This window comes from Amblyraja radiata, chromosome 13 (genome assembly GCF_010909765.2).
Source record: "Amblyraja radiata isolate CabotCenter1 chromosome 13, sAmbRad1.1.pri, whole genome shotgun sequence".
Lineage (NCBI taxonomy): Eukaryota > Metazoa > Chordata > Chondrichthyes > Rajiformes > Rajidae > Amblyraja > Amblyraja radiata.
In genome coordinates this window covers 47,669,219-48,822,651 of record NC_045968.1, presented here as the reverse complement: position 1 = coordinate 48,822,651, position 1,153,433 = coordinate 47,669,219, and the positions used below count along the sequence as shown (strand labels likewise).

Genomic DNA, 1,153,433 nt, shown 5'->3' with positions numbered 1-1,153,433 from the left:
CAACAAGGTTGGGTTTCGGCTGTTCAACGTGTATCGTTTGAAGCGTTTAGTTAACACACTCCTGCTGCTGCGGTAGTTTTGAGCACTGGCGATGTCAAGTCAAGTCACATTTATTTATATAGCACATTTAAAAAACAACTCTCGTTGGCCAAAGTGCTTTACATTTGTTATAAGAATAGTATAAACAAACAAACTACATACATGTATACATATAACCCTCGCTCAGTGGACGTCAGGAAAGGCTTGGGAATATAGATAAGTTTTAGTCTTGACTGAATATAGATAAGATAGTCTTGACTTAAAGGAGTCGATGGAGGGGGCAGTTCTGATGGGAAGGGGGATGCTGTTCCACAGTCTAGGAGCTGCAACCGCAAAGGCGCGATCGCCCCTAAGCTTATGCCTAGACCACGGGATATTCAGCAGCCCCAAGTCGGCCGATCTGAGGGACCTGGAGGTGGAATGGTGGGTGAGAAGACTTTTAATATAGGAGGGGGCAAGCCCATTGAGGGCTTTGTAGACATAGAGGAGGGTCTTGAAATGTATACGGAACCGCACAGGGAGCCAGTGGAGAAAGGCCAGGATCGGGGTGATTCGGGTGCCAGTCAGGAGTCTCGCTGCGGTGTTTTGGACCAGTTGCAGGCGGGACAGGGAAGATTGGCTGATGCCAGTGTAAAGAGAGTTGCAGTAATCTAGGCGGGAGGAGATAAATGTGTGGATGGTCTTTTCGAGGTCATCAAAGTGGAGGAATTGTTTTATTTTAGCTATCGTCCGAAGCTGAAAGAAGCTAGCTTTTACCACGGCATTGACTTGTTTGTCAAATTTCAGTGCTGAGTCAAATATCACACTGAGGTTTTTGACGTGAGGTTTGAGTAGTGGGGTAAGGCTTCCAAGGCTGTCGATGATGCAGTCATCTTGATAGAGCGTGGAAACAAACCCTACGGACCAACTTGTCCACGCCGACCAACATGCCCCATCTACACTAGTCCCACCTGCCCGCGCTTGGCTCATAACCCTTTAAACCTGTCCACGATACCTGTCCAAATGTCCCTCAATTGTCATGTTAGTACACCGTTGCCATATTATCTGACCACATCACATGACATTTCCTTTTAATAGGATGGATTAATTTCCCTTTCACCAATTCAATATTCTGTCACAATCTAGCACACTAAATGTTACTGTACCATCCAGAACGTTTTTGCAATGTTAATAGAATTTCAGAAGCTATTAAACAAGTATTTGCCTATAAAGACTGTTAGCTCAGCATTATTCTAAATCTTAACCTGCTGTTCATTTTATTTCTATTTTGGAAGATCAATGGTTTTGACACCTTTCTATGCCAAATAGAGAGAGTATTAGTATTACCATCCAAAACATGGCATATCCATAGATTTAAGATGCCAATTAAATGTTTTATTATTTTTTTTATCATTTGTTTATCCATGAATATGCCACAAAGAGGAAAGGCACTGGATCATTATTTTATGAGTAGGGGCGGCACACGGTATAGTTGCTGCCTGACAGCTCCAGAGACCTGGGTTTGATCTTGACCACGGGTACTGTCTGTACGGAGTTTGTACGTTCTCCCTGTGACCGCGTGGGTTTTCTCTGGGTGCTCCTATTCCCTCACACACTCCAAATACATACTGGTTTGTAGGTTAACTGGCTTCGATGAAAATTGTAAATTGCCCCTAGCGTGCAAGTGTACGGGGATCGCTGGTCGGCGCGGACTTGGTAGGCCAACGGGCCTGTTTCCGCACTGTACCTTTGTATCTTTTTACAGTCTTTAAAACCTGTGACCATGATGTGGTGGAAGACGTTGTATGCGGCCAAACTCATCCCGTATATCTTCCAACACAATAAAGTTGCTTGCTATGGTTACACCGTACAATTTATTGTAAAGTCATCACTACACCACCAGTGAACTACTTCACTTAATATTTTATTTCCATATATATTTTGTAATGCATTCTCAGTGCTGATTCACCTGTGTGTCCATGCTACATTTGTGTGCACTCATTTATTTGCCTTTCATTTCCCAGTATTTGGGAACATGGTATGAAATTGAACAAACCGACTCTGAGAAGGGAAACAGATGCCTCATGGAACAATACATTGTGAATAAAGATAATAAGGTGGAACTTCTGACACAGATTGTTCAGTAAGTACTGCTGAAATACCTTTTAAATTGCAGCAAAATATTTGAAATATTTATCTTGTGCGTCAACAGATATATAAATGAGTTTTTACTCAGTGATCTGAATAAGTTTCTAATGTTTTTTTAAATTTCTAAACTTACATTTAATTTAATAGAAGAATTTCATTGTTCCGTTTTGGTATCCATGACAATAAGACATTCTTGACACTTAATTTATATCAGTTCAACTATTCCAGATCAACTATTAGTTTCTATCTTTCCGATCCTTCATAGTGTGTCTATTGCATCAACCAGGAATCTAATACAATTCTAATGTAATCTAATATAATTGGATAAACATTTGTTCTGTTTGCAGTGAGCACAAAGGAGGCCCCAAACACAAGTATTACTGTATATTATTTGTTCAGTCACAATGTATCATCTCTCACTGAGTAACTCTCAGGCCTGTTTGCTATTTCTTTGACCCAATTCTTCCATGTTATGAATATCCTGAGCAGTTTCTTTCAGACTCTTATAAGATAAACTATACATCCTGTTTAGATTCTTTATCAATATCCAAATAATTGAGAAGTACGGTAAAAATAATTGGACTTGGATCAACATTACTTCCAAATATATTTATAATAATTTTCATAACAACCTTACTGTTTGTCCTACACCTTACAAACTGTTTTATAATATAGTGTGCGTTCATTCTCGTAATTCCACATTCTTATACCTTCTGACATAGTTTGCATTCTGATACACTGTAAAATATTTGTGTGAAGCTCAAGTAATACTGGAACTACCACAGTGCTCCTATCTTCCATCTCCATTATCTCAAAAGTGTGCTATACACGACCTCCCTTTGCAAAATTAGTGCTGCCATTGATTCTTTATTTGAATCCATGTACTTTCAACATTACAGGCTCTGAAATGTTCCTTGCCACAGGCACTAAGCCAACTGGCTTATCATTAGTTAGATCACCTTGACTCTCTTGTTAAAAATGGCTCCAACGCTCACGATACTGGTGCCCAAGCACATACCAAGCACAACAAAACATTGATATTTTATTTCTTGGGTCTACTTCTTGTGTGTTCTGAACCTCTTCATCCCACCATGCTGAAGGATCTACCAGCCACATCCCTGAACAATTTTGTCCAGAGTTTTTAATAATTTATTGTTGATTACAATTATCATTGTTCCCACCTCACTTAATAATTAACCACTTATCGATCACAGGTGTGATTGTTTAGCTGTTGATTGTCCTGATTTGTTTTACTTAATTATTCTCTCTCAACTTCCTTTCCCCAACTTCAGAATTGTCATGTGCGTGATGTTCAAATGACTCGACGTTTTTGCCACCTCCAATGGGATCCCACCACTGGCCACATCTTCCCATCTCCTCCCCTTTTGGCTTTCTGCAGAGACCGCTCCCTCCGTAACTCCCTGGTCAATTCGTCCCTTCCCACCCCTCCCCTGGTACTTTCCCTTGCAACCGCAGGAAGTGCTACACTTGTCGCTTTACCTCCCCCCTTGTCTCCATCCAAGGACCTAAACAGTCTTTCCAGGTGCGTCAGAGGTTCACCTGCACCTCCTCTAACCTCATCTATTGCATCCGCTGCTCGAGGTGTCAGCTGCTCTACATCGGTGAGACCAAGCGTAGGCTTGGTGATCGCTTCGCCCAACACCTTTGCACAGTTCGCAATAAACAACCTGATCTCCCGGTGGCTCAGCAACTCTGCCTCCCATTCTGAATCTGACCTTTCTGTCCTGGGCCTCCTCCATGGCCAGAGTGAGTCCCACCATAAATTGGAGGAGCAGCACCTCATATTTCACTTGGGTAGTTTACACCCCAGCGGTATGAACATTGACTTCTCCAATTTCACATAGTCCTTGCTTCCTCCCTCCTTCCTCTCCCCTTCCCAGCTCTCCTACAGCCCACTGTCTCCGCCTCTTCCTTTCTTCTTCCCGCCCCCACCACCCCCACATCAGCCTGAAGAAGGGTCTCGACCCAAAACGTCACCTATTCTTTTGCTCCATAGATGCTGACTCACCCGCTGAGTTTCGCCAGCATTTTTGTCTACCTTGGCCTTCAGTTTTTAATTGGTTCCGGGGGAGGGTGTGGGAATTACTTGTAAATCATTCATTCTAATCCTTAATTTCCATTTCTTTGCAAATTCACTGATGATTTTTGCTCTTGTGTGGAGGAACAATGCCTCATATTTCGCTTGGGCAGTTTACATGGCATGAAAATGGATTTATTTAACTTTATAACCCTTGCATTCCCTCTCTCTCCGTCCCTCCCCCACCCTAGTCCTCTTGCTAATTTTACCATTGGTATTCCTTCATTATCACCTCATCATCAGCCAACAATGGACCATTGTGGGCTCTACCTTTCCAGGGTCATCAATGCAGGCTCTGCTTAGTTCTGCACCTTCCCATACCTCGTGTTCCCCTCCCTGACTCTCAGTCTGATGAAGGGCCTCGACAAGAAACATCATCTATTCCTTTTCTGCAGAGAAGCTGCCTGACCTGATGTTACACCAGCATTTTGTGTTCACCAATTTCTTAATTTCCCCAAACTCTTGCTTTTTTATATTATATTATTTGTACTTATTTTTATTATTTTATTCAAGATGTTAAATATCATTAGTTCACAAGCCTGTACTGTAGAATACATTCACACACAATTAATTCATCTATTTGTTTCTCATTATCAGCATCTGTACCTACATAGGCCTTATATTGCTAAATCAAAGAGACCAAGATTTCCATAATTATTTACCTCCTCAATATCCCAATGAGTTAAAGCCAATTTAAAGTGGCCTAATAAATGTATTATTGCTACTCTAATCTAACTGTAAACCTTCTTTCCTGGTGTTTAATGTATGTACTAATGTAAACAAGGTTGCATTTTCTAATTTAAAAAAATGCATCCATGGTTACATTGGTAGATATTTATACTCAGTATCCTTTCCCCACGCTTGTCTAAACCAATCTTTCCTACCATGTGTTGGTGTGGTAGATGACGATATATACAACATTTCTCCTGACCAAAAAAGTAGGTTGGCATGGTGGCGCAGTGGTAGAGTTGCTGCCTTATGCCCCTGCCCCACTTAGGAAACCTGAACGTAAACCTCTGGAGGCTTTGCGCCCCACCCAAGGTTTCCGTGCAGTTCCCGGAGGTTGCAGGTGGTTGCCGGGGGTTGCAGGTAGTGGAAGCAGGTAGGGAGACTGACAAAAACCTCCGGGAACCGCACGGAAACCTTGGGTGGGGCGCAAAGTCTCCAGAGGTTTCTGTTCAGGTTTCCTAAGTGGGACAGGGGCATTACTACACCAGAGACCCGGGTTCGATCCTGAGTACGGGTACGGTCTGTACGGAGTTGGTACGTTCTCCCCATGACCGAGTGGGTTTTCCCTGGGTGCTCCGGTTACCTCCCACACTCCAAAGACGTACAGGTTTGTAGGTTAATTGGCTTTGGTGAAAATTGTAAATTGTCCCTTGTGTGTAGGATAGTTTATGGGGATTGCTGGTCGGCGTGCATTTGGTGGGCCAAAGAGCCTATTTCTGCACTGTATCACTGAACTAAACTAATTGTCCCTACCTTCCCAACCCCTGAATGCAACTCGTGAGTAAGTCTACTGCCTACAAACATTGAACACGGCTTCAGTTACTCTTTTCATATCAACATTATTCTCATTTGTGCAGAGATGATGGTTCTGTGGAAATTCATGAAGGAGAAATACTTTACGAATCACAAATCAAGAATCCTGCTAAATTTCACTTCAGAATTTCATCAGGTAAGTATGTGAAAAATATTTGATGTTGCTTTCTACCTGATTTGTAAGCATGATTTGTTTTGAAAAGCCCATATTAGAATTAAATATTTGTACAGCATGGAAACAGGTTATTCGGACCAACATATCCAGGCCGACCGGTGGGCACCCTTTTGTGTTAACCTCATTGCCCAGTATTTGGTGCATAGCCCCCTATGCCTAGGGGCTTTAATTGTTCATCTTGATGCTTCTTAAATGCTGTCAGAGGCCCAGCTTCAATCATTCACAGTCAGTGCATTCTAGCCAATCGCCTCTCTCTGGTGAAGAATATCTTACTCTTAACTCATAAAAGGTGCGGCACAATGGTGCAGTGGTAGAGTAGCTGCCTTACAGCGCCGGAGACTAGGGTTTGAACCTGACTACGGGTGCTGTCTGTATGGGTTTAGTACGTTCTCCCCGGGTGCTCCAGTTTCCTCCAACATTCCAAAGTCACATTGGTTTATAGGTCAATTGGCTTTGGTGAATTGCCCCTAGTGTGTTGGATAGCGTTAGCGTATGGGATCACAGGTTGGCACCAACTCTGGGCCAAAGGGCCTGTTTCTCTAAACTAAACTAAAACCCTCTGAATTACTTCCCTCATATCCTCAACCTCTAGTTCTATCACGCGCTCATGGGGAAACGTTCCCTGCAGTCTCGCCTATCCCTACCCTTCATCACTTTGTATACCTCAATCATATCCCCTTTTTAACATCCTGTGTGCTGGGGAGAACAGACCCAACTCTCCTCATACTGAAATGCTCCATTTCATCCTAACATCCTGGCAAATTTTCTGCATCAAGGTCCTCGTCTATAATTTTCACTGAGCGTGTGGATATTCTGCTGAAGTTATGTCTGTTCATTTGTTAAGAACTCATTGCTGTTAGTGTGATCTGTGAATTTAAGCTTGGTTCCACAAGTATTCAGACTGCCACACCAATGCATTACTGAGTGAGTGCTAAAATGTTAGAGGGTCTTGTCTTTTGGGTAAATGGAGACATATTCTTTCACACAGAAAGCAAAATAAGCTAATTCTAATGCTAATGGTAGTTGGTATGGCAATGGTGGGCTGACGTGCTTGTTTCATTGCCAGATGACTCCTGGTGGGAAGAGCCAGAATCTAGTTTATAATAATTTGGGGGACTGCAGACAGAAAGGGCAGAGAACAAACATTCAGTACTTCGATCTATGAATTTTTCCGATGTCATTACCGTCAGTCGTATTCCCTGACATTATGGAAATGCATGGCTTGTGTTTGTGACTAAATATTTGTTTTATTAATTCAACAGAATTTGAGCGGTTTGGACTCATGGGACCGGAACCAAGTAGTAAGTTGGAGTAATACTTACATTATATGCTGATGAAATCAGATTCTATCTTGAAACACGACTGTCATAGAATGGTGACCAAGATGCCCTATCTAAGCTAGTCCTATTTGCTTACATTTGGCTCATATCCCTCGAAACCTATCCATATACCTGTCCAAATATCTTTAAAATGTTGTTATTGTACCAGTTTCAACTATTTCCACTGACAAATTGTTCCATCTGCCTACCATCCTGTGTGTAAAAAAGTTGCCCCATGGGCTCCTATTAAATCTTTCCCATCAGTCAAAACCTATGCCCTCTAGTTTTTGATTACTCTACCCTCAGAGAAAAAGGTGATGAACATTCACCCGATGTATACACTTGGATGTGGAGGTCAGAGTGTAGTAGAGAAAAAAACTGTCCAGCAATCAATAGGTTGAGACCACATTCGCCAAATGAAAGAGGTGTTTCATTTAAAAAAAAAGCATAAAGCGCTGGAGTAACTCAGTGGGTCAGGCAGCATCTGTGGAGAACATGGGTAGATGATGTTTCGGGATTAATATGTGGTCACAGACTCTGTGCTTAGCCTTCCTGATGGTGATGAGACAATATCCGATTTGTTATTTAATCATAACCCTACCATCATTTGTGTCTTTCCTGCTCGCATTCTCCTTTCTGTATTTCCATACTTGCTTTATATGGTTTACAGTTCTGACACCTTCTACTTCTGCTGAAAGTCATTGACCTGAAACCTCAACACTATTTCCCCCATCATGGATGCTGGCTGCTTCATGGTGTATTTTCACCTTTTCCATTGTTATCCCTCATTTTTGCATTATTTCTCTTTGTAATGTCTTCTTTGATTCAAGCTATCTATGTCTCCATTGGGAGTGTACAATTAACCTTATTGCGTATGCTGTATGCCATAATGCTACATGTCAACTGAGTTCCTCCTGCTTTTTGTTTTCTTGGGTTTTAATAGTAAACACAACCAAACTAATTCTGGATGTGTCTCAACAGGTACAACAGGGATAAAAAGCATTTGCAATTCCTGCTACATTTGTAGATGTGCATGATTTATTTTTCGATATCAACTATGATATCGCAGAATTAAGTCCTGCAATGCACAGGATCGTTCTCGAAGGAAGTGGAGCTCGCAGAAGTAGATCTATACAATTAAGAATCCTTGTGCAGTCTGCACTCCCCATGAATGGGAAACAGCAATATGATTTTTGAAACAGAAACAGAAAACAGAAACAGAAAATGGCAGCACGTCAGGCAGCATCTGTGGAAATAAAAACAATTGACATTTCGGGTCAAAGATCCCGAGGAAGGGTCTTTGAACTAAAATCTTCACTGTTTCTCTTTCCACAGGTATAGCCTAACCAGTTAGATCTTTCCTACATTTTTTGCTTTTATTTCTGATTTCCAATAGGTGCATTTTTTTCGATTTTCAACAATATAAATTAATTCCTTAAAGACAGGTCACAATATTTAATTTTGCTAACCTCAAACCTTGTTAGTTTTGCATTCCTGACAAAGTTCACTGAAAGACCAAATTTCCTTCAGAATTACTCTTGTCAGATTGGCTTGTTATTTTTATAATGTTCCTTGCTTTACAAGTGTGACTTCTAACAGACAGTTTATAACTATTTGGTGTTGCTGAGACAATTCCTCCACAGATGGGAAATTATCTTGTTCAAAAGGGAACTGCAGATGCTGGAATATCGAAGGTACACAAAATTGCTGGGGGAACTCAGCGGGTGCAGCAGCATCTATGGAGCGAAGGAAATAGGCGACGTTTCGGGCCGAAACCCTTCTTCAGACTGATAGGGGGTGGGGAAAGAAAGAAGGACAAAGGGAGGAGGAGGAGGAGCCCGAGGGCGGGCGGATGGGAGGAGACAGCTAGAGGGTGAAGGAAGGGGAGGGGGGGAGGGGACAGCACGGGCTAGCCAAATTGGGAGAATTCAATGTTGATGCCAAGGGGACGCAAGGACCCCAGACGGAATATGAGGTGCTGTTCCTCCAATTTCCGCTGGTGCTCACTCTGGCAATGGAGGAGACCCAGGACAGAGAGGTCGGATTGGGAATGGGAGGGGGAGTTGAAGTGCTGAGCCACCGGGAGCTCAGTCCGCAATAACCTACCTGATCTCCCGGTGGCTCAGCACTTCAACTCCCCCTCCCATTCCCAATCCGACCTCTCTGTCCTGGGTCTCCTCCATTGCCAGAGTGAGCACCAGCGGAAATTGGAGGAACAGCACCTCATATTCCGTCTGGGGTCCTTGCGTCCCCTTGGCATCAACATTGAATTCTCCCAATTTGGCTAGCCCGTGCTGTCCCCTCCCCCCCTCCCCTTCCTTCACCCTCTAGCTGTCTCCTCCCATCCGCCCGCCCTCGGGCTCCTCCTCCTCCTCCCTTTGTCCTTCTTTCTTTCCCCACCCCCTATCAGTCTGAAGAAGGGTTTCGGCCCGAAACGTCGCCTATTTCCTTCGCTCCATAGATGCTGCTGCACCCGCTGAGTTCCCCCAGCAATTTTGTGTACCTGGGAAATTATCTTGTTTTTTTCGCACATTATAACTGTTTCTTTTCTGTAACAATGTCACCAAGAATCCATCAGGGCCATCTCAAGAAGATAAAAGAGCAGATCGCCCGAGGTAGTGTTTGCATTAAGGGCCCGTCCCACTTGGGTGTCATTTGCGCGTCACTGCCGACGTCACCACGCACCATGCACGCGTAATGCGCACCATGCGCGTATCACGTGAGCGTCACGATGCACCGTCGTGTGTCGTGACGCGTAAATGAAGTCACGCAAATGACACCCAAGTGGGACAGGCCCTTTAGTAGCACATTAGCCAAAGCCAACAACCTTATATGAACCTGTAATATTGACAAGTATAGGAGAGCTTAAGATCTGGACATAGTCAAGGATCTGGTTGTTCTCAAATAGTCTAAATGTATCTGTTGAAGATATTTATTACATCTCTTATTCAGCAATTATGTCCTTGGATTTCTATTGTTTTTACAGCCATTATTACGTAACCATCCATTGAGAAAGCTGGCTTGGCTAGACTAATGTTGTGTACTTTCTGCTTTTTGCAGGCAGGTTCGTGATGAGATATTGGGTATTAGCCACTGACTACACAACGTACTCGCTTGTGTACTCATGCATTACTGCTTTGGGAATTACACACAGACATTATGTCTGGATTATGGGACGAGAACGATATTTATCAAAGAATGTTACTGACAACCTGCATGAACTACTGACCACAAATAATATCAAAGTTACACTTTTTCCAACTGATCAGAACAATTGTGAGATAAAATACTGAGAACTGTAAAAAAATGTAAACACTGTAATCATTATCAAAAATCAACGTCTTTACTTTATTCCACTGTTATTTACATTAGGATAACCAGGATTTTTACCATATCCACTGAGCGATGAGCTAAGTGCAATTTTTACATCCCTAAATTTATGAGTTGTAATGAACAACACTGAAATATGTCATAAATTTCAACATTATTCATATTAAAGTCAGTTCTCAAATTACAATCAGCTGGCATTAACAATTTATTCACAATTCTGTTAAAATGGTATGGAATAAGTAGAATGACTAACTTAGTTCTATTTATTCATGTGTGTATATATTTATATAATGGTATATGGACACACTGATCTGTTTTGTAGTCAATGCCTACTATGTTCTGTGGTGCTGAAGCAAACCAGGGACACATGACAATAAGTGTTCAAGAAGGAACTGCAGATGCTGGAAGATCGAAGGTACACAAAAATGCTGGAGAAACTCAGCGGGTGCAACAGCATCTATGGAGCGAAGGAAATAGGCGACGTTTCGGGGAGTTTCGGCCCAAAACGTCGCCTATTTCCTTCGCTCCATAGATGCTGTTGCACCCGCTGAGTTTCTCCAGCATTTTTGTGTACACATGACAATAAACTCACTTGACTTGACTTGACTTAGTAGTGCTGATGAGCGTGAAAGTTTCTTCATCATATACATTTGTGCACAAAAGCACGCTGACAAGCCCCCCAGTCATTATATTCCATTCTGCTCCACCATACCCAATTCATACTAATCTGGAAAGATCCTGAACAGAAACTTCTTGCACTAGTTTATTGACTTTAACGTCATTCTATCTCATGGTTTTCTAATTATCTGATTGTTCTTTGATGATTATATCAAACCATGTTTAATACTTTAGAAATGATTCTTGTTGAGTGTGTTGCTGCCATTGTACCTTCTGAAATATTTAGCACACAGTGGTATTTTCAGCAATAAAAATGCAAAACTACTGTTGTGTTTGTCTTCCCTTCCTTGTCCTCATGCTTTAAATGGGATGCTTTGTATTTCTTGTGTTCCTACGATGCGTTGAAACTTCACGTGCTTGGTGTGATATTCTTGCTTTAGAATTAGCAGAAAGAACTACATTGTGTGGTCTTTTGTCGATGGCTTTCCCCCCCCCCGTCTACAAGCTGCATGTTATGGGTATGATGAAGTACTTTCCTCTTGCTTTCAAGAAGCTCAAAACCTTCCAGAACAAAGCAGCCTGCTTGATTGGTACCTCGGGCACCAACTTATTCCTTCTAACATTGATGCACAATGGCTAAAGTGTGTACCTTTTATAGAATGTACTGCACTAACTATCCCAGAGTAACCCAACCGCATCTCTCAAACCTGTGAGCTTTGCCACTGAGAGAGACAAGTGCAGCAGGCTTATGGGAACATCTTTGCTTGGAGGTTCCTTTCACAAATGTCAAACCATCCTGAATTGGAAACATATTTGTAGAACTTAAACATTGCTGGGTGAAAATCCTGCAACTCTTTATTCAGTAGCACTGCTTAAGTAGCTTCACCAGAAGCACTGTAGCAACTAAAGGAGATGGCTCACTACCATCTTCTGAAAAATGATTAAGGATGGGCAGTAAACACTTGACAGTAATACACAAATCCTATTTCTCTCCTTAAATAGTGGAATCATGTTTTCTACTTCTAATCCACTGGATCAATTTTACAATTTGGATGGGAAGGGAATTGCTTGTCCATGATTGCTAATCCTTTTGAAAAATTGCTCTTGAAACAAATAAGATTGAAAACATTGCACATAAAAACATTGGTTAATCTAAAACTAAAACACAGAGAACACAAATAAAGGACAACTAAACAAAAATCATATCAAGGGGTTGTCCCACTGCAGCGAGTTTAGAAGAGTGTCTTCGACCTTCAAACACGAGGGCACTCGCATGGACAACATCGAGCTGGATCGACCGTCCGCGTTGCAACTGCGAGCTGGAACACACACACACACACACACACGCGCGCGCACACACACACACACACACACACACACACACACACACACACACACACACACACACACACACACACACACACACACACACACACACACACACACACACACACTCCTCTCCCACTATTTCATAGGTTCAGAATTAATAGGAGCAGAATTGGGCCATTCGGCCCATCAAGTTTTTTTTGCTTCCCATCAATCAATCTATTTTGTAGTGGCCCTTGCACATCTGCACTTTCTCTGTAGTTGTTACACTCTACTCTCGAGTTTTGTACTCTATTTATTTCCTTTTTTGCACTACCTGTTGTACTCATGAATGGTATGCTTACACTAATTTATGGTATGATCTGCCTGGGTAGCTCGCAAAACAATATGTTTCACTATATCTCAGTATATGTAACAATAATCTATATTACTAAAAGTCTGATCTTGACCATTTCCTGTTGTCCAGTAAATTGATTTTAGAAAAAACGCTGCCACTTACGGCTGTGATTTTTGACCACCTTGCTCAAGAGTCCCCCTCCGCTGCGCAGGACAAGAGGATTTTTCCCATCGATGAAAAATAAGAGAGTTATTAGTGTTTTAAAAATGTTGAGAATCTCTCTCCTCTCAATCATGCCATGAAGGCCACACCCCTTCTGGTGGGAGGGGGAGGGATTATAAAACCCAGAAGTGTGGGTGTGGCTCAGTCTCTGCAAGATGGGGGAGGGAGAGGTCATGACTCTGTCTGAGCTGTGAATCAACTGAACACACTGAATGTCTACTAAACAGTGAGTGTGGTTTTATGGTGGTTTTATGGTGGTTTCACCCTGCTTGGAAAGGTATTAAATTGTATTTGAATGTGGTGGCCTTGCACCCTGCATGAATTAGTATGAAACTGCATTTGAATGCGGTGGCCTTGCACCCTGCTTGAAGTGGTATGAAACTGCACTTGAATTTGCTAGCCTTGCACCCTGCTTGAAGTGGTATGAACCTGCACTTGAGTTTGGTGGCCTTGCACCCTGTTTGAAGTGGTAGGAAACTGCACTTGAATTTGGTGGCCTTGCACTCTGCTTGAAGTGGTATGAAACTGCACTTGAGTTTGGTGGACTTGGACCCTGCTTGAAGTGGTATGAACCTCGCTGACAATGGATCGTTCAATATCAAATTTATAGAACTCTTTTTAAATTAATTCATATCAAAGTTCCCAATCTCATTTTCTTCATTATTTAAGAAAGGATATGCTTGTGATGCAAGAAGTTTGTTTGCTGGATAAACTGCCACGATGAAGGGATCATCTTAGGAGGATGGCGTCAACGATTAAGCCTGCACTGTCTTGAGTTGAGAAGATTGAGAAGCACCCTTTTGAAACACATACAACAGCTAGGCATCTTATCAGCAGGGGTAGACACAAATGTTGGAGTAACTCAACGGGACAGGCAGCATCTCTGGAGAGAAGGAATGGGTGACGTTTCGGGTCGAGACCCTTCTTCAGACTTTATCAACAGGGATGTTAGGAGGATGTTTCACCTTTTATCAGCAGCCACTGAACATTGTCTGATGAGTCAACCTATAAGATTGAGATGGAGAGAAATTTCTTCTCATAGGAGGCCCTAGATTTCTCTACCCAGAGAGCTGTGGACACTGAGTCAGTAAATATATTCATAACATTTTTTGGGATTAGGTAGGAAAGTAAAGTTGAGGCAATGATTTGATCACCCATGATCTTCTAGATGGACAGAACCTCTACTTTCTCCTATTCTCTATGTTATTGTCTAAATGGATTCTACCTATCTTGTACTGAGAAGGGCTTACATATGGGAGGATTATATTTTGGTTTCAACAGTACCTCACCCAAATGAACTTTTACAAAACCAACAGTAACAGGGTAGGTGTTCCAGGTGCTAGAACATCATCTTGGCGTCAATGTAGGAGGACAGGGTACTGAATCACCCCACCTCAATCAGAGACTACCATCGGACTATCTTTGATCAGACTTTACTGGCTTTACCTTGCACTAAACGTCATTCCCTTATCGTGTATCTGCATACTGTGAATGGCTGGATTGTAATCATGTATTGTCTTTCGGCTGACTGGTTAGTATGCAACAAAAGCTTCTCACTGTACCTCGGTACACATGACAATAAACTACAGTGAAAGGGAGTGCCAGACTGTCAGGGATGGGGGTCTTTGAAATGTCAATGCAAAGTGTTGTTGGTTGGCTGAGAAGGAATGCTGAAGATCTAATGGTTCTAGAGCAGTGTCCTCTCTCAATCTTCTCTGTGACCTTAATGCCTCACCAACTACACAGAGAAAGGCCACTCGCCTCACGTACTTGTTCCACATGAAGGACACCCAATGCTGAAGAAACTCAGCGGGTCAGGCAGCATCTCTGACCCAGTCTGAAGAAGGGTCGCGCCCAAAACGTCACCTATTCCTTTCCCCCAGAGATGCTGCCTGACCCACCGAGTTACTCCACCATTTTGTGCCTATTTTCGGTGTAAACCAGCATCTGCAGTTCCTTCCTACACATGTTCCCGACAGATGTTGCCTGACCCGCTGAGTTACTCCAGCACTTTGCGTCTTATTTTTGTATACCAGCACCTGCAGTTCCCGGTTTCTACTTTTCCATCTTCGAAAGACTATTAATTTAGACAAGAAAGCTCGGGGGGCTTAAAATTTAAATCTTGTTTCGCTGTCAGAATATTCTGTTGGCCAGCAGTCCAACAAAAGTCCTGGCACTAAGTTCATGATTAGGTAACATATTGTCAGATTCAGATTCAGATTCAAACTTTATTGTCATTATGCAGTGTACAGTACAGAGACAACGGAATGCAGTTAGCATCTCCCCAGAAGAGCGAACATAGAATATTATTTGATACCACTTTAGTGTAATTCGCTTAAAAAAAACGTGAGGTATGAATAAGCGACCTGTGATACTAAGAGGATTTGTGTTTTAATAAAGGAGGCACTGCAACTTTACCTGATGAACACGGCTCTTTGGGCGTTTAAGAGATCTCCCGCGGGACAGGGGGGGTGGGATCGCTCTTATTCTGTGCGAGAGGGCTGATCTATGTTAGTGCTGTCTATGATATAAGTGTTCGTTGTCGAGCGGTACAACTTCAGCCGGGATCCACTCCAGCACACATCGCCGCCCAGTCTTCCTTCGGTTCTGGGCTAAGGTATCGGGGTTACTGCAACACGAGTCAGAGGGGGCTGTTCAATCAATGGTTTTGCAACGTGAAGTGGGGACGGGGGCGGTGTAGTCAGGGGTGTTAGCGGTGTAGCTCCATCCGAATGAAATATTATCCTTTTTTCCCACAATGTTGTACTCGTCTTGAATGGAATCGCGGTCTTGTGGGAATGGCGAGAATTGGGAGGATATCAGGCTAAATTAATGGAATTCCCCAGGAAATGAAGAAAACTGCCTTATTTTGTAGATGTGACATTGTATTGAGGAATGAGAAATTAGTTGGTTTATAAGATTGTGGATTTAGTTGCTGTCCCACTGTTCATTCATATGGATAGATTGATGATGGTCTGCAGATGGTAATTTGACTGTGCGGATGGACTAGTAGAACTGAGGTCCTTGTGAAAAGGGGGGTGGGGGCTTCCAAAAGGGATATCAAAATCGTGTTAGCTCTATCGGGAGAAATGCAGGAGGTGGTGAATTTGCAGATCCTGAGTGAAGCGGTGTCATTTTCATTGGAAGATGATGGAAGCGTAAAGGCAAAGTCGTGTGATATGTTCACAGACCGTGGTGAGCGAGAACCAGCGAGTTAACAACGCGATTGCAAAGAGCGAGCGGCGGGTGCTGTGTGCAAGAGGCCGGTGGCAACGGACCGGTATTGTCAACAAATTAGAAGACAGACACAAAATGCGGGAGTAACTCTGCGGGACAGGTAGCATCGCCGGAGAAAATGAATGGGTAACGTTTCGGGTCGAGACCCTTCTTCAAACCAAAGATCATATAGCGAGCTATATGCTTTAAACTAAGCAGCATAGGATGAAATGTATCCTCAGCAGCGCTGTGCGTGGCCGTGGTCCATTCGCTGTTTAGCTGTATCCGTCTTCTGCGGTTTGAGTCTCGAGTACCCAATTTGGAAAAACTGAGTTTTGTTTAGGAACCGCACTCGGAGATTCTCAGCAGAAGTGCTCTCTTCTCCAGACAGAGTATCGACTCTGAAGATAGACGCAAAATGCTGAGTTACTCCAGCATTTTGTGGCTATCGTCGGTGTAAACCCGGCATCTGCAGTTTCTTCCTACTTAATTTACTGTGACCACTGAGTTACCACAGCATTTTGTGTCCCGCTGAGATACTCCAGCGTTTTGTGTCGATCTACGGTAGGGGTTTTTTCGGGTTGATAGTGGAAGCCCAAAGCTTAGCACGCTGGAGCATCGGCTAAAGGTTATCGATCTTAAAATCGGAAAGCATTGAAAATTAATCAGATTCATTCCAATCGGCTGTACACGGCCTCTCTGGTATGGTTAAAGAGGGTGATGTTTGGGCGAAACGGTGGCGTTATCTTATATGAAGGTTCAGACTGCAGAAACGTGCAAAGTGCTTGGACGACGCAGCTAACAAAAAACCCAGCAAGCGCAATATTTGTGACTGTGTATTGGAGGATGATACCTGTAGGAGTGGTTGCTGCCACTGAAGTCTTATTCATTAGGACGAGGAATTGAGTTTGCAAACCTTGCTCGCATTCATTCAGGCTTTAAGAGGTCTGTCTCTCTTGTGCTGCAGGCTCGTATCCAGGCGGCACCATGCAACTGTTGTACCTGACTTTGCTGCTCGCTGCCCATTGTTCCCTTGCTGCAACAGTCGAGTGGGGTTTTTGTAAAGACTATCCCGTTCAAGAAAACTTCACGATGGCTCAGGTTAGTGGCAACGTACATCTCGGTTTTCTATTATTTTGCGTCGTATACGGGAACACTCCATATAATAATTTCTGGCCATTGGTTTAGAAAATGATATCAACAAGGTTGGGTTTCGGCTGTTCAACGTGTATCGTTTGAAGCGTTTAGTTAACACACTCCTGCTTCTGCGGTAGTTTTGAGCACTGGCGATGTCAAGTCAAGTCACATTTATTTATATAGCACATTTAAAAAACAACTCTCGTTGGCCAAAGTGCTTTACATTTGTTATAAGAATAGTATAAACAAACAAACTACATACATGTATACATATAACCCTCGCTCAGTGGACGTCAGGAAAGGCTTGGGAGTATAGATAAGTTTTTAGTCTTGACTTAAAGGAGTCGATGGAGGGGGGCAGTTCTGATGGGAAGGGGGGATGCTGTTCCACAGTCTAGGAGCTGCAACCGCAAAGGCGCGATCGGTCACCCCTAAGCTTATGCCTAGACCGCGGGATATTCAGCAGCCCCAAGTCGGCCGATCTGAGGGACCTGGAGGTGGAGTGGTGGGTGAGAAGACTTTTAATGTAGGAGGGGGCAAGCCCATTGAGGGCTTTGTAGACATAGAGGAGGGTCTTGAAATGTATACGGAACCGCACAGGGAGCCAGTGGAGAGAGGCCAGGATCGGGGTGATTCGGGTGCCAGTCAGGAGTCTCGCTGCGGTGTTTTGGACCAGTTGCAGGCGGGACAGGGAAGATTGGCTGATGCCAGTGTAAAGAGAGTTGCAGTAATCTAGGCGGGAGGAGATAAATGTGTGGATGGTCTTTTCGAGGTCATCAAAGTGGAGGAATTGTTTTATTTTAGCTATCGTCCGAAGCTGAAAGAAGCTAGCTTTTACCACGGCATTGACTTGTTTGTCAAATTTCAGTGCTGAGTCAAATATCACACTGAGGTTTTTGACGTGAGGTTTGAGTAGTGGGGTAAGGCTTCCAAGGCTGTCGATGATGCAGTCATCTTGATAGAGCGTGGAAACAAACCCTACGGACCAACTTGTCCACGCCGACCAACATGCCCCATCTACACTAGTCCCACCTGCCTGCGCTTGGCTCATAACCCTTTAAACCTGTCCACGATACCTGTCCAAATGTCCCTCAATTGTCAAATTAGTACACCGTTGCCATATTATCTGACCACATCACATGACATTTCCTTTTAATAGGATGGATTAATTTCCCTTTCACCAATTCAATATTCTGTCACAATCTAGCACACTAAATGTTACTGTACCATCCAGAACGTTTTTGCAATGTTAATAGAATTTCAGAAGCTATTAAACAAGTATTTGCCTATAAAGACTGTTAGCTCAGCATTATTCTAAATCTTAACCTGTTGTTCATTTTATTTCTATTTTGGAAGATCAATGGTTTTGACACCTTTCTATGCCAAATAGAGAGAGTATTAGTATTACCATCCAAAACATGGCATATCCATAGATTTAAGATGCCAATTAAATGTTTTATTATTTTTTTTTATCATTTGTTTATCCATGAATATGCCACAAAGAGGAAAGGCACTGGATCATTATTTTATGAGTAGGGGCGGCACACGGTATAGTTGCTGCCTGACAGCTCCAGAGACCTGGGTTTGATCTTGACCACGGGTACTGTCTGTACGGAGTTTGTACGTTCTCCCTGTGACCGCGTGGGTTTTCTCTGGGTGCTCCTATTCCCTCACACACTCCAAATACATACTGGTTTGTAGGTTAACTGGCTTCGATGAAAATTGTAAATTGCCCCTAGCGTGCAAGTGTACGGGGATCGCTGGTCGGCGCGGACTTGGTAGGCCAACGGGCCTGTTTACGCACTGTACCTTTGTATCTTTTTACAGTCTTTAAAACCTGTGACCATGATGTGGTGGAAGACGTTGTATGCGACCAAACTCATCCCGTATATCTTCCAACACAATAAAGTTGCTTGCTATGGTTACACCGTACAATTTATTGTAAAGTCATCACTACACCACCAGTGAACTACTTCACTTAATATTTTATTTCCATATATATTTTGTAATGCATTCTCAGTGCTGATTCACCTGTGTGTCCATGCTACATTTGTGTGCACTCATTTATTTACCTTTCATTACCCAGTATTTGGGAACATGGTATGAAATTGAACAAACCGACTCTGAGAAGGGAAACAGATGCCTCATGGAACAATACATTGTGGATAAAGATAATAAGGTGGAACTTCTGACACAGATTGTTCAGTAAGTACTGCTGAAATACCTTTTAAATTGCAGAAAAATATTTGAAATATTTATCTTGTGCGCCAACAGATATATAAATGAGTTTTTACTCAGTGATCTGAATAAGTTTCTAATGTTTTTTTAAATTTCTAAACTTACATTTAATTTAATAGAAGAATTTCATTGTTCCGTTTTGGTATCCATGACAATAAGACATTCTTGACACTTAATTTATATCAGTTCAACTTCTTGTGTGTTCTGAACCTCTTCATCCCACCATGCTGAAGGATCTACCAGCCACATCCCTGAACAATTTTGTCCAGAGTTTTTAATAATTTATTGTTGATTACAATTATCATTGTTCCCACCTCACTTAATAATTAACCACTTATCGATCACAGGTGTGATTGTTTAGCTGTTGATTGTCCTGATTTGTTTTACTTAATTATTCTCTCTCAACTTCCTTTCCCCAACTTCAGAATTGTCATGTGCGTGATGTTCAAATGACTCGACGTTTTAGCCACCTCCAATGGGATCCCACCACTGGCCACATCTTCCCATCTCCTCCCCTTTTGGCTTTCTGCAGAGACTGCTCCCTCCGTAACTCCCTGGTCAATTCGTCCCTTCCCACGCAAACCACCTCTCCCCTGGTACTTTCCCTTGCAACCGCAGGAAGTGCTACACTTGTCGCTTTACCTCCCCCCTTGTCTCCATCCAAGGACCTAAACAGTCTTTCCAGGTGCGTCAGAGGTTCACCTGCACCTCCTCTAACCTCATCTATTGCATCCGCTGCTCGAGGTGTCAGCTGCTCTACATCGGTGAGACCAAGCGTAGGCTTGGTGATCGCTTCGCCCAACACCTTTGCACAGTTCGCAATAAACAACCTGATCTCCCGGCGGCTCAGCAACTCTGCCTCCCATTCTGAATCTGACCTTTCTGTCCTGGGCCTCCTCCATGGCCAGAGTGAGTCCCACCATAAATTGGAGGAGCAGCACCTCATATTTCACTTGGGTAGTTTACACCCCAGCGGTATGAACATTGACTTCTCCAATTTCACATAGTCCTTGCTTCCTCCCTCCTTCCTCTCCCCTTCCCAGCTCTCCTACAGCCCACTGTCTCCGCCTCTTCCTTTCTTCTTCCCGCCCCCACCACCCCCACATCAGCCTGAAGAAGGGTCTCGACCCAAAACGTCGCCTATTCTTTTGCTCCATAGATGCTGACTCACCCGCTGAGTTTCGCCAGCATTTTTGTCTACCTTGGCCTTCAGTTTTTAATTGGTTCCGGGGGAGGGTGTGGGAATTACTTGTAAATCATTAATTCTAATCCTTAATTTCCATTTCTTTGCAAATTCACGGATGATTTTTGCTCTTGTGTGGAGGAACAGTGCCTCATATTTCGCTTGGGCAGTTTACATGGCATGAAAATGGATTTATTTAACTTTATAACCCTTGCATTCCCTCTCTCTCCGTCCCTCCCCCACCCTAGTCCTCTTGCTAATTTTACCATTGGTATTCCTTCATTATCACCTCATCATCAGCCAACAATGGACCATTGTGGGCTCTACCTTTCCAGGGTCATCAATGCAGGCTCTGCTTAGTTCTGCACCTTCCCATACCTCGTGTTCCCCTCCCTGACTCTCAGTCTGATGAAGGGCCTCGACAAGAAACATCATCTATTCCTTTTCTGCAGAGAAGCTGCCTGACCTGATGTTACACCAGCATTTTGTGTTCACCAATTTCTTAATTTCCCCAAACTCTTGCTTTTTTATATTATATTATTTGTACTTATTTTTATTATTTTATTCAAGATGTTAAATATCATTAGTTCACAAGCCTGTACTGTAGATTACATTCACACACAATTAATTCATCTATTTGTTTCTCATTATCAGCATCTGTACCTACATAGGCCTTATATTGCTAAATCAAAGAGACCAAGATTTCCATAATTATTTACCTCCTCAATATCCCAATGAGTTAAAGCCAATTTAAAGTGGCCTAATAAATGTATTATTGCTACTCTAATCTAACTGTAAACCTTCTTTCCTGGTGTTTAATGTATGTACTAATGTAAACAAGGTTGCATTTTCTAATTTAAAAAAATGCATCCATGGTTACATTGGTAGATATTTATACTCAGTATCCTTTCCCCACGCTTGTCTAAACCAATCTTTCCTACCATGTGTTGGTGTGGTAGATGACGATATATACAACATTTCTCCTGACCAAAAAAGTAGGTTGGCATGGTGGCGCAGTGGTAGAGTTGCTGCCTTATGCCCCTGCCCCACTTAGGAAACCTGAACGTAAACCTCTGGAGGCTTTGCGCCCCACCCAAGGTTTCCGTGCAGTTCCCGGAGGTTGCAGGTGGTTGCCGGGGGTTGCAGGTAGTGGAAGCAGGTAGGGGAGACTGACAAAAACCTCCGGGAACCGCACGGAAACCTTGGGTGGGGCGCAAAGTCTCCAGAGGTTTCTGTTCAGGTTTCCTAAGTGGGACAGGGGCATTACTACACCAGAGACCCGGGTTCGATCCTGAGTACGGGTACGGTCTGTACGGAGTTGGTACGTTCTCCCCATGACCGAGTGGGTTTTCCCTGGGTGCTCCGGTTACCTCCCACACTCCAAAGACGTACAGGTTTGTAGGTTAATTGGCTTTGGTGAAAATTGTAAATTGTCCCTTGTGTGTAGGATAGTTTATGGGGATTGCTGGTCGGCGTGCACTTGGTGGGCCAAAGAGCCTATATCTGCACTGTATCACTGAACTAAACTAATTGTCCCTACCTTCCGAACCCCTGAATGCAACTCGTGAGTAAGTCTACTGCCTACAAACATTGAACACGGCTTCAGTTACTCTTTTCATATCAACATTATTCTCATTTGTGCAGAGATGATGGTTCTGTGGAAATTCATGAAGGAGAAATACTTTACGAATCAAAAATCAAGAATCCTGCTAAATTTCACTTCAGAATTTCATCAGGTAAGTATGTGAAAAATATTTGATGTTGCTTTCTACCTGATTTGTAAGCATGATTTGTTTTGAAAAGCCCATATTAGAATTAAATATTTGTACAGCATGGAAACAGGTTATTCGGACCAACATATCCAGGCCGACCGGTGGGCACCCTTTTGTGTTAACCTCATTGCCCAGTATTTGGTGCATAGCCCCCTATGCCTAGGGGCTTTAATTGTTCATCTTGATGCTTCTTAAATGCTGTCAGAGGCCCAGCTTCAATCATTCACAGTCAGTGCATTCTAGCCAATCGCCTCTCTCGGGTGAAGAATATCTTACTCATAACTCATAAAAGGTGCGGCACAATGGTGCAGTGGTAGAGTAGCTGCCTTACAGCGCCGGAGACTAGGGTTTGAACCTGACTACGGGTGCTGTCTGTATGGGTTTATTACGTTCTCCCCGGGTGCTCCGGTTTCCTCCAACATTCCAAAGTCGCATTGGTTTATAGGTCAATTGGCTTTGGTGAATTGCCCCTAGTGTGTTGGATAGCGTTAGCGTATGGGGATTACAGGTCGGCACCAACTCTGGGCCGAAGGGCCTGTTTCTCTAAACTAAACTAAAACCCTCTGAATTACTTCCCTCATATCCTCAACCTCTAGTTCTATCACGCGCTCATGGGGAAACGTTCCCTGCAGTCTCGCCTATCCCTACCCTTCATCACTTTGTATACCTCAATCATATCCCCTTTTTAACATCCTGTGTGCTGGGGAGAACAGACCCAACTCTCCTCATACTGAAATGCTCCATTTCATCCTAACATCCTGGCAAATTTTCTGCATCAAGGTCCTCGCCCATAATTTTCACTGAGCGTGTGGATATTCTGCTGAAGTTATTATTATTATTATTATTATTATTATTATTATTATTATTATTATTATTATTATTATTATTATTATTATTATTATTATTATTATTATTATTATTAAAGCTTTATTTCAGACACAGGTCCATATAACACATCAAACAGTACAAAGAATTACAAAGATACATTAAAAAATTGCATATTAGCCTAAAATATATATAAGCTGTTGCACCAATGCTGCAGCTTTTCAGAGGGCTGACTAGGGCTTCAATTATGTGGTTCTCTGATTTGTCCAGGCGACACATAAAACTAAACATCAGCTGTCTTAAGAGTGCCTCACAGGTTGGCACTCTAGTGGACACAAACAATTGACTGGCACTATGCCACCTAGGGACACGAAGTAGCAACCTCATTGCATCATTGTATGCAACCTTAAGCCTCTGCATACTCTTGTTCTTATAATTAGACCACAATTGAGCAGTATATAACGGTGTGATGTAGGTTCTGAACAGGGAACACTTCACAGAATCAGAGCACATATAAAACTTCCTTATAAGCATGTTGGCTTGAAGATAAATTTTACAGCGCTGTCGGTAGAGGTCTTTGTCATCCTTCCAGTCATCAGATATGACATGACCTAAGTATTTAATTTCCTCACACACAGCAAGAGGACTGTCTGACAAATAAAAGGTCGGAAAAGTTGATTCCCTATCCTCAGCGCTTCTAATTACCATTATGCGGCTTTTCTTAGCGTTATACTTAATGTCATAATCAAGGCCATACTGAGAGCACACCTTCAGCATCTGCTGCAGCCCAGCACTAAATGGACAGAGCAGGACCAGGTCATCTGCATACATCAGATGATTAACAATAGTGTTGCCCACAAGACAGCCAGTTTTTAGCCTATTTAACTGATTTGACAATTCGTCTGTTCATTTGTTAAGAACTCATTGCTGTTAGTGTGATCAGTGAATTTAAGCTTGGTTCCACAAGTATTCAGACTGCCACACCAATGCATTACTGAGTGAGTGCTAAAATGTTAGAGGGTCTTGTCTTTTGGGTAAATGGAGACATATTCTTTCACACAGAAAGCAAAATATGCTGATGCTAATGCTAATGGTAGTTGGTATGGCAATGGTGGGCTGACGCGCTTGTTTCATTGCCAGATGACTCCTGGTGGGAAGAGCCAGAATCTAGTTTATAATAATTTGGGGGACTGCAGACAGAAAGGGCAGAGAACAAACATTCAGTACTTCGATCTATGAATTTTTCCGATGTCATTACCGTCAGTCGTATTCCCTGACATTATGGAAATGCATGGCTTGTGTTTGTGACTAAATATTTGTTTTATTAATTCAACAGAATATGAACGGTTTGGACTCATGGGACCGGAACCAAGTAGTAAGTTGGAGTAATACTTACATTATATGCTGATGAAATCAGATTCTGTCTTGAAACACGACTGTCATAGAATGGTGACCAAGATGCCCTATCTAAGCTAGTCCTATTTGCTTACATTTGGCTCATATCCCTCGAAACCTATCCATATACCTGTCCAAATATCTTTAAAATGTTGTTATTGTATCAGTTTCAACTATTTCCACTGGCAAATTGTTCCATCTACCTACCATCCTGTGTGTAAAAAAGTTGCCCCATGGGCTCCTATTAAATCTTTCCCATCTCATCCAAAACCTATGCCCTCTAGTTTTTGATTACTCTACCCTCAGAGAAAAAGATGATGAACATTCACCCGATGTATACACTTGGATGTGGAGGTCAGAGTGTAGTAGAGAAAAAAACTGTCCAGCAATCAATAGGTTGAGACCACATTTGCCAAATGAAAGAGGTGTTTCATTTTTAAAAAAAAGCATAAAGCGCTGGAGTAACTCAGTGGGTCAGGCAGCATCTGTGGAGAACATGGGTAGGTGATGTTTCGGGATTAATATGTGGTCACAGACTCTGTGCTTAGCCTTCCTGATGGTGATGAGACAATATCCGATTTGTTATTTAATCATAACCCTACCATCATTTGTGTCTTTCCTGCTCTCATTCTCCTTTCTGTATTTCCATACTTGCTTGATATGGTTTACAGTTCTGACACCTTCTACTTCTGCTGAAAGTAATTGACCTGAAACCTCAACACTATTTCCCCCATCATGGATGCTGGCTGCTTCATGGTGTATTTCCACCTTTTTCCATTGTTATCCCTCATTTTTGCATTATTTCTCTTTGTAATGTCTTCTTTGATTCAAGCTATCTATGTCTCCATTGGGAGTGTACAATTAACCTTATTGCGTATTCTGTATGCCATAATGCTACATGTCAACTGAGTTCCTCCAGCTTTTTGTTTCCTTGGGTTTTAATAGTAAACACAACCAAACTAATTCTGGATGTGTCTCAACAGGTACAACATGGATAAAAAGCATTTGCAATTCCTGCTACATTTGTAGATGTGCATGATTTATTTTTCGATATCAACTATGATATCGCAGAATTAAGTCCTGCAATGCACAGGATCGTTCTCGAAGGAAGTGGAGCTCGCAGAAGTAGATCTATACAATTAAGAATCCTTGTGCAGTCTGCACTCCCCATGAATGGGAAACAGCAATATGATTTTTGAAACAGAAACAGAAAACAGAAAAAGAAAATGGCAGCACGTCAGGCAGCATCTGTGGAAATAAAAACAATTGACATTTCGGGTCAAAGATCCCGAGGAAGGGTCTTTGAACTAAAATCTTCACTGTTTCTCTTTCCACAGGTATAGCCTAACCAGTTAGATCTTTCCTACATTTTTTGCTTTTATTTCTGATTTCCAATAGGTGCATTTTTTTCGATTTTCAACAATATAAATTAATTCCTTAAAGACAGGTCACAATATTTAATTTTGCTAACCTCAAACCTTGTTAGTTTTGCATTCCTGACAAAGTTCACTGAAAGACCAAATTTCCTTCAGAATTACTCTTGTCAGATTGGCTTGTTATTTTTATAATGTTCCTTGCTTTACAAGTGTGACTTCTAACAGACAGTTTATAACTATTTGGTGTTGCTGAGACAATTCCTCCACAGATGGGAAATTATCTTGTTTCTTTCGCACATTATAACTGTTTCTTTTCTGTAACAATGTCACCAAGAATCCATCAGGGCCATCTCAAGAAGATAAAAGAGCAGATCGCCCGAGGTAGTGTTTGCATTAAGGGCCTATCCCACTTGGGTGTCATTTGCGCGTCACTGCCGACGTCACCACGCACCATGCACGTGTAATGCGCACCATGCGCGCATCACGTGAGCGTCACGATGCACCGTCGTGTGTCGTGATGCGTAAATGAAGTCACGCAAATGACACCCAAGTGGGACAGGCCCTTTAGTAGCACATTAGCCAAAGCCAACAACCTTATATGAACCTGTAATATTGACAAGTATAGGAGAGCTTAAGATCTGGACATAGTCAAGGATCTGGTTGTTCTCAAATAGTCTAAATGTATCTGTTGAACATATTTATTACATCTCTTATTCAGCAATTATGTCCTTGGATTTCTAATGTTTTTACAGCCATTTTTACGTAACCATCCATTGAGAAAGCTGGCTTGGCTAGACTAATGTTGTGTACTTTCTGCTTTTTGCAGGCAGGTTCGTGATGAGATATTGGGTATTAGCCACTGACTACACAACGTACTCGCTTGTGTACTCATGCATTACTGCTTTGGGAATTACACACAAACATTATGCCTGGATTATGGGACGAGAACGATATTTATCAAAGAATGTTACTGACAACCTGCATGAACTACTGACCACAAATAATATCAAAGTTACACTTTTTCCAACTGATCAGAACAATTGTGAGATAAAATACTGAGAACTGTAAAAAAATGTAAACACTGTAATCATTATCAAAAATCAACGTCTTTACTTGATTCCACTGTTATTTACATTAGGATAACCAGGATTTTTACCATATCCACTGAGCGATGAGCTAAGTGCAATTTTTACATCCCTAAATTTATGAGTTGTAATGAACAACACTGAAATATGTCATAAATTTCAACATTATTCATATTAAAGTCAGTTCTCAAATTCCAATCAGCTGGCATTAACAATTTATTCACAATTCTGTTAAAATGGTATGGAATAAGTAGAATGACTAACTTCGTTTTATTTATTCATGTGTGTATATATTTATATAATGGTATATGGACACACTGATCTGTTTTGTAGTCAATGCCTACTATGTTCTGTTGTGCTGAAGCAAACCAGGGACACATGACAATAAGTGTTCAAGAAGGAACTGCAGATGCTGGAAGATCGAAGGTACACAAAAATGCTGGAGAAATTCAGCGGGTGCAACAGCATCTATGGAGCGAAGGAAATAGGCGACGTTTCGGGGAGTTTCGGCCCGAAACGTCGCCTATTTCCTTCGCACCATAGATGCTGTTGCACCCGCTGAGTTTCTCCAGCATTTTTGTGTACACATGACAATAAACTCACTTGACGACTTGACTTAGTAGTGCTGATGAGCGTGAAAGTTTCTTCATCATATACATTTGTGCACAAAAGCACGCTGACAAGCCCCCCAGTCATTATATTCCATTCTGTTCCACCATACCCAATTCATACTAATCTGGAAAGATCCTGAACAGAAACTTCTTGCACTAGTTTATTGACTTTAACGTCATTCTATCTCATGGTTTTCTAATTATCTGATTGTTCTTTGATGATTATATCAAACCATGTTTAATACTTTAGAAATGATTCTTGTTGAGTGTGTTGCTGCCATTGTACCTTCTGAAATATTTAGCACACAGTGGTATTTTCAGCAATAAAAATGCAAAACTACTGTTGTGTTTGTCTTCCCTTCCTTGTCCTCATGCTTTAAATGGGATGCTTTGTATTTCTTGTGTTCCTACGATGCGTTGAAACTTCACGTGCTTGGTGTGATATTCTTGCTTTAGAATTAGCAGAAAGAACTACATTGTGTGGTCTTTTGTCGATGGCTTTACCCCCCCCGTCTACAAGCTGCATGTTATGGGTATGATGAAGTACTTTCCTCTTGCTTTCAAGAAGCTCAAAACCTTCCAGAACAAAGCAGCCTGCTTGATTGGTACCTCGGGCACCAACTTATTCCTTCTAACATTGATGCACAATGGCTAAAGTGTGTACCTTTTATAGAATGTACTGCACTAACTATCCCAGAGTAACCCAACCGCATCTCTCAAACCTGTGAGCTTTGCCACTGAGAGAGACAAGTGCAGCAGGCTTATGGGAACATCTTTGCTTGGAGGTTCCTTTCACAAATGTCAAACCATCCTGAATTGGAAACATATTTGTAGAACTTAAACATTGCTGGGTGAAAATCCTGCAACTCTTTATTCAGTAGCACTGCTTAAGTACCTTCACCAGAAGCACTGTAGCAACTAAAGGAGATGGCTCACTACCATCTTCTGAAAAATGATTAAGGATGGGCAGTAAACACTTGACAGTAATACACAAATCCTATTTCTCTCCTTAAATAGTGGAATCATGTTTTCTACTTCTAATCCACTGGATCAATTTTACAATTTGGATGGGAAGGGAATTGCTTGTCCATGATTGCTAATCCTTTTGAAAAATTGCTCTTGAAACATATAAGATTGAAAACATTGCACATAAAAACATTGGTTAATCTAAAACTAAAACACAGAGAACACAAATAAAGGACAACTAAACAAAAATCATATAAAGGGGTTGTCCCACTGCAGCGAGTTTAGAAGAGTGTCTTCGACCTTCAAACTCGAGGGCACTCGCATGGAAAACATCGAGCTGAATCGACCGTCCGCGTTGAAACCGCGAGCTGGATCGACCGACCACACACACACACACACAAACACATCGCAAAGGCGGGGGCCAGGGAAAGCGGGGGAGCGCTGTCTGAAATTCAAACCCGCGATGAAGAGGAAGGAAAGACGGCTGCACAGTGTAAGTCCTTTAGAGAGCGCGGGGGGGGGGGGGGGGGGGGGGGGGGGGAGAGAAGGGGAGAGAGAGGGAGAGAAGGGGAGAAGGGGGGGAGACACTTTTAAATAGTATAATAAAGTTTAGCAGTCATTTTACCTATCGGTCGGTTTTCCTGGGTCCTGAAAACTCCAATGAGCCAATCAAAATGCCGGTCAGCAAAGGAGATTGCCTACGGCTGCCCTCGACTGCCTGTAACTAAATAGCGACCCCACTCCACTGCACTACAAGTTCAAAAGAACCATGGCGACCAAACTTTACTCGCGGAAATTTTTTCAACATGCTGAAAATTTTTCCGCGACCTAGCCGAGGCCGCGAGTATTCAGGAACTTCCCTCGAGCCTGAAGGAGATTCCAGCGACATCATAGGACCTCCTAGGACCACGTGTCGACCATGCTGCGAGTTTGAGTCGAGGGCAAACTCGTCTAAACTCGCAGATTAGGTCGCCACAGTGGGACAGCCCCTTAAGGTTTACACTTTCAGGTCAGTTACCTAACTCCTCCTCTCGTGAGTGGATGGGATCTATCTTCTTCATGGGTTAATTTGGCAGTTTCACTAATGGTAGTGGAAATGCCAGGATAAAGACCTATCAACCTTTGGTGACAACTGAAAGAGTTACAAGAAAGTTCTGATCAATGGTAATTCATGAGAATCTCTTCACTGAATGTTGCATGGCAGACAATTCAGAGGGCTGTGTTATTGGGAAAAAGGGATGGTTCAAAACCTTTGCTGCATCTTATTTCACAAGTGATAGGAGCAGAATTAGGCCATTCGGCCCATCAAGTCTATGCCACCATTTAATCATGGCTTTCCCTCTCAAACCCATTCTTCTGGCTACTCCCCATAATCTCTGATGCCCATACTAATCAATAATCTATCAATCACTGCCTTATAAATAGCTATTGACTTGGCCTCCACTGCCTTCTGTGGCAATGAATTCCACAGATTCACCACCCTCTGACTGAGGAAATTCCTCCTCATTTCCTTCCTAAAGGTACGTCATTTTTATTCTGAGGATTTGGCCTCTGGTCCTACTCTCCCACTATTTCATAGGTTCAGAATTAATAGGAGCAGAATTGGGCCATTCGGCCCATCAAGTCTTTTTTGCTTCCCATCAATCAATCTATTTTGTAGTGGCCCTTGCACATCTGCACTTTCTCTGTAGTTGTTACACTCTACTCTCGAGTTTTGTACTCTATTTATTTCCTTTTTTGCACTACCTGTTGTACTCATGAATGGTATGCTTACACTAATTTATGGTATGATCTGCCTGGGTAGCTCGCAAAACAATATGTTTCACTATATCTCAGTATATGTAACAATAATCTATATTACTAAAAGTCTGATCTTGACCATTTCCTGTTGTCCAGTAAATTGATTTTAGAAAAAACGCTGCCACTTACGGCTGTGATTTTTGATCACCTTGCTCAAGAGTCCCCCTCTGCTGCGCAGGACAAGAGGATTTTTCCCATCGATGAAAAATAAAAGATTTATTAGTGTTTTAAAAATGTTGAGAATCTCTCTCCTCTCAATCATGCCATGAAGGCCACACCCCTTCTGGTGGGAGGGGGAGGGATTATAAAACCCAGAAGTGTGGGTGTGGCTCAGGCTCTGCAAGATGGGGGAGGGAGAGGTCATGACTCTGTCTGAGCTGTGAATCAACTGAACACACTGAATGTCTACTGAACAGTGAGTGTGGTTTTATGGTGGTTTTATGGTGGTTTCACCCTGCTTGGAAAGGTATTAAATTGTATCTGAATGTGGTGGCCTTGCACCCTGCATGAAATAGTATGAAACTGCATTTGAATGTGGTGGCCTTGCACCCTGCTTGAAGTGGTATGAAACTGCACTTGAATTTGCTAGCCTTGCACCCTGCTTGAAGTGGCATGAACCTGCACTTGAGTTTGGTGGCCTTGCACCCTGTTTGAAGTGGTAGGAAACTGCACTTGAATTTGGTGGCCTTGCACTCTGCTTGAAGTGGTATGAAACTGCACTTGAGTTTGGTGGACTTGGACCCTGCTTGAAGTGGTAAGAAACTGCACTTAAATTTGGTGGCCTTGCACCCTGCTTGAAATGGAATTTCAAGGAATAGCCATGAGTCAACTGCCAGCCCACCAACCGTGAGTAGGCTGCCAGCACATCAGGCTTGAGTGACTGAGCTGCCACCTCAAGAATCCATTTGGCACACAATGGCCATACTAGCCCTCTGGAAACCTGTCCCTTCAGCCCACAAAACCCATACTAGCGCTACCCCCCCCCCCCCCCACTCTGACCACCAATATTGGATTTGGTGGAGAGGTGAAATATTGCTTTGGGGGACCAGTCCTCCCGTGTGAACATGGGACCCAATGGGTCCCACTTAGTCTAGTATATTACTAAAACTCCCATCTTATTTGTTTGCAGGATTGTTCTTGTACTTCTATTAGCGCAAAAACGGTACATGTTGGTGCTACTATTTTTGCCCCACTGTACTCACCGTTGTCCTGTGCTGTAAATGAAACAAGTTTTGTTCAGATCGATGGTATATTTTAAACGTTATTAAGGTTTAAAACAAACAACTTAAATCAGTGCCCCCACCTGCGCAGTTGGGGGAGAGTTCCCATGCGTGTCTTTACTAGCATTATAAAGGGCACCCGACGGGTCCTCAGCTGCGCCTGTGCATATGGGGCCTTTTCAGAATTGAGATGGCGCCGGCGCCTGGCCGGTTGCCCGCCGGCTCTGGGGACAGGCAGAGGCCATGCGACGGCAACAGCGGGCAGTGGCCGGGGACGGGGCCGGGAGACGATCCAGGACCTGGGTGCTGAGCCTGGCTCTGAGGCTGACGGCTGGTGCTGCTGCGGGCATGCAAGGAGGGAGAGGAGTGTCAACCTCGAGATCCTGGGGAGGTGAGAGGGGAGCATAGGGGGATTGAGGGAGAGGAGGACAGTGGGGGAGGTCAGCAGGGATAGTGAGTCATGGGAGGGGGGGTAGGGGAGGTGAGGAGTGGGGGATAGTGTGATAGGAGGGGAGTAGGGAGGGGAGAGGAGTTATGGAGGGAGGGAGTCACTGAGGATAGGGGAAAGGAGAGGGTGGGGGAGGGGGGAGGACAGTAGAAAGAAGAGGGAGGTTGAAGTTGAGGGGAAGGGAGTGCTGGGGGATGAAGGCGAATGGAGGAGATTAGGTGTAGGAAGAGGGATGGTGAAGTAACAAAAATATGAAATGCAAAGTTATTAACTTTAAACTTAGCTTCTGCCGCTAGTGCGGGCCCGTCAGCCGAGTTGGGGGCTATGGCTCAGTGGTGGAATATTGGGGGACCAGGCCTCCCAAGTGACAGGGCCACTTAGTCTAGTACTAATACTAACTATTTCACCAATGGAACACCTCGTGCACGGCCATGGATTTGTTTTCTAATTGTGCTTTGCAATAATGTCTTGTTTTTGCAACTCTCTTTCTTTTCACTGTATTGTATAATTTATGTCTGATGTCTAAGTCTATATGCCTGCAATCTGCTGTTAGATTTTTCTTGTATACGTATCTCACCGCACTATTCATATGACAATAAAACCTGATTTGATTTGACTACTTGTTTACTGAACTCTGTGATTTTCCATTTGTTTGCCCTGATTTTCTCAAGGAGGACCTTGGCCTCATTTGTCTTAGAGCTACACCTTTTTCCATGCTTATCTTGCTGTACTCCATATTACAGTGAAGTAAGTGCCCATTAATAACCCCCAGTAAACATGCACACTTGCCCATACACACAAACACTCACACACCTGCCACCCTCCTACACTGGGACAATTTATAGTAGCCAATAAACCTAACAACCAGTACTCCTTTGGGATGTGGGAGGAAACCAAAAAGCTTGTGGGTAAAACAATGAATGCGCAGGAAGAATGTGCTAACACCAGACTACAGCACTAGAGGTCAGGATTGAACCCGGCACACTGGAGCTATGAGATAGCCACACTACTGTAAGACCCAGTACTGAGTACATGATGCACAAATATCAATACTGAACAACACATCGACTATCAACCTTTCAAATAAAAAAAACATAGACAGTATATTAACTTTTATATTTCAGCTTATCTCTTATTATCTCTTAAGTTACAGTTTTCTTATTAATAAAACAAGTTGCGACACAAAGTTATGAACATGAGATCAATTGTAAAACTAATGGTAAAATGTTAAAACATATCTCAATGGTAAAACATTTATTAAATATGTTAAACCCAGAAGATTATTAATTATAGCAGACGTGGGTTTTTTCCCCGATCTCTTCCTTAATACCCTTTTCCTCTCCTTTTCTCCTTTCAACGTTCTATTCTTTCCTCGCTTGCTTCCCCCTCCACTCAACCTCTCGGTGGGAGACCAGATTCAACACAGCTGTCCAAGTATCTGTCAAGGCTGCCACTTAGACTGGCTTGATTGAATATTCATTTGCCCTTTGATGATCAATTCACTTGTTTAGAAGGAGCAGACATCTGCACTGCGTCTCCTTCAATCCACCCAGGTGAAATCAGAGACTCACAGTGGGATTATAGTGGGATTTCTAAAAGGAGTACACGTGAATTGTACTGCGGGGTGAAATAGTAATTATTCTCAAGAGTATTGTTCTTAAAAGGCACAGCCGGGTCTAAACTAGGATTCTCTTCCAACATGGTGCAGTTAAATAAAAGAACACTCTGAAATATTTTTTTCGATTTACATTTGCTATATCTCTCACTCTTCCATCATTTTCATTCTGACCATATAGACAAGCCATGTAGGACTGTGAGTGTTACATCCCACCAGTCTGACATTGCCATCAGCACTTATAAAACTCTGCAATTTATGTTACAATTCAGTATCAAACTTGCTGGTCTATGCATTATGAATGTCTTTGAGTTTGCATACACTCCTGCTTTGAGTGATGGTAAACTAATAAAGAATACTTTAATCTCCTGAACATTATGTTGTATATGGTGGAATTTTGTAAGTTGTCCCTGTAGAATAGGTTGATTATTGCCAGCCTTGCTTCCTGAATCTTAAAGCTGCACAATGCCAAAATGGATTTCCTTTCAGTATTTAAAGTAATCTAAAGAATATGATCTCTCGGCCCCATGAGAAACATTTTTGAGTGGATTGGAGACTAGAACATGCATGATTTCTGTCTATTGATTAGTGTTGTCCTCTCTTCAGCAGATTTGTACCAGTAAACAGCAAACTAGTGAGTGGTGTATTTTTGATTTTGCCTTTACATGTGTATGTGTATTCATTTAAATGCATGAATTGTTTTTGTCTGCCTATGTATTAATTTATAAAAGAGACAAACAAAGATACTCTGTGTTACTGCAGTCAGAACATTGCTTTTTTTTGTAAGAATATTGAACATTTGAAGCCCACAGAGCATGGGAATAGTGTTATCACCCTATCTGTCTGAAATTCACACGGTACAAAGCCAAGGTGATACAGACACACAGCGCGATGAACAGGAAGGTTGCGCCGACGGCCAGCACAGTGTACGGTAAGATTTAAAAAGGGGAGAAGGGGGAGAGGGAGAGAGAGAGGGGGAAAAGGAGGGAGAGGGGGAGAAGGAGGGAGAGGGGGGAGAAGGGGAAATAAGGAGTGGAGACAACTTTTAAGAAGCCAGACAACTTTTAATAAGCCAGAGATACACGGCTGTGAAGTTCGGCGGACATTTAACATTATCGGTCGGTTATCCTTGGTTCTGAAAACTCCTGCTCACATTTTTTCCCCCCAATGAGCCAATGAAAATGACCGGTCAGCAAAGGCGATTAACTAAAACTACCTACGACTACCTCGACTATACATAACTACATGGCGACCCCACTACAACTGCACCTACAACTACAGGATTATCGATTTTCGATTATCAATTTTTGGTCGCAGAAAAATTTTCAACCTGTTGAAAAATTTGCGGCGACCATACTGAGGCCACAACTAGTTCCCAGAAGGCGGGAACTCCTCGCGACCATGAAGGAGGCTCACCAGAGACCACCAGCAAACTTGTGACGAACAAGTGGCGATGGTAGAGTTTCCTGCACTCACCTAAAAAGTCACCTAAGTGGGACAGGCCCATTAGATAGACACAAAAAACTGGAGTAACTCAGCGGGTCAGAGAAGATCTCTGGAGAAAAGGAATAAGAGACATTTCGGGTCGAGACCCTTCAGTCTCGAAACGTCATCTGTTCCTTTTCTCCAGAGATGCTCCCTGACCCGCTGAGTTACTGAAACTTTTTGTGTCTATCTTTGATGTAAACGAGTATTTGCAATTCCTTCCTACTCATTATAGCCTGAGTCTAAGTACGGGCAAAATAGTGGAAAATAATGTGGCACCTTTGAACTTTACCAAAATTGAGTGAAATAAGAATTAAAGCACGCGGCTCGGTGGCACAGCGGTAAAGTTGTTGCCCTGCAGCAATTACAGCATCAACGACCCGGGTTCGATCCCGTCTACAGGTGCTGTCTGTACGGCGTTTGTACGTTCTCCCCATGACCACGTGGTATTTTCTCCAAGATCTTAAGTTTTCTCCCACACTCCAAAGATGTACAGGTATGTAGGTTAATTAGCTTGGTATAAATATAAATTTTCCATCGTGCATGTAGGATAGTGTTAGTATGCGGGGATCAGTGGTCGCTGCGGACTTGGTGGACCAAAGGGCCTGTTTCCGCTCTGTATCTCTGCACTAAATTAAAGGGGAAATCTTGCATTGATTACGTTTATACTCATCAGTAACAAACAGAGCAGGTGGGATAACATGTAACAAGTAATTCACCCTTTGCCTCCCACACTTTTCCACCGTCTACAAGGCACAAGTTGAGTGAATGTTTACCTACTGCGTTTCCAAAACCACGTGAGAATCACAATTATCCACAAGACAGCAGCCTGCTTGAAGGGCTTGGCATCCACAACCGGAAACATTCACTGCCTCCACAATAGGCGCACGTTTGCCAATGTCTGTAGCAAATGACCAAGCATTACCCTCCAGAAGCAATACCTCCACAATTTAGATGGATTTGGATTATAGCCTTATTGACACATCACCACATGCATGATGTGTAGCAAGGAACTACAGATGCTGGTTTAAACCGAAGATAGACACAAATTGCTCGAGTAACTCAATGGGACGGGCATCATAGAAGAAATGGGCGATGTTTCGGGTCGAGATTCTGGGTCTCGACCCGAAATATCATCCATCCCTTCTCTCCAGAGATGCTGCCAGTCCCACCGAGTTACTCCAGCATTTTGTATCTAATCACTTATACGATGTCTGAAAAGGCTCTCGACCCAAAACATCACCTGTTCCTTTTCTCCAGAGATGTTGTCTGACCCGCTGAGTTACTCCAGTTACTCCAGCCTTTTGTGTCCATCTTTGGTTTAAACCAGCATCTGCAGTTCCTTCCTACACACCACACATGCGTTCCCTTCCAAGTCAAACCCATTTTAATTAGATAGAAAACTAGATGGGAATTACCTCTGTGAAAATGTAGTCTTTTGAAGCTGATTTGTCCTTTGACTTTTATTGGTTAAAAAATTGTCCAGTTTATGCAGCCCATTAAATACTACATTTCCAATATTAACTGTGTCAAACTAATGAGAATGTTTAACATATATTTCCATGGAGTTGAAAAACTGTGTCAACCACAGTTAAAACTGATGGATAAATGCACGCAAGGAGAGAGAACAGGCAGTAAATGCTGTTAGATAAGATCCATGGGGTTAAACAAATTGATTGTGTTAAAGTAATCACTTCTAAGTGCTTTTTGATTGAACCACCAGATAGGAGTAGAAAAGATACACTAAAACATCTGTTCCCACCGCAGGAGCAGGAGCAGAACCTCATATTTTGCTTGGGTAGTTTACACCCCAGCCGTATGAACATTGACTTCTCCAATTTCAGGTAGTCCTTGCTTTCTCCCTCCTTCCCCTCGCCTTCCCAGCTCTTCCACAGCCTACTGTCTCCGCCTCTTCCTTTCTTCTTCCCGCCCCCACCCTCACATCAGTCTGAAGAAGGATCTCGGCCCCTCCGCTCCACAGATGCTGCCTCACCCGCTGAGTTCCTCCAGCATTTTTGTCTACCTTCCGCTAAAACATCAAAACTCAGTGAGATTCCATATCAGCACATTCTGTCATTTCAAACTTGGGAGCATATGAATGTGTAGGACTGGAAAGTACCATTGCTATAACTCTGGAAAAGGCCCATGTTGGAAAAATACAACTTTCTCCCTCAATCATTTTACTTTTGTTAATGAGGTATCCATATATTTGCCACCTACCTTATCTGTGATGTATTTAAACTGAAGCTTCATCTCATGCCATTGTCAGTCTGAAGAAGGATCTCAACCCAAAACGCCACCTATTCCTTTTCTCCAGAGATGCTGCCTGACCCACTGAGTTTCTCCAGCACTTTGTGTCTATCTTCGGTGTAAACCAGCATCTGCAGTTTCATCCTACTCATTGTAAATTTCTCGCCTTTTTGCCCTGAGATCATTTGATGGGCCCACCAGTCTGAAGAAGGCTCTCGACCTGAAACATCACCCATTCCTTCTCTCTAGAGATGCTGCCTGTTTTGCTGAGTTACTCTTGTACGTCTTTGGAGTGTGGGAGAAAACCGAAAAACTCGGAGAAAAGCAAAGGTAGTAGGTGACGTGGAGAAAATACAAACTCCATACAGACAGTTCCCGTAGTTGGGATCGAACCCGGGTCTCCGGCACTGCAAGCACTGTAAGGCAACAACTCTACCACTGTGCCACCGTGCTGCACAGTCTAGGATTAGTTTAAACGGATTCCTGATAGCTGGTGCAGATTTGGTGGACTGGAAAGAGAGAGAGAGAGAGAGAGAGAGAGAGAGGGCAGAGAGAGAGAGGTGGAGGGGGAGATGTGGAGGGGGGTGGGTGGGAGAGAGAAATTCTGTGATTCTTTTTTGGAAAACAATTGCAATATTAAAAAGACTATAGAAATACAGTTGCAAAATGAAAATGTTACAGTTCATAGCACAGAAATAGGCCATTCAGTCTAACAGATCCATTTTGCTATTGAAGCTTCATATTCAAGCTCCACCCTTATCGCATCATCCTACCTGGTCACATCAAATGAATGCAGAAAAGGATTCCAGGCAAACTGCTGTGACGGGATGAGAAAGACTTTCATCACTTAAAGAAAATGTTCTTTTACTCAATTAATTCAAAACATTTTGAATTAAAAAGGAAGTATAACATAGCTGGCCCAGTTGAAGTCCTAATGTAAGGTCCCAACCCAAAAGGTCACTATCCCTTATCCCACTGCTTTCACAGATGCTGCCGACTGAGCTCCTCTAGCATTTGCTTTTTGCTCAGTTTAAGTGCTTTCCAATTAGAGCCACTCCAATGTTCATTTCACAGAGCCCTGCAGTTTCATCCTCGTTCAGAATGATTCTCTTCCTTTTAGAAAGTTGCATTGATTCCGGCTCACTGAGGTCATGTATTACCTTCAAGATTAAAATGACCTACAGAGGCCACTAATTATATAACTGTCAATTATATAACATTTAATTATACATGCAACCAATGAATTATATATTGAATACAATTTTCAGTGCACTTTTTAATTTTTTCTTCCCTGAAAAGATTGCAACTATTCAATTTTGTTTGAAAGCAACGTCTGAAGGATTTAAGAGGAAAATATGCCTGTTATTTTGCAATTCCTTGTTTGCAGCTGTTATTTAGGTTTACATTATTCACATGCGGTTTCTACTGTTTCATGTTAGGTCTATAATATAAACCCAAATGGTATTCGTAATTAAAAAAATAAAGCAAGGCAAATAACACATGGAAACATTTCAACATGCCTATTTCCAATGTGAATTGGGCAGTGTGATATTATCACATACTGCAGCCGTTGGTCTAAGTACACTGTGCCTTGATTCCCATTGAATTGGAGCATTGTGGACACCAGTCTAGTCATGACTTCAAGAGTAATGATTGGCTGGGATAGCAAGCAAACCCTCAGGATTGACTGAAATGGGAAATGCAAACTGGAAGTTGGAGGGAGTCTTTCTGGCTCTTTTAGGATTGCAATTCAATTTGTTCATTCGGAGCATCAGAGTACGTTTCAAATGGGTAAACTAGTAGCTTCCTGGACTTCAGTTGAATAGTTTGTGCACCTCTGGGTAATATCTGATCCAAAAGTCATGATCTAAAATTGGGTTTCTTTGTATTATTTAATCACAAAACAATATCGTGTTTCTCCCAACAAAATGATACAGTTGATTTTATGATCCTTAATAGGTAGCAGGAGATGTAAATAATGTGGTTGGAAAGGTAAACAAAATGGCTTCCGTTATTAGCCAATGCATGGGATATGAGCAGAGAGGTTGTGATGCATTGCTTGTGGTGCTACAATGTACCGTTCTGGTCACCACATTTTAGGAAAAGTACAATGTTGTCAAGCTAGGAAGGATGCAGAGAAGATTTACGATGATGTTGCCAGGACACGAGGGCCTGGGCTATAGGGAGAGGTTAAGCAGGCCAAGGAGCGCAGGAGGATGAGGGGTGATCTTATAGAGATGTACAACATCGTAAGAGGAATATATCGGGTAAACGCACAGTGTCTCTTGGCCAGGGTTGGGGAATCGAGAATCAGAAGACGTAGGTTTAAGGTGAGGGGGGAATGATATAATAGGAACCTGAGGGGTTTACTTTCCCCCCACAAAGGATGGTGGATGCATGGAACGAGCTGCTGGAGGAGATAGTTGTGGCAGGTACTTTCGCAACGTTTAAGAAACATTTAGACAAGTACATGGATAGGATAGGTTGAGAGGGATATGGACCAAATGGCGTTCGGTAGGAGGAGGAGGCTGAGGATGAAATTTTGTGGACCACAGAAAAGGACATGGACTGCACGTTGAATGGTGGGATTAGACAAGCCGACTCATTTGCAATGAGCATGGATAAAATGAACTGAAATGACTCTTTTATGTGCTGTCAATTTTGAGTGTGTGGCCAACCCAAGAATTATCTTGTAGGGGAAAAAAAAGCCTTTCTGCTTTTGATTTGTCTAATATAAGCCATTTGATTTGCCCAATATATAAGATGATATGACAGAGGAACAGTACGAGGCCATTTGACCCAATGAATCTATTCCACCATTCAATCATGGATGATCTGTTTTACTCTCTCAATCTCATTATCTGCCTTCGACCAGTGACCTATGATGCCCAATCAATCTCGACTAAAATACCCAATGTCCAGGCCTCCACAGCCATCTGTGGCAATGAATTCCACAGATTTCACCGCCCACTGCCTAAAGAAATTCTCCTCATCTCTATTCTGAAGGTATGTCCTTCTGAGGCTATGGCCTCTGGTCGTAGACTTTCCCACAAGTGGAGACATTATCTCCTAGTAAAGTCCAGTGGTAAAGACTCCTGGTCTCCTGATAAAGACCTCATCCTGGTAAAGTCCAGTGTGCACACTGCAGATATTAACCCAACCATTTCCGGGATAATTCTCGTAAATCTTGTCAATATGAACAGATTTGCAAAGATGGTCTTGTGCCTTAGAAGAAAAAAGGCTTGTAAATCTTTAGGCCATTTCACATCTCCTTCAGGGTGTCCCAATGAAGATCTTTTATCGTGCAGTCACTGGGGGACATGGACAACACCGGAACTCATATTGCACACGAGGCTGAAGCAAGTGATTGATGTTGCCCAGTCCTTCGTGAATTTCTGACCTCCCCATCATCAAAGGGATCTACAGGAAGCACAGCCTCAACACAGGGTTGAGCAGCTGCCCCACAGCACCAGATACCTGGGTTCAATTCTAACCTCACTGCCTGTGTGGAGTTTGTACGTTCTCCTTGTGACCAAGTGGACTTCCTCTAGGTGCTCCGGTATCCTCCCACACCCCAAAGACGTGCGAGTCTGAAGGTTATTTGGGGTCTATTAATATCCCCTAGAGAGTGGATGTGAAAGTAGGATAACATAGAACTCGGGTGACCGGGTAATGGATGGTCAGTCCATTATCATCCACCACGCACACCACCCTGGCCATGCTCTCTTCTTGCTGCTACATTTGGACTTTGGAGATAAAGTGGGGAACCAGGCCCTTCAGCCCATCGAATCAGCACCGACCATCAATCACCCCCCACACACTAACATTGGGAACAATTTACCCTAGCAATTGAAATATCATTTTCCAATCAACCTAAAAAAACTTGTTTAAGAAGGAACGGCAGATGCTGTAACCTAAAAAAACTGTTCATCTTTGGAGTGTGGGAGGAAAGGCGGTCACAGGGAGAAAGCATAAACTCCGTGCAGACAGCACCCATACTCAGGATCGGACCTGGGTCTCTGGCGCTGTAAGGCAGCAACTCTACCGCTGCGCCACCGTGCCGCCCTGAAGCCATACCGCTACCATTGGGAAGAAGACACCCAAGAACGGTTACCTCCAGCTTAAAGCTCAACTTCTTCTCATCGACCATTGTGTTTTTGAACCACCCACCACACCCCTAACCATAACCTTGCCTCAACCCCACCAAACCACTGGAGACTGCCCAACTATGGGTAGTTCTATGTACTTTGGCTTTTGCGCAGGTCTCCGTTACTTAGAATAACTGGGCACGGTGGCACAGCGCTGGAGTTGCGTTTGTCTACGGACGTTCTCCCCGTGACCTGCGTGGGTTTCCTCCGAGACCTTCGGTTTCCTCCCAGACTCTAACGACGTACAGGGTTGTATGTTTATGGTCTTGGTATAAATGTAAACATTGCCCATAGAGTGTGTCGGATAGTGTTAATGTGCGGGGATCGCTGGTCGGCGCGGACTTGGTGGGCAGAAGGGGCTCTTTTCATGCTGTATCTCTAAACTAAACTGAGAGAAGCACCAGGCAAGGATGTAATTGTTCCCGTTCACATTCCACTATGTATGACAAGTGAACACCTCTTTCTTGTAATTCCCACATGTTGTCGGATAATCCCAATAATTATTTCGGGATCAATATTACCATAAACAAGACAGTTCAAAGTAGTCGCTGATTAACTGCAAAGGAAACAGTGATACATAGAAACATAGAAAATAGGTGCAGGAGTAGGCCATTCGGCCCTTCGAGCCTGCACCGCCATTCAATATGATCATGGCTGATCATCCAACTCAGTATCCCATACCTGCCTTCTCTCCATACCCTCTGATCCCCTTAGCCACAAGGGCCACATCTAACTCCTTCTTAAATATAGCCAATGAACTGGCCTCGACTACCCTCTGTGGCAGAGAGTTCCAGAGATTCATCACTCTCTGTGTGAAAAAAGTTCTTCTCATCTCGGTTTTAAAGGATTTCCCCCTTATCCTTATGCTGTGACCCCTTGTCCTGGACTTCCCCAACATCGGGAGCAATCTTCCTGCATCTAGCCTGTCCAACCCCTTAAGAATTTTGTAAGTTTCTATAAGATCCCCTCTCAATCTCCTAAATTCTAGTGAGTATAAACCAAGTCTATCCAGTCTTTCTTCATAAGACAGTCCTGACATCCCAGGAATCAGTCTGGTGAACCTTCTCTGCACTCCCTCTATGGCAATAACGTCCTTCCTCAGATTTGATACATGCGATCTTATTATCCACACACGTCTCAGTCTTTATACAAAACGCACTTTTTTCTCCTCTCGTTTACTATATTGTTTACAGAGTACCATGTTTACACATTCTGTTGTGCTGCTGCAAGTAAGAATGTCATTGTTCTATCTGGGGCACATGACAATAAAACACTCTTGACATGGAAACGATACCGGCCTTTGCAACCCCCAACATTGCAGCGAATACATTGCCATTGCATTGCAATAAATTGTACCCAATGCATTACCATTACATTACAACATACTGGGTCCAATACATCACCATTACACTACAATACATTGCAGCCAATACTTCGGGCGCTGGGGTTGGTGCAATGAAACACGCAGTCTCGGGCATGAAGTTGTACGCAGATTAGATGTTGTAAAAGAACCAGCAGCACAGATCAACGAAGCCGGAAAGACCCCGCCGAGTATGTGTGCAGTATCCATGGCTCCCGAGGATCACATGCTGGGAGGGAGCTGCTTGCGGAAGTGTGCTTGGGGTTTGGAGAGCGGCGGAGTTAGTTAGTTAGTGCTCGGTCGGAGCCGGTCCAGACAGCCGCTGATTCTGCCAACACCACAGTCAGGCAGAGACAGCGTTATCTATTTGTGAGAGGGGGCAAAGCGACCCCCCAGATTCGGAGTCACCGCCTCGTTGTTACCCAGCGACATCCTATTCAAGCGGGCGGTTGGTTTGGGAAGCTGCGGGCATTTGAGGTGAACTTAGAGGCTGACGGGACCGGGGACCTGGAGTGGGGAGTTCAGCTCAGGAGCGCAGAGAGAGGGTGTGTGTGTGTGTGTGGTGGTCGGCGGCTGCAAAGCTCCCCCGCACCGACCCTTCACGGCTGTGGCTGTGGCTGGGCAGAGATGGATTTACAAGTCGTGCTGGTCTGCCTTCACTGTCTGGCCATCAGACTGGGACTTGCAGTGGAACTTCAACCCGATATGTAAGTGGCATTTATTCCAGTCCGCTCTCACCGTTCACCTCTCGTTACAGGGCGATTGTTACTTTTGCCCACGGGAGTGTTTGGGTTTGTGAATTCGCGCGGTTGACAGAGCTGCGTTTTAGTGTGAGTGAGAGATTGTGTGCGAGATTGAGAGTGGGTTAGATGGAGAGAGTGGGTTAGATGGAGAGAGTGGGTTAGATGGAGAGAGTGGGTTAGATGGAGAGAGTGGGTTAGATGGAGAGAGTGAGAGAGAGTGAGTGTGTGAGAGAGTGTGTGGGAGAGTGCGAGAGTGAGAGAGGGCGAGTGTGAGGGAGTGTGTGATAGAGTGTACGAGTGTGAGAGGGAGAATATGAGTGTGAGAGAGTGCGTGGGAGAGAGTGAGAGAGAAAGTGAGTGTGAGAGAGAGCGAAAAAGAGAGACCGTGTGCGAGAAAGAGTGTGTGTGTGTGTGAGAGGGAATGTGTCTGTCCCAAACTTTCAGCTGTCGACTACTGATCGGGGATTATCTCGTGTTTTCTTATTGACGGCGTGTTTTCGGTGACAGGATACTGGAGTTGGAGGCGAAACTTTGATGTTGGGAATAGCCCTCTGAACTGAATAGCTGGATAAAGTGCACCTGGTGTGCGTAAGGGGTTTCAGCTGTTTCTGGTTAACCTTGTTACACTCGTCCTGATTGTAGGATGCGATTTGTGTGCGGAGGTGGCGCAAGTTCAATATCGCAGCGCTGTCGTACTGTGTGTGTGTGTTAGGGCACATTCTCAATGTGACTTTGTGGGTTCCTCTCTACCTAGAGATAGATCTCTATTGAGTTACCTTATTTTTTAATTGGGATTCTCTAATTAAGATTGCCTTATCTCTAAGGCATCTCCACACCTTAGTTATTAGACCATATCTCTATTATTGCCTTAGAGATTACTTTAGATCTCTAAGTAAATCAAAGATCTCTTAACTCTTGGATGTGTTAAGAGTTGAAATCATAATTGATTTCTGTTACATTGAGATTTAATTTAATGGGGATGACTTCTGGATTCCTTTGGCTATGTTGGATTATACATAACCCTTGCATCCCATCTCGATGAAGAATAATTGCTCTGTGATAAATGATACGCGATATTTGCCAACTCGGCACCTGTAATCATCCCCACCCCTCAAAAAAAAAAAGCTTCAGGGAAAACGTGTTTCATGAGTTCCTTACATGAGTAAAGAGAGACCCTTTGGCGACTTTCTGTCCTAGAATTGGTCCGTGTATCTGAGTTAAAGACATATTATATTGGTTTTGTCTCGGAGGGTCAGTGTGAACCAGCCGAGGGGATATGCTTTGGGTACAGTCATAAAGTAATGCAGCATGGAAACAGGCCCTTCGGCCCACCTTGCCCATGCTGACCAAGTAGCCACTCTGGGCTAATCCCATTGTCCTTCCAAACCCTTCTTATCCATATATTTACTCACTTGTCTTTTGAAAGTCTTATTTGCATTTGCTTCTAAAGCTTCCACTGGCAGCTCATTCCAGATATCAATTGCCCTTTTGAGTGGCATAGAGCTCGCTCTTTAATCTTTCCCCTTGCGCCTTAACATTATGCCCTCTAGTTTTAGAATCCTCTACCCTTGGAAAGGGACTGAGTGTACACTTTATCCGTGCCCCTCATGATCATATACACTCCAATAAGGTCATCCCTCAGCCTCCTATGCTCCAAAGAACATGTCCCGGCCTCTCCGGACATTCCCTATAACTCAAACCTGCAAGTGCATTAACATCCTGGTGAATCTCTTCTGCAACTTAATAACTTCCTCTTGTAGCTGGGTAACCAGAACGGCGCACAGTACCGTACTTCAAGTGTGGTCTCACCAACGACTTGTAAAGCTGCAGCATGACGTCCTAACATTTGTACTTGATAGCCTTCCCAATGAAGGCAAAAGTGCCTTTTTCACCACACTAGCCACCTGACTCACCACGTTCTGTGAATCAACACCTTTACTCCTGGATGTCTCTGTTCCACACCACACTCTGGGGCTCTACTATTTACTGTGTACATCTTGCCCTGGTTTGACATAAAGTGCAACACTTCCCAGGGCAGAGTTAAATTTCATTTGCCATGCCTTGGCTCACTTTCTCACTGATCTAGATCCCATTGTAAACTTGGATATCTTTCCTCACTGCTCACCATGCCACCAAATTTTTTTTTTCATCTGCAAATCTTCAGACAATATCAACCACACTGCCATCCAAATTGTTAATGTAGGTCAAAAGAAATAGCAGTAAACTCAGCCCCAACCTCTTTGCCACTGCACTGGTCACAGTTCTGCGATCAGAATAATAACACTTCACAACTACCCTTTGACTCCTTCCAAGCTAATTTTGAATTCAATTGATCATTCAACATGATCTAACCTTCAAGACTAAACTACCATGCATGATGCCTCGCAAAACTCCAAATAGACAACATCCACTGCCCTGTCCTCATCATTTCTCTTGGTGATCACTTCAATAACTCTATCAGATACATAAGGCACAATTTCCCCATGAACAAAGCCACAGTAACCATGCCTAAACAAATGCTAGTAGTCAAGTCAAGTGCAAGTGAAATTAATCTGCCAGCAGTGGTACCATAAAAAGAGAACACACAATACACAATCAAAATTTAACACAAACATCCACCACAGCATTCATCACTGTGGTGGAAGGCACAAAAATTGGGCAGTCCTCCTCCATTTTCCCCCGTGGTCAGGACCTCAACCCTCCGCAGTCGCCGCTGCGGGCATCCAGATGTTCAGACAAGGTAAATTCAGTTTCTAAGAATTCCCTCCAACAATTTTCCCACCACTGGTGTTGGACTCCCCAGCCTTAAGTTTCCAGCCTTATCTTTGTAACGGTACAATATTAGCCACCCTCCAGTGTTCCTGAACTTCACCTGTTAATAAAGATGATACAAATATCTACACAAGGGCTTCTGCAATTTCTTCCCAAACTTCCCTAAGAATTCAAGGATGCATTTGGACAGAACCTCAAGTCAAGAGAGTTTTATTGTCATGTGTCCCAGATAGGATAATGAAATTCTTGCTTGCTGCAGCACAACAGAATATTGTAAGCATAAATACAGAACAGTTCAGTGTGTCTATATACCGTAGCCCATATATATATACACACATAAATAAACAGATAAAGTGCAATAGGCTGTTATAGTTCAGAGTTTGTTTGATGTCGTGTTTAATAGCCTGATGGCTGTGGGGAAGCTGTTCCTGAAACTGGATGTACCAGATTTCAGGCTCTTGTACCTTCTACCTGATGGCAGCGGAGAGATGAATGTGTGACCAGGATGGTGTGGGTCTTTGATGATATTGGCAGCCTTTTTGAGGCAGCGACTGCGATAGAACCCTTCGATGGTGGAGAGGTCAGACCCGATGAAGGACTGGTCAGCGGTCACAACTTTCTACATTCATTTCCTCTCACGGACGCTCAAGTTACCAAACCAAGCCATGATGCAACCAATCAGCATGCTCTCTACTGTGCACGTGTAGAAGTTCGAGAGAGTCCTCCTTGACAGACCGACTCTCCGTAATCTTCTCAGGAACCTGAGGATTTAACCACCTTTAATATCACCAATATCTCCTCTCTGGTAAATCATATTTAGAAGTTTGTATTATAGACAGTCTCGACAGTGCATCTGAGAAGGAAGTCATCCGTCTTTATGTTTTCTACATTTGAAAACCAATAAACTCCATGACCTTATTATTTTATATTAATTATTATAGATTGTTTTTCCCAAATACCCATTCTACAATGGTAGGAAATAAGTATGTTCTGCAAATAGTAATTAAAGCTATTACGTTTTAAATCTGAGATTGATCGACTTAGTAAAATAAAAACTGGGTATTGCGAGATGCAAATTGAGGGATACAAATAACCAAGGAAGCATTGCTACTACTAGAACCAGTGTGTCACCCACTCAGTCATGCTCCAGTCATGTTGGTCTGATCAACCAAATATGTCTGATTTTCTACCTGTACACCATTTCCCTGCCCTATCCTAATGTCCGTGATTCCTTTTAATCTCCAGATATTATTTCGCTTCTGTTTTGACTACAGTTAATGTCTGATCCTTCACAGTCCACAGAGGAAGAGAATTCCAAAGATGAATCACCTGTCGAATGAATACATTTCTCTCGACTTCAGTGTGAAATGGCTTAGCCTTTATTTTCAGATGTGATCCCGATGTTGTTGACTCTTTAGTCAGGGGCAACATCTTCTCCATATCCACTCTGTTGATCTGTGGCACAGTGGCAGCATTGTGCTGAAGGGCGGTATGGTGGCGCAGCGGTAGAGTTGCTGCCTTACAGCGCCAGAGACCCATGTTTGATCCTGACTATGGGTGCCCACTGTACGGAGTTTGGACATTCTCCCTGTGACCAGGTGGGTTTGCTCCAGGTGCTCCAGTTTCATCCCACAATCCAAAGGCATAGATTAATTGGCTTCTGTAATAAAATTCTTTTATTTGTTTTCAAATCGTTGAATGGGCTCGCCCCGCCTTACCTCTCTGAGCTGCTCCACCTATATGCTCCTGCCCGGTGCCTCAGGTCAGATGATCAGCTGCTCCTTGAGGTACCACGGTCTAAGCGAAAGCTCAGAGGGGATAGAGCCTTTTCTGTTGCTGCTCTGGCACTTTGGAACACCTTGCCGTTGCACATCAGACAGGCCCCCTCGCTGTCCATCTTCAAATCCTCCCTAAAAACTCATTTTTATTCTCTGGCTTTCGACACTGGCTGAGACATTGCTCCTGTTCTTAGTGCTTTTAATGTCTTTTAATTTTTACTGTTTTTAGTCCTTCGTTTTACGGTTTTTAATGGTTTGTAATAACTTTTTGTCCATGAGTTCTCATGTACAGCACTTTGTGGCAACTGCAGTTGTTTAAAGTGCTTTATAAATAAAGTTTATTATTATATTATTATTATAAGTGTAAATTATCCCTAGTGTGCAGGATAGTTAGTGTGATCGCTGTTGGTGTGGACTTGGTGGGTTGAAGGAACTGGTTCCACACACTGTATCTCTAAAGTCTCGAGTGAACTCTTAAAACAGCCAAATGGGCCAGTGTGCTAAATGACCTGTTACTATTGCCAATCCTTTAGAACTTTTATGAATCAGCAACTTTCCCCTAGTAACTTTATTTGCAGTGGTTAGATGCAAGTAAAGTAAATGGAAATATCAAATAAAATTTCAGAAACTGTAAAGTGGTCTCCAGTTTTTCTCCCTCATTGTGCAAGTAACAACCTCCCAAATAAGTGCAAGTCAGGAAATGGAAAGGTAGGATTAACCCAGGAAAACCACAATTATCGACGAAGTGGAGCTGAGCAAATTATTGGTGCTTTGGGGTAACAAATGTCCAAATACTGCTAGAACTCATCCTACATTCTCAAAGAAGTGGATGGTTATTCCATTGGCTTTAACCTTCCTACAGTCTCTAAATTTAGGAAAGGTTCAGTTTGTTTGGAAAAAAAAGTGAATGTAACTCCTTTATTGCAAAACAGATGTGGTTGTGGTGTAGGAATGGAAGACAGTAATCAAGAAACCACAGTACCATAACTTACATTTGTAATAGAAAAATGTTAATACCTATTATTAAATAAGTTATAGCAGTGAGCTTAGAAAATGTCAAGGTAATCTGGCAAAGGTAACCTGGTTCTGTTAAAGGGGAATCATGTTTGACCAATTTATTGGAAGTTCTTTGAAGAATTAATGTGTTTTGTGGATAGACGTGAACTGCTGGCTGTGCTATTTTGAGATTTCCAGAAGGCATTTAGAGTCAGTGTCATACAGCACCATTGGCCCAACTTGTCAATGGCAATCAAGATGCCGCATCTAAGCTCGTCCCATATGCTCATGTTTGGTCCATATCCCTCTAAAACTTTGCTATCCGTTTACCTGTACCAGGTGTCTTCTAAATGCTATTATTGTACCTACCAAAATTACCTCCTCTGGCAGCTCGTTCCATACACCCATCACCATCTGTATGGGAAAGAAAAATGGAATTCAGTTTCCTATTAAATCTTGCCTCTTTCACCTTCAAACTATGTCCACTGGTTGTTGGTACCCGACTTTGTGCATTCTGGTAAACAAATCTGTGCATTCACTCTATCTAGTCCCCTCATGAATTTATAATATCCCTCATGATTGTATATAAAAAATATTATGGAAAACAATTGCTTAGGAGGTAACATTGAAGTGAATAGTATATACATAAACCTTCTTCTGATTGGTAAGATTTAATGAGTTAAAAGATTGTGCCCGGGCCCCAACTTTTTACAATATTCATTATTCACTTGCTCAAGGAATTATGTGTATGATTACTAAGTGTATGGTAGCTATGTTTTGCTAATGTCACACAGTCAGGTAGGAAAATAAATAAGTGGTCAAAGCTTTTGCTAATAGAAAATAATGATGCAAAATATTAAAATGGACACTGACAAAAAAAGTAAAAAGGTAACATATTATTTAAACGATGGTCAAACTCGGATGGGCAGCAGGATCCAAGTGGCCTAGAGCATGATTTACAAAAGGCTTTAAAAACAATTAATTTGGGACGTTAACAGAATGTTTTAATCTTTTGTATGGGGAATTAAATACCCCATATGTAAGGCAATAAACATGACATTGGTAAGATCTGATCTGGAGTGTTATGTAGAGTCATTGTCTTCTTATTTAAGGAAGGATCTTAATTCATTGGAACCAGTTCAGAGAAGGGTTACTGGTCCAATTTCCGAATGGCAGGTTAATTTCGAAGGAAAGGTTAGAGAGGCTAAGCTTTCATCTGCTGTTAAGAAAAGCAAGAGGCTACTTCAGGGGGTCTTAACAGGATGGATGTGGAAAGGGTATTACCTCGTGATAAAATCTAGAACTGCAGACATTGTTTACAAATAAAGGATTTCCTACAAGACAATTTGAGGCAATTTTCTTTCTCAGGAATTGTGGATTTTAAACTGTTTTACGGCAATATAGATTGATCGATGCTCGATAAGGAAAGGGATGAAAGGATTCAACAGATAGACGGGGAATACAACAGAATGGCTGAAATCAGATCAGTCATGAGGTTATTAAATGGCAGTGCAGAACCAATTTGCCTAATGCTGTTCCTAATCTGTACCTTTACCTGTATTTAATTGTAACAGGACAACTTCTGTGGTATATAGGCTTAAGATTGTATTCAGTTTTCTCATGAGACCATACGAGGAGTACTGTGTGCAGGTTTAAAGTGAGGGGAGAGATTTAAAAGGAACCACAGTACCACTTTATCAGTCAAATGTTAGTCCGTAGCTGAAATGAATTGTCAGAGGAAGCCTTAGAAGGCTTCTCAAGAGAGAGTTAAGGGCCTGTCCCACTTGAGCGTCATTTGCGCGTACGTGCACGTGCACGTGATGCGCGCATGATGCACGTATGATGCGCGCATGATGCACGTATGATGCGCATGGTGCATGGTGACATAGGCAGTGACGTGCGGTCACACGCGGCGCCCCAGGATTTTGGGATGTACAAAATCTTCGCGTGCCATCTGCGTGACGCGCAGATGACGCCCAAGTGGGACAGGCCCTTTACATTTAGCTCTTGGGGTTAAAGGAATCAAGGGATATGGGGAAAAAAGCCAGAATAGGGTAGTTATTTTGGATGATCAGCCATGATCATATTGAATGGCAGTGCTGCCGAATGCACCTATTTTCTATGTTTCCAAGCAGATACAGTTATGACTTTTAAAAATCATTTGGACAGAAATATGAATTGGAAGGGTTCTGAGGGATATGGGCCAAATGCAGGCGTGTTACCAGCCCTGTATTTAAAAACTTGGTCTGTATGGATAAGATGGGCTGAAGGGCCTGTTTCCATGCTGTGTAGCTCTGAAATTGTATGAACAAGTCATTCTACAATTATCTACTTCCTCCTCAGTTACATCATTGATTAAATTTAATGTCCTTCATCGGTTGTAAAGTTTGTTGTAGTACCCCAAGTTCATGAACAACGTCGGAGATGCGTGTTCTACCTGTAATACAGATTTCATTACAACATAGAATGAGGGTGTTTGATCCATTAAGTCTATGACGGTTCACAAAGCAATCTCATTCACCAAGTATCTCATCCTTTATGTTCCCATCAAGTTCCTCCAGATTCTATCACTCACCCACACTACAATCATTTTACACTGGCCCATTAGCGTTTTGAAGAGGAAGGCAGGTCGCACATCTGTATTTGTAAAAGGTGAAAATCAAAGCTGGATTGCAAACTTATATCTGTGGTTCTTTTACTATCATTAGTCCAGTACTGCCTTTGGATCCCACAAATTGGTCATAAGTCAATGGCAGCGACATTAGGCACCTGTTCAATTATGTAAATTTTTTTTTAAAGAGGCAGCATTGAAAATTCTGTACCATTACTTATTAGGTGAGGATCAATGTGTCAGAAAGAGTTTTGATGATTTTGTCAATCTTACTGACTAAATGAACTGGCTGAGCAGTTTCAAGAAGTGTGTAGGAAGGAACTGCAGATGCTGGAGTAACTCAGTGGGACAGGCAGCATTTCTGGAGAGAAGGAATGAGTAACATTTCGGATCGAGAAGCAGTGTCTCTACTTGAAATGTCACCCATTCCATTTTTCCAGAGATGTCCGACTGAGTTACTCCAGCATTTTGTGTCTATCTTCAATTTTCAAGAAGTGACGTGTTCCGGAGAGCTGCACGCACGGCAGTAGTGTCCCAGGGAGCTGCGTGTGCCCGATCCACCCGCCAAACAACTGCGCAGCCAACTGGATCGCGCCCCGGTAGGCCCGACGCCGGAGAAGCTGGGCGGCAAGGCCTGTTTGGGCTGAAGGAGCAGCAGCGGCGGCGATGGGATCCTCGGTGGTGGCAGCAAGTGCCTCGGCGGCAGCGTAAGTATCAGCGAAAGCAGGAGCCTCGACGGCAGTGGAGCCTCAACGGCAATGGGAGCCTCGGAGGCTGGTGGCAATGGGGCCTCGTGATCAACCCGCGATCAACGGTTGATTGGGGGAGGAAGACAATGGGGACCCGGCATGGGGGGTACTGCCGTGTAGAACAATGGGGACCCGGTGTGTGGGGACCGCTGTGAGGGACGGCGGGAGAACAAAGAGGGACCCGGTGTGGGGGAGGGGGTTCTCTAGTTTAGAGTCCTCTGCCCTGGGGATAAGCCTGCGTTCGTATGTTTGTTTGTTCGCTCTGGTTTAGACGCTGTGCACATGGCAGCCAGCCAACAGTCGCTTGTCTTTTTCTTTTTGTTTTCACTTTTAATTTCACGTTTTTGTGTACCTTGTGTGTTGTGATTGTTTGGCAGACCAATTTCCCTCCGGGGATGAATAAAGTCTTTCCGTATAGTATCGTATAAAATACAGATCAATTCTTGCAAAATTCACAGCTATGGCCAAATGTGTGAGATGGCCACAAATAAATCACCTAACGGGCATAGGTTAAGCACTTTACCCCAAGAGGAGTTAAAGTGTGGAGTTTGCTACCCCATGAACAGTTGAATAGCATAAATACATTAATAAGGTAGTGAGAGACATGCATGAGGGAGATATGAATATACTGATGTGTTGGATGAGATAAGATGGGAGAAGCCTTAAATGGAGCACAATTGTTGATTTGAGCTCATTGCTCTGATTCTGAGTTGTAAATTCATGTAACTCTGTGTTATATTTGATCAAAGTACTGTAACTCCAGTTACTACAGGATGTTCTGTCCAAGGATTTTGGCTGACTGATGTTGATGGATACACCACATGCCACAATATGTACATTTTGTCAAAACAGCTGCAGACATATTTATAGCTGGAGATGAACATCTGCTAAATTGCTGTAGCATAGAAATTGAATTTCCGAAGAAAAATACATAGATTTGCGCCTCTTTATTTCCACAACAATATTGAGGCCACCTAGTGCAGAGAGGATGTGAAATGTAGGAGATATAGTGAGTGATTATCAAATATTTTCCAAACATAGGAAAGAATGTAAATTATGGAGGGAAGTACTCCCATGACTGCTGTGGTATCTACAGAATAACTAGAATAAGAAATAATACATATTCTTTGCAAACATATCCCTCTGTACCTCCAATTGGAATTTAAGATTGTTAAAAATATTTCCTACTGCAGGAAATTACATGAGGTTGTCATCTCATTAATTAAGGCCTTGTTTGATGAAGGCATTAAAACATGTAGAACAATGCTTGTCAAGGATATAAAACCATGCCAAAAGGAAATTTCCAGTAATGTTCAGATGGCTGGCCTTCAACAATCTTTCTGTGAAAACGAGGAACTGCAGATGCTGGTTTACAAAAAAAAGGGCACAAAGTGCTTGAGTAACTCAGCACATCAAGATTGCATCTCTGGAGAACATGGATAAGTGACGTTTCGGGTTGGGACCAAACATAGACACAAGGTGCTGGAGCAACTCAGTGGGTCAGGCAGCATGTCTGGAGAACAAGGATAAGTGATATTTTGGGTTGGAACACTTCTTTGGAATCTTTCAGCAATCTTGATGTGATTACAGACTGTGCAGAGTCTCATCTCAACCCCAACCCCTAACCACCTTCCAAAGTTCTTCTGGAATCTAATTCCACTCATCCTCCATTATGCCACACTTGGTCCATTAACACTTTGATGTCAAAGTTAGTCACTTGCACACATGGAGTGTTACTTCATTGTGCTATCTGCAACCAAGTCTTGTTGAAAGAAAATAAGACAAAAGCAGATGAACAGGTGAAATGTGAGTGATTGTTACTTGATAAAATGATCAAAGGTGCCTTCCATAGTTTTACAGAAGATTGACAGCAGGCTAATTTAGTCATTTTAGGATTGACTTAATTTTTGAAAATTGCCAAGGTAATTTTTCAGTTTGTTGGTTATTGTCAGTTATAGCTGCGGTGAATTAGCTTGGCTAGTTCTGGAGAATAAGTTTCCAAATGGGAAATTAAAGAAATAAAATCGAGCCTTGCATATTTTGGGGATGTCTAAAAATGATGTGATTTAGTTGCTGTTATAACATAGGAAATGTTGGATTTATGTTTTCTTACAACCGAAAAGCAGGCCATTCAGTCTATCGTCAGTCATGGCTTATGGAGTATGACCATGGCCATGCCCACTCCCCCCCCCACTTATTTTTCCATCTCCTCTGTAGTTTTAGTTTTAGAGATACAGTGCAGAAACAGGCTCTTCAGCCCATCGAGTCCACACCGACAAGTGATCCCTGCACATTAACATTTCCCTACACACACGATAGGGACAAATTACAGGTCTACCAAGCAAATCAACCTACAAACCTGTATATCTTTGGAGTGTGGGAGGAAACTGAAGATCTCGGAGAAAACCCACGCGGTCACAGGGAGAACGTACAAACTCCATACAGACAGCACCCGTAGTCGGGATCGAACCTCTAACGCTGCGCCACCGTGCCGCCCTCTCAAGTGCTCACCCACTCCCCATGATTCAACTACTGTCCGCCTTCACTCAGAGAAAATTAACAGCAGCTAATGTTTGAGATGTGAACTGGTGCTGTCAGGGTAAACCCTCCCAGTTGCGGGAAGAAAGTCCAAACTCCACACGGGCAGCAGCAGGGAACGGGATTGAACTTCAGTTACTGTAAGTATGAGGCAGAGGCTTGAACCACTGTGCCAATGTACTGTCTGTAAGAGAGAAATAGTCATTGCAGTCTCCACAACCGAGAAAGGAGTTGCAGAGCTGCGGAATAAGGTTAATTATGAAATATATACATGGGATGACCTGCTAGATCTTTGCTGTAATCAGATCCTTTGCAATAACCCAAAAAGTAGAGGGAATTACTACCCACTTGTTTGAGGCTTCACGTATACCGACATACAGTGAAAAACTGTTTGCTTGCTATCCAGTCAAATCATACTACATGTTGTACAGTCAAGCCATGCACTAGTACAACAAGAAGTGTAAAGAGAAATATAGCAGAGTGTAGAATGTAGTGATACAGTATTAAAGTTACTGCTACAGAGAAAGTGCAGATTAAAGAAAAGTGCAAGGGCTGCAATGAGGTAGTTTGGGAGATTAGGACTTCTCCCTTAGCTTATGGAGAGACTGTTCAGTAGTTCACAGTTTTAAAGATACAACACGGAATACACCTCGGCCCACGGAGTCCGCACTGACCAGCAATCCGCACACATTAACACTATCTTACCGTCACACACTGGGGACAATTTACATTTATGCCAAGCCAGTTAACCTACAAACATGTACGTCTTTGGAGTGTGGGAGGAAACTGAAGATCTCGGAGAAAACTCATGCAGTTATGGGGACAATGTACAAACTCCATACAGACAGCACTCGTAGTCAGGAGGATCGAACCCACGTCTCCAGTGCTGTAAGGCAGCAACTCTACCGCTGTGTCACTGTGCCACCCTTCTCAGTAGTCTGAGAACAGCGAGGTGAATCTGCCTCTGATTCTGATTCAAGCTTTTGTATATGTTGCCCGACAGAATAGGGGAAAAGTCGGATTTACTGGGGTTTAAATGGTCCTTGATTTTGCTGGCTGCTTTCTCAAGACGACATGAAGGGTAAAGATGGAGTTGAAGGGTGGAGAGAGGGCGTTGGAGGAGTCTGGTTTGTGTGATGGACTGAGTTACATCCACAATTTGCAGCAATTCCTTCTGTTGTTAGACCAAGTTGTGATGCTTTCTGCAGTGCATCTGAGGAGTTGGTAAGTCAATGGAGACATGCATAGTTTTCGAGGAAGTAGAGGCATTGGTGTGCTTTCTTGGCCGTTACTTCAATGTCATTGATCCAGGACAAATTGTTGGCTCTATTTATGCCTAGGAATTTGGGGCTCTTGACCAAATCCACTTTGGCACTATTGATGCTGACTATGGCATGTACACCCACCTTGTTTCCTCAAGTCAGTCGCCAGCTCCTTCGTCTTGCTAACATGGCTTTCCTGACCCCATGTTGTTATTATCATAGTTTCTCAGAATTCTGGTTCTTATTGCTCTAGAGTCCATTGTCAAAGTGAATCTCAGGAGGTGAAACCACATTTATTCTTGTACATTATTGTACTACTTGGATACAACTTAGTGTTTGATATACCTGATGAATTACTAGGCAATCTCAAAGAGCAGGTATAAATCAGTGATGGCTTTGGAGCCCCACACAGAGCAAACCAGGTAAGAGAGAAGCAGATTTCATAAAACATAGAAAAGTACAAGACACAAAGTCACTCAGTAACTCAGCGGGTCAAGCAGCATCCCTGGAGAACATGGATAATTGCATTCCTGGTGATAGGTTACATTTTGGGTTGGGGCCCTTCTTCAAACTGATTAGTCTGAAGAAGGGTCCCGACACGAAACCTGACCTATCCATGTTCTCCAGGGATGCTGCCTGACTCGCTGAGTTATTCTGGCATTTTGTGTCTTTCCTTGGAAAACCAGCATCTGCAGTTCCTTGTTTCTATAGAAAAGTACAGCACAGGACCAGGCCCTTTGGTCCACAATCTCTGTGCTGAACATGATGTCAAGCTAAACTATTCTTTTCTGCCTGCACTTGGTCCACAGCCCTCCACTCCATGTGCCCATCTAAAAGCATCTTAAACACCACTACCGTATGTGCCTCCATCACGACCCTGGTAACGTGCTCCAGGCATCCACCATTCTATGTAAAAAAAAAAAAAACTTCCTCCGCACATCTCTTTTCAACTTTGCCCGTTTCTCCTTAAAACTATGCCTTCCAGTCATTAACATTTTCACCCTGAAGGGAAAAAGGTTACAACTGTCTACCCTCTCATAATTTTACACACTTCTAGCAGGTCTTCCCTCAGCCTCCGACATTCCAGAGAAATCAATCCAACTTTGTCCAACCTTATAGCTAATGTCCTCTAATTTCCATGACTAAATAATGCTCATGAACCATTGGGCTTTTGTTTTAACTGAACATCCATCATTTTCTAAATGCTTTTTATTCCAGTTGGTTTTAATTAAATCCCCAGCTGCCAGTTTGGGACTTAAAACCTCTCCCCAGATCATAAGTCTTCTCTGGATCAGACGAATCAGTGACAAATCCATTATGATGCTTGATCCTTCAACCAGAATGTGAAGGTTTGAAGGTTTGGGAATATTATAAATTAAATCCAGTCCCCTGAATGGTTTTGTGTGTTCATGGTAAAGTCAGCCAATGCCCTGCTATGCCATCTTTCTGGCTGAATTACATCGTCTTGCTTTTAGAAACCGCAAAATAATCCAACACAGTTGTATGGAATATTATCCGGGATCTGCGTTCCTCCAGCCTTCTTTGCTGTGGCCTATTGACAGGAATCCTACACCATTGTTAATCACAACCAGGTTTATCTAAGTGCATGCTACTAGCTTATTAAATCATTTGGCAGAGCAAACATACGGAGATGATTTCACTTGGGAGACTGGAACTAGGAGACAGAGAAGTAAGATAGTCGCTAATATGTATAATAGGATGACATTTATTTCACCCAGAAGAGTTTAGAATGTGGATGCTAACATAAGGAAAAGCTGAAATGGATGCACTGAAGGGGATCTGAAGAAAAACACAAGGAAGAGAAAAAAATAAAAATAAAAGATCTATTGACGATGTTGAGTTGAATGAAGGTAGAAGAGCAGGAACATTGATGTGGAAATATAGGGCTGAGAGTTCCATACTGATGAGGGTGATGTTCTGATTGATAAATCCTAAATGGCTATAAAGCAACACAGATAGCGATGAGACTGAACGCGGCAGATTTGAGCACATATTCTGGGCTGACAATTCAGTGCACTACCAAGCCAGTGCTTCACTACTAAATTAATTAATGTGTAAAAATAGGAATAAATCATGCTCTGGCGAGGATCTGCACCTGTTTGATTCAGCTCTACCAGAGAATAATCTTCACAAGTGCAGATGCAGGGATTGGCTCTGGCATGTGTCACCTCTGCAGTTTTAGAATTGTCTCACAAGCATAACCCCAACGTCACTGCATCTCTTAATTGGTTGATCTCAGCAAGAACTGCTGCTGATAGTTGGAAGGTCTTGCCATGGTTAATGATTGGCCATCTACTTCCCTGAGGCTAGATAGCAATTTGTGGCAGCACCTCAGGTTGGGATAGTGTCCTCAAGGACTCTTTTCCCAGCTCCCACACACCATAAATGCCGAGTCTGTGCAGATCAGTGATCCCCGCAACGAACACTATCCTACACGCTAGGGACAATTTACAATTTTTACCAAAGCTGACTAACCTGCAAACCTATATGTCTTTGGTATGTGGGAGGTAAACCAGAACACCTGGAGACAACCCAAGTGGTCGCGCGGAGAACTATGGCGCTGTAAAACAGCAACTATACCGCTGCACCATCATGCCACCTCCATGGGTTTGTGTGCTTTTAAAATTATATAATCCGAATTGTTTAACAAAATACCATTTTTTTAACTCTTTGCAGCTTGTCACGCCTAGCTTTGTGGAAGTTGACTGCTTTATTTTCTAAATCATAATTCAAATTGCAACCATATTTAAAAGGCAATTTTTTTTTTCCTTTAGCCTTTATGAAATCATACCAGGTAATTTCTAACAATGTTATTAACGTTCTTTAACAACCATCAGTGACCGTAAACTTTAGTCTCTTCGATCAAATTGTATTTACTCAACATACCATGAATTTCACATCTTGTATGCTGAAGGGATTTGTTTCCAGTTCCTTATGATAATTCATAACTGTATTGATGGACTTTCTAATGTGCACATCTTTTTCATAAAGTACTTGATAAATTTTGCAGTCAAGGTTTGTTGTCATGAGGTAATTTACTAAGCGGTCATCAGAGTGATGGTAAATGGAATGGTAGCATTGCTTGTCAGGCAGAACATCTCCACTAGATGGTGCAGCCTCATACAATGTCCTCACCAGTTGGCAGTCATCATGCCAACCTCTGGGGAACCAAAGTTATAAGGAAACAAACTAGTGATACACAACATGAAGTTAATTCACCCATGTCACCCCATGTTATGTCTTCCCTTCTCAGTAAAACTCAACTTTCTTTTTAAAACACTTTATAGACAATAGGCATACTCGCCTTGTCCATGCACTGACAACTTCAAAGATCAGGTCTGGATTGTGAAGGTGTCAGAAGGAACTGCAGATGCGGGTTTAAACTGACGATGGACACAAAGAGTTGGAGGAACTCAGCAGGTCGAACAGCATCTCTGAGAAAAGGAATAGGTGACATTTCAGGTCGAGTCCCGTCAGATCTGAAGAAGGGTCTCGGTCCGAAACGTCACCTATTCCTTTTCTCCATAGATGCTGTCGGACCTGCTGAGTTACTCCAGCATTGTGGTTCTCTCTTCTGGATTGTGAATAATCCTTCAAGGATCATGTGACGATAATTGGAATATAGTGAATGTTTATCAATCAAACAAGGGAACTAGTAGAAAAGGAACCCACATCCCACCTTTAATCAATAAAGTTCAAATATATTATCTAGAAATTGGATTGTACCAATTTCAGGTGCACTCAAACATGGCCGTATTTCGCACTAAAGCCTGTAAGGTACCTCATGGAAAGAAATGACAAAATTGATCAAATTTGGTTTGCTAACAAGGTTATACTGTATGTAGAATAAGCTTCATAGAGATGTACAGCAAAGAAACAGATGCACTTGGCTACCATGCATCCCATTTTTTATGAATATCCTAATGTATTTTATCTGGAACACTTTGGGCTATTATCTTTATTGTAAGAATAAATTTGTACCTATGCATAAGGTACTGTTTATAATGAACTTGCATCATTCGGATTGTTTGCTTGGACATGGGGGTAGCATTTTTTAACTAGTTCGAGTAATAACATCTGGAAACTCTGGATCATGGAATCCAGGTAATGATATAAAATGCACCTTTTCACTTTGCTCTTTTTTGGGCAGGCCCCATGTGTGTGCAGAGCAGGCACTGGCCATGATGGGACACAGACAGCCCTGTGTGCAGGCCTTTACACGAATGGTTAAAGTGTGGAAACAGGGATGTACTGCACATCGGTGGTGTGTTGGATACGAGAGAAGGTAAGATCAATTTTATCAATCTTGCCGCTAACACGGGGCTGAATAACCAAAGACCGTGAATCCTACTTTCAACACAATTCGGATATGTGGTAGAATCATGGAACCATACAGTGTGGAAACAGGCCCTTTGGCCCAACTTGTCCACACCGACCAACATATCCAACCCACATTATTCCCACCTGTCTGTCTTTGGCCCATATCCCCCCAAACCTGGCCTATCAATGTACCTGTCTTTAAAAGTTTCTTAAAGTTGCGATGATATATGCCTCAATCACTTCCTCAGGCAGCTTGTTCCATACAGTATATCCACCACTCTTGTGTATAATAGTTACCCCTCCAGTTCCTATTCAATCATTCCCCCCATCACCTTAAACCTTTGTCCTCTGGGTCTCTATTCCCCAACTGGGCAAGAGGCTCTGTGCGTTTACCCGATTCATTCCTCTCATGATTTTATACACCTGTACATATGATCACCCCTCATCCTCCTGCCCCTCAAAGAAATGCTTAGCCTCTCGCTGTAGCTCAGGCCCTCGAGTCCTGGCAACGTCCTTGAAAATCCTCTCTGCACCTTTCCAGCTTGACAACATCTTTCCTATAACATTGCGCCCAGATCAGAACACAATACTCTAAATGTGGCTTCACCTTAATGTAGACCAGGGATTAAAGCAGAAAAAAAATCTCCAATAATTTGGTATCAGAATGGAAATCCCATGGGTTTGGTAGATGGCTTACTCATTTGTCAGGGATGTGGGCCAGGGGTCGACAGTGCAAGCGGCGCGTGCAGCCAGAGCAGGGAGTCTGAAATACAGTTGGCACTGGGGTCTGAAACACTAGGGACCAGCAGGGTGGGTGGTTATGGACAGAGCCAGGATCTGGATTGCTTTTCTAATTCTTTTAAACTGATTGGCTTCAGTGGATAATTAATTTTATAACATCTCAGCCTGTAAAAGGAGAGGCGAGGACTGCTCATCCGCCGAGCTTACTTATGAATGAAACTGCATCATGACGAATGGCTAACACAGCACCAGGACATCATGAAGCAGATGGCACCACTCAACCCCGAGATAGATAGCATGTAAAAAAGTGAAATCAATGTGTGTTTGTCTGAGAAAGTAACATTTAGTATCCCTGGTTGGTCCATCATTAAATATTTGCTATATGGAGAAAGATGGATGTGAATCTCCCTGCTAATGTATCAGTATTATAAACAAATGAACGGGTCTGGATATTTAACTGATTCCTGTGTGCCTGATGTATTGAAACACTTCCTTTTCCTTGCAGGACTGGTTACTACACTGCCTATAGACAGGTGTACAGTATAGAGCTGCAGACCACCTATAAGTGCTGCCTCGGATGGAACCAGCAAAATGAAGAGCCAGGCTGCTTGCACTGTAAGTGTAGTTCCCTTCTCGGGACACTTGATCACAGCCATTTTAGTCGGGACCAGGTTTGCTCCTGACTAAGGGTGCTGTCTGTATGGAGTTTGTACGTTCTCCCTGTGACCACATGGGTTTTCTCTGTGTGTTCCGGTTTCTCCCACACTCAAAGACATACAGTATTGTTGGTTAATTAGCGTCGGTAACATTTGTAAATTGTCCCTAATGTGTAGCATAGTGTTAGTGTACGAGGATCGATGGTGGTGCGGACCCGATGGGCCAAAGGGCCTGTTTCCCTGCTGTATCTCTAAACTAAACTGAACTGAAGATCAGGCCGTTTCCTGTTTATTTCTTGATGATTTTAAAAAAATGGGAAGATAAAGCAGGACCTTCACGGTGGGAATCACTGGATTACTCCCATTGCCGAGTGCCCGTGAAGGCAGGCATAGTTGGACAGGCCATTTGAATACATTGCGGAGGAGCCAGTGCAGGGGGCAGGAGCTTTGGTTTTTGGATCGTTGGGATCTCTTGTGGGTCAGATGTGACCTGGACAAGAGGGATGAGCTGCACCTAAACAGGAGGGGAATCAATGACCGACATGAGGATTGTTGGGAGACTGCTAGGGATTGAAGCAGAAACAAATATGACCAAAAGCAGAATTAGGCCATTTGGCCCATCAAGTCTGTTCTGCCATTCGATCATGGCTGATCTATTTTCTCTTCTCAACTCTATTCTCCAGCCTTCTCGCTGTAGTACAGATTCAAGGCAGAAGTAAAAGAGAATTAACAATTAAGGAGATGGAAGAGTATTATTGTTTGTGCAAAGGAAACAATTGGTTAGCTAGATGGCTCTATCTTGCAATTCTGTATCTTGCACACAAAGATTATCCCACATGGTCTCAACAAAGATTGTTGGTTTATATTCCATTTATTTCAATGCTAAAGGCTTAACATAAGATGGGGACATGAATTGGCTCGGGGGATATTGTAGCCATTACAGAAATATTACTAAGAGTAGGGGAGGACTGATGTCTCAGTGTGCCAGGATATAGATGCCACCGGCATGACAGGGATACAGATAAGAGAGATTGGGGGGTGGAGGTGGAGGTAGGGCCTTTTTGATCAGGGAGGATATAACTGTAGTGCTCAGGGAGGATATTCTTGGGGATTTGTCCCGTGAGGCTTCACGAGTAGAACTTAGAAACACGTTGGGAAAGATCACGTTGATGGAAGTCAAGTAGTCATCTTAAATTAGAAGAGCAGAGATTGCAGTGTAAGGAGATTGCAGATAGCTAGAAAAGTAATAGTGTAGAATTAGTGGGATATGTCAACATCAGTAATATCAACTGGGTCTCCCACAGTGTAAAGGATTGGACGGTATGGTTTTTGTTAAATATTTAAAGGCGTTTACTAGAGAGGACACTAGGTCTTCCTCCTGGGGAACGAGGTACTGCAAATGACTGAAGTATCAGTGAGGGAAGCACTTTGAGACCAGTGACCTTGATTCCATTAATTTTAAAGTATTTTAGGATGTGACACGGTGGCATAGAGGTAGAGCTGCTGCCTTACAACGCCAGAGACCCGGGTTCGATCCTGACTACGGGTGCTTGTCTCTAAGGAGTTTTTACGGTCTCCCCATGACTTGCGTGGGTTTTCTCTGAGATCTTTGGTTTCCTCCCACACTCCAAAGACGAACAAGTTTGTAGGTTAATTGGCAATGTATTAAAAAAAAAAATGTAAAATTGTCCCTAGTGTGTGTAGGGTAGTGTTAATGTGCGGGGATCACAGATTGGCGCAGCCTTGGTGGGCTGAAGTGCCTGTTTCCGCACAGTATCTCTAAACTAAACTAAGGACAAGCCCAAGAGTTAAGGTGCTAAATTGGGGCAAAGCCAATTTTGGAGTTATTAAGTAGGAACATCCTGAGGTTGACCGGGAGAGTTTGTTTTAGGTAAGAGGATGTGAGGCAAGTGGGAGGCTATCAAACGTGAGAAAGAAAGAGTAGAGGGGTAGCGTGTTCCTGCTAGGATTCAAGGCAAGGCTAGCAGGTTTACCCTAGTTGATGAGAGATATTGAGGTTCTGGTCAGAAAAAATGAGGAGATATATGTCATGTGTAGGCAGTTGGGATCAAGCAAATATCTCCATGAGTATAAGAAGTGTAGGAGGACACATAAGAAGGCAGGCAGGAGCCCAAAAAGAGGACATGAAATGGATCTGGAAAGCAGGATAAAAATCCTAAGACATTCTATGGCTATGTTTAAAGGGTGGCTTGAGAATGTCCTCAAAGAATCAGCATGCCCTTTGTTTGTATCGAGCCACAAGGGATGGGGAAAGACATTAAATGAATACTTATCATCTGCTTTTACTGAGGAGAAGATTATGGAAGTTAAGGAATTGAGGCAAAGGTGTTGTGATGTCTTAGATTATATATGTTACCAAACAGGAGGTGGTTTTAAAGTGCATTAAAGTGGCCAATTCCCCAAGACCTGACTGATCTGTGACTAGTGGAGTGCTGCATGGGTCAGTGCTGGGTCCACTGTTGTTTGTTATCCACATGAACTATTTGGATGACAATGTAGTTAACATTGTTAGTAAATTTACAGGTAACATCAAAATTGGTGATATTATGGACACTGATTAAGGATATTTAAAGGGGCTGTCCCAGTGCAGCGACGTAATCCGCAAGTTCAGAAGAGTTTGCCCTCGACATACTCGCAGCATGGTCAACACGAGGTCCTAGGAGGTCTTTGTAAAGGGCCTGTCCCACTTTCACAACCTAATTCACGACCTCTGCCGTGGTTGCCTTGACTAATACTCGCAGCATGGTCGTCACGAGGTTGTAGGAGGTCGTAGGTTAGGTCATAGCAGGCCGTGATGCTAGTCGTAGGTACTCGTGCCATCAAGTAGGTCGGGGCGTTATTTCTAGCCTAATGAAAAATGTCCACGAGTAAAAAAGGTTGTGAATTAGGTTGTGAAAGTGGGACAGGCCCTCAACTCTCCTTCAGAGAGTAGTCCCCCCCCTCCCCCCCCCGTACTCGAGGCCTCAGCTAGTATATTTTTCAACATGCTGAAAAATGCCCGCGAGTTTAAAAAAAAAAGGTTGCCATGGAAAAAATTGATTTTTTTTTTTTATTCGTAGGTTTAGTCGGCATGTTATTTGTAGGTAATCGAGGGTAGTCGAAGGTAGTCGTAGATAGTCTTCAACATAGTCGAAGGGAGGTCGAAGGAGATCGAAGGAGGTTGTCTTTAATCTCCACTATTCGGTGTTCATTTTTCCCGAAGGTAGTTGAAGCTGGTCTTCAATATAGTCGAAGGAGGTCGAAGGAGGTCGAAGGAGGTCTTCTACATAGTCGACGAGGGTCTTCAACATGACACTTTTTCAAACTCTCCTAAACGCTTCTGAACTCGCGGATTAGGTCGCCGCAGTGGGACAGCCCCTTTAGGTTTACGACAGGATCTAGCGCAGTTGGGAAGGTGGGCCAAAGAATGACAACTGGAATTTAATTCTGACATGTGTGAGGAGTTGCACTTTGGTGTGTCAAGCCAGGGCTAGACTTGCACCCTCAATGGTAGAGCCCTGGAAAGCGTTGCGGAACAGAGTATAGGCGGATGGTTCCCTGGAGGTATATCGTTGTGGGCAATGTGATGTCGCAGACCTTTGTTACACTTGCCTTCATTGGGACGTTGTATTGAGTACAAGAGTTGATACTTTATGATGTGCTGTATTGGAACAATATCCTTTAATGAAAATCAAAACAATTGCGAATGCTGGAAATCTGAAATAAAAACATAACATGCCGAAAGCATTCATTAGGTCAGACAGTTGCTGGAAAAAAAGAGAAAGAGTTAACATGTCGGTTATAGGCCAAGCTGATGTTTTTCTTCTCACTGAGCCCATCTGATTTGACCTGCTAAGTGCTTCCTGCATTTTTCTATTTTATCTCAATATATATTGTCATTTGAGCCTCACTGAGGCTCAAATGACAATAAATGGTATAAATGGTATTGTATATATTAATTCCTGAAATCAGATATTTTTTGCATGTACAGCAGGAATTGAAACCCCTCTCTGAGTTCCTGATTTCAGTTAATGCATTTTGATTTCAGTTAATGTATTCTGATTTCAGGTATAGTATGAGAATCTAACACATTGGCTGCACTTTGATTTTCATTCATAAGACCATGATGTTAAGAATGGAATTGCCCAGTGATGTTCTTTCCTGTTAGTGTTAAAGCAAACTATTAGTATAGAGAATTTACATTGATGTGAGTATAAGGAGTTTGCGTTTACCTCTGGTTGGTAAAATGGCGATGGGGATTACAAAACATGAATTTATAAACCAGGAGCTAGAGGAAGCCACTTGGTGCTTCAAGTTTACTCCATGACTTAATAAGGTCATATTCGTTCTGTATGTGCTCTCAACTCTACACTCTCTTCTATTCACAGTAAACATTCACCTCTTTGCATATCGAGAGACCATCTACCTCTGCTTTAGAAATATTTCACACACTTTGGGAAAGGAAGTTCCAAATGTTTGTGACCCTCTGAGAAATGACCTAATTTCTTCTTTGGAAGAAACGACCCTGGATTTGTCCATAATTACTCCAGAGTTCTCTATTCTCCCATAAATATAAACATACTGCCCACATCTGCTCTGTTAAGGATCTAGTATGTTCCTGTTGATTCCCTTTTCACTCTGTTAAATTGCAGCAGACACAGCCTACCTTCTCCAAACTTTCTTCATAAACCAGCCCACCCGTTGCAAGTGTTGGTAAAATTCTGAACTGCTTCCAGCACATTATCATCCATCATTAACATGGGAGACCATTATTACACACAGCACACCAGATGTGGTCTCACAATTACTTAGTACATTTGAAGCATGATCTCACTACTTTTATATTCAATTCCTCTTGCAATAAATAACATCTTGGTAGTTTTCTCAATTACTTGCTTCACCTGCATATTAGCCTTTTTGAAGTCACGTTAACACAGGGGTATCTATATTTTATTGCATCTCAGAGCCCTGCAATCTCTCACCATGTAGATGATATGCTCTTTTTACATTTCCTGCCAAAGTAAACATTTTAATATTTTTCCATATTATTCTTCATTTGCTAGTTCTTTGCTAGTTCACTTAACCTATCTAAATCATTTTATGGGCTGCGTGTGTCATTTTTACTACTCAATTTGCTCTTCTGTCTTTTTATCAATTACAACTTTAGCAACCATACCTTCAGTCCAATCATATTTTTTAAATTGTAGTAAATTGAGGGCCCAGCATTGATCCCAGTACCACAACACTTATTTCATCGTGCCAGCCAGAAAAAAAAGAGTCATTTATGCCTATCCTCAGTTACGATACGATAGAACTTTATTTATTCCAGGAAGAAAATTAATCTGCCAACAGTCATAAAACATAAGATACTTGAAACATGAAATTAAAGTGACGAGTGGAAAGGATTGGGGATGTGCAGAGATTTGGGGGGGGGGGGGGGGGGGTTGTGGGGAGGTGTCAGTCTACCCCACAACAGAAGGGGGAGGAGTTGTGCAGTTCGATAGTCTCAGGGAAGAAGGATCTGTGGTGTTTTGTACTGCATCTTGGTTGAACCAGTCTGTTGCTGAAGGTACTCCTCAGGTTCACTAGTGTGTCATGTTTCCTATTAGTTTCCTATTAGTTTGTACATGTCATCACCACCCTGAAATCTACCCTGAAGTCTACAGCCCGAAAAAGGGTCGCGATCTGAAACGTCACCCATTCCTTCTCTCTAGAGATGCTGCCTGTCCCACTGTTACTCCAGCATGTTGTGTCATATTGGGTTAATTTTGCATAATAGTCTTTGATGTGCCACCCTTTATGCCTTCTCTCTGTTCTGTTAGACTGGCAATCATCTACCCATAATAATGTATTACCTCTGACACAATGATTTTTTATTTTCCAAAATGCATGTGATGCAGCAACTTATCTGTGCTTTCTGAAATCTAAAATAATACATACATTAGTTTTGCTTAATCCACAGTGCATGTCACTTCTTCAAAGGAATGCAATAAATTGGTCAAAACATGATTTTCCTTTCACGGAGCCCTGCTGACTTTACCTGATCACATTATATTCTTCGAACTGCTATAAGATCTTTAATAATAACATCCAATATTATCATTAAGATAGGTGTTAAGCCAATTGGCCTCTAATTTCCTGACCCTTTTGCTTTTAGAATAAAGGAGTTAAATTCCCCATTTTAAAATCTAATCTAAACCTTCCCTGAATCTGAGAAATGTTGCAATTCTAATGTTAATGCATCTCACTTCTTCCCAGCTGTCAGTATCAAGTCCGTAAGGATTCAACAACCTATCATTCCAGCAACTCCAACAATTGTTTGGGACCAGTGTGCTGGTGATTGCCATTTTCCTGAGTATTCCCCTCGCTGCTTCTTAGTTTACAAATCTTTTCCATTTCCCTGCACAAGCATACCTAGAAAGTATATAATAAAAGTAGAAGGTATTTTCTTCAGAAGCAAGAATGCCTCAAAAATATTCCGCCGTTTTAAAGGGATTGTTATGTTTGTTTCCCCAGCGATGTGCACGATCGGCGCTTGTTTCAATGGAGGCAAATGTACTGAAGGCATCTCCCAAGTGTGTCACTGTCCCGAAGGATTCCAGGGTCCGCGCTGTCAGTACGGTAAGATCTTCCAAAATGGATTCCTTTTCGCACTTATTAAACAGTGTGTTCATGTATGAAGCAGTCTGTTTCAGAGAATGGTTTGGAGGTATCTGGGCATATGACTCCTGCTGAATAAATGATTTTGTAGTCAATTCATTCAGAAGGTAGTGTTGAATTAAAGAGTAAAGTAACCAAAGCTACATTTGTTTTCCAGAGAAGTGCGTTAAGAGAATAAATTGCTATCAATATTACATACAAAATAAAATTTCAATCTCTTACAGCTGCATGCTTATTAAAATTGATTGACTGGAGAAATTGCTGGCTCAACTCCATTCTGGCATAAGGTGGTCCTTATTAAATGGATTTTAATTGTAAGCAGTGCAAGTCATGTAGATTGGGTGCATGTGGGGACCCTGCCTGTTGTGTGTGATAATTGGTGAACTATATGAAAAATATTATTTCCTCATTAAACGTGATTGTTTGGAAGTTGATCCATTCAAACTGCCCTTACTCGTATGGGATTTAAACTGAATGACATGGTTTTCGTTCTGCGTAAATTCCTCCTTGTAATTCCTCAAAAACAGAGTGTATAAGAGTGTAACAATAGCTAATGAGGAAATGGTTATAGTAAAAATGGAATCAATATGCAAACTTTGTCCCTGTGTACAGATAAACCTTTTTTTGCGTTGGGCACTGTTTATCAAAGAGAACTTGATTTTGCAGGATGTAGTTTTGCTAAAGCTCTCTGAGTTGTCCCATGTTGATGTAGATTGATAGCTGGGAATTTTCTTAGAGTGTCTTTTTCTCTGCTGCCATATCTCCTTTCAATGCAAAACCTATTTCTCAATCTGTAACTGGGCTTACACCCAGATCAGGTAAAATTAATACAATGGAGTGGGAAAACAACTTTGAAGAAATTCCCCACAAATTTTATATGTGGTTGATTTGGGAACATGTTGTCAGATGGTATGAATTTGGTGCATTCATCTCTTCATATTAGCTGTAAGAGAGTTAACGGCACATTGTTGAAAATAGATTTGGGAGGAATTTTTGGGAGGAATGTTCCTGTTTTTGCTCTCATATCTTCAAAGATAATGCAGTGGAAAACTGCATCATGATTAAACTCCCCCGACAATTTTGCAACAAAAAAGCTGGAGCAGCTTAAAAATGTTTGTTTTGATTTATTCATGTAATTTGGGCTTCCTGCTAAGTGGGTTGCTCAGGTATTTCTGAATAGAGTTGAGGAAGTGTGATAGAGATCTGGAAAACAAAACGTGTGGTTGGAGCTTCGAAAAGATGGAGCTGCGCAACCTCAAAGGTATGTGGATCGAAATAACTATCCAGGATTCACTTAAAAAACTGCAAAAAGTCTGATAGAAAATTGCTCTGCCTACCTCATGAATTCTCTCATCCAACAAGTTTGTAATCTTCCACCTTTGTCTTCCTGAGCAATTTCCTTTAAAACTTTAAATGATAAGAGAAAGATGTAAAAAAATACTATGGCTATCAGAATAAAGCTTTCAGCTCCACAGAGTCTTTATACTGTCCATTCAGTATACCATTCTTTACACTATCATTGTTTTATACTATATTTAAGAGGTATGTAGAGGCAATGGAGTAAGTATGAAAGCAGAACTAAAAAGAAGGTGCAAGTTTGTTGCTGAAGCTGCACTCGAAGTCTTGCAGGTTTAGGTGAAACCTGCTATAGCAAAGGTTGTATAGACAGGGCCTCTTTTATCTGGAATGAGGAGTTACCTCAGAGGTCATATGATATTGTATGAGGGCTTGCCAGGGAGGGAATAGGAGGCAGCATGAAGGCCTTGGTTAGTTGCAGTGGGCCACATATGCCAAACGGCAGACTCCTGAAGCAGGAACTTTGTTTTGGACTCTATCATGAGAAAAGCTCTTAGGTGGTCAGAGAAAAGGTCTCACGGATGTGCTCAAAGGTTCCTTGAAGAACTGCATCATCCCCATTGACTCCTGGGAATCTGTGGCCCGTGACGGTTTACATTGGAGGAGTAGCAATTTGGGATGTTATTGCGAATCTCAAGGACTTGTATCAAAAGCACATAGAAACATAGAAACATAGAAAGTAGGTGCGAGAGTAGACCACCAGGTCCGTCGAGCCCGCACCGCCATTCGCTCATGGCTGAACACTAAACAGACACACTTACCCACAAACAGTAGACACAAGACACAGAACACAAGACACTACCCTCCCCTTTATACCGCTATCACCCCTCTCCACCCCAAGAACCTCGTGATCTCCTGGGGGAGGCAAAAAACCGGATAAAAACCCAGGTCCAATTCGGGAAAAAAATCCGGGAAATTCCTCTCCGACCCCAATCCAGGCGATCGACACTTGTCCAGGAGATCACTCAGGTCTTACTATACTAACCATACCTAGGTCCATATCCCTGCCCTCTCCCCGTAGCCCCTTATCCCCTTGGCAGCTAAAAAAACATCTATTTTAGTCTTAAATATATTTAAAGTTTCTGCTTCCACTGCTCCCTGGGGCAGTGAATTCCATAAATTAACCACCCTCTGGGTGAAGAAGTTCTTCCTCATCTCAGTTTTAAAAGAGCCCCCCCTTATTCTGCAACTATGTCCCCTAGTTCTAGTTTCCCCGATCATTGGGAACATCCTCGGTGCATCCACCCGATCAAGGCCCCTCACGATCTTATATGTTTCAATGAGATCGCCTCTCATTCTTCTAAACTCCAAAGAGTAGAGTTCCAGCCTACTTAACCTTTCCTCATATGTCAATCCCCTCATTGCAGGAATTAATCTTGTAAACCTTCGCTGCACTGCCTCCAGGGCTAGTACATCCTTTCTTAAGTATGGACCCCAGAACTGTACACAGTATTCCAAATGTGGTCTCACTAATACTGTGTACAGCTGCAGCAAGACCTCCGTGTTTTTATACTCAATCCCCCTAGCAATAAAGGCCAAAACTCCATTGGCCTTCCTGATTGCTTGCTGCACCTGCATACTAACTTTTAGTGATTCATGTACTAATACCCCTAGATCCCTTTGCGTTGCATTACAACGCAGCTCCTCCTCATTTAGAAAATAACTTGCCCTATCATTTTTTTTCCCAAAGTGAATGACTTCACATTTATTAGTATTAAATTTCATCTGCCAAGTTGTTGCCCACTCACCTAGCTTATCTATATCCTTTTGCAGACTCTTCCTATCCTCCTCATCCCCTACTTTTCCTCCCATTTTTGTATCGTCCGCAAATTTTGATATATTACACTTGGTTCCCTCCTCCAAATCATTTATATAAATTGTGAACAACTGAGGTCCCAGCACCGACCCTTGTGGAACCCCGCTAGTTACCGGTTGCCATCCCGAGTATGAACCATTTATCCCCACTCTCTGCTTCCTATTTGTTAGCCAATCCTCTACCCATGCTAATATATTACCCCCAATCCCATAATTTTTTATTTTTAGCAATAGTCTCTTATGTGGCACCTTGTCAAAAGCCTTTTGGAAGTCCAAGTATACCACATCCACCGGTTCCCCTTTATCCACCCGGGTTGTTACTTCCTCAAAGAATTCGAGCAGATTCGTTAAACAGGACTTCCCCTTCACAAAACCATGCTGGTTCTGTCCGATGAAGTCATGTTTATCCAAGTGCCCCGTTAGTGTTTCTTTAATAATTGTCTCTAACATTTTACCCACCACCGATGTTAGACTAACCGGTCTATAGTTACCCGCCTTCTGTTTACTTCCTTTTTTAAATATAGGTGTTACATTGGCCATTTTCCAATCCACTGGGACCGTTCCTGCCTCCAGGGAGTTTTGGAAAATTATCACCAATGCATCCACAATCCCCACCGCTATCTCCCTCAAGACCCTTGGATGTAATCCATCAGGCCCAGGGGATTTATCCTCCTTCAGTCTCATTAATTTCCCTAATACCACCTCCTTGGTGATCTTAATAGTATTTAGCTCCTCCATTCCTTCCGCCCCCTGTTTATCCAGCGTTGGAATATTTTTTGTGTCTTCTATGGTGAAGACTGATACAAAATACTCGTTTAATGCCTTTGCCATTTCCATGTTCCCCACCAACAACTCTCCAGTCTCACCCTCCAATGGACCAACGTTCACCTTAGCCACCCTTTTTCTTTTTATATAGCTATAAAAACTCTTACCATTAGTTTTTATGTTGTTCGCTAAATTCCTTTCATAGTCTATTTTCCCCGTCTTAATTAATCTCTTAGTTATTTTTTGCTGACCTTTAAATGCTTCCCAATCCTCTACCCTCCCACTATCTCTGGCTACCTTATATGCCCTTGCCTTCAGCCGAATACTATCCTTTATAGTTTTACTGAGCCATGGCTGACTGTTCTTACCCTTACCCCTTTTTTTCTTCATAGGAATAAATTTTTCTTGAAGGTTATACAGTAGACCCTTAAACGTACACCACTGCTCATGTACCGTCTTATTCTTGAGTCTGCTATCCCAGTCAACTTTGATCAGCTCAGTCCTCATACCTTCATAATCCCCCTTATTTAGACTAAGCACCCTAGCCTGAGTTTCAACCTGCTCCCCTTCTATATGAATATGGAATTCGACCATATTGTGGTCACTTGTTCCCAACGAGTCCCTAACTATGGCATTTTTAATTAATCCTGCTTCATTACACAGGACCAGATCCAAGATTGCCTCCCCCCTTGTTGGTTCTGTGACATACTGTTCTAGGAACCCGTCTCTAATACATTCTATAAACTCTTCCTCTAGTCTACCCTGCCCAGTTTGGTTTGCCCAATTAATATGAAAATTGAAGTCCCCCATGATTACAGCAGTTCCCTTTTTACATGCGTCAACTATTTGCAGATTTATGTTCTGACTAACAGCGTCACAGCTGTTTGGAGGTCTATAAATTACACCCACTAGTGTTTTTTTCCCCTTGTTATTCTCTATCTGTACCCAAGCTGTTTCACTATCCTGATCCTTCAACGCAATATCCTTCCTCTCTATTGCCGTTATTCGCTCCCTTATTAAAAGGGCCACCCCTCCTCCCTTTCTTTCCTGTCTATCTTTCCTAATTGTCGAGTACCCCTCTATATTTAACTCCCAGTCCTGATCCCCTTGCAGCCATGTCTCCGTAATGGCCACGATATCATAACTATATATACTTAATTGCACCGTTAATTCATTTATCTTATTACGAATACTCCGTGCATTTAGATAAAGCACTTTCAGATGATTTTTACTACCCTTCCTTTCCGTTTTTGCCCCTTTTACATCTAGAGCTTTATCTTCACACATTCTGTCTCCTGTCACATTTTGACTTTCCGCTTCCCCACTGATACCCTGCTCTATTTCCTCTACCCCTGCCGTTATTACCCCCCTTGATACCTCCCCCCCGCTACTTAGTTTAAAGACCTCTCTACTGGCCTAGTTATATGATTTGCCAGGACCCCAGTCCCAGCACCGTTCAGGTGAAGTCCGTCCTTACAGAACAGATCCCCCCTGTCCCAGTACTGGTGCCAGTGGCCCAAGAAACCAAACCCATTATTCCCACACCAGTCTTTGAGCCACGCATTCAGCTTTTTAATTTTACGTACCCTCGCCGATTTGGCCCGTGGCTCAGGTAGCAATCCGGAGATCAGTACCCTCGAGGTTCTGCTTTTTAATTTATTCCCTAACTGCTCAAACTCCTTCAGCAGATCCTCCTTCCTCGTCCTTCCTATGTCATTGGTCCCCACATGGACCACGACCACTGGATCCTCCCCCTCCCTCTGCAAATTTCTCTCCAGCATCGCAGAGATATCCTTAACCCTAGCACCGGGTAGGCAACACAGCCTTCGGGACATGTTCTGCTGGCCGCAGAGAACCTTATCTACCCCCCGAATAATACTATCCCCTATCACTACGGCCTTTCTTCTAACTCCCCCCTCTTGAATGGCCCCCTGATCCACGGTGCTGCAGCCAGGTTGCTCATCCCTCCCACAGCCCCTGATCCCGTCCTTACATTGAGTAAAAGCCTCGGTCATGCTCGTCAGGGACAAGGGCTGTGGCTCCTGCCACATCTCCTCCTGGTTCCCCCTACCTGCCTCGCTTATGGCCACACCTTCCTTTCCTTGCTCACTGCCTACTGAATTAGTTAAACTGGTCGGTGTGACCATCCCCTGGCACAAAACATCCAGGTAATACTCCCCCTCCCTGATGTACCGCAGCGTATGAAGTTGGGTCTCCAGCTCATCAATGCGGAGCTGGAGTTCCTCTAGCCTCAAACACTTACTGCAGCTGTAGGGATCTTCTACATCAATGGTGTCGACAAATTCCCACATCTCGCAGTATTGGCACATCTCCTGACCGCCCATCTTATATAAGTAATTAACTGGTCCTATTTAAGAATCCCCTACTGTATTGATACACCCCTTATTTATATAATCCTACCTCCTATAAAACATAGAAGTCTTGTGTAAGCAGCAGAATGAAAGCATCACTTCACAAACTACCCATCTGCTGCCCCAGCAGTGGAAATAAGTGTCTTTACAGTGTGGCTATCAGTGGCTTTAGTCAATTGTGGATAAGTCTGCTGTTTCTGCATTAGTCATATGTGGGGGAATATTGTTGTCCTTTGGGATTGTCTAAGAAGGTGAAGGAGAAAGAAGATGAAGACAGATGTCAGTTGGTGAGGTCGCCCCTGTTTAGTTTAGATTGGAGATACAGCATGGAAACAGACCCTTTGGCCCATCAAATTCATGCATCAATCACCCATACACACTAGTTCTAAGATTACATTTTCCCATCCACTCCCATATACACTAGGAGCAATTTACAGAGGCTAATTAACCTACAAATCTGCACGTCTTTGGGATGTGAGGAAACTGAAAGTTCCAGAGGAAACCAGCACGGCTCGGACTTTATTCCTTGAAGCAGGAGACCGAGGAATGATCTTATGGAGGTGTATAAAATCACAAGGGGAATAGATGGGGATGAATGTGTAATATTTTTCCTTTTCCCAGGATAGGAGAATTACGAACCAGAGGGTTCAAGGTGAGGTGGAAAGATTTAATTGGAACCAGAAGGGCAATGTTTTCACACAGAAGGTGGTGGTATATGGGACAAGAGGATGGAGTTGAGGAAGGCACAATAGCTACATTTAAAAAGGCATTTGGACAAGTATATGGACAGGAAAAGTTTAGAGGGATACAGGCCAAAGGCGGGGAAATGGAACTAATTTTGATGGGGCTTCCTTGGTTGCCCTGGGCAAATTGTGCCGAAGGGCGTATTTTTATGCTGTATGACTCTATGACACTATAAGATCTAGGTATGAATAGGTCCAAAGGAATTGTGCTTGAAACTTCCTGAAGAAAGAATGTGCTAAGAATATAGAAGTTTATTATTTGAAGTTGGTGCCGTGAATAACAGCACCACTGGGGTAAAGGAGGGATAGAATAAGAAGGGTATGTTATTGGAATTAAATCTTGTAGAATGGAACAGAGCCTTCTGTGGGCCTTAATCTGTGGAAGGTTGACTGGTCTCTAGTTAACACTTTCTGTCCTCTCCACATGTTTTGCTTCAGACCTGTGATTTTCAAATGTCTGTTGCAATGGCAAGATAAATAAATATTGAAGTGTATTTAGTTTTCAAGGCATCCTGTTCAATGGCCCAGGTTTAACCTGCACTGCTGGAAATGTGAAGAATTCCTTTGATATTAAATGGAAATTTAGAGACAGTTAAGGGTGAAAAATGGTTGTATAGCAGCACAGTTGTTGTGTGATGGGTTGAAAGAATTATGTATGTAAATGATTTTCTGCTCCACATTATGTCGGACTTTGAACATGTATGTCATAGACTATTGTCATGCCATTTGGGAGATTTGTGGACCAAGTTCATTATAGAGACTAAAATTAATTACTAACCACTTGCATGCAACTTTGAATGGACTGCAACAGCAAACATCAGCTACTTGGATTCATGTAGCATCCCTAATAGGGTAAAATATTACAAGAAATGTAATGAAATGCTACCAAACTGAACTTGGCCCTGTGCCAAATGAACAGAAATGAACTGTAAATGTGGGTTTACACCGGTCTGAAGAAGAGTCTCGACCCGAATGGTCACCTGCAGAGATGCTGCCTGATCCACTGAGTTACTCAGTTACTCAGCATTTTGTGTCCATGAACAGAAATGGGGGATGGGTGACTATAAAGCTTTGTCAGAAAGGTCGCTTTAAAGGAGCATCTTGAAGGAAGAGAGAAAGACAACAGAGATACAAAGTGAAAGAAGAGAGACAGGACTCCAAGGTAAAGGTGCAGGAGCAGGTTAGATTTATTTTGCAGATGGCTCTTTGGATGTGACTGCACAGTGAGAACTGAACTAAAAAAGCACAAATTGAAAACAGACAAGGAAACCGGCCAATGGTGCTGGCCTGTATATTCCTAGTAATACTTAGGTGAGGGAGGAATAAAATCTATACAGTTTTGGACCGTTTCTTGCGAACTAGTGGTGGTCCCAAAGCATTGGCACAATTTTACTTTAACTAGTTTTAAATGGAGACTGCAAGTAGCAATCCAGTGAGAAATAAAAGGACCTCAGTCAAGGTGAATCTTTTGGCCTTGGCCAATTTGGCCTACAAGCCATGCCAGACCCATTCTAAGTGGCTGCCTCTTGAATATCCTCTCAAATTGCCCAGCAAGCCACTCTATTCAAGTAGAACATGGGATGGACAATAAATGGTGGCCTGTCCAGTGATGTCCAGATCCTACAAGATGCATAAATTAACTGTTCAGGATTTCCATTGAAAGCAATGGGCAGCACAGTGGTAGAGTTGTTGCTAGAGAGACCTGGGTTTGATCCTGATTATGGGTGCTGACTGTACGTTCTCCCTGTGGCCGCGTGGGTTTCCTCCGTGTGCTCCGGTTTCCTCCCATAGTCCAAAGACGTGCAGGTTTGTGGGTTAATTGGCTTCTGTAAATAGTAAATTGTCCCTAGTGGATAGGATAGTGCTAGTGAATGGGGTGATTGCTGGTCAGCACGGACTCAATGGGCTGTAAGACCTGTTTCCACGCCGTATCTCTAAAGCCGTATCTCGCCGTCGAAAGTCACAAAGAGGAATTATGATGTTGCTTATATGAGAAGCAAACACAATGTTAAGAGCTCAGCATGTCATCAAAGTAGAGAAGGGAGCATGGATGCTCTCAGACCCCAGGGCACATTATCAAGCCTTTTCCATCCTCTCTCAGCTGACACCAATCTGTGCCCTCCATTTACCTTTGGTCTCCCCCCAAATGCAGGCATTCCCTTTGTTTTTCCCATCCCTCCCCCCTTCTCTGTAACTTAAAACATGCACGTTTTCTGTCGTTGACCTGGATGTTAACTTTGTCTCTATCCACTGATGCTACTTAATCTGCTGAATGCTTGCAGCATTTTCTTTCGTGTCCTCTCCATCACTGTACCTGGCTGAAGCATCATGTATGTAAATCACAGGTTGTCATTGCCACAGTTGTAAGATGAGCTGGGTTTGTCAATTGTTTCATCAGTGCAAAGATCTCTTTGCATTTCCATGCTGTACTTCATAAAGTACTAACTAAATTGTCAATTCTTCCTGCTGCTGTGACTATGCCAAAAGTGGAATTATTTATGAATTAAGACTGATAATATCCTACATATGGTTTTATTTGAGTTTAGTTTGTTGCTCTGATTTTCATTGGTTGGTAAAGGGTGAGCAGGATGCGAGGTGACTTAGAATGCAAAAATAACATCAAGGCTCTTGTTTATAGCTACTAATATCTAAACCTTGTTTATATCCATTAACTTAATACTTGCATGCTCCAACAGGGTAGAAACTTTGCCAAATCTGCAGGACATTCTGAGATTGTTCCAGTGTAACCCTTTATTGTTAGACCTCATTTGATCTATTGTGTTCATTTCTTGTTGCTGCATGAAGGGAAGGATGTCCGAGGTTTTGGAGAGGGTGCAAATAGGTTCACCAGGTTGTTGTCTGGATTAGAGAGTATCTCTCTATATATATATATATATATATAAGTAAAAGTCTTCGTCGTGTGCGTGTGCGTCTGTCTCTGTCTCTGTCTCTGTCTCTGTCTCTGTCTCTGTCTCTGTCTCTGTCTCTGTCTCTGTCTCTGTCTCTGTCTCTGTCTCTGTCTCTGTCTCTGTCTCTGTCTCTGTCTCTGTCTCTGTCTCTGTCTCTGTCTCTGTCTCTGTCTCTGTCTCTGTCTCTGTCTCTGTCTCTCCTTAAAACTGTACTCCCCAGGTTCCATCAACATGTCTCCTGTCCAACCAGAGGAGACAATATTCTGGATTTAGTATACACTAATATTACTGAAGCCTACAAAGCCCTCCCCCTCCCCCACCTGGGACAGTCTGACCACCTCTCTCTGTTCCTGCTCCCCAAATACACACCTCTCATCAGACGTGTGAAACCAACCGTGAGGACAGTGAAGGTTTGGCCTGAGGGGGTTGTCTCTGTATTACAGGAACAGTTTCAGCAAACTGCCACTCAGGCCACCTTTGACTCCCAAGTGGACATTAACACATACACCTCATCCGTTTTGGACTATATAAAATTCTGCACCGAAAACATCACTACCCATAAACAAATAAAGACCTTCCCTAATCCGAAGCCGTGGATGAGCAGAGAGGTCAGACTCTTGCTGAAGGCTCGCGATGCCGCTTTTAGAGGGATACAGCTCATCCAGGGTCAACCTGAAAAAGGGAACCAGGAGCGCTAAACTCAAACACAAACGGCAGATCGAGGAGCATTTTCAAAACAACTCCGACCCCAGACGCATGTGGCAAGGCGTCAAGTCCATTGCCGACTACCATAAAGTTAGCACCCCCCCCCCCCCCAGACAACGCCTCCATTCCTGACGAGCTAAACTACTTCTATGCTCGTTTTGACCGGGACAACAAAACACCAGCCATCAAAGCTGCCCCACCCCCGAACGAACAACCCCTCAGTCTCTCCACCTCTGCTGTACAAGGCGCACTGTGCAAGGTGAATGAACACAAAGCTGCCGGCCCCGATGGCATCCCCGGGCGTGTGCTCAGGGCATGTGCTGGACAACTATCCCTGGTCTTAACCGACATCTTCAATCTGTCACTGGCCCAGGGTGTCATCCCTACTTGCCTCAAGACCTCAACCATTGTGCCAGTGCCCAAACAGTCAGCTTCAGGGAGTCTCAACGACTTCCGCTCAGTGGCATTCACCCCTGTCATCGCAAAGTGCTTTGAGCGGCTGATCTTGGCTCACCTCAAAGCCAGCCTCCCCCCCACACTGGACCCCCATCAGTTTGCCTACCGGACCAACAGGTCTACAGAGGACTCCATATCTGCGGCCCTACACTCTGCCCTGACCCACCTGGACAACAACAGCCTTTACTTTCTGAGGAGGCTCAAGAAAGCTCACCTGTCCCCCCAGATCCTGTCCAACTTCTACCGCTGTACCATCGCAAGCATCCTGACCACCTGCTTCACGGTATGGTACAGCAGCTGCACCGCAGCTGACAGGAAGGCACTGCAACGGGTGGTGAAAACCGCTCAGCACATCATCTGTGCCCCGCTCCCTGCCATGGATGCCCTCCACCGAAAACGGTGTCTGAGACGGGCCGGGGAAATCATCTAGGACCCCTCTCACCCTAACCATGGACTATTTGCCCTCCTCCCATCAGGGAGGCGGTACAGGAGCCTCGGGTCTCGCACAAGCAGGCTGAGGAACAGCTTTTTCAACAACACCATTACACTGCTGAACTCCGAGTCCCGTCGCTAGCTATCTCTAGACTCTCCCATTTGTATACAGTTATTGCCTATGTACCAGTTTTAATTCATCCACAGTCCACACATTGTTAACCAGTATTTTTTTTTTTTATTGTATGCTTATTTTGTATTTTTAGTTTTACTTCTACTATCTTGCACTATGACTATGACCAGACGCTAAACTGCATTTAGTTGTAACTATACTCGTATTTGTGCAATGACAATAAAGTTGAATTGAATTGAATTGAATTGAGAACGAGAACCAGGCCGAGTTCCAGGCCCTGGCACTGCTCTATGACCTGGATAGGTCCTGGGGCAGGGAATGGGAGTGCGGGGAGGAGGATGAGGAAAATGAGGAGGAGGGAGATGGGGTGGGGAGTGGGGTGGTAGAGGGAGATGGGGGGGGTTGTGGAGGAGGGAGATGGGGAGGGGTGGAGCAGGGAGATGCCCCCTCCCTATCTACCCTCACTCCTACCCTCTTTCCCCCTCCCTCTCTACCCCCTCCCTCTCTACCCCCCTCCCTCTCTACCCCCCTCCCTCTCCTGACTAAAATTATAAAAAGGTAATTATTAAATATAAATAGTAAAGATTTCCAATTAATTTACTAAATTCGGTATTTATCATTAAATGGTTATTATTTTAATAATCGATCTTAGGAAGGCATAATTCTCCCATGCCTTTCATCCACAGTATGCGTAATACGAGTAACTATGTTCAACTCGCGTGCCGTGGACGCTGCTTCAAGCCTTCACTGACAACAGACAATAAAGGCAGCTGAAATCCTGCCTTTGCACTGTGGACTGCGGGCAAGGTGCTGCACATGCCCACAATCTGGAGACCAATCTGCGCATGCGCGTTTTTTAAAGATTAAAAAAATGTTGACTGACTGCTTACAGGACCGACCTGCGCACGCGTGGTTTTAAGGGGGGGGGGGGGCGGTTTCTGTGCATGGGTGTTTTTGTAACGACTTTTAAAGGTCGACTGACTGCCCAGTGCCAACCCTGAGTAATTACACATGCCACGTGCCTGGTCTAGTTAACTATAAGAATAGGTTAGACAAACTTGGTTAGTTTTCTCTGGAGCGTTAGAGTTTGAGAGGATACCAGACGGAAGTATATAAAATTATGAGAGGCATAGATAGAGTAGGTAGTCAGTCTTTTTTCCCCAGGGTGGAAATGTCAATTGTCAGAGGGCAAAGCTTTAAGGTGAGATGGGGCAGTTTAAAGGAGATTTACAAGGGGTTTTTTTCCCTCCAGAGGGTAGAAGCTTCCAGGAATGCACTTCCTGAGGAGCTAGTGGTAGCAGATATGACAGCAGCATTTAAGGGGGATTTAGATGGGCACATGAACAGGCAGGGAAAGGAGGATTTGGACCACGTGCAGATACATGGGATTATTTAGGATTGATTGATTGATTGATTATTGATTGATTATACCTTTAATAATCCTTTACAGGAAATTACAGTGCCACGACAGCTTCAAGACAAACATAACACCACACATTTCCTCAAATGGCTTCCATACTTAACAAGTTAAAATACAAGTTAAAATACAAGTTAAAATACAATTAATTAAAAAAAAGTGCAGTTATTTATGCGCATTATATAACCTTATAGCAGCTGGTAAACAGGACTTCCTATGTCTCTCAGTTTTGCACATTGGTGCAATCAGCCTCTGACTGAAGATGCTGCTCTTGATCACCTTCAGGGCATGGAGTGGGTGAGTGGGGTTGGTCATTATTGAACCCAGTTTGTTCAGAGGATTGGCATTATAGTCGGCATGGACATGATGGGCTGAAGGGTACTTTCCTCTGTTCAATCAAACACTAATCTACTGTATACCTCTGAAATAACCAGAGAAAAAGGTGCATGAAACGGGAGGGATTTCTGTTCTTTTGCTTTGAATACCTTTGTTTGTTGCTGTTATTAGTGTTGGAGGTTAATAGTGTGGAGAGATTGACTGATGGGGCTTTACATCTGGCTTGGGACAGATACAAAGTTTCATGGCTTGAGCTTCCCTCCAATACTAGGCAGATGGCCTATCATGTGCAGATTTTGCATTGAAGAGATGGGAAGAGTGTTGAAAAGAAGTTTAATATTTAGTATCATTATTAGCTCACTCAGTAGAGCTCACTTAATACTCTAAATGTGCCCTCACCAATATTTTATACAATTGTAACATGACCACCAAACTTCTATACTTTATACTGATGAAGGCCAATAGAAATGTCCTGCCCTGGTTAGATTTCCCAAAATCTACCTGGCCAACTGATCAAGATCCTGGTGCAATTTCAGACAACCATCTTCGCTACCTATAATCACCCACTTTTATCATCTGCAAACTTGCTAATCATGCCTTGTATGTTCTCATCCAAATCATTGATGTAGATGACACACATTAACAGGCCCAGCACCGAACGCTGAGGCACACCACTAGTCACAAACCTCCAGTCTGAAAAAGAACCTTCCACCATCACCGTCTGCTTCCTTCCAAGAAGCCAATTTTGTATCCATTCGGCTGTCTCTGCTAGATCCTGTGCGATCTAACCTTCCAGAGCAATCAACCATGTGTAACCTTGTCAAACGCCTTCCATATATATGTCTACAGTCCTGCTCTCATCAACTTTTGTAGTCACATCTTAAAAAACTCAATCAGGTTCATGAGATACTATCTCCCACATGCAAAACCGTGCTGACTATCCCTAATCAGCTCTGGTCTATCTAAATGCATATACATACTATCCCTCAGAATACTATACAGCAATGTTCTGACCACAGATGTTAGGTTCAAGGTCCTGTAGTTCCCAGGCTTTTCCCTGCAGCACCTTGCAAATAGAGGCACAGCATTTTCCACCCTCCAGTCTCCACCTGTTCTCTTTCTGTACAGTTAAAACATGTCTGAATTCCAACTTTGCTTAGTTGCGATGAAAGGTCACCAACCTGAAATGCTGTTGCTCCTTTGTCTCTGCATAGACGCTGCCTGACCTGCAGAGTATCTTAAGCATGCTCCCTTTTTTATTGATGAAGAAAAATCATATTTTGGAAAACATATCAAATACTGGCCATTCAAATCTGTCTGAGCTGCCAGAAAAAGTTTTACGGTAAAGGGTGTAGAGGATATTGAACAATGTAATAATGAATCCCCTTTATCACTCTGTGCTGAAGAATGTGCATAGTTTTAGTTATTGTCAATGACATGTCAACCAGGCTTTGATGCATTGGACAGAGTTCTGGTTATTATCATTCTTCTGTCTGATTCTATTTCTTACCCATAATCTGGAGGAGACAAGGCAACAAATGTTCTCTCAACAACACATTGGGTTTCTCATAACTGTCATCACTGTATCAATGAATTTAAACAGAGTATTATAGGAATATATCTACAAGGTGGTTATTTTGAAGGTAAGGCAGTCTTTCTTTCAGATATGTAAATATGAGGTGATCACAGGTGGACATCACCCTGAAATGGCAGTGAATGCTGGGTGTGGAAAACTCGGAAATTACTGTTGAGGTGGATCTTCCAACATGTTCACCAAGTAGATTGCTTAGACTAGGCCAGCATTTGGAAACCAGGGCCAGAAGGGTGTTGACAATCAGGATTGAGGATTTCTCCTCAAAGAACCAAGGTCAGATTTTGTTCTTCAACTACTGCTGGAGATAGCAACGAAGGAGAAATGAAACCGCTTGTGCTTTGATCAATGCAGCAGATCTCAGGCAGGGTGGAGTCTTTTCACATTAGTCAAAGTTATTTTTCCATTAATATTTTTATTGAATTATATAGTTAAACCATAGGTCTGATGAATTATGACTCTCAGATGTGATTTTATTTTCTGCATTATTACAATAACATTCCTGTAAAGTGCACTATAACTAGGACTCACTAAAAAATAGAGGCATTACATGAATTCACCAGCATGGAACACTTTGCTGTAATGGTTATGTGGAGTGTTGTAAAAGAGATTTATATGGAAACATGGTGTTTTATATTTAGAATAACATGAGTATTTAGGTATAATTAGTGCTTGTACTGTGACATTGACATTATTTAGAGGAGAGGTAAGAATTGCCTAAATATTTGTGGGTGCATTAATGTTGCTCAATTTTGTATGTGGTTTTGCGTTTCATTTAATTCGCAAGCTATTTTTGGAAGATGATGTGGTTTAAATCACTTTGAAAATATCCAGTGATTTGAAAGTGTGTAAAGGAGATGAAATTGGAGTTATACAGCATAGAAACAGACCCTTTGGTCCAATTCATACATGTAAGCAAAATGGCATTGGTATGGATATTGTCATGTGTACCAAGATGCAGTGAAAAACAACTGATTGCATGCTGTCCAGCCAAATCAAATGATACTCTGCAGGAGTACAATCAAGTACACCACAAGTACACCAGCTGGTTGTAGAAAATACCAAAGAGAAAATTAGCAGTGTGCAGAATCTGGTATTACAACATTATAGTGGTACAGTTGCAGAGGAAAAAGCCCAAGATCTGCAGTGAGGTAGATTGGAAGATCAAGTCTACACTGTGGTTAATGGGAGGTCTGTTCAGTTGAGTGATTATAGTGGGGAATAAACTAATCCTGAAGCTGGTAGTACATGCTTTCTAGATTGTGTATCTTTTCATTGACAGGGGAGGGAAACTCAGAACTGCTGTAGGTTTGGGAACAACAGCAGGAGGAGATTAGCAAGAGATCAGACTGATTGGCTCTAGCCCAAGTGGGAGGAGAGAAGTGAGTCAGAGGGGTGAAAACAGTTGAAAACTGAGGAATTTGGTTTGTAAATTGGTAAATCAGTCAATTTAAGCAAGACTGCTCTTAGGGAGCGGCAGTGAGTGAGCGGCCTTGTGAGTAAAGTGTGAGTCCTTGGCTCGAGAGTCTTCGGCGAGGAGACCACGCAATACGCTTGAGAGGTAGAGACGAAAGAAGGAGATGTCAGGCAAGCTGATTCAGTGCGATGCTTGCAGTATGTGGGAGGTCAAGGACACCGCTGGTGCCTCTGGCTGCTACAAATGCGAGAAGTGCATCCAGGTAGATCTCCTGAAGGACCGTGTTGGGAAACTGGAGAAGCAAGTGGATGACCTCCGGTTCGTCCGAGAAACGGAGTCGTTCCTCGACAAGTCCTACAGTAAGATTGTTACACCTAAGGTACTGGAAGAGAGAAGGTGGGAGACAGTGAGAAAGGGAGGGTAGCATGGAATGCCAACGTCCCCGGGTGTTGTACCTCTTGTGAACAGGTTCACCCACTTAGAAGCTGTCGGGACAGAAGACGTTTTTACACTGAGTGGCGGACTGGCTTGCGATGCGAATAGGGCTGTTGAGCCAAAACCAAAAAGGCCTAAGGCAGGCAACGCCATTGTAGTGGGAGACTCCATTGTGAGAGGTACGGACAGGGGTTTCTGCGGCAACAGACGGGATGCGAGGATGGTGTGCTGCCTTCCTGGTGCCAGGATCCAGGATGTCACGGACAGAATACATAAAATCCTCAAGGGCGAAGGTGAACATCCTGAAGTGGTAGTGCATGTCGGCACAAACGATGTCGGAAAGAAGGGGATGAATATTCTGCAGCGTGACTTTAGAGAGCTCAGAAAAATGCTGAAAAGCAGGACCTCCAGGGTTGTTATCACCGGTTTGCTTCCAGTTCCTCGTACTGGCGAGAGCAGGAACAGGGAGATATGGGACCTGAACGTGTGGCTGAGGAACTGGTACACGGGGCAGGGATTTAGATTCTTAGATCACTGGGATCTGTTTTGGGGTAAGGGGGAACTGTACAAAAGGGATGGATTGCATCTTAACAGGTGTGGGATGAGCATTCTGGCAGGCAGGTTTGCCACTGCTACACGGGTGGTTTTAAACTGAATAAGGGGAGTGGGGTGTCGAATGGGATAGTGGAGGATGGAGTTAAAGGGAAAGGGTTTCTTAAATGTGTGAACGTAGAGACAGAGTGGTGTAAAATGAGGGTAGAAGCAATAGGTAGCAAGGTGAAAAGTAAAAGTGGCAGGCCGGCAAATCCAGGGCAAAAATCAAAACGAGCCACTTTTCAGCATAATAGTATAAGGGGTAAGAGTGTTGTAAAAACAAGCCTGAAGGCTTTGTGTCTCAATGCAAGGAGCATTTGTAATAAGGTGGATGAGTTGAATGTGCAGATAGCTATTAATGACTATGATATAGTTGGGATCACGGAGACATGGCTCCAGGGTGACCAAGGCTGGGAGCTGAACATCCAGGGATATTCAATATTCAGGAGGGATAGACAGAAAGGGAAAGGAGGTGGGGTAGCGTTGCTGGTTAGAGAGCAGATTAACGCAATAGAAAGGAAGGACATTAGCTTTGAGGATGTGGAATCGATATGGGTAGAGCTGCGAAACACTAAGGGGCAGAAAATGCTAGTGGGAGTTGTGTACAGGCCACCTAACAGTAGTAGTGGAGTTGGGGATGGCATCAAACAGGAAATTAGAAATGCATGCAACAAAGGTAAAACAGTTATAATGGGTGACTTCAATCTACATATAGATTGGGTGAATCAAATTGGCAAGGGTGCTGAGGAAGAGGATTTCTTGGAATGTATGCGGGATAGTTTTCTAAACCAACATATAGAGGAACCAACGAGAGAGCAGGCTATTCTAGACTGGGTATTCAGTAATGAGGAAGGGTTAGTTAGCAGTCTTGTTGTGCGTGGCCCCTTGGGCAAGAGTGACCATAATATGGTTGAGTTCTTCATTAGGATGGAGAGTGACATCGTTAATTCAGAAACAAGGGTCCTGAACTTAAAGAAAGGTAACTTTGAGGGTATGAGACGTGAATTGGCCAAGATAGACTGGCGATTGATTCTTAATGGGTTGATGGTGGATATGCAATGGAAGGCATTTAAAGACTGCATGGATGAACTACAACAATTGTTCATCCCAGTTTGGCAAAAAAATAAATCAGGGAAGGTAGTGCATCCGTGGATAACAAGGGAAATCAGGGATAGTATCAAAACAAAAGATGAAGCGTACAAATTAGCCAGAAAAATCAGCCTACCAGAGGACTGGGAGAAATTCAGAGACCAGCAGAGGAGGATGAAGGGCTTAATTAGGAAAGGGAAAATAGATTATGAAAGAAAACTGGCAGGGAACATAAAAACTGACTGCAAAAGCTTTTATAGATATGTGAAGAGAAAAAGATTTGTTAAAACAAATGTAGGTCCCTTGCAGTCAGAAACAGGTGAATTGATCATGGGGAACAAGGACATGGCAGACCAATTGAATAACTACTTTGGTTCTGTCTTCACTAAGGAAGACATAAATAATCTGCCAGAAATAGCAGGGGACCAGGGTTCAAATGAGATGGAGGAACTGAGTGAAATCCAGGTTAGCCGGGAGGTGGTGTTAGGTAAATTGAATGGATTAAAGGCCGATAAATCCCCAGGGCCAGATAGGCTGCATCCCAGAGTACTTAAGGAAGTAGCCCCAGAAATAGTGGATGCATTAGTGATAATTTTTCAAAACTCTTGAGATTCTGGAGTAGTTCCTGAGGATTGGAGGGTAGCTAATGTAACCCCACTTTTTAAAAAGGGAGGGAGAGAGAAAACGGGGAATTACAGACCAGTTAGTCTAACGTCAGTAGTGGGGAAACTGCTAGAATCAGTTATTAAAGATGGGTTAGCAGCACATTTGGAAAGTGGTGAAATCATTGGACAAAGTCAGCATGGATTTATGAAGGGTAAATCATGTCTGACGAATCTTATAGAATTTTTCGAGGATGTAACTAGTAGAGTGGATAAGGGAGAACCAGTGGATGTGTTATATCTGGACTTTCAGAAGGCTTTCGACAAGGTCCCACATAAGAGATTAGTATACAAACTTAAAGCACACGGTATTGGGGGTTCAGTATTGATGTGGATAGAGAACTGGCTGGAAGACAGGAAGCAAAGAGTAGGAGTAAACGGGTCCTTTTCACAATGGCAGGCAGTGACTAGTGGGGTACCGCAAGGCTCAGTTCTGGGACCCCAGCTATTTACGATATATATTAATGATTTGGACGAGGGAATTGAATGCAACATCTCCAAGTTTGCGGATGACACGAAGCTGGGGGGCAGTGTTAGCTGTGAGGAGGATGCTAGGAGGCTGCAAGGTGACTTGGATAGGCTGGGTGAGTGGGCAAATGCATGGCAGATGCAGTATAATGTGGATAAATGTGAGGTTATCCACTTTGGTGGCAAAAACAGGAAAGTAGACTATTATCTGAATGGTGGCCGATTAGGAAAGGGGGAGATGCAACGAGACCTGGGTGTCATGGTACACCAGTCATTAAAAGTAGGCATGCAGGTGCAGCAGGCAGTGAAGAAGGCGAATGGTATGTTAGCATTCATAGCAAAAGGATTTGAGTATAGGAGCAGGGAGGTTCTACTGCAGTTGTACAGGGTCTTGGTGAGACCACACCTGGAGTATTGCGTACAGCTTTGGTCTCCTAATCTGAGGAAAGACATTCTTGCCATAGAGGGAGTACAGAGAAGGTTCACCAGACTGATTCCTGGGATGTCAGGACTTTCATATGATGAAAGACTGGATAGACTCGGTTTGTACTCGCTAGAATTTAGAAGATTGAGGGGGGATCTTATAGAAACTTACAAAATTCTTATGGGGTTGGACAGGCTAGATGCAGGAAGATTGTTCCCGATGTTGGGGAAGTCCAGAACAAGGGGTCACAGTTTAAGGATAAGGGGGAAATCTTTTAGGACCGAGATGAGGAAAACTTTTTTCACACAGAGAGTGGTGAATCTCTGGAATTCTCTGCCGCAGAAGGTAGTTGAGGCCAGTTCATTGGCTATATTTAAGAGGGAGTTAGATGTGGCCCTTGTGGCTAAAGGGATCAGGGGGTATGGAGAGAAGGCAGGTACAGGATACTGAGTTGGATGATCAGCCATGATCATATTGAATGGCGGTGCAGGCTCGAAGGGCCAAATGGCCTACTCCTGCACCTATTTTCTATGTTTCTATGTTTCTATGAAAAGGTGGGATGTCCACGGTGAGAATGATCCTTGAATATGTTGGTTGCTTTTCTGAGGCAGCAAGCAGTGTAGATGGAGTCGATGGTGGTCTGTGTGTTGCACTGAGCTACATCCACAAATCTCTGCAATTGCTTGCAGTCTTGGTCAGACCTGTTCCCAAGACAAGCTGCGATGCAATCTGACTGCATGCTTTCTATGTTGCATTTGTTGAAGTTGGAAAGTCATAGAAGACATTGTGAAGATCCTTTATGGGCCCGTCCCACTTAGGAGATTTTTAGGCGACTACCAGCGACTGTCATAGTCGTAGCAGGTTGCCAAAAAACTGGCGACTGGGCTAATGGGTCTGTCCCACTTAGGTGATTTTGTTTAGGCGACTGCCGGTGAATACGACAATGGAATTCACTGAAGTCAGCACCTGGCGACAACGTATGACACCTGGCGCCAACCTACGTTAACCTGGCGACAACCCACAGCAGCATCTACGTCAAGCTACGCTCATTGGCATCAAACCCACGGTCGACACTGTCGCTAAAAAATTTACAACATGTTGTAAATCCAGCGGCGACCAGAAAGATGCTACGACTCTTTGGGCGACTGAGGAGACCACTCACGACCATACAGGCGATACCCCGGTAACCATGTGGCGACAGCCTAGTCCCCTGTAGTCACCTAAAAAAATCGCCTAAGTGGGACAGGACCATTAGTCTCCTAAGGAAGTCAAGGTTTTTTTAATCAAATGTTCAAAGTGGTTGGTGCAGGACAAATTGTTGTTGATAATTACACCTACGAAATTGAAGATCTTGACCTTTTTGACTTTGGCACCATTGACGCTGATGAGGGCATGTATTCCATCTTGATTCCTGAAGTTGGTAACTAACTCTTTCGACTGTCTTGTTATTAAGGGAGAGGAGGGTGCCTTAACACCATATTACTCTGCTTTTCATCTCCTTTTAGTGTCATTTAGTTTAGAGATACAGAATGGAAACAATGGTGTAGTAAGGAGTTCGACCAATTGTGGATGGATAAATCTAGCAATGCCCATATCTTATAACCATATAACCATATAACAATTACAGCACGGAAACAGGCCATCTCGACCCTTCTAGTCCGTGCCGAACACATAATCTCCCCTAGTCCCATATACCTGCGCTCAGACCATAACCCTCCATTCCTTTCCCATTCATATAACTATCCAATTTATTTTTAAATGATAAAAACGAACCTGCCTCCACCACCTTCACTGGAAGCTCATTCCACACAGCTACCACTCTCTGAGTAAAGAAGTTCCCCCTCATGTTACCCCTAAACTTCAGTCCCTTAATTCTCAAGTCATGTCCCCTTGTTTGAATCTTCCCTACTCTCAGTGGGAAAAGCTTTTCCACGTCAACTCTGTCTATCCCTCTCATCATTTTAAAAACCTCTATCAAGTCCCCCCTTAACCTTCTGCGCTCCAAAGAATAAAGCCCTAACTTGTTCAACCTTTCTCTGTAACTTAGTTGCTGAAACCCAGGCAACATTCTAGTAAATCTCATTCCCATTCTGATCTTTCTGTCCTGGGCCACCTCCAATGCCAGAGTGAGACCACACAGAAACTGGTGGAACATCATCTCATTTTCCTTTGGGTAGGTTACAAACCATAACATTATGAATTAAAAAAGTTAAGAGTCCAGGGGTACAAAGTAGCACACTGATCAATGTTACTTTCTTGATCTCTCCTGTGCATGGGTGCATAAGATTTAAATTCAGGGTAACTACTATGCACACTTGGAAGTATTAATTGCATTTTGCAGTAAGTTGTGTGGATCAATTCAGCTGTGGAACATACAAAAAGCATGTAATATGCAATTTATTGGATTAATGTGAGGGGGAAATTTTAAAGTAGATTTACAAGGCAGGATTTTTCATGCCAGAGAAGTTGGTGGAAGCAGATTTGATGGTAACATTGAAGAGGTATTTGACAGGCACATGAACAGACATGGTATGATGCGATCTAGAACATGTGCAGTCAGTTGGAGTTAGTTTAATTTAGTTTAGAGATACAGCGTGGAAACAGGCCCTTCGCTCTCCGAGTCCACATGGACCAGTGATCCCCACACATCAACCAAGACGACACACACGAGGGACAATTTTTCATTTACACCTATACAGAGTAATCACACCCAAGCCAATTAACCTACAAACCTGTACATCTTTGGAGTGTGGGAAGAAATCGAAGATATCGGAGAAAACCCACACGGTCACGGGGAGAATGTATCAACACCACCAGACAAAACCCGTAGTCTGGATCGAACATGGGTCTCTGGCGCTGTAAGCGCTGTAAGACAGCAACTCTACTGATGTGCCACTGTGCCGCCCCTGGTGTCATGAATGGCGCTGAAGGGGGTGGGAGATTGCAACCTTCATGTGGTCCACCCTGTTTCGACGAATGCAATCAACCAGGCGTGCACAAACAGAAGATCAAACAGAACAAATGGTCTTGCGCACTTTAGGCCGTGCGCAAGAAGAAGTAAGGCTGAAGGTTCCTGTGCTGTACCATTCTATGTAATTGAATTTCCAGACACTATGACCACATGGGAAATGGTGCTGAGCTTAAGGATTAAACATGTGTCAAGTTATTAAAAAAAATGTAATATGAACCTATGAAATTCTTGTCACAGCAACTTGTTTATGCTGATCTAGATGTTTGTAAATCCAAACTTTCTCAGTTGCTCTGAATTTCCTATACTATTCATAACATGGGACTTTAGGATAAATGAACAGTAATTGTATTAAAAACACTTAATATTTACTTTGAATGTAATGTTCAGGATTGAAAACTATGTCCAAAGTAAATATTGTTTTTTTTTTTTTTAACTTGGCAAGCATAATATTATTGGAGTTTGTTAAGAAAGAGGAAGGCTTTTTGATGGCTGTACAGCACCTTTGTGGAATGTGGAAGTTCAGGAAGTAATTGAGATGTCTAGGTCCAAGTCTATGTGTCTTACAAGCAAGGTTTACATTGAACCAGTTACTCAAATATTTTCATCGGATGAATTGACACATTTTTTCTTCTTGGTTCTTGGGTCCTCCAAAATATTCCAACTGGAATTTAAACTGGAGGTGGTGAAGGGAGGGATTAAGCCAGAAAGGGTATAAAGAACACACACTATATAATTTAACATAAAACATCCCCACACAGCAGAATCAAAGTTTCCCACTGTGTGGGAAGGCACCAAAGTCAGTCTCTTCCTCTACTGTTCCTCGTGGTCAGGGCCTCCCCAAGCCCTCCGCAGTTGCAGCTACGGGCGGCCCGATGTCCAGGACCACTCGCCGGGGTGATACAAGTCCGACGTCGGGGCTGCGGGACGTCCTCAGCGGCGTGGACACCAGAGTCGGCCCCCTCCTACCGGAGTCGGCGGCTTCCAAAGTCCGTAGGCCGCGCCGGGTGGAGACTGCTGCTGGAGACCCTCTGCAAGGCGCCCCAGGACTCCACGATGCCGTTCAGTGCCGCCCGCATTGGAAGCTCTCCGCACCAGAGCTCCACGATGTTGGAGCAGCGGCCCAACGCTCCGGAGCTCCAAACGGCGACCCAGGTAGGCATTGCCCGCTCCGCGGTGACTCCAGCACTGCGCCACCGCTTTAGCAGCCCTGGTCCGGTTCCCGGTCCCCGGCAGGAAAGGCCGCTCTGATCCAGCTGGTAGGGCGCGAGGTGGGGGGCGAGGACGCGACTCGGAGAAATAGTCGCGTCCCCGCCAGGAAGAGACTGGGTAACGGTTTCCCCCTTACCCTGCCCCCCTCCCCCACATAGAAAAGTTAAAGTTTCCCCCAACACAAAACATTAGCCAACTTTTATCAGAATCTAATACTGCAAAATATTTGGAATGGGAGAAAAGTCTCTTGCATTTAAGTGCTTATCATGATTGGCGACTAACTTGTTGATCATGAAGCAGTGCACCACCAGTTCTTCTGGTTGACCGACTTGGATTTAATTTTATGCTACTTGCATGGACCACATCCGATTAAGACTCCACATTGATTTGAACCACATGTTTTCTGCTGACTAGATGCAAAAATTATCTGGTTCTTTTAAAGTGCAATGTGTAGATCCAATCTGATAACTGTTGCATATTTTGATGAGAAAGCAGATTTTCACTAAGTAATATAATGTACATGAACATTTGTAGGCCCCCAGTGCTGTGTCTTTTCATTTTGCAGAAACGTTGTCACATATTGCCTACCTTTCCTTAGAGTAACGTCTTGTCTTGTTCGTTTTTTGATATTCATTGTTTTAGAAATGTTATGTGTTTTTATGTAAAACTAGACTAAGTGGCGGGTCCCCCAACACAACCCGTTCCCCCAACTGCGCAGGCATGGCTCATTTCTCCTCTTCCCCAGCACTCCCTCCCCCTCCTCTTTATCCTCCCTCTTCTTTCCCCTCTACTCCTCCCCTCCCCCAATCTGTCCCTCCCTCAATCTGTCCCTCCCTCCCTCCCTCCCTCCCTCCCTCCCTCCCTCCCTCCCTCCCTCCCTCCCTCCCTCCCTCCCTCCCTCCCTCCCTCCCCCCCCCCCCCCCCCCAACTCCTATCCCTCTACCCCCCCCCACCTCCCCAGGTATTCCCTACTCCCTACCTCCCCCCTCCTCTCCCTCTATTCCCCCTTCTCTCCTCTCTTTCCCTCCCTACCCCCTCTTCTCCCTCAACCCCCCACCCCCCTCCACTCTCCTTCCTCACCTCTTCAGGATATCGAGGTTGCCGCTCTTTTACCACCTTGTGTGCCGAAGCGGCGCTGCCTGCCGTGAGGGCTGTGGCGGCGGTGGCTGTAGCCGCGGGGAAGCCGGGTGCGGGGCAAGCCGGACCGGCGGTGACGCCGGGTGCGCTGGGAAATCGGGCCGCGGCAGCTGTGGCTGTCCCCCTCCGGCTGCTTCTGGCCAACTGGATGTGGCCATACAATGCCGGCCGAGACGGGCGCTGCCGGTGAAGGACAGTGGACATGGCCAATCAGTGCGGCCGCGTCTGCTCTCCCGGCGATGCCCCTTCCTGAATGACAGGAGAGGGGACCAATCTGCTTGGCGGTGACTGACAGCAATCTGCGCAGGTGCGTTTTTTATGATTTTTAAACCTTGATAAAATTTACAATATACCACCGATCAGAACGAAATTTGGTACACTTGCAGCACAGGAGAACGGTGCGTAAACTGGCTAAAATCGTAGTGCTATTGCCCACCATTTTTGCGCATATAGAAAAACCCCGCAAACCGGAAGAGCGCAAGGTCAGAGTTTTCGTTATGTATAGATAGAAGATAGATATAGATAGATTTTATTTTAGTGTGTTTGTCCAAGTCTACGTGTCTTGCAAGCAAGATTTACATTGAACCTGTACCTCACCACACTTCGTGATGATGGTAAACTCAACTTGTTCCCCACCACGGTTGGTTAATTGACTAAATGGAAAAGGTTTTGGGAGCGAAGATTAGGCAAAGACATTGTTGCTTCAATCAATGGAGTCTATATTACTAAAAGCCTGATCTTGACCACTTCCTGTTGTTCTGTATATTGATTTTAGAAAAAACGCTGCCACTTACAGCTGTGATTTTTGGCCATCTTACTCAGTCCCCCTCCACTGTGCAGGACAAGAGGATTTTTCCCATCAATGAAAAATAAAAGTTACTAGTGTTTAAAAATTGTTGAGATTTTCTCTCCTGAAGGCCACACCCCTTCCGGAGGGACTATAAAACCCGGAAGTGTTGAGTGCCTCAGTCCGTCTGTGCAAGATGGGGCAGCGAGAGGGTCACGTCTCTTAGTCTGAGCAGTGACTCACACTGATCACATGTCTACTAAACTGTGAGGGTACACAAAAATGCTGGAGAAACTCAGCGGGTGCAGCAGCATCTATGGAGCGAAGGAAATAGGTGACGTTTCGGGCCGAAACCCTTCTTCAGACTGATGGGGGGGAGAAGGAAGGAAAAAGGGAGGAGGAGGAGCCCGAGGGCGGGGGGATGGGAGGAGACAGCTCGAGGGTTAAGGAAGGGGAGGAGACAGCAAGGGCTAGCAAAATTGGGAGAATTCAATGTTCATGCCATTCGGACGCAAGCAACCCAGGCAGAATATGAGGTGCTGTTCCTCCAATTTCCGGTGTTGCTCACTCTGGCAATGGAGGAGACCCAGGACAGAGAGGTCGGATTGGGAATGGGAGGGGGAGTTGAAGTGCTGAGCCACCGGGAGTTCAGGTAGGTTATTGCGGACTGAGCGGAGGTGTTCGGCGAAACGATCGCCCAACCTCCGCTTGGTCTCCCCGATGTAAATCAGCTGACATCTAGAGCAGCGGATGCAGTAGATGAGGTTGGAGGAGATACAGGTGAACCTTTGTCGCACCTGGAACGACTGCTTGGGTCCTTGAATGGAGTCGAGGGGGGAGGTGAAGGGACAGGTGTTGCATTTCTTGCGGTTGCAACGGAAAGTGCCCGGGGGGGGTGGTGGTACGGGAGGGAAGGGAAGAATTGACGAGGGAGTTGCGGAGGGAGTGGTCTTTGCGGAAGGCAGACATGGGGGGAGATGGGAAGATGTGGCGAGTGGTGGGGTCACGTTGGAGGTGGCGGAAATGGCGGAGGATTATGTGTTGTATTTGCCGGCTGGTGGGGTGAAAGGTGAGGACCTAGGGGACTCTGCCCTTGTTGCGAGTGCGGGGATGGGGAGAGAGAGCAGTGTTGCGGGGTATGGATGAGACCCTGGTGCGAGCCTCATCTATGGTGGCGGAGGGGAATCCCCGTTCCCTGAAGAACGAGGACATTTCCGATGCCCTGGTGTGGAACGTCTCATCCTGGGAACAGATGCGGCGTAGGCGGAGGAATTGGGAGTAGGGGATGGAGTCTTTACAGGGGGCAGGGTGGGAAGATGTGTAGTCCAGATAGCCATGTGAGTCAGCTGGTTTGTAGTGTATGTCGGTCAGAAGTCTGTCCCCTGCGATGGAGATGGTGAGGTCAAGGAATGGTAGGGAAGTGTCGGAAATGGTCCAGGTGTATTGGAGTGCCGGATGGAAGTTGGTGGTGAAGTGGATGAAGTCAGTCAGTTGTGTGTGGGTGCAGGAGGTGACCCCAAAGCAGTCGTCAATGTAACGGAGGTAGAGGTCGGGGATGGGGCCCTGGTACGTATTGAACAAGGATTGTTCAAAGTACCCGACAAAGAGGCAGGCGTAGCTGGGGCCCATGCGTGTGCCCATAGGTACGCCTTGTGTTTGGAGGAAATGGGAGGAGTCAAACGTAAAGTTGTTGAGGGTGAGGACCAACTCCGCTAGGCGGAGGAGAGTGTCAGTGGCTGGGTATAGGTTGCTCCTCTGGTCGAGGAAGAACCGGAGGGCTTTGAGGCCATCCTGGTGGGGGATGGAGGTGTAGAGTGACTGGACATCCATGGTGAAGATGAGGGGGTGAGGGGGTGAGGGCCTAGAGAGTGGAATGCGCGGAGGAGGCGGAGAGTGTCTGAGGTGTCTAGAACATAGGTGGGAAGGGATTTGACCAAGGGGGATAGTATGGAGTCAAGGTATGTGGAGATGAGTTCGGTGGGGCACGAACACGCAGAGACAATGGGTCTGCCAGGAGAGCCGGGTTTGTGGATTTTGGGGAGAAGGTAAAAACGGGCCGTGCGGGGCTGGGGAACGATGAGGTCGGAAACTTGGTCGGGCAGGGTGTGGGAATTGATAAAGACGTTGATGGTGCTAGATATGGTGGCCTGTTGCTCGTCAGTGGGGTCATGGTCCAAGGGTAAGTAGGAGGAGGTGTCCGAGAGTTGGCGCGTGGCCTCAGCTTTGTAGAGATCGATGCGCCAGACTACCACGGCACCTCCCTTGTCGGCTAGTTTGATGACCCAATCTGGGTTTTTGCGGAGTGATTCAATGGCAGTGCGTTCAGGGGGGGAGAGATTGGAGTGAGACAGGGGAGTGGAGAAGTTGAGGCGGTTGACGTCGCGCAGGCAGTTCTGGATAAAGAGTTCCAGAGCCGGGACGTTACGAGAGGGGTTCCACGAGGAGGGGGTGCGTTGGAGATGGGAAAAAGGGTCATCATTGGGGGGGCGAGGACTCTTTCCCATGGAAGTGCGCTGTGAGGCGGAAGCGACGGTAGAAGCGCTCCAAGTCATGGTGGGCGCAGAACTCATTGAGATGGGGGCGGAGGGGGACAAAGGTGAGACCTCTGCTGAGGACAGACCGTTCGGTGTGGGAGAGGGGGAGGTCGGGGGGGGATGGTGAACACCCGGCAGGGATGGGAGTTGGGGCCAGAGGAAGGCAGGTGGGTGGACTGGGAACGGGGCGACGTGTAGGGGGGGGTTGTGGGTGTTTGAGGGGTGGTGGGTGGTCAGGGGGTGGGGGGGGGGGTGAGAGGGCTGTAATGTGGGTGGGGAAGTGTGGTTGTGAGTAAACTGTGAGTGTGGTTTTACTGACCTTGAGTGCCCTTAATGTGGTTTGAAAATGAAAAGGTGGTTGGTTTGAAATAAAGCACAGCAAATGATTGTTGGTGGTTGCTTTGAATTAAAGCACTGCAAATGCTTGGTGGTGGTTGGTTTGAAATAAAACACAGCAAATGTTTGGTGGTGGTTGGTTTGAAATGGCAAATGATTAAAAGTCTTAACTTGACAACTCCCTGTTTGTACTGTATATTGATTTTAGATAAAACGCTACCACTTACGGCTGTGATTTTTGGCCATCTTACTTAGTCCTCTTCCGCTCATCAGGTGCAGAGGATTCTTCCCATTAATGAAAAATAATAGTGTTATTAGTGTTTAAAAAATGTTGAGAATCTCTCTCCTGTCAATCACGCCATGAAGGCCACGCCCCTTCTGGTGGGAGGGGGAGGGATTATAAAACCCGGAAGTGTGGGTGTGGCTCAGTCTCTCCTGAACTGTGAGTGTGGTGTTTTATGTGATGTTTTGTGGTGGTTTTATGGTGGTTTCACTCTGCTTGAAATGGTGTGAAACTGCATTTGAATGTGGTGGCCTTGCACCCTGCTTGAAGTGGTATGAAACTGCACTTGAATTTGGTGGCCTTGCACCCTGCTTGAAGTGGTCGGAAACTGCACTTGAATTTGGTGGCCTTGCACCCTGCTTGAAGTGGTAGGAAACTGCATTTGAATTTGGTCTCCTTGCACCCTGCTTGAAATGGAATTTCAAGGCATAGCAATGAGTCAACTGCCAGCCTACCAGCCGTGAGTGAGCTGCCAGCACATCAGGCTTGAGTGACTGAGCTGCCACCCCAAGAATCCATTTGGCCCACAATGTCCATACTAGCCCTCTGGAAACCAGTCCCTTCCACCCACAACACCCATACTAGCACTCCAGAAAGCGCCCCCCCCCCCCCACTGGCCACCAATATTGGAATTGGTGGTGAGATGGAATATTGTGTTGGGGGACCAGCCCTCCCGTGTGAACATGGGACCCAACGGATCCCACTTAGTCTAGTATTTGTAGTTTTCAAAACCTTTGAAAACCTTTGGAACCATGTTGCACACCCTGAAATTCACTTTCCCCTCCTGAGTTCCTGAGTTCATGCATGTCACAGTAATGAGATAGTAGAGGATGTTTTCTGTCAGAGTAAATATTATAGATGATGCCCAGGTAGATATTGAGTAGCTACGGGATGTGAAGATAGGCAGTCTGTTATTATCCCCCAAACAGATTAAATAACCAGTAATCTAATTGATTAATTAATAACTTTGGACTAATTGAATTGAATAAATTTTATTAGCCAAATATGTATACATACTAGGAATTTGCCTTGGGTGCTTTGCTCGCAAGTAACAACACGATATACAGTAGACAATTAAAAATGGAACATTATAATCATGTGAAGAATGAAATAAAATACCAGAGCTAAAGGAGGCTACAGACTTTTGGCTGTTGAGTGGAGCTACTGCTCATGGGAAAAAAAGCTGCTTTTATGTCTGGCTGGCGGCTTTAACAGTCCGGAGTCTATTGTACAAGTGTGTGGAGTCATAAAGTAATAGCCAGATGCGGCCCGAAAAGGGGTCTGATCGGCCCGCAGGATTATTTGTCCGATGCCAGAGCGGGCTGCAGCTGTCCGCGGTGCTGGATCGGACTGCGTTTGCATGTATGCGGCGCGATCCGGCGCGCATGAAGTCGCATTTTGCCCGTGACCTAAAATGAGTTTGACACCCCTGCTCTAAACCTCTCTTATCCGTACACCTTTCCAAATTTCAAAATCTATAATGTTACCAATCCTAAAGCTTTCACTGGCGCCTTGTTCCATATACCCTCCACTTTCTGTGTGAAGAGATTACCCCTCAGATTTATTTAAAATATTTCCCTATCACCTTATTTCTCTGGGGCCTAGGAGGCCGAGGTGATACTTTAGAGAAGTTTAAAACATCATGAGGGGCATCCATAAGATAACTCATGCCCTCCAACCCTCGTAACAATCCTATGAATCATTTCTGCACCCATTCAAGCTCAATGAAGCTCAAGGTTCTATTGTTGGGTGATCATAACTGCCCACAACACCTCAAATATGGTGTTGTCTATGATATATACAGCTGTAACATGACATCTCAACTCCTGTACTCCGTGCCTGACTAACAAAGGCAAATACAGCAAAGCCCTTCTACACTACCTCTTTTACCTGAATCACCACCCAGTGAACTATGAAAGTGGAGACCTAAGTAGAAGGGCCCTACCATTTACTGTGGAAGTCCTGTTCTGGTTTAATTTCCTAAGCCAAATAACCCTCCATTATCCTCTGACCTCTTCCTTGCAGCCAATTTTGCATCCCACTGGCTAGCTCACCCTGGATCCCATATGCTTCTGAGCTGGCCGACAATGCATACTTTTTATTTTTCTTCCGTTTACTTTACTTTATATATTCTGACTTGTGCACAACTGTAGTAAATTCAAAAATGAAGCACAATAACATGGGATTGCTGACTGCCAAGTTTGCATTCTTTGGGCATCTCCACTGAGTTAGTGTTGACCTGCCTTAAACTCCTCATCTACAACTTTATCCTGCTCTGCCTTAATAAGTTTCCATTGCCAGTGGGTGAAACTCCCTGCCAATAGCATTGGCTTATCAAATTACCTCTACATTTCGACACTATGCCGATATATGTTACTTTCATTTTTAGTAATGCATAATTAATATCAATCTCCAGTACTTGTTACTTGAAAATGCTTTTTTATATGGAAGGAATGTTCTGAAACTTCCTATGATTTTTGTGTCTGGATTCTATACAATGTTATTACCTTTTTAGCATGACCTGAATAAGTCATCCAGTGCCATGATCTTCAAGACTTCATTCCCATTTGTGATTGGAGCTAAATTTGCTCTTTGAACAAGTGTCTTCTCAAGGATAGACACAAAGTACTGGAGTAACTCAGCAGGACAGGTAACATCTCTGGTGAGAAGGAATGTGTGATGTTTCGGGTCAAGACCTTTCTTTTCAACGATGTGGTGTTTAACCAGTTTAATGAATTATTACCAGATATTTACAAAGACAATACAGTGAACTACCAATTGCTTTAGTTTTAGGCGTCTATTTATGTTCAAAATGATCAATCCCACTGATCCATCAAGCTGAAACTGGCGTGGATGTCTTTGCTGTTGAAAAATTCTCTTCTTACCATTCTAATGTCCATTCCACAGGGTTAATTCTTTAAACATATGGGAACACTTTATTTGTCAACAGCTGATTTGTAATGTGGAATTACATCATTTCTCAATGAGGTTATATAGGTGCTAAATGTAACCTGGTACGGCAAAGGGTCCTTTTGAGTATAACTACAAATCATTTCAGTCTGCTATTATTGAGCAGCAACAGATCATTTCTATTTAATGCAGCAATCAAATAAGCGTATTGAAAATAACAACTGTGATAAAATGAAATTTGAATTGTATGAAATCCTTTCTAGTTCAATGGTTCTTCATTATCACAAGAACCGAGGCGCAGTGAAATTCTCTTTTTGCAAACAGTTCAGTAAATTACATAAACACAATCCCAAATTAAATACGAGGTGTATAGAAATGATCCACTGAGACCATATCCAAGAGTCACCAGGTTTTGGCACTGTTTTCAAAGTCCAAAGTTGCTTTAAGTACAACTGGACATGAGTCCTGTTGTCATAGCAATATTGCAGGGTGGGCCTGGCCAGGCATCCTCCACCACTGCTCCACCGCTCCACGCCACTACAGGACGTGTCCGGTCCCGTGCTTGGTCTCTTGGAGCGCCGCCCGATCCAGTCGAGCCCCAGGCTTCTGCAGGGCCTCCAGCCGTTGCCTTGATTTAGATCGGCCAGTGAACCGTCATCCCTCTCCTTGCCCGGTCACCTTTCAGTCTTTGTTCTCCACAAGTGCCTCCCGCTGTTGAACCAAAAATAATGTATTCAATTATTTACAATAATATGTACAGTGCTCAATAAATCAAAATAAAACCCACCACCATAACACTTCAAACAAATATTCTCCAATACTAAATATACTATTATACAACTAATGTACATCGCCATACTTATTAAGGATCACCCCACGCGGTGCCCAGCGGTCCCGGAAATCCCCCAGGACGCCCTTGGACAGCACGCAGTCTCTCTCTAGTACCACCCGGGTGCAGACTACCATCTGGAGTCAGCCTTGAGGGCGCGGATGGTAAGACCCTCATGCTGGTCTTTTGTGCTTGTGCCCGCTGCCGCAGGCTGCCTCCAACCTTCTCTCCGGTTCTCCGTTCCTTGGGGACGAGCAGGGGCTGGCTCCCCTTCTTCACGGCAGCTTTCCCGGTTCCGCGGCGTACGAGCCAGGCCTGTTGCTGGGGTTAGCCACGGTATCACCGTGTCCCCAGTAACTATTCACCTCATGCAATCAGCTGCCAGATGAGAACTTTTGCAAGTTGTACATTTTGTGCTCATGTTAGAACACAGATAGTTTGGAAAATGAATGCTCTCCAAGATTATCATCGTTCTTTAACTGCTTAGATATTTGCAAATTAATTCCGAGAACCGATATAAAATAACGGATAGTTTGGTCTATGATCAAAACATCTCAATTAGGAACTATCATCCACAATCCTGGGGTGGGGGGGGGGTGGAGGAGAACAAAGGAGGAGCTGGCGTACTTTGTAACATTGTCAGCACCACAGGTGGCCGCTATTTGCATACCCAGGGTATCCAAGCAAAGAGTTTCACTGTGCCTGGACAATAAAGTATTCCATTCCATTCCAAATCAACCCACCACCGCCCACACCCCACCCCATCCCACATTGTGCTACATGAAGCCAGAAACCTAGCAGGCAGGAAAAGGAAAGTGCCACCTATGTAAGGTCGCCACCTTTCGTAACAACACGTAGTCTGAAGGAGAATAAAGAATTTTACAATCTTTCCAGGATACACATGTCTCATGTTTATTAATGGCTACATTTGGCATGATCAGTAGATTCCTGACTTCTACACATTCCCAGACTATTATCCATTTCTTTGTTTGTTTAACTCGTGTTCCACCTGGCCTCGCAGGGAGTGTGTAAGCAGGATCTACTCAGAGGTTGTTGGGCTGTGCCTCTGATTCCTCTGTCCACTTGCTTCCTACTGAAGCAACTGGTTAAAACTGTCTTTGTATCCCAATGGTATCAGGAAGTAACTGGACCGCTTAACAACTCATCCACCAATTGCCACTGGGATGCCAAGAGTAAACAATGTGGTCAAAATATTGCAGCATAAAACAGCGTTTGTAAAAGATAATGGGTTCCATATCCATGCAAGAAATTTCCACTAAATAAGGAATTCTCCGATATCTTCAACAGGTTTATATACTGTTCAAGTCAAAGTTCACCAGCTGAGTTCCTATGACCTCATATCGGCACATCTGCATCCCAGCTGTGGTTTTTTTTTGGTTGAATTTTCTACTTTATTCATGATGACGGGACCAATATCACTTCATTTGCTACATTTCTGGCTACACAGGCAAGCAATTCTTACACACAAAGCCCTTTCCCTTTTTCTCCAGAGATGCTGCCTGACCCGATAAGTAACTCCAGCACTTTGTGTCTACCCTTCTCATTTACTTCTATTGCATTGAATTACTAAAACGCTGAATTACCTTTCTCCGACACTGTAAGATATTGCAGTAGGCAAAAACATGCAGCGTATAAACTTTAACTGACACTATTACTTTTCCAATCTTTCTGTGTTCATTTATTATCTACAAAATAATTAAATCCTATAAATGTTATATCGTCAAAGGATATTAGGACCATTGACCATCTGCCAGCTCCTGGTAGATGGTCAATGGTCCTAATATTATAATCTTCGTATGTTATTAATTTGTTGAATTAATTAGGTTATTTGTTGAATTTTTAGTATCCTAAAGTCATACAGTGCAGAAACAGGCCTTTCAGCCCAGCTAGCCCATACTGACCAACATGCCCTATCTACACTACTCCCACCTGCCTGTGTTTGGCACATATCCCTCTAAACATTTCCTATCCATTTACTTGTCCAAATGTCTTTTAAATGTTGTTATCATTTTTGCCTCAACTACTTCCTCTGGCAGCTCATTCCGTATACCAACCCTCTGTGTGTAAAAGTTGCCCCTATTAAATATTTTATTTCTCACCATAAACCTCTGTCCTCTGGTTCATGATTCCCCTGCTGTAGGTAAAAGACTCTGTGCGTATACCCCATCTATTCTGTTCATGATCTTATACACCTCTATAAGATCACCTCCCTGCGTTTGGTCCATATCCTTCCAAACCTGTAAAGCGGAATGGAGGTCACCCAAATTGTCATTTGTTTTTTCATTGTGGATGATCACAATATGCAGTGCACTAGATTGGAAGGAGTGCCAGTGAGTTGCTGCTTCACCTGGAAGCAATGTTTGGGGCCCATGGATGATAGCAAGAGAAAACTTAAACTTCTGGTGTTGCATAGGAAAGTGCCATGAGGAGTGGAATAGTTAGTTTTTGTTTCCTCTTCTGCCACCTCTCACTGGCAATATTTAAAGTAATGGTTACCTTGGTCTTCATCATGTTGTGGTGATTTGGAGTGATTTGCAGCCCAGGGTAGATCAAGATGTAGAAACATGAAATTGCAGATTCTGGTTTCTGGCACAAATTAAACAAAGTGCTGGAGTGACTCAACGGGCCAGGTAGCATCTCTGGAGGACATGGAGATGCGCAAAAGGACAAAAGTCTGAAGATAGAAACATGGAAAATAGGTGCAGGAGTAGGCCATTCGGCCCTTTGAGCCTGCACCGCCATTCAATATGATCGTGGCTGATCATCCAACTGAGTATCCTGTACCTGCCTTCTCTCCATACCCCCTGATCCCTTTAGCCACAAGGGCCACATCTAACTCCCTCTTAAATATAGCCAATGAACTGGCCTCAACTACCTTCTGTGGCAGAGATTTCCAGAGATTCACCACTCTCTGTGTGAAAAAATGTTTTTCTCATCTCGGTCCTAAAAGATTTCCCCCTTATCCTTAAACTGTGACCCTTTGTTCTGGACTTCCCCAACATCGGGAACAATCTTCCTGCATCTAGCCTGTCCAACCCCTTAAGAATTTTGTAAGTTTCTATAAGAATGGGTCCTGACTCGAAACATCACCTATCCACGTTCTCCAGAGATACTGCCTGTGCTGCTGAGTTACTCCAGCACTTTGTGTTCTGCAGGATAGATCGTCTGATGCCACAATGGAGCGCGTTTTCACTGGGTCGGGTTCTACATTGTTCAGGGACTCGCCATTACTCGAATGTCCAATTCCACCTCCTTCCTCAATCTATTTGTCCATCGGCAAGCCACACCTTCTGTCGTCCCTATCGCCTTTCAGTTTTCTATTATTACCACGACAGCCTCTGTGATTGCCATGGAAGGGTCCCTTAAAAAGCACTGACATGCTTCTCGACGGGCAGCGTGCAACTTAGATGGCAACTTGTGCAACTCTGAATGTGCAAGTTGAGTTTGAATGGTTCTAGCAGGAGGGAAATTGGGTGGCACTGTGGCACAGAGGTAGAGTTGCTGCCTTACAGTGCTAGAGTCCCAGGTTCAATCCTGACTATGGGTACTGTCTGTAGAGGGTTTGCACGTTCTCCCTGTGACTGCGGGGGGTTTTCGCTGGGTACTCCAGTTTCCTCCCACAAATACGCCCATGCTTGTAGGTTAATTGGCTTCTGTAAATTGTCCCATAAATGTAGGTTGGAATTAGCGTACAGTGTGATTGTTGGCCGCCTCAGACTCCATGGGCCGAAGGGCCTGTTTCCACGTCGTATCTCTAAACTAAACTAAGAAAAATGATAATATTGATTTGTGATCATGAGAATGTTCCAGTTTTTCTCATTTGTTTTAATGTTCTCCTATTAGGCATCAATCGAACACAATGACTATTTAGTGAACTAATAATGGACATACTATCTAGGCATTCTAGACCAGAATGATATATAACTTCTCCCATTAATTACCTAGAATACTGAAATGTCTGTCAACACTATGTGAGATATTGGTGTGGAAAGCTGGAATTCTAATAATAAACTCCTGGGTATAAGGTCACATATCATGGGTCAAAAGGGCTGTCCTGACTTAAGAGAGGGATAAGCACAGTAATCCTCTTCCACCTTGGCCTCAGGCTTATGAATTAAGCGCTAAATTGACTCGGCCAAAAGGATGTGCAGCGTTCATGAAGATCAGAAAGATTATGAAGGACATGCAACAAGAAACTTCACCTTTCCAGTTCTATACATTAGGATTTAAAGCACCTTCTCTACCAATTTACTGATCTTTTCTTTTAATTGTTGTTTTTTTAATGTCTGTCCAAAGATATGCAATAGGAAAATGCACATTACCAGCTCTGGACTTTCAGGATTTAAAGCAAGTTCTCTGCCAAGTCACCCACCTTTTCCTTTCATTGTTTTTTATGTCTGTTCCATTCATTGTATCTTTCCAAGAAGCACAAACAAAGAACGAGTCAGAAACTGGCTGCTGATAGGTGCTGGATTATTAAGACTCGGTGTGGGAATGTTTGATGTTTATTCATTGTCTTTTACCCTTCACTCTCATCATCACCCCTCCCCCTCCATTAAGCATTGGGGCTGAAGTCAGAGAATCCTACACAGCAATTGCTCTTCCATCCAGACAGAATTTTAAACTTTTAATCAATCACCTGCTTATTAAACAGTCCCTCCTTCCCTCTCCCATCAGGCAAAAGGTATAGAAGTGTGAAAACATATACCTCCAGATTCAGGGACAGTTTTCCCAGCTGTTATCAGGCAACTGAACCATCTTACCACAACTAGAGAGCAGTGCTGAACTACTATCTACCTCATTGGTGATCCTCAGACTATTCTTGATTGGACATTGCTGGCTTAACCTTGCACTAAACGTTATTCCCTTATCATGTATCTATACACTGTAACGGCTCGATTGTAGTCATGTATTGTCTTTCTGCTGACTGGTTAGCACGCAACAAAAACTTTTCACTGTACCTGGGTACAAGAGATAATAAACTGAACCGAGTTAAACATAGTGTGGATTCATTTGAAATCACCCTTTCTTTGTATTTAATTCCATTTTTGAAATAAGAAAGATGTCTAGTACATTGAAAAAATAACATAATCATGAACTGTGCAGCACAGGGACAAGCTCTGGTCCACGATGTCTGTGTTGAACATGATGCCAAATTAAACATCTTTCTGCCTGCATGTGATCCATATCCCTCCATGCCCTGATTTTTCACTTGCCTATCTAAAAGCCTCTTAAAATGACAGCATCTTATATACGTCCAGCACAATGCCTAGCAGTGTGTTACAGGCATTTACCACTCTATGTGCAAAATAAAAACAGGCTCCAAACATCTTTAAGCTTTTCCCCTTTGGCCTCAAAGCTATGGGCTGTAGTCTTTGAATTTTACCACTTTAGGAAAAAAGATTTTGACTGTCTACCTTATCTTGGCCTCCTTCAGGTCACCTTTCAACCTCCACATTCCAGAGAAAACAATTCAAGTTTGTCCAACCTCTCCTTATAGCTAATACTATCCAATCCAACTACATTGTTGAGTGACAACAGATTTTCCTCATACCACACTTAATTCTCTTTCTCTTTATTTCTGTATGAAACTTCTAGCCTTTGATCCTTTCACCATTAAACATGACCTGCTATGAGACTGCTCATTCTAGCTGACCCTTTCTGTCCTCCTGTAATCTATCAACAGCCTCCCCAATATCACCAAGTTTTGTGCTATCCGCGAACTTAGAAATTGTGGCTTGAGCCCATGAAATCTAGCTCTTTCATTTAGATAAAACAAGCAATGGATTGAGCAATGATTCCTGAGGAATGCTGTCACTTAGAGTGATACAGCATGGAAACAGGTCCTTCGGCCCAACTTGCCCACACCGACCAACATGCCCCATCTACACTAGTCCCACCTGCCTGCATTTGACCCATATCTCTCTAAACCTGTCCTATCCATGTAGCTTAATTATTTCTTAAATATTGTAATAGACCCTGCCACAAATACCTCATCTGGCAGTTCGCTCCATAACCCACCACCCTTTGTGTGAAGTATTTTTGCAGGCCAAAAAATCATTCATCATAACTTCTAATATTTTTAATTAACTAACTTTATATTCATGCTACCAATATCCTTTTAAAGTACTGTCTACCTACCATCGACCTCACTGGAGAACCTCCGACTATCTTTCATTGGATTTTACTGGACATTATCTTGCACTAAACGATATTCCCTTATCCTGTATTTGGATAATGTGGATGGCTTGATTGTAATCATGTGTAGTCTTTTCGCTGACTGGATAGCACGCAACAAAGAAGCTTTTCACTGTACCTTGGTTCGCGTGACCATAATCTAAACAAGTGAAGAGCAATTATGCTATGATAGAATTTTATACTGAGTTTGAAAGTAATAAAACTAGGGCTTTAAATAAAGGGGATTTATGGAGGTGTGAGAGGCCACTTGGCTGTGGTTGATAGGAAGCTATGTTAAAGGATGTGACAGTGGATAGGCAATGGCTAGCACTTAAACAAATAGTCTGTTGCCTGCAAAAAATAACATCCCTGCAGGCACAAAATCTCAACACGAACAGTAATCTGTGGCTGACAGGAAAAATTAAAAATAGAATCAAGCAAGGAATTTCTAACGTTGCTAGAAATAGGAGTATCTTAGAACTTAGCAATGTAGAGTGAAGAAAGATATAATATCATATGAGAATAAAATGATAAGAATCACCATAATATGAACTTCTAGACATGTGTAACATTTCTATGGATACTAGAATTGTCCCTGCAGCTTGGAGGGTAACAAATGTGATACGGTTTTTTAAAAGAAGAGAATGAAAATTCTCATTTGAAAGTGAATGTGACTGATCTGTTCTGCCAATATTAGTAGTAAGGAAAATGCTGGGATTTATAATAAAGGTAGAAAAATATTAACAGGATTCAGCAGGTATTGCGCAAATGGTGACAGATACTCAAAGGGTAATGAGTGTACTTGTACATAAACCACTGTAAGCCAACAAGCAGTTACGAGGGGAAATGGCATGTCATCTTGTATCGTGAGAAGCTTTAGGTACAGGAGTAAAGATTATATAAAGCAAGACTACACCTGGACTATTATGCACAATTTTGACTTTAAACAGTATACTTGTGGCACACTGGAATTTGAAATTCATGTGGGTATGACAGAGTGACCCTGGTTAAGAGATCAAAATCCAGGGATTGGAGTCTCAGATCGAGGGCTAAGGTACTAGGGACTGAGATGAACAGGAATCGCCCAGAGGAGTAAATCTTTGCAATCACCTGCCCAGGGGCCATGGAAGCTGGTCATACTGTTCATCCCGAACAGATAACGATAGACTTCATAATGTTAAGAGAATTAAGGTTTTTGGGGATAATGCAGGAAAATGACTTTGGGATGGAAGATCAGCTGCAATCGATGAATAGTGGAACGGACGCAAAAGATGGCTGGGCCTAATCCTTGTATAATCCTCAGCATTCCTACACTTTTGTTTGTACCCACCCCAAATGAATTCACCTCTATGCTTTTAATCTATACTTGACAATTTAGTTTTCCACAAATATGAGCAACATTGCATGTCTCGGGTAATGTTCAAGAAACATATTTTTCCTGGAATACTGAAATAGATGTACAGATGTACAGACGGACTTAACTCGAAGATACAGGAACATATAATGAGGGGATACCAGGTAATAATAATATTGCCATATTTATTTCTATTGTTTGAAGATCTAGGGCAATTTCAAGAGTCCAGTCAAGAATATTTTATTGTTATACGTCCCAAAACAGAACAATGAAATTCTTAGTTGAGCAGCTGCACAACAGGTCTGTAAACACAATGGATTATATCATGTCCAGCAATAAATTCAATAAATAATTGTCCAATATAGTACAAAAAACAAAACAAAGCCCAAAGTCACCAGTACAACCCAGGCAGTTTGTAGTTTGGAGTTTAGTTCATAGTGTTCAATAGCCTAATGGTTGTTGGGAAGAAGCTGTTTCCAAACCTGGGTATTGCATTTTTCAGGCTCAGATATACCTTCTTCCAGATGGCAGGAGTGAAACGAGAGTGTGTGGGTCCTTGATGATACCGGCTACCTTTTTGAGATGGCGCCTCTTATAGATCCTTTTGATGGTGGGGAGGTTAGTACCTATGATGAATTGGCCAACGTTCACCACTTATCGTAATCGCTTTTGTACCTGGGCGCTCAAGTTGCCGAACCAGGCCCTGATGCTACCAGTCAATATACACCTGCGGAAGTTCAGGGTAAATGTATAGTTTTCTCTGAAAGCAAAACTATGTACTATGTATGGTTTTCTCTGAAAGCAAAACTATGTACTAGAGCATTTCAATGCGCCGCCACTTTTATGGTACCATCCGATACCTTTTGAGATTTATACACAACTTTATGACATAAGACTCTCCTACTGTATCATGTTTTACTTGGACACCCATCATATGATTTGACTTAAATGTTGCAGTTTATTATATAACTCTTTTGTGATGGTCCTTTTGTTCCATCTAAACTTTAAGGATGTGATTATAATTGTTGCATGTTGCTACTTTCTGTATCGAGGCAGATTGATACTAAAATGGTATTTCTGTATCTTTATCTCTTTACATTCCATCCTGTGAATGGTGATCTGATAAATCTTTGTACACTTGTGCAAATATTTTCCAAAAGAAGTCTAGTTCCTGCCTCGCGGGTGTGCAGCAATAAAATCAAAGTACATTTTAAAATCGCCAAACACAGGAGAGTTGAAGCTCTTAAAATTTTGACATTTTGAAGTAAAATTGAATCAAGACAATTGCTTTCCAAATCCATTGGGCATTTCTGTCTGGATTTCAGTTTGAGAGACTCAGAAATAGTTTGGGATCACCTAATCTTTTCACAATGGTGCTTTGAATTAACAACAGAAGGCCGGGTATATTCTGGCTAACAGACATCTCATTTAGGACAGATTTTGGGCTCCAGATGCTCAAATTAGCATCTGTCATCGACATTGTAGTTAATCCACATACTGATGTGGAAATGAAGACAGGAATTCGACGATGACTAAGATGCTTGGTGTCTGCTCAAGTGAAACCCGTGAGATGCATTACTTGTGATTGTATAACTGGGTTCCTGTAATAATTATGGTTGCAGGATTTCCGTGCAGCTATATTTTGTTATGGTTAGTTTTTAACAAGCTTCTTTCTGTGCCTGTGGGATTGTAATATGAGGAAGCAAATCCACAGAGCAACACAGACCTTTCTAATTGAGAATGTTCTGCTAGTTAATTTGGAGGGTGGGTGGGAAAACTTGGCCAAAGTCAATTCGAACAGTCCTTTATGTTTGTCAGTTGTAGTTTACAGTTTAATTTAGAAATTAACACCGATTCCACTGTAAGGGCAATCGATGATCAGCGTGGACTCGGTGGGCCAAAGGGCCTGTTTCCACGCTGGATTGAGGGAGTTTCTCTAATTTCTGGTGGATGTGAAAAATTCAATGATAATACTTCATGGTAAACAAGTGAATTCTCTCTAACAGTATCCACGCCACAACATGGCCCACCAGAACTTCCGGACCCAGAAATTCATTGTTACAAGAAAGAAACATGAAACAAGTGCTGTTCAGAGGCCATTGCATGTTCTGTGTAAGACCTTGCACAACAAAATACCATTGTGTTTGGAGCTCAAAGCTTGAACGTACTGAAGTGGGCCTTTCATGCTTAATTCTGCTCTCTATCCTTTCATCTCTTCAGAAGGGGCAGCAGAGAAAATCAGGCATGATGTAGGCCACAGATCGTGGGAACTGGGGAGAGTGGCATACAGCAGCCAAATATTCAGGATCTGATGGTTCCCATCTCAAAAGTGTGTGTGTGTGTATATATGTATGTGCACACACACACACACACACACACACACACACACACACACACACACACACACACACACACACACACACACACTAGAATCAATTTACAGAAGATTCTTCTCACATGTGTTTGGAACTAGATTTAGGTTTTGAAAAAATTTTGATTGATGATAAAAAAATGGATGATGCTGCTGTAAGCAAGACTTTTCATTGTGCCTGCCGCTCTCCATACTCGTGCATTGTAAAATAAACTAGACTTTGCTTGACTTGTATTCTCTCACTGGATGTGATGATTAGTGGCAATTTATTCTCCATTCCTGTTGCCTTTAAGCAAAATTACAAGCCATTTACAATGCTCCATGTTTGTAACCATATGTGAACTAGACTGAGTAAGAATTACAGATCTCCTTTTCTAAAGGTCATGAGTGAACTGGAAGGTAATTGTGCCTATAGGTTGTTTCCCAGTCATTATTACTGACACCATCTTTTTACTTCAGATGATTTAATTAACTAAGGTACAGGATGGGATTGGAACCCATCACAGGCATCTAAACTGCTCCAATTTTTCCATATCTCACTGTATGACCACACACAATGTTAAATATTACACGGGGTGTCTCGATTTAAAAATTAATAAACACTTCTAATAAGCAATGCAAAACTAGAAATGTTCTTTCCTGACTGCCTGCTTCTGTGCTATGTATTTTGTATTTAGGGTTGCCAACTGTCCCGTATTAGCCGGGACACCCGTATATTGGGCTAAATTGGTTTGTCCCTTACGGGACCGCCCTTGTCCTGTATTTGACTGCTACTACTACGAGGGGATTGTCGGGGTGGAGCGCCGCGTCCGGCTCCGCCTCGCCCGTCCCGATGTCGTGCAGCTATGGAGTGCAGCAGCAGCTCCTCGCCCGTGGCCCCGTCGGTCGGCAGCCTGGCCAGCTGTCCGACCTGCAGACCTTTGTTTACTGCCGACACCCTCCTTCTCATGGCCGATCATCGGTTCATGAGTTGGATGCGGTGCCAAAACTCCTCAGCTTGCCTGCCGGCCGGGCTTTATGTGCAGTCCTGCACCCGGGCCAACTCTTCATTCACCCAGCCATGGCCGAGTCGGTCAACGAATTGCCACCGGGAATTTGTCCCTTATTTTGACCTTCTGTCCTTTATTTGGGAGTGAGAAAGTAGGCAACCCTATACCCATACCCATACCCATGACATACCCATACAGGTATATTCTAAATGTGGATTTACTTACATTTTTAGGTACAGACACTTCTCGACTTACACAATGAGAGACTTTTGTAAACTCGCAGTTGCGTAAACAATTCTGTACTCAGTCCCTAGTGCAATCAAAGCAGTTTGTAATTTCCACAACATGTACGATTACTTGTTTACATCGGAAAAAAACGGCAATGGTGGGGGTGCTTACCCAGAAGGCCACACGCCGCAGATAGTGCCCCAACGGTGAGATGGAACTCAAGCCAGTAATTGTTGCGGCCTTTACCCAGAGGGTTAGTCAACAGCATTGCATTAGAAGGGTCGCCCATTCATCCATGGAAAATACCTGCCCTCTGCCTAATCGTTGCTTAGATTTGAATTGTCTTTCTTTGGTTCTGTGGCTTATTTATGGAACTGAAAACCCAGGTGATCTACAAGGCTTTTGAGGTCCCCATCAGTAAACCTGGGGCATGTTCAATGAATGACTAAGCTGGTCATGGTGAAGTAAGCAGCAGTTGCTATATTAGTGGTAGTTTGTGCATTTAAGGCCTAGCTCAGGAGAGTCCAACTGTGAGTTTAAGTGCTGGCAGCAGTGAGAGATTCAACCCGTTATTCTCATAGTAGAGAGGTACTACATAAAGACGTCTGCCAATGAATTAATGCTGTGATCTTTTCGGAGTTTTAGGAAGCCAAGTGACAAATTTTTAGTGCCCAAAAATGGCAGAAACAGACGGCTTGGCCTTTATCTAAAAGATGGTTTGGTCAACATCAGGTAGTTTAGCTTAGTATAGAGATACAGTACTGAAACATACCCTTTGGCCCATCCTGTTTGCGCCCACCAGTGATCTCCATACTATTCCTCACACTAGGGCCAATTTACACTTTTTACCAACGCCAATTAACCTACAAATCTACATCTTTGGAGTGTGGGAGTAAACCAGAGCACCCATGAAAAACCCACGTGGTCACGAGGAGCATGTACAAACTCTGTACAGACAGCACTCGCAGTCAGAATTGAACCCAGGTCTCTGCCACTGTAAGGCAGTAACCGCTGCGCCACCGTGCCGAAGTTGGAAATAGTTCAAAACTGACCTTGATAGTAGTCTCCCGGATCAGTATGTTGCATGGGTCTTTTATTTTATTGTACGTCCCAATATATTTACCATAAATTAAACTCTTACACGTATTAGGTACTAATTAATTGCAATAATGCATAGCCAGCCTCTGTGTGTGGTCATGGTTATTGTATGTACTCAACTATTTTCACCAAAAGTTGTTGTTAAATATTTTCATTACATCTGATAATCTATAAATTGACATCATACATGCAGCATTTATGTTGAATTATTAACTGGCTTTTATCAAAACTGCCGTACACATGTAAATAAATTAATAATTTCATATTCACGCAGGAGTTTCTTCAACGTGTCCCAGTCAATATGTGGGACTTGGAAATGTTTTCATTGAGCTGGAAGGCATTTTTCTTTGGGGAACTTATTTCAGTTAAATCATTTTTAATAACTCCATGGCTGTTTTGAATGGCAGGGTCACCAGGATTACATACTGACTCCCCCCCCCTGACATGCTACCTCATTAAATAGCAATTTAGGGAATTGTAGGCTGTATGGTTGGGTGAATTCATTCATTTTACAATCTTATTAACATTATGACCATAATTTGAAGAATGTGCCATGTTGAGACTTGAAATATATTGACAATTTTGCAATGAATTGAGAAGTTGTTTTCTTTTTAAGAGTGGGCACTTTACTGGGGACGCAAGGTATACCCGTCAAAGTCGACCTAGTGATTTACTTTGTCATATAGAGTATTTTTTTTGCCCATGGGATGCTCCTGGTGATGTATTTTCAATGAGTTTTCATCTCATTTACCTGGGGTAGAGTTTGAACAGAGGGCACAATCAGTACAAATTACACTCAAAGCTGGGCTGGTTTTCCGTAAGTGATTGTTTTCGCTCAAACTTCTGCTCAAACTGGTTCCACATCACCAAGGAAAAGTCTGTTGCATTACTGTACTGTTATCCAGATACCTGAATAGTTGCTCCGATGTCAAGGGTTCAAATCCCACCTTGGCAGTTAGGAAATGTAAGTGCAAATGGTTTAATAAATCTTGAGTTAGAAGCCAAGTATCGCAATAGTGAGCAACAAACTAGCGACTTGATTTAAAAACCCTTCTAATTCACTTATGCCTTCGGGGATGGAGACTCTTATGCGGACATGGCTTCGAAGGACTAGATGCCAAAGCGAAGAAGTGGAAGCCAAATAACCGAACGGAAACGACGTCGAAAAGCCAAATAACCGAAAGGACGGGACGCCTAAAAGCCAAATAACTGAACGGACACAACGCTGAAAAGCCAAATAACCGAAAGGGCGGTACGTCTAACAGCCAAATAACCGAAAGGACACAATGCCGAAAAGCCAAATAATGGACATGACATCGCTGGGGGGGTGGGACTTGTCAGCAATTGGTCCAGACCCCCGCGTCCATCACATCACTGGTCGGGGGTAATTTTCCCACACTTTTCGGCGTTGTGCCCTTTCAGTTATTTGGCTTTTCGGGGTCGTTTCCGTACGGTTATTTGGCTTCCATGCCTGTGAACTTTGGTTCTTGTCATGAGGGCTGCATAGAATTTAACAGCATCCTTGCTCACATATTATACTGCGGAGTGCTAATCTGGTCCTTGCATTCTGCATTTATACTGAGATTTATATTAGGAAAGGCTACCTGCATGTGGGAAGAGGTTTGGTCCATGTGGCTGTTCTCTAACTTCTGTTACGACAAAATGGAGAGAGGTTTTCCTCGTAGGTCAATGGTTATATTTTTGGATCGCCTTTTTCACTTCACCTCTCTCAATTTCACCTCTCTGTTTTGCATTGTGCTCTGTTTTGTCCAGCACAAAGCAAAAGTTAGCGTGGGGCATTTGTAAAGGGATGAGTAATATGTAAAATTTGTACATATAGTACAACCACTGAGGCCAAAACAAAAACTGGAAACATATTAAGAGGTTTAGTTTAGTTTAGTTTAGAGTGCAGAAACAGGCCCTGCAGCCCAAGCTGACCAGCAATCCCTACGCACTAACACTATCCTACACATTGCATTCTTTACCAAAGCCAATTAACTTATATACTTGTATGTCTTTGGAGTGTGGGCGGAATGAATGAATGAATATTTTATTGTCACATGCGAAATTCTTTGCGTGCGTACCCAAAATATGTAAATAGTCGCCACATAAGAGCGCTGACAAAGTTACAAAACATACGCAGTGTCCGCGCCAGGTCCCCTTTTGTTCTTCCCTCCCCCCAGGCCGGGTCTTCCATTCTCCATTGTTCTTATCCCTCCCTCACGTTGGTCCCCCCCACGCCAGGTCCTCCTTTGTTCCTTCCCCCGGCACCGGCGTCTTCACTTCCACGTGGTCCGTCCTCGTCCATCACTCGGCGCCCCCCATCGGCCTCCGCGCCGACATCTCCACTATCAATGCCGGGTCCTCTCCGCACGCCTCTGTGGCGCTGACTCCGGCACCAGCCGCAGGCTGCTGGCTTTGCAGCGTGCGGGCTCCGGCCTCGGCTACTCCTTGTAATTCACATTACCTATTGCTTTTGTCTCTGTCCTTAATGTCCAGACTGATGGCCATCTTTTGTCAACCCCCCCCCCTCCCCAATTTATTATTTTTTTAAAATTATTTTTATTAGAAGTACGGTAAATTACAATAACACACAACACATATATCTTAATACATTTTTTGTACCGCTTCATTTTTTTTTTAAGCTTTAAGAAAAAGATAGAAGTAAGGAAAGTAAAGAAGGTGCGCAAGAGTCGTGAAGTGCAAGCGAGTGTTGGGAAAAGAAAGCCCCTTAGAAAAGAAGTTAGAGAAGGAAGTAAAGTAAGAAAGTAGACCCTAGAAAAGAAAGAAAAAGAAAGTAAGGACAATCGCTCTATTATAACATTAAACTCCGCAGAAAGACTACCAACCAAGTCTGTTTTTGTTGTTTTACCTCCCATTGCCAGGTCCTGATACCATTTATTTATTTATTTATTTTTAAAATTACTATTGCACCTCATGCTTGTAATAGGTCCATAAACGTAGACCACGTCTTTTGGAATTGGTTTGCTTTACCTGCTAAGAGGAATGCTCCCCAATTTATTAATGTAATGAGTTGGCTTAGTTTATTGCCACATGTACCGAGGTACAGTGAAAAGCTTTTGTTTGTGCTAACCAGTCAGCGGAAAGATAACAATCGAGCTATCTGCGGTGTACACATAGACATAAAATGCCGGAGTAACTCAGCTGCCTGCCCCACTGAGTTGCTCCAGAATTTTGTGTCTATCTTCAGTGTAAACCAGCATCTGTATGTCTTTCCTACACAGTGTACAGATACATGATAAAGGGAATAATGTTTATTCCAAGATAGAGATCAGTCAAATTAAAGATAGTCTGAGGGTCACCAATAAGGTATATAATAACTCACGACCACTCTCTAGTTGTTGATAGAATGGTTCAGTTGCCTGATATTATCTGGGAAGAAACTGTCCTTGAATCTGGAGGTGTGCATTTTCACAATTCTGTCCTCTTGCGTGATGGGAGAGGGGACAAGAGGGAGTGACCGATGTGAAACTAATCCTTGATTATGCTGGTGGCCTTGCAAGGCACCTCCAGTTTAAATTCCATTTGGAATATTTTGGAGGACCAAGAACCAAGAACCAAGAGCGTGATGTGTAGATGGAGTCAATGTAATTACTCAGAGGTACACTTTTTCAAATTTAGTCCCTCTAAACAGCTGGGATGCTGCAGTGTGATGGGTCTATCTCTAAATAAAGTGCAGTTTGAAACGTTGCCCCAGCTGCTTCTAAAGCATGTGCGGAGAAGGGATTTGGATGTTAATGGAAAAGGGATACTTTTGTGGTCTAAATTTATAAAATAACTTGTTTCTCTGTGGAGGCTGTCCATAAATCCCACATTGCCTAACAATGTTACAAAATTTTGAGATTTAAAAAATCACGTCTGTAATTTATCCCATCAGATAAAGCATAAAAAGAAGTTTAATTTGACACCTAATTCACTTTCATATCTTCAGTATTAAAACATTTATGGCCATTTTCATACTCGGAAATTGGCATCTTGTTCCCTATTGCTTTTCCATTGACTTAACACAAAAGCTGTGATCGAGAACATTTAAAGGCCGATAACTTTCTTAAAATTTAAGAGAACTGAAAGAAATGTTCAGTTATTATAGATTGAGCATTCTGAAACAAATATGAAACAATCTTACTTAGATAACTTGAAATTAAAGCATATAATTAGTTAGTTACCTAATTGTAGCTAATTACAAAATTCAATTACTAGATCTAAACATCTATCCATTTCTTAAGAATAGATTAACATTTTTAAATAGCCTAAGTGTCCAAATAACATTCACACAAGAATTCAGAATATAACATAATTTTTAAATCTCATTGTCATGGGTTTATAGGCCAAATGGAAGGAATTTAATGTTTAATACCTGTAAATGAATGGCCATTTAAATCAGCTTGCGAGTGGGATTTTCAGGAATGGAACCATTTAGAACGTTGAGGTTGTGGTGAATTTATACCCCCATATCTGCAGCAAATACACTGCCGGTTCTTCGGTGACAAAATCACCGTTTCGCATCTTAAAATGTGAATTAAGTACATCTTAAGAAACACTTTTATACATAAAAATAAACTACTTTCTTTTACCTGGTCCTCCATAAAATCCGTCCCAGTTGTCGGCATTGACGGCTTCAGAAGCTGCTTTTAAAATCATTCCAGCGATTAACTTGTCAGGTGAATTTTTTTTAAAAACACACAGAACGGCCGTAGGAACGATTCTTTAGCAAAATCCTGCACTCCAACAAATATAATTCAGGACCAGGTCGGGAAAAAACCCCGTTTTAACCCCGCCCCCCCCCTCAAACGCGCCAAAATCGCGCACACGGCCAGTGGCAGAATTACAGTGCCGCTGAAGGTAAGTTTTGTAACATACCTACATTGCCTGATAACTGCAGTTATTCAGCACATGCACCATTTAATTATCGTGCGTGTGTGGAACATGGCTAAGCAAGATCTATAACTGTTGAGCAGAAGAGGCCAAATACGAGGCCAAATATAAGGTGATATCAGGCAGCACACAGCTGATAGAGCTGCTGCCTCACAGCGTCAGAGACCAGGGTTCGATCCTGACCTTCGGTGCTGTTCTGTGTACAGTTTGCCCATTCTTTGTGGGGTTTAGGTTAATTGGCATCTGGAAAATTGCCCTGAATGTGCTGGGAGTGGATGGGGAAGCGGGATAACATATAACCAGTGGGAAGGGTGATTGATGGTTAGCATGGACTCGATGGGCTGAAAGGCCTGTTTCCATGCTGTATCTCTAAACTAAAACAAAGTTATTTGTCTTTATCTCTAATCTATGGTAGCAAAGCAGTATAAATAATACAGTTTCTAACTCTGAACAATGGCAATAATTATATGAATTTGCTTTTTCACTGTCCACTATGAAATATTAATTATAATGTTTGGAAATGTTCTTTCCTCTCCCCCCACTTCTCTTCTGGGTTTTGCTTGCTGCTGGACGACCATTGTGAAGTGTTCCCTTGATCTCAGCCTGTGTGGCTGTTCCTTACATGTGAACCTTGGTGGTGACTGATGGATGATTGTACTGCAGGAGCATTGTAACTGAGTTGTAATCCCACATCCGTAGTTGCCCGCACTGTGGGTCATTGAGTAATAATCAACACAGGAATCCTGGCTCATTTCTTCACATTCTTTCTCCTCTCCTCTTTGCTTGTTCTCACTGTACTCGCATTCCATTTGCAGTGTTTTAAAAACAAAGTTAAACGCAAAGAAATCAACCAGCAACTGTGCAAGTGTAACATTTACATTGCTGTATATATTTTTAAAGGCCACTTATTAAATTGACTGTGTTTAATTAATAAGTGCCTTCAATGCGAATTGTTTTCTTTGCAGGCAATTCCCAAAGTAATCCAAGACACATTTCCTTGAGCCTGTTATGAAATGTAGCTCCAACAAGCTGATTTTTACTCTTGTGGATATGCGTCCATGTGGATTGCCATTTTTAGACCCACTGGATTCACTCAGTCAAGATTTTAATATTAATCTTATTTACTTTACATATATATTCTGTGACAGAGCCAAACCTGAGCATTGCAGTTATCCTAAAACTACTTGAGGGAACAAAATTGTCTTAGAAACCTAGAAAATAGGTGCAGGAGTAGGTCATTTGGCCCTTCGAGCCAGCATCGCCATTCAATATGATCATGGCTGATCATCCAAAATCAGTACCCCGTTCCCGCTTTTTCCCCCATTTACCTTGATTCCGTTAGCTTTAAGAGCTAAATCTAACTCTCTCCTGAAAACATCCAATGAATTGGCCTCCACTGGCTTCTGTGGCGGAGATTTCCGCAGATTCACAACTCTCTGGGCGAAAAGGTTATTCCCCATCTCAGTCCTAAATGGCCCACCCCTTATTCTTAAATCTTGACCCCTGGTTCTCAACTCCCCCGACATCGGAAACATTTTTCCTGCAATCCCTTAAGAATTTTATATGTTTCCATAGGATATGAGATACTGTAAGTCTTGCGCAAACGTTACCTTCAGACGAGATTGGATTATTGGCAGCGACTCCTCCATACAATATATTTGACGGCCACAGTGCCAAATCCAATTTTAGTCGATGAGGTAGCTAATAATTTCTTGAGGAAATTTTTGCTCAGCATTCAAAACTGCATTTTCATAACTTGAATAATTCTGGCTGTATCGAAGTTTATGAGTGCAAAGGGATTGGACGTAAGGATTAATAGCGGTTTACAGCCCAGTCCAATCTCCTTTCACTGGAGGCTCTGCAAGTTGTTAAGATGTGATCAGCACAAGGAATCTTTAACAGCTGCCTCGGGCTCAGTTGGCTCCTGTGAGAATGGACACTACTGGGGACACACAAATGCTCCATCAGGCTTTGATGTTATAACTAGTTTATCATAGGTAATTTCTGAGGAATGTAGAATTGTTTACTTACATCGTAGGTGACTGCCTTCCTTAAGGTGGGTCGTGGAATGTTTCTGAGGTTCTATGTGTGTGTGCTTTTGTAGGGGAGAAGGTAATGGATCAGCATTCTGCAGAAAGTATGAATATCTGAAAGTTATAAATAGCATGATTACTTTTTCATACTTAGACCTTATCAATAAAACAAAGCAAACATTATGTTGTTGTTCTCTTCTAATGGTTATTTAGTACAGAATGTATTTTCAAATTGTTTAACAATTTTTGCTAAATTGTTAACAAATATTTAAACATTTTAAATGCTTGTTAACATTTCAAATGTTAACAGTTTAAATGCTTGTTAAAGGTTCAAATGCTAACAAACATTTCAAATGCTTGTTAAATAGTTAACAAACATTTTTAACTGCTTGTTATTTCTAAAAATCAGTTAAAATGTTAACCAAACAGTATGATGGCTCACATTTTCAACTATCTTACTAACATGAATAAACCAGAGGACACAAAGTGCTGGCAGATATAACTCAGTGGGACAGGCAGCATCTCTGGAGAACATGGATAGGTGACATTATTTGTTGAGTTACTCCAGCACTGTTTATCCTTTTGTGTAAATCAGCATCTGCAGCTCCTTGTTTCTACACATACATAAACTTGATGAGTTAGGGATGGACGAACATGCTTGTAAACAAAACACTTTCATCCTTTAGGCTTAGGTAATGTTTTAATATCATAGAGAAGAACATCTTCCTTGGTCCTTCAGCCTTCTCAAACGACATCACATAAGGCAAAATTCATGGAGAAGTGAGATAGGCATGAGGATAATTTTCAACAAGAATGCTCAATCTAATTTCCTGAGGAGCAGGTTTTCAACAGAAAACAGCTGCAAATATGTCAAAAGATAGTCAAGTATCGCATTCGTTATTTACAAATGAAAAGGTGAGCATTATTTTCCAATCCAATTGACAGCTTAATATATTTTTCATTGTGCTATTAATGAGAGCTCTTTGTATACAGATTGCCGACGATATTATCTAGAAACATTGATTACACAATTTTATTTCATTTGTTATAACACATTTTGGGATGTCCTGAGTTTGCAGAAGGTGATATGAGAAAGCAATCCTACATTTCAATTCAATTCAATGCGTCAAGGTTCAATGATACCTAAATGTCCCATGTATCAAGACACAGTGAAATTGTTTTTTGCATACGATGCACAAAGTACCGCAAAGAGTCAAGAATTTAATTGTTTGGTTTAGTATCTCAATTCCATTTTCTAACAGTATCTTTGTATTCCTCGATTTAGCTTATGCATTCTGCATTCAGTATATTATTTTGTTAAATCTATTCTGTGTTGCATGAGCTCAATGACTGAGTTATTGCAAACAACTGATGCAGTGAATTTTCCAAAATTCACCACCCTTCATGAAGAATTTTTCCTCATCTTAGTCTTAAATTGCCTCCTCTTTATTTACTCAACCTCAAATAGTTTTGAAGTCCTTTAACATGTTACATTCTACAAAAGTGCAATTCACTTCCTTCCTCTCTCTCCCCCTCTGCCCTTTCATCCTCCTTCCTTATTCAGTAGATATATTTTCTTATGGACAGATTGATGGTGTGCATGTGTACTCGGTGAAGGCTGCTTGGAAGTTCTTAGAATTTATAATGTGTGAGGGAGGACATGGGTTGTGATAATGGATAGTTCTAGGTGGACAAGTGCTGTGAGATTGGTCAGACTAACTTCACTTGAGACTTTGCTGAAGATGGTGACATCCCCTTAAATAAATCCAGGATTGTAACTGATTAATGTACCCTTCCCGGTTATCACGTTAGAGTTGACAACTGTGCTCATTGCAATTCGGGCCCATTTCTCTGCCAAAACCTCGAATTGTACCATTTTCAGTCTTAGTTGAATTTATAACATTCAGAGTGCTATTTAACACCTCCAGAGAGGTAATTTCCTGTAGTGTTCATAACTTATTAGTTTCAAGCCTCTCCATCACTCCCAGATGTGGAAGCAGTAGGGAGTGATGTAATTCTCCTGAGAAAAACGGACTTTCCAGCCGATTCTTAGGTCCCAGTGTTTAAGATATTCCAGCCTCCACCTCCTTCCCTCCAAGCTATTCCACCATCATTTGGGTCCTCGTAAACTATGTACTTTTGAGTAACATTGCTCACAAGAGGCTTGGAAGATTTCTTCAACCCCTTGACAGAATAAATTCAATCTATCCCCGAAGTTTGATTATGTATGGTGGGCCGGAAATTACTTTGAATAAATCCTCTTCAAAAGCACGAAGAAAGGTCACCACAAACCCTTCAGCTGAGACAAATCTTTGTGATGGAAAGACTTTAACAAGGAATTATTTATTGAGAATGGACATATAGTATTTTCTCTACCTGAAATGCATGGCTGGGGTCCATGAGTCTGTCTCTTCCGCAGCCTGCCAACTTTTTATTTCTTTGCAGCTTCACATTCTTGATACTTTCCAACCAATCGGGTCGCAAAACCTTCCCATCGACTCTCCCAAATATAGCAAGCAGGGTACGTGCATCAGGTGTAAATTTCTGACATGCGTTTTCCAATAAAGTTTTAATCAAAAATGTTTTGATTTTGCTTTGCATTTAAATTCCCCAACTAGCACAGATGAGGCGAATGTTCCTGTTTTCCATATCCCTGTTGTTGAGGTTGTGTTGCAATTCATTATCACATGGTAATTCTGTAATATTTTACAAAAGGACTACCTTAGCAGGAAATTCTGTGTCTATCAAAAGCTTTGTAAGGCTACTTCACCACTGCACTCTTGGTGTTCACTGCATACCTTCATTTAGCAAAAAAAGACAATTTCCCCCTTTGGGCAAATCCTTCATCAAAAGTATGCACAAGAAGGAAAATAATTTGAACGCAGAAATAATTTCAGTTATTGTTCTCAATAATTTCTGCTGCTTGAAAGATACGGCACGGAAACAGCCCATTCAGCCCACTGAGTCCACACTGACCATCGATCACCCATTCACATTAATTCTATCATCTCACTTTTGCATCCACTTTCTGCACACGAAAGACAATTTACAGAGTCCAATTAAGTTAAAAACTCGCGCATCTTTGGGATGTGGGAGGAAACCGGAGCACCTGGAAGAAAACCAGGCGGTCACCAGGAGAATGCGCAAACTCCACACAGATGCAACCGAGGTCAGGATCAAACCCAGGTGTGTGGCATTGTGAAGCAGTGGCTTTACCAGCTGTGCCACACCTCAGATGATGACTTAAAGCCCAGAGTTTTTGATTCGCAGGAATGAAGGGAAAATGGGAAACACCACCATCTTCCTTTTGCAATGACGTTGAGAACAACAGATCTCACCTTGCTTGTCTTTACATTTGCAAACAATTGGAAAAACATTACTCTTTGATTTCTAGTATTAAATGGACAATATAGGATGAGCCACTGGCTGTATTCTTTCCCCAATGTTCAATTCCAACTACCTTATTCAAATCAAGTCAAGTCAAGTCAAGAGAGTTTATTGTCATGTGTCCCAGGTAGAACAATGAAATTCTTGCTTGCTGCAGCACAACAGAATATTGTAGGCATAAATACAGATCAGTTCAGTGTGTCCATATACCACAGAATATATATATATACACACATAAATAAACAGATAAAGTGCAATAGGCTGTTATAGTTCAGAGTTTGTTTGAAGTTGTGTTTAATAGTCTGATGGCTGTGGGGAAGCAGCTGTTCCTGAACCTGGATGTTGCAGATTTCTGGCTCCTGTACCTTCTACCTGATGGCAGATGAGTGTGTGGCCAGGATGGTGTGGGTCCTTGACACATCACTTAACATTCTTACTTCATCTTTTGATATCTGTTTATTCAAACACTACCTTGTGGAGAGCTTGTTCCAAAATGCTCCTACATTTGGGAAAAAATGTAGAGAAAATATTACTCCTAAATGGCCATTTTATAACACTAGGAATATGCTTTCCTTATTGAAATGTCTTTATAGGAGAAAATAGTTCCTTTGTTCCTATCCTGTTGAGCTTTCTGTTTTCCCAATAAGTTGTTGTACAACTTTTCACACTTGAGGGGTGCAAGGCAAACGATTGCAAGCTGGTCATGCGATTCAATCCCTTTGAGATCAACCCATTCAGCTGCTTTCATTCTGGCAGTTTGCAGCCCATCACCTCCACTGAATTGGGATGGAGCAGATTGCAGAAGATGAATAACTCCTCTCCCGTAATTGGAGAGTCTAGAACCAGAGGGCACATCCTCAGCATAAAAAAATGTGCCTTCAGAATGGAGATGAGGAGGAATTTCTTTTGTCAGAGGGTGGTAAATCTGTGGAGTTCATTGCCACGGATGGCTGTAAAGACCATGTCATTGGGTATTTTTAAAGCAGAGGTTTAGTTTAGAGATATTTATTTTATTTATTTATTTATTTTATTTTTATTTCGAACAGAATAAAAGAATAAAAAGCAAGTGTGAAACAGCATACAAAAAACAAAACAAGAATATTTATGAAGTGTCATAAACAATATCTATAAATAAATGAAATCGTATGTGTCCGAAAAGGAGCAGGAAGAAGCCAAAGCTTATTAATTCCCACCCCTTATTCAACTGCTTATAATTATCTTATACAAATTTAGCAGCTATATGTACACCATATATACACCAGCAGCTATATGTACACCAGATTATTTACATTTATACACTAATCAAATATTTACAAAGCCATACAAAAAAGAGAGAAAAAAAAAAATAATAAAGAAAAGAAAAAACCCTCATATACTATACAGTATCTTAGTCATATATACACCATCACCCTATAATCACCCTTCCCAATACAATCAGTATAACAAACAGATACAGCTCTGAAACAGGTCCTTTGGCCCACCGAGTCCACGCCGACCAGCAATCCCCGCACATTAACACTACCCTACCCACACCAAGGACAATTTTACATTTTTTAGCAATTAAGCTACAACCTGTACATCTTTGGAGTGTGGGATGAAACCGAAGATCTCGCAGAAAACCCACACAAGTTGATAGGTTCTTGATTAGCAAGGGGGTCAAAAGTTATGGGAAGAATGCAAGTGAATGGGATTGAGAAGGAAAAATAGATCAGGCATGATTGAATGGCAGAGTAGATTTGATGGGCCGAATAGTCTAATTCTGCCCTAATGTCATAATCTTATTGACCCTCCAGACCCTCTGAGCTCTAAGATCTGTCCCTTTCAGATGCAGAGCCTGCCATTCCTGTAAACTTTGACTCTTGTCATGAGGGTTGCATAGAATTTAACAGCATCCTTGCTCCCACATTATACTGCGGACTGCTAGTCTGGTGTTCCGTAGATATATTTGGACACCTTGCAATATCTGGGAAGGTTCCCTGCGTGTTGCAATAAGTTTGGTCCATGTGGCTGTTCTCTACCTTGTTGTCAGAACAAAACAGAGAGAGTTTCTCACTTCATAGGTCAATGGTTTTATTTTGGATCGTCTTTTTTTTAAACCTCTCTCAATTTCACATCTCTGTTTTGGATTGTGCTGTGCAGCAGAAAGAAAAGGTTAGCAAGAAGCATTTGTAAAGGGATGAGTAATGTGTAGAATTTGTGTAAATAGTGCTTCCACTGAGGCCAAATAAACTGGATACAAATAGTTTAGGTTAGATACACAATGTGGAAACAGGTCCATCGGCCAATCCAGTCCATGCTGATCCCCGTACACTACCAGCGATCCCCGTACACTAGCACTATCCTACACGCAGGGACAATTTGCAATTTTTACTGAAGCCAATTAACCTACATATCTGTACGTCTTTGGAGTGGGGGAGGAAACCAGAGCACCTGGTGAAACCCATGCGGTCACGGGGAGAACATACAAACTCCGTACAGATGGCGCCCTTAGTCAGGATTGAACCCGGGTCTCTGGTGCTGTAAGGCAGCAACACTACTTCTGCGCCATAGTTACCATAGTTACGCAGACGACACACAAATCTACATAACAATATCACCAGGAGACTATAGTCCAATACAAGCACTGAGTAGATGCATTGAGCAAATCAACGATTGGATGAACCAGAATTTTCTCCAATTAAACAAAGAAAAAACTGAAATAATTGTTTTTGGAGCCAAGGAAGAACGATTAAAAGTTAGCACCCAGCTTCAAATGGTAATGCTAAAAACAACAAACCAAGCCAGAAACTTAGGAGTAGTCATGGACTCAGACCTGAACTTCAACAGCCACATAAAAACAGTCACAAAGTCAGCCTACTATCACCTAAAGAATATATCAAGGATTAAAGGACTTATGTCTCAGCAGGATTTGGAAAAACTTGTCCATGCATTTATCTTCAGCAGGCTCGACTACTGTAACAGTGTCTTTACAGGTCTCCCTAAAAAGTCGATCAGACAGCTGCAGTTAATTCAGAACGCTGCTGCTCGAGTCCTCACTAAGACCAAAAAAGTAGATCACATTACTCCAGTTCTGAGGTCTTTACACTGGCTTCCTGTCTGTCAAAGAATTGATTTCAAAATACTACTGTTGGTTTACAAAGCACTGAATGGTTTAGGGCCAAAATACATTTCTGATCTTCTGCTTAGCTACGAACCACCCAGACCTCTCAGATCGTCTGGGACAGGTCTGCTCTGTGTCGCCAGAGTCAGAACTAAACATGGAGAGGCAGCATTTAGTTTTTATGCACCACATATCTGGAACAAACTCCCAGAAAACTGCAGGTCTGCTGCAACTCTCAGCTCTTTTAAATCTAGACTGAAGACTTTTCTGTTTGCCGCTGCCTTTCAGTAAACAATACAATTTATTAATTACCTATACTGCACTGTAACTTCTATTCCTGGTTTAGAAACATAGAAACATAGAAATTAGGTGCAGGAGTAGGCCATTCGGCCCTTCGAGCCTGCACCGCCATTCAATATGATCATGGCTGATCATCCAACTCAGTATCCCGTACCTGCCTTCTCTCCATACCCTCTGATCCCCTTAGCCACAAGGGCCACATCTAACTCCCTCTTAAATATAGCCAATGAACTGGCCTCGACTACCCTCTGTGGCAGGGAGTTCCAGAGATTCACCACTCTCTGTGTGAAAAAAGTTCTTCTCATCTCAAATTTAAAGGATTTCCCCCTTATCCTTAAGCTGTGACCCCTTGTCCTGGACTTCCCCAACATCGGGAGCAATCTTCCTGCATCTAGCCTGTCCAACCCCTTAAGAATTTTGTAAGTTTCTATAAGATCCCCTCTCAATCTCCTAAATTCTAGAGAGTATAAACCAAGTCTATCCAGTCTTTCTTCATAAGACAGTCCTGACATCCCAGGAATCAGTCTGGTGAACCTTCTCTGCACTCCCTCTATGGCAATAATGTCCTTCTATTTTAAATATTTTATTTGATTGCTTTTAATTTTGTAATTATTTTATCTGAATAATCTAATAATCGTTTTACATCTAAATGTCATTTTATATGTGTTTCTTTCCAATGCTTTTAATGTTTTATGTAAAGCACTTTGAATTACCTTGTTGTTGAAAGGTGCTATACAAATAAACTTGCCTTGCCTTGCCTTGCCTTGCCTTGCCTTGCCTTGCCTTGCCTTGCGCCACCATACTGCCCCAAAGAGGTGACTGATAGTCACTTATACCTGGAATGTGAATTGAGCAAGCAATCAATGGAATTTAGTTGTTCTTCTATGTCTACTGTGTAAGCAGAAAGCATTGCTCAGTGATTGGTGTGCAGGAAACAAATAAAGAGGTGGATATATAGTTAAGATTTTTTGTGTGAAACGTTTTGACTAGTGATGTAGACTGCAATAGAGTGGAGGGATTGTGAAAGGAGGGCAACAAGTTTATGGAGAGGTCTGGAGTGATGTAGAGGTTTCCCCAGTGTATTCCTTCCTACTTTGAACCTTTAACCTTTTTTTTGCTGGATCTTAGTTCTGGGTCTTTCAAGTTCCATCCTCTTTCCGGCAGACCCTAACCTCTTCCATAGGAATATCATAAAATCTATGAATAGTCTTTATCAAGATCTAGGGTGGCACAGTGGTGCAGCTGGTAGATCTGCTGTCTCACAGTACCACACAGTATTCGATCCTGAGCTCAGGTTCTGTCTGTGTGGAGTTTGCACATTCTCCCTGTGACTGTATGGGTTTCCTTCAGGTGCTCCAGTTTCCCACATCCCGTGTGGGTTTGCAGTCGTGTGGGTTTGCAGTCAAATTACCATCTGTAAATTGAACCTAGCGTGTAGGGACACCAAAGTGGGATAACATAGAAATAGTGTGAACGGGTGATGCATGATTGGCATGGATGCAACTGAGGCTGAGAGAGAAGGTCTCATGCTACTCCAAGAGGACATCAAGAGCCGATTGGCAACCTTGCGAAAAGCAGAGAACTTGAGGAAACTTCGCAGGAAGAAAGAACACACAAGAACACGGTTCTACAAAGACCCTTTCAAGTTCATCAAAGACCTCTTCGCAAAGGAAAAAAGTGGAACTTTGAAAACATCAAAACGGGAATTGGAGGAACACCTGGAAAAGGTCCACCAAGACACGAAAAGGCATGAGCAGTTAGTCATCCCACATGACATCCCGCCTATTCAACCACCTGAATTCAACCTGGACACCAGCCCTCCAAGATGGAAAGAGGTAGAGTACACTGTCCGGCGAGCAAGAGCAGCATCAGCTCCGGGGCCAAATGGAGTACCATACAAGCTCTACAAGAACGCACCGGATGTGTTACGCTTTCTATGGAAGCTCATGAGGGTGGTGTGGAAGAAGCAAACAATACCTAAGGCGTGGCGAAGGGCCGGTGGCGTGCTAATACCTAAAGAAAAGGATGCGTCAGACATCAGCCAATTCCGGCCAATATGTCTCCTCAACGTCGAGGGAAAAATCTTTTTCAGCATTGTATCACAAAGGCTGTCCACCTATCTGGTAACAAACAAGTACATTGATACATCTGTACAGAAAGCAGGAATTCCAGGATTTTCGGGCTGCTTGGAGCATACAAGCATGATCTGGCACCAGATCCAAGCAGCTAAGAAGGAGAAGAGAGACCTACATGTGATCTTCCTCGATCTGGCCAATGCATTTGGTTCAGTTCCCCATGAACTCCTTTGGGAATCTTTTGCCTTTTTCCATGTACCAGAGCTCATCACCACACTGGTCAAGAGCTATTTCCAAGACCTGCAGCTGTGCTTCACAACAGCTGACTTCAGTACAACATGGCAGCGCTTGGAAGTAGGCATCATGGCAGGCTGCACAGTCTCACCCTTGGCCTTTACAATGGCCATGGAAGTCATCATCAGGGCCTCAAAATGGGTGGTGGGCGGTGAACGAACCAAGGCTGGGCTCCGTCTGCCACCCATCAGGGCATACATGGACGACATGACCACACTAACCACTACTGCAGCATGCACCAAGCGGCTACTTGGAAAGCTGTAGGAGAACATCAAGTGGGCCCGAATGAAGATCAAACCATGTAAATCTCGAAGCATCTCCATAGTCAAGGGGGTGCTTAGAGACACAAGGTTCTGTATCGGTGACGACCCTATACCAACAGTGTCTGAACAGCCAGTTAAAAGCCTGGGCAGATGGTACAATGCAAGTCTCAAGGATAAAGAGCAGGTGGAACAACTAAGGCAAGAAATTGTCAATGGCCTGGAGAACATCAATCAGACCCTACTGCCTGGGAAACTGAAGCTCTGGTGCCTACAGTTTGGACTCCTTCCTCGGACAATGTGGCCACTGACCATTTATGAAGCCCCAATAACAACTGTGGAGAAGATGGAGCGAACCATAACTTCATACGCGAAGAAATGGCTCGGGGTCCCACGATGTCTAACTAACATCGGCCTATATGGCAAAGGGGTCCTGGAACTACCTCTCACTAGTCTAACAGAGGAATACAAGTGTTCTAAAGTAAGACTTCAGATGACACTGAGGGACTCTAGAGACAAGACCATCAGTGCTGTTGCGCCGCCCCTAGTAACTGGCCGGAAGTGGACGCCATCTGATGCAGTACAGCAAGCTTCATCAGCCCTGAGATACAAAGACATCGTGGGGCAAGTCCAGCAGGGAAGAGGAGGCTTTGGCCTTACGACAAGTAAACCAACTTGGCGAAAGGCCACAACATCAGAGCGGAGGACATTGGTGGTCGAGGAGGTGCGGCGACAAGAGGAGGCCGCAAGAAGTGCAAAGGCGGTCTCTCTTGCCAAACAGGGGCAATGGATGCAGTGGGAAGGTGTGGAGCGGAGGAAGATCAGCTGGAAAGAACTATGGGAAATGGAAGCAAGCAAGATCAGCTTCATCATCAGAGCGACTTATGACGTGCTTCCATCACCAAAGAACCTCCATCAGTGGTACGGCGAGGATCCAACCTGTGCCCTCTGCCCAACTCCAGCGACCCTCAAACACATCATGGTAGGCTGCAAGACCAGCCTCACGCAAGGGAGATACACGTGGCGGCATAATCAGGTACTAAAAAGCCTGGCATCAGCCCTTGAGAACAGGCGGTGTGCGACCAACTCCTTGCCTCCGAGAGCAAGCAACCACCTCCCCCTAAGGGCAACAACCTTTGTCCGAGAAGGACAGAAAACATCTAAACATCCTTCCACCAGATCAGAAGAAGGAAACCTATGCAGGGCCCGCGACTGGAGGATGCTGGCGGACATCGGCCGACAACTAGTTTTTCCACCTGAAATTGCTTCCACCAACCTCAGGCCAGACTTGGTGTTCTGGTCCCCTTCACAGAAGACTGCTTACATCATAGAGCTCACAGTTCCATGGGAGAACTCTGTTGAGGAGGCCTATGAGCGTAATGGCGAGTTCTCACGGTGCGACCTGAAGCAAGATGTCACCCGAGTGAAGTGGTCGTGGTCCAGCACGAGTTCCGCACGATAAAGTGTTCCCACGATAAAGAGTTCCCACGGTACTCGGCAATTCTGTCATTTGTGCGACTGACTTGTCCGTCTCCCGATCTTTCCCGTTAATCGTGAATGAACATCGTGGACTGTAGTGTAGTTAATCACGTGGCACAAATGATGTCACTTTTTTTTCACACGCTATATAAATATCCTCCGTTCGTAGAATTGTCTCATTTGCAGACATGCCTATACAAAGTTGGTTCGAGTACAGGCTGGTTGTTATTTTCATTGACGTGCTGTATGCATTAGCGCAACATGTGCATCGAAAACGCTTGCGTGAAGGCAGAAGGGTGAGATTAATTAAAAAGATAATTAAGAGGAAGTCTCACTGGGTTAAGCCCATGTTTCAACGGAGACCTCAATTAGGACAATATGAGCAACTGCTTAATGTGCTGTGCGAAGAGGATAAAAGTGCATTCAAAAACTTTGTCAGAATTTCACCCGAGCTCTTTAATGAGTTAAAGAATAATTTGGGACCTCATGCATAATTTATTTTATGGCTCTAAAAGAGACATGATTCCCACTTCAAACGAAGAGGGTGTAAAAGCTGTCTGCCACTACTTTTACATTGCAGCTGCAGGGAACAGACAGACTTATAAGATAAATTAAAGGTGACTGCAAAAACAGCACTTTTACATCTGTAGCATTGTATGTTTTAAAATCATGGATAACATTAAATTGTTCTCCTGTACATAAACTAATATATTGTTATAGTTACTCACATGAGCACCGGGGATACTCAGCAGCCTTCGTCTCCAGCAGGTTGCGCTTTCTCTCCCTATTTCTATAATCCTCTCTGGATTTGTCATAGAGAATCTCATTGAATTGGTACCACTCCACCAGTTCACCCTCTTGTTCCCTGTTGAAGTTATATGGCTTTACCTTCTGCCATCTAACCTTTATGTTCTCGTCTGCTGAGAATATTGTGGAGGCAACAGCTACTGGGGAGGCAATCTCAAATCCACCTTGATCACCCTCTCCCTGCTCCAAGGAGCCCACAGGCAGTGGTATCTCTGGCATCTCCTCTTGCCTCTCCACCTGTCTCTCTTGCTGAGTTTCCTCCTCATTTACCTGCATGGCTAAAAACTTTCCGACTTTCTTTGACCCCTTTCTTTGCGATTTTCTGAGAGGCATCTCTGCAAGTCTTACTGTGAAAAAGATTCTCAAACAATGACAATTAGGTGGGACGTCCTCGATGGACACATGGTCCATTGGCGATATTGAGACCACCTCTTTTACTCACCTTATGTCCCTTCTGTCCAGCTTCCGGGTTTACCGTTCGCAGGAGTTCCCACGGTATTCGCAAGTGTCATTACGGATATCGCACGGATATCGCACTGGCATCTGCGTCCATACAATGTTGCAACGCTGCTCAAGACACTCTTGGAGAAATTCCAAAATGTTTGAATTTTCTCCCGACCTTACCAAGTCACACGACTACCTGCCGTTAGCGCCACGGAGGTCCTCGGTGGTCCACGAATGCCGTACTGCTATCGCAGAAGGTTCCCACGATGTTAAATCTTGTTAGGTCTTGCTTCAGGTCGCACAATGAGAAAGCCCTTTAAGAAGCTGCGTTACGCAGAGCTTGCAGCAGAGGCAACGCAGCGTGGCTGGAACACCAAAGTCTATCCAGTTGAAGTGGGATGCAGAGGATTTGTTGCGTCATCTACCATCAGACTGCTGAAGGAGCTTGGAATCCACGGTCAGGCTCTGCGGAAGACCATAAGATCACTCTCAGAGGCGGCTGAAAGAAGCAGCCGGTGGATTTGGCTCAAGCGGAAAGACCCATGCTGGGCCCCAAGTATTTCAGGGTGAATCTTTGGGACGGTTTGACACGGGACACGCGCTGAGGGCTGATCATCCTGCAGCGGGCCGCCCTTGTGGAGGGTGTATAGTGATAAAAGGCCGAAACACCCAGTGATGCAAGGGTACACTACTGATGATGTGTCCTGTGCCCAACTGTCCTGAAGGTTACCCAGGCCAAGATATACGTATCCACGCCCCCACCCGCCCCCCCCCCCCCCCCACAGATGTTGAGCGTCTACCACTCTCAACAATCAACGAATGTCGTGAAATGCTCCCCACCTATTGGCACAAGGGACTTCTTAACATCTTGTCCTGTGTATTTGATTCTGGGTCTTTCAAGTTCCATTCTCTTTCCGGAAGACCCTAACCTCTTCCATAGGAATATCATAAAATCTATGAATAGTCTTTATCAAGATCTAGGGTGGCACAGTGGTGCAGCTGGTAGAGCTGCTGCCTCACAGCACCACACAGCATTCGATCCTGAGCTCAGGTTCTGTCTGTGTGGAGTTTGCACGTTCTCCCTGTGACTGTATGGGTTTCCTTCAGGTGCTCCAGTTTCCCACATCCCGTGTGGGTTTGCAGTCGTGTGGGTTTGCAGTCAAATTACCATCTGTAAATTGAACCTAGCGTGTAGGGATACCAAAGTGGGATAACATAGAAATAGTGTGAACGGGTGATGCATGATTGGCATGGATGCAGTGGGCCGACGGGCTTGTTTCCATGTTTTACATTCAAATTGCAGTCAATTCAACCAATGACCAATTGTGATCTCTTTGTAACATTATGGAACAAAATCTGAACAGAATGATGCTGTAAATAATGTTTGGGCTAACAATCAGAAATAACTTCATGAAAATAGATAGATGGAATAACTTGGAATGGAGAAAGAAGATGCTTGCTGGTTATTAAAAGAGCATGAGAGCAATATCAAAGAGCAGTGTTAATACTGATATATTTTGCAGCAATGATCACGCACATTACTTCAGATCAACTGCTGCTTTAAATCGTGAAAATGTTTGTTGCAGTTGTTATATTTGTTGTGTGCTTGTCTTGGCCAGAGCAATGTGCACAATCAGCAGTTTATGCAGGGAACATTGTGAATAGCTTATATCTTTGTAATGGCATCGCAGGTTGCTGATCTGCATTTAGTTGTAAGCCAAATAAAAAGTTGTTTTCCTCATTGTTCATGGTAACTCAAGGACCTGCTAGTTGTGGTGCAGGTTCATCAGGAAAATACATTAGTGTTTAAAGGTTTCTGGGAAGAAGGGATTTCTATGTTTGCAATCAATACCACATTTCGATTGAGAAAATAACCATTTTTTCCACTCAACATGAAGCAGGATTTATTTTCTAAATGCTGTACATGAGAGTTAATGAAAGGCAGATAGATCGCATCATTAGCTAAAGATTTTCAGCAGTACAGCGAGTTAGCCTGATCCCAGGGCATATTTTTTGGATTATTTTGGGTTGGGGCAGATGAAATCTGAGGTCCACCCCACCTCAGGGTTAAGTGAAGATATGGAGCATTGCCTAGTAATTCATCCTGAGACAGCAGTGAAAAATCTGCAGTAGTAGTGGGTGCAGACAGTACTCTGCTATTACCAGACTGTAACATATTTAGTGTTACTGACTGGAAAAGAATTGTTTAGAGTTTCGCGATACAGTGCGGAAACAGGCCCTTTCGGCCCACCGGGTCTGTGCCGACCAGTGAACCCCGCACATTAACTCTATCCTATACCCACTAGGGACAATTTTTACATTTACCGAGCCAATTGACCTACATACCTGTGCATCTTTGGAGTGTGGGAAGAAACCGAAGAACTCGGAGAAAACCCACGCAGGTCACGGGGAGAACGTACAAACTCCGTACAGACGGCACTAGTAGTCAGGATCGAACCCGAGTCTCCGGCGCTGCATTCGCTGTAAGGCAGCAATTGTATCGCTGTGCCACCGTGCCGTAACTTGCAGAATTGTAACATTGGCTAATACATATCCTGACACAGCATCATCCATTTTCTTCCTGGTGTACTGGTGTCTGCAGGCCATTGGTGAGCACTGGAACTAAGTTCTGAGCCATTATATCTTCTGGATCATCAACTAGTACCCACCAAATTACCCGAGATACCATCAATCAGCTATGAGAGACACTGGGACGCCAAGTGGAAACATTCTGATTGTTTTCTATCGGTAACATTACTTATTGTGATAAAGATGGGTCCCGACCCGAAACGTCACCCATCTTTTTTCCCCAGAGATGCTGCCTGACCCGCTGAGTTACTCCGGCACCTTGTGTCTATCTTCGGTGTAAACCGGCATCTGAAGAAGGGTCTCGACCTGAAACGTCACCAATTCCTTTTCTCCAGAGATGCTGCCTGACCCACTGAGTTACTCCAGCTTTTTGTGTCTATCTTTAGCGTAAACCAGCATCTGCAGTTCGTTCCAACACATTTTGTTTGCAGTTCCTTTCAACATACATTACTTTTTGTGAATTGGCACCTCGCCTGAAAACAGGCATGGTATAAAATAAATCATTGACTTGATGTGAGTCTACATTTGCATGACTGCCGAAGTTCAGTTTCATCTCCAGTTTGCAACTAAAATCAAGAACCCATCCATGCAGGAGAATGAACGTATCTTCTGCTTTTCTATTGTGGTACATGGAGCACCCTAATGAGTCATAAAATCATTCTATCCAAGCCATTTTAGCTTGATGTCAGTGCTCATATAACATGTGCTGCTGGCAGACCATTCATTATAAGAACCCGTCTGCTCGATGCATTCCCCATTCAAGTGCTAACACATCTTGTTACTTTGCAATTACAGTTGCTTTTCTATTGCCAGCTGCAATCTTTTTTTTTAATGTCAAAATAGACTTTATTCAAGTAAAAAATATATACAATACAGGAACTGTGCAAAAAATTCATCCGACATTCTCGGAAGCTGTACAAACATTCAATACTGTTTACACAAAATTATCCCCCACCCTCGCCACTCAGGTGGCCCATTGGCATGGAATCCCTTCCCTTATTTTGAGGGGCATCTCCACCACACCCTGTCCTCCCATGTCCAACAGCGGAAGGACCTTAGACTGTGGTTCTCTCCCACCGAGCCTTGGTGTTGGCTGCATCGAGCTTCAGTGCGTCCCTCAGCATGTACTCCTGCAGTCTGCAGCGGGCCAGTCGGCAACATTCCCCGACAGACATCTCGCTCCACTGGGAGGTCAGGCCAAAGCTCGGGCAGACCAAAGAGTGACTTTCACCGAGCTGATGACCTTCCAGCAGCACTCGATGTCAGTCTCTGAATGCGTCCCTGGGAACAGTCCTAACAGAGCTGTGACAGAGCTGTTCGGAATAGATCATAAATTGCCATGTACATTGCTAGACCTAATGCATATGGATTTCCTTCACTTTATTCTGAAGCATGTCAGCTCCATAGTATCAACAACACACATCGGCAATGGCAGGAAAATAAACAAATGAAACTTGGTGCCACAGGAGTTGCTGGCAAACTGCCTTTCTTATTTTTCAACTTTAATTTGCAGAGCTGAGAGTGCTGAGTGGCAGAGACCCAGATAGATGCCTTAGTGGAGTCTTAATTTTCAATGTTGCCTCTTCAATGAGAAAAACAGCATCTGATTTGCAATCTTGGAATCATGATATAGCTCGAGGCACATTTTATAATGAACGACAACTTTTTCTTTCCACAAAGCAAAATACCTTGTGAAGACAAAGTGTGTGTGCGTGTGTGTGCGTGTGTGTGGGTCCGCACACATCCTGTATTTTTCATGTATGTTTGCACATCTGAAGAGAAAGCATGAAATTCTGTGATATGTAAAATGAAAAAGCTTAAATTGTACTACTTTTTATGTACGTTGACCAGATAATTCTAGAAATGTTCGGCTCATCTTGTCAAGGCAACCAAGGTGCCTAGCTATGCTAATTCCTCCATACCTTCCCTATCTGCAACTGAAATGAAAAGGGATATATATATATATATATATATATATATATATATATATATATATATATATATATATATATATATATATACACACACACACACGTGAAAGATAATATAAGAATTCTAAAATTCCTTCTGTAATTACTTTTGGATTTTACCGAACTTCCTCTTAGATCCAGGATTCAAAGATATTTATCTGTTTAGTTTATTATTGTCATTTGTACCACGGTACAGTGAAAAACTTTTTGTTGTGTGCTATGCAGTCAGCGAAAAGACGATACATGACTCCAATTAAGCTGTCCACAGTGTACAGATACAGGATAAAGGGAATAATGTTTAGTGCAAGATAATTTCCAGTAAAGCCCAATTAAAGATAGTCCGAGGGACTCCAATTAGGTAGATAGTAGTTCAGGACTGCTCTTTGATTGTGGTAAGATGCACACACACAGTTGCCTGATAGCAGCTGGGGGAAAAATGCCCCTGAATCTGGAGGTTTATATTTCAACACTTCTGTACGCCCTGTTTGATGGGAGAGGTGAGAAGAGGGAGTGACCAGGGTGAGATTCGTCGATTATGCTGCCGGCCTTGCTGAGGCAGCGTGAAGAAAGCTTAGGCTATGAGTTTGGGAGAGAGGTTTGCCAGCAATGGGACAAAATGGCAGTGAAAAAAACAGTTTGATGGTGGAAAAGATGGTTACGGCATGTAATTTCTTGATTGTATTTGTCTGTTTTGGGGGGAAAGATATGCCCGAGAAGCAATAGCAAACGAGAGTGAGGATTTGACGATTGCTTTACTATTTGTACCCACTAAGCACTTAACATTCAGGTCACAGCAGCAATATTTAAGTTGCCTCCGCTTTACCTCGTCTTCCCGTCTCAGTCACAGGACTATTAAAAATGGAAATACAGAGGAGAAAAGTAATATATAGTTTGCAAACCGTATGGCAAGTGAAACGTTCAACGTGCGAAGAAGTCACAAATGCACAAAGATGTGTGTCATTTGTTACTGAGGGAGGAAAATTGGGTTCAAGCGGAAACGTTTCAGTAAAGCAACAAGCTGACCAGAGGTCCTGAGAGATAGTCAGAGTGAAAGTATGATGAAACTTGAACCCAATCTCATTGGAAATGGATAAGTGAACACATGGTGGAGACTGAATGCCCTGTTCTTACCAAGAACAAAATGGAAAATGCTGTGGTGTAGTTTAGTTTTAGATTGGGAACCTCGTGAGCTGGTGTCGAGACGACAACCTTTCTCTCAAAGTCAGCAAGACAAAGGAAATAGTGATCGACTTCAGCAAGAGAAGCGGTGCACATACCCCAGTTTGCATTGAGGGCATCGAAGTAGGGATGGTTGAAAGCTTCGAATTCTTCGGAGTGAATATCACCAACAACTTCTCCTGGATCACCCATATTGAAGCAGTGACCGAGAAAGCACACCAACGCCTCTACTTCCTTAGAAGGCCTAGGAAGTTTGGCATGTCCCGAACAATTCTCACCAACTCCGACAGATGCACCGTGGAAAGCATTTTATCGGGTTGGTTTGGGAAAGGCTCCATCCAAGACCGCAAGAAATTGCAGAGAATTGTGGACGTAGAACAGACCATCACACAAACTAACCTCTTTTTTATTGACTCCATTTATACCTCACGCTGCCTCGACAAGGCCACCAACATAATCAAGGATGAGTCGCACCCTGGCCACTCCCTCTTCTCCCCTCTCATCTTTGGGCAAAAGGTATAGAAGTGTGAAAATGCATACCTCCAGATTCAGGGACAGTTTCTTTCCAGCTGTTATCAGGCAACTGAAGCACCCTACCAACAACTAGAGAGCAGTCCTGAACTATCAACTATCTCATTGGAGACCCTTGGACTATCTCTGTATGAACTCTACTGGCTTTATCTTGCACTCAACATTATTCACATTATTTCCTTTTATCATTTGGATGGTTTGATTGTAATCATGTATTGTCTTTCTGCTGACTGGTTAGCACGCAACAAAAGCTTTTCACTGTACCTCGGTACACGTGACAATAAACTAAACTAAACTTAAAGGAAAGATTGCTACTGGAATCAGCACAGCATAAGTTTAGGCAGAGCGTCAACATAATATGAATGAATGAGTTGATCTAAACTGCCGTTATGTCTTGAAAACCCATTGATACAAATTTTATCCAAGTTCTTAGACTAATTTGAACTTTCTTTCGAAGATGCACATTCCCTACATTATTCTGCAAGCTGTATGCTTCCAATCCAGCCAACAAAGCAAATCTGGCAGAGTCCAGGTACTTCTGGTTGGGAGCCACATCCTGTCATATCTTCTTAAGCTTTTAATAAACGCGATATTTTTATTTTTGATATTTCTTAATTGGAAATGGTCAGTGCATTTGTCAGTCCAGATTGAAACCATATCAATAGTGATTTGTATTGTGTCTATTCATAATCTAACATCAGTCATCCATAGGGATTGAAGTGTCAGAGGCAGCAGGACAATCAACTAATCTATGACATTATAATCTTTCATTTTCATTTACTATTGGATACAATTTCTAATATATATCCAATAGTGTGCTCCGCTGGTTATTTGTGTTAGTTCTCTTTCAGGATATATATTTTCTCAATGGGGGTTCACAAATTATAGGAATAGAATTAGGCCATTCGTCCCATCGAGTCTACTCTGCCATTCAATCATGGCTGATCTCTGCCTCCTAATCCCATTTTCCTGCCCTCTCCCCATAACCTAACGCCTGTGGTGATGAAGTGCTTTGAGAGGTTGATCATGGAGCAAATCAACTCCTACCTCGACAAAAACCTGGACCCACTGCAGTTCGCTTACCGCCACAACAGATCAACGGTGGATGCGATCTTACTGGCTCTCCACTCCGCTCTGGACCACTTGGACAACAAAAACTCATATGTCAGGTGGTTATTCATTGATTACAGCTCGGCATTTAACACAATCATCCCCTCCAAGCTGGTTACCAAACTCGCAGAACTGGGTCTCTGCGCATCCCTCTGCAATTGGATCCTCGACTTCCTCATTCACAGACAACAGTCTGTTCGTATTGGTGGAAATGTGTCAACCTCGATAACAATCAGCACGGGAGCACCTCAAGGCTGCGTGCTCAGCCCCCTGCTGTACTCACTCTATACTCATGACTGCGTAGCCGGTCACAGTGCGAACTCCGTCATCAAGTTTGCTGACGACACCACTGTTGTGGGACGTATCATAGAAACATAGAAATTAGGTGCAGGAGTAGGCCATTCGGCCCTTCGAGCCTGCACCGCCATTCAATATGATCATGGCTGATGGGGATGAGTCAGAGTATAGATGAGAAATCGAGCGACTGTCCATATGGTGCCAGCACAATAACCTGGCCCTCAGCACCAGCAAAACCAAGGAACTGATTGTGGACTTTGGAAGGAGTAGGATGGGGACCCACAGTCCCGTTTATATAAACGGGTCGATGGTTGAAAGGGTCAAGAACTTCAAATTCCTGGGCGTGCACATCTCTGAAGATCTTTCCTGGTCCGAGAACACTAATACAATCATCAAGAAAGCTCATCAGCGCCTCTACTTCCTGAGAAGATTACGGAGAGTCGGTTTGTCAAGGAAGACTCTCTCTAACTTCTACAGGTGCACAGTAGAGAGCATGCTGACCGGTTGCATCGTGGCTTGGTTCGGCAACTTGTGCGCCCTGGAGAGGAAGAGAACTACAAAAAGTAGTAAACACTGCCCAGTCTATCATCGGCTCTGACCTTCCTTCCATTGAGGGGATTTATCGCAGTCGCTGCCTCAAAAAGGCTGGCAGTATCATCAAGGACCCACACCATCCTGGCCACACACTCATCTCCCTGCTACCTTCAGGTAGAAGGTACAGGAGCCTGAAGACTGCAACAACCAGGTTCAGGAATAGCTACTTCACCACAGCCATGAGGCTATTAAACCTGGCTCGGACAAAACTCTGAACATTAATAACCCATTATCTGTTATTTGCACTTTATCAGTTTATTTATTCATGTGTTTTGTAGTCAATGCCTATTATGTTCTGTTGTGATGAAGCAAAGCAAGAATTTCATTGTCCTATCAGGGACACATGGCAATAAACTCTCTTGGCTCTTGACTTGACCCTTGATACCCGTTCTAATCAACAATTTGTCTTTCTCTGTCTTAAAAATATTCACTGACTTGTCCTCCACAGACCTCTGTGGCAATAAATTCCACAGATTAAATACCCTCTGACTAAAGAAGTTCCTCCTCACCTTTTTAAACGAGAGCCTTTTAATTCTGAGGCTATGATCTCTGGTCCTAGACTCTCCCACCAGTGGAACCATCCTCTCCTCATCCGCTCTATCTATGGGGATCATAGAACATGAAACATAGAACAGGCTCTTCAGCCCACAATGTTTGTGCTGAACATGATGCCTTGAGCAATTATTTTCTGTCTGAAAAGTATCTTAAATGCCACCATTGTGTCACCACCACCACTACTCCCCCCAGCAGTGTGTTCCAGGCACTCACTGTGTCAAAAAAACAAACTTGCCCTGCACCTTTCCTTTAGACTTTGCCCCTCTCACCTTTAAAACTAGGATTGACAGTACAATATAATCATCAATGATAAATTCATTTGCAATCTTGGCGTTATCAGGGCTGCCAACATTGGGTGAGAGTTGAGAGTGAGAAATTGCGAGGGAGCGTTGCGACTGAGGGGGGAAGGGTGTGGGAGGGGGTGTTCCCCCTCCCATAGTAGGCTCCGGAGTCGGCACCAACACTCACCCGGTCCGCTCCTGGCTCCGGGCCGGGGTTAAAACTCCATGGGGTGTGGACAGAGCGGTCGACAGACATAGAGCCGCCGGAGGTGAGGGTGGGAGGTGTGTGCCATGTCTCAGGGGGGAAGGGGGAGGGGGGTTGGTGCTGGTAGTTTGATAGCACTGCTTTAAACCTAGTGCTTGAATCACATATCCTGGGAAAAAGACTATGCATTCACCTGATATTCCCCTCATGGTTTTTACTCACCTCTAAAACAAGTTTTGCATTATTTTGAACTTTCAGCACCCGCAGATATTTGAGCGTGAGAAATTTTGTGATCAGCGTGAGAGCATGAGAATTTTGTGAAATGCGTGAGTCTCACGCTCAATGCGTGAGAGTTGGCAGTCCTGCTAATAATGCAAACATTTTATGCAAGTTCCAATTGTTTGGACAAAAATCACCTATTACTGCTTTATAACAGTTAAGTTACTTTAAGACCATTTCAGAAATGATGGCACTCAACAAACAATCAACTAACAAATTAAAGCAAACTAAAATGAAATAACATGTTCCCTTTCCTGACTCGACCTCATAAGTACTTTAACGCTGTTAACAGAGCAAAGGGATATTAATCTCAAGAATCAAAATGGGGAAAGTGAGGGCAATTTTGCTTAAATGGTAATTCTAAGCCCATTCAGATCTTCATAGAGTCAGAGTTATACAACATGTAAGTGGCTGGCCCAATTTGTCCATAATGATCGTTGGCATTCTGCGTGCCCAGGGACTGGCTGCCGTTCCCAGATCAGCTCGCGTCCCAGGAACTGGCTGCAGTTCTCAGGTCGGCTCGCCTGCCCCGACCCTGCGAAAACAAATTGAAAAAAAACGTGGTTTTTCGGGTTACGGGCCGGATTCAGCCCGTGTACCGTAGGTTGCCGAACCCTGTTCTAGATGTTTGGCCTCATTGTGGTCCTCCCTATGTTTTACAACCGATTCACCTGGTTAGTTCTATCTCCGGCTGCTTCATGTTGTCGGCGGCTGCACATCCAACCAAAAAAGAAGAGAAGAGAAGTGATGCGACGTCACTCACAGCCGCCAACTGATGCGTTTCCCCAGACTGCACAGATCATTGTGATATGGCGCAAAAAGACAAACTGTGCAGGGACTGAAGAAAGCGTGAGAATTCTGTCATCAGCATGAGAATTGGCTGAAATGCGTGACTCTCACGCTCAAAGACACATACACAAAGGAAGACACACACACACACACAGGGAGACAGACAGACACACACACGGGGAGACACACATATACACACACAGGGATACACACACACACACACACACACACAGGGAGACACAGACACACACACACACACAGGGACACACACACAGGGATACACACACACACAGGGAGACACAGACACAGACACACAGGGAGACACACACACACGGGGAGACACACAGACACACACACAGGGAGACACACAGAGACACGCACACACACACAGGGAGACACACACAGGGAGACACACACACACACACACACACACACACACACACACACACACACACACACACACACACACACACACACACACACACACACAAGGAGACACACACAGGGAGACACAGACACACACACACCTTTCCTTCCCCCCCTCCATTCTCCCCTCCCTCCCTCTTTCCTCCCCTCCCTCTCTTTCCTCCCCTCCCTCTCTTTCCTCACCCTCCCTCTTTTTCCTCGCGCTTCCTCTTTCTCCCCTTTCTCCTTCCCTTCCTTCAATCCCTTACTACATTCCCTCCCACGTCTCTCTTTGCCTCCATTCCTCCCTTTTTTTCTTTCTCTCTCTTTCTCCCCTCCCTCTCTTTCCCCGGCCGCCCAATGGGGAGTCTGGCGGGCACGGTGTAGCGTGGATTGGCAGCGCTGACGCTGCCGTGTGAGTTGAAGGGCAGGAGGGAGGGAGGGAGCGGGGTTGCCGTGGCAACCAACAGCGCAGCGCTCGCAGACGGCGCACAAAAGCGCTGACACCCGCTGCCCGGGACCGACGCGCTTCCCCAATCCGTGCAGATCGCTGTCATGTGGCGCAAAGAGACAAACTGTGCAGCAAAGATCCTATAGCTCCGCTGTAGGATCTTTGCTGTGCAGGGACTGAAGACAGCGTGTCAGCGTGAGAATTCTGTCTTCAGCGTGAGGGCGTGAGAATTGGCTGAAATGCGTGAGTGTCACGCTCAAAGCGTGAGAGTTGGCAGCCCTGGCGTTATCATTAATTTGCACCAAACCATTGTGTCGCTTCCTCCTTTACTGCAGTGCCCAATCTCAAGTGTGGTTATAATTTTGTAGATTCAATTTTAGTTTGGACTTTTAGTGGATAAGTATCTTTGTGCATTGTAGAACAGTACATGGCAGGAGGGTATCAAGTCGTCAAGTCGAGTTTATTCGTCACATACACATATGAGATGTGCAGTGAATTGAAAAGTGGCAATGCTTGCGGATTATGCAAAAAAACTACAAAACAGAATGAATCACATATTCACATATTACATATTTGTGGGAGGGAAAAAAAAAAGAAAAAACAGCAATTTTAAAAAGACACCACACAACAGTAGAGTGGTACAGTAAAGTTAGTCCCTGGTGAGATAGAAGTTTACAGTCCTAATGTCCTCTGGGAAGAAACTCTTTCTCATCCTCTCTGTTTTCACAGCATGGCAATGGGGGGTTTGCCTGACCGTAGCAGCTGGAACAGTCCGTTGCAGGGGTGGAAGGGGTCTCCCAGACCTTGTTGGCTCTGGAGTTGCACCTCCTAATGTATAGTTCCTGCAGGGGGGCGAGTGTAGCTCCCATAGTGCGTTCAGCCGAACGCAGTACTCTCCTTGATGTCTATATTTTTATCCCTCCAATTGTTTGTCCAATTTATTTGCTAAGGTGACAATTGTATTTGTACCAAAGTATTTAGTTTAGTTTTGAGATACGGCGCAGAAATAGGCTCTTCGGCCCACCGAGTCAGTGCTGACCAGCGAGCATCACACATTAACACAATCCTACACACACTAGGGACAATTTATATTCTATACCAAGCCAATTAACCTACAAACGTACATCTTTGGAGTGTGGGAGGAAACCGAAGATGTCAGAGAAAACCCACGCAGGTCATTTAAATTTTTTTTTAAATTTAACCTTTATTTAACCAGGAGAAGTCTCATTGAGATTAAAAATCTCTTTTACAAGAGAGTCCTGGCCAAGACAGGCAGCAGCACAGTTCCACAGTTACAGACAATAATTTAAAAACAACAGAGAACATATAAATAGAGTCACAGTCAGAACATCATCAAACAAAGCATGTACAGACAGAAGAGCTTCAACATCATTAAGAAGGGATTTAAATCTGTTTATAGAAACCAGCTCCTTAAGTTTCAGTTCATTCTGCAGCTGGTTCCATGCGAAGGGAGCAGCATAACTAAATGCCCTTTTCCCCAGTTCAGTACGGACTTTAGGTACAGTTAGTAAGAACAAGTCCTCAGAGCGGAGCTGATAAGTTCCTGTGCTTTTTCGAATTACATACTTCTGCTGGTATGAAGGAAGAACACCGAGGATAGTCTTATAAATAAGGATATGCCAATGATGGAGTCTGCGGGTGGACAGGGCAAACCATCCAACTTGAGCATACAAAGAGCAGTGGTGCGTGAGGGTTTTAAAATTAGTAACAAATCTCAGTGCTCTGTGGTAGACCGTGTCCAAAGACTGTAGGCATTTTGAAGATGCATTCATATATAAAACATCACCATAGTCCAACACAGACATAAACGTTGCAGCAACAAGTCTTTTTTTGGCTTCAAAAGAAAAACAAGATTTGTTTCTAAAGTAAAAACCTAATTTTATCTTTAGTTTTTTCACAAGTTGCTGGATATGAGGTTTAAAAGAGAGAGAATCGTCAATTATAATTCTCAGATATTTATATTGAGACACAGATTCAATCACAGAGCCCTGCAAAGTGGTGATAGGAGGGAGGTCCGAGGGGTTTGATTTAGCTTTAGTGAACAGCATGAGCTTTGTCTTGTCAGCATTTAAAACAAGTTTTAAATCATGGGGAGAATGTACAAATTCCATACAGACAGCACCCGTAGTCAGGATCGAACCAGGGTCTCTGGTGTTGTTAAGGGCCTGTCCCACTAAGGCAATTTTTTTCGGCGACTGCCGGCAACTAGGCTGTCGTCACACAGTCGCCGGGGTGTCGCCTGTGTGGTCGTGAGTAGTCTCCTCAGTTGCCTAAAGAGTCGTAGTGTTTTTCTGGTTGCGGCTGGATTTTGAAATGTTCAAAACTTTTCGTCGACAGTCGGCGACCGTGGGCTTGTCATAACTTGTCTTCTCCTGACGTAGGTGCTGTCGTAGGTTGTCATGGGTTGTCGCCAGGATGGGGCAGGTTGTCGCCAGGATGGCGCAGGTTGTCGCCAGGATGGGGCAGGTTGTCGCCAGGATGGGGCAGGTTGTCGCCAGGTGACGTAGGTTGTCGCCGGTGTTGACTTCGGTGAATTTCATTGTCGTAACCGTCGGCAGTCACCTAAAAGATCGCCTAGGTGGGACAGGCCCATTAGCCCAGTCGCCAGGTTTTCTGTGACCTGCTACGACTATGACAGTCGCTGGCAGTTGCCTAAAAAAATCGCCTGGTGGGACAGGCCCTTAAGGCAGCAACTTTACTGCTGCGCCACTGTGCCACCCTTGCATCTAAACATCCTTGCCTGTGTAAGAGAGATATTTTCTCATGTTCCTTGTGATTTTTGTTTTGGGCAATTACCTTAAAGTCCATAGTTGAATCTTTGGCTGTTGGCAATAACCCTTCTTTAAATTCTTCAGGATTTGGAACAACAGAGCATAATAAAACAAAATATGAGCAGGAATAAGCCAGATGGTCCCTCGAATCTGCTCTGCCATTCAGTAAAATCAAGGCTGATCTTGGCCCCAGTTCCAGTTTCATGCCCCATAACCCATGACTCCACTATAGAACTAAATTCTACCTCAGTGTTAAATGTACTCGGTGAGTCAGCCTCCACAAGTTTCTGTGGTGGAGTACTCCAACGATTCATGTCCTCCTCACTCCTGCCTCAAATGGAGGACCTGATATGGAAACTAGGCCTCTCAATACTAGAGCTGACCACAAGAGGAAGTATCATCTCGGTCCCTATCCTCTAAGTTGTGTTAGTAAAGAGCTATAGTGTCAAACAGCATGGAAACAGTCCTTTGGCCCATTGTGACCATGCCGGCTATAAAGTATAAAGTCAGTTTTAAACTAGTTGGCGAGAAGCCTTCAACACTATCACATTTGTAATAATCTAAATACTTTTTGAATATTGTGAAATATCCGCGTCTACCATCCCTTAGGCAGCGCAGTTCACATTTCAACCTCTGGATGGAAAAGTTCTTCCTCCAAATCCTTTACCTTTACCCCATAGCTTGAAGCTATGCCATATTGTTTTAGATCTGCCATATCAATGCCCCACATAACAATGGTAGACAAAATGGCTGGAGAAACTCAGCGGGTGCGGCAGCATCTATGGAGCGAAGGTAGATGCTTCACTCCATAGATGCTGCCGCATCCGTTGAGTTTCTCCAGTAATCTTGTCTTCCTTCGATTCTCCAGCATCTGCAGTTCCTTCTTGAACACCCCACATAACAATGATGAACCTCCCCCACCCATCCCAACCTTCTCTGCTTCAAGGAAAAGACACCCATTCAGTCTGGCCTCTCCCCGCATCTGAAACGCTCCAGCTCAGGCGACATCCTGGCAAATCTGTGTCCTTCCAGCGTAGTCACATCTTTTCTATTGTGTGCAGAACCATTCATAGAGGTAAACATAGAAAATAGGTGCAGGAAGAGGCCATTCGGCCCTTCGAGCCAGCACCGCCATTCATTGTGATCTTGGCTGGTAACAATTGTTATGGTGACAATTATATTTGTACCAGCTACTGTACCAAGTGTTTAGTTTAGTTTAGATACACAGTGCAGAAGTTTGATGAAGGCACTGTCTCTCTGGACCTGCAAGTGGAGGGTTAGCAGACACAGGTCATGGTGCATATCACATAATTTCGTTCAGACCGAAAGGTCTGAATGACAATAAAGGAATCTAATCTAATCTAATATTGGTACCAACAACATAAAGCAGATGAAGTCCTGTAAAAGGAATCTAGGGAGTTATGCCCCTGTCCCACTTAGGAAACCTGAACGGAAACCTCTGGAGACTTTGCACCCCACCCAAGGTTTCCGTGCAGTTCCCGGAGGTTGCAGGTGGTTGCCGGAGGTTGCAGGTAGTGGAAGCAGGTAGGGAGACTGACAAAAACCTCCTGGAACCGCACGGAAACCTTGGGTGGGGCGCAAAGTCTCCAGAGGTTTCCGTTCAGGTTTCCTAAGTGGGACAGGGGCATAAGATAGTAAGTTGAAAAGCAGGAACTCTGGAGTTGTAAGACAAGGAACAGGAAGATGGTATGATAAATGTGTGACTGTGGAGCTGGCGTTGGGGGTAGGTACATGGATTATTGGACTCCCTTCCAGGACAGGTGGGACCTGTACATGAGGGACTGGTTGCACCTGAACTAGAAGGGTACCTGGCAGGGTAATTTGCTTGTGCTAATCAATAGAATTTAAACGTGTCTGGCAGAGAGTTCTGACCCCAAAGCAACTGTATATCAGATGGGAAAAATACCCTGATGACACAGGTAAAGCTGATAGAATGTATTCTGTGCATCTACCCGATTTATACTCTGCGAAGTATGACTCTCAAGCTCTGTGTATGGCTCCTTAACTATGTGAAGGGACATATTGTATAGTAAATATCTACAACTCTGTTGCCCTTATCCAAACTCATGCTTGTTGACATTGGTTACTTGTCTGTTTAGGCTTCAGTTTTTTAATTCTCATCATTGTTTTTCAAATCTCTCTTCCTGCCTCAGCCACCTCTGTGTTTATAACCTTTCCCCAGCCGTGAACCTCTGGCATAATCTGTTTCAGTCACCTCTCCTGGCTGTCTGTGGCTGTAGTTCCCAGTATCTTATTTACTGCAATTCCCACATTCCAAGGGTCTGCATCTTCTCCATTCTTAGTCCTTGTTTAAGATGATCTACAAAATTAACTTCTGTTTCAATCATCTCCAAATTTGATGTGCCATTTAAAAAATATATAATCTTGACATAGAAACATAGAAACATAGAAAATAGGTGCAGGAGTAGGCCATTCGGCCCTTCGAGCCTGCACCGCCATTCGATATGATCATGGCTGATCATCCAACTCCGTATCCCATCCCTGCCTTCTCTCCATACCCCCTGATCCCTTTAGCCACAAGGGCCACATCTAACTCCCTCTTAAATATAGCCAATGAATTGGCCACAACTACCTTCTGTGGCAGAGAATTCCACAGATTCACCACTCTCTGTGTAAAAAAAGATTTTCTTATCTCGGTCCTAAAAGACTTCCCTCTTATCCTTAAACTGTGACCCCTAGTTCTGGACTTCCCCAACATCGGGAATAATCTTCCTGCATCTAGCCTGTCCAACCCCATAAGAATTTTGTAAGTTTCTATAAAATCCCCCCTCAATCTTCAGGGCTCAATTGACAAGGGCTTTTGCCTGTTGGCTAATAAATAGGAAGGCACTACATGTAGAGCTATAGCCTTACAGCTCCAGTGACCATAATATGAACCATATTATTGGATCAAATCAGGGCTGAATGATGGATACAGTATGGTTACCATGAAGATGGAGGTGAGAAGATTTATCTTCAACATCTGAGTGGCAGCTTGTTAGAACAGATGTCCTTCCTCAGTGGTTCAATGGGGGAGAAAGATAAATTACAGGAAATTAAATACAAATAAATTTAAGGGGGGAACATTTGTCAGCTTCAAAGAAAACGAGAGCAATATGAGATAATCAAACTATTCAGCCTGTTCTTCGTGAAAATACGAGGTGCTGTTGCTCCAATTTGCGCTGAGCCTCACTCGGACAATGGAGGAGGCCCAGGACAGAAAGGTCAGTGTGGGAATAGCAGGGGGAGTTAAAGTGTTTAGCAACCGGGAGATCTGGTAGGTTGAGTGAAGGTGTTCAGCGAAACGATCGCCGAGCCTAATGATTGCTTGATGGTTAGTGCCAACTCAATGGCCCACATTACCAGCTTCCATACTGTATGATATTGTGATTCTAATGGGCCTGGCCAACTTAGGCGGTGTTTCAGGCGACTGCCGGCGACTGTCAAGTTGCCTGAAAAACCGGGAACTGGAACGGCGACTGTCAGAGTGGAACACACACACACAAACACATCGCAGGCGGGGGACAGGTGGAGCGCTGACTGAAATTCACACGGTGCACAGCCAAGGTGATACAGACACACACCGCGATGAACAGGAAGGTTGGCGCTGTAATTAAGATGGCTAAAAAGCACAGTGTACGGTAAGCCCTTTAGGAGGGGGGGGGAGAAGGAGGGAGAAGGGGGGGGTGGAGAAAATGGAGGAGGAAGAAAAGGGAGGGGGAAGAAGGGGGGGAGCAGGGGGGGAGAGCAAGGGGGGGGGAGAAGGAATGGGGTAGAGAAGGGGGTGAGAGAAGGGGGGGGGGGTGAATGGGGGGGAGACAACTTTTAAGAAGCCAGAGATACACGGCTGTTAACATTAACATTACCAATCCGTTATCCTTGGTTCTGAAAACTACTGCTTACGTTTTTTTTTCCCCAATGAGCCAATGAAATTCACCGGTCAGCACCGCCTACAACTTACAAGAACCTACGAGAACCTTCGAACTCCTAGCAACCCACTAGGACCACCTGGCGACCCACCTGCGGCACGGGAATTCTAGTCGCCGCTAATTTTTCAACATATTGAAAATTCGCGGCGACTAGTTCCCAGAATGCGGGAACTCCTCACGACCATGAAGGCGACTCCCCGCGAACATGTGGCAACCATGTGGCAACTGCATAGTCTCCTGCAGCCGCCTAAAAAGTCGCCTAAGTGGGACAGGCCCATTAAAACACTATCAATAGCAATTGTTGTTGAAATACACTCAATGTGCTGAATAATGTTAGAAGCATGGAAACGCTGCCATGTGGGAGGAAGGTCTAGGATATGTTGTAGCCTGCCCCAAGTAAGAGTCTGGAGTCTGGTTAGAGGCCAGCCATTTTAAGCTTGCAGGGCGGAAAAGTCAAATCATATGAAGGGTTCCTTCGCAATATTGTATATCTTTATTGTTATTTTCCTGAGTACTCACATACCCAGAGGAAACAAAAAAACGTTACTCAAACCAGTGTCCATTCAGTGTGCAGTAAAAAATAAATAGAAATAAAAATACATATATCATGAACAAGTTTAACACTACTCTCAACTAATCATCAACAGGCGTTCTGATCAGCAGCGGCACGACAGTGGCTCTGTCCAGGTTGGTGGTTGGTGTGCGATACTTTGGCAGGGGGCAAAGTCCGTTTAACAGTCTTATAGCCTGCGGGAAGAAGCTGAGGAGCATCCTGCTGGTTTAGGCACTTGACCTGTTGAAGGTTTCTTCCTTTCTGGTTGTGATGAAATTAAATGTATGTAAGAAGATTAATTAGCAGCCAGCATGGAGATAGTGAACACATTTTAATTATGATGGGGTTTTTTCTGGAATGCTGCCGGATTTTCATCCTTCAAATGTTTCTAATCATCGAAGTTCACAGTTTCTAATGAAATAAGAGAAAGAATGCTGTGTCGATGGTTAGTTGGAGAATTTCAGAACTTTAATCAAGGTTTGTTTTATCTTTTATTAGCGCCTGGCCTCTAAAATGGCAAGAAAATTAAGGCAGGGAGTCACGTTCAGGAATAAACTATTAGAATGGGTTTACATTTATTATCAGATCAAATCGGGGCTGAATGGTGGATACAGTATGGTTTCCGTGACGATGGAGATGAGAAGGTTTATCTTCAACACCTGAGTAGCAACTCGCTAGAACAGATTTTCTGCCTCAGTTGCTCAATGGAGGAGAATGATAAATGACAGGAAATTAAATAAAAATAGTTTTGAGGGAGGTACATTTGTCAGCCTCAAAGAAAACGAGGGCAATATGAGATAATCAAAACTATTCAGCCTGTTTTTCATGAGTTCTAAAGAGCTCTCTGTATTTAAATAGGAGCGGACATGTAAAATGACATGAGGGTTTTCTAAGGTTCATATTGATTACGGAATGGAAAAGTTTACTGTGTGGAGTTTTGGTAACTTCAAGATGTTATTTCAAATAGTATTACATCAGGTTGATTAACATTGACAGCTCTTTGAGTAGTGAAAATCCTATTTGTAATTCTAGTACTAATTCAAATGTTTATTTTCACATATCATTGATTCACTAATTTTTGATTATTGATCCACCTTTCAATTTAAGACTCTGCAGGATTCCTCTTAACACCCGTGAAACAAAAAGCAATCTATTAACACAGAGCATGTAAAGTAGTATCTTAAATATTACACAAATTGGAAAATACTCCATAATTTCTATTTCAATCCAGTATCAACCACATTTACTACTTTCTGGTGTTGTTATGATGAAGAGAAACATATATAAATGATCCTCCAACTCAAATTACTTAACCACCATCAATTTATTCTGAATTGAAGTCAGTTTTATATTATGGACCCGTACCATTTGGAACGATGTTAAGACCACCCACCTACACTTCACTTGCTGTGTAATGACAGGCCAAGGAAGTTTCTGTCACATATATTTGTACTGGATAGAACTCCTGCTCTTAACCTGTGTGGTGATGCACTGCGACACTCAGTTCCTTTTTGGATGAAGTCATGCAGATGAAATTGTGACTGCTTTTCTGGTTTAATATGTATGATCCTATTGCTCTGTGCCCTGAGGATATGTTGAGGTTGGTCAGAACCACACAAGTGCTTTTTTTTGGTTGAAGATAGGAAGTTAGAATGTAATGGGTTCCAGATTTATCTTATATTGGAACAGTGTGTGGGGATGAAAAAAAAGTTGATCCAATTATGTAACATTTTGCTTTGTTTATGGATCAATATGCAGAGAGGCATGGAATTTTACAGCATAGAAATTGGTTATTTGGTCGATTCCAATCTTTTGTCCTTCTGCTATTTGCCCACATTAGAACTGTGTCTTTTTAAGCCTATTCACATGAATGACCAAATGGCTTTTAATCACAGTGGTTATATCTGATTCCACATATATCTGACTCCTCAGTAACATGTTCCAGATATTAGCCACTCTCTGCATTTGGAGTTTGCTTGTAGGCATCCATTAGCACTGAAGTTATCACCTCATCTGCACCTCTAACAATCCTTACCACTTGGTACATGTAGCTCTGCCATTCCAATATCTTAGAGGTGGCACAGTACTGGAAGGCTGGTACAATGCCTCAGTAAATATTGCTTAATGGTCAAAAATAGTTACCTGGCATCCAACTTTTGAAAGCTGGAGGGTGTCTGGAAGACAAAATTGGAAAGGAGTATGAGGATAAATACAGAGGAGTGAGATGTTTCTGATATATTGCATTTAAGAAAAGACTACGTTGAAATTGTTTGGTGAATTTTGTGGAATATTACAAAATACTATTGCTTGGAATGTCATTGAGAATGGTCCTAACGGCATCTATCTTGTCCGATTTATGCATTTTTATTTGTTCATTCATGGAAGATTGATGCCACGATTTATGTTCCATCTCTCATGGCTCCTGAATTGAGGGGGCGAGTTAAGATTCAACCACCTTGGTTTACCTGACATGACATTCCTTCTTCCTTCTGTGGCATATGATGATGATGATGCACTACTGAGCCTTGTAAGGTTCCAGTAACTTACAAGAACATGGTATTGTTTTATTGTTGTCACGTGTGCTGAGATACAGTGAAAAGGTTTGTTTTGCAAGCCATCCAGAAAAATCAGTGCAAAAGATAAAGGAAGCAATAGTGCAGAACAGGGCCGGCCTTAGAAGGAACGTGGCCCAATTGGGAACAATTTTCATAGAAATATAAATAAATAATTATAAATGAGTCACGTGTCGTGAGTAATATGACAGTCAGTCGGCTATAAAAAATCTTAAACCGCGCATGCGCAGTTTAAGATTCCCTCCCCGGCCAATCCTCTCCCCAGAGCCCCTGCCCGTCCCGCTGAGCCACCACAGACAGGGAGTTGAAGGTAGGCACAGGAGGGGTCCACCTTCAACTTCAGAGTCAAACAAAGAACACAGAGTGCTGGAGGAACTCAGCGGGCAAGGCAGCACCCGCGGAGGGAACATATCACTTATCAGGAGCCGCCACGGGCCAGGACTCTTCCCCCCCCCCCCCAACAGAAAGGAACCGCAGATGCAGCCATCACCGCAAAACGTCTAAGACGGATCTGCAGATGCTGGAAAATCGAAGGTAGATAAAAATGCATCTATGGAGTGAAGGAAATAGCCAACATTTCGGGCTGGGTCTGAAGAAGGGTTTCGACCCGAAACGTTGCCTATTTCCTTCGCTCCATAGAGGCTGCCTCACCCGCCGAGTTTCTCCAGCCTTTTTGTCTACCGCCAAATGTCAATGGTTCCGGGAATGCCGAGAGAGCTAGAGAGAGACAAGATGGGGAGCGGGGGGGGGGGGGGGGGGGGGGGGGAGAGAGAGCGAAAGACAGAGAGACACAACGTTGGTCGGTAGGTAAATTGAATGACTAACCTGCTGCACACCAAGAAGCTCACCAAGAAGAAGCCCTCAATCATGATGGTGAGCTTTAAGAAATTCTCAATGTGTCATCAATGCATCGATCTACATTCCTCAGTAAATGTAATTGTGTTTTGAACAAGTATTAATGACGCCGCGTGAATTGTATTCAAAGGAACGCAGCGTCATTAATACTTGTTCAAAACACAATTACATTTACTGAGGAATGTGGATCGATGCATTGATGACACATTGTAAAACTACTTGTTAACTACTGGCTGTTAACAAGTGCTACAGTAGTAGTTAACAAATCGTTTGTGTCTGATGGCCATGCAGCGGTTGTTATCCATGTTCGTTTTGTAAAAAATCCGTATGGCGATTGTTTTTTAAAAATCTTTATTTAACAAAGCGAATTTGTATTTCCGTACGAAATACGGAAAATTAACGCGGGGCCCTCCTTAGGCGCGGGGCCCGATTGGGAGCAATCAGTCCAATCAGCTTAAGGCCGGCCCTGGTGCAGAACATAGTCTTATAGTTGCAGAGAAAGTGCAGTTAAAAAAAATGCAGGATATGCAATGCAATAGATTTGGGAGATCAGGAATACATCCTAAGCATAAGAGTGGTTCATTTAGGAATTCTATAAAAGTGGGGAAGAAGCTGTCTTTGACTCTGGTTTTTCAACTTTTTATGTCTTCTGCCTGACGTGACATTCAAACCAGATAAAGATCACAGATTTTCTTCCTCAAAAGAGGTTAGTGAATTCAACATTTTTGTTTACATCAGTTCAGTGGTAACAGTTCCTGTTACTGAGATTAATTATGCTTTATTTAAATTCTGGATTAATTTAATTATTGAATTTAAATTTCCTACTTACTAATGTGGGATTTATATGTGAGTCCCTAGATCAATAGACCAGAACTTTGGCGGCTAGTTTAATAATTGAACCATTATTCCAATTTCCCACCTATTTCATGCTCCACTTTTTGTTTTAATTCCACAATATGCCTGTGGCATTGCGAGAATTTCTTTTATCAGCAATCACATTTTTCTTTCATAAATGCATCACTAGTTTTTATTTGTGATGTATTAGTGAGCTTTGTGTAGGCATCACCAGTCATCTCTTTTCCAGATGTCTAATTGCTTTAATCTGGGAGGAAACTGGAAAAACAAAAGCTGCAGGCTCTCAAGCACGCTTCAATCTTTGCAAAAAAATGGAATTAGATTAAAATTTAGCATTGAGCAATAATTAGCATTGTAAAGCTGTCTCTGGCCTGCAGAGGCAATCAAAGTGAAGGCTTGGACTCAACACTTAGTAGTTTCTTTCTTTTTTATGAGGGGCGGTCAGGCATTTTGTTTTATATATCAACGATTTGTCAATGAAAAATGACAGCTTGTAAACACTATGGGGATTACTTGAGCACAAGTAGTGAGTGCTGGTTAACTTCAATGGAAGTGAAAGCATGGAGATGCGTGCAACTGGCAGCCAGTGTTCCTGTGTGTGTGTGCCTAGCCACGGAGAGAAGAGGCAAACTTCTCTCCCCATGGCCCCTGTGAGGTGGCCTTTAATTTTTATTTGCCCCCAGGTCAAAGTCAAAAGTCAAAGTCAATTTTATTCGTCACATGCACCCGAAGGTACAGGGAAATGATGGTCCATGGTGGAATGATCACACAAGCTAAATGGAAAGCAGGACATTTCATTGCTTCATTAATGTGTGGTTTGTAGGTTTATACAATAATGTGGCTTAGATCAAACCTCAGGCTAGTGTTCAAGAGTGCATGAGTACAGCTTTCTATTCACAACTGATTGGGTAGCAAAGAGCCTGTCGGACTGATGTAGTGCAAACCTTGCACAATTTTACTCTGCTCCCACCTAAACTTCAGAAGTGCCACTCTTTTTGTATATTAGTCAATTGGCAGTAAAGTTCCAGTTTACAAGTTTAATTGAGACACAAGGAACCACAGATGCTGGAATCATCTGGAATCATGCAATATACACAGTACTGGAGGACCTCAACACGTCAGGCAGCATCTGTGGAGGGAATGACCAGGTGATGTTTTGGGTTTGGACCTTCCTTTAGTTTCTCGCTTTAAACTTAGTCACACAGTTCCTTCTCTGAGTATTATGATACCACCTTTAAAATGGGAGATTCTTCTTCAGATTGAAGAAAGGTCCTGACCTGAAATGTTGCCTATCCATTCCCTCCACAGATGCTGCCTCACCTGACCAAAAACATTTTGTGTTTTGCAAGGATATTCCAGGTGTCAGATAGGCTCTTTGAAGAACTTGAGTTCTTGAGAATCACTGTAAATAACTAGCAATCTACTTTTTACATTCATGAACCATATTTACAAAATTGAATCCTTATTTACTTCTTGATGGTGATGAGATAGAATATTGGTCTCCTTACCATCTCAATGTAGAAGCACTAACGTCCTTCCTTAAATAAGGCATTCAGTCCTATATATGATACTATCTCTGTCTTCTCACCTGAAGCATAACTTCAGGTATGTTTATATTCCCTTGCCTTAATCACTGTACGTTTGTATTCAGTTGCCTTAGCAGTGAATAATAATATTCTAGGAAGGAACTGCAGATGCTGGTTTAAACCGATGATAGACACAAAATGCTGGAGTAACTCAGCGGGACAGGCAGCATCTCTGGATAGAAGGAATGGGTGATGTTTCGGGTCGGGAACCTTCTTCAGATATGTTAGTTTTCCTAATTACTTACTGTGTCGGCTTACCATTTATTTTTTATGAATCTTGAACTAGGACACCTAGATCCACCTGGGATTAGGCAGAGGATTGTTTGGCACAGAAATAAGCCCTTTGTTCTTTTACATCCATAACATCAAATGCCATCTCTACAAATACCAACATTTGGTCTCCAGCCTTCTATGCCATTGTGATTCAAGTGCTCAGTGAGGTTGTTTTTAAATGGCACAAAAATACCTGTCTCCACCATTTTCTCAGGCATTGTGTCGCAAATTAAAGGATCATCCCTGATGTAATGTTGTGGAATCCCAGATATTCGTGTCTCCATCATTAGGCCTCAAGCAGGGCTCTCGCTTAACTTTTTTTCCCTGTTGCCAGCCGGGCAACCTTGGCAGCTTTTTAGGTTGCCAAATGACATTTTAGGTGGTCATTTAAGATGGCTTGCATGACGCGTGCTCGGACGAAGTGCGCAGTTACCAGTCGGAATTATGCATTCACATATTATTTCTGCTTCAAATAAAGTCACAAACTAACATATTCACCAATCAAGACATGATATATACCACAATGACATGCAGCAAAATTATAATACGGTATCTCAACTCTTTTTACACATTGCAATTAATGCAAGTTTTATTATTTCTTTCCACTTCCAAACAAAAATGTGGTTGGATTATTCAGCGTATGATCAACCTGTGTCAATAAATCCTGGACCTTGGTAACATATATGCTTAACCATGCACACTACAAGCATGTTTTCTGTGAAGGACCGAACATTATCATGACATGGCCATAGCATGGGTCATTATTGCTATTGGTACAGAAACACTCTCGCTTCCCACATAATTTATCCACAACAAAATATACAGGTTGCAAGGAATTTTCTAAAGGCATTTTATGGTAATAGCTGACAAAACTGACTATACCCATCTGACATTACACTAACTAAAAAGAGATGGCCAAAGGACATAAATGCAGCAAATGTTTGGTAATATATTTAAAGGTGTCAAAACGCCACATTACCAGACATTCAGATTAGATGTATGTGGCAATGAAGATATCCAGTTTGTAAGCACCATTTAAAAAAAAAATTGTTGATAAACGCTTTTTCCATCAGCCCCACTTCACAATTAACGTTAAAATTTCAACTTAATTGGCACAATTGGCGGGGCGGGGTGCGGGAGGAGGAGATGGAGCTGTCGCCGCCGCCGCTGCTGCCCGTCTTTAGCTCCGACCCTCCGTCACGCCACACTTAGCATCTTTCCTACAACCGTCGCCGACACAAAACGTCACGTTCCTTTTCTCCAGAGATGCTGCCGGACCCGCGGAGTTACTCCAGTTTTTGTGTGTCTATCTTCGGTATAAACCAAGTTGCCAAGCCGGGCAAAATGACTCGCCGTTTAGGTTGCCCGGCGGCAGTTTGAGTGGTCATTGGCACCCGGGCAACCGTGAATTTCGAGCCCTGCCTCAAGTGGAGTCCAATGAGGGATCATGGAGATAGATACAGCGATAACTGTCACCCAGCAATGCTCAGAATTCTGCATTTGAGCGCACAGGTTAGGGGCTCCAGGACCTGTAGAGATTTAAATAGCTGCAAGTCACTGCTTCTGATCAGCAAGATTCACCACAGGGTCTATTTAAAACTGAGTTTCTCACTTTAATGTTAGCAGCACCCAGCTTCTTCCACAGGTGTTATGATACCACATTCAAATGAGACGTTTTATGAGGTACATGGATAGGAAAGGTTTAGCAGGATGTAACCCACACATGGGAAAATGGGACCAGCTTAAATGGACATCTTGGTCACCATGGACTTGTGGACTGGTTTTAATTAGCTCTGATAATAAAATATATGTAAAACTGTTCAAATGGATGTGAATTGTTTCAAAAAGTTTAATTTTTATTCACTTGAAAGAATCTCAAATGCGTAGAAATGACATAAAAGCATTAAGGTAAATAACTAAACCACTCATGTTTATGTTTCTACATGGGGTTGGTGACTCGAATCCTATGGCAATCATAGTTTGCATTAAGGAGAGCAGTTGCAAAGTATCTAACACCATGGACAAATTACAATTTTTACTGAAGCCAATTAACCTACAAACCTGTTCGTCTTTGGAGTGTGGAAGGAAACCGGAGCACCTGAAGAAAACCCATGCAGGTCACAGGGAGAACGTACAAACTCTGTACAGGCAGCACCCGTGGACAGGATCGAACCTGGGTTAAGGTAGCAACTCTACCACTGCGCCACCGTGCCACCCTTTCTGAAGTCAACGACCAGCTCATTCATTTTGCAGACATTGAGGGAGATGCTGTCTTTTTACCAGCCTGCAAGGCTCTTGACCTTAAATCACCCTAAAGAGTTCAACATCATCATTTGGTTTTCCAGCCAAGTATCATTTTATATTAATTGTGCAACCTGACATCTTTTTTGTCTACTAAAAGGCACTGCTGTCAATGGTGATAAGAGTTATAGCTGAGATATCTTTGTCACTGCTTTTGCCCACCTGCTTTGTTATTTAACGCTCTGTTCTTATTTTCTCATGTAAGATCTGAGCATATCAGTGATCTTGTGATTGCAAACATTGTAAATGTTTGCAGTTACATCCACGTGGATAATAAACATGGACATCAAGTAGCTGAGGTACATTTTCCCTTGAAAAATATGGGAAATATTGGAGCTCCAGCTACATATTGAATGGCTGCATTTTGGTAACACATGAGAGTCATAGAGTGATACAGCATGGAAACAGGCCCTACGGCCCAACCTGCCCACACCAGCCAACATGTTCCCGCTACACTAGTCCCACCTGCCTGCGTTTGGTCCATATCCCTCCAAACCTTTCCCATTCATGTACCTGTCTAGGTTGGTAAGCTGTCTAAGAAATTGGTGAGTGACAACAGATTGAAAGTGACATTATGTGAGTAGTTAAGATGGAAGAGTACAAACATATTAAAGCTCCCCATCCCTGTACCAGTACCCAATTTGGATCGACCTAGAAGCCAGCTTTTCACCTTTCAGGGGAATTGATCCCGCCGACCCAAGTAATTATAGAGGTGGCCATTAATGTGTAGGTTACTATAAAAATAGTAAAATAGAAAAATGGAAATGATTAAAACAGCGTGGGTCGTGAAATTGTGCCATGAAAATTCTGCCAATTCTCTGCACGTTTCATGCATTCATTTTAAAGAAATATCCTGAAATGATCCTTTAATCTTTATTTTCTTCATAAATTAAGACATAACTACCAATATTAATAGAGGAACCAGGACATAGCCAGGAAAATAGCCAAGGAGTATTTATTGCGTGCGGTTCTGGTTGCCCCATTACAGGAGGGGTATGGAGGCTTTGGTAAGGGTGCAGAAGAGGTTTACTAGAATGATACGTGGAATACGGGGTATTAGCTATAAGGTGAGGTTGGACAGACTTGGATTGTTTTCTCTGGAAGGCCAGAGGTTGTTGGGAGAACTGTAAAATTATAAGAGGCATGAATAGGGTAGACTACTATGTACTAACGTCAAGAAAATGTAAAAATGTTGTTAATTCTAAAGTTAACTAATGACTTTGTTGGGACTGCTTTTGTGGGAAAGCATTTGAATATTTGGTTGCAACATGGAGGTACGCAGTTTCAGTTGATCTTCTAGATGGGTATCCGTCATTTGTGACCTTAAGGGCGTCTTGATTTGGGTTAGGTAGGAGAACGTAGATTTGCAACAATAAGTGGTTGAAAAGCAAGAAAGCATTTTTCGTGCATGTTGCCGAAGACGTGGGTATTCCATTGTATTTTTCCATATTTCAATCGGATCTTTCTTAGCGTCAAATAAGGACTTTAAAATGTCCTCTTCTGAGAGCTCAATCAATTCCATCTGTAGTTCTTTAGGAGCCTTGGAGACATCAACTAGGTGAGGTTGAAATACTAATTTGAATGCTAAAAAATGCTAATTTCGTTGAATCTTCTTTTACTCTTTGGTATTTTAAATACGTTCATTTTAAGATTAAAATACAAATAATAAAAGACGAACAAAAACATGTTAATAAAAATAAAAGGATTTGTTCTACAAAATTTAGATTCATTCAAAAAGCCGCACTTAATGGCCCAGAAGGCCGCAGGTTCCCCATCCCTGGGGTAGACAGTCTGAATCTATTTCCCAGGATGGAAACAAATAAATACCAGAGGGCATAGCTATAAGATGAGAGGGGGGAAGTTTAATGAAGATGTGTAGTGCAAGTTTTTTCCACAGAGGATGGTGAATACCTGGAACGTGCTGCCGGGGGTGGTGGTTCAGACAGATACGACAGTGGGAATGAAGAGACTTTGAGATAGGCATATGGGAATGCAGGGAATGGAAGGATATGGGTTATGTGTAGGTGGATGAAAGTTGGATCTGGCTTCCTGTTCAGCACAGACATTATGGGCCGAAGGGCCTGTTCTTGTGCTGTACTGTTCTAACTTCTATGTTGTTCTAAACTGCTGTTGTTTGTGGAGAATTGCCAAAGAATCCCTTCTGTCTTTTCTCTTTCCCTTTACTCTCATGGGCTCTTCCTATCCCCTTGCATTTCTTCTACATACAGAGTTGTACAGCATGGAAACAAGCCCTTCAGCCCAACTTGCCCATATTGATCAATGTGCCCCATCGACACTAGTCCCACCTACTCACCTTTGGCCCATATCTCAATGCCAAAGGTGGGCATTGGGATGCCAAACCTGTCCATTAACCTGCCCAAATGTCTTTTAAGCTTTTGTAACAACCTCCTCTGGCAGCTCGTTCCTTATACCCACCATCCTCTGTGTGGAAAATGTTGCCTCTCATGTTCCTATTAAATCTTTCCCCTCTCACGTAAACCTCCGTTCTCCGGTTCTTGATTCTGCGAGTACTGAACATAAGATCAACAGATGTCTGGGATGAGTAATGTAATGTGTCCTTGCAAGAATTATGTGGATAATAACTTTTCCACTGGATAGTCCTCCTTGCTGGTCACAATGGTCTATGGTCCTCAGCATCTTCATAAATTCATGTGATAGAAGTAGAATTAGGACATTCGGCCCATCTAGTCTATGCCATTCAATCATGGCTGCTCTATCTCTCCCTCCTAGCCCCATTCTCCTGCCTTCTCCCCATAACCCTTGGCACCCGTAATAATCTTGTCTGAAATATTTCTTCAGCACAGCAGCCTCCTCATCTTTCAGATGGTTTGTGTGGGAGTTCATATTGCAGGACGTAAATAAGGTGTGGTGAGGATGGTCTCTCTGCCATTAATCCCCTCAGCTCAGCAGCTGGTCATCTTGTACGTCTGTTCTAATGTGAACTGTTGCTCTGGACAATATCATCAGTTGACTTTTGCATTAACATTGAATGTTTTATGCCAAGCAATTTGAAGTGTTTGAATTTTTTAAGTGAGAATTGACTAGTCGGAATTGGAAACTTCTGTTGTTAAGTCTTTGCATGCAAAGATCTGCTTTAATGTGGCGTTGAAATTACTTTAATTACGCACCATTAACTGGTGCTGTGTTTGCAGGGTAAGGAGAAAAATGCTTTGGTGATATGTTTTTTTCTAGTGGTTTGATTTTCTCTTCCAGATCAGCAGTGTGGGGAACTATACATGCTTTGCTCTGAGAAAAATGATCCTATATTTCCTGACTTGCCTCCCCTTCAGTGAGCAAGGTTTGGTAATAGCTCCATGTTTCTTTGTGAATTGAAGTGAACCCTGAAGTAATGTTGTACAGAAAAGCGTAACAGTGGGACTTGTGATTAACTTTGCTTATTGAATCATCATGGCATTCAAAGTTGAGCACATCTGAAAGCCATTTCTGCAGCCAGCACGCTATCTAGTGGAGACGTTAGTCTGTGGTCAGCAGCTCACATTGACCTTTCTGTTAGGCTTCACTGCCTGTGCTCTTTAATGCTGATCCAAGACAGGATCTGATGTGGGCCAGTGCTGAACACTCATTTTTGTGGTGCTAATTTTGTCGATGCCCACTGTACCAAAGATTGGAGACTACATGCTCAAGCGTGCAATTTTCCACATGGAAAGTTCACAATCTTACTGGCAGGCAGAAAAATAGGGGCCAGGTGCTTTACCATGGGGAACCAAAGGAATCGGATCATGGCTCATTCCTGCAGCTGTTTTCTTTAACAGTGTAGGTCTTTCATCTGCAAATGGAGGCTCATACATCACACATGATCTGCTTATTTTCCCCATGACTAAATGTAAACAGTTTACCTGTCCGAGGCATGTTGCTTTCAAAGCAATTTGTCCTGAATTTAACTTCTGTTAACATCTCAGATGAGATTTGGCATTGGCCGTTCCCTGTGTAGAAACATTGTTTTTAATTCCAAGGCACAGCAAGTACTAATGGGACTAATCAATGGGTTGTCTGTTGTATAATGTTGGCAGGAACCCATATAAAATTATGGCAAAAAGTGGTGAGAAATATTTTCTATGGATAAAAGGTGATGTATTTATGCATTGTGGTAATATATGCATTCCTAACTCCACATTTGAAATTGGTTCTATTGTCTTAATACATTGCACATTTAGCACATACAGTAGGGGGTGCCTATCTAGTCCATTCTGAGTGTATATGAGGTACCTTAACCTGTTCGCAAGTGAACTGCTGATAAGTTACATATGCATCTGGAATAGATACAAATGCTCAAAATGAACTGGAATTAATATCTTCACATTGTTGGTCGTTAGTCGCTGTCTTTCTTTGCTTCTTTCAATGGCCAACTTTGTTCTCCTCCCTTGTCTTTTCCTATCACGACATTCAACCTAATTAGGACGGATCATGCTGGCTTTCCGCAGACCACAAACATTTTAAACCAAGATATTTTTATTCCCTCATGAATAATCCCTGTGCATGCAGCATTTACTGAGCATTTGATATTTTTATTTCGCAGGGAAAATAACCCACAAACAAATGCAATGGAATGTGGACCAATATAAATGTGGAGAGAGAAGCCTACTCTGGTGTTGCAGATTTTAGTTGATATGAAACTCTAACAGTGCAAGTAGGGATGATGCATCTATCATCAAATAAGCTATTTCAAAGTTACGTCTTTGAAAATATGCCGAATTGCACTCACGCAGTTAGTTTCATCTTTTGTGATCATACATTTTAGTGTTGATTATTGTAGCTAATGAGGTCCTCAAAGGTGGTCCTACAGCCTGTTAATTTTGAGCATTGGAGAGGAAGGGAAACAATCTGGAGGGCAATCAATCAATATTCACAATCTTGGCTCTTTTTTTAAAGGGCTACCTGTTATAATGAAACATTACTGATGAGCTCTCTTACAAGGTTCAATACATAGATTTATTGTTGACCATTGAAACAACAAGGTTTTTTGCATTACTTTTAATACTGACTCCCTTGATATGTAAGAGCAAAGAATGCAGGACATTTCTCACAATGGAAGTGCAAGATCTGCAATGACTATCTGGGTTCCCAAACTCCAACAGATCCCAGCGTCAGCCCGATGGTGAACTCAGCTATTAGTCCCACCCATGCCAAGGTGCAATGCACAATGGCTAACTTCTGTGGGGTTCTGAATAGTACTGCTGTAAAGTGCCCTTTTTTAGTTTTCTATTTTTAGAGATATAGCACGGAATCAGGGCCTTGGGCCCACCATGTCCGCATCGACCAGCGATCCCCGCACATGAACACTTTACACATATACAAAGCCAATTAACCTACAAACCTGTACGCCTTTTGAGTGTGGGAGGAAACTGAAGATCTCGGAGAAAATCCACTCAGCCACGGGGTGAACGTACAAACTCCGTACAGACAGCACCCGTAGTCAGGGTTGAACTCAGGTCTCCGGTGCTGCAAGCACTGTAAGGCAGCAACTCTACCGCTGCGCCACCCTGACACCCAAACAGTACTAGTGTAAAGTGTCCTTTTAGGCAGTGGAGAATTTTGATGCTGATTTGTTTTAGTTATATCAAAATGCATTAAACTTCAGTAAACCAAACTATTTTTTGTCTCTTTCAGTCTAACTACAACATTTTCCATTCATGTTGATTCATTTAAAACCAGTACAGGCATTTGCCTCCAGTCAGATATCATAGTTGATAATTCGGCCTGGGACCAATAACTGGGCAAATGTGTGGGAAGGAACTCCATGTGGAAGAAGGGTATCGAACCAAAACGTCACCCATTCCAGTCTGTCCCGCTGCGTTATTCCAGCATTTTATGTCCATCTAAGAATTAAAGAAACAGCAGATGCTGGTTTAAACTGAAGATATACACAATAAGCTGGAGTAACTCAGCGGGTCAGGCAGCATCTCTGGCAGGGCCGGTGCTAGGAATTGCGGGGCCCAATTAGAAAACTGATGGCGGGGCCCCTACTCTAGAAAAGTAAAATTTTATGTATGTTTATATTTCGTGTAGTTTCGGGAATTTTAAGGCAAGTTGGTTGGTGATTGGATGCACCCCCCTTAGAGACAGCGTTTGATTGGCCGCCAAATAAATTTGTCAAATCTGTAACAAAAATCGCTGGTCGGTGCGAACTCAGTGGACTATCTGGTTGTATCTCCAAACTAATCTGGTTGTATCTCCAAACTAATCTGGTTGTATCAACCAGACTATCTGGTGGTATCTCCAAACTAAACAGTATAACATGCAGGTACATTCATTTAAAATTAAATTCAGTGATTATTTCACATGATTTCTCACTGTGTAAAGCTCAATATCTGACCAATTTCTGTTTAACACGTTTGGTCTGCCGTGAGCATTTTTCGTTGCATCTCGTTGCATCTCCCCTTTTCCTAATCGGCCACAATTCAGATAATAGTCTACTTTCCTGTTTTTGCCACCAAAGTGGATAACCTCACATTTATCCACTTTATACTGCATCTCCCATGCATTTGCCCACTCACCCAGCCTATCCAAGTCACCTTGCAGCCTCCTAGTTTAGAGGGGTTTAAACGGTTTAGAGATGTTTAGAGGGCTTCAGATGGGTTCAGGTGTGTTTACAATTGTTTAGAGGGGAATAGAGGGAAATAGGGGGGCTAGAGGGGGTTTAGAGGTGTTCAGAGGGTCCCAGAGGGGTTTAGAGACGTTATAAGCCCCCCGTGAGAAATTGTAATTCTCTGAAATTGAAGATAGACATAAAGCTGGAGTAACTCCGCAGGACAGGCAGCACAGCGACTCTGGAGAGAAGACCCTTCTTCAGACCGAACTGAACTCGCGTCGATGACAGTACTTGTGATTGTCTGAAGAAGGGTCTCGACCAGAAACACAACCCTCTCCCCAGAGCCGCTGCCCGTCCCGCTGAGCCACCTTCAATTTCAGAGCCAAACAAAAAACACAGAGTGCTGGAGGAACTCAGCGGGCCAGGCGGCTGCCTCACCCGCAGGGTTTCTCCAGCATTTTTGTCTACTGCAAAACGTCAATGATTCCGGGAATGCTGAGGGGACAGGGTGATAGAGAGGGAGTGGGAGAGCTAGAGAGAGACAATATGGGGAGCGGGAGAGAGAGCGCGAGAGAAAGAGGGAGGGAGGGAGGGAGTGAGCAAAAGACAGAGAGACACAACCAAAGATCCGCTATAAGATCTTTGGACACAACGTGGGTCGGCAGGTGAATGACTAACCTGCACACCAGGAAGAAGCCCCTTCTCGCGGTCCGGGGTCCTCACTCATGATGGTGAGTTAAATGAAATTCTCAACGTGTCATCGATCTACATTCCTCAGTAAATGTAATTGTGTTTTAAACAAGTATTAATGACGCCGCGTGAATTTTATTCAAAGGAACACGGCGTCATTAATACTTGTTCAAAACACTATAACATTTACTGAGGAATGCGGATAGATGCAGATTCATGACCTTGCATAACAAGGTGTTAAGTACTTACCGTTAAGAAGTGCTAACAGCACTAGTTAACAAATCGTTTGTGTATGATGACCGTGTAGCGGTTGTTATACATGTTCGTTTAAAAAAATCCGGATGGCGAATTTAAAAAAAATCTTTATTTAACAAAGAGAATTCGTATTTCCGTACGAAATACTGAACATTAGTGCGGGGCCCCGCTTAGGCGCGGGGCCCAATTGGGAGCAATCGGTCAAATCGGCTTAACGCCGGCCCTGATCTCTGGACAAAAGGAATAGGTGACGTTCGGGTCGAGACCTAAAGAAGGGTCTCTACTCGGCCGAGACGTCACCTATTCCTTTTCTCAAGAGATGCTGTCTGACCCGCTGAGTTACTCCAGCCTTTTGTGTCTAACTGGGCAAAAGTGTTCAGCCAATGCCAATGGTATAGCTTTCCATCAAGCTTATAGTGTAGTAGCTTCAGGACAATTAGTCTTTAATTGGTGTAAGTCCCCAAGGTAAAGCCTTTCTTTAGATATTTAATTATTTTCCTGTCACTTTCATTGTTTCCAACCATCCATTTATTCATTGATAAATGAAAATTGAAATTAGTTGACAAATTACTTAATGGAGATACCATTATCTGGTTAACACCTTGTAAAAACTCATGACCAATAAGCAATAAATACTGGTACTCCTGAAGTCTTGCTTAAGTAGCCTGGTATTTAACTCAATTCATTTGTTTTTTTCAAGGCTAGAAAACATCTTCTGTCTTTGAAAAAAGCTACCCCTGTTTTCTTGTTTCATTTCCCAGCTATGCAAACACTGCAGGAACTTCAGTGGGAAAGAGTTCACCCACAGACTCCAGCTGTTTACTAAACCTAAGAGGAATAATGATATGTGTATACGGTTGAGTTTTGCTGTGATCAGTTAGTAACAGTAATCTTAAAGGCCTGTTATTTTTACTGAGGGCAGAAAAAAACACTTGAAACAGCATGTTGTACAACCTGACTCACACCTGTTAACAAGATCCCCGCATTTTTCTTTATTTTATTTGTTTTAGAGATACAGAGCGTAAACAGGCCCTTCAGCCCACCGAGTCCACGCCGACCAGCAATCCCCGCACACTAACACTTTCCTGTACATGCTAGGGACAATTTACAGTTTTACCAAGCTAATTAACCTACAAAATCTGTACGTCTTTGGAATGTGGAAGTAAACCGTAGCACCCGGTGAAAACCCACGCAGGTCACGGGGAGAATATACAAACTCCATACAGGCAGCACCTGTAGTCGGGATCAAACCCGGGTCTATGGCGCTGTAAGGCAGCAACTCTACCGCTGCACCACCCTGCCACCCATTTGTCAAAGTACAACTGAGGGGAGATGCCACATTTTCCCTTCAAACTCAAATGCAAATATCCAACTCAGCTTGTCCCAATAGTGCTAATCATCAATAGGCTTCAGGATTTGGTGTAATGTGAACTCTGCTGAAATTAGAATTCATCACAGGGTGTAGCAAGTCCAGCATGCAAATTAGCAGCCCAGATCATCGTGCAAACTGACCTCCCTTCCAGGCACGGAAATCGCTATCAAAACATGGGGGGGGGGGGGGAAGACACAATTTCTTAGCGGCCGCGCGCACGCATGCGCGCACACACATGCACGTGAGGCTTCGGCCATGGGTCCTGTGGACAGTAACATCGGGAGCTGACCTGGTTGGTGACCGACTCCAAACTCCAGCAACAGCAGCTTCGTCCGGCCCAAATCGTGGGGCTTCAATCGGCCCGTTCGCAGGGCCTTTTCATAGGCCGGCAGGGGCTTCAACATCGGGAGTCTCGATCGCCTTGATGCAGCAGTTTGATTTTAAGCCGCGCCGGGCGCTCAAAGGCCCCGCGAATGGGCCGATTCAGCCCTTAGAAAGCGGCTGATAAAGTCCGGATTACAAAACATGGGGGGGGGGGGGGTTGTCCCCTACCTCTCAAAGCATGGAGGAGACGGGGCCCCCCTGTCCCCCCCAGGATTTCCGCCCATGCTCCCTTCTATACTTCACGCTGCCTCGGCAAGGCCAGCAGCGTGATCAAGGATGAGTCTCGCCCTGGCCACACACCCTTCTCCCTTCTCCTCCCCTCTCCCATCAGGCAAGAGGTACAGAAAGGTGAAAACACCAGTTTCAAGGACAGTTTCTTCCCCACTGTTATTAGGCAACTGAACCAACCTATCCCCAACCAGAGAGCAGTCCTGAGCTACCACCTACCTCTCTGTAGCCCCTCAGACTATCATTAATCGGACTTTACTGGACTTTATCTTGCACTAAACGTTATTCCTTCTCTCCTGTATCTGTAGACTGTGGATGGCGATTGTAATCATGTATAGTCTTTCCGCTAACTGGATAGCATGCATCAAAAAGCTTTTAATTATACGTCGGTACATGTGACAATAAACTAAACCCCCAAATGGCCTAGTTCATGTTTGAAAGAATTAGAAAGATTGTGGGCAGAATATAAAGAGTAGGACACTAACTTCCATGGATGGCAAGAACACTAAGAATGTGTATAGCAGCAAATTGGTGAAGGAGTGAAAGTTCACTTTCTTAGCATGTAATGGATATTCTGGAAAGTGTAGAGTGTTCCAGCCTTCACGTGAACTGCAATGTAGAGATTAAATGCAGCAAAGAGGGGAGGGTTTGTGTCAGGGGTCCGTGGAGTCTAAGTTTGAAACAATGGTATTGTCAGTGACTAAGTTGTAAATAGTACGATTGGCAGAGTCTCAATATGAAACTATAGTGTGGAGAATGTGTTTGGTCGGTCATTGGGATTGAAGCAGATAGTGGTCAAATAACTGCTGTAAAGGAGAAAGGAAATGTAATCATTTACGAAACAAAAAACATAATTGCCAAAGGAGAATGGAGTGATTAGAACAAATGAGAACTCTTTTCCGTAAAATAAATCAGCGGTTCAACCAAAATTTAATAGAATTAATTGATATTTAACCTAGGACAAAAAGGACAAAGGACATTTATTGTCACGTACACCAATTGGTGTAGTGAAATTTGAGTTGACATTTGCAGCACACCAATAAAAATAAAACACAGCATTAAAGAATTTAACAATTAAACATAAAACACATCCCCCCACAATGGTTCCCACTGTGGCGGAAGTCAACAAAGTCCAGTGCTCTTCCTCTTGTTCACCCATGGTCGGGCCTATTGAGACCTCCGCAATCGCCGCGACAGCGGCCCGATGTTACAGGTCCTCTCGCCGGATGATGGAGCTCCGGCGTCGGGAGAACACTCTCAGCGACTTAGAGTGTCTGGAACGGCCGCTTCCTCCCCGGAGACCGCGGCTCTCGAAGTCCACAGGCCGCGCTGGTCAGAGCTCCAACAGTGGCGATCTCAGTGAAAGATCCCATGCTCCACGGTGTTTAAACCCAGCGGCGCCCACAGCTGGACGCTCCGCGAACCACAGCTCCGCGATGTAGGAGTCGGCGGTCTCAGCACTCAGGAGCTTACCACACGGTGACCCGGGTAAGGCATCGCTCGCTCCGCGATGGTGCTTCAGCGCTGTGCCGCCACCAAAGCTGAGGTTCTGGCAGGTCCTGGCAGGAAACGCCGCTCCAGTCCCGTTGGTAGGCCGCGAGGAAGAAGCGAAGATGCGGCTCGGAGGAAAGCCGAATCTCCGACCAGGTAGAGACTGAGAAATACAGTTTCCCCCCACCCCAATCCCTCACATAAAAAGACTAGACCTCCAAAACAAAAACTTTTAACACACTAAAAATTTAAAAAAGGGTGAAAGGACAAGCAGCTGCAGGCAGGGCAGCCATACTCGACGGCACACTCCAACTCGCTGATGGACTAAATTGGGGGAAAAATGAGTGTGGGGGGGATAGTTGTTGGATTCAACAGACAGATATATATTAGTTATTAAATAAAGTTTGCATGACTTTTGTGGTACCAGCAATGAGGTCTGTAGAACAATGATGTACTGTGAAAATCGTGCAGGGGAAAGAATGACAGTGAAGGTTCCTACCACTCTACTAGGATTAAAGGGTGCCTTAGAGGGTTGTGTTAATGCATGATCCATGTGTGTAAAAAAAATAAGAGAATAAATTATAACGACTCTTCTTGCATTCCAGACCATCACATCAGGGATCATGATTTATAGATGTTTTGTAGAAAAATGTAAAACTAACAGGGCAAAATATTGGATTATAATTATTCCAAGATAGGCTGGAACAATGACAATTCCTACCTCGCTGGCGAAGTGGAGTTTATGTATTAGAATGTATTCACAACTGTTTAGTCAATCCATGTGTTTCTAGTCTGACTCAGAAAGATTGACTGGGTGATTGATTGCAAAGAAGTCAACAATTATTTGTTCTGTTTTTGCAAAACGGTTGGTTTCAGTACGGTTCAATGTTATAGAAACTTTTACTATGGTATAAACCGCTTATTCATGCTATTTCCTTGATCATGCATCTGTTCAGTGTGGATGGCATGAATGTAATCATGTATTGTCTTTCGCTGACTGGTCAACAGGCAACAAAAGATTTTCACTGTACCTCGGTACACGTGACCATAAATTAAACTAAACTAAACTATTTAGTGTGAAAATGCAATGTTCAGGCAGATAAAATGAGATCTGGCTCTAATTTAATTGGGCCATAACTTTGGAAAACAGGCTCCTAATCAAAATCAAGCTGAAAGCACAAAGTGCTGGAGAATCTCGTGGGTCAGGCAGCAGGAATGGATAATGAAGATTGGGACTTTTCTTCAGACTGATTGAAGTGTGGGTTGGGGGGGGGGAGAATGCTGGCATGGGATAGGTAGATACTTTTGAGAGGGATTTGATTTGCGCAATGGTGGCGCAATGGCATGGCAGTGGAGTTGCAGGAGAGTTATTTACTGTATAGTGACAGAAATCCAGGTTTGATCCTGACTACGTGCTGTCTGTAAGGATTTGTACGTTCTCCCTGTGACCAAGTGGGTTTTGACAGATGGTCCCGTTTCCTCCCACATTCCAAAACGTGCGGGTTTACAGGTTAATTGGCTTCTGTAAATTGTCCCTAGTGTGTAGGATAGAATTAGTGTATTGGTGATCACCGGTTGATGCAGGCTCAATGGGCCGAAGGGCCTCTTTCCACGCATTATCTCTAAACTAAACGAAATGGCTAGAGAAAGTGACATAAATTAGACAAAAGGATGTAAGATAAGGAGAGGTGGATCTCCTGACGTAGGTGCTGTCATAGGTTGTTGCCAGGTGAAGTAGGTTGTCACCAGTGCTGACTTCGGTGAATTCCATTGCCGACTACCTATGTCAACCTACGTCAACCTACGTCAACCGGCGACTGAATTATCTTCAGTTGTCGTCAGTTGTCACCCACCATGTCGTAGCTTGTCGCGGGTGAACGGAGGTTGACTTCTGTTGTCGTAGGTTGTCGCCTGTGGTGGTCATATATGTGGTCGTAGGTGGATGCCCTAATGGGTCGCCGGTTGTCGGTAGCTTGTCGTAGATTGTTGTAGCTTGTCGCAGACGTTGTCGTGAACATTGTCGTAGGGGGGTCCAGTCGCTGTTTTTTTGGCGACCTGCTACGACTATGACAGTTGCCGGCAATCGGCTAAAAAATCACCTAAGTTGGACAGGCCCTTAAGGACAGAAAGGTCAGTATTGGGGGAAGCAGTTAAAATGGCCAGCATTCAGGAGATCCAGCAGGTCTTGGTGGACAGGGTGCATGTGTTCGGCGAAATGGTTGTGTAATCAAAATACAGTGTTCACACAATCCATTGTAACAGTGTAGGAAAGAACTGCAGATGCTGGTTTAAATCGAAGGTTGACACAAAATGCTGGAGTAACTCAGCGAGACAGGCAGCATTCCTGTCTGTCCCGCTGAGTTACTCCAACATTTTATGTCTACCTTTTGTAAATGTGCCCAGGGATTAGAGTTGGAAACTGCTTTAGTGGATAATTAATTAATAACTAGACCTCATTTAAATGCCACCATGTTAAAGTGAATCAACCGTTAATCAGCTGCAACTACCATAACTTTCAGGTAAATGGCAGAGAGCAAATTGCTTGCGACCTTACAAGGAAATCTATTGACTTGAAATGAGGATCAACTGGGCTTATATTCACTGGAATTTAGATGGATGAGAGAATATCTCATAGAAACATTAAATTATTAAGGGATTAGGCAGACGTGATGCAGGAAAAATGTTCCCGATGTTGGGGGAGTTCAGAACCAGGGGTCACAGTTTAAGAATAACGGGTAGGCCATTTAGGACTGAGATGAGGAAAAACTTTTTCACCCAGAGAGTTGTGAATCTGTGGAATTCTCTGCCACAGAAGGCAGTGGAGGCCAATTTACTGGATGTATTTGAGATAGCTGGATATAGCACTTCGGGCTAACGGAATCAATGGATACGAGGAGAAAGCAAGAACGGGGTACTGATTCTGGATGATCAGCCATGATCATATTGAATCGTGGTGCTGGCTCGAAGGGCCGAATGGTCTACTCCTGCACCTATTTTTTGTATGTCTAAGAGGATACCTTTGACCTTCCCACCAGGTGCTGACATGTTTCAGCCTGGTATGTCATCTCTGGTGACTTCCCCAGTCAGACCCAGGGTAAAATGCTATCACTCTTTCTTTGCTCACTGAATCTTGCAGGCATCAGAAAAGTTTCTAGATTTGATGAAGTCAAAAAACTAGGATAGACACAAAATGCTGGAGTAACTCAGCGGGACAGGCAGCATCTCTGGAGAGAAGGAATAGGTGATATTTCGGGTCGAGAACCTGTTTGTTTTGGATTGGTTAGTGTCCGGAACCTGCCCAGGTGCTATTGTTAAAGCCACCCTCTCTTGCTCTGAGTCTTAGCAACAGATATTTTTGTGCTCTTCAACTTATTTCCATTCTACCAATTTTCCGAAGGGATAAGGAATAGGTGATGTTTCGGGTCAAGACCCTTCTTCAGACTGAAATCTAAACGAAACGGCGAAACGTCACCCATTCCTTCCCTCCAGAGATGATGCCTAATCCGCATTTTGTGTCTATCTTTGGTGTAAACCAGCATCTGCAATTCCTTACTTCTAACCTTTCATCTTTCCAGTTGGACCTTTTTTGACATCTCCTGGTTGGAAATGACCAATTGTGAAAATCTACTCGTAGAGACAAAAACCCTGGTGACATCTTTACTCCTTTGTTTTTTCTTATTGCTCCTGAGTCAACAATTGGGCGGACAGCACATCAATCCTTTTGACATCTCTCGCTAGATAAGTGGCCGTAGATCTTGTGGTTGCTTTCAACTTTAGAGTTTGAACAGATCTTTCTTAAGTGTTGTTGGGGCTTTGGTGTCTGATGACCTACAATGGGCTGTAACATGGCCTTTAACCTTCCAGGATCATATACCACCATTCACGCACCAATGTCTTTGTTGACTTTGTCTTGGTACTGACACTGCAGTGTGAGCCATCTTTGGCAGTGAGATTGAAGTGCGAATTCCTACCAATGTGCAAATTGCCTTTCTGGCAGGTTCAAGAAGGAGAGCTGCTGAACTGAAGTACAAGAGCGGCTCCTTGCTAATATTTGTGATGTTTTTGCTGTGGATTTCTGTTATTCTATAAATGTTTAGCACCGAGAGGCCAATAACCTGTGTGAAATATAAAGTTGGAACCTTTATTCAAAAAGTAGTTAATATTCTACTCTTCAAACAGAGGAGTTAATTGTATTAACATTTTATTGTAAGAATATCAATTAAAGGCACAGTGGCGCAGCGGTAGAGTTGCTGCCTTACAGTGCCAGACACCCGGGTTTGATCCTGACTACAGGTGCTGCTTGTATGCAGTTCGTACGTTCTCCCTGTGTCCGCGTGGGTTTTCTCCGGGTGCTCCGGTTTCCTCCCACGTTCCAAAGACTTACAGGTTTGTCGGTTAATTGTCTTCGGTAAGAATTGTAAATTGTCCCTAGTGTGTGCTAGTGAACGGGGGTCGCTGGTCGACATGAACCTGGTGGGTCGAAGGGCCTGTTTCCATGTTGTATCTTTCAACTAAACTAGAGTAAACTATATATTTGTATATAAGCTATATATTCATTTGAATATTGGTATGTAATCTATTTATTATAAAAATACTAATTAGCAGCAGCACCAGGATGTGGTTTCCAATGATTTACGTTCTTGCTAGTTTGATAGTGCTGGCTATTCCAAATAGATTCTCAACCATGTTATTCTGTTGGATTCATCATTCTAAGTTAAAAAAAAATAGTATCCATTGCAATGAAAATTTTTTGTGGCAAAACACCAAAGATGTCAAAGAAATGAGTTATGAGAGTCACATAAACTCCTATTTCATGTCATGGTTAAACAACAATCATCAGTCAATGCTGGTAGCTAATTGGAGGAGCTAATTAGGTAATCTGATCGCCCAGCTCAAGCTTCATAGAACTGGTCTTTGTTAATCACATTAAAGAATAATTGGGTCCAGAAAGGGTCATGTATTGATATTTCAAAAGCCAAAATCAAGAACAGGCCATTTGTTCAGACACTGTCTAAATCTGTACTCATGTGACCAAATTGTGAAGCTGCTGCTCCCTCTCCCTCTCCCTTTCTCCCTTTCTCCCTTTCTCTCTTTCTCTTTCTCTTTCTCTTTCTCTTTCTCTTTCTCTCTCTCTTTCTCTTTCTCTTTCTCTTTCTCTTTCTCTTTCTCTCTCTCTTTCTCTTTCTCTTTCTCTCTCTCTTTCTCTTTCTCTCTCTCTCTCTCTCTTTCTCTTTTTCTCTTTTTTCAAATTCAGTAAATTTTTGGGTGCCAGAAATGCTCTTTGCAGTCTGCAGACTAACTGATGCCATTGCATCCCTGTAGCCAATCCTAATATTGTTTGACCCAGCCCCTACTAAATCAGTGTCTCTTCTAGTTCCAGCATTGCCACCAATACTGTTACTTGTGGTAGGTTGAGGACATTGTATCCAGGAGCATTCATTGGAGAGTAGTTGATTGGTGTAAAGCAGTATTGGTTCAAGCCGTCTGACACTTACTGTGTTGATTTTTGTCATGGGTAACCCAAAGACTGGTGAAAATGAATGTATTTTTAATACTAAGCAAGTGAAAGAATGAAATAAAATGTAGGAGCAGTCCCCTTAAGAGTGTGTCATGTCAAGGCAGTAAACTGGTTTCAATTCAAAGATAGACACAAAGTGCTGGAGTAACTCAGCGGGTCAGGCAGCATTTCTGGTGAAAAAGGATTGGTGACGTTTTAAGTCGGGACCCTTCTTCAAACCTGTCTACAGACCTGTCCGAATAAGGTGTCCTGACCCGAAACATCACCCATCCTTTGTCTCCAGAGATGCTTCCAGATCCGCTGAGTGACTCCAGCACTTTGTGTCTCTCTTTGGCATAAACCAGCATCTGCAGTTCTTTGTTACTACATCTAGGTTGAAATTCAAGTTTAAAACATTACCATTAATGAATAGTCTGTGAATTATGACAGGAGTGTAGAATTGGTTTCAATTTCTTATCAATTTTAATTAATTCTTTGATGAATCATTTGTTTTTAAAATTACAGCTTAGTTATTTTAATATGGCAATATATTGGTTCCATAGCCTGTGCTGAAGGCCTTTGGTAACAGTGATGGTGTCTTGTGAGTGACTTGCTTCCATCTCTGGTTGTGCGGGTTCTCGAGTGATGAGTGAGGCCTATGAAGATATTTGCAGACTTTGCCATGGATGGGGCTGGAGGGGTCTATTGGGAGGAGTTGATGAAGTACTGTGAGGCACTGCATCCCCCCCCTACAGTTTAAACAGGGTTTCTGTGAGATTAGACTCAAGGTTATCAGTCACATTGATAGCCCCCTCTTCAATTTTAATGGCCATGGGTCCTGGAAGTGCAGGACTTCAATGGATATTTTTTTAGGTAGAGATGGATAGATTCTTGATTAGTACAGGTGTCAAGGGTTATGGGGAGAAGGCAGAAGAATGGGGTTAGTAGGGAGAGATAGATCAGCATGATTGAATGGCGGAGTATACTTGGGCCGAATGGCCTAATTCTACTCTTATTACTTGTGACCTTATGACTCCGTGGCAGCGTTTCATTATTTCAACAGAATGTTTTGAGCATATCCTGAATCTTTCCCAATTTATGTCTGGTATTGTCCTTGGTGACAGAGCTTGGAATGCAGCGTTTGTTTTGCACATTTGCCTAAATGTTAAGTCCTGCTTGAGCAAAACACTAGGTGTTGGGAACAACTCAGCGGGCCAGGGGGCATCAATGGAACTAGTGGAGCGAGGACATTTTGTGTCGGGATCTTCAGAATGATTAGAATACAATAAAATACCCTGGTAAAATGAGGTGGGGGTGGACAAAGCCTGACAAGCAGGTGAGGGGGATTTGATTGGTTGATGGGTGGACAAAGTGACAAAGGTTTGAGGTGAAAAGGAGCCAAAAGAAGAGGAGTAAAATGTGAAGCTACAGGGAGGGAGATAGACAATAGGTGCAGGAGTAGGCCATTCGGCCCTTCGAGCCAGCACCGCCGATCAATGTGATCATGGCTGATCATCCCCAATCAGTACCCCGCTCCTGCCTTCTCCCCATATCCCCTGACTCATTATATTTAAGAGCCCTATCTCGCTCTCTCTTAAAAGTATCCAGAGAACCTGCCTCCAGAGACCTCTCTGGCAGAGAATTGTACAGACTCACAACTCTCTGTGAGAAAAAGTGTTTTCTCATCTCTGTTCTAAATGGCTTACCCCTTATTCTTAAGGTGGATAGGTGGATGGGGAGGGGATAAAAGGGAAAATAAAGTCTTGATGAAGGGTGATTAGTGTACAAAGGTGGGGAAAGGAGCAGGGAGACTGGGGTGGGATAGTGGGAGAAATAAGTGTGAAACCGGAGTAGAGCTTGGGGAAATGTTACTTAAAACTGGAGATTTCAATGTTCATATTGTTGAGGTGTAATCTACCCGAGCGGATTAACACTCGTTCAGTCAACATTTGCCAACATTTGGACAGGTTTCGAGGGATATGGGCCAAACGCAGGGTGGTGGGACTAGTGTAGATGGGGCATGTTGGTCGGTGTGGGCAAGTTTGGCTGAAAGGCCTGTTTTCACACTTTGCCTCTAACCAGATGAAGATCAAACGTTTCGATGGTTTCAAAGGTCTTTTATTGTCACGTGTACCAATTAAGGTACAGTGATATTCGAATTACCGTACAGCCATACTAAAACAAGATAGAAGGCAGTATCAAAAATGACCAGTTCTTCAAATGAGAATTCAATGAAGTAGACAGGCTGTTTGGTGCTTATTCCCAGCGTTAATTGGGTGGGACTAAGAACACTTGCATTCTAATCTCTTAAGTAAAGTTTTAAAATATTTTGATAGGGCATGATTTAGAGATTTTTTTGTAATTTTATGATTTTAAACTAAGGGAATTGAATTTGAATTTCCTGCCTGAAAATGTCAAGTGGAGATGCTCCTTGTCAATGTCCAGTCCCACATCACATTTATAGTGAAAGAGCTTGTTAAATCCACTAATTTTCAACAAGCGCAACTTGCTGCTGTAAATTATTCATAAAAACATAGAAACATAGAAAATAGGTGCAGGAGGAGGCCATTCGGATCAGCCATTCATTGCGATCATGGCTGATTGTCCCCTATCAACAACCCGTGCCTGCCTTCTCCCCATGTCCCTTGACTCCACTAGCCCCTAGAGCTCTATCTACTCTCTCTTAAATCCATCCAGTGACTTGGCCTCCACTGCCCTCTGTGGCAGGGAATTCCATAAATTCACAACTCTCTGGGTGAAAAAGTTTTTTCTCACCTCAGTCTTAAATGACCTCCCCTTTATTCTAAGACTGTGGCCCCTGGTTCTGGACTCACCCAACATTGGGAACATTTTTCCTGCATCTAGCTTGTCCAGTCCTTTTATAATTATAGGTACACAAAATTGCTGGGGAAACTCAGCGGGTGCAGCAGCATCTATGGAGCGAAGGAAATAGGCGACGTTTCGGGCCGAAACCCTTTTATAATTATATATGTTTCTATAAGTTCCCCCCTCTTCCTTCTAAACTCCAGTGAATACAAGCCTAATCTTTTCAATCTTTCCTCATATGACAGTCCCGCCATCCTAGGGATCAGCTTATTTGTTTGCGATAGTCAGCTGAAGTTTAGGTGCGGGCCTCGATTGCTTGTGACAGACGGACGCATGCATTGATCAAACTGGCTGACCAATCTGATAATCAAGAATATTGCCGTTTCAAATAATTCCTGTCTCCTGTGTGTTTCACTGCTGACTTGCTCATTGCCTGTATACATCATGCTGTACGTGCCAAAGTTGGGTCAATGCTGTTGATTTCCTTAATACTTTCTCAACAAATAAACTCTTTGAGTGTATAGTAGTATTATAATGAATTTCTCTGGTATCCTGGGCCCTCAACTAGTGAGATGAAAATGAGGTTGAACCCCACTGTGTAATAAAAATTAACTGCAGATGCTGGTTTACACCAAAGATAGACACAAAATGCTGGAGTAACTAAAAAGACCTAGCTGAGGCCTCGAGTACGCGGAGACCACCCTCGAGCATGAAGGAGAATTACGAAGACCTCCTACGACCTTGTGTCGACCATGCTGTGAGTACGAGTCAAGGGCAAACTCGCCAGAACTCGCGGATTAGGTCGCCCAAGTGGGACAGGCCCTTTACAGCGTCAGACGGAGGTTCGATCCTGACTGAGGGTGCTGTCTGTCTGGAGTATTCTCCCGATAAGTGCGTGGGTTTTCTCCCACACTCCAAAGATGTACAAGTTTGTAGGTTAATTGCCTTTGGGAAAATTGTAAATTGTGTAAATCATGTTAGTGTGTGGGGTGATCGCTGCTCGGTGCGGACGCGGTGGGCAGCAGGGCCTGTTTCCGCACCATTACTCTGAAGTCTAAAGTCCCGTGATGTCACCTAATCCCTCTCACCTGACGCCCTCCTCTCACCTGACAACCTCCTCTCACCTGACCCCTCCTCTCACCTGCCCCCCCTCCCTCATCTGACCCCCCCTCCCTCCTGTGTGGTGGCAGGCGTATGCAGAGTAGCTGGAAGGTCTTCTACTTATCGAGTCCACGTACAAGATTAAAGTTCACTTCTCGGCATCTGCACAATGGTGTCTGTCTTGTGCTTCTTGTGCGTGGTGGTGGAAAGATTGGTGGAAACAGGGCCGCGACGTGAACGCCCTTTCCTTGACCCCAGCTGGATGGATGGTGAACTGCTATCCTGCTGTGGTCAATCACAGTCCAGTATAAGTTGCACCCGCGCGGCTGTGATACCCCAAAGCTGCAAAGTGTGGTCATCCATTGGCATCTCAAGGTTGAATAGGGAACATCAAAATAAACTCAAAACTTGCATCTTATTTTTCAAGCCAACTCTCAGTGCAGCCTGTATGAAGGGACCTTCGATAGTTATTTGAGAACATTGCTTCAAAGCTGCAGAATTTAACTGATTTTATTTTAGCTGTTCAGCCTGGGTCCATTGCTACTACACTTCTGCTTTGATTGTTCTGGTGACCATCAGGAAACCCTTATACCCAAAGGCCTCTTTTAGTTTAGAGGTACAGCATGGAAGCAGGCCCACCAAGCCCGCACCAACCAGCAGAACCCGCACATTAACACTATGCTACATACATTAGGGAAAATTTACAAAAGCCAATTAAGCTTCAAACTTGTATGTCTTTGGAGTGAGGGAGGAAACTGGAGCACCCGGAGGTGCTCCCACACAGGTCACGGAGAGAATGTACAAACTCCGTACAGACAACAGACGTAGTCGGGAATGAACCCGGGCCTAGGACACTGTCAAGCAGCAACTCTATTGCAGCTCCACTATGCCGCCCTCTTGCCAATGCTCTTGCTAAACGATGACCGTGCTGAAACTGCCAAGTGCCTTTCTCTCGGGTTATTTCTTTGACTTTTGGGTTAACGCTGAAGTCAGCAGGTTGGTATTGAGTTCTGAAACGTCATGGTATTTTAAAATATAACTTAACACCCTGCGAACTCTTAAACCCTTCAGTCACAGGAATTAAAACCTTCCCACCCACAATGAACAAAATTACAACAAAGATTCTTTTAACAGCGCAATGCAGCATTAACAATAGGTCAAACTCCACATGGCCCGCTTCTCCGATAGGAGATAAATGTTGGTGGCATCTGACCTCTAATCACACATGGTTCAGGAAACTTTCATACAACGAAGCAGCAGGGCAAATTTCTGTACCTTTAGAAAACTGTTTGATGTGTGCTTTGGGAATTTGGATGAAAATTTGCAAAATAGCATGGTCCTGACCTTAACTACCCCGGAGGTCTCTGGATCAACTCATTCGCTCTCTGCATGTTGAAGCATTGTTGCAGTTAATATCAGCTGCCTTTTAGACTTGATCACGAGAGGAGATGGCAAGCGCTTTCTACTCTTGACACCAGCCTGATTACAATGGGGCGTCTCACAAAAATAAGGAGTAATAAAAATTATGCAATTAAAGTAAATGAAGAAAAAATAAACAAAATAAGTTAATTTACAATTCAAAATAATCATCACAGGAAAGTTATCAGAAATTTATCACTTACCTTGTTGTCCACCCAATGAATTTAATTGGGAAGTTTTATTAGCTTTCATTTGCTTTCTGAGTGAACTGTCTTGTCTAATCAATGTAACTGCAGTCCTAGAGTTAGTACCAATTGTACAATGTTTGCCCAGTGTGGCTAGCTAGTTGTGAGTGAAAGATACAGCATGGAAACAGACAGGTCTTATGGCTCACCAAGTCTATGCTGATCATCGATCACCTGTTCACACTAGTTCCATGTTATCCCTCTTATCGCATCCACTCTCTACCCGATTTACAGTAACCAAGTCACCTACAAATCCGTGCGTATTTGGGATGTGGGAGGAGACTGGAGCAAGCAGAGAAAATCAAACATGGTCACATTGAGAATGTGCAAATTCCATACAGACAATACCCAAAGTCAGGTTCAAACTTAGGTCTCCAGTGCCATGAGGAAGTAACTATCAGTTGTACATATTCTGTCACATATTCTGTTGTGCTGCTGCAAGTAAGAATGTCATTATTCTATCTGGGACACATGATAATAACACACTCTTGACTCTCTCTCTTTCCACTGGTATTTTTACATTACTTGTCTACATGTGGCTCACCTCCTGTTCTTGTATGCCTTTCACTGTGCCTCTGCCACCGTGCATTGGTTGAGTAGATGATGATGAAAGAGATTTGTTCCCATTGATTACACTTCCAAACAGTTCACAGGCATTTAAGTGAATCTAGACAACCTTTGGCACCGGGACATGTGCAATTAATTGGCAATGGGGAGATTATCAATTCAGTTTTTCTGCCTCAAAATTCAAGTAGGCTCACGCAACTGATGTTGAGTGTATTTGGAGATGAAATTGGAATGGAGAGTGAGGGATGACTTTCCGATTAGCTTGCAGGGGATTTAGGAATATGACATGAATTGCCACTATCTATTCAGGGTAATCTACTTGATGTTGGTGCATCCTACTGGACTCCAATAAACTAACTTACAACAAAGCAAACCCCAGTATATTGTGAAGCATGCCTTTGTATGAGTGTCCCAAGCAACTATGGATGAAGATTATGCAAAATGTATGTCTGACTATCACTGTGTAATCTTGCCGAACAGACATAAGACTACAAGGAAAACTCTAGAATTTGTTAGGTTGTAGGAGCAGAATTAGGCCACTCGGCCCATCAAGTCTACTCTGCCATTCATTCATGGCTGATCTATCTTTCCCTCTCAACTCCATTCTCCTGCCTTCTCCCCATAACCTCTGACATCCATATTAATCAATAATCTACCAATCACTGCCTTCAAAATATTACTTGACTCGGCCTCCACAATCTTCTGTGGCAATGAATTGCACAAGTTCAGCACCCTCTGACTAATGGGCCTGTCCCAATGACGCGACTTTTTCGGCGACTGCCAGCACCCGTCATAGATCGTTGCAGTTCGCTGAAAATGTTCAACATGTTGAAAATCCAGCGGCTACCAGAACATGGTAGGATTCTTGGGGTGACAACTCACGACCATACAGGCTTCACCCCATGAGATGTCGCCAGGGTGTCGCCTGTATGGTCGTGAGTCTTCTCAGTCGCCCAAAGAGTCGTAGCGTCTTTCTGGTCGTCGCTGGATTTTCAACATTGTTGAAAAGTCGCGTAAGTGGGACAGGCTCATAATGAAACTCCTCCCCATCTCCATTCTAAAGATACGTCCTTTAATAGTTGAGGCCATGGCCTCTGTTCCTTGACTCTCCCACTAGTAGAAAAAGCCTCTCCACACTCAGTCTATCCAGGCCTTTCACTATTTGGTAAGTTTCGATGAGGCCCCTCCCAGCGAATACCGGCCCAGTGGCGTCAAACATTCTTCATATGTGAACTAAATCATTCCTGGGATCATTCTCGTAAACCTCCTCTGGACCCTTTCCAACACCAGCACATCCTTCCTCAGATATGGGGCCCAAAAGTGCTCACAATCCATATGTTAAGTCCACAGCCTCTTTAAGAGCAGTTTCTCACGGGGACTGTATCATGCAACGTGAGTGATCATTGCCATTCCCTGTAGGATTTGCAGACCATGGTTTCTGGAGATCGTTCCCACTCAGGTCCTCTCGATGGGGAATCTATGAGCAGGTCAAGCTACAGCAAGTTGCTCAATCAATGAGTGAACAATTTAATTTAGACAAACAGCATCTAACTCAGCAAAACATCAAGCAGGAAGCAGGAATTAGAACTGGTAAATTGAAAACTGATGTTCAGAAAGTGAAATCATAGAAGACAAATGGCTTTAAAAACGAGGATTTAGAAAGAGAGACTTTTTAATTACTTGTAGATCTCCAACAGAAATTAAATTCAACAGGAATAAAACTTCATTGTTATAATATTAATTTTTCAGCCAGTAAGTTTTCAGTCACTTTGTGTACTTAGCTTGTCACCAAGTGAAGAATTCACTTAAGGTACACAAAAATGCTGGAGAAACTCAGCGGGTGCAGCAGCATCTATGGAGCGAAGGAAATAGGCAACGTTTCGGCCTGAAACGTTGCCTATTTCCTTCGCTCCATAGATGCTGCTGCCCCCGCTGAGTTTCTCCAGCATTTTTGTGTACCTTCGATTTTCCAGCATCTGCAGTTCCTTCTTAAACAAGAATTCACTTAAACCTGAATATAAAAGTGCAACTTTTTCTAGTATATATATGAGATCTACAAGAATTTGACTCTTACACTAGTTTAATTGACAGAATTACCTGTATAATAGTCACAGCAGGGTACTTCAAACAGCGTCTTCAAGATTTCTATGTAGTCTGATTTATTACACATGACAGTAAATGCTATTAGTTTCTTTGCCTTAGATTCTACACTGGGAATAACAATTTCTTGCTCCGAAAGTCTTTGTTGAATTTAGGTTTACAAATGCAAGAAGTCATTTTCTGTCGTCCAAACTTAACTGTGACTGTACAATGAGCAGACAAATCTTGTGGCTATGCAGTGGAAAATTAAGGACAAGTTAACATAGTGATTTTGTCACTATTGGGTTATGAACAGTTTATAACCAGAAGATTGGATTCTGTAAAAGTGCAATGATCGGCATTTACTAAAGTACATCAATCTCCTTGAGGAAGGTGGTTCTGTGGAATGTTTTGAGGCTCTATTAGGTTTCAAGGTTTCAAGGTCAGTTTATTGTCACATGTACCAATTAAGATACAGTGAAATTCGAATTACCATACAATTTTAATCTACAAATTAGAGGGAGAAGGGAAAATCGGAAGTGTCAGTATTACAGTTAAGCAAAGCGGACTATGGAGCCATGAGGGAGCAGCTGGCCAAAGTTGACTGGAAAGAGACCCTAGCAGGGATGACAGTGGAAATTGTTGTTCCACAGTATTTCTGGGAATAATACAGATGGCGCAGGATCAGTTCATTTCAAAGAGGAAGAAAGATTCCAAGGGGAGTAAGGGGCGACCGTGGCTGACAAGGGAAGTCAAGGACAGTATAAAATAAAAAAGAAGTATAACATAGCAAAGATGAGCAGGAAGCTAGAGGATTGGGAAACTTTTAAAGAGCAACAGAAGATAACTAAAAAGGCAATACGGGGAGAAAAGATGAGGTATGAAGGTAAGCTGGCCAAGAACATAAAAGAGGATAGTAAAAGCTTCTTTAGGTATGTGAAGAGGAAAAAAATAGTTAAGACAAATAATGTGGGCCCCTTGAATACAGAAACAGGTGCATTTATTATGGGGAACAATGAAATGGCAGACGAGTTGAACAGGTACTGTGGATCTCTCTTCACTAAGGAAGACACAAACAATCACCCAGATGCACTAGTGGCCAGAGGACCTAGGGTGATGGAGGAACTGAAGGAAATTCACATTAGGCAGGAAATGGTGTTGGGTAAACGGATTGGACTGAAGGCTGATAAATCCCCAGGGCCTGACGGTCTGCATCCGAGGGTACTTAAGGAAGTGGCTCCAGAAATCATGAACGCATTGATGATCATTTTCCAATGTTCTATAAATTCAGAATCAGTTCCTGTGGATTGGAGGGTAGTCAATCTTATCCCACTTTTTAAGAAAAGAGGGAGTGGGAGAACAGGGAATTATAGACCAGTTAGCCTGACATCGGTGGTGGGGAAGTTGCGGGAGTCAATTATAAAAGGTGAAATAGCGGCACGTTTGGATAGCAGTAACAGGATCGGTCCAAGTCAGCATGGATTTACGAAGGGGAAATCATGCTTGACTAATCTTCTGGAATTTTTTGAGTATGTAACTAGGAAAATTGACAAGGGAGAGCCAGTGGATGTAGTGTACCTGGACTTTCAGTAAGTCTTTGATAAGGTCCCACATAGGAGATTAGTGGGCAAAATTAAAGCACATGGTATTGGGGGTAGGGTACTGACATGGATAGAAAATTGGTTGGCAGACGGGAAACAAAAAGTAGGGATTAACAAGTCCCTTTCAGAATGGCAGGCAGTGACTAGTGCGGTACCGCAAGGCTCGGTGCTGGGACAACAGCTATTTACAATATAAATGATTTAGATAAAGGGATTAAAAATAACATCAACAAATTTGCAGATGACACAAAGCTGGGTGGCAGTGTGAACTGTGAGGAGGATGCTATGAGAATGCAGGGTGACTTGGACAGGCTGGGTGAGTGGGCAGATGCATGGCAGATGCAGTTTAATGTGAATAAATGTGGGATTATTCACTTTGATGGCAAAAACAGAAAGGCAGATTATTATCCGAATTGTGTCAAGTTAGGAAAAACAGGAAGTACAACGAGATCTGGGTGTCCTTGTTCATCAGCCACTGAAAGTAAGCATGTTGGTACAGCAGATAGTGAAGAAAGTGAATGGCATGTTGGCCTTCATAAAAAGAGGAGTTGAGTATTGGAGCAAAGAGGTCCTTCTGCAGTTGTACAGAGCCCTAGTGAGATCACACCTGGAGTATTGTGTGCAGTTTTGGTCTCCAAATTTGAGGAAGGACATTCTTGCTACAGAGGGAATGCAGCGTAGGTTCACGAGGTTAATTCCCGGGATAGCCGTACAGTCATATGTTGATAGAATGAAGCGGCTGGGCTTGTATACTTTAGAATTTAGAAGGATGAGAGGGATCTTATTGAAACATATAAGATTATTAAGGGATTGAGCACGATAGAGGCAGGAAACATGTTCCCGATGTTGGGGGAGTCCAGAACCAGAGGTCACAGTTTAAGAATAAGGGGCAGGCCATTTAGAATGGATATGAGGAAAAACATTTTCACCCAGAGACTTGTGAATCTGTGGAATTTTCTGCCTCAGATGGCAGTGGAGGCCAATTCTCTGGATGTTTTCAAGAGAGAGTTAGATACAGCTCTTAAAGATAGCGGAGTTAAGGGATATGGAAAGAAGGCAGGAATGGGGTACTGGTTGTGGATGATCAGCCATGATCCCATTGAATGGCGATGCTGGCTCAAAGGGTCGAATGGCCTACTCCTGCACCTATTGTCTATTGTCCATTGTCATACAGCCATACTAAAAATAATTCTAAGGATAATTTATCATGGTTAACTGGTAATATTTTCAGAGATCAAGGGGTCCAGTTAACTGCTGAGATTCTTTTGAGCATATTATTAAGAAATAGCGCAAGGGGGAAAGATTTGATAGGAATCTGAGGGATAACTTTTTTACACAAAGGGTGGTGGGTGTATGGAACGAGCTGCCGGAGGAGATGGTTGAGGCAGGTATTGTTATAACGTTTAAGAAACGTTTAGACAGGTACATGGATAGGATAGGTTTAGAGGATAGGAGCCAGACACAGGCAGGTGGGACTAGTGTAGATAGGACATATTGGTCACTGTGGGCAAGTTGGGCCGTTGGGCCTGTTTCCATGCTGTACGACTCCGTGACTATCCCATTTTATTTTGTATGATGAAGGTAAAATTCTCAAAGCATCGAGGACTGCAGAAGAATATTGTAACCTCTATGAAGGAATACTTTGTTTTCACACTTTAACTATTGCAGAAAAATGAATTGAAGGCAGTCCATACCAATATAAAGCATCATACATTTTAATTATTCAATGTTATTAAGTTAAAGAAACCTCTAGGGTAATACAATCTGAGTCATGTATACTTTGACACCATGATAGATGCCTCCTGGTATTCCATAACGATCTGTGACATATAATGTAATTGAAGAAATTAATGCTTCACGTTCTACCTATACAAACATTAGTCATACTGAACAATGGGGGTGTTATTCCATGTAAAATGTCACTGGGCTTATGATTTACGGTGAACAAATATAAGGTATGACCCCCCTCACCCCACCCCTTTATCTCCCCCTTCTGGTTATTTGTGAATTGTGTTCTGTGCCTCTATTTATGGTCCCATGAAGTAGTTGTTATTTGCAGAGGTTATAAGCTGCTGCAATACCAGTTTCATTCCTCAGCAATTGATATGTGAGGCACACTAGTTGCATGAAGGTGCTTAGCCAGTACTGAGGGTGGGACTGGGTCAGAAGCACTGGGTTCAACTGGAAGATTTTGTGGCACAAGGGTGACAGAACTAGAGAGGCACTCTTGACCTTGGCATCATTCTAGCACAGCCCCTGGAGTTGGGTAGTGTTCAGACGTGGGGTCCCAGTGTCTGGTAATGTCTAGACAAGAGGTCTGGATTCAAGTAGTGTTCAGGCGAGGGGTCCCAGTGTTTGGTAATGTCTAGACAAGGAGTCTGGAGTTCAGATGGGAGGGGGTCCCGCATCTGCCAATGTTCAGATGGGGAGAGGTCACAGGTTTTGCATTTTATCACAACTGTGAGGACAAATCCTGACAATGAGGCAATGGGCCAGGGTGAAAGTGAGCAAGTGTGGATTGATGGAAGTTGGCGAAGTGGTCTTTGGCGTAGCTCTGGATTTGTGTGTTCCTAAATCTGACATGCTGCGGTTTCAGATTTCAGCATATCTCTGAAAGTTGAATGTGATCTTGGTGGATAGTTCTCGATGCGCCTCCCCTCTGCACCAGACAACTGTGCTTGCTCACTATTTTGTGCTTGCTTACTATTAGTAAAACATCGTCAAGAATAATCAGACGTTTCCTGTTTATAGTAACTCAAATTGTGATAACTCTGATATTTTCTGTCTGTTTCAATGTCTGCCTTGTTTTTTGAGTAAAACTGTTTCAGATTCATCAGCTTGCAGTTATTTACCATCTTTATCTTACAAAAAATGTCCAATAAACCTCCATTGCTCTGCTGTCAGGCACATTCTGGCATTGAGCCACTTATAACTATAAGCTAGCATTCACCTCTACAGCATTGCGAACTTAAGAGTTTATCTCTGGAACCTGTGCGTTACAATGCTGAGAACTATCTCCTTTACATCGGCAAGATGAGGGGACCGTTTTTCTGAACACTTGCACTTGTCCTCCAAAACCTGTGGCATCTCCCAGTTGCTAAGTTTTGGGGGAGTCCTGAACCAGGGGTCACAGTTTAAGAATAAGGCGTAATCCATTTTGAACGGAGACGGGGACACACTTTTTCTCACAGAGAGTGGTGAGCCTGTGGAATTCTCTGCCCCAGAGGGCGGTGGAGGCCTGTTCTCTGGATACTTTCAAGAGAGAGCTGGATTGGGCTCTTAAACATAGCGGAGTCAGGGGATATGGGGAGAAGGCAGGAATGGGGTACTGATTGGGGATGATCAGCCATGATCACATTGAATGGCGGTGCTGGCTCGAAGGGCCGAATGGCCTATTCCTGCACCTATTGTCTATTGTCTAATAATTTTAAATGGTGTTGCTGATACTGCCTCCACTGCCTCATCTGGCAGCTCATTCCATTCACCAACTGCACTTTGTGTGAACAATTTACTCCTGCAATCTCCTTTAAGCCTCCTCTTACCTTAAACCTGTGCTCTCTAGTTTTCAACACCCCTGCACTGGGAAGCAGACATTGGCTCCCCACCCTGTCTCTGCCTCTCTTAATTTCATACACCTTGTTTCTCTGTCAGATGCCTGTTAACATCACGATGTTTCATACAGCTGCCACTATTTTTGTATGCTGCAGGGGCTCTGACCTTAACTCTCCACTTAGCTGAACTCTATGTCAGCTCCAACTACATCTGGAAGCTAATTCAGTGAAGCATCTCAAACTGTGTGAGACAAGGATAATTGATGAGATTGACACCAATGATTGTCCAACAGGGAATGGCATCAAATTAGCCAGAGGCTTCAGTCCTCAGTGTGGATGAGGGAGATGGGATGGTCAAACTCCAATCAATGCTTTGACCATCTTCTGTGGAAAGTTATCCATATAGTTCCCTGTTAGTGAACATTACATTAAGCAAATTTATATTCATCCAAGTATTTATTTACCCCTGAATGTGTTCTCTAATGGGTTACACACATGCAGTTTGCAACATTTTATACTGGACAGCTTCAAAATTGTGATGAATCACTCTTTAAACATAATGCCAACTTGTCTAACATTTGATGAAAACAGTTAAGACTTTTTTGTTTTCTGAAGTTAGTTATCTTTGTGAATCCACAAGTACAGAGATATAAAAGTGTTTGATTCTTCTCATATTCTCTCTAATTTGTTCGGATTGTGAGTCATCGCTTTGCTTTTTGTGGTGATGACAGCAATTTGTCGGCATCTGTATTTTCATGTCCCTTGTAACCTGCAGACATGCACAAGCACACACGCCTGCTCTCTCTCCATCCCTGCCCCATCCTAGTTCTCCCACTGTCCTCCTGATTAAGTATTACTGATTATATGCCTCCGGGGACGAATAACGTTCTATTGTATCGTATCATGTCACCTTCCCCTCAGCTAACAAGGGACTGTTCGACATTTCCTTATCAGCATCTCCTTTGTCTTTTTCACACCTTACCCTTCTATTTCTCTAGACTCCCTCTCCCCTGACTCAGTCTGAAGAAGGGTCTCGACCCGAAACGTCACCCATTCCTTCTCTCTAGAAATGCTGCCTGTCCCGCTGAGTTACTCCAGCATTTTGTGTCTTTCTTTGGTGAATATCAGCATCTGCAGTTCCTTCCTATACACTGCCTTCTGTCCCACTTGCTCCCAACTGGTTATCAAAAATGGCACGTGACCTTGTCTTGTGGGTGGTGACCCATGTGATCAGGACAAGTAACTCTGCATTCAAGCTGAAGAACCCAGGAAGAGAAAATGGGCAAAAGCCAAATGACTTTAATGGAAATCTCAAATGCAGTCATAGAGTTATATACCACGTACAGTAAGTAGGACCTTCGGCCCAACTCGCCCATGCCAGTGTAAGCCGACCTGAATGAGTCCCATTTACCTCCATTTTGCCTAAATTTATCTATATAATACCACTAGACTCTCCATCCCCTGACTCTCAGTCTGAAGAAAGGTCTCAACCCTAAATCTCACCCATTCTTTTTCTCCAGAGATGCTGCCTGTCCCGCTGCGTTACTCCAGCATTTTGTGTGTATCTTCGGAGGAAACCAGCAACTGCAGTTCCTTCCTGTACATTCTGCCCATATCCCTCTCAAAGCTTTCCCATTTAATACCTTTCCAATTGTCTTTTAAATGTGGTAATATACCTGCCAGAGGTGGTGGTGGTGGAGGCAGTATCAGCAACAACATTTAAGAGGCATGTGCACAGCTACTTGAATGAGGGAAAGCACAGAGGAAAATGGAATTAATGCAAGTAAATGGAATTGGTACCTTGTACTGTACCTGCCACTTCCTGGTAGCATATTCCATGCACCCATTACTCTCTGAGAAAAACTGTCCCTCAGATCCCCTTTAAACATGTCCCCTCTCACCTTAAACCTATGCCCTCTACTGTTAGACTCCCCTACCCTGGGATAAAGGGTCTCTTCACCTTATCTCTGGCCCTCGTGATTTTTCCCCTTCAACCTCCTTCACACCAAGGAATACCGCAACCATATACCAGAATGGTGCCCTGCACAATAGTGAAAGTGAACTGCAGATGCTGCTTCATACCAAAAATAGACACAAAACACAGGTGCAACTCAGCGGGTCAGGCAGCATCTCTGGCCCCTTCTTCATAGGTGACATTTTGAGTCAGGACCCTTCTTCAATATTCTTAAATTCTTTAAATTAAAAACGTAAAATAAAATTATTCTATGCAGAAATATGTTCCTTGCAGAAAAAATGTTCCCGATGTTGGGGTAGTCCAGAACCAGGGGTCACAGTTTAAGAATAAGGGGTAGGCCATTTAGGACTGAGATGAGGAAAAATGTTTTCACCCAGAGAGTTGTGAATCTGTGGAATTCTCTGCCACAGAAAGCAGTGGAGGCCAATTCACTGGATGTTTTCAAGGGAGAGTTTTGGGCCTGTACCACTTGGCGATTTTTTAGGCAACTGCCGGCAACTGTCACAGTCGTAGCAGGTCGCTGAAAAACCGGCGACAACCTACGTCATCCTGGCGACAACCTACGACAGCACCTACGTCAGGAGAAGTCAAGCTACGCTCATTGCCATCAAATCCACTGTCGCCAAAAAATTTCAACATGTTGAAAATTTAGCGGCGACCAGAAAGACACTATGACTTTTTGCGCGACTTAGGAGACTACTCCCAGCGACCACCGCCTGAAAAATCACCTAAGTGGGACAGGCCCATTAGATATAGCTCTTAGGGATAACAGAATCAAGGAATGTAGGGAGAAAGCAGGAACGGGGTACTGATTTTGGATGAGTTCTACCTGTCTTTCTGTGCAACTGATTTCCCCCAATGAGTGGGGGACAAGTCAAGTCAAGTTTTATTCGTCACTTGCACATAAAGTGCAAGTGAAATGAATTTGCCAGCAGCAGTAGAATAAGAAAAGAACACACAATACACAATAAAAATTTAACATAAACATCCACCACAGCATTCATCACTGTGGTGGAAGGCACAAAATTTGGCCAGTCCTCCTCCATTTTCCTCCGTGGTCAGGACCTCAACCCTCCACAGTCGCCGCTGCGGGTGTCCAGATGATCAGACAAGGTAAAGTCCAGGTAAGTCCTGAATCAGTGCCTCCCCACCGGAGACCGCGGCTTCAAGTTGGTGTAGGCCGCAGGCCGGCAGTTGAAGATATAAAGTCCCCGCTGCGCCGCAGCAAGAAGCACTGCAGACTGTAGGGCCGGTAGTTGGAACTCCTCACCAGAGATCCCCGGCGAGGGATCCCGCTCCGGATGGTAAGTCCCTGCCGTGCCCATGGTAGAAGTAGGCCACGTGCCGGCGGTCGGAGCTCTTCTCCTCCCGGGTCCCCAACGAGGGATCCCAGGCTCCCGACGCCGCGCCAACTGGAGCTCCGTAGACCGCGGCTTCAGGCTACCGCTGGCCAGCGAACGGAGCGCTCCCCCCCGGCGATCCGCAGCGAGGGCTTGCCTGCTCCACGACAAAAGCGTCCTCGCTGCGCCCGCTGCTGAAGCCCCGGGCACGGCTGCACCGATCCTCGATGTTAAGCCAGGGGAGAGGCGACGTGGAAAAAGTTGCCTCTCTGTGGAGGAGGCAACCGAAACGCTTTCCCCCTTACCCCCCCCACACCACCCCCCACACAAGACACACAGAGAGACATTAAAAACACACATTAAGACACATTAAAAAAACAAAAAATAAAAAAAGTAGAAAAACTAACACACTGCTGGATATCTTGCCATTTTAATGAGTGCATTATTACTTTCCACTATTCATTTTGTTCGCGAGGATTTTGCTCAGATTTTTGAGTTTCTTTTTCATGGGCATCTGGTTTGACTTCAGGCCTTTTCTCATTGTTCTTAATTTGATTTTAACTTTGCTTCCCTGTTCTTTTGTTAGTTGGCAATGACTTCAGGGGAGTTAGGAATGTAATTCCCCTCGAAGGGTATCTGCCTGCTACCTGGTGCATTGTGAGTTAATTGAGTGGGGAGCTTGGGTAGAGTTGCAGCATCCTCTTGAGAGACCTCGTGCCAAATCCTGCCCTTCCATTGCTTCAGGCACTTGTTGAATACTGTATGTCCAATGAAAAGTGTAGAAACACACTGTTGATAGTAATGAAAATGTTGTTGTGTCTGTCGGCATGTTGGAATCAGACCTGAAGGTATGTGCATTAGAGTCTAAGATGTCTATAGCCTTCCACAGGATGTCTAGAGGCATCAGGTACATTGGTCACAAAACCTACCAAAAGCAACAAGATGAATGTGTGTTTGCACCAGACCTGAATGGTTTATGTGAAAATGGTATGTTAATATAGTTTTCATTTGAAGTCATTTTGAAGGAAAAATTGGGGATACTATAACTTTGACAATATCTATGTCACTGGAATATTTAAAAGGACACAAAATGCTGAAATAACTTAACAAGTATGGTGGTGCAGCGGTAGACCTGTAGCCTTACAGTGCCAGAGAACAGGGTTCGATCCTAGCTACGGGTGCTGTCTGTATGGAGTTTGTATGTTCTCCCCATGACCGCATGGGTTTTCTCTGGGTTCTCGGTTTCTTCCCACATTCCAAAGACACACAGGTTTGTAGGTTAATTGGCCTCAGTAAAAAATGTAAATTGTCCCTGGTGTGTAGGATAGTGTTAGTGTACGGGGTGATCACTGGTCAGCGCGGACTCGGTGAGTCGAAGGGCTCTGTATCTCTAAACTAAAGTAAACCAAACTAAAAGGTCAGACAGCATCTCTGGAGATCATGGGTAGGTCACGATTCGGGTTGAGACCTTTCAGAGTCTGAAGAAAGGTCTCAAACTAAATCATCACCTATCCATGTTCTCCAGGGGCGCTGCCTGACCTGCTGAGTTACTCCAGCACTTTGAGTCTATTTTTGAACCCCACTATCACAGGTGGTAAATTTAGTTTCAATTAAATAGTCCTGGATTTGCCAGGTAAAGTTCACTGCAGAACCACTGCTTGTAATAAAAACACATCTGGTACATGCCTGACCCACTGGGAAGTGAATCTGCTATCACTGCCTGGTTCTGGCCATGGCAGACACACTGAAATGTGCCTCAAAGACTGTGTCTGAAAGGGAGATAGGATGGCACTGAGAATACATCCATTAACTCCAGAGGCAATGTCATTGCCCCTGTCAATGTCAATGTAATCAAAAATATGTCATTGCGGACGCTTGTCCAATAATGAGTTGATAATCATGTTTGGCTCACCACACGAAGAAGAGAAAAATATTCGAGAAACATATTCTATGTTTAATTTAGCTTAGAGATTCGGCGCGGAAACAGGCCCTTCGGCCCACCAAATCCGCACCAACCAGCGATCTCCATAAACCAATGCTTTCCTACGGACACTAGGGACAATTTTACATAATACCAAGCCAAACAACCTATAAACCTGTACGTCTTTGGAGTGTGGGAGGAAACCGAAGATCTTGGAGAAAACCCAGGCAGGTTATGTAGACTAGAGGAAGAGTTTATAGAATGTATTAGAGACGGGTTCCTAGAACAGTATGTCACAGAACCGACAAGGGGGGAGGCAATCTTGGATCTGGTCCTGTGTAATGAAGCAGGATTGATTAAAAATGTCATAGTTAGGGACTCGTTGGGAACAAGTGACCACAATATGGTCGAATTCCATATTCAAATAGAAGGGGAGCAGGTTGAAACTCAGGCTAGGGTGCTTAGTCTAAATAAGGGGGATTATGAAGGTATGAGGACTGAGCTGATCAAAGTTGACTGGGATAGCAGACTCAAGAATAAGACGGTACATGAGCAGTGGTGTACGTTTAAGGATCTACTGTATAACCTTCAAGAAAAATTTATTCCTATGAAGAAAAAAAGGGGTAAGGGTAAGAACAGTCAGCCATGGCTCAGTAAAACTATAAAGGATAGTATTCGGCTGAAGGCAAGGGCATATAAGGTAGCCAGAGATAGTGGGAGGGTAGAGGATTGGGAAGCATTTAAAGGTCAGCAAAGAATAACTAAGAGATTAATTAAGACGGGGAAAATAGACTATGAAAGGAATTTAGCGAACAACATAAAAACTAATAGTAAGAGTTTTTATAGCTATATAAAAAGAAAAAGGGTGGCTAAGGTGAACGTTGGTCCATTGGAGGGTGAGACTGGAGAGTTGTTGGTGGGGAACATGGAAATGGCAAAGGCATTAAACGAGTATTTTGTATCAGTCTTCACCATAGAAGACACAAAAAATATTCCAACGCTGGATAAACAGGGGGCGGTAGGAATGGAGGAGCTAAATACTATTAAGATCACCAAGGAGGTGGTATTAGGGAAATTAATGAGACTGAAGGAGGATAAATCCCCTGGGCCTGATGGATTACATCCAAGGGTCTTGAGGGAGATAGCGGTGGGGATTGTGGATGCATTGGTGATAATTTTCCAAAACTCCCTGGAGGCAGGAACAGTCCCAGTGGATTGGAAAATGGCCAATGTAACACCTATATTTAAAAAAGGAAGTAGACAGAAGGCGGGTAACTATAGACCGGTTAGTCTAACATCGGTGGTGGGTAAAATGTTAGAGACAATTATTAAAGAAACAATAACGGGGCACTTGGATAAACATGACTTCATCGGACAGAACCAGCATGGTTTTGTGAAGGGGAAATCCTGTTTAACGAATCTGCTCGAATTCTTTGAGGAAGTAACAACCCGGGTGGATAAAGGGGAACCGGTGGATGTGGTATACTTGGACTTCCAAAAGGCTTTTGACAAGGTGCCACATAAGAGACTATTGCTAAAAATAAAAAATTATGGGATTGGTAGTAATATATTAGCATGGGTAGAGGATTGGCTGACAAATAGGAAGCAGAGAGTGGGGATAAATGGTTCATACTCGGGATGGCAACCGGTAACTAGCGGGGTTCCGCAAGGGTCGGTGCTGGGACCCCAGTTGTTCACAATTTATATAAATGATTTGGAGGAGGGAACCAAGTGTAATATATCAAAATTTGCGGACGATACAAAAATGGGAGGAAAAGTTGGGGATGAGGAGGATAGGAAGAGTCTGCAAATGGATATAGATAAGCTAGGTGAGTGGGCAACAACTTGGCAGATGAAATTTAATACTAATAAATGTGAAGTCATTCACTTTGGGAAAAAAAATGATAGGGCAAGTTATTTTCTAAATGAGGAGGAGCTGCGTTGTAATGCAACGCAAAGGGATCTAGGGGTATTAGTACATGAATCACTAAAGGTCAGTATGCAGGTGCAGCAAGCAATCAGGAAGGCCAATGGAGTTTTGGCCTTTATTGCTAGGGGGATTGAGTATAAAAACACGGAGGTCTTGCTGCAGCTGTACACAGTATTAGTGAGACCACATTTGGAATACTGTGTACAGTTCTGGGGTCCATACTTAAGGAAGGATGTACTAGCCCTGGAGGCAGTGCAGCGAAGGTTTACAAGATTAATTCCTGCAATGAGGGGATTGACATATGAGGAAAGGTTAAGTAAGCTGGAGCTCTACTCTTTGGAGTTTAGGAGAATGAGAGGCGATCTCATTGAAACATATAAGATCGTGAGGGGCCTTGATCGGGTGGATGCACCGAGGATGTTCCCAATGATCGGGGAAACTAGAACTAGGGGACATAGTTGCAGAATAAGGGGGGGCTCTTTTAAAACTGAGATGAGGAAGAACTTCTTCACCAAGAGGGTGGTTAATTTATGGAATTCACTGCCCCAGGGAGCAGTGGAAGCAGAAACGTTAAATATATTTAAGTCTAGAATAGATGTTTTTTTAGCTGCCGAGGGGATAAGGGGCTACGGGGAGAGGGCAGGGATATGGACCTAGGTATGGTTAGTATAGTGAGACCTGAGTGATCTCCTGGACAAGTGTCGATCGCCTGGATTGGGGTCGGAGAGGAATTTCCCGGATTTTTTTTCCCGAATTGGACCTGGGTTTTTATCCGTTTTTTTGCCTCCCCCAGGAGATCACGCGGTTCTTGGGGTGGAGAGGGGTGATAGCGGTATGAAGGGGAGGGTAGTGTCTTGTGTTCTGTGTCTTGTGTCTACTGTTTGTGGGTAAGTGTGTCTGTTTAGTGTTCAGCCATGAGCGAATGGCGGTGCGGGCTCGACGGACCTGGTGGTCTACTCTCGCACCTACTTTCTATGTTTCTATGTTTCTATGTTATGGGGAGAACGTACAAATTCCGTACGGACAGCACCCATAGTCAGGATCGAACCCGTGTTTCTGGCGCTGTAAGGAAGCAACTCAACCTTTGCGCCACCTTTATTTAATGTAAGAAGAAGGAATATAACTGACTGTATTTTAAGTCTGGGTTGTGCAAAGTAATGTCCTGAACACTCCTATGGAAAGTTAGTGCAACGGGGTTTGGAGTAAGGGGAAGAAATTAACTTTATGTGGAAAACGCATATTTTATTTCCAGATTCAGTATGGAATAAGAGGATTTAGTAACTGCTGCTCTTCAAGGCTTCTGATCACAGAAGTTAGACTGGACAGGCTGGTGTGTTGAGAACAATTTGAAGGAGGTTTTGTAAAACTTGCAAATAGTCACTGGTGAAATCCTTTAAATCAATTGTAAACTGTGTTTTTTTTTTGCAGTGTCCAGATATTTTGTTCGAGTGTAGTGGCACACTTTGGATTGCTGACCATCCAGCTGTTAAAAATGAGAATTGAAGTAAAGTGTGCAATATAGTCCAAACCTCAGAATTACATCATTAATGCAAACTGAGCAAGTTGCAGCACAGTCATAAACCACTTGATGGATAAATATCTAGTCACATCTGTATGCAATTCCAGATGTTTCCGTGCTAATGCTGGAATGTGTCTCCAGGTTGGAAAGGAGGATAATAGAAACAAAAAGTTCCAGTAAATGATTTTGGTCACAATATGCTGGGTAAATATTTCTTATCTCTCTCAGACACAATAGTGGGATATTGTGATGTGTAGTAGTGGGGAGAGTTCGCAGAATAGTGCACTGCACTGACTATATGTTGTCCTCTACTCACTCTGGATATGGACATAAACTGCAAACCATCAGTCGAATGATAAATGAATAGCAAGTTTAGTTTTTTACTTTAGTTAGTTTAGAGTGCAGAAACAGGCCCTTCGGCCCACCAAGTCTGCACCGAACAGCAATCCTTGCACACACTAGGGACATTTACATTTATACCAAGCCAATTAACTTACAAACCTGTACATCTTTAGAGTGTGGGAGGAAACTGAAGGTCTCGGAGAAAACCCACGCAGGATCGAACCTAGGTCTCTGGCGCTGTAGGCAGCAACTCTACCGCTGTGCCACCCTGCGCCCGTAAGGGGGAATACGCTGCTTCAGATACGTTCAAAGTGCAATGGAGGCCGTATCTACTCAAGGAACATTCCTGTCCACTGTTGTAAAACTGAGGCAGAAATAAAATGTGGAGGGAAAGTCAATTTTTACCATGTCTTCAGGGAAGGGCACAGTGGTAGAGTTACAGCACCAGAGAACGGGTTCGATCCTGACTAGGGGTTCTGTCTGCACAGACTTTGTACGTTCTCCCAGTGACCGTGTGGGGTTTTCACCAGGTGCTCCAGTTTCCTCCCACACTCCAAAGACGTATAAGTTTACAGGTTAATTGGCTTCGGTTAAAAAAAAGATTGTCAATTGTCCCTAGTGTTTAGGATAGTGCTGGTGTATGGGATCGTTGGTCGGCACGGACTTGGTGGGCCGAAGGGCCTGTTTTGGCATTGTATCTCTAAACTGAATTAAAAAATAACATGTATCTACAGCTGTTTAAAGTTGCTGCCTTCAATCAACATTTTCGTAATGTGTGACTTCTTTTTGTTGACTTTCTGGTTTCTGTTCTTTGACTCTAACAGGGAAAGGATTGTCTCCCTTTGAGATAAATCAGGTGACTCACTGCCTGCCTTGACATGCATATTCCTGCTGTTGAACTAATTCCCCAATGGATGAGGATTATTCATCATGCTCCATAAAGGCAGAAATGAAGTGGCTGTGTGAAAACAGATTAGGCAAACATGTTGTTCAAGTAGTTATTTAAGTTACCACGTGACGTGTTGGAGGACTTCTGTTTCATTTATCAATCATATTAAAGCCTTAGAGAGAGAATGTGCTAAAACTAGGTTGAAAGAGTTCAACTTTCGGAGGCTGCCTGGGTTCATTCATCTCAGAGAAAGCAGTAAAGGCGTAATTTAATAAAGGTGTTCAAAATCACCAAACGTGGGTTCGACCTAACTGGATAGACTTGGCAATCATTTGTATTTATGGAACAATTTCAGTGCAGCAAAATGTCTCTCGGCGTGCTCAATGTTCCAGTGGAATGGAACAAAACCTGAGACAGACACTTAGACATAACGTGCTTTGTGCCTTAAAGGGGGATAGAGGGGTGGAATGATTCAAATGGTCATGCAAAGAACTTCAGTGCTCTGGACTTGGCATCTGAAGACATGGCCATCAATTGTGGAACCGAATAAAGTCAGGGATGATTTGGAGCCCAGAATAGGAGTGAGATATGAGGACGTGTGAGTCTTTGAGGCTTTTCTTAAATGGGAGTCAGTGTTGGTTAGCAACTCCATGGGGTAATGGTGAAATTGATTAGGTGCCCGCTAGGCCAGAGCCAGTAGAAAAATAGGTGACCTTGTTTAAATAAAATAAACCAAATAATGGTACTTCGGAATAGTCTAATCTGCAAGTAATTGAGTCACGTGTAGGAAAGAACTGCAGATGCTGGTTTAAACTGAAGATAGACACAAAATATTGGAGTAACACAGCGGGACAGACAGTATCTCTGGAGAACAGGAATAGGTGATGTCCAAAACAGCACCTATTACTTTTCTCCAGAGATACTGTCTGACCCGCTAAGTTACTCCAGCTTTTTGTGTCTATCTTCAGTACTTGAGGCACAGTGGTATCAGTTACGCATGAGTTGAGATAGGGTGGAGTTGGGCAATATTATAATGTGGGGAGTGACATTGACTCCATTGTTGTACTGCAAAGATGGACTGGATGGGTCACTTGGCTTCTTTCTGTGCTGTTACCAATTCTACGATTCTCCAATTTTGACAGCAATAACAATTTACAGGTAAATATTGCAATGCAATCTACAGAAGGTTCAGCAACATGAATTTGACATCAGGCCATAAAAGGTGATGTAGATGGCGAGCTAGGTTTTAACATTCAATTTGTGATTTTAAGCTTTGATTATGTGAGTGCTTGCACTTGATAAAAACTAGAATTAGAGATATACTTCGATTCAATTGTATTGTCTCTGCTTGCAATCATTGTGATTTCAACGCAAACTTGTGGTTACCTGCTAAAAAGCAGATTAACAGTTTTTGTGTTGAACTTCTTTTTGAATCTATGTTGTATTTTTATTAGTGTGCTGCAAGGACATCAGAATTTCCCCTGAATAAGGGGATTAATAAAGTTTAATAAATAAATAAATAAAAATAAAAATATTCCTCTCCTTTACACTGAATCGTCATCTGAAATTTGAGTAACATTTATTCATGTTGGATTAATTGTCCTTGCCATGGTTGAGGCAGTCTGATTATTATGTGCCACTTTCAAAACTGATGGTTAAAAAATTATTTCAAGGAAAAGAAAGTTGAAGTTGTAGCTCTCCTGTGTCTTTTGGTCTCTCCTGAAGGAATTTCCCTCTCTAGAGGGAAATTTTTCTCTGAGTCCTTGGCATTTAACCAGGAACTTCACTTAACCATATGTCAAGCTTAAGATAAAATCCCATAGACAGTCCCATTGATAGTCCATTGTTCATTATACCACCAAGTACAGAAAGTGCACACTCCTCCATGGATGTCAATGTTTGACAGAGTGAGTAAAAAGATCAATGCTTTCAGTGAGCAGCAGTCGCCCAGTTCCCATGGAACTTTTGCATACTTGGCACACGGGATCAGGGGGAAAACAAGCGTACAGCAGTGTGAAAGATTGAGTAAAAGAAAGGAGCTAACACCTCAAGCTTTAGAATGAGATCAACTCAGACATTTTCTGCAGCTATTTTTGTTGCAATATATGACTTGCCTTAATCTTTATTCAAAGAGGGGAAGGAATAATAGGAGAAAATAAATGAAGGCCAAGTGCAAACAATATTGAATCAAATTTAAATGAATATTGATTAATTCATATTTTATTTGTTCAAGAGTATAAGTGGCATTGGTCTTGTGATTTACAAAATAGCTGGCTTGATAGCTTGGGATGAAAATTGTGTGTGGAGATTGATTGGTTTTAAGATACAGCATGGAAACAGGCCCTTCAGCTCACATATTGCAGCAAAAATCGATAACCCGTTCACACGAGTTCCATGTTTTCCCACTTTCACATCCATTACCTGCACACTAGGGGCAGTTGACAAATGCCAATTAACCTACAAACCCGCACGTCTTTGGGATATGGGAGGAAACCGGAGCGCCCGGAGGAAATCCACATGGTCACAGGGAGAACATGCAAACTCCACACAAGCAGTGCCCTAGGTCAGGATCAAACCTGGTAGGTCTCTACCAGCTGTGCCACAGTGCCGCCCCTTTCTTTTTTAAAAATATTTTATTTTATTAGAAGTAAGTACAGTCATATGGCACCAAAGTGCCTAATATATATTTTCATAATACATTTTATGTACAGCTTCTTTTTTTTGTTATAATAAAGAAAGATGAGAATAAGAAAAATAAATTAGATAGTAATGGATAGAAAGACGCGAGATATATAGTGTGTGAAGAAAAATAAAAAAGACGAATGAGTAAATAAAGTTGAGGAAAAGAAAATAGAAAAAAGAGAATAAGACAAAGAAAAAAAAAAAAGTAAGGAGATCATTGTTTATAATCTTGACCATCCCTCGTCCAGTCCTGAAACAGTTAGCTTTTACAATTGTGTTGCACCATATGATTCCAAAAAGACGACAAATGGAGACCAACTCATTATGAATTGGTCTGATTTATCCATTAGGAGGAATCGCATTTCCTCAAGATGTGCGGTGTCCAACACGCTTGCAATCCACATTTTAAGCAATGGTATTGATGTATTTTTCCAAAATTTAAGTATTAATTTTTTTGCTATTATTAAACCATAATTAAAAAATAAATTTTGAGATGTGTTCAATTTATTCCCATGTTCCATTACTCCAAATATAATCATTTCAGTATTAGGTTCCATTCTTATCTTGAATAATTTTGTAAATATTTCAAAGATATCACTCCAAAATCTATAAAGTTTTATGCAGGAAACAAAGGAGTGTGTTATAGTTGCGTTTTGGGATAAACATTTATCACAAATGGGGGATATATTTGGATAAAATTTGTTCAATCTTGTTTTTGAATAATATAATCTGTGTAAAATTTTTAATTGAATTAGATTATGTCTTACATTAATCGAACATTTGTGAATATATATCAAGTACTTTTCCCATGTAACCTTCGTAATTTTTATCATTAGTTCCCTCTACCTCTGTCGATGGTAGGTCTATATTTAAAATACTATTATATAAATATGATATTAATTTTTGTGAGTCAGCTTTAATATTCATTGCTTCTTCCAATAATTCAGGAGTTATTTTTTGATATCCTTGTATATATTTTTTCATGAAATCGCAAATCTGAAGATATTTAAAATATTGGTTGTTTTTCAATTTAAATTTTAATTGTAATTGTTGGAATGATAGTAGGTTTCCCATTTCGTACATATACCCGATCCTTCTAATTCTGAGACTTTCCCATTGGTTATATGTTTTATCAATAAGAGATGGTTTAAATAAAGGGTTATTCGCTATTGGCATTAACAATGATAAATTTCTTAATTTTAAAGATAATTTTATTTATTTCCAAATTCTTATTGTACCATATATAATTGGGTTCTTCTTATATATTGTGTTATTCAGTTTTTTCGGGGAGAAGAGGGTCGTTCCTATATTACAAGGACGACAATCCTCTTTCTCCATTTTTATCCATTCTGTCTGTTGGGTAGAACTATCCAGCCAGTAAATTATATTCTTAATATGCACTGCCCAGTAATAATACATAAAATTCGGGAGTGAAAGTCCCCCGACCTCTTTTGGTTTACATAAGTGTTTTTTTTATGTGATCTATAGTCCCAAATAAAATTAGTAATATTAGTCTAATTTAAAAAAAAAGTATTTTGGTATATATACCGGTATAGACTGAAATAGGTATAGTAATTGTGGTAGGAAAATCATTTTTATTGCATTTATTCTACTTAATAATGATAAAGGGAGTACTTTCCAAAATTTAATCAGCGCATTAAGTTTATTTAATAAAGGTATAAAATTAGCTAATGCTTTATATTTTTAGTAATCTGAATACCCAAGTATTAAATTTTTCTGTTGCGATTTTAAAGGGGAACTTCAGTAAGTGTGTAGGTTCTTGAGGTTTTAATGTCATGATTTCACTTTTATTCCTGTTTATTCTATATCCCGAAAAGATCCGAATTCCTCTATAATTAATAAATTGGTATGCTCGTTTGTGACTTTGTAATATATAAAAGTATATCGTCTGCATATAATGAAATTTTATTCTTTGAGTCCCTAGTATTATAGCCCTGAATATTCGGATGAATTCTTATACTTTCAGCCAGAGGTTCTATCATAAGGGCAAATAGCAGGGGTGATAACGCACATCCCTGCCTATTACTCCTTGATAATTGAAATTTTTGAGATAACATGTTGTTAGTTAAAATTCTTGCCATCGGTTTATCATACAATAATTTTACCCATGTTATAAAATACTCTCCCATATTAAATTTTTACAGTACTTTATATAAGTATTGCCACTCTACCTGATCAAATGCTTTCTCTGCGTCCAAAGAAATAATTGATATATCTTCTTCCTCTACTTTATGTGAGTACATTATATTAAACAGGCGTCTCAAATGATTAAATTAGTATCTTTTGGGTATAAACCCCGTTTGATCAGGGATTAGCAATTTACTAATATATTTGCTTAATCTTCTTGCTAAAGTCTTTGCTAAGATTTTCTGGTCTGTATTTAAAAGTGATATAGCTCTGTATGAGCTAAATAGGAATAAGCGTAATAGTTGATTCTGCTAGTGTTTCAGGTAGTTTGATTTCTTTAAAAGCATGGGAGTATAAATTAAATAAATAAGGGGTCGTTATCTCATGGATTTTTTTTATAAAATTCATTACTAAAACCATCTGGTCCCGGTGTCTTACCATTTTTCAAAGATTTTATTGTTTCACCTATTTCTTTGATTGTAATTTGAGCTCCAAGTTCCTCTTGTTCCAAAAGGTCCAGTTTTGGAAGATTACAGTTATCTAAAAACAAATTAATTTTACTATCTTCTATTTTAGTTTTAGATGTGTATAAATTTTGGTAAAATTGAGCAAATCTATTATTAATATCTTTAGGTAGTATTAGTAATTTCTCTGATTTAATTTTAGTTATAGTATTTTCTTTTTCTTGTTTTTTCAATTGGCGAGCTAAAAGCTTATGTGGTTTGTCACCAAACTCAAAATGTTCTTGTTATTTTTTAGTGGATATGAAATTAATGCCATATACAATCAATCCAACATACCACATTAGTAGTATCTCAGATCACTCTCCGTTGACATTTTCAGTAAAATTTGAGGGTAAAAAATCTTTTTGGAGGTTTAATACACATATTTTAAATGACTTACAAGGCTATCAATATTTAAAACAAAGAATGAAACTTTTTTTTGATACAAATGATACACCAGGTACCTCACCTTCTTTATTATGGGAAACTTTTAAGGCATTTATTAGAGGAATTATAATTTCATATCAAATTTTTCAAAATAAAAAGAATAAGACAGAACAATTGTTGTTAGAACAAGAAATCAGACAGTTAGAGTTAGATAATGCTAAAGATTCCACGACAGATAAACACAATAAGATAATATTACTGAAATTTAAACGTGATCGAATTTTATCGGCAAGAGTAATAAGATTATTCCAAATTACAAAACAGTGCCGCCCCTTTCTGAAGGTTGGAAGGCTATACATCAGTTTGCTGTCCATGAGTTTTGGTTGATGTAAAAATATTGAGCATGCTCTGATTTTTGCTCAGACTCTCTTTGCCATGAATTGCAACAATTACGGAAAAATAACATTCTGGATAATCTTGACTTTGTTTGGAAGTGGAAATGGGATGATCATATCAGCTGCCCAGTGTGTTTCACCCTGATCTTCAGTTCCATGCACATCATTGCAAATAAGCAAGGGAGAGATGTGAAGTAGGTGGCTGAATCAATATTACTCATCTAACACTATCATGTGAAGAACACAATATCTTCTTTGTCCCTGTCTTACTGAGGTAGAAGGAGCACAACACAAGATCAAGTCGAGTCAAGTCAAGTTTATTCGTCACATACACATACGAGATGTGCAGTGAAATGAAAAGTGGCAATGCTCGCGGACTTTGTGCAAAAAACAAACAAACAAACAACCAAACAAACTACAAACAGAATGGAACAGAATCACATATTCTTTTACATATTAAATATTGTGGGCGGAAGGAAAAAGGGAAAAAAAACAGCAATTAAAATTTTTTTTTAAATGATGTTGATGAGCTCAACATCATTCTTTAGCTTCATTTACTTTATCCTTTAGCAAAAAATGTTACAATCTAGGCTAGTGAAGGGAAGTGGCTTTTACAGAAAGACTTGACATGGAAAGAGTAACTCATCAGTCTTCATTTTGAAACCAATATTAGCCTTCATAAAATATCATCAGATTCATATTGCACATTGCTGATGCACTCTTGACAGTTAGAGTTCCTTAGTAAAGAACCTTATTATTTGAACCAAAAAATATTTTGACTGAGATACAAGGAACTGCAGATGCTGGAATCTTGAGCAAAACACAAAGTGGTGGAGGAACCAGCTGAGCTATTCAAGACTTTTTATAAATAATGTGGATGTTATGGTATTTTTATGCAGCCTGAGAATGGGGTTTTAGCTCTGATCTCTTTGATCAGAATGAATATCTTTTTTTGAACAGCAATAAAACACACATATGTCAATGGTTCTAATATGGCTTTATTTGCTTAAAATTATTTCAAATTATTCTGCATTGCAATGTTGATCAAACATTGGGTGGCCAAACCATGTCCTGCTGTCAAGTGCTTTGATTTTCATTTTGCATTGTGCCCAATGACTCTCCTTTATTGCCCGTCCTGTGTCCTTCTCTATTCTACCTTGGGTTCGGAACTAAAGCCCCATTCGCAGGCTGCTTGTTAAAATGCCAAGTAGGTGATTATTGTGGCTTGAATAAAAAGTAAATGGAGAGGAAGTGCTGTCTGGAATTCCCTCTATTGTCACTTTATAATCACAGTTGCATAGTCAAACTCTCATCAAGTTAACTAACGTTTCTTAGCATTGAGCGATGACCTCTTTCTATTTCTGTTACGGCTTTCCTGATGAATGGAATGAAGGTGGATGGAATCACTGGCTTGGTGGGGATGGGTGAGAGAGGTGGGCTATTTTGCGATTGCCTAATGTAAAGTGGCCTACCTTTTCTCTGGACTTTCCACTATCCCATTTGATTGAATGCGTACTCTTCAACATAAAGGATTGTAACAAGTATAGATGGCTCAAAATGCAGGAGGTAAAAAAAAGCTGCAGATTTTATGAAATGTTTTCTAAACCTCCAGTAATAAAAGTTGGATTTAACTTGGTGTATTTTGTTTTGTTTTTGGTTGCTGTTCACAGTTGGAAGTAAATGGTTTAAACTGGGCTATTGTCATGCAATTACTCACCCATCACTCAGTCAATTGATGACACTGATGCTGTCACAATTCCTGATAGTGCTTTCTGTTACACTTTTGACAAGTGTGCTTTTTCTCAATTGTCATTGAAAACAGTTTTATATAGCACTCAATGAAAATGTCAGCTCTGTGCAGACGTTTATTATTTAATCATTTGCAATTTTCAGTAAGGAAGTAGTTCTTTCCCTTAGAATTTGAAGGTGACGCGCAATTCCTTTTTAGCCAATTTCTAACAGTTAACTTTAGCCAATTTCTAACTATATCAATTTCCCCCGAGATTGTTATAAAGGACATTGTGCAAAGAGGAAGGGTAGGTTTATGGTTTGGTTGCATCCATCCTTGAGGAAGTTGGGTTACTAACTCTGTAGTAAAGGTACATGGGCTACTTGCCTACACTCTACTGATGGAAATTATATGTTGAACAGGGGCAAATAAATGATTGGATAGACCACAAAATGCTGGAGTAACGCAGCAGGGCAGGCAGGATCTCTGGATAGATGGAACAGGTGACTTTTCGGGTCGAGACCCTTCTTCAGATGCTGGTTTACACCGAAGATAGGCATGTCATCCATTCCTTCTCTCCAGAGATACTGCCTGTATCGCTGAGTTGCACCAGCATTTCGTGAATATCTTCGGTTTAAAAGCAGCATCAGCAGTTCCTTCCTGTACATTATCCCGCTTGGAGTGCATACTGTCGTTGTGTCCTTGGGCAAGACACTTCACCCACCTTTGCCTGTGTGTGAATGTGTGTGAGTGTGTGTGATTGATAGGTGGTGGTCGGAGGGGCCGTAGGCGCAGATTGGCAGCCACGCTTCCATCAGTCTGCCCCAGGGCAGCTGTGGCTACAGAAGTAGCTTACCACCACTGAGTGTGACTGAGGAGTGAATGAATAATGCGGTGTAAAGCGCCTTGAGTATTAGAAAGGCGCTATATAAATCCCATCCATTATTATTATTATTATTAATGATTGGTGGACATAACATTGCATTATTGTCAAGCCTTCTAAATTAATATCTACAGATTAGTAAATGCCAGTTGAGTAGATAATGTTATCAGGCGAGGCAAACAGGTCACAAAAGGCGGACAGTTTCCAAGGTGGACTCGACAAGAGTTTTGAGAACAAGAGTAAGGATTTGATAGTGGGCCAGGTGGCGGGTGGTGTGGTAGTATGCGATTCAGAACTTGATAAGAATGAGTATATCAAAAATTTGTAAACACTGGAGCTATGGACAAGTCATAAACAAATTGTGAATCTTATGGATTCTATGTAGGGTATTTTTGTACCTGCAGATAGACAAAGGTTTTGAGAAGGGAATTGTTAATGTTAGCGATGTTTCGGATGAACTTTCTTCAACCCAGATTAGCACTATTCGGCTGAATTTGTGGTCTGTGAACTGTGACATAGAGGTTGTGGTGACATCCCATGTTATTTCAACTCACGTGCCCCATGTGAAATTAGTGGGTTGGTTTGTGTGAGATCAAGTTTCCATTCATAAAAAGCAGACAAATGTATGTTGCAGCTGACTTTTCCATTCAATGTAAACAAAATGTATCTGGGGATTGATCAAATCAGACCACCCTACTTTAAAGGCCTGCCCCACTTACGCGACTTTTTCGGCGACTGCCGGCACACGTCATAGGCCGTTACAGGTCACCAGAAATTTTCAACATGTTGAAAATCCAGCGGCGACCAGAACAAGGTACGACTCTTTGGGCGAATACTCATAGAAACATAGAAAATAGGTGCAGGAGTAGGCCATTCGGCCCTTCGAGCCTGCACCGCCATTCAATATGATCATGGCTGACCATACAGGCTTCACCCAGTGACATATCGCCAGGGTGTCGCCTATATGGTCGTGAGTAGTCTCCTAGTCACCCAAAGAGTCGTAGCGTCTTTCTGGTCGCCGCTGAATTTTCAACATGTTGAAAATTTTCGGCGATCTATGATGGGTGCCGGCAGTCGCCGAAAAAGTCGCGAAAAATTCATTTAAATGTTATTTTTTCCTTATTTTGTTTTGTTTTCCCAATATTCTCTTTGTTTTCTTTTCATCTCACAATGCTCTCTGTTAGGTTGTCATTTCTTTGTTGGATAATATTTGTTAATAAAGATTGTTATTTATTAATATTTATTAATAAATATTATGAGCATTTTGCTTTAAGGGTAACATTAGAAATATGTTCAGACCATTGGAATAAAAACACAGAATTGTTTGGGGAAATGGACATCGTATTATCTTACTTTATGGACATGAATTACGGACATTCAAATTCTCTGGTGAACATTCTAGGAAGTGGTTTGGGGAGGATCTGTTGCAAATACATTGGTTACATTCTTTTGTGAAATGCACCATAAATTAACAATGCAGGACAATATATGGAAGATTGGTTTTGATTTTTTTCAAGTTGTAATCCTCCAGTTATAAGTTCTTCAAAAAGGCGGTTAATTATTTCATTTAATCTGGTCTTGCAATTTTGATGAACATGCAGTTAACCTGGTGTGTAGTATTTGTAGGTCTACCCAAGAGAGTTGTGGGATCCAAGGTCTGGACTTGGTTTGTGAATGTAATCTTTTCTGTTTATAACATCTCTGTAATCTGGATTTTAATTGCTTTGTGCTGGGCATGAATTGTGTGAGAAACAGCAATGAGTAGGAAAGAAAACTTTATAGAAGTACCACCAAATGTAGCAGTTAAGATTAATTAAAGTCCCTCTTTCCATTATCCTTTTAATACTATCTACCAATTCTCTGCATCCTAACTATGCTGCTGTAAATATGTACAGTTATGTGTTTCTTCCATGACTCGCTTCAATGCTTCGGGGTGTAAATGTACCAGTTGTGAGTTTTTATATTAAGGGGTTTAGCCCTGCAAGAAATGCAGTCCCACGACAATTTGTTGACCTCAGCTGAGTTGCCTGATTTCGAACTGGGAGATGGGGATGGGGGGGGGGGGTTATAGTAAAGGAATGGCTCAATTGATGTTTATGTCTGCAAGAGAAGAAGATATATTGACCGCTGACATTCTAAACTTGGGCACGGGTAGACTGGATGAGAGAGTTCAGAAGCCATGTCTCCACAGAATGCTTCCTTTCCTGACGTGCTCATCTCTCATGGCAACTTGTGCGCTTAATAATGAAATGGAGCCCAAGTGACTTTACCCCACAATGAGTATCAGCAACTACATAAATCTTCAGGCTCCGGAAATCAAGCTTGGGTGAGGCCAATCATTTACAAACGGGCGACCCACACTTGGTTTCCTGGGCTTTGAGTAATTGGCATCGAATGATGGATTATTGTGGATTGCAGCTGGGAAGGAGGATGAAGGAATTACCAGAATGTATTTTTGTAAGTGATTCCACTCGACGCGATAGGTAATATAAAATACTAAACAGACCTGATAACTTTTTAAGCAGATTCTTCAGAGTGAGCTAATGTTTTATAGGAAGGAGACTGGTGATAGCTGGTTAATTTCCCTACTTTGAGCTAAAGCTGGGGTATCATTGCCTTTGGATCGTGAACTGCTTACTGCTATTGTATTTCCAGATCCAAAGAAGGTTATTTTTCCAACTCTCTATCCCTTAACAATGAAGGATTAGCTCATTGAACAGTAGAGTCTTTGTGACATTTTAGCTGAGGATTTCCTGATCCCTAGGCACCAAAGCTGGTTTTCAGATGGAAGTGAAATAGATATTGAGCAGTGCCATCTGTCTGTCTGTTTTCTTTACATGTCCATCACATTCTGGATATCACAGCTAATTACATACTCAAAACAATCTCCGAGAGAAATGATTCTGGGTTATTTTGGCCTGAAACCACAAATCTTCTAGTAGCTACAATTGCCATCTGTTTGACTATCAATTAAAGAACGCAATTTGGTTTAGGTTTTTATCATTATTTTTCCACAAGGAAATTGAATAATAATTTAATTGTTAAGGATTGGTTTAACTAAAAGTGAAGAATCTTACAAGTTTCCAATTTGAGCAAGTTAAAAATGCCAAATTTAAACCTGAAATAAAAATCATTGAGGAATAAACGGGATGAGCTTCATCTGTGGTTGAATGCTTCTGAATTTTGGATGTGAAAAAGCTAATCTCTTGAGAGGTGCCAAACCATCATCTTCAGAAAATAAACACTGTTAAAGTAGAGTGATAATCTAGATGCTTGTATCAGTTCCCATCAGGGATAACCTGCTCCCAAGTTTCTGATGCTATTCCTGAGGCAGCCACACAGAGCAGCAAATCAGTGAATGATGCATCTGTCTGGTTTGACCCATTGTGCAGGAAGGAACAGCAGATTCTGGTTTATACTGAAGATAGACACAAAATGCTGCAGTAACTCAGCAGCTCAAGCAGCATCTCTGGAGATGCTTTTTAGACCTGTTGGATAAATGCAGCCAGGTCATTTCCCTGCATGGATTTTGGAATAGTGAGCATTTTACCTCCATTCTACAGTTTGCTTCTGTCGGTGATCAATGAGCTGTCAGGCCAATCTTGCACTGGGATATTTTATGAAGACCTGCTATTTACGATGATTATCTCTTTCATATTAAAATTTCTCTACATGTTGAAGTCGTGTTGACCTGAAAACATGTGCTGGCTCATAAATCCCCAACAAGGAAGTCTGGTTAATGTCCTGTGGGCTTCACTTCTTATTTTCCCATTCTCAGTGGGACACATTTGAACCATTGCCAATGAAACCTGCTGACTGGCAAAAGCTTGATTCAATTATTAAACAGTTTCATGTTCGGGGAAGTAAAAAGCTTAGAGTCCCAATTTCTTCCAAATGGATATGCATATTTTGCCAACTTTATCAAGATAGAAAACAAAACTTTTCTCACCAATGCATTAGATTATCTTTCATTCTTCTTTTTGATAAATCCTTTCACCTTGATAAGCTGAATTGAGCGAATGGGACTTCCAGGATGCAGTACAGCACAAAGATCTCTCTGCTATAAGATCTTTGGTACAGTATGCCACAGGAGATCCTTCTTCCCTGTAACTATCAAACTGTACAACTCCTCCCCCTTCCTAATGTGGGGTAGACCTCCTTGGCTAGTTCTTTAGCTTTTATGGACAAACAGGCAAAGTACACGTACTTCCATTGAGTTTGTCTTAAGGATAAATTCTTGATGAAGCTTGTTAACTTTCTACAGTTTTTGAGAGTATAATTCTAAACCAAACCACCACTTATTCCTACTAGATCACCAGATTGGCCTCTGTGAGATATGAAAAGTTGGTTTAATCCACCTGAAAACCCTGTTTTATTCAGAAAGAAGGAATTGTATTTATGCACTGCCTTTTGGAAACTGGGGGCCAATCAAGCCACTTAACAGCAAATGACACATCTTTTGTTGAAGTGTAGTCATTGTTGTAATATAGGAAATGTGTCAGCCAACTTTACATAAAGATTCAAACCAGTGTTCAGGAGACACTGATAGAAAGGTGATGTCGTTTGGTACAAATTATAATTGTTAGGTCGACTAAGCTCAAAAGTGGTAGATTTTTGTTCAACAAATTAATGACATGGCGTATTGGGCACATATCCTTGTATTCCTCTTGTCAACAATTACACGTCTAAAAGCCTCTTAAACATTTTAATAGTATCTGCCTCCACCACTCCTCTGGCAGCTCATTCAAAATATTCGCTACCCTCCACGTGAGAAACTTACCTCTCAGATCTTCTTTAAATTTCTCCCCTGTCACCATAAACCTGTGCCCTAAAGTTTATAGATTCTCCTGGACTGGGAAACAGACTTTGCCCCTCATAGCTTTGTAAGCCTATATATGGTAACCTCTCAGCCTCCTATGTTCCATTGAGAGAGGAGAGTGGGCCTATCCATTCTTCTTATAACTACAGTCCTCTATTCAGAGCGACATGCTGGTGAATCTGTGTAGGAAGGAACAGCAAAAGCTGTTTGAAACCGAAGATAGAATCAAAAAGCCGGAGTAACTCAGCGGGTCAGACAGAAAAGGATCAGGTGACGTTTTGAGTCGAGACCCATCTTCAGCGAATCTCTTCAGCGGTCTCTGTATTGCAACTACATTATTCCTATAGTGCGATAACCAGAATAATGCGTAATACTCTTAAGTGCAGTCTGACCAATGTTTTATACAACTCTTATACTCATTGCCTCAGAGGATGAGGGTGACGATATCGAATGCCTTTTTCATTACCTTATCTAGCTGTGTTATCTTTTCCAGGGAGCTGCACTCATGGTCTGAATGTAAATCAGCGCTCTTAAGATTCCTGCATTTTACTCTATATATCCAAATGGAATCTGACCTCCTGAAGTGCATTTTGAACATAAAGTGCACAAGCTTCAACCAGTTTCCTTGAGGCATTTATGAGTGATAGACACTAAGTTAGATATCCTTGGTTTTTGATATGTCCACAACACATAAGATGCGACTGTTTATTTGCACAATCAAGTAACTTGGAGATTGTATGCAGAATGGGTTCCTCCCAATCTCTCCCCTCCTGTGATGACCCATGTCATAAATTGTCTTCTGGTCTCTGCTGCTGAGGTGAGCATTTGCAGAAGACATTACTGAGATGATGAGGGCCACAGATCTGAAGTTGCTGCCTCAGGCTTGGCACAGGTTTTCCGATTAGGAGAGCTCTTTTTCCCCCCACTGGTACTAATCTCCAGCTCTGCTTCAGGGATGCAGAGAGCTTTGGCAATTCAAAACGGAATAGTTGCAGACCTTTGTGTCTTTTTATTAAAAAAAGATAATTAATTAAAATTTAACCCTATACCCCCCGGAAGGAAAATAAAGAAAAAAGACAGGCACGGCAGAATTACCATAACAGAATAAACTGTTTTAAATAACACTATTACTTCAGATGGAATTAATATTTGGTTTGATTGTTCCATTCTCAGTATTCAGGGTCTCTTCAATTTTTCATCGTAGGGTTTGAGTGCGTCATGGATCATGATGATAATGTTATAATTTAAAGATTGATGTTTGCAAACTGCTGGGGAATTTTGATCTTTCCACTACTTTTGTAATGGTGATTTTTGGAATTAAAACTCCTTGTTAAGGGAAAGAAAAGGTAAATTCTTGACTATTTTCCATGCAATCCCAAACTGCTGCTTAAAATGGCACCCGGGGGATAATCTCTCTCCTTGTTATGCATAACAAAATTATAACTCAGTTTTATTGGTTGTACCTTTTTATTTTATTGCTTGGCACTTTACCATTCTCAGACGGTAAGTTTCAGCATGTCTCCCAACTGATTGTTTCTTTTAATAATAATAATGGATGGGATTTATATAGCGCCTTTCTAATACTCAAGGCACTTTACATCGCATTATTCATTCACTCCTCAGTCACACTCGGTGGTGGTAAGCTACTTCTGTAGCCACAGCTGCCCTAGGGCAGACTGACGGAAGCGTGGCTGCCATTCTGCGCCTACGGCCCCTCCGACCGCCACCAATCACTCACACACATTCACACACATTCACACACAGGCAAAGGTGGGTGAAGTGTTTTGCCCAAGGACACAACGACAGTATGCATTCCAAGCGGGATTGTTTCTTCCAACACACATGTGCACACACACATAGATGTCTACCGTGATTCACAAATCAGTGTGATTTGTCCAACTCTGTACTTTGTATGCTCAGAAAAAAGACAAAACATGCTGGAGTAATCTGGATTGACTCTAATTACAGCTAAAACTTGCCTCTTGGAGTTTCGGACATTTTTATTTGGTGGTCAATTATGAGAAATCCAGTTAGTCGCATAGCTCAAGAAACCAGGGTTCAGTTATAACCAGCGTGGGGGTTGTATGTTCCCCATGACTGCGCGGGTTTCCCGTCTGGTGCTTTGCTTTTGCTCCTACGTTCCAAAGACGTGATGCTCAGCAGGTTAATTGGTTACTGTAAATAGTCCATGGTGTAGGAGGTGAGCAGGAGAATCAGAACATTTCTGGCACATGAGAAAGTGGGGGGATGTGATGATAGTGTTACTATTTGGGGCTACCAGAGAAGGAACTAATTTGGCTCATCCAGTCTAAATCATGCGAAAATATGAGAAATATGTAGAACAATGGGATTGTCTGAAAGAAATACAGTACTTTTGCTTTGGGTGACATCTGTATAAAATTGTGAGAATTTAAGAAGCTTGGTTAATGCGATTATTCGAAAGGTTTTAATTAACAGCACAACCATGTACTAAAGAATATTTTTCTAACCAAAAACCATGCCTAACTATCCCAAACATTCACAGACTGAAAATTCGATTAACAAAAGAGGCTTTATATTGTAGACATTAATTGCTTCATAGATTTAAACCAGGATTAGTTCTTGATTATATCTGGACATGAAAGTTTAGCAGCTGCTTGTTCCATTAGTCTGTTCAAAACACAACAAATGTCACTCGAATATTCCTGCATCAGTTTAGGACCTTTATTACCCTTTTTCCATTGTATTTTTTATGATTTCAGTCCATGAATGTGTGAAACAGAAGCTGGGAAAGGGAATACAGTGTTGCGATGGAAAAGTCCATGAGCTTGTTTCTACATAAGCCAGATCAAGAATAATCAGAATGTAGGCAGAAGATGCAAGACAATAGACAATAGGTGCAGGAGCAGGCCATTCGGCCCTTCAAGCCAGCACCGCCATTCACTGTGATCATGGCTGATCATCCACAATTAAGCAAAGGTGACACAGAGAGTAATTGATTTGAGTTAAATTGCAAACTTGTTTGAAAACCCAGTGCGCGCGCGCGCGTGTATGTGTGTGTGTGCGCGTGCGTGTGCGTGTGCGTGTGTGTGTGTGTGTGTGTGTGTGTGTTATTCCTTGCGATGGAATAACCTAAAGTGTGTCTAAAGATATTTCTAAATGTATTAAAGACTCGGTAAATCAATTTCAGAGTCTTACATTTCACAGTTGCATTTGATGCAAAGCAGTCAAGAGTGTTTAATTGTCATACACGGTATGAAAGGAGTCCCGCCAGGCCACGGCCATATCCCAATGGCAGGTATGGCTATCCATCACGGAACCCGCCCTGAGATGGAAGCCTGGCGAGCTGCGGCTGTATTCTACCGATAGGCCTGCCTCACACGGAGAGGAAAGCCACAGAGGGGAGGATGGACAAAGAGCCCAGTAAGAAGAACTGAGAGGGGGGGGGGGGTTCTTACCTTCCGCACCCTCATGGCCAGCTGCAGGAGGCACCACCTGGGGAACAGGGGCTGAAGAAGGACGTGCAAGGAGAGGGACGGCAGGCCGCAGGGTGACCGGAGTGGAGGCGACGACTGCAGCCATCCACAGCTGGGACTGTAAAATGGCGCCTCTTGCATATAAACCCAGTGGGCTGTTTTGTAAATTCTGTGCTAACCAGGGCATTGTGCTTCTCTATCGTGAAAAACCAGCTGAGCTGAAAACAAAACAAAACGTACCTTGGTACACAGGATAATAAAGAAACCATTGGCACCTGAACAATGAAATTCTTACTTGCTGGAGCTACAGAGGCACAATGACGCAACAAGACAACTAATAATTATGCAATGTCTTTCTGTTAAGTTTATGATCTCATGAACACACGGTTGGTGTAGAAGCTGCAGGTGTGTTCCTTGTATTTATCAGTGAAACTGAACCTGCAGTGATACCTTGCATTGAGAACACCAGTAAACTCACTGATTTGGGAGGTCGTTCAACAAATCATACAATCGCAGAAGCACATCTGGAAAAAAGGCTTTGGCCTGATGGTGCATGTCCGCTGCTGATTCCATTCTGTCATCGTGTTTTTCTACTGTTTCTGCATACTCTCTCCTGTTCCAAATGCTCATGTACTTTGTGTGAATTGTTTAACCATTGTATTATGTATTGTACGGACATCAAATCCAAAAACTATAGATACCAGATTAACTGAACTCAAACCGTAAATGCTCAGACATTATCTGTGGAGAGTGAAATGGGATAATTTTTCAGGCCAATGACTTTCATGAGAGATGCTGATCCCTCTTTATTCCACTGGTGTTATGGTGCTTAATATTCCTATTAAATGACCAAAGAAAATACTTTTACACTGTTTGCTCCCTCAGACCCATTCATAAATTTGGACACAGTCAGAGTATGGAATCTTTCTCGATCCATGCATCCTTGATAATCTGTACGTGGTAAATCTACCTTAAATATTTTCACAATGGAACCATCCTTGGATACCTCATCAATGACGTTTTAATATTAATAGTGACATTGTTTGCTGGTGACCAGTTCTATGTACAACTCCTGTCAAAATAAAACCTGCAGGGCTGGAATTTGGAATAGATTATTCACCAAAATCTTTGCTTCTTCCTGACCTTTGAGCCTCTGCACATACAATGGTACTTTCATCATCATCGGCGGTATCAAAACGAGTATGACTGTCCTCCATAGGGTCGTCTACTTGTGGGTCGGCAGATGTCTGTAGAGGCCGATCCATGATCCACACACCTTGGTGCAACGTGGGCAAACCCCGCCCATACTTTATTGTCACATATAATGACGTACAGTGAAATTCATTTTTGTATATGGTTCACAACAAATGTTATTATACATAAGCACATCGTAGATACATTCTGATGTATTAAAATAGTACACTGAGATAGTATACAAAGGTCACCAGATTTGCCACCATTTTCGAGATACAGTCGTTGTAAGTGCAGTTTCTTACCTGGCCACAAAGGCCCGTTGTCCTGAAGGGTGTGCAGGGTTGGCCTGGCCAAGCACAGCCGTTGGCGTCCTCCACTGCTGCTCCAACATTCCATGCTGCTACATGTCGCGTCCTATCCACGTGCTAGGTCTCTTGGAGTGGTGCCTGATCCAGCCGAACCCCAGGCTGCTGCAGGGCCTACAACGGCCCACTCCAACCATCGAGCACTGCACAGCCTCCTACAGCTGGTCTGCTAACCGGCACTCTATACCGACTACGACTTCCTCCTCTCCAAGCCTCGGGGTGAGCGGTGGCCGGGCTCCGTGGCGTCCCTCTCCGGTTCTACAGAGGGAGAGCGAGGCTTGATGTCGGGGAATGGCTGTGGGTCACAGATCCTTCTGTCGTACGGTTCGATGGGATCTTCTGCCCTGTGGATCGCCGGGATCCTTCACGTCATTTTATTGAATGCTCACCTCAAGAGCTTCATTTTTTGTTTTGTTTGGAGATACAGTGCAGAAACAGGCCCTTCGGCCCACGACTCCACACTGACCTGCGATCCCCGCCAATTAACACTAACCAACACACATTAGGAACAATTTACATTTATACCAAGCCAAATAACCTACTAACCTATACGTCCTTAGAGTGTGGGAGGAATCCGAAGATCTTTGAGAAAACCCACGCGGTCACAGGGAAAATGCACAAACTCCGTACAGACAAGCACCCACAGCCAGGATCGAACCTGGGTCTCTGGCGCTGTAAGGCAGCAACTCTAACACTGTGCCACCATGCCACCATGCCGCCTTCCACTTCTGCGTGTCATGTCTCCATCCCAACAGATATTAATTTCATACTGCAGCCACTACAATCACATCAGAGGCTCCATCATTTTCTTTCGGAGAGTTCTTCAATCTATCTTACATCAAGTGGTTTGGCATCTCATGAAAAACAAGCGTCAATCCACAATATACATTTTATCAGGCATTGGTAGAGATTTGGGATCATTTTATTCTCAGTGAGAACAAAATATTTTTTGGAAATACTAATGTGAATCGAAGCCATGTTCCTCTTTAACTATTTTATGCTACAAGATACAAGATACAAGATAGATTTATTCATCACATGTGCCAGATGGCACAGTGAAATGAAATTCCCATACAGCCATACAATAAAAATAAGGGACACAACACACTATAGGGTTTGACATAAAACATCCCCACACAGCAGAATCAAAGTTTCCCACTGTGTGGGAAGGCACCAAAGTCAGTCTCTTCCTCCACTGTTCCCCGTGGTCAGGGCCTCCCCGTGCCCTCCGCAGTTGCCGCTACGGGCTCTGCAGCATAATGAGTGCTTTTGTGAAGTGCAAATCACTGATAATTGAGCACTGACAATACACATAGGTCACATGTGCACCATCTGCATTGTTCAGTCAGGCACGTGCTCTCAAAGTGTTGCCAAATTGAATTTCATTCCTCTTAATGGAAATAATAGAAGAGTATTTTTGTTTTTTATGTTTGAGATTTGGGTCAAGCTCTACGGTTGAATTTGGAATCATGGAATATGTTTGAGTGGAAGAGAGCTGCCGATTCTGCCAGATGGTTCTGGCATCTTGATTATTTGAACCCTTATTGTGGATCAAGTCTTCAATCCTGATCCATTATATTATTATTAAGTTGATTACTATCACAAACCTGAGTCATGGGCACAAATACATAATTGAGTACCTGAAGGCTGCCCGTTCTGGAAATTGCATGTGATTTGCCCTTCAGCCCACAGATTCCATGGCGGCACCTGATTAACTTTAACAACTCCCTTTGGGTTTGGAGCCCAGTATGCAGGCCAGCAACATAGGAATGGAAGTTGGTGGATGGAATGAAGCATTTGTGGGCCTGCAGGTCAGCCATAGCTATCTGTGTGACAACTCGTGGGGTATGCAAAAGGATTGAAGTAGAGGTCATCGGAATTAATCCCATACTCGGCATTGGCCTCATCCCATTCTATCTGATTCGCCTCACTCTGACTCTATCTTTCTGTTCTTTCTGCCTTCATGTGTGCTTCGTGCATCCCTTAAATGGATCAATGTCATCTTCTTCACAAGCTAGTGAGTTCCGCATGAAGCCCACAACCCCACATGATCAGGGTTACACAGGATATATGATGCAGAAACAGGCCTTTCTACCAAACGTTCCATGCCAGCGTTTGCCGCTTCCCATCTCTCCCCACCCTTTTCCCTGGTATGATTGTCCAGTTCTCACTTAAATTCCTCTTTACTCTAGGTGTGGTAGGAATAAGGCTTGATGTGTAAAAAGGAACTGAAGATGCTGGTATATACCAGAAAGACACACAATGCTGGAGTAACTCAAGGGGTCACTGAAGAAAAAGGATGGGTGATGTTTCGGGTCGGGACCCTTCTTCTGATGTTTGGCATAACCCCTATTTTTTCAATGTTATGTTGTTAAATATTGTTTTCCTATTTGCCCCAAAGCTTAATTTCCAAACCGCTCATTACTAAGTTTGTATGTTTGCTTACACTTCTTCAAAAGAACTGCCTGCCTTCACCCGTCCCTTATCTTCATTTACATTGCGAACGCTTTTTGGATTTAAACGCTGCACATGCATATGGTAGGTGTTGCATCGGGAGCGAAAGTGTGGATAGTATGGAAACATTTCAGCAATCGAATAGTTATTTGTGTGAGTGGTAGTCGTAGGATATCCTGGCGAGTTTTTGAGATTGAGCAGAACCGCTGGCTTTAAAAGTGGAAGATCCGAGCCAGTGGCTTAGCACCTCTTGCCATTGAGAGTGATTCAATAAAATCCTGTAGCGTTTGATGGCAGTTCTGATTTAATGGCTGAAAGGGAATAGGAAAAATTTATTATTAACTGAAAAGTCGTAAAACCAAGTTAATGGATGTTGGAAACTTGCTTTTGTTCTATTTTTTGACTGCATATTTCACTATCAATTATCAGATTCATTCATAAATTTTCCCCCTCCCCAACTGCTTCTGCAATGTTTTGGCCAATGTAGAGATAGTGATTCTAACCTTTGCATTACAGCAGTAAAAGTGTCCTTCCTTTATCGTTAATATTGGGCAATGTTAAAACATTCCTGCGGAGCTGAAGAGGTCGGGTGATCATTGTGTTTTATTCCTTTACCAGTCACATTTCTGGAGCCAGAAGATTGTAGGTTTGAGTTCCAATCCAGAGGGTGAAGTTAAAAAAATATATAACTGAGCCTTCAGTACTGAGAGCATACAGCCCTATCACAGGAGTCACCTTTTGGATGAGTCCACACCTTGCATTCGACAGCCTTTCCAAGAGGGCTTAAAGGTATCAGTTCAGTAAGAACAGGGAGATGTCCCCAGTGTTTCTGTGCAATATTACTCCTCAACCACAACACTGAAGCAGCTGGTTATTACATTATGTCTCTCTGCTGAAGCTTGCTTGGACAAAGTTGTGCTGCTGCATATTATACATTACAACTATGATTGCACTTATTCTACGAAGGATTTAAAATAATTTTACGAGGATATCTCAACGTTTTTTGAGTGTCCTCAGGCTGTGACAGCTGCTGCTATGTTAATGCAAATGTTCCTGTGCAGTAGCCCGTTTGGTTGAGAAGTCAACACCCCTCCCTATACCTGAAGGTAGAAATCACTGGTGTTTGCATCATCTAGGATTGAGAAAGTGGTCAACCAGTACTAAGTTCAGACCGATCACTGGTCTCAGCTGAGCATGCAGTCCCTGACAATCTGCGCAATCTCTTGGAATCTTGTGGTGGAGATATATAAGCTATTATTTTCCTGACAGATAGAGACATTTTGAACAACTTTTAGAATATCATGTACTACGGAAGCTTCAACGATTAAGGTTCAGTGTTGACATCTGTTGCTGTCTGTGTGGAGTTTGCACGTTCTCCCTGTGACTGTGCAGGCTTCCTCCAGGTGCTCCTGTTTGCTCCCCCATTCCAAAGGCGTGCAGGCTGGAGAGTTAATGGGCCACTGTAAATTGCTCCGATTCTGGGGCAAGTAGTCAGGAATGTTGGGAGAAGAATGGAATTAGTATAAAAGGTGCTTAATTACCAGCCTGGTCTTGATAGACTGACGGAATTGTTTCCATGCAGTATGAATGTATTCATTCTTTTGGCAAGTTTAGGATTTTAAGCCAGTTTAATTATGAAAGTCCTTTTTAGTCAAAACTCTGGCTGACCTCTGACTTCTGCTTTGCAGTGTACAGAAATGTGAGCATGTGCGCATTTGCATGTACAAATGTGTGTGCGTGGAATATCTCCTGTGTGGGAAATTGTTAACTCGTATCATTAACCAGAAATGGTTTTATTTTGGAGGCATATTTTGTTGTGGAGAAGTTGTTTGCTCCTGTTTGCCATCTGTAAACCTCAGCAAACCAACCACAAATTAAGTGGCACTGATCTAACTTTGAAATTTGTAGCAAATTTGCTATTTAACATTTTTATATTTCAAATTAATTTATAAGATTGCAGCTGAAAGCATTGAGAAATGTGACCTCAGCATTCTGATATTGGCTTGTGCCCATAATGTTTGGTTTTCTTAATACGTTTTTGAGTCTTAAGCAAATGACTCATTTTTATTTGAGCTTGTGATGAAGAAGTAAGTTTGCCTTTATTCAGGATAATTGCAAAGATCACAGAGAGAGATGAGATGAAAGGGTCATCTATCAACACTCTGCGGCATGTCTGTCTTACTGAACATGGAAAGGATTTGTGCTTTCAACAATTCCTTTCATGTTTTCATTTTGTGAATTGTTGTTTTGATTAAGGTGAAGCATGTCAGGATGACAGAACATCTTTTCATTATTTCTTGTAACCTGAATTATGATCAGGAAGTTTCAAGTCTTACATTTGCAAACAATGATTGTAAGGCAGTCAGGATCATCAGGATCAGAGATCCACACCACCCTGGCCACACACTCATTTCACTCTTGCCATCGCAAAGAAGGTACAGGAGCCTGAAAACTGTAACGTCCAGGTTCAGGAGCAGCTTTTTCCCAACAACCATCAGGTTATTAAACACTACAACCTCCAAATAAGCTCTGAACTATATAGACTATTACTGTTATTAATGCACTATTATTGTTTGTTTGTTTTTATGTGTGCTGTGTGTGCGTACATATGAATGAATGAATGAATGAATGAATGAATGAATGAATGAATGAATGGATACGTTTATTGGCCAAGTATTCACATACAAGGAATTTGCCGGTGCTCCGCACGCAAGTGACAACATGACATACAGTTTAAGAAGGAACTGCAGATGCTGGAAAATCGAAGGTAGACAAAATGCTGGAGAAACTCAGCGGGTGTTCCCAGCTTCCATAGATGCTGCCTCACCCTCTGACTTTCTCCAGCATTTCTGTCTGCCACATGACATACAGTGACAGTTAGGAATGACACATAAAACATTAAACATTAATAATAAAACATTATCAATTAACCATGTGAATGAAATAAAATACCAGAGCAAAAGGAGGCTACAGATGTTTGGTTATTGAGTAGAGCTACTACTCGTGGAAAAAAAGCTGTTTTTATGTCTGGCTGTGACAGCTTTCACAGTCCGGAATCGCCTTCCAGAGGGAAGTGATTCAAAGAGTTTGTGGCCAGGGTGAGAGGGGTCAGAGATGATCTTACCCACTCGCTTCCTGGCCCTTGCAGTGTACAGTTTGTCAGTGGAGGGAAGGTCGCAGCCAATAACCTTCTCAGCTGATCGGACGATTCGCTGCAGCCTCCGGATGTCGTACTTGGTGGCTGAGCCAAACCAGACCATGATGGAGAAGGTGAGAACAGACTCTACGATGGCCGTGTAGAATTGGACCATCATTGCCTGTGGCAGATTGTGCTTCCTCAGCTTCCGCAAGAAGTACATCCTCTGTTGTGCCTTTTTGACTGTAGAGTCGATGGTAGCCCCCCATTTAAGGTCCTTGGAGATGATGGTTCCGAGGAACTTAAAAGGAACCACAGATGTGACTGTGGTATTGTCGATGGTGAGTGGGATAAGGGGAGGGGGAGCTCTCCTAAAGTCTACAATCAATTCCACTGTCTTAAGAGCATTGAGCTCCAGGTTGTTGCAATGGCTCCAGGCCGCCAGCTGTGACACTTCCTGTCTGTAGGCAGATTCCTCTCCATCCTGGATCAGTCCAATCAGGGTTGTGTCGTCCGCAAATTTGAGAAGCTTGACAGAGGTGTCTGTGGAGGTACAGTCGTTGGTGTAGAGAGAGTAGAGGAGAGGGGGAGAGTAAGCAGCCTTGCGGTGCTCCTATGCTGAGGGTCTGCGGGTCTGAGGTGTGCTTTCCCAGCCTCACATGCTGCTTATATTGGGGTATGTATGTGGGTATGTGTGTATATGTACACACACTGAACTTTTTGTTGTTGTTTATTATTTTGTTTGTGGTATACTATCTTTACATATTTTGTTGTGCTGCTGCAAGTAAGAATTTCGTTGTTCTATCTGGGACATATGACAATAAAACACTCTTGACTCTCTTGACTCTCAAGTGAGGTTGAGACACCGCTCCTGATATAGTAGGTATGTTGCAAAGCCTACCTGAAGCGTCGTTGAATATCTGCCGCTGAGGTTGTGCGCGATTTTGGCGCCGTTTAGAGGGGGCGGGTTTAAAACGCGATTTTCTCTAGGCTGTTCAAATCGAAGATGTTCAGCCTAGTTAATTATTAACGAAAAATCGCTGAAAGACCCCGTCGCAAAAGCTATTATTAGTTTTAAAGGCCTCGTAAAATAGTTATAGTAGTTTAAAAATCAATCTCTAAACCCGCGACCACCCGCACCCGCAGGGGCTCATAAAGCAAATATCTGAAGGTAGGCTGTATATTTTTACATTAAAAAGGGCTTCTAAAGATCCCTTTATACAAAGTTTAATATTGCGAGTAGCTCAATTTGGCCCCATTATATCCCGCAGTATTTTTCTGGGCATTTGGGGCACAAATCTACCGCAATGTGAACGTTCTAAACCAGCGCGTTCCACAGGGACCCACTGGAAAGCTGATTTAAAATGGACTTTAATTTACAGCAATTGAACACTAAATTCCTTCCATTTGGTCTATAAATTAATGTAAATGAGATTTAAAAATCATGTTTTATTGTGAATTATTTGTGAATATTATTTGGACATTTAGGCTATTTAAAAATGTTAATCATTTATTAAGAAATGGATAGATGTTTAGATCTAGTAATTGAAGTCTGAAATTAGCTACAATTAGGTAACTAACTAATTATATGCTTTAATTTCAGGTCATCCAAGTAAGATTATTTTATATTTGTTTCAGAATGCTTCAATCTATGATAACTGAAAATTTCATTCAGTTCTCTTAATTTTTAAGAAAGTTATGGGCTTTTGACTGTTCACGATCACAGCTTTTTTGTTATGTCCATAGAAAATCAATAGGGAACAAGATGCTCATTTCCCAGTATGAAAATGGCCATAACGTTTTTAATACTGGAGATATGAAAGTGAATTAGGTGTCAAATTAAACTTATTTTTATGCTTTATCTGATGGGATAAATTGCAGACTTGATTTTTAAAATCTCAAAATTTTGTAACATTGCTAGATATAGCGCCATGAGAGTTTGAAAATTGAATAAGGGAAGTGACATGGAACAATCAAGTCCAGAGGTAACAAAGGATTGATTAGGGTTTCAGCAGCATTAAAAAAAAAAAATTGCTGATTATTTTTTCAAGATCTGGACATCATTGGAAATGACCAGCAGGATCAGACCCACATCACCCTGCCCACACACTCATTTCACATCCTTAATTCCCTCTGAATACAGAAGGTTGTTCGGCCATTTTGGAGGACATTTAAAGTGACCTCATAGGGTGTGTCTGATATCACAAATAGGCTAGAATGAGTGAGGGTGGGCAGATTTCATGCTGCAGTAGATTTGCAAAACAAATTATCGATTAATATAATAATGTTATAGTTTTGTGGTCATTATTACATATTACTTTTTAGTTTTAGTTTAAAGATACAGCAAGGAGGCAGGTCCTTCGGCCTACCAATTCCATGTTGACCATCGATACTCTCCTTGCATATTATCCCACTTTCTCATCCACTCCCTACATATTAGGGGCAATTTACAGAGGCCAATTAACCTACAAACACACACGTCTTTGGGATGTGGGAGGAAACTGGAGAACTTGGAGGAAACGTGTGGAGAACGTGCAAACTCCACACAGACAGCATTGGAGGTGATGAGGACTGAACCCTGGGTCACTGGCACTGTGAGGTAGTAGTTCTAATTGCGCCAGTGTGTTAACTGAATTTATAGCTGTCATTGTGGGATTTGAACTGAATGTGGTTTGTTAGTTCAGATCTGTGGATTACTTGTCCAGTAATATTCACTACTACATGAGACAGGAGATGAGTTGGTTAGAGCTGCAGGGAGTGGAAAATAGATGGTCATGCAGATGGCCTGGAGATGTGGTTCAAAACCTATTCTGATCAAATGTAACCTTCATTCAGTTCAGTTTAGATTACTATCATGCAAGCTCTATCCATGAAAATTCATCAATTGTGAGTTGATATCATTCAATAAACTTGCAATGAGTATTTCACAACAATTAAACCTTTAGTGGGGGTGTCATTGTGCCAAAGTTCTGAGCACGGTGGCTCTGGTTTTGTAGCATTTAACACATGGTCAGAACAAAACAGGCCCAGAGCGGAGTCAAAATGGCTTCAAGCTTTTTGATGAAAGGTCCAGGATCTGAAATGTTAACTGTGTTTCTCTTTCCACAGATGCTCGGCTGAGTGATTTGCAGCATTTTCTGCTTTTATTTTGGTTTTCCTGCATTTACAGTTGCTTTTTTATGCCCTCAAAATTATATATTGTATTGATAAACTTGATGAAATTTAAATTCACGATAAGAATTTATACATGTTTTTGAGTTCACAGCCTTATAACGAAATGGTTGAAAAGTTACTGCGGTTGGGTGGAATTGAGGTTATAATCAGAGTGTGAGTGACTTGCTGCCTCTCTTAATGGTATGTTCATACGTAGCCACTCTATGCCATCGCTCAAACAGATTGCAGAATTTCTGTCAGACTATTTCAATTGGAGATATAAGGAATTACAGATGCCGGTTTATAAAAAAAGACACAAAGTGCTGGAGTAACTCAGTGGGTGAGGCAGCATCACTGGAAGACATGGATGTTTCAGGTCGGGACCCTTCTTCAGAACGACTGTAGCAGGGGGGAGAAAGTTGGACAGGAGTTAGGGGTGGGACAAAGCTAGGGTGGGATAAAGCGATAGATGGATACGTGAGGAGGGTTTTGTTTGGCAGATGGATGGACAAACGGCTGAGAAAGAAAGAGGACAAAAGGCCATAAGGTAAGGAAGGACAAGGCACAGTAGAGGGGGGGACCTCATTGAAACTTACAGAATAATGAAAGGCAATGATAGAGTGGATGTGGAGAGGATGTTTCCACTGGTGGGAGAGTCTGGGACCAGAGGTCATGGCCTCAGAATTAAAAAGTGCTCTTGTAGAAAGGAGGTGAGGAGGAACATCTTTAGTCAGAGGGTAGTTAATCTGTGGAACTCATTGTCACCGAGGGCCAAGTCAGTGGATATTTTTAAGGCAGAGATAGACAAATTCTCTATTGGAGATTGGAATGGGTGTCAAGGGTTATGGGGAGAAGGCAGGAAAATGTGAGTAGGTGGCAGAGATCACCCGTGATTGAATGATGGAGTAGACTTGATGGGCTGAATGGCCTAAATCTACTCCTATAAACTTGTGAATTTGGGAAAACATGAAGCAAGAGGAAGGGATATAGGCTTTGAAGTATGTGATTTCTCTCCACCACAGGACACAATCTACACACAGCGCTGTCAAAAAAGAGCAGGGAGAATCATTAGAGACACACTACATCCAGCTCACTCCCTGCTCAAACACAAAAACTGCACATACAACCTCAGGCACAGACGAGCGGACAGTATCGCCACAAATAGAACACGCTTTTTTAAGAGCTTCTTCCCTGCAACAGTGAGACTCTTGGCCAAAACACAACAAAATGAACTGATGTCCTGATATAGTGTTTGTGCAAGCTACAATGCTCTATGTGTCTTCTGTGTGTCTTTTTAAATTTTTAAAAATTTTTTAATTTTTAATTTTAATTTTTAACGTAACTTGACTCTCTGAATAGCTGCACAAGAGTTCCTATGTGTGTAAGCACAAATGGCAAATAAAGTTTTTGACCTTTGACCTTTGACCTTTGACCTTATTTGATACTTGCTATATGATCTCATGGTTGGAGCTCATAAAACTGTGGCAGAGTGGCACAGTAGCACAGCTGGTAGAACTGCTGCCTCAAAGCACCAGAGGTCCAGGTTCGATCCTGACTTGGGTGCCATCCGTGTGGAGTTTGCACTTTTTCCCTGTGACCACGTGGGTTTTCTCTTACATCCCAAAAAGTTGCGGATTTGTAGGTTTATTGCGTCAATGTGTTGGGAGTGGATGAGAAAGTGGGATAACAAAGAACTAATGTGAGATGGTCGGCGTGGACTCGATGGGCCGAAGCATTACACTAAACTTAAACAGGGGCAATGTTTCTCCACCAATGACTTGGAGATCAGTGATAGAAGTGGGTAACATGAGAGTGAATGCGAGCTCTCACTGCAGCTATTCCTTTGTTATGAGGCATCACCTGAGTAAGGAACTGAAATTTACTTCATCGTTGCAGCTTGACTTTCTCCATCAATGTCTGCTGGCTTCCCTGATGACCCGATAGTAACTGTGTAAGTGCCACCTGAGCAGAACTGCTGCTTCTTAAGTTCATAAGTGATAGGAGCAGAATTAGGCCATTTGGCCCATCAAGTCTACTCCACCATTCACTCATGGCCGATCTATCTCTCCCTCTCAACCCCATTCTCCTGCCTTCTCCCCATAACCCCTGACACCCGAATAATTAAGAATCTATCTATATCCTTAAAACTATAAAACTCTGTTCTTGTATGTGGATGTGTTTGTGTGCTTGTGTGTGTGCGTGTGCGTGTGCGTGTGCGCGTGTGTGTGTGTGCGTGTGTGTGTGTGTGTGGTGCGTGTGTGTGTGGTGCGTGTGTGTGCGTGTGTCTATTTATTTGTTTGTGTGTTGTCACATCTTCTCGAAAAAACAACGCGCTAACGGTAAAATGTTCACATATTCCGATAGAGATTTATGCCATGAAGTCACAAATCGCTTTATCTGAAAAGTTCAAGCATTATTTCTCGAGTTATTAATCAAAATGTTCAAGAATCTGAAATAACTTTGAAAATAAAACCGTGCGGCTTTGGCTGATGATGTCACAATGGTTCTGCGTGCTGCACCTGCGCTGCGAGTGACATAAGCTGCAGCTTTGTCCAATTCACCTCTACCCCATTGCAGGCATTAGACTTTGTCTATGGAACTCTGTGTTACAATGCTGAGAATTCAATGCTCTGTATCTTCCCCCTTGCTCTATCTTTTGCACTTGAGTTTGACTTGATTGCATTTATGAATGGTATATCATTGAATCTAATCTGTTTGAATAGCATGCAAAACAACACTTTTCACTGTACCTTGGAACACGTGACAATAATAAGCATAAATCTAATTTATTGCTTGTGAGATTATGCACAATTTTTTCCACCTTTTAACTTAAACTATGCCTGGGGCTGGAACACATCAGAATACCAGACTTCCTCTGACTTGTTTAATTGACTCCACCAATTTAAAGAGCAGACACACTTAGCAAAGGCTAGGTTTATTCTGTCCAATTCACTCTGGATTTTTGGAACTGGCACCGAGAGGTGAGGTTCTTTCCATCATCTTGGGCAGTACTTGTACTGTGGGTCTGTCTGTGGATGAAAGATTTACTGCATTGCTTCTCCCAGTCCGCACAATCCACACCAAGTAGTCTGTGCCGGATTCCAATTCTACTCACCACATAAAAGTACAAGGACCTTCTATGTAAAGCAGAGCTTTGCAGCCGACACTTCATTATCACAGTTGTGAACATTGGTGTACATTTTCCATCTGTCCAGTGCCTAGACATTGTAAATATCACAGTTCTTTAAGCATTTTGAAATAGACCTATTATTAGAAATATAAAATAGTTTTCCAAATCAATTCTTAGGTGGATTGCAGCATTCTTTATATAGACTACGGCTCACTGTATAATATTAGTGTTTCAAATGTGGAAAAGCAGTTGTGTGTTTTATAGAGGTCCTGGGAATTATAAACCCTTTATCTAAGACAGTGGTTCTCAACCTTTTTTCAGTGATGTAGCCCCTGTGAAATATTTTTTCAGCCAAGTACCCCCTAACCAGCGCAAAAAATATATTTTAAAATCTCACGTACCCCCTGGAGTGCCTTCACGTACCCCCAGGGGTACGTGTACCCCCATTTGAGAACCACTGGTCTAAGAAATGTTAAGAAGTGCAGTGAATATAAAGACAGATTGAAGGCCGAGCTGGTTATTTTTTATGCTGTAACCTACTTTGACAATTTCTCTAAGTAATTTGTAAGACCATCAGGCAAAAGAGTTTACTCAAGCCAACACTATATAGTTTTAGACACAATGCTGGAGTAACTCAGCGGGAACGGCAGCATTGCTGGATAGAAGAAGTGTGACATTTTGTGGTGAGACCCTTCTTTAGACTGAGTTGCCTAAACCTGTCATAGGCACAAAATGCTGGAGTAACTCAGTCTGAAACGTCACCCATTCCTTCTATCCAGAGATGCTGCCTGTCCCGCTAAGTTACTCCAGCATTTAGTGCCTATCTTCGGCTTAAACCAACATCTGCTGTTCCTTCCTACACTATATTGTTTTATTATGGCTCAGTGCCATTTCTTGCTGAACTGACATATTTCTCCACTGACTGCCCTTGCAAATTGCCAGAGGTTGGCATTAACACAACCTAAGCATTTAGAGGATGAACTAAATTATTTATTTACCTATTGAATAGGATGACGCTATAAAGCATTTTATTAGGACGACCCAAAATAAATCTTGCCTTTAAGGTTAGAGAAACAGGCCCTTCAGTCCAACAAGTCTGTGCTGACCAGTGATCCCCATGCACTAGCACTATCCTACACACGAGGGACAATTTACAATTTTACTGGAGCCAACTAACCTAAAAACCTGTACGTCTTTGGAGTGTTGGGGGAAACCAAATCTACCCAGGTCACACGCAGGTCACAGGAAGAACTACAAACTCCCTACATACAAGCAGACTTAGTCATGATCGAACCCGGGTCTCTGGCTCTGTAAGGCAGCAACTGTGCCACTGTGCCGCCCCTGTGAAGAAAAGAACTGCAGATCTCTGGAGAAAAAGTATCTTTTTCTCTGTCTCCTTTTTCTCAAGAGATGCTGCGTGATCCGAAGGGTTCATCCAGCACTTTGTATCTGTCTCAAAAATAAATCTTCTTCCTGTCCCAAGAACAATTTATCTCCTTCCAATTCAAAGAGCTATTTAATTTTCAGTTTTAAGTGCACTCTTTGTTAAAGCTGTTCTTTCACCAGCAGCCCTCAGCAGGAAGGTTTTGTTTCCCGCGTTCCTCAGTCAGCCTGGTCACAACATTAAATTGATCGCACCCCCACGTTCTCTCCAGCCAGAAGCTAGGATTAAAAAAATGCTTTTAGAATTGTGAGAACTTTCATTTTTACAATTAACTAGACTAAGTGGGATCCGTTGGGGTGTATGGTGGTGGGTGGGAGGTGTTTGTGAGGGGGGGAAGGAGAGATGTGGGGGGGGTGAGGGGGAGGGGGTATGTGTGGGTGGTGAGTGGGGGGGGGGGGAGGATGTGGGAGGGGATGGTTTGGGGGGGTGGTGGTCTGGGCGGGGTTTGTGGAGGGGTGTGTGTGTGGGTGGGGGTATGTGTGGGCAGGGGGGTTGTGGGGGAGAGAGGGGTTGGGCGGGGGGAGGGAGGTTGTGGGAGGGAGGGGGATTGTGGGGGGGGGGGGGGAGAGGGGGTTGTGGGGGAGAGGGAGGTTGTTGGGGAGAGTGTTGGGTGGGGGGTTGTGAGGGAGAGGGGTGAGTGGGCGGGTGGTTGTGAGGGGGAAGGGGTGTAGGCAGGGGGTGTGGCATTGTGGGGGGCTGTTTGGGGGGGGCGTTGTGGGGGTGTGTGGGCGATAGGTATTGTGGGGGGGGGGTTGTGTGGGGGGGGGTTGTGGAGGGGGAGGGGGTTTGGGGGGAGGGGGGTATGCGTGGGCAGGGGGTGTTAGGGGGTGGGGGCAAGGGGGAGGGTACACGGGTGGAGAGAGCTCGGAGAAAAGTCGGGGAAGAACCATGGGGGAGAGTGCGGTATCACGGGGGAGGGGGCAGGAGCCAACGATGGGGACCAGAGGGTAAGGGGTTGGCAGTGCGATGAGAACTCACAGCGGGCGCTGGTCGCTGGTCGCTTCGCTGGTCGTTCTCCTCTGCCGGGATCAGAGTCTCCGCTTTCCATTTGGCGACATCAGCGCCATCTCCGACTACACGCCGGGCTGGGCCGGGTTGGGTCGGGTTAGGCCGGGTTGGGTCGGGCTGGGCCGGGTTGGGTCGGGCTGGGCAGGGCTGGGCCGGGCTGGGTCGGGCTGGGTCGGGCCGTTTCCGGTCCCTCCCTCTGAAAATTGTGTCCGGTTGGAGACCTCTGCCGGCCATCCAGAGCCTCCCGCAGCTGCAGTAAAGACTCAATGGCGCAGGAAGGGGCGGACCGTCCCGAGGAGTGACAGTAGAAGGGACCAATCCGCGCGGCGCTGAACGGCAATAGAGGCAATCGATCTGCGCACGCGCGGTTTTTAAGGTTTTTAAACCTCGATAATGCCTACCAGCTTTTTCCGATCGGAACAAAACTTGGTGCAATCGCAGTACAGGAGAATGGTGAGTAAGCTGGTGAAAACTCGTAGCGATATCGTGTATCGTTTTTGTGCAAATAGAAGGACCGCCAAATTGGAAGATAACAAGATCAGAGTTTTAGTTATGTATAGATAGATAGATAGATAGATAGATAGATAGATAGATAGATAGATAGATAGATAGATAGATAGATAGATAGATAGATAGATAGATAGATAGATAGATAGATGATAGGTTGTTCATTGGATGTGGAATGACAAAATGCTTTCTGATGATTTTGGAAATAGTTGTTGAGAAACCATCATTAAAACAAATCTACATAATTCCAAAAGCAAAATACAACAGAGTTGGAAAAGTTGTGTTTCGTTACGTTCAAAGTTGCACTTGTGTTACACCAATCCCTGCAGTATAGTATGTATTGTAATGATTGTATCATATAGTCTGGACTAGTATCTTGTGGTATTGTGGCAATGTCCTTGTTTTGCTCAGAGGGTTCTGTGAGTGCATTATTTTGGAATCCAAATTCTCTGGGCCATGAGCAACTCCCCTTCAGTTAAGTATTTGAGTTTTAAAAAAAATGACTGTTCAACAAATACATGTGGAATGTTAGTCTAAAGCAGGAGCAAATGAATCATGCAGCCCCCATTCATTCCGTCCTCTCAGTGTAAAGACTGTGGATTGCAGCCATCGTGAATGAACAGGCTGAACGTTTCTTCCTCTGTTGAAGGTTGACCGAAGCTGCCGGAGTTCTCTATTATAGGAGAATGGGACAGCGAGCTGGGCAGGTTACAGCATGGAGAGTGATGTGTAATGTGGCTTATACAGCATTGCTTAATTTGTCAGGAGGGGCCGAACAAAACAGGCCATGTTCCACCGTTACTGTGGGATGTTTGAATATTAGAGAATTTTGTATTAGAGATTGAGATCCTATTTGGTTTTAGTTGTTTTTTTGGCACTTCATTGAGGCTTGCTTGTGTAGACACTAATCTTCAATTTCATATTCCCAATGTTACCCCAAACGTTCAATTCAGTTTAAGGGCCTGTCCCACTTTCACGACCTATTTCACGCCCTTTTTTACTCATGGACATTTTTCATCAGGCTAGAAAAACGCCCCGACCTACTTAATGCCATGAGTACCTACGACTAGCATCACGGCCTGCTACGACCTACCTACAACCTCATACGACCTCCTATGACTATTTTGAACTTTATCTACTCTTATCACCTATTTCAAAGCATCACGATAAACCTTCCTGTTGCTCTGAATATAAACCATTGCATTTTAATGTTGCTGTATTAGTTATACTGCTTAATTTATTTGACTATACACCCTTTTTAGAGCAAAAAATATTTCCGATGGTGTTCAAACTAGATTTCACTTTCACACCAATTTGCCTCCTCCTCTGATGCATAAAGAATAATTGCCCTCTGAGCAAAACAAGGACATTGCCACAATACCACAAGATACTAGTCCAGACTATATGATACAATCATTACAAAAAATACGCTCTTGGATACAAATTCATTTCCTGAATCCTAACCTATCTCATGACACATTGAACAGTACAGTAACAGGTCCTTCGGCCCACAATGTCCTTGCCAAACATGATGCTAAGTTAAACCTCCAACTGATATGGAGTTGAGAATATTTGCATCAGCACAGGGCAGCAGTGTGGTGCAGTGGTATAGTTTCGGGACGACAGATGGCACAATGGGCTAAGTGTTCGGCTGGCAACCGGAAGGTAGCCGGTTCGAATCCCGCTTGGAGTGCATACTGTCATTGTGTCCTTGGGCAAGACACTTCACCCACCTTTGCCTGTGTGTGAATGTGTGTGAATGTGTGTGAGTGATTGGTGGTGGTCGGAGGGGCCGTGGGCGCAGATTGGCAGCCACGCTTCCGTCAGTCTGCCCCAGGGCAGCTGTGGCTACAGAAGTAGCTTACCACCACCGAGTGTGACTGAGGAGTGAATGAATAATGCGATGTAAAGCGCCTTGAGTATTAGAAAGGCGCTATATAAATCCCATCCATTATTATTTTTTTTTTTTTTTTTTAATATTTTATTTTATTAGAAGTAAGTACAGTCATATGGCACCAAAGTGCCTAATATATATTTTCATAATACATTTTATGTACAACTTCTTTTTTTTTTTTTTGTTACACTGAAAAAAAGATTAGAATAAGAAAAAGAAGTTAGATAGTAAAGGATAGAAAGATGTGAAATATATAGTGTGTGAAAAAAGAAAACGAGTAAATGAAGAAAGTTGAGAGAGAGAATAGAGAGAAGAAAAGAAAAAAAGAGGAGATCATTATTTATAGTCTTGACCAACCCTCGTCCAGTCCTGAAACAGTTATTTTTTACAATTGTGTTGCACCATATGATTCCAAAAAAACGACGAATGGAGACCAACTCGTTATGAATTGGTCTGATTTATCCATTAGGAGGAATCGCATTTCCTCAAGATGAGCAGTGTCCAACATACTTGCAATCCACATTTTAAGCGTTGGTATTGATGTACCCTTCCAAAATTTAAGAATTAATTTTTTTGCTATTATTAAACCATAGTTAAGGAATAGATTTTGAGATGTGTTCAATTTATTCCCATCTTCCATTACGCCAAATATAATCATTTCAGTATTAGGTTCCATTCTTGTCTTGAATAATTTTGTAAATATTTCAAAAATATCATTCCAAAATCTATAAAGTTTTATGCAGGAGACTAAGGAGTGTGTTATAGTTGCCTTTTGGGCTAGACATTTATCACAAGTGGCGGATATATTTGGATAAAATTTGTTCAATCTTGTTTTTGAGTAATATAATCTATGTACAATTTTAAATTGAATTAAATTATGTCTTACATTAATTGAACATTTGTGAATATATATCAGGTATTTTTCCCATTTAACCTTCGTAATTTTTATCATTAGTTCCCGTTCCCACTCTTCTCTAAGTACCTCTGTCGATGGTAGGTCTATATTTAGAATACTATTATATAAATATGATATTAATTTTTGTGAGTCAGCTTCAATATTCATTGCCTCTTCCAATAAGTCAGGAGTTACTTTTTGATATCCTTGTATATATTTTTTCACAAAATCGCAAATCTGAAGATATTTAAAATATTGGTTGTTTTTCAATTTAAATTTTAATTGTAATTGTTGGAATGATAGTAAGTTTCCCATTTCATACATATCCCCGATCCTTCTAATTCCGAGACTTTCCCATTGGTTATATGTCTTATCAATAAGAGATGGTTTAAATAAAGGGTTATTCGCTATTGGCATTAACAGTGATAGATTTCTTAATTTTAAAGATAATTTTATTTGTTTCCAAATTCTTATTGTACCATATATAATTGGGTTCTTCTTATATATTGTGTTATTCAGTTTTTTTGGGGAGAAGAGGATCGTTCCTATATTACTAGGATGGCAATCCTCCTTCTCCATTTTTATCCATTCTGTCTGTTGGGTAGAACTATCCAACCAATAAATCATATTCTTAATATGCACTGCCCAGTAATAATACATAAAATTCGGAAGTGAAAGTCCCCCGACCTCTTTTGGTTTACATAAGTGTTTTTTTGTGATTCTATGTGATCTATAGTCCCAAATATAATTAGTAATATTAGAGTCTAATTTAAAAAAAAGTATTTTGGTATATATACCGGTATAGATTGAAATAGGTATAGTAATTGTGGTAGGAAGATCATTTTTATTGCATTTATTCTACCTAATAATGATAAGGGAAGTGTTTTCCAAAATTTAATCAACGTATTAAGTTTATTTAATAAAGGCATGAAATTAGCATTGAATAATGCTTTATATTTTCTAGTAATCTGAATACCCAAATATTTAAATTTTTCTGTTGCGATTTTAAAGGGGAACTTCAGTAAGTGTGTAGGTTCTTGAGGTTTTAATGTCATGATTTCACTTTTATTCCAGTTTATTCTATATCCAGAAAAAGACCCAAATTCCTCTATTAAGTTTAATAAATTTGGTATGCTCGTTTGTGACTTTGTAATATATAAAAGTATATCGTCTGCATATAATGAGATTTTATTCTTTGAGTCTCTGGTATTATAGCCCTGAATATTCGGATGAATTCTTATACTTTCAGCCAGGGGTTCTATCATAAGGGCAAATAGCAGGGGTGATAGTGCACATCCCTGCCTATTACCCCTTGATAGTTGAAATTTTTGAGATAACATGTTATTAGTTAAAATTCTTGCCATCGGTTTATCATATAATAATTTTACCCATCTTATAAAATTTTCTCCCATATTAAATTTTTGTAGTACTTTATATAAGTATTGCCACTCTACCTGATCAAATGCTTTCTCTGCATCCAAAGAAATAATTGATATATCTTCTTCCTCTACTTTATGCGAGTACATTATATTAAACAGACGTCTCAGATTATTAAATGAGTATCTTTTAGGTATAAACCCCGTTTGATCAGGGTTTATCAATTTACTAATATATTTGCTTAATCTTCTTGATAAAATCTTTGCTAAAATTTTCTGATCTGTATTTAAAAGTGATATAGCTCTGTACGAGCCCGGATCTTCTAAATCTTTATCTTTTTTTGGAATAAGTGTAATAGTTGATTCTGTTAGTGTTTCAGGTAGTTTGTTTTCTTTAAAAGCATGGGAGTATAAATTAAATAAATAAGGGGTTGTTATCTCCTGAAATTTTTTATAAAATTCATTATTAAAACCATCTGGTCCCGGTGTCTTACCATTTTTCAGCGATTTTATTGTTTCACCTATTTCTTTGATTGTAATTTGAGCTCCTAATTCCTCTTGTTCCAAAAGGTCCAGTATTGGAAGATTACAATTATCTAGAAATTTTTTTATTTTACTATCTTCTCTTTTAATTTTAGATGTATATAAGTTTTGATAAAATTGGGCAAATCTATTATTAATATCTTTAGGTAGTATTAGTAATTCACCTTTCTCTGATTTAATTTTGGTTATAGTATTTTCCTTTTCTTGTTTTTTCAATTGGCGAGCTAAAAGCTTATGTGGTTTGTCACCAAACTCAAAATGTTCCTGTTTTGTCATTTGGAATAGTCTTATTACCCTTGCCGATAAAATTCGATTAAGTTTAAATTTCAGTAATATTATCTTATTGTGTTTATCTGTCGTGGAATCTTTGGCATTATCCATCTCTAACTGCCTGATTTCTTGTTCTAACAACAATTGTTCTGTCTTATTCTTTTTATTTTGAAAACTTTGATATGAAATTATAATTCCTCTCATAAATGCCTTAAAAGTTTCCCATAATAAAGAAGGCAAAGTACCTGGTATATCATTTGTATCGAAAAAAAGTTCCATTTGTTGTTTTAAATATTGATAGCCTTGCACGTCATTTAAAATATGTGTATTAAACCTCCAAAAAATTTTTTGCCCGGCATTCCCTCAAATTTTACTGAAAATGTCAACGGGGAGTGATCTGAGATACTACTAATGTGGTATGTTGGGTTGTTTGTATATGGCATTAATTTCATATCCACTAAAAAATAATCAATTCTTGAATAAGTTTTATGCACCGAAGAGTAAAACGAGTATGCCCTTCCAACTGGATTAGCAGATCTCCATACATCTATTATATTCGTATTTTTTATATATGTATTTAGAAGTTCGCTAGTTTTAGATTTTAAATTACTCTTCTTTTGTTTTGCTGATTTATCTAGATATGAATCTAAAACACAGTTAAAGTCCCCCCCTATTATCACATTTTGGTAATTAAACTCTGATATTATGTCAATAATTTTATCAAAAAAGTGGGGGTTATCAAAATTCGGAGCATAAATATTTATCAAAGTTAGTGGGGTTGCATAAATTTCACCCGAAACTATAATATATCTTCCCTCTTTATCTGATATGGTATTCTTTAATTTAAAAGGAATACCTTTCCTAATAAGAATAGCTGTACCCCTAGATTTAGAAGTAAATGAGGAGTAGTATGTTTGGCCTATCCAATTCGCCTTTAATCTTATTTGTGTTTGTTGTTTCATGTGTGTCTCCTGCAAAAACATTATGTCGCTTTTCAACGATTTTAGTTGGGCAAAAATTTTACCCCTCTTAATTGGTTCGTTGGCACCCCGTATATTCCAACTACAAAATGTAATTCCTCCATTCTTTATTTGTCTATCGTCTTGCATTGTAAATCAGGGTAATATTCCTGAATCATATGGTGCAAACAAATACCTCAGAATTTTAGGACTTGGGTGGTCATCCCGGTTTATTAGATTTATATTGCATCTCCTTCTTGTAAAGTGCCTTAGAAAAAGAAAAAAAGAATGTGATACACAATTACTTTCAAAAAAATTAAACAGATAAAAATCTTGCTTGTGCTTTAAAAAAAAGGTGCTATTAAGGTATCTAAGGGAAGATACCTTAAGGACGAATAGCCATCAACGATGGCAAAAAATGTATAGACCTCCGTGATGTTGTTATACATTGAGCTCCTCCCCCTTGGCGAATCCTCATAAAAAGTTACATATCGTTTCATATTGTGTTTTTTCTTATATGAGTTTATCAAATCAGTGCTAGTGACAGCCGAGAGAAAAAAGAGACATAAGGAATAAAAAAACAAAACAAATATAGAACAAACATATACACGATTATATAAGTATATATGTCCCTCTAATTTATCCAATCTTAATCTAATCTAAACTTTCCCATATATATCCACCCTGTATTCTTACATAATATCCCATTCTATAACTACCATACATCATACAAGCTGGTACCAAAGGGTTAACTACCGTACAAGCAGGTGCCAAGGGGTTAAACTTTGAGCTTTGCATCCAAGGTTGAATATAACCAAGCTCTCTGAATAACACATTCCAACGAGATAAGCTTTATAATTGTCTGGGTAGCTCGGCCATTTTAATCAGTTCAAAACTTTGTAAAAAGTTCAAATTTCTTCATTGTCGGCAGCTTGACCCGATGTTTTCTTAACGATATCCTCTGCATACTTTAAAGCTTTTCCGGGAGCTGCAAATGAGCGTTCAACGCCGTTATAAGTTATCTTCATTTTTCCGGGAAAGAAAATTCCATATCTTACTCCCGGGACTTCCCTCAAAGTGTGTCTTGCCGGTGTAAACAATCTCATTTTCTGGACTACCTCAGGAGAGTAATCGCGAAATATTCGCACATTATCCCCACGGTATGTCAACTTCTTCCGATGAGTGATCTTTTTCAATATAAATTCCACTGAAGAGATGTCACGGAATTTCACAATTATCTGTCTTGAATCATTTGTTCCTCTTCCAGCTCGTTTAGCGACGTCTGTTCTTGGTTCTTCCGACAATTCCAAGACATCTTTGAGTAAGTCAGTAACGAAAGTACATGTTTGAGATTCATGTCCCTCTCGTCCTTCCTTTACTCCGAGAATCCTCAGGTTATATCTCCGAGTTCCTGATTCCAGGTCCAGACATTTATCAGTCATTCTTCCAAGTTTTTCCTCTTCAGTTTTCTGTGATTGTTTCAAATTCTTTATTTCCGAGACAATCTCTTTTATCTCATTCTCCATCTCTTCCATTATCTCATCCAGCTTTCCGATATCATCACTTACACCTTTAAATTTCTTGTTGTAATCATTTTCAATTCTGACACACTCTGATTTTAATCTCTTATCAAATTCCTTATACTGCTTTTTGAGTTCTTTTAACTCACTGCAAGTATTATCAATTTTTTGAGAAATACTCTCCATGTTAGTTTCCATACTCTGTTTGTTACTCTCCATGTGAGACTCCATACTTTGCATCTTCTCCAGTGTCATGTTAATTGTAGCAGTCATATCTAAAAGCATTTGCTTCACCTCTTTCTCCTTCTTGTCTCCTTTTGTTGCCATTTCAAGCAGAGACCCTTGGCTGTAAGAATCTTCTTCTTCTGTCGTTTGCAGAGTATCCAAAACTTCCTCGAGCTGAAGGCTGATAGTATTTTTCTCTGGCGCCCTTGAACGATTATCTCTGCTCATTTAAACTCATTTAAACACCCGATTTCACCATTAATCTCCCCGATTTTCACGTCACCTTCTGATGATAACACCCTTACACAACACCAGGCGACTTCGGTGAGTTTTTCCATCCATTATTATTATTATTATAGTTGCTGCCTTACAGTCCCAGAGTCCCAGGTTCAATCCTGACCATGGGTGCTGTCTGTATGGAGTTTGCACGTTCTCCCTGTGGGTGTTTTCTGAGCGCTCCGCTTTCCTACCTTACTCCCAAGACATACAGGTTTGTAAACTAATTGGCTTACGTAAAATTGTAAATTGTCTCTAGTGTGCAGGATAATGCTAGTTCATGGGGTGATGACAGGTTGTTGTGGATTTGTTGCACCGAAGGGCTTGTTTCCGCGCTGTATCTCTAACGTAAAAGTAATGCAATTGATTTGATTTGGAGTGAGCGTTCCTGTGATTTTTAACATGCCCATTTTCCATTTGGAATAATTAGTTCCTGATTAGAAGAAAACCTTTTTTTAAGATCGATGAAAAAAATACCAATAGAATTAGATCTGCAATTACTTTGGCAGTTAGCCCAAGCCAGCATTAAAATCCATGACCATCCTAGACTGCTTTACTAAAGACCAGTTTGGTTATCTTGTGTAACATCTGACCAGTTGCAATCTTCGGGGTAAATTACAGTGTGATAAAATGGTCACCTCTACAGATGCAGTGTGACCTGCTGAGTTACTCCAACATTTTGTGTTTTGATAATACAAGATCTTTCAAACATTACAAATGATGAGTCAATGGAGTGTCATTAGTGTATGTACAATTCTCAGTTTAAAGGAAATTAAGCCCAAAAATATTGATCTTAAAGAGAAAAAAAAGGTCTGAATGGAGTAAAGGTCTGAATGCCAGTATGAATGTGAAAGGATCATGAACAGCTATTTTACAAACTTTAATCCACAATGAAGCAAAATATGGAATAGAGGCAAGTAAATGGAATTGAAATGTAGGTCAGGCAAAGATCAAATAGAATGACAGAACAGCTGTATTTCTCTGTGAATAGGGATCCTCTCCTGATATTTCCATATTCACAATTTGTCTTCCAAGTGAATATGTTACTGGAGAGAATAGACTGAATTTCAGAGCATGGTTGAATGGACAAGGCTAATTCCTGCAGTATTACTCTGTAACTGCAAAAGTAAAAATTAATGCAAACACTGTTTTAATACAACCCCGGAGAGTATATGAGAGAACAGGACATTACCCCAGGTCTCATGAGAAGTATAGCAAGGGATGAACAAAGTACACCATCTGTGCAACGTTTCCGATGGGCACTAGAGCTCATTGCTGTGCACGACACAATCGGATAATCCCGCTGCTGTGTGAGAACCTTGTGGTTTGGCCCCTCAGTCACAGCTGGCTGAGGGATGAATGAAATTGTGTGGAGCATACTGAATGAAGCCATTTATGTGACAACTACTCAGGGAGGATGCAACACTTACTCTTGAAATGTTGAAAATCCGTTTGCCGACAGGATCTAAAGCAACCTGTCCCATTCACACCACAGGTCAATAGACTCATTTGTTTAAAGTGCATCACAAATAACATGGATAAAATGTCTATAATCATTCTTTTGTTTTTTAAATCACTTTTCGGAGTCAACTTTTAGTCTGGTCCTCTTCATTTCTTTTTACGGTCGCCTATTGACATCCAAAACACTCCTGAGAATGCAAATACAAATGTCCCTGATTCCTGGATGATCCTTACAGCTGTCATTCCGATTCCCCTCTGAACATGGATTCCTCACAGAAGCTTCCTGCAGTCTCCTGGCAAGCGTGTGATAGACCAGATGTAGACTCCATAACTTCATTAATTTAACAGGGAAGAAACGGCTGTGAGGGAAATGTAATTTCTTGTAATTTATGCTTCTAATTAATTGAATTCAGTCCAAATAAATACATCTATCTATATATATTACTAAAACTCTCATCTTGTTTGTGATTATTATTATTGCTCTATATTTGTTTATTTATTGAGTATGTGTGAATGTGTATATATACACACTGAACTTTTTTTCTCTCCCATTGTGTACTATGTTTACATGTTCTGTTGTGCTGCAGCAAGTAAGAATTTCATTGTCCTATCTAGGACATATGACAATAAAACACTCTTGACTCTTGATTCTGTGTGAGTGTCTGCGTGCCGATGTGATCCCGGACCTATGCCAAAACGGTACACGATAGCACTTCAATTTTTGGACCACCTTACTCACAATTGGCCTGTGGTGTGTTTTTGTTAAATCAAGTTTTATTCAGATTGATGTTATATTTTTCGTTATTCACATTTTCAACTTTACAAATTTAACTTTTCACTTAACTCTTCAGTGTAAAAAATCCAATTCCAATCGCTGCCCCTGTCCATTACAATGTTGCAAATTCCAGGACACTGAGTCCTCTCATTTGAAACATTGTAACAGCAGGTGCAGGGCAAGGGAATTGGATTTTGTTTTTAACTTTAAAAAGAAGGAGGGTGAAGAGGAGAGGAGTTGGGGGCTATGAGTGAGTGGTGGAATACTGCGTTGGGGGAATGGGTTGCATTGGGGGAACGGTTGAATGGTGGAATATAGCGTTGGGGAATGGGTTGCATTGAGTGACCAGGCCTCCCGTGGGGGTTATGGGTGAGTGGTGGAATGTTGCGTTGGGGGAACGGGTTGCATTGGGGAAACGGGTGAGTGTGGAATATTGCGTTGGGGAGCTGATTGAGTTGGGGACCAGGCCTCCCATGGGGGCTATGGGTGAGTGGTGGAATAATGCGTTGGGGGAACGGGTTGCGTTGGGGGACCAGGCCTCCTGTGTGACAGAGACCCAACGGGGCCCACTTGGTCTAGTTTAAATTAAAATACACTAATCATGTTTTCTAATGTAAGTGTTTTAATTACTTTTAATCTTAAAACTTTTAGCTGTAAATAGTGTGTGTACCTTTTTACTTTCGAATGTCAGAGACATTCATCGACTTTAAAAGTCCTTTGAGCATTTCAAGTGTTTTCACAGAGAGTGACTTGAAATGTTGTCCATTTCTCTTTCCGCAGAAGCTGCTTGACCTACATAGAAACATAGAAACATAGAAAATAGGTGCAGGAGTAGGCCATTCGGCACTTCGAGCCTGCACCGCCATTCTATATGATCATGGCTGATCATCCAACTCAGTATCCCATCCCTGCCTTCTCTCCATACCCCCTGATTCCTTTAGCCACAAGGGCCACATCTAACTCCCTCTTAAATATAGCCAATGAACTGACCTCAACTACCTTCTGTGGCAGAGAATTCCACAGATTCACCACTCTCTGTGTAAAAAATGATTTTCTCTACTCGGGGTTTCCATTATGTGCAGCTTTTAAAAAATATATTTGTTCCTGATTGCATGAAAGGCAATTTGTTAGAGGCTTTTCCTCAGAAGCTGAAGTACTTAGTGGAAATTAAAAAAAAAATATATATATATATATAAATGATTTGGATGAAGGAACTGAATATATGGTTACTAAATTTGCTGAAGATGATATCAACTTGGTGAGGCCTTCGGAAGATATCATACAGATATAGGGATAGGTGAAGTGGATGGGCAAAGATTAGACAAATATTAGGTAAAGTGGTAAAATGTGAAATTGCCCATTATGGCAGGAAACATTAAAAAAATGTCTCAATAAAGGGAGAGCTTGCAGCGCTCTCAGGCAGAAAGATCTGAGCATACTAAAAAATGATATGCGAGTGGTTTGTAGAGAAACAATTATAAAAGCTAACAATGTTATTGCTTATTGGAAGTAAGTATGAGATTCAGATTCACATTTATTGTCACATGCACCAATTAAGGTACAGTGATATTTGAGTGACCATACAGCCATACAATTAAAAGAACACGCCACACTTATAAAGAACAATAAAACTTAACATAAACATCCACCATTCACTGTGATGGAAGGCAATACATTTCAGTCAGTCTCCCTCCTTTTGTTCACCCGTGTTTGGGGCCTTGACCCTCCGTAGTCGCCGCTACGGACGACCCGATGTGCAGGCCCTCTCGTCGGGATGATCGAAGCTCCGATGTCGGGATGGATGGAACATGCTCCGTGGCTTGGAGTGCCCGAATCAGCCACTTTCTTACCGGAGACCGCGGCTTCTCGATGTTATAGGCTGCAGGCAGGCCAGTGGTTGGAGATCTTCTCCGGCGATCCCCTTATTAGTCTCCTTATTTGATGAGGAATGTAAATGCATGAGAAGCAGTTGTGAGAACATTTACTAGAAGATTACAGTCTGGAACGAGTAGGTTGTCTTATGAAGCAACTGCTGGAGCTTAGAAAGAGAGGGAGGTCTTGATGATACCTATGAGAATCTGGGGGTTTTGACAGGAGAGTTATGTGGAGAATATTTCTTGTGGGAGAATCTAGGGATCACTATTTTAAAATAGGTGATCTCTCATTTAAGTGATGCGATGATTTTGTTTCTCTCTCTGGGGATGGTGAATCTTTGGAACTTCTTCAGAGTGGTAGCAGCAAACATAAATAGATTCTTAGAGTCATATCATCATACAGTACCTTTTACAAGCCCTTTGGCTCAACTTATCTATGTCGACCAGGTTTTATAGCTGAGTTACTCCCATTTGCCTGTATTTGGCGCATATCACTTTAAACTTCCTTATCCATGTACCTGTCCAAGTATCTTCTAAACTCCACCATTGTACTTGCTTTCACACTTTTGTCTGGCAGTTCATTCCATATAATGCCCCACCCTCTGTGTGTCTTTTAAATCTTCCCCCCTCTCATCTTAAACTTAGACCTTTAGTTTTGGATTTATCTACCCTGGGAAACAGACTGTAACTATTCACCTTATCTATGCCTCTCCTAAGTTTGTGTTACCTCTATCAGATCACTCCACAGCCATCTTTACTTTAAGGAAAATAGTCCCAGCCAATCTAACCTGATTTTCGAAATCAAGTCCTCGAATCCTTGTAATATTCTGATGAATCTGTTCTGCACCCTTTCCAGCAGAACTACATGCAACACTCCATATGTGGTCCCACCAATGTCTTGTACAGCTGTAGCATTACATCCCAACTCCTGTACTCAATACTCATGCAGCAAAGTACGCCTAATGCCGCCTTCACTACCCTGTCTACCTGTGTCACCGCTTTCATGGAACTATGCATCCGTGTACTAGGTCTGTCATCTCGACAACAGTCCCCTTTAATTTGCAAGTCCTCCCCTGGTTTTACTTTCCAAAATGCACCACATCACAGTTGCCAGAGTTAAATTCTACCTGCTATTCCTCGGCCTACTTCCCTAATTGATCCATATCCTTTTGTAAACTTAATAGGCCTCCTCATTGCCCACTATACCATCAATTTAAGTGTCATCTGGAAATGTATTAATGACAATGTTGTCTAAATTGTCAATATAGGTGACAACTAAAAGTGGATCCAGCACAGGTTCCTGTGGCACAGGCCCGAGTTGTAGCATATAGTATTGCTATTACACTCTCACAGTGGCGAGATGTGGAACAGGGAGCAGAAATCTAAATGGTTCCCAGGCGAGAGGGAATGAAATGGATGGAAAGACCTCTCTGCTCTCAATAATGATAGTCTGTCATCTAACTAATGGACACTGAGATGGAGTGGTTGCCAAAGGGCTAAGATTGGACAAACCATTTTCACATGTTGGCAAGAAAGTAGTATAACAATCTTATAGGATGATTTTGAAAATGGACTGGGTAGCCCATCTGGCTAAGGGAATATTTTGCTTGGGCAGTTTACAGCCCAGCGGTATGACTATTGATTTCTCTCACGTCAGGTAGCCCCGGCATTCTCTCTTTCTCTATCCCTCCCCCACCCAAGTCGCACTAGCTTCTCATTTTCACCCTACAAACAGTTAACAATGGCCGGTTTCCTTTATCATTGTTACCTTTTTGCATATCTTTTATTCATTGTTCTTTATCTCTCCACATCATCGTCTGTATCCCTTGTTTCCCTTATCCCTAACCAGTCTGAAGAATGGTCTTGACCCGAAACGTCACCCATTCCTTCTCTCCAGAGATGCTGCCTGTCCCGCTGATTTACTCCAGCTTTTTGTGTCTATCTTTGGCCAAGGGAACTCATGATTTTCAGAAGGGGCTGTCTTAGACCAGCTGCAAGGCTACAACTGTGTCAAGAAAATACTGCACTGATTCCCTTTTTCAGGCCCATGCAATAGTTGCATTGGACTATTGTTGGTATCATAGAACATTGATTCACAGCAGATTCTGACCAGAGGTTGGTGGATCTTTCATTCATCAATCAACTCAGTGTCATGGGGTCATAAACATGGAAACATTGCATCAGCCCAACATGACCATGCCCACCAGGTGTTATTGCTGAGCTGGTCATATTTGCCTGCATTCGATTCATACCCCTCTAAACTTTTCTTATTCATGTACCTGTCCAAATGCCTTTTAAACATCGCCATTGTATCCAAATTCATGGCTTCCCCTGGCAGCTTATTCCAATATGCACCATTATCTGCATGAAGAAATTGCTCCTCAGGCCTCTTTTGAATCTTTTCCCTCTCACCTTAAACCTATGCCCTCTGGTTTTAGACTCCTCCAACCTGAGAAAAACACATCTATGGTCATCGTGATTTTGTATACTGTAGCGGCGCCTACTGGCGCACGCAGGTTTCGAACCCGGCATTCGGAAGCCGCGGTCACGTGACTCGGGAGGGGCTGCTTGTTTTCGCGCGGTTTTGCTTTCGTGCGGTTAGTTCAGCGCTGACCACCAACGTGGCCAGACGTGTCTAGAGAACCTGTGTACTGAAAACCAAACTTTTGAATAAAGAACCGTTTGAAACTTCAGTTGTCGTTCTTGAGACCACCAAAATACCTCTGGTCGCTCCTCAGCCTCCTATGTTCTAGACTCTAGACCTTTGTTAGGTTCCTAAACATGGGCTCAACAAATTGATATGTTATTTATGACCCCTTCATGACCCCCGGAAAAACCCCAAACAACCCCCATGGGGATCACAACCCCTAGGTTAAGAATCGCTATTCTAGATGTAAATTAGTCCCAGCCTCTCATTATAACTCAGGTTCTAGAGTCCTGGTAATATCCTGCAGACAGTTTTCTGAACCCTTACCAACTTAACAACATCCTCCCTGGAGCAGGGCGACCAGATCTAGGTGACACAGTGGAGCAGAGGTAGAGTTGCCACCTTACAGTGTCAAAGACCCAGCTTTGATCCTGTCCATGGGTGCTGTCCGTACAGAGTTTGAACATTTTCCCTTTGAGCGCATGCATTTTCCCTGGGTGCTCCGGTTTCCTCCCACACTCCAAAGGCGTACAGGTTTGTAGGTTAATTGGCTTCTGTAAATTGTAACTTGTCCCTAATATGTAGGAGAGTGCTAGTGTACGGGGTGATCTATGGTTGTGCGCACCTGCCAGGCCGAAGGACCTGTTTCCGTGTTGTATCTCTAAAGTCTAAAGTAAACTGTACATGGTATTCTAAATGTAGCCTTACCAATGTCATATACAGCTGTAGCATGATGTTGCAACCCCTGTTCTCAATACCCTGACTGATGCAGATGAGCATGCCACACGCTCACCTCACCACCCTGTCTATCTGTGTCACTGTATGTAGGGAACTACCTGTACATCATGTTCTCTCATTACGCTAAAATGGGAAAGGGATGGGAAAACTGATGGAAACTGAACGGTTCTATTTTCTTGGTCCACCCCAAAGTACTGCTTCTACATTAGACTCACCTCTCATAATGATCTCTGATCATTATTCTGATTGCAGTTCAGGACTACATTGTTTGAACACAATTAAACAAGGAAGGCGATATTTCCTGTGCATTTGTTCAATTACCTGTGGCAATTAATTAATACATCATGTTACCAGAGTTAAACACTAACTAATGGGCCTGTCCCTTTAAGGCGATTGCAGGAGACTATGCAGTCACTACATGGTCGCCACATGTTCGCGGATGGTTGCCGGGGAGTCGCCTTCATGGCCGTGAGGAGTTCCCGCATTCTGGGAACTAGTCGTGGCTTCATTCTGGTCGTCGCGAATTTTACAACATGTTGAAAGATTTGCGGCAACTAGTGTTAAGCCTCCATGGAGAGCAGTGAGATTTCTCGTGCCGTAGGTGGGTTGCCAGGAGGTCGAAGGTTCTCGTAGGTTCTTGTAGGTTGTAGCCGGTGCTGACCGGTGAATTTCATTGGCTCATTGGGGAAAAAAATGTAAGCAGTAGTCTTCAGAACCATGGATAACCGACCGGTAATGTTAAATGTCCGCCGAGCTTCACAGCCGTGTATCTCTGGCTTCTTAAAAGTTGGCTCCACTCCTTCTCCCTCCTTCTCCCCCCTCTCCCCCCCCCCTCCCCCTCACCCCCTCTTTTAAAGGACTTACTATAGACTGTGCTTTAGCCGTCTTAATTACAGCGCCAACCTTCCTGTTCATCGCGGTGTGTGTCTGTATCACCTTGGCTTTGCACCGTGTGAATTTCAGACAGGGCTCCCTCTGCTTGTCCTGTCCACCACCTTTGCGATGTGTTTGCCCGTGCGTGTGTGTGTTCCACTCTGATAGCCGCCGTTGCCATTTTCTCAGTCGACTGCTGGCAACTTGACAGTCGCCGGCAGACGCCTGAAAAATCACCTAAGTGGGACAGGCCCATAATAAAAATTCCAAGAAAATGTGCAATGTATGCTATCAAGTGTAATGGGCACTGATTATTCCATCAGAAAGACCATACTCCTGGATGCTCCAGTTTGGACAAGACGTAATAATATTATGATTAAGCCTTTGTAGAAATTGATGAAGATGTCAGATGTGCATCAATGTATTAAAACTATAATTAGTTTTGATTAACACCATAATCTGAACTTCTTGTTGCTATGCATTATATTTGTTGTATCTATTCAGTTGCAGATTGTAACTGACTGAGGTCCGATCAGAACGCACGATATTCCTTGCGTTATGAATCAAACAGATAGTTATTTAGTTAGTTGGGGCAAAATCAAATAAATTGAACAATGAAGAACTGGAAATGCAATTTGACGCCAGCAAGGCTTTGCCTGCCTAGTTCAATTAAACTGGCACTTAAGATAAAGCTACCGAATAGCAAACTAATTACTATCCATAATATGCTTTCACGATCGAGACCCTATTCACCAGGTCGATTGGCAGCACTCAGTGTTCTTGGTTCAAACTCCAGCCCTTAATATTATTAAGTGGAAGACTGGAAAGGCTAATTTCCTTTTTATTCAGTTGCCTTTGCTAATTTTAGCCTCTCAGGAGACACTTGGCAAGTGTATTGAACGCATGTGGAACAAGAACATGGAAAAAGTTACTGTTGCGGTTGAGTAACTTGGCTCGGAAACGTTATAATCATTAAGTCATGTCGCCTGTAGGAAGCAAATGGAGATCTTTAAACTTCCATATAGTGCATCAGGAAACTCACAACTATTTTTGTGAAAGCCCAAAGAAGTGTTGATGTGGAGGTAGCATTTCATTTAATATTTCTGAAATCCTTGGAGATTCAAAACCATGATTCCATTTTTAATTTCAGTAAAATGCCCAGACTGACACCTACTGTGCAGCATTACTCGTTCCCATTTTCCACATGACCAATTCCAACGGCTTCCCTTGAGTGCAGTAGTTAATTTAGGGAGGAATAATGCATAATGTTCTGCACACGCTGGGATCAAGTTGGAGGCTGTCTGACCTCAGTTCATGCAAGAACATTACAGCTGGTGATGTGAGGAGAATTGCATCCCACTATCTTGGGATGAATAGAGAGCTGGATGGAAAAGCTCTGATAAATCCAATAGCAACCAGAATGTATAACCTGAAAGAAAAATCCAAGTTGTGCTGCTATCAGGTTAGGTGATGCAACCACGTTATGGTTCCCCCCCTTGCTGAGCTACATCGGCCTAAATATGATTAACAGAGGTCAGCTGTGTCCTTGCTTGAACCTCACAGGCTAGCTTGCTCTCTCTCCCAATCTGCTTTGTGGTACCATCCCTGTGTATGAGGTGTTAGGACATTGTCTTGCCAGGTGGACGTAGATGGACGTAGATATGATAGTGGTGTTTCGGATACTTTTAGGTTGGCACATGGATATGCAGGGAATGGAGGGATATGGTTACATGCAGTAAAATGAGATCAGTTTAACCTGCCATTATGTTTGGCATCGACTTGGTGAGTGGTGTCTGGTTCATGAAACCATATTATGGATAGACTCATAGAGTCTGACAGCGTGGAAACAGGCTCTTTGGCCCAACTTGCCCACACCAACCAAAACTAGTCCCACCTGCCTGAATTTGGCCCATATCCCTTAAACCTGTCCTATCCATGTACCTATCCAATTGTTACTTAAACATTGCAATAGTCCCTGCCTCAACTAGTAATCAGTGTGTTATTCAGTAGTTTCATCTTAAGTGAAAGTATAATGGAACTGAGCAGGCAAAGTCATGCTGACATCAAATTGCATTTCCAGCACTTCACTATTCTGTCTATTTTATTTTGTCCCCAACATGTCCTCAGATGTTGGAATGAACCAAATTACTCTATTGGCCTAAGGACTTGATCTTCTGCTGTACATTTCTGTGTTCTATGTTCTACTCTTCAGCTGAGTGATTTATCACGAGGTGCCCAGGAGCAGGGCCGGTTTTAAGCCGATTTGACCGATTGCCCCCAATTGGGCCCCGCGCCTAATGGGGGCCCCGCACTAATGTTCCGTATTTCGTACGGAAATACGAATTCTCTTTGTTAAATAAAGATTATATTTTTTAATTCGCCATGCGGATTTTTTTTTTAAACGACCATGTATAACAACCGCTGCACGGCCATCAGACACAAACGATTTGTTAACTAGTACTGTTAGCACTTCTTAACATGAAGTTGTTAACAAGTTGTTATATCAATCTGCATCCATCCACATTCCTCAGTAAATGTTATTGTGTTTTGAATGAGTATTAATGACGCCGTGTTCCTTTGTATAAAATTCACGCGGCGTCATAAATACTTGTTTAAAACACAATTACATTTACTGAGGAATGTAGATCGATGACACATTGAGAATTTCTTTAAACTCACCATCATGAGTGAGGGTCCCGGACCGCGAGAAGGGGCTTCTTCCTGGTGGGCAGGTTAGTCATTCACCTACCGACCCACGTTGTGTCTCTCTGTGCTTTGCTCTCTCTCTCCCTCCTTCTCTCTCTCCCGCTCACCATCTCGTCTCTCTCTAGCTCTCCCACTCCCTCTCTATCACCCTGTCTCCTCAGCATTCCCGGAATCATTGACGTTTAGCGCTAGACAAAAATGCTGGAGAAACCCAGCGGGTGAGGCAGCCGCCTTGACCACTGAGTTCCTCCAGCACTCTGTGTTTTTTGTTTGGCTCTGAAGTTGAAGGTGGCTCAGCGGGACGGGCATGGGCTCTGGGGAGAGGGTTGCGTTTCTGGTCGAGACCCGTCTTCAGACAATCACAAGTACTCTCACCGACGAGAGTTCAATTCAGTCTGAAGAAGGGTCTTCTCTCCAGAGTCGCTGCGCTGCCTGTCCTGCTGAGTTACTCCAGCTTTATGTCTATCTTCAATTTCAGAGAAATACAAGTTCTCACGGGGGGCTTATAACGTCTCTAAACCCCTCTGGGACCCTCTGAACACCTCTAAACCCCGTCTATCCCCCCCCCCCCCTATTTCCCTCTACAACACTTCTGAACACTTCTAAACCTATCTGAAGCCCTCTAAACATCTCTAACCCGTTTAAACCCCTCTAAACTAGGAGGCTACAAGGTGACTTGTATAGGCTGGGTGAGTGGGCAAATGCATGGCAGATGCAGTATAATGTGGATAAATGTGAGGTTACCCACTTTGGTGGCAAAAACAGGAAAGTAGACTTTTATCTGAATGGTGGCCGATTAGGCAAAGGGGAGATGCAACGAGACCTGGGTGTCATGGTACACCAGTCATTGAAAGTAGGCATGCAGGTGCAGCAGGCAGTGAAGAAAGCGAATGGTATGTTAGCATTCATACCAAAATGATTTGAGTATAGGAGCAGGGAGGTTCTACTGCAGTTGTACAGGGTCTTGGTGAGACCACACCAGGAGTATTGCGTACAGTTTTGGTCTCCTAATCTGAGGAAAGACATTCTTGCCATAGAGGGAGTACAGAGAAGGTTCACCAGACTGATTCCTGGGATGTCAGGACTTTCATATGAAGAAAGACTGGATAGACTCGGCTTGCACTCGCTAAAATTTAGAAGATTGAGGGGGGATCTTATAGAAACGTACAAAATTCTTAAGTAGTTGGACAGGCTAGATGCAGGAAGATTGTTCCCGATGTTGGGGAAGTCCAGAACAAGGGGTCACAGTTTAAGGATAAAGGGGAAATCTTTTAGGACTGAGATGAGAAAAACATTTTTTACACAGAGAGTGGTGAATCTCTGGAATTCTCTGGCACAGAATGTAGTTGAGGCCAGTTCGTTGGCTATATTTAAGAGGGAGTTAGATGTGGCCCTTGTGGCTAAAGGAATCAGGGGGTACGGAGAGAAGGCAGGTACAGGATACTGAGTTGGATGATCAGCCATGATCATATTGAATGGCTGTGCAGGCTCGAAGGGCCAAATGGTCTACTCCCGCACCTATTGTCTATGGTTCTATGACTGCGTCCAACTGCTGTCTGGTTCGTTGATCGGTTTGCTAGATGTGAACTATTTTGGGAGAGAAAAATGCTCACGGCAGACCAAACGTGTTAAACAGAAATTGGTCAGATATTGAGCTTTACACAGTGAGAAATCATGTGAAATAATCACTGAATTTTAAATGAATGTACCTGCATGTTATACTGTTTAGTTTGGAGATACAACCAGATAGTCTGGTTGATACAACCAGATTAGTTTGGAGATACAACCAGATAGTCTGGTTGATACAACCAGTTTAGTTTGGAGATACAACCAGATAGTCTGGTTGATACAACCAGATTAGTTTGGAGATACAACCAGATCCACTGAGTTCGCACCGACCCGCGATTTTTGTTACAGATTTGACAATATTGTTTGGCGGCCAATCAATCGTTGTCTCTAAGGGGGTTGCATCCAATCACCAACCAGCTTGCTTTAAAATTCCCGTCCAATCACAAATAGATCTCCTCCCGTCCAATCAGCCGCTGTCTCCAAGGGCATTGTGTCCAATCACATAATGCAGTTTAATGGTAATTAGCTGCTACAGTAAAGGTTGGAAGCAGCGGAGCTACTGACAGTCAAACGGGAGGGAGCGGGAGAGATTCACACAGTGTAGAATCCATCACACCCTAGTGTACAATTTCATAATATATACTAAATAACAGGGCTGACACACCTTGGCTGGGAATCTGGGGTTCACCAAAATTGTTCCCAATTGGGCCCCGCACATCCTAAGGCCGGCCCTGAGAGTAGGGGCCCCGCCATCAGTTTTCTAATTGGGCCCCGCAATTCCTAGCACCGGCCCTGCCCAGGAGTGCCCAGCTCACTCAAAGCTCTGATTGTAACAGACAATTTCTGTACTTAAAATAGACAAAGCAGTTGATTGTCACCATGTAAGTGAGATCGCTGTGAATGCTAAACCTCTCGGATGGAATCAATGGGAAGCACGTGCAATCAATTTTGGACCTATAAAAGGTTCCAACCTCTTGATTTAGGAATTACTAGGAAAAGCATAGTCAGGCAATGGGTGGTATGCAGAGGAAAATTGACCTACCATTTACATTTTCCATGACATCCAAATATTTTCCTCAGCTAATGAATGTTGAACTGGTTGCTATTATAATGTAAGAATCACAACAGCCAATTTGCACATAGCAAACTGCAGCAACATGATAAGCACCAAATTATGCAAGAGGAACTTAGTAGGTCCTGGTGCATCTATGGAGACAGAGAAATGGTTGGCGTTTCAGGTCGAGAGTCTGCATCAGATATGCAGGGACCTGATGCAGGGTCTCGATCACAAACGTAGAGCATCTCTTTGCCTCTGCCGATGCCATGTAACCCCACTTAGGTTGTTTTTAGCACTTTGGTTAACTTCTCGTGTGAAAGGCAGCATTTCAACTCTACCACACTCCCTCAGGACAATATTGTAGACCGACTAGACGTCTGTGCTTAATTACTGGTGCAAGACTTGAATTGCTTTATTTGTGGGTGAGAATTCTACCAGCTGAGCCTCAATCATTTAGAAGGACTCTGTGCGTAGTTTGTCTGTCCCAGTGGAGACCTTGGGGCAGCCGTGTCACTTCTTCTTCTTCTTCTTCTTCTTCTTTCGTGTGGCGTGCACAGCCTAAAGTTGTTGGACAACTTGTTCTATTTGATCTTCCGTTTGTGCACGTCGAGTTGATTGCATTATTCGAAACAGGGTGGACCACGTGAAGGTTGCAATCTTCCACCCCGCCGTGTCACTGAAGATGGCAATTTTCATTGAGAATAAAGTTTTAATCTGAGAGATAAATTAATCTCATTCCTGCACTCTTATCACCAATGATTATATAACTACCACCACAGATGTACTGCAGCTCAAAATGTATCTCCCCACATCATTTCCTGGGCTGCTTACTGAGGTCCATAATCCATAAAGTTTCTCGTGAAAACTTTGGTTTAGTGTATTTCTGTAATTAATTAGCTGTCTTTTTTTAAGATAGTAAATTTTGGATATGGGGGATTAATTTAGTGATTGTGGATCTGATTCAGTGATCCTCTCTAAAAGGACGAGGAAAGGGTTATGTTCAGGAATTGTCCTTGGGATAAAACAGGGTGACGCTTCTTAGTGTAACTTAGATAATTGAGGATATTTTCAGCAGGATAAAGCACCCAAACTCTTTGTTGATTAAACACATAGTTGGTTCTTCATGTCAACACATGTTAGCTTCTGCTGTTTACTAGTTACTTCCTGTTGCTTGGCTCAGTTGACAATACTTGCTCTGAGTGGGAAGAGCCGTTCAGTCTTGTATTCTCTGTCCACAGTTAATGGTTGGATTACAGAGCTTTGTTAGTAGGTTTGTCAATGGTACATCTGTATTCTTGGAGAGGAAATATGTAAGTCATTAAAGCTAAAGATTATCTATTCCTGTTGGCAAGCATTTTTGCATAACAACGTTGATTTACTATCCTCTGGATTTTGAATATGTATACAGAATTTTGCAAGAAATTGGAATGCTTTCTAGTGAAGCTAACGATAGATTTCAATGTTCTGGTTTTGCTGTGCTCTGCAAATAGTTGAGGGTCTACGTCTTCTTGTCTAATGCACACAGTGTGATTATTGTTCTGAGCCTTGATCTGTGGGTTGGCAGATAATAAAATGAACTAGATGGTACCAATCACAAGCTTGGTTAGATGTCATTGTAACGGGAAACAGATTGTTTTACTGGGATAACCTCATTTTAAGAGAACATCAAAGTGCATAAAATGGAACAAATCTTAAGGAAGGCACTTTTAATTTCTTCAATATCTCGAGTCTATTTATTTTGGGGTCCATGGATCCTGGACCTGATAATATCCTGATTATTCAGATGAACTTTCACACCCAAGAAGTTTCCCGAAATTTACCATATTACTTCCAACACCTATCCCTGCACCCGCGCCTGCCAACACTCCATCACATCACATTTACTGTAACTGGATTAGTTTAATTTGTAGTTTCAATTAAGTATTGTATACCTATAGGTAATGGCAGCTTTTGGCAAAAGGCATCTTACTTTTACCATTTTGGGCACTGAGTGTTAAAACTATGACGTACTAAATCGCTACCAGCTCCAGTAAGATGCACTTAAGATCTGGTGGCTGGCTTTTCTTTGTTTCTTGCTCATACAAAGATACAAGTCTCCTGTATTAGCGGGAACCTTCCAATTTTATGCAGCATCCATCTGGGGTTTATTGCTAACTTTCATATTAGGATTATATTTTTGTAGCAGGTTGACTTTTCTATGTAGCTAATTAGGGCTGGGACGCTGCCTTACAGCACCAGAGACCCGGGTTCGATCCTGACTATGGGGGATGCTTGGCTGTACGGAGTTTGTATGTTCTCCTCATGACCTGCGTAGATTTTCTCTGGGAAGCTCCGGTTTCCTCCCACACTCCAAAGACGTACAGGTTTGTAGACTATGCGGCTTGGTATAAATGTAAATTGTCCCTAGTGTGTGTAGGATAGGGCTAGAATACTGGGATCGCTGGTCGGCACAGGCTTGGTGGGCCGAAGGTCCTGTTACCGTGCTATATCTCTAAATTAAACTGTTTATTGGGTCAGGATATGCTTTGTAACAGTTCAACAATGCCCAGGCTAAAACATATGATCTGCAGAAGAATTTAAAGACTCAACTTGATAGTTGATAGTCCCAGGAGACCCAGGTTGCGGAAACTAATTGTCACTGTAAATATGAAAGCTTAGTATTAATCTGTATTTGTTCATCAGCGTGCCTCTCTATCCACAACAATGATATTTTACTTGCTTTGTCGAAATGCCTATTTGTGGAAATCAGTAACTTAAAGATTTCTGAATTTAAAAGACATTTTTCCACACACAGGTAACTGAAACGTTGTTTAATCGAGATTTATTTCTAATCAGTGTAACATTTTTCTCCCTTTCTTACCACTGCCAGATGTGAACGAATGTGCCAAGGATAATGGAGGTTGTCAGGACCAGTGCTGTAACACCATTGGCAGTTATTACTGCAAATGTCCAACGGGACAGAAACTTGCAGCAAATGGGAAATATTGTGAAGGTGAGTAGGTTCAATAATATTACTTTTAACACCTTTTTGTGAGTGAGGCAGAAAGAGGCCTTTCAGTCCATCGAGTCTGTGCCAGCATTCTCAGAACATTGCTATTGGTTTCAATCCCAGCTTACTTCCCTGTGACCTATTTTTTGCTCACACACGCATCAATTCCCCGTGATGCTCCTTCCACCTACTTACAACAGGGACTATCCACAGCAGACAGTTAACCTACCAGCATATCTTGGAATGTGGGAGGAGGCCAGAGCCCCAGGGACAAATCAACGCCTTCACGAAGAATCTATGTGGACAGCACCTCAGGTCAGGTGCACACCTGGGCAGCTGGAATTATGTTGCAGCAGGAATATTTGTGTGACCCTGTGTGGAACTAACACACACACAGCAGCCTAACATTTTCTGCAGAAACATTCTGCCAAGCGGCAGCTGCCGTGTTTTACAGTGCGGATATTTACCGTCGCTTTAGACTGGGAGGTGACTGAGTCAATTGCTGGTTGCTAACCTTCCGACAGCCATTCACTGACCAAGGCTGTTCCCTGGAACTGAACCCTTGTCCCGTGCTGGGAGCTGGCATTCCCTGTCCTTGTGGAAGGAGAGAGCTGTGTAGGAAGGAACTGCACATGCAGATCAAGTTCAAGTGTTCAAGTGAGTTTATTGTCATGTGTCCCTGTATAGGACAATTACATTCTTGCTTTGCTTCAGCACACAGAACATAGTAGGCATTTACTACAAAACGATCAATGTGTCCATATACCATAATATAAATATATACACACATGAATAAATAAACTGATAAAGTGCAAATAACAGATAATGGGTTATTAATAATCAGAGTCAGGTTTAATAGCCTGATGGCTTTGGGGAAGTAGCTATTCCTGAACCTGGTTGTTGCAGTCTTCAGGCTCCTGTACCTTCTACCTGAAGGTAGCAGAGAGATGCGTGTGTGGCCAGGATGGTGTGGGTCTTTGATGATACTGCCAGCCTTTTTGAGGCAGCGACTGAGATAAATCCCCTCGATGGAAGGAAGGTCAGAGCCGATGATGGACTGGGCAGTGTTTACTACTTTTTGTAGTCTTTTCCTCTCCAGGGCGTTCAAGTTGCCGAACCAAGCCAAGATATGAAATATCTGCAGATGCAAATGTTACTGCTTCGCTTTATGCGACATAGTGTGTTTTGTAGGAATGCAACTCTCTTATACAGCTGATACAGTCGCTTATACTGTCATCAGTCATTTGCAAATATTTCATTCTGTAATCCCTCTCCATACTTGATAGTTTAATTTTTGATACAATTTGTTTTTTATATAAGTGATGAGGATTTTACAGATCTTAATGCAATTCAATAATTTAGGCTCTCCCTTACTGACTCCGCCACTCAGAACCCCGATCACTTTTTGCCAATGGCATATTGCCGTTTTCCCGAACATTTAATTGGATATCCAGCCTCAAAAAATGTGGCATTGAAGGCTTGCAAAACTAGTCTGAAAATGCAAGCTTGTTGGAAACAAGCTAGATCCTTTGGGAAGATGTTGTTGAGTGTTGCTGTTAGGGCAGAACCGGAATACTCAAAGACTGGTTAACAGTTTATTTCATTCAGTAAAAATGTTTGAGCCAAAAAGATAAAACTAATGCTCCGTATGTGCTCACAGGATCAGTGATCATCAGATATTGAGTATCAGATATCAGCTACTTGAGAGATGGCGACATGCTTGTATTGAAACGTACGGAGTCTTCAGTAAATACTAGAAAGTCAATCTCTTCCTAAAATAAAAATTAAAACTAAATATTTCTGCTACAAAGCATTCTGCTGTGACATTGCTTCAATTTTTCTCTCTCCATTAGTTGACCCTGATCTGCTATTTGCAGACATCACACGTCTTTGTCACCCTGCAGTGATCTCTATTGACAACTGATCGCCATGGTAACCGTAGCCCCACCCTAGGGATGCAGGCTTAATGCAGGAAAGTGGGATTAGGCGGCCGAGATAGAGTGAACATGGAGAGGATGTTTCCAGTAGTGCTAGAATTTAGGATCAGAGGGCCCAGCCTCAGACTAAAAGAACGTTCCTTTAGAATGGAGATGAGGAGGGATTTATTTAGCCAGGGTGTGGTGAGCCTGTGGAATTCATTGCCACAAACAGCAGTGGAGGACAAGTCACTGGGTATTTTTAAAGTGGAAATTGATAGATGCTTGATTAGTAATGGTGTCAAAGGTTATAGGGTGAAGGCAGAAGAATGGGCTTGAGGAAGGAAAAATACATCAGCCATGATCAAATGGCAGAGAAGACTCAATGGGCCGAATGGCCTAATTCTGTTCTTATATCTTATGAGTGTGGATGGGCATTATGGTCAAGATGGATGAGGTGAACTGAAAGGGCCATTTATGTGATGTACCATTTTATGATCCTACAAAATGTAATGATTTGTCTTATCTTTTTTTATTCAAATGTCTTCTCTGGTATGTGCCATCAGCACAACTTGTCATCTGGTTTTGCATGTTATAAATAATGAAGAGAAATTAATTGGCATTGCTCTATATAAATGCAACTGATGGGCAAGGGCTGTGTGAGTCATTGCATTGAATGAATTTTCTATCTCTATGCAATGGATAAATATAAATGGAAGCATATAGTAAAATATTAAAATTAAAGCTCCCTCCATCCCTTTCCCATCCCAGTTCTCCGACCAGTCTGATTGTCCCCTTGATTACATTCTATCTGTGTATGCTTCATTGTCACTTTCCCCCAGCTAGCAATGATATATTCTACATTTTCATTTAGCTTTGTCCCCTTTGATGTCTCGTATTCACACCTTACCCTTCCTTATCTCTGTGTCTCCTTCTCCCCTGACTCTCAGTCTGAAAAGGGTCTTGACCCGAAACGTCACCCATTCCTTGTATCCAGAGATGCTGCCTGTCCAGCTGAGTTACTACAGCATTTTGTGTCTATCTTCGGTGTAAACCTACATCTGCAGTTCCTTCCTACACAAAATATATTTCGTTTATTTGTGTACATTTTGTACATAGGTTCTGTGAAAATAAGTTAATTTATTTTCTCACCTTTTTGGGTAGTAATTTGTGAATTCTGTAATTTGCATTACCTGAAAGACAATAACTTGTGGGGGGTGGAAGGGGGTGGACGAGGGGGGGGGGGGGTGGGGGATGAGGGCACGCGAATGGGTCTTTTTTGGGACGTATTTCAATCCTCCAAAGAGGATTGTGCAGGAGGAGGTTAAAATGTGCCAGAGAAATTCATCAATTTGCTAACTGCATCAATCTGACTAGACAGTGTTTCAATTGACTGATGACTTACAGCATTAAGAGTTCTCCCTCTGTACCGCACTAAAGTGCCGCTTAGTTTACAAGGTGTCATCTTAGCTGTAGTTATTGGTTTACAGGGAAAACATGGGCTTGATACAATCCTCAGGGACTTTTCGATTTTTAATTAATCGCTTATAACAGGACGAAAATCTGCAATGTAACTGTATTCTGTCTGACTACTTGGTTTAGCTATTTATTTATTTGTTTGTTCATGGGATGTGGTCTAGTCAGCATGTATTGTCCATGTGTACATAACCCTGAGCAGCTCTCTTTGGTTCCCCCACTGCACTATTTCCTGGTGAAGAGGGCAAAAGGAAATGAGTTCTAATCCAGACACAGCAGCAGTTGTGTTTCCACATACCGACTAAACAAGGATAGGAGAATGAATGATAATCTCCAGTACTGCTCTGTTTTCAAACAATTCTAGCACCTTTTTACAGTCTGAAGAAGGTTCTTGACCCGAAACGTCACCCATTCCTTCTCTCCCGAGATGCTGCCTGTTACTCCAGCATTTTGTGCCTATTTTCAGTGCAAACCTGCATTCCTTCCTACACATTCTCCCACCTTAGGAGCTGGTAGCATAGGAGGTGCCCGGGCAGTTCACAATACATCTGTAAAACCCACAAAGTATTGGAGTAACTCAGCGGGTCAGGCAACATCTCTGGAGAACATGGATAGTTGATGTTTTGGGTCAGGATCCTTCTTCAGACTCGCTTACAATACACCTAATTGCCTACATCCATTTCATCTTCATGCTGCAAATCCAAGAGTTGTACAGAAGCAGTGAGTTGACTTTAGGAATACACTGTCCTCAGTGCTCTGAGAGACTAAGTAAGTCATGGTCACCATCCTGGGAAAGATGGTGTTAAGTTAGAAAGGCTGCAGAGAAGATTTATATGGATGTTGCCAAGACTCGAGGGGTTGAGCCATAGGGAGAGGTTGAGCAGGCTAGGAGTTTATTCATTGGAGCGCAAGAGGATAGGGGTGATTTTATGGAGGTATACAAAATTCCGAGAGGAATAGATCGAGTAAATGCACAGTGTTTTTCCCAGGGTAGGAGAATTGAGAACAATAGGTTTAAGATGAGGGGGGAAAGATTTAATGGGAACCTGAGGGGTAATGTTTTTTTACACAAAGGGTGGTGGCTATATTCATCCGGAGGAGGCGCTGTCCTGAACGGCTGCCTGTCCTGCAGCTGTCCGTTTTTTCCCCTTCTTTTTTATTATTTTTAGTTCGTTAAATGTACAGTCAGGGGGTCTAAATCTTTTATGTGTGGGGGCTGGTGGGGGGGGGGGAAGGGGGAAACTGCTTTTCTAAGTCCCTACCTGGTCGGAGGGGTTGCCTTCCTCCGAGCAGCGACTTCGACCTGTCCTTGCGGCCTACCAGCGGGTCCTGGAGCGACGTTTCCCTGAGGGGACCTGGCCAGAACGTCGGCGTTGGCGGCGGCGGCGGCGCAGAACATCGGCTTTGGCGGCAGTGCAGCGCTGGAGCGCTATTGCGGAGCGGGCGATGCCTTTCCTGGGTCGCCGCGCTGGGACTCCAGTATGCTTGGGACCGCCGAGGAAAACATCGTGGAGCCGCGGTTCTGCGGAGCGGCCAGCTGCGACGTTTGAACTTTTTTTGAACTTACATCTCGCCGAGATCACCAGTGTGCGGAGCTCCGTCTGGCGTGGTCTGTTGGCTTGGAAGCCGCAGGCTCCGGTGGGAAGGCGGCCGTTCCTGGCACCCCAAGCCGCTGGGGGTTCTCCCGACGCCGGAGTACCATCACTCGGCGAGAACATCGGGCGCCGTGGCGGCGACTGTGGAGGCCTCAATAGGCCCGACTATGGGTGGACAAGAGGATGGGGACTGGATTTTGTGCCTTCCCCCACAGTGGGAATCACTGTGGGGGGATGTTTTGGTGTTGAATTTCTTTATGAATACTGTGTTGTATTTTTATTAGTGTGCTGCATGGACATCAGAATTTCCCCTGAATAAGGGGATTAATAAAGTATTTATCTATCTATCTATCTATCTATCTATCTATCTATATGGAATGAGGTGCCGGAAAAGGTAGTTGAGGCAAGTACTATTGATTGATTGATAATTGATTGATATAATTTAATTGCCACACAACCAAGGTCGGTGGTATTTGGGTTGCCAGCAGCGGTACAATAATAAAGAACACAACCACAATTAAAATTTTACACAAACATCCACCACAGCTTTCATCACTGTGGTGGAAGGCACAGAGCTTGGCCAGTCCTCCTCCATTTCCCCCCGTGGTCGGGACCTCCACCCTCCACAGCCGTTGCTGCGGGCGTCCAGATGGTAAGGGACAAAGTCAAGGTGAGTCCAGGATCGGCTCTTCCCAACCAGAGACCGCGGCTTCAGGCTGGTGTAGGCCGCAGGCCGGCGTTCGAAGTTTTAAAGTACCTGCCGTGCCGCAGCCGGAAGCACCGCAGTCTGCAGGGCCGGCGGTCGAAGCTCTCCTCCAGGGGAGATGATAAGTCCATACCACGCCCGCGGTAGAAGATGGCCGCGGGCCGGCGGTGGAAGCTTCTTCTTCCCCCCGAGTCCCCAACGTGAGATCCCGGGCTGTAGACGCCGCACCAGCTGGAGTTCTGCAGACCGCGGCTTCAGGCTGCCGGCTGCCGCGGGCCAGCGTAACGGAGCGCTCCCCTCCAGCGAGGTCTCACCCGCTCCGCGCCGAGAGTCCACGCTGTGCCCGCCGCTGAAGCTCCGGGCGCGTCTCCGGGAAAGTCCGCGCCGATCCTAGCAATTAGGCCACGGGGGAGGCGACCTGAAAAAGTCGCCTCTCCATGGAAGAGGCGGCCGAAACGGTTTCCCCCTTACCCCCCCACACCACCCCCCACACATAACACACAAAGAAACATTAAAAACACACTTTTAAACATACTAAAAAAATAAAAAAAGTTGAAAAAGACGGACACGCTGCCGACAGGCTGCTGCCAGTGCAGCGCCCCCTATCATAACATTTAAGAGACAATTGGACAGGTATGTGGATAGGACAGGATTGGAGAGTTGTGGGCCAAGCGCAGGCAGGTGGGACGAGTGTAGATGGGGCATGTTGGTTGGTTGGTGTGGGAACGTTGGACTGAAGGGCATTTTTCCATGCTGTATGACTCTTTGACTCATGTTTCAGATCATAGTCTGATTGCTGCCAAAATATAGACAATCTAAACTGGCCTTCCCTGTATTGGACAATGTCCTTATTTATGCATTAGTAAATACCCAAAGGTGAATTGGTATTTCCAGTGGAGGGTGGCTCAGTGTGACAAGAGGATTCTAGTTTCACTAGTCCATACAGACAGTGGAAAATCACAGTGCACAGAAACTTGCAAAAGCGAGGATACAACACAAAGCAAATTAGCAACGGGTGTTGTGTTGGAAAAGCAATGGCAGATGGAGTGGAGGGGGGGGGGGGGGGAGGGGGCTCTTCACCAAATTCTCTATCTCTCGAGTGGGTCATTGTATTAGTGTTACTAAGTAGGGAAGATGCCAAATATTTACCTGGTCTGGTTTCATAAAGATAGTTTCCCTTTACTTTCAGTTTGTGTAAGCCGAGAAGAGCACTCATTTGGGCTTTTCCTTTGGCGCTTGTGTCAGTTTACTCCCAATCTATATAGAGACTGGAGTTCACAGCTTGTGTGGATTTACTGCTTGTGGCTCCCTGCCATTTCCTTCAGGACTTTTTCCTCTCGTGTTTGTCTCTGATCCTGACTGCATCAAGTTGCTTTATTTGTCCCTGATATGAATTTGCCATTTATCCAGTTGGATGATTCACAAAGTAAAAGTGCGTGCCCACATGATATGTCAGTTACACCAGCAGCATCTAATATAATGCAGAAGGTCTCGATCTGAAACGTCACCCATTCCTTCACTCCAGAGATGCTGCTTGTCCCACTGAGTTACTCCAGCATTTTGTGTCGAGCATCTAATATAAGATTTGCTCTCTCTGTTTTGGAGCAAACCAGCTGGAAGAGCCTTTGCTCTTCTGGGGCTTTTAACTGAGTTGCTGAAGTACTTTATAACCATGAATCTCATGGCATCTCTGACATACGTATCTGACATTCTGATTTATACAGGGGAGCTGCGTGGACCAGACGTGTATTCTGTACAGTGAATGAGAGAGGCGCACATTGAATCTTACAACCTCTAATAGGGATTAACAGGCCTGATGTACGGAGGATGTTTCTTCTGGCAGAAGAGGCTAAATCTAAGGGTCAGCGTTAAAGACCGCTGGTCTAGACTGGGAGTCAGGGTCATAGACCATTTAGACAGAGATGAGGAAAGATTTCTCACCCAGAGAACATTGAATACTGAAAAGTGCAGCATGGGAACTGGCCCTTTGGCCCACAAATGTCTGTGTCGAGTATGATGGACATGTAACTAATCTCATCTGCCGCACATGATCTATAGTCTTCCATCTTTCCGGAGGGTGGTGAATCTTTGGAATTCTCTTCCTGCGGAGGGTTTTAGAACCTATTATCCAAATCATAAGGTCATGTCAATCACAAGGTTAGGCCATTCGGCCCATCAAGTCTACTCTGCCATTCAATCATGGCTGATCTATCTCTTCCTCCTAACCCCATTCTCTTGCCTTCTCCCCGTAACCCTTGACACCCTTGCAATTAGGGATGGATGATGGGCTTAATCCAGGAACTGAGAGAATTGGGGTATTGTTATGGTGCAGGAACACGGCACTGAGACGGATGATGAATCATGCTTTTAATGATGATAAGTTTCCCCCCCACATCCTCATTGATGATTTTACATTTCATTGGCAGTGTGGGGAGGATGCTTCAAATTTGCTATCTAATACTTTGAAATTAAGAGGATTTGTATGTTTTGCTAAGCGCAACTTGAAACTGTGCATCATTTTAAGTTGTGTATGCATTACGACAGCTTCAGATAGTAGAGACAGGTGCTGAATTATTCCAAGGTCTGTGGCTAGCTACAGTACAATACCAACAACAACAGCTTGGAAATTGTAGATCACCTGCTTTTTAGATGTACTTGCTCTAGTGTCTCACAAGTAATTGAGAAATTGGTGAAAAATCTGCAAGAGCACTGTCCTTGGCAGCTGGGATGTGGCAGCAGAGGAGACTGCTCCGGAGAAGAGATTAGACAATAGAGAGAGTGGTGGACAGGTCACTTTCACTGTGTCTGGGAACACCGGGGTGTGGCACGGTGGTGCAGCGGTAGAACTGCTGCCTTACAGCACCAGAGACCTGGGTTTGATCCTAACTACGGGTGCTGCCTGTACGGAGTTTGTACAGTACGTTCTCCCCGTGACCTGCTTTGGTTTTCTCCGAGATCTTCGGTTTCCTCCCACACTCCAAAGACGTATGGATTTGTAGGTTAATTGGCTTGATATGAATGTAAAATTGTCCCTAGTGTGTGTAGGATATTATTAGCGTGCGGGGATCGCTGGTCGACGTGGACTCGGTGGGCTGAAGGGCCAGTTTCCACGCTGTATCTCTAAAGTAAACTAAACTAAACTAATCTTGATTGGTTCTCTGTGTAGGCGATTGCAGATGCCGGCTTACACCGAAGACAGACACAAAATACTGGAGTAACTCAACTCGACAAAGGAATAGGTGATGTTTCGGGTCGAGACCCTTCATCAGATGTTACCTATTACTTTCCTCTAGAGATGCTGCCTGACCCGCTGAGTTACTCCAGCATTTTGTGTCTATTTTTGATTTGTTCTCTCTTTGACTGGGTGACTCATTTGAGCAGGGAGCAATGTATTACTTTCTTAAAGCACCACAAAAGTTATTTAGTGTATAGTTTATTTATTCAGTATGCTACTTTCCCATCGAAAGATCATGGAACAACATTATGTCTGTGTCTGCGTTTGTTTTCTTGTGCTTTGCAGATGTTGATGAATGTTCTATGGTTAATGGAGGATGCCAACAACGTTGTATCAACACCAAAGGATCCTTTTACTGTGAATGCGAGCCTGGCTATAAGATCCACGCGGACGGTCGCACGTGTATCAGTGAGTATGACTGGCAAAGCCAGCCCGGACTTGTTGTCACTCCCTTTTCATGTTTAGGAACCAGATGGGCGGTCCACCATCTATTTGCTCCAAATTACTTCAACAGAGATAGACACAAAATGCTGGAGTAACTCAGTGGGTCAAGCAGCATCTCTGGAGAAAATTCATAGGTGAATGTTTCAGGTCAGAACCCTTCTTCAGATTGAAAGATAGAGGTCGTGGGGGGGGGGGGGACTAGAGGTGAGAAAAGATAAGAGAAGGCCAGAACAAAGTAGGGCTGGCAACAGATGATCTGAGGAAGAGTAAAGTCCATAATGGCCCACTGTTGGCTAGGGAAGATGTGTTAACAAGAGGGATGAATGAAGTAAAGTTGCCGTCCTTTGAAGATCTGGGTGAGCGAGACCCAGAGCTGTGGGAGGGTCAGAGCGAGGGATTGTTGGTACCGATTCATGGTGGCCAGTGTGGAACGCAGGGCACGGAAGGAGAACAGTTGTGAGAAGCAGTGGATTGACTGCCGGTACCTGTAATCCAGGTTGGGACCGAACTGGGAGGCCCAAGAATTGGGAGGTCCATGGAAGCTCCAAGGCACAAGATGAAGGCACAGGCAATCACCGAGGAAACACACGTACCTGTTAAAACATGATCATAGAGCCGGAGAGCAGTCGGAGTCACAGAGGGGGAGCAGTGAGAGAGGGTGTTGCAGACCTCATGTCAGAGAGAAGAGGAGAACCTCTTCAAAGTAGGCTTCAACAGAGGTTCACCGGGAGCTGGTGTGTGATGTTGGGAGAGGAGAGGAGTGGAAATAGGGTAGAAATAGAGAAATGTTATTCTTTTTGGAAGAAAATAAAGAAACCAGGGTGGTGTTAGATTATACAGTCATCGGTGCATTTTGAGAGGAATCCCTTTGATGAAGATTGTAGCCAGGATGGCTTAAAGATTTATTTGTGATTAAACTAATTTATAGGAAAGGAGCATGAAAGGGGAATGAAAGGAACAAGGCTGGTGGTGATTCTTCATTGCATGCCACCATGAATGCCTCACAGTCATCTTTGGACACAATATTTTCTAATTACATATTGCTAATAGGAAGATGTTTTATAACCTTTTGCTGTTAGCTATCAAATCGGACATAAGCAAAATATGAGGAGAGAAGCCTAGAAATGCAATTTCACCTATTTTAGTGCATAAAGTAGTTGTTAATGTCAATGGATATTTTTAAGGCAGAGATAGATAGATATTTAATTTGTACAGGAGTCAGAGGTTGTGGGGAGAAGGCAGGAGAATGGGGTTAGGATGGAGAGATAGATCAGCCAAGATTGAATGGTGGAGTAGAGTTGATGGGCCAAATGGCCTAATTCTATTCCTGTCACTTATGACCTTATAAATTCTAGCCCATCGAAAAAAAATCAGGAAACTATGTGGGTGCTTCTCTTACAACTGCCGCATCACATTCATCATCTCAGTTAAATTGTTCTCTGCATTCCAGACACAGAAGTGGAAGGGAAGGGGAGACAAAGGAAGGAAGAGGTGGAGTGGGGAAAATGTGGGGGAAAAGAGAGGAAATGATGCTAGACCCAAACTGGAGGAACTCAGCGGGTCAGGCAGCATCTCTGGAGAAAAGGAATAGGTGACGTTTCAGGTCGAGACCCTTCTTCAGACTGAGAGTTAGGGGAGAGGGAAACTTAGGTATGAAATGGTACAGAGCAAATCTGAGCCAGCACAGATGGCCATGGAACCCACAATGGTCCATTGTTGGCTGTGGAAGAAGTGATAACGAAGGGCTATGAACATTTAAACTAGCAGGATGACTAGGGTGGGGGAGGGATGGAGAAAGAGGGAACGCATGGGTTAATTGAAGTTAGACAAATCAATATTCATACTGCTGTGTTGTAAGCTGCCCAAGTGAAATATGATGTGCTGTTCCTCCAATTTGCGTGTGGCCTCACTCTTAACAGTGGGGGAGGCTCAGGACACAAAGGTCAGTATAGGAATGGGAAGGTAAGTTAAAATGTTAGTTAACTGGGAGATTGCTCTGGTCAGCTATGATGCTCAGGTCTCCACTGAGACCTCCCACATGTTATGGAGCAGAGTCATGGTGCACTATGCAGCGTGGCCCTCAGCTACTGCTGGGAATAGGATTATCAGGAACCACAGGCCACAGCTTCTTGTGGTGCCGAGCACAATGCAGGAACACTGTCATCTTAGTGGGGAAAAGATCACTGAAAGTAAACATGCAGGTACAGTGAAGAAAGCTCATGGAATGTTGGCCTTCAAGTCAAGTTAAGTCAAGAGAGTTTATAGTCTTGTGTCCCAGATAGGACAATTAAATGTTTGCTTGCTGCAGCACAACAGAATATTGTAACAGAATATTCATAACGAGAGGATATGAGTATAGGAGTAAAGAGGTCCTTCTGCAGTTGTACAGGGCCCTGGTGAAACCACATGTGGAGTATTGTGTGCAGTTTTGGTCTCCTAATTTGAGGAAATACAGTGTAGAGTAGGTTCACGAGGTTAGTCCCCGGGATGGCGGGACTGTCATATGAAGAAAGATTGGAAAGAGTGGGCTTGTATTCACTGGAATTGAGAAGGATGAGAGGGACTCTTATAGAAACATATACAATTATAAAAGGACTGGACAAGCTAGATGCAGGAAAAATGTTCCCAGTGATGGGGGAGTTCAGAAACAGGGGCCTCAGTCTAAGAATAAAGGGAAGGCCATTTAAAAGTAGATGAGAAAAAACTTTTTCACCCAGAGTTGTGAATTTGTGGAATTATCTGCCACAGAAGGCAGTGGAGGCCAATTCACTGGATGAATTTAAAAGAGAGTTAGATAGAGCTCTAGGGGCTAGCAGAATCAAGGGATATGGAGAGAAGGCAGGCACGGGTTATGGATTGTGGATGATCAACCATGATCACAATAAATGGCGGTGCAGGCTCAAAGGGCCAAATGGTCTCCTCCTGCACCTATTTTTTATGTTTCTAAGTTTCTAACAAATAATAATGAAGGTGCTGGTATGATCAGTGCTCTTTTCATGCTGTCTTACTTGGGACCCGATAATTCACCTAAGGGAAGCAGGATTTGCCCGCTGTTTTACTGTGGGTGAAAATTGATCATCGCTATTTGAACTGATATATGTGAGAATGGAGGGAATGAGGAGGCATGGGTTGCTGACATAAACGTGTGCACTGGCGATGAAGAGCACTTGCGCACAGGTAATTGCATTTGGTAGCACTGGTCCAATTTTCGAACAGCCAAGACTTCCACCCGAAACGGAACAGGCATATACTTAGAGTAATATCTGTACAAATATGTCCAATTTCTAAGCTACTGTTCCTTCCAACTTTCAAACTTTGCGAAAGATTTCTCAATTCAACTCCACTAATTTCTACTGACATTTCATCAGCTACCGTGAACCAGAGGAGTGGGCTATCGTTGTGGAATACAATTACATTTCTCCAAGGAATGACATTTGGTAATCCCTCCTCAGTCCTGTGGGTTCTTTCTTATCAGCAGTTTGGCCATGGTGCTGCTACATTGTGCCGGCTGGTGTGGACAATAATATATTAAAGTCTCTGTACATCTTATTAATGCAGCATCTCCCTAAGCCTTGAAGATGGCAAATCCAATCACCAAGGTGGCCGTGTGAACATTTTAACTTGTGTCCATCATATTCCTGCCTGTGCTCACTTTTCAGTTGTTTCTCTTTATGGGCCACAGCAAATCCCCTCTAAAACCCCAAATCCTGTACACAACTCTGATTGGGAGCAGTGGAGACTGAAGACAAAAGTCTGAGGTTTTCCAGTTGTTGCATGCGGAGTAAAACCCCTTTCATATTCCTGGGAGACCACTGAGAAACCTGAGCTATATTGTTTGCCCCGGAGAAATCCAATCGCCACTGCGTTACTGAGTTGAACAATCCACACAGAGCCCATTGCAGGACACGAGGTTAGTCCTCTAAGCTTCAAGGCAAAAGCCATAACTGAGCAATCCCAGATTGGTTCCTTGTGCTTCACAGACCCTTTGTGCTTTTTCTTTTTGCCGATTCCCCTAATGCTTTGATCCCTGTCATAGATGTTGATGGATGGGTGTTAATTTGACTGGCATGTGCAAAACACAGTGTTGTTGTCCCATTCTCCCACGCGGGAGGCTGTGCATGGCATTTTTATTTTGTTGGATAAAGATACCAAGCCTTTCCTTTGAAGGAATCAGAAGGAGGGATGAATAGGGAGCCTTACCTCAGGCGGAGGGGTGGGGAGGGGGTGGGGGGATTCCTGGATTTTCCACCTCATTAAACAAGCAGCACTTTGAAGCGAAAAGGTCAGACTTATTAAAGGCAAGGCCGACATTAAAGTTAAACTGTTGTTATTTGATGCTGTTTCTGCTTAATTGCACCTTAGCGTGACCACTTTGAGTGGATATTCAAGTCTTCAGGAAGATGACTAACTTTCAGATAAACCTAGAGATTAAGAGGTCCTGTGATTAGTGGGATCGCTGCTGTTTGTAATGAAATGGGCACATTAAGTCCACAATTACAGTCACTCTGTCTCCACTGACCATCTGAGGGGTGCTGTTTATAGAGGTACTTTGGCCTCTTTAAATCTTGTTTTTGTTTGGATATACAGCGTGAAAACAGGCCACCAAGTCCGCGCTGACCGGCAATCACCCGCACACTAGTGCTATCCCACATGCTAACGACAGTTTACAGAAGCCAATTAACCTACAAACCTGCACGCTTTTGGAGTGTGGGAGGAAACCGAATGCACGCGGGGAGAACGTACAAACTCCGTACAGACTACACCTGCAGTCAGGATCGAACCAGGGTCTCTGATACTGTAAGGCAGCAACTCTACCGTTGTGCCACTGCTGACCCCTCACGATGCAAGCAGTTATCTTGCATCTCAATCTCATCAAATCCCTTGTTTTTATAATTGGTGCTCAGAGCTCACTTTGTGCTTTTGTTTTGAGATTGGAATCAGGAGAACTGATTTTCCTAGCCCTTGCATCCTTATCAGCCCCTATGGGGGTGGGGGAGATGGCCTATATTACGATACTGAGCGGAGTTGAGTCCACAGTTGTCACAGCCATCTCAAAGGTAGTCACAAAATGCTGTAGTAACTCAGTGGGTTACGCAGCATCAGTTCATTAGTGATAGGAGCAGAATTACGCCATTCAGCCCATCTAGTTTACTCCACCATTCAATCATACGGGCGCCGTCTGTGCAGAGTTTGTATGTTCTCCCAGTGACTGTGTGGGTTTTCTCCGGGTGCTCCGGTTTCCTCCCACATTTAAAAGATGTGCAGATTTGTAGGTTAATTGGCTTCTGTAAAATGTCCTTAGTGTGTAGGATAGAACTAATGCAGGGGTGATTGATGGTCAGTGCGGCTGAAGGGCCTGTTTCCACGCTGTATGTCTAAACTAAAACTGAATGAAAACTCTATTTTTCCTATCTATCTATCTATCTTAACCCCATTCTCCTGCCTTCTCGCCATAACCCCTGACACCCGTAATAAGAATCTATCTATCTCTGCATTAAAAATATCCGTTGACATGGCCTCCACAACCTTCTGTTGCAATGAATTCCACAGATTCACCACCCTCTGACTAAAGAAATTCTTCCTCATCTCCTTCCTAAGGGAACGTCCTTTAATTGTGAGGCTATGACCTCTGGTCCAAGACTCACCCACTAGTGGAAACATCCTCTCCATTATCTCTGGAGAAAAAGGATAGGTGGTGTTTCGGACCCAAAACATCACCCATCTTTTTTCTTCAGGGATGCTGCCTGACCCGGTGAGTTTCTCCAGCACTTTATGTCTATCTTTGGTATAACCCAGCATCTGCAGTTCTTTGTTTCTACTTTCTGATCTTCTCGTCTCGTTCCCCTGTGGGTTTGTAGGCTGCATGCTTTGAGAGGCCAGCACAGTTGCTCTTTGTTCCTTTTGCAGAGCCTCCTTGCCTGCCCGTGGGTCAGGGTGGATGAAGCAGTAAAATGCCCATGGGCTCTTCTGGCTGCAACCTTTGGAAAGAAGCTAGCGGGGCCCAGCGAATGAATGTTGTCAGATGTACAGCAGCCACTGAATCTCCTCTTTCCACATCAATGAGTGGGTCTGTGACTGGTGAACGCCAGGGCAATTTTAAATGACTCCGACAATGTTGTACAGACTTGGCTATGTCATTGTAGGCAGAGGAAAGTTTATTTATTTTGTGTGATTCCCTGAGGAGATTCTAATTGCTATTCTCCATTTTGAAACCCACTAGCTATCAACTCGTGTTCCATGAACAATGGCGGTTGTGAACATGAGTGTGTGCAGATCAGCGAGAACCACTACCAGTGCAAATGTCGTTGGAACTATCAGCTGACAGGGGACGGGAAACACTGTGAACGTAAGCACCGAGGTTGACCATTTTAAGCATGAGGGCTGCAGTGGGTTAAAGGTCGTATTTCTGTTAGGGATGGGGCCATGCACATGGTGCTGGTGTCACCTTGTTCTCAACCTTTTGTAAATGTCAATGCAGTACTTGTTCCAGATCTCTGGACAAGGCAAGAGGTTTGAAGGCAGCATTAGCAATAATAGTCACAAGTCCTGTATGACCCTTACATTTAATAGACAGGGGCTCTCCCGGAGAGCTGAAGAAGCTCAGCCTGCATATTAATGACCCTGCCCCTGGTCCCTTCACTGATGGCTGAGACGGTTGCTAATGATGTGTCTGGAGTTCCTCGTCCGAGAAGAAGCAACACCAATCCTGAGCTGTTTCAGGAAGTATACCTTGAATAAAAATATAACCAACTTTTCTCCCCCTATAAGAAAACACCTCATTATTATGTTGCAGAAGGAGGTCATCCGCCCTTCAAGTCCACACTAACTCCCAAGAGAGCAATCCTATTCCATTCTTTATATTTCCCTGCATTCCTGCAACTTATTCTCCCTCATACCCATCAACTCTATTTTGATTCCTCCTGCTACTTGTCTATACAAAGTGGTAATTTATAGGGAACAATTGGTCTTCCAACATGTTTTGGGATATGGGAGGAAACTGAAGAGAACCCGCATAGTCGAAAGGAGAATACGGAAGCTAGACAAAGCATTCAGAGTCAGGACTGAACCTGCAACCTTGGAACTGTGACGTGAACAGGGCTAACTGGATTGCAGCATGCACGCAAAATACAGTGCAGTATTTCATTAAGTTTGCATCAACTCCACCTGTTGTGATTCTGACCCCCCTGGGGTTTTGTTTGTGAAGAGATGGTAAAACTCGCTAAAGTTGTGATTTGTATCTGTAAAACGAAATCCCACCTCACTGGAGGGCTCCAGTTAAAGTTGAAAGCTGCTTCCTAACCTGTTCCCATTTTCCTCACCTTAAACAATACAATACAATACAATACAATTTATTTGTTGTCATTTGAACCTCATTGAGGTTCAAACGAAATTTGGTTTCTGCAGTCATACACACAAGAAAAAGAACCAAGACACAACACAATTTACACAAACATCCATCACAGTGAATCTCCTCCTCATTGTGATGGAAGGCAAAGTCTTATCTCTCCCCTGCACTCCTCATTCTCCTCCCGATGTCAGAGTCAAAGCCTCCGGCGGGCGATGGTAAGTAAGTCCCCCGGCCATTAACGCCGCGCCGGGTGATGCAAGGCTGCGCTCCGGGTCTTGGTGTTGGAGCCCCCGGCGGGCGCTAACAAGTCCCGCGGCCATTTAAAGCCACGCCGGGCGATGATGTAAGTCCCCGCTTCAGGTAATTTTCAACTCCGCAACTCGGGCGGGAGAAATCGCCATTGCGGATGCCCCGAAAAGCGGTCTCCCAGCAGGGACCCGCAGGCTCCCGGTGTCACCGTCCACCAGACCTGCGGTTGGAGCCTCCGAATCTCCGGGGTCGGGTCGCAGCAGCGCGCCACCACAGCTCCTCCCGCTCCGAACTCGGCCAGCTCCGCGATGGTGGGTAAGTCCGCAGGCTCCGCGACTGGCGCCCCAGGTCGTTCCTGCTGGAGGCCGCTCCACGGTGCTAGGCCCCAACGACAACGGAGACCCGACAGGGAAAAGGTCGGGTTCTCCTTGCAGGGGAAAGATTTTAAAAGTTTCCCCCGCCCCCCACACACATACCCAGTTAAAAAAAAGCACTTTAAACTACATTCAAACATTCAAACGCGACAAAAAAAAAAAAAAAACGACAGACGGACTGCAGAGGCCACTGCGACGTGAGTCGCGTCACCCACCCATCGCAATATTCAGCAAGCAGGTTGGCTGAATGGTGTAAGATATGGAGACTACGCAAACCTTTCACTTAACAATGTGATAACCCAGCACTAAGCCAATAGGTTCTGCCAACAGATAAATATTTCCATGTATTTGTAAAAGAAAAGATCTAGTTTACTCACACACATCAAGGAATCCTGCCCCCTTTACATCCCTCAAACCTGGTTTGACTCACATTTAACCTACCACCATGCTTCATGACTGACAATAGCTCAAGAGATGGCTTGGAATCTGACTACAATGGCCTGAAACCTCCAGGAATATCTATAGTTATAACTATAACTATGGGGTAACTATGCAAAAACATGGAGCTGTAACTTACTATCAGCTCACTCCCCCACATTCTTCCCCAAGTCCATAACCATCTTAACTATGGTATAGATTTTCTTTCCTTTGTTAGTACTGGATTAAGTTCTGCCAATTTCCTGCGTTTTAGCATTGTGGAAGCATGAGCACCAAGAGGAGGAACATTGGTAGAGAAGACCCACTCGCATGTCCTGAGTGTAAACACCAGTGTTGGCTAAATGTTAACTAAATACCAATATCACATACATAAAATATATAACTGGATGGTCATCTATGTAATGTGATAGGGCGAGATATTCATTTGCCATGTAAGTACAAAGGATAAAAACTGTTCCTCTTTCGATATAACCTACATACCAGCAATCTGTACCCAAACTGAAATAGGCAAAGTCAAGTGTATCACGAAACAGCAACACTATGATGCCAACTTATTCTGCATTGTGCAGGCATAATGTCTGCAGTCCGTCTGCGTTTTTATTATTTTTATGTCTATGTTTCTATGTAGTTTTTGTTATTTTTTGTTGGGGTATGTGTGTGGGGGGGTGGGGGTGGTGTGGGGGGGAGGGGGTAACTTTTAAATCTCTCCCTGCACGGGAGACCCGACCTTTTCTTTGTCGGGTCTCCATTGTCGTTGGGGCTGCAACGAGGAGCGGCCTCCAACAGGAAGACCGGGGGCTGTGGTGCCGACTACTCACCTCACCGTCGCGGAGCTGGCCGAGTCCAGAGCGGGTGGAACTGTGGTGGACGCTGCTGCGGCCCGACCCCCGGAGATTCGGTGGCTGCAACTGCGGGTTTGGCGGGCGGCACCGGGAGCCCGCGGGTCCCTGGAGGGAGACCGCTTTTCCGGGCTCCCGCAACGGCGACTTCTCCCGCCCGAGTTGCGGGGTTGAAGAGCTCCTGGAGCGGGGCCTTACAGCACCGCCCCGCGCGGCTTGGAATGGCTGCGGGACACTGCGAGCGCACGCCGGGGGCTCTAACACCAAGACCCGGTGTGCGACCTTGCATCACCCGGCATGGCTTTAATGGCCACGGGACAATTCGCCATCGCCCGCCGGGGGCTTTGACTTTGACTCTGACATCGGGGGGGGGGGGGGGGGAGTGCAGTGGAGAGAAAAGTTTTTTTGGCCTTCCATCACAGCAATGTGATGGATGTTTATGTAAATTATGTTGTGTCTTGGGTCTATTTGTTTGTAATGTATGGCTGCAGAAACGGCATTTCGTTTGGACCTCAAGGGGTCCAAATGACAATAAATTGAATTGTATTGTATTGTATTGTATTGTATTGCATGGTCCTTTCTATGCACGGATTTCCTGAATGTTGAGAGAAACTTCCAGTGTACTTACTAAGATGGTTACAGTGTTTTCTTTTTCGACCGTCACTAGTGAAAGACCCATGTCAGGAGAGAAATGGTGGCTGTGGCCACATATGTCGCAACGATGCTGGAATGGCGCAGTGTGAATGCAATCCTGGATATCGGCTATCGGTGAATGGGAAGAGCTGCGATGGTATGGAAATGGTGAAGACTATGGGCCTGTCCCACTTACGCGACTTTTTCGGCGACTGCCGGTATCCGTCATAGGTCGTTACAGGTCGCTGATAATTTTCAACATGTTGAAAATCCAGGGGCGACCAGAACAAGGTATGACTCTTTGGGCGACTATTCACGACCGTACAGGCTTCACCCCGCGACATGTCGCCAGGGTGTCGCCTGTATGGTCGTGAGTTGTCTCCTCAGTCACCCAAAGAGTCGTAGCGTCTTTCTGGTCGCCGCTGGATTTTCAACATGTTGAACATTTCCGCCGACCTGCAATGACCTATGACGGGTGCTGTCAGTCGTCGAAAAAGTCGCGTAAGTGGGACAGGCCCATAACAAAATAACATAATAGCGGATGATTCAAACAATAGCCTTCCATTGGTGTTTGGGTTCAGATGGTTTAGTTTAGTTTAGTTTAGAGATACAGTGTGGAAACAGGCCCTTTGGCTCACTGAGTCCATTCCGACCTGCGATCCCCGTACACTAGCACTATCTTACACACTGGGGAAAATTTACAATTTTACCCAAAGCCAAATTAACCTACAAACTTGTATCTCCCCAACAGGCAATTAAACCCTGGTCTCTCTCGTGATAGGGCAGGTAACTAATGAGTATTTGATAGTAGACTGCATAGTGGATTTGTGTTCATAAGTTCTAGGAGTAGAATTAGGCCATTCGGCCCAAGAAGTCCACACTGCCATTCAATTTACCTTTCCCTCTTAACCCCATTCGCCTGCCTTGTCCAAACAACCCCTCATGTGGTAACAATAATAGTAATAGAACTCTTCATTATGTTTTGATCCTCTGCATTTATTTACTCCCAACTTAGCAGAACTGGGCAACCTATACTGGGTAGCCTAACTATGGCTGCATTGTGTCTATTGGTGTTAACAGGATTTATTACACGATTGTCCTACCTCTAACATTAATTTCATAGAAACTCTCCAGTTTAATTGAAGTCGATGGATGTGAAGAGTCATTTCTTTTAATAAATTTTCGAAGTGTTAAGTCTTAGAAAGTTCCGAAAGCCTCTGAGCGATGCATACATTTCAAAATTGGATTGGGCTCAGCATTCCTTTAAATCCAATATTACAGCAGCTATTGTTAGCCATTGCTGTAACAGGGATATGGCTGAAGTTCTTACACTCATCAGACAAAGATAGAAGTTAACCTCTCATTGACAGCATTTGTCTCTTGGTAAATTGCGTGGATTGAGTTGTGTTCCAGTGAACCATGATGATCATCGATGGAAAATACCTCAGTCGAGCGCTTAAGTTGATTTATGCCGCAAAGATCTAATGTCCCCTTTGATCCCCATGGGTGTACTCTAGCAAGGGCTCAAGTTATATCCTGTTCCACATCACTTGATCGTTAATTCTTCCTTTCCTGGAAATAAGTCCATATCAGATTTCATTTGTTTTTTGTACCTTTCAACTTTACCTCACTTGGCATCTCCTCTCTGATCGACAATGCGTGGAAGGCAATGCATACAAAACTTTGCTAAACAATTTTAAAATTGAAAATCAGCATTTGGGATGGAAGTAATAGGATATCGAATGACGTAAAGGGCTGCTTACGGCTTCTGATTATCTTCTCCCTGTGCCTGGTATTGAAGGGCTCTGTCTGTGGTTCTGAGTGATGAGTGCTTCAATGTTTTCTCTATTAATCACTGACCTTTCCTTTGCAGACATTAATGAGTGCACCACTGGTATTGCAATGTGTGCTCATCAGTGCATCAATATCCTGGGATCATTTAGCTGTATCTGTAAGCCTGGATTTGAACTGGGTGCCGATGGGAAACAGTGTTACCGTAAGTACTGCTTTCAAGCTGGGCTGGGGTAAACCACGTGCGGTTGTTGGATAAGTGCCGACGCCCTGCGACAATTGATGCCTTTAATGCCTTTCATCCTGAAAATTATTAAAAAATCAGTTATGTGGTCCAGGATATTCATAAGAAAGATTAGAAGGAACTTGCATTGACATTGCACATGATAATATATTTCGGTCAAGTAAGTACCTATACAATACTTTGCCTGTGGAATCATTGGCACTTACCAAAGTCCCGCAAATTGTAATAATCATCTCTGAATGCTCCTGAATGCCCAGTTTTGTCATGTTGGTTGAGGGATGAATATTGGACAGTGCATCAGAAGGGCTCACCTCAGTTTGTCATTGAAATAGTGACAAATATTTTATTCCCATCTGACATGCGTGTCCTCAGATTAGCCTTTCACTGCATGGATTATACCTTTGATGGTGCTGGGCTCTAGCAGTATCACCCTTTCCCACCATTGACTCCGTCGACTCTTCATGCTCTTCGGAAAAGCACGCAACATAACCAAAGACATGTCCCACCCTAGTCCTTAATTCCTTCTTCTTGCTCCTGTCCAGTGGAAATTATAAAAGCTTGAAACTGCGCACCAGTTTTGGAACAGTTTTTTCCCTTCCACTTTTAGGATTCTGAACGATCCTTCCATAAGCCTGGGTACTGTTCATCTTCACCCCATTGCAGACATTGGACTTTGTCTAAGGAACCGATGCGCTATAATGTGCTACAGTGCTGAGAACCATACTCTTTGTTCTATCGATTGTTCTTGAGTTTGAACTGATGGTATATCTGGTCTAAAGATAGACACAAAATGCTGGAGTAACTCAGCGAGACAGGCAGCATCTCTGGAGAGAAGGAATGGGTGACATTTCGGGTTGAGCGCATCGGTTCCTTAGACAAAGTCCAATGTCTGCAATGGGATGAAGATGAACAGTACCCAGGCTTATGGAAGGATCGTTCAGAATCCTAAAGTGGAAGGGAAAAAACTGTTCCAAAACTAGTGCACTTTCGAGTTCATTTTAAAATTCTTTTATTTGTTTTCAAATCGTTGAATGGGCTCGCCCCGCCTTACCTCTCTGAGCTGCTCCACCTATATGCTCCTGCCCGGTGCCTCAGGTCAGCTGATCAGCTGCTCCTTGAGGTACCAAGGTCTAAGCGGAAGCTCAGAGGGGATAGAGCCTTTTCTGTTGCTGCTCCGGCACTTTGGAACACCTTGCCGTTACACATCAGACAGGGCCCCTCACTGTCCATCTTCAAATCCTCCCTAAAAACTCATTTTTATTCTCTGGATTTCGACACTGGCTGAGACATTGCTCCTGTTCTTAGTGCTTTTAATGTCTTTTAATTTTTACTGTTTTTTAGTCCTTCGTTTTATGGTTTTTAATGGTTTGTAATAACTTTTTGTCCATGAGTTCTCATGTACAGCACTTTGTGGCAACTGCGGTTGTTTAAAGTGCTTTATAAATAAAGTTATTATTATTATTATTATTGAGACACTTCTAGATATCTGGTCTGTTTGGATAGCATGCAAAACAAAGCCAAGTGACAATAATGAACCTAAGCTGAGCCCTGCTACCTCAGTGTCATTTTCCTTCACTATCCCAAAGTGCTTTAATTGCCTTAATGTCCAGGAAATTATCAGTCATTCTTTGAATAAAGTCATCGACTGTGCCACCACAGCCTCCAGCATTGAAAGGTCCAAATATTCGCCACACCTTGAGTGAAAATGTTCTCATCTCATTTGTAAGCAACCTCCTCTTTATTCTGAGACTGTGACTCCTGTTTCTGCACTCTAATGCAGAGGAAGCATCCTCTCCCATTCAGTCTGTGTGTAGGCTTGCAAGAACTGTGAACTACAGTTTCCATGAGCAGATATCACTTCCATCCTGCGGCAGCTGATACTGCAAAATTCCATGGGAAAGCTTTTGCGTCATTATGTTGCTTTTATTTAACTCTGAGAGAAATTCACACCTATTAAATTTCCGCATAGACAGCTGACAATCTGTGGGAATCCATTGTTGATGACGTGGAACACAGTTGGGTTCTTGCGGATCCCAATATAAAACAGTGAACGAAATGTCCTCTGTGAATGCCACATACTTGGGTGCTTTTCTTGTGGCCTTTCCAGTGTATAAAACCTGACGCTAGGTGTTGGTTGGGAATCAACGCAAGGCACCCAATTGTGTTGCCATTCCGTAATTAAGTCGTGACTGTATCTGGTGGCGTTTTTTACATAACTTGGATCATTTTGGGGAAAATCCAGGCTATTTGCTTGGTGAGGTGTATCTCAGCTCTCTAGATAAATGAATTAACTGCCTCATAAATCTCAGGTCCTAAATGTTTTTGGGGAGTGGCATTTATCATTGTCCCATGGACCGAAATACAATAAAAAGCTTTTGTTTACGTGCTATCAATTTAAATCAGATAAAACTATGGATGAGAACCATCAAGCCAGTGGCCTCCCCCATGCTGGGTCCGACTTTGTTCTCTCTGCATTCCCCTCCACCCAGCTCTGTGCCCCTCTTCGTTCTCGGTGTCCCCCCCCCCCCCCCCCCATGCTGGGTTCCTCATTGTTCTCAGCGCTTCCCCACCCTGGGTTCCTCATTGTTCTCTCTGCATTACCCCCACACCGGGTTCCCCTTTGTCCTCTCGGCACCAACACCCCCCTCCCCACCACCCAACTCTGGGTTCCTCTTTGTTCTCTCGGCGGTGTGTCCTTGACCGACCTCCGGCACCCACCGCTGGCCCATCCGATCTCCGGCCCATCCTTGACCACTGCCAGGCCCTCTCTTGCCGCGCTTTGCCGGGAGCTTCCCAATGCATAGTTGTGGTGCTCGCCGGCAGCTCCCTAGCTTTCAGCATTTTAGTTTTACAATATCAGAGAAAAAGTCCAACGTCCACAATGAGGTAGGTTGGAAGATTGAGACTACTTCCAACCATTAGCTTATAGGAGAACTATTCAAAAGTCTTATAACAGAGAGGAAGAAGCTGTTCCCGACTACTGGAACACAATTTCAAGCTTTTGGATCTTCTGCCTGACGGGAGCATAGAGACTAGGGAATGACCCGGGTTAAAAAGGTCCTTGATTATGTTGGCTGCTTTCCCCAGCCAGCGTGAAGTGTTCTGGGGACTCCCAGATCACAGAGTTGCCCACCCCTGAATTTGGATCCAGATGTTGTTGGCCTTGGCGTATGTATTCCTTGCAAGTGAAATTAGAAACTTCTGCAGTGCTCGTGTGATAATGTGTCCCCTGGTAGTTCTGCAGGATGTTAGTGCAATCTTTATGTGTTTTGAGATCCATGATTTTGAATGTTGACGTGTGGAGAACTGGTCTACTATGCACTAATGTCTTTCCACCAACAGGTATTGAAATGGAGATTGTGAACAGCTGTGAGAGGAACAATGGTGGTTGCTCTCACCATTGTGAACACAAAACCGCTGGGCCTTCTTGCTTTTGTAATCAAGGATACATCCTGGACTCTGATGGACACACATGTCTTGGTACAGCCATATTCATTACTTTCCATTAAACCCATATGAATTTTGCTTTTATAAATACATTTTCACAATTGAAACTTAACTGGAGAGCAGCAATCTGTACATTGTGATGTTAACACTGAATCAGGGACACATGACAATGAAAACATAACACGATATTGAATCTGAGCCTTAATCTGCTTTTGTATCAGATACATAAGGACGACCATTACATTGCAGAAGGATATTTGATCTTATCAGGCTGTGTATTGAGTTTTATCTTCAATTTTGATTGTGAAGTTTGAGGAAGAAAGCCAAGGTTTGGGAATTGAAAGGGACGGTGTGATGTTTTGTCATTAAACTTGAGTCCTCAGTTGTTCAATGGATATCATTCTACCTACTATCCTACAAAAATAATACACTTTCATTAAGGTTGAAGGAACGACCAAGGGTCATAGAGGGAAAAAAAATCAAATTTATTAAGGATGCAAATCTTTAGGTAATTGCCTGCATCTTTATTAATGCTGATTTAAATAAAAATTGTCCCTATGCACCTCGGTCGTGCCTTTGAACTTAATGAAATAGTGGTTTTTGTTAATGGAGGGTAATGGCTCTCTCTATCCTTACACTTTTGAGTTTTGTTGTAATCTGATAATCTTCATGTTAGCAGAGTCATAGAGGTTGACTACATGGAAACAGGCCCTTTGGCCCAACTCATCCATGCCGAGCAAGTTGTCTATTTGGCATTTGGCCCATATCCTCTTAACCTTCACGAGACATTAACCTATCCAAATGTCTTTTAAACATTGTAATTGTACCCACTGCTTCCCCTGACAGTCTATTCCACCTGCCCACCTTCCTCTGTGTGCGAAAGTAACTTCTCAATTTTCCTTTCTTTAAATCTTTCCCCTCTCGCCCATGCCCTCTAGTTTTAGACTCTCCTACCCTGGGAAACAGACTCATGATCATTTATACCTCTTTAAGGTCATCTTCTACGCTCCATGGGAAAACGGTCCCAGCTTATCCACCTCTCCTGTAACTCCAGGCCTCCTGCCACAGTAACGTCCTTACTAAACTTTCTGTAGCTTTTCTAGCTAAATGTCATCCTTGCAACAGCTGGGTGACCAGAAATGCACACAGTACTACACGAGTTTGGCCTCACCAACATTACGTACAGTTGTAACATGACATTCCAACTCCTCTACTCGATGTCCTGACCATTGAAGGCAAGCATTGCAAATGTCTTCTTCACTACTCTGTCTACCTGTGTCTTAACTTGCATGGAACTATTTAGCGTAAATCAAAATCAAATGTTGCTGTTTGATTTTTGATAACTGATTCACTGTCTCCTGTAGAAACAAGGAACAGTAGATCCAGGTTTACAATAGAAGACACCGAGTGCTGGAGTAGCTCAGTGGATCAGACAGCATCTTCAGAGAACAAGGAGAGGTGATGTTTGGGGTCCATGAGATTTCCTGAGATGCTGCCTGACCTGCTGAGTCTTCTGTGTCTCCACTGTTTACCAGTGCTCTATGCTAGACTGAGTTCAAGTGGTGATAAAGTTGACTGAATCTGATTTTCCTGTTCATCACAGATTCCAATGAGTGTGAGACCAACACTGCTTGCTGCGTGCAAGATTGCAGTAACAATCCTGGAGGCTACGAGTGCAGCTGCCATGTAGGGTACCGGCTGAACATGGATGGATGCAGCTGTGATGGTATAGTGAGAGTGCGAGGCAAATTCTAGGTCGCTTTCCTCTGCAGCTAACTCCTGCACAGCTTTGATTTGCATTTTTCGGAGCACCACTACAGATATTTCAGAACACCCTGTCTGCTTCTTTGATCTTCCAGGGCGAGAGTTTTGCATTATGCAAGGACTTGCACCATAGATCCAAACCTCTGATCTAGCCATAGACACAAAAAGCTGGTGTAACTCAGTGGATCAGGCAGCATATCTGGAGAATAGGACATTTCGGGTCGAGACCCTTCTTCACCGAAACGTCACCCATTCCTTTTTCTCCAGAGGTGTTGCCTGGCCCACTGAGTTACTCCAGCTTTTTGTGTCTTCCTACACATTCTGACCTATGCACCATGATATATGTGTTGGAAGGAACTGCAGATGCTGGTTAACAAAAAGATGCCAAAAGTTAGAAATGAAAAGGTTTAAAGAGGATAGAAGGCCATTTAGTGAGTCCAACAGTAGGGGGACTGGTGGAGATGGGACAAGGGGTCATCACTGGGTGGTGAGGACTCTTTCCCATCGAAAAAAAACACAGAGGCGGAGGCGACCGAAGAAAAGCACTATGTCGTTTTGTGAGTCTAAAGAAAGGTCTCGACCCAAAACGTCACCTATTCCTTTTCTCCAGAGATGCTGCCTGGCCCGCTGAGTTACTCCAGTTTTTTGTATCTATCATCATGATCGATGTTGGCTTCAGAGACATCGGACAGATAGCGCTGGCACCAACACAGGCTATGAGGTCACTGGGGCACTTAAACAAGGCAGTGCATTTTTCACTGAGTAAAACTCTCCAGCTGATTATTTGTGTGGATGTTTCCAGCCTTGTAAAAAGCTACTGCCCTACCTATCGACTTTTGCAGTGCTTAAGGGAGTATGCTGAAATAATGCAGTGTGTGCAAATGCACTGTTCTTCCCCGGGTCAATTCCAGACTGGATTTATGTGGTAATGGAACTGGAAATAAATCTGCCCAATATAAAATTACAGAAACCGGGGGAATGCCTCAATGGCCTCCCGGGATACCTTGCACTGCTTGATATCTGCCACCTTCTGTTTATCCATTTGGTGGTCATTTACTGCGCATATCCTGTGAAGTAATGCATTCAGTATGTGGGGCTGGAAATCTAGATAGACGATTCCCTGTGCACACTTCCAGCACTATTAAGAATTTGACTAATTCATAACATGTTGCTCACAACATGTCAGTGTACTCAAAGTGGTAATATTTGTTTTGCATTCGTCAAATCTTTCATTCTATCTCCACTAAATCTGAACAGATGTGGGTTAACTCTTCCGGGCGGGGGAGGGGGGGGGGGTATAAAATGATGAGAGCGGAAGATACTCTGGTTTTGGCTTGCTGCTTTGGTAGTTACAACATCGACAGTTAAAAACACAGAAGGTTCAGAGCAGTTGCTACCAGGTCATAAAGTCATAGTCATAGAGTCTTATAGCGTGGAAGCAGGCCCTTCGGCCCAAGTTGCCCACACCGGCCAACATGTCCCATCTATACTAATCCCACCTGCCTGCGTTTGGCCCATATCCCTCTATATAGTCCTATCCATGTACGTGTCTTAATATATCTGAAACGTTGCGATAGTGCCTGCCTCAACTACCTCCTCCGGCAGCTCGTTCCTTACACGCGCCGTTCTTTGCGCGAAAAACTCCTTTCAGTCTTAGGCAAACATTTGATCAAAAGCACCCTGTCCCCAGTTTAGCAACATCAATGTACTCTACGGTTGAAAAACAAATTGTTGAGAAAAATATACACAAAGGAAACATCAAAATAATCTGCCTCAGTGTGGTGGAGAATGATTGGAGAAGCAATTATAAATGAAATAAAGCAAATATGTTTTGTGACAATTGGATCGCTGTGCTTTCAGAATGGGAAACATCTTGTTCGATGGAGAGTTGACTAGATTTGAATAACAAAATTGTTATTTTTGGATGGTTTCTGCAATTATCTTGATGCTCCTTGGAGTTTTGTATAAGAAAATATTCCCTCAGGGCATTCAGTGGATGGGAGAGAGTCCAGGATAGGGTAGATTACAAATGGCTAACCGAAGGAGCAGTGAAATGGAGATACAAGGAACTGCAGATGTTGGAATCTTGAGCAAACTACAAAGTGCTGGAGTAACTCAGCAGGTCAGGCGACATCTGTGGAGGAACTGGACACATGACGTTTCGGGTAGGAACCCTTCTTCAGACTGATAGTAGTGAGGGGGGGGGGGAGAAAGCTGGAAAAGAGAGTTGAAGATGGGCCAAAGCCTGGTGAATTATAGGTGGATACGGTGAGCTGGAATAACTGAACCGATCAGGCAGCTTCTCTGGAGGGAGAAAAAGGATGATGTGACGTTTCGGGATGGGACCTTTCTTCAGGCTTGAATGTCACCCATCCTTTTTTCTCCAGAAATACAGCCTGACCAGCTGAGTTACTCCATGGAGAGAGGGGGTAGGAGAGGTATTACTTAAAATTGTAGAATTCAGTTTTCATATTGTTGGTTATAAGATATCCAAGCTGAATATGAGGTGCTTTCCCCCCATTCCGTGTGTTGGAGGAGGCCAAGGACAGAAAGGCCAGTATGGGAATGATCAGAGGTTCACATACATATCTTCAAAGCTCATCAACTACATTTGATGTATCCAATGTGGCTTCCTTTACATCAGCGCGACCAAGCGTCGACCAGTTGGCTGTTTCATCGAACACTTGAACTCTGTCCACCAAGGCCTGCCGCATCTCCCAGTTGCTCACTATTTTAACTCCCCTTCCATAACAATCATGTTTCAGTTTTATCCTTTTTCTCCTCCCCCCGGTCCTCTTGCACCCACCTCACTCTCTCCTGCTTTACATTTCACTCCTCCTCTCCTCTTCTTATCTGATATCCTTTTGAATCCTTTTCATCTCGAGCCTTTGTCACTTATTCCACCCATCTGCTTGTCAACCCCCCTCACCTGTGGCCACTATCCAGACTTTGTCCTGCCCCATCTCTCCTTTCCAGCTTTCTCCCTGTTACTCCAATCAGTCTGAAAAACGATCCCGACCAAAAGCAAACCCTGTCAATTCCCTCCCCAGATGCCGCCTGACCAACTGAGTTCCTCTTGGACTTTGTGTTCTGCTACAGTCCGTATGTTGTAATAATGTGGAAAATAAAGTTCTGAGAAAGGGTTGTAGACCTATAGCATTTAATCGCTCTCTTTCCACAGTTGCTGCATTTTCCCAGTGTTTTCTGTTTTTGTTTTTGTTTTAGATTCCCAGAACCTACAATTTTTTTAAACTTTTATTTCATGTGGAAGATTAATTCATGGATAAGATACTTGAGCAATACATTGAAGAAACAAACAAGGAAAAGGTTATTTTGGGTCTCATTTTACACAATGAGAGAGAGTTAAATGATGATCTTGTTGCCAAAGAGTTTTTCAAGAAGAATAACTTGAGTCTGATGGAGAAAGTGATGTAGATAAATGTAAAAGTTGGGTATGTAATCTAAACAAAGGAAACTTGTGAAAACTAGAGGAAAGGTGACTGTGAATGATTGGGAAAATGCATTGAGATTCATAGCAGTGGACAGGCGATGCTCAGTGTTTAAAGACAGAATGCATAAGTTACAACAACAAAAAAAACCCTTTGAGACACAAAACCCATCAGGAAAAGTAATTCATTCATGGTTGACAAAATAAATTAATGAAAGCGTTAAATCAAAAGAAGAAGGTTCATAACCTTGTCAGGAATAGCCTGAGGATAAAGGGTATTGTAGAACTCAGTTGAGGAGATCCAGGGAATCGATGAAGAAATGAAAGAGAGAATATCAGAACTGACTGGCAGTAAAAGTGAAAACAGAGTGCAAGAACATTTATAGGAATACAAAAATGAAAAGGAAACTAACAAGGTAGATGTGGACTCCTTACACTCAGACAGAAGCATTTATAACTAGGAATGAAGAATTGGCAGAAGGAATCAATTTGTTTGTGTATGTCAACATGGAAGAACTCACATGGAGAAAATCGAGAGTCCAGGGTCCAGCAAGGATGAGTAAGTGAAAAAAGTGAAGTATTATTGAAAAAAATAGAACTAGAAAGGTTGATGAACTTGAAAGCAGATAACTCCCAAGGACTGAATGAAATATATACCAGAGTTTTGAAAGAAGTAGCACTAGAATTATTAGATGTCTTGGTTATCATCTTTCAATTACCCATAGGTTCTACTATTATTCCTGTGGATTGAAAATGGCAAATGCAATGTCACTATTTAAGATAAAGAAGATAATTACTGACCTGTCAGCCTAACATCAATTGTAGGGAAAACAATCTACACCAAGGATTCAGATATAGAACACCTTTAACGAATAATAGGATTGAGCAGAATTGTCATGGATTTATGAAAGGAAAGCATGTTCGACAAACCCGCTAGAGTTCTTTGAGGATATGACTTGCAGAATAGATCTGATGGAACCAATGGATGTGGTGGATTTGAAGTTTCACAAGATGTTCGATGAGGTTTTGAACAGAAAATTAGAAAACAAAGTTGGAGCACGTTGAATTGGGGGTGATATACTGACGTGGGTTCAGAATTGATAATCAAACAGAAAGCAAAGGGAGGGGGAATAAACAAATCTTTCTCAATTAGCGGGCTGTGAATAATTCGGTACCTCAAGGATTGTTGCTTTGCTCTCAGCTTTTCACAATCTATATCGATGACTTGGCAGAGAAAATTAAGTGTAATTTTTATAGGCTTGATGGCAATATTAAACTGATTGGGAATTTGAAGAGAGAGGAGGATGTAAAGAGGTTTCAAGGGATAAATGGACAAGCTGAGAGAGCGGGGGAGCACATGTGGACACCTTTAGCACACAAAACATTCAAGAAGGGGATTTGCTAAATACAGAGAGATTGGTTAGTGCAGCTGTTCAAGGGAGTCTAGATAACCTTTCACGCAGGTAGCTTAAGTTCAGCATGAAAGTACAGCAAGTGATTAAAGCGGCAAATGGTATGTTAACCTTTTGTAAGATGATTTGATTAGGAATGTTACAACATTTTGAGATTTAAAAAATCAAGCCTGTAATTTATCGCATCAGATAAAGCATAAAAGGAACTTTAATTTGATACCTAATTCACTTTCATATCTTCAGTATTAAAAAAAGTTATGGTCATTTTCATACTTGGAAATTAGCATCTTGTTCCCTATTGCTTTTATCATTAACAACACAAAAGCTGTGATCGAGGACAGTCAATTGACATAAAAGCCCATAACTTTCTTAAAAAATAAGTGAACTGAATGAAAATTTCAGTTATTATAGATTGAAGCATTCTGAAACAAATGATACATCTTACTTGGATGACTTGAAATTAAAGCATATAATTAGTTAGTTACCTAATTGTAGATAATTACAAAATTGACCGTTGTGACGGAAATAATAATAAACACCCAGACTGCCTTGAAAATTCAAAAATGTGATATTCTCAAGGTCAGAACTTTAATATTATTGTAACGTTAAAACAAATAGTAAATACCCAACAAAAAAATATTATTCATCAGTGTCATCAAATTCATTAAATTCATCTAAATTCAATTACTGGATCTAAACATCTATCCCATTCTTAAAAGGGTAAAAAAAATGTTTTAAATAGCCAAATTTTTAAAATAGACAATAACACAAAATATAGATGAGTTAGATGTTCTTATGACATGATTGTGCAGAAAAAATAATGAATTTGGTTATCTTGAGAGTGGATTGTGATAGATCGGAATGTGGCCGCTGCCATGATAAGCCCCGTGATAACGGCAGGCAAGACACGGCCGGTATCGGGGCCTAAATAACATATTTTGTATCATCAGATTAAAATGAGACCACACCAAAAAGCAAGGTAAGATGTTAAATAAACGATATAACTTTTGTTTTGTCCTGATGTGGAAGTCCTTGATGTTGATTTTGATCCGTGATGTTGAAGGCGTTAGAAGTCACGTTTAACTTCAATCCAGCGATGCAATCGTCCAGAATTAAAAAAAAAAACGGGAACGGAAGCGCAGGATGAATTTTCTTTATCATCTTATAAGTCCGAGCAAATACCTCTCCGACAACCAATACAAACCTGAATTTTAATCCCGCCCCCCCCCCCCCCCCAGCCTCCGGAATCGCACACACAGGCAGTGGCAGATCTGTAGCGCTGCTGATGGTAGGTTTTGTAACAACGCTAATTTGAATACAAGAGTTAGGAAGTTTTATCATGATTGGTGAGGTTGCACCTGGAATATTGTGTACAGTTTTAATAGCCTTATCCTAAAAACAGATGTACTTACCATAGATGTGTAGTGAAGGGGAAGGGCTGTGGAAGGTCATTTGTGTTCATTCAGAACAGTGATCAATAGATTTCTGGACATTTGGGAAGTCAAGGGATAGCAGGATAGTGTAAGAATGAACTGCAGATGCTGGTTTAAACCAAAGATAGACACGAAAAGCTGGAGTAACTCAGCGGGTCAGACAGCATCTCTGGAGAAAAGGAATGGGTGATGTTTCAGGTCGAGACCCTTCTTCAGACTTTGTGTCTATCTTTGGAAGGATTATGCTGGAAAATGGCAATGAGGTAAACATTCAGCCATGATCTGAATTAATGGCAGAGAAGACTTGAGGATCTAATGGCCTACGCCCATCCTGATTTCTTATGTTCTTGTTCTACCTGACCTTTCCCCATAGACTATGCCTCTGATCGCAGGAATCAATTGCTATCTCACTCTAAGCTAAACTAAACAAAATGCTTTTCACTGTACCTCGGTACACATGACAATAAACTAATCTAAACTAAAAACTCTTGCTCACATCTATTTCTGTTCTGATTTCTGGTTACAGATGTCGATGAATGCTCTGCAGACAATGGCGGCTGTGAGCATCTATGTATAAACATCCTTGGATCCTTTCAGTGTGCGTGCCAGGAGCGATACAAGCTGGATACAGACAGGAAAAGCTGTACTTGTGAGTAAAGACAAGAAAAACATGCGTGGGTTACACTAAACATTAAACTGTGATTTCTGAGAATACATTGTTAGAAGTCTCTGACTGTGGAATTTACAAGTCCTTCAATGTGTATTTACTTTTAAACCACTAGCTTTTGGTATGTGTTGTTTGCAGTTTCTGTTGCAAGTTTAAACTATTCACATTAACATGACAAGGCATGGTCTGAAATGTTCTTTTGTGTGACCAGTATCAATGGAAACAAAATGTGATCTTGGGATAATTCAGACAGGATATTTTAAATAGCAATAAAAAATAACACCGTGCAGGCGACACTATGGCACGGCTGGAGGAGCTGCTGCCTCACAGTGCCAGAGACCGAGGTTCGATCCTGACCTCGGGTGCTGTTTGTGTGGAGTTTGCGCGTATTCTCAGTGACCATATGCGTTTATCCGGGTGCTTCAGTTTCCTCTCACTTTAAAAAGATGTGCAGGTTTGTAGGTTAATTGGCCTCTGTAAAGACAAAATTGCCCCTATTGTTTAGGGAGTGAATGGAAAAGTGCGATAGAACTAGTTGAATGGGTGATCAATGGTCATAAGGTCATAAGTAATAGGTGCAGAATTATGCCATTTGGCTATTTCTCTTTCCTAACCCCATTCTCCTGCCTTCTCCCCATAACCCCTGACACCTGTACGAATCAAGAATATATCTATCTTTGTTTTAAAAATATCCATTGACTTGGCCTCCACAGCCTTTTGTGGCAAAGAATTCCACAGATTCACCACCCTCTGATTAAAGACATTCCTTCTCATCTCCATTCTAAAGGAACGTCCTTTAATTCTGAGGCTATGACCTCTAGTCCTAGACTAGACTTGGTGGGTCGATTGGCCTGTTTCAATGCTGCATCTCTAAACTTATCTAACTTTTATGTTTGTTCTACTCAAGTTTATTCTCGTTCACTTGTGGGTCGTAGGTTTTACAGGTTGAGACCATTGTTTGACCACTCTTAATACTTTGAAAAAGGTGAAGGTGAGTCATCTGCTTGAACCTCTACAGCCCTCGTGGTGAAGGGCTGGGAGTTGTATTTAGATCCAGCAATGACACAGGAGTGGCAATGTATTACCAAGGCAAGCTGGTGTGCAGCTAGGAGGGGATCCTGGAGGCGGTGGTGTTCTTGTGAGGCTGATGTAATTTCCTTTCTTGGTGCATCTTGGTGCATCACCATCCAGATATTTGAATGGCGGAGTTTGCATAGATGACTGGATGTGTTACTGCGCTTGATGGCTGTGCCCCAGTCAATCTCATGGAGATTATTAGACTTTTCCTTCTTTACTTTGAAATTTTACATCATTGCACCAGTGTTAATCCATGCAACATCCAGTTATATCTAGTGTAGATCATTTTTGGATGTAATTTTGCTTATCACAAATTAGGTTTTTTTCATGAATAAAAAAGTAGATTAAACCAAACAAAGTAGTAACTGCAATATTGTAATACACTCCCTGTAATGTTTTTGGATTTTCTCCAACTTTTATCTGCAAAGACACTCACTGAATGAGTGCCTCAATAGTGAACCAATCCATTACTGTAGGTGTTGTTATGGCCATGCTGGCCACTCGTGTGGGTGTGGGTCCTTATGATTGAACTGATCAGTAGCCTCCTTCCAGAGCATCTTACCTGGACCTCTCCAGCAAGCTGTGAATTCACAGTGTGTAGGAATGAACTGCAGATGCTGGTTTACACTGAAGATGGACACAAAATGCTGTAGTAACTCAGCGGGACAGGCAGCATCTCTGGAGGAAAGGAATGGGTGACGTTTCAGGCCAAGACCCTTCTTCAGACTGTGGGTTTCCCTTTCTCCTGACTCAATCTGAAGAAGGGTCTCGACCTGAAACATTACCCATTTGTTCTCTCTGGTGAATTCAGTCTCGGATTTTCCAATACTGGAATCACTGGGATATGAAACATTCTGAAGTCATCTTCTGCTTCCTCTCTGGCTAGCACTGGTCTCTCCATGACCACTATGACACACCAACTCTGCTTCCTAGGTTAAAGAACACAGACTGCCACAGAAAGTTCACTTGCATGTGAGAATCTCCAGTCTGCAGTTGTAAATAAGTTGTACACCCTAACATACAGTATCTTGTGAGGACATGAATCTTCTTTAATTTGCTCATGATTTTTCAAGCCCAGAGAAGACTACTGTAGCCAGCTCCTGAAAAGCTCTTACTACAGTAAATGTAGGTCTTGTGGCCCCTGCAGAGAACAGGAACTCCTACCTAGCTCATACATCCTTAACGAGGACTTGCATGGTCCTTTCAATAATTGTGAGCGCTGTCTCACTGCCCTGCACTGAATTTCTGCACTGCATGCCCTGTGTATTCAACAGCAATGGTAGTGCAAATTGTTGCTGTGAGCATGTGCGTTTGTGTGCATTTGTGAGGGAGTTTTGCTATAAGCATCAGAACCCTTCGCTGAAGTCTGTGCAGCAAAAATGTCAGGAGCTGTGTTAAATTAAGTAAGGTCCAATTGTAAGTCAGGCTTACAAGCTGGAGTAACTCAGCGGGACAGGCAGCATCTCTGGAGTGAAAGGTGTCGACCCGACACGTCACCCATTCTTTCTATCCAGAGATGCTGCCTGTCCCGCTGAGTTACTCCAGCATTTTGTGTCTATCTTCACAATCGGGTATCACTCACAATAATACTTTATTAGCCAAGTATGTTTTGCAACATACGAGGAATTTAATTTGCCAAGCTAGTCATATAAATAAAAAGCAACGGAACACACAAAATACATTTTAACATAAACATCCACCACAGTGACTCCTCCTCCGCTTTGCTCACTGTGATAGGGGGGAAAAAAGTCCAAATCTCTCAGGTGTAAACCAGCACCTGCAGTTCCTTCCTACACAGGCCCTATTGTAGGGTTTGTTTCTGGATGTGAAACACCCTGGTGCTCTCTCGCACTGCATTGTGGCCAACTTTGCAAATTTTACACTGGGAACCCAAACCTGGCAAATGCAACAATCATTTGGAGCATGATTACAGGTGCAAGCTAATTTCTGGACAATTGGGTAAAGGCAGCACATTCCCTTCTCTGAAGATCAGTGAACCAACAGGTTTCTTTCAACAATTTGGTTGTTTCATAGATAGCCTTTTAAAGATTCCACGTTAATTCACTGATGGTGCGTGGTAATGTGGTGGTGATGTTACATAATTGGCAGCCAGAGCCCTTGGTCCTTTGATCCAGACTCTCCCAACAACAGTGAGGGAAGTTGTACACATCATTAAAGTCATCTGGAATTAGACGATGGTTGTCAATAATGGAGTCATGAAAATACCACAATGTCATATATACCCACCTGGTTCACAAATGTGTTTTAGGGAAATAAATTAGGTATTGTTGTTGGTATTGGTTTATTATTGTCATGTGTACTGAGATAGAGTGAAAACTTTTGTTTGTGTATATGTGACTCCAGAGTGGTTGACTCTTAATTGCCTCCTCAGTTCAAGGGCAATAAGGGATGGACAATAAATGCTGGCTTTGCCTGAGGCACACACATCTTGTGAATAAATCAGAACAAAATACCCAAATGCCATAGTGATATTTGAACTCATGTCTCTTGATTGTGACTCTCAACCTCCAGTGATCGAGGCCAGAAGTTTAATCACTTCCTGCGGATTTTTGTTTTGTTTTGTTTTAAGGATTTAATTTGAAGGAGAAGGAGACTGGTACTGGAGGGGAGAGATCCATTAATAACTTCAACCAGACAGATCTCCATGCCAAAGTGTTAACATGCACCATCCCATTCACCCGCCACAAGGCGTTCACTCACAAGCACCAGCTCCTGGATCAGTAACTCCTGCTGTTCAAAATTTTTAGTTGGGCGAGGTCACCCATTTCTTCTCTCCAGAGATGCTGCCTGTCCCGCTGAGCTACTCCAGCATTTCGTGTCTATCTTCGTTCAAAATTCTCATCTTGTTTTCATGAGTTTATCTCTGCCATCTTCTCCAATGCATTATTTGGTAATAAACATTCACAATTTAAAACTTTAAGATCATGGATAGGTATCTTTGGGTTGGGACTCTTCATCTGAAGAAGGGAATTTGACCTGAAAAGTCACCAATCCATGTTCTCCAGGGATGCCGCCTGGCCCACTGAGTTACTCCAGTATGTTTGTGTCTATTCTTTCGTAAACTAGCATGTGCAGTTCATTGTTTCTACACAATTTTAATTCTGATCTTGTTAGTTTTGCTATGTTTTCAGTGGCTGAAGAACTAATTGGATTTCCCTCTCTAAATCTCACTTCCCTTAAATCCTTTGCTCCTCTTTGAAATAAGCTCCTACAATCAGGCTTTTAGCCCTCATGTGGATCTCCACAGACAGCAGAGATGCAGCTGTTCAATGCCCTTCATATTTTGTAGCATCTCATTGATCCCACGTTATATAACTCAGATAACGTGGGATATAGGGCGGTCACGGTGGCGCAGCGGTATTGCTGCCTTACAGCGAATGCAGCACCAGAGACCGGGTTCGATCCCGACTATGGGCGCTGTCTGTACGGAGTTTGTACGTTCTCCCCGTAACTGCATGGGTTTTCTCCGAGATCATCGGTTTCCTCCCACACTCCAAAGACGTACAGGTTTGTAGGTTAATTGGCTTGGTAAATGTAAAAATTGTCCCTAGTGGGTGTAGGATAGTGTTAATGTGCGGGGATCGCTGGTCAGCATGTCCCCGTTGGGCTGAAGGGCATGTTTTTGCACTGTATCTCTAAATTAAATGGAAGGATTGTACAGCAGTGAACTATAAACCCAACCGTATGAATATAGAGTCAGGTCGGGGAAAGTTCCCCCCCCCTCGCCACGGGTACCATGTAATCCCGTGCTACCTGCTCCATGGTTGGATAGTCGGCGACTAAACCGTCTCCCCCACCTGGTTTGCCAGGTGAGGAGGGGGCTGGTGACCCCCAGCAGGACCAAAAACAAGACCTGTCAAAGTGCGGATGAGCTCCTAGCGAGCCAACGGCCATCCACACTTCAGTAGAAGTTGCGATCACTGTCGTACATGGCATTGTAAGGCACCGTGCCTGTTGATGTTTTCAACTATGATGATGATGATGTATGAATATCGATTTCTCTAACTTCAAGTAACTCTTACTTACCCTCTCTCTCCCACAATAGTTCTCTGACTAGTTTCACAGTCCTCCTGATTAATTTCACTGTTTGTATGGCTCGATGCCACCTTCCCCTCAGCCAACTATTCTACATTTCTTGAGCATCGTCTACTTAGATTGGTCGTTTTCACAGCTTATCCTTCCGTATCTCTAATTTCCCTCTCCCCTGACTCTCAGTGAAGAAGGGTCTCGACCCAAAATGTCACCCATCGATTCACTGCAGAGATGCTGCCAGTCCCGCTGAGTTACTCCAGCATTTTGAGTCCATCACCTGTGATAAATGAATGATAAGCTGTCGTGTCACTGGAACTTGCTTGAGGTGATTGGGAAATGGGTGCAATCGGATGTAATCAATGAGCAATTTTTCTTACTCTCCTTTCACTTGATGCAATACATTGATATCCGCAGCTCTCGATGATGATGATGAATTTGAAGGGGATTTGGATGGAGAGGAGGGTGACATAGAACTGGTCAGGTTCCGCAACATGCTGTTGAGGGTTCCTCCACAACTTCTGCACTACAAGCCCTCACTGACACCCTTGTATCAGGAGGATGTGAGGAGTGAACTCAGGCTTGTGCATAAAATCGGTATGTGTTGTTTATCAGTTTATTCAACTCTTTATGTGTGTTACCTAATGAAAACTTGAACCGTCACCTAATATCTCCCTCTCTGCCAGTGTTCTGTCTCTGTTTCTTTTTCTGTCACTTCCACTTTTTTTCACTCTCTTTCCCACGTATTCCCCCCCCCCCCCCCCCCCCCCCATCTCTACTCCCCCTTCATCCCCCCCCCCTCATGGTCCATTGAAGTGTCTTCATGAACTGTGGCACTAGCTGCTTAGTTTAACCGTCCCCTCTTTCACTCTTGGACAGATTATCGACATGCACCGATATTGACTGGAATTCACCTCTGGCCTTTTGTTCTCCCTTGGGCTTTCTCCCAGTCCCTTCTAAATGCTGTGTTTTTGTTTTTCCGGTAGTTTGCTTAGATAACACCTTTGGCCATGACTGTAGCCTCAGCTGTGCGGACTGTGGGAACGGAGGCCTCTGCAATGCAGAAGGAGACGGCTGCATCTGCCCTGCAGGATGGGCTGGTCTCATCTGCAATGAAAGTAAGTGATCTCTTCTCAAACGTTTACTTCTACTCCTGCCTTACTGCAGCCTGCAGAACAAATCACATCTCTTATCTGCGAATTCAAGAAACCAAATACTCTGTAACTTCCTGAAAGTGGCAGCAGATAGGCTAAGCAGTCAGATCCTTTTTACCCAGGGCATAGATTTAAACTGAGAGGGGCAAAGTTGAACCTGTTCAGTGCCACCCCTGAGTATACTCGGGTCATGGCCAATACTGTAAAAAAAGCTTGGCAGTGTACAGGAGATGTGTGGAGCAAGTTCTATTTACACAGATGGTGATGAATGCCTGAAATGCATTGCTGGCGGGGATGGTGGTTGAGGCAGATGCCACAGTGGTGTTTAAGAGACTTTTAGGTTGTCAAATGCATGTGGAAGAATATGGATTACGTGCAGGCAGGTAAGTGTTGGTCTTTGCATCTGGTTCGGCACAGACATTGTGGGCTGAAGGGCTTGTTATTTGTGCTGTACGGTTTTATGTCATGTTCGATTCCTCCTCTCTATCCTAGTTTGAAGTTGAATATGAGGAGTATAAAATGGATGTGTGTAAATGGCTGGTTGGTAGTTGGCATGGACATCGGGGACTGAAAGGCCTGTTTCTGTGCTGCACGACTCCATGAAATATTTCTAGTTTATGAATACACACTAAACTGAATTCCCTGTTAAACCAGCAGTAGTAATGATTAATTGATTTATATCACCCTATGCCACAAACTAGGCAGTGACTGACAAAAGCCAATGTTAAAATTAACCACATGTAAGTTTCTGAGCTGCTAAAAACTGCTAAAAGCTGTTTGACTTGTTCTAAAGACACAGAAACAAATACAGACCGTTCAGTCCCTCCCACCTGCTCAGCCTCACAATATCATTATGACTGACCATTTCACATATTAAATGTTGTGAGAATCCTCCTTCACTCAGTTTTACATTCAAGATTCCATCTCTGAGTGAAATGAAATGTTCCTCAGATTTCCCCCCTCTCTCTTTCTTATGCCCCAGCTGGACAAACAAACCTAGTGACAACCACCTCCCTGTTCCTGCCACCTCCCCCCCCCCCCCCCCGCCTCACCTGTAAACTAATCTACTCAACACAACAAATCATCCCCACCCATGAACCTATCCATGTTCTCCAGAGATGCTACCTGACTCATTGAGTTACTCCAGGGGGTGGAAGATTGCAACCTTCACGTGGTCCGCCCTGTTTCGACTAATGCAATCAACTCGACGTGCACAAACGGAAGATCAAATAGAACAAGTTGTCCTACAGCTTTAGGCTGTGCACGCCACACGAAAAAAGAAGAAGAAGAAGTAAAGTTACTCCAGCACTTCATGTCTTTTTTTCTTCCTCAGATCCTCCCAGACCTGAAAGGTCAACTCGCTATTTTCAAGATTTAGTTCTAAACTCCCCAGCCAAACACAGCAACCTTGCATCTACTCCATTAGGCCCTGTGGGTTTTAATATGATTCAATGGCATCCTGCATCATTGTGCACCAATCTTGCACCTCTCTGCTGTTTTGCACGTATTGCTTCCACCACACCTTACGCTGCCTCGGCAAGGCCACCAGCACAATCAAGGATGAGTCTCACCCCTCCCTCTTCTCTCCTCTTCCATCAGGCGAGAGGTACAAAAGTGTGAAATAGACACCTTCAGATTCAGGGACAGTTTCTTCCCAGCTGTCATCAGGCAACTGAACCATCCTATCACCAATTAAAGAACAGTTCTGACTTACCATCTACTGCAATGGAGACCCTTGGACAATCTTCATATTGTACTAAACATTATTCCCTTTATCCTGTATTTGTACACTGTGGGCAACTTGATTGTAATTGTGGAAAGTCTTTCCACTGACTGGATAATACATATCAAAAAAGCTTTTCACTCTACCTCAGTACACGTGACCTAATAAACAAAACTAGAAACTCTTATTTATCACTACTGTATGTATGTGGTTTACATTGCGAGCTCGTAAAAAAGAAATTTCATTGCACCTTAACCTAATCTGAATCTGACATTCTCATTCTTCTATAGAGCAGTTTGCTTTATCTTTTCTCCCAGAACAAACCCACCATATGTTACCTGTGTTACACTTTCTCTACCGAATGGTATGTCCTTCCTTCTGCAGAGAGATCGACTGGTACATAATATTCTAGGCGCAGTACATAGTAAGATTCAAACAAAAAATAGTTCAAAGCTCCTTAAAGGCATGATTTCTGTCTCCTCCTGTTTCATATCCAATTGAAAATTTGCAAATCTTTCTATCCCAAGTATGATTTGGTGCAGTTGCAACTAAAGGACTATTGAACTGCATAAATTGTTGTCAGCTATCCATTGACATAATTGAGTTAAACTACAAAAGCATCTAATAAATCAATCTGGCAAAAAAGCTCCCAACTACCTCCATCGTTTAAAGTTGTTCTGATTGACTGATTTGGGAAAACATCAGGGATATGTAATTGCCCCCCAGAGATTGAGGTAAATCACGGGCTAATGAATCTGCCTTGTGTTTTATGGTCACTTCAAATCTGTTAAACTTAATTGCCAATATGCAAATGCTGGCTCTAATTAGACATTTTGAAAATACCACATTTATAATCCAACGATAAATGACTTTAAAGACTAACACAATTCTTCGATGAGATATATTAATTAAATTTGATGGCTTAGCCTTGCTAAATGGTTTGACTTTATTGAGATTTATTCCTGTATGCTTGTGTTCTCCATGTAGAGCAAGTAGTAATCTCTTTCGGTGGGCGGCGCGACTTTCGTCAGCAGCGGCCTCTGCAGTCCGTCTGCGTTTTTATTATTTTATGTCTATGTTTTTATGTAGTTTTTGTTATTTTTTGTTGGAGTATGTGTGTGGGGGGGTGGGGGGGGGGTCGGTGAGAGGGGGTAACTTTTAAATCTCTCCCTGCACGGGAGACCCGACCTTTTCTTTGTCGGGTCCGTTGTCGTTGGGGCTGCAACGAGGAGCGGCCTCCAACAGGAAGACCGGGGGCTGTGGTGCCGACTACTCACCTCACCATCGCGGAACTGGCCGAGTCCAGAGTGGGTGGAGCTGTGGTGGACGCTGCTGCGGCCCGACCTCCGGAGATTCGGTGGCTGCAACCGCGGGTTTGGCGGACAGTGACACCGGGAGCCCGCGGGTGCCTGGAGGGAGACCGCTTTTCAGGGCTCCCGCAACGGCGACTTCTCCCGCCCGAGTTGCGGGGTTGAAGAGCTCCTCGAGCGGAGCTTTACAGCACCGCCCCGCGCGGCTTGGAATGGCCGCGGGACTGCGAGCGCCCGCCGGGGGCTCTAACACCAAGACCCGGTGCGCGACCTTGCATCACCCGGCGTGGCTTTAATGGCCGCGGGACAATCGCCATCGCCCGCCGGGGGCTTTGACTTTGACTCTGACATCGGGGGGGGGGGGGGGGGGGGGGGAGAGTGCACTGGAGAGATAAGTTTTTTTGGCCTTCCATCACAGCAATGTGATGGATGTTTATGTAAATTATGTTGTGTCTTGGGTCTATTTGTTTGTAATGTATGGCTGCAGAAACGACAATTCGTTTGGACCTCAAGGGGTCCAAATGACAATAAATTGAATTGTATTGTATTGTATTGTATTGTATTCAAATCTATGCTGTGGGATACACTTCATTATAAAATCCAAAATGTGCTTTCCAGGTTCATTTAGTTTAGTTTAGTTTAGAGTTTCAGCACGGAAACGGGCCCTTCGGCCCACTGAGTCCGCACCGACTTGCAATCCCCGCACACGAGCACTATCCTACAACACACAAGGGACAATTTACACATCACCAAACCAATTAACCTACAAACCTATACGTCTTTGAAGTGTGGGAGGAAACAAAGATCTCAGAGAAAACCCGTGCGGTCACGGGGAGAACGTAGATACTCCGTACAGACAGCACCCGTAGTCGGGGTCGAACCCGTGTCTCTGGTGCTGCAAGCGCTGTAAGGCAGCAATTCTACACCTGCGCCACCGTGGCAGCTGTTATTCTTTATTACCTGACAGGAGAAATGAGAAAAAGAATTGGCCAATTATTTGGAAGTAATTTCAACACATTTCCTCAGCAAACTGCATCCAGCGGTTAAGTGGGTTCGGAACGAGAGACAGCTGAAGTTTAAAGTATGAAGTATAAGCATACGTTTAAAATCGTCTATAAGAAAATTTAACCCCTTACCCATTTCCATTTCCAACACCCTATTTTTAATCTTAGTGTGCTCTTGCGTTAGCATATTAATGAGCCAGGACCCCCTGCTAGCGTTGTGCCATTCACACTCATTGGTGACAAATCCTGATCGGTACAAACTTATCTTTTGTAAATTAGTTGTTGCTAAATTGTTCGTAAATGCAACCCTAAATGATAGGATCCTGCTGGATGAACCAGAGTCAGACAACATATAATGGTAAGAAAGAACTGCAGATGCTGGTAAAATCGGAGGTAGACACAAAATACTGGAGTAACTCAGCGGGTGAGGCAGCATCTATGGAGAGAAGGAATGTGTGACGTTTCGGGTCGAGATCCTTCTTCAGACTGATGTCAGGGGAGGGGATGGGATAAAGATGGAATGTAGGCAGTGACAGTAAGACTGGTGGGAAAACGGGGAAGGGGAAGGAAAGAGAAAGCAGGGGCTATCTGAAGTTAGAGAAGTCAATGTTCGTACCGCTGGGGTGTAAACTACCCAAGTGAAATATGAGGTGTTGTTCCTATAATTTGCGATGGGCCTCACTCTGACAATGGAGGAGGCCCAGGACAGAAAAGTTAGATTGGGAATGGGAGGGGGAGTTGAAGTGCTGAGCCACCGGGAGATCAGGTAGGTTAATACAGACTGAGCGGAGGTATTCAGCGAAATGATCGCCGAGCCTGTGTTTGGTCTCGCCGATGTAGAGAAATTGACACCTGGAACAGCAGATACAGTAAATGAGGTTTGAGGAGGTGCAAGTGAACCTCTGCCTCACCCGGAAAGACTGTTTAGGTCCATCCGAGTCGAGGGGGGGGGGTAAAGGGATAGGTGTTGCATCTCCTGCGGTTGCAGGGGAAAGTACCTGGGGAAAGGGTGGTTTGGGTGGGAGTTACGGAGGGAACGGTCTCTGCGGAAAGCAAAAAGAGGTGGAGATGGGAAGATGTGGCCAGTAATGGGATTCCGTTGGATATTAATGGTGTTGGAGTAGAGGCTAAAACTTGCTCCATCCATGAAACTTCGACAACTGACTAAGTTTCACCCTCGGGCTTAACAAGCTGTCGTTCATCTTGATATTTCAAAACAATTGCAAATATACGAACAATTCTAACCAATTGAGGTCTGCTGGTCAGGAGGTCCAGAAACCCATTGCTGATGAAGGCCACCAGACCATGGTCGAGTAGACTAGAGATGAGCTTATTTGGGATCATGCTGCTGAAGGCAGAGCTGTCGTTAATGAATAACATTAATTAACAATAGCATGTATGTTGTTATTGTAAAGGTGATCCTGAGCTGAATCAGTGCACGGGAGATGGTGACCTCTGTGTACCTATTTATCCTGTGTGCAAATTGAAAGGGATCTAGATTTTGGTGCAGTGCTGTTCTGGACCTGCTATTCACCGCCTTGGCCCTGCCCTGGTTTAACTTTCCAAAATGCATCGCTTTTCTCTTGCATGAGTTTATTTCCATCTGCCATTCCATTGCCCAGTTTCTCAGTTGATTTGTCTACTGATTTAACCTTAGACAAACTTCTTCACCGTCCACTACACCACCCAATATTGGTGTTATCTGCAAACTTACTAATCATGCTCACTATGTTCTCATCCAAATTGTTAATCTATATACGACAAACAATAGGTGGCCCAGCACTGTTTCCTGCTTACACTAGTGGCCGTCAATCTGAAAATACCCCTCCACTACCACCCTATGCCTCCTTACACCAAAACAGTTTTGTATCCAATGGTTTGCTAACCTTGGATCCCAGATGATCTCAACGTTTGGATGTGTCTTCCATGTGGAGTCAAGTAAAAGCCCTTTTAAAGTCCATTTACACAATGTCTACATCAATTCTCTTGACACTTCTTCAAGTCACTCGAAGATAGACACAAAAAGCTGGAGTAACTCAGCGGGTCAGATAGCATCCCTGGAGAAAAGACATAGGTGACATTTTGGGTCGAGACCCTTCTTTAGATACTCGATGAATTCCTGGGTCACAATTTTCCCTGTGCATGCATATGACCAGATGAAGTGTGTTGTCATCCAATGCCACCATCTAAAAGTAATGAACGTTGAAGCTCAGGTGAACACGCCTTTTAATTTGCCTCAACAAAGTGCACGATCCCTTCTGAAAATCCTAACACTTGTCCAGTGGTTCCTCCTGCTCTATACCACTGATCACATCCTCAGAAATCTCCACTTAATTAATCAACCATAATTTCTCTTTCATAAATTCTTGCCGACTCTGCGCAATCCAATTGTTCTGTTCAAGATACTCACAAAATGCTGGAGTAACTCAGCGGGTCATGCAGCGTCTCTGGAGAAAAGGAATAGGTGACATTTCTGGTTGAGACACTTGTTCAGACTGGGTCTCATCCCAAAACGTCACCTATTCCTTCTCTCCAGAGATGCTGCCTGACCCGCTGAGTTACTCCGGCATTTTGTGTCTATCTTCGGTGTAAACCAGCATCTGTAATTCTTTCCTACACATTCTGTTCAAGGTGTTCCCTTTGTTTATCCTACACTAGTGATCCCTGCACTGGTGATCCCTGCACTAGTGATCTCTGCACTAGTGATCCCTACACTAGTGATCCCTGCACTAGTGATCCCTGCACTGGTGATCCCTGCACTAGTGATCCCTGCACTGGTGATCCCTGCACTGGTGATCCCTGCACTAGTGATCCCTGCACTAGTGATCCCTGCACTAGTGATCCTCGTTTTCCACCACTGATGATAAATTCACAGTTTGTTAATTCCTTATTTTTGTCCCCATTTTCATTCCTTAATAGTACAGTCCCATTTGCTACCTTCCAAATGGTTCTCGAATTTGTTGGAATTTGGACGATGATAACCACGCACCCATTAACACCACGGCAATCTCTTTCAATATTATAGAATGTGGAGTGTTTAATCTCACCAACTTCTCCTGCACTTTATTCTATCACTTCCTCATTCTTGCTTGACCCTTGGATTTCCTGGTATTTCTGGCATCGTTAGATGACTTCCACCGAGCCAGACATAAAGATGCTGTTTAATTTCCATTGTTGGAGATCCTGAAGTTGTGAACCTTATCTCAGAGGTTTAATTGCGACAGCACTTGATTTCACTTGGGCCGACAAATGATGAATGAAGCGTTTTGTGTGTGGAGTGTTTAAAAACAATTGATTCCAAGTCAGGGATCCAATCGTGCTTGAATATTTCCTCTTGCACTCCTCTGCAACAATGAGAATTAAACACGTGAAGCTATTATGTCTATTTAACACGATAAATCATTCAGTCTGTTTTATAGAATGCAAACTTAATGCTTTTAGTACTAGCAACAAACAAAATTGGTCTGATTTTTGACATTCATTCTAAGCCTGTGTTTCCAAAGATTGTAGGTCCATTAATTAGAGGAAGAATGATGTCAGTCTGTACAGTGAATGACGCTTCTTGTGTTGAAAGCTGACTTAGCACCATTAAACAAATCACGGACCTTACTTTATTTTGCCAAAGTTCTCAGCCAAGGCAAGAGCAAAACAATTGTCTTCCAAAACACGTGAATAATGGTTCTCTGTTGACTTTGCTGTTTTCTTGCAAATTCCAAACTGGATGCAGAAGTTACCATGGATCAGTCAGATCAGTTCCCATAACACTCACTCAGAGTGGTGCTGGGGAAGTTGCAGAAGCTTGGCAGAAACTTTAAACTAATTATTTAGTGATTCATTCTGATTCAGTAAACGCCAAGCTTTGTCCTGCCTTCACTACAATCAGTCTAAAGAAGAGACCCGATGAGAAACCTCACCCATCCATGTTCTCCAGAGATGCTGCCTGACCCGCTATGTTACTCCAGCACTTTGTGTCTTTTTTAATTGTAAACCAGCATCTGCAGTTCCAGTGAGGGGCACTGAGAACAATGGGGGGATGCGATTGGGGGGGGGGGGGAGGGTGTGGCGGTGGCGATAATGATGGGGACCCAACGGGGGGGGGGGGGGAGGGGGCGCCTGCTGTCATGTGCGGCGGCAGCTCTGGTTTGCTGCTGTGAGCAGAAGATAAAACTATTCGATTAACTTTTTATAACCTTGACGGAACCAGAAATGTGGTGACTCTCGTGTACTGCCCAGGTGAGGTCTGCTGTATCGCTTTAGCGGATTGTATACAAAATGAAGTATTTCACTGTACCTGGGTACATATGACAATACAGTATCAATGAATCATTGAAATGTGTAGGAAAGAACTGTAGACACAAAATGCTGGAGTAACTCAGCGGGACAGGCAGCATCTCTGGAAAGAAGGAATAGTCGAGACCCTTCTTCAGACCCGAAACGTCATCCATTCCTTCTCTCCAGAGATGCTGCCTGACCTACTGAGTTGCTGCAGCATTTTGTGTCTACCTTCGATTTAAACTAGCAGTTCTTTCCTACACATGGAACTGTAGATGCTGGTTTAAACGGCAGATAGACACAAAAACCGGAGTAACTCAGCAGGTCAGCATCTCTGAAGAAAAGGAATAGGTGACGTTTTGTGTGGAGACCCTTCTTCAGACTCAATTGAAATGTGATACTCTACTGCTCAAATCTGATGATTGTAGGATCGCAGAAATCAATTATGTGGTTGCTTTGCAGTCAGCAAATAGTGTACTGATATAGAAATGGGCATTATAAAATGGTAATTAATTTTGGGAATTATATCATGATGGAAAAACAAGGACTTAATCCCTCCTTTCTCTCCACCTGTTGAGATTACTTCGCATGAATCACTGACGTAAGCAAACTTTGTCTCAATGGCTGATGTTGTTTTGTTTTTTGGTCTATAGCCTGTCCCCAAGGCACCTTTGGGAAGGAGTGCAACGAAATCTGCAAGTGTCAGAATGGAGGATCGTGTGATGGAGTCACAGGGACATGCCGTTGCCCTCCTGGAATTGGTGGAGAATTTTGTGAAGATGGTTTGTATCTCTCTTGCTACGAGAAACCATTTATGTTGGCTTCCATAATTTGGTTCAATTGCAACGTAATGTATCTCACTTCTAGTGTGCCTCCTTTTGCCCATCTTTTTTATCTCTTTCCTTTTTTGTTTAGCCAGATCTCCAGGATTTGGTTTTCTTAATAGGCACATAAAGTATTCCCTGAATGCATTCCGCACAGGAAAATTGAATAGGAGCAAAGAAGCTTGCATGATTTGGCCTATGTTTGCAATCGTCCAGCCATCCTGTCTAATTAAGGTCAAAACGAAGAAAGCAAGCCTTAAGCAACATAGAAACATAGAAAATAGGTGCAGGAGGAGGCCATTCGGCCCTTCGAGCCAGCACCACCATTCATTGCAATCATGGCTGATCGTCCCCAATCAATAACCCTTTCCTGCCTTCTCCCCATATACCTAGATTCCACTAGCCCCTAGAGCTCTATCTAACTCTCTCTTAAATCCATCCAGTAATTTGGCCGCCACTGCCCTCTGGGTGAAAAGGTTTTTTTCTCGCCTCAGTCTTAAATGGCTTCCCCTTTATTCTAAGACTATGGCCCCTGGTTCTGGACTCGCCCAACATTGGGAACATTTTTCCTGCATCTAGCTTGTCCAGTCCTTTTATAATTTTATATGTTTCTATAAGATCCTCATCCTTCTAAACTCCAGTGAATACAAGCCTAGTCTTTTCAATCTTTCCTCATATGCCTCATTTCCTCATTTCCTCATTCAATCTTTCCTCATACACAGCTTAGTTCCTTCTCTTAGTTCAACCTGCTCCTAACACCATCCCAGATGGGTCTGCATTTCGTTTTACTCTGTCTGGAACAATTTTTCTGTGTGCAGTTGTTTTGCTCTATTTCTTTAGAGGAAATTATCACCAAAAAATCAGATGACTATTCATGTTGAGCATGGATACTGTTGGCTGAAGGACTGGTTCCTGTGCTGTGTTATGAATGTTCTATGCATTCAACTTATTCTGGCTTGAAACCAAAAAATGCAAAGCTTTCCCATCCAATATCTTATATCATTCCAACATGTTGTGGCCATGAATTTATTCTGCTTAGTGGTCTGCTAGTACTGCACACCTGAATTTCTGGGAATAAAATCTTTCATTAAAAAAAAAGGGACAAACCGCATGAATTGCAAGTCGATGCTTTTCCCTTCATGTATTGGATGTTCTCACACACATAGGGAGTCAGAGATGTGTAGTTTCAGCCAAACACAAGCAATTCTTCATTGGATGCCACATATAATTTTTAGGATGATGGACACAAAATGCTGGAGTAATTCAGCAGGTCAGGCAGCATCTCTGGAGAGAAGGAATGCATGACATTTCGGGTCAAGACCCTTATTCAGACTGGTTAGGGATATGGGAACCAAGAGATATGGACAATGACGTAGAGAGATAAGGAACAAGGAATGAAAGATATGCAAAAAAGTAACGACAATAAAGGAAATAGGCCATAGTTAGCTGTTTGTTGGGTGAAAACGAGAAGCTAGTGTGACTTGGGTGGGAGAGGGATGGAGACAGAGAGGGAATGCCAGGGCTTCCTGAAGTTAGAGAAATCAATATTCATACTACTGGGCTGTAAGCTGCCCAAATGAAGTATGAGATGCTGTTCCTCCAATTTGCATTTAACCTCACTATGACAATGGATTTTGACAGGTCAAATAAAGCCTACTTCATCATTAATTAAAGAGGACCTTCTCAGACCAGGAACTGGCTTTGTGTAGGCCCCACTTCAACTTTAATGTTTCTGTTCTTTCATCATCTTTGAATTTTCTCTCTTACCATGTTCAGAAGTCATCGGTTCTGATTGCTTAATCATCGCCTCAGGTTATGTAGTTACTCATCCTGACACTGTTTATCCCAGGAATAACCACAACTTAAAGAGTTATTGGTTTAGACATGGACACGGTATAGGTGTAGAGTCAAACAGCAGGGAAACAGGCACTTTCGCCCACATCGTCCATACTACCCAAGATGCCCCATCTAACGTCTATTTCCCCCCCTTTACCCCATATCCCTTTAAATCCTTACTATTTATGTACCTGTCCAAACATATGTTAAATGGTCTTACAGCACCTGCCTCAACTACCTCCCCAGGCAGCTTGTTCCATATACCCACCACCCTCTGTGTGGAAAAGTTGCACCTCAGGTTCCTGTTAAATCTTTCCCTTCTCAACTTAAGACTATGTCCTCTGGTTCTTGAGTCCTCTACTCTGGATATTCATTTAATTTATTCCCCGCATGATATTATACACCTCTATAAAAATCATCTCTTGACCTCTTGCTCACCAAGGAATAAAATCCTAGTCCTAGTCTGCCTAACCTTTCCCTATAGCTCAGGTCCTCGAGTCGTGGCATCAACCTCGTAAATCTTTTCTGCACTCATTCCAGCTTAATCACATCCTTCCTGTAGTAGGGCGAACAAAATGGAACACAATGCTCCAAATATGTCCTCACCAACATGATGATCTAGCATGGAGTACCAAATTCAATGTTGTAGCTTAAATTGGACAATCTTGTCCTTGGGTCTGAGTTACTGAGGGCATTGTCAGTGGAATGTGCGAGGAAAACTCCGTATGATTCTCTTTGTTCTTAGGTTGTCCAAAAGGATTCTATGGAAAAAGCTGCACCAGACGATGTAGTTGTGCTGGCAATGGCTACTGTCACCGTCTCTATGGGGCCTGTTTGTGTGACCCTGGTCTGTACGGTCGCTTCTGCCATTTGCGTACGTATATATTAATTTATATGTGGAATTCTCGGGGTTCATGAACGTCGGTTGCTTGGAATTAAACACAATTATTGGGAAGATAGACACAAAATGCTGGAGTAACTCAACGGGTCAGACAGCGTCTCTGGAGGGAAGGAATAGGTGACGTTTTAGGTTGAGACTCTTTGGAGTGAAGGGTCGGGGTCAATTATTTGGTTGGTTTTATTGTTGGCGAAGGATGTTCCGACAAGGAAATATCAGTAATGAGCACCCTTAGTTGAAGTGCAGCACAGCCACCCGTCGGCACCTGTCATAGGTTGTTGCAGGTCGGCAAAATGTTTTAACATGTTGAAAATCCAGTGGTGACCAGAACAAGGTATGACCCTTTGGGCGACTACTCACAACCATACAGGCTTCATCCCGCGACATGTCGCCAGGGTGACGCCTGTATGATCGTGAGTTGTCTCCTCAGTCGCCCAAAGCGTTGTAGCGTCTTTCTGGTCGCCGCTGGATTTTCTGCATGTTGAACATTTTCGGCGACCTGCAACAACCTATGACGGGTGCCGACAGTCACCGTAAAAGTCGCGTAAGTGGGACAGGCCCAAAAATGTCTCAAAGCTATTCAGAAGCAGTTCATAGGGCCTTGGACAATGCAAGCTATCAAAGGTCCATCAGCGTATAGTCCAGGGGAGGGGCCTCAGGTTCTGCTTTGAGGCCTACTCACGGCTCACAAATTGCTTAACTGCAAGTGGTTTCCATAGCAACCAGACCTCTGGCGCAATTGAACATGCAGGGCCTACAAACATAGGTACGGCTGTGAAGATTGCAATACAGAGAACCTGGATTCGCATGTGACGCTTGCTTGTTTCATTTCACTCCAACACTGCAGTGGTGGCCTCATGATATCATGAATAGACACAAAATGCTGGGGTAACTCAGCTGGACAGGCAGCATCTGTGGAGCGAAGGCATGGGTGATGATTTGGGTTGACACCCTTCTTCTGACTGAGATTAAGGGGAGAGGGAGACACAAAGATAAGGAAGCGTAAAGTGTGTGTGAAAACAAGATATCAAAAGAGATGATGTTTGAGGAAAATGTAGAATAGATCATTGTTAGCAAGGAGAAAGTGACAACAAAGCCAACAAATAAAATGTAATCAGGGACATCATATCTCCCTTTCCTTTTTGTCAGAAGATAATATAAGTGGTGGGCTGACAGGGCACCTCATGTGTTATCATTGCTTTTCCTTCAAGTTACTGACAGGTTCGGCAAGTAAAAGGCATCTCTGTTCTTCCTCAGCATGTCCCAAGTGGGCCTTTGGACCTGGCTGCTCCATAGAATGTCAGTGTGCACAGGAGCATGCTACTGGCTGTGACCCCCAAAATGGCACTTGTATTTGCAGACCAGGCTTCCATGGCCTTGGATGTGAAGAAGGTAGGTACGAGTGTGGCTTTCATCATCAAGAAAAAAAGTAATACTCTGGATTTATTTGCAGCAGAATTCTGCATTGAAGAGCTCTACCCTGTACATCACCCAGCAGAAAGAATGAAGTAGGTCACGTACAGTAAGCACCATACTGTATTCCATTTCATTGCTGTTGTAAATTGGCGCTTCCGCATTGCTCCCATACATCTCTTGCAATAATAACTGCATTGCACTGCCTTTAGAGTCATAAAGAGAGACAAGAATGGAAATATTCTCTTCGGCTCTCATAGAGTCATGAAGAGAGACAAGGATGGAACCTTTAGCCCACCAACTCTGCAATGTCCATAAACTACTCATTTTAAATTATTATACATTAATCCTATTTTTGTTCAATTCTCTCCACATTCTCTTTAACTTATCCCAGATTCTGCCACTCACCTACCACATTAGTAGGAGGTCATGTTACATATACAAGACATTGCTGCTTTAAAAGGGCATCTGCTTTAAAAGGGCATCAATTGTACCGGTGCCCAAGAAGAGTAAGGTGACATGCCTCAATGACTATCGACCAGTGGCACTAACGCCGGTGGTGATGAAGTGCTTTGAGAGATTGATCATGGAGCAAATCAACTCCTACATCGACAAAAACCTGGACCCACTGCAGTTCGCGTACCGCCACAACAGATCAACGGTGGATGCGATCTCGCTGGCCCTCCACTCCGCACTGAACCACTTGGACAACAAAAACTCATATGTCAGGCTGTTATTCATTGATTACAGCTCGGCATTTAACACAATCATCCCCTCCAAACTGGTTACCAAACTCGCAGAACTGGGTCTCTGCGCATCCCTCTGCAACTGGATCCTTGACTTCCTCGTCCACAGACCACAGTCTGTTCGTATTGGTGGAAATGTGTCAGCCTCAATAACAATCAGCACGGGAGCACCTCAAGGCTGCGTGCTCAGCCCCCTGCTGTACTCACTCTATACCCATGACTGCGTAGCGAACCACAGTGCGAACTCCATCATCAAGTTCGCTGACGACACCACTATTGTGGGGCGTATCACTGATGGGGATGAGTCAGAGTACAGAAGAGAGATCGAGCAACTGTCCATATGGTGCCAGCGCAATAACCTGGCCCTCAACACCAGCAAAACCAAGGAACTGATTGTGGACTTTGGAAGGAGTAGGAGGGGGACCCACAGCCCCATTTATATCAACGGGTCGATGGTTGAAAGGGTCAAGAGCTTCAAATTCCTGGGCGTGCACATCTCTGAAGATCTTTCCTGGTCCGAGAACACTAATGCAATCATCAAAAAAGCACATCAGCGCCTCTACTTCCTGAGAAGATTACGGAGAGTCGGATTGTCAAGGAAGACTCTCTGTGTGCACAGTCGAGAGCATGCTGACCGGTTGCATCGTGGCTTGGTTCGGCAACTTGAGCGCCCTGGAAAGGAAAAGACTACAAAAAGTAGTAAACACTGCCCAGTCCATCATCGGCACTGACCTTCCTTCCATCGAGGGGATTTATTGCAGTCGCTGCCTCAAAAAGGCTGGCAGTATCATCAAAGACCCACACCATCCTGGCCACACACTCATCTCCCTGCTACCTTCAGGTAGAAGGTACAGGAGCCTGAAGACTGCAACAACCAGGTTCAGGAATAGTTACTTCCCCTCAGCCATCAGGCTATTAAACCTGGCTCGGACAAAACTCTGACTATTACCAACCACTTTCTGTTATTTGCACTATCAGTTTATTTATTCATGTGTGTATATATTTATATCATGGTATATGGACACATTTATCTGTTTTGTAGTAAATGCCTACTATTTTCTGTGTGCTTAAGCAAAGCAAGAATTTCATTGTCCTATACAGGGACACATGACAATAAACTCACTTGAACTTGAACTTGAACTTGAACTTGGTGAGGCCACATTTGGAGTATTATGTTCAGTTTTGGTCACCCTATAATAGGAAGGATGTTGTTAAGCTGGCAAGGGTTTGGACAATATTTATGGGGAAGTTGCCAGGACTCGAGGGCCTGAGCTATAGGGCGAGGTGGAGCAGGCTAAGACTGTATTCCTTGGAGCATAGGAGGATGAGAGGTGATCTTATAGGGGTGTATAAGATCGTGAGACGAATGTATGACTGCAGAAACAACATTTCATTTGGACCTCAACGAGGTTCAAATGACAAATGACAAATGACAAATAAAATTGTATTGTTGTAATGTATTGTTTATGAGATGAATAGAAATGCACAGATTCATTTTTCTACGATTGGGGAATGGAGAACCAGAGGATACAGGTTTAAAGTGACGGGGAAAAGATTAAAAAGGAAATTGAGGGGCACTTTTTTCACACAAAGATTGACAGGTATATGATACGAGCTGCCAGAGAAGGTAGTTGAGGCAGATAATATCACACGATTTAAAAAACATTTGGACAGGTACGTGGATAGGATAGATTTAGAAGGATATAGGCCTAACACAGGCAGTTGGGACTAGTGTAGACAGGTCATGTTGGGTAAGATGGGCCGAGGGGCCTGTTTCCATGCTGGAGACTCTATGACTCTCGTGGTAATTTATGGTGACCAATGAACCTATCAACCCCTAGGTCTTCAGGATGTAGGAGGAAACAAGAGCACCCAGAGGAAGCACATGCTGTCACAGGGGGAATATGCAAATTGCATACAGTCAGTGCCAAGGTCTGGATTGCTCCTGGGTCCTTGGTGTTGTGAGGCCATGGGTCTGCTAACTGCACTATCGTACTGCCCTCTGCCCATTCTACACAGCTCCAATAGATCCAATAGGAACGATAACTGTATTGCGCAGCTATTCCCCATGGCATTATCTTCCTGTGGCTCTTGTCATTGATTCGATACTTCTCCCGGCAGAGATGCCACATTGCACCTTGTCTGGGCGTTGAGCTCTGCCCTGCACACCTTCAGGAATGAAGTAGGTCACGTAAACACCATTGCAGAGAGATGGGATGAGGCATGGAGGGAAGGGGCAGGAGACAATTGATAAAAACAATTGATATTTGTGTAGGGAATACTTACGTTTAGTAATTACTAGACCAAGTGCGGACCCATTGGGCCCGCTCCCCCAAAGCAATATTCCACCAAACTGCGCATGTGCGGCTGACGAACCCGCAGTGCCTGCTGAAATTAAGTTAAAATTAATAAAGTGAATAGAGGAGGCGCTTGTAAAGTAGAATGAAACTTACCCATGGAGCCGTTGTGGGGCCAGGCAAGTACACCCAAAAAAACCCCATTGCAATTCGAAAGTCAATTGCAAGATGGCGGCGGGCCAACTGCGCAGGGGGCGGACCCATTGGGATTCCATTGTGACGTTGTTGTGACGTCGATCGCGATTGATGGGCAGGGCAAGTGGGAAGCGGTTTTGTAAAGTTTAAAATGTGAATAACGTAAAATATACCATCAATCTGAACGAAACTTACCTAATGCACACCCGAGGACAATGGTGAGTAAGGTGGGCCAAAATTTGTAGCGCTATCATGTACCGTTTTGGCAGAGTTTCCAGAACTCACCCACACACAAACAAACAAACAAATCAACAAGGTGAGAGTTTCAGTAATATATAGATTACTGCAAGCAGACTGTTTCATTGTAGTTTAATTCGCTACAATTAGATGTTGCTCCAATTTTAAAACCGTCCACCAAAGTCATGCATAAACCGGTGTGAGTTCAGCGTGAGACAGGACAATAACACTGCGATTTATCGAGGTGTAACAGTACTCTAGAAATGGGAGAAGCACATTGTGGCTGCATCTCCGTAGATAGTCAGAGTAGCACGTGAACGAGGGAAACACTCAAATTATAACAAATAAAGAAATTCTATTCTACATATGATTCACGAATTGGAATAATTGTGTGGAATGAATATGAGAAAACATTTGTTTTAACATGCAATTATTTCTATTTTCAGATTGCAGGCCTGGTTTCTATGGTACTGGCTGTAAATTCCAATGTGACTGTGCAGCTGGCGTGCTATGTGACCAAGAGACGGGCGAGTGCAGATACCAATGCCCACCAGGGTTCCACGGAAAGGGGTGTCTTTTGAGTAGGTATTTGCGTCAAAGTGTTACGTTGAAGGAGAATGTTGAACATTTTGAAACTAAAGGTGGTATTGTTATTTGTCACCATGAACTTTCAAATACATTTTTGGTAATGTATCATGGAATAGAAAGTCATGAACTTAAATGGAATGTGGTTCTTGTAAATATTGGCTAAGGTTCTGGATGTAATGTATTGGCGAACAGTTGCTTTATAGATCACCAGGATGTACAAGGTCACTTTATGGTTCATAGAGACAAGGCATAGAAACAGGCTCTTCAGCCCCTGGAGTCCACACCAACCATCGTCCATCCGTTCATAATAGTTCTACATTATCCCACTTTCTCATCCACTCCCGATACACTAAGGGCAATTTACAGAGGCCAATTGAGCTACAAGACCGCACGTTTGGATGTGGGAGGAATCCGGAGCACCCGGAAGAAACCCACGCATCCCAGTGAGAACATGCAAACTCCACACAGACAACACCCGAGCTCAAGATCGAACTCGGGTCTCTGGCTTTGTTAAGCAGCAGCACTACCAGCTGCGCCACTATGCCACCCTATTACAAAGACGTACAATTTGGCAAGGCTTCTTAACTATCATGACAGGATGTTCAGCCCATTAGGTCATTACTGGATTCCAGTAGAGCCATTCCACTCAGCTGTCCACTCCCCTACACGCACACACACACAGGCATGCATGCGCACACACACACAAACACATACACAGACACACACACGCACATATGCATGCACACACGCAAACACACACACATACACGCACATACACATGCACAGACACATGCACGCGCACACACACACACGCATGTACACGCGCACACACACATGCATGCACACACACGCGCACACACACATGAATGCACACACACACACCCGCACACGCACGCATACACACACACATGCACACATACACAAGCACACACGCATACACGCGCATACACACGCAAAGACAGGCACATACACACGCACACACACATACACAGACACACACTCTCTGCCCTGCAACTCAGTCTCTCCCACACCCCCATAACGTCCATGGGCAGATAGATGGAAGGGAAGCAGCGCTGCCAGCAGGATGTAGATGCAGAGCAGGAGAGGAGTAAAATTATGCTTTGCTTTTAAACGTACAATTTCATGCTGCGTACAGCTCGGAAACGGCCCTTTGGTCCATCATATCCGTGCCACCCTTTTTGCCCATCTACATCAATCCCATTTTCCGGAGGTTGCAGGTGGTTGCCGGAGGTTGTAGGTAGTGGAAGCAGGACTGACAAAAACCCATGGGAACCTCTGGGAACCGCATGGAAACCTTGGGTGGGGCGCAAAGTCTCCAAAGGTTTCTGTTCAGGTTTCCTAAGTGGGACAAGGGCATTACAGCTTAATGCCATTGTGAGATTTTTCCTATTTTTCACGACCACATCTTTTTGTGCCTCACTGTGTCTTACCAGGAGTGGTTGGGATCATTTGTCATTTATTATTGCAACAGTCCATACACTCGTTAACTCTTCTTGCTGTTAACAGGTTGCGATTCTGGAAGATTTGGGATTAACTGCGGGCAGAGTTGTAACTGTGGAGGGGCCTCTTGCAACTCAAGAACTGGGCAGTGCATCTGCCCTGCTGGTAAAACGGGACCAAGGTGTGAAATAGGTAAGGCCCAGCTGACGATCACACATTGTGGCATAGATAGAAACATAGAATCATAGAAAATAGGTGCAGGAGTAGGCCATTTGGCCCTTTGAGCCTGCACCGCCATTCAATATGATCATGGTTGATCATCCAACTCAGTATCCTGTACCTGCCTTCTCTCCATACCCCCTGATCCCTTTAGCCAAAAGGGCCACATCTAACTCCCTCTTAAATATAGCCAATGAATTGGCCTCAACTACCTTCTGTGGCAGAGAATTCCACAGATTCACCACTCTCTGTGTGAAAAAAGTTTTTCTCATCTCGGTCCTAAAAGATTTCCCCCTTATCCTTAAACTGTGACCCCTTGTCCTGGAATTCGAGGTATCGCCAAGGGTATTGTGTGATGGTATTGAGAGGGTGGGTGAGAGGCTGGGAAGCAGGAGGGCAATGGTTGTAAGGAAGTTTTTGAAAGATGGTTAGATGGAGAATATCAGTGGGAAAAACTGGAAAAGAACTGCAGGTGCACGAAACAGAAAACATTCCTGTTTGTAATTCAGAGTGTCAGTGGGGATTAAGCGGATGATCATGGGAGATGGTTCCAATAGTGGTCCACATACTAACATTGCAATGTTTCTGTTCAACTCAGACATTGAGAATAATGAAGCAATAAACTCTGTCCACTGGTGACAAAATAGAGTAAATTGACCCGTTTTAAGAAGTTTTTAACAATGTCAAATAAGAAGGATTCATAATGTACATTTAAGGGATTAAACACTGAAACGCGGTGAATGGTTTAGGCAGGCAACTAGGGAAGCTGGAAAGGGACATGCAATCAAGTTTGGAAACGAGTAGTGTGAGAATAGCATGAAAAGACGCATAAACCTGTCGACACAAAATGCTGGGGTAACTAGCGGGTGAGGCAGCATCTATGGAGAGAAGGAATTGGCGACATTACGGGTCGAGACCCTTCTTCAGGCTGATGTCAGGGGAGGGGGGCAGGACAAACTAAGCTGACCTCGCGGTGGCCCAGCACTTCAAGCCCCCCTCTCATTGCCAATCTGACTTTCTGTCCTGGGCCTCCTCCATTGGCAGAGTGAGGCCCAGCGTAAATTGGAGGATCATATTTCCTCATATTTCGCTTGGGTAGTTTACACCCCAGCGGTATGAACATTGACCTCTAATTTCAGATAGCCCCTGCTTTCTCTCTCCTTCGCTTTCCCATTAATCCTACTGTCTCTGCTTACATTCTTTCTTTGTCCCGTCCCCTCCCCTGACATCAGTCTGAAGAAGGGTCTCGACCCGAAACGTCACCAATTCCTTCTCTCCATAGATGCTGCCTCACCCGCTGAGTTACTCAAGCATTTTGTGTCTACCTTTGATTTAACCAGCATCTGATGTTCTCTCTTAAACACAGACCTGTAGAATAGCAGTATTCAGTGAACACAATGTGTTTGGTGTGAATGTGGTTGAGAACAGAAAGAGCCTCTGACTGAAGTAAATTGTTACCTGGAATACTGAGGCAAGGAATTGGTGGCATTTACTGAGATGCAAAGCGGATAGGAAAGGATAGAGGGATATGGACCAAACACAGGCAAATGGGGCTAGCTTGTACAGACACCATTGTCGACATGGATGGGTTGAAGGTCCGGTTTTGTGGCTGTATATCTCTATGAATCTAAGCAATTGATACAAAATGACCTCTTGAACCGTGCTATGAAGATCAATGCAACTGAATTTTGGAAGCAGAAGTCCATGTAAAGTACTTATCGGTCAATGTAATGTAATGTATGTGCTCTTCGTGTGAATGACAAAGGACAAATTACCATATTGTGAACTAGTTGTTTAAGAAGGAACTGCAGATGCTGGAAAATCGAAGGTAGACAAAAATGCTGGAGAAACTCAGCGGGTGAAGCAGCATCTGTGGAGAAACTCAGCGGGTGAGGCAGCATCTGTGGAGCGAAGGAAATAGGCAAAGTTTTGGGTCGAGACCCTTCTTCAGAATTAGGATATTGTGAATTAGGAGAGCCAAGAGTTAGATGTTGAATGTAGGCAGGGCGTGGGTGGGTGGTGATGGGGATTATAATCAGGGAAGCATCTCTCTCAACTCTTGAGCCAATCAAACCTAATCCTGGAGAAATAGGAACTGCAGATGCAGGTTTACTATAAAATAAATAAAATGCCACAGTAACTCAGCGGGTCAGACAGAATATCTGGAGAACAGGAATAGGTGACGATTCGGGTCGGGACCCTTCGTCAGAATGAAGAAGGGTCCCAACCTGAAACATCACCTTCCATGTTCTGAGGTACGCTGACACTTTGTATCTAATTCTGGGGATGTTTCTGACTCTGATGATTTTATGCTCTGCCAACTGAGATGCAAGGTGGATAGGAAAGGATAAAGGGATATGGTCCAAGCGCACACATACACACAAGCACCAAGCCTATTTCAGAGCCTATTTGGAGGTATAGTGTTTAATAGCCAGATGGCTGTTGGGAAGAAGCTATTCCTGAACCCGGACATTACTGTTTTCAGGCTCCAAAATCTTCTTCCCAATGGAAGGAGTGAAATGAGTTTGTGGCCAGGGTGGTGTAGGTCTTTGTTCCTTCAATGGTGGGGAGGTCAGTACCGTGATGGACTGGATATACAAATTTGCATACATATCCACTTTCTCTCAGTGAACCCAAGGTTCAATTTTAAAAACAAATTTCCGATTGAAATAAAATATGAAAAAAACTAACATAGATACCTGTTATTCAGCCCCTCTAGTTTGTGCTTTCTTCCCCACACCCACAATTTTTCCTGCAAATTTGCAATGTTTTTCTTTTGATTTTGATGCAATTCAGTTCTGCAAACCGTAGAAGTGAATTGGGCAGTCACGGTGGGGCAGCGGTAGAGTTGCTGCCTTACAGCGAATGCAGCACCGGAGACCCGGGTTCAATCCCGACTACAGGTGCTCTCTGTACGGAGTTTGAACGTTCTCCCCCGTGACCTGCGTAGGTTTTCTCCGAGATCTTCGGTTTCCTCCCACATTCCAAAGACGTATAGGTTTGCAGGTTAATTGGCTTGGTAAATGTAAAAATTGTCCCTAGTGGGTGTAGGATTGTGTTAATGTCTGGTTGGTGCAGACCCGGCGGGCTGAAGGGCCTGTTTCCGTGCTGTATCTCTAAACTAAACTAAACTAAGTGAAGGTAGACAAAAATGCTGGAGAAACTCAGCGGGTGAAGCAGCATTTATGGAGCGAAGGAATAGGCGACGTTTCGGGTCGCGACCCTTCTTCAGACTGTTGGGGGGGGGGGTGGCAGGAAAAAGAAAGGAAGAGGCGGAGACAGTAGGCTGTGGGAGAGCTGGGAAGGGGAGGGGAAGGAGGGAGAAAGCAAGAACTACCTGAAATTGGAGAAGTCAATGTTCATACCGCTGGGGTGTAATAGATTATAGGAGCAGAATTGGAGGTTAATTGTAAACTAAGTGAAGTGTCCTTTATTCCCTGGGTGTGCCACTTTTTATTTCACATATTTATAATGTAAGAGATGTACAAATTGAACTTGGCTGCACTTCAGTTAAATTCTTACTGCAGCATCAATTTGCAATTCAGAAAGGCCAGGTGACAAGGAAAACAGTGGACCTTGTGCAAAGTATGTGCAAATAAAGCACAGCAAAGGGCTTATAGAAAGACCCATTTAAACCATGATTAACATTCCTCCTCTAAAACACACTTACAGCATTCCTCAACAACGCATGAACCCAGCACATCTGTACTGTACATACAAACAGGCCCTAACCATATCGCACATGTACCAAGCACAACTTTAGTTTAGTTTAGAGATACAGCATGGAAACAGGCCCTCTGTCCCACCGAGTCCGTGCCCACCAGCGATCCCCGCACACATATATTATCCTACACACACTAGGGACAATGTACATTTATACCAAGCCAATTTGCCTACAAATCTTTTGAGTGTGGGAGGAAACCGGAGCACCTGGAGAAAACCCACGCAGGTCATGGCGAGAATGTACAAACTCCACACGGAGAGCACCCATAGTCAGGATCGAACACGGGTCTCTGGCACTCTAAGGCAACAAATCTACTATTGCGTCTTCAATAGCTTGAAAGACGTGTCAGGGGTTATGCGGAGAAGGCAAGTGTATGGGGTTGAGAGAGAAAGGACAGATTGGCCACGATTGAATGGCGGAGAAGACTTATCAGGCAGAATAGCCTAATTCTGCTCCTATAATTTATGAACTTATGAAGTTAAGTATATTAAAAAAAAACAGTGTGTTTTCTCCAGATGCTCCGGCTTCCTCCCACACTGCAAAGATGTACAGGTTTGTAAGTTAATTAGCTTTGGTAAAATTGTAAAATGTCCCTAGTGTGTAGGATGGTGCTAGTGTACGGGGTGATCACTGGTCGGCATGGACCAAAGGCCTGTTTCTGCGCTGTATCTCAAAAAACCAAATCAATATTGCCCCTTAATCGACTTGCTTGTGGGGAGCCGTTCAAAATGCAGTGAAAACTCAATCACATTGCCATGGGGCTGGAGTTACCTACAGAACAAACTGGGCAAGGATGGCAGATTCCCTTTCCTGAAAGGCATGGTAGATTTTTCTCACCAACTCAATGGTTTCATCGTTATAGCTTTGAATTCACTGACTTTAAATATTCAGCTACTCTGATGGGATTTGACTCTTGTCTCTAAAAAACTAATTCAGGCCTTTGGATACTAACCCGGTAACAACCTATCGCTCCTGAATCCGCAAGCCTGGGATTGCCTGTGCAATGACATTGCAGATGCTGTGGTTAATTGTGGTTGCCATTGTGAGATATTGATATCTTTAATTTCTCGTGGCTGCACGGTGGCACAGTGGTAGAGTTGCTGCTTTACAGTGCCAAAGACCCGGGATCAATCCTGACTACGGGTGCTGTCGTACAGAGTTTGTACATTCTCCCCGTGACCTGTGTGGGTTTTTTCCGAGATCTTTCGTTTCCTCCCACACTTGTACGGGATCACTCGAACTCTGCGCAGCCCCCGCTTCCGGTTTGGCCGCGCTCGCCGCATGCAGTCGTGGCTTAATTGTCTTGGTGTATGTGTAAAATTGTCCCTAGTGTGTGTAGGATAGTGTTAATGTGCGGTGATCGCTGGTCGGTCTCAGTGGGTCAAAGGACCTGCTTCCATGCTGCATTTCTGAACTAAACATGTGGCCAGTTCCTACACTGGTTTCCCCCCCAAGTTGAAGAGTCAAGAGACAAGAGAGCCTAGAGTATTTTATTGTCATATGTCCCAGCGAGAACAATGAAATTCTAAAGGGCCTGTCCCACGAGCATGCGACTGCATGCGGCAAGCGCGACCAAACTGTAAGCGGGGGCAGCGCGGGGTCCGGCTCCACGAGGCCGTACGGCTCAAGCGACCACGTTAGGTCGCGCTTGCCGCATGCAGTCGCATGCTCGAGGGACAGGCCCTTTATTTGCTGCAGCACAACAGAATATGTAAACACTGTACACAATATAATAAATGAGAGAAAAAAAGTTAAGTGTGCGTGTGTATATATACACATACTCACAAATACAGAGATATATATATATATATATATATATATATATACGCATACACACAAAAAAACAACAATAATAGTGCAATAATAGTCTATGTAGTTCAGAGCATATTTGAGTATTTGGTAGCCCAAAGATCCAAATCTGAGGAAAGACATTCTTGCCATAGAGGGAGTGCAGAGAAGGTTCACCAGACTGATTCCTGGGATGTCAGGACTTTCATATGAAGAAAGACTGGATAGACTTGGCTTATACTCGCTAGAATTTAGGAGATTGAGAGGGGATCTTATAGAAACGTACAAAATTCTTATGGGGTTGGACAGGCTAGATGCAGGAAGATTGTTCCCGATGTTGGGGAAGTCCAGGACAAGGGGTCACAGCTTAAGGATAAGGGGGAAATCCTTTAGGACCGAGATGAGAAGAAACATTTTCACACAGAGAGTGGTGAATCTCTGGAACTCTCTGCCACAGAAGGTAGTTGAGGCCAGTTCATTGGCTATATTTAAGAGGGAGTTAGATGTGGCCCTTGTGGCTAAAGGGATCAGGGGGTATGGAGAGAAGGCAGGTACGGGATACTGAGTTGGATGATCAGCCATGATCATATTGAATGGCGGTGCAGGCTCGAAGGGCCGAATGGCCTACTCCTGCACCTATTTTCTATGTATCTATGTATCTATGTACCCTGGCGAGACCACCAGATAAAAGATAGACACAAAATGCTGGAAGAAAGGTCTCGAACCAAAACGTCGCTTACAGTATTCCTTTTCTCCAGAGATTCTGTCTGATCAGCTGAGTTACTCCAGCTTATTGTGTCTCGTTGATTTAAGCCAACATCTGCAGTTCCTTCCTACAGGTGACTGCCAGACACATCAGTTGCATGCTCCTATGTGATCACCTTGATAAGCGGGTATATAAAACGTGTGATTTCCCTTTTGATTGCTTCAGATTGCCCAGCCGGCCACTGGGGCATCAACTGCCAGTTCTCTTGTGAAGTCTGTGAAAATGGAGGTACTTGTAACAAGGAGTTGGGGACGTGTGACTGTCCTGCAGGATTCACTGGAGCATTGTGCCAGCTTGGTAGGTATCACTTCAAGCACTCCAAGACTTATCTCTCAGCAGGATTTGTTCAGCTGACGATAGACACAAAATGCTGGAGTAACTCAGCGGGACAGGCAGCATCTCTGGAGAGAAGGAATGGGTGATGTTTCGGGTCGAGACCCTTCTTCAGACTGAAGGAGGGTCTCGACCCTAAAAGTCACCCATTCTTTCTCTCCAGAGATGCTGCCTGTGCTGCTGAGTTACCTAAAGTAGATAAGTTAGCCTGACACTTCAGTAAAATATGTAGGGAATGCTGCACTTTCCCTCAGATAGAACCTTAACTGCTTACCGAGCAGGCATTAAATATTCCACGAAGAAAAATGGGGGATAATCCCAGTCCTGGGTAACCTTCAGTCTCTAACCTGCATTTCCCACTTTACAACATAGACTAGTTAGGTAGGTGTGTAGACAATATATTTTTGCCAGGCTAAAGTGCCAGAGACGGGTTCGATCCTAACTATGGGTGCTGTCTGTGCGGAGTTTGTACGTTCCCCCTGTGACTGCATAGGTATTCTCTGGGTGCTTCAGTTTCATCTCATATTCCAAAGTTATGCAGATCTGTAGGTTGCTTGGCATCTGTACATTTCTCTAGTGTGTACGATGCAAAACTGGGATAACATAGGACTAGTGTTTGGGTGACTGATGGTCGGTGTGGGCCGAAGGGCGTGTTTCTATGCTGTATCTCTAAACTAAACCAAACTAAGCCAACCTGCCACAGCGATTGAGCATTATTAGAACCTTGGAAATCAGCAGACAAGTGGGCTCAAATAATAAATATGTGAATGTGCCACAGCCTGCAGGTTTTCCAGAACTTTACACCCTTTCCTTATCTTGGTTTCCTCCCAGCTTGTTCTCCGGGTTACTATGGGCTGGCTTGTCAGCACCCCTGCCGCTGTGAAAATGGCGTCCTGTGTCACAGTATGACTGGAGACTGCATCTGTGGCCCTGGGTGGATGGGGCCTGACTGCAAAATAGGTAAGTGATACCATTGAAGAAAAGGCTTTGTCATCTCCACGCTCGATTAGAAAATGCAAAATGCGGAAGGAACTGCAGATGCTGGTTTACATCGAAATAGACTCAAAATGCTAGAGTAACTCAGCGGGACAGGCAACATCTTTGGAGAGTAGGAATGGTTAATGTTTTGGGTTGAGACCTTTCTTTGGTCTTCAGACTAAAGGCCAGTTGGAAGTTACAATTTTATAAATGTCATTATCGAGATGTCCTTATGGAAATTCCCCATTGGCAAGAGCGATACAATAGGACATGGAAACTATGTAGAGTCCTAGCGTCACACTGGCTCTTCGGCCCAACTTGCCCACACCGCCCAACATGCCCTAGGTACACTAGACCTACCTGCCTGTGTTTGTCCCATATCCCTCTAAACCTATTCTATCCATGTACCTGTCTAAATGTTTCTTAAACGTTGCGATAATACCTGCCTCAACTACCTTGGTCCTATGGGTGCAAGATGATTTAGAATATTTTTTTAAAAATCATCTCACTGTTGCAATGGAATAATCTCCCTCCTGCTTTCCTTCTTCACTTATTCCTTCTCTTTCACTTTTTCTTTATTGGTTTTTCACCCATGCTCACTAATCTATTCTTCACTTTTCACAACCTCTTTTTCTTCTCTCCTTTCTCACTTCTCTCTTTAAAAAAAAAAAAAATGGAAGTTGTACAGAGAATGTAATATGTTAACATCGTTGTTGTACCAATGCATTGGACTCACTTCTAATAAATAAAATATAAAAAAACTAAAAAAAAACTATCTTGGTCCATACGCCCACCATCCTTTGTGTAAAAAAAGTTACCCCTTAGGTTCCTATTAAATCTTTCCCCCCCTCACCTTAAATCTATGTCCTCTATAAATGGTTATGAAATATTTTGGGCTCCTCCACCTTGTTATATTTCCTGCCGTTGCATTTCATCTTTTGGAAGAATAAAACGATGCATGTAATTTATCATTAGATTTTATGAAGGTCCTTCAGATTTCTCCCATAGATGTGTCCTCTACAGGAAACAGGTTCATTATAGAAACTCATTAGATTTTTGATCTTGTCATATCCTATCCATGTACCTGTCTAAATGTTTCTTAAACATTGTGATAGTGCCTGCCTCAACTATCTAGTTCCATACATCCACCATCCTTTGTGTAAAAAAGTTTCCCCGCAGGTTCCTATTAAATCTTCCCCCCCCCCACCACCCTGAACCTATGTCCTCTATAAGTCATTGTGATGGCAGGGTGGAAAGGTGGCACATCGGTAGAGTTGCTGCCTCACAGCCCCAGAGACCTGGGTTCGATCCTGCCCACGGGTGCTGTCTGTACAGAGTTTGTAAGTTCTCCCCGTGACCTGCGAGGGTTTTCTCTGAGATCTCCTGTTTCCTCCCACACTCTAAAGATGTACAGGTTTGTAGGTCCATTGGTATAAAAAAAGTTAAATTGTCCCTAGTGCGTAGGGTAGTGTTAATGTGTGGGGGATCGCTGGTCGGTGCGGACTCGGTGGACCGAAGGGCTTGTTTCCACACTGTATCTTTAAACTCAACTAAACTTAAAAATTACAATTATCAGATCAGAATCCGATGAACGGTCTCGGGTCCGAAACGTTAATTCTACTGAGTGTTACCAGCATTGGCTGTTTTTACTTCTGACCGTCCTGTGCTGCTCTTAGGGAGTGCCACTGCACATTAACTCTTCCACATTTCCCATATCAGGACTGTCAGAGGTCACAACATCCACACAACTCTGTCTTATTGACACAGTGTCCAATGTCCAAAACTAGCAGCGAGCCATTATGATGCCTTCCCACCAAAGCCAAGTCAGATTCAGTCTTCAATTTTGATATGCAACCTCCAGAGCTGGGGTTCCCAACCTTTTTCGTCCCGTTTACCCCTGGGAACTTTAATAGCACGTAACAATGTTATTTCACTGATTTACAAACAACTAATGATGAACAGATACCGGAACCAAACACAGTCAGTCAATGAGAAAAAATATGTACAAATCCCGAATCAACAAATTTACCCCCTGGGTAGGTGAAATTTACCCCAGGTTGGGAGCCCTTGCTCTAGAGGACGCCACTGCCGAGGCAAGGAAAGATGGAGGTCCCGATGTGGGGGGACCATTGTGAGGGAGGGGAAGAGGGGAAGAACAAAGGTAGACCTGGCGCGGGGATACTTTGTAACTTTGTCAGCGCCCTTTATGTAGCGACTATTTGCATACCTTGGGTATGCAAGCAAAACATTTCACTGGGACTTGTCACATGTGACAATAAAGTATTTATACATTCGTCCTGTATGCCTGGTTTAAATTCTATTCACAGTGGGCAAAAGACTGCCACCTGATGGTGCGTCACCTGTCAGATTCTGTGTCACACATGGCAGGTTTGTCACCACAGGGGTGATCTTATAGACGTGATTAAAATCACAAGAGGACTAGATCGGGTAGATGCACAGAGTCTCTTGCCCAGAGTAGGTGAATCGAGGACCAGAGGACCAGAGGACATAGGCTTAAGGTGAAAGGGAAAACATTTAATAGGAAACTGAGGGGTAACTTTTTCACCCAAAGGGTGGTGGGTGTATGGAACAAGCTGCCAGGGTAGTTAGTTAAGGCTAGGAATATACCAATATTTAAGAAATAGTTAGACAGGTACATGGATAGGACAGGTTTGGAGGGATATGGACCAAACGCGGGCAGGTGGGACTAATGTAGCTGGGACATGTTGGCCGATGTGGGCAAGTTGGGCCGAGGGGCCTGTTTCCGTGCTGTGTCACACTATGATTCTATGACTCTAAATGCAGTTTCCTTCACAGTGTGTGCCGTTGGCCGATGGGGCGAAGGCTGCAGGGATTTGTGTGACTGTAACAACACTGACGGGAGCTGCGACCCTGTGACGGGCTGCTGTCTGTGTGAGGCCGGGTATGCGGGGGACCGCTGTGAATACAGTAAGCCTCAGATGTCTATGTAGGATGGAACTGCAGATGCTGGTTTAAACCGAAGATAGACACAAAAAGCTGGAGTAACTTAGCGGGTCAGCCAACATCTCTGGAGAAAAGGAATAGCTGACCTTTCGGGCCGAGACCCTTCTTCAGACAGAGAAGGGTCTCGACAAGCGAGCTATTCATAATGTTTACAGATACATAATAAAGGGAATCACTTGAATAATGTTTAGTGCAAGATTAATGTCTAATCATAGATAATCCGAGGATCTCCATTGGGGTAGATAGTAGGTCGGAACTGCTCTCCAGTTGTGGTAGGATGGTTCAGTTGCCCGATAACAGCTATGAAGAAACAGGATCTGTTTGGAGAGCATGCAAAACAAAGCTTTTATTTACTGTACTTTGGTGCATGTGACAATAATAAACCTAAACCTAAAATATCTACCTGACCCAGTCCCATTTGCCTGTGTTTGGGATATATCGAGAACCCAGTGGTGTTCCTCCACATGGGGAGTGACACGGGAAGAAAGGGAATGTGGGGTAACTGAAAATTTGCTGAACTTCATTAACCAGTCTGTGATAAGACATGGTCATTCTTAAAATATTTCAGAACCCAGCAGAGGTTAATGCTGATGCTGAAATGAATCAAGTAATCGGGGATTTCATAATGTTATACTGACTAACGCACTGCTCAGTAACTGTATGGTTTCATGTCATTCTTCCAGCCTCCTCCACTTTTTCTATGCTGCCTGCGGCAGTTCATGTTGGTTTGTGCTTTTTAAATTTACCCCCAGCATAATGAAAGGCAACATTTTTAGAAAGGAGTGAGTGAGGCAAAGGGAACAATTATCATAGATCACTGAAATTGGGGGGATAGATTAACCCTTGGTTCCTGGTGCAAATTGTATGGCGTTGATTTTCCATTGTGCCTGCTTTCACACATTCAGTTCCATGATCTCCATTATCAAGCAGCGCAAGGGTAGGTGGCATAAGGGAAGGCCTGCTGGTCCTCCTCCATGTGACGTGCCAACCTGGAGATGTATCTCCAGTCCTTCATCATTGTTGGATGGAAATGCTGGGGCTCCCTTCATTCGGATGAATGTTTTGCTACTTGCTCCAGATTTAACCTGTGCTGTGGGAACACCTTCACCTTCACCTGAGTGACTGCAGCCATCTGCAAGCCAACTCACCACCACCTTCTCAAAGGCAACCATGGGCAGTAAATGCTGGCATTACCAGTGATGCCCTGGAACTGGAAAATGAACAAGTAAAAGTCTGTAAAGACAAGCACTGCTGGTAGAATGGAGAATTTCTCTCCTCTCCCCATCACCCCTATGCAGAGGACTTCCCAGAGAGCTGGTGGACTTGTCACAAGCTCTTTTCGGAACAATTAGTACAGGGTTATGGGGGGATGGGGAGTTATGGTGTTATGGGGCAAGGGAATGGGGTTGAGAGGGAAAGATAGTTCAGCTATGATTGAATTCAAGAGTAGGCTTGATGGGCCAAATGGCCTAATTCTGTTCCTATAACTTATGAACTTATAAAAGGCGTGTTGCAGGAGTAAAAATTGAATGTTTGCTGGGAGATGCTTATGGAGGGAGGTCACTAAGTTGCTTCATCCCAGCTGCTCATCGGTGTATGGATGAGTAGTGGAGCCTGATTCACACTGTCATCTCTCCTGTGTGCAGAGTGCCCTGCTGGAAGCTACGGTCCAGGATGTGGCTCCATCTGCCGGTGCCAAAATGGAGCAGCTTGCGATCACGTCAGTGGAGCGTGCACCTGTGCGGCTGGATGGATGGGAACATTCTGTGAAAGGCGTAAGCTGTGGGATTTTTACTTTAAATTCAAGCATCTGACGGCACTGGGTCTCAACTCGCCGGAGTTTAGAAGGACGAGGGGGGACCTCATTGGAACTTACAGAAAAGTGAAAGAAAGGCCTGAATAGAGTGAACATGGAGAGAATGTTTCCACTTGTGGGAGAGTCTAGGACCAGAGGTAACAGCCTCAAAATTAAAACCTTTCCCTTAGGAAGGAGATGAGGAGGAATTTCTTTAGCCAGAGGGTGGTGAATCTGTAGAATTCAATGCCATAGAAGGCTGTGGAGGGGCGTCAATGGATATTTTTAAGGCAGAGATAAATAGATTCTTGATGAGTACGGATGTCAAGGGTTATGGGGAAAAGGCAGGAGAATGGGGTTAAGAGGGAGACATAGATCAGCCATGATTGAATGGCGGAGTAGGCTTGATGGGCCAAATATCCTAATTCTGCTCTCATTACTAATGAACTTATGACCCCCTTGAACTGTAAATGTGATCGACTAATGTAGGGAGGAGGGGCGGGGTGGGAAATGCCAGCTTTGAAGCTATGAAGTCAAGGATGGAGAGCAGTGGAGCTCATGTTCAATCCCATCGCTGCTCCTTCAACCTCTGTTGCTAAACACAGCCACCTTAAGCAGCAGCCTTGGTTGCTATTTGGGCCAGATTTTACTGGGCAGTTGAGCAAAACACAAAGTGCTGAAGGAACTCAGCGTGTCAGGCAGCATCTGTGATCAGATGTGGACAGATGACATTTTGGGTGCGGACCTGTCTTCAGACTGAGCTGAGTGGATACTTCTCTTAGCTTATGCGGCACAGTGACGTGGCGGTAGATTTGCTGCTTTACAGCGCCAGATACCCAGGTTCAATCCTGACCTCGGGTGCTGTCTGTTCGGAGTTTGTACATTCTTCCTGTAACCAAGTGGGTTTCCTCGGGCTGCTCCAGTTTCTTCCCACACTACAAAGACGTACCGATTTGTAGGTTAATTGGCTTCGGTAAAATATTGTAAGTTGTCTCTGGTGTGTAGGATAATGCTGGTGTACTAATTAACACTAGTGACCGGGGTGATCACTGGTAGGCACAGTCTCAGTGGGCTGAAGGGTCTGTTTCCATGCTGTATCTCTGAAGTATAAAGTAAAGTCTAAAGTAATGTTTAAAGGACACCCAATTCCGCCTCCATTTACTTAGTTCAAATTCCAAGCCTGTACTTACTGTGGGAGCAGCCCCAAACTGAATCTTTATAACATACAAAAGTATTCGACTATCAAAAAATAAATAATAAACTAAAAATAGTTGACGGTGATTAAAAAAATTGAAGAGAATCTTCAAATCATGGATATAATTGTAAAGGTTTCAGCAAACCTAGAGGATAAGCAAATATAACAACCGTATCCTTGAGTTTCTTCTTCACAGTTATAAAATCTTCATTAAGATGAATGAGTTTAGAGGTCCTGCAGATGAACCATCTTGTTCCCTGCGTAGATCTCAGTGGAAGAGTACGCTAACAAATTTGTAAGCTTAGGACCCTTTGTTAAAAGAAACTTGTGCTGAGGTCCTGAACATATTCATATGAGTAAATATTGTCTGTTTCCATTAATGTTCAAGCTTTGTCCCATTTTGTCTTGAGGGGTTCCTCACAGGAGACTTAAGGGCTGTCCCACTTGGGCGTCATTTGCGCGTCACGCAGGTGGCAAGCGAGGATTTTGAGAATCCCAAAATCCTGGGGCACCGCACGCTACCGTACGTCACTGCCTACGCCACCATGTCTCACCATGCGCCATGTGCGTGCAAATGCATGCCATGCGCACGTAATGTACGTCGAGCGTTGTAACGCGTAAATGACGCGCAAATAACGCCCAAGTGAGACAGGCTTTAACAGACATTGAGAGATGAAAGACACAAAGGTGGTTTTAAAACGAGTTCTAACTAGAGGTTCACAGTGAGGAATTCACTCTTACATTGAACAAGAGAATTCACTCTAACATTGGCAAGAGTAGTCTTTAACAATTGTGAGGTGCTGAGGGATTAACTGCATGCATTCAGTTTCTCAGGCACCATTCAGCTAACCGTGAATATTGCATTCAAATGAACAGGATGGCATTTCCTTGAACTACTTTAAAATGGGAAGCCATCAGTGGACTTTGTAAACTGATCCCAATGTAGACCTCATTTAGGCACCGCACTTTGAGGTAGATTCCATTCCCGAGTCTTTAAAACACAATGGAGGCGCAGTGGCACAGCAGGTAGAGCTGCGGCCTTACATCTGGTGAATTCATTGCCACAGAAGGCCAAGTCGATGGATATTTTTAAGGCAGAGATAGATAGATTCTTGATTAGTACCAGTCAGGGGTTGTGGGGAGAATGGGGTTGAGGGGGAGAGTTAGATCAGCCATTAATGAATGGCCGATTAGATTCAAGATTCAATTTAATTGTCACTTGTACCAATTAAGGTACACTGAAATGTGAGTTACCTTACAGCTGTACTAAGTAAAAGAAAAAGCAAAAATACACACAGCACATAAAATAAAGTTTAACGTAAACACCCACCAGAGTGGAATCCACATTCCTCCCTGTGATGGAAGGCAATACAGTTCAGTCATCAAGGTAGTACGAGGGTTTCCAATTAGGTAGATGGTAGGTCAGGACCGTGCTCTAGTTGGTGAAACCTGTCTAAATGTCTTTAACTATTGTCTTTTACACACTTCTACAGCTTTGTCTGGCAGTTTGTCGCATGTATTCACCACGCCCTGTGAGAAAAAAATGCCTCTCAGATGTCTCTTTTAAATCTTTCCTGTCTCAGTTTAAATGTTTGTCCTCCAGTTCTGGATGCCTTTACCCTGTGATTGTGAACATTGACATTATCTATGCCTCTCATGATCTTGTATACCTCAATATGTCAATATATCTCAGCCTCCTACACTCCTTGTTAGTCTGATGTAAAAGAACAGTATTGCTGCAAATACAGTATGAGTTAGTAACTAATCCTGAACACATTTCCCTTGCTAAATTGTATAACCATGCAGCAGTGGGAAGGGGAGGTAAAGTGTTTGGCAACCATGATATCTCATAAACTGAGGCGGACTGAGTGAAGATGCTCAGCGAATCAATCAGTATCCATGCGTTATCACTGGAGCACTGAACACACACTAAATCAATCAGCTTGCACAAACTGATATAATAATTGTGGATGGAAAATAAATTAGGAATTCTCTGAACACTGATATTTCATAAGTTCAAAAATTCAGAAGTGATAGGAGCAGAATTAGGCCATTCGGCCCATCAAGTCTACTCTGCCATTCAGTCATGGCTGAACTATCTCTTCCTCTTAACCCCATTCTCCTGCCTTGACCCTATAACCCCTGACATCCGTACTAGTCAAGAATCTATCTATCCCTCCGTTAAGAATATCCATTGACAGCCTCCACGGCCTTCTGTGGCAATGAATTCCACAGATTCACTACCCTCTGATTAAAGAAATCCCTCCTCATCTCCTTCCTAAAGGAACGTCCTTCAATTCTGAGGCTGTGCCCTCTGGTTATAGAGTCTCACACTAGTGGAAACATCCTCTTCACATCCGCTCTATCCAGGCCATTCACTGTTCGGTAAGTTTCAATGAGGTCCCCTCATCCTTCAAAAGGCAGGTGCTGGTTTACACCGAAGATAGACACAAGATGCTGGAGTAACTCAGCGGGCCAGGCAGCATCTCTGGAGAAAATGAATGGATGAAGTTTCAGGTCGAGCCCCTTCTTCAGTTTTCAGAGGCATAGAAACGGCCTGCTGCAGTTTGTTTCAGAGCAGCGGTAAACAGCGCCCTCCTGTGTTCACTGAGGATGCAGTGTAAAAAGTGTAAAGCCTCAAGTTGATATGCGTATATATATCTAGATATAGTATCAGTTGGCTGGATATTTAAGCATATACTCACATGAGTTGAGTGAAATGTATACATGTTTAGAAAGATATTTTCAATATTTCAGGAATTATATTTATTCCCAGATGGGTTATTACATTTGTTCAGTATAAATGCATTGATGTTGAATATTAACCAGCAACAACTGGGCAATTTCCCAAAGTTGTGTTTCCAGAATGAATATAGACACATAATGCTGGGGAGTAAGTCATAGGCAGCATCTCAGGAGAGAAGGAATGGGTGATGTTTCGGACCAAGACCCTTCTTCCAGAATGACCTGAGTTCTACAGTACATATGACATCATAACAAGACAGACTCCAAATGTGTCCAAAGACAGGCAGCTCGATTTGTTACCAACACCTAAGAGAGAGAAGCGAGTGTCACCAAACTTCTGAATTCTCTGGGGTGGAACCTTCTCCAAGACAGACGTTTGACCTGTTTTTACAAAATGTTAAATGGTCAGATCGACATAGATTACAAGACCTACACTAAACCCAAACCAATTAGGAACAGACGAGGGCATTCGATCCAATTTGTGATCCCAGCTACAAAGACAGATGTGTACAGCAATTCGTTCTTCCTCCGCACAATTAAAGCATGGAATAATCTCCACCCAACTATAGTTACCCAACCCGATGCAACTAAATTTAAAGTAGCTCTTTCTTCCCAATAACTCTTTCTGGCTTAAGCCCTCCCTTCACCACCTCCAGTTTAAATTCCATTTGGAATATTTTGGAGGACCAAGAAACCAAGAACCAAGACTCCAGGGTCTCCCACGTTTGCTAAGTTGCTGGCTGTATATTAGTCTTTGTATTACTTTCAGTGCCCAGGCAAACCTGCCATTTCCATCCTCAGGGAGTTTATTTCTTTCCAATGAGTGGAATTCATTTTTTTTCCCATTCTAATTGGCTCAATTAGGCCTTTCACTCCTCTTTCTTATTCTGAAAAGTGGCAATATAATTTTTATTTCAGCAACTCATTCCAAAAGCCTTAATCCTGCTGTGTATAAACTCTGCTTTATCCTAACCAGTGGTTTAAATAGTTTAAATGCTAGTTTGTTACTGTTCACTGGTTATCACTGTGAAAGTATATTAAATATTCTGGATGATTTTCTATGATGGAAATAGGGAATGGCAGGAGTGTGAATGGATTTGAAAATAGGAATGGGAATTATAAATCTGAGGATTTGTTTCACCGGGAGCTAGTAGAGGGCAGTTTATGCAGATCGCTGTGTGAATGAGACTTGGTGTGAATTGAGAAATGTGAACAGTGGAATTTTGGGTGTAAAGTGGATAGGGAGAGATTAGCCAGGAGTTCATTGATGCAGTCAGTCTTTGCGTCTGTTAGCTTGCCACCCAGTGGCCATGGAGTGTTGGTATTTCCAGTGAATATATTAACCGGACATGACCATGCAAGGTCTCTTGTTCACCCTTGCATTGTCAGCTACAATAAATCCAGTAGCAATGCAATCCTGCCCACCCTCTCTCCTCCTACTCTTTGGTGTGTGGGAGGAAACAGAAGATCTCAGAGAAAACCCACACAGGTCACTGGGAGAACGCACAAACTCTGTACAGCCAGCACCCATAGTTAGGATCGAACCCAGGCCTTTGGTGCTGTAAGGCAGTAGTTCTACCGCTACTGTCCATCCATCTCACAATCTGACCCTCACTGGGAGCACCACTTAAAGGTTTATGTTAAAACTGAATCTATGCATATTTACTCTTTCAATACATTATTGTCTCCTGTTGAATTCTGCGGCAGTGGGCCTTGTGGAATTCTTTGTAATGACGATTTAATAACTGCCCCAGCTCCTGATCCAAGTGCATCTTTCTCATCCCCAGCCTGCCCTGATGGCTTTCATGGCGTTGACTGTCAGCAGGTGTGCAAGTGCAGGAATGGCGCCGGATGTGATCCTGCGACGGGAACGTGCCACTGTCTTCCTGGATGGCTGGGACCTCAGTGCAACCAATGTAAGCTTAACTGGCTGGGTGGGAGGGTTTGGGATGGGGGCAGGCGCATGGTGAAGGAAGCTTTATAAACCCACTGTATCACACATTACACATCTACTTTAGGGTGCACTAGAAATAGAAGCACCCTGTGTGATAATTTACTTTCACTGAGTCTATCGTTTTCACCAGGCCATGCAAGTCCTCCAAGAATCTGTTACCATCTTCCTCACTGTTGGGTTTATTTCTATCCATATTCTGCAAGTTTTTTTAGATATTTCTAGTGTTCCCAAAACCATTACCAGATGTCAAACACTCATCATTGGAGAAACAAGGAACTGCAGTTGCTGGTTTACACCAAGGATAGGCACAAAGTGCTGGAGTAACTCAGCAGGTCAGGCAGCATATCTGGAGAGAAAGGATAGATGACGTTTCGGATCGGGACCCTTCTTCAGACTGATCCTGCTTCATACAATAGTGAAAGGCTGCCAATTTTGGATATTGAAGTATAGTGCTGGAATTTCTCAGCAGTCCAGACAGCATCTGTGAGGAGTGGAACAACGTTAACATTGCATATCAATGACCTATCGCCAGCTTCTCTCCATATGAATGAAATTGCTCATTCCAGGTACATTCTAGTAAATCTCAATCAGATACACTTTTATAAATCAGAATGCCAGTATGAATGACAGGGGGCATCGTGGCACAGCTGGTAAACCTGCGGCCTTACAGCGGCAGAGACCCATGTTCGATCCTGAGCTCTGGTACGGTCTGTATGGAGTTTGCACGTTCTCGCTGTGACTACATGGCTTTCCTCCGGGTGCTCCGGTTTCCTCCCACATCCCAGCAATGCGGGTTTGCAGGTTAAATGACCTCAGTAAAAATTGCCCCCTAGTGTGTAGGGAATGGATGACATAAGTGGAATAACATAGAACTAGTGTGAATGGGTGGTCGATGGTGGGCATAGTCTTGCTGGGCAGAAGACCCTGGTTCCATGCTGTATCTCTTTGAACAATAAAGTGACCTTGTACTTCCTTCTGTTCTGTAAAGCAACTGTTCACCAATAACTTACACCCAGAACCTTAGCCGTTTTGTGTTTACAAGACCCACCATCCATTCCAGTTCCTGATCTATTATGTGGTACATTATCAAAATGTCTTTGAAAGTTCATAGTCACAAATAACAATTCTACCCTTATTTTCAATATTTTCAGCATTCTCCTTTATTTCACATTTCATGCAACTGGTGCGTTATCTTTATATGGTATTCATATTATATTCTTTGTGTCGCTCTGTCCACATCATCTGCTATCTATATCTCCTCCGGATACAGTTAACTTCGGATACAGTTAACAATCGCTTGGCATCCTCTCTCACCTGGTGCCAACACTGCATTCCGTCTCCTAGTTGCAGCCTAACATTGGTGAGGGGGGGAGGAGAACAATGAACAAAGGAGAACCCGGCGTAGGGGGGCCTGGTGTGTGTGGGGGGTGAGGGGGGGGGGGGGGGGGGTGGAGGAGGAAAACAAAGGAGGAGCCGGCGTGCTTTGTAACTTTGTCAGCGCCGTAGGTTGCCGCTATTTGTATACCTTGGGTATGTAAGCAGAGAATTACACTTTGCCTTGTCAATAAAGTATTCCATTCCATTCCTTAATCCCTCTGTCCTTCCCCTTCCTCTGCGACTCTACACATATTTTATTTCTAACATTTCCTATCTCTGATGAAAGTCCATGGCCATGTAAGTCTGTTTCTCTCTCCATGGTTGCATGCCTGCTGAGTATTTTCAACATTGCAGCATCTGCAGTTTTTGACAACCCGTCCCACTCTCTCCATTGGAATCCGTAAAGGAATATTCTATCACGATGAAACAGCAGCCACTTTGCTTCATACAATGAGACACTAATCTTATTTTTTTTAAATCCAATGCAATGGGACTGCCGGCCGTTTACCAGCAGAATGTTGGTTTTGTTCTGGAATGATTTCTTTTGCGACACATTTTTGTGCTGTTCGCTCGCCGCTTGGCACTGAAGCGAGTGAATGCCGCACTGAGTTTTTGTTTTCCTTTCCCAGCCTGTGCTGACCTGCGTTATGGTGAGGGTTGCAGCCAACGTTGCGACTGCTACAATAATGCGACGTGTGATCGTGTGACCGGCCAGTGCCTCTGCATTCCTGGATGGACAGGAGCCAGGTGCCAACAACGTAAGGAAGTATAAACTGGACTGGGTCGGGGATGCTGGGGTTTGGACCTTGTTATGATGCCATGTGTCCACATTCATTAACCTGGTGATAGGTATTGCAGCATCTGTATTCCAGCATTAATGGCTTTGTCTCATTACCAATCCCTCACACCCTTCACAGCCATAGGTTTCTAAGATATTATAGAGTTATAGAGTGATACAGCGTGGAAACAGGCCCTTCTACCCAACTTGCCCACACCGGCCAGCTACTGTTCCAGCTACTTTATTCCCACCTGACCGAGTTTGGCCCATATCCCTCCAAACCTACTCTATCCATGTACCTGTCTAACTGTTCCTTAAACGTTGCGATAGTTCCTGCCTCAACTACCTCCTCTGGTACATGGATGGGAGAGGTTTGGAGGGATATGGGCCACTGGGACGAGTGTAGCTGGGACATGTTGGCCGGTGTTGGAAAGTTGGGCTGAAGGGCCTGTTTCCATATTGTATCACTATGATTCTATGACTCCCTTTTTTTTTTTAACCTTCCTCACGATCACATCTGAACGTTGAGCTGTGGTTCTTATCCCTCTCACAACCACATCCCCAAAGCAGCCACAACATCGTGGTACCATGCACGGATGCAGGCTCCATGGACCTGCTTTATCCATAATGCTCCTTGCATTGATATCATCAGATTTCAGCTCAATAATTTAATAAATGACCGGAGTTCTGAAAAAAATGTCATCTTCAAACTGAAGTTATTTTGTAAAGCTAACCAAAATACTCTCTTTGATTGAGACCATATGGCCTCTACCACCTTTGTGCATCTACTGTGAGGTCAATCAAATAAATTATTTGTATTTTCCTTGTTTGAATTCATGTCCATTGAGTAAAGATTTAGTTTGGGTCAGATTCAGCTGGACTCAACAGCAAATGTAACTGAAGAGAATTTTCCTCCTTTCTTTGTATTGGATCTGAATTATCTCCACACTTAAGGTTACCCTGATAAGTGATAAAAAGTCGAAATTATACGTTGCTGTAGTTTTCCACTTGATCACGTTTTTGATTTACCCATTTTGGACCTGATAGGATGCCCATTGGGGTTCTATGGATTGAACTGCCTGCAGTCCTGTATCTGCAGGGATTCAGCTGAGTGTGACCCCGTGAGTGGATCGTGCGGCTGTCCCAAGGGGTGGACTGGTATCGCCTGTGAGCTGGGTGAGTAGGTGGTCAGAACCTAGAATGAAAGTAATGCCTAATGTTAATCATTCGGAGGGTCCGTGAAACCAACCTGGCTGTGTGCTTGTGTTCAGAGTGTGAAGACGGACGGTTTGGGGAAGGCTGTCAGCAACACTGCAGCTGCAGTAACGGGGGAACCTGCGACCGATTCATTGGACGGTGCACTTGCAGACCCGGCTGGGTCGGGGAAAAGTGTCAAACTCGTAAGTAAAGGTCAAGGTTTTGCATTGTTTTACTAGACCAGGGATCAAAAAAATACCTGTGTAGGAAAGAATTGCAGATGCTGGTTTAAATTGAAGATAGACACCAAATGCTGGAGTAAATCAGCAGGACAGGCAGCATCTCTGGAGAGAAGGAATAGGTGATGTTTCGGGTCGAAGAATACCACCTATTCTAAGAGATTTGTGATGGATACATATCAAGGTTAGTTTGCAAGTTCATTATTTGCTTGTTTTCCTTTTAAATTTCTCTTCCCTGATCAAAGGTAGAGTTGCTGCCTTACAATGCCAGAGACCCGGGTTCAATCCTGACTTTGGGTGCTGTCTGTATAGAGTTCATACCTTCTCCCTGTGACTGCGTGGGTTTTCTCCGGGTGCTCCGGTTTCCTCCCACGTTCCGAAGACGTGCAGGTTTGTAGGTTAATTGGCTTCAGTAAATTGTCCCTAGTGTGTAGGATATCAGGTGATCATTTGTCAGCGTGGACTTGGTGGGCCGAAGGGCCTGTTTCTACTCCGTATCTCTAAACTAAACTAAGTCTCCAATATCTGGTCTGTTTATGATTCCGCATGGACTGTAAAGATACTGCTTGCAGAATATTACTGGTGAAATAAAAATAATTGTATTGGAGTTTGTCAGAGGGTTTATCCTACATTTGAGACACAAAAGATGACAGAAATACTCACTAGGTCAGGCAGCTTCTGTGATGAACCGAACAGAATCAATGATTCAGATTCTCATCAGATACTTATATCAGTATGATTAGTGCAGATGGGCAAAAAGCTTGGCAAATACATGATGGGTCGAAGGGCCCATTTCTGCGCTGTATAACTCTATGATTCTAAGCATGTCATAGGAGTAGAATTAGGACATTTGGCCGATTGAGTCTGCTAGTCAATCATGGTTGATCTATCTTTTCCTCTCAACCCCATTCTCCTGCCTCAACCTCCACTTTAAAAATACCCAATGACTTGGCCTCCACAGCCATCTGTGGCAATAAATTCCACTGATTCACCACCCTATGACCAAATAAGTTCTTCCTTACCTCCTTTCTAAAGGTGTGTCCTTTTATTCTGAAGCTGTGCCCTCTAGTCCGAGACTCTCCCACTAGTGGAAACATCCTCTCCACATCCACTCTATCCAGGCCTTTCATTATGTGGTAATTCTCAATGAATCTCCCCACATCCTTCTAAAGTCCAGCGAGCACAGGCTCAGAGTCATCAAACACTCATTGTATGTTAACCCACTTATTACTGGGATCATTCTTGTAAACCTCCTCTGGACTCTCTCCAAAGCCAGCACACCCCTCCTTGGATATGGGGTCCAAAACTGCTCACAATACTCCAAATGCGGTCTGACCAGTGCCTTATAAAGCCCCAGCATTGCAGGATTATATCCTTGCTTTTATATTTGGCCACTGCATAAAACATCCAGCCTGCTGAGCATTTCCAATGTTTTCTGCTGTTTGCTTCAGATTTCCAGCATCTGCGGGATTTTTGTTTCAGCAATACCAGCATCGAACCATAGATTCCTAGCACAGAAACAGGCCCTTCTGCTAAACTTCCCTATGCAGGTCAAGATGTCCCACCTTCGCTAGTCCCACCTACCCGTGCTTGGCTCATATCCTTCTAACTTTCCTATCCATATACCTGTCCAAATATTATAAATGTCTTAGAACTGAAGAAACTGGAAAGCCTTTGTGATGGTTAATCTTTGCATGTCCATTTGTTTAGTTGCTTTAAACAAAGATGCCAGCTCTAGAATGACCACCTCTGTTGTTGGGCACCATGCTCCATTTTATTTTAAAAGCTGCAGCCCTTGTCCTAGCTTGCTCTCACCATTTCCACCAGCCACCCTGCCACTATCTTCAGGAGACTTGTCCTTCCATATCTTGGATTTTCCACCAATTCTACCAGAGCAAAGACAGTAGAACTTTAACTACCAGATAAATGATATGAAAACGTCAGTTTCTGTTTTAAACCTTTTGAGTTATGTTACACTTCTACAGGATGATGGTGAGGCCATATTTGGAGTATTGCGTTCAGTTTTGCGCACCTTGTTATAGGAAATATATTGTTAAGCTGGAAAGAGTACAGAGAAGATTTACAATGATATTGTCAGGATTTGAGGGGCTGAGCTGTAGGGAGAGGTTGGGCAGGCTAGGACTCTGTTCCTTGGAGTGGATGAGGGTGAGGGATGATCCTTGAGACGCGCATAAGATCATGAGGGGAACAATAGGGTAGATGCACAGTCTTTTACCCAGAGTAGGCAAATCAAGAACGAGAGGACATAGATTTATGGTGAGAGGGGAAACATTTAATAGGAACCTGAGGGGCAACATTATGCACACACACAGTGGTGGGTATATGGAATGAATTGCCAAAGGAGGTAGTTAAGGCAGGTGCTATAACAACATTTTGAGACATTAGAACAGGTACATGGATAGGCATGGCTTAGAGGTATATAGGCCAAATGTGGGTAGGTGGGACTAGTGTAGATGGGGCATCTTGGTTGGCATGCACAAGTTGGGGTGAAGGGCCAGTTTCCACACAGTATGACTCTGAGTATAAACACTGTGTAAGGGGTACGTTCATGGGGAAGTGGTATCACTGACACAGCACTTTGTTCCTGTGTCCAAGATGGAGTCAATCCATCCTGCATTGTTTTGTGGTGCTGATATTAAGATAGCATAGTCACTTCTCCACAGTATAATGAACCAGTTTGATGTTTGGTTTGGTCTTCTAGCTTGCCCAGCAGGATATCATGGGGAGCACTGCGAGGAAAGATGCCAGTGCAAAAATGCTTATTCCTGTCACCACGAGACAGGGGTTTGCCAGTGTACCCAAGGCTGGCGGGGCAAGAGATGCGACAAACGTAAGTTATACCCTGGGGTGTTTACTGAGTGGGGGATCCAGTCCTTAAATCACAGGGCACCAAGTTATATTTGTTTCAACCACTTAATGTGCAGCCATATTATGTTGCTTTGAACCATTAGGATACGGTTTGCAACAACCACACCACTGGGCGGTCACGGTGGCACAGTGGTAGAGTCGCTGCCTTACAGCGAATGCAGCATCGGAAACCCCGGTTCGATCGCGACTGTGGTTGCTGCCTGTTCAGAGTTTGTACTTTCTCCCCGTGACCTGTGTGGATTTTCTCCAAGATCTTTGGTATCCTCCCGCATTAAAAAATGTACAGTTAATCGCCTTGGTAAATGTAAAAATTGTCCCTAGTGAGTGTAGGATGGTGTTAATGTGCGTGGATTGGTGATCGGCACGGACCCGGTTGGCCGAACGGCCTGTTTCTGCGCTGTATCTCTAAACTAAACCAAACTAAAAATAATATAATATTTAGCAATATTTAGCATATTGGTGGACTTACTTCGAGGATCTAGGTCATTTAGGACTGAGATGAGGAAAAACTTTTTCAACCAGAGAGTTGTGAATCTGTGGAATTCTCTGCAACAGAAGGCAGTGGAGGCCAATTCTCTGGATGTTTTAAAGAGAGAGTTAGATAGATCAAGGGATATGGGGAGAAAGCAGGAACGGGGCACTGATTTTGAATTATCATATTGAATGGTGGTACTGGCTCGAAGGGCCGAATTACCTACTCCTGCATATATTTTCTATGTTTCTATGTTTCTATGATCTATCGTGAACACAAATCAAAATCCTGTCAAATTAGCTGACATTGCCGTATCATTTATAGGGTCTGTTTCTATCATGGCAAAACTATTAGCATTTACCATTGTTGCACCATGGAACTAGCTCCATCTTTGGGACTGTGCCCGTATAATTCAATAAGGAAATGCTGAAATTGGTGACAATGTTTTAATACTCCTGCAAGGCTGCCCAGTGTAACTTTCTCCACTGCTGCCAAGAGAAATCATTGAAGAGATGGAAGGTTAAAATATGTGTCCACTATTCCCACTATAAATACTCCAGAAAATGGTCTTTTCTGCATGTCATTTTAGTCAGCTCTTAATGGACAGGCTATAATTAATGTGTGGCAAACTCTTTAGTCTTATGTTGAATATAGTTCTATTAAACACATAACACAAAATGCAATAGAATTTAAGACAGCAGTACATTATTTCTAACAAGCTAGTGATATTAGCCACATATGTGAGTTCCAATCTTTTATTCATATTCTGCAGCATGTTAATAATAGTTGCTAAAAACTTGGAATATTTCAATGGATATTTTTAAGGAAGAGACAGATAGATTCTTGATTAGTGCGTGTGTCAGAAATGCAATTTCACCTATTTTAGTGCATTAAGTAGTTGTTATTGTCAATGGATATTTTTAAGGCAGAGATAGATTTTGATTCGTACAGGTGTCATAGGTTATGGGGGAGAAGGCAGGAGAATATAATTCCTGAAATATAGTTAAAGGTTTTGGATTCAGGAGAGAGTTTGACAGTGTTTTATTTCTCTTGCAGCATGCTTGCCCGGTTACTATGGAGAGGACTGTGGCCAGAGATGTGAGTGCCTGCCTGGCATTGCCTGCAACCATGTCACCGGAGAGTGTGGCTGTTCTGCCGGGTTCACTGGCAACGGTTGTGAAGAGAGTAAGGATTAAACTCAGATCAGTCGAAAGTCAGATTTTACTCCTTGATCTAGAGTGCATGTTATGTTTCGTTTAGTTTAGTTTATTGAATGAATAAGTTCATTGGCCAAGTATGTACACATACAAGGAATTTGCTTAGGTGCTCCGCTCGCAAGTAACAACACGACATATAGTAAACAATTAAGAATAAAATATTAAAACATTAAGAATAAAACATTATAGTTTAAACATGTGAATGAAATAAAATACCAGAGCAAAAGGAGGCCACAGACTTTTGGTTATTGAGTAGAGCTACTGCTCATGGAAAAAGCTGTTTTTATGTCTGGCTGTGGTGGCTTTGACGGTCCGGAGTCGCTGTGCAGAGGGAAGTGCTTGTCACATGTCACATTGTTACAGGTAGAGTGAAAAGCTTTTGATGCGTGCTATCCAGTCAGCAGAAAGACAATATATGAATTCCAAATCGATCCATACACAGTCTATAGATACATGACAAGTGAATAATGTTAAGTGCAAGGTAAAGCCAGCAAAGTCTGATCAAGGATAGTCCGAGGGTCACCAAAGAGGTAGAAAGTAGTTCAGCACTGCTCTCTGGTTGTGGTAGGATGATTCAGTTGCCTGATAACAGCTGGGAAGAAACTGATCCTGAATCTGTTGGTGTGCGCTCTCACATTTCATTTGCTCGATGGATGAGGAAATTGTGATATTTGTAGTGAATTTACAACACAAGTGCAGGCCATTTAGCCTTGGAGCACCAGCTGTGTGGCCCTACCGATCACATTTCTTCCTGTATTCATCTAGTTAGCGTCCAAATGTGTTGAGTTTCTGCCTCTTCTCCCCTTTGGGGCAGTGAGCTCGATGCTCTCCAAATGGGCAGATATCTTCCCATCTCTTCTCCCATTTTTATTAATTGCTTTAAATCTATGCCGACTATGTTTTTAGATCGCTCTGCTAAGGGAAATAGATCCTTCCAGTTTACTTCGCCTGGGGCCTCATAATCTTATACAGCTTTGTAGTGAGATGTGTAAGTTCACAAGAGAGGTAGAGTAAATAAGAAAACAATTTTAACTTATCAAATTATTCGTTATTGAACCCTGGCCACATCGTCGTAAATCGCCTCTGCAACCTCTCCAGTGCCATTACATATTAGCTGTAATGTGGCGTTCAGAACTGTATACGGTACTAAAGTGGTGACAAGCAGTGCCATTTCTTGTGAAATGTCTCTCTCCTGTCCTTTCTCCATCCCCCTCCCGCGTTGACAGAACGATTAAATACATTTGATGGCTCTGTCCAGACACAAGTGGACACAAATAAATTTCCAGAAATCCAAGGGGACCAGGCATCTAATGAAAAGGAGGAACTGGTTAGAAAAAATCAAAAGCTGAAACAAAGAAATGCAGAGGTTGGTTTACCAGAAAGTCACAAAATGCTAGAGTAATTCAGTGGCTCAGGGAGCATCTCGGGAGAACATGGATGGGTGATTTTTTAGGCCAGGATTGAAGAAGGGTCTTGGCCCAAAATATCACAATGGACAATAGACAATAGGTGCAGGAGTAGTCCTTTCGGCTCTTCGAGCCAGCACCGCCATTCACTGTGATCATGGCTGATCATCCACAATCAGTACCCTGTTCCTGCCTTCTCCCCATATCCCTTGACTCTGATATCTCCATCTAACTCTCTCATGAAAGCACTCAGAGAATCAGCCTCCATTGCTTTCTGAGGCAGAGAATTCCACAGATTCACAACTCTCTGGGTGAAAATGTTTTTCCGCATCTCCGTTCTAAATGAAGAATAAGGTGTAGGTCATTTAGACTGTGGCCCCTGGTTCTGCACTCCCCCAACATCGGGAACATGTTTCCTGCCTCTAGCGTGTCTAATCCCTTAATAATCTTAAATGTTTCAATAAGATCCTCTCTCATCCTTCTAAATTCCAGTGTATAAAAGCCCAGTCGCTCCGTTCTTTCAACATATGACAGTTCAGCAATCACCTATCCATGTTCTCCAGGGATACTGAGTTACTCCAGCATTTTGTGTGTTCCCCATGATCCAGTCTGTCTATCCCTGTCAGAGCATTTTAACGTTCCCCTCTCATTCTTCTAAGCTCTAGTGAAGTCAACACAATATCTCTCTTCATTTGATAGTCAAGCCATCCTGGGAGTCAGTCTGGTCACCCTTCTCTGCTATACCTCAAGGCCTAGTACATCTGTATTATATAAGGCCATCAAAATTACACTCAATAATCCAGGTATGGTCTCGCCAAGGGCCTATCTAATTGTGGCACGTACTTCAGTACTCAAAACCTTTGTAGTGAAGGCCAACACACTATTTTTCTTTTTACTTACTGGCTGTACCTCCATCTTTATTCTCAATGACTAGTGTACAAGCAGTTCCCTTTGTACATCAGTATTTCCCAATCCATCACCATTTAAATAGTGTTCTGCCTTTCAGTTTTAGCTGCAGAAGTTGAAAACTTCACATTTATCCATGTAACACTGAATCTGCTCTGTACTTGCCCAGCTTGTCAAAATGGCCTCAAAGCCCCTTGGTTCCTTCTACATCACTCAGACTGCAAGTTCATCTCTCCAATACCATTCTGTTCAGTCTGAAGAAGGGTCCCAACTCGAAATGTCACCTATCTATGTACTCCAGTTCCTTGTTATTAGATTACGGGGAAGATGTTTTGCTTGGCTGGTAGTCTGCAGAATATGGGGTCATAGGATGTGGAGTAAGATATTGCGGAAGTGAGATGAGGAAAACCTCTTAACTCAGAGGGTGGAGAGCTTGTGTTATTCTCTACAATAGAAGATGGTGGAGGTCATGTTACTCAGTATATTTAAGTAAGGTAGATGGATTACTGCACACAAAACATGTTAAGTGGTATCAGGAGAAAGTGGGGATGTAATTATCGGCGCTGGTGAACGGCTGCGGCTCGCCTGCAGTCCGTTTGTCTTTACTTTTTTGTGTTGTTTTTTTTCGTTTTGTCTAGTTAAGTTTTTGGTTTTTAGGTTGTGTTTATGTGGGGGTGGGGGGTGGGTGGTTGAAACGGGGCTTGCTGTCTCTCCCTTCGGGGGAATGCGACTTTTTTGTCGTATCCCCCTTCTCTGCCTCCGTCTGCGCTGAGGCCTAATGGCGGAGCTGGCGACCTCGAGACTCCGGAGGCAGAGCCAGTCAGGACTCACCCTGGGTTCGCTCCCGTGAGGGCGGCCCAGCTCGAGGCTGGAACGGCGCTCCCGTGAGGGGCTGTGACGCTCCCGCGAGGGTGGCCTGGCGAGGGGCTGAGACTCTCCCGTGAGGGGCTGTGGCGCTCCCGTCGGAGCGGCCCATCCCGAGGGTGGAATGGCGCTCCCGTCGGAGCGGCCCAGCCCGAGGGTGGAATGGCGCTCCCGTCGGAGCGGCCCATCCCGAGGGTGGAATGGCGCTCCCGTCGGAGCGGCCCAGCCCGAGGTGGAATGGCGCTCCCGTCGGAGCGGCCCAGCTCGAGGGAGGAATGGCACTCACATGAGGGCGATCCGGCTCGGGGCTGGAACGGTGCTCCGGTGGCTGGGACGGTGTTCTGGTGGCTATGACCTGAGTCCAGGGTTCAGCCGCGGGCCAGTGGCTGCATCCGCTGGATTGGAGGGCGGCAGCTTCGACCACCCCGGGCCGCGGTGTTTGAGCCGGCCCGTTTGCAGGGTTCGGTGAGCCGCGGGACTGTTTGTACCATCGCCCGATGGGGAATCGCCTCAGCGCAGAGGGAAAAGAGGAGGGAAGAGACTGCAGCCCTAAGATTTTTGCCTCCACCACAATGAGGAGGTGCTTGGTGGACACACTGTGGTGGATGTTAATTTGTGTTTAGTGTTGTTTATTATTGTATGATTGTATGTATGACTGCAGGCATGAAATTTCGTTCAGACCGTAAGGTCTGAATGACAATAAAGGAATTCAATTCAATTCAATTGAATTCAATTGAATTCAAGGATTTGCTGAATGACAGAACAGGTTTGAAGAGCTAGGTGGGCAACTCCTGCTCCGATTTTCTATATGTCCACATGCGTCTTACCTTTTTCTGTCTCTTTCTACATTAATTGTCCCTCAAATATTAGACAGTAGATGACATTACCTAGAGAACAGAAAACAAACAGCACAGCAACTGGCCGTTCAGCCCACAATGTCTGTGCCGAACATGATGCCGAGATAGATTAGATGTATGTGTCAGTCTGAAGAAAGGTCCCGACCAGAAACGTTACCGGTCCATGTTCTCCAGGGATGCTGCCTGACCTGCTGAGTTACTCCAGCACTTTGTGTCTTTCCTTGATAAACTAGCATCTGCAGTTCTAGATTATTGATGGATTAGATGTATCATTGGCCTAGCATTTGCAGTGAGCGGCTAGCTATCATCATTGAGCAAGGACATAAAATTAACTTTAGCGTTTATATGGCACAGGTTGCCCGCTGGTTGTTAGGCAGATAAGGACACAACACAGGTGGGTGGGGGTGGCACAGTGTACAGTGGTAGAGGTGCTGTCTTACAGCACCAGGGACCCGGGTTCGATCCCGACTACGGATGCTGCCTGTACAGAGTTTGTACATTCTCCCTGTGACTGCGTAGGGGTTTTCTCTGGCCTGCTCCGGTTATCTCCCACATTCCAAACACTACAGGCTTATAGGTTAATTGATTTAAGTAAAATTGTTAAATTGTCCCTAGTGTGTAGGATAGTGCTAGTGTATGGAGTGATCGATGGTCGGTGCGGACTCTGTGGGCGAAAGGGCCTGTTTCCGTGCTGTATCTCTACAGTCTAAAGATACAAGAAAATAAGAGTTGAAACATGACTAGTCGACCAGGCCCCTCAACCCTGCCCTGTCTTTCAGTATGATTGTGGCTGATATCACCCAACTAATGCTGGTGTCTCCAGGAGATAAGGAAAGTAGGAGCATTTCCATCTGCTGACCTTTGTTCTGCATTCCTTTCAGGTTGTCCTCCAGGCACCTATGGACAGAATTGCAACCAGGTGTGCCAGTGCTCAGGAGTGAATGAAGAGTGCCACCCTGTTACTGGACACTGCACCTGCCTTCCTGGCTACCATGGGACCAAGTGTGATCTCCGTATGTATTCAATGGATTTGCAAACATTAGTCTCTGCTTTACAGGAGTCTGTCCATTTCTCCACCTTCTGGTCTTCTTTACTTTGCAAAATCATTAATTAATTGATCAAGAAAAAAATTAGCTTGCAAAATCATTAACACAAAAGTGTTAAATATTTACGTTCATAATAACCTCCCAAATGTAATTTTCCTTATCTATCGCTCATATATTTTATATTTTACTTTTTAATGAAGTATTAAGTTAAACTATGTAGATCCTTTGAAAACAGGCCCTCCGGCCCACCGTGTCTGTACCAACCTGTGTTCTCCACACACTCGTGCTGTCCTACATACAATAGGGACAATTTACAATTACACCAAGCCAATTAACCTACAAACCTGTACGTTTTTGAAGTGTGGGAGGAAACCTGAGCTCGCGGAGAAAACCCACGTAGATCATGGGGAGAATGTACAAGCTCAGTAGTCAAACACCCGTAGTCAGGATCGAACCCAGGTCTCTGGCGATGTCAGCCAGCAGCTCTACCGTTGCGCTACCATGCCACCCTATCTGAGGCATATACTAGATAACTCAAGCATTCAGTATAACCCATTCACAAATAAGCCTCTCCTTTAATCTATACAGTATACATCGTTGTCAGGTTACAGTTCTTAGTCTTAAAAACAATGTTTGATGTGTATACCTATAGGCAAACAAATCTGTGGTTCTAACGAGGTAAATAAATAATTCTATAAAACTGTACTGCTATTGTGTTTGAGCTGAAATCCCACAGGCAATTTTAGGATATTAGACATACTATCAATAAAGTTAAATTAATGGCTCACAAAATGATCAATGGCAGCAGGATTTATTAATTGTGTGTATTTGTGTAAAATGATACGAAAGCTCTGAGAGTGAATAGGCTTGCCTTTCAGAATGCCCAGAGGGGACCTATGGCCCATACTGCCGAGAGAGATGTAAGTGTCAAAACGAGGGTCGGTGTGACACTGTGACTGGAACCTGCCACTGTCCTCCTGGATTTATTGGAGCCGATTGCATGGTTGGTGAGTTACACAAGTCCCAAACATCCGATAGAATCACTTATGAGAATAGCAAGTGGCAGAAATTTAACCAGAACATTTGGTAAACGCTTATAAATGGTCGTGCCACAGTGAATACATACATATGTTAGACACAAAGAACTGCAGATGCTGATTTACACAAGAGGAGACAAATTGCTGGAGTCAAACTCAGTGGGTCAAGCAGCATCTCTGGAGAACATGATGTTTCGGGTTGGGACCCTTCTTCAACCAGATCTGTTGGTTGGGCCAGGATATGCTTCTTCAAGGTATCCATTGACACCATCACGCATTCTCACAGCACAAGCAGCACAGTCAACATATTTTATAGAGCCACCTCTCCATTAATACCATCAGGGAGTTCATCAACAATTCAGACTAGGCTCAGTTTTCTTTATGTAATGTTCAATGAGCTTTAATTTCAGAGACTGAGCCTGATCGCACCAATTGGACATCATTTGGAATAGCTGTGTTAAAGATGACAGTGTTAAAGTTGGAGGAACAACAGCTCATATTTTGCTTGGGTAGTTTACACCGCAGCGGTATGAACATTGACTTCTCCAACTTTAGATAGACCTTGCTTTCTCTCTCCATCCCCTTCCCCCTTCCCAGTTCTCCCACTAGCCTTACTGTCTCCGACTACATTCTATCATTGTCCCGCCCCCTCCCCTGACATCAGTCTGAAGAAGGATCTCGACCCGAAACATCACCCATTCCTTCTCTCCAGAGATGCTGCCTGTCCCGCTGAGTTACTCCAGCATTTTGTGTCTACCTTAAAGATGACAGTGATATCTTTGACTTACCACCCCAGTTCTGAGACCACATGAGATTGCTGTAAATCCAGGAGAGAGGATGAAAAGTTATGGGCATTCTTTTGAATGGACTTTGCATCACATCACTGGTACAGTACCAGGGTCATTTAGATCACAGGATGGACATTTTTTGTTTTATCTGATATATGAGGTGTAAGTTTAAATTTACTATTGTCATGTGTACAGAGGTACAGTGAAAAGCTTTGTTTTACTTGATATCCAATCAAATCAGTTAATACCATACATAAATACAACCAAGCCGAACTCAAGTTCAAATAGTAGAGTAAAGGGAATGATGTAGAGTGCACAATATAGTTCTCAACATTGGAGCACACAAGTTCCAGTGACAAAGTCCAATGTCCGCATTAGGATAGATGTGAATTTGATAACGGCCAACCTTATGGAAGAACCTTTCAGATATCTGATAACAGAGAGGAAGAGGCTGTTCCTGAGTCTGGCGGTGCATGCTTTCGTGCTTCTGTATCTCCTGCCCGACGGGAGCGGGGAGAAGAAGGAATAACCGGTGGGACAAGTCTTTGATTCTGTCGGCTGCTTTTCCAAAACTGCGTGAAGTGTAGATGGGTTTAGAGATATAGTGTGGAAACAGACCATCCGGCACATTGTCCACACAAACTAACAATCACCCGTACACTAGTTCTATCCGACACGCAAGGGACAATTTATAGAGGCCAATTAACCAACAAACCGACACATCTTTGGGATGTGGTAAGAAACCAGAGCACCTGGAGGAAACCCACGCAAGTATGGGGAGAAAGTACAAACTCCCTACAAGCAGTCCCCTTATTCGGGGTCAACCCTGGTTTGGTGCAGGGAATGGAGGGACGTGGATCACATGCAAGCAAGGGAGATTATTTTAACTTGGCATCATATTCGGTCAATGAGCCCGTTCCTGTGTTGTACTATTCCATGTTTTATATATGTTCTATGTTCATCAGATGCCACAGAATTCCAGACCAGCACAAGGTGGATTCAACCCAGGTGCCAAATTAGAAATGAGATTGGCCTGGGCTTCCACTTCATTGACCTAGATATTTGGTTGGCATTGATTCAGAATAAAAGTTGAATTAGCTGAAGCACCAATTGCTTTTATTTGGCCTTTACTGAGCATCCAACTATCAAGGAAATGGACTTCCCAATTAGATCAAGAGTCAAGAGTGTTTTATTGTCATCTGTCCCAAAATGGAACAATGAAATTATTACTTGCAGCAGCAAAACTGATATGTAAACAGACACAAAATTCTGGAGTAACTTAACGGGTTAAATGGCATCTCCAGAAAAAATAGATAGGTGACATTCTGGATCGAGACCCTTCATCAGACTGTACTCAGTAGACACTATAATAAACAATAAAATATATTCAATATATAAGAACAAGCAATCTCGTGCAAAGACAAAAACAAAGCTCCAAAATAACTTTTCTATTTATTGGCTTAGACCTTAAGATCCCTCTGTGCATCAACGCTGTTAAGGGGCAGGCCATTAATTGTATATTTCCCCCTTACATTTGACCAAAGTGCAACACCTCATACTTGCTCGGATTAAAATTCCATCTGCAATTTCTTCGCCTATTTCTGTAGCTGATCTATATCCTGCTGTATACCTTGACAGCTTCCTCACAGTCCGTGAACCCAGCAATTTTGGTGTCAACTGGAAACTTACTAAAAAACCCATTTACATTTACGTCCAAGTCACTTATATATATCACAAACATCAGAGGTCCCAAGCACAGATCCCTATGGAGCTTTTTAGTTTCATGCTATCAAACAGCGGAAGGACTATAGATGATTGTAATCGTGCCGTCCACAGTGTACAGATACAGAATAAGGGGTATAACATTTAGTGCAAGATAAAATCTAATAAAGTCTGATTAAAGATAGTTCGGTCTCCAATGAGGTAGATGGGAAGTCAGGACCGCTCTCTAACTGATGAAAAGATGGTTCAGTTGCCTGATAACAGCTGGGCAGGAACTGTCCCTGAATCTGGAGGTATGTGTTTCCCTGGGAGTTGAGAACTGGACAATGTGCCTGACTATCGCTAGCATTGGTTCTATCAAAGACAAAGCACTGGTTACTCTGAACTATTCTGGTCAATATGCTGATGTTACTTCACACTTTTGTTAATGTCTATATTTCATGGCATGCATTTTCAATATTTCTCCCATCCAGCTTGTCCAGAAGGTTATTACGGGAAAGATTGTATGAAGCTGTGCGACTGTGGTAAAGATGGTCAGTGTGACCCTGTGTCAGGAAAATGTCTGTGTCGGTCGGGAACAGTGGACCCTACGTGCCACACAGGTACTGTAATCTTATTTATTCCAAGCAGTAAGTCAGAAATCATCAGTGTGAAATATGATTTGTATCTTTGATTCTTTCATGGGAAAAATATTCTGAAGCTTGTGCAGTATAAATGTGTAATGTATTTATAATAGTACCTATTTGATTCTTCCTCCTGGGCTGTGGGTCTATTGCACAAAGAAAACATGAAAGCAAAATCGAGGACAATCTTCATTCCGTTATTGCTCTTGTAGTAATACAGCACTCTCGCATTTTCAAGGTATATAGCAGATACTTAATTGGGTTGTACGTGCTTTATTGCAGGTCCAAATATTCTGTTGCTCTCATAGTTTCTCAGCACACCAGCATGGGAATTTGTTTAAACAATGAGGTTTAGAAATGCCTATAAAATCTAGCAAGACACAAGGACCATTCTGTACTGAAGAATATACAGTGACGTTTTACATTGAACATGAAGTATACCCTTCAGGCACTTTATGAGTAATTGTTTCTGACTGAATTCTTTCAAGTGAATTCGTTAAAATTATTTAAATAAACAAAAAATGCTGTAGCTACTCAGCAGGTTAAGCATAAAGGTTAGAAAGTGATTGTGCATTTGTAGGTCGTTGCGTGTGAGTTTTCTGCCTGATAAGCTAAGCACTTCAAGCACCTACATACCTGTTTATATTTCAGATTTCTGGCCTCTGCAGCATTTTGCTTTTCTCCTCTTCACTTTGCTATTGGTTTTGTGCAGGTTGTCTAAAGGGAAGATTTGGACAAAGCTGTCTGCAGGTTTGCGCTTGTCAGAACAATGGAGTCTGTAACGCAGAAGATGGGGCATGCTCCTGTGGACTCGGGTGGACTGGTGCCCATTGTGAGGAAGGTACATACAATAGCTACAGCAGTATGTTTGCTGCGTGACATTCCAGATTCTGGAATGCCCGTTAGATAGGGCACAGATGTCAACAGATTATAGCAACACAGCAATTGTAGCTGGCACAAAACAAGGTAGACACAAAATGCTGGAGTAACTCAACGGGTCAGGCAGCACCTCTGGAGAGAAGGAATGGGTGACGTGTCGGGTCGAGACCCTTCTTCAGACTCCATTGACCCCTCCATCGACACTTGTGATTATAAGGGGTTTTTTGGAAGAAGCATTTGGCAAAAAGGTTTCTGTGCTGGCCTGGAGAAATTCGGAATAAATCTTATATAACGTAGTTCATCGATGAATTGTGAGTGTTATAACAAGGAGATATTAGAGTAAATAATGAGGACCATTTAGTTACGATGGGTATATGACATTGTAACATTACAAAGAAGGACAATGTTGGTAATTAATGTTATACTGAAGATTGTTGGGTGGATTGCAGAGAATATTATAGTGGGGAGGGAAGGAAGGTATATCAGAGTTACGGTAAGGGATTGCTGTATCTGCCCTTCAATCTGTAATGTGTTAGGGTCTGCATCGATTGCTTTGTCTTATTCAAACATTTACATGGAAATGAGGGGTTTAGACGATTATGGGCCAACGCAGGTAGGTGGGACTAATGTAGTTGTAGTATCTTGACCAGCATGGGCACGTTGGGCCGAAGGGCCTACTTCTCTACTGCATGACGCTATGACTCTGTGAGGTATGGAGCAATGGTGAAGGGTTTTTCTCCTGGCATTGCACTTTAAAGTTCTTTGTCAAAGTACATTGTCAAAGAATAGTATATGGTGCCAAGAATGTCGAGCTATGCTGGGAAAGATGAGAGTTGTTGGGAATTATGGCCAGTCCTGGGAATGTCGGGATATGCGAGGAATGAGAAGCTGTCACGGCAATGTTTAGTGTTTTGGGAATGGTGGGTGATAAAGCGATCTATCCTGGAGCTGGTGGCTTGCGAGCAATGAAGGCAGTGGGGTCAACAAAGACACTGAAAAACTGTTTAGTGAAACATTTATTTTGTGTGTGGCAGAATGTCTTGTCGGAAAGTTTGGAGCGAATTGCCAGCAGGAGTGTTCGTGCTTGAACAGTGGAACCTGTGATCGGTTTACGGGCACCTGTAAGTGCTTGGAGGGTTTCTACGGTCCTCTGTGTGAATACAGTGAGTAGACTCGGTTTTGACACCATCTTCCCTATCTGTTAATCAACATGCATTATGTGACAACTGGTCGTGTGGCTTACAAAGGCTTGCTTTGACAGGGTGTTCAAGCGGGCCGAGGTTTGTTAAACCTGCATGGAGATCTGTGCCATGAAAATCACTCTTCTGAAAGTTTTTAAAACTCAGTTTCATTATATATGAAATTAAGTTATCAGTTAGAAGTTTTTAAAACAACTTTCTAGAGAGCAGGTTGAAAACTTGCTGACCATTGAACATTAATCATTAAAGTGAATTTTGTTTTAACCCAAACAGCTTGCTGATCAACACTTCAGCCCAATTGTAATAAGCAAACTGACAAACAATTGTACAGAGGTTATTTTAAAATAAATGTACCTTTGCCATTAAAAAAAAAGACTCTCTGAAACAATTAATGGTATTACTTCATACCGCATAGTAGACATGGTGATGAGATATGATTTAAGGTTGATTGAGAATTACTTTGACCACTGTATTTCATTGGCATCTTTCCTAGGTTGTCCTCTGGGTTTTTACGGCTTACTCTGTGCACACTCCTGTGATTGCAGGAATGGTGCTGCTTGTGATCCCAGCACAGGCCATTGCATCTGCCCACTTGGTTACCAAGGTGACAACTGTGAAGAAGGTAATGGCTCCTGTGACTATTAATTCATACCACTGCTGATCAGGTGTGAGGGGATTACACGAGCCCTTGTGTAATGGCGAACAGTGTTTAAAATGGGCAAGAAGCTCGACACAAAATGCTGGAGTACCTCAGCGGGACAGGCAGCATCGTCTGAAGAAGGGTCTCGGCCTGAAACGTCACCCATTCCTTCTCTCCAGAGATGATGCCTGTCCACTCCAGGAATGTTCCTTCAGTATCTGTGTCTATCTTTGGTGTAAACCAACACCTACAGTTTCTTCTTTCACATTTAAAATAGGAAATCTGGGCAATAATATGTGAGAGGGTTAGAAATAGCAATTTATGTGAGGGATTTGGTTTAATTTTTCATTCATGATCCTGTGGATAGTTGGGAAGTGAGATAGAGGCTTGATTCGAACTGGACAATTCCAGCAATTGCTATTTATGATTTGAGTTTTATCAGGCAGTAAGAGTGTAGATGCGGTATCTTGATCAGCATGGCACGTTGGGCCGAAGGGCCTGTTTCATGACTCGAAGTGAAGTATGGAGCAATGGTGAAGGGGTTACCTCCTGAATTGCACTTTAAAGTTCTTTGGCAAAGTAAGGGAATAGTGTGTGGTGCCTGGAATGTCGAGCTATGATTGGAAAGATGAGAGTTGCTGGGAATGATGGGCAGTCCTGGGAATGTCGGGAGATGCTCGGAATGTGCAACTGTAATGGCAATGTTCACTGTTTCAGGAATGGTGGGTGAGAAAGAGAACAATGTTGGAACTGGTGGCTGGTAGTAGGAATTAATAAATGTCCTTTATTTTTGCTTCCTGTTGCTCATTCTTTTGATTGCAGTGCAAGCTCTGTCCGTGTCCCTGTGGCTGTGGAGATGAAATCCTACATTTTTACATGGGAGCGGTATATTAGTTTGATGAAGTGATATAGGTGGATCCTAAATGAACAACAACTTTCATGGATTATTGACCAATAGTATATTTTATCTTTCATTTGTTTATTACTTGCTGGTTGTATTTCTAGTTTCCTTGTATTGTCTTCATCATGCATGTTTGTATGAGGCTTCCCAATCTCATTCACACAACCTACGACAGCACCTACGTCAGGAGAAGACAAGCTACGCTCATTGGCGTCAAACTCACTGTCCCCGAAAAAGTGTCAAAATGTTGAAAATTTAGTAGCGACCCGAAATACGCTACGACGTTTTGCGCGACTGAGGAGAATACTCCCGGTAACCACAGGCGAACATGTGGAGACAAACTAGTTGCCTAAAAAATGGCCTAAGTGGGACAGACCCATGTTTCACAAAATCCAGAAGATAATGGCAAAGTTAGAAGTATCAGCTAGTCTTTGGCACTATTTAATCCTTTGGGTTGGACTGTTTAATAGGAGTTCATGAATTCATAAGTGATAGGAGCAGAATTAGGCCATTTGGCCCATCTTGTCTACTCCACCATTCAATCATGGCTGATCTATCTTTCCCTCTCAACCCCATTCTCCTGCCTTCTCCCCATAACTCCTGACACCCGTACTAATCAAGAATCTATCTATCTCTACCTGAAAAATATCCATTTACCTGGCCACCACAGCCTTGCATGGCAATGAATTCCACAGATTCACCACTCTCTGACTAAAGAAATTCTTCCTCATCTCTTTCCTAAATGAACATCCTTTTATTCTGAGGCTGTGTTCTCTGGTCCTCGACTCTCCCATTTGTGAAATCATCCTCTCCACATCCACTTTATCCAAGCCTTTCACTATTCGGTAAATTTCAATGAAGTCCCCCCCTCACACTTCGAAACTCCAGCGAGTAGAGGCCCAGTGTCATCAAATGCTCAACATATGTTAACCCACTCATTCCTGGGAATCATTCTCGTCAACCTCCTCTGAACCCTCTCCAGCACCGGTACATCCCTCCTCAGATATGGGGCCCAAAATTGCTCACAATACTCCAAATACCTCGATGCTCCATGTAGTCAACCTCTCCCTTGAACCTGCATGACATTAAAGGTTGTGGGACAGGTTGACAGGAGGGACAGGTGGGCTTTGTGAATGTTCCATGTGCTAATGTGTAACTATTACATTGTTTGTATTCTAGCTTGTCATGCTGGATACTTTGGGGAAAGATGTCAGAAAACCTGCGACTGTGAAGGCATCAGTTCATGCAATCCTGTAACAGGGAGGTGCTTCTGCCCACCGGGTAGAACAGGAGATCGATGTGAAACAGGTGAAAATCCTTCTGCATGTTCCTGCGTTCTAGTTACAAAATAATAGGCTACCTTATACCTTGATGTTCGCCGATGTACAAGGAGGTTTGGCTGTTAAATTTTGGAATAGTGGATTGTGGTCCAATAGGATTGCACGATTTAAAAATCATCATTATCTCTCACATAGATATTTGCTGTACAATGAAGTCGTAGAGTGATACTGTGTGGATACAGGACCTTCGGGCCAACTTGCCCACACTGGCCAACGTGTCCCAGCTACACTAGTTCCACCTGCCCACGTTTGGTCCATATCCATTCAAACCTGTCTAATGGTTTCTTGAATGTTGGGCCAGTCCCTGCCTCAACTACCTCCTCTGGCAGCTTGTTCCATACACCCACCACCCTTTGTATGAAAAAGTTACTGCTCAGGTCCCTATTAAACCTTTACCCCTTCACCTTAAACCTATGTCCTCTGGCCCTCAATTCACCTACTCTGGTCAAGCGACTCTGAGCATTTACCCGATCTATTCCTCTCATGATTTTATACACCAATCTAAAGGGTCCATTATTTGCTGTGGGTGGGACTTGAATTGCTTGAGAGGGTGATTAACAGCTGAAAAAGTTGAATGTTAGACGGCCATTCACTGGCCGAGAATGATCAAGTGGTGGAATGCAGGAACTTTCATTGAGCAGAATAGTAGGTTTGGATACATTCAGATATTGCTTGATTGAATCTTGATCAAGAAATTCCAGCATTTTGTATCATTTAGTGGGCTTTGGTTTAAATCCAAGTGTCAATCGGAACTCAATTTGGCAATAATCTATTTATTTAAGAAGGAATTGCAGATGCTTGAAAATCGAAGGTACACAAAAATGATGGAGAAACTCAGCGGGTGCAGCAGCATCTATGGAGCGAAGGAAATAGGCAACGTTTCGGGCCGAAACGTTGCCTATTTCCTTCGCTCCATAGATGCTGCTGCACCTGTTGAGTTTCTCCAGCATTTTTGTGTACCTTTGGCAATAATCTAATAAATTGGCATTCAGCTGGATAGTAATTGAACCTCAGGCTCAATTCTACAGTGGAAAGACAGAATTTATAAATAAGTCTCCAGTCAATGTTTTGGCTTCAACCTGTGCAATTTTCTTTTCTCTTGTTTTTGGCATTTGTTTCAACATTGCATTGGACTTTGAGTTTATTGTCATCTGCACAAGTAAGGTGAGATACAGGTATAACGACAAATGTCGCTTGCAGCAGCATCACAGGCATGTGGGCTAGACAAACACACAAAAACGGACAAATTATTACAAATTACACAAAACAATTCAAAGGAAAACGACTGTGCAAAATACAATACATTAGTGCAGAAACACTAATGTGTTTCTGTATGCGTGAAATATTTGCAGAAAAAAAGCAATATAAACACAAAAAGCTGCAGTAACTCAGTGGGTCCGACAGCTTCTCTGGAGGAAAGTAATAGATGACGTTTCGGGTCGAGACCCTCCTTCAAAAAACAAGTCTATGGTAGTGCAAGCAGTGGACTGTGGCGTTCTATTGTCGAGGTAGGATTAGGTTTGTGCAAGTAGATTTCAGAACATGAAAGTTGTACGAAAATAGCTGTTCCTGAATTTGGTGGTGTGGGACTTCAGGCAGCTGTACCTCCTGACTGATGGTGAAGGTGAGAAGAGGGTATAATGCTGCTGATCCTTGCTAATAGGTTCCGCCTTCTTGATGCTGCACCGCACATGAATGCTTTTGATGGACCTGCTAAGTCCACCACTTTCTGTTGCCTCTTGCATTCCTGTGCATTGGAATTGCCATTCCAGGCCACGATGCAACCATATAACCATATAACCATATAACAATTACAGCACGGAAACAGGCCATCTCGGCCCTACAAGTCCGTGCCGAACAACTTTTTTCCCTTAGTCCCACCTGCCTGCACTCATACCATAACCCTCCATTCCCTTCTCATCCATATGCCTATCCAATTTATTTTTAAATGATACCAACGAACCTGCCGCCACCAATTCCACTGGAAGCTCATTCCACACTGCTACCACTCTCTGAGTAAAGAAGTTCCCCCTCATGTTACCCCTAAACTTCTGTCCCTTAATTCTGAAGTCATGTCCTCTTGTTTGAATCTTCCCTATTCTCAAAGGGAAAAGCTTGTCCACATCAACTCTGCCTATCCCTCTCATCATTTTAAAGACCTCTATCAAGTCCCCCCTTAACCTTCTGCGCTCCAGAGAATAAAGACCTAACTTATTCAACCTATCTCTGTAACTTAGTTGTTGAAATCCAGGCAACATTCTAGTAAATCTCCTCTGTACTCTCTCTATTTTGTTGACATCCTTCCTATAATTGGGCGACCAAAATTGTACACCATACTCCAGATTTGGTCTCACCAATGCCTTGTACAATTTTAACATTACATCCCAGCTTCTATACTCAATGCTCTGATTTATAAAGGCTAGCATACCAAAAGCTTTCTTTACCACCCTATCTATATGAGATTCCACCTTCAAGGAACTATGCACGGTTATTCCCAGATCCCTCTGTTCAACTGTATTCTTCAATTCCCTACCATTTACCATGTATGTCCTATTTTGATTTGTCCTGCCAAGGTGTAGCACCTCACATTTATCAGCATTAAACTCCATCTGCCATCTTTCAGCCCATTTTTCCAAATGGCCTAAATCACTCTGTAGACTTTGGAAATCCTCTTCATTATCCACAACACCCCCTATCTTGGTATCATCTGCATACTTACTAATCCAATTTACCACCCCTTCATCCAGATCATTGATGTACATGACAAACAACAAAGGACCCAACACAGATCCCTGAGGCACCCAACTAGTCACCTGCCTCCAACCCGACAAACAGCCATCCACCATACCCTCTGGCTTCTCCCATTCAGCCACTGTTGAATCCATCTTGCTATTCCTGCATTTATACCCAACAGTTGAACCTTCTTAACCAACCTTCCATGAGGAACCTTGTCAAAGGCCTTACTAAAGTCCATATAGACAACATCCACTGCTTTACCCTCGTCAATTTCCCTAGTAACCTCTTCAAAAAATTCAAGAAGATTAGTCAAACATGACCTTCCAGGCACAAATCCATGTTGACTGTTCCTAATCAGACCCTGTTTATCCAGATGCTTATATATATTATCTCTAAGTATCTTTTCCATTAATTTGCCCACCACTGAAGTCAAACTAACAGGTCTATAATTGCTAGGTTTACTCTTAGAACCCTTTTTAAACAATGGAACAACATGCGCAGTACGCCAATCCTCGGGGACTATTCCCGTTTCTAATGACATTTGAAATATTTCTGTCATAGCCCCGGCTATTTCTACACTAAATTCCCTCAATGTCCTAGGGAGTATCCTGTCAGGACCTGGAGACTTATCCACTTTTATATTTTTCACAAGTGTCAGTACTTCTTTTACTTTGAAACTCATAGTATCCATAGCAACCAGTCGGGAAACTTTACAGTACATCTGCAGAAGTTTGTTAGAGTATTTTAAGTTGTAAGTAATGAATGACATTATCGAGATGGTTCCTGCTATCCAGATGGTCCAGAGCAGAGTGAGATAACATTTAATATTGACCTGTGGTGGCAATAGGCAAATTGTTGCAGATCCAGGACATTTCTGAGGCTGGAGTTGATAAGCACCAGAACTAAACTCTCAAAGCATTTCATAACACTGGATATACCGTGTGTCCCAGCTGGGAGTCATTGAGGCAGGACACTGTATCTCATTGACAACTATAATTGAAAATCATTATATATTCAGAAGATCCAATTTCTTTTACTGGGAAGGGCATACTCTACATTGTTATAGATGGTAGAAGTTAGAGCAATCCATAAATCTGCATTATTCTCTTGAATAGATAAAATGACTGAATGTCCTTTACATTTTTATTGTATGCTTATTTTATATTTTTATTTTTACTTCTACTATCTTGCACTATGACTATGACCAGACGCTAAACTGCATTTCGTTGTACCTATACTCGTATTTGGGCAATGACAATAAAGTTGAATTGAATTGAACCTATGGTGTTGTTTCAGGAGTTCCCTGAATCATAAAGCAACACTGAAATAATCCACTTTGCATGGGAAGAGCACAAACAATTTTCCAGTATATTATATTTGTTTTCTGATAACAGTGATTTGTAGAACACTAAATTGTCCTCTGAAAAGCATATCCATTCTTGTTGCTGAAAAGTAGAAGAAATGTAACCTCTTGAATAAGTATTTTTCCGCAGCTGTTATCAGGCAGCTGAACCATTCTATCACTAACTGGAGAGCGGTCCTGACCTACCACCCACCTCATTGGAGACCCTTGTGTCAGATCCTCGCCTTGATCCAAATATAATAAACACACTCCAAGGACGTAAGAATACAGACGTTTTGTTTTTCTTCTCCTCAATTCCTTCACATCCCGGCAACATGTGTCCTCTGACCTTTCTGACTCAGAGTAACACGTGATACATTTAAATACGATGTGAGTTACCATGACACCCTGGACTAATTTTTATCGGACTTTACTGGGCTTTATCTTGCACTTAACTCCCTTTATCCTTTATCCGTACACTGTTGATGGCCTGATTGTAATCATGTATAGTCTTTTCGCTGACTGATGCTTTGAGAGCACGCATCAAATAAAGGGCCTGTCCCACTTTCACGACCTAATTCACGACCTCTGCCGAGTTTGCCCTTGACTCGTACTCGCAGAATGGTCGTCACGAGGTCGTAGGAGGTCGCAAGAGGTCGTGGGTAGGTGGTAGCAGACCGTGATGCTAGTCGTAGGTACTCGTGGCATCAAGTAGGTCGGGGGGGGGAGGGTTTCTAGCATGATAAAAATGTCCACGAGTAAAAAAGGTCGTGAATTAGGTCGTGAAAGTGGGACAGGCCCTTAGGTTTTTCATTGTACCTCTACAATGCTAAACTAAACAAGTAGATTTAAAAAAAAAAACTTGTTTTGTTCTCTTCCAGAATGTCGAATGAACAGATATGGACCTAACTGCTCCTTGATCTGCCACTGTGCAAACAAAGCTTACTGTAACCCTGTTAATGGAAGTTGTGCATGTCCATTCCAATGGATGGGGCCAACATGTGATGAAGGTATAACCACAGTCTGCTGTAACATGACAGTAACACAACCAACAACACAAGAAACAGATTGAGCTATAGGTAGATAAAAGGGGAACAACATTTGACATATATATCAGTGTTCTTTGCAAATGTAATGAGCAGGTTGGACAAAGGGGATGGACACAAATATCTGGCGTAACTCAGCGGGTCAGAAAGCATCTCTGAGAAAAGGAATAGGTGACGTTTCGGGTTGAGACTCCTTCAGACAAAGGGGAAACAGTACATGTAGTTTGGAAAGCATTCAAATAAAGATTACTGCATAGGGTTAGAGCTTATGGCATCAGAGTAACACATTGGTTTGGTTAGAGGATTACCTAAAAAACTAAGAAGAATCAGGATAAATAAATAAATGTAAGTAAACTATGTCATTGGGATCAACAATGGGATATCAATCATTTACAATCTGCATCAATGGATTAGATGACTGCCTGAATCTAGCCAGATTTATTAATGTCAAAGGAGGACACAAAAGGGATTTCATAAATTAGTCCAGTTGTCAACTACGTGGCAGATAGAGCACACTGTGGGAAATGTGAAGTGATCCACTATTTGTTGGATATAGAGTGATTCAGCACAGAAACAGGCCTATGGTTTTCTGTGTCCACCCAGAGCATCATGCACCCACGTTTACACTAATTCTACCCAATCCATTTTATTCTCCTCACTTTCCCATCAACTTCCCCTAGAGGCACAATTTACAGCGACCAATTAAATTACCAGCCTGCTTTGGTTTGGGTTTCGGGATGTGGAAGGAAACCAGAGCTCTTGAGGTCATGGGAGAATGTCCAAACCCTGCCCAGACAGCGCTTGAGGTCAGGATTGAACCTGTGCCACTGGCGATGTTAGCGAGCAGCCCAGCCATCTGCGTGAAAAGCAGGATAACATTTAAAGGGAGACAGAATATAAAATGCTGTTGTGCAGGGTTCTGGCTGCACATGAAGAACAAAGTTAGCATGAATTGATAGTAAGGAATTAGGAAGACAAATGGAATGTTGCAAAGGGGAGGAGTATAAATGAAAATAAATCTAGCTGCAGATATACAGGGCACTGGTGCGACAATCATTGGAGTTTTGCATTCATCATTTGCCTGCTTACTTAAATGTATTCAATTGTATTGGAAGTTGTTTCCTAGGATGAAGGGATTATCTTACATGTCTATATTTACCAGAGTTTAGGAAAATGAGAGATCTTTATGTTGATACATAAAATATTAAGGGGGATCTTGAATGAATGAATGAATACTTTATTGTCACCACATTTTACATACCTATTTGCATATGTATGCAAATAGTCACCACATAAAGGGCGCTTACAAAGTTGCAAAGTATCCCCGCGCCAGGTCCCCCTTTGTTCTGCCCCCCCCCCCCCCTCGCCTTCTCACGGCAGTCCCCCCATGCCGGGCCCTCCATTGGTCATTGTTCTTCCCTCTCCCCCACACCGGGGGCGTTCTCACTTCCACGTGGTCCATCCTCGTCCGTCGGTCGGCGCCCTCATCGACCGCTGTACCGATTTCTCCGCTATCGCTGCTATGTCATCTCCAGACGCCTCCGTGGTGCCAACCGAGGCACCAGCTGCGGGCCCCGCCACCCAGGCTCCAATAAATACGATCTTGACTGGATAGGTGTTTCCCACCGGGGAAAGTATAATCTTGGAGGGTATAGTATCAGATTATGGGGGTTCCTCATTTAAGAAAGAAACTTTGGAAATTGACCTCCAGAGAGGTTTGTGAATCTTTGCAATTCTCTATCCCACAGAGTTGTAGATGCTGGGTAATTGTTGTCATATTTACCGTCAAGATAGATTTTTGGTCTGTACGGAAGACAACGTTTATGATAAAGACAAGAAAATTGAGCCGATCCCACAATCTGGAACAAACCCCTTAGTTTAATATATTAGCAAAAACCAACCTTGCACTAGACATTCATAATAAATGTTATAGTAAAGACATTGTCTGATAATGATTTAAGGTGAACCTTGCAAGTAAATGTGACTTACTTGAAGATAATCATCTTTTTCTGTCATCAGACACCATGGAAATAGGCTCTTCAGCCCAATTGTGCCATGTTGCCCAAGATGGCCCATCTAAACTAGTCCCATTTGCCTGAGTTTGGCCCATATCCCTCTAAACCTTTCCTATCCATGCACCTGTCCAAGTGTATTTTAAATGTTGTTATAGTACCTGCCTCAACTACCTCCCCTGACAGTTTATTCCATATACCCACCACCCACCCACTGAGTGATTGGCCCACATAGAAATGACATGGTTCTTGCAGTCACAATGAAATGGAAGTAAGTAAAAATCTTGCTGCTTCTTTCCAGGTGGTCCAGCGCAGCCAGTGACCTCCTATCGGAGTGTGCAGTCACAAGGGCATCATCTGCAGAGAGGGGTTCCTCGCTCATAGCTTGCTCCGGGATTTTATCTTTCGTAGAGCTTGGATTTGTTTACATCTGAAGATTGACACAAAGCATCAGGAAATGTTATGAACTATGGAGTAACAGACCTGAATGTATCTGCACGTCCGTTTCAATCACCCGAATGGAAAATCCAAGGGCGCATGTTTTATTTCACAGATTATTTGATATCCCGCAGCCATTTTGATGTTCTGATTCTAATCGGGAACAGTTTAAGTTTCAGCAGGGAATTCTGTGGGGAGAGGCATGTGAAGAGTTGGTCGGCCTCTGGTGCTTTCAAATATTTCTGTAAATAAGTTTACTAGGTCTACACACAAAGCAACATTGTAGTAATTAATCGCGAGGAGTTATGGAAGTTTAACTTTATTGGTACACATAGGTAACAACATATTAGATTATCTGGATGAAATAATCCTAAATTAAAATGCAAATACTAGTACATTCTAGATGCAGTTTTGCTGCCCAATCCCATTTTAGGTAGAGTTTCGCCATTTTATGATCATGGCAGAATTTTTAATTAATCCTGACCTATTAGGTCATCTTCAAATGTTTTAAGAATTTCACTAAATAGCTTGCCCTCTGATATTCTCAAAACTTGGTGTCTTGCCCGAATATGCTGAGGTTTTATGTGATTTCGTTGTAATTTCAGTTTATGGGGAGATATGCTCATTTTCAAAAAACAAAAAAGTTTCCTCAAAGAAGAATACATGTAAAATAATCGACAATGAGCTCAGTGACATATTTGTGATCTTAATCAGCCATCATCCACTTACATCTCTTAACATCCTTTCTATTTGTCCAACATATACTGTGATCTTATTGGGTTTTTTCCTCAGTAGTTTTTTCCAAGCCTTGACTTGATCTGTGCTACAGTAATCTTGCTTCTGCTCTTTGCTCGAGTAGATTGAGCATTGTGTTTCCACCCGAGTCCCTTCAATGAATGGATTTGTTTTTCTGCTAGAACTACCTCTGTTTTGTTATTGAATGCTCTGGGTTCAGAGAGAAACGGCTTTCCTCACTGTAGCCAGAAATGCCATTGAGGTTTATTCCCCTTTCATCGGTTCTCTTTTCATTATGGGCCTATCCCAATTAGGCGTCTCTTTAGGCGACTACCAGGGACTAATTTTAATGGAATTCACCTACGACACCTGGCGACAACCTACGACAACACCTACGCCAACCTACGACAGCAAAGATTGTGGCTACTGTCGCCAAAAAATTTCAACAAGTTGAAAATTTTGTGGCAGTCGCCTGTAGTCACCCAAAGAATCGCCTGTGGGACAGGTCCATACGTCTCAGCATGAGCAATTGTCTCAACTAACAATTATCTAGGAAAACAGGAGCAAGCCAAATATGTTGCTATATCACCCGATAGCATTATTGTTTTTGCCCATTTATTTGATCACTTCTGACATAGGGAGAATACCTGAAGGATACAGAGACGTATCCTCACTCATAACACTGGAGTAAAGAGGAGCTAAACAACTTTTAGTAGAGTTTCAACAATGTATGACACTTTGAGTTGGGGTAAATCTATTAAAGGACATTGCCCAAGGATGTCTCTGGAGATATCTTCATGTGTGACTGCCCATACATAAATCGTGAATATATTCGACTGTCTTGTGGTAAGTTGTCAGACATTCTTCTTTCACTGCACCAAAGACGATTAACACAAAATTTATTCATGAGAATTTTGAGAGGAGTTAACAAGATGTTATATTTTATGTAAAGGGGGAAGTATTACTGGCAGGAACTGAAATCTGTTCCATTCGCCTCTGTCTCCTTGTAACATTATACTTTTAATAAGTCTGATCTATGATTTGCAACCTAATTCATTGAATGAATTTACTTGCTTCTACTATCATCAAATTAGGAGACAATGAGAAATTCTGGTGGAAAACTTAGGATGTGAAAATAATAATGTGTCATTGAAAATTATAACGTTCATTGAGTAATTCAGAATGGAAACAGGCCTTTAAGTCCAAATCGTCTATGCCGACCAAGACACCAATGTAAGCTAGTCCCACTTGCCCATGTTTAACCCATATCCCTCTCTACCTTTCCTATCCATGTACATGTCCATTGCTTTTTAAATGTAACACACTGTAACTCCTTAGAATGTATTTTGTATTTTTGCATTATTTCCTGTGTATTATTTGATCGTCAGCATATGCCAATAACCTGCTCATTAGTCAAATCACAATGAAAAGAAGCAGTTCCACTATACGTCCATAAGATATCTGGCTGCTTCCAACCCGAGGAATGACTTGTACCTTTTCTACTTTTAAATTGACTCTTCTCCTAAAGCCAACATTACAAATATTCACTGCCCACGTTAGACAAGTGAATCACAAAATAGGAGTGTGATCCAATAGTTTTTCAGCAGTACTGCCAGGAATGTAATATAATAGACAAAATATTGTTTGTGATGATGGATTAATATACAATGTTCAATATGAATTTAGCAGCTCCAGAGGAATGTGCCTGTAAACTCACCTTTATTCATATTGTATCCAGGTGGATAAGCAGCCATTCACCCATAAAAGCATCAGTATTGTTATTCCAATGCAATATTAGATAGAACAATTTGTTTATGTATAGATACTGAGAGATGTATCTGCGTGCAAAGGCCATCAATGGTGTTAGCCAGTTTCTAACAAATTAGGATTGTAGCTATTCACCGTGGCCATGAGCTAGTGTGAAGTTCTTTGCTTGTCAGAGTCTCAATTGGCACAATGAAATATTTCAGAGAAAATACAAGGCCAGATGATGGCTTGTATGTTGTATGGATGTGTAATTATGTCAAGTAAACCACATATATGACAGCCTATTCCATTTATCTGAAATTAATCATTGTGATGGTGTGTTGTATGTTTCTTTTGTTTTAATTAAAGCCTTTTCCTGTAAATATATATTCAGTACTTGAAATATTCAGATGGGAATCAATTTACTCAACCTTGAGATTACCACAATAAAGAGAGATGTAATGTCAGGACTGTCAATGGAAATATCATCCTCTAGTGGGTGTACGATGCCTTAGCCTGATTCTGCCAGTATTTGATCCAGCAATGTTAGATATCAATATTGAAAATTAAATGTGTTTGATGATTCCTTTCTGCCTTTAGCGTCTTCAATGGAATCTTGTAAATGTTACACTAATCTTGATGCAGACATCTCAAGGAAGCCTAACTATGTTTCATCGGAGTTTTATTTTTAATTACATAATTGCAACAGGAATCATGAAAATGAAGCATTGAGAGAGGGGAGGTGTTCTAAATACAGATAAAACATGCGGTGTAATTGGAACAGCTACTGCAGTCTTGACTCCTAAGGTAATGTAATATCAGCTTGGTACAGCAACCCGCAGCCGCCCTGATGTCCCTCTGTCCATCAAATTCCTGCTGTCACCAAACTGTTTTGTGCCGCTAACCAAACTCTGGATAAATCAGTGTGGCTTGTGACTGCACTGATGTATGAATCTTACCAATGACTAGCTTATAATAATGTTTACAGAAGGGATACTTACCCAAGCCCGTGCAACGATGAATGATGAGCCTTTACAGCAGCTTTGAGGTTTCAACTGAGGTCATGATCGTTTTGCAAATCTCTAATTGCAACGGGGCTCCTTAAGATTCACACACATGGGATGGAAGTACCATTGCTATAGGTTGGATGCCTTCAGATTATCTTTCCTATTAACTTTACAATTGGACATATGAAGACAGTACAGCATGTGTAGGAAGGAACTACAGATATTGGTTTAAACCGAAGATAGACACAAAAAGCTGGAGTAACTCAGCGGGACAGGCAGCATCTCTGGAGAGAAGGAATGGGTGATGTCACCCTCCAGAGATGCTGCCTGTCCCGCTGATTTACTCCAGCTTTTTGTGTCTAAGACAGTCCAGCATGGTTGTGTATGCTCTCCTATTTCCAATGTATCTTACAACTTCTGTGACAAGTCTTTTGAATTGAACAATGCTTTTTACTGTTAAACCTAATTTGTACTGAACTTGGTGCTATTTTTATACATTATAAATAAAATGATCTTGTGTTTTCAAAAAACACTATCTTCTCGTTTCTTTAAAATGGAGCACACCAGATGCTTATGGCCTTCATAACTTAACACTGCTTTCTGCCAGTTAAATAAAAATCACACATCCAGTATAATCTAAAAAATGAATGGCTTTTAACCTCTTCTTTCATGATCCAAAGCACATTACAGCCAATCATAGATGTGGCTACTAATAATGTGGCTACTAATATAGAGACCATGGCAACTAATTTGAACACAGCGAGTTCCCACAGTTGACTTTACATTAGAAAAACAGCATGGAAACCGGCCCACTGAGTCCATGCCAACTAGTGATCACCACGTACATTAGCACTATCCTACACGCTGGAAACAATTTATAATTTCACTGAAGCCAATTTATGAACAACCCTGGATGTCTTTGGAGTGTAGGAGGAAACCAGAGCACCCGGAGAAAACCCACGTGGTCATAGGGTGAGCGTACAAACTCTGTACAGACAGCGCCTATAGTCAGGATCAAACCAGGGTCTCTGGCGCTGTAAGGCAGCCACCTAGTGCTGCGCCACCGTGTTCCCCTGAGTAGAAATCTTTTATTCAAGAAAACTGGGACACACCACATGAATTGCAAGTCTGTGCTTTTCCCTCCATGTATCCGTTTGCTAACACACACAGGCACCAGTCATGTGTAGTTACATCTAACGCCCAGCAATTCCTCAACGGATGCCACTTCCGTAAATTTGATCGGTCAAACGTAGCTTGCTTCATCATCAATTAAAGGGGGCTTTCCAAGTCCAGGAACATGCTTTGTGAAAGCCCACTTCTACTTTCACCATCTTTGTATTTGCTGTCTTACCAAGTTCTAAAGTCATCGGCTTAATTATCATATAGTTTCATGTAGTTACACTGTTTAATCCAAGTATAACCCCAATTTTAGCTGTTGTAGTTTTGGACATGGACTAGGTACAGCTCAAGCATGGAATAACAAATCCATTTTGATAGTTAAAATTGAACAAGCTCTTTCCTGAGTTGTGGGTTATTGAGGATGTACACACAGTATTCTCAATGGTACACAGCAAGGAAATTCCCAGCGATTCTCTTTGTTCTCGGGATGTCCAAAAAGATTATTTGGAAAACAGTGTAATAAGTGATATAACTGTGCTGACGATGACTATTGTCACCATTTGTTTGTGTGACCTGGGTCTAGTTTGTAAGGTGATACACTCTGTCCATCAGTTTCACAGGACCCACGGTGGTGCAGCGGTAGAGTTGGTTCCTTGCAGCGCCAGAGACCCGGGTTCGATCTTGACTACGGGTGCTCTCTGTGCAGAGTTTGTACGTTCACCCCATTAACCGGGTGGGTTTTCGCCGGGTGCTTTAGTTTCCTCCCACATGCCAAAGACGTACTGATTTGTTGCTTAATTGGCTTTGGTGAAATTGTAAATTGTCCCTCGTGTGTAGGATAGTGATAGTGTAACGGGATTGCGGGTTGGTAGGGATTCGGTGGGCCGAAGGGCCTGATTCTGCACTGTATCTCTAAACTCCTGATGGCTAGGACAGAATTCCAGAACAAGCTAGAACATTGCTCAACTCAATCAAGCGATATTAGGTGACTGTAGCAGGACCCGAATACCATTATTGGTGACAAACCGAATTAAGGGGCGATCTCTATCAGATCCCTGCACCAATCACCTCTTTCACACCTCCTTTCCAGAGGTGGTGGCACAGCAGCACAATAGCACAGCTGGTAGAGTCACTGCCACACAGCACCAGCAACCCAGCTTTGATCATGACTACAGGTGCTGTCTGTGCGGTGTTTGCACATTCTCCCTGTGACCGCGTGGGTTTTCTCCAGATGCTCCAGTTTCCTCCCACATTCCAAAGATGTGTGAGTTTGTAGTTTAATTGATCTCTGTAAAATTGCCCCTGATGTGTAGGGAGTGGAAATGGGGAATAACATAGAATAGTGTGAATGGGGACTGATGGTCGGCGGGTTCTCAGTGGGCCAAAGGGCCTGTTTACATGCTGTATCTCTAAAATAATCTGAGGTACTGTCATATAGTTTTATTTCATAAAAGTTTTTCAACTTTTTTTATTTTTTTAGTATGTTTTAAAGTGTGTATTTAATGTTTCTTTGTGTGTCTTGTGTGGGGGGTGGTGTGGGGGGGTGAGGGGGAAACCGCTTCGGTCGCCTCCTCCATGGAGAGGCGACTTTTTCCAGGTCGCCTCCCCCGTGGCCTAACATCAAGGATCGGCGAGGCCTTTCCCAGAGACGTGCCCGGGGCTTCAGCGGCGGGCGCAGCGTGGACTCTGGTCGCTGAGTGGGTGAGCCCTCGCTGGAGGGGAGCGCTCCGTTTCGCTGGCCCGGGGCAGCCGGCAGCCTGAAGTCGCAGCCTGAAGCCGCGGTCTGCAGAGCTCCAGCTGGTGCGGCGTCTACAGCCCGGGATCTCACGTTGGGGACCCGGGGGAAGAAGAAGCCATCACTGCCGGCCCGCGGCCGACTTCTACCGCGGGTCCGGCATGGACTTACCATCACCCCTGGAGGGGAGCTTCGACCGCCGGCCCTGCAGTCTACGGTGCTTCTGGCTGCGGCGGGGACTTTAAATCTCGACCGCCGGTCTGCGGCCTACAACAATCTAAAGCCGCGGTCTCCGGTGAGGAAGAGCCATTCCTGGACTGACTCTGGACTCTGGTCCTGACCACGGGGGGGAAATGGAGGAGGACTGGCCAAATTTTGTGCCTTCCACCACAGTGATGAATGCTGTGGTGGATGTTTGTGTTACAGTTTTATTGTGGTTGTGTGTTCTTTATTATTGTATCGCTGCAGTCAACCCAAATTTCCACCAGCCTGGCTGTGTGGCAATAAATTATATCTAATCTAATCTAATCTATCTCATTTGGTTCTTAATTTATTGCATTTTAGTATTTTGTTTGCTCTAGAATCTATGCACCATTCTGCTGTGTTGATGTTGTATGTATTGTTGTATCTATCACTATAATGTATGCCGTTTACTCTATGATCTTCATGCAAACAAGGAATTTCATTACCCCCTGGCACATATGACAATAAACCATGGGGAGGAGCGAATGCCACCTGAACACAAGTCGTGGTCTGATCAACCACAGCTGGGTCAACTGGGTGAGGGTGTCTGATGTTGAAAGACCCGAAACACCCAATTACCCCAGGTCACATCACTGATAATGTGTTCAGGAGCATCAATAGATGTATTTTATCAATCTTAAGTTTGGATTTACCATAATACCATCACAAATCCTCCTTCGCTTTGAGCAGTCAAGAGCCAGGGGTTTTCAGGAGTGGAGGATCCTTTCACTGCAATCTTTTCCCCTGTTCATCTGGTAATCTATTCCCATGACAGAGCTCAGCACAGTATTACATTGAGCATTTATACAATGTGGACTGACTAACTTAGATTAATTAGTGTAGGCAGGGTCTCAACATTGGTCTAAAGAAGGGTCTCGACCTAAACCCTTTCCTTCTCTCATTCCTTCTCTCCAGAGATGCTGCCTGTCCCGCTGAGTTATTCTAGCATTTTGTGTCTATCTCCAGAATGTGCAGTTCGGCCTACACATTGGGCCGGTAACATTGGTTTAATTATGCTTCTGGTGAGCTTACAAATACCTACTTTCAGGCTACAATCCACACGCTGTTGAAAAATACAATATATATTGTCAGCACAGCATACATTGTCAATCGGTGTTATTATTAGCAAATAATAATATAGACCTATTTTATATAGACCTACTAACTTCCTATTAACTCCCTATTTATTCGGACAACAATAGCCTATAATCAGGGAATGGAAATACAATCATCAACAGTACAGATATTCAGGATTTTTTAAGGCGAGCAATACTGGAGTGGATCCAGAGGAAGTTCACAAAAATAATCCCAGGAATGAGTAGGTTAACATATGATGAGCTTTTAGAAGTCGCTCGAGTTTAGAAGAATGACAGGGACATCATTGAAACGTACAGAATAGTGAAAGGTTTGGATAGAGTGGATGTGGAGAGGATGTTTCCACTAGTGGGAGAGTCTGGGACTAGAGGTCATAGCCTCAAAATTAAAGGACTTCTTTTCAGAAGGAGATGAAGAGGAATTTCATTAGTCAGAGGGTGGTGAATCTGTGGAATTCTTTGCCACAGAAGGCTGTGGAGGCAAAGCCAGTGGATATATTTAAGGCAGAGATAGATAAATTCTCAATTAATATGGGTGTCAGAGGTTATGGGGAGAAGGCAGGAGAATGTGGTTAGGAAAGAGAGAGAGATCAGCCATGATTGAATGGTGGAGCGGACGATGGGCCAAATGACCTTGTTCAACTATCACTTATGATCTTATGATCTTCACTCACACGGTAACTTACTGGGGATCTTCAAGCACACTTTCACTTTCCTGATACTTTGCCACAATTTGCAAATAGTGAGGGCTGCGATAAGAATCTGGGAAAGGAGTTGAAAATAAAACAGAATGCAGAAAATTTTAAGCTTGGTATTTTAGAAGCTAATATCTTTAAGATTGGGCAGCACAGTGGCGCAGCGGTAGATTTGCTGCCTTACAGCCGCTGAGACCCAGGTTCGATCTTTACTGCAGGTGCTGTCTGTATGAAGTTTGTACGTTCACCCTGTAACCACGTGGGTTTTCTCCACGTGTTTCTTCCTACACTCCAAAGCCGTACAGGTCTGTAGGTTCACTGGCTTCTGAAAATTGTAAATTATCCCCAGTGTGTAGGATGGTGTTAGTGTACGGGGTGTTCGCTGGTTGGCGAATGGGCCTGTTTTCACGCTGCATCTCTAAACTCTAAAGTACAGTCTTAAGGTTCATAGTCAATCCATAAAAACAACCAGATCCTTCACAAAATACTTGGATAATATCTCCACCATGTGAGCAGCAGTGGAGGTGCAAGGTTAAGCTATCACTTTCTTCTTTCCAAACAGGGAGTTATACAGAATGCATTTGGTTCAACTAGCTCATGTCAAACAATGGGCTCCGTTATATATTAATCCAATCGACCAGTACGTGGGCCATAGCCCTTTGTGCCTACATCATTCAAATGCTCATTGAGACATTTTGTGACCCAGCTTCAACCACTCTCTCAAACGATGCATCACAGGCACTTGCTTTGAGTATTCTGGGTCATATCCCCTCTAGATCTCTTCCCCCTTTCCCAAAATCTCTGTCCTTTAGTTTTATTTAGCTCTGATATGTGCAAAAGATTCTGGCGGTCTACCCTAACTGTACCTCTCCTGACCACGGGTGCTGTCTGTATGGAGTTTGTACGTTCAACGATTCAATGATTCAATGGCACTTACTTTATTGTCACATGTACTTAGGGACAGTGAAATGCTTTGTTTTGTCTACAACCCTGTAAAATCGTACAGCAGACCTCACCTGGGCAGTACACAAGTATCGGCCCAGTTCAGAATCTTGCAGTGCAGTAGACGTTGTCTACATGGGCTTAAGCAGAACCTTTAAGATACAACTAGACTAAGTGGGACCCATTGGGTCCCATGTTCACACGGGAGGGCTGGTCCCCCAACGCAATATTCCACTTCTCCACCAATTCCAATATTGGTGGCCAGTGGGGGGGGGGGGGGGCTTTCTGGAGCGCTGGTATGGATGTTGTTAGCTGCAGGGACTACTGGTCTCCAGAGGGCTAGTATGGACATTGTGGGCCAAATGGATTCTTGGGGTGGCAGCTCAGTCCCTCAAGTGTGATGTGCTGGCAGCTCACTCACGGCTGGTGGGCTGGCAGCTCACTCACGGCTATTCCTTGAAATTCCATTTCAAGCAAGGCCACAAAATTCAAATGCAGTTTCATACCACTTTAAGCAGGGCGCAAGGCCACCAAATTCAGGTTCATCTAAAATCAATGTAGTGCATGCAAACAGGAAGTTGTCAAATTTAGCCAAACAACCATTTGCACTGCCTTTTTACTTCAACCCCAAAACCCCCCCAAACAACCATTTGCACTGCCTTTTTACTTCAACCCCAAAACCCCCCTAACAACCATTTGCACTGCCTTTTTACTTCAACCCCAAAACCCCCCTAACAACCATTTGCACTGCCTTTTTACTTCAACCCCAAAACCCCCCCCAAACAACCATTTGCCTTTTTACTTCAAACCAATCATATTTTCATTTTCAAACCACATTAAGGGCACTCACAGTTCAGTAGATATGTGTTCAGTGTTATTCAGAGCTCAGAGAGACGTGTACCTCTCGCTTCCTCTATCTTGCAGAGACTGAGTGAGGCACACCACTTCCGGGTTTTATAGTCCCTCCCCCCTCCCACCAGCAGGGGCAGCAGAGAGAATGGCACAATTTTTTAAAACATTAATATATCTCTGATTTTTCATCGATGGTAAAAATCCTCCTATCCAGGCAGGCGGAGTGGGGTTCTGAGCGAGGTGGCCAAAAATGACGGCTGTAGGTGGCGGCGTTGTCTCAGAAATCACAGCACAGCGAGCCAAAAGCGGTCAAGATCGGACTTTTAGTAATATAGATATGGTGTGCTGGTCTGGAAATTATATCAGATAGTAGCCAAGCAAGTTAGCAAATTGAAAACAAAATTGGCTTGAAGGTAGAGTTCTTCTTGTGACCTGCATGTTTTTTCTCCAGGAAGCTCCGGTTTCCTTCCAGACTCCAAAGATGTACAGGCTTGTAGACTAATTGGCTTGGTATAAATGTAAATTATCCCTAGTGTGTGTAGGATAGTGCTAGTGTACCGGGTGTAAAGAGCAGGGACAGGTCACATCTATTGCTTCTTCTCCAGGCTTTCCTTCTTGCAGTTCAGGTATTGACACGAGGCGGGAAGAATACACAGTAACCGCTGTCTGCATCTGGTAATGATGCTTGTGAGCAACTATCGGGACTCTGCCTTCCATCAATCTATCAAACCAGGCATCAGCCCTGAGTTTGCTGCTCCACAACATCATGCTGGACATCGACTTTCTCTCTGCTCTCCACATATAAATCAAGAGTGATTTGAATGGTGGACACAGCTAACAATGGCACTAAGGAGCTTGCCAAAAAATCTTTAAACCGAATAAGAGTTATGAATGTTGAGAAAGGAAGATTAAAATAATACAGAGACTGATTGATTGATGCTTTATTGTCACGTGTACGTGGCCCAGTGAGATTCTTTGTTTGCATACAGTAGAAGTATGCAAGAGTCGCCACGTAAAGTTACCACATAGAGGGTGCTGACAGAGTTACATGTGTATTCAATATACTTCCCCTCTCCCCCCCCCCCCCCCCCCCCCACCTTGTTCTCGGCAGCGCCCTCAAGCTGGATCCCTCTCTGTTCCTGGTGCCCCCACCACGGCAGTTTCTGTCTGTTCCTGGCAGCCCTCCCCCCCCCACGCCGGGACCCTCTTTGTTCTCGGCAGCCCCCTCAGGCCGCTGTTCTTGGTGGTGTGGCCTCCACCGACCTCTGGGACTCACATGGGCCCATCCTAGATCAATGCATGTTGTATTTTTGCTTCAGAAACAAATATTGAGTAAACACACAATGATTTACTAAAACAGCCTAGATGAATCCAGAAATACAGGGCTATCTGAGTCTCTTTTAACACTTCTGGAAGAACCCTTGTATAGGGCTCTGGTGAGACCACATCTGGAGTATTGTGTACAGTTTTGGTCTCCTAATTTGAAGAAGGACATCCTTGTCATTGAGGCAGTGCAGCGTAGGTTCATGAGATTGATCCCTGGGATGGCGGGACTGTCATATGAGGAAAGATTGAAAAGACTAGGCTTGTATTCACTGGAGTTTAGAAGGATGAGGGGGATCTTATAGAAACATATAAAATTATAAAAGGACTGGACAAGCTAGATGCAGGAAAAATGTTCCCGATGTTGGGCGAGTCCAGAACCAGAGGCCACAGTCTTAGAATAAAGGGGAGGTAATTTAAGAATGAGTTGAGAAAAAACTTTTTCACCCAGAGAGTTGTCAATTTATGGAATTTCCTGCCACAGAGGGCAGTGGAGGCCAAGTCACTGGATGGATTTAAGAGAGAGTTAGATAGAGCTCTAGGGGCTAGTGGAGTCAAGGGATAGGGTCGGGTACTTTTCGGCCCTGCCGTTCCGGCGCCGCTGTTTCGGTGCCTCCGTTTTGGCGGCGCCCATAGTTAATGCATATCACCTAGTTCATCTTTATTCATCTAAATTTTGGAAAGCTGTTATATATTTATCACCTAGTTCATATTAATTCCTATGGTTTTCAATAGTTTTGGGAGCCTTTATTAAATAAAGAATAGGTGAATTAAAAATTGGTTAAAAAAAGTTAGTATCAAATAAATTCAATAACTTAATGTATTTCATAGTAATGGGATGAACCACACAAGTATTCTAGTCGATCCCTTGTACCAAACTGTTGGACAATATTTAAAATGCGCTCATCAGCTCTCTTGTATTTAAGGAGTTTTTGTTTAGGTGCATGCCCGACAACCAAGTGTTCATAATATGCATCACGGCCTTTCTGAATTTTCCTCAATCCATCAATGAATTTCCATATTATGGGGTGGTTAACTCCTAATTCTGCATATATTTTTCTATGTGTTGCTTCAGCGTGATTGTTTGTTCCGTCCTCTCCAGCAATTGTTCGATTGTACTGATTCCACATTTCGGTAGGAAAAAGTGGACAGCGCCTTCCGTTGCCTCGTCTCAGTGGTCTCCCAACGTAATTATCTTCAAACCAATTAAGCAATGGTTGAAGTTCATCAGGCAAATCTTGCGATAATGCATCAATGTAGCTATCCAAGTGAGAAACTGGAACGAAACATAAGGCTGTGATCATTTTAGCTTTTATAGCAAATGCTGAATCATCATTATATCATTATACGGAGTGGCGGCGCGGCCCTGGCTGCAGCGGCTCACCGGCAGTCCCGTTTGTTTGTGTTTTTTGTGTTGTTTATTTTGTTTTGGTTAGTCTAGTTTTTGGTTTTAATTTGTGTTTTGGGGGCGTGGGGGGTTGAAACGGGGTTTGCAGTCTCTCCCTGCGGGGGAATGCGACTTTTTTGTCGTATTCCCCTTCTCTGTCTCCGTCTGCGCTGAGGCCTAATGGAGCTGATGACCTCGAGGCTCCGGAGGCAGAGCCCGTCAGGACTCGCCCTGAGCTCGCTCCCGTGAGGGTGGTCCGGCTCAGGGCTGGAACAGTGCTCCCATGAGAGGCTGTGGCGCTCTCGTGAGGGCGGCCAGCACAAGGGTGGAACGAGGCTCCCGTCGGAGTGGCCGAGCTCGGGGAGGTGCGGCGCTCGCAGCCCGAGGGAGGTTCGACGCCCAAGTCGGGGCAGCCCGGCCCGAGGGAGAAGCGACGCCCAAGTCAGGGCGGCCCGGCCGGAGGCAGAAGCGACGCCCAAGTCGGGGCGGCCCGGCCCGGGGGAGGTTCGGCGCCCATGTCGGGGGCGGCCCAGCCCGAGGCTGAAGACGGTACGGTACTCACGTGAGGGTGGCTGGGACGGTGTTCTGGCGGTGGTGGCCTGAGTCCGGGGTTCGGCCGCGGGCCAGCGGCTGCGTCTGCAGGACTGGTGGGCGGCAGCTTCGACCACCCCGGGCCGCAGTGTTTGAGCCGCGGGACTGATTTATAACATCGCCCGGGGGGTATCGCCTCAGCGCAGAGGGAGAAGAGAAGGGAAGAGACTGCAGACCTAAGACTTTTGCCTCCATCACAGTGAGAAGATGTTGGGTGGACTCACTGTGGTGGATGTTAATATGTGTTTATTGTTGTTTTTATTGTATTATATGTATGACTGCTGCAATTTCGTTCAGACTTCGGTCTGAATGACAATAAAGGCTATCTATCTATCTATATGAAACCTGGAGCCCAAGCTGTTTAAGATGTTTATCTATATTATGAGCTAAATGGAAGAAACAGCCTTGTATCTTCACTCCTGGAAAACATTCTTCCATTCCCAAAAAAAGCTGCTTGCTCATAATCGCAGTAAATTCCTCTGGCCTGTATTCCTGGGATCGAATCATGCATCATTTGGAACATGTTGCTCAACGTTAATTTGGCAATAAGGCATATAACACTTTATGGACTCCTCCGTGCCTTCTTCCCATGATGACATACACCTGTACAAATAATGGAGGTGATCATTTAAATGTGCCATCCGCATACCACACTTCCGAATCTTGTAAGAAAACTATCCAACTGTGTCTCCCAAGATGCACGTTCATTTCTTTTACCACTTCATTGTTTTTAGTATGAATACGACCTTTGCACTCGTCCTTGTGCTCACACCTCCAAAACATTAACTAAGGGTCTTTTTTACTATACTTATCAAACACATATAGATATCCATTGTGTGTAAATTTTGGTCTGTTTCTCTTGCTCAAAATATTTTCAGCCATTTCTGTTAGGGGTTTTACTACTTTACTTCTTTAAAGTTTGTAAGACAAGTAGTATAACAGCTATCCAATATTAAGATAAATTAACTGATTACTGTTGTCTAAACAACCAATTAAGAAGAACTAGGTGATAAGTATATAACAGCTTGAATTAGATGAATTCGATGAATTACCAAAACGGAGGCGCCGAAACTGAGGCGCCAAAACAGCGGTGCCGAAACGGCGGTGCTAAATGTGAACATTTAGAAGCTACATTATCTCATATGTTTGCAAACTGTATAAAAATTAAAAAATTAAAAAATTCTGGGTAAATATTTTTAGTATAATATCTAAAGTAACCAGCACACAATTGGACCCAGATCCAAAATTAATAATACTCGGAATATTAGAATTAAATCAAACACTTAGAACAACACAAAGAAACTTTATTGATTATAGTTTAATAACAGGAAAAAAATTAATTCTAAAATTTTGGAAAGGCCCTATGGCCCCCACAATCAAAATGTGGATTATAGAAATGACGGAGACCTTAAACGTGGAAAGAATCAGATTTTCCCTGTTGGACAAACAGGAATTATTCGCTGGAACATGGTCTCCTTTTATTGATTACTTAAAGGGTCAGAATGGTTCAGCACAGGAACCTGACTAGCACGCGGGCTAAAGAATGGATGAAATACTATACTCTGAAATGTACGAATATATCTCGAATGAAGTCTTTTTTATCTTAATAAATTTTTCCATTCTTCTTTAACTATCTTTTTCCTTTTTTTTTTCTTTTTTTTTTTTGTTTTTGTTTTTGTTTTTCTTCTCTTTCTTTTCTTTCTTTACTTCATCTATCTCTTTAGTTCTATCTAGTTTAAAAAAAAAAAAAAAGGCAAAAAGTATTGGAGACAATGTAATAATAATTGACAATATTATCAATTTAAAAATGTAAGACTATGTAATGATGTAATGATGTAATTAGGTTATGTACCTATCTCCAATAAAAAATATTTTCAAAAAAAAAAAAAAGAAAGGGCGGCACCGAAACGGCAGCGCCAAATGGTACCATTCCGCTAGGGATATTGATATGGGACGATCAGCCATGATCACAATGAATGGTGGTGCTGGCTCGAAGGGCCGAATGGCCTCCTCCTGCATCTATTTTCTATGTTTCTATGTAACTATATACAAAGGGAAGTGCTGTTGCTGGTTTGGTTGGGAGAGGAGTTAAATGTGCAACCATTTCAAAAGTACAGTATGATTCGTATCATGGCACTGCCCTAAAGCTTGACAAGTCCAACACCATTTGCACACCTCACTCAGGATGGAATTTTTTGATTGAATGTCTGTAGTGTGGCTTTTCTAGCATCACAACTATAAAACTGAGATAAACATTAGAAGCTGGCGTAACTCAGCGGGTCAGGCAGCATCTCCAGAGCAAAGGAATACGTGACGTTTCGGGTCAAGACCCTTCTTTAGACTCAGATGTCACGCCGGCAGTTAGAAATGAAGAGGTCTAAAGAGGGTACAAGGCCATCCGGGGGGAGTCCAAGAGGAGGGGAAGATGAAGGAAATGGTCATCACTGGGTGGTGAGGACCCCTTCCCATAGAAAAAGGCATGGAGGTGGAGGGTGGAGGCGATGGAAGAAAAGCACTATGTCGTGGCGGACCTGAAACTCGTTGAGGTGGGGTCGGAGGGGAAAGTAGGTGAGGCCTCTGTTGAGGACAGACCGTTCCGTATCGGAAAGGGGGAGGTCAGAGGGGATGGTGAAGACACGACAAGGGTGAGGGTTGGGGTCAGAGGATGTCCGGGCAGTGGACGGAGGTTGAGGCGAGGTCCTGTGGGGGGATGATTGGGGTAACCTGGTTAAAAGAGGGGGAAGACCCAATGGAATCATTACTGAGACTGAGATGCTTTCTTCCCTGAGCAGGTTAGCGCTCCCTGGACTAATATAAATCAGAACTAATTCCTAGAATATTCATAGCATAGAACGTTGCCCTGACACTCAGGAACAGTGAGATTAACTTTTCAGTAACATTCCCCCAAAAATTGAGACGAGAGGAGCCAAGATCAACATTAGCAGGATCTTGAGGATGCTTGGAAATCTGAACTTTTTGTTAAAATTCTCCCAATGCAGCAGTCCATGTCAAATGTGTGAAAAGATATGTGATGCATGACTTCTGGTAACACAGAAGTGAATATGTAGCTAGTGGAACTATCTATCTCAATTCATGTTTCCTACATTCAAGATTGTCCTGATTTTTGGTTGTAGTTTTCAGAAAGTGGATTTGAAGGTCGAAGGTTGTTGAAGTTCTTGGTGACGGGGGCCAGCGGGCGAGGAAGGGGCCGGCAGTCGTGGACGGGTTGGCGGTGAGTGCAGGAGGTTGGACGGGCTATGATGCGTTGCTGCAAGTAAGAATTTGATCGTTCTGTTTGGGACGTTTGACAATAAAACACTCTTGGCTCTTGACTAATTTGCATCAGTGAGTCCCAGTTTGCTTCCCAGCAATGCATTTGACCATGTAAATTATTTGTACTAAATTTGAATAGGAGGAGTATCTGAAAGTATTGATCATGGCACAGATGAACAGAAGGGCTCCAAGAAGCTTTCTTCTTGCTCTGACAAACTATTTTATTGCTTATATTCATCCAGGCGTGGCTACGTTTTCGAGTGTTTTGCGATTATTTGTGGAGCCTCGTCACCTCAGCTGCGGAGTTGCAAACATTTCAAGAGCAATTATGTTTGCAAATTGTTGCATGTTCATGCACGGGTGGAATGTTTCCTTCTCATTTACTCTGGGTGGAATACAAGAGGAAATTGAACATGGCAACACGCTGATTTGTAAGTGTTTATCAATTGCCGCTGAAGTTCATCTCTGTGAGAACTAAAATATCCTGTGCTCTCAGTTTCCTATGCACTGTACGACAAGCTACTTACTCCACTTTAAAAATATACATTGTGGTTTTGTGTGAAATTGGAAGGCATTCAAAATGTGCTGTTTTTGATAATTTACAAATTCATTGTGAAGCCTCAAAGGGTACATAATTGCATAGTTTCAGCTGTTAATGCCACATTAAATGGAGCAGGACATTCAAAAGCTTGACGATGGGAGTGAAATATGCTTTAGTGTATCCAATAAAATGATTCCTCTTTCATTGGCTGTATGAAAATGGATTATGAGGCTGATACAAATATTTCCAAAGAAATAAACTCAATAATCAAATGAAATACAGCAATCCTGTCAGAAATGAAATCAGAGTAGGGGAATCGAGGACCAGAGGACATAGGTTCAAGGTGAAGGGGAAAAGATTTAATTGGAATCTGAGGGATAACTTTTTCACACAAAGGGTGGTGGGTGTATGGAACAAGCTGCCGGATGAGGTAGTTGAGGCTGGGACTATCACAACGTTTAAGAACCAGTTAGACAGGTCCATTGATAGGAAGGGTTTGGAGGGATATGGACCAAGCACAGGCAGGTGGGACTAGTGTAGATGGGACATGTTGGCCGGTGGGGGCAAATTAGCCCAAAAAGCCTGTTTCCACACTGTATCACTCTATGACTCCAAAGATATATTAAAGCATTTGCTTTGTTCTGGCCATTTCTTCCCTCCAGTACCCTCCCATATACTTTCTGTCTGAAGCAGGTTCCCGACCTGACCCGAAACCTCACCCATCCTTTTTCTCCAGAGATGCTGCCTGACCCACTGAGTTACTCCAGCACTGTCTATCTTAAAGCATTAGAGATGTGTTTACAGGACAAGAATGTCATGGACTTTGCAAGCATTTCTTCTCCTGTTCCATTTGCCCCCTGAACATCATAGAAACATAGGAACATAGAAATTAGGTGCAGGAGTAGGCCATTCGGCCCTTCGAGCCTGCACCGCCATTCAATATGATCATGGCTGATCATCCAACTCAGTATCCCGTACCTGCCTTCTCTCCATACCCTCTGATCCCCTTAGCCACAAGGGCCACATCTAACTCCCTCTTAAATATAGCCAATGAACTGGCCTCGACTACCCTCTGTGGCAGAGAGTTCCAGAGATTCACCACTCTCTGTGTGAAAAAAGTTCTTCTCATCTCGGTTTTAAAGGATTTCCCCTTATCCTTAAGCTGTGACCCCTTGTCCTGGACTTCCCCAACATCGGGAGCAATCTTCCTGCATCTAGCCTGTCCAACCCCTTAAGAATTTTGTAAGTTTCTATAAGATCCCCTCTCAATCTCCTAAATTCTAGAGAGTATAAACCAAGTCTATCCAGTCTTTCTTCATAAGACAGTCCTGACATCCCAGGAATCAGTCTGGTGAACCTTCTCTGCACTCCCTCTATGGCAATAATGTCCTTCCTCAGATTTGGAGACCAAAACTGTACGCAATACTCCAGGTGTGGTCTCACCAAGACCCTGTACAACTGCAGTAGAACCTCCCTGCTCCTATACTCAAATCCTTTTGCTATGAAAGCTAACATACCATTCGCTTTCTTCACTGCCTGCTGCACCTGCATGCCCACTTTCAATGACTGGTGTAACATGACACCCAGGTCACCATGACACCCAGGACACCCAGGTACACTAGTCCCACCTGCCTGGTTCAATAACTGAAGAATCACCTGGAATCAGACAAAGTAAAGGGCAGCAAATTTTCATCCCTGATAAATATTAGTGAGCCAGTTGAGCTTTTAGTTAGTTAGTTTGTTTTGGTTATTGTCACGTGTACCGTACAGTGAAAAGCTTTGGTTGCATGCTAATCAGTCAGCAGAAAGACAATACATGATTACAATCGAGCCATCCTCAGTGTACTGATACATGATAAAGGGAATAACGTGAATAATGTTTAGTGCAAGATAAAGCCAGAAAAGTCAGATCAATTATAGTTCGACGATCTCCAATGAGGTAGATAGTAGTTCAGGACTGCTCTCTAGTTGTTGGTAGGATGGATCAGTTGCCTGATAACAGCTGGGAGGAAACTGTCTCTGATGTGGAGGTGTGCGTTTTCACATTTCTGTACTTTTGCCCGATGGGAGATGGGAGAAGAGGGAGTGGCCAGGGTCTGACTCATTCTTGATGATGCTGCTGGCCTTGCCGAGGCAGTGCGAGGTGCAAATGGAGTCAATGGAAGGGAGATCGGTTTGTGTGATGGTCTGGGCTGCGTCCACAATTCTCTGCAATTTCTTCCAGTCTTGGATGGAGCTGTTCCCAAACCATGCTGTGACGCATCCCGATAAAATGCTTTCTACGGCGCTTTTTTGGAAGTTGCTGAGAGTCGTTGGGGACATGCCGAACTTCCAAAGCCATCTAAAGAAGTAGAGGCTTTGTCTTGCCACAATTCAGTAGCTTTATGGCATCTCTCTGACTCACCTTGACATATTCCAGATTTTAAATTAGTCAAATTAATTTGCTCAGCTCCGATGACGGAATGTGAACCAATGTCTCAGGATGAACAGACAAGGCTTTTACTGATCCAACAACTTAACTGCTGTGCTGTTACACCTTGGTGTGGCATGTGAATGGTTTCCATCTCCCAGAATATAAAGGTTCTTCTGTTTCCTTGGCCTGCATGCACCGCCATGTCTGTTAATAGTGCCTATTCTTATTCCAAGTGTTAAACAAAAGTAGCACTACACGATCCAGCCGTGGTTGAGAGCAGACAATCCTCCCTCAGGGCTGTCCTTAGTTAGCTGTGAAACGGTGTTTATGAGCAGTTGGCTCAATAACTCATTACTTACACTCCATAGGGATGTCAGTCAGGTAACACATGACAAAACAACTTTGCTTTGGGGCTTGAGGATCAGAGCTCGCCAGTGCAAACCAAAGTGTCAATATTCTGTGGCAATATTCAAAGATCATATCAACAAAGTAAGCATACATGATTCATAATTCAATTTTGCCATCCTCTCCCACGCACTGAAAAAGACTGCAGGCAAGAACACGAAATTCAATGGTACGGCAGTTTCCAAATGAGTGATCTCCCAAACTCCGGAATTCCCAGTGTCTGGATATTTGAGTCAGGTGGCTGAAAGGCACAGTGTGATGTGATTGAAACATCTGTTTGCTGCAAAGTGGAGCGAAACATGACATGGGGCAAGAGCTGGGGATGAGTGCTGACAGGTCACAAATGAAAAGAATGTGCCTTTAGCCCAAAGGATATTCCTGCTGTCATAAGGAAGCCAATGCTCCAAACATTGGTAGCTCATCAGTTTAGCCACAAGCAGAACACATGATCACTGCTCTCACCACATGCCTCCATAGTCCAGCAAACACTGTGTGTAGGGATAAACTGCAGATGCTGGTTTAAATCGATGACAGACACAAAAAGCTGGAGTAGCTCAGCAGGTCAGGTGGCATCTCTGGAGAAAAGGAATCGGTGACGTTTTGGGTTGTCCCGATGGCTGCCCCCACAGTCATCGGGCTATTAAACTTGGCTCGGACAAAACTCTGAACATTAATAGCCCATTATCTGTTAATTGCACTTTATCATTTTATTTATTCATGTGTGTATATATTTATATATTGGTATATGGACACACTGATCTGCTTTGTAGTTAATGCCTACTATGTTCTGCTGTGCTGAAGCAAAGCAAGAATTTCATTGTCCTATCAGGGACACATGACAATAAATTCTCTTGAATCTTGAATCTGAACCTTCTTCACACTGAGAATCAGGGGGGAGGGGGGGGACGAGAGATATAGACAGCACTCAGGAGAAATAAATGGAATATATGTTAAAAGCATCAATAATCAACAAAATGATTAAAAAAAGAGGCAGCCTTAATGGAGCCTATAGTACTTTGTACTTAGTTTAGTTTAGTTTAGTGATACACCATGGATACAGGCCCTTCAGCCCCCTGAGTCTGCACCGACCAGTGATCCCCGCACACTAACACTATCCCCGCACACTAACACTAACACTAACACCACACACTAGGGACAATTTACAATTATATCAAGCCACTTAACCTATAAACCTGTACGACTTTGGAGTGTGGGAGGCAACCAGGGCTCCCAGAAAAACCCCATGCAGGTCAGGGGGAGAACGTACAAACTTTATACAGACAATCAGCCATAGTCAGGATTGACCCCGGGTCTCGGACACCGTGAGGCAGCAACTCTACTATGCCGCCTTTCTGCTCCCCTACCTCTCAGGTTAATACCACTGGTACACCTCAAACCCCTGGAAACTCTCGACCTTAATCCCTGAGCATATCCATTGATTCCTTGTAATACAAGGCTGCAAGTGTCCCATATACATCGTGATATTCATCCTGACATTGCTTTTGTGAATGAATTTAGCTTCTCCATGGATTGTCACCTTGTCGTGGTGGAGAAGCTTGTGTGGTCCTGCGATCCTGAGAGCGATGCCGTCTGGAGCTGTGCTCCTGGTAGGGCCACCCATGGCGGTAAGGTCGAGGGGGAGGTCTCTGACAAAGAGCAATCCAACCAAGACCTCAACGGTGGAACAGGCGGAGGACGATGGCTGACTTTAGTGGAGCGTCACAACGGCTGGGAAGGCGGATGAAGGCTGCAGCAGAAAAGGGGCCCCGGTCGTCTCGGACTCCATGCCACTGGATCCTGACCCAGATCTGTCAAGGACCGTGTGGTGGCTGTCTGTGCATCAGTCTCCCCACGTTAAACAAAGTAATGCACAGGCATCCTCCATGAAAGGACAGTCATACTCATTTCGAGTGACCGCCGATGATGATGAATGAATTGAGCATGATTGGCCCATTGCCTTCTATCCAGCGCATAAGTGTTTACTTGGCAAAGTACCATGAATGGTTTTCGTTCTTGTTCCCTTTCCATGTGGAGCAGATATCAGATAATAAAACTGAATGGCACCAGGGCTGACTTCTGTCTTCAATAACGCTTTAACCAGCGCTCTTATCCTGCATCTGGTCACTTTAATTTCAGTGCAGCTGAACGCTCATTGACGAGAGGTTACTACTTATTAAAGAATCAAACTGAATTTATGTAATTTTTCCTGCTTTATAAAGCTATGATTGCCTGCTTAACTGCCTCTTGAATAACGCCATCACTCTGTCTAGAGTATCATTCCTGTTACTCACCTCTTTCATTTTAGAAATACCTGCAACATTTTCACGATGGTCTTAATTGGTAGTGTATCATAAATATGCTTGAAATGCTTAATCTGAATTAATTTATTACTATGTATGATCTGCTTTATTTATTTTTTCCTTCAAGGCTGAATAATGCATGCTGTGGGTGGTGGGCAGCACGGTGGTGCAGCGGTAGAGTTGCTACCTTACAGCGCCAGAGACCCGGGTTCGATCCTGACTACGGGTGCTGTCTGTACGGAGTTCGTACGTTCTAACCGTGACCTGCGTGGGTTTTCTCCTGGTGCTCCGGTTTCCTCCAACACTCTAAAGACGTACAGATTTATTGGTTAATTGGCTTGGGTAAAATTGTAATTTGTCCCTAATGTGTGTAAGATAGTGCTTGTTTGTGGGGATCGTTGGTGGGCCGAAGGGCCTATTTTGGTACTGTATGTCTAAAGTCTAAAGATCTCTCCTTTTGCAATGCAGCAAATAAACTGTGATTTTTCTTTGTACTTGTGCCTTCAAGGGGTTGATATGGCAAGAGTGAATGCACATTTGAGGGTGGAGTTTTATCTTGGCATTTCACAACCTTAGCTCTGTAAATCTTGTCAACTAGTTTGTACTTGGTGAAGGTGGACAATGTTGTGTCACTCCCAGACCTATTTCAACCAGTCCCCTGGTTAGTTTTGCAGCATTTGTTTATAAATGTCATCAAGTCATAAAGTCACCTGCCTTTCTGCCAGTATGCCTTGACTGAGCTGGATTTCATCCATCATTGTTTTCTCTATCTTCGCGACTTCTGGGAGTTTTGCTGTGCTTTCTTCCATGAAGTCAGACAGACATAAAATGTGTGTTTAATTTCTGTCATTTCCTCATTATCCAATATGATTTCTTCTGCCTCCTTCTGTATGGAATCCACAATAGTTAATCTTTTTCTTTTCACATATCCATGGAAACTTTAATCAGGGTGTCAAGGGTTATGGGGCTGGAGAATGGGGTTAAGAGGGAAAGATAGATCAGCCATGATTCAATGGCAGATTAGACTTGTAGGGCCGAATGGCCTAATTCTGCTCCAATCATTTATGAACATGAACTTCCATAATGTGTTTTAAAATGTCATGCTAGACTGCTTTTGTATACTTATTAATACAATAAGTATTGGTCGTCCTCTCCTGAATTCAGTAATGTTCCTAAATCTTAGGCTAACTGCAATTTTTTTGACAGTTTAGTAATTGTCATTTGATCTAGTACTTCACCTCCCCTCAAGAGTCTGGCTGGACCACTTTTTTCTGCTGAGTTTTGTTTTGGTTTTATGGAGGATTTATATTACTTATAAAACATGTATTATTTATTTAAAAATTAACCTCATGCCATATCCTTTGGCAGTATACAAATTTATTTTAGCCAATTCATGCCTCCTGATATTGCAGTTTGCTTTATTCAATGACTACATTTTTGTAAAAGACCGCTAGCTACCAAATCATCTGCATGTAGAAGAGATTAATTTAATTTGGCATCGTGTTTGGCATGGACATTGTGGGCCTGTGCTGTATGCTTCTATGTAAAAGAAGGAACTACAGATGCTGGTTTAAACCAAAGATACACGCAAAAAGCTGGAGTAACTCAGATGAACTGTCTCGACCCGAAACGTCACCTATTCCTTTCCTCCAGAGATGCTCTCTGACCTGCTGAGTTACTCCAGCTTTTTGTGTCTATCTTCTTTGTTCTTTGTCAATGCATAGTACTGGATCTAAAATAAGCCTGTGCCCTTGTAAGTTTTTCAACATACTGGTCTCATAGATCTTTTTCATATATCCAATAATTCATCCTATGACGCTCATAGGGTTAAAATCAACAATCACGGAAAAGGAGTATGGGCAGTGATTTCAGTTTGAACCAGCATTTGGAAGTCGCTGCATATTGTGATGGTTAATGATCTGTGAAGTTCTCGGAGAACATCAGAAACATATAAATAGGGGAATTGATGACAGCTTAATTAAAGGAGTGAATCTCCATGTTTGATTAATCGTGGAATGAACGTGGCCAGCACGAGATAACAGACAAGACTACAAAGTCACGTTCTCTCATTTTTACTAAACTGCAGCAATAAATCGGAAAGTTAGGTCACTTTTCTAAGACTCAAGGTCTCAGACTTCTAATTTATGGGGAAGTGCCATCTTATTGTAATGAGATAAGAAACCATCTGTCCACTTTTAAGTCATCCAAGGACATCCTATGGCATCCAAGAGCTCAATGGCAGGCAGAAAAGCTGAATGTTACTATGGTAACAGGAGATAACTTGAGGTCCAGATTAAGGCAGTGAAATACCTATGTGATGAGACTTAGTCATGAGATTCACATAGGGAATGAAGTTCTTCTTTTTACTGTCAGAAGGAATCAATTGAACCCCACATCAAAAATAATTAAATATTCTGGAGTATTGAATGCCTAACCTAGGTCATTTTGTATCCCCATCTTTATACTGGCCATTAGATCACAGACATTTACTTACTGCTTCCATTAATATGCATGTCTGTTATCAATGCTGCATCTATTCAGATAAAGAGCCTTCAGCTTTATCTTCATCCAATTTTTGCCCGCTCTGGCAGGCGGCACAGTGATGCAGCGGTAGAGTAGCTGCCTTACAGCGCCAGAGATACGGGTTCGATCCTGACTATGGGTGCTGTCTGTATGGTGTTTGTACGTTCTCCCTGTGACTGCATGGGCTTTCTCTGAGTGCTCTAGTTTCTTCCCGCACTCAAAAGATGTTTGTAGGATGATTGGCTTCTGTAAATTGTAAATTGTTCCTAGTGTAAAGGATAGTGCTAGTGTACGGGGGTGATCGCTGGTTGGCAGGGACTTGGTGGGCCGAAGGGCCTGTTTCCGCGCTGTATCTCTAATGTCTAAAGTAAAGACTGCAATTGAAGGTATATGTTTGTATGTATTATCATCACCCATTATACTACACTGCACTATCGCACAACCTTTTCCCTTTCACTCTCTGAATTTCCCTTTCCCAGGAACCACTCCATTACTGTTGACACTCTGGTGACACTGGAGGTGTTCAGGTGACCCACATCCAACTCTGTTCCCTCAGCTTCCTTCCACGCTCTACCCAGCAGGAAGTGCGTTGGCAGTTCTTCAGCACTCCACACGATACAATTGTAATCTGAAATTAATGAGTGGGGACCAGCAGGTGCTGGCTAGTTTCTGACCTCATCTCATGACTTGTTCCATGATGTGACACACTGTCCGGCTGCAATTTAGTAGATTTCAGAAGAATGGCACTTTGGCAAGGGTCACCGTCAGCTACCACATGACAAATATCATTGTTTAATGGTGATGGAGGACAGCTTCCCCCACCAAAACCCCCCCATCCCTCTCACTTTCACAAAGATTTTTGATTGAATTAACAGTTGGATCTTGGCTACAAAGGCTTTATCAGCCAGGGTTTTGAAGAGGAAAGCTGCGTCCGTCTGTCTGAAAGGATTTCTATCATCACCCAGATCGCTGCAAATGTTCTGCAGAGCTCTAATGTTCTGCAGCCACTGCTAGGTGGTGAGAGGCTGAGTTCATATTGCGATGAAAGGCAAATCTCCATTTAAGGACTGAAGCTGCACATTTTAACCCTTGTTTGAAACCCTTGGCCATATGGCAATACAGGAGGGCTTCCGTTTACATTAAGTATTCCCTACATTTCAACAGTTTATCTTCGTGTTAAGTGTATCACTTGAGTACACTTGTTACATGACTCCTGGGCTGCCTTGGGCATTCATCAGCTGTCTAGCAAAACTCAATCACCATATTATGTAATAATCTCCATTAATGCCCTTTAATTGCATTCTGAGATTTTTGACTTAATCCTTTGACTGACGGGTAGAGGGATTTGATCTATCTCACGGGGTGTTTGAGTGGAAATGAGTCCTTCATTTGGCTTCAGACTGAGGAATGCAATTACAGAGCACAAGAGGGGTTTCTCAGCACAAGCAATGGAAAAAAGGGACAAATACCAACACTAAAACCACTTTATATCAGATCAGTTCAAATACCTGGAAAATGGGCCACGTGCTTTCTGATTCCATGTTAAATACATTGTTCTAGCTAGATTTTAAACCCCATTGTAAGGTTGCAAGTGTATAACTTAGCTAAGCAAACATTGCTGGAGCAAATTTGAACCTTCATTTAGTTGAATTCATTGATTGATTGAAAGTTAAAGCACTTAAACAAACCCTTTGGCCCACTGACCCCTGCTGATCATCAACCACTCGTTCACACGCGGTCTATGTTATCCCACTTTTGTGTCCACTACAACACATTAGGGGCAATTTTACAGAAACCGATTAACGTACAAACCCGCGCATCTTTGGAATGTGAGAGGAATCCAGAGAACTGAAGGAAACCCACGCGGTCTCAGAGAGAATGTCCAATCTCCACGTACCCAGCACCTGAGCTAAGCATCGAACCAGGGTTTCTGGCACTGTGAGGCAGCAGTCCTTCCCATCTGTTATCAGGTAACTGAATCATCTTACCACAACCACTTGGTAGTGCTGAACTACTAACTACCTCTTTGGTGGCACTCGGGCGATCCTTGATCGGACTTTGCTGGCTTTATCTTGCACTAAAAGTTATTCCCTTGTCATATCTATGCACCGTAAATCACGTATTGTCTGGTGAATATTGTAATCACGTATTGTCTTTCAGCTGACTGGTTGGCATGCAACAAAAGCTTTTCACTGTACCTCGGTACATGTAACAATAAACTATACTGAACTATTGTAGAAGAAAAATTAAAATCTCCAGATACTGAATTATGATTGAGTAATTAAATAAGGTACCAAAATGGTGTGCGGACGTGGCAATTGTGGCATCTCTCGTTGACCAGCTGCAGAGAAGATCATGAGAATCTTGCAAAACAGGTTTTCTCGTCCGGTCGAAGTCTTCTTTGAGATAGATAATACTCTTGAAAGATGAGATAGAATAATGACAGGATGTCCTTGTATTATGTTTGACTTGTATTAACCATCCCTTGTTGAATAAGATGAACAGAAACAAAAAGTATATTATGACTAATGAAATAATTAATAACCATGTAGGAGATAGTAATAACAGGAAAACATATAGCCAAGGGTGGTATATTTTTGTATTGACTAGTAGGACTGGATGTTATAATCCCTAATGCCCCTGTCCCACTTAGGAAACCTGAACGGAAACCTCTGGAGACTTTGCGCCCCACCCAAGGTTTCCGTGCGGTTCCCGGAGGTTTTTGTCAGTCTCCCTACCTGCTTCCACTACCTGCAACCTCCAGTAACCTCCTGCAACCTCTGGGAACTGCACGGAAACCTTGGGTGGGGCGCAAAGTCTCCAGAGGTTTCCGTTCAGGTTTCCTAAGTGGGACAGGGGCATAAGGTTCTTCACCACAACTGACACCCAGTATTCTTGGGAGTGACCACTAGGTGATTTTGCTACCAATCAGACACATCTTCAGTTGTGTACCTCAACGTCACTGGGTGTTTCGGCCTTTTATCACAAGACACCCTCAGTCGAGGCAGGCCCACCACAGGGTGATCAGCCCTCGGTGTGTGTCTTATGGTTAGCCTCTAGATGGTTATGTGGTAGCCCAGACGGTATCTAACTGAAAAAAAGTTGTTACTGCATTGTATTGGCTAATTCTGTTGCAAAGACAGAGAACTGGTGAGCAGTTAACTATCACCATTTCTCCATTATATCTGCAATAAAGCTTCTTGAAGTGAAACTCAAAGCCTCCGTTTTTCATCGACAACTATCTACCAGCTGCACCACTGTGCCGCCCTGATTATTTTATTTGAATTCACACAAGAACAAAGGTGGGAGACAACGCTGATACAGTTCCTCTAAGATTTCATAAACAACAATGAGAGTGGAAATCTAAAAACAAAGACTTTGTAGTAAACTGATGCACACAGCACTTGACTTCTCACCCCCACTAGGTCCCCCCTCACCACCAAGCTCCCATTGAAGTAATTCTGCACCAGTCTCATTTTACCTATGTCATGCCACACATTCCCATAAGCTTGCCACGGATTTTACCATTCACCAGCACAATAGGGGCAATTTACAACAGCCATTTATGTTGACACTTCACACATCTCTAGGCAGGAGCACCTGGAGATACCCAGAGATTTGCAGGGAGAACATGCAAACATCCGACAGACAGCACCCGAGGTCAAGATTGAACCTGGGTCAATGGAGCAGTGAGTCAACAGCTCTACCAGCTGCCCCACCATTGGCAACCTAAGGGCAGTGAATATTACTCAATGCCTGAGTTTGATTTAAATTGTGATGAGCTGAAATACAAACTACCTAACTGACATGAGAAATCGTTGTGGTGGTATCAAATGCATGCTGCTGAGAATGGATCCAAGGGTATTACTGTGTGAATTGCGAGATTTTATTCAGCTTGCTGGAACTGGAAGTGTTTGATATGAATATTGAATCCTGGGATGTAAGTACAGGGTGGGTCAGTCATGGGGGGCTGGTCAGCCATAATCTTTATGAATGGTGGAAAAAAACATTTAGCTCCTTGAGCCTTACATTTATGTTCTAAGATTCAGATTCAGATTGGTTTATTGTCATAGTTAGTTAGCAGAGTGCAATGAAATTGCTTGTTCACATGAAGCTTGCAGAGTAAACTTTATACATACAATAATGATAAATGTAACTATAAATCTAGCGCCGAATGCAAAAAAGCGGAATGGTGCAAGATTGCAGTGCAGTCTGAACTAGTGCAAAGAAATATTAATAGGGGACTAAGCACAAAACTCAACGAGGGGCACCAATGTTGAGGGTCAGGGTGGTGGAAACATTACGGCCAATTTGAACCAAATGAGGCCTGGCAGTCAGGATGTGCGGGAGGTGACCCAGATCCATCAACTTATGGATGAGCTTATTCAGTATTATGATGTTGAAGGCAAGGATGAATTTTATGAATAGCATCCAGACATAGGTATTCTTATTCCTAAGGCCCATTGGAGCTGAATGTCATGCTCGAGTGATATTGGATAGAACCGCTCATCTCCAAGAAAAGGAAAGCCTTTCATGCCTGGCAAAATGATGTAACGTGCAAGGCCAAAAGAATGGCTCACTCCAGAGCCAAGGCGGACGTCCAGAGCCGGGTGAGGGAGCTTAAGAACTCTTGGTGGACAGATAAGGCTCTGGAAATCCAGAGACTGGCAGACTCGGGTGACACCAGAGGCTTCTTCAGCCATACTAAGGCCGCCTATGGTCCAAGCTACTGTGGCTTAACCCCCCTGAACTCAAAAGACGGACAAGAACTGCTGAAGGACAATAAGTCCATTAACACCCGATGGAAAGAGCACTTCCAGGAACTCCTCAACCGTGACAGCACAAGTGAACCAGACATTACCCACCGCATCCCCCAGAGTCCCATCAGAGAAGACATGGAAGAACCTCCCACTATGACAGAGGTTGAAGATGCCATCAAGAGCCTTAAGAACAACAAGGCCACCAGGTCCAGATGGGATCCCAGCTGAGATCTTAAAGGAAGGTGGACCGGAGCTCCTGTACCACATCCACGCCCTACTCCTCAAGGTCTGGGAAAAAGAAGAACTTCCCTCAGAACTCAGGGATGCTCTAATCGTGGCCATTTTCAAGAAGGTGGACAAGGCTGAATGTGGAAACTACAGGGGCATCTCGCTCCTGTCAACATTAGGCAAAATCCTTGCTCGTGTCCTTGCAAACCGACTTGATGTGACACCAACCACTGCCAGTCTCCACTGCCCTTGTTGCACCAAGGTGTGTGGATCGCTGATCGGCCTCTACAGACATCTGCAGACCCACAAGTAGACAACCCTATGGAGAGGAGAGGACAATCATACTCGTTTCGAGTGACCCACCGATGGTTGTTATTGTTCCAATGGATGCAAAATACATCTGACACTTCCCAGTTCCTGATTAAAGTTTGAATTCAGAGAAATACACATTACTATAATATAATACTAGACTGTGGGACCCGTTGGGTCCCTGTCACACAGGTGGCTTGGTCCCCCACGCAATATGCCACCACTCACCCATAGCCCCCAACTGCACAGGTGCAGCTCATTTCTCCTCATCCCTAGCACTCTCTCGCCCTCTTCTTTCCTTCTCCTTCTCCTCCTCCCATCCCCTAATCCCTGCCTCACCACTCTCTCCTTTCTCCTACTCTCAGTCACTCCCTCCCTCCATAACTCCTCTCCCCTCCCTACCCCCTTCTACCGCTCTATCCCCCACCTTCCCACTATCCCCCACTATCCTTCCTCACCTCCCCCACTGCCCTCTTCTCCCTCTATTCCCCACTCCCTTCTTCCCTCACTTCTCCCCTCCTCTACTCCCCCCTCCTCTCCCTCTATCCCCTCTCCTCCCCCACTCTCCCTCCCCAGGATCTCGAGGTTGCCGCTCCTCTCCCTTCTTGCGTGCCCCGGAGGAGCATCAGCCATCGGCGCCCTCAGAGCCAGGCCTCGGATCAGCACAGAAGCACCAGCAGCTACGGCCGTGCCGGCATGTGTGCGGGAGGGGGAGAGCACAGACAAAAGATGGGGAAGAGCCATGCGGGAGAGGGGGGTATCACAGGGGAGGGGGCAGGAGCCAGAGAGGGGGGCCAGAGGGGAAGGGGCTGGAGCTGCGGGGCGTTGCGATGGTGGTGCGTTTGGGACTCACAGCGGGCGCTGGATGCTCTCCTCCGCCGGGATCAGATTCACCCCTTTCCGTTTGGCGACATCTCCCGCGCCGGGCCGCGCCGTGCCGCTTCCAGGCCCTCCGAAAATTGTGTCCGATTGGAGACCTCCGCCGGCCTCCCTCATCTCCAGTAAAGCCAAGATGGCGCAGGAAGGGGCAGACCATCCCGGGGAGTGACAGAAGAGACTAATCTGCAGGGCGCTGACTGGCAGGAGAGGAGATCGATCTGCGCACACGCATGTTATTTTACGATTTTTATACCTCGCTAACTTTTACAATATACCATCGATTGGAACAAAACTTGTTGCACTCGCAGCACAGGAGAACGGTGAGTGAGCTGGTAAAAAATCGTAGAGCTATCGTGTACCGTTTTTTTCGCAAATAGAAAAAACGGGCAAACCGGAAGAGCACAAGATCAGAGCTTCACCTCACTTGTCCCTGCACTCTGCTGCAGCCTTGCAACACTCCAGGACCTGGGTTAGCCATAGAGGAAACAGAACAGAGACAAGGCATAGGCCCACCAAGATCAAGCTGAACATCAAAATACCCATTTATGCTGACCCTTCCTCAACCCACTTTATTCTCCACATATTCCCAGTAACAACACAGACTCCCCACCCCTCTCCCACTCACCTCCACACTCAGGGCAATTTATTGCAGCCTATTAACCTACCACCCTGAATGCCTTTGGGATATGGGCGGAAACTGGAGCATCCAAAGGAAATCCACGTGCTCACAGGAAAAACATGCAAACTCCACCTGACCTGAAGTTGCTGGATTTGTCAGGCACCACTTCACGTTGTATCACTAGCTTGTTCTTCCCTGATTTGTATCATTCTACCACTGGCCACGCCCCCACCAGTATGGAACCCAAGTTCTGGAATTCCCTTTCCTCCTTTTTTTCACACCATAAAACTTACAATTTCATTGAAGCTTTCAGTCATCACAAACTCTGACAGATTTAGCCGATGTATTTAGTGATTGAACATTTGCTGATTCATAAAATGGAATTCCTCATGTTGCTTCCTCATTGACTTTCAAACCACTACACAAGCTCACAGGATCCAATCTTCTTAAAAGGGAAATACACCTTTAGTTCTTGAAGGGGATACAATGGCAACATAACCTACCACATCTATCTGCTCTGGTATATTAATATCTAGCTCAGTGTCAAATGTAGTTTGCCGATATTCTTGTGAAGTGTAATAAACAGAAGGATCCCAACCTGAAACATCACCTCTCCGTGTCTCCAGAGATGCTGCCTGACCCGCTGAATTACTCCAGTGCTTTGTATCTTATTTTGTAAACCAGCCCTCACAACTACTACCACCCCCCCCCCCTCCATCACCTGTATCCATCTATAACTTGCCAGGCTTTGCCCTGCACCCTACTTTCTTCCAGAATTCTCCCCTACCCCCACAATCAGTCTGAAGAAGGATGCCAATAGTAATAAGGATGCCAAAACGTCACCTATCCATGTTCCCCATAGATGCTGCCTGACCTGCTGAGATACTCCAGCACTTTGCTTTTTTTTGTAAACCAGCAAAGTGCTATATAAAAGTGCTATATATAGTTAAAAGTACTACATAAAAGTGGCACTGCCTTTAATATTGGGGATGTGGCTCACCCATATTTCAACAAATATTTTAAACGATTATTTTATAATGTGATATTTAATAATAAGAAGCTTTACTGGGCATTGCTTCTGGATGTTGTTATGGAATGGAGCTGAATATTCCCAGTCAATATTCTGCAGTGATTTCTGAAGTACATGCTTTAACTGCCCCAGAGTTAGCTTGCATGTGTTAGGCAAATGCATTCCTTCAAGTACACCACTCTCTCTCTCTCTCTGCCCCTCTCTCAGTGTAACTGCTTCATTGAGTCATACAGATGGTCCCGATGTAAGCAGACTAAATGATCTGTTCATACACCATTCAACCTTGCTGCCACATTCAGAACCATATATATGCTTAGGGAAAGCACACTTGCAGATGTATATTACTGAAGCAAATCCAGTCAAGCCAAGTCCAGAGTATTCAATTGTCATATGTACTGACACCAGAACAACTAAGCAGCAACATAGCAAGCCTGTAAATACAGTACATATAGCTAATGTATAATAAACAGAAATTCAATAAAGTAATAACCACATCAATTATATTATAAATTAGCAAGTAACCACATTATGAATTAATAATAGTTGCCATGTATTATATGAAGTAAAATATCTGAACAACTTCAGTGCACTCTGTCTAACCTATTCTTTTCCAATTTCACACAACCAGAATAATCATTTTTAATTCCTTTTGCTTTCTTCATGGCCAAGGGTAATATTATGTGATGTTAATTAAATAATGCCCATTACTCTCTTTTAGCGATTTATCTATGAAAGATTGTTGAAAGCAATTACACATCCAGAATATCTAATCAATATAAACCAATGCCTAATTGGTGTCTAGATTTTTCAAATTTACTTAAAGGAGTGTAAAATTGAAGACAGTAAATTAATTTCCTTTTGTTGCTGAACATCCCCAGAATAATATTTGGCGTACTCAATATGATCTAGATGCTTAATTTTGCTTAGATGTGGAACATTTACTCATAATTTTCCTTCAAATGGCAATAGCATTGCAATCCATCAGCAATTTCCTGCTCCAGTATTAATCTTTTTCCTGTTGATTGCTTTTGAATGGTCCTCTGATATATTGTGGCTGTAAACATAGGATGATGGTAGTCCATTTGAAAATCCCAGATGGCAGCTTATGAGATGGACTGTTATTGTCTGGGGAGCCTGTACTCCTGGGTATCATTCTCCCACCAATTCTGGGAATGAACGAGCTAATTTAAGAATTACAACAAAATCCATAGATTGAATAGATTGTGTGCCAAAGAATACTGCCTGCTTCTTCATTGTGTTAGGCCGAGCTCTTTGAGGGGGGGAAACGGACACGTATTTCTCTTAAAATGCATTAAATAAACAACGGCAAATTGTTCAAGAGTTTCATTATGCACTTCATTTCCCCTTTATGGGGGAGATTGCAGAAAAGGAAAACCACCTGGCAGTTTCTGTTTAGCTCATAATGTTTCAACAAACGCGATCGCTCACTTTCGCCATTGTTGCCGTCAGGCGGGAGCAGAAAACGACTCCGCAAATGACTGGAAAGCATAATGTGCAATAAAAAAAATACAAATATTTCTCAGCGAAAAGGAGTTGTGTTGAATAATGTGAGGAAATCCTGATATTGTAAGAATATGAATGTGTGGGAGATTGGGATGGGGGAGGGGGAGGAGGGGTGGAGAGTGGAATAGAGTGGGAAGTGGAGGAACTTGAGTTTGATAGACCTTTATTACAAACTCACAACTACTCTGTGTAAATGAGACTCCATTGAGAATGAATCCTTCACCTCCATTCCACGAACATTAAATGTAAATGGCAACAAAAACATATTGTGTAATTAATCACATGACCAAAGGAGGTGATGTCTTACCAAGCCCGATCCCCCCAAAATATTTAATTATCTGTTAAAGTTTAAACAGGTGAATCTATTCTTAAAAGGGAATGCCTCTGGCAAAAGAAAACAGATCTTTTCCCTTCAAATTTTGGTGCAAATTAATCAGGATCAGCAGGTTATGCACCAGGCTGGTTCTGAAATTGGCTGCTTGAGGGTATCTACATGGAGCCTCTGCTCACTTAATTGTCCATAAAATAGACACAAAATGCTGGAGTAACTCAGCGGGACAAGCAGCATCTCTGGATAGATGGAATGGATGACGTTTCGGGTCGAGACCCTTCTTCAGACTGATTGTCCATAATCTAAGGTACTGTCCGATTCACCTCTATCCCATTGTGAGCATTGGCAGTTGTCTGTGGCATGATGAGCTACAATGCTGAGAACTATATTCTGCACTGTGTATCTTCCCCTTTGCTCTGTCTATTGTACTTGAGTTTGAGGTGATTGTATTTATGTATGGTGTATCTGATCTGCTTGCATAGCATGATGCTTCAAAGCACAAGGTTTATTTTCTCGTCCAGTGAAAAATCATGAATACTGGCGTAGAAGCTGAAGTTTAATCCCCCAAATATGAATAATTAGAAATGAGAGATGGACATAAAAGTACTCCCTGGCCGTGAAAATAAACTAACCAATCTCCTCTCAAATTTCCGAAGATCATCGGTGATGACCATGGTTTGCAATGTCATTAACATGGGCTTCTATTTACTGGAGATGAATATCTAAAAAAAAGGGCAGGTCTTGATTCTGCACACTGTGGCAGAGAAGGACAGACTAGACCCCTGCCACAGGGATACAGCTGTAACCATGACTACTTTCTTGCGATAATGGGGTCAGCATTGCTAACAGTTGGCACAATCTCACAAAGAAAGGGATGTCTGTTGCGCCTACAGGCGGAACTTAAAGCAGGAGTGTTCTTCCCCACAGCCATCAGGCTATTGAGCACCACAACCTCCATATAAACTCTGAACTGCAAAGACTTTTGGCCTTTTTGCACTATTATTGTTATAGCCCTGTCCCACGGTACGAGTTCATTCCAAGAGCTCTCCCGAGTTTAAAAAAATCAAACTCGTGGTAAGCACGGAGAATGAACGTAGCGGGTACATCGGAGCTTGGGGACGTCTCTTAGCGGCTCGTAACGCTAACGGCAGGTACACAGGAAGACTCGCTAACGGCAGGTAAGACCGGGAAGACTCGTGAAGATTTTTCAACATGTTGAAAAATGTCCACGAGAGCCCCGAGTACCGACGAGTGGCCATTACCGTAAATCTCCAAGTTCGAATCAGGGCAAACTCGGGAGAGCTCTTGGAATGAACTCGTACTGTGGGACAGGGGTTTTAGTTAGTTTGTTTTTATGTGTATGTATGTATAACTTTTTTGTTGTTTATTACATTGTTTACAGAGTACTATGTTTATATATTCTGTTGTGCTGCTACAAGTAAGAATGTCATTGTTCTAACTGGAACATTTGACAGTAATACACTCTTGACACTTGACACTTGACCACTTTGAGGGAGAGGAGCCCATCTGTAGCTCCTTTATTCCCCTTTAGGTTTATTATTGTCATGTGTACCAAGGCATAGTGAAAAGCTTTGTTTTGCGCGCTAAGCAAACAGATCAAATATACCATTCATAAATACTACCAAGTCAAACTCAAGTACGATGCAATAAGTGGGAAGGTACAGAATGCATTGGAGGACATGAAGTCTTTCTGCCACTGACCCAAGGAATATGTGAAGCCTTTTGTTGGGGATCCCAGCAAGAGCAGTGGATGAAACGGATGGTTTGCCAAGTCAGTAATAGTGTTGGGAATCGCTGAGGGAAAGTACTGTAAAATCAATTCTTCCATTTCTCTCCTTTACCATCTCTGCTATCCCCCCTCGCCATTGTTATAAAGTATGTTTGAATTCAAGCAAACAATTTCAAGTCTTAACTCCCGAATAAATTGATGGCTTGAAATATGGAATAGAGAACATGGAAAGGAACAACACAGGCACAGACCTTTCAACCCACTATGTATGTGCTGAACATGATGCCAGGATAAACTAATCTTATTTGCCTGCACATTATTCATATCCCTCCATCCCTATGCCTATATAAATGCTTCTTAATTGTCACTATCATATCTGCCTATCGGCCGGACCGACTTCTGCTTCGCCTTGCCTCTAACCCGCAGCGCTGGTTTGAGCTGAGCAGCTTGCGGCATTGGGCTCGGCTGAGCAGGGTTTGAGTCGGTGACTGTGGACCGCCCCCCACTGCCGGAACCTTCCTGGCCCACCACAGTCATACGGGACGCGACCTTCTTCATTTTCTTTCCCTTGTCCATGGTTGCTGTAACGCAAAACACAGCAAGGGCTCCAAATAAACGACCTCAGAATAAGATTAACTTACCTGCAGGTCCCGTTTTAAACGTTGCCGCGGGAGAGCTCTTCCCCCGCCTGTCGCTGTTGCACTGCGTGAAATGCTATGTGGCGCATGCGTGCTGGCGGGGTCTTCACGTAGTCACTCACGTGACTCTGAAGTAAAATAGGCCAGTTGGCCCGCTAAGCCTTTCTGTCGTTCATTACAATGATGGCAGATCTCCCAGTCCTGTTCAGGTCCAAATCGCCAAGACTCTTCTTTGGTTAGAAATGTATCCACTCACTATCTTCAGCAAATTGGCTTCCATCATCTCCTGGGGAAGGAAATTTCACAGGTGCTCCACCCTCTGAGTGAGAAAATGCCTTTCATTTAATTTGTAATTATGTGGATTGTGGGACTGTGAGCCTTGTTCTGGATCCCCGGCCCAAGTCAGAAAAAATCATACTCCCCATATCCATGTTTCTCTGGCCCTGTCAGCATGTGGTCTGTGCCAATGAGGTCTTCCCTAATTCTTCCCGATTTGTTTGGGAGTCACGACTTTAATTTTCGTCGAACGCTCAACAATGCGTGAAGGAGAATAGCAGAGGTGCTAATGGTGAGAAATGGCAGAAATGATGTTGCTGAATCTTACCTCAGTGATAATACAGGTCTGGTTGGGCAAATCAGCTCTCACAGTGGCTCAGCAGTAGATTTGCTGCCTTGCTCTGTAAAAGACCCGGGTTTGATCCTGACCATGGGTGCTGTCAGTATGGAGTTTGTACATTCTCCCTGTGACCGCATCGGGTGCTCCGGCATCCTCCCACATTTCAAAGACGTGTGGGTTTGTAGGTTAATTGGCTTCTGCAAATTGTCCTTTGTGTGTAGGGTAGAACTAGTGTATTGGTTACTGTTGTTCAGAGCGGACTTGGTGGCCCATTCCATGCTATATTTCTACACTAAAACGTAACTAAATTTAACATGTCTGCCACCCAGGAGTTAATGGGGAACCTTTCCCGCACACTATCTAAGCCTATCCTATCCTAGATAACATAAATTATCCAAGAGGTCTAGCTTAGTTTAGTTTAATTTAGTTTTGTTAGAGATACAGCGTGGAAACAGGCCCTTTGGCCCACCGAGCCTGCACCGACCAGCAATCCCTGCACATTAATACTTTCCTACACACATTAGGGACAATTTTACATTTATACCAAGCTAATTAACCTACAAACCTGTACGTCTATTTAGAGTGTGGGAGGAAACCGAAGATCTCGGAGAAAACCCGCACAGGTCACGGGGAGAATGTACAAACTCTGTACAGACAAGCATTGTCTCATAGTCAGCATTGAGCCAGGGTCATTGGTGCTGTAAAGCAGTAGCTCTACTGCTACATCACTGTGCTGCCCGTTCCAGTTTGTTGTTGGTAATGGACTTGTGCAACAGAAGTATTACAAGCACACACAATTATCCTGATAATTTGTCTTTTATTCAACAGTGGTGAATCAAGAAAAGGCAAGAAAAACTTCCAGACAGGCAAATACTATTGTCCCCACTAGATGGCACCACACATGCCTTCCTCCCACATCTGAATCCCGTGTCATTGTTTAAAGTCAGGGCTGCACAGTTGTTGAACTCCACCACATTCCAAAGGTAAATTTTCCTCAGATATTATCCTCACCAACAGATTACTTTTTCACCTTGCCTTAGTACTGCATTAATTTAAAGAAAAAAAATCAACTTCAAGAACAATTTTGTTCAGGCATTAATAATATAAATTCATACACAGTGCTTCTGACGTCCCACCTTGTGCCACATTGGGACAAGTTTCACATGAAGAGATCTGCATTACCAAAAACTTGGTCAAAGGGGAGGGTTTTAATGTATATCTTGAAGGCAGAGAGAAAGGTAGAGAGATGAAATAGGGATCATTGTGCAAAGGGGTTGCATCGTGCCAAAGCTCTGCTTCACACTTTATGTTATGTAGTATTATACCCAAGTTAAATGGGGTAGGCACAAAATTGAGTATCAATACGACAGCATGGACTTCCTATTAGAGTGGAATAATTTCTTCCCCTAATCTGCAACCTAATACTCCATCAAAACACGTTATCTAAAATCGAGTCAATAGGCCAAAGCTGAATGGTACAAACCTTGGTTTCTCCAATACAGGTGTGGAGGCCCAGGCAAAGGTGTAGAAGAGGTTTCCAATAATGCAGCCTGGATTAAAGGTATTAACTATGGAGTAAGATTGGACAGACTTGGATTAGTTTCTCTGGATCATCAGAGATTTATAACAGAGGTGGCTGGGATGTTGATACATCAGGGATGGCCACAGTATATAGGTATGTTGCAAAGCGTACCTGAAGCGTCTTTGAAAATCTGCCGTTGCGGGTGTGCGCGATTTTGGCGCCGTTTAGAGGGGGCGGGTTTAAAACGCGATTTTCTCTAGGCTGTTCAAATCGAAGATGTTCAGCCTAGTTAATTATTAACGAAAAATCGCTGGAAGACCCCGTCGCAAAAGCTATTATTAGGTTTAAAGGCCTCGTATAATAGTTATAGTAGTTTAAAAATCAATCTCTAAACCCGCGACCGCCAGCAACCGCAGAGTCTCATAAAGCAAATAGCAGAAGTTAGGTTGTATATTTTTACATTAAAAAGGGCTTCTAAAGATCCCTTTATACAAAATTTAATATTGCGAGTAGCTCAATTTGGCCCCATTATATCCCGCAGTATTTTTCTGGGCATTTGGGGCACAAATCTACCGCAATGTGAACGTTCTAAACCAGCGCGTTCCACAGGATCCCACTAGAAAGCTGATTTAAATGGGCATTTATTTACAGCAATTGAACACTGAATTCCTTCCATTTGGTCTATAAATTAATGTAAATGAGATTTAAAAATCATGTTTTATTGTGAATTATTTGTGAATATTATTTGGACATTTAGGCTATTTAAAAATGTTAATAATTTATTAAGAAATGGATAGATGTTTAGATCTAGTAATTGAAGTCTGAAATTAGCTACAATTAGGTAACTAACTAATTATATGCTTTAATTTCAGGTCATCCAAGTAAGATTATTTTATATTTGTTTCAGAATGCTTCAATCTATGATAACTGAAAATTTCATTCAGTTCTCTTAATTTTTAAGAAAGTTATGGGCTTTTGACTGTTCACGATCACAACTTTTTTGTTATGTCCATAGAAAATCAATAGGGAACAAGATGCTCATTTCCGAGTATGAAAATGGCCATAACTTTTTAAATACTTGAGATATGAAAGTGAATTAGGTGTCAAATTAAACTTATTTTTATGCTTTATCTGATGGGATAAATTACAGACTTGATTTTTAAAATCTCAAAATTTTGTAACATTGCTACAGTATACGTGACTGGTTTCATAGACTGCGAAATTTACCGTTGGGCAGTGATTAAAACCAGTTGAGTTAACGGAGGTGAACCTGCATATTAGCAAACACAGTTAATCTGGTTTGTGAATGAAATGCAAGTAATTAACCAAACATGTTGTACAAGAAAATAGACAAGAGAAAGTCAAAATTCAGACGCATCAGATCAGAGGCAGAGAGCTGGAAATGGGCTTTGGATTCCACCCAACTAATTATCGCTAGTTACTGCAATCACTAACATCTGCATCACCTCATGTCAAGAGGATGCATCAGGTGAGTTTCAGAGCTAGAGAACATAAACATAGAAGAGTACAGGGACAGGCCCTTTATCCCGCACTGTCCTTGCCAAATATGATGCCAAGCTAAAGTAATCTTGGGTGGTGATTGTAAAGTAATTGGGTGGTGGGTGTATGGAACGAGCTGCCGGAGGAGGTAATTGAGGCAGGTACTCTTACAACATTTAAGAGACATTTAGACAGGCACATGGATAAGAAATTTAGAGGAATATGGGCCAAATGCAGGCAGGTGGGATTAGTGTTCATAAGGTCATTAGTCATAAGGTCATAGGTGATAGGAGTAGAATTAGGCAATTCGGCCCATTAAGTCTACTCTGCCATTCAATCAGGACTGATCTATCTCTCCTTCCTAACCCCATTCTCCTGCCTTCTCCCCATAACCCCTGACACCTTTGTTAGTTTAGTTTAGTTTGGAGATAAAGCATGGAAACAGGTCCTTGGTCCACCGGGTCCGCGCCGACCAGCGATCCCCACACATTAACACTATCCTACACCCACTATGGACAATTTTTACATTTACCAAGCCAATTAACCTACAAACCTGTACGTCTTTGGAATGTGGGAGCAAACCAAAAATCTCGGAGAAAACCATGCATGTCACGGGTAGAACGTACAAACTCCGTACAGACAGCACCCGTAATCGGGATCGAACCCGGGACTCCGGCGCTGCATTTGCTGTAAGGCAGCAACTCTACTGCTACACCACCGTAACTGCCCTGTGCTAATCAAGATTCTTTGTTGAAGGGATATGTTGATGGGATATGCTGGTCAGTGTAGACAAGTTGGGCCAAAGGGCCTGTTTCTACGCTGTATAATTCTATGACTCTACCTCATCTGCCCACACATGATTCGTACTTCTCCATTCCCTGCATATCATGTAGCCTGGCTACAAAACACTCATGCAAGAATTCCTTCTGTGATTCCCTTCGATTGTCTCAATGAAATCCACTTTGGCTAAAAGCATTTGGCTCAACAGCACTTTAAAGTTTTAGGGCATAATACTTGACTTAATGATCACAAAGAGATTGAGAAGTGTAAGGATATCGCTCAAGGAGATGTTGGTTTAAAAGTTTTGCGATTCCATCAGGCCAATAACGTTTCATTAGATATATTACAGCCAGGAATTACAGGCTACACTGCGGTAAATAGATGGTGATGATGATTAATGCCAAGCAGTCATCAATGCATCAAACTAATTGGCAGATTACAAGAAATTATATACCCAGGTCTAGAAACCCTTTAATGTTTTCTTGTGAAAGTAATTATCAGTTTATGTATGGTCGTGTTGGCAGAGTTGGAAATACACCACGAACCACATTCATTACTCTATTTGTGATATATGGATTATCCTTTTTGAATATAATAATTGTGCCTCGGATGCAAAGGTGTGATGGATGCTATGAAATATTTATGGCAAATTTAGGCTGCTAAAGCTCTGTCAACTAGCATTGAACCAGAAAGCACAAGGCAATGAAAAACAATAGATAATATGATAATATTTAATATATTAGCAGAATGTGTGTCAACATATTTATTATAGATTCAATTATATTTTATTGTCACATGTACCTAGGTGTAGTGCAATTCTTTGCTTTTGCATACAATACATAAGTGTACAAAGAGTCGCCACATATCTAGCGCTGACAAAGTTACAAAGTACCCATCATAGTTCCGATGGTCCCTCTTTCTACTCAGCGGCTTCCCCCATCTGGTTCCATCGATGTGTAGGAAGGAAATGCAGATGCTGGTTTAAACCGAAGACAGACACAAAAAGCTGGAGTAACTTAACGGGTCAGACAGCATCTCTGGAGAATAAGAATAGGTGACACTTTGGGTCAAGGCCCTTCTTCTCGGTGGCTCCCCCCACCAAGTTCCCTCTTTGTTCTCGGCGGCCTAACCACCCCTCCCCTCACACCAGGGAGCCAGCGAGCCGTCCCTCTCCTCTCTGGTCCTTCAGCCTTCATGCCCCAGTGGACGCCTCTCGCAGCCGACCTTGGAGGTGCGGGAGGTTGCACCCTCCCCCCTGGACCACCTCCTACCGGCCCTTTGTCCAGCATCTGCCGGTGTCGCCGACTGCCTATTCCCGGTGTAACGGGGCGAGCGGGAGATGAGCCTCAGACCCTCTCCATGCGGGTTCCAAGGCCAGCTGCCTGTCGGGGTTTGACAACCGTCCACGCTATCCCACATCTGTGGTCTCCGGTGGCTCGGGGCAGAGTTCGGAGTCCCTGGGCCTATCCAGCCTACTGGGCCTAACGGGCAGGTCCTCTGACCTCAGTGAACAAGTATTCAGCGAAAAACAAGTAGGCCCATAACATAAGTGCTGCTTGGTTCATAATATGTATGTACTTCAACTCTCAGAAGGGAAATTACCTCAAGTAGAAATAGACAGACAAAAATGCTGGAGGAAATCAGCGGGTGAGGCAGCATCTCTGGAGCGAAGGTTTTGAGGTGACGTTTCAGGTCGAGACCTTGAAGGAGGGTCTCGACCCGAAACGTCACCTATTCCTTCGCTCCATAGATGCTGCCTCACCCGCTGAGTTTCTCCAGCATTCTGTCTTCCTTCGATTTTTCCAGCATTTGTAGAATCAAGTAGAACAAGAACGATTTTCAAAACTTCAAGCTTACTGAAGCTATAAAGACTTTGCAGAATAGTGACTCACCTCCTAAGAGACCCTCTAGAGATTGCAGATTCAGATCAGTGCATTGTCATATTCACAAGGGTGCATAAACTTCGCTGTTCACATGAAGTCATAGAGAAAACAATGTACATAGAATAACGACAAGTACAACAATAACTTGTTGGCAACAAATGAAACTCCAGGCTGGTGTGTTGCCTTCCTGGTGCCAGGGTCCAGGATGCCTCCAAACATTCTCAAGGGGAGGGTGAGAAGCTGGAGGTCAATGTACACGTTGGCCCAAAATTACCCCAATAGGAAATGGGATGAGGTGCTGCAGAGAGAATATAGGGAGTTAGGCGAGAGATTAAAAAACAGGACCTTTAGGGTACGAATCTCTGTGTTTCTCCCAGTACCACGAGTTAGTGAGTGGATGTGGTTTACCTAGATTTTCAGAAGGCCTTTGATAAGATGCCGCACGTGAGGCTGCTACGGAAGATGCAAGATCATGGTATCAGAGAGAAGATACTAGCACAGATAGAAGGTTGGCTGCATGTCAAAAGGCAGAGAGTGAAAATAAAAGGTCATTTTTTCTGGCTACCAACCACTAGTGGTGTTGGGGCCACTACTCTTCACATTGTATATCAATGATTTGGATGAGGGAATTGAAGCCTTTGTGGCAAGGTTTGAGGATAGGTAGGTGGAGGGTCAGGTAGTGTAGAGAAGGCAGGAAAGCAGAAGGAAATGGACAGGTTGGGAGAGTGAACAAAGAAGAAGCAGATGGAATACAGAATAGCAAAGTGTACAGTCACGCGCTTCGGTAGTAGGCATAAAGGTGTCAGCTATTTTTTAAATGGGGAGAAGATTCAGAAATCAGAGCTACTAAGTAACTTGGGAGTGCTGGTGCAAGATTCACAACAGGTTAAGTTGCTAGTTCAATCGGTTATAAGGAAGCAAATGCAATGTTAGCATTTATTTTGAGAGGACTGGAAGATAAAAAAAAGGGTTGTAATGCTGAGGCTTTATAAGGCATTGTTCAGACCACATTTGGAGTACTGTGAACAGTTTTGGGCCCCAGATCTGAGAAAGGGCGAGCTGGTGTTTGAGGCTCCAGAGGAGGTTCATGAGAATGATCCTGGGGATGATTGGGTTAACATATGATGAGCGTTTGATGGCACTGATCCTGTACTCGCTGGAGTTTAGAAGGATGATGGGGGACCTCATTGAAACCTACCGAATAGTGACTGGCCGAGATGGAGTGGATGTGGAGAGGATATTTCCATTATTAGGGGAGAGTGTAGGACCAGTGGGCACAGCTGCAGAATAAAAGGACATACCTATAGAAAGGAAATTAGGAGGAATTTCTTTAGTCAGAGGGTGGTACATCTGTGGAATACATTGCCACAGATGGCTGTGGAGGCCTAGTCATTGGGTATTTTTAAAGTGGAGATTGACAGATTCTTGATTAATAAGTGTCAAAGGTTGGGGTTGAGAGTGATAGATAGATCAGTCATGACTGAATGATGGAGTAGACTCGATGGGCTTGCATGGCCTACGATACGATACAATACTAGTACAGAGACTACAGCTCAGTGATTGCGACATGATTTCAGAACCAATGCGTAACTTTGTCTGACCAGCCACTTTCCAAGAGATTGAAAGCAGATCTGACTTCTGCCACTGAGAGGTATGGGACAGAACCAGCAGGAGATGGGTAATGTGCCCAAGTGTCATTTTGTATGCCTGTTCAAAATGGGATAAAAGCTATTGAGCTCATCTGTTAGCCATTGCCAGAGATATTGTTGCCAGAGTCCCTGACTTCAGCTAGTAGCCCATGATGGAATTCAGGCCTGGCCATATTTACCAGGCATGAACTTGATTAAATTGAGCCTCTTACTTGTTTTGGAAGTGTCTCTTGGCATCCGTAACAGGCTTGCAGGGATCATACTTGGCCTTCTTACACAGGGTTATATCATTGAAAGCTTTGGATCTGAACTTTAGCTGAGAGAACCTGTTCATGCAAGGTTTCTGCTTAGGATTGACTCTAATTGCCTTTGTCAGAACGGAGTCGTCAGTGCATTTCTTGATGAAACCAGTGATGACTGAGGTATAACTCACTCAGACTGGATGAAGTGTTCTTGAACATGTGACAGTCTACCAACTCAAGGCAGTCCTGAAGTGTTGTGACCTTTAGAACTGAGTCACTTGGAGGCTGGAGCTGGTTGATGTGAAAGTCTTTATTCGTCAAGGAAAACAGACATTCTTTTGGACACCCTGTCAGTAGAATCTTCCGAACTCAAAGTGCATCATGTAAAAATGTTTAAAACAAAGACAAAATAAACAATTAACTCCAGTTTCAATGGCGATAATCATCCACTAAGCTTCAATATTTTGAGTGTAGATGAGAACTGCAACTGAAGATAGACACAAAATGCTGGAGTAACTCAACGGGACAAGCAGTATCTCTGGAGAGAAGGAATGGGTGATATTTTGGGTTGATACCCTTCTTCAGAGCATTCTTCTGAAGAAGGGTCTGAAGAAGGGTCTCGCCCTGAAACGTCACTCATTCCTTCTATCCAGAGATGCTGCCTGTCCGGCTGAGTTATCTCAGATTTTTTGTGTCTCTCTTCTGTGTAAACCAGCATCTGCAGTTCCTTCCTACACACTGAGTATTGCAACTGCCAAGATACCTCTGAATATTCAAACACATTTGCTGGAACAATTTGCATATCCACATATCCTACATTGATGGTTCAAAAGCTTGAGAACAGGGAACCCAAACACCCAACACTGCTGAAGTGGGAGCTGACTCTCATGATCTGTTAATTATTTTATATTTTTAAATAAACTTAATTCTGAATTAAAAATATATACAAAGCGAAAACCGTGCAAAACTCTTTATAAGTTCTCAGTGGCCGTAAATTCAATAGTGTCATAGATAGACACAAAAAACTGGAGTAACTCAGCGGGTCAGACAGCATCTCTGGAGAAAAGGAATAGGTGACATTTTCCTGCCACTCATGTGGCCACATAGTGTGATATCCCTCCCCTTGTTTCAGGGATGTCCCCGCATCAATGTCCAACAGCCGGAGGACCCTAGACTGTGGTCCTCCTCCACAGAGTCTTTGAGTTGGCTGCACTGTGCTTCAATGAGTCCTTCAGCACGTACTCCTACAGTCTGGAATGGGCTGGTCCAATATTCCTTCAGTCAGTCCAACATTGCTTGGCCACATCTTGTTGTGTTAGAAGAGCAACAAATTTTTGGGCAGACCATAGAGAGTTGATGGTTTTCCAGCAGAACTGGATGCCGTTTCCAAATGTGTCTGGTCTTCAAGCTTCCCCCATCCCCATCACAATGTGTGAAATAACGTATGATGAAGATTTCTGGTCCAATGTAGGCCAACATATTCATTTGTCTCAGTAGACAGCCTGTCTGTTTGCAAAGCTGCCATTTTAATTTCAAACTGATTACTGCTTTTGATGGACATGAGGATAGATGCTCTGAAGACTAGTTCTTGTTTTGATCCGAGAGTCCTCTGTTTAGGTTGAACTGCAAAAACGACGCTGGCATCTTCTCCAGGCCCTCTTCACAATTTCACACTCTGTGAACCATCTCCTCTCCGTAGCAGCCGCCCCAAGGTCAGCATGCATTGGTAGTAAAGCTCCGAAGGTACAGAGGTTCAGGAAGGATCTGTCTGGGAGGGCCCCTCTCATTGTCGGCCAAGTGAGATCTTAGTGCTTGTAGTTGAGGTCTGGCGATGAGGTATTTTGGTCCAAGGTGTTGGTCTGGAAGACCTTGCCCATAAAGGCAGGTGGTATGACAATGTTCAGATGACTGCCACATTGTGTGCCAGGCCCATCATTCGCCACACCAGAGACAGGTACAATCTCAGCAGGTAATGCCACTTGGTGCCCATGTGCTTTGGCTCTATGCACAGCCCCACACAAAGGTGGTCATCATGCGGGCAACATTAGGTACACTTTTGCCCCCTTTGTCTTGTGTATCATGACCCATTGGACCAGGCCCATATTTGAACTCCAAATGAAGTGGAGGACAGCCTGGGTAATCGCGATGGTAGGGTGGTATGGGCACACCTTGGCAGGTAGAGCACTCCCAAGAGCACCTACCACATGACCAACTTATTTCTGAAAACCTCTTTATGTCTCCATTACATGCAACGTTCCAGACCCACACACCTTAATGTGATGAACTTACCCCCAATCCAAGGGAATTTCTTTCAACAAACATCTTCCCAGTAGGTTTGGTCCCAAATCCACAATGTTTGGATATTATCAAGAGACTGCGGATGCTGGAATCATGAACAAAAGTTCACGATTGTTAGTGTGGACGGGAGATAGCTTGTAGAAAAAGGTGAGAGAGAGGGTTGGCCAGTGCTGGAAAGATAGTTTGACAGACTTTCCTTCTTTCTTCCTGTTACTTCTTAGAAAAATAATGTCCCTTAGTCCTACCTACTTTTGAAAACAATTTCCTTATTAACAAATGTTATTTTGTAATACATAAGAAATGGAGAAGCGAGGGTTTCATCCTTGAGGTGGGGTTATTTATTTTCTTCAAGCCCGCTGAGTGTCCATGTCCACAGGCGCAGTCCTTACAGGTAACAACCAAAGTCAAAGTCAAAGTCAATTTTATTCGTCACATGCACCCGAAATGCAGTGAAATGAATTTGCCAGCAGCGATACACTTAAAAAGAACACACAATACACAATAGAATTTAGCACAAACATCCACTACAGCATTCTTCACTATGGTGGAAGGCAACAAAGTTCAGTCAGTCCTCCTCCTTTGTTCATCCGTGGTCGGGGCCATGAACCCTCTGTAGTCGCCGCTACGGACAGGCCGATGTACAGGCCCTCTCGTCGGGATGATCAAACCTCCAATGTCGGGATGGACAAACACACTCCGCGGCTTGGAGTGCACGAATCGGCACTTTCCTACCGGAGACCGTGGCTTCAGGATGTTACAGGCAGCAGGCCAGCAGTCGGAGCACTTCTCTGGTGATCCCCGGCAAGAGAACCCAGACTCCGGATGGTAAGTCCACTCCGTGCCCGCGGCTAGAAGCTCCGCAGACCACAGCCCCATGATGCCAAAGTCACCAGGCCAGTGATCGGAGCACTCCTTTCTGGCAACCCCCGGCAAGGTTTCGCCCGCTCCACGGTGGAAAAGTCTACGCTGTGCCCACTGCTGAAGCTCCGGGCCCGACTCTGGGAAAGCCCGCTCCAATCCATGCTGTTAGGCCGCAAGGGAAGCGACATGGAAAAAGTCGCCTCTCCGTCGAGGGGGCGACCAAAAGCGGATCCCCCCTCCCCCCCCCCACCCTCCACACAAGACACACCAAGAGACACCTAAACTAACATTTAGACACACCAAAAAAAAAACCAAAAAGTCGAAATAACTAACACGCAGCGGACTTGCAGCGCCCCACCAACCAAGATGTTGTCTGCTGAAGAGCAGAGCAAAGTCCCCAAAACATCATGGATCCTACTATGTTGGGGAAGAACACAGACAATGGGTGCGATGATGTAGGTAAATCCATTCACTGCATCCACTTAAAGCTTCATTGGTGCCAGGGAGACCCACTGAGTTTGATAGCATACCTTCTCTGAAAGTTGCCACCTCTTTATGGTGGAGACGTTTGCCAGGGATCGCCGGAGATGTGATCCTAAGATCCTGAGAACGAAACCATTTAGAGCTAGGCTCCCAGTAGAGTCGCCCATGGTGGACCGTTTGAAGGAGAGGTTCCTGCCAAAGTGTGGCCCAAGAAGAAGACCTGGTGAAGACCGGCGGAGGATTGTGCCTGGCCAACAGACGGAACACCACAATGGCTCAGATGGCAGAAGAAGGCTTCAGCGGGGAGAGGCTCCCATCTGCCAGGCTGATGGACCCAGGTCTGTCTCTTTCAGGGCTATGTGATGATGGTAGTTTGTGCATCAGTCTCCCACATTAAAAAAGGTCAGGGGCAGGCATCCACCTGGAGGGACATATGACTGAGAGGACCCACCAGGAGAACAATCGTACTCAACTTTGATTGATCAGCGATAGTAACCAGGGAGCCAGATCATCCTTGTATGGGGATGCTGCCAGGACGAGGACCTGAGCTATAGGGAGAGATTGAGCAGGTTTGGATTCCATACCTTGGAGCACAGGAAGACATGGGCGGAAATCCTGGGGAGGACGGGGGGACCTGTTCCACCCCCCCCCCCCCCATGTTTCGAGAGGTGGGGGACAATCTCCCACATGCCCCACACTCCAAAGATGTGCAGGTTTGTAGGTTAAGTGCTTCGGTAAATTGTAAATTATCCCTAGTGTGTCGGATGGTGCTAGTGTACGTGGTGATTGTTGGTCGGCACGGACACGGTGGCCCAATGGACCTGCAGTTCCCAGGTTGCCGGCGCGACCAGGTCCGGCTCGTTTGCCCCAGGTCTGGCTGTAGAGCCCAGGTCAGCTGCGTGCCCCGGGAATCGAGTCCAGAGCATCAGCAGCAGCACAGCGGGGACTTTAACATCGCGGACCCCCTTGCCGGGGGTCGCCGGAGAAGCGCTCCGACTGCTGGCCTGCGGCCTACAACATCTTGGAGCCTCGGTCTGTGGAGCTTCTGGCGACAGGCATGGGCGGACCTTTCATCGTGGAGCGGGCGTTCCCTCGCCGGGGGTCACTGGAGAAGAGCTCTAACCGCCGGCCTGCAGCCTACAACATCTAAATTAAATTAAATTAAATTTCTTTATTTATATAGCACATTTTTAGTCAACTTGCATTGACCCCAAAGTGCTTCACATAATTACATTCACACACACAGGCAAAGGTGGGTGAAGTGTCTTGCCCAAGGACACACACAGGCAAAGGTGGGTGAAGTGTCTTGCCCAAGGACACAACGACAGTATGCACTCCAAGCGGGATTCGAACCAGCTACCTTCCGGTTGCCAGCCGAACACTTAGCCCATTGTGCCATCTGTCGTCTAGAAGCGGCGGTCTCCGGTGAGGAGGTGGTCGATTTGGGTGTGCCCGACGTCGGCGTTCCGACCATCCCGACCAGAGGGCTTGAACATCGGGCCGTCCGTAGCGGTGACTACAGAGGGTCAGGACCCCGACCACAGGTGAACAAGGGAGGAGGAGGAGGAGGAGAACTGTCTGAACTGTATTGCCTTCCACCACAGTGAAGAATGCTGTGGTGGATGTCTGTGTTGAATTATGCTATGTATTGTGTCCTTTTTTTAATTGCAACGATGCATGATAAATTACATTTCACTGCACCTTATGGGCATGTGACAAATAAATTTGAACTGGAACTTGAACTTGACTTGGCTGTAGCGCCCAGGGTAACTCGCCTGCCCAGGGAATGGCTGTAGCGCCCAGGTCACCTGTGAACCCCGGTCACAATAGACAATAGGTGCAGGAGTAGGCCATTCGGCCTGCGAGCCAGCACCACCATTCAATGTGATCATGGCTGATCATTCACAATCAGTACACCATTCCTGCCTTCTCCACATATCCCTTAACTCCGCCACCCCTAAGAGCTCTATCTAACTCTCTCTTGAAAGCATCCAAACAACCAGCCTCCACTGCCCTCTGAGGCAGAGAATTCCACACACTCACAACCTCTCTGTGTGAAAATGTTTTTCTTCATCTCCGTTCTAAATGGCTTACCACCTATTCTTAAACTATAGCCTCTGGATCTGGACTCCCCGAACATTGGGACCATGTTTCCTGCCTCTAGCGTCTTCGCGAAAACAAATTGATAAAAATACGCCTGCGGGCCAGCTGATTTCGGGTTAAGGGCCGGATCTGGCCCGTGGGCCGCATGTTGCCAACCCCTGTCCAAGGTGTTAGGCCTCATTGTGTCCCCCCATGTTTTAAAAGCGTTTTCCGCTCATGCAGGAAGTTGACGGGTGATCTTATGGAGGTGTACAAAATCATTAGATAAGTAGATCGGGTAGACGCACAGAGTCTCTTGCCCAGAAAGACTCTATGGGCCAAACACAGGCAGGTGGGGCTAGTGTAGATGGGACATGTTGGTCGCTGTGAGCAAATTGGGCCGAAGGGCCTGTTACCACACTGTATCACTCTATGACTCCATGACTCTATAATTAACCCACTAGACCCCTCCCTACAATAGGTTAACATGGTGTAGAAAATATACGTTCAGGTATTGTGCACTTAGAGAATAATGCTCCAGAACTAAAATGATTCACTGAGATTGGAACTAATAGTGCAGGTTACATTATTCTTGGCTTTATTCTTCCTGAAACACATTACACATTCTTGTTTAAAATAACTAAATTGATTTGTCCAACATTGTGTCGCCAATTAAAGCCTCAGTTTGCCAATATTGGCATTGTGATTTATTTGTGACTTGATAAAGTACGTGTCTGGCACAATCACTTTCACTTACTTTTAGGGCAAGTTGAGGAAAAAATAAATAATGTTCACCGCGCCGTAGAATTTCACAGGCTCTTATGGCAACAGAGTCAATGACTAACGATGCTTCACGTCACTCTGCAATGACAGTGACCAGGTCTTGCTGAAATCTCCCCATTTACTCGTGAAGGTTGCAGAGTGCCTGAACGTGCTGGATTAGATCACAAAGGGGCTGGAAACAGAAGGCAGATGTTAAAGAATGCACAAAGTAATATGATATCTCCCAAGTTGCTCTCCAACACCAGATCATTAATTTGTGGCTGGGGTATTTTGGAATGAGATAAACTGTGTTATCCTGTTAAACCTGGGCTTCTCATAATTGCAGGACAGAAGCTTGCTTGTGACAGCGAATAAAGGTCTCTGATGAACAGCAGGCCATGTCACAACTGGATATTCTGTTTAATCTCAAACACATAGAACAGACAACCTAGAGGACCACACACCAATTAACGCAAGAGCACACCGGCACGCATTTTGCCACAAGCTTTAGGTCAAATATCCAAGCACTTTCATTCATAATTGTTGCAACTGACTGGGAATATATAGAGGTTTTAATTAAGCCTCGACTTTCAAGAAAGGAAACCATTTCCTATTCACTCCCATAAAACGAACCTTCTGCTCCAAGCATGAAATAGATACAAAAGACTTAACACAAACTTAGAATGTCTTCCAATTAACCACATCTTTATTGTTCAGGCCGCGAATTACAGAAATCTCTGTGGTGTTCTGTGCTTTTCCTTTTGGGGGTGGTCGGGGAGGGGAGGGGGGGGCACAGAGGTTGGGGTAGGATTTTATCTTGTGATAGTCCAACTGCAAATGACAAAATAATTACAATTCTTATTGTGTTGGAGAATGCCGCACCTTTCAGCAGTGCAACCCTCCTTCCCATCTTTGCCATCAGGCAAACTTGCGATCTCCTAGTTGCCGAACATTTTAACTCCCCTTCCCATTCCCACTCTGACCTATCTGTCCTGGGCCTTCTCCACTGTCAGAGTGAGGACACACGCAAACTGCTTGGGCAGCTTACAACCCAGTGGTATGAACGTTGATTTCTCTAATTCTGAGTGACTTCTGCATTCGCTCTCCCACTTACCCCACTCTAGTCATCTAACCAGTTCCACTGTTCATATCCTTGTAAGCCTCTCATCATCACACCCTCCCCAGCCTACAATGGGCCATTATGGGCAGCGGGCTGAAGGCCCTGTTGCCTCCCCTGATTTTTCTGGTCTTTTCTCGTCTCCAGTGTAATTCTCCTCCTCCCCCCACCTCTGCTTTCAGTCTGAAGAAGGGTTCCGACCTGAAACGTCACCTACTCTTTCTCTGCCTGACCCGCTGAGTTACTCCAGAATTTTGTGTCAAACATGCATCATCAATCTGATTCAAGCTGCTGAAATGTTTGAAATAAATACAAATTAAACAATAAAAAAAAACGAATTTAGATGTTCAACTTAGCGAACATTAAAATAGTCAGAGAAATGAATAAGCCCATGGGCGCAAAGACAGACACAAAATGGTCTGAAGAAGGGTCTTGATCCGAAACGTCACCCATTCATTCGATCCAGAGATTCTGCCTGTCCAGCTGAGTTACTACAGCATTTTGTGTCTATCTTCGGTTTAAACCAGCATTTCCTTCCTACAGCCTAAGTCATTGGGAGCAACAGTTTTGCCAACGAAGATCCAGTTCATACAATTTGGCATCTAATGATTTTGCATTTTCTATTCTTTTATCAGACGGATCATTCAAAATGTTAACAGCTTTTGAATAATGTTGGATTCCTACCAGAAGTGGATGCACTGTCACTATTAGAATGAATATCACCACTCCTTACTGCCCACTGCTTTGTCACACTGTTACCTATCAGCCCGATCAGCCCGACAAAGGAGTTTTGTTCAGCATGACTTCCCCTCAGTTGCCGTCCTTATGGTCACAGTCCCATTCCATCAACCATTCTTCCACCCACTTGCCCAGCTGATCAAGCTCGTGCTGACATCTATGAAAGCCGTTTTCTCTAGCTCATTACAATACAATAAAGGTGCTTTAGTGTCATCTGCAAACTTACTAATCACGCTTTCTACATTCTCATCCAAATCGTAGATATAAACCACAAACAGCAATGGGCCCAGCACCGATCCCTGAGGCACTCCACTAGTCACAGGAGATATCCCACCAGTCACTAGTCTGAGGAGCTAATGTTCAGATTTCACAGATTACATGGCTGTATTACAATAGTAGAATAATCTGATATGGAAGATAATGAAGAAGTATTTTTCCCAGTTGTGGGTCAGCAACTAAGGGCACGAGGCTTACAAAATTATAGTCAGGTCCTTTAAAAGTGAAATTGTGAACACTTGAGCATAAAAGCAGGTAAAAGTTTTGAATTTTTTCCCACAAATAAGAATTGATGTAGGTCAATTGAGGCTGAAAGACTTTTATTGTCTAGGCTTTTATTGTCTAGGCTTTTATTGTCTTATGAAATCAAAATGATAAGGGAGAAGATGGCAGTTCAGGTCAGAGATCAGAAATGATCCCAGTGAATGTTGAGGCAGACTTGATCGGTTAAAGGTACAATTATCTTCCTGTATTTTTTTTTAACGATTCTGGTTCACAGCAACATTCGGAGAGTAAAAGTTGTTACAATAGATATTTGTTTTTCAACTGATTAACATGGACCATATCTCCATATGGTGCAAGCTACCAATGCTGCAGTCTGATAAATCATGCAATTGCATAAGGCATTACTATTTAGCCGTTGCACTCTCAGGATTTCTAGGAAAATGAATGAACCTGCTTGTCTCCAGAAAACAACATCAATCTTACTTTGACTATCGGTGGGCCTTGCCTTCTGACTCATGCCAATTGAATTGCCCCTGGTGCCATAGCAAAGACATTTACAGCTGTTATCAATTTAACAGCTATAGACACAAGCAGATGGAGTCACTGAGGACCCTTCATTCTGTTCAGATCAGATCTGATCTTGCTGATCTCTTTAGATCCTGCCTTTCCAACAGATGTAGAATAATTTATCTTGGACTGTGAACCCTTTTCCAAGGTAAGGTGGTTCATGTTCCTCAAATTAGACATGTTCCTCAAATTAGCACAGCGAGATTTCATTCACCTTGGAGATGCCCTTTTTATTCATTTTATTAGATTTATTATGCACCAGTTAACTAACACTGGTAAGTGAGGAGGTGTTAGTTCTATTTTCAATAAACGAAAATAGACTACTATATAAATTGATAGCATCTCCTTTATAATTTGCTTCTTTGTGGTTTTGACCTACTAATGAAAACCAGAAACTATCCACCAGCAAGCTAAACCAATGTTAGAAAACCTAATTGTAACACATGTTACAATTCTAAATGATATTTGCATTTTACATAAACATTGAGTCAGTATGAATATTAACACTGAAAATAGTCCAGTTGATTTGCACCACTTCAAGCTCCACTTCCACTTAAATCTTAAAGCACATGAAGATCCAAAAAAAAAGACCGTGTGAGCAAAATCTATTACTTAAAATGATAAATGAGAAGAAAAATATTAAGTGTTTAGGGACAATGATTCAACAGACGTGCAGACTTGAAGTCTTTCAGACATCAGATGCTGGCAAATGAAATAAATAAGAAAATGGATAACTGGTGAACAGGTTATGTAATCTCAATTCTTAAAAAAAAAGAAGTGCAATAGAATCATGAATTATAGATCAATCGGTCCAAGACCACAGTGGCATAACCACTCAAGAGTAATTAGAAAGTTGCTCTATATTTTTTGCCAAAAATATGCAGCTGCCGCAAGGCCAGTTGGACGTATACACAATGCCCAGTAGAATTATGTTAAAGAGATAACTAAGGGATAATCAGCAGACAAAATTGGTATGTGATAAAGGCTCAAAGTTTGAGGCTGTTGGTTAAGATATATGTGTATGGAATTAATGAAAAATTAGCTGGCTGGATTGAAAATTGGTCTGGTAATAGAAAACAGAATGCAGTGATAAATAGATGTGGATCTGACTGGAGGGCGGTGATTAGTGGTGTTTCCCAGGAGTGTGTTCTGGACCCTCTCCTATTTATTCTATTCATAAATAATGTGGAAAGGGTATTGGAAACAATATCAACTATGGTGATAACACTAAGCTGTGTGATCAGGTAATGCAGAGGGAAGATTGATAACGTTTAAGGCATCAAGGTAAATAATGAAACTGGATTAAGTACTGGCAGATGGGAAATTAAATGAAAACATTTCTATAAAGCAGACTGATGCAGCAAATGTAAAACATGTGTCCTCAGTTGGCGGGCGTAAAATGAGAATAAATACTTTGGAGTCATTATTGACTATTTACTTAAATTATCCAATCAGTTCGAAGCCTTTAATAATAATGTTAATCTAAACCTGAGATGCTCCACAAGACATTCCAAAGCAGATCGAAACAAATTATTTTAACATTGTGGCAAGTCTACAACTGGAAAAGTGAGTGCATCGGAGCCACTTTAATGTCAAGATTCAATGAAGAGCAATGGGATGAATTTGTATTCAAAATATTGCAAGGTGTGTCCAATTGTGCATTAAATATGAGGCACGCTGATGTAATTCTTTTCTTCAGCAGTCACACCAGATTGAGGATCTTGAGCTTTCACTGTGGTTTTCTTGGGTCTGTGATTGCTGATGAGGTCAGTGTGGGATGCTGTCGGGAGGTCGGGAGGGGATGCACTCCTTCTGTATCTACATGGGACGTCCGTGTTGCTTCTGATGCTTGGTCGGGAGGTTTTCAATACCACCCCAAATACTTCCTCTCCATTTTAAATGGCTATGGATCAGAGATTTCCAGGAGTCTGAGAGGATGCTACACTTCTTCAAAAGGGCTTTGAATACATCCTTGAAGGTTTTTCTCCCCATTGGTAACCTCTTCACACCACAAACCTTGTCTGTTCCAAGGGCCTGCTGTAGGGCATGCAAACTATGTAAAGTATAAAAGTATAAAGTATCCTTTATTGTCAATCAAACTTGTTAATTTGAACAAAATTACATACCTTGCAGTCATGACAGAGAATAAAATAACAGAACACACAATGAACACAGTTTAACATCCACCACAGTGAGTCTACCAGGCACCTCCCCACTGTGATGGAAGGCAAAAGTCTTAAAGTCCTTGTCTCTTCCATCCTTGTAGCCAGCCCCACACAGTTGACTGAGTGTAACTAGGAACTAAATGCTTGGAGAGGACTCTGTCCATGGTTTGCTCGTCATTCCAGTGAATATGAAGCATTTTGCATAGAAAACATTGGTGGTTTTTCCATTGTCCTGAGATTCCTGCTGTGGGTGATCGTGGTCTCAGAATCATACAGGATGCATAAAAGACCATGGGTTTTGTGCCTGAAGCCTTGAAATTCCCTGCCCTTTCCCTCAATCAACCAATGGCTTTTCTGGTGCGTCATTCATATCTGCCCTCACTGTGATGATGCAAGATTAATCTTGAAACTGTCATGAATTGTTAGAGGGCAGTCTGGTACAGTCTGAGTTCTTCCAGCATTTATGTTTATCTTCAATGAAATTCAATGGAAACTCAAACAAAAAAAATAAGGTGGTGGATCTGCCGGATTCTTTGCCATAGAAGGCTGTGGAGGCCAATTGATATTTTTAAGGCATATTCTTGATTAGCACTGGTGTCAGGGGTTATGGGGAGAAGGCAGGAGAATGGGGTTGGGAGGGAGAGATAGATCAGCCATGATTGAATGGCGGAGTCGACCTGATGGGCCAAATGGCCTAATACTGCTCCTATCACTTAAGACCTTATGACAATGGGTGCAGATTGGCAGAGGACTTTGGTCTTGTAGAAATTGACTATAAGACCCATCTTCTCATGTGCTTCAGTCAGTGAATTAAGAACGTTTCAAAGCATCGGCTCCCAGCAAGCAGCTCGAGCTCCAAGATTTGGATGGGTGGCATAGTAGCTTAGTGGTGGTGTTGCTGCCTTACAGCGTTAGAGATGCAGGTTCAATCCTGACTATGGGTGCTGTCTATGCGGAGTCTGTATGTTCTCCCTGTGACCATGTGGGTTTCCTCCGGAAGCTCCAGTTTCCTCCCACACTCCAAAGACGTACAGATCTGTAGGATATTTGGCTTTGGTAAAAATTGTAAATTGTCCTTAGCATGTAGGATAGTGCTAGTGTACCTGTTTCCATGCTGTATCTCTAAAGTCTCAAGTCTAAAGGTTTGTGTGATCTTGGTTCTGCAGTGTAGTCACCATAGGCTGAACAGTTACATCCATCAGTTCTGAACATTTGTTACACTCCCACAGAAAATGTGTTGAAGTGAGGTGCAACATTGCAGCAAGAAAGATCAAGCAAAGTTCTTGGGTAATGACACAGCCATGTTTATTAATGGTCTTCTCTGACTTTGGCTCCATTGTGGACTTGCTGGTGTGCATTTCAGGCTTTTGTACCTTGGTGTGAAGAAGTATGGAGGAAGTGCAGGAATGTGATGTTCAATCCCAAATTTCAGAGCTTCGTGGTGAATATGGAACGATGTCTGCCTCACAGGATGGATGAGTTGGCCTGACTGTTATACAATCCTATGATTCAATGATGATCCTCAATGGGGGAGCAGGCTTGAGGGGCCAATTGTGTTACTCCAGCTCCTGTTTCTTATGACTCCATGTTGCCATATTTGTTTTTATTTGTCTGATATTTCCTTACAATCCCCATGAGATATCTTTCCGAAAAACTTAAAAAAATACCCCAATGCGTTGTATCTAATGTACATGGTTTAATTTTCCAACCACTCATTAGTTCAAACCATTATTGAATTTCCACTTAAGTACTCCACCTCCATATGAAGATAATAATGCAGTATGCCCCTTAGTTAAACAGTTGATATGTTACTTATAGTTACATAGGAACAGCTGCAAAAGAGCTTAAGTATGCCACCAGATATTACCCAACTGTGCAGTTTGCCAGGTACATTGTCCAAGTACACCAGGCACAAAGCATTTTTTACTAACCTGTTCCACATTTACTTTTGGCTCATTTTACTGCCATAAATTTTCAATTATTTTATCCCATACTTTTGTAAGGAACACATAAAATCATTGTAGCGTTACATACCTGCAAGGTTTGCAGTAACTCATTGATTCCAACCCCCAAGATGGATGCCGTCAATGATTCTACCTTAATGTGGTGCCATTGGGAATTCAGATCATTGTTATTCATACACAATGGGAAAATAAATTCAAATACTGGCCATGTCAAGTTCATTGCAACCACCTATCTTTCACTGTTGTGACCAAGGCATTGGAAAACAATGCAATGATTCCTAAATTGGCCTAAAAGGAGACAAACACAAAACATTTGGATGGGGGCCACTTTCATTGCCACTGAGAGCATTGTTCTGAGGTTGACTGCAATATTTCAATGCACCTGGCTGCATTGTTATCCTTAAGCAGATTACTGTCTATTATATTTTAAGAAAGAACTACAGATCGAAGGTAGACACAAAATGCTGGAGTTACGCAGTGGGTGTGGCAGCATCTATGGATTTTGTGTCTACCTTACTGTCTGTTATGATCAGGTAGGGGACCGAAGACCGCAGAAATGGTGTGGTCATGATGGTCGGTGTGGGTAGTCTTTGGTGCCTATTTGCCTTTGGCATTAGGCCATGTATCTTCAACCATGACACACTGATTAAAGCTCTCTTCAATAAAATAACAACAATTTTTCTCTCTGGGTCCCATCCCGAAATGTTATCTGTCCATTCCCTCCACAGCTGCTACCTGATCTGCTGAGCTCCTCCAGGATTGTTTGGTTTGCTTAAGATTCCAGTGTCTGCGTGCCCTTGTGTCTCGATTTCTCTGTCTTGTTTTGGACATTGTCTGTCCATTGATTTCATCTGACATTTTTCCTTTCTATTTTGTCTCTTGTGTGTCCCTATTCAATATACTATTCAGTCTCAATCATTTATTTTTGTCCAGGAAGTTCAATTTTGGAATAATATTTTTCCTTCCCTTCCCATATCATGCGTTTCTATTTTCTTAGATTCTTTACTACTTTCGCCATTCCTCTGATGTAATTACGCCTCATTCTATGCCCATGGTAGTCACATTCTCTGTCACTTCAATTCATCATGAGTTCCTTCAAGGGTTGTGACTCCACTCTGCACAAGAGTGTTGGATGAACACCCTTTATTTTTTTCTGATAAATGCTTAGATAAGATCAATCAGAGTCCAATGGCAACAAAACAGGCCTGCTTAGGAAGGAACTGCAGATGCTGGTTTACACCGAAGATAGATTGGAAACAAGCCCTTCGGCCCCATCTGAGCTAGTCCCACTTGCCTGCATTTTGTTCATATCTCTCTCAACCTTTCCAAACCATGTACCTGTCCAAGTGTCTATTAACTGCTGTTATAGTACCTGTCTAAACGACTTCATCTGGCAACTCGTTCCATATACCCACCACCCTCTGAGTGAAAAAAAGTTGCCCCTCAAGCTCATATTAAATCTTGCCCCTCTCACCTTAAACTTATGTCCTTCTTAACTTTAGTGCTACATTGCTATACTAGTTTGAACTGTGGAAACATATTTTAAACATTTTCCTTTTCAGCTCTTCCGATCATAATGCTGCTTTGGAAACGCTTCAAGCAAACTGTTGCCGTGAGTTAGGAAACAATATAAAACTATCTAACGGGTCATGTAAACATTATGTGAACATTAAAGTGCCATTGAGGAAGGAAGTTAAGGCACATCGAAGCAGGTCAGAGAATGTTTACTAACTTGTACGTGTATTTTGCGTGGGTTTAGTGTATTTGAGTTTAGTTGAGTTTAGAGATGCAGCATGTAAACAGGGCCTTTCGCCCACCAAATCCACATTGATTATCGATCACCTGTTCATATTAGTTCTGTTATTCCACTTTCTATCCACTCCCTACACATCGGGGACAATTTTTACAGACCTGGATATTTGAACATCATTGGGATGTGGGAAACTGGAGCACTGGGAGGAAACCTACACAGTCACAGGGAGGATGTGTGAACTCCACACAGACAGTACGCAAGGTCAGGACTGAACCCCGTCGGTCTTTGATGGAGGTAGCAGCTCAACCAGCAGTGCCACTGAACTACCTCTAATCTTACAAGCAGAAGCTAGGCTTGTATCTGCTGAACTTAAGAAGACTAAGAAATAACTTGAAGATAGACACAAAAAGCTGGAGTAACTCAGCGCGACAGGCAGCATCTCCGGAGAGAAGGAATGGGTGACGTCTCGGGTCGAGACCTTTCTTCAGACTTAATTTGATTGGAACCTGAGGAGTATTGGTTGGGTAGATATGGAAAGAATGTTTCCTCTTGTGGGTGAATCTAGCTCCAGAGGTCACTGTTTAAAAAGTAAGTGATGTCCCATTTAAAGCAAAAGTGAGACAAACTGTTTTCCATTAGAGAATTGTGGTGGAACACTTTTCCTCAAAGAGTATAATTGTGTACCAGGATAATCAGTGCAGGGTGGCACAGTGGCACAGTGGTGCAGCTGGGAGAGTTGTGACAGCACCAATGAGCCTGGCTCGATCCTGACCCTGGGTGCTGTCTGTGTCGAGTTTGCACATTCTCCCTGTGACCATGTGGGTTTTCTCCAGGTGCATTTTTCTTCCCACATCCCAAAGATGTGGGGATTTATGGGTTAATTGACCTCTAAATTGGCCCTAATGTGCAAGGACTGTACAAGAAAGCGGGATTACATAGAACGAGTGTGAACGGTTGATCGATGGTCAGTGTGGACTCGGTGGGCTGAAGGGCCTATATACATGCTGTATCTTTCAATCAGTCAGCAATGGAGGCAGAGTCTCTGAAGATGTTTAAGCAGAGGTAGATGAGTATTCGGTTGAAGGTTTGCCATGGGTAAACGGGAGTGTTTGATGAGTAACAGTCAAATCCGCCATGATCATGCTATATCCGATTCTGCTGCTGTTCCTGCTTTTAATTTGACTCTTTGTATTAAGAGAGACATTAAAAAAACATTTTTGTTTTTGTTTTAATGAAAAAAACAACAAAAAATCTGAGCAGAAAGCTAGTGTAAAATGTTAAGCGCTTAAAATCTTTTAATTTCCCCCTGATTACAGTCCTATTCTGGAAGTTGGCCTTGAAGCCTGGTTTTATTTAAATTTGTTGTAATCTCTAACCAAAGCTCGGTGTCCATTTTGGTGAGAGCCCAATAAGCTTGGTGCACGAGGCCGGCTGGAAAATTGTGTTTGGCACCAAACTGCAGACCTGCCTCTCCTAAACAGAGCCAGCTTCTCCAATCCCCCTTGCTCCCCTCCTTTGCCACTGGCCATAATAATTGGAAAGTATACCTTTAATTACTGAGAAGGCACACTGCCAGAGGGAACCTTCATAACACATGCATTCTGTTCCCGAACAGTCATCTCATCATCATGAATAAAGCAGTTTTAAAATAAAAAATCCAGTTCTGCCTATCAACACAGATCCTCAATCTTGGATTCACTGTTTTACTGCGACTTCCAGTTAATCTGATCGGTACGATGTTTTATAGTCATTCTTCAACACGTCTTCCCTGAATTTGTATGATTCCCCTGCCTGTGTCTGTATCAATGGGGAAATTGGCCAATTCTAGATGTTCTGCCCCCACAAAATAAACCAAAGTTCCTAATGGAAAAATAAAGTTCATTGTTTTGTATTGTATTGTACAGTAGATACATTGAATAAATGAATATATTAATAAAGAGCTCTCTGGAAAAAAAGTTGTAATCAAACCTTAGTTGTGTGAAACATTTCTTTGTTTCGCATTATGGTTGTGATTTTATCACAAGACCCTCCATTAAATTACCAGTGTTACAATCGCCTTCTTAAACACCTTAAGATGCTTATGAGTTAAAGTGGATCAGTGACATTTATCAAAGTAAGGATTACTCAATTTGGTTTCACTACAAGAAATAAATTATTTAAAAAAATATATTGGTATTAGTATCACTATTATTATCAATCATAACAATATGCTAAAATATGTTGGCTTGCGATATATCCAGTCAAATCATACAACACATCATACAACAAACTACAGAGATGCTGCCTGACCCGCTGAATTGCTCAAGCACTTTGTGTCTGTCTTCGGTTTAAACCAGTATCTGCAGTTACTTCCTATGCAATACATGAGTACAACAGCTACTAAAGAGGAAGGAAATAAAGTGCAAAATCCAGTGTTAATATCATTGTATTTGAATGAAGGCTCTGTCCGAAATACATAATAGATAGTTCTTCATGACAAACTAAGGCAGATCAAGTCTACTTTGTGCATTCACTTAGGAAATTCAGTGTGAGGGGCTCATCCTGACTCTGGCACTGACCACATAACTGTGGGAGTTGACAGTTGTTTGTGAGAATATGTCTCAGAAGAGTTAACATTGTTGGGTCCTTTAGACGTCGATTATCTTATGGACAATGATCCTGCTGACACTGATGATTTTGAACCATGCTGGTGAAGCTGATGAAGCAGATTAGGCAGTGGCAAATCCAGTAGCCATCGGTACCTGTTGTGATGTCAGTGATGCGCTCACCTTTGCAGTCTTTTGCTCATACAATGATATCATCCAGCCAGTGCTTGGACCAAAGATGCAGAAATCAGAGGACCAAACAAACTTGGGAATGCTGGTGCAGGATTTCCACAATGTTAATTTGCAAGTTGAATCGGTATTAAGAAAGGCAGATGCAAAGTTAGCATTTATTTTGAGTAGACTAGAATATAAAATCTAGGATGTAATGCTGAGGCTTTATAAGGCGCTGGTCAGACCACAATTGGAGTATTGTGAGCAAAGGGGTTGAAAGGGAGAGATAGATCAATTATGATTGAATGGTGGAGTAGAGTCGATGGGCCGAATGACCTATGACTTGTGAACATGAACTAATGCCTTGATGCCTTTGACTTGTCCTTCTGATGAAACGGAGTGTGAAGAAGCGATGCTGAAAGCATTATGTCAAGAGGAAGACATAATCTTCTTCAACACCTCTTTGCCAATCAGGTCTTGCCAGAAGATTGCAACAGTTCATATTCTGACTTTGGAGTATCCCAAGAGGATCAGTTTGTCTCCATTTGAGATGCAGAGCAGGATATTCATCAAGGTAAAAGAGATCCATGGCCTGCATCAGAGTGTTAAGGGTCGGGCTGATGATCGTAGCATGTTGGCTTTGTGATAGAAAAGGTCACAAGGCAATTGCTAATATGTCAGGAGCAATCACTGAAATGCTAAACCAGCTTGTTCTTGATGGAGAAGGTCACTCTTTGAAGACATCCTTCCTCCTCTGGTGGTCATGTTCGCAAGTTCCAGGAGCAAAATTAGGCCATTTGGCCCATCTACTCCGCTATTGAATCGTGGCTAATCTATCTTTCCCTCTGAACCCAATTCATCTGCCTTCTCTTCATCACCCGACACCCGTACTAATCAAGAATCCATCAATCTCCGCCATAAAATATCTATTGACTTGGCCTCCACAGAATTATGTGGCAATGAATTCCACAGATTTACTGCCGTAAACGATAGAAATTCCTCCTCATCTCCTTTCTAGAGGTAGATCCTTTTATTGTGAGTCTACGGCCTCTCTACAAGGTCGACCCATTGCCTTGATTTATACACAGTGTCATGATGTTGTCAAAGCTTCCGACTTCCAGAGCTCTTATGCAGGCTGGTGTGCAGGGTGTCATGCTGGCAGAGTGACCCTCTAACATTCCAGGTCCTGAGCTACCTATGAATGGACACCGCCTGTGAGTCATCACTTTATAAACGTGGTATAACTGAGGTGCACCAACAATTACACTGGCTTCAGAGAACGAGATCCTGGTCTAGTGGCAAGGTGGTCTAAGCTGACAGGAGACCATGTTCAGCTGCATGGGTATCGATGCTGACACATTAAAGGGAATGTTTGTTGTTGCACCCTGACATGTACACACAGAGGGTCACACACACACACACGGGCTCAGGCACATGAGCCCTTACACACTGCCTATCCTCTGGCTTCGCACCCCTTCATTGACCATGCTCCGGGCTGTAGTCTGCTTGTCAAATCCTGAGCCTCACCACGTACCAGGTCCTGTTCCTGTACTCGGCAGCATTGACTCCTGACTATGGCCTTAGGTGGACTCTCAGCTCAAAGTGTCCATACCTTTTAGGCCTCCCTGAATTCCTCCCTGCTGAACATCTGTGAAGAGAAGAGGGTAGCATGGTGTCGTAGCAGTATAGTTGCTGCCTAACAACGCCAGAGACCTGGGTTTGATCCTGACTACTGGTGCTTCGTACGTTCTCCCTGTGACTGCGTGGGTTTCCTCCAGCTCCTCCGGTTTCCTCCCACACTCCAAAGATGTACAGGTGTGTAGGTTAATTGGCTTCGGTAAAAATTGTAAATTGTCCCTAGTGTGTAGCATCGAGCTAGTGTATGCAGTGATCGCTGGTTAGTGCCGACCTGGCAGCAGAAAGAACTGCGCCCTTGTCCTGTTCTATTACCGTCTCCACAGAGGTTTTGGGGAAAATGGTGTCTCGGCTAAGACTGGTTGTAAAGTTATTTACAAGCCGCCGGGTGTCTTGGGAACCCAGAACCGCGGGATTGGTTGGGACTGCGGCTGGGTCGGGTACAATCGGTGGGGTTCTCCGTTTACACAGGGGCGAGCCTGAGATCCTTGGTGGAAGGCAGGTAGGAGAAGAAAAGTGGAGCTGAAATCCCCGGCAGGTCTGAGTGAGTGAGGCAGATGGGTTGACAGAGACGAGAGATAAAACTGAATCGAAGAGTTGTAAAAATAAATTAGAGGAGTGGTGTGTGATGTGAAGCCAAAAAGGGAGCGATATCGGGGAAGGGTAATGAGGTGGATTCTGCCTAAAATTGGTGAATTGAATGTTCATACTGTTTATAATTGGCAGGATATTGAGTGGTATTGAGGACCCGGACCAGGTACATCCACAGATTGTAAATGATATCAACACTTAATAGGATGGTCAAGAATAAATTAGATCTATAAATTAGATAGCACTCTTAGGGATAGCGGAGTTAAGGGATATGGAGAGAAGGCAGGAACGGGGTAGTGATTGTGGATGGTCAGCCATGATCACATTGCATGGCGGTGCTGGCTCGAAGGGCCGAATGGCCTACTCCTGCACCTGTTGTCTATTGTCTACTGACTCTGTGGGCTGAAGGGAATTGTTTCAGCACTGTATCTCTAAAGGCGTGTCCATATCCTGCATTTTCCTGTGTCTCCAGGTCTCTGTGTTTGGACATGCGTTTGTGTGTGTGTGTGTGTGTGTGTGTGAGTGTGTGTGTGTGTGTGCGCATTTTGTAGATTTGCCTCCACTGCAGTAACGAGGTGCACATTTGAAAGGACAGATGGCGGCCAAGCATTCACCACGTTTTTCAAAAATCTATAAATTAAGTATTTATTCTTTGCACCTATCTTTATAAACAAGTATTTAATTTTAAATAGAGATCTCTATTCTGGTAGGAATATCTTTTTTACGTTCATGCACCCTCAGTTGACATAATCTCTTCAATCATAGTCATACAGCTTGAGAACAAGCCATTCAGTCAACTTACCCACACTGGCTAACATGCCCCATCTACACTAGTCTCACCTGCCTGCATTTAGCCCATAACCTTCCAAACTTATCCTATCCATACACCTGTCCAGGTGTCTTTTAAATGTGATAATACCTGCCTCAACTACCTCATCTGGCAACATGTTCTATATACTTACCACCCTTTGTGTAAAAAAGAAATGCCCCTCAGGTTCCTATTAAATCTTTCCCCCCTCACTTTAAACCTATGTCCTCTGATTCTTGATTCCCCTTCTCTTGTTCGTGAGAAAGACACCCAATAAAGCTACAGAAAGGCCAAATGAACCACCATGGCCTAAAAAACCATCAGGCGAGAATGAAATGCTCGGAGAAGGAGAAAGAGGTGCAGCGCACAGGCCTTGAACCCGGTGAGACGCAGGAGGATCCCGGCCAGGATTCACCTCACAGAGCCCAGTCCCTCCACGCACTAGAGTCTCCCAACCCCGCAGAGTGGGGTGATGGCTGATCCGTGGGCGGTTGCTGCTGGGCCCCAAGTTGGAGCCCGATCAACCCCGGATGGGTCGCCTGGGCGAGGGTGTCTGTTGTTGTGAGACCCTGAAACACCCAATGATCCCAGATCACATCACTGAGGATGCGTCCCAGCGCATCTAGAAGATGTATAATTTTCACACTGGGTAAAAGACTCTGCATTTACCCTATCTATTCCTTTAATACCACTGTGCTCTATAGTTGCTGGTCAGAGATATGCTCCTCCACCCCCACCTTCCTTTCAGGAAATGTCCAAGCATCTACAATTGGCAGGATGAGCTAAGTTAGACTAAAGCCATGCCCGCACTCTATCCACCATGCCCACATTTTCACCCATCCTCTCGATGCTGCTACACCCGAGCTGCTTCAAGACCACTCCATGAAGTCCTTGGTGGATGAATACATATACACAAGCACACCTTGGGTTTGCTTTTATTTTTATTAGCTGTTCCTCTCATTATATTTTTATTTAAATGCATAACAGATACATTGTACAAAGCATTTAGAGAAAGTACCTCAATTTGCTGGCTATTCAAAATCAGATATAAACAAAAGAAAAGACGAATCTGCTCGCCATGAACGGCGAAATAAAAGAAATACAATCTGTTTTTTTTTTGTTTTTTTTTAACATAAGTTTGGCACATTTATACCTTAACTGCTGCACTGAATAGGATTACTGGAACAAAACACCACACAAGCAGACAAATAGCTTAAAATATCAGGTACAGGTCTAATTAGGAGAATCATGCTGTAATGAAGGAATCATAACTGTTTATACAATCGAATCAGCTCATTGTATTAAACAAAACAAACTAAGTAAAGTCTATTCATTAGGCAGATTCATTAAAACGCATAAGATTGATTTTTTTTTTGTTTTTTTCGCCCCAACATTATTTGGCACTCGTGTATATCCACAGCCTCCCCCCCTCCCCTCCCCTCCCCCCCCCCCCCACCCAACCCCCCTCCCTCCCTATCCCCACCCCTCACCCTCCCTGCCCCAAACTCAGGATCAAAGATCTCAACCTGTGATATAAAGCACCTGTCAGTATGTGTGTATGCTTGTGTGTGGACTGAACAGTGTGAGATTACTACACGAACAAATAAATAGCACAGTGCTGCGCACAGGTCTTTAAAAAAAATTACAAAAATGATTGTCTAAAATTAAAGTTAATTTGGAAAATTACAGCGGGGGGGAGGGGTGTGGGGGAGAAACATTTATTTTTGGAAAGCAGATTGGAGATCTTCAGTGTTGTCTTTGTTTTATGAAGCAGACTTTGAATTGTTTTTATCACACAATAAAAGTCGAGCTGATTGTGCTTAAAAGAACGGAAAAATAATGCAAGGAGTAAATTTGTACAGGAAGAGACAATGTCGCCCAAAACTCCCCCATATCATGGATTTTATACAAATGATTTAGTTTTCGGTAAGTCGAGTGCTCGGATACATTGAGAATGGTCATACCCTCTCCCAGTTAGTACAATGGAAGTCGGCAGCCTGGGTCATTGAGCCATTGGCACCCAGTTCCTAGTTGAACTACTTTGAGTTGCATTGAACCTCACAACAACGCAGCTGCCTTCGCTGTGCAAAACAAAATACTAGGAGAATAAATACAATTCTTTTTTTTTTAAACTGTCAGTTTAAGGTCACAAAATTCCGATCGGGGTGACCCAGCAGATTTCTAAGGCTCTCTGCTCAGGAGTCTCTCTCTATAAATAGACACGAAAGGAAAGGGTTAAAAATAAAAGAATCAAAATGAAAGGAATGCCATGCTATGTATGCCGCTGGACTTGGTCCCATCCGGTTATTGCAAAGTGTCATACATGGCTGATGGACTGCAGGGTGCTGGGCTCTGTTGCAGGTCTCGGCAGACTGTGCCACATATTGGGAGCATTGTGGGGCGAGGAGTGGATAGGTTCCTTGTCGGACAGAGATAGCATCATGGCGTATGCCTAGGAAGGAAAGCAAGAGAAGGGCTAAGACAACAGACAGATAATGGGTGTATGTGCTTCAAGCATTCTTTCATCTAGTTATTTTTTTTCTCCAGTTCAGCAACCATCTCCTCTCCATTCGTGCGTTGGTGATGATTGAAGGGGTAGAGCATCCTCTTGTTGGCCAAGGATGGGGGCACACAGCAGCCTGCACTTATGCAAAACAAAGTGGTAAAAACACCCCAAAGCATGTCACACATTCCAAAGTTACAAATCTAGTCAACAACAAAAAAATCTGAGGAAGGGTTGCATAGATTCAGAGATTATATTTCAGAAAACAGTACCAGAAACTCTATTTCTAAATCTAATTAACATGAATTTAGTTCCACCGAGTCCGCACTGATCAGTGATCCTCGCACATTAACACTACCCTACACACACTAGGGATAATTTTACATTATACATTTATACCAAGCCAATTAACCTACAAATCTGTATGTCTTTGGAGTGGGAGGAAATCTGTACATGGGAGGAAACTGAAGATCTCGGAGAAAACCCACGAAGGTCATGGGAGAACGTACAAACTCCATACAGACAAGCACCCATAGTCAGGATCGAACCCGAGTCTCTGGCGCTGTAATGCAGTAACTTTATGACTAAGCCACCTACCTGTAATTGTTGGCTGTCCCAATTTCTGAAAATGTATTTCATGTGGGATTCACAGCATCGCTTGTCTTGCTGAATGGAACATGTTAACTCTGCTGTAAAGTTAAGTCTCTAAGCTTCCCCAAGAACTTGCTGGATTTTATTTAACATATTGTGTGTGTCATTGGAAAGATCATTTCTAATTGCTCTTGAGAAGTGGGCTGGGTTGCTTTGGTAGGTGCAGAGCAGTTTGCATGTTGCTGGAGTTGGTCTCATCCAGTTAAATGGAGAACAATACATCAGAAGAAGGGTCCATTTCCTGTTATTCCCTCCACAGTTGCTGCCTGAGCCTCTGAGTAACTCCAACACTTTGTTCCAGCATCTGTGGTTCCTTATGTCTCAATCACACTTCTGACGCCTTGTAAATGGCGAATCGAATTTGGGAGATGGTAGGTAAATAACTTGCAGACTCCTCAGCCACTGTTGCAAACACTTGATGCCAGAGTTCAAAGGACGAGCAGTAAATTCCACCGACCCTGGTTGTGTGGCAAATAAATTCTATCTATCTTATCAATTCTGTTGGCTACTTGCATCCCTTTGCTGATGTCTGAAACTGTTACAAGGCTTGTAACGGAACAGATTGAATTTGTCTTGGATTTTGTGGTCAGGAATTCTGGCCAATTTTCCACATATGCCAGTGTTGCAGCTGTACTTGGCTGGAGGCATTGGTACTTGCTGGAGCACCAGCGTTCAGCACAACAGCTGCAACTTTGTCAGCGTCCATATCAAGAAACAGCTGAGCCCACTGGATATCATCAAGAGTGGATCAAATTGTCTGAAGAATGGTTTCTGTGATGGACGAGGTTTTGGGTGAAGGCCAGAATGGATCGTTCACGTGGTATTGATGGATAAAAATTAACATAAATGATCCAGCCTCTTCTTTTCCACTTGCATGCCAAATGGCCACATCATTAACGCTAGAGTTGTTTATGAAACCTTCATCTCATGTTGTTAATTTGTACCCTACCATCATTTCCAAGTACATGTCGCAGCACCGCTGAGTTTTGAATTTGGATACACTGGTGCTTGGTTCCGTATATAGCAAGTTGCTTCTACTACTTAATGTGATTTGGGCAAACTGGAATTTCATTTTGTGTGTGTCGCTCAATGCTCTAGAGTAACCCCCTGGTAAGACTTTATAACGATGCACATCAAAGGATTTGAATGGAGGAGTACAGGAACTTTGCTGAAACATGATTCTGTGAGCATGCTTTGACTACACCACCCATCTCAATTTGGGAGACACCCCTTCCATTTTGGCTACGTCCAATACATCAATGTACAAGACAGCAAGGTTGATTGGACTGAATGTCAGCTTGTTGTATTTGAATTTGGTATCATATTGATGTTGGGCGATCCATCTTATTTGTCTTTAGTTATATTTCACTACCATACTTTAAGACAACTGACCAACACTCTCTACCCTTCCATCATGCCTGGTGTAGCATATTTATTGTGGTTGAATAATCTAGTAACAGCAAGCCAAGACCCTCCAGTTTTGCGGCCTATCCAAGGATCCCTGCTGACGAGGCAAGAGAATGCTTTCCGCGTTATATTTTGGATAGCTGGAATATTCTCCTTTTCCAAAGGAGACACAAATGGGTGAATAGTCCATTGGGTTAATTTTGGCTCACTTCATTGTTCATCCCCTTTCCAAACATAAGCCGTGCACTTGGCCGGCACTAAATTTGATTCAATCCAGGCTCGATAAGCCTGCCATGGGAAAGCTAATATTTTGTGTATTTTGAGTACCTTGGGTGGAGCCACTACCTCATCGCACCAGAGACCTTGGTTCAATCCTGACGTCCGGTACTGCCTATGTGGAGTTTGCACAACACGTGTGGGTTTTCTCCCACATCCTAAAGATATGTGGGTTAGTAGGTTCATTGGCCGCTGCAAATTGCCCCTACTGCGTTGGTGAGTAGCAGTTAATAGAAGGTAATGAGAGTGGGATTAATGTAGGATTAGTGTGAATAGGTTGTTGAGGTCAGCATGTACTTGGTGGGCCGATGGGCATGTTTCCAAACTGTACATCTCTGATTCTATCAGGCATTTCAATACAATGGATGCACAAGATGCTATTCTCTACCTATTCACCTTGTGCACAAAGTGAACGTAGTCCTCTCTGGAGTCTCACCTGTGACTTGGATTTCCTGTACAAGGGCTGCTTCAGATCCTCAGACAGATGGGTAGTGCTGTATGTGTTCAGATCGGCCTCAACAAACTGGCTGCCCTCGGCTTTCCTTGTGTTGAGGCTGTCTGTGAAGTGCCGGATGTGTTCCAAGGCGGAAAGACTACTCTTGTTTTCAAGCCTCACATCATCTGCTTTAAAACTTAAAAGAAGAATAGATTGATTGTACAATGTGTATAAGCAAACAATATCAAGTAAATTTGGCACAATCGCAACAGCCCAGAGTTTCTCCAGAATGAAACAAACCGAGTCGATCGTTTGAATAGTCATAATATTAAAGCCAGGTGTCTCCAAGTAAATCTACAACTGGCCTGGTGTGATGTGGATGGAGGAGGCTCCTTCAGTGCCATAAAACACATTGAGTTAGATTTAACTCTCAGGGCTAACAGAATCAAGGGATATGGGGAGAAAGCAGGAACGAGGTACTGATTTCAGATGATCAGCCATACTGCACCTATTTTCTATGTTTCAATAACAAACCCTATAAAACCCGCTGACAGCCTCCAAACACAGTTCAGTAGCTGTAACAAAGAAGCTATAGGTAATTCTACACATTGGATGGGATTAGAGCATGATTGAGTCCACTAAACTTCATCCACTCTCATTTTTAGACATCTATGGGTGTTAAGTCAGATAGTCAGCAAGGCATGTGTTAATGGATTAAAATACACCTGCCTCCCTCATGGTATCTCAATAAAACATGGTTACCTGGTTTATATGCATCCAATATGAACCATTTGTTTCTGTAGCTGACACTTCCCCACACATTCTGGAGCAGGCGCATTAAAGTTACAGCATTGCATTGCTGTATGAAAGGGGACTAAAAATGAATAGCCTAGTAAAATAATTAATGTCAAGCTCATTAAAGTATGGCTTGATTTGTCTGTACCTAAGAATGGTGCTGTTTGCCTTCACTTAAGCTCCACTCTTTTAAACCTTTACTCCAACAGCAGCATTTCTTATTCTCTTTATCCTGGATCTATCTGTACCCTGTGGACTATACATGATTGTAATCATGTATAGTCTTTCTGCTGGCTGGATAGCACACAACAGAAAGTTTTCCACTGTACCTCGTTACACGTGACAATAAACTAAACTAAAGTAAACTAACCAATGGATATTTAATTCATTACTAAGGAACTGCTTGGAAATCCATCCTTATTGCAGGACTTTAAAGGTTATTCAGTGTTCTTCAACTACTTGTGCTAGACACTAACCTGCTAGGAGACTCCTTGTTATCCTGCTCTGGTTCCCTTGCCTCATATTCAGAACCATCTTGATTTCCTCCATCCAGCTTACAAGCAACTGGATCACTGGTCGGTTTTCTCATTGGGGTGCAGGCTACTTCCTCTTCCTCCAGCTCCACTTCGTCTTCTCCATCATCATCATCCAATTCGCGAATTTTCTGACTGGCAATGAGATTTTTCTCCTCGTGGTGACTCCCATTAATTCTAAGGGTGGGAATAGCAAGAGTTGAGAGGCCACACTCCAAGCTTTGAGCCTTTGCAACAAAGGCATAAGCAGTAATATACAGTAGTTAATTATCACACATAACCAGTGATGGGAATTCTGTGAAATGAAGGACTTGCTTTTAACAAACATTACAAAGACACAACCATGTATTTTTACCATGCTGAAGCCAGGTGCCAGCTCTCGGACACCACCTCAAACCAACCTCTTGACCATAACCCCATGGACAAACACAACACCATTATCTTCCAAATGGTTTCTGATTTCTACATTTAAATGAACATTGTTTGGTTCTTCGTCCAGATTGATCACTAGGGGGTCTGAGTGAGGATAGGATCATAAAGGTAAGACATATGGTATATTGGCATTGGGATAATGGAAAAATGACAGGTTAATGGAGAGAAAGTAAAGGGTACGAGCAAATGGTGTACCATTTGGCAAAACTGAGAAGGTGATAGTTTCCAGGAATCAGTTTTGGGATCTGCTTTGTTCATATTGAATGTGATCACCAGCCATGATCATATTGAATGGCGGTGCTGGCTCGAAGGGCCGAATGGCCTACTCCTGCACCAATTGTCTATTATCTATTGTTGACATAACTGATTGAAGATAGCAATAGAAAAATAGAATAGAATGTAAAAGTTAAAAGGGGCATAAAATCCATCATCACAAGTTACATGTGAAGCTTTCAATCTGTTGTTAAGGGTTTTGCGAAGGACATAATTATTAAAATTAATATTTGTGTCTTGAGTGTGTGGTTTGACAATGAGACTGATCTGTTTTGATTAGTGGTCTCCTCTACTGAGATCTCTCAAGTTTGGCTTATGTCTACATCACTGATGACATAGCAGGTTTAAAGCACAAACTGCAAACACCGGATATCAAAGTACAAATAGAAAATGCTGGGACCCCAAAACATCAGGATATTTATGTGTCATATCCTAACTGTTTCTTCTTCCACAGATGCTGCCTGACCTGTTAAGTCTTCCCAGTATTTTCGGTTTTTAATGCATAGCAGGTTGGGGCTGGCCAAATATTTTAATTTCCATTTCAGTTTCTTTTATAGACAATAGACAATAAGACAATAGGTGCAAGAGTAGGCCATTCGGCCCTTTGAGCCAGCAATGTGATAATCCACAATCAGTACCCCGTTCCTGCCTTTCCCCCATATCCCCTGACTCCGCTGTCTTTAAGAGCCCTATCTAGATCTCTCTTGACAGTATCCAGAGAACCGGCCTCCACTGCCCTCTGAGGCAGAGAATTCCACAGACTCATAACTGTCTGTGTGAAAAAGTGTTTCCTCATCTCCGTTCTAATTTTTCTGGTCAGCCAAATAACATTTCAGTTTAGCACCAAAGCTGTGCATTGAGACTTCAGCCAAATGCATAACGGAGCTCTTTGATCTCCTATATATCCTTTCTTAATAAGAAACCACACATTTCTTCTGTTGTAGATAAATGAAACAACCGCATTGCACACTTTTGCCCCACTCGAGGCCTGATGATAATCTTATGTTCTCCAGAAACAGGTTCGGGAGTACACTCTGTAGCCCCTTGTGCCTGCTCTGCCATCTCGTAGGATCATGAATAAGCTTTCCTTATCTCACTTTCTGAAATCATGGGCCATTTCCCTGTATAACCCCTGGGTTTACAAAAAATACAAATAGATAAAACAATGTAGATATGATTGTAGACATATGTTTGGATTTTACTCAAGAAATCATTACACTACCTCTCATTTAAGAGAATACAAAGGAACCAATATACTTAAGAGAATTTATGCTACAGCTCAATGTTCTTAGGATTCATTAAATTCACACTAACTGTTACCAGGTGCAAGTACAACAGCAGAGAATGAGGCAAACATTCTCGCTTTCACTTGCACAGGCACCCACACATAAAACTAAAGCATGCATTATACATAAACAAAGGCATGCATTCACTACTGCATAGATATTGCAATTTAAAACTGCACTTCACCTTTAGGGCAAACACATGTTTAAAGGCAGAAATGCTTTCCAATTTAAATTCTTCTGCCAATATAATTGCAGCAGCAAATTATTTTTAAAAATCTGAAATATAGAGTAAATTTATACTTGTGTGCGTCACTTTGTCACCCATAAAAGGTTTTATATTTGGTTTGAATAACACAGACATGGTACATATACATCCACAATATCCTCTTACATACAAAGACAAATGTAAGACATATATAGGGACTTACTGAATTAGTTATGCACAAATAGTTTTTTTGAAAGCTCATGTTAATGTGAGTTTTGAAGTTATACAAATGCATAAAATATCACATGTCATTGTGAGAATTGATGACATTTAGTTCCACATACAAATGTACATATATAAAATTGGAAAATGTCCTCAATTGTATTGGAATAGCTGGAGTTCAATCATTCACATGGAAGCGGATGGCAGAATTGTGCACATGCCTCAAATGCAGGAATCACTGAGTGAAAGATGTCAATTATGTTATCCTAGCAATGGAGCATTGTCTTGCTGGTTTTCCCAACCTTATACTGGGGACCTGAACGTGATCCGTCAGATTTGGAATAGGGTCTGAAATTCATTGATTTTAATGGGGATTTCAGCCTATGGATTAGATTAAGGTACATACAAAATGCATTACTTTTAAAATTTTCATTAGTGATGTTTTAAAATTCTTAATGTATTGTTTTTGTGGAGATGACGAAGGTAATTGATGGGAACAGAGCAGTGGATGTTGTCTATGCGGACTTTAGTAAAGCATTTTGTAAAGTTCTTTTGGTAGACCAATCCATAAGATTAAGATGCATGGGATCCATAACACGATGGGAGTTTGGATTCGGAACTGACTTACTCACTAGAGGGTAGTAGTGGAAGGGTGGTATTCTGGCTGGAGGTCTGTTACCAGCAGTAACCACAGGCCCTCGACGTGAAACGTCACCCATTCCTTCTCTCCAAAGATGCTGCCTGACCCGCTGAGTTACTCCAGCATTTTGTGTCTATCATTGGTGGAAAACAGCAGCTGCAGTCCCTTCCTACACAATGGATCAGAGCTAGGATCTCATTTGTTTGTGACATGTATAAATGACTTGGATGAAAATGTAGGTGGATTGGTTAGTAAGTTTGCAGATGGTGCAAAAGTCAGTGGATTTGTGGACAGTGTTTGACAAAGGATACAGCAAGATATAGATCAGTTATTGATATGAATGGGAAAATGGCAGATGGGATTTAATCCAAGCAAGTGTGAGGTGTTGCACTTTTGGGAGTTCAAATATAAGAGGAAAATATACAATTAAAGGCAAGGGCCCTAACAGCATTGATGTACGAAGGGATCTGGATGACCAAGGCCATGGCTTTCTAAAAGTAGTCACACACGTAGATAAAGTGGTAAAGAAGGCTTTGGTTGGGTAATGAGTGTAAGAGTCAGGAGGTCATAATATAGCTAAACCCCATTTGGATTAATGCGTGCAGTTCAGGTCGCCACTTTCCAAAAACGATTTAGAGGCTTTGGAGAGGATGCTGAGGAGATTTACCAGGATGCTGCCTGGATTAGATAGTTTTAGCTAATAGCAGAGGTTGGATACGTTTGGATTATTTTCTCTGGAGCATCGAAGTCTGATGGGAGAACCTATAGAGGTTTATAAAGTTGTGAGAGGCATAGATAGAGTAGACAGTCAGAACCATGTTCCCAAGTTGGAAATGTGAAAGGCAAAAGGGCATAGCTTTATGGCTAAAGAGGGAAAGTTAAAAGGAGATTGCGGGGCAAGTTTTATTTTACACCCCAGTGAAAGATGGAGGGTATGGGCTGGGTCAGGCGAGATCCTTATTTATCCATTATTATAAACATGCTACATATAAAAACATGAATTTGTAACTTAAAAACATACACAAATATGCAAACACACATGCACACACAATTAATCAGTAGCTTGACATCGTTTGTTGGGCACTAACTCCCAGTTTGACTCGGGGGTGACATCCTGTTAAGTTAAAGGAAAGCTAATGGTTGAACACAAATTCTAAACCGACACTAGGGTCGGGTGAGCGGGCGTAGGGAAGGGTAGTGGGATATAGCTCTGCTTCTTTCACTTCTTCGTTAGTTCAGGGATTTTTCTTTTTTCTCTTTCGTGTCTTTTTCGAAATTCTTTCTTTTCTTTTTATTTTATTTTTTATTTCCCTTTTTTCCTTTTTCTTTTTTTCCAATTTAGTTATTAGTTTATAAAATGTTAAAATTGAAGCTTTACGAAAATTGTATAATTGTTATGTCAATTACTTTCTCTTTGTACAATTGCTTCTAATAAAATATATATATATTTAAAAAGTTAAAGGAAAGCTAGTTACTAACTCAAGATCCAGTTAGCATACAGTACAGCTAGCTATGTGGAATTCAACCTCTTGGTTGAAATGTTGTGAATTTTGTTGCTCGGTTGTACTGCTGATAGATTCCATCGATCCCAGGCTTGGATGAACACATCTTGTCAGGACAAACACATTAACGCACAATAACCTCTTCGGAATCAACCAGTTATAATATATGTACAACAACACTGAACAGATTAATTTGTATGGTGTGAATTGAGGGTCCAGCCCTATTTTTCTACTGTGTAGGTGGCAGGAAAGAAAATAATGGTTGGTGGGAATCCTGCAGGATGGTAATAATTAAAGAGAAACACAAAACCATTTATTTTTTGCCTATGTCATGTTGCAAGGTGCAGATTTCAATTTAGATACTGGTTTTCCCATAAGTACAATGGCAGTTTGCAAAATAAATCCTTGAGTATGGCTCTCCTGAGACACAAGTCATTAGATAAAAGCACCGTATTCCAGCTTTCAGCCATCCAAGTTATTCATGATAGCCGTTATATAGTCTTCCTAGTTCCACAGTGAATTCCAGTATTACACCTCTGCCAAATGCTCATGACTTCCCCTCCTGACCTAAAATTCTTACATAGTTCACTGGAGTAATAAACATTTTTTTTTTACTCTCTGTACGCAAAAAGACTCCTTGTACACTGAATATGGCCATCTATAAAGCATGTTGTTAATTGACAATTTCATTGATAACTCTGTTACAGCTGGAGGAAAATTGAAAAATCCTTCTTGAAAAGTACCTGTTGGCTTATAGGTTCTGGACAACATTGTTCATAAGTTCATAAGTGATAGGAGAAGAATCAGGCCATCAAGTTCACTCCATCATTCAATCATGACTAACCTATCTTTCCCTCCTAATCCCATTCTCCTGCCATCTCCCCATAACCCCGACACTCGTATTAATCAATAACCTATCGATCTCTGCCTTAAAAATATCTACTCACCTGGCATCCACAGCCTTCTGTGGCACTGAATTCCACAGATTCACCACCCTTACGTAAACCAATAAGATGATTATTTATTGAATGTGTGAATGTGTATATATACACACTGAACTTTTCTTTTTCTCCTGTTCTGTACTATGTTTACATGTTCTGTTGTGCTGCAGCAAGTAAGAATGTAATTGTCCTATCTGGGACATATGACAATAAAACACTCTTGACTTGATGTAGTAGGGTTTCCTGACACATTATCTTACCTCCTCCTGGACCATGGCCCATCCACCAAACATCAGACCATCATCTCCAAGTCACTGTTCTAATTTCCTCTGAGATTTTTCCTACAGAGCCTCTAGATTCTCAGTACCCCAACCATAAATTGTCCATTTCTATTTCCCATGTTCCACAAGTAGGATTTTCCTCATGAATCTAGCATTTCAACCTGTCCTTCTCATACAGAATGTATTTCCTCTACCCAGACTTTATCCGTTCTTCCCTTGTCCAGTCTCTTTCTATGTATGTCCGTGAGCCTCTGACTCTCCAACACTTTGACATTTTCCTCTTTCCTGTGCCCATCATAGACCTTCAGTCCCTTTACACTTTCATTCCACACCAAAATACCACATGTTTGTTTTTTCCTTGAATAAAGACTCAACCAGTCCCTTCTACCACCACTGTCCTTTGCCTCATGCTCACGTTGAACAACGTCCCGTTCAACTTCATTTCAGTTTAGCTTATTGTCACATGTACTGAGTTACAGGCTTTTTGTTGCATGCTAACCAGTCGGCAGAAAGACATTACATGATTGCAATCAATCTATTCACAGTGTATAGATACATGATAAGGGAATACCATTTAGTGCAAGGTAATGCCAGCAATGTTCAGTCAAGGATAGTCCGAGGGACATCAGAGGTAGATAGTAGTTCAGCACTGGCTTCTCCAAATTAAACATTTAGCTATAGGAACTTAGGTCAGTCCTAACTACTCCTATCTCTTTGTGGGTACCTGAAATTGTTCTTGTTTCAGTTCAACTCAGGCCCCAACCTCATCCTTTGATACGTTAATGAGTGTGTGGTATTGCTTCCTGCTCTCAAACAGATGTTGGATCAACTTTTCTTCCAATTTCCAACTGGCTCTTATATCTACTTATTCCATATACAACTCTTTCCTTCCTCACTTTCTCTATCCGTAGAGAATAGGTTAATGACTAATATTTAGTACAAGCCCACAGCTATCTCAAGTATAACTCTTTTCGCCTTGCTTCAAATTCCATTTCATTTTATCATTTTTCTAGATTCATTGTTCTGATAAAGTCACTGATTCTGCGATGCCTTTCTTTTCCCTTCATAGTAGCTTTCCTTACATTATGGTTAAATGGTCAATCACCTGTATCCACTTCTCATAATTCTGTCCTCAACCCCTCTGCTCAGCGACCATTACCTTCCAGTTGGCTATTCCGGAAACTCTCCATCCAACTCCTACTCTGGCTACTCTGACTTTGTCCCTTGCAAGGAAGTCCAAAGTAAACTCAAGAAAATGCTTCTCAAATTTGGAGTACCGTGAACAGCTTTGGGCCCCATATCCAAGGAGGGGTGTGCTGGCATTGGAGAGGATCCAAAGGAAGGTTTTACGAGACTGATTCTGGCGATGATTGGGTTAACATATGATGAGCGTTTGACAGCCCTCGGCCAGTACTCACTGCAGTTTAGAAGATGAGGGGGACCTCATTGAAATTTATCAAATAGTGAAAGGCCTGGATAGAGTCAATATGGAGATGATGTTTCCACTAGTGGGGGAGTCTGGGACTAGAGGGCACAGCTTCAGAATAAAAAGATATACCTTTAGAAAGGAGATTAGGAGGAATTTCTTTAGTCAGAGGGTGGTGAATCTGCGGAATTCATTGCTACAGTTGGCTGTGGAGGCCAAGTTATATAGTATTTTTAAAGAGGAGATTGATAAGTTCTTGATTAGTAAAGGTGTCAAAGGGTATGGGGAGAAGGCAGGAGAATGGGGTTGAGAGGGAGAGATAGATCAGCCATGATTGAATGGTAGAGTAGACTTGATGAGCCAAATGGCCTAATTCTGCTCCTATGACATATGAACTTACGAAATTCCAAGTGGACATCAGACAGCCTCATTGACTCAACATTAAATTCAAGAATTTCATATAACCAGTTTGTGTCAGGACTGACCACAGCTGATTATCAACCTGCATCATCAACCCAGTTTTTCTCTCTTCCCCGACTGATCTGCTGGGTAAATCAGCAATCTCTTTTACTCCAGATGTTCAGTATGCTCATTGTTATTTATCTTTCTTTTGAGTCATTTCCCATTTACAGCTCCTCCTAATAGATCCCAGATATTTCTAATAATCTGTGACACACTCAAGCTGAGATGGACACAGCAGGTCTAGGTCTATGGGGAAAGGCAAGAAATTGGAGCTGAGACCACAATCTCATGGCAGAAGGTGATTGAAGGAGCACGTGGCCCATTCCTACTCCTATTTCGTATATCCTTCATCTACTTGGATATTGATCATCGTAATAAAGGTAACTTTAAAATAATAGAGAAGTTCAGTTTTGGTCACGTTGCTATAGGAATGATGTTGTTAAGCTGGAAAGAGTGCAGCCAAAATTTACAAGGATGTTGCCAGGATTTCAGGGCTTGAGCTATAGGGAGAGGTTGTGCAGGCTGGGACTTTATTCCTTGGAATGCGGGAGGATGAGGGATGATCTTATAGAGTTGCATAAGATCATGAAGGGAATATAGTAGATCAGGTGAATGCACAGAGTCTTTTACCTAAAGTAGGGGATTCAAGAACAAGAGGTCATAGGTTCAATGTGAGAGGGGAAAGATTTAATAGGAACACGAGGGGCAACCTTTTCACACGGAGGATGGTGGATGTATGAAACAAGCTGCCAGAGGAGGTAGTTGAGGCAGGTACTATAACAACATTTAAAAGACACTTGTACAGGTACATGGATAGGAAAGGTTTCGAGGGATATATGCCAAAGAGGCAGGTGGGACTAATGTGGATGGGACATCTTGGTCAGCATGGGTAGATTGATCTGAAAGGCCAGACTCCATGCTGTTTGGCTCGGTGCCTCAATGACTGTAACTATTCAGAACACAGAAACAAAACCTTTATAAAGGGCACAAAGTAAAAATGTGAAAGTAAACACTGGGGTAATAACTGAGGCTTACCATGTGGATCAATGCCTACTGTGTACCAAAGATTGTCAGAATTGGGATGTGGTGGAATTCAGATTATTTTTTTTCCCGATTGTATTTGCTGCATTACAATAGGGACTGGATTTGTAAAATCATTCTTTGGTTGGAAATGTACTTTGAGATCATCCTGGAATGAAAATGGAACTATATAAATGTTTTCTTTCATTTCATATTTTCTATTACGTGTTGAAGGAGCCGCAGAAGCAAAGGGGCAGCCAGTGCATTCCTCCCAGAAAGGATATTGGAAGACATTATGACCAGTGACTTAACTCCAATGGCAGCAAGTTGCTGGGGCCAAGGAAACTGTCGCGTCGCGTCGCGGCCCTGTTTCAACCAATCTTTCCACCACCACGCACAAGAAGCACAAGAAGCGCAAGACAGACACCATTGTGCAGATGCCGAGAAGTGTATTCAGCTCTGGCTGAACAACTTCTAATCTTGTGTGTGGACTCGATAAGAAGAAGAAGAGCAAGTTGCTTGCACGTCTAATCTGAGCAAAAGTTTCAATGTAGATAGACATAAAATGCTGGAGTAACTCAGCGGGTCAGGCAGTATCTCTGGAGAAAAGGAATAGGTGACGTTTCAGGTCGAGACCCTTCTTCAGACTGTGTGTCAGGGAGAGGGAAAGAAGAGGTATGAAAAGGTACAACGAACAAATGAATGAAAGGTATGAAAAGAACGAATCAAAGCCAGTACCGATGATCAAGGAAAGGTGGAGCCCACAATGGTCCATTGTTGGCTGTGGAAAAGGTGAGAACGAGGGTATATGAAAAATGAAACTAAGCAGCACGATAGTGAAACTAGTCAGTGGGAAACATAAAATGAATGAGAGAATGGGAAGATATAATTTCTATAAATGGCCTTCTCATATCCTTGTAAAGAAAGGGAGCAGGCTGCAAATAATAAAGTCATGAGTTTGCAATGCACATAAATGTCTGTTTATAACAGAAGGGTTACTGCTGGGAAGCAGTGGGGAAATTCCACTGACCATTTATACACAGATATAAATATATTTTCTGGTGGGATCTAACCCAAATAGCCCAGAGCGATGGGCCAACAGAATGTGGTGTAGCCTACAGAAATCACAATGACATCAGCCGTTATCAATTCTGCAGGAAAAGCGCTATTTGGTAAATCGTCTGATACCGCAAGGACAAATGATTCACTGATTGCAATCCAAGACGTGTTTTTATATCAGTCTCGAAACACCAGCCCAGTCCTGAATCTCCACAACATCAGACTTTCTCTCCCAACCACAGAAACAATTACAATAATTGGTTTACAGATTAGACTTGGTATAATAGACGGGAAATGATCTTTTTTGCAACAATAATAAAATAGATGATTTATCCAACAGTTTGTGAAGGCAAAATTAAAGTAAAGCAGTAGAATAGAGAATATTAATCATTGGAGTCAGTCAATGTGAATAGAGAGACCAGGCATTTGGCCTAATGCCTGTCTCTTGTGATATAACCCATGTGCAACATGTGCACTCTACATGATACAACTCTGGATCATTGTTGACTTATTGTACAGGTTACAATTGCTTCCAGCAGCACACTAATATTGACAAGATCATCCAATTCATGATTATTAACCTCACTTGAATTTACTCTTTAATTATTCCCCAAGAACCGAAGGCCTCATTTCAATAGTTTCACACAGAGTATTTTCATTCAGGAAGAAGGTACAGGACCCTGAAAACTGTAACATCCAGGTTCAGGAACAGCTTCTTCCTTACAACCATCAGGCTATTAAACACTACAATCTCAATTAAGCTCTGAACTACATAGACTTGGGGACATTGTTTTGTCTTTCTGCACTATTATTGTTTGTTTGTTTTTATGTCTATCTGTGTGTGTGTATAAATACATGCACATACACATACATATGTGTGTGTATGTGTATGTGTGTGTGTATATATGTATGTATGTATATGTGTGTGTGTGTGTATGTGTGTATATATATATATATATATATATATACACACACACACACACTCTCAACTTTTTTCTCTCATTTATTATATGCTTACAGAGCACCATGTTTCCATATTCTGTTGTGCTGCTGCAAGTAAGAATGTCATTGTTCTATCTGGAACAGAGAGGGCTCTTAAAGATTGCAGAGTCAGGGGATATGGGGAGAAGGCAGGGAAGGGGTACTGATTGGGGATGATCAGCCATGGTCACATTGAATGGCTCGAGGGGCCAAATGGCCTACTCCTGCACCTATTGCCTATTGTCTATATGACAATAAAACACTTGACTCTTTTCATTGAAGGAGACCAAGAAGCATAAAAACAGAGCAGCATTTTACTGATTTATCATCAATATTTGTTCAACTTCATTTTACTGGAAGAAGAGGAGGATTAATTCCACTCTGGACAGCTGTTTCACATTTTACTATTAGGTGGAAGAACTGATAGAACTTTTAAACTGAAGATACACTTAAATGAGCATGATGAATTAAAATTCAGTGGAAATTGAACTAATTGAGTGTAAGCTAGCATATGTCCAAATGAAACATAACTTCATCAATGAGCTGCCCTGATAAAATGGCAAGAACTAATCATGTTGGAATGGCCATCCTAATTCATCTAAAGAAGGCTAAATAGAAGTGATGTTGGAGGAAGGAACTGCAGATGCTGGTTTAAACCAAAGATAGACACAAAATGCTGGTACAACTCAACGGGGCAGGCAGCATCTCTGGAGAGACTATCCAGCTGAGACCGAGTTACTCCAGCATTTGGTGCCTTTCTCTAATTATAATTATTGATTGGTACTGAGCAAAGAAGTAGCAAGAAAGTCATCTAGATTCATTCACAAGATTGGGATTCATGTCATTGGTGCTGGAGTTGGACAAACATCTTGTTTACTTCCAATTGTACAAGTCCTCATTCACCGTATTTCATTGTTGGTCTTACTGATTCGATTGACCAATAAATCCGAAACAGTTCTACCTTGTCCTAATGGAAGCATTCACCATGATATTACTTACATGTGATTCTGCCATGCAACGTTCATCAGATATGCAAGATTTTAAAAACAATTAAAAAAATAAATGCCACTGCAATAAAGTATCATGTCTTAAAATCAGTGTCATAACAGGGGATTGTGGAAGTAGGAAAGTAGTGAAAAAAAAATTGGTAACTGAGAATATTTCATCAATAGAATCATTTCCATTTTAATTTAGAAAGTGTGATTGGGCAGTATTATTCTTTTATACACAAGGAAAAATATAAAATATATTTTGTTGGTACGTGTTTAAATACTATACATTTTCTACAGAGCACATTTTCTACCATCAACATTTATGTTCAATGCTTTCCTCTTTCATGTCTAGATATTCCTCAAATTAAAAACTGCAATCTCTAAACATCATTCTTCACATTGCACTTTCATCCAAACTGTAAATTATCTAGCTCATTATTCCCCATTATTATTTTGCAATTGTTCTCTATTGTATTTCCTGTCTGCTATCTCCTTCAATAATCAGACTGCAAAGATTTCAAATGGAAGTCAGTGAGGCAGTAACGTTAACAAAACTAGGAAGGCAGGCAAACAAAAATTCCTTGTTATTTATTTTTGCATTAGATCAGCTGAGAAAATAATGCTGTATTTAGGTTCTCCTTATCAATGTATGACAATAATGAGAATTGGACAGACATGAAGGGGGTAAGATTGAGCACAGTTCAAACTGCCAGCTTGCAAGTCTGTCATGAGTGATGTAGAACTGGCTCTAAACCAAAAGAATAAGGCTAGATGATTAAGAAAACAAAATCGCTAATTACACTTTCTAATGCAGCAATTTGCAGAGGATAAAATATCCATCAAAAGCAGCTGAAAGTGCAGGAGTTGGAAAGGAAACATTATATGACCTCCTGACCTCAACTTTCTTTACCAACTTCCTGCATTGTTACATGTTGAAGCCAGATGTTGGCCAAAAAAGGCTTGATCACCAAGAAGTCTTAATGTGCACGTAATGTTAATTTAATCAAATCTCATCTTGCAAATTTTAGCTTTGATATTTCAATCATTCCTGTTACCGTTTACAAAGTGGAGGAAAGCTGAAGTGACCTGGGAAGATTTTTATCGCTGTAATCTTTGTGATGTTTAAAAATATTATGCAAAATTAACGAGAACTAAAAAATAAGCATGCACCTAATCTTAGATTTAAACATAGCACTGAGGTTAATGAATCCGAGTGAAAAAGGCTAAACAAATTCCTTTCAAGAAAAGTAATGGAAAGCAATTTTGCAGGAACAAAAAGGTTTGGTATCAAATCTTAAGTCCATGGAGTAATCCATCATCAAACAGTATGGCTCAATAACTTGTTACTTTGCACAGCTAAAAACCTTTGCCTGTAAATTGCTAAGTATATTGGTGAACATGATTTAGGTTGGAGAGTGCACCTATGATGTGCAACCTAGCTGGAGTTATCTCAGTGCAACTAAGATTCCTTCGCTGAGGATCCGTGAGCATGTCTTCATCGATGGGTCGGTGGTGGAGGGATCAAAAACCTCAAGATTCAAGATTCAAGTAGTTTATTGTCATGTGTCCCTGATAGGACAATGAAATTCTTGCTTTGCTTCAGCACCAGAGAACATAGTAGGCATGACTACAGAATAGATCAGTGTGTCCATATACCATTATATAAATATATACACATATAAATAAATAAACTGATAAAGTGCAAATAAACTGATAATGGGCTATTAATGTTCAGAGTTTTGTCCGAGCCAAGTTTAATAGCCTGATGGCTGTGGGGAAGTAGCTATTCCTGAACCTGGTCGTAGCAGTCTTCAGGCTCCTGTACCTTCTACCTGAAGGTAGTGGGGAAATGAGTGTGTGGCCAGGATGGTGTGGGTCCTTGATGATACTGCCAGCCTTTTTGAGCAAGTATCCTGGGCTTAATGGGCTTCCCGGGCTTACATATTTCTGATGATCTATCCTGAACTCAGCACATTATTGCAATCATAAATAAAACCCATCAATGTCTCTATCTCCTTGGAAGATACAGGATATTTGGTATGTTGATGAATACTCTCTTGAACATAGAAACATAGAAAATAGGTGCAGGAGTAGCCCATTCGGCCCTTCGAGCCTGCGATCATTCAATATGATCATGGCTGATCATCCAACTCAGTATCCTGTACCTGCCTTCTCTCCATACCCCCTGATCCCTTTAGCCACAGGGGCCACATCTAACTCCCTCTTAAATATAGCCAATGAACTGGCCTCAACTACCTTCCGTGGCAGAGAATTCCAGAGATTCACCACTCTGTGTGAAAAATGTTTTCCTCATCTCGGTCCTAAAAGATTTCCCCCTTATTCCCCCTTATCCTTAAACTCTACAGGTATGCAACAGAGAGCATATTGACTGCTCGCATCACAGCCTGGTTCAACAACTCGAATGCCCAGGAATGGAGAAGACTGCATAAAGTGATGAAAACTGCCCAGTTCATCATCGGTATTGAACTCCCCACCATCAAAGGGATCTACAGGAGTCGCTGCCTCAAAAAGGCAGCCCCGCATCATCAGAGACCATGGCCAGGAAGAAAGTACATGAGCCTGAAAACTATAACATCTAGGCTCAAGAGCAGCTTCTTCTCAACAACCATCAGGCTATTAGACACTACAACCTCCAAATAGTATCAGAACTACAAAGATTTGGGGAGACATTGTTTTTGCCTTTGCACTATTTTTGTTTGGTGGTTTTTGCATATCTACGGAACTACTTTTTGTTGTTTACGGAGTACTATGTTCACATAAATCTTGCAATGCAGCAAGTAAGAATTTCACAGTTCCGTTTTGGGACATACTGTATGACAATAGAACCCTCTTGACCTATTTTCCTAAGAGCAAGAAAGGGGCACAAAATACTTCCCTCTAATTCATAAAATATAGGCACAGAGGGTTTGCTTTGCCTTCAGTTTTTAGTTTGGCTTTATAATCAGCCTCTCCTGCAACCTTGATTCTATTTGTATAAAATGAATGCAGGCAGTAACATGTAACTTCTGTAACATGGGGAGTGTATAATCCACAGGTTTAATCACCTCATCGAACTACTTGTTTATTAGCGCCAGCGCTGTCTTTCACAATTTTGTTTCTCTCGGATTTTCCTCGCAGTTGGTCCAAACATAACATTAGTTCTTCAATAAAAATGTTACAAAATTTATATTCACATGCAAGGACAGATTTCCAGCTGCACATTACACAAAGTGAAGGTGGTGGATAGTTGTAGCACTGAGGAAATGTTTGACGATAATATATTGGAATGTCCACAATGTACTGCACTTGAAACTTTCTGACCACTATTACAAACCCTGCACTTACTACAACTGGCACCAAACTGGCGACTCCGTATACTGTCTCAGTGTAATACTGCTCTGCACTTGTACTGTGTCTGAGATGCTTCTCTAATGTGTATCAAAGCGCTTATAGAAACGTGATACTTGTACTGAACTGGACACATAAATTAATTTCACTGTACCTTGGTACCTGTACATGCGATGAATAAATACTATACCGTACCGTACCATACCAAACTTGCTGCCAAAGTCTCATCCTGATGACAATCTATAAATTCATGCATCTTTTTAACTGAACTGTAATGCCCCTGTGCCACTTAGGAAACCTGAACGGAAACCTCTGGAGACTTTGCGCCCCACCCAAGGTTTCCGTGCGGTTCCCAGAGGTTTTTGTCAGTCTCCCTACCTGCTTCCACTACCTGCAACCTCCGGCAACCACCTGCAACCTCCGGGAACCGCACGGAAACCTTGGGTGGGGCACAAAGTCTCCAGAGGTTTCCGTTCAGGTTTCCTAAGTGGGACAGGGGCATTAGCCTTTCTGATTTTTCAATGGCGTGCTAGAATGCAGGTGAATAAACGATATAATTTTATGACAGACAAATCCACTAAAGATACCATGCAAAACATACACATTTGTGGACTTAGAATGCTTACACGTTGCACAATATTGTTTTGTATCATGAAAAGGAATTAGGTACGTTTACCCGTGGATCAGGCAGGTTGATAAGGTAGACAACATTGCTGGAGATTTGATGGAGTTCCTTCTTGAACAGGCAGGTTGATAAATTTGGTTCACATCCCACAAGCATGTAAACCCAGACATCACGGTGATGTCAAATAGTATGCAATGCAGCATTGGGCATCACATGCAGAAAATTAACGTGTGCATGTGAGGTCCGTGAAGAGTAGCCAACACTCACATGGAAGCTGGTTACTTCCTTGTAGAACCACTACTTCAATCGTTCTAACGCACTTCCCCTCTTCCCTTCCCCAGTCACTATAACCCATGGTCCATGATCCAAGATTTGTCTGCGTTTTACCACAATACCAAAGATAACGGAGAATCTTGCTGTGGGAGCTTCCAAGTTGATTCTCCATGGAATGCAAGTTTACTGTCCCCTGGAGCTACAGAACTTTTTTTAAAGCCGCAATGACATTATAATTTCTGAGAAAAGTGGAATTTTCTCCAAACAGCATCGCATTTGGAAAGCAGGGACTGGATCGGTTAAAGTCAGCATGGATTTATGAAGGGGAAATCATGCTTGACTAATCTTCTGGAATTTTTTGAGTATGTAACTAGGAAAATTGACAAGGGAGAGCCAGTGGATGTAGTGTACCTGAACTTTCAAAAAGTCTTTGACAAGGTCCCACACAAGAGATTAGTGTGTAAAATTAGAGCACATGGTATTGGGGGTAGGGTATTGACATGGATAGCGAACTGGTTGGCAGAGAGGAAGCAAAGAGTAAGAATTAACGGGTCATTTTCTGATTGGCAGGCAGTGCATAGTGGGTTGCCGCAAGGCTCAGTGCTGGGACTCCAGTTGGTGACAATAGGTGGCAGTGGGAGCTGCGAGGAGGATGCTATGAGGCTGCAGGAGACTTGGATAGTTTGGGTGAGTGGGCAGATGCATGGCAGATGCAGTATAATGTGGATAAATGTTAGGTTATCCACTTTGGTGGTAAGAAAAAGAAGGCAGACTTTTATTTGAATGGTGTCAGATTAGGAAAAGGGGAGGTGCCACGAGACCTGGGTGTCCTTGTACATCAGTCACTGAAAGTAAGCATGCCGGTACAGCAGGCAGTGAAGAAAGCAAATGGCATGTTGGCCTTCATAGCAAGAGGATTGGTGAGACCACATCTGGAGTATTGTGTGCAGTTTTGGTCTTCTTCAGTTTTGAAGAACATTCTTGCTATTGTGTGAGTGCAGCGTAGGTTCACCAGGTTCATTCCCGGGATGGCGGGACTGACATATGATGAAAGAATGAGTCGACTGGGCTTGTATTCACTGGAATTTAGGATGAGAGGCATCTTATAAAATTCTTTAGGGATTAGACAAACTAGATGCAGGAAAAATGTTCCCCATGTAGGGGGAGTCCAGAACCAGGGGTCACAGTGTAAGAATAAGGGGTAGGCCATTTAAGACTGAGATGAGGAAAAACGTTTTCACCAAGAGAGTTGTGAATCTGTGGAATTCTCTGCCACAGAAGGTAGTGGAGGCCAATTCACTGGATGTTTTCAAGAGAGAGTTTGATTTAGCTCTTAGGGCTAACGGAATCAAGGGATATGGGGAGAAAGCAGGAACGGGATACTGATTTTGGATGATCAACCCTGATCAGATTGAATGGTGGTGGTGGCTCGAAGGGCCGAATGGCCTACTCCTGCACCTATTTTCTATGTTTCTATTCCTTTCAAAAGATAAAATTCTTGGAAATTTGACCTCGTTGATCAAAATTAATGAACAGCACAACCCAGAGAATAGGAATTGGCAATTATATAGCACTTATCATTCTCAGCAACCTCCACTCTTTTCCTTGTCAAAATGACCTTTTGCAATAAACCTGACTCCTGCTGAGAAACATTTCTAATTCTTCATTAAAATAAATAAAAAAGCTTAATTTTGTCGAATGCCAATATACTTCTCAGTTTGTGTCAAGGTTCTTGTGATCATTTGCTAATATTGCACTTGTTTGGTCTTGTTCTGGGCTTAAACTAAAACCCCACCATCATTTGCATTATTTTCAATGAAAGCCCCAATTGTTCACTCTTGGTAACATCAAATGATAGCTTTAAGTGGCTAATCTTGTTACCAATTTCTCTCCTTAAGGAGTTGGGGATGTCCTGGTAATTCCCAGCGAATGCCAGCAGTGCCGTGACTGCCACAGCTAACATGCCTTCAATATTTGATTTATTTTTCCTTTCCACTGATATTATTATTATTAAATATTATTAAAGCCTCATGGATCTTTGCAATCTTTGGCACCCCAGGTCAGGAATTATTGATCTACATCATTAATGCTGTTCAACATTTTAAAACGGAGTTATAATCTCAATCACTTATTTGCATAAAATGGACCCCTGGCTCTGTAATATTTTCCTCATATATCAGAGTTTTAAATCGTGGAATTAATCATTAGCAGTTTCAGATGTGTGGCTGTTCTTCGAAGGGTGGAAAGAAGATGAGGGCTCCAGTGAGAGACAATGTATGGATTAAAAGGGAAAGCAAGTCCATTGTGAAATATGGAAATATTTACATGAAGTATGGCAGGAAGGGACAATGTATGGTCTTTCTGCTGACTGGATAGCATGCAACTAAAAAGCTTTTCACTGTACCTCAGCACACGTGACATTAGTAAACTAAACTAAACAATTAGAAACTAAACTAATTGTTTAGAAATGTGTCCCTGGTCAGAAGTGAAAAGCACACCATGCGATAATGGCAGTGCAATGCACTCTATTTCTGAAATTCAGGCCCATTGACTCCAGTGAAATAAAGTTGAGAGGCAGAGTACAGAAGGCCACTGAAACTATAGATAGACACAAAATGCTGGAGTAACTCAGCAGGACAGCCAGCATCTCTGGAGGGAAGGAATCATCAGACTGAAGAAGGGTCTCGACCTGAAACATCACCCATTCCTTCTCTCCAAAGATGCTACCTGTCCCGTTGAGTTACTCCAGCATGTTGTGTCTATCTTCGATTTAAACCAGCATCTGCTGTTCCTTCCAACACACCGCTGAAACTATATTGTACATTACAATCACGGAAGAATTTCTGCGCCATGGAGCCTAATGCTGTGGCCTAGTACATCCTTGAATAAAGTGAAAACAAGGTAAAGTGATAACATTACATCTAAATGCATACAACATTCATAATAATCAGAATGAACTATAATCCGATTGAACTAAATGGAGACAACGAGGTTTGATCTAACAGACATTACAGATAAATGGCTGTGTAATGGGTGGTTAAATATAGTAGGGTACTTAATGTTAAAAAAGGGAAGACAAGGTGTAAATTGTTGCCAAATGTGATTGTGCTGAGCATTGGGAGAATTGAGAGAATCATGGAAGATGGTCAAAACGAGGGAGAACCTAAAACATCAGTATGTTAATAATATAATTTAAAAAATATTTTAAACATATTTTCAAAAAGTCTTGACAGCCATATAAAAAAGTACAAGTGGGGCCTCTTTGACAAAAGTTGTAATGTGATTGAGAATGGAATTGAGCATTTTAGGACTTTGACTTTGAATTTTGCAATAGAATTAATATTACGGAAGAAGAGGAATTCAAGGAGTCGGAATGGGGGAATGGGGGAATAAAGCCAACAGCCGCCCTAGATTTTGTCAATTTGAATCAATTTGAATCAAAATATCCTGTCAATTTGAATCAAAATATTCTCAAAGAAGTTGCTGCAATAATATTGGTTGCATTAGCTTCCGTGGATTCTGGACCGCTCCATTGATGACCAGCAAACCTCACACTCTATTTGTCATAAGGTCATACGGTCAAAAGGGATAGGAGTAGAATTAGGCCATTCAGACCATCACGTCTAACCATTCAATCAATGCTGATCTATATCTCCCTCCTAACCCCATTCTCCTGCCTTCTCCCCATAACCTCTGACACCTGTACTAATCATGAATCTATCTATCTCTGCCTTAAAAATATCCACTGACCTGCCCTCCACAGCCTTCTGTGGCAAATAATTCTACATATTCACCACCCTCTGACTAAAGAAACTTCTCCTCATCTCCTTCCTAAAAGAACGTCCTTTAATTATGTGGCTATGATCACTAGTCCTAGACTCTCCCACTAGTGGAAACATCCTCTCCACATCCACTATATCCAGGCCTTTCACTATTCTGTACGTTTCAGAGGTCCCCCTCATTCTTCTAAACTCCAGCGAGTACAGGCCCAGTGCCGACAAACGCTAATCGTAGGTTAATCAACTCATTACTGGGATCATACATGTAACCCTCCTCTGGACCCTCTCCAGAACCAGCACATTCTTCCGCAGATATGGTGCCCAAAATTGCTCACAATATTCCAAATGTGGTCTTACCAACACCTTATAGAGCCTCAATTTTTGAAAGGAGAAACAGTAAAGATAGGGAACAATAGACTACATAGCCTGACATTGGGTTATGGGAAATCCCCCTGGTAACAGGCAACTTAGAATATCATAAATATGATTGGGCAGAGTTAATATGAAGGAAAAATCCTATTTGAGTTTTTGAGGATGAAACGAGCCGGAGAAATAAAACAAAACCAATGGATCTAGAATATCTTCAGTTCTTCAGACTTTACTTTATAATGTATTACATGAATGGTTGTTATATTTAAGGGTTCACGGGGTGGGGAGGGCTACAAAATATTGATTAAGGGGCAGACAGCAGTAGGAATATGTGGAAACGTTTTATCATCTCATGCTGTGATAAGCCAAGGGTCATGGCAACAAGATGAGGGTCACGGTGTATTCAAGAGAGAGATATAGCTCTTAGGGCTAATGGAATCAAGGGATATGGGGAGAAAGCAGGAACGGGGTACGGATTTTGGATGATCAGCCATGATCAAATTGAATGCTGGCTCGAAGGGCTGAATGGCATACTCCTGCACCTATTTTCAATGTTTCTATGTTTCTAACTACCAATTTATATTCTACATCATGATTTATGCGAGTAGATGGATGTGACATCTGTTTGCTACAGAAATAAACTTAGTCTGAAGAAGGGTTTCGGCCCGAAACGTTACCTATTTCCTTCGCTCCATAGATGCTGCTGCACCCGCTGAGTTTCTCCAGCATTTTTGTGTACCTTTAACTAGGAGAATGAGTTGTGAAGGAGTTGTGAAGAGAGAAGGACAAATTAAACTGTTGGACCAGAGGGTGGCAGAGAATAATATATGCCTATGAGGTTGTTTACATTGGTGGAAAGTAGTGCAATGGTTCATGGGCAGGTTTAACGTCAGAATGGCCTTAAATGCCCCATCAGAATGCCCCATCAGCTCATGAGAAATGGGTGTTGGAAGGCATTAGAGCCATTTGTGTGGTGATGCGGTCTACAGGGGAAGGGAGAGGAAGGCATCGGGGCTTAGCATGGGGTGGGAGAGACATCAGTGGTGGGGGGGTGTTGAGAGGGAATGGGGCCATGTTTCTCAAGTCCGTGAAGAGACCATGCTGGGAGGAGCCCATGCTGAAGACTGGCTGGTGACGGGGTCAATGTCAGGGTAAATAAAGAGTTGGGGGAGTAGGTGGGGATATAGACTGAAGCCTCCAATTCAAATATTAGCTGATTATAGGATCTAGCGATCAGTGGACGTTGGTTTCAAAGTTAGGGCCTGCCTGCAAGGGGATGTGGAGTGTTGCTAGCAGGGAAGAATTGATTCATAAGATGAGATGGGACAAAAAGGTGATTAAGGCACTAGTTATCAAGGGTCCCAGTCTACTGCTGGGTTGGGAGAACAGTTGCATCAGGTCTGCCATGCAATGGTCACTCCTGCAATATTATGAACCAAATTCCCTGCAATTACCCAAAGGAGTAAATGAGGAAATGCTCAGTCAAATTTCTAGGGTGATGTAAAATAACCTGGAAGTGGATGTTATCGAGTCTTGTCAGGGGTTGCAGGAATGAACAAAAATTGATTTATGCTAGCGTAACAAGAGGAAAAAATCAATTATAAGATTAATTTTCTCAGCATGTCTTTTTACAAATCATGAAAGCTTAATAAATAATGGTGTAAAGAGCGATTCCTATTTTAAATTCATTTATGGAGTGTAGACGTTGATCGCAAGCGTGACATTTATTGTCAATCCCTAAAATAACATTGGAGAATTAACTACAGTAATCAATACTGTGTGGGTTCACTAAATTGATTCTGGATGGGGAGAGATTAAGTGGGATTGTCTTATATGCAATGGATTTCAGAAGAGTGAAAGATGAACTCATTTAAACATGGTTTATGACGGATTGCCTTGAATGTCCTTGACTTTCACGAAAATCTAAAAACCATCAGGAACTACTGAAAAATAGAACTAATATTCAACATATGTTTTTATTAAAGTCAAGTTTAACATTAACCACACATAATGAAAGACAATCAGATATTTTTTAAAGGAACTGAATCAAAATTTAAATGAAATTATTTTTATTTATTATTCTTCTCACATAAAGTTCTTCCATCTAGAAATAAATGGGCCGTGTTTAACCTAGCTCAGCAGGTAGATTTCTCAGTCTAAGTGCAGGAAAATCTCGGGATGTTTTACTTACTGTGTCCCATGCGTTGTCCTGAGAGATGAATTTGGTTCAGTGGTCTTAAGCAAGTGTTTGGATGTCCCAAGCTGCCTTCCACTTAAGTTAGTTAAGCCTGACAAATCCAAGTGGATCTACTGCTTTAAATGGAAGATTGGGGCAAGTACATTTTGATGAAATGCTTAGAGGACTGTTGCTATTTCGTTTAATCAAAATCCTCTATAATTCTAACTATTATTTGGAATACTATCTGGAACTTTAAATTGTCTGATCTTTCAATTTGCAGAAGCAATATGTTATGAAAAGATGAAGATCCCCAAAACATAAACTGAGAGCTTCATTTCCTTACACAAATCCACAAAGAATGCTGCAACATACTTGGTCTTGCCTCAGAATCCCCGTGGTCTTTTAATATTTGTAATTCTTCTTAACATGTTTCACCGACATGTAAAACAGATGTACTTTTGTGGGACAACTTGGCCAGAACTGAAACCTGCCTGCAGGCTTCGTTTGCGAAAAATGATATAGAGCTGGCACCCCCAACACCTTTACAGTTTACGAGATAATGGATTTTGTTTGAATAACTCAATTGAATTTGGGCTTTCCTGACCACTAACTACCAGAGCAGAATCAAGGTATCTAATCAGTGTATGATCTGTCAACAGCTACAGTACAGTCAGTTTCTGCCTGGAAGCATATGTGACCTAAGAGTCAAAGAGTCATAAAGACTCAACATTGAAGAGGGCCTGACAATCAACCACCCATTCAATGAATACATTAATTCCATTGCTACATTAGAGGCATTAGATTTGTGCAGCATAGAAATAGGCCCTTCAGCCCACCTCGTCCATGCAAGCATTTTTTGCCAATCTACTCCACAACCTTTCTTGTTATCTACAACAAGATCAATTTCTGTAATCATAAATGCCACTGGCCATGTTTCATACATTAGTAAGTACGCAAACTTATCAATCAAACCTTGTTTGATATTTTGTTAATATTTAGCGTTTGTAACTTTGGTGCAAAATTGATAGTCAAAGTCAACATATTTACCATTTCCATTTTATCCCGTAAAAATTGTAAGCTTATGTTCTCTCTGGGTAGATATGGAATTAAAAGATGGATGTATGGGAAATGTGATTTTCAAAAATGAAAAGAATAAAAAGCTAAATGTACGTCCTTAATGATTTTTAAGTACGTACAGCAGGCGAATGTCTATGGATACTGTATATATCATTACGAGTTACATCGTGGAAGCCAATAAATTAAAATAACAAAGATTTTGTTGTTACAATGGTGCCAAAATTATTCTTTTGATTTCAGTTTTCTTAATGAGTTACAGGTGTAGATGATTAAAAAGGGAGTATCCTTTTCAGTGCTGTTCTCAATTGTGTAACTCAATAGCCCAAATGCATGTCACATCTGCAAAACAGGAGGCCAGGCCACATTTTTATTAAAATTACTGTTTGATTGCTGCAAGCTAATTGCGTGTTGAGTGACTAAGGACTGAAGTTATCCCCACAGGAGAGGACTAAATATTTTAGCTGGATGAACTTTGTAGCGTAGCCAAGGTGACCTACAGAGAATGCAGTGCAAATTTCATTCAAATATAGGTGTTATTTGCTCTCCAGAAGTTTGCATGTTACCACTGCTCAATTTTCCCTTCTTGCCCTCTGATCTTTGTGAGCGCCAGAATACATTTTCTTCACTCAACACAAGGACTGATTGTTTTGCTTTTTGGGTATTGCTTGCAGGTCCTGGCACAATCTTTGGCAGATGCGCAGGTTTCAGTTCAAATTCTGAATCATTCCAGATACACTGGGCCTGACCACGTTGACAAATGCTGACAGTTCTGCAGCGACTGCTAGCATTTACTGTATGACTGGGACTTCAGCGATTTTGGGAAAGTCATGAGCTTGTGGATAGGTTCCATTTGGTGAATCTGCCAATATTATCTGCTGCTTGGCTCCTCATGGAGTCCAAAGACAGAGCACAGACCAACCAAAGATTCCCAGCATTTATACTGGAGAATCATCTCACTGACCCTGCACCAGCGATTTCAACGGAGATAGAAGGAAATGTAAATTAATCTTTTTCTCATTACATGTGTTTGAAGCATTCTTATTCTTTTCAAAAGTCTTTTTATTTTGCTATTCTATAAAAAAGTTTACTTTTTAACACACAATTATTTATTTAGCTTTCAGAAATATTTTGCACATTGAAAACGCCAGGCACATTCAGAAGCAGTACAAAACTTTGACAAAAGAAAGAAGGATCTCGACCTGAAAAGTCACTAATTTTCCTCCAGAGAAGCTGCCTGTCCCGCTGAGTTACTCCAGCATTTCGTGACTATCAAACTTTTACAGGATTGACTTGCGTCAAAGCTCGGTAAGACCGTTGTCAGTAAAAAGATATTCTCAGCAGTTTTACAGGTGAGTTTGTTCTAACTCACTGACAAGGGCTCCTAACTGTAGGAGTGGATACAAAGTACTGGAGTAACTCAGCACGTCAGGCAGCATTCTTCAGAGTCTGTTGTGCTGCAGCAAGTAAGAATTTCATAGTTCTATCTGGGAGACATGACAGTAAAACACTCTTGACCCGCTGAGTTAGTCCAGAATTTTGATTCCTTTTCGTAAACCAGCATCTGCAGTACCTTGTTTTTACTGTGACAGGGAGTTTGATGCCAACATGATCTCGCATATCGGATGAAGGATACTTTTGGCCAGCAATTTTGTTAAGTGTTGGGCAATGGGAAATCCAAAGTCAAACCTTACTGGGTAAAATTTTGGTCATTACAACTACTGCACCCTGAAATGCACAATGTATTTCTTTTCTGAAGATAATCACATTCATAGATCTTATTTCAAGTCAAGTCAGGCCAAGTTGAGTTTCGTGTCATGTGCTTAAGTATAGTGAGGTACAGATTGAATGAAAACCTTGCTTGCAGCAACATCACACGCAAAGACTCACTCAATTTGTGTGCACAAAAACATAAATTATACAAGACAGTGAAAAATAAAAATATAATGTAAATGTAAGATATTAGTGCAAAACACAATTAGAAAAATGGCCATGGTAGTGCAAGAGGTGGTCCATAGTGTGCCATTGCTGAGCTAATATAAAACATTCCCAAAACATCTGGCACCTTGCAGTAGTGCGATACGATAGAACTTTATTTATCCCAGTAGGGAAATTGGTCTGCCGACAGTCATCAAACTCAACAAGATACATGAAACATGGTATTAAAGTGATGAGTGGAAAGTCCAGATTGGGGATGTGCAAATATTGGGGGGGGGGGGTCAGTCTACCCCACGACAGTCCTTAGAATCATAAAATTGTTACTATACAGAAGGAAGCCAGCTAGCCCATTGTAAGTATACCCTCTTCTAATAGAGTAACCCCACCAGGTCCCAATTCCTAGTTCTCAAGCTATTCAATTCCCTTCTGAAGGTATGGATTGTGCACTCCTATGTACAATGAATTCTAAATTCAGTTCTTGGAGCGAAACAGGTTTTCCTTACATCCGCCTTCTATCTATCTGCATATTGAACATTGGAAAAGCTTTCCCTTTCCATCTAAATATTGTGAACTTATACTCCTCTATCAAATTTCCTCGCAGCCTTCCTTGTGCTAAGTATAACAATTAATTCATCTTATCACGTCAGCATTTTGATTGACTGGAAGTGATGGCAAAAATTATACAACAAAATCAATAAAGCCTTTCAGTGGCATTATAAAGAAACGTTTGTTTCCTGAAAAAAAAAAAAGCAGAACATGCAAGACACAGCACTCACCTCTCCTCTAAGTGCCCAGGGGAACATTCAGTGTGGTTACTGTTTCCGATGAAATTGCGTATTTCTGTAAAGTAGGAATCCTCCTTGTCATCCAGAATGGCGCTGCTACTGTCTATTTCTGAATGAGGTGAAGATGTTGCAGTCCCTGCAACAAAAAAAATTGGTAACAGTGAGAATTATAACTTCTGGGTGGTGCCTTATCAAAGGGGGTAGACAAGTTGTGGGATGTGAGAAATTTACAGTCAACATTCTTTCCATTACTTCATGGGGCACAGTCAGATTTTATGCCCATCCTTAATTGAGGTTAGGAGTTACAACAGTTTGATTCCTTGGCAATCGCTCTATTTTATTTATGGGACACAGGCATTGTTTTCAAAACTATCATTACGGGCAGCATGGTGGTGCTGAGGTAGAGTAGCTGCCTTATAGTGCCAGAGACCCGGGTTTGATCCTAACTACGGGTGCTGTCTGTACAGAGTTTTAATGTTCTCCCCATGACTGTGTGGGTTTTCCCCATGTGCCCCAGTTTCCTCCCATATGCCAAAGATGTATAGATTTGTAGGTTAATTGGCTTAGGTAAAAAAAGATTGTGAATTGTCCCTAGTGTGTAGGGTCGTGCAAGTGTGCAGGAATCACTTGTCAGCGTGACTCGGTGGGTTGAAGGGCCTGTTTTCATGCTGTAACTCTAAACTAAACCTACTCCCTGTCTCTAGTTGTCCGTGAGAAGTGGTGGAGAGCCACTTTCTTGAACCAGTTCGCTTATTCAAGGTGAGTGTGAGCCCTTGATGCTGTTGAGTAGATCATTCTATAATTTGCATCTGGCAACAATGAAGGGCCAGCAATAGATTTCCAAATCAGGATGGCGCATTATCGGATGTGATGTTCCTACGTGCCTAGCACCCTTGCCTTCATTGGGAGTCATGGATTTGGGAGGTGCTGTGGAAGTAGTGTGGGTGAGTAGGTGCAGTGTGTTTTGTAAGTAGCACACATAACAATAGAGTGTACCAGTGACATAAGATATCTATGTCCATCGTGGTTGAGGAGCTTAGAGATAATGGAGAGATTTAACTCTCTGATGATATTATCATGAAAATACTTGAACAAGCAAAGTTACTACATTTCTGTCAAAAAGTAAAGGCTAGTAGATTTACCATCCCACTGAAATGTTCAAATCAAATAGTTTGATCACATGAAAACTTAAAGCTAATTGTGATAAGTTGGACCTATTATTTAAAACACTACTTAAGCAAGGTGATAAAGCCAAAATAAGGACATCGTCACAGGATAAATATTCTAAGTCAGCACAGCTCAAAGACTGAATATATTCAAGTTGCGATGGATAGATTTTTGGATATTAAGTTGATAAGACTCCAAGGACGTACAGGTTTGTAGGTTAATTGGCCTGCGATAATTGTAAATTGTCCCTAGAGGGTGTAGGATAGTGTTAATGTGCGGGGATTGCTGGTCGGCGTGGACTCGGTGGGCCGAAGGGCCTGTTTCCACACTGTATCTCCAAACTAAACTAAACTAAAAATTGTGAAATTGAGAGATCCTGCTGTTAATGATTGATATTCTGGCTCTGTTGTCTTTAACAGTATTAAAACCTGACGTGAGCTTCATGGATAATGGTAAAATCATACCCTCACATCATACCATCACTGTGAAATTCTGGGGGAGAGGAGATTTATTGCAAGAAAGGTCATAAGTTGCCACCATTTGATGGCATTTCTCTGTAATGTTAATAAAACAAGACATGTGTGTAAATTATGATATCATGTGTGAAACTTCCAATGGACAAATAAAACCTGCGTCAGAGTGAATCGCGATAGGAAACTCATGATCCAATTCTTCAAAGGGCATGATTTCAACAAGAAATGGGCAAAAACCGTACCAAACAGGCGTAAAACATTTTTACGTGCGGTATACACATAAAAACCAGGCACATGTGCGGGTGATGTTGAAATGAGTGTCCTGAAATGTGAAAGTAGGAGCTGGTACATTGATTCTTAAACATAATCACCCCAAATTAGTTTCTTCATTATGTTTGGGAAGAAGATTAAACTAATGAACAGGAAATGGAGTAACACCTCAGTGTTATTTTACACGTAAAGTGCTTACATGCCAATGGTCTGTTCTCTTAAGACAGTGTACCTATGGGATGATTACTAATTAACAAATTAAAATTGTGACTCAAAACTTCTGTTAAAAGGGGAATCTGGTTTTCTGTTTACAAGCGTATGGTGGTTCAATCAACAATGCCATTAAACTCCAACAAATTAACATGATGCCTACAAATTAAGCTAAAGAGAATGCACTGGAACAAAAAAAACATTGTGATAGCTTCTAGGCTCTAATTACATTTTTGGATGAAACCATTCTTGTCTGCTCCAAGAATCGAATATTTCACAAATTTTTGATATGGTAAAAACAACTCATCTAGGATTTCTTCATTATTAGCAGCAGGCTTGCCAGAGTCCAATTTACTGCTCTTTTCCCTGGTAGTTGCTTCACTGTCAAGCATTTCCCTTGTTTATCATACTTTGAGCACGGTGCCGCAGCGGTAGGGTTTTCTGCCTTACAGCGCCAGAGACGGGGGTTCGATCCTGGCTATGGGTGCACGGAGTTTGTATGTTCTCCCCGTGACCTGCGTGGGTTTTCGCCGGGTGCTCCTGTTTCCTCCCACTCCAAAGACGTGCAGGTCTGTAGGTTAATTGGCTTAGAAAAATTGTAAATTGCCCCTAGTGTGTGTAGGATAGTGTTGGTGTGTGGGGTTCGCTGGTCGGCACGGGCTCGGAGGGCTTGTTTCCACGCAGTATCTCTAAACTAAATCTAAAAAAAGAGCCAGAGAGGATGACATTTTTTTTAAAAACACCAATTTGTTCAACAACTTTGTTGACTTGACCAAGTTGCCTGGGGCCCAGTTACCTCCTCTCATGAAATGCCCTGCTTTCAGGGACTGTGGTTGGTGAAGATGCTATGCCAAAGTGGCACTGCTGTGGTCTTCCCTATTATTGGAGATCAACTAGCTTTGCTTACAAAGACAAGGAACATTCATTTTGCTGTTGCTTGAAGCAAGCTGGTTTTTGATCTGCAATTTATTGGCACGTGGTGGTGTGGTCACAATTGTTATGTGTCAGCTTTAGATATTTTCCAGATAAACGGCAAGCCAACTTGACAGTCAGATGGAGCTATGTTATTCTGCTGAGTCCACTATACAGGGATTTTGAAGTATTGAGGGGAGAGGATCTGGAGTTTAAATGAGGAGCAGAACAATTTTCAAAATGAATGCCTTCTTGTTTCATTCCACTGCATTACAATGACTACCACCATAAGCATTTCCCACTCCCATTTTATGAGTGAGGCTCTTGTGCAGAGAGGAAGAACCTCACTATATTCAATTCCTGGTAGATGCTGAATGAATTTTAGCTGAGAGTCCTTTATCTGCCGGGCAATGCACCTTCAGAAACTATTGGGAGGTGAAGATGAGGAAACACGCTCCATGGGAAAAGTCATCAGTTCCTACATTCTTATTAATTCTCATTCCCTCCTGTAAAATCATCCTGGAGTTTCCATTCCAAATCTGCTGTAAGGCAGCAACTCTACCGCTGCGCCAGTGTGCCGCTCATTTTGTTTATTTTTTTAATATTGATTTTAAAGTATTAAATCCATAAATTCAAAAGACACCAATATAAATGTTAATGTTACATTTTAATAATAGCTCAGATGTTATATCACACAACAGGAGCGGCACAGTGCTGCAGCAGTAGACTTGCTGCCTTACAGCAATGGAGACCCGGGATCGATCCTGACTACGGTGCTGTCTGTGTGGAGTTTGTACGTTCTTCCTGTGACCGCGTGGGTTTTCTCCGGTTTGCTCCAACACTCCAAAGACGTGCAGGTTTGTAGGCTAATTGGCTTCGATAAAGCTTTCAAATTGTACCTAGCATGGAGGATAGTGTTAGTGTATGGGGATCGCTAGTCGGTGTGGACTCGATGGGCCAAAGGGCCTGTTTCCACACTATATTAAACTACAATACGCAATGTAAACAAAATGTTTAAAATACAACAGAAGTATGGGCTGCACACCTGACATGTTTCCATTTTCGTGTTTCTTCAGATGTCTGTCCAGGTTGGTTTGTTGACCAAAGCACCTGTCGCAGAGGTGGCACTTGAATGGTTTCTCCTTGTTGTGAATGTTGCGCACATGCCGCTGCAAATTGGAGGAGATACTGAAGGAGCGGTCGCAGTATTTACACCTTTTGGGGAAAAAATGGAAACGTCAAAGATCAACAACCGTTTGTGCTTTTAAAAGCCTTTGAACATTTTCTATTTTGACTCCTAAAAACTTTGCAAATTATCTTTATTAGTGACCCATCTGTCTACCTTTTGAGAAGTTGTTCTATTTAATATCTGGAATCAAATCTCTCAATTGAGTTAAATGTGCTTAAATTATGTCAAAGGGAATACATTTTAATGCTTGGTAAAACTTGTCTCCTTGGTTCCCTACATTTATCAAATGAATCACCAACTCAACAATTGTAACTTTAGTCTTAGCTTAAATACATCCTTAACATTTTCATGATTTACAGCTCTGACAAGTTCAATACTAATTGTGGCAAAGATGTTCATTTTTACCACCATTCCATACACTTCTGGACAGGGCAGTTTTGCAGAGGATGTGAGCAGTTTCCAACTAATACACCTTGTGAACACTGAACTACATTATTCCTCCCATTTTCACTGGGAGTTCAAGAAGAGCAACAAGACTGTGGAGGGTGACAAAGTAACCTGATCTGTGCTGAGCTCTACCAGTGATTCCAAGTGGAACCGTCAAAATGTAGCCATGGGAATTCCATAAGTCTTGGACTTCCATCCATGTGCTGAGCTATGCAAATGTCATTGATCGATTCACAGGCTAAACCTTTTAGGTTGCTCCACTGCTAGAGTCTGCGTGGAACTCTGACCTGATGTGAGGTCCAAGAGCATTTAGAATATTGTGTTCAGTTCTGGGCACCATGTTATAAGAAATATATTGTCAAGCTTATCTTCTGAAAGGGTTCAGAAAAGATTTACGAGGATGTTGCCAGGACTAGAGGATGTGAGCTATAGGGAGAGGTTGAGTAGGCTGGGTTTCTCTTCCATGGAGTGTAGGAGGATGAGGGAAGATCTTATAGAGGTATACAAAATCATGAGAGGAATAGATTGGGCAGATGCAGAGTTTTTTTACCCAGAGTAGGGGAATCGAAGACCAGAGGGCATAGGTTCAAGGTAAAGGGGAAAAGATGTAATAGGAATCTGAGAGGTAACTTTTTCACACAGAGGTTGGTGGGTATATGGAGGTATACAAGCTGCTAGAGGAGGTAATCGAGGCTGGAACTATCTCATTGTTTAAGAAACAGTTGGTCAGGTACATGGATAGGACATGTTTGGAGGGATATGGACCAAGCGCAGGCAAGTGGGACTTGGGTAGCTGGGACATTGTTGGCCGGTGTGGGCGAGTTGGGCCGAAAAGACTGTTTCCACACTGTATTAATCTATGACTCTATCCCATTGATTTCAATACAGATTGTAACCATGTTGAATAGGATGGGGTGGCACCCTGACCCAGTGGTAGAGCTGTTGCCCTACAGTGCCAGAGACCAGGGTTCGATTCTGACTAAGGGTGCTGTCTGTATGTTCTCACTGTGATCGTGTGCATTTTCTCCAGGATCCTCCCACACTCCATAGACATACTGTTTTGTAGGTTAATTGGCTTTGATATAATGGTCAATTGTGAGAATTCTGGCTTACTGGTATGCCCACCAGACTATGCAAGTAAAATGGGGCAATAGGGTTTCAGCCCCATTTGGGGTTAGCAATGGTGTTAGACAAGGGGGAATTTTGTCCCCAGTCCTTTTTAATCTTTATATTGATGATCTGTCCAAGCAATTGAAAGCCTGTAATACTGGGTGCACGATTGGTAATATTTTAGTGAGCCATATTATGTATGCAGATGATCTTGTGGTCTTTAGTCCATCTAGCGCTGATCTCCAGCAGCTCCTTACTATATGTTCTGTGTAAGGTGTGGAACATGATATTAAATATAATGCTTGTAAGAGTGCTGTTATGATCAGTAGAAACAAAGAGGATAAATGTCTAAAATTTCCTGATTTTAAATTGTCTGAAAATAATCTTAGTGTCTAAGGTAAAATATCTTGGGCATTTTATTACAGAACAAATGACAGATGATGAGGATATTTATAGGCAACGACGTATGCTGTATGTACAGCCGAATATTCTCTTGCGTAAGTTTGGTGCGTGTACAGATGTGGTGAAGATGTCTCTGTTTAGAGCATACACTGCGCACCTGTGGTCAAACTAAGGAAAGACAAGTTTGCAGAGACTAAAGGTGGTCTATAATGATGCCATGAGAAGACTGCTAAGGAAACCTAGATGGTGTAGTGCCAGTAAAACGTGTGTGGCTGCAGGAGTCAGTACTTTAAAAGTTATCCTAAGAAATCATATGTATAAATTCATTTGCAGGATAAATGACTCTAAAAAATTAATTATCGTGGCCTTGTCAAACATAGGATTTAGCACTACACGCTACCAATCCCAGTTGTGGAGACACTGGTATCGCTGTCTCATTGTAGGACACTGATCTTTCTTTTTATTCTGAATTTTAAATCATGTGGTTTTTATGGTGTTTTTATATGCAATGTATTTTATGTAATGTCGTCTCTTAAAAGTCTGGACCTTGACTCTGAAATAAATTTAATAATAATAATAATAATAATAATAAAAATAATAATAATAATAGTGTGCAGGATAGTGCTAGTGTACAGGGTGATTGCTGGTCGGCGCGAAGTCGTGGGCCGAAGGGCCTGTTTCCATGCTATAACTCTAAAGTTTGAAGTCCGAAGTAAAGGAGGCAAAGGGAATGGAAAATTACCCGATATTTAAATATTTTAAGAAAAATAATTGATGTCATTATGTTTAGTTACATCATTTTCAATAGTTTTTAAGCACTTCTGAATGTCAATGTTGCTAAAGACTTCTACACTTGGGTGAAGGAGTTGTGGGTGATGATGGTCAGCAACAGACACAGTGTAGCTGCAATGCCAAGCAGAAGAGGTTTTGTAAACAGGAGGACTTGACAGATGCTTTGGGGCATGTCAATCTCAAACAAAATTAGGATAGAAAGGTTTCAGTGAGTCATCCACTCACACATAGACCAGTTGGCCCAAGAGGCCTGTATATTGTACTGTGTCTCATGTGCCTCTCTGTGACTGAAGCCACCATTCCAGGGACCAGGAGAGCAATGATGCACTTGGCTGCAGCCTCTTCTGATAGGTAACTTGCTGCATTTTCTGCAGCGTGGAAGTAACGCAGATCAGGACGCTTGGCCCACTTCTACTTTTTTCCTTCTCTTTTACACGTTTGCATACGTAGGCCCTCTATGGTTCAATGCCTTTGGCAACAAGACACTCCTATTAAGTTCTTAGCTTACTCTATCCCATGTGTTGTAGCTTCTAAAAAATGACAAATAAGGCCAAGATTTTTCATGCAAAATTATGTCCAGTGATTACATCTTTTCTTCTTCCACGATTAGCCTGTTCAATTGCCAGTCCCAAAGGAAGCTCTGTTATCTTCCAAGAAAGATTGCAATAAACAAAGCAAACGTTTAATACTGTGCCAGTGTGCACAGTTTAGTCTATCAAGCTGGTAGGAGAGGCATCGGTTTTCATACCCTGTAGTTATTTAAAATCCCTTGGGCCTTCATTGTATTTCTCCACACTGTTATAAGGGCATAAAATAATTATACTGCCTGCTGTTTATGGCAAATCACTGATAGTCTTCATCACCCTTATTTTTCATCTTGCTTCCCCTCAATGACTTCAGAAAACATACATCTGTCACTTAATGACATTTGGCAGTCTTTCAATGTGAAAATTATTTAATATAGTACTAATTGCTTCAGTCTCTTAAAGCATTAGACAACCTATAATCTGTGTCATGCTTGTAGTCATATATAAACCACGGATGTTGCAGTCTGCTTCCACACAGCCGCACATGCTTGGGAATAGCAGAGGCTTGAGGGCATGCCATGTGGAATGTCCCAAATTGCTTTGCAATCTTATCACTGAAAATCTTTGTGCTGATTGCACGGCCTACAATTTGGATTACACACTGTTTTAGAGTCTTTCTACTGTTACAAAAAAATCTCTGCGGTCATTATCCTTGGCTGGACTCCTCATAAGCAATCTTCACTATTACATTACATGCGTGGATATGGATACTGCTAAGTCCTGTTTTACTTTCGAAGACTGGGAGCGGGTGTGGAAGTTTGTTGCAGAAAAACGTATAGATGTGTAAGGACTGTGGTGATTCAATATTTCAAATACTGAGATATAAGATGGCAGATCTTCTGTTACAAGCCACCACAGCTGATTTTATAAAATAAAGATTTCCACTGAAATCGGAGGAATTGCAAACCAGCCTGTTTCCATTTTGATCGCTGATGTACAAATGCCAGCTTCATGCCGGGGGTCCTGTGGAAAACATACCTCAATTTGTTTGTTGCATTTGCACTTGTGTTCCTGGTTAGTCTGCTCTGTGAAACTGTACAGTATTACAATTCTGCTGGGAAGATAAATGGATTAACAGATAACACCTGGCCCATGTGGTCTACTGGTCTGGTTTCGCTCAGCTGAAGGGATCAGAGAGCGATATCTAGGTACATATTTTTCCCTTGCCTTCCCAGACTTTTTCTCTGGATTTGTATCTCTTCCAGGCTGTTAAATAGCAGTTCTGGGGTAGAAGATGGGGAGGATTCAAAAAGGTCTCATCTTGGAGCATCAGATATCAGTCACATGTCCACATTGCAGAGACTGTTCTTTGGATTCAAAACACTGCACGTAACAGAGATAACGCCAATAGGTGTGCTATAACCTACCGGGCTTTGGTCTCATAGCTAGGAAGTGAGTTTAGGTTAAATGCCTTATTTTGATTCAACATAAACCTGATGGGCCGAATGTCCTTGTTTTGTGACACAAATATCATAGCTTCTTTTAATATAATCTAGGTAATTCTATGGAAAGCAGGAAAAATTACCAAAGACAAAATAGTAAACTAAATAAGGCGGCACGGTGGCACAGCGGTAGAGTTGCTGCCTTAACAGCGCCAGAGACCCGGGTTCGCTCCTGACTATGGGTGCTGTCTGTACGGTGTTTGTACATTCTTCCCGTGAGTTGCGTGGGTTTTCTTCCGGAATTCTGGCTTCCTCCCACACTACACAGATGTACAGGATAATTGGCGAGGTATAATTGTAAATTATCCCTAGTGTGTGTAGGATAATGTTAGTGTGGGGATCGCTGGTCATGGTGGACCGAAGGGCCTCTTTCCGCCTGTATCTCTAAACTGAACTAAACTAAACTAAATCTAATTTACTCTCAGGATAGCATCCTGCACACAGATGGATTAATTAACAGGAGTACCCATTTAATAATCAACTTATTGCATACATAGAAAGAACACAACCGCTCTCTGTCACTTATTAATAAGTTGAGCCACTGGCATCATGTGGAAAAGTTTGATGTTCATTTCTCAACGCTAAAGGGGCTGTCCCACTTGGGCGACCTAATTGGCGAGTTTAGAAGAGTTTAAAAAAATGTCATGTTGAAGACCTCCTTCCACTATGTTGAAGTCTAGCTACGACTAACTTCGGGAAAATTGGACACCGAACAGTGGAGAGTGAAGATGACTTCCTTCGATCCCCCTTCGACCTCCCTTCGACGATGATGAAGACTATCTACGACTACCTTCGACTACCCTCGATTACCTACGACTAACATGCCGACCTACTACGACTAAACCTACGAGTAAAAAAAGTATCGATTTTTCCATGGTGACCTTTTTTTACTCGCGGGCATTTTTCAACATGTTGAAAAATACGCCGCGACCTAGCTGAGGCCTCAGGTACACGGGGACTACCCTCGAGCATGAAGGTGTTACAAAGACCTCCTACGACCTCGTGTCGACCATGCTGCGAGTATGAGTCGAGTGCAAACTCGCCAGAACTCGCGGATTAGGTCGCCGCAGTGGGACAGCCCCTTAAGTGTTCCAATCATGGCGGTGACTGGTTGATTGCTGAGGGTCCACAGATGTGCTTCAACAACCTTTATTGAGACTTTGGATTTGGATCGAACTGCTCTTGATCAATGTGTAGAGTTTCACAGAGGTGAGAGCCATCCAGTCAAAAAGTACAAAATGTAATGCTCATGACCACTCGATAACACTGAAGAAACCGTTCCACAACCCCAGTGGGACCCAATAAGAAGTAGATAGGTTGTAGCCTATTGACAGATCCTGTTCAGGTGTAGGTTCAAGGCAACCTTTGACACATTGAGGTTTTATAATTTGGCAAACAAAAATATGAATTATGTTTTAACATGGGATTTCTTATTACCCTTTAAAACATTTATTTATGATGCAGCCAAATTCAGAGGCTCTACTTTTTTTTTAAATGTAACAAGCTATAGAATTTTTTTTTACGCCTTTTATTTAGGCAAACCGTTGTCCTATTTCTGAGTGCACTTCTGAATGGATGTGGAGAGGATGTTTCCACTAGTGGAAGAGTCTAGGACCAGAGGATATAGCCTCAGAATAAAAGGTTGTACCTTTAGAAAGAAGATGAGGAGGAATTTCTTCAGTCAGAGGGTGGTGAATCTGTGGATTTCATCGTCACAGAGGCTGTGGAGGCCGTCAATGGATATTTTTAAGGTGGAGATTGATACATTCTTGATTAGTACGGATGTCAGGGATAATGGGGAGAAGGCAGGAGAATGGGATTGAGAGTGAAAGTGAAAGATAGATCAGCCATGATTGAATGGTGGATAGACTTGACGGGCCGAATGGCCTAATTCTGCTCCTATAACTTATGAACATGATGTGAGATATGGTGTAAAAATCAGACGCATTTGAATGTATTTTTAAAGGGGGCAATTTATTTTCAACTGATTGGGAAACATTTTACAAGAGTAGCAGATTCACCATAGGTGTAATTTACGTCCTGGGATCTTTCAGGTAAATGTAATACATTTCTTCTAACCTGTAAGGTTGCTCTCCAGTGTGTGTCCGAAGATGTCGGGTCAGGTTTGCAGATCTTGGGAAAATCTTGCCACAGTATCTGTTAAGGGAAGAGAAACAAGATCAGACGGATTGCTACAAGGAATAGGAATTCATACCGCATTACTTTGCTTGGTGCTCAGGGAATAGGAAAATATTTTTTTAATGACATTATTTATAAATAATGATTCGAATGGTTAATTTCATCTTGAAAGGAAACCTCTTTTTCTAATTAAAGCAATCTGAACATTACACAGGAAACAGAAAAGAGCTTTTCCTGGCAACTATGTAGTTTGGCTGTCATCTTCTGAAATCAGGAACAAATTTATTTTTTTAGCAATGCCAAAACTCCCTGCATATCAGGGATATACAACGGACACCTACAATTGTTAACTTTTCTGCAGGACTGTGTCTTTATTTGGTAGGTTGCTTTGTTTTGAGCTCTTTAGCATTCTTGGCTCTCCTCCATTTTCATCATCCTTGGATAAGACTGAGCGTCTCCAGATCAGGGGCGGAACGGTGGTGTAGCGGTGGAGTTACTGCCTTACAGCACCAGAAACCTGGGTTCAATTCTGACTACAGGTGCTGTCTGCAAGGAGTTTGTATGTTCTCCCCGTGACCATGTGGGTTTCCCCCGGGATCTCCAGTTTCTTCCCGGCACGCACGAAGGACGTACAGGTTTGTCGGTTAATTGGCTTTAATAAAGATTGTAAATTATCCCTAGAGTGTAGGATAGTGCAGCGTACAGACATTGCTAGTCGGTGCGGACTCGATGGGCCTCTAAACTAATGTGCTGTATCTCTAAACTAAACTAAACAACTAAATCTCTGACTGATGTTGTATGCATTTAATAATGGTTTGGGTGCTCCTGATTCTTTTCCTCCCTTTGGTGAGTCATTAGCCTCTGTTCAGCACCTCCACTCATTGATAAAGTGGAGGTTGGTAACTTGCTACGTAGAAGACAGCAGGTTTCTTCACTATGACACAGCAGCCAGTGCTCCTAAGCCTCTGTGCCCTCCTCCGAAACCACATATGGAGAGTATTTGTGTTCTGAATTGATATAATCAACTATAGACACAACAAAAACCCAAATTGCTTTTGAATTCCATCCAAGTACACAATACTCAGATGATAAAATTAGCCATGAACAAATAAGCCAGACCAAATAGTTTCCCAACGTTTACTAGCTGCAGTATTAGACTGACTAGTGTACCGCCACTGAGCACAACACCGGCCAGATTGAAGTCTCTCCAGTTCGAGATTACTGGCTAGATTGGAGAGCCTCCATTGATTACTGGGTTTTCATGGTCTACAGAATTCATCATTCTGAATTATCTCCACTGCGTACAAAACTACCTAGAAAGCATGATCTCCAATGATTTAGTACAACCCAGAATGAAGAGTAATACTCAGAGAATGGAGTATCTCCAGTTGTCTAGTACTACCAAGACCTGGGTATGCTACCTATCAGATTGAAGTACCTTCTCTGAGTGTTGAGTTAGTGAGATTGGAGAACTCCCATCAAGAATTGTATTTTCTGGTTTGGAATATATCCTTTGAGTACAGTCTTGGCCATATTGAAATGACTCCAATCCAGGCTGCACCATCTCCATTAAGTATGTATTAGTCAAATTAGGACTCCATTGTGTACAATACTGGCCATAATAAAGTATCTCCATGGAGTGCAAGAACAGTTAGGTTGGTCTACCTCCAATTACTGTTGGACAGTTGGAATATCTCCATTGAGGGGTTTATTGATCAGATTTGCATTAAATGGTGTATTTACTCCATTGAGTACTTTACAAAGATTGGATAGTCTCCATAGGTGCAGCATTAACCAGATTGAAGTATCCCCAATGGTCCCTTCTAACCACTGAGAAATGTACCAGTTAGATAGAAGACATTAAGCACAGTATTGGCCAGGCTGGAGTTTATTCAATGTGTACTGTCTGTTGGTACCACATTGAAGTATCTCTATTGATACAGAATGCTGAAATGAATAGACTCCAGTGATTCCAGTGGTCAATAGAATCCAATGACGCAAGCATCTTATTAATATACATTTACCTCCAGAGGTTTACAGTACTAGTCTGACTAGAAACCTCCTCAAGACTGAAGATTTTACAAAAATACAGGACATTGATGATTTGGATTGAGGCCAACTTGAAACAGGGCTCAGCAAAACATGTGGTGAATGCTGATCTTCTGGTTTTATAATTATGATTATCGTTACACTGTCAAGCTGCCCATCCAACATCAATATGAACAAGCTACAATTATTTGTAGATCACCACTGAGAGGGAGAAATACTTCCACCATTAAATTGGAACCCACCCCTATTTCCATCTCTCTGCATGGATACGTGTTTAAGTCTACATGGTAGCACAGTTTCAAGCCCTGCTTGCCTCTCAGGTGCACTATGAGGTCCTTATCCAGTCCAAAAATATCGCTGCCATTTTTCTTCTCCAAAACAACTGTCTCTGAAATACTCACACTAACTTTCATTGTCGGCCTTGGGATGGCACAGTGGCACAGCCGTAGAGTTGCTGCCTTACAGCGCCAGAGACCTGGCTTTGATCCTGACTATAGGTGCTGTGTGTATGGAGTTTTGTACATTCTCCCCGCGATCATGTGGGTTTTCCCCGGGTGCTCCAGGTTGCTCCCACACTCCAAAGATGAGCAGATTTGAAGGCTAATTGGCTTTGATAAAGATTGCAAATTGTCCCTAGTGTGTAGGATAGTGTTAATGTACGGGGTAATTACAGGTCCACGTGGACTCAGTGGGCTGAAGGGCCTGTTTCCACTCCGTATCTCTAAAGACTCCACAACCTGACTCATTCAGATTGCTTCTGCCTGTATTGATTCATTTGTCTTTGCTGACTTCCCTATCCCCCTGGTGCTCTTAATTCAAAGCCATTCTCCAATTATCTAGATGTTTCTAAGACTTTGTCCTTCTCCATCTTTCCAATCTCCTTGACCCCCTACATCTCTGCCCAACACTGGCTCTCTGCTCAAGCTCCACCCAGTCATGTGGAGATTGAGCAGAGAGAGCCAGTGTTGGGCAGAGATGTACAATGTAAAAGATTGATGCACAATGAATCTATTCTATTTTGTCTCAAATCAAGTAATCAGTGAATTGTTGTGGAGCAGGAACGGACTGTTAAGTATATCAGGTTAGTGTATGGGGTGATTACTGTTCCACGTGGACACAGTGGGCTGAAGGGCCTGTTTCCGCTCCATATCTCTAAAGACTCCGTATCTCTAAAGACTTCTATCAGTTCGACTTTTTCCCCAAAACTCAGCAAGTCACGATGGAACATGATGTATCTTGTAAACAGGAAGACAACAAATGAAGCTACAGGGGTCCCAGCTTGATCTGAGAGTAGTAGCACTCTCCCCAAGAAGTCAGGCGGATTTTCTACATCTAAGTCTCTAACTGCCCTTCATAGTATCAATCAATGTAGCAGATAAATCTCAATCTCCAGTTCATTATGGAGGTCCTATAATTCGTACCTAATTTTGGTGAGGACAGACTGAGGTCTGACTCCGATTAGCTGAAAGCCATTCTGATTCTCAATTGAATTGTATTTTCCCTAAGAGTGACAAAATATGGATGCCATTTTCTTTATTACATAATGGATATTAGCAGAAGAAAATGCATTGGAATTGGAAGTGTTGCTGCTGGCATAATTCTCTCGGAGCGGGGAAATATAATTACCTGCAGGTATACCGCTCCTTGCCCTTTCGCAGCAGGCTCTCTGGAATGACTGACGGGGGAGCCCTAAAATCAAACATTGAGGGGACGGAACGGAGGAGGTCGTTGGCTTCTGGCTTCAATGAACTGAAACCTTCCAGCTTCTCTGCCATGTTCTCAATCGCTGACATCTGACATGCAGGGGAAAGAAGTGGAGGGGAAAGAGAAAATAAATTACATTTTTCCTTCAAGAGTTGCACCTTATTGGAAAACACATGTATTCATTCCAACATCTTAACTAATTAAGTTATGGGCTACAACACAAATCATTGACACCTTTTTGAAATATTTAAACATAAAAAAGTAAATAAGTTTATTATGTAAATCGCAACAGCTTTGTCCATTTTTGCAGTCCTGCAAAAGGGCAGCACAGTGGTAGAATTTCTGCCTTAGAGTGCCAGAGACCCAGGTTCGGTCCGGACTACCAGTGACATCTGGATGGAGTTTGTACGTTCTTCTGTGACCTACGTGAGTTTTCTCCGGGTGCTCCGGTTTCCTCCCACTTTCCAAAGACGTACAGGTTTGTAGGTTAATTAGCTTTCGGTAAAATTGTACATTGTTCCTAAGGTGTGTGTAGGATAGTGTTATGTGCGGGGATCGCTGGTCGGCGCGGACTCGATGGGCCGAAGGGCCTGTTTCCGCAATGTATCTCTAAACTAAACTGAAGTGGGGAAGCAGTCTTATTCAGTGGGAATTTATTGGTGATGTTTCTTTAGAATTTGACTCCTTTTTCTGTCAGGAGGTCGCTGGTGTAGTTATTCTTCCACCAATTAATTGTTTACATTCACAGTAAACACCTTTAGTCCATAACTTGCCGACTGACCCAGCCGCCCACTCTCTTCTTTCACACTATAAGTCTCGGCACTAGTTACAAATTGCATTGTACAAGGCACCTCTGCCAATTTGCGAAATGTCTTTCATCAAACATTTGAAAATCTCTAAGGAAAGTCTAGATGCATTTACTTGTCACACGGCAAATGTGAAAGCACTGGAAGGCACTGGGGTCTGCCTGGTCTCAAGCTTGATTCATAATCATTCATAGCTGCTAAAACATTCCTTGCACAATGCAACTGGACAGCACATTTGTCAATATGAAGGATACTGACATCGCAGATCAAAGGGCAGACATAGGTAATAATGATGCTGCTGCGTGTTACAAGGGAATTCTTCCCACTACTAGCCAGTGTTTTCTCAATCTATAAAGATACATATAAGGTTGCATTTATATTTTTGAGCTGTATAATTTTATATTAAATATTGCATTCTAGTTTCTGTACAAAACCTAATTTAACATGGGTATTGTTGTATTAAAATTAAGGTAACTAATTAGAGATTAATGAATAGGTAAATCTTTTAGTTGTGACACCTTCTTATTGGAAAGTGGTGGAAAGGTCACTTACTAGTTAAGGGAAAGGATAATGAATACACAGGAAGTTATTTTATTAATAATTCATACGCAGAAGCAGTTTCGAGAAAATGGTTTTGAAATAAATCATTCCAAGAACAAGAACAGTTTTTTTTCTTAAATAAGATATGTCGTTATTATGCCTACCCATTTTAACAGGGTAATATCCATCGACTCAGAGGGGGATTTAATGTTAATACAATTGCTCGGGTTCAGGAGAAGGTTGATGGGAGGCAGATATTTAGGCAGCAGCTATTACATCATGTAAGAAAGTGAGATAAATTCAATGATCCTTGCGTGAAATGTCTGTGAAGTCTCTCAATTTACCCAATATGCTGCGGTCGTCACTATCTTAAAAATGCTTCAAATTTGGTGCAATATTTCCTTCATGGTTCATTCCATAAATTAAAAATCATCCAATTGCTGTTACAGTCAAAACCAATCAAAGTCATAGAACAAATAATGTGTTGACTGCAGTAAGGTGTAAATAGAATAAGACTGTTACACTTCCAAAAGATAAAGTACTTAGGGGCAAAATTGTATTTAATATTTACCATCTGTATATATCCATTCTCACTGGATATTAATATGCAATTGTTTGAAAACATTGTGATAATAGTTTCAAAGGCATGAATAACAAATATTAATCGCAAAATAAAGTGAGGATTCTTTAACGTTCAGGTATTGTAAGGGGAAGGGTTAGTCTGCCCATTCAGAATGGCGAGGCTGGAAATACGTTATTTTTGTGTTGTATGTAAAATGAATACAAAGCAACAACACTGCTATTCAATCAACTGATCATGAGTAGAAAGAATGTTTTAGGCGTTAGCAGAGGATAGAACAGATCGAGGAGTTCTTGAAAAGGGAATAACCTATTCCCAGTACCTGTAAAACACAAGACTGACCCTACTGATGTACTTCCACAATCATTGCAGGAAAACCATGGGATTAATTTACCGACCAGATTGAATTTGAAAACTAAAACATTTCGTCATTCATCTGGATTAATGCAGGTGAAGAAAAAGCTAAGATCCATCATATTTGTAATATAAAGTGATTGCTTATATTAATCAATATGATGTGATCAAACTTTGATTCCTTAATAAATGCCATTAAAATATACATTAACATTAGGGAGAAATATTACTTTTTTTAAAAGCATTGATTTGATAAAAAGTAGTACAACAAAAAAAAACTTTAAAAAACATATTCATTCAAAGGGAACAAACTCATAGCAGTTATAGCCCAATACAGATGTAAGACATATCAGTACATGGCAGCACTACTTAGCAGCTAAATAATTTGTGATTTACTTTCTCACAATCACTGATCTTATCTCCAGCCAGATGTCTGAATAAGGAAATAATGCCACTCCCTTCTAATCCCACAGAGGCTGTTAACCTTGCACTGATGCAATTCAGTATTAAACTCTCTATTCCCAGCACAAATCAAGTATGCAGACGTCGCCATTATTGGACAAAAGCAAATATTTATAAACTTTTTTTGTGAAAGCATAGATATGATCAACAATGGACTGAGAAATTATCACAGACTCTGCTATTCACAGGCCCTAATCTATAGGTGACAGAAATAAATACAAGTGGTTTTGAGAGGCCCTGATATAGGTTTAGTTACCAGATGGAGTGATTTATAACTCGGTCTACTGTGTGAAATACTGAAAGACTGCTTGTGATTATGGTAATGTAGTCTGCTCCCAAAGTAAAATGGCAAACATTTCCATTTTTATTTAGTGGAGGGTAGGGAAGAGAAGGGAGAGCAGGAGATTTTAAATCATCCCGAGTTATGCACCAATTAATAAACTTTTCATTTTGATCCTTATGAATTATGGTTTGGAATTATAAGCAGAGGAACTTACCCAAATTCTCTGATCTGGCAAGCGGAACTAGGGAGTAGGACCAAAATACAAAAATAAATTACAATCCACAAACTGTGACTCTTTCAGCTGCCATAATTGTTTGCAAATGACAAATGATATTGTTTGCATTATCCTCTGATGAGATTTTAATTTTCCGAAATCTTAAAGATCAGTTATTAGATTGGTCTCAAGTAATGACCGCACTATGTGCTTTAGATGTTAGATTGATGATACCAGGTATATTTCTTATCCCCAGCATAAAGCTAGATGCAGCATCAAATAGGTAATGTCCAGGATAGCTTGATTCTGAAACATCATAATTTCTGTCTATTTACTGTCATCTTGTTACAATTAATTACTTAACGGGGATTATTTTGGTTCCAGATATCATTCAAGAATCTGCATTACTCGTTTTAACTCATACCATTTAATCATTTACTGTTGCTTTAATAATTACTGAGTAAAACTGAGGTATAATTCACAAGAGAAAAAAATTTGCACAGTGGCACAGTTACCACAGCTACTGTTGCACAATTCCAGTGTCCTAGGTTTATGGCCAACTCTGGTGCTGGTTGTGTGGATTGTCTACATATGACCTTGTCAGTTTTCACCCACATCCCAAAGCCATGCAGGTCGGGAGGTTTTGGCCATTGTAAATTGCCCCTAATATGTAGGTGAGTGGTGGAATCTGGAGGAGAGTTGATAAGAATGTGGAGAGAATAAAATGGGATTAATGCAAGATTAATGTAACTGGTTGCATGATGGTCAGTGTGGTCTCGGTGGGCTTATTGTATGACTTTAGCAGTGAATGAAACTATGAACATGGGACTTTTTCCAAATATCAACTAGTGGATTTGTAACAGGGAATGATGGAAATGCACATAAGATCAAGCAACATCAGTGGAAAGTAAAATAGCTCTAGATTCAGGTCCAAGGTCCTTCGACTGACAAAGTGTCTCGGATATGAAACATTAACTGAGCATCTTCTGTTTTACCTCGGATCTCCAGCATCTGCAATTTTATTTTATACTCATTGAACCCGTGGATACCCTCCCCTGACCATACTTCAGGTCAGTTGATCAATACTCAACTTACTCCCTTTTATGGTATCCAATATCACTCAAGCTGCATAAATTAGGAACAGTGACTATACTAAACATAAACATTTTGATTTTGAAATTAAATCCAGTTAATATAATTCTGAGATGAAAGGAATTACCATTCTAATGACATAATTAAAATTAAATCAACAATTGCAAGTAAATGTTTCATTATTTTACTGTTCCCCTCTTTTTTATATGATCTGCTCAGCCAGATGACATTTAGTGAGCATTAGATATGCAGCAACACACCAGAGTCGTTTTTAGTGAGTAGGGAGATGGATTCAAGATCTCAAATATATAATAGGTGCCAATTAGATATGCATTGTTTAGAATTTTTTTCGCCTCGAGTAATAAAGTAAGAAGATTTACTTTTTAAAAAGTCATTTTAAAATGCATTCAATCAAATATAAATTATTGAGTCCTGCAGCAAACGTTGGAAATATGGACTCTCACGACATTAACAATAATCGGTGATAAAAAAAAAAGGGTTTTACAACCAGTCTAGAAGGCTGTTCGATTAGTAGAGTAAATGACATTTTGGAAAGAGGTATAAGTGGTCATCAAAAATGCTGCAGAAAAATCAATTGACCCTCGCTTTCTTTATTTGTGTTTAAAGAAGAGGAAAGATTGTCAACAATTCTGCACAAGACGAGACCTCACTACATCACCGAGCACATCCGCCCCAATTTCACTGATGTTGCTTCAGGACCTTGTCAAAGAGGCGAGTCATGTGGTTTCCACCAGCCAAGAATATTGTGTGCAAGTGTCTTGCAGTCACTGCCTGATAAAGCTTGTGATTGTCATTCACCAACGGGATTTCCAGGAAGTGCATCTAACAATTGTCATTTGCCCAATTCCTATTAGTTGATGAGAATCCGAGAGATTTGATCCTTATAGATTAGTCTTTGTACCAAATATAACTGTGCAATAGGCTAAATCTCAACAATTAGTTGCAACTATTTAAAAATGGTCCACCAAGTAAATTAAGAACAATGTATGCTGCAGAAATGACCGGCTATCTGGACATTTAGTTAAAATGGACATTATTAGCCTCTATCAAAGAATGACATAGCATTTGTCCATTTGGCTTATGGCAGCTTAAATCCTGTATCATTATAAAAAGTACTCCATTGCTCTTATATTCATACAGTAATTATGGTTATCAATTTGATTTATAATCATTATATCCACATTAAATATCACAATCTTTGCCAATGGACTGTTAATCTTAAACAGTGAAACATGTTAGTAAGAAAATGAAAGAGCTGTCAAACCAGATGTTTTAGGAACCTATGTAACAATATTACTTTGGATCTAAATTATTATACATAAATCAGAAAGAATTTCAATACCCATTCTTTCAATTCACAAAACTGTCCAAATAATTGCAAAACTGCAATCTGGTGGTTATTTTCCAATCAATAGAATGCACCACTTCATTTATTACCACTCCATTTATATATAGCAATGAAAGGAAATTAACATGAAATTCAACCAGTTCAAAATTCCACCATAGCTCTGGCATTATTTTTTGCCAGCTGGTGATTAATCTGCTTGGACAAAAGTGCAGTAGTAACGTCATGAATATTTCAAATACAAGGGCTACAGTAACATTAACCATTCCATTCACAGGATCCTGGCTACCACTGCCCAGAATGGGTGGCAGGTCTGATGGGTAGAAAGGTGAGTGGAGGGAACAGGTGGTTGTGGAGAGGACCATAATGTTGCATTATTCCTAGGGGAATGGTAACAATGACCAAGAAGACCACTTTGCTATAAAATTTGGCCAGTTGATAGGATTTCAAATTGTTAGTTGAACGTTCGATGCACATGATGAAAGATGTGACTGATCTTTGCACTGATCAACTGGAATAGGGTGTTATTTTTGATGTGCCAATAAAAGGGGATGCAGTGAATATTAAAGGATTAATCATTATTTAGAGCATACAGCATACTCATCATGATATCAATGCCAGACAACAAGTCTGTTTCAAATCAACAATGCTCCATGTACCATTTTACAATACATTCTACCATGGAAACTTGTGTTTTATGTCACAACTTTGGAAGGAGGATTGTAGTTGGTTATAACATCTGCTCATTCCAACTGCAGAGAGTGAAGGGGAATACAAACATCCCCATGCTTTGTTCCTAAGTTTATCTAATGTCTTTGAGGGGAGAAATTAGAATGCAACCTTGCAGGATATAGCTTAACTTTAATACTAAATGTTCATTAAACTCCTGATGAATTAAACCATATGAAGGATCATAGGTGATTTCATTTTTGCAAGAAAGTGAAGATGTACAGTGAAGAAGGCTAGCATCAGTTTAGATGATAAAGGATCCAAAGAGGACATTCTGAGACACAGATTTGGATAATTGGATATTGTGCAGAATGCTTGAACCACTCATGTCTATGACCAGGATTGGAAGCACTCATTAGGCATCCATAATGTTGTAACGAATGTGAACAGAAAAGTTAAATGAGAGGTGGGGGGGTTCAATACTAACACAATACTAAGCAGCATGCAGGAAGCATTTCAGCAGTATTGCAGTGCAGCTGCATGGCATGAAACTATATAGCTTATTGGACATTATTTGGTCAAATATTTCCAAAAAGTATAAATACAGAAACCTTTATTTCAGATTGGATTCACCACCAAAGATATAATCCTTTCTTATTATTTGTTTCTCTCTCCAGTTGGTGACTGTGAACTACTATTTCTCATCTGTTTCTTATTCCTATAGTCAGAACACACTGTGCTCTGATGTGAATGAATGCATTTGCCATGGTATATTTTGTTTCTAGTTAAGGTCTTTGAGTAAGTGATATCACAGCAGGCTACCCTTATGAAATGGTTCCCATCTGACAGAGAAAACTAGTATCTTTATACTGTAGTTTTATACATGAGAGAGGGGAGTCATGAATCTGCACTCTGACATTTCTAACCCACAAAACACTTTTAAAAATAGATATTTAAACCACTAATTTTTACTGCCATCACCATATCTTTTCCTACTGTTGGAAGGGGAAAACATGAAAATGCCGTCCCTGATTGCCTGCAGACACTCATTATGTGGTTAGCTAACAAGTAATGAAGAATGGTCCAGCTAATGTTTCACTTGCAAAATGCCACCTCTGGTGCAAACAGACCAAATTGTGCCTTAAGGGAACGAGGCTTGGCCTGACACCGCTTGAGGTTGGAACATAGGCTCGTGGGACAAAAGGAGTCAATATTTGACCATTGCTTTGGACATTTTTCGGATAATCGGTGTTGCGAAGCGGCCAATGATGCCAAGACTGGCACCCTCAGTTCTAAGTCGCCCTGGCAACTTGGTAGTTGTGGTGTGCAATCTTCCTGATCAGCAGCAGTTTGTGTGGTAAAGCAAATGCTGCAGGCAGGTAGTGCTGGGTTTGTGACCCACCACTGATGAAGAAGGGTCTCATATATATCCAGTGGCATCTACCTTCAATGTAAAAGGGCCCACAACTTCAAGTTTTCCATTTCTATTCGCCTATTCCTCTCCATAGATGCTGCCTCACCCGCTGAGTTTCTCCAACATTTTTGTCTACCCTATATATTACATTACGTTCAGTTTGGAAGTGATGGCATTTTGAAATGTCTTGGGAAGTTTAATCACACTAAAAGTGCAACATACATGTAAATTACTCTTCTTCTTTGATAATGCAGTAAAAGACCACTTTGTTTGCAGTTTGGATGAAAAATGTAACGAACGATTCATGGGTAAAGGACAGGTCCATGTCTGTTGGACCTTTCTACAGTACTCTCGATGGAGATACCTTGCTGCATAATGTTCTAAAATAAATTAGCCATAACAGCACTGGAGTGAACTAAAACTGTTCAATCATGCTGTAGATGTGTTTCAATAAAACATGATACAAACCAGTATTTTGGTGAGAGAGTTTGGGCAGTACAGGACACGAACAGTTGTGTCGCTATCTTAGAGCTTCAGGTTCAATCCTGACCTCTGGAGTTGTTGGTGGTGTAGATTACTTGTTTCCCCTGTGACTATGTTGGGTTTTCTACTCAATGCTCTAGCTTACTCCCAAATACCATGCATGTGCAGGTTGGGCTGTTCTCAGTGTATCGCTGAGTGGTACAATCGGAGTGGTCTTGAAGAATATGTGGAGAGAATAAAGTGGGATTGATGTGGGTGGGTGCTAGATATCGCTGTGGACTCCATGGGCCTGTTTCCATATCCTATGACTCTATAATAAAACTGTAACTGTGTAGAACAGGGTCTTTTTAACTAAGGATAGCAGAAGGCAGACACAAATGCTGAGATAACACAGCAGGACGGGCAGCATCTCTGGATAGGAGGAATGGATGATGTTTCGGGTCGAGACCCTTCCCTGAAGAAGAGTCTTGACCCTAAAACGTCACTAATTTCTTCTATCCAGAGATGCTGCCTGTCCCACTGAGTTACTCCAGCATTTTGTGTCTATCTTCAGTGTAAACCAGCATTAGCAGTTCCTTCCTACGCATAGCTGAAGACACCTTGGCAATAAAAAGCATGGTTGTCAGGTCACGAAGACCCAAGATTTGGTGCCCATTATGAAAAACTACAGAAAGAAAATGTACCCGAGGATGAGATGAGGACGAGTTGTAAATTCCACAACATAAATGGAAAACTTAAAGTTGTGGGACCTTTTACGTTGAATTTAGATGCCACTGAATATATATGATTTTGAAAGATCATCCTATTTTGCAGGACACCTATTCCCTTATCTTGAGGAAATAGATACCTAAATGAAATATAAAATCAGTTGAAATAATTGGTTGCATTCATTGTCAAGGCATCTTGATAACTATTCCAATGACACATTGTACAGCTCCAAGACATCTATATCCAAGCCAGTTTTATTCAGTGTACATTATAGCTTTGTGAATTCAAAATACAAAAGCAGAGATTTACAATTTTCCTCAGAGGAAAATGTTTTTTTTTTACAATTCTATCAAAAGGGTATGCGTGCATAATGGACATGTCACTGGCTATGTAATATGGACCTACCAAACTATCATGGAAATCTACATGGATTACTAATGTCCTTCGGGAAGAAAATCTGCTGTCCTTACCTGGTCTGGTCTACATATAACTCCGGATTGGGACTCAAATAAATGTCCTTTGAAATGACCCACCAAACCGTTTCACTACATGGACGGCAACTGTTCAAGAAGACTGTTTATCACCTTTGTGATGAAAATTCTGGAAATAAATCTGGCCTTTCCAGCTTTCATCCACGCATGAATTTTAAAAAAAGTGTCCGGTGGTTTCTCGAACTGATCAAGAACATCACTTTTACTCTGGGATGGTAGCTGAAAGTATACCCAACATCACTCCACTAACTTTAAAAATACTGTGGAACATCATGAACTAGCATCTCCTTCCTCCCCAACCCAATACCATCTCAAGGTGCTCTAAAGTCACACATAGATTAAATTGAGAGACATGCTTGAATGTTGCTTATGGTCTAGTGGATGAATTGCAAACAAACTCTAGCATCAAGGTGGGAGGAGGATGTCAAACGACATAGTTTGGTTCATAAGCGGAGTATCAGGTTCTTGACTGATATTTGCTTCAAATAAAAGAAAGCGAAGGGATAAAAACACAAAGTGCTGGAGGAACTCCAGGTTAACACAGGGCAATAGGAATCTGAGAGGTAACCTTTTCACACAAAGGGTGGTCAGTATATGGAACAAGCTGCCAGAGGAGGGAGTTGAGGCAGGAAGTATCTCAACCTTTAAGAAATAGTTAGACAGGTACATGGGTAGGACAGGTTTGGAGGGATATGGACCAAATGCTGGCAGGTGGGACTAGAGTAGCTGGGACATGTTGGCCGGTGTGGGCAAGATGGGCCAAAGGGCCTGTTTCCGCACTATATCACTCTATGACTATAACTCAATGAGTCTGGCAGCATTTGCGGAAGGAATGGACAGACGACTTTTTGGGTTGGGATTGATTGTAAGGATAACCTGCTTTGTATTGTAAACTGCCATTGTCAATGGTGCAATGTACTATACCTACATGAATGTATAATAACAGACTGTGCCATTGTATATAATATTTAAGTATGATAAATAATGGAGAACCACACTAATTAAAATAACATGCTGCTGGAAATATTATGCCTGCATTTAATAGACAAGGTGCTGTTCTGATGGTTTTAATAAAAACACAGTGGGCTAATGGGTATGAAACTCTTACATGAAATAAACAGTAAAATGAGGTGTGGCTTGTTATAAACCATCTGTATATTATTAGTAGTAGAATCATTCCAGGTTTCATATTTCTACAATTAAAATAAATTAATGCATGGAGTTTCCAATGTATATATAAAACACAATTATCCATTGACCTACCTGGATTTGTATCCCTATGTAATTGCACAAAAATACACTGTAACTGGAGCACAATAATTCTAGCACACAATAAATAATGACTTGGTTTACTAGCCCTACATACAACAAACATATTGTGCTGCTGAGGATACAGCACTGTAACATGAATTAATGACAAACTGTTTCTTGACATTCTTATATGCTACAAACAAAAACACACAATGCAATTTGGGTACAATAATCCAACAGGTCAAGTCTGATATAACACTGTATTAACATTTCTCAAAATGGGGCCAATGAACAGGGAAATCCATTTACCTGTGGATGGAATAGGAAACTGGGAGCAGGCTTCATGTACTTCTCTTTTAGTCCTTCAACTGGGTCAGCTAGTTTCCTTTTTTCCACTCTACTTTGACAAAATTGTTCACAAAATTGATAAAATTAATCTTGGTTGGAGAAAGCATTGCGAAAACTAAAATTACTTTTTTTTTTCCAATTTACGGCCCAAACGAACCAGTTAGTATCAGACAAATTTAATGTTTAATCCCACCCAATATTTATGAATATTTGTTGCTCTTGGGATCCTTTTATGCGTCTCCATTGTAGACAATTTGTAGCCAATCATTCAGGTACAGTTATCTCCTACAAGTGGTAAACCTATCACATACACAAGACAATAAGATAACGTTAATTGCAGTTGCAATTTTGGTAAGACACGGTGGCACACCAGTAGAGTTGCAGTCTCACAGCGCCAAAGACCCGGGTTCGATCCTGACTGTGAGTGCTGTTTGTACGGAGTTTGTACGTTCTCCCCGTGACCTGTGTGGATTTTCCACGGGTGCTCTGGTTTCTTCCGGCATTCCAAAAACATGCAGGTTTGTAGGTTAATTAGTTTCAGTAAAGATTGTAAATTGTCCCTGGGGTGTAGGATAGTGCCAGTGCACAGGGATCGCTAGTTGGCGTGGACTTGGTGGGTCGAAAAGCCTGCTTCCACTCTATCTCTAAACTACACTAAAGGTCCTTTTGGTTTAAACGTGGCTGCATCATCAGAAGCAGAGAATAGTTTGATTTGTTGCTTGCTACTATAGTGTATAAGCAATATACAAAAATATAAATGTGGGAACAACCTATGTTTTAAAATGTGAAATTAAAAAATGTTTACAGCCACTCAATCATAAACCAGCAAATTCTCAGATATGCATCTCTTAAAATGAAAGCAAGATTGCAGGACAGCTTAGCACGTATCAGTTTATGGGTAACTGAAGATGTGCAATTTCATTAAATGATGGTAATAACATAATTTATCAAGTGTGGCTAGCTCCTATTACAGTTTACAGCATTTATTGTGTAAGCCAGACAAAGCATAACATTAGGCAAAGCAGAGAACAGTTTCACTATGATATTCTTGTCATTAAGCTACAAGATGTGAATGCTGACAATTAAGATGGTGCATAGTTTTGAAGGACATAATTGCCATACTACTTTGAGTCATATCGCAACAATCCTCAGTAGTTTTGTGCGCGTGCTTTTAATTCAAGATAAAATGCCACAGCAAAACCAACATATTGTCTTACCTGTATATAGGATCCATGAAGAAAGGGGTTGGTTTGGCATGTTGCAGTGAATGGTCAGAGCTCTTGGCTTGCTCGATACTGGAGCCCCTCCTCTCCCCAAACACATGGTTCTTTCTTGGCGCCACCAGGGTGCTTGCATTGGCCCGGCTTCTGCTGCTCATACTCAGGTCCAGTGGCTGCTCTTCACTTGCATGGTGAGAAGTCAGTGGCTTTAAGGTCGCGGGTGGCACTGGCTTCTCCTCCTTGCGTTTGGTTGTGAGGTCAAAGGGTGACTCGGAATTTGCCCCCCTCAGCTTCTTCAGCTCACTGGGTGACTGGGGCTCTATTTTTAAGGGTACAGCACTTAAGTCTCTATCGGGGAATGGATACATCGGTTGAGAGAATGCGGGGAAAAATTGAAAAGGGAACATGGATGGGTACGGCAAAGGCCCTACTTTTTTGTCTTGTATGCCGACAAGTCCAGTGGAACCAAAGTACTTCTCAGCAATGGAAGCAATAGCCTTGATGGAGTCATTAACAGCTCCTGTCACTGCAATCTGTTCATCCAGCGGTGGGGAAAAAAGTGAGTGGTTGGAAAAATCTCGCTTATTGTTGTTCAGAGGGACTGCTTTCTGGGGGCTATTTGCTTTCTCCTCCGCAGTTTTGCCATTTTCTTTATTCTTCTCCTTGTCACTTTCAACGTCGCTCTCCAGGTCAGACCCGGAGGTTGTCTCCAAGTCGCTGCCGCTGGGTGTGCTGACATCATCCAGGTCACTGCTTTCTGACTGGTCACTGGTTTTACTCCGGGGCTTCTCTCCAGAAGACTTCTCGCTGGCAACCTGCAGGGGTCGATCCCCGTCCAAAGACGACTGGCGGTTGGCGGCCTTCAATGCGTCTGGTGTGCTCGGCAGTGCCTGGGATGATGACAGCATCTGGCTTTGGTGTTTGGCGATCTGTTCTGATAACGCTTTCACCGGCGAGCTAGCAGGTATCAACTGAGGCCTGTGGTAAAGGCCTGAGGGAAACAGGCCCGGGAAACTAAACGGAAAGCCTGGGGCTGCCGGGAAGGTTAGTCCAGCCCCGTGCCTGTTGCCACCAAAATAGTCAGCAAGGCCAGGGTTGCTGTGATTCAAGTTAACCAGACTGGACTTCTCCAGAGTGGGAGCATTCGTTAGGGCAATGCCTTGGCCAAATAAACCTCCCGTGGTGAAATGGTTCTTCCCCTCACAGAATCGTCTGTGCTTGTTCAACGACGAGGTTGTGCTGAACATCTGACCGCAGTCCTTGCATTTGATTTGCGTTCGGCAGTCCGCATGCATCCTTTTATGGCGGCACAGGTTTGAAAACTGCGTGTATGATTTGTGACAAACTTCACCTGCGGTTCGAGAAAACGGAAACATGTCAACCACCACGTACCTCTATGGCTGGAGTAGTGATCTAGTTAGGGTGACCCCGACACAAAGACTACCTGCAGGAGGTACGAGCTATTCAATGAAACGTATGTAAGAGTCCCCCCATCACCTTTCCCCATCAGCATGATAGATCCGCCAAAATCTATACAAAGCAAAGTTCATCCCAAAAAGAAACATCGGGCACATAATTGAAACACATTGTTTTACTGAAGGTCATTACTGTAACATGGAGACCTAGGATTTACTCCTTTTATCTGCTGTGTGGGCCTCTAGTAATATTGCTGCACCATTACAATGTTGGATGTGTGGCTCATACAGGTGGAATAACTAGGATATTCCGGCAAAAATATTGATTGTTATGGGTGTTATTTATGTGGGTTGTATGTGAAGTTGTAAATGGAGAATGAAGCGCTTTCACTTCAAATATTTTGTGTCCGTATCAAGTCTATCAATGTCAGGTGCAGAAGAGACAGATGAAGGGTAATCTGCTTTAGCAATATGTAGGAAGGAACTACAGATGCTGGTTTACACCAAAGATAGACACAAAGTGCTGCAGTAACAGGCAGCATCTCTGGAGAGAAGGAATGGGTGACGTTTCAGGCTAAGACGTCTCGACCCGAAACATCATCCATTCCTTGTCTCCAGAGATGTTGCCTGTCCCGCTGAGTTAATCCAGCCTTAGCAATCTGTTTGATGGATTCTGTCGTCTTCAAGACAGATAACTAGTTTAAAGGAATTCAAATTGAAGCCAGTTTTATCCTCTAAATCTATACCCACTGGGAACTAAACCAAAATAACACATTTATTTCAGATAGATCTGAGAGCAGGCACAAAGATGACCAGTTGTTTTTTTTTTTTTAAAAGACACATGCATTTACACAGCCTTGGGTCAACTCAAAATGTAATGTAGAAACATGGCAACCATTTTGCACCAAGCAGGCTCCCATAAACAGCAATGTGATATTGTGCTGGTAATACACATTAGCACTAATGAATGAGATGTATAAATAAGTCTAGAGACACACCACACCCTCTTCCTTACAACACTGCAGAACTTTTCATATCCATCTAAGACGACAATCAGCAAATCTGTTCGACGCCTCACTTAAAAGGTAGTGACAATGTTGCTATGTACCATCGGGTGTCTGGAATCCTGTCCTTAAGTAGCAAGATCTCATCCACTGCGCCACCTTAATTCCCTGCGCCCTTAACCGCAGGACTTTAACCCGTTTCCAGTATCTTCAAAGATCAAGCTTTCTGTTATTATTGACTAGGAACTCCCTTTTCACTCAGTATAAGCCTGTATGCATATGCATCAGCAGTGAAATAGCTGTATCATTGCAGTAGTCAACTATATACAGTCTGGCCTGTTGGAGTCACTTATTGGTATTCTTGTGCAGACCCTGTTTGGGTTGAGTACATCAGCATGGAGGTTATTAAATCTAACAGTATGATCGAGATTTCAATTAATGGTTAAGAGGGATATGGGCCAAACGTGGGCAAATGAGACGAGTTGGTCCGAATGGACGAGTTGGTCCGAAGGGCCTCTTTCCATGCTGTATGGCTCTATTGCTGAACCAAGAGCTTGCAGATGCTGGAATCGGGATCTAAAAACAAACTGCTGGAGGAACTCAGCAGGTCAGGTAGCGTCTGTGGAGGGAATGCAGTCTTGAAGAAGGGTCCTGACCCGTAACTTAGTCTGTCCTTTCCCTTCACTGATGCTGTTTGACCCGCTGGGTTTCTCCAGCAGTTTGTTTTCACCTAATGCCGTTGCCCAAGAAAAGTTATATATAAGGCAATGACTGTGAATGCATGTGAAACTGACAAATTGGAACAGTTACAGCAGAACTTTGCTCTGAATTCCCATTATGCAGTAAAGCCCAGTTTTTGAATGGAACCAGATGTTATTCTTCTCAGAATCCTGGAGCCTCCGATGGTATCTGGGATCTGCACTTGTTAATAATGAATTGTTGCTGCAGTCATACTCATCCTTTGCACATCAAAGAAGGAAAACAATGGGCATTGAGTGCTCTGAATCACTTGTCAACAACTTTTTTTTAACATTTGTAAAAGACTGACAAAGTATCACAATACAATGATCCAGTCGCTATTTTAAGCAGAAAAGAAGGAAGCCGAATTGAATGTATCCCATCCTGCACTCTTAGTTCCCATGGTCCTACAATCACGTCCTTGATTTCCCCTCCTACTGTTCCTGAGGGTAACCTTCCTGCATGTGAACATTTCTCTAACCTCAGCCATTCATATTAAGCACCGAACGATAAATAAAAAACACTGAAGTGCTTTAATGATGCCAATGCTACACCAAAATATGTTGCAACATGTTATGTACCTTCAATTAAAGCTTTACTTCCTATCTGCTGATAGCTATTGCAGGGAAAACTATTAATAAACAATTCCGTTATGTAGCCTTAATTTCCCTTTGGCTTGCTGTTTGTTCAAGCTAAATACCTACACGACTTGCAAAGTTCATCAACAGGGAAAAGCTGATTTCAGCAAAGGTAAACTGATAATTTAAAATATTATACATACCAGGGTTGTCATAACTAGAGGTTTTTTTTAAATACACACTTTGATGCTTTAAATTCAAAATGAATCGTATGCATCCAGCACTAATATTTTCTTTTAGAAATTATTTAAAATAGAATATTAATGCTACTTGCATACAATATATTGCTGCCTGTCCCACTGAGTTACTCCAGCATTTCGTGCCTTTCTTCGGTGTAAACCAGCATCTGCAGTTCCTTCCTACACAATATATTGATTTGCTGTGACTGGGGAAAATTCTGCCCCTTTCTCTCCCCCTACTGCAATCAGTCCAAAGAAGGATACTGACCCAAAACATCACAAAACAATGTTCTCCAAGAGATGCTGCCCGACCTACACAAAAATGCTGGAGAAACTCAGCGGGTGCAGCAGCATCTATGGAGCGAAGGAAATAGGTAACGTTTCGGGCCGAAACCCTTCTTCAGACCTGTTGAGTTACTCCAGCACTTTCTGACCTATTTGGGGAAAGCTCCCACCTTTGATAGAAAGTTGGATGTGTATTTTGTGCATTTATCTAGCATTTAAAGTGCAACTGCAACTTTCAGTCTAAAATAATTTTATCTCACAAAGTTATTTTAAACATGAAGAGATTATACAAACTTTAATGTAACTTTACAGGTTCCAATGACTTTCACTGAAAAGTTATCACTAGATATAATATTCTATTTCATGAGGTGCAACATTTTGATCCACAGGCTGATCTAAGGATGTGTGTGTTGTAACTCCAGGTACTGGATGGCCCATGCCTATTCCTATTACCCTTGTTTCTTCTATGGTCTTGACTAGCAACGCATTTAACATTCAAAAGATGGACACAGATCAATTGTTTAATACACTTTCATGGGTGATGCTTGTTTTTGTTCTGCCCATGTGACCTAATTACATCATAGAGCCATACAGCACAGAACAGGCCCTTCGGCCCAAATCGTCCATGCCCATCAATATGCCCCACCTAAACAAGTCCAATTTGGCCACTTTTGGTCCATATCCCTTCAAGGTCGTGCAGCAGTTCAGTTATACGCCTGCCCTGATGTAAATAAATCAATGCCAATCAGCAGAGTACAGAGGGCAGCTGTTGCCAGCAAAGTTCAGGACAATCAATTGAGCTGCACCAGGCATAAGAATTAGATGATACAATCCATTTGCATTGTGAGAGTTGAATTACAGTGAAGGTTTACGCTACATTGACCTAATACTTATCACTGCTTCTTGGTATCTGTTGGTTTGCTGTGCACACCCCACCATTACCTCAAGGCTTCTGCACTCTGATGCATTTCTAGCCATGATCTGCATGCATAGGGAAAGTTTTGATCACATTGACATCAATGGATTTAAAGTGGGAATAATTTCCACTTTCAAAAGACATCAAGACAGATCTCTGGCTAGGAAGGGTTTAGAGGGCTATGAATCAAAGGCAGGCAAATGGGATTCGTCCAGAATGCCAACTTGGTCAGCCTGGACAATATGGGCTAAATGCCTCTTTTAAAAAATTATGTTAACTAACAATTATAAACAAGTTTGGCCAGAGGGCTTGTTTATTCCAATTTTAGACTTGCTTACTTTCTCGGAGTATATACTATAACAGAGGCAAGGATAAAGATGACCAAACTAATTATCTAACCTCCAATCACACTTGCTTAATCTCAGTCACAGATATTTAGAAAAATAATTGTTCGAAATAAAAATGCATATATTAGTGTTAACATGGTTTTAGCTCTTTAGAAAAAAAGGCCATTGACTATAAGAAATTGAAGGAGAAGGTTGCTCCGGTCCTTATCCATAGCTGGCAATAGTTATGATTTTTACCTCAGCATTTTTCACCTGACCCCATATTAATTGATATTCTAAAGTTTACAGATCTCAGCCTTGAATAAAATCTGCACTGAGCCTGCTAACGCTTCTTTGCTTACAATGACTCTCTACTCTCTGGGCAAAGAAATGTATTCTCATCTCAGTTACAGTATGTATAACTGAGGGCGGCACAGTGACACAGTAGTAGAGGAGCTGGCTTACAGCGCCAGATACCTGGGTACGATCCTGACTACCGGAGCTGTCTGCACGGAGTTTAAATGTTCACCCTCTGACCATGTGCGTTTTTTCCGGTTGCTCTGGTTTCTTCCCAAACTCCAAAGCCGTACAGGTTTGTAGGTTAATTTGGCTTCTATAATTGTAAATTGTCCATAGTTGTCTAGGATGGCGGTAGTGTATGGGGTGATCACTAGTCAGCATGAACTCAGTGCGCCGAACGCCCTGTTTCTGTACAGTATCCCTAAACTCTAAAGACTGAACCCTAATTCTAAATACCCACCAGGGGAATCATCACCCCGATATTTATCCCCTCAAAACCCTATTTGGGAATAGATTTTTTAAACATTGACTGGGGATGAAACTGTTATTTCGCTTAATTCACCTGCCGATCTAATTTCTGTCAAATGATTAAGGGAAATAGCGATTATGCATCTTCCCCAGCTTGCAAATGCCATTGTCTTAGACTTTACACACAAAAAGGAATCACTGTGATGACATTCATTCTTGTTGATGCCCTGTGCTGGCTCACACGTGCAACGTTGGAATAAATGGAAACAACCATTTAACAGGTTTGTTGTGAGCAGTCAATGATAAATTAAATTTAATACCAGTTTCCTCAGACTTCAGACTAAAGTCTGGAATCTGAAGAAGTGTCATCTGCCCATTTCCCTCCACAGACGCTGCCTGCCACACTGAGTTTCTTCAGCAGTTATTCAGCTTATTTCCTAGAGGAAGCAGTTAGCTGACTGCTCTGATTTCCTTGTGTTTTGGAGAGAACATTAACCACTGAGCCTGCTCGAGATATCTGCATGAACTTCTGTGTCCGATGATTCTGTCAGTCTGTGGAGGATGGTTGGACTCATGTACAGTCCAGATTGGGAGTGGGGGGTGGGGAGCGGGGGTGGGGAGCGGGGAGTAGTTGATGAACCAGTTGTGATATCACGAGTTTGCACTGACAGCTAATAACTAAGCATATCCATCGGAAGCTGTTCCCCCACTTGTCGCCTCTCCATATTGTCAGCCCAGCAATACAGGAAACTTTATTTCACTAGTTTATCTTGGAATAAAGTGATAACTCTTCTGATTGAATGTTCAAGAATATCTTCTCTTTGCACTGACTACCTTGCTTTTTGATCAATAATTACATGTTTTTGTGAAATGTAAGTGGGTTATAGTAAAACGTGCCAAGGTGCCTGAATGCTGAAGGATTCAGAGGATGTGGGGAACAGACGTCAAAGTGGACTTGAGTACAGGGTCAACCAGGATGCTACTGAATGATAGAGCAGAGGCAATTGTCATATGATCTGCTCCTACATTTACTTCTTGTGTTCATTTGCCCCTTTACAGTAGGGTAGCTGTTAGGGCCGCTGCCTCACAGCGCCAGAGACCCAGGTTCAATCCTGACCTTGGGTCCTGTTTGCGTGGAGATCACACTTTCGCCCTGTGGATCCATAGGTTTCCTCTGGGTGCTCCGGTTTCCTCTCACCTCCCAAAGGTGTGTGCGTTGGGGGGTGAATTGGCCACTGTAAGTTTCCCCTAGTGTGGATATGAGTGGCAGAATCCAAGGGGAGCTGATAAAAATCTGGGGAGAATAAAAAATGGGATTATTGTAGGATCCATGTAAATGGGTGGTTGATGGTCAGAGTGGACTCAATGGGCCAAAGGGCCGATTTCTGTGCTGTTTGTCTGTCTAACTTCAAATCCTAGCACAATTAGAGAAAGTACATCATGATAATTCCTGATTATACAAGCCATAAATGATTTGTCAAAATTAATTAAATTAAAATATAATATAGCCAGGAATTAGCATACATGCACTCCAAATGGCTGACATTAAAATCCTCTACCAGTTTCGATAACTTTTTCAATATTAGTACGGCAAGTTAGGAATTCACTAAAAGCATAATGGGTGTTCATAGAATAACATAAATGTTATCTTTGTTCTCATCTCCAAATAGTCATTCTTGAATTAAATGTTCCTATTTATCACATAATGTGCCAGAAACCTTCTCCACAATCAATTGAAACAAATCACTGTGAAATCATTGTGCCGATCAACACATTATAGAAAATATATCTGCAGAAATGATTTACTTCCCCTCTATTAACTCAGGAGTTCAAATGTCAGTTGTAACTGTCACTGTATGTCATGTTGTTACTTGTGGGCGGAGCACCAAGGCAAATTCCTTGTATGTGAATACTTGGCCAATAAACTTACTTACTTACTTACAATCCAGAACTGGAACCATCCTTTCAGATGCAGTGCCCTTTATAGATGCATTTAATCAATTAAAAAAGTTTGAAGAGCATTTAAAAACAAAATATCTTTATAAAATGTATATCTCTCAAAAAACAATGGCAAACAAATAACTCTGCCGTTCTGATTAAGACCTACTAATATCTATACATATATTTTAATATATAGAGTGACACAGTGGTGCAACGGATAAAGCTGCTGCCTCACAGTGCCCAAGACCCGGGTTCAATCCTGACCTAGGGTGGTGTGTGTGTGTGAATTTTGCACATGTTCTCCTTGTAACTGTATGGGATTTGTCCAGGTGCTCCAGTTTCCTCCCATATGCCAAAGACTTGCAGGTTTGTAAACATAGAAATAGAAACATAGCAAATAGGTGCAGGAGTCGGCCATTCAAGCCAGCACCACCATTCAATATGATCATGGCTGAGCATTCAAAATTAGTACCCCGTTCCTGCTTTCTCTCCATATCCCTTGATTCTGTTAGCCCCAAGAACTATAGCTAACTCTCTCTTGAAAACATCCAGTGAATAGGCCTCCACTGATATCTGTGGCAGAGAATTCCACAGATTCACAACTCTCTGGGTGGAAAAGTTGTTCCTCTACTCTCTCGGTGAAAACGTTTTTCCCCAACTCCCTGGGTGAAAAAGTTTTTCCTCAGTTAGGTGGTAGGTTAATTGGCCTCTGTAAAATTGCCCCTAGTGAGTAAGGAATGGACGCGAAAGTGGGATAACATAGAACTAGTGTGAATGGCTGATCGATAGTCCTGGGGCCGAAGGGCCTGTTTCTCTGCTGTCTCATTCAATCAATCAAAAGTGATTTAAAAAATATTTTCAAAACCCAATTGTATAACTAGTCACCTATATGTACTTGGTACTAATATTGATATTACTCATGACCAACACCCATTTTCTGCCTGCACTATCCCCAGAAAATAAAATGGTTTGAGAGACATAAAGTAAAGATTCCAATTAAAAACACGATGACTAAAAGCATGGAATTCATACCTTCCCAACATTGGAGAACTCGCTGTGCTAATTGACTGCTGCATTTCCTACTTTACAACAATGGCCACAATTCAAAAGAACTCGACATGTTGTAAAACACTTTGGAGTGGCTCGAGTCCATGAATGGTGCTATATAAAGCATCTATTTTTGTTCAATGAAAACTTCAATAATCCAAAGGGACCATGGTTGAAATAAATCATTTAATGCAAAGATTTTTCTAGGAGCAAGCTAAGCATGTCAATATATTTGTTTCATTTTATAACACACCTTGCTTCCTGTGACCTAATGAAGGGCCTTCTACCTGAAAGAGATTTCCACGCATGTTGCGCGACCCTATTTCTAATTCTAACACATTCTCCATGGGTGGCACAGTCATGCAACTAGCAGAGTTGAAGCTTGACAACTCAAGTGATCCAGGGTTCAATTCTCATCATTATGTGGAGTTTGCACATTCTTCCCTACATTGGCTTCCTCCGGTTGCCATGGCTTCCTGACACATCCCCAAGATATACGAGGATCGGTAAGTTCATAATAAGTCATAGGAGCAGACTCCTGACTTATTCAGGATAAGTCCCATTCGGCCCATCGAGTCTACTCCGCCATTCAACCATGGCTGATCTATCTTTCTCTCTCAACTCCATTCTCCTGCCTTCTCCCCATTAACCTTGACACCCTTACTAATCAAGAATCTGTCAATCTCCGCCTTAAAAACACCTACTGACAGGCCTCTGCAGCCGTCTGTGGCAATATATTCAACAGATTCACCACCCTCTGGCTGAAGAAATTCCTCCTGATCTTTCTAAGGTGCGACCACTGTAAATCACCCCCTGGTTGTGTAGATAAGTGGTAGAACCTGGCAGAGTGAGAGGAGGGTGGAAACTGATGGAAATACGGGGAGAGTGGGAATTGGACGACTGATACTGGGATTGCAAGCATCCACTTGCTTTAATCCATGGGGATGCTTTATGGCCTGCACAGACTTGGTGGTCCGGGGCCAGTTTCCATGCTATATCTCTCCATTATGGACCCAATGGCGGGTTAATTAACACTAGGTATGTTGCAAAGCCTACCTGAAGCGTCGCTGAAAATCTGTCCCAGCCCATGTGCGCGATTTTGGCGCCGTTTAGAGGGGGGCGGGTATTAAAAGCGATTTTCCCTAGGCTGTTCAAATCGAGGTTTTTCAGCCTAGTTAATTATTAACGCAAAATCGCTGGAAGATTCCGTAGCAGGAGCTATTTTTAGTTTTAAGGGCTTTCTTTACTTGTTATAGTAGGTTAAAAATTAACCTCTAAACCCACGACCGCCGGGTCGGATCCCACGGGTCGGATCTCATACAGGGGAAAACGGAAGGTAGGCTGTTTATTTTTACGTTAAAAAGGGCTTCTTAAGATCCCTTTATACAAAGTTTAATGTTGTGAGTAGCTAATTTGGGCCCCATTATGTCCCGCAGTATTTTTCTGGGCATTTGAGGGCACAAATCTAGCGCAATGTGAACGTTCTAAACCAGCGCGTTCACAGGATCCTACTAGAAAGCTGATTTAAATGGACTTTAATTTACAGCAATTGAACACTAAATTCCTTCCATTTGGCCTATAAATTAATGTAAATGAGATTTAAAAATCATGTTTTATTGTGAATTATTTGTGAATATTAATTGAACAGTTAGGCTATTTAAAAATGTTAATCATTTATTAAGAAATGGATAGATGTTTAGATCTAGTAATTGAAGTCTGAAATTAGCTACAATTGGGTAACTAACTAATTATATGCTTTAATTTCAGGTCATCCAAGTAAGATTATTTTATATTTGTTTCAGAATGCTTCAATCTATGATAACTGAAAATTTCATTCAGTTCTCTTAATTTTTAAGAAAGTTATGGGCTTTTGACTGTCCACGATCACAGCTTTTTTGTTATGTCCATAGAAAATCAATAGGGAACAAGATGCTAATTTCCGAGTATGAAAATGGCCATAACTTTTTAAATACTTGAGATATGAAAGTGAATTAGGTGTCAAATTAAACTTCTTTTTATGCTTTATCTGATGTGATAAATTGCAGACTTGATTTTTAAAATCTCAAAATTTTGTGACATTGCTATTAACACCAGGCAATCCCAATATCAGCCGTTCAATTCCTCACATTACGAGAGGGCCAACTGGTAAATGCCAACACATTGAAAAGATAGCTTCACTTTTATGATCAGGAAAGGTGGCCTGCTTTAGTTAATGAGGTCCCATTAATTATTAGAAGCTGAATCGTAAACATTAAAAATAATCAGGAATTCAAAGCAATTCTAAAAATAATTTCCCTTTGCTCTGCTGTGCATTTTGGCAACTCAGACATCTCAGTGTCTATCAAACTCCCCAGAGAGCAGATAATGCGTGGTTTGCCAGAGCCACATGTGGGGATAATATAGAAAAGCTAGCAGCACTCAGCTCCGTGCAGTCTTTCAGTTTCACACTTCATTGTTTCAGCCGAGCTTCTCCCCTTGTACCTCCCCTCTCTAATTTCTAAATGTTCCAGGCATTACCACCTGACAAGCTTTTCATCACTTCAAATGCTGTGAGCACACCACAAACCACAAACCACTTTGTAGTATCAGGTCCATCTGATGCCAGTGTGCTTTGTGAAGTAATTTTCGGAGAACACAGTAATTAGGTAGTACTCGGGGGGCTACATATTTGTTGCTTATTAAAACAAATTAAGTTCTATTTTGAATTTGTTTGGCCCATACATCCATGTGGTTTCCATTCAGTGGCTTCACCTTTTTTTCAACAAGCTAATAATCACTTTTTTTGTTTTATTATAGTCAAGGATTTTTTTTTCTCTTTAGCCAAGGCAGGATGCAGTAATACGAGACAGTTACTGAGAACAGGCCCAGCAGAGGGATATACTGAGTGTGCGTGTGTGGGCCTTTTAAATAAATGACTATGGGTGAAGTTGTAGAGAGCAGGTAATACAACACAACTCTTGAACAATATAACTCCACTCTGTACAGCTGGATTGCCAGACAATTTGTAAGATCATTACTTGGCAGTGAACAAATAAAAACTAAGTGTGATATCATTGGATAGCTTTACAGTGCAAACAAAAATGTGATTAACTCGGGTTTAATCTCTTGAAGGTGCAAAAATGGGATCAAATGTTCCAAAAGGTGCAATCATTTGTTGCCGACGTTCCTACCAAACTCAGAATCAAATAATTAATGGGCAATAAGATCTGAGAGTGAATGTTGCTCAAGCTGGTTTAATGTCCATTTCTTAGGCATTAACCAGCACGGTGGATGGATGGATCACACAAGTTTTACTGCAGGGCCACACCCATCACAAACGACCTGGGTTTCAATTCTGGTTTCTATCAGGTTAGCTGATCTTAAGCGGGTAATAACAGGACCATTACATCTGGTTTTACTACTCCTTTGAAATTAAGGAAAGAAGAAAATAAAATTCCAGATTTGTATTGGGAGGCACACGTGTGAATATCAGGTGAAGGTAGGATCGGATTATATTATTCTAGGCAATCAAAAAATTCGCAACAGATGCCCTCAAGTCTGAGTATGTTACTTAAATGGAGGTGGTACAGAATTGTACTGAAGTATGTGCCCATGGTTTTAGAGGATAAATTATGTATATTGGGAAGCAAATTAATTTCCGAACAGCAAACTGTTTAGTAAATGAAACTTGTGCGAGTTAAACAAAATTATACAATCCAAAAAGCTGAACGATTGAAGAGAAACTATTACGCGACTGATATGGTTTACGAGCTGCCGGGCTGGTTTGTCCTGATCTCCATGTTGGGCCTTGATGTGACTCCACTAATCAGATTACAATTGGCTTCAAGCTATTATCCAAGTTCACACAGTCCTCTCAGCTAGTCAGAGCAGAACATAGCCAGAAATAGATGTGAAAAGGCTCCTTTTACCTCATGGGATGCTGTGCAGGGTTTGAGCATTCCAGTGTGCACACCATGTACAACAGGCAACCAACCATAATTCTGACTCATGTGGTTCTTGCAGTAACATGATCACAGAGCCTGTGCCCAGTAGGCAGTCAGTTAAGCTAATTATAGTGTTGTAATAGCAAAAGATGGACAGATAAGAGAAGTGTAAGTTTGCACAGGTGCAATGATAATGCATAACTCACGCTGAGGGGACATATGATTGTTTGCTTTGCATAATCTCTTCGACAATGGCAGTACCAGGCACTGCTGGTGTGTTCCACCAATGCAAGAAAAACATCCTACACTTTTCATAAGACATATGGAAAAAATGTTCTGAAGATGGAGATTAAAGGCGAGGGGTGCGGGGTGCGGGGGAATAAGAACATAAAGCAGTAGAAACAGATAGAAAACCAAATACGTTTGGAGAACTTCTAATGTAGGAACTCATAGACATGGACATGGCACCAGCAGTGAAAAGGACTGGGGGAAGGGAGGAGATTTGTACAGGTGTCTGGGGGTTAATGGGGAGAAAGCAGGAGAATGGGGTTGAGAGGGAAAGATAGATCAGCCACAATTGAAAGGCAGAGTAGGCCCAGAATTGGCCCATAAAGGCAGAATTATGGGCCAATTGGCCTAATTCTGCTCCTATAACTTAAGAACTTATGAGATGGGGTGCAAACACAAATTTCTAGAGCCAGAGGAACAGTCAGAAATTGGAAGAAAGGTTCAATTGGATTGGGAAGACAAAAAAGCAGGAGAAACTGGTGAGGCAGCATCTATTGAGTGAAGGAATAGGCGACGTTTCGGGTCGAGACTCTTCTTCAGACTGATGTTGGGGGGGTGCCGGAAAGAAAGGAGGAGGCGGAGACAGTAGGCTGTGGGAGAGCTGGGGAGGGGAAGGAGGGAGAAAGCAAGCACTACCTGAAATTGGAGAAGTCGATGTTCATACCGCTGGGGTGTAAACTACCCAAGCGAAACATGAGGTGCTGTTCCTCCAATTTGCGGTGGGACACTCTGGTCATGGAGGAGGCCCAGGACAGAAAGGTCAGATTTGGAATGGGATGGGGAGTTAAAGCATTGAGCTACCGGGAGATCAGGTTGGTTATCGTAAACTGAGCGGAGGTGTTGGGCGAAGCGATCGCCAAGCCTGCGCTTGGTCTCACCGATGTAGTGCAGTTGACACCTGGAACAGAGGATCCAATAGATGAGGTTGGAGGAGGTGCAGGTGAACCTCTGCCTCACATGGAAATACTGCTTGGGTCCTTGAATGGAGTCGAGGGGGGAGGTAAAGCGACAAGTGTAGCATTTCCTGCGGTTGCAAGGGAAAGTACCAGGGGAGGGGGTGGTTTGGGTGGGAAGGGACAAATTGACCAGGGAGTTATGGAGGGAACTGTGCGGAAAGCAGAAAGGGGAGGAGATGGGAAGATATGGCCAGTGGTGGGATCCCGTTGGAGGTGGCAAAAATGTTGGAGGATTATCTGTTGTATGCGATGGCTGGTAGGGTGGAAGGCGAGGACAAGGGGGACTCTGTCCTTGTTATGGGTCAGGGGATGGGGAGTGAGAGCGGTGCTGCAGGTTATAGAGGTGACTCTGGTGAGAGCATAATCTATAGTAGAAGAGGGGAACCCCCGTTCCCTAATGAATGAGGACATCTCCAATGCCCTGGCTTGGAACACCTCATCCTGGGTGCAGATGCGGCGTAGACGGAGGAATTGAGAGTAGTGGATAGAGTCCTTACAGGAATCAGGGTGGGTAGAAATGTAGTCCAGATAGTCAATGGAGTCAATGGAGTCATTAGGTTTGTAGAAGATGTCGGTCAGTCTGTCACCTGCGACGGAGATGGTGAGGATGGTGATGATCAGCCATGATCACATTGAATGGCGGTGCTGGCTCGAAGGATCAAATGGCCTACTCCTGCACCTATTGTCTATTGTCTAGAAACGGTAGCGAGATGTTGGAAATGGTCCAGGTGAATTTGGAGGAAATGGGAGTAGTCAATGGAAAAGTTGTTGAGGGTAAGGACCAGCTCCGCTAGGTGGAAGAGTGTGTTAGTAGACGGGGATTGATTGGTTCTGCAGTCGAGGAAGAACTGGAGGGCTTTTAGACCCTCCTGATGGGGGATGGAGGTGTAGAGTGACTGGACATCCATAGTGAAGATGAGGGAGTGGGGGCCTAGAAAACGGAAGTCATGGAGGAGACGAAGAGGGTGTGAGGTGTCTTGGACATAGGTAGGGAGGGATTTGACCAGGGGGGGATATGATGGAGTCGAGATATATGAAGATAAGTTCGGTGGGACAAGAACAAGCAGAAACAATGGGTCTGCCAGGACAGTCAGGTTTGTGGATTTTGGGGAGAAGATTAAAATCGGGCCATGTGGGGCTGGGGTACGATGAGGTTGGAAGCTTGGGAGGGCAGGGAGCTGGGAGCGATGAAGCCAGTGATGGTGCTTCATCGCTTCCGGATTGGGAACATCGGATTTGGTTGGGAAAGATATGGAATGACTTATACAGAATGAAAGAACACTGGTCGTGGCAGGTCAACAAAGAATAGTATGGGGGAGGCTTGGCTTGGCTTGGTCTGGGTTAGGATGCAGCACTTTTTCAAAATAATGCTAATGGCTGGCGAAAGATGGAATACCAGCCCTGATGTCTTGGAACATTCAGGGGACTACCAATTCTGGATAAGTTGATGGGTTGGACGAGATGGTGGTGCATGGTTTATAACCCAACATTTTCGATCTGCATTACTGAAGTCACATTGGGATGAAAGGTGTGGTGCACAATAAAAGAAAGCACATGTGGTTGAAATAGGTATGTTCACCCCAAGATAATGGTAGGATGGGATCGATGGTTAAGGAATTCTGTCGATGGGCCATAGACAGTATCCAAGTAAAGTTATAGCAGCAAGTGGCAGAGCTCTTAAAACATACTCTGCCATTGGACAAAGGAAAGACACAAAATGCTGGAGTAACTCAGTGGGTCAGGCAGCATCTCTGGAGAAAAGGGATAGGTGACGTTTCGGGTCGAGACCCTTCTTCAGACTGAGAGTCAGGGGAAAGGGAAACTAGAGGTGTGAAAAGGCTCAGAGCCGCAACCGATGACCAAGGGAAGGTGTAGGTCGCCAAGATGCCAGCTGATCTTCGTCCTCAGCACCTTTCCCCAAACCCATGATCTCTCCATTGATTCCAAAGATTTGTCTATCCCAGCATTGAATATATTTCACCGAAGAGTATACACAGCCTACTTGAGGTCGGTGGGTTGGAAAATTTCAAAAATGCTCATTTTGTAAAATATTCCACCTGACCTCAGTCCTGTAGATTTGACAACTTATCCTGAGATTGCCTCACCTACCCTGGACTCTCTGGTCAAAGAAACAAAACTCTCAACACATCCCCCGTCAAGCTTTTCCAGAAAGTTACACTTCAGTGACATACTCCTCATTCTTGTCAACACGATAAAATTTAGGCCCACCCTACCTAATGTTTACCTCAAGGATAGTGTTCTTATCCCTGCAATCTATTCAATAAACCTTAACTGCACAGCATCAATAGCAAATATATTATTCTGCAGATACAGAGACCAGAACAGCACATATTATTCCAGGCATGGTCTTACTAAGATCATCCACAGTTGTAGTAACACATTATTATGTATAAGCCTCTGGTTTGCCAATATCTAAAGTGAGGACCTCAACAGTTTACCCCAGAAAAGCAAAGAACAGGGCTATAAAGCTCTGTGAATAAAATGCAGAGAGCATCTTTAATCTTTTCATGACAAGTTTCTGTGATCCTTATGCACAAAGGAATACATCTAATATTTTGTTTGAACCTAGGAACATGAGCACCATCAAAACACCTCCACTGCTGGTTTAGGGTGCAGTCAAACCCAGCTTCCACTGATGGACGAGTTACTCCGTCATTTTGTGTCTATTTCCACCGATGGAAGCACTATAAAGCCCATTTGCAGATGACACTGCATTGATGGCCCATTGAGCTGCTGACTGGCCAGAGTATCAGCAACAACAATTCAAAGCAATGGATGAAGTGACCACGCACAAGTCCTCATGCACGCTCCTATTCTTACATTCTGTGGTGAAGTCACTGCGAACCTAGCTAAAGATGAGAACCAACAGGGAGACTCACAGATGAATGGCTTGACGCTGCTGTGGATGTGCTTGTGCTGCTTGAGACCCGAGGAAGTGGCAAATGTCTTTCCACATTCAGGGCAGGCGTGGGCCCGAGCACCGACATGCTGTGAGCGAATGTGTCTCTGCAGATTGCTGGGGTCTGTAAAAACCTGCTGGGAAATAGCAAAGAAATCTGATGCAGGGAGATGAAATATGGATATCAAGGTACAATCTTTCAACCAAATGCATAGGCCAGTTTTTATAAAGAGTACTGTATCTTACCTTTACCTTGACTTAAGCTTCAACCTGTATTTAGTTTTCCTGTCTATTGTTTGACATATACGATGGCTCCAAGAGTGTTTTTCACTGAAGCGCATATCATGTAATCTCAGGTTTTATCTCAAGTAATCAATAAAGGAATCCAATTCAAACTATAAAGGCTAGCTTTGAAAATATCTCAATTTTATACACTGTAACTCCCAGTCCATCTTTGTCTGAGGGTCGGTACCACACTTAAGGACGTTAAGCTACAAGCAATGAGTCTATGATTTTATACCGTTGGTCACTGTCTCCTTCTGGGAGAACATAAAGTTTAATCTTACAATGTCTTCTTTGATCCAAAGGCCCCTGCAACTAATGAAGTTGGCAGGGTCTGGGAATCTCATACTTTGAGTCCCAATTTGCCCATGTTCAGTCCTTCCTCCTCAACAGCAGAAGTATAAGCACCGAGTGGCCCAAACAGTCTAGCTCAGCTCATTGAAAAAAAATCCTGGTACTTAAAAGAAATAGTGTGTATTTCAAAAGAAAACCAACCAATACAGGCATTATACACACTTGGACAGTCATTGTGGAATTGGTGATGGTTTAGTTTAGTTTATTGTCACCTGTACTGAGGTACAGTGAAAAGCTTTTGTTGCATGCTAACCAGTCAAAGGAAAGACAATACATGATTACTGTCGAGTCATCCACAGTATACAGATACATGATAAAGGGAATAATGTTTAGTGCAAGGTAAAGTCCAGCAAAGTCCGATTAAAGATCGTCCGATGATCTCCAATGAGGTAGATGATAGTTCATGACTGCTCTCTAAAGCAGTGGCAAAGAGGTAGAGTTGCTGCCTTCCAGCGCTTGCAGCGCCAGAGACCCTGGTTCGATCCCAACTACGGGGGCTATCTGTATGGAGTTTGTACGTTCTCCCTATGACCGCAAGGGTTTTCTCTGAGATCTTCAGGCTCCTCCCACACTCCAAAGAAGTACAGGTTTGTTGATTAATGGGCTGGTATAAGTGTAAATTGTCCCGAGTGTATGTAGGATAGTGTCAATGTTAGGGGATTGCGGATTGGTGGGCCGAAGGGCCTTTTTCTGCACTGTATCTCCAAACTAAACTTAACTAATTGTTGGCAGTCAGTAGCCAAGCAATCTCTCATTCTGTGGACCTCAATGAAAATAAACACTAGAAAAAAGATGTAATGTGCTGAGTTTATGTACTTGTGATGCTGCTAAAGCACGACTTTTCATTGTAGCTGGACCTCACTAGAATTGTCCGCATTGACTTGAGTTGACTCCCTGATTTACACTCACTAAAGGTAAACTACTCCTTGGTTGACTTGGTATTGAAAGCTATCTTTTAGCAAAAAAATCTAATCTTCATTTTAGAGTCTAGACAAAGTGTGCTGAATTCAGGGAAGAATATATTTTATACTTTCATCAGTTTACAAAACAATATAATTAACATTATAAATGGATTCTGAAAAGTCATACTTTTAATAATGTTAAAGTCCTCCTTGCCTTGCCTGGTTACAATTGAAAATAAAAGGAATTGGAACTCTTCACCATACCTTGGAGCAGTTTTCACATTCATAGTGCTTGCCACTGTCGTGGGACATCTGGTGACGAATAAGGTTCGACTTCCAGTTGAAGGCTTTGGGGCATTGGTCACACTTGTATTCTCTCTCCTCTGTGTGTGTCAGCAGGTGGCTGTCCAGGCTGCTGGGTCAGTAAGAGAGAGCGCATTATTCCCATTCTCTCCTGTCATGACAGTCTTGGCCTTACTTGGACACACGAAGCCTCATATGGGACCCTACAAGACTTTGAGCTCATCATCATTCCCAGTCTAAAGCGAGTGTGGCATCCCCAACAAAATGGCCGAGGCTCTATTGCTTTCTTTGAATAATGTTTTATTTCGCCAATTCTTCAACATTGTTGGTTCATATTAAGCCTTTGGCCCAAATCACCCTGGCTGCTTCTCCCACACTGCAAAACCATCCATTCCTAATGCACGATGTTATGAGTGTAGGAAGGTATGTTACTGTGGAGAGATGATTGCCAAGCTGATCTTATCCAACCCGATAATATAACCGAATACCTCCTGGCGGCAGTTACTAATGAAAGTTAAGGGTAGATCCTGGCTAATCCAAAGTAATGTCACTGAAACAGCTCAGCACTTTTTATTTCTGATCAATATATTTATTTTGATAGAGCAACAGCAATCTACATCTGCATGTTGGTGGATTAAACACAAGAGTGACTCAAATCAGAGTGAAGGCAAAACCACCACCGGAAATTAATAAAATCTACTTTCTATTGTCTAAGACTAAAGAAAGAACATCTACAATTGGATTTTGAAGCACCTGGCTTTTGGGAGCAGAAAAGAAAGAAATGTAATTCACACAAAGGGTAGTGGTATATATGGATCAAGCTGCCGGAAGAGGTAGTTAAGGCTGGGACCATCACAGAGTTTAAGAAGCAATTGGGCAGGTACTGTACATGGATGGGACGGGTTTCAAGGGATGCAAGCCAAATGCAGGCAGATAGCACTATTGTAGATGGGACATGTTGGTCAGTGGGTCAAGGGGCCTATTTCAAAACTGAATGATTCATTCTCACAATGTTAACTCTCCTAAAAATACTAGCACGAGGTAGAATTGCCCCTCGGACCAGACCCCACCTGCCTCCAATCTCTCAGCAGGGACTGATCCTGCTCATACTTATTGACTGACAAGTTAAAACGTGAAACAACTAACTTCACATTCCTCCAGCTCAAAGTTTGCAGGCAGAATAGAAAATGGATTGTTTTGGCTCAGGGGCAGTAGTGAAAAAGCTCAAAAGGTAAATAAGGAAAGACCAGGTCTGGATTTAATGTCAAGCAGTCAGCAACACTGAACTTGTTGTCAGAATTAGTGGCAACATTGCAGAACAGAAAACTTGCTCCACACATTTTACCAGCAATCGATGATGTGATTGACAAAAAACATACTTCAAAGTCATAAAATGATTAATATTAATAATGCTACAAATATTAATGAATAAAACACCAATTTCACTGGTGATATTTAAAGTTGACAATTTATCTATTTTCAACGGACTATTGCCCTTTCATCTTGTTTGTTTGACCGGCATATGGGATAATCCCAAAGTACAGCATTTGTTTTAAGGATAAAAATTCCAGCGCTCTTTTCTTTCCTGCACATTTTACTCGTAACACCTGCAACAAGATAGGTCTTTGCGGCTTTTCTTTTGTCAAACATTGTGGAGAGACAATCACATTTGTTCAGGTCATCTGGGGGACAGAGCTTAGTTACAGGATTGCGTTGAGGCAAGCAACATTTCCCCATTGGCATCAGGAAGTGCAGCACATCGATCCAGGCGACAGAGTTTGTACCTTCTCCCCGTGATTTTTCTCTGAGATCTTCGTTTTCCTCCCACACTCCAAAGATATACAGGATTGTAGGGAATTGGCGCGGGTATAAATGTAAATTGTCCCTAGTGTGTGTAGGATAGTGTTAGTGTGTGGGGATCGCTGGTCAGCGTGGACTTGAGACAAAGAGCCTGTTTCCGTGCTGTATCTCTGAACTAAACTAAACCGAACCTGCATTGAACTGCTACACTCACCTCTGAGCATCTGGGTAGACTCCTTCACACTCCTTACACTCGTGAAGTTCATCTTCCCCATTCAGTTTTGGTTTGAAGTCTTCGTCTACCATGGAGAATGCGGTGGGGGAACCGCTGCAGGTAAACTTCTGGTGGTCCAGCAGCTCTGCTTTGCACTCGAAGAGCTTATTGCACTCATCACAGCGATATTCATGCTCCTCTGCAGCAAGGAAACAGCCCTTCATAATCTTGTAACCAGATTCAACTGAACTTTAAGACTTAATAATGCCAATTAATTATTATCAGTGCTAAATGTGTTAAAGTCCACTTTGCTGTCAGGAGAGCCAATTAATGACACCACATGACACCGATTTTATATGGCATTAGTCAATAATCAGTTACAGATGGCCTTTGAATAATAATGGATATCAGAATGGCACAGTTCATGGTTTACCCAACCATCCCAGGTTTCCCAAGTTCACTTCATTGTCAAAGGCAACCATTGGTTGTTTTACTTTCACACATCAAAGTCGTGAGCAGTAAATGATGAATACTTTCAATTTAACAGGTTCTTTATCGTGATTCTAATATTGAGCCCAGTATAAAATTAATAAACAATTTTGGGATGGATTGGTCTATAATCAAGGCAGTCCTTTAACATGCTTCCCTTAGTGCTTACATATAGTTTGAACTGACTTTTGTCAAATTGGCCAACAACACAAAAAACAGCCACAAGGTAGACATGTTCAGTGTGGGAAGAAATATTGACATGCTCTATGGGACCCGTATTCATGTGCTTGTACCACAGGCAGCGGAAACACATCAAAGTGCCCCACAGGGCTGCTGAATGCATTAACACACCCAAGAGAACCAGTGAAGGCTTACTGTGTCTCATCTATACCCTTCATTGCTCTCCAACCATAAATTTTCAGGTAAATCTATCACATATTAAATAAGATGGATTCTCTTGGTAATGCCTTCATCTTCTCCCCAGATGTTAATCTCAAGTTAGCATTGGTGCATTCAATGACCCAACTCAAGCCATTTCTTTAACATCTGCACGCTCGTTCCTTAAATCTTGGAAGCTACAGAAGCACTGGATGGATTTGCCAGCCCAGCCCCTGCACTGTAAAGTAGAATTCTCCGCTGGAAATGACAGGCTTTCTTTACAATTTAAATTCGTTTTTCTTTGACCCTCGCATTCCCATTGACAAGAGGACTAAAATTAAAAGAAGAAAAAGCCATACAGCCCCTTGATCCTGCTCCGTCATTCAGTAAGATGGCACGGCAAACACAGTGGCGCAGCAGTAGAGTTGCTGCCTTACAGTGCCAGAGACCCGGGTTCGATCCTGACTATAGGGGCTTGTCTCTACGGAGTTTGTACGTTCTCCCCGTGACCTGTGTGGGTTTTCTCCAAGATCTCTGGTTTCCTCCCAAACTCCAAAGATGTACAGGTTTGTAGGTGAATTGGCCTGGTATCATTGTAAAGTGTTTCTTGTGTGTGTAGAGTGGTGTTAGTGTGCGGGGATCGCTGGTCGGCATGGACTCGTGGGCCTGTTTCCATGCTGTATCTCTAAATTGAAAGACCATGGCTGATCATTCACCGTATCCATTTTTCCACCTTTGAACCTAATTTCCTTCAATTCTGTTAGCATTCATCAATTTCAATGTGGCGTGTGCTCAATCCCAGAACATCCACAGCATTGGTGGTAGAGAATTCCAAGGATTTATCACCTTGCATAAGGAAAATTGTCCTTAACTCATAACTCATTACTAAATAGTCAACTCCTTATTCTGAAATGTGCTTTATTTATATATGCCTGGTTTAGGCATCTAGGGAAGAGAGCCAATTATGCTGAGCAATGTCCCAGCAAACTGTGCCACCCATCCATTGCCTTTCTGTGATCAATTACTCACATTTTCTTTGTCAAGACATGATTTTAAACAGATTTGGAGGTGACATACTGTAAGTAGTTACGAATATGTGTATTTTATTGCAGGGATTTTTTTGTTTTTGTTCTTTCATGGTCAACTTGCTTTTTCTTTCAAAGTGAAGTTCCAAAGACATTTTCTTACACAATAAGAAATTAATTTGACCCACTTCAAGAAACAAGCACATCTAATAAGAAAACATAGACTTCATAAGGTAACAATGGGAAGGAAGTCAATTTATTACACACAGCTACTTACAAAACAGCCACTCACTGCCAGGATCAATGGCTCATGGCCCTTAATATCTCCAAGAATGTTTCTTATGAAGAAGAGAATAGACCAACTGAGTGCATTGTTGTCAGCAATGTATTCAAACTGCCAAATGCTTGATAATTAATCTTCAGTTTACATCCATGGTGTACAGGGTATTTAAAATGCAACTTCAGGCTCAAGAGTCATATTTTAAACCAACCGCATGCAACATCAAAAGGGACAAGCATTCCTGGCTACTGGGAGAACAAAGAAGGAAAGTGGCTACAACTGGCAACACCACCACCATTTTTCCACACAACCAGGATCACACTACTGAGGACAACATGTTCTGCTATAGCTGTGTCAAGACCTCACATTCCTGCATCAATACGGATGAGTAAGTCTCAACTCCAAGACAGAGCCTCCCCTCCCTTTCACCAATTCAAACACCTCCATATCACTAGGTCTTCTTTGTATCACATCGCAGCTTCGGACTGCAGTAAACAGTATGATTCTGCTCACAAGGTATATATTACTAGTACTGATACAAAGCATACAGAATACGAAGTTAATGCTGGAAAAGTATCTAAAACCCATTAAAACAATAGACATCAACAAAGCAGCGTTTCACTTCAGTGTAGTTCAACCTTCTCTGAACAAGAATTGAAGATAAAGCATTATTAAAAGCTTTATTTGAACTTTCCAATATAGAAACCAGAGCCATATGGAAGCCATTTGCTCCAAATTCATGGTGGCCACAATGTTTCTGCAATCAGGGAAACTTGTCACCTTTACCTTGGTCTAAGGTCATGAAATTAGCATGTTTTGTAAACTACTTCCACATTTTTTTAACAGTACAATGAGAACTCTTCTCAATGACCAGCATCTCAAACCAAGACGGGGGGGGGGGGGGGGGGGGGGGGGGGAGGGATGGGGGATGGGGGGGGAGGGATGGGGGGATGGGGGGTTGGGGGGGGGGGATGGGGGGAGAATAACATGAACAAGTCAGGAGACAGACTTCGGCCCCACAGAGTATAGCTGCACTGGCTAATAATGCCACAATTACTCACCGTGTATCTCTGGAGCCATTATTTCTGGTGGGTAGCCTCCACTCTTCATTAACACCAAGAGCTCCTCCCCTGGGCTAACGTCTCGGATAATTCTGTAAAAAATCTGAATAACAGAAAAGACAGGTTGCACTAAGTATAATGAGAAAATAATGATGTGACCGGCTGGAGGGGAGAGTGACGCACGTCAGCCATGGCTCTGGCCGTGTACTCACCGCCTTTACCCAGCCTGGCTACGGGAGCTGGTCACTCAGAGACAAAGTCCCCTCGAGGCCCCTACCCTGCGCATCAACCCTCCCCCTCCGATTTCCAATTCTGTAGATATCACGGTCATAGTTTTAATTTTATGGGAGGTCAGAGTTGCATCTGGGCAGCAAGTTGAAAATCCATCCTACAATACTTCACGTCACAACCAAAAACAATTCAGAATAGCGCAATGTCAACGTGCTCTTGGTTTATGTGGATAGAGCGGGATTGCTGAGCTGGCAATGGGATCAGTGATGCATACATTCAGAGAGATGTGTTCTCTGCAGTGTGGAATCAGCACCATCTCCTCAACTAACACCATACAGCTGTCTTATGCAATGAGACCCTTTGTAAATTAAATATACACAGAACAGAACAGAACATAACACAATCTCATGCAATAGAAGCAGTTACAATTACAACTTTCATGAGACATTTGGACAGATATATGAATAGGAAGCATTTAGATGTATATGGGCCAAATGCAGCAATATGGAGCTAGCCTAGAATGCCAACTTGGTTGACATGGACAAGGTGGGCCGAAGGGCCTGTTTCCTTGCTGCATAATTCTATGACTCTATTAGTTAGAGGGTATTATAAGAGGATTTGCTGTTCTGAAAGAACGGGATGGAAGATGGAAATGGATAGTTTTGTTCATCAGTGCAAGATTCCTGTGAGAAATGGATAAACATTGTCACTTGGAAAGCTGTGAGGTTCTGGAATTAATTTACAGGGTTAATAGTCAGGCCACAAACTGTATCATGATCAGATAGGGTGGGTGGATGCAGGAAAATAAGTTGAAGGACCTGGAACAAGGTGTGTAGGTGCGATTAGAACTGTTTGCTCACAATGACATGGTCTGGTTAATACAAGTGGCAAGTTTGCATGCTGTGTACTGCAATATGACTGAAATATCACTAAAAGTAAATTATTATTTGGCAGGCATCAGACTTTTGACATATTATAGATTACTACAGTGAAGGTTGGCTTTGTTCCTCAGTCAGTTTAAATACCACACCTGGACGCCAGTCCTTTGCCAGAGTCCTGATCTACCTGATCATACAGGGCCTGAGACATACTTTAATTCCCAGACAGACCCAAGAGCCCATTGGAAAAGTAAAAGGCTACAGTGCAGCATTTCTTATGTTGACTTGTGAGAGAGGGGCAGGGTTGGGACTTCCCAAGTCAGAGGTTGCTGTGCACTGGAGTATGTTAATGACTGGAGTGGGTACACATCCTGCATGGGATATCCAGCCAGAAACATGTATTTGTAAATGCTTCAAACAAGGATCAAGATATGAAGGTGTAATTCCCCTCTTCCATGTAGCATGAAGGTGAGGTGTGAGGGCAGGCTGTTTTATCCCAATGTCTTATCATTGGATGTATATTGATTGAATAATAGGACATGGAAGCAGGCCCTATGGCCCACCAACTCCATACTGGCCATTATTCAGTTTAGTTTATTGTCACGTGTACCGAGGTACAGTGAAAAGCTTTTCTTGCATGCTAACCAGCCAGCAGAAAGACAATGCATGATTACAATCGATCCATTTACATTGTATAGATACATGATAAGGGAATAACGTTTAGATAAGGGAATAACATTTATGTCACTCATGGTTATGTACGCACTCGTTCTATGTTATCTCACATTCACATCCACTTCCTACACACAAGGGGCAATTTACAGAGGCCAATTAACCTACAAACCCACATGTCTGTGGGATGTGGGAGGAAACTGGAGCACCCAGAGGAAACCCACATGGTCACGGGTAGAACATGCAAACTACACACAGAGGTCAGGATCGAACCACAGTCTCTGGTGCAGTGAGGCAGCAGTTCTACCAGATGTCCCACTGTGCCGCCCCTCCAGATATTCCTGACATGTTAGCTGCTCTGGGCTATACGGTAAACGGTCTCTGCTCCCTGCAACCCATTACCTCCCTACACCACCGATGCAGTTCACACACCACAGTTCCTAATACCTTCTCCCTAAACAATAGAGTTCATAAGCCGTCGTGTTCAAGAAGGAACTGCAGATGCTGGAAAATCGAAGGTACACAAAAATGCTGGAGAAACTCAGCGGGTGCAGCAGCATCTATAGAGCGAAGGAAATAGGTAACGATTCGGGCTGAAACCCTTCTTCAGACGCTGTGTTGGGATCATTTAGTCCCGTGCCTGCAGTTCATTCCCAGTTAAGATAACGAAGGATTTCAGCCCAAAATTTTCACCCAACTTTTATTTAAGTGACTGGGCCAGCTTCGAGTGTCTAATATAACAAGTCTAATAAACCTTATTCTACTCATTTTGTTCTTAAGTGTGTAACAGTGAAGCTGCTTGTATCAAATGTGTTGTGATATAAATAATAAAAAAAGTAGAAAATATATTTCTGCAAGCAAAGCACAAATCTGAGGCAATCTAAGTATTTTACTAGCAAGGACATCACTGCACTGCAAACCTGACACACTCTGGAACTACTGACTGGTGGCAATTTGCATTCTTAATGGATTATATTCAGCAAGGAGTTACCAGCCTCACGTCAATTTACTTACTGGATTTAACAAATAAACACATGGTCAGAAATAGCAGCAGTGACATGATTATATCACTGCTCTATGATGTGTTAATTTCCGCATAGCATCGACCAACTCTCCCCCTCACCAAGCCCCAACCCTTGATTAAATTAGAAACTTTGAATTAAAATTGAGAATAGCAGTGCCAAATTTAGTTTCCGGCACAAACCTGTGCCATGCAGGAGAGGGAAGAGCTTTGGACTGGCATTTGATGAGAGACTGTTCAAAGAAGTGACCTAGTCTGGCTGTTTTTCATTTAACAGGAACTTTATCAGTTGTTCCATCTCAGAATCCTGTCATTATGGCAGCAGTGAAAGATCGAAGTTTGTGCGTTTTACCACTAGGTGGCTCCTTACACCCAGGGATTTCTCCGCTGTGCCGGGAGACTTAAAAAAAACAAGAGCTATAGAACTTTTGAAACTGTTTACGTTTAAGTTGAGGTTTATTATTGCCACGCACACCGAGGTACAGTGTAAAGCTTAGTTTTGCCTCAGATCGCATAATACCATTCATAAATACAGTCAAGTCAAACTCAAGTACAATCGGTATAAAGATTTAAAAGAGTAGTGCAATTGTAGCAGATGATAGTAAGAACTCCTCTGGGACCAGCACACTCTGGCTCCATCTTGCAAGTTCTGAGCTCCCATCCTTAAGTAAAAAAAGATACAATTGGGTTTATTTACAGTTTTGAGAAGAACTAAGAAGTCATCCTTTCTTTCCCCACCTACACCACTATGGAAAACCAGTTCCAACAAAACTGAGAGAACTGGGCTTCCATTTAATAAGAGCTCAATAGACTCCATTGTCTAGCTAGAACACTCTCTAAATCTGGTCTCTTTATCAGGTCACTTAAAGCTTTCCCTATCCAACATTGTGCGAATGCTTAAACAAACTTTTACTATAAATTTTCAGCAGACCTGGAGGCAAAACCAAAAATTAATTTTTGCTCAGAAAAAACCCAAATCAAATCTCAGAAGGTTCAGCTTATTCTGCGGATGCGTCAAAAGTCATTGTCGGTACAATTTTCCAAGCTGTTCTATTGATAAATAAATAATATATTTTAAATGGACACATAAGACTGCAGATGCTGGAGTCTTGAGCAAAAAAAACCAAAGTGTTGGAGGAACTCTGCAGGTCAGGCAGCATCTGTAGAAGGAATTAGATAGACAATATTTTGGGTTGGGAATCTTCTTAAAACTGCTTGGAGTAGGTGGGAGATCGCTGGGAAAGACAGGTGATGTGGGGAAAAGCCTGGCAAGTGTTGGGTGGATACAGGTGAGAGGGGTTTCATTGGCAGATGGGTGAAGTAAATGTCCAAGCCTAGAGGTCAAAAGGAGCCAAAGGTGTGTCAGATAAGGAGAGAAGAGGAAGAGTGAAGTGTGAATCCAGAGGGAGAAATATGGGGGGGGAAGGAACTGTAGATGCTGGTTTAGACCAACGATACAATTGGGGGAATACGGGACTCAGGGATGGAAGATGATCGTGCAGAGGTGGGGAAAGGTGCAGGGTAATGTGGTGGGTGGGAGATGGTGGTAACAATATGAGTGCACTGCAAGGTCGGGGGGTAGGGAAGAGGATGCTGTTCTTCCAGCTTATGTATGGCCTCACTCCAGCAATGGGGGAGGCCAAGGACAGAAAGATCGGCGAGATGGTCGTCCAGTCTATGCTTGGTGTCACGGATGTAAAGGAAGCCACACACGGAGCACTCAATGCAAGAGATGAGGTTGGAAGAAGTGCATATGAACCTCTGACAAAGTGCCTGGGGAGGGGGTGGGAATGAATGAGCGAATCAAGGAGTTGCTGAGAGAGTGGTTTCTATGAAAAGTGGAAAGGGGTGGGAATGGGAAGATGTGACCAGTGGTGGGGTCACATTGTAGGTGCAGAAATGTTGTAGAATGATGTGATGGGTGCAGAGGCTGGTGGGGCGGTGGGCAGGTACCAAAGGAACTCTGCCTTCGTTCTATTTGAGGGAAGGAAGAACAAGAGCAAAACTGCAAGACACGAGAAATGGGATAAGGATCCATCCACAACAGCAGGGGGGAAACCATGCTTACTGAAGGAAGGGGACTTGTCGGATGCCCTCGAATGGAAAGGCTCATCTTGGGAGCAGATGGAGTAGCCAGAGAAATAGCATCCTTGCAAGAAGCAATGTGGGAGGAGGTGCAGTCAAGGTAGCTGTGGGTGTCAGTGCATTTGTAATAGACGTCCGTCGATTGTCTGCCCCCCTGTGATAAAGGCAGAGAGAAGAGAGGTGTCAGATATAGTTCAAATGAATTTGAGGGCAGGGTGGAAAAGGACAGCTTCCTCTACATTTTCCGTCTTTGTCTTGTGCCAAGGTAGGAGATGTTAGACTGCGCAATGTGAAGTGAAAATAGGAGGAGGCAAAGACAAAGGTCTCCGTAATGGAGCGCCATAACCTGACAATGGAAGGGATCCTCCAGCCCTCTGGAAGTTTTGAAATAAATGGCACAGCAGAGTAATGACAATGTTACCAGACCTGTGTGTGTGTGAGAGGTCGGGAGTAATTGTGTAGGAAACAAGAGTTGATCTCCCACCTCGCCAGTTTGAGAATTCAAATATAATTGAATAAAACCTGGAAATTAAAAGCTGCTAACAGTAGAAGTGGTGATGAAGTTGTCAGATTATAATAGCATGTAGATAGACACAAAGTGGTGGAGTAACTCAGTGGGTCAGGTGGCATCTCTGGAGAAATAGGACTTTTCGGGTCGGGACCCTTCTTCTGACCCAATTTTATCCTACATATAATAAAATGTGATCATGTACAGTCTTTCTGCTGGCTGGATAGCATGCAACAAAAAAAGCTTTTCACTGTACCCTGTACATATTGATACATGTGTCAATAAATTTAACTAAGCTAAAAAATACCATCCCAGGTAGAAACTTTCTGTCCTGACTTCGTCCAGTCTTTATGCAATTCTAGTCATACTATGGAAGTGACGTTTGCCTGCCCTTTGAGCAGCCTTGTAAACTACCCAACTGCATCAGGGATGGGCAATAAATACCAACGCTGGCAGTGATGTAGATATCTCCGTAATGAGTTTTTTTAAATCTTCCCACACCCAAATTAATGAGATAAGTTCTAATTGGTTTGTAACCTACACAGTTGGGAATGTCAGTGACCAACTCTATTAATAGTCGCAGTTTAACTCACATGTGCTGACAGAGGTAATGAATAATTACAGACCTTTCAACTTTCCAGGAAGTTAACTGGGATAATACGAACGGAAGTTGAGGACTATTGCTTCTAATGAGTACTAACGGGGTCAGTTCAGTCACAGAGTGCAGAAGCGTTACTCAGCTAATGCCATGTCGAGGCAACCACACATCTTCATTCACGTAGATAGTAACTGCGACCAGAATGCGTTCACTCATTCCACTTCTCACACACACCTCTCACAACTGCTAACGAACCCAGTAATACTGGACCCTTCATTAAAGTGTGGGAAGGAACTGCAGATGCTGGTTTAAACCGAACATATTCACAAAATGCTGGAGTAACTCAGCGGGACAGGCAGCATCTCTGCAGAGAAGGAATGGGTGACGTTTCGGGGCGAGACCCGTGACAGTCTGAAGAAGTGTCTTGAACCGAAACGCAACCCATTCCTTGTCTCCAGAGATGCTGCCTGTTCCGCTGAGTTACTCCAGCATTTTGCGTGCTTCATTAAAGTGCCTGTTTCCTCATCTAAACATTGGCAGAAGCCTAAACAGAAATCTCCAAATGAAATTCCTTTCTTCTTTGTACCCTAAGCAAAGTAAAAGCTGGGATAGATGCAGTATTTGACTTTCTGTTAAATCAGAATCTGCCTCTTTAAGTTACACAATACTCTCGGTGGTACTGGCCTGTGGCTCTCACCAATGGCATTTGCTGGGCTGGAGAATGTATCATTTGCTGTGTTGGGTTTCGGGTGGTTACTTGATGCCTGAAGGCCCGTTCTGGGGTTGTTCTGTCAATAAACTCAAGTTTGACCTTGTGGTTTGCTCCCTTGCACACACTGAATAGCTTGTCTGGCTGTACAACAAAACACAGGCAAATGGGAGCGGGAGTAGATTTACCGTCCCTCAAATTTGTGCTTCCTTTCAGAAAGGAGCTAGCTGATTTTCTTCCTCAATTCCATTTTGCTTCCCCGTTAGCCCATATTCTTGAGCTCTGATGGCTGATCTCCATCATGAAAGTGCCCAATGATGGAGCAGCAGGGATGAGGCATTTTAAAATATAAAACACGGATGATTATTACATGATTGCTCTTGTTGCAACCTGTATCACTTATGATGGCCCATTACATCCTCTTCCCACTTCTACCTGTATAACAGTCTCCTTGGAATGTGTTGTATGTTCAGTAAAACAAGGACAACTTTAATTCTAGATCGGAGTGCTAGGTAGTAGCTATGCCATACCTGCTGATCCCTGTTCCCTCATCATTTTATCATTCGGTGTTTGAAATCACTGGCAGAAAGGCCAGATATTTATCAGGGCCAGAAATGTGGCTGGATTTTACTGGGTTATATGTAAAACAAAGTGTTTCATTATACTGTACGTGACAATGTAGTATCATTGATTTTCCTGCTAGAGCTGCTGCCTCATAGTGCCAGAGACCCGGGTTCGATCCTGACCTCGGGTGCTGTCTATGTGGAGTTTGCACGTCCTCCCTGTTACCGCGTGGGTTTCCTCCGGGTGCTTTGATTTCCACCCACATCCTAAAAATGTGCAGGTTTGTCGATTAATTGGAGGTTTTGTCGGTAAATTGCTCCTCGTATGTAGATTCCAAAGAGGGATAACATAGAACTAGTGTGAATGGTCATTGTGGGCCGAAGGTCCTGTTTCCAGGCTGTACCTTTCAATCAATCAAAATAGGTCTCCTGATCATAAATCATAAAAAATGTAGTCAGGGGATGTGAGAAGGCAAACATTGCACTGTGTAGCTGATGGGCAAGATCTCTGTATACCAAAGGACCACGGGATACTATTCAACAAGCTTAGGGCAAAACAGAAATTCTAAGATGGAAAAGTTTTCTTCTAAAACACGAAGGGCTGAAGTAAATCAATGAGTCAGACAACATCCCTGCAGAACATGGAAAGGTGACATTTTGTGTTGGGCCCCATTCTTTGTATTTGTTGGGCGTGGATGGGGGGCTGGGAGGAGAAAGCCGGAAGAGAGGATGGAGGAGAGGTGGGACAGGACACAGCCCCTCAGGTGCAGTTATAGGTAAATAGAGGTGAACACTCAAAGCAATGGAAGTTACTAACAAACTTCAAAGTCATCGACAACTCACAATGAGGCAACTATCGCTTCAGTTTGTGAAGCAAAATACACAACACACATGAAGAAGCAGAATGGACAGATATCTAGCTGTTCCTGTAGACACTCACAGGATTAAAATGATGAAGAAAGTGCAAAAATCATTACTGTCTCCAATTTGAAGCCGTAAGACCAGCCAGCAGAACGGTGGCCTGGCTGCTTAAATAATGAGCAAATTTGACACTTCCTGTGTTACGCGGCCATCTCGCCGAATGTGAAACCATGGCAACAAGCCAGTGGCCTACTGTTGCATTTGACTTAATGAGCACAAGCACCAGTCAAAACTAGGAAAACAAAATGTCTCGAGGGGGTTATGGTTAGCTGGTATTTGCACAAACCAATGACCAAGACAATCACAGTGCCACATGGCAACAAGACCACTTTGGAAGTGGCAATACTCTGATTAGTGCCAGCAGTTAAGAGTCCAAAACCAATTCCATCCGATCTGTGGACAATTCTTTATTCGATTTAGCATGTAAAACCAAGAGACATTGGGCAGTTGATAGAATCATTCAGGGTTGTATGATAATATCAATTGTACAGGTAGCTCGCAGAGTTCCACAAGACCATAAGACATTGGAACAAAATTAGGTCCTTCAGCTCAATGAGTCCATTCCGCCATTCAATCGTGACTAATCTACTTTTCCCTCTCAACCCCATTCTCCAGCCTTCTCCCGTAACTTTTGTCTCCCTTCCCAATCAAGAACCTATCAATCTTTGCCTTAAAAATACCCAATGTCTTTGCCTCCACAGCCAGCAGTGACAATGAATTCCACAGATTCACCACTCTCTGGCTAAAGAAATTCCTCCTTGTCTCCATTTTGAAGGCACGTCCTCTAATTCTGAATCTTTGCCCTCTAGTTCCAGATCTCTAGATCAAACTTCCTTTCCACCTCCAGTTTAAATTCCATTTGGAATATTTTGGAGGACCAGGAAACCAAGAAACCAAGAAACCACATCCACGCTACCTAGGCTGTTCATTATATGATAGGTTTCAATGAGATCCCCTCCTCATTCTTCTAAACTACAGGAAGTATGCACCAAGTTTCCATAACATAAATATTGAAAACATTCAGGGAATAAGGATATGGTGAACTGAACAAGGCATGGCTGAGCCTTCACGGTTATGCAGAAGTGTAGAATAGAAAAATAGACACATAGAAACATAGCAAATAGGTGGAGGAGTAGGCCATTCGGCCCTTCGGCCCTTCGAACCAGCACCGCCATTCAATATGATCATGACTGATCATCCACAATCACTACCCCGTTCCTGCTTTCTCCCCATGTCGCTAGATTCCGTTAGCCCTAAGCGCTAAATCTAACTCTCTCTTGAAAACATCCAGATAATTGGCCTCCACTGCCTTCTGTGGCAGAGAATTCCTCAGATTCACAACTCTTTGGGTGAAAAAAAGTTTGTCCTCAGTCCTAAATGGCCTACCTGAGGCGCCATCTTATGGTCAAGCCACTGGTCTCTCGAACCTTCGATGGTCGGGCTCGAACTCTCACGTGGACCGGGTGTGACCTGGGTCAACCAATCACACGGTCAGGGGGGCTGGCAGTTAGGCAGTTGGAATTGGAAGGATTGGCAGTTGGAGTTGGAGTAGGTGTGTTCACGAGAGATAGCACAGTAGTAGTAGTAAAATATTAACTTGACGGGGCTGTAGCAGTTAATTATTAAACAGCGTGTGTACACAACGCGTGAACCTCTACAGTGGTGACCCCGATGATCCAAAACGGCCTATTTTGGATTTGATCATGTTTGCAGCCGAACAACCCAGACCAGCTGATCAAACTGCCCACTTTCTGGACATCACAGCCCCACGTGTGGTTTGAACAGGCTGAAGCCCAGTTCTACATTCGCCAGACCACTGCCGATGCCACCAAATACTACTACATGATCAGTGCACTGGACCAGGTCACCGCCGGACTCCTAATCAATTACCTTCACCAGCCACCAGCTGACGGCAAGTACGAGGGACTCAAAACGCTCCTCTTGCACACTTTCGGTCTCAGCCGCCGCGACAGGGCATCCTAACTCCTTCACATGAATGGCCTAGGCAACCGCAAGCCATCCGTGCTTATGGATTAAATGCTTGTCCTGGTGGATGGACACAAGACTTGCCTCCTGTGTTCCACGAACAGATGCCTGATGACATTCACCTGCTTCTTGCGGACGAAGCTGGCTGCCTGTGCAGGGTGGCGTCGCCATCAGGCGGGTGGTGACGGTGCCTCGGTGGGTGAAGTGGCCGGTCCCAGCATCCACCAAAGGCACGGCAGTGAAGCCGGCCACGAGCTATGCCAGCAAAGGTACCTGGTGCTATTACCACCAAAGGTGGGCTCCAAGGCCAATGCCGACCACTCTGCACACATCGAGGGAAATGCCTCGGCCGGCCGCCAGTGTGGCTATCGCCTGCTCTGCAACTGGGACCGTCATTCGGGTCGGTGTTTACTCGTGGACACTCGGGAGTAGAGGTCAGTGTTTTGCCCGCATCGGGGGCCGACACTCGTTCCGAAATGAGGGGACCATCTCTGGTCACCACCAACGGCAGCAACATCTAGACGTATGGGGTCTGCACGATCCAGCTCACCTTCAACTCCTGTCACCTCAAGTGGTCCTTTACTATCGCCGACGTCTCCCAACCGCTGCTGGCCGCCGATTTCCTCCAGGCCTATTCCCTGCTGGTTGACGTGAAGGGACAACGTCTCGTCACTTCTGAGACGTTCGAGTCGATCGCCTTTCGCCACGCCGAATTGTCTGCACCACATCTAGGCTCGGTGACCTTCTCCGACAATGAATACGCCCGGATCTTGGCCAATATCCCCGACATCATAACCCCTCCATTCACAATGGCCAGCCCCGAGCATGGGGTAAATCACCATATCCCCACCACCGGACCGCCACTCCATGCACGCGCACCTAGGCTGCCACCCGACAAGCTCCAACTGGCCAAAGACGGGTTCTGCAGGATGGAGGAAATGGGCATTGTGCACCGCTCAGATAGCCCGCGGGCATCTCTGCTTCACATGGTCCCTAAAGTGTCTGGGGGCTGGAGAACCCTGTGGGGACTACCGGCGTCTCAACGACGTCACAACGGCTGACCCTGTCCCTCACATCCAGGACTTCACAGCCCATCTAGACAGCACCAAGATTTTTTCCAAAATCGATCTGGTACGTGGCTACCATCAAATTCCAGTCCACCCAGACGACATCCCCAAGATGACTATCATCACCCCCTTCGGGCTCTTTGAGTTCCTGCGGGTGCCTTTCGGCCTCAAGAACGCGGCTCAGGCTTTCTAATGGCTCATCGACACGGTGGGCCGCGGGCTGGACTTCCTGTTCATTTACCTTGACGACATCCTCATCGCCAGCTGCTCTCACCAGGAGCAACGCGCACACCTCTGGCTGCTCTACCAGTGGCTCAACGAGCATGACCTGGCCATCAACCTTGCTAAGTGTCAGTTTGGCCTCCCTTCCTTCAGTTTCCTTGGCCACCATATCGATTTGCACGGTGCAGTCCTGCTCCCATCCAAGGTTGAGGCCATTCGCCAGTTTCCAAAACCTTCTACGGTGAAGGGACTCCAAAAGTTTGTCGGCATGGTAAATTTCTATCACCGTTTCAGGCCAGCAGCCTCCAGGATCATACAACCACTGTTCAAGGCCATGGCCAGCAAACGGTGAAAGCTCCTTTGGGACGACGCGGCCACGACTGCTTTCAACAACGCCAAAGAGGCGCTGACCAAGGCGATCATGCTGGTGCATCCACGGGCCAACACGCCAACAGCTCTCACGGTGGACACATCTGGCACAGCCATGGGCGGAGTGCTGGAGCAACTGATCGATGGAAGCTAGCAGCCCCTCACCTTTTTCAGTCATCACCTGAGAACCCTGAGCAGAAATACAGTGCTTTCGACCGGGAGCTCCTCGTGCTCTACCTGGCCAACCGGCATTTCCGCTACTTCCTCGAGGGCAGGTGTTTCGCAACTTTCATCGATCACAAGCAGCTCACGTTTGCTTTTGCCAAAGTGTCTGATCCTTGGTCAGCCCGACAGTATCGTCACTTGGCCCTACATCTCTGAGTACACGACTTGCGTTCAGCACATGGCGGGCAATAACAACGGGGTCGCAGATGCGTTATCCCGCACTGCCATCAATGCCATCCACGCTTTGGCCCCAGGTGTCGACTACATGATCCCGGCGGCTACACAGCGTGAGGATGAGGAGATACTCGCTTACCGCACCGCCATCTCAGGCCTGTTGTTAGAGGATGTGCGATTCGGGCCCGCTGGCACCACGCTCCTTTGTGACGTGTCCACCGGGCAGTCAAGACCCATCATCCCCACAGCTTGGCGCTACTGGATATTCAACATGGTTCATGGTTTGGCTCACCCTTCCAACAATGGCTCTGGTGGCAGCCAAGTTCATGTGGCACGGATTGCTCAGGCAAGTCGGAAACTGGTTCACGGGCCCGGACTGGATGGACGAATTGCCGTGGGTCCTGATGGGCATACGCACTGCCCCAAGGATTTCCTCGGCCGCCCTGGTGTGCGGTGCCCGCCGTACGGTCCCAGGGGATTTCACCCCGGCGGTACGTGGATATCCGGAACCGCCCATGACCATGTTGATGCGCCTCTGTGAGAAGGTGGGCACGCTCTCTCCCATCCCGAAGTCCCGCCACAGAATCACCCCACGTACGTCCCACCCGCCCTCAAAGACTGCCAGTATTGTTTTCCTTCACCGCGATTCTCACCGTACGCCACTGGAAAGACGCTACGAGGGACCTTTCCAGGTGCTGCAACACCGTACCTCGACTTTCATCATCAACATGGGCAGTAGGCACGAGACCGTTTCCATAGATCATCTTAAGCCAGCGCATTTGGACATTGATCAGCCAGTGCATACAGGGCATCCACTGTTACAACCGCACCCATCCTCAACTCTGCCGGTTGTGACCGCGAGCACAGGAGACGTGTACACGAGCTCAGGCCGCCTCACTCGTAAACTTACTCGCCTCCATTAGTCCAGTTCTGAGGGGGGGGGAGGGGTCATGTGGCACCATCTTGTGGTCAAGCCACTGGTCTCTCGAACCTTCGACAGTCGGGCTCGAACTCTCACGTGGACCGGCCGTGATCTGTGCCGACCAACCATGCGGTCGGGGGGGGGGGGGGGGGGGGGGGGGGGGGGGGCCGTTAGGCGGTTGGAATTGGAAGGATTGGCTGTTGGAATTCGAAGGATTGGCAGTTGGAGTTGGAGTGAAACTCGGGTGTGCTAACGAGCGATGGCACAGTATTAGTAGTAGTAAAATATTAACTGTATCGGTTAATTATTAAACAGAGTGTTTACACAACGCGCGGACCTCTACATTATTCTTAAACCGAGACCCCTGGCTCTGGGCTCCCCCAACATCAGAATTTTTTTTCCTGCATCTAGTCTGTCCAATGCCTTAAGAATTTTATATAGCTTGCATATGGCACAACTCCCCAATAGTTTAGTACAAGGCACATGGAAGTGCAGGGAAGGGAGGGAAAAGAATCAAGTATAGGCAGATGAGATCAGTTTTAATTGGCATCATGTTCGGCAGACACATAGTGGGCCGAGAGACCCGTCCCTGTGCTGTGCTGTTCTATGTTCTATCGATATTATTTGACTTGAGGCAAGTCCGCAATATGGAGCAATGGTAGCAAAGGCATTAAAATGGGTGAGGTGGGCAGGAGTTAGGATCCAGGAATCTACAAAAAAAAAAAAAAGGCTGGTATGAGGACTGGTCTTGTAAATGGGATTGTATACACAAGTGATAATAAGCTTACACTTCCTAATGAAGGTGATGCTGGAGGTTTCGAAACTTGGAGATGAGCAACTTTGCATGAGCTTCATATCATTTAACTTATAGAGAACTTATAGTAGGAAGTGATAATTATAATGGGAGATAGTGCCCCTACTGAATTTCAGAACCTTTATCTGAATTTGGTTCAATTGGTAGTCCCATCGAGATCAGACTGTGTGTGTGCTGTGCAATAATTAATTGTCCATGTCTGAATTGGCCACACAGGTGTAGCGACACAACAAAGCAGGCATGTTACACATATATGATCAAAGGTACAGAAATACTTTTTGAAGTCCTATTTAAGGATTTTATATTCCAATAAAACCATCCTATACTGTGTGGATGTCCTGTAAAGTGTAGATATTAGTATACATCAAGAGTGAAATATGGATACACTAACATATAATACAAAATAAAATGAATGAAATAAAGTATATACAAACAAAGGTAATAGAGCGCTGGAGTAGCCCAGTAGGTCAGACAGCATCTCTTGAGAAAACGGATAGGTGACATTTCAAGTTGGGACCCTTCTTCAGACTTTGGGTGGCAGAGTGGTGCTGCGGTATTGTTGCTGCCTCACAGCACTAGAAACCCGGGTTCGATCCTGTCTGCGGGTACTGTTTGTACGGAGGTTGCACCTTCTCCAGGTAACCGCGTGGGTTTTCTCCAGGTGCTCCAGTTTCCTCCCACACTTCAAAGACGTGCAGCTTTGTAGGTTAATTGGCTTCTGTTCATTGGCCCTAGTGTGTAGCAATGAATTAGTATATGGGTGATCGCTGGCTGGCGTGGTCTCAGTGGGTATGCGATAAGCATGTGGTTTCCACGCTGTATCTCGAAACTAAACTAAATTACACTGATACACACAAAAAATCCACATATCCAAAGTATGTGCACCAACACTCAGACCTATTCACGCTGAGATTAATTTGAACTTTATCATTTTAACTTTATATGCCTGGCTGGTATCCCTTTAGATTATTTTATACTACATATCACATGATAACCTATAATACAGCAAAAAGTCAGGTGGAATGCAAAACCAGTAATGCACCCAACTCTACTGACTTTTAGGTTAAAACTAACTCCAATGTTCTTTTGCCCTCTTTACATATTCTAACCCAAAAACACAGGGAACTGAAATATCTGGTTTGAAAGGGAATTGTCTTTTAATATCTAAACCCAAAGGTCAAACTTAAAATCGGCAGTTGTTAATATCCTGAAAATAACAAGTGTTTGTACAGACTTCAAAGGTGCACATGCTATTATACCTCCACTTTTCCTATATTGTTGAATTGTAAATGAATATTTACATATCTTGAGGATGTTCATCCTTTTAATAGTCGCACTTAGTCTAAGAATACTGCTCCTTCACAGCATGGTCTTCAGATTTCATTTTCAGTTTGCCTTATGTTGAATACAACTCAAATGAGGCACATTACCCCAAGCTAGGTTTTTCACCAGAAATCTAATCTCGATGCTTAACTGGGCCTTTGGCTTTATGCCTAGATTCCAATAATAGAAATCATGTGCAGCTCACTTACTCAGTATGATATAGCTGTGAATGATTATTGAGTGTATTACATGTTTAAATTGGCCTTTGCATAAATTTTGTTTATAAAGATGTATCCCGACAGAGTAGATAACTTCCTACGCGCACTTTCTTTGCTAATTAAACATGGGTGAATATCATTAACTGAAATTACAGAAGCAATTGGTTAAATCTGGTTTTACTGCCCTGTTAGCAATGGTGCACATTTTTTAAGCAGCATAGAGTGCAGATAACCTGAACCACGAGGACAGCGATCACAGACCTTCATGAGCTATAAAACACGTATACTGTTTGCGATCTGCTTTAATTGGAAATTTACCAAGGTTTTCAGGATTACTCCCAGTCTTCCAAACTCAAGACTACTTCCATCGGTGAATCAGTCGTCTACTCGGCCTCAAGAGTTCCAGGTTCAACCACCCAACTAGTTGCTGATGCTGTTGGATTGTTCTGTCAGCTGCTCTACCTGAACAACAGTGACACAAACCAGTGCAAAGAAACAGCTAGCTAGAGTTTCAATGAATAGCCTAAAATGTGCTCCTCAATGTAGCCACCAGGGAGAATATAGGTTTGTTTAGCTTTTAGTTTAGAGAAGCTACCCTAAGAAATCATATGTATAAATTCATCTGCAGAATAAATGACTCTAAAAATGTAACTATTGTGGAGATAATGGTATCGTCTCGTTGTAGGAAATTGATCATTCTTTTTATTCTGGATTTTAATTTGTGTATTGTGTTTTTTTTTAAATATATAATTTATGATGCTTTTATAAGTGATATACTAAGATTTTATATGTACTTTATGATGTTTTTTAATATGCAATGCATTTTTATGTATTGTTCCTTGTCTGGACCTTGAGTCCGAAATAAAATTTATTATTATACAGCGCGGAAACAGACCCTTGGTCCCACCGAATCAGCGCCAACCAGCTATCCCCGCACATTAACACTATCCTACACACACACACACACTAGGGACAATTTTTATATTATACTAATTATACCGATTATACCAAGCCAATTTGCTTACAACCATACATCTTTGGAGTGTGGGAGGAAACTGGAGCACCCAGAGAAAACCCATGTGGTCACAGGGAGAATGTACAATCTCTGTACAGACAAGCATCTGTAGTTAGGATTGAACCTGGGTCTCTGGCACTGTAAGGCAGTAACTCTACCACTGCCACCCTGGTGTTAAGTGTGTTGTATTTGGTATTAATAAAATACGAACTTTTTGAGAACTGTGAAAAGGTTGTGCTCAGATTTTGCAATGAAATGTTTTGCTTGGATTCAGGAGTCCTTACAATGGGAGTGTATGGGATGTGGTTTGCTGCACTGGAATTTTATGCTTGGATACAATTATCCTTGGATCAGGTCGAGGTTTATCTTACGTCTGCTAGATCCTAAAAACAGGATAGCGCTGTTAGGCAATGTGAGGAGAAGTTCCCAACATTGTTCCTCTGAATAATCAGTGTTTATAATTACCATATCATGAGATGGGGGGGAAAGGGCTGTGGGATTATCATGCATTCATTATTATTTGATGAATTGCATATTGTTCGGCTGTGACATCTTTAATCGGAGTGCTTTTCCTAGGTGGAGAGACAATGTAACAATTGTCATAAAACTGTCACCAAGCCAAACAATTGCTTCCCAAAGGAAGGAGACTGAAATGTGAAAGGTCTGATTCAGACCAGGTGCCAATGGAGACACCAAGACTAAAGGAGGCATTACGAAATCTATAGAAATTTTGTTTCTTTTTTTAAAAAATGACGAGTTATGCGAGTCTCCATTGAAACCAGCAAGTATGTCATGTTACAATAGCAAATTAATGCAAGTGGTCAGTGTGGTCACCGGTACGTGGGACATTACAATGATTACAGTCTCCAGCCAGCAGAACAATGCAGCATCCAGTTAATAGAACTATTCAATGACGGCAAGTTCCGGGAAACGAAACAATTAGTGACAGGGAGGTTACCCCTTCCAGCCAGCATCTCAGAGTGGGATGTAGAATGGGTCCCGATTATGCCACTGGCTCAATACTCAGTTAGGAGGACCCTGTGACGAGTAACCTTGCTGCCTGTTACTGGAACAAGCCACCAGTCAGTCCTGATGAGAAACGTCGCCCATCCATTGCCTCCACAGATGCTGCCTGACACGCTGAATTCTCCAGCGCTTTGTTTTGCTCAAGCCATCAATCAGATTTGGAATGCTTTAGCTGAACCATATTTCATCCCCCCCCCCCCCCCCCCCCCCCCACCCCAATCCATCTTTGTGTTCTTCCAAGTTTGGAGGGGGTAGAGGTTCTAAAAAAAAGTTAACCTCTGGTGTTGGAGAAAGGATTAAATGACCATTTTATTCTGCTGAAGTTGTGAAATGGATAATATGGTATCAGCAAACTCTAATGCATTTCCCCTGGGATACATAGAAACATAGAAACCTCTCCATTGACTTCATACTTACTAACCAGGAACACAATATGCTGTTACAATCAGAATTAAATCAACATGGCAACCACAGTATTTCAGCAATCTGAGAGACATTTCAGTTCAATAAACTATACTAAAATTGACCATTAAACTTCATCTGAAGAAGGGTCTCGACCCAAAACATCACCCATTCCTTCTCTCCAGAGATGCTGCCTGCCCCGCTGAGTTAATCCAGCATTTTCTGTCCACTTTAATTAAACGAAAGCTGTGCTTATAGATTTGTAGGCAACGAGATATCAATTAGTACAATCATGAATGTTGGATTCAAATCTTGTTTCCGTTCTCTCTCTGTAAATGCTGACTGACCGGCAGAGGATTTTATTCCTATTTCATGTTCCCATAGCTGTTACTCAGTTGCAAACAGCTCAGCCAAACAACAGAGAAAAGCCAAACAACAAAAAATTGATCTGAATTGAATTTAATTAAAAAGAATGCGATCGTGGAATGCAAACAGAAAATATCAAGTGATTTACATGGAAAAAAAAGACAGGATTTATCACTTTGTTTGCATTGAAAGATGGTTGCTAGGCTTCCAGTCAGAACTAAAACTTTTCTTTGATTCTATTTTTCTTTAAAACTGGAGGTGTGAAAGGTAGGTAAGGAGACCAGTGTTTATTCTGGAGTACAAAAGGGTCCTATTCTGCCTTTGTCCTACATTCATAATAAAGCTTTCTGTGCTGTATCAGGGAGAGATTGCTCCTTTTCAAAAGCAAGACATAGGTGACTAAAATCAGATTGAAAGCTAACATCCAATCTGAGACTCACACAAAGTGCCATCGCTTGCTTTTATCACCTCACAGCTGCAGAGAAATAATGCAGCTCCACATTACCCCAAGATAACTATCAAATAGTTCCAAGCCTTATCTGAAGACCTCCTACTTGCAGCTGTCTGTGTGTATAAGTGCATACAAGAGGCTTACTCCTGGCCTTATTCCAGCAGGACACTTGGTAACATAAATCTACTCGAGGCTCAACCTTACCAAGCAAGAGTTCTCACTAGTTGCCGCACCCCGCTACTTTAAGGCACGGCTGAGCGGTGTTGAATTTAGCAGGCAAGCTCATGTAATTATAATTAAAGGCTAACAATCACCACTGATCGAGTGTCTCTGTTTCACTCTTGATACTGAAAGACTGTCCTCGCACAAAGAAGTTGTTCAGTGGGTGACGAGTGGTGCTTATTCATTACTTTGCCATTTCTTTGCCCCAGATGGAAGAGGTAGAGAAACAGAAACTGCCAGGGGCACTTGAGTCAGTTCCTCAACAGCCAGGTACTTCAACAAACTCCCTCCAGTCAAAAATGACTAGTGTTCAGTCTGTTATAATCAACTATTAAATATTCCATTGCTGGTTTTCTTTCAGCATTCCTTCTGTATCTCTTGGCATCAGCCATTATAATTACTCTGCAACTCTCGCACATACTTCATTATTCTGCCTGAGTTCGTGTTTCCCACAGTGTTTACAGCTGTGGTATCACCTGTACATCTAAAATGAAGGGACACAATTCTCGTCACTTTTCCTCACAGATTTACCATTCACTCACATATGTGTTCTCCCACAGAAGAAAGAAAACAAGGAAATAAGTTTTTAGTCACAGTTGGCAATTGATGAAGTGGAGGGAGGGTATGAGGGAAACAGAGGGTTAACCATTAGAAAAATCAGTGCAATTTGCCCACTCAGTCACATAAGGACAGAATCAACAAGGGGCCATTCATATTTTAGCAACTCGCCCTTCAACCACCTATTTTGCGATTTGGATCAGCCCTGTGGACCTGTTGGGTAACTTGAATTAGATGAGATTTTCATCTGAACTGCTTTGACATTTTATATGATCATTGTACCGCAAAACTATTTTACAAATGAGCTGTCAAGATTCCTAATCCTTCCCACAAAGTTCACTGTTGGGGACACTTCATCTCAGCACTAGACCCTGAAATTAAAATAAAAGGTTGCTGATCACAAAATCAGTGAACACAGTAGTCTGGGTGTTTTCTTAACGATGTTGTACAAAAGTTGCCGTGGAGTTAAATTGACAATTTTTCACCCTGGGATGCCCGTGTTAATACTCTTGATTAGCTTTCAATAACTAAAAATATTTGCTTCCATAAGCATTTAAAACAAGTAATGACACCAATCAGAACCCTAACTAAATATTTTTAAAAGTGTCCAAGAGGTCATGGATACAAATTTCACAACGTCTGTCACAAGGTATTTCACAGTCTGTCATTTTAAATAATCTTCCCAAGAAGATATCGGCTCATTTTCCTCTCTGCTTTGGACTGTTCACGCTGCAAATATATTTGTCAAACTTTATAAAGGAATGAAAATATTGTTATATTTACAGCAACAAATACCTTCCTTTCAGCACCTTGCCCTGGGGTTGATTCTATGCTCTGAGCCCATTCATAACATCATCATCACACTGAGGCCAATCTGAGTTTGGGATTATCTAGCCAACCATCACAATTTTAAAATCTGAGCATCACATCTGAAAAGTACTTTAAAATTAACTGGTCAACAATTACTGTAAGGTGGACTTCACTGATGCAAATATCAATTGTAATTTTTTGAAAGGAATAATAAAAGTTTGTAACATCAAGTTGTTCAGTAAAACCAGCTTAATTTATTTACAGAATCATTGTTCTTCTTGCTACGTGTCCATCCATCACACGGACCAGACTTCCCACCATTGACTCCATCTACCCTTCACGGTGTCTTGGAAGAAGAGCCAACATAATCAAAGACTTGTCCCACCCTAACCATTCCTTCTTCTCCCTGCTGCCATATGACAGAAGGCACAGAAGCTTGAAAGTGTGTACCACAGACTCAGGAACAGCTTCTTCCCTTCTGTTATCAGGCTTCTGAACAGTCCTTCCATTTGCTAGGGCACTGTCCAATTCACCTCTGCCCCAATGTGGACATTGGACTTTGTCCATATAACTGATGCGCAACAATGCTGAGAACTATGTGCTGCACTCCATACCTTCCACTTTGAGCCATTTATTGTACTTGAGTTTGACTTGATTGCATTTATGTATGATATATCTGATCTGTTTGGACAGCACACAAAATAAAGCTTTTCACTGTACCTATACATATGACAATAATAAATCTGAAGCCAAAACCTAAAGCTAAAGAGATCTTAGGTACCCCTCAACTCACAGACCATCCAGTCATGCTAATGTATCTCTAGTTCTTCGCTGTTGTTGGGTCTAAGTCATGAATCTCCTGACAATCTGGTGGACCGTTAGTGTAGGAACGAACTGCAGATGGTGGTTCAAACCGAAGATAGACATAAAATGCTGTAATAATAATAATAATGGATGGGATTTATATAGCGCCTTTCTAATACTCAAGGCGCTGTAGCAACTAGCGGGTCAGGCAGCTTCTCAGGAGTAAAGGAACAGATTATGTTTTGGGTGAAGAAGGGTTCCGACCCAAAACGTCACCTGTTCCTTTTCTCCAGAGATGCTGTCTGACCCATTGAGTTACTACAGCATTTTGTATCTATCTTCGGTCTAAACCACCACCTGCAGTTCATTCCTACACACTCCAGCATTTTATGTCCATCTTAGGTGGTCAATTAAAACTGATACAGACAGGCTAGACTGAATGGTTTCTTCTGTGTTTATGTTCAGTGTAATTCTATGAATATTCAACTCTACCCATTATCAACAAACTCAGCACTTGCTAACTATGCAATGCAGTTTGTCTGTGTGAAACAGACTAACCATGAACTGAAATGTCATTACTTCAAAACAAAGATTTAAATGTAAAAATTCTTAATCAAAACGTAATTGCTGTGCATAATCCTCAAAGGCTGCAATATGAATCTTACCTTATTGATTCCTCCAATGTTTGTTATTAATTACAGTGGATGTCCCGCTAATCAATAATGTACAAACCTGTGTACTTTAACAAAGAATGGTCTCGCAACTGGTGATCAACATAATTAACAGGACCAGATTACCTTTATTTCCCTTCTCCTGTGCCCAATGTATACATTATTAATCATTAATAAATAGGATGTTATTTATTAAATTGAGTAATCTTAATATGGATTGCGACATTGATGAAAATGAAAGATAGACACAAAATGCTGGAGTAACTCAGCGGGACAGGCAGCATCTCTGGAGAGAAGGAATGGGTGACGTTTTGGCTCAAGACCTTAAGGGTCATGACCCAAAATATCGCAGTTTAAGAATGACGGGTAGGCCACTTAGGAATGAGATGAGGAAAAGCTTTTTCACCCAGTTGTGAATCTGTTGAATTCTCTGCCACAGAAGGCAGTGGAGGCCAATTCACTGGATGTTTTCAAGAGAGAGTTAGATATACTGTAGCTCTTAGGGCTAACGGATGCAAGGGATATGGGGGGGAAACAGGAATGGGGTACTAATTTTGGATGATCAGCCATGATCAATATTGAATGGTTGAAAGGGCCGAATGGCCTCCTCCTGCACCTATTTTCTATGTTTCTATGTACGGCACACCAAACGTAGAGCAAACCAAACTGCTTTATTGAATGGGGCCTGAAGTCACAGAAGGCACAGCATCACTAACAGCAATGTGCTGGTTAACAGTATCGCCTCATTTGGCAGTGGGGCATATCCACAAGTGCGTGGCTTGTCATGCCAGTCAGAACATCAACTATTTTACTTGTAAACGCTACAGTGAATATGAATACAGCATTCAAGGAATAATTAAAGGTGTGAAGATACAGAGGGAAATGTTGATTTATGTCATTTACCACAAAAATTATGAGATCTAAGGGCGGCACGGTGGCATAGCAGTTGAGCTAATGCCGTACAGTGCCAGAGACGCGGGTTTGATCTTGACTACGGGTGCTTGACTTTACAGAGTTTGTACATTCTCCCCTTGACCTGCGTGGGTTTCCTCAGAGATCTTCGGTTTTCACCCTCTCTCCAAAAACGTACAGGTTTGTAGGTTAATTAGCTTTGTATAAAAGTAAAATTGTCCCTAGTGTGTGTAGGGTAGTGCTAATGTGTGGGGAACATTGGTTGCTGTGTACTTCAGTGGGCTGAAGGGCCTGTTTCTCCTCTGTATCTCTAAACTAAACTAAACTAAATTAAATGAAAGTAAACTAATAATTATGTTGAATGGCATGGGACGCTTTGGATTGTAAATCAATCACTCACAAGTTATAAATTTAAAATCACAATTGGAATACTGAAGGAATATGCGAGGCTTCTGAGGCTTTTTCCAATCCAATTTCTTGGTAACTGTGTCTTAATAAACACACTGATTTGTTATGACATGGTTGCCTAGAAATTGGATTGGGAAGATAAAACTCTTCTGTTAGTTTTTTTTAAATCATACCTGATTTACTTATTTTAAAAAACGGGCCCTTTGGCCCACTGTGTCTGTGCCACCCTGCAACCAGTGCACTACACCAGCATACTAGCACTATCCTACACACTAGGTACAATTTACAGTTTTTTCTGAAGCCAATTAACTTACAAACCCACACGTCTTTGAAGTATGGGAGGAAACTGGAGCATCCTGGGAAAACCCACGTGGTCACGGCAAGAACGTAAACCTCCATACAGACAGCACCGGTAGTCAGGATTGAACCTGGGTCTCTGGCGCTGTAAAGTAGCAACTCTACTGCCTCACCACTGTGGTCAGTTATGAATTACACCACCATAGATCTCATATTTGCTTCCTATCTGAAAAGTCACCCATCCTTTTTCTCCAGAGATGCTGCCTGACCCGCTGAGTTACTCCAGCACTTTGTGTCTATCTTTAGTATAAACCAGCATCTGCAGTTCCTTCCTACTCATCTATGTTCTGCCCATGTCTTGGCAATTAGATAAACAACATTCTTCACATGTACTGTATTTTTTGTGCCTAAAACACCAGAATTATTTTTTAAAAGGAAGAGACCTTGGATACAGGAAAGAAATTAAGGTATCGGGAAGACTAAGGAATTGTTGATACTAGAAACTTCAGCAATTTACTGGAGGAACTCAGCGGGTTGAGTAGCATCTGAGGATGCAGTGGACAGGTGGCATTTTGTGTCAGGGCACTTCTTCATATCCAGTCCTGAAGCAAAGTATCACCTGTCGTGGAGGCACATTTCAGTGAAGATGGCCGAAGGTTAGCCTTTGATAATTGAGAGCAGAGTTTAGGGCAGGAACAAGCATCACTAAGAGAAAGAGGATAAGAATGTAACGCTGATGTAGATTTCCCCACCCCATCTACATCGAGTAAGTGGAATGTGGACCGCAAGGTGTAAACAAAATTGATTGGCGAGGAACAGTGCAAATAGTTGAAAGAGACCATGTACCATGAATGCGTTTAACCCTGTGTAATGAGGAATCAATTCTGCCAGTTCTGGATTATCTCAATGGTCTTGGCAGTGAGAACAACATAGCAAAGAAAACACAGCTTCCTTGGTCAAGGAGTGGCACGGTGGCGCATCGGTAGAGTTGCTTCCTTAAGGCGCCAGAGACCCGGGTTTGATCCTGACTACGGGTGCTGTCTGTAGAGAGTTTGTACGTTCTCCCTGTGACAGCGTGGGTTTTCCCTGGATGCTCCGGTTTCCTCCCACACTCCAAATACGTACAGGTTTGTAGGCTAATTGGCTTAGTAAAATTGTAAATTGTTCCTAGTCACATCATAGTCACATTTATTTATATAGCACATTTAAAAAACAACTCTCGTTGGCCAAAGTGCTTTACATTTGTTATAAGAATAGTATAAACAAACAAACTACATACACATATACATATAGCCCTCGCTCAGTGGACGTCAGGAAAGGCTTGGGAGTATAGATAAGATTTTAGTCTTGATTAAAGGAGTCGATGGAGGGGGCAGTTCTGATGGGAAGGGGGATGCTGTTCCACAGTCTAGGAGCTGCAACCGCAAAGGCGCGGTCGCCCCTAAGCTTATGCCTAGACCACGGGATATTCAGCAGCCCCAAGTCGGCCGATCTGAGGGACCTGGAGGTGGAGTGGTGGGTGAGAAGACTTTTAATGTAGGAGGGGGTAAGCCCATTGAGGGCTTTGTAGACATAGAGGAGGGTCTTGAAATATATACGGAACCGCACAGGGAGCCAGTGGAGAGAGGCCAGGATCGGGGTGATGTGGTCCCTTTTTCGGGTGCCCGTCAGGAGTCTCGCTGCGGCGTTTTGGACCAGTTGCAGGCGGGACAGGGAAGATTGCCAGTGTAAAGAGAGTTGCAGTAATCTAGGCGGGAGGAGATAAATGTGTGGATGACCAAGGAAGCTGTGTGTGTAGGAAAGTGTCAGTATGCGGGGATTGCAGGTCGGCGCAGACTCGGTGGGCTGAAGGGCCTGTTTCCATGCTGTATCTCTAAACTAAACTAAAAAGGCAAGGCAAAGGTAAGACCGAAACATATTTGAGCAATAGTTTGTAACTTCAAGGGGGCAAATTTGAAAATGGACCAGTTGTTCAAGTACATGCTCGGAACTGAATAGAAAAGCAAGATTATATGTTAGTGTTTACTCCAGGTAAGTAGCTAAAAAACTGATAAGACAATTCCTTATAGGAAGATTTAGGATTTTTGCTAACCAATAGATGCATTGGCTTGCCACTCATCTAGGAGTTGATGAGTCAGATATTCGGTCAATTTAACAGCAAAGGTCAAAGGTCTAAGGTCAAAAGGAGTCACACGTGGAATAGCTGAGTATTGCAAAATGTGGCCCAGCATCATTGTTCCAGCCAATACATTGATAATACTTGGATTAAAGAATAAGGCTTGGATTAAAGAATAAAGAATAAGAAACAGTATGTATAGTTAAAAGTAGAAGAAAAATATGTGTAAACCATTAAAGTATAGGTTATATTTTCCTTGACTTGTAACCTCCTTTTAAGTAAATTGGTGTAAAATTCGACATGAGGGTTTGGCTAATTTGTGCTATTCCAAAGATTAAACAATAAAATGAGCCTGCCCGGACCTTAGCAGACATCTCTGTAAGTGTATTTTATCTTGTCAGCAATTCCCCAGTGCACATCATTAGCAGAATGTCAGAAAGGTGTGAATAAGCTGTTTTTCCTGACCACTCCCAAACGGAATTCAAGATAACAGTTAAGCAATGCAAACAAGATCATAGCTGTCTGGAGGACAGTCCGCTCGCTCAGCTGCAGTGTTAGGTCTGTGACAATAAAATAATTAGTCATGCGTGATTCCAAAGAACTGGTAACGGCTGGTAAAGTAATTGACTGACTAAGTAACAATCATCATTAAAGTATGAGAAACAGGAAAAAGGGACATCCTTATCTGTTGCTACAAAAACTGATGAGACTTCAACTTCTTTTTTACTAAACACATTGCGGACATGAAAATGGCTATATTTTTGTTGGCTATACTTGTGGAGAATTATCATGCTTTTATGGATTTCCCCTTATGGAATTACTTTGTCCACTGCATCAAAGATGTTAATCTCTATGTGGATGTTGCCAGGACTCGAGGACCTTAGCTATAGGGAGAGGTTGGGCAGGCCAGCATTTTTTACGCAAAACACAGGAGGCTGAGGTGTGAACTTATCGAGGTGCATAAAAGCATGAGGGGAATAGATGGGGTGAATGTGCGGAATCTTTTATTCGGAATTACGTAATCAAGAACCAGAGGACATTGGGGTTTTAATAGGATTCAAAGTGGAATGAATAGGCGACGTATTGGGTCGGGGCCCTTCTTCAGTCTGAAGATCTGAAGAAAAGTTCCTAACTGAAATTTCACCTATCAATGTTCTTCACAAATGCTGCCTGACCTGCTGAGTTACTCCAGCACTTTGTGTCTCTTTGTGTAAACCAGCATCTGCAGTCCCTTGTATCTAAGATTTAATAGGAACCCGAGGGGTGACTTTTTTTAACTCAGAGGGTGATGGGTATATGGAACGAGCTGCAGAAGAGGCATATGAGGCAGGTAATATAACAGCATTTAAAATACACTTGGACAGGAACATGGGTAGAAAATATTTTGTAGAATGTGGACACAAGCATATGGGGCATCTAGGTTGGCATGGACAAGTTGGGCTGAAGGGCATGTGTCTGTGCTGTAACACTGTACTAAAATAGTAGATGATGAATGTATCAATGAAAAAAAATCCTCTCTAAATAAAGTGAATCAGATGTTTAATGAATTGTAGTGACCAATCACATCTAACATGCTTCAGGTTAGGGAATTTCTGCAACTGGTGCATTTGGTGGTCCCACATGCTGCACCCAAAACCAACACACTTTGTATTTGTGTAGGAAGGAACTGCAGATGCTGGTTTAAACCAAAGATGGACACAAAATGCTGGAGAGTAACTCAGTGGGACAGGCAGCATCTCTGGAGAGAAGGAATGGGTGACTTTTCGGGTCAAGGCCCTTCTTCAGACAGAAACGTCACCCATTCCTTCTCCCCAGAGATGCTGCCTGTCACAGTGAGTTACTCTCCAGCATTTTGTGTCTAACTTTGGATTTATTTTCCCACAAGGTCCCACAAACCAATTTGCATATCACTGGATATTGCATATCTACCATGAACCAGGACAATTTAGCAACATTTTATGATGCTCCAAAGGCATTATTTAATATATTTATGATTTTGATTACTACAGCTGAAAATGGGTCCAATCATAGAAGGAAGTGTTTTCAATAGGTCACCAAGGATTGCGGATGCTGTAATCTTGAGCAAAACATAAAGTACTGGAGGAACTCAGCAGTCACCCAGTCCACCCATTCCACAGATGCTGCCTGACCCACTGAGTTCCTCCAGCACTTTGTGTTTTTAATTAGATTGTCTCACTCACTATATGCAAGGAACCTGGCTTCAAAGTGCAGAACATACTTTAAAAACTATACAGAATCAATTGCCAGTTTCTTTGCGCAAAGAATATACTTAAATATATATTTATGTACATTCAAAAGCTTTCAAAATGTTATTCTTGCACGTTATTAACAGATACTTCATTTTAAGATCTACCTTGATAACCCACAGGGGTGCAGTGGTTGTTGCTGCCTTACAGCGCCAGAGAACCGGGTTCGATCCTGACTGCGGGTGCTGTCTGTACGGAGTTTGTACATTCTCCCTGTGACCCGCGTGGGTTGTCTCCAGGTGCTCCGATTCCTCCCACATTCCAAAGACGTACAGGTTTGTAGGTCAATTGGTTTTGGTAAAAATTGGAAATTGCCTCTGGTGTGTCGGGTAGTGATAGTGTACAGATTGTGGTCAGTGCAGACTCAGTTGGCCGATGGGCCAGTTTGCACACTGTATCTCTAAACTACAAAAAAATGTTATGGTGAATAATCTGAATCTAGAATTTGCCCGCTTTTATGAGCAGCGACAAATTCCATCATGATTTTTTGTTTTAAACTAGGCTAAAATATTGCAGAAACTTGATTTGATCTAACGGAACAGTGCTTAAAATTGTGCAATCTTTTGCTATGCTGTGGCTTATTTTTTGTTGGGAGAACACATTGAATCAAATGGAAACCCTCTCTGAGCAGCCAAGGGCCTAAGCATGTGTTTTGTGCTTGTATGTGTGAGATCTCTGGCCTGGAAATACATTGTGCAAATATTAGCATAAGAATGCTTAAGGGATTCATATGAAATTCCCTTGACTGCTATTTATATAACCCACTTAGAATTAACAGATTACCATTTTCATTAGAGTATGAAACAGTGGAATTCAATACCAACAAATTAACCATTCTTATGCTACTATTTAGACATGGTAATTTCAAAGCTTCTGTTTATTAATAAACTGCTTAGAATAAAGACTCGTTGTCAGAATTAATAGGAATCATTGCAAAATTCCCACTTAAAAAAAGAGAGCAAATGTCAAGACTCTCTCCATAAAGCGTGAAGCCATACTGTGCTATATTAACATACAAATGCCTGTAGACTTTTGAATGAAATTCTTTTGTCTACTGTTTTCATGTAATGGTTAGCCTATGTAATCATCATATAATGCAATTTCATTGCATAACTTATATACATTGAATGTGGTAACATATTCTACTACTTAACAAAAAGGTACAAAAAATTATCCATTGGCACAAGAAGATTATTATCCTCATCTGGAAAAAAGACATGATTAGGAAACCAAAGCTCAGCTTTGCAACAATATTATTATCTACTCTCAGATTCTGCCGCTGCCTCAGTGATCAATTTCAGGTCAGTTTCGGCCATCCATCCATCAGGCCCTACCATCACTCTGTACTTAACTTGATTTACCAACAAGCCCATCAATAATTACATTACCGTAATAAAATAAAATCAACAGTTTAGAAAGAAAACTAATCAGAATAAGAACAAGCAGATCTCACAATGAACAGGTTGAGGGGATAGAAATATTTAGTGTAATGCAGCTAAATTTAAAAAAAAATGTTTTAATCATTCCTAAACCCAATTTTCAATATAATCCCACCCAATGAAAAACAAATAAAGCATTCTAATAGATGAATGGTTCCCGGCTGTGGTATTGACTATAATTCAATTGTTGCTTTTGTAATTGGGTCAGTTCTTTATACATAAACTTCAAAATCTTCTGTTTATTTTGCCAGTGATATTTGTTATTATCTAATATTTTCTTCAGTTGTACTGCTGAACTTCTTCACATCTCTTTAAACGTCTGGTTTGCTGACTTTGTATCATCTATTCCAACGTTATCTTAATTGCAGGACTGATCTCTTACTCTGTCACCCATTCCCATTTACCTGCCCGCCTAGTTTTGGCATCTAGCCCCCTCCTAGGTGAATCATTCTGGTTAGTACAGTAAACCAGGCCTTGTCCGTGACTTGCTACGTATTTGTAGAGGTTTCTGATTTTATTATAGACTTTTCATATCTACATCAGTATATTTTGCATTCAGAAAACTTCACCTTTCTTCGGTATGGTCCCTCCTCCCTTTCAAAGGCATCACTGAGGTAACCCTGAGCAGAAGATATCCCTTTATGATATGTTGTGAATCTATTGTTAACTCCTTCTACTGGATGAAGAACAACGCCAAGCAAAATGGCTTTACACATATTGAAACCTAAGAAACTGTGATAGCCTTTTCTTTTCCATCTTTGCATGCAAGGAGCAGTTATATTTTGACAATATTATCAACCTTTTCTGATCAATTCTGCTCTCCACCCACCTCAGCTTGCAAAACTGAAATGCTAACTCTCTTTCTTTCACCACAGATGCTGCCTGACCTGATGAGTATTTTCATGTTTTTCTGTTTGCCTACGGGTTTCTAGATCTGCAATATCTTGGTTTGTTATCATCTCCTACATCTATTTCCCTTTCTACATCCTTGTCTACTTGCCCAAGGAAATGATGATTGGAATTTAATCCACCTGCTACATCAAAGAGAAGGGTAAAGTCACGAATGGTGATTTCTTTGACATTGTCCATGTTGCCTTATTCCACGGGAGAGACCCGTCTCAATTATATCCACCTTTATTCATCAAATGCACACAAACTGCCTCAACCAATAATTTCACTTGTCACCTTTGTACAGCCACATCTTTTGCAGTTCCCCTCTTCTATCCAATCATCCCTACTGCCATCATGCTATTAAACACTACAATCTCTAAATAAGCTCTGAACAACATAGTCTTGGGGGCAATGGTTTTGTCTTTTTGCACTGTTATTGTTAGTTAGTTTGTTTTATGTGTATACTTGTAAGTATGTGTATATACAATATACTAAATGAAAAAAAATCTATATATATTTATATATAGAAATTTTTTGGTTGTTTATTATGTTGTTTACAGGATACCATCTTACATTTTCCGTTGTGCTGTAAGTAAGGATTTTATCATTCTGTCTAAGACATATGACAATGAAACACTCTGGACTCTTAACATGCAGCCCTTTGGTGACAGTATTGCATGATAGATTTGTTTCAATATGAGCTCTGCATATATTTTTGTGTACAGGTACAGTACAGATGAACAGATTTGTAGGTTATTTGGTTTCTATAAATAGCCACTAGCGTGCAGGACATGGAGCTAGTGTATGGATGATTGATGGTTGATGTGGACAGGGTGGGCCAAAGGGCCTGTTTCCATGCTGTATCTCTAAACTAAACTATATTCTATTTGTTGTAAAGGAAGGAACTGCAGAGACTGGTTTATATCAAAGATAGACCCAAAATGCTGGTGTAACTCAGCTGGTCAGGCAGCATCTCTGGAGAAAAAGAATAGGTGACGTTTTGGGTTCTCCAGAGATACTGCCTGACCTGCTGAGTTACTCCAGCATTTTGTGACTATATTCTATTTGTCCTTGACCTCTCTATCTTTTCACTGGGTCTTTGCACTTAAGGTGATTTCCTCAACCCAGGCTTATTTGAACCAGGGTCTGAAGAAGGGTTTCGGCCCGAAACGTCGCCTATTTCCTTCGCTCCATAGATGCTGCTGCACCCGCTGAGTTTCCCCAGCAATTTTGTGTACCTTCGATATTCCAGCATCTGCAGTTCCCTTTTGAACACAATTATTTGAACCAGCATTTCCTTTAGTGAAGCCTCATCATTACCATATGTCACACACCCAGTAACCTCCTCACCAACACATCCCCTTCCTATTGATGCCTCAGGCTGAAGTAAACTGTTCAAGCTTTTGTTCCCACTTCAACTCTACTGCAACTGCAGCCCAGTTCCACATCCAAGTCCATCCATAACCTAAGCTGTTGCCGATTAAATCTTCACTCATAAATTAAAATGCTCTTAGTCACATTCATAGAAATATACAGTGTGGAAACAGGCCCTTCGGCCAAACTTGCCGACACCAGCCAACATTGTCCCAGCTACACTAGTCCCACCTGCCTGCGCTTGGTCCATATCCCTCCAAACCTCTCCTATCCATGTATCTGTCCAACTGTTTTTTAAATGATGAGATAAACCCAGCCTCAACTACCTCCTCTGGCAACTTGTTCCATATACCCACCACCCTTTGTGTGAAAAAGGTTACTCCTTGGATTCATATTAAATATTTTCCCCTTCACCATGAACCTATGTCCTCTGGTCCTCGATTTCCCTATTTTGGGCAAGAGACTCTGTGCATTTACCTGATCTATTCTCATGATTTTGTACACCTCTATAAGATTACTTCCCATCCTCCTGTGCTCCAAGGAATAGAGACCCAGCCTACTCAACCTCTCCCTATAGTTCACACCCTCTAGTCCTGGCAACATCCTCGTAAATCTTTTCTGAACCCTTTCAAGTTTGACAATATATTTCCTATAACATGGTGCCTAGAACTGAACACAATATTCTAAATGCGGTCTTACCAACGTCTTACTGCAAAATGACCTCACAACTTCTATACTCAGTAATATGACTGATGAAGGCCAATGTGCCAAAAGCCTTTTTGAACACCTTATCTACCTGCGACTCGACCTTCAAGGAACCATACACCTGTACTCCTAGATCCCTCTGCTCTACAACACTACCCAGAGGCCTACCATTTACAGTGCAGGTCCTGCCCTTGTTCGACGTCCCAAAATGCAACACCTCACACTTCTCTGTATTAAATTCCATCAACCATTCCTCCGCCCGCCTGGCCAATTGATCCAGATCCTGCTGCAATCTGTCACAACCATCTTCACTATCTGCAAAACCACTTACTTTTGTATCTTCAACACCATTGCTAATCCTGCCCTGTATGTTCTAATCTAAATAATTGATGTAGATGACAAATAGTAATGGGCCCATCACCGAAGAACCCTGAGGCACACCACTAGTCACAGGCCTCCAGTCCGAGGAGCAACCTTCCACCATCACCCTCTGCTTCCTTCTAACTTTAATAGAGCAACACTTTCCATTTATTATCCTATCTGAAATCTAATTTATCTAAAAACGTTGGTATAAGCACCTGCCACTGAATCCTACTCTCCCATCTCTCATATTCTTGCTAATAGCCATTGAGTCCTGATTCTGTAATTTACAAAGATTCAAAATACTTGTCCTGTAATGAGTTGTGTACACATTTCCTGCATAGCTCTGCACATGGGGACGAAACTTGACTGTGCTGCCACTGCGTGTCAACTACAGTGTCACATTTTGATAATAAATGACTAAGTAACAGATCTAAACATAAAATATGCGGACAGGATTATTAATAAGTATTGGGGATTGATCTAGTCTCCTGTACTTGCACTAAGAGAAATACAACTAAAGTCAATACAAATTCTTTACAATGCACTCTTTATATTTCATCCCATTTTCTTTTGGAAAACTATATAAATTCTATTTGTATTATTAAGGTAACTATATTCATGTAGCTTATGTAGTTTTTAAAACCGTGTCATTTAAAATGTGAGTTTCTGTAACTTGGCTGGTTATTACATGCTTTGCTAGTGTCTACTGTTTCTTCCCACTGACAATTTACATGCAATTAGGTTTGAGCAGCTTCTGTGGTGGGGAGGCAGTTTCAATGATTTGTGTGTTTTCAAACAGGAGCCGTAAAACAACAAAGAGGCAAGAGATGACAATAAGGACAACAAGAATAAATATAATTGCCATCCTGTGAGGGAAAAAAGGCATAATCTGTATTAAACATCTACCTTATGCCACTTAACGCAAGGGCAAACGGGACATAAAGATCTACAGTAGCTTTGCTATCAGTTTCAAATATTATGTTCTCCTCTAAGCTTTTCAATGGTGACAAACCTTTGAATCCCCAAGAGATAAAGTCAAGCAAGTATTTTCAACATACCTGATCATTTATCTGGCATGCGACTAGGTTGTGATCGTAGCTCCGTCCGAACCTGATGTATTTGAGCCAGCTCCCTATATCAGGCTGGCTGGCATCGATGCAGAACTTTACATTGCCTAACTCGTCCAAAACCTGGAAGAAAAATGTTGAGATAAAATCAATATAGACTGAGTCACAAAGGAAGCTCGAAATAAACTCCGTACCTCCCACATAGCTACAGAAAAAAAACATCTCGCTCATACATGTGCACATAAACACATACATGTCGCTACAGTATTGTAAGCGAAGATTTATAAATAATCCCTTTAGCTGAATGCATTTTTGGAGGTAGGTCAACATTTTGTGGACATTTTCTGATGATAAGATGGGAGTGGAAAAGGAATCATAATTCAACTCTTTCCCTTAGGGTGGAATATAACTCTGACTTTTACTTTGCTAGGTCATGACCTCCTTCCCATTCTTTGCCCCCAAGAAATCAACATCGATGATGCAAAGGCTTCATATCTGCATCAACCATTTATAACTACTAGGTAGCTGAGGTGATTTTTTTTTAAAAGGTTCCATCAAAGATTACTTTCAGCACTAACTTCACTTGAACAAATGTTTGATTGTCTGAACACAAACTGGAGAATGTGCACGATTCAATGAAAACACAATGATAGTGGTGGGTCTGCACAAACATATTTCGCTGTGTCTATCCACAAAGATGCATAAAATATTGATATTGTGCCTGCTGCTCTCATCCCCATTATTACATTGATTAGATTAAACAGCAATGAACAAAATGTTTCTGAATGGTTTAGGGGGTTAATACAGAAACTCAAGTTAATACAACATTAAAAGAATGAGATATTTTAATTGTATTTGACAATAACTCTATATGGGGAATGCTAACCTTGATGTCAACAGTAACGTTAGTCAGTTGTTTGTCAATGGCACATTATCTTTGTGCATACATGTGTCATAAGACACAAGGGAACACACCTACAGATTTACTGCACCCATCCACGCAATAAAAAAACATAACCCGTTTGCAATAACCCCTTCACATTAACTCTCGCCACTTACTATTGTGCCTCCGCCCACCCCGTGGCCAGTGGGCAACATTTAATGCTTGAAATTTAATATTCAGTTCATTACTTGTGTGAGATAGTTATTGAACAAAATCAGGTCATAATATGTAACCTTCAAAACCATGCAACTTTCATGAGATATTGTACATTTTAAAATAAGTGGCAACTGCAAACAATAACAGCTACCTTTTAATTGTGAAAATGAGTCTTTATCGTTGACACTGAACACACCCACACACTTTAATAAAAAATCGCGAAGATCAGAAATTCACGGAGGTACATGTGTCGAGTAGGTTTTAATGGGTTTACATGCGACTGGACCTATTGATACAGGTACAAGGGCAAGGGAAATAAATACTCTGGTATTCCACCGGAATTTAGAAAAAGAGTATTAGCGACAAAATAGACTTTCAAATCACAAATAATACATTTCAATTGGAAAGGGACTTGAGGAGGTGCATTCTTGAAACCGAGCCGAGACAATGGAAATCGAAACTATCCCGAGTCCATCAATGATTAAACGCTGCAATTAGTTGAAACAGCTACTTCATTTAAAACATTTCTTCCCCCGAAATATTATTTTCGTCGAAAACATATTTGCATTTCTTTTGGAAGAACTGGTTCTATCTCGCAACGACTGAAGGTTAAGAGGCTAGTCTCTGTTTACCTAACCTTCAAGTACTATAACATGCAAATCAGACAGCCTCTACAGGAGCTGCTCCAGATCATTAACTTGCAATAACTTTCAGGGACAGACTACTGTATGGTAAGGTGCTGTTAGATTAATCTTAACTGAGTAAATCCGGCCTCCTCTTTTCTCAACTGCGCCGATCCCCCCTCACAGTTTACGGAAATTACAGAAATCGAGGGCAACGGTGAAACTCCAGAAACTGCAGCCGTTCAGAACCACTTTGTGGATAAAATATTCGCGGCCTGTGATACTCTCGGCGTGGAGACAGACGACTGCCTTCACATTAACTCTCGCCACTTACAGATAGCGGGGAAGTTGTCGCCGAAAATTGAAGGAGGAGTTTTGAGTCGCGCTTTATCCAAATATGTTATGATCTATTAGTATTAAATATGTATATTGTAAAAGTATACATGAATATTATTTATGTACCCTCTTTGCTGCGTTTCTAAAACATAATAAAACGTTGATCACCGCACATTGAGAGTGAAGATACCGTGATCTGACCTACATAAATATAGGTCATATTGGTAAACATCTGGAGCGTGGTTCCACACATCTGTATGAACTAGCTCGACACAAAATGTTGGAGTAACTCAATGGGACAGGCAGCATCTCTGGAGAAAGGGAATGGGTGACGTTTCGGGTCGAGACCCTTCTTCAGACTAGAGTCAGGGGAAAGGGAAACGAGAGCTATAGACGGTGATGTAGAGAGATACTAGCTGTTTATACACGGCGAGGGATGAAAATAGAAAGGTTCAGACTCTCTGTAGATCGTGCTCCTTCACCCTCTTGTTAATAATTAGATATCTGTGGCAAAGCGAAAGTGGGTGAAGCGGTAGACACAGGCACAGGCCGTCAGGGACTGTGGCCGCTGTTCAAAACCGCCTCTCCCACTCGTTCAGGGGCACAGACTCGTCGAAAGTGCGGCTGGTTCCACAGGTGCCGTTTTAAGCCCAGTTACATGGAAGGGCCTCGATTAGAAAGCGATAGGTAGACAATGTAGGACGCGGGTCTGTCTCCGGTCTAAGAAGAGGAAGCTCCCGTTCCCGAGACGCCGGGGGGAGAGAGAGACAGAGACAGGGGACAAGGGCGGTCAGATGCCCTGATAATGCGGCAGGAACCCGCGGGAATTATGCAGTGTTGCACTTTATTTCTGCTTTGATGTGTTTTGTTTGGAGGGGGGTGCACGCTGTTACAGGGGGTCCATGCTCCGGGGAGTTCGCGGTGTGGAGACTCCCGTTAACCGGGAGCATTTCCCACCGGGCAGGCCCATAGTAACAGCGCTGCCAGATACGTGTGCATGTGTTGGCAGGGCGAGGGAAAGAGTCTTTAAAAAAAAATAATAAAACAGGATGAAGTTTGAACGGAGAGCAACTTTCTTCCGAGTTTGCCGGCTTGTTTTAAAAGTGAGCGGCGGTGTACTTGCAGGAAACACAGGGAGAGAGAGAGAGAGAAAGAGTTTGGTGGGAGGGAGGGAGGGAGCGGGCGGTGGGGCGAAGGGCAGCGGCCGCTCCTCGCTGCCGCTGGGGTGTGAGAGAGGGCTGAGAGCGGCGGGCCGGCGCTTACCTTCGGGATGGGACTGGACGGGGCGTTCACAGACACCAACCTGCTTCAACTGCCGTTAACACAATCCAAATCCAGTTGGTCTGGCCGCCCAGGGCTTAACTCCCGGCTGATCTTTTGCCCCCTTCCCCTCCTTCCCAGACAGCCCTGACTCCTGCTTTGGTGGTAGTGGTGGTGGGGGTGGGGGGTGGTTGATCCCAGCCTCTACGCCGGTCTCTCTCTCTCTCCCTCTCTCTCTCTCACTGACTAACACTCCGGGTTAGTTTATTCGGCCGGCGCAGCAATGCTCGGTCAAGGCCACCAAGTTGTGAAGAATCACAGGGTGGGACTTTGGGGGGGTGGGGGAAGCGGCTCCCGTGGGGATGAGTGATCCCCGTGCTGGCCCACTGGGGTGGGTGGGGGTTACAGTGGGAGGGGGCAAGTGCGGACCAGCTCCCGGCTGAGAGAGAGAGGAGGGGGGGGGGGGGGTGGAGAGAGAGTTCCCTGCAAACACGCGGCTTTCCCTGGACCGAAAGCGCCCTTTTCCTTTCCCTCTCTCTCCGTCTGTCTCTTCCTTTCTTCTCGCTCTGATGAAGTGTCAGACACGTCCTCGATCGCCGAGGTCAGCGAAAGGTCGTTATTGGAGAGCGATCTCCTGGCGAGCTCATTAAAAGACAGTAACCCGGTGACCGTTTAACATGGGCTGGATTTAAAGAGACAGCGTCCCCTCTCTTTCTCTCGCGATTGCATTACCTTCGGCTGCAAGTCAGGATACAATGAAAGCTGCCACTTAATAACGCGTCTATCAGTAGCCAACATTAGACGGGCAACGTAGCGCTGTTGCGGCCACACTAACCGGTAAAGCATTATCGAGTTATACGCCCTGTTAACACAATGGAAATCAATAAATAATCAAAATAAAAAAGAGAAAAACAGGGGCCGATTTGAACAACTTGAGAACGCGTAACGCACTTAATATAAAGAACGGTTCCGTTTGTGATTAAAGTTTGCTTAGTTAAATATGTTCCGTGAAATCTTCGAAACTTTTGTTTTTATCGGTGCCAGTTGTCCTCGCTACACTTTCATGAACAGAATTGCTGTGTGGTGCCTGTAAGGACAATTTCACGGGGAGTGCATTATACTTTGTTTTATCATTGTTTTATCCCGCACCCACCACTCCAGCTTCACAAGGCTTGTGTTTACACACATCAGTTGCTGAAATCGGATCCCTGGCCACACAGAGCTATCTCGATTTCCACTCTTACTTCAAGGTTTCCTCGACTGGAGTGGCTCTAGACCTGTCTTTCCCATTGGCCTTAGGGAACCAACACTTCAGCTGCCTCCGACTGCATTGCTCCGACTGTTACTCGGCAGTGCTGCTATTCATTATCCTTTTGAACGGTTCGAAGTGTTTTATTCAATATATTTTTAAAAAATCTGTTCCCATTGATGCAACTTTGCCCAGGGTGACTCTGCCTTGGGAAAACTACGATTGGGTTGCCGGAGTGAATAAGACTGGGACCGAGTTGGGGTCATTTTCCTGCTGCCTCCAGTAACATAAAGCATCGGCGGGTAGACACGATATAGATGTTTGGCAAACTCTCCGCTGCAGAGGGATCAGAGGTGTTGATGGCAGTGTTGAGGCCGGCAGTTTTCGGTTTAAAATGTGCCAATTACTAGATAACTTTTCCATACGATAAATGCACATTAAAAAAAAACAAGCAAAACAAGTGAACACAAAGTTATCTAAAAATGTAAACGACCTTTTAACACGGGACGTGAATTACAATGACACTGAAAATGCTTTTATCCATGCTTATTAAAATTACATATACATACCCTGGAACGAGGATTGTTAACATAACTTCAACGAGTACTTACAGAACATAAACATATTTCAGGCGGGGAGATAGATACATGCACTCAGAGATTCACATTCAGATCCACACGCTCAGAGATACATATTCATATGGCTCCTCTTCAGAAAAGCAACTCATTCAAGGACAGACAGGAAGAATAGATCAGAGGTCACGAATAGGAAAGGGATTTCCCATGAACAAACTGATCATTCAGTGTCCGTGGCATTCCGGGCTGCACCCTTGGGGTCTCTACCCTACCCCCCCCCCCCCCCCCCCCCCCCCCTCCCCTCCTCATTGACGATACTTCAATTATTTCATTCTGATAGTCCGGGGGATGAGCGTCCAGCTATCTGCTAATTGACTTGTTTAACATTTTACAAGGTGCTCAGACGCCGAGGCCTTTCTCCGCGCGGTTACCCTTTTTCAAGTCCAAGACCCGTTCCTCACTCTGCCACCCCAAGCCATCAGGTCAAACTGTCTCTCTGATGCTAACCCCGCGAGAGACACATTCACACACAGGGGGGACATTTTGGCTTCGTGTCATTCAGTAAAATAAATGATACTTTTCTTTGTAATAGGAAGGAACTGCAGATGCTGGTTAAGACCGAAAATAGACACAAAATGCTGGAGTAATTCAGCGGGTCAGACAGCATATCTGGAGAAAAGGAATAGGTGACGCTTCGGGTCGAGACCCTTCCTCAGACTAAGACTCAGGAGAGAAGGAAACTTTTTGTTTAAAACATTCTGATTTTTCTCAGCAGTGGCTGTAACAAAGTACTGTGAAATCTATTCCGTTTGACCTTAAACTTTTAATGAGATATACTCTGGTGGCGAAGGCGAACGCCTAAAGAGAGGTGTGTGCACTTTTCAGATAGCACTTTTCAGATAGCACTTTTAAACTAAAGAAAGGCTTCGTTCACCCATTTAAAGATATAATCATTATTTTATTTTATGGTTATTCATAATCTGAACACAGGAGAGACTTCCAAGCGCCTTCTGCAGCGCGCTGCACCTTATGTTTTTGGTGCAGCCTTCCTCAAGGATATCAATTCTTTGTCGTGGGAAGCCGCATACAGATGATACAAACCTTGCCGAAACACCCCGAAAGTGCACGCCGAAATTGTATTACTTTAACTAACTCGCTATTCCTGACGTTGCAAGGGGGAAACAGTTCAATATTACATTTTCAGGTTCACAGTGTGTGTGTGTTTGTTTTGTTGCATGTGAAATTGTTGACGCGCGGCTTTAAATGAGACGCCAGGTATTGCCGGATAAACTCCGGGATTCCTTTGTAAATAGCACCAAAACCTGCCCAGAGATTCCCATGGATTTCGCGCTGCTGAGAACATCCAGCGAGCCCCGGTTGCTGGCTGCCAGTTTCCTGCCGTTCCTCAAGATGTCCATTGTTGGACCTTTTTAATTTAGCAATAAATTGGACAAGCTGGACCTATGAGCTGTTCTATTTTCTTCCTGTCAGGATGGGGGATTTGTTTTATGATGCATTGTGTGTTAAATAGAAGCAGCGGTGAGCTGGGAAACTGATTACTATTATGTGGAGTTGTTCTGCGTTTCTGATATAGAGCTGGCTTTTCTTTCTTTTAAAAAAAAAGCCAAAGCACAATCCTCTGAAAAGCAGGAAATGTTGCTGTGTAAACAAAAGGGTCGAGAATCGGGTGCAAGTCCTGGGCAAATTAGGTTTATATTGATAAGGCTGTGAGACTGGGAGCCGGACTCGGTTTCCTGACGCGCCAATGCCAGAAACTAACCAGCAGATGGCAATCGCAATCGATACTAAAATGATCCGACATTAGATTTCGATTTTGGCCAATATACCATTTGTTTTTACACGTAACTAAAATGCTCATCTCGGCATTACTGTAAGCAGTTGTGGTTCTAACTGTGCGTGGGGGAAACCTTCTAACTTTCATGTGACTTTCCTGGGTCTGGGATTCTGAGTCTTAGTCCCCTTGTTCTGCGCCATTTGACCGTGGTGGCCTGACAGCAGTTCTGACCAGTTGTAACCGAAGAATAGCCAGAACAATACCAGGACACTCGGCGATAAGACCAAACAACCAAGGAGAAACTGGACAATTGACTGCGACATCGTGCATCGGTTGAGAAGTCACAGAAATCCAGGAAATGACATTAATAACTTATACTGTGTAGTCATGTTAATGAAAATAACTCGATCTACGGCAACTTTTAAAGGGGCAGTGATCGGGACGATTTAATTCATCACAAACTAAGTTTTCTTCCCCAACCTGAATTGTCAATGTTACCTTATTACACCTACACCGGGTCATCAAAGCATACACACGCTAGCTCTTGTACACACGGAGATCAGAATCGATTCGATAGATAGACCTAATGACATTCGCATTTATATAAAGTAATTTACACACACCATCAGATAGATGCGTGGACAGATTCGCCGGGACAGAAATACGCCCACAGATATGCACAGGCAAAAGCATATACGTACAAAGGAAACTGCATCCCTAAAGAGACATCCACTTACATTCTGTGCAACCCCCAACAGAATAATAACAGTGCCCCGTGTGACAATGTACCCCGATGTCAAACTCGGCCCCACATTTTACTTCGAGGTCTTTGAATAGGGATGGTGAGTTTTGAATAGGGAGGTTATTACTTGGCTGTATCCCCGAAAGGAAAACATGGTTGTATCCAGACTGGCGAGAACAGTGATGTTTTCTGCAGGAAACAAGTGTGCTGACACTTACTCAAGTGGCTCAGACATTGCAAGTGACCAGCTGGAATAGATTCGTGAATCTGTGCCTCTTAAGGGTCAAGGGCGGGGTGAACACCATGGTGGGATGAGTATAAAATAATCAACGACAAACTGGCAGTCAAACTTACACTACATTCAATTTTCTTTTTCATTGATTTCAATTGAGGAGGATATGGATTTGGTGAAACCCGGCTGTTAATTTCCAATTGCTAGTGTTGCTTTACCACCAAAGACAATTTTCACAACCCGTGGCTTTAGGAAACTGTAAAGAAATTTTTAAAAAATGAAAAAAAGGGACAGGCAAGAAATAAAGATGGAAATATAGAGTTTTTCCAAAGTGATTGGGGCATTTTGCCCTCATCCTGAATAGTTGCAGGGCTCAGGGGCAGTGAATACAGTACACACAGTATTGCCTCAGTGGTAATGCATAACTGTTGTCTTAATATTGGAAACATATTAATAATAACCACCAAAAATGGACTCCTTTCCTAACAATCAAATGCAGGGAACTGAATTGTCCAGACATACCAATGGTCCATGGGGCATATTTGAGATGCCCTTTACATCAATGCATCTGGGAACCTGGTATCACCTCATATCTTTCAAGTTGCTTCAACAATTATCTGACAAAGTGTCACATTGAGGGACAGTATGACGATATAAGAGAATACAGGCTTTTGAGACACATGGAACAACTATATCAGAGATGAAATGCAAAACAAAAAGTACAGGAATAAATAAATATCCATCCTCTCTCTCTCTTCACTGTGCATGGACATACACAAAAAACAAAAATACAGATCTTATTGAAGTAAGCCCACTGTTCATGGACTCGTGCAACAAGATAAGGAGAAAAAAAGCAGACATGCAGATAACTACACATACGAAAATAGCACATAAAACATGCACACAAACCGAATTGCACTGACATACTTGAACACATAAATATTTAAAACATAATGAAATGCATACTTAAAGAAAATAACTCCTTTGCCCCTTTGAGCCTGTTTTGAAGTTAATATAAATAAAACTGAAATAGTTACTTTCATACAACATGTGATATTGGCACGTGTCATCTCCCCTTTAAAACGAACAAGGGTTTTTTTTTAAAGAAGCTTTCCTCTTTAAACAACGTCTTGGGGAGACATTTCCTGCAAAGGATTTCAGAACAGGAAAAGCCAGTAGTTCTGCAAACCAATTTTTATGTCGGAGAGTGACAAACATAAAAACCGTAGTTTTAAGATAGAGAATGTCCCAAGACATTTGATAGGAGGACTGAAATGAATGAATCGATACTGAATCATAAATCAAGGGGGAGGTGAAGGGCATGCATGAGAAAAAGCCAATTGCAGAGGTACAGGGGAATACAGGGGAATGAGGAGAACGGTAATGTGGCAGGGATTCTTCCCCTGCAAGCTGGCAAGGACCTGGTGGGCCAAATGGCCTGCTTCTGTTTTGTAATATAAGATGAAAGGAAAGATTAAGAGGGGTAACAGAAGGTTTGGCATAAAGGTGGGTTTTAGAGAAAAATACTTAAAATATAAAAAGAGGGGATGGCCAAGAGGGATTTGTGCTGAAATAGTTGATAGAGTTTACAACATATCGTGAGTTAATGATCTGCATCAGAGGAATTAAAGGGTGATTCTATTGTGTGGGAGGAGGGGGTCGGAAGTAACAAAAGGTGAATATCACCTTCTCCCCATTGGTCAATTATTTCCTTATCCCCCTTTTAATTCTCTGCATCAGTGATCTTCCTTAATAGCATTCCTTGAATCTATTATGCCTTAGGTAAAAATGCTATGCCCAATTTCTCAGCTTCATCATTGTGATTCCTAATTTTGCTCATGAGAGGTCACAGTTCTGCAGGATCTGCCCTTTCCAGTCTCTCCAACTGGGTGATGCTGGAATATCCAAACCCCTTCACCTGTCTACTCCAGCACCCTACTTTACTTGAAGCACTCATTGCATGCCAGGCCATTCAGGGACAGCCATTGTTAAAATCACATAGGGATTGCAGATTACCTTCACTGAATAGTGTACAAATTCATGAGAGGAATAGATCGGGGAGAAACACAGAATATCTTGCCCAGAGTAGGGGAAATCTAGAACCAGGGGCCTTAGGTTTAAGGTGAGGGGAGTAAAGATTTATTAGGAAGCTGAGGGGTAACTTTTTCACACAGGGGCTGATGGGTGTATGGAAGGTGCTGCCTGAGGAGGTAGTTGATGCAGGTACTATCACAATGTTTATGAAACATTTGGACAGGTACATAGATAAGACAGATTTAGGGAGGATATGGGCCAAACGCAGGCAGGTGGGACTAGTGCAGATGGGTCATGTTGATTGGTGTGAGCAAGTTGCCGCCAAAGGGCCTGTTTCCACACTGTATGACTATGATCCACATCTATGATTTGCACACTTGGGGCAAGCTACAGAGGACAATTAACCTACAAACCGCTCATCTTTGGGATGTGGGAGAAAACTGGAGCATCCAGAGGAAACCCACACTGTCCCAGGGAGACTGTGCAAACTCCACACCGACAGCACCTGAGGTCAGGATTGAACTCGGATATCTGGTGCTGTGAGGCAGAATTTGTGTACATGGGCAAAAAGGTTAGTATGGATGTGGTGGGCTGAAGGGACAATATTTCTGTCGTACAACTCCATGACTCTACTTGAATTTCTATTTCCCACCTGCCATGGTAGGATTCAAATTCTTATCTGGATTAGTGGTCCAACACTGAAACCATTAAAAAAAAATCTAATACCTTTGAATGTGCCATTGGTCTTTAGTCCTAACCTGGTTCCAATCCCATTCGATTTCTCAGTGGGCCAGGCAGCATCTGAGGAGGTTATAGATAGGCGACGTTTCAGGTCAGGACCCTTCTTCAGGGTGATCAGTCTGAAGAATGCCCCAGAGCCAAAACACTGCCTATCCATTCCTTCCCCTGATGCTGCCTGGCCCATTGAGTATTCCAGCACATTTGCTCCAGATTCCAGCATCTGCAGTTCCCTGTGTTATGGTTTGATATCTACTAAGGTATTTTCTGAGTATCTATTATGACTCTTGAATTTATTGAAAGGCACATTAGTCATAGAGATACAGCATAGGAAACAGGCCGATCGGCCCAATTTGCCCACGCCGACCAAAATGCCCCATCTATACTAGTCCCACCTGCCTGCGTTTGGCTCATATCCTTCTAAACCTTTCCTATCCATGTACCTGTTCAACTGTCGTTTAAATGGTATCCAGTGTTGCAATTTTGAAAGCAACACTGGCAATTTAATTATTTTCCTCGGGGAAGATTTTGCTTGGGACAACATAGACAATTAGTTTCATCCATAATCTTCAAACCCACAACATTGTATTCACTTCTTCCCATCCAAAAGAAAATACGCCAAAGCTGACAATAAACTTTCTTTGCAATTTAAATGTATGAAATGTGAAAAACAAATATTTCAATTCCAACAGGTGTAACACCCCACTCCAGGATGCGAGACGATTTTCGAGTAAACGGGTGTGAGTTACCGCCTTCGCTCACCCCACTAACTCCATCTGTTGCTCTCCCGGCCCCGTGGTAAGTACCAAGAGATATCTCGTGGCTACTGGCTGTCCGGAATCGAATCCAATGAGTGCCAGTAGAAAATAAATCTCCGTGTTCTCCCAAAAGTAATACTTCCCTTCCAGTAGCTAGTCGGTTAGAACCGCACAAAATAGGGTCGACCAAATCTGAATCTGAATCTGATTCTGAAGAGGTAACGTGAGACGCTGTCCACAAAATACACATCCCGACCCCAACCATCACCGACCACCTCTAGAAATAGTGGGACTGTCATTGCGGCCATTTGCACCTTCCTAAAGACACTGAATTTGATCAGATTCCTCGTCACCTTTCACTCACTTATTAAATAAGAAATAATTATTGAAATCACAATGACGCTGGGATTAAAGCTGTTTATTAAAATGTGTGTGTGTGTGTGTGTGTGCCGTCAAACACCTGCTAACTGCATTCAAGTGTGTTTCCCTAGAATTATAGCATGTGCTTTGCCTGGGCCCTTGTACATGTATACCTCTGTGTGCAGTGTGCCTGAGACCCGTGTAGGTGATTGAGTTTGTGATTCTGCCTCTGTGCACAATGTGTATTTAAATAGATACTAGATGTGATTTCGAATCTAGTGTATTAGGAATGCTGGGGTATTTAATTCTCTTCTGCAATTTGAATGGTTGGTCTCTTAATTTTAGCCACTTAATTTCGAATTTGATACGAGTGCGATGTGATTAAACTCGGATGAGTGGATCCAGCGACGCACACCAACATGACCTGGGTCTCCTGGGACTGATCTTGTCCTCTCATCCCGACTTTCAGCGGACGCGGTTCCCGTGTTAATTTTCACGCATCCTCAACGAGTGATTTGTGTAAGATGAATGGTTTCAGTTCAACCAGAAAGGGAACTAAAAGCTTCAGCCCCCCCCCCCCCCCTCTGCTTTCTCGCAAACTTTCCGCAGTTCGCCGCAAGAGGATATTTTTCATTCGCCGTGCAAAAGAGGTGATTTGTTAATCGGAGCCGGGGAAGGGAAGCAGCGACCTGCGGCTCATGCGGAAATGTTAACCGATCCACCTCCTAGCGCCAGTTGACAAGACCGCTCGCTTTCCTTACACGCGGTGACTCGGTGCTTTAGAAACGTTGCCATGAAAAGAAAATCTTGAAATGATCAAAAACCAAAGTGTGATGGGTTGACAGTGAGAATAGAGGAATTTAAGCATCCGACCACTCTTTATTCAGACGGCCACCTCCAGTCTAAAGTTATGCTATGACGGCACTGACATGCCATAAAGTCCGTCTCCAGGCAGATGGAAAATCTTGAGAGGTCAATATATTTGATAATATTTACATAACGTGGATTTTTTTCTATTAATAAATCGAAAGTAAAACAAAAACATTTGCTTTAAGGCTAGAATAAGGTTAACATTTGATTCGTTTTCCTCTTTTAAAATTAAAATTTGAATAACAAATTATATTTGTTAATATATATATATAGGTTTTATGTAACTGGGGAGGCGAAGATCTGATATTGTGCTGAGAGTGAGTGTAGGCGCAATTACATGGGCCATGTGTGTAAAAGTTGAGGACTGTATTGTATAATTGCCGTCTCTTTGCTCTAATTATTTACATGTGTACCGGCGTTTAATTAATGGATTCTGTTGGTGCAGCCATACAGTGGGGACTGGGAATCTGCTGCCTCAATTAAACATTTTGTTTTAAACACCACTCATGATGGACGATGCAAACAGTGGCAGTGTTCCACAATCCATAATGTGCTGCATAGAGAGTTACGTGTGTCCCCCCCCCCCCCCCCCCTCTCTATCTAGTTGATTCAATTTCTCAAACACTGTGGATCTGGACTCCAAACCGGGCGCCCCATTTGTCGGGGCTGCTGGAGGGTTCCAAGCCGCAGGATCTACGTTTAATTGCTCGCATGTTACATGGTGAATAATGCGCAGATACTATGGGAGCCCTGAGTATTAAAAACAACAATGAATCTCAATATTAATTCAGACATCGCTAACTAAATTGTAACGTTAAAAATAATGTCCACAAAGATAAACACCATTGGCCAGGTTAACTGTCTCCAACTCACTGAAATTTATCTCACTTCCCCCGACCGGTTTATTAATAGACTGGATACGAAAGTGGATGAAAATGGAGGAAATAGTTATAGAAATAGTTATAGAAATAGAAAACAAGAATAAGACTTTATTTTATCATTTTCGTTCCAAACGTTTCAATTTATGACTGTTTATTATAAAACACATTAAATAAAATATATTTGGGGTATAAAGCAGAAAGCGCAATTTGGCTGGGACCCCGTATTTACAGTCTCTCAATATTGTTCCTCCAGTTACTCTGACGGTATCTCCAGAGTCTGCTTGTTTTCGCGATTCTTTCCCCCCCACCTCAAATATTTTGTTGGCTCCGCTTGTTGTGACGGCGTGATTTTGATTGCCATTAATCATTCTCACAATTACCAGAGCTCTCCACGACTATACTTCATCAACTTTCTCCGTTCGCTTCATTAAAACGACACCTTCGCTGATTAAACGCGACACGCCACGCTCAGAAACTGGGACCGACCGACCGATCGCTGTGTTCAATGGGAAACCAAATCGGAAACCAGAGCAAGTCTGTTTTTTTATTAACACGGGATCTTTATTTACGTTTCAGACTCCTTATTACTTGAATTCGAAGGCTTTTTTTCCGAGGCTTCTCCCATTCTTTGCCCTCCACTAATCCCTGCCGTGATTTTGGTTTCACTCCCCCCCCCCCCCCCCCGATCAGTGTCGGAACGCAGAGAAGGACAAGTTTCGCTAATCGCTTGTTCTAACTTCAAAGAGGGAACGGAGACAGAGAGAGAGAGGTGGGTATCGGTGATCTGTTTATTCCTCCACGTGGGAGAGGCTTTTAAAGATGTATTTCTAATCTTCCTCATACACTCGTAGCGGCTCCCAGTTCTCCATTCAGTATTTTATTTTACCTGCTCCCACGTTCAGCCCGGTCGGAATCCTCACGTTCGGGATTGATGTCCGGGAACTTTTCAGTCGGGGCTTTTGGATTGGACGAAAGACTGACTTCGACATATTCAACGTCCCAACGTGCACTTAGAGACGGGGGAGGTTATGTCAGTTTAAAACGCTGAGATATTAGATATTTATTAGTAATGAAAATGCCAGACACGGGATCACTTCACTGGTTTATCCCTTAGCTGAAACATTTTAATTATAACTTACAAGAGAAATGCCAACTTTTAACCAAATCGCAGTTCGATGCCTAGAAAGATTCAAAAACAATACTAAAGTTTAGCCGTGCCGGAATGCGAACTCAAGGAGAGAGAAATACAGACCTTAAATATAAATTGCCAATATAGCATGTGTGGCATTATCTTTACACACTAGTTGGCTGCATTGGTGTCCCTATACCAACTACACACGGTAATCAACATCATACCGCGCCCGCCAAAGGCAAACTCTGCCACGTTTTTTGAGTTTACGACCTTACTTTGTCAATGATGTTCCTAGAAACTGTTAGGGAGGAGACAATCCTGAAGCACATTTTCCTTTCATGGTTATTCAAGTAACGATTGTAGGGCGATGACCCGTATTGTTTTAGAAAGCTGATCAAAAGGCAGATAGAGGGTGGGGTGGAAATCTCGGCTCAATACAGTTTAATTAGTACACAATATGTAAATCAAAAGTCAAGAGTGTTTTATTGTCATATGTCCCAGATGGAACAATGAAATTCTTACTTTCTGCAGCACAACAGAATATGTAAACATAGTACACTGTAAACAATATGATAAACGAGAGAAAAAAAAAGTTCAGTGTGTTTATATATACACATACCCACAAGTACACACACACACATACACATATATATATATATGTACACATACACAAAACAAACAATAGTAGTGCAATAATAATAATAATATTAATAATAATAATAATAACAATAATAATAGTCTATTGTAGTTCAGAGTTTATTTGAGATTGTAGTGTTTAATAGCCTGATGGCTGTAGGGAAGAAGCTGTTCCTGTACCTGGACGTTACAGTTTTCAGGCTCCTGTACCTTCTTCCCTATGGCAGGGGTGAAAATGCAGATGAGATTTAAAGTTGCAATTTATTTTGTTAGGTATCCGTCCTAATTGTGCATTAGATCAACAGTTTCCACAAACACCCTGGGTGGATCGGAGATCTCTTCTGCCTACCTGGGATTAACAACAATCTTAATCCAGGTGTTGTTTCACATCCCTTCAGACAAATGGAAAATACGTACTGCACACAATGCAAATACAGGGTCAATACTATTTACAAAACGTGTTTAGAAACCTCTACAGTCATCAATTTAGCTGTAATATTTTGGTTATATAGACAAGAAAGCCAGTACTTGCACATTTTCACTACAAATCGTATTAATCTTTCGGCAATGCATTCTGTCTCTTGAAACCAAACGGCCAACTCTTGATCACACGATGAAATATATATTTGAAAGTTAAATTACAACAGTTCGAACACAAATGTTGAACTGGTGTCAATTTATTATATTAGCGATAGAATATATTTTGTAACTGCGACAGTTCACTAGCCCTACTCTATTTACAGCCAAGGTGTCCCAGTCCTTGGTCCCACTTCTCTTGTGTCTCGCCGTTTCGGATGCACTCTCGCTTTAAACGCTTGACACCTCTTTCTTTCCAGAAGCCCTTCACATCAACAACCCTCAAAATGCAGCCATAACTACTGAACCAGTATCCTCTGCTTTTCCACCCACCGACTTGCTTTGCGGCGAATAGATGAATTTTAAAGATGATTGCCATTCGCCAACGGGATAACATTAAGCTTGGACGACACACTGTAACATTCGCACAGATCAGTGTAAGAATTCACTGCAACAGTGAAACCGCATTTGTGTTCAACATTACACATCATGAAATTTCATATAAGCAATCGGCGGTTCGGAATTGAATGATTGGGACCAATTTACAAAGCCCCAGCCTGTTAACACCTGCAAAACATTAGATGTGGCATTTACACTTCGCATATGAATCGAACGAGTTAAGTTATTTTCCCTAACAAATAAAAATGTTCGCAGCCCGTTCAGAAGGAAAACAGTAGCCGGGTTTAACTATTGTTTGCAAGGACACTACTTATCTAATGTTGAAGTAGAAACATTTCAGGACTTTTGAAAGATTTTATGGGTGAAGTATGATCTCTATTCATCTGAAGAGTGCACGTTTTAACTAAACACAATTTCTTAAACAGAATTTTGGATGGGCATCATTCCTACCGTTTCACCGGAAGGCTTTTTAAGGTAGATGATGATTTCTCGTTCAACTTGTAACTTCAGTTGCAGTTACAAAAATCAAGACCCCCCCTTCCTTCCATACCCTTTTACCCACCAACACAGTTGTGCACTGTGATCCCCCCCCCCCCCCCCCAAACACACACACACACACACACACCACCCTTCACCTCCACCCCCCAAAATAAAGTGGTCAATCAAAGACTCGTAACTTTACACGGAATGATTCTACTGGTAATGAAAGCTAGATGTGATGTGAAAGCTGACAGGCTGACTGACTGACTGCACTGGACAAGGCAGAGCATAGATCATCAGCATGTTTGCGCCCCTTTACAACTGTCCATCCAAGAGAGCGGAGATCACGGCAATTTTATACAAAACGGCCGCGGTGTTTCCACAGCATTTTTTGATTCACCTCGTAACTTTTTTTGATTGTAGCAAATTGAAAGATGTGTTTATCTTTAAAAAAAAAAGAGTCAATCTTTTACTCCGAGTATTAAGGAGTTGGTATTACGCTCAGACAGATACTCCCTGAAGGATGTAAGTGGATACCTCTTTTTTAAGGGTTACTTTCACAGACTAACCGAGGGTAAATCAGGAGGTCTAGTGGTGGTCAGAACCCTTTCACATGTGCTGTGCTAATGGCTTCCCCGTGTCCAGGGTGCATTCCAACACATCATTAGGAACTTTCGTTTTATTTTCGTATATATATTATCAGTCGAGATTCAGCGCCCTATATATTCTGTAGTCATCCGGGGGTTCCCTTGGAAGGGGCGACTGACTGAACGTGTTGAAACGGCCAGTTGCTCTTTCATCTACTAAAAGCAGACATTTGACACGTAGGAAGAACATCATTTTCACTTGGCCTATCCGGCCTGATTTGTCTGATTCAGTTAATCCGCAAAGGTTGAAATGAGCTTTGCAAATTTATCAGCTTGTTTGTGTGTGTGTGTGTGAGAGAGAAAGAGAAAATAATGGATACATATTTTATGTAGGAGTCTCGAATCACTGATCTACAGCTAATTGTCGTCGAAGGCTGATTACTACATTTAGCACAATCAATTAAAACAAATCTTTATCTAGTAATCAGTTAAACATTTTCAAAATCCGTTCCTCCTTATTTAAATTTCATTTTTTTAAACTAATGTCTACATGAGGTGTCACAAAAGTCAATAAAATAACCCCAGGGTCGGAGTGAGAAGAGACAAACTCCCGCTGCACTGCGGTGCCAACTTGAAACGAATTAATAGTCTTCAAGATGCTTAGCGGATAATTTAAACGAATTATATTGGAAACGACTACTGAATAATATTTTTTTCCAGCATCTGCAGTTCCCTTTTGAATACTGAATAATATTGATAGTTACGACCGTGATGTTGCAGGAAAGACTATTTTACGTGCAAGTGTTTAAAAGGTGTCCAACATATAGCGAAAAAAGACAACACATGTGTCAGGCCACTTTAGGGTAATGAAGGGCGAGGTATCCATATTGCTTTTTAATATTTCCTTTATCGAAGTAGTCTACTCATTGATTTTTCCACCCTGAAATGATGTTTCTGCTTGCCAGGTAGGATTATATAGAACGACTTTCAGCTCTTTCGCAGATTGAGGCACAGAGCCGAGAGACTGTTACATTCCGCCACAGTAAAACAGTTTTCTTGAAAAAGACAGAAGCCTTGCCGCTATGCCCTGCACTTCATAAATCACATCTTTATATGGACAAGGTCAGGGCACCTAACAGCTCAGACATAGGTCTTTGCAGAGTTTCTGCACACTAAGGCATGTTTATTCTCCAGCACAGATCTCTGAGGAGCAGTCCAGCACGCCTCTAATTACTTTTGATTATTTTCATTTGTTGGGGGTCAGCCCTGCTTGCCAGGGTTGCTGCGGGCTGATTTACTACAAATTCCATGCCTTTGAGGGACCGAATGGTGTGTTTTTTAGAATTAGCACCGGTTATTCTGCCTCCTTCTTGCGGTGTACTGTAAACAGGAAACCAAGACGGGAGACTGTCCTTTAGGCAGATGCATAGCAGTTCCTCTCTTCGCCTTTAATGAAGCAGAAAGCTTGATTATTTTACACCGGAGACGCACTAATAGAATATTGTGTTGTGCAGAACGCGAGCTCGCTTCCAAACTCCAGAGAACAACTCCTCCACTGTCAGTATACCAGAGGCTGACAGATTTTTTAATGTCATTAGCAACGGTTAGATTGTCAGGTCATCTTATATATATTTGATGTGGTTTTGGCACATTAACTTCCTATTCCCCACCCCGTTTCGTTGGCCGATGAATATTTTACATCTATCATTTCTGTTATTCAATGCGAGAGTTTGAGCCGGGGAGGGGGGGAATTGGGAGGGGGGTGGGTTGTTAAGTGAACACACAAATCACAGCGTATTTTACTTTCTCCATTTAAAGCTGGGTGATTGAACGAGGATACGCACTGTCTCAATTCCAGAAAACAGCGCTTCAAGTAAACCGATCACTTAGAAACACCATTATTCTCCGCCGAGGGCTGGACTCACGTTGATACACTCTTGTTTCTCTTGTTCCTCGAATGTAATTCTATGAAAGTCCCACTTTTTAAAACAAACAACAACAAAAAAGCCCTTTGAGACCCTGCGTGGCTGAGCATTGTTGTCGAGCTATTACTCGCGAATACCACAATCAGGAGAGCGTTTGGTCGTTCACGGCCCCGCGGGTGGTACTTTCATACTCTCTGTTACTTGGTTAACGGTTGGAAAAGCACCACGAGGTTAGAACAGGGCCATTTAGGTTCAAACCCAGTCTATACTGGGAGAAAGTGACCTCCCCGCTCGGACACTTGTGGGGTTTGTCAACTCAAGCCCCATGACTGAAGCTCAAAAGGTATCCAGTCCCTTCTGAGGGCTGAGGAGAATCGCAGTGGTGTACAGCACAACCAAGGCCATTCGCGCCGTTGTATCCTGCTAGCTTGAGGAGGGGGTGGGAGTGAGGAGCTGACCTACTTTACCCCACTTCTGAGTTCTTCACCCCAATCATTATAGGTTGCCATGAAGCCCATAACGTGAGCTACCTCCAGCCCACCTTTCACGTGGGGGACATTGGGTTTCCTTCTATCACCTTCTTGGCCGTCGAATTCTCGATCCCCGCAGGGCACGATGCTTGTGTGGGATCCCTCCCCCAAGCCACGTACTCCATTAGACCACCACCTCAACCTCCACCCCCACCCCAAGCCCACCGACTGTGAGAAAGATCGCCATTGTATCAGCATCCCTGCCTTCAGTCTTCTGCTGTAGGAGACTTCAATGGCTCCGAGCAAATGGTATGTAACTCATTCAATGGGACTTCCAACCGTGGCACTGTAGTTCAAAAAGCCAGCCCAGGCTCACACTTAATACACTTTCCCTGTGTCTGTGTGCCTGGGCATAGTAACAGAGGCATCTCACTGGGGCTTTATACAGTCCATGTGATGTTGCCACTCTTTGCTCTGTTCACCATTCCTTGGCATGTTTAATAAGCCAGCCACCAGGATATAACAATACAGGGCCCTGATTGTTCTTTTCATTGCCAATCTTGTTAATTAAACATCTGCTAAATCAATTTTGATTTGCACCAGCAATTCTTACTATATCAAGTGAAAGAACACCGAGATGAGAAAATCATTTTTTACACAGAGAGTGGTGAATCTGTGGAATTCTCTGCCACAGAAGGTAGTTGAGGCCAGTTCATTGGCTATATTTAAGAGGGAGTTAGATGTGGCACTTGTGGCTAAAGGGATCAGGGGGTATGGAGAGAAGGCAGGGATGGGATACTGAGTTGGATGATCAGCCATGATCATATCGAATGGCGGTGCAGGCTCGAAGGGCCGAATGGCCTACTCCTGCACCTATTTTCTATGTTTCTATGTTTCTAACACCATTTGTCATCCTTTGCAAGGACCATTTTAGCTCAAAGGAACCTGATGAACTGGGATCATAGAGTCATACAGTACAGAAACAGACCATTCGACCCAACTCGTCCATGCTGGCCAAAGTGCCCCATCTAAGCTTGTCCCATTTGCCCGCATTTGGCCCCATATCTCACAAAATCTTTCTGATCCATGTATCTGTCCAGGTGTCCTTTAAATATTGTTTATGGCACGTGCGCAAACTATCTCCTCTGGCAGCTCATTTCACATATCCACCACCCTCTGTGTGGTCCTTGTAATAATCATTTATATGAGTGAAAAATATGCAAGGAAAGTGAGTGTTGGAACCAGGATAGAGTCTCCTGGTCCTCACCTTTCACTCCACCAGCCTCCACATCTGATACATCATCTCCTGACATTTTCATCACTTCCACCATGATCCCACCACCAGTCACATCTTCCCAACTTCACTCCTTTCCATCTTTTTAAGAGACCCCCCCCCCCCCCCTCTGCGACTACTTGGTTCACTCATTCCTTCCCACCAAAACCACCCCCTCCCCAAGTACTTAGCCTTGCAAGCAGAAGAGATGTAACACCTGTACCTACACCTCTTCCCCCACATCCATCCAGGGAGACCAGCTGTCCCTCTAGGTAAGACAGGGGGTTCATGTGCACCTCCTCTAACCTCATCCACCGAATCCGGTGTTCCAGATGTAGACATCTGTACATCAACGAGCCTAAACATAGACTCGGTGACCATTTTGCTGAACACCTATGCTTGGTCTGCCAAAGTCTGTTGTTTCTCCTTGTTGCTAACCATTTTAACACCTCTTCCCGTTTCCATGCCGACCTTCTGTCCTGGGCCTCCTCCATTGCCAGATTGAGGCCACACGCAATCTGGAGGAGCAGCACCATATTCCACATGGGTAGTTTAAAATCCAACAGTATGAACATTATTGAGTGTAGGTAACTACAAATCTACCTCCTTCTTTCCCCCCCCCACCCCTTTTTCCCCAGGTCTCTCCCCTGTGTCCCACATGGACTTGCATTTAATTAATTTCCCCCTTCCCTTCAATCTACATTCTTTGCTCGAGCTTCATTCATAAACGTATTCATTCATTCATCATTCACAATCTACAACTTTTCAATCCGTTTGTCTCACACCTTCTGTCTTTTCAGCTCTGACCCTTGTTCAATCATCTGCCTGTCTAACCACCCCCCCTCCCCCTTCACCGGTATCCACCTATTACCTGCTAGGCTTTGTCCTATCCCATCCTTCTTCCAGCTTTCTCCCCTTCCACCTTACATTCAGTCAAAAGCCGGGTCCTGACCCGAAACGTCGCCTATCCATGTTCTCTGGAGATGCTGCCTGATCCACGGAGTTACTCTAGCACTTTGTGTCTGTTTTTGAGTATTATATTCTGTAACGCTGTCTTTACTGAAGTAACTCTGGTGTATATCAACTTCATTTGGCTGTGAGAAGGACATTAGTGCTGGCAAGCAACGGTGAAACATTCAACAATTGCAACTCAATATTTCCCAAGGTGGAATTCAGTTTATACATTAACGCTTAACACAAATCTATTAGCCATTCTTTTGACAATGTAAAATGGGGTTTGGCCATGTACCTCAGGAAATAGGCCTTGATCTGACAAGTAGAAATGGGGAGATGAGAAACTTTATTTTCCTCTTACTAGGTGGCCATCTCCAATTATTTTGCCTTGACTGCGATATTTCTTTGGCTAAGCGATCTGTTGGGCACTTACCTCTCAACCTCTCAAGGTTAGCCACCAACGTAGCTGAGCTCAATACATACATAAGACTCCATATGGGTGGCCATCCTACAGCTCAGAATCGGCAGTATAATTCAAATCAGTTAACTGCACATTGTAAGTCTAGGTAAGATTACAATTATCTGCCCATATGTATTATTGCAAATATGCAGCATTTGGTGTGGGTGTTAAATACTGTCCAGTGTAATGTGGTACAAGGAAATAAAAGGGTATTTGCTGTTAGCTTCACACATCTTGATTTAGTTGAATTTTGGTTTATTTTAAGTTTAGTGTTTTGTGTGGCAAGTTTTTGAAAGTGCAAACTGGCTGTGGCACAATGATGAAAATTGCATCCGAGACCCAAGAGAAGAGCATTAGAGACTGTATATGCCAGTAACCAGTTTGCTTGTTGGATTGTGAAATTAATAGCACAAGGACTGAGAAGGAAGTATGAATTAGACTGCCTGAATCAAGTGCAGAAAGGCAATTAAAGGGAGTTTAACAAAGAATAGATTGGCAAAAGAGAGAAAATACAGGGAGAAAAACGACTTTGAGTGTAAAGAAAAGTAAATTTAAGGTTCTTAACATCTCCTGTTAAAAGTAAAACCAAAGGAATAATATGCAACAGTTGTAATAACAAATTTTAGGCACTGTTCTTTGGCAACAATTAGCACCCAGCACATTGTTAAAAGGTGACATAAATGGAAATGGGCACAAATTAATTTTCTGTGTTGTTTAGTTCATATCTACTCGGGAAACACTGAAACGTCACACCAATGGTTAATACAGAAGGGAGTGGAGAGTGAGGGACACAAATTTCATAAATGGGTGGATGGTGTAATGGAACATCCAGAAGAGTAACTTTCGAATAGTTCTGATTAACTGTGCATTTGCTCCTGTTGCAAGGTTGTTGGAAACATTTGCTGACAAATAATGGCAAGTTTCACTATCATCAAACAAGGGAGTTTGACATCGTCTCATCTATGTAGCAAATGTAGTTTGCAATTTGATGCAAATGCGATTTGAGTCGCATATATAAAAACAGAGAATACAAGATCCTTTTAACCCTTGTATAATATCACTTTAGGACATTCCTGAGTGCAAGACTTTGCAGAAACAAACATAAAAGCGGTAGAATGAAAATCTAGAGCTACAGAATATAACTACCTATAAACATAGCAAAATGGCAAATACACAATGAAGCTCCATGTACAGAGGAACCATATAGTTCTAACATAACCATTGAATATTATTGAGCCTTGAAAAGGTTAATAAAACATGCAGATTTATCAAAGCACCCCAGTCCTGGGATGTCTTCATAATCATATATAAATATGACAAACATTATTTTCTACTTTTATATCCTACTGAATTTGTTGAGGTAGGTTAGAGTTTCAAGGCAAGATATCAAACCATCTTTATTCAACCTAGTTCTGTGTGTGACCCCCCTCCCCCCCTTCAATATGGTCAACACATAATTTCAGAGGCAATTGGGGATTGGCAATAAATGCTGACATTTCCAGCGACGTCTATATTTTGTGAACAAATTGAAAAATATTTGTATAAGCATGCAGTATTCCTTGGAACTTCACTCAACTGGCTGTCTTTGCTATGAGTGCTGAGTATGTGAGTGTCAGCAGGATATTTCTATGCTTCATCATCAAAGTTCCTGTGCTCCTGTGGTCCCTTGATAGTCAGGTAGATGCATTTGACAGTAGGACCCCTGGCTGATTTCTGCTTCCCGAGCCCAGAGGAGTACACGAGTCCGCATCTACCACAGACAGACCTACAATAAGAGCAGTTATCAAAACATGCTGCTTTCTTTTATTCAGCTTATCAGTTGTAGTGGAGGTAAGGGTGGCGATAAGGGGAATGGGGATCTCCTAGTGAACAGTGGTAATCAGATGGCTCCCACAGACCTGAATCAGAAGTGGTATTTGAAATATCGGAAATGTCTCACTGCATGTCATAGGAAAGCTATATTCACTGGAGTCCTGTTACAGCTTCTAAGCAACTAAGCCACATGCATGTTTATTGCCAACAACATAGAGCATTATTATTCTTTCACAAATAGTCGTTATATTTAAATAAAATGTTTGTATAATTTGAAACTTCATAACTGTTCTGTTTGTTCAAATGTATATTATTCAGCAGAACACTTTTCTATTTTCACCCTGTATAATCTCCCTTAAACTATTGTCAATTATTTTAAAGATATTTTAAACTAAAGTTGCATGACAAATTCCAATAGCTATGAGAAATAAAATTCATTGAGGAATGCTACTGACCAAACTTTCTAATGTTCTCTCTCCTCTTCAAGGATACTAAACAACTACAGGTAGATATTTATAAGAACAGAACCCCCAACTTATCCCTGATTAGTTCGGTTGCAACAGTGGTAGTTTTCAATGGCAGTACAAGCATTAATCTTTCTTCAATAACAACTGAATACACAACTTCAAAACAAAAGATCCAAAACAATGAGCCTTTGACTTTTACAGCTGGACTGGAAGCCAGTAAATGCCTTTGTGTCCGTGCCACTGTTTGTCTCCCGATCCAAAACTAAATTTACTGTCCTATTTAATTGCCTTGGATCATGGCAACGCCAATCCTTCCCGCTCCTCAAGACTTCCACCTCCGCCCCCCTAATACCGCATCAACCTCAACTTCACAACTATCTATTATCCTGTGCTTCAATACACAATTTTTGTTTGAATATTATATATTCAAAAGCAAATATGATTTATATGTTAAAAAAAACATACAGGATCTACTGTTTGTATATATATCAAAAAATGTATGAACGTATTATTTTTAAAATAAATGTTAGGCATCAACTGGTGAATTTTGCTCGGTTTTAGACACTGTACTTCGGATAGGATGTTAATGCTTTAGATTTACTGGAGGAGTGGCAAGACCGAGGGATTCCAGTGATGTGAAAAGACTATATGGAAGCTGGGATTATTCTCCAAGAGCACAGCAAGGTAAGAGGATATTTAGTGGAGGCATTCAACATTCATGATTAGGGAGAATGTTTCCAGCATCACCTTAAACGTGCATCCCAAGGTTACTCATTATCCTGTCAATATTTAAGGATTCATAAAAAAATAAACCAGACGGAAGATGTAGAAAGTAAGTAGCAAGCTTTTATGACCTGGAATGCATTACATGAAAAAAAAAAGTGAAAATACTTTCATAAGGGAATCAAATACATACTGGATGGAAAGAAGATGTCTCTGGGATGGAGTAAGGGGATGGCAATGGCTCTTTAAAGAGTTGGCTGCAGTGATGATTGTTTGAATGGGTTTTTATGTTGTATGATTGTAAAATGAGGAAGATAAACGTCTATGTGTGTTTTAGCTTGCAGTAATTTTGGATGGTGTACATAAAAATAGTCTCTGTTTTCGTTATGCAGTGGAGATTGAACTGAACTATGCAAATGACCCACAGGATTTCACTCTATGGTCCTGCTTATGAGGCTGTGTTTGAAAGAATCTCTAGGAATAGTGTTAACACTTTACAGACACCCTACTTTCAATCATGGGTACATATGTAGACATGATAAGCAAACATTGGATACAAGACATTTGCCTAAAAACTTTAATTATAAGAATGCAAAGTGTGATTGTATATAATTAGGTATCTGAATCTTAAGATATTGCACATTCGTCTCCAGTTGTACATCAATATGGAAAACTAATGGCAATATGTTTCATTTTTAGTTAAATTCTGCTTTTGTTCTTTATTGATACTTTTATGATTTTATTATTTTTTTATATAAAGGAGGGAATCTTCTTCCTTTTACTTGTGAAATTATTTTAAATGAAGCATTTATATTGTTGATTCCAACTATTTTTTGTTTACATCTTATTTTGAATCGTTATTTTATTCCAGCTTTGGCTTTGCTCCTCTCTCGTTTTCTGCCAAGCTCGGCTTCCTGTCCAAGAGATTTGGCACATGACCTTTGCCAGGCCTGAATTACTGGGATAATATGGAACGATGGCCAAGCAAGTTCTCCAAAGCAATCAAACACTAAAGAGAACCACCCTGTACTGGGCCAGAGTTTCTCCCACTCCTTTTAGCTTAATACTTTTGAACAGCATTCTAAACACTGTGCTGACCTTACCAATTCGCTATTCATTCTTTTGTTGCATGTATAAGAATATAGTTTCATATACTGATGATAGAAGTGCTAACAGCATTGAATATTGTATTAGTTATTATATACGTGTTAATGCAAGCATTAATGTCCAATGCATGTAATACTATTCTGAATTGATTGAAATCTTAATGAATATGTTGAACTAATAATAACTATCTTAATAAAACAATTATGAAATTAAAATTATTTTTTTAATGAAATTGAAGAGTGATGAACAGTTTTATTTCCATAAATAAAATGATGTGAATTCCTTTTTCCTACACTCTGCATTATCTCACTGCAATGAACCTTGTCTGACTACAAATGATTTTCCAGGATTTTGATATTTGTTTTTGTGGATGGAGTATCACATTAACCTTTTGCCCTTTCATATCTGCACACACTTTCTCTCCTGTTACAAGCCATGTCTTGCTCTGTGGGTGGAGCAGCAGTGCATATCCATATACTACCTGGACCATATACTACTGCGTATATCCATATACTACATATATATTTTTACGGAAGTCAATTAACCTACAAATCTGTACACCTTGGGGATGTGAGAAGAAACTCCCCGAGCACCCGGAGAAAACCCACGCAGTCACAGAAAGAATGCACAAACTCTGTACGGACAGCTCCCATTGTTAGGATGGAACCACGGTCTCTGGCACTGTAATTTAGCAACTCAACTGCTGCACGACTGTGCTGCTCCTTGAGACTATTAAGGGCCTGTCCCACTTGGCGATTTTTTCGGCGAACTGCCGGCGTCATTGACTGATGTATCAGGGTCGCCGAAAGATTTAGAACATTTCAAAATCCAGTGGCGACAAAAATAATGTTGCGACACTTGAGGAAACGCCACGCATCAATTCGTCATCACGCTGCGTCACCGCCTCGTCACGCCGCGACTTTTTCGGTGACCTGTTGCGTCAGTTAATGATGCCGGCTGTCGCCGAAAAAATAGCTGAGTGAGACAGGCTCTTTAAGCTCCTATAAAGATCTTATGTGGTCCAGAGGTCACTTTCTAAACTCCAAGGAGTATAGCCCAGTCTTCCCAATCTTGACTCATTAGGTTGTTTCACTGTACTTAATGTCAATCTTATGAATTTTCTCTGCACTGTATCTCAGGGATGAATTTCATTCTTTAAACAAGAGGACCCAAAGCATACAGAGTGGTCCCACTGTGTCTCATCAACATACAGTGAAGTTGCAGCAAAACATCCCTATTTTTATTGCGTATTCCCCTCGCAGTAAAGATGAAAATAGAGAGATCATTCTCCATGAAAAAGCAAGCTAAATTTGGTGGAATTAAATACACAATTTTAGATCATGTATCTTGAGGTGGCCAGAGTGGATATGGTTGGATAGTTCCCCTGTCAATGATGATTGGTGCCCACATCTCTGTAAGCAACTGATATTGATTTTAAACGCATGCAAATGCAACCATCCTCTTTGCAGTGTCCTTTGCTAGGTGCAAGGCTAGTTTTGACTGGAGTGGAGAAGGCTTACTGCTAATGTGAATATTGTTATGTTCAATAAAACATGGTATGAAATTATTTGTTTGGTGATTCTGAAAGAAGGAATACAAATTTTAAAAGTCTTTAAACTGTAGTATGCAGCTAGTAAAACAGACATCAATGCAGCTGAGAAGATATTTGTTGACTGGTGTGCAGTGGGTAGACCATTGTCATGAGTGGGCAGTGGGTGCTAATGGCAGCCATTTGCACATGCCATCAGATATTGACATCAATAGGACTGAATTGGGCCAAATTGTGCTGGCTATTACCAGCAGTTCTGGCGATCATCCATTCAAACCGAAGTCCGCCCCTGATTTAGACACTTGCACTGCTAGTCTCCGTCTTGTTGACAGATTTGGAAGGCTGGGGATTTGCCTCTTGGATCCTACGCCAGATCAGAGCTGGCCTGTGATCAGAAACCCCATTGATTTCAGTAGGGATTCTAATCCTGCGGGTTACAAGGCAAGGGAAGAGTGTGTTAGTTTTAATTATTGTTATGGTTTTTAATTACCTGATTATTTATTATTGAAATTTTATTATCTGTTTCATGCTTTTAATTATATATATTTTTTTCAATTTAATTAAAAATAAATGTGTTTAATTTATTCATTTTTAAACGACTCTGAAGACTACAAATGTAAAAATATTATCAAAGTCAGTCACAGTTTTGATAGAAGACAGAGCCCTTCCTCCTTCTTTGCCTTTTCTTTCGTTCAGTAACAGGGTCTCCACCCAAACTGCACACTTGAGTCCAGAGATGAGAAGAGTTCCCAAGGTCAGACCCAGTGTGGTGGACATAGACCTGCACGATCCTGCTCAATTTTCACAATGGGGTGACAATGTGTTTACAACTGTGTACCTAAGGTGTATTTCACATACTACCCATTCAAAATACAGCAGCCAGCAGCAATGGTTGAAGAAATATCCCTTTAATGAAGTATTGCTGTTTTTGAGCTCTCAGCACAAACCACAGCAAGGACTGCACTGGGTTTAAGTTTGAAGTGTGATTAAAGTACAAGTTGTGAAGTGAAACATTTAATTGCAAATTGAAAGGAAAGGTTTTGGAAGGGTAATGAGAGGGCGTGGCAGACGACTGTGTAAGTACGACTCCACTGCCAAGTCAGGTCAAGTGGTGTTTGCAGTCACATGCACAAGTATGGTGAGATACAGATACAATGAAAATCTTGTCGTCAGACAACACATACAAACATAGTATAAATATATAATGCATAAATTACATGCAAATTCTATAAAACAGATGGTTCAAAAGACAAGACATGAATGCAAAAAATACACAATTTGAAAACAAGTTCACGGGTAGTTCAAGAGATATCTTGAATTAAAACTAGGGTTGTGCAGGTCAGTTCAAGAATCTCATAGTTGTACAGTCATAGAGTAGGAAAGCAGCTGTGCCTGATCATGGTGATGTGGGACCTCAGGTTTCTGTACTTTCTGCGCGATGAAAGCATTGAGAAGAGGGCCTCACCCAGAAGGCAAGACTCCTTGATGATAGATGCTGCCTTCTTGTGGCCATCTACAAATTCACCGAGGCACCACTATCATTGAATCAACATACAGTACAGAGATAGAACACCTATTTGAAGACCACGTACCTATTTACATTGGTGGAGGTCGGCAGCTAAGACAGTTAGCCGCTTCAAAATCCAGGGCATTTACATTCCCTATGACCTGTCCTGTTGCCAGCACATAGATGCAATTTTCTTTGAAGATTGAAGAGATTCTGCATGTCTCCAGCAATCTTCTACAGAGGCACTTTAGAAAGTACCCTGACTGGCTGCACCATGGCCAGGTAGTGCAATTATGATGCACAGGAACATAAGAGGCTGGGGAGAGTGGAGGACTCAGCCCAGTTCCATTGCGGGCACAGCTCTCCGCACCATCAAAAGCTTCCACACTAGGCGCTGCCTGAAGGTCGCATCTTTCATAAGAATCTGCAACATTCAGGCCAAGAGCTCATTTCAATGCTACCATTGGCAGGTGGTACAGAAGCCTGCAGTGCAACACTACCAGATTCAGGAACAGCTACTTCCTTAGAACCTACAGGATCTTGATCTGACCTGCATAATCACTATCCTGCCTCAGTAACTGAACTCTATGGACCATTTGTTACACCATGGCAGACTTGTTTCTTTCAATTGTATTTGGCACCAATATCTTGTTTTTGACACTTATTTCAATTGCTTGTGGTATTTATGTGTAATTTATGTACAATTTATGACTTTTAGACCTTCGGCTTTAGAGATACAGTGCAGAAGCAGGCCCTTCGGCCCACCAAGTCTGCGCCGACCAGCGATCACCCCGTACACTAGCACTATCCTACACACTTGGGACAATTTACTTTTTTTTTTAAAACCAAAGCCAATTAACCCACAAACCTGTGGACTGTGGGAGGGAGCTAGAGCACTCAGGGAAAACCCATATGGTCACAGGGAGAACGCACAAACTCCATACAGACAGCACCCGTGGTCAGGATTGAACCCGGGTCTGGCGCTGTTAGACAGTAACTCTACTGCTGTACCAGCGTGCAAATTATGCTTTTGCATGTTGACCAAGTCTACATGCCTGTGATGCCGTTAGCAAGTAAGATTTTCATTATACAAACAACTCACTGTCATTTGTGCAATGAATAAATTCAACGATTGTTAGACAACATATATGGTACTGGCTGGGTAGCTCAATGAGATCCAAATGAATCTAGACCTGCACTGACCAAGGCAGGGAGAATGAATGGAGGGAATGGAGGCAATCATGGAATTGAATATTTGTGTGAAGGACATGTGTTTGTTTCTACAGTTATTGCAACAGGAAAACAGCTGGAACAGCTAACTTGAACTCCAGATAGTGTTCTACATACAGTACCTTTAGATGTCCTTGATTTCCCCACCATTTGCAGCCACTCTGCATTCCATGCTATTTATGAGAAAGATCTAAAGCACTCACTCTGAAACTGAAAATGAATGTTATGTGAACAATGCTCACAACAATACTGACAAAACAAATTTGGTCTGCAAGCAGAGGCCATTTCATGCTGGTGGGGGCATGTCATACAAATTCATGGAAGGACAAACTACTTTGTGGATGGATGCAAGCATCATCTTGAAAATAGCATGCTACAATTAATGAGGTCATACAGTTAAGGCTTGAAAGGATAGGGTTCACGATCATTATATGCATTGAATTTGAGTAATAATTAACTTTTGGCAATCTGCAGTAGTGTGTGACGAGGTACTGGGTTTTGCAAAATGTAAAACATCAGAGCCTGAACTTTATAGTCTGGAGTCCAGGATGCAAACAATAAAGAACTATTCAAATCTTTTATTGTAACTCACAAGGTAATACAAGAGTTTGACGTGTTCCTTGAATGTTTGAGCTGATAAATAACTTGCACTGGATTATAAACAGCCGTGTCTATCTATGAGCACAAACATGGTCTAAAATGTAATGCTCTGCTTGCCACCATGTAAATTACTGCTTTGACTGATGGAACATCATAGGTATCCTTTCTTGGTTGGTAGTGAAGCGGGTCGAACGTGCTTTTTGAAATGCTGGCACATTTGGAGATCTCTGATGTATCCCAGAGTGAGTTATTTTCCACGGATCAGTGTGAACCTTGCTCAGTCATTAAAGTGAAACACAAATCAGTCTGGTCTTCTTCTATTTAATTTGGACAATGTGGATCTGGGGGTATCCAACGGGCACAATGGGCTTGACCTTCTTTGAAAATAAGGGCGAGGCTAATGACACAAATTGCACTGCCACATCAGGAGAGTGTTCAGCATGGCTATCTGGATGGTATTATTTTTCACTTCCATAAGCTGCTCAAAATTATCATTCAACCATTTAGATCCCCGATTCATTGGATTGACCAGGACAAGATGCTGAATCTGACATTGTAGACACAGAGAAACGCCCTCACAGAAGGTAGTGCTGTCCACTCTGGCCTAAACACATGTTTGCAGAGCTACACATCTTCATTACTGCAAATGACCTCTCTTCCACTCAAAGGTGAATTTTACAAATGTGGTGGCCTCTTCTTTACACTTTGGAAATTTTCTAAAAGCTTAGCTTAAAAACGAACAGGAAGGATTGAGTTTGTTGAAACAAGGAACTGCAGATGCTAGTTTACAAAAAAAGACAAAGCAGTGGAATAACTCTGTGGGTCAGGTAGCATCCCAGTAGAACACAGATGAAGTTACCATCAAAACTTGTCAAATATTTGTCAATGAAAGTAAACTAACAGGATAGTATACAATTCGATTCATACTTAGGAAGTACTTTGCTTGCACGCTAAGTGATTAAATTAAATATATATTACACAGTTATATTACACATGAAAGATTTAGCAAAAGCAAAATGCAAAGTGATAATGAGAGATATGAGCAGAGCAGTTAACATATTTTTTATCAAAAAGTTCAATTTAGATTTAGTTGAGCTTCTTTAGTAAATATCGCAGGACAACATATTTGTGCTCAGATGGAATACTTTAGTAATGATTGAGCTCCTCTCATTCTTCAATGCACTGAAGCACAGATTTTTCAAAAAACCTATTGGTGCTTGGTTATAATGAGTGACTTGCAAAAATGGTCAGTTCTGCTATTGGATTTGTAACACAGAGGGTTATTACATAAAGTTATTAAAAAGTAGCAGATTATATATTTCCTGCATTTAAACATTGAACTAAAGAGCAACACAAAGCAGTTCACAAGTTATATATTGCATCAAAGTGTGCATTAACTGGTTAAGTTGGTGCAGAACCTGCAAGGAAAGCCATTAATGGAGCGAAACGGAGAATATGTTAAAACCCTTTTTGCACATGTTTGGTCCCAAGGCCAACACAAGATAAGGATAGACACAAAGTGCTGGAGTAACTTAGCGGGACAGGTAGCATCTTTGGATAGCAGAAATGGTTGACGTTTTGGGTTGAGACCCTTCTTCAGACTGAGCATCAGGATGGGAGGGTGTTACAGAGATAAGGAAGTGTAAGCGATCAAAAGAGATGGAGATCAAGGAAGATGTAGAATAGACATTGTTAGCTAAGAGAAGACATTGTTAGCTAAGAGAAGACATTGTTAGCTAAGAGAAGACATTGTTAGCTAAGAGAAGGTGACAACAAAGCAAACAGAGGCACAATGAGAACATGGATAGGTTACATTTCAGGTTGGAACCTTTCTTCAGGCTCAACAAGGTAAGGTTTCTGATAGTTTTAGAAGAGAAAATAGTAGCTGGGGGAAGATTGAAGTCTGAAGCCCCCCTGAAGCAGGCAACACCTTGCAGTAGAGTGGAATTGAAGCCACAGCCTAATTCAAGGTAATGCATGAGTTTGTGATAACAATGTTCCACTTTTAACACTTTCTCAGTTAACTCCTTTCTCCATCATTTACTGGATTTCCTGCTTCCTTTCAAGCTCTGCAGCTTCCTCAGAGTATAATCATGTTTTTTTTTTAAATCAGGGATAATAAATGGAAATATATTACTGCTAATTCAAAGATAACAAATTAATTTTTTTTTGAAGATTTTCAAAAGAAAAACACCATTCGTTTTTCAGCTAATAAATAGGGAATACTCATGAAAAGCCAGATCTAGGAGCTGCTTCATCAGCCAACTCTTTCAAGTGTACTTGAGTAGGTTCCTCCTCACAAGGTTCCTGGCTCACAAGAAACTACACTCAATTCTGCAATGTAGACAGCTGACATTTCATTTCCCACATTGCATACAATTTCCCTTTGTCATGAATTATTGGAAACATTTCTTAGTAAGTAGTTTACTGGAAAAAAAACCCTGTTATACCCTGGAGTAGAAGCTATCTGATTTAGTTATTATCCTGCATTCACAACAAAGAGAACTGTACAGATCAAAGATTTTATTCAATTCAAAGGCATAAAAGTTACTTGCTCAACTTCAGTTGAGATAACTTTCCTCAAATAAATACATTCATCAGCTCACTGCTCGATTGTAATCATGTATTGTCTTTCCACTGACTGGTAAGCATTAAATAAAAGCATTTCATTGTACCTCGGTACACATGACAATAAGCTAAACTCAAAACTTAACTCATTAAAACTACCTATATACACATACAATCGAATGTGTTCGAGACAACCAAAAATGCATTATGCCCTAACTGGAAATGAGATGAATAGGATCACAGGAAGAGGAGCAGGGTGACATCTGACTGTAAAGCATCTCCCTTTATTGAAGCTGTTTTGGCAGGTAGGAGATGGATGGTCAATGAGTGGGTGGCACAAAGAACACACAACAATCCGTGTCATTCACTGAAATCTCTCCTTTGTCCTCCAATTATAAAAGGAATATCGAACAGTGCAAATATGTTTGGATCTCCCAACTGCCACTGCATTCCTTTGTGTTATCAGTTCCCCCATTTTGTGGATGCATTTGCTTCCCATTGAAATACGGCACAGATTGGGACAGTTTAGGCCACAGCTCTCCTTCAAATTCGAAATAGCTGACCGTCAAAATTGTAATTACACTCTATCATATTGCCTGATTAAAATGAGATGCAAAAACAAAAGCAAGCAAGCAGGGGAGGCGGTGGTATCAACAGCCATCGGTAATTCCATTCGCTACAATCAAGATCCCTTATAAGAGGTACGTTAAAATAAGGGCTCACTGTATGGCTCAACCTAAGTTGCAAGATTACTTCCCGACATTTATGTGCAATGCCTTGACCAGTGAAGGTAAATATAATTTCATTATCACACTATCCACTTGTGTTGCTACTTTCATGGGACTATGGATTTGTACCCCAAGATTCCCTTTGTATGACATGGGTGCTCTCTGTATGTTTGTATGTTCTCCCTGTGACCTGCCTGGGATTTCTCCGACATCATCCGTTTCCTCCCACACTCCAAATATGTACAGGTTTGTTGGTTAATTGGCTGGGTTATAAATGTAAAATTGTTCCGAGTGTGTGTAGGGCAGTGTAAAGTGTACTGTATGTGCGGGCATTGTTGGTCGGTGCAGACTCGGTGGGCTGATGGGCCTGTTTCCGGGCAGTATCTCTAAGGTAAACTAAACTAAACAAATATACACTCGCTTCTAACACCTACGCAGTTGCAAATTGCAGAGGAATGTTAATCCTGATTATACAATTTAAATACTTATCGTTTGCACTTGTGATGACAGTTCAGATCATTAATTTGAAATGCCAACTGAGTTTCCTTCACTAGGTGCTACTTGACCGACTGATTATTTCCAGTATCTTCTGGCTTAATTTCTAGGGAAATAAATATCAAATGCCAAGAAAGATAGTGCTGCAAAGTTGTACACAAAAGCAAATTTAGCAAGGATTGCGTTGGGAGTATAGACCTGTAAACTGGTGAAGAAATCAAATGATATCATGTTGCAACAGTCAGCAAAGTGAACAAGCAATGCTCTCCACTTTTCCCGATTATTCAACCACATAATCCTGAGATAGAGGAAGCTGGAATTGTGTTTGGATTCTTCTCTGCATTTTTTTGTTTCAAGTCGAGCTGGATTGATGGGACAAAAGTCTTCTCCCTTTTGTTATACAGGTATCTTAAGAGCATAAAGCCTTGTGAAACTTCAACCCGGGTCTGCTGCTTGGTTGGCATATTTTGACTAATTTGCAATTTATTTACAGAATATAAGGAAGATTATCAAGAAAACATCAGGTTTAACCTATTCAGTGCCACTCCAGAGTATACCCGGGTCATGGCAAAAAATGAAAAAAAAACTTAGCAGTGAACAGGTTAATGAGATCTTCTGCGGCTTGGGTTAAACGTTTTGGGGGTTGCTTTAAGGGCCTGTCCCACTTAAGTGATATTTTTGGCGACTACAGGTGATTAGGCTGTCGCTACATGGTCGCGAGGTGACGCCTGTATGGTTAGTCTCCTCTAGTCGCCTAAAGAGTGGTAACTTTTTTTTTGTTGCTGCTTGGGACAAGCAGTGTTCAAAAATGTTCAAAACCTTTCGGTGACTGTGGGCTTGACGTAGCTTGTCTTCTCCTGTCGTAGCTGCTGTCGAATGTTGTCGCCAGGTGACGCAGGTTGTCACCGGGTGACGTAGGTTGTCACCGGGTGATGACTTCGGTGAATTCCATTGGCGACTACCTACGTCAACCTACATCAACCGGCGACAGGTACCGGTGACTGAATTATCTTCAGTTGTCGCTGACAGAGTCGTAGCATGCCATAGCTTGTCGTGGGTGGGCGTAGGTTTACATCGGTTGTCGTAGGTTGGCGCCTGTGTGGTCATAGGTTGTTGTATGTGTCGTCGTAAGTTGTTGTAGGTGTGTCGTAGGTGGACATCCTGTCGTGAAGAATTGGATCACCGGTTGCCGTAGCTTGACGTCGATTAGGTGGTAGGCTGTCGTAGACATTGTCGTAGGGGGTGTCCAGTCGCCGTTTTTTCACTGACCTGCTACAACTGTGACTGTCGCTGGCTGTCGCCGAAAAAAATCACCTAAGTAGGACAGGCCCTTCACTCTGTAGCTTCAATCTAACCGATAGTATTTCTTCCTTGGGGATGCTTAGTTCAAAATGGAAAAATCTTCTGACAGAATGACCCTCATATGGTCATAAGTGATAGGAGCAGAATTAGGCCATTCAGCCCATCAAATCTACTCCGTCATTCAATCATGGCTGATCAATCTCTCCTAACTCCATTCTCCTGTCTACTCACCGTAACCTTTGACACCAGTACTAATCAAACCGTACCCTCAACTTGATGGGCATTTTTTCTCTCTCTAAATAAAACCAATTATTCAAACTTCATTAAAATAACCAAATAAAACTTCATTAAAATATGTGAAAACAAAATTATGCAATCAACATCAAATTCAAAAATCTGGACCTGTGAGTACTGATATCCGCTGAGTTTCCCCAGCAATTGTGTGTACCTTCGATATTCCAGCATCTGCAGTTCCCTTTTGAACAGTACTGATATCTATTTGTTTAACACAAAGCGTAGGAATTGATTCTTAATTGATCATGCTAATGTACAGACCGGTAATAGATGCCTGTTCAAATCCTCTGCCGAATTTTGATCTGCTCAATTTCATGACAATAAACTGCATTTCTGTGGCAATGTAAAATGCTTGGTTGCTACTTCCTCACACAGTTGGCAAGTCAACTAAGAAAGGATTTTTATCCCTAAATCTAACTTCAGTTGGATTAATTGCAGCATGGTGTCAATTTAAAAAATGAAACTATTGCCCTTGTAGATCATGGAAGAAAACCGGTTATGTTCAGATGGTTTTGGAGCTGCTACTATTCCAGAGGTTTCCGAACAGAGTAAAAATAACAGGAATTATTCCATTTCAGTGCAGTCAAGAATGGAACATTTATCATTTATGATTATTTCTTTTGGATAGAATCAAGATGAAAATGGCCACAGCACTCGGGCAAATCCTACAGTGTGAAAAGCAGGCTCAACTTTTCTAAAACATGCCAAATGCTTGAAAGCAGAATATGGGAGGTGCCCCATTTCTCTTGCTTCCATGTGAGCATGAATAGTGGACATAATACAATGGCCACCAGTCTTTAGACTTTAGAGAGACAGCATGGAAAGAGGCCCTTCAGGCCCATATTTGATGTGACTATTTCCTTTTCCCGATGTTAAACAGTACAATTGATTAATCAAATCACATCAAACAACTTCTGTCATAACAGTGTCACAAACGCTCACATATTTGTATATCTTCCAAATAGAGAGGATCAAATAATGTTCTGGACTGACATGCTCAGCGGTACTTAGGATGGCACTGTGATGCAAAGCAGCACTGTAATGCAGCTAATAGAACTGCTGTCTCTTGCGCGAGAGGTCCTGACCTTTGATACTGTTTTTGATCCTGACCTTGGGTACTGTGGGCGTGGAGTTTGCGTGTTCTCACTGTGTGCATGGCTTTCCTCTGGGTGCTCCAGTTTCCTCCCACATCGCAAAATTGTGCAGTTTTCATCTCTGTAAATTGCCCAAAGTGTTGAAGGAATGGGATAGAAAGAGGCATAACATAGAACTAGTAAGAACGGGCGATCGGTGGTCAGCTTGGACTCAGTAGGCCGAAGGGCCTGTTTCCATTCGGTATCTTTCATTCCATCAATGAAACTTAGTGAAAGTAATGACAAGATAATAGGTTTAAAGAACCCTACTCCTTCGCTGAAAACGTGTGGGCAGAAAGGCAGATTTTCTATGAACAAATTACTGAGCAGACAGAAAATAAACTGCCAAATGGAATAATAATATAATAATAATAAATTTTATTTATGGGGCCTTAAGAGTCTCAAGGACACCTTACAAAAATTGAGCAGGTAGAGGAAAAACATGTAAGGGGAATGAAATAAATAGTAGAGACATGACTAGTACACAAAGTAAAGACAGAATTCAAATGGAACAGGACAGGCAGCGTCTCTGGATAGAACGAGTGACATTTCGGGTCGAGACCCTTCAAGAACCAATATCTGCAGTTCCTTCCTACACATTTCTGAAGAAGGGTCTCAACCCGAAACATCACCCATTCTATCCAGAGATGCTGCCTGTCCCGCTGAGTAACTCCAGCATTTTGTGTATATCTTCGGTGTAAACCAGCATCTGCAGTTCCTTCCTACACAGTTTTTCATCTCTTGACATATGTTGCTAGATATTCCCATTTCAAGGTGTTCTTTTCTCTGATCAGTTTCTGTGAAACTGCCTGTTTCTATAGGAATGGCTACTTTGACATCTTTAGTTTGTATCCTATCACAAATATTCCCTCTGTCTTCCCCTTTTCGACTACTTAAAACCCACTTGTTTTCTTACTTTAGATTCTGATAGAATTCCTTGCCCTGAAAAAGTGACCATTTCTCCCTCCTGACATTGTGGGGGCTTTTGTATTTTCTGTTTTTACATTGCAAATGAAGACCGATTGGGCTTGAAATGTCAAACCAGTAATCCTTTAAAACAATTATCTTACAGTCACAAACCTAAGCTTTTGTTCACTCAAATTATTTCAGGGCAAAGGTGTTTGGCATATTTTATTATTTTTGCATTTGGATTTTGTTTAGTTTCTTTTGCTCTATGTACAATGTGTCTGAAAACCAGATCATTTGCAGTGCCTTATGATAGGCGTATAATGTCACAACCTGGCTTCACAGCCTCCAATAAAGCTCCTGTCCCACTGTACGAGGTAATTCAAGATCTCCCGAGTTTTCCCCTGATTCGAACTCGGAGAATGTCCGTAGCGGGTCCATAGGAGTTTCGTGGATGTCTCGTAGCGGCTAGTACGCGGAAAAAGTAACAATTTTTTTCATCACGAGTATTTTTTTTACTCGTGGACATTTTTTGCAGGAATGAAAAAATGTCACGAGTTACCGGATGTCCCGAGTACCTACCGTTAGCATTACGAGCCGCTACGAGACATCCACGAACTCCTACGGACCTGCTACGTTTTGGGTCGGGACCTTTCATCGGATTGATTTTAGTAGTGGGGGGGAAAGCTGGAACTGAGGTGGGGCAGGGCAAAGCCTGGCAATTGATACCTGGATAGAGGTGAGGTGGATGGACAACAGCTAGAGACGTGGCCAGTAATGGGATCTCCAACGGGATACCACTACTGGCCACATCTTCGCATCTCCTCCCCTTTCTGCTTTCCGCAGAGACTGCTCCCTCCATAACTCACTGGTCAATTCATCCCTTACCACCCAAACCACCCCCTCCCCGGGTACTTTCCCCTGCAACCGCAGGAAATGCAACACTTGTCCCTATATCCTCCCCCCCCCCCCACCTCAACTCCATCCAAGGACCCAATCAGTCTTTCCAGGTGAGGCAGAGGTTCACCTGCATCTCCTCCAACCTCATCCATTGCATCCGCTGTTCTAAGTGTCAACTTCTCTACATCGGCGACACCAAGCGCAAGCTCGGCGATCGCTTCGCAGAACAGCTCCGCTCAGTCCGTACTAACCAACCTGATCGCCCGGTTGCTCAGCACTTCAACTCCCCCTCCCATTCCCAATCTGACCTTTTTGTCCTGGGCCTCCTCCATTGCCAGAGTGAGGCCCAGTGCAAATTGGAGGAACAGCACCTTGCTTGGGTAGTTTACACCCCAGCGGTATGAACATTGACTTCTCGAATTTTAGATAGCCCTTGCTTTCTCCCTCCTTCCCCTCCCCCTTCCCAGTTCTCCCACAAGTCTTACTGTCTCCGCAAACTTCCTTTCTTTTTCCTGCCCCCCCCCACCCCCAACATCAGTCTGAAGAAGGGAATGCACCCGAAACGTCACCTATTCCTTCTCTCCATAGATGCTGCCTCACCCGCTGGGTTTCTCCAAGGTTTACAATATTCTGTACTGTAATAATATAAAGTATTTTGCAAAATATGCATGCACATCCAAAAATCAATATTACCAATACATACAAAAACAATAGCTTACATATGCTGGCACCTGGGAATGAAAGGCTCCTGAGAATCTCAGGCCTGTTATAACAAATATGTTCTTCCTCCTTGGCCTCCACCCACCCCCTCATTCCATGTGATAGAAGCACCATTATTGTCAAGAACAGCTTAGCACGGAATCTGTACCTCGATGGGAAGAATAATTTTACTACATGGTTTGCCAAAGCATATACAGTAGCAGGGTTAGCTGTACACCAGAACCTACAAAATGGTACTGACTTTTGTGACCAATAATCATAAAAATATAATATTCTAGCTATTATCCTCAGAACTCATCTGCCATTGCAGCTTATAATGTACTATAGGAAGCTCATGCTATATACAAGCCACATGCTGTGATGTATTTAATCGTAAACTTATTCAAGGCAGACCATGATAATTTAATCAGTCAGATGGAATTAATCCCAAGTCCTCCGACTTAATTCTCCACTCACTTCCTTGTTATCCCATTCCACTCATCATAGTGTGCAGTCTGCCTGCTGCATTTCAACAAAACATATTGCTCAAGGTCTCCAATTCACCTGGCTGGTAGCCTTTGTTGAAATTATTTTATTAGTTTTGACAACGACAGCATCCCTGATGTTTGCCTTACAGGCAACAATGTGGAAATTGTTAATACACCTTTCTTGGATATCCATATGCCTATCCAAACACATTTATTGATGGACATATGGATATGCAGAGAATGGAGGGATATAGGTTATGTGCAGATAGATAAGTGATGGTCTTAGCCTCTTGCTCAGTACAGATATTATGGGCCGAAGGGTCTGTTCTTGTGTGGTACTCTTCTATGTTCTATGTTCTTTCCACAAAATACATTGATAATCCTTACTAATTTTGTCATTTTTTTTCCGTGGAGTTTAAATGTTGGGCTGTGATTCACAAAGACATTAGTTTAGTTTTTGGACAGGGATACAGCGCGGAAACAGGCCCTTCAGCCCACCGAGTCCACACCGACCAGCAATCCCCACACACTAACACCATCCTACACACACTAGGGACATTTAAAAAAACCATTTATACCAAGTCAATTAACCTACAAACCAGTACGACTTGGGAGGAAACTGGAGATCTTGGAGAAAACCCACGCAGTCACAGGAAGAAAGTACAAACTCCGTACAGACAGTACCTGTTGTCAGGATCGAACCCGGGTCTCTGGCGCTGTAAGGGCTGTAAGGCAGCAAGTCTACCGCTGCGTCACCATGCCGCCCTTCAATAGCGGCAGCTTCAGTTGAGTTATGCTCGCTAGTGGATTATGACTCCCTTTGACAAATACCCAATATTTTCAGCAAACCCTCATGGACGTCTGCCCACATGCAAGTTATGAATCAAGACTGAAAATTCACTACCAACTATTTAAAGAAGTCTCATGAACAAAACAGAATCGGCAGTGACCTCTAGAGTCAGCCTGGTATATATCTTGACTGTAAATCTGAATTCTGCAGAACAGAGACAAACTAATAAAACGTGATCAAAACAAGAGGGAGGTACTGTGTTAGAGTCATACTGAGGGAGGTACTGGGTTAGAGTCAGACTGAAATATATTACTTCTTAACAATAACTCAGCTGAGCTCCACTGAAGAGAATATTTAACAAATAACGGGACGCTGGGTTTCATGTTATAATATTTCTAAAATTTAATTACATAATAAAAACTTATATTGATCTAAGTGCATACAACCAGTGGACCCAGGATTTTGAAACATTCATTTCATTCACACTGAGCAAGTCAACGTTTTTTTTTACAAACCAGAAATTATATAATTATATATATAAAAGCTCTGATTTTTTATATATATATGGACTTTTCAGAAGGGGCTTTGGTTGGAACATTTAGCGATGAGTGCTGTGGAAATAAAACTTTGGATGTAGGAATTCATTCTCATATGTATATGACGAGGGATGAGATGAGCATTATTACAAAGCTGTAAATACCCATCCATGACTGGTATAAATATACAATCCAAATTACAAAAAAATAATGGGGTTGTGAATAGTAAGGAAAGTTGTCAAAGGATACAGCTGGGTAGAGATGAATTGGAAATATGGGCAGAAAAATGGCAGATGGAATTTAATCTGTAAAGTGTGAGATGGTTCAATTTTGAGGTAAAATGGAAGGGGAAAATTTACAGTTAATGGAAGGACTCTTGTAGTATTGATATAAAGAGTGATCTTAGGATAAAGTCCATAGCTCACTGAAAGTGGCAATATGTAGATAGGGTGGTAAAAAAGTGTGCAAACAGTATGCTTGCTTTCATTGGTCGGGCCAGTGAGCCTGAAGGTCAGGAAGCCACGTTGCAGCTGTATAGAACTTTAGTCAGGCCACATTTGGAGTAATGTATGTAATTCTGTTTGCCACATTACAGAAAGGTTGGGAGTTTTTGGAGAGGGTGTAGAAGAGTTCAGCAGGATGTAGCCTGGATTAGAGAGTATTTGCTATAAAGGAGAGGTTGGACAAACTTGGATCGTTTCCTCTAGAGTTTTGGAGGCTGTGAAGTGACCTAACAGAAGTATATACAATGATGAGAGGCATAGATAAGGTCGAGAGTTTATCTCAGGGTTGACATTTTAAATATTAAAGTATGGATTTAAGGAGAGAGATGGGAAAGAGATGTGACAGGCAAGCTTTTTTATTACACAGAGAGTGATAGGTACCTATCAGGGAGAGTGGTAGAAGCGGATACGATAGTGACATTTAAGAGGTAGTTAGACAGGTACCTGATCAGACAGGAAATGGAGGAATATGCAGGCAGATGGCATTAGTTTCATTTGGCATCATGGTTAGCGCAGATGTCATAGATTAAAGTACCTGTTCCTGTGCTCAGTTGTATTAAAGTTTGTCTCAATATTAAGTACGACTGCAATGTAAGACAGAGTTTGGTTCAGCCCTGGAACAGATGCCAGCAGCGGATGGAGCCAATATCTCTGGCACCATGTTTGTGCTGTTGGCTGATGTTATAGCTTTTGTCTTCCTAACATTTAAATGGAGGGCATTGGTGTTCATCGAATACTGGACATTAAGGCAGCAGTGTGATTATTCAAGGACCATGGGGAAAATGCTGGCAAGATAGAATTTAGCATTGGGAGTGTATGTGTTGACGTGACATTGTATAGATGGGAAAAATCAGATGTAAGAAAAGCCTGAGTTGGTTCATAGGCACAAAGGTCTAAACTGACCTGCCTTCATGATACACATAAATGCTGGAGAAACTCAGCGGGTGCAGCAGCATCTATGGAGCGAAGGAAATAGGCAACGTTTCGGGCCGAAACCCTTCTTCAGATTCCTGATTAGACCGTTGAGATTTCAGAGACAGAGTCAAGCAGAAGCTGAGGTGGGGACTTCACCTTGCTCTAGACCATACCATCATCCTTTCTCCTTTCATCATCCTTTCTGAAGAAGGACCTGAAACGTCACCCTTTCCTTCTCTCCAGAGAGGCTGCCTGTCCCGCTGAATTACTCCAGCATTTTGTGTCTATCTTCAATGTAAACCAGCATCTGCAGTTCCTTCCCACACATCCTTTTACTTTCATTCCTTCTATCCTAACTCACTCACATTAAGCCATATGAACATTCACTGGAATGCTGAAGTACACACACAAGAGGAAGGATTTCAAGTTCCTCTGCTTCTGAAAATTCCAAGCGAGCTTTGAATAAAAATCAAAGTGAAAGTGTTGCCCCTCATTTTCCACCTTGTTGCTATTTGTTCAATACATTTCCTCGGCCAAGAATCGCTGCCCCTAAAAAGGCAACTGGAAAAAAAGGGACTATTTGGGAACTAGATTGGTCCACAAAAATAATGAAACCTACATCAACACATCTGTGTACTGGCCTGTAGTCCATACACTACACCTCCCATGATATCTTCCAGGTGGTTATTCTACACACACTGCGAGCTGTGTTTGTAAATAGCGTGAAACACACTTATTAGTTCTTCTATATGTCACGTACAATACTGGAAGCAGCATAGGTTACATGTTTCTTTTATGTCCCCAGTGTTCAAGCTGTTATCGTAGCACAGCATCCTATGCCACTCATTTTTATTTTTATTTTTTTTTTAAATCAAAAATATTTATTCAAATATTAAAATAGTATTGACACTACAATAAAACAAAACACCACCATAATACAAGACGAACAAATATGCTAAGCAACTGCTAAACAATTATATTGCAATCCTTGTCAAGGATACATTCAACCCCCCTCGGTGCCCAGCGGTCCCGGAACTCCCTCAGGGTGCCCGTAGACAGGGCGTATTCCCTTTCCATCCGCACCCGGGCACGGACATATCCCCGGAAAAGGGGCAGGCAGCCGGCTCGGGTAGAGCCCTCCAACGTCTGGTGCCTTGACTCACGGATGGCCAGCTTGGCCAGGCCCAGGAGCAACCCAACCAGGACATCTTCAGCCCTACCCTCCTATGCCACTCATTGCAGTATTGGTACAGGATAAGGTAAAGCTCGGTTCTGTCCTTCCATTGGTAATCATTACCCTGCAGACCATAAGGCATACAAGCAGAACTTGGCCATTAGGCCCATCGAGTCTGGTCCACCATTCGATCGTGACTGATCTATTTTTCCCTCAACCCTATCCTCCTACCTTCTACCAGTAAATGTGGACACCTTTACTAATCAAGAACCTACCAATCTCCACTTTAAAAATACCAACTCCATAGAAAAGAGGCGTGAGGGCCAAATGGACACTGCTGACTTCAGCTAGATGAGTGCTAACAACAATGTCTTATGCTACAATTAATTCATCTGAAGCTCTTCTTTAGACACTTGTTATTATTCAGATAGCAATTATTGATTGGACATGGCAAGGCCAAGGGGGATGTTCAAAAATGATGTAAATGATGATAACAGAATTATTAGTAGCAAGTCATGTCTGAAAGCTAAAAGAGGTAATGGGCTGAAATCGTTGATCTCATTGTTTGAGCCCAAACAGCGAGAAATGGACAAGTGCTGATCCTTAGGCGTTTGTTAAGCCTTGTTAAGAGGCAGAGGACAGGGAGGTCAGAGTGATATTGGGGTGGAGAGCTGGAAAGGCAAAGGAATCTTAAGGTTTCATTTGCAGGCTAAATGGCGAAGTTCTGCAAAATGTAATTAAAGTGGATGGAACTGAATTTAAGAAGAGGAGTGTGTATGAAGGAACTGTAGAGGCTGGTTTACAGTGAAGAAAGACATAAAATGCTGGAGTAACTCAACAGGATAGGCAGCATCTCTGGAGAAGAGGAATGGGTGGCATTTCGGTTTGGGACCCTTCTTCAGAGGAGTACCAGTCACAGTACTGCATGAGACACAAAAAGCTGGAGTAACTCAGCGGGACAGGCAGCATCTCTGGATAGAAGGAAGGGGTGACGTTTTTGGCCCTTCAGAAAGGATGATGAAAGAAGAAAGGATGATGGTATGATCTCTGGATAGAGTGTGAAATACCGCATTATTGTGCAAAAAGTCGGAGATGAATTTCTTGCTCAATATCTGACATGCAGGAACAAAGCGGAGGGTGTGATGCATCATTGGAAGTGCTTGATTTCAGAGCGGCAAACTTGCACTATCATCTCCCCTCCCAGTTAAATGGAAGAGACCTTATGGGCCAGTGTAAAGAGAAGCGAGTGAGCTCCCTCTATGTTCTGGCCAAATTCACCAGGAGCTTTGTAGATAACCATTGCTATTTATAACATTGCATTTTACTTGAACATTTACAATTTCTCTGAAGCATTTGTCTACAACACCAGAGTGGTTACATTTTAAAAGTAATTAGTTGACTTAGAAGCGTGTTTATATATGTTGTGTGGTTGAGTGAATCTATACCAATGCAAGTTTTTTTTAAACCACAGAAGTTCCTTGTTAATTGTCTGAATAAAGGTCTGATGCAACCTTTTTAATCTGGGAAACGTTGATTTTGTTACCTGTAACACTTATTGACAACCACGTCTTCTGCTGCTAATTTTATCCTTAAGCTTTATTGTACCTAGCAGACTGGTTCACTGATTTGAACATTTGAAATGAAAAGAAATCTCGTTTTCTATTAAGTGAAACCACAACCAGTTATTCTAATTGGCCTAGCAATTACAGTATGGGCCTCAGGGGGAACTATTCCACAAATGTCGTCTCCCATTAGTGTCAACAGTTACACCAATCTGATTACATCCACATCAAGGAGGAGCAATTCTCATTTTTCCATAATGATTACTTACCTCATTTAATCATTGGGAAAAATAAACAATTTAACTGTCAAAGTTAAACACTGGAGAAGATTCTAATCAACAAGATATTCACAAAGACTTCTTTGTCGTTAAATTCAATCGCATGAGTTTCAAATGAAAAGCGCAGAATTTGACTGAAAATTATTTAAAACTTAGATAAGTACTTTAAAGCTATGGATTTATCAACAACTTTTGCAACGAAAAAAAAATAGCAATCTCTAAATAAGTTCTACTCACAAACATGCGAATGGACCAGCTGCACGTTTATAGCATTTAAAAACTTTTTTCAATTTTAATTTTCCAGCACCCGACAATAGCAAACAGGAGAACAATCGTTAATATATTTCCAAGATGATAACAACTTTAAAGGTTGGATGTGTTCCAGGCAGATTACCAAACCAAACTAATCAAACTCCTTGGGTAATTGTTTCATTATCAATTGATCTAAACATAGTATTAACAGCTTACCAAAATATTTAGGGACCAATTACATAATCAAACTTTACCAACTTCCATGTCAAACTGATCCAAATGCCTCCGCATTCTGAATGGCATCTACAAATGAAATAACTCCAAAGCTACCAACGACTTGACACAAAAGGTTTCTGAACACAACTTTATCCACATTTACCCATTCCAAATGCAAGAAAAAGTTTCATACTTTTAGGAATTATCAACATTTTCCTCATTTGAAAAGCAGTATTAATCACTATTAATTCTGCACCCATGTCCTTCAAATTCATCAATAATCCACGACAAATATCACCAAACACCACATAAGAACAATATGGAAATATAAAAGCATCTTTGTTCAAAAGCATTTCATAGGCAATTAGTCTTGAATTGTAGTCACTGCAGATATTCAGACACACAGCAAGTTCCTGAATACTAATTTTTTTTAAAAAACAGCTTATGTGGTTTGTTTATGTGGGTTGAGGGATCAATTTGGAAAGTTTGTCATCATTTAATCTGGAAAAGACAATGGATTTTGAAAAGGAAACAATATTAGCAGTGGGTTTGAAGTTACTGCTAACGAATCTAAAATGACAAGGCAGCAATTCTAAATTGAACCATCAATTCAAAATACTCCAAAAATGATCTTCAAATCCACATTGTACTAACTAATTAGATTAAGCAATGCCAAATCCATTTATTCTGCCATATTAATCCCATATACAACTATTGCAATCTGATAATAAAAAATCAGCACTCAGGAAAATGATGTTTAACAGTCCATATCAATTACACAGTGGTTAGTCCATATTTACAATAAATCGACTCCAAAATCATTTCTACTTCTGAATTAATCCCACATCCAACCATGAACAACACCTACTGCTCCAGATCAAAGAATGAAAATGTTCTGGCAATTTCACATCAAATTCTTTCAAATCTGTCCGATTGCTCAAACAATTCAGCTTGAAATCGTTACCGCTAATTTTCGAGCAATCCACAGAATTTTGTTCAAGCTATTGTTAATTTTTCTGAGATGTAAACAATTGTGGTTAAAGCTTTTTAACTTTCTAAGATATTCCCTAGTAAACAGTTCCACATGTCTCATCTTAGACTATGCCACCTCTTGTTGGAATACTCTAAACTATTTCCCTCCAGCTTATTCTAAATAACAGAATTCTGTATTTAAAAAAATCCTTGGGTGTAAATTTATCATTTTCACAGATTTACAAGAACGAAAGGAAGATACTATACAAACAATTCTGTTCCAAACTATACGCGATTCTCCATTGGTTTTTTTGAAAAGCTTATTCTAATTTTCTTTCATATTCAGCATGTAATTCCATGTCCTAAATTTGTTAAAGTTCAAACAAATGGTTCTCAACAAATTACAAATTCTTTAAACCATTGAAACTTTGTCAGTCAAATCATGTTTATCCATTTAAGGAAAACCATCCTAACAATTCTGCATTTATCCAGTCAAAAAACTTTGCACTGTTCTAACAATTCATTTGCAATCACTTCAGATCATTTCTTAACAAAATAGTTTGAATGTTTCCTTTTTAAGATAACACAAACAACTTTATAAATATAGCTCTGTAATAAAGTGTTGGATTATCATCTCAATCTAAGCAATTGAACATCAAATTATTCTAATTTGTTTCCTCTTAAACAATTCCAAACAATTTCTTCATACCAGTCGAAAACACATAAATAATTAAAACCTCACCACTCCAAATTACTTCAAAGATTTTCAGAGCATACAATTCCCTAGGAATGCAACTAATCATATAAAATTATGCCAAGTTGACAAAGAAAATTGAACAAATGCATACCATATATGTTCATTGAACAACTTTTAACAAACTCCGATCTCAACAAACAACACCGCCACTACCCTTCAATATTCTAACTCTCGGTTCCATATTATGCATCCCATATCAGATAATTCCTCATCTAAACAAACTATTCCATGCAAATACCATGTAAATCACCTCATAAAAGTGGTAAAAATCTGGAAAACAAGATCTAAACAATTATCTAGGAAATAATTCCATGTGAAACTATTTAACATCAAATGTTTTAGAATGAATCTTTTCTGGTATATTAAACAGCTTTTTGTAATTGTTAAAACCTAATCTCAAATAAACAATTTATCATCAATTTATTACAGCAGTCCCCAATTCAAACATTTCTTCATGTATTCCATAATTAACAATCAAACACTGAAGTAATCCCCCATCAAACAATTCCCTATCAATCCCTTATCATGCAATTCGCTATGCAAATGCTCTTGATCAATGGTTAACTGTTCCACTGCAGAGTATTTGAATAATTCCCACAGAAAATTATTCTTTACCAAACAGTTCAAGATCAAACATGCAGATAAATTAAATTCAAAACAATTCACACTCAATGAACTCTCCGTAATTTTTTATTTTTTATTAAAATATTTCCTTGTAAACAATTTCTTATCCCGGAATAATTCAATTACATACAATTTGATATAAAATAATTATATTTTAAACATTTCTGGGAATTTCTGCTCAAATAATTTCTTATTAATCATTCAACATTTAATTTCCAAGTCATTCAAAGAATCCCTGTAGACAATTTCCAGAATTTCCCATAATTTAGTGAAATTTTTTTATCAAAAATAATTCTTTTGAAAATAATGATATAGTTCAAATGAATCCTAATCAAATACTTTATTTATTTTCCAACAAACTGATATGTAATAAAATTATGGACATGCTTAAATGTTTTAATTCCATTGTACATTACTTAATTCAAACAATTCCCTCAATTTTTTTGAAATGTCGCAATAAATCAATCCAAATTATTTAATAACCAACTAATCAAAACATTTTTCCAATCAAACGTTAAACCTAAGCTATAATTCTGTCCAGACATTCTGTAACAATATTCAAACAATTAGGTGGAGAGCGTTTGCTGTCAAGGTATTCCATATAAAAATATTCAATATCAAATCATCCCGTTTTTTGTAAGTCTAAAATATTATCCAAGCAACTCAGCATTAAAACATTCAATTAATTATATGGAATATTTAAAATACTTGTATCAGTCTATTCAAACAAATACGAAGAAAAATCACTTACCAAAGTGTTTAATTCCCTATCAGTATTTCCCAAACAATGTCAAAACTGCTTGAAACAATTCCCAAATACTCTATATAATTCCATATGAAACCACTCCACATCAAAACATTGCATGAATTAATTTTCAATAAATGTGCTGCAGACTTACGAGTAGTTTTCTATTTGCTTCCAACTTATTAAACTATTTCAACAATTCCGGATCAAGTTACTGCAAACAATTGCCCTAAGTTACAGCACACAAATTCTTGTTGTTGTTCTAAATTTACAAACTATGTATCTATATACATATTATATATATTATATATATACAAGCACACATACAAGCACACATTAAACATATACAAACACAAACACACACACACACACACACACACACACACACACACACACACACACACACACACACACACACACACACACACACACACACACGCACACACACACACACACATATATAAATATGTGTATGTGTGCTTGTATATGTTTAATGAAGAATACATTTAGACATTTTTATCAGCCTATTTAAGCCACTTCCAGAATAAAATATCTCGAACAATTTCATATTCCAATATATTGAATATTTCAGACCTGATTTTCGATTGAAAACCGACAACTATTCTGAACCATTATGTTGTAAGTATTGAGATGGTTCAAATGAAATTGTTGCCCTTTTGGTAACCATTCTTCACAATGTATTCCAAATAATGGCTGATTCAAAAGTTTGCAACATTATCATGATTTACCCATTGCAAACATTTTGACAATCTGTGTTAAATTACAGGCAAAAACCAAATGGTGCTATTGTATAAGGGTTGAAAAATTCAATTACTGGTTAGAGCATCTGAGTTGCAGGGAGCTGATCACAGATACAGTATTTATATGGCTCAATTAATGACAGAGTTGGATAACAATGAGTCAATACAGTTGGGAGTGGAGTTTAGTTTAGTTTAGTTCAGAGATACAGCGCGGAAACAGGCCCTTTGGCCCACCGGGTCCACGCCGACCAGCGATCCCCGCACATTAACATGATCCTACACCCACCGGGGACAATTTTTGTATTCACCAAGCCAATTAACCTACAAACCTGTACGTTTTTGGACTGTGGGAGGAAACCGAAGAACCCGGACAAAACCATGCAGGTCACGGGGAGAATGTACAAACTCTGTGCAGACAGCACCTGTTGTTGGGATCGAACCCGGGTCTCTGGCGCTGCATTCGCTGTAAGGCAGAAACTCTACTGCTGCGCCACCATGACCGCCATAAATATGTTAAATGTATTGTGAGATTTGGTGCTTCCCAGACATTGGAACCCACCAGGTGAATCACCACTTTTATGTCCAATCCTGGGCATTTCTAATTTTCCATCAAATTCCTTCTGGGTATTCCGTAGCAAAACCTTTTTGCCAGGGTCTGGAGAATTATAGATAAATGATTTTATTTTTAAATATAAGCAGAAAACAACAGAACTTGAGGTTATTAAAAAGATTTCCACAATTCAGAAGAAAATGCACAGCTTGAGACAATACTGAGTCATATAGTCCACTCATGTTTCTGCTTCAATATTCTGCCCTTGCTGGATTAGCTAACCTCAGCTGGAGCCAGGATTTGGATGTAGATTGTTAACAGCAGCCTCAGTTTCTCTGAGTGGGGAAGGGAAAAAGCAAGAAATCCCATTTAAAATTCTGCATTTTGTCTAATCCATTCTGGTCAACGTAAATGTTGTGTCTTCAATGTTTCCCAACTTAATAATTCAATCAGGAAAAGGAATTTGCAGTTTAGCGCTTAGAAATTGCAACAATTTCAGATGTAATATTGATGTACCAGTATTATTACCACCCACTGTCTCACTGCGAGATCTATAGAGTCTGATTTTTTCCCTAGTAGTGCAGAAGATGAATAATCTCAACCACAGTATCAAAACAAGATGTCAATTTTCTCACGTGTCAGAATTAAGACCATTTTATTTTGAGGCAGTTATTGATCAATGAAGATATAGCCTTCACTGTTTAAAGGGCAGCACAGTGATGCAGGTGATGCACAAAGCTGCTGCCACACAGCACCAGAGTCCTGGGTTCGATTCTGACCTCGGGTGCTGTCTGTGTGTAGTTTACACATTCTCCCCGTGACCGTGTGGGAGCACTGTTGTGGGTGCTCTGGTATCCTCCCACATCACAAAGTCATGTGGGTTTGTAGGTTAAGTGGCCTCTGTAAATTCCTCCTAGTGAGTAGGGAATAGATGTTAATGTGAAATAATATGAAGAGGGATGGATGGTTGGCATGGACTTGGTGGGCTGAAGGGCCATTTTCCATGCTGTATCTTTCAATCAATCAATCAAACCATTTATCTTTAAATATATTGCTATAAAATTAACATATAGAGTCTAAGAGTCATGGAGTGATACAGCGTGGAAACAGGTCCTTCGGCCTAACTTGCCCATACTGGCCCAACATGTGTTTAAGAAGGAACTGCAGATTTTCCTGGCCCAACATGTCCCAGCTACACTACTCCCACCTGCCCGCGTTTGGTCCACATCCCTCCAAACCTGTCCTATCCATGTACTATCTAACTGTTTCTTAAATGTTGGGATAGTCCCAGCCTCAAGTGTCTCCTCTGGCAGCTTGTTCCATACACCCACCTGTGTGAAAAAGCTATCCCTCAGATTCCTGTTAAATCTTTTCCCCTATGTCCTCTGGTCCTCGATTCACCTACTCTGGGCAAAGCACTACCCGATCCATTCCTCCCATGATTTGATACATTTTATTAAAATATATTACGGTCTAGTGCTGATATCTCATTACAGCTTCACAGACATTTTTGCCAAGCAGAGGGTAGTTCGATATCACTTTGGTAATTAGCTAATCATGTTGTATCACTCTAATTATAAGTTCCACCATGTTACATCGAGCAAATTAAAAAAAAAAGAAAATGAATTTAGCACAGCAATAAACAAACATGTTCGATGTTGTAAGTTGCCAACCAAATGTAAGCAGATAAGGGCAGGGGAAGGGTGGGATTGCAATTGAAATACTGATATTTCTAATTGACAATGAACATTTACTGAATGCCCTAATAGGTATTGTCGTTATAACAAAAGAGGACGTCAGGGTTTTGTGGACCAGCATCAGTTTGAGAGACTTCCAGACAGGCCATTCAAAAGCTATACCATCATGTCGGAAGCTGGGGTGGTTGTAACCACAGCTTTCACACTGGGCTCTGGCTGGCTCAGAGCAAGATATTATACCGTACAAGTCCTTAAGGCATTCATTGTGTGCAAATTGAACCCATTTAACAAGTATCCATTCAATGTAAGAAAATGTAATCTGGGATGTGTTAGAACCAGGTTAATCTTTTAAAATCCAAGTTCCATCATGCTAACCAAAGCCAACGTTTGATATATGGAGCTTCTTCCACTGCAGCCCAAATGAAACTAAGAGCAGTATTTAAAAGAGCTTTGTCATTGCAGGGAAGTCAGCAGGTTAGTTTTTTCTTATTGTTTATATAGGAGCATATCAGAAAGCAGTAAATCATTTTTCTTAAAGAAGCACATATGATTTTGATGTAGCTTTCTATCAATAATTTGCATGTTTGCAGATCAAGGATGAAAAGCTAATTTGTTATATATCTTATTATTCTTTGATTAGTTTCAGTTGCCTGATAATGGCCGGGAAGGGATTATCCCTGAATCCAGATATGCGTTTTCAAACTTCCGTATCTCTTGCCTGATGGGAGAGAGGAGAAGAAGGAGTGACCGAGGTGAGACTAGTCCTTGATTATGCTGGCAGCCTTGCCGAGGCAGCATGAAGTGTAGATGGAAGGGAGTTCGGTTTGCGTGCTCGTCTGAGCTACGTCAATAACTCTCTGCAATTTCTAGCACTCTTAGACGGAGCTGTTCCCAAACCATGCTGTGATGCATTCCGCTAAAATGCTTTCTACAGCAAATCTGTGGAAGTTGGTGAGGGTTGTTGGGGAAATGCCGAACTTTCTAAGCCTTCTGAGGAAGTAGAGGGATTCATGTGCTTTCTTGGCCATTACTTTGATGTGCCTGGTCCAGGACAAATTGGCAGTGATATTTATTTCCAAGAACTTGGAGCTTTTAATCATCTCTACTTTGGAGCCCTCAATGTACATGGAGCTGTGTGGCACCTCTTTGCTTCCTAAAATCAATCACAATCTCCTTTGTCTTGCTGACATTAAGGGAGAGGTTGTTGTCTTGGCACCAGGTTATGAGGTTCTCAGTCTCCTTCCTGTTCTCTGTCTCATCATTCTTTGATATCCAGTCCACTATGGTGGTGTCGTCTGCATCCTTGAGTTTGGCTTGATTGCATTTATATGTAGCATTATCTGATTTGATTAGACAGAATGCAAAACAAAACTATTCACTGTACCTCGGTAAACGTGACAACATTAAACTTAACTCGAAAACTAAGAGTGACATTTTCTAAAAGTCAGGAACATATATTTGGATTTAAAATTCTTTATATAAAACTGCATGATTTTTAGTAATAACATAATATTGGATCCAATTAACAACATGTCCTGTGCAGTCAAAACTATCTATGTCAAATAAATGATTTGGTAACTCACGCTCAACTGAACAGATTATTCTGCCTTATGGAAAAAGGAACAAACCATTTAGACCAAGACTGTTTAACCATTAATTTAGATTCTGATTGATCTGTGACCTATTTCTATGTGTCTGGTTTAGCTCAGTATCCCTTATTACTTTTAGTTAACAAATATGTATCAATCAGATAAAAGGTTAACAGCGAGGCAGCACCAACTGGCGATTACAGAAAGCAGTTCTACCACCCTCTGCCTGCAGAAATGATTCTTCACCTCACAGCTGAAAAGTCCTGGACACCTCGACGAACAGCAACAGCGCCTCTCTGCATATTCCATCAATTGCTCCTAATACTTAGGAAACTTCAGCCAACTCATCTCTGAACTTTTACTCTCCAGTTAACACAACCCTGGTTTGTGAAATTTTAAGTCTATTTGAAAGCTTGATAAACCCGCACGAACACTGTATTTTTCTACAGTGTGTTCACAGTCTAAACCGGGATTTGTACAGCTGCAGAAGAGTATTACCCTTCTGCCCTCTCATCCTCTTGATTACAACCAGCATTCCACAAGTCTTTTGGATTATTTTCAGTATCACTCTGTTCTTGATTCATCTCTAGAAAGCACCTGATTCCAGCTTTTTTCAGTCCAAAATGGATGACCTCCCTTTGCCCACACTGAAACTTGCCACAGTTTTGTCCATTCATCTACTCAGTTAATCCTAGTGCATTTTACAACCTTGGTGTCAAGTTAGATCTTCAGATGCACTTTGCACTTTGCCGGGCAGACTTGATGGGCTTAATTGCTGATATTCTGATAGATCCTGACTATGGGTGCTGTCTGTATGGAATTTGTACGTTCTCCCTGTTACCAGTCTGAGTTTTCCCCGGTGCTCCAGTTTCTTCCAACACTCCAAAGAGGCACAGGTTTGTAGGTTAACTGGCCGGTAAAATTGTAAATTGTCCCTAGTGTATAGTGTTAGTGTACAGGGTGATCACTGGCTGGCATAGACTCGGTGGACCAAAGGGCCTGTTTCCAAAGTCTAAAGGATGTCTCCCTATATCAGACAATTCTTGTATTTTTCAAACCACATGGCAGAAAATGCCTGATTAACCGATCATTTATTTCCTTGCCTTCCATCTCTGTAGGGTGTGACAGGTGCTAAGCAAACACAACTTTTTGACGACTTTCAGCTTTCTGAAACAATGCATTGTGTCTGCCAGAGCCAGATGGAGCTCCTGGTTGGCGGCCATATTAATTCCCCTTCCCATTCCCATACCATCTGTGTGTCCTTGGTTTCCTCCACTGGAAGAGTGCAGACCCAAACAAACTAGAAGTACACAGCCACATATTCTGCTTGAGTAGTGTACAATTGAATGGCATGAGCATTGAATAGTCCAATTTCAGGTGACCATCCCCCTCTCATATACCCAGCTTCTTCCCCTCCCCCGTCTATGTGCACCTTTCTTTCCACTGCCCCACCTACGGCAACCAGTCCTTTCATCCATCACCTCATCTCCCACCCCTCTAAACTCTTTGTATCCCTTTTTTTCTCTTTGCCTCTATTCCCTTCTACACATCATCTCTCCCTCGGGTTCTACATTTCTCTCCCCAACTTCCTTCCTTGTCAGATTCCACCATTTGCACCCTTTTGTCTTATCCAATTATCACCTCCAGTATTGGTTACCATCTCCACCCTTCTCTCCCCTACATGATTCTTCTACCAATCAATTCCTACTACCAAGGAATCGAGGAATATGCGGAAAAAGCAGGAACAGAGTGCTGATTTTGGATGATCAGCCATGGTCATATCATATTGAATGACGGTGCTGGCTCGAAGGGCTGAATGGCCTACTCCTGTACTTATTTTCTATGTTTCTAATCAATCCACCCTCTATGCATCTACCTATCTCTTACTTGTTCTTGTCCGATCCCTTTTCTTCTCCGCTTTCCATTCCATCACTTATTCTTCCCATTCCTCCATCATCCTGAACAAGGACCCTGGCCATCTGTCCATTTCCCTCCACAGATGCTGCCTGACCTGCTGAGTTCCTCTGGCAGTTTGTTCTTTGCTCAAGTTTCCAGCATCTGCACTCCCTTGCATCTCCACTTTTTTTGGCCTGATTTTCTAGCTACCTTTAATAACATTGGTAAAATTTATGATGACACTCTTAGAGTAAAATATGTTCTTATGAAATGGAAGCAAGACACTTTAGTCAAATAGAGTAGCAGGAGTTTCATGCTATTTGGAATGATGCCTCATTGGGGGACAAAATGGAGAACTGCTACCTCACAGTGCCAGAAACCTGGGTTCAATCCTGACTTCGGATGCCGTTTGTGTGGGGTTTGCACGTTCTCCCTGTGACCGTGATGGTTTCTTCTGCTTGCCCCAGTCGCCTCCCACATCCAAAGGACGTACAGATTTGTAGGTCATTTGACCATTATAATTTGCACCTGGTATGTAGGAAGTGGAAGCGAAAGTGGGATAACGTAGAACTAGTGTGGACTCAGTGGGCTGAAGGGCCTGTTTCCATGCTGTTTCTTGCAAATGAATTCAAACATTATCATGGTGAAACTTCAGGATGTCATCTGGTACCTGAAGTGGAAACTATTCCTTTCGCAAACTCCAGCTCCAGCACAAAGCGTACAAAAGTATTCACACAAAAGAAATCGTTCCTCTGCTTTTTTCATCAGTCAATCCTGTCAGTTTTGTTTTAAGGAAACATTCCTGCTGGGGTAGTGAATTATCCTCGATTTGTCTCATAAAGAACAAACATTTCAGTACATAGGCCAACCAGCTGGGCACAGGTATAACAGACTGGGAAAGAATTGACAATCGAACTCTATGGATGGGAAGGTTTCTTGGACAGGAAGGCATTTTATCAAAGACAATTTAAATTTTGACCAGTGTGATAAATAGCAACTTACTCTGTGAACATGAATCTGGTGATTTTAATTTAGTTTAGTTTAGAGATACAGCATGGAAACAAGCACTTCAGCCCACCGAGCCTACACCACCCAGCGATCACCTGTACTCTAGTTGTTTTCCACACACTGGGGGCAATTTACAAAAGCTAAACCTGTACATCTTTGGAGTGTGGGAGGAAACCATAGCACCCAGAGAAAACCCATGTGGTCAAAGGGAGAAGGTACAAACTTTGTACAGACAGCACCCGTAGTCAGGATGGAAGCCTCATCTGTGGCAGCAGCTATACTGCTGCTCCACTGTGCCGCCCCTTCCTTTAAAAAAACTCCCATCATTTGGCATTTTAATTATGTTGTTTATTGTTGCAACCCCAAACAGTACGTTTCAAATCAATGTAGATACAAGGAACTGCAGATGCTGGTTTGCACAAAAGGACATAAAGTTCTGGAGTAACTCAGCGGGTCAAGCAGCATCTCTGGAGAACATGGACAGGTGACGTTTCAGCTTGGGACCCTTCTTCAGTTCAATACTTGTATCAGCACTGTCTTCCCTTTTAAACTCAGTGTAGTTCTCACTGTTTTTACTTTTTGGAAGGAGACCTTGGGTGGAGATTTTGGGTGTCAGCTCGGCATGAGTGGAAGCCTCAGCTCCCAAAGTGGTGCTGAAACATGCAGGAGAGTACAGGCAGCCAATTGTGTGAGCTCCTCACCACAGGAAACAAGATGGCTCAATCTACTCACAAGGATGAGGGGCATCCATGCAGCACCACAGAGTGGCAGCGGGCCCTCTGGAAGCTGGTACTGCCAATAAGGGCTTATTTGAACAGGCGGATTCACTCCATTTCAGAATCAGAGCTGGCTCCTTAATTTCCTTTCAAAAGCCTTGTGGTTGACACACTTGCCGAGGGCTCCACTTAGCGAGAGTGAACATTTGCCTCAATAATGTGTATTCCGGGATGGATTCCGGCACTTGGCACGCACTGTAAATCAAGGGGAAGAGAACGTGTGGGGTGGAGCAGACGAGGTGGGCGCAAGTAAAGGGCACAAGCGAGGGAGAAGCGAGAGGCCGGGCAGGAAAACAGAGGAGAGGAGTCAGGGAATACGGAATGAAGAAGACAGCTGAAAGAGCTGGAGAAAAGGAGGAGCGGAGCAAGGTAGACTTGAAACATGAGGCAGAAACAAAAGGAGGGAGGCAATTTGAGTGTTACGTGGTACGAATGTGGGATAAGGAAGAGTCATTTGACACTGTACATGGAATGCCGGAGGTTGCAGGTAGACCTGATAGAAATATATAAAATTATGAGAGGCATAGATTGGGTAGACAATCAGAACCTTTTTCCCAGAATGGGAAAATTAAATACTAGGTAACGTAGCTTTAAGGAGAGAGGGGCAAAGTTGAAAAGAGATGTGCAGGGCAAGTTTTTTTTTAAATAGCGAGGGTGGTGGGTGCTAGGAACGTGCTGCCAAGGGTGACGGTGGAGGCAGATATGATAGCAGCATGAAGGAGACTTTTGGATAATGAATGGATATGCAGGGAATGGAGGGATATGGATTATGTGAGAGCAGATGAGAGTTGGTCATTACATCATGTTTGGCACAGACATTGTGGGCCGAAGGGCCTGTTCCTGTGCTGTACGGTTCTATGTGTTACGTTCAATGAACAAAAGGGAAATTACAGTTTGATAGTGGTTCAAAAAGTTGTAAAGTTGAGGGCTGACCATTATGAGTTGAATTAATTACAGGCATAGAGCCTTCAGTAAAGATTTCTGGTGCACTGCTGCAGTCAAATGGCAGCTCCTAATCCTGGTAATGTGGAAAATCACTCACACCCTATGTTGAGCTGAGGACAGGTTTGGGGCCACGGGACAGGAAATCCAACCAATCCTCAAAAAGAGCCTAAAGGTCTTTAGCATTCCTGCATCTCTCAGGCCAGCAAGAATTAAACGTAAATATGACCAACACTGTTTGTACGCTGGCTCCCCTGAGGTCTTTACAGCCTAGGGTAACCTATTCATTGCCTAAATCAAAGAGGATGGACATACAGGTTACATGCTCCATCTCCTCCAAGCTGGATTTTGCCTGAGTTTGTGTACTTAAGCTATCTTACCTCTCTCTGGTTGATATACATAGTTACATAGAAAATAGGTGCAGGAGTAGGTCATTCGGCCCTTCAAACCCAGCACTGCCATTCAATGTAATCATGGTTGATTATCCACAATCAGTACCCCGTTGCTGCCTTCTCCCCATATCCCTTGATTCCGCTAGCCCTAAGAGCTCTATCTAACTCTCTTTTGAATGCATCCAGTGAATCGGCCTCCACTGCCTTCTGAGGCAGAGAATTCCACAAATTCACAACTCTCTGGGTGAAAAGTTTTTTCCTCATCTCAGTTCTAAATGGCCTACCCCTTATTATTAAACTGTGGCCCCCGTTTCTGGACTCCCTCAACATCGGGAACATGTTTCCTGCATCTAGCTTGTCCAATCCCTTAATAATTTGATATGTTTCTATAAGATATCCTCTCATCCTTCTGAATTCCAGTGAATACAAGCCCAGTCGTTCCATTTTTGAGGGGTATATGAGGGTGAGAGCATTAATTCACCCTGATCTGCCTCAATAATGCAAGGTCGAGCACCACATTTCAATATTGTGTGCCTGTGTTAATTTTCACTACTGCATATTACCAATTTTGAGCGAATATCACCCTGGAATTATATCTACACTAAAACATTCACCCTGTGTAAGTACCTCTGGTTGTTTATTTCATGAGAAGCCATTCTGTAAATGTAGTGTGTTGTTGTCACGGCTGCTATCTGTATAACCATGCAACGTCTCTGTTTAAAGCATTCCTTACTGTCAAGAAATCCACGTTAGTTTAAGCCTGAACATTCAACTTTATCCTTTTTCACAACTCAAGCCTTTCCTTAAAGGGATGAATCTGCAAGTAATTTCACCATTCACATCAGATTGTTTATAGAGAGGGAAGCCTCTCAAACTTCATGCCTCAAGAGTGTGTACATAAAATGGACAGTCTGAAAGACCAGAGTGTATTAGATTTCGAATTGTTTGACAGGACTCCTCTGCCTCTTTCAGTCAGACAGGAAGCAGTCAATTTATTAATGCATAGGTTAAGACCTAGCTGATGTTACTGCCCATACTCTTAAGAGCTGAAGTATACGATAGGTAAAAATGCATATAAACGAATTGGCTAATTTGGGCATTTGTGTAACTTTACTATTCATAACAAATCTTGAGTTGAGACAGTAAGTACGAAATAAAATAAATCATGGATAAGAACGTGCAGAGTGCTCTGTTAAATTAGGGAGAATTCATCGACTAAATTGTAGGACCCATGAGTGCTGCACTCATACATCTTGGGCTCAGTTGCGCTCGATGAGATGTAAGCTTTTTAATTCTGAAGTATTCATTAACCCTGTTAAAGAATACGACTTATCAGCATGCGGATCGTGACACACACTCATGGGAAAGCCATCTCCGAATCTGCTGGTTTTGGCGTTAAATACTCAAGAATTAAGTGGTGATAACCATAACATGCTTATTACATCAGATGATCCAAGGAATCACTTTTAAAAAATGTCTGAAGAAAGGTTTCCTCTGACCTTTTCCTTCCACAGATGTTATCTGACCTACTAAGGGGAAAAGGGGAGATACAACGAGACCTGGGTGTCATGGTACACCAGTCGTTCAAAGTAGGAATGCAGGTGCAGCAGGCAGTGAAGAAAGCAAATGGTATGCTAGCATTCATAGCAAAAGGATTTGAGTATAGGAGCAGGGAGGTTCTACTGCAGTTGTACAGGGTCTTGGTGAGACCACACCTGGAGTATTGCGTACAGTTTTGGTCTCCTAATCTGAGGAAAGACATTCTTGCCATAGAGGAAGTACAGAGAAGGTTCACCAGACTGATTCCTGGGATGGCAGGACTTTCATATGAAGAAAGACTGGATAGACTCGGCTTGTACTCACTGAAATTAAGAAGATTGAGGGGGGATCTTATAGAAACTTACAAAATTCTTAAGGGGTTGGACAGGCTAGATGCAGGAAGATTATTCCCGATGTTGGGGAAGTCCAGAACTAGGGAGTCACAGTTTAAGAATAAGAGGGAAGTCTTTTAGGACCGAGATGAGAAAATCATTTTTTACACAGAGAGTGGTGAATCTCTGGAATTCTCTGCCACAGAAGGTAGTTGAGGCCAGTTCATTGGCTATATTTAAGAGGGAGTTAGATGTGGCCCTTGTGGCTAAAGGGATCAGGGGGTATGGAGAGAAGGCAGGGATGGGATACTGAGTTGGATGATCAGCCATGATCATATCGAATGGCGGTGCAGGCTCGAAGGGCCGAATGGCCTACTCCTGCACCTATTTTCTATGTTTCTATGTTTCTATGTTTACTAGGTCCCCCCAGCACTATGTTTTTTTGCCCAATGTTCCAGCATCAGCGGTCTCTTATGTTTCCTATTGAAAAATATTTTCTTTTGGATGAAGATACTGGAACCAATTGTGGCCAGATCACAAGACTGCACTTGCACCAGATATAGCATTTTACAGGTGAGAGGCCTAATGTTTGAGAAATGGTAGGGTAATTGATCAGCCAATATTCTGACTTCAACATAGAACATAGAACAATACAGCACAGGAATTGTCCCTTTGGCCCACAATGTTTGTGCAGAACATGATGCCAATTAAACCGATCTCATATCCCTCTATTCCCTGCATTTCCATGTTCCTATGCAAAAGCCTCTTAAACACCACTATCTGCCTTCACCAACACCCCTGGCAATGTGTTTCAGACTCCCATCTCTCAGTGTAAAATACTTGCACCACATATCTGTATTAAACCTCCTCCCCCTCGCCTTATACTGTAGCTGTGCCCACCAGTGCTGGACATTTCCACCCTGGGAATAAGGTTCTGACTGACTGTACTCTCCGCTTCTCATAATATGGGGATATATTTACTTATTATATTTACTTTTATTTTTTTAGGGTATTGAAGGCATGCCATTATTTATTGCCCATTGAGAAGATAGTGGTGAGATTGTAGTGAAGGGAGTCCCACAATACTGGAGTTCTGGGATTCAGATACTGTGGTGTATATTCAAGTTTAGATGCAGGGTCTAAGAATATATGTTATCTCATATATACTGAGCTGTTTGCTGATTGCAATCTGGCCTTCGATAACTTGATAGCCACAGTGAACAAATGTCTACAAATTATTTCTTTTCATTCCAATGATTTTTATTAATACTATATAAGGAAAGACACCAGGAACTGCAGATGCTGAAATCTTGATGAAAACATGAAGTGTTGGAGGAACACAATCGTTCAGGAGGCATACTTTGAGGGGAATGGACAGGTGACGTTACGGGTCAGGAACCTACTTCAGACTGATTGTAGCAGGAGAAAGCCCGAGAAGGAAGGGACAGGATAAAGCTTGGCAAGTGATCACCCGCCCTCAACACATCTGCCAATGCATACCCCATCAACTGTATCTATGTCAGACTGTATGTCGTTTGATGATGCAGCCCCCTAAATGCAGTGCCAACATCACACTGAAGATAGGAATAAAATGTTGGAGTAACTCAGCTGGTCAAGCAGCATCTCTGGAGAAAAGGAATGGGTGACATTTCGTGTCAAGACCCTTCTTCAGACTGAGAGGTGAGGGAGCAGCATTAGGGCATTCTGCCCATCGAATCTGTTCTGCCATTCAATTATGACTAATTTAATTATCCTTCTCAACCCCATATCTTTACTCAGAGAGTGGTGGTTGTGTGGAATGAATTTCCAGCGAAGGTGGAGGAGGCAGGTTCGTTATTATAATTTAAAAATAAATTGGATAGTTATATGGACGGGAAAGGAATGGAGGGTTATGGTCTGAGTGCAGGTATATGAGACTAGGGGAGAATACGTGTTCGGCACGGACTAGAAGGGTCGAGATGGCCTGTTTCCGTGCTGTAATTGTTATATGGTTATATGGTTATTCTCCCGCCCTCTCCCTGTAACCTTGAACGCCATTACTAATCAAGAAACCCTTTTGTTCCAAATCCATAAGTACTACCTGTTTTATAAAAGATTGTTTGCGTTGAGGCATAGGTTATGCCCTACCTCTAACTCATTTGCTGCTGGTGTTGTATCTTCAATGACCTCCAAAGATGCTGGATAACTTGCTGAGTTACTCCAGCAATTTGTGTTTTAATCAAGATTCCAGCATCTGCAGTTCCTCAAATCTCCAGTATTGTACAAATGCTGTTGCATTAAATACAAGTCATTGAGTCTGTCCATAACTTGTTACAGAAATTATTGATCAGGGGGTTTCTCTTAGACTTTTTGCAGAAGGTTGAACTCTTTTAGCAGAAGGTGCAAGGCCACAATAGAGCTCCGGTACAGGGTGTGACATCATGATAGTCCACACATCTATTTCCCAATTTTAGCCAGGGGCCATTCATAGAAACCTCCCATCCGTGTGTTCCCCTATTGCCTGCCATGCTTTGTCCTGCCTCTCCACTCTTATAGCTTTCTTTCCCCGCCCATAAAATCAGTCTGAAGAAGGGTTCTAGCCTGAAACATCACCTAATCATGTTCTTCAGAGATACTGCCTGACCTGTTGATTCCCTGAAGCACTTTGTGTCTTTGTTGCTGAATAGGTTTTGCCTCTACAGGCGTTACAAGAGGATTCAAGTCACCATGGTCTACCAACTAACGATGGGTGTTCAGAGATCTAGGAACATGGTGAAGTGCATTTGTGTGGTGCAGAGAGAGAGGTAATTTAACAAGAGGAAGAAGTGAAAATTGGAAGAGGAAGCATCGCACAGTGGTGCAGCGGTCGAATTTCTGCCTTACAGCGTCAAAGACCTGGGTTCGATCCTGCTCCTGGTGCTGTCTGCATGGAGTTTGTACCTTCTCCCTGTGATCACGCGGGTTTTCTATGGCTGCTCTGGTTTCCTCCACTCCAAAGACGTACAGGTTTGTAGGTTAATTGGCTTCAGTAAAATTTGTAAGTTGTCCCTCGTGGGTAGTGTACAGGTCGCTGGTCAGCGCGGACTCAGTGGGCTGAAGGACCTGTTTCGCACCGTATCTCAAAAGTCTAAAGTAAAATATGGCCTGCTAACTTCTAAGTACACCGAAATGTAACAAGCCTGTCACTGGTTGAGCTCAGCCAGGTGTGAGTACATCTTACCAAGAAGATCAATGACAGATCTTCAAATCAACTTTCTGTGCATTTGGGGGCACATAACCACTCTTACCTTGGTCTGCACATCCTCAATTACACAGGGAAAAAAAAACATTGAAATACTTTAGTGGTAATATTATAATCAATATCCCAACTTTGTGGCAAATATCTGATAAGGGATGGTGGAAATGTCAAACAGAATTTACTCAAACAGGATTGCAGACTAGATTTTGCTTAGTAGAACAAAGGGTTTAGTAAACATCTTGGATGTATTTACCTAAGTATATAATTTGTGCATGTGTATATAGCCACTTTCATCAGCATTTATGGTATGTGGCCCTGCTAAACTGTATACATTACATTGTATATTCCTCTTAAGTGTATGAACTTTGCCTTCACAATATATTACGTTTTGGTTCGTGCAGAATATAGATCATCAGTAATGCACTGTCATTTACATTCATTCCACCCCATCCTTAAGATAGGGAACATGCTCCATGCTCCCAAAGTTGCTTTTACTTGACAGTACCTTATGAAACTTTTGTAACTTGGTCGGAGCCAAATGTGGTGACACTTGTGTACTGCCTAAGTGAGGAATGCTACATCATTTTACCGGGCTGCATGCAAAACTGTCAGGAGGAACATGTGACAATAAAGTACCATTGAATTGAATTGAATCATTGGACACAAAGTTCGGATTGCAGGAACAATGAGAGAAATAAAAACAGGTTCTAGGACTATATATTCAAAATCAAAATACTGGATTCTCCAATGTGTACAGATGAATGTATTTATTTAATGGTAGTTCCACCCCGGAATGCTCCTTTTCATTCAATTTAATTTATACATTTGGTTGCTGATGTTCTCAAAGCTGATCACTGAAGGATATATAAGTGGCTGATGTGCGTGTGATTTTCTTCCATTTGGTTCCCTCCTCCCATACAATCAGACACTGAGTGCTCTGTGTTTGATCAGAGTGGGACCCTAAGCAGGAATCTACACCTCCACACCCCACATTTCAATTTGTTTCATGGTGGACTTGTTAGACAGCTGGGTCTACAGTATAATCCCCTGTTAAGAATATATTAATTTGATGACAGGTATTAATGCTTTGTTTATGCATACACTTAAAGAGGTTATCAATGAAGAGTAATATCCGATGCAGGCATCATGTCTCAGTGTTGTTATAGGCTTTCAAGCTCTTGATGGAACTTTTTTTTTTGCTGACCCTTAAGGTGTTTGGAGGCAAAGTTAAAGAGAAGCATTTCAGCCTAAGGGATGATTGAATAGAACGAAAATGGGGGAGGGGAGCATAGTCTTCCTGATAGACCAATTTCCCAGTGTTACATCGGCAGTAGGATTGATTGATGAATCTCTGCTCTATCGTGAGCTGCCCCTTCAGAGCTGATCACATAAATACTCATTCAGCTCAAATTTTGCTTCACAAGACTCAGACAGCTTTGTTCTGTCACAGATATCATTGGAGAGAAAATGCTCCATTACTCACCCTTAATTAACTTTACCAGGCTCTGCTGGAACCAATATGGCCCCAGACTAAATCCTAGGATTTAACTAGGATTCCCTGCTTGGAAAAAAAACAAGCTGCATTTAGCGGGCTTTTTTTCTCTACTTCCTCCTCACCCAATTGTCTTAAATCGGATTTATCTTCACATTTTCTACTTTTCTGACAGAAGCAAATCAGCAGAAACGTCATCTTTCTTTCGCTCTCCTCTTCTCCCTGTGTTTATCCATCTGTGTGAGTTTTTCCTCTCTCTTCCTCCTGCCTCACTTCCCTCCCCCCCCCCCCCTCCACTGCCAAAAGCCATGCTGAGCCGCCACATATTTTTGCTGAAAGAATAAATTTTACATTTTAAGGAAAACAATCACTGAAGGGACACACAAATTTCAATCAGAATACAGTTAAAGGCCATTTCTCCCGAGGTTGAACTGCTGCAGGGAGGCCAAGCGAATCAGTGCTTTGCTGTGATTGTGGAACACCACACAACACAGATTCTGCTCAAAAGTAAGATTTTGGGGGGATTTTTTATTTCTTTTGATGAAGGATGAGGGCAAGGGGACTTCACAACAAGTTGCCCTTGAATCGTTTGATGTGATAGCCTTGTTAGAATTACACTTTGTAGAGAGAGAGAGAGAGAGAGCAGAGTGAAAAAGGGCTCACTTAGGCATCAGCCTACTCTGTAGCAGACGTTTGTTATTTTTTTCCCTGGTAGAAGTCTCTCTTTGTTATGTTTTACACAGGCCTTGGACTCTGGCCTGCTTAATCAACACTACTGTTGACTGCTGTGCTGGTAAGATGGAAATAGAAGTGACCACTTCAAGCTGTTCACCATTAGGAGACAGCTGGTCCATTTCAGAGACTCTGGCACATTGACATCTTAACAAATCCTTCCTGTAAATCCTGCGATATGGGATTCATTAAGATGCTGCTTAGGGTTATCTGGGAAAGGTGTAATAAGCTTTCAGGCCAGCGACAAATATTCTTAACCCCATAAATGCCAAATTCTTCTGCAGAAATCCACTACCATTGCCACAAACTAGCACGTTGGCTGTGAAAAATGATCTCAAAATTCAGAACCATTTCCAGATAAAGAAAATATTAGATATCACAAGAAAAGATGTGTTATGTCAGCCATTGATATAGCCATACATACAGTGTAACTTAAGAGAAACAATTCATGAAAAATCTAAAGATACGTTTGACCCTGGCATCGCATTTCATTTGTGCAAAGCTGTTTCCAACTACCTAAATCTCTTGGATTAAATAGATAATCTAATTTTGACGAGATTAATTATATTGGAATTAAAAAAAGTAACCGAGTTAAGCCGTTTTCATGGTCACATACAGTACATATGGGCTCCATATTAACCAATGTCAGCTTGCACCCAGGGCAACTGAACTCCAGTCAGGATGTAGCAATGGCTTTACCGATTCAAGGAGTCAATCAAACTTCAGCTTCAGGTTAGCTTGCAAAATGAATGCATTATGTGAGTGCATTCTTCTTTTCCTATACATAACCTAGGCAGAGTTCAAAAACATTTCTCGCAACATTGAGAGAGGAATGTCTTCTAAAAAATGCACCAGCAACAATGTCATCAATTATTGATTCGCTTTTGCAAGGAATTATTAGATCAAACATAATAGACATCTGATGTTGCTTAAATCTAAGCCTTCACATCTGCCAAATGGGTATTCTGTGTCCCCATTTGAAGAAGTATGGTGACATTATGGCCCATGTTTTAGGTTAAGACTATTAGCCTTCAGCAATATTGAGTAAATTAGACATCACCTACCAATGTCCTCACACAAAGTCAAACATGGAAACCACAAGTCATCCTCCAACGTTGATCTGATCAATAAAGGTTTTGTTATGCTAGTATCTCACTGAATATTCAAGCAATTACAACACACTAGAAACTCAGCGAGGTGGTAGTAGTTTGAACGATTAGCAACACATTCACCTCCTGAAACATCATTCCCTCCGTCAGCACACGATGTGGTTTCAGTGTTTATACATTACAAAATTCACTGTAGTTACTTTCTTAGGTTCCCCCAGTAACACCTTCCAAATCTACTGCCAATATGGACCAGGCAGCAAGGATATAGGAACGCAACTCCCATCCTCCACAAGCCATGCACCATCATGACTTAGAAATCAACTGCCCTTCTTTCATTGTTGCAAGGTTCACAAGCTGCAAATCCTGACCCAGTCACATGGAGTACAGCAGCTCAGGAAGCTGTTTCACCATCACCTGCACATGAAAATCCTGGGATGGACAACAAAAGCAGCCTCTACACGTAAAGGCCACATCGTGAAAAAATGAATCAAGGGCAGCACACTGATGCAGCTGGAAGAGCCACTTGATCAGCCATGATCATATTGAATGGCGGTGCAGGCTCGAAGGGCCGAATGGCCTACTCCTGCACCTAATTTCTATGTTTCTATGTTTCTATCACAACACAAGATAATCAAATTTAATCCTGTCCTTCGGTGATGCCTGTGTGGAGTCTGCATGTTCTTCATGTGACCAGCTGGGATTGCTCCGGGTGCTCTGGTTTCTTCCCACTTCCCAAAGATGTGAGCATTAGTAGGTTAAAGGGCAGCACATTGCTGCCGCTCCTGGAGCCACTGCCTTACCATGTTAGAATCCGGAGTTTCATCATGCCCTTGGCTGCTGACTTTGTGGAGTTTGCACATTCTCCCTGTGATCCCATGGATTCACTCCGTGTGCTGTGTTTTTTTCCCACACCCCATTAACATGTGGGTTGGTAGACTAATTGACAATGGTAAATTAGTTCTGCTGTGCGGGTAAATGATATAAACTGGGGGAAGTTGATGTGAGTGTGGGGAGGATTTTTAAAAAGGATCAAATTGGGATTAGCTGATTGAGGATTGACATTGACTCAGAGCATCATAGGGATGTTTCTGCATTGTATCTCTCCATGGTTCGTTAACTCTACAAATGTCATGAAATTAATGTTCCTACCTTTTGGATAATCCACCAAGTACATCATAAATTGCTAAAGCTTAAAAATAAATATCAATGATTTTTATAAAATAGTGCAACAAGTAATTCTTATTCCCAAGTAGCTATAGCAGTACTGAAAAATTGCCTTCATATGTTCAGAGGTGCACACCTCCTGGCTATGAACTTTGAATACCTTTTAACCCCTCCCTGTTGACCTCAATTCTTTTCCATTCTCTTTATCTTAATCGATAAATGTGATTTTTTTTTTTTTAATTGACTACCCTGGTTAAACATCCTGGTTTAGACTCTGCATAGGTCCACCTGGGTTCTTCTATCAAGTTGTTGAGAAGGCATCTTATATAACCATATAGCATCTTGCTGTTGCCCTGATCACAAATGTAAGTGCAGAGGGTGGCTTACACGGATGATGATACAACTTCTTTGGCAAGGAGTGGCAGTGCAATGAAGCAGGGACTGAGACTGATGAACAGGAGGCGACAGTGACAGGAGATGGGGATGGATTTCAGTATCAAGAGGGAATTCTCTTTAGTTAGAAATTTGTGAAAAATCTAGGTAGAAATTTAGCTCGGGCCATGGTGGATGAGGGGCAAAAAACAAACTGCTCAAGAAACTCAGCTGGTCAGGCAGCATCTGTGGAGGGAGATTCAAAGTCGACTTTTTGGGTCAGATTGATGGAGTAAATGAGAGATAGCTGTTCAGAAGAGATGAAGTCCAGGGGTGAGGCAAGAGCTAGCAAGTGATAGGTGAAGGAAGGTACTGCAGATAATGGTTTACACTGAAGTAAGACGCTAAATGGTGGAGTAACCCAGCGGGTCAGGCAGCATCTCCGGAGAAAAGAAATAGGTGACATTTTGGGTCGAGACTGGATGATAGTGGATACAGATGAGGAGGAGTTAACTGGCAGATTAGTCAAGCGGGGATAGAGAAGGGTGGAGATAGTTCCCAAGGCTTGAGAAGCCAAATGGGTGAAAGAAGAGCCAATATTTTCCATCGCAAACATTATAAATTATAATATTTTATTCTTAATTGTTCTCTGTATATCGTGTTGTTACTTGCGAGCAAAGCACCAAGGCAAATTCCTTGTATGTATACATATTTGACTAATAAAATGTATTTAATTCAATTCAATAAAATTCAATTCAAACCACTGCAAAGCTCGAGTTTACATGGATACATAGATACATATACAATAGGTGCTGGAGTAGGCCATTCGACCCTTCGAGCCAGCACCACCATTCAATGTGATCATGGCTGATCATCCCCAATCAGTACCCCGTTCCTGCCTTCTCCCCATATCCCCTGATTTCACTAGCCCTAAGATCTCTATCTAAATCTCTATTAAATGCATCCAGTGAATCGGCCTCCATTGCCTTCAGAGGCAGAGAATTCCACAAATTCACAACTCTGAGAGAAAAAGTTTTTCCTCATCTCTTTTCTAAATGGCCTATCCTTTATTCTTAAACTGTGGCCCCTGGTTCTGGACTCCCCCACCATCAGGAACATGTTTCCTGCATCTAGCGTGTCCAATCCCTTAATAATTTTATATGTTTCTATAAGATCCCCTCTCACCCTTCTAAATTTCAGTGTATACAAGCCCAGTCGCTCCATTCTTTCATCATACGACAGTCCCACCATCCTGGAAATTAACCTCGTGAACCTACGCAGCACTCCCTCAACAGCAAGAATGTCCTTCCTCAAATTTACTGCCTGTGTCCTGCCTTTGGATGCTTTGACAGGGTCTGAAGCATCAATCATCATGCAGAGTGGAGTGAAAGATTTTCAGGCTTGATATGTTGGAGTTAGAGGATTATAGCAACATAAAGTGTTGGTATTTGGGGCAGTGTGTGATGAAGTGTTAATTGGAGCAAAGTTTAATTGCCAATCTCAACCAAATCTCCATGCAAAGGTGTTAAATGAAATCCAGGTGCTTCCCCAATACCAAGGGAACAAAAACTGTAAATCCACCACCTAAAATGCCATTGAAAAACACCCTAATCCCTGCCTGTTGCTTCCTTTCCTATAATTGTTTCCATAGGAAACCAGGAATTGAAAAGAACTTTGAGGGGTATTGCCTTAAATAAACAAATAATTTATTATTAAAATCATACTTTATGAATATTGAACACAGTTCTGTCAAATTCTTCTTCCCCGTTGATCAACAGACGTTATTTACAAAAAAGGTAGTTAATGTTTGCATTAAAATACCAGTTTTCATTAAAATACTGTAAGGTGGTGGATTGTGGTATGTTGCAAAAAGTTACACAAGTTGGTAGGTTAATTGGCGAGTGTAAATGATCTCCAGTGTGTTGAGTAAAGTTGATGGGAATGTGGGGAAAATAAAGGGGGATTAATGTAGGATGAGTGTAAATGGGTGATTACTATTTGGTAGACATAAAAAGCTGGAGTAACTCAGCGGGATAGGCAGCATCTCTGGAGGGAAGGAATGGGTGATGTTTCGAGTCGAGACTCTTCTTCAGTGGTTTGAAGGGTCCATTTACGTGCTGTCTAACTATGATCGCTGACAGTAATTTGTGAGCTTTTACACGCATAACGCATGTACTATTAAGAAGGAATAGTTGACTGCGGAGTCAAGTCTGAAGCCCACAAGCTATTTCTCGACAGAATCGTGCAATTATTGGTCTGCTTGTTGAGAAGAGAGGTTTCTTCCAAGTGCATATATCAAGCGAGTCAAGAGTCAAGTGTTTTATTGTCATATGTCCTCGTTAGAACAGAAATTCTTAATATGGGTCATTAAAAAAGTTGCCAAAGCTAGTTCTTTTCGTTGAGGGTGGCCAAAAAACCTCATGATAATTATATTTCCTGTCAAATATTTTTCTATTGTGATACAGATTATCTCTGTTAGTTACTGGGATTTTGTTGTATACCAGGATAGCAAAGGGTTAGAGGGATATGGGCCAAATGAGGGCAAAAGAAAGAAGATTTCAATGAGACAACTTGGTTGGTGTAAGTAGGAACTGCAGATGCTGGTTTAAACTGAAGTTAGGCAAAAAATGCTGGAGTAACTCAGCGGGACAGGCAGCATCTCTGGAGAGAAGGAATTTCGGGTCGAGACCCTTCTTCAGTTTAGGTAGAGGTAAGGGAACTGTTGATGCAGGATGTCCAACCAAGATGGTTGGTATGGGTGAGTTGAGCTGATGTGCCTGTCTCCATGTTGTATGACTCTGTGACTCCATAAACCAACTAACATGATGCCTTCATTACAAAAATTACTCTGTCAAAGTACATTGTTGGGTGTGAAGTGCTTTTGGATGCCCCTGAAGTCAGGAACAGTGAATGAAGCACTGCTGGGTTGTTTCTTTTTTTGTGGCGGGGATACGTACACTGCAGTCTCAGATAGCAAGATCTGCAACCTGACCTATTCCTCAGCCAATGTTAACAGTGGAAGCACTGCTGTGAACTCAGTGAGCAGAGCCTGCTGAGGTAAAGAACTTGGCTGTTTCTTTACCAGCTAAGATTCAAAAGCTGTTTGCTAATTCATGACTGGTGCCGTACTCCGTGTACACTTGTAATTACGTTTTCTTACATATTGTACTTCACACGTACACATGATTGACAAAACTGTTTATTTAGTGTATTTACTTGTAATTGCAAGGGCTGCTAAGATGCCATTCGTAATGTGTATTTGTAATTAGCAGAGCTAATTATGCACCATGTACCTAAGTTGTGATTGATCGATGTGGACGATTAATCTCATTTAAATCCCTCCTGTTCTGTAGGTATATTCTGTTTTGGGACAGGACCAAGTTGTTGAAACAACCCCTCTGCAATGAAATTGTAGCTTCTCAATATTTACCGTCTCACTCCCGGATAAATTACGGCAGGAACATATCCTGGACGGGTGTACAACATCGGGGGATTTAACGTGAGCATCAACAATCGTCAATTTCAGAAGAAAAGGGAACAAGATCGATAATTATACATATCTAGAAGTGAAATTGTATCATATTATTTGTACTAACATGTCAGGGGCCTTCAATAAACACTGACGCAATCAACAAATGAGAACTATATCAGATATTGGAAAAATGAAAGCTAAAATTGGATAATAGTTTAGTTTAGTTTAGAAAAACAGTGTGGAAACAGGCCCTATCGCCCACCGAGTCCGCACTGATGAGCGATCCCCATACACCAGCACTATTCTACGCAGCAGGGACAATTTACAATCTTTACCAAAGCCAATTAACCTACAATCCTGTACGCCTTTGGTGCGTGGGAGGAAACCGAAGCACCCGGGGAAAACCCAAGGGGTCACGGGGAGAAAGTACAATCTCCTAGCAGATAGCACCCGCAGTCAGGATCGAACCCATGTCTCTGGTGCTGTAAGGCAGCAATTCTACCATGTGCCAATGTGCCGCCTGCATAGGAGGAAATACTCGCCAGGTCTGGCAGTATCTGTGGAGAAACCACAATTAGTCAGGCCGATGATTCAGACCCATCTTTGGTGCTGTGTATTTGAGCTGAAATATTAACTGATTGGCTTGTATTTCTGCATGGATACTGGCTGTCCTGCTGAGTAGTTCCAATAATTTCTCCATATTTCTACATATATCTTTGGCAGAGGCAATGGGTCTCAGTGCTACATCCCACAGGAGTAATAAATGTTTCAGCAGCAACAACCATGTTTGAAGTCATAGATTATCCCATAGATTAATTCAGTGTATATGATTTACATAGTCACAATTGTTTCTTGCCAGTAGCATGATAGACCACTATTTACCTGCCTGTACAAGCACAACTTACCTTTCACCTTTTTATGGTTCATCACTAATCCACTCAAATAAAACATTATATGCAGAAAACCAATTACTTTAACACAGCAGAACCATCAAACATTTCTCTAAAGTAGAGTTCCTCCATTCACAAGGACCAATTATTTATATGGTATGTACACAGCCAACCAAAGACATGTACAAAGGAAAGCAACGCTACCGATTACAAGCACAAAGCACAATTCCAAGGAAGCCTTGTCCATTAGTGGAACACAAGCACAATGTATAAACAGTTTTAGTGTGAATCTTGCACAGTATTTAAAGAGTTTCTAATTGAAGGTATATTGTGATGCATTTGGATTTTAAAATGCTGAAGATACACACAAAACCAACACATTTAGTTCAGTTTAGTTTAGTTTAGTTTAGAGGTACAGCATGGAAATAAGCCTTTCGGCCCACTGAGTCCACACTGATCGTGGATCACCTATACACTAGTTATCCCTTGTTACCTAGTTATACACTAGTTACACTAGTACATCTATGTTATCCCACTTTTGTATCCGACACACTAGGGGCAATTTACAGAAGTCAATTACCCTCCAAACCCGTACGTCTTTGGAATGTGGGAGGAAACCAAATAAATCTCTGGAGAGAAGGAATGGGTGACGTTTTGGATCGAGAACCTTCTTCAGCATTGTGTGTCTATCTTTGGATTAAACCAGCATCTGCAGTTCATTCCGACACAAAGCTATGTGGTCAGATGGAGAATTAAAAAACTCTGCACAGACAGCATCCTTTTTGTGAATCAGACCCGGGTCTCTAGTCCTGTGAGGCAGCAGCCCTATCACAGTGCAACTATGCTGCCTGTGTACTTAAAATTGCATTATATTAATGCTATAAGTTGTTTATCCATTAAAAGTAGAGACTGAAATGACTGCAAATGTTCATTAAGTTACGTGCAAATAGAAACAAGTGTATTCTCCAGTAGATAGTAGAAATGATATGTACTTAAAATTGAAAGATCAACTTCGCTATGGCAAAGTAGATGATAACAATCTCATCGATAGAATGACATTGATATTCACAACTCCTGTTTATTGTGTACAGTCAGTTAAGGTAATTAAGTGCAAACATTTAATAAACTGTCAATTAAAATGCACAATTTATAACACAATCCATTGCAACTAGAATGTATTTGCTAATTACAGTCATTTACAAGTATAGAGCAAGTCATTTGGAGGTCTATCAATAACAAGAACAAAATCAGGCCACTTCTGTCAGTTACAACTACAGAGTAATGAGTGCTGCCAACTCTAAGTGCTGAATGACTGATGAATATTACATGATAAAAGTAACATGCAAGTCTTACAAATCATAAGTATAATATCATTTGGCTTCTGTCAGTTATATGCATCAAATTATGAGATCTTTAAAGATTGTGAAAAGCAGCAAACCTTGTCAATTCCACAGAGGTAGAAAGTAATTTCTACGACCAATTGTAAGTACATCGTGAGTCATTCCATTACAATACGCAATGGGCTGTGTTGGTTTTAATGGCATGGCAGGTAAATAGAATGTCACAATGGTATTAGCCACAACTAATTTAAGTCGTTCTATTACTACTTGCCAGTGCTCACATTAATTGCAACGTTTATAATTTACAAATATGCAGCATGTAAGTAAACCCACTAATTACCCCAAAAAATGTCTGGTTCTGTCAATTAACAATGTGGAATAAGTAGCGTTCTTGTTTAATTACAAATGCAACATAATTTCTGAGTGCAAGCGATTGCAAGTCTATAGTCCATCTGTCACTTGTGTTTTACTCAAAAGCACATAATCAATTGAAATCTCATACACTAACCAGGGATGCCTTTGTCTTTCTCATGATTTCTTATCTTCACAATACCTCTCCTGAGTCAGTGTGCTACCAGGACTAATATGCTTCATATGGCTTGGATCGCCTGCAGTAAGAAGTACTGGCATTTAGAATGAGTGCTCTGCTTTTCACTTGATTGGACTTCTTGGAATGGAGCCCAAAGCCAACTTTTCGAGCTTGGAGGCAGGCATAACATAACTGTTACTTTGTCTGTATACAATTCCGAGCTGGATCTCAATCAGAGGTTTTCAAGTCTCTATTCATGATATCTACCTGGAATGGAGTTCCCGAATGAAAGACTGGAATGCTCCCATTAAATCAAAGATTGACTACAGGCTTTGGTGTGAATTCAATAGTCAGCTACACCAAGTAATGATCTCTCTGTTGATTACCATATAGTAAGATAACTACTGTGATTTAAAAATATGCAACGCCTTAAAAATACACAGAAATCTGGGATTCTGGAAGCAATTAGAAGTAATGTAGATGGTGAGGGGCTGATTTTCTTAGCTAAAGACTCTGGAACCTGAAGCATTGTTTCAGGATAAAGGGTTTGAAGAAGGGACTCGACCCGAAACGTCACCTTTTCCTGTTCTCCAGAGATGCTGCCTGATCTGCTGAGTTACTCCTGTTTTTTGTGTCCATCTTCGATAAGAGGTTAATCAGTTGGGTTGGGGTTGGAGGGAAATGTCTTCATCAAAAGGACTGTGAATCTTTTGCATTCACAACCTCCAAGTTGGCGATGCTCATTTGACTATCTGTATCAGCGATTTGGCCGAAAGATCCAAATGTCATATATACAACTTTGTGGACAACTTCAAATTAGGTGGTATTGCGTGTAGAAACAAGGACGGCTGGGCGAGAAGATGGCAGAAAGAATAAAAAGTAGAAAAATGCAGAGTTTATTTTAAATGGTGAGAGATCGGGTGGAGACATAGTGAGTTTGTAAAAAAACAGGTTCAGTAGATAATAATAAGAACAAGTGGTGTGGTGTATGTTTTTTGTGAGGGGACGAATAATTAGATGGTGATTTGCTGAGACTGGACATATTTTTATAGGTTTCATTTCCTTACATGAGAAAATATGTACTGTAGTTGCTACAGACGGCACACAGCAAAGTTTCACAAGACTAGTTGTATGAAAGATGAGTTTGATGTATGAAAAGAGATTGGATGGATGAGACCTGTTTTCTTTAAAGTTTCAGAGGTTCATAAGTTATGGGAGCAGAATTAGGCCATTCAGCCCATCAAGACTACTCCACCATTTAATCATGGCTGATCTATCTTTCCCTCGCAACCCCATTCTCCTACCCTTCCCCCATAACCCCTGACACCCTTACTGATCAAGAATCTGTCAATAGATCCAAAATGCTGGAGTAACTCATCAGAACATGCAGCATCTCTGGAGGGAAGGAATGGGTGGCATTTCAGCTCTCCCTCTATCCAGAGATGCTGCCTATTCCGCTGAGTTACTTCAGCATTTTGTGTCTATCTTTGCTACACACAGCAAAGCTTCACAAGATTAGTTGTATGAACAATGAGTTTGATGAAAGTTTCGCTCTCTCCTGACTCTCAGTCTGAAGGGTCTCGACCCGAAACGTCACCCTTGGCTTCGCTCCAGAGATGCTGCCTATCCTGCTGAGTTACTCCAGTATTTTGTGTCTATCTTCAAGTAGCAGATGGCCTCTTCCTGCTCCTGTTTTGAGGCATAAAAATATACACAGAATATAGCTCAGAAACTGGCCCTTTGGCCCATTGAGCCCACCCCAACCATTAGCCACGTATTTACATTATTCTCATTATATTTTATTCTCCCTGTATTCCATCAGCTCTTCCCAGATCCTACCGATCTCACTAGGGGAAAGTTATAGTGGCCAGTTAACTTACTAACCCACATCTCTGGGATGTGGGAGGAAACATGAGTTTCGAAGAATGAGGGGGGTTCTCATTGAAACGTACAGAATAGCGAAAGGCTTGGATAGAGTGGATGCGGAGAGGATGTTTCCACTAGTGGGAGAGTCTAGGACTAGAGGACATAGCCTCAGAATTAAAGGGCATTCTTTTAGGAAAGAGATGAGGAGGAATTTCTTTGGTCCAAGGGTGATGAGTCTGTGGAATTCTTTGCCACAGAAGGCTGTGGAGGCCAAGTCAGTGGATATATTTAAGGCAGAGATAGATAGATTCTTGATTAGTACAGGTGTCAGAGGTTTTGGGGGAGAAGGCAGGAGAATAGGTTGAGGAGGAGAGTTAGATCAGCCATGATTGAATGGCGGAGTAGACTTGATGGGCTGAAAGGCCTAATTCTGCTCCTATCACTTATGGTCATATGAAACTCGAGCACTTGGAATAAAACTCATGCGATCACAAGGAGAATGTGCAAAGTTCTCACAGATAGCACCTGAAGGATTCAACCTGGGACTCTGACACTATTCTTCTGTTGATAGTTCAGATATTCTGAGTCAATGACACAATGCTCAATGGTAATGTTTGAAGTAAAAGCTTCATGGTCAGTGCCACCACAAATAAAAACTGCACACTTATAGCATTCTTAATTAGTTACATCTCATAGTTCTTTTTGGAGCCACAGTCATGTCCCCAAAAGAAGTATGCAGATAGAGTTGGTCTTATTGAATGTTGTTGGGTCTTGCTCCATAGCTACAGTTGTGCAGCAAGTAATAAACAGTATAATTATCTGACATGCTGAATAACACCCATCTCATTTTACAAATGCACATCGAGTGAGAAAATTATTTTGATTGCACGCACAGAATATATGACGAGCTTTGTCAATTGTAGCATGACAGTATGTAACAAAACCCAATCAATTACACCTTACATTGTGAGATGGTGGCAAACAAGCATGTCCACAGACGTTGAAAATTCAGATGCGTTGAACTCTAGAATTGTAAATAGGCAAGTACAGCATAAACAATACATGAAAGCTGCTTTGCTGAAGTAATGCAAGTACATCTGATTATTGAGAAGAAGAATAATTCTAAAAATAATCTAGGGTAATTCTCAATTACAATTATATAAATTGTAATATACTCTTGGGTCCTGTGTTTATGAAAAGGGCAAGTAAAGATATGGTGAAAATAACGATCTTTTATCATAACAAATATATAGAAATGGGCTTTACCAGTTACAAATCTGGAATGAAATATACCTTAATCATCAACCTTCGCTATTCCAGGTGCACTTCTCCCTTCTCCTGCCTTCTCCCCGTAACCCCTGACACCCATACTTATCAAGAATCTGTCAACCCACACCTTAAAAATATCCATTGACTTGGTCTCCACAGCTGTCTGTGGCAATGAATTTCACAGATTCACCACCCTCTGAAAGAAGAAATTCCTCCTCATCTCCTTTCTAAAGGTACTGTACGTCCTTTAATTCTGAGGGCATGGCCTCTGGTCCTAGACTCTCCCACAAATCCATACATCCTCTCCACATCCACTCTATCCAGGCCTTTCACTATTCAGTAAGTTTCAATGAGGTTCCTCCTCATCCTTCGAAACTCCAGCAAATACAGGCCCAGTGCTGTCAAATGGTCATCATACGTTAACCCAATCATCCCCGGGATCATTCTCATAAACCTCCTTGACCTTCTTCAATGCCAGCACATCCTTCCTCAACTGCTCATAGTATTCCAAATGTGGTCTGCTGTACATGCCTTATAACGTCTCAGCATTACATCCCTATATTCTAGTCCTCTCAAAATAAATGCTAGCCTTGCATTTGAGGTGAGGTGGGAAATAGAATGGAGTCCTTGTGTAATTACATCATGCAAACAAATCCAGTGTTTTTATCTTTTAAACCCTTCTGCGCAAATGCAGTGGGGGGGAAAAACTGGTGCTTGGTCAAGTAAACACTTATGCATGATGGCTATAAATCAAATGTTAATATTACAGAAATAAAGCTTAAAGAGCTGTAGTACTGAACTAAAACAATGACCACAAATTAAAAGCAGGAGTTTGCAATCAAAACTGGAACAGGTTCATTCTGGGCAGCATGGTGGCGTAGCGGTAGAACTACTGCCTTACAGCGCCAAAGACCCGGGTTCGATCCTGACTATGTGTGCTGTCTGTACAGAGTTTGTACATTCACCCCGTGACCGCATGGGTTTTCTCTAAGTGCTCCAGTTTCCTCCCACACTCCAAAGACGTAGAAGGTTGTAGGCTAAATGGCTTTGTAAAATTGTACAAAAATTGTCCATAGTATGCATAGGATAGTGTTAGTGTGTGGGGACAACTGGTCAGCTGAAGGGCCTGTTTCTGCACTTTCTCTAAACTAAACTAACAATCTAATAACATTGCCTTCAGTGTGTCACAGTGACATAGTGGGAGAGTTGCTGCCTTACAGCACCAGAGACCCGGGTTCGATCCTGACTATAGGTGCTTGTCTGTACGAAGTTTGTAAATTCTCCCCGTGACCTGTGGTGGTTTTCTCTGAGACCTTTGGAGAAAGATCTCGGAGAAAACTCCACACTCCAAAGACGTATATGTTTGTAGGTTAATTTGCTTGGCATAAATGTAAAAAAATGTCCTTAGAGTGTGTAGGGTAATGTTAATGTATTAGGGTAGTGTTAATGTGTGAAGATCATTGGTTGGTGCGAATTTGGTGGTCTGCAGGGCCTGTTTCCATGCTATAATCTCTAAACTATGCTAAACTAAACTAAACTAAATGTGAATAATGTGTAAGAAGGAACTGCAGATGCTGGTTAAAACCAAAGATAGACACAAAAAGCTGGAGTATTTCAGCGGGACAGGCAGCATCTCTGGAGAGAAGGAATGGAGGACATTTTGGATCGAGACCCTTCTTCAGAATGTGAATAATTGTATGTTGCCATGAAGAATGAAGGAAGCATGTTTATGGTTATGATTTCTTTTAGGTCAAGTTTCCATCCACAGTTGAGTCTTCACAAATTGGACAGTTTGTTGCCCAGCATAGGTGAGGAAAAGAGGCAACTAAACTGGGGCAGCGAGACAATATACACTTCACATGTCCCATTATTAATTGTAGATTTATCGACCATTTTTGAGCTTAAGCAGATTGAATATATAGGAAGGAACTGCAGATTTAATCTCTAAACTAAGCTAAACTAAACTAAATTAAATGTGAATAATGTGTAAGAAGGAAATGCAGATGCTGGTTTAAACCGAAGATAGACACAAAAATCTGGAGTATCTCAGCGGGTCAGACAGCATCTCTGGAGAAAAGGAATAGATGACGTTTTGGATTGAAAATCTTTTTTGGGTCTTGACCCGAAACGTCACCTATTCCTTTTCTCTAGAGATGCTGTCTGACCCGCTTAGTTACTCCAGCTTTTTGTGTCTATCTTAAGCAGAATGAAGACTTGTGCATTTTCTTTGTTTTGGTTACAATTAGAGTCATACATTGCAATTATGCTGCAAAAGTAAAAAGCATATGATGTATTTCAAACTTTTGGCAGCCTAGCCACAGGATTTAAACATAAAAGCATTTAAATTCTGTTAGTGACAGAATCCTGCTGAAAGCAGCTGTCTTCATTTGTCAGGAGAAAATCTATGTCAGATCCGAGATAAATCTTTGACGATAAGTGTGGACATCACATGTGGTGTAGTATAAATGTCCATCCCACACAAGTCGAGCTTGTTTCTCCACACAAAAAAAAAGATTTCCTTTCTCCCTTCTTCACTTGTTTCGATGAAAGCAGATCCAAAATGCGTTTTTTTTCATTCTGCCTGGGAAACTCATCATCTCAGGTGAAATGATTGCCACATTCTCATCCTGAAAGGCAGCTTTTTATCATCCACATTGTGGCTTCAAAAGGATTGATGACTTCGTGGAACAGCTTTTAGGTGACAGGTCATTCCGTTTGCAACCCAATATCACATTATCGTTTGTCTCATATCGAGTTTAATAAGTGTACAGGGGCTAGCCTTCTGTCACAAATCCTGATCTATCATCATCTGTATTATTGGAATACAAGCACTGGAATCTATCTGTTCATTAATTTAGATTTTATTTTATTTCAATTCATGAAACATTGGGTGATTCAAAGGAAATTTCAGCCGGTTCTATCTGCCAAGTTATTCATTTAACATTGTAAAGCCTTTCACTAATTAATTTTTTTCTTTGGGAAAAAAAACGGTGAAGCCTTCATTTACTAAACCACTCCAGGAACATTCTAGAGCCAACTTGGATTGTTAGACATGATTTTCAATTTTTTAATATACATGGGGAATATATATGGTGAATCTCTCCTTTTAGCAATTATCCCTGGGGACACTATTTAATGTGCCAGTGGGGGATTATTGTGTTGAATATTGTGCTCCCCCTGCATTAATACACAATGCAGTTGACCAAGATATTGTTTAATCTAGCAATGCAATGAATAATTCACAAAACAAACTTTGAATCCACTCCAGCCCATCCCATCCCATGTTGCTAGCAGTCCTATCCAACTGTCTAATTATCTGTTTAAACTGAAGCGTGAGAGGTTTATTTACATATAAGACCAAATACCATAGAGCGGAGCATAAGACTTGTTGCAGAGACTCCCTGCAGACTGTTTGTCCAAAGACATGTGGACACTCAGCGTTTATTGTTTGATATGGGGAGTGGGGATAGGAACTCTACTTTTGTGTAGCACTAATTGTTTATTGACAATTAAGGATAATTGGTGTTTTTACTGCCTCGCCTACTTCCACTAATTTATTTTGCCACCAAGCTTCCCACATTAAGTGGCAATACATATTAGTGACTGAATGCCCTCGGGCACAGAGATAAGGCAGAGGAAACTGATTGTAACGCAAGGGGTGTTGATCGCTCTTTGGGCTAAACTTCCTTGAACTTGACTTCCATGATTATATCGAAGATAGACACAAAATCTGGAGTAACTCAGCGGGACAGGCAGCATCTCTGGAGAGAAGGAATGGTTGATGCTTCAGGTTGAGACCTTCTTCGGACTGAGTCAGAGGAGAGTGAGGCGTAGAGATGTGGAAGGGTAAGGTGTGAAAACAAGAGATCAAAGGGGAGGAAGCTCAAGGAAAATGTATCATTAATGCATCATGAAATATTCTATTAATAAATGAATCAATAAATGTTAGCTGAAGGAAAGCTGACACTGAGGCATACGATCGGTAAAATGTAATCAGGAGGACGGTGAAACTAGTCAGAGAACTAGGATGGGGTGGGATGGAGTGAGGAAGATATTCCATTGATTCTTAAACTCTATTTACAACTGCGAGGGGTTGTCACTAAATTAAAGTGATAAACCATTCAGTGGTTTCCCCTCAATCCCAACTTATTCAAAGGTTTGAGTCCGAAGAAGGGTTCTGACCCGAAGCGTCACCTATTTCATTTCTCCAGAGATGCTACCTGACCCGCTGAGATACTCCAGCATTTTGTGTCTAGCTGTGGTGTAAACCAGCATTTGCAGTTCCTTCCTACACATACAAAGCTTTTTCTATTTGAGAAAATCAGAGTGTCTATTATCTTGAATGAAATGAAGAGTTGCGCCTAGTTCCTCTTACCCAATTAAAACCCAAAGTGTTCCTGGGGTGGCAAATCTGCAGGGAACAGTCTGAACATGGGTGAGATTGAGATCATGGGGGATATTCACATTGATTTAGCCTTCAGTGAAATTGACATTAGGGGCGTAACAGCTACTATCTGGCTATCAGGATTAAGGTTAATCCGAAGGCAGTCTATAAGTTTATTAAATTTATTAATTAAAATTTATTAGAAAATGCCAAACAAGGGAAAGAGTGATGCCCATTTGGGACAATCTGTGTATGAACCAGGAAGGTATAGAAATTGTGCAAAAGTAATCCTGTTCATCAGGGAGTCATGAACGAAATTGATTGAGAATAAGGTTTAAGAGATTCAGAATGTATATAATGTCATAGAGACATGCTGCATGGAAACAGGCCCTTCAACCCAACTTTCCCATGCCAACCAGGGTGCCCCATCTACATTAGTCACACCTGCCTGTGTTTGTCCCATATTCCTCTAACCCGTCTATGTACCTGTTGAAATGTCCTTTAAATGTTGTTATAGTACCTGTCTCAACCTCCTCCTCTGGCAGCTCATTCCATATACCCACTACTCTCTATGCAAAAAAGTAACTCCTCAGATTCCTATTAAATCTTTCCACTCTCCCCTAAAAGCTGTGGTTCTGATTCCTCGACTGGGTAAAAGATTCTGTGCATCTACCCTTTCTATTCCCCTCATGATCTTATACATCTTTATAAGATCAGCCCTCACCCTCCTGCGTTACAAGGAATACATTCTTAGCCAGCTCGACCTCCCCAATAGTTCAGGCCCTCAGGTTCTGGCAACTAATGGGGACCTCTTTTACCCAGAGAATGGCGAGTACCTGGAATGAACTATCCGAGAGAATGGTTTGCATGGGTTAGCTGACGTTATTTATGAAATCTACAGTTGAACCTTAGGCAGAGGAAGGTATAGGCCAAGTGTTGAAGATGGGATTAGTATAGATGGGTCCCCACTGGTCAACATGTGTTGGGCTGAATGGCCTGTTTACATGCTGTACATCTACATGATTATTACAAACACTGGTTTAGTTAAAAAATTTGGTTTAGTTTTGAGATACAGCACGAAAACAGGCCCTTCATCCCACCAGGTCCGTGCCAACCAGCGATCCCCGCACATTAACACTATCCTACACCCATTAGGGACAATTATTTTACATTTTCAAATTAACCTACAAACCTGTACGTCTTTGGAATGTGGGAGGACACTGAATATCTCAGAGGAGACCCATGCGGGTCACGGGGAGAACGTACAAACTCCGTACAGACATCACCCGTAGTCCAGATCGAACCCGGGTCTCCGGCGCTGCATTTGTTGTAAGGCAGAAACTCTACTGCTGCTCCACCGTGACTTCTCTTCCATGAAAGAAAGGAATCACTTTCATTATGGCATGAAGATGTCTCTAAATGTCGCAATATAGGAAAGCATTCAAAAGAAAGCCAGGCAGAATGTGAAAAGATTTTAACCAATATTGTGCTATGGCCCATAGTGAATTTTAATCAATCCAGCCATGACTACTTTTCTCATCCATGCCTTACAATTATAATTTAATTATTTCTCTTCATTTTGTAGTTTTGGGGTTACATCAAGTCAATAGAAGTTGAGGAAAACCATTGATCAGCAAGTACAAATGTTTTTTGTCACTATGTGGTGACCTTCTGTTCAAATGTGTTCATGGATAAATGAAGACAGGAGTGCGCTTAGCTGTGATGCCAAACGTAATTGACTAACTGCCAACACTCACTGCTCAGGATCACTTATGAACAGCGGACATTTGCGTGAGGTATTGGAGATCAATTTGACGGCCTCATATTCGGACCTGCTCCAGTTAAGATGGAACCGGCCTGTTTCCAGATGGGATAGATAGTTCTCAGTACGTCCCAGCACTTATGGAAAGATGGTGCCGTTTAACAACTCAATCAGTACATTCCTCAGTTAATTCAAAGACTGACTAACTACAAGAATTTCACTTTCGTTCTCGTCATTGACAATAGTGCTTAAGTTTGCAAAGAAAACAAGTGAAATGAAAACCTGTTACAGAAAATGTACACTGTGCGTTTTACAGGGAGGTGCAGGATCAGGTCAATATGTGAACCTCCGGAAATCTCCTACTTTCCCTTCCCGTGTTTATTTGGACATTAATGCCATAAATCGTTCACTGCGTTTTAACATTGCTCTTTCTGTTTGTTTTATCTGCTAACTCTCAGTTTTTTCCAAAAATACATATTTCTACCATTGAATTCAGCAAATGACATCTTAAGAAGCCCATTAGTTCCTAACATAACATACACCTTGTTTATAGTGGAACTTTGAGGTATAATATGGACATAATGTTTGAATTCATCAAAACCACAAGATGGGACATCATCGTGATGGATGGATTCAGAAAATACTGGTATAATTTTAGCTCATGTTGATGGTTGAATATTGCTTTGTGGTCACATAACAAATCAATAGGAAGATTAACAGAAAGACAATACCATGGAAATGGCCTTACAATTACAGATAATCTATACATTAGTAATTGAAGCAAATAAAGGACTTGCATTTATATATTGCTATTCATAACCGTAAGATTGTCCAAAGAACCTTATAGACAATTAAGTTTTTCTTAAAAGTTTGATTACACGTGTAACATAGGGAACTGATTGTACTTAATCCCAATTAGTAGGTTCAATTCCCAGCCTGCCGTGTTGAGTTATCTGGTCTCAGCAAGGATAGCCGCTGGCATTCGACAATAAAATGGAGCAACTTAGGATGTCAATGCCACCAGTCTACTAGACAACCATGTTTGTGAACAATGGGAGAGAACGGAATCTTTATGTATCCCTCAAGTGTTGAACCTGGAATGACCATGAAGTTACCCTTGATCCTGTGGAAATTATTGGTGTGCCTGCCATTAGTACAAAGTGAATTTACAGAAAACTCTGCTTTAAGTGTCAAATAGGTCAGGAGGACATTGAATTCATTGAGTGGCAACTTTGATGTGTGACCAGACTTTAGCAATCAATCGATTGGCTTTCTATGCTGACGTTTGAAGCAGATTCTACTGTTCCAAATTGGATACTGGCAGTAAATAAGTTCATAAGTTATTGGAGCAGAATGAAGCCATTTGGCCCATCATGTCTACTCCGCCAATCAATCATGGCTGATCTATCTTTCCCCCTCAACACCATTCTCCTACCTTCTCAACCTTCTGAATTTTGTAGTCGGCAGGATAGTACTCTGCATATCACCAACTTGGACAATTTTACATTTTTATCGAGCCAATTTACCAAGCCAATTAACCTACAAACCTGTCCGTCTTTGGAGTGTGGGAGGAAACCGAAGATCTCGGAGAAAACCCACGCAGATCACGGGGAGAACGTACAAACTCCATACAGACAGCACCCATAGTCTGGATCGAACCCGGGTCTCTGGCGCTGCATTTTGCTGTAAGACAGCAGCTCTACCGCTGTGCCACCGTGACTACCCTTCTACACATAACCCCTGACACCCTTATTAATCAATAATTTATCAATCTCCTTCATAAAAATATCCATTGACTTGGCCTCAACAGTTTTCTGTGGCAATGAATTGCACAGATTCACCACCCTCTGACTAAAGAAATTGCTCCTCATCTCCTTTCTAAAGGTATGTCCTTTTATTCTGAGGTTATGGCCTCTGGTCTTAGACTCTCCCACTAGCGGAAACATCCTCTCCACATCCACTCTATCCAGGCCTGAGCAGTTTAAAACTGTGCCCCACAGTTCCCATGGGTTCCAATGGGCCGGGTCACCCTATATAAAAAGGCAACCAAAGCTATATAATATATCTTGGTTAACATGTTCAAAAATTAATCTGTCATCCAGTGCAGTATTAATAAAATTACACCCTCCAAAAAGGCTCTTATATTGCAGATGAATTCCAAGGAATATGTGCAGTAAAACTAGTTCTTTATGAGAAAAAATAATTTATTGCTGCAGAATGTGGTAAGATGCACCCAGAAAACAATGGAAATTGGTGCAATGTTACACACCAAGAGCACAATGGAGACTGGGTGTTGAACTGAAATGTTGACAATTTGGTGGGGCAGTGGTAGAGTTGCTACCTTACAGCGCCAGAGACCAGGGTTTAATCCTGACTACGGGTGCTGTCTGTACGGAGTTTGTACATTCTCCTTGTGACCTGCATGGGTTTTCCCCAGGTGCTCCGGTTTCCTCCGAAACTCCAAAGACGTACAGGTTTGTAGGTTAATTGGTTTTGTTAAAATTGTCCCCGGTGTGTGTAGAATAGGGTTAGTGTGCAGGGATCACCGGTCGGTGCGGACTCGGTGGGCCGAAGGGCATGTTTCCACGCTGTATCTCTAACTAAACTAAACTCAACTAAACTGAAATGGCCATGGAAAAGCCCACCTGGTTTACAAATGTCCTGCTGATACACATGTCCAGTGGAACCTCAGGTGAGTTATCCCCTTGGTAGGTCTAGCTCAGCTAAAGAATTCTCAGCTGCACCTTGAAAGGAATTTGCATTCCTTCTATGCATTTATATGGAACAACGTTATATGCAGCAATTGGGTAAGCAGTGGATTAAGAAGTATTGCAACCAATTACCATTCTCAAAAGTGAGGCTCTGTGTTGATAAAAGCAGTCCCTAGTTTCATTTACAATTTAGGAACATTTTAGGTTACAAACAATTTTCAGAATTTACAACCTATTCTGCAGGTTCCGCACTCAATTCACTTTATTAAGCTTCAGCCATTGAATGATGTAGGAAGGAACTGCAAGTGCTGGTTTACACCGAAGATAGACACAAAATGCTGGAGTAACTCAGCGGGACAGGCAGTATCTCTGGATAGAAGGAATGGGCGACATTTCTGCTTGAGACCCTTCTTCATTGAATGATATCAAATTAATGCATTGAAGGAATCATGCATATGATGGGATATGGAATGCATGATGCAATGACAGATGCATCTTGTGAACTACATGTTAATTTGTTCAATATTAAATTGGGGTTCCGTTAAAGTTACTCTAAATATTCTGTAATCAACTGTAGAAAAACATCACTACATGGAGTGGCACAAGGTGCTTGAGTAATAGGGTGCAATCAAGGAATATTTTTCGCTTTTTCACACCTTATCCTTCCATATCTCTGTGTCTCCCTCTCCCCTTGATTCTCAGTCTGAAGAAATGTCTACCCAGAGATGCTGCCTGTCCCGTTACTCCAGCATTTTGTGTCTATCTTTGGTGTAAACTAGCATCTGCAGTTCCCTCCTACGCTGATTATTTTGCACCCGGAGATGGGTCAATTCTGCCGCCTCCATGCAATTGGGACAGAAGGAATGTTTCTATCTCTGCAAGGAAAAGAGCACTCCAATGTGTTGAGTCCCCTTATCACCAATTGGGAAAACAAAGCACACACACACACACACACACACACACACACACACACACACACACACACACACACACACACACACACACACACACACACCCACCCACCCCCCACACACACACACACACACACACACACACACACACACACACACACCACCCCACACACACACACACACCCCCACACACCACACCCCACACCCCCACACACCCCCCCCACCCCCCCCCCCCCCCCCCCTGGGGGCTTCTGGGGGCTTCTTGCCCATCAGTTCAAAAGTGAGAAAGAAAGTTGTGGGACAGTCATTCATCCATCTTCTAAAATAGACACTGAATACACACAGACATTATTGTGTATAATCCTTGGGCATGGTAGTGGAGGTGATGTTAATGCAAGGTGTGGGGGGGGGGGGGGGGCGGGGGGAGATAATGAGGAGAGGGACTTTGAGCACAACATACTGGAATAATAATAACTTTAAGAAACAGATATATATATATATTTTTTTTTTAAAGCCACCTGTTTCAATGAAAGCAATTGACCACTTTTTTGCTGCCCAGAAGTGGTAAGGCTAATGGAGTTCAGCGTTATTTATGTCCAAACTTTAGGTGAGGTGTAGTATATTCTCCAAATAACTGAGAGAGTTGTGCCATTCCACAGTTGGTTTTGTGTAAACAGCATTTTGTAACCTGCCTCACCACTGAAATGCACATTGAATGGTGGAGATTGCTCTCTTCATTTGGTAGATGCAAACTGAACCCACCACAGATATTTAGCATCTGCATTTACATGTTTTAAAATGTTGTGGCAAGTCCTAATCTCTTTGATTTCAACCATGTCTGGTTGATTTCTAAGACATCAAACAGTAACTGCTGTAACAGTCTTGTATAATCACGTGAGAGTAGCTTGGGGAGATTTAAAAATGAGAGGGCTTTATTCTCTTCGGTTTTTATTCCTGTCTATTTTTTTAGCCAACCCGTCTTTATTTCTATTTCACCACCTTATTTGAAATTCAATTCCCCTTCCTTTATGTTTTTTTCCATGTTTAATTTCTCAATTTATACATCTCCTTTGTTAAGCAGATATCCTGATGGAACCACATTAACTTTGGTCCAAGATGCTGAACCCCTTGTTCACTTTCAGCAACTCTACCGGCTATTTGTGTTGAACTGAAGGGTATGGGTGCAAGCCTAACTAATGTCAGACACAATTTTCATCTAGCTTCGTATTTGGATCTACTCGTGCACATATTTATATTTACAAAGTGATCTTCCCTGGGGTAGATAGTGCCAGTGATCACACCTGGCCCTGTTGTGTCCCCTGGGACATTGACCCAGACATATCCATGTGTAAGAAGGAACTGCAGATGCTGGTTTAAACCGAAAATAGAAACAAGATGCTGCTTTGCATCTCCTCCATCCGCACCTCCACCAACCTCAGCTACTGTATCCGTTGTTGTCGGTGTGGACCTATATATCGGCGAGACCAAGCACAGACTAGGCGAGTGTTTCGCTGAACACCATCGCTCAGTCCGCCTTGGCCTATGCAATCTCCCGGTTACCAAAAGTCTTAACTGCCCTTCCCATTCCCATACTGATCTTTCTGTCCTGGGCCTCCTCCACTGTCAGAGGGAGGCCTCACACAAATTGGAGGAACAGCATCTCATATTTAGTTTGGGTAACTTACAACTCAATGATATGAGTATTGATTTCTCTAATTTCAAGTAACCTTTGCATTCCCTCTTTCTCTGCCCCTCCCACACCCTAATCATCCTGCTAGTTTCACTGTTCGTATCTCTTTGTTATCACCTCCTCCACAGTCAACAATGGACCATAGTGAGCTCTTTGGATGTTGGTGCCAGCTCTGATTTGTTCTTTCCCTTTTCATACTTCTAGTTTCCCTCTCCCCTGACTCTCAGTCTGAAGAAGGGTCTCGACCTGAAACGCCACCTATTCCTTTTCCCCGGGGATGCTGCCTGACCCATTGGGTTACTCCGGCATTTTGTGTCTATCTTCAACATTATGACAACATTGTGTCCTCTGACTAGAACTGTCCTGGTAAAATCTTAAGGCATGCATCTGGATGAGTTAATTACTTAGGTGGTGATTTTGCCCAAATTCACATTCTTTTTGGGGCATTAGCATTTTATGCAGGACCTTTTCAGTAAACCACGTTCGGACAAAATCTAATTCCAAATCAAATATTGACACCGACACGCTCAGATTCTCGGTTGTTTATTAAGGGCACGCTCGGACTTTGCCTTTCCTCTGTGGCAGGAATAAACCGGGCCTCTGTTGACCACAGGATGCGCAGGTGCTGTTGTAGACAGACAGCACGTAGCATTTTCCATCTCAAATACTGAGATAATCCTTTCCTTTTGATACTGAAGACAATGATTCAACGGTAAACAATAAACAATGAAAAATGCACGGAAAAGTGGGGTCAAAAATAAAATCCAGATGTCTTTGACAGCCTATTAATATGACACGATCGTCATCTTGGTATGCTCTATCAATTCAGCTCTCTGCTTTTGCAGCTGGGAGGGAACTGGCTCTCAATTTAGATCCATGTAAGGAGTTTCTTACACCATGACTGGTTGATCCTTCCGGTCTAAACAATAGCTTCAAAACCATCTGCTCATCTGCAAGTGACAAGCATTCTATCGGGTTGACTCAGACAACACTATAATTATCTATACCAGGAACACACACTGCTCTATCACCATTGTTTCCTCTAATCAGCAAATGGATATTTTGGGATTCCCTGCTCAAAATAGAGAGCTGTGTTATGATTTTTTTTCCCTCCAAATGTAAGATGATTTTACCTTCTGATTTCAAAGCTGATATTTTAACTCGTCCTACAAAATCTAAAATCACAGCAGCCATAGGGTCATACAGAGTCATACATCACAGATACAGGACCTTTGGTTCAACATGTCCTTGCTGATCCAGGTGCCCAATCTAAGCTAGTCCCATTTGCCTGTGTTTGACGGTGACCCATATCCATCCAAACCTTTCCTATTCATGTACCTATCCAAGTTTTTTTTTAATGTTGTTATGGTGCCTGTCTCAATGACTTCCTCTCGCAACTCGTTAAACAAAAGAGTTTGAAGATGCTGTAATAGACCCATAGAGTCATACAACATGGAAACAGGCCCTTCGGCCCAACTTGCTCATGCCAACCAAAATGCCCCATCTCCACTTTTCCCACCTACCTGCATTTGGCCCATATCCTTCTCAGCCATGTACCTATCCAAATGTATTTTAAATGCGGTGATAGCACCTGTCTCAACCACTTCCTCTCGCTGCTCTTTCCATGTACCTACCACCATCTGAGTGAAAAAAATTGCCCTGCATGTTTCTAATAAATCTTGCTCCTCTCACTTTAAACCTAGGTCCTCTCTTTTTAATCCCTCTATCCTGCGTAAAAGATTCTGTGCGTTCACCTGATCTATTCCCCTCATGATTTTACAGACCTCCAGAAGATCCTCCCAAAACAGAGCAACATCTGTATTGAGAGAAGCTGCGTGGTTTTGATGGAAGTCGTTCATCAGATGCTAAAAAGAATCCACATATCCTTGTAATGCTCACATTTTATTTTATCTTTAATGGCATAGAAAGCAAACGAAATGCCAGACACGGCTGATCAAATCTGCTCCTGCATTCATGATCATGGGCGATCCTTTGGCTCAGATCAACTTCCACACCCAATCCCCACATCTCCTGATTCTGATAGCAATTTAAAACAAAATTGAAATCAGGCACTGAATAAACTCATCCACAATCAAATGGTATAGATAATTCTGCTGATTTACAATCCATTGTGTGAAGAACTCTCTCTCCATGTTAATCGTTGACGGTCCACTTCTTTAACATTCCACCTACCCTTGTTTCTTCAGCCTAAGGAGATAGGCTCTCACCAGCTAACTTGTTAATCCTTCTCAGAACCTTATAGGCCCCAAGATAATCACTTCTCATTCTTCCTGAGATCCATCCATTGATATTGACTGATCCTACTCAATTTCACCCCAAAACACAACCTAGCTTATAATCTACAATTATTAACCTACAATATTTTTGTAATCAACTGCCTGATGTTACTAATTTTTGAAAGTCGCTTGACTTGTGATGAATGTTAATCCCTTGAAATCATGCTTATGACGGTACTATTTTATGAAAAAATATGTACAATATTTCTAAATCAATTCAAAACTGATAGACAAACTAACTTTCTCTGGCATACAATACAGGTTAAGGTTATTTCAAGAGAATAACATTAAAACCTTTGAACAATTGTTAACAGACTTTATCTTGCACTAAATGTTATACCCTTACTCCTATATCTGTACACTGTGGATGGCTTGATTTAATGAAACTAATGTTTTCATTGACTGGATTGCATGCAACAAAATGATTTTCACTGTACCTCAGTACATATGACCATAACTAACAAAATTAGCCTAAACAGTGGCACAGCGTTGCAGCAATAGAATTGCTGCCTTACAGCGGCAGAGACCCAGGTTCGATCCTCACAACGGGTGCTGTGTATGGAGTTTGTATGTTCTCTCTATGACCAGATGGGTTTCCTCCGGGTGCTCTGGTTTCCTCCCGCATCCCAAAGATGTGCAAGTTTGTAGATTAATTGGCTTTGGTAAAGGTTGTCCCTGGTGTGTAGCATAGTGTTAGTGCACAGGGTGCTCGCTGGTCGGCGTGGACTTGGTGGGATGAAGGGCCTGTTTCCATGCCGTGTCCATAAAGTTTAAAATCTGAACTAAATTTACTCCACCTCTTACAGGACATCAATCCCATTACTTGTACAGAATTTGAAAATCACCAGAGTTATCTTCTGGGTCATTTGGTTGAGTGCAGGATGATCCAGCAGTTCAGGGGGAAAACATACACAGGCAAAGAGCTATGACAGGATGCAACAAAATGTAACAGGGTGCGTTAGCCTTGCCACAGCCACATCTCAGATGGCACTTGTGATCAAGCCCATTGATGCCAATGCATTGGTACCACAACCCACAGAAATAATATGACTCAGAAAGCTGTAAAAAAAAAGTACTAAAGGAATCAGAAAATTAGGTTTTACTGGAGGCAATTCAAAAATAATTCACCCCAGCCCTCCGCCACTCCATCAAAAACTCCTACTTTAGTTTAGAGACGGGACTGCGGACTTCCATGAAGTTGTCAGCAAATCAAATAAGCATTTTCGGGCTCCATTTCAGTCAAGGTTTTCAATCGCGCCCCACTCCTCAACATCTGATCTTCTGCTCCATAACATGACGTATTATGTCCACACACTGACACTGAAATAGCCTGTTAGATTTACAGCACCATTAACCTTCCCAGAAGTTTAGCATGTTGTGACAGAAGCCCGTGAATGCCGCGGAGTTGCAGAGTTTTGGGGGTAACCTGTGTGTCAGAGCAAGATGACAGGGGTCAGTGTGGAGGTAATCCTTCATTCCGCCCTGCGGCTGTCAGCTTCTCTTGAACATCTCACACATTGATATACATTTCCATTTTTCAGTGCAAAACGGGGAGAGCAAAGCCAAGTATATAGCTTGCCAATCAAATTTCACATGGTGCGTGGTTAATGTTTGTGAAGTATTTGAGAGGCAAACATGAAATTCATTTTATGAGTTTTGTAATGGACCTTTATAATCTCAATGTGTGAAAAATGGATGCAGTATGGTATGAACTGTGAAATACAGATTAACCGGTAAATAAATTGTGCTAAATGTGGACAAGGGATGTGGGGGAAAGGACAAGAGACAGGCGGGATGTGTAGGAGGTTCAGAAACTGGATACTGTAGGATATATAAATGGCTTTGAAAAACTGGCATTGTGCACTGGATCTGGAGGAATGCACGGATGACACTAGGGAAATTAGCAATGCTCTTACAAGCCGTCTGGACATTTTTCTATTAAGAAATCAGACCTGGTATGAAGTGCAGAAGCCAATATCAGCAGCACGCTGCTGCATTTCTTACCCTTCAGTTAAAATGCTGGAAGCAAAGTCCCTTGATGGTGCTAAAAGACCATGGCACCTGAGGTTCACCAGTTGGGCTGCTCGATGCCCATTGCAACTGCAAATTGAAACATTGTAACTGGGGACTCTGACTTTCATGTTTAAACAACCTCTATCCAGCTTTTCTCAGATGCGCTGCTCTAGCCCATCCAGAAGGTGTAGGATCTGCTGACATCAACGAGATGGATAGCAGTTTCCAACTTGTGCCTCTCATCACTGTCACCCCTGACATGACTTTTCAATTGCTACCTGCTGACTTTTCAGGAGGAAAGCCTTCATCAGCTGGCTCTCTGAACTTGCGAGGGAAAATAATGCTGGGTTGGAGTGGGGGGGGTATGCAATTACTAGGACGCAAGAAGTGAGCTGAGCCATAAACAGCAGCCAATGTAAGAGACCATCATTTTAATTTGAATGCTGGTCAAGGGCTTGGAGGATGAGGGGACGAGCAAGTCATCTGATGGCTCCTTTGAGGCACAGAACTGGAATTGAGGCTTTTAAAACCAGTGCAGGAGGGGGTGGGATCCTGATGTGTTTGGGTACAGCAACTCTCTGACTATGTGAGGTGAGCTTGCTCCTTGTCTCACATCAAATCAACAGCACAAGGACTCACTGTGATCTTTTGAAACAGTCCTTTTGTCTTGGCAGCTTTATATCTGGTTCTGCTATGCGTATTGAGTTTAGGGTCTCAGTTAGTGGGGATCCCATCTCTGCGAGCAGCCTAATTTATAGATTGCTTCAACATCCTTGGATCTGATGTAATAGATTCAATTGATTTGGTTACATTTCAGCTAATAATTGAGATGAGGATTTAGTGGTAATTCACCACAGATCATTTCTTGATTAGTATCGAATAAGTTATTCTTTGGGCAGCATGAAGATTTTGGCATACCCTGATCATTAGTATTGGTATAAAAATTAACCTCCACGTGAAAATTGTCTTGATTTAAATTTGCGACAGAAATCATCGTACTTCAATTGGTCTGGACTTCAAAAGCATACGAACTTGGATTTTAACCTCTAAATTCAGATAAATGCAGAATTTATAGGATTAAGTGAAAAGAGCAAAGGAAAAAGAAACTCATGGGAAAGCTCTTTCATAAGGTCATGTGACAGGAGCAGAATTAGGCCATCTAGTCTCCGCCACCATTCGATCACAGCTGATCTATCTCTCCCTCCTAACCCCATTCTCCTGCCTTCTCCCCATAACCCCTGACACAAAGAATGTGGTGGGTATTATATGCCAAGTCACTTCCTTCACCATTTAACCATTCGATGGTTAGTTATAGACTGTAGTTTTATTGCCACTGTTATCATGCATAGGAGGTTAATGCTGGTAACTTGGGCATCTGGCATCGAGGAATGGGACTAGGAAGATATGTGAAGGGTCTTGTGGAAACAGGGAAGTACCTTCTACAGAGGATGTCTCAACATTTCTTGAGGGCTCTCTCTTCCTGATCCTACAATGAATCGAGGATCACAGAAACCCTCTCATCTCTCGCCATTAGGTTACCAGGTTACTTAACAAGTACTGGAGATGCAAGGACCTCCCTGTTAAATTTAATTTTTGACAGTATTCCCTCTTGACTCGTCAGAAGATTACAAGTGATAAGGATTTACGTAGCGAATACATTGGCCCATTTTAACCATCCACTGACTTGATTTCTGCAGGATTAATTTTGCCTTTATATTATTTATATATAAAATATATATATTGGATTGAGATTTTCCAATACCATTCTTCAGAAGGCAGTTATAAAGTTTACTGCAAGATGTGATCTGAGCCTTGAGACCAGATTACTGTGATCTTCCTAATAGATATGATGCTTCATACATTTGCCATTTAACATTGAACTATTGTTTATATCAACATACTACAAGGCCTCTGGTTTTTGAACATATGCAATAAAAACTGTAAGTAAAATTGAAGAGGAAAAACGAATCAGCTGTAATTGAGGCTATATTCCATATTATGGAGTATTATGAACCTCTTTTCAGTGCCGCAGTGTGGCCAGTATCAGATGAGGATAATACATTCCTTTCAATATGTCAATAAAAACTGCCCTTCAAAAGCTTTACAGCAAAAAGATAAAGTTGATTATTGTTGGTTTAGTCCTGGAAAGGACAGGTGTGTAATTCACTAAATCTTCTTTCAGTCAACCACCTTTTCCCTGTTAATTGGACCCTACTTTGGTGAGGAATTTGTTTAGAGCAAGGTTTAATTCATTGCATGAAAGACTATAGCGATCTGTGCAAGCCTGTGTTGTATTTTAGCGCATGCATGGTTGCTAGCACTGAATGGACATGAATAAGGCTAATCATGAGCACCACGTCAGTGCCAAACACACCCCAAAGGATGAGCCCAGTATCTCTGCACCATCTCTAGCATGTCCACACCACAGATGTCCAGCTTTCATCGTTCTTTTCTCTGCTTGCTGCTCCACCAACACCAACAGAGAGGGAAGAAATCTCCGAGTCGCTATCTTGAATTGAATCGTGACTATTTGGACTTTGAACAAATGAGTCTTTTTGCTTTTGGTGTTTTGAAGGGTTTCTAAGGAATAGTGGTAACAAAAGGACGTTGAAATGGCACTCACCCAGCTTTGAATGATGTTCGGCCAAAATATGGGAAATGCTTCCAGCTGTGTCCTGTATGCATTCATTCTATTTAACTTCTCTTCATAGTGTTTCCTTCAACGTTACAAGATTATTTCCACCTCAATCTCTTTACATCTCTCTCTCTCTCACTCTCTTTTTTTAAGCTGAGCTGCTTGAATACCTCACAAAGTGTCTCAGTAAGATCTCTGGTATGATCGGCTCAATTGCAAACTACGATTACATAACCCACATACCAATACCATTCTATTGGATATATCAACTTTTGCAGTCAGAAAGATATTGTCAAGACTATAGTAACATGACGCCAATGAAAATAAGTTTATCCCGGACATTAAATGTATGATGTAAGCCCGTCTAGAGTTTTGCTTGAATTAATTTCTGACCAGTGAATTGTGAATTTATCACTGAGGCAATGGAAGTGCCAAGCTGCAACTGCAACTTCCATTGTCTCTGAGATTCTTCGCACCATGAAAACCATATTACTACAAGTACAGGTTTGTAAGATTTTTCCTGAATCCCTTTGGAAGAGTCTGGGGTTCATTTCGAGGGAAGGTGGGCACAGGAGGGGTGGTGACTAAAAGGTTGCCACTCGGAATTATGTTCATTAAATTGATACAGTGCCGTCAGGTAATTGCATTCATTTCAACTTTGTGATAACTTGACATGAAGTCTGATGATGTTGACGTGGGAATCATCACACAAACCAACCTCCCTTCCATTGACTCAATCCACACTTCACGCTGCCTCGGCAAGGTCAGCAGCATAAACGAGGATGAGTCTGAAGAAGGGTCTCGACCCGAAACGTTGCCTATTGCTTCTCTCCATAGATGCTGCCTCACCTGCTGAGTTTCTCCAGCATTTTTGTCTACCTTCGATTTTTCCAGCATCTGCAGTTCTTTCGTAAACATGAGTCTTACCCCGGTCACTCCCTCTTCTCCCCTCTCCCATCAGGCAAGAGGTGCATAAGTGTGAATATGCATCTCTCCAGATTCAGGGACAGTTTCTTCCCAGCTGTCATCAGTCAACTGAGCCATCCTACCAACAACTAGAGAGCAGTCCTGCATTACCATCTACCTAATTGGAGACCCTTCGTCTATCTTTAATCTGACTTTACTGGACTTTATTTTGCACTCTGCATTATATCCTTTATCTTATAGCTGGACACTGTGGACATGTAATCGTGTATAGGCTTTCCTCTGACTGGATAGCACGCTTCAAAAAGCTTTTCCCTACATCTTGGTACATGTGACAATAAACTAAACTAAACTAAACTATACATGGCATAGAATCATACAGCATGGAAACAGGCCCTATTGCCCAACTTGCCCTTGCCAATCACAATGCCCCATCTACACTAGTCCCACCAACCTGTGTTTGGCCATATCCCTCTAAACCTATCCCATCCATGTACCATCCAAATGTCTTTTAAGTGTTGTTATATTACCTGTCTCTACTACCTCCTCTGGCAGCTCGTTCCATATACCCACCACCCACCGTATGAAGAATCCATCTCCTGTTTACCTCAGTTGTCTTTTTGTGAGGGTCAGATTGTAGAGCTTCACACACGTAGATACCCCAACTGTTGACCAACCCTCTGGTAATGTAATTGTCGCAACAAAGGTTGAATTAGTGACTTTCACTGTGACTTCGGATCTGTTAATTGCACCAACTGGCAAGTTCATTCATAAAACCCATTCATCTTTAAAATTAATAGATAATCTATCACATTTATCTTACTTATCGATTCTTGATTCTCAGTTTAATTCCTTGAAGAATTGTGCTTCAACACTGCAATTTGTCAACTGGAATTATCAGGGGGTCGAGAACTGAAAGGCATTGATACTGCAGTGAACATCTTCCTCCTCTCTTTGAAAGTCCAGACAGTTTTCCTGTATTCTGCTGTGCTTTTAAGTTCTATTTCCTTGTCCATATCTTCACATGACTTAGGAGGAAGTTACTTAGGCCCATTGAGTTTGTGCAGAGCAATCCAATTCCTCCTGCTAATCTGCCCATATTCCCAACATCTCACCCTTCCCTCATGACACTACAACTCGCCAACACACAGGGAGGAATTTACAGTGGATGTATGGAGCAACTTTAGTTTTTAGTTTCAGAGATACAGCAGCGAAACAGGCCCTTCGGCTCACCGAGTCCGCAATGACCAGTGATCCCCGCACACTAACACTATTCTACACACACTAGGGACACTTTTACATTTATACCAAGCCAATTAACCCATAAACATGCACGTCTTTGGAGTGTGGGAGGAAACCAAAAATCTCGGAGAAAACCCGAGACCCAGGTCACGGGGAGAAGGTACAAGTTCCGTACAGACAAGCACCTGGAGTTTGAATCGAACCGGGGTCTTTGGCTACACGTTACTGCTACACCACCGTGCAGTTGGAAAAACTATTCACAGGGCGAACATACAAACTCCACGCAGACAGCACTGGAGGTCAGGATCGAACCCAGATCACCAAAGTTGTGATGCAGCAGTTCTTCTTTCTGTGCCAATGTGCAGCTGCATTGTCACTTATTCTAAAACCTTTTTGTTTATTTGTGCAGCATTATAGACCGTTTTTGGTAAAGTTAAAATTCAACTACTTGGTAAGCTGTCACTGAATCATTACTATTCGGCTTATCACCAGTCCCTAGATCTATAATTTGAAAAGTATCAAAAATATTCAAAAGGTCATAAGGAATAGGAGTAGAATTAGTCCATTCTGCCCATCAAATCTATGCCATTCAATCATGGTTGATCTATCTCTCCCTCCGAACCCTATTCTACTGCCTTATCCCTATAACCTCCAACACCAATCAAAAGATAATTATTGAAACAAAGCAATTGGAAATATTTAGCGATACAGATTATATTTAATCACTGGATGTGGATATGGTATTTCAACAGTGAGCTTTGATAACTCATCACTCTCAACACATTCTGGCTCAGCAACAATCTTTCAAAAGTAGCACATAAGCTTCACACAGGCTCTGCAGCCTGAAAGACACAAAACACTGGAGTAACTGCACGTCAGGCATTGTCTCTGGAGAACATGGAGAGGAGACATTTCGGGTTGGGACCCTTCTTTAGTGCTTAAGCACTTTGTGCCTTCTTTTGTACTCCAGCATTTTGTGTCCTTTTTTGTAAACCTGCAGTTCCTTGGGTCCACTAATTAACTGAAAGCCTTGGGAATACTTTGTAATTTATTATTTTTTCTCTTTCTTGATATAATGTGAGAAACCTATAGGGGTTGAACCATCCACAACCCACTGCTAACTCCATGTCTACCTTCTGTGGCATCGCTTGGCTTTCACTTGCGTTTTGAGGTAGGATGTCCTCGCTGCTTCCGCTGCTTTGCAAGGTGTAGTGGGTTTTGACCAGACCTCACCGTCTTGCAAACTGGCCTCTTATCCCCAAAGACTGCACGTAGAAACATGCCATAATATAGTAACAAATAGGAACAGAAGTCAGCTACATGGCCCCTAGAGCCAGCTCCACCATTTAATAAGACCATGGCTGATCTGACCATGTTCCTGTCTGTTTCCCATAACCTTTAATTCTCCCATGAGTACATGTTTTTGCCTTGAATGTACTTAATGACCCAGGCTTCAATGCTCTCTTGGGAAGAAAATTCCAAAGATTCACAACCCCCTGAGAAAAGATGCCATGTCAGTCCGTAGATTCCTTATCTTAAAACTTTGCTCCTTTTTTGGACTTGTCCACCAGGAGAACCAATGTTTCAGCAACCACCCTGGCAAGCCCCCTGAACAACATTGTAAGTTTCATTTCTGCCTTGCCGCCAAGAGACCAGTTAGTTGGCTGCACTGTCTTTACAGCGGACAGAATTTCTAAAGCTATGATTCGTGTCCTGCAAGATTGACACAAAATGCTGCAGTAACTCAGCGGGAAAGGCAGCATCTCTGAATAGAAGGAATGGGTGGCGTTTCAGGTCAAGACCCTTCGTCAGACTGCATTCTTGTCCTGCAGTTTAGTTTAGTGATACAGCGTGGAGTCAGGTCCTTTGGCCCACCAGGTCTGGGCTGACCAGCAATCACCCGTACACTAGTTCTGTCCTAGTGTATCCACAATAGGGACAATTTACAGAAGCCAATTAATCTTCAAATCTGCATGTCCTTGGAGTGTGGGAGCAAATTAGAGCACCCAGAGAAATCCCACGCGGTCACATGGAGAATGCAAAAACTCCGTACACACAGCACCCGTAGTCAGGATTTCACCCAGTTCTCTGGTGCTCTGAGGCAGTGCATCTTATCTCAGGGACAGAAGGTATTGAAACTAGAACCCACTTTGTGATTAGGCTGACACTTCTGTGCAGCAGGGAAGAAAGAGATAATGTTTAAATGACTCATTTCTCATGATTGAGACTCTGCCAATGGATGCCTTTTCTACTCTCTAAGTATCTCTGATGATCAGGTGAAATGTATTCGAGTAACAAAAAAAAACGATTCCAAAGTTAAAAAAGCACATGTTAAAACACGTCAAAAGTCATAAATTAATTGAAATCTTTAATTAAAATAAGCATCAACAAACCACTGTTTCAAAGGTCAGCCATTTGATGTAATTATTGGAGTTACCGAATGCACAAAGGTCTTGTGTCTTGTGTCTTGTGTCTTGTGTGTTCCATTCTTCTGTGTTTCAGAACACAGATGAGGAAGGGTAGAACACTCAGATATGGGCTCTGCTTTCAGTTGACAATTCTCTACAGAATCACCAGCTAATATCAATGTGATCCGGCCCAATATTACAATAGAGGTGTCACCAGAGGGAAAAAAGAGTAGCACAGTGACACAGTTAGTAGAGTCACTGCCTCACAGCACTAGAACCCAGGTTCAATCCTGACCTCAGGCTCTATCTTTGTGAAGTATGCATGTTCCCCTTGTGACTGCAGGAATTTCCACTGAGTGCTCCAGTTTTCTCCCACATAATAAAAATAAGTAGAAGATAGACACAAAAAGCTGGAGTAACTCAGTGGGACAGGCAGCTGGAGAGAAAGAATGGGTGACGTTTGGTGTCGAGACCCTTCTTCAGACTTAGAGATAAGCAAGTTGGTGATTTATTTGTCACTACCTTAATGTGGGCGTGAATGGTAGAATTTGGGGAGTTTCGAATAGAATGTGGGAGAATAAAGAAATGTATTGATGTAGAATTAGTGCAAATGAGTACAAGACACAAGTGACTCCGGAGATGCTGGAGTCTCGAGTAAAACACAAACGGCGGGAGGATCTCAACTGGTCAGGCAGCATATGTGAGGGAAATGGACAGATGATGATTTGGGTTGGAACCATTCTTCAGACTGAATTCCCCCACGGATGCTGTCTCACCCACTGAATTTCTCCAGAAGTTTGTGTTTTACTTTGTGTTAAGTAAGTGTCTGATGGTCAGTGCAGTTGTGGTGCCTCTGTGCTGCTTCTCTCTTTGACTCCACAAAAACACCATGTCTCCCGAAGCAGATTCCTTGCTTCCAAGCTTTTCAAAGAGATATCTATGCATTTCTCCATAAAGATTCTGATGCAGACCCAAGTTGAAGCTAATAAATGTAAATTGGTTCACCATCCAGGGCCATGCCCTCTTCTCAGTGTAACTGCTGGGCAAGAAGTCCAGAAGTCTAAAGTCCCACACCACCATGATTTGGAACAGCTACTTTCTTACAATTATCAGGTTCTTGAACCAACTACACAGCCCTAATCTTATCTTGACAATGGAACACTCTGATCCACCTCTTGCACCATCAGGGGGTTGTTTGGCTTTTGCACTGGTTTTGCACTGATGTCTTAGTTTTTTGAGTCTACTTTTTTTTTTAATAGAAATTTTATATAAGTTTTGTAGAATTTATGCATCATTTGTTGTGTGTTTCTCTCAGTCTATGTGCCTATCACACGACGGCGAGCAAGATTTTTCAATGTATCTGTACCTCACCATACTTATTCATATGACATAAACCTGACTTGATTTGAAATGTAAAAGTCAGATTCAAGATTCAAGAGAGTTTATTGTCATGTGTCCCAGATAGGACAATGAAATTCTTGCTTTGCTTCAGCACAACAGAATAAAGAAAGGAGAGAGAAAATACCAAACTTTTCATCACAACATTTGTGGGGCAAGTGCAATAATCCATTTGATAATAAGCATGCAGAAAATTGTTACATGATTAGGCAGATTTAGTATGGTTTTATGAAAGGGAAATTGATTTTGACAAATCGAACAGATTTTGTTGATGATGTAACAAGCAGGAGGAAATCGGATGCTATAGTATATATGAGTTTTGAAACTTAAGATACTGGAAAATAATGTTGTCAAAAAAGCAAAAGGGCTGCATTTGGGTGACGATATATTCGCATGGAGGGTGAATTAGTTCATGAACAATAAAGGGACGAAGGGGACAGAAACACTATTTTCAGATTGGTAGATGGTACAAGTGTGGAATCACATGGTTCAACATTTGGCCCTCATCCATCTGCAACATATTAATTACAGATGAAAAGACAGTGTTTTGTATCCAAAATACAAAGCAGCCTGAGTCAGGGACGAAGATGCAGTATGTGTAAAGGATAGAGATTAAGTAAGTTGACATGAGGATGGTAGATGGAGTATATTCTAAGAAAATGTGAATTTTGTTCATTTGAAACTTCATTATTATTCACCCTGGTAGGAATAAATAAAAATTATTTTTAAATTGACGGGAGGCCAGTATAAGTGTGTGTCCATGTATCTAGGTTTATGTTACTGCCAAAGACACAAAGTACTGGAGTAACTCCATGGGTCATGAAGCATCTGTGGAGAACATGGACAGGTGACATTTTAAGTCAGACCTGCACCTGTCGTTATACCTCCTCCCTCGACTCTGTCCAGGGACCCCGACATTCCCTTCAGGTTCAGCAGAGGTTCACTTGCACCAAACATCACAATAACGAAAGATTGGATGACACCAGTCAAGTTTTAAGTTTGAAACAGAAATTAAACCGAGTTTTATCTCATTTTACGTTGCAGAAAAAAATCTGACATTTGGAGTTCACTATGTTATGAAGTAATTTTACATACAGAACACAACTGACTTGTCAACACTGGCACGGTGGTGCAGCTGGTAGAGCTACTGCCACACTGCACCAGGGATCTGAGGTTGATCCCGACCTCGGGTGTTGTCTCTGGAATTTGCACATTCTCCCTGTGACCGCCTGGGTTTCCTCCAGGTGCTCCGATTTCCTCCAACATCTGAGTGACATGCAGGTTTGTAGGGTAATTAGCCTCTGTAAATCGCCCCAATTTTGTAGAGATTTTGTGGATGCGCAAATGAGATAACACAAAACGAATGTGTGATCGGGTGATCGATGGTCGGCTTGGACCCGGTGAGCCGAAGGGCCTTTTTCTATGCTGTGTCTTTCAAGCAAAGACCTTGCAGTGGCAAGGTTGTTTGGTCATTTTTCTGCTTGCAAACGGTAAGAGTACTTGAAAAACAGTCACTATCGTAGCTGCTGCCTCTGCTTAAAAACATTTGGCAGCTGATACCTTGAGCAGTGAACTGCTGGTTATGACAAAGACCTTTGGACATATTGTACCATGGGACATCATGGCCTAGTCACACTAACTCAGCTTTTTCCGCTGACTTGCAAGAGATTGTGATGACACGGTATTTCACAGCAAATCTCCACCACACTTAATCAGGCAGACAGTCGTTTAAATTAATCGCAACCTTTCAAAATACAGTAAATCTTAAAATTTGTTCCAAGTTACCAGACCTCCACGTTAAAAAAACACCCACACATTGTATTCCCAAATTACTTCCTTAATACATTTATCAAGCTAGTGATATCACTGTTACTACACCCAAAGCAAGGCCATGATACCATTCCTTTCTCACTATTGTGTTTGAACAAATCCTGTCATATTTTTAGCAAATCAGCTCTTTTGTTACAATGGACCCGCACGCATACTGTTCCTCTTCCAGTCCCCCACTGCAAACAGACAAAGTCGAAGACAGACACAAACATACACAAACAAGGGTCAATTTAAAACCAGCCCACCTGTCATAATTGAATGGGACAGAGTGCAGTGCTGCTTTATCACCCCCAATGATTTGTCCCTCTATTGTTGCCAAGACTAAAAGCAATAACAGACATGGTGTAACATCAGCTTACTCTGAGTCCTGTGGGTTTCTTGCCTGGAGTTGGGTATCATATTGAGAGGAATTGAGAAGGAAAAGCACTGTGCACACACACAGTCTGCTCAGGATGTGCATCCAGGAAACTGTGAAAATAAACAACACTGGACTTTTCGTTCCATTTTGTATGAGATGACAGAATCTGTGTGCCTTCAACATTTTGTCCATCACCGCCTTGTCAGAATAATCTATGGAAGATAAGATTCTTAAATAACTAATGATTGATTTGTCCACTATCTTCATTTACACAATTAAAACCATTTTGGGACAATTTGTTTCTTTTGCTCCCATCTTTCAGCTGGGCTTTTCCAAATTAGTTGCAGGGAGATGCAGGATTCTGAAACATAATTACAAACAATCGCAATGTTCTGAAAAACAGGCCAGCCAGAAACAATGGGATTTGATGCTTCCCCTTTTAACATGGGTAAAAGTAGAGAACATTAAAAAACAAAACTACCAGGCTTTCAGACAATCAAGGTGTCTGCTTACACTGCAGCATTCTGGGTTAGATTGTACTCTGCCAGAAAAAGAAGGCCTTTGTTCTCTCCATGATGTTATCTTCGTGTACATTTTATGGACTTGTGTGCTATTTTGATACAATCAGCACTCCATGAAGAATTTTGAAAAAATGATTAAACGCAAGCCCATAAAACAAGCTCAGGCAATGTTTTCTTTCAATGTGCTTCTGAATCTCATTAGATAATATTAAATTTATAACATTGCAAGGCTTCCAGTACATTGGACATTCACAAAAGAATGACTCTGAAAGCCAGAAAATAACCAGATGCTAAATTCCTAATAAAGTATTTTGGCAGCTTGCCTAAAAAGCCAAATTATTATAATGGGCCAGATTGTGCTGGAGCAGGGACACTCGTGATGTGCCCTTTTAGGTTTGATTGTGCACATTTTCACCTTTATGCTCACAAAATTGCCGAGAGTGCAAGTAGATAACATGGAGGAGAGGCAAGTGGGGGGAAGAGCTGTATATTTTTTTAATCAATGCAATTAGTGGACAGAAATAAACAGAGGAAGGACTGAGAAGTAAATTCACAGCCTAAAGTGTCTAACAAGGTACAGAAAGAGAAATAAAGCGAGGGAATGAAAGATTGGATCAAGAAGGAGAACAAAAAAAAAGACATAAAGAAAAACCACGAAGAATCCTTACAAAGAGGCGTTTTCAAAAATTTCTACATTAATATGCAACTTGAAGGAATGACATTCTCAGTTCAAATTATTGATTAGTTCTGACCTTTCCTCGCCTCCAGTTTATTCTCAACCCCCCCCCTTCCTATCTCCACCTCTGCTTTCAGTCTGAAGAAGGGTTCCGAACTGACACGTCACCTATTCTTTTTCTCCACAGATGCTATCTTGACCCGATGAGTTAATCCAGCGTTTTGTGTCTATCTTCAAATTATTCACAATCTGGGCGAAAGATGTTGATTTGCTACATTAACAATTGGCAAAAAATCTGCAACAGAATTATTGACTGGAATTGAATTTCTCTGGTGAGTTTAATCGGAGTTAATACATAAATTTGGCAACTTTGTGAAAATTATCCTGAAACTAAGCATGATTTATCATTTCCATGAATCCACCAGATGAACGGCAATAACTGGCTCACAACTCCTGGTGATTTGCATTTCATAGGGAGACATATTCCAAGATACAATTTGCTGCCCAGTCTTTAACTTGTACATGTTCATTGTTCATATTATTACATATCCTGGTTCATTAAAACTTTGCATAAGAGGATGTCCAATTTGGTGTTCCATGATCAAATGTTAAAGTACAAAAACTTAAAGAAGAATTCCGAGGAAGTCATGAATTCCTGTTGGTTATTCCAGGGAGACTACAATAGACTCAGATTGCTGTGCCAAGCTGGTATTCATGGCACTATATTATGGGGAAAGAAAAATACAGAAATCCAGAAATCCATTGAGAAGTTAAAGTGTAATGTATTGGATTGATAGCAATATTATTGTTTACTTTCAGAATTCAGTCTGAAGAAGGGTCCCAACCCGAAATGTCAACTGTCCATTCCCTCCCCAGATGCTGCCTGACCTGCTGAGTTCCTCAAGCTCTTTGTGTTTTGCTCAAGATTCCAGCATCTCCAGTCCCTTGTGTCTTCAAGCCACATTTGCAGTGTTACGGGATATTTTCAAAGTTACGGTGTTGGTTGTAGCTGACAACACAATGGAAGTTATTACATTTTGTTCCATTCATTCTGGAAGTTGAAAATTCTGCCCACTGATCAATTGGTTAATCTCAGCCTAAACTATTAGATTTTCATCTTGAAGATCTCGAAGTTAACTTTCATTTTCAAAGACTCGTGTGTTCATTTTTGGGTACAAAATCGAGGAATATATAGGGTAGACATACAGAGTCTCTTGCCCAGAGTAGGAGAATCAAGAACTAGAGGACATAGGTTTAAGGTGAGGAGGGGAAAGATTTAATAGGAACCTGAGTGGTAACTTTTTCACAAACTGACTGGTTGCAATTTCAAAGTGGGTGTAGGGAACAAGCTGCCTGGCGTAGTTGAGGCAGGTAGTATTGCAATGTTTAAGAAACATTTGGACAGGTGCATTGATGGGACAGGTTTAGAGGGATATGAACCAAAGGTAGGACTAGTTAAATTGGACTTGTTTGTCAGTGTGGGGAATTTGGTTGGAAAGGCCTGTTTCCATGCTGTATAACTCTGACTATCAGTTGACACTCAGCTGTGGGATGTTGGGGTTCTGATTCTCGTCTCAGCTGGGAATTGCACATAAATGGCCTTTGCATTGCAAGCTCATATCATTGCATTGCATTCATTTCAGAACCATCAAGGTAGTGAAGGACTTGTCTGTTTATTATCACACGACTTAAACATCAATCAGGTCATGTAATGTTCATAATGTTCATGCTCTTCACTCACTGTGCTCTTCAATCTAGGTTGGCAAAAACTGGAGATAGACATTGGAAAATATTAAAGAAATATCAAAGAAAGAAATTGTGTGCAAAAAAAAAAATCCAAAGATAAATTTGAAGATTTGAATATTCAAACTTTTGTGTTTGAATAGTGCCAGGCTTGGCATGAAGATGAAAATAATTAAATGTCTAATGCTCTGAGTTAATCATCCAGGAGCTTCTTCCAATGGTGCTTGTTCAGTGATTCCTTCAAATCATGTGTACATTGTCATTATTCATTTAGAGATCTCAGCGTTAATTTTAGAAGCTTCGTTCCCTTCAAATGATCCAGAGGACACGTTTTAAATCAAAATGATCACACATCCAACACTAGAGTGGATGGAAGGATTGTGTGTTTCAGGGGAAATACACTCAGCATTTGGAAGCACCGGGAGTTTAGAATATTTAATTATTGGCACCATTCTTGTCCATTTTCTATTAAGCTCACTATTTGTTCTGTGTCTCAAATAAAATTCCAGAATACATATTGTGGTTAATTTGACAGAGGGGAATAGAAAAAAAAGATTTGTTTTCCTTTTCATTTGAGAAAATCAGTATTTAAAAGTAAAAGGAAATTCCAATCCTTGTACAAGATACAAGATACAAGATAGATTTATTCATCACATGTGCCAGATGGCACAGTGAAATGAAATTCCCATACAGCCATACAATAAAACAAGGGACACAACACGCGATAGGGTTTGACATAAAACATCCCCACACAGCAGAATCAAAGTTTCCCACTGTGTGGGAAGGCACCAAAGTCAGTCTCTTCCTCCACTGTTCCCCGAGGTCAGGGCCTCCCCGTGCCCTCCGCAGTTGCCGCTACGGGCGGCCCGATGTTCAGGACCGTTCGCCGGGGTGATACAAGTCCGACGTCGGGGCTGCGGGACGTCCTCAGCGACGTGGACACCAGAGTCGGCCCCCTCCTACCGGAGTCGGCGGCTTCCAAAGTCCGCAGGCCGCGCCGGGTGGAGACTGCTGCTGTGGACCCTCTGCAAGGCGCACCAGGACTCCACGATGACGGTCAGCGCCGCCCGCGTTGGAAGCTCTCCGCACCAGAGCTTCACGATGTTGGAGCAACGGCTCAACGCTCCGGAGCTCCAAACGGCGACCCAGGTAGGCATCGCCCGCTCCGCGGTGACTCCAGCGCTGAGCCGCCGCTGTAGCAGCCCTGTTCCCGGTCCCCGGCAGGAAAGGCCGCTCCGATCCAGCTGGTAGGCCGCGAGGTAGGGGGCGAGGACGCGACTCGGAGAAATAGTCGCGTCCCCGCCAGGAAGAGACTGGGAAACGGTTTCCCCCTTACCCTGCCCCCCTCCCCCACATAGAAAAGTAAAAGTTTCCCCCCAAAACAGACATTGGACTAACTAAAAATTAAAAAAAAGATAGAAATACAGACAGGCTGTAGGTAGAGGCTGCTGCCAGTGCAGCGCCCCTAGCGCCGTGAGTGTCTTAATGCAAACTACCAAGTAGCACACCGCTTATTTATGTGCACGTTGCTTGATTTACATCTCCATCAGTCCACTGATATCATTCCCGGAACAGCAATCTAATGTTGAAATGTATGGTTCTTGTCATCTTGTCATGTTGAAAAATGTCCGCGAGTAAAAAAAGGTCACCATGGAAAAAATCAATACTTTTTTTACTCGGAGGTTTAGTCGTAGTACGTAGTATGTCGTAGTAGGTCCGCATGTTAGTCGTAGGTAAATGAGGGTAGTCGAAGGTAGTCATAGATATTCCTCATCATAGTCGAAGGGAGGTCGAAGCAAATCGAAGGAGGTCATCTTCACTCTCCACTATTCGGTGTCCAATTTTCCCGAAGTTAGTCATAACTAGTCGAAGCTAGTCTTCAACATATTCGAAGGAGGTCGAAGGAGGTCGAAGGAGGTCTTCAACATGACATTTTTTCAAACTTTCCTAAACTCTTCTAAACTCGCCAATTAGGTTGCCCAAGTGGGACAGCCCCTTAATTCAGAGCAATCTGCAACACTAGATTTTATGAAAGCCTCAAGTTAAAATGTACCCGGTTACACATCGACCCTTTACCCTTCCAGTTCCTGATAGTCAGGAAGGTAATAATTACCTTCTCTGTTATTTTGAGAGCCTTTAAGATTCTCCTTGCTAGTGTTGAAACTTGTAGCTGTTGATCCCATACCAGTGCATATTATCATGCATGTATAATGACACAGGAGGCAGTAATGAGCCATGCAGTCCATCAAGTACATGGCACCTTCTAAGGAGCAATCCCACCTGGCTCATTCTATCTCTCATTATTTTTCTGCAACTTATTCTCTCTGACACATTTTTGTAACTTAAAATTTTTTTTTTTTAAATATTTTATTTTTATTAGAAGTACATACATTTTTGTAACTTTATCAGCACTCTTTATGGGCGACGATTTACACACCTTGGGTACGCAAGCAAGGAATTTCACTGTGACTTGTCACATGTGACAAAGTATTCAATTCAAACATGTCAGACAACTGCCCTTTGATTCTTCTTTCTGTTAACCTACACTAAGTGGCAATTTAGTGTAGCTAATATCCCAACTGGCACATGTTTGGGATGCGGGAGGAAACTGTGGTGTGCAGGTAACGATATAGTTACAGAGAGAATATGCAAATTTGTTTAATCTGAGTTTTTCAGGATTGAACCTTGAATTATGGAACGGTGAGTCAGCGGCATGAACTGCCACCCCTTATGTAGAGGTTTTAGGGATTGATGTCGGATAAAAGAAGAATGAGGTGTGCTTCAGGTGAATGGAAGTTGTTTTTTGAGCCGCGGGACTTACCATCACCCAGTGGGGTCAGAACATCTGGAGCCTGGATCGCCTCGGCGCAGAGGGAGAACAAAGAGGGAAGAGACAGAGACTTTAAGATTTTGCCTTCTATTACAGTGAGGAGGTGTTTGGTGAACTCACTGTGGTGGATGTTAAATTTGTGTTGATTGTGTTGATTGTGTGTTTTTGTCATTTTTATTATATGTATGACTGCAGGGCAACAAAATTTCGTTCAGACCGAAAGGTCTGAATGACAAAAATAAAATTCAATTCATCAATTCAATTCAATTCAATAATTGTCAATAATTCACAATTTCAAATGATTGTGAATTATACTGTTTTGCAGCATGGGCAGATGGAATAGTTATTTACTATGCTGTATCATTGTTTGATTTTAAACTGGTTGTTATTATATTAAAATTAGAGATACAGTATGGAACAGGCACTTCCGCCCACCGAGTCCAAACCAACCATCCGTTCACACTCGTTCTACATTGTCCCACTTTCACACCTACTCACTACACACTGGGAGCAATTTCCAGAGGCCAGTTAACCCACAAACCCGCACGTCTTTGGGATGTGGGAGAAAACTGGAGCACCCGGAGGAAACCCATGCAGACATAGGGAGATTGTACAAACTCTGCACAGACAACATGCGTGCTCTGGAATGAACCCGGATCTCTGATGCTGTGAGGCAGTGGCTCTACGAACCATGCCGCTGTGCTACTCATAATGGTTCAAATGCTTTATGTTTTAAATGTTTTGGAACGGATGTTTTAAATAGGATTTTTCTAAAGATGTAAAGCTTTAGCTGTCATGAGCAGAATGAGCTGCCATGGAATGGCATTTTAAGTTTCAGAATTATTATTAATCTTCACAGTAAGTACATGCAGAGAAGCGGATATAAGGGATTGAAATGTGGCAAATGCTTCTGCTGGGATGGAGGGTGAGCAAGGAAACTGAAATCGGTGGGCCACCTTCCTGAGGCTTGTTACAGTGTATGTTTCTGCAGAGACCTGGAACGGTTCACCCAACTATTAGGCAGTGTGAACAATGACCATCCGACTAATAGGTGGTGCGTACAATGTCGAGAGTAAAAGAGCCCAAGGTAGAAAAAGGCCAAACTAATGAATGTAGAACAAATCAAGTCCAAAACTGTTCAAACCTAACCACAGCGCCATGGTTAAACGAACACATTCCTTCACATTTCTTTCAAGAAGATATACTTGTAAATATTTGTTAAGCTAAATGGAGTTACAACTAAAATGTAATTCAGTGGCTATGTGGAAGAACATTAATCTTGTTTCCATTGTCAACCATCTTGTTCATTGCCATTGTATTGCCTCTAACAATCTGCCTGACCCTTTGGCCTGGCCTTGCTTGGCTCAGTGATGAAAGGCTGACGGGAGAGCTACTTTAGGCTCTGGATCACCTCAGTGCTCTCTGTTGTTCAGCTCTGCAACAGGCTGGCCACAGCCCCTGGCAGTCGGAAACGTGCCCGATTTCCACGCATCATTTATCAGTCTGACTACCGCGGGCCAAGACCATTTTCATTCAAAGATTCTTTCATGCATCATTCAGTGGAGACTTTTTGCTATCTCCGTGCCTCTGGGATCACAGGGGAAACTGTGAAGTGAAGCACCGTCAGAGCTCTCTCATCCCATTAGCCTGTTCGATTGAAGAACATCCAGCTACGATATGAGGAACTACTTGACCTATTGTCTACAATGCAATATTCAGAGCACACATTATGAATTAAATGGATGAGGGTTGGTGGGGGGGAATGGGATAGCCTCCCAAAAACAGGTGTGAAGATCCCAATGTACAATGAGGCCTCTCCTGTTGCCTGTATTGCACACATATCAACGTCAGGCTGCTCATTCCAAGGGTTTCTGTTTGCAACCAACATTAACTACACTGTAGATAGACACAAAATGTTGGAGTAACTCAGTGGGTCAGTCAGCACCTCTAGGGAAAAGGAATGGGTGATGTTTTGGATCGAGATTAATCTTCAGACCTTGGCCTTTAGGAGCTGGAGTGCTGTTTATTTCTTCTTCTGTCATGGGGCTTCTGATCAACAGCATCTTGCATTAGTGATTAATTAGGTTATTAGGTCTTCATGTCCTTCTCATCAACAGAGCCCTGTGTGAGTCTCTTCGCAAGTGCTAATTAAGGTGGGACTCGGATGGTTGAAACAGTGTGGATACCCTGTTGATCTTATTGACTTTAGACTTTACAGTGAGGAAACAGGCCCTTCAGCCACCGAGTCCATGCTGACCAGTGATCACTCCATTCACTAGCACTATCCGACACACTAGGAACAATTTACAATTTTACCGAAGCCAATTAACCTACAAACCTGTACGTCTTTGTAATGTGGGGGGGAAATCAGAGCACCTGGAGAAAGCCCACGTGGTCACAGGAAGAACAAAGAAACTCCGCACAGACAGCACCCGTAGTCAGGATTGAACCCGGGTCTCTGGTGCTGTGAGGCAGCAACTCTACCGCTGCGCCACTGTGCCGCCTAATTGGTTGGAAGTCATCTGATTGTCTCTGAGTTTGTGAGTGCGGAGAACAATCCCTGAGTCATTCAATAAAGATTTTCTTGTGCCATCATTGTTTGATGGATGTTAATAACAAAATATATACTTTCTATTGGTTTTGTTTTCACTCAGAAAACATTGGAAATCTTTGCACTTCACACAACCCTGGCAAGACCACCAGCACTCCCTCTTCTCCTCTCTCCCATTAGGCAAGAGTGCAGAAATGTAAAAAAAAACACACACCTCCAGATTCAGGGATAGTTACTTTCCAGCTGTTATCAGGCAACTGTACCATTCTATTATCAACTAGAGAGCAGTCCTGACCTACCATCCACCTTATTGGAATCCTTCAGACTATCTTTTATCGGACTTTACTGGACTTTATATTGTACTAGACATTATTCCCTTTATCCTGTAGCTGTACACTGTGGATGGCTCGATTGTAATCATGTACAGTCTTTCCGCTGACTGGATAGCACGCAACAAAAACACTTTTCACTGTACCTCAGTACATGTGACAATAATAAACTAAACTAAACTAAATATGTTTTCCAAGTCAATTGCCAAATCCACAGTGTACAGCTACAGATCAGAAGCCCCATGACTCAGAAGAAGAAATAAACAGCACTCCTGCTGCTAAAGGCCAAGGTCTGAAGATTAATCTCGATCCAAAACATCACCTATTCCTTTTCCCTAGAGGTGCTGACTGACCCACTGAGTTACTCCAACATTTTGTGTCTATCTACAGTGTAGTTAATGTTGGCTGCAAACAGAAACCCTTGGAATGAGCAGCCTGACGTTGAATTGAGTGCAATACAGGCAACAGGAGATCTGGGTTTTAGGTCTCCTTTCATTGATACATTGCAAGGATAGTATGGTGCAACACAACTTTGGAATTATACCGATTTACGGACAGGGTGATGGGTGTGGTGAGAAATGAAGCAGGTATATCAACACTTTTGTTTTTTTTAAATTATTTTTCATTTTTGTCTTTTGATTTTTTAAAGTTTTTACTTACTGACTGTGACTACACTGTTTGGTAGTTTAGGGGTTCTATTTTTATACATTCACTCTCTCTTTCACTTTCTTTCTTGCTCTTTCTCTCTTTTTCTATTTCATTTTTGTTAAAATTAAAATGGAAGATGTACAATAAATGTATTATGTCATATGCCACGGTTTATACTATTGTACACTGCTTCTAATAAAAACATTTTTTTTTTTAATTTAAAAAAAAATTATGATCTGGGTTTTGATAGGGGAACAAAACATGGACTTTGCATAATTTCCAGGTTTGACAACCTCGATAAGATAATTAGATATTACAATTATACGAACGGAATAATAATGAAAAATTGGCAAAGTTTAAAACCAATAAATAATTAAAAAATCTACAAATCAAGATTCTCTCAATGATTGATGAATGTAAGTACAACTGTAAAAGAGCCTTTGTTCCGAGATAGGAACAGAACATGCACCAGATGAGGATAATTGAAAATGTGTGTCGCTTTTACTTCCATTGAAACAATTATACCTATTGATAAGGATCAAATACTCAATTTCATTGAAAATTGTTCTATCAGTGTTACAATTAATACATGCACCAAAATTACTCGAGGGATCTATATGTACTGAAATGCACATTACAATTGTTCACTTACTGCAAGAGCTTGATTTGACATTGTATAAGGAACAGTTATTTTGTAAAAGGGGAACATTATATTTGGTCATTATCATTCCTGATTTGAGTTCATCCATAGCTTTACAATGAGTCTAGCTTAAGAAAATGTTCCATTGTTTGTGTTGTCCTAGCTTAATAGGCACATATAGTACACAAAAAAAGTAGATACCAGTTATTAATTTATGTTGGATAGTTGTAGATAGTAATAAGCATGAATGCTGTAAATAAATAGCTAGATTTCATCTTAGCACACTCAATCTCACTCATCCCACACCTTTCTTATCTCAGGTGGGAAGTTGGACAGGATAGTGTAACAGAGTTTATTTTCTTTGCTGAACTACTCGCTGTAGATGGGAAAGGGCTTCAGTGCTTCATTACGACTCACCATATTGTGGACAGTTTTTAACCTCAACCACATAAACCACAGTTAGCCACCAAAACAGATCTGGCTGAATCAAACTCATAATCACAACAAATTGTGTAATTACTGAAACATTGTTCTGGGGATGATTTCAAGATTGCTCCCATACTGGATGGTCAGATAACATTCCCAAACCATCACACGTTCCATATCAAAAGTGATGATGGCACACTGCTCCTCAAACAGTCACCCAGTTTACAAACGTGCTTGGGGGTTACTCTACACATAGACCACCAACCTCTGCTTTTTCTCGTTCAGCCTGGACTCATTCTGAGACACAGACTACATTGTGTATGAATTTATGAAGTAGGGTCACCTGACTTCCTAAGCCATTTCCACATTTAAAAAGATCACAACTGATCTGATTTTAACTTCAACTCCACAGCCAATTTTCCTACGGTAACCCCATTACCCCTTGGTTTATCAAATAACTGTGGACCTCTGGATTAAAACTATTCAAGGCTCTGCTTCCACCATCCTGTGAGCAGAACTCCAAGGAATCATCATCCTCTGAGAGAAAGCATTTTGCCTCATCTCTGTCTTACATCAATAAGTCTTTATTTTTAAACAGTGGCCCATAGTTCTAAATGTTCCTACAAGAGGAAATGTTTTCTCCACATCCACTCAGTTTAAAGCCCTCGGGGGTTTTATGTGTTTCAATCAATTCACCTCTCGCTCTTTGAAACTGCAACCCAATAGGAACAGCATTTCCTCCTATAATGTTGTCCATTCCAGGTAAACCTTCCCTGAAATGATTCTGAAGATAGGCACAAAAAGCTTGAGTAACTCAGCAGGTCAGACTGCATCTCTGGAGAAAAGGAATAGGTGACATTTCAGGTCGAGACCTTCTTCAGTCTGAGACTCAGGGGAAAGGGAAATGAGAGATATAGACGGTGATATAGAGATATATTGAATAAATGAATGAAAGGAATGATTCTATTGCATTTGCATCCTATAAATAAGGAGACCAATACTATAAATAAGGAGACCTCCTGATGTAGTCGCACCATGCTCAAATATAACCTCCCTACTTTTGTATTCAATACCATATCAATAAATATTAACATTTGGTTTGCTGTCCTAATTGCATGCTCTACCTCCAAACTAATCTTTACAAATCATGCACTCGGAAAACAAAATCCCTCTGCATATTGACCTCTGCAATCTCTCACCATTTAAAGGGTGGCACGGTGGTGCAGCAGTAAGTTGCTGCCTTACAGCACCAGAGACCCAGATTTGATCCTGACAACAGGCATTGTCCAAATGGAGTTTAGTATGTTCTCGGAGGACCCGGAATGATCTCACGCGGTCACAGGTAGAATGTACAAACTCCGTAAGACAGCACCCGTAGTCAGGATCGAACCGAGGTCACTGGTGCTAGAAAGCAGCAACTCTACCACTAGGCCACTGTGCCGCCACCCCCCCCCCCAAAAGATGCAAGCATGGAAACAGGCCCTTCATGCTACTGACTCCATATCACCTGTTCACGCTAGTTCTATGTTATTCCACTTTTGTATCTACACTCGGGGCATTTTACCAATTAACCTACAAACTCCCACATATTTGGGATATGGGAGGAAACCGGAGCACCCAGAGGAAACCCACACAGTTACAGGTGAAATGTGTAAACTCCACACAGGTAGCACCTGTTACAGGTAGTCAGGATTGAACCCAGGTCTCTGGTGCTGTGAGACAGTAGCTCTACCAGCGGCGACACATCACCACAGTTTTTGCACTCGTCACTTTATTTTCATGTTTCAAGTATTTTGTGCTTTTTATGACTGTTGGCAAATTAATTTCCCTCCTGTGATAAATAAAGTTCTATTGTATCGTATCAACATGTTGCCTTCACATTATTACCCTGAATTTTCTGAATTGTCCAGCCCACAGACTATGACAGCAACTTCTAATATTTACCCAATCTCAGATGTTAAGGCTACAGAGCTGTAGTTTCACACTTTCTGTCTCCATTTATGAATAAAGGAGTAACAGTTGCAAAGGAGTTACAATGCCCTAACTAATGGAGCCTTCCTCAAATCAAGAGAATTTGTGAAAGCTAAAACCAATGCATAACAATCTCACTAAATATTTATTTTAAGACACTAGAATGGTCCATCAGGCCTTTTTTGCCTACATGCTCCAATAATATGGTCAACATCGCCTCAGCGCAGAGGGAGAAGAGGAGGGAAGAGACAGTAACCCTAAGATTTTTGCCTCCACCACAGTGAGGAGGTGCTTGGAGGATACACTGTGGTGGTGTTAATTTGTGTTTATTGTTGTTTATTATTGTATGATTGTATGTATGACTGCAGGCACGAAATTTCGTTCAGACCGTAAGGTCTGAATGACAATAAAGGTATTCAATTCAATTCAGTATTGCAAGCCTAGTGATTGCATTTTTTGAGTAGCTCCTTCCCGGTATATAGTGTGTTGGGAGGAAATGCAGACGCTGATTTACACCGAAGATAGACACAAAATGCTGGAGTTACTCAGTGGGACAGGCAGCATCTCTGGAGAAGAATGGGTGACGTTTCGGGTTGAGACCCTTCTTCAGTCCAATTTCAGATGTTAGATTGAACATCTAACATCTTAGATTAGATGTCAGTCTGAAGAAGGGTCTCGACCCAAAACGTCTCCCATTCCTTCTCTCCAGAGGTGCTATATATATATCCGCTGGACTATGTCAATATGGCACAGTTGGTAGTGGACTTCCCTCTGAGTTGTAACTAACTCCAGATGCCAAGTACAAGACCATAGCATTATACAAATGAAAGTGACCTGCAGTGAAAGAAAATGGCTAGGTATTCTCGGAGTGAACTGACTAGCATTCCTCCCGAAAGCACCAACTCAACACCTTGCTATTGTATGGTTTGTTCTGTGAAAATCGATCGCTTGCCTACATAATGTTGACAGCACTTGTAAGTTAGTAGTTAGATATGAAATACCTTTTAACGGATTAACAAATTAACGCAGGCAGTCCCTTGATTGTAGTCTGCGTGTTTCACACATAGAATCTACTGAGATTGGCTAAGTCGTCCACTTAGTCTTTGCTTCACAAACCTTCTCCCACTTTACTTCAGCTCATTCGATCAGCGTGCACGCACGCACAAAAGAATTAGACAACAATGCATGGATTTCCGATATTCTTTATTTTTCCAGACTAGGACTAACTGGACTGGGTTCTCAAACCTTCTTCGGTGGAAACTCATTATTCTTTCCCATCACCTTACTAAGCAGCTGAAAGGGGATGTTTACTCATGTTTAAGCAGTTCACCAAGGTTACCTAATGAATTGCAGTTCCACCTATTTTGCAGTAGGGTCCTCATATGTACATGTGGAAGAGTGAGTATTGACAATACTACTGTGCTTATGTGCTAGACTGTAAAGGGCTTGGTTACTGACCCTTGTAAAGAACCACTGACCACGGCATAAGATGTGCTGACCACTTCTCTAAGCTTCTCGCCAGTTACCTAGGAGTTCTAGGTAAAAAATAATGGCTAACATTTCTGAGTCGGCTAGCATGGTTGTGAGGCATATTACAGCTTAAGAGCCAAAAGCTGTTTGGAATTAGCACTAAAAAGGGTAAAGCAACGTTTCCCTCCTGTGCCGATATCTGAATTTTTTTTATTGCAGCCAATGAATCACTGGTTTCGGTGTAACAAGATGCCATTTGTCTCAAATCAGTCTGGACTACTGTTACTTGTTCACTTTGTTGCTTCTGTGAGGCTGCAGGGGTGATTTAACTCTTTCATGTCCATCAGAGCTTTGACAATGAACCAAAGACAAGCAAAGCCCCTGGGTTTAGGCAGAGATAACGAAACAGAACTAATAACTTTGATTAAAAAAAAGAGCAACTCGGCAAGTCAGGCAGCATCTCTGGAGAACATGGATAGGTGACGGTCTGAAGTTTGGTCTCAAGGGGCAGGTGGGGAGGGGGGTGGGGGAGATGTGCATGGCCATTTTCATTTGCACAGAGAGTGGTGTGCGCGTGGAATACATTGCGGGGGCTGGTGATGGAGACAGATAGGATAGGGATGTTTCAGAGGCTTTAAGATGGGCTAATGGAAGTGTAGAGAATGGAGGGATAGAGATCAAAGATAGACACAAAGTGCTGGAGTAACTCAGCGGTTCAGGCAACATCTCTGGAGAAAAGGTATGGGTGACGTTTCGGGTCGGGACACTTCATCATTCAGAATGAAGAAGATTCCCGCCTGATACATCACCCATCCTTTTTCCAGAGATGCTGGCTGATCCGCTGAGTTACTCCAGCACTTTGTATTTATCTTCAGTATATACCAGCATCTGCAGTTCCTTTCTACACGGGATATGGATCATGCACGGGCAGATGAGATCAGTTTAACTTGGCGTCATATACAGCACAAACATCGTGGGCCAAAGGGCCTGTTCCTGTGCTGTACTGTTCTATGGAAGCTTTCTATTGTGGAGGCATTCAAAGATTTTAAATGGTTTTGAGACAAGCGAGTTTTCAATAGCTTCAGGATGGGGCGATATTGATAGACTGCCTGAAGCCAAATCACTGCTTTGAGCCAACTCAGTCTCACAATGTGCTTCCCTGGTTCAGTTCAGCATCATCTTGTTCATTCTTTTACATCTGGAAAGAGTAAGTGTGTGCTGTTGGGCACCACAGGTGGTGAAGCTGGGCATCAGGCCGAGTCCTGTACAATCCAGCACATATAAACATTTGTCTCATCAGAGGCACTGCTTCCTCTTCTTAAAGCGAGAGCCAACCTGTTGGTGGGCTTTCAGTCGCACAATATGAAGAAAGAGTTGCAGTTCTACAGTTGCACCAGTTGCATTCTGCAGTTTTGTTTTTTTGCTCATCCCTATTCTATAAGATACATGATTACAGCTAGATGTTGTACAGGCAAAGATGGCATAAACACTTCACATTCGACAACATATTTTCCCCACAGATTGCCAAAGATAATAGCACTGTAAAGATCTATTTTATTTACTGGGAGCAACAAAATTTGGATGCAAATGGTAAAGACACATGATATTTATGGCGGCACATTGGTGCAGTGGTAGGGTTGCTGCCTTACACTGCTAGTCAGACCCGGGTTCGATCCTGACTGCGGGTGTTGTATGTACAGGGTTTGTACGTCCTTCACGTGATCACGTGGGTTTTCTCCGAGATCTCTGGTTACCTCCCACATTCCAAAGACGTACAGGTATGTAGGTTTATTGGCTTAGTATAAGTGTAAATTGTCGCTAGTGTGTGTAGGGTATTGTTAATGTGCAGGGATCGCTGGTCGTTGCGGACTCAGTGGGCCGAAGGGCCTGTTTCCGCGCTGTATCTCTAAACTAAAAATTTGATGATATTCATGCTGATCAGGGAAGATTATAATTTGTTGGTCGATAAATATATTGAATTTGTTCCATACAATGGATACAATAGGCCTCCGAGCCTCGCTGCATATACAGTTTTAATATCAACAAACAATTGCAAGATTAGGATTTAGCTTTCAGTACGTGTGCTACATTGTAGAGTCAGGATTTAAAAACTCCAGAGTAGAGGGAGAAAGGAAAAGAAAGGAACGATGCAGGTAGATGAGGAAAACCATCTGAAATCAATTAAATGCGGATCTGATTGGGGGTACACAAAAATGCTGGAGAACCTCAGCGGGTGCAGCAGCATCTATGGAGCGAAGGAAATAGGCGACGTTTCGGGCCAAAACCCTTCTTCAGACTATGTGAAATGAATGATAGAAGATAGTCTGAAGAAAGGTCTCGACCCGAAACATCACCCATTCCTTCTATCCAGAGATGCTGCCTGGCCCGCTGAGTTATTCCAGCATTTTGTGTCTATCCTCGATGTAAACCAGAATCTGCAGTTCCTTCCTACACACGTAAAATGAATGGACAGTTTTGGGAGGTAGTGATGTGGCTGATATGCTCACGTGGGATTTGGGGGTGAATCTTGTGAGGAAAAGGATTAGGAATATAAATGGAGATGCAAGAACATTCATATCCTTGAATCTTGAGCAAAACATGAAGTGATGGAACTCAATGGGTCAGGCAGCATCTGTGGAGAGAGTGGACGGGCTATCCATTTTGGTTAAGCCACGTTTGGAGTGTTGCATACAGTTCTTGTCGGCCGCTACAGGAAAGCTGTGGAGGCTTTTAAGATGGTGCAGAAGGGGTTTACCAAATTGCTGCCTGGTTTGGACAGTATTAGCTCTTAAGAGAAGCTGTACAAACTTGGATTGTTTTCTCTGGATTATCTGAGACTGAGGCGAGACCTATAAAATTATGAGAGTCCCACCAGGGTGGAAATGTCAAAGACTAGAGACCATATCTTTAATGTGAAAGGGGGAACTTGTGGGGCAAGATTTTTTACACAGATAATGGTGAGTACCTGTAATAGAAACATAGAAAATAGGTGCAGTAGTAGGCCATTCAGCCCTTCGAGCCTGCACCGCCATTCAATATGATCATGGCTGATCATCAACTCAGTATCCTGTACCTGCCTTCTCTCCATACCCCCTGATCCCTTTAGCCACAAGGGCCACATCTAACTCCCTCTTAAATATAGCCAATAAACTGGCCTCAACTACCTTCTGTGGCAGAGAATTCCAGAGATTCACCACTCTCTGTGTGAAAAATGTTTTTCTCAAATCTGGTCCTGAAAGATTTCCCCCTTATCCTTAAACTGTGACCCCTTGTTCTGGACTTCCCCAACATCGGGAACAATCTTCCTGCATCTTGCCTGTCCAACCCCTTAAGAATTTTGTAAGTTTCTATAAGATCCCCCCTCAATCTTCTAAATTCTAGCGAGTACAAGCCTAGTCTATCCAGTCGTTCTTCATATGAAAGTCCTGACATCCCAGGAATCAGTCAGGTGAACCTTCTCTGTACTCCCTCTATGGCACGCTGCCAGGGATGGTCGTGGAGGCAGATATAACAGTGGAGTTTAAGAGGCTTTTAGATAGGCTCATGGAGGGACATATTCAGGTAATGGAGGGGCACTGATCATATACAGGTACAGTAGCTAAGATTAGGTTAGCTTAGCATCATGTTCAGCACAGATATTGTGGGCCAACAAGCCAGTCCCTATGCTGTACCTTTCCATGTTCTATGTTCTGACCCACTGAGTTCCTCCAGCACTTTATATATTGCTTAGGAATACAAATGGGAGCTTAACGGGTAATAACAACAAGATATTTGCGCTGAACCACTAGCCCTAGATAAATAAACGTCATCGCGGCTCATAAATCGGAACTTTGCTAGGGCAGTTAAACTGTTTCTTTAAAAGCTCCTTTGGTGAAATGGCTATGGGCAGCTTTCAACTTACAAGAAATTGGATTTGAGGTTGCAAATTCCAACACTTGAAGACTACGGTTCCAATGAGTCCCTGTATCCAACTTTCTCCTTTTCTACATTACATTCCCTGTTGCCTTTACAAAGCGGTGACCACCCGCTATTTTAGTTGGTGTCATGAGCTGCCCTGTTTTTTTCCCCCTCTAATTTCCAAGCCCAAGCCGCTCTCCAAAGTAATGCAGGTGCGTGTTTCTTTAATGAGAGCCTTTAAAAGTGTTGGAATAGTAACAGTGAAGCTGCTGTTTCGAGCTGCCAGTCTGTTTTTCATTAACAGCCCAACAAATGAAATTCCTTTTCACCATCACCCAAGGCTGGATTTCAACTATCATGCAGCAATAATTATATGCTGGGCGGGAATCCATTCAAAAAATTACAAAACATACTGTGTGACAAGCATGTAACTGAATAAGTTTCAACCTATTTTTTTTGAAGCAGGGAGTCACTTGGTTTCTATTTAGGACGAAAGGGAAACTTTGGGTTATTAAGGTTGTAAGGGCGAGTTGCTGTACGAAATGGAGAACCCCCTAGGTAGAACACAGGGCACGATAACTAGAAACAGATCGGGGTGGAGGCCTGGGAGCTGATTGGGATGGAGTTTAAGCTGCACTACTGTATGGTAAAACTCATCTGTACTCCAGCCACTTAGTCTGATTGGGGATCGACACAACTAGCTGGAGTAACACAGCGGGACAGGCAGCACCTCTGTAGAGAAGGAATGGGCGACGTTTCTTCAGAGACCTGAAACGTCAGCCATTTCTTCTCGCCAGAGATGCTGCCTGTCCCGCTGAGTTACTCCAGGTTTTTGTGTCTATCTTCGGTTTAAACCAGCATCTGCAGTTCCTTTCTACACACTTAGCCTGATTGGTCCCAGTCACACATTGAGTCCTATTTTCCTCCAACAGCTGTAACAAAACATTAATAATGTGACTGGCATATTCAGAATAAAATGATTCTGAAATGAACTTTCTTTAGACTCTGCTCGAGTTTCTTAAGGCACACGAGCATAAATCCAGCATGGTATCAGGTGTTGTTTTCAGGGAATGAGGGGGCCCAAGGCAGCTACCACTATATGTGTCTATGTGGAATATTGGGAAGAAATGGCATAGGTTCTCAGTGAGGGACACCAGGTATTTATGAGCGCACGTTAAGAGACACATTTAACTTTCAGGAGATATTTAGAGTACTTTAAAATAGTTTTCTAGCCTTTGACAATTGAAGGCTTTGACGAGAATTGATAGCAGCTCACATCCTTAAATCTAAAACCTCCATTTGTTTGGCTTTTTATATGTAAAGAAAAACACTCTTGTTGTAAAGTGAAACAGGATAGTGCATCTGGTGAGGAAGTAACTTGCTGACAAGTAGCAAGATTAGGGATCCCTCATTATATTGAGGAACTTTGCGTCTGTCTTGGGACAGGAACATGGATTATGAGCAGTGGTGATTAGTGGATGCTGTTCAGGAAATTCCAGCAGTCCGATGGTCTGTTAGCACACAGCCCACTGATTCATATGTCATCTGCTAGCTATAAACTCCAAATTTGCTGTAAACCCATTATTTAAACACACTTGAAATAAGACATTGAACAAGTTAATTAGCTGGGTGATTAGAAACTAACCGCGCTGTTGGGAACGCATTCCATTTGTAATATTGGTGCATGCACATCCGAGAAACAAAAAAAAAAATGCATTTGAGCATTTTAAGAAAAGGTTGGAAATTCTGGCAAACCACAGCTCTGCAACTTTCTGCTTCAGTTTGTGAATAGGTTACCTTTCAACACACTTAAAACAAGGATGATTTAATAGATTGCTTTGTCCTTAATGAAAAATGCCCCCAGCCTCAACCCAAACAAAGCATCTAATGTGCGGTTGGCTTTTTTTTTCCTTTGGCAAGGCCGCTCTGTACTGATAAGGCCGTTGCTCGCTATTCTCTAAGGACTGGAGCTGCTGGAAGACTGCAACGGACCTCATCCCCTGTTACTTCTGATGCGGGTGATCTTCCGACTCCACGGCGCCAACCACAACATGTTACCCACCGTGAGAGAGCAGGACGCAGGCACGGGCGGTCAGGAATTATCGTCTATCATACTGATTGACGAAACCAAGAGTGAGTAGAAAAAATAAACACGAACAGAGACTGCAGTGTTTAGGGCAGTCAGCTGGGAGTTTCAGTATTTGGCCTCAGTGATCCCAGTCTCATGGTGGGTTATCTTTCCCTTCTGCTATCATTTATCATAACTCTAAGGCCAGGGAGAAACAAAACCCGGACCATTCTCTTGGTTACATTCACTCTGCCTTTCTCCTTCTCCGAACCTTCTTCCTTTTAACACAACAGCCCATCACTTCCCACCCCCACCCCCCTCTCCCGCCCCCTCACAAAAGCTCCATCCCTTCACATCCCAATCCCTGACGCACAATGAAATCCAACACCATTGCAAGCTCCCATTCAAGTCATCAACCTGTGTTATTTTATCGATTCAGAAATGTATGTACATTTATGTTAGCGTAGACAAACTGGGTTAAATATTTAACTAACACAGAGGCTAAACTATACTAAAATAAAATGCGTTCTGATAGCAGATTTTTTTCTTCCCTCTTATGTGCTTATCACACATATCCAGAAAACAAGACTGTAGAACCTGTTTCAAATTTAGAAGATTCCTATGTGTCTGGAGAAGGGTTCCGACCCGACACGTCGCCTATTCCTTTTCTCCAGAGATGCTGCCTGACCCACTGAGTTACTTCAGCACTCTGTGTCCATCTTTAGAAGATTCCAAGTTCATTTCTATCGTCACTGTGTTTGTTGTAAAACATGTTAAATTGCACACATATCAAACAACTTGATATTGAACCACAGAGTACTCAGGTATGGCTCATTCTCTTTAGGCTGTTTCTATCCATAGGTCATTCCCACTTGCTACAACGTTCAAGAAGGGACTGCAGATGCTGGAAAATCGAAGGTAGACAAAACTGCTGGAGAAACTCAGCGGGTGCGGCAGCATCTATGGAGCGAAGGAAATAGGCAACGTTTCGGACCGAAACCCGTCTTCAGACTGAGGGCAACGTTTCAGCCCAAAACCCTTCTTCAGTCTGAAGAAGGGTTTCGGCCCGAAACGTTGTCTATTTCCTTCGCTCCATAGATGCTGCAGCACCGGCTGAGTTTCTCCAGCATTTTTGTCCACTTGCTACAACCACTTGGGGATTATAAATTGATCACCTGTGTTGTTTGCAACAAGAGGACATTCAGGGTGGTTCATTTACTCAGTCACATCCCCACAAGGTGCTTCGATATGGCTGACTTCACTTCAGTTATTTCCACCTAAACCAGTCTCAGGTAAGCCATACTCACTTCAACTGCAAGCAGCCAGATCCGAATCACTAACATCTCTGGAATTTCACGGGAAGCCTGGAATGGTTTACCTGCTTCGGGCAGCAAATGCACAGGGAGATCTTAATGAGATCTTAATGCTGTCTACTTCAGTAACTCATTGTCAAGGCCGGGTATAGAATGAGCCCATGTTAATTGTCAATATTAATGATATGCTGATGTGTTTCCGCTCCCTCTGAAGGATTTAAAAGAAATGGTCTTAGATATGTCTTGTTCATTGACCAAAGAATACGGGAAAGCTGTACATAATGTGGTCACTCGTAAATGGAATTAAGGACTCTGTTCACGCATGATTTAATAGTTCAATGCACCTACATCCAAAGAATCTTTAGATGTATGGCTTTTAGACGAGAGGGTCTTTACTTGTAGATCAAAGCTTGCTGAATTCAATATTGCTACACACTTATGCTTAGAATTCAATGTGCCGTCATTAATACCACTTAAATAAAGTGGCAAACAGGTTTACAGTTTAGAGATACAGTGTCGAAACAGGCCCTTCGGCCCACCGAGTCCGTTTCGACCAGCGATCCCCGTACACTAGCACTATCCTGCACACCAGGGACAATTTACAAGTTTTACCAAAGCCAATTAATCTACAAACCAGTATGTCTTTCGAGTGTGGGAGGAAACTGGAGCACCCGGGGAAAACCCCTGAGGTCACTCGGAGAACGTACCAACTACACACAGACAGCACCCATAGTCAGGATCGAACATGGGACTGATGCTGTAAGTCAGCAACTCTACCGCTGCACCACCATGCTGCCCCATAGGTTCAATCTCCATTCTCAAACTGGGTAGAAACCGGTCGATATTGCACCTCCCACACTAGGCGTAATGAATTTAAAACCTAGCAAAACATGCTGTCTAAACCAGGAGTGAAAGTAGCTTAATTTTCTTGATCAGTGTAGTCATGTAGAAACATAGAAATATAGGAGCAGGAGTAGGCCATTCGCCCTTCCAGCCAGCACCGCCATTCCATATGATCATGGCTGATTATCTAAAATCAGTACCCTGGTCCTGCTTTTTCCCCATATCCCTTAATCCCTTTAGCCCTCAGAGCTAAATCTAACTTGAACATTTCTTATCAGCATAACATAAAGTGCTGGTGTAATTCAGTGAGTCAAGCAGAATTTCTGGACAACATGGATAGGCGATGTTGTGGGTCGGGACCCTTCTTCAATGTGAAGATGAGTCCCAACCCAAGACATTGTCTATCTATCTCCTCTAGGGGTACTGCCATACCTGCTGAGTAACACCAGCACTTTGTGTTTTACTCAAGATTCCAACATCTGCAGTTCCTTTTGCCTCTTCTCAGCCCAGTTGCATCTCAACATTGTGTTGGCCACTTTCTAACAGAGTCATAGAGTCATACAGCATGGAAACTAGCCCCTTGGTCCAACTCGTCCGCGCCAACCAAGATCTAAGCTAGTCCCATTTGTCTGTGTTTGACCAACATCCCATTAAACCTTTCCTATCCATGTACCTGTCCAAGTGTCTTCTAAATGCTGTTCTAGTATCTGCCATTATACTAGATACTATTATATTGTATCTAGTATAATGGCAGCTCGTTCTATCTACCCACTAACCTCTGAGTGGAAAAGTTGCCCCTCAGGTTCTTATTAAATCTTGCCCCTCTCACCTCAAACATATGTTCTCTTATTTCCCCTGGTACACATACTTTCAACTCTTGGTATTGTCACAGAATACAACATTTTAACGTACTTCCCAGGGGTAATAAAACACAAAATTTGACAACACTCCACCTAAACAGATAGCATGGGAGATAGCTGACAATTGAGAGAGGGAAATATTTGGAGGAGCAAATAGAGGGAGGGTTTATGGAATATGTTCCAGAGTTTGGGGTCTTGGCAAATAAAGAAGAATGGCCAATTGACACGATAATTAAGTGCAGACTTGCAGGTGGGAAGTAATTGTGGAAAAAGCAAAGGAGAATTAAGAAACTAGGACATGATTGTAGGTCAGAAAACAGGGCTATAGACTACCAAGGAAAGGAAAAAATACTTGCAGATACATGGACACTTTCACAAAGGTAACATGTCCGACAACTGCTCTACAGCAAAGAACATATCTTCTATGTCTAATTTCTCTGCAATATAATAAACATGTCTGCCTACCCATTTCTTCTTAGCAAGCTCCCAGCAACAAAACAAAAAATATGATTATGACTCAGATACTGGAGGTAATGTTGGCTGAGGGATAACATTTCAACGGGTCACTGCAGAGAACAATTCCAGTTCTTCTTCAGAACAGCTTGATTCATTCTTTCAGGTTAGCCGAAGAGGTAGACAGCATTTAGCATCTCATTCAAAAGATGGGACCTCTGAGACAGGCATGTTACATGGCTAAGGTTGAATATATGCATTAATAAATCCAATAAACAGCATTAAGAAAGAAAAAGAAAATGAATAACGGCTGTTATTGTGTCCATTGGGAGTCTCTCTTTTCCGTTACATTACACTATTGGCTCATAACGGGAGTACAGAAAGATAATGCGGCATTCTAGCATACATTGCACTCATTCACCCCTGAAGGAAGAAGTCTCGCACCTGCGTTTGCATGTGTGGCTCTATTCTATGCTCTATTCTCTTGGCAGCCATTTATTAACAGGAGAAGTACATGAGTAAGACTGACATGTTCTCATTGCATTCAAACAACTCTGTTATTCCTTTATAGAGCAAACTGGAGGTCTCTCTTTGGTTGCACATTTTCTATTTAAATCACAAACTTCATAGTGCAACAAATGCATGCCAAACATGTTGTTCAAGAAGGAACTGCAGATGCTGGAAAATCGAAGGTACACAAAAATGCTGGAGAAACTCAGCGGGTGCAGCAGCATCTATGGAGGAGGAGAACTTCTTCAAAGTAGGCATACCTTGAGGAGATTTCGCAGTGGAGTAGACAAAGTGTTCAAGAAGGAACTGCAGAAGCTGGAAAATCGAAGGTACACAAAAATGCTGGAGAAACTCAGCGGGTGCAGCAGCATCTATGGAGTCTGAAGAAGGGTTTCGGCCCGAAACGTTGCCTATTTCCTTCGCTCCATAGATGCTGCTGCACCCGCTGAGTTTCTCCAGCATTTTTGGGTACCTTGCATGCCAAACATATTGGTTTCCTTGCGGGGAACTCAAACTGCTTGTTTTCAAATGAATGAGTACCAAAAAAAATCTTTCGAGAGGCGTTGACAAATATAAAGCAATTCTGCGGTGTAAGGACGGAGATGTAATTCTGCTTTGAAGAGATCCAAATGCAGTATAAATCTAAAGCAGTACAAAATTAGAAAAGCTTACTCAACATAAAAGGACATGTGCCAACCATAAAGGCTTCTCCCAAAATGAAGACTGAAACATTGCTGACGTTGAAAAAAATGCCAGTGGATGCAGAGGAAATTAGGAAATCAAGTTTCCTGACTTAGTGTATCTAAAGTGCATTGATCAAGCTGTGGAAACTCAATCCAAAAAAAAACCAGTCATCAAAAAACTCTGCATAAAATGATGGAGATGGTTTCTATTCTGTTGACAATTTGATAGTGAAAAGTGATTGATATCATTTTAGAATGAAGTTGCATACCGAGTAGAATTATATCCTTAAAATAACCATTTAGATCCAAAAAGCTTCACTCAAGGAAGACTTTTGTAGCCGACAAGCATTACAGGCAACAGAAATGAAGAACTGCAGATGCTGATTAATACACAAAAGGGCACAAAGTGCTGGAGTAACTTAGCAGGTCAGGCGGAATCTCTGGCGAACATAGATAGGTGACGTTTCGGAGAAGTTCTCCAGAGATGCTGCATTACATGCTGAGTTATTCCGGCACTGTGTGTATTTTTTAAGCATTACAGGCAAGGGCTTTAGTCAAGAATGTAGATTTCACCATAAGAGTCACAGTGGAGCAGCAGGTAGAGCTGCTGCCTCACGGTGCCAGAGATATCGGTTTGATCCTGACCTCTGATGCTGTCTGCGTAGAATTTGAACGTTGCCCCTATGACCGTGTGGGTTTCCACCGGGAGAATAATAGAGAAACATAGAAACATATAAAATAGGTGCAGGAGGAGGTCATTCGGCCCTTCGAGCCAGCACCGCCATTCATTGTGATCATGGCTGATCGTCCCCTATCAATAACCCGTGCCTGCCTTCTCCCCATATTCCTTGACTCCACTAGCCCCTAGAGCTCTATCTAACTCTCTCTTAAATCCATCCAGTGACTTAGCCTCCACTGCCCTCTGTGGCAGGGAATTCCATAAATTCACAACTCTCTGGGTGAAAAAGTTTTTTCTCACCTCAGTCTTAAATGACCTCCCCTTTATTCTAAGACTGTGGCCCCTGGTTCTGGACTCGCCCAACATTGGGAACATTTTTCCTGCATCTAGCTTGTCCAGTCCTTTTATAATTTTATTATAGCTCTGGTTTTCTCCCACATTCTAAAGACATGCAGGTTTGGCGTTTAATTGGCAAATGTAAATTGTAAATTGTCCCCAATGTATAGGATAGTGCTGGCGTATGGGGTGATTGCTGGTCAGCGTGGACTCAGTGGGCCGAATGGCCTGGTTCCGCGCAGTATCTCTAGAGTCTAAAGTCTAAACACTCCGATTTCCCCTCACATCCCAAAGACGTGTGGATTTGTAGGTTGATTGGCCTCTGTAAATTTGCTCCCCGTGGGTTGGTAGTGGAAGCGAAGGTGACGTAACATGGAACTAGTGTGAACGGGTGATCAATGATTGGCGTAGACTCGGTGTGCCAAAAGGCCCATTTCCATGCTTTAAACTAAACTAAACTAAAAGTTCTTGAGCCATTCCTTAACAGGAACTGTTACCCTCTTCTAACCCCACCTGATCTAATCATGGACTTTTACACATTTACCAAATTTCCTTTTTGCTCAAAGGAGAAATATTATATTTATTGGTTGAATCAGCTGAGGGCAATGCTCTATCTGCTCTGATGATCCGGTTGAGGCACACGTAATGGTGCAGGACAGTGATATTGAATAACAACAGCATCCGGCTTGTTTCAGTGAAGACAAGTGCTCTGATTGAGGATGGAAACTGATCCGAATTCTCAACACTGTCGGGCGGCACGGTGGCGCAGCGGTAGAGTTGCTGCCTTACAGCGCTTGCAGCGCCGGAGACCCGTGTTCGATCCCGACTACTGGTGCTGCCTGGACGGAGTTTGTACGTTCTCCCCGTGACCTGCCTGGATTGTCTCCGAGATCTTCGGTTTCCTCCCACACTCCAAAGACGTACAGGTGTGTAGGCTAAATTGGCTTGGTAAATGAAAAAAAATGCCCCTCGCGTGTGTAGGATAGTGTTAATATGGATCACTAAACTAAACAAAACTAAAAGTGATTTTAATTTGGCAAGGAATTATTGCGTAAATATTTCAAATAATATCAGAAACCCAGTATGTTACATTCTTCATGAGGCCTGAGATGCCAAGTGCAGCTTGTGTTGTCTCGGTGGGTTCAGAAGCAATGCTGTGCGGGCAAGGAACTTTAAGTAGTGACGTGTGATTGCTTCTGGTCCAGGATGGGAACAAGTACATAATGGCTTCCACATAAAACATTCACATCTAAAATATGGAGCATTGTTCAGGTACAGAAGAGGGCCATTTGGCCCCTGGAGTTATTCTGGTTTCTAAAAGACCAATCCAGTTAGTCCCATTCCACCCCCTCTTTCCCCATTATCTTGCAAACTATTTCCCCTTCAGGAGTCTACCTAATGAGCTCTTGAAAGACATGGTTGATTTTGTTTCTACCTTACAGTTCCAAATTATATTTGCTTTTCATTCAAAAATAGCTTTGCCTGAAATCTTTTGTCAAAATATTAAACTGGTCTTCTCCCTCAGATACCTTGCACAGGAACTGCTCCTCTCATTAACTCTATCTAAACTAACCATGGACTTGTACACATCTACGAAGATTCCCCTTTTCACCATTTTTGCTCGAAGGAGAAAAATACTTTTTTTATTGCTTGAATGTAAGCAAGATTCGTATTCAATGTTCCAGGCCTCTTGATGTTAAGCCAATGACAACCACTGTGCTACCAAACCACAGATCTCTTTCCTCCAATTCTGGCCCCTCGTGCTTTCCTGATTTGCACATTCTACCATTGGCAGTCATGCCCTCCACTGTCCGTGCCTTTACCTATGGAAACTCCCTCATCTCCTTGAGCCTCTCTTTCTTCAAGACACTCTTTGAAACCAACTTCATTGATCAAGCTTTTTGATTACCTCGACCAATACCGTTTTATGAGAAAAAAACAGGCAGAGTGCTGGAGTAACTCAGCGGATCAGACAGTATCTCTGGAGAACATGGGGATAGATAATATGTCAGGTCGGGACTTCTCTGCACCTCTTATGAGTTCATTTTCAACCACTTGTGAAGCACTTTGCAATATTTAACTGCAGTAAAGGTTCTATGTAAAAGCAGTATGTAGAAACAAGGAACAGCAGATGCTGGTTTATACCAAAGATAGACACAAAGTGCTGGAGTAACACAGTGGGTCAGGCAGCATCTCTGGAGAAAAGGCATGGGGGATGTTTTGGGTTGTATCAGGTCTGAAGAAGGGTTTCAACCCAAAACATGGCCTATCCTTTTTCTCCAGAGATGCTGCTAGACCTGCTGAGTTACTCCAGCTCTTTGTGTTTATCCAAGGCACTACGTAATGTGGACTATTGTTGCGCTTGATGCTGATTAAATCGCATCAAATTATATTTAATAAGGCTGCCAATCCTCTTTGAAAATGTAATAAATCTAGCACATTATAAAAAATATTCTCATGAGATTATCTGTACCCCTAATAGATTTATTATTTCTCGTTTATTGCCTTCCGTTGTGCCAACCCCATTTCTTTATTTTTAAGATGTAATTGCAAGGGGCTTTCTTAATTCATAGCCAGGTTGGAAAGCCAAGCTAATCAGAAGTCAAGAAAGTTACTTCAATGTAATCATGCCATAATTCATGGCCACTGCCCTGCAACCGAATTTTGATACATCACCCTCTCAAATAACAATACCGTCTCCCACAGCAGCGCTGCACGCAGCGACAGACACGGGAGAAAGAAGGTGATTGACTCTTGCAGACAGAAAACGTGTTATATATTAGCCTTGTCAGCCATCATAAAGTATTCCCCTAAGTATCGGTATATGTGCAATCTGTCCACTTCCTTGCAGAGTTCCCATTCTCCCAGCAGCACTACCATTCTAACTCAACAGCATCCAGCTCTTAACAGCTGCTTAAAGCTGATACAAGCACTTCTATCTCTCAGCAGGCAATTCTTACATAACCATTTATTTTTCCAGATTTTCTTTTTAAAAGAGCCTGCAGGATTTAATTATGTATACAGACACTCCTATAAACTCTATTCTGAGAGCTTTATTGACTTTTCACTGTGCCTGCATATTCCTACAATTAAACCAAATAACACTTTCCATTTCTGCCAAAGCCTTGCCCAGGTTTTTGCTTGCTGCAATAACATTATCCACTCAAATAGATAATAGTTATCAGGAACAGCTGCGGTTTTTACTGCACCTTAATCTTAGAGGCAATCAATCGGACCACTTCACCTCAGAGTCCAGTACAAAGCTCGTCGAGTTTCTTGGACTGTAAAAGTGACAAGGGCAGTGGCAAGGGTAAAAGGAAATGACCTGCCTCTCATTCATGTTTTTGCGGCAGTGAAAGGCTTCGGAAGGTGTGAGTGGTCAGCCTTTTCGGGAGGCCGCTCTCTGAACTGGATCTGTTCAGTGTCGTACTTTCACTTCCCCCGTTCAATAGCAGCCACGCAGTGCTACCAAAGGCTGCCCAGCTGACTGAAGGCCAGGGTATTCGCGGGAAGAGGGGTAGAGGTAGAGAGGGAGTGAAGGGAGAGATAGCTGTTGCCTTTGTCTACTTTCTCCAGTGCGATTCTACGGTATTTACAAGGCTCCTGCTACCCCCCATTCAATACAGCGCGTGACATTTCATACACAGCGGGTTGCCACAGGCACACCAGGCCCGTCTGTGGAAACCTACCTCTTTTTCATACATCTCTAGCAGAATTATGCACCTCAACTGCTCTCTTAAGCTATTCTAATTTCCCTTCCCCTCTTTAAGCTGCCCTGTGAGCCATGAGTATGCATTAAAATCTCCCTAAAACAGTTACCCAGAGGCAATGTAATTCCAAAACAAGCACCTAACACTTCACAGCTAAGAAATAATGGATTAATTTGAACCTAATGTCGCCCCAGTTAACTGCTCCAAATGTTCTGCAGACATAGCCTGGAGGCAGAGTGCCGTGGTATGAGTACAACTGCTGGAACTGCAGCTACAGTTGGCTTAACATCTGTGCTTCACATTTACCATGTGCCTCATTATCCTGTGCCCTACTGTGCCTACCTGTCCCAATCAGGCCTCCCAGCCACAGGCTATCCAATTTTTCCCCAACTAAGAATCTTTGTTCTCTTTCTCACTTACTAAATTTCTGCGAGACCTCTGCACCCTTAGCAGTAGGGGTTTCTGTCCAGGCATACCTTATGTGTTCTGGAGACTCTGAACATTTCTTTAATAAACAGAGAGAGGGGGCGGAAAAAAAAAGTGAAACATAAAAATGCTCCAACCTGTCACTAAATAAATCTCTCCCCCCTTTTTTCCCCCCGCTGCTTCTAATGCCAGGCCTGAACACATCAGAAAGTTGTTTGTTTGACTTTATAGGGCTGATTTATTTTGAGAGTGTGAAGTGTGAACACTGGGATCAGCAAGCACACATTTTTGAGCTGGAGAAACCAGAGAAATGATTAGTGCCTACTTTTCAAATGAAAATATTTTTTCTGAATAGTAAATGTTTTTACTGGGCACCACCTGACTTAACTTGAAGCCCTCGTTCGCAGCGAGACCATGAAGTTTGAAATATTTGTCATTAAAGCCAATTAAAATATAGAAATGAGTTAAAGGGTCACAAATATGCACTCTAGTACCAGTTTTACATACGAGCTATAATAGATACATTGTTAAAGTGTGGTAATTACAGTATGAGGTTTGGGTTCTGGAGATTAGCTTGATGCATGGATCTAGATCCAAGGCTATACTGTATGATGCTTACATAAGATGTATGGAACTAATCATGTGACATTAATTTGATGATTTCATTAAGCCAGGACGTTGACTAATTACCCTTACCTGTAAAACGCTAAACAAACTTTCCAATGCTGATGTGGAACTATGATTAAAGCTTACAAATCATTTATTTCAGTATTTTCTCTTCTACACACACTTGGCTCTCTCTCTCGAGCTGGTGACCATTATAATTTTTTTTTCAGGTGGTTGTAAAAAAACCTAGCCTCCATCTGGTTTACATCAATAGTAGGGCAAAGGTATTCTCCACCTTCACATTCTGTTTATCACCAATCTACTAACGTAATGAATGGAGACGCTTCTGTCTCTATTTGTTACCCATTCATTTAGCACAATGATCCCAGAAAGTGCTCAAGATTCCTCCACCTGGAAAGCAAATTAAAATGAGTTTTTTTTAATGAGGTACACAGTATTAAACAATGCTGTGTCTTCACACTAATGCTCTTTTGCTTCACTACCATTGCTCAAAGCAATAGAATGATTCATAGACAAGTGTTGTGTGCAGCTTTTATTGGAAGGCAGTAAGTAGTTGGTTAGGCTAGGTGTTAGTTTTGTCTCATAACATATGCCCATAAGCAAAAGTAGCAAAATGGGCAATACTCTTTTTGGCGGCTGTGGGACATTAAAAACTCCCGAGTAAGGAGATTTCATCTTGTTCCATGTCGCTTTCATAAAACAATTCTATAACATTTTTACATACAGACACAAAGTTAATCTTGCTGCACACCTGAATAACTCAAGCGTCTGTTTATGAATGGTTTCTGTGTAGTAAGTTAATTTTTCATTGAGAGAAGGTTTCTTGCATTCTATTCTTCATCAAGAATATAAATAAGACTAATTTTAAACATTCACCCCACTGAATTCTCCATCCAGTTCCTAAACTTTAATTTAAGGTGACAGTCTCTTGCGCAACAAAGTTACTTAGCTAACTGAAGAAAACATAGAGCAGTATTATAGCAGAAGAATGGGCCCTTTGGCCCACAATGTTTGTGCTGAACATGATGGATGCCATTAAACTATTCGATGAGTACATGATCCATTCTTGTACATGATCCATATCGCCCCCATTCCCTGCACCTACATGTGCCTATCTACAAGTCTCTTAAAAACCACTAGATAGACACAAAATACTGGAATAACTCAACATGATAGCCAGCATCTCTTGGTAGAAAGAATGGGTGATGTTTCGGGTCGAAAATTATAATAGTCTCCAGCTCGAGAGAGAGAGAGAGAAGTGTGTAGAAGAGAAAATACTGAAATAAATGATTTGTAAGCTTTAATCATAGTTCCACATCAGCATTGGAAATTTGTTTAACGTTTTACAGGTAAAGGGTAATTAGTCAACATCCTGGCTTAATAATTTTCGGCCACCTGCTGTGATTACGATGGGTGCCGGCAATCACCGAAAAATCACATAAGTGGGACAGGCCCGTAAGGTGCTGCATGTGGCCTCACTCTGGCAATAGAGGAGGCTCAGGACAAAAAGGTCGATATTCCCACGCTGACCTTTCCTTCCTGGTGTTCCTCCATTGCCAGAGTGTGGCCACAGACACACAGGAGGAACAGCACCTCATATCCCACAGTATCCACCTATTATTTGCCAGGCTTTGTCCTGCCCCTCCTAGCTTTTTCCTACCCATCCCCCTACTCATAGTCAATCTGAACAAGGGTCACGACCCGAAACATCACCTATCCATGTTTTCACAAGATGCTGTCTGACATGTTGGGGCACAACATCCAGCACCTTGTCTTTTGCTCACTTAAGTTACGTCTCCTCTGCCTTGCACCTTCAGTGTTCATTCATGAACTAATTATTGGCAGATAATTGGGGGGAGGGGGAAAGATGAATGGAGATGTTCAGGGCAGGTTTTTTTACATAGAGAGTGGTGGGGGCTGGAATACATTGCCAGAGGCAGATAGACCACGAGCTCCACAATGTTAAAGTCCTCAGGCTCCTGTGGTAGAGCTCAGAAGTCGATCCCTAGCAAAGGCTACCAACTCCTCGATTTGAGGCCTTTGCTGGAACATTTAATTCTTTACTTTGAGGTAACTGCAACCCCTTCTTCCTCCCACTCCTCCTCTCCCTCTCCCCTGTGCCCATCTTGGATCTGCACCTATTTCTCCCCTCACAACTCACAACTCTTCAATCCTTTTGTCTCACACCTTCTGCCTTTCCATCTCTGGCCTTTGTCCAACCATCTGCCTATCAAAATCCCACCTCAACTGTATCCATCTATTACTCACTGTGCTTTAACCTGCCCCTCCTCTCTTCCAGCTTCCAGCTTCCAGCTCCCCTCAGTTTGATCTTGTCTTCACCTCAGTTGCTGTCTAAGCACAATTCGCACGTTTTCTCCGTGATCGCATGGGTTTCCTCCGGGTGCTCCGGTTTCCTCCCACGTCCCAAAGACATGCGGGTTTGTAGATTAATTGGCCTCTGTAAATTTCCCCTAATGTGCAGGGAACTGGAAAGTGGGAGAAAATCGAACTGGTGTGAACGGGGGGACAATGGTCAGTGTAGACATGGTGGACTGAAGGGTCTGTTTTCATACTGTATATCTAAACTAAACTATCCATGTTCCCCAGAGATGCTGCCCGACGCGCTGAGTTACTCCAGCATACTGTGCCCTTTTTTATAAACCAGCATCTGCAGTTCCTTTTTTCTACATAACTTAAGTTAACTTGCGTGCAACAATCTTGAAAGCTGAATTGTCTATTAACATGTCTAAATCCTCAATACAACATTACAGCAATCAGTTGATAAGACCCAAATAAATTCACGTTCTGCCACTCAAGGAGGTAATAAAAGTTTTGAATGCAGTCAGGATTTTACTTGCTAATACGATTGAGTTATTATCAAGGTTAGATAAATGGGGAGAAGCTGATTACATTTCTTGCCTGTTCCCAATTCTTCCGGTGCAATAAAAATCCACAATGAATAACAAACCCTGATGAACAATTAAAAGCTCAAGCCATCAGCTTTTCACCAGGATGACTAGGATCACGGAATGGAAGTGAGCAGCACAGTGGCGCAGTTGACCAGCACCAGAGACACGGGTTCGACCCTGGCCTCGGGTGCTGTCTGTACGGAGTTTGCATGTTTTTCCTATGACCACATGGGTTTCCTCTGGGTGCTCCAGTTTCCTTCCAAAGATATGCAGTCTTGTAGGTTGATTTGCCTGTAAATTGCCGTTAGGATGTGAAGTGGGCAACAAGGCCCATTTCAATGTTGTTGAATCATTGAATCTCTAAACTAAACTAAAGCTAAGACCCTGCTTTAGTTCTTGAGTGTACTTGAGGAAGTGGGTATATGGAACAATTGCCAGAGGAGGTAGTTGAGACAGGTACCATAACAGCATTTAAAAGACACTTATACAGGTACATGGATAGGAAATGTTTAGCGGGATATGAGCCAAATGCAGGCAAATAGGACGAGCTTACATGAGATATCTTGGTCATCATGGAAGGGCTGTTTCCATGTTGTATGAGTCTTTGACTCTATGTGCTGTGAAGTTTGGTATTACAATTGGTTTATTATTGTCAAGTGTGCTGAGATACAGTGAAAACCTGTCTTGTGTAACATCCAGGAAAATTATACCATACATGAGTACAGTCAAACCATGCAAGAGAGCAATAGATAGCGTGAAAAGAGAAAGGAAACAGAGTGTAGAGTATAATGTTACAGCTACAGTGACAGTGCTGAAAAAAAGAAAATAGTGCAAGGGCCACAACAAGGCCATGGTGGCACAGCGGTAGAGTTGCTGCCTTACAGCAAAATGCAGCGCCAGAGGCCCGGGTTCAATCCCAACTACGGGTGCTGTCTGTATGGAGTTTGTACGTTCTCCCCATGATCTGCGTGGGTTTTCTCCGAGATTTTCGGTTTCCTCCCACACTCCAAAGACGTACAGGTTTGTAGGTTAATTGACGATTTAAAAACAAGTTAAATTGTCCAAGTTGGCGATATGCAGAGTACCGCCCTGCCGACTACAAAATTCAGAAGGTTCAGAAGGTCGATAGGGAGAACAGGAAAACATCCTTGGCTTCTGAGGGATCTGTGCAGCAGGGAAGAAGTTGTTCTTGGATGTACCCTTGTTGTAATACAATCTATTGTTATTGTAGAGAAGCAAGGCTTTCAGATCAGCTCTTTAATGGAGCTCCACTTGGGTGGACTCCACTAACCACCGATTGCCCATTTCCTGGTTTAATGTTTGTAAACCATTACCCAGCATCATATTTTTTTTAACCAACTACTCAGCCACAGAAAATGCAGATTACAGCCAATTTGTGAAAAACCTTGCCTTCCAACGTTTTTTTTTTCGAAAACCAGTTGAGTGGCAAAGGAACAGGATGTGTCGTTCCCTTATTTACAAACACAGATGTAGTTGAAGAATAACCAGCTAACTTGATTGTGTTGTCCAAGCTGATATTTAACTGTTTTTTTTGGATGTTTCATCTGTGATGAATCCACAACTTTTGTTAGCTGTGCACATTTTACTCAGTAAACATGTGGAACTTCATATGCCAGCAGTGGCTGCTGTATAATAGACTCGTTCATTTTAATTTGTGTACAATTAGCTGAAATAATCAATTCCCCAAAGTTGCGAGAGGATTTTAGTTAGTTAACAAATTTGTGGGAGATTATAAAGGTATAAATACAATTTGCACGTTTTCTCCGTGATCGCATGGGTTTCCTCCGGGTGCTCCGGTTTTCTCCCACGTCCCAAAGACATGCGGGTTTGTAGATTAATTGGCCTCTGTAAATTTCCCCTAATGTGCAGGGAACTGGAAAGTGGGAGAAAATCGAACTGGTGTGAACGGGGGGACAATGGTCAGTGTAGGCATGGTGGACTGAAGGGTCTGTTTTCATACTGTAAATCTAAACTAAACTATCCATGTTCCCCAGAGATGCTGCCCGACGCGCTGAGTTACTCCAGCATACTGTGCCCTTTTTTATAAACCAGCATCTGCAGTATATACTCTGGCAACCACAACCTCAGTTCTTCTTAAAATAATCGATCAATGAAAAAATGACATTGATTAGTGTTCTTGCCAATTCATTGAGCTCAATGGCTGCTGATTGTACATGTGCAATAATCTCACTGCCCGATGACTACTCTCTCAATGAGGCTGTTCATGCTCACATTACATTTAATGCTTTTGCTCACACAAATGTGATTATTTCAGGTAACAAGCAACCTATAATCTCACAGTCAAACTTCTATTCTAATTTGATGTCATTTCAATTGTCACCCATGCATCTGTTAACTCTGGATGACTTTCCAGTGCATTTCTGGCTGAGTTCTCTTGTTCTGCCCTCTGGAAAGTTGGGGCCATGGAATCTCTACTCTCCATATATTAACTTACACCAGTTTGTGTTCTGTGCATCAACCTCCATTGGCATGTGGATAAAGAATTCGGCAATTTTAAAACTGTCACCCTTGCCTTCAAATCCTTCCATGAGCTTTTCCCTCTCACCTTCTCTAGTACAACAACCCCCTGAGACACCTGCATTTCAAAGCCATAGTCTTTTAATTATCTCCAAAACTATTGGTTCCACCAATGGTGACTACACTTTCAACTATCAAGGCCCAAGAGCTGATACTTCAGGTTGATGGACTTTAATTATTGACCTGAAATGTTAACTTTTATTTCTCTCTGTAAATGCTGGCTGGCCTGCTGAATATTTCCAATATATTTGTTTTTATGGTTAATATTTCCATATATATTGGATTACACTTGCGTGTGGTTTATTAAACAACACATAAATACAGATTGTTGTTGCCGTTTTAGTAAAATGGGAGTATATACTGCAGGAATATGTTTAGGAAATAAAGAGGAATAACATTGTCTATTGGAGGTAATCTTGCTCTTCTGATTTAGTTTATTTGTGAAGGAAGCTAGTGCAGATGCTAGTTTACACCAAAGATAGACACAAAGTGCTGGAGTAACTCAGCAGGACAGGCAGCATTGGATAGAAGGAATGGGTGTTGTTTTGGGTCGTGTCTGAAGAAGGGTTTCGATCCGAAACGTCACCCATTGCTTTGATCCAAAGATGCTGCCTGTCCCGCTGAGTTACTTCAGCATATTCTGTTGATCGTCAGTTTATTTGTGGGTCAAGTTCCTGTCCCACGATGCGAGTTTACCCAAGAGCTCTCGCGAGATTTAAAAAAAAATCAGACTCATGGTACTTCATCACGAGTATTTTTTTACTCTTGAAAATTTTTCACACTGTTGAAAAAACTTCACGAGTTTCCCTGTTTCCCGAGTACCTGCTGTTAACATTACAAGCCGCTACGAGACATCCACGAGCTCCGACGTACCCGCTACGTACATTCTACATACTTACCACGAGTTTGATTTTGTTTTTAAACTCGGGAGAGCTCTTCGGACAGGGCCTTTAGATTGGAAAAGGGAATCCCAAATTATCCAGCCATTTTTAATCAGCAGGTTTGCTCAACCATGTTGCAGAACTGAGAATCACTACTACAATGGAATCACACCTGGCAAAGACAGAGCCGTGGGAGGTATATGATAACATCAGCAAGGACCCCCTCACCAGCTGTTCCAGAGTAAACATTTACTCTTTCCATTATGATGCAGCTCATAAAGCATTCCTGTGTGTCCTCAAAAGGAACACTGAGGACTCCTGGAATTCCCACAAGGAAATCAAACACCTGTTCATGTTATAAGCCTGGTAGAGGTAGAGTAAATGGGATTCCGGGCTTTCTTTTCCTTGTTTATAAAGGACCACAGTCTAACCTCGTTGTCGTGCAGTAAAAACAGAGAATGTTGGAAACACTCAGCTGGTCAGACAGCATCCGTGGAAAAAGTAACAGAGTTAATGTTTCAGGTCAAAGACCCTTCATCAGTCTGAAAAACGGAGTAACTCGGGTCTGAAGAAGGGTCCCGACCCAAAACATCATCCGTTCATTCTCTCCACATATGCTGCCTGACCCGCTGAGTTCCTCCAGCACTTTATATTTTGCTCAAGATTCTGGCATCTGCAGTTTCTTGCATCCCCACCTTTCATCTTTATGGTGAATGTTTCCAGCATTTATTATTTTATTTCAAGATTTACAGCATCTATAGTTTTTTTTTTTTGCTTTTAGCTATGACTTCATTGTTCTTGTACTCTATGCCTCTATTTATAAAATAGAGGATACCATATACTTTTTAACCACTTTCTTCTGTGCTTTAAATGAACTATGCAAAGATACCCCTCGACCCCTCTGCTCTTATACCCTTTTGAGAATTGTGCCCTCTAGCTTATGTTGCCAGATATGGTTAAGAATATTGAGCGAAGAGAATAAAGACAGTCTTTGTTTAAAGAGAGCTCGAGTCTATTGGAAAGCAAGCTCCTCAACTGCCTCTGCACTAAATGGACAATAGCTTCAGATACATCACTTGATGTGTCAACCGCTGTCTTTAAGTTTATGCTATCAGTTCCCTTTTGTTGCTACTGACACAAGCTAAATGGCAGCATTGTCATTGATGTACCTTTCTAAAAGCACAACGCATTTCATTCTCTACCACTTTTCACTTCAGGGATCTTAAACAGCTCGCTGTGAGTCAGGGCAGCATCTTACTCGATGGGAACTCATCAAATATTTTATAAGCAGACTTTCCAGACACTTGTTTCCACTTTTGAGTTTTTCCATTAAATTTCTGTGGTACTTTGTGCAGTACTGTCTAGCTGTTTGAAAGACGTTATGTCACTTTAATGTTTATTAGTGAGCTGGCCTTAAGCCCTGGCAGCATGCCTGGGTGATCTTTTGGGGCTTTAAACTAGGAATAGATTTAAGGATTTGAACTAAATCCTGCATGAGACAGAAAGAGAGCACAGTTAGCATGAGGACGAAAGGAGTATACAGAGGAAGCTCGGCTTTAAGATTGCACCAGGTTTCATTGTCTCACTGCAGAACTAAGATATAAAGTGGTTCATAGAAATATGACATTTTCCATCAACAACAGCCAAACAAAACTGGCTTCAATGAGGGTCTGTTCTTGGTATTTCAGCACTGTTTCTCACATGAGTGAGTGTCAGGAAATTAAACTGGTCCACAGCTCTTGTACCGCAACATGTTCTTTCTTGGGAAGATCAGGCAAATATGATATCTGAATTTTTTTGTTGCAGAAGTATGATAATTATATTCTGCCTTTTGCAATCTAAATTGGCCTTGGAAAAATACCACAGGTGTTATATGTCTATTCACTGGTGAGAAAAAGTGGCCAACCATAATTCATCAGTCACGTTCCAGCAAGGTAAAAATCATCACCCTACCCCCTCAATGATGTTTCCTTGGTATTCGGGGTCGTTCTGTCAATCAGGAAATAAACAAAATAAATCAGGAGACACTTACAACACAAAAATACTTTATTAGCCAAGTATGTTTTGCAACATACAAGGAATTTCATTTGCCAAGTCAGTCATACAAATAAAAGCAGCAGAACACACTTTAACATAAACATCCACCATCGTGACTCCTCCATATTCCTCACTGTGATGGAAGGCGAGATAAAAGTTCAACCTCTTCCCTTCTTTGTTGAGGGCTTCGTGCCTTCCGTTGACGGGATGATCTTACTTCCATAGACGGCGGCGTTCGGGCCCTCCGCGTCGGGGCGATTCAAGCTCCTGCATCGGGGGGGGGGGGGGTCTGAGCGATCAGTACCCAGGCCGGGGCTTCTGCTTCGTTGGAGCTCCCGACATCCACGGTCTCTCCCGAGACTGCGAGTTCTCGATGGTAAAGTCCGCAGGCCACAGTTGGAGCGATCGCCACGAAGTATAATTGGAAAAATGTTGAAGTTTGAAGCTTAGTTTATTGTCGCGTGTACTGAAGCGCAGTGAAAAGGATTTGTTGCGTGCTACCCAGTCAGTGGAAAACAAACACGTTTGCCATCGAACCATCCATGGTGTACAGGTATATGATAAAGGGAATAATGTTTAGTGCAAGAGAAAGGTAATGTTTTAGGCAGATGACTTTACATAGAAATTGTTAACAGTCAGACATGAACCAGGATTAATTGATGCAGAGAAAGTGATCAGGGAGGGAGGCGGGGAGAGAACAAAAGGGATAGGTTGTAATGGGACAGGGAGCAGAAGAAATGATGTGACTAAAAGGGATGGCAGTGTATGGTGAATCAGACTGGTGAAGAACAAAACTTTGGAATTGAGGTAGAGGTAAAGCTGAATAATTATCGCAAATTACTGAGAATTTATTTTTCAACATGAAGCCACCACCCACCATCTATTCACCATCGATCCACCCCCCTAACCCTCTTCCCTTTTACACTACTTTTAATTTTAATTCAGAGTCACAGAACTTGGATTTCAATGAAAAGACAAAATTGTTATGAATAAAGTGAGAAATGAATATGGTTAAACTGTGGTTGGGCACGTTCACACTGTTGATATCCTTGGGTATGGGAGTTGTTTTTCAAAAGAGCTGGTCCACTTAAAGGTTTTCAGCTACGTCAGGAGAACCTCCCCACTTACTGAGATGGCCCATGTTTATACATTGATCAGTCAACAGTGGGCCTGGTTTACAGTCAGCAAGATACATAGAAACATAGAAAATAGGTGCAGGAGGAGGCCATTTGGCCCTATGAGCCTGGACCCCCATTCATTGTGCTCATGGCTGATTATCCACAATCAGGAACCCGTGCCTGCCTTCTCCCCATGATCCCTTGATTCCGCTAGCCCCTAGAACTCTTTTAAATTCATCCAGTGAATTGGCCTCCACTACCTTTTGTGGCAGAGAATTCCACAAATTCCCAAGAGATGGCTTGTGATCCTGATCATATCCTCATCAGTCAGCTACTGAATCCACACTTTTTGTTTGCGAATCCAACATTTCCCAATCCCAGCATGTCCAGTGGGATATTGTGCTTGAGGCGATTATTATTCCAGGTTTTTATGAAACACTGAATTCATTGAAACTTTGGAAAAATATATACTCGATGGTCCAACAGATGAGAATGTGATGTGCAACCAAATCTAAATAATTTGAGGAAATTACAGATTAGTTTAGAGATACGGAGTGGAAACAAGTCCTTCAGCCCAACAAGTCCATGCTGACCATCGATCACCTGCTCACACTAGTTCTACGTTGTCCCACTTCGCAACATACACACAAGGGGCAATTTACAGAAGCCAATTAACCTACAGATCAGCACGGCTTTGGGAGGAAACTGGGGCACAAAGAGAAAACCAATGTAGTCACAGGGAGAAAGTATAAATACTGCACAGATAGCACCCATAGTCAGGATCGAACCTGGGTTTCAGGCGTTGTGAGGCAGCAACTCCACCACTGCCCACTGTGCCACCCTAAACATGTTTTTACAAAACTCTGAGCTGAAATATGGGAAGGTTTAGTTTAGTTTAGTGTAAGACATACAATGTGGAAACAGGCCCTTCGGCCCACCAAGTCTGTGCCGACCAGCGATCACCGCGCCTTAACACTATCCTACACACACTAGGGACAATTGACACATACACCATGCCAATTATCCTACATACCTGTACGTCTTTAGAGTGTGGAAGGTAACTAAAGAACTGAAAACTCACGCAGGTCACAGGGAGAACGTGAAGGTCATAAACGTTATTCTCAAGACAGGAGAACACATCTCATTCTATTGCACTGCAGAATAACAATGCAATGAGGCTTTGCCGAGATTGGAAATTACCCATTAATACAGAGCACCATTAATTGCAGTCAAGTCACTAGGTGCGTCCTATATGGAAATATCTGGGCACCTCTCACTATGGAGCTGGTGTGTGTCATATAAAACAATACTTGCTAATGCGTAGGAAGGAACGGCAGATGCTGGCTTATACTGAATATAGACACAAAATTCTGGAGTAACTCAGTGGGACAGGCAGCATTTCACCTGCCCCGTAGCTAACAATGATCCATTCTGCATTTTCCTTAACTATCGTCTCCTTTGATCTCCCATTTGCACACCTTACCCTTCCATATCCCTCTCCCTGACCCTCAGTCTGAAGAAAGGTCATCACCCGATCCTTCTCTCCAGAGATGACCTGCTGAGCTACTCCAGAATTGTGTGTCTACATTCAGTGTAAGCCAGCGTCTGCAGCTCCTTCCTACACATTTTCAAGTATTGTCTCGTGTCTATACTTGATAATACTTTTATCGTACACCCGTGGGGATTGAAAGGATCTTATTTTGCGCTGAACAAGTCCAATAATTTTTGCCTATGTAGCGGCTCATTGTGCAAACAATTGTTGAACCTCCTTAACAAACGTCTGGCTACTGGGCAAGAAAGGCTTTTCCTTCAACGCAATTCTGCAGTTTCCCTTGCACATTGTACATAGCAGTAAACATACAATTCATTATAGACAAAGCAGCCCCCAAGGAGGCCAATATGTTTCTCCCTGTTCTTTCCCCAGAGCCCTGCCATTTTCTTTCCTCTTTTCAAATATATATATCCTCTTTTTTTTCATCTAGTTGCTATAGTTATAGCCTTTGCAAGTGCTATCTCAAAAATAAGTAACAGATGTTGAGTGTTCTGACTGGCGCAGCTTTGCCTGGCACAATTTGGACAGCGGAATTCCGAGTTGGCTTGTTTCGTCTTGGCCTGGTTGCAAATGCAAGTCTAGCTTGAACGTGGTCTGGCAGACAGCTAAACATCACATGCTGGTTACACCAGGAACATTGCAGCATTCCCTGGTGAATACAGGGATGAACCTGCAAGCCCCCGTATCTCCAGAGCTATTCTGCCACAAAACCTTAAACTTAGTTTAGTTTATTGTCACATGCAGCAAAAAGCTTTTTATTGCATGCAACCCAGTCAACGGATGGACTATGCATGATTACAATCGAGCCGTCCAAATACAGGATAAAGGGGAAATGTTTAGTGCAAGGTAAAGTCCAGTTCCCTTAAATTAATTAAAGTTAGTCCAAGGGTCTCCAATGAGAAAGGTGATAGCTCAGGACCACTCTCTAGTTGTTGATAGGATGGATCAGTTCCCTGATGACAGCTGAGAAGAAACTGTCCATGAATCTGGAGGTGTGTGTTTTCACACCTCTTGCCTGATGGGAGAGGGGAGAAGAGGGAGTGACTGAGGTGAGACTCATCCTTGATTATGCTGGTGGCCTTGCTGAGGCAGCGTGAAGTGTAGATGGATCAATTGGAAGGGAGGTCGGTTTGTGTGATGATCTGGGTTGTGTCCACAATTCTCTGCAATTTCTTGCGGAAAACTGGCTTGAGTGGATGTCTTTATCATTTACATTTCTGTTTTAGATCTGTTAACTCAATTGGTGCAACACTCAATTTCATAGTCAGCAGCTGTAGACTTGCACAAATATCAAGACAGGAAGAAAGATGCATCATCTCTGCTATTATCTCTATGCTTTAGATGAACATCAGAACATATACAAGTTTGTTTAATGTTTCCCTGGCCACCAACTCCCACTGAATGGTCTGTAAGGAACCAGGTTCCCTCTGTGATAAGATTCTACGGTGAGAGTGGGTTGGATGTGATTGTGCCACTCAAAGCTTGGGGACAATATTCAATTTAAAAGTTAATTTGCCTAGTGTAAAGTCATATCCAAAATATGAATGGTAAATGTGATGTGTCCTCAGTACAGGTGTGGGATGCAAGCAGAAGCCTCCACGTGGCGCATCCCGGGCAATGCTGACGACAGAAACTGTACCACAGTGACTGACTGAAGTAGCCAATTCTGCAACCACCGACCGTCAACCATCACTGACCGACCGGAAAGACGTGATATAGAAGATGGCCGGACACGAGGAAGAAGAAGAAGTACAGGTGTTGCAAGTTGTTCTACCAGGCATGCTGTGATGCTGCATATACTTCATCATTTTATTGGCAGTGCAATGTACTGTTGCATGGTGAATGCTGCAATGGTCACAGCCCATGTACTCTGAAGCTGACATAAACTGGAAGAGTTGAGATCTGCTTTGTCATTATGTTAAAGGGAGCCATGGATTATCATTGTATGAAGTCATAGAGTCATAGTGATACAGTGCAGAAACAGGCCCTTTGGCCCAACTTGCCCACACCAGCCAACATATCTCAGCAACACGAGTCCCATCTGCCCGTATTTGGTCCATATCCCTCTAAGCCTTTCCTATCCATGTACTGTTTTTTAACTCAACCCCCCTCCTCTGGCAGCTCGTTCAACACACCCACCACCCTTTGTGTGAAAGAATTACCCCTCAGATTCCGATTAAATCTTTTCCCCTTCACCTTAACCCTATGTCATCTGGTCCTCGATTCACCTACTCTTGGGAAGAGACTCTGTGGATCTACCCAATCTACAGTATTCCTCTCATGAGTCTTAAAAGAACCCAATTCGTTGTGGGCCTCACCGCCATCTTCTCTCCCACTTCTTGCTGTTGGTATCCTCAAGGCTCCTGCTTTCATGCCCAGTTGACCATTCCCAGCTAATCATAAACTTCAACCCCTGGAACCTGAATATCTCCTCTATCAATGGAATAAACAAGTTCCACCACGTTGGGGCCCAACACACCCTGTCACAGACAAAGACACAAAGCGCTGGAGCGAGTCAGCAGATTATGTAGCAGCTCGGAAGAACATAGATGAGTGACGTTTTAGTTCGGGACCCTTCTTCAGACTGATTGTCGTGGGCAGGTGAATTTTGAAAGAGAAATGGGGTGATACAAAGCCTGGCAAGTGATGGGTGAAAACAGGTGTGTGTGGGGTGGTGGTGGGGTGGGGGGGGGGGGTTAATAGATCAATAGTTGGACAACGGCCAGATGAAAAGGCATAAATGTGTGAGATAAGGATAGTAGAGGCACAAAATGTGAAGTCAGAGGAAGGAATCATAGCCCTATTATAGACTCCCCACCATTTTACCAATGGTTCTCTCTCTCTCTCTCTCTCCTTGTCTCATGTCCAATCTTGTTCACTCTCCCATGTGGCCTGTGAACTTCTAGACATTTTCAGTAATAAAGTCGGTGAGGAAAGGTCTTTTTTCAAACATGATCAAACATGACAACCGGGCCTCACCCACAATGGGGTTGCGCTGTCATGAAACAACACACAAAACGAGTGTATGTCACTGTACCGGACTTCTTAACATGCTTTCCACATGCTGAAACCACCCATGTTTGCCTGCTTTGCTTTCCTTATTTAGCCCATGTCACTAATTGCAAGGCAAAAATAGGTGATCAGACCCAACATCCATCAAAGTTAATTTGCTAGCACTGACCAGGAAGTGCGCACAGTAATTTCTGCATGACTATCAGATTTTCCCAGACTACCTTTGGGGAAACTCCAATCAGACGTAATTGCTGCCTACTAGTCAGTGCAATGGAACCTGCATTTGTGGCAGGAAAATTTGATGAAACAATAAATAAGCCAAAGCGAAACTCCTCCTCTCGATACTGCTGGCCTTACACATGCTTCAATCAGTGTCCTCCAATAAAAAATAATATCTTCTAGTCCAGTATGTGGTGAAAACTCACGAGAGAAATGAACTGTGTATAATACATTTTCCCAATTAATTTATTTCAGTACATTTCTAATTTTTGTCCACTGTGTTACAAAAATTAGATACATACAACTCCCTGCATATATCATTAAGATTAATGGATGAATAAGCAGCAATTCCTGACAGTTTTGGTAGTCATATTTGTACTAGATTATATTATTGATTAAGTGGAAATAAAAAAACAGGGAGTGAATTAACAAGCAGTTCCTTCAATATAACCTCATCCTTACAATTGCACTGTTAAAATTACCCCATCTGAAATCAGATATTACAGTCAGCTATGAAATAAGTCTATTTCTATTTTTTTAAATGCTGTAGTTATGCTTTATATTCCCACACAGAAGGCTGCTCTAGTATGGTGCCCCAGATGTTGCTAGCTTGTTCAGCGCAGAACCCTTGTCCTATTTGAAACAAACTTTGCTGACCATTCACACACAATGACCTTTAAAACTGGACCACCATATTCTACTTTCATTTAAGCCAGTTCACTTGCGATCTGGGACCGGAGGTGACAATATCCTTTCACAAACTTAACTTGCAGGAAACGCTGAATAAGTTTGGGTTTTTTACAAATCACAATGATAATCTCGCTTTAAAATAGCAAAGGGGCTGTGACAAAACTCCACGGCAATTTTCACTCTGGTTTGAGTATAATACAGTCTCAGTAAGAAAAAGACCTATATGTTATCAATCTTCCAAGTACTGGAGGAAATGGAGGATGCTGACCTGAAGCCCACTCCCTTGTGTCAGTGCATGCTGGGAAAGAAAACAGACCACAGAGCAGACAATTTTCAGCTTGGCTGCATTCACTTTCTCTCCTAGGCCCCATGAAAACAAACTGACATAACAAAGGACGCAGAATTAATGACCCGTAGTCTTTGTCAATTGACTCCTGGTACCAGCAGCCAATTCACCTTAATTTTTTTTTCACTTTTGTAAACTTTCAACATGTCCTCTGGCATCTGGCTGAGACTCTTGGCATTAAACTCTTCAAAGTGTTTAGTTGTTGCCTCTTTTTGTAATTTGTTAATCTAAGCGTAATTATACCTCTAAAACAACAAACAAGCCAATAGTTTTGGATCAGCGTTAAGCTATTAGCTGAAACATTTAAGATAGGAGTTAATTAAAATCACCTCCCCAGTGTAGTCTTGTATTTCATAGAGAGAACTAATCAATAACAACTGTCAAGATATTCTTTCTGTTTAAAGACTCACATGAAGAATATGTCTCAACACTTCAAGTTACATCAAAGGAAGATTTAATCAAATTCTCAAGTTGAACTGCGCTTAGTAAAATAATTTCCAAACTACAACCCTTAAAGCAGTACATGATCTTTAATTTGTTTTGCCTACAGGAGATGTCATCCCAAATTTCCTGGAATAAACCAACAAGTTTCCAGTTTTCGCTGCTGCAATGTACAAAGAAAAAGAAGCCAGAATTGAGGAGGGGGGTGAGCGAGGGACAAAGTCAAGGAGAAACTGCGTAATCTGAATGAGAAATAAATAATCAGATCTGTCTCAAAGAATAATAAAATAATTTGCTGAAAAATGAATTCTTCAAATGAATAAATTTAACGCACAGTTCCAATTCTTTGGCGAATCAGTGGCAACATTCCTTAAGAGACGATGATACTCATTCACCATTCAACCCTAAATTGTCACAACATTGTCAAACTGTGGTTACTTTTATCTGAAATAAAAGGCTTTACTGGACTTGTTGACTCCTTGAATTGAGGTTGCATTCAAATCAGCCACAATCGTATTTAATTGAGGAGCAGCATTGAGAGGCCAGGTGACCTACTGCTCCTAATTTGCATGTTCGTACATATGTTCTACACACTCACTACCAAATTGTTTGGAACTGGTATTTGTTTGTTTGAAGTCGATTTGGGAAAATGGCACCCTCAGAGACTCTGTGAATTGTGTATCTTTGGTATTTAAAGTGCAAATCTAACGGCTGTTTGTGAGAACCGGAGTGAACATATATTGCAGTGGACACACAGATCAGAATTTTCTACTGGAATCAGCAATTTTAAGCACAGATAAACAGAAAATATACATTTTAAAGTGTCCATGCATGGATCCAGGGCCTGGTCAGCCCATTGATTTCATTTGATGCTGTAAAGATGCAGAGATGGAAAGAAAGAGGGAAAATAAGCTGTTCTTTTCAACAAATGCATTTTGATTTTAATAATTCAATAATTTTTTACCAGTCTTGATGCTTCCTACCCAGGCTTTACATGAGCCAACTTTCATCCTCTTCCAACTGAAGAGTTATTTTGTCTGTAAACTTGTGGCAGTGCTTTGTCACGTTTCAAACCTTAGGATTTCATACTAATGATCTTGGAGAGACTCTTCCTATATTTAAGTATATCTATTCTTGAGCACCTTGCTGGATTAGTTTAATTTTTAACTGCATCCAAAGAAACATTAAGACTCTTGCATGATTAGGCCTGAACATGTCCGAAACATTCCAAATAATTCCGTCAGCAATTTTTCCTTTTGATATCAACAGCTCCTGCCTAACAGACACCTTTGGTAACCATTGTGAATACACCACAGCATTCAGTTTGCATAGAAGTAATCTATCTCATTGTATTGTTCTGGTTACATCACGTGGATTCAGAATTCTTAATGAAAAGTATTTATTTATTTATTTATAACTATTTTCTGCTCCTTAAACATAAACTCGCTGTTTGTATTTTCCCCGTATCCTGCAGGAAGCTAATTAACCTCTGATCTTTGGTTACAAGTTTGACGTTCCCAACTTAATGGTACTGATGTCTAAAGTCCCAGTTGCCCATGAAGACTCCTTTTGCTTAACATCGGCTTGGCTCAGTTAGCAGCTACTGAGTCCGAGGTTTCAGGTTCAAAGCCCACTCCAGCAACTAAGCTCTTGAAAAACACACAAAAGTGCTGGTGCAACTCTGGTCCTATCCATGCACCTCTGAAGGACATGGATAGGTGACGGTTCAGGTCAGAACCTTCCTTCACATTGATTGTAGGGGGGGGAGAGAAAGCTGGAAAAGAGGTTAGGATGTGGGGATATTCTGTTTACTAACCACTTTAACTTACTGAACCATTCCCATACTGACCTTCCTGTCCTGGGTCTCCTCTATTACCAGAGTGATGCCATACTTAAACGGGAGGAATAGCACCTCATATTCAGCTTGAAAAGCTTACAAGCCAACAGTATGAACACCAAATTCTTCAGTTTTAGTTAACAACATCCCCCCCTTTTCTCACACCTTCTTCTGTGTGCCCCACCCACTCCTGCCTCCCGTCCCCTCCCATTTTCCCTTCCCCCATTCTCTTCCACCTATATCCATTCCTCCAACCACATTTCACTCATCTTCTCGCCTTATCTTACACCCATTTGCCTCCTTTGTCTACCCCTCTGCAATCAAACCTCCTCTCAACTGTATCCACCTATCATTTGCCAGGCTCTGTCCCGCCCCCACCACTGTTCCAGCTTCCCCCCCCTCCCCCTTCTACAATCAATCTGAAGAAGGATCTTGTCCCGAAACATCACCTAGACATTTCCTCCAGAGGTGCTGCCTGACTCGCTGAGTTATTCCAGCATTTGTATGTTTATTTGTAAACCAGCATCTGCAGTTCAATGTATCAACTGAATTCCTAATCTCAGTTTACATTTAGGTAAAGTGATGGGGAAATCTACATTGGCAATTCTCCATCTTTTAGCTGTGTCATAAAATTGAGTTCCACTTATTTATTGAGTTGAACGTTAAAAACCAAATGCCATCAGTTTCACAGTCCATCGTAGTTCAAGGCTGTGACTCACCACCACTTCTCCAGGGTAATTGGAGAAGGGGCGATTAATGCTAGCCTTGGCAGGGGTACCCACATGCCCAATGAATGAATAAAAATAAAATATCACTTATGCAGCAGAGAGGCTCAGCTGGTAGAGCTGCTGCCCCACATCTCCTGTGACTCTGGTTCAGTCCTGAGTGAAAGGCTTGGATAGAGTGGATGTGGGGAGGATGTTTCCACTAGTGGGTGAGTCTAAGCCTCAGAATAAGAGGACGTTTTCTTTAGGAAGGAGATGAGGAGGAATTATTTAGTCAGAATCTGTGGAATTCCTTGCCACAGTGGGCTGTGGATGCCAAGTCAATGGATCATTTTAAGGCAGAGATAAATAGATTCTTGATTAGTATGGGTGTCAGGGGTTGTGGGGAGAAGGCAGGTGAATATGGTTGAGGGGGGGAGTTAGACCAGCCATGGTTGAATGGCAGAGGAAACTTGATGGGCCGAATGGCCTAATTGTATTCCTATCTCTTGTGAATTCTGATGTTTCCAGTATGGAGCTTGCACATCTTTCCTGTGATTTCAACGAGGGTGCTCAAGTTTCCTCCCAAATCCCAAAGGCCCACAAGTTAGCCACCTTCCTCCAATGTGTATGTGGGTGGTTGAAACAGGGGCTGGTTTAGGGGAACATGGGGAGAATAAAATGCTACTAGGCTAAGGTTAGTGTAAATGGGTGTCTGCTGGTTAGCACCAATCCAGAGAGTCAAAGGATAGACACAAAAAGCTGGAGCAACTCAGCGGGACAGGCAGCATCTCTGGATAAAAGGAATGGGTGACGTTTTGGGTCGAGACCCTTCTTCAAACTGATAGTCAGGGGAAAGTGAGATACAAAGATAAGGAAATGTTAGGCGTGATAACGAGATGGGTCATAGGCGTATCACTCTGTGGCCCTGTGACCATTCAATTCAAGTACTGCCAGCCATGCCTTTTACTCTGCCAGCCCCAAGCTATGGAATGCCCTCCCCAAACCAAATCTTTTAGTCTCACCTCCTCCGCTTCTTTAAAACCTACCAAGTATTTGACCTCATTTCCTTCGGCCATTGCCAAATTATTTACGGGCTTCTTTCCTGCAAAATTCTTTGAAAATATTTTCTCTGTTAAATGTATCTAATAAAATGAGACTTTACTCATTACATCACTACAGTGCTGCAGCCTTTTGAGAACAGTGCCGTGGAATCAAGCTGAATAAGAAAATTAAAATACATGTTATACTTTAGAATATTAGCGAGATGTTAATTGCTTGCAAATCTTTCAAAGGTTTAATGTTAAGTATTGAAGCCAGTGATTTACTTACACCAGTCTCGCACATGTCAATACTTCTCACAACAAGTCATACATCTTTATTTCTGTTAGATTTGTTCATTTCACTTGAGCAATGACAAGCTGTTCTCATTGTTCCAGCTAATCCACTAGAGAAAATATGTTGGCACGCTGGCAAATATCCTTGGCTCCCCTAAATTGTTTGCAAATAGTTTCATTGTTCGTGTTTAAGTCTGTGGAAACAGCAGCAACTCACTAGAGGCTGCCCAGTGTGCTCGCATCTGCCCACATAGGCCAATGCTGGAGCAAGCTCATCTATTATTATTTGCAGCTATCTCCTAGTCCTTATCTTGTGTAATTGCACCAGGACATAAAAAACAATTTACCCGTATCGCTAAAATGAGGGGTTTTTTTTAAACCCCCTCCCCTTTTCCTCCACGCCCTCCACCCATAACATTCAATTACTTGTAATGAAGTATCACATAGGTTAATCATTGTAGCAGGTCATTCTACATAGTGAGATAGCACTGCCTCTGCAGATCACGTTACATTGCGTACAGTCAACACAGCGCAACCTCCAAGAGGACAACAGAAGGACGATAAAGAAATAATTACTTATGAAAGACGCTTTAGGATTAGTTTATAATTTTTCTTATTGATCACCGGTTTAGGGCACGACCTTTACTAAAGGAGGCATACTTTCACTTAATGTGTTTTATGTCTTGAAAGTGGTTCATAAAAATCAATGATTTATCTTGTTTTCTTTTAGCAGCAGCCGGTTTACAGTTTCCGAATCATATGGACTGCCTCCACGCCAAGAATTTATTCCAAAATAATATATTTTTTAAATTAGAAGCCAGTACACAGAGATTGTTCTGTTCACTTTTCGTGACCCTTTTAATGTAGAAATGGGGAGGGCAGAACTCTTTTCCAGGCAGGTTATTAGATTTCAGTGATCTGGTGATATAATCAATACACACACATATATATATATATATGCAGCCTTGGCATTAGTCTATATCCAGTTTACACAGGCAGAGTACACCATGACATGGTGCCAGAGTGTAAAAGCAAACCATTTGAAATCTTTCCCGATCTTTACTTCTAATTGAATCAAATTGAAATTAAAGTCAGGGAATATATCTTTGTAACTTCACAGTTGCTAGGTCTAGGAATTCAATTGTGTAGCGCATGTTTTTCATGCACTACATGCTTCAATGGAGATATAGAAATGATTGCAGAACACGATTGGGTCTTTTTAAGCATTCACGGCCCGTAGTTTGACTTTGATTCGTGCGTTGATGTGCGTGCCATGGACTTATACATGCAAGATACCGGGCATGAAATAGTGGGCGTAGCTTTGGGGTGGACAATGCACCTTCAACCTTGATACTAAAGCTTTGCAGCTCGGATGTACGAGGAATGAATGGTGTGAGGCCTGAATGGAAATTAAAAAGTAGTCCAACTGGAAAGAAGCATCTTCTAAAGAAGCAGACCTCACTTGCTTGGGTCTGATGGGTCCCGTTCCGAAATGTTTCCTGTTCATGCTCTCCAGAGATGCTGCCTGACCCGCTGAGTTACTCCAGCACTTTGTTTCACTTGCATTGCGATAGGGGAATACATTGCAGAAGACATTTGATGGGCAAATAATGCGCCAGTTTTCTAAACATTTTGCAAGTGAGACCTAATTTTTTTCCCCAAAGGGTTTCCCTTGCTACCTCTCAATGTTGTAATACCTCCCAGATTCTTCATGTTCCCCAACCCAATGTTGGAGAAGCAGATGCTCACAATCATGTCCGTCCTGACATTCTTTAGCATGAGTTCCCTTCACCTCAGTCGTGTACTTTCAGCAGTAAGTACAGTGGACAACCACCATTTTCAGATGTCCGAAGAAGGGTCTCGACCCGAAACGTCACCTATTCCTTTTCTCCAGAGACGCTGTCTGACCCGTTGAGTTACTCCAGCTCTTTGTGTCTACTACCTTCGGTTTAAACCAGCATCTGCAGTTCCTTCCTACACATGGAACATTCATTGTTAGGGACTAAAGTTCAGCCCTACTCAAAGAATTGAAGTTAGGGCCATAAACAAGCTGCTGCTTAGCTGGAACTGTTTCTGCAGCTACTGGTTTTAAACCAGTAACTGCAAACACTTCCAGTATTTCTTGCCGAGCCGTGGTCACACAGACTGTGAGAAGTTATGGATTGGTTTAGCCCAGCATGTATCAAGTCAAGTCAAGTCACGTTTATTCGTCACATACACATACGAGATGTGCAGTGGAATGAAAAGTGGCAATGCTCGCGGATTGACAATTGAGGACAGTCTTATGTAAGGTCTCCATACAATCCTATCCCCTCCCAGTGCTCACAGACAAAACCCCCACTACCTTCCTTGAAAAATGTCCTCAAGTTCCAGTGTTGATCATCTGTACAACATGTACATTTCCAAGTATCCAGGCAGAATCTTCTTGCTGCCAATTATTAGCAGAAGTGGTAAAAATCTACACAATTGCCATTATACTTCATGGACTCACACTGACTGTGTTTCAATGTTGTACTTTAGTAATCTTGACTTTAGTACGATTCACTGTTCTGCAATAAGTTTAAAAACAAACAGCAGACATTGCAAATAAGAATACTGCTAAAAGGCAGAAAGCAAAGCTTTGTTTAACATCTCCGATTGTGTGCAAGAACTAGAGTCAGAATTAGGTTTGCTTCATCCCATAACATGTTCAATTTATGTCTGGGGTGTATAAATCCCATTCCGTCATTAATTGTAACTAACCAGAAAGGAGCTCTGGAAACTCTGAGGGCCACATTGAAATCCCTTTGTAAATCGGAACAAACTCCTTTACGCGAGTGTAACAGGGAATATCAGACATTTATTAATGGGCCATGCATGCAATGCCAGATACCAGCAGATGGCAGCTGTAACCAGTTTCCAAAGATCTACATAATTGAAACCAGGACTCGTTCCCAACGTGATCACAAACCATATAAAAGTAAACCCCATTATCTCTCAGGCACTGGATAATGAAATCAGATTTTAATAGCTATGTGAGGGTCAATAACTTAATCCGAGAAAAGAGTGCTGGCTCAAAATCAGCAGCAAGAGCTTGGCAGTAAGGGTGAGGATGTTTTGATACATGCAAGAGTGTTTAATGTTTATGAGTGCGTATGTTAACTTCTGATATAGACTGTGGCTGGGTCGTGACAGATTGTGTAGGAAGGAACCAGAAGCTGGTTTACACCAAAGATAGACGCAAAATGCTGGAATAACTCAGCTGGATAGGCGCCATCTCTGGAGAAAAGGAATAGGTGACGATTCGGGTCGATACCCTTCTTCAGACATGTGTTGGTCTAAAACGGTGCTGTGATTCAGTGGCCAGATGCGTTAAAGTATTGAGACGTTTCTTCACAAAGTGACCCTTCCATTTCACAATCCTTCCTTCTCGTAAGTAAGAAGGACAAGGTTGGGGTGTAACATGCACTCATAAACACAAAGAACATTCGACAGAGACTTGAAAGTCAAACAGAGTTCACTATCTCTCCTTGTTTAATATTTAACCAATACTAACCTTTTGTGAAGTGTTATCTCGAATACTATTTCTGCATATGCCAGTATCTTTGTCTTCTTTTGACATAAGATATCTTTTGCTCACAAATACTGTTGAATAGCTGTTTGACAAGCCCTCCTGGAGTGACAGAGCAAACAAATCAAATGCATTCTTTGCAACCTTCATATCAGGCTTTTAAAAGACGACAATCTCCTTCCACAACGTACTGAAGGTCAAAAACAAATGAAAATGACAGGATAAACAAATCATTTTTCTAAGAAAGCCGCTATACCTGTAGAAAATAAAACCCAAAGAACTTAGCCAGAGAGTGGCCAGAAACAGATGAAACACAATCAACTAACCTGTTGCACAAAGCAAACAGATTCGTCTGACTGCTAATTCTAAAACACTTGCTTCAGAGTGAATCATGTATGCTAGAACAGATTTATATACCCTGGGCCAATTTGTCAGTTCCATTTCAGAATAGCCACTGCCAATTTTAGAACATTACATAGGAATGCCTGTCTCGGGAAAGCACTATTTTATTTTGCTTTGCTAACCTGGCAGCCATGTTCTTGCAGACACCAGTCAATGATCTTTGCTGATTGATTGGGATATAAAAACGCTGATTAGAATCACCGATCGGTTCCCCGGCCCATCTTATTTCTCCAGGATTAAATTGGTGTCTGATGAGCAAGGTTTTGTGTTTTATTTACAAAATATAAATTTAAGTCCATCTTTGTTTTGACAACTTTCTTGTTAAATCACCACTAAAGCGAATTTCCATTTTGAGTGTGGGGCATTTGTATGGAGAGTGCAGGAGTTTAACTAATTAATTTAGTTTGCCATCAATATAAATATTGCTTTTGCTCTCAACCCATCCAGCAACCACATTAAAATAATAATAAATGCAGCTGAACAGCTTAAGTGTAGGGATCAGGCTGGGAAAAGCGATACCACAACAGACCTGTGAAATCATCTATCAGTTCCCTGGCCTGACCTCTGTGGCAGTAAAGCAACCCCCCTTAACATCAGGCATCCAATACACTGTCCCCATAATCCAAAGCCATTAGATTTCACCAGGCCATGGTGCCAGATGGTATTGGAGTTATTGAACGCCTGTGGTATCACTCGGAAGGAGGTCATATGGGGGACACTAACATATGAATAAGAACATTTTATTGGGAGAAAGAGACAGATCTTCAGATTGATGTGCCAGCTCTCAAGAGAAATAGATTCCCTCCCTGTGTGTTTTTAAACAGGTTAGCAGTTATTAATTCTACAGGAAAATCCAAGTCCATTATTTGGATTCCTGACTACTAAAAGCTGAAGTTCATTATTGTAGTCATTGTCTAATCTCTTTACTGACTACCCTTGTGCTGTTAGTAAAATCTGACCTGCATAATAGGAGTAAGTACATTTTATTTGGTTTGGACCACAAGTTATAGAGAACCGCAAGATGGCGCATCGGTAGAGTTGCTGCCATACAGGGCATGGAGTGCCGGAGGCCTGGGTTCGATCCCGACCACGGGTGCTGTCTGTACGGAGTTTGTGCGTTCTCCCCACGTCCGCGTTGGTTTTCTCCGAGATCTTCGGTTTCCTCGCACACTCCAAAGGCGTACAGGTTTGTAGGTTAATTGGGTTGGTTTAAGTGTAAATTGTCCCTAGTGCATGTAGGATAGGGTTAATGTGCAGGGGTCACTGGTCGGTGTGGACTCGGTGGGACGAAGGGCCTGTTTCCGCACTGTATCTCTAAACTAAACTAAATTGGTACATATACAATATGCTGCATACATGCACCAAACTATGAAGAAAGAAAATGATTGTTTTGAAAAGGCATGGCACCTTTGTTTTGATGACATGCAGCAAAATTTGTGTTCTACTTAAGGGGAGTCACCACTGTCAATGTATCACCCGTTTACCTCCTATTAGATAACTGTTTATTTCAATGATACTTAATAAAATGCAACCAAATTGGAAGAGGAAGCGTGGACAATGATGAAAGGTAACTGCAATTTTTGAAAAAGAAAATTTCTGGAAACAAAGCAGTCTGAACATTTCCATCAGAAGAGCATTACTGTTGGGAAATGTTATCAGCATTAACAGCAAAAGGCAAATGTTAAAACAAAAACCGCCTCAAAGTTCATGTCTGGTCAATAACACTGTATTGAAGTTCTAACATGCTACAATCCATCATCAAAATTCATGAATGTACTTTCAAAATTTACTATTTAAATCATGTGTAGCCAAATGTAGCAGTAATTCTTTACAGATCAAGGTTCTCATAACACAGTAATGGGGCTGTCTCACTGTACGAGCTAATTCAAGAGTTCTCCCAAGTTTCCCCTGATTCGAACTCGGAGAATTACGGTAATAGCCGCTCGTAGGTACTCGGGGCTCTCGTGGACATTTTTCAACGTTACAAAATCTTCACGAATCTTCATGAGCTTACCGCGTTTCCTGAGTCCCTGCCATTAGCGTTACGAGCCGCTAAGGGACGTCCCGAGCCCCGACGTACCCACAACGTACATTCTACGTGCTTACCACGAGTTTGATTTTTTTTTAAACTCGGGAGAGCTCTTGAATTAGCTCGTACAGTGGGACAGCCCCTTTAAGCTTTTCACTGTACCTCGGTACAAGTGGCAGTAAACACAACTAAACTGCACTGATGACACTCATGAGTTTTAGCCGTACGGGTTCACGAAAAGATATTCAGAAAAGGAAACTTCCCAACTCCCCATATAACAGGGACTCAAGCTGTTAGATGACACACTCAGAAGACAATACAGGTATGGTTCAAACTACTATCCAAAAACCTCCAACATCAGAGCGTTCAGTACAGCCTTGACTACCAGCCTTAAATCCTGCAGAAGTCCTTGAACATTTTTGATGCAAATTGTTTTCACTGGAGTTTTAAAAGAACTTGAATTCCCGAATCTGATTAATATTGTGCCATCTAATACCACACATTGGCTTTGCAATTGGTGATGTTTCAAATGGGGAGTGACTTTGTTGACATTGTCTCTTTGAAATAATATTTCTTCACCCAATAAAGAAGAAAGATACAAGTTCACACCTGAGTGAAGTCAACATGTCACGTTGTGTACACAGATAAGTTGTTTTAACTTTGCAACTCTGCAAAGTCATTATGAATCATCGTCAACTATGGACACAGTGGACTTTAAGATCAACAGTTCAAATATTTGTCTTAACTATTAAGATGTTTGAACTATTATGTTGAATGGTTGCCCTTCTCTAAGCCGATAGGCTCATCTGACACGTGTTACCAAGGTTACATTAAGTATGTTCTACACATTGTGTATTTCTGCCACGCAATCAATCATATGTCATGACAAACGATTTTTTGGAAGGGACTTTTTTGTTTATAATCTTTGTTATCGAGGTGAAAGTGTGATCTATCTCAGAAAACGTGATAATGAACATCGTGAAAAGCTATAATGAGAGATCCTGGAGAAAGCAGGACCTTCAATGTGGCACAAATGTGCTTGATGTAACTGATTGATTTTAGGAATGTCGGATATCATTAGGTGAAGGACTATTCTATTTAATGGGTGATGTTATAATGGATGTCATAATCGCAAAGTGTTATAAAGCAGTATGTGTGATCACATCAAGCTGTCAAATTAAACATGCAGGATGTAATAAAGTTGTAAATACATGGTATATGAGGGGAAATAACTTTGTTAGACATGAGCCTCCTTCAATTTTCTTTCTCTAACAACTTAATATCTTTGACTTCTCTTTAAATGTACCTACAGTATTCAACAAGTGCTTGATTCAGTGATTCCAGCCTCTAAATGTGCTCCATTAAGAGGCATGTCAAATAATTGTGAAAGACAGAAATGTAGACACTGTCATAAAATCTGAATGAGGGTAGTGCAATGTATATTGGACAGCATTATTACTGTTGTTTACATGGAAAAGGCCAATGGTAATATAATGAGGAAACCATAGCAAAGGGAATGGGATTTGCTGAAGTTGACCGCTCAGTCAATGGGTTTTTGTTCTCTTGAATCTCCCAAAATGTGCCAAGCATACTAGGTCACGTGAAGAATGGGAGGGGGAAAAAGTATCAATGAGAAGATTGGGGAAAGACGGACAATTGTGGAATGAAGGAGTTCATTCTGTCCAATACCTCTCTTAGATCCAACTAGTCTCTTTTTCCATGGGACTGCAAATGTTTTTCCTTCAGTATTTATTCAATTCTCCTTTGAAAGTTTATCATTGATCTTGTTCCTCCGCCCTTCCTGGCACCACTTTCTGGATCACAATACCTCACTGTGTAAGGAATGTTTCCTTATGTTGATTCTGAATCTTTTGCCAGTCAAATTACGCCAGTGTCCTTTGGTGCCAACTCGTCTGCTGCTTGCAACATCCTTTGCTTATTCACTTCATCAATCCCTTCATGGTTACGGGTACCTTTATCTCAGCTTCTCTCAATCTTCTTGTTCCAAGGCCAATTGACATTTTTTTTTTGCTTTCTAATGAAAGTTCTTTACCTTCTCAAAATGTTGATACTCTTTTGAAAATGTTATGTGACTGTGCTTCAACTGGGGCCCAGCCAAAGTTGTTTCTAGGCTTTGTTAGTCTGTAGTGCACATTGGAATGGTTATTCTCTATAACTGGCACACTTCTACCCTGTCACTCTCAATAGTCCTCCACAATCCACCATCCTCCTGAATAAGAGGATCGAAATTGGCACAGATTAAAATAATCTGCTAATTCTTTCCTAATTTATTTTCCCAAATGTGGTGGCCGCAATACTCCGTCCGAAGCTAATCTATGTTTTGGAAGTGTTTAGCAGGGTGACCTTGCTTTTGCAATGAGTGCCACAATTCTAAAAGACAAGGATTCCTGCAGAGGCTGTTTTCAAAATGTTTACAGCCACCTTTGAGAATGCGTGCACATTCACCCGTGACCCGCTGTCCCCTCTAATTCCAGTCTCTTTGCTCCCCCATCTGCTATAGAGGGGCAAAGGAGAGAGGTGGGAGAATAGATGACAAAACAACAGGGGAGGCAGAGATGTGATCTGGAGAATGAAGCTTTCACGAGGTAGCTGGCACATCAGTTCATTCCAGTCAAGAAAGACTGGATAGACTCGGCTTGTACTCGCTAGAATTTAGAAGATTGAGGGGGGATCCTATAGAAACGTACAAAATTCTTAAGGGGTTGGACAGGCTAGATGCAGGAAGATTGTTCCCGATGTTGGGGAAGTCCAGAACAAGGGATCACAGTTTAAGGATAAGGGGGAAATCTTTTAGGACCGAGATGAGAAAAACATTTTTCACACAGAGAGTGGTGAATCTCTGGAATTTTCTGCCACAGAAGGTAGTTGAGGCCAGTTCATTGGCAGTATTTAAGAGGGATTTAGATGTGGCCCTTGTGGCTAAAGGGACCAGGGGGTATGGAGAGAAGGCAGGTACAGGATACTGAGTTGGATGATAAGCCGAATGGCCTACTCCTGCACCTATTTTCTATGTTTCTATGTTTTTATTTCTAAGGCAATTCGGGGCTCCATAGACCTTTCATTTGATCCTTGGTTTTAGTAATCTATTTCCACTCTCCTATGAATCTGTTGATGGATTCTTTGTGGAAATCTTCAATTCAGAGGAAAGTAGGAATGTCTGCTGCAGTTTTTTTTTGCTTCCTCGATTTCACGCACAAAATTCATTTGTCCTCAAAGGCAAATGACAAACTCAACCGATCTCGCCATGGCTGTAACCTGGGCCCTCTCTGCAGCAAATGTCATTGAGAGCAAAATCTAGGTGTTTTAAAATTTCTCACTTGCATCAAATTGGCAGGAATCCAAGTTCATCTTATAACTAAGTATTTAATAGAATTGTTTCTACTTTAATGGTCCAATCAACAGAAATAGGTAGATTTAGGGGAGAGGAAGAGTCTGAACAGCGGCAGCATTATAACAGATTTGTCACTGTCTTATCGATGCTATTAGATTGCCGAAACATGCAGAGAAAAATCAATGAAGAGTTTATTGCACATCAAAATGTTTTTTGCCTTTAACGTTGACAATTGAATTCATTTGCCATTGTTTGAAGAATCTTAATGCATTGATTTTGCTGGGGGCTCAATGTAATTCATTTTAACGTTTCCCCCCACTAAGCCTACCAAGGCCCAGCAGGGTGCAATCTTCACACAGTATGTTTCATTTACAGATTTAGCTTATTTGCCACCATCCTCATTGCTCATTCACAGGCCAATTTGCAGCAAAGAGTGACGGCAATCACGAGGCAAGTGTGCGCGAGAGGAGAGAAGAATAAGTAAGTTTATTGGCCAAGTATTCACATACAAGGAATTTGCCTTGGTGCTCCGCCCACAAGTAATAACATGACATACAGTAACAGTTACGAATGACTCAGAAAAGACTAAACATTAATAAAAATAAAACATTAAAACATTAATGATAAAACACCATTGATCAAGCAGTTGTCAGCAATGTCGAATTGTTGGCAATTGTCGAAAATATAAACCCAACACAGATGTGTGGAGGTGGTGGCACCCATGTTGGGAGGTAAACCATGCACTGGAGTATCGGAAATCAGCCATCTTTGCATTTTTGTAAACGGCGAAAAATGCGCACAGAATCTCACCAGTAGAAATGAATTACAGGATTTTGTGCCGGATGTTGTACTTTGGCCAATCCTTCATCCTACTCATTAGCTCCAGGTTTAATTGGCACTGGAAAAAAATTGCAGTAAACACCCAGAGCAGTTTTAAATGCAAAGATAAGACACATACCCCAAAGAGGGGTTTTCTCTGAGAAGAAAAGGGAATTAGAAAGAGCATTACAAGTGTCCAGTACACAGCCAGGACTTTGGGAAAAAAACCCATCATCGCTAAAATAAAATGAATGGTAGGAGAAACTTCATGGGTCAGGCAGCATCAATGGTGAGAAATGGACAGATGATGTTTCAGGCCAGGACCCTTCTTTGTTCTCAATAGGTAGAGTAACTCAGTAGGTCAGGGAGCAACTGCAGAGAACCCCATATGTGATGTTTTGGGTCAAGACCCTTTTCCAGGCTAATTGTAGGTTGGCGGAGGAGGGGGGAGGGGAGAAGAAAGTTGGAAAAAGGGAGAGGCAGGACAGAGCGTGACAGGTAATAGGTATACACGGGCAAGGAGGTTTAAGAAATGCAACACCTGTCCCTTCACCTCCCCCCTCGACTCCATTCAAGGACCCAAGCAGTCGTTCCAGGTGCGACAAAGGTTCACCTGTATCTCCTCCAACCTCATCTACTGCATCCGCTGCTCTAGATGTCAGCTGATTTACATCGGGGAGACTAAGCGGAGGTTGGGCGATCGTTTCGCCGAACACCTCCGCTCAGTCCGCAATAACCAACCTGACCTCCTGATGGCTCAGCACTTCAACTCCCCCTCCCATTCCCAATCCGACCTCTCTGTCCTGGGTCTCCTCCATTGCCAGAGTGAGCAACAGCGGAAATTGGAGGAACAGCACCTCATATTCCGTCTGGGGACCTTGCGTCCGGATGGCATTAACATTGAATTCTCCCAATTTTGCTAGTCCTTGCTGTCTCCTCCCCTTCCTCAACCCTCTAGCTGTCTCCTCCCACCCTCCCATCCACCCGCCCTCGGGCTCCTCCTCCTCCCCTTTTCCTTCCTTCTCCCCCCCACCCCCCATCAGTCTGAAGAAGGGTTTCGGCCCGAAACGTCGCCTATTTCCTTCGCTCCATAGATGCTGCTGCACCCGCTGAGTTTCTCCAGCAATCTTGTGTACCTTCTGAGGTTTTTAGACAGGCAGATGGATGTAACAAAGGCCAGTGATAAGAACAGAAGGTGTGAGACAGTATTGAAGAGTTACGGATTGTAAAGGCAGGGGGAGGAAAGTAACAAGAGGGGGGAGGGGGAGTGTGGAGGGGATAAATAGGTGGAAGTCCATGTGGGACACAGGGGGGGGAAGAGGATTTGGTGGGTGGGAAAGAGATGGCCTGTCCATTTCCTTCTAAAGATATTGCCTGGGCAACAGAACTCCTCCAACAAGTGTTTTTATTTTGCTCAAGGTTCCATCAGCAACAATCTCTTTAGACTTTAGAGATACAGCATGGACACATACCCTTCAGCCCACCAAGCCACGCTGACCAGCAATCATCTTGTACACTAGCAGTCTCCTACACACCACGGAAAATTCACAATTTTACTGAAGCCAATTAACCTACAAACCTGTACGCCCTTGGATTGTGGGAGGAAACTGGAGCACCCAGAGAAAACTCATGCAGTCACGAGAAGAACATACAAACTCCATGCAGACAGCACCTGTAGTCAGGATCGAGTCCGGGTCTCTGGCGCTGTAAGGCAGCAACTCTACCAGATGCTGCTCTACCGTGCTGCCCCTGTGGTTCCTCTGTCGGAGGTCACCACTATTTCAGATGAAGCAAAAGACTCCACGGCATTTCTGCCGTACTTTGACAAAAGGAAGCAACTGACAGAAAGGAGTTTTCTTGTAAATTAGGAAAAGGTGTTTTTCTTTCAGCTCTCTGTGATGGAATGTCTTACTTCTCTGGTATAAAAAATTTCAAATTGTACTCAGAGAAGGAATTATTTTGTTCACCATTGTGTAGAGCATATCTCAAATACCCTAAAGCAAGCAATAACTCAATTTTGACAATATTGTCAGTTGCTTCCTTTTGTCAGATTTGACTTACCCCTTGTCCAATGCCCAAGCCAAAGATGGTCTCCCAACTGAGATAATTAATAGAAAATGGTCACATTGTTCATTGCAGCTTATGAGATGAATCTGTGTGAAAAATGGCCATGATGTCTTATACATTGTATCTAAGTTTACACTTCTCCATGAGGGGTTAGATTGCCTTTGGGATGTCCTGGGCTTTTGAAAGACATGATACGAAAACAAATAATTGTAGTACAGTTAGTCGGAACAAAAAGGACACATTTTTGGAGGATGGCAGCAGTGGGCTTAAATAGGAAATGTGTTTAGTTAGTGTATGGACAGTCAGCTCGAAAAAAGTATAAATACATTCAGTGAGCTGGCAAAGATTTGAATGCAATGACAAGTGGGAAAATGTCTAATTGTCCATTTTGGTGAGATTTAAAAAAAAAGAAGCATATTATCTAAAAGTGAGAGATTTACTGAAACCAGATATGGGGTGATCTGGGTGCCTAATTTGAAAAAATACCACAAAAAGGTACATATAAAGCAAACAGCAAGACATAATTCTGAAGAAGGGTTCTGATCCAAAATATCGCTGCTCCATTCCCACAACAGATGCTGCCCTACCCATTGATTTCCCCCAATACTTTCTGTTTTGCTCAAAATTCCCCCATTTGCAGTCCCTTGTCAACATTAATTGCTAAGTGAATTGAATGCAAAAGCAAAGAGGTTATGGTGTGGTCCGTTAGAATGTTGATGATACTGTGGTGAGAAATGAAGCAGGTGTATCAACAGGTAAAGGTCCCTTTTTTCTTTTTCTTTATCATTCTTGGTTTTTGTCTTCTTATTCTTCCATAGGCTTTTCATTCACTCCTGGACTGCACTATCTGGTAGTCTAGGAGTTTACACATTCACTATTTCTTTCACTCTTTCTCGCTCTTTCTCTCTTGTTCTATTTCTTTCTTGCTAAATTTAAAATGAAAGATGTACATTAAATGTATTTTGTCATATGCCGTGGTTTATACTACTGTACATTGCTTCTAATAAAAATATTTTAAAAAAAATGAATGGTGATGATACATATTTTAAGGGACAGAAGTTTAGGGGTAACATGAGGGGGAACTTCTTTACTCAGAGAGTGGTAGTGGTGTGGAATGAGCTTCCAGTGGAAGTGGTGGAGGCAGGTTCATTGGTATAATTTAAAAATAAATTGGATAGGCATATGGATGAGAAGGGAATGGAGGGTTATGGTATGAGTGCAGGCAGGTGGGACTAAGGGAAAAAGGTTGTTCGGCACGGACTTGTAGGGCCGAGATGGCCTGTTTCCGTGCTGTAATTGTTATATGGTTATATGGTTATATTATGAGCACTGAATACAATATTGGTCTTCTTAATTAAGGAAAGACATTAATGCATTGGTGGCATTTCATTGAAGTTTTCCTAGAGTTGTACCAGCAATGGGTAGGCAGGAGAGCCTGGGCTTGCTTTTACTGGTGTTTTGGAAAAGTGATAACAGACTTGACTGAAACATAATAATGTTCTGGATGTGTGGATCTTGAGAGCTGTTGCACAGATTCCACTGTGAGTAAGTGTCTGTGGTTGCCGCAGCCATTTACACAGGCAGTTCTGATGACTTTTGTTCAGTTTTGCCAGAAAATCAGCTGAAACCCTTGGACCCATGTAGCCTCTCGATTAGCAACAGTGCCAACTTGGCAACCATGCCTTTCCAGTTAGTCTGGTGTACAGTTGCACACACAAGACAAATTTACAATGTGTCAGAGCAAGTATATTTTTCAGAAAGATCACAACTCCAGCATTTTCAGGCCGACGATCCTCATTTTAACTGCACTATGTAAAATAACAAATACAATGTGCATCGCAATGACTAGCAGTTACATTTCCCATGCATACAGACCCAGAATAATTATGGACATAACTGATCAAACTAGATCATTTATTCCTTCAAAACAGAAGTGGGATGACTAAAATTTATTTTACCTGAAAGCATTTAAGCCTTTTATATATACATAAAACTCAGTGATGTATTCAAATATCTTTGCTGCCCTAAATAATGCTGATTATATTCATATTTTCAAAATTATTTTTGATAAAAATATTTTAAGGGACCAAATTTAGAGAAGGATAATTGTAGATCATCAACTTTAAAAAATCGCATTAGGAGTACTTTCATTTTCATTGTTAGTAGTAAGTTGATAGAAATACTAAAATAAAATCCCCGCGGTATAATTCTGCATGATTCATGGGCCATCTGGTTAAATAATTAGGTTATCATAAGTGTTGCCCTCCTATCCTCTTCCTCCAAGTAAATGACAGTAAATCTCACAGCTCTTTTTCACAATTTATACTAAATGCACAATCTCAACACATCGGCTCCAGTTTCTACGAGCCGCACGATGTTGGAAGGTATCACATTTCTCTCCTCCGCTTGATCCTTCCAACATCTCTTTCATGCTTGGTTGCTTTTACAAGGAATAGTTTTGCTGTGGCAACAGAGATTACAGTGAATCAAACAGGTAAAGGCCCCGGGCAATGTGGAAACAGAGCAGGTCTAAATTGGAGGCACAGGGTTGTGGTTTTATCCCCATTCGTATCCTGAACCTCCAACCACAACAGTTGCACAAATTGCCATGTAGCCTATTGCTTTGACAGGCACTGTTATCCTGAGGCCATATGTGATACACACCAAAATAACATATTATACATTGAATGATATTAACCTCAGTAATTAAACTGTAAACATGATTGATAACCTTGATCTCATTCCAATTTTTCATGATATTTAGTTTATAATAAAGCAGATGGAAAGAATTTCCTGTGAAATGTTTGCTCATAAAATGAAGAAATAATTCAACGTTCTATCCCCATTTTCATTGTTAATATACTCAATCAGGTACTTTGTTATTCCCAAACATTATTTTGCTTCTGTTTACACATTTCTAGGAACATTTTCTTTATTATAATATCTTTTACATTTAAAATTGTTTGCAAGGTGAGAGGGTAGGTGCAGTGCAGTGCAGCTTCATCTTACTTACAAACATTCTCTTATTAGAGAAAAATGAATTATCTTCAGATATTAGCTAACTTTGATGTCCTCACTGCCAAAGCTGAGCAATGCCTTTACTTCACTATATTCCCCAATTTGAACTCAATTGGAAAGTCACCTTGTGGAGACTATTTGGAAACCAGAGCATAAGGTCAACTAATACAAGATGGATCTGCAACCACAATATTTGCCACTAGCCTCCTATCACAGCTTTCTATGGAGTGAACCAGTAAGGCAGCCCAGTGCTGCATCTGGTAGAGCTGCTGCCTCACAGCACCTAGAGACCTAGATTTGTTCCTGACTCTGGATGCCACCTATGTGGTGTTTGCATGTTGACTGCATGGGTTCCCCTAGGTCCCTCCCACATTCCAAAGACGAACGGGTTGGGAGGTTTATTGGCCACTATGATTTGCCCTAAGTGTGTGGGCGAGAGATAGAATCAAAGGAAGAATAAAACAGGATTCATGTTAGATCACAATAAATGGGAGGTTGATGGTCGGCATAGACATCGTGGGGCAAAGGCTTTATCACACTCACTCATTAAGAGATCGACAAAAACAAATATTTTCAGGACATTTTGTAAATTGGAGGTGTTTCCCACAATGTCTACATGCGGCACGTCAATTAATGCTATCTCCTTGTGAGATATTATTGAGATTGGACTGTGTTGTCCCATAAGCGCTAATTATTGAGCAAACATCAGACAGATTAGTCTTTGTAGTGCAGAACCAACCAGGACTGATAATTCCAAATTTTATCTTTCATCCCTCACACCCATAGCTACTAATCTCCCACACATCCCCACCCTGCAAATTGGTTTAGACCTTGACCTTGTCCCGTCTAATGACGTCTTTCTCAGTCATTCGTACCCTCCCCAATGCCTGATGTATGAAGCAGCTGCCGCCCGCGACCGAGATAGCGATTAGTGTTCCATTCCCACATCGATCTAACACGGGTGCACTAGAACGTTTAGGCAATGGCTCAACAAATTTAAATGATGAAAAATCCATGCCGTGGAGATTGGGATAGAATGAATGCAGATGTAAAGGCAAGGAACAGCTATAGATAAGGGTCAATCACTCAGCTTGCTCGTGTGATCAATACTGCAACCAAACTATTGACAGAAGGGAAATGAATGGATCACTGTGAGTGATTAATTAGTGAGCAGAAGATGTAGGATACTAGCCTAATGCTTTGACTGTGTAGCTCTGGTTTTGCAAATATATCTCCAAAATGCTTATGGGGGGGGAGTGAGACTGAGGAAGAGTGAAAGGCATCCATTAAATTAGTAGCTTACAGATTCTCAGGAGGCCTTGCAGCATCTTACAATAGATGAATATAGCATTGAGTGAGAATAACAAAATCTGCCTGCTCTCTCTCATGGACGTGAAATATCCGAGAGTGCTATTTAAAGAAATGAGGATTTCTCTCCATGAGTCCATATTTATCCCAACACCAACCTTGCTTAAAACAGATGATCATAATGGGATATTGCTGTGTACAGGGTGATTACGCCTCAAAAAGACTTCATTAGCTATTAAATGCCTTGGGATGTCCTGAGGACATGATAGACACAACAGTTTACTCACATTTAACATGCCTTCACCACTATAGAATTAGATGGATTAGTTAGCTTTCATTGGCTGTTTACAAATCCAGCGTTACTCCTTGACTTTTCTTCAAATACTTTGTACCCCTGTCAACTGCGTGTGAGAGAAAATACTTCCTCAGTCCCTCAGTTTAACTCAGTTCCTCAGTCATTAGACTTTAGAGATACAGTGCGGAAACAGGGCCTAGGCACAATGAGTCTGCGCAGACCAGCGATCACCCAGTACGCTAGCTAGCACTATCCTACACACTAGTGACAATTTACAATTTTACCGAAGCCAATTAACCTGCAAACCTTTACGTCTTTGAAGTGTGGGAGGAAACCATAGCACCGGAAGAAAACGCACATGGTCACAGGGTGAATGTACAAGTTCCATACAGACAGCACCCATAGTGAGGATCGAACCCAGGACTCTGGCGCTGTAAGGCAGCAACTCTCCCGCTGCACCAGTATGCCGCCCCTCAATTTAACCCATTAGCTAAAATTAGGAGCCTCTGACATCGTATCAACCTCTCCACACTGCACTGATTATCATTTTAGATTAAGTACTCAAAGCATTTAGACTAAGCTTAAATTTACAATCTTTTCAAAGCCAATAATCCCAGTTGACTCAAATAAAATTGAAGAGGATAAGGGTGAAGAGTGATGAAGTGTCCTTGGGAGATTATAGGCCCGTGTTTCTCAGTAGCTTTTATCTTAAACCTTTCAGACACTTAACATATGTTGACAAACAAATGACATTGTCACAAGGGAGTATTCAAGGTAAGTCTGGTTTCCAAGGATGTTTTTAAGGACAGCCTTGAACTGTTTTCTTCATTACAATCAGCCTCATTGACAACTTGTTTAAGTAATCCTGGTGTAAATAGCATGAATGTTAGAAGGCTGTTTTTTTTTTTAATGGACTAATTAATCAATGCTGACAATGAGCCACATCCTGCCTCCTCCTTCATTAGTTTAATTACCTATTTATACGGATGAGGCTCTTTGCTCCATGCATCTCATTATTGCATTAACATGCTTGCATAACAAACAGTTTTGCTTTTGTTAATGTTGCACAAGGCACTTGTATACAGAAGCTTGTGGTGTGTGACAGGTTCAACTATTATCAGTTTGAGTTACTTTGTTCATCCTGCTACATTTACAATTTATGTGTTTCATTTATCGGAACCTCGGCAGTTACGGATCATTCCCTTGTTGATCTAAAAACCCCGTCTTGTGCTTCTTTGCATGTGATGTTCAGCAAAGAGATCTGAAAGTTGCATGTTCTCTACTTTATCACACAGCACCACTCAAGGTCCATTCAGGCTCTCGGATCAGCATATGCTACTGCTTAGATATGGGGTCAAGGAAAGAGTGTTCACATCGCGGCCCTGTTTCCACCAATCTTTCCACCGCCATGCACAAGAAGCACAAGGAGCGACAAGACAGACACCATGTTCAAGAGGAACTGCAGATGCTGGAAAATCGAAGGTAGACAAAATTGCTGGAGAAACTCAGCGGGTGCAGCAGCATCTATGGAGCGAAGGAACAAGGCAACGTTTCGGGCCAAACCCCTTCTTCAGACTGATGTAGGGTGGGGGGGCAGGGAGAAGAAAGGAGAAAGGAAAGACAGACACCATTGTTTGCAGATGCCGAGAAGTGTGTTCAGCTCTGGCTGAACAACTTCTAATATTGTATGTGGACTCGATAAGAAGAAAACTGCTTAGATATAAGATTTCCAAGATGAACCTATAAAATCTCCCATATTAAGATGAAACCAGCACAGAATTACACTTTTGGCAGGTATTTCATTCAGATATCACTATAAACAAAATGTTATTATTTTAGGAAAGGATTCACCCCTGCCACATCGTTGGCTAATATCTCAGTCATACGTGCTATGACAGGGAATCTTTCGCCAACCTACTCTTCTGCCTCTGCTGCAGGTAGAACCTTCCTACAAGGCCACGACCCAGTCTATTTCAGCACAAATGACTACTGTAAATTACATGAAACCTCAAAGGCATGTGGCCACAGCTTCATATTCAGATCTGTAACAGTTACCGAAGGAGTTCAATTAGTTAATGAGTGCCCATCTTGTACATCAGTGGAGCTGCACACTAAATCTCGTTGCACTGACGTGCAATGACAATAAAAGATATTATTATTATTATTATTATTATTATTATTAGTCAATCCTACATATGACCAGAACACCTAACCTTCATTGAAATTGAATGTTACCCCTTTTATTACTTGGGAATACTTCAAGTCTCTGCCCTTGTGATCTGGAAAGGCCTATTATTTCAATGTTTCTGAAGATGGGCCTTGAAGTAAAGCAAATCCTAGGCAGCTTTGTTTCACAGTAGGATAATCACACTCACCTACAGCAGGGACTTCAGTCAGTATAAATACAATAGGTTACAGATTTAGTACATGGAACAATCTACTCTTCCCATATCAATAGACCTCATTCATTGAGTTGTGACCCTCACCTGCACCTCAGCTCTCCTCACCTCAGACACGCACAGTTTTTCCTCCAGCAAGATTTTGCACCGAGGCCGTGTGTCTCTAATTTTCCTCCTTCATCCCCCTACAGGAAATTGGGGGTACACTTCCTCTCCGGTAGTTGGTCAAAGGAGTCACCAATCAAAGACGTTACGCATCTCTAACCCACCAGTTCCTAGTTCAGTTTAGTTTAGGATACAGCGTAGAAACAGGCCCTTCGGCCCACCGAGTCCATGCCAACCAGCAATCACCCCGTACACTAGAACTATCCCACACACACTAAGGACAATTTATAATTTTTATAGAAACAAATTAACTTACAAACCTGCACGTCTTTGGAGTGTGGGAGGAAACCGGGGGAAACCGGACCAACGCAGGTCACAGGGAGAACCACAGGCTCATACAGACAGCACCTGTAGTCAGGATCGAACCCGGGTCTCTGGTTCTGTGAACAGCAACTCTACTGCTGTGTCACCGTGTTGCCCTCCCACCTCCAAATCTCTTTGAAGCAAACTATGCAAAACTCAAGAGGCAGAGACAGTTGCTTCCTTGGATCTGGATGCTCCTTGGTTGACATAATAACTTCTCTAATATTCCTAACTACATTGAACAACAGTATCAATGTTTAGCTCTAATACATATTCTGCAATTTCTTATAACTTATGACCTCTCTTTATGCTTCTTGGTGAATACCCAACTCTTTAATGCAATCCAATTTTTCTTCAAATCCTCTCTGGAAAAATGGTTAAAGGATCTTGAATTGTAATATCCAACATCTCAGTTTTCTGTGGGTGGGAGATTGCAACCTTCTCGTGGTCCACCCTGTTTCAACAAATGCAATCAACCTGGCGTACACAAACAGAAGATCAAACAGAACAAGTTGTCTTACAACTTTAGGCTGTGCACGCCATACGCAAGAAGAAGAAGTTTTCTGTGTCGTCTGAGAGATAACAAGCCAACACTCTCCCGGAGTTAATAGTCTCATAAATACACTGCAAGTATTCAGGTAGTGCCTCTAATACCCCAGCACCAATGGGTTTGCAAATAAAATATAATAGCACGACAAAGCTGCATTACAGTGCCTGAGCCTACTTGTAAACATGCCTAGAAAGAAACTGCAGATGCTGACAGATGCCGAAGATAGACACAAAGTGCTGGAGTTGCTCTACGGGTCGGGCAGCGTCGCTGGAGAGAAAAAGTGGGTGAGGTTTCGGGCCAGGACCCTTCCTCCGACATGTGGAGACATGTGGAATGTGAGAGTCACAGGCCCAAAGGATGTGGATCACGTCCAAGTCAACAATGGCTTTGTTGCTAAATAGAAGTAAAGAGACCATTTACAATCTAAACTTTTAGTGAGGGAAGTTCCTCTTTCAAAAAATGGGGTTAGATAGAATCTAAGTAAGAAGAGAGAAGTAGAGTTCTCATACTTCCTTTGCTCAGTGGAACTGAATGTCAAAGTAGAATCCAATGTGCATGTAAATATATAAATGATGCAACTTGAGTGCATATAGACAAGGACACATTTCTACCCGAAGAATTCATCAAGGTGAACCAAAATCAGACAAGGATTATTCACATTCTACCAGTTTAACATGCACTCTTTCATTTTTTTCCTATACGTTTAAATTTTTTGTTCTATCCTTTTTATGAAGGAGAGGCAGAGTTCATAATTAGATAATATCTTGTGCTGATAATATGCCTTAACTATTATCCTTGCAAGCCGTAAACATGTAACCTATGTTGCAATAAGAGTGCTCACGCAGGTTGTCATTCTTGGTCAATACTCTCTGGAGCAGTGATCAGACGGTTGCTGGTCGGTACAGAGCATTGTGTAAATGTGAGAAAATGTAAGCTTATCCCTGTTACATCCGTGAATGTGTAAATTCATCCCACCTTGACACACGAGACCTACATTAAGAAAAAGGTTTATTGATATGAAGGAATTAAACTGCAGATAACAGAGATCAGAGCAGGTGCAACTCTATAAAACACATAAATACAAACAAAAGATTGCCTACTGGCACCCAGCCAGAATCTAAATGCCATGCTTTATCAGTCCCTAATATCCTCCTCTGTGTGATTAGTTTAGTGTTGATACTGCTACTGTGATGCCAAGCAGAACACTGCCTTCCCTATTATTAAGAAATACCTTATGATTTTATTTTAGACAATCATTAACCACGTGCAGTCCTTCCTACATTTACTGATTTGATTAACTATCACGTCACTTGATGCCAAGCCTATAAAACAATCCTTAGTGACATTTAAATAACTCAGGAGTAGTTCATTCCCTTTGTGGATTGGACAATGAAAGGGCAGATCAGAGAACAGGGGAAATGAGATGATCAGCAGAGTACACAACCCAGTTTACATAACACGAAGCTTCAACAGTGAAGGATCACTAAGTAGCAAATGAATCCCAAAGTTAGTTACATCTGCGACTGACTTCTTAATGCTGATGTTTAATCATTTATGCTTACAGACTTGTGGGGAAGATGGTTTATATCATTGTGACATTCACTGAAACACAGACGCCCATTATACCAAAGAGATTTCTGGTGGTCAAACAAGCAGATTGTGCGGCACGGTGATGCAGCGGTAGAATTGCTGCCTTACAACGCCAGAGAACCAGGTTTGATTCTGACTACGGCTGCTGTCTGTATAGAGTTTGTACATGCTCCCCGTGACCTGTGTGGATTTTCCCCGGGTGCTCCGGTTTCCCTCTACACTCCAAAGAATGTGTAGGTTAATTGGCTTTGGTAAAGAAATTGTCCCGGGTGTGTGTGTAGGATAGCGTCATGGGCCTGTCCCACTTTCACAACCTAATTCACAACCTCTGCCGAGTTTGCCCTTGACTCATATTCGCAGCATGGTCGTCATGAGGTTGTAGGAGGTCGTAGGTAGGTCGTAGGTAGGTCGTGATGCTGGTCGTAGGTACCCGTGGCATCAAGTAGGTCGGGGCCGTTTTTCTAGTCTGATGAAAAATGTCCACGAGTAAAAAAGGTCGTGAATTAGGTCGTGAAATTGGACGGCCCCTTAAGTGGATGTGAAACGCTGGTCGGCATGGACTTGGTGGGCCGAAGGGCCCGTTTCCACGCTGTATCTGTAAACTAAAATGAAAAAGCAGTGTTGATGCGGGGGATGGTGGTTTGTTGGCACAGTATGATGCTGGATTCAACTGCTGTGAACCCACTGGGAACAGAATGTGTGCTCCCCCGTGTGGTTAGCTCATGAAGTTGAGCTATATGAGGTGTCAAAAGTCAAGGCAGTGAACTCCCTAAGGACGGGAAATCAGTGGGTGGTAATGGAAGTGAGTTGGACAGGTGGGCAGTCTAGGGCATCATCGGGAAACTGATTCTTTGGTAAAATAGTAGGCATTCTTCTACTTGAGGTAAGAGGCAGGGTGCGTGGCACCTGCAAAAGAGGTGGGAAGGTCGTAAAAAGTCTCGTTTTTACGTGACTGCACAATGAGATATCAATTTATCAAACACAAGTCAACTTGTGGGTCAGAAATCATGTATTTTATGCCTTTTAGCAACTAGATTTCATCAGCTTTTTTTTTTAATGTACTTAGCAAAGTAAACACAACGTTTCTTTCCTTTCCTAAAGTAAGCAAATCATAAAATTTGCTGTTGGAAATATCAGCAATTGGCGGTTAACACATTTATGAGATGTTGCTCCATCCGCTATTTTAACAGAGATATTTAAAAATACAAAGGCCCACGTTCCTATTAAAATCAAAGAAAGGGAGTACAATTAAAACACATTAAATATTTCTCCAGTATGACTGGCAGCAATCATTTCAATCTTTCATTGTTCATGTCTGGGTAGAATATACTGTATGAAGTATCTTATAATCTTAAATTGCGCTGGGAATGTGCTTAAGAATGCATTGGCTGCATTGTACTTCAGTGCAACACTAAATTTCATCTGATTAATTTTAAAGGTAAAATCCATGGAATCATTCAGTATGGGCAACATTCCTCAGTGCTCTAACTCTGCATTGACCATCAAAGCCCTTTTATGGTCTTTACATTAAACCTAAAATAATTCCATTTCATTTCCCCCACTTTCCCCATAACCCCTGAAATGTCTGTTGGATATAACAGATATTTCAGCCAGATAAAGGCACAGTGCACTGGCAAGAGTGCACAAAACTGGTTTCACATTGCACAAACAAAGGGCTAGCATGAGCATGCTGGACTGAATGGCTTAGGGATAATCAGGCCCTGCGAAGATTGTATTTGTGTCATTCCCCTCTCTCAACAGAGGAAAAAATTACCAACTTCCATTCTCCACCATTCTTCTGCATTCATGTGATTCATCTCTTCTTTTCATTGACTTTCCCATCTCCATTTAGATTACTGACCAATACCCACTATATGTTCACTCCTGACTCCTATCTTGACTATATTTCATTCTGCTTAAGGATTCCCTTCAATTCTCCCAGTTTCTCCATTTCTGTTGCATCTGCTCTCTGTAATAATGCCTGTGTCCATTCCAATTTTTCAGTTGCATCTTCCTTTCCCTCAGTCAAGAATTCTCTTCCATTATGGTTGAGAGGTCTGACCACTATTGTTGGATGTGCTTACATCCAAAGTCTTCACCCCAGAACCAGATACGGTTCCTTTTGACCATCCAACTTACCAGCCTCCGTGAATAATTCCTGCTCCTCCCACCATCTCTACCCAGTCTAAAATCTCCCATTCTGAGGGTACAATCTTGTGTATGCACAGGAGGGATAACATCTGTTCCTTTACCTCACCTTCATTTGCGTCAAATATTATGTGTGTGAGGCAGCAATTTCTTTGTACTTTCTTCAGTTTAGCATGTACTCGTACTTCTTTAAATGTAATCTTTAATCAGTTTAGTATGTTTCAGATCATATCAATGGTCCCACATTTTTTAGATCATGTTTGTTGGTGATTTTTGCAAGTTACATCTCATCAACCATAAACCCTTTCTTTCTCTTTTTGCATCTTTACCATCACCCTTGCCTTTGCACCATTAATCATCTAACTTCCCCTGTTTTCCATGTCATTCTTTCCCGTCTTCCTAGTTTCGTTGGCATTTTAAAATCTGTCATATTTTTTGAATATTTTCTCCTTCTGGCGAAAGGTTATTAACTGGAGACCCTTAAAAGCCCTGTCCCACGGTACGAGTTCATTCCAAGAGCTCTCCCGAGTTTAAAAAAAATCAAACTCGTGGGTAAGCACGGAGAATGAATGTAGCGGGTACATCGGAGCTCGGGGACATCTCTTAACGCTAACGGCAGGTACTCGGGAAGACTCGCTAACGGCAGGTAAGCTCGGGAAGACTCGTGAAGATTTTTCAACATGTTGAAAAATGTCCACGAGAGCCCAGAGTACCGACGAGTGGCCATTACCGTAAATCTCCGAGTTCGAATCAGGGCAAACTCGGGAGAACTCTTGGAATGAACTCGTACCGTGGGACAGGGGTTTAACTGTTCTTGTTTGCACAGATTCTGCCTGTCCTACTGTCCTAGTGTTCTCAGTTTTAACACTTCAGTATTGATTGTCTACAGAGATCACTAGAAGGGACTCGACCTGAAACGTCACCCATTCCTTCTATGCAGAGATGCCGGTGTGCCTGTCCTGCTGAGCATTTTATGTCTATCTTCACTGTTACTGTGTTGGCCCAGTATTCCATATGCCGTCAGCAGACTGGAGTGTATAGTGAGGGGTATTTTGTCCTGGTGGACCGATAATTCGATTATTAACAACATACTAAACCATACCAGGACCACAGAAAGATATTAAAATCAGATTTTCAGCACCTAAGTCTCTTGACTTTCAATGGGTCCATCACGCTCTGATGATGATTCAGTAATGCAAGCTCATGGGAGAGACAAAAAACATAAGAAGCAAAAGGCTTAAGATCAATATGTGAATTCCTCTCCAACCCTTGGCAGCAATTAATCAAGATTGAGGAGACGACAATGACTAATATTGATAATTGCAGCTAACCCTTCACAATACGTCTTTAAGCCAGAAAGATATTTCTGCTTCTGTGCACCTGTTGCTATTCACTCCGACTGTTCACATCTGAGAGGATTACACTCTACTTTGTAAAGGACAGTCTCCCTGTGAAGACAATCACTACTATCAAAATCTTTCCTAACTCAATGTGACTGACTGTCAAAAAGAGAATGCTTCATTGTTAGCTGTTGAAATGAAAGAGAGGTGGTATTCCAGTCATGTGAATTAAATACTTAGGACAAGCACTGTAACTCGGCTCATGAAGGGGGAAAAAAAAAACAGGATTTTAATTTAGTGCTCAGATTTTAAAGTTTCATTTTTTTAATATGGCAAGATAGGAATAGTGAAAACATTTTAATTCGAGTGCCATGTTCAGCAAAGGCGTACAGTCCCTTGATACTAAAGCAAAATAGTCTTGAAAAAAAATAGTGTATATTATTCTTGGCTCTGACCCGTGATTAGTCCAGACATTGCAATGAAATCATTGCTATGATAGGTCCTCTGATAGATGGTCACCTGTACCCCTAGGCTGCACTGCATTGCTGGGAATGTGTTGAACCTCCATTTACTGGTTGCCAGAATCCCACATCTTGCATCTGATTTATGTTTCCTTCTGCGATCCCAAACGGAAGCAGTGTGAGGCTCCCTGGCTGTCATGCAAAGCAGCCAGGAACAAGTAAACTGGTCTTTCCTTGAATGGATCAGGCTAACAAAAAACCACAGCAGTACAAACATTCAACCCCGGCACTTCACAGCACTCAGGCAGGAGTTATCAGCCTTTCGCGATTCTGCAGACACCAAAACCTTGCCAATAAGTTTAAGAAAATATTAGATAAGCAGAGCTGGCCTTTTACATTTGCAGCTTCCTAACTTGCATTCTGTTTCCACGGCCCAGTATTATTTCATCACTTCATTGTTACAAAGTTATTTTTTTTCTTAATGAATAGATTTCTCCCTTGTGAAGAATGAAAGATTCCGGAATATTCTTCTGGAATTCCAAGCCCCAAGGCATCACTGAACCAAAGTTCCAAAAAAATTATTTTGAAAGGCAGGCTGATAGTTGCGTGAAAGAGAGGAATATTAATGGATCAAACTGGAGAGAGGATTAGACCAGGCCATTCATATCAGTGGGGGGGGGGGGGCAAACGCTAGCACACATTTGATCGCTTAAATAATTTGTCACTGTGTGTTGTGGAGTAGAGTACAGACATATACCAGAGGAAACTAGTGAACTTTTAGCAAATATGTGAGGGGTTAGGCTTGGTGCAGTGGTGACAATCTTGTGTCCGAGGTTTTTGATTCAAGAGCCCCACTTCTCAAAAGATGTGAAGATGTGGTCGAAGCTGACATTGCTGCACAGTGACAAGGGAGCATCGCACTGCTGGAGCTGTGTGGTGCTTTGGATGAATTGCGAAACTTAGGGCCTGTCAAAACTCTCCCTGGTACATGCACAAATTCCTCGCAGTGTTATTGAAAAGAAGTTGGGTGGAGTCTGGGGACAAATGTTTTACACTATTCCACATGTTTCTCTATGTGTCTGTATCGCAAGAGCACTGTATTGGCCGGGAAGTGCTTGGTATATCATATTATGAGTGGCATATATAGGTTAGAGAACCAGAACCTTTTTCCCAGGATGGAAATGTCAAATACTATGGGGCATAGGTTTAAGGTGAAAGGGGGCAAGATTTAAAGGAGATGTGCAGGGCAAGTTTTTTACACAGAGGGTGAAGAGTGCCTGCAAAGTACTGTTGGGTGGGAGTGGAGGCAGATACGATAGTATCATTCAAGTGACTTCTAGATGGGCACATATGTATTTGTAGGAAGGAAGTGCAGATGCTGGTTTAAACCGAAGATATAAGGCCCTTCTTCTGAAGTCTGACGAATGGGCTCGACCCGAAACGTCACCTATTCCTTTTCTCCAGAGATGCTATCTGATCCGCTGAGTTACTCCAGCTTTTTGTGTCTATCTTAGGCACATGTATATGCAGGGAATAAACAATATGGATTATGTGCAGGGAGATAAAAGCTGGTCGGCATCATATTTGGCACAGACATTTTGGGCCAAAGGGCCTGTACCTGTGTAGTACTCTTCTACGTTCTACTAGACATCCTGAAGTTACAAAACACAAGCTATTTCAATTTATTACATTGTGGGCAACATTTTTAATTGTACGATCAATTCTATTATTTTCTTTACACCCAACACTAGCTTTATCACTAAAGGGCCTGTCCCACTTGGCCGTCATTTACGCGACAGGCCGGTAGTGACTGACGCACGACGGTCGTGCGCGTCATCATGCGTCCGCACAGCTGTCGGAAGCGCGTGACGTCATTTGAAGATAGACACAAAATGCAGGAGTAACTCAGCGGGACCGGCAGCATCCCTGGAGAGAAGGAAATGATGATGTTTCGGGTTGTGACTCTTCTTCAGTCTGAAGAAGGGTCTCGACCCGAAACGTCACCCATTGTTTATCTCCAGAGATGCTGCCGTTCCCGCTGAGTTACTCCAGCATTTTGTGTCTATCTCCAATCGTCTTGGCCCCGCTCTGGGAGTAGGAGTGGGGGCGGATCCGGATCTGCAACGTCCTGTGAGCCCCAGGCCGAGCTCGGCGATCGTTTGCCCGCTTCTGCTGCTGTTGGAGGTGAGACGTTGCGCCATGCCAGGGTCTTGGGCCTGTCCCACTTTGGCCGTCAGTTATGCAACAGGCCGGTGGAGCGCGAAGATTGATTTCAGGACGAAGTCCACACTCCTCCACGCCACTCCACACTCCTCCACACCACTCCATGCGCCCGTCCAGCGCTACCCACGCGCTACCCACACGCTACCCACACGCTAGCAGGTCGCGTAAATGGCGTGCGAATGACGGCCAAGTGGGACAGACCCTTAACACTTTACACCTGCAAAGTTGTTTTACATGAATATTAAAGTTATCCGGGAATTCAAAGCAACACATACGGTAAATGAAAGTGATTGCCAGCAAACTGAAGCTATTAAAACAATGCTTTGTTGGAACAAGTGGGTCTGAAAGGTAGAAATTCCTTCTCTTTTGATTCCACGAAACACACACTATAATAACATTTGATCTGTGCAGTAACAAAAGTGCATTGAGGTCCTCTTTTGAAATTTGATGCACTGACTTCAACAGCGTATAACAGACGACAAATTACTACCTAGGTATGATGCAGGAGAAGAATATTTTAAATGTATTTATTCATGGGCTGCGACTGTTGCTGGCAAGACCAGCATTTGGTGCCAAACACAGGTTGCCCTTCAACCAAGTGATTTACTGGAAGGTCACATCAAAGGGCGGTTAAGATTCAGCCACATAGTAGACTGCAAACCACTCTTTAAGGTCAGGCAAGCTAGAGATGGCAGCTTTCCTTCCATTAAGGACAGCAGTGAATTACTTAAGTTTGTATGACATTCAGGTAATGCACCATTACTATTACTAACTTCTCAATTCCAGACTTGGAAGAGGAAGTGTAGTGATTATATTGCAGGACTACTAATGCAGAGACCAGGACTGAAGATCGACACACACAAGTTCACATCCCACTGCAGTAGCAGCAGAATGGAAATTCAGTTACTTCAATAAATCTGATTTAAGTGATTTTATTTTCAGTCCAATAATTCTTTATTTCCTCAAAATATTTACTGCATTATCTAACTTTGCCATACATGTGAAATGGACAGTAGCAAATTGTGATGTTAATCAAACTATTGCCTAATTCTTCTTCTTACTGAAGTATATGTCAAACCAAACCTGGGCTGGGCATTAAGAGCAGCTGATCTATAACCACTTGTAATCCATACGTACAAAAGTCAACATTTTGCTCATATTCTGTCTCTGTCCTGCAGATCAATATCTATTGAATTCATTGATTAATTAAAAGATACAGCATGGAAACAGGGCTCTTTGGCTCACCGAGTCCACACCGACCATCGATCGTCAGTCCACTCTAGTTCTATGTTGACCCACTTTCACTTCCACTCCCCACACTTTAGGGACAATTTACAGAGGCCAATTGACTTCCAAACCCCTATGTCTTTCGGATAAAAGAGGAAACTGGAGCACCTGGATAAAACGCACGTGGTTACAGAGAGAACATGCAAACTCCACACATTCAGCATCCAAGGTCTGGATCGAACCTGGGTCTCTTCCCACATTCCTCAGTTCTTCTTCTGTAATTAGAGTCATAGAGTTACAAACAGAAACAGGGCAATTGGTCCATGCTGACTAAACTGCCATCCTGAGCTTGTCTCATTTGCCTGCATTTGTTCCCTATCCCTCTAAGCCTTTCCTATCCATGAACATGTTACTGAAGAGAAGTGTAATGGAGGATGGGGAGGCAGTTCAGTGCACAAATGTCTTTTAAAAGTTATAATTTTGACTTGCCTCTACCACTTCCTCTGGTGGTTCGTTCAATATATCCACGTGAAAAAGTTATGGAAATGTAGTTCTATTATGTAATGCCTGCAACAAAGGATATCTAATACTTGATTATTTCTGGTAGTACAGCACTCCTTCAGTGTTACAGTGTGGTGTCAGCAAGGAGTGCATATTCAGGGCCTTGGAGGGGAATTCAAGTCCATATTGTTTGATTCAGGGTAAAGAGCTTGGAACTATATTGAACCGCAGAAACAAATTAAAAAACATTAACTCCGGTTTCCCCCATATCCCAAAGACTTGCAGGTTTGCAGGTTAATTGGCTTCCGTAAATTGTCTCTCTGTGTCAGATAGAACTAGTGTGCATGGGTGATCGCTGGTCAGCATGGACTTGGTGGGCTGAACGACCTGTTTCCATGCTGTGTCTCCAAATTAAGCTGAACTAAACTAAACTAACCAAATGAAAATACTGTGCTTATTCATGTGGTAGAATTTACCTTGGTCGTGAGCAAGCTTTATATAAAATAACACGGGCACTTCAATTAGATTAGCGCAAGTTAAATAGAGTTATTCCATAGTTATGTGCCTATAGAAGGAACTGTAGATACCAAAGATAGACACAAAATGTTGGAGTAACTCAATGAGTCAGGCAGCATCTCTGGAGAAAAGGAATGGGTGACATTTCGGATCGGGACCTTTCTTCAACTATTCCTTTTCTCCTAAGATGCTGCTTGACCGCTGAGTTACTCCAGCATTTTGTGTCTATCTGTCTGTATTCCACAAATCGATTTCTCGACCAAATTTAGGATTAAGTTCCTTATTTAAGAGGAATTGATCATGTGGGAGCATTTGTTGAGTATGAATAATGAGAAGCCATGGATCTTATGAACATGCATGGTTCCTGGATTATCATAAACTGAATTGCCAGTATTCATGATAATTTCATCCCTCCCAAATTTATTGCCACTTCTTTCAGTGAATCACAATGACTATTTTTACCCATTTCCTTTTTCCTTTGTATAGACACAAAACAAGCAGTACAGTGGTGCATCGGTAGAGTTGCTGCCTTACAGCATCAGAGACGTGGGTTCGATCCTGACTATAGGTGTGGAGGATGTGGATATGTCCATTAGGAATCAAATTTGGGATTGGCACAAATGACACAAATATTATATTCAGAACTTTCACATATTTCAGCTCAGGGTTTCATAAAAATATCTTTAGCGCAGTACAGTAACACAGCAGTAGAATTGCTGCCACACAGCGCCAGAGACCTAGGTTAGATCCTGACTAAGGGTGCTGTCTCTGTGGAGTTCGTACATTTTCCTTGTGACCTCATGGGTTTTCTTCGGGTGCTCCGGTTTCCATCCACATTCCAAAGACGTGCAAGTTTATAGGTTAATTGGTTTCTCTAAATTGTCCCTGGAGTGTAGGATTGAACTAGTGTGCACAGGGAATCGCTAATCGGCGTGGACTCGGTGGGGTTAAAGACCTGTTCCCATGCTGTATCTCTAAACTAAACTATATTAAACTAAACTAATGAAAATGCTGTGCTGATTCATATTTGACTTTCCATGTTATTGAAACCTGTGACTATTTGTTTAGCTCATGTTGTAGTATAACAGCTAAGCATTCCCATGTACGGTACAACATGTCCTTGAACCAATTGTCTAGAAAGCAGAGTGCACAGGATGTATCACATTAGCATCTAGGTAGTCAGGGGCTTCCCACATCCATCTGAGATAAGTATTTCAGACAATGTAAAGTGGACTGTGGCTTGTGGTATAGGATCCCAGAAAGTGGAACTTGTTTCCACATACTAAATTGGAGTGTGTTATTATCTCAAGACTTTAATGCGTCCTTCACAGAGAGTTTTCAATCAGATATTCGATATATCAATAGAAAGAGAATCAAATAGCCTTCTCCTGATCACGACCTTGTGCTTTTCCCTTCATTTACAGCTTAACAACCTCAGTAATACACTTAATTTGCCTGAGATTTATATTCCTTACAAGAATAGCAATATTGACATGCAGGCAACTCATTCTAAGATCTGGAAATGTCAGCTTCACTCATACGCAGAGGCCCACATCCTACCACGCTGTGAAATGTGGCCTCAGATTCAAGACAAGTAAGGTAAAACTTTCAAAGGACTTTTTCTCGTGTCAAAAGGCTTGTCATGCAGTATATAATGCTGTTCTGTCAGATGCCTTATATCATTGCCTCAGGAGGTTAAAATGTTTGTCAGGCAAGTGATGAATGAGTTTTACATCATGTTACGATGAACCAAAACCACTAATTTGCACAAAGTGCACAGATCAAGGGTTCTTCAATAAAGAAGTCATTAAGATAGTTTGCAGATCTCCATTTACCAAAGAGAGATCAAAATGAGAACAGAATGAACCAACATTATTGACAGCAATCTGACAGACTTTATCAGGGAGAACACACTTCTGTTAAATGGCAGACTTTTTTTCCATAATTCTTACATGCCTATCTGTCAAGGCAGACATTAAAAAACACAGTTACACTGAAAACGTCATTTTTAATTGAGAAGACACAAACATGATATTTTTTTTCCTCGACTATATTCTCAGCTTTTTAAATGATTTACAGTATAGCCAATTGGTGATGATTATTTTATCTTTAACTGTCAGATTAAAAAAAGGAGAATTGTTCAAAAGGAGAGAGCAGTCATTCAGGAGTTTTAATAATAAAACGTTGCATTTTCCATCTTAGTGCCTTTTCGTGTGTGGGATGCCTTGGTCGTTTTACTAATTCCATTTAACTTTTGCGGATAAAACAGAACTGGCATTCCAAAGCCTGAATGGTGTAGTGTGATGTGGGTCTGATCTATTTGTCTTTATTTGCTGCAGTTTTAGACTGGTGTATGTCTATGTTGGTGGTGGCTAATTGCTGTAATTGGTATTTGTGTTGGCCTGGGTCTCCAGGCGATTTCACAGAACACAGTTAGCTTTTACCACGGTTCCATTAAAGGCAACTTTCATCTTTCAGATGTTGATTGATCCATGGAGCATTTCTAACGACTTCTATTTTGAGTTGACAGTGGTATATTTATTTCCTAGCTTAGCTGATCTTTGGATTGGCAGCAATGCTTGCCAACCATTGTGCACTGGGCTTGATGCTCGAGGAATTAAATATCATTCTCAAAGTCACTGCTTTTGTAGGAACCATAAAAAAGCGTTATTAATTTTTTTTCTGGTGATAAAAATATCTGAGATGGGATTAAAAAGACCCAAATTGAATCCTCAGTTCAGTTAATTAAAAAAAAGTATTCCATTCACTTTCCAATTGATTTAGTTTAGTTTAGAGGTACAGCGTGGAAGCAGGACCTTCGGCCCATCGAGTTTGTGCCGACCAGCGATCCCCGCATACTAACACTATCCTACACACTACGGACGATTTACAATCTTTACTGAAGCCAATTAACCAGCAAACCTGTACGTCTTTGGAGTATGAGAGGAAACCAAAGTACACACAGGTCACGGGGAAAATGTACAAACTTCGTACAGACAGCACCTATAGTCAGGATCGAACCCGGGTCTCTGGCACTGATAGGCAGCAACTCTACCGCTGCGCTACCGTGATTGTAGACATTCCTGAAAGTGACAGCTTTGGTAGACATGGTGGTGAAGAAGGCATTTGTGATGTTTATCTTCATTGCTCCGGGCATTTTGTATATAGGAGTAGTGATAGCATGGAACACTGGACAGAGAGATCAAACTCATCGTACCGATCCTAGACTTTAGTGACAGAGAGGGTTCCATGGGCCTCAGATGGTTCTGAACAAAGATCAATCAGTGTGTGGTTTGACCCCTCCAGGCTACCTGCTCGCCTCCTCTCCCTTCCATGTCAGTTGTGAGATCCCGCTCGGAATATTGCATACAGATCTGGTCACCCAGCTACAAGAAGGATGACAATTAGCTGGAAAGACGGCAGAAAAGGTTTGCAAAGATGTTAACATGACTGGAGGGCTTGAGTTACAAGGCCTGCTAGCCTGGGATTTCTTTTCTGTACGATGTAGGAGACTGAGGGGTCATTTTATGACGGTACAGTTTGAGTTTAGTTTATTGTCACCTGTACCAAGGTACAGTCAAAAGCTTTTTGTTACGTGCTAACCGACCAGAATAACATGAATAATATTTATGCCCGGAGCAATATTTAGTCCAGTAAAACCCAATCACAGATAGTATATAAAATCAACAGGAGCACAGACAAGTTGGTCACAATCTTTCCCCCAGGCAATGACAGTCTAAAATCTGACGGTATAGATTTAAGGTGAGAGGGAAAAGTTTTAAATGGGACCTGAGGGCCAACTTTTTCACACAGAGGGTGGTGGGTATACGGAATATGCTGCCAGAGGAAGCTGCAGAGGGAGGTGCAAATGCAATGAATAAAATACATTTGAACATGTTCATGGATTAAAAACGTTTAGAGGGATATGGGTCAAACACAGGCAAATGGGATCGACTCAGAAAGACATCTTGGTCGCCATGGACTGAGGGGCCTCTTTCCGTGCTGTATCCCTGCTGTATCTGTGCTATGACTATGGGAAGGATCTGTTTGATAGCCAATAGTAACTCACTGGGATAGACTAATTGGAGGAAGGCTGTTCTATGAAAATACATCCAGGAAAACACGCAACACAAGATGCTGAGCCTGCGGGTAATCCAAAAAAGCACGGGCTTTTTCACAGAAAGTTTGAAAATTCATAACCATTTTTGCAAAATAAAGTAAATTTTAGATACCAGTTATGACTGAAGGCCTTAAAAAAATCACTTGGCTTGCCATTCTGCTCCTGTGATAATGGTTTTTGACCATGCTCAGATTACATCTTGAAATCACAATTCCAGACTAGTCATATTGTGAGTTTAATCTATTGCCTCAAGATTACAATCCATTTAAAATCTGATCCCCTTAGCAATAGATTGAATGTATTCATAACAATTTGGGCAATCGCATAGAGATTGCAATTTGAGTGCATGGGCCCAGGGTTTAATTCCAGGGGGGGGGGGGGGGTTACAGCTACCGAGCATCCCACTGAAGCTTGGGGTCTCACTATTCGAGAGCCCAGGTTCCAGTGTTGTAACTACTGGGCAGGCTTGAAAGCTAAAGAAATAAACAAACGTGTGCTGCATTTGGCAGAGCACGAAAGAAACCACAAAGCAACTTCTAGCTTCTGTGAGTTCAATTTGGCCAAATCCCAGTTGCAATTAAACACCCAGTTCACAAGAATTGCTTGTGAAAACAAAGTATTTTAAATAGAAGGGGGAAAAAGATTGTATATGGTTTGCTTTGTGTTTAGGAAGAATTACAAACCTGTGACAAATTCAAATGTTACCTGGCCAAGTGCAGGCCATTTGCCACAAATGTTCATGCGCCTCTTTATCTGATGCAGGTGGCTACATGTAAACTTGTAGAACATTGAACTTGTCTGTAACAAGATCAAATACATTTTGATTGTCATATGCACTCCTGCATGGTTAGCTATAGGACACCAAACCACAAGCCACCCCAGTGTGTGTGGATGAGAAAGTGGGATAACATATAACTAGTGTGAATGGGTGATCAATGGTTGGCATGGACTCAGTGGGGCCAAAGGGCCTGCTTCTACATTGTATCTTTAAACTAAACTAAAGTCTTCTAGTTATTTTGATTATTAACATTGATTTTGTGATATTTCATAAACATACATCAATATTCATGCATGATTTTTATTTAGAGTCTGGAGTTTGGAGATGCTACGCGGAAATAGGCCCTTTGGCCCACCGAGTCCGCACTGACCAGCAATCCCTGCACATCAACACTATTCTACACACACTAAGGACATGTTTCCATTTATTCCAAGCCAATTAACCTATGAACTTGAACGTATTTTAAACTTTATGAATTCTAAAGTTCATTCACATGTTTAATTTTGGAGAAAAATATCATAATATTAATGAAAGTGATAGGAGGATGCTATCAGCCTGAATGTCCGCAAAGCAATGGAATCTTTGTCACAATATCACTGAATGGTTACAGAGCAAAGGAAGCTATTCAGCCTGTCAAGTTCATACTAGCTCTATAGAAAAGCACCCTAGCTCTTATCACTCCCTGCCCTATCCATATAACACAGCATTTTTCTTTCCTCTCAGATTCCTCTTGAATGCATTAGTCGAATCTGCCTTCACGCACACTCACGCAGTGCACTCCAAGCTCCAAATAATCACAATGACAAAATAATTTTCCCTCACATAATGTTAGCCTCTTTATCAAATAACTTTTATTTTATGACCCCTAGTTTTCTAAATCCACCACCAATGGGAATTTTCTTTCTATCTATCTATCTATCCCACGTTCTCCCAGTTTCCTCCCACACTACAAAGATGTATAGGTTTGTAGGTTAATTGCCTTGGTATAAATGTAAAATTGTGTGTAAGGTGTGTAAGGTAGTGTTATTGTGCAGGGATTGCTGGTCGGTGGGCCGACCTATGTGGGCCAAAGGGCCCATATTCCCACTGTATCTTTAAACTAAACTAAACTATTCTATCTGACCCTCTATCAAATCACCTGATAACCTTCCCTGTTCCAAGGAGAACACCCCCGACTCTCCAGTCTACCCACATAACTAGAATTCCTCAGCCCTGGAATCATTTTGGTAAATCTCTTCTGCATCCCATCTAAAAGCTTTACATCTTTCTTCAAATGTGGCACCCAGAACAAAACACAATAATCTAATTGTGGGTGAAACAGTATTTTATAAATTTTCGCAGACCTTTATGGTCTTATACCATATGCCTCTATTTATAAAGTCTGCACATATGTTTTTAACTACTTTCTCAACTTGTTCTTTCAGTCCCAATGAACTATGCACATGCACTCCTAGATATCTCTGTTCATGTATCCCTTTTGGAATAGTGCCCTCCAGTTAATGCCGTCTCATTTTTCCTTGCAAATCGTAATTGAAGCCCTTAAGAAGAATGTGGCATTTATGTATTGTACAGATTGACCATTGGCAAGCCATCGGCCTTGCTCCTTCCATAGAGACCACTGCATGAACCTGAGGCATTTAGCCCTTGAACACGTTCAGTCTATCATTGACACCATGATAAATTTATAATCCAGTTGCCCATCTCTCTCGACACCGGAGAATAGCGGAGACACAAGAGACTCCAGACGTTGGAATCTTGAGCAATAATCAAAGTGCTGGAGGCATTTAGATTGCTTCAGTCTCAAGAAGGGTTCCAACCGGAAACATTGTCTGTCCATTTCCCTCCACTGATGCTATCTGACCATTGAGCCCCTCCAACACTTTGTTTTTTTGCTCAAATTATCATTAGCAATTTGAAATTAACAATTGACCAATAATCAATTGCTACCAGTGGAATAGAGTTCAAAATTTCACCCATAATGTGTGCGCATAGGTATTTCCTAACATCCTGCAAGATCTGGCCCAGATTGTAGCCTTTACGCCCCTAAATCCAAGACTCTTCAGCAAGTGAAAATTGTTTCTGATTGTTCACTCTATAATTTCTTCATAACATCTTGCAAACCTTGCTCAAGTCATCCCTATTCTTCTAAATTCCAGTGAAAAGAACCGGGTGTTCCGGCTTCCTCCCACATTTCAAAGACGTGCAGGTTTGTAGGTTAATTGTCTTCCATAAGCTGTCCCGAGTATGCAGGATAGAACTAATGTATGGGTGATCGTTGATTGGCACAGACTCGGAGGGCCGATGTGCTTATTTCCACACTGTATCTCTCAATCTAAACTAAATAGAGTTCCAACTGGAATGTAATTATTATTTTGAACTTGTACCTAAAGGAATCACAGATATTCAGATTCTATAGGAAAAATACCACGATGACTGATCTATGGGACACCAGTCTGTGTAATGTTCTACTAATGTGTCAATACTTAAGCATTGAAACTTTACCTTTCATTTACATTATACCAGTACAATCAAAATTGTTGCCAGAGGAGATGATTTGGAACTTACAAAGAACCTATGAACTAGAATTACATCAGTACCATCCGATCATAAATTTAATTTATTTTTATAACATTCTGAATTACTAGAGATTGCATTTGTTAGAAACCTTTCTTGTTCTGAAAATAATTTCCGTGCGTGAATCTTTGAGATATGAAATGCAAATAAATCGAAAAATTGCTAATTAAATCTGTTCTTTGTAATGTGGTACAGGTGGACAATTGAAATAAGAATATAAAAATCATCAACGCTGATAGAAATGAGGTATCGAAGGTAGACAGAAAAAGTTGGAGTTAGTCCGACTTTTTGTGTCTATCTTCGTTTTAAACCAGCATCTACAGTTCCTTCCTGCACAAGGAGTAAGGTATCCATCCACAAAATGGATACCGAGGGGTCAATGTCTGAGGAATGCTGCCTGAAGACTGGTGACATGGACTTTGGAGAGAAGTCCAGTCCAGGTGACCATTGAACTATCACGACCTACATACAGATTGGTGGCTGGGGACTGCCAGGTTCACCCGACCTGTCATCATGTGACTATTGATGGAAGGCATCTCTTTCTCAGTGTGGCAAAGCAAGTTTGCCCACAATAACAACACAATCTTTATGAAGAAATAGAGTCCATTGGCCGGGAGAGTCCCGTATGAATGGAAATCCCCATCTTCACTGCTCATCCCCCTTTGGGGCAGTTAGTATCTCAATATCCTTCAGTTATTAGGACTGCCGACACTGTGTACTAAATACAATGGACTGGACATGGATAGGATGTATTATAGTGTGGCCTGTCATGGGCAGTATTGTCACCTCTGATGAGAGTTTGATGTGAATGGAATAAAAAAGTGAAAATAAACATTCTGTCAGAGTTCTTTGCATTCAGAAAGAAGGAAAGATGTAAAATATTCTCTTTTAATGTTGAGGAATTTGCGAGGTAGACTGCACATAATTTGGAAATTTATCACATGCCTGTTCACAGTGATCGAGCCTAACAGGAAATGCGAATCAGAGCAAATAAGCCCCAAGATATATAGGCTCTCCATGAAGAAGATGCAGAGGTTATGAAAAGGGTGCAACCTCAATAAGAGTGGTGCATTTGTTGACACTACTGTATGTCTATGTGTAATGTTACGATTGTGATCTCCCATTCGGGCACCTAGGTGGATTATATTCGAACACTTTGAACTTTGGAATACATGATGCTGGTTTTATGGGAGCTGCTAATCTTTACAGCGGAAGTCAAAACCTCATATGACACCATTCTTCTTGGGTAAATATTGTGGTCTAGAGTTTCTCAGGAATGTGCTGGCTTTTGCAATTGAATTCATCTGCAGATGCCCAGAGCAGGGGAATTTTAAGTTACATCCAGCATAAATCGAAGTAACGATCATTTACACGATAAATACATGAAGCTTCATGACGGCCAAGTGGCTTCAACTGGCTGTGTTCTGTCCATAAAAACTCTCAGCTCTCATATCCAACTAGTCTCCAATGAAATGATGAAAATGATCCATATTGACTTAAAGTGATCTTCAGTTGTTTAAAAATCCATTATGATGAGTTAATGGATTAGGTACTGACTGAAAAGTCATATTATTTTATGAAGCAATCCTCCTTTTGGCTGTATTAACCAAGCTACTCCAAACCATCACTCTTAAACGCAAAATAAAGATTTGAATGCAATTTTATTTTTACAAAATGATACTTTAAAACACTCCCTTTTTACGGAAGCTTCAGATAAACTTTACACTCAATGATATTTAAATGCTGTGCGTGGAGATTTTAGGAGAAAACGACCTGGAATGCAGCCCAGATTTGGGCACAGTTTATGCCGGGATTGTGAAAAGCCAAGAGCCTTGGTATAATTTATCATCAACATAGACTTGACACTGATACAATTACAATATGGGATGTGAAGGAAAATCATTGGCACAAAAAGTGATATTTGTGCAGTTTTATTAGGATGTAATTGACCCTGGCAACATTTACTTCTGCTCTGCGTTGGGAAGCACTGGAGCTTTTAATTTAGGACCTTCCAGATATTAACACATTAATTATACTCATAATTTTTTTATTCTCATATTTTTTTTTAAATTCATTGTCGCTTCCTTCAGTGGGACTACCCAAGTACTTCCATTACTTTTTCTTCCGAACATTCACATTAAAATAAAAACAAACTATTTTGAAATACCACATCTAAAATGTATTCAAGAAGGAACTGCAGATGTTGGAAAATCGAAGGTACACAAAAAAGCTGGAGAAACTCAGCGGGTGCAGCAGCATCTATGGAGCGAAGGAGATAGGCAACGTTTCAGGCCGAAACCCTTCTTCAGACAGACCAAAACCCCACTTCAGACATCTAAAATGTACGCGGGGTTGTTATGCTATTTGCGAAGTGCAACAGTACTAGTGAAATGGGCTGCCAAATCAGCAGCAATTAATTCAGAATTACAAGCCTTTTGTGTTGTAGATATCCAAACACTTATGAAGCTTGGTTGATTCTGCCCACTAGCTAACAGAAAATGATTTCCAACTCATTGGTTTGAAGTGGATTACAATTTAGATTCATAAGTTATAAAGGGAACATTCTAACGGACTAACTCTTTTCAACAGATTAAGCAATTTGTCCTGAAAATATTCATAGACAATTGTTCATCATCTGTGAACTTCCTTTCAGAGAATCCTAGCAATAGCTTTCTTTGAACATAAATTGTTCTCTTCTGAAACTGTCCCATTACCTCATCTTGATAGTTTCCTCTAAACCACACAGTCCTGTTTATGAAGATCATTTGTCATACTATGTGCCTGCAGTTAGTTAAAACTGAAAGTGTTTGCCGATTACTCACTCCAGATGGATGATAATTAGACATCCACAATGTGAAATGTTTTATAGAAATAAAATATTGAGGATAGAAGTTGGGATGTGATGTTGTTACAGTTGTTCAAAATGTTGGTGACGCCGCATTTGGAGAACAGTGGTCAGTTTAGGTTTCTCTCCTGCAGCAAAGATGTTGTTAAGCTGGTAAGAGTGCAGAGAAGATTTACAAGAATATTGCCAGGACTTGAGCACCTGAGCTATAGTGAGAGGTTGGGCAGGCTGAGACTTCATTCCCTGGAGCACAGGAGGAAGAAGGGTGACCTCACAGAAGTGTATAAGATCACGAGTTAGATGCACAGGGTATTTTACCCAGTTAGGGAATCAAAAATCAGAGAACCCAGGTTTAATGTGAAAGGGGATAGATTTAATAAGAACCCGAAGGGCAGTTTTTTCACACGAAAATGTTGGTGGGTGTATGGAACGACTGCCAGAAAGATAGTTGAGGCAAATACTATAACAACATTTAAAAGACATTTGGACAGGTACATATATATCGGAAAGGTTCAGAGGGATATGGGCCAAATGCAGGCAGGTGTGACTAGTTAAGCATATATGGGTATCTTGGTTGGTATGTGCAAGTAGGGCCGAAGATCCTATTGCCATGCTCTATGACTGTGAATCCAATTGAAGTTATTCAATCCATTTCTATGTCGTCCAAACTTAAAAGCTCAATACCATTGAGCACAAAATAGTCTGTATGATTGGCACCTTTCCATAACCCGAAACATTCATTTCAACACACCCGCACAGATTTGCTGCAGTGTGCACCATCTATAATTTGCACCGTTGTCATTCACCCAGACTTGCCCTGACCTGTAACCTCGACCACCATGAAAGACAAGGAAAGCAGGCTCCTGGGGGACAGACACTACTACCTGCATCTCCCACTCCATGCCACATACCATTTTGATTTGGCAATGCATCCCCAATCCTTCATTGCCCACAGTTTAACTCCTTACCCCAAACACATTGCGGGAATACCTTCACATGATGGATTGTAATAGTTAAAGAAGGCAGTTCACCACCACCTTCTCATGGACCATTAGGGATGGGTAATAATCGCTGGCCTTACAAGCGATGCCCATATCCTGAATAGTGAATACAAAAAATAAAAATAATTGAAATTGAAATGTTTTTTGCTTCTATTGTCACTCCAGTGTAGTCTGGTAACTATTATTGATTGCCGTACCATGTAATTGGAAATAGACTTGCTCCCTGGTAGATACTAAAGCAGTACTATCATATTCACATATCATGTGGAGATGATGGACAAAATAGTACTTCTTTAGTGGCATAGAAATACAGCAGTGAATTTTAATAGATGTTAAATGGCCGATTGTGCCATGATAATAAATGACTGGCACCGATTTACCCTGAGGATAATACATGAGTAGCAGTGAGTTATGTAGACGATAATATACAGCCAGGACTGAATTACCCTGATTATTACAGATAACTGCCACTGTGTTACTCACATGATAATAGGCAGCTGTCAGTGAGTTACCTTTCAGATAATAAAACACTTTCCAGTGAATTGCAGGCAGTGGAGTAGTCAGTGCCTTGTGAGCATCAGAGTGCTCCAGAACAAGCAGGAGCTCCTGTGAATTGCATGGCAGATAAATGTGGACTGTTCATGTGCGGTATTTAGGATAGGACTTCAGTTCCACCAGGTTCAAAGAGAAAGTAAACAACCATGTTGTGTCAGGGTAATATATGCTGCTGCAATCATCCACAGATTATCTAAACCATGTTGATGTTTGTGCAGATTTCCAACAGTTAACTAACACTTATTCTCAGTTATGAGGTGAATGAGGAGAGGTTGAGAAGAAGCTTCTTCCCAGAGGCCATTAGGACTGTAAACTCCTATCTCACCAGTGACTAACTTTACTGTACCACTCTACTGCTTTTTTTAAAAACGGCTGTTTTTTTCCCTTTTTCCTTCCGCCCATAATATTTAATATGAAAAAGAATATGTGATTCTGTTACATTCTGTTTGTAGTTTGTTTGGTTGTTTGTTTGTTGGTCTTTTTGCACAAAGTCCGCGAGTATTGCCACTTTTCATTTCACTGCACATCTCGTATGTGTATGTGATGAATAAACTTGACTTGACTTGAATGGGGTTTAAATTCCAATGAAGGTTTGCACTTATGAATGACTTTGGGTAATTTTAGGGGTTATATCAATTGCAGTCAAAATCATACAGACATAGCGTCATATAGCACAGAAGCAGGCCCTTCAGCCCAAGTCATCCATGCTGATCAAAATGCCATCTAAACTAGTCCTGTTTGCCTGCATTTGCTCCATGTCCTGCTAAACTATTTCGATCACATGTACTTGCCCAAATGTATTTTAAATGTTGTCATTATACTTGCCTCAAATGCTTCCTCGAGCAGCTTGTTCTATATACCCACCACATATGTGCGAAAAATAACTATTTTGTACACATGTTGAAGGGTTGTGGCGATTCTCTGCTGACCCTGTTTGAGTCAGATCAGAAAGATCGGCCAAGGAGGTATAGCCGCGGGATTACTCTCCACTCCATCTGGGACCCAACCCCAACCCCACTGACTTTCATCTACATTCTAGTTACTCACCACACCTCTCCCTCGATCATCTACACGGGATCAGGAAAAAGCTCTCTGTTCTCGAGATCAGGGATATATAGGTTAATTTCATAGCTGCTTATAAACCACATGCAATTTAGTTTGAACCTAAATAATACTGAAATAAAAGAGAATGGGAAAGGAAGCATTGTTAGTAATTAAAAGGCTGCCTCTGATATGATGCACTTTGTATTCTCTTACCCCCCCTATAAATATAGACTGCTGGGGATCGGTCTGCATACATGTTGTGATGGGGATTGTAAATCCATCTTAAACCAAAACATTTTTTGGATGTACAAATTATTGCCCTCTGCTCTGATATCATCTGAACAAGGCAAGATTCACCAGGCGTTTAAGGCCCAACAGGTTTAACTGTGCAGATGCGGTTGCTGTCTCAGAGGAGGATGAGTCCTGGGCCCACAGAGCTTTGTCAATGCTCTGTGATGAATGAGCACATCACAGGGTGAAAAGTTCAGCCTCCTCCATAACCTCTTGCACCCAGACATTTTCCCATGCCACGATCAGAGCAATCAGTGAGAGGGAACAAGAGGTGAATAGAAAAGTAATGAACTCACATGAGATCATCAGTGCATATTATCTCTTTCTGCTGTTCTACCTCTTGGCTTCCTACTGTCAAAAAGCAAAGCGTCGACCTGCCAGCCTTATCCAAACGCAGAATCCGCTGAGACTCAGCCTCGTAGTTTTAAAGAGTAATAGCTCCCAAACTATAGCTGCTAATCACAACAGCAACAACATCACTGCATTGCTGCCTGTAGATTGACCATTGTTTCAGTTAATGGGGCTTGAGACATATATGCTGCATTTATACCCAATGGACTACATTGTTAATGCAGTCACTAATACAACAAAGGAAATGCACAGCTAATTTGCGCACAGTAAACTCCAATAAACAATAATATGGCAATGGCAGAATGTTGTCCTCGGTCAAATGCACTAAACATGCACACAGAGTGATATTTCATAACTCCACAACCCCTTCCACTTCTTAACTCCACAACCCCTCCATGAAGTGCAGCACGATGCATGGGAGCATTGATATTGATCAATGTGTGACTTCTTTACCTTGTACCCTGAGGTCATCACTTCCGAAGAGTCCACCAGGGACTATACTGGAAGTTGGACAATTTATACTGGACAATTTTTACATTTATCAAGACAATGAACCTACAAATCTGTACGTCTTTGGAATGTGGGAGGAAACCGAAGATCCCGGAGAAAACCCACGCAGGTCACGGGGAGAACGTACAAACTCCGCACAGACAGCGCCCGTAGTCGGGATCGAACCCAAGTCCCCGGCGCTGCATTTTTTGCTGTAAGGCAACAACTCTACCGCTGCGCCACTGTGACTGTACCTGCTCTTCTTTGAAATGGTGTCACAGAATATTTTGCAACACCTAAATAAAGTAGAGAGAATCTTTAAAAAAAGACACAGAATGCTGGAGTAACTCACTGGGTCAGGCAGCATCCCTGGGGAACATGGATTGGTGGCGTTTTGAGTCAGGACTCTTCTTCAAACTGATTGAGGGAGGGGGGGGGGGTGGGGGAGAAAGCTAGGACAGGAGGGACAACACAAAGCGTGACAGGTAATGTGTGAACACAGGCAAGAGGGATTTTTGATAGGCAGTTTTAAGTTTTGTTTGCTTTCGAGATATAGTATGGAAACAGGCCCTTTGGCCCACCGAGTCCACGCCACCCAACAATCACCAGTACACAAGTTCTAGTTCTACACACTAGGACCAATTTACAGATGACAATTAACTTAGAAACCTGCACATCTTTGGAATGTGAGAGGAAACTGGTGCACCCGGAGAAAATCCATGTGGTCACAGGAGTGTGGAGGATAAAGGGGAGGCAGAGATTGGGGGGGGGTTAGAGGTTACCTAAAATTGGAGAATTCAACGTTTATAGTGTTGGACAGTCAGCTACCCAAGCAGAATATGAGGTGTTGTTCCCCCATTTTTTGTGAGGCCTCACTCCGGCAATGCAGGAGGCCCAGGACAGAAAGGTCAGTGTGGGTATGGGAGGAGGACTTAAAATGGTTAGCAACCGGGAGATCCGGTAGGCCTTGACAGACCGGGTTTGGTAAAATGGTCCCCGAGTCTAAGCTTAGAATGTAATGTACAATGTACAGGGGGTCACATGGGAAAAACCAGATGCAATAGATGAGGTTAACTCGATGTATGTTATTTTCAAAATATAGCACCTCCCCATGTGAAGTGCTCCACAATTATTAAGGGACATCAGTCTAGATTGTTTTGCTGAAGTCCATGGAATGGGCCTTGCACATTCTGACAAGGTTTCTGAGCCATAAGGAGAGAGAAAGATCTAATTTTCATGGGGCACGCAAGATGTGCTTCACCTCTCCTCTTCTCATTCCTGTGGTCCACAGCTTTGGCATTATTCACAAACTCAACTGGAGGAGCCACATAAATACTGTGGTTGTGAGATCGACCAAAGGCTGGTTATTTTGCGGTGAGTGATTCACCTTCTGCCACCTGAGAGCCTTCCCACCATCAATAAGGCGCATGTCAAACAGAATGATGGAATATATATTCTCCACCTTCTTGGATATGTGCAGCTCCAACGTTACGGGGGAACTTGGGTACAACCGAGGGGAAACCAGGTTGTCTGATTGTCTCTATCAACATCTCTAAGAAGGTCGTGACCTATCTGATGAAGGATCTCGAAATGAAACGTTGCCTATTCATGCTCTCCAGAGATGCTGCCTGTCTTGCTGAGTTACTCCAACACTTTGTGTCCTTTTGTCTCTAAACATTAGCTCTCCTACCACTACTATCCCACTGTATACTGCTGTTACTGGGCCCGACTACTCTGACTGCACCACCCAAACCTGTGATCCCCATCAAAAAAGACAAGGGCAGCAGGCACACTGAAATACTGCCACCTACAAATTGCTCTCCAAATCACATAGAAATGCATCACTGTTCTTGCAACAGGAAAGTGGGAGAAATGGGTGTGCAATGGGATGGGTATTTCCCTGTGGCCCACTGGGTGCCTGCTCATTTTTCCCACTATCATTCCTCCTTTCTCCTTCCCCCCTCCCATTCCCATGGCCATTCCTTTCAACCTGCATCCCTTCCTCTGGCTTCACGTTTTAGTCCTCTCCTTATCTTTGTCTACTATTACCTCGTGCCTTTGTCCACCCTCCGCCAATTAATCCCCCTCACTTGTATCCACTTATCACTTAAGATAGTCACAAAAAGCTGGAGTAACTCAGCGGGACAGGCAGCATCTCTGGAGAGAAGGAATGGGTGACGTTACGGGTCGAGGCCCTTCCTCAGACTGGTTAGGGATAAGGGAAACGAGAGATATAGACAGTGATGTGGAGAGATAAAGAACAATGAATGAAAGATATGCAAAAAAAGTAATGATGATAAAGGAAACAGGCCATTGTAAGCTGTTTGTTGGGTGAAAATGAGAAGCTAGTGCGACTTAGGGTGGGGGAGGGATAGAGGGAGGGGGAATGCTGAGGCCACTTGAAGTGAGACAAAGCAATATTCATACCACTGGGCTGTAAGCTGCCCAAGCGAAATATGAGATGCTGTTCCTCCAATTTGCGTTTAGCCTCACTCTGACAATGGAGGAGACCGAGGACAGAAAGGTCTGTGTAGGAATGGGAAGGAGAATTAAAGTGTCCAGCAACCGGGAGATCAGGTTGGTTTACGTGGGCTGAGCGAAGGTGTTCAGCAAAACGATCGCCCAGTCTGTGTTTGGTCTCGCTGATGTATAAGAGTCCACATCTTGAACAACGGACACAGTAGATGAGGTTGGAGGTGGTGCAAGTGAACCTCTGCCTAACCTGAAAGGACTGTCGGAGTCCCTGGACAGAGTCGAGGGAGGAGGTATAGCGACAGGTGTTGCAGCTTCTGCGGTTGCAGGGGAAGGTACCTGGGGAGGGGGTGGTTTGGGTAGAAAGGGGTGAGTTAACCAGGGAGTTGCTGAGGGAATGGACCCTGCAGAAGGCGGAAAGAGGTGGAGATGGGAAAATGTGGCTAGTGGTGGGATCCCGTTGGAGGTGGAAGACATTTTGGAGGATTATGTGTTGTATGTGATGGCTGATGGGGTGGAAGGTAAGGACTAGGGAGACTCTGTCTCTGTGGCGACTAGGGGGAGGGGGAGCAAGGGCAGAGCTGCGGGGTACCAAAGAGACATGAGTGAGGGCCTCATCTATGATGGGAGAGGGGAACCTCGGATGTTCTAGTATGGAACACCTCATCTTGGGCGCAGATGTGGCATAGACGGAGGAATTGAGAGTAGGGGATAGAGTCTTTGCAGGAAGCAGGGTGGGAAGAAGTGTAATCGAGATAGTCGTGGGAGTCAGTGGGTTTGTGATAGACGTCAGTCATTAGTCTATTTCTTGTGATGGAGATTGTGAGATCAAGAAAGGGGAGGGAGGTGTTGGAGAATTTGAGTGCAGGATCAAAATTGATGATGAAGTCCACGAGTTCTGCATGGGTGCAGGAGGTAGCACCGATGCAGTCATCAATGTAATGGAGATAGAGTTCGGGGATAGGGCCAGTGTACGCCTGGAACAGGGATTGTTCAATGTACCCTAGAAAGAGGCAGGCGTAGCTGGCCCCCATGCGGGTGCCTATAGTTACGCCTTGGACTTGGAGGAAGTGGGAGGATTCAAAGGAGAACTTGTTGAGGGTGAGGACCAGCTCCGCTAGGCAGAGTAGAGGGAAATTGGATGGTTCTACGTTCGAGGAAGAAACGGAGGGCTTTAAGACCTTCCTGGTGAGGGATGGAGGTGTAGAGTGACTGAACGTACATAGTAAAGATGAGGGAGTGGGGGCTCAGAAAGCGGAAATCATTAAAGAGATGAAGGCGTATGAGGTATCTTGGGCATTGGTCGGGAGAGATTGGACTAGGGGATAGGATGGAGTTGAGGTACGTGGAAATCTTTTTCGTGGGACAGTAGCGGGCAGAAACAATGGGTCTGCCAGGGCAGGTGTTTTGTGGATTTTGGGAGAAGGTAAAAACGATCTGTGCGGGGTTGAGAATCGATAAGGTTGGAGGCTGTGGAAGGCAGACAGCTAGAAGTGTTGAAATCAGCAATGGTGTTTGAGATTAAGGCCTGGTGCTCGTCTGTGGGATCATAGTCCAAGGATAAGTAGGAGGAGGTGTCTGAGAGTTGTCGCCTGGTCTCATCCCGGTAGAGGTCAGCGTGCCAGACTACCACGGCACCTCCCTTGTCGACGGGTTTGATTATAATGTCAGGGTTGCTGCAGAGTGAGCGGAGGGCTGTACGTAGGTTGATGGACACTATATAATTCTCCTTCCCATTCCTACACAGACCTTTCTGTCCTCGGTCTCCTCCATTGTCAGAGTGAGGCTAAACGCAAATTGAAGGAACAGCATCTCATATTTCGCTTGGGCAACTTACAGCCCAGTGGTATGAATATTGATTTATCTCACTTCAGGTAGCCCCGGCATTCCCTCTCTCTCTATCCCTCCCCCACGCAAGTCACACTGGTTTCTCATTTTCAGCCTACAAACAGCTTACAATGGCCTGTTTCCTTTACCATCGTTCTTTATCTCTCCACATAACCAGTCTGAAGAAGGGTCTCGACCCGAAACGTCACCCATTCCTTCTCTCCAGCGATGCTGCCTGTCTCTCTGAGTTACTCCAGCTTTTTGTGTCTATCTTCGGTTTAAACCAGCATCTGCAGTTCCTTCTTCCACTTATCACTTGCCAGGCTTTGTCTCATCTCTAGCTTTCTTCTCTTTACTACAATCAATCAGAGGAGAGTCTCAACCCAAAATGTCACCAATCCATGCCCTCCAAAGATACTGCCTGATCCACTGAGTTACTCCAGCACTTTGTGTAGGTCTCTCATATATATACTGGTGACATTTCTCCAAACATCAGATCCTGTAGCTCTTTCTCGAATAGGTATGTAACACATGTTTTGGTCAATTAATAATAATAATAATGGATGGGATTTATATAGCGCCTTTCTAATACTCAAGGCGCTTTACATCGCATTATTCATTCACTCCTCAGTCACACTCGGTGGTGGTAAGCTACTTCTGTAGCCACAGCTGCCCTGGGGCAGACTGACGGAAGCGTGGCTGCCAATCTGCGCCTACGGCCCCTCCGACCACCATCCATCACTCACACACATTTACACACATTCACACACAGGCAAAGGTGGGTGAAGTGTCTTGCCCAAGGACACAACAACAGTATGCACTCCAAGCGGGATTCGAACCGGCTACCTTCCGGTTGCCAGCCGAACACTTAGCCCATTGTGCCATCTGTCGTCCCAATTAGAGCTCTGGCAAAAAGGATCTGCAGATGCTTGTTCACGAAAGAAAATACAAAGTGCTGGAATAACTCAGCTGTTCAGGCAGCATCTCAGGAGAACATGGAAAGGTGACATTTCCGGTTGGAACCCTTCTTCAGACTGTTAGAGCTCTGCCTGCATATGTTTACATTGGTCCTCAGCATCTGTCTCTGGTGTCAGCTCTTGTTTTTATCATGAACTAACACAATGCATCTCTATGGTCATTGTTTCTTGATGTGTTTGCCAGCATGACTGTGAGCATCACCCAGCATCATTCCACTTCCTTCTTGGTCAGCTGTCTGAGTGGTTCACACGATGTATGGTGCTCATTCCGATGGGGGAGGAAGTCATTCAGATAGTTGATGAACCCCAGAAAGCCTGTGCGCTCCTGCGAAGCTCTCAGCACGTCATCCCTCTTACTTCCTTGACTTGCACGATCTTGCTTCAGACCACATCCTACCCACATATTCTGTATTTATTTGTTCAGGAGAAGTGGATGTTGCTGGCCAGGCCACTATTTATTATCCACCCTGGATTGATTGCGGGACCGTTTCGGAGGGCAGTTACAAAATCAACAGTTTTGATGCATCTGAGGCAACACAAAGGCCAGACAGGGTAAGGGTGGCAGATTTCCTTCCACAAAGGATATTGGTGAACCAGATGGGCTACGCGATAATCTGTAGAAACACGATGCTGGCTTATACCAGAGATAGACACAAAGTGCTGGAGTAACTCAACAGGTCAGGCAGCATCTCTTGAAGTAAAAGAATGGGTGACGTTTCGGGTCGGGACTCTTGTTCAGAAACGATAATCTGGTTGTTTTGTGATTGCCATTAAAGGGGATGGTTTTTATTTTAATTTCAGATTTATTTACCTTTATGGATTACATTTTCCATCTGCCACGCTGGAATTTGAAATCTTTATATCATTACGACAGGACTTCAAATATTAGTCAAGTAATCTGACCACTTGGTTACTGTATTTCAATTAAAGAACATTGTGCAAAACTAGAGAAGAGGATATTAAGGTAGGATGTTCCTGGCCAGTGAAATTCCTCGTATGTTGCAAAACATACTTGGCGAATAAAATCCGATTCTGATTCTGATTCTTATTCGGATTCTAACTAAAGACTTAGGGAATTTATGCTTGGAGCAAGAAAATATAGACCAGATACTAAACGAGTACTTTGCATTGGTATTGACCATGTATGGCAAGATCAGTGTCGGGTATGCTAACACACAAGGACAATTTTGGTGGATTTGGAAGAGAAAGGACTAATTTGGAGCAGCCTGCATGGTTCTACCCAAGGTACGCCATGCCTCATAAGCTTGACTGAGTTTTTTTCAAGTGGTTAAATGTAAGTCAAAAGTATATAGTTAATGTCAGGACCTTGCACAGCATTGATATACTGAGAGATCTCGGAGTCCTTGCAAGCAGCAACATAGGTAGATGGGGTTGTAAAGGAGGCATTTAGTATGCTTGCCTTCATTGAAGGGCCATTGAGTATAAGAGTCAAGTAAGTAATGTTGCAGCTTTATAAAAGTTTGGTTAGGCCGCATTTGGAGTATTGTGTGCAGTTCTGGTCACACCATCACAGGAAGGATATGGAGGCTTTGGAGAGACTGCAGAAGTGGTTTACCAGGACATTGTCTAGATTTAAGAGTGTTGGCTCTAAGGAGAGGCTAGACAAATGGACAATTGTCTCTGGAGCGTTAGAGGAGAAATGATAAAAGTAATATAATGGTGAAAGACATAGATAGAGCAGAAAATCAGAACCATTTCCCCAGAGTGGAAATGTCAAATACTAACAGATTTGGCTTTAAGGTGATGGGAGAAAATGTAAAGAAGATGTAAAGGACAAGTTTTTTTTAAGATAGGAAGTGGTAAGTGCTAAGAACACATGCCAGACTTGGCAGATAAGATAGTGGTGTTGAAGAGGCTTTCAGATAGGCACATGAATGGACAGGGAATGGAGGGATTTGGAGCATGTGCAAACAAAAGGTAGTAGTTGAACTTAGTATCATGTTGGGTATCGGCATCCAGGGCCAAAGAGACTCGCCCTTTGCTGTCCTCTTCTATATTCTTAGTGTGGTCATTTTCAGGAGCACATCATATCATGTTTACATATTATGTAGTGCTGCAGCAAGTAAGAGTTTCATTGTTCTATCTGGGACTTATAACAATAAAACACTCTTGACTCTTGACTCTAATGGGCCTGTCCCACTGTACGAGCTAATTCAAGAGTTCTCCCGAGTTTGCCCTGATTCGAACTTGGAGAATTACGGCAATAGCCAGTCGTAGGTACTCGGGGCTCTCGTGGATATTTTTCCACACTTTGAAAAATCTTCACGAGTCTTCACAAGCTTGCCGCGTTTCCCGAGTACCTGCCGTTAGCGTTACGAGCCGCTAAGAGACGTCCCGAGCTCTGACGTACCCGCTACGTACATTCTACGTGCTTATCGAGAGTTTGATTTCTTTTTAAACTCGGGAGAGCTCTTGAATGAACCCGTACAGTGGGACAGCCCCTTAAAGGACTAAAGAAAGTGAAAAAAAGTCATAGATTCATGCAATAGTTATGCAATGAAGGAGGGTACTTGGGCTAACAATTCCAGGCAGACTCCTTGTAGATCAGGCCAAAGGTCAGATTGATGTATTCTTACAGACAGCAAATCATGAAATAAAAGTCTCCAATTATTATAACTTTTGAAACGTTTTGCAGAGAACAGGTTTGGTGGCAGCACAGTGGCACAGTGGTAGAGTTGCTGCCTTACAGCACCAGAGACCCGGGTTCCATCCTGACTATTGTGCTGTCTATACTGAGTTAGTATGTTCTTCCTGTGACCACGTGGGTTTTCTCCGGGTGCATCGGTTTCCTCCCACATTCCAAAGATGTACAGGTTTGTAGGTTAATTGGATTTGGGCAAAACAATTGTAAATTATCCCTAGTGTGTGTAGGATAGCGTATGTGGATCGTCGGTTGGCGCGGACTTGGTTGGCCGAAGGGCCTGTATCCGCACTGTATCTCTAAAGTCTAAAGTCTAACAAAATAAAGATTGGGACAAACACACAAGAATACAGCAGAGGCTGCAATATTAACCACTTAATAGGACCATTGATTCTTTTGAACTTTACAGAATCAAAGCACAGAGTTAGGCCCTTGTGTGATATTAAAATCTCAGTTGCATCTTGTCAAACCCTATATGACGTTCTCCATAAAGCAAGCTTCTGGCATAGCTGTTGACATTCTCATCAGAGCCGTGACTTCTCTACTGATTATAAGTTTACAACAGTGCACTCTATGGAGGAGCAGTGTAACACCAGCAGTATCTTTGCACTGACATTTAGCTGTGCGCACGAGCAAGCCAGATGTCACTTTCAGTTTTACAGTAAAATGCCAACAAAACCCAAACAGCTTCACCATCATCACATCTGCAAATCCAGGTCAAATGGATACGTGCACTTCCTACTCGTCAGATATCACTGTCACACGCTTGCTAGTTAACGTTCTTCCTCAGTCAATGAAGAATGTCACGTATATGAGCTGTGGGCATCCACAGTCACTTCATTAGCTGCAAGGAAGCACAGCATGTGTGTTATTCTCCAATGGTTGAAGAGTTTTAGTTATGAGGAGAGACTGAATAGGCTCGTACTTTTTTCCCCTGAAGCATCGGAGGCTGAGGGGTGACCTTATAGAGGTTTATAAAATCACGAGGAGCATAGCTAACTGAGGTGAATTACAACAGTCTTTTTCTGAGGGTGGAGGAATCTGAAACTAGAGGGCAAAGGTTGAGGGGAAGGTTTATAAGGGGCTTTCAAACATATTAGTGGGTGGCACAGTGGTGGCATAGTGGTAGAGTTGCTGCCTTACATCACCAAAGACCCGGGTTCGATCGTGACTACGGGTGTTGTCTACATGGAATCTGTACATTCTCCCTGTGACCGCATGGGTTTTCTCCGGGTGCTCCGATTTCCACCCCCCACACTCTTAGGACGTTCAGGTTTGTAGGTTGATTGGCTTCTGTAAATTGTCCCCAGTGTGTAGGATAGAACTATACTGGTGATCACTGGTCAGTGCTGATATGGTGGGCTGAAGGGCCTATTTCCACACTGCATCTCTAGAGTCTAAAATCTAAAGATGGTCATGCGTAAATGGAATGAGCTACCAGAGGTAGTGGTAAAGGCAGGTACAATTATGATGTTTCAATGACACTTGGACAGGTGCAGGAATAGAAAAGGAATGGAGGGATATGGACCAGGCATAGGTAAATTGGACATGTGGGGTTAGGCAAATTAGTTGGCGTAGACATGTTGGGTTAAATGTCTTATTTTCAAGCTGCATAGCTCTATGACTCTATGATCAACATTTTTAAATTTCCTGTGAACTGTTCATATACTTCGTCCGTGCTATTTTCCTGCTAGATCTCTACTTTACTCTTCTCCTGGTTTACATGCCATTTATTGTGCTGATTAATCTGTTCTGCTACCTGTATCCTTTCTTATATTAAGCTAGTTCACCCATCATCTCTGACCCACATTGCCTACCAGTTCAACAACACTTCAATTCTCACCCCTGTTTTCAAGTTCCTCAATGGCTTCAACTATTGCTATCTCTCAATCATCTTCTGAACTTTTTTGCTTTGAGATCTTTCCATTCCTGTACACTGACCACTTGTTTCTCCATCATGATATTTCTTCCAGCAGTGGTCATCATGCATTCAGTTGGCTAGTTCCCATCACTGGGAACTACTTTGCAAACCCTTTGGCCCAGTTACCACTATGAGGGCCACCGTAAAACCTTTTTAAAACATTTTTTCGAGTTTTTTATATTTTCTTATACTATCTCCCTAATTGTGAGCGATTGTGAAACGTTTTTTGCCACCAGCCTTGTGAAGCGCTTATGTTAGAGATGCTATATAAATGCAAGCTGTTGTTCTATAAAACCCATTACACGGGTCTCCACTTGCACAGTGTGAATCTCCGATCATGGATTTGAGTTTTCAGTACACAAAGCTGCCTCAAGATTTCAGCTTTCAACGTGTGAAGTTCCTGGTTTAAGACTTAGATTGGAAGTCTATACGTTTGTGTTACATATCAGGTTCCCCGTTTCATAGGGTTGTTTAAATTGTTATTGATGGGATCGGTTTCACGTACATGCCACCACAGGTCAGGTCACAGATGAGAAAGGATAGTTATTGATCCTGCTGGTACCCTAGCCGGCACCAAGGCAAATGTCATTTACTTCCACAAGACATGCTCACTGGATATTTTTATATGCAGAAGCAAGAACGTCTACGGATTGCAAATACAAATACCAAGTTTATAAGCTGTTGTCCAAAAGCCAACTTAATCACACAGCAATTCAACTGTAACACTCAAAAACTGAAGAGAAGCAGAGATTGTCCAGACCAGCAGATGTCTGCAACATGGCACTGTCTCTTGAAACATTTGGCAACTGATTGAGTGTGGCTGGGCACTAAATTCAGGATAATTAGGGAATGTTTTACACTTAAACCAGGAGTTTGCTCTTAATTGTTATGTTAGGATTGGGAATTCTGTGCAATGGGAGTGAACAGGAAGTGTCTGGTCTATTGAAATGCTACCCTGGGAGCAGGTCAATGGTTTTTTAGCCTGTGCCATTTTGAAAGTAATGACGTTTAAAACAAAGTATTTCAAGTTATGCCTTTTACATATTAATATTTAAAGGACTTGTTGGAAAGTCTAGCCGGACTTCTGTATGGCCCAACAAGAAGACTTTTGAACAATTGTTCATTAATTATAACCCCACTTGTTAGAAACATCTGTATTCCCTGAACACTGGAAGATAATGGGATTGAGGAGAAGAGCTGGAAAGAGCTGAGGCAATCAGTGAAGTTAATGACATGAGCCTGGGGCCAGGAAGCAGCTTCAGTGACCCCAGTAGCTGCGCCCCAGTCTGAGGTCAGAGACACGAATCTTCAGATACATCCATCACAAGGATTCGGCACTTAGCCTCCATTCCCAAGGTCAGTTCAAGTAGGGAAGCTGGAGGTGGGGTCAGGGGGTAGAAGTGAAAGGTCGCACTATACTTCACCCAAATGATGCTGCCTATTTGTTTTGAAAACATTAACGTGGAAACTTTTCAAATTGCAGTGGCAAAGCAATTTCATGAGCTGGGAGACAATGTTCTCTTTTTATGAGGACTGCTGCAACACTTTGTAGGTCCACGTGTAAAATGAACCAGTTATTGAATTCAAAATTATCAGCAGAAAGTAGGTGTTATTTATTGTTTTGTTTGGTAACAACTCATACTAACAATTGATGGATTGCTCGTTGCACTTGGGAATATAGGAAATGTAATTAGCCTGTATGCAACTTCAAACACTGTAATAGTACTGCATGGGTTAATGTGTTAGCTAAAGGAAATCAGCTCTAAGTAGAGGTTAAAGCTAGCATGATCTTACGGGTACTAGAATGGCTGCTTATCATACTAACAGCATGTTCTGAATGAACAATTTTTTACATACACAAGTTAATGCATTTTTTGAAAGCTAGTATTAGTGTGGAATACTGAATAATCTTTGATATTCAAGAACTTTGGTTTGATAAATTTATGTCACTGCCAAATATTGATACCTCAAATATAAGAATACAAATGAGGTGCAGCAGAGGGTCATTTTAACATTTGTGTGTGCAGTGTCATAAATGGACAATCTTCCTCAGCATAAAACTCGCATTCCTCAAGTCCCCTTATATCCAGAAATATATTTCATTCAGTTTTAAATAAAATCACTGACTGAATCTCTGCAACTTTCTGGCACAGAGAATTCCAGAGATTCAGAGTCTGTGAGTGAAGAAACATGTTCTCGCTTAAATTCTAAATGGATGACTTCTTATTCTGAGATCCCGAACCCTGGATCCAGACTCTGCACCAAGGAAAACATCCTCCCCCACGCACACATTCAAAAGGAAATTTGTAAGTATCCCCTCTTGTTCTTCTGAACACTTGAAAATAGGCCAAGTCTACTCAATCTCTTTGATACAGCAAACCAGCCATCCCTCGATCCAGTGCAGCGAAGCTTTAATGCACGATGGATAAACAGGCCAAAGCCGTACACAGTGCATCAAGTTCAAACTCACCATGACCTTAGACAACAGCAGTCAGGGATATTTTCTTTATTCCAACCCAACAAAAAGGGCCAACATACCATTTACCTTCCTAATCACTATTGCACCTCCATGTAGGATGTTAATGAATTTCATATAATGTAGAGCATAGAATAGTACAGCACAGGAACAAGCACCTAAGGTGCATCATATCTGTGCCAAACACAATGCCAAATTAATACCTTCACAATACCTTCTGCCTGAACATGGTCCATATCCCTCCTTTCTCTGCTTATCCATGTGCCTATCTAAAAGGCAACTGTCGTATCTGCCACTCTCTGTGTTAAAAAAAAGCCCCACACCTCTCCTTTAAACTTTGCCTCTCTGATCTTAAGACTATGCCTTCTAGTATTTGATATTTTCATGCTGGGCAAAACAGTTATAACCCTATCTATGTTTCCCATCGTTTTCTAAACTTCTATCATTTTCCCCCCTCAGCCTCTGACACATCAGAGAAAACAGTCCACGTTTGTCTAGCCTCTCCTTATGGCTAATTATCTTTAATCCAGGCATATCTTGGTGAACCTCTTCAGCACTCTCCCCAAAGCCTCCACATCCCTCCTCTAATGACTCAAACTCATGTACAAGTAGTGTCTGCACACTGTAATTAATATATATTGAAATATTCTGAATGTGATTAACCTGCTCCTATCTATACTGATATAACCACTTAACTGGAATTGCTGACATTTTTTGATACTATTGCTATGTTGCCGCCAAGGTTAATACTTCAGATGAGCTATGTTTATACTATTCCATCATTTCCAGGGTTGATATAATTATTGTGTCTTTCTTCCTGCTTCTGATTACCCATCTCGTGAAAGTGGATGGATGCAGATACCTATGTTATATCACTAAATTTACATGTAAACAGATGCTCTAGGTCACCCCTTAATTGTGCTGATCTGGGACATGTTATCCGCAGTTATTACTTATCCAGAGATGAGTTTTGGGAAAGTCTTTAAAAATTGAGAATGTACAAGTTGAGTGAACACTAACCAAGCACTTTACTTGAATGGACCCTGGAAGAAGTTCTGTTGCGGACAAATGGAATAGAATTCTTCAAGAGGCTTGTTATATATTCCAGTTGACTGAGATGAGCGTGAACAATCAAATTTTCGCTAGGTTTCGTTTAGAGATACAGCACCTTTGGCCCACCGAGTCCACGCCGACCAGCAATCCCCATACACTAGCACTACCCTACACACAGGAGAAAATTTACAATTTTTACTGAAGCCAATTAACCTACAAACCTGAATGTACACAAAAATGCTGGAGAAACTCAGCGGGTGCAGCAGCATCTATGGAGCGAAGGAGATAGGCAACGTTTCGGCCCGAAACGTTGCCTATCTCCTTCGCTCCATAGATGCTGCTGCACCCGCTGAGTTTCTCCAGCATTTTTGTGTCCCTTCGATTTTCCAGCATCTGCAGTTCCTTCTTAAACAACCTACAAACCTGCACATCTTTGGAGTGTGGGAGGAAACCAGAGCACCCAGAGAAAGCCCACGCAGTCACAGGGAGAACATACAAACGGGACCAGTAATCAGGATTGAACCCCGGTCTCTTGCACTATCGCCAGCAACGATGAAATCCTACCAGAGAGCTCCAAAGTTGTCATTAAAGACAAAGCAAGTTAAAAACAAGGCTCTGGGCTTCATTTTTCCATGCTCAATAATAATTATTACAACTAGGTATATCTGCACAGCAACCTACATGTGAAAATACTGCCCTGGGGGTTAGTACATTCCTTTTTATTCTTGTGTCGGTCTTTTAAAGGTCAGATTAGCACACACAAAGCACTAGATGTAAATAAGTACCAATCACATCCATTCACTGTCATGAGGTCTTATAGTGCATTCACTGGCTGTAAGCCCCACTTCTCTGCTTTCTGAGCTGTTTCTAGTAAAGTTGCTTTCTACAGCTACCTGTTACTACTATAGCCTAAGGAACGAGGAAGAGGTGAGTGATAGTGAAATCCTTTCACGGTTACTTGGTAGAGAGCCAAATTTTCAGCTATAACACAAACACAAACAACCTCTTGATGTTCTCTGTAACTTTTCCCTCACAGTTAATATTAGGTTCCCCAAAGCTTTCTTTTCTCATTATCTTTCTTATCTCTTGCAGGCATTCTAAAGTGCTGAATGCTAGGAAGTTATGACAGTTCCTGCACTCTCAGTGACCCCTCTGAACCATGTGAGTCTGGCTTGCTAATACCGCTTCCACCCCACCACTTGGTAGCAAGGCTCTCAATCTTTTCCCCAGAATCCTTTTGTTGTCTTGTAGCACTTTCCCAGCCCCACCCCCTGAATCGCGCCCTGTTACTGGGGTGATAGTTTTCACCTGTCTCTGTTGACACTGTCTAATGGGCTCAGAATAATCTTTTATTGCTTTTGAACACACCAATTAGCCACATACCATGCTGGCAATCCAGACCAGTAATACAACACCACAGACCTCAACATTAAAGAACCACACAACTCTAAACCCTGTAATCAACTGTGGTATCGGAGAAACCACCCACCAGAATTGCCCGAAACCCATTTGAATGGGTAGTGCTCCGACTGCTGCTGCTGATTGTGGAAAATGTCCAATTTCACATTCAATTTTATGTACGTGTCACACTATCCCAGCATATGTCTTTGGAATTGTGTTTGCCCTTGGATTAATCCCTTCTTTGTTTGTGCTTGTGTTTGCCTTCATTTATTAATCTCATCTTCCTCCACCCTTAGTTGACATTCACACTCCCAGGTGAACACACTCACATCTAGGAAGGAACTGCAGATGCTTATTTAAACCAAAGCTCGACACAAAAAGCTGGAGTCACTCAGCGAGACAGACAGCATCTCTGGTGAGAAGGAATGGGTGATGTTTCGGGTGAAGTCTGAAGAAGGGTCTCGAACTGAAACATTACACATTCCTTCTCTGCCTCTCCCGCTGAGTTACTCCAGCATTTTGTGTCTACACTCATATCTGCTTGTTTATTCAGGACGTACTGGACAGAGGTCAGCTCAGGAATGTTCATGCTACTGCCTGTCACTGGGGTGTTTGAGGAAAGTCCTATGTATCCAGAGGATGCTCAAGGTCTGGAATTCACAGTCTGTAAGGTTGGTAAGAACAGAATCAGAGTTCTTGAAAATAAATTGGACGGACACATGAGAGAGATCAGTTCGCACAGAGCTTCAACGGTCTAGAAACTCCGAACGCATCTCACTTCTGTAGTGAGACTTTGCTCTGCATGCACTCTGCATGTTGTTTAAGAAGCTCGTTAAGACTTTTTTGGCCAAATGACCTCCTTCAGTGCATCAAGCTTTGAGACAAAAATGTAAGAACATCATCAGAAACAATCATGTGATATTGGGAGAATTCTCTTTATGTACAAAAGATAGGCACAAAATGCTGGAGTAACTCGGTGGGACAGGCAGCATCTCGGGAGAAATTGGACATGTGATGTTTTAGACCCTTCTTCAGTTCCGACCCAAAAAGTCAGATATCTATTTTCTCTTGCGATGCTGTCTGAGCCGATGAGTTACTCCAGCATTTTGTGTCTATCTTTGGTATAAAACAGCATCTGCGCTACCTTTTTATTACATTTCTCTTTATGTATAATTTTGATGAGATGTGGAATTATCATAAGATCATGTGATGAGCAGAAATTGGCCATTTGGCCCATCAAGTCCACACCGCCATTCAATCATGGCTGATCAATCCTGACCTCAGCTGCTATTCTAGAGCTCAATATTTTGGGCAGTAACCTCTGTCAAACATACTTGACTGAAGAGAGCATCACCCTCACTATTAAAGGAACCAGCCCTTGCTTACTGGTTAAATTCTATATTATTTCATTTGTCCATTCATGAGATCAAGGCCAGCATTTAGCAATCACTATCCTACATGTAAGGGACAATTTACAAAGCTAATTACCGAAGCTAATTAACCTACAAACCTGCACATCTTTGGAGTGTGGGAGGAAATTGGAGCATTGGAGAAAACCAACGTGGTCACGGGGAGAACGTACAAACTCCGTACAGACAGCACCCTTCGTCAGGATCGAACCTGGGTCTCTGGCACTGTAAGACAGCAACTCTACCACTATGCCACTGTGCCACTTATTTCAGACTCAGATGAGAAATGGGGTGAGTGAGTCCTGAGTTACATGTCATTCAGACCAAGAAAAGAAGGCAGGTTTTCTTCCCCAAAGGCCACCGGTCTCCAGGTTCTTCCTGTGACTGTGTGGATTTCCACCGAGTGCTCCTGTTTCCTCACACATGCCAAAGACATGATAAGTTAGAAGAAGGGTCTCCACCCAACACGTCACCCATTCCTTCTATCCAGAGATGCTGGCTGTACCGCTGAGTTACTACAACATTTTGTGTCTATCTTTGGAGTAAACCAGCATCTGCAGTTCCTTCCTACTCAGTTGGTAAGTTAATTGACCACTGCCAATTGTGTCTAATGTGTAAATGAGTGATAGTGGATTTGATCAGGATTTGAAGAGAATATCCTAGGATTATTGTTATCCTAGGATTAGCGTAAATGCATGTTTGATGGGTGTTTAAGAAGGAACTGCAGATGCTGGAAAATCGAAGGTACACTTCGGCCCGAAACGTTGCCTATTTCCTTCGCTCCATAGATGCTGCTGTACCCGCTGAGTTTTTCCAGCATTTTTGTGTACCCATGTTTGATGGGTGGCAGGGACATGGTGGACCAAGCTTTGTAACTCTATGACTATGAATATGATTATTGAAGCAGGTGATAATCCAGTCATTTCAGGGCCACCATTACTACATCAGCTTTAAATTCCAGATTCATTGAATGTGAATTCCACAGCTGCCGGAGTGGATTGTTGTTGGTGAAATTCTACAAGGATTTAGTGCTTTCCAAAGTTTGGCTCAACTTGCAGAAATCTGCAGGGTTGTTGTGTTCTACTACATACAGCACAACTGACAAAGTTTGTCAGAAAACCTTATCAAGATTCATAGCATGCCGCATTATCCTGCTACAGTGAACACATGGCCCTCACCAGTAATCTTATGGGGAGCAGCTGAAGAAAAGTAAGAGGGTCTAGAGGAAGAGGAAGGGAGGAGAGGCAATCTGGCCAACGCCTTTAGTGATTGCACAAGAGCTCATCCAAGTGTGATAACAACTGTTCCACAGGACAGCATTTCTTACATTTCCTCTGCCACTGACCATAACATTGTCAAGCATTCTTACAAATCTAGAAGACATATCTTGCCTCACTGCATACAATTCGCATTCTTGTTCATACCTTCTTTACCTGCCTTCCATATGCCTTTGCCCAACTTAGCGCACCTATGTACCTCCAATGGCAACAGAAAGGTAGGGAGATGATTGCTGACTTTCAGTGAATGAGACTGCAGATGACCTGAAGAAAGAATCTACTTGATTTTGAAGGCTTTGCACGGCTTGCACCATCTGGGTGCAGATGAAAGCAGAGAAGCTGGCTGACTGGCTAAGCAAGGGCCCAGGGTCAGTGTGGAAGAGTGTATTGGCTCAAAGTGGAAGGTGAATGCAGGCATCCTGGAAAGGCGCAACAGGCTGGGCGCATGGACTGCAGGAGAGTTGCTGCCTTACAGCCCCAGTGACCCAGGTTCGATCCTGACTACACGTGCTGTCTGTACAGAGTTTGTACGTTCTCCTAATGACCATGTGGATTTTCTCCGGGTGCTCTGGTTTCCTCTGACAGTCCAAATACATACAGGTTTGGTAGATAAAGTGGCTTCGGTAAAATTGTAAAAATTGTTCCTAGTGTGTAGGATAGTGCTGGTGCACGGGGATTGCTGGTTGGCGCAGACTCAGTAGTCCGAAGGGCCCATATCTCTAAACTAAACTAACCTCAAATGTTTTGGTCTTTTATACTAATTCACAATCATGAAAGGCAGGGGAGTTTAACAACATAAAAATAACTTGGTCAAAATGATACAAGTCTTTAGGTAACTCAGCCGGACAGGTAGGTGACGATTTGGGTTGGGACCCCTCTTCAAAATTGTTCTTCAGAACAATATGGTCACCATTTTCCTGGGTCACACATTAGAAATAATGGAACTGGTGAAGTGACGGCAGTGGATATATGGATGTAAAGGGTCCAACAGTAGTTGAAAGTGCTCACACATACTCCCTCTTAAAGTTGTGGAATATGGAATGGTAGCATCTTCAGTATGTTTTATGATATAAATGATCTGTCTCTAAGTTTTTATCACTGACTTAAGGGCCTGTCCCACTTTCACGACCTAATTCACCACCTCTGCCGAGCTTGCCCTTGACTCATACTCGCAGCATGGTCATCACAAGGTCGTAGGAAGTCGTAGGAGATCGTATGAGATCGTAGGAGGTCGTGGGTAGGTCGTAGCAGACCGTGATGCTAGTCATAGGTACTCGTGGCATCAAGTAGGTCAGGGCGTTTTACTAGCATGATGAAAAATGTCCACGAGTAAAAAAGGTCATGAATTAGGTCGTGAAAGTGGGACGGGCCCTTTAACACTCGTGTGTTACAAAGAAATTATAAATATACAGCAAAAATGCAAACAAATGCAAAGTAATTGTAATGATTTGCAAGCCAATGTTAGCCACAGGAAGGATTTGGTTCCATTGGGAGAAAACAACTGAAATCTTGTGTTTCAATTGAGAGTTATAAATATTCTGCTCCTTTGGCTAAATGAAGAAAAGTATCAAGTGGGCTACTTCTCCAAGTACACCCCCATAAGAAAGCTAAGATAGACACAAAAAGCTGGCGTTACTTAGCGGGACAGGCAGCATGCATCTCTCGAGAGAAGGAATGGGTGACATTTCGGGTCGAGACCCTTCTTCAGACTAGTCAGGGGAAAGGGAAATGAGAGGTATAGATGATGATGTAGAGAGATAAAGAACAATGAATGCAAGCTATGCAAAACAGTAATGATGATAAAGGAAACAGGCCATTGGTAGCTGTTTGTTGGGTGAAAACGAGAAGCTGGTGCAACTTGGGTGGCGAAGGGATGGAGGGAGAGGGAATGCCGGGGTTACTTGAAGTTAGAGAAATCAATATTCATACCGCTGGGCTGTAAGCAAAGCATGTTCTCAGATTTACCACGTTCTTTGCCGTGATACGATTAAAAACAACGGTCTTAACTTTAACAGAGAAATTAGCCACCATTACAAGCTACTACAGAACACCCAATGCGTTTAACTGTATCTCTACCTTTTTCCTCTTAGCTATTGACTTAAACGCCTCTTTGTATGGCTGGTGACAAATTTTGTTTGATAATATGTCCGCAAACTGGCTTGGGACATCTAACAATGGTAAAGGGACTACATAAACAATTTGTCTTTGTTTTGCCAGAACAATATTGGCAGCAATCATTTCTCAGCTTGTATTCTTTGAGGTTGAATTAATTAGTTACTTTTTGTCCCTGGGAGACTCGTAGGATTGGAATTACTCTCGCCGTTTCTGCTGAACATTGCATGAATTTTAAACATTCATAACCTCAAGAAAATACCACCATCTCACTAATGTATTCACACATAGGCAGATTTAATGGAATGGAACGATTAAACACAAGACAAGAAAAGGTCCCTAAACATCAAAAAGACAAAGAAAATAGAAATAAAAGCAGATGCTTGAGGTCTAATCTGTGGTTAGATCGATTTTGTTGGAATACGCTTATAAACAAATATCTGTGTTTCAGCCGTTTATGATTCAAAGCATTATTCAGCAACAAATTAAAATATTCCAATAAAATCAAACTTTTACTCATTTCATTTCCTCCTTGGAAAAACACGAGCAAAACAAGGCATGCTTCCAACTGGTTCTCATCCTCATATATACACACACACACCAAATTGGGGATCATGCAGATAATCAATCAACTTCCACCACCATCTGCGGGAATCAGTCTTGCAACTGATGCAGACTTCTTGCTGCAGCCATGTGGGGATCACGCACTCAATGCACAATACCCACTGTGTAAGTGAAATTGCCCGAAGCTGCAGTGATATACACCACCTGAGCATCTTCCTCTGCAAGCAATCATCTCAGCCAAAGTTCATGCAAACATCCAAGACTTCTTTCCTGATCCATATTGATATTAAGATACTGGGAACAGAAACATTCATTCGAAGATAGACACAAAGAGCTGGAGTAACTCAATGGGCCAGGCAGCATCTCTGGAGAGAAAGGATGAGTGATGTTTCGGGTCGGAACCCCCCCCTTTAGTAGGAAGTAGGAAAAGAACAGAACAAATCATGGTCGGCAATAGATGACCAAGGAAGGGTGGAACCCATGATGGCCATTGTTGGCTGGTGAAGAGGTGGGAAGGAAAGGATACAGGGATGTGAACAGTGGAACCAGTAGGTCGACTAGGCTGGGGGGAGAGAGGGAATGCAAGGGATACTTGAAGTTAGAGAAATAATCGTTCATACCGTTGTAAGCTGTCCAAGCGAAACATTCATTCATTCTGCATCTAGACATCATAAAAGTAGAAATTAGCGGTTATGGCCTAATGGGTAGAATGCACGTTTCGAGTTAGCGCTTTCAGTAGATACAATTCATGATCTGAGCGGTCATCCCAGAGGGTGCACTTGGTGTAAGGGAGGTATTGCAGGGAGATGGGGGTGACAGGAAGGTTGCCTTCATCTACACTTAAGTGCACCATCCAAGTGATTGTTAGCCAGTGGTCCTATTTCTGTTCTGGCAACCTTTCTTTTCCAGTAATTACAATGGAGCAGCAGATGCTGTGTTGTGGAACAACAATGAGAAACTGCCCAGCTTTCCCGTGTTACAATCCAGAAAACAGGAACAGAAAAAATAATGAACACAATGATTAACCATCACTTTGGGTGTCCTAAGTGTGTGGTTTGAAATTGCATAAGGCAGAAATTAAAGGTTGAATACTCTGCATAAAGAACACCTCTCCGTTGAGTAATGGTACGATCTGTTCTGGCTTTGTTTTGGGTTATAATCACGGTGACAAAGGGTGTTTGTTCATCCACCTTCTTAAACCTTGATAATGTGGTATAATATTACAAAACATTTATATCATTATTTTGATTTCTCCAACAACCTTTATTAAAACTAAAGAAACCCTGCACGAACATCTCGTTGGGAGTTGAGTATCTGTAGTATCTGATTACTTTGCTAGTGTTGAAGCAGAAACAAACAATAACAGCTCTGAGGGACATCAGGTATCAAGACAGCACAGAGCCATTTCCGTCACAAACAACAGTTCTTATCATCTGCAGGATATGGGGACTATTGGTAATGTATGCCCATGCTTAAACCCCTTGCTTAGTTAGACACAAAACGCTGGAGTAACTCAGCGGGACAGGCAACATCTCTGGATAGAAGGATTGGGTGATGTTTTGTGTCGAGACCCTGCTTCAGGGTCTGAAGAAGGGTCTCGACCTGAAACGTCATCCATTCCTTCTACTTAGACATGCTGCCTGTCCCGCTGAGTTACTCCAGCATTTTGTGTCTATCTTCAGTTTAAACCAGCATCTGCAGTTCCTTCCTATAACCCCCTGCTTAGGTGATTAGGTGATCCTGTTGTGCTGCTACAAGTAAGAATTTCATTGTTCTATCTGGGACATACAGATATGGCCCTGTCCCACTGTACGAGTTCATTCAAGTGCTCTCCCGAGTTTAAAAACAAATCAAACTCGTGGTAAGCACGTAGAATGTACGTAGCGGGTACGTCGGAGCTCGGGGACGTCACTTAGCGGCTCGTAACGCTAACGGCAGGTACTCGGGAAATGCGGTAAGCTCGGGAAGACTCGTGAAGATTTTTCAACATGTTGAAAAATGTCCACGAGAGCCCCGAGTACCGACGAGCGGCCATTACCGTAAATCTCCGAGTTCGAATCTGGGCAAACTCGGGAGAGCTCTTGGAATGAACTCGTACAGTGGGACAGGGCTTTAAGACAATAAAACACTTTGAACTCTTGACTCTTGACACCTTCTTGAACCACGGAGCAGTTTGAAATAACTATGTTGCTTGCTCAGCCATTTCAAAGAGTAAATAAGATACAACCATATACAGTAGTTGTGGCTCTGGAATTACATTTAGAGGGCAGTTTTCTCCCACCCCAAAGGACACTGGTGGATCAATATTTTTATGACAGTCACATCGTTTTTTTTTAATCACTATTAGTAATAGTAGATCTTGATTCCGGGTTTGTTCCAGCAATTGAATCTAATTTCCTTAACTTTTATTGTAGGATTTAGTTTTTGCCTCTTGATGACAAGTTCAAGTCTGTGAGTTACTGGCTATGCTCTCATGGCTCAAGTTAGTGGCGCATGGTCTTTGTCACAATTTATTCTACAATATTCAGTGTAAAAGTATTTTTGAATTGATTTCAGACCTCAGGGAAATCAGGAGACTCTTGTTGTCCGAAACCATTGCACATGAACTTAGTAACTCATGCGTTCCTTTCCCCACCCTCTCTCCTCCTTCCCCCACCCAAGTGGTTCTACTACTTCCACTGTTCGCATCTTTGTCTCCCTGTCATTAGCATATCTTCCCCAGCCAACAATGGACCATTATGGACTCCCTTCCTGGGGTCTTGCTGACCCTGTTTTGTTCTGGCTTACTCTATCTTTCAGTCTGAAGAAGGGTTCCAACACCGAGATGTCACCTATTCCTTTTCTCCAGACTCGCTGACTTACAGTACTCCAGCTTTTGGTGACTATCAACGGTATAAATAAGCATCTGCAGTTCCTTCCTGCACATCAACTTAGACTGGGTCACTCTGAATCAGGTGCTTTCGCAGTCGAAACAAAACATAATGTGGCAGTAAATAGTGTTCTTTGTACATGTCACAGGAATGATTAATACCCACAATGTAAATTATGTTGAGAGGGTCCGCCAAATGAAACATTAACTCTGCTTCTCTCTCCGTTAATGCTAATCGACCTGCTGAGTATCTCCAGTGTTTTTGTTTCTACTTATAAAGGAGATTTCTTTGTGGACCAGCAGGAAGTGACCTTCTGAAACTCGTGAATAAGCCACATGATGGAGACAGACCAGTGAGAACTTTAGTCTGCGCTTATTCTTCCTGTGAAGTGTTTCCTTCTCATACGGTTGGTAAATAAATCTATTGAGCAGCTTAAATGATCGTCAAGTCAATGAACAGAATAAAGGACCCTGACAATAAGAAGTAGAATTACATTGAAGGATTTGCCAGTACAGTAAGAATCAATGCGTTCCTATTTTCCGGCTTGAATATATGGCTAGGAATGTATGTGCTTAAGCAAAATCTGACAAAACCTTAGGGTTTATGGTAAAATTAAAGAGACCACTCGACTGGGCTGCATCAACTCAGTCCTGTAGAGAGCACTGTGGGCAATGCTTCATCTACATGAAATTCGCTGTCTTCTGACAATATACACCTCACATGTGAACAATCAATGTTAGTTATTCTGCAGCAACTATTATTTTTACTCTGCAGTTGTCTTTTGCTTTGTCCCTTATTATTTTGTTACCCCCCTTTGGCACTTTGTTGTTTAATCCCTCACCTCAATATCATCAAAGATCGACACAAAAGGCTGGAGTAACTCAGCTGGACAGGCAGCATCTCTAGATAGAAGGAATGGGTGACGTTTCGGGTCGAGACCCTTCTTCAGACTCAGATCATTTTTTGTGGAACCACACTGCTTCACAAAGCCTCTGTCTACCTTTGTTTAAATACATTAAGCAATTATAATTTCTTCTGGTAGTAAATGCCAGGTTTTTGACAGAACACAACAACTTAATAGGGGAGAAGTTGTCTTTGGTGGCTTGGAGCTGTCTCTGACCTAGATAGAGTGGATGTGGAGAAGGTGGGTCTAAGATTAGAGGGCCCAGCCTCAGAATAAAAAGAATATACCTTTAGAATGGAGATAAGGAAGAATTTCTTTATCCAGTGGGTGCTGAATCTGTGGAATTCATTTCCATAGATAGTGGTGAGATAAAGTCTCGTGGGGGGGGGGGGTTTAAAACTGTGATTGAAAGGCACTTTATTAGTAAGTTTGTCATAAGCCAGGGAATGGAGTTGAGAGGGGAAAATAGATCATCCATGATTGAATGGCAGAGGAGACTAGATGGGTTGAATGGCCTAACGTTGCTGTTATGTCTTATGATCTTATGATGACCACCAGAATTTAGTGGTCATAGGTGCCTTCTACCCCCACTGACATTACTGAAAGCACACGTGGTGAGGTGTGTACAGAAAGTGATCAACGCTCTCATCTTCTAGCGGCATTGAACAGAAGCAAAACTTCTTCCCCCCTGCCCTCTCCAACAATGAACCTACAAGGTGCCACCCTACCTGAGGTCATTTGTGGCTGGCCCTGAATGGCCCTAGTCTTTTCTCGCTTCCAGCTCTTCACATCCCTCCTCCCCCACCCCCTACTTGAAGCATGAAGAAGGGACTCGACCCAAAACGTCACTTATCCTCTTTCTCCAGAGATGCTGCCTGACCCTGTTGAGTTATCCATATCTTTGAGTCTATCTTTGTCATAAAAAGCTTGGTATGGAGCAAAGACCATGGTGCTGTAAGATCACAGGCTGCATATGTGGAGGGGAGGGGATTACTTGAAATTGGAACATTCATTGTTCATGATATTGGTTTGTTTTATGCTGCAAATGAGCGACTAGTCGCCTGGCCTACACATAGTCTTTCAGATGTAAAGGAGGTCACTTTGGGAGCACCAAATGCAGTAGAAGAGGCTGGAAGAGATGCACGTGAACCTCTGTCTCACATGGTAGGACTGCTGGAGTCCCTATATGGACATGAGAGAGGAGGTGTATGGACAGGTTCATGTCACAGGAGCAAAATTATGCCATTCAACACATCGAGTCTACATGGCTGATCTAACTTTCCCTCTCAATCCCATTCTATGGCATTCTCCCCATAAACCTTGGCACCCGTACTAACCAAAAACGGGTCAATCTCTGCTTTAAAAATACCCAATGACTTGACCTCCACCTGGTCTCCCTTGGTGTTGCATCTCCTGCAGTTGCAATATGCGGAGGGGGCAGGTTGGGTGGGTAGGGATAAGTGAACCAAGAAGTTGCAGAGGCAGTGATTTTTACAGAAAGTGGAAAGGAATGCGGCTGGGAAGATGCGACTGGTGGTGGGATCACGTTGAAGGGCGTGAAAATGCCAGGGAACAATGTGTGTAGGAAAGAACTGCATGTGCTGGTTTAAATCGAAGATAGACACAAAATGCTGGAGTAACTCAGCCGGACAGGCAGCATCTCTGAAGAGAAGGAATGGGTGACGTTTCGTGTTGAGAAACTTGAAGAAGGGTCACGACCCAAAACGTCACCCATTACTTCTCTCCAGAACGCTGAGTTACTCCAGCATTTTGTGCCTATCTCCGGAGAACAATGTGTTGGATGAGGAAGAGTCTGGAGCATTTCATCTCTTTCTGAATGGAATCTCTGTGATGCTTAAAATAAATGATCTCTTTCATCGTTCTGGAATCTTGGCCTAAAATGTTAAACGGGAGACAACAAATGCAATCTGACGCTGTGGAATGCAACAACACCAGCATTCCTTGGTCGTGGAATGGCTCTTTCCCCTTGTTTACCAACCTGCTGTGTTTTATTGGAAGATGATCTGTCAGAAGAGAGCATTCCTTTCGCTGATGATGCAGTGGGGGATTGTGTCGAAGCCATGCAGGAAGTGCACAGCTACAGGAAATACATTGTTTCATGGACAGGTGTGTGTCCTCCTATTGTTTCCCATGGAGAAATGGGAATCGCATGTGCTATGTTGAGAAATCAATGATAAATATTTGTACAAATATTGTCATCACTAAATTTGCTCAAGGAAAATGCTTGTTGGATTAACTGTTGGAGCCGCCGTAGGTCTTTGATTCAGGAAAGAGGTTTTCCTCTGTCATTCATGCCTTGCAGAATTACTCCACAATGACAATTTAAGCTGTAAATTGATTGAGGTGGGGGCGGCGTGTGTACCACCAAACTCCAGAATAATATAAAAGCAATGCCTCTCAAAGTGAAGAGTCTGCTTAAGTTGGCATTTTGTTGAGATCGCACATTCTGCGCCATAAAGCTTCAGATATTGGTTGGACCTGGGTCCTCTGTGTCAAGTACCACAGCACTCACTCTCTGGCAAGATCAATATCTGCCTTTGGCCCCAACTCTTGCACACTGACCTAGATGCCCATCTAAGCTAGTCCCATTTGCCCACGCTTGGCTTGTATCCCTCCAAATCCTTCCTATCCACATCCCTGTCCAAACGTGTTTTCAATTCTGTTAATGTATCTGCCTCAACTATCTCTAGCAGCTCATTCCATAGATACACCTCCCTCTGTGTGAAGCAGTTGCCTCTCAGGTCTCCTTTACATCCTTGCCCTCTCGCCTTAAACCAATGCCATCTTTAGACTTACAGGTAGACTCTAGCGATTCAGTGTGGAAACAGGCCCTTTGGCCCACCGAGTCCACGCCGACCAGTGATCGCTTATATCAATACACTAACACTATCCTGCACACTAGGGACAATTTAATATATTACCAACGCCGTTTGACCTACAAGCCTGTACATCTTTGGAGCATTGGAGGAAGCCAGAGCGCCCGTTGAAAACCCAAGGAGAACACATACACTTATACAGACTGCACCCATAGTCAGGATCGAACCTGGATCTCTGGTAGCAGTGCTACCACTACACCACTGTGCTGCCTCAAATTTTTGATTTTCTTTCCCTGATTTTATACACCATTATAAGGTCGCCCCTCAGTCTCATGCACTCTTAAGAATAAAGTCCTAGCTTGTCCAACCCCTTCCCATAACTCAGGGCTTTAAGAACTGCCAACAATAAAATGAATCTTCTTTGCACTCTTTGCATCTTAATGATGTCTTTCCTGCAGCAAGGCAACCAGAACTGTACACCATGTAGCTTCATCAACACCATTAACACTACAAGTGCAGCATAGGATTCAAACTCCTATACACAATGCCCTTACTAATGAAGGTCATCATGCCATTATATACTTGCACTCCTAGGTCCCTCTGTTGTACAGCACTCATCAGGGCCCCACCATTTAGGTGTCCTTGAGACTCTTGAAAGGCGCCCATAAATAAAATTTATTATTATTATTATTCAGAGTGAAAGTCCTACCCTGGTTTTACTTCACAAAATGCAACACCTCGTACTTACCTGAATTGATCGGCATTTGCCATTCCTCGGCCTACTTACCCAGCTGATCAAGATCCTGCTGTAATTGTTGCTAATCTTTTTCATGTCCGTAATACCTACTCTTTTGGTGTCATCCGCAGACTTAAGGGCCTGTTCCACGAGCATGCGACTCCATGCGGCAAGCACGACCTAGCATGGTCGCTTGAGCCGTACGGTCTCGCGGGGCCGGTCCCACTTCGATCGCCGGAGCCGTATGGAGTTGTGCGGAGCTGGTCCCAACATTGCGCGGGGCTCCGAAAAACTGACCGTATTCAAAAATTCCGCGCGGCAACGGCCTGCCGGTCCGCACCCGCCTCGACGGCGTACGCACAAGCCTCGACGCCGTACGTCACGTGCGAACTTCCCGCGGACTTCGCTCGAACTTCATGTCACTCATTCGACCTCCACGCAGCCCCCGCTTCTGGTTTGGTCGCGCTTGCCGCATGCAGTCGCATGCTCGTGGGACAGGCCCTTTTAGGTTATGCTTGCCGCATGGAGTCGCATGCTCGTGGGACAGGCCCTTTACGAACCATACCTTGTGCATTCTCATTCAACATATAAACGATAAACATCAATAGGGCGAAGCAAAGTGATCGATGTTGCACACCGCTATTTGCAGGCCTCCAATCCAAAAAACAACCCTCCACTATCACCTTATGCTTGGTTATCTCTTCAAGAGTTCTCAAGGATTTGTAAGACACAATTTCTCACATACAAGGCCATGCTGACTATCCTTAATCAGTACATTGTCTATTAAAATGCTGGTCAAATGCTGGTCGCTCGTGTCGATCTTGTCCTTCAGAATCACCTCTAGTAGCTTAGCCATCAATGATGTCAGACTGATTGGCCTGTATTTCCCTGGCTTGTCCTTGCTTAAATAATGGTACAACATTACCATGTCTGTGTATGTCGGCGTGTATACCCATGTGTTTGCCCATGCAGCACAGTGGCGCAGCGGTAGAGTTGCTGCCTTACAATGCAGCGCTGGAGACCCAGGTTCGATCCCGACAACGGGTGCTGTCGGTACGGAGTTTGTAAATTCACCCCGTGACCTGCGTGGGTTTTCTCCGAGATCTGCGGTTTCCTCCCACACTCCAAAGATGTACAGGTATGTTGGTTAATTGGCTTGGTAAATGTAAAAATTGTCCCTAATGTGTGTAGGATAGTGTTAATGTGCGGGGATCGCTGGTCAGCATGAACTCAGTGGGCCGAAGGGCCTGCTTCTGCACTGTATCTCTAAATGAAACTAAAATTAGCCGCCCTCCTAACTTTTGACTAAAGAGGTCTTTCCCCAAAGAAAGGGGCAGTGGGATGGGGAATGTAGAGTAAAAGTAACCTCTACTAAGCCCAGCAGCCAAGAGAAGTAGTTACTATTTTCATGTGCTCTGTCACTGCTGCTCCTGCTACTGACTCAGTAGTTAGTGCTTCAATAATTTGTGTAATCAGACAGCTACATTGAAGACAAATCATATTGCACAATATGGCCACAAAATGTAATGCCATTAAAAATATACAAAATAAATGTATTAATTCCCTTTAGTTTAGTTTAGTTTAGTTTAGTTTAGCGATACAGCACGGAAACAGGCCCTGAAATATTTCAACAGCTTTTTTTGCATATATCTATAAATAATACTCACCCAATAGAGAAATGGGAATATGTACACAATATGGTGAATGGTTCTTGCTTTATGCTTCTTTATCTTATTTGTACTTTAGTTTAGATTAGAGATACAGTGGAAAGCAGGCCCTTCGGCCCACCGAATACGTGCCGACCAGTGATCCCCAACACTAACACTATCCGGCACACATTAGGGACAATTTACAATTATACCACACCAATTAACCTACAAACCTTTACGTCTTTGGAGTTATATAAGGGTTATATAGCATTTATTTATACAGCATGCTTAACGCTTGCAGTCGTTACTGTTGATATATGTTGCCTCAACCTTTTTAGAACAGGGAGAGTTCATGAACAAAAGAATCATCATTACGCTGGCAATTCCAGAGTGGAATTATTCTTACGGTGCAGTATCTCCCGATTTGAAATGTAGGTGTCGTCTTTACCTAATCATTAAGGAGCGATATATCTATCTGGTTGCAATCAATTTTCTATACGATCTTGTTCTTGAGAAAGAGTGCCTCTGAAATATATAATATTGAGAGCAGGTAGGTGATGGAAGGACAGCATGTTGTGAACTTTACAATATTTTATGAATGAAACTTTGCTCTAAGTGCCAAGGTATGAAACAAATTTGTGTATGGAATGCCAATGAATTATTTTTCTCAAAACCGTATAATAGCTTTAGCAGGATAATAAGGAATTGCTCAGGGGAGACACATGTCCGAATTAAAATTACTGTGGATTCAAGTCCTACGCTGAGATCTGATCACAGACTGTGTAGCATATCATAAAAGGAGACAGGCAATCTAGTGAGTGGCATTGTCATTCTCACAAGCATTGGCGTCATTTCTTGGTCATGATTAATGGGGTGAACTTGATTAGACTTACAATGCACGGAACAGCATTTGTAGGATAGCTGACTGCTAACCAACATACGTTTAAAAAAAAATCGAGTCACCATCACATTTTTGTTGCAGGAGCTTGATTGCAAATGGGGGTAAACTTAGTTGCATTTAGCCCCCCCCCCCCCCGGACACTCCTTCCACCAGGATTTAAAAAAAAATAATAATTGCACTACTATGACTGTATGCACGTAAATATATTTATTTATTGTTCATATCCTGTCGTTCTTCTAGGGAGATGCTAACTGCATTTCGTTGTCTCTGTACTGTACACTGCACAATGACTATAAAGTTTGAATCTGAATCTGATTTATGATAAAACTGACTCTATTTGCAAGTACAACGTTGGCTATAAATTGTTCTGATCTATCCAAAGATCGTGGAATGATGCTTCAAAAATTCAAGTCCTTTAAAGATTTTGGAATCGGCTGTGGTTTTCTGCAGACTGTTTTTGTTCTTCGTAGAAATTGAGCCTGCGCCATGGTGTTAAATACCCACTGGAACTACATGCAGAAATACTGATATTGGCTGAGTTTGTTCATGCTCTCTCACATACCGCTGACTGCCAAAATTGCATTTCTTAGACACTAATTGGACAGGTCTTAAGCAAATGTTATCCAGTGCTTCACTGTTCAAATATTACAGGTTTATATAAACAAAATAAATAGAGTTGTTTTTGGAAGAATACTATGAAATATTTTGGCTGAGCTAATGATGCATCATTTTACTGTCTGATTCAGGAAGTGAAAGATCTCGTGGAACGCGTTCAAAACTGTAAGAATGTTGATTACCCAGTATCATGTGACAAACCGATAACTCACTTGTCTGATCGACGGCAACTGCTGATGTGTGGCAACTAATTGCCTTTAGGTAGCATCCACTCAATGCCCCATGAATGAGATATGAAGCCACATTTATTATGAAATCACTTCTGCCCCATGCTCATCTTCTATTCTCTGCCACGGCTGATTATATCCTCAGCCGCTGAATGCATCAAAATCATAAATGAATCAACTTGTCTCAGGGAGAGGACTTTAGCTGCAATACTGACAGTGTCCAATCATAAATAACAATGACATCATAGATGAAGGCCTATCTGTAGCTTGCTGTTCCTGATCGATAGCATCACTCCAGTAGTGTAAATAGCTTCTAATGCCCCATCTTCCTCCTTTCAAATAGGTTCTCATTATTTATTATAGCTGTTAGGTTACAAGGCTGAGCTACTGGGTGGATTTATTTCTTATTGCTGCAGAGAGTTCCATATCGGATCAGATGTTTCTCAGCAGAAACACTGCCCTTGTTTGATGATAACTATGTCAGCACCTGTCAGGCTCCCTTTTTCATTACAAATGATGCATAATGTGGCGTACACGGCTCATTACAGTAAACCCTTGCAACAACGGATCTCTATATAGCGGATTTCGGTTATAGTGGACCGAGGCTCCCATTGCACCCTTCCCACTTCTGCCAGTTAGTCCGCGTCACGTGGCGAGCTTCCGGTTGCGGGAGTGGAGAGAGGGAGCAGCAGGAAGACAGCGTGAGTACTGGACCTGTCCCAGGTGCAGCGTGTGAGGGGCTGGGGACTGCAGCTTCCATGGCTGTAAATTCCTGCTTGTTTAGCCCCCCACGCTGCGTTTCTTCCCCCCAGGCCTTGGGTGAAACTTTAACCCCTTCACGCGGTTGGAGTGGACAATTGGCAATAACAGACACTCTCCCCCCTCCGAAGATAGACACAAAAAGATGGAGTAACTCAGCGGGCCAAGCAGCATCTCTGTAGGGAAGGAATAGATGACGTTTTGGGTCGAGACCCTTCTTCAGTCTTGACTCGAAACATCACCCATTCCTTCTCTCCAGAGATGCTGAGGTATGCCATTTTTTGTGTCTATCTTCGGTTCGAACCAGCATCCACAGTTCCTTCCGACACCACCACCCCCCACCCCCCCCCCTGCAATTCCTTGTTTCTAAAGTTAAAGAGAATGTTCTTATGATGAGATACTGAAGCAAGTGCCTGTCCAGATGACCATCATAGGCTGAACAGAGAAATCATCCGACATATAGACCTACAATTCACTGTAATGCCATAGTGCCTACTGTGTCAATATCCATGTAATTTATGCATATGAGCTGTACTCATACGTGTGCATATAATTATGTAAATCAGGTCAGTGACCTTTGACTTGGAAATAAATCGTTCCTGACTTTGATCCCAACACGAGTGTGACGTGAGCCATCTTTCACAGTCTAATATGTGATAGTTTTACCTATATTGTAAGCGGACACATATCAAAACATGGTGGCAGCAGTGGGATCCAAACCCACGCCATCAAGGGAGGGAAAGGAAACAGCACTGGGATATCATCTTTTTTATTATCTTCTATTTAGCTTTTCCTATTTCCCCCAAATTTGCGATTATCAATGCCAATCGCTTTATTTGAAAAATCTTTCCATCCCAACAAATGTAAAACAAAATGCTGCTTGCGATGTGGATACTGCTGTCATTCTTGGTGCTCTTCTCTAGTTGGGGAGGTGTTGGTACTGACTGATACAACGTAGTGGCTTCCTAGAACATATAACAACATTTAAAAGACATCTGGGCAGTACATGGATAAAAAATGTTTAGAGGGATATGGGCCAAATGGCTGATGAGACTAGTGTAGATGGGCATCTTGGTTGGCATGGGCAAGTTGGGCCAAAGGGCCTGTTTCCATGTTTTGTGACTCAATAACGCTACAACGCTAACATATTAAAAGAGAATCAATACACTGGAACTGCATATAAACAAGGCCAATAATTGACAGAGAATCCTTCCATTTATAGAGTTTAGTGAACAAAAGCAGAACTCAGAAAATATAGGTAGGGGTATGCCTCCAGGCCCTTCAAACTTGGCCCAATTTGATCATACCTTATTATGGTCACTTTTAACAGGCATTATTTTTACATTTCCACATTTTGTTTTAACTAACTTGAAGTTCTCAAACTGTTTTCATGGGATTTTAATCCAATTTGAACCCGGGCCTCTAATTTACTGATCCGTTAATAGAACTCCCAGATTTTTTTAATTTCCCAAAAATAAACTTTATACCTTCATAAACATGAGAGGCCATGCTGGAGTTACTGAGGCCACAGCTCGAGTACTGTTTACAGTTTTTGTCACCACACCACCGGAAGGATGTGTTAGCACCAGAAAGAATTCAGAGGAGATTCACGAGGATGTTCCCAGGCTGAAGAATTATAGCTATGAGTCTTTCCAGGATGGATTATTTTTTTTGGAACAAAGGAGGTTGAAAGGAGATTTAACTGAGGAGATTTAACCATTGAGAGATCCAGACAAGGTCAATAGCAAGGACATATTTCATTTCTGTTTACATTCACATCTATGCACTTATTTCCTCGCATTTTGGCAAACAAAATAATCATTATTCCATGTGACAATGCCAATGTATATCTATTGCTGTTTTATATACAATATTTTACAATTCAGAGGTAAGCCTGCAAGACATTCAACCATAAAAAAAAAACCATTGCCTTTTAAAAGAGTTGGGCATTGATATCCACTGGGGCAGTGCCAGATTTACACAAACCAGTCTGTACCACAGTTACTATTGTGGACAATTTGGCAACACAAACTATACAGTCCAGAGAAAATACAGTAAATGGCACCATTCTCTCTGGTTTTAACTCCCTTCCCCTTGGGCTGGAATATCACTCAGACAATTTTCAATCATATGTTCCAGTGAAGTATGTAAAAGATTATTAAATGTTGCAACTTTACTGTAAGATAAATATGAAAATACTGGTTGAGACTGAAGTCTGTCTTAAACGATTCACCGTGTAATAATTGACACACGGGCCTTGATCCGTCCTAAAAATAAACAGAGTGAAAAGATACACGAGCTTCATTAAGGGATACTTCAATTTTACGCATACAAAGGATTGTTTTTTAAATTAAATCGTGGGATGGAGTCGTTGACTCAGGGTCATCGAATCTTCAAGCCAGAAACAGGCCCTTCATATCCATGCTAATGATCAAGCAATCATTGATATTAGTCCCATTTACCAGCACTGGGTTTGTAGTCTTCCATGCCTTGACAATTGAAATGCTCATCTAGGTGCTTCTTAAATATCAGGAGTATTTCTCCCTCCACCACTCTCTCTCTCTCTCAAGCAAGGCATCCCAGATTACACTTGGACCTTAAGTAAAATGTTCCTCCCCAGATTCCCTCCAAACCTCCTACCCTAAAACTATGTCCTCCAGTTTTGGTGTCCAATGTGCTTTGATCTGTTTGAGAGGTAAGATGAAGGTTATTTTTTATTGCTGTCAATAACTATACCTTGTTGCAAATTTTACACGAAACGTATTTCATTGGAATTCATATTTTCTACTTCTAGGTACAAACATTTGCTGCATCAAAGATGTTTGTTTATATTTATTAGATACTGAAAACAAGACACTAGTCCACTAGCTAATGGAAGCTATGGGTACACCAGAAATATCAGTCTGAAGAAGGGTCTCGACCCGAAACGTTGCCTATTTCCTTTGCTCCGTAGATGCTGCCTCACCCGCTGAGTTTCTCCAGCATTTTTGACTACCAGAAATATCAGTGTTCTTTTGCATTATACTAGTTCCCTTTTGAGAATGCAGAGTGATTGCCACAACACATCAATCTGCTTCTTGTTCATTCATAATTCCTCTTCTCAAGACACCTCTAAATAGTAATGTCCAGTGTTGGAAAGGTCTCAGATTAGTTTATTCTCATGTATAATTGTGCGATGAAATTCCTTGTTTGCATAAAGTGAGCAGAGCATATAATATACTTAATGATAATCAATAAACAATAAACACAATGACGAATGCGTAACTGCAGAATGGTGCAAAGATTGTAGTGCAATCGGAAGTAGTACAAATCAAACATTGAAGTACAAAACAGAGTAACATAGAAACATAGAAAATAAGTGCAGGTGTAGGCCATTCAGCCCTTCGATCGCCATATCCCTTGATTCCATAAGCCCAAAGAGCCATATCTAACTCTCTCTTGAAAACATCCAGTGAGTCGGCCTTCACTACCTTCTGTGGCAGATCATCCCACAGATTCACAACTCTCGGGGTGAAATTTTTTCCCCTCAGCTCAGTCCTAAATGGCCTACTGTGGCCCCTGGTTCTGGACTCCCCCAACACAGGGAATATGTTTCCTGCATCAAGCCTGTCCAATCCCTTAAGATTTGTATACGTTTCGAGAAGATTGCCCCTCATCCTAAATTCTAGTGAATATAAACCCAGTCAATCAACTCTTTCAACATATGTTAGTCACTGAATAAGGTGGAGTTAAGTGTAAGAGGACCTGCGGGAAGGGTGTGTGAAAGAGGTGATTGGTCCGGAGTCTGACAGCAGTGGGGAAGAGGCAGTTCTTTAAATCCAGGCTTTAAAGTTCCTGTTTCTTCTGCCAGTAGGTAGAAGGAGGGGGAATGGCCAGGGTGGCAGGCATCCTTGACGATACCTCTGGTGTTCCTGATGCTACCCACTGTGAAGATGGACTAGATGGAAGCGAATGTCAATCCCTCGATGGACTGTGCAGTGTTCACCTTTCTCTGCAGGCTCGGGAGGTCAAGAACAGAACAATTGGCATACCAGGCTGAGATACACCCTGTCACAATACTTTCTATCTATAGAAGTTTGAGACAATTCCTGTGGGCTTGCGGAATCTTCTCAGACTCGTAAAAAAGTAAATTCGCTGATGCCCTTTCTTGATCACTGCATCAGTGTGAAGGGACCAAGTCAGGTTGTTGGTAATACGGATGCCTACAAAGTTGATGCTGTTGGCCATCTCTACAGTTAAGAGGACAGGGTTGTGTTCATTCTCCCCACTTCCTTAGGTCAACAACCAACTCTTTCATCTTGCTGATGCCATGACACAAGGTTACTGATTTCTTTTCTGTAGTGTACTCCGTCTCATCGTTGGTTTGTCCAACTATTTGGGCTGATCATCGGCAGACCTAAAGCTGGGTCTTTACTTGGCCATGAGTTGGATGATCAGCCATGATCATATTGAATGGCGGTGCAGGCTCGAAGGGCCGAATGGCCTACTCTTGCACCTAATTTCTATGTTTCTATGTTTCTATGCAGTCATGGGTGTACAGGGAGTAGCGCAAGGGAATGAGCACACAACCCTAAGCAGCACCAGTGTTGACAGTCAGGGTGGGGGAGATACTATGACTAAATCAAACTGACTGAGGTCTGCTGATCAAGAAGTCCAGATGGTAGACACAAAAAGCTGGAGTAACTCAGAGGGACAGGCAGCATCTCTGGAGAGAAGGAATGGGTGACGTTTCGGGTCGAGACCATTCTTCAGACTGAAGAGTCTGAAGAAGAGTCTCGGCCCGAAACATCACCCATTCCTTCTCTCCAGAGATGCTGCCTGTCCCTCTGATTTCCTCCAGCTTTTTGTGTCCATCTTCGGTTTAAACTAGCATCTGCAGTTCATTCCAAGTCCAGAAACCAGTTGCAGCGGATCCAAGGTTCAGAGGTTTTGAGATGAGCTTATTTGGTATTATGATGTTGAAGGCTGAGCTCATATCCAAGAACAAGAGACATTTCATCAAATACATCACTTTCCAATGAAAAAAGTCTTTGATTTCTTTAAAGCATAATATATCCACGCACAGAAAGTGGGAAGCATGTACTTTGAATATTTGTATCAATACTAAAAACATGAGGAGAATTAATGTGTGCTCGCATCTAGATATTGTGGGGAAAGTTATGGGTCTGTCCCACTTTCCCGATTTATTCACGATTTCTCCCGAGTTTTCAAACTCGCAGAATGTTTATAACAAGTCCGTACAAGAGGCAGAAGGAGTCCGTGGATATATCGTAGCGGCTTGTTATGCCAGCCGTAGGTGCTCGGGGCATCAGGTAAGTCGGGATGTTTTTTCCAGCCTGATGAAAAATGTCCACGAATAAACAAATAGCTCCGAGTACCTACAGCTGGCATAACGAGGCGCTACGATATATTCACGGACTCCTACGGCTTCCTACGGACTCGTTATGAACATTCTGCGAGTTTGAAAACTCGGGAGAAATTGTGAATAACTCGGGGGTATTCGTGAATAACTCGGGAAAGTGGGACAAGCCCTTTATAAAGACTTTATATTTAAATATTTAAAAGAGGAAAATGCAAGTCTGTTTCTGAAATTCATTAGTTTATTGCTATGAGCTTGGTTCATTGAGGGCATTCCTTTAAAGGAAGTATATTGATAGCGGCTTATCATCTTCACCAAACCAATCTCTGAGGATCAGTTCATTGAATATAAAAATGTTTGAATGATAGATGGTTGCAAATAAATAATGTGAATATTCCCTTGGACGCAGTAGAATCTTGAAACGTTAGGGAGTGTTCCGTAATAATGATCTTGACATAAATATCAGATTCATCAAGTTAATTGTAATTGAGAGCTAACACTTGCTTATTTGTAGGATAATCAGTGTACTGCAAATTCTGCTTATAAAATTATAACTGGATTTGCGTTGCAGTATTGAAATCAGGTATATAAAAATTGGTGTAATCTTCACCCATAATCTTCACCCATAATCTTCACCCATAACTTTCTGGTGCCTTTCCCCCGCAGTGGAAATGTTTTGATTCTGCTGTGGGGGGATGTTTGTGTTGAACCCTGTAATATGTTGTGTCCATTTTTATTCATTTTTTTTTTTTTTTTAAAAAACCTTTTTCTATGGTTTGCAATGGAACTTATTATTATTTAAATTATGTAAAGCGCTTTGGGGTCAATGCAAATTGGCTTAAAATGCGCTATATAAATAAAGTTTACTTACTTACTTACTTACTTACATGTGTTTTTCCCTCTCACAACTGAATTATTTCCAATGGCTCTCCTTAAAATTCTGCTGAAGCAGTGAACTGGATTTGATCGAGAACCCCACACACTTATGCCTTGCTGCCCCATTTCTCTCAGCTCCTGTTTGTGTGCATGTCTAAAATGTGTGTAAAGTGATTGTTGGGAGTCAGACCTCAGCTGTGGGGTAGTAACTGATAAACTGTGCGGAGGACAATTAACTCTGAAAAGGTGCTGACAAACATCTTCAATAAACAAAGCTTTTATTACCGACATATGCAAGGGCATAATGGAATTTCCACAAAGTGACCCATATTTAAAATACCTCATGTTAACAGGCAATATGGCTGCTTGATTGTATCCTTCAACATTATTTTTCATTTTTTAAACTCTTACTGCAATTAAGATTGGGGATCTGTCTAGATGGTGAAATAGATACTTGCTGGACTTAAGTGGTTTACTTGTTTCGATTGTATCGATCATTGTCTCCCTGCCATGTTCAGTAAACATCTTCACTGTCACTTCAACAGTAATTACTCACTAACCCTGCCTATCACATTGTGGGTTCCTTTCAGCTCCATATGCCTCTTCCAATCTTGCAATGCAATACCTCTAAAACAAGAAGGAGCCTATTTCCTTCGCTCCATAGATGCTGCTGCACCCGCTGAGTTTCCCCAGCAATTTTGTGTACCTAGGGCTATCACCCGTTTGTTCCCAAACCTCTGAAGATGTCTTGTTGTACCTCTCCATGCCAAATGGTACATCACTTGGGCAACCATTCTGCAGCGGGCGGCACAGTGGCGCAGGGGTAGAGTTGCTGCCTTACAGCGCCAGAGACCCGGGTTCAATCCCGACTATGGTTGCTGTCTGTAGTGTTTGTACGTTCTCCCCGTGACGACATGGGTTTTCTCTGAGATCTTCGGTTTCCTCCCACACTCCAAAGACGTACAGATTTGTAGGTTAATTGGCTTGGTATAAATGTAAAATTGTCCCCAGTGAGTGTAGGGTGGTGTTAATGTGCGGAGATCGCTGATTGGTGCAGACTCGGTGGGCCGAAGGGCCTGTTTCCGTGCTGTATCTCTAAACTAAAAAACTGAACTAAACTGTGTCAGAATAGTGTGAGTGGCTATCATACTGATACAAGCTGCTCACCAGGCGAGCATTTAACTGTGTAGTATACATGTGTGGTCAAATGAACATGAGATCTGATTACTGACCTGATACCGGGGAAGTTAAGAAGAGCCAAGATGAAGTAAACTCCTGCCTTCTACTTAATTTTAAAGGTCAACGTTTTAAAATGTTAGGTTGGTGCCATCTGTAGAATGTGTCATACTGATATGATAATGTCAGCATTCCAGATGTGCTGAGGGCAGGGGGAGTTATGTTTTTCACTCTGTAAGCTGATACTGATGAAACGAACACAATGCAAAATATCAACATGTAAACCAATGATGACTGCTTGGAGCTGTACGGGACTTCATAGAATCATAGAATCATAGAAAGTAGGTGCGAGAGTAGACCATCAGGTCCGTCGAGCCCGCACCGCCATTCACTCATGGCTGAACACTAAACAGACACACTTACCCACAAACAGTAGACACAAGACACAGAACACAAGACACTACCCTCCCCTCTATACCGCTATCACCCCTCTCCACCCCAAGAACCGCGTGATCTCCTGGGGGAGGCAAAAAACCGGATAAAAACCCAGGTCCAATTCGGGAAAAAAATCCGGGAAATTCCTCTCCGACCCCAATCCAGGCGATCGACACTTGTCCAGGAGATCACTCAGGTCTACTATACTAACCATACCTAGGTCCATATCCCTGCCCTCTCCCCGTAGCCCCTTATCCCCTTGGCAGCTAAAAAACCATCTATTTTTGACTTAAATAAATTTAACGTTTCTGCTTCCACTGCTCCCTGGGGCAGTGAACTCCACAAACTAACCACCCTCTGGGCGAAGAAGTTCTTCCTCATCTCAGTTTTAAAAGAGCCCCCCCTCACTCTGCAACTATGTCCCCTAGTTCTAGCCTCCCTGATCATTGGGAACATCCTCGGTGCATCCACCCGATCAAGGCCCCACACGATCTTATACGTTTCAATGAGATCGCCTCTCATTCTTCTAAACTCCAAAGAGTAGAGTCCCAGCTTACTTAACCTTTCCTCATATGTCAATCCCCTCATTGCAGGAATCAATCTTGTAAACCTTCGCTGCACTGCCTCCAGGGCTAGTACATCCTTTCTTAAGTATGGACCCCAGAACTGTACACAGTATTCCAAATGTGGTCTCACTAATACCGTGTACAGCGCATTTAGATAAAGCACTTTCAGATGATTTTTACTACCCTTCCTTCCGTTTTTGCCCCTTTACATCTAGAGCTTTATCTTCACACATTCTGGATCCTCCTGTCACATTTTGATTTTCCGCTTCCCTAGCCTCCCTTAGCTCACTGTACCCTTACTAAATCACTGTACCTTTAACCAAAAAGCAGAAATGCTAACCTGAGGTTGCACCCAATCAGCTGCTTCCTCTAGTCTGCTCCCACCAATCAGCGGCTTCCCCAGAAACCCTCCCTATGGAGTGTGGAACGTTACGGGATTTGGTAAGCTCTGACCCTCCACCGCTGTCTCCAACGGTCCTGGGTCTCCGCGAGAACAAGCCCCGTGCCCGACCCAAGCCCTCACCGCTCTGACCCTCCACCGCTGTCTCCAACGGTCCTGGGTCTCCGCGAGAACAAGCCCCGTGCCCGACCCAAGCCCTCACCGCTCTGACCCTCCACCGCTGTCTCCAACGGTCCTGGGTCTCCGCGAGAACAAGCCCCGTGCCCGACCCAAGCCCTCACCGCTCTGACCCTCCACCGCTGTCTCCAACGGTCCTGGGTCTCCGCGAGAACAAGCCCCGTGCCCGACCCAAGCCCTCACCGCTCTGACCCTCCACCGCTGTCTCCAACGGTCCTGGGTCTCCGCGAGAACAAGCCCCGTGCCCGACCCAAGCCCTCACCGCTCTGACCCTCCACCGCTGTCTCCAACGGTCCTCTTGTTAGTTATTCTTACCTCTCTCCTTCTCCTGTCGTGTTCACAAACCCCCTCTCCCTCCCACAGTCCCCCCACCCATCCCATTCCACCTCCCCCCTCCCCCACCATTTCAGCAGCTACACAAATGCACAAACTCAAGCTTCAGAAGAATCATGCCATCAGCGGGTGAAACGAGAGTACAATATAACAGCAGTATTAGATGCAATGAGAAAATTGCATCTTCACAGAAAACAGCCAGGTCTTTAAAGGCCCCCCCCCCCCCCCCCCCCCCCATCTAATACAGGGGAAACACAAGATGACCAAATATATGATTCCTCTCTGCACAAACACACAGTAATCATTTTGTGATGTGATGAAGAGCTGCTAAAACCTGACTGCAAGTCTGTCATGACTGTTGACCTTATTTGCTTCAAAGAGCTGGTTCTTCATCAACAGTATCGATTGCGCTGCTGACCAGGGCAACGACTGCTGCTGGACTCGAGCTGGCTTCTTGAGTTTTTTTTACTACCTCCTGATTTGCATGAAGAGAGTGTGAAAGCAGAAAGCTCTCACTGACAGCTCAACACTGGGACTTAACGTCTCTGTAACACCACAGCTAATCTGAGCATCATTAGGTGTCCATTTGTCACACCAGAGCTTCAAAGTATAATGTCCTTGCTGACAATATATCCTTCAAAATAATTAATATCATTCTACGATCAAATCATATTACTTTCAGGATCATAGAATGATACAGCATGGAAGAAACCCATCAATGTTTGGCAACGTTTTATAATCACACCCATTCTCTTTTGACGTGGCCTAATCATTTTTCTTTTGTTTCAGTATACATCCAATTCCATTTAAAAGTTGCAACTGAATCTGGCTCAAGTTTGCCTTTAGACAGCATCTGCCAAATAACAACATGCTGTGAAAAATAAAATATTTATTCAGTTTAGAGATATGACATGGAAACAGGCCCTATGGCCTACGGACACAACACCGATCATCGATCACCCGTTCACACTCGTTCTATGTCATCCCACTTTTTCATCACTAGGGGCGCCGCATTGTTGGCAGCCTCTGCATACAGTCTGTCCGTTTTTTTCTATATTTTTTTAATTTTAGTTTGTCTTCCAGCGCGGAGTCCTGGGGCCTTTTGCCGAGGGCCGCCAGCGTGAATTTCCGCCCAGCGCGGCCTGTGGACTTCGGGAGCCGCGGACTCGGTAGGAAGTGGCCGATTCGGAGGTCCAAGCCGCTAAGGTTGTCCTCCCGTTCAGACGTCGGAGTTCCATCGTCCCGGCGAGCGGGCCTAAGCAACGGGCCGCCCGTAGCGGCAACTGCGGAGGGCTCGGGAGGCCCCGAGCACGGGTGAACATCAAGAACATCAAGAACATCAGAGGAAGAGGACTGACTTTGGTGCCTTCCCTCACAGTGGGACACTTTGATTCTGCTATGTGGGGATGTTTTATGTTGGAGTCTATCGTGTATTTTGTTCTTCTTTTATTCGTATGGCTGTATGGTGACCACACATTCCACAGAGAATTCCACAGACTCACAACTCTCAGTGTGACAAAGTGTTTCCTCACCATAGCTTCCATTCTAGGTATGTTCAGAAATGAAAAAGATCTCGGAAATAGCCGGTTCGAATCCCGCTTGGAGTGCATACTGTCGTTGTGTCCTTGGGCAAGACACTTCACCCACCTTTGCCTGTGTGTGAATGTGTGTGAATGTGTGTGAGTGATTGGTGGTGGTCGGAGGGGCCGTAGGCGCAGATTGGCAGCCACGCTTCCGTCAGTCTGCCCCAGGGCAGCTGTGGCTACAGAAGTAGCTTACCACCACCGAGTGTGACTGAGGAGTGAATGAATAATGCGATGTAAAGCGCCTTGAGTATTAGAAAGGCACTATATAAATCCCATCCATTATTATTATTATTATCTCAGATAGGGCCTTAATGTGTTTTATGAAGCTGTATCAAAGCTGCCCTTCATTTTTCTCTCAGCTTTTGTCATGAAAGCCACTGATTTCCTTCAGGTTAGAGATACAGCATAGTAAGAAGTCCTTCAGCCCACTGAGCCCATTCTGACCATCGAGCACCTGTTCACGTTAGCTCTTTAGTCCTCTTTCTCGTCCACTCCCTACACACAAAGATAATTTTTAAAGCTAATTAACCTACAAATCCACACATTTTCGGGACGTGGGAGGGAACCAGAGCACCCGGAGGAAACCCATGTGGCCAATGTGAGAATGGACAAACGCCACACAGACAGCACCTGAGGTTCGGGTTGAGCCCGGGTCCCCAGCACTGTGAAGTAGCAGCTCTACCAGCTGTGCCACAGTGCCTTTACTTTTTTTTTTAATTCAAAACCATTTCTGCTGCCTTCAAATGTTTATCTCTCGGTTCTGGCATCCGTCATTAAAATTGTCAAATTCAGTGTATATGGCCTCTTGTTATTCTGTACTTTGTGATATATTGACAATTGGACCTTCCTTGAATTTTATGGAAAGAGGTTTGAGGCAGATTAACTTTGGAGCTATGAAGGTTGGAGACAGTGCACGGCATTTAATGTTTCTACGCGGCACATCTGTATTGAATTTACAGGTAAATTCCGTTATTCATCAGTACCGATAATAAAGGGTATTTGCATGCAATTCTGTAACGGAGGTGGAATTTGTTTCAGACCGTCTGATTTAATGTTTTGACAGTACATTCCCAGAGTGACAGGGGCATCTTCATCCCATTCATTTTGCCGTATTGATCTGTGTTTACACTTTCCATTGGGACTTGAACGATAACCATTTTAATTTCATTTACATCCATCATATCCTTAGTGCGCAATGTATCAATGTCATCGTGTATGGAAGAACACACACAGCTGTAAATAATAGATACATTTTTTTTATTCTAAGAAGGGTAATATCATTACTTCGACTGTTATTACTGTTGAGTATTCGGTTTATTTGTCTAGTGTTCGCAGAAGAGGGCAAGGTTCGCTCAATCTCATTGTACTATTACGATACACCATCAAAACAATAGGCTGAGTTTATCTATGGGGTAGCTGGAGACTCTGTTAGAGTTTCGGCATCTTCTAGAATCAGTGCCCCATCAAATTTTCTATCTTGTATGGATTATCTATATATTGGGTCATGTGCCTATATTTGGATGGTCAAATTGAATTGAATTTTTGAATTGAATTGAATGCCTTTATTGTCATTCAGACCTTACGGTCTGAACGAAATTTCGTGCCTGCAGTCATACATACATCATACAATAATAACAACAATAAACACAAATTAACACCACCACAGTGAGTCCTCCAAGCACCTCACTGTGGTGGAGGCAAAAAAGGGTATTTGCATGCAATTCTGTAACGGAGGTGGAATTTGTTTCAGACCGTCTGATGCACAATGGGTTGTGCACTGCATGGTCACAACACTCAAATTATTTTCAGTTGTAAACCTCTATCTACAAATTTCAGCAAAAGAGAGACTGTGGATGTAAGCCAAGGACTGGAGCCAGAGATAGACACAAAAAGCTGGAATAACTCAACAGCATCTCTGGAGAAAAGGAATAGGTGACAATTCGGGTTGAGACCCTGCTTCAGACTGCCTGAGGTTGGGTTGATGTGGAAGTTAAGTTCATATGTTCATACTTTATAGGAGTAAAATTAGACCATTCAAGTCTACTCCTCCATTCAATCTATCCTTCCCTCTCCACACCATTCTCCTGCTTTCTCCCCACAACCCTTGACAGCCTTACTGATCAAGAATCTGTTAATCTCCGCCTTAAAAATACGCAATGGCTTGGAGGCACAGCCGTGTGTGGCACAGAATTCCACAGATTCACCACCCTCTGACTAAAGAAATTCCTTCTCATCTCCTTTCTAAAGGTGCATCCTTTTGCTCACAAGCTATGGCCTCTGGTCCTAGACTTTCACACTTATGAAAACATCCTCTCCACATTCACTCTATCCAGGCCTTTCACCATTCAGTAAGTTTCAGTGAGGTCCCACCTCATCCTTCTAAACTCCTGCGAGTATAGGCCCAGTCCAGTCAAACGCTCATCATATGTTGACCCAATCATTCTGAGGACCATTCTCGTAAACCTCCTTTAGTCCCTCTCCAAGGCCAGCACAACCTCCCTCAGATTCGGGTGCCAAATTGCTGGAAGGCAATGCACTAGCAGAGAGTGGATCTGGTGGTGACAGGAACCCATCTAATTATGAAAATAATCTGAAACTATTTATTCAGACGAGGTCCATCGTGACAACCAGATTCAGAATAATTTGGGAAGATCCCTCATGGTAGACTGATCAAGAAGATTAAGATGCATGGGATCTGCAATGAATGATAGTTTGTATTTAGAACTTGCTTCCTCGTAGAAGACAGAGTGTTGTGGTGGAAGTGCATCACTCTGGCTGGAGGTCTGTGACCAGTGACGTTTGTAGGGTTTAGTGCTGGGACCTCAGTTGTTCATGGTTTATATAAATGGCATGTACAAAAATTGGGATGGGTTGGTTAATAAATTTGCTAGTAACACAAAAATGGGTGGACATGTGAATAGGGAAGATAGTCAAACGACATAACAGGATATAGTGCGGCACTGTGACAAAGCAGTAGAGTTGCTGCCTTACAGCGCTTGTAGCGCCAGAGACCCGGGTTCGATCACGACTACCGGTGTTGTATGTACAGAGTTTGTACATTCTTCCCCTAACCTCATGGGTTTCTCGGAGATCTTTGGTTACCTCCCACATTCCAAAGACGTACAGGTTTGTAGGCTAAATGGCTTTATAATAAGTGTAAAAATTGTCCTTAATGTGTGTGTAGGATAGAGTTAATGTGCGAGGATCGCTGGTTCGTGCAGACTTGTTGGTCCGAAGGGCCTGTTTCCACACTGTATCTCTATACTAATAAAGTAAACTAAACTAATATTGGTCAGTTACAGGTACGGGCAGAGAAATGACAGAAGGATTTTAACATGGGTAGATGTGAACTGTTGCTCTTTTGAAAGTCAATGGTAAGAGGAAAGTATAGAGTTTGTGGCAGAACCTTAAAGCGTTGATATACCGAGGGATCTTGTGATCCAAATCCATAGAACCCAGAAAGTAATAACACAAACAGAAAGAATGGTGAAGCAGGCATATTGAGTAGAGTCGGAGCATTGACTCAGAAGTCATGTTGCAGCTTTATAAAACTTTGTTTTGGCCATATTTGGAGCATTCAGTGCAGTTCTGGTCACTCCATTACAGGAACAATGTGGAGGCTCTGGAAAGTGTGCAGAAGAAGTTTACCAAGATGCTCCGGAATAGACAGTATTATTTGCAAGGTGACGTTGGATAAACTTGGATAATATTGGAGGCTGATCAGTAATAGAAGTTTATAAAATTATGAGAGGCATAGTTAGGTACATAATCAGAACCTTTTTCTCAGGGTGGGAAAGTTAAATGCCAGAAGGCATAGCTTTAAGATGGGAGGGGGAAAGTTTAAAGGAAATGTGCAGGGCACTTTTTTTTAACTGAACACCCTGCGAGGAGTGGTGGTAGATAAGATAACAGCGTTTAAGGGGCTTTTTAAAGAGAATCGTGAATATCCAGGGGATAGAGGGATAAGGATCATGTTCAAGAAGAAATGATTAGTTTAAATTGGTATTATGTTCAACACTGACATTGTGGGCTGAAGGGGCTGTTCCTGTACTGGATTTTTATATTTTCTATCTTCCATAAAGTGATCTACAGATGATTGCTGTCAATACTTCCCATTGGACCTTATTCTGATATTACTTTAACAATGTTGATAATGTTCAAAAGAGTTGAAAAGTGTGTGTGTGTGTGTGTGTGTGTGAAGTGTGTGTGTGTGTGTGCGCGCGTATGTCTGTGTGTGTGTGCGTGTGTATGTGTGTGTATGTGTGCATGTGTGCGTGCGTGTGTGTGTGCGTATGTGTGTGTGTGCGCGTATGTGTGTGTGTGCGTGTGTGTGAGTAAATGTGCGCAGGTATTTGAACATTTTAAACACCAGATTAGGCCATTTGGGCTCCTTTTGCTTCATTCAATTTATTCATGGTCAATCAAAACAAAGATTAGACTCACAAAAATGAATGACAAATAATTACACGTTGGCTGCTTTAGCTGGTTCCTTGCTACATGGTCAATAAGGATGACAAATTTATTTCCTTAAACATTGACGAACTCGATGTTTTTTAACCAATTTGGTTGTTTTGATGTCACAATTGCTAATATCTAACTATCACAGCTTAGAGACACAGCATGGAACCCGGCCCTTTGACCCACTGAGTCCACAACGACCATCAATCACCCATTCACCGGAGTTCTATGTTATCCCACTTTCTCATCCATTGCCTACACACTAGGGGCAATTTATAGAGGCCAATTAATCAACAAACCCACACATCTTTGAAATGTTCAAGGAACATGAGCTCCAAGAGGAAATCTATGTGGTCGCTAGGAGAACATGCAGACTCCACGAGGACAGCACCCGAGGTCAGGATCGAACCCACTTCTGTGGCTCTGTGAGGCAAGAGCTCTGCCAGCTGTGCCACTGTGACACCCTTATTTCTTGAATATGTTCCCCAGCTGTTATCGAGCAGGGCAGCACAGCGGGTAGTACTGCTGCTGCACAGATCTTCCGAGCAAGGCTCAGCGCTGAGCTAAACACTTCAAATGTGGACTTTACATGTCTCTCTGTGGCCACATTCGCTGGATTGTCCACGGTTTCTGAGGAAATGTTGGCTGGCAGGTTACATGGCTATACCACATAGGTAGTGGAGTGCTAGGAGAATCAGCTGGAGCCAGTGGGCATTTGAGAGAAAATAGGTTACAGGGAATCAAGTGGGAGAATAGCACTGATGGGAATGTCTGGAGAGCCAACATACACTAGATGGCCCAAATGGCCTCTTTCTGTGCCTTAAGAAATAACAATCCTTGGATTCAAACTCATGTCCCTGGATCATGAAATGAAGCCTGTGGATACTAGTCTGGCAACTAAAGCTGTGTACTGGCAGGCACATTACCCAGCTAGATTATGCTGTTGGCTAATGCTGGACTCTATTTATTTTTACCCTCGACCTAATTTTCTTTATCCCCGACAGTTGTTCCAAAGAAAAAATAATTGCTTCCAAGCATGTACGGGCTATGAAATTCTAACATGACTACACTTTTGTAGAAATGGTGCAAACCTCAGCCATCTGAGCAAAAATCAAAGGAATAAAATCTTAGCTAGGGTTATAAATTAATTTTCATCAGATTTAAAGGCAGTTTTCCATGTGAAAGTTCTCCATTTGGCACAGTGTAAATTGATGAAAGACATTACAAAGGACACAGCCAGAATCTTGATCCCAAACAACAAGACTGAATGTTTTTAGAAAGCTTGCATTGATTTGTTCTACATATGCACTGTAGAAAAATCTAATGATAATATTACATTGCTTTTAGAAAAAGATAATGGACATCAATACAGGTGACGTTTAACAAAGTCTATATTTCAGTCTAAACTGTGTTCAATAGCAATTTATATGAAGGAACTGAAAGAAAATTGTTTAAGTACTCATCCCGTTGATAGGAATATTGCAAGACGTTAGAAAAATCAGCTGAGTTTTGTCAGTTCATGTTTTCTTAACAATCCAGAAACTCGTCATGCCTGCATTAAACCGTATCTGTGTTTGGCAAATCCTCTGCATTTCTTAGGATTTTGCTGGTATTATTTCATTGTGAAACTTTGTGATTTCGATGCCATGTTTTATTTGTGTTGTGAACATTCGATTAAAACTGAGTGTGAACCCAATGACATGTTCCCCCTCGCACATTGTTATTTCACAGGGAAATAAGCCTCACCAGAGTCACACATTTCCCTTTTAATATTTGCAACGACTCATTTACATGCAGTCTTGGCACACGCTCCCTCTTTTCTCTCAAGCCCAGGGTCTTTTATTCACTGAACTCTCCCACTGCTCTTATACCAGACTATTATCTATCACAAGCCATCTTCCTTTCTTGTTTCCTAGTTTGATTACTTTTTGATCTCTCTCGTCTCATCTCTTCCTCACCCCTCGGCCGCTGAAAGCATAAAGGCGGCTGGCCCGGTCCTGACAATGCCTGTTTTGTCATCCACACAAAACACAGACGATGGTAACCACTCAGGAAGTGGAGACCAGTCCCGTTCAGCTGATGCCAGTGATGGATGATTTATTGCCGACTATCCTCGGTGGCACTTGGACCCCTTCCCGCTGTCACTCACTGGCTGCAAGGATTCTGTCCTAAATCAGGAGGTTCCCCTCTGTCCTTTAGAGATTACAATGCCTGTCATAAAGTGTCTTTGAGCGAGGGGAAATGGGTATGAGAACAGAGGAAGAAAGGGAACAATCAGAAGAGGAGAGAAGATGGATGTTCTGTAACCTTTTCTCAGAGACCCATTTCTCGCACTTTTTCTCCTGTCTTTGGGAGGTTTTTGTTTTGACTGATGATAATGTAATAGCCTGGTAAATTGATTTTGCGAGTCCCTTTCTCATCTCTCGCGAAGATGCTAAGTTGTTAGGACTTCAGAGGGCTCTGGGAGGCAGGAGACAACAATTAGTTTGTTCGGGATGTCAGAAAGGAGGCGCAAAGTTTTGCCAGGAGAAATCCTTTCTGACAGATCGTTGCTGACAAGGTTGGCAGCTGCTTTTTGGAGAACTGAGCCTCGCTACTCCCTCAGAATCTTGAGAACACAGGGAGAGGCCAGTTACATTGACAATTAAAACATGTACAAGGCTACAGCTTGGTATTAGAGAGAATCCTGTGCCCAAAGAAATGTAACAGAAACAGTGGTTGTCTGAGGAGTCGATTAGATTGTTTGAAAGTGTCTTGAAATAAATAAGTAAATGTACTGCAGTGCCCTCAATTCAAAATGGCCAGCTGACAATGAAAATATATTTAACCCTTTCATCTTATATGCTGCAAGAATCGATTATTATAGAATGCTGTCAGGCGGAGGAGAACACACTTTCTCAGGATTATTTGTTGTAGGCATGTTTCAGCATCTGAGATAAGAAAAGATGTCAGGATGATCAGAGTAAGATTGCCGGAGTGTCTTGTTAAAATATTGTTCATTCTGTGTGATAAAACGCTCTCAATGCAGAAAGCAGAACATTTCTGACAACTTACGGGCAGCGCGGTGGCGCAGCGGTAGAGTTGCTGCCTCACAGCGCTAGAGATCAGGGTTCGATCCTGACTACGGGTGCTGTCTGTACAGAGTTTGTACGTTCTCCCCGTGTCCTGCACGGATTTTCTCCGGGTGCTCCGGTTTCCTCCCACACTTCAAAGACGTACAGATTTGTAGGTTAATTGACTTCAGTAAAATTATAATTTTTCACTAGTGTGTGTAGGATAGTGCTCGTGTGCATGTATCGGCACAGACTCAATGGGTCAAAGGGCCTGTTTCTGTACTGTTTCTCTAAACTAAACTAAACTAATACAGCTCCGAATGAACTACACATAGAAACTATTAGGGTGCAGATGTTGAATGGCAAGTACTTTATCTTAATTCACTAAACGAGCACCTATGTTTCCAATATTGTAGCCAGGAAGCAGTTGCTCATTATCTTATATTGGCAATGACAAAAATGGGAGGGTGAAAATGGGGCCCACTTGTGCCTTTTGCAGTTCAAAATGACACCTGCGACTTTCATGCATTATATGGGCACAAGTCACTTAAAACATCGCAATGCGAGGATATCAGTGCACACACAACGACAGATATTGCTGACTTGATGTCAAAACTGTCAACACTATCACTCAAGCGCGAATGCTCCAACTAAAATTCCTTTTTTTAAACCAACAGCACCAAACACCTGGAACTGATACAGAGGAACTAACATTATTTTATTGGATAAAGGACACAGCATGCTCGAGTAACTCAGCGGGTCAGGCAGCTTTCCTGGATAACAAGGATAGGTGGCTTTTCGGGGCGTGACATTCAGACTGATTATAGGTGCAGTGGGAGTCAAAGAAAGCTGGAAGAGAGGGGAGGCAGGAGAAGGCGTGGCAGGTAATAGGTGGATACAGGCGAGGGGGAGGGGGGGGGGGGGGATTGATAGTTGTACAAACAAATAGTTGGACAAAGGCCAGAGATAAAATATAAGGTGTGAGATAAAAGGATTGAAGAGTTGCGGACTGTAAACCAGAGGAAGGAATATAGTTGAGGGAGAGGAGAAAATTTGGTGCGAGTCAAGGTGGGGCATGGAGGTGTGGGGAAGAAAGGGGAGGGAAGGGTGGGTGGTGGTGTTTATAGGTTACCTAAAATTGGAGAATGTCCAATGTTCACACCATTTTGGCGTAAGCTGCACAAGCGGAATATCATTCATTTTATTCAACTAGCTTTATCCAGGTTGATTTCAGCCACTGGTTTACATTGGAATAACTGGGATTCTCCTTGGAACAAAGGAGGTTGTGGGGAGACTTAAAACTTTAGGCAACACATGCAATAGGGTATGGAGAATTATTTTATGTAAAGAGTGTTAATGATCTGTTGTTCACTGCCTGTTGTGATGGTGACAACTGAATTAATCTCTTGCTAACAATGGAAATAGGGCACTTTATAGGGAATATTCTAAAGGGCTAGGCGCAAAGAGTGAGAAAATGGGAGTAATCAATTGAAAGATACAGCATGCCCCAAAAGCAGAGTTATTGCCACAAACCCAAGATTTATATATGGTTAAAAAAAAGGCGCATGGTGCCGCAGTAAATCAGCAGGTCAGGCAGTTCAGACTGACCAATCATTCGGATGAAGGGTCTCGGTCCAACATGACACCTATTCTTGTTCTCCACAGATGCTGCTTGACCCACCGAGTTACTCCAGCACTTTGTGTTGTTGTTTGTAAACCAGCATCTGCAGTTCCTTGGCCACAATTATATTTGGTAACTGCTTTTTTTCCTAAAAGAAAGGTAGTATATTTTCGTGCTTATTAAAAAAAGAAGACATTTTCATTTGTGACACAATTTGATTTGTTGTTGATCCACAAGCAAGATTCTATTCTACAGGACCTTCACTTCATGGATTTTAATTCACGTCTGCCATTTAACATAGTGAAGTGTTGCACATGGGTGTGGAGCTTCTCATGGTGGGATAGACACAAAATGTTGGAGTAACTGAACGGGACAGGCAGCATCTCTGGATAGAAGGAATGGGTGACATTTTGGGTCGAGACCCTTCTTCAAACTCTCGACCCGAAACGTCACCCATTCCTTCTATCCAGAGATGTTAATTAGTTTTGTTTATTGTCACGTGTACCGAGGTACAGTGAAAAGCTTTTGTTCAATACTAACCAGTCAGCAGAAAGACTATACATGATCACAATTTATCCATTTACAGTGTACAGATACATGATAATGGAATAACTTCTAGTGCAAGGTAAAGCTAGCAAAGTCTGATCAAGGATAGTCCGAGGGTCGTCAAAGAGGTAGATAGTAGTTCAGCAATGCTCTCTGCTTGTGGTAGGATGATTCAGTTCCCTGATAACAGCTGGGAAGAAACTGTCCCTGAATCTGGTGGTGTGCGTTTTCATACTTCTATACCTTTTGCCTGATGGGAGAGGGGAGCAGAGGGAGTGGCCAGAGTGTGACTCATCCTTGATCATGCTGCTGGCCTTGCCAAAGCAACATGAGGTATAAATGGAGCCAATAGAAGGGAGGTTGGTTTGTGTGATGGACTGGGCTGCATCCACAATTCACTGCAATTTCTTTGCAGATGCTGCCTATCCCGCTGAGTTACTCCAGCATTTTGTGTCTATCGTCGGTGTAAACCAGCACTTGCAGTTTGTGATTGTGAACGGTTGTGCACAGTCGATCCTATGCATCCGAGAACTTCTCTTGTGACGCCACAATGAGGTTTACTTCACCTGGTCCATGTCAAAGATTGTAGAAGACTGCCACAATGTGACATCTTCATTGATTAAATATGAAGTGAAAGGTAAAACAGATGACATCTTTACCATTAAAAGCTTGTGCAGTAATGTCATGAATGGCAAATTGGACTGTGAAAGAAAGAAAGTGAAATGACTTCCAGTTCACCTCCATTAACTCTTCATCTTAATACTGTTTTTGTCACAGGCTGATGTATCTCACACCATCTCTGTGCAAAGAGAAATTTAGATTTTAGAGATACAGCGTGGAAACAAACTCTTTGGCCCAGCGAGTCCGCGCCGCGCCGACCAGCATCATCCCGTACACTATCCTACACACTAGGAACCATTTATTATGTACAGAAGCCAATTAAACTACAAACCAGTATGTCTTTGAGGTGTGGGAGGAAATTGGAGCATCCAGAGAAAACCCACGTGGTCACAGAGAACTACACACTCTTTCCAGATAGCACCTGTAGTCAGGATCAAACTTGGGTCTCTGGCTGGGTACGGCAGCAAGTCTGCCACCACAACACCACCCCAAATTCTCACAATAACTAATCAGCATCAGCCATATATCTTCACCTGATAATTACCACCCATTTTATGAGACCAGGATGCTCAAACTGGTGGCTCTTTCATTTAAAAGTTAGTTTGCGTTTGTGACTATTTGAGAGGTTATTCTTTGGGGTGTTCTTGCTTGGGACAAGCCTTATAATTATTTTTAGTGTTCATTTTCGATTCAGCTACCACGGGTCTTTGCATCCCTCATCTACCTTATTTTCTCCTGATAACAGCGCTGGGATCAACAAGAATGTTCCAACATGAGATGCTTTGCTTATGACCTGGGTATGTCAGGCAGACGAGATGTGTCCCAAGTTCCACATGTCTGTGGTTATAGGCAACTTTGGCAGAATGATTAATGTATGCTGGGGTCATCCTTCCTAAAGGACAACTTTGCCTCAGCCATGTTGGCACAACACTGGCATGTGGACTGGAAGCACCTTTGTCATATGTTTCAGTGGCTCTGCATGAAATTGCACGCCTGGGCGATGAACAACAATTAAACCTTGATTTTCTACATCAGCCAAGAAGCCACTGCATAAGCCTTGGCAACAACCTATCTGGCAACATGCATAGCAATCTCTCTTCGCACGATACAGGTCATTGAAGAACTGGACACAGACTTTACCATCTGCTTCACGTATATTTGCTGTTGGCACATTTGATTACAGTGCTCCACATGATGTCTCGTTGCTTTACTTGCCTGTGGTGACAGTATTGTGAAGTGACAGAGAGAGAACCTTTCTCAATAACTGATCTACGCAGAATTACCTCCAGTTCAATATAAAACATTTGGATGCGAGACTGCTTGCTACTTCATTCCTGATCTTTGGATTTCCTTTTCCCATGTTTTTGCAGCCATGCCGTCTGAATCTTTCCAATGTTTTCAAAAACATGATCTATCACTTGCCTTATTTCTTGCACAACTTAAAATTTTTCACTTAAAGCAATTTCCTGCTCCATAATAATGCTCTAAACAAAAACTGAAATTTGCACTTAAGTTGTGGTGGAATTAGAATAATGGCTGAATTTGGAAAATTGGACGCATCAACTAAACTTCCCCTTGTGTCAACAATGACACCACTTCTCCACCCATCAATTGAAAATTGCCCCAAATCAGAAAATTGCCTTTAATAAAGTAAATGAATGGACATCAGTGTGATCAACTGACATCGCTTGTAATGCCTTTCTAATGGGTTCCAGTGCAGGCAATTCCTCGCTGTTATCACTCTATTTCAGTGGATAATATGCTTTTGGTAATACTGTTTGAGGAATGAATGGGCCAAGTACGGTCTGCTATTACTCTTCAAATCATGTATTTTCAAGCCCAGCTAAGAGGTTTGTTAATGTCTCTAATTGAGGGTGGCCCAATGACGTGGGGTAGAGTTGCTGCCTCACAACGCCAGAGACCCGGGTTTGAACTTGGCTAAGGGTGCTGTCTGTGTGAACTCTGTATGTTCTCCCTGTGACTGCATGGGTTTTCTCTGGATTCTCCACTTTCCTCCGGCATTCCAAAGACGTGCAGGTTTGTAGATTAATTGCCCTGAGTGTGTAGGATGGGGAAAATGGGATAACATGGAACTAATGCTCATGTGATCAATGAGCAGCGTGGACTCAGTGGGCCAATGGGACTGTTTCCACGCTGCATCTCCAAACTAATAGCTTATCTAAAAAGTTATATCTTTGGTTCTGCACCAATCTCAGTGCAACCATGAGATGCTGCCTGTCCTGCTGAGTTACTCCAGCAGCATTTTGTATCTATCTTCGGTTTAAACCAGCATCTGCAATTCCATCCTGCACAATAAATTTGTGACATTTGTGCCCATATTTGCAAGTGGGAAATATGTGGGTGAGTTTTTAAGCTTTTGCCTCTTCTTTATGAATGAGGACTCCTTGTTGAAATATATCATGCAATAAACACCAGAGCCATATTCCTCGTGTCCCACCTTTTGTTTCAGTGAACCTCACAGCTAAATTCAATGTAACTTCATGCTATGACCTGGCACAGTGAACTAGGCTGAGATCATCCACACTCATTTCTCTTGGAAACATACAATTAGCAGAGAAGGTAAACTTTTATTTCCTGGATTTAAACCCTTTCATTAGGGATTATAGGACAGCGTTCTAAATAACTGTTTAACAGGTCTCTTTATCTATTGTGTGCAAGCTGTTGTGGAACATGGAAAGTGAAACATGATAGGGCTGTGTATTGTGCTAACACCCATCATAGAGTTAAAGTCATAGAGCAGTTTCTATGTTTACAGCATGGAAACAGGCCCTTCAGCTCACCTTGTCCGTGCCGACCAAGTTGGCACACTGGGATGGTCCCATTTGCCTGCATCTGGCCCGTAGTCCTCCGTATATCTGTCTAAATGTCTTGTAAAAGTCGTAATTATATCTGCTTCCATTAGCTTGCTCTGGCAGCTCATTCTAGAAATGGACTAATCTCGGAGTGAAAAAGTTGCCCCTGAGGTCCATCTTAAATCTCACCCCTCTCACCTGAGGCCAATGTTCTTAGGTTTTAGAATCCTCCACCCTATGAAAAAGATAGTGAGCGTACACTTTACTCATGCCCCACATGATTATGTACACCTTAACAAGGTCACCTCCAAAACATCAAGTAACATCTTAGCGAATCTGTTCTGTGTCTTTTTAAACTTAATTACATACTTCCTATAACAGGGTGACCAGAACTGCACACAGAAAACCTAGTGTGGTTGCAGCTTTATAAGACTTTGGTTAGGCCGCATTTGGAATATTCTACGCAGATCCGATTGTCCCACTACAGGAAGGATGTGGAGGCTTTAGGGAGTATGCAGAAGAGGTTTCCCAAAACATTGCCTTCATTAGAAGGTCTTAGCCATAAAGAGAGGTTCGACAATCTTAGATTGCTTTCACTGGAGCATCGGAAGCTGTGCGGAGATCTGGTAGAAGCATGTTAAAATGTGAGAGGCAAAGATAGGGTAAACAGTCAGAACCTATATCCCAGGGAGGAAATGCTAAAGACTGGAGCACATAGCTTTGAGGTAAGTAGGGCAAAATTTGAAGAAGATGTGTGGGCAAGATTATTTTACACAGAGAGTGGTAGGTGCCTGGAACACACTGCCAGGAGTGGTGGTGGATGCAGATATGTCAATGGCATTTGGATTGGCACGCAGATATGCAGGGAATGGAGGGATAAGGATCATGTGCAGGCAGAGGAGATTTGTTTAACATGGTATCATGTTTGGCATGGACATTGTGAGCATGTTCCTGTGCTGTACGATTCTATGTTCTATGAACAAACGGAAAAGCTGAGTATATTTACACACAACCTTTCCTCCTCTGGGATCTGACTGAATCCAGAAATCCTCAATTAATACAGGAAGGATGTGTAGAGAGAGTGCAGAAGAGATTCACCAGGATGTTGTCTGGAATGGAGGGCTGTAGTTGTAAGGGAAGATTGGATATGCTAAATGTATTCTCACAGGAATGTAGGGACATGAGGGTGGCCTTACTGAAGTTTATAAAATTATAAGGGGCATAGATAATCATGGGGCAGGTACCTACAGTCCTTAGTGGGGGAATCTAAAATTGGAGGACAAAGGTTTAAGGTGACAGGGGAGAAATATAAAGGCGATTTAAGGGCAAGTTGTTCATATGTTAGGTGATGATTACTTAGAATGAGCTGCCATAGAAGGTGGTGGAGGCAGATATAATAATGGTGTTTAAAACTTGGATACATTTTTAGTTTAATATATTGTTTCAGCAAAGCACATTATTGAGTAAGTCATTGAAATGTGTGTCTACATATGTAAAGCCAAGCATGTTTTGATCCTTAACTTTCCTACTGAATTGAGGAATTGCCATGCATTTGACTACCACAGATGGATGATTCAGACAAGCAAGTGGTTTAGAATTAAGATTCTAATCAAAACTTAGATTGGGATGGAGTAGAAAACTACAGGTCTCATGCAGCAAATGGGATTAGTGAAGTTAGGCATGAAGGTGGGCATGGACAAGTTGGGCAGAAGGGCTCGTTTCAGTGCTGTATGATTCCATGACTCTATGTCTCTGATGGCGACGTGTCGAGAGTGAAATGTATTCGATCAAGCGCCAAATGGCATTTACCCCAAAGAGTGGGGCTGCCCAGAAATTGGCACTAAAGATAGACAGACACAGTCAGCAGAGTGTTACAGGGACCTAACATACTGAGCTGCTGAGATGACGTAATACCCCATGAGAACAAAGCTCGAACATTTTATCAATGTCATCTCAACCTCGCGATCTGCTGCTGACTTCTGGCGCATTCCAAATGTCTATAAAACTAATGATCACGTATTCATTTTACTTTTCTTCTGGTAACCAACGGGACAGTCATGCAGACAGCGAATGCCAATCACACACAAGTCATGAGACCTGGCGACCAGTGACTTCAAGTTTCATGCGACTAAACGACAGCATAGAAGGTCATAGCTTGCAAATATATCTTGGTAGAAACCAGGTAGAAATACTGTACAATGCTCAAGAAGTTTATGAATTAATCGCAATGCCTTTCCCCCTTCAATGTTTTGTTTGTTGCTTATTACCTTTATGTAAAATTCCTCAGTATATATTTAAATAAAGTCCTTAAGTGTGCGTATTTCATGAATTCTTTTTTATTACTCTTTTTTAACCTAGCAGCGTTTATTCTTGCATTAACTTACTATTCATCCCTGGGCAGCACAGTGGTGCAGCGGTAGAGTTGCTGCCTTACAGCGCTTGCAGTGCCAGAGACCGGTGTTTGATCCCAACTATGGGTGCTATCTGCACAAAGTTTATACGTTCTCCCCGTGACCTGCGTGGGTTTTCTCCGGGATCTTCGGTTTCCTCCCACACTCCAAAGACGTACAGGTTTGTAGGTTAATTGGCTTGGGTTTGCACACTTCGTAATAAGTGTAAATTGTCCCTAGTGTGTGTAGGCTTGTGTTAATGTGCGGGGATCGCTGGTCGGTGGGCCGAAGGGTCAGTTTCCATGCTGTATCTCTAAACTAAACTAAACTAAACCAAAGTTGCCCATGGAAACTATACTATACAACACAATCATCGGCAGTTAACAAGAGTGGTTTGATGTTGACACAATTAGGCAAGAGAGAGAAAAACTTTTTTTTTACACCACAGATGTATCTCACTTAGATGAGACCAAAGTAGGCCCTTTTGTTTTGGAAAATTATCTCATCAGGAAAATGGAGGGGTGAATAATCATACTTAAAAGTGCAGGCAAGTATTACTGAAAAACAATGGGGAACATAATTAAACAGGAAAAATACACATGTCCTCAGGCACTGTGACATTCACATCTTCTCAAGGAGAGAAGCCGCCTCTGAGATTAAATGACCTGAAAAACAAACTGAACTGTTCCAAATGTCATCACCTCTCACTCAACCCTAAAAACAGAAAATAATTCTAAACCACTTGCTTGTCTGAATCATCCATCTGTTCCATAAGTAGTGGGCAAATGCATGTCAATTCCTTAATTCAGCGATCAAAGCATACTTGGCTTTAACATAGAAACATAGAAAATAGGTGCAGGAGTAGGCCATTCGGCCCTTCGAGCCTGCACCGCCATTCAATATGATCATGGCTGATCATCCAACTCAGTATCCTGTACCTGCCTTCTCTCCATACCCCCTGATCCCTTTAGCCACAAGGGCCACATCTAACTCCCTCTTAAATATAGCTTAAATTATAGCTTAAATATAATCTTAAATTTACATACGTAGGCTTCCATTTCAATGACTACCCAACAACATTCTTCACAAAAGCAACATATTAAACTAAAGATGACAATAATAATAAAGAAAGGAATATGAAACTAACAAATGGAAATGCTCATGGTGGTTGGTAGTTCATTTAATTTAGGGTGAAGTATATTTTAATAATACCAATGATCTGCAGATGCTGGTTGACACCAAAGATAGACACAAAATGCTGGTGTAACTCAATGGGTCAGTCAGCATCTCTGGAGAAAATGGATAGGTGATGTTTTATGTTGGGACCCTTCTTCAGACTGATTTGGGTCTGAAGAAAGGATCTGACCCAAAATACCGCCTATCTACTTTTTCCAGAGATGTTGCCTGACCCATTGAGTTACTCCAGCATTTTATGTCCAGCTGTGGGACATATTTTGCCAGCTTTTAAAATTAATAGTCACACTGGAAACACTTGCTCGGCTGATGCAGATTCGTCAAGCTTGAAGGAATTGCATGGTATCTGCAGCGCCAACATCCTGGAAAACTCTCAATAAGACAGCAGAGTTCCATTCTAGTCCTTTTGCACCTCACTGATAGCACAGCACCAGAGCCTGTGATGCACATGGTTTGAGATACCTGCATACAAATAGGTTGACAGATCAGGATAATTTGCCCTTTGTTCTACTACAGCAGTGGTTCATGGTGCATCAATAGCTCTACTGGGAAAGCCAAGAGGGCAGGGAAATGTATGAATCAAAGGCAATGCAAGCAAATATGCTTAGAGCCTGCTGATTCCATATGTTACACTCCGATTTAAAAATCAACGTATAGTTTTGAACTTTTCAGCATGTAGCTCCTTCAGTGTTGTTTTTAGAGGGTTTTTATCCAGCATGGAAACAGGTCCTTTGACCCACCATGTCCACACCGACCATCACTCACCCGTACAATAGTTCTATGTTATCCCACATCTGCATTCAAATTTAGTTTATTTTATTGTCAAATGTACCGAGCTACAATGAGAAGCACACTACACACGATCACATTGAATGGTGGTGCTGGCTCGAAGGGCCGAATGGCCTACTCCTGCACCTATTATCTATTGTCTATTGTCTAACCTGAAACATGGAACAGTACAGTACAGAAAAAGGCCCTTTGGCCCACAATGTCTGTGATGCCAATATCAACTAATCTCATCTGCCTGCACATGATCTATATCCCTCCATTCCCTGCATGTCCATGTGCCTATCTAAATGCCACTAAGGTATTTGCTTCCACTATCACCCCTGGTACACATTTCCAGGCACCAAGCCTCAGTATAAAAAAATTGCCACACACATCTCCTTCAAACTTCGCCCTCTCACCTTAGAGTTATGCCCTCTATTATTCATGATTGGTCCTCTTGAAAAGCAAATGATGTACCCATATGATTACCCCCTCAGTGAATCACTCCTCTTATTACATTTAAACCTCTATTTTGTTTGTCATCATTTTCCCGTTAATTTTACTCCCTGTGCTTCCACCCTGTCATAAACTGTATAACTATTAAAATATGATGAAAAGTTTCAGTGAAAGGCTATTGATCTAAAATGTTGACTCAATTTCACTCAACACAGATGATGCTAAACATGCATATCTTCAGCACATAATACTATGCAACAAATAATCACAAATTCCAGAAAATTGAGCATATCTTTGATATTTATTTTCTAAAGGGGCTGTCCCACTTGGGCGACCTAATCCACAAGTTCTGGCAAGTTTGCCCTCGACTCATACTCGCAGCATGGTCGCCACGAGGTCGTAGGAGGTCTTCGTAACTCTCCTTCATGCTTGAGGCTAGTCTCCGCGTACTCGAGGCCTCAGCTAGGTTGCAGCGTATTTTTCAATATGTTAAAAAATGCCCGAGAGCAAAAAAGGTCGCCATGGAAAAAATCAATACTTTTTTTTACACGTATGTTTAGTCGTAGCAGGTCGTAGTAGGTCGGCATGTTAGTCGTAGGTAATCGAGGGTAGTCGAAGGTAGTCGTAGATAGTCTTCATCATAGTCGAAGGAAGGTCGAAGGAGATTGAAGGAGGTCATCTTCACTCTCCACTATTCGGTGTCCAATTTTCCCGAAGTTAGTCGTAGCTAGTTGTAGCTAGTCGAAGCTAGGCTTCAACATAGTTGAAGCTGGTCTTCTACATAGTCGAAGGAGGTCTTCAATATGTCATTTTTTCAAACTCTCCTAAACTCTTCTAAACCCACCAATTAGTTCTCCCAAGTGGGACAGCCCCTTTAGGAGTTTTCAATTAAAATCTTGATAATCAAAGTTAAGTTAATGTTAGGTTATACACATCAGTAGGAAGTAGTGGGGTGATTATCTGAAAGGGAACGCACCAGAATTGAATAAATTGTTAAACTCGGAATGAGTGAATTATTTTATCAGCTGTTATCCGATTGTCATTTTCAAACATGAGCATTACACTCATTGCGATTAAGGTGTGATGTGATGATGTTGTAAAGTATATTAAAGGAATTAAACAAGTTATCCAATTATTAATAAAGTAAGACAGAATTGCATTGACATATCACAATATCGGAATACTCCAAAACACACTACATCTGATGGAACATTTTATCAGGGGCTAAAATGTATGATCTCTATTGTAATATTGCCTGCATTTGCTCAGTAAACCACATTCAGTAATGCAGACCAGATAACCTATGCTTTGTTATTATATGTTCTTGATGGATGGGTATTTTCCAGGTCACCAGGGATAATTTCCTTATTCTGTTTCAAAATAGTGCCTTGGGATCTTGAGTGTATACCTGAGGGGCCAATTATCAATACTTGTTTAACATCTCAATTCAAAGAAATATTGAATGATTCGAATTGCTACAGTACTGAAGCAGACCCTTTGGTCCATCAAGTCTGTACCGGCCCTTTGCAAATCAAACCCCTCAGATCCATTTCTCCCCATCACCCTGCAAATTACTTTCCCTCAAACATTTTCCCTGTTTTTATCTTCAAAAACATTATTTATTCTGTTTTACTGCCTTTGCAGGCAATGAGCCACCTCTTTCTCTGCAATGATTTTTTTGAGGAAAAAAATCTTTTGCTTCTCAGTTTAAATCTGACTTCTTTTGTTGTTGAATTATCGGGAAACATTCGTTCTATTTACGCATGTTTATAGCACAGAAAGAGGCCATTTGGTCCATCAGATCTGCGCTAGATTCTTATCAAAATGTTCAATCCCATTCCCCTGCTCTGCCTGCTTAGCCTTTCATGATCTTGCATACTTCAAATCATCTTCTTTGGTCTGAGAAATATAATCCTACCTTCTCCAGTTTTACCTTACAACTAAAATCCCTCATGCTTCACATAATACTAATAAAGTGTGATGAACTGAATTGGCTGTTTTGTAAAGATTCATCAAACCTCCCAATTTAAGATTCCATTGACACCAGCAATGTCGCATTTCCCCATTTCAGTCAAGCTAGATATTGCACTTCCACACCTACAGTGAAGCCCACAACTTCACAAATAAGTAGCAAGAAAGTGATGAGTTGAGCCAGGCTGATGGCAAATGGATGTGTATAAATATCATTTAGAAGGAAAACATGCACAAAAGAAATAACGTATATATTTTTCTGGCCAAATAGACAATAGACAATAGGTGCAGGAGTAGGCCATTTGGCCCTTCGAGCCAGCACCGCCATTCAATGTGATCATGGCTGATCATCCCCAATCAGTACCCCGTTCCTGCCTTCTCCCCATATCCCCTGACTCCGCTATTTTTAAGAGCCCTATCTACTGTAGCTCTCTCTTGAAAGCATCCAGAGAACCTGCCTCCACCACCCTCTGAGGCAGAGAATTCCACAGAATTCCCCAAATGGGCTAGACTCTCCTCCAAGCTTGGTTGGTTTTCCATTGGGAAGCACTTTGGAAAATTGGATATGGCAGCTCTGAACAGTGCAATGAGGTATTGATAAACAGATATGCTGAGCGGCAAGCCAAATTCCTAAATATATGTAATTGTTTCTGAGAGAACTATTAAGCCGATGTATACTGCTTGATCAGAAGAGAAATGCACTGAAACATGAGCTACTTTCATGACTCTCCTGGGTTGCACTGATATTGAGATCCTCCCTTATGATCAGGTATTCCATTCAGAATCCATCATTCGATGAGATGGGTCCTCATCTCAGAGATTGAATCGTGAATGGGCACATCCAAGAAAGAGGCCATTGCTGGTGTCAATGGAATCTTAAATTGGGAGTTATGTTGAATCTTTACAAAACAGTCAATTCAGTTCATCACACTTTACCATTGTTATGTGAAGCATGAGGGGTTTTAGTTGCAAGATAAAACTGGAGAAGGTAGGATTATATTTCTCAGACCAAAGAAGATGATTTGAAGTATGCATGATCATGAAAGGCTAATGCCCCTGTCCCACTTAGGAAACCTGAACGGATACCTCTGGAGACTTTGCGTCCCACCCAAGGTTTCCGTGCGGTTCCCGGGGGTGGCAGGTGGTTGCCAGAGGTTGCAGGTAGTGGAAGCAGGTAGGGAGACTGACAAAAACCTCCGGGAACCTCCGGGAACTGCATGGATAGATTCTTGATTAGTACCGGTAAAAAAGGTTATGGGGCGAAGGCAGGAGAATGAGGTTAGGAGGGAGAGATAGGTCAGCCATGATTGAATGGCAGAGTAGATGATGGGCCGAATGTCCTAATTCTACTCCTATCCCTTGACCTTATGAGGTAGAGTTAGGTGTAAGAGTATGTGGCAGCACCTTTGGTAGGTGGGTCATAAAGAAGTTATTTGTTCAGGACCATGATAGCCATGAGGAAGGTTGTTCTCTTCAGCCTGGATGTCCCGGCTTTCAAGCCCCTGTATCTTCTCACGAAAGGTAGAAGAGAGAAGAGGCAATGGGCAGGGTGGCAAGCATCCTTGACAATGCTTCTAGCCACTTTAGTGATAGGAAGGATGACTTGAAACTCAATCACTGATGTTAATCGCACAGGACAAGGAGGAATAAGTACTTTGCGGTGCTTAATCGGTCAATTGGAAGTACTCTAGCATTGTAAACCTTGTCTCTTCGGGCACCAGATATTAGTATCTTGGACCTTATCCTTTGGGTCTCTGCTTTCAATTAGTTGGGACTTGCACAGTTGTGCACTTCTTCAAACATATGCACAACTCATTGATATGTCAAAAAATAAATATTGTTACTCATTTGGATAATTAACCTGAAATGTTACCTGTGTTCTTTCTCTGCATATGCTGCCTGACCTACTGAGTATTTCCAGCATTTTTATTGGTCTCATTAAAAATATAAATCGTCTTTTGTACAAATTCATTCCCTTCAGTTGATGCACAATGAACCATTTCACCTCTAGAGTTTAGGCAGGGAACAATATATCTTGTTGAGGATTTCAACGTAGACAGGAAAAACCAAAAATAGAACGTAAGCATGTGACAAGCAGTGACCGAAGTCACCAGTGCAGCAATCGAAGAGTTAATGAGCAGTCTTGGTTAGATCAAGTCGCTGGTTCACTCCGTTACTGAAGAGTTCAATGACATGCTCACAGAAGCTCCTTCACACTACAGGAGACTTTTACAATCCAAGTATTCGCAGCCTTACAAGCACCCCTGAGAGCCACAAATTGAGAGAGATTAATTCTGTGGCCCAGCACCCCTCATTATCACTGGAGCTGAAGTAGGTCAAATGTGAATTAATCTCTTAAATTCCATTTGGATGTCAGCTCGTACTCAGCAAACAGCAACTCATTCACAATGCAATTTAAAAGTGATATATTGTTATGAGTAAAATACATATTTGGGAAGATGGAAAAAAAGGGGATACAATTCAGAGTTGTTTCATGTTATTTTTCCTTTGGTAAACCACAAATAGTTGCAGTAGTTTTGAATGATAATCTTAGAGTTATAACATTAGGCAATGTCCCTACTTAAATTTATTGCCCAGGTAATGAACTACAACTCAGTATTAACCACTTCTGTGACTTTGTTAGCAAAATAAAGGCTGAGTAACAATTCCCACATCATCTCAAGCCAATCGACTCATGTGTGCTAAAGAGCGTTTCAATTTTCAAACCTACATTTGGTAACAATCAAGCACTTATTTACAAGGAGTCCAGAGATAAGGTAGTTGCAAATCACACACTTGGATAATTGATCACATTTGTTTCCTGAATATGCTTCAAGCTTCTTTTTTTTTTTTGCAGGCATTTGCCCCAAAGTTAGCATGTTTCTGATTACCTTGTCAGCCTAGAGAAATGTTTACTGTGGCAAATGAAATGGAGCTGGGTACGGAGTCAGAGGAGCAAGTCTGAACCAAGCTGGCAGCCATTCCTCCCTGAAGAGCTTTATCGTTCTCCCTGCATAACTAAGGATGTTTCATCTCTTCTGGCTTTGCAAAGGATTTGAGCCCACTGCAATTAGTAGATGGGATAAATTTATTTGTGGTATGCGGAGAAATAAAGCCTGATAACACCATCAAAACAGAATAAAAATGGCATGTTGAAATGCATCTAAATAGAACGTTGAAAACTGTCCTATTTAGATGCACATGGGACGACAGATGGCACAATGGGCTAAGTGTTCGGCTGGCGACCGGAAGGTAGCCGGTTCGAATCCCGTTTGGAGTGCATACTGTTGTTGTGTCCTTGGGCAAGGCACTTCACCCACCTTTGCCTGTGTGTGAATGTGTGTGAATGTGTGTGAGTGATTGGTGGTGGTCGGAGGGGCCGTAGGCGCAGATTGGCAGCCACGCTTCCGTCAGTCTGCCCCAGGGCAGCTGTGGCTACAGAAGTAGCTTACCACCACCGAGTGTGACTGAGGAGTGAATGAATAATGCGATGTAAAGCGCCTTGAGTATTAGAAAGGCGCTATATAAATCCCATCCATTATGATAAAGGAATAGAGGAACCTGATTTGCCCATACAATCTCTCAAATTCCGTTCATCAGCAAATTTGATTACGGTTCATTTTTAACTCAAGTCAATTTTCTTGCCTTTACTCCTTATCCCTTGACAATCTATACCCTAACAGAATCTATCAGTCTCAGTCCTGAAAGCTTCAATTGACTCAGCAGTCGCAACAGTGAAAGGTCAGAACGTAAGGTGCAAGGGCATAACCTTTGGATCCTCTGGATTCCAAAAGTCTATTGATCTCGGTTTTGAATATACTAAATGACTGAATATCACTGGCTTCAGCAGTGGAGCATGCCAATGATACACAACCTTCTGAGTGAAGAAACTCCTTCTGATATCTAATACCTCTTCCTCAGACTCCACTCTTAGTTCTAGACTTACTGGTCAAGAAAAACAACTGCTCCTTGTGCATTTTGTCAAGCACCTTCTCAAACGTACATACATCAGCTCTCATTCTTCTAATCTCCAGAGAATATAGACCCATTCAGCTCAATCTTTCCATTGGAAAAATCCTCTCAGCCCAGGAATCAATATAGGAATCAATATGGTGCTGCTGCAGCTTCACAGCTCCAGTGAGATGGTTTTTACATTAGGCACTGTCTGCGTGGAGTTTGCATGTTCTCACTTTGTCTGCACGTGTTCCTTGTGGTTGAGATGGGTTTCCTCCCACATCCCACATACGTACAGGTAGGTTAATTGGCTGCTGGCTCATAATTACTTCTCTAACTTCAAGTAACTCTTGCTTTCCCTCTCTCTCAGTCCCTTCCCCACCCTAGTTCTCCGACTAGTTTCACTGTCCTCCTGATTAAATTTTACTGATTGTATGCCTCGTTGTCACCTTCCCCTCAGCTAACAATGAATAAATCCTTATTCATCTTCCACTAATCTCTCGTTTTGACACCTCACCCTTCCATATCTCTATCTCTCCCTCTCCCCTGACTCTTAGCCTGAAGAAGGGTCTTGACCTGAAACATCACCCATTCTTTCTCTACAGAGATGCTGCCTGTCCTGCTGAGTTACCCCAGCATTTTGTGTCTATCTTCGATGTAAATCAGAATCTGCAATTCCTCCCTACACATTGTTTTAATGATACTACATCTCTTCTGGATAGGAAGGAACTACAGATGCTGGTTTATACTGAAGATAGATACAAAATGCTGGAGAAACTCAGCGGGTCAGGCGGCATCCCTGGAAAAAAGAATAGGAGAATTTTCAGATCAGAACACTTCTTCAAACTATTATGGTCCGAATAGGCATTTTGTACATTGGATTGGCTCAGAGGACTTAGACAAATTGGATAGTTCTTTTAAAGAGCCAGTCAAATGTATGATGGAATAAATGGTTATCCTGTGCTTTAAGGGTTTCAGCTTCCAGCATTCACAGCTTTTTCTGCCTTCATACTACTGCTCTATTGTCCATTTGTTTGAGGGAACTGGGTCTGCACTCACTGGAGTTTAGAAGGATAAGTGGGACCGTCATTGAAACTTACCGAACAATGAAAAGCCTGGAGAATGTGGATGTGGAGAGGATGTTACCACCAGCGGGAGAGTCTAGGACCAGAGATCGCAGCCTCAGAATAAAAGGACGTACCTTTAGAAAGGAGATTAGGTGGAATGTCTTTAGTCGGAGGGTGGTGAAGCTGTGAAGGTGTCATTGGGGATTTTTAATGCAGAGATTGAGAGTTTCTTGATTAGTATAGGGGTCAAAGGTCATGGGGAGTAGGCAGGAGAATGGGATTGAGAGGGAAGGAGATGGATCAGTCATGATTGAATGGCTCAGTAGACTCGATGGGCTGAATGGCTTAATTCTGCGGCTATAACTTATGAACATGAAATTATTCTTTTCAAGGCATGCCCAGATTGATATACAGGATTTTTTTCTTCTTCCCTCTCAGTCAAGAGAGAGTTTTATTATCATACTAGACCATTGTGTCCCTGTCACATGAGAGGCCTGGTCCCCCAACGCAACCCGTTCCACAACGCAATATTCCACCACTCACCCATAGCCCCCACGGGAGGCCTGGTCCCCCAATGCAACCCATTCCCCAATGCAATATTCCACCACTCACCCGTTTCTCCAACACAACCCGTTCCCCCAAAGCAATATTCCATCACTCAACCATAGCCGACAACTGTGCAGGGGCTGCTCACCCTCCCTAATTTTTAAACTAAAAAAAAATGCAATTGCACTTGCTAGCTAGCAGAACTCAGTGTACTGTGATTTTAAAAAAAATACATTTGCACTTGCTAGGGCAAGCAGGGCTCAATGTACTTGGATAGCAACAATGTTGCGAGCAGGGCTAAGCACAGGGAATAAGCAAACGACAGTTCTTTTTTCCAAGGTACACAAAATTGCTGGGGAAACTCAGCGGGTGCAGCAGCATCTATGGAGCGAAGGAAATAGGCGACGTTTCGGGCCGAAACCCTTCTTCAGACCAAGTATTTTGAGATTTTTGAACATTTCCATTAATAACGAGAAATAATGCATGAATTTGCAGATAAGGCGAGTTTAGACTGCACGGGATAAATCTCTAACGGAATATGTAAAAGTTTTACCGTTAGCACGTCGTTTTTTCGAGAAGATGTGAACACACAAACAAGTGGATAAAATATAGAGATCATAAAAACATTAAATTAATAACCATAATGCTAGGGAACCATAATAGTGGTCTTAATCAGAAATATCAAAATACACCTTTTGACTTCATAGATGCTACTTGAACCTGAGAGGCATCCCTTGAGGCCAATTTATAGATAAGATAAAGCCCTAGATAGACACAAAACGGTGGAGTAACTCAGCTGGAAAAGCAGCATCTCTGGAGAGATGGAATGGGTGACGTTTCGCGTAGAGTCCCTTCCTCAGACAATTGTGCTTATCTTCTGTTTAAACCAGCATCTGCAGTTCTTTCCTACAACTAAGATAAAGCCCTCCCTTTTTCTGTAAATATTAGCCAAAATCATCATTGCTTTGACAACACGTTGAAAGCTATGAACCATGCACGTCTCTGGTGATATTGTTTCCGCTACAGATGTAAACCCCATTATCAGCAACAGTTTCTAGGATAGAATGATTGATAGAAATTGGCTGCAGTGCCATTATCATCATGTCATATGACCCTAATCGTAGAAGTAAAACTAAATGGGACTTAGTTTTGCATTGTCTAGCAATTGGTATTTCCTTTTGAGCCATTATAGTCATCACATACTTTTAATGCTTCAGTGTATTTTGCTTCTCAATACAATCTGAGGATGTTCCATTAAGAATCTAATTTCCTTTTGTTTTGCTCGCTGAATTCTAACCAGACTTGCTTTTGTCTCCCTCCCAAAGTAGATTTATTGGCTGTTGACAGCCTCATTAAACTTGAGCCCTGAGAATCTATTGTATCTTGCAATTATCTTTGGTAGTCAATCAACATTTAAAAAATCTTAGCCTTTTAAAAAAATAATCTCCAGCACATTCAGACAGAAATTGTTCTGTAGACTCATTGCGTGATCTCAGTCTGTTAGGGCAGTAAGCATCTCTGTGGAGAAGGAATGGGTGATGTTTCTGGTCGAGACCCTTCTTCAGAAGAAGGTCTGAATAATGCCCCTGTGCCACTTAGGAAACCTGAACGGAAACCTCTGGAGACTTTGCACCCCACCCAAGGTTTCCGTGCGGTTCCCGGAGGTTCCCGGAGGTTTTTGTCAGTCTCCCTACCTGCTGCCACTACCTGCAACCTCCGGCAACCACCTGCAACCTCCAGGAACCGCATGGAAACCTTGGGTGGGGCGCAAAGTCTCCAAAGGTTTCCGTTCAGGTTTCCTAAGTGGGACAGGGGCATTTGGGTCTCAACTCGAAACATCACCCATTCCTTCTCTCCAAAGATCCTTCCCGTCCCTCTGAGTTACTCCAGCATTTTGTGTCTATCTCCGGTGTAAACCAGCATCTGCAGTTTCTTCCTACACATCTCAGTAGTTTGGTTTGAGGCATATTTTAGATGGAAGATGGGAACACCTTGTTTGAAAACTTAGTATTGATTATCAAGGTTAAAAATTGAATTATTGTCCAGTCAGCACTGGAATGGCGGGACAAGTTGTCAGTAAAAGTGCATGCATAGTTTTAACAAAGTAAAATGGGTACAAACATCCGAAAGATCTTTGAAGATGAATGCTAGCAAGTTACTATTTATTTGCCCAACACTAATTAGTGCTAAAAACACAACATCCACAAAAATAAATGAAATTCACCTTTTAGGCACACAGTCCCATCCCGCAGGCTTCAAGTAACAAGCACCATGTTATGATGAGACTGATAGCTTAAGTTGCAAGAGTTGGTTGTTGACCAGAGGAACCCAGGGGTGGGGGTGAGGGGAGGGAAGGGAAGTGTGGATGGGTGTTGGGGTGATGGTGATTACAACTTTGTACCCATCAATGGAGCCACTGTAATAAAGGGCGGCTGCTTCAGGTTCCTTGGCATCCATGTCACTAGCAAACTACCCTGGTCCCCTCAAACTGTTGTGTTGATCAAGAAAGCAAATCAGTGTATTTACTTACTTGGGAGTATGAGAAAAGTCAGCACAGCCACAAAGATTCAATGGAGTGTCTACAGAAGCATTATAGAGAATATTCTCAAGGGACGTTTCTCAGCCAAGTATGGCTCCTGCTCTGGTCTGCTCTTTACTGACTGCATCTGCAGAATGGTGAATCACAGACTCACCACTTTCTTCCCTCCAGGGGTGACACAGTGATGCAACAGTGGAGTTGCTGCCTTACTGTGCCGGAGACCTGTGGTCGATCATAACTACGGGTGCTGTCTGTATGGTGTCTATACATTCTCCCCGTCACCGCGCAGGTTTTCCCCGCGTTCTCCAGTTTCCTCCCACAATCCAGAGGTACTGTAGGTTAATTGGCTCCAGTAAAAATTGTAGTGTAGGATAATGCTAGTATATGGGGTGATTGAGGTTCAACATGGACTCGGTGGGATGAAGGGCCTTTTTCCACACTGTATCTCTGAACTAAACTAAACTAAACTAAACAGTCCACCTTTATGGTGCATTGCATCAGGAAGGCTGTAAGTATTGTCAAGGGTGACTGCCACCCTGGTCATTCTCTTTTTTTATTTTCTCGTCTCTGGGAGATGATACAGGAGTTTGAAAGGCCAGGCATCGAGACTAATGAACAGCTTCTTCCCCACAGCTATCAGGCTCTTGAACCAGTCTCCTATATCACCCTAGGTACACAAAAATGCTGGAGAAACTCAGCGGGTGCAGCAGCATCTATGGAGCGAAGGAAATAGGTGACGTTTCGGGACGAAACCCTTCTTCAGACTGATAGGGGGTGGGGGGGGGGAGATGGAAGGAAAAAGGGAGGAGGAGGAGCCCGAGGGCGGGTACCTTCGATTTTCCAGCATCTGCAGTTCCTTCTTGAACTCCTATTTCACCCGTTTCACATTGGTGCAGCCTTAACACAACCTCATTCAGTTATTCAGTCATAGCACATTAGTAATTGTTTGCATTATTTCAGGTAGCACTACAGTCTTGTGCAATTCTGTTGTTTTGCGCTTGTCATTCTATTTATCACTGTATCTATTATTATCATGTACATTGGTTACTCTGTGAGCTTCATGTGAAGAAGGAACTTCATTGCAACCTTGTGTATATCTGAACTAATCTAAAGGGCAGTCACGGTGGTGCAGCGGTAGAGTTGCTGCCTTACAGCGAATGCAGCACCGGAGACCCGGGTTCGATCCTGACTACGGGTGCTGTCTGTATGGAGTTGATACGTTCTCCCCGTGATCTGCATGGGTTGATCTCCGAGATCTTCGTTTTCCTCCAACACTCCAAAGACGTACAGGTTTGTAGGTTAATTGGCTTGGTAAATGTAAAAATTGTCCCTAGTGGGTGTAGGATGGTGTTAATATGCGGAGATCGCTGGACGGCGCGGACCCGGTGGGCCGAAGGACCTCTTACTTGAACAATGATTTCTCAACCATGGTACTGGAGAGGCTCTTGTGAGAGATCCACATGTTAAGAGGACGTCAAGACCAGCCTTATCAACATTGTCTTCCTTTGTTTCCACTGGAACATTTTAGTTTTGATTAAATCTCCAAATGACTCATTAATTGAACTGTCGGACAAAGATTACAAATTGGATGTTTTAAAAAAATCTAAGTTTATAGAATTCCTTATTCAAGCACAAATAATGTTGGTGATGTAATTATAAACAGAAGTAGAATATTTCATTATTGCAGTTCTTATCTTGCATTCCCTGTATGCGAGAACTAACACGAGGCTAAGTTTATTATTTTTGTCAAATTTGATACCGAGTCACTTCTGCCATTTCAGCTTTTTGGCTCACGTTACCACATAGGCTGTTAAATAATCTGATATGGAATAAATACTCAACCACTATACTACCAGCTGCATGGTTCTGCCTTAGAGGCCACACTCATCCTTCCAACTCTTGCCTCTTGTGTAAATTGTTTCATAATCTCCCCATACCAGGACAAGGAGTGCTAACTTTGAAGTTTGAGTTTTAACTAACCTCAGAATGATACTGATTCTAGCAAAAAAGAAACAGATTTGCCCACTTGGGAAGTTACTGATTGTCGCAAATATATGGAAGTAAACATATCGTAAAATGGTAAGCATCTTTAGTTTAGTTTAGTATGGACATACAGCGTGGAAACAGGTTCTTTGGCCCATCGAGTTCATGCTGTTCAATGATCACCGCACATTAACACTATCCTACACACACTAGGAACAATTTACAATTTTACCAAGACAATTAGCCTACAAACCTGTACGTCTATGAACTGTGGCAGGAGACCTGAGCACCCAGAGATAACCCACCCAGGTCACTGGGAGAATGTACCAACTCCGTACTGCACCCGTAGTCAGGATCGAACCTGGGTCTCTGGCTCTGTAAGGCAGCAACTCTACTGCTGCACCACCGTGCCGCCCACTCTAAAATCTCTAAAAGGTACGTGTGGATTTCCATCACAGTGTAACAGTTTAATAAATCTATTTTCTGGTCCTAAGCACAAGCAAGGAGACTCCAAATTAGATTCCAATCATGTCATCCTCTTTCTGAATAGCCATATTTGCATTGAAATCTAATTATGCAACTTTCATTTTCAGCAGCAAGAGATTGAAATTCAGAGTTTGCCAGACGGAGTTGTGACAATTATGTTTTCCTGCTTTACTCGCACTGCTCTAGACGTTTGATCGGGCACCACCAGCTGTGATGCAGTCCTCAGCCACTGTCACTATACCATGTCAGTTGCACACAAGATAATGTTGACTTTAGACTTTGGAGATACCATACAGAAACAGGCCCCTTGGCCCACCGAAGCTACATTGACCAGCGATCACCCCATAAACCAGCCCCACCCTACACATTAGGGACAATTTGCAATTTTACCAAAGCCAATTAACCTACAAGCCTACACTTCATTGGAACGAGGGTGGAAATCCCACGCGGTCACAGGGAGAGCATACAATCTCCGTACAGACAGCAACCATAGTCAGGATTCAACCCAGGTCACTGGCATTGTAAGGCAGCAACTTTACCGCTGTGCCTCCCCTGTTGTTCCCTCTCATTTGAGTTTTGCAGGGGAAAGGTGATCACCATTTGGCCTGGAAGTAACAGCCAGTGACTCTCTTTAAAGTAATACACAATTTTAGCAAGGAAAGATAGAGTTAGTCCTCCTAGGACCAGACTGGGACTAGATCTCCGAACCTAACGGCACTGTGGCACTAGATGGCTCACTACCAAATGTTCAAGGGCACTTGGTGCTATGCAACAAATGCTGCCCTTTCCAGTAATGCTGGATCCTGAAAATAAATTTAAATGAATACTCGGGACCCCAGGCCAACAAAGTTTGCACAAAGGGAATTCTTCTAATTTAACTTGGGTGGCACAACGGTAGAGTTGCTGCCTTTCAGCGACTGCAGCGCCGGAGACCCGGGTTCGATCCCGACTACGGGTGCTGCCTGTACGGAGTTTGTACGTTCTCCCTGTGACCTGCGTGGGTTTTCTCCGAGATCTTCGGTTTCTTCCCACACTCCAAAGAAGTACAAGTTTGTAGGTTAATTGGATTGGTAAATGTAAAAATTGTCCCTGGTGTGTTGTATGTGTAGGATAGTGTTAATGTGCGGGGATCGTTGGTCGGCGTGGACCCGGTGGGCCGAAGGGCCTGTTTCCGCACTGTATCTCTATTAAACCAAACTAAATAAACTAAACCATGTCATATCTACTCCCATTTCTGATCTTGTTCCCATTCCTAAATCTCACTCCAACCATTCGATACGTGGACTAACACACACACCTCACGATGTATGGCCCCAATCTCCATATATCCTACTTTGTTCACCATTGGCCTCCAACCATCCCTTCCAGCCACCATTTTGATTGTTAAGAATGTCCAGCCCATCCTTGATCTTGCAATAAGACAACCCACCCCTCTAATTCTCCTTAATCTTGATTCCGCTTCAAGCTCTTTTCATGATCCCAACCTTGCTTGCAATACTCCACACCCTTATGCCTCTTATTTTCCCCACATAACTACTCAAACCAGGGTCTGCCTTCTTGGCTCTTGATTGCCAACATTGGTATTCCAAATTCTCAATCACCACGCCATACTGCCAGCCAGCTTCCTGACACCTTCAGATCAGTTTTAATTTAACAATGAAAATATGTCGAACTCTTTCAGAAATGATCCAAGCGCATTACGATACATTGGAATTTCTGTGCCATTACGCTTGCAGTATATATTTCAATCAGAAATTACTGCTGCACATGTTCATAGGGGAATTCCAAAAGCAATATTGTCTAGTACAAATTATTTTCTCAATAATGTAAAAATGGTACCATTTCATTTGCAGATAATTTGTCTTTTGGAGATTATTTTGAAATAATTTTGAATTATTTAGAAGCTCCAACGCCTATAACGCCTTTCTGTTCTCTAAATAGTAATATTCAGAGGTTAAGATTGTGAAACTCCTAAAACCAGGATACTTATCAGAATTTCTTCCTTCTCTCCAATATTGACAATCGCAGGCTGTAAGAAGTTGACCCCCTGAGCGGAACCACCTGTATCAGGGCACTGTGAGCATCTCAGCACACTCAGTCAGTTCCCTAAGCTGATTAAGCTAGCTGTAAAGAACTCTATTTTATTGACACAATGAAAAGAGGATAGCCAGGGACATGGAATGAGAAAATCATCTCTGTGCCGGCAAACTGAAAGACCAGGAGAGCCCCTTGCAGCTATTCCATTCAATTGGAGAGTCGGATTCATCCATTGCACCCCTGAACTTGTGACAAGACAAACAAAGGTTAGGCAGACTCCCTCTTTTCAACCAATTACATGTAGGTTTTCAGATTGGTCGAATTACTACCTAAGGAGTCTTAAATACTCACTTGCAGCTTGGTTTTTCTTTCTATTTGTTCCCGCTAAATCCTCTATTTTTGCTTTTCCGCACCGTCCAAATTGTTCTCATTGTGTGAAAGTGATTGTTATTGGTGGTCATGGGGAGTGTTTGACATTTTCATAATGTTCCACTTTTATATATCAAAAGCCGTGAATTGTAGAAGTTCACAGCATTCAGCCAAGCAAATGGATGCAAACGTATTGGTCTATAATTTCTTTCAAATTGATTGTGCTTTTCAAGAACCAATTTGACAGGTACATAGATAGGACAGTTTGAGAAGGATATGAGCCAAATGCAGGCAGGTAGGACTAGTGTAGATGGGACATGTTGGCCGTTGTGGGCAAGTTGGGCCGAAGGGCCTGTTTCCACACTGTATGACTCTGACTCTACTATTTAATAAGACTGAAAAACACCTGACAAAAAAATCAGATGCTGGAAATCTGAAATAAAAGCAGAAAACATGCAAATCACTCAACAGGTCAGGTGGCATCTGCGGAAAACCTGAAGTAACTCTTCAGTCAGCATCTCTGGAGAGAAGGAGTGGGTGACATTTCGGGTCGAGACTCTTCTTCAGACCAGAAACGACCTGAAACGTCACCCATTCCTTCTCTCCAGAGATGCTACCTGATGTGGCTCTTGAAACCGTGGACGCATTGGTGATCATTTTCCAATGTTCTATAGATACTGGATCAGTTCCTATGGATTGGAGGGTACCTAATGTTATCCCACTTTTTAAGAAAGGAGGGAGAGAGAAAGCAGGGAATTATAGACCTGTTAGCCTGACATCGGTGCTGGAGTGAATTATTAAAGATGTAATAGTGGCGCACTTGGATAGCAGTAACAGGACCGGTCCAAGTCAGCAGGGATTTACAAAGGGGAAATCTTGCTTGACTAATCTTCTAGAATTTTTTGAGGATGTAACAAAAGTAAAATGAATAAGGGAGAGCCAGTGGATGTAGTGTATCTGGACTTTCAGAAAGCCACACAGGAGATTAATGGACAAAATTAGGGCACATGGTATTGGGGTAGGGTATTGGCAGGGATAGAAAATTGGTTGGCAGACAGGAAACAAAGAGTAGGAATTAACGGGTCCCTTTCAGAATGGTAGGTAGTGACTAGTGGGGTGCAGCAAGGCTCGGTGCTGGGACCGCAACTATTCACAAAATATATTAATGATTTAGATGAAGGAATTAAAAGTAACATTAGCAAATTTTCAGATGACACAAAGCTGTGTGGCAGTGTGAACTGTGAAGAGGATGCTATGAGGATGCAGGGTGTGCTTGGATAGGTTCGGTGAGTGGGCAGATGCATGGCAGATGCAGTAAAATGTGGATAAATGTGATCTTATCCACTTTGGTGGCATGAACAAGAAGGCAGTTTATTATCTGAATGGTGTCAGATTAGAAAAAGGGGAAGTGCAATGAGACCTGGTCATCCTTGTACACCAGTCACTGATAGTAAACATGCAGGTACAGCAGGCAGTGAAGAAAGCAAATGGCATGTTGGCCTTCATAATGAGAGGATTTGAGTATAGGAGCAAAGAGATCTTTCACTGGATCTTCACTGGAATTTAGAAGGATGAGAGAGTATCTTATAGAACCATATACAATTATTAAGGGATTGGACATGCTAGATGCAAGAAACATGTTCCCAATGTTAGGGGAGTCCAGAATCAGGGGCCACAGTTTAAGAATAAGGGGTAGGCCATTTCGAACTGAGATGAGGAAAAACCTTTTCACCCAGAGTTGTGAATTTGTGGAATTCTCTGCCTCAGAGGGCAGTGGAGGCCGACTCACTGGATGCATTAGATAGAGCTCTTAGGGCCTGTGGAATCAAGGGAATCAAGGGATATGGGGAGAAGGCAGGAACAGAGTACTGATTGTGGATGATCAGCCATGATCACATTGAATGGCGGTGCTGGCTCGAAGGGCCGAATGGCCTTCTCCTGCAGCTATTTTCTATGTATATATGTTCTCCCCATGACCCTGTGGGTTTCCTTCGGGTGCTCCGGTTTCCTCCCATATCCCAAATGCGAGCAGGCTTGCTAGGTAAAGCCCCTGTCCCACTTTCCCGAGTTACTCACAAATTCTCCCGAGTTTTCCCCTTGATTGAAACGTAGCGAGTCCGTAGGAGTTCGTAGCGAGTCCATAGCGAGTCCGTAGGAGTCCGTAGATATTTCGTAGCGCTCGCAATGCCAGTCTTAGGTACTCAGGGCATCAGGTAAGTCAGGACGTTTTTTCAGCATGATGAAAAATGGCCACGAGTAAAAAAAATAGCTCCGAGTACCTACGGCTGGCATCTCCGAGTTTGAATCAAGGGGAAAACTCGTGGGAATTCGTGAGTAACTCGGTAAAGTGCGACAGGCCCTTTAATTTGCCTTCTGAATGCTCCTCGTGTGTAGGGAGTGGATGCGAAAGGGGCATAATATAGAACTAGTGTGAACAGGAGGTCGGCAAGGACTCAGTGGGACAAAGGACCTGTTTCTAAGCTGTATACTTCAATCAGTCAAACAATAAAAGTCATGCTTTCTTCTCTCTTTTTATTTTTGGCTGTCTAATTCTCTCGTCACAGATCTCAATTTACAGGATGACAGTGTTATAATTTAGGTTTTCTCCCAACATTCTTGGTCCATGTGCAATGCTAATGGACTGTTCCCTTTTTCAGATGCACAGCTCCTGCTAGCCAAAGTTTATGAGCGTGCAAGGAGATACAAGTGTTTGTGTGACACTCATTAACAATTTCTTTTTTTACCAACTTGTTTTGCATTGGAATTCAGAATCCCTTCAGTTGATAGTGAAAGCACCATCATGACAGGCGAAATGTGTAGGAAGGAACTGCAGATGCTGGTTGAAACCAAAGATAGACACAAAATGCTGGAGTAACTCAGCGGGACAGACAGCATCTCTGGAGAGAAGGAATTGGTGAAGTTTTTAATCCCGAAACGTCACCCATTCCTTCTCTCCAGAGATGCTGCCTGTCCCGCTGAGTTACTCCAGCATTTTGTGTCTATAGCGACAGGTGATATAGTTCAAGCTGGACTAATGCTGGTGTTTACTACAATAAAAATATAACAGCATGTGAAATCTCCTTGTGTCCGCTCAGTGTACTGAGTCGGAGAATTGTGGCTCAAGCCTTAACTTGCAGTTTAAGAACAATGTTTTGGCTTCATTGGCCATGGTGCAGCTTGCAATATCAAGAGGTTATTTGAATGGGAGTTATTTCTTTGCTTCTTTGTCGGCTGACACTACAATACTGAGAGAGGACTCGGAAAAGCGCTCTGTTAGAAATGTCAGTGTTTGAATGAGATGCTAAATTGAGTTCCTGCCTGCCAATTCCAATTCAAATGGATGAAAGATTATTCCAAGAAGACCATATGTCTTTCCAGTGACAGTCTACCCTCAGGCACACACTGAGAAAAAACAAACAACTGGTTACGGACTTTATTGCAATGTCTGCTTCATTTGCTTGCATAATAGTGAGTGTAAATTACTGCATATGTGGCACTGTGGCTTGTTTCTGAGACACACTATCAGTGCAAGGTCTTGGAAATATGATGAGGCCTTTCACTCTTGGTCATGGCTGATATCCAGACTTGAGGAAGATGAGATAAAAATCTCCTCTCTAATCTGGTTGTAAAGCTCCTATGCTAAATGGGTTTTGACAGCTTCATTGCACTCCCACTTGGCAGAAACCCCTCGTTACAACTGTAGAAGCTGTAATTATGAGTGAACTCTGCCCCTTCTGTAGATACATAGATTATCACTAAAATATGACAAAGTTGAGATATTATTGGGGAGATTCACAGCATAAAATAGAAACAAAACGCTGGAAGAACTTAGTGGAGTCTAAAGGCAAGAGGCAACATTTGAGGCTGAGACCCTGCATTAGTCCTCATGCATTATCTCAACCTAAAAATGTCGGCCTACATATGTTGCTTCACAGATGCTGCTACCGACTTTTTCAAGCAATTTTTTTTGTTTTTCTGCTTTTGAGTGACTGGAAAGTCAGATGCTTTTAAAAGTGTGGTGACTAAAGATGTGAAGGCAAAAGATGTAGATCGACATTTTTGGATTGAGACATGGTAGGCTGCCCTGGAAGGGATCCAGGGAGAGCTGGCCGACTGGATAGAAATTTAACTTCATGGAACGAAGCAGAGGGTGATGTGGAAGGTTGTCTTTTGGACACTGGTTATGTGTCTCAGGGATCGGGGCTGGGCCCTTTGCTGTTTGTGGTTTGTATCAATGATTTGGATGAGATATGTACAAGGCATGGGTAGCAGAAATGCTGGAGAAACTCAGCGGGTGAGGCAGCACCTATGGAGCAAAGGAAATAGGCAACATTTCGGGTTGAGACCCTTCTTCAGACGAGGCATGATTAGTACATTTGCAGATGAAACAAAAGTAGATGGAGAAGATGTTATCAAAAGTAGGATCTTGATCAGTTGGCCAGGTAGGCTAAGGAATACTTAATGGAGTTTAGTACTGGTGAATGCGAGGTGTTGCATTTTGAGAAGTCAAACCAGGTCAGGACCCAAACGGTGAATGGCAGGGTTCTGCGGAGTGTTGTAGAGCAGAGGGATCTAGAAATGCAGGTACATGGTACCATGAAGTGGCGTCCTGGGGAGATAGGGTGTTTAAGAAACTGCAAATTGTCATGACGTGGAATGAATGACCCTAATTGATGGTGGAAGCAGATTTAATTAGGAAATGGACAAATCTGTAAAAAGAAAACATTTTGAGACTGTGTGGAAACAACAGCATGACCATATCCTGAAGAGGGCCCCGACCCGAAACATCGTCTATCCATGTCCTCCAAAGATGCTGCCTGGCCCGCCGAGTTATTCCAGCAATTTGTGTCATTTAAAAAAAATTTGCATTAATTGGATGGATTTTAGAAAAACGCCAGCATGATGAGCCAAGAGGTATTCTTTTATATTGTATGATGGTATGAATTTGCTGAAAAGTATTTACATAGGCACATTTTGTGTGCCCACAGTGTTCTGATTCATGGTGACTTTGTGAATATTAACCCGAACTGAATAAACATAATCCATCAGAACAGTTGCACAGATTCAGCTCTTCATTTCCTTCATAGAGGTGGCTAGATTGTTTGAAGAACACTTGGCTCCTTCTTAGCAGGCCCTACTTATGACATTCCTGTAAGCAGAATAAATTGGGATTGGGAAAGGAGTCCAGCTTCAGCCCAGAGGGTTGTTTGCTAGCTCAGCTCTGAATACATAACTTTTTGCAACTTCCATCTGGCATTAGATCCTCTTCATAGCTGTGGCAACCATCATTGTAAATGAGCACTCTTCTTTCTTTAGATATGTAGATTATCACCAACATATCTCAATGTGACGATATGTGGTGAGATTATCTTCACCTGACGGAGATTGGCATATGTTCTGTGACACAAATTTGTGTGGGACACCCTCTTTAGAACCTCAAAGTTTACCACACGCAACATTTTTGATTTGTTACATAAGACAGTTTGTTTCGAGGCAAACAATACTCCCTCGTGAGCAGCTGGCATTACTTAATTTTACATCGGCCAACAATTTTGCACAAGCAAGCTTTAATTTAAAAGATTTTCATGATAGGAAGCTGTGAAATATTTGGGAGGATGTCACCCCTGAAAAGAGGCAAGGAGCTTGCAGCATGCAACTGAACCATGCGGTTGCATGGAATGCAGGCAGTGTGATATCTGCTCCTCTGAATTACTCCGATGTCCTGCCATCACTGACTTTAGACTTTAGAGGTACAGCGTGGAAACAGGCCCTTTGGCCCTCCGAGTCCGTGCGATCACCCCATACACTAGCACGTCCTTACACACCAGGGACAATTTAATATTTACAGAAGCCAATTACTTTACAAATCTGCACGTCTTTGGAATGTGGGTACAACATACAAACTCCGTACAAACAGCGCCCTTAGTCAGGATCGAACCTGGGTCTCTGGCGCTATAAAGGCAGCAGCTCTGCTGGTTGCATTATTCTGAGTGGCATGTTGTAGCTTAAGCTAGACTGCACCGACAAGAGGAGATGCATTGTCATAAAATCCATGGATTCTATGCATTGCAGCAGGCCCTTCAACCTGTTATGTCCAGGCAAGCCAAAAGTGGAGCTACCCATGTTATACCCACTCCCCAACTCTTGTTCCATGGTCATACAGGTTACACCTCAGCCAGGTACATTTTAAATGGGGTTGGGTTTTCCATCTTCATCACCTGTTCTGGTCTAGCATTCCAAAATTCCACCATTCTTTCCCTAACTCTTTTCTGATCCTTCTACCAATAGACTTCTACCAATCTATGTCACCTCATCATAAGACTTCTCAACCAAGGGGCAGAGATGCGTGCGTGCGTGCGTGTATATATGTGTGTGTGGATATGTATGTGCGTGTGCGTGTATGTGTGTGTGCGTGTGTGTGTATGTGCGAGTCTGGATATGTATGTATGTGTGCGTGTTTGTGTGTATGCATGTGTGCATGCATGTGTAATGTATGCATACTCGTGCATGTGCGTGTATGTGCATGTGCACATGCATGCATATGCGTGATTCATTAATTATGGGTTCACCATATGTTTCATTTAAATTAAAACCTTTTATTCACAAAGTAAATACTTGCTATTCTATTCTTGAAAATAAAGTTAAGAGAACTATCTAACATTCAGGTTTCTTTGCTGAAGCCTTCCTGAGTCGGTTGAAATCCCACTACAAAGCACTGTCTGTAAACTGTGTATTAAAGAAATGAGTTGCACAGATTGAGTTTCTGAGGGATTAAGGCGATGGACAGTATGGGTTGATTTACTGAAAGATTTTACTTGGGAAATCAACATGGGATGCACAACACAATAAAACTGCTGGGATAGTCTTTCACCCAATCAGTGCAGTGTCACATTGCTGAAAGCTGGTCACAGTTCAGCTGCTCTGCATCCGAGACAAGGCTGGGAGACCTGTCTGCATTTACTCCCAACTGGCAGGTCCTGAAATATATATCCAAAGACAGCATAACAGTTCATGCAAGGCAGTCAAAAGGAGACAACAGCAAGATAAACAAAATCTGAGCGGGATGTACAAAGCCCTCTATTATATTCAGAAGGAGAACGCTTTAACTGGTTACAACTGGCAGAAGGTTCTGAAGCCAAATATTTACGTGGCCTGACATACCAATACATTGCGGTAGAGAGCTTAGGAATCATCAAATAGCTTCTGTGATTTGTTTTTTCACACAGCGTGGGATGCATGGGAGGGGAAAAGGATAGTAGGTGTTCATCCTTTAAGGTGTGGTTTGATCAACCCCCATTTCAGGCACCTACATTTGATCAGTTGCAAAAGGATTCTATAACAAATGCTAACAGATTGCCTTTTCAATATCCTGGTTAGGAAAAAGGCTGTGGAATGGCAGATGAAGGGGAAGTTGGGGGGGGGGGGGGGGGGGGGGCAATAAAGGTAGAACATTATATTTTCCCAAGGAGTCACGTATTTTTTCAAACTATTGAAGTTCCTGGATGCATTAACTCTCACTTCAAGTTACTAGGAAAGGACAAAAAAAAAATCAAGACAGCTATGTAGTGAGTCTGGCTTTTGTTGTTTAATCCGTGGGCCCTCATTCATGCTCACTGTTAATCTCTTAAGACATTATAGAAGGAACCAACAAAGAAACATGAATACCTCCACTAGTGCCTTGAATGGGAGATGTTTGGGGGAAATCTGGTACAGGCTAAACCTTTTCATTGCAAAGTGACCGCTGAAACCAATTGTATTGGCCTACAGCTGCCGATGAGCACACAAACCAGTCGACGAACAGCATGTGCCATATCTGTTTGTATTTCACTGTACCGTGGTGAGTGACGGGATCCATCTCATTTGCAGCAATGGACCCTATTAGAGACATTGACCTTTCATTTGATGATTAGTTCTAAACTCCGTGTGACAGGATAGGAGCGAGGAATTTTTGTTTTCATCTTAATCCTCTTTCGTTTTCACCAGAGCAAGAACCTCCTTCTGATTTGTTAATTTATTTTAGCTCCGGGGACGACCTGCCTCTGATTTTCTTCCCACTATTCTACAGGTGATTGTCTACACTTCAACTGTGAATTATAGCTGGCTTAGAACTCTGCCTCAACCCAATGGGGTGCAAGTCACTGATGCTCAGCCGTGCAGCTTTAACCTTCCCTTAACCTCTCCTCAAGCTTTCTAACCGTGACCCTGCAATATGCCCAGTAAACAGAAGGGGGAAGGCTGCCCACATTCCGCACCAAACACCACTCCTCCTTGCCAGGTGTAATCAATATGTTCAGAACCACTCCTTCATAAGGTCATAAGGAATAGGAGTAGAATTAGGCCATTCGGCCCATCAAGTCAACTCCGCCATTCATTAATGGCTGATCTATCTCTCCCTCCTAACCCCATTCTACTAACTTCGCCCCATAAGCTTTTGAGGCTAGGCTTAGGAATTGCAAATAACCAGATTAATGTATTCTTCCCGTATCAAAGATTTGTTCCCTCACAGCTGATATTCAAATGCAAGAACCCTTCTTAGACATTCAGTGAATTGTTCCTGCCATCCCATTATTCCACTGTCAAGATTTGGATTTGAATAGGAAATAGTGTGAGCACGAGGAAAGCTGTAGGCCCAGATGGTATATCTGGGCGAGTACTAAATTCTTGTGCTACGCAGCTAGCTCCAGTGCTCAACGCAATATTCAACCTCTCCCTGGCCAAGTCCGTGGTCCCTGCCTGCTTCAAAAGATGCACCATTGTACCAGTGCCAAAGAAAATGCCGCTCCAGCTTGCTTGAATGACTACCGACCGGTGGCCCTCACCTCGGTGGTCATGAAATGCTTCGAGAGGCTGATCAAGAACCACATCTGCGCCTTCCTCCCTCGCAACATGGACCCGCTGCAGTTCGCATCACGTCCGAACAGATCCACGGACGATGCGGTCTCCCAGGTTCTGCACACCGCTCTCTCTCACCTTGACAGCCAGAAGGGGGGGCTATGTGAGGATGCTGTTCATTGACTACAGTTCAGCTTTCAACACCATAGTCCCCACCAGACTTGCTGAGAAGCTGCTGGAACTGGGGCTGAACACTCCCCTGTGTGCCTGGGTCCTGGACTTTCTCACCGCTTGGCCCCAGGTGGTCAAGATGGGGAGACATACCTCCAACCCCCTCACCCTGAACACAGGATCCCCCCAGGGTGCGTCCTTAGTCCCCTACTGTACTCCCTGTACACACATGACTGTGTGGCCAGGTTCAGCTCCAACTCCATCATCAAGTTTGCTGATGACACTGTGGTGGTGGGCCTGATCTCCAATAACGATGAGAAGACCTACCGGGAGGAGGTGGCTGATCTGGTACTCTGGTGTCAAGACAACAGCCTCCTCTTGAATGTCACAAAAACTAAGGAGCTGATTGTGGAATTTAGAAGGGCACAACAACCGAGGATGTACACGACACTGGGGATAAATGGGATTACTGTGGATAGGGTGAGCTGCTTTAAATACTTGAGAGTCCACATCACAGAGGATCTGACATGGACAACACACACTGCCACAGTGGTGAGTAAGGCAAGGCAGCGCCTTTACCACCTCACGCAGCTGAGGAAATTCAGAGTCTCTCTGAAGATCCTTCAGTGCTTCTACTCTGGGGCTGTAGAAAGCATCTTGTCCGATAACATCACAATCTGGTTTGGGAACAGCTCTGCCCAGAACAGGAAGGCTCTGCAGAGAGTAGTGCGTTCCGCATTATGGGAACTACCCTCGCCCCCCCCCCCCCCTGCAGGACCTATACACCAGGAGGTGCAGATCCAGAGCCAGCAACATTATGGGGGACCCCTACCACCTCAGAAATGGACTGTTCCAGCTGCTGCGGTCAGGCAAACGCCTCCACTGTCACGCTGTGAAAATAGAGGGGAAGAGACGAAGTTTCTTCCCACAGGCCGTCAGGACTGTAAACTCTTACCTCACCAGGGACTAATTTACTGTTGTGCTGTGACTTAAAAAAAAAATGTTTTCCAACATGTAAAATACTGATTCTGTTCTATTCTGTTCTGATGTTTTTGCATAATCCGCAGGTATTGCCACTTTCATTTCACTGTACATCTTGTATGTGTATGAGACAAATAAAGTTGACTTGACTTGAGGAGAACGTGATACACAAGAAAATAACAAACAGGAGTTGAACCAGCCATCCATCTCTTTGAACCTGCTCTACTATTTATTAAGATTTTCTTCTATCTCAGCACCATTTTCCAGACCTATTTCTATATTCCTTGATTACCTTACCATCCAGAAATCTATGGATATCTGACGTGGGTAAACTAAGGAGAACCTATTCCCTTTAGCAGAGATGATTAAGCCCAAGGTAATCCATTCAAAGACTATTGAACATAGACCAGTACAGCACAAGAACAGTCCTTTTAGCCCACAATGTCTGTGCCGAACATGATGTCAAATTTAATGAATTAATTCAGCCTGCACACGATTCATATCCCTCCATCCCCTGCATATCCAACCTATCCAAAACTCTCTTAAACACCACTATTGCATCTGCTTCCACCACTTTCCTTGCAGCGTGTTCCAGCATCTACTCCTCTCCGTACAAAATGCTTGGTTCACATTTTTCCCCCTCTCACCTTAATCAGATGCTTCTAGTGATTGTCATTATTGCTCTAGGGAGAAGATTCTGAGTGTCAACATTATCTATACCTTTCATAATTGTGGTGGGTGCCTAGAGCACAGTAGCAGGGGTGGTGATGGAGCCAGATACAATAGTAGCATTTAAGAGGCTTTTTGGATAGGCATCTAGATATGCAGAAAATGGAGGGACATTATGTTTGGCACAGATATTGTGGGCCATTGAGTCTGGTCCTGTGCTGTATTTGTTCCATTTTCTATTTTCTTTGCCTTAAATTTCTAGAATTCTCTGATGTGTAATTAATTTCATCTATCTGGACATATCACTTCCAGATAGATGAATCAAAAGCACTAGAATATGCTAGAAATATTCAAAAAGTCAAACAGTAGCGTGGAAAAGGTGAAAAAGAAAGTAAAAAATCCCGGTTGACAAACTTTCATCAAGCCTAAGAAAAGTTCGGAATTAGACACAAAATACTGGAGTAACTCAACAGGTCAGGCAGCATCTCTGAAGAGCATGGATAGGTGACGTTTCGGGTCGGGTCGGAACTTTTCTCAGTCCAGAACCGAAACGTCACCTATCCATGTTCTCCAGAGATGCTGCCTGACTCGCTGAGTTACTCCCACACTTTGTGTCTTTTTTTTTGCGGTTCCTTGTGTCCAGTGATCAAAGATGCTTTAAAAAGAAGGGGGGAGGGGGAGGGGGAGGGGGAGGGGGAGGTGGAGGTGGAGGGGGAGGGGGAGGTGGAGGTGGAGGTGGAGGGGGAGGTGGAGGGGGAGAGGACAGAAAAAGAGAGAGAGGACAGAAAACCAATGCTGAACTACGAGAAGGAGAACATTTGTTGGAAATCTGAAATTAAATAAAGCTGGAACTACTAGAGGGCCAAGCAGCAGTCCGGAAAAAAACGAGCTAATATCACACATTGATTCACATATTAGTGACCTTTTGTCAACCAATTTAGTGCACTGCACTCAATGCTCACAACATATACTCCTCAACTTTGGAAAACACCAACATGTAGATTGGATGACCACTTTACAGTTCAGTACACAAGAGTGATCTAAACCTCCAGTTGTCTGTCACACTAATTCCCACCTCACTCACACTTGAACCTCCCGTTATCTGGCCTCTTATACTGTTCCAACAAAGCCTAACATAAGCCTGAAAAACAGCATCTCGTCTTTAGATGAGGCATTTTGCAATTCACAGGACTCACCACTGAATTCAATAATCTCTAATAACCAACCCTTCCTGTTTGGGCACTCTAATCAAAGGACATAAACCTATAATTTCAGTGAAGAAAGGTCCCAACGCAAAATGTCATCTGTCCATTCACTTCACAGATAAAGCCTCACCCGCTGAGTTCCTCGAGCATAGGTTCACAAGTTAGAGGAGTAGAATCAGGCTATTCAGTCCAGCAAGTCTATTCTGCCATTCAATCGTGGCTGATCTACAGTATCTTTCCCTCTCAACCTCATTCTTCTGCCTTCACCTCATAACCTCTGACACCATTACTGATCAAGATTTGTGTTTGTGTTTTTGTGTTTATGTCTCAAAACCTATAACTTTAACTCAGCTTTTCTCTCTCTACAGATCACCCAGATCTGTTGTGGAATTTCTGCCTGGTTGTTGGCTCTCATTGGTGTAATGACCACTGCCATCAGGAGCAGCAGTCAATATACCAGTTGTTTCAAACCACTTTGGAAGATCTCAGTTGACCTTGTAGTTGATTTTCCATCATGATTTCCACATCCCTGTAAATGTTCAGATCAAAACCTAACTGTTGGGTTGCAGAATGAATCGGTGCTCGCGCTCTATAATAAAAAAACAATTTAAAATAACTTACAAACAAGTTTGATGTGCTTGAATGCACTATTCCTGAATTAGGTCCAAATATCTCTCGCCAAGCAATCGGTTACTTTTTTAAATTGTTTCACAGAAGCCTGTTGCAGGCCAGAAGGTAAGGTAAGGTAAGGGGAGACCAGAACCAGGGGCCACAGTTTAAGAATAAGGAGTAAGCCATTTAGAACGGAGATGCGGAAACACTTTTTCCTCACAGAGAGTGGTGAGTCTGTGGAATTCTCTGCCTCAGAGGGCGGTGGAGGCAGGTTCTCTGAATGCTTTCAAAAGAGAGCTAGATAGGGCTCTTAAAAATAGCGGAGTCAGGGGATATGGGGAGAAGGCAGGAACGGGGTACTGATTGGGGATGATCAGCCATGATCACATTGAATGGCGGTGCTGGCTCGAAGGGCTGAATGGCCTACTCCTGCACCTATTGTCTATTGTCTATTGAATGACTGAGAGGAACTACAGTTCCTATTTATAATTCAGCTGCATTTGGCGTCTATATTACAAGGATTTCATTCAGCATATTTAACAGGACAGCCTTTTTGGTTAATTGGATGAAAGAAACACATTTGCACCGTCAAACGTTGCTTAATCTGAATGGTCTCATCCAATTCTTGATAAGTAGTGATTTGTACTCATTCTTGATCGCACAATTCCAGTCAGTCAGAACTTTGAACGCAGGAAAAAAAGGCCAATTCAAAAGAAATGTGGCATTCATTGGACCACCTTTATTCGCACAGGAGTTCATGCTTTGATATACTGTTCAGGTTTCTCCAAACAACTCCCTGACTCCAATGAGAGCCAGCACCTTCAGGGCTCCTTTGCTTTTAGCTGTGACATCCCTTTCCTGCAGTATACAGTCTTCCCGCTAACTGCTTGCTCAATCGTCAAGCCACACCTTTGTCTTCTTCACCGTGCCATGACTACAGCTTTGACCTTTGACTCCTCAAACTAGTCTTTGGCTTCCTGAAGTTTTTTCCCCTGCTGGTTAATAGACTGCTGTCTCCCTTTTCACCAGGAACACAGGCATTAGGGAGACAGTTAATTGAAAAGGCCGACACAGCTGCATGCTGAAAGACAAGAATCTGAATTGAGAAGCAATGGAGTTTAAACAGGAGGGCACTACTGTTTGATGAGCCCGTACTTGAGCATTTGTTCATGAGCATTTGTGACTCCTCCCTTTGGTGAACTGAAAGGTGACCATTTTCCCAGGGAGGCAAGGAAATACTAATTATTCTACCTTGTGATTCAATACTTAGGCTATTGCCATATCAACTATTTTTCTTTCACTTGGTATCCGTTAGTAGGCTGGTAACACTTCCAGTTTACAAGACATACGCACGATAGAAAGTTTAGTTTAGTTTTGTTTATTATTGTCATGTGTACCGAGGTACAGTGCGAAGCTTTTGTTGCGTGCTATGCAGTCAGCAGAAAGGCCATACATGATTACGATCGAGCCATTTATAATGTATAGATACATGATAAAGGATTAACATTTAGTGCAAGGGAAAGCCAGCATAATCCGATCAAGGATAGTCCAAGAGTCACCAAAGATAGTAGTAATCTTACACAAATTAATACCAGACCCATTGGCATCATACCTGCTTTTGGGGTTACTTATTACTGTTCTTTTTCCCCCCCAGAATTTTGTGGTAGGCTCACCAATTTTTATTAAAATAAATTCAGTTCATCATGAACCATAATCTTAATTTCCAGAAAAAAGGTTTAGGTTTATCATTAGGTAGTCAAGAATGCTGGAGAAACTTAGCGGGTGAGGCACCATCTATGGAGCGAAGGAACTAGGCAACGTTTCGGGTCAAAACTCTTCTTCTGTCTGAAGAAGGGTTTCGACCCGAAACGTTGCCTATTTCCCTGTGACCACATGTGTTTCCTCTGGGTGCTCCGGTTTCCTCCCACATCCCAAAGACATGCAGTTTGTAGGTTAATTGACCCTCTGTAAATTGCCCCAAGTGTGTGGGGGATGCATGCAAAAGTGGGATGGCATAGAACTAGTGTGAACGGGTGATCGATGGTCGCCGTGGACTCGGTGGGCCGAAGGGCCTGTTTTCATACAGTATCTTTCAATCAATCAATAAAATGAACAACCATTATGGGGTTGCACAAATTTTGTTTGGCACCATGACCACAAACAAAGAAATAATACATTGCAAATTCACAAGTGAAAAGAGAGAGGTCAAACACATTGTGCATTAGTTCTGTGCTAGTTGTAAGCAAGCACTCCAGTGGGTCAGAACAAACCATAGGCATTCTAGTAAACCATTAACCTTGAGGTATCCTGCAGCCAGCATCTTGTATAGTGATACAACATGGAAGCAGGCCCTTCGGCCCAACTTTCCCTTGCAAACCAAGAACCCGCATCTTCACTGGTCCAACCAGACCTTGTTTGGACCACATGCTCAAAAGCTTTCCTACCCATGTAGCTGTCCAAATGAAGATTGAATGGCCAATATCTGAAATACCTTTATCGAAATAGGAGAACACTGTAGTTTCACTGGGATTTTCAAAGAGCATCACTGAGAGTTTGGTTCAGTAGGATGTATTAACTCTATCAGTGGCTGTTCTCGCACCATTGGGTCAACATGTTGAAGGATCAAACTCCATGTCATGATCTGAGCACATAAGTTCGTCTTTCATCCCTATGCCCGGCTTGGCTAATCCATGTTGCTGTGTGTAAATTGCCCTATGCAGCAGCTCACACCTCTGCAGCACCTCCCCCAATCAACAGACATAATGAACTGGTTGTGAAGAGTTGTCAAAACTACTTCACATACATGTTCTTTCTTCATAACTAGGTTGTACGTCACCCCAATTAATACTCACCCAATTGCATCTACATTTATGAATGGCTTGGATCTTCATGCAAACTCTATCTTCCACACATTGTTTTTGAATAGGACAGCTTTTTCAGGATCTCTCAAATCACTTTACAATCAATGAAATACAATGTAAGTCACAAGGAACTGCAGATGCAGAAAATTTGCAACAAACAAAAATTCTGGAGTAACACACCAGGTCAGGCAGCTCCTCTGGGAGACATGGAAAGGAGACGTTTTGGACCAGGACTCTTCTTCAGACCTTTGAAGTATGGGCACTATTTTAAAGCCAATTTGCACCGGTTAAGCTCCCACAAGCAATAATGTGGCAATGACTAGATAGATTGTTATACCATTGCTGATTGAGCAATAGATATAGGCCAGTTTGGCAGCAAAGGTTCTCAGATTTTCTTTGAAGGAATGTCTCACGCAAAAGACGCAACCTTTAACGGTTCAGCACCCTCTCTTCACTTCACTGGGGCATTAGCTGTTATTTGAAGTGATTTGTTTTGATTGTCTTAATTGCTTATTCTTTAAGTTGACATTATTTTATTTTCCAAATATCTCCAAATAAGTTCAGAACTTTTATTTACATCTTCCGAATATAGGCGCAATGCACTCTGACGTTTGGATGGTGATGAAGAAGATGATAGCAAAACCAATGTTTGGAGGACAATATTTTCATGAAGAATGTTGCATGAGGATAAAGATGTAGCAGGCATGAGGATGGCATGGGAATAGGGAATTGCAGTGGCGTAGGTTATGCAAATTTGGCAGTACTCCTCTGAAAGGTGACACGTTATTCAAACAGACAATGACATTTTCATTATATCAACAAATGATCCAATCAGCCCCTTCTGACTTCTGGCCACATTAACTACAATTTCATACAGAGTCCACAACCCATTTTGACTTTCTGCCCATGGCTGCTGTCCATGTAGTGTGTTTGGGACTGCGTAGAGCGGCAATTATACAAATGCACATCAATATATTTATTTTCATCCCTTTTTAGGTGGGGGTTGGGGAGAGAGTTTGCACAGAAAGTACATATTGTACCTTCTGAAATATGTTGACAATCCTGAATGATCTGTTATTATTGTGTATTATTAAAATAAATCCTGCCAGAATAAATGCTTCAACAGCTGAAACTTGGATTATTTATATTGGCAATCAGAGTAATAACTCACCATTTCTATATTATTAAAGTAGAGGAATTTATCATGACGATATTGAAAAGTTGTTAATGCCTGTATCCCTTGTGGCCTGCAGCACAGTATCACCATGTACCCCCAGCACTGCACCCATCTATCACCCAGCTCTCCAGATGGCCTATCATCTTTATCACTCCCAGGTTGGTGACATCACCTGTTCTCCCATCTGAAATTGATGATGAAAGCAAACAGATCTATCTTGCTTACATTTACCAAATCAATTTAATTTTACAGGCTCAGAGTTGGTGGCATATTGACAGTTTGTGTTAATGGAACCTCTCGTGTTTACTGCTGAGAAGGGTCCTCTTTGAATATCAGCCTTGCATAATGTGGCATTTCATAATAAAAAAATTTACAGCATATTTACTTAATGGAAGGAATTATGGCTCCCTGTCAGCACAGCAATTAAACATATCGAGGACTTCTGGAGTTCTTATCTTTCTTCCTCCTCCTTTAGCCTAAAATATATTCATCTCTCCTCTTCCTCCCATGGGACCAGTGTCTCATAACTGCTCTAAGTGCATTGAAGTAAAGTTATCATAAATTAAAGCATCCATAAAAAAAATTTAAAAAGTCATTTTCATTCCTAGGACAGTAAGTTATAAACAAAGTAATGGGATGACAGCTGACTACTAAACATGTTGAGATAACTAGAAATACAAGGGCAGAATCAACAAACTGCCATTTGCACATTTGATAGTTTGGGATTTTAAATTCTACTGGGGTCGGAATTATTTTTGGCAAGAAATTGCTTCATTAAAATCCCAGTGAATTCCCTACTGTGATCATACGAAAAAAGAAAAAAAAGATGGCATTTCTCAATCACAGAAGAAAGAACTAGGAAACTTCAAAAAGTTTTGAAGCATTGATGGTACCTTTTCTAACCCGATTGAATTGAAGAAACTTGCGCATTGTTAACTGTGAGGCTGCTCATACAATCAGAATGTTTTCCACATGGTGGTAATTGAAATTAGTTTAAAATGGAAATGATGTTAGATTTCACACTCAACTACCAACTCTCAGGGGAACCAGTTGAACATTTCACCAACACCCCTCTCTCCATCATCCGCATTTCTGTCTCTTGCTCACTCTAGATAGACACAGAATGCTGAAGTAACTCAGCGGGTCAGGCAGCATCTCTGGAGAGAAGGAATAGGTGACATTTCTCAGACTAATGCACTTTCTAGGTACTTTGTTCAGGTCAGTCTAAAGTATCGAAATATCTAAATATCTAGTCTAAATATCATCTAATACTTTTCTTCAGAGTTGCTGCCTGACCCACTGAGTTACTCCTGCATTTTGTGTCTATCTTTGGTGTAAACCAGCATCTGCAGTTCCTTCCTCCACATTTTGTCTTGCACATGCTGTCCTTCTACAAGGTAATGCAGAGATAAACATAGTGCATCCTTACCTTATTGCCCCACTGAAGCCTTCCTCTATCCTGCCCCTTCTAACTACGATCAGCATAACTTGTTTTGTCTCTCTTATTTGGTTATCTACCGCATATAAAATTACCAATAGTATGTGCCTTGATCAAATCCTGCAGTATTGAACTGCAGATTTTTACCACCCTACAAATTAAAATGAAGTACCTACATTTTGCAACAAAACTATATCTTAAACTAGGATGTGCAGTATTAACACATTGGGTCAGGAAATGTTGGAATCCTCAACAGGCCATGTAGCTTCTGGGGAAAACAATGCATTGTGAATGTTTCAGAAGAACCTTTAATCAGCACAGCCTGCTGATTTGAATTATTATCAGAGACCCACACAATCCTGGCCTCACACACACTTCACCACTGCCATCGGGAAGAAGGTACAGGAGCCTGAAAACCATAATGTCCAGGTTCGGGGACAGCTTCTTCCCTACAGCCTTCAAGCTATTAAACACTACAACCTCACATAGGCTCTGAAGTACAATAGACTATTATTATTATTATTGTTGTTGCACTGTTTTATTTGTTTTTTGAGTAAGTGTGTGTATATATATATGGGTTTGTTGTGAGTATGTGTATATATACACACTGAGCTTTCCATTTCTCTCTCGTTTATCATATTATACTATTGCATATTCTGTTGTGCTGCAGCAAGTAAGAATTTCATTGTTCTATCTGGGCCAAATCACTCTTGACTCTCGGCTCCTTTAGTGTCGCCACAGATGCTGCCTGATCTGCAAAGTATTTCCAGCATTTTGATTTTTATTTCAGATTTCTAGCATCTGCAGTATTTTAATTTTATACAAAACATAAATAAGTGTCAGATGTGAAAAAGGTGGCCCAGATATTTTCCTAACTCTAAACAACTGCCTTTATGTATATCTGCCGCTTTGTTCCAGACGGTAAAATAATCACTTTGTCACAAAATCTCTGTTAAAAAGCATCTCAAAAATGCTTCCGTGATTGGTACTCAGTCGGAAATACAAACATAGAGAACCAGAAATTCAACTTTGGCGATACGGCTCATATCCTTCCATTTATTTAGTTTGATCTTAAATTTCATTTGCTCGGGGCACCCTAGGTAACATGCAGTCATGAAAACATTTATCTTGCACAATTGTGAAATATATAGTTTTCAGCTATAATATTCTTCTGGTCTGAGCATCATCTCATTGGGTTACCTACTAGGTTGGCTGCAGGGAGATTAATATAATACAGCTACCCACCCTTTATTTTATATTAAAAAAAACTCTCGCTAGCAAGTCACAGGCTTTGCAATAAATCCGTCATTAACCTCAAAAGGTTGGTAATATTCCTTTAATGCAGATGGTGCCTCACCCGCCTTCATACTCTTTAACCATTCGGCAGCAGGTAGATTAAACACACACTTCTAATTAATCCTCTAATTAATACTGAGATACTGTATAATAACGATTTAAACATTTTTAGTGAGACAGAACCATGGCAATTTCCAGCTCAGATGGACTCTATTCCACAACCATCTTTCCTGTGAAAACATTTCTCTAAACCTCCATGTGTAGGAAGGACCTACAGATGCCAGTTTAAACTGAAGATAGACACAAAAAGCTGGAGTAACTCAGCACCTCTGGTGGAAAGGGATAGGTGATGTTTTATGTCGAGATTCTTCTTCAAACAGCTTAGACCCCTCCCACTTCCTAACATTTTTAAAGCCCTCCGTTTCTTCCTCAAGAGAGTTAGATTTAGCTCTTAGGGCTAAAGGAATCAAGGGATATGAGGAAAAAGCTGGAACGACGTACTGAATTTAGATGACCAGCCATGATCATACTGAATGGTGGTGCTGGCTCAAAGGGCCGAATGGCCTACTCCTGCACCTATGTTTCTATGACCACAGAACCAGACAGATTTTAATGTCCTGGGCGTGCACATCTCTGAAGATCTTTCCTGGTCCGAGAACACTAACGCAATTATCAAAAAAGCTCATCAGCGCCTCTACTTCCTGAGAAGATTACGGAGAGTCGGATTGTCAAGGAAGACTCTCTCTAACTTCTACAGGTGCACAGTCGAGAGCATGCTGACCGGTTGCATCGTGGCTTGGTTCGGCAATTTGAGCGCCCTGGAGAGGAAAAGACTACAATCAGTAGTAAACACTGCCCAGTCCATCATCGGCTCTGACCTTCCTTCCATCGAGGGGATTTATCGCAGTCGCTGCCTCAAAAAGGCTGGCAGTATCATCAAAGACCCACACCATCCTGGCCACACACTCATCTCCCTGCTACCTTCAGGTAGAAGGTACAGGAGCCTGAAGACTGCAACAACCAGGTTCAGAAATAGCTACTTCCCCTCAGCCATCAGGCTATTAAACCTGGCTCGGACAAAACTCTGATTATTAACAACCACTTTCTGTTATTTGCACTTTACCAGTTTATTTATTCATGTGTGTATATATTTATATCATGGTATATGGACACATTTATCTGTTTTGTAGTAAATGCCTACTGTTTTCTGTGTGCTTAAGCAAAGCAAGAATTTCATTGTCCTATACAGGGACACATGACAATAAACTCACTTGAACTTGAACTTGTACTAAGGGGCTATCCCACTTGGGTGACCTAATTGGCGAGTTTAGAAGAGCTTGAAAAAATGACAAGTTGAAGACCTCCTTCGACAATGTAGAAGACCTCCTTCCACCTCCTTCGACCATGTTGAAGACCAGCTTCGACTAGCTGCGACTAACTTCGGGAAAATTGGACACCGAATAGTGGAGAGTGAAGACGACCTCCCTTCGACTATGATGAAGATTATCTACGACTAGGTTCGACTACCCTCGATTACCTATGACTAACATGCCGACCTACTATGACCTACTACGACTAAACAGACGAGTAAAAAAAGTATCGATTTTTTCCATGGCGACCTTTTTTTAACTCGCGGACATTTTTCAACATTTCGAAAAATACGCCCGACCTAGCTGAGGCCTCGAGTACACGGGGACTACTGTCGAGCATGAAGGAGCGTTACAAAGACCTCCTATGACCTTATGTCGATCATGCTGCGAGTAGAGGGCAAACTCGCCAGAACTCGCGGATTAGGTCGCCCAAGTGGGATAGGCCCTTTAGTCTGGATAAATAATCCAAGAATGAATTTACTAGCCTAGGAACAGTTCATTAATATTTGACTGTTTTTAAAAGATTGCTTTCATCTTATCTACCATTTGATGTTTCTTTCAGATATAGAAACCTTTAAAGATGGTGTGCGTGGACTTCTGTGTCACTATTTTCCAATTTCTCCCAAACGTTTTGGAGGATTCAGAATTATCTCTTGGTCATATATGATTGTGGACTCAGCTATTCTGCGGGCCATCACAGTTAACCTGAACTTCTAATATTCCGTTGCTGCAGGGTTAAGAATCATTAAAATTAGCAAATATTGGAATCACCCAATTCAAATTGAAAACAAAAATTGGGAAATGTTCATTGCGGGGGATAATGATATGATGCATAACCAAGATTATTCAAAGTCCTGTTCTCCCCTCTTCCTGGTTTAGTTTAGTTTAGAGATGCAGTGTGGAAACAGGCCAATTGACCCACGAGTCCGTGACGACCATCGATCCCCTTACACTAACACTATCCTACACACTAGGGACAATTTACAAATCTTACCAGAGCAAATTAACCTACAAATCGGTACGCCTTTGCAATGTGGGAGGAAACCGGAGATCCCGGGAACAACCCACACGCAGTCACGGGGAGAACGTACAAACTCCGTACAGACAGCACCCGCAGTCAGGATAAAACCCGGGTCACCGGCGCTGTGAGGCAGCAACTGTACCGCTGCGCCACCGTGCTATTGTTGTGGTCAGTTTCGTTCCTCACAATCATCACGTTCATCTACACACAGACCTCAGCACATCCACAGTAAACTCCCCGTGATAAACTGCAGAGAGGTTTGACCTATGGCCTTGACCAGTGATCCCACCCAGACCTCCTTGTTCAATTTGTACTTCAACTAACAAATACCTGATTAGATAATGCTTCGTGCTGGCCTTAAAAATGAGATGAAAGCTTAAATTTATGGCCGCAAGTCCAGAATAAGGCAAGTGCACTCTAATCCCATTCAACCTATTCCCTGTTGGGTCATCCTTGCCATTTTCATTTTCAAACCTCACTCTCCCTTTAGCCCATTTTATTTACCATTTGTCATTCCCAGGCAACTTCTGTGTCAGAGATTGCATTTCTGGTCCAATCAGGTTATTAGATAACATCAACTGTGCAACCTGAGGTTGGAACAAAGTGATTAAACAATGTAACTGGTTGGGTCCACAGCAGTCTGCCACGGATTTGGGTGACAATGTATTGTGGTCACGCAACAATAATAATACAAGGCTCCACGTCTTGAGATTGCAGCAAAGAAATTGCCCTCCCACAGCAGGTGAGCAGTTGTTGCATTTCCTTTCCTGACAAGAAATGGTGTTGCTCTCTGGATGGAACAAATTAAAAGAAAACTGATTTTGGATTGGAAATTATTGGTTTATTTTAATAAAAGTTTTAACCTGGATATCTAATTTCAGATTCTTCCTCAAAAATGAAGTGCGACTTCCATTTGCAATTATTTTAACCCGAGAATCACAGATTTAAATCACAGTAATTAAATGATCAAAAATCCGTCTGTGATTTCTGAAGCAGTTTCATCCTAATAGTAATTATTTAAAGAGGTAGCGTCAACAGTGAAGGTTATTGATGCAACCTACTTTGCCAATAACTTTGTCAATAACTTTGTCAATAAACTAGGCAATGACCTGCATCGCATCATCATTATGTAATTGGAGAAGATCAAATGGAAATGTGGCACTACTCTGCTTTGAAATTTATGATGACTTTACACTGAGAAATGGTGCGTGTCATTTCTCCCTTTTTTATCTTTGGAAACGTCAAAAATATGCTAAATATTGAATTTGTTAATTGTAATGAGATTAGCAAAGCTTTTTTTGTTTTGATTGCAAGATATAATGGTGAGGGGCATGCACTGCTTGCACATATCAACATTGTGGCAGGACAGTGTATGTCTACAAGAAGTGGCACTAATATGAAATGCATGTTAAAAAGGGATAGGTACTTGTGCAGGTAGATCCCTTCCTTAACACATTGTAATTTTTGTCCTTGCCTCAGCTTCTGTAATAATTTATTTGCAGTGTTCCTCTATTTTCAGCTACCAAGTGTTGAATTGTTTGAAGGTGTAACCGATTTTCTTATTGTCTGAAGAAGGGTCTCGACCCTTCATCAGCGCCTCTACTTCCTGAGAAGATTACGGAGAGTCGGTATGTCAAGGAGGACTCTCTCTAACTTCTACAGGTGCACAGTAGAGAGCATGCTGACCGGTTGCATCATGGCTTGGTTCGGCAACCTGAGCGCCGAGGAGCGGAAAAGACTACAAAAAGTAGTAAACACTGCCCAGTCCATCATCGGCTCTGACCTCCCTACCATCGAGGGGATCTATCGCAGTCGCTGCCTCAAAAAGGCTGGCAGCATCATCAAGGACCCACACCATCCTGGCCACACACTCATCTCCCTGCTACCTTCAGGTAGAAGGTACAGGAGCCTGAAGACTGCAACGTCCAGGTTCAGAAACAGTTTCTTCCCCACAGCCATCAGGCTATTGAACTCAACTCAAACAAAACTCTGAAAATTAATAAGTACACAAAAATGCTGGAGAAACTCAGCGGGTGCAGCAGCATCTATGGAGCGAAGGAAATAGGCGACGTTTCGGGCCGAAACCCTTCTTCAGACTGATGGGGGGTGGGGGGGGAGAAGGAAGGAAAAAGGGAGGAGGAGGAGCCCGAGGGCGGGGGAATGGGAGGAGACAGCTCGAGGGTTAAGGAAGGGGAGGAGACAGCAAGGGCTAGCAAAACTGGGAGAATTCAACGTTCATGCCATCCGGACGCAAGCAACCCAGGCGGAATATGAGGTGCTGTTCCTCCAATTTCCGGTGTTGCTCACTCTGGCAATGGAGGAGATCCAGGACAGAGAGGTCGGATTGGGAATGGGAGGGGGAGTTGAAGTGCTGAGCCACCGGGAGTTCAGGTAGGTTATTGCGGACTGAGCAGAGGTGTTCGGCGAAACGATCTCCCAACCTCCGCTTAGTCTCCCCGATGTAAATCAGCTGACATCTAGAGCAGCGGATGCAGTAGATGAGGTTGGAGGAGATACAGGTGAACCTTTGTCGACCTTGGGTCCTTGAATGGAGTCAAGGGGGGAGGTGAAGGGACAGGTGTTGCATTTCTTGCGGTTGCAACGGAAAGTGCCCGGGGAGGGGGTGGTACGGGAGGGAAGGGAAGAATTGACAAGGGAGTTGCGGAGGGAGCGGTCTTTGCGGAAGGCAGACATAGGGGGAGATGGGAAGATGTGGAGAGTGGTGGGGTCACGTTGGAGGTAGCGGAAATGGCGGAGGATTATTTGTTGTATTTGCCGGCTGGTGGGGTGAAAGGTGAGGACCAGAGGGACTCTGCCCTTGTTGCGAGCGCGGGGATGGGGAAAGAGAGCAGTGTTGCGGGGTATGGATGAGATCCTGGTGCGAGCCTCATCTATGGTGGCGGAGGGGAATCCCCGTTCCCTGAAGAACGAGGACATTTCCGATGCCCTGGTGTGGAACGTCTCATCCTGGGTGCAGATGCGGCGTAGGCGGAGGAATTGGGAGTAGGGGATGGAGTCTTTACAGGGGGCAGGGTGGGAAGACGTGTAGTCCAGATAGCCATGCGAGTCAGCTGGTTTGTAGTGTATGTCGGTCAGATGTCTGTCCCCTGCGATGGAGATGGTGAGGTCAAGGAATGGTAGGGAAGTGTCGGAAATGGTCCAGGTGTATTGGAGTGCCGGATGGAAGTTGGTGGTGAAGTGGATGAAGTCAGTCAGTTGTGTGTGGGTGCAGGAGGTGGCCCCAAAGCAGTCGTCAATGTAACGGAGGTAGAGGTCGGGGATGTGGCCCTGGTACGTATTGAACAAGGATTGTTCAACATACCCGACAAAGAGGCAGGCGTAGCTGGGGCCCATGCGTATGCCCATAGCTACGCCTTGTGTGAACATTAATAGCCCATTATCTGTTTATTCGCACTTTATCGGTTTTATTTATTCATGTGTGTATATATTTATACATTGGTATATGGACACATTGATCGGTTCCGTATTCATGCCTTCTATAATTCTGTTGTGCTGAAGCAAAGCAAGAATTTCATTGTCCTATCTGGGACATATGACAATAAACTCTCTTGAATCTTGACCCAAAACGTCACCCATTCTTTCTTTCGAGAGATGCTGCCTGTCCTGCTGAGTTACTCTGGCATTTAGTGTCTGTCTTCTTAATGCGATGTATCTTTTGGCCGCTGGACATTCATTTGAGATTACGTATTGGTGCACAGGTGTGTATTCAACCTCACCTGGAATGCCTACTTAAAATAAAACCTTTATAATTTCCCATTCCAGCTTCATTTCCTGAATAAATCTTCAGAAACAAATAAAGTTTCATCTTCAATCTTCACTTTTACCTGGTTATACTGTGTCGATCTGATGTTATTGGAAAGCACACAGCAACAAATTATAGTTCTGGGAATGCATTCTCTGATATATATAATTTTACACCCAAGCCCGTGCTTTGCACTTGATTACATAAAATTTTAATTTCCCAGATCATTTAGTGTTTTGGAAGCTTTTGCACAAGTCATAATTTGGTAATTTGGATTTATGCAGAGACATTATTTACACAATTCCATGTCATCTTGAGGAGGATATTCACATGGTTTATGTCTTCAAATAATATACTCCCCTTTTTTACTTTTATGACCTCTACAGTCCCATGCTTATATCTCTCTAATTCCAGATGCATGAGAACCAAGATTAGTAAACACTGGAATTTCCTTCCTAAACCTTTTAGTTTCCATCAGTAAGTTCCTGAAAATGTATCTCTTTAAGCAAACCTTTGTCTCTGTTACATAACATTTTTATAATGTATTTTGAGATATTTTGTGTTGATTAAAGATACCATACAAAAATGTAAGTTGCTATTGTCATTTGCTCATTAGAAAATGAGTTTATGATTTAGCCCAATCTTCATAATAACCAAGTTTGTTTATAGCAGAAATCGAAAGATTACATTGTATCATTGCTGCACGAAACATAGAATTAAGGCCCTGTCCCACTTTCCCGAGTTACTCACGAACTCTCCCGAGTTTTCCCCTTGATTCGAACTCGGGGAATGTCGGGGAATGTCGGTAGTGAGCTCGTAGGAGTCCGTAGGAGTCCGTACATGTTTCGTAGCGGCTCTTAATGCCAGCTGTAGGAACTCGGGGCATCAGATAAGTCGGGACGTGTTTTCAACATGTTGAAAAATGTCCACGAGTTAAACAAATAGCCTCGAGTACCTACGAAAGGCTATTACTGTAATTCTCAGAGTTTGAATCAAGGGGAAAACTCGGGAGAGTTCGTGAGTAACTCAGGAAAGTGGGGCGGCCTTTAGTTTTCTGCCTAACTGGACAATCTTGAGGTTATTAGAGGTTTTGCATTTGTAACTTATTTTTACCAGTACAAACAGAGTAGCGTACCTCTGCAGAGTATAAAAATGATTATTGAACCTGCATGTAAACCATGATCACTTAGATTTTAATACTACACAGATTTGTGTCATGTTGTAAAGCTACCACAGTGAAAACACATCTTCTAATCTCCATTACATATATTAATCCACTTGCATTCCTTGGAATATTAATTTATAATATTGCTAGAAATAATGAAGTGTTGGACGCAATCAGCATCTTGCATGCATGTCCAACACTTCCCCACCATCAAAGGGATTTACGGGAATCGCTGCCTCAAAAAGGCAGCCAACATAATCAGAGACCCACACCATAATGCCCACACACTCAATTCACCCCTGCCAATGGGACGTGAAAAATTGTAATGTCCAGTTTCAGGAACAGCTTCTTTCCTACAGCCATTCGGCTATTAAACACTACAACCTCAAAAAGCTAAGAACTACAGACTATTATTGTTTGTTTTTTGTGTGTGGTGCATGTGTGTGTGTGTGTGTGTGTGTGTGTGTGTGTGTGTGTGTGTGTGTGTGTGTGTGTGTGTGTGTGTGTATATATGATCTATATATGTGTATTTGTGGGTATGTGTATATACACACCCGCTGAACTTTTTGTTTCTCTCTCATTTATTATATTGTTTCCAGCGTACTATGTTTAAATATTCTGTTGTGCTGTTGCAAGTAAGAATTTCATTGTTCTGTCTGAGACATATGACAATAAAACACTCTTGACTCTCCCCTAAACACATCTCCTTTGCTGCTCCAGCCTCTAGTGGCCCAATGGGACAAATCGAGCTCCAGGCCTCTCTGCCAGAGCCTTCACATGAAGTATTGTCAACTGGGCCTCAGTGACAGACCCTGAGATCCCATATCAAACGACCACTCTGATAACCTTTTAAAAATGTGTGAATTCAAATCTAGTTCAGCCAATTAATACTGATAGCCATTAAATAAAAATATAACCCTTTAAAGCCACATATAACTGATATAAATGAATTAAAGTTAAGAGTGAATAGTTTTTATTTGTCATATGCATCGGATATCGGATAACAATGAAATTCCAGCAGCAGCTTTACAGGTACATTAGACACAAAAAAAGGTCTGGTATTAATTACATTCAATGTAAACTTCACTTACCTGCACTTACCTTTCCAATCCAGTTTAGTGACTTCATTGAAGTGGACAGGACTATGATACATATGCCGGCCATGCTGGCATGTAGCTGAAGGCCAGGTATAAACTGCATTTGACTGAGTGCTGGCCCTGAAATCAGTGCAGAGCTTCACAATGGACCTGAGGTCAGATACACTGCCTTTGCCAGACAACCAAATCTTGCCTTGCATGCTGCAACGCTGAGGTATGTAACAAGCAATGCCCTGACCCATGGAGAGTTATTAGTCTGTTGTCCTCTCCTGAACCATCGACAGAAGAGGAGCATAAACCAGATCAATAAAGATGACAAATCAATGTGCTATGCCGAGTATGGTAGCAGAATATGCCAATCAAGAAAGATGTAAATAAGGCTGTAATCCACAGTTGAAAAATATAACAAGAAAACAATTGCAAGCAAGCTTCCATTTTCAGATGTAGAATGCTGCTTTTAGCTGGTGGCTTTATTACAATTTATCTATTTATTTAACTGGCATTAGGATACGATGTACTAACTGTTTTCCAGCCACATTATTGTCAATTGTTAGCTATAACACTATTAAACTACTTGCAGAAAAGGATCTTCACAGATAGGCAATTCTGCACTGACCATCTGATAATTTTTAGACTCCCGATCAGTTAGCAGGGGTTGCTCGCAGTGCATTTAATAAAAATGCTAGATTCAAAGTGAAAGAATTCCAATAATTAATAAATTGAGTTGTGGTTTGAGTTATTATGGAGAGACTGTGCCACTTCATCACTTCGAACAGGATTTTGAGGGTCATTATTTCTCTAATTAGCCCATTTCCAGAATTATTTGTACCAGGAACCTCGAGCTAAGTTTTTTAAGGGACCCACCATACCAGACGTTAATGGGCTAAATCTTCAATGTTCTATATAACAACATTGTAAATCAGTCACTGTTATTCTGTGGCTTTGGAAATCTTTGTATGGTTGAGCAAGTTAATATAAGAATGTAAATGTTATTTACTTTTCTAATCAATATAATTTGATTTTCATATTGACTGATATTAGTGGAAGTAAAGATGGTGCAGATAGTACAAAGTAGTCAAATTGCAACACTAGTGCTATATCCATGTAGGGTTCAAAATGTACCCTCTACACCAGACAGGTGAGTTTTCTCCAGTTGCTCTGTTTTCCTCCCACATCTCAAAATCGTGCGGGTATGCAGGTTAATGGGTTTCTGTAAATTGTCCCTGCTGTGTAGAACTCGTGTAAATGGGTAATCGCTGGTCAGCGGGACTCAGTGGGCCAAAGGGCTTGTTTCCACACTGTATCTCTACACTAAACTAAAGTAAGGTGGTGAGAGATACCTCAGTAGCTCCTTAATAACTCAAACCACAACGCAATGTATGTCCACAATTATTTTGCAATTCCTGCAAACTGATCAGAAACCTAAACTTTATCAATTGGTTGGTGCAAAGCTGTCGATATATGAAGACCATTTTCTGAAAGCAGTTTTATGAAGGTATTATAACTAACAATTGTCAATAATGCTTCAAGGGACCAGGATACATCATATCCTATTGCTTATGATCAAAGTACCAACTACAAGTTTTATGCTTTCTTGCTAATGAGATAGAACTGAATGTTTGATACACCATGAAGAATGTCAATATTCACAACCTAGTCCTTGTGGAATATTTTTGTTAAACACTTGGGAAATACATTTCAAACCAGAGGTTTCTCCAAATAACACATGTGACTCGGCCCGAACAATGGACATTTGAAACTGGAATAATATGCTTACCTCCCAGCCTTGAGAAGGATCCTTCAGGCTCGACAACTCTTCTCCAACGTAAGGGCCAATCTTTTCACCCATTTCAATCTTTCTCCTAGTCCATATTCCTAATCCAGCACCAGCAATGCTTGACTCACGGAGCTCAAATTCAGGTGGAATGGGGATGTCATCTGGAATGTAGATGGGAGCTTTGTAAGGCGAGCCCTCCTTTGGTGTAAAGTCTTCAATTGAGGTGGCAGGCGAGGAAAGATCGTGGGTGCTGAGGGACAGATGTCCTGTCTCATCATCAGCATTCGGCTCCTCTTCTGCTGTGCTTGCTGCATACCCATCATACAGGCTGTCATCACCTAATTAGAAGGACCAGTTAGAAATAAGCACGTTAATGGCTGCAATTCAAAGATTACACTAAAATTGAGGACTGATATCTCATTGAATCTGGAGTGAAGTGAGGAAATAGTAGTCTAGAAAATAATAATAATTTCAGTCAACATCAAAGATTTGTCAATATGAATTATCGATAAAAAAAGACCCGAAGAGAAAAATTGGTATCATTCAGAGTAGCAGATGAATCAATGAGATGGAGAGAGAGAATGAAAGACATAGAGAGTATATGGACATGGACAGGGTACACCGAGTCAATCCATGGATCCAAACTGGAAACTTGTCGCGTGAAAGCCGACGTGAAATTGACCACAGTGACTAGAAGCAGCGGTAAAAAGGGAGGAAAATATGTCATTGATTTGGCTTGTCATCTCTTAGATTAATCATTCATAAAATATTAATGAACTCTGCACTACAGCATTCCAGGCTTCACCATATATGTTATAAGATCATGTAATATTTATCAGAAAATAAGTGAGTCTCGCAGTGGCAATGCCAATGCTGTGTCGACAACATCTCCTGATAATTCACTGAATAGAGGCTCAAATATTTCCTCCTTAATTGAACCGTTTTGTAAAGTATAACAGGCCGACTAATCTAGGAAAGACCTTACTAAGCGCGCAAATTCACAACTTGAGTAAATGTGTCAGGAGGAATCAACTTTCTTACACTCTGGTTGTTTTCCTGTTATGCAGTCGCAGCTCAAGTTATCTTAAAATATGAGTATCCTTAACCCCCAAAGATTTAAAAGCTGTACAGACCGAAAAATATGACTACTTGATATCGTCCTACTGTTTAAGATGATCAACCAGAGGCGATTAGATTCTGCACAAAATAAAGGATTTTGACAGATCATGATTTTCACTGTCAAAGTCACTTTGAATCTGAAGCAATGCCATATTATATTGTCGTATGAAGTGGTCAGTGGTTTGCTTTGGTAAAGGGCTGGTTCACTGCCAGCTGAGTTGTTGAAAATGTGATGTTTTCATATTCCACCCAGTTTCAGCTCTGGGCACAGAAGATATAAATCTTTTCCATTAGATACTCTATTGGTCCATCTCCTGTCAGTGAAGTTATAGAAATCAGTGTAAGTCATCACCAGTGGTGTCATCAATGACCTCCATGACCCACGAGTGCTATAAGCTGCTGCTTCCAATCTATAATTTAAAAGCCTAAATTCACAATTCTATTCCCAGGACGAAAGTCATCCATACTATTTTCTCCTTTATGTGACAGTGAAGCTAAGTTTCAATTATCCCAACATTCCCCTGAAACTCTTTTTTCAAAAGGCCACTCAAAAGCTTTGTTTTTTTGCTGCTGAAAGATTCTCAGTTGAAAGGATTTCCACCTGAGCACTGGTTGGAGTTGTGCTCAAGCTGAATTAATGCACAAAGACTCCACCTTTCCTTGGTCATCGGGGCCGGCTTTAGTTTGTTCTGAACCTTTTCCTACCTCTAGTTTCCCTCTCCTCTGACTCTCAGTCTGAAGAAGAGTTTCGACTTGAATCGTCACCTATTCATTTTCTCCAACAATGCTGCCTGTCCCGTTGAGTTACTCCTGCATTTGTGTCCATCTTTGATGTAGAAACATAGAAAATAGGTGCAGGAGGAGGCCATTCGGCCCTTCGAGCCAACACCGCCATTCATTGTGATCATGGCTGATCGTCCCCAATCAATAACCCGTGCCTGCCTTCTCCCCATATCCCTTGATTCCACTAGCCCCTAGAGCTCTATCTAACTCTCAAATCCATCCAGTGATTTGGCCTCCACTGCCCTCTGTGGCAGGGATTCCACAAATTCACAACTCTCTGGGTGAAAATGTTTTTTCTCACCTCAGTCTTAAATGGCCTCACCTTTAATCTAAGACTGTGGCCCCTTGTGCTGGACTCGCGCAACATTGGGAACATTTTCCCTGCATCTGTAAACCAGCATCTGCAGTTCTTACCCACACATTTTAACTGTTGTCATGCTTTAAGACAATTCTCCCGACAAAATACCCTTTAGTTCCACAACTACCATATTTTTATAAAAGAGGGGAAATTACCTTACTTACAATTGGTGGGAATTTGTGTTTCCAGATATTTTGTGCTGATTTTATCATAACCCTTGCAACAGATTTCTATCGAAGATGGATACAAAAAGCTGGAGTAACTCAGCGGGACAGGCAACACCTCTGGAGAGATGGAATGGGTGACGTTTTAGGTCGAGACACTTCTTGCTCCACTACACAACATATTTATCTTTTCTTCGAACATTCATAATTAAAATACATTCCCTGGATACTTTGCTTCAGGTTTAGGTGCCATGGTCAATCCAGCCAGGGTGATGATATGATCATTGTAACACTTTCCCCATCTGCTGGCATTCATGAAGTGCGGGACTGCCCTCCTTTGCCACTTCATGGCGGTGTCGCGGGTAGAATTTGCTGCCATATAGCGCCAGAGACCAGGGTTCGATCCTGACCATGGCTGCTGACTGTACAGAGTTTGTATGTTCTCCCCATGAGTACGTGAGTTTCCTCTGGGTGCTCCGGTTCCTCCCACTCTCCGAAGACTTGTAGGTTAATTGCTTTGGTAAATATAGTATTTTGTCCTGTGCATAGGATAGGGCTAGCGTATGGGGGTGATCGTTGGTCAGCATGGATTTGGTTGGCCGAAGGGCCTGTTTCCACTTTGCCGGGTATTGATGGCTGCCTTTCAAGGTCGAGTGATGGGGCCCATTTACTCAAAATCATGCTTCCAGCCTGAATCCTGCACCCACTGAAACCCTCTCTGGAAATTTGGTGAGGGCAATATGCATAATTGTGATCACATCAATCAATGTTTGTAGTGTCACACAGATGCCCCTAGTTTTCCAATGTGCAGACCTGTCAGCTGACTTGGCCAATGGTATGAAGCTGGAAAATTTTCACTGTCATGTTCATTAATAACTAAAAACTGTCAAAGTGATTCATAATTAATTTAGTCATAGAGTAATTCAGCATGGAAACAGGCTATTCGGTCCGACCAGGCATGGAGGAGGACATCGGATCGTGGGATGACTGGAATGGGCCCATGTGTGGCCTTCTGCAGCTGGGCCTGTAAAATTGCACCAAAATGGCACATCTTGCCTATGGACTCAGTGGGCAGTCCTGTGTCCACTGTACTAACTGGGGTGATTGTGCTTATGTGTGGGGATAGTCTGTCTGAGCTGTATGCAAAAACAATGTATGTCACTGCATCTGGTACATGTGACTATAAAGAAACCATTGAACCATTGAATCATTGAACCAGTTGGTGCAAAATGTGTACAACCATTTATCCAACTTTCCTGCTCCTGCTGTTTCTCTCAGGCATCTCATTGTACTTGAGATGAGGAACCAGAGTGATGTTATCAAGCTCAGAACTCAGGACTATAGAACTAAATCACTTCATTGCTCTTCAGCGAGTTATTTTACAAGGAAGGCCATCACGAACAAGCCAAAGCCCGAGTTCAATTATACCCTGAATCATATCCTTTTCCAGGCGAGAGAAAGATGGCAATCTCTTTAGTAGCTTTTGTTCTGCAATTTGTTTACCCACTCACCCTCCTGAATTTGTTAAAAACTAAAATGTTATTATTTAGACATGCTGTTACATATTGCTCTAATTGGAGTTTGATGTAAAATAAAGTCCAAAATATCACACCCAAGCATTCCTGTGTTACAAAGAATTCAAGGAATTGCTATTGCTGTCACAAGAGATTTATGAAGAAAAAAAACTAGTGTGCTTGCGTACGTGCGCGTGTGCCTGCACACATGCATGTTGAAAATGCTGTTTCATATTTCCAGATCAGGATCAGATGTTGCTGCCTTGCAGTGCCAGTGACCCGAGTTCGATCTGACTACGGGTGATGTCTGTGCGTAGTTTGTATATTCCCCCCGTGACTGCGTGGGTTTCCAACACGTGCTCCAGCTTCTTCCCACACTCCAAATATGTACATGTTCATAAGTTCATTAGCTTGGCAAAATTGTAAATGTTTCCCCAGTGTGTGCAGGATAGTGTTAATGTGTGGGGGTCGTTGGTCGGTGCGGATTCGGTGGGCCGAAGGTCCTATTTCCGCGCTGTATCTCTAAACTAATCAGCCCCATGCTAATATGTGTGTACATGGATATTTTTAGGTACTGGATATAAATAACATTATTGTTTGCCAATATAAAATGACAACAGAAGCATCAGGATGAAGTGTTCCTAAGTGTTGCCTCTGTCATTGCAGAAGTATTAATAACTTCCTTCAATATCTCAACTTTAATCCTTTCAATGAAATGTTTACCTGATTCCCTTTGAAGATTTTTATGACTGACAAGTCTTGGACAGCAGAAATGTTTCACTGACAAGCTAAGGGTAAAACAGATAACATTTCTTGTTTCACCCATCACTATAGCAGTGCTGAGAGAAGAGGGATATTTCAGCATTACGATGTTTCAGCTCATAAGTGATTAGCAAGCCTAACATGCTCTTAACCCCACTTGCTATGCCACAAGAACTTGCCTTAACGCTCAGCCTTTCCTGGTGAAGGTTAAAACTTCTCAGTGGGAGTTTCCTCCAGAAGGCAGAGGTTTAAAATGCTGCGTTAACATGACCAGTGTGGGCATGTCTGCCTCCTGAGGGGGAAATTAATGCAACAGAGGATGGGTGCTGCTGGTGGACCTCAGCAACTCATCCTCAGCAGGTGCTGTCTGGCAACATCCGCCTCAGTCGCAATCTCCACGGGAACCCAGAAGCTTCCAACAGACCAGAATGATGTTATCAAGCTGCCAAACTCAGGAGTGCAGATCAGAGAATACAGATCATTAATCCTTCCTGACATTGGCATCCTGGACAAGCCCTTGGAGAGGATGATGACTTGGAGTTCTGGCTGTTTTCCCCAGAACAACACGACGTGAGAAACAAAGGGGTTTCTCCAATACAATATGTTACACATGAGGTGCAATAATGTGCCAATTCCTTTTTACTGGAGCCACAGATAAAGGCCAAACCTCGTGCGAGTGTTGTAAATGTGATAATGTTTGAAGAAGTGTGCCTGATAACACGATTGAGAGGAAATTAAAAAGGATGAACATGCTTAAGGTGATTGGCAAGTGCAGTGACCTGAGGAAGTAAGCAGGAATGATCAAACATGGTCATGGGAAAGGCATAAGTCAGGAAGAAATCAAGAGAATGGGAAAATGTACGAGCAATGGTGAAAATAATTAAACAAAGGAAATATTTGAGTGTTAAAAATCATATTTGTAGAAAGTTTGACACACAAGGTTTCAGCAACAGTGAAATATGTGATTTTCCTAAATAATTCTGTGTTTAATATTGCTAATTTCAAGCAAACACATTAATGTGCATCACTGCACTGAGGATTTAGGATTCTGGAAAATGTGCCCCATATCAGATTAGTGCAAACTGAGAGAAGAAATTGACGTTCCATATTCTTTTTGCAGCTTCAGATTCACTCTGCGCGTTAGCTAAATGTTCTTCCCTTTCACCATCAATGTACTGTGTCTGGAGTGTAGTCTAGAGAAAGCCCTGCAGTTACTCACGAAGGCTATCCCAACTTCAAATAAGACACATGTTCATAGTGGCGCAGCAGTAGAGTTGCTGCCTTACAGCGCCAGAGACCCGGGTTCGATCCTGACTATGGATGCTGTCTGTACGGTGATTGTACATTCTCCCCGTGGCAATGTAGCTTTTCTCCGGGTGCTCCGGTTTCATCCCACATTCCAAAGTTGTGCAGGTTTTGCAAGGCTGTGTGTGCCGGTGTCAGTGTCAGTATCGGTGTCTGTGTGTATCACAGTTTGGGACTTGGTGGGCTGAAGGACCTGTTTCCACACTATATCTCTAAACTAAACTAAAGGTGCATGGGAATTCTATCATCTGCAGGGGGCTTATCTTAGAGTCCATGCCAACATGCCAACCTGATTTGGAAATGTGTGCAGTTCCTTCATCATCATTGGATCTAAATTTTGGATCTCTGTAACAGCAAGAAGACAGCAAGGATTCATTGAGGCAGCTCACCCCTACTTTCTCAAATGTAATTTGGGATGAGCAATGAATACTGGCCTATGCAGTCATATCCAAATCCCAATACATAAATAAAAAATGCTGTGTACTGGTGATGCAGCTACAGTTCACATATCAACACTGATTTGTGTAAAACTCTGATCTCATTTCAATCCCTTTTATAACAGTCAATGTAACATTTCTCATACAACGTTACCTCGTTTTATTCCCAGTTCAAATCTAAATAAATTTAATATTTGACACAAATGGTTAGACAGTTTAATTTCGGTTCTCAGCTTACTTTCTAGGGAAGATAAAAATTGTTCCAGCATTGCTCCAATGTTCCCAATGCTGCATATCCATCGTGCGGAATGTTAAGATTCTATTATTTAGTTCACATCAATGGCACCCATACTCCATTAAATATTTATTGACTGAATAATCACTACCTAATAGCCTGTGTTCTCCTGCTGCTGGTTTCTTCTCCGGAGAATGTGCTTGTGTTTAACTCTCCAGGGATCAGGTCAAAGTAAGGGTACAGTAGTTTAGTGACATTAAAAATAATCTAAAATAAGGCTTGTATTAGAAATGTTGTGTTCTTCATGGGCTTTATGTTTCAATCTTCCAATAAGCCTTGCTTCTACAAAAATATCTTCCCGTCCAACCTTATGTTTGAGTCATAAGATTAAGGCCTAAACATCATTGTGTGATAGTGGTGCATTACTAACAGCTGCGCATTTACACTGTGGGTTTGGTTGCACTAAAATACACACTAAATTAAATGTTGGCGCCCCAGACACACTACAAAGTGAAACCAAGCATGTTTTGTTCTTCTGGGTTAAATTCCTCATAATTTCAAGTTAAATTTATGTATAAAATCATGAGAGGAATAGATCGGGTAGACGCACAGAGTCTCGTGCCTAGAGTTGGGGAATCGAGAACCAGAGGACATGGGTTTAGGGTGAGGGGGAGGATTTTATAGGAATCTGAAGGGTAATTTTTTCGCATAGAGGGTGGTGGGTGCATGGAATGAGCTATCGGAGGAGGTAGGTGAAGCAACATTTAAGAAGCAATTATACAGATACATGTACAGGACAGTTTTGGTGGGATATGAACCAAATGCAGGCGAGTGGGACTAGTGTAGATGGGACGTTGGCCGATATGGGCAAGTTGGGCCGAAAGGCCTGTTCCCATGCTGTTTCACGCTATGAAGTTACTTTGCACAGAGACTGTGTTACACTTCTAATGTAAATACAAGCTTAAACAGCAATTTAACATTTAAAACATACAAAAGTTGGTGCAATTTTGTGTTTAAAAAAAGTGAAGAACAGTATTGCCAGAAAGCTAGTGCAATTTTATGTTAAAAAAAAGTCAATGTAATGTTGCTCATACAATAGAACAATTTACCTGTCAGGCACATCTTGGGATAGTACAAAGCAGAAACCCTTTAAATTTCATCCCAACGAGCAGCTATTCACAGAAGAGTGCATCAGTCTGTCATTTCATTTCCGAAGACACCTATCCTTTAGGGATGAGTAGAGAATACTTTCTCTATTGCAGAGTGTGATACAATTCTAAATGGGAGTATAAAGAATGCATTTGCAACTCTCTTGAAAAGAACTGCCAATTACTCCCAATTAGTCATATATACTGCCACCTGAATTAAGTTTACTCAAAGTCTCTCTAATTAGGATTCTCACCCACTAAGCAGAGGAAACTTCAATTCCACCAGACTGAGCTGGATTTCAATTAAATCCCAAAATGATAATCATTAGACAATGGTTTCAAAGCTTCCACCATGTTATTTATATTGGCAACTTTGCTCCACAATACTAGTTTAGAGATACAGCAGGGAAACAGGCCCTTCGGCCCAGCAAGTCCATGCCAAACATCGGTCACCTGTTCACACTAGTTCTTTGTTGTCACATTTTTGCATCCACTCCCTACACAATTTACAGAGACCAATTAACCAACAAGCTCACACATCTTTAGAATGTGGGAGGAAACTGGAGCACCTGGAGGAAACCCATGCAGTCACAGGGAGAACGTGCAAACTCAACACAGACTGCAGCCAAAATCAGAATCTCTGGCACCATGAGGCAGCAGTTGTATCACTGTGCTGCCTCAAGAATTGTTAGTCCACTGCCCTAGTGTTTTGGGCACAGGAAGCTTGCATGCTAACTAACTGCATACATTCATATCTAAAACCAAAGAGTAAAAATAAAACATTGTAAAGTGCTGTCTTGCGAGTTTTAGTTTGCTTAAATTGTGTCCTTGTTAACATAGCCAGAAGAAAGAAAGTCCAAAAATAGTAGCAATGAACCCAAGGTCACAGTGGTGATTCTGAAACCTGTCCCATTGACGATGTTTATATCGGAGTTTATGGAGAGGTATCAGCAGTTTGGCCGGGAAACTGCAACCCAGTGCTTACAACTTCAGTGCTCATCAATCTAATAGCTCTGTCCCATTGTATATTAATGAGGGAGTTAGATGTGACCCTTGTGGCTAAAGGTATCAGGGGGTATGGAGAGAAGGCAGGTACAGGATACTGAGTTGGATGATCAGCCATGATCATATTGAATGGTGGTTCATGCTCGAAGGGCCGAATGGCTTACTCCTGCACCTATTTTCCACGTTTCTATGTACGAGTTCATTCAAGTGCTCTCCCGAGTTTAAAAAAAACTTGTGGTAATAATAATAATGGATGGGATTTATATAGCGCCTTTCTAGAATACTCAAGGCGCTTTACATCGCGGTAAGCACATACATTGTATGTAGCGGGTTGGTCGGAGCTCGGGGACATCTCTTAGCGGCTCATAACGCTAACGGCAGGTACTCGGGAAACGCGGTAAGCTCGGGAAGACTCGTGAAGATGTTTCAACAATGTTGAAAAATGTCCACGAGAGCCCCGAGTACCTACGAGCGGCCATTACCGTAAATCTCCGAGTTCGAATCAGGGCAAACTCGGGAGAACTCTTGAATGAACTCGTACAGTGGGACCAGGCTTTAACTCAGAACCCTTTACCTTCCCATTACAAGAAAAAGTTACACATCGGAGCCAGTGGAGCAGGCTTGCGAGGCCAACAATTGTAATCATGTTTCTAATTTGTGTGCTGATCATTCTGAAGTCAGCCTTCTTATATGAACCATTCCCCCTTTAACTGGTTCTTTCTTCCCACAATTCATTTTGGAATGACACATATTACTTTTTTTAGCCAAGCTCTTCCAGAATTTAGTTTAAAGATACAACACAGAAACAGGCCCTTCGGCCCACCGAGTCAATCCTGAGGTACACAAAAATGCTGGAGAAACTCAGCGGGTGCAGCAGCATCTATAGAGCGAAGGAAATAGGCGACGTTTCGGGCTAAAACCCTTCTTCAGACTGATGGGGGGTGGGGGGAGAAGGAAGGAAAAAGGGAGGAGGAGGAGCCCGAGGGCGGGGGGATGGGAGGAGACAGCTCAAGGGTTAAGGAAGGGGAGGAGACAGCAAGGGCTAGCAAAATTGGGAGAATTCAATGTTCATGCCATTCGGACGCAAGCAACCCAGGCGGAATATGAGGTGCTGTTCCTCCAATTCCCGGTGTTGCTCACTCTGGCAATGGAGGAGACCCAGGACAGAGAGGTCGGATTGGGAATGGGAGGGGGAGTTGAAGTGCTGAGCCACCGGGAGTTCAGGTAGGTTATTGCGGACTGAGCGGAGGTGTTCGGCGAAACGATCGCCCAACCTCTGCTTAGTCTCCCCGATGTAAATCAGCTGACATCTAGATGAGTCAATCATGAGGTCTTGTTGCAGGGTAGAAAAGCCTGATTGGAGTGACTTCACAGGGAAATAAAGCTGACATCGACCAGTTTAGTTTACTTTAGTTTAGTTTAGTTTAGTGCAGTGCACTGAGAGGGATGATGGTTCACTGGCCAATGTGAAGATCCAGTCCGAGGTCATGTCTGGAGGACCTGCAACAGCCTGGGGCTCGACTGCATAGAGTGGCACTCCGAAAGGCCGAGCGAACAGACTGGACAAGGCCTGCAGCAGCACAGAGTGGTGGAGCAGCGGTGGAGGAAGTCTACAACCTCACTTGGCCAGGCCGACCCTGCAATGCCGCCAAGACAATGAGCCTTCATGGCCATCTGCACTTAAAGCAACTTAGACTTTGAAAATGGCAGCAAAACCTGGAGACGCTTGCAAATTGAATATTGCATATTGTGGACTATTTCTACAACTGTGTACTTAATCTGGCATTGTGCTTGAGTAAAGTAATACTTTGCTGCAATGTATGTCACTGTATCACTCTTTGATTCTATGACTGTACCTCAGTGCATGTGAGAATAAAGAGCGATTGAACAATTGAATCAATAAACCATTGAAAGACAGACATCGATGATGACATTCTCCGCCACTTTTAATACACCATCACAGGTTTTGGTCGACTGAGCAAAAGGATATTTGAAAAACAAGACTTCATACTGAGCATAAAACTTATGATCTATTAAGCAGCAGTGAACTCTGCCCTCCATATGCTTCAGAGACTTGGATTAGTTACAGCAGGTACCTAAGGGTACTGTAAAAATATCGCCAATGCTGTCTCTGCAAAATCCTCCAAAATCAAGGGAAGGATGAATGAACCAACATCAACGTCCTCTCCAACACCAACATTATTGTGGCCCAGGTCACACTAAATTGCAAAATGCCAGACTCCTCAATACAGATGATAAACGCAGAGTGCTGGAGTAACTCAGCATGTCAGGCAGCATCTCTGGAGAAAAAGGATGGGCGACGTTTCAGGTCAGATTCCTTCTTCTGACCCAAAGAACACCTGAAAGCCGAGCCGAAACATCATCCATCCTTTTCCCCCCCCCAGAGGTGCTGCCTGAATCATTGCATCACTCCAACATTTTGTGTCTATCTTTAATTTAGTTTATTTCGTTTAGTTTGGAGATACAGCACAGAAACACGCCCTGCAGCCCACGGAGTCCACGCCGGCCAGCGATCCCTGCACATTAACACACTATCCTACATGCATTAGGGACAATTTACAATTATACCAAACCTATTAACCTACATACCTGTGCATCTTCGGAATGTGGGAGGATTTTGGAGATCCCGGAGAAAAACCCACACAGGTCACGTGGGGGAACGTACAAACTCCGTACAGACAAGCACACATATCCAGAGGCCAGCATCTACAGTTCCTTCCTACACATCTCCTCCTCAATACGTATTCTCAGTTATAAGATCTGTTTTTGGGAAGAGATTACTGGGCAGACAGAGATGAAGAATCCAGGATATGCTCAACCCCTTGTTGAAGAAATGCAACATTCTACAATCTCATTGGAATCTCTGTCCCATGACTGCTGAAAGTGGAAACGTAGCATTCAGGATGGTATTGGGAATCGCAGGACTGTGCATTTGGAGTGCACAGTAAGAATATAAGAATATATAACAATTACAGCACGGAAACAGGCAAGCCATGTGTCAGCAGTGAAGAGAGCACACAAATCAGTGACCATGCGCCCACTCATTCCAGCAGCCACATCCTGCCCCATATGTCTCCTTAGCTACCTCAGAACACAAAGACTAGAGTAGAAGCAAAGCATCCAAAATCCCTAATGGCAGCCTAAGAAGATAACTACAAGTGGGCATTCAAGTGACATCTTCGCATGTGACAGACTTCTGGACTTTCATACGACCGATCTTCACTATCAGGTGTACCATCACATTGACATTGGCTTGGCAGACAATGTCCACTGTGGCAAACAAAGTCAGCAGTTCCACAAGTGGGCTGGATAACAAAAATGTAAAAGTGACGTGCCAGTTTTATATATCGCCACGACCTGATCTTATTTGAAGCACTGCTTTCATCTGTGGCACTGAAGTGAAATACTGCAGCATCATCAGAGTGGTACTAAGTATTTGAATTACTGAAAAGTGATCCACCGATGATCTTGAAGTAATAAAAGGGTCAACAGGCAGAACCTTTTCTCCAGGGTGGAAGTGTCAAAGACCAGAGAGCATAGCCTTAAAGCTGGTGGGTGCCTGCAACACACTGCCAGGGATGGTGGTGAAGGCTGATACAACAGTGGCATTTAAGGCATTTAAGGCATTTTCACTTGGGCATGTGGATATGCTGGGAATGGAGGGATGTTGATCATGTGTAGGGTGTTAAGCTTAGTTTATCTTGGCTTTATGTCCAGCACAAAAACTGTGGGCCAAGGAGCATGTTCCAGTGCTGTATTGTTCGATGTATTCAACAAGGAATTCAACAAGGCAGATAAAACATATCTTCTGATACGGGAATTAAGTGGGCATGCTCCTAACTTAGAGTTGTTTCTACAAAGGATAGCACTGAACTGAGACTTATGTCCAATGAAGGGTAAGAATGCTAGGTTAACTGAAATGTTCAAGGTTGGGACTAATACTTGTTGTTAGTGAAGGTTTCCAAGATATTATGCAAAAAAGGTCAGAAAAATAGTCAATCATTGTTAACCATGCATTAATTAATTGGTGAAATAGTCAAGAGGAGCTTATTGACTTATTCCCTTATTTTACATAAAAGGAAAGTTTGTTGGGGTGAATAGTTTGTAATTATAGCTTATTTCACTGAGGTGGCAGTAATGTGTTGTAATGTTAGATTTGTAAACACAATTCATAAGATGTGCCTGGAGCTATAGCACTCCCACCACTGAAGCTGCCCAAGTGGCCACTGTTTACAATCAGTGCAGTCCATTTAATTCATCACTATTTGTAGGACCTTGACTTCAACTCTTTGTTTTTCACAATCCAAAAGGGACACATTTCAAAAGTACTAATTAACTGTGAAACATATTGGGATGTCCTCATGTTGTGAAAATCATTCCATGTGAAAACATTTTCTTTGCAAGACTTGGCTACGTCTTGAGAGTCTTCCAAATACAGTCAGTGTTTGCAGAGGTTCAGAGCAAACAGAAATTACATGATTTAGGATGGGGGGGGGGGGGGGGAGCTCATTGAAATATATCGAATAGAGAAAGACCCGAATAGAGAAAGACCCGAATAGAGTGGAAGAGGAGAATATGTTTCCACTAGAAACATAGAAACATTGCAGGACTAGGCCATTCGGCCCTTCGAGTTAGCATCTCCATTCAATATGATCATGGCTGATCATCTAAAATTGGTACCCCATTCCTACTTTCTCCCCATATCCCTTGATTCCTTTAGCCCTAAGACCTAAGTCTAACTCTCTCTTGAAAACATCCAGTGAATTGACCTCCACTGCCTTATGTGGCAGAGAATTCCACAGATTCACAACTCTCTGGGTGAAGATGTTTCTCCTTATCTCAGTCATAAATAGCCTACCCCTTATTCTTAAACTGTGATCCCTGGTTCTGGACTCCCCTAACATTGGGAATTTTTTTCCTGCATATAGCCTGTCTACTCCTTAAAGAATTTTATGTGTTTCTATAAAATCTCCTCTCATCCTTCTAAATTCCAGTGAATACCAGCTCAGTCGACCCATTCTTTCATCATATGTCAGTTCCGCCATCCCAGGAATTAACCTGGTAAACATACGCTGCACTCCCTCAGTAGCAATATTGCCCTTCCTCAAATTAGGCGACCACAACTGCACACAATACTCCAGGTGCGGTCTCACCAGGGCCTTGTAAAACGGCAGTAGGACCTTGCTCCTAAAATGACGGCCAACATGCCATTAGCTTTCTTCACTGCCTGCTCTACCTGTGTGCTTACTTTCAGTGACTGATGTAAAAGCACACCCAGGTCTCGTTGCACCTCCCCTTTTCCTAATCTGATACCATTCAGATAATCTGCCTTCCTATTCTTGCCACCAAATTGGATAACCTCACATTTTATACTGCATCTGCCATGCATCTGCCTACTCACCCAACCTATCCAAGTCACCCTGCGGCCTCATCGTATCCTCATCGCAGCTCACACTGCCACCCAGCTTTGTGTCATCTGCAAACGTGGATATATCGCATTTAATTCCCTCATCTAAATCGTTAATATATAACTCGGGTCCCAACACCGAGCCTTGCGGCACCCTACTAGTCACTGCCTGCCTTTCTGAAAAGTGCCCGTTGATTCCTACCCTTTGCTTCCTGTCTGCCGACCAGTCTCTAACCATGCCAATACTCTAGAGGAAGAATCTAGTGCCAGAGGGCAGAGCGTCAGAATAAAAGGACATACCTTTTAGGAGATGAGGAGGAATTTCTTTATTCAGAGGGTGGTGAATCTGTTGAATTCATTGCCACAGACGACTGTGGAGGCCAAGTCATTGGGTATTTTAAGCCAGAGATTGACAGATTCTTGATAAGCAAGGCCGGAGAATGGGATTGAGAGGGAAAGATAGATCAGCCATGATTGGAATGGCAGAGTGGATTGCATGGGCCATATGGCCTACTTCTGCTCCTATGATGTATGAACATAAACTTTAGCAAATTAAAAGTGAAAAAAAAATGTTTCTTAGAAATACTGAAATTCCTAAAATTTGGAGCAAGGGTACAACATTCCTGCATATGATTTTAGAACTCCAGGATCTTTAAGACACCAATTAACACCTTTTACTGTCAACAGAAGGATATTTCTACAGATGTATGTCTAGGCTTAGGCTAGTTAGTTTGAAAGGGTGCATACCAACTTTTCAGATGGAGTATATTACCTGCTTTGGCAGCGGTAGATTGTTAGTCAAAGTCAATATTAAATTCCAGTCAATTTAGCAAAGGAATTGCATTATTGTGTTTTGATATACCAAATACAAAGAAATATACAAATTATTTCACAGCAAAAGCAACATTTCTACACCCTATACCTTGCACTAAAATGTAGTAAATAGTTTGCGAATGTCATAATTTTCTAGTGAAAGAGGAGACATCATCAAAGCTTGAGATACCAACATAAACTCTGATTACCCTTATGCTCTGCCAAGTATTAGCACTGTTGTTCTTTTCTGGCCATTGAATCATCATAAGCATTATATCATTGTACTGCTATCCGATTGCAGTGTATTAGACGTGTCCCTTCCTTATTTTCTGAGGCATAGTAAAATTAGAATGCTGCATTGTTTTCAAATATTCTCGATCATTTCTTTTATCAGTCTGAGGTGCGTGTGTTATTAAAAAGGTTATTTTGATTCATGTTATAACTGAGCCCACTCGAAAGAAGTACATACTTCCTCACAATTGTTGATTCTTGAGTTCTCCTTAATTAATGGACTTGTCACTGCATGCAAAAGGTCAGCTAAAGTGTGAAAACTTTTGTTCCTTAGCAACATAACCCTTGCCAGAATGCTATGATGCCAAAGCAAAGTTGCAACAATGCCAAGACTTGTACACAGTGACACGCCAAGGTTGCCCCAATGCTCAGTTGTGTATCGTTCTGCCACACAGCAGCTCAGCAGTGAATTATGTAATTTCACTGAAGGTTTTTTATGCATGGCTAATATACTGCAAGATCTGCTGGCATCGCAATGACTGGCGGGAAAGGTACCCAACCTAATTTTGCAATGAACATCAATAACAATTTTACAGAACAAGGTTTCCTTTTGTTGCAGAGATATTAATAACATACTTATGAAAGTATTTTTAGGCAAAGTGTAATTTCAATTTTAATTCTTTTCACAAATGTAGAAATTAATTCTATGCCACTACATCCACTTCATAGTAAAATTGGTTCACCAGAGAGTTATAAAACAAGATATGACCGAACATGCAAACTCTTGGATACCAGATCTTTAATCCTTGCACAAGGTCGCTCTATGAATATATTTGCATCATTATATAAGTGTTTTGTGGAACACAGAACATACAACAGCACCAGATCCTTTGCCCCATGATATTTGTGGAGACAGGGCAGCACGATGGCACAGCGGTCAAATTGCTTACAGTGTCAGAGACCCAGGTTCGATTCTGACTACGGGTGCTGTCTGTATGGAGTTTGTCCGTTCTGACCATGACCACGTGGGGTTTCCCCGGGTGCTCCAGTTACCTCCCCCACTCCAAAGACGTACAGGTTTGTGGGCTAATTGGCTTTGGTAAAAATTGTAAATTATCCCTAGTGTGTAGGATGGTGCTAGTGTACAGGGATCGCTAGTTGGTACAGACTCAGTTGGCCGAAGTGCCTGTTTTCACTCTGTATCTCTAAAGTCTAAAGGTAACTGGATATTGTAAATTGCTCCTCGTGTGAAAGGAGTGGATAAAAAAGTGGGATAACAGAATTAGAATGAATGGGTCATTGATGGTTGATGTTGACTCCATGGGCTGAAGGACCAGTTTTCAAACTGTATCTAAACTAAACTAAACCAAACTATTATGCCAATTTAAATTGCATAAGTTCATATGCTCCAAATCTCCAGTTCCTCCCTATTCATATGCTCTTAAACATTGCTCTTATCTACTTCCACCACCTCTTTGGCAGCTCCAACCAAGCCTCTTATCTTTCTCTGTACACTGCCACTCATAACTTTATGTACCTCTATCAGGTTGCCCCACCCAGCCCTCAGTATCTGATACTCCAGAGAGAAAAATCCATGTTTATCCAATTTCTCTGTTTCGCTAATATTCTCTTCTTTTCCAAAGCCATCTTCAAAACAGAGAGAAAATCAGCTGCACCTAAAGCTCTTTATTACAACCCAACAACCTCTGGTGACTATTAAATGATGACGAGTCGTGAGAGCAAGCTAGAAAGGACCCGAGGATGAAATAGTAAGACATAACGTCCAGTAGAGTGTTGATGGCGGGAAACTGTTACAGTCTGTCCAATCTCACCCTGTCTTTAGTCAAAACCACCACTTGAGAGGAATTTAATTAAAGCCCAGCTACTGCACAACATCAGTTCAAACATGGTTCGGGAAATGTAAAACTGCCCTCTGGTTTTGCGTCAAGGTGAATGATATTAAACTCTGTGCAAAGAACCATCTCACTCTGCTTTAGACAGCATCACTTGGAAGATAAAACATCAAAACTCTGTGTGTGCGAAAGATCTTACACCTGATATGTTAATTCAATTACTCTTTCCACAGGTGCTGCCTGACCTGCTGAGAGTTTCCAGCTATTTCTGTTCCTATTGGTTGCAAATCCAAATTTACAACGTGCTATTGTCCTTCACATCAGGTTTCAGTTTGTCAACCTGACATGCACTCTTGTAGAGTGGAGACCTTCGACCTGCGAACAGTTGGGTGTGATGTCCAGCAATGCACAAGAACCCAAGGAAATAGCAGCAGGAATAGACCATTTGGCCCATCAAGCCTATCCTGCCATTCAATTAGATCGTGGCTTGGATGATCTTATAGAGGTGTACAAAATCATGAGAGGAATAAATCAGGTAGATGCACAGAATCTCTTGCCCAGAGTAGGGGAATCGAGAACCTGAGGATGTACAGTAGGTTTAAGGTGAAGGGGGAAAGATTTAATAGGAACTTGAGGGGTAACCTTTTCATGCAAAGGGTGGTAGTTGCATGTAATGAGCTGCCAGAGGAGGTAGTTGAGGCAGGTATTATTGCAAAGATCTTATCGTTTAAGAAACATTCAGGCAGGTACACGGATAGTACAGGTTTAGATCTATTTATATCCCTTTACAGAATCCTCATCACAACACGTCCTACCATTTATTTTCATATTGGCTCCAAAATTGGAAACCTTGCATTTTGTTCTTTCCTCCAGGTGTTCAATACAAGTAAGAAACAATCCCAGGGCTACTCCACTTGTTAAATTCCTCGAAGCTGAAAAGGACCCATTTATTGCAACACTTTGCCATGTGAAGGCCAGTTTTGGACCTCAGGTTTTTAATTTATACACTACAACCTCTTATGTGGCACCTCGTCTTTCTCCCCCATCTCTCTTTTGGTGCTTCCTGTTGCTCCCCTGAATGACCCAGTCCTGAAAATGGTGAAAATGCTGAGTGTGAATTGGAGGCAACTGTGTTTCGGATTGGACTTGTCCTTTTCCTTGATGAAAGCCTAATGTGGGAGCTTTGAGTCCAATGAGAGAAGCCCAATGCAAGGAAATTAATTATTACAAAACGCATTACTCGCTGATATCAGGCGGAATAAAGAAACAATATATAGAAATATCAGCACTGGGATGTAAGACAACTCAGGTAAAAAAGAACAGGCTTATTAATTTGATATAAATGCAACCCATTTTCATTGGAGTAAGTTAGCATCGTTTATTTTAGAGATACAGTGTGCAAACAGGCCCTTCAGCCCATGCCGACCAGTGATCCCCACACACTAATACTACCCTACACACACTAGGGACAATTTTACATTGACACCAATCCAATTAATCTCGGAGAAAACCCACGCTGGTCATGGGGAGAATGTACAAACTCCGTACACACAAGCACCAGTAATCAGGATCGAACCCGGGTCTCTGGCACTTTAAGGCAGTAGCTCTACTGCCGCCCACTTTAAATGAATCGTTTTAAATGAAGATAGGGAGGGGTTAATTTCATTTTCTTTCCTGATGAAATTATTTTCAGAATTTCGTTGAATGTGCAGAAATTGCAATTCAGTTCAGAATAATCTTCGATAGTCACCTCTTTCCAGAAAAAATGGTCTTGTGCAATAACAATGTGGAATCAAATAATTCTCATTCTCTCACACTTCACTGTAACTGAAGTACTTCATTACAAGGGAAGTGAACCATATGTTTTGTGCGAAATGTGATGACTATGTCAAACAGCAGGCCAGGCTTGGCTTATGAAGGAGTTATTGCTGGAATAAATATAAAAATAATGAAAAAAAAGAATCCTTTCTCACTAACGAAATCCACCAAAATATGTCGTCAAAACGAAAAAGCCTCAGGTCCAAAATGAACAGAATCAATCTCTGGTTAATCAATTTGCTAGTTGGTTACCAGTTGCTCATACATCACACCAAGAGGGAGAACGAGCCAGGAGTCAAATTATTCCCTGTCTCTCTTCCTCCCCCTTGTATCTCTTTCATATGTCTTCAGCAATTCACAGGACTCCATTTTCTGTTACAAGAGTTTGCAACTATATTTGTTTCATACAGTATGACTGTCCAAGATAGACCATTTATTTCCAAATACTCTCAATCGATTTTCTTTTCCCTTTGGTTCTTTTGTTGCGGGGGGTGAAAAGAACAGACTGAAAGATTTATAACAAATGTCTAATACCAATCATGTGATAACAGGTCCTCTTACTGAAAGTGATTGAAGGAGACCCAATCCTCAGTGGCCAGTTCGCGGAACATAAAGAACTCAGATGCAAATAACATTATTTATATATTTTTTTCTGAAACATGTCTTTTAGTAGATAAGGACTGAAGGAAGGTGACTTTACAATGGAGAAAATTAAATGTTAAAAAAAAAATCTGTGGATAAAGATGAGAGATTAAAGTGTTCAACAGCATAGCTGAAACACAGAAAATCTTCAGAACTAACTTCAAACGTATTTAGAGCTTAATCTTTTTGAAGTAACTTTTTACTGATGTCATTGGTGTTTAGATTTAAGTAGTTGGAGATTGCCTACACAGTAAACCACGAACATGGATCCTTTTTGTTGTTTTTCTGAACTAAATATTGTTGGGGGGTGGTGGAGGAACTTAAAAGTTTGGAACGAGGAATCAAGAGAAGAATTTCTAAGAGGCTGTAAGTATATCCCATATTTGCCTGTGGATTTTCTCTGGAAGTCCTATAAGAAAACTTTTTTTCTTGCAGTTTCCCAGCTTAGTGGCTAGGACCTACAGTTAATGGGGTTAGCATGGATTTTCCTCAATAAGAAATGAGCATTTTCTATCCTGATACCGACTTTAAAAATCTGGAGATATCAATGTCACTTGTGTGGGTGTCAGTAATAGCATATCACCCTCTTGACACATTGCTGTAATCATGTTTTTATCATTCCAGTACCTGTATCATTCCAGTACTCCTGTCATGTATGGTGAGAAGGGGTTATAACAATTAACCATTACAGACATCACTTTTACAGCTTTCTACCTCCTACTACAATCAGTCTGAAGAAGGATCCCGACCCAAAACGCCACCCATCCATTCCCTGCACAGATGCAGCCTGACCCTCTGAGTTCCTCCAGGACTTTGTGTTTTGCTCAAGATGCCAGCATCTGCAGTTCGTTGTGCCACCATTACAGACAGGCGACATGTCACGATTGTTGCCAGCAAGGTGCTTTATATATTTCAGATTTTTCACCATTCCCACATTCTCTTCAATTTCTAAGGCTGCTTATTTCTTTGGTACAGTTGTAAACATGGGAAGAAATGTAAGCCATTTAATGTTGAGCCTGTTCAAACATTCACAGAGTTCATGGCTGATCTAGTGACCTATTTTCATTTACTTACCTTTGATGCATATTCCGTAACAACCTTGTCAAGTGAAAGCCTATTCATCTCAGCTATAAAATTAATAACCTGGCATCAAATGTTGTTGTAGGAAAAATGTACAAACTTCTACCAGTCCTCGTATTTTGAAATGTTTCCTGAGCACCTGTGAAAAAGCCTACATCCACCTTTTAGACTATACTGAAGATAAACACGAAGCGCTGGAGTATCTCAACGGATCAGGCAGCACCACTGGTGAAAAAGGATGGGTGATGTTTTGGGTTGGGACACTTCTTCAGACTTCTTTAGACTATACCCTCTGGTCCTCGATATCTCAACAAGTAGGAATAGATCCCCTGGATCTTTACTATCTGCCTTCCTCAATGTCTTGAAAACTCCTTGATCATTTTGTTCTTTAACATTCTAAATTCCAGAAAAAGTAACCTTAATTTGCATAACCTCTGAAGAAGGGTCTCGACCCGAAACGTCACCCATTCCTTCTCTCCAGAGATGCTGCCTGTCCTGCTGAGTTATAGCCCTGTCCCACGGTACGTGTTCATTCCAAGCGATCTCCCGAGTTAAAAAAAAATCAAACTCGTGGTAAGCACAGAGAATGAACGTAGCGGGTACTTCGGAGCTCGGGGACGTCTCTTAGCAGCTCGTAACGCTAACAGCAGGTACCCGGGAAGACTCGCTAATGGCAGGTAAGCACGGGAAGACTCGTGAAGATTTTTCAACATGTTGAAAAATGTCCACGAGAGCCCCGGGTACCGACGAGTGGCCATTAACGTAAATCTCCGAGTTCGAATCAGGGCAAACTCGGGAGAGCTCTTGGAATGAACTCATACAGTGGGACAGGGCTTTAACTCCAGCTTTTTGGGTCTATCTCTGGTTTAAACCAGCATCTGCAGTTCCTTCCTACCCATGAATTTAATCTCTGGAGCCAGGTGTGAATCTGACTAATCTATCCTATTTTGCCTTCTTCCTGAAGCCTAATGTGTGGTGTCCACGTATCCTGTTGCCGTGCAACTAAGTCTTATGTTCAAATTCAGTTTCAGATTCAGGTTATTTTATTGTCATATGCACCAGGGTGCCATGAAATTCCTTGTTCACATGAAGCTCACAGAGCAAACTCTACACATACAGTAATGATAAATATAAGGACAAGTACAACACAGCAGAATGATGTAGAGATTGTAGTGTAATCTGATGTAGTGAGAAACATAGAAAATAGGTGCAGGAGTAGGCCATTCGGCCCTTCGAGCCTGCACCGTCATTCAATATGATCATGGCTGATCATCCAACTCAGTATCCTGTACCTGCCTTCTCTCCATACCCCCTGATCCCTTTAGCCACAAGGGCCACATCTAACTCCCTCTTAAATATAGCCAATAACCTAAAGTACAATAATGGAATAACTGAACGAGGTCAAATTAGTTTAGTTCAATTTAGTTTATTGTCCCATGTACTGAGGTACAGTGAAAAGCTTTTTACATTGCATGCTAACCAGTTAGTGGAAAGACTATACATGATTCCCTATGCACGATAAAGAGAATAGTGTTTAGTGAACAGAAAGTCCAGTAATGTCCGATTATAGTCTGAGGGTCTTCATTGAGGTGGATAGTAGCTCAGGACCTCTCTCCAGTTGTCGATAGGATAGGAGCTTCAAGCTCCTGTATCTTCTCCCAGAAGGTCGAAGAAAGATAAGGGAATTGCCAGGCGCCAGGCTTCATTGATTATACCTCCAGCCTTCCCGATGCAACGCACTGTGAAAATGGACTGAATGGAAGACAGACATGAGCCTGTGATGGTTGTGTTTACCACTCACTGCAGGGTCAGGCAGTCAAGGACAATTGCTACACCAGACTGAGATGCATCCTGTTAGAATACTGTCTACTGTGCATCTTTGGAGGTTTGTGAGGATTCTTGTGGACATGACAAATCTCAGAGGCCTAAGAAGGTGAATATGCTGGTGTCTTGATCATCACATCAGTGTGAAGGGACTGGTTAGAGATATGGATGCTGAGGAACTTGCTACAGTTGATCATCAGCTACACTAATGAAGAGAGGATAGTTTTTAACATCTCCTGCTTCTGTGGGTCTTTAATCTTGCTGACATTAAGGGCTCGGTTGTTGTTTGACACAAAGTTTCCAATCTCCTCACTATAATCCGTCTCTCATTGTTATTGATCTGGCTGACAATTGTGATATTAATGGCAAACTCAAAGATTGAATTGGTACTGCACTTGGCCACACAATCATGGCACAGGCAGTAGAGCAGTGGGCTCAGCACAGAACTCCAGTGTTTGAGTTTGAGTTGAGTTTATTGTCACGTGTACTGAGGTACAGTGAAAAGCTTTTGTTGCGTGCTAACCAGTCAGCGGAAAGAAAATACATCATTACAATCGAGCCATCCACAGTGTACAGATACGTGATATAGGGAATAACATGAATACCGTTTAGTGCAACATAAAGCCAGTAAAGTCTAATCAAAGATAGTCCAAGGGTCTCCAATGAGGTAGATAGTAGCCCAGGACTGCTGTTTGTCTAGTTGTTAGTTGGATGATTCAGTTGCTTGATAACAGCTGGGAAGAAGCTGTCCCTGAATGTGCAGGTGTGCGTTTTCACACACCTATACCTTTTGCTCGATGGGAGAGGGGAAAAGAGGGAGTGTTCAGGGTGTGACATCCTTGATTATGCTGCTGGCCTTGCTGAGGCAGCTTGAGGTGTAAATGGATTCAATGGAAGGGAGGTTGGTTTGTGTGATGGTCTGGGCTGCGTTCACAATTCTCTGCAATTTCTTGCGGTCTTGGATGGAGCTGTTCCCAGACCAAGCTGTGATACAACCTGATAAAATGCTTTCTACAGCAGATCTGCAGAAGTTGGTGAGGATTGTTGGAGACATGCCAAAGTTCCTAAGCTTTCTTAGAAAGCAAAGGTGTTAGTGTGCCTTTACGACCATTGCTTCAATATTGAGGATTCCAATGGTGCAAGTGTTATGACCATTTCTAACTGACTGAGGTCTGCTGGTCAGGAAGTCCAGAAGACAAAGATAGACACAAAATGCTGGAGTAACTCAGCGGGTGAGGCAGGATTGGGCAATGTTTCGGGTCGAGACCCTTCTTCAGACTGATGTCAGGGGAGAGGGGCGGGACAAAGATAGAATGTAGTCGGAGACAGTAAGACTAGTGGGAGGGCTGGGAAGGGGAAGGGGATGGAGAGAGAAAGCAAGGGCTATCTGTAGTTAGAGAAGTCAATGTTCATACCACTGGGGTGTAAACTACCCTTTAAGTCCAGAAGCCAATTGCAGATGGAGGCCACATGGTCCAGGAGTTTAGAAAAATGGATTATTCAGCATTATGGTGTTGAAGGCTGAGCTGTAGTCACTGTTTATATCTAATAACATTCCTACTCCCTAGCTTTAAAGTGTCTTGATATTTTATTGATCTATGCATGGGCCATTACATATTTCTTTGGATTGTCAATACTACCATCTGTTCTCCCTTTAGAATATGCTCTTTTCTTTTTATGTGCAAAGTGGCTGACCTAATATTTAGCTGTATTGAAATCTATCTGCTACTGTTTTGACCAATTGCTCTATCTATTAATTTCTCTTTACAATTCAATGCTTCCATCAATACTGCTTACATTGTTGCCCATTTTTCTGTCACTGGCGAATTTTGACATGTGGCTTTGTATCCTTATTTCAGTTATCCATAAATACAATAGAATATTGTAATCCCAACTCAATTTTAAGGTAAGTGGGAAACTTTTAATAGGTACCTGAGGGGCAACTTCTTTGACACAAAGAGTGGTGGTGTGTGGAACGAGCTGCCGGAGGTTTAGTTTAGATTAGTTTATTGTCAAGAGTGTCAAGGTATTGTGAGAAGATTTTTGTAAGAGATATTTGGACAGGTGCATGGATAGGATAGGTTTAGAGGGATATGGGCCAAGCACAGGCAGGTGGGACTTGTATAGATGGGGCAAATTGGGCCAAAGGGCCTGTTTCCACGCTGTATGACTCTATGACTCATTCACGCAAATTCCTTGCAGGAATTCATGACATCTTAACAATTTAAGTGCCTTCTCATTGTTAAATTCTGTATCTTATCTATTTTCCTACCCAGGTCAATAACTTTCCTTAGTTTCCACAGACTTCAACTCTATCTAACAATTTCTTAGGAAAGGCTTAATCGAAAGTTTTCAGAAAGCCCATATAAATAACATTGATAGACACCCCCCTGAACGCTACTATATCTCAATTTTTAAAAAAAAATAGATGCATCTGGCATCTATCCGTTTCAAATCAAAGCTCATTCTCTTGGCTCAGTTGAAAGTCTCACCTTGAACTCTTGTAAGTTGCCAACAGATATATTGGGTTAATTAGCCCATAATTCACCATTTTTCCTTCTCTCCGCTGCGGAAGGACTGTGGTGGTGTTACAAGCTTTATTTTGGGAACTGTGCAGCACAAAGATTTAGTGAGGGCAGTGAGCAGAAGTCACGGGTTCAGGTCAATGCAATCCTGTCCATTGTGTTCATTTCACAGTTCCATGCAAGTTTCCTTCCATATTCCTTTCTCGTGGTTCTTATGTTTTGTCACCTTCTCCCATTGAGTAAACCTCACCCCATCATTAGGAGCGAGGGCCAAGATGATGCAATGACTGAGAACTCAATCTCTTCTGCTTGCAGGCGATTTACACTGCGTTACCATAGACAGGCTTTATTTCATTTCATTTCATTATTCCTTGCCCACTATAAGCATTTATGACAGAATTTGCAGGTTGATTTATATCACACCCCTTTCTTAAGTCAGGATCGCTGAAGAATAGATGTGGCACTATGGTCCATGACTTTTATCATGCAGTCCACACTGTCATTGGTAAACCAGGAGATCACAGAGCTACCTGTGTTAGTGGAGCTTCCACAGTGAGCTTGCTAGTTAGTGGAATTCTCTGCCACAGAAGGCAGTTGAAGCCAATTCACTGGATGCTTTCAAGAGAGAATTAGATATGGCTCTTAGGGCTAACAGAATCAAAGGATATTGGGAAGAAAGCAGGAACGGGGTACTGATTTTGGATAATCAGACATGATCATATTGAATGGCGGTGCTGGCACAAAGGGCCGAATGGCTACTCTTGTACCTATTTTCCATGTTTCTATGTTTACCCTTTTCTTGGCATAATTTATTTGAACTCATGAAAACATGTGCAAAAGGTGTAGATGAAACACAAGACGAATCAAAAATAAGAATAGAACTATTCGAAGATTTTGACAAAGGGTCTGGGACCTAAAGCTTTAACTGTTTATTTTTCGGCAGTCACTGCGCAGCATCTTTCCAATACTGTTTCCAGCATTTTATGTTTTTATTTCAGTTTTTTTGTATCCTTTTTTAAAAAAAAATATATATTTTTTTTTAATCCTTGGAGATCTTCATGTGCAAATTTTTGCCCAGGATTCACTGAATTTCTGAAAGGTTCTGCATTAGGCTAAACTCCTTGATCCAATAGCTGTCTCCTCCCACCATGCCACGTTATTACTAATTGCACCCCTTTCTTTACAACTTTTATGAGATGTCAATTTTTTGCATTGGATTTATTTCTGAGTTGCAAACATTGAAGGTGAAGTTAGCATTCACCACCCTACTATAAATGACCTTGAGAAAATAGTGGAGAACCACCTTCCTGGATTAATGCAAGGGCAGCACAGTGGCGCAGCTAGTAGAGCCGATGCCTCACAGCACCTGATCCAGGTTCGATCCTGATCTCAGGCACTGTATGTGTGGCGTTTGCACGTGTTGTGTGATTTTCTTCTGGGTGCTCCAGTTTCCTGCCACATCCCAAAGACGTGCAGGTTTTTAGGATTAATTAGCCTCTGTAAAGTGCCCCTCATACGTAGCGAGTGGATGAGAATGAGATAACTTAGTGGTATGTTAACTGATGATTGATAGTCAGCGCGTGGACTCATTGGGCCGATGGACCTGCTTCCATGTTGCATCTCAAATCTACACGAAAAATATGCCCATACATTGCTGTTGGAAATGCCAGGATTTGGATCCAGTGCCAATGAAGAAACAATGATCGTGTCACAAGCAACTGCAGATGCTAGAATCTTGAGCAAAATAAAAAGTACTGGAGGAATTCAATGGCAGCATTTGTGGAAGGAAAGGACAAGCAACTTTTTGTATCAGGGCTCTTCTTCAGACAAATAATAATATATTTCCAAGTAAGGGTGATGTACGTACAACTTAGGGAGCAACATAATTGTACCCACGTTCTCATGTGTTATAAGTTTTTGAATGTAATGGAAGGAAACATTCGGGAGGCTGATGACATATTATTTTAAAAATTGTCTTTCATGTAAAGACATTTTGCTCATAGGTGGTCAGAAAGTCGCCATGAATAGAAATACGGTTTTGTGACAGTTTTATCAATCAACCTGCTGTAAATTGGCGCAATATGTAAGAAACATTATTTTTAAATGTTCTGAAACTCTGTTCAATTGCATCAATTTTACATTCGATGCTAGGCTTAATTTGAATGAAAGGAACACTTCTGAAAACTAGAGTAATTTTGGGAGCTATTTGCACTGGGTTCACTGATTGCATCTAATGCTCAAATTCCAGACATGTCTGTTTATGTGATTGCATTGTTAGAGACTCTGCAATCTAACCTTCTCCCAGTACAATTTGCAACAAGAAACTGCCAACCAAGCCATCTAATCAGTCATCTACTTGATGTCTTCTTAGGTGGGCCCTTGGGGTTATGGTTGACTTGTTCTCCTGATGATGCTCTTGCTTTCCCTCTCTCTCCATCCCCTCCCCCTTCCCTTTACTCCTACCAGTCTTACTGTCTCTGACTACATTTTATTTCTGTACCGCCCACTCCCTGACATCAAACTGAAGAAGGGTCTTGACTCGAAAAGTCACCCATTCCTTCTCTCCAGAGATGCTGCCTGTCCCACTCATCTCCCCGCTGCCTTCAGGTAGAAGGTACAGGATCTGCAACATCCAGGTTCAGGAATAGCTACTTCCCCACAGCCATCAGGCTATTAAACTCCTCAAACAAAACTCTGATCATTAATAGCCCATTGCACTTTATCTGTTTATTTATGTGTGTATATATATATATATATTCATTGGTATATGGTCACACTGATCTGTTCTGCTATGTATTTATTTATGCCTACTATATTCTGTTGTGCTGAAGCAAAACAAGAATTTAATTGTCCTATCTGGGACATATGACAATAAACTCTCTTGAATCTCTTGAATCTTGAAATTGTGTGTTTACCTCCCGATGATGCTGTGGGTTCAAAAATGCTTAAAGGGACTGATATAGAATCACCAGAGTCCGCACAAGTGGGTTGTGGTAAGGATTAGGAGGTGCTTGACTGTAGAACAGGTGGATGGTGTGGGAGGTACAGCATTCCTAATGCTATTTTTCCTTGAGCACCCAACCAAGAGACATGGGTTTCCAATGCCATCTCAGTTGGATGCTCCTTTTCCATTTTGAGCTTCAAAGTTCCAGGAATCAGTGAGGATACTATCTTCTTATCAAGAAGACTCCAAGGACTTCTTTAAATAATTTCCTCTGAGTTCCTGCTAATCTCCTGCCAGAGTAGATTGTCCGTTTTAGTTTAGTTTAGAGATACAGTGTGGTAACAGGCCCTTCGGCCCATCGAGTCTGCACCGACCAACGATCCCCATACACTAGCACTATCCTACACACACTAGGACAATTTACAATTTTACAAAGTCAATTCGACTACAAACCTGTACGTCTTTGGAGTGTGGGTGGAAACCAGAGCTCCTGGAGAAAACCCATTCAGGTTACGGGGAGAATGTACAAACTCCATACAGACAGCCCCCATAGTCAGGATCGAACCCGGGTCTCTTGCACTGTAAGGCAACAATTCTACTGCAGTGCCACCATGCCACCCATGTATTGCCAGAATAACTGTTGATGTTAAATTCACCCTTAACTTCTCATGAGAGCTTTTTAACTGTGACTATCCAAAGATAATGTGCTCTTCCATGTTTGTGCCATGACATTGGTTGTGGTGCTATTGGGAATCTATTGCCGGAGAATCAGCTGTGGTAAATACACAAACTGGGTTCAGTAGGATGAAGGGTCTTCTCCTCTTTTGGACTTAAAGTTGCTGGTGCATCAGAGGTGTCTGCAAATTCAATTGTTTTGAAGAACGTTCCAGATGAATCCGAAACAATGTGATGTTGGGAATTTACTGAAATCTATCCAATCCCATCCATTATTCAACTAAATTTGCTAGTGGATGAGAGACTTTGTGACATATCACTCCATTTTATCCAATTTGTAGTGGCACTCATTTAAATCACATTACTGCGGCATACCACTTAGACGCACTGATTTGAAAGAATTTTGATGAGGCAGAACTGATTCCTAACTCACTAATTTTTGGTGGAGTATTTTTATATCAATTTGTCCATTCAGCAAGTTGCCAAACTCAAGTCCAAGGCTTTTACTCACAGAGAGTCATAGAGTGATACAGTGTGGAAACAGGCCCTTCAGCCCAACTTGCCCACACAAGCAAACATGTCCCAGCTATACTAGCCCCACCTGCCTGCAGTTGGTCCATATCCCTCCAAACCTGTCCTATCCATGTACCTGTCCAACTGGCTCTTAAATGGTGGGATAGTCCCTGCCTCAACTAACTCCTCTGGCAGCTTCTTCCACACATTCACCACCCTCTCCTATTATATATTTTCCCTTTCACCTTAAACCCATGTCCTCTGGTCCTCGATTCACCTAAAGAGACTCTGTGCTAAGAACCCACCAAGAAAATAATTCCCGTTTCAGGTTTCTATTGTTTGAACAAAGTCCCCTGGCAACACAAGGTCTTCTGTCTGTTATCATTGCCACTTGCAATAAAGCACCATTCTAAGCACCCAGCAACGTGAGTGTGCAGTGTGAGCATAGAAGGTGAACCTGTAAATGCCATCAAGCACCAAAGGGCCGATCTCTGCTCTATTGTCGGTTGCTGCCTCCCTCGCTCGCCTCCTGAGAAATATTCATTAATTTTTATTAACAGCGAAAACATTTGTTCCCGTGACAATATTTGCATCGTTGAAATGATTTTCACCTCTGCCATAAGGTGTACTATCAGCTCATACATCACCCGATTACTTGGAGAGCAGAAAGACCCTCAGTCATTAGTGAGTGAATTAGGGATGATCTAAAGCACTATTAATCACAGTGACAAAAGCCTTAATGTTTCTGTGACCCCAGCAGAGTCTAGGGACCTGAGTGGAGGCAGAGGGAGAAAATGGAAACATATGTTTTTTACAGAAATAGTCCACCTCAGGAATAGTGCTGGGAGAATTCTCTTAAATATATTATCTGATATTTCAATGCAATTCCGGCAATGTCTCTGAAATTGCCCTTCAAGCAATTCATGTCACTGTTTGCTTTTCTGTTCTAAAATATCTGTTTATTTTATATCCATAAGTACATGCATATAAAATTTATTTTAACTGAGCAATAAATATTGATTTTATTTTGACTAAGAGACGGCTTTTATGAGAAAGGAGCAATCGTGTTCAATTAGTGACCCTTCCGAATCCAGACTTAATTATTATAATTTTTTTATATTTTCTATGGAATTTCCTATGCCTTTCAATTTATTTAATTAACAAACGGCACACATTTTGATTCACTGCGCAAGATTAAGTGCATGGAATTAAATGTGTTCGTCCAAAGAAGCAATGTTTCACCAACTTCTTATATAACAGTGGATTGGATTTGAATAGTTTGCCAATATATTTTTTATCATTTGTAATCTGCTTCATATTTTAGACTTCCTTCTTATTTCGTATTATTAAACATTCCATACCAGATATTGCTTTCACCTGTTTTATGAAGGCCTGTTTATTGATTGAAGTTGGTTGCTTGTTAAACATTAATCACAGTTGCTCAGAGTTCTACCTTAGAGTCATAAGCCTTAAGGTCCTGAATGAACCAGACATTTTGTATGATAAATCTCTCCAAAATATCTCAACCATAACACAGGTCCTCATTAACTGCTCATTTACCCAAGATGCACTCTGGTACACAAACGTTGACAAATGGGCAAGAAATGCAGGGTTATTTTTTACACTGACTCCTGAGCCCCTCACCTTAGATTATTCATTTATTAAAGCAATCACAAAGGTCTAGATGCTTAATATTGCTCTCACCAAATATGAAAATGATCTACTTGCCTATTCCATGGTTCCTCTTAGGGCAAGTAATTCATCATCAGCTGAGGATAAATGGCCCACTTCATTAGAGCCATAATTTATGAGATGTAAGCTCCACACAGCAGCCACGCCTTGATGCTAACACTAATCCTGAAACCACTGAGATCCTTTACAACCATTGGTATTTAGAGACTAAACTTAAACGCACCACCCCCTCCCAAAAACAAAAATCTCACTGCAGCTTAAGATCCACGTGAGCCTCATACTAATTAAACATGAGGCTACATTCCAGCACGCTGATTCCAAAGCCGCATTAGTGTTTCAGTTTCCTGTCCCTCACCACTCAGTCTTATTGAATGAGATCTGTCATGATCTAGTTATGGTGATCTCGGTTTCAACAAACCTTAGCCAGAGATTTGCATCAGGAGTGGACACCCAACAGCCTCACTCACACCAATCTGTGTTATCAGCTGTGTGCATCTTAACAGGGAAGGGCTGAGAATTTCCACAAAAGCGAGAATTAGGAGCCTGAAGTCATTTGATTGTCGTTACATGAGATTCATTCCATGTTGTGCACTCCACCCTGTGGAGTTTTTTTTCTGCTGCAGGTGACGTTGTCCATTTAATACAACGAGGAATAGTTAAACTTAGGGCACCACGGTAAGTTTGCTACAATGAGAATTGAACATTATCTGAGCATTCCCTACTTGCACTTAAAATGGGTCAACAAATGAGTAGTTCATGTCACATCCTACGAGTTTCACACATTCCAGAGAAATGCATTTAATAATCCTAATCACTAACTCACAATTGAGGTACTCTGCTAGATGAGTTACAAAGCTGCTGATCTATTTTTATTGCACTTATTTTATTTATACTATTGATGGATTTAGTTCTGTTTATCTCTCAGGTGAGGAACAGGGGCCTGAGCATTGAAACCTTTCTCCATTTTTGGTAACCTGTCTCAGTCGATAAATCTTTTCGGAAAGTAAATTGTCACCTGGATAAGGAGATGCAATGTCTGGCAACGAATCTTCCCCCAATGCTCATACAGTTTGCCATTTTATCCTTCTCAGCTCTCTTGGGCCTTCATTGCTGCAGCAATGTGGTGCCATTCTCTGCTCAAGACACCCTTATAGATTGTCCAAGTGAGGTTGTGTAGAGAAAGCCATTGTCCACCAAGCCATGACTATTTATCTGCAAACATTAATTGTCTATCAACTTATTATTTGGATCCCAAATGTGTAAGAACCTTGTGCTAACCTGCAATGGCCCCAATGTCCTGCACAATCTCATGTATTAGAACAAGGGCTTCAACAAACGTCTCTCAATTCCAGTTCATATGCTCTTCGTAAGTAAAGATTTGTCTCCATGCTCTTTCATTTTAAATCATGTATTGACTGCACAGTAAGCTGGTTGGGCCAATAGTCTGTTCATGTGCTTTAAATTCTACATCATTGTGTGCAATAACAGTTCACTACCACAAACCACGAAGACTGTGTTAGTATGAAGAACGTTGCATTGTATACACATACATTCTGGCAATCCACAGGCAAAGATGGCAATGCACCTGCTTCAGGGGAAAGCATTGTAATGAGGATAAGTGTATTAATCTTCTATGCTATTTAAGATCCAATGATAATAATATTTTCATAACCTTATTGCACTAGTGAACATTTTTAAATGCTGTATATTTATCAATGAAAGTAAGTAGATTTTCATTAGTATCTAGCAGGCAATACTCTGCCTGGAGCATAATTTGCAATTTAAACTAAAGGTCACCAATAGATTTAAGGGGACACACAGCACATATACTCTGCTGTTTTTGAGCTCAATAAAATATGGATGTCATTTGCATACTTAAATATATATTCATTTACTCGCAGCCTACTGTGACTTATCTCACCTTTCCCCATTTCCATCCTTCTTTTAAATACACCAGTGAAATTATACTGCTCTATCAGTAGAAATGGATATAAAATGAACTGGATTTGCAATTGAACTAAACTATCAAAATGACTTTGGGGCTATTGCAACTTTCTTCAGCGATCTCTGGTTTAAGAGTGAAGGTTACGATGCATTTTTAATACTCAAGGCTTTGACCCTCAAAATAAATGAAAAGAACAGAGGAGGAAAAGAGATGTCAAGAGTCACAGGTGCAGTTTTAGGATTCCTAAAGCCCTTGGCCCTATTGCTGGAACCATATAGCCTGCAGGTGAGATAAATGGTCCCCTGCTGCTGTTAGGCATGCCATGAATGATACCTCCAGCAAGGCCTGTGACTAGAAACTAGTCAGCCTTGAAATTAACATCCTGAGGAAAACCTCTTTCTCCTCTCCAGACAACGGCAGCTTAAGAGAAAAACAACAGATGACAAAGGAGGTTCGCGCAGACAGCGGGGAAGTCACATTCTGCGTTGGGAGGAAATGTTTGTTTTTCTATCACACAGTTACCGCACTGTGCTTCTAGAAGTAGATAATGACTTTGGCCAATGGGGGCGATCCCATTGCTTCCTGTAACACATGCATAACTGAAAGTACAATAAAGGATGATGACCTTTGACACTTCAAAGAGCCTTCATTTCAGGGCACAGGGTGTAATTAACTATGCCGATTATTCACCTTTGATGCAACAAAGTCTGTAGGTAAATCTAATAAAGAATGACTGGACACTCACTCCCCATAAAGGAGGAGGGGGCGGGGGGTGGAGAATCACAACGACATTCATGGAATATTTTCCAATGTTAAAAAAAAAGGCCTCAAACACGTTCCACATTACGCAACCAAAATATTCATAAAGGGCTTCAGTCCAGCACAATAGCTGATGTGTTCTCTCACATAAATCAGGCTGGAATTATTTTAGCAGGGAGCTGTAGTTTATTAGTCTCAAGTTTTCCGTGCTAGATAAGAGTCAAATATTAAATTGATTGGTCGTATTCACAGAAACGTAAGTTATGCAGCTTTACTATTCAATGGTATGTGGACAACACAAGCAGACTTGCTCTTTATATCATTGCACACAAATGCAGCAGAGTTTATTAGTGACTTAAGAAATGATTTTACTTCACCAAAAATTAATAACCATATTAAAAGATTTTACCAAAGCTCTTTATCATTGAATCAACCTTGTATTTTTCCTGCAACCAAAACAGGCCATTGCTCTTACTTCCAAAGAGCAGCCACTTTGTAAGACACAATAGGTATAATGATAAAGGCACTTGTATGTCAGTAGAAACTTGGATACTGCTGTATTAATACAAAAAATATATGGTATCTGTATGATATTTTAAAAACGCAGTTACAGGAAATAAAAATAGAAAATGCACAGTAGCTTAGTTAATTTCTGTACATAGGAAAGGCAGGTCATGACAATTTAGGAGCAGTTTCTATTTTATGGGTACTAACTAACATGCTTTTTATTGGTGTAGGTGTCCAATAATTGCCAGGTTGTGAAATAAACTGTTCATCAAATTTGCCTTTTAGCTGGGAGTCGCTGGACTTTCAGCATGTTTATTTATTATTATTACAGAAGAAAAACTTATTTATCACCCCTCATGATTTAAGCTTGCTCCGGAACATTTCAAGGTCAACAAAACGCTATTGCCACCAAAATGTGCATCGCTAGTTACTACAAATGGAGACATCGTGTTTAGGCACAAAACTCTGGAATAACTCAGCGGGTCAGACAGCATCTCTGTAGAGAAGGAATAGGTGACGTTTGGGGTCGAGACCCTTCCTCTGACTGAGAGTCAGGGGAAATGGAAATGAGAGATATAGACGGTGATGTAGAGAGATATAGAACAAATGAATGAAAGATACGCAAAGAAGTAACGATAATAAAGGAAACGGGCCATTGTTAGCTGTGTGCTAGATGAAAACTACAACAGACAAAGAGACTCAACAAGATGACTTTGAAGCTGGTGAGTCTGGAACCGGAGTTGACATCCCAGATGGAGATGCAGGCAAGCGTAGAGTTGCTCGTTTTCAAATGACATTGCCCCTCTACAAACTAATGTTGTGGGATTGCTGATGTCCACATGAAAGGCATTGACATTTGGTTTAACCTCTTTTCCAAAATCTGACATCCCTGACAGGAGAGTATTTCAGTAACACAAGATTGAACTGTCCAGTTTAAGTCTCAAGTGGGGCTTGAACCCACAGTCTTGCAACACAGAGGCAACAGCTGTATCCAAGGAGCAAAATTCTAAACCAAGGCAAGTCTTTCTTCCCTTATTCACATCATCCTTACTGTAAATCGTCTTCTTTAACCAGTTCAATGTCACTGCCATTCAAATAGGTGCGGCCACACATTCAGATGGTGGAGCATTTCCTGGGGGGTTTTCGACCATGCCCAAAATGGCCAATAGTTCAAACATATCATAGAGTCATACAGCACAGTTGGCCCAACTAATCCATGCTGACTAAGATATCATCTATGCTAGTCCTATTTGCCTTCATTTGACCCATGTCCTACTAAAGGAACAAGGGCAGGTACATGGATGTTGTGATTGTGCTTGCCTTAAACCTTTCCTCTGGCACATCGTTCCATGTACCTACCACCTTCTTGTGCTTGATTATAATTTAGCACCGCTAGTGCTGACTTCCCTCAAAACAGTAAATTTGAACACCTCCTTGAGCTTTCTCTGCTGTGGCAGCAAGATGGTGCTGTCCCACTTAGAGGTGAGGTGAACATCGATATAAAAAGCAGTCTCTCAATGTCGAAAAATGATAGCTAGGAGTAAAGTATTCACGTGGTTACCTGATAAACAGAACACATGGTAGATGTTGCTGCGCTGTGGCGAAAGAGGAGGAAATTGAGGATGTATGTCTTATCTGGGATGTTGGCGAGCTAATTGTGCCTGGAGAAGGAAGCTCCCCGTCTGTGATTCCTCAATGATTAAGGTGTTGAAATTTGGTTCCTGCCAGCCAGCATCACAGGCCTGGTGGGGCAGAGGGTCAGCTGGAAACCAGCGTCAGTCTTCTGGTGCCTAAATTGTGAGGGTTCCCTGGATTTTCAGATGGTATTGCGAGAGGAATGAATGATTGGCCAAGTATTCACATACAAGGAATTTGCCTTGGTGCTCCGCCCACAAGTGACAACATGACGTACAGTGACAGTTAAGAATGATACATAAAACATTAAACATTGAGTGTTTTTCAATGACTGCGCCTTATTAATGCTTTTTCAGTGTAGCAAATGGAGGGACACAATTGCTGCCAATTGAATTACTGGTGAAATCTGTATCTTACACTTAGAAACTAACATCCATCAGAAAACTATATAGCCGTCAAGTTTGATGATATGAGTAGTTTAGTTTAGTTTAGAGACACAGCATGGAAGCAGGCTTTTCGGCCCACCTAGTCCATACTGACCATCAATCACCCGTTTACACTAGGTCTATGTTACTCCACGTTCTCATCTACTCCCTACATATCAGGAGCAATTTAAAGAGGCCAATTGACTTACAAACCTGCACATCTTTGTGATGTGGGAGAAAACCGGAGCAGCAGGAGGAAATGCACTCGCTGATATGGAGGACGTGCAAACTCCACACAGGTAGCACTAGTACCCAGGTCTATCAGCTGCGCCACTGTGCCATTATTAGTAGTTTCTTTATTTTGCCACTATTTATTTTATTCCGCTTCTGCTATTGCCCTTTTTTCGCATTGGAATTTTGTTTCGTTTGCTTTAGTTTCAGCTTCACTGCCTTTCAACACATTCCTAAGTCATGACTTTAGAAATGCAACCTCAGCTGCTTTGTAGCTAAATGTGGCAGCTACCTTTTACACAGCAAGGTCCCATTGAAAACAGTTCATTTATTTCCAGTGGAGTTCATTGAGGGGAGAACACTGGGTGGGGTACAAGGGTAACACTGGCCATGGGCACTAGAATAGCTCTTAGATAGACAAAGTACTGGAGTAACTCAGCGGCTCAGGCACCATCTCTGGAGAAAAAGAATAGGTGACATTTGGTCAGAACACTTCTTTAGATTCAGAATAGCTCTTGTTTGACGTATTGTGGTATCTTCTGCACAAATTAGAGTATCTACAATGGGATTTCAGCTATGAAACTACACCATGCCACAGAAATCTAGTCTATGCACTTTGCTTCTGGATTATCATTCGGACCCTAAACCCCTTCTAAAGTTCACTAAATGGGAATGTTAACACCGTGCCAAGCTTGATGACAGGCAATAGGTGTAATATAAATAAGCGGGGAAGTAAATTTCAAACTTTTCTGCCAGCAGGAAGTGCAAGTCGATCTAAAGAGATCTTGCCTTTACAGTTAATGCCCCTGTCCCACTTAGGAAACCTGAACGGAAACCTCTGGAGACTTTGCGCCCCACCCAAAGGTTCCGTGCGGTTCCCGGAGGTTGCAGGTGGTTGCCAGAGGTTGCAGGTAGTGGAAGCAGGTAGGGAGACTGACAAAAACCTCCGGGAACCTCCAAAGACGTACAGGTTTGTAGTCAAATTGGCTTCGGTAAAATTGTAAAGTGTCCCCAGTGTGTAAGATAGTGCTGGTGTACGGGGTGAGCATACATGGTGGGCCAAAGGGTCTGTTTCTGTGCTGTATCTCTAAAGTCTAAAGGAGAGGGAGGATCTGAGGGTAAATGTTTAACATATAGAGTAGTTAGTGTCTGGAATGAGCTGCCAGGCGAGTCGGTGGTGGCATGAAGAGTAGCAATACTTAAGAGGCATCTGGACAGGTACTTGAATGAGAAGAGCATAGAGGGATATTGGATTATTGCAAGCAAGTGACATTAGTGATGATCAGCATGGACACATGAGCCAACGAGCCTGTTACTTTGTCTCTTTGATATTACATTTCTCCTTCAATTTGAAGGTGTCCAATTGAAAGTGTTTGCCTATCCATAAGTATAACTGAATGAATGCCTATTTGCTCAAAAACAAGAAGGTTTCTGCAGTCAGAATGGAAACTCCCCATTCCTGAGCACTTAACGTGAGGTAAGTTGGCAAGTTGATCATCAGATGTTTGTAACATAGGCTTCAAAACATAGGAAATGGTGTCACATAACTGGTCACCATCACATTACATATTGTGCATTGCGATGTTTTAGTGTGGGATTGTGAGTAAGGAAGACTAAAAAGAAAGTGATCAGTCTTGTTTATAGTGTAGTCAGCATCAGGAGAGCCCATGCATGAAGTGAAATGGATTTTCGCTTGATAGGCATGTTGAAATCTCCCATGGTTAGTGCCTGGAGGACCATAATGTTAATGCTCTTCTAAAACGTTCAGCTACTGAAGTTTAGACTGAAATCAACCTTTGCTGCAGTAAATTATGGAATTTCGTATTCATTAATATGTAGGATCCAAAGGGATTCTTATCAATAACAAACAAATTTTACTGAAAAATCTAAACTCCTCAAAGGTATCCAACGTAGCCTTTGGACATTAGCGAATGCAAATCTCACAGCAATTCAATTGTTTTTTTTTGTCTGGTAAGGCATATGTTCATTTTGCAAAAAGAATTGCAGTGTTGTTTCGAAGATTGATAGGAAACACATCATTGAGATCTGTAAAATGCTGAATAGAGAGGGGCAATCAGGATGTAAGCAAATCATTTAATTTAAACTGTAATTACAGAATGAGAGGGCATAAGTACAAATTGCCCAGTCTCAAGTGGCCCTGGAAATTAGAAGAGTTTTTTTCTCCATATTTTACCATCAAACGCAGTTAGTACACCACTAATTAACTCAATTACAATGATGTGACTATTCATATAATTTGGTTTGGGGGGGGGGGGTTGTAAACTTAAATGTGGACATAAATGATCAATTAATTACAAGAAAAAAATAACTGTTCTGAAATTTCTTTGGCTAGTGGGGGCTGAAATGAACAATGTTTCTTTAGTATAATTGCAGTCTACTAAATACTTTATTATTAAGGCTTATATGTAAGTTCATAGGTTCATGTTCATAAGTGAAGGGAGCAGAATTAGGCCACTCAGTCCATCAAGTCTACTCTGCCATTCAATCATGGCTGATCTATCTTCCCCTCTTAACCCCATTCTCCTGCCTTCTCCCCATAACCCCTTACTACTGTACTAATCAAGAACCTATCAATCTCCACGTTCAAAATATCAATTGACTTACCCTCCACTGCCTTTTAGATTCACGCAAGAATTCCACAGATTCACCACCCTCTCACTAAAGAAATTCCTCTTCATCACCTTTCTAAAGGTACGTCCTTATATTCAGAGGCTATGGATGAGTAAAGGTGTAACAAACTGACAAATTGAGGCTTGAAGTGGGCCAACCGGCCTCCTGATCTTGCCCGATTCTTTAGAAAGCCTAGGACTAATCTGATTGCAACCCCGATACCGCAGGTGTCCGAGGTTATGGGGAGAAGGCAGGGGAATGGGGTTAGGAGGGAGAGATAGATCAACCATGATTGAATGGCAGAGTAGACTTGATGGGCCAAATGGCCTAATTCTACTCCTATCACTTATGACCTTGTGATCTAATCACCTCAGTCCAATCTACCTGCAATAACCTATCAAAAATCTATTTACTTCTGCCAAAAACATTTTCTACTTCCACCAATCTGAAGAACAGCATCATAACCTTCAGAAAGAAAATAATTTATCTCAAGTCCATCATAACGAGGCATCCCCATATTTTTAATCAGCGGCACAGCTATAGATTCTTCACAAGAGGAAATGGCCTCACCACATCCACCCTGTCAATAATCTATTATATTTTACAATCCAGTCCCCCATCACATTCAAGTCTAGTCTGTCTGGGCTGTTGGCATATTTACTTCGTTAAGTATGGAGATAATATTGCACACAATACTCAAGATGTGGTCTCACCAATGCCCTGTATAACTGAAGCGTAACCTCTGCGTTTTTGTATCCAGTTTCCCCAGCAGTAAACAGACATTCTGTGACGTGGTTTTGCTTGATTGAAAGATACAATCTGTCCAAGCCAACCATTGATCAACCGTTCACACGTTCAATGTTATCCCACTTTCTCAACCACTTCTTACGCGCCAGGGACAATTTACGCAGGCCAATGAACCTACAATCCTCTTTGGACTGTGGGAGGAAACCAGAGCACCCGGAGAAACCCCACATACAAGGAGAACGTACAAATTCATTACCGACAGCACCCATAGTCAAGACAGCGTCCGGGTCTCTGGATCTCTAAAGGGCCTGTCCCATTGTACGAGGTAATTCAAGAGTTCTCCCGAGTTTCCCCTGATTCGAACTCGGAGAATTACGGTAATAGCCATTCGTAGGTACTCGGGGCTCTCGTGGACATTTTTCACGGTGCTGAAAAAACTTCACGAGTTTCCGCGTTTCCCAAGTACCTGCCGTTAGCGTTACGAGCCGCTATGGGACATCCACGAGCTCAGACGTAGCCCTTTATGTACATTCTACGTACTTACCACGAGTTTGATTTTTTTTAAACTCGGGAGAGCTCTTGAATTACCTCGTACAGTGGGACAGGCCCTTAAGACAACAGCTCCACTGCTGCTCCACTGTCCCGCAGAATTCGATAAGTATGAAAATAGATTGTAATATTTCTTACAAAAATTCCTGACCTGAAATCTTAACTCTGTTTCTCTTTCCACGGGTGCTACCTGACCTGCTGTGCATTTCCAGCATTTTTATGGTTTTGTTAAGTATATTTCAAGTTGCAGAGAGCACAAGAGGTGGTGACGATTGAGGTATTGTCTGTGTTGAGGAAATCAACATCAACACAGTTATCAAGGTTACATCTGTTTTAAAACCAGGAGAAAAACAGGTGGAAAAAAAAGAAGGAAAGTAAAACCGAAAAGGACAGTCATATTTTCAAGGGAGATGGGCAATAATTGCAGTCCTTAGCAGCAACATCCCAACAACGACCAAAACAATACCTAAGAGAAAAGTAATTAATGACCCAGTGTACTCAAGTTCCTACTTAAATCGGATCCAAATCTGAAGCAAACCTTTTGTCTTAGGAATGCAATAGAAACTACAGCTGTTTATAAATGGTTCTTCCTCCAATAAATATAGGTTTTAAAAGTTGACTGCATGCAATATACTTTAAATAATTAACAGTGAAATAAAATATTGAAAAATAAGTGGTTCAATAAAAAAAAAAAGGAAGGATTCACTTCCTCTGATTCTCAGACAAGATTGACAAAAGGCGATTCTGTGAATCTCATGACTGGATTGAGTGCGTTAAAGGATCTATTTTTTGCAAAAGATTGAGTTCTCAAAGCATCTGTGGGACATTTTTGTTCATAAATGAAATACACATTGCTGTTTATAGCTTATTTTACAACATTTAGTTTGCAGGTGACAAGAGAATCAAAGATGGTAGAATGCAGAAACATCATCCATTTATTAAACAATTATAAACCTTGTGACAAGATACAGGGGCCGGACTTGGGCCTGGCTTCCTCAACTTGCGACACTGAAAGAGCAAGGGATCTGAGTTCTGTTCTGCAGAAACTGCCAGGGTATTGTTAATGATCAAAATGGTTCACTATCTGTGATCAGAATTAGATTTTGAGGGGGTTTATTTAGCAGTTGGGTAACATGTTGGTAGAGCTGCTTCCTCACAGCGCCAGAGACCTGGGTTCGATCCTGACTGGGTGCTGTCTGTGATGAGCTTGCACTTTCTCCCTCTGTGAAAATTTCCTCTGTGGTGCCCTGGTTTCCTTCTGCATCCAAAAGACATGTGGGTTTGTATGTTAGCTAGCCTCTGTAAATTGTGGAGGGAGTGGATGGGAAAGTGGCATATCAGAACTAGTGTGAATGGAATGAATGGTTGGTGTGGACTTGGTCAGTCAATCAATCAATCAACCAATAAAATCAAATTGTTGCATACAGTCAATTCAACTAATAAACTGCAATCTGAGATTGATAGATTTTTGATAGCCAAAGATATTCAGGAAAGCAGAAGATATTTGAGGACCTGAAAAGCCTGAATTCATTTCCCTGAATTCTTAAATAAACTATCAAGATTGTATGACATCAAGATTATTTAGAAGAAAGTTGTTTAGATATCATACTATTGGACAGTCAGACAGATGACCTGGATATATTTTCCAACCTAGACACACAAGGAACTGCAGATGCTGGTATATATAACAAAAAGACAAATAAAAGTGCTGGAGTAACTCAGCAGTCAGGCAGTATCTCTAAAGAACATGGACATGGACAGACAATGCTTCGGGTCGGGATTTAACTTGTTTGTTAACTTTATTCTATTTCTCAAAATGTATGAAAACATTTGTGAATTCTATGAGGGTGAATGTTTGGAACCAGAATGGCAGTAATGCAACCTGTATTTAGAATTTATTGCATCTGTACTGTTTCAAATGTAGGCAGTTCAAAACAAAGAGATGAGAAGTCACATATACAAGAATCCCTTTTTTTTATCCCCTCACAATAATTATCATCTTGCCCTTCCGTTGCTGGATCCAAACTCTCTCAGCGTTACTAGTATATCACATCAGGCTGCTATTCCAATCTCTATCCGTCACGAAAGGGTCAACTCTCAGCAAATTGGTGGACTCTCCCTGGCAGTTGGTTAAAATGCAAAGAAACACACAGCTCTGGATCCTTGCAGTAAGTTAATTAACAGTAGTTGTGATTAATAATCAGTCTCGTTTATTAGTAAATTTCTGCCTGCGATGGCTGCCTGACAGAACAAAAGCCTTCAGAGAGAAGGCAGCTATATTTATCCTGATTGTGTTTTGGGAATTTTAACATGTTTTGTGCGGGTCTGACAAATGGGCTATTAATTATCTAATGCTGTCTGACAAGAGGCAGTTGATAAAGATGTATGTTGTTGAATCAGAGGATGAAAACTGTAGGAGAGGAACCCCACAGGGAAAGATCTATCCAAGTCTGGATGCTGGCCACAAAGACATCAGTAGCCAGTCTGTTTTGGCTGGTGTCAATGTCCCCAGTAATGAAATATGGTGTGACATTGAGGACATATTTTGAAAATTTGTTCTGTAAATTCTGATTAGCAAAAAGTAAAGTAGGCCTTCACTAAATTGGGGTTAAGCCATAATCAATAACATGCATGGAGCATTTGGTCTGCTTTGCATAGCTGTGGGTGAAAATGGCAGTTCATTATCATTAATGATTCTCTAAGCAGGGGAAGCAAATGCCAAGACATTTTCACTTTCCCATCTCTTTCTTTGAGAGTTTACCCTGCAGCTATAAGATAGAGCCGCCAATCTACCATCGTGTTTCGGAAAATACTATCCTGAGCTGCATCCTAACAATTCAAACTGAGTTTATGTTTATACCAGTTGCGCAGCGAGTGAATTAAAAGGTCTGATTTTTGCTAATATATTTACATTTTCTTTTATTTTCAGTCAAATCTTTACATTTCATAAAGAAGGTCGACACAGAGCACTAGAGTAACTCAGCGGGTCAGGCAGCATCTCTGGAGAAAAAGGATAGGTGATGTTTCGGGTCGGTACCATTTTTCAGACCCGAAACATCACCCATCCTTTTTCTCCGGAGATGCAGCCCAACTCTCGAGTTACTCCAGCACTTTATTTCTATCTTCAGTATAAACCAGCATCTGCAGTTTCTTCCTACACATCTGTACATATCATGATTGTTCTAAATTTCTAGCTATTGAGGGAGTGCAGCATAGGTTCACCAGGTAAATTCCAAGGATGGCGGGACTGACATATGATGAAAAAATGGGTCGACTGGGCTTGTTTTCACTGCAATTTAGAAGGATGAGAGGGAATTTTATAGAAACATATAAGATTCTTATAGGATTGGACAGGCTAGATGCAGGAAAAATGCTCCCAATGTTAGGGGAGTCCAGAACCAGGGGTCACAGTTTAAGAATAAGGGGTAGGCCATTTAGGACTGAGATGAGGAAAAACATCTTCACCCAGAGAGTTGTGAATCTGTGGAATTCTTTGCCACATAAGGTAGTGGAGGCCAATTCACTGTTTTTTTTCAAGGGAGAGTTAGATATAGCTCATAGGGCTAAAGGAATTAAGGGACATGGGGAAAAAGCAGGAACAGGGTACTGATTTTAGATGATCAGCCATGATCATATTAAATGGCTCGAAGGACCGAATGGCCTACTCCTGCTCCTAAGTTTCTATGCTCTAGGTTCTATAATTTATTTCAACCTCTAAGAGAGATGGTAAATGGATGAATATGAATAGTTGATTTCAAGCTACATTTCAAGATTTTTGTGATAAATTCCTGTCCCTCCATCATTAGTTTGTTTGGTGCTCTTAGAATAATTGAGCACCACTGTGCTCCTCCATTGAGTATTAGTACACCAAATATAGAACCATGGGACAGTGGTCTGTAAGGTGACATGCATGGTGGATGTTTACACTTGGGGATTAAGTCAACTGCGATCTGATTAGATCCGACCATTGTGTAGGAAGGAACTGCAGATGCTGGTTTACACAAAAGAAAGACACAAAATCCTGAAGTAACTCTGCAAGACAGGCAGCATCTCTGGAGAAAAGGAATAGGTGACGTTTCGGGTTGAAAACCTTCTTCAGACAGACCTTCTCTGGTTTTATCACTTCCGGCTGGCTGCCCCCCACAGTCTCCAACCTTATTGCTCCCCAGCCCCACATGGCCCGGTTTTATCTTCCTCCCAATATCCATAAACAGAACTGCCCTGGCAGACCCATTGTTTCTGCCCGCTCCCGTCCCACTGAAATCTTTTCCTTTAAAAGCTCAGTCTGAAGAAGGCCCGAAAGGCCACCTCTTATTTTTCTCCAGTGATGCTGACTGACCTGCTGAATTCCTCCAGCATTTTGTGCCTATCTTAGATGCAACATTCGTCTTGCTGGAGTTGTACATCACCAAAGGCTTTAGCGCTGATTGAATTCTCGATAGGGTGACAAATGGTTGGAATTGATCAAGAATGGAAAGAGCCAATAAACAAATCAGTCTGAAGAAGGGTTTCGACCCGAAACGTTGCCTATTTCCTTCGCTCCATAGATGCTGCATCACCCGCTGAGTTTCTCCAGCATTTTTGTCTACCGCCAATAAACAAATGATACTTCTCCACAAAATCTCCAGTCTACCAATGTTTATTCCTGCCAAGGCTATATATTTCATTGTATAGCTACTAAAATATAACTATTTCGTGACCACACCCGCAGTGACCTCAAGAAATCATGTTTTCATGTAACTATCTTGCAGTATTTAAGTAAACAAAATACATATAAAACTAAACAAAAATATTAATGTTGCCTCAATCCACTGTCTAAATAAACTTGTGAATTATTACTCCTAATCTTTTATTACAACCCTGCCCAGTGGCTTGTTTTCATTCATGCTCATTCACTTAATTGCTGCTTTAATAACTACATTCTTCCGATGTACTCTGCCACACGGCACAGTAATTGTGGTTCACAGCGTGCCCTGCATTGTACAGATCAATTGATAAGCAAAGGTCACATCAACCCTTGCAGCCACTGTTGCATTGGATAGTTGATTCCAGGCAAACCATCTCTCCTGCCTGTGAAAGTTTCCCAAGCTCTTTATATTTTAAAGAAGTGAACCTCTGGCCATTTAGCAAATGTTTGGGGACAGCAAGCAGGTGTCATGAGCTGGGTTACTGACCAGGAAATCAGATTTCCACACTGGCACCTTTATATAATCCTTGCTCACACAATCTTATAGGGTATTTTAGCACGGTGGTGCAGCAGTAGAGTTGCTGCCTAACAGCACCAGGGGCCCAGGTTTGATCCTGACTATCGGTGCTGTTTGTACGGAGTTTGTACATTCTCCCTGTGGCCATGAGAGCTTTCTCTGGGTGCTCTGGTTCCTCCCACACTCCAGAGATCTGCAGGTTCGTAGGGTAATTGGCTTTGGTACAACTGTAACATTGGCCCCAGTGTGCGGTAGTGTACAAGGAGGTCACTGGTTGGCGTGGACACAGTGGGATGAAGGGCCTGTTTTTGTGTTGCATCTCTAAAGTCGAAAGCCTAAAGGCACAGTATTGGAAACTGGTGCTCATGAGAGATGTGTTTGGCTGCATCCTGCCATTCTATTAATACACACACAAGTTCAAACTTCTAACTAATCCAAACAGTCACATAAATTGTTTGACCCAAAACGTCACCTATCCATGTTCTCTGGAGACTTTGTGTCCTTTTGTGTATTAACCAGAATCTGCTGTTCCTTGCATCTACAGAAATGACAATGTTGGGCCCAAACTCCATCCCATTCAAAACCACATCTTAAATTCTGCAAAGTATCCCCCTGTTCCTTGCTTTCAACAATCTGATTCTAAATATCGTTCCTAACTATATGATCTCTAATTTCCCTCAGCGATTTACCAGGTAGAGTTAATTAGGACCACTCGTCTAATGATGTATATGTTCTTCTATAGGTTTGACCTCTATTTTATCAGCTTCAATTTCACCTTTAATGTGCAATCCTAAATCGCAAACGTTTCTGTGGAGAAGGAATCTTTTCAGCCTATTGTGTTCATGTATATATATAAAATATTCAGAAAACCATCAAAGAAAAAGCGTAACTCTTCTCTCCCAAGAATAGCGATTGGTAACAGGGATGCTCCCACTGAGTGCTGGTGACCACCTAGAGGACATTTCTCCTAGAGGCATCAATCAATCAATCAGATTTATCGCCTGAAAGGGGTAAGTCCCGAATCGCTGCTTCCCTACCGGAAACCGCGGCTTCAAGATTCATGTTGAAGGGTCCCAAACTGAAACGTCACTTGCCCTTGTTCTCCAGAGTTGCTACCTGACCCGATGAGTTACTCCAGGATTTTGTGACTTTCGTTGGTCAACCAGCATCTGCAGTTCCTTCTTAATATGTTATGATCCATGTTTAATTGTGAACAAACTCAGGGCAGGGGAAAAGTAAATGCAGAGAGGTTAATAGGAGTGGGGGATGCAGTGTAGATGAGCTTCTTGTTGCCAAGCTGTTTTTAGGATGATATTGTTTGAAACTGAACTCACTCTCATGAGCTGAGATCAGATAATCCACAGAGCTCATCGGCTCACTGAGAAAATGCAGTATGTTATTGGGGGAGTGAATTGTCTATTTAGTTGAAAACTCCACTCAAGCTGAGAAAATAAGGAGGATTAATGTCCCCAGTACAATCATGGCATCAATCCAAGCTAAAGAAGGTCTTTCTTTCAATATTTGAAATACTATTAATAACCTATATCTGTCGCAGTCAGTAGCAAGATCTGATAAGCACATCATCCAATAAGTTATAGTCAGGTTTCATGACTGGGAATGTTTATCATATCTCAGCCAGAGCCGTGACATCTTCTATTTTAACCATGCTTTTTAAATATTATTTATTATAAAATTGATGCAATTTAGCTAAATTCTGAAAGACGCACCAAGCATTTTCAACAGATGCCAGGTCACCTGTGGAATAAAAATCAACGTGTTTATATAAAATTACTCATTTGCTAACAGAAAATATCTGCCTATACAGAAGCGCATATGCTGCCAATTCAACCCACCCATGATAAAACAACAAAGAATAAGGCATATAATCACTTAGTTTAGTAATTATGATCTTTACCAGTACAGTCTGACAAGTAGTGATTGATGAGTATTGTTTGTCTGAGCACTAAACCTGAAGTTTCCTCCCCATACCTCACTACCCCGGTCTATTTTTGTATCCCTTCAGCACAATCCTTGCTAAGATTATTTTCATTGTTTGAATATCAAGTGCATCCATTTTGGTTATGATGTGATGCAAATTGTAATAAGGCACAAGACGAAGAAATTAAGCTTCTCCAAAATGGTGACTGTTTAGTGGTCTGATAAACGATTCCTGGAGTTTTCAACAATACTTTATTCGAAAGTTTAAGTTGCAGCATACAGGTTTGACAGACACGTCTGGCCACAACGGTTGTCAGCACTGAACTAACGCGCGCAAGGGAAAAAACGCACGATAAACAACAGCCCCTCCCGAATCACGTGACCGCGGGTTCCGAACGCCGGGTTCGATATCTGCGTGCGCTAGCAGGCGCCGCTCGCTACAACTGTGAACTCAGGGACCAAGGTTAGGACTGAGTAGGGAGATGTGGCTTGCGTAAGAGAGGTCTGCAGTGTAGACTAAGAATTAGACTTCGGTAAGAAGCTGGTGAGCAAGATACATGGTTGAATGCGGTGTTCAATAAAAGAAAACTGCTTAAAGGACAGCACGGTGGGGCAGAAGTAGAGCTGCTGCCTTAAGGGCCTGTCCGACTTGGGTGTCATTTACACGTCACGCAGATGGCGCGCAAAGATTTTGTACATCCCAAAATCCTGGGGCGCCGCGCGCGACCGCACGTCACTGCCTACGTCACCACGCACCATGCGCGCGTAATGCGCACCATGCGCATATCACGTGCGTGTCACCACGCGCGCCTCATGCATCGTGACGCGTAAATTATGTTGCATAATGACGCGCAAATGACGCCCTAGCGGGACAGGCCCTTTACAGTGCCAGAGACCCGGGTTCGATCCTGACTACGGGTGCTGTCTGTAGGGTGTTTGTACGTTCTCCCCATGACCTGTGTGGATTTTCGCAGAGATTTTCTCCGGTTTCCTCCCTTACTCCAAAGTCATACAGGTTTGTAGGTTAATTGGTTTGGTATAGATGTAAAATTGTCCCTAGTGTGTGTAGGATAGTACTAGTGTGTGGGGATCGCTGGTCGGTGCAGATTCAGTGAGCCTGGTTCCATGCTGTATCTCTAAACTAAAAAATTGGGACCTGAGGACATAAGCCTCAGAGCTGGTGTTGGAGAGCATGGGGAAACATGAGGACCAGAGGAATTAGGACCAAGAATATGGGTTGGTCATGTGTAGCTGGGGGAAGATCCTGAATGACCAAATGTGAGTCAGAAACTTCACTTTTCAAGAGTTCAAATACAAGGCTGTGTTAATAAAACCGAATTGGTCCAGGAATGGCCTAACGCAGATGATCCCAAGAAAATCTACCTGCACTGAAGGGGAAATGAAACATACTCTGTGCGACTGATATGGAACCTGCAACAAGTGGGAAAAGGCAAAGGTTTCTGGGGAGAGTTCCACACATATTTGAAGTGGTGCAAAGCAATGCAGAAATGATTGTCACAGCATATTCACTCTGGGTTTATTCACGTCTGAATCTTTATGTGAAAAGCGATGATATGTGAAAAATAATATTACGTGATTGAACTGGATCTGCATGTTTTGATGTTGAGCCTGTTTGCTTATATTCCATCTTATGATACTCTACCAGGTTGTTTAGAGGCAAGTTTTTGTTTTTGACCTGAGCATATATATTATTCCTGACAAAGATTGGATGTGCCATATGTGATTGATACGAATTTAACCAAAAAAATCTTCAAACTATATTTAGCTATTTACAAGATAAGCTGTGCAGAACACTATAAAAGCACTGTGATTAAATGAATTGCATTGATCCATTGAAGGTTACGAGAATACCATTTTATGAAGGAATAGAAAATTTAGAGTTTTCTGCCTGGGAATAGATATTTTAAAGCAATTATTACTGTTTCATGTTTCATGTATAGAAGTAGAACCTAAGATGAAGGTATTATGTGAACAGCTAATTGCACCTGACAATATTTCTTTTGATTTCACTGTGTGGTTTATGCGATTGCCTGTTAGAGACGAGCCCATTCCACACTGAACCATATCTCATCATCTACTTTAATAACCTGCTGAAATCAATTTTGCAAACTCTACCCCTCACTTGAATTGTCATGGTATTAAACAACCTTATTGACAACATAAATCAAGTTATAGGAGTGTGAATAAGGATTTTCACAGACAAATAATCTTGCCTTCCCAGATTCTAGCATCCCATCAAACCATCTGTGACACGGCCCATAAAGACAATAGGATAAACGGAACTACCCGAAGAAAGCTTGAAGGCATTTTCTCCCCAGCAATAATATTGATAGAGCAGTGTTTAATTCTAATTGATTTATTAGCTGCTTAAGCAAGTCCGAGGAATAGCAATGGCAGACTTAAGACTTAAAGCAAATGATTTAGAAGATAATGTTTGACTCTTGCACAGGGTAATCAGATCCAGACAATGGATGATAGGGTAATTGAGAAGAAATAAAAGAGGATAAATTGCAGGCTGCTAATGAGTTTACAGGGCCTAATGGGGAGGACATCAGTTTTAACAGTGGGGTTACCAGCCAGGTCTAAGGGTTTTTGTTTCCTGAATGCAATGTTTGTGAAAATGAAGATTTATAATATCAATATCACTTAAATACATCTTCATTTTGTTCATACATGCATTATATTCTAGTGCTTAAAGTGAGTCTATTCCGAGTCCCTTCCTTTTAAATAAAGCACACCCGCATTAGGAATGCTGTACATGTCATTACACTCAGTATGAGAAGAATGTTTCTAAAGTTACTCAATATTTGCTAAGTGGGACATTTTTCAAACTCACCTAAATTAACTTTTCACTGGTCAAAAACACCCACTTGAACTTTAACCAAAGGGAATCAATTGTTAAGAGGAATATAAAGTGCATCACTATTATAGTGAAGGAGCTTATCACTGCAATAACCTAAAGCTTTGGCAAGATACAAAGGATTAGCTGCAACAGGGAATACAAAGAAACAATGAAAGATAGAAGTAATTGCCAGCTACTGGCCTGCTTTATTTTTCAGCCTCGTCTAGAAATTATCTTTCCCAATTCTAGGAACGCAATGCCTGAGGTCCTGATATATATAACACATAACCAACAGCTTGCAGCTCACTGTGTGTTCAGAAAAGCACTGGGTGTTAAAGTTGTAGCATCACTTATCAAATTCCAAAATCACTAAAAGCTACATTAACCCCTTCAGTTAACAGTCGAGTGGAAGAGAGGATTAATGTACGTTCATGGTCACCTAGTTGGTCTTAAAGAAAGACAGACTTGACAATTACTAAGTCTGAGAATGTTAGGGTTTTGTCACTCAGAATTAAAATTGAAGTAATTTGGGGAAAAGGCAAAATATGGAGATCGATCAGAGATTATGCATGATCAATTTGTATGGTTGAACAGACACAAAATGCTGAAGTAACTCAGCGGGTCAGGCAGCATCTCTGGAGAAAAGGAATAGGTGACGTTTTTGGGTCAAAACCCTTCTTCAGACTGTGTAGTGTACATGCACAGGACGACCCAGCAGTATAAACATTCCTTCCTGCACAAATGTCCTACTGCGACGTTTATATAGTCCTAAAAATATTGGCAGCGATAAAAAGGAGAGATGCAAGCTTATTTTTATATCAGAGCCCGGGTTGAATAACAGCCATCTTAACTTGAGGATGGCACTTCAAGTGTGTACCACTGTGTAAACTGTACTGCAATGTTGGCCTGGACTTTGTATTCAAGATTCTGGAATGGGACTTGCACGCTGAAAGGAGACAAAAGAGCTGTCATCCAAGCTACAAGAAAACTACACATGAGTTACACATTTGTGGAGAATGGATCCTTGGTTACATGTACTACGTTGCTACTTGAGCACAAAATGCTGGAGTAACTCAGCGGGACAGGCAGCATCTCTGGAGAGAAGGAATGGGTGACATTTCCGGGCTAGACCCTTCTTCAGACCCGAAACGTCACCCATTCCTTCTCCCCAGAGATGCTGCCTATCCCGCTGAGTTACTCCAGCGTTTTGTGTCTATCTTTGGTTTAAACCAGCATCTGCAGTTCCTTCCTACTGATGTTGCTATTTAATATTGGTTGTCCATTGTACTCTGCTCTGAAAATTAGTTCTATTGAAGTCAATTCCTACTGTATTCTGCATTCGACACAAATGACCAAGAACAAATTTCTACCAAAGTTTATGTCATGGTTTAACTCAGTGTCAAAGCCCTGTCCCGCGGTACGAGTTCATTCCAAGAGCTCTCCTGAGTTTGCCCTGATTCGAACTCGGAGATTTACGGTAATGGCCACTTGTCGGCACTCGGGGCTCTCGTGGACATTTTTCAACATGTTGAAAAATCTTCACGAGTCTTCCCGAGTTTACCTGCCGTTAGCGAGTCTTCCCGAGTACCTGCCGTTAGCGTTACAAGCCGCTAAGAGACGTCCCCGAGCTCCGATGTACCCGCTACGTTCATTCTCCATGCTTACCACGAGTTTGATTTTTTTAACTCGGGAGAGCTCTTGGAAGGAACTCGTACCGTGGGACAAGGGCTTTTACTCTGGTCTTTTTTACTCCACTTCACATTCAACAACTACGGGTCCTAGGTAGGTATTGTATAATCGCAATCCAATTCACACCTTGACTAATGGGTGTTATAATAGGTATAAGTAATGGAACCTGAGGGGTAACTTTTTTCGCACAAAGGGTCGTGGGTGTATGGAATAATCTTTCAGAGGAAGTAAACTTGCTTCAGTTCTTACATTGGAATGGCATTGGCCTTGTTAAAGGTTATTACCAAGACATTGTTCTCCTCCACACAAAGCGACATCAATGCCAATAAAGTATTTCACATTTAAAAGGCTTGCTTATTTATGATGACAGTACATGCACAGGATGACCCAGTTGTATAAACATTAACTTTAAAGGTAGCTAATACTGTAAGTATGCAAAGACAATGTGCGGAATAAACTCAGGGTATTTACCCCGTCATTGCCAAGACAATAGAAATGCACAATATAGTGTAATGTTGCTGCAAATGTTTTATTCTTCAGGCTTATCATTATACACACTATGTAACTGAGGTCCTTCAACTCAATGGTCATGTGAGAGCAGAATTGTAGTGAGGTTGCAATCTGCATGATATGGTCTTCCAAGCTTTTGATCTGTGTGTACCAAGATACTCTAAAGATGGGCAATGTGTATCTTGCTTTCTTTTTTTTCCACACAAAACAGGGTGGCACAATGGCACAGCATTAGAGCTGCTGTCTCACCGCACCAGAGACCCAGATTCGATCCTAGCTACGGGTGCAGTGTGTAAGGAGTTTGTATGTTCTCCCCGTGACTGCATGGGTGCTCCAGTTTCCTGCCACATTCCAAGGACGTGCAGGTTTTTAGGTTAATTGGGCTTCTATAAGTTGCCTCTAGTGTGTGTGGTGAGAAAGTGGCATAACATAGAACTAGTGTACGGGTGATCAATGGTTGACATACTAGGTGGGCCGAAGGGCCTGTTTCCACGCTGTAATTCTAAACTAAACTAAATTTACCAGTCAGAAATACCTTAAATTTGTTACAAAATAATTCTATATTTTATCTTATACCAATATTAGTAAACAAATCCTATAGCAGTGGTTCGCCAATTCCGTTTATTTTACCAGCCACATTTACAGTCTTCAATAGATAGTTGGCAATGTGGGCCCACTAAACCATTCTACACTGTGGATTTGTACATACAAAGGATTAAATGTGCTGAAAAAGTAGTTTACTTGGGACTCTCTATTGTGAAGAAAATCTCATTCAATGACAGCTTCAATTTACAGAACATCTTTATCACAGTAAAGTGTTTGACAGGAGCCACATAAGGAGATATTATGGCATGTAATGAAACATTTGGTGAAAGAGATTTTGGCTTTAAGGGAGGTTTCTAAAGGAGAAGTGATTTGAAGGTCAGGTTGTGGGGGAGAAATCTTGAACTTAGAACAGAGTGATGAAATATTTTAAAGTTGGTCAAGGGGCCAGATTTCAAGTAGGCATCTAAACTGCTTAAAAGCCGGCAACAATTATGGCGGTAAGGAAAAAAACGTGACGTGGTGGTTTTGAAAACTTGTATGAGTATTTTAAACTCGAGGCATTGCTGAACCAGGATTCAATGTTGGCCAGCTATGGTGAACATGTTGGGTGACTGTTCACAGGACAGCAGAGTTTATAATGGGTAGAACAAAGGAGGCCTGTTAGTAATGTCCTGCAATAGTTAAACTAAGAGGTTTCAGATCAGTTGTTAAAATCTTTGGAGGCAGGTTTGATGACCAAGATGAAAGGAAAGGAAGATTGTATGATGTAGATTACGTGTGCCCACTTTCCAGCTTGTGGGTTTTCAAGTACTTCTGAAATCTTGGCCTACTCATCAGTGCGAGCATAAATGTGATAGTGCACAAGCTGTTATCATTGTTCCCCATTAGTATTACAAGATTAATACCCACAGACTTTATGAACTTACCACACAAACAATGATGAACTATGCCTAGGCATTGACAGAACAAGGACATTTCAATTTTTAATCTGATATTCTTATTATTTCTAATCCAATGTCTTGAAATATCATTGTAAAGGGAAAATAAATTATCTTTGGTCATGTTTTAGCAATTGTTGAAAATATAACACTCTCCCTCTCCCTCTCCCTCTCCCTCTCCCTCTCTCCTTCCTTTCCAAGGACTTTATTCAGCAAAATGCATAATACAGCATATCAAAACACATTCAAAGGTTACAATACATCAAGCCGTCATTATAGTACAATGGTACAGTCATTATTTACATTGCTCTCAACCCCATGCGGCGACCAGCGTTCACGAAAGGCTTTCAGAGTCCCCGTGGACACCGCGTGTTCCCTCTCCAGGGACATGCGTGCACGGACGTAAACCCAAAAGAGGGGCAGGCAGCCGCCTCTGGCGTGACCATCAACCGCCCGCTGCCTGGACCCGCGAATGGCCATCTTGGGCAGGCCCAGGAGCAAACCGACAGGGAGGCCCCACCACCCCAATCGGCTCTCCCCACTCCCTGCCCTGTGCCCAGGATCGTAGGACTAAAATGCAACCAGAACTTGAGGAGCTGCCCCTTCAGATATTGGTGCCGGGGCAGCAACCTCACACACTCCATATATGTGTGAACACAGACTCTTCCTCGCCGCAGAAAATACAGGCTGCCAGCGAGCCCGTGAACCGACTCAAAAGTTTATTACGCGCCACCGCTCTGTGCAATGCTCTCCACCCCAGGTCCCCAATGTAAAGGGGGACAACTCCCTTGTAGAGAGACCTCCACTTTAGGGACCGCCCCCGCCTTCAGGTGGTAACACGGACTGTCAAGGTTTGTCCGGACAGAAGACGAAGGCAAAGAGGAGCATTCTGTAACAGTATGCGTCTCTTCGCACCATGAAACGGCACGCTCAGCATCTCGGAAAGGCGGCTCAGGTTGTGTGGAGCCGGTGCCTGAAAAATATCCCGGAGCCTGGGCCCGATGAGCAGATCCGACGGAGCTGGGGTAAGGTCAGTCAGAACCACTCTAAGCACACGCCTCTCCTCTACACCCGCCAACCCTGCAGCCACAACACCCCCTCCCCCTGTGGAGCAACGCGCTGGCTGGAAACAACCAAATTCCTCACTCTTAGCACATCACGATAGAAACAAGGCAAACCCCATAAAGCGGGTCGACTAATGCCCCACCACCGGGAGCCACAAAACCTTCCCTGAGGCAACGACCCTGGCGGAAAAAATACGTGGCCAGAGCGTGCCATCTGGGGGGTGCTCCACATACATATACCTCCGCAGAGTCCTGAGACAGAGAGCCGCCACCTGGGTACGCACGCACACCAAGGACTGGCCGCCCTCCTCTAACGGGAGACTCAGGACCGCTGCGGAGACCCAGTGCTTCCTATCTCCCCAAATGAAATCCACCAGCTTCTTCTGTAATGCAGTAGCAAAGATAGAGGGCAGGACAAGAGTAGCCAGCCGGTACCACAACATGGAGGCCACCAGCTGGTTTATGACCAGCGCCCTCCCCTGGAAAGAAAGAACTCTAAGCAAGCCTGACCAGCGACCCAGCCGGGCGACGACTTTTGTCTCCAGCTTCAGCCAGTTCTCCGGCCAAGCATCCTCAGTGGGACACAGGTAGACCCCCAGATAGAGGAGGTGCGTGGTGCTCCATGCATACAATGTCATCTCCTCCAGCAGGGAGTCCACCTGCCACTGACCCACTAAAAGTCCAGAACACTTAATCTTGGCGGACGATGCAGCCGAGAAAACCTGCTGGCAATCACGCATCCTCCGCAGGTCACCAGGGTCAGTGAACGTAAGGAGTACATCATCAGTATAGGCTGAGAGAAACACCTCCACCCCCGGTCCAGGTAGAACCAAGCCTGTCAACCTCCAAAGAAGAAGACACAGGAACGGCTCCACACAGACCGAGTACAACTGACCAGACATGTGACACCCCTGACGAACCCCCCTCCCAAAATGAATGGGAGCCAACAACGCACCATTAACCTTCACGAGACACTCCACTGCAGCATAAAAAAGCCGGACCCGGGCCACAAAATGCGGTCCAAATCCAAACGCTTGCAGCATCCCGAAGAGGTAGTCATGATCTACCGTCAAAAGCCTTCTCCTGATCAAGAGACAGAAAAACAGCTGACTGACCAGTACCCTGAGATAGATGAATCAGGTCCCTAACCAGGTGGATGTTATCCTGAATGGATAGGCCAGGGACTGTGTAGTACTAGTTCGGGTGGATCAGTTGGGACAGCATGGAGCCCAGGCGATTTGCATTTGCATTTGTAAAAACTTTATACTCTGTACAGAGGAGGAGAGAGTCGGCTGGGTCGCTGGTGCCAGTTCTTCAACCTCCCTCTCCCTCTCCCTCTCCCTCTCCCTCTCCCTCTCCCTCTCCCTCTCCCTCTCCCTCTCCCTCTCCCTCTCCCTCTCCCTCTCCCTCTCCCTCTCCCTCTGCCTCTGCCTCTGCCTCTGCCTCTGCCTCTGCCTCTGCCTCTGCCTCTGCCTCTTCCTCTCCCTCTGCCTCTGCCTCTCCTGCTCCCTCTCTCTCTCTCTCTCTCTCTTCCCCTCACACACACACACATATACACATGCATGCAAGCACACACTCACTTACATGCACGTGTAAGTGTGAACACTATAAATAATATACAGTCTTGGTCTTCATTTTCTTCGCTCAAACCTTGCCTACAAATCTTTGATCTTTCCCCCAGTGTTTAAATATCACAGGTGCCATTGACCCTCCAGTGAAACTTGTATGGCCTTGCTTGACTGCTTTTTCTATCTCAGTGCCAACAGCAAGATAAATGAAACACTGCTTTATTTGAGCGCTGCTGTTTTGGGGGCTATTGATTTTTGGTCCTTTCTGTTTAAAACTGAGATCTAAAATGTTGACAGTGGGTCATTAATTTCATTATATACTCGTTGTCCCATCCATAACCAATCACAACCAGGAGTTTGCTTGTCAGTCCATGTTTGCACTTTATTTGTTTGCTTTTGTGGGGCCTTTTCCGCAAAGCACGAGGATTTATTTCCTTTTTTACTCAGTCTTCAGCTCTTTTAATGCACTGAAACTCCTTTTCTACTGAACCCTCCCTCATAAATAAAACCTTCACAGGTCATCTGCATTTTAAAAATCCATCAATCCCCTGAACTGACCTCTATATTAAATACTAATAAGAAAGCACGGTTTAATGTTTGACCTGTTGCATCGGATGTGTTTTAGCATATAAGGCTGTCTCTGCAAGTTACAAACTAATTTAATACCTGGGGAACCTTGAACAGTTCGGCATTTAATCTCACAGCTGCCTGATCACAGTAGGTGCTTTCAAACTAATTCTCAACAATGTTATTTTTTAGGACTCAGCTGACCAACAGCAAATTAAACCATTTAAATGGACAAAACTGTCAATTGCAAAAATGGCTCAATATCTCCCAACAATTCTGTGGTGAACTAAGAATTCATATAACCTATATTTCCCGAATAAAACTATATGGTAAATACTTTAAAAATTACAAACGCCAGAGGAGGATTCCTAGAATACACAGCAAATGATGGGTTACGCATGTGTTCATGGGCATTTATTGGAATAATCACAATTCAAAATAGAACATGCTTTACAAAGAAGAAGAAACTGCAGTTAGATTCTCTATGTGTATTCATGAACTAGTTATATACAACAGAGGCAGATGAAGGCTAGTAATTAGGATACCCTTGTACAGATGAAATTGCTGCATTAATTTGACTGCCATAATGTTGTCCAGACTATTGCCATAAATACTTTGAGAATCAATTGATATCTGAACTTGGAGGACAACCCCTATAAAAGAGATGCCCCTATTAACACAATAGACCGAGCCGCTTTCTAATGCACACCTACACATAACCCACTATTTTGATCAAGCCTTTAAATTGCAATCAATTCACTCATTCCACCCAGCCAACGGGTTGCTGAAGTAAAAAAAAAGCAGGCTCATTCACAGCTGCAGCCTTGACTACTGCTAAAGTGGAGATGTGGCTTTGTGCCATTTTTTTTCTCCCTTTCAACCTCCTTCCCCTAATCTAATTATGCCTTGAAGTTGTCTGCATTTGAGAAATTAATACTTCAATGAAATGTCTTGCTGATTCCATAAGTAGCACAGGGAGTGTAGGGAAACATATTTATAATATTAACTCTGCCAGCCTCTAAGCTCCGTGGAACCTCCTGGGCACATCGGCCGACCACTAATAAAATGAAATGATAGCATATGTGCTTTGTTTAATTTTGATGTCTTCATAATGTATTACACAATTAGATTGATTTGACAATTTCCATTATGCTTGATAAAATATTTATTGAGCCCCTACGATGATAACTCTTATCTAACCACCATTTGTTCTAGAGATGTGACATATTTAATATATAAGTAACATCACTCAGATCTATGTTCCAGTTAGCCCATTAGATTTTATTTGCAGAGTACAGTGTAAAGTCATCAATAACAGTTTGATAGATCCCTGTCTACTGGGTGTCTGACAGTTGCAGAGAGAGCTTGCTCACATTTACCAGCGCTGCCACATCAATCATGTAGAAGAAATGTACTGTGTGGAATTGGCCTCATCTGTCTCAATGTTTGATGCAGATAGAGTTTGTTCTTCTGATAGAGGGATCGTTAGTCACCTCGGCCCACACCTCCCACGGTACTTATGCCCCATCTAGGCACTGTCTGCCGTAAGACAAGATGCTGAGGGGAAGTTTTCGGGACTGATTAAAATGGCGGCAGAAGACGCGTTTGGCACCGTGCAGCCTGCCCGCGCGGACAATTACAGAAGCCGGCGAATGACACATCCCCCCCTTGCAGACATAATTAAGGTGTATTATTTGTCAAGGGGGTCAACGGTGAACAAATGTCCTAGTAAAGTGAGGCTGAAGGAAAGGGAAAGGGGAGATAATGAAATTCATGGATGACAAATGGCTTTCAGCCTGACATTGTGGCATCTGACTCCGAGAGAGAGAGTGAGAGAGAAAGAGAGAGAATGAGAGAAAGACATTCACAGTGGCTGTAACTTTGGGCCACACTGTTAAAGGGTGTTTGACAAGCTTTGCTTTGGATTCCTTTAATTTGTGAGTTATGCAACACCAGCTGCCCCTTCCAAAAATGAATCTCAGCTGTTGGCTTCACACAAACTAACATTTTGATGTTAATTTCTGAGTTTTGGTGAGTCAAGTACGCCGCATGTCAGTACGTATTACATTTATATCTGCGGTTCTTCTCTTTCCTCCGATATCACACCATTTCAAGAGAAGAAAAATCCTGCTTTTGTTATAAATGTGAATAGATTTGATGCTGGCTTCCATAGACATGATCAATTTCAGTGATCGATCGATCGATTGACTGGAGGGTTTCCTTGGGCACATCGAGAAAACTCGGTCTTTCTCTCTCTCTCTCTCCCTCACTGTTTCCCCTTGACATGGCATTGATGCCAGCAAATCACTTCCTCTCAGGTTGATGGAAGCCCATGTAAGGATTTAATACTGCTCAGAATTCAACGCTGCAATGTAACTGTCTGCCTACCCTTTTTGGAGAAAGACAATAGAACAGGGGTAAAAGTCAATTGTTTACTTGGACTAGCACACAGGAGTCAAGAGAGTCAAGAGTTAAGAGCGTTTTATTGTCGTATGTCCCAGATAGAACAATGAAAATCTTACTTGCTGCAGCACAACAGAATATGTAAACAAGATGTACAGTATCACATCTGGGACCAGTAATACCCAGACCAATATTGATTTCTATGGAAAAGACTCTTGAAAGGACACACAATGGGCAACAGATGCGAAACTGCCATAATGCAATAACGCCCAAGATGACGTTTCTACCCTTAAACCTAATTAATTATTTTTGATGAGACTTACCTACAATCTTGTTTTGGCAAATTACACGCTAATAGATATATTTTCTTGTGGCTAATTGGGACAAATGGGCTTAATTTCCAACTCAAAATTAACCCATGCCTCCATCATTATATGTTTTGTTCCAGAGAAAATGAAGCACGATTGCACTAACCATTAGTGTGGTTCACTCACCAAAACATGAATGAGGCCATTTATTAATGCATTAAATCTCTTTTAGTTTAGTTTCATTTAGAGATACAGTGTGGAACTTCAGCCCACCAAGACCGTGCCGATCAACGATCCCCGTGCACTAGCCATATCCTACACATTAGGAACAATATGAATGAAGCCAATTAACCTATAAACCTGTACGTCTTTGGAATGTGGGAGGAAACCGGAACACCCAGGGAAAACCCACGTGATCACGGGGAGAACATACAAACTCCATACAGAGAGTACCCGTACTCAGGATCAAATCCAAGTCTGGGGCGCTGTAAAGGCAGCAACTCCACCACTGGATCGTTGCACCACCTTATTATATGTCTTAATATACTCTTGTCAGTGTTCACTGACAACTTGTTTAAGAAGGAACTGCAAATGCTGGAAAATCGAAGGTACACAAAAAAGCTGGAGAAACTCAGCGGGTGCAGCAGCATCTATGGAGCGAAGGAAATAGGCAACCCTCTGAAGAAGGGTTTCGGCCCGAAATATTGCCTATTTCCTTTGCTCCATAGATGCTGCTGCACCCACTGAGTTTCTCCAGCTTTTTTTGTGTAGCTTCACTGACAACCTGTCAGTTGTCAAGCTAGAAAGGGTTCAGAGAAGATTTACGAGGATGTTGCCAGGACTAGAGGGTGTGAGCTATAGGGAAAGGTTGAGTTAGCTGGGTCTCTATTCCATGGAGCGCAGGAAGATGAGGAGTGATCTTATAGAGGTATACAAAATCATGAGAGGAATAGATCGGATAGATGCACAGAGTCTTTTGCCCAGATTAGGGGAATTGAGGACCAGAGGACATAAGTTCAAGGTGAAGGGGAAAAGATTAAATATGAATCCGAGGGGTAACTTTTTCATACAGAGGTGGTGGGTGTATGGAACACCCACCACCCTGCCATGCAAGAGTGGAACTCACTATGGAGGGGACGGGAGACACAATTTTTTGGCGGCCGCGCGCGCATGCGCACACTCACACGCGCGCGCGCGAAGCTTCGGAGGCTCAATCCGGCGCTAAATGCAGCTCAACTGCCTGTCTCAACGTTTTAACTACAGCCCTGTCTGGACTGACGGGATACCAGCGCTGCTTCTCCGTGCTGGCCATATTTCCCGCAAGCCCAGGCAGGTTAACCTGGCGGGATGTCGCCCACCTCTCAAAACATGGAGGGGACGTGTCCCCTCTGGCCCCCCTGGGTTTTCCGCCCCTGCTGCCATGGAATGTAATTGAGGCTGGGACTATCCCATCTTTTTAGAAACAGTTAGACAGGTACATGGATAGGACAGGTTTGGAGGAATATGGACCAAGCGCAGGCAAGTGGGACTAGTGTAGCTGGGACATTGTTGTCCAGTGTGAGCGAGTTGGGCCGAAGGGCCTGTTTCCACACTGTATCACTCTATGACTCTACATGTGCACAGCACATGTACCTTTGTTGTTGCGTTGCCATCTCTTTATCATATGCCTCGTTGGACTTTGCCAACATGAGCATTCTCTGTCTTAAACCAGACTCTGTTGTGAAAATGCTATGTTGAGATTTACATTACCATACTGTATTACTGAACAGCAAACTCTCTCCTGTAGCCTCCTCCTTCCCTCCCCAAATCCAAGTCATGGGAGAAACTGCCAAAAATGCCTGTTAGCCGACTCGCTGGGACAAAGCGGGAAAGAGTTCCTGCACGTCTCCTCTTCAACAATCTCTCTTTGCCAAGTAAAAGATGAATTGGATACCTCCCTTACCCCAAATCCCTAGGATATTTGTTATCCAGAAACTGCTATTTGGATCGCAGAAGAAATAATTTCTGAAAACCGAATTAAGAGACAATTGTTTTACTTTTTGAGGAAAGTTTCAGCTTTATAAGAATGTGTGTGAGATTGTGTTGACTAACTGAGCTAAATAGAAATGGAAAATTGAGTGATTTTTAATGAATATTAATGTGTGGTTATCATAAACATTTCAATATGCTTTTGGCTGGAGTAATGGACAGAATTCTCATTAACATGCAAGATACATCTGAATGCTATCATCTGTTCAAGTTCTTCTCCTCCAGTATAAACTTCGCTGGAACATCAGTGGCATGTGACCAATGATAACAAAAAAACTGTTTTAATGCAAGCTTCAAATTTAAGCACCAATTTTTATCTGACAAAAAGTAACCCTGAGAACTAAGTAGGTCAGATGTCCGGTAATGTTGTTGAAGAATACATGGCGCAAAATAATTTTTAAAAAAGAAGAAAATTGTGCAAAGCATAACAGGAGAGACATAGCATCAACACGGACAAATGTTTCAAATGTGAAATAGTACTAGGTTCATTGGGAATAAAAGATTTTGGCGCTCAACAAGTTCCCATTAACAATGGACAATCAAATCTAAATATGTCCAAATACTTGCACAATTGGTTCAAATTTGCAGTTCTGTAAATGTTATATTTCTGCTTGAAATATGAGGCGAATGGGGAAGTTTATTAGGGGAAGTAATAGTATAAAACGGCAAACATTGGACCAGAAGCCTTGTATAAAACTCTTCTGTTTTTTTGGGCTGCCCTTGCCTGTCTTAAACCACTACCAAATTTACAATTGGCTCCTTAGGTTTTAAACACAAAATTACTGGAGTATCTCAGGTAGCATCTCTGGAGGAAAGGAATAGGTGACGTTTCAGATCGAGACCTTTCAGAAGGATTTTGACCCTATTCCTTTTTCTCCAGAGATGCTGCCTGACCCACTCAGTTACTCCAGTGTCTTGTGTTAGTCTTCGGTGTCACTGCAGTTCCTTCTTATAACATCCTGGATTTTAAAACTTGGTCAGACAAGCACACACAGTCAAAAGACTCCACCTTCCCGCTCACTACTACATATGTGCTGCTCCTCTGATGTGCCAGAGGGATACAACAATTCCTTTCCTGTTCATCTGACTTCAGGACGCCACCCAACACAGGAATATTCCCTGGTTGACTCTGGCAAACACTGGCGGAGGCAACAGGTAATTCTTAAACTGAATTTAAATCTCTTTGTTCTCCAGTCTCTGAAATCAGAGCCAATAGGTAGAAGGCCCGGGAAAGCCAAGAAATTAGGTTGGTTGTCAAATTCAAGCAATTTATTGGATCCATATTATTACAAAACACTGTGGGTCAATAGAAGTAAATATCCAATCAAGTGCATTGTCACATTTAATAGTTGAGTAATTTCTTGTATACATCAAACATGGAAGGTGGGCCTCTCCCTTCTTTTGATCAGTCTTGATTTGCAACATTGACGATCATACTCGATTATCTGATGGGCTCACTCTTTCCTTACAAGAATGCAGAGAGCAATAGGTAAAGTGCTTCAGACCTTTGGCCCGCACCAGCCTCAGCCACAATTTTCAGCTCCACACAATCTGATTACTTATTCACTTGGAAGAGGAAGGGAATACCATCTGCTAGACTGGACATTTGGCTGTGTAGCATCATGCAAAAAAATAATAATCTAAAACATATTTTTATGATGAATTAAGGAATTGATAGCAGAGTAAGAGGATATACACTGGGTGTGGTGTCATTTTTATTAGCTAACAAGTTATTGATATGGTGGGTGAATTAAGAGAATTATCCCAGGGATGATTGGGTTAACATATGATAAGCTTTTGACGGCATTGGGCCTGTGCTCGCTGGAGAGGATGTTTCCACTGGCGGGAGAGTCTAGGACCAAAGGCCGTAGCCTCAGAATAAAAGGGCAAACCTTTAGTAAGGAGATGAGAAGGAATTAGTTATGTCAGAGGGTGGCAAATCTGTGGAATTCATTACCACAGAAGGCTGTGGAGGCCAATGGATATTTTTGAGGCAGAGATAGATAGATTCTTAATTAGTAAGGTAGATTATTTGAGTATCCAATGGAACAGCAAGAACTTCAGTGCTTCATTACACATGCCAATGCAAACGGGTGATGGATTGATGAAAACATTGAAAGATACAGCATGTAAATTGGCCATTGGGTCCACTGAGTCTACACTGACCATAGTTTCACACTAGTCCATAAGAGTTCAAAAGACATAGGAACAGAATTAGGACATTCGGCCCATCAAGTCTGCTCTACCATTCGATCATGGCAGATCAATTTTTCCCTCTCATCCCCATTCTCCTGCCTTCTCCCTGTAACCTTTGAAGCCCTTACTAATCAAGAACCTCTCAATCTCTGCTTTAAAAATACCCATGATGGCCTCCATAGTTCTCTGTGGCTATGTTCCATAGGTTCACCACCCTATGGCTGAAGAAATTCCTCCTCATCTCCAGCCATAACATAGTTCTATGCTATCCCACGTTCACATCCACTCCCCACACACTAGCGGCAATTTGCAGATTTCCCAATAGACTGAGAAACCTGCATGTCTTGGGAGGAAAAACACACAGTCACAGGGAGAATGTGCAAACTCCACACAGACAGCAAATGTGGTCAGCATCGAACCCAGGTCCCTGGCACTGTGAGGCAGCAGCTTTACCAGCTCCATATCTGTGCTGCTATCAATATCACCATAGTACATTCTGCGCCTCTGCGTTAGTGATGTGGATTTACTTGCACCTGTCTAATTCCAGCCTTTGACATGCCTTATGAATTGTTGAACGCTGCCGTACCTGGTTTTGGCAACATAACACTGAATGCAGCCATTTATATTAAATCATTAATCAAGCAATTTAAAATAATAGAGTCAACTATTAAACAGAAACTTTTGTGTATATTGCAGAATTATATGATGAGGTTGCGGTTTTGTGTTTAATGCATACAATTGGAGAACCAAAGAATAGCTCAAAATGTTCATGGTAACAATGGCATCTAGTAACGTCACTAATAGAACAGAATAACCAGTTTGTCAGAGGGATAACTACTGTGGAGATATATTATTCATTAGCAACAATAAAAATTATCACAGAATGTCTTGGCTTAAACTCTGTGTTCTCATTACAGCATCAGGTAACCATGATGGGGGGGAAAAAGGGATATTGGCTTGTTTCCTTACACTTATGTGGCTCAGCTTGGAAGCAGCAATGTTCTGAGAAGGACGACAATTTCCAGTTTCCGGAAGACAACCTTTGCAAAGCCTCGCTCTTGGTTCAATGTAGCACCAGCGGGGGACTTGAAAGAAGCTGTTTGTGAAGCAGGAAAGGGTGCGAAGAAGAGTCATTCGTCCCTTCACTCACCAAAGAGAAAAGAGGAAGCCAATGGGAATCTGAACTCCAACCCTTCTTTGTTCTACTTGATTAACAAGTAAACACATTTCAACTGTGATATATGATTATTTTTATGTTATGGAAAGCTGTGATGCATATTGCCGATTGCATCAAGAAGCAAGAGGAAAGGTTAATGATGAACTGCTGCATGTATACACCCCAATCAGCATCAAAGGTGCCGGAGTGAAAGGTTGAGAGCTTCAAGTTCCTTGGCATTAATGATACCAATGATCTGTCATAGACAAGCACATTGGTGTGACAGGCAAGAAGTCACACCAATCTACTTCTTTAGGGGACTGGGGAAATTCAGCAAGTGTTCTATGACTCTTACAAACTTATTTAGATGCACCATGGAAAATATACTGTCAGGTTGGTTTGTGAACAGCTCTGCCCAAGACCACATAGAGTTGTAGATGAAGCCACTCCACCACACGGACCACACACCCCACTATTGACTCCATCTACACCTCGTGCTGCCTCAGAGAAGCAGCCAACATAATCAAACGTGCAGGTCGTCGAGTAAACACGATACAGTTGCGATAAATACAGCACAGTAATGGTGGAAGTGGAAAATTGCAACTATTCAGAAGGAGAATGGACAGGCATTTAGTGGAGAGTAACTTGTCGAATTGGAGAAAAATGACTGAGCAGGTTGTTCCCTTTGGAGCCAGCACTGAGTCAATGCGCTGGGTAGACTTCCATGACCAAACGATTCGGGTTGTAGCTTTTAACCCCAGAGATGGATCTTTCTCATAGAGATCCAATCAATAGCAAAGTGCCAATGGCCGGAATAAATGCATGGAAAGATTTCTGCTCAATCATAATTATCAGAAAGGCAGGATGTTTGAAAATGAGACAATATCACAGAGACCAGCGGCTCAAAAAAGTAGGTATGTTGCAAAGCCTACCTGAAGCGTCGCTGAAAATCTGTCGCTGCGGGTGTGCGCGATTTTGGCGCCGTTTAGAGGGGGCGGGTTTAAAACGCGGTTTTCTCTCGGCTGTTCAAATTGAAGATGTTCAGCCTAGTTAATTATTAACGAAAAATCGCTGAAAGACCCCGTCGCAAAAGCTATTATTAGTTTTAAAGGCCTCGTAAAATAGTTATAGTAGTTTAAAAATCAATCTCTAAACCCGCAACCACCAGCAACCGCAGGGTCTCATAAAGCAAATAATTGAAGGTATGCTGTATATTTTTACATTAAAAAGGGCTTCTAAAGATCCCTTTATACAAAGTTTAATGTTGCGAGTAGCTCATTTTGGGCCCATTATATCCCGCAGTATTTTTCTGGGCATTTGGGGGCACAAATCTAGCGCAATGTGAACGTTCTAAACCAGCGTGTTCACAGGATCCCACTAGAAAGCTGATTTAAATGGGCATTTATTTACAGCAATTGAACACTAAATTCCTTCCATTTGGTCTATAAATTAATGTAAATGAGATTTAAAAATCATGTTTTATTGTGAATTATTTGTGAATATTATTTGGACATTTAGGCTATTTAAAAATGTTAATCATTTATTAAGAAATGGATAGATGTTTAGATCTAGTAATTGAAGTCTGAAATTAGCTACAATTAGGTAACTAACTAATTATATGGTTTAATTTCAGGTCATCCAAGTAAGATTATTTTATATTTGTTTCAGAATGCTTCAATCTATGATAACTGAAAATTTCATTCAGTTCTCTTAATTTTTAAGAAAGTTATGGGCTTTTGACTGTTCACGATCACAGCTTTTTTGTTATGTCCATAGAAAATCAATAGGGAACAAGATGCTCATTTCCCAGTATGAAAATGGCCATAACCTTTTAAATACTTGAGATATGAAAGTGAATTAGGTGTCAAATTAAACTTATTTTTATGCTTTATCTGATGGGATAAATTGCAGACTTGATTTTTAAAATCTCAAAATTTTGTAACATTGTTACAAATAGCTAGACTGGTTGAAGCACTAAAAGTACAGTCTTTTTTCAAAACATCGGTTCTAAAATAGATTATTTCTGGTGAGCACTGTTTTATTACTGAATCATAGATAACAGGATATGAACAGCTAGGAAACAAAAGGGAGAAATTAAAATGTTAGGTTGATAGGTTTATTATTTTTCTAATGATATTGTGTCATTGCACTGCTTATCTCATCTAGAGTTAGGAAGCCCCGTAAGCGTAGCAAAGATGTTGAACTTTTTGTTTGCATTTTATATCTTAGCTCCTGTGAGAAGGTTTAAACTGCAGCCACCCATTTTTCTACGCTGCGGTATGCAATGTACTGTCACTGTTGAAAACCAATTATCTGAAACGGTTAATAATTAATCTCAGTACTGCAACGCAGGTGTGTTTGTGTCCACTCTTGAATAACAAGCAAAGTTTAATGAAATGGGTTGGGCGACAAGGACAGAGAAAGGTGGTGCGGTGTTCGGGCACTGGCATGTTCTTGAGATAAAAACATCGGAGGGAATGCTCCTGCCTCCGTGCGTGTGATGGAAATAAGGCGTGAAGGGGTTAGAATAATGGTGAGCTAGATTGTAAAATCCTTTGAACAGAAGATGAATGAGCACTACATGACAATGCTGTGGCTGCATTAGAAATGAGAGCAAAAAACAAGATAACAGGACCTGCAGTCAGAGCCGAAATGATATGATATTGAAAGTTTAAAAGTGACTTTCAGCATTTCAGTGATTTTATTTTACCCTGATGGGAAAAATATAGCCAATAAATAAAGCCAATAGGTAGGAAATGTCAGGAAAACATTAAAAAAAACTGCTGAATGAGGTTTGTTATCACATTGCTTAGTGGCCATGCACATTACAAATTATTTTCTTTTAGAACAAAATATACCTTTCTATTTGAAATTGTTAGATAGGGATGGTGGTGATGTGAACACAACAGCTGCTAAAGATGAAGCATTGGTCTCAGGGAGTTAGTTAATCCAACTAGTGCATCTTGGCACATACTTGGCAGGATGGTGAACAGTGAAGAAGGCCGTGATCAATTGCCAGCTGATGGAAGGGCAGAAAGATGGCAGATGATGGCTAATGGAGAGAAATGTGAAGTGATGCACTTTGATAGAAATTAAAAGAAACCAGGAAATATAATATAAAGGAGGGTTTCTGAAGAAGGGTTTCAGCCCGAAACGTCGCCTATTTCCTTCGCTCCATAGATGCTGCTGCACCCGCTGAGTTTCTCCAGCATTTTTGTGTACCTTCGATCTTCCAGCATCTGCAGTTCCTTCTTGAACACATAATATAAAGGATACTGGTCTAAAAGGGATGGAAGAGCAAGGGGGCCTGGAGGTATGCGTGTACACATCTGAATGTGGCTGGGTAAGTTGAGAAAGCCGTTAATAAGGCAAATATGTCCATCAATAGAGGGGTGGAGTGTGATAACAGCCAAGTTATACTGAACCTTCATCAAACATGGAATTTTCCATTTCCACCACCTTGTTATAGGAGAGATGTTGTTCAACTGGAAAGGGTACAGAGAAGATATATGAGGATGTTGCCAGGACTTGAGGGCCTGAGCTATAGTGAGAGGTTGAACAGGCCTAGACTTTATTCCCTGGAGCGCAGGAGATGAGGGGTGATCTTATAAATATTCATAGATCATGAGAGGAATAGACCGGATAAATGCATTGAGTCTTTTACCCAAAGCTGGGGAATCAAGAACCAAAGGACATAGATTTAAGGTGAAGGGAGAATGATTTAATAGGAACCCGATGATTTAATAGGAATTTAATAGGACCTTTTTACACAAAGGGCGGGTATGCATATGGAACAAACTGCATGAGAAGGTAGTTGAGGCAGGTACTATCACAACATTTAAAAAAACATATAGAGAGGTCCATAGATAGGAAAGGTTTAGAGAGATATGAATATAACGCAGACAAGTGGGACTAGTGCAGAGGGGGCATGTTGGTCAGTCTGGGCAAGTTGGGCTGAAGGGCCTGTTTCCACACTGTACAACTCCATAGCTCAATGACTCTAACATGGCCATTATGGATGAAGTAGGCCATAAGTACCTGTATCTGTACTGTATGTTTGTGTGCAGAGTAGAATAGCCTCAACTGGGTCATTCTCACTTTACTGTACAAGGGGCACCACTATGTCTAAAGACTGCAGAATCTTTTACATTACAATAGTAATTGCACTTCAAAGTACATCATTGCAAAGTATAAAAAGTTTTTTCGAGGCTGTCAAATGTGCTGTACAAAAGCGAATAATTCTTTCTTTCAAGATTTTGAAATGGAGTTGGTGGAAGTTGGGCTGCAGCCCGACCACCTACTTCCTTGATCCAAGGGATGGAGCTCAGCAGACGTGGTACACAATGGAGCTGCGGAACATGTATTTAAAAAGGAGATAAAATAATGGGGATTAATTTTAACACTTTCTTCAGAGCAGAGTCAGTTCATGTGGAGGGTTACAATTCAACGTAATCCCATTCGTCCTTAGTAACATTCCATCTTTGTTAATTACAACAAGAGCTGACAGCAGGTAGTCCAAGGAATAGGGGAAACTAAATGTCATGGCCATGTGATATAATCTGGGCGTAGAAGGGGTGCCCAGATCTAAAGCTGCCAGAGAACCATCTCTGTGCTAACATTTCCTCTCCCTTCCTTGCTACGAATATACACAGCAGCACAGTGGGCGGCACAGTGGCGCAGCGGTAGAGTTGCTGCCTTACAGCGCCAGAGATCCGGGTTCGATCCTGACAACGGGTGCTGTCTGTGCGGAGTTTATACGTTCACCACGTGACCTGCAAGGGTTTTCTCCCGGTGCTCTGGTTTCCTCCCACACTCCAAAAACATACAGGTTAGTAGGTTAATTAGCTTCGGTAAAAATTGTACATTGTTCCTAGTGTGTAGGATAGCGTTAGTGTACGGGGTTGATCACTGGTTGGCGCTGATGTGGTGGGCCGAAGGGCCTGTTTCCGTGCTGTATCTCTACACTGAACAAAAACAAATAAACCTAATTTATACCAAGGACCATTTCTTTGGAATCCACTCCAGTTCCCGGCTCTCTTTGTCAGCTTTCATATTATTTCTACTGGTTTCATCTCCCTGAATTCAAATCTTAATTAATAATAAACAAAGGTTTCCCTTAGTATATGACTGTGTACAGGGTCCGAAATCCCTGTAGCCACAACCCTCCCCCCCTTTAAAATCATGTTGACTAAATGCGTATAATGCTACAAGCTCATAATTGTAGAATATTTAATGGTAATTTTAAAGGCATAGAAATGTTGGCTGCAAAATCTTCAATCCTCAAACTAGGGCAGAGAAAGATGTCAACCTTTTTTTAGTTTCAACCCAAGTTCTTTACAATCGTGGAGAAAAGCAGCTTTAAAGAAAGGATTTAGGAATATGTTACTCAAGGAACTTTTCACATACAAAATACACGATGATTCTCCTTTTCAATAGTTTCAAAATACCATTTTGTATTTTAAAACGACTTTGAAATGGAATGTTAGCTGCTTAAAGGGATCATTATATTCCAGCTTCAGGAAGGCAAAGGTTAGGTACTCTGGGAACTGAGACTTACACTTGAAGCTAGAAATGAGTGTTGACTGATGAAACTTCAAATTGACGAAAACAATTCAGCAGAGAAATTAGTTCTTGAGTTAAGAGATCGTCAAACGGGAAGCAAATTGAAAGATGGATATCAGTGTTAAACCTATTTCCTAACTGCTCCTTGGCTGCTGGTTATTCACCGTAATAGAGGATGAAAGAATTTTGCATCCATGATCAACAGCCCACATCATAGATCTTAATAGGTGCTCAAATAAGTAATTGTTGAACGGATGGAACAATAATTGTATCCTTGATTACTAATGGTTGTTAATGCTGCTCGTGTCTGGAGATTGATCAAAAAGTCTGTAACTGTACTTTTAAAAAGATAATAAAATGCTAGAAAGTAAAATGGAATGAAGGCTCTTTGCAATGTGATTGCTTGGAATTTATGATTTATCCACCTGGTAGAACTCAGGTGAATAAATCACCAGACATGGATCGAAGACATTAGCTGTGAGGAGGATGCTAGGAGGCTGCAAGGTGACTTGAATAGGCTGGGTGAGTGGGCAAATGCATGGCAGATGCAGCATAATGTGGATAAATGTGAGGTTATCCACTTCGGTGGCAAAAACAGGAAATTAGACTATTATCTGAATGGTGGCCGATTAGGAAAAGGGGAGATGCAACGCGACCTGGGTGTCATGGTACACCAGTCATTGAAAGTAGGAATGCAGGTGCAGCAGGCAGTGAAGAAAGCAAATGGTATGTTAGCATTCATAGCAAAAGGATTTGAGTATAGGAGCAGGGAGGTTCTACTGCAGTTGTGCAGGGTCTTGGTGAGACCACACCTGGAGTATTGCGTACAGTTTTGGCCTCCTAATCTGAGAAAAGACATTCTTGCCATAGAGGGAGTACAGAGAAGGTTCACCAGACTGATTCCTGGGATGTCAGGACTTTCATATGAAGAAAGACTGGATAGACTTGGCTTGTACTCGCTAGAATTTAGAAGACTGAGGGGGGATCTTATAGAAACTTACAAAATTCTTAAGGGGTTGGACAGGCTAGATGCAGGAAGATTGTTCCCGATGTTGGGGAAGTCCAGAACAAGGGGTCATAGTTTAAGGATAAGGGGGAAATCTTTTAGGACCGAGATGAGAAAAATATTTTTCACACAGAGAGTGGTGAGTCTCTGGAATTCTCTGCCACAGAAGGTAGTTGAGGCCAGTTCATTGGCTATATTTAAGAGGGAGTTAGATGTGGCCATTGTGGCTAAAGGGATCAGGGGGTATGGAGAGAAGGCAGGTACAGGATACTGAGTTGGATGATCAGCCATGATCATATTGAATGGCGGTGCAGGCTCAAAGGGCCGAATGGCCTACTCCTGTACCTATTTTCTATGTTTCTATGAATATACAAACTGCCAAACTAACTCAGAAAGCTGTCGGTGCCTTGGCCTATGCCATCTCCCAGTTGTCAAACACTTTAACTCTCCATCCCATACCCACGCTGACCTTTCTGTCCTGGGCCTCCTTCACTGTCAGAGTGAGGCCAAATGCAAATTGGAGGAACAGCACTTCATATTTCGCTTGGGTAGCTTACAACCCAGCGGTATGAATATTGATCCCTCTAATTTCAAGTAACCCTTGCATCCTACCTCTCTCCATCCCTCCCCCACCTAAGTCGTCCTACGTGTTTTACTGTCGTGCTGCTTAGTTTCACTGTTCGTATCCCTCGTTATCACCTTTTCCACAGCCACCAATGGACCATTGTGGGCTCCACCTATACTTGATCATGGCTTTGATTCGTTCTTTTCATACCTTTAATTCATTTGTTCTTTGCACCTTTTCATACCTCTAGTTTCCTTCTCCCCTGACTCTCAGTCTGTAGAAGGATCTTGATCTGAAACGTCACCTCTTCCTTTTCCCCAGAATGCTGCCTGACCCGCGGAGTTACTCCAGCATGTTGTGTCTATTTGCTGTGTAAACCAGCATCTGCAGTTCCTTCCTGCACAGACAGAGCTCTTATAATGGTTTGTACACAAAAATGCTGGAGAAACTCAGCGGGTGCATCTTATAATGGTTTACCAGGTGCTAAGTATTCATACTGTGATGTGTGTAGCTGCACAGGGACTGAGAGAGAGATGAAGAATTGGAATAACTGCAGATTATTTAGTCTAGCTTCTGCCATGGGAAAACTCTTGGAACTTTTAACTCAAGATCAAAAACAATAAGCATTTGGAAACTTATAGCTAATCGAGTGCATCCAGCATGGATTTGATAAAAGCAAGTATTGTTTGACAAATTGACTTGAAATCTTTTGAACAAATAGTCATGAAAATTTTAAAGGGAAAAAGCAAATGTTTGATAGCTGTGGTTTGTGAGTTCAAATCCCTCCACAACATGTTAAATAAATCCAATAAGCTAGGTGACACAAGAGACTGCAGATGCTTGAAACTTGAGCAAAATACCTAAGTGCTGGAGAAACTCAATGGGTCAGGCAGCATCTGCGGCAGGAAATGGACAGACAACCTTTTGAGTTGTGACCCTTAAGATAGTACATTTAGTATTCTGGTATCTGTGGGCTAATATTAGTTAAAAAGGCGTTGGGTTGTTGAATAGCAAATTCACATATGCATGTTCCTTTGGAAGAATAACGGCATTTGATCTAGTCTATATAAGGTTGATAATGTCCCAGGAACAATAAGGATGGCTTGACTAATGCCATTCATATCTCAAGAACACATGAAATCAATGAATGTTGGTACACAACTAAAGACATTGGCTTCATGTATAACTGGGTACAGTGAATAAAATCCTGATAATTATTAAGGACAACAATATTGGAATTTGGACAAACAATTAGACTATTAAACACCTGGAAATTTCTCGGATGTTGGCAGATCCATTTTAATGTGAAAAGCACTGAACTATGTGATGAACAAAAAGATCTTGAGATTCACAAACAAGACACTGGACAGCAAAGATTTATAAAAACTAATAAATCATTATTTGTGCCTTAGAGCATTGACCCAAAGCTTAATATCTGTTCTTGTCACAGATGCTTCTTGTTTCCAGTATTTTCTGTTTTAGATTTTCAACATCCATGGTATTTCACTTTGGTATTTAGTTTAGAGCTACAACATGGAAACAGGCCCTTCTGCCCATTGAGTCTATGCCGACCATCGATCACCCGTTCACACTCGTTCTGTTATCCCACGTTCTCATCCACTACCTGGACCAAAACCAGACTAAATTATTCTACACGAGGGGGGAATTTACAGAAGCTAATTAACCTAAAAACCTGCACATTTATTTAATTATTTAATTATTTATTTTGAACAGAATAAAAAATAAAAAGCGAGTATGAAACAGCATACAAAAAAACAAGAATATTTATAGTGTCAAACAATATTTATAAATAAATGAATCGTATGTGTCTGAAAAGGAGCAGAAAGAAGCCAAAAATTATTAAATCCCACCCCTTATTCAACTGCTTATAATTATCTTATACAAATTTAGCAGCTTTAAACATCTATTTCCATATGTACATCAAATTTGTTACATTTATACACTAATCAAATATTTACAAAGCCATAACAATTTTTTTTTTAAATGTGAGAGAAAATTGGGGCAGCCTGGGGAAACCCCTGCATTCACAAGGAGAACGTGAAAACTCCACACCGACAGCACCCGATGTGAGGATCAAACTCGTGTCTCTGGTGGTGTGAGGCAGCAGCTCTACCAGCCGTGACAAGGCGCTGTGGCATGATTTTACTTTGCATCCGGGAGTGGTTGAGGAAATTATCTTTTAAAGGAAGACAACTATATTATTTGAGGATGATGAGCAGAGCAATAGATAAATGGTGAATATCGCCGGCAAGAATTATCGTAAAGTGTTAATGGCCTTATCATGTGTTGTTAATAACTGTGGTTGTAAGTCAGGTGAAATACCTAAACAGATATCAATGTAACTAAAAATGCATTGGCAGAGATAGGACATGAATTATTCGTCTCATCTTGTGTTTTACCTGCTCGCTGGATAATCTTAACTGACAACAAATACCACATTGCATGAAAGCGGGAAGCATAATATACATTTCCGGCTTTGAAATGTGAACAAATCCTTCATCATGCTGTGCAATGGTGTTAGTCAGTTTGACACGGATTTCCACATGATAACAAACCTCAATCAAATTCTTAAAGGAGGCATCAGATATGATGGATTGGAAAGATGCACTGGTTGTGTGTCACACGACTTTCAGAAAGCCTTGGACAAAGCAGCAGATGAGCGACTATTGTGAGAGACTAAGTGTTGTCCAGATAGGGGTGGGAAAGCAAATTGAATTAAAAGCTGATTATATGGGGGAAGAAAGAGAAGGTAAGAGACAGAGTAAATCATTCTGAAAAGCAAGGCAAGCTCAAGGCAACATTGATAAGGAAGGTGGAATGGAAATAAAAATAGTGGAAGATGGAATTCACTGTCAGAAAATGCGAAGTGCCGCATTTTGGTCAAGAAAGAGGATATAATAATCATAATCAGAATGGGGAAAGCTGACTGATGTAGAAGATTAGAGAGATTTAGGGGTTTAGGTCCATGAGACATTGAAAACAGCAACTCAACGTGCATAAAGCCATAAAAAATCTAATGGAATACTGGATTTTATGACATGGGATATGGGATGTAAAAGTGGAAATGTAATGGTGAATCTGTATAAAACCTTAGTATATTCACAGCTGGAGTGCTGTGAACATTTTATGCTTCCTTGCCTGAAGATGGATGTTGAGTAGCAGAGAGGGTACAGTTTGTAATCTCCAGGACACCACCTTGTTTTAAAAGGTTTATTGACTGATATAATGAGATATAAGAGCAAATAAATATTTGGACATTTGGGGCTGCCTTCACTGGAACAGAGTTAATTGTAATACAGATTTGATTTTATTTGCAAAAGGAGTGAACAGCTAATTTCAATAATTGAAGTATCCAGAACAAGAGAATATAGATTTAGAGATACAGCGTGGAAACCAGCCCTTTGGCCCACTGAGTCCATGCCGACCAGTGGTCCCCCAGTGCACTAGCACTATCCTACACACTAGGGACAATTTAGTATTTACAGAAGCCAATTAACCTACAAACTTGTACATCTTTGGAAAGTGGGAGGATACCAGAGCAACCGGTAAAAAAACAATGCAGTCACAGGGAGAACGTACAAACTCCGTACAGACAGCACCCGCGATCGGGATCATATCCAGGTCTCTAGCGATGTAATGCAGCAACTCTACAGCTGTGCCACTGTGCCGCCCTTCAATGCAAGAATAGATATGACATTTAGGAAAGAGAAGAGGGAGAGATAATTTTATTCAGAGAATTGTAAGACTGTAACTCATTACATCAGCCAACAAAGCTTCTAAAACAAGGTGGTGGCCTGGTGACTACAAACGGTACCCTCTCTGGTACTCAACTTCCATCTTTAGGGTTAGCAGAGTCAATGAATGAACTAAACACCATGTCAAGATTTAAGAATGTTAGGTGATCAATTGTTGAAAACAGGGGAGAGGAACATTGGAACAGAGTGAGCAGATGGGACTAGATTGATTGCTCTGGTATAAATAAATGAATGTTATTGGAATTGGCATTGGTTTATTTTTGTCATGTGCACCGAGATACCATGAAAAGCTTTGGTTGATATCCAGTCAAATCATAATATACATGAATACGATAAAACCAAACACAAGTGCAAAAGGTAATGCCAAGAGTGAAATACCAAAGTGCAGTATAGAGTTATGGCATTAAAGTGTTAGAGGTATAGACTATAGAGTCATGCTGTCATAACAACACTGAAAAGGACACTTTGGCCCAACTCATCTCAAGATGTCCCATCTAAGCTAGTCCCATTTGCATCCATTTGGTCCATATCCCTCTGAAGCTTTCTTATCTATGTATCTGTCCAAGTTTCTTTTAAATGCTTTAATAGTACCTGCCACATTTACCTTCTCTGGCAACTCCTTCCATATACCCACCACCATTTGAAAAAGTTTCCTCTCCGGTTCTTATTATATTTGGCCCCTTTCATCTTAAACCTATGTTCTTGGGTTTTCTATTCCCCTACCCTGGATAAAAGATCCCGTATATTCACCCTATCTAGTTCCCTCATGATTTAATACACCTCTAGGAGATCACCCCTCAGCCTCCTGTGCTTCAAGGAATAAAGTCCTAGTCTGCCCAAACTCTCCGTATAGCTCAGCCCCTCAAGTCCTGGCAACATTCTCAAGTCCAGCTGCAGGGGAAAAGTGTAAGATTCACAATGAGGTTGATTGGAAGATCAGAACTATACCCTAGCTTATGGTAGGACCATTCAGTGGTCTGACAACAGCAGGGATGAAGCTGCTTCTGAATGTGGTGGTACGTGCTTTCAAGCTTTTGTATTGTCTGCCTGACAGGAGAGGAGAGAAGAGGGAATGAAAATGATGAAGATGGTCCTTAATTATGTTGGCTGCTTTCCCGAGGAGAATGGAGCTGATGGAGTTGGTGGGTGTGGAGTGAGGGGGGAGGGGGAGATGTTCTGGGTTGTGGAGTGGGCTGCTTCCACCATCCTCTGCAATTTCTTGCAGTCTTCCATGAAGCTGCTGCTAAACCAAGCTGTGATGCATCCTGATAGTAGCTTCTATGGTGCATCTGTAGAAGTTGGTACAGTTCGTTGGAGGTATGCTGAACTTCCTTTGTCTTCTGAGAAAGTATAGGTGTTAGTGTGTTTTCTTGGCTGTAGCTACACCATACACCATATACAAGCTACAATATACTAGTAGACTACAAGTCCCAACCAGCCCATCTTGGTGTTTATTTTCCATGGGGATGAAAATATTTTGATAATATTGAAAACTTGATGTGATCTCAGAATAAATGGAAACTTTTCCTTCCAGATATTCTATCCAGAAGGTTTTTTTGTAATTACATAAAGGAAGTATCAGATGCAAGAATCTGCTTGAATCAATGAGGCTTTTTAAAATTATAAATGACCTATAAATGTATACACGCACCACCAGGTTCAGAAATGGCTCCTTCCCCACTGTTATCAGACTACTGAACGGTCCTGCCATAAGCTAAGATGTACTCCTGGTCTTCCATATATGGTATTAAAGCCTTATTCTGAGATTTGAGCAAATATTCAAGGTTTGTGTTTCAGTGTAGAACTGGGAGATATAAATCAGTGATCATCAAGCCATGATTGTTGTAATGAGAGGGGGGCGGCACGGTGGCGCAGCGGTAGAGTTGCTGCCTTACAACGTCAGAAACCCGGGTTCGATCCTGACGACGGCTGCTGTCCGTACGGAGTTTGTACGTTCTCCCTGTGCTCATGTGGGTTTTCCCCGGGTGCTCCGGTTTCCTCCCACACTCCAAAGACGTACAGGTTTGTAGGTTAATTGGCATCAGTAAAAAATTGTAAATTGTTCATATTGTGTTCTAGAGTAAAGGGGATCGCTGGTCGGCATGGGCTGTTTCTGCACTGTATCTCTACACTAAACTAAAGACGCTAGATAACTAAGGTAAGGATGATGTGGGAACAGAGTAGGTACAGAGGTACAGAAGTAGGTACAGAGGTGACGGTTGCATCCTCCACTCCCTATTCCCTGCCCACCCATCCCTGCAACCCTATACCACAATCCTTCATTGCCTCAGCCCCAAATTCAAGGCTGTCCAGCTTCTCGTGAGTTATCAGACTGATAATAGCACAATAGCAGATAATTAGGGTAAAATTAATTCTCCTGACAAGAGACTGTAGGCTGCATATCACCAATTGTCATCAAACACTTAAATGTTTTCTCTCAATTTATAAATCAATATAAAGCTGACATCATTCTAAGATAAAGCTATTAGCCACCTGAATATTCGATTTGAACAGAGCAAACTGCTGTACAGAAGCAAAATGAGCTAGAGCCAACTGTAACAGTGGAATAGGTGAGATTGAGGGCAGGGGAAGAGAAATAATAAAGAATATTTGGATACTTGCTAGATTTGCTCTATTTTTTCTCCATGAAATAATGCCATGTTTGGAATGTAAAGACTGACAGAGGTTACTCTGATTATTATGTACAGGGACTAACTAAGTGATGGATAGATTGTCACAGTTATCATCTCAGTGCTAACTACTGAGACACAATTTATCTCCACTAATGTTTAAATAAATTACTGAAGCTCATTCATAAAATGTTATGGCAAGTAGTTGGCTGGCTTCATTTTCCATTATGCATTACTGTCACAACGTGGCTTTTGGACAGGCAGAGCAAAAGCACAAATGCTAGAAATCTGAAATAAAAACAATAAGTCTGTTAGCATCTGCGAACAGAATGGTTAATAGAACAGAGAACACTACAGCACAGGACCAAGCACGTCGATCCCACAATGTCCGTTCTGGGTGGCACCATGCCGCAGCGCTAGAGTTGCTGCCTTAACCGGGTTCGATACTGACTATGGGTGCCGTCTGTATGGAGTTTGCACGTTCTCCCTGGGTCCACGTGGGTTTTCCCCGGATGCTCCAGTTTCCTCCCACACTCCAAAGACATGCAGGTTTGTAGGTTAATTGGCTTTGGTAAGTTGTAAAAAAATATTGCCCCTAGTGTGTAACGTAGTGTAGTGTAGTGTAGTGTAGTGTAGTGTAGTGTAGTGTAGTGTAGTGTAGTGTAGTGTAGTGTAGTGTAGTGCAGTGTAGTGTAGTGTAGTGTAGTGTAGTGTAGTGTAGTGTAGTGTAGTGTAGTGTGTAGGATAATGTACAGGATCATCGCTGGTTGGCGTGGACTCAGTGGACGGAAGGGACTATTTCCGCACTGTATCTCTAAAGTCTAAAGTCTAAAATATATTTCCTTGTGTCCCTTTATGATTGTAGTATTGGATGTTCCTTGTACATTGTCTCTTCAGAGTATCTTGGACACTCACCTTGATTGAATTAGGACCAGGCACAGAGGAAGGAGACATCATGAATAGTTTGTGGCGGATATAAAAAAGTACCTAGATGTGTCCCTCATTCTCATTTTACCCAATGAAGTGAAGCAAAGCCTAGTTTTTGCTTTCTTCCTCTCTCTAACTAGTAACATTGTAACAGTGTGCCATGTAAGAAATGCCATGTAAAATAAGCCTTGAAAGATGCATTCATAAGGTTAAACAATACCATAGATTTATTCCCATCATAATGTGTTGTTTCCAAATTCAGTTATAAATCAGCTGCTTATATTTTCAGTCAAATAGATCAAAAAAGAATTATGCTCCATACCTCCATACCAGCATTCTTCTGCTTACAACACTTTGGGGCCTTTGGGGCAGCACACTGGCACAGCAGCAGAGTTGCTGCCTTACAGCGCTTGCAGCACTGGAGACCGAGGTTTGATCCCGACTACGGGTTCAGTCTGTACGTAGTTTGTACGTTCTCCCCGTGACCGCATGGACTTTCTCCGAGATCTTCGGTTTCCTCCCAAACGCCAAAGACGTATAGGTTTGGAGGTTCATTGGCTTGGTGTATGTGTTAAATTGTCCTTAGTGTGTGTAGGATAGTGTTAATGTGCGGGGATTGTTGGTCGGCATGTACTCGATGTTTCCGCACTGTATCTCTAAACTAAACTGAATACTACTCTTGAACAGCCAAAAAAAGTTGCAGCCTCAACAGCTCTATCGCATTTGTTCTGAAGTTATGCTATCCCCTCAGAAATTTCTGTGGTAATGATATTTATTCTTTCCATTTCGACAGTAAGCATTCGAGTAAGTTTATAGAATGCCAGAGGAGAGTGGCCACTTGTACACCGTCAGTTCTTATTCTGGAGAAAGTACAGAATATCGAGAATAATGGATTAGAAATGGATTAGCCAATCTTGAATTTTAATTTAGCTTATAGAAACACTGCGGAAACAGGCCCTTCAGCCCACCAAGACCGCGACGACCAGCGATCCCCGCACACTAACACTATCCTACACACTAGGGACAATTTACAATGTTACCAGGCCAATTAACCTACAAACCCGTACATCCTTCGAGTGTGGGAGGAAACCAGAGCTCCCTGGGAAACCCACACAAGTCATGGGGAGAAAGTACAAACTCTGCACAGATAGCACCCGTAGTCAGGATCGAACTCGGGTCCCTGGTGTTGTAAAGCAGCAACTCTACCGCTGCGCCATCGTGCCGCCCAATTAACTCATTGGTTATAGCACAGGCAGCTTGATTGCCATATTCAAAGCTTGGTAAGATGAGGAAGAATGCGATTCTGAGCAGAAAATATAAAAATATTAACCGCAGGGATGAAAACCATTGTAATGAATGAGAATTGTTAAAGAGCTGTTGTTAGTGCGGACAAGGTGACAGATGGTATCATCATAGAATGACAATCTAGCATCATCCCCTGCCACTTGTTAACAGTCATGCCCTATTAACTACAATTAGACCTGAGTGTGTCAGTGTTTTATCAGTCGGCTTTCAAACTCATCACGGCTCAAATTCCATTCAAAAAATTCTGGCTTGTCAAATCTTCAAGCCATTCACTTTCTACAAGATAGGCAGGGAATATGATGCTGAATACACCCACGTTAAATTGACAGGAGCTTCATTAAAATAATCAAAACAAAAAGCTATGAATGTTTCACATGTGATTTATGGATATAGGGTGCTCAATTATGTTTATGCCCACAAATAATGGACAAGCTGATTTATTAAGAAATTATTGTGAGTATTACTTAAAATGCAAAGTAAATTGATTCTGCATTTTTAGAATAATTTCTTGGCAATTTTTCTGCATTTTTTTTCTGCTGCAACGTGGATACTCGTGAATAGACACAAAATGCCAGAGTAACTCAGTGGGTCAGGCAGCATCTCTGGGGAAAAGGGAAATGTGGCGTTTCGTGTCGAGGCCCTTCTTCAGACAGAGTCAGGGGAGGGGGAAACTAGAGGTATGACACGGTACAGAACAAATGACAGCCGGCACTGATGACTTAAGAAAGGCGGAGTCCACAATGGTCCATTGTTGGCTGTGGAAGAGGTGATAATGAGGGGATACAAACAGTGAAACTAGCAAGGTGACTCGGGTGGGGGAGGGAATGCAGAGGTTACGTGAAATGAGGCTGGATCCTGGTGAGTCCTTTTGTTAGTTGCCATGTTATCTAGTTTGCCACCAACAACACTGGACTCACTTCTCTCTGCTGCTCCTTTACAGAGGAAAAGGAGGTCAAGGTACAGAAGTCAGACTGACCAGATGTGTTCTGTGCAGACCTGCTAACAACTACTCACAACTATAAACAGGGATGCCCTTGTTTCATTTTGGCTGGCAATCCTTGAGCCTGGAGAATTCAGTTAAGTAAGAGGGCTAAGGTAACAGTGCAGAAATTAGATTTGTTGGTTTTATTCTTGGAAGAACAGCATGTCAAACATTCAGTGGAAATACATGGAAGAGTACTCCTCCAGAGTGACAGCCTGCATCGCTCGATGATGGAATCTACATTGTCATCCTGCCAGATGTCATTGGGTTAGTGCAAAAACAAATCATAATGATTTGCTAATCCTGACTGAAGTAAACAGTAGCATTTCCAGTCAGCCTCATTAACCAAACTATAGATTTGAGTACGAACCAGTGTGACCTCTCAACGTGCATGGAAAACCACCAAAGTTATGCCATGTTGCTTTCTCCCGATGCAAATTGAAACTTGCTGTCACCAATCCCACATTTATCTCCAATAAACTCAGAAAAATTCAGTCTGGTGTACTTCTGTACTTCTGGTATATTCTGTACGTCGAATATAACCCTGGCTCATCATATATGTTTGTGGGGAAAAGAAGCAACAAAAATATAGAAAATGCCGTGTCGATTCTATGGTGAATATGTCTGAGGGAAATCAAAAACATAATTGCCACAAACAGCACAAATGCAGGTGCACAAAGTGAGTGGCTAGAAGATGTGAACAATTAGAAATTTGGCCATGAAGATAGTAGTTACATTAAGGAGAGGCACTAGATTTCTGCTGCTACTAGATCTGTAAATCCTCCGCTAAGGACTGAGGGAAACTCAGGCAAAGTATTATGCCCCTGTCCCACTTAGGAAACCTGAACGGAAACCTCTGGAGACTTTCCGCCCCACCCAAGGTTTCCGTGCAGTTCCCGGAGGTTTTTGTCAGTCTCCATACCTGCTTCCACTACCTGCAACCACCTGCAACCTCTGGGAACCGCACAGAAACCTTGGGTGGGGCGCAAAGTCTCCAGAGGTTTCCATTCAGGTTTCCTAAGTAGGACAGGAGCATTAAACATCAGTGAAAAATGTAAGCTGTGCTCAGTTTCCCCAACTCATTGCATTTTGATAGCGGTTACAAGGAAATGTTGGCCATTATCTATTACTTATGCCTTTTTATCTATTTACATACACAAACAATTTGGTACTTATATCAAGTAGAGGTATATGCTCTGACATCCATGGGCTATGGGAGAGTCTGTGGTATGAATATGCTGGATGCCTGCGAATTGCTCCAAATATTATTGTACATCACAGACTAGTATTTTATACATAAACCATTAAGTACATTGTTGTCATCTCCTTTTAAATAATAATGTTTTACACTGCAATTCTATATAAGGCCAAACATCACTAATGTAAAAATCAGCAAAGATAAATCAAATGAATGTGAAGTACCAAATGTTCAGACACTGTTGCTGCTAATCAACTCACATCTGCCCCACCCTTATACAAAATACAAATAAACCAAAGATGCATATTCCCAATAATTTTGCATTACAATTGAAATAAAATTCACTGAGCTAATTTTCATAAAAACAAATATTTGCAAGTTGCATGAGATATCCAGGCGCATGAATAAAGGATAAACAAGTGTTTACTGTATAACTGAAACCGTAACACATTCATATAGAAACCAAGCTGTAAAATGTGTGAATATATTTTCTTGTCAAATTTACACATTTACCCCAGGGCTACCTTTTTAAAAGAATGATAAATTATGAAAGTTGTCAGAATGTGTATGGGTGTTGTAAGTTTTATTGCTGAGCATTCAATTTGATAAGTGATTGGTGAAATCCAAATGAGGATTGTGAAGAGCGTGTTAGGTGTTCTGAGTTAACATAGAAACATAGAAAACAGGTGCAGGAACAAGCAATTCAGCCCTTCGAGCCAGCACCACCATTCATTGTGATCATGGTTGATCATCCACAATCAGTAACCCGTGCCTGCCTTCTACCCATACCTCTTGATTCAGCTAGCCCCAAGAGCTCGATCTAACTCTCTTTTAAATACATCCAGTGAATTGGCCTCCACTGCCTTCTGTGGCAGAGAATTCCACTAATTCACAACTGTCTGGGTGAAAAAGATTGTTCTTATCTCAGTTTTAAATGGCCTTCCCTTTATTCTTATATTGTGGCCCCTGGTTCTGGACTCCCCCAACATTGGGAACATATTTCCTGCATCTAGCTTGTCCAGTCCTTTTATAATTTTATGTTTTTCTGTAAGATATCCTCTCATCCTAAATTCCAGTGAATACAAGCCCAGTCTTTCCAATCTTTCCTGATATGACAGTCCCGCCATCCCAGGGATTAACCTTGTGAACCACACTGCACTGCCTCAATAGCAAGGATGTCCTTCCTCAAATTAGGAGACCAAAACTGCATACAATACTCCAGATGTGGTATCACCAGCATCCTGTACAAATGCAGAAGGACCTCTTTACTCCTATACTAAAATCCTCTCGTTATGAAGGCCAACATGCAATTAGCTTTCTTCACTGCCTGTTGTACCTGCATGTTTACTTTCAGTGACTGGTGTACAAGGACGCTCAGGGCTCGTTGCACTTCCCTTTTTCCTAATCTGACACCATTGAGATAATAATCTTCCTCCTTGTTCTTGCCGCCAAAGTGTATAACCTCGCATTTATCTACATTATACTGCATCTGCCATGCATCTGCCCATTCACTCAACCTGTCCAAGTCATCCTGCAACCTCCTAGCATCCTCTTCGCAGTTCATACTACCACCCAGCTTTGTGTCATTTGCAAATTTGTTGGTGTTACTTTTAATCCCATCATCTAAATCATCAATATATATTGTAAATAGTTTTGGTCCCAGCACCGAGCCTTGCGTCACTCCACTCGCCACTGCCTGCCATTCTGACACAGACCCGTTTATTCCTCCTCTTTGTTTCCTGTCTGCCAACCAATTATCTATCCATGTCAATACCCTACCCCCAATACCATGTGCTCTACTTTTGCCCACTAATCTCCTGTGTGGGACCTTATCAAGTCTGAAAGTCCAGATACACTATATCCACTGGCTCTCCTTCATCCATTTTACTTGTCACATCCTCAAAAATTCTAAAAGATTAGTCATGCAGGATTTCCCCTTCATAAATCCATGCCGACTTGGACCAATCCTTTTACTGCTATCCAAATGCGCTGATAATAATTGACTTCAGCATCTCCCCACCCTCGTTGTCAGGCTAACTGGTCTATAATTCTGTTTTCTCTCAAGCTCTTTTCTTGAAAAGTGCGATAACATTAGCTACCCTCCAATCCACAGGAACTGATTCGGAATCTATAAAACATTGGAAATTGATCACCAATGCATCCATGATTTCTAGAGCCACCTCCTTGAGTACCCTGGGATGCAGACCACCAGGCCCTGGGGATTTATCAGCCTTCAGCCCCATCAGTCTACCCAATACTATTTCTCACCTTAGTGCAAATTTCTTTCAGTTCCTCTGTCTCCCTCGATCCTCTGCCCTCCAGTACACCTGGGAGATTGTTTGTGTCTTCGTTAGTGAAGACAGAACCAAAGTACCTGTTCAACTCATCTGCCATTTCCTTGTTCCCCATAATAATGTCACCCATTTCTGCCTTCCAGGGACCAACATTTGTCTTTACTAAGCTTTTTCTCTTAACATACCTAAAGAAGCTTTTACTATCCTTCTTTATATTTTTGCCCAGCTTACCCTCGTACTTCATCTTTTCATCCCGTATTGCCCTTTTTGTTACCTTCTGTTGTCCTTTGAAAGTTTCCCAATCCTCTGTCTTCCCGCTACTCTTTGCTATGTTATACAACTTTTGTTTTAGTTTTATTCCATCCCTAACTTCCCTTGACAGTCACGGTTGCATCTTCCTCCCCTTAGAATCTATCTTCCTCTTTGGAGTGAAATGATCCTGCATCTTCTGGATTATGCCCAGAAATTCCTGCCATTGCTGTTCCACCGTCATTCCTGCTAGGATCCTTTTCCAGTCGACCTTGTCCAGCTCCTCTCTCATGCCTTCATAGTCCCCTTTGTTCAACTGCAACACTGACACTTATGATTTAGCCTTCTCCCTCTCAAATTATCATGTTATGGTCACTACCTCCTAGCGGCTCGAGGATATTGGCTCCTATTTCCCTGAGGGATGGTTTGGTGTCTCCTTAACAATATTCCACTAAATAGAAAATCAAATCAAAATGAATTTGTATGGTTGGTTAAATGCTTCTCCTAATTCTTTTTGGTAGCGTCCCCAATGATACAGTTCATATGCTTGTCTAAACCCTTTTAAACGAAGGCCTTGTCCTCACTAGTTTTTCACCCCCTACCAAACATCATTCCGATACCATTTGTAAAGAAGTGTACATCACTGCATAATGTGTTTGATAATATCTGTGCGTTTGTACACATGTGCGTATAGGCACATAAGAAAATGAGAAATAGAAGCAGAAGCAGGCCATTTAGCTCCTTGCATCTCCTGTGCATTCAAGGCTGATTTTTACCTCAGTTGCACTTTCCCATATCCCATGAGTTCCTCGATATCTAAATATTGATTGATGTTTGTCTTGAATGTACTCAGCAACTGAGACACCAAGCCGTCTTGGATAGAGACTTCCAAAGATTCACTTCCAACTGAATGACTACATTTCAAAGATAGACACAAAATGCTGGAGTAACTCAGCGGGTCAGGCAGCATCTCTGGAGAGAAGGAATGGGTGACGTTTCAGGTCGAGACCCTTCTTCAGACCCGAACCGTCACCCATTCCTTCTCTCCAGAGGTGCTGCCTGTCCCATTATGTTACTCCAGCTTTTTGTGTCTATCTTCGGTTTAAACCAGTATCTGCAGATCCTCCCTACACAAGTACTGGAGTAACCCAGTGGGTCAGGCAGCATCTCTGGAGAAAATGGTTCAATGATGTTTCGGGTTGGGACATTCTGTCTCAGTCCTGAACAGTCAGCTGAACTGAACTGAACTGAACTGAACGTTATTTATACTTTAAAAACAACCACTGGTGCAACAAAGTGCTGTACATGACTAATCATAAACATAAAACAAAACAATAAAATTAAAAAAATTAAAAGACAGTAAAAACAATAAAAAACAATAATAGAAACACTAGCTCTTTATTGTGAGACTGCGAGCCTTGGTCTAGATGCCTCAACCAGTGCAATCATAATCCCTGTACCTTCCTTGTCAAACCCAGGAGAATTTCAGTGAGTTCACCCCATATTTTTCTGAACTGCGGGAGGGTAGACCCAGAGTGTTTGACCTCTCCTCTATGACATACTTAACATCTCAGGACTCATCTGGTGAACAATACCTGAACTCCTATCACAACCAAATCCTTCCTTAGTGGGTGAGACCAGACTTATCCATAATATATCATATCAGTTACAGGAGAACATGTAAATGTAGCAAAATGTCTCTCCTCTTGCACTCAGATCATCTTGCAATAAAGGCTACCATGCCATTTGATTTTCCTGATGGGCACCAGTTTTTAATTGTTAAGTGTCAACGATTCAGAGGCAAGAACCCCTAGTTACCTCTCCACACCAACATCTTTCAATCCATCCTCATTCACAAAATACTTTCTATTCTTTTCGACCAAAGCGAGTGGTCTCACAAATAGGATAATAATAATTACACAAAGGGGTAGCAAACGCTGATGGTTGTTGGGAAGAAGTTGCCCCTGAACCTGGATATTATATCTAGATCAATTGCTATGCTGAAGATAGATACAAAAAGCTGGAGTAACTCAGTGGGTCAGACAGCATCTCTGGAGAAAGGGAATTGGTGATGTTTCGGGTCAAGACCCTTCAATGTCTTGATGTTGCGGTGATATTGCTATGCTACCTATATCAGGGCAGTGATTACAATTCAGACATATTTTAAATGCTGTGGACTGCTCTGGGCTAGTGTGGAAAATGCTATATTATTGAAAATAGTTAAATATGTGTATCTATTTCACATATTACTGGAGGTTCCTACATGCACTGCTGGCTTCACAGCAAGATGCGTATGAAAATCAGTTATTTCCGGACTGAATGTGATTGTGATGATTTCCAGGTTGAAACACGCCACTGTGAAAATTCAACTGGATACTTCTGTTCACAAACTGCAATTGTGCCAAGTGCGTAATTTCCCTGTCAGATGCACACAGAATAATCGATGTGCCCAAACAATGCTTTCTTAGAGCATTGCCTGAGAAATTAGGCCCAGTTCCAAACTGTGCCTGCTACTCAGCACGCAAATAAACAACCATGTTTTAATGGCACTGCCCCTTGAGTTGGCCCATGTCTGTTGCTGGCAGCTCAACATGGTCAGTTTTTCATGCTGAACTCCCTCGCTACCCATCCATTAATCTACTTCATGACTGCCCTCTGCTATCCTCAGTACCCCAGTTAATCCCTTACTCTCTCCCCAACCCAGGACTCTCCGACTTGCCCCTATTTTGATCTTGAGCCATCTTGTAATCACGTATTGTCTTTCTGCTGAGTGGTTAGCATGCAGTTTCTGCTGAGTGGTTAGCATGCAACAAAAAGTTTTTCACTGTACCTCGTTAGACATGACAATAAACTAAACTTTTGCCCATGACTGCACTACATCCTGTGTTTCCCATTGCTTTCAGGCTGCCAGCTCATATGGGCCAAGCGCGAGTAAATTATATTAGTATACATGGATCCTTGATGGTCAGGATGAATGTGGTGGGCCAAAGGACCAACTTCTTTGTTCTATGACACTCCCAGCTCTGGCCTCAACTCTCCAACTGGCTCCTGCTCTGACCTCTCATCCAAAACACCATTGCTCCTGTCCCTTGGTTTTCCTTCTCTGTGGCTGACTTTAGCCCGAGCCTCACCTGATATTTCCGTTGCACATTCCATAATGGTGCAACATATAAAATAAGTTATATAGGAGCCAATCAGCCTGAGGCCTTGTGCATTGCTGGATTTTGCAGTGTGAAAGGATCTTTGGCACACACTATGTCTCCTTTATGTCTCTATGTCTACGCCTCCTATAGTTGCTGTGTCTCCCTCCCAACAATGTACTTATAGGCGTTGTTTTAGATTACAGTACCGACTACTCTTACCTTTTCCTTTACTTGCCTGAAATATTTACCCATGACTAAGCCTACACACTGTGTTCAATACATTTAATGATCATTCACTCACCACAAACCCCTGCAGCAAACCTACCCTCGGTCATGAGTACAATTTTGCAAAGTGAAGTAAATCAATATTAATTAAAATGGCATGACTGAAACAGGCCGCAGCGCAGCGTAAAGGAAAGTCGATCCCAGTGGCAACAGGCTGGTCATTTAGTAAATTTGATAAGGAGTGGAAAAGAAATGCTAAGATTATTGGCTTCTACTTAAAAATGAAGTCAACACATTTGGAGGTCCCTCAGGAAGGGTGTGAGGAGAACTTGAATGCCCCTTTACCTCTGTTGAGCATAACAAACATCAAAGTGAAGCTGCATGAGGTATCAGACGATGTGGTATGTCAGCCTTTTAGGCAACAGTTTTTAAACATTGTTAAATTAAAACTCTTAAGGTTTCAATTTATTAATCAATTATTAGCAGAGAGAATGGTCGTTTCATGCGGTGTAACAGTTTGCATATTAAGGCCTTGGTGAGTCTCGTGTTCATTAACATGAAGGTGGAATTTGCATTTCTTGATCGACTGTTGCAGTTTTAATATCCTTTTTTCTTGTTTTACATCAATCACTGAAACCAGTGCCACCACAGGCCATCATTAACCTTCCAAATCTCCCACTAAACAAATACTACAAGAACTCACTAATTTGTAGATCAAACAACCACTTGCCCGTTATATAATTGAAATGAAAGGCAGAATGTTACAGTTCTGAAGAGTAAAGTAATTACTAGCTGTTAATTGCTCACTTGAGGTGGCTCCCTTTTAATTAAAAGGAACAGCTAGTTGCATGCCGATAAGCCGCAGCATAGACGATGGGTTTTAATCAACAAATCAGTGGGGAAAACAAAACATTTATTTCGGCCGCAGTGAGCATCTGAACCCAAATCCTCAAACGTCCCATCGAGATTAAGCAAAATAGTCTGTCTGGATCAGGCAGGTTTTACTTTAACTTAGGAAATGTCTACTTGAGTGTCTCCCCCCAGCCCCCTCCCCCTCCACCACCATCCCCACTGGTGCTGAGGGGACTAATCACTTTCTGATGGTTGTGATCACTCAAGTAAAGAAATTTAGCTACTTTCCTCTTGACTTCATCATTCTGGGTAATTGGCCTGTCTCAGATAAGCAGTCCTTTCTTAACAGCTCTTTAAAGTCTGGAAAGCCCACAGACTGTGAGCTTAATTACCAGCCATATTTCACAGCACTAAGGAGAAATTCAAGGCAGAAAGAGTTTCACCCACTCTCTAACACGTCCTCACTTCCATTGTTGAAGACAATTCAACCCCCCGCCCCCCCAGCTTCAATTCACATACACCTGCCGACTCATTTGAATGATAAACAAATTATGTAATGATTCAAATTCCTAATACTGATGTTTAGTGTTTTACAAAGATCGTCCTTTGCATTTTTCCAAGAATATGATCCAGGAGGTTTAGTGGGGAGTGATTAAGCTCGCTATATTCAAATTTTTCCGCATCACATCAGATCAGAATGTGGATGACACACGCTGGCCAGTGCAGGTAAGTACGACTTTACTTTCTTTAATATGAAGTAAAACATGTATATAAATGGCACTAAAAGAGAAAAATTAGCATGGAAAAAATAATTAATGATATTAAAGAGGTTAGATTTGTAAAATAGGGAAGCAGGTGGATTGAAATCATTGTGTTGGAAGGAACTGCAGATGCTGGTTTAAGATGGACACAAAAAGCAGGAGTAACTCAGTGGGTCAGACAGCATCTCTGGAGAAAAGGAATAGGTGACGTTTCGATATGATACGATAGAATTTTATTTATCCCAGGAGGGAAATTAATTTGGCAACAGTCATAAAACACACAAAATACATGAAACATGAAGTTAAAGTGACGAGTGGTAAGGCTTTGGGGATGTGCAAAGATTGAGGATGTGGGGTCAGTCCCAGTTTACCCCATGACATAAGGGGGAGGAGTTTGATAGCCACAAGGAAGAAGGATCTCCTGTGGCGTTCTGTATTGCATCTTGGTGGAACCAGTCTGAAGTTGCTGAAGGTACTCCTTAGGTTGACCAGTGTGTCATGGAGGGGGTGAGTTTTATTGACCAGGATGCTCCATGGTTTGAAGAGCAGCTCACCCCCTGTAGATGTCATCTGATCTGCTGAGTTACTCAAACATTTTGTGTCTACCTTCAGATTGAAATCAAAGCTCATATTCTCTACCTTATCAAGAAGGACGGATGTTGAGAGCTGAAAACAAAGCAACATGAGAACTGCATCCAAATTACATAGGTAACCTTGGGAAATTGGAATCTGCATTTGATCTTGGGTCAGTTTTTCTCAGCTTACTTAATAGTGCTACTTAATAGTTCCAGGGAGTTGGAGGTGGGATGGGATGTATGATTCATGGTGAACAGATTATTATTCTCCAAAGAATGCCAGTTCACTTAGACAACAATGCAGAGACAACAGAATCAATAGCAACTTGTCTGAAGAAGGGTCTCGACCCGAAACGTCACCCATTCCTTCACTCCAGAGATGCTGCCTGTCCCGCTGAGTTACTCCAGTATTTTCTGTCTATCATAGGGTTATTGATGTGGTTTCTTCCAGCAGTGTAATCACCAAGATTGATCAACATGGTAATTACAGTCATGGCTACTCTGCCTCATGCAAGCATTGACACCATATGCAGATTTCTTTAAAAGGTTTTGGCCATTTTTATTGGAACCGTGCCATAGAGGAATAGGGACTAGGGTTGGGGAGTGACGGGGTCGAAGGTAATGGAGGAAAGGATGGTAGAGAATAGTTGTGAGGATGTATCGGAGTTAGAATTGCATGCAAATAAATCTAAAGGTTTGAAGGTAATATTCTTCAAGTGTTCAGATATAAAGACTAAAAAGATTGGGGCAGACTACTTATTCCAGGCCGGCTCGTCCTAAGAATCTCATAGTCGCCATTTTTACAGATGTATTTTGCTCTGATGGTGGTAATGCTAGATTTATAGCTCACACTGGCCATTTTCAAGCCCATCTGACTTTTGACCAAGGGAGGTCCAATTTCTGACCACCCCCAAGTTCCAGCTATCAGTTTTCAGATTTTCAGGGACTGGAAGTAGAATTTATTCTCCATGTTCAATGTTCCATGTTCACCCAATTTTCCAAATTGGAAAAGGGAGGGTAGCACAACGAGATGAGTATTTCTTCATCTCCCTCTCGTCTAACATTGTAGCAACACTGCTCGCAGGATACCATTTAATGAATAGAATACATTTGTTATGTGTAGGATTATTTGGCAGTCTTAGAAACCTCGATATTAAGCTACCAAACATCTTGAAGCCCCGCATTATTTATCATGCAGACATCTTTCATATTTAGTTTAGTTTAGTTTAGAGATTCAACACGGAAACAGGCCCTTCGGCCCACCAAGTCCGCACCAACCAGCGATCCCCGCACATTAACACTACCCGGCACACTCCAGGGACACTTTTACATTTATACCAAGCCAAATAACCTGCAAACCTGGACGTCTTTGGAGTGTGGGAGGAAACCAAAGGTCTCGGAGAAAACCTACGCTGGTCACATGGAGAACGTACAAACTCCGTACAGACAAGCACCCGCGGTCAGGATCGAACCTGGGTCTCTGGAGCTGTAACGCAGTAGCTCTACTGCTATACCACCATGTTGCCCATCGCTGATCATAAGGCAAATCATTCACATATCATGTGCAGTGTAAAGGGAGGGAATTGTTCAGAGTTTAGGGGTGTTAGTGGGGTGCCCTAAAGAACATACAATGCATACCACGTAATTTTGATGACAAATTATTGTAATCTGAAAGAAATATGCCAGAATTGTTCCATGTGTTAAGGAAGTGACGATGTCTTCTAGATTTATTTATATTATAGCCTGACTGGAACTTTACCTGCATGGCAACAGGAGAACATCGACTTCCAGGAGAATGCACTAGGTCCTCCAGACCTTAATGCTAAGTCGCCTACCAGTAATAATGAGTTGAGACAAATAGCAAACCAGTAATATATTTTGATTGCTCTGTAAACCAAATAATTAGACATCTCACATTGGAGCCATTGTTAATTAGGTCTATGTGAAAGAAATTGAGAAGTTTAGTTTAGTTTAGAGATACAGTGCGGAAACAGGCCGTTCGGCCCACTAAGTCTGCGCCAACCAGCGATCCTCACACACTATGCACAATCCTACACACTATGGGAAATTTACAATCTTTACCAAAGCCAATTAACCTACAAATCTGTATTTCTTTGGAATGTAGGCGAAACCCGGTGCACCCAAGGAAAACCCATGCGGTCATAGGGAGAACCTACAAACTCCACACATAGAAACATAGAAACATAGAAAAATAGGTGCAGGAGTAGGCCATTCAGCCCTTCGAGCCTGCACCGCCATTCAATATGATCATGGCTGATCATCCGACTCAGTCTCCTGTATCCTGTACAGACAGCACTCGTAGTCAGGATCAAACCCAGGTCTCTGGTGCTCGAAGGGAGCAACCAGTGGCGGACTGGCCAGGGTGTCAGCTTGCCCGATGGCAAGTGGGCCCCTGAAGAAGTGGGCCCCCTATATCAAGTGGGCCCCTGAAGAAGTGGGCCCCCTATATCAAGTGGGCCCCTGATGAAGTGGGCCCCCTATATCAAGTGGGCCCCTGATGAAGTGGGCCCCCTATATCAAGTGGGCCCCTGATGAAGTGGGCCCCCTTTGTCTCCTGGCAACCAATATTTTTAGACCCAGTCCACCACTGGGAGCAACTCTACCGCTGTGCCACCCTCAGAACTTTTATAATTTTGAGGTGTCTTATTGTCTTAGCTAATAGAAAGTTACACTGATGATTCAGTCATCACTAGCAGCTTGCTATTTAAGATTTGGAAAAAGTCAGTAATGTCTGCCTGGATTGACATTCTTTGCTTCTCCATCTTTACCTGAGTCTACCTTAGACAAAAACACAGTGATATATTTTGCAATGCTAAAGATGCAAACACAATTAGCTGTTGTTGCACTATTATCTTTGCATCTACATTTCCTGTGGATGCTCTAAGTGGAACTTAAGTCAGCTACAACAGGCATCAATGAGGATTTATTGCACCCAACACTACACAGTGCTAATTGGTATTGAGAACCATTAAAAACCCATTAATTTACATTAATAATCTTTGACCATTAAATTGACACCAAAATATTAGCGCTAATAAATGGTGTTCTTACAGAATGTAAAATAACATTAAAATATGAATATGCAAAATAACATTATTTGCAGCTGGGTCGATCAATGTTTGTTACCCCGGTTCTTCACTCCTTCATCCCCATAAAAATGGTTAAATGCGGTGAAAAAATAAAACCCTCTTCTTCTCCATATGATGCTCTGATTGGATTCCTTACACAATAAAACCATACAAGACAATGCTCTCTATCCATTAATATATACGTCATAATGAGCAAAACCAACCAATTTGACATTTAAAATAACATCAGGAGGAAGAACAAGGGAATCCTTTTTTTAGAAACATACTTTTCATTTGAAGTCAAGTGTATGAACATAAACCTGGCAAAATTATTTTAAAACCTGATGAAAGATTTTCAAAATGTCGGTTTTAAGAAACAAGTGCTTAATATTCCAGTCTGAAGAAGGATCTCAACCCGACCCATTCCTCCTCTCCAGCGATGCTGCCTGTCCCACTGAGTTACTCCAGCTTTTTGTTTCTATTTTCTTAATATGATGTTCGAAATATCATTTACAAAGCGAGACGCTCATAGCAACTTTGTCGCTGTTTTCTTAAAACAAACAAAACCCCTTCACTCCGCCAAGCTGTTTGATTATTTATTTTCCATCCATGTTATTGATAAAGCATTATTCTCTGGGAATTATTCTTCCCGAGCTTCCTGTTCCTGATTGTCAGTCAGCACCTGTTACTTCACTCTGGGCATCTACGCCTTTTGATCGGAATGCTTTGCCTTCTTTCCAACTATTTTTTCCACCAAAGTTTATCAGCGGAAACACTTGCACTCACATGGATGGCCTCCACACAGTGACAGATTAATCCACGCTGAGTGCACTTCCTTCGGAGAGAGGACACTAATTATTAAGAAGGCACTTAGGACACAATGTGGGCTGACATCTGACAGACTACTCTCTGCCAGCTCTGCATTGTCTTACTGTCAGACGCTGTCAGTTCCCAGGCTTAATTACATCCTGTTTACAAACATTAGGCCTGGCTTCAGATGAGACCTATCTGAAGGTTGTCAAAGGTCAGGGTCACGTCGCAAGGATGATGTTATCTGTCTGTAGCAACTAGTCCAAAAATTTGGATAACGTTATTTGACCAAAGATAGACACAAAATGCTGGAGTAATTCAGCGGGACAGGAAGCGTCTCTGGATAGAAGGAATGGGTGATGTTTTGGGTCAAGACTCTCCTTCAGGCTGAGAGTCAGAGGAGACGGAAATATGGAAGAAAAGGTGTGAAAAACGAGACATCAAAGGGATGCAGGCCAAGGAAAATGTAGATCATTGTTAGCTGGGAGAAGTTGACAACGAAGCATTCGGAGATAACATTTAATCACCCTTCTTCAGACTGAAGAAATATCCCAGGCCGAAACGTTACCTATCCTTGTTCTCCAGAGATGCTACCTGGCTGCTGAGTTACTCCAGAAGTTTTAGCCTTTCCCTGATATTTTGACATTGCATTGTTATTTCTAACATTTGTTCCCAAATTAACAGTTTTAGAAGGCTAATAATTAAATGTCGGTATATTTGCACTACAGGAAGCAAGCACAGTGATCGACTTCGGTCCAGAGATAGGAATCAGGTCATTTTTTGGTGCCACTTCTGTTTTACTATAAAACATCCAATTGGGTACTCATCCCCAAGAAGTTGAAATCCAGATTTCCAAAATCCAGATTTATAAACAGATGACAAAAAACAAAATTTAGAGGCGTGCAATACCTCATCCAATGTTGTGGAGCTTCCAACATCGGTTCACAGCTTTCGAAGAAGAGCACAGAGGCACAGCGGTAGAGTTGCTGCCTTACAGCGCCAGAGACCCGGGTTCCATCTAGACTATGTGGGCTGTTTGAACGGAGTTTGTATGTTCTCCCTATGACCACGCGGGTTTTCTCCGGGTGCTCCAGTTTCCTCCCACACTCCAAAGACGTGCAGGTTTATAGGTCAATTGGCTACTGTAAATTGTAAATTGTTCCTCGTGTATAGTATAGTATGGCGTGATCGCTGGTCGGCGCGAACTCAGTGAGCCGAATGGCCTGTTTCAGCTCTGTATCTCTAAAGTAAACAAAAGTAAAGTAAACTTGATAACCACACAGCACCAACACAGACGTTGGCTGCCATGGAGACAGAGGCTGAAGGAGAGAAGTAGATAGCTCCTAAATAACTTAAAGGAACATGCAATCCCTGGTTAATTGAATCATGTCAAGGAGGCCATGAGACCTACAATTTAAAAAAAGAGACGAAATGCTGGAGTAACTCAGCAGGTCTGGAAGCATCCCTGGAGAACATGAATAGATGATGTTTCGGGTTGGGACCCTTCTTCATACATCACAGCCTACAATGAAATATTCCCAGGGAAATGAATTGCTAAAATCAGGGAAGTTTACATTTCTGAAATAGACAATGTGTCATGGCATGTACAGTGAAACTCTGTAACTAACCATTTAGTCCCAGACCTTTCCCTATCACAGGGCCACATATTTATCCACTTCCTTCATTAAATCTCTTTTAGTTGCTGTTCACACCATTGTTTCTGATAGGGCAGCCAATGACTTGCTTATATTCTGGATGTAAAAGATCCCTGTACCAATCCTGTTTGTGACAAGAATACATTTATGCCTTCCAGCCAGTGACAATCCCTTTGTCATGCTCATCACTTTTTTTTGCATCCTTGCTATTTTTACTACCCATGTTATTTAGCTCAACGTTAGCACAAGATATCACATGGCTCCTTAAGTCTCTTTCATTCGAATGTTTCTATTTCTCAGAGGAACAGCTTTTGCATCACTCGTCTGTTTCTCTTGGAACTGTGTCTGGTTCCTACTCTTGTTTGAACATTTCTCACTGTTGGCCCACGGCTGCCAAGTTTTCCTTCTAAATAATTTCGACTTGCTCCCTTTGCATCAGAGTTAGCTGACCTGCCTGTAAGAAGGCGACGCTATACATCTTTCCTTCAAAGTTGCACTGAAACTGTCATATTTGCAGTCAAAAGTTTTACTGCTTCAACACGTTTAAAATAATTTACATTTAAAGTCGCCAAATGATCGCACTGAATGCATGCTTCTTTCCACAACTCTTCATTAAACTGTCGCATTGATGAGAAATAAATGATCCCTTCTTCGTGACACAAGGTTAGGTTATAAATCCCAAGCCTATTGCAATGAATCAAGGCTCTCTGGAGAAGGAGATTTCATGTTAGACTCTATTACCAGAGCAAGGTTTGGCTTCAAATTGACACTGCAGTTTCTTCCCATTAGTGAAATTATGTTGCAACCTTAAAAATACAGCTGTAATGTAAATGGAACAATGCTAAATGTTCTTTTAATTCTATGGAGTGGTTTAGTTTAGTTCAGTTTAGTTTATTTCAGTTTAGTTTAGTTTAGTTTAGAGATACAATGCGGAAATAAGCCCTTTGCCTCATCGAGTCCATGCCGCCCATCCATCACCCATATATGTCCTACACACTAGAGACAATGTACACAGGCCAATTAACCTACAAGTCTTTGGAAAGTGAGATGAAACCAGAGCATCCTGAGAAAACCATCCAGTCACATGGAGAACGTACAAACTCTGCATGGACAGCAGCCGTAGTCAGGAATGAACCCAGGTCCCTGACGCTGTGAGGCAGCGACTCTTTTAATCATAAGGATGCACTCTTTTCATCCCTATTGAGACAGAATTACTTTTAAAATTAACGTCCAAAGGTTTTGAAAAAGTTAGTCTGGGAGTCACTATCATCTTAATCAGGGTCGGATTTACCTATGCTAGACAAGCTTACGTTTAGGGCCTCGAGGTCTAGGGGGTCCTCGCAGAGCCGGATTTACCACTAGGCTTCATAGGCTGAAGACTAGTGCCTTGAAATCTAGGTGGTCTCCGGCCAAGGCAGGACACCTACCGTTCAACTATGGGCGGGCCCCCCTCTCTATCTCTCTCTCTCTCCATCTCCCCCCGCTATCCGTGTCCGGGCCGCCGGGCTCCGCTCGCTCCTCATCCGCCGGCACGGCAGGCCGCCTTGCACATGCGCATTGCTGAGGCCTGCACGTCCTCCCCCTGCACATGTACACAACCACGGCCAGCACATCATCGGCTGCCCTGCGCATGCGCACTGCAACGGCAACTGGTCGGCGCTGGGCACTTTCTCCCTCTCTTTGAATTGTGGGAGATTTGGCCGCCATGGATGTCCGGTCGCTGCCTCGCCGCCAGCGCTGAAAACCAACGTGGAGGGGGCCTCACAAGTGGAACAGCTTAGGGCCTCTCTTCATCTAAATCCGGCCCTGATCTTAATGATATAATCAAAATCAGGCTCGGACAATATGAAGCCTTGTGGCAGTGGAATGAACTGCTGGAATTGAGCAATCTGTAGACAACGTTTAATCCAGCACACTTACTCACGCAGCAACTTTGAAGGAAAGATATGTAGTACAGCGTTCTGACAGACAGACCAGTTCACTGTGATGCAACTCTCTCAACTAGGCCCCAATTGAGTGTTCTTATCCAACATCCCAAACAGAGAGATCTCAGACAATGACCTCAACCTAAGCATGTGCAAATAAATGAAGTAAAAACATTTGTCATTCACAAGACCATACGGCAATGGGTGTCTCAGGACAATTGTTTGGTGACTATATGCTTTATGTGAAAGGATGAGGATTGATGATTCAGAATAGGATTATGGCAACAGAAACAGAATAAAATAAGTTCCACATGCAATAAAGATTTAAGCGACTTTCCCCTCTATTTCCTTCTTTGGTAACTAATTGCTGATTCATTGCTTAGCACCTCATTATTCATTGCCAGAGATGAACTGGCCAAACTTGTCTGCTTAACTCGTCTTTAAATTATTCTGAGATGCCAAGATCTCCCTTGAGGAAAGCTTTCTGCTTTTCTGCTATCAAGTATACTATAGATCCTAGAGTAGAAACATAAACTGCAGATGCTGGTTAGGCACAAAAAGACACAAAGTGCTGGAGTAACTCATCAGGTCAGGCAGCATCTCTGCAGAACATGTATAGGTGACTATCGAAGATGGTCACCATGGGACCTTTTTTCAATGCTCCGTGGGACTTATCTTCAGAGTATATTTCCAAATAAATAAGGTCTGTAACATTCTAGCCAGGGCTTTAGCACAGAGGTGAGGTGCTGGTAGCATGGAATTGGACAGACCATTGGTATTGTTGCATGGTCTGGAGATCCAGGAATACAGGCTCCTGAATGGGAAGCCTGCCTCACAAAATCACATCAATGGGATGGGATGGAAGCAGAAAAAGATCGAGAAAAGTTGTGATTAATTGTGGGAAGTGAGTGGTCCTAGTGGTGGTTGAGAAGTGGGGATAGAATGGAGGGATCGTGGAGAAAGACGTTTCATTTCTTGGTCCTGAAAGAAGCAACCTTGTTCCTCGTGGTTGTTAAGCAGCATTGTAAAGGAAGTTCCATTAACAGGTTGTCTCTTCCTCTTGCCTTTTTAGTTATTAGGTTCCTGAGATGCTTGTGGTCAAAATTATGGAATTGTGTAGTCTCATCGGGGCTGCTCGGTGGCGCAACAGTAGAGCTGCCGCCATTCAGCACCAGAGACCCAGGTTCAATCCTGACTACAGGTGCTGATTGTGTGGGGTTGTCTGTTGCCGAGTGGGTTTTCTCCTGGAGCTCAGGTTTCATCCCACACACCAAAGACGTCCAGGTTTGTAGCTTAATTGGCTTTGATAAAATTGTAAATTGTCCCCAATGTGTGTAGGGTAGTGTTTGTGTATGGGGTGATTATTGGCCAGTACAGACTCAGTGGGCCTGTTTCATCGCTGAATCTCTAAATTCTAAATATCTGTAGTTGGGTGGAAGTGTCAAAGTAAAGTTGATTAGATAGTATTTCCAAGTGCGAGAAGTCTGTGGAGCAAATCGTTAATAGTAATGCTAGCTGCAGATTTTCTTCCAGGGATTAAAGATTGCAGATTTGGGGAGGGCCATCACAGAAATATTGGGACCATGTGCAACTAGCATACATATGCCTAATGCTACTGACCAAAGGAAAATGTTCTTTATCTTTGATACAATGCACAGTTGTATCGCAATTTGCCAAGTTGTATTGCGACTAGCACTAAGTTAAAAAAAATCAAATTAAAATAAATTGAACTAGTCTTCCATTTTTTTTTTTTTTTTTTTTCATTTTTTTTTTTTTTCATCCCATATCTTTTTTTTAATTTTATTTTATTAGAAGTTAATACAGTACAAAACAGTACAGTGGAACCTAATTTTAGGTGCCAACTATGTCATACCGTAATCCATTCTATGTACAACCTCTACTTTTATGTTTTGAGAAGGAAGTAAGCAAGACAAGAAAAAGAAAACAATAGAAAGGGGAAAAAGAAGAAAAATAGATGGTAGAGAGTAGAAAAACGTGAAGTGTGTATATAAAAAAAAGAAAAAGTAGAAAGTAGAAATAGGAGAGAAGGCCCCTTAAAAGAGAAATTTTCAAATCTGTATTCGGAGATGTAGATCTATCCACGGCATGAACTGAAATCAGCAATCCTTATGGTACCGCTGCATCACATGATTCCAAAAAGTCGATGAAAGGAGACCAACACCTTAAGAATTGGTCATATTTATCTATTAGTCGGAGTCTCATTTCTTCAAGGCGTGCTATGTCCATCATATTCCTAATCCACATTTTAACAGTTGTTATGGTTGTATTTTTCCAAAATTTAAGTATCAATTTCTTTCCAATTATTAACCCATAATTAAAAAAAACGTTTTGGTCTTTATTTAAATTGATATCTTCTACTATTATTCCAAATATAATCCATTCCGCTTTAGGTTCTATTGTGGACTTAAAAAGCTTTGTAAATATATCAAATATATCGCTCCAAGATTTATTCAACTTTGTACATCCTACAAATGAATGTGTTATATTAGCGTTTTGAAACAAACATTTATCGCATCTGGGAGAGACGTTTGGATAAAATTTATTCAACCTCGTTTTTGAATAATATAGTCTATGTAATAATTTGTAGTCTTCCATTTTAGATGAGTGTCGGAGGTTATGGGGAGAAGGCAGGGGAATGGGGTCAGGAGGGAGCGATAGACCAGCCAGGATTGAATGGCAGAGTAGACTTGATGGGCCAAATTGCCTATTTCTACTCCTATCGCTTATGATCTTATGATTTCTTTAAAGAAACATTTTTTTAAACATTTTTCTCGACCGGTTTATTATGGTAACCCAGCTCTTGGGGCAAGACAAGAGTGATTAGATTGACAAATTAGCCCAGATAAAGGGCACTTCCAGTTGAAGCGCTGATTAAATCAAATTAGCATTGCCGACATTTTACAGCTAAGCGCAGTTATAACTCATATTTAAAATAAGTTCATACTGGATTGTTAGGTCACCTGCTTACCGCTTGACCGATCACCAGTGTGTTGACATCTTTCACAACCAATGGACAAACCTGGCTTTCAGTTACTGTACTAAACTGATTTCAAAACTCGTGGTTAGTTCCCTAAATGACAACAAATTGCATTGTTTAAAAGCACACAAAATGCAATATATAATTGAGATGGTTATCATTGAGCTTTGGATAATTTTAAGTTGAAGTGCGGGAGATAGCAATGATTAGGTGACCTTGTAAACTTCGACCAACCACTCACATGTGACTCCTCTGAGTCTTATTGAAAGATACAATCTCCAGCTCGTGTGTAGAAATATTGTGTAATGTATGAAGCCCTGAATGCCAACATCTGTGTCATCTCACATGCTTCAAGACAGGGCCACACAATGATGCAGCATTAGTGTTGCTGCCTTACAGCACCAGAGACCTGGGTTCGATCCCGGCTACGGGTGCTTGTCTGTACAGTTTGTACCTTCTCCCTGTGACCGTGTGGGTTTTCTCAGAGATCTTCGGTTTCCCCCCACTCTCCAAAGACGTACAGGTTAGTAGGTTAATTGGCTTGGTACAAGTGTAAATTGTCCCCAGTATGTGTAGGATCATGTTAATGTGCGGGGATCGCTGGTCGTTGTGGACTCGGAAGGCCGAAGGGTCTGTTTCCGTGCTGTATCTCTAATCTAACTAAAATTAAATAAAAAAGACCCAGGTTCGATCCTGACTGTGGGTGCTGTCTATACAGAGTTTGAACGTTCGCCCCTTGAGTTGAGTGCGTGGGTTTACTCCGGATGCTCCAGTTTCCTCACACAGCCCAAAGACTTACAGGTTTTTTAGGTTAATTGGTTTCTGCAAATTGACCCTAGTGTGGAAGATAGAACTAGTATATGGTTGATCCCTGGTTGGCATGGACTCAGTGGGTCGAAGGGCCTGTTCCCACGCTGTATCTCTAAACTAAATTAAACTAAGCAGACCAGTACAAATTTGTCATTCTGTCTTGTGGATTTACTTGAAAGAAAAAATATTGACTAGACATAATAAAATCAAGTTATGAGTGGATGTCTCACAAGTGGATCCTGAAATGAGATTGTACCATAAGGATTCAGTGCTGTGGAGATGGTCATTGTAGCTGATATTTAAATGGCACCATCACACAGTTGATCACATAATGAGAACTTACTTTAGACTTTAGAGATACGTCACAGAAACAGTCGCTTCGGCCCATCGAGTCCGCGCCGAATCGCCCCCGTAAAGTTGTACTATCCTACATACCAGGGAACATTTACAATTTTACCAAAGTCAATTAACCTGCAAACCTGTACATCTTTGGAGTGTGGGAGGAAACCGGAGCACCCAGAGAAAACCCTCACGGTCACAGGGAGAACGCACAAACTCCATACAGACAGCACCCATAGTCAGGATCGAACCCAGGTCTCTGCCACCGTGCCACTCCTGGCAGAAGTGTCAACCCAGCCAGGTTACAGCTTCTTGGTTACTACCAGGTAGTTCCACCTATGGTGGCTCATGCAGCGAGACCCTGACTGTCTTTACCTCACTAGTAATTGGCTTTCTTTTGTTGTTAGCGTTCCTGCAAAGCCAGGTGTTGTGATACTGCACATTGTGCCCTGTTCTATACTTGTCACTAGAATCTGTTCTTCCCCTCTCACTGATTATAGCAAAACAGTCTTCCACATCAGTTAAAATTCTGCAATCTCTAGTGCACATTGCGTTTTAAGCAATAGTTGATACCAGCATTTAAAATTCTAGACAAGTCTAGCAAACTGATTTGACAATATACTGTAACTGCAGCCAGTGACGTTCGGGGAAATGAAATGTGTAGTGAAACCAAGCAAAATGTGTTGAATGCCGCACGCCTGTTATAATTTGCTTTTGATGCACCAACAATGTGGCCTTAATATTAGCACTAGTGCTAAATTGCAGACTGGTGCCATAAATGTTGCAATGTTTTTTCAATGTGTGGCATTAGAATCCAACTATCAATCTTTAGACATCAGACTTTAGAGACACAGTGAGAAAAATCCACCAAGTCCTTGCTGACCAGCGATCGCCCCATACACTAACACTATCCTGCACACTAAGGACAATTTTACAACTTACTGAAGCTTGGCCTCTGTGTCACCCATTATTTTCTGTCCCTTTTTTTGTTTGAAAAGCAGTCTGAAAAAGGGTCCCAGCCCAAAACGTCACCTATCCATGTCCTATCAATATGCTGCTTGACCCGCTGAGTTACTCCAGCACTGTGGTTTTTTTTTACATGAATGTCCATTAGAGACATTTAAAAACAAATTGCAAGCCTTTGACCGCTGCATTCTGCAGAAGGAGCCTCAATGGGACCAGCCTGATTATCACATAAAGTCTGCTGCATTTATTGAAGGCACCTTTGGTACCCCAGTCAACCTAATGGTAACGTCCACAGGAAAGGGCACTTCAACCTACATGTGATAGCAAAATGACAACTAATTAGTATCTCCCAAAACTCCCATCCAAAACAAATAAAAAAACATGCCTTATGAGAAAGGCATCCAGAGACTCATCTCGAAGAATAACACACGACTGTTGGTTCAGGAATAATGATAATCACTTGTGTTTATGCAGACAGATTGTTAAAACATTCATTTCAAACTGCTCTAATCATTGCAGCCAGTAATGTTTTCAAAAATGCACCATTAAGTCTGTTCAAATGTTTGACATTTTTCTCAGCTGTAAAATAAACGACAAATTTATCGAGTGTTCGTACAGCAACAATATCACACTACCTGATATTGGTAAACATGAATCTTGCCTATGTTTTAAAAAACAAAACAAAAGTTGACCAAAAAAAGTGAAATGTGGTTGCTTTGTCTCTTCTGCCACAGGACAAGAAGTAGCTGCGGCCAATAGAATAATTTGAAACAAGATCTTTTTACAACAAAGTGTTCCCAGTTGTTACAACGAACTTGGCCTGGTAATTCTCTGACACAATGTCGACAGCCTTCTCAAAATGGGTGCTGTTACAATATGATGGAGTGCGGGCCAGGCTTTGTCCTGGTAACCTTACTCCAGATATTTCAGCAGCAAAATCAGTATGATGGACTACAAGATGATTTGAAACCGTAAAAGGAGAAAAATAATCTGTGTGAGGGAAAAGGGCCGATGAGTCATTAGCTGTTTCACTACAATTTTCTCCCTGTGTAAACAGAGAAAAACCATATTCGAAAACATATATTATCATTACATTCCACCAGGAGGAATGTACCATGATATACTTGGTATTTTTTTTAAGATCACATTGCCCATAAATTTTACCTAGTTTTCATTTCTCTTGCTCATCCTTCCATAATTATTCACCAGTACAATCATCATCCCACTACTAATCATCTTGCCCCAACTACCACCACCCTGTAGACTGATTGTAATAAACTTAAAAACAATGTGGCCTAGCTCCAGATTGTGTCATGTTGGACCCACTCTATGATCTGGATTAGCTGGTCACTGTGGCCACTCATTGACACTCAACTTTTGCAGTGACAGAGAATTGATAGAGACAGTTTCACTGTCCTTCTGATTAATGTTACTGATTGTATGCCTCCTTCTCACCTTCCCCTGAGCTAACAATGAACCATTCTATATTTTATCATCGTCTGCTATGATCTGTTGTTTTCACACCTCCCCCCCCATATCTCTAGACTCCCTCTCCCCTGACTCTCAGACTGAAGAAGGATCTCGACCCGAAACGTCACCTATTCCTTCTATCCAGAGATTCCTGTCCCACTGAGTTACTCTAGCATTTTGTGTCGGTCATAGTTGTGAACCAGCATCTGCAGTTCCTTCCTACACAGAGAACGGAATATGTTGACTCTGCACAACTAAGATATGTTGCAAACTCAAGAGGTGTTTGTGTCTGAGGTGTTGTATGACTGAGGCTCATTCCCCTAAAATACGACTATTTTGTATTTTGAATAATTTTTCATTGTCTCTGATAGTGGGAGATATTTTACAGCTATTCAAATCGACTAAAAAAAAATACCGCTAAACAAATTAATAGATGTATTCACTATACTAAATAAATAGATACAACACAAAAACTGACAGTGTTGTATCTAATGCAATGATTTTGGAAATAAAGTACTGACAAATAATGCAATGATTTTGGAAATAAAGTAAAATAAAATGTACAAAATCAATCACAAACACTTACTCGCGTATATTATTTTCCAAAAGCTTTGTTGTCCTTATTCAAATGCAAGTCATAATTAATTTAAAGATGGGAGACATCATAAAAATTATACCAGACTTGTGGTGCATTTATGATTGGATGTGTTCCAAACATCACTGAAGTGAAGCTGAAGGATCAGATGTGAAGTGCATCCATTCTCACTGTCCATCACAAGCATTTGTTCCATGGTGACTCCAGCGGTGAGTGGGAGGATAGAATCAATGGTATCTGATCTCAATCTTGTTTCAGGCCGAACAGACACATAATAAACTGAGCCCAAAGATAGACACAAATTGCTGGAGTAACTCAGCGGGACAGGCAGCATCTCTGGGGAGAAGGAATGGGTGACGCTTCGGGACGAGACTGAAGTCAGGGGAGGAGGGAGACAGATAGATAAGGAAATGTGAAGGTGTGGAAATAAGGCAAAGGGAATGGAGATCATGGAAATGTGGAATAAATCATTGTTAGCTGGGAGAAGGAAACAACAAAGCAAAGGATATAAAATGTAGTTGGAGACAGTAAGACTAGTCGGAGAACTGGGAAGGGGGGCTGGATGGAGAGAGAGGGAAGGCAAGGGTTACTTGAAGTTAGAGAAGTCAATGGTGGGGTGTAAGCTTCCGAAGTGAAATATGAGGTGTCGTCCCTCCAATTTGCGCTGGGCTTCACTCTGACGATGGGCCCTGTCTGTCAGACAGTTTAATTCAGCCTAGAATCCCCTGTCTTCCATCCTCTCACATATCTTCCCTTTTCTTCTGCCCCTTCTCCTATCTGAGCATCGTATAACTTGTCCTAACTTTACCTATTGTCAGATCTAAAACATTAACTGTTTCTTTCTCTACAGGTGACCTGCTGAGAATATCCTGAATTCGATCTCTAGCAGCAGCAGTATTTTCCTTTTGTACAATCTCCGGTCACTTTCAACTTCCAGCAAGACTACCTGCTGCAAAATGATGAAACATGATGAAAATATTTGCAGCATAAAATAATGTCCGAATCAATGGCAGCGAGATAATATCAAAGACAATTATACCCATCATATATTACCTGCTATAAATATCACCTCTATTATATCTTAATTTTATAGATGTGTGATGTAACTAAAACCTAATCACATTCTTGGGTTAAATGCACGCATAGATAGTTTCATCAGTGACTTTCTCTGCATTACTTTTTTATCAGTTGCAGACCAAAGTACCACTTGCAGATAATTATTATTTTTTGTTGAGGATTAGCTGAATGGGAAGAATTAATGTCCAGTGAAAGACTACAGTTTTATCAAGAACTTATCATTCCTTTGTAAAATTAAAACTCAGGAAATAAATATATAGAAAACAGGGAAAGGCATGAGAAATAATTGGACCATTTAGGGCTATTTATTTTAGATTTAATATTGTTGTGATAACTAATAATGATAAATAAGTGGTACGAGGTTTAAATAGAAATATCCAGCTCTTTTTTTTTTTTGCTATGTTGTGAGTCTTAATGTTAAAAAAGATATCTAATCGCAAGCGGCCAGGTACTATGGAGGCAAACTCCACCAGCCGACACAATGGATGTAATAATTAACATTATCGACATTGACCCTCAACCATTTCCTATCCGTCTGCCCTACTGAAATTCTTCTGATCAAGCATAGCCCAAGACATGATGCGCCGAATGGCCTAATTCTGCTCCTATCACGTATGAACATGAATTTAAGAATGCAGGCTAATGCGTGCACTATTGCAAAGCAACATTTGGTAATATCGAAGTTCCTTTAGTACTTGCTTAGCTTGTGATTCATTTTATTTGGTGTTAAGTGCCGCCACTTTGCAGCCCATGTGTCCCCCGCAATATCTTTTGGTGCACAGATGATTTCTGCATTTCCACTGACAGATAAGCTGTTTGCTCGGCAACCAAGGGCCTGAAACGGTGACAGATTTATGAAGTGCCATGCATAGTCCGTGTACTCACATGAGGTGCTAAAACATGAATAACCCTCACAGCTTATGTGATTGCATTCACATACACATAAAGCATTCAATTGGCCATTGCATAATTCCTCACCAGGAACACACAGAGCAAGAAATGGCTTTCTACACCACATTAGAGCTACTAAAAATTCTTCTTGCTGTTTTTTTGATGTTACTCTCCAGGAAATTCCTAAATGATTGAGATGTTTAATATTTTCTTGCATAGAAAGGAACTGCAGATGTTGGTTTGTACCAAAAGTAGACACAAAATGCTGGTGTAACTCAGCGGGTCAGGCAGGAGAAAAGGAATAGGTGACATTTCGGGTCGAGACCCTTCTTGAGACTCTCACTCTCTGTCTGAAGAAGGGTCTCACCTGAAATGTCACCTATTCTTTTTCTCCAGAGATGCTGCCTGACCCGCTGAGTTACTCCAGCATTTTGTGCTTATCTTTAATATTTTCTTCCCACATTCCACCCCTCCCCTTTTTCACTTACTACGAAGAGATGATAAGTGTTTACAAAATATGCTAAACATATTATGAAGCTAATGTGAATAATTAGAATACCTCCTTCATCATCATTTTCATGCCAGCATCTAAACAGGTGCAACACTCCAACTTCACAGCATAATAATACAGTGAATGCAGCCAGAGTTTCAGAAGGTTAACAATCATAAAAAGGAGAGCTGATTGGTATTCAGGGTCACGTATTTGAACGTTAATTTTTTAAATTTCAATTGGTGTTTTTAATTTTTTTTCTGTTGCAATGTATAATTGGGCATGCTCACTTGCTCAACTTGTGATATGATATTTGGGGAAAATCAATTTTGGCAGCGCCACTGACAAATAAAACATATTCCCAGAGATTTAAGATCAAGATCCAAATTTTACTGCAGCACATCTGGGGAAAAAATTGTTTCATCTACATGATTTGGGAGGCTAAGATTTACAAGATTATTAGGCATGAGTGGACTGTAGTGGCATGAAAACCATAATGTTAGGGATAGAGTGAATAAACTTTTCAATGATTGCAATTGGCAGCAGTTTGGGGAACACCAGAGACTTTAGAGATACAGTGCAGAAACAGGCCCTTCGGCCCACCGAGTCTGTGCCAACCAGCGATTACCCCATATATTAGTACTGTTCTACACACTGGGGACAATGTACAATTTACAGAAGCCAATTAAGTTACAAACCTGTCCATCTCTGGAATGTGGGAGGAAACCAGAACACCCGGAGAAAGCCCGTAGTCAGGAGCGAACCTGAGTCTCTGGCTCTCCGTAGGGCGACAACTCTACCGCTACACCACTGTGCTGCCTTGGTTACTTTCATTTGATAGTAACTGAGCTTTATTTTAACTTGACGGAGAATCTGATCAGTAAAAACAGGAACCAAACCTGAAGACAGACTTGAAGATCCAACTAAATTTTACCTGATTACTTCGGTTCGGTGAATTTTACTCTTCCATTTAAAATTGACGTTTAATGGACTGAAGCCCATTCAGGTCAAAATGACCTGTAAAACGACATGTTTGGAAAACTCTAACTGATTTATTTATACTTGATCAGTGCTTATCTTTTTCAAGCAGTTTCTTTCTTGGTTCTCCCCATAGTTCATTTCTAATAACTCTGTTGTTCTTTTGTCTTCAAGATATAGCTCAGATTGCCCAGTAATTTGAATTAAGCAATTGGATTACAAGACAATGTAGCCTTTTAAGCACACTGTGAATATAATTTAAATTAAGTAATTTTGAATGACGGAGGAGAATATATGAACAAACCATATTCCATTTCCCTTGATTAATTCTGTTATTTTTATTTCATAACCTAATTTCCGAACCTAGTGTCTCCTAATGATAACCTGGGAATAGTTTAGAACCTTGGAATATAAAATGTTTATATTGTGTTCAGTGTTCAGTGTTCAGGTGTAAGAATGAGAGAAGCATTTATTTTCTATCAAGATAAAAAGAATGGGGAGATTTATATTTAAGCTATAAAAATCATCCTTTGCGTTTTATGAATTAAAAAAAAATCACCTAAATCAGTTCCAACTTCATTTTCCTGCACTTATGTTTTCTTGGTCTACTTTAAAGAAAATTATTCATTAATACAGTAGGTACCATCACAAAGTGTTACAAAATATTTGGACAGGGCAGCACGGTGGCTCAGCAGTAGAGTTGCAACGCCAGAGATCCAGGTTCGATCCTGACGACGGGTGCTGTCTGTACGGAGCTTGTACGTTCTCCCTGTGACCTGCGTGGGTTTTCTCCGGGAGCTCCGGTTTCCTCCCACACTCCAAAGACGTACAGGTTTGTAGGCTAATTGGCTTCGGTAAAAATTGTAAATTATCCCTAGTGTGGGTAGGATACGGGGATCGCTGGTCAGTGCGGACTCGTTGGGCCGAAGGGCCTGTTTCCACACAGTGTCTCTAAACTAAACTAAACCACGTGGATAGGATAGGTTCAGAGCAATATGGGTCAAACACAGGTAGGTGGGACTAGTGTGGATGGGGTATGTTAGTCGACAAAGGCAAGTTGAGCCGAAGCACCTGTTTCCATGCTGTATGATTCTATGACTCTGTGACTCTCTAAAATAACTTAATAATAATAATGAGTGTAATTGGATCGGATGCTGCAAAATGTGTATGTCCTGGAGAGGTAATATGATCACCTTCACAAGTTATAGTAGTAGAATTAGGCCATTCGGCCCATCGTTCAATTTTCTATCTCATTGAACAGGTTATGGTAAACTTCCTTTGTTTAGGAGATCGGACTTGGTCATCTGACCCTGCTTGTCCAATATCAACTAAAAAGGAACAGGCCATTCCAACCTCAGCATCAGAAGCTAAGGGAATATTTAAGCGTGGCACAATTTGTCTAGATTTTGTACAGCTTTTCACCCACCCTGAAACACAAACCAGCATAATTTAAGGCTTTATCACTTGGATTAAAGAAAATGAAAGGTTCTAATCTTAGATTGCTTATAGATGAGATGATACAGCATCAAAGGGTTAAATAAAGTAAGAAAGGGAGCACAGGCCTGTTAAAATAATGATGAATGTCAACGGTTTACTGATAAACATAATCTTTTGCCAAGGGTACTGACCCGTATGGCACAGTGTTGTGCAGACAAAGCTTTGAATGTGTTTTTGCATTGGGGTGGATGACTGAGCTTGAGAAAATATCTATGGTCCTCTCCTTCCCACAATGTGTTCTGAAAGGAGTGGTCCGAATCTACCTGATCTAGGCTGCCCGCCACGGGTTTGCTTAAAACGTTCTGATTCCATCATAGTTGAAGCTCACAAGGCTAATAATTTAAGGAAACTTGCATTGCCATTAACCACGGAATCCGCAAGACTTTGGTGATATCATTTGTCTCTATTGCTCCGTGGCAAGGAGTCACATCTGACTGAAATGGATGGAAATTGTAATTTGTGCTATCAGGTCAAAATGAGTGCTGAGTTCCTCCAGCAGTTTGCTTTTTTTTGGGTCAAAATGTGCATTTTGTTCATCAACAAAACAATTTAAAGCTATGGTTCCAAAATTCCAATTTAAACTTATGTTCACTCACACATCAAAGGTTGAATTAATTGAATAACACTCCTAGGACAACAATGATGATGGCATTTTAATTTTGCTTGGTTTTGAGATACAGCATGGAAAGAGGCCCTTCGGGCCCACTCTGACCACCGATCACATGCTCACACAAGTTCTATATTATCCCACTTACACATCCATTTTTTTTTTTAAATTTATTTTATTTTTTTTATTTAAACCGGAGGAGATGTAATGGAATTTCGTTGCACAGTATTGTGCAATGACAATAAACGTATTCATTCATTCATTCATTCCCTAGACACCAAGGGTAATTAAGCTCAAAACCCGCATGTCTTTGGTATGTGGAAGGAAATTGGAGCACCCAGAGGAAACCCACTTGGTCACACAGAGAATGTGCAAACTCCACACAGACAGGATTGAACCCAAGTCTTTGGCGCTGTGAGGCAGCAACTCTACCATTGCACCACATCCCCACCCTTTAGCACATCAGAACTTTTATTTCTGTATTATAGAGCTGAAAAAATTCAATGTTTAGTTCAGCAACACTCTACAAAATAGCAAAATCAAATTCATTCTAATGTACTGCATGGATTATTGCATTGTTTTAACCAAGGGAGAAGATATGGATAGGATTGCGTTATTTGCCTTTGCTCCCTGGCGAGGAAGTCTTGAGATTAGAAAGCACATGACAATTTATCCTATAGTCTTCAATCTGCTCCAGCACCTAGCAACATTGATACAGGTACTTCAGAGAATAAACTGAACATATTTCTGAATGTGGTTGGGAGAACATATACACACCCGAATGTTACATGGATTATTTATCTGGAAGAATAGGAAATACTGATTCTAAAGAAGGATCTCAGCCCAAAGCGCCACCTATTCCTCTTCTCCAGAGATGCTGCCTAACCCGCTGAGCTACTCCAGCATTTTGTGTCTGGAGGGGGGGGGGGATTAGCGTAACACACACACACTAGCCACAACCTTGATATTAGGGGTAGAGAGAGGGGGGAGAGAGAGAGAGGGAGAAGAGAGAGTGGGGGGGGAGAGAGGAGCGGAGAGAGAGGGGGTGGAGTGGCGGGGGGGGGGGGGGAGAGAAGCCGGGGGGGAGTGAGGCTGGGGGGAGAGAGAAGGGGGGGAGAGAGGGGGTGGAGAGAGAGGGGGGGAGAGGCCAGGGGGGAGAGAGGCCGGGGGGAGAGAGGCCGGGGGGAGAGAGAAGGGGGGGGGGAGAGGGGGTGGAGAGAGAGGGGGGAGAGAGAGAGAGGGGGGGGAGAGAGGGTGAACATGCGCCAACACAAGGACCCCGAGCGAGAGGGGCGCGGCCGGCTGTCTGGCGACCAACGGGATGCGAGTTTGGCAGCTTCAGTGCAGGGCCTGACGCTCGTTCTTTCTGCGACTTTTGAATAACTGGGCGGGGGAGGAGGGAGAGGTGGGGGGGTGACGTCACTCGAGGAGGACGGCAGCAAGCAGACCCATTGTGACGTCATCAGCGAAAGTGTCGTTTTTATTTCAACGTTTATAGATTCAGTATGGTATGTATTGGAGTCAACATTGATGGCTGATCTGATGAAAGATTATTAACCTAGGCCTATCAAGCAATTCAAAGTTCAATAATTCCATAAATTACTTTCTTCTATTGTCTTGTGGCAATGGATATCATGCAAAACTAGAAGGTAATGACCAACCCTAAATACCCTCAGGTCAAGAGGCACAAGGTATCTTTGTGAACCACTTCACTCAGGTATTGTGGTGAAGTTACTTCCACTGCACTGTTAGGTGGGGAGTTCTGGGATACTGACTCATCAGTTATGATATATTTCCATTTCACAATGGCTGGTGGCCAAGAGGGAATATTACAAGTGCTTTCACCCACTTAAAGCCCTGTCCCACTGTACGAGTTCATTCAAACAGTTCTCCTGAGTTTGCCCTGATTCGAACTCGGAGATTTACGGTAATGGCCGCTCGTCGGTACTCGGTACATGTTGAAAAATCTTCACGAGTCTTCCCGTGCTTACCACGTTTCCCGAGTACCTGCCGTTAGCGCTACGAGCCGCTGAGAGACGTCCCCGAGCTCCGACGTACCCGCTACGTTCATTCTACATGCTTACCACGAGTTTGATTATTTTTAAAACTCGGGAGAGCACTTGAATGAATTCGCACAGTGGGACAGGACCATTATGCTCACTGTCTTTATTCTATTAGGTAATAGTTGCTAAAGGATCCTTGGCCTTTCCTCAATGGTACACCCTGCAGCCAAGACGTGCCTTCGGTAGAGTGAGTGAAAGTTCAATGTAGTTGATAGTGGAACAATGAATCCATCAATTAGGTAACTTTCTCAACTTACGATATAGCTTCTTGAGTGTTTATCAACCTGTGGGTTTGTAGGTTAAAAATATCTTCTGGAAATTGCCACTAGTGGGTGGGGAGTGGAAGAGAAAAGTGGGCTAACATAGAACTAGTGTGAACTGGTGTGTAGAAAGGAACTGCAGATGCTGATTTAAACCGCAGATAGCTAAAAGGTGCTGGAGTAACTCAACGGGTCAGGCAGCATCCCCGAAGAACATGGACAGGTGATGTTTCTGGCCGGGAACCTTCTTCAGACTTCTTTTTGGCAGAAGGGGCTCCCCCTGAAACATTACCTATCCACATTGCCCGACCCGCTGAGCTACTCCAGCACTTTGTGTCTTTTTTTTGTAAACCAGTATCCACAGTTCCTTGTTTCTAGCGTGAACAGGTGATCTATGGTCAGCGTGGACTCCCTTGTCCAAAGAGCCTGTTTCCGTTCTGTATCTAAAGCTAAACTAAAAAGCAATTACTGTTCAGTTATTGTATTCTCAGAAGAAACAGATTAATTATCTGGTCTCTTTCACCAAAATGATGGTCTGTAGCCAGGTTTTGTACAAAGCTGGTTTTCATGTTAGCAGACAGCAACTCTTCTCCACAATAACATCCTAATAGAAGTATAATCAGTGTGAAGCAATACCCATGGGCATCCTCTGGCTTCGTACAGAGCTTGTGTAGCCCAGTGGTGATGCTTTCTTCACTTCCATCATTTTAATTTGGCTTCATGTGCATTGGGGAGCGGTTAGTTTTAAAGAGCTCAGATCATAATGAAGTCTTTAACTGGGCCTTTCCCTCAGAGCCAGTCGATAGAAAGTGCTAAATGTTGATGCATGAGCTTAATTGTTGTGATTAATCCTTCCCAGTTTGTCACAAAGAGGCCAGATTTAATTCTTGAAGTGTAAAGATTCTTTATGACAACAAGTGCTGTCAAAACAGTTGAACAATGGACTCTTAATCCCAGCGATCTGTGGAATGAACAACTCCCTGACAGAGGCTCTGTAGTAGAATGGGCCAGTTTTGACAATGTTTCAGTCTCAAACATCCAGTGTCTCAGGGATATGTCATCTGCTTTCATCATTAGAAGGCTAGGATTGTAACTGGAGTGTGTTTTGGAAACCTGATTCAACGCCAATCAAAATACAGATCGTGAAATGTGCAATTGTGTAATTATATTCTTTGCTGGTTTGAGGTGAAAGATTAACTGGGTGTACGAAAAGCAATGTGCGACTTCTATGGGTGGCTGGAAAGGGAGAATAATTAACCCCAATATCAATCACCCAATAGCTATTTGTAGGAAGGAACTGCAGATGCTGGTTTAAACCAAAGATAGACACAAAATGCTGGAGTAGCTCAGAGGGACAGGCAGCATCTTTGGATAGAAGGAATGGGTAAAGTTTCAGGTCAGGACCCTTCTTCAGATTGAGTCAGGGGAGAGGGAGATACAGAGGTAAGGAAATGTAGGTGTGAAAATGAGACACAGGGGATGGAGATCAAGGAAAATGTAGAACAGATCATTGTTAGCTAGGAGAAGGTAACAACAAAGCAAACAGAGATAAAATGTAAACAAGGACAATCAGACAAGTTGGAGAACTGGGTGGGGGGGGGGGGGGGGGGGGGTTACTTGAAGTTAGAGAAGTCAATATTCATACCGCTGGGGTATAAGCTGCCAAAGGTAAATATGAGATGTTGTTCCTCCAATTTGTGCTGGGCCTCACTCTGACAATGGAGGAGGCCCAGGACAGAAAGGCAAGTGTGAGAATGGGAGATGGAGTTAAAGGGTGTAGCAACCGGGAGATCAGGTATGTTTAGGCGGACTGAGCGGGGGTGTTCAGCTAAACGATCGCCGCGCCTGTGCTTGGTCTCGCCGATAAATTCTAGTCCACACCTGAAAGAGTGGATACAGTAGATGAGTTTGGAGGAGGTACAAGTGAGCCTCTGCCTCACCTGAAAAGACCGTTGGGGTGCTTGGACAGAGTCGAGGGGGGAGTTATAGGGACAGGCGTGGCATCTCTTGCGGTTGCTGGGGAAAGTAGGGGGTGGTTTGGGTGTGAAGGGACGAGTTAACCAGGGAGTTGCGGAGGGAACAGTCACTGCGGAAAGCAGAAAGGGGTGGAGATGGGAAGATGTGGCTATTTATCATTGTTGTAAATCACCATGTTTTCAACTAATCTGATTTTTAATTCACAACAATGTAAATTTCCAGCTATTTATTGAAGAAAGGTAATTCTCCAATTTTATGCAGGAATGCCTGTTCAGCATAAAGTGACTGTATCCTTCATTTCAGCCGCTATTTCAGGCTAAACTATAATCACTATCCTATCATCATATCTGATCCTGTATTTTATGTCCAGATCCAAGGTAACCTACTTCCAATTCCGTGTTAATTTCGTTTTCTCCCTGCCTCAGCGCATTTACTATTGAAAATCCTCTCTATTCCTTTGTTGCCCATTTCAGGGTTCTGCTGGGTAGTCTGACATCTTACCTCCTCTATGAACTTGACTTCATTCAAAACTCTGCCATTTGCCACACCAAGGCCATTTAAATGTCTCCTCAAATGCTTCAAATTCTCCTCATCTCTTTTTGTTCTCAGTATTGTTTTCAAATCATTCAATCCTTCAGCCCAACTTGCCCATGCACCAACATGCCACATCTACATTACTCCCACCTGCCTGTGTTGGGCCCCTTTCCCTCTAGACCTGTCCTATCCATGTACCAATCTAAATGCTTCTTAAATGTTGCAATAGTACTTGCTTCCCCCAGAAGCTCATTCCATACACCGACCACCTTTTGTGTAAAAAAGTCACCTCTCAGGTTCCTGTTAAATCATTCCCCCTCACATTAAACCTCTGGTTCTCAATTCCCCTATTCTGTCATTTCCCAATCATGATTTTGTACACCTCTATAAGATCACCCCTCGTCCTCATGCACTGTAAGGAATAAAGTCCTAGCCTGCTCAACCTTTCGATATAGCTCAGGCCCTCCTGGCAACCTCCTCGCAAATCTATTCCGCACCCTTTCCAGCTTGACAACATATTTCCTGTAACATGGTGACCAAAGCTGAACATAATACTCTAAATGTGGCCCCACCATCTATATAACTAAAAGTCTCACCTTGTCCACTTCCTTTGTGTGCTGTATAATGATTTTAGAAAAAACGCTATCCTATATCGCGATGATTTTTGGCCATCTTACTCACAGTCCTCCTCTGCTGAGGCAGCCCAGAGGAGTTTTCCGATCGATGAAAAGTAAAAAAGTTATGAGTGTTTAAAAAATCTTGAGATCAGCTGATTGGTTGTCTCGCCTGTCAATCATCACGATTAAGGTAATGCCCCTTCCGGGGGAGGGGGGGTGGGGGGCAGGACTATAAAACTCCAGATTCCTGGATTTGAGTCAGTCACTCTGGAAGATCGCGAGGGAGAGGCTACAACTGTCATTCTAAGCTGTGAATTAACTGAACTGTGAGTCTGCAATGTACATGCAATAAATGATTTGTTAGCTCTTAATGATAATGCAATGAGTTGCTTGGCAATTTGGTGGCCTGCACTCTGCTTGAAATGCTGTGAAATTGAATGTGATGGCCTGCACTCTGCCTGAAATGCTGTGAAATTCAATGTGGTGGCCTGCACTCTGCCTGAAATGCTGTGAAATTGAATGTGGTGGCCTGCATTCAGCCTGAAATGCTGTGGAATTGAATGTGGTGGCCTGCATTCAGCCTGAAATGCTGTGGAATTGAATGTGGTGGCCTGCACTCTGCTTGAAATGGAATTTCAAGGAGTAGTCGTGAGTGAACTGCCAGCCCACCAGCCCTGAGTGACTGATCTGCCAGCCCACCAGCCCTGAGTGACCGAGCTGCCAGCCCATCAGGCCTGAGTGACTGAGCTGCCAGCTCAAGAATCCATTCGGCCCACAATGTCCATACTAGCCCTCTGAAAATCAGTACCTTCAGCCCACAACACCCATACTAGCGCTCCAGAAAGCCCCCCCCCCCCCCTCCACTGACCACCAATATTGGATCTGGTGGAGAGGTGGAATATTGCATTGGGGAACCAACCCTCCCATGTGAACATGGGACCCAACGGGTATCACTTAATCTAGCATTCTTATATAACGGCAGCATGGCCTCCCGACTTTTCTACTCAATACTCTGACTGATGACGTCCTCCAGCCATCAGTTCTACAAGATCTATGCTTGAATTCTAGGTCATTATCACTCAGGATTACAGTACTGACTTCACCCTACCCATCTGTCTTCCCCATAAGATGATATATATCCCCCCCCCCCCCTCCCCCACAGGCATTTGGTCACCATCTCCTGAAGTGATGCAATGTTACATTTTATTTGATAATACTTTGATAGTACATCTTGTTTACTATATTAGTTTGGAAGTGCCAATGCAAGTTGGTGTTTTTTATTGAAATCACAATCTTCACAATTCTTACTTCAGAAGTTAAATTATTCTTCTGGCCAGGAAAAGACCCCAGTGTACTTGTTTTTTCTTAGCAATGTTATAAATTGAAGCTCAAAACATGTGAATTTTATTGCATAAATGCTGAGCATTCTCATAAAATAGAGCCCTTGGTGTCACGGTCAAAGTAACAGAACATGAATTTGATATAAATGCTTGAAATATCAAATGGTAAAATCAGTCACAGTCATTTTTAGCCTCACGTTTTGTTCCTCTTATTGTCACCAAGAAAGTGACATTTCATGATTTTATTGTGTCAAGAAAGTGGCATTTAATGATTTTATTGTGTTAATAAAATAGTAATTTGAAGTACTACACTGCTATGGTTCAATCGTGCATTACAACATCCCCCCCCCACAGTTATCTGTTAATACTTTAGAGTGGCTTTGGGAATTCAGATGCAAAGAAGCAATTTCACCCCCAAGATGGGAGGGGAACAATTTTTACTGCAAAATCTGGTCACTGCTAATCAGTAAAGCATGGGAAAGTCAAAAACTGCGGCACAAGAACTGGAATGTAAGTAGTTCATTAATTCAACGAAAAGAAGAGTTCTGTCTGTAAGCAGCATCTTAAATTATCTCCCTTGGTGAATGAATTAGAACTGAGCTGCAACAGAAGTCGCATATGGCCAGAGCTGTGAGTTACTTCTTTCAGCTTTCCGCCTTAGTTCGTACGCATTTTGACTCGAGGTTCTCAACTGTCTCCATATGTTTTCAATGTTTGTTCTCACCCACCACTACCCTTTGCTCCAAAAAGGTTTCAAGACAAAAATAGATGTTTCTGCACGGACATATATGAAGATGCCAGTGTAAATATAGATACAGCTTAGCTGCAAGAATAATCCAGAGATTTGGCATGGTTCAGCTGAAGCTCTTTGCCAGTTTAAGTGTCAGCATTTCTTCTTTTCAGCACATCACTGTGTGTGCCAAAACTGAGAGTCCTGACCTCTGATCTTTGAAGTCCCTGTGTTTAAGCACTGGCGATGTGATTCGAGTGAATTCCCCAGACAGCAAGTCATCAAACGGAAAAGGTGTCATTTCCACTCCCACTTCCCATCCAATTTTATTATTTGGCTGCCGCTTTTGTAGCAGATGATGTTCTGGGCTGCCTTTATTTTTGGTGTTCTGTTGACTTTAATTACAATGCTTTAAAGTGGTGCAAGATCAGGAATTGGGGTCTAAGTAGCAACACAAACACATGTTCAGAGGCTTATGCATTTCTCACTCACTTAAGTCAATTGAGCTGAATTTTGTGGCTAGAAAAAGGGATTGGCTAAATAGATGCAGCCATCATCTCGATTCAAGTTGATTTGTTTTAATGACCTTGAAAGGGGAGAGGAGGAGAAGAGCCTTATGATGCAACCACAGCTTTCGATTAGTTTGGAGATACAGCGCGGAAACAGGCCCTTCGACCCATCGAGTCCGCACCGACCAGCGATCCCCATACACTAGGACTAGGGACAATTTACAATCTTCACAGAAAGCCCCCATAGTCAGGATCGAACCCAGGTCTCTGGCACTGTAAGGCAGCAACTCTCCCGCTATGCCACCATGCCGCCACCTGAAGGCATGCGTCAGAATAACAGACTTTATTTAGTTTAGTTTGTGTTGTCACATGTACTGAGGTACAGTGAAAAGCTTTTGTTTGCATGCTATTCTTGCCATAGAGGGAGTACAGAGAAGGTTCACCAGACTGATTCCTGGGATGTCAGGACTTTCATATGAAGAAAGACTGGATAGATTTGGCTTGTACTCGCTAGAATTTAGAAGATTGAGGGGGGATCTTATAGAAACTTACAAAATTCTTAATGGGTTGGACAGGCTAGATGCAGGAAAATTGTTCCCGATGTTGGGGAAGTCCAGAACAAGGGGTCACAGTTTAAGGATAAGGGGGAAATCTTTTAGAACCGAGATGAGAAAAACATTTTTCACACAGAGAGTGGTGAATCTCTAGAATTCTCTGCCACAGAAGGTAGTTGAGGCCAGTTCATTGGCTATATTTAAGAGGGAGTTAGATGTGGCCCTTGTGGCTAAGGGGCTCAGGGGGTATGGAGAGAAGGCAGGTACGGGATACTGAGTTGGATGATCAGCCATGATCATATTGAATGGCGGTGCAGGCTCGAAAGGCCGAATGGCCAACTCCTGCACCTATTTTCTAGGTTTCTATGTTTCTATCCATTCCAAGAAAAGACTGCATGCACATGGTTACAATCAAGCCATCCACACTGTACAGTCAAAGGATAAAGGGTACATTTCGAATTAGATGAAGTCCGATTAAAGAGAGTTGAAAGCTCTTCAATGAGGTAGATGGGAGGTCAGAATCACACCCCAGCTGATGATATTATTAGTGATGATGATGTTTGTGTTAGTCATCGGGAACAATGGGCATGCGTCATGGGAGGGAAGAGGAAATAGGAGACACAAGGATCTGCAGATGCTGGAATCTTGAGCCAAACACAATGTGTGGAGGAACCCAGTAGGTCAAGCCTCAATGGACAGAATGGACAGACAAGGTTTTGGGTTGGCTCCTTTCTCCAGATTGATTGTAGTTGAGGGGAAAAAGCTGGAAAGGGGAATTGGGGCCAGGACAAAGCCGAGCAAATGATAGGAGGGTACAGATGAGGGGGGTTTGATGAGCAGATTGGTGGAGTGGGTGACAAAGGCTAGAAATAAAAAGGACTTAAAAGGATGCCAGATTAGGAGAGAAGTTGAGACAATTGTAAAGCCAGAGGGCGGGATATAGGTGAAAGTGGGCAGGGGCGTGGGGGGGGGGGGGGGGGAAGATGCGTGGTTCTGTAGGTTAATTGGCTGCTGTAAAAAAATGCCCTGGGTGTGTAGAGAATGGACGAGATAGTGGAATAACATGGAACTAGTGTGAACGGGTGATCAATGGTCGGCCTGAACTTTGAGGGTCGGAGGGTCTGTTTCAATGCTGTATCTATCTCTCTCTTTAAACTTTAAGAAAAAGCCATGAAAAGGGAGCTCATAGGCTCAAGATCCACAATCAAATGCATAAACTCTCCCATGTTAGTGATTAATTGTGTGTCAAAAGGCAATTCAAATTGAAATACTCCAGCTAGTCACTCTATTCATGCAATCCAAATAGCCTCTTAATAGCATGAAACATTTAGACAAGTAATTTAAAAAGACAATTATTGCAAAAATAAACTTACGGCACATGGAGTATTAGTGACCTAACTATCATTCCCCTGCAAAATCAATGGCAGATGTTTGCCTGCATACTGACCAGTGCAACAAGAACATTTCTGATCTCATTCTCAGGGAAAAAAATGTTAAACAAACATTTTTGTTTCGATTGCTAGAAAACTAAATGGAGACTGGATTACAACGTTTGAGACCATGGCTTAAAACAAGGATTATTTCTAAGATTTCGAAATTCAGATATGTCAATCACAGTGCTCGTTTTTTTTTAATGGGTCCGTACGTTTTGAGTTCAAAGAAGAAGTGGCAGTCAGTGAGAGCGAACGGGACTTTCTTTAATACTTAGTGTCATCGTTTTCCCTTGTTATTTTTCCCTATTAAATGTTCCTTAAAATTGGAAAAAAAGACAGGAAATAGAGGAAAGAAAAAATGTCGTGCTTCGCTGCACATCGAAGCAAGGAAATTGGTAAGACAGCACATTCCAAGAGTTTAGGTTAGTTTATTATTGTCACGTGTACCAAGATACAGTGAAAAGCGCGTTCGGCCTCCAATCCAGTCAAATCGTATTATATATGAGTGCAAACATACACAAGTACAAGAGTGGAATGATTGTAAGTAGATACATTTCTGGGACAGCAGACAAGGAGTTGGCATGTGTCGGTGCTAACTTGCAACTACCAAGTCTCAAACCTCTGATCTTGGCCTCAGTTTAGTTCAGAGATACAGCGCGGAAACAGGCCCTTCAGCCTCCAAGTCCGCACTGACCAGCGATGCCCGCACATTAACACTACCCTGCACACACTAGGGACAATTTACATTTATACCAAGCCATTTACTTTACAAACCTGTACGTCTTTGGACTGTGGGAGGAAACCGAAGATCGCGGAGAAAACCCACATGGTCACGAGGTCAATGTACAAACTCCACACAAACAGCATCCGTAGTCGGGACTGAACCCAGGACTCTGGCGCTGTTAGCATGCTGCTGCAACTCAACTACTGCGCCACCGTGACACCCTAAGGAGAGATGTAATTTCTTATTTTCTCACTTGAAGGCCCGGTGTCCTGTTGACACTGAAATGATGAATTGCCTGCAATTGTTTACTAGTTACTGCTTGATAAAAGATGTCCTAATGATACTTTTTCCTCTGTTATTGTCTTTCATAAATAGCAAGATAAAAGAGCTCACAGACACTGTAACTCAGTTTCCTCTTCATAACTTAGGGCGGCAGAGTTGCGCAGTGGTAGAGTTGCTGCCTTGCAACACCAGAGACCAGGCTTTGATCCTGACTATGGGTGCTGTCTGTATGGAGTTTGCACGTTCTCCCTGTGACCACGTGGGCTTCCTCCCACATCCGAGAAACGTGCAAATTTGTAGGTTAATTGGCTTCTGTAAATTGTCCTTAGAGTGTCAGATAGAACTAGTGTATCGATTGTCACTTGTCAACGCGGACTCAGTGTGTCTAAGGGCCAGTTTCTACCTTGTATTCTCTCAACAAGACTAAATTAAACTAACTATTCAAGTACGTAATCGGGTGGCACCACGCGTGGCAGTCTCGCCAGCAGTTTGTCTGTCATTTCACCCTTTGTGTTAATTTTAGTTGTGTCAAAAGTATGGTCTTGGAAGTTTCTTAGTCTTTTTTATGTGGGGGAAGGGGGGGGAAACCATTTTCTCAGTCACTTCCTGGTTGAGGATGCGTCTTTTCTCCGAGTCGCATCTTCGCCCCCCCTCGCGGCCTACCATCAGGATTGGGCGGCCTTTCCTGCCGGAGACCAGCCAGAGCTTCAGCAGCGGCGCAGCAGGGAATTCCATCGGAGATCGCCGGAGATGCGGAGTGTCGGGACTGCTGTTTAACACTGTGGAGCTGTGGTTTGCAAAGCTTCTAGCCGCAGGCGGCGCTGACTTTAACATCGCGGAGTCTTGGGACCTTTTGCCGAGGGTCGTCCGCGTTGAATCTCCGCCCAGCTCGGCCTGTGGTCTCCGGGAGCCGTGGTCTCCGGGAGCCGTGGTCTCCGGTAGGAAGTGGCCGATTCAGAAACTCCAAGCCGCTGAGAGTGTTCTCCGTTCCGACGCCGGAGCTCCGATCATCCCGGCGAGAGGGCCTGAAACATCGGGCTGCCCGTAACGGCGACTGCGGAGGGCTCAAGGACCCCAACAAGAGGAAGTTGACTGAACTTTATTGCCTTCCATGAGGGGACAATGCCATCTGCTACATCTCTACTTCCTCTCCTCAATGAATTCTCGAACCATATCAGCTGAGTGCAGCTAGTGCCTCTGAACTGCAAGGATATAATGAAAAATGCCAGAGCTCTCCTGAAGATAACATTCCGTTATCTGCATCAGTGCGAGCAGATGCTGAGACCACACTATCTGGAGGACAGAGGCGGCAGCCAGTGTTGGAGGGAGAGCAGCACGGAGACTCGGAGCCATGAAGCTGAGCTTGGAGAGCCGCTGGAGGAAGAGGAGCAGGAGGTGGACGATGGTCACAATGACATGTCCCAGCACAACGTCTACAGCCTCATCACCCAGCAGACTGGAGGGGTCAGGCATGGTTTATATAGGATACAGGAGCCTGCAATCATAGAATCATGCTTGCATAGAACCATTACTCCATGGTACCAAAGATGGTAGATGGTCATGAGCTACCGTCTACCTCATTGGAGACTCTCAGCTATCCCGACTAAAGAAGGGTCTCGACCCGAAACGTCACCCATTCCTTCTATCCAGAGATGCTGCCTGTCCCGGTGAGTTACTCCAGCATTTTGTGTCTATCTTTAATCGGACTTTACTTGACTTTATCTTGCATTAAACATTATTCCCTTTATCCTGTATCTGTACACTGTGCACAGCTTGATTGTAATCATGTATAGCCTTTCCTCTGACTGGATAGCACGCAACATAAAAGCTTTTCACCATCTCTCAGTACACGTAACAATAAATGAAACAAAACTAAAGTAATCTAATCCCATTTTATTCTCTTCACATTCCCCATGGAGGCACCCTAAATGTCATCCCTCGTCTAAACCGCAGGGCAATCGGCAGCGACTGATGAATCGAACAGCCGTCAACTCTCTAGGAAGTGGGAGAAAAACCTGGAGCACCCATAGGAAATGCACATGGTCACAGGTTAGGATCACTGCACTACAAACAGCAGAGGTTAGCAGCACTGAGGCCGGTGACTGGAGCAGTGAGGCTGCTGTGTCACTATGATGCCTGGTATTTTGATTGAGTAACCCTTTTCTGAAGGAGCCTGCAGAATAAATAGTCCTTAATGCAACTCTAGTCACCCTCGCCACTTTCCATTGCCCATCAGTTACATCGCACCACATAGGCCACAAATCAGCACCGATGCATCAAAATAAATGAAACACAGCCTTAAGACAAAGGGTGATCTGTACGACAATAACCTGATCAAAACAAAGTCAAGCATACGTTTAAAATAGGATGTTCCTGGTTGCTTTACAAGTGCCGTGATGTGAGGAAAACAATATGATGTTTCTCTATTTACAAAGGAAATTCCAGATGGAAGTCTATCAATTTAAGGCAATGATGTATGACTATCAGGAATAGATAAGAAGCTAGATGAATTATTAGAAAACAATGTTTGAGCTTGTATGTTTAAGTGGGGAAGGACAGAACAGCTGCCTCGTGACTTGTTTATTAAAAACACCCTGGGTGTAAGGTTACATCTATATCCTGACTTCACAAACTCATTACTAAATGGCATTGGTATTAGTTTATTATTGTGTCGTGAACCGAGATACAGTGAAAAGCTTTGTTTTGCATGATATCCAGATAAATTATTCATATATGATTACAATCAAACCATGCACAAGTCCAGCAGGTAGTGCAAAAAGAGAAAGGAAACAGATATCAGAATATAGTGTTACAACTGCAGAGAACGTGCAGATAAAATAAAATGCATGGTCTACAACAAGGTAGATCGGGAGTGAGGTCCATTCATGGCTCTGTTAACATTGGGACAGTAACTGATCTTGAATCTGGTGGTGCTTTTGAATCTTCTGCCTGATGGGAGAAGAGGGAATAACCAGATGTGATTTTACACATGATACGAAACAAAGAAGCTCAGAGATTACTTCAGGAGATAGACAATATTAACATAAGGGTGGTGGGTGTAGGCGTGTGCGGACGAGGCGTCGAAAGACAAGAAGTCGAAGCAAAGAAGTGGAAGCCAAATACCCGAAGGAAACAAAGCTGAAACGCCAAATAACCGAAAGCGTACACAGCCGAAACGCCAACTAACCGAAAGGGTGGGACGCCTAGGTTAATAGGCTTCAGTAAAACAGTAAATTCTAGTGTGTAGCATAGTGCTAGCATATGAAGTGGTCGCTGGGTGGACCAAAGGGCCTGTTTCCATGCTGTATCGCGAAAGTCTAAAGTCTAAAGTAAACTCAGCAGGTCAGGCAGCATCTGTGGAGAGAAATGGACCATCAATATTTTGGGTTGAGATCTTTCCACTGAACTGGCAGAAGAGAGGCATGGAGTGTTAGGAAGAAGAAATGCTCTACTGTCCTAAAGCCATGTTGTAAATCCTTAATGATTTATTTTGCTTTCACTTGTTTAATCGGCAACTTTGGTCAACAATCATTCTCTTGTTGTGTGATGAAAGCTTACTGACATCAGTCTTAAATTTATATTTTAATAGGTTGACGGTAGCTTTCAATCACTTTGTCCACGGAATGAAGAAGGGTTCTAAATTTATCTTCATGCCAAAATATTCGCCACCTATCAAATATATCTCTCTATAAGCTTATAAACTTATTTTAAAGTCCAAAGGTACAGAGTTTCCGCAGCATTTCCTTATAACAGTTCTCTGCTGTATTGAATCGTACCAGTAGACATTATTTGCCCCAACTCTAAGTTTTAAATATCTCCTTTGTGTTTAAGAAAATATTTGAAATTAGTGTATTTGCCTGACAGTTTTACTTGAATTTGCCGCTTAATGTTGGAGGACACGATGATAGCATGGTACCGCAGTGGTAGAGCTACTGCCTTACAACACCAGAGACCCGGGTTCGATCCTGACTACAGGTGCTGTTTGTATGGTGTTTGTACGTTCTCCCCATGACCTGCGTGGGGTTTCTCCGAGATCTTCGGTTTCCTCCTACACTCCAAAGACGTACCGATTTGTAGATTAATTGGCTTGGTATAAATCTAAAATTGTCCCTAGTATGTGTAGGGAAGTGTTAATGTGCGGGTGTCACTGGTTGGTGCAAACTCGGTTGGCCGAAGGGCCTGTTTCCATGCTGTATCTCTAAACTAAACTAAACTAAACTAATCCAAGACATGATAATTATAGGTAGAATTATCACTACTGATACTGCTTTGGATGTTTACCCTTAAATAAAACCCTGCATTTAACCATCGGAGAATGTGTGGGAGAAATCCATATTTCATTTATTGCATGTTTTATTATTTTTAATAAACATTTTCTTGACACTTTTTGTTTTAAAAATCATTTCATTAAGTTACCTGCAAATGGGGTTCAAAGAAACAAAAAAGGAAATTCCATACCAGTCAAAGTATTTGATTTGTCTGCATTCTGTCCACTGATTTATTAATTCACACAGAGAGGCTGAGTGTGGGCTGGGGATGGGAGACACTCACTGCTTCATGTCTTTTCATTCTCTGCTGACTGCTGCAGCTCGTTCGCAGTGTGCCTAACTGCATAATTATCAGTGCAGAAAACCCTTTCCTCTTCAGAGTTAAACAATAGGGTCAAGCTCACCTTAGTGATCAGTCATGAGATTCAAAATGGTCATTTTATTTCAACACAATATAACGCCTCAGAATTCCTTTCTCTTGTTTCTCTTTAAATAAATCTTTCCCTCCAACCCACTTTCATCTTCCCTATGATTGTTAATGATTTATCAACATTTTAGCTTTGGCAATGGTCAAGTATAATCAGATTAGATATGTGTATGATTACTACTGCCTTTTCCTCACAAGCTCTTTTAAAGATGTGCATAAGTTATTTAACTGCCTCAGCACAGGTGTAAATGATAAGAATCTTTTTAAACGTTCAGATACAAGTTCACTTTTGGTCTGATGTTTTGGATGACATTGTGGCACAGCTGGTGGAGCGCTGCCTCACAGCGCCAGAGACCCTGGTTCAATCCTGACCTCGGGTGCTGTTTGTTTGGAGTTGCACATAACACACTCCCTGGTTTTCTCCAGTTGCTCCAGTTTCCTCCCACATTTCAAAGAGTGGAGATATGTAGGTTAATTATCATCTGTAAATTGTCCCTAGTGTGTAGGATAGAACTCGCTGGTCGGCATGAATTTGGTGAACTGAAGGGCCCGTTTCCACTACAAACAAAAACTAAAACAATCCTAACTTCAGGTGCTGCCTGAGTGCTGTTTGCACATTCTTTGTTTCTTCCAGGTTTTTCAGATTCCTGTCACAGCCCAAAGATGTGCTGGTCAATAGATGAATTGCCCACTGGAAAATTACTCCTAGTGTGCAGGTGTGTAGAAGAATAACACACTTCTATTAGTGTGTAATTGAATCACACTATTCCACCTAGAGTGTAGGAATAATATCGGAGAATCGATGAGAATGTGGAGTGAATGAAAAAGGTACGATTAATGGAATGGCGTAAATGGTTGATTGTCTGTGAGGACTCAGTGGACCGATAGGTCTGTTTCTGTGCAAAGACAAATTCTATCTGAACCCTTCAACTATTTTTAATAACTAAAGACATATGATAAATCGAATATCACTGTACCTTAATTGGTACATGTGACAATATAATACCTTGAACCTTGAACATATTCCAAATCACAATCTAAAGTATACCATTTGCTCCAAATAATTCCACCACCAAATGGACTATTTTGAACCTCATGGACTATTGATCACTGTGTGGCTCGGTGGTAAATTGTACTTATTCTTTATTGCCATTTTACCCTGTGATTTTGTTCTCAGTCAGAGCCAAGCAAATAGATATTGGATCTGAAACAGGACAATCGTGGTGAACTCACTGCCTGTCATTGCTATTACTCACATTGTGATAGCAAATAAGAACTTTTGTCAACAGGGAACAATAGAGAGAGGAGTAAGACCAAATTTAGTCATATAGTGATACAGAACAGCAGTACACCTCTCGGCCCAACTGTTCCACGCTGACCAAGATGTCTCTCGATACTAATCCCATTTACCTGCATTAGGTCTGTATCCCACAACTCTTTTCCTCTCCGAGTAACTGTCAAAATGCCTTTTAAACATTGTCATCATATCTACTTCTATCACCTCCAGCAGCTTATTACATGTGCCAACCCCATCTGTGTGAAAATCTCAATCCTTTAAATAAACCTCCTTTTACAGTAAATCTATGAACTATAGTTTTAAACTCCCCTGGCCCGAAAAAAGGACTCTATCTGTCATATCTATGCCCCTCGTGATCTTATAAACCTTCATGTGGGTTACTTGTCAGCCTCCTGTGTTCCAGTGACAATACTCATAGCCTATTGGTGGCACAGTTGCACAGCAGTGGAGTTGTTGTCTTACAGTGCCGGAGACCCAGGTTCGATCCAGACTATGGGTGCTGTCTGCACAGAGTTTGTTTGTACGTTCTCCCCATGACCTGCCTGGGTTTTCTCCCGGAGCTCTGTATTCCTCCCACACACCAAAGACATGCATGTTTGTAGGCTAATTTCCTTGGCAAAATTGTAAATTGCCCCTAGTGTATGTAGGGTAGTGTTAGTGTGTGGGGATCACTGGACATCGTGGACTCGGTGTTTCTGTGTTATATCTCTAAACTAAACTAAACTACCAAATCTCTCTTTATGACTACAGCCTTCCATTCATGGCAACATTCTGGTGCATCTCATCTGCACCCTTTCTAATATTCCTTCATCCTTCCTGCAATGAGATGACTAAAACTGTACGTGTTATTCCAAGAATGGAGGTTGTCTGATTGATGATGAAATGTAAATTGATGGAATTGTAAATCGTGAAGAAGATTGTCCAATTGTTGTCTGTGGGGTAGATTTAGTCAGTAATGGAGAATTTGCTGACAAACTGGATTGTATGCTCATCATAGCAATGATGATCAAGGAAATGTGGAGCCCACAACGGTCCATTGTTGGCTGTGGGGGAGGTGAATCATTGTTTCAAACCACATCTTACACTACCATAATCATGTTCTGCAATTGTACATTTACACTAATGTCTTGCTTTTTGCGCAGTCTCTTTTCCTTTTACGGTCCAGGATAATTAATGGTTTTGCATGTTGATTAAATCTATATGCAAGCAAGATTTTAATTGTAGTTGTAGCACATTGTACTTGTGCACATGACAATAAATTAATTTTATTTTGTATTAAATTCTTTATTTCGAACAGAATATAAGAATAAAAATGAATGAATGCTTGATACTTATCTGCCATGTCTACCAACCTGCCTTCGTCAATTTAATACGTTACCTCCTCAGAAAACTCCTTCATGTTTGTGAGACAGATTTAACCTGTGCAAAACCATGCTCTTCCCCTCTAATCAGTCCCTGCCTTTTAAAATGAATGTAAATCCCGTCCCTTAATTTCTCAACTACTGATGAAAGACTCACCAGCCATTAGTTTCCTACCGTATCCCTACATTTGCCAATCTTCAGTCTTTTGGGTCATAGTTGAGGCTAACAAAGATCTAACAATATCTAGCACTCGCCTCCTATGCTTCCCATACCATCCTGCAATAGATCCCACCATGGCCTGGGAATTTATCACATTCATATATTTAATACTTCTTCCTTCCTGATGAAAACATGTTCCAGAACATCAGTTCTCTCCATCTCTCATAGCCATTTAAAATGGATCTGTTAACTAATACTTTTGCTCTGTGTTAAATCAAGAAAATCTGAATTTTGACGCAATAATAAATCGTAATATTCTCATATTGTATTATTTGCATGAGAATCATAATGGGTTGGATTTAAGGGGTTATTTTGTGCAATAAGTAGCAATCAAACCTTTCCAACTAATCCGATTTATTCACAGAAAGAATTCTTGAGACAAAGAAATATGAATGAGTATTTAGTTCTTATCATTCATTATTATTTAGAACACCCATCACATTTTTGACATTAAAACTTTAGATTGATATATAATGTTAACAAAAAGTCAGGTCTCAATGATGTTGATTTATTTTCCATTTTAGGCAGGGCAACCTCAATAGACCAGTTTACAAAATGTGCTGGAAGGAACTGCAGAAGCTGGTTTACACTGTAAATGGACACAAAAAGCTGGAGCACCTCAGCAGGTCAGGCAGCATCACGGGAGAAAAGGAATGGGTGCCGATTCGGGTCGAGACCCTCCTTCAGATCGAGAGTCAGGGGAAAGGGACACGAAAAATATAGAAGGTGCATAGAACAAATGAATGAAAGATATGCAAAAAGCAACAATGTTTCACCTACCCCACAGCCAACAATGGATCACCCTTGCTATGACCAGCTTACAATCCAGTTTGTCAGCAAATTCCCCATTACTGACCAAATATAGCCAAGCATGCAAGCATTCATTTCCCAGTTCTAACATCCCTCACCTTGTTGAGATCTAAATGAACAGAAGAAGTGGCAAGTGGAGCAGCAGTTGCTGGTTTACAAAAAAAAGTCCCAAAGTGCTGGAGTAACTCGGTATCTCAGGAGAACATGGATGGTTACTGTTTGGGATCGGAACCCATCATTAGACTGAAGCTTAAATTCGTCCCAAACTATAAGAAAAAAATGGAATTTCAATTTATGTGTTTTTTTCTTAATTTACCAAGCAAATCCATTTGCAACTTTTCACCAGGGAACAAACTTGTCTTTGTTACACAGCTAGTGATTACCAATGAAAATTGCAGCAGATATTCTTTAGTGTTACTCTTAAAAAAGAGACACTGGAAATAAATCTTCACATTCTCACGAAACAGCAGCCATTTCACATTCATTTAGTAGTACTATTAATATTACAGAAACACTTAAAAACCTATTCAATAGGCCTGATCTGGCACAATTGAGGTTTATACACTGAGGGAAACTGCAGTCGGCACCTGGGCACAGAACGAGAAAGCTTCACTGTCATGGCTGTCATTTTGAAACATATGCGTTGATCAAGTTGTTAGTATCAAACCCACTAGAGTAAAATGCAACTTCAACCTTAGCCTGCGCTGCCCTACCAGGCTTGGCAGCTTTTTGTTTATCTTAAGGTTGACTAAGCAGAACTCAAACATACTCATTCTCGTGGCTTCTTCTCAGTGCGTGCAAACAATCATTTGTATTTCGAAAGCTCCAAAAGAGCTTGCTCCCCAGTTTCTTTAATTTCAGGACATTATGCCTCACTGCACAGTGCGTTGCTAATTTGCAATCCCTTCTGAGGCGCTTATTCAATTAAATTTTGATAAAGATGAATTGCTTGCAATCGTTATGCTGTCTTTTCATATGGGAGAGGAGGCCCCTACAAATTGGAGGAACGTTGCATTTCTCCAGATAGTTTATGGAGTGTTACCGTGCTCTCATGGGGTGCAGCTAGTCTGAAGGATTGTCAAAGAACGAGCATTGCCACTTTCAAAATGATGTTAGACTATTTTTGGATACTCATTTTCTTCTCAGCCAATGCAATGTGTGCACAATTAGAATCTATTGGGTCGCCTCTACATGCTTCCCACCATGATTGATGATGAAGTAATAACCTTTTATGTTTCCAGATACATTATTTAATTTTCTTTCCGGCTAGATTAATATCCAGCTGATATTATTGTTTGATTAATCCAAATCATTGCTACTTTAGCAGAGCCATTGTCCTACTTAAAATGAGTAGAATAATTTCCATTTTAAACTGACGAAAGTATGTAACACCGACACTTTGAACGGTCATCTGGTAACAATGACAATAAAGCTAACGCAACATTTCCAAAGGTGCCGAATAGCCAAATAATGAAAAACAGTACATGAAATTCACAAAGATATGGATCTTTTTGGGTAGCTGAGCCAACAGGGGGCTGATAAGTTCAAAGCTGAGAAGTAAAAAGGTAATCAATGGAGCACCAAAGATACGACGGAGAGTCGGAATCAATCTTGGGTGATAACATTTATGGGATCATTGGGAAAATATTTATCTGTAGGAAAATGAAAGAACAAATTGAATGTTGTAAAGTGAGCAAGGAGGCAAACCAAGTAACAAATATCGTGTTATTGCTCAATGAGGCAGTTGCTACATTCAATAATTGGTGTGTTTGTGGATAGTTTGGATCAGATAATTGCAAGAAGGATATTGCAGATCTGAGAAGGTAAAAAGGGAGGAACATGCATGATGTTAAACGCAAGGAAATTGATGACATTATTTGCTATCTTATGACCACATTATTATAATATTGCTGGAACAGGAATTCAAAAGGTTACCACCAGGAATTTCCTTGAGGATTTTCCAGTCAATTGTTGCAAATTCCATGGAACTTTTATTTTCCAATGAGCGCTTGTGTTTCTGCTGGAAATGAAATGCCTGAATGACTCATAATGCAAATGAATTAAATTAATCAGGTAATTTAGGACCATGGAAAATGTCAGACTGATGTAAACGTCAGCTGGTGCGAGAATAAATATGCCATCCCTACTAAGTTTGAGCCACATAAACTTCCACTAAATCTCATGTCGTTCACTTATAATTCTCTTTCAGGTATCAAAGAAGATTTTCAGTTTTAAAATGACTGCTCAAGTTTCAAGATGGTTTGCCAACACAATCACAAGGCAGATGGGGACGGGCAGAATTTGTGCCTCAATGTGCCAAAAATATAAAATACACATCAATTATCCAAGACTAAGAAAATCATAAGGTGGTATGTGAGCACAGCGATAGAGTTGCTGCCTTGCAGCACCAGACACCCGGGTTTGATCCTGACCACGGGCGCTGTCTTTTCATTCTGTCTGTACATTCTCCCCGTGACCAAGCGAGTTTTCCCCGGGTGCTCCTGTTTCCTCCCACACTCTAAAGACATGCAGGTTCATAGGTTAATTAGCTTTGGTAATTGTCCCTAGTGCAGTATAGTGCTAGTGTGCGGGGATCGCTGGTCGGTGCTGACTCGGTGAGCCGAAGGGCCTGTTTCTGAGCTGTATCTGTAAACTAAATTAAACTACAAGAAAAAGACTCATGAAAAAGCAAGACATTAGTGCAAATGCACAATTACAACACAGGTCCATGGTAGTGCAAGAGGTGGTTCATTTTTTGTGTGGCTGAGGTAGGAGTAGGGTAGAGCGTACCTCAGTATCAACAATATAGTGAGAACAAATTTATTTTTAAATGTTTTACTTTTTTGAAAAGAAAGTCTTTGCAGTTATCTTGCTGACAATATCAAGTTACTGAACAGAAGGGCTGTAGTGCGGCACAGTGGCACAGCAGTAGAGTTGATGCCTTACAGCGCTTGCAGCGCCGGAGACCAGGGTTCCATCCCGACTACAGGCGCTTGTCTGTACGGCGTTTGTACGTTCTCCCTGTGACTTGCGTGGGTTTTCTCCGAGATGCTTGGCTTCCTCCCACACTCCAAAGACGTACAGGTTTGTTGGTTAATTGGCTAGGTAAATGTAAAAACTATCCCTAGTGTGTGTAGAATAGTGTTAATGCACGGGGATCATTGGTCGGGGCAGACCCGGTGGGCCGAAGGGCCTGTTTCCACGCTGTATCTCTAGACTAAACTAAACAAAACTATCAAATTTGTTCTCAGTGAAGAACTTTGATTCAGGACTGGGTTAATAAAGAACGTCAAATGATGGGCAATGCAAATTTTTGCAATGGTTGGTCAGATTATAGTTGATGAATCTCTCACTTCATGCTGACTGGTTTTGATTTCTAATATCAAAGTAATAACCTGTATCAGTAAAAATACCAAATCATACCAAAGTTGACATATCTGGATTCTCATTGTTAAATCAACAAGCTGCTATTGATGTAATGGATGCCTTCATTGCAATGAAAATGTTCCATTTGGCAGAGTAGGCTGGATTAACTCAAGAGTAGACACAGTAGATTTGTGGGGTTATCCAAATTAGTTTTTCATTGTTATGCTCCTAATTGGAATTAAAATAATGCAGATTAAAAAATATATATATATACTGTATATTCATTTAAGTTGGCGGCCCACATCACAGTATAAAATTCAGGAAAATTCACAACCATTTTGGGCTTGGGAAGACCACCATTCACGTGCCATCCTTACTTGGTTGCATATTGACGTTCTTTCTTTGTGAATGAAAGTCTTGAAACTCTTCACTTAATAGTTAGCAACTACACCACAACCATATCGAGAGCAATTAGAGATGGTCCAATAATATCACATGTCTCAGTGAGATTTTTTGTTTCGCCCAAACGAGTATGCAAAGAGTTGCCACATCTAGGGTGCTGCCAAAGTTACAAGTATTCCATTTAGTCCCCAATGGTCCCCCTCTGTTCCTGGCACCCCCCCCCCCCCCCAGTGCTGGGTCCATCTTTGTTCCCTCAGTGCTGACCACATGAAAGGACAGAGTCCCCCTTTCCTTCATCTTCCACCCCATCTGCAGTTGCATACAACATATAATCCTCCGACATTTTCGCCACCTCCAATGGGATCCCACCACTGGCCACATCTTCACATCTCCTCCCCTTTCTGTTTTCCTTAGAGACCGTTCCCTCCATAGCTCCTTGGTCAATTCGTCCCTTCCCACCCAAACCACCCCTTCCCTGGGTACTTTCCCTTGCAACCACAGGAAATGCTACACTTCTCGCTTTACCTCCCCCCTCACTTCCATCCAAGGACCTAAGTAGTCTTTCCAGGTGAGGCAGAGGCAGAAGTAGTCTTTCCAGGTGAGGCACATCCCCCAACCTCATCTACTGCATCTGCTGCTCCAGGTGTCAACTTCTCTACATTGGCGAGACCAAGCTTGGCGATCGCTTTGCCCAACACCTCCGCTCAGTTCGCACTAACCAACCTGATCTCCCGGTGGCTCAACACTTCAACCCCCTCCCATTCTAAATCCGACCTTTCTGTCCTGGGCCTCCTCCATTGCCAGAGTGAGGCCCAGTGCAAATTGGAGGAACATCACCTCATATATCGCTTGGGTACTTTACACTCCAGCGGTATGAACATTGACTTCTCCAAATTCAGATAATCCTTGCTTTCTCCCTCCTTCCCAGCTCTCCCACAAGCCTACTGTCTCTGCCTGTTCCTTTCTTCCCCCCCCCCCAACATCAGTCTGCAGAAGGGTCTCGACCCGAAACGTCGCCTATTCCTTCTCTCCATAGATGCTGCCTCACCCGCTGAGTTTCTCCAGCATTTTTGTCTACCTTCGATTTTTTCAAGAATCTGCAATGCTTTCTTAAACTTAATAGTTTAAGTTGATAACTTTTCAGCATTTTGAGTCATTTATCAGAAATGGTATCCCTGTTTCTCTCTGCTACACATGCTGTTTGGCTCATTGAATATTACCAGCATAGAGAATGCTTATTTCCCAGATTTCAGCATCAATATTTTACTTTTCAATTAGGTAATTGTTGAAAACTAGTCACGGTTATAATGTAGGAAAAAATGCTGGCAATTTGCACCCTGCAGGCATCCACAAACAAATACAATGGTGATGAATCAATTCTAATGGTGCTAATTGAGGGATATCTATTAACTTGAATACCAAGGATAAATCCCTTAATTATCTTCTAAAAAACTTCTTAAGATTTCTCGCATTTCACCAAGGGGGAGAGTCGAATGCCACAGGCTTAATCTATTCAGCCTCTCCTCATGCACTATCCTACTTCCTGGAGAAAATGTGTTGCCGAACATATAAACCAAAGATCCTATAGCGGAGCAAGATAGATCACTCCTTCTAAATGCAATGGGCTGACGAGTAGTACGCAACGGAACGTGGGCCTTTTTTTCATCCATTTCAGTAACCCGACCCGACCCGACTCGCAGTGTAATCAACATTGAGGGGGAACAGTTTGTGTTATTAAATTATAATTCTGAAAATGAGGAGAAGATTTTAACAAATAACTTTGATTTTTACCAGGATGTTTCCGTAACCGGCTTCCGTCTCCGCACTAGCTCCACTATGGGATCTTTGGTGCGGAGACGGAAGCCGGTTACGGAAATGGGGCCGAAAATTACCCATGAATCTGCCCATGACCGTACTACGTCTTTTTTGTTGAGTGATCTATCTTGCTCGCTATAGGATCTTTGATATAAGCAGTAGGAAGGAACTGTAGATGCCGGTTTAAACTGAAGATAGACACAAAAAGCTGGAGTAACTCAGCGGGACAGGCAGCACCTCTGGAGAAAAGGAATAGGTGATGTTTCGGGTCAAACTCAAAAAGGTTATATCTTTCCTCAAATAAGGAGATTAAACCTTATGGAATCTTCTTGGTGTGATCTTGCTCTAATTAATTGCAGCAAGATTTCCTGAATACATTATTCCCCAATTTTCTTCTCACACATTAGAAATCACACGGAGATGGATGTGCTTGTGTAAAATGTGATGGTAGTTATGATAAAACTGATTCAATGTTCTGATATTTAGAACACAATGACACAGACCCAAAAAGTACTAGAGGATCTCAATGGGTCAAGCAGCATCTGTGGAGAACATGGATAGGCCATGTTTTGGATTGGGACCCTTCTTCAGACTGATTGTAGTGATGTGGTGAGCGGGAAGAGAGGTTGGGGTAGGATGAAGACAAGCAAGTGATATGTTGATACAGGCGAGGGTGAGAGGGGGTCTGATGGGCAGATGGTTGGACAAAGGCCAGACATAAAAATATGCATAGAATGAGATAAGGATAGAAGACGTGTTAAATGTGAAGCAAGAGAAAGGATTGGAGTTGGGAGGGGACAGAGGGCAGAGCAAAGGGAGATGTGGGTGTGTATCTAAGTGGGGTGGAAAGGAAATGGGGGAAAAGTGGGGGTGAAAGAAAAGGGAAGAGGGTTTGTTTACATAAAATTGTCAAATTCAATATTCATACCATTGGGTTGCAAGTTACCAAAGCAGAATATGAGGTACTGTTCCTCATTTTTCATGTGGCCTTACTCTGACAATTGAGGAGGCCGAGGACAGAAATGTCAGTATGGGAATGGAAAGGGAATTAAAATGGTTAGTAACCGAGAAATCCGGCTGGTCTTGATGGACCGAGCGCGTTTGGCGAAATGGTGGCTTAATCTATGCTTGTCCTCGCTGATTCTCGGTGGCCATTTTGAGAGCACCAAATGCAGCTGCTTGTAGTAAAGTCCATGTGAACCTCTGTCTCACCTGAAAGGACTGCTGGGGCCCTTGGATGGATGTGAGGGAGGAGGTATAGGGACAGGTGTTACATCTCCTGCAGCGGGAAAGTACTCAAGATCCCTTGGGAAAATAAGGCTGAGAGTACAGGTAATGAGAAGAATCCAAAACACTCATAAAAGTTAAAATACTGAGCCATGGTGGGTTCATTTCTCACTGAAGTAACCTGGTATTAAAGCTACGGGGAATATGTTGAAAGGGAACCGCACACAGTGTCAATAAGGAACATGGTTCTCTACTGCCCCTAGATATCACAGGAGTACTGAACTGCTGTACATTTCTCAGCATGGAGGAAATCAAGCAATTAGAGGCAGGCATCAGCTTCATGGGGAGTCGTAACCCTCCATCCTAAGAAAGAAAGAATTACATTGATATTTTAACTGTTGAATTATGATTCTTTCCGTTAATGCACGTGAGAAATGTCTGTCACAGTGACTATACCGCAGACTCTCAGAGTTACCAGACAAAATGCAACCTGTAGAGTTATCTAACTGCTCCCTTTTTAACACTCTTGATTTTGTTTAATACTGTGATATTCCGTCAAGAAGATCAACTCTTTCAAGACGAAAGGACATGAATTGAGCTTTTATTCTCTAAACATGAGGGATAAGGTTCAGGTTACATGTAGGACGACTAAATGAATGGCCAATTCACAGAATATTTATATACCGGCATTCAAGCATTACGTATATAAATATAAAACACTTCAATCTGTTTGTTTTAGAATTTTTTAAAGAAATTATGGTGGGTTAACAATATGGTAATTGTATTTGGGTGCTATGTAAAGCCAATAAAATGGCCTAGTGACCGACACATTGAAAGGTTCAAATAACATGACCGGGGGGGAGGGGGGATGAATTGTGTGGGGGGGGGAGGGGGGAAGAAGGAAAGGAGAGTCAGTGATGCTTAAAATCCCTGATTTAGATTGAATTTACTTTGACAAAATGCACCTCAAAGCTAGGTGGCATCAGAAGTTATTGATCAGGACATCTTGAGCGGAATAAGCGATGAGTGATCTTTCTCGGGATCAGTAGCTGGAAACTCTCAACAATGCACAGATCTTGAGCCTTTGGGGTAGTGTTTGAATTAGTTCTGGAACACTGCACACCGATGACCGTTGAGGGATAATTCAATGAGCTTGTTTACCATGTTCATTTTTGCCGTGAGTTATCACATGTCTGGGCAGTGCAAACAGCCTCCACACCCAAGGCATAAATTAGGCTTGCTGCACTACATTTCATACAGTTTGACAATTTCCCCCCTAAATCTTCTGTGAAAGTCATTAAGTGTTTAAAGTTTGGTTTAAGTTATTGCTCTTCTACCTGATTGTAGTTCAAATCAAAAGAAAGAGCAACAACAATGAGAGGGCAGCTGTGCCACAGCACGGAATGATTGGGTGGCAATTCAAGAGAGTGCCATTTGCTTACTCCATTTGTATCAAGCCAAACAGAGCTGTGGACAGAAAGAATCAGCTCCTCGACAGAAATAATCTACTCCTCAATAAACACACGAACTAGCACAGAATCAGTCTGGCTATGGTATCCTGAAAGGATAGATGCTCAGCAGAATCAGTTATCTCTGTTAGTAGAAAGATTTGCTTGTTGACCCAGGAGTATTGCATTAGTTATCCGGCCTGCCACTTTGCAACAAATGAACTGGAGTTCATCAATGTAACCTTTGACCACTAATAGAAGATAGACACAAAAAACTGGAGCAACCCAGCCGGTCAGGCAGCTTCTCTGGAGAAAAGGAATAGGTGACATTTTGGGTCGAGACCCTTCTTCAGACTCAGCATCTCTGGAGAAAAGGAATAGGTGTTGTTTTGGGACAAGACTCTTCTTAGACTACTATCATCCAAGTTGTGGGCACTCTCTCACCATCCTGAGCTTTATTGATTAAGTAGAACGTCACAGCAGCAATCTGACTTGGAGTCACAGAGTGATACAGTGTGGAAACAGGCCCTTCGGCCCAACTTGCCCACATCGGCCAACATGACCCAGCTACACTAGTGTCACCTGCTTGCGTTTGGTATAGAGTCATAGCCTTGATATTACTACTGATGGTTCATCTGGTGAGTCTATATGGGTGAAGCTGGGAAATAAAAAGGGGATGATCACCTTGTTGGGAGTATACTATAGACCTCCACAGAGTCAACGGGAATTAGAAGAATGGAATGGAATGAAATACCTTATTCTCAAATGTGACAAGGCACAGTGAAATTTTGTGCATGTCGGTAGGTTTCAGGCATCTAAAGACTAATAGGGTGGGCGATTTTAACTTTGCCAATATATACTGGGGCTGTCATTGTGCCAAAGGTCTAAACGGGGTCAAATGTGTCCAGGAAAGTTTCTTCAGGCAACACATAGAGGGCCCTATAGTGGAGAGGGCAAAGCTTGATCTACTCTTAAGAAATTGGGATGGGCAACTGACTGAATAGTCAGTGAGCGAGCTTTTCTGCACCGGCTACTACAGTTCTATTAGTGTTAAAATAGTTATGGATAAAGACAGGATGGGCAGCAGGGATCAATGTATCCTTGGAGGAGTTTTGGGAATTGTGGAACATACAAAAGAAGGAATTTGATTGAGTTTTTTTTCGAAGAAGTAACCAAAAAGGTTGATGAGAGCAAGGCTAGAGACTTTATGGGCCTCAGCAATTATGGGACATCATGGACCTCAGCGAGGCAAGACATTTGAAAAGGTTCTTCATGGTAGGCTGCTCTGGATCATATTTGATCCAGAGCATGATCATTTTAATGGAAGGAGGTAGAGAGTGATGGTGGAAGGTTATTTTTCACACTGAAGGCCTGTGACTAGTGGTGTGACTCTGGGAATGGTACCTAGCCCATTGGGAATGTACAAAGCATGATTAGTAAGTGTGCAGATAATATTAAATTATGTGGTATCGTAGATAATGAAGACGGTTATCAAAATTTACAGCAGGATCTTGATCAGCTGAACAAGGGGATTAAGGAATGGTTAATGGAGTTTAATGAAGATAAGTTGCACTTTAGGCAGTCAAACCTTCACAGTGAATGGCACTTGAGGCAAGACCTTCACAGTGAATGGCAGGACCCTGGGGAATGTTGTGGAGCAGAGGGATATAGGAGCTCAGCTACATAGCTCACTGGAAGTGACGTCATACGGTGGTCAAGAACACCTTCGATACATTGGCCTTCATCAGTCAGGGTATTGAGTATAGCAGCTGAGATTTTACATTACAATTATACAACACGTTGGTGAGGCCTCATTTGGAATATTGTGTTCAGTTTTGGTAACCCTGCTACAGGAAGGATGTTATTAAGCTGGAAAGAGTGTAGAAAAGATTTATGAGGATGTTGCCAGGCCTTGAGGTCCTGCAATATAGGGAGAGGTTGGACAGTGTAGGACATTACTCCTTGGAGCACAGCAAGCTGAGGGGTGATCTTTTTGAGGTGTATACAAATCATGAGCAGAATAGATTGGGTGAATCCACAGAGTCTTTTATCCACAGTAGGGGAATCAAGAACCAGAGGACATAGGCTTAAGTTGGGAAGAGGAAAAGTTCATGGGAACCTGAGGGGCAACACTTTCACTCAGAGGGTGGTGGGTCTATGGAACGAGCTGCCAGAGGAGTAGTTGAGGCAGGTTCCAATACAACGTTTAAAAGACATTTGGACAGCTACATGGATAGGAAAGATTGCGAGGAAAATGGGCAAACGCAGGTAGATGGGCATAGCGTAAATGGGGCATCTTGGGCAGCACAGACAAGTTGGGCAGAAGGGCCTATTTCTTTGCTGTATGATTCTGACTATGACTCCATAGCCTTTTGCTTTCATCTTTTGAGCTCTGTCAAGTGTATTAGTAAGGGAGATTGTGCTCTCAGCTTTGGATACATTCAGCTTTAAGTATACGGTTTGTAATAGTTATAGAAGGTGACACAATAATTAATAATGTTCTCCAAGTTACATAAGTCAATGTATCTAAATCTTCAAGGGACACAATTTAAGTCTTATCATGAAGACACTTATGCTTTTTAAACAGAAACCCAATGGTACTCTAAATATTATTTTTGTTCACCTAATATCTCCATGTATTGCCAACTGGATAATTTTATTTTGAAAACACTGTAGAGTTGAAATAAGTCCAGAACATGAATCATAAGCACTCGAGTTAACCACAAGCACCGAGGAGAAACATCATACCTTACCAAGCCTATGTTCCGAAGGGTAAGAAAGAACATTATTCCCTTTTAAGGAGGTTCGCTTTGACTAGCAGCGGATGCCATTTCAAATATTAGTGACTCCAGCCCCAAAATTAGATGGGAAAATATTCAGATACATAACAATTTCCACAGTTCTCCTGCATATAAAGGGTGTTATGAACTGGATTCACTGCCTGTTTTTATTGATGAATAATCAATATTTCTGCATCGTTAAGAAACAACCAGGCAAGAACTCGACTCGAGAGGTGACTGGCCGATGAGTTAGATGGGAGAGAAATGAGTGGAGATGGAAACCAAGGCTGGAGGTGGTGAAGAAGACGAAAGGGTGAGATGAGGAATCCATTAAGGAAGAAAGATGGGGAGTGAAATGGAAAACCAGAGGGGGAGATAGTGGGTGGAAGGAAATTAGGTAAGGCAGTGGAGAGGAAGGAAAACGGGCGACCTAGGGAATGGAGGGGTGAAGAATAAGCAGATGGAGGAGGAGAAAGGAACTGGGTGTCGGGAACTGGGACAATAGAAAGAAAAGTGTGTGCAGGGCAGAAGAGAGAACCATTTAGATGAGAAGGCTGAGAGGGTTACCTGAAATTGGAGAATTCAATGTGCATTACATTGAGCTGTAGGCTAGCCAAGTGCAATATGGGGTGGTGTTCTCCCAGAAATGAATGTGGCTTCACTCTGGCAGTGGAGGAGACCGAGGGAAGAAAGGTTCGCATGAGAATGGGAAGGGGAGTTAAGATGGCTTGTAACCATCAGCTCCAGCAGGCCCTGGCGGGCAGAGCGCAAAAGCGATCACCTAGTCTACGCTTGGTCTTGCGATGGGGAGAGGGAGGAGTGGGTAAGGAGGGATGAGCGACCAAGGAATCAAAGAGAGAGATGCCTCTTCAGAAAGCAAAAAGCAGCGCAGATGGGACGATGTGATGAATGGTGTAATCATATTAGAGTCATTTCTGCTCAGACCTCTCTCTACATTACATCAATAATTTAACACTGCAAACGCTATGTGGCAATAATACAGGCTGAAGACACTTTCTACAGGTGTCTAGTCTGCATCCATGCACAAAGCCAACACTTCCAATGCAATAAAGGAAGTGGAACCAATGAAAGTAATCTGCAATCATTAAGTCTTCACTAGCAAATCTAGTCTTCAATGTTTGCAGTGCCATCCATTCTCAAATACTTAACTCTTTTATCATTTGTTAGTTGTCTTACATGGCCCTTTCTCATTTGTGGTAAACTAAAGGAATGAAAAGGAAGGACATTCTTGCTATTGAGGGAGTGCAGCGTAGGTTTACAAGGTTAATTCCCGGGATGACTGTCATATGCTGAGAGAATGGAGCAGCTGGGCTTGTACACTCTGGAGTTTAGAAGGATGAGAGGAGATCTCATTTAAACATATAAGATTGTTAAGGGCTTGGACACACTAGAGGCAGGAAACATGTTCCCGATGTTGGGGGAGGCCAGAACCAGGGGCCACAGTTTAAGATTAAGGAGTAAGCCATTTGGAACGGAGGCGAGGAAACACTTTTTCTCACAGAGAGTGGTGAGTCTGTGGAATTCTCTGCCTCAGAGGGCGGTGGAGGCAGGTTCTCTGGATGCTTTCAAGAGAGAGCTAGATAGGGCTCTTAAAAATAGCGGAGTAAGGGGATATGGGGAGAAAGCAGGAACTGGGTACTGATTGGGGATGATCAGCCATGATCACATTGAATGGCGGTCCTGGCTCGAAGGGCCAAATGGCCTACTCCTGCACCTATTGTCTATTGTCTAAAAATTATTTGCATCCTGTAGAACATACGATGAAAAATATATTTATATAGAACCTTATTCTATCTCTCAATAATATCTTGAATTATTTCATGGATTAGTTAAAGGCGCAACTTCAACTAGTTGACAGCAACTCTACCAGATGTGCCATGATGCGCTAATCCACTCTGTACATTGTCGCATTAATGTAACAAAATCTCCAAAGTTTTAGCTGAGCCATTCTTGGAAAGTGGACACTAGAATCAACGAAACAGCTTAAAATCATGACAAGTACTGAAAATTAATTAAAGATTTCCTCAATAAACATTTCACCAGTAGGATAACAAGATTTCCTGCATAATAGTACTCATTTTCTCTTTAACCACTGGTAGCCTTGTTTCTCAGGCATTTGTTGGCTAGGAATGCATTTTTATTCTTCAAATGCTAAATGCTGAATTTCTTTGACCAGAGTAAAAGGATGTGACAGCTCATTCCACTTCCCACCTTTTAATAACAGGTTGTTACAACATTCAGAGGCTGTGGACGAGCGACTGCTGCTCATTAATAGTGAGTAATGGGGCAGGAAATGGAGAAGCAGAGTGCAAAGGTCAGCTGAATCTACAGGAGTGAGGTAAGCGGCAATGAAATGACTTAAAATCCAAATCACGATTAGAAGTCAAACAGCTGGCTCTTATTACCAAGTTAGTACCACAGAAAGAACCGGATGACCAATCTGCTCACACCATTTGTCTTTGCATTGCAAAATAGTGGCATGACCACACTGTTGCAAAGGGTATTTTGTATTGGACCACTTTAAAGGACTGCTGGTATTTTCGATCAATGTTCTTTTTTCTGAACTTCAGTAATGGTGCATGAGTTAAACAGATAAAATAGGTTAGAAAGTGGACCTCCCAAACTAAAGCCACCTGTTTTTAATAATACAAGGTGTTCCCAATTACAACAGGTAAAGTACCCATTTAATCAGTGATATGAGCCAAATATAATAGAGTGGAATCTGTATGAACCTGGATAATTCATAGCTGATGACAAAGGTACTTATGTTGGTCTCGGTAGTTTGTTACGGTTCGGTTATGGACTTTACAGTGGAAACTAGTTTGATATTAACGCCCCACCTCTATCTTATATTCCTAGTTCTCTAATTCCAATCTCAGGCTCAGTTTTCACTTTGTGACTCACTGGAGTATTGACGTGCAGACGATTTTCAAATATTATTACTATTTTGCTGTCATAACTTTGTGACAGCTCTTGGACATCAGTAAAGCATTACTGCTCATTCACCTGTTGTCTTTGGGGATGGTGTTTCATTCATTTAGAGCTACGGATGTGAGGGGGCTTTGCACTGCTGTGTGTCATTTGAGAATATCATCACAACCAGCTTTCTTCTGAACATTGTTAGGCTACGTTAAGCATACATGACTTGCGTACAATCTGATTAATAATCTGTAAAGGTTCTGTCAGACGCTTCCACCAAATAGATGTAAAAATTAATAGTTCAAAATCATTGAGGTTCTGAACAAATTGAATATAGAGAAATTATCCAAAAATAATGAAAGGCAATGGGCAATTTACCAGAGGTGATATGAGGAAGCCCCTATTTCATGCAATGTGCAGTCATTATCAGAAATCTGCTGACACGGTGGAAGCTAGATGAAAATCCAAATGTCACTTAGATTTAGGTTTATTGTTGTAACATGTACGGTGAAAAGCTTTGTGTTGCATGCTATACCATACATGAATACAATCAAGTCAAACTCAAGTACAATAATTAGAGCAAAGGGAAAGATACGGAGCGCAACATGTATGTCTCAGCATTATAGAGCGTTGTCGTGCATCAGTTCCAGAGACAAAGTTCAATGTCCTTATTGGAGTACAGGTGAATCGGACAGTACCCTAGCTTATGGAAGGACCGTTCAGAACCTTTTCATAGGGAATTGAAAGATGCTTAGGTATGAGGACTGTGAAATGGGACTGGTTGCATGCTGTTGTAGATAGCCAGGGTGGATTTGATAGTCCAAATGGCCTACTTTCACTCTACAGTGATGCTGCAATTCTACATGAAGCCTTTCCACTCGTATCTCCTCATTTCTGTCTTAGATCTTCCCCAACCTTCTGATCATTCATTTTCTCCTGACAAACACTCCCCCAGTTGTTGCACTACTAAGCAAGCCATCATATTTAGCTGAACATACCTGTAGGCTGCAGTCAGTGCACAATGGCCTGAAACCAACAACAAGCATGGCTTTTGGGGATGACTAGCAGTGCACCGGTATCACATGAATGAAGGTGGATATCCAGAGTTGCATGTCTTTGAGCCACCTATTCTGGTACAAGGTTTGCTAACAGAAAACAGCCTGTATCAACAGAGCAGAGTGAACAATTCCTCAGCCAGAGGATCCCTACCAATCTTCAGAGGTAGAAACCTTATTGAGAGTTATAGCCCTGTCCCATGGTACGAGTTCATTCCAAGAGCTATCCCGAGTTTAAAAAATATCGAACTCGTGGTAAGCACGGAGAATGAACGTAGCGGGTACGTCGGAGCTCGGGGACGTCTCTTAGCGGCTCGTAACGCTACGGCAGGTACTCGGGAAGACTCGCTAACGGCAGGTAAGCACGGGAAGCCTCGTGAAGATTTTTCAACGTGCTGAAAAATGTCCACGAGAGCGCTTAGTACCGACGAGTGGCCATTACCGTAAATCTCCGAGTTCGAATCAGGGCAAACTCGGGAGAGCTCTTGGAATGAACTCGTACCGTGGGACAGGGCTTTTAGAGTGAAAAGACTTGAATGCTTTGCACTTCTGATAAGGATTTGTGACATGCAAGTTGAAGTACTTCATCCCTACTGTTGCTTATGGTTAAGCAGCCAACTCTAACCACACACTTAATACTCTCAATACTACTGGTCAATGGTGCTTTATTGTCACTTGTGCAAACACGCAGTGAAATTATTTTTTGGAAATATAGTTCAGTAAAGTATTGCCATACTTAAGCACAATCCCCGATTAGCAAAGTGTATTCATTAAGCTGCCCTTCCTTGTGAGAGGATATATTTTCCTGTCCTTTGGTTTACAAGGTGCCTAGAGTTGGGTATTGGGAAGAAACAGCTCAGACTTGATAAATACAGTTTGTACAATAGTTTTACATGAGATTATCTCACCTTTGGAAAGCTCTGTAGCCCCCTGGCAGAGTACAACCTTAAAAGGTGCATGAGCTGCTTAAATGTGACTTGAAACACAAGTTACAAAGCACCAGTGGTACCTCTAAATTGCAGTGAATAATCCATGGGCAGATCAGTAATACCCGTTAACTTTTTAATTCTCTAGCATCCATCATCACAATGGTTTACTCCATTTCATTTCAGTGTGCACCCACATTTTCCTATGTTATTCATACCTGTACAATAACAAACCTAGCAACCTACCAACCATTCTACCAACAACTAGAGAGCAGTCTTGAGCTATAATCTACCTCATTGAAGACCCTAAGACTATCTTTGATCAGACTTTACTGGACTTTATCTTGCACTAAACACTACTCGTGTTATTCCCCTTATCATGTTATTCCGCTGCACCACAGACAGCATATTAACGTATGGCATCTCTGTGTGGTATCTCAGCTGCACGGAGGCGGAGAGGAGAGCTCTTCAGCGCGTCGTCCACAGAGCACAGAGGATCATTGGGACAGAGCTACCAGCCTTGGAGGACATCTACCACACACGGTGCCTCAGGAAGGCTGTCAGCATCCATAAAGACTCATCACACCCCTGTAACGGTCTGTTCGAACTACTTCCCGCCGGCAGACGTTACAAGGCCTTCTACGCCCGAACCTCAGAAACAGCTTTATTCCAAGAACTATAGCGGCTCTGAACCGGCCCTGCTGAGTGCCCCCCCACCCACCTGGACTGTCTCCCTCGGATGGTCACGACACACAGCTTATTTATTTATTTTACTCTTCTTTTTCATCGGTTGGAGCTGCATACTAAATCTCGTTGCACTGACGTGCAATGACAATAAAAGATATTATTATTATTATTATGTGGATTGCTTGATTGTAATCATGTATAGTCTTTCCACTGACATTAGCACGCAACAAAAGCTTTCCACTGTACCTCGGTACACATGACAATAAACTAAACTCTAACTTAAACTCAAACTCAAACAAAGGCTATGAGACAGCTGTCATTATTCTTGATCTTTAAATATAACACATGGAAGATGTGCACTTGCAACATCCATGATGGCTCAAAATAGGGTTAGACTTTTCTTCTCCAGAACCTCTTCCACTTACGGTTATGAAAGCCACAATGGTGATTTCCTCATCAGTAATTTAAACACATACCAACCTTTCTGCCACCTCATGAAATGGGGAATTATTCAGCCAGTGGAATGGGGAAATGTTTTAAAGCTGCTTTATGAATAGTCAAATAATTAGGGCATTACATCAACTTCCATGAACTTGTTGGTTCTTACATCCTCGTAAGCTGTGGACCACTAGTTTTCACAATTGTTACTGTCTCCCTATTTGGCAAACTGAGTATTGTTCAACAAATATAGTATGCATTGTTTTACACTTTTTCACTCAGGGAGTGGTGGGTACATGGAATGATCTACCATAGGAGGACGTTGAGGGAGAAGCAATAATGACATTTAATAGGCATTTGGACAGGTACATGAATAGGAAAGGTGGATAGGGATATGGATCAAATGGGACAAGCTTAGATGGGGTACCTTGGTCAACATGGATGTGTTGGGCCGAAGAGCCTGTTTCCATGCAGTATGACTCTATGACGCTTTATTAATATCATATCTCCCTGTGTCAGTGAAATGTTAGTATGCCATGTAGCTAATACTGCTACATGTGAAAGTACTGAAGACATTTTAGGTAACCCTCGGGTAGAATGAATGATAAGAACCTTCGGGTAGCTGTTCATAAAGCAGCTTTAAAATATTTCCCCATTCCACTGGCTGAATAAATGTCTGTTACTGGCAGGGTTGCTGAGAAAGAGGCTTCTCTGGTAATCCAGAGAACACGCTACTATCTTTCAAATAACAACAGGACTGGCATCTAATTATAACCTTCACAGGAATACAAAATCTGTTTTTCAGACATCTCCTCAAAAAGTTGGCATTTCTTCACGCTAAAATTAGAAGATTAACTCCACAGTTGGATATCTTTGCAATTGAATCCTTGCGACTATTAGTGTCTCTCAAGGATCAAGGCTGAGAACCATGATTGAGGAACATAAAATTATGAGGGATACAGAAAGGATAGACTGCAGAATACTTCTCCCCATTTCAGAGGTACATAAAACAAGTGGACATAGGCATAGGATAAGAGGGAAGAGATTTAGAAGTGATTTGAAGCAGTTCTTCTTCACCCAGAGAGTGGTAAGTGCCTAATAAGCACTGCCTGAGAGAGTATTTGTAGCTGGGATGCTGACAACATTTAAGAAGTGGCTAAACTAAACTGAACTAAACTAAACTGAAGTAGTGGCGAGATGAGCCCTTAAATTATCTAGGGTGATGGGGTTTAGACGAAGACTGCCGACTTGAATTAGTTATGCTGAATGGCCTGCTTCCATGCTGTATGATTTCATGATCATAATGAATGTAAGACAGTGATGTGCTTGGAGGTTCAGTGTAGACACAAGGAACTGCAGATGCTGGTTTACAAAAGAAGACAAATAACTTAGCGGGTCAGGCAGCATCTCTGGAGAATATGGACAGGCAACGTTTCGGGAAGGGTCCAGACTCAAAACATCACTTGTCTGCATTCTCCAGAGGTGCTTTTCTGACCCCATTGCGTTACTCCAGCACTTTGTGTCCTTTTTTGCTCCGAGGCTAAACTTGGCTATCAACTGAAAACAAGATGATCTCTTGCGCTGTAGCTAAAATGTTTCAGCTGGAACTTTTGGCTGACAAAGGTGGAATGTGAGCTCATTTTTGCTATTTTATAAAGTTAGAAGACAGTGATAATTGTTAAATATTCTGAGCCAGTTGGATCCACAGGGTTTACTAAGAATTGTATAAAAGTACCATAGAAGAGAGTATTACATCATTCCTGTTTGACAGTCCAGAACCACTCAAAAATTGTTTGTTTCAGATCCTGGTTCAAGTTGTTTTGATTGCAATTCAGATTTGCCCAATTGTGTTGTATACGAACTAATACAACCATATGGTACAATATACACATATTTCTGGATTGGAAGTGGTTTAAATCATTTCACCACTCTCAGCTATGCTTTCAGTTTAGTTTAGTTCAGTTTAGTATTGTTTAGTGCTACAACAGGGAAACAGGCCCTTCGGCCCACCGAGCCCACGCCGACCAGCGATTCCCACACACTAACACTATCTTACACACATAAGGGACAATTTACAATTTTACCAAGCCAATGAACCTGCAAACCTGTACATCTTTGGAGTGTGGGAGGAAACCGGAGCTTCCGGAGAAAACCCACGCCGGTCACAGGGAGAATGTACAAACTCAATAGTCAGCACCCATAGTCAGGATTGAACCCGGGTCTCTGGCGCTGTAAGGCAGCAACGCTATCGTTACGCCACCATGCCATGCCACCCTGACCCAAGATGCAAAGCATGAAATTCTCTCCTTAAACCTCTTTGTTTCTCTCCCTTAAACACATACTCCCAATTTGGTTTGTCAACACAAACATGGCAATCCTAATCTTTCAAATTTGATTAGGAGCCTCATAAAGGCAATTTCTTTTTGTTACCAAAAGATGTTGAAGGAATAATAAATGTCTTGTTGAATTATGTCCATTCTTGCATATTTTCAGACCAAACCAAGGGTATACATACAGTATAAGGCAGAGAACAATTAAATTGTTAAGGCTAAGTAAAATACTGCGAGTTTTGTATATCAGATATAGATACAGGAAATAAGGGCAGCTTCTGCAGAGAGTGAAACTGAGTGAATATGCAGGTTGTTCACTAAATATCAACACAGGGTCATTATATTGGGCAACATCCACGAATGGTTACATTACATTACATCTGTATAACAAGAACAAAATAAAAGAATACACGGCAGACTAAATGTTAGTGATCTACTAGAATGTCACCTACTTCACAAAGTTAATAAAAATGCAATGCCATTTTTCACTTCCCAACAGTCATTCTTTCCCGTATATAGACGACCCCACTTTGATTGTGTGGTCATTTTAAAAAGGTTTAATCCCCTTTTGTCATTGCTCGCTATCTCAGCATTTTAAATTCATTCAGCACTCAGAGTGGAGCTGTAAATATTTCCATGAAACTTTCCATCACTCCTTTTGTAAATTGTAAGCCATTCACATACTTTTGTTTTCCTTCTAAAATGTGGTCCTTCACTCCTGTAACTTTTGTTTTACTTTCCACACTTCACCACCTGTTAGTTATGAGCCGCAGTCATTAAGTAAGATCAAGTTGTACTTTAATGGTGGTTAAAGTAGCAAATTAGCATAACATAATTGAATGTCTCATTTGATGCTTTAAGTTGCCTTGGTGCTGTATTTATCATCCAGGAATCCAGGCAATATCACTCGTTATGGTTTAGTAAATATGGATTGTTTGCACATACTTACCAGTAAAAGTGCCACACAGCCGTTTCTCCCCACATAGATATAGAAGTATTAAAGATCAAGCCAAACCGTTCCAACGAGGCTTTGCTCCTGTTAATCCTGGGTGCCTACTTGTGTTCACCACTGCTTTTCTGACCAGTATTCTCTTTTAAAAAAGGTCCTTTTAAGCAGTGACAAAGTAGTTTATTTAATATCTAATCCAGCGAACAAGTCTGCTGCGTGAACATTGCTTTGAGACCGACAAGTGACTGTGAAAAACACCATGTAAATCTACACATTTCAGTCCAGTAACTGAAGTAACAGCTTATTTCACATTGGAAAATTATCAAAACTAAGCAACAAGTTTAGTCTTATGGTTTACCCAAAGATCTGGTGGTTTTAAAATATATTTTCTAACAATATTCTTGGAAGTATTTTCTAAGAATATTTTTTCATTCAATCTTCCAAATTTACTTGAGTTTGGGCATTGGAAGGCAAGAGACTAGCTGGTATATCTCGTTCTTTATTCTATAAGAGAGTAAAAATCATTTCTTCAATTGCAGCAATTAATATGGATAAATGAGCTTGCTTTAACACAAAGACAGAGCAAGCTGCCGCAGATGTTCCTAAAGTGCAGAAACCATGTTACCATAAGCACAATTCTGAGGTTATGGAGCTGGACAAGGTAAGTACTGTTTGAGAGCCAGATTTCTGAACACCAGCTCTTTTATATAACTTTGGCGAAGACAGTTACATAATTCATGTAATCATAATGGTACTACCATGTTATGATGCGTATCTGCAGTAGCAGCTTAAAGTCACTGAGGGTAAGGTATAGAAACAAAAATAATCTAAAGCATATTCTAGTGAATTTATACAGACCAAAAACAGTTAACATTCTAATTAGAGAATTATGCAAATATATCGTGCAGGAAGGAACTGCAGATACTGGTTTACACCGACGTTATGCTGGAGTAACTCAGCGGGTCAGGCAGCATCTCTGGAGAAATGGAATAGGCGCTGTTTTGTGTCGAGACCCTTCATCAGTCTGCTGAAGGGTTACAACATGAAAGGTCACTTTTCTCAAGAGATGGTGCCTGGCCCGCTGAGTTACTCCTGCATTTTGTGTCTATCTTCCGTGCAAATACATCTGTTGGGATTATAAATGTTCATGAATTTGTTACTGTTGTGAAGCTCTTCAGGAGGAAATCAGGGCAATGTGACTGGACTAAAATATTAACATACTCAAATAATAGACTCAATTTAATCTGGCGAACGAGATCCTCATCAATTCATGCAAATATGAACAACATGTGTGAATGGTACAAAGGAGGGGTTCAGAAACCTGATCCCTCTAAAGGTGTAGGATCTCATTACTGAGAGCAGTCCGAATGGAACCAATGTTTAAATTAGCATTCAAGGCATAAAGGGAAGGCCACAAGTACATATAGCAGATAAAACATTATTCCATGTGGTTTTATTTAGTTCTATTCCTTTCTGTTCTTCCTCTAGGGATCTTCCATACTGTAGACTATAAAATAATGCATATCACACCACCCGGGTACCATGTAATCCCGTGCTACCTGCTCCGTGGGTGGATAGTCGGCGACTAAACCGTCTCCCCCACCTGGTTTGCCAGGTGAGGAGGGGGCTGTGGACCCCCAGCAGGACCAAAAACAAGACCTGTCAAAGGGCGGATGACCATCTAGCGAGCCAACGGCCATCCACACTTCAGCAGAAGTTGCGATCACTGTCGTACATGGCATTGTAAAGAATGATGATATAGCACACACACCCAAATCCTATACTTCCAGCGGCGGAAGTCCGCAGGAACTGGAGGACAGAGACGTGTGGTGCGTCCGTCACCGTTCACGTTGGAAACCAGCACCAATGCGTCGCTAATGTTTGAATCAATCAATCAATCAACAGGCACATAACACCTCCAAGGTCCAAACCATAGACAACTGGTTAACCAATATGGAAAGGGGATAGGATGCAAGTTGTGGAAGGAAGTGATGAATCTCCTCGACTTACTTGTGCAGTTACAACCTGTTGCAATGGATTAGCCAAGTTTCAAAGTCTCCTGGAGTGCAATGGACAGGCCATGTTTCAGAAACTCCTGGGTTGTATCTTTCATATATAGTACAAGCTGGAAAGGGTGCAGATTTACCAGGATGTTGCCAGGACTCGAGAGCCTGAGCTATAGGGAGAGGATGAGCAGGCTAGGACTCTATTGCTTGGAGGGCAGGAGGATGAGGGGTGATCTTATAGAGGTGTACAAAATTGTGAGAGGAATAGATCGGGTAGACGCACAGAGTCTCGTGCCCAGAATAGGGAAATCAAGAACCAGAGGACATAGGTTTAAGGTGAGGGAGGAAAGATTCCATGGGAACCTGAGGAGTATCTTTATCACACTGAAGGTGGTGGGTGTATGGAACGAGCTGTTGGACGGAGGAGGTCGTTGAAGTAGGTACTATCGCAAAATTTAAGAAACATTTAGACAGCTACATGGATAGGACAGGCTTAGAGGGATATGGGCCAAACACGCCAAACAAGGAAACCGCATCAGTTTGTAACATTCCTACACTGGAGTCAAGAGGTTGTAGTTTTGAACTCCACCAGGTATTTTAGAAACATAGAAAATAGGTGCAGGAGGAGGTCATTCGGCCCTTCGAGCCAGCACCGCCATTCATTGTGATCATGGCTGATCGTCCCCTATCAATAACCCGTGCCTGCCTTCTCCCCATATCCCTTGACTACACTAGCCCCTAGAGCTCTATCTAACTCTCTCTTAAATCCATCCAGTGATTTGGCCTCCACTGCCCTCTGTGGCAGGGAATTCCATAAATTCACAACTCTCTGGGTGAAAAAGTTTTTTCTCACCTCAGTCTTAAATGACCTCCCCTTTATTCTAAGACTGTGGCCCCTGGTTCTGGACTCGCCCAACATTGGGACAATTTTTCCTGCATCTAGCTTGTCCAGTCCTTTTATAATTTTATATGTTTCTATAAGAACCCCCTCATCCTTCTAAACTCCAGTGAATACAAGCCTAGTCTTTTCAATCTTTTTTTGAGGCTGAAATTTCAATGAAATACTGGGGAGCTGTAACATTATTAAAGGTGTTAGCTTTCAATTCAGATTCTTAACTCTTAGGTTTGTCGTAAGAAATCCTCGGGCGATGTTTTTAAAAATGCAAACAATAAAAATGACATTTTACCCGAAATCAATCGAATTCATGCATTAATTTACTAATTGCCTGTATGTCAATGACTACAGTTCAAAAAACTGTGAAGATTAAAATTAGGTTGTCTTGAGGGCATTGAAGATTGTGTCAGAATTGACTTTGCTCTATGCAAATGGAACTTTACCAAACCGATTTACCACTACAGTTTTTAAATGAACGACTTTTCTCTCAATCTATACCATGATCTTATAGAAAAGCTCCGAAGGCATCTTATCTTTCTCTTCTGCCGACTGCATACGCTACTCCTTCCAATCAGGTTTGCAGTTCTGCCTATGATTACCATCAGTGGTCCTTATCGTTGCTATGCTGTTATTTACAGGTATAGCATACACAAACTATTTTTAATTATGTTCCCGAACAAATTGCTCTGTTCTAAGCTCTGGGACAGTGCACGCAATCCATTGTTTATTGTACACTCGTCTCCACTCATTTGGAATAGATCAAGCCTCACGCAGCCATCAATTACAAACCAGGGCCAACCAGTTGACAGTAGCTCTCAGATGACTGCCAGAGAGAAATCAAGTATATACATATTTGTGTGTTATTCTCCGGGTTTCCCATAAAGGTCAGTAAGTCCATGTGGGCAAAGGCTTGCTTTGAAATAAACCAACATTTTGAGATGGTCTAATTTATTTTTTTGAACTTGTTAAGGCTAAAGTAAAATTCTGTGTCAGGAAAGATTAAGACTTGGACTAAAGTTCAACTGTGTAAATATATTGAGTGCAGTTTATTCAACAGGGTAAGAGTTATATATTGCATAACCACATGCTTTTCAAAAATAAACATTTGACTGAACCCCACCCCACTATAAATCATCTTGATTCATTGCTGTTTAGATATTTCACAGAGCATTCAGACAGAAGTTTTCTTCTTCAAGATTTCATCACTTCAAGGTAAGAAGTTGAGTAGACTGTAACTGTAAAGACTGTGAACTTTGACCATACTTAACACTGGAGAGATTGCATGTGAAGAGGAAGAGGACATTCAATCCCTTCAGCTATTTTCAACATTCAATTAGATCATGTCTGATCTATATCTTAACAAATTAGAACCAACCTCATTCCCTATCGCACAACAAAAAATCTATTCACCTCAATTTTTAAGTTCACAATTTCCCTAGCCTCGTGCCTCTTTATTTTTGTGGTGAGAATGCCAAATTTCCATTTCCTATTGAGTGAGAAAATGATATTTGAATACCTTAGCCTTTACATTATGACTTTATTCCTTTGTTCTGGACTGGCACCACGAGAGGAAATAGTTTCTCTCCCTCCATCTTATCAAAACATTTAATTGAATTTTTCCCTAACACTGAGTGCAATTTTCTCCTGCATGTAAATTTCCTCCATGGATTTTTCTTTCTGATTTATGCACCTGATAAGGACAGAGCAGAGAGTGCTACACTCAAACATGCTAACAGTTCTGACTATGGTGGGGTGATCTCCCTTTCCCAGTCCCACACTGACCTTTCTGTCCTGGGCCTCCTCCATTTCCAGAGGGAGGCCACAGACAAACTGGAGGAACAGCACCTCTTAGGGAGCTTACAACCAAATGATATGAACATTGAATTCTCCAATTTTAGGTAACCTACCCAAAACACCCCTATAAACGGCCCTCTTTCTTTTCTCCACTCCCCCCTCCCCTCCACTATGTCCTGGCTGGCCTTGCACCTATCTCTCCATTCCCCTCCTCCTCCACCCACGCAATTCATACATTGTCAATGCTCTAGCGTCACAATTGCCAACTCTCTCACCGTTTTGTCTCACACCTTGTGTGTGCACGTCCCTGGCCTTTGTCCAAGCATCTGTTTATCAACCTCCCTCATCTGTGTTCACCAATGACCTGCCATGCATTGTCCTGCCTCTCCACTCTTCTAGCTTATCTTGCCCCCGTCCCTGCAATCAATCTGAAGGAGGGTCCTGACCCAAAACGTCCCCTACCCATGTCCTCCTGGGCTGCTGCCTGACTCGTTAAGTAACTCCAGCATTCTGTGTCTCCACTTGGTAAATCAGCATCTGCAGTTCCTTGGGTGATCTACTTCTTGGTGCAACTCTGTGCTTTGACGACCCCTCCGTTCTCACCAAGTCTTTCTATTGAGTAAAATACAGAGTGCTGGAGTAACTCAGCGGATCAGGCAGCATCGCTAGAGCAAATGGATAGGCAATATTTTGGGTCGCAACCCTTCTTCAGGATCCTTATTCATCCCTTCAATGATGCTGCCTGACCTGTTGAGTTACTCCAGCATTTCATGTTTACTCAACATTCCAGCACCTGCAGTTCCTTGTTTCCCTCTTCTTTTTATGTTGAGATATTTGAATACAAATATATTCTACTTCCTCTCTAATTATTTGCAAACTTTTTATTAATGTTTTCCATTTAATGAAGGTGGAATGTTCCACCTATCCTTTGGTAATATGATGTATTTTGTGGCAAGACCAAAAAAGGTGAATTTATTATGGGGAACAAGTAATTGGCAGATGAGTTGAACAGGTACTTTGGATCCGTCTTCACTAAGGAGGACACAAACAATCTTCCTGATATAGTAGTGGCCAGAGGATATGGGGAGACGGAGGAACTGAAGGAAATCCACATTAGGCAGGAAATGGTGTTGGGTAGACTGATGTTACTGAAGGCTGATAAATCCCCAGGGCCTGATGGTCTGCATCCCAGGGTACTTAAGGAAGTGGCTCTAGAAATCGTGGATGCATTGGTGATAAATTTCCAATGTTCTATAGACTCAGGATCAGTTCCTGTGGATTGGAGGATAGCTAATGTTATCCCACGATTTAAGAAAGGCGGGAGAGAGAAAACAGGGAATTATAGACCAGCTAGCCTGACGTCGGTGGTGGGGAAGATGCTGAAGTCAATTATAAAAGATGAAATAGCCGCACATTTGGATAGCAGTAACAGGATCGGTCCGAGTCAGCATGTATTTACGAAGGGGAAATCATGCTTGACTAATCTCCTGGAATTTTTTGAGGATGAAACTAGGAAAATGGACAAGGGAGAGTTAGTGGATGTAGTGTACCTGGACTTTCAGAAAGCCTTTGATAAGGTCCCACATAGGAGATTAGTGGGCAAAATTAGAGCACATGGTATTGGGGATGAGTGCTGACATGGATAGAAAATTGGTTGGCAGACAGGAAACAAAGAGTAGGGATTAACGGGTCCCTTTCAGAATGGCAGGCAGTGACTAGTGGGGTACCGCAAGGCTCGGTGCTTGGACCGCAGCTATTTACAATACACATCAATGATTTGGATGAAGGGATTCAAAGTAACATTAGCAAATTTGCAGATGACACAAAGCTGGGTGGCAGTGTGAACTGTGAGGAGGATGCTATGAGAATGCAGGGTGACTTGGACAGGTTGGGGGAGTGGGCAGATGCATGGCAGATTAAGTTTAATGTGGATAAATGTGATGTTATCCACTTTGGTATCAAAAACAGGAAGGCAGATTACTATCTAAATGGCATCGTTGGGAAAAGGGGAAGTACAACGGGATCTGGGGGTCCTTGTAGGGATCCTGGGGATCAGTCTATGAAAGCGAGCATGCAGGTACAGTAGGCAGTGAAGAAAGCGAATGGTTTGTTGGCCTTTATAACAAGAGGAGTCGAATATAGGGGCAGAGAGGTCCTTCTGCAGTTGTACAGAGCCCTGATGAGACCACACCTGGAGTATTGTGTGCAGTTTTGGTCCCCTAATTTGAGGAAGGACATTCTTGCTGTTGAGGGAGTGCAGCGTAGGTTTACAGGGTTAATTCCCGGGATGGCGGGACTGTCATAAGCTGAGAGAATGGAGCGGCTGGACTTATACACTCTGGACTTTAGAAGGATGAGAGGGAATCTTATTGAAACATATAAGATTGTTAAGGGTTTGGACACACTCGAGGCAGGAAATATGTTCCCGATGTTGGGGGAGTCCAGAACCAGGGGCCACAATTTAAGAATAAGGGGTAAGCCATTCAGAACGGAGACGAGGAAACACTTTTTCTCACAGAGAGTTGTGAGTCTGTGGAATTCTCTGCCTCAGAGGGCGGTGGAGGCCGGTTCTCTGGATACTTTCAAGAGAGAGCTAGACAGGGCTCTTAAAGATAGCGGAGTCAGGGGATATGGTGAGAAGGCAGGAACGGGGTACTGATTGGGAATGATCAGCCATGATCACATTGAATGGCGGTGCTGGCTCGAAGGGCTGAATGGCCTACTCCTGCACCAATTGTCTATTGTCTGTTGTCTATAAGTGAGGGAAATAATCCAAACCATAATTATTAGAAATTGAACTAATTCATCCATCCATCTACTAATCTCTTCCACAATGGATTAAACTATTCTATACTTGGTTGCCTAGGTCATCTGGAATATAAAGGGAATCCCTACAATCAATCGGCCATCTTGTTTTGCATTATCTTTTCCCTTTTAATAATCCATCAATCTCCTCAGCATGAACACGAAGTGCTAGAGTAACTCAGTGGGCCAGGCAGCATCACTCAAGGACCCGGGCAGGGAACCTCTTGGGTCGGGTCATTTCACAAGACTCCTTCATCTGAAGAAGGGTCCCAACACAAAACGTCATCTGACTGTGTCTTCCAGAGATGCTGCATGATGCGCTAACTTACTTGTGTTCTACGCAAGATTTCAGCATTTGTAGGTCCGTTTGTCTACAATGTTCTGTGCATATAATGGAAAGGCCCCATTCCATGTCTCTCTGTCACAAACATCGTACAGGTAGGTCACTCACTTAGGAACGATTATGCGGTAAATACGTTCATTTGAAGTTGCCTTTCATGAATGAGATCTCCAAACTTCCAATAACAACAGTACCTCCATAGCTCAAAGTTTTTAGAGAAGTGCTTCGAGGCAACTCACATAGAATTCAAGCACTTTCACCTTATCTTCATATCTAGTGCATGAGGTTAACACTGAAATACATCTTTATCTTCATCTGGAGCCCAAGTATTGCAGACAGAGAGGGAAATGAAAGGAAAGTGATGTTGGAAAGATTTCATGTCATCCAGCAGCCATTCACATAGAGGCAGCTATTCTTTCCATGTACATAACCTGCCAGGGAGAGGGAGGGGGACATTACGGCTATTTCAGCATTGCTGCAGGATTATTGGCTCCCCTCATCACATTGTGCCTTGTTACTGGGAATAGTGCTCTTCAATAATAGTCACCTCAGAAGAAATAATAGGCGTTTCAAGAACTGGGCTCGGGAATGAAGAAGTGGGAGCTTCAGCTCACCTCTTACAGGCAATGTTGCAAAATACACCGACCTCATTAAGACAAATGACATCCAAGTCTTTCTACGCAATACAAGCTGAGAAAAATACTTCATTCCAGACTTTCCACATAATGCACAATAAGTGATAGATCAATGCAGATAGGGAGGAATGGGCTCACTTCTGACTCCAGTTCTTGTTATTTTTGGAGAACATCTACATTTAAAAAAAAACAGTTGCCAGTAACTAAAAGTAAATCGGACCACACTAGTAACATTAAAACATTACTACAGTTAGTCCCTTAAATATCTATCAACCTCAAAGAGATGATATCCCAGATTTCTTGGTCAAACAGCTGGCAGAGTTTAAGTCCTTCAGCACTTCAGGCAACAGAGAAAAGCCTCCATGAAAAAGGTCTTTCAGGATGAAATGCTTCTTTGTGAACGCTGAGGATTACACATTTTGGATCATAAGGTTTTGAGACCAAATTTGCTTGCAGTTTGGGAAATTCTCCAATTTCTTTTAACTCGATTTTACTTCGAAATAATTTAATTTTGTGTTTAAGGTTTAGGTCTCCAATTTGACATTCTTCACTCCCTTTCTCCACTAAAGACTTTTATTAGTGGCTCAAAAAATAGATGTTATTCCTTCTCCATACACAAAATACCTGACTGTCAGGGTTAAATAAATACATTGTTGATATTGTTATGGCTGTGTGGACCCTGAATCTTCTCCCTTGCCAGTGTGTTAAAATACCTTTGTACAGAGAGCTGATTAGCAAATGGTTAGGTGGTGTAAACCAACCTATACTTACAGTCAATCCAAACCTTCCCTCGGCTCCCCATTGCAACAATCAGTCACCTTGGCTGACATTAGAAGCCTACTCCAGTAAAATGTGTGTGCTACCTCATTACACCAAAGAAAATTAAATTCCACTGCCTCCTTTAAAAATAACTCCACACTTATTTAAAATCAGTTAATTGATTCAAGCAACGTCCTACAGCAAAATTATTTCAACATATGTTTCCACGACTGAAACAGACAATCCATGTCGGCAATCATTACTGCAGCCTGATTATTGTCTTCTGGCTGTCATCGCAAATGGCATTGAAAAAGGTGGGAACATGTAGGTTGCTTAGTGGTGCGGGTGGTTTAAAAATCTGACTGTCCAACTGCAGCACGAAAGGTCATCTTCGAAATGGCTGAGGATGAGAATACCCAGACAGGCACAGCTTCTGCATCTTTTATAGAAATCAGTTGTGATAAAGGGAACCGTTATTCAATGTAATTTTCCAAGATGTAACTTCTGCAGAGCTCGAAATGTATAAAAGGTGACTGGTAACTTATTTCAATCCCAACACAATATCCATCAGCATTAATGATGAAATTAATTATCTAGTTAACTACAACATATTATGCACCTGAAATTTTGTTGAAACATTATTTCTGACGTTGTTACTGTTTTCGGGGCTCCCCTCACTATTGGGAATTATTGCGAGGTGCCAAATGACATCAGCATAGCTCCATGTTGCAACCTTTGTGACTTTATTATTGCAGATTTGCCAAGGAGATGGTTAAATTGTGTTTGGTCTGCTGGGTACAATCAGTTCACTGGAGCTCAGCCGAGAGAAGTTCGCCTTAAACTGAGCTGCATTTCGATGCGCGACAAATAATAATAAAATACATTTTTTTTCACAAATCTGATAATGAAAACAGAAACCAGCATAAGTTGAACAAAATGTCATCTTGTTGCCAGTCTCATTCAGTATCAGTTACTTTTTTTCTGCAGCTGAGTAACTTCTGTATTAAATTTACAATTTCCATTGACCTAATTCCCCCAGCCAACATATAATAAAGTCGAAAACCTATTGTAGGCACAAATACATTCAATTGTTTCAGTAAAAGATTTATCTTATTTTCAAAATAAATCAGAATAAAAGAAAATGCCGGGCTCAAGTGAAGCTTCTTTGGCTCCAAATCTTCCCTGTGTATTTCACATTCTATTGAGAAATAGGACAAGTGAGATGTGCTATCGTGTCACCCATCCGCCTGGATTTGGGAAATTTAGCTGATGCAAAACAAGGCATTAATTTGGAGAGGCCCTAGCTACTTACAATGCTTAGTATTCTGACAATGATGAATGGCATCATTCGAAGCAAATGGTAATTTCACTTTTTTGTGACAGTACTTTAGAGTAAAACCGACTCTCACCGCACAAAGCATTTGCAATCCCATTGAAATAAAGCTGCACCTGAATATCAGAAATCCTTCATTGTTAACTATCATCTGATATTCTTGATTGGCTTTGCACTAAGGTTTTGGTGATGAATTAAGAGGAACGGAGGTTAAGACCTAACCTTGAAAGATTTAACATCCATTGAAATACTGTCTTAAGTCCCTCCTTATTTTGCATTTGCCAAACTTTCAAATTCAATGAGGGAGGGCTAAACACAAAACATGTCACATTCATCAAGTGAATCTGCTGAGAAGACAGCCAAAGGAAAATGTATTTTAAAAAAAAGAGGTGGAAGAAAGCATAATCTATGACTGTGTCTGTGGGAGTAGCTGTGGAGGGGGTGAGGTTGGGGTAACGTTAGCACCAAGCATTTCAGGAATGGATAATGACACCCTGTAGATCAGATTAAGGAATCGATGAGAATATTGTGTTTTCGGCAAGCCTTGATTGCTGGGTTGGAAAATGACGAAACTCCCCTTTATACTTCCACTAACATGAATTGCACAAGTGTTTACATGTTCTTCTAAACTTACCGAAAGCAAGGACTTCTTCTTATGTTGAAAAGACAGAAAATGAACTGTATTCTCAGCTCTTTTGTATCCTGTATCAAGGACTGATTCCACCGCCAGTTGCTGGGTTTTAACCCCCACAATCGTCACTAGTCTGATCTACATTAGCAAGAATGGCTGCTACCAAGAAACTTAGCTGAAGTGCTGCAGCTTCCTTTCCAAGGCAAATTAAGTTATGTCACCTTTGTCCAGCTCTGCCCCATCTCCATTTTTTGAGGAAAATGCAACAGTGAAGGGGGGGGGGGGGAAGCTGTTTTGCAGATTGCGTTTCGGCACCAAACATTAAAAGGAAGTTTTGCCCCTGCCGATACAGACAGCTAATGTGTTTATTTGAAACTCCTTCCTCTCCAAATTTTAGCTGTGGTTTTAATCAATTTATTTTACCAAGTCAATTTGTGTTTTCTAAAATGGCAGACAGAGGAATCTTTGATGGCCACATTTAAGTTCCTACACTTTGGTATCATCCTGTGATGTCAAAGGGCCTTTTTCAAGGTAGAACTAGCCCTGTTGTTAAACGCGCGGGTGGAAACCATCAACTTTGGTGGTGCTGACTGCCTCCGCTTTCCAGTACACTAGAGGCATTACATTACCTGTTCACTGCCAACTTCAGCTGGACTGTCAACGGCAAACTGGTAGAATAAATGGCGGTAACTAGATACTTATCCAGCTGGAGAGGTGAAGCTTTGGCTTCAGCAGAAAATACTCCTTAAATTCTCCTGACTTGTACTCTGTGTGTTCCAGCCTTTCAAGCCGCTGAATGCGTTCAGCATTAGACCTTAACATCATTGACACCAAGACAGCAGTACATGATGCCAAATACATTTCTTAACTATCCGAGAAGACAACACATTGTTGCAAAAATTACATTTAGTGTGAAAGAAATTGTTTCGTAAAGACTGAATTAGAAATTATATGTGTCAAAGGGTGGATTACAATTAGACTTTGTGCAATAATGGAATATATAGTCTTGAACTGACTTTGCATCTATTATTCTCTAAGATCCAAAAGCCAAAATACCTCTGAAAAAAGATCTTTCCTTTATCTGCTTGACCAAAACCAGGCTCTGGAAATTGAAAGCAGCATCAATTATATTGAGTAGATTGAATGGCATACCAAGAAACCTAATAAAGCATTGGCCAGCATGGTATTAGTCACGGTAAAGCGAAGGATATGAACTGGAGTGTTATAACAAGGTATTATCCCCTTGTAAGGATGGATCAATATCCCCTTAAGGCTATAGGTTTGTCATTAAGTAAGAAAAGAGAATGCATTTGCATTTCTACAGCGTCGTCCACAATGCTTTTTAGGATGTTCTGAAGGGTTTTACAGCTAATCAAGTTCTGTTTGGAAAGTGGTCATTGTCACAACGTAAGGAATGTCCACAAACAAGAAGATGGATCTGGATTGGAAAGTATACATTCATTGTATGAGTTAAACATGCAACTTGGCGGATTGCATAGCGAACTCTGTTTCTAATAATTCAACTTGACGGAAGTATTATTTCAGAATCATGCTTTTATATGATGTAAAAGAGGATAAATTATATTTTTAGATACTTTGGTTTGGGGGTTAAATATTGCCCTTGCAAGCCAGTATTTATTTTTTTCATACTTCAGTTCAAGGCACATGCACACGAGATGGCTGACAAAGCCTCGGATTTAATATCCTGTGCAAAACGCAACATATTTAATAGTGCACCATTCCTTCGGTACTGCACTTGGAGTGTTAGCTCAAGTTTCTAAAGAAGGGCCTAAGCACTTAACCTTTGAACTCAAAAACAAAATGCGACCTCAAATTGTGACCCCAAAGAAGATACCTTTAAAGTTAGGGCCCGACATAAACTGAGATTCTTATGCTTAGAACAAATGCATTAGAATTTATTTTTACCTTTAATAAAAGCATTTCCCAACCGTGGGCCCAAATTTGACAGGGAAAGTCAAACTCTCGGCTCTCAGTGGTACACCTGTTGTATACTAGCATCCATTCATCAACACTGAAATTCAGCCCACTAAAGGAAAATAATTCAGGGGCAAAGAACAGCCCATTAATATAATGTTGAAATAGTGATGTTTTGAAATATTGATCGGAACGTATCAAGTGATTGATCGACAGATACAACATGTAAAAAGCCCCTTTGGCCCACCGAGTCCATGCTGATCAGGGATCACCCATTCACACTACTTCTATGTTTCACATCTACTCCCAAGACACTATAGGGCAATTTACAGAGCCTAATCAACCTACAAAAACCCACATGTTTTTGGGATGTAGGAGAAAATCAGAGTGCCGGGAGGAAACCAAAACTGTTACTGGGAGTAAGTGCAAATTCCACATAGATTTCCGCGAGGTCGGTATTAAACCCTGGTCTCTAGTACTGTGAGGCAACAGCTCTACCACCGATGCTACTGTGCCACCCCTATTCTGTTCCAGGCAATGATTTCTTAAGTATCACATGTAAAGGTTACAACCCATGGAACCCGTTTGGAATGTACATCTTATTTCTTTGTGAGATAATATGTGCAATCTCTTATAGTTTGAATGCAGCATCATATGAGATAAAGGATGAAGTGCTAGGTTTTGACTCCCTTGTGACCAAATTGGGTCATAAGTGTGCATGATAATAAGGTGTGTGTTACTGCACACTCATTGATAAAATGTAGGCAACCCTGCTACATGCACTCTCATTCATGCACCCAGCTCATTATAAGTATGTAGCCTGCACTGGTCATCCAGTATATTGACACCACACAGTAGAAGCACAAGCACCTAATATTGTACTTTGCTATTACAGGTGCACAACCTTTTATCCGGAGTTCCGGAAACCGAAAAGCTCAGAAAACCGGACATTTTTTCCAGGATGTCGTCTGCACACCAAAGCTCGCGTTTGGTGCCAAACTTGACCCGAAACGACCCACGGTCAACCCAGGTCTGTACTACTGTAGCGGCTGCCTCCTCCCCGGAGACCGGGGAGACACTTAAACATCTGTATATCATTGCGTAAATGTTAGTCAGTTAGTTTGGAGGGCTTTTATGTGAAGGGGGGGGGGGGGGGTGAAGGGGGAAGCTTTAATTCTTAGTCCCCTACCTGGTCGGAGAGGCGGGGAGCAGGCAAAGCCTTACCGGGTCGCCGTGCAGTAAGCTCCGGAGCGCTGTGGCCGCCGACTCCCAACATCGCGGAGCTGGGGCTGCGGGCGTCCGGCCGCGGGCAGCGCTGGTTGTAGCTCCGACCCCGGCAACTCTACCCCTGGCTGCGCGGCGCTCCAAATCCAGCGCGGCCCGCGGCCGGACGCCCGCAGCCCCAGCCCCGCGATGTTGGGAGTCGTCGGCCACAGCGCTCCGGAGCTTACCGCATGGCGACCCGGTAAGGCATTGCCCGCTCCCCGCTGGTATCCCAGCGCTGTGGCCGCCAACTCCCAACATCGCGGAGCTGGGGCTGCGGGCGTCCGGCCGCGGGCGGCGCTGGATTTGGAGCGCCGCGCAGCCAGGGGTAGAGTTGCCGGGGTCGGAGCTCCAACCGGTGCCGCCCGCGGCCGGACGCCCGCAGCCCCAGCGCCGCGATGTTGGGAGTCGGCGGCCACAGCGCTCCGGAGCTTACTGCACGGCGACCCGGTAAGGCATTGCCCGCTCCCCGCCTCTCCGACCAGGTAGGGGACTAAGAATTAAAGTTTCCCCCTTCCCCCCCCCCCCCCACCACATAAAATCCCTCCAAACTAACTGACTAACATTTAAGCAATGATTTACAATGATTACCCGGTCTCAGGGGAGGAGGCAGCCGCTCCAGAATTTTCAAGCCGCCTGCATTACCTACCTACCTAATCTACGCTAAAAATCTTCCATTCCGAAATACGAAAAATTCCGAAATCCGAGAAGTGTCTGGTCCCAAGGCTTTCGGATAAAAGGTTGTGCACCTGTACTATTATCAGGCTATTGAACCATCCTGTCAACAACTAGAGAGCAGTCCTATCTACCTCACTGGAGACCCTCAGACTATCTTTAATCGGACTTTACTGGACATGATCTCGCACTAAGCGTTATTCCATTTAACATGTATCTGTTCAATGTGGATGGCTCGATTGTAACCATGTATAGTCTTTCCTCTGACTGGTGAGCTCACAACAAAAGCTTTTCACTGTACCTCAGTAGATACGACAATAAACTAAACTGGACTACTAGGGAACAATAGCTTGTATTATGTAAACAAAAGATACAAAGGTACATTGGTCACATAAAGTGAGCCCGATCTGGGAGACGGTAAAAAATTACACAACATGGAAGAGCAAAGGCTTTGGGGATTTTCCACATTATGTTGGCAATCACAGCGTAGGAAGTGCAGTTTAGAAGAGGCGTCCTGAATCTGGAGGGGCCCTGGATGTCCAGATACAGGATAACTCTAAATGGCCACAAATCAAACCCTGAGGTTGACCACTACAGGGACAATGAGGCCAATGCTGCAGATGTGGCCAGTGGCAGGGCTGAAATAATCAGTAGTGATGATATTCTTCTTTTCAAGTCCTCCTCTCATCTCACAGTAACCTCATGCAATGGTCCGTTCTGATTTACAAATGCAATGAGTGTTACGGTAGATAGTTTGCATTTCCCACTTCGTTATCCATAACCCTACCCACGATGGATGCAACGGGCGTGGAGCAAGGCCGGATGGAAAGGAGACCGGGGTCTGGCCTACTGAGCCCTCAAGATCTGCTGCTGGAGGTAACCCAGGGCACAAAGGTGGATGGGCGAGGGGAGCGACATTGTGTCTAAGAGAGCACAGACTGGACATTGAAAATTACACCAAAACATGGTGCCTCTTGCATGCAGGCTCAGTAGACTGTTTCTGTACACTTGCTAATCAAGGATGTGCTTACTGTACTGAACTGTAAGTAAGAAAATAATTTCACTGTGGGTTTCCACATGTGACAATAAAAGCATCATTGGACCATTGGACGTGCCTCTTCCTTTAGATTCCTTGGATCTTGCTATCTGGCCAGGCAATGATGGAACAGGAAGAATAGAGTGATGGCAAACTCATGCCAATGCTCCCCCATTACCAGCTCAGTTACTGGCAGCGTGCATCATTTCAACGAAAGACAAACTGTTCAAACTCAGCCAAATGGTTTGTTTTCCAAGACTGGGGACATTGCCCGTGGACAGATCATAGTGCAGGAATATTTCAGACCCAACTTGTTAAAGGGCCAGAACACACAAGTACCACAGCAGAGAGCTTTAATGCAGGCTTTGGTGGAACTACTGATAAAAACCCAGGATTGGTGCTCAGAATACAATGCTTGGAGCTCTGGGAGGTCTGAGAGTCCACCAGTGTTCAATGTCACAGTATGTGGTGGATTCAGCAGCAATTTGTGGCCAATGTCTCACCACGTGTAGTCTGGACACCAGCTATTATGGCACAGACGTGATACCATCTCTGCGCACTTGGGGACATAACTGTGACGCAGCACCAGCCTGGCACTGGTGGAAGCTGACTGGTGTCCTGAAGAGATACTCACTTCTGTCCAAGCTCAGAGTGCTGCCACCTTGACTGTAGAATTCAGCATTCAAATTGAATTCAGAGTCTAGGAAACTGCTCTCCGACAGATTACAGGGAACGTTGAAAGACCATAAGATCATAAGTGATAGGAGTAGAATTAGGCCATTCAGCCCTTCAAATCTACTCCGCCATTCAATCATGACTGATCTATCTATCCCTCCTAACTCCATTCACATGCCTTCTCACCAGAACCTCTGACACCCATACTAATCAAGACAAAGAGAATGGTACTGGTCCATGGACCATCAGTGGCTGGTCTGCTCTCTTATGTGGAATGCTTATAGCATTCATATTCTGCCACCAGTGCCCTCGATGGTGTTGGTCAGCCAGTCATACTAAATAGTAAGATTAAACGAGAACTTACCAGTTCGAAGTTTGATCATTATTTTATGAGGAGTACGTTGAGGGAATACGTGAAGAACCCCGCCAGGACGCATGCGTGTCATTCTTCAAAGCAGCGGTGTGAAATCACAGATAACTGTAATGACTTAAACATAGTAAGATTAGAGAAAGAAATACCAGTTGAGTATATGATGATGGGTGGGAGCAGAGGGCACGTATTCCCTCAACGTACTCCTCATAAAATAATGATCAAACTTCGAACTGGTAAGTTCTCGTTTAATCTTACTATTTTACTTCGGAGTCACGTGAGTGACTACGTGAAGATTTCAAAGCTCTGTGATTTCATGCCGTGGAAACGAGTCCATGCATCACATCTGCCTTAATGACTGTAGGAGGAATTGTGTCAACATATTTTAGACATGAATCCGACATTGAAATCCATGAATTGATTAACACAAATTATAGCCCCTATTTCTGGGGTAATTAAATTACAGAACTTAAATTGTTTCTGCAAATGTTCCAGGTTTAATGACTGGTTTATGATAAAATAGTTGGAGTGCTTTTTCCCCTGACCATCCTGCTGCCTTGAGGATTTGGTCCATTGGTACATCCAACTGCATAGCTGCCGATGTAGCTGCAGCCCTGGTGGAATGAGATTTAAAATATTAATATCCACCCCAGCCTGTGTTAGAACCTGTTTCAACCATCTTGAGATGGTCTGGACCGACACGTTTTTGTGTGGTTGCTTATGGCTGACTAAAAGTGCCTTCTCATTGCCTCTGATGATTTTCGTTTTCTCCATATATAACGACAAATGTTTTACTATACAAAGACGATCATCTGTTAGGTAAGACCTAAATTCGATATTGAGGCCCGCTGATCCCTGTCTGTTCTGTTTCACTAATTCATAAATATGAAACGTGACGTTTTCAGATGAAGAAGTCATGTTGTCCAGTCTTAATTTATGTAATGACTGTACCCTTTGTGCCGCGACCAATGCCATTAGCATGACTGTTTTTAATGTCAGTCTATGTAGGGACAGAGCTGTTGCTGGAGACCAATTCCTGAGCATCTTCAGGACAATACTCACATCCCATATTTGGGAGTACCTGGTTCTTGGGGGATTGGTATTAAAAATTCCCCTCATGTTTTGTTACCAGTGGGTGAGTTCCAACAGAGTGACGCTCTGTTCCTTGCCATAGATAAGTCGATAAGGCACATCTGGCGCAGTTGATGGCACTATAACTGAGCCCCTCATCATAATGGAGGCCTGCCAGGTATTCCAGAACAGACGGGATGTTCATATCTCTGTAGGTGATGCTGTTTTTGTTACAATACATCTCCCACTTCCTGATATAGACCAGATACTGTTTTTTGGTGGACTGTCTTTGGGCCGCCGAAATCATATTCACTGTTCGGTCCATCAGCCCCAGCTGTAGTAGAGGTATTTTTAAACTCTACAAATTAATAAATTCAAATAGTTATGGCATGGGTGGCTATCCCTTGTTACGGGATGAACCAACAAGTCTGGTCTATTCGGGATGGTGATACATGGTTCTAATACCATGTTCATTATCACTGGGAACCATGGTTGAGTAGGCCAATCGGGTACTACCAAAATACCAAACGCAGAGTCCTGCTGTATTTTCCTTAATACCCGACTGATGAGGCAGAAAGGAGGGAATGCATAAATAAACAATTTCCCCCCAATGCAGCGAAAATGCATCGGTCGCCGCTGCCCCAGGGTCTGGTTCCCATGAAACATAATTTGATAACTGGTGATTAAGCCTGGATGCGAATAGATCGATATCTGGTGTTCCATATCGTGCTGTAATATCAGCAAATACTTTTTATTCAACATCCATTCGGTGTTTTCATTAAATTTGCGTGACCTGGTGTCTGCCACTAAATTTAGTTTACCTGGTAGGTAAGTAGCTGATATCCAAATATCTCTCTGGATACACCACTGCCAAATTGTATTAGCCAGATTGTCACATGATGTCGATTTGTTTCCACCCATGTGGTTGATATATGCTACCACGGTGGTATTGTCAATCTGTAGTCTAACATGCTGGTGATATGACCCAGCACAATATGACTTTAGGCCATAGAATGCACCCAACATTTCCAGGTAGTTTATGCCCAGTGTTAGTAATAATGATGCCACCTGAGCAGTCCATCTACCTCCACAGCTGGAGATGGAATTGGTGGCACCCCAACCAAGTGCACTGGCATCAGTTTGTAGCACCATAGAAGGGTTGCTGATAATGATTGGATTGAAACAAAGCCAAATGTTATCTATCCACCATTTTAGTTCCATTATAGCTTTGATTGGTAGCTTCATTGGTCTGTCAAAATGACCAGCATTGATTTTGAGTGCTTGTATTTTTGCTCTCTGTAAATTTTGGTAATGTAAAGGTCCAAATTGTGTGACTGGAAAAGCAGCCACCATTTTGCCAATTACTTTTGCTACCAATCTGATGGACGGTTACTGATGTCAATGAGGTTATTGCAAGCCTCTATTAAGTCTATAGCCTTTCCCTTTGGCAAAGTCACCGACATGTGAACTGAGTCAATGGTGAACCCCAAATAGTCCATAGTAGTGGAAGGCGTTAATTTAGATTTAACTGGATGGATAATAAACCCCAATTTTTCAAATAACTGTTTTGTGGCTGTTACAGTTTGTTTGGCCAATTCCAAAGTTTTGCCCACAATAAGTATGTCATCTAGATATGCCATGACCATGTGTTTTCATTTCCGTAGAAACGCTAGGGCTGGTTTCAAAATTTTAGTGAACAGCCTGCGGGCTGATGTTAACCCATTTGGCAGCGCTGTCCCATCCAGTTGAATTTTAAGTAACATCTGTGGTCACCTCGTATAGGCACTGAATAGTAAGCATTTTTTAATCGATGCTAGCCATGAAGTAACCTTTGGAAATCAATTGTTTAGCAGTAACAAAGGTTTCCATTTTAAAATGAATATATTGTTCAAATGTATTCAATTTGGTCAGATCTATGATGATGCGACAACCACCATCTTTTTTGTTTTTGGTAAAGATATTGGACACAAATTCTAGCGGTTCGTGTTGGGATTTTTCAATTACCCCTTTTGCGTAAGGCCGCTCCAGTTCAGCCTGCGCTTCTGATTTTTCTTTACCGGAAAGTACGAACATTCGGTTCGGTATATGTTGAACTGGAGGGCTGTACTTGTGTATAATTCTATTGTATATCCCTGGATACTGCTTAAATATAAGTATCGGTAGTTAACATACTCCATGCATCCAGAAAGGAGAGTAATCTCCCCCCCCCCAACCTCCATGCTCCCTGCAATTTGTAGGGAACCAGACCCACCTACCTCCATAGTTACCAGTGGCAGGTTTACTTCTTTTTGTAAATCCTTCGTTGATGTTGAGGCGTCGGTGTCTGGGTTTGTGGTTTGGTTGATGTTGGAGGTTTGCGTATCTTCCAAGAAGGCTGGTCTGGGCCATGGCCTAAGAAAGACTCATGTTTGGTGTACCGGACCTTTGAGCTTTCACCAGTCGGTCTTGTTCTACTGGTGGGTGCGTAAGGGTGCTGTCTATGGCCGTGTGTTGCAAAGCAGTGCCAGTGCATCCTGTTGGTCCTGCGACATGTCCTTCTCATCCACTGTGCGGGTGAAAGCTGTTATCCCCGCTGTTTAGGAGTTTCCATATACAATGATTTACTACAGGAAACATTCCGGGATATACAGTTACCCGGTGTCAGGTGTCCTCCAGGTTTTGGCCAGTCTGGTCTGGCTGTATGAAGTTGGACACAATGTCCAGTAGATTTTCATGTTCCTGCTCCCCCTGCACACTTGATTTCTGTTCTGCAAACCCCTCTTCAGGGTCAGCCCAGAACTGACCCCCAGTACTCCCTTCTGATGAGGGAGAAGCACTGTGCAGCCCTACAAGAGGTGCTGCTGTGGGTTTTACATAGAGCCCACAGTGACTCGACACCATCTCCCGGAGTCTATCACGTTGGAGCAAATGCTCCACACACCGCTCCATCCAGCTCCAGCGCTCACGGTCGCTGGCCGCCCGCGGCTGCTCAAAGTCGGACTGCTCTGAGTCCACGACTTTGATGGTTTTTTGTCTTGCCTTACCGCCCGGCCGCGGAGTGGATCTGGCCGGTGCGGAGGCGACATCGGGCACAGCTGATCCCATTATAGGTGATTCAAGTGCCGCTGGCCGCTGCTAGCCCACCAGCTTTGTCGCAGCCCGTTGGTTTCTCCACCTGTAATCAGCATGGGAAAACACAAAAAGACCGCAGCTCTTACCTGCAGGTCCTGGTTTAAATTGTCGCTACGGGGGAACGTCGTTCCACCCCGCCTCCTGCCGTTTTCGACTTGTCAAAAGTCGACGGCCCCATCTGAATGGTCTCCCGCCCGGCCGTGGTGTTCTGGCCGGCGCGGGACCAAAAGTCGGCACAGCTGATCCCTTACGGGGCTTGTGCCTTCAGCTGCTGCTGGCTCCCGCAACTTCGCGGTCCTCCCCAGCCAGCTTCACTCGCAGCACTTGTGGACACTATTTTGTCCAGCTTTCCCCCCTGTGTAAAAACAGCGCGGGGACAAAAACTACCGCAGAGTAAATCACTTACCTGCAGGTCGCGGTTTCAAACTTACCGCTGCGGGGGAACGCTCCACCCCGCCTGTCGTTTCGCAAGCGTGAAAGCGATATGACATGCATGCATCCTGGCGGGGTTCTTCACGTAGTCACTCACGTGACTCCGAAGTAAAATCATCGCTGTGCATTGTAGTGCTCGAACAGCTCAAGGTAACTCTATAACAACATCCACAGACTCATTAATTCATAAGTGTTTGGAGCAGAATTAGGTCATTCTGCCCATCACGTCTACCGCCATTTAATGGTGGCTGATCTAACTTTCCCTCTCAACCCAGCCTATTCCCCAAAACCCCTGACACCTGTACTAGTCAAGAATCCATCAATCTCTGCCTTAAGAATATCCATTGACTTGGTCTCCACAGCCATCAGTGGCAATGAATTCCACAGATTCACTACCTTCTGACTAAAGAAATTCCTCCTCGTCTCCTTCCTAAAGGAACTTCCTTTTACTCTGAGGCTATGACCTCTCGTCCTAGACTTTCCTACTAGTGGAAGCATCCTCTCCACATCCACTCTATCCATGCCTTTCACTATCTGGTAAGTTTCGATGAGGTCCCCCCTCATCTCCTCCACTGAGGGTCAGCAGCTTTCCAGCAGCCAGGGTGCTGACTGCGGGCAACACCTCCAGGGCCAACACTGAGCTCAGAGACTGGGCACCAACCGCACAAAGAAGAAACGCAAGGAGGAATTATTTATTTACATGTGCAATGTAGCATCTTAAATGTGGTTTATAATATTTGTCTTGTGGTGGCTTTTACATTTACATCTAAGTTAACTGGATGATGAGTGACAGAGGAAAGATACAATCTGAACACATCAAAGGAAGAGAAAATGAAATGACCTGGGCTATATTTTATTCTGCGAAGAACATCCTGCACAGCAAACAGGTGTTCAGTCTGACTCCTTCCTTCCTCTTCCACCATTAGACCTGTCTGCTCATTCCTCTCTTCAGCTCAAGGTGGGCTACGGTCTCAAGATGGCAATGATATGGAGCACCTCACCACCAATCTCACCAGTTTAGTTTAGGTTAGTTTAGTTTAGAGATACAGCGAAGAAACAGACCCTTTGGCCCACCGAGTCGACGCTGGCCAGTGATCCCCACACACTAACACTATCCTACGCACACTCAGGACAATTTACAATTTTACCGGCCAGTTAACCTACAAACCTGTACGTTTTTGTCGTGTGGGAGGATAGCGGTGAACCCGGAGAAACCCCACACGCGGTCACAGGGAGAACGTACAAACTCCATACAGACAGAACCCGTGGTCAGAATCGAACCTGGGTCTCTGACGCTGTAAGGCATCAACTCTACCACTGCACTAGTGTGCCGCCACAGTTTTATGGAATGCAGCAAACCTTGCCCAGATGTGTTGTTCAAAGCAATGCTCTATCACCTTTCATAAGATAGAATGACTCTCACCGTGTGCATGTACAAGGTTCGGGCACCGGTATCACGATTCAGGTTGGTTTAGTGTGGAATTGACTTTATCACACCAGACACATGTCAGTATGTAGATTCCAGTGCTTCCAAATTGGTGTGTTGCATAAAACATAGCACATGGAGCAGTACAGTACAGAAACAGTGCCTTTGGCCTTCTCACCTTAAGGCTATACCCTCTAATCTTTGAGATTCCCACTCTGGGAAAAAAAAGATTCTGACTGTTTACGCTATCTATACTTCCTTAAGTGCAGTTCATTTGTTTTTAGCATTCTACCAAGGATAAGTTTAGTTTAATTTAGTTTAGAGATACAGCGCTGGAAACAGGCCCTTTGGCCCACTGAGTCCGCACCGACCAGCGATCCCGCACATTAACATTATCCTACACACACTAGGCACAATTTTTCATTTATATCAGGCTAATGAACCTACAAACCTGTACGTCTTTGGAGTTATCACCCTCTAAATAGAATTTACTTGGAAATTGTGCCTGAGTATTTCATATCCTAAGCCTATCACTGTTCTTGGTAACAATCGCAGAAATGATATTATTTTATCATCAGATAGAAAAGGACTCATACTTTGAGGTAACTGGTAGCAACATTGAAATGTGTTTCAGGACTCTTTATACATACAATTTTTTTCCCCAAATATGGAGACATCCACAGCTTTTGATTTAGTTGGTCCAAATGTATAGTTAGGAACAGCCATGATGACATTTTAAAACAAAATCACAATCTCTTTACCAGGCAAGTTCTGGGCTCTTATTGGCAAAGAACAGTTGTGTGGGTGTGATAATTATTCATCAGCAGACCAATAATTCCACTAACCATGCTCTAGGCACCCATTGTGAGCTCACAGTAGCCCTGGTGGAAGATTATCGGGCTTCCAGACCCTCTCTAACCGTGGCTTTAAGATGCCTCCTAAGAGGGATTGCCAATGCTGTTAAATGCTAACTTCCCATCAGTAGGTTCCGTAGAAGTACTGCATAGAAGTAATGACCCACTGGAAAGCTCTGTAACGCTGAATACTGAAGACCGAAAGCCCTGTCCCACTTAGGAAACCTGAACGGAAACCTCGGGAGACTTTGCCCCCCACCCAAGGTTTCCGTGAGATTCCCGGAGGTTTTTGTCAGTCTCCCTACCTGCTTCCACTACCTGCAACCTCCGGCAACCACCTGCAACCTCCGGGAACCGCACGGAAACCTTGGGTGGGGCGCAAAGTCTCCAGAGGTTTCCGTTCAGGTTTCCTAAGTGGGACAGGGGCATAAGATGACAAGGAAAATGCTCAATGAAATGACTGGCCTAAACTTAACATAGCTGACTATTACTCCGAAACCTCATTCCTCTGGCCCTTAGTCACTCCTGTTTCATTTGGCCCCACAATGAATGTTTCACCAGCAGCTTGAACTCCATTCACCTGGCAAACCTGCATTTTCCCTGTACAACTCCAGTACTAGTGACATGTTAGGATTAACGTGATTCAATTAAGATGTCCTGGCCTCCTCCACTGTCAGTGATGCCCAACGCAAAATGGAGGAACAGCACCTTATATTTTGCTTCAGCAGTTTACAGCCCAGCGGTATGACTGTTGATTTCTCTACCTTCAGGTAACCCTTGCTTCCCCTCTCCCTTCTTCCATCTCCCATCCTAGTTCCCCAACTAGTTTCATTTTAATTATTGTATGCTTCCCATTAAAGATTACATTTTATTGATTTGATGCCTCATGGTCACCTCCCCCTCAGCTAACAATGAACCATTCTGAATTTTCCTTGATCATTGTCGCCTTGTCCATCTGTTGTTTTCACACCTTTCCCTTCCAAATCTCTATGTCTCCTTCTCCCCTGACTCTCAGTCTGAAGATGGGTCTCGACCCGAAACGTGACCCATTCCTTCTCTCCTTAGATGCTGCCTTTCCTGCTGAGTTACTCCAGCATTTATAGACAATAGACAATAGGTGCAGGAGTAGGCCATTCAGCCCTTCAAGCCTGCACCGCCACTCACTGTGATCATAGCTGATCGTCTCCAATCAGTACCCCATTCCTGCCTTCTCCCCATATCCCCTGACTCCGCTATCTTTAAGAGCTCTATCTAATTCTCTCTTGAAAGCATCCAGAGAATTGGCCTCCACTGCCTCCTGAGACAGAGAATTCCACAGATTCGCAACTCTCTGGGTGAAAAAGTTTTTCCTCATCTCCCTTCTAAATGGCCAACCCCTTATTCGTAAACTGTGGCTCCTGGTTCTGGACTCCCCCAACATCGGGAACATGTTTCCTGCCTCTAGCGTGTCCAATCCCTTAATAACTTATATGGTTCAATGATATCCTCTCATCCTTCTAAATTCCAGAGTGTACAAGCCCAGCCGCTCCATTCTCTCAGCATATGACAGTTCCACCATCCCGGGAATTAACCTCGAGAACCTACGCTGCACTCCGTCAATAGCAAGAATGTCCTTCCTCAAATTTGGAGACCAAAACTGCACATAATACTCCAGGTGTGGTCTAACTAGGGCCCTGTACAACTGCAGAAGGACCTCTTTGCTCCTATACTCAACTCCTCTTGTTATGAAGGCCAACATGCCATTAGCTTTCTTCACTGGCTGCTGATAGATTTTGTGTCTATCTAAGATGTCCTTCCCTGTTCTGGGTGGGAACAACAGCTTCCTGTAGGTTATGTTTGCAGGCAACAAGAAGAGAGTAAAACCAACAGAATTAATCCAACTGCTGGGATTTAATTGGTCAGCCAGCCTGACCCTAAAATCAATGGCTTTAACAATTAGTATCAGTTAAGGTTAACTACACTATACAAAACATTAATAATTACTCTCATAATTTTGTCAATTATCTGATGGTGAAAGAGAGAGCTGAGGGTGAGAATGCTGAATATTCACGTCATGTCATAACTATAAGACAATATTTATCATTATTAATCTTGAACAGCTAGTTCAAATTAGAGCACAGTTGTACTAAAGGAAACCTTTCTATTTCCCCTCATGTTTTGACAAAGACGACCTCTGAATGTTCCGCTTAGAATGATTGCTTGAAGTTTGATCTGATCAGGATCAAACTTGGAGTACCAAAAACATATAGGTTTGTAGGTTAATTTTATTTATTTATTTATTTATTTATTCCGAACAAGTAAAGACATTAAAGACATTAATATTAACAAAATCGAAATTATCAAACAATTGGACATTACAATCAATATTTACAAAGCAATGAGAAGAACAAAATCAAAGTTCCAATGTCCAACTCTGTGTCTGTACAAGCTCGAAAAGGAGTGAGAAGAAGAATAACTTATTAAATCTCACCCCTTTTCCCCAACACTTCTACCATATTTAAAAATCAATTAATTACTAATAATAATACTACCCTAGGCAATTTCCCATAATACCTACAGACATATATATACATACAACTATTATGTACATACAAACTTCATATCTGAAGTACCCAAACATAAGTAAACAATAGTAAAGCAATAGATAAACATCAACCCCCACTTGATGCTTCAGAAAATATTGTAAATTGTCCGAAGTGTGTAGGATAGTGCTGGTGTACGGGCATTGCTGGTCAGCATGGACTCAGTGGGCTGAAGGGCCTGGTTCCATGCTCTATCTCTAAATTAAACTAAACTACAGTGTGTCCCCGACCTGAGAATGTGCTTCTCTAGTATTACTTGAAGTTGTACTGGGTTATGCCAATTCAAGTTCCAAATACGTTTTAGTTTCAGTATAACCTCTCAGAGTTGTCCACCATTGTCACAATGCTCAAGGGGGTTGGGAGAACCCTCCACTGATGTTAATCATTTGTCCCAGAACAGCGTTGAGGAGTTGGGAGATGCTGATGACTCCCTGGAAATGTCGTTGATCACATCTGAAATCTCAAGGATACAGATAATGTAATGGTAGCGACCCAGGGCAAAACTCCATGATGTGTCAGGGAAAGACCAGGGGAAGTGTGAGACAGGAAGCCAGGTTCAGAGGAAAATATAATTCAGGTGGGGATTGCTGCTGTGGTTACATGTATAGAGAAGGGTAACGTTGTGGTTGATTTAGGCTGGAAGATGTAAACTAATATTCCATGTATAGAGCACTCAGAGCAAATGTTTACATGACTATGTATATGACAGGCAAATCATGTTTGTTATAGAACAGCTTAAAGTTTACAGAAGGTGGAGAATATGTGGTTAACCCCGACAAGCATTAATGAGTGAATCAGAAATGCATGTCCTGTGCTTCGTTGTCGAGATGGAATTCGGATGCTTTAGAATAGATAGGATATAGGATTATGTTCAAGAAGGAACTGCAGATGCTGGAAAATCGAAGGTAGACAAAATTGCTGGAGAAACTCAGCGGGTGCGGCAGCATCTATGGAGCGAAGGAAATAGGCAACGTTTCGGGCCGAAACCTTTCATCAGTCTGAAGAAGGGTTTCAGCCCAAAACGTTGCCTATTTCCTTCGCTCCATAGATGCTGCCGCACCCGCTGAGTTTCTCCAGCATTTTTGTCTGCCTAGGATATAGGATTTGATGTTCAAGACCAAACTAAATAGGATGCTAAAGCTGCAACCAATCTGGTTTCATCTAAAAGGACAGTCAGGAGGATTGTGGTGAGGGGTAGGAGGTCAAAAGTGATGGCACAGGAGCAGTGGCAATATTTCCAGAGGTGGCACAGTGGTAGAGTTGCTGCCTTACAGTGTCAGACACCCGGGTTTGATCCCGACCATGGGTTCTGACCGTACGGTGTTTGTATGTTCTCCTCATGATCACATGAGTTTTCCCCAGCTTCTCCAGTTTTCTCCCACACTCCAAAGACATACAGGCTCGTAGGTTCATTGGCTTCGGTAAAAAATTGTAAATTGTCCCAAGTGTGTAGGATAGTATTAGTGCACGGGGATCGCTGGCTGGTGCGGAATCGGTGGGCTGAAGGGCCTGTTTCCACAATGTATCCCTAAACTAATTTAAAGGTACTGATGAGGTGGCTGTTACTGCTGACTTGTGGTATAATGATACATTAATAGCTCTTCTAGATCTTCTTTCTTCCCAAGTTATAACAGTAGATTGGGAGATTTTTCCATTGTGTACAGTTTTCTCAATAGCTGTCACAGCTGCACTATCTAGCAGTGCTAATGGATTAAAAAATAATTTATTGGTTCAATTGAATCTTCCCAATGCAACAGACATTGCCTTCCAATTTAGAAAGCTCAATAATAATAATAATAATAATAATAATGTCTTTATTTATATAGCACATTTTTTAGTCAACTTGCATTGACCCCAAAGTGCTTCACATAATTACATCCACACACACAGGCAAAGGTGGGTGAAGTGTCTTGCCCAAGGACACACACAGGCAAAGGTGGGTGAAGTGTCTTGCCCAAGGACACAACGACAGTATGCACTCCAAGCGGGATTCGAACCAGCTACCTTCCGGTTGCCAGCCGAACACTTAGCCCATTGTGCCAATAGTGCATCTCTGTCAAATGTCCGACTGAAGAATAAGGTTATGGGCAGTGAGCAACTGGTTCCATTAATGAGACAGATCTTGAAGATGTTTGGATGAAATTCAGAACAAATATATTCAGGGGAATAGTACTTCTTTGCAAGCGTTTCCTTCAGATACTGCCATTATATTTCCTAGAATATCCTCACAAATTGACCCTTAGATTTCAGATATGGTCAAGAATACCTTCAGGGAGCGTGTCAACATTTCTTCTGTTCCTAATCTGCATTCACAAACTCAACAGTGTTGCTATGTATGGGTAGACAAAAATGCTGCAGAAACTCAGCGGGTAAAGCAGCAGCTATGGAGCGAAGGAATAGGCGACGTTTATTCCTTCGCTCCATAGATGCTGCCTCACGGCTGAGTGTCTCCAGCATTTTTGTCTACCTTCGATTTTTCCAGCATCTGCAGTTTGTTCTTAAACAGTGGTGCTACGGGAATATTTTAGTGCAAATTATTACTCTCAGGCAAGAAACATCAAGGTAGGTCTCTCCCATCCTGTTGGGATTATTGGGCCATTGATGGTAGAGTATTACAAATGGGGACAAAATACTTGATTTGTGAAGGAAAACCTACAGGAAATTCAGAGGTTTAGGGAATGAAGCTGTGAGCCTTTAGAAAGGTGATGAGGAGGAATTTATTTAGTAAGAGGTCAGTGAATCTGTGGAATTCGTTGCCACAGACGGCTGTGGAGACCAGGCCTTTGGGTATATTTAAGGCACAGATTGATAGATTCTTGATTTAATGAGAGTGTCAGGGGTTATGGGGAGAAGGCAGGAGAATGGGATTGAGAGGGAAAGATAGATCAGCCATGTTTGAATGGCAGAGTAAACTTGATGGGCCAAATGGCCTAATTCTGTTCCTTTAACTTATGAATTTACGTGCAGAGGTATGAGGACATTGGTAAACTGAGAGACAAATAACATCACCACCAGATGAGAGAGATGGGCATATAGGAGCTCCCACTGCATTAGATACTAATTCCAGACAAATTGAAGGTGGATCTCCAGAGTTCAACTCAAATGATGTAATTGAACTCAAGTCAGGAGATGCCAACAGAGTGGTTTGCAGAAAGGATGACATTTCTGCATGTGCATGGATTGCTCCAGCATCAGGCGAGAGGAACACAATGCATTAGTGTGACATGACTAATCTCTCCCAAAAAAACCTTCACTTGACCTAACAGATCCTTTAAGTGGGAGGGAATGAGCACCAGCGTTACAGTCAGAGATGTCAAAGAACACAAGAGCAAAATACTCCAGGTGCAGGAAACCTAAAACAAAAGCAGAAAATACAATAGCTGGAAATGCACAACAGGTCGGGTGACATCTGTGGAGAGAGAAACGGAATTAACATTGGGGAAGAAAGTTACCAGGTCTTGCTCTCTCCACTGACACTGCCTCACCTGTTTAGTATTTCCAGTATTTTTGGTTTTCATTTTGATGATGGCAGCAGTAATTGAGAGTATGGAACCCATAATGAATTGTTTGGCAGCCCAGGCAGTAAACTGATGGACATGCATTATGTTATAACGAGACTCTAAATATCCATTTGAAAGACTTGGTTACTCAAGCGGTTCCGTACCCATCTCATATTTTAAGTGTTTGGAAGAGTGAAATCCTTCTTTTGGAGGGAAGGACAAAGGGAGGTTTGAAGAACTAGCCCCATCATGCAGAAGCTTATCAATGTGCTAGAAAAAAACACAGCTAGAGAAGGCAAACTAAAGGACATTCTGGAGATTCATTCTTCTCTGAAGGTAAAAGCGGATAGATTAATTAAAAAATAATAATAATTTATACATATATGGGTCCCAAATTTCCAGTTTTCCTCAAAATAATTTCTCTTACAAGAGAGGATGGCAGATGATTTTATTTAAATGATGTATTTCAGAGGTGGGCTGCTTTCATGTTATCTCTATGGGATTAAGAGGATGAATTATTTTCTGAATAATTTTGTAGATAATGGATTTTCACCCTCTTTTACATCTTGTCTGATTGTTATCCATTTAATTTAGAGGGTGAATTCATGTGGGGTGTGAAATAATGGCTAGTCAAAGACCAATTTTACTTCCCACGTTTGTTTTCTACACTGAAGAAAAGACTTGAGCTGCCAAAACATCATTGTTTACATTTTTGTCTGGAATCATGAAATGGTACCCAACTAATTAACAATTAACCTGTTATGCCAGAGATATTCTTCACAACAAATGGTGTAGCAATGGTGAGCGTGCCTCTTAGTTAAGGTTTGGGGAAGTAATGCTTTCATTAGCAGCATCCCCTGAAACAGTAACTTCCTCTTTTGCTTAGACAGCATTAATGTGGAATTACAGTCAAGTTTCTTTCTCTGAAGGTTTTGAGTCACAAATATTAGCTTCCCCTAAGCCATAACAAAAAGCATTGAGTGACTAATGGCAATTTTAGTGCCACAGATCAAAATGAAAAGTGCAAATGCAGAGCATTTTAAAATTTGTTAGTTGGTATTTAAAATGACAGTTAATCTGGGCAAGGAAAAATGGAAGTGAAGGGTTGTTGCATTTCTACATTGTTGCGTGAAGATGCACAATGCAGGCACCTTGTAACTGGCAGAGACTCCTTGCACAGGAACTCTACAGGCAGAATCAGAGTCTTGGACTGAAGAAATAAAACATGGAGTCTGCAAAGTACGTGTCATCTTAACGTGCCCCTGCTTACAACACTAACATATCCAGAGGCACAAGAGCAGAAAGACACATATGACCCCTTCCCCTGCACATGCATGTGAAAATACCCAAAGGAAAACGTGACTCCTTTTGCCAGCAACATTCACACAAGCACACGGACATATCCACACATGCACATAGTCCTCCTCAGTGCTGCGTGTAAGCACATAAGCACTTGTGCTCCCTTTCACATTCAACCCTTCCCTCGCTATTAATATACAAGTGCGATTACAAACTTATATACAAACTAGTGCAGATGGGCTGACATGAACGTTTGTCACTAGATCTCTTTTTGTTGATTTAGTTTCTCTATTTTTACAGATAGACCGTTCTTTCAAGAGTCGGCAAAGATCCCCTGTAACAACAGCTGCACAGGTCTTTGCACCCCCCCCTCCCTCCAACCCCCTCCCCCCCCCCCCCCCCCCCCCCCCCCCCCACCATCAAACTTCTTTTCAGCAGGTCTCTCACTTTAGAAAACACGGTTCATTACATCGCCTCTTACTTGAGCTGCAAGAGCCCATTCAGGGAAGATAAGCCTCTTAGAAATGAAGTAGCGTTCAGTTTAGGTTGTGACTGACAGCAGGAAGGTTTATCCATTGAGTGGACAATACTGCATTCTCTGCATTAATCTAGGAGGCGGACAATGATCTGTTTCTAGGCCACATCGCATCTCTTTCCCACAGCAGAAGGTGATTAGAGTTGAGAAACAGAGACTGAGAAAGAAAGCACAGCACTATCTCCTCAGTCCTCCTGCTTCCTCCATGTATATTAAGGAAGTTCTAGGCCAAATACATCAATCACAGATGCACATTCAGGATGTGCTGGTTCAACAGTTAGTGAGTGACAGCCTGGCAGGTGAGCGGAGTGAAGGAATTACGTGACAAAGGTTTTTGCCGAATCATTGTTTGTCCAGAAAAATAACAATCATAGACTGATCTGTAGTTACTTGGAAATGTTTAAACAGCAGGAAGCAAATTGAAGGTTTTATGGTTATTAACACATACATTAAAAAAAAGACAAAAACAAATGATACAAGTTAAATGATTAGATGAAGAACAATTATGCTAAGCAATTCTCCTCCCACCACACGACATCCTATTGAGGAAATATCTGCATTCTGTCAATTCAAGTACGTTCAGATGCCATTATTAAATATACTGCTTCCATTACTATTGTTGCCTTAATAATATGGTTTAAATTGTGAAGAAGTCACAACATTAGATCACTTAAATTAAATGTGTGCAGGAATTTCGAGGGCAAGTCAACCAAATTAAAGATTATAACGAAAATGCACAAGCATCTGCTGATTTTCTTGTGGCAATGTAAGAGATTTACAGTTTTTCTGTGTAATTGTAAGGAAGGTCACACAATATCTTCCCTTCGAAGAAGTGCACCAGCATTCCATGAATCAGCTCTGACTCACAGTGGGCAATGCCAAGGAAGAGATCTCACCCAAAAGACTTTGTACCCAGTATAAGATATATGTGGTTATGCACACAATGGAGGTATTTTGCTGTCCTGAAGCATAGCATTTACAAATAGCTCCCAACTCTTGTGAAATTATTATTGGAAGCAACAATATCAGACTTTTGCTGGTATTTAACAAGTAATTGTCTTCAACGGAGCAGCACGGCGGTAGAGTTGCTGCCTTACAGCTTGTGAGAGCTGGGTTCAATCCTGACAACGGTGCTGTCTGTACAAAGTTTTATGTTCTCCCTGTGACTGTGTGGGTTTCTCCGGGTGCTCCAGTTTCTTCCCACAATCCAAAGACGCACAAGTTTGTAGGTTAATTGGCCTCGGTAAAATTTTAAATTGTCCCTAGTGTGTAGGATAGTGCTAGTGTACGAGGTGCTGGCTGGTCAGCGCAGACCCGGCGGGCCAAAACGCCTGTTTCCGAGCTGTATCTTTAAAGTCGAAAGTCTAACAGATTTAATTTGTATTTTGAGACAATTCATTAATTTGCAGCATCAAAATTAAACAAGTTTGTAGGTTAATTGGCTTGGGTTTGTATACTTTGTATAAGTGTAAATTGTCCCTGGTGTGTGTGGGCATGCGTTAATGTGCGCGGATCGCTGGTCGGTGCGGACTCGGTGGGATGAAGGGCCTGTTTCCGCGCTGTATCTCTAAACTAAACTAAATGACCAAAGTCAGACATCACGGTAACAATGGAAAATTCTCAAAAAAAACTCCTTCTTGGTGGTCAAAAATTGAAAAATTGATGGTGGCTGGATTGATGGTGGCTGGATTGATGGTGGCTGGATTGATGGTGGCTGGATTGATGGTGGCTGGATTGCAAGCATTGCAAGAAGTTCATCCAAAATTTACTGCCTGATCTAAAAATTTCATGCTGCCTCGATAATCAGCCAATGTAATCAAGGACCTTTTGCAACCCAGTCATTTCCTCTTCTTCCGTATCCCACCAGGCAGAAGTACAAAAGCTTAAAGAATGTGCCACCAGATTCATGAACAGCTTCTTCCCCACTGTTATCAGGCGAATCATACTGAAATCATCCAATAAGCTAGGGCGTAGTCCTGATCTTCCCACCTACCTCATTGGGGGTTTGCAGCTTTCTCTGTAACTGTAATGCTATAATGCTACAATGCTATACTCTGCAGACTGGTATTTTTCTCTTTACACTACCTGTTGCACATGTGTATGACTTGATTGTATTCATGTATAGTATGATTTGACTGGGATAGAACACAAATAAAGCTTTTCACTGTATCTAAGTATAGGAGAATGATAAACCAAAACCAATAGCATACACTGAACCCTGTTCACCGATTAGGTCACTGATCTTCACTGACACTGCCTCGGTGTTTACCATCTCAACTTGGGGCAGAGTAGTGGTGCAGCTGATAGACCTGCTGCCTCATTACATCGGATGCCCAGATTCAATCCTGACCTCTGTTGCTGTCTATGTTGAGTTTGCTCTTTCTCCCTGTGACAATAGAGGCTTCCACTGGGTGCTCCGGTTTGCTCACACATCCCAAAGATGAAGGGAATTGATAGGTTATTTGGCATCTGCAAAGTGCCTCGAATGTGGAGGTGAGTGGTGGAATCTGGTGAAAGAGAAAGGTCTGAAAGAGGGAACAACCCGAAACGTCACCTATGCCTTCTCTCCAGAGACGCTGCCTGTCTCGCTGAGTTACTCCAGCATTTTGTGCAACAATTGATGTGTTTGTGGAGCAAAGGAAATAGCATTGGCATATCTGGGCGTTTAATGATCAGGGTGCCCTTGATGGGCCGAAGGGCCTGTTCCCTTATTGTATGGCTCTAACGTCTGAGAGGCCAAGTTCAAGAATTGCACTTCACAAATCTCTTTATTGTTCCACTCCTTCATCAGACTCCTTAAAACCTTTTTTATCCCTCTCTTCTTAGATTGCTCTGAATGGAATAGTGCATCTGTTGTAAATCATATTGGGATGATTTGCCGTGTCAAAGGGGGCAGATAGTTCTATTATTTCAATGCTCCTGGATCCTGGGTTTGATTCTGATTTCAGGTACTGCTTATATGGTGTTTGCCATGTGGCTTTGTTCAAGGTGATCTGGTTTCCTCCCAAGTCCTAAAAATGTATTTGTAGGTTAATTGGCTGCTACAAATGACTCCTTCAATGTATATATATATGTATGTATGTATGTATGTATGTATGTATGTATGTATGTATGTATGTATGTATGTATGTATGTATGTATGTATGTATGTATGTATGTATGTGGAAAGATAATTAAAGGGAAGTTGATAGACATGTGGACACAGGGAGAATTGGATAGGGGAACAGGACTGGTGGGAATGCTCTGCTTGAAGCCAGCATGGATCCAAAGATTCAATGGCCTTTATCTGTGTTGCAATGTGCAAGAACATATAAATACAAGTCACTATCAGAAGACTCGCCAGAAATCAAATTAATCAGTAAATATCGGAAATATTCAGAAGATTAGGCACCGTCTGTGGAGAGGAAAACAAAATTATTTCCCCTCTCCACAGACGCTGCCTGATCTTCTGAATATTTCCAATATTTTCTGATAAATTTCTGATAAATAAAATTATTTCCCTTTGCGGTGATGAGCTGAAATATTACGCTTGTTTTCTCTTCACAGACATTACATAACTTGGTTTATGTCCCAAAGAAGGCAATTTGCAATTTTTATTGAAGCCAACTAACCTACAGACTTTGGAGTGTGGGAGGAAACCAGAGCACCTGGAGAAAACCCACAGAGGTGAACGAACAAACTCGGTACAGAGAGTACCTGTAGTCAGGATCGAACCCGGGTCAGCTGCGCCACACTGCACATCATCAGTTTTGACTGGTGATCTGTCAATGGCAATGAGAAACACAGCATTATGGGCCGAAGGGCCAGTTCCTGTGTTCTACTGTTCTATTTTCCATGTTGTATGTTCTATAGTGATGATCATACTTCACTGGAGAGGTGGGGCTGTGAGATGGTGGGACCCTTTTAAATTCTAATAACAAACTCACCAGGAACCAGTCAAGTGTGGCTTACTGCCTGTCCCTCAAAATAACAATTTCTTAAAATGCCAATATTCCATTCCTCAAAGTTTCGGGTAGTTTTAAAAGGTTTTTTTCTTTCCTAAGAAAGAATAACGCTGCACCCTACGCAATAATCTGCAGGTCTTTTAGTGAGCACTCTCACTATGATGTGCTTGGACGTGAGGTAGGGAATCTCAATTCACAATGCTCTCTCCATGGCCGGAAGTTGGAAAGGGGCATAAGATGGCGATGTTTATTGACAGAGTCCAATGTTCCTATTGAAGCATCTGCTCAAAGGACCACAACAATGGATGGAGACAGCTCATCGTGATATTCAATGTGTCCCTGGATGAGGGAAAAGCACTTGAGGCTCTCAAAAGGTGGAACAGTAGAAGCTCTTGAACTAAAGTCACTACATGTTGGTCAGCCATTGCAGACAACAATGAGAGAGAGAGAGAGAGAGTGAGAGAGAGAAAGAGAGAGAGGGAGAGAGAGAGAGAGAGTGGGGGGAGAGAGAGGGGAGAGGGAGGGAGAGAGAGAGAGAGAGAGGAGTGAGAGAGAGGGGTAGGGAGAGAAAGGGAGAGAGAGACAGAGAAAGAGAAAGAAGGGAGAGAGGGGGGGGAGAGAGGGGAGAGGGGGAGAGAGAGAAAGAGAGAGAGGAGGGAGAGAGAGGGGAGGGAGAGAGATAGAGAGAGGGAGAGAGAGAAAATGAGAGAGAGAGAAAGAGGAATGAGAGAGAGAGGGAGACAGAGAGAGTGAGGGAGAAAGAGAGAGGGGGAGAAAGAGAGAGAGGGAGACAGAGACAGAGAGTGAGAGAGACAGAGGGAGAGAGAGAGGGAAATGAGAGAGAAAGAGAAAAGGGAAACATAAGTGCAGTTAATTCACAGCCCAGCTTAATACACCTATGCCGGGCTTGTCATGCATTCATCCTGCACTTCAATGGCTGCTCTCCAGCCCTTATCTCCGCATGTTTCAGATTCCCACCAACACGCTGTCACAGCCCAGCTTACGAGTGATTCCCAGACAAGTGCTGCTGTGTGGTAACTTTTCTCTATTCCTCTATTCTGCGAACACTGACCTCCCAGGTGGTCAGGAAGTGACTGCCTGAGCCAAGACGCTACATTTAACTCCTCCTGGACAAGAGCGCGAGGAAAAATAATAAAAAACGGAGCGGTGTTGACGACGACCCTTCTTTGACAGACAACACCTATTTACCTCCGCTCTCTCACACTGAGGATCATTTTCAAATTTAGTTTTGTAACTGTGCTCAGTCTAGGGCTGATATGCCGGTCTGGTATCTTCTCCCCGCGCTCTTGTTTGCATGTCTGGGAGGAGGCCTGGCTATTTGAGTTCAAGTATGAAGGATGAGGCAAGGGGGCTGGGGTCAGTTTGCAGATTAGCCCGTCAGCTCTGCGATAGACACTCCGGGTTTTCATTTCAGCTCTTTAATGAGGCTGAACTCTGACCCAGACTGATGAGTTCCATACCTGTCCTGGTGTGCTTTCTTCCAAAAAACATCTGACACCAGTTCCCTGTCTGACATGGATGTGACTAATGAATTCACAGAATATAGTAATGACTTACAATTAGTTACTGGCAAGAATTTAAACTTCTTAATAGATTTGTGTTCTCTCACTTGATGGGCAGAGTATGAACAACACAAATTAGGTAACTTGAAAAGAAAAATAGATGTTAATATTTTGTAACTGGTTTTACTGAATTCTGTGTCCCGGGACAAAAAAAGTGTTTCTTTTAATGTAACTTCACCTTCTGAACCTCCTGAATGCAAAAATTAAATCATTTGCTTCTAATGTTAAGAATTAAAGCTCACTGCAACAACTGGAAACCCCAAATAAACACATAACATGCTGAAAGTTCACAGAAAGCCCATGAGCATCTATAGTGCCAGGTTAATGTTAGTGACACCATCAGTTCAACTGCTTTTCCAAAGGTGCCGCATAATTAAACAAAGTCTTTAAAATCTGTGTTATCTCTTATGCCTCCCAAATATATATATATATATATATATATATATATATATATATATATATATATTATAAAATAATGTTGCTTTACCCAATATGAAATGATAAATGCGCACATTAGCTCAAAGTGAATGTGTAGGAAGGAACTGCAGATGCTGGTTTAAATCAAAGATAGACACAAAATGCTGGAGTAATTCAGCAGGACAGGCAGCATCTCTATAGAGGAATGGGTGACTTTTCGGGTCGGGAGGTTTCTTCAGACCCGAAATGTCACCCATTCCTTCTCTCCAGAGATGCTACCTGTCCCGGTGAGTAATTCTAGCATTTTGTACCTAGCTCCAAGTGAATTCTTAATTAAACCCATCGTTCTCTCATGGAACATGGCATTATACAGATTCAGTGACAAACAGTTGGAAAATCTAATTTTGTTTTTGGTCAATTATACAAGAGGGTAAAAATTTTAATCAGCACATTTTTCTCAGAAATAGGTCGTACTTATTCTCTTTAGACTCAACTTTCCTGTCAGTGGATTTTGTGCCATTTCTGGTCTGCTCTTCACAGTAACATCACAGTAAGATTGTGACCTTGAATAGTTCTTGCTATAGGAAATGGATCGACTGATATATACCTTGATGATCTACAGGCTGATATATATAAGGTAGGTCTACATGATCTGCAGGCTTCTCAAAGCCAGTCTCAGCCAGTCTCATTCACCCAAACACTGCTGGCACAAGGCAACGGTTTGGGTCGATCTGTCAGCATTTGCCTTTATCAGTGCATGCACATGCTAAGCGAGTCCTGAATTTTTTAGGAGATGCAGCGCAGAAACAGGCCCTTCAACCCACCAAGTCCGCACTGATCAGCGATTCCCGTACACTAGCACTATAGTACGCACTAGGGACAATTTATGATCTTTACCAAAGCCAATTGACCTACAAACCTGCATGTCTTTGGAGTGTAGGAGGAAATCGGAGCACCCAGGGAAAACCCATGCAATCACAGGGAGGACATACAGACATCCATGCGGTCAGCACCCGGGTCTCTGGCACTGTTAGGCAGCAACTCTACCGCTGCGCCACCCTGGTGCCCCAACTTTGCTCCCAGTTTCTTGAGAGTAGAGCTTGCTCTCAGGTCCTTTGCCAAAGAATCTGCTCGCTGAACCCACATCAGGCGAGACTTGGGCAGGATTGGTGACCCCATTCCATTTCAAGATAAGAAGAAAACGTAAAGTTATTTTTTTGATTATTTGTCATTGCTGCAATGTATTTACTAATTCAAGTGTTTTAAAATGTTTTGAGGTTTTTATGTTTTTAAATATTTTAATCAATAGATACTGTACCACTCTACTGCTTTTTTTTTTTAATGCTGTTTTTTCCCCTTTTCCTTCCGCCCATAATATTTAATATGGAAAAGAATATGTGATTCTATTACATTCTGTTTGTAGTTTGTTTGTTTGTTTGTCTTTTTGCACAAAGTCCGCGGGCATTGCCACTTTTCATTTCACTGCACATCTCGTATGTGTATGTGACGAATAAACTTGACTTGACTTGACTAAATGTATTTTATGACTTTGACTGCCTTCATCAGCGAAATGTCAGAGAGAAAAGCTGTGTCTGGAACCTTGTCTTGCTCAAAGGTTTGCCGCACAGTTTTGTGGGCAACTTTTTCACCGATCAGTCCATATCATATGGAGTGATATTCTGGTACTATGCAGGGCCTTGCTCTTTGGGTGCAGAATGCTCTTGGCTAGCAAGTTAGGCCTAATGGATCTGAACTAGACAAGTGCAAGGGAACAGGGTGTCTGAGTGATGAGGGCTGGCGGCAGACCTCAGGTTAACAACACTCCCAGGAGATGAAGCTAAATGCCAATCTGGTTTAGTTTATAAATGGCAAATGAGTGTGCAGCCTGATGCTTATACTAAATCTTATTTAATTTCACGTTATATCAGTCAGCCATGTTGTAACGTTACCTTTCAGTCTCAGGTGCTCAAGACTGAAGTGTTGTCTTGCAGACGCACTGATAAAACATTTTTTTCTAGCTGGAGGAGAGTCCAGGAGAAGTGAGCCGAAATGAAACAAATAAAGAATGATGGAGAAAACTCTAAAAGAAACCCCGCTGATTTACTCCAGCTTTTTGTGTCTATCTAGTGGAGACATAAAAGTTGATACCACATGGTATATGTTTGAAACTGTAATGCTGTGGCAATGATGTTTGGTGCATGCATGAAGAAGCTGCAATCAGAGAAAAAAACCATCAAAAATTAGATGTGCCTACACAAATTTATTAAATCAGATCTGAAAGCCTCTGCCACACAAATATAGAAAACCCAAATCTTGGTTCTTGCGCTGTGTCACGTGAAATATTTTAAAATGGTCCATTGGCAGGGTACAACAATTCACCTCAACATGTGTGTAGAGACTCACCCTGCGAATTCTGTGAGAATAGTTGACATTTGTGGGTGTAAGACTTGGAGCAGCTTCTCATTTACTATCATTTGCAGTTGATGCATTCTGTCTGAGTTCACATTGAAATGCAGTCTTTCGGGTGAGATGACGTTATCGTCTGTGGATCTCTATCCCACTACAAATCAATGGCTTCAGGAGAAGCTGGATTATATTCCCCAGGTTCTTGATGCAACAGTCAATATTTTAATGTGTAGGAAGGAACTGCAGATGCTGACGTATACCAAAGATAGACACAAAATGCTGGAGCAACTCAGCGGGTCAGGCAGCATCTCTGGAGAAAACGAATAGGTGGCGTTTCGGATCGGAACCCTTCTTCAGACCCTATACCTTTTAGTTATAGAATATTTGATTTTTAAATTGCCATTTCAGATGTAAAACTGACATTATAGATGATTGTTATCATGGAGACCGCCTGAACTTCAATTACATGAAATTAGAAGAAGAATAGTTTGAAGTTTTGACAGTGGATAAGCTTTGATCTTTGATGCCAGATTTACTCATATTCATCTCATACATGGCGATCTATCCCACACTTTGAAAAGTCTGTCCATTCTCTAAGCACCAACGCTTAAAGTCAAAAAACATGGGTAGTACCACTGCGTTACAAGAAAAGCATTTGCATTCAGATTCAAACTTCATTAATAATGCACCAGATATTGTCAATAAATAATGTGGCATAAACTAAAGGGGAATAAAAAAAACCCTCAAAGAAATTGCATAAATTATTAACGACATTCTCACATAATATTAGTCCAGCATCCCTGGAATTCAACTGGTAGTCAATGGTCTTAATAACATCACGACGCATGCTGAGATTGAGACAAAAATATTTCAACTCAAGAATGATATTCTCATCTAATCGATGAATGAAAACTTAGAAAAAAGAGTGTCAAGGTTTTTTTGGCTCAGTTCATGCCCAATGTTATTTTATATACTCAAGGAAGGTCTAGGAGCTGCTAATGGCAGTTAATTTACCATGATGCATTAAGTCTATGCTTCATCAATCATAATTAAGGCCGTTTGTTATTTCATTACACCATCGAGAAATGGCCTTTCAAAGTTAAATGACCCCCCCCCACACAAATAATTACATAAAGCTTTGGTTTCTTTACATCTCCCGATAGTATTGTTTACAGCATCACAAGACTGCAATCTTATTATTGGAACAATGTTTACTGCCCAGAGTGAAGAATGCCCCAGTGGAATGAAAGCAGTTGTGTTTTACTTCATACAATAAAATTTAACACTCCCAATGAAAGCTAAATTGTTTAAACATTTACAGCAGTTGTCATAAATGTTTACTTCTTCGACCTCGATCTGATGGATCCGTTTCAAGATGTTTGTGCACAGTTATTTAATTACAAATTCCTATGAATGCCCAAACCGGGTAAATTTAATAATTACAAGTTGGATCAGTATGAAACAGGTTATGTGTCCGACTGCACAATATTACATAACTGAATAGAGAGAAATAACTGTCATAATAAATGAGAAATAATCTAGTTCCTACACATTCCAAATACAAAGACATGGTTAGGTGTTCATTTTAACTTATTTTTGTCGAATGTTCCATTCTACGACTTAACTCAGCTCTCCGTTTAAAAAAAAAGTAAAAATCCAATTAAGACCGATTGGAGAAATGTGAGGTGATAGGAGAGTGGTGTCATTTAGCACAGTTCTTACAACTGAGGTTTTGTCCAACCATCAGCTTGTGTAAAGGTCTATCTCTGAAGGCACAACTTGACAGTCACTCTAGTAAACAAGATAGAGCAGTTCCCATCAACAGTTGAGTCCGATTCTAGACTCCTTTCATCCACAAAATAAATAAACAGAGCATAGCTGTGAGCCCTTGTCCCTGTAGGTTCTATTTATTCAACTCCCTTTCTTATATTCTCTGGTTCGGAACAAACTAGAGAATTTTCTTCAAAATTCCATGCAAATAAAATAAATACTACTCGGACTATCGTTGATCTGACTTTACTGGCTTTATCTTGCACTAAACATTATCACATTATTCTCTTTATCATGTATGTGTATATTGTGATGGCTCAGTTGTAATTATGTATTGTCTTTCCGCTGACTGGTTCGTACACAACAAAAGCTTTTCACTACCTACTTATGACAATAAACTAACATATACGGTAAAATAACTAAACTAAACTTACCCAGTCTGTGCACTTCCATAACCAAACTACCTACCATTTAACAGATCACAGATCACAGTGTTAAGAAACTGTTATTCTGAAGGTATGAATGCAAGGCTTTGGAGAGGGTGCTAAGGACATTCACCTGGATTAAAGAGTATTAGCTGTAAAGAGAGATTGGACATACTTGGATTGTTTTCACTGGAGCGGAGGGGTAACCTGATAGAAATATAAAAAATGTTGCGAGCCATAGATAGCGTAGAGAATTGTGAAATACACGAGACCAGAGCTTTAAAGAGAGGGGGGGCGGTTGTAGTGGCAGATTTTTATATCGTTCAAGAGATTACTCCCTCTAGCCGCTAAATGGACGACATGGTTAAGGGGAATGTCAAATGGCCACTACAGCGGGTAGATAGAGATCATTCCAGGTAAATGGTATTAGTTTAAAATGGCATTATGGTCAGCACAGCCATCTTTTTCTGAAGGGCCTGTTTGTGTGCTGGACTGTTTTATGTTCTGCGTGATAACTTTTTTCTGTGCCCTAATGTTAATGAAAATATCATTAAGCTTAGAAATCAATCATTTCTCTCGACTTGGGCAGAAAGGCAGAAACCAGGTGAATGAGTAGCTGAGTTACATCTTCCTAGTTTGTCCATTTCTCCACATCAAAAATAATGCAAGAACTATTCATTCAGTGCCTTTACTAAAGTTAAAGATGCTTCAAAAGAATATTATCAAAGAGAATTTGCCACTGATCAACAAATGAGAGAAATTGGGGCATTTGACGAATATAAAAAGGTAGGTTTCAAAGACAAGAGCTAGAAAAAAGAAAGACATTGAGGCAAAGAAGTGTATCCCTTCTATTATCAGGCTTCTGCATGGTCCTTCCATAGGGTAGGATATTGACTCATTTACCCCATTGTGGACATTGGACTTTGCAATTGGAATTGCAGAAAAATGCAATTGGAGCACTTCAATATTCAGAACTATATTCTGCACTCTATATCTTTCCCTTTGCTCTAACTATTATACAGTACTTGAGTTTGACTTATGAGCTATTAAGTTGCATTTATGTATAGTATTATCTGATTTATTTGTATGGCATGCAAAGCAAAGCCTTTCAGTGTACCTCGGCACATGTGACAATAATAAACCAAAAACTTAAACCTAAAAGGCCTGTCCCACTTTCACGACCTAATTCACGACCTTTTTTACTCGAGGACATTTTCTCATCAGGCTACTCGAGGACATTTTTCATCAGAGTACCTATGAGTAGCATCACGGCCTGCTACGACCTACCTACGACCTACCTATGACCTCCTACGACCTCGTGACGACCATGCTGCGAATATGAGTCAAGGGCAAACTCGGCAGAGGTCGTGAATTAGGTTGTGAAAGTGGGACAGGCCCTTTAATCTAACAATTTAGAGGACAAGTGTCACAGCTCAGGGTTGCAGCAGGTGAAAGCATCATAGACAATGGGGGAGCAATAACAAAAAGGACCCGAGTTACTGACAAGAGTGAAGTAATGGTAGGATTTGAAAAAAAATTATAGTTTTTAAATTGAAGCATTGCTTTTGCCAGAACCCAATGGACGTACAGTACTGATGGTGGAATAGGACATAATGCAAATTACAACAAAGGAATCACTACCTTTAACCTCGTGGAGGTTGGTGGTGAGCAGGCTGATCAGGGGAACATGGAGATGGTCACAGAGTGAGGCTGATGAGTTGTGGAAGGAACAAATACAAAGAGGCCGTGTCTTAATGAGAGTAAGGATATGTAATCAAAAACCATACCTCAGGGAACAATACATTAGGGCCAGGAACAGTCATGTTCTGCCTGAGGCAAGTTGCAGAGAGAACGGCTGGTGAACGGAGTCAGTTGCAGGGTCCATAGATGATGGCAGAGAATTTGCAGCTGTTGACTCTCACCACTATAATGGAGATTACTGGACAATACCCTCCGTAGGTAGTACATATTGAATTGTAACTTTAACTGAATTTAACATGCTTCTTAGGGGCAGAGTAGTGGAGCAGAGGTAGAAATACTGCCTTACGATGCCAGAGACACAGGTTCGATCCTGACCATGGGTGCTGTGTGTAGGGACAATTTACAATTTTTACCGAAGCCAATTAGCCTACAAAGCTGCATGTCTTTGGAGTGTGGGAGGAATCCGGACCGACCGGAGACAACCCATGAAGTCACGGGGAGAACATACAAACTCTGTACAGACAGCACCCCTAGTCAGGATCGAACCCGGGTCTCTGGCGCTGTAATGCCCCTGTCCCACTTAGGAAAACTGAACGGAAACCTCTGGAGACTTTGCGCCCCACCCAAGGTTTCCGTGCGGTTCCCGGAGGTTTTTGTCAGACTCCCTACCTGCTTCCACTACCTGCAACCACCTGCAACCTCCGGGAACCGCACGGAAACCTTGGGTGGGGCGCAAAGTCTCCAGAGGTTTCCGTTCAGGTTTCCTAAGTGGGACAGGGGCATTAGGCAGCAACTCTACCGCTGCACCACCAAATACGTATCATGGGGGGAGTGGGGGGGGGGGGGGGGGGGGGGGGGGAGGCATTACTGCTGGGAACTCCACCCTGTGTATAAGCACCAGGGACTCACTCTTTGCCGTATTGAGCTGGAGACCCCATCCAGTATATACCACAGGAGGCTCCATTCCATATATACCGCTATCAGCTCGATCCAATTTATATAACAGGGACTGTCCAGAATATACTGCCGGGGGATTCCTTTCAGTTTGTACTGTTGGAAACAGTTCAAATCTTATCAAAACAATACTGTGCTGCATATAAAACTTCTGTGTCTCAATGGGCCCAAGGAATCACACACTTTTGAAGGCCCTCCTTACATGTGTTTAAGCAGATTGCATCTATTCAAATGATCACTGCTTGTTAACATATAAAACATTGGAGCTCAGAATTTAAAGTTATCCATTTTCTCTCTGAACAAATTTGCACAACAGCTGTTTCTGGCCAAGGGGGCACAAAGATTAAAAATAATGAAAATGTTGCCAAACAGAAAGGAATTTTCATGACATTTCTTCACAAGGATCAGATTTATTTTGAGGCAAAGTGCCAGAATGAAAGAGATGTGCTCGTAGAGGTGTTAGGCAATATTTTTCAACTGTCAAAGTTATTTTAATTTGCTCTTTCATATTGAGTGTTACTTGGAAAAGGGGGAAGACTTTACAAACTGAAAGACTGAGAACAAGGTACGCAATTATCAAACAATATGTTAGCGTGCAAGGCATAGACTGGAAAGATACTGTTCCAAGACCCTTCCTCAAAATACTTGGATTTTGGGGCAATTCCAGAATGCCTTGACAACAGTGTCTTTGTGCAGAATGACACCAGGGAAAATGAGGGAGAGTGCAGGAAACCCACTGAAAACAAGCCAACCCTTGTATGTCAGCCTTTTGGAGAAGTTTGAATCATCGGCTGTAGACGGGACTGGGAACAGTTTGCTGAATTAAAGACCACCAGATATGTGTAATATCAGACATGGCTTAAGCACTTTTTGTTTTGTGTTTTTCCATTCAGAATATTGCCTTTGCCTTATTTTGTACTAATCTCTTTTGAATACGTTCAGAATGCATTACTGTGTGACAGCCTTGCCTTGCCTACATTTAAACCGTGGAGGCAGAGTTTACAAATATCACATGCAACATTTGCAAGGTGATTGATCTGTGAAGTTTCAGCAAATGGCATAGAGCAAGACAGGAACTTCCTGTTCAAGGCATACCATTTTTTAATGACTTTCTTTGGCATGAAGGCATTCTCTCTTCAAAAATGCAGAGAGCTGCTCAAAATGGAGAGGCTGATTTGTCAAACACTCCCCCTGTTCTTCTGACAGTGTGTGAAATTAATTTATATTTACTCGATCTTGGTTTAAAAAAAAAGTACAAATTACCTTCTTCCCCTTCTCACTGCAGTTACATTACCCCCTGGAAGCCAAGTAATTGTACAGCTTCGAGACTGGGAGCATGCGGGAAGATGCATAACATCTGAAGTGCATGGCAGGGCCCTTGGGTGCGTTGTAGCGCAATGGGTTAAAGGAGTGCAAATACATAGTACCTTGAAATGAGTGTTACAGGTAGATGAGCCTTTTGAAGGCACTGTGCCTGTACTCACTGGAGCTTAGAGGATGAAAGGGGACCTGAATGAAACTTACTGAATAAAGGCCTGGATAGAGTGAATGTGAAAAGGATGTTTCCACTGGTGGGAGAGTCTAGGACCAGAGGCCATAGCCTCAGAATAAAAGGGCATATCTTTAGAAAGGAGATGAGGAGGATTTTTTTCAGTCAGAGAGGTGAATCCGAGGAATTAATTTGCCACAGATGGCTGTAGAGGCCAAGTTGATGGGTTTTTTTAGGTGGAGTCATAGATTCTTGATCAGTAAGGGTGTCAAAGGTTATGGAGAGAAGGCAGGAGTATATGGTTGAGAGGGAAAGATAGATCAGCCATGATTGAATAGCAGAGTAGACTTGATGGACTGAATGGCCTAATTCTGCTCCTAGAACTTATGAACATATAGGGTGGTCAAGAAGACTTTCCGTATATTGGCTTTCATCAGTCATGTTACTGAGTATAGAAGTTGGGATGTTATGTTACAGTTGTACAAGACGTTGGTGAGCATTGTGCTCAATTTTGGTTACCGTGGCAAAAGAAGCTGGAAATAATGCAGAGAATATTTATGAAGATGTTGCCAGGGATTGAGGGCCAGAGCTATGGGTGGAGGCATGATAGGCTATGCCTTTATCCCATGGAGCGCAGGAGGCAGAGCGATGATCATATAGAAGTATAAAAGATCATGAGGGGAATGGGTAGCGTGAGTGCACAGAGTCTTTTACCCAGAGTAAGGGAATCAAGAACCAGAGAACATAGGTTTAAGGTGCGAGGGGAAAGATTTAATAGGAACCTGAGAGGCAACTTTTTCACACAGAGGGTGGTGGATATATGGAACGAGCTGCCAGAGGAGGTAGTTGAGGCAGGTGCTATAACATCATTTAAACAATATTCAGATAGGTACATGAATAGGAATGGTTTAGAGAGATATAGGCCAAACACAGGCAGGTGAGACCAGTATAGATGGGACATCTTGGTCTGCATAGGCAAGTTGAGCTGAAGGGCATGTTCTGTGCTGTGTGACTCTATGACACTACGTGCTCAGACTTTGCTCCAGTGGGCTGGTCCACCTACACTCACTTAGTGAGCTCCAGCTTTAACAGTATCATGAGAACTTTTATCAAATGTCTTCTGCCAACATGTTAACAACTTACCAATCTCCGTGGGCATTTGAGCCCGAGTATTCAGCCGGTGCATTGGTGCAGCTGGTCGAGCCACTGCCTCACAATGCCAGTTACTCAGCTTCAGCCCTGACTTAAGATGTGGAGTTTGCATGTTCTCACTGTGACTGGGTGGGTTTCCTCTGGGTGTTCTGGATTCCTCCCACATCTCAAAGATGTTCAAGTTTGTAGGTTAATTGTCTTCTGTAAATTGCCCCCAGTGTGTAGGGAATGGAAGCAAAAGTGGGATAACATGGAACGAGTGTGAATGGGTGATTGATTGTCAGCGTGGACTTGGTAAATCAAAAGGCCTGTTTTCATGCTCTATCTCTAAATGAAACAAAACTATCCATGTTGGCCATTAGGCTTATTTTAGTATTCAGGGACCTGTTAGCACATAAAGGCCCTGTCCCACTTACGTGTCCTTGGCACGCAAGTTACGCGACCTCGTCGTCGCGTTGAGGGGCACGGGCATCGTGTGGCCTCACGGGGCCGGTCCCACTGAGAAGCGCGGAGGGGTATGGAGTTGTGCGCAGTATCGCGTGCCGCTCCAAAATGTTGTAGCGAACAAAATCTTCGCGCGCCACCGACCTGTCGCGTAACTGACGGCCAAAGTAGGACAGGCCCAAGACCCTGGCGTGACGCAACATCTCACCTCCAACAGCAGCAGAAGCAGGCAAACGATCGCCGAACTCGGCCTGGGGCTCACGGCCGTTGCGGTCCGGATCCGCCCCCGCTTCTACTCCCAGATCGGGGCCAAGACGCTTGGAGATAGACACAAAATGCTGGAGTAACACAGCGGGACCGGCAGCATCTCTGGAGAGAAGCAATTCCTTCTCTCCAGAGATGCTGCCCGCTGAGTTACTCCAGCATTTTGTGTCCATCTTCAAATGACGTCATGCGCTCCAGACGGCTGTGCGGGCGCATGAAGTCGCGTGCGACCTTCACAGGACTGTCGTGCCTCAACGTGACGACGAGGTCGCGTAATTAGCGTGCCAAGGACACGTAAGTGGGACAGGGGCTTAACTCTCTCCCTCCCTTGTGCATAGCCTGTCAACAGAAGGGGCGGAATTGTCTGATGATTGCACACCTTGATCTCAGTCTTCTGATTTGGAAATTCTTCATCTTTTCCCATTCTGTTGCCAAAAGCCTGATAAAGGACAGGTGAGATTTTTGGATGGCATGTATCTGTCCAAATCTGTGGAGAAAACCCATTGGGGCCTCAGCTTTGGATATCATAGTTATAGAGCCATGCAGCTCCGAAACAGTCCCTTCAGCCCACCTTGTCCATTCCGACTGTTGGCAATCTGAGATACTCATTTGACCACATTTGGCCCATATCCCTCCAAATCCTTCCTATGCACATACTGTATACTGTATATCCGGAGGTCTTTTGAAAGTTGTGATCGTATCCGTTTCGACAACTTCCCCTGGCAACTCATTCCAATCGGTGTGCTCATGCAGTGAATCAGTGGCAGATCACTTTCCCAATGATGGGTGCCCAAGGAAAATGTGGAGCCATGGTAGAAAGAGGCAACTCCACATCACTGCATTGTTCTGAAAACCTCAATGGTTTTTAATGGTTCAATAGTGTTTCTACAAATGCAGGGCTACTATTAACCTAAGAAATAATTCTTCTTATTGAGAAAATAGCTCAAGGTTCTCCTCAAAGCCTGATTGAAGAAATATAACTTACCTCCACTGACTGGCTCTTGGGAATGTAGACAAAAGTGCTGGAGAAACTCAGCGGCTGCAGCAGCATCTATGGAGCGAAGGAAATAGGCAACGTTTCGGACCGAAACCATTCTTCAGATATTCCTTGGGAATATCTGCTATTGATATTATCAATGCTCTGGGTGCGGGAGCATTCAGGATAATATTGAGGACTATGTGGCCATGTGTCAAGAGCACACAGAGACCCATGGCAGGAGTCCATCATTTCACATTCTATTGTCTTCTTCATCAAGAATCACCTTCCCCATCTGTGGACATAATGCGGTTCCCACATTGGCCTCATCAGCCACCTCAGAACCCACAAATCGAGAATAGAACCAAGGCATCCTGGATCCCAAGGGGATGCTCAAGAAGACGACCAACCTGATGCCCATGAAGAAGACCAACCTGATGCCCAAAAGGACCAACCTGATGCCCAAGAAGATGAAACTAATGCTCAAGAAGATGACTAAGCTGATGGCCAAGAAGATGACCAACCTGATGCCCATGAAGATGACCAACCTACTGCCATTCTCTGACACTCAGATTATGACCATCCTGGTTTACATAACACTCCACTTCAACTTCCGCTGATTAATATTTCCACCACACACTGACTCTCATCCCAGATGCCCATCTTTCCAGAAAGCAGGAGCAGATGGTGAAGAGAGGATCCCCGTTGATGATGCACCACACATGCTTTCAACCTTTCAAGCTAACGCATACCGTGAGCTGTAGTTAGAGGAATCTGATTAAGCAATCATCGATACTAACAAAAAGCTGGAGTAACTCAGCGGGACAGGCAGCATCTCTGAAGAGAATGAATGGGTGACGTTTTGGGTCGAGACCCTTCTTCAGACTGGAAGCATTCATCGCTTCCATGAACAGAAGCAAGGAAGAGGCAAGCTTGGGCCAAACGACATTGCATAGCTGGTTGAGAAAAAAACACTGCTTCTGAGAATGAAGTACAGATATTAAACAGAGGAATACCCAGGGCTACTAGGAGAGATCAGGATATCATGATTAGTCTGGATTGCTTTGGCAAAGAGCCAGCACGGACATCATGGGTCAAATGACTGGGAACTCTATTGCCCATAACTCTACTGTGCATAGTATTGTAATCATATATATATTTTTAAAAGGTATAATAAAATAATGCATGATTTCAAGATTATATTAATGAAACTATTGTAACAAATTATGGCCCACGTAAGTGCACATAGTTAGAAATCTGTCTTTGGTTGCTAGTACAAAATAGGCACTTGTGTATTGACTGCCAATATATTTTCCTCTCAAAATTTGGTTCAATTGGCTTAAAATGAATTTAAGCCCCATTGTGTACAATACATAACTTATATACAAAATTCATACTAAGAATTCAAATTGCACACATTAAATTCTATGAATGCATGTAATATATTAAAGTAGATATATATTATGCAAGACGTGCATAATTTGCAAAAGAGGGCTGCTTAGTGTTCAGTTATCAACAGAATATCAATGGTAAAGATAAGGGTTCATTTTTAGCTTAATAAAACCAATATATTAAGGCTATTATAAATGAGATGCTGGTGTGAGTGCGGACACATGTACAATAAGAATATTATTCATTTTTAGTGAAAGTTAACTAATTAATGTTACACCTTATATAAAGTAATTCCATCCCATATAATAATGATTGTAAAATATGAAGCGTTCAACTTATCATGGCTTTGCACCAATTTTGAACCTTAGGAACAGCTCCCTTGGTCAGTAAGTGGTGTGGCCCGTATCCCTTCCCAGCTGAGGGAGGTGTCTTAATGAGACACATAATGGGAATCAAGCTAACTGAGGCAAAATAAAACAAATAATAGTCTTGTGTGCAATGTTTATAAAATATGATTGAGTTTTAGGCCATGTGTAAATAGTTCAAGTTAAGAACTGTGCAATGGAGGCCAAAGGAAGATTGTACAATATCGTGTGGTGATTGAGGAGTCCCAAAAGGGATGATGCATAATTCAAATAAATGCACGGTCTTGTTCACTGGAATAAACACTCATTGACCTTATGGTATGATGTGAAGTGATGCATTTGGGAGTTCTAATGAGGCCAGGATATATATCATGATTGGACACAAAGTGCTGGAGTAACTCAGTGGGTCAGGCAGCATCTCCGCCGAACATGTATAGGTGACGTTTCAGGGGCAGAACCTTTGTTCAGAACCGAAATATCGCTATCCATATTCTCCAGACTCAGACACAAAATGCTGGAGTAACTCAGCGGGTCAGGAAGCATCTCTGGAGAAAATGGATAGGTTATGTTTTGGGTCCGGACCCTTCCCCAGAGATGTTGCCTGACCCTCCAGATACTCCAGCACCTTGTGTCTTTTTTTTGCAAGCCAGCATCTGCAGTTCGTTGTTTCTATATATCATGAATGTTCAGACACAAGAGAGTATTAAGGAACAGAGAGACTTTGGTGTAAAAGTGTTAAAATCCATGACGTTGGTAGCGCTGATTAAGAAAGGATGTGGGTTGTTGCTCTTCACTAGTCGGGGCATTGAATGCATGAATAGGAGATTATACTCCAACTATATAAAACACTGGTCAGACGTCAGCTGGAGTACGGCGTGCAGTTCTAGTCACCACACTGTATTAGCATTGTACAGGGTGCAGAGGAGATTCACAGGGATGTTCCCTGCAATGGAGCATTTTAGTTACGAGGAGAGACTGGAGAGGCTAGATCTGTTTTCTCTGGAGCAGAGAAAGTTAAGAGTGGACATAATTGAGGTTCAGAAGATGGACAAGGTTCACTGCAGGATTTTTCTTCCCCTACCAGAGATGGATAAAACAAAAGAACATAGATTTAGGATAAGGGAAAGAGATGAAGAGGTAATCAGAGGGGAACCCTTCTCACCCAAAGTGAATGCATTTGAATGCGTTGCTGGATAGAATGATGGAAGCAGATTTAGTAACAGCATTTAAGAGGAGTCTAAATGATCACGAATCTCCAAGGTCATTCAAAGAATCATCAAATGATAGAAAGATACAAACTGAAGCAGGCTCTTGTGCCACCTCATACATGTGGCCTACAATACCTATCCATGCTAATCCCATTTGTGCCCATGTTAAGGCCATATCCCTCTACTCCTTTGATTGCCTCATAAATATTGTCATTGTATCTGCCTCCCCAACCCCTCTGGCAACGCATTCCAAATATTCACCACCCTCTGTGCAAAATAGGTAACTCTCAGATTTCCTTTAGATTTCTACCCTCTCACCTTAGAAAATATTCTGACTATTCATTCCACCTATTCCTCTCATTATTTTGTAAACCCTTAATAAGGTCATTCCTCAGGATTCAACGTTTGAGAGAGAATAAACTCAGCCTAACCAATCTCTCCTTATAACTGTAGCCCTCTAATCTCAGCAACATCCTGGTAAATCTCTTCTGTACTCTCTCTATTGATAGTATATCCTTCAATAGAGATGTTGGGCCCTTGGTATCTATAGAAATGTTGGTCCCTAGGGGTCAAGGAGATGCTGGTCTCTTGTGGTCAATGGAGATTTTGGTCCCTTGTGGTCAATGGAGATGCTGGTCTCTTGTGGTCAATGGAGATTTTGGTCCCTTGTGGTCAATGGAGATGCTGGTCTCATGTGGTCAATGCAGATTTTGGTCCCTAGGGGGACGTTGGAGATGCTGGTCGCTATGAACCAAAGGAGATGCTGGTCCCTAGGAGTCAATGGAGATGTTGGATTCTACGGGTTAATGGAGATGCTCGATCCTAGGGCTGGAGATGCTGGTCTATTGTGGTCATTGGTGACTTGTCCCTATGAATCAATGGATATGCTGGTCTCCAGGGGTTAATGGTGGTGCTGGTCACTAGGAGTCAATGCTGATGCTGGTCTCCAGGGGTCATGGTGAATCCACATTTAGGATGTTTTGAAATTACATTGGGGATCACAATTTCAGTTTGCTGAGTACACAAGAGCAGTAGATTGTCAATGGGCAAGAGGGAAGGACAGGTGCGGCAAACATGTCAGGAGCAAAAAAGCATAGGTGAAGTGTGCAGATGAAATTTAACCAAGAAATTAAAGGTAGTATATTTTTGGGAGCAAATCAGGGAATGCGACCATCCATTCAGTTAAAAAATAACAAAGGGTCTGATGAACTTGAATGAAATAATCACCAGGGCGTGTGTAAAAGGGCGGTTATGATGCCATGGCTATTTTATGGCAGCTAGCGGTGAAAGGTCTATTCTGTAGTCTTCCCCATTATGACTTCAATATTATTGTGAATCAATTTTTTCAAAATAAATTAAAGAGATTAATTTATTTAATGTATCAATTGATAGGTTCAATTGATAGAAAGATAAACCCTTCAGTGCACCGAGTCCACGGCGACCATCGATCACCAGTTCTCACTAGTTCTATGACATCCCACTTTCTATCCACTCTCTATACAGTAGGGACAATTTACAGAGGCTACTTAACTACAAAGCCTTTTGGAGGTGGGAGGAAATCCGAGCTCATAAAGGTCACAAGGAGATTATGTAAAATCCACACAGAGAGCACTTGTAGTCAGGATCGAACCCGGGTCTCTGGCGCTGTGAGAGAGAGGCTCCACCATAAACTAAACATTTATTATATCATAAACATAACCTACAGAGAGAAGATATAGTTAAGATATAGGAGCACCACGTCAGCACAGCGGTAGAGTTGCTGCCCCACAGCGCCAGAGACCCGGGTTCGATCCTGACTAAAGGTGCTGTCCATATAGAGGTTGTACGGTCTTCCCGCGACCACATGGATTTTCTCCGGGTGCTCCGGTTTATTCTCACACTATAAAGATGTATAGGTGTGTAGATTATTTGTTTAAGAAGGAACTGCAGATGCTGGAAAATCGAAGGTAGACAAAAATGCTGGAGAAACTCAGCGGGTGAGGCAGCATCTATGGAGCGAAGGAAATAGGCAACATTTCGGGTCAAAACCCTTCTTCAGACTGATGTGAGGGTGGAGGGGCGGGAAGAAGAAAGGATGAGGTGGAGCCAGTGGGCTGAGGGAGAGCTGAGAAGGGGAGGAGAGGGTAGGGACTACCTGAAATTAGAGAAGTCAATATTCATACCGCTGGGGTGCAAACTGCCCAAGCGAAATATGAGGTGCTGCTCCTACAATTTATGGTGGTCCTCACTCTGGCCATGGAGGAGGCCCAGGACAGAAAGGTCGGATTCGGAATGGGAGGGGGAGTTGAAGTGCTGAGCCACCGGGAGATCAGGTTGGTGTAGATTAATTGGCTTCGTAAAATTTGTAATTGCCCCTAGAGTGTAGGATAGTGTTCTCTGGATCACTGGTCGATACGGACTCGGTGGGAAGAAGGGCCTGTTTCCGCGCTGTATCTCTGGGGCACTAAACTTAAGTTGGATTCAGTGAAGGAAATTGAGAAACAGAGTGAATCGATGTAATGTTTCTGCTGAAGCCTTTTCACATTGCAGGTTCATCATCACTCCTCAAGCCAATTCTCTCGGTGAAAATCCAGGCTTCAACAAACAAAAAATGCTTAAGGAATAGAATACAACCTTTGGAACAGGCATGAAACTAACCAGAAATATTGTTGAAACCTGCAACAGGTAAAGTGAGAGCAAAAAATCATTAAATATAGGAAAAGAAAAACCCAATGATGGTACCTGCAAATTAGCATGGTTAATATTTCACCTTTGCGAAGAGTTTTTCTTCAAATTGAAAGGGTGCTGTGCTCTGGTAACTTCTCATCAGAATATGCTCAATCAGATAATATGGGCTGTTTGGAATTTTGAATTTCATCTTTCCTCACTGCTTTCTCAAACATGAAAAAGGCAAAATAAAAACCTTACTGTCAGACAGCTAGGAGGCAACAATTGGGTCAAAGTTGTGATACACTCCATTGTCAGTTCATCTGCCAGAGTACAAGGTCAAACTGGCTTGTGCAGATTCAGAAAGGATTATGAAAAGACGAAGGGGAGGGAGAGTAAGCTGAAAAACCCTCAAGCACTGGCACAGATACAGTGTGTTCTATGTATTACTGTATATCTTTAAGACCATGGTTTCACAAAAGCATTATCACACAATATTTATTATCAACCCACATAGGGAGATATTAGGATAGATAGACACTATGTGCTGGAGCAACTCAGCAGGATAGGCAGCATCTCTGGAGAAAAAAAGATGAATGATGTTTCGGGTCAGGTACTTTCTTCAGACTGAAAGTAGAGGATGGAGGTGGATGTGAAGAGTTTGAGGCAAAAAATATATATAAATTCAGGTGACTGGAAGTTTGGTTGTTGAGGTAAGTTGATGTAAGGCAGCAACTCTACCACTGTGCCCCTGCAGTGGTGCAACGGTGGAGTTGCTGCATTACAGTGCCAGAGATCTGGGTTCGATCCAGACTACAGGTGGTGTCTGTATGGAGTTTGTACATTCTCCCCTCGACCACGTGGGTTTTCTCCGGGTGCTCTGGTTTCCTCCCACACTCCAAAGACATACATGTTTATAGGTTAATTGCCTTCGGTACAATTGTAAATTGTCCCTATTATGTGTAGGATAGTGTTACTGTGCGGGGACTGCTGGTTGGCACAGATTCGATGGGCCGAAGAACCTGTTTAAATCTCTAAATTAAACTAAATTGAAGGAAGATTGGAATGTATAACATAGACAGAAAGAACCGTAAATGCTGGTTAACAATGAAAGACACAAACAGGCAGCCTCTCTGGAGAACATGGAAAGGCGATGTTCAAGTTGGTACTGAAGATGGCTCCCTACTTGAAACTTCATTATCCATATTCTCCAGAGATGCTGCCTGACCCATTGAGTTACTCCAGCACTTTGTGTCTTTTTTTGGAATGTATAGATACAGGGAGGCTAAGGGTCGAGATTCTGAAACTCAGGCAGTTGAAGACATGCTCAGCTATAGTGAAACGTTTAAAATAAGACCTGGTATGGAGATGAAAATAAGGATGAGTTTGCTTGACCAGGAGCCAATGCTGGTGAGAAAGCCAAGTGAACAGGAGTATCAGGATGAAATAGACTTGTTTAAATATTTTATTATGAGGAAACCAAGGAGTATCCCAAGGAAACCACATCTCCTAATGTTCTTTATTCCAAGATGATATGAATGAATGAGATCCGAAACTGGTCTTGCAGAGAATTGGCATACATTGATGCAACGTCACTATATAGTCATGTGCCTTGGCAAGTCAGAATGCCTCATGCCAATCTCAAACTAATGATTTATTTTGCATCACTTTTATTATTGCATATTATTTTCATAATGGTGTTCACCTTTTTGAGTTTCAAACAAAATGTTCCCAATAAACTAATCACTTGCCGGACTTACTTTTGAATGATCACAGTTATTATTGAATCTCAGATACAATCGTAGCATTCATGGGCATCCAGGGACGCAAGTGCATTTTATAAGCAACGGGGAACAGTCAACACACATCCCCCCTAATACCCACATATCCAACCCTTCCATCCCTGTTGGGGTAAATTATCAGCATGCTGCTTAAAAAAAAAAATTTAAATACATATATAAATGTACAGTTCACATGAAGGTCCTGCCTGGTTTAACTGCTCAAAATGCAATACCTTGCATATCTCTGAATTGAACATTTTGTTGACCAGTCAGTTCACTGGACTGCTATGACAGCAGGTCAAAACTTCATTATTCTGTAACAAATGACGTACAGTATCTAGCTGCTAATTTCCCCAAATTCTTCTATTGTCCACAAGGCTTGAAGTGTGGTGGAATACTCCCCATGTGTCAAGGTGAGGCAACTCCAACAACACACAGAAAGTTTGACAAAATGCAAGACAAAGCAGTAAGCATGATTGGGGCACATCTGTAACCTTGAACATTGACTTCCTTTGCTTCCTTCACAACAACATAGAACATTGAACAGTAAAGCACAGGAACAGGCCCATGAGCCCACTATGTCTGAACATACTACCAAGATAAACTAATCTCCGGGGTTATGTCCGTGCGTTTGGGGTGGTGTTAGAGAGGGTCTACGCGCTGTCCACGGGCACCGGGGGGTTTCCGGGACCGCTGGGCACTGCGGGGGATTGAATGCATCCTTGACAAGGATTGTAACATAGTTGTACAGTAGTTTATGTAGTATATTTGTTTGTCTTGTATTATGGTGGTGGGTTCTGTTGTGTTTTATTGTATTGTAAATATTATTTTTTAATAATTGATTTTTTTTTTCTCGATAATAAAAAACTAATAAATTAAAAAACGAATCTCATCTGCCTGAACATGATCCACATACCTCCATTCACTGCATATCCATGTATCTATCTAAAAGCCTGTTAAGTGTCACTATCGTATCTGCCTCCACCACCACCCCAAGCATGCGTACGGATTCAGTGTGTATCAAGAGTTTTTCACCAACCTGCAACATCTACCACCTAGAATGATAAGGGAGAAGGAACACTACATCCATGTTATTTTCCAAGCCACATCCAATGCTGGCCTGGAAGAAATATTATTGTTCCTTCATCCCAGTGGGTTTTGCCAGCATTCCCTTTACTGTGGGAGTACCTACACACATTGACTGCAGACATTCAAGAAAGCAGCCCACTGCAGCTTGCTAAATGACTGTAAATGCAGGCCTTGAGACTTATGCCCACATCTTATGAAAGTATACAAAAAAAAATAATATAATATACCATCTACCTAACAGCTGGTCTGGAGATGAAGAAAGCTGTGATAAGACTTGTGGCATTCAGATCATGTCTGTGTTTGCTAACATGGTGGTTTTACAATTACAGGCAACAATCTCACAATTGCTCATGCAGTAAGGAAATCAATTCATGCTATTCTACATCAATAAACACACTTTATTGATCATGTGGTGTGAGTGGTAAATAAAGCGTTCTTTTGTGACAGTTAAGACATCGATATCTTTGTGTGTCATTAGTGCTATTCCTTCGTCAATTCAGCAGAAGGCATACAATGATGGTGAGGGACTAAGTCTGCATCTTACAGTTCACAAGTGCAACTCGTTTGATAAAGGCAAGCAACAACACTTATTAGTGTTTTTTATGTATAGTTTTTAAATCGTTTCACAATCTTTTGATGAGATGTCATCATAATCACATAAAATTTAGCCTGCTGGGCAATTAATAATAATTAATTGAGATTAATTATGTAATTTTAAAAATAATCGCTATTTAATTCCAGCTTTAATCACACCACTAAACAATAATAGAGTACCAACAATTTACACTTTTTGAATTAGGTGAGTTAAATGTTTTTTAATTGTTTAAGTTTTAATGTTTTAATTTTTGATTAAAAATAATATTTTTAATGATTTCATTAACTTTTCAAAGTTAGTGAATATTTGTTGACACTTCTGAATGTCAGTATCTAGGATCACTTCATTTGCTTTTTGGGAGGGTGGGTTGGGGCTCGTTATGGGCATGGACATGATGTGGGAGAACTTTGGGAAATGACTTCCCATTGGGATCATCCACGCAAGGTATGTTTGAGTATTACATAAAGGCTGCGGCTTCACTGCTGATCAGAAAGTTTGGGACTATATTTATTGCTTGTTAATAATTTGCAACGTAAACCCTGTCTGATGTCCATGGATAAACAACAGCCCAGTGTCAGTTATTCAAGTATATCTTGCATTATCACAGGTGCTATCAGGTGATGAGATCACATCTAAGCGGACTGACACAGAAAATACCAACTTGAATATTAGTGAGCAGCAGCAGAGTAGTGCAGAGGTAGATCCTGACCAAGGGTGCTGTCTGTACAGAGTTTGTATGTTCTCCCTGTAACCCTGTGGGTTTTCTCCGGGCGCCCCACTTTCCTCCCTCACTCCAAAAACATGCGGGTTTGTAGGTTAATTGTCTTCAGTTAAAAAATTGTTACTAGGATGTAGGATAATGCTTGTGTATGGGGTCAGCACGGACTCAGTGGGCCAAAGGGCCTGTTTCTGTGCTTTATCTCTGAAGTGTAAAGTCTAAAGCTAATTGATGAGGCAAATAATTTCATCGTCAAACTATACTTGCTGAGAACAAAGTTTCTGATTAAAGACTTAAATGATTAAATAGTCTTAAACATTGGGGCGGCACAGTGGCGCAGCGGTTGAGTTTCTGCTTTACAGCATCAAGACACCCAAGTTTGATCCAAACTACGGTTACTCTCTGTACAGAGTTTGTACGTTCTCCCTGTGACTGTGTGAGTTTTCTTCAGGAGCTCTAGTCTCCTGGGGAGAAGGCAGGAACGGGGTACTGATTGGGGATGATCAGCCATGATCACATTGAATGGCGGTGCTGGCTCGAAGGGCCGAATAGCCTACTCCTGCACCTATTGTCTAGTATCTATTATCTATTGTCCTCCCATACTCCAGGTTGTAGGTTAATTGGCTTCAGTAAAATTGTAAATTGTCCCTAGCGTGTAGAATAGTGTTAGTGTACAGGGTGATCGCTGGTCGATGCGGACTCAGTTTGGCGAAAGGACCTGTTTCGGCGCTGTATCTTCAGTCTAAAATCCCAAAGTAAAATCATTGCCGGATTCCTCTATTTACAGTGGCTTGCAAAAGTATTCATACCCCTTGAACTTTTCCACATTTTGTCACGTTACAACCACAAACGTAAATGTATTTTATTGGGATTTTATGTGATAGACCAACACAAAGTGGTGCATCATTGTGAAGTGGAAGGAAAATGATACATGGTTTTCAAATATTTTTACAAATAAAAAACTGAAAAGTGTGGCGTGCAAAAGTATTCAGCCCCCCTGAGTCAATACTTTGTAGAACCACCTTTCGCTGCAATTACAGCTGCAAGTCTTTTGGGGTATGTCTCTACCAGCTTTGCACATATAGAGACTGAAATTTTTGCCCATTCTTCTTTGCAAAATAGCTCAAGCTCAGTCAGATTGAATGGAGAGCGTCTGTGAACAGCAATTTTCCAGTCTTGCCAGAGATTCTCAATTAGATTTAGGTCTGGACTTTGACTGGGCCATTCTAACACATGAATATGCTTTGATCTAAACCATTCCATTGTAGCCCTGGCTGTATGTTTAGGGTCGTTGTCCTGCTGGATGGTGAACCTCCGCCCCAGTCTCAAGTCTTTTGCAGACTATAACAGGTTTTCTTCCAAGATTGCCCTGTATTTGGCTCCATCCATCTTCCCATCAACTCTGACCAGCTTCCCTGTCCCTGCTGAAGAAAAGCATCCCCACAGCATGATGCTGCCACCACCATGTTTCACAGTGGGGATGGTGTGTTCAGGGTGATGTGCAGTGTTAGTTTTCCGCCACACATAGCGTTTTGCATTTAGGCCAAAAACTTCAATTTTGGTCTCATCTGACCAGAGCACCTTCCTCCACATGTTTGCTGTGTCCCCCAAATGGCTTGTGGCAAACTGCAAACGGGACTTCTTATGGCTTTTTTTCAACAATGGCTTTCTTCTTGCCACTCTTCCATAAAGGCCCGATTTGTGGAGTGCACGACTAATAGTTGTCCTGTGGACAGATTCTCCCACCTGAGCTGTGGATCTCTGCATCTCCTCCAGAGTTACCATGGCTGCTTCTCTGATCAATGCTCTCCTTGCCCAGCCTGTCAGTTTAGGTGGACGGCCATGTCTTGGTAGGTTTGCAGTTGTGCCATACTCTTTCCATTTTCGGATGATGGATTGAACAGTGCTCCGTGAGATGTTCAAAGCTTGGGATATTTTTTTATAACCTAACCCTGCTTTAAACTTCTCCACAACTTTATCCCTGACCTGTCTGGTGTGTTCCTTGGGCTTCATGATGCTGTTTGTTCACTAATGTTCTCTAACAAACCTCTGAGGCCTTCACAGAACAGCTGTGTTTATACTGAGATTAGATTACACACAAGTGGACTATATTGACTAATTAGGTGACTTCTGAAGGCAATTGGTTGCACTGGATTTTATTTAGAGGTATCAGAGTAAAGGGGGCTGAATACTTTTGCACGCCACACATTTCAGTTTTTTATTTGTAAAAAATATTGAAAACCATGTATCATTTTCCTTCCACTTCACAATGATGCGCCACTTTTTGTTGGTCTATCACATAAAATCCCAATAAAATACATTTACGTTTGTGGTTGTAACGTGACAAAATGTGGAAAAGTTCAAGGGGTAAGAATACTTTTGCAAGCCACTGTAATTCAAATGAACCTGTTTGCAAAATCTTCCATCAATAGATATTTATTAGTATTTAAAATCACCCACCAAGTGTTATTAGTTTTATTTTTGTAGTGCACCAGCAGACCCAAGTAGTTTTCTGTGAGCAGATGATGCCGATTTATAGTCAAGGACTCTATAGTAAAACTCCATTCCTTCAGCAGTGACAGACTGTTTGTCAGCTAAACTTCCCTGTCATGTATCTCTCCCACTGCCATCTCATGCATGGAGACCTTCACTTTTAGTGCTACCACTTGTACCCTTATGCAACCTTTGTCATTGATCGCTGATCCAATCCAGTGCCCACATGTTCTCCAAGTGTCTGCACAAGTAATGAGGTGCTTGGGCTGTAAAATTAAACTGTCAACTGTCAGCGATTGATAACCACAATGAGAGCTGACCTAGAACACCTGCACTAGTGGCCAAGACAGGTGGGACACGTTTGATCGCTGAGGCCTACTAGTCAGGTTGACCTCACAGTGTCCCTCAGTGTATTCTGTAGATGACAAGAGACATCAGAGCCTTGCAGTGTGCGTCTGTGTAAGGCTATGATTTGTAATAAATCCTGGCCATATGTTTGTAAATCAATATCCAGAATTTATTTGTAGTTAGAGTTATCTACTTTTTGTTAACCTTTATACATTCAATTTGATTTGGATGTTAACCACAATTCTTTTTGCCCGACAATCAATTGAACTATTCGTATGACATTTTATTGAGTGCTCGTGCTCAGTGAAACACGGAAAAGAGAGTTTTGCGCGCATTTAAAAATCTTTGTTTTTTGTAAGTTAACCATGCCGGTACCTTTGGATGCAATAATTCACTAGGATCTTCATATTCCTACTGCCGGTATATTATCCTCAATTGAAAATATTTCTAGGATGTGTCCTCTTTTCCATGCATTCAATTTAACACGTAAAAGATTCTGTGAGGGATTGATGCTGAATCCCTCTATTCTTCAGTTGAAGTATCCACAATGACAGGGAATATTCGCAGGATGAGTGCAAGTCTTCTAAGGCAAAACTTTCTTTCTAAAGAAGGATGCAAATATTTGGAATCCCCATACCCAAAAGGATTATGATGTTCAAAAAGCTGCGTATATTCAAAACTGAGACTGATAGATTTTTGAACACCAAGGGAATAAAAGAAGATAGACACAAAATGCTGGAATAACTCAGTGCGACAGGCAGCATCTCTGGGGAGAAGGAATGGGTGACTTTTCGAGTCAAAACCTTTCTTCAGTCTGATGAAGGGTCTCGACCTAAAACGTCACTCATTCCTTCTCTCCAGAGATGCTGCCTGTTCCGCTGAGTTACTCCAGCTTTTTGTGTCTATCTTTGGTTTAAACCAGCCTCTGTAGTTTCTTCCTACATAATACAGTCTGCTTATTCTGCTGATGATATCCCTTTGGGGAGGACACACTCCCCATGTTTTTTCTCATAGTTAATACATTGCGGATCTTCCTCCACTTTAAGTCCTTGGCACATTTTATGATATTGGTCTTTCATCTCATTGCTCTGTAATTGTAGCAATACTGAAGGAACTGTTTAGTGTCTATCTTCGGTTTAAACCAGCATCTGCAGTTCCTTCTTACACACTCAACATATTGGCATTGCCTTTTCCGTCTTTTCCTTCGAATAGGTGAGCTTTAGAAAATAAAGGGATTAGATTCAGGAAACAAAACCAATATGTGATGTTGAATCAATTCACTTCTCACAGCAGTTGTATTGGCAGTTGAATGGGGAATACTTCTTCAATGGGTGTGTCAACTGAGGTGGAACAAGATGCTGGAAACATTTAACCCAAATAATATAACTAAAGAGGCAAAGATATATTCCAAGTGGACATCATTCATTGTCAAATAAGCCAATGTCGGTTGTTGGGTGTACATGATGTGCCAACGAATTGAGAAGTCACGGAAAACTGGGTCTTGAATTAAGACTCACAAAGTTGCTCGTGGTCAGATCCTGCATGTTCTCCACACAGTGGATTCGGTGCACAGCCTATTATTTTGATGCAGTGACAGGCCTCTGCTCAATGAAGCAAGGGTCTCATTGATTTTCCTGGTCTTTCCCCTGCTTCCAACATAAGCTGGCCATAGCTGTTGGTATTCCGATAGACGAGATGGACTAATGTGTAAATCCAGCAACACCAGCTATTGTAAGTAACCTCCACTAGGCCCCACCACCCTGCTTGATAGCACAGTACAAGCATTGGCAAACTGATAGTTTGTATTGATCCATCAGGAGCAGTTTTGGCTTTTTTGTGGCTGGGTGAGGTTAAATTATTATTGGATAAATATGTTCAGCACAAGGTGGGAAGCAGATAAATATTCAAACAAATGAAGAACAACTGAAGCTAAAGAAAAAAGAAACCTGTTGCTCAATTAGACTTCGATGCAATGGCAAGCGTGCAAGTTAAACATACTCCAAAAACAACAGTGGTTGGTGACATAAAACTAGATTTAGAAACAAGTTAAATGAAATAAAGGTTAAAAAGGTTGTTGCTTATTTTATTCAGAGTTCAGGAAAGGTTTCATTGTAACTAGATCATGAACAAAATCATGAGAGGAATAGATCAGGTAAATGCCTAGAGTTAGGAGAATCGAGCACCTGAGGACATAGGTTTAATGGGGTGGGGGGGGATTCAATAGGGACTTGAGGGGGTGACTATTTCGCACAGAGGGTGGTGGGTGTATGGAATGAGCTACCGGAGGAGGTAGTTGTGGCAAGTACTGTTGCAACATTTAAGAAACATTTAGATGGGTACATGGATAAGAAAGGTTTAGAGGAATAAGGGCCAAACACGGACAGGTGAGACGAGGGCTCATTTGGCATGGGCAAGTTGGGCCGGAGGGCCTGTTTCCACACTGTACAACTATGACTCTATGACTCTTTAAATAGGAAAATGCAGTAACCTGCAATGGATTGAAATGGCCAGAACAGCAAAGGACCTGGAACAAAGCAGAACAGTCCAAGTTACACAAAACAATTCCTTCAGTATTGCTACAATTACAGAGCAATGAGAAGTAATATCAATATCATAAAATGTGCCAATGACATAAAGTGGAGGAAGATCCGCAATGTATTAACTATGAGAAAAAACATGGGGAGTGTGTCCTCCCCAAAGGGATATCATCAGTGAGATGCTAACTGTTGTCTCTGTACTGTACACTGCACAATGACAATAAAGATTGAATCTGAATCTGAATCTGAGAATAAGCAGACTGTATTGTGTAGAAAGGAACTGCAGGTGCTGGTTTAAACCAAAGATAGACCTAAAAACCTGGAGTAACTCAGCGGGACAGGCAGCATCTCTGGAGAGAAGGAATGGGTGACTTTTCGAGTCGAGACCTTTCTTCAGACTGTATCGTCAGCTGTGACTCAGATGAGGGCGTGGGTTCATGTCTCACTCACATGAAGTAAGAATGAAAAATGTGGACTGCAACTGCATTGACTGACCAAGTCAGTGCCATGTTATCAGAGATGTCATCTTTCAAGTGAAGTATTCATCTGGGACCTCGCTCACTCCCATCAGATGTGAGAGAAATATTCTATGGCATTTCCTGGAAGAAGAACTAAAGGAATTGCATTCAATGTCCTGAATACTGTCCAACCCTTGTCAACAAATGGATGGTGCTGAGTGGATCATTTCCATTTGGTGGTTTATCAGAACTTGCTGTGCTGAAATTGTTCTCTCAATTATAAAGGTAGCTGTACTTTAAAAGAATTTTGTTGGCCTTAAACTGCTGTGAATGATGCCTTGTTTCTCTTTTAACAATGAGTCGTTGCTGATAAGTTAAAACAAATGTCCCAAGGATTTAATTTAGTTTAGTTTAGAGATACAGCCTTTCGACCCACCGAGTCAGTGCCGACCAGCGATCCCCGTACACTAACACCATCCTACATTCTAGTGACAATTTTACAATCTTTGCCAAAGCAAATTCACCTACAAACCTGTACGCCTTTGGAGTGTGGGACCCCAAACCGGAGTACCTAGAGAAAACTCGTGCAGGCACAGGGAGAATGTACAAATTCCATACAGATAGCACCCATAGTCATGATCAAAGCTATAAGGCAGCATCTCTACCGCTGTGCCACTGTGCAGCCCTTTACCTCATATCTTAGAAACATATAGGACCAAGAATAAATAGAATCACTACATATAAACATAGCACCACGTAATATGTTCCTTCACCACTATAATGTTTAATATAAATGTATGTAGATTTAAGCCGCATTCAGTTTCTTTAGCTTATTTTGTCATTCATTGAATTTATAGCTGATCGATATGCTAAATCCATTCATCATCCTACCTTTATATTCTTTTGTACTCTTCAGTTGAAAAAATCAAACAAAAGTCTATCAAATCACACTTACCATTAAATAACAGAATACAAATTTCAAATCAATGCATTGTGTATTACCAGCTTTGTATAATTTTATGAGCTTTGTCTTAATACAAATTAAGGGAAAATCAATGAAGAACTGCTACACGAGTAGCTTGTCTTATTTTGGACCGAGTCCCATGCACTGACTTAAATAATAGTTCAGTAGGGATAAAGTTAGTGGGGGCCAGAAATGTTGTAGTAATGAGACAGTGATGTATTTATTTCTGATTTACAATCAGAAACAGAAAACCCCTCATTGCCATCAATGCAAATCTAATAAGGAATAGGTATACAAATTGTTATTTCAGGAAGCAATGGTTTAAAGTCAATGAAAATAAAGTACAAAGTACCAAGAAAATAATACAGACTCTAAGTGTAGGCTGCCTCAATCTGTGAAATAAATTGCTGCAACCAATTGTATAACAGAACCTATTTTAATTTAATGGACAATGTTGATGAAATAGAAGTTTTTTTCATCAGCATTGTACATTAAATTAAAATATGTTCTGTCATACAATCAGTTGCTGCATAAAAATAACCCATAATATTTAATGCACTAAGGAAATATGTCAAGATGTATATTTCTTGTAAATGTAATGTTGCAAAAATTACACAAGAAATTAATGCAAATATACTAAACATTTGGTCATGGAATATAACCAGATTTAAACAACCAGTTAAATGTTTTTTAAGGTTTACTGGTTAAACTGCATTTAAACTCTGACGTCTAATTTCAACATTATCCAATTATTGTACATATTAAGCATTAAGTTACTGCTTGCCTGTCTCAGTACTAGAACCACAATAAGCATAGTACTTCCAACGGCTTCCATTTAAGACATTTACCCTATTCCAGATTGCAAGAGATGGGGCATTTAAATATTTAGTGCAAGGAGCAGTCGCCAAAGGAGGCATTCTCAAATTGTATCTCACTAATGGAGAATATTTTAAGGCCGAATAAGAAACCTGAAGCAAAGCACATTCTGGGATTGAGTACCGCAGCTCTTCCTTGAGATCATGAGAAGAAACAGCAATGAGAGAGAACCTTTTCTCCAAAGACATCGGGAAGGCAGAGTTTTTTCACTCAGTGGAGTTGCAGCCTTAGACATGGATCCAAATTGTTACAGGGTTATGGAGATAAGGAAATGAAGGTGGCAGATGTCTTCCCTCAATCATCCATGAAGGACTAAATGTTGGAAGCTCAACAGTCCGAGTTATACCGACCTCAGCTATGTCTCAATTGGGAGCATTCTCTCTCTGGATCAGAAGGTTGTGGGGAATTAGACTCTGTACTAGAGTCTTAAGCATAAACATCTGGGCCAGTGGAGTATAGATGGAGCGTCCTCTGAGACATTAAATTAGAGGCTGCTTGGTTCTGCAGTATTTTGAACAGAGGCTGAAGTGAGGATTCATGACCAGCATTGGAGACAATGTTTATCATTCAATCATTCAATCATTCAAACTATTGCAACATGTACTGAGATAGAGTGAAAAGCTTTTTTTTTGTGTGTACTACCCAATTAAATCAGATAATACTATACATGAATGCAATTAATCCATGCATCAGTACAATAGGTAGAGCAAAGAGAAAAATAGAAGAGTGCAGAATGTAAATTCAGGACAATGAGAAATATTGATTTCCAAATGGAATAGAGATTTAAAAGAGTGGTGTGATTGTATTGGATGGAAGTAGATCTTCTTCTGGGACCAGCCCAGAAGGAGTCGCCATGCTCCAGCATCATCTTTTACTAAAACAGTTCTTTAGCTACTCATGAGAATTTTCTTTGCACAAGGATGGGCACAGTAGCGCAGCGGTAGAGTTGCTGCTTTACAGCACCAGAGATCCAGGTTCAATCCTGACTATGGGTGGTACCTGTACAGAGTCTCTACATTCTCTCTGTGACTGTGTGGGTTTTCTCCGGGTGCTCCGGTTTCCTCCCACAATCCAAATGTGTGTTGGTTTTAGGTTGATTGGCTTCTGCAAATTGTCCCTGGTGTGTAGGATAGAACTAGTGTATGGGTGATCGTTTAGTTGGTGCGGACTCAGTGGGACCTGTTTCCACACTGTATCTCTTAACTAGACTTAAACTAAACTAAATAAGATGATCTAAAACATGGATTATATTTTGGGATGTAGTAGAAGGAATGTTAAAGGAACTCTATAAATGCAAGACTTTATTTTATTTACTTCCCACTTCCACTCTCACCCTGGATATTAAATATGGATATAAATTACATTAAATGTACATTTTCCCCAGGAACTGTATATAATATCATCAAGGGACATTATGGACGCTGCAGTACATTATATACGAGATATAGAAGTTATGATAAATTCCGTAAACTCTAATACGTAAAAATGTAATAAATAACTATAAATTGCACACTAATTTATTTTCCAAACTATTTGACCTCAATTGAAGATATGTATTTTGATACGTATCAAAGCATATTTTTACTCCATAAATATATGAAGCAGAACAAGCAGAATCAGTTCAAAGTGTTTCTATCCTCAAGTCAGCACCCTATAGCCAGTGGGATACCGGCCACAGCAAAAACATATGGTACTAAAATACATTGCATCATTAAACGCATTCAATCAAATAATTACTTCTTTTAATTGTAGGATATAAACAGAACCCATAAAAAGGCCAATGGAATTGCCCTGCATCCTGCTGGTGAGTTATGTGGTTAGGATTTCACGATATCTTTTCTATTTATCTAAACAAAATGTTGCAATTTTAGCTCAGATTCAGGGATCAGAGCAAGCTATTTTTAATCCGTTGCATGTTCCAGATCTCCTTGAATTCTCATGTTTTATTTAACCTGTTTGTTCCTTTTTTATATAAGGAAACCAAAACTATTCACAATAATTTAGACGCAGTCTCACTAAGGCTCCAATAAATTCTACCAAAACATCTTCGCATTGAAGACCTCTCAAGATGAATGCTAACATGCCATTTGCCTACCTAATTATTTGCTACTTGGATTATATTTTGGGATGTAGATGGGATGTGTTGGCTTTCAGTGAAGTCGACAAGAACACTGAGATCCCTTTGAACATCTATTTCACCCAATTATACACAATTTAAGAAAAAATCTGTTTCTCGCTTTGGGTATCAAAGAGGATAACCACATATTTCTACATTACATTCCGACAACTGCATGCTTGTCCATCCAGCTTGCCTAAATCCCCTTGATGCCCCTTCAAAATCTCTCCACATACTCACAGTCCAACTTTTGTTTCATCTGTAAATCTGGAAATATTGCATTTTGTCCCCTCAGCCAAATCATTGATATAGAACAGGGCCAAGCACCACTCCCTGTGGTATCCCATAAATCGCAGCTTGCCAACCTGAGAAAGGTCCGTTTGTTCCCTCACTTCACTTGCTGTCTGATAGCCAATTTTCAATCTACGTCAGTATATTACCCTCAATTATGTGTACTCCAACCCTGTTGACCAGGGAAACAAAGTGCTCAACTTCATTGACACTTTCCATGCAGGTCAGGAACCTCATGTGTATGAATAGGACAGTGTTAACATGAGCCATTTAGGGCTGGCATTAAACAGAACAGACAAGTACAAAATGTATCTGGCTCATCACATAGTAAGACTGGGCTCCACCCTTGGACAGTGTTGAGACCAACTGCAAGGTGAGATATCAAATCTGCCAGCATATCATCTCCAGTGTGTCCTCTGTGCTTCAACATGTTGCTATGAATTTCACGAATGCTCTGATCCAATTAATAATGTTAGCCAGTGGTTCTCTCCAGAAACATATGAGAGGATGAACCTTACATTCAATATCTGGATGACAAGGGTCCTCTGTAAGCCTGCCCAAGATGCAAGACATTGCCTTCTGAAACTAAAGCATTACAGTGAGATGCTTGAGGTGGTAGTATATTTCCCATAACTCAGGAGTCACCTCTTGGCAAAGGCAAACATCAATAATGAAATTCACCTCTTTCAGCGCAACAACACAATCTTTAACCATTTGAGGAAAAGGGTTTAGTTAAGGTTTTTTTAGTTTAGTTTAGAGATACAGCGTGGAAACAGGCCCTTTAGCCCACTGAGTCCATGCCGACCAGCAATCCCCGCACATTAACACTATCCTACACACACTAGGGACAATTTATACTTATATCAAGTATACAAACCTAAGACAATTAATCTACAAACCTGTACGTCTTTGGGGCATGGGAGGAAACTGAAGATCTCAGAGAAAACCCATGCAGTCATGCGGAGAACATACAAACTCCATACAGATAGCACCCGTAGTCGGGATCGAACGCACATCTCTGGCGCTGAAAGCGCTGTAAGACAGCAACTATACTGCTGCACCACCATGCCGCCCTTTGAAGAACAACTCACACCTGGTTCAAAATCTGTGGTCCACCAGGCAATTGCGATGCCTGACCTCCGATATGCTTGTGAATGTCCGAAAATAGACATAAAATTATTCTGAAGAAGGGTTCCGATCTGAAATATCACCTGCTCCTTTTCTCTAGAGATACTGCCTGACCTACTCCAGCATTTTGTGCCTATCCTCAGTACCTGCAGTTCCATCCTACACATAATGAATGTCCTGTCCCATGCTAACATCTCCCAGCACTGAGGCCCTAGATGAGGCATTCGGTAGCTCTTTTAGGATGGCTATGTTGTTTACATGTCCAGATTGCTTACCAGATGGACAAAGGCAAAACATCCAAAAATATGCTCATAGCCCTTTTAAAGAAATGCACCATTCCACTGACACCAGGGACTCTTTGGTGCATGGACCTTCAATGTGGAGAAGGAGCATTCAGGACATTGGGAGTATGCGTAAACCCTGTGCAGGTGCAAAAGGACTGGAGTAGATCACAATCAATTCACCCACCATCCTTTCAGACATGTCTTGGCTTGTCTGTGGAAGTGACTGCATTTCCAATATTTTCTTCATAGTCTCCACAAAAGCGTAGTGGAAGCAAGTCCTTCTTTGACCCAGGGACTGACTAACAAGAGAAAAGATATGCCCAACAATATTTCAATTTTAAACGTTTATCTTGAATAGAGTGGAAAAAAAAGGTGATAAAACAAGCACTAGCATGCGTTATGGGAAGTGACCCTAAGAATACAACCATGGAGGTCCTGTTTTTTAACCTACACCAAACTCCCTAAATACTCTTTACAGGAGATAGACACAAAAAGCTGGAGTAACTCACCGGGACAGGCAGCATCTCTGGATAGAAGGAATGGGTGACGTTTCGGGTCGAGACCCTTGTTTGTCTGAAGAAGGGGGTCTCGACCCGAAACGTCACCCATTCCTTCTATCCAGGGATGCTGCCTGTCCCGCTGAGTTACTCCAGCTTTTTGTGTCTATCTTCAATGTAAACCAGCATCTGAAGTTCATTCCTACTCTTCTCTTTGCAGGACCTTGTCTCCCATCCTAACAATATTGTTGTAGATAAAAGTATGAAGAAGGGTTTTGGCCCGAAACATTGCCTCTTTCCTTCGCTCCATAGATGCTGCCGCACCCGGTGAGTTTCTCCAACAATTTTGTCTACCTAACAATATTGTTGGTAACATTGTGACCCATAAACTCTGGTTGTTCATCCTCCCCTCTCAGAATGCCCCGTGACTGCCCTAAGACATCCTTGACCCTGGCACCAGAGAGGCCACACATCATCCTGGAGTCTCATTCATGGCCACAAGAAAGACTGCCCATACCCCTGACTGAATTTAGCCCTACACTGCTGCTCAACAGAGTCAGATACAGTGCCACCGTTCTGACTGCTGCTGCAATTTGGCCCTGAGAGGTCATCATCCACAACTGCATCCACAATGATATCCTTGTTTGAGAGGATAACAGCAACAGGATATTCCTGTAGTACCTATTAGCATCATCTGGTGGTCACCTCTCTCTCTGGCAGAACCTTTGATGGTAGCAGGCAGGGAAATACCAAGAGATGCACTACCAACCTTTCAGAGCCATAACACCAGAACGTGGGAACTCAGTCTAATCAGGGAAAGCTGTTCTTTTTTTTTTTATATTTTATTTTATTAGAAGTAAGTACAGTCATATGGCACCAAAGTGCCTAATATATATTTTCATAATACATTTTATGTACAACTTCTTTTTTTTTTTTTTTGTTACATTGAAAAAAGATTAGAATAAGAAAAAGAAGTTAGATAGTAAAGGATAGATAGATGTGAAAGATATAGTGTGTGAAAAAAGAAAACGAGTAAATGAAGAAAGTTGAGAGAGAAAATAGAGAAAAGAAAATAAAATAAAAAAGAAAAGGAGATCATTATTTATAATCTTGACCAACCCTCGTCCAGTCCTGAAACAGTTATTTTTTACAATTGTGTTGCACCATATGATTCCAAAAAAACGACGAATGGAGACCAACTCGTTATGAATTGGTCTGATTTATCCATTAGGAGGAATCGCATTTCCTCAAGATGAGCGGTGTCCAACATACTTGCAATCCACATTTTAAGCGTTGGTATTGATGTACCCTTCCAAAATTTAAGAATTAATTTTTTTGCTATTAGGGAAAGCTGTTCATCGACCCGAAAAACACAATGAGTAAATGCAACCTGGCTCGCTAAGTCCTTTTCTTGAATAAAACACTTCTGCATCAAGAAGTGAATGAGAGAAGGGCAGCACGGTGGAGCTGGGGTAGATTTACTGCCTTACAGTGCTTACAGCACCAGTGACCTGAGTTCGATCCTGACTATGGGTTATTGTCTGTACGGAGTTTGTACATTCTCTCCGTGTCCTGCGTGGGTTTTCTCTGAGATTTTCGGTTTCCTCCCACACTCCAAAGACACACAGGTTTGTATGTTAATTGGCTTGTAAATTGTACCTAATGTGTGTAGGATAGCATTTGTGTGCAGGGATCACCGGTTGGCACAGACTCGGTGGGTCGAAGGGCCTGTTTCCATACTGAATCTCTAAACTAAACTAAGGTGGGGGGGGGGATACTAAGCCTGAATGTGAGTAGCAAATGATGTTTAAATCAGAAACAATTTGCACCATGGATTTAGAGCTGAGTGAGAGAAACAAAATGGTGTGGTTTGGATGCTAGTTTGATACATTGGATGGATACTCTAGATACCCTGGATCCCAGAAGGCATCTTGACTTACTGACTCACAGGTATTCTCTTGCGATTCATGGGCTCGTGATATGTGGCTGAAAGCACAGAAGCAAATCGTCTTGCAAAGCTGAATGCGCAAAGATAAAGTGGAGAGTGGAGCGTAAAGGGATTCCATCTGATACCAAGGACTGGTCACTGGAAATCCCTTTTTGTTCTTTTACCAGTCACAGGTCAGAAGGTTCTATGTGTTCCTTTAATCTTTACATTAAAAGATTAAAGCCAAAACAAAAGCTTCGACCCAGCGTCTTTGATTTTACTTTAGAATAAAATCTGTCAACAGCGGAAGCCAGATGCAACTCCGAAAACAACTCATAGCTCAGGTCATACAGTGGCACATGGCTGATGTATGTGACAGTCAACATTTTTTCCACCCTATTTTCAAAGTCACTTTTTGGGTCTTATGGTGCTGTCAAATGACTTATGGCACCTATTGTTGATGTGAACTCAATGCATTAAATATCTTCCACTATTTTTCCCAGATTTCAGTTAAAAACTCAGCTTCAAAGTCAAAAACTTGGTACCGACCCAAAGAGAGCTCAGCGGCCACATTGATACTCGATGCTTGGCCCAATGCACAACACCTCCACAGACTGTTAATTCAGTGGGATTTCCACACCATCTCTCATTCATGGAAGTACAGTAAAGAACAAAAGTAACTGCTGTCTCAATTTAGACTGATAATACATTTCATCACAGAGATTTGACAACAATCGATGTCGATTACACCACAGTATCATATAAATCTTTTTGCTCATGAGATGGCTAATTGTACTATTTTGAGATTAATCCCAGCTGCCTGCTCTTGTTCCACAACCTTGCAGCTTGCCTCACATTAAATCATTCAGGTATCCTTTAAATATGATGAGGATATCTACCTATATCACTCTTCAGGACAGCCAAATGCAGGCCTCAACATTTTTTGAGAGAATTCTATCTCTATAAACTCTCCGCCACCATTATATCAAATCAATGTTCTCAAGTTTTTAACTCTCCTACTGAGGAAAATGGATTCTTCCTCTCCAGGACATTCATAAATATACATTCTCCAACCAAATCTCCCCTTGATCTCTTGTTCTGAAGGAAACAATTCAGCATACCCAATAATATGTAGTTATCTTGGGGTTATCCAAAAGTTATTTCATATAAAGGATGTTCGGATCCAAGTTCATAGTTCTCTGAAAATGGCAATACAAATGGATATTGCATTCCCTCTCTCTCCGTCCCTCCCCCACCCTAATAATCCCACTAGTTTCACTGTCATCCTGCTTAGTTTCACTGTTTATGTCCACTTGTTATCACCTTCTCCACAGTCAAATATACAGTACACAGCAGGCTGTGCAGCATCTATGGAAGACGAAACAGAGTTAGCGTTTCAGGTCAAAGATCTTCTATTGGAACTGGGCAGCTAAAGGTTTCCAGGATTTCAGTAAAGTTCAGTTTCAGTTCAGTTTAGTTTACTGTCATGTGTACCAACGTACAGTGAAAAGCTTTTGTTATGTGCTAACCAGTCAGCAGAAAGACAATACATGATCACATTCGAGCCATTTACAGTGTATAGATACATGACAAGGGAATGTGTAGGAAGGAACTGCAGATGCTGGTTTAAACCGAAGATCTGGAGAGAATCCCTAAAGTAGGGTCTTGACCTGAAAAGTCAACCATTCCTTCTCTCCAGAGATGCTGCCTGTCCCGCTGAAGTACTCCAGCATTTTGTGTCTTTCATGATAAGGGAATAATGTTTAGTACAAGGTAAAGTCAGCAAAGTCCGATCAAAGTTAGTCCGAGTCTCACCATTGATTGAAAGAGGAAAATAATAATTTGTAATGATATCATTCCTTGTGGGATATAATAACAGTATGCCTGGAAGTAAGTCATTGAAAGAATGAAAGTTGGTTGCATTTCAATGCATATAAGTGTGCAAAACATAAGACTGAAATTGAAGTGTTTTACTGAGGTAAAGATCTTCCATTTATTTGGACTTGACTGTATAGTGCAAGACAAATCCTTTGTTCTGACTTAACATCAAACTATTGGCTGGAGTATTAAATAAAAAAGAATTAAAAGGATTATTGAAATGGACAGCGATGACAAACCTTTGAAACTTCTTTGCAAATTCAACCTTTATTGATAACACCTGAAGTCTAAGTTTAAATTGCATGTTACCCACAGCAGTAAACAGGTTGATTTAACAGAGTGACATGGGATATCAGATTAACACCTCTAGTTCTCTATATTGTGTCTTATTTGTTCAGCAAAATGCAGCTGTTCTTAAAAATAGTTCTTCCTTTAGCACTCTGGCTGAGCTGCGAGTTATTCTCGTGGTATAACATGCACAAACTAGTAATAGTAGAATTAAAATAATGAGTACCTTTATTTTGCTCTATCAGGTTAAACTTTCCTTAATTTGATTTCAGTGTGATTGAAGATGCCTGACATCTTTGCAACACCAGAAGGGATTGAAAATGTGGCTTATATTACACTATGCCCCAGTAAGATAACTGCGTAACCAGGAAATTGCCAGGTTAAACCAGCAATCGATGCTGAGTTAGCTGATTTCCATCACTCCTTCACAAATCAGAAAATGCTGGGACAACTCAACGGGTCAGGCAGCATCTGTGGAGGGAATAGATAGGCCACATTTGAGGCCCTGACCCAAACACCGCCCATCCTTTACCACCACAGATGCTGTCTGACCCCCTGAGTTACTCCAGCATTTTGTGTTTTTCACAAGATTCCAACATCTGCAGTTCTTTGTGTCGCCAGAAACATAAAAACATATAAAATTCTTAAGGGATTGGACAGGCTAGATGCAGGAAAAATGATCCCGATGTTGGGGGAGTCCAGAACCAAATGGTCACAGTTTAAGAATAAGTGGTAGGCCATTTGGGACTGAGATGAGGAAAACCTTTTTCACCCAGAGAGTTGTGAATCTGTGGAATTCTCTGCCACAGAAAGTAGTGGAGGCCAATTCACTGGATGTTTTCAAGAGAGAGTTAGATTTAGCTCTTAGGTCTAACGGAATCAAGGGATATGGGGAAAAAGCAGGAAGGGGGATAATGATTTTGGATGATTGGCCATGTTCATATTGAATGGCGGTGCTGGCTCGGAGGACCAAATGGCCTACTCCTGAACCTATTTCTATGTTTCTATGTCTAATCCTTTATCTTTCAGTCACAGAAATTGAGGAATTGGGATCTATTCTTGTGCATTTACTTATACAAGCAGCTTCCTTTCATTCATTCTTTGGCCGGTGATCTTCCTATTAGGCACTAACTTTATTGTCAAGGGGACGTCCACCCCTATTTTACCATGACCGTCCGACCATCCCCATCACTGGAGCTCACTTCTGGAATCAAAGCTATTTTTGCCTTCCTGGTGATTCACTCTGGATGTATCCAGATTTCCAGCATCACATCCTGCCCTGCATAGATAACTCGCCTTTCAACCAGATCATCCCCAGCCAACTCTTTCAGTCTCCAAGCTATCATTCTGTTCCTCATATTCCTGTAATGTTCATCCCCCTCCAGCACTGTATTATTTCCCAGACCCTGTTTCAATCTCTTGACTTTCTGTCACCTCTCACCCTTAAACTCTGTTCATCAGCCTTCCCCCATACTGCTTCCATCTTTCTCAACTCCGGGGTGCTTTGGTATATTATTGGCACAAATACATATACATTGTTGGATACAAAGTGCTGGATGGATGCGATAACAGCAACAGGCCTTTATGGCCAGCTCCAGTGTGGACTTTGAAAATGGTGCCATAACCTGGTCACTCTTACATGTGGACTCAGTGGACTGGTACTATACCTGTACTTAATCTGGGATTGTATTTACGCTTGGCAATAATTTTAATGAACTGTTTGCAAAGTAAGAATTTCACCATACCTTGGTACACGTGATAATAAAGAACCACTGATCCATTGAAGTATCTCAGTAGGTCAGGCAGCGTCTCTGGAGAACATGGATAGCCGACGTTTCGGGTCGAGGCTGTTGTTCAGACTGAAGAAGGGTCTCCACCCAAAACGTCGCCTATCCATATTCTCCAGAGATGCTGCCTGACCTGCTGAGTTACTCCAGCACTTTGTGTATTAACCAGCATCTGCAGTTCTTTGTTTCTGCATCTTTTCTAATATACGTTGTTGTTTAAAAGAAACTTGGGCTTTAGTGCCCAGGTTACATCGTTTTTTCTGTTATATATTTGTTCACAGGATGTCAATGGTATTGCTGCCTTTATTGTCCATCCATAAATGGCCATGACCCTAGGTGGTGGTTCAGAGTCGACAACGTTGATGGCTCAGGGGTTAAGCACAGTCTACTTTTAGTAGAAATGGCAAATTGTAAAGAGCTTCAAATGCCAGACGAATGGCAGAATTCCTTCCCTGAAGAACATCCATGAACCAGATGGGATTTTACAACAATCCAGTAGTTTCGTGTCTGCTGTAATAGAGACTGGCTTCTTTTAAAAATCCAGATTTTTATTTAATTGCTCAAATTGAAATTCCCCAGCTTCCATGTTAACATTCAAACTTGTGCCTCTGAATCAGTGTCCAGAATTCTGGCTGTTAATTCAGTAACACGACCACTTCGCTCCCAACTTGTGCTTCGCTGGCTTTTGAACAATGACGGGGTAAGTTTTGGCTGTGATGTCCTTTTGAATTAATAGCCTATTAACACTGAGTAGTGAGGCTCGGCTGACAAATAATGGTTGCTTCAATAAACTTCAAGAAAGCGTGAAGTATCCGCAGATCAGGATAGCCAGCAGTGAGTTCAAACCTTCAGGGGGATGAGGAAGGGAGAATGTGGAGAAAACACTGGGTAAATCATCAACCTACAGAACCACGGACTCGTGCTGCCGTGCAGCACCAAACTGATAAATCAGAGACAGCGTAAATTACTTCATGTGGAGGAAGGAACTGCAAATGCTGGTTTACACTGAAGATAGACACAAAATGCAGGAGAAATTCAGCGCAGGGCAGGCAGCATCTCTGGAGAGAAGGAATAGGTGATGTTTCAGGTCGAGACCCTTTTTCAGACATATACAGTATTTCCTCATATACATATTTCCTCATAGGACTCAGTTTTCAGGTTGGGTAATCTGCCTACTTTATCGATACAAGTAAAGCAGCCCCATTTAAATCAATTAGAAATACCTGCATATGGTATGATATTTTATTACGAATGTAAGCAATAGACGCAGGAGACCATAAGGTCAGTAAGATCATGACGGATCTTTTATCTCAGCGCCACTTTCCTTCACGATGATTATATTCATTTAATATCCAACCAATTGGTGATTTCCACCTTGAACACACTAGCAACTGAGTCGCTACAGACCTTTTCGATGGAAAATTCCAAAGAGTCTCTAACATTTAGCTGAAGATGAGTCTTATCCTCTCAGTTCCAAATGGCCGACCCCTTATTTTGAGGTTTTGACCCTTGTTCCAGACTCCTAAGTCAGGGGGAAACATCATCCCTTCGCTTACCCTGACAAGCCATGTAACTATTCAGTGAGATCAACTCACTTTCTTTTTGAGAGAGTATCGGGCCAGTCCACTTAATTTATACTCATATAATAAGACCACCATCTCAGGAATCAATCTAGTGGGACTAACCCAGTTGCAACTTGGTCGGCGTGGGCGGAAGGGCTTGTTTCCAAGCCGTATACCTTTATGACTCTGGCTCTTTGTAGCACTCTCTCCATTGGCAGTGCATTCATGGTTGAACAGAGCTGTACACAATATTCTAGACGAGGTGCCACAGGGCCAAATGTAATTTTATTAAGATGCCCACTCTTACACCCATATTGTCCTTCAATAAAGGGCCAGCATACAGTTTGCCTTCCTAGTTGGTTGCTGCACCATCATGATCGGTTTCAGCGATCAGTGTGCAAGGATATGGCAACTGCTTTCAACATTAGACTTTACTTTAGAGATACAACATGGAAACAGGCCCTTCGACCCACCGAGTCCATGCCGACCAATGGTCACCCTGTCCACCAACACTATCCTACCCACTAGGGACAATTTACAATTTTACCAAATCCAACAAATCTACAAACCTGTACGTCTTTGCAGTGTGGGAGGAAACCGGTGCACCTGGAGAAAACCCACGCAGTCACAGGGAGAACATACAAACTCTGTGCAGAGAGCACCCGTAGTCAGGATCAAACCTGGGTCTCTGGAGCTGTAAGGCAGCAAATCTACTGCTGAGCCACTGTGGAATTATCTGCCTCGGAGGGCTGTGGAGGCCAGTTCTCTGGATACTTTCAAGAGAGAGCTAGATAGGGCTCTTAAAGATAGCGGAGTCAGGGGATATGGGGAGAAGGCAGGAACGGGGTACAGATTGGGGATGATCAGCCATGATCACATTGAATGGCGGTGCTGGCTCGAAGGGCCGAATGGCCTACTCCTGCACCTATTGTCTATTGTCTATTGTCTATTGTCTATTGTGCCGCCCCAATCTCTCATCTATAAAAAATACTAAGAAAATATATATTTTCACATTATATGCCAACCACACATTCTCACCCATTCACTTAAACTATGCACGTCCTCTTGAAGACTCTGCTCACGAGGGCATCCTGTTTTGTATAATTAACAAACTCGGATATATCCCACATGATCCACTACTTGCTAAACAGTGTGAATTGCTGGAATCCCTGAAGTATCTCCCTGTAGTACCTGTTGATTAATTTATCATCAAGTAAGAAAGAGCAGTGAATGAGACATCACAGCATTCTTATTTAGAAAATACCAAAGATTCATTATCCTCTTCATAAGGAAACTTCTCTTCAACTCAGTCCAAAAGAGCCTCTTCCTTATTCTGAGATTGTGGCCTTGGTTCTAGACTTCCCTGCTTGGAGAAATATTCTCCCAACATCCTGTCCATCGAGGCCTGTGAGAACGTTGTATCTCATCAGGTCATAAGGTCATAAGGTCATAAGTGATAGGAATAGAATTAGGTCACTCGGCCCATCAAGTCTACTCCGCCATACAATCATGGCTGATCTATCTCTCCCTCTTAACCCCTTCTCCTGCATTCTCCCCATAACCCCTGATACCTGTACTAATCAAGAATCTATCTATCTCTGCCTTAAAAATATCCATTGACTCCAAGGCCTCCACAGCCTTATGTGTCAAAGAGTTCCACAGATTCACCACCATGTTTTCTTTCAATGAATTATCTCATTCGTCTAAGCTCTAGACACTATAGGTTTGTTTTACCCAATCTCTCCTCATGTGGTAAACACACCATCCGTAGGACCAGTCTACCTAATCTTTGGCACACTCCCTCTATGGCAAGTCTATCCAGAAGTAGTTCCATCACTCTATGATATATTTGCAGTTGAGACTTTTTTATTCAGGTACTGAAACCCTCTCCTAATAAATGGCCAACAAACATTTTGCTAACTGAATCGCTTGCTTCAGCAGTATGTGGCTTTCAGACACTTGTTCCGAAGATATGATTTAACATTTTTGCAGATGTTATTCTATCTGCCATGTTGCCCACTCACATATCTTGTCCATTCCCCTTTAATAACCAATCTTATTTTAACAACGAACACCACTGGCCACCTCTTGCACAACCATGGATTTGTTTTGTAATTGTGTATATTTGCACTAATGTTTTTTGCACAGTCTTTTCTTACTTTTCACTGTCTTATAGAATGTAGGTATATTTTATGTACAATGTATATTTTTCAGCAATTCCTGAAACCTGGTGCCTGTGGTGATACTACTGCAAGCAAGATTTTCATCGTTCCTGTACAGCACCGTCCTTGTGCAGATGACAAAAAACGTGTTTTAAATTGATTTGAATCTCTTTACCTCCTGGATCTTGGAGACCCAAGATGGCACCAGGGCATGGCGACTCAAAGGGAGCTGGTCCCTAAAGATGATCTACTATCATTCAATACAATTGCCCTACTTTTTAGTTTAATTTAGTTTAGAGATACAGCACAGAAACAGGCCCTTCAGCCCACCGAGTCTGCACCGACCAGCGATCCTCGCACACTAACATTATCCTACACGCACTAGCGACAATTTACATTTATACCAAGCCATTTAACCTACAAACCTGTACGTCTTTGGAGTGTGGGAGGAACCCGAAGATCTCAGAGAAAACCCACTGGAAAAACGTACAAACTCTGTGCAGACAAGCCCCCGTAGTCAGGATCGAACCCTGGTCTCTGGTGCTGTAAGGCAGTAGCTCTACCTCCATGCCACAATGCCACCACCCTTTTAAACCAGTAAATCTGGCACCATTTCTAGTTGTTCTAATAATATCCTAACTATTCTCTGCACTCTTCCATTTGTGCTACCTATTCTACGTGAGGTTGGCTTAGTTGTATTTATGTGCAGTATTATCGGATTTGATTGCATAGCATGCAAAACAAAGCTTTTCATTATACCCGTGACAATAATATACCTAAACATCCTCCATCTCTCTTTGCAATCACACTTTGTTTTATATCATCACCAAACTTGGAAAAATGTTGAACCCTAATAGGTTTCTGAGTAACCCATCCTTCAAAATGTGCACAGGGCAAATTGGAGAATTCACTGGCACTCAGTTAAGCACTGAAATGCTGTTCATTACTTGCTCTGTGGATCATAAGTCTTTTTAATATTTATGGCTAAAGTGCTTTTGATTTGCTGAATGACTCAATCAGTTTTAGCTCCACCAAATGACACTATGCACACAGAAAAGGAATGAGATTCAGAGGATCATTTATTAATTTAATATTGCTTGCGCCAAGATGTGGAAAATGATTCTTCCCTAAAAAACAAACTTTTTTTTTCAATTTGAGACTTATTGATCTTCCTAGCATAAACCAGAGTATTTGGCAATCCGCAAAGTGTCTCACAATATTTCAATTAATCTCTTTTATTACACTGCTCAATCAATGAAGGTTTAAATTCACACTTATGAGGGGGACAGCCCTTCATTCATTCTTCTAAGCACTTTTAGAATTTTAATAATATTTTTTTAGCAACAGAGGATGTTGATGAGCTCAGATGTTAACATTCTCAAAGGGCAGGATTTCTCATAATATCCTCAGGATGGTGTCTCCTAAAAATACTTGGATCTTTTGCCTCAAGGTATTACCGATGATAATTGGATTGTGCTCCAATCAGTATTTTTTTAGGGAAAGGTCACAATCTCAGGAAGCAGGAGATCGCTCATCAAAGGCCATGGCTGCTTCCTGGGTCAGTCTCTCCCTTCATCGTGACATGAGGTTTGGTGTCGGAGCCGGGAGGAAATGCATCTCTGCTCTGCCATTGTTGTAGGCTTCCGTTTGTCTTCGAGCTTGTTAGGGCCAAGTCGCAGAGCAACACTGCATAATTCACCACCACACATAGCACGATCATCTTTAATCTTCACGCGACAACCCCGGGAGTATGATAGCAGATAAAGGTCAGGGTATTCAGCTGCAAAAAGACAGCCTTTGTTGGCACAGTGTTACAGTGTGTGGTTGCGTAGGAGCTAGAGAACGAAATTCATGGATAAAAATAGAACCGAATGGCTGATTTTGCCTGGAGTTGTTCCTATAATTGCTTGTGTAAAAACATTTGCTTCTGAGTCTTTAAAGAATATCGCTGTTCACCATTGTGGCCCAGTGTAGGTGGTTTGCAGTGCAACTATCTTGGGCCCAGTAAGCAATCCAGGAATGAGTCTATTTGTTATGGATTAAACTGCCATATGGCAATGGGGCAGTAGTACTATGGGGTCAGACAGATTCACAGCATTGGGTCTGTAATACAGTGAGGCCAGACATATGCAGAGCAAAAGGTCACAAAAAACCTTGCTTTTGCACAATGCCTTTTAATGTCGTAAAATACCCAGAGGCCCTTTTCAAGAGCACTATCAAACAAAATTTGGCACCTAGCTGCATAAACAGATATGAGGACAGATGGCCAAAAAGTGCAGTCAATGAGTGTTCAGACTGCCTTTAAAGAAAAGGAGAAGTTGAAAGGCAGTGAGATTAAAGAATTGAATTCCAGACATTATGGGCCAAGGCAAAGGTACAGCCAACATTGGTGGAATGGTTAAAATGGAGTATACCCAAGGACATGCCAGAACTGAAGAGATCTAAGCGTAGAGGCCTGGAAGAGCTTCTGGCCATAGGGAGAACAGGGCTGAGGACAGAGGACTCACATTCGCACCATTGTAGAATTAGTCATAACCATACACAAGCACCATTGCAGGGTCATTTTATATGTGGTCAAATTAAATATTGAAAGTCTGACTCTGCATTATGTAATACTGAACAATATGATCTACCAGTAAAACAGCTGCCTGGTGTAAATTTACATTCCTGCCTGTTGCATTTGCTATCAGCGCAGGTAACTATCTTTCAACCATTCCTATTCCTGTGTTATCTGTGAATGAATTGATCCAGTTACGCACCCAAACTCAGCGTCCTTGGAGCCAATCAAGCTTGTTTCACGCTCTTGGCTGTGCACTGTCTCATTACATCAAAATACTTTGGTAAGTTGTGATTTGTATTGATTAAAATATAAAACGAAGCTTAGTTTTGTCTGTGTGACACTTTGATGTGGTAAGACTGGCAATCAGAACAAATGTTTGAGGAATAAGTCATGCTTTTCTACAAATACTGGTACAGGCTCTTCCATGGTAAACACTCTCATTTACAGACCGCCTTTAACCTTGTCCCTGTTCCAGTCCCAGTTAAGTAGGGCTTTTGGTCTGCTGCCAAGTTCCAATCAATATTAAGATATCATTAAAAATTCCTTTTTGTTCTTTCCTGAAAATGATGTTATTTGTTTGAATTTTTTTTTCTATGGCTTCCTTTGTACATGTTTTTTGTCACACATCACACAGCTGCGAAACTTTATTGTTTGTGGTTAAGTAAAGTACTCGAACCCAATAATGTTAACACAAACCAGGAATATTACTAATCAGGGGGGGCATTACTTCAGCATTGGGCTTTCACTGACTGATGTTTCTAGTCAAGTGATGCAGAACAAATTGGCATAAAAACAAGTGGTCAACAAGGTTAGGATCTCCAAGAAAGGAAGCTTTCTAGATCAGAATAGTAATTTAATGTATTGCACCAGTAATCTTTTCACTGCCTGGATCTCACTCACCAAATCATCTTACGACAGTGGCAATCACATGACCGTGGCAGCACGCTACAAAAGCTTTCCACTGTACCTCGGTACAGTGAGGAAACAGGTCCATCAGCCCACTGAGTCCGCACCAACCAGCGATCATCCCGTACACTGGCAACATCCTACACACCAGGGACAATTTACAATTTTAACAAATCCTACAAACCTACAAGCCTGTGCATCTTTGTAGTGTGTGAGGAAACATGAGCACCCGGAGAAAATGCACGCAGTCACAGGGAGATCGTAAAACTCCGTACAGACAGCACCCATAGTCAGGATCGAACACGGATCTCTGGGGCTGTAAGGCAGTAACCCCACTGCTGTGCCACTGTGCCACCCAATTCTTCAAAGCTATTTTTTATTTGATGAATGAGAAATATTCAATTTGATTTAAAAATGTCTAATCCCTCGAGATTGATTGATTGATTGATTGAAAGATAAAGCATGGAAACAGGCCCTTTGGCAACCATCGGTCACCCGTTCACACTAGTTCTATGCTACACACCTTTGCACCCACTCAACATGTGGTCACAGGGAGAACGTGCAAACTCCACCCAGACAGCACCCAAGGTCAGGATCGAACTCAGGACTCTGGCACTGTGAGGCAGCAGCTTTACTAGCTGCGCCACTGTGACAAACGTTAACCTGTTTGTCCAAAGTGAGAGGGAAACCAAAGGGGAATTTTACCAAAAACCATCAGGGAACAGGAGTGATTCCTTGTCCAATTTTACACACCATTAACATTAAAGTAGAAGGAAATTGGACAGGATGTACAACTCACATTCCACCCAATCCAAATTGTCAGGACAACAGTACCCCTACTGGTTCTGCACATAAATAAGGCTTCTGCCTCACTCATTACAAAATTATAGAGGTAACATTGAGAAAATCTTTGTTCAACGGCCGTCACCTTAGATTGCAACTAATTTAACTACAATTCACTCAATATGCGATCGCAAATGTTTATATTTATATGACAAATACAGCTAAAGTATTCCCAATCTGGGCCAGATGACAATATAGTCCACAGAGACAAGGTGCTCACTGTTAGCTTACAATGAACTAAACTCAGTCTTTTAGCACTCATTACCAAGCAAAGACACAACCCACTGAATGCTCCATACTGTAGTTGAGCTCATCATATCCTATCTCTTGCACGGTGGCGCAGTGGTAGAGTTGCTGCTTACAGCGCCAGAGACCTGGGCGCAATCCTGACTATGGGAGCTGTCTGTATGGAGTTTGTACATTCGCCCTGTGACCTGCATGAGTTTCTCCGGGAGCTCTGGCTTCTTCCTGATCGCCAAAGATGTACAGCTTTGTAGGCTAAATGGCTTGGTAAAATTATAAATTGTCCGTAGTGTGCGTAGGATAGGGTTAGTGTGCGGGGATCACTGGTCGGCGCAGATGCAGTAGGCCGAGGGGCCTGTTTCCGCGCTGTATCTCTAAACTAAACTAAGCTAAGCTCTGAAATTCAATCCATTATAATGTGCTAATGGATTCACAGCCTATGCCGTACTTTATTGGCCGATATTTTTCTCTCGTATGATGTGTTTATTCATTCATTAATAAATACGTACACGGCATAAACTGCTTGGCTGCTGCTTTTACACAGTCAGCTCGATCAGGCTGATTCCAGCCCGACCTTTGTGGTCACTGCCAATGCAGGTCCCATGCTCGCGCAACATTTTTGCAGCTGTGTGGCTTCGAACACACTGCTGGCATCGGTGTGGCAACTCTCCTGTGAGCCAAAGTGGGCTGCAAGTGGTGAGTAGGCCACAGACTGTGGGAACTAAGGCCCTGCTCATGGTCTGAGCTGATGGCCTTCTGCTCACAGAAAGTTGAAACAAATATAAAACAAATAAAAATAAATGGATAGGTAACTCATGCCAAGTGTGTAATTGAAGGTTGGCAAGCACATTCGATTCAGTTGGCTATGTTGGTGTAAAGCTGAACCACCGGGCACAAAGTGTCAGCCAATCCTTCGGCTTAGCAACATATTTACTGCTTCTGGAATCATTAATGATACCGGTGATAGAGTGAGGTGTTAGATAAAAATCCAACTGACCTCCTGGGCAGTCCAGGATGCTATGTCACAGTGCAACAGTTTTCACTCGTTATCACCCCTTCCACAGACAACAATGGACCATTGTGGGCTCCACCTTTCCTTGATCACCCTTGGTGGCCCTGAATTGCTCTTTTCATACCTTTCATTGTTTTGTTCTTTGTGCCTTTTCATGCCTCTAGTCTCCCGCTCCCCAGACTCTCAGTCTCGAGAAGGGTCTCGACCCAAAACCATCGCCTGTTCATTTTCCCCAGAGCTGCTGCCTGACCCGCTGTGTTACTCCAGCATTCTGTGCCTTTCTTTGGTGTAAACCAGAATCTGCAGTTCCTTTCCATACAGGTTGTAGTTCTGTGTTGAAACCCAAGCTAACTCTCAGTGTGTTCTGCCCATTCCAACAACCCAGAGGCACATCTCTGACAAACAATCACTTTCCTGCACATTGCTCTGTTCTCCTCTCCATTACAAGAATATTTTTCTTACATATCTGACCCGCTGACACCATCATTCTTCCACTTGCCTCTATACATTTGTTATACATAGAACATAGAACAGCGCAGCCCTTTGGCCCACAATGTTTGTGTCAAAACATGCTGCCAAGTTTAACTGATCTCATCTGCCTGGATGTGATCCATATCCCTCGATTCATTGTACTTTCATTGCCTCCATTCCCTGCATATCCATGTTCCTATCTAAAAGCCTCTTAAAAGCCACTATGATATCTGCCTCCATCTACACTAGTCCCACCTGCCTGCATTTGACCCATGTTCCTCTGAACCTGTCCTATCCAGGGACCTGATGAAATGTTTCTTAAAAGTTGTGATCTACATAGCAAACCATTGCAATATACCAATAATATTCACTCATTCGGGAAATAATCTCGAATTCATAATTGCCTCTTTTCATCAAATGATAACATTTGAGCTGGAGTGCTGGTTTTCCCATTGTACCAACATATAACTGCAATGGTCACAGGCCTCATCTATGAACACAATAAAAGTTGTATTTTAGAACTAGCATTCATTGCAACCGGCTTTAGGGTTTTCCTGTATTATAGATCACTAAACATGCCAATGGTTTCCTCCCACTCTAAGAAATCCCTTTGTGGTAGGGGAAACATTTTAAGGTTTGAAAAAGCAATTATTCCACGTCCTTTTCTGTGGCAGTCTTTCCTTATTTTCCCCTTGTTTTTTTTAAAAGGTCAAGAGAATCACTGTTTAAAAATATTTGATAACAATAGCAGAAAAAGCATTAGCCCTCACTCAGTGGGTCAGCAGTATAATGACTGTGTTCCACAAGAATAGACTATTTAGATAACTATTACATTAAAAAAACTATTTGAGGGTGGCACGGTGGTGTAGGGCTAGAGCTACTGCATTACAGCACCAGAGACCCTGGTTCGATCCTGACTACAGGGGCTTGTCTGTACGGAGTTTATACGTTCTCCCCGTGACCTGTGTGGGTTCTCTCCAAGATCTTTGGTTTCCTCCCACGCTCCAAAGATGTACAGGTTAATCAGCTTGGTATGAATCTAAAATTGTCCCGTGTGTGTGTCGAGTAGTGTTAATGTGCGGGGATCGCTGGTGGGTGCAGACTCGGTGGGCCGAAGGGCCTGCTTCCGCGCTGTATCTCTAAACTAAACTAAACTTAACTATGCTGACTTGGCCAATTCAACACACTACGTACCAACATAAATGCGTGTGTGTAGATCATACATGCAGCAAAATACAAATGAATGTGCCTAGATTTTTGTACACCAAGTGAATTACGAGACATAGGGATAGGTAAGAAAGTGAATGATGTTTGGACACAAAGTGCTGGAGTAACTCAGCGGGTCAGGCAGCATCTCTGGAGAACATGGGTACGTGAGGTTTTTGGTCAGGACCCCTTCTTCAGACCGTATGTAATGTACAGTCTGAAAAAGGGTCCCACCCTGAAACGTCACCTATCCATGTTCTCCAGAGATGATGCCTGACCGGCTGAGTTACTTCAGCACTTTGTGTCCTTTTGTGTAAACCAGCATCTGCAGTTCCTTGTTTCTACTTAATGATGTTTGAGTTTGAGCGTGATCTTATTAAATGGCCGACCAAGGTCAAAAGGCGTTACTGTATTTTACTGCTTTTTACTTTTTATATGTACACAAGGCTCAGATAGACAAAGAGGTATATATAGTCATACAGGTGTACTGTCATACAGTGTGGAAACAGGCCTTCCAGCTCAACTTGCCCACACTGACCAACATGTCCCATCTACACTAGCTCCACTGGGCTGCATTCGCCCCATATCCCTCTAAACCTGTCCTATCCATGTACCTTGTCCCATTGCTCCTTAAACATTGCGATAGTCCCTGCCTCAACTACCTCTTCCAGCCACTCGATGTACACTTTATGTACACACATTAAGGTCCAAGCACACTAAAAAGGTGTCCAATAATTTCAACTTAACCTGATCTGCCTGATCGGACAACTTGGCATTTACTGAGCCCCTTAATTCTAACTGAAATTGTTATGACCAAAGAAATGGAATTGGTAAATCAAATTATGAATCCCAAAGGACAAGGGCAGCAGGAGTTTCCTCTGAAGTTGGAAAGGAGTTCCCAGCAGGTGGTAAAAAGTGGGGCCACCTAACTGGAGAGGCCAACAGCACAGCTGTGGGTTACAGTAGCAGCCATGCTTTGGTACTTGGGAGCTATCTTCCTGTCAATTAACACGAAGAGGTGCACAGCCAATTCTGTCAGCCAGCTGTCTAATGCTTTCAGGTTGAGCCACAGAGCGGCAGTGGGAAATGCTACATAAACATTATGTTACTGTGTAATGTTGTCAGCCTGTTGCATTATGGCTGTTGTGACAAGAGATCATGTTGCTGTTGGTGCAATTAGACCATTAATAGGTAGTAAGATGGCTTAAGAAAGGAACCTAACCCTCTTGGTTGTGCATTCAGCTTGCTACCCTGGACATTAGAGCACTACCAACATTCGCCATTGCCTCGGAGTCTGCAGAACTGAATAGAGATCTCACTTCAGTTCAGTTTATCGTGCCATGTACCGAGGTACAGTGAAAAGCTTTTGTTGCATGCTATCCAGTCAGCGGAAAGACAAATGTCACAAAAACCAAAGAGAAAAATCAGAAAGGTAATTAAAATGTTTTTAGTAGGGTAGGAAGGAACTGCAGATGTTGGTTTACATTAAAGTTAGATGCAAAATGCTGGAGTAACTCAGCAGGTCAGGCAGCATCCCTGGAGAGAAGGAATATGTGATGTTCCGGGTTGAGACACTTCTTCAGATTGAGAGTCTTCAGAATGAGAATTAAAAAGCTTTCTTACTACATTTGACCACGTTTGTTTGCTCTGAACAGAGAAGAATAGAGAACATCTATTTGTTTGATTGATGCTGACAAGATAATATGTCTATTATCAGGAATATGTCTAACAAAGTTAGTGAATCCTACAGCAGTGGAAAGATCAACATTCTCTAGAACATTACACATAGGCAATTTCTCTGGTGTTACCTTCATATTGGTACAATGATTGAGGGTCAATGTTGCACTAAATCTTTAAAAAGGCTAAAAGTTCATGAAAACAAAGTTATTTTGCTCTCCTTTTATTTGTTTATTTACATGACGTGATGATATGATCACCACAGAATCTTCCAGCACACATTTAAGGTTAGACCATGAAGGCGTCTGTTTCAGTTCCTCTACTTTCTCAAGATATTGAAAGAGGTTGATGAGCATATTTGCAAGGTAATGAGGGTCTGCTGGCTTTTGCCTGCTTTTGGTTTCATCACAGAGCAGTAAATAAGTCCAGAGAAGCAGGAGCCATTCTCTGCTCACTGCAATTACTGATATTAGCATCATAACCGCTAATAGCAATCTGGTGTAGCATGAAGAAATATATGTTCTATTCCACAGTGTATTACAATTTGCAGATCCTTCTGGCAACTTTCAACACCACCATCACAGTCATTACCTCAGGGCTTCAAGGGACTTCCAGCCACAAATGAAAGCAATGGCATATTTTAATTTCTTCGCATATATTTATCTTTCTCATTCATTTTTATTTGTCTTGTGTTTTTTCAGAGCACTCTCCTACCTCTCTGCTTTATTCCAGTTTCTTCACCCCCCCAAAACCCAAGAATGCAATTGCCTAGCAACTAGATTGTGTGGCAGCCATGTTTTTGATGGTTCGATCCAGTTTTGACTTTAGCTGGAATTGCTGATAATGGAGATTTTTCTTGGTGACATTGAATGGATTTCTATGCATTAACATTGCCATGCCATGTCAGGCACAAACAGAACTAACGCAGTGGGTGTTTTCAGTTCATCTAATGCAGAGCAGAGGTCTACACTGCTAGTGTTACTTGATTGTTCTTTTTGCTATTTATCGATTGATTGATTGAAAGATACAACAAGGAAGCAGGCCCTTCAGCCCACTGAGTTCACACCAACCATTGATCACTGGTTCTATGTTAAGCCACTTTCACATCCACTAGTGGCAAGTTACAGAGGCCAATTAACCCACAAAACTGCCCATCTTTTGGATGCGGGGGGGGGGGGGGGGGGGGGGACCGGAGCTCCCTGAGGAAACCTACATGGCCACAGGGAAATTGTTGAGTGTTATGGGAAAATGAAATGGAATTTGTGTAACTGGATGTTAAATGGATGGTATGGACTCCATGAGTCGAAGGGTCTGTTTCCACGATGTCTGACTTGAGGCATGTCCTTGCGTAACTGCACTATTATTGGCGAGATTTGTCACCTTTTTCAGTGAAATCTATCGTAAGAAGTAAAAGACATCAGCTGATCAGAAAATATGATCTGTACCTTACAGAGCTTCCCATTACTCTTGCAAAAAGAGAAAAAAATTAAAGATTAGAATAGGAGCAAAGGGGAATTTTCAAAGTATTGACACTCAGGGAATACAAGGTGTTTCCCTGAAAATCCTCACACGCTGGAATTAAAAATATGTTGCCAACTGGGTATGGTGCCTTAGGAGTGGAGAGAATGCTTCCACTCCACATACTCCTCACAGGACCAACTGAGCATTATTCATCTCCATGTGTCATCTGTCCTTTGGTTTCTTTGATGAATGCATTGAAGACCACATTCCTTGAAAACCAGTTGGTGGCACATTGTGTCCCAAGGAGGAACCACATTGATGGAATAGGTGTCAACTGCCATAGCTTTAGCTAAATAGAAGAGACGCACCCTTTAATCGCAGTTATTCTGCAGTAAAATAAATGTATAATTTAGCGTGGGACACATTCATTTACAATTTTCCGTTTCATTCTTATGTCATAAGGAGATTAAAAACACATGTTTGCTGATCTGGGTAACTAATACACAAGATTTAGTAGCCTGTAGAATGTTCTTAAAGCCTAGTCCACTCCTCAGCGTTTTTGTAACATCTGTTTTATGTGTTCATGTTGTTCACCTCACTCATTAGTCGTACCCTCGTCCCAGTCAGGAAGTTAAGGGTCCAAGTCCTAATGGAGAATGTTTGTTTGGTTGACAGTGTTAAACAAGCGCTGCACAGGCATGGGATCTGTGTTTCAGATGTAATATTAAAGTCTTTTCTTCATCCTCTAGTGAATTAAGGGGTTTGAAGTCACAGGTTGGAAGAGTGCTTGGTAGAAAACATTTACCATGACATGGTAAGATAACTTACCTATAACATGAACCATCCCACCAACTTCTAGAGAACTGTCCTGAACTACTATCTACCTCAATGGAGCCCCTCTGATTTTCTTTAATTGGGCTTTGCTGGACTTTATCTTGAACTAAACCTTATTCCCTTTATCATGTATTTGTACACTAGGGATGGCTCGATTGTAACCATGTTTTGTCTTTCCGTTGACTGGTTAACAAACAACAAAAGCTTTTCACTGTACCTCAGTACACGTGACAATAAACTAATCTAAACAAACTAAACTAAACTAAACTAAACATTTCATCCTTAAGCAACACCAACAATAACAGAGTAGCCATTTATATATCTGCCTGGCTGGCTAATTGTAGGTTCAATATGTGCGCAAACTGACCAGTTCCAACATAATTATCAATGCAATTCTAAAATAAAACCTGATTTTATTATAGCAAGTAAGTAGAACTGTGATAATTTAATCAGTAACCAGGGAGCATAGATTAAAGATATTTGGCAAAAGAATCAGAAAGAAAATGAGGAGAAATCTTTTGAGAAAGGATGATGGTTGAAGGTTTAAAAGTATTCCAAAAAGAAACCAAAATTGAATTGGGATTTTTTAGTTTTGCAAGATTTTTTTCTACCAAATTGGGATTGCATAACTAACTGGACTACTGAGCGTTAATTCTCCTCTGCTCTGAAGGAACAGTGAAAAAAGTAAAGTCAATGTCAATCCCAAGGCTGTTGACATTCCTTCAACATATAAACATAATTGATGTCAAATCAGCCATTGCCATTTGCAGGAAGACAGTGAGGTACAGGTACAATGAGAAATCTTGCTTGCAGCAGCATCCAAGGCACATAGGCAACACACTAAAATATAAAGTATATATAAATTACCTATAAATATCAGTTTTAAAAAAAACATGCTAAAGAAACAAGGATTTAATATAAATACAATTCTCAGGTCTCATGAGCTTTGGCATTATTCTCCTTTCCTTAAAGCTAGCTGCACTTACCATTCCTATGCAGACTCCATTCCATACTGACCAAGCCTAAACCTGTTTAGCTTCTGAGAACAGTCAGGATCACCCATTTCCAGACTAGTACCAACAGACCAGAGTAAACAGCACGGATGAAACCACTTGCATACCTATACCATCTTTCACATCCTTAGGATGTGCAAAAATACTGCACAGTAAATGAGTAACTTTTTGAAATGTGGTCACTAATGATACTTTAGCCAAATATTTGAGTTTAGCATAGTTCATTGTAACGTGTACCGAGGGACATTGAAAAGCTTTTGTCGCATGAAAAACGGTCAGCGGAAAGACAATACATGATTACAATCGCGCCATCCACAGTGAACAGGTATGTGATAAAGGGAATAACATGAATCACGTTTAGTGCAGGTTAAAGCCAGTAAAGTCCGTTCAATCGTAGTCCGAGTAGCATTTTTTTATTTGCACGGAATAAAAAGATGATTTTGTTTGTTCAGGACTAGAGCATATAAGAAAGGGACATGGATGAATAGATCCTACAGGGACAATGGCTCGCTGCTATGCTCTGTGTAATTATTTTGTGGATGAAAGGAGTCTCGTATCGGACTCAACTGTTGATGGGAACTGTCTGAGGACATCCAATAAGGTAGATAGTAGTTCAGGACCGCTCTCTAGTTGTTGGTAGGATGGTTCAGTTGCCTGATAACAACTGGGAAGAAAATGTAGCGGCCAGTTTGAGATGAGAAGTTAATGTGAAAGTATGGAGTACCACTGGAAAGTTTAGGATCTCAAATCCAAAGCACTATTGAACTCTTTTAGGGTGAATTATTCCAGTTGTGGGCCTGCATTTTTTGTTGTTTTTACAATAATTTGTAACAGTGACCTAAAGCCCAGCACGAAAGTATTCCCAAGATCTCCCCTCATCTCCCAGCAGTAATTACATCTCATTAATGCTATCATGAAAACCTTCACAATTTTCCCACATTCTTGCTTTGCAAAGGTTAGTTCACCAACGGTAATAGTTCAAAGCATTTTAGTAAATATCCTAATTGCTGCTTCGGATCGACTCATTTTGTAAAGTTGGAAGGCCTTGGCAAGAGCAAGCTTCAATCCATTAAAAAAATGCCCAGTCCTTTTACAGTTCAGAAAGAGTTCAGTCCTGAGAAAGGCCCATTTGTGGACTTAGGAACACTTAAATAATTGTATAATTTTAATAATCATTTAATTTTGCTGCCATGTAATCAAGGCAGCAGTTAGTGTAACTTCCTGCATGTAATTTCTAACCAAGGAGCCTGAATGGATGTATTTTGTGCTGGGCAGCAGAAAGCTGCAAAATATATTGACTTTTTCCTTCCTCCCTTCTTTAAAGATCACTTGGTAATCTTTTTAAACTTCCAACAGGTTTATTTCCATGTTAATACTCAGTCATCCTGCACTCAGCATTCTGCTGCTTGGCACATACGTCCAGTAGCATTTGCTATCACTGGGCACAGCTAGACCCTAGCTGCTGTTGAGTTCCTTCACAGCAAATTCACAAGATTCCTCTTTTATTGAAGTGGTTTGTACAAAGCGGGGCCTGAAAAATCTCTTGCCAAGGCATCCAGTCAACTTTCCAAACATCCTGTTTTTACCGCATTAGGTTGATTATTATGCAGCTTTCAAGCTTATTTATCACAAGGCTAGGTAGCATCGAGGGAAACCCTCAAAGCATTTGCTTGGTCAACTGAATATATGCTTGTGTGTGTATACTTCTGTTAGACTCAAAGCACTGAATGGTTGGGTCTCAAAAGAATCTGCTCTCTTTTACAGAATTCTGCCTTTAAGAAGCAAAGTCTGTTTGGAGATAAGGATTCATTTACTTAGTTTGACTGCAGTTCTGAAGTTATAAGCCACAGAGGAGATATCTTTGATGTAAAGGAATATTTCCCTTCACATTTTCAAAAATTATAATTGCGGATAGTCCACATCTTCAGATTTTTGTCAAATCTCCCAGGCTTCCTTATCCTTCATGATTTAAGCAGAGTAAGGACTGTGCACATTTATAGAATCAAAGGATTGTTGCAGCATCTATATAAACCATTTGGCCCATCAGATTACGCAAGAAAAGGCAGCAGTAAAGATTACAGAACCAAGTGTTCTTTGATTCTTAGTCTAACATCCATCAATCTGAATTATTTTAGTTTGTCAAGGAAAGAGTATTAAACTCATTATCAACTGTAAATGCAAAGACTTTCAAAGTGGAAGAGTTTACAATACTTATGCACATGTTCATAGGTTCTTAGAGTTAGAAGATTATTACCTCACACTTACCAAGTTTGACTTTTGATTTTAAGTACCATTATTTATTAGTTCCATCACATATTTATTACACTATGCCGATCTCATTTGTGGGAAGTAGCAATCATGGGGTCAAGCAATACGGAAACAAGCCACTTGGCTCTCCAAATATAAAGATGGATCACAACCTGAAATGTCACCCATTCCTTCTCTCCAGAATTGCTGCCTGTCCCACTGAGTTGCTACAGCATTTTGTGTCTAAATACATGTCAACCATGTATCATGCACCCATTTGCACTAATCAATATATAATCACCACCTTTTGATCAACTTTCCCCCTCATCAGTATCTACAGCTCACTATATTAGGGGCTACTAACAAGTGACCAATTAATCAACCAACCTGCAAATCTCTGGGATGTAGTAGGAAATCGGAGCACCAGGAGAAAGCACACACGGTCACAAGGAGAACGTGCAAGCACCACACAGACAGCACCAGACATTGGGATTGAACCCAGATCACTGGAGCTATGATGCCGCGGCTCTACTAGCTGTGCCCCTGTGCCAATCCAGGCCTGGGACTATGCAGAATGTCTTAACTGAAGAAAGAGTTTCCACAGGAACAGGGGTGGCACAGTGGCACAGTGGCTGAGCTGCTGCCTCACAGCACCAGAGACCTGGGTTCAATCCTGACTACGGATGCTCTCTGTGTGGAGTTTGCTCGTTCCCCCTGTGACCACATGGGATTTCTCCGATGCTCCACTTTCCCCCCATACTCCAAAGATGTGCAAGTTTGTAGGTTGATTGGCTTCTGTAAATTGTCCCAAATGTGTAGGATATAACGAAATACAGGGATGACTGATCAGTGACAACTTGGTGAATAAAGGAGCCTGTTTCCACACTGTATCTCTAAACTAAACTAAACTAAACTAAACTAAACTAAACTAAAGGAACTACTTGAAATACATCACTACCAGGACTACCTGACAAATCAGTGGCACAACATAGAAAATAGGTACAGGAGGAGGCCATTCGGCCCTTCGAGCCAGCACCGCCATTCATTGTGATCATGGCTGATCGTCCCCAATCAATAACCCATGCCTGCCTTCTCCCCATATCCCTTGATTCCACTAGCCCCTAGAGCTCTATCTAACTCTCTCTTAAATCCATCCAGTGATTTGGCCTCCACTGCCCTCTGTGGCAGGGAATTCCACAAATTCACCACTCTCTGGGTGAAAAAGTTTTTTCTCACCTCAGTCTTAAATGGCATCCCCTTTATTCTAAGACTGTGACCCCTGGTTCTGGATTCGCCCAACATTGGGAACATTTTTCCTGCATCTAGCTTGTCCAGTCCTTTTATAATTTTATATGTTTCTGTAAGATACCCCCTCATCCTTCTAAAGTCCAGTGAATACAAGCCTAGTCTTTTCAATCTTTCCTCATATGATAGTCCCGCAATCCCAGGGATCAATCTCGTGAACCTACGCTGCACTACCTCAATCCTAAGGATGTCCTTCCTCAAATTAGGAGACCAAAACTGTACGCAATACTCCAGATGTGGTCTTACCCGAGCCCTATACAACTACAGAAGACCTCTTTACTCCTATACTAAAATCCTCTTGTGATGAAGGCCAACATTCATTAGCTTTCTTCACTGCCTGCTTCAATCATGAACTTCATCCTAGTCACAAGTTGCATCCATCATTTGAGTCACTTGATCTCATTGCAAATATACCCAGGTGTCCTCCCAAATGGTTTCAGAACACATATGCTAAGAGAGTTGTAGGTGAGTGGTCAGATTTTATTCAGAAGGTACACAAAAAAGCTGGAGAAACTCAGCGGGTGCAGCAGCATCTATGGAGCGAAGGGAAAAGGCAACGTTTCGGGCTGAAACCTGTTTGTTATCCAGTGATATCTCCTGAAAAAGTGCACATTGAACGCTGGTGGGGAAAAATGAACAGACACTGCCATCGCATTCTTGGATGCAACAAGAACAATGACTTGAAGCTTTCTGTGAAATCATTCCACTGGAAGAATCCAGCATAGGAGAAGAGAGGGAGGAAGTTGGTTCTCAGATTTCTTCTTTCGGCTCTGGAGAGTTGGACACAGTTGAAAAATTTAATAATTCGCTTTAGGATTCAGCTTTCGGACTGCCAGTACCATAACTGAAGCAGGAAAAACCTGAAATTCCAAAGGTAAGTTTAGGGCCAATCCTGAAATCCAATATCATTTAAATCCACTGCCTTAAATGGTGGAGGGGGCTGAATTGACTGTAACTTTCAAAAATAATTGGATAAATGTTTTAAGAGGGAACAGGAGAGGTTGGCATTGGAACTAATAGATATCACGTTCAAAGAACAAACACAAGGAACTGCAGATGCTGGAATCTTACTTAAAATACAAAGTTCTGGAGTAACTCAGCGGTCAAGCAGCATCTCTGGAGGACATCGGTAGGTAATGTTTTTGGTCAGAACCTTTCTTTAGACTTCAAGGTCTGAAGAAAGGTCAACTCTGGAGGACATGAATCAGTGACACTTTTGGTCAGGAGTCAGGACCTGAAGTCTAAAGAAGGGTTCTGATCCAGAACGTTACCTATTGATATCCTCCAGGGATGCTACCTGACCAGGTGAGTTACTCTACCACTTTGTGTTCAACGCATATCATTCAAAGAGCTTGCCATGGAGATAGTGGGTTGAATGGTCTCCTGCATAGGGTCAAATATCTGGGTGGAGATGTTCATCTTTCGTCATTTGCTCATCTATTCAGAGCATTTTCAGAGCATTTCAGAGCATTTTCTGCTGCTTATGCTCACCTGCTGATTGTTGCTTGTACAATTCAACTGAGCCAATTTTTTTAGTTTTAGGCTAGTTGAGAGGTACAGTGCAGAAACAGGCCCTTCGGCCCACCGAGCACATCCTAGAGACAATTAACCTACAAACCTTGTCCGTCTTTGAAGTGTGGGACAAAACTGAAGATCTCAGAGAAAACCCACACGGTCATGGGGAGAATGTACAAACTCCGTACAGCCGTCAGCTGTAGTCAGGATCAAACACGGGTCTCCGGCGCTGCAAATGTTGTAAGGCAACAACGCTCCAGCTGCGCCACCGTGCCGGGGGGTTAGTGAAAGGGGAGGACGTGAGCTGAAATCGAAGACAAGGTTTGCGAAAGCGTAACCAGTACCTAATACTCCTGCATGGACTTGCGCAAGAAACCAAAGGTCTGAAGAAGGGTCTTGACCCAAAGCGTCACCTATTCCTTATTTCCAGAGATGCTGCCCAACCTGCTGAGTCACTTCAGCATTTTGTGTCTATCTTCAAACCAAACGTCAATTCTGATTCAGACTTGCTATTTATGTTCCCTGATGTGAGCATCGAACGCACAGCATCCCAGTCCCAATGATTGACTTGTCCATTTGGTAGATTTGGAATCTGCCAGCTACTGTGCATTCAGAAGGGCTCAGACACAGCATTACAGATTATAGCATTAAGTTAAGCAGCAAACTTCAACAGGAAAAATACAGATGAAATAACAACATATAGAAATGATTTATTTTTACAGACTTCAGCATAAACATGTGACGGACCAGTGAAGGAGATACTACAGTTAATGCAACTGGCAGCCAACCCGCATTAAAAATAAATCTCAAGATGTGCAGCACTGTGCTAACATGGAGCTGTGGGCAGGGCTTTTCACCCAGATCCCATTGAAAAGCATGTTTAAATAATTAAAGCTGCTTTTCAGTGGAATTAAACCATCATTACGAGCTGTTAAGCACGGAAAAAGCCAAAACTCAGTGATTAGCAAGTGCTTCGTCAAAACGCAGCGAACATCTTCATTAACCTAACAGTGTTGTGAACCCTGTGCCATTGGTAGGACTGAGAATGTTCCTGTTACTTCAAGCACAGGGTTTCCCTACGGTGGTTTCGACCATCAGCAGCAGCAGCAGAAATGTACCCACCCAGAGTCTGTAACCTCTTGGCCTGACGTACCCACTCAGGGGTCGACTCTGCTTCGATGATGAGTGCAGACACAGCAATGGAAATATCATAAAACGAGGTGTCGACCTGAAACAGCAGCAACAGCAGATAGGTCCACATGCATGCTCAGCAGCAGAAACAGTGTGCAGCGGAAAAAGTTAAACATTGCCACAATTAATGTGGAGGCTTTCGAGAGAGTGCAGAAGAGTTTTCACTAAGAATCTGCTTGGATTAGGGAGTATTAGCTATAAGGATTTTTTTTTTGTGTTAATTTAGAGAGCTTTCCCCCGCGGTTATCAGGCACTCAATATCAGGCACAGTTATCAGGCCACGCGTCTGTGATGACCAGCAATAATCCATGCACTATTTCTATGTCCTACACAATAGGGGAATTTTACAGAGGCCAATTCCAAACCTGCATGTCTTTGGAATGTGCGAGGAAACAGGAGTTCCTGGTCACAGTGAGTACGTGCGGTCACATGGAGAACGTACAAACTCCATACCGATAGGGCCCATAGTCAGGATCGAACCCAGGTCTCTAGCCTTGTAAGGTAGCAATTCTACCACTGCGCCATTGTACAGCCAAAATGTTGCACAGACAGGTATTGTTTTCTCTGTGGCCTCAGAGGCTGAGGGGAGACTTGATAGAAGTATATAAAATTATATGAAGCTTAGATAGGGTAGGCACTCTGAACCTTTTTCTCGGGGTGTTAATGTCAAAGACTAGAGAGCATAGCTTTAAGGAGAAAGGAGCAAAGCTTAAAGGAGATGTGCGGGGGAGGTTTTTGCACAGATGGGTGTCGGGAACACACTGCCACGGATGGTGGTGGAAGTAGACACGAGAGCGGCATTTAAGATGCTATCGGATAGGCAGATGAAAATGCAGGGAATGGTGGGATGTGGATCGCGTACTGGCAAAGAAGATTCGTTCATTTTGGTATCATGTTCAGCATGGACATTGTGGACTGAAACACCTTCTCCTGTGCTGTACTGATCCATATTCTACGTTCTAATGGATCAGATCACAGATCACATCATATCTAATTATGAATGCCGATGGCCAAGTCAATGGTTAAAAGTTGGAGAAGACCGAAGAAATATTCCCATCCTGATTGATAGCAGAGCCAGACATATGAATGCCAAATAAAAGGGGAAAACAACTGTAGATATTTTCAACTGGAAGTGGAGGACTAAACTCCAGGAATTGCTGCACAAATTCTGCAGAGTAGTGTCCTAGATCCAATGGTCTTCAAATTTTTAAATGATCTTCTGTCCATCAGGTCAACAGTAAGAATGCTCTCTGATGATTGCATAAACCTCAATTCCATTTGCAACTCCTCAAAAAATAAAGCCATCCAAGCCAACATGTAGCAAGGTCAAGACAGTATACAGGCCTGATATAATGTAATGCTGAGGCTCCGTAAGGTGCTGGTCAGGCCGCATTTTTAGTACTGTGAGCAAATTTAGGCTCCATATCTAAGGAAGGATGTGTTGGCTCTGGAGATGGTCCAGAGGAGGTTTACAAGAATGATTCCAGGAATGAGTGGGTTTGCATACGATGAGTGTTTGACAGCACTGGGCCTCTACTCGCTGGAGTTTAGAATATTGAGGGGGAACCTCATTGAAACTTACAGAATAATGAAAGGCAGAGATAGAGTGGATATGGAAAGGATGTTTCCACTAGTGGAAGTCTAGGACCAGAGGTCATAGCCTCAGAATTAAAGGGTACTCTTTTTGAAAAGAGGTGAGGAGGAACTTCTTTAGTCAGAGGGTAGTTAATCTGTGGAACTCATTGCCACAGAAGGCAGTGGAGGTCAAGTCAGTGGATATTTTTAAGGCAGAGATAGACATGTTCTTGGTTAGAACGGGTGTCAAGGGTTATGGGGAGAAGGCAGGAAAGTGGGATTAGGAGGCAGAGGTCAGCCATGATTGAATGGTGGAGTAGACCTGATGGGCCGAATGGCATAATTCTACTCCTTTAACTTGTGAACCTGTGATAAGGGAGAAGTAATAATTGCTCTGCACAAATGCCAAGCATTCACCATCTCTGATAAGAGAGTCTCTAAACATCTACCTTTCATACATTTATTGGCATTACCATTGACAAATCCTCTACGATAAACTTCAATGTGGTCACCATTGATCAGAATCTGAACCAATTCAGACACATGAATGCTGTGATAGACACAAAATGCTGGAGTAACTCAGCGGGTCAAGCAGCGTCTCTGGAGAAAATGGATAGGTGACTTTTCGGGTCGGGACCCTTCTTCAGACTGATTAATCTGAAGAAGTGTCCCTACCCGAAACATCACCTCTCCATTTTCTCCAGAGATGCTGCCTGACCCGCTGAGTTACTCCAGCATTTTGTGGCTAGCTTTGGTATAGACCAGCATCTGCATTTCCTTTTTATTACATGAATGTTGTGGCTACAGGAGTAGAGGAGAAGCTAAATCTCCTACCTGGAGTGTGTCTCCACCTCCTCGCAACCCTATGCCATTCTACCAGGACTGTGAGGGAATATTTTTTAAATGACTTGCCTGAATTAATGACACTCCAACAAACACTCAAAAAGCTCACCACATATGGGGCAAAACAGCGCAGCAGATTGTCAGCCTGTCCACCACACTAAACGTTCATTCCCTCAAGCGTTGGTGCAGCTTGGCTGCAATGCAGTGATTCGTCTAGACTTCACCGACATCACCTCCCAAATTTACAAACTCTACCTTGAAGAAGGACATGGCAGCAAATGGCAAGGAATCACATCCGCAGCAGATTCCTCCCTGAATATCAGGGTATGCTGAGGTGGAAATATTATGCTGTTCCCTCAACATCACTGGATCTAAATCCTGAAACTCTAAATGAAGCTGAGGAAGAGCTTTGGACTGCAGTGGATCAAGGTGGTAGCTCACCATTAACCTCTCAAGGGTATTTACAGATAGCCAATAAATAGGGCCATTGTCACCAATGCCAGAAATTGAATGAAGAAGGCAGAAACTTCACAGCCAAATATCCTCAATTATCCTAAATATTAGAAAGGATTCATTGCAGTTCTTCAAATGCCAATACTAAGTAAAAATCATTGGAGTGCATATCTATATATAACTTGATTTCCATGTTCCTATATTACAAGAGTGGGTGCTCTTCAAAATACTAAATCGGCTGAGGGATGAAAAAGTCGCTAGATAATTGAAGTAGTTTCTTATTAATCCCCTTTTTTTTAAATCCGATTACTGCCTTGTCTAGAGCACAGTGGATATTCTGGCTAAAATCTCTGAAACCTCACTGTACCGTCCCTTCTCATTTTACCTGAGTTGTCCACAACTTTGAACACTGCAGGCCCATCCATTCTCTTTCATCTCCCGCCTTACATCTCTGGGTCATTCATATGATCTGGGTCATTCATACGAATCCAACACAAGGACCCAGACACCAGCATTTCAAAGAGGTGGTCAATTAGTGAAGGCTAATAAATGCTGGCCTTTCCCAATGAAAACGAACGCACAAACATGTTATGCAAGAGGTTGCACTTTAATAATTTAGAGTGTACATACATTTATATACTGTAACGCACACATGCACAAAGCAGTATATGGATACCAGCTGTATGATACCATATTTCAAGTTCCTACATCACTTATTTTATTAGCATTTCACCCAAGTGTGCTCGACATTGCATCTGGCATGGTTAACACACCTACACATTACAATATAAAAATACCAAAACAAATTTTATTTTTTAAATAAATGTCAGACTATACGTAATAAAGAGCAGCAGATGCCTGTTACTGGGTTTAAGACCGTACTATTCCAATCCCAGGGGTTCTGCTTGATGTCCATAAACCATTTAATGACATCATCTGAACTGTTCAATCGCAATTCATTATAAAAACAATTTAATTTAGTTTTAGTTGAGTTTTGCAACAAAGTGCCCAGGACTCGGGTCTAAGGGGTTCTTGCCTCCCTTTTACCCATCATCTGCCCTTTAGCACAATTCGTCATCTCACACCATGATTCCATGGCCAGAAAGATGGCTAGGCAGGCTGTCTGGAAGCCTTTTCCAGTGCCGCTGTGAACTGGCTGGCTTTGTAAAATATATAATTTCCACAGAAAAAAAACAGGGGCCTTTTTTTCACAGAGGAAACCTGGTTTTCATTAATAAATTGTTGCAAAACGCAACAGCAAACAGATAGAAATCCAGTGTCAGGCAGCACACTTGTATGAATCGCCCTGCTGTCTTTGACATGCTGTCAGATTAGACAGTGTTTCTTTTATATCATCGGAGTGTAGTATAATAAATATCTTGTGGGGAAACAAAAACTAATACAGGTATAGGGTATACCCGTCTGCCCAAGAACATAAAATGTCTGCACATAGGCAGTTATTCATGTGAAAGGCAAAATATGGTTAAAATTACCAGAAAGACCAGGAAGGCAATCTTACTCCCCATTAAAAAAGAGTAGAGGAGCCATTATGGTTTTGTTTCATGAAGGGAGGAACATCACTCTCTCTTTAACAGCCAGTGGCAAAAGGTGTAGATGAAGGTGTGGGAAAAGATTATTCAACCAATTTTACACTCGGTACGTGATGCCAGGCGCTACATGGGTGGGAAGCCCTGAAGAGCAGGAGGAATAACGTAATGCAAGGGAAAGCATTTAAAGAAATAAAATATATCTGCATCGGTTCGCTTATCGATTGCCATGAAAGCTGCACTAAAAACTCAAGCTGAATGATATTTAATAACACTGTGCAATTTATAAGGTGGAAATATTAATGACTCAATGCAGTTAGGGACAAAAAAGGCTGACACAACAAAGTGATTTGTCCATTTGTAGGAGTAAATAGTCACCTCCTTTAATATTAATGGATTTTTGCTTTGGTGTTATGCCCACAGTGCTTTGATTTTCCGCTTATTTTGTACCCACTCTAACTAATATGCCTCCATATACAGATGATGCAGTTGACAATTTGAGAGAAGGCAGCAAGTAGGAGAGGAGAAATTTAAAATATCCTTTCAGGACTATGAGAGAGATTTGATAAAAATGTGAGTAGGTTAACATAGAAAATTTGCAAGAATGAGAATGGGATTTTTTTTTTACCTTGAACCACAGTCATTTTACCTAATATTAGTAATTTTACTTCAATTTAGTTATTTTACCTCAGTCCTAACAACCATCAAACTTTCCCGAACAAATATATACTTGATTCCTTTTATCTCCCTTATATCGTCATTAATCCTGACCTTTCACTCATAACTAATTTCTCCATCCACATTCTCCCATTCTCTCTTTCTTACCAACCCTTTCTCTTTCTGCCCCCATCTATGTGTCTGCCCCAGTCTGCAGAAACTGTACCATCAGTAGATTCTGCTCCAGGCATGTTGGACAAGAATGTGTAAAAAAAAAAGTTAACTATTCCTAACAGATGCTTCAATAGTTATTAACAAGCTACATACACAGCTGCCAATACTTAAAAATATTTTATGGGCAAATTTTTATTGTAAAAAGCGCCTGCTCTGTCTTGCAGGTAAGTAAATAAAATGTATTTATTGAATTATTTTGAAATCTCGACAGATCAGATTTTCCCTTTATCAATATTTAATAGCATAGCTGGTTTATAATGTATTTAACCCCTAAAGCACTAAGCCATTTCCAGCTTTTAATATGCAGACACAACGTGAATTTAATTTTCTTCATTAAAATAAAACTATTAATTCTAGCCAAATGTATTGGCTGGTTACCGCACGAAATGTCAGGATTGTGAAATAAATTGTAAAGTAGTGATGGTGGAGGCAGACAGACATCAGAGCAATGTGCTTGAATGTATCTGGCTCTACAAACAAAATCAAGCAGCCTATTCTCCATCTTCCAGACCAATGTGTACCAGTCACAAAGGTAAAAATTACCAACCCAATCTTTAGAAATGACATGGCTCCGTTAATTCATTGTTAAGACACATACCGTCTAGTTCCACGGAGGGCCGACGCCACGATGATTTAAAATACCGATCTTTCACCTCTGATACCTGTGTTTAAATCAAGTCCAGTTTAATGGGATGAAAGTCGCCTCTCTGGCAGGAGGCTGCGTGGCAAATAATTTAGAAGATTTTTCTCTCACCTCTGGGATCAGAGTTCAATCAAAAACCTCCTCTCTCTCTCATGGTGGAAATAGCGATTTTTTTAACTAAGAGTGGGTAGTCACAAAATATTTCCCAATAGGTTAGAGAATGAATCTGTGCACAGCAAAAAATGCCAGAATGCTGCACGCGATGCAAAATGGAAATAGAAAGCCCTGTTTTAATATGGCAGAACTTTGTGATTAAGATGCACCAGCATTGGATACATCATCTCATTCAAACCATGTGCATAACTAATACCATCATCCATAAAAAGTAATTACGTTTGTAATTTCACCAGTACTGTGATTTCTGATCTTAAAGATACATCAGACTTATAAAGGACAAGCACACAGTGACCAATTGACATTTCTCCACAAAGTGGTTGGAGTAAAAGGAATTTGTGCAACGCTATTGCAAAGAAAGATCGCTCAAGGAAGGAATAGGATGAGCTCAATTGTACGTCGAGGGCATTAGAGATCACCATTTGGTTAAATAAGTCAAAATGATCATTAAATATATCCCATTGGCAAAAGCCTACAATTGGCCATACCAAAAAAAGGTCGCTGAATTTAAAATTATTTGCGCAGTGTCACTCATGGAGTCCCTTCCTTTATTAGCTGAGGCGCAGACTATAAGACTCTGGAGGGTGTGCCAGGCCTGCCTGTTTTAATTAAAATCCAGCTAGTCTAAAGAGACGTCCAGTCACCATATTACAGGGCAGATGAATTTTCACATGTAAGAGTGAGGAAAGAATCTACCAGGATGTTGACAGGATCGAAAAACTGCAGTCTGCCAAGAAAACATTGAATACAAAGGATTGAAAATTTCAAAAAATCTGCAGATGCTGCAAATCTGAAATAAAAACAGCTCTGAAAAGAAAAGCCCAGGATCTGACTCATTAACTGTTTCTCCTTGCACAGATGCTGTCAGACAGGCAGAGTGCTTACAGCATGTTCTTTTGATATTTTTCGCTAAAGTTGCTTTCTTTGAACCTAAGGAAGATCCTAATTGAGGTGCTAGATAGAATAGACAAAAAAGGACCTTGTTTCCTTCATAGGTGGGTCATATGCCAATGAACATAGATTTAAAATAAAGTACATGATTCATTGATATGCGATTATCATTATTATGCAATAATAAACCAATAATTGACACAAGTTGCTGGAGTAACTCAACGGGTCAGGCAGCATCCCTGGAGAGCATGGATAGGCAACTATTTGGGTCAGAACCCTTGTTGAGACCAATGCAAACACCAATAAACCTATTTTATTTTAAATCTGTTTAAAATATGCATACAGAGATACAGTGAAAAGCTTAGTTTGTGTGCTATTCAGTCAAAACATACGATATGTAAGTACAACCAAGACCTATAACATACAACACATGGTGCAAAGAGAAAAATGCCAGCATGCAGAATGTAGTGTTATAGATTCACAGCGTTACAGTAGAGAAAAAAAGTGCAATGTTCACAATAGGGTACGTTGGAAGCTATACCCTGGCCTATGGGATGACCATTCAGTAGTGGGGGAAGCTTTTTCTGAACCTGGTGATAGGAGCCTTCAAGATTTTGTACCTTCTGGCCAATAGGAGAGGGGAAAAGGGGGAATGAACCGGGTGAAAAAGATCCGTTGCTTAATGTTGGCTACTTTCCTGAGACAACATGTAGATGGAGTCGATGGTGGGGAAGCTGATCTGTGTGATGGACTGGGCTACATCTACAACTCTCTGCATTGCTTGCGGTCTTGGGTAGAGCGGTTGCCAAACCAAACTGTGATTCATCCCAGGTACACAAAATTGCTGGGTAAACTCAGCGGGTGCAGCAGCATCTATGGAGCGAAGGAAATAGGCGACGTTTCGGGCCGAAACCCTTCTTCAGACTGATGGGGGGTGGGGGAAAGAAAGAAGGAAAAGGGGAGGAGGAGGAGGAGCCCGAGGGCGGGCGGATGGGAGGGTGGGAGGAGACAGCTAGAGGGTTAAGGAAGGGGAGGAGACAGCAAGGGCTAGCCAAATTGGGAGAATTCTATGTTAATGCCATAAGGACGCAAGGTCCCCAGATTCATCCCGACAGGGTGCTTTCTACGATGCATCTGCAGAAATTGGTAAGCATCTTTGGAGACATGCTGAAGTTCATTAGTCCAGCAGAAATAGAGGCATTGGTGGGCTTTCTTGGCTGCAGCTGTGCTTGGCCCAAGACATTGTTGGTGATATTTATACCTAGGAACGTGAAGCTCTCGACCTTCTCACTTTGGCACCACTGGTGCTGATTGGGGCATGCACGCCATCTCTGTTCCTGAAGTTAATAACTAGCTCCTTCATCTTGCATATATTGGGGGTGAGGTTATCCTGACACCACATTACTAAGCTTTCCATCTCTTGCCCGTACTTCGTCTCATTAATTATTCGAGATTCAGCCCATTACAGCGGCGTCATCAGCACATTTGTAAATGGAGTTAGAGAAGAATTCGGCCACACTATCATGAGTACATAGGGCATGTAGTTAGAGGTTGAAAATAATTTGTTGTGGGACACAGTGGTGAGAATCATTGTGGAGGATGTTTTGTAGCTATCCTCATCGAGTGTAGTCCATGGGTCAGGAAGTCAAGGATTCAGTGGCAGATGGGATACTAACCATTAGGTCCAGGAGTTTGTAAATTATTTTGTCTGGGATGATGGTGTTGAAATTGGAGCTATAGTGAATAAATAAGAGTCTGATGTAGACATCCTTGCAATGTAGATGTTGCAACGATAAGTGTGTGGTCAGGGAGATGGCATATGCCTTGGATCTGTTGCAATGGTGGGCAAACTGCAGTAGATCACGTCTATCCGGGAGGCTGGAGTTAATGTGAAACATGACCAGCCTCGTGCCTATAGAAGAGGATAGCACTTTATTTTGGTCATAGAGGGGTGGAGAAATGACTGCCTGAAAGAATAATGGGCAAAACACCTCATCACATGTGAGAGGTAATTGGATATGCTCTGAAAGAATGAACTTCAAGGCCACTGATAGGAATGCTGAGAGATGGGATTACACTGGTTTGCTCTTTCTTTGACCAGCACTGAAGCAATGGGCCAAATGGTTTCTCATTTGGCTCCATAACAAGGAAGGCTAAAGAGTTGTTGCCAGTGGTGCAATATTAAACTATTGCCGGAGGAATGCAGAGTGTGCGTGGGGACATAGGGCTGGATGAGATTACGGAGGTGGATGGCATGACCTTGGAGGTGTTCATTGGCGAGGATCTTGGAATTAATTACTGTGGCATGGGAAATGAGCAAATCTTGGCAGGAACAACAATTGTGTGCTTGCTGGCTTTCATATCTGTGAGGATATGGAGCAAGAGTTTTCAATTAATTGTAATCTGTGGCTAAGGCTGTAGAGAGGGTACCAGAGGAGCCCAGGGTTGAGAGATTAAAAACGTGGAATAGGAAATTGGCAGCAGTGAGAAAGAATGAGTTTCAAAAGTGAAAGGAAGCCGCCTTGGTAATGGAGTGAAGTTGGGAAGGAAATCATACTTGGGGTTGAGCCTGATGCCAAGGTTCTGCATGTCTGAACTCAGCCTGAAGTAGCAGCCAGGAAGGTTGGGTTCAAGGCCAGAAGTGCCTATGTACCAAAGTTAAGATCTCAATCTGAGTACTTCAGTTTCCACCATGAGAATTACAACAAATGTAGGAGCTTCCCCTGGGGAACATTATCCTGTAGAACTCAGCGCAGGAAATGTTAACCTCTTTCCCCTTTATAAAAACGTGTCAATTTGGCACCAAGAAGGAAATACCAAGATTTCTCAGCATCTCAAGGCACCTTACAGCCAATGACATACATTTGAATGGTAATCGTTTAATGGAGAATAAGCAGCCCATTTGGGCACAGCAGGATCCCAGAGAAATCAATGTTTTAATGATTTGATATTCGTTTTCAATGGCGTAAATAATTTGTAGAATACCCAGAAGACTTACCTGCTCCTTGAATACAGCATTTGGATCTTTCACTCCCAATTTAGAAAACAAATGGGACATTGATCTAATGTGTCAACTGAAAGTCAACTCCTCTGGCAATGCAGAATTTCCTCAATATTAGAGAGGTTTTGTAGATATTAGCTCAAGTAAATGGAGAACAATTTTAACAAAAGTTTTAGTTTAGTTTAATTTATTGTCACATGTGCTGAGGTACAGTGTAGACTCTGCTCACCCCGCACTCTGCTCACCCCGCACCTTCAGTTTTCGGCCTCACTCAGCGGCTCCACATCTGGCTCCGGCTTCACTCAGCGGCTCCCGGTTCCACTCAGCGGCTCCCGGCTCGTCATGCTGGTCACCGCAGAAGCAGCCCGCATGCTGCTCCCTCTGCACGCTGCTCTCTCCACGCGCTGCTCACTCCACTCTCGCTCAACACACTGCTCACTCCGCTCCTTCAGCTTTATTCTCCTCGCCGCCGGTGATTGACAGCTGGTGCTGGAAGAGGCGGTTTTTACGATTTTTAAACTTTCATAACTTTTGTACTATTCCACGGATCGGAACAAAACTTGTTGCACTTGCAGCACAGGAGAATGGTGAGTAAGGTGGCGAAAAATCGTAGCGCTATCGGTACCGTTTCTGCGCAAATGTAAAAACACCGCAAATCGGAAGAGGACAAGATGAAAGTTTTATGTATATAGATTAAGCCGTCCACAGTGTACAGGTATAGGATAAAGGGAATAATGTTTAGTGCAAGATAAATTCCAGTTGTCAGATTATAGATAATCCGAGGTCCTCCAATGAGCTAAATGGTAGGTCAGGACCGCTGTTTACTTGGTGATAGGATGGTTCAGTTGCCTGATAACAGCTGGGAAGAAACTGTCCCTGAATCTGGAATAATGTGTAAAAGCTCGTGTGTGTGTGAGGTTGACTCCTTGATAAATTTGTCCAATGAAGCCCAAGACATATATGCATCTACCTTTCCAATGTATGCAAACTCTTAAATGCCAATATCTGAAAGAGTTACACATTGGGACCAAGAGCCCACTATCTGCGGAGGCAAGATTTGCACTGTTCAGGCACCGCAACATTTTCCAAATATCCATAGTTTTTTTTTTCATGTCATCAACTTAAAATGGTTCTGTGGGTTCCCTGAATAGAAAGAACCCATGATCTTAGGCTAGTCTCTTAAACACCAGTGATAAATATTGACAGGTAATTTCTAATGAGGCACATCTGCCAACCTGGTGTGTGTTTAAAGGTACTAGACATACACAATCATCCCACACTCTCCGCTCAGCTGAAAACAAGTGACATTCTATTTACTCCTACAATATACAGCCATGCCATGTGAGCTGCTTTGAAACATCCAGGCAATCCAGTACATTAAAGTGAGAGATTAAGAAATGAATGGCAACAATTTGTACCAAATTTTGGAAAACTGCACTAGTCAGTACACAGAAATGTCAAAGCCCCAGTGCCACTTTCAATCAATTCTTGTCACTGAGACCAGCTGGAACTCTTGGATATTGTCAAGGAACTTTGAAAAAACAGTCGAAAAGACGCTTACGTTTGGCTGCCATGTCAGTGCGCTTGTTAAGCAAGTGTAGACGCAGGCTCAATGAAGCATGCAAAGCAATGAAATGTGTTCTTTTGACCTTGCTGGAACTACTGCTAGCAGACCTGGTCCAGAGTAAAGGATCCAAAGGCTGGTACAACATGTGATACCATTGTTAAATGTTTGTACTCACTTCATAATTCATAAACAATGCAGTTGGAAGTAAGTTACAAGGTCATAGACCCACTTTTAACAACAATGCTATCACACCCTGCACTGCACAAGATACTGGCTTTATTTGCCAGTGAAGGGCGTAATAGAGTTTTCTTGGGAACTGCAGTAATGAGTATCATTTGGTATCTTATAAAAATGAGGTGCTCACGGTTGAAAAATGAATGACTGCACCAGACTACAGGGTGCAGTCGCAGGGTTCCAATTTACAGTTTAGTTCCATGTCAGTGCCAGAGTAAACAATTACAAAATCACTGCTGGGGCAGATCTTTAATCCCCAGGAATATACATTGGGAAACGGGGTGAATGTGCCACAGTGAGCTAAAATGGTATTTTAACTCAAATAGGTGATTAGTTATAAAACAGGGTCTATGCCCAGTTGCAGTGGATGATGGGCACTATTGGCCCCGTTGGTACATGGTCCCTGCTTGAAGTCAAACAATGATGACAGTGCCACAGTTTGTGAAATGTATCCAAAAAATTATAAAAGCACATAAACACTTCCGCGATTTTTTAGGCGACTACAGGAGACTATGAGGTCGTCACATGTCCGCCGGAGGTTGCGGGCTGTCGCCTGCATGGTGGTGAGTAGTTCCCGCATTCCCGTAACTAGTCGCGGCTTCATTCTGGTCGCCGCTAATTTTTCAACGTGTCATCCAAAAATGAGTGGTGACCAGAATGTTGACGCCATGGAGAGTAGCGAGAATTCTCATGACGTAGTTGCAGTGGCAGTGGGTTGCCAGGAGGTCGTAGGATGTCATAGGTTGTCGTGGGTTGTCACCGGTGCTGACCGGTGAATTCCAGTGGCTCATTGGGAAATAAAAACGTAAACAGTAGTTTTCAGAACCAAGGAAAACCGAGCGGTAATGTTAATGTCCGCCGAGCTTCACAGCCGTGTATCTCTGGCTTCTTAAAAGTTGACTCCACTCCTTCTCCTCCCTTCTCCCCCCTCTCCCCCCCCCCCTTCCCCCTCTTTTAAAGGACTTACATGACCCTTCCCGTACACTGTGTTTCACCGTTTTAATTACAGCGCCAACCTTCCTGTTCATCGTGATGTGTGTTTGTATCATATTGGCTTTGCACCGTGTGAATGTCACTCAGACAGCGCTCTCCCCGCTTGCCCTGTCCCCCGCCTGCATAACTGGCTGGTGAAGGAAGCGATGCGTGTGTGTGTGTGTGTGTGTGTGTGTGTGTGTGTGTGTGTGTGTGTGTGTGTGTGTGTGTGTGTGTGTGTGTGTGTGTGTGTGTGTGTGTGTGTGTGTGTGTTCCACTCTGACAGTCGCCATTCCAGTTGTCGTTTTTTCAGCGACCTGCTACAACTTGACAGTCGCCGGCAGTCGCCTGAAAAATCACCTTAGTGGGACAGGCCCATAACGAAGAAGGTCATACATCCCATTGAGACCAACTTGGATTTCCACAAGGCTGCCCCATTTGATCCCATTACCCGATTCTAACCCTAAAAGCTTGTGATATTTTTTCATCTTCAAGTGTTTTTTTTCTTCTTCATGTGGGATGATTGCGTATGTCTAGTGCCTTTAAACACTTCTAATTCCTTTCTGTAACTTTAATTAGAAATGGCTTCCGCTGCCTTTCCAGGTATTGAATTTTAGATCATAGCCGCCTGCTGTATGAAAATGTTTTGCCTCATGTCACCAATTTTCCCTTTGCTAATTATCTTAAATCTGGGTCTGGACCCTGTAGCATTGAGATAATTTCCTCATTCATTTCCTGATTTTGAGCAATCTTACCAAATCTCCTAAGAAATTTCTCAGCTCTAAGGATAGCAATGCACACCTTCCCAGATAGGAACCCAATACTGCAGTTGCAAATGAACCAGTCTTTTGTACTGCTTCAAAATAGCACCATTGATTTTATGGATTGTACCTTCACTTATAAAGTCAAGGATCCCACATGCCCTTTAAATCACTTCCAAAGGCTTGTCCATATATATACCTCCAGGTCTCTCTGTTTTATAACTTTACCCATCTTTCTTCCTACCAAGATATATTACATAACATTTCATCAACACTGTTTCATCAACAAGTATCCAAGCCTTAATCTACAGTATGTACTCCCTACTCAAACAACACTGTGAGAGTCCCTTCACCAGACGGGTTGCTCTGATTTAACCAACATCTTCACTAACATCCTCTCAAGGATGATAAGGGATAGGCAATGAACACAGAACAGTTACAAATGTCTACATGCTCTGAATGAATAGAAATATCGCTCACATTTTCACAATTTACTACAATTCCATGTTTTCTTTCAATTACAATTTTTGCAACACCAAATCCAAATCAAGATGTCATTTAACACTTTCCCTCTCTCTACAATCAGCCTGCCTTTGTATTGTCCTCTCCCTTCTTCTGTTTAAGCTCGCTGACAATCTTTCTTCATCCAAGGAGCTTTGTGTTTGGTTGCCCTATCTTTCCCCCTGGTGGGAACATACCCAAACTACCCACACCAAGTCTTTTTCAAAGACTGTCCATTGTTTAACCTGCCAATTTCTGATTCCAATTTACCTTGGCCAGATCTTTCCTCAGCCCACTGAATTTGGCCATCCTTCAATTAGCATTGTGCATAGCTAATCTAAACCTTATGATACATTGATTATTGTTCCCCCACTGACATTTGATCCAATTGACCCACCTTATTCCCCAGCATTAGATCCCACAATGTCTCGTTCATCAAGGGATGTGATAATCTGGTCGATAAAGGTCTCTTGAGCACACTTCAGAAATTCAGTGTTCTCTTTGTCCTTTAGGCTATCACTATTCTAGTCGGTATTAGGATGGTTCTTGTCCCATAAAATCACTGTTCCATAGTTCTTCCACATTTCTGTGACTACCCTGCAAATTGTCTCCACCATATCTTCCTCATGAGTTGTTGGGCTGCAACATGTCACCTCCATTATTAGTTAACTCGAACCAGATAGAGGTCTCTAAAGCATTGTAATATTCCCTTAATCTATCCTATGACACATCTTCATTTCTTATTTTGTTTCCAAGAAAATGTATTTGCCAATCTTCTTTTTCAAGTCTCTATTATCACCATGACATTTTAATCTCAATCCATCAGCTCTCCAATCCTAATTGCCTTGTCTACAGCCATCTGGAACCATTTTGTATTTCACTGCTGAACTGTAGTGCTTTCTGCATATTCCAAACCCTTATGCACATACTGCAGTTTCGCCTTTACGTTATTTCATCCCAATTACCATTTTTTCCAAATTAATTTAAACCCTTTGCGTGGCATTACAAAATAATCTCTACACCTCCCATGAGGGACTCTGGCCCCAGTTTTTCAAGGTACAACATGTTTAGCCTGAACAAGTCCCACATTCTACAAAGCTGCTGCAATGCCTCAAGAAGTTACAATCCTCCCTCTTGCATCACCTATCAGCCCCATACTTTCCTCACTCAGTGAGTGGCACTGGGGGTGATCCAGACATTGCCGTCTATGAGGTTCAATGTTTTAATCTCTTCAGACTCCCTGAATTCTGGATGCAGGACCTTGTCCATTTTCTTACCCATGCTGTTGGAAATGAGTAGGAAGGAACTGCAGATGCTGGTTTGCACCGAAGATAGACACAAAATGCTAAGGTAACTCAATGGGTCAGGCAGCATCTCTGGAGAGAAGGAATGGGTCTTCAGAAGGGTCTCGACTCGAACCATCACCCATCTCTCCAGAGATGCTGCCTGACCCGCTGAGTTACTCAAGCACTTTGTGTCTATCTATTGGAAATGTTGTGGATTGCAGCCTTCATCGGGTGAAGCTCACTACTCAGAATGTTTTGCAGATATTTCGATATCTCAGGCCCCAGAAACAAATTTGCAGCCATGGAATTATCTGTATGCTGCCAAACTGCTGCCAATCCCAAGAAGGGTCCTGACCCGAAACATCAGAGGCATTTTCTCCAGAAATGCTGCCTGACCCACCGAGTTACTCCAGCGTTTTGTGTCTAGTTTCACATAATTCTTAGGTGTTGCAGCTTTATTCCACACTCCTGCCGAATCCAAATATCCATGCTCAAAAATTGATAGCCTGTGAACAACTGTTAGATTTTACTTTAGAGATATAGCATTGAAACAGGCCCTTCGGCCCACCGAGTCTGTGCCGACCGACGATCACCCCATACACTAGCACTATCCTACACACTAGGAACAATTTACAGAAGCCAATTAATCTACAAACCTGTACTTTGGAATGTGGGAGTCAACCGGAGCACCCGGAGAAAACCCACACGGTCCCAGGAAACACATAAAAACTTCATACAGACAGCACCTGTAGTCAGGATCGAACCCTGGTCTCTGGCACTGTAAAGGCAGCAACTCTACCACTGCGCCACTGTGCTGCCCCTTGGTAGAACAGGATGGTTAGTCCTATGAGCTATATCTCTCCTGTATCTCAGCCTATCTTGAACTGCGAATTAATAGCAGTGATAGTTGACCCAAAATATGAGCCAGAAATCTCCCCAGCGCTATTCACTTGCATTATTGCTGAGTTAAAAATCTAAATTGTATTCTACAGACAATATGAAGTCAATGAAAACAAGAGAGGCAGCAGATCCTGAAATGTGGAATGAAAATCAGAACACTGCAGGAACTCAGCAGGTCAAGTAACTTCTGTGGAAACAAAACCTCTAAGTCAATGTCTGTGGTTGAGAGCCTACATCAGGGCTAACATGGAAGAGGATGGATTGTCAATATATCGCTGATTGAGGAAAGGCCTCACTGCTAAGGAAGGACAATCTTTCTTCTTCCCACTCAGTCCTAATGCAGGGTCATATCCAAAACGTCAACTTACACCTTTCACCACCACGGATGCTGCTTGATGCTTTGAGTTCTAACAGCATTCTATTTTAATTATGAGATTAATACTTACTCTGTGTTTGCACTTTGTCATTTCTCTCATTTAAGTTCTGCATCACTTTTTCATGACTGGTAATTCTATTTTACTTTCCTCTAAATTTCTCTGCATTGGCCAATTTCTTAGAGACATCAACATTTCTAAAATATCGATATAAAGAAGGACAGGTGCTGGTTTAAACTAACTAACTCCTGGAGTAACTCAGCAGGTCAGGCAGCATCTCTGAGGGAAAAGGATAGGTTACCTTTCTGCTCAGTTACCCCAGCACTTTGTGTCGATCTTCACTATTTCTAATCTTCTGCAGTTCCCTAAAATTAGCACACAGAAGGAAATAGAGCTGCCTACATTCATCAGGGGGGAATGGCTTCAACATCCTAATACTATTTCTGCAGTTTTTAAAATTATTTCCATAATTGAATAAATAGCATGAAACAATTATTAGCGGTGAAATAGATGTCACAATTGAATACAGAATTACAATGTTCTTTATTAGTCAGATTGCCAGAACCACTGCTGCATGTTGAAAAATATGTTTTATGTGCAAGAACATACGCATACACACATCCGAGATTATTTACACAATGCAACAGAATGAACCCCTAAGACTTTGGCTGCTCACCGTTGAGGTTTTAAAATGTTTAGCCCTGGTCATTGTTATTTATACATAGCATTTCCCTAGTGATAAACAAGACACTATTTTCCCATGCCATACACAGGGACACTCCCAAGATAGCTAGACTTCATGTCTAGACTGGAGCATTTTCTTGACCTACCATGTGGGCAGCTGGCCTGGCCAGATTATTCTATCATTGAGTTGTATTAATGATGTTTATCTGTTTTTATTAGATAGTGGATCAAGTGGGTGTTTTGGGAAATTTAAATTGTTTGTGCTATCTAACTAATCTAGAAATTATTTTATTGGCCCCTTAAGACACGTTTTAGGCAATAATAAGAGTATCTCGGTTTTCCAAAAATAAATTCATTCAATAGAAGTTAAATAGTGCTGGACGTTAGCTGAAGAAGGGTACATGGAGGTTTATAGCATGGACTTGTTGGGTCAAAGTGGTCTATTTACAATATAAATGCTTCTTAATACACCCTTCAATACTAACACTTGATATGAATGTTTAATCTCTGTCCTGACATTACAATGCTAATTTCCAACACTTTATGTGAACTCAGCTTTACCAACGATTCATTTGTATTCCTGAACTAACAAAAGAGAACGTCAAGGCACGGCAACCTGTATCAGAGAAACCCATACCGTGCTTTTACAAAGTAAGCTTTATTTTAAAGAAGTTGAAGAAAGAAAACAGGAAAAAACTCAGAGAAAGTGCAGATTTACCAGCATCATTCCAAGCAATCAAACTCCAGGCTTGTTTACATTGCCCTACAGCAATTATGCCTCATGTCCCTCCATTTACAATAGTTAACGCACCATGCACACTTGCATTAATTTCCACCTCAACTAGATCCATGCTCTTAATGTTAGACTCTCGAGTAAACTCACTAGCTGCCACCTTGATGCTTTTTGAGGGACTCTGCTCCTTCACTCTGGATACCAGTTTGATATCATGCACTGGGTAGCAACATGAAAAAGTGCAAATAACCCAAAACCTGATTTTTCTTTTCACTTGCTGTTTTCATGTTACACGGCTGATTGATACGTTGAGGTGAATGGTATAAATTATATCATACACGATCTGAGACCCAGCAGGTTATTTGTGTTCCAGCACTAGTACAAGGTAAGAGTGCAATGAAATGCTTGGGCTATTTCATAAATGGCATCAGATTTAGAATGGATTATTTCAGCTACACCATGCATGATGCCAACTCAATTATGTAGTGCCACATGGGGAGGCAGTAGAGTTACGTTATAGCGTGCACTCACAATAAGAGAGCAAAATATTTGTGTTCTTCATAGCAATGTTATGTAATCTTCACCTATAACCTTTCTTCAGGAATTTTACTTATCAACCCCATCATCCTTATCAATTACTTTATTATTTAATAGAGTACTGTAGAACCGGATAAATGTGTACATCAGAGATGTCCTTCAGATTCATTAAGTGCATGATTTCTGTGGTACCAGTTGAGCACCTTCCCATGTTTCTCTAATGCTAAGTGACATGTCCAAGAGGACTGGAATACAAAAACAGAGATGTGATGCTGAGGCTCCATAAGGCGCTGGTCAGGCTGCATTCGGAGTACCTTGAGCAAATTTGGGCCCCATATCCGAAGAAGGGTGTGCTGGCTCTGGAAAGGGTCCAGAGGAGGTTTACAAGAATGATTCCAGGAATGAGCGGGTTCGCATATGATGAGCGTTTGATGGCACTGGGTCTCTACTCGCTGAAGTTTAGAAGGGTGAGGAGGAACCTCATTGAAACTTACAAAATAATGAAAGACATAGATAGAGTGGATATGGAAAGGATTTTTCCACTTGTGGGAGAGTCTAGGACCAGAGGTCATAGTCTTAGAATTAAAGGGCTCTCTTTTAGAAAGGAGGTGAGAAGGAACTTCTTTAGTCAGAGGGTAGTTAATCTGTGGAACTCATTGCCACAGAGGGCTGGTCGGGTGTCAATGGTTATGGGGACAAGGCAGGAAAATGGGATTAGGAGGCAGAGATCACCCATGATTGAATGGCGGAGTAGACTGGATGGCGGAATGGCCTAATTCTACTCCTATAACTTGTGAACTTGTATGCTTGTGAACATTTGCACCAGCAATAAAAGCCAAAGTATGTATGAGCACACATATATATATATATAAAGATATATATATATATATAAAGATATATATATATATATATATATATATATATAAAGGCATATGAGCATCCTACTTAGCTTAATATTACAGTACATCCTGAATTTAGAATGAAATCAAGGGCTTATATTCCAATTCTGAACAAGGGCACCAGATCTGAAACATTAACTGTTTTTCTTTCCACATATGCTACCTGACCTGCTGTTTTACCAGCATTTTCTTTTCTTATTGCAGGAAATAACATGTTTCTCACAAGCTACAAGAGACTTCGTCATTTACTGTATGTACAGTATTAGATTGCAACAATTAATATTTTATATCTGTTATCACTGCATTTATATTAATGCCTTGGTAATATTTGTTCACATATTTAGGAATTTTTAGTGGGTAATTTTTAGGTGATTTTCCAACATGTACATGTTGAGTATCCGGTCATTTAGAAATATTACTAACACGTACACAGGTGTCAGGGGTTATGGGGCGAAGGCAGGAGAATGGGGTTGAGAGGGAAAGATAGAGCAGCCATGGTTGAATGGTGGAGTAGACTTGATGGGCCGAATGGTCCAATTCTGCTCCTGTCACTTATGAAATTATGAAAAGAGACGTTCCACATGATGTATTAACAGATATGGTTCCTGACATCAAATAATAGTGAATATTGGTCAGAGAAACATATTGCTATCATCAGGCGTAGCGTTCTGTCTCTGAGTCAGATGGTTGTGAAGTCAACCAACGCTCCAATGATGCGAATAGAAAATCCACGTGGCACTCCAAGGCAATATGGGAGAGGACTGCTACTCTTTCAGAGAAGCCAGCTGTCAGATGACAGGCTCAAGTGAGGATATGCCTACAAGGTTGAAAAGTAATTTTGCAAATCTGAGTCGATTTTATCTCTCAGTCAACTCCAACAAAAAGGTGCTAATCAGCATCACATGAATGTGGGCGTTTGACTGCCATACTTCCTCCGTTCCACTTCAAACATATGTTGTTGGCTACAAGGTACTTTGGGACATTCTCAGGTTGTGAATGGTGCTGTATAAATGCTTTTACAAATGTTTCCACTGAGGAACGCCAACAACCACATATTCATGTTGAAAATGGAACATATTTATTTGAAGATGGTCTTATACAATGTTGGCTTATATAATCATCGAAAGCTGTCAAGAACTCAATGGCTTAATATCAGTCCAAATAGATAACCATAGTAGGTTGAGATTAAATAACTTTGTATGTCTCAAGGCTATTTTATGGGCCACTCCAGTGCTTCGGGTTCACCACTCAAGTTGGCCACAGTGCGGGAGGTTTCATGACATTATCTCTCCCTTTGAAAATTCCCAAATAGCCTTTATTGAACATTTACTTACCCCTCCATCCATCCTCAATATTTTTATAACATTCAAAAGGTCATAGAAAATTTTGTAAATATTCAAATTTATATATAAATTTATATCAAATATTCAATGAGTTCTCATGTATTAATCACATGATTTAATAATGTATAGATTTTAAAAACCACTTCTGAAATTCAGTTCTATTGAATTTCATTGAACCGGATTGCAAAAGTATATAAATTATGATGTTGTGCGATCAGTACATAGATCAGTGAGCAAATTTCTATCACGTATTTTGTAAATGCTCTTGGGATTTTTCTCCAATTATAACGCAGTTTCCGGAAGATTGATGCATAACTCTAAGAATCTTCAGTCCAATCATGGATGGTTGGTTCGCAGGTATAAATCTGACATACCTCGAAACACCGCAAGGAAGTGGGTATTTTATATACTTTCCAATCCTTACATACAACAAGAGTTTTCTGAAATTAGACTGGTTCCCTTTAATTCCCTAGTGCCTCTTTTTCATCTATTTTGTACTTTTATATAAATGGCAATTTGCAGGGGTGTTTCTTCTTCCCACTTAAATCCCACCAGCGTACATTTATAAACCCTGTTTGTTCAGTTCATCACCATTATTAGGAAATAGACAGTAATCCAATTGTTTAATTGCATCTAATGGGAATCCAATTTGTTTTATTCGCTTGAACAAGGTTAAACAATCCAAATATATTAAATGCACATATTGTTTATTTAATTTGACCACAGGATATATCAGCAAATTCTTTACTTAAAAAAATAATCTACTTAGTTTCATCTTATCTTAACAATATTCCACATGGCAAGAATGTCTCCAACTAAAAAAAGTTCGATTTATTTCTGACTGAATCAATGTTGACTTAATTCTAATTGAATTCCTCATCCAGCTATGGATTTCCTTAAGGATTTGGAGAAAGGGCTTGAAATACCATGAGAATCAAGGCACAAACGGCACGGCAACAGGGCAGCATTAAAGATAAACAAGCTGATCCAGTCCATTGGAATACAGATGTCCATGACATGGTTTAGAAAGAAGCACATTTATTTCTGTGACTCACTGCTAGGGAGCCTTTATGACTTTATTTGTTTTGTTGCGGTTGAGGGAAGAAGTTTCTAAGCAGTGGCTGACCACTTCTCTGTTGGATAGGTTAGGGATTTTGTGTCATTCCAGGACTTTCTTCTCTGCCTCATAGTGGTTTACTTTGGGGAATGGTACATATCTCTGGAGTCCCTCAGTGGAAGTAGCAAAAATAAAGAGCCTTATACTCCATTATGTTCTTAGTAAGACCATTGGGATTTGCAATGTTTTTCCTTCCTTTATCCCTCAATAGTTCCTTGCTTCTCCACAGAAAGACGATGTGAATGAGAATGCGGTCGACCATCAGGTGCTCATGTCAATTCAAGACTCTCATTTCTACTTTTATAGTTGGCATAACACTAATACCTCAAAGATTTTCTTCGCAAACTTGTGAGGCTGCAACAGGGAGAAATTATGAGATTCCATTGATGGTGCCAAGGCAAATAACAATGAATCCTGGTTACTGCACATAGATTACTGGGTTATATTACATGACACCACATAATATCCTCTACTTGGAAAAACAGAAGACCATTCTTTCCATCAGACTATGACTTAAGTTATAAACCAAAGTATAAATTCAACACACACTCTAAAAGAACGCCACTCAGCACCCATAGTAATTGCATTTACAGGGATTGGATCATTTGCTATCTACTAGAAATGGCAAAACAGCAAATATTCTCCTCCTGGAATAATATTCAAAATAAAATTGACCTTTCCAGCATGGTCTCTGTTTCTGAAGAGGCTGCATGCCATTTTTAAAAAAATCCCTCATTAGCTTTCTACTTCTTCAGACATCGGCCAACTGACCTCTTGTTGCAATGCAGTCAAAAATATAACTCTAAAATTGCTTTGAAGCAGTTCCATAATAATGAGAAATCCAGAGCTCTATTTCTATTGTGTTAGCTGATAGGCCATCAATAGGAGTTAAATTTGCATTCACCAACATGTGCAGGTTCCAAGCAAACACAGCCTATGAAGAGTCCTTTGGAATGCTCGTTATTGACAGAACCAGCCTGATCTGCTGATTGATTGCAAACATTTTCAAGAAATAGAAGAGCAATGGCAACCAATACATATCAATATTCTGCCTTGAGGGTCTATATCAGCCAATCTAGGAGGCATATATTTTCTTCAGGCCACAGGTACAACCTGATGTATTCTATTCTATTCCGTTCTATTCAATGACCAGCAAAACTATTAAAGATGCATATTTGAGGCTAAACTTATTATACTCTCCATAAGGCAATAATATCTTTCCCCTAAGTGGGTAACTAAAACAAGACTGTGTCAGATTGATGGCTCTTTAGCAATAATGTAATTGTTTAGTACTCAACTTTAATATAAACAATGTGTAGGAAGGAACTGTAGATGCTGGTTTAAACAGAAGATGGACACAAAATGCTGGAGTAAAGGGCCTATCCCACTTTCAGGAGGTAATTCATGAATTCTCCCGAGTTTTCCCCTTGATTCAAACACGCAGAATGTTCGTAATGAGTCCGTAGGAGGTCGTAAGAGTTCGTAGGTATATCATAACGCTCGTTATGCAAGCCGTAGGTACTCGTGGCATCAGGTAAGTCGGGGTTTTTTTTCCAGCCCGATAAAAAATGACCATGAGTAAAAAAAATGGTCAGGATGAAAGAAATGGCAACTTTTTACTCGTAAGGAGGGCGTCGAAATAGTCGTGGGAAATCGTAGACATACTCGTAGGAGTTCGTAGGAGTTTGTGAACATAGTCGTGGAAGGTCGTAGGAGTTCGTAGATTTCCACGATCTTGATTTTTTTTTTTAGGTCCTTTAAACTTGGCAGAGGTTTTGAATTAAGTCGTGAAAGTGGGACAGGCCCTTAACTCAACGGGACTGGCAGCATCTCTGGAGACAAGGAATGGTTGACGTTTTGGGTCGAGACCCTTCTTCAGACTGATATACAATATATACAATGCAGAACTAGTATAGCTTAATGTAGGACATTATTGAATGCAATCAAAATTTATTTTCCTGGATTGTAGATGTAAATGTAGATTGCTACATTTAACCCACATCTCATTTTTTTCCTACATTTTTTGTGAATCATTTGAAAGCCTTCAAAGTTAATTGATGCTAAAAAACAGCTTCCCTCATTACACCGCATTGTCCTGAAATACTCTTCCGCCTATTTTTGTTTTGTCTACCAGCTAAAAAAATTTTGCTAACAATATCCTCATTCTAATCACATCCTTTTATTTTAAAAAAACATCAAATAATCACAACAGTATCATGGGTCTGTGTTGATAGTACATTTGCAACGTGCGCACTTTAAAAAAATTAATTGCCAACTTTCCTCTTTCTAACTCATTTGTCCAAACAACAGCACATGTTTATCTCATATTTTTCGGGCTTCTTCAGCTATCAATCTTTGTAACATTTGTTCAAAGGTTTTATGAAAATGCCAAGTTTGCAGTATCAGCTCGTTATCCATTCATGCAGCCTGTCAGGAATTTCTTCCACAAAAGTACACCAGAAAATCATTTAAATATGGACTTGAAATGTGTTTTCCAGTTCTCGCCCACCAGATCTGTCTAAGACTTTCCCTGCAATTAAAGTTATTTGTCTATTATTTCCAGGTGTGTCTCTTGACACTATTTTACAATATAATCAGGCGAGGCACTTTTCAAAACATCAGAGAATTGCTCCTGAATTTAGCCAAGCCACAAATGACCATTGATTAGAAAACATGGGGGCTGTGGTTTCAGGTTAGGATTGATGAGGGCTGGTTTTCTCATACACGAGGCTGCTAATGGTGAAATGACTTATTGAAGCAGGCAGAACTATGTCAATGATTGGTGTTGATGGGAGCTGGTGCAGTCCAATAAAGTATCGTGATATAAAGATGCTCTCTAGTCTATGAAGTTTCCTTTGCTTTTTTTCAAGTTTTTTTTTCATTGAATTGGACATCTCCTAGAAATTGCAAGCTCCTAGAAACAAATGGCTCGATAAATCATTTTAGAGTTAATTGCATTGCTGTTGGTCTGAAGTCACAAATAGACCCAAATGAGTAAGGAAAAAAAGGACACAAAGTGCTGGAGTAACTCAGCGGGTCAGGCAGCTTCTCTGGAGAATATGGATATTTCACGTTTTGGACCATTCTCCAGAGATGCTGCCTGACCCACTGAGTCAATCCAGTGCTTTGTGTTTTTTTTATAAACCAGAATCTGCAATTCCTGGTGTGGTGTGAACAGTCTTCCCGAAAGGACATGAATGAATCAGATGGGTGGAACAACAATCTGACTGATTTGTGCAGAATATTACCGAAGCCACCCGTTTATTCCAGGATTGTCTAATTAACATAATGTAAATTCCTCAGGTACCATAGTGAGATGGAAATTAATATAACCAGATCATTTCTGCAAAGTCTCTGTTTTACTAACCAGTTAATCTAACCACTAACCTACTGAACCCGTTATATGTTTCTATTAATCGAGCCACTCCATGAGTGCCCATCATTGTTAGGCTTGTTTTTGCTTTAATGACACTGGGTCAGCTTGTTGCCACTTCATGGGTTTCCAAATAAAAGGGCCAATGTCAATAAGACGCAATGCAACTGGTCTTTCAGATGGTTCCTTCACTTTATGTGTGACGAGTTGTTGACTTTGCACTTGATTGAGAGAATCTGGATTACGTGATTGCCATCAGTAATCTTGGAAGTGCCTCGACAGCCTGAGAGTAGTCTGAGGGAGATAAAAATTTAAGCAGACTTTGTGGCATTAGAAAAGTCCAAGAGCGTAGGTTGGGAGGAGCAGCTAACTGCGATCGGAGGGGAAACGGACTACAGATGTCAAGCTGGAAAAAACTATTTTTAAAATAGGAAAAACATGAAATTTTGTCCAAACCCATGAAGCTCCAGGGTGCTGCAGGGTATTAGAAAAATATATCAAAAGATTTGAAGAGTATAACTTGTCGTCGTCAGGTGGGTTCCAATAAAAATATTTGGCTACTCCACATTTTCCCATCTGGTTTCATTGGTCTGCCATTTTTAATAAAAAACTTAGATCTGAACATTTTTTGAAATTCTTTAGTACAACCACTGCCTTAGTTTATAACATTTATCATCAGCAGAGCTCGTTCAACAGCCCATTTTGAAGTGTCCTTGCCACCAGTTTAAATGCTGTCAAAATAATGTCTGACTAAAATTGAAGCAATTTTAAACTAGTTCCAGTCACTCCAAGGTCTGATTTTAAGCATTAAATTAGAAGCTGCTCGATCGACATTTTTGAAAGAACATGAACACTAATTTCAGCTGCGAGGGCTTGCACGGCTCAGAGGAATCACCAGACTGCATCAAATTTCCACAAGGGGGAACTTAGCAATGGGAAATTTATTCCATGCGTAAGTTACAAAATTCTCCCCTGTCAATGTATAAATGAATAGCAAGTGCAGAGATTAGGTGTGATTATACAACAGGTGTGGGGATACACACTGAGCAGCATAGTTTTTGATATTAGACATGCAACACAGTACATCCCACATTGCACAATTTAATCAATTTTCATGGTTTATTGGGGAGGACACACGCTGGGTAAACGAGACAGTCAGTGGGGCACCTGCAAAACACTCAACATATGTAGAATGCGGCATTAATTGAACAAGCTTTTCATCAAACAATTAAAAATTCAATAGGGGTGAAATTGGCCAATGGCTGTAATGCAAAACCAGCTAATAGTGAATCAGTAGTCCTCCTAAACCAAGCTCGACATCCTATTCCAGTGGTGTATACAGACCTGAGCAACTCGTTAATCAACCTGCTCTCACCACTGGTGAAAACCAATTTGAAAGTCAATCTTTCTCAAAACAAAAGTACGTTCCTTCTGCGCAATAGTGTGAATCCTTGGAATCCCTTGTTTTAAATGTTCCTTTTATTTGCACATGCCGCTCTATTTGTAGAAATTGTTACAAAATACTGCCACCATTTGGAAACCGCCAGGTATCAATTTTGATGCAAAATTCCACCTCTTCAGTATACAGTAAATGCATGAGATTTTTAGTCAAGCTATAACTTATCCTATCAATGATTAACAGTCCCCTCCACTATATCTTGCTATTTCTTACATCCTGATGAACTCTGAGAAATGCATCAGGCTTTGAGGATCACATCGAAACAACAATTACACCGTTGCATATAAATTTGTCTTTTAAGTTCTCTCCAAACAATAGGGCTGCCCTGGGTGAGTACATTTTCAGGCCTGGCACACTTGCAATTACCAGGCACCGTTGGGGCCCAGCAAATGGCTACAGTCACCACAGCATATCCAAGGATTGTTGCCAAGATTAATTGGCCCCACTCCCATCCTCCTCTCTTATCCCACCCAGTACACTAGACGTAGGGCCAAAGTGATGGGTTTATTTGGCTGCAAAGGGCAAGCTCTCTGCGGAGGGAACAACGGGCTGCAGCGACTCACCGAAGCCAAGGAAGTAAGAGCCAAGGTCCAATATTTGGCCAGTCTCTGGTTTCTGAGTTGGGGCATGTGCCACTTCAGGACAAGAAAAAAAGATTCAGGCGACTTTCAGTTTTTCAACCACCGTTGCCCTATAGTTCAGCCCCGTGTGGCTCTTCACTGAACTGACTCCAGTACTTAAAAGTCTGAACAAAGCACTGTACAGTTTTCATGCAACTTCTTCCAACTGGTAACTGAGCTTTCCATACAAGCGAACATTCTGTTTGCTTTGTTGATTGATGTTTGGCACCAAATGGATATGTTATTAACACCCCTACATCTCTGAACCACCTCCTAAGCTGTTCCAACACTATTTATAAAAGTATTTTTATCACCTTTTTTTTCTTTAAAATGCATTTACTCATTGAATTTCACTTGCCTGCTGCCCACCCACTGCTACATTAACTCATTTTGTAAGTCTGCACTTTCCCAACCACTCTCTCAGTTGTTTCGGTTTCACCTGTAAAATGGACCAGTTTTCAGCTGGCATTCAAAACTCCCAGCCTGCCGCCTTGCACTTACAGTACATGTCAAATGGGCTCATGCTGGACTCCATTCAAGCGCAAGAACCTCTGATGTGAATTTCCAACTAGCCATTATTTTTCATTTGCCTGTGATCTCAGCAAGTTTTTGTTTTAGAATCAAAACCTGTCTTTATATTTAAAAATCCAACCAGAGTTTCTGAAAACAGCTCAAATCATGTAAAGCTCTTAAACCATAACCATAAAAAGTTTCTTGGTCCAACTGAAAAATTCCATTCATTGTTTGTGCACTTTGTAAATCACCTTTCTTCTTCCAGCAACGGCCGATTGGGATAATTTTGACTTTTGAATGTTAATACGAAGTGCACAGCCAGCCATTAAGCTTCTCCTCTGATTAATATTTGGAAGCAAAAGTTGAATGTTTTTTAATGGTTGCTGGTTGCATATTTTGTACCGTTGCACAAAATTATTGCTATTCCTTAGTCTCGCTACCCAAAATAAAATTGTTCATTTTTAACAGCAACTGGGGTTTGGCATCCCTTTCCATGCTGATGAATTCATGAGTAGCATATTCGCCAGTATTAGTATTTCATAATGCTTGCCACACTCTATGTAAAGGTACACACAGTGATGAGATCAATATCACAATGTCAACACATTAGCAATTGCAGCTCCTGATATTAATATGCGATTTTTTTTTTTAAAGCATTGCAAAGTTTGAACTGCAAAACATATAATGTGGCTTTTATTTCCAACAAAGCGTAGTGCAACTAAATATTAGGATACCTTAAAACATACTTGACTTAAACTGTTCCTCAGCTCTTTTCCTGGACAGCGTGCCATTTCCTAGACAATGGATTCTCCATTTCGGCACACAAAAATGTACTAGCTTTGCGATATTACTGGAGACTATTGGCCATTTAGCTTGCTGACTGAATATAGGTGATGGAGCATAAAAGGAGACTAAGAGAGAAAAGGAAGCTGAAGTTTGGGGACAGGGAAACAATGCAATGGAATTCATGGTTTCAGTTGTCACCATTTGATTTAAATTTTAGACTTTAGACATAGAGCGCAGAAACAGGCCCTTCAGCCCACAGAGTCCGTGCCGACCAGTGATCACCCCATATACTAGCACTATCCTACACACAAGGGACAATTTACAATTTTTACCAAAGCCAATTAACCTACACACCTGTATGTCTTTGGAGTGTGAGAGGAAACCGGAGCACCCGTAAATAACCCACATGGTCACAGGGAGAACGTACAAACTCTACACGGACAGCACCCGTAGTCAGGATCGAACCCGGGCCTCCGGTATCAAAAGGTAGATACTCTACCGCTGTACCACTGTACCGCCCTTGTATTCTTATGTTCCTGTTCAATACAACTATCATTTTATTCTGAAAAGACATTAAACTATTTTGAAACATCATTGGAAAAATGATTGATGAATCATTGTGTGTAGGCATGAAATGACTCCCATCTAGCATCATCAGCTATCGGCATACACACACACTCTTTTCAATACTTGGATCTTTTGAAGTGACTTGGATCTCTCACATTCGTGGCTGTTAATGCCGCCTCATGCTGTGATATGGTTGTCTAGGTATGTCTCTATTGACACAGTTTTCAAACATTATTTATATGACTGGTACCTTTCCCCACCCTTCAACTGCGGTGATCCATTATCCTTTTGAAACTCTATAATCATGATCTGCAGCAGATAAACATACAAAGTGTAATCCCTTAAACAAACTGGTCTGCCCAAAAAGACTGTTTCTCAACATTACAAAATGGCTGAATGATATTCCCGCAGGAGACTATAGATCATTGCTCCTTTCTCCAAAACTGCATCTCATTTGACAAGGAGATATAATAGAAAGTGAAATGTTTAGTGAAATTAAGACAGGCATGAATAAACTACTTTAGAATCCATAGAGAGATTTCCCAATTGTGTCCCATTGTTCTGACTACTCTCACCCACAACATAGTATAATCATAATTAAAAGGTAATTAAAGAACATCTAATGTTCGCTTGTTACTTTAAGCATTCAAGTTGTTTCTATATGTGCATTGACAACAAGCCAGTTTTATCTACATGGAATTGCATGCCACATACAGTATCTCCAATTCTCACTGGCATCAAAGTGGAAAACTTTGAAGAGACGATATACAGTACTATGAGCAAGTTGAAGGATTCAATCCTTTTGTTAGATATTTTAGTATATAATGTGCATTGACACTTCATTAAGGGAGGTACTGTATTTGAGCCTATTCAAGTGCACACTGATGTTCACTGTTTGAGTTATTTGAGGAAAACCAGTATCCTTCCAGCGTCCTGAATAATACTTATCTTTCATCAAGCATGATCAATATTCAACATTGTTTTCTGATCATGCCAGCATTGATCATGGAGCATTGTTGTGTGGAAAATTGCTTGCTCTTTTTTTTCTTGATTGCCTCTACTTAATTAGCAGTCTTATACTTCAGAGGGTGTGGAGGTCACGGAAGGTGTGACACAACTGCAAGTCCTTTCCTCTTCCAGAATCATTTCTGTTCACAGAGCCATGGTGTTGGACATTTCCGTAAACGCGTCAGCTCCTTCGCCATCTGTACAATTGAAGGATTGTTGTTCAGCTCATGATGAAGATACCAGGGACTTGTTTCGCAGCTGAGCCAAGCCTAATTATGAGTCACTGGATGTTCATTACAAGCAAGACAAGATCAACAGCAGGAAATAAACTCAAAGAGTGCTTTAAGAGCTTTTTAAATATATTTTTTCATCACTAGTGGCATTTGAGTATCTCAGAGTTACATCACTAATTACTTAACATGCACATAAAAATGATTGTTATTGCAAAAAAAAATCAGAACATGCTGCAGACTCAGAGTAGGACTGTGGAGAAATGAACAAAGTTTTAGGCCAATGTCCTTTCAGTAAAATAATGATTAGAAGAGAAAACCAGCCGACCTGATAATGTTTGTTTCTCTTTCCATAAATGCTGCTTGACCTGTTGAGTATTGTCAGCAATCTTTTAGTTTCAGATTACTAGCATTTGTTGTGTTTTCCTTTTGGGCTTCTTTAAATCTATTTTCATTTTTATTAACATTAAATGTGAAAATGAATATTGTAGTTCAAACCAAAGGATTAAATAGCACTTTCAATGTGGCAACCCCTATTACAGATGAACAGCCAAGGGGGGGAGTAGATAGTCTGGAAAGTTCCAATTATGCCCTCATTCCATGATCTTATTATCCAAATAAGGGAAAAGGTAGTATATAAAAGAATCTTTGTCAAATTTGGACCCTGTTGTGAATCTTCCCGGCTCTGTAAATGAAGGAAAACTGAAATGGCAACATTTACCAGGTAGCCAGGATGCCATGCTCTTATCTCAGAGATGGGATGATGCTGTTGCAATGCATGGGTCCATCATATGCAGTTTGTGCTGACAGATTGGGAAGGCACAACTCAACCTTGCCCCCACATGGCCTGTATATTTGAGGCAAGGAACACTCCAGGGCAAACCTAAAACTAACCTACTTGATCTCCCAGTTGCCATGCACTTTAATTCCCCTTCCCATCCCCATACTAACCTTTCGGTCCTGGGCCTACTCCATTGTCAGAGTGAGACCAAATGCAAATTTGATGAATTTTGCTTGAGCTTGAGCAGCTTACAACCTAGCAGTGTGAACATTGATTTCTCTAACTTCAAGTCACCCTTGCATCCCCTTTCTCTCCGTCCCTCCCCCACCCTTGTCATCAAACTAGTTTCACTGGCGACCTGTTGAGTTTCACTGTCTGCTTAACTCATTATCACCTGCCCCATAACCAACAATGGACCATTGTGGGCTCCACCTTCCCTTGATCATCGTTGCTTTATGCATATCTTTCATTTGTTTGTTCTATATACCTTCTATATCTTTCGTTTCCCTTTCTCCTGACTCAGGCTGAAAAGGGATCTCAACACGAAACGTCACCTATTCCTTTTCTCCAGAGATGCTGCCTGGCCCGCTGAGTTTCTCCAGCTTTTTTGTGTCTATCTCAAATGCAATGTATGCAGCTTAGGAAATTCTCATCTCCTGCTGTTGATGTATCTGTGAGCTAGTTACAACTATTCTCCACCAAACTATCCTGCCCATCTTATACCAAATCCTGATACCCGTCTATTTCCAGCTCTGAGGGAAAGAAATTGCACCTCTTCAGATAAATTCTTGCTTAGGTTAGTCTGGGAATCCACTGGGATGTGTGCACCAAAATAAAGGCTGTTGCTCCGAGTCTGAACACACGCAGGTAAATCAAGATTATCTCTGCTGGTGTTCAGGCACTCTCGGCTGCAACTGTACACTCCACATCTGGATGAATGAACTTTGGCTTTTATAACCGTTAAGTGGGTCATTAACTTTAAAAAGCATTAAAGGCTCATTATTTATGGTGCATCATCATTGGCTGATATCTTTCCATTACTGCTAATGAAATCCACTTCCTTGGGATATCCACATTTCAACATGTGCATTCCACTATTTCATTAATGGTTCATTATTATTCGACATGACATCTTCATTTCTTCCATCTTCGGAAAAATAAGTGCACGTTTTCCTGATCCACTTGGTTTTCAACCAGGGGAGAGAGAGAAAACATGAGCTTTGCTTTATTGCTTAGCCTGTTCTGTGAAACTTTGCTGAATCTTCATTTCCAAAGACTTAACAATTTTACTCAAGTGTTAAGTGCTGTGTCATTAGTTCAGATGCAGTAAAAACACCAGCAAAGATTGGTTGGGCCAAACGGCCTGCTTCTCTGCTGTATATTTGAAGTGATTCTATGCTAGAAGACCTTGAACATATTGCAACAATGAACGTTTTAATCAGGTAATAACCAGTCTCAGGAGAAAGTCAGACTTTCATTTAGTTCTGTGGCAACGCATTAATTAAGCCTGTGACCCTGTAGTGTACATGTGGTCACCTTATACAAACTTAGATCAAGTACTAAATACTTCACTTTCTGATTATAGTTACAAATTATGATGGAACACGTTTCAACCATTTTCTTTACAAGAAATGTGCGCACGTTCTTTACAAGGAGCAACCATATACTTAACTGGATACAAACCTGAAAGAGTTGTGGGTATTCAGATGAGAGGTTAAATCAACGCCAGCTATCTTACTTGGACATGAAAATTCCCAGGGCACTACTTCGAAAGAGAGCAGCGAAGTTAGTCCTAGTGTCCTGGTCAATATTCATCTCTTAATCAATATATCTGATTATTTTTAAAAAGATACAGCCTTTCCCGCTGCTTTTCCTATATTACGCCAGTGAGTAAACTGCATTGAGAGCGTCCACAGACACTACAGCAAGTTAAAGACTTGTGCAGCGAGATGGGAGTCTCTCTATCGAAGTATGTCATTGGGCTCCGAGTCGTTTCTTTTTCACAAAAGCAGAAAAATAACGAGAGATGGGTAGGGAAAACCATTTAACCCAGAGCAACCATTAACCCGCCGATAGACATCATCTGATTTTCAAGAACCGATATGTTCAGGGTTCCCACTCATTTGATATTTTTGTTATAAAAAATTAAAATATCAATCCACACCCTTTTGTAAATCTGTAGTTTCTTGGTCAAAGGTAGAGAAAGATAATGATAGGTGGGTTTTTTTTTTAAGTAAATGCACTGGGCAATGGATACATCATCACAGTCTTGACCCATTATGTTTAACGCCGTTAGTGTCTCTTTGGAGCCTACTAATATGATTTATTTTCGCCACCCCTTCTCAGGGACCGCGTTACTTTGGCATTATGCGTTTTGTAAACTAGGAAAATCATATTGCAAAGAAAACGAATTACTATTCAATTACGTTGCAATGCCAAACTCAACTGATGCGATCCAAAACAACAGTGAATCCTCAGTCGGTAAAATCTTAATTGTGACTGCATTTTTTTTTCATTGAGTAAATCGCGTTTGCTATAAAAATGTTTGGAGTGCTATACATTAGCGAGGTATATAGAAAAGCATACACTGCGCTGGAGTAACTGCAGATCCGGCAGCATCTCTGGACCCGAAACGTCACCCGACCCTTTTATCCAGAGATGATGCATGTCCCGCTCGAGTTACCCCAGCACTTTGTGTCTATCTATGGAGAACATGTTCTCCGGAGATACTACCTGTCCCGCTTGAATTACTCCAGCACTTTGTGTCTTTTCTGTTTTTTGTAAATCAGCATCCCCGGTCCCTTATACCTGCATTGCTGGGTTTAGGTTTGAGATTTTCTTCGGATAAGAATGTGGTTAGTGGGAACTATAGAAGGCGAATTTTGTCATTCACACCTTACACTTCAAGCGCACTGTAACCACCGAGATGAGGTGAACTTTGCAAAATTTGACTGTTGGGGACTTGATGGTTAATGTTATAGTTGCGCGCCTGGAGTTGTCTTTGGTGGTGGAAGGTGATTCTAATGATGTAAAGTCAGGCTTATAATGGCCCCGGTATGGTGCGCGTTCAGAGCCAATGTAGAACAGGGGTCGGTGAGGCTACTCTCTCCCCGGGACCCACATCACCGCCGTGTTTTACACTCAACTCACTTGTTTTAGTTTCGAGTTACCAAATTATGATTGGTTATCATATCACCAGCCTGCGCTCACAAAGGTCCATATTGTGTTCATGTTCCGAATCGCCCCTCACCCCCTACCAACCTTGCCTGAAGGTGTACAGCTGTACAATGTACCCGCTGCTGTGATGTATAGCTGCGAGGGTCGCCGCCTTTGAGGTCATCATAATGAGATGCTGTGGCTTATAAAGAAGGTGAAATAATTTTAAACACAGACACACAATGAGTTTATTTATTTAGAAAGCAGTTAAAAGTAGTCTGGGATTGGGATATTCAGTGTTGACATTGTACAGGGCTGGCTTCGCGCCAGGCTATGTCTCAAGGGGGGGGGGGGGGGGGGGGGGAGTGGACAAGTAATTCAGCCCCTTCTCCGTTCAGGGGTCTGGAAGTCAATAAGAACGTCTGACGGCAGGCACCAGGGTCTCGGTTTAAGCGCAGTGATTCCAACTTGTCCGTTAAACCATAACCCGTTCGAAGCGAACGGTGATGCCGGTTAGCAGTCGCTTTACCGGAGTCCACGATCCCGAGGGACTGTCTAGGAAGAAGTATTAGGTCGACTTCTGACAGATGTAATCCACTAAACTGTAAACTGGATCTGGGCCGATTATTTAAAGTCACGCTCGCGTAACTTGTTTGGGATAAATTGCTTTTTTTTAATGTTTTTTTTTACTGTCGAGGTTTTTAGTTGACTATCGGACGGAGGACCTTGTCCGCCGGCTCCCATTCCCTTTCCAAGAACATGATCCAGGTGGCGGTGGGTCTCTGCCGAGCGGCCAATACAACCCATACAACCCGCTCTCGGAACATCAGTATCTTACTTTGGACTGAGTGAATAAATGTCTCTACGTTATTCTCCGCTGTCCCTGTAGTATCCACCCAGTTTTTAGTTCCAACGCAAAACACAAAGTGCTGGAAGAAACCAGCGAGTCAGGCAGCGTCTGGGAGGGGAATGGACAGGCGACGTTTCAGGTCGGGACCGACGGACTGTCTCTTTAAAATTACCTATTTTCTCTATCAATTGACCCCTGTCTGACATACCCCCCGTCCTTAAGTTTCTGGAAGCATTATAGGTGAGGAAGGATGTCAATGGATATACATAAAATGCTGGAGTAACTCAGCAGGACAGGCAGCATCTCTAGAGAGAAGGAATGGGTGACGTTTCGGGTCGAGATCCTTATTCACACTAATAATATCAATAATATCGTATATAGATTTTCAAGGTTAACTTAAGATAGACGCGAAAAGCTGGAGTAACTCAGCGGGTCAGACAGCATCGCTGGAGAAAAGGAATAGGTGACGTTTCGGCCGAGACCCTTCTTCAGACAGTCAGGGGAAAGGGAAATGAGATATAGAGACGGTGATGTAGAGAGATATAGAATAATTGAATGAAATTTATCTTTCACGGCGTTGAATGAGATTTGGGGAAAGCACCAACATGCCTTCGCCTGATGCTGCAGATGTTGATGCATAAAAATACCAAAGTCCATGTGCAGAATGTTAAGGCAAGGTGAAGTGACAACTTAACGACGAAAATAAGGTGTGGGAAAATAAGGTGGAAAGTTGAATTTGAAATCAACGCATCGCCTCCAGCACTATGACTGAAAGTGACCTAACACTCAACAGTCAGTGGGACAAGCTCACGGAAACAGTTCTAAGAAACCGGAGGGGAAAAACGAGCGAGAGAATCGAAGTCAAAAGGCGCAAAAATATGTGCATTTATCCCCCAAATAAGATAATTTCCCGAACTCATCTTTGGGATAAAAGAACATGCGGACAACTGGCAGATCATTTTAGGCCCACAATATTCCCCTAACTTCATGGCCAATCTAGCGCTGCATTCTGCGGTTTCTTTTTAACCTACCCTTGATGAAACCGAGAGTGTAACCCGAACAAACCTCAGATTAAGAGGTTATGAGGGAATTATTGAAATTACCCAGAGAAAGGGCAGACGTTAGCTAGCGTCTTGTGCTGACTGCGACTCGAGGGGCTGTATTCTGAAGCGCACAAATATTAAAAGAGAAATCAGATGGAGTCGTTATCAACTCGGTAAAGACAAATTAAAGTTCGCAGTTGTTGGGGGGGGGGGAAGTTTAAACCGTTTCATGTTATTTAATCCGAAGATTTTAAATTGCAGATTATGCAATGAATCTCCGTGATAACACTGCTTGCTTTTTCTGATCCGCCACCGCGCTCACAAATAGTACTGATTAAACATAGGGCGCTGTTTGAAAATGCTTTCTTTTTAAACAAAATGAAATGTGGCGTTAAGAACAAGCTATATTGGCTGCAGAGCCATTTGAGCATGTGCCCGTGTCACAATCACAATGTTGTAAGCAGAAAACTTTCGCTGAAAGAAACACACATCGAGGCTGATGTAGAATTGAACTTCAGGCCTGCTATCAAACATCAACATTGAAAAACAGAGGCCATCTGATAACAAGCATAGACAGCAGAGTAAAACTAAATGCCGCAAGAATAAAACGCGTAACAGACTGATGCTTGTCCGGCGAGTTCAAAGCCGACAACGTCTAACTCGGACAGTGTGGGCGGTTGTGTGGGCATGGATCACAGCACGACTGTGAATATCTCTAAACCTGCCATTCGCATTGCTATTATCCACAATAAAAGTAATCTTACAACAGTGCGGACAGCAAGGCTAACGTATAGTTATTTATTTACATATAAGTATCAACTATTTTCTCCGGCATCAATAATTAGTCAACGGTGTCGCTTCGCATTATTCTAACTCTGAATTGAATTGCAAAAAAAAACCCACCGGGAAGACAAAGTAAGATTTTTTTTAATCTGAATTAATAAACCACAGGCGCTGTGTATTCTCTCGCCTCTTTGTTAACATTAACCCGCTGTTGTTGTTTTTTTTGTTTCCCTATATTAGAGCCTGTTCCAATCTGGACTAATCCCGGTGTTAGCTCCCCATAGGCAAATGCCCCCAAACTCGTTCAAACAATGATGTAAAAAACATGATACATTTGAGAAGTTCTACAAATGTTCCATTGCGATTTAAGCAAATTAAATATTTTTGTAAGAATTGGATGCCGAGCCTTGCTGAAGCCTGTCTTGAGAAAACAAATTAGAGAACGCTTTAAATACTTGAAATTGATCTTGCATCATTATAGAAAGTCTGAGTTGTACTTGGTGGCTTTGCGTTCAGGATATAGTCTATTCCGATGACAGCAAAACAACCCCCTACCCAAAATATACACACACAGACACACCAACCCGCGCGTACACACACATACAGAGACACACACACAAACACATACAGAGACACACACACACACACACACATACACACAAAGGCAGGCACACAAACATATGCACACACACACATACACAGTTGGCTCCATCAGTGATTGAAAGACAACAAATAATGTCTGCATGTTATATATGTGAAGCCCCTAAACAATAACTCAATGCCGCCGTCACCATGATCCATTTGTAAGTCCTAAATGATCTTCAGTAACGGTTTGTGAGATGATGTGTATGTTTATATATGATGTCTGCTGCCACAATGGGGACACAGAACACACTGGCGCACTGCTTGATGCGCTAAGAGTTCAGCAATCATCATTAGAAAAGTAGGACCAAACTTCTATGTTTTAATGATCTGGCCTCAGTTAGTTGAGGGGATTAATGCCCGCGTTGTTTCTTCAAAACGAGAGTGAAATTCCCAAATAATGACACGTTAAATGCGACAATCAATAACTGGGGGCAGCTAGTAATAATATTAAGTCAAATGAATAAAGGCCTTTTCTGAATAGACGGATAAGGGGCAGAAGCTGTGTGTGAGAAGCGTGGAGGGACCAGAGAACTGGCGGCTCGAGAGCAAAAACCCGAGGAAGGCGTACAGCCCGGTTCCTTCACAGTACTTAAAGTATCACAAACAAAAAGTCATGATTAAATCACTTGCAGCGCGAAGTTCTGTATAACAGGAGGTAATAAATTATGAATGTAGCCACTGCCATGGCCGCTTTCAGTTATTAGTTTACTGGGACGTCGGGATGTTGCCTTTTAGTAGATCAGTGGGTGGAAAAGAAAATAGGGTCTTATGTATTTCGCAGTCACCCAGCTACTCATTCATGTAATAATTAGACCAAATCTAGACTTTGCGATCACTCGGGTGGGTTTTATTTTATCGAGTATATATGTATATACTCGATATATTTGTACTGCTAGCTTCCTCTGGTTGTGATAGTGTTGGACCACATTCTCACTATGTTTACACTCTTCACGTTACCCGTCACCAAATAAAAGAGACCTCCCACTCATCTCCCCAAATAATGACAGCGATAATACCTCTCTCTAAGTAGGAAATACACATTACGGTTTTATTGGTTAAGCCATTATAGAATTGGATGTTATTTGCAATGGGCGAAAGTCTCACACACACAGATATAGTTCTTAATCAATCAAATCTCTTTCACTTCCCCTCCCAGATAGTTTTCAGCACTCTTCTCTCTCAACATTGCGATGTTTTACTTATGAGACAAACATGTTAAGGAGAGAGAGAGAAAAAATCTCCCTGTAAAATTAAAAACACAAACACGTTTCAGCGAACGCATGAATTGAAACAAGCGATGACATTTCGAATGGAAGGGCCAGGTGAATTGCTGATGCTGCCCCTTCGACCTTTACCGACCAATAACGCCAATAACCACCGCGAGAAAAAAAAGCAAGAGATCAGGGCACGATATCATGGCGGATTTGTGGCGGGAGGCGATTGTAGAACATGGGTCCGGTTTCAGTACGCGAAGATCAGAGAGAGGAGGAGAGAGAGCGTTACAAGTTGTCGCCGTCCTGTTCTGCTCGCCAGCCACCTGGATGGCAGAGGGTCGGAGATATACCTGACACATTCACCTGCTTTTCACGTTACAAAACCCAGTTCTACTGCAGACCCGGTCTGAAGTTTGGAAAGTTGGCCTCGCAAAGGGACAACAGCGCCCACTGTTTTGCAACTACAGAAATACAACACTGCACACCAAGAGAAACTCAGCTTTTCAAAGTTCCCATCTCCTCTCTCTCTCTCTCTCTCTCTCGCCCGCTCGCTCGCTGCGTGCCTCGCCTTTAACTTTGCACAAACTTCAGATGCGCACAGAATCCGAGCGGCGTTCACCCCCTGCCTCCTCCACACACACGGCCGCCCTGCCAGCGCCGGTTGCCAGGAAGCGAGCAAGCCCTCGGATGCTGGCGTCGTGTCCAAAAGGGGGGCAAAGAGGGAGAGAGAGGGAGAGAGGGAGAGATCTGCCAATCCCATTCCGGTAGCTGACTCGAGATGAGATTCAACAGTCTATGATCAGCGATGGGACGGAGGGAGAAGGAACGACCGGTTCAAACAGCTCTGTGGATGGGACCCCGACACCGACCAGACACATAAAGTAATACAAAATGGCAGAGAAGGGAAAGTGACAGAGAAATGGGATGTTGCACCTACTTGTGGCCAGTTTGCGTGCCCTGCCTTTGGATCTCATGGTGGCTGGCTCCGATGATGATGGGATTCTCAGATTCTCAGATGTCTTTCTCTCTCCCCACCCCCCCACCCCCTCTCTCTCTCTCTCACACACACACACACACACACTCTCACTCTCTCACTCTCTGTCTTTCACTCACTCTCTCTCTCACTCTCTCTTTCCCTTTCTCAATCCGCTCGCTATCTCTCCCGCATTGTCAGTTTGGACACCTTCGCACATGCGCACTGCCCCCGCTGCCGCGTTGCCAAAAAGTTTGGAGCGATTGATCAGTTTAAGTGAGATTGTGTCAGAATGTGTCAAAAGGGGAAAAAAAGTGGATTCTAACCTCCGGCAGCCGACACTTTTAGCGTGGCAGGGATGTTCGCAGACCGCGACCATGCCGCTGACAAACCGCAGCAATGATATTAATAATCTTGCAATTATTACACCGGCCAGCGCTGTATATTGGCCAACTTAATAAACCGCGCTCCGGTAACAGGGCTCTTCAGATTGAGCCGCGCTCCAGTTATGTAACTATTATGTCTACTGAGATCGCTGCGTCGCCGGCTTGCGCTGAATCCGATTGTCTGTTGAATTCTGACAACTTGTACGCATCATTGGTAATTAAGAATCCCCCCCCATAACGGTGGAAAGAAATGCACTTTAAAAAAACAAAGTGGAGTGGTGACTCTGTAAGGGGTTCTGGAATTTGAATGCTGGGCCGTTTTGCTGTTGCAATCACATGTAACTGAACACATCGCATCCGAGTGGGTTTCCCCGTGCGCTGGATACATGCACCCGGTGTAAAAAGCAGCCAACATCCCCACATTATATATTTATTTCTAGGTAAAAGCTTAGTCCAACAAAAATAAAATCGTTGGATTTTTTAATACACTTCAAATAAATATGACCATTTCAATTTCTGGTGTGGCCCTGGAATCAATTTCTCTCAGTGCCCCTTGATTTATTGGAACTGTTATAAGTAGCAATAATGGACGGACGGACGGACGGGTCTTCGCCCTGCGGCCAGTGGCCGAACTGAACAGACGCACTACATTGCAACGCGCCACACAGCACCATCGGTGAAGGCGAACACACGTCCTTCATCCTCTGTAGTGAAAGTTTTTTTTTTAAAGTTCCTTGACTCTGTTCTTCCGGTGAATTAGGTAATCCGATTTCGCCAGGATGTGACCGTCTGTGAATTATGCCCCTGTGACCACTGCTGATATTTATAATATTGATAATATGATAAATATTTTGAAACAAAGAAATCGAAACTTCCAATTAGCTTGAAACGTTCATGTTCCCAGCACATTAATCTTACGCGGACTCGCTCGGCAAATGCGGAATCTCTGCTATTTCGTTAGTGGAGGGCTTCAATCAATCTTCGGTTTGTTTATTTTACACCGAGAACAAAGTTTGCTGTCAGCCTAATACGGTTTAATGTGATATTACCGTCTCTTTCAATGCCCCGTACACACAAATACTCGAGGCGGGTGGCGATCACTGGCCAACAGCTAGCAGGTAGTGAGTGCCTGGTTTTTAGAGGGGTCCCGTTGTAACTGTCTACTTCGGACAGTCCATATGACAATGTGTGACACGGAGAGGGGATATTCTTGTGGAACTAGTCTCCCTTGATAAAAAAAATATGACTCTGAATATCACTGCATCGATATACTAAGCCAGCAACAATTCCCTCGTCAGAGAGTCTCCATCCTTGGAATCACATGCAAAGAGAGGGGCACCCACACAAATATCACCCCCATTGCTACAAACACGCACATACACACGGCGAGACACACAGAGAGAGAGATAGATATATATAGAGAGAGAATTCAATGCGCAATTAGCAACTGTCGGGGAAAGATAACTCGATGTTTTTATATTCATCCACACAGTTTACAAATACCGTTACAGCATCCCATTGGCTTCTATTCGAGATTGCCGCGTCAGTTATGTGTGTGCAACTGATGCAGTTTCTTGCTGTACTTGCGGTTAGGCTGAGAAATACAATCACATTTCACTCGCAACAGTTTTTTTTTAAACGACCAAATAAAAAGACACGAAAGCGAGCCTGTTTAATTTAAACTCCAGCATCACAGCTGCGAATCACGAGCCATTTTTCGTTTATTGGGATGGATTTTGCACGTAACATGATTGTTGTAACCACGAATTGTTCACATTATTTATAACTGATATCAGCGATAATAGGCATTTAGGACGAAAATATACCCAGTCCGTATAACGTGGTCGTTCGGAAATGAGCCACTTTAAATAATTCATTAGAAAGACACGGTATCTTTGAATGGCAACAAAAAAGAAATTGATGTGAAGATATTTTGAAAATCAGAAATTGATACACTATTAAATGACTCGCCCCGTCTCGGACGCAGCACATTTGAGGAACACTTGTCTAACAGAATAAATGATCCTGTGTATCGAATTATAAGTGCTATGATACTGAACGGTTACCAATAAGAGGTATCAGTGCATAAGGATCAATCGCTCACTGGTAGACTATGCTAATTATAATATTATTCATTGTTATTTTTGCTAATAATATGTCCCTTCCTTCCGAAATAAATGATGCGTTCGGCAAGTTGGTCCGAAACACAATTGTCGTGCGGGCGGACATTCTTATTGTAATTTTATAATTTTTTGAACATGTACATTTCCCCATTATAATTGCCCCGCATAAACCAGGCCGACATTTGGGACACATAATTTAGCCCCCTTCCCGTACCTTTCATTTTCTCTGTGGGGTCCCCCCCACCCTTCCCCATTTGAACCCGGCTTTGCTGCCTTCATTGCGTTTCAATGCAGATTACACCGGCATGAATTTCCTACAAATATTGAAAATATTCCCCGCTCCGTAACCTGTTCCCCCTAAAAAACAGTGAACATCACTCGCGCCAAATTAAAAGAAGAACCACGGCTGGGAAACTGTTCACCTGCTGCGACAGAAATAGTTTTCATACGGTTAAAATATAGAAATCAGCATTCGTGATTTTTTTTTTTTGGCTTCCACATATTGTCAAAGAATTACGTGTTTGTTGGACGAGTTATGCGTAGTCACTCTCTTCCATTGTTCCTGCTCACTGAACTTTACTTCATGCTATTGAATTCCAGCAGAACGACCACAATAGACAAATCAAGATTCGCTTAACTACCAGTAGATTAATTTAATCACTGTAATGCAATTATATACTGTTTATTCAGGGCCTGATTTAAAGCGAGCTGTTTAAAAATTAAACTAGCGTCTGACCAGTGCCAGCGAATAGAGACTAACCAACTCTTCTGATTTGTGCGCATTGGCCGAAGCTTCCACCCGCGCTCAATTAGTCTAAATAGAAACTGTTTTTCCTCCACTGCCATAACTCACTGGTCTTAATAACACTTTAAAAAATACACTTATTATACGCCGACCTCGGTGGCATTAAGTGGCAGAACTAGAAAGTAGGAGAGAGATATGTTCAGCCCCTTGGGCTGTAATCATTAGAAATTAATTGGGTTCAGGGCCTTGGGTAGTCGGGCTAAATTAATAGCTTGTCCGGCGGTTCAAATCCAAAATCCTGTCCAAGGGAGAACATGCAGCCTGAAACCCTGGAGACGCCGAGTTTGCAGGCAGGCAGCCGGCTGTTCCACGCTGTACCTTCTCAAAAGCTGCAAATCCAGATCGAACTAGGATGGGGAAGGGTACCGCGGGAGCATCGTGAGCATATTAGACCTCTGCTTTCTGTATGTGTGCGAGGAGGGGCGTGCTTTTTTTTAAACATTATTTATTTGCACTTTTCTGGATTGCAAGAGAGAAAGTGAGAGAAGGAGGGAGAGGGAAGGGGTGCCTCGAACACGTCGAGCTGTCGTACATGGAGTAAAAGTGAAAAAGAAGCCTCGGGCGAAAGGAAATTACTGCAAGCCCGTGTGACCTTTGAGAGAGGTAATCAATCAAGTGATCAAGAGGGATATTTATCATTGTTCTGTAGGGTGAGTGTACCAATGCGCGCAAGGCGACTCCGCTAAAATAGCACAACTTCGGCACCGCCATACACACGGATTACCCTGCCAGAATCAACCAAATCTGCACCTGACATTCACATCAAGCATCAAACGCTGACGTGACTGGGCGAGAGGAGGAAGAGATTAAGAGAGAGAGAGAGAGGGGGGGGGGGGAGAAGGGGGAGATTAAAAGGGAGATGGGGGTGAAGGGAGAAAAACGAGCCAGGCGTGCGGGAGATAGGCAGCCCGGATGGGAGACGGGGCGTGGGTGGGATGGAAGAGAGGTTGTTAATTGTGGAGGGGGTGGGACCCAACCGCTACTCCGTGTAATGAGATAAACTCTTTCTTCACTTTGACATTTAAACGCAACCCACAATTAAATATACACCCAAATAGTTTAGATAAGCGCTGGCCATTTCACACAAGGGACGGGCCCAATGAAACACCAGGTATCTACAACATAGAGATAGAGAGCATGCAATAGAGATTCAGGAAAAAACACACTAATCAACAGATTAATGAATGTGGATGGAAAACAAAACGCATCCCTTTAAAAAGCAGAGTGAGCCTCAGGTTTTGTTGAGATGGATTGGAGTAAATCAGCAGGAGCTTTGAATCGATCTACCTTTACCCTGGAATGAGCCCAACTTGACATTTATTCACTCAGGGGATATAAGCACCACTGGGATGTCCAACGTCTCTGGAGAACATGGATAGGTGACGTTTTCAAGGGTCTCATTTATAATTCCTGGATGAACATTGTGAGCCAAGCTTTTCATTGTACCTTGGTACACGTGACAATGAACTAAACTAAATTAAACTAAGCATTTAATGTACTGTCCCAATTGTCCCTGTGAAAACGGTACTAAGTTACTTTCCAATGCCACAGCAGATCTTTTATTGAAGGTACTTTCACAGTTCTGTTGGCAAAGGGGGCCAAGATTTTGACCCATTACTACAAAAAGAATGACAATATTTTTCCAAGTCAAGAGGGCTATGCAACATGACGGGAACTTGCAGGAGATGTTGCTCACAATTGCCCATTTGTCTATGATGCCTTGTTAGGCAGAGAAATAGCAAGTAGAATTTAATCTAGACAAGTGTGAGATGTTGCATTTCGGGAAGTTAAATGCAACAGGAGAGTGTGCAGTAAATGGCAGGACCTTTAAGAGGATGGATTTTGCGGTGCAAGTCCATAGATCTCTTCAAGTGGCTCTCTATGTTCATATGCTGGGAAACCTTTGGTAGCCAAGAGTTATGTAAAACAAGTCACAGGTCTGTTTTTGTAGCTATTTACATGGCTGGACAAGCTGAATACCTGGACAATAGTACCCCCCTATGTTATAGATTACTTTAGCATCTGTAATGTCATTGAATGTGAGAAGGCGGTAATTTAATTCTCTGTTTTGGAACTTGCCTTGCATTTGGTTAGGTTAAATTATTAGCAAACATTGCTGTTATCCATTTCTTGCTGGGCTACCATCAAAGGCAACAACATTATCCAAAAAGCAGCAATCGCAACTGAAAACCTGAAGATGATGTTTTTCAAAAATCATCTCAAATGTAACTGAAAAGATGCATCGTGAGGAAAAGCTAAATGGCACAAATCCAGTGTTTACATATATAGGCATTGTAATTCCTGTTTCCACTCACTTTCTCTCCTTGTAGGCTCATGTTTTGTGTAGGTGGCTTCAAGCATTTTGTAGACTGGGAGAGTGTGTAATGAAGACTGAAATCATCGGCTGTCTACAACAGTGTTGAAATTTCTACATGTGAAGACAGAGGGAATGTCAGCTGGCCTTATCAAGCAGGAGGTTTAAATCATCAAGTGGGGCAGAGAATCTCTGGATTAGGTATACTTTATTGGAACACTGTTTGCACAAATCCTCTTATGATGATGATGAAGAGTTCGGCAAAGTGCAAAATGCAGAAAACCAGCATGTTGTGGGCGATCTGATTTTGTAAATCAGGCTGTGGTAACTGAGTCTTTATAACTTTGGTTTGCAAAATCTCTGGACATTAAGGAAGAACTAAGGCTGCTACAGTTTAGAACATTTGGACAACATTGAAAGACAATGCATAGAGCTTCATACCAAAACTAAACGGTTACAAAAAAAATGAATAATTGGAAGGACAGCATGATGTTCAGCTTTGAAGCAGGTGGGAAGGAATAATAATTGTGGTTTGAGTCACAGAATAGTGTAAAACAATAAAAATGAAAAGGAGTTAAACTGTCAGCTGGATGTGGAGGGATTATTATGCAATTGCTTTTATCTCGACCAGGAGAATGCAAATTGTGGGAAGAGCAGAGTTGCAATTTGGATACATCTGGATGCTACGCATTCTTTATTGTTAAGGGGAAGAGAGATATCTGGCACAAAAGATGAAAGAAGTTTTCACAATGGACGGGTGGGAGGACAACTTAAAAACTGTTGGAGACAAGAGTGTCAGCAGAGTGAAACTAAAGGATATACATGAAGAAATTGTCTTTGATGAATTGAGGGCAATACAATTTTCATTGTCCGGGGATTGAAGAAAGTAATATCATACTGCAATGAAAGAAAGACCTTACATTTGCTAATGCATTTCACAACCCCAGGGCAAAACAAAGTGTTCCACAGGTGATGAAATATGTTTGATGTCTTTTGACAGTTGTAATATTGTGAAGCCCAATTAAACCTTTGCACTGGAGAAAATGCAAGATATATACAGGGAGAATAGCTCTTGAATTGGATTGATGACTTATCATAAAAAAAAGAGCTATATTAACAGAAAATGTAAATGGAGAGTCATGATATGGAGAATGGAGTAAACACAGGTGAGTTGATTGGGAGGCCATAACTGAAGTACAGAGGAAGATGTCAATTTTGGGTGAAATCAGGGAGGACGCACAAAGGACTGGAGATGCTTGGAATCTTGAGCATGAATCTTGAGTATAATGAACCCAAAACATCACCTATCCATTCCCTCCACAGATGCTGCCTTTACCACTGGTTGTCCAGCGTTTTGTGTTTTGCACCAGCTTACACATGCAGTTTGGTAGAATGAAGGATCAGTGATAATTGTTCCAAGATGTAAGACACTAGGTTGTGAGGCTTGTGAGGATATGCCCTTGTACCAAAAGAGTGCTTCAGTAGGATCCATGTCATCAAATCATAGTTAAACAGCACAGAAACAGACCCTTAGGCATAACGTGCCCATGCCAACCAAATGCCTCATTACGCTAGTCCCACTTGCCTGTGTTTGCACCATATTCCTCTATCCATATACCTGTATCCATGTACCGGTACCTGTCCAAATATATTTTAAATGGATTAATAGTACCTGTGTTAACTACCAACTCTGGCAGCATGTTCCATATACTCACCACTCTCTATGTGACAAAGTGATGCTCAGATTCCTATTACATTTTCCTCCCCTTACCGTAAACCTATGTCCTCTGGTTCTTGATTCTGCTACTCTGGGTAAAAGCCTATTTGTATTCACACCATCTATTTCCTCCCATGATCTTGTACACATCTATAAGATCACCCCTCATCCTCCTGCACTCCAAGGAACTTAGTCCTAGACTGCCCAACATCTCCCTATAGCTCAGCCCCTCAAATCCTGGTAACATTATTGTAAATCTTCTCTGCATTCTTTCCAGCTTAACAACATCCTTCCTATAGCAGAGTACTACTGCAGACCTTGCACTTAGCACTCCAATAGCGCAACGATGTGTACATCAGTGGCGAGCCACTATATAGCATAAGGACATGAAAGAAGATAGCAGAGTGACCAAAACTTAACACAATATCCAAAATGTGGTCTCACCAATGTCTTGTACAACTGTAATATAACAACCCAACTTCTATACTTAATACCCTGGCTGATGACAACCAATGTGTCAAAAGTCTTCTTGACATTTTCATGGAACCATGTACCTGCACTCCTAAGTCTCTCTGCTCTACAACACTGCCCAGGGGCAGGCCATTCACTGTTTAGGTCGTGCCCTGGTGTGACTACCCAAATTACAACACCTCACATTTCTCTGTATTAAATTCCATCAATTATTCCTCACCCCACTTGCCCAACCGATCACGGTCCTGCTGCAATATTTGACAACCATCTTCACTAACTACAATACCACCCACTGTAGTGTTATCTGCAAATGTACTAATCCTGCCTTCTATAATTTCATCCAAATTGTTGATATAAACCAGAGACAGCAATGGGCCCAGCATCGATCTCTGAGGTACATCACTATTCATAGACCTCCGGTCCAAAAAAACGACCTTTCACCATCACCCTTTGCTTCCTTCCTTGAAGCCAATTCTCTATCCGGATGGCTAGCTCTCCCTGGATCCCTTGTGATCTAACCTTCCAGAGCAGCCTATCATGCAGAACGTTACCAGATGCCTGGCTGAAGTCCATATAGACAACGTCTATGGCTTTGCCCTCATCAACCTTTACGTTGGGCGCAACTAGCAAGGTTTTCATCGGTTAAAAATAACAGAAGCAAATGTTTCATGACCAAATTATCAG

General features: G+C 42.3%; 4 protein-coding genes and 1 long non-coding RNA gene across 26 annotated transcripts in view; 4 read left to right on the top strand and 1 right to left on the bottom strand.

The window, feature by feature from the left end:
- The window catches only part of LOC116980189 (apolipoprotein D-like), an 11,104-nt gene extending 168 nt beyond the window's left edge, over positions 1 to 10,936 (top strand). The window contains exons 2-5 of the mRNA XM_033032286.1: positions 2,043 to 2,161; positions 5,851 to 5,942; positions 7,244 to 7,282; positions 10,361 to 10,936. Coding sequence (XP_032888177.1) covers positions 2,043 to 2,161; positions 5,851 to 5,942; positions 7,244 to 7,282; positions 10,361 to 10,593 — 483 coding nt within the window. The 3' untranslated portion in view covers positions 10,594 to 10,936. The remainder of the gene's footprint in view (positions 1 to 2,042; positions 2,162 to 5,850; positions 5,943 to 7,243; positions 7,283 to 10,360) is intronic.
- A 4,722-nt stretch (positions 10,937 to 15,658) lies between these two features.
- On the top strand, positions 15,659 to 27,382 carry LOC116980188 (apolipoprotein D-like). Its single transcript, XM_033032285.1, has 6 exons — positions 15,659 to 15,750; positions 17,317 to 17,450; positions 19,573 to 19,691; positions 22,552 to 22,643; positions 24,841 to 24,879; positions 27,102 to 27,382. Exons 2-6 carry the CDS (start codon positions 17,337 to 17,339, stop codon positions 27,332 to 27,334), a joined length of 597 nt encoding a protein of 198 aa, XP_032888176.1. The 5' UTR covers positions 15,659 to 15,750; positions 17,317 to 17,336; the 3' UTR covers positions 27,335 to 27,382.
- A 16,036-nt stretch (positions 27,383 to 43,418) lies between these two features.
- On the top strand, positions 43,419 to 365,696 carry LOC116979988 (multiple epidermal growth factor-like domains protein 6). 3 transcript variants are annotated; one of them, XM_033032014.1, is made up of 38 exons: positions 43,420 to 43,970; positions 60,884 to 61,018; positions 62,300 to 62,409; positions 68,967 to 69,071; positions 258,224 to 258,346; positions 267,557 to 267,679; positions 273,936 to 274,061; positions 277,631 to 277,753; positions 279,470 to 279,592; positions 282,974 to 283,111; positions 284,682 to 284,804; positions 291,662 to 291,784; positions 297,347 to 297,526; positions 297,916 to 298,047; positions 307,046 to 307,174; positions 309,798 to 309,926; positions 311,208 to 311,342; positions 315,285 to 315,419; positions 316,954 to 317,079; positions 323,550 to 323,681; positions 324,549 to 324,677; positions 327,513 to 327,644; positions 329,327 to 329,455; positions 335,203 to 335,331; positions 337,376 to 337,504; positions 338,572 to 338,700; positions 338,796 to 338,924; positions 341,683 to 341,811; positions 343,378 to 343,506; positions 348,453 to 348,584; positions 349,496 to 349,624; positions 352,638 to 352,766; positions 353,500 to 353,628; positions 354,701 to 354,829; positions 355,359 to 355,487; positions 357,586 to 357,714; positions 362,706 to 362,834; positions 365,184 to 365,696. In XM_033032014.1, exons 1-38 carry the CDS (start codon positions 43,891 to 43,893, stop codon positions 365,264 to 365,266), a joined length of 4,812 nt encoding a protein of 1,603 aa, XP_032887905.1. In that variant the 5' UTR covers positions 43,420 to 43,890; the 3' UTR covers positions 365,267 to 365,696. The 3 variants fall into 3 exon arrangements, with proteins under 3 accessions (XP_032887906.1, XP_032887905.1, XP_032887907.1); XM_033032015.1 differs by lacking the exon at positions 341,683 to 341,811 and having other exon boundaries at positions 43,419 to 43,970; XM_033032016.1 differs by lacking the exons at positions 323,550 to 323,681; positions 324,549 to 324,677.
- Positions 365,697 to 432,513: 66,817 nt separating this feature from the next.
- On the bottom strand, positions 432,514 to 1,145,160 carry mecom (MDS1 and EVI1 complex locus). 20 transcript variants are annotated; one of them, XM_033031995.1, is made up of 18 exons: positions 1,144,898 to 1,145,158; positions 854,355 to 854,692; positions 549,546 to 549,677; positions 515,885 to 515,987; positions 512,652 to 512,850; positions 510,599 to 510,749; positions 508,777 to 508,930; positions 498,839 to 499,015; positions 491,450 to 492,803; positions 490,194 to 490,284; positions 482,411 to 482,437; positions 479,094 to 479,260; positions 475,359 to 475,436; positions 468,356 to 468,525; positions 464,270 to 464,414; positions 438,130 to 438,363; positions 436,859 to 437,054; positions 432,514 to 434,037 (listed from the first exon to the last, which is right to left on the bottom strand). In XM_033031995.1, exons 1-18 carry the CDS (start codon positions 1,144,932 to 1,144,934, stop codon positions 433,903 to 433,905), a joined length of 3,888 nt encoding a protein of 1,295 aa, XP_032887886.1. In that variant the 5' UTR covers positions 1,144,935 to 1,145,158; the 3' UTR covers positions 432,514 to 433,902. The 20 variants fall into 20 exon arrangements, with proteins under 20 accessions (XP_032887886.1, XP_032887883.1, XP_032887885.1 ...); XM_033031992.1 differs by having other exon boundaries at positions 508,777 to 508,933; positions 1,144,898 to 1,145,157; XM_033031994.1 differs by having other exon boundaries at positions 490,194 to 490,281; positions 508,777 to 508,933; positions 1,144,898 to 1,145,157.
- LOC116979987 lies at positions 818,164 to 826,759 on the top strand. The gene is made up of 3 exons (XR_004413818.1): positions 818,164 to 818,371; positions 819,010 to 819,013; positions 826,750 to 826,759. It is a non-coding gene; the product is annotated as an uncharacterized LOC116979987 (long non-coding RNA).
- Positions 1,145,161 to 1,153,433: the final 8,273 nt, after the last annotated feature.

What these genes read in the sequence shown, in the direction of transcription:
- mecom (XM_033031992.1), bottom strand. Translation starts at nt 1,144,934, where the DNA reads ATGAGATCCAAAGGCAGGGCACGCAAACTGGCCACAA. An exon ending in GTCTACCCAGATGCTCAGAG is followed by an intron (nt 510,750 to 512,651) that starts GTGAGTGTAGCA and finishes TTACTGACCCAG; the next exon opens with CAGCCTGGACAGCCACCTGC. An exon ending in AAGGAGCGGTATACCTGCAG is followed by an intron (nt 475,437 to 479,093) that starts GTAATTATATTT and finishes TTCCCTTAACAG; the next exon opens with ATACTGTGGCAAGATTTTCC.
- LOC116979988 (XM_033032014.1), top strand. Translation starts at nt 43,891, where the DNA reads ATGGATTTACAAGTCGTGCTGGTCTGCCTTCACTGTCTGGCCATCAGA. An exon ending in AAATGGGAAATATTGTGAAG is followed by an intron (nt 258,347 to 267,556) that starts GTGAGTAGGTTC and finishes TGTGCTTTGCAG; the next exon opens with ATGTTGATGAATGTTCTATG. An exon ending in TGGGACCAAGTGTGATCTCC is followed by an intron (nt 348,585 to 349,495) that starts GTATGTATTCAA and finishes CTTGCCTTTCAG; the next exon opens with AATGCCCAGAGGGGACCTAT.
- LOC116980188 (XM_033032285.1), top strand. Translation starts at nt 17,337, where the DNA reads ATGCAACTGTTGTACCTGACTTTGCTGCTCGCTGCCCATTGTTCCCTT. An exon ending in CTTCTGACACAGATTGTTCA is followed by an intron (nt 19,692 to 22,551) that starts GTAAGTACTGCT and finishes TCATTTGTGCAG; the next exon opens with AGATGATGGTTCTGTGGAAA. An exon ending in TCACTTCAGAATTTCATCAG is followed by an intron (nt 22,644 to 24,840) that starts GTAAGTATGTGA and finishes TTAATTCAACAG; the next exon opens with AATATGAACGGTTTGGACTC.